Here is a 1,153,433-nt window from a genome sequence, read left to right as displayed (position 1 = left end):
TGTTTTTCTGAAACTCCCTTGCTTTTCCATGATCCAGTGAATGTTGGCAATTTGATCTCTGGTTCCTCTGCCTTTTCTAAACTCACCTTGTACATCTGGAAGTTGTTGGTTCACATACTGCTGAAACCAGTTGAGCATAACCTTGCTAGCATGTGAAATGAGTGCAGTTGTACAGTAGTTTGAACATTCTCTGGTATTGCCTTTCTTTGGGATTGGAATGAAAGCAATTTTAATACATATATATTTATTTTGATTCTTGATATATTTGAATTTATTTCTACATCCTTTATGTTTACCTTACTTTTTCTGAGCTGTTTTTTTCGCCCTTTTTTGGGGGGATTTTTTTTTAAATTTTGTTCAGAGTTTTAGAATTCCATTTTTCTCTCTATTTGGAATTGGTACACTCTATATTTGTTCTTTTTAGATGTTTTTTTGTACCTCTAATTTAACAAAATGTAAACAGTATATTAACCCTTCTTCTAAACAAAACAATGATCTTAGAGTCATTTTAACTCCACTGATTACCCTTCCTCCCAATACCAACATGCTGTTATTATTTATTCAAGATACTAGTTCTGTCCACTTTTTAAACCTCACAGATCACACATTTTTTAGACAGCATTTAGCCTGGTGTGCTGTAGTTCATGGGGTTGCAAAGAGTTGGACACAGCTGAGCAACGGAACCGAACTAGATTGACAAGTTTGTTTACCTTTGATTCACTCTCAGTTCTGTCTTGCATCTCAGACTATTCTAGGATAATTCCCTTGTTTAGAGTTCTCACTTCATGCCAGGCTTTGTTCTAATTGCTATTTTCTACTAACTCATTCAATTCTCATAGCAAGTCCATGAGGTATATATTGTTACTGTCAACATTTTACAAAGGAGAAAACTGAAGCACGGAGATGTTAACTCACTTGCCTAATGTCCCACAACTAGCAAACGGCTGAACAGGGATTCACACCAGTCAGTGTCCAGAGTAAATATTCTTTAACCTGTTTAAAACACTGTTTCCCTTGTATCATTTAGGAGTTCCTTTAATGCAGGTCTCTGAGGTAAACTCTCATTTCTCATTTATCTTAAATATTTCTTTTTTACTCTTGTTCTTGAACAAGAGCTTGGGTGAATACACAATTCTAGCTGACTTATTTTCTTTCAGCACTTGAGAGCTATTATTCCATTAATTTTTGGCTTCCATTGATGCTGAGAAATCCATTGTCATTTTAATTGTTCTTCTGCTAGTGGTCTGTCCTTTGGCTGCTTTTAAAGTCTTAAGAGTTCTTCGTTCGTTTACTCTATGTCATTATGCATGTCTTTTTATTTATCCTGCTTTGGTTATGTTGTGATTCTTAAAACAGCAAGTACCTGTTTTCATCCTTTCTTCAAAAGATAAATATGTGTATATTTATCAAATATCATATATTTTATATTACATTATATTTTATACAAATATTTAATTAATTTAATAAATATTATTTACTATTAAAATTTTAATCTCATTAGGACAGTAGTAACCAGTGAAGATAGAGGGCAGGGGTTGACTGACAGGAGGCCTGAGGGAACTTTCTGGGGTGATGAATATGTTTGTTTTTTGATATGATTTTGCGTTATAGCTCTGTGTGTGTGTGTTAGTCACTGAGTTGTGTCTGACTCTGTGACCCCATGGACTTGTAGCCCTCCAGGCAAGAGTACTGGAGTGGGTTGCCATTTCCTCCTCCAAGTTATATCCGTATATGCACTTATAAAAACTCACTGAGTGATGCATTTAAGATGTGCGCATTTTACTATATGTAAAATTTACCTGGGGGGGAAGAAGAACTAGAGAACAATATTGAACACTAGTTAATGGAAACACTGAAATTTTTAGGGGTGAGGTCTGCAACTTACTCTAAAATGCACCAGAAAAAAAAACAAAAACGCATTGATGGATGGGGAAAAGAATGAATGTGTGCATGCGTGCTCAGTCATGTCTGACTTTTGCAACCGCATGGACTGTAGCCCACCAGGCTCCTCTGTCCTTGGAATTTTCCAGGCAAGAATACTGGAGAGGGTTGCCATTTCCTATTCTAGGGGATCTTCCTGACCCAGGGATCAAATTGGTGTCTCTTGCATTGGCAGGCAGATTCTTTAAATGATATAGCAAATGTAACAAAATATTAATTAGAATTTAGGTGGTATATATGCGTGTTCACTCCACAATTCTTTTAACTTTTCTGTGTATTTGAGAAGTTTTGTAAAATGTTAGGGGAGAGTACTGCCTCTTCTTTATTCTACTCTATTCTTCTGAGACTACTGTTAGTTATACAACTGACCCTCTCATCCTAGCCTCCATCTCTTAATTATCTCTTTCATATTTTTAGTTATTTTACTATTTTATATTTTAGTTAAGTTTCATATTTTATTTATTTTTAGTTCAGCAAGAATCCCTTAGAAGAAATGGAGTAGCCATCATAGTCAACAAGAGTCCAAAATGCAGTACTTGGATGCAATCTCAAAAATGACAGAATGATCTCTGTTCATTTCCAAGGCAAACCATTCAGTATTACAGTAATCCGAGTCTATGCCCTGACCAATAATGCTGAAGAAGCTGAAGTTAAACGGTTCTATCAAGACCTACAAGACCTTCTAGAACTAACACCCCTAAAATTTGTCCTTTTCATTATAGGCAACTGGAATGCTAAATTAGGAAGTCAAGAAATACCTGAAGTAACAGGCAAATTTGGCCTTGGAGTACAGAATGAAGCAGAGCAAAGGCTAGTAGAGTTCTGCCAAGAGAATGCACTGGTCATAGCAAATACCCTCTTCCAACAACACAAGAGAAGATTCTATACACGGTCATCACCAGATGGTCAACACCGAAATCAGATTATATCCTTAAAAAAGATAGTTGGCGGACAATTGATTTACAATGTTGTGTTGGTTTCAGCAGTACAGCAACGTGAAGATCCCTCACTTTTTTAAACATTTGGAAGATAGCTATTCTATACTTTATCAGTTCTATTACTATGGCCTTTGGAGTTATATGTCTATTGAATATTATTTCTGCATATACTCACTTGTAAAAGGTTGGCTTCTTGGTGCTTGTAGTTCTTTGATTGTAAGCTCTTCTGTTTTTTTTTTTTTTTTTTGGCCATGCCACTTGGCTTTAGGATCTTAGTTCCTCAACCAGATAGAACCTGGGGACTCGTCAGTGAAAGAGTGGAATCTTAAACCACTGGACTGCCAGAAAATTCCCTTCACCTCATTTCTTGACCTTAATTTTGGGAGTCCTCTTAACCTAAACTGGGGATGTTTACTTTCAGAAAGTTTTGCTTCTTTTTCTGCTCATAGCCAGGGAGCAATACAGACTTGAAATGAATTCAGCTCCCTTAGAGAATCTTGTTTCAGTAGGGATTCTCATGCTTGGCTTTCCACCTGGCAGCTGGGCCAGGGCAGTGCTGAAATCAGCATAGGTCCTCATATCTGCTTGCTGATTAGCCTGGGCTAAGCATGCGTGGTTGTAGAAGATTCCTTAGGACTTTCTTAACCTATTGAGAATAATACAGCATGTCTTAGGCAGATTATACCCATTCCACAGGAGGAGGACCCCTCTAAGAACCTTACCAGCCATGCTTCTAGAAGAAAATATTTGACTTTCTTTATTAGTAAAGGATGTATTCAACTCCTAACTTATCAAAGATTTTTAAATTAAAAATGGGTGTTAAATTTTAATATCAAATGCCTTTTCAGCATCTGTAGAACTGTTTTATCTCCTAGATTCATTGCCTGTTCTAAAACTGGAATTATGCTCTTTAAATATTTTTCCTTTGCCAGTTGGTACAGTGTTAAGCTATGTCAGTAGAGAGTGCTGGAAAGAATTTTCCTTCTTAATTCTTGCTTGCTTTGTTGCTTGGCACTTGGACCACACATAGCTTCTCTTGCACCCCTCATCTTGCAGTGCCTGCAGCTTTTCCTTTGTCTGGTTCCTGCAGTCTCGGTGGCTTCCTAGTGCCTGACTCCTGCACTACAAGTGTGTCCCCCAGCACCAGGCTCCTGCAGTATGGGCAGTGTCTCCAGCACTCAGTGGCTTTCCTAGATCCCCCACCTTCAGACTATTTTGGAGCAGAGTGGCTCCCACAAGACTCCTACCCATGAACAACTTTCTCTGGTACCCCAGAGGGTACATTTTCAGTAAATTCCAGAAGGTGGGTTTCCATTATGCTTCACTGGTACAGAAGCAAAGCAAATTGCTTGTCAGTCGGCAAGCCAGGGCCTTGTCCTCTGTGGGCTTCCCTGGTGGCTCAGTGGTAAAGAGTCTGCTTCTAATGCAGGAGATACGGGTTTGATCCCTGGGTCAGGAAGATCCCCTGGAGAAGGAAATGGCAGCCCACTCCAGGATCTTTACCTGAAAAATCCCATGGACAGAGGAGACTGGCGGGCTACAGTCCATGCAGTAGCAAAAGAGTTGGAGACAACTTAGCAACTAAACAACGCAACAACTTGTCCTCTTGCAAGGTCTGGATCTCAGCCTGGAGTTAGGGCATGGCCCAGGTGCCCTATGGGGAATCTATCTTAGCCCTAGGGGTAGTAATTAATTCTTTTATCTGATATTCCTATATAATATTTAGAGTTCTCTTTACTTTCTACTAGCGAACCCGTTGTTATCCCAGTCTCATCATAGTTATAATTCTCTACATTAAACTTTGCATGGTCAAATTACTGTGGTTTCTGTTTCCTGATTGGACCTTGACTGATTCTTTTAGTCATTTCTAAATTTACTGAAAATTAAAAAAAATATCTCCCAGTTTATGGTGTATCTTGGTGGAATGTTCCGTATGCATTTTGAAATAAATATGTCCTCTGCCAGTGTTTGAAGTAGAATTCTATAAATATTAATTAGGTCAAATTGGTTGATAAAATGGTTTGAGTCTTCCATATCATTGCTGATTTTTTAAATCAACTTTATCTATCAAAAACTGTGAGGTGAATGTTGAAATCTGTTATAATTGTGGATTTGTCTATTTCTCTTTTCTGTTGTCAGTTTCTAATTCATGTAATTTGAAGCTTTGTTACTTTACCTTCTTGATGAATTGACCCTTCTATTGTTATGAAACATCCCTCTTTATCCCTGGTCTTGAGGATAGGCCAAATTCTTTTTCCTAAAGTCTACTTTGTCTGACAATAATATAGGTATTCCAGCTTTTTTCTGTTTGCACATCTTTTATCATTTTACTTTGAACTTACCTGTATCTTTATGGTGATGATACCTTTTTTGTAAGAAGTACATATTTTGTTAAAAATACATAATTTGGACCTTGCTTTTTTATTTGGAGAGGTTTGTGTTTTTAATTGCATGGTTTAGACCACTTACAATGAATTTAATTATTGATATAGTTGATATTTGTTTTCTATTTGTCCAATCTACATTTTAATTTTTTTCTCTTTTCTTGGCTTCCTTTTTGAGTAATATGTGAAATATTCCATTTAATTACTCTATTGACTGTCTTAGCTATGTGTCTTTCATCATTTCTGTTGTTGTTCTAAGGTTTTACAGTATGCATCTTTAACTCATCATAGTCTACTTTTATTAATCATACTATAATACATAGTATAATATAAACGTATGTATGATTCTGTTTTTCCTTCTCATTCTTCGTGCTGTTATGGGAATATATTTTCTTTCTATATGTTATAATCCCCACAGTATACTGCTATTATTTTTGCTTTAACAGTCAACTCTGAAAGAAATTTTAAAATGAGAAAGGAGTCTTTTAAAATTTATCCAGATATTTACCATTTCTGGTGCTTTTCATCCCTTTGTGTAGTTCTGCATTTCCACCTGATATCATTTGCCTTCGATCTCAAGAACTTCCTTTAATATTTTACATAGCATAGGTCTGTTGTGACACATTCTCTTGGCTTTTATTTGAAAATGTCCTTATTTTGCCTTAAATTTTGAAAGAAAAGTTTGCTCCATAAAAAAATTCTAGATTGACGTTTTTTTCTTTCAGCACTTTAGAGATACTGTCTATTTTTCTGTTTCCGACATATAGTAAGTGACAATTCTTTGTTCTTATGTATTTATTTTTTTCTGGAATCTTTTAAGAGTTTCTCTTCTTACTGGTTTTCAGCAATTTGATGATGTCTTTTTGCTTATCCTGCTTGGGGTTCATGGAGCTTCTTAGATCTATGATAGTACAGTTTTCATCAAATTTGGAAATATTTGTGGCATTATTTTTTCAAATACTACCCTCTCTCAGGGGTACTCCAGTTACCTGTGTATTGAAGTGAAAGTCACTCAGTCGTGTCCAACTCTTTGCAACCCCATAGACTATACAGTGCCTGGAATTCTTCAGGCCAGAATACTGGAGTGGGGAGCCTTTCCCTTCTGCAGGGGATTTTCCCAAGCCAGGTATCGAACCCAGGTCTCCCACATTGCAGGCAGATTCTTTACTGGCTGAGCCACAAGGGAAGTCTAAGAATACTGGAGTGGGTAGCCTATCCCTTCTCCAGCGGATCTTTCCAACCCAGGAATCGAACTGGGGTGTCCTGCATTACAGGCGGATTCTTTACCAATTGAGTTATCAGGGAAGCCCTGTATATTAGAGCACGTCATATGGTTCCCCATGAAACTGAAACTCTTGCCTTTTTAACTATGTGTTATAGTTGTTTTTTTTTAATTGTGCTATAGTTTGAATAGCTTCTGTTGCTGGCTTCAAGCTCACCAATCTTCTATAGTATCTAATTTGCTGTTGGTTCTACAGTGATTTAAAAAATTTTTTATATATTGTATTTTTTATCTCTATAGGTTGGATTTCATTCTTCTACATATCTTCCATTTTTATCATAATGTTCATATTTAATTGTAAGCTCTTGATTATATTCATATAGCTTTTTAAATGTCTTATTGTTGATTCTGTGATCTCTGTCATCTCTGGTTCTGTCAACTGATTTTTCTCTTGGTTATGGGTCACATGTTGCTGAAGCTTCCCATATCTAGTAATTTTTTTGTATACTGGTCATTGTAAACATTATATTGCTGATTGTCTTGTGTGTGTGTGTAAGTGTTGAGTCTTGTTTTGGCAGGAAGTTAAGTTACTTGTGATCAGCTTGATCCTTTGAAGGCTTGTTTTTAAATGTTACTAGGTTAAATCTCATGATGTACTCTGCATATAAGTTAAATAAGCAGGGTGACAATATACAACCTTGACGTACTCCTTTTCCTATTTGGAACCAGTCTGTTGTTCCATGTCCAGTTCTAACTGTTGCTTCCTGACCTGCATACAGATTTCTCAAGAGGCAGGTCAGGTGATCTGGGATTCCCATCTCTTTCAGAATTTTCCACAGTTTCTTGTGATCCACACAGTCAAAGGCTTTGGCATAGTCAATGAAGCAGAAATAGATGTTTTTCTGGAACTCTCTTGCTTTCTCCATGATCCAGCGGATGTTGGCAATTTGATCTCTGGTGCCTCTGCCTTTTCTAAAACCTGCTTGAACATCTGGAAGTTCATGATTCACATATTGCTGAAGCCTAGCTTGGAGAATTTTGAGCATGACTTTACTAGCGTGTGAGATGAGTGCAATTGTGCGGTAGTTTGAGCATTCTTTGGCATTCCCTTTCTTTGGGATTGGAATGAAGACTGACCTTTTCCAGTCCTGTGGCCATTGCTGAGTTTTCCAAATTTGCTGGCATGTTGAGTGCAGCACTTTCACAGCATCATCTTTCAGGATTTGAAATAGCTCAATTGGAATTCCATCACCTCCACTAGCTTTGTTCGTAGCGATGCTTTCTAAGGCCCACTTGACTTCACATTCCAAGATGTCTGGTTCCAGGTGAGTGATCACGCCATCGTGATTATCTTCGTCGTGAAGATCTTTTTTGTACAGTTCTTCTGTGTATTCTTGCCACCTCTTCTTACTATCTTCTGCTTCTGTTAGGTCCATACCATTTCTGTCCTTTATCGAGCCCATCTTTGCATGAAATGTTCCCTTGATATCTTTAATTTTCTTGAAAAGATCTCTTGTTTTTCCTATTCTGTTGTTTTCCTCTATTTCTTTGCATTGATCGCTGAGGAAGGCTTTCTTATCTCTCCTTGCTATTCTTTGGAACTCTGCATTCAGATGCTTATATCTTTCCTTTCCTCCTTTGCTTTTCGCTTCTCTTCTTTTCACAGCTATTTGTAAGGCCTCCTCAGACAGCCATTTTGCTTTTTTGCATTTCTTTTCCATGGGGATGGTCTTGGTCCCTGTCTCCTGTACAATGTCATGAACCTCCGTCCAGAGTTCATCAGGCACTCTTATCTATCAGATCTAGACCCTTAAATCTATTTCTTACTTCCACTGTATAAAGGATTTGATTTAGGTCATACCTGAATGGTCTAGTGGTTTTCCCTACTTTCTTCAGTTTAAATCTGAATTTGGCAATAAGGAGTTCATGATCTGAGCCACAGTCAGCTCCTGGTCTTGTTTTTGCTAACTGTATACAGCTTCTCCATCTTTGGCTGCAAAGAATATAATCAATCTGATTTCGGTGTTGACCATCTGGTGATGTCCATGTGTAGAGTCTTCTCTTGTGTTGTTGGAAGGGGGTGTTTGCTATGACCAGTGCGTTCTCTTGGCAAAACTCTATTAGCCTTTGCCCTGCTTCATTCCGTGCTCCAAGGCCAAATTTGCCTGTTACTCCAGGTGTTTCTTGACTTCCTACTGTTGCATTCCAGTCCCCTATGATGAAAAGGACATCTTTTTTGGGTGTTAGTTCTAAAAGGTCTTGTAGGTTTTCATAGAACTGTTCAACTTCGGCTTCTTCAGCATTACTGGTTGGGGCATAGACTTGGATTACTGTAATATTGAATGGTTTGCCTTGGAAACGAACAGAAATCATTCTGTCGTTTTTAAGATTGCATCTAAGTACTGCATTTCGGACTCTTTTGTTGACCATGAAGGCTACTCCATTTCTTCTAAGGGATTCCTGCCCACAGTAGTAGATATAATGTCATCTGAGTTAAATTCACCCATTCCAGTCCATTTTAATTCACTGATTCCTAGAATGTCGACGTTCACTCTTGCCATCTCCTGTTTGACCACTTCCAATTTGCCTTGATTCATGGACCTAACATTCCAGGTTCCTATGCAATATTACTCTTTACAGCACTGGACCTTGCTTCTATCACCAGTCACATCCACAACTGGGTATTTGTTTCACTTTGGCTCCATCCCTTCATTCTTCCTGGAGTTAATTCTCCATCAAGATTGCCGGGAGAAGTATCAATAACCTCAGATATGCAGATGACACCACCCTTATGGCAGAAAGTGAAGAGGAACTCAAAGGCCTCTTGATGAAAGTGAAAGAGGAGAGTGAAAAGGTTGGCTTGAAGCTCAACATTCAGAAAACGAAGATCATGGCATCTGGTCCCATCACTTCATGGGAAATAGATGGGGAAACAGTGGAAACAGTGTCAGACTTTATTTTTTTGGGCTCCAAAATCACTGCGGATGCTGATTGCAGCCATGAAATTAAAAGACGCTTACTCCTTGGAAGGAAAGTTATGACCAACCTAGATAGCATATTAAAAAGCAGAGACATAACTTTGCCAACCAAGGTCTGTCTAGTCAAGGCTATGGTTTTTCCCGTGGTCATGTATGGATGTGAGAGTTGGACTGTGAAGAAAGCTGAGCGCCGAAGAATTGATGCTTTTGAACTGTGGTGCTGGAGAAGACTCTTGAGAGTCCCTTGGACTGCAAGGAGATCCAACCAGTCCATTCTAAAGGAGATCAATCCTGGGTGTTCATTGGAAGGACTTATGCTAAAGCAGAAACTCCAATGCTTTGGCCACCTCATGCGACGAGTTGACTCACTGGAAAAGACTCTGATGCTGGGAAGGATTGGGGGCGGGAGGAGAAGGGGACGACAGAGAATGAGATGGCTGGATGGCATCACCGGCTCGATGGACATGAGTTTGAGTGAACTCCGGAAGTTGGTGATGGACAGGGAGGCCTGGCGTGCTGTGATTCATGGGGTCACAGAGAGTCGGACACAACTGAGCGACTGAACTGAACTGAATGTCACCCTACTACTAACGTATAAGCCTTCAGGTGTCTCTACTTAATTCCTCAGTGTTCAGTGAGGTATTTACTCCAGCTGGTAACTCTGAAGTCATTCAGTCCATTATTAGCTCTGGGAATTTTTCCATTTATAGCTCCCTGGTAATTGTTCTGTTCTTGGTAGTTGATCTTTGGTTGGCCTTGCAGATTGTTACTCTACACATGCTCAAATTTAGCATGTGTAGTCACAAGCAGTCAGCCAGAGACTCAAGATTTACGTAAATCTTCTTGGAGTAAAGAAGATTCCTTTTTCTCCAGTATTCTTTTAAGCAAATTCCACAAATTGCATCTTTTTTCTAACCACGATATCCTTAGCCACATGTATACGGCCTGCATGTTATGTGGTAGGTGCTCAACAAAATATTTTTATGAATACATGGGCTTGCATTCTTTCCTATTTAGAGTTTCCTTTATCAGAGTATATCTCCTTTTTTATTTATTTTTGACTGTGCTGGGTCTTCATTGTGGTGCACAGGCTCCTCTAGTTGTGGCATGTGGGCTTAGTTGACCTGCAGCATGTGAGATCTTAGTTTCCCAACCAGAGACTGAAACCGAGTCTCCTGCACTGGAAGGTCAATTCTTAACCACCGGACTACCAGGGAAGTCCCTCCTTTTTCACTTCTAACATCATCTCTCCTGTGTTAAATTCTTTGCTGCTTTTATTTTGCCATATTTATTTTGTTGAACGCATCAAACAACCAGCTCTTTCCTTTTATGATCTGTATTTCTGGATTCTAATTCACTGTGGTCTACTATTATTATTTTGCCTGCTGTGCCTTAAAACTTTGTGTTTTTTCTAAGATAAGAGGCAGTGTAATGTAGTGGTCAAAGAACTGGGTTTGGTTATTGACTTTATCACTTATTAGCTGAGTGAACTTCAGGAAAACAGTTAACTCTCCGAGCCTCAGATTCTTTATTGATAAAAAAGGAAGAATGTTACTTGCTTCATACGGGTTAATTTTTATAGAATACAACAGTCTGACACATTAAGTACTACATTAAGTACGTTAAGTACTAGCATTAAAACTAGGTAAACCATAGTTTTACCATGATTTTACTAATATTTACTAATATGATTTACTAATATTTTTCTATATTGGTTAGTATTAAAACATTGATCTGTGATTTTCCTTTATGTACTACTTCAGCTGAATCCTTATGTTGTTTTATTGTTCTCATTGTCATTACTTTCTAAATAGTTTGTAAATCAGAGATTGTGATTTTTCTCCTTGAACCAGAATTAGAGATTTTCCTCTTAGCTTCCAAGTACAGTAGATAAATTTTCTTTTTTCCTTCTACTTAAAGAAGAAAAAGAATAGCTTGTTTTTATTACTTTGGTATCAGACAGTATAACTTAAAATGGAGATTTTTCTTTGTAGTTATTTAGAAATAAATGTGTATAAATGTGGACATTAAAAAAGTACTTCAAGGTAGAAAGTTTAATTTTAAATCTCCTAGTTATTTAGATCACCTTCAGAATTATCAGCTGCCTTTGTTATATCAAATACAGGGAATGCTATATAATCAAACATTCTAAAGGTGAGGTGGGAGAAAGGGAATGAAATAAAGGAAACAGCAAATACCACCATGACTGGGGCATTTTGCATATATCAAATATTTGTAAGTCTTGCTTACTCATAATTTGAGTTTATTATCAAGAATGGCACTACCACAGGCACACTCACCTTTAACTTATTGTCCACTACAAGAAAGCCTTCCATCCTAGCTCCTTGTCTGCCTCCACACTTGAACACATCTAGAATTTCTAAAGCCTTCTCTCCTGCCCCAACCACAAGCACAGTGGAGATATATAGAATGGTTAAATCTCATAAATCCTCAATGATCCTACTTATGAAGATGTAACTTGGAAGAATTCTGAAACTTAGTAAATTTACCTATAAAATGTTGATGGTAATTTGCTACTTAGATGGTAAAACTAAAGTCCTTGTTATTTGTAATGCAGTATCTCTCATTAAATATTTGGGGTTACTATTAACCAGTGATTTGGTAATCTGGTGGAGGCCAACAAAACCAAAGCTATACTTCTCTGGGGAACTGGAATTCTGTCTTTAAGGGAGAGATGATTCCTACTGTCAAATGGGACGGACAGGAAACCAGAATTAGCAGAACAGCCCTCATATAGGCCAGTGAGTCTCAATGAAAGTGGGAAAGGGACATAATACCCCTCAGGGGCATTTGGCAATGTCTAGAGTTGATTTGGGTTGTTACAAGTAGGGGTGGGGTTCTACTGGCAGGTAGTGGGTAGAAAACAAGTATGCTACTAAACATCTTATAATGCACAGGACAGCAGCCCACAGCAAGGAATAGTCTGGCTTTCTGACAAATACTGCATGACATCACTTATATGTGGAATCTAACATAATACAACTGACTGTATATCCAAAACAGAAACAGACTCACAGATACAGAAAACAAACCTGTGGTTACCAAAAGATAGAGGGAAGAGAGGAGGGACAAGTTAGGGACAAACTACTATGTTTATAAAATAAACAGTAACAGTAAGGATATACTGTATAGCACAGTGAATTATAGCTATAACCTATAATTACAGCTATAATGTATAATCTATACTTATAACCTATAATGGAGTTTAATCTGCAAAAATATTGCATCACTATGCTATATACTTGAAACTAACATTATAAGTCAACCATAGTTCAAAAATTTACAAAAAAAGAATTATCTGGCACAAAATGTCAGTAGTGCCAATAAAGGCAAGCAGGTAAACTCTCTTTTGTCCTCTGTACTCAGGTCTGAACTTAAGAGTGAAGTTTTCTAGGAGCTACTCCTTGGTTAAGCAGCTCAGTCGTGTCTGACTCTTTGTGACCCCGTGGACTGTAGCCTACCATGGTCCTCCATCCGTGGGATTCTCCAGGCAAGACTACTGGAGTGGGTTGCCATTTCCTTCTCCAGAGGATCTTCCCGACCCAGGGATAAAACCCAGGTCTCGCGCATTGCAGGCAGAGGCTGAGCCACCAGGGAGGCCTACTCCTTGTTTAAGACAGTTAAAAAATGGCCTCTGCTACAGGGTGGTGGCATCTCTTAATAAATAAAAGTTGACCATAAATAGTTGTATTTTGTACATAAGAGTACCCTTATTTTGTTAATATCCAGTTTCTATCTCCTATTAGAAAAATACTTTTAAATAAGCCACCTTACCCTAAACTATGTATAATATTCCAGTTGTACCACTAAAGGATCCAATTCAGTCTCTTCTCAGCTGTGTAGTAAAATATGAAGGAAAGGAAGGGTTACATGCTTATACTTTGACGCCAAGTGGTAGTGGTGGCAAGCAGTGAAAAACTCCAAGCACAAATGAATTCTCAGAAAACAGGGCTACATAATCCATCCACTCTTCCCAACAGCAGCATCTTCTTCAAGAGTCAAACCTGGAGGTTCTGGGATTATTCAATAAAAAAAGAGTGACATACACTTTACTCACATAAGGAATCTCTCAAACTGCAGACTGAAAATACAAAACTCTTTGTAACAATGTCAACAATGTCAGTGATTTTTCCATCTAAGTGGTGCTACTGTGTATAACTGGTAAAGGGTGCAAACTGACAGTGCTTACACAGGAAATTTCTCACTGAACTCATTTATTGATCATTTGCTGAGTAACAATGAGCAAATGTTACTAACAAGAGCTGACAATCTAGTTGAAAGGCACAGCGCATAACCATGAAGCAAACCGCCAAGACAGTATTGCTGAGACCAAAGAGCAATACCCCAAAAGTGTACTAGATTTAGAATAAATCAAGAACATTCTGAGCTGAAATAATCAGGAGTAGCTTCTCAGAGATGAGACTTTTGAACTAGGATATGAAATGTGAACGGGATCTACAACAAACAGACAAGAAAAAGACTAAACCAAAAAAAATCAGAATAGAAAAAATACCGAGCAAGGGTCTTGTGGTGCAGAGACACTGATGCTTTTTCACCATCCTTTAAAATTCCTGATTATCCATTTTGAATTCTTCAACCGTTATTAAATCTTCAGGTGCTATCCTTTAAATGGGATAAGTAGAGTAGATTAGAGGAATATTTCCAAGGCTCTCTAATAGTCTGTGGAAATAAAGCCACAGGTAAACAATTAGGATTTTCCAGGCCGTGTTCTGGTTTCTGTAACAGGAAACTGAGTAAATTTAATTTACTCACCTGGTACACACGTTCAACCAGGTGTGTAACCTTCCCTCTGGCTAACATGGTATGTCCGTAAGTATATAAAGTTTTTCTACCGCAACAGAAATTATTATCTATTAAAGGCTTTTACAAATCGCTGCAGCTCGGCACGCTCAGCTTTTACTACTAATTTGCTTTGACCACACTTTCATTTTATGGATCGCCTTTCCTAGGGCTTTTGGTTCTCTGTTGTTCCCCTCATTCTATGTAAGGCATGCCATGTCCTCCTCGCCAGTCCTTGAATTTCCAAACTATGCGCTCAAACAGAAAACAAAACACCCCCAAAAATCCAGTCTTGTTATCAGAAAACAAAACTACTCACAAAAAGCAGTATTTGTGCACATTTTGGAACTTTCCTATGACTTAGTGTGTGGTAGATTTCCTCGGAAACCAGAGAATCCTCTTTAAGGCTGGGTGTCTATTAATATTTTCCTGAGATATACGGCTGAAGACAATTGTGTGTGCTCCGTAATATTCAACGGCTACGTCATCGTCACCCAGGCACGAAGACATAACTTGGGAACAGTGGGTTATACTCTCACGAGAGAGGCCATCTAGTACCAGGTCCTGGGTTCAGTGCCACCAAGCGGCGCTCCTGTGGTCTTCTCCTGGGCGGCGGGCCTTGCGCACCTGAGTTCCACGGATATCTGAACATTGCTTCGGCGCCTAATGAAACTCTCCGTACGAAGGCGGCGGGTGGCCTCGAACTCCCGCCTGCTCCCTGACAGCCCTGCTCCCGCCAAGACTCAAGTTCCGCGCGCCGGAGCGCGCCTCTAAGGGTTTCCCGCGCCTCGCGCCCCTCAGCCCCGGTCGCTGTCTCATCTCCCGCGACCCCGAGAGGCCTGAGGGAGCGGGGAACGCGGCCGACTCCGCGGCCCCCAGCTGCAAGCCGAGGGGACCCGCCTCCACTTCCAAGTGCAGGGAGCCCAAACGGGAAGCCGAGGACAGCGCCGAACCTTCCGGAGACCTCACACGTCCCCGTCGCGCCCACGCCAGCGTCGGAGCGGTTCTTCCGCGCTCTCGCGAGAGCGTGCCTGGCGGTACCTCCTTCCTTTCAGCTTTCTCTCCCCGCCCGCCGAGCGCTCGCGCGGCTTCCTCCCGGGGGCGGGAGCCTTGGACGTGGCGGGGCCGGGCCAGCCAGGGGGCCGGGCCAGCCAGGGTGCCGGGCTCGGGGCGGTGTGCTCGGCTTCTCAGCAGCCGGCCTTCCGCGCCCCCGACAGGCCCCCGACAGGCCCAGTGCCTTCGCAAGCAGACGGGCCCCGGCCTGTCTGACGCTGCGGTGGAGCCGCAGGCCGGGCGGAGGGGTCAGCGGGCCTGGGCTGGTGGGCAGCACACCTGCGCGGGCGGAGGCCGGCGGGAAGGTGCGCACGCGCGCTGCCCGCGGGAGGGCGGTGGCTCCGGGGACGCTGAGCCGCGGAACCCGCGGGCTGGGCGCGCTGGGTGGCGGAGGCGTAATCTCGCAGCCTCTCAGTGTCTCCTTCCCTCCGCCTCAGTTTGGGGCGGGTCAGGAGAATGGCTTCGGACATAGAGTCGTCGCTGGAGGCGAGCTTCTCATCCAGCGGTGCAGTGTCAGGGGGCTCAGGGTTTCTGCCGCCGGCTCGCTCCCGCATCTTCAAGATAATCGTGATTGGCGACTCCAATGTGGGCAAGACGTGCCTGACCTACCGCTTCTGCGCCGGCCGCTTCCCCGACCGCACCGAGGCTACGATCGGGGTGGATTTCCGAGAACGAGCGGTGGAGATTGATGGGGAGCGTATCAAGGTGAGCGGATGGGAGACTGTCGGGAGGAGGGTTATCCTGGGATGACACGTCTGCCAACCCCTTCGTGGGTTAATTGCTGGGGCCCGATGCAGGGCGTGCGCTTCATCTTCTCTCACGCTGATGTGAAGATGGGAGTTGGGGACTGGAAGGATTTGTATATAGCAAACTTCTAAGGCAGTGTTTCTCAAACTTTATTGTGCATGAGATTTACCTGGGTTGGTTGGTTGGTTTGTTTGTTGCCCAAATAAAGATTCTGATTTGGCCAGGTCTCCGGTGATGCACTTGCACCTAGTCAGTGGAGCACACATTGGGTAGCCAGCGTGTAGGACTGACTTATGGGCCGGTTCTCACGTGTTGGGAGTTAGTGAAGTAAGGCCAGAGGAAAAATAGTGAAATTTCTCAGGCATGGGAATTTCATTTAGTAAATATTGTTTGTTACACATTCATTTGAGCACTGCCCTAGGTGTTGTGGAAGTAAAACCCCTGTTGCCTTTGAGGAAGTACCTAGGTATTCTCTTGCATGCAGTTTTGTTCCAGTAGTTTCCGGATGACATTGAGTTGTTTAGAAAATTCTGTTTTCCTGCAGAAACATTCTGTTCTCATTGGTTCCTCATTGGGTTGCCAGACCATATTCTTGGTGCCACGCTCTTTCAAGTCTTATTGGTGGCTCCTGAGATTAGATAACACAGTACCAGTGGAGAAGGTAGTAAACTCAAGGCCCAGCCTGGGATTCTCAGGGATTGGAATGGAAGCATTGGAGAATAAGGCATCAGTGACAGGGCTGAGGCCTTCTGGTAGTGTAAAGCTTCGACACACTTCGCTCTGACTGATGCTCAGCCACCTGCTGATACAATCCCTTAAAACAGGTGAACTCGAGGAACTGCTCTGCCTTCCTTTTACTGTGTGTATTTATTTCTTTTTTGCTTTAAATTAGGATGTCCATCTTTACCTCAGTCCACTGTGGGGGAAAAAAAAATAGGCTCACTTCATTATCACACCCACATTCTTCAGACATGAACAATTTAGTTTTTAGTTCCCCAATCTAGGGGCTTCCCCCGTGGTGCTAGTGGTAAAGAACCCACCTGCCAATGCAGGAGACATAATGAGAGTTGGGATCAATCCCTGGGTCAGGAAGATCCCCTCGAGAAGGACATGGCAACCCACTCCAGTATTCATGCCTAGAGAATCCCATGGACAGAGGAGCCTGGTGGGCTTCAGTCCATGGGGTCACAAAGAGTCCGACACGACTGAAGCGGTATAGCATAGCATAGCATAATCTCTGGCCCATCTCCCCACCCCCAAAGGGGTTTTACTGCCAATGATAGTAAAGGAAAAATAAGGTTGAAAAGGCATCAGTCTTCCGTAGTTCCTTTTGCCTTTTAATCTTAGCTTTAATTTTTCGTTGTCCCATTCAAGCTGGGAATGGTGGTCTTTTGGATGCACTGTATTAGGGAGTTAAGAAAGATTTGCATACATTGCAAAGAAAAAGGTAGAATAAGAGGCTGAATATTTTCCATTAGAATTAAGTTAGGCCCAGGAACCTCTGGGGGAGGAAAATAATAGGACTTCTGAGGTTAGAGAGGGAGTTTGTTTGGCAGGAGTTCTGAGAGAAAGTGCCTGGGTTTTGAAGCCTAGCTGGCCTGGCTCAAATCTGAACCTGTGAAAGGCCTATGTGTCCTTCATAGGGAGATCAGTATTACCCAGTTTTCAGTGTAAAGTCTCACATCCCAGGAACCCTCTCAGTCTTAGGCGAATTGGCATGGTTGGCTAGTCTAGTGGTTAGGCAGTTTCCTTAATCTTTCAGAGTCTATTTTTCTCATCTGAAAAATTGGGATAATAGTACCCCATCAGGCTCACATGAGGGTTGGATGAGAACAGATAGAAGGCACTTGGCTCAGAGTCAGTGATCTTGAGAAGATTCTTCTCCCCTGGGGGTTTAATGTCATGATTTCTCTTTGACACCATCAATTCTGTGACTGCACAACCAGAGTGAAACAGAGATAGAGTAGGGCATAGGCAGACAGCTGAAGGGACAGTATTCCCCCCAAATGGAAGCAGGATAGTAACAAAGCAGAGGAACCAGAGGCAGGCGAGGAGTTGGGGTTCAGTGACCCTTTACCTGCCTTCAGGTTGCCATTTATACTTTGGATCACAGATGAATCAGGTGCAAATTTAAGAGATTCTTACAGCATATTAAACATATGAACTATGTCCAGTGTGTAACACTGAAGGCTTACCTTCCGAGATTGGTGCTGGCGGTGATAAGTGACGCAGAACCTCAGATGGGATGAATCTGGGAGCACAGAGTTGATCCTTCTGGTTGAGAGGATCAAGGAGAAAACATTTTTCTCTGTGACCATCCTTCCTGAGCCTTAGCCTGACCTCATGCGTTGATAGCGCCCCTGAGTTGGTATCCTAGTTGGTAGAGACGCTGGATTTCTTTTTCTTCTCTCTAAGGCCTTATCCATTGACTTGTACTTCCAACTGTAAGACTTGAGGTTTTTATTGTGGTCAAAAAGATTACAGAGATTTCTGTAATAGAAAAAGATATGAGTATTTTGGTGGGGGAAAAGTTTAAGGTTTTTTTTGGTGCTTTAAAAAAAATGAGGTGATATAGAAGAGCTTTATTCCATATGTTGCTGGTGCTTTTTTGTTAACCTATATTATGCGACGAGTTGACTCACTGGAAAAGAGTCTGATGCTGGGAGGGATTGGGGGTGGGAGGAGATGGGGACGACAGAGAAGAGATGGCTGGATGGCATCACCGACTCGATGGACATGAGTTTGAGTGAACTCCGGGAGTTGGAGATGGACAGGGAGGCCTGGCGTGCTGTGATTCATGGGGTCGCAAAGAGTCGGACACGACTGAGTGACTGAACTGAACTGAACTGAACTGAACTGATTATGTCTTAAGTGCTGCTGAGATGTTCATATTATCTCTTTGGAGCATTGTAAGCCTAACCTGAAATGACATTTCTTCTAATTTTTCATCTTGAAGTGAAAGTTGGAAAGCTCTATGTTACTTTACTATTTATTAGTAAGTAGACATTATTTTTACTTGTTTGGTAAAAATGAGAGGTTGTGTTAAATGTTTTGTGGACTGTAAATTTTTCAGAAAGCGTATCTTATATCAGTGCTGTTTCAGAATCACTTAAAATGTTTTATAAAATGTGATAAAGTCTATGTTTGCTAATCTGTTCCTAAGTACTATATATGTATAATGGAAAGTGTAAAATCTTGTTTGGAGAATTTTGAAAGTTGGATAAAATTATATAGTTAATTCCTTAAATAAAAATACATTTGGTATTTAAATCAAGGTATTTAATCCTTATGCTCCTTCTGTCTCTGTGTATCCTCATCATGGCAGCTATTTTCCTTTCATATCAGCACGTGACAATGTCAGACATCGACAGGATCTTTAAAACCTAGTGTTGGATTTGATATCTGTCTCTCACTAGGGATCCTCAGTTCCTATTTGAATATTGGGATAGCTTACTTGTCGTTTGTAGTGAATGAGATTTTACATGTTAAATGCAAGATGTTAATATTAACTAAAGAAAAATAATCAGGGCCTCTCCCTCCATAGGTAAATCAAACATTTAATGAGTAAACATTTTAATGGAAAGAAGACATTTTGTTAGGCAAAAATAATTATGATACAGTGCAAAAATCAGCAAACCATGCTTGAGGGCTAAATATGGCCTGCTGCCTGGTTTTTTAATTTATTTTTCTGTTTTTTTTTTTAAGTGCAATGTGGTTGATATACAATATTATGTTAGTTTCAGGTGTCCTACGTTGTCGTTTGCTATTTGCATGCATTATGAAGTGATTGCCACTGTAAGTCCAGAAACCGTCTGCCCTGCTGCCTGTTTCTGTGTGGCCTGCAAGCTGAGTTTTACATTTTCAGATGACTGGGGGAAAAAGAACCAAAAGAATAGGATTTCATGACAAGTGAAAGTTACATGAAATTTAAATTTCAGTGTCCGTAAATAATAACAGTCAGAACTGTACATGGAACAACAGACTGGTTCCAAATAGGAAAAGGAGTACGTCAAGGCTGTATATTGTCACCTTGCTTATTTAACTTATATGCAGAGTACATCATGAGGAACGCTGGGCAGGAAGAAGCACAAGCTGGAATCAAGATTGCTGGGAGAAATATCAATAACCTCACATGTGCAGATGACACCACCCTTAGGGCAGAAAGTGAAGAGGAACTCAAAAGCCTCTTGATGAAAGTGAAAGAGGAGAGTGAAAAGGTTGGCTTGAAGCTCAACATTCAGAAAACAAAGATCATGGCATCTTGTCCCATCACTTCATGGGAAATAGATGGAAAAACAGTGGAAACAGTGTCAGACTTTATTTTTTTGGGCTCCAAAATCACTGCGGATGCTGATTGCAGCCATGAAATTAAAAGATGCCTTCTCCTTGGAAGGAAATTTATGACCAACATTGATAGTATATTAAAAAGCAGAGACATTACTTTGCCAACCAAGGTCCGTCTAGTCAAGGCTATGGTTTTTCCCGTGGTCATGTATGGATGTGAGAGTTGGACTGTGAAGAAAGCTGATCGCCGAAGAATTGATGCTTTTGAACTCTGGTGTTGGAGAAGACTCTTGAGAGTCCCTTGGACTGCAAGGAGATCCAACCAGTCCATTCTAAAGGAGATCAATCCTGGGTGTTCATTGGAAGGACTGATGCTAAAGCTGAAACTCCAGTACTTTGGCCACCTCATGTGACGAGTTGACTCACTGGAAAAGACTCTGATGCTGGGAAAGGTTGGGGGCGGGAGGAGAAGGGGACGACAGAGAATGAGATGGCTGGATGGCATCACCGACTCTGTGGACATGAGTTTGAGTGTACTCCGGGAGTTGGTGATGGACAGGGAGGCCTGGCGTGCTGTGATTCATGGGGTCGCGGAGTCGGACACGACTGAGCGACTGAACTGAACTGAAATAATAAAGTTGTATTGAAACACAACCAGGCTCATTTGTTTATATATTGTGCTTTCTTTTCCTCCACGGTAACTGAGTTGAGTGGTTGTGACAGAGACTGTTAGGACTGTGAAGCCTAAGATACTTAGTATCTGATCCTTTACAGGAAAAATTTGTTGACTCTGATACACTGCATAGATGATTTGCTGTCCTACATAGGGATAAAGTTTATATACCTAAAAAGATGATTGAGGGCAGGAGGAGAAGGGGGAAACAGAGGATGAGATGATTGGATGGCATCACTGACTCACTGGACATGAGCAAACTCTGGGAGCTAGCGAAGGACAGGGAAGCCCGGCTGCTGCAGTCCATGGGGTCCCAAAGAGTTGGACACGACTGAGCAACTGAACAACCACCACAAGAGAAAGATGACTAGCAAAAGCAGGCAGTAGGTGGCTGCCAGGTTATTTTTGGATGTTAGTGGAGGGCACATTCTCACTGGAGGGGTATTTTGATGGGTAACCTTAGCGGGATGCTCCAGCAGGATTAAAGGTTCCCGTGGAAAAGTGGCAAGTGAGAAGAATTGCTTCAGTGTTGGTAGCAACACTTCTGAAGAGTTTCTAAATAGCTAGAATCTAGATTTCATTTTGTATGAGTGCTAAAAAGTCCAAGTGTTTTAGGAAGATAAATGTGGCAGCAATTGAGGATGAATCCTGAGTGCACCTGGATCTGCCCCTTGATGAACTGGTTTTCTGTCTGCATTCTCTCCTTTGTAGACTTTTGACGTCTATGAAGATAACTTCCAAAGCTTTGTTTGGCCCAGCCCTCACTCCTCATCTGTCACTGTGTGTTCCCTATTGTTTTGTAGACATGGCTATTTGGATAAGCCCTCCCTCACCTCAAAATTCCTCTCAAATCTGCCTCTTCTGTTTCTCCTCTACGTGACCTACACGGTCCTGATGGTGTCCTCCTCATCCCGGAGGCCTCGCCATTCTGCTTTGCTCCCTAAATCCAGTTCGTTTTCTACATGGATGATTTCTCTCATCCATTCTTCTTTCAAAATCTTAGCTCATCTTTTTCACTGCCTATACAATGGAATACTCCTCAGCCATAAAAAGGAACAAAAAAAATTTGTGCCATTTGCTGAGATGTGGATGGACCTGAAGACTGTCATACAGTATCAAGTAAGTCAGAAAGAGAAAAACAAATCACATACATGAACACATATATGTGGAATCTAGAAAAATGGTACAGATGAACCTATTTGCAAAGCAGATGGGGACTTGGTTCATCTTTTTTATGCTCTGCTCTATTGTAGCAGTTCAACTCATCTCCCAACCCCAGCCCTCTATAATTTGTTTTATACAATTAATTTTGTACAAATTTGGCATTTGTTGCCAAAATGCCAGATTAATGTTGCTCTTTAGGGAGAGTAATTTCCTATGCCTCAGATGCCCAGAGTAGTTCTCCATTGTATTGTAATAAGTTCCAACTTTTAAAATTAACATAAGACCTTCCTTCTCTTGGGAACTTTGCTGGTGGCTCAGATGGTAAAGTGTCTGCCTCCAATGAGGGACACCCGGGTTCGATCCCTGGGTTGAAAAGATCCCCTGGAGAAGGAAATGGCAACCCTCTCCAGTATTCTTGCCTGGAAAATCCCATGGACCGAGGAGCCTGGTAGGCTACAGTCCATGGGGTCGCAAAGAGTCTGACACGACTAAGCGACTTCACTTTCACTTTCCTTGTCTTGCTCCAGACTGCTTTTCTAACTTAACTTCCCCCTCCCCCCATTAATTCCCTTTGAGTGCCCTATAGTCCAGCCAATTATTTGTTTATCCCTATGTTTTCCTGTTTTCATTTCCCACTCTTTGCCTGGAATAACGTCCCTTTCCATATTTCACCACATGTAATTCTTCCTGATTCACCTCAGTGTGTCTCTGTCAGGAATCTCCCTACCTCTCATTCTCCTTTCTATTTCTTGTTTCTCTCAACTTCCTTTAGCACCTTACCTGAGTCTTTAAATCTTTGCTGTTTGTACTGTATGTGTGTCTACCTCCTTTATTAGGTCTTATTCAGGACAGAGTCCATGTCTGATAATTCCATAGACATCTTCCAGTGTCCAGCTCAGTTTCTAAACTATATAGGACTCAGATAAGTGTTTGCATATATTGGAAACAGGAGATCAGTTGGTAGCCTGCTCTGGAAATCCAGAATTGGGGTGATGAGGGAAGCTAATGGAAAGAAACAGATGACACAAGATATTTTGATGATAAAGCCAAAAGGCTTCAGTTACTGGCTTTTTGTGAAGAGGAGGAGGAGGACTCAGATGGCTGAGGTTGTCGGTCTGATTGATTGAAGGTAGGTAGTATCTTTAGTAGAGATAAGGAATATAGACTTCCCTGGTGGCTCAGACGGTAAAGCGTCTGCCTACAATGCAGGAGACCCGGGTTCAATCCCTGGGTCAGGAAGATCTCTTCCTGGAGAAGGACATGGCAACCCACTCCAGTTTTCTTGCCTGGAAAACCCCATGGATGGAGGAGCCTGATAGGCTACAGTCCACGGGGGGTCACAAAGAGTCGGACGTGACTGAGCGACTTCACTTTCATGGAAGATTGATTTTTGAGAGGCTCTGTAAAACAATTTTGTGTTAATCATTTCTTTGTTGAGATGGTGTTATAGTCATATGGAAATGTTGGACTGGCAGCTAGAAGTGTGGAATTGGAGGAAATAATCATGACTATGAAGATGAAGTTGGGAAGCATAGGTAGATGAAGACAAAATGCCCAGTATAGTTAGCATGCTTAGAGAGTGGACTGGAACTTGGCTTCACAGCGTAATGAAGAGGATATGCCGTGAATGCTGAACCCAGATAGAAACCAGATTATTTGCCCTTCTCCATTATTTTGTCTTAATCTTTATTAAAAGTAATCCAATGTTTATAAGTCAAAGAATATTTTATAAGACATCTTACACCTTGCCTAACTAGAATTAAATTGAGAATTCATCTTAGAAGTGGTAATGGTGCAATATTGTAAAGTAATTAGCCTCCAATTAAAATAAAAGTTAAAAAGAAGAAGTGGTGGTGGCGGTTAGCAAGATACCAAATTGGTCTTCTTGATTTGGTTTGCACTGGAATTCAGTGAATGGGAGTATTGACAGTTGGGGTGTCCTGAAAAGGAATCTTAATCTGTGACTCCTTAGCTCAGAAAACTGTGATATTTGAGTCTGCAGTGGTTTGGTCTTGAGTCCTGTATGTCTCCATTTTCACAGACCCAAGCCATTCCACTATCTGAGGATCCCTGGAACCAGGCCAGAGTTCCCGTTGTTCTTCCAGCCTGATCAGAAGCCTGTGATTCTTATAGCTCTTCTTTGAAAAGTAGCAACGTTGGTGTTTGTACACAGATGTGAGATATGATGGAATTATTAATTTTCCAGGGATCTTTCATCAGTAGTTAAGATCTTTTGTTTTAGAGTCTGTGTCAGATTTCTGTACTCAAATTAGCTTAAGCAAAATAAGATTTTTTTTTTTCACATAGCTGAAAACTCAGAAGAAACTACTTCTTTTTCTGTCAGTTCTAACACAAGTACTAAAATGAAGACTCGGTGATTCTGCTTGGAGACTGTGACATATGCCCATCCCCAAACTGTGGTGGTGCCATGGGTGTGGGGATGGGTCATGTGCCTGGCTGGGTGGTCACGTGAATTCAAGGCAGGGGAGGGGTGGTTCCCCAAGGAGAATGAGGTGCTATTAACAGTACCCGGTGAAGAGTCAGCCCACTGGAAAAGACCCTGATGGTGGGAAGGATTGAGGGCAGGAGGAGAAAAGGGAGAAGGAGGAGGAGATGGACGGCATCACCAACTCAACAGACATGAGTTTGAGCAATCTCTGGGAGATGGTGAAGAACAGGGAAGCCTGGCGTGGTGCAGTCCACGGGTCGCAGAGAGTTGGACTTAAAAGACTGAAAAGTGAACAACAATAAACAGAATTGGGGTTGTATGCCAGACTGGGACGGAGAAGGCAATGGCAAGCCACTCCAGTACTCTTGCCTGGAAAATCCCATGGATGGAGGAGCCTGGTAGGCTGCAGTCCGTGGGGTCGCTAAGGGTCGGACACGACTGAGCGACTTCACTTTCACTTTTCACTTTCACACATTGGAGAAGGAAATGGCAACCCACTCCAGTGTTCTTGCCTGGAGAATCCCAGGGATGGGGGAGCCCGGTGGGCTTCCGTCTATGGGGTCACACAGAGTCGGATACGACTGAAGTGACTTAGCAGCAGCAGCAGCAGCAGCCAGACTGGGAAAACCAACACTCATCCGTAATAGAGTCACTTAGCCCAGGTTTAAATCCTGGCTGTAGGGCCATAGTAGTATAGCTCTTTCAACCATCTTGGAGCCTGTGGAGGCCTGCTGGGAACAGGACTTCTAGCACAACTCTTAATAATATGTCTGGAAAACTGTGGTCCAAGGCCAGTTTTGCCGGCTGTAAGCGGGGTCTCTGGACCCAGAGGGAGCATACAGCCCTCTGTAAAACTGAAGATGTTTGTGCTCAAGATGAAACTGAATTCTGTCTAGGCAAGAGATGTACTTGTGTGTACAAAGCAAAAACACAGTAACTTCTGGTGGAAAACCTAACAAAAGCAGAATTATGTGGGGAAAGGCAACTGGCACTTATGGAAACAGTGGCATGGTTTGTATCAAATTCTGAAGCAACCTTTCTGTTAAGGTCATTGGATGCAGAATTCCTGTGATGCTGTACCCCGAAAGGATTTAAATTTATCAAACAGAAAGTAAATAAAAGTTTGGATTTGTTTAAAAAAAAAAAAACAACTTTGTAGCATAACTGAATCACTGTGGTGTATACCTGAAACTCACACAGTTTTGTAAACCAATTAAATTTTAAACTGTACTTCAGTTAAAAAAAAAAGGTTTCATAGTCTCTTTGTGTCCTCAGGTGAGTTACATAACCTTCAGTTCAGTTCAGTCATGTCCGATTCTTTGCAACCCCATGAATCACAGCACTCCAGGCCTCCCTGTCCATCACCAATTCCCGGAGCTCACTCAAACTCACGTCCATCGAGTTGGTGATGCCATCCATCCATCTCATTCTTTGTCGTAAACTTCAAATTGCTCATCTGCAAGATTGGGTAATTGTTACATTAGGGCCATGTATATTAAATTAGATAGTGCTTGTAAATGAGTTAGCATAGTGCCTGGAACATACTTGGGCTGTGCAAAACCCCAAATAAATATGAGTAGTTTAAGTTCAGTTCAGCTGCTCAGTCGTGTCTGACTCTTTGCAACCTCATGTACTCCAGCATGCCAGGCTTTCCTGTCCCTTACCAACTGACGGAGCTTGCTCAGACTCATGTCTATCAAGTCAGTGATGCCATCCAACCATCTCATCCTCTGTCGTCCCCTTCTCCTGCCTTCAATCTTTCCCAGCCTCAAGGTCTTTTCCAGTAGCCAGCTCTTCACTTCAGGTGGCCAAAGTATTGGAGTTTCAGTTTCATCATCAGTCCTTCCAATGAATATTCAGGATTGATTTCCTTTCGAATGGACTGGTTGGATCTCCTTGCAGTCCAAGGGACCCTCAAGAGTCTTCTCCAACACCACAGTTCAAAAGCATTAATTCTTTGAGTGAACACTAATACCTTCGGGCGAGATGGTAATAATGGAAAATTCACAAATAAGCAGAGAAAGCATAGGGAGGGAAGATAGCTAAGATTGCTGTTTCCAAATTATGTGTATTCTTTACTCTTAAGACCACAGCTAATGAAAACAAAAGATGAGCTCATTATGTTATGTAAATTAGCCCTGATTTTAAGGTTAAAAACAGGCTTTTGAAAAGATGAATGACTGGATCAAGGTCCCACAAATTGGTGGTTGGACTGGAATTTATAGCCTAGTTCTTGCTTCCTTTCTTTCCTTGCTGACTTCCTATCTCTTGCATTATGCTATAATTAAATTCTTCCTCTAAAGTATTTCTAGTCACACAAAATGTGTCAGTTCTCCTTGTTAGGGAAGCTAACATTTATTGTTACAGTTTGCCATGTGTGTCTATACGTCAGATGTGCATATTCCTACTCTGTACAGTATGCTGAAAGGAAACAGTTCTGTTCCAGTGTTACTAACACTAGTTACGGTGTTGACTTACATCACAAGCTATTAATAGAAGCTTTTATGTAATCATCAGATGATCTCTTAAACAGGCTGCTTAGAAGCAAAAGTAATAAAAATGTGTTCTTTGAAAGAACAGCGCCATGCTTAGTCACTCAGTAGTGTCCTACTCTTTGCCACCCCATGGACTGTATAGCCTGCCAGGCTCCTCTGTCCATGGGGATTCTCCAGGCAAGAATACTGGAAGGGGTTGCCATGCCCTCCTCCGGAGGAATCTTCCTGCATTTCAGGCAGATTCTTTATCGTCTGAGCCACCAGGGAAATCCAAGAATACTGGACTGGGTAGCCTATCCCTTCTCCAGGGGATCTTCCTGACCCAGGAATGAAACCGGGGTCTCTTGCATTGCAGGCGGATTCTTTACCAGCCGAAAGTGAAAAATGAAAGTCACTCAGTCATGTCCGACTTTGCGACCCCATGGACTATACAGTGCATGGAATTCTCAAGGCTAGAATACTGTAGTGGGTAACCTTTCCCTTTTCCAGGGGATCTTCCCAACCCAAGTATTGAACCCAGGTCTCCCGCATTGTGGGCAGATTCTTTACCCGTTGAGCCCCAAGGGAAGCCCAAGAATACTGGAGTGGATAGCCTATCTCTTCTCCAGCGGATCTTCCCAAGCCAGGAACCAAACTGGGGTCTCCTGCATTGCAGGCAGATTCTTTACCAGCTGAGCTGCAATAAAAATGTGGTCTTTGAAAGAACAGGGGAAGAGGAAATTTGATAGCTGATCAAAGAAAGAAAGATCATTTGGGCTAATACCCTATCTTCTTTAGTCAAGCAAAAATGTATTAAATCAGTTTGCCAGATCATTTCTCACTTTTGTAATAAAACTACTAAAAAGAGCTTTCCTGAATAGTAAGAAACTTCTCTTAAGATTTAGCAAACAGGTTGCCATTTGGTTGGAACTTGATACTTTTATTTAAGTAGGGATTCATGAAATATTTTTAAAGTATATTTTATGTTGTCTTTATAGTGTCTCAGATGGGAGAATATCTTGTAAAAGCACCTTTGAGCCATTCTCTTTGCTAAAATATTAAGTATTAAATTGGGAAAAATTGCTCTGAAAACACTTCCTGACTTAACATCTGCCAGACAAAAGCATGCCACTTCCTTGGTTTCCCAAGTGTCATTTTCTCTTGTCTAAGCCTTGTGAGCCACTGCACTCGGAGCAGAACCTCAGACTCTCCTAGGCTGTCATGAGGTGTGCTCCCCGCGGGAGCTGTCTCTGCCTCTCTTTCAGTGGCGGTTCTCTCCAGCCTTTGGGCTGACGGTTTCTATCAGTTGTCCTGTCCTCTCTTTGCCCTCACCTCAGTGCAGGCCTGGGAGGCAGCAGGCAGCCTAACAGTGTGTGCTAGGCCTTCACTTGTTCCAGTAATTCAGTGAGTGAAACATTGAAGCTTCCTTTTAAATTCAGTTGACCCTTTGTATCTATGGGAGAATATTTGGGGGAAAAAAATTCCCCAAAGCAAAACTTGAATTTGCCCACTGCTGGCAACTGTTTACATAGCATTTACATTGCATTAGATATTATAAGTAATTCAGAGATGACTTGAAATATACAGACGTAAGTTAAATGCAAACACTATGCCATTTTATATAAAGGACCTGAGCATCCGTGGATTTTGGTGTTAGATTTTGGTGGGGGTTCCTGGAACCAATCCCCCATGGATACTGAGAAACAGCAGTATTTCTTTGTAAGTGACTCACTAACATAGTATATACTTTTAAGGCTCTCTGGTAAAGTGTGAGGAGTTATTATCCCATACTTCTTATTTCTTGGAAGTCTTGATATGACCAGAATGTTTTGAGTAAGATTGATGGGAGGAGGCTTATTGTTGAGTCAGTCCTAGCTTAAACAAGCACTTTTCTTAAGGATAAATAGCCTCACCATCACCACTTTCATTTATTGAGGACTTTCACAGTTCTTTGCTGCTGCTGCTAAGTCACTTCAGTCGCGTCTGACTCTGTGCGATCTGTGCGACCCCATAGATGGCAGCCCACCAGGCTCCGCCGTCCCTGGGATTCTCCAGGCAAGGACACTGGAGTGGGTTGCCATTTCCTTCTCCAGTGCATGAAAGTGAAAAGTGAAAGTGCAGTCACTCAGTCGCGTCCGACTCTTCGCGACCCCATGGACTGCAGCCTACCAGGCTCCTCCGCCCATGGGATTTTCCAGGCAAGAGTACTAGAGTGGGGTGCCATCGCCTTCTCCGTCACAGTTCTTTGAGACAGGTCTAAATTCTGCATGATTTTTTTTTTTAACTTTAGTTTGTTAAAACAAATGTACGTTTGTTACGGAAAACAGAAAAGTAGAAATAAAGGGGGAAATTCGCCTTAAATGCAACCATTTAAACAATTACTTTTAATTGGAGGATAATTGTTTTACAGTATTGTGTTGTTTTCTGCTTTATATCAGTGTGAATCAGCCATAGGTAGTACACATGTGCCCTCACTCTTGACGCTCCCTCCCACCTCCCACCCCTTCCCGCCCACTAGGTTGTCACAGTGTACTAGGCTGAGCTCCCTGCGCTACAAGCAGTTTCCCAGTAGCTCTCTGTCCCACACTTGGCAATGTGTATATTTCAATACATTTCAGTCCTGCTCTCTCAGTTCGTCCCACCCTCTCCTTCCCCTGCTGCGTCCATGAGTCTGTTCTCTACGTAAGACAACCGTTGTTCATGTTTTGGTCTGTTACATTCTTGTGTCCTTTTACTTTTTTTAACTTAAATATGTCCTCTTGCTTAAAACATTATAAATCATTATTCTTCATCGATGAAATGAATTTTGAATACCTGAGCTGGGAAAACGTTATTAAAAGAGGAAGAAGTCAGTTCCAGTTCTTTGGATGGCGTTTATATAGATCATCCAAATTATTCCCCAAATATCTTTCTGAATGTTAAAGATACAGTTTGAAGTGGGATTTTTTTTTTCATTCTAAAAAACTGAGGTGTTTAAGATTTGTGCTTTGAAAATAAACCATTCAGTGGTTTTTAGTGTGTTCACAAGCCTGTGTCACATCATCACTTATGAATTCCAGAGCATCTCACCAGTCCGGAAGGAAACCGCTCACCCAGTATCAGTGACTCCTCATTCTTCCCGTTCCCTCAGACCCTGGCAACCACGAGTCTGTCTACTGTCTCTGGAGACTTGCCTCACGGTGGGCCTTTCATGCACGTGGAATGTTACGAAGTGTGGTCGTTTGTGTCTGGCTTCTTCATCCATGCTGTAGCATGTGTCAGTATTTCATTCCTTTTTATGGCTGAATAATGTTCCGTTATATAGATATGTATTTTATTTATCCATTCATAAGTTGGTGAGTATTTGGATTGTTTCTACCTTTTGAAAGTTCAACATGTTAGTCGCTCAGTTGTGTCCGACTCTTAGCAACCCCATGGACTGTACCTGCCAGGTTTCTCTGTCCATGGAATTCTCCAGGCAAGAATACTGGAGCAGGTTGCCATTCCCTTCTCCAGGGGATCTTTCCAACCCTGGGATTGAGCCAGGGTCTCCTGCATTGCAGGCGGATTCTTTACCAGTATACTGTAAGCAAAACTTTTATATGCAGTAGGAAACCAAAAAATTCATGTGACTTGTTTTATTGTGATAGTTGCTTTATTGCAGTGGTCTGGAACTGAATCCGCAGTATTTCCAGGATATGCCTTATATTATATTTCTACCTTGAACAAAGTTAGACTTAGGAAGAAAGGGAGACTCTTTCAAAAATGGATACACTTGGACTAAGAAGAGCTACCATAAAAAAAAAAAAAGATGAAAAATCAGAACTAAAAAATTAAGATAGCCTGAGAGTGGTGATCAATATTTCTATCTCTAACCACATTTTTAAAGTGTATTCATTAATTCATTACATCTTAATTGAGCACTTACTGCCATGTTTCAGCACTTCCTCTTTTATATACTACTTATTTTGGGGCCATCTGTAGCATCCCCTCAGTTTTCCTCTCCTTTGGTATTGCTGTCAGTTCACTCACTCAGTCATGTCCGACTCTTTGCCGTTCCATAGACTGCAGAATGCTGGCCTTCCCTGTCCATCACCAACTCCTGGAGCTTTCTCAAACTCATGTCCATGGAGTCGGTGATGCCATCCAACCATCTCATTCTCTGTCGTCCCCTTCTCTTCCTGCCTTCAGTTTTTCCCAACATCAGGGTCTTTTCCAATGAGTCAGTTCTTCGCATCAGGTAGCGAAAGTATTGGAGTTTCGGCTTCAACATCAGTCCTTCCAATGAATATTCAGGACTGATTTCCTTTAGGATTGACTGGTTTGATCTCCTTGCCATCCAAGGGACTCTCAAGAGTCTTCTCCAGCACCATAGTTCAAAAGCATCAATTCTTTGGCACTCAGATTTCTTTATGGTCCAACTCTCACATCCATACATGACTACTGGAAAAACCATAGCTTTGACTAGACGGACCTTTGTTGGCAAAGTAATGTCTCTGCTTTTTAATCTGCTGTCTAGGTTGGTCATAACTTTTCTTCTAAGGAGCAAGCGTCTTTTAATTTCATGACTGCAGTCACCATCTGCAGTGATTTTGGAGCCCGAGAAAATAAAGTCTGCCCCTGTTTCCATTGTTTTCCCAACTATTTGCCATGAAGTGATGGGACCAGATGCCATGATCTTAATTTTTTGAACGTTGAGTTTTAAGCCAGCTTTTTCACTCTCCTCTTTCACTTTCATCAAGAGGCTCTTTAGTTCCTCTTTGCTTTCTGCCCTGAGGGTGGTGTTATCTGCATATCTGAGGTTATTGATATTCTCTAGAGAAGTCATCTATTTAGGCTTCCATACTCTGAGTATCTATAAATAATACAAGTCTTTCAGTTAAAAATTATCTAAGGGACTTCTCTGATGGCACAGTGGATAAGAATCCTCCAGCCAGTGCTGGAGACACAGGTTCAATCCCTGGTCCTGGAAGATCCTACATGGGGTAGAGCAGCGGAGCCCATGTGCCACAATTACTGAAGCCCGCTTACCTAGAGCCCATGCTCCGCAACAGGAAGCCCCCATTTGCTGAAACGAGAGAAAGCCCATGTGTACTGATAACCCAGCACAACCAAAACTTAAAAAAAAGCTGTTAGAGCCTCTCTGTCCCTAGTCTTTTCCACTGTGATTAGTACTCTCATCATTTAATTTTTCTTAGGAACTAAGCAGAGGCACAATAAATTCCATGTTTTAAGAGAATCATAACACATGACTTGTTGTATTTAGCTTTAGATATCATTCCCCCCCTGCCACCCCATATTTCCATTAGGAAGTATTGGAATAGTTTTATTGGTAGAGGTGTTTAGGTAGATGGTAGAGATGTTTAGAATAGATAAGTGACTTCCTAGTCATTTAAATTTTTTAAAGGGGCCTGGATTTTGTCAGATGTATATATGTTGATATGGGGGCTAGACCTCATGACTTTTCACATCTATCCTAATTCTGCTATTTTAAATTACATGAGTGAAAGGCAGGGAAGGGCATATTGTAACCAAATTTGTGGAAATTAGACACTTAAGATGTTTTTAAAATCTGATACCTGTTTCTTTTAGCATTTTAAAATCAATTTTTGAGGTATAATTTTTCCAAACAAACTTGACTTACTGAATTAAAGTGCTAAATTGAAGTACTTGTTCTGACACTTGTGTTAATCATGAAGTAACTGGACTAGTATCATGACATTTAAATCACATAAATAACACCAAAAAGGCATTTTAGAAGGGAGCAAAGTAGCATAAGTGAAGAAGTACAAAGGACTGTGCAAAGGTAGTGAAATTTTTCTATATGTATAACTGGATGAAATTTTCAGTTTTTCTCTTTTTTTCCCACTTTCAGATCCAGTTATGGGACACAGCAGGACAAGAACGATTCAGAAAAAGCATGGTCCAGCACTACTACAGAAACGTGCATGCTGTTGTCTTCGTGTATGATATGACCAACATGGCGAGTTTTCATAGCCTGCCGTCTTGGATAGAAGAATGCAAACAGCATTTGCTAGCCACCGATATACCACGGATTCTTGTTGGCAATAAATGTGACTTGAGAAGTGCCATTCAGGTACCCACAGACTTGGCACAAAAATTTGCTGACACACACAGTATGCCTTTGTTTGAAACCTCTGCTAAAAACCCCAATGATAATGACCATGTAGAAGCTATATTTATGACCTTGGCTCATAAGCTTAAGAGCCACAAACCCTTAATGCTTAGTCAACCCCCTGATAACGGAATTACCCTGAAGCCTGAACCAAAGCCTGCAATGACATGCTGGTGCTAAATCACAGTCTTTATTACAGTGTCTAATATTGACTAAAGAAATACTTCTGAAGTATGACAGCGATGAGTCATAGAATTTAATCTTGGATACAGTGGATCATCCTGACACATTACTGTTTATCATTGTCATGCTTATTTTTGTATTTTGTGTCTACTTAGTCAAGTTTGTCACTGTGACACCACAAGGAAAATGTTTTCAGGTGAGGTTGAAATGAAGCAATATTAGGATGAATCAGAACATCTTCACACTGAGAGCTCAAGGAGGAAGCTTCATATGAGAGCATAATGGGATTTTAAGAGTCAGTGATTGTTTAATCCTGCGTTTCTGAAATTGAAAAAATATATTAAGCGTTTAGGACACTTACTGGTATGTCCTTTGAATAGGAAGTATTCTCAATAGGATAAAAACTGGTATTTGCCTCTCCATAGAGTTCTTTCTTTGTATTGTTAGTATATTAATTGCATTATTATTGGTACATTTTAAGAGCCAAGACTTCAGATCTGGTGGAGGAAGACCTAGAATGTTTTCTGGTTCTCAGCCCAGAAAGAATGGCTTTCCCAACAGTTCTAGATGTTTGATCTTTGTAATCAGTGTCATTCAGGTCTATAAAAATATCATTGTTATTTTTTAAAAGAGTAATTCTATAAAATATGCAGAAGTAAATCAGATTTTAATGCAAATGAAATGTCATCATAAGGTGCTTTATACTTTGATATATTTAAATAGTAAAAAACTAGCTGAAAGATTTGAGAAATTATAGTTTAGGGGAAATAAGTAAACATGGTTCCTGGCTGCCACAGGAGACCTTCCAATTCCTGGCTTTTAGTCATTTCAAGCTGTGTGTCTTATATAGGATCTCATGCTATCCCCATCCCCAATCAACTTAATGCCTAAACGCATTCATCATCTCTTCCATTTGGATTGTAACTCTGAGGGCATACCTATAATTGCTGTGAGTCTACATTTATTTCTGTAATAGAATTGTGTCACAGTGTACTGCTGTTTAAATCTTTAAATGTTATGGTCACAACAAACTACTACTCCTCAGTATGAAAAATAAATTAGGTATTAAAAAATACCTAGTCAATCCCTCAGTGATGGAAAGAATATTTCAGAAAGTATTTTACCCTAAATACTTTTGTTTTGAATGTAAGACTTTGCACATAAGAAATAATAAGCTTGCATATGAAGCAATTACGTGAATGGAATGTAAGCCATGAACTCTTAACTGAAGTGTGCACATTCACTAATTCTGAAAGATTGCTGAATTTACCATTTTAGAGGAAATTAAGCCGAAAGGTGATTATACTTAAAATATTTTCAGAATGTGGGAAACCAATGAAATATGTGATCTAATCTAGTTTAGAATTTTTTACTTAATCATCATGTGGTCCTGGCTGAGTAATTTAGTTCTAAAAACAAGATAATTCTATTAAGTAAACTAACTGAAAATAATAATTAGAGGAAATAATTATTTTATTTTAAACACTAGACCTTAAGGAAAAAGAAATTGTCTTTGTTTTTAATGAGATTAATCGATTTTTCTTACCATGCTAGAATTAAAAGTGGTTTGATTTTATCTAAATTGATATTAATTTGTAACTATTTTTATAGCAAAACAGTGACAGCTGTTACAATTGTTGTGGGTGTTAACAGTTTTTTAAAGAAGGGAATCTGTTTATTGCTTATCAAAACATTTTCTAAAGTGGGGAAGAAAGTTAACAGACTTTCCAAGCACATTTATGTTTTTTCAGTGCTGTTATTAATAATTTTTTAAAAAGTAATTTAACTTTATTTCTTTTTGTAAGGAGTTAGTAGTAAGTATCCTTTAAAGTTCTCTGAAAGGACTTATTTTTTCCACTTTAATATTTATTAATTTAAAAATATTTGTATCCCGTTTGTGGTGATTTGTTGTTTTAATTTTTTCGATACATGTTTTCATTTTTAAAAAGAACATACTTATCAGTTGAATGGGGATGAAGCTTTTAGATATTTTCCAAAATATTTATAAAACACTTCACCAACTATTGACAAATCACTTCCAAAATGGTGGCTATTATTAATTTTCAAAGCACAAGTCACAAATTTTATAACTCCCATGTGAGTTTATTTTAACTGTGTCCTTTGGTTGAAAACTTCAGATATGTTTTGGAAAAGTCATAGTTTGGAAGAACACCAAAGGAAGCTAATCCAGGCTGTAATAAAGTTAGTTCTTAATGCCAGTGCTTTATTGACAGTATGTTGCTAATACATTTCTTCATGAAATCTAAACCAAGAGTTAAATAATTTTATTGTGGAGTAGCGTCACTGTAATTTTGCCCTCATGAAGTTCAATAAACCAGCTTTGACATACGGAGATTGTAGCTTACTTTCTTTCTTTGGTTGAGTAGAAAATAAAACCAAAAAAAAGTTTCTTTTTTTTCCCTTGGCTTCTAGGTAATGTGTAATACATTAAACAAACAAAAACACTCATTTGAAAATTTATTTGGAAATACATTCGAGGTTAAAGAAGTTTTCAGGTAAAAACCCTAAGTTTTAAAATGAGCTGATAGGGTAGCTTTTTCATCTGTGAGGCTGAGTAGTCCACCTTGTTTAAGAATAAACACTTCAGTGCAGTTGGCGGATACCACAAGAGTGATTGACATTTCTAGATTTAGAGGTCAGAGGATTCAGAAGAATGAGTAACTATAAAATGTGTGAGGAAGATGTGGCAAAGGTAAAATTACAGTCTCTGTACTCAGATAACTGATTTAGGAGAATGTGGACTGGGGCTCGGGGCCTCTGAAGTTCGTACCACACTCCCTGGTCAGTTTATCTCGTATGTGTTCCTCTTCTGTTCAAACGCAAAATTACATTATTCATGAAAGACTGCTTTTTAAATTGAATAATAAGACAATAGGTTGGTCTTTGGGGGGCAAACTCACTGGAGCCTGTGTATGTGCATGTTCAGTCACTCAGTCATGTCAACCTCTTCGCGACCCCCTGGACTGGAGCCTGCTGGCACCTCTGTCCATGGAGTTTTCCAGGCAAGAATACTGGAGTGGGTTGCCATTTCCTCTTCCAGGGGATCAGTCTTCCTGACCCAGGGATCAAATCCAAGTCTCCTGCCTCTCCTGCATTTCCAAGCTGATTCTTTACCACTGTGCCACCTGGGAAGCCTGTATGGCAAACACTAATTCACTGCATTTGCTGAAATAACCTGATTTATCAAATATTTGTCAAGTGCCTGCTATGCACTTTCCAGCTGTGTTAGGCGGTGAGCTGCATAGATGAACAAGATTGTCCTTGAAGAACTTAGAAAATAATGCATTAACCAGAAGGAGTTCTACAGTGTCATGTGGTTCTGTTCTGTTCTGTTCTGTTCAGTCACTCAGTCGTGTCCGACTCTTTGCGACCCCATGGACTGTAGCCTACCAGGCTTCTCCGTCCATGGGATTCTCCAGGCAAGAATACTGGAGTGGGCTACCATTTCCTTCTCCAGGGGATCTTCCCGACCCAGGGATCGAACCCGGGTCTCCCGCATTGGAGGCAGACGCTTTAACCTCTGAGCCACCAGGGAAGCCCCAGTGTCATGTGGTAGATGTAATTAAAGAGGCAGATACAAAGGACGATGAGCACAGAAATGGCATGACCTTGGCTCTGAGGCAGAGGAGTGAGTGTGTGGCGAAATGAAGGGGTGGTCAGAACACTGGGAAATGAAACCAGCAAGGCAGGGTGTGGTTGAACCTCCAAGGGGCCATATGTAGTGGAATGAGGACTGACTTGGGTGCAGGTGAAAGTGAAAGTCGCACAGTCGTGTCTGACTCTTTGTGACCCCAGGAACTATACAGTCCATGGAATTCTCCAGGCCAGAATACTGGAGTGGGTAGCCTTACTCTTCCAGAGGATCTTCCCAACCCAGGGATCGAACCCAGGTCTCCCACGTTGCTGGCGGAATCCTTACTAGCTGAGCCACAGAAGAACTGTACAAAAAAGATCTTCATGACCAAGATAATCACGATGGTGTGATCACTCACCTAGACCAGGCATCCTGGAATGTGAAGTCAAGTGGGCCTTAGAAAACATCACTACAAACAAAGCTAGTGGAGGTGATGGAATTCCAGTTGAGCTATTTCAAATCCTGAAAGATGATGCTGTGAAAGCGCTGCACTCAATATGCCAGCAAATTTGGAAAACTCAGCAGTGGCCACAGGACTGGAAAAGGTCAGTCTTCATTCCAATCCCAAAGAAAGGCAATGCCAAAGAATGCTCCAACTATCACACAATTGCACTCATCTCACACGCTAGTAAAGTCATGCTCAAAATTCTCCAAGCCAGGCTTCAGCAATACGTGAACCATGAACTCCCAGATGTTCAAGCAGGTTTTAGAAAAGGCAGAGGAACCAGAGATCAAATTGCCAACATCTGCTGGATCATGGAAAAAGCAAGAGAGTTACAGAAAAACATCTATTTCTGCTTTATTAACTATGCCAAAGCCTTTGACTGTGTGGATCACAATAAATTGTGGAACATTCTGAAAGAGATGGGAATCCCAGACCACCTGACCTGCCTCTTGAGAAACCTGAATACAGGTCAGGAAGCAACAGTTAGAACTGGACATGGAACAACAGACTGGTTTCAAATAGGAAAAGGAGTACATCAAGGCTGTATGTTGTTTCCCTGCTTATTTAACTTATATGCAGAGTACATCATGAGTAATACTGGGCTGGAAGAAGCACAAGCTGGAATCAAGATTGCCAGGAGAAATATCAATAACCTCAGATATGCAGATGATACCACCCTTATGGCAGAAAGTGAAGAGGAACTAAAAAGCCTCTTGATGAAAGTGAAAGAGGAGAGTGAAAAAGTTGGCTTGAAGCTCAACATTCAGAAAACTAAGATCATGGCATCTGGTCCCATCACTTCATGGGAAATAGATGGGGAAACAGTGTCAGACTTTATTTTTTGGGGCTCCAAAATCACTGCAGATGGTGACTGCAGCCATGAAATTAAAAGACACTTACTCCTTGGAAGGAAAGTTATGACCAACCTCAGTAGCATATTAAAAAGCAGAGACATTACTTTGCCAACAAATGTCCGTCTAGTCAAGGCTATGGTTTATCCAGTGGTCATGTATGGATGTGAGAGTTGGACTGTGAAGGAAGCTGATGGCTGAAGAATTGATGCTTTTGAACTGTGGTGCTGGAGAAGACTCTTGAGAGCCCCTTGGACTGCAAGGAGATCCAACCAGTCCATCCTAAAGGAGATCAGTCCTGGGTGTTCATTGGAAGGACTGATGCTAAAGCTGAAACTCCAATACTTTGGTCACCTCATGCGACGAGTTGACTCACTGGAAAAGAGTCTGATGCTGGGAGGGATTGGGGGTGGGAGGAGACGGGGACGACAGAGAATGAGATGACTGGATGGCATCACCGACTCAATGGACATGAGTTTGAGTGAACTCCGGGAGTTGGTGATGGACAGGGAGGCCTGGCGTGCTGTGATTCATGGGGTCACAAAGAGTCGGACACGACTGAGTGACTGAACTGAACTGAACTGGGTGCAGGTATCAGAAGCTCAGTTCACATCAGCCTACAAGGGGGCATTTATTGCCAGAGTCTGACTTGTCTGACTTTGGGTCAGGCTGTATCCTTGTCCTAGAGTCTAAAGAAGAGCTAGGATGGAGCGGTTTCCTACCTGTGGGCTCAACTTGCTTCATACCTTCATTATCTCTCTCCTTTGTTGCTGGATTTCTCCACCTCTGGTTCACTTGGCAGAAAACATGGCCACTGACCGCTTCTGAGCATTTGCATGCTGCAGAAATCCAAAGAGAAACTGACTGTCAGTCCCAAGTCAAAATATCTAGGATGACTTGGCTAGATTCAGGTGCCCAGCGTAAGACCAATAGCTAAGAAAAGGTCAATTAGCAAATTTCCATGTTTGGGGAAGAAGGAATTTCGGGGAACGGAGGGAAAAAGCCACACAAAATCATTTGAGCTTTACTGTTTAGACAATGAGTTGTTCAACTGCTAAGTCGGGTCTGACTCCTTGTGACTCCATGGATTGTAGCACGCCAGGCTTCCCTGTCCTTCACTATATCCCAGAGTTTGCTCAAACTCACATCCATTGAGTTGGCGATGCTATGGGTAGGAAAAGCATTTAAACATGAAATGCTTAAGAAAGCATGAAAGCATTTTAGCAAGGAAGTAAGTAAAATAGATTTATGCCTAAAATTCCATTGGCAAGGGGAAGGTTGAGAATGGAGACATGGGGGCCAGTTTACTGTAATAGCCTAGAAGAAAGAACTTGCAACTGGGATGTTGACAGAACAATATGCCGTACAGCACTTATCTTCCTCTGGCTGGGTTATTTCACTTAGCACAAGGCCCTCCAGATTTATCCATGTTGTCTCAAATGTCCGGATTTCCATCTAAGACAATAATATTCCTGCATGGGGGTATATGTATCATATTTTCTTTATTCATTTGTCAGTGGGCACTTAGATTGTTTCCATACCTTGACTCTTGTGAACTAGGGATCCAGTGAGTATGGTAGTGTAGATCGTTTTGAGATAGTGATTTTTTTGCTTTGTATATGCAGAAGTGGGATCATTGGGTCATATGGTAGGTCCATGTTTAATTTCTTGACGCATCTCCGTACTGTTGTCCATAGTAGCTGCACCAGTTTGCCTTCCCAGCAGCAGTACACAAAGGTTCTCTTTTCTCCACATCCTTCTTTTTGACGAGTCATCCTAAGAGATGTGAGGTGATCTCTCATGGTGGTTTTGATTTGCATTTCCCTGGTGATTAGTGATATTGAGCACCTTCTCAGGTACCTGTCAGCCTCTGGTATTTCTTCTTTGGAAGCATGTTCAGGCTCTTCTCCTACTTTTACACTATTTACTTACTTTTGCTATTGAGTTGCATGAGATTCTTGTGTATTTTGGATATTAACTCCTTATGGGATATGTGATGTGTAAAGTTTCTGCCATTACACAGGTTGTCTTTTAATTTGTTGATGGTTTCCTTTGTTGTTCAGAAGCTGTTCAGTTTCACGGAGTCCCACTTGCTTATTTTTGCTTTTGTTGTCATGTAGTCATTTTCTTAAAGAAAAGGTCGACCAAAGTAAAATCCACCAAAAAGTAATCAGGTTTCCCCAAACACGGATATTCATCTGAAGTGATGTATTCACTCTGTGGGATACTTGAGAACACACAAGTGGTTCATTAGCATTCCTAGCAAATGTGTCTGCCAGCCTCCGTGCCATCACGTGTGCTCTAGGTTTGGCTTATTGACCGAGGACCTCCAGCTTCTCAGGCCCGCAATTCACAAAATTCTTAAGCAAATATAAGATTAGTAAATGTTATCTGCTTTGTGGAGTCTCTTCAGTTCAGTTCAGTTCAGTCGCTCAGTCGTGTCCGACTCTTTGCGACCCCATGAACCACAGCACGCCAGGCCTCCCTGTCCATCACCAACTCCCGGAGTTCACTCAAACTCATGTCCATCGAGTCGGTGATGCCATCCAGTCATCTCATTCTCTGTCGTCCCCGTCTCCTCCCACCCCCAATCCCTCCCAGCATCAGACTCTTTTCCAGTGAGTCAACTCATCGCATGAGGTGGCCAAAGTATTGGAGTTTCAGCTTTAGCATCAGTCCTTCCAATGAACACCCAGGATTGATCTCCTTTAGAATGGACTGGTTGGATCTCCTTGCAGTCCAAGGGACTCTCAAGAGTCTTCTCCAGCACCACAGTTCAAAAGCATGGAGTCTCTTAGTTCATTGTATATCCACAGACGCTGTATAGCACACATTTAAACGTTCTGAAAACTCTGGGAACTTAATCACAGAAGGTCACGTGTGTCATAAACTGGACAAGGAGGCACTCCCTAAGCCTTTGTCCTTCCTCTTCTCTTCTAGCTGAACACCCTTTCCCTTTATGAGCTCATCTTCAGAAGGCTTTTGATTCCCCAACCCACTTCCAGGGCCTTGACTTGGCCCCTGAATTCCTGTGGGCCATCTTCCTCTTAGGGTACCAGTGACACACACAACTAGTTAACGTCAAAATCCAAACTTATAATCCTTCACCCTAAACTTTTTTTCCCTCCCATTTTTCCTCAAAACCCCTAGATTGTTTGAGGCTTCCTTTCCTTCACCTCCCATATCTGGTCTCCCACCAGGATGCATTGCTCTCACTGCTTCTGATCCTTGCATTTGTGCTCTTCTTTCTGAGAGGCCCTGGACACTGCATATAGACTCTGAGGTCTAGCTACAGGGGGACTGAATCTAACGCTAAAATCTCTCAGGGCTTCAATATCCTCTCATTTTTTTTCAAGTCTTTATTGAATTTGTTTTTTTTTTTTTATTAAAATGATAAATTTTAATACTATTAAACATACACAATATATATTTACTGAAAATAGGAAATACAGCTTTAATGAATGGGAGTATCTCCTTAAGTAGTTCATATATTCGTGGATAAACATTATTTGTTGCTGAAAAAGACAGAATTTGTCAACAGTTCTATCCTAATTTTTTTGTTTTTTATAGATGGACGCTCTCAGGAGTGTTACTCACAGGAGAAGATAGATGGGAAAGGACAATTTTGTTTTAACAATGTCATTTAAATCTCCAAACTCTTTCTGAGTTATGTGGCAAACTCCATAGAGTGCTATATTATTAAGGATTGCTTTTACAGTCTATCATTAAATAATCATTTTAACAATCTATCACTGAAACTTATTTTTAATAATCTATCAATTGACAGCATGATTAGATCCTCCTTCCATTTATTGAAAACAGTGAATTAGAAACCACCTGCCCTGCAGAATGATGTGATACCTAGGCCTTCACTTTCTAGCATCACATCAGTAGTTTGAATTGTCTCTTTATTTGGCTCTCAAGAGATTTTTGTACCCTGGAGTAAAGCACCATAGTAAGATTCTATCTAGTGGAAGAAGAGCAAGCAAAAAGGTAGGTCAGAAAGGAAAACTCACAGGAGAGTTCTCAGGCAAATCTTTTTCAACCTAGAGAACTCATAAAAGTTCCGGAACCAGAAACTGATTCCCTTAAAACCATCTGTGCCTGTGTATCCCTTGGGAAATCTTACACCTCCCCCCCACCCCAAGGGTATACATGCTGCAGTTTGTAGACTGCTTATCTAGACAAATATACCTAATTTTCATCAAGTAAAAATACTTTCAGTACTGAATCTCGTGAGGTTTTCTAGAGAAAACAGTAAGATAAAAGGCAGTTGTAGGGTAGGTTATATAGACTAAATGGATGGATGGATGGACGGACGGATGGATTAGGGGTTGCAGTGTTAAATTATAAGTAATCACTTATTTGGAAAATAGTTCATCTGAATGCTGAAGGGGCATCAGCCTTTACCCGTGACGAGTTTGTGGTCATTCAATTCAAAATTCTGTACATGCCCAGGTCTGTCAAATTAGGTCCTCCAAGTCGGGAAGATCTCCTGGAGAAGGAAATGGCAACCCACTCCAGTATTCTTGCCTGGAGAATCCCATGGATGGAGGAACCTGGTAGGCTACAGTCCATGGGGTCGCAAAGAGTCGGACACGACTGAGCAACTTCACTCACTCACTCAGGAAATAATGCCAAAAAGACCCGTGAAAGTTTATATATCATATAAGCGAAAGTCATATAAACACTGACAAAAATACAGTAATTTTATAGTTTTCATGTGGAATGAAAAACTGTAGTAACCAGTATAGAAAATACCGTATATCTTGTTTTAAATTGCTAGGTTTCTGGAAATTAAAAGATTTAATTGTATCACACAGGTTTACTGCAGTGAGACTCTAATGTCTCTCCATGATACACTGTGATACACAAAAGCTTTTCATCTGCCAGGAACTTCCCTTTGTGTGGAAGGAGGGGGCACATGAGTCCTGACTAGAGGCCTACTGCGATCACTTTCTAGGGCATTAATCTCCCCAAGGTATACAAAGCCTATTATCAAACAGTTATCTAATAATCTTACATGGTTAGGTTGTACAGTCAGACACTAGCAGGACTTTGCAGTATTTCACGTGAATACGTTTGCTATGTTCTGTATGCCATGAGGGCAAGGGATATTTTATCCCTCTGTATCCCAGCAGAGGACTGGAAAGTATTTTGAACACTTTTTTTCTTCCATATTACTTTCTGAGCCTTCTATTGAATTGGCCATCTTAACTTACTACATACAATGAATATAACATAGATATATTTCTATTTTTAATTTTTATCAATAATGCATCAATAGTATTTTTTTCCTTGAATTTGTTACAGTATTGCTTCCATTTTATATTTTGGTGTTTTGACTGGGAGGCATGTGGGATCTTAGTTCCCTGATCCTGCTTTGGAAGGTGAAGTCTCAACCACTGGACTGCCAGGGACCTCTCATTTTTAAAGGGGACTGACAATAATTCATAGGGTTATTGTGAGAGTTAAATGAGTTAATGAGCGTCTTCTCCAGTGTTGCTAACAAATATTTCCACAAGTTAATAAAACCACACTCGTGTGTTACCTCTCTCACTGTTGTGGTGAGTTAGGAGTTGGGGAGCTGTCCAGCAAGGCAGTTCTAGCTTGGGTCTCTCATGAGCCCGTAGTCAGCTAACGGCTGGGGCTGGAACAGCTGGCACTCCCCAGGCATCTCCTTCTGTCTGGTATCCCCTCATGGTGGCCTCAAGGTAGCCAGACTTCTGCTAGGATGGCTGGAGGTACCCTGAGCAACAGCCCCAGATACACCTGCAGATGCCCAGGGGCTTTTCTCACTTAGCTCAGAAGTCCTGCTCTATTGTCTTGATCGAGGAAAACCTGCTGGGGAAAGAAGCCTAAAGAAAGAGAAAGAATGAAGATGGATTAGAATAAGAGTTGACTCATTGGAAGGGACCCTGATGCCAGGAAAGACTGAGGGCAAGAGGATGAGATGGTTGCATGGCATCACTGACTCAGTGAACATGAGTTTGAGCAAACTCCGGGAGACAGTGAAGGACAGGGAAGCCTGGCGTGCTGCAGTCCATGGGGTCACAAAGAGTTGGACATGATTTAGCAACTGAATAACAACAAAGAGAATAAAAGGGAGGCTGGGAAGGGAATAATAGGAACCTAAAGAACAAATATAGAGGATAAAACGATGAATCAAAGAGGCATTGGTGGAATGTTGTAAAACAAAAACCCCACAAAAAAACCTGCCAGGATTGAAAGTGGAGAGACATAAGCTCCAACTCTGCATGGAGGCCTGTCAGAACACTTGTGGACCTTTCTTAAAACCATCACGGAGAATGACCATGAGAATGTTTTGTACCATTCAGATGACTCACTGCTTATCTCATGGCAGTCTTATCAAAAGACTGGAACTGAGGCGTGCTGCACGTTTTTCTTTCACAAAAAGATATTATTGGAATTACTGGCCATTTCTATAATGATGAGTGTCTGGACAGTATTTCATACTAAAGAATATGCTACCAGTTATTTTTAGAAAAGCACCATTTCTTCCTGGTGGGTGTCCGAAAATGTTTTTATCGGACGCTGTTTCATTTCTAAAGTCTGTGTCACCTATAAAAATTCTATCTGAGCATTCTGAAAGTTAGAATTTTCCATTCTGTTTAAAGTTCTTCCAAACTAAGACTTACACTAGACTTTGGATCTGTTTGTTAAAATGAAACAATTAGTTTGCAAGAATGAATTGGGGAGATGGATATCTAGCAAATGGTTTCCTGTAAAAACCTTTGCATATCTGGTAGGTGGAATTGAGAACTCAGCATCGAGGTTTAATTAGGCCTGTGAATGATGTTCTTCTATTTGGACCTAAGGATGTTCTTGGGTTTTTAATTTTTTTCTTAATTTTGGTAGTCATTAAATGCGAGTATCAATGTAAACTGGGTTTATAAATAGATTTTTGCCATGCTTTATGTTGAAGTATTAAAGATTTTCAAAATAATGAAGCATATTTAATCCTACAACTTTCACTGAAAATTATTTTCAGTTAAATAGGGCTGTGTGAGAGATAGAATAAAAAGGCTCTTTAAGACTATGTGAAAAATACAATAATTATTTAAAACTATACTTCGCCTCATCTCTTAAATTCTATTCTGTGTATGTTTCTTAATCTACTTAAGGTTATCAGTACAGACTGTAGTTATAGTTTTTTTTATCAAACAGTTGCAAATTCCTTTGATTTTTATTTTTAACATTTTAATTAATTTATTATTTTTTGACCATGTGGTGTGAAGGATCTTTTTGTTCCCTGACCAGGAATTAAACCTGTGCCCACAGCAGTGGGAGCATGGAGTTGTAACCGCTGGACTGCCAGGGAAGTCCCTTGATCGTGGCTATAGTTTTAGATGAACCAATGGATATTCACTGGAAGTGTTACCAAACCAATCTTGGGTCTCGCCCAAGTGCGCGGCTGCTGCTGCTGCTAAGTCGCTTAAGTCGTGTCTGACTCTGTGCGATCCCACAGACGGCAGCCCACCAGACTCCGCCATCCCTGGGATTCTCCAGGCAAGAACACTGGAGTGGGTTGCCATTTCCTTCTCCAAAGCATGAAAGTGAAAAGTGAAAGTGAAGTCGCTCAGTCGTGTCCGACTCTTAGCGACCCCATGGACTGCAGCCTACCAGGCTCCTCCTTCCATTGGATTTTCCAGCAAAGAGTACTGGAGTGGGGTGCCACGGCCTTCTCCCGCCCAAGTGTGCAGTAAAGCCAATTTACCAATAGGAGGCTGTGGTGAAGAGAAGTGCCGTGTTTAGTGCAGGGCGCCAAGCGTGTAGTTCAGGGTAGCTAGTCTTTGAAAGACTCAAACTCCCCAAAGGCTTTCAAGATTTTTAAAGACAGAGCGAGAGGGGGATTGTGGGGTTTTGATTAACTTATGGACATCCTTCTGATTGGTTGGTGGTGAGAGAGACAACGTCATCAACCTTCCAGTTCCAACCGGTCTGGGATCTGTGTTCTTTCTCTGGGGTCTGTTGACTTCTTCCCCCTGGTGGCGGTTGCAGTATCTGCAAAACACCTCAAAGGACATGACTCAGAATATTGTTTATAACCCTTAAAAAAAAAAACAAAACCCTTGAGGAGGAACTAAAAGTCCTTGGCTTGGCTTAATGGCTACATTTTTTTTTTTTTTTTGCCTTGCTTGACTGTTTTCCTTTTTTTCCCCTGCGTTTTCTCACTTCTCTGATGGAGTTTTTCCTTTGACTGAAGTTTTTTTATACAGATAGAAGGTCAGAGGAGGAAATGGGGGGAAATCTGTTTTGGGAAGGCCTCAGAGGGTGCTGCTTAGTTACAGAAGTGCTGGTCACACGCTTTTTCAGATAAGAGTGTCTGGTCTGAAGAGCTTGAAAACCCCTGAGGTGCACACTTCCATCAGCGTCTGTGAAACACCCTGAGCTGTCGGCGTGTATGTCCTCCTGCACTTTGTGGATTTGGGCTGTGTTTCTTAATGAAAGAAGGCTGAATCCCAAGGTATTGATGCTTTTGAATTGTGGTGTGGAGAAAACTCTTGAAAGTCCCTTGGACAGCCAGGAGATCAAACCAGTCAATCCTAAAGGAAATCAATGCTGAATATTCATTGGATGTACTGATGCTGAAGCTCCGATCCTTTTTGGCCACCTGATGCAAAGAACTAATCATTGGGAAAAAAAACCCTAATGCTGGGAAAGATCGGAAAAGGCAATGTCACCCCACTCCAGTACCCCTGCCTGGAAAATCACATGGACGGAGGAGCCTGGTAGGCTGCAGTCCATGGGGTCGCTAAGAGTCGGACACGACTGAACAACTTCACTTTCACTTTTCACTTTCATGCATTGGAGAAGGAAATGGCAACCCACTCCAGTGTTCTTGCCTGGAGAATCCCAGGGACGGGGGAGCCTGGTGGGCTGCCGTCTATGGGGTCTCATGGAGTTGGACACAACTGAAGTGACTTAGCAGCAGCAGCAGCGTCTGAGAAAGATTGAGGGCAGGGAGAGAAGGGGGCAACAGAGGATGAGATGCTTGGATGGCATCACGACTCAATGGACATGAATTTGAGCAAACTCTGGAAGATAGTGGAAGACAGAGAAGCCTGGTGTGCTGCAGTTCATGGAGTCACAAAGAGCTGGACATGACTTAATGACTGAACAACAGCAACTCTTTACGACATGGGAAGAGGCAGGAGCCACTGCTTGGGGATTTGTGCTAGGCATACCCCCCTTAATTCATCACTCTCTAGGATATCACAGGGGGAATGAGAAGGAACCACTTGCCTTAATTCTGCTGATGGAAGCCTTGATTATCTATAATAATCTCCACATTTTCACAGTCAGCATCTAGTCTTTGAATATCATTTGTTTCCTCCACAGTCCCAAAGTGTTCGCCATTTGAAAATCACTCGTATTTAAGCAATTCTTGATTCGTTAATGATTGGACTCTAAGGGCTTTCAAAAGGGAAAATATTCCTGATATGATGGTTGAGTCATGCTTGGTGAAATGAGCAGTTCAAACCCAGCATGATGCTAGAGCAACACTGCATTCAGATTTTGGCAAGAACACGTGTCTTCTGGGAATTTTGTTACATGAAAGTAAAAATGAAGTCACTCTGCTTTTAACTCCTTTGTTAAGCTTAAAAAAACAAAACAAGATTAAAGCAGTCTTTCTTAATGTTAGTAAACTTAAAGCACTGAGGTCCTCATGTTTTTCTCTTGTATCAGGTTCTGCCAGCTGAACCTGGGCAAGACCCTACAAGCCGTGTTACATGTCCCTCAGCCTCAGTTTCCCCATCTGTAAAATGGGGCCAATAACAGTCTGTAATAATACCTGCTCCCTTTTATGCCTTAACATAGTTATCATTAACTTGATTTATGCTAATGAAATCCTCTTAGAAGCATAAGACTTCTTTCTTCTGCTGTTGACAAAGTTGTTTCTAATACAAACTTCTCTGCCTTGTATTGTATTTTGTCTGGTGGGAGCCATTGTCCCCACATTTTCTACAGCTAGGGTTTCTTTTAGCCTTATGAATTGAATTTAGATCAGGTACTCTTGATTTGCGCAGTGGAAATGAAATGAAACAAACAAAAAACCATCACACTCTTCCAAACTGGTTGTGCCAAGTCTGGAGTTCCTGACCAGCACAGAGCCTTGCTCAGATTGTATCTGGTTACTGTTTTTTGTTTTTTTAGTGTATATGGCATTTATTTTTTAATTTAAAAAGTATTTATTTTTGATTGGAGGATAATTGCTTTACAATATTGTGTTAGTTTCTGCCGTACATCATCATGAGTCAGCCACAGGTAATACATATGTCCCTCCCTTTTGAACCTCCCTCCCACTCCCCACCCATCCCGTCCCTCGGGTTGTCACAGAGCACCAGGTTTGAGCTCCCTGTGTCATGCAGCAAACCGCCACTGAAACATACATTACCATGTGAAACTAGATAGCCAATGGGAATTTGCTCTATCTGGCTACCATCTTAAAGGCTGTTTTCCTTGGGGGTGGCCCATTAACACTGGGCTGCGTCGGCAGGAATCTCTCACCCTTGCTGCCCTTGGAAACTCAGGACTTCTTACTTCAGCCCAAGTTTTGGAACTTGGGCGATGGCAGCTGACTCAGGAAGAGGGACTTCCCAGGCTTACATGGATCTCTGTTTTGGAGGCCCTTTGCTGAGTCACCCATTCCTAACTCCTGCCTCCACAGGCTCTTTACTCTTTAGGCGGCCACTAAATGAAGCCCAGGACAAAGAGCTTTCTGAAGACCGATGACAAGTTTTGAGACCTAGAAAAAAAAAGGGATTGACCCCAAAATATGAAAATAAAACACAACTAAGAATCACTTAATTAAATGTCTACAAACTAATCATTAGGCTATTATTAGCAAAATGTTAATATTGAAAAATCGTAATAATTTTTTAAAAAAGGAGGTTAGATTATTCCCCTTCAAAAGGACCATGTACCATGCTTGCTGAGAAATTGATTACAAATGAAATGGCCGACTTGTAGCTAAATTGTTAAAACTTTTTATTTCAGAAAAACAGTACTGTAGGTGCATTGTAATATATTTGATATGATGTAGAGGGCTTGGGAATTTGAATGAAGACTGTATATATATACTAGATGGCATTACAGAATGATTGTTAATTTTCTTAGTTGTGATAATGATATTGAGATTAAGTGGAAGAATCTGAGGAGCTACTTATGGAAGTATATTTAGGGGTAAGGTATCTTGATATTAGCAACTTGCCATCAAAGTGTACTGAGAAATAATAACTATATGATGGAAAGAAGGAAGCACTAATTCCGTTTCTTTTGCTTATGCATAGCCTTGACTATGGATATAAATTTCCGTATCTTTTTTTTTTAATTTCCGTATCTTTGCAGTCAGTATCTTTTATTTGAATGTCATTTGTTTCCTACACAGTCATCCTTTTCTCCTAAGTGTTTGTCATTTGAAAACTACTCAGCATGTCAGCCACCTGCTTTCAAAAGTTTCTGCAAAATGATAATAGCAAATGTATGTGTGTTTATATACACACATATGTACAGGATAAATGCGGTGAAATGTTAGCGTTTTGAAGACTAGTAAAGCAGGTTAGAGGAAAAAGAATGATGGAAGCCAAGGGACATTGTTTGGATAGCACAATCAGGAAGCCTTTTGGAGGAGTAACATCTGAACTGGATGAGTCAGATATGAATGAACAAGATATATGAATATTTGAAGGTAGTATTTGTTAGGGATATGCAAAGGCCCTGAGGCAAGACTTCAAAACACCTGATACTGTCCAACAAATTTTTTGCTGTTGTTAATCTAATGACAGTAAAACAGACTTTAATTATTTTAAATGTGTATTTCCCTGTTTACCAAGAAAATTTTAGTATATTTATTTTTTATGTGTGCTTCATTTTTGGTGAAATTCTTATCTTTTGTTTATTCTTCTATTGTCTTTTTCTTATTGATCTGTAGTCCTTATATTCTGGATAATGATGCCTTTGCCCATTATATGTGTGGCAATTATCTTCTTCCTATTTATGGATCATCTTTTCTGTCTTTTTAGGGTGTCTTTCAAGGAATAGGTTCTATTAATTTTAATTCCATTGAGTTTATCAGTCTTTTTAGTTATGGTGTGCATTTTTGTGTCTTAATTAAGACCATTTTTCTTAACCTGAAGTGAAAAAAAAAGTCCCACTAAGCTACTCTAAATGTTTTATGATCGTTTTTCACACTGATGTCCTTAATCCGCCTAAAATTGATTTTTATACAGTATAAGGTGAGAACCCAATTTTGTATTTTTTTTCATATTGAATATCTAATTTTTCTGGCACCATGTATTAAGTAGCCACTCTCTCCCTAATGATCTGTAGTGATCACTCTTTGTCAATAAGGCCTCCATATATTCTTGGATCTGTTTCTGGGCTAATTTTATTCCATTCATCTATTTGGCTGTTACTGGACCAATACTACCTCTCTTAATTTCTAGAGCTTTATATCTTGATATTTGGTGAGGCAAGTCCCTTGCCTATATGCGGAGTCCTGGTTATTTTTCTACCTTTGTTCTTCTACCTAAAATTTCCATTCAACTTGCCAGGTTCTATGAAAAGCTCTGTTGGGATTTTGATTGGAATGCTCTGAACTTAAGGGAATTGAGATCTTAACAATGTTGAGTCTTCAGTATGGTACGTCTTTCTAATTATTTAGGTTTTTTTATTTTTTAAAAATTTATTCATTTATTTGGCTGCGTTGGATTTGTAGTTGCTGCGTGGGGGCCCTTTCTTGCAGCTGGCAGGCTTCTATCCAAGTTGTGGCGTGTGGGCTTAGTGTTGTGGCACACCGGCATAGCTGCTCCAAGGCATGTGGGATCTTAGTTCCCTGACCAGCGATTGAACTTGTGCCCCTGGCATTAGAAGGCAGATTCTTAACCACTGAACCACGAGGGAAGTCCCCAGATTTTTCTTTAGTCTTTCAATAATTTATAATTTTTTTCTTAAAGGACTTGACAGTTCTAAAAACTTCATTTTTTGGTTGTTTTTTAAAGGTTATCTTTGCACAGATTCTAATTGTCTTTTGCTATTGTATGAAAATGCAACTGATATCTGTGTAAATGGCAACCCACTCCAGTGTTCTTGCCTGGAGAATCCCAGGGACCGGGGAGCCTGGAGGGCTTCCGTCTATGGGGTCACACAGACTCGGACACGACTGAAGTGACTTAGCAGCAGCAGCAGCAGCAGCAGGAACCGGGTAAAATACTAATTCTAATTATTTACTTGTAGATTCTTTTTGGTGTTTTACATAAGTAATAACTTGCAAATAAGAACAACCTTTATCATTATTTCCAATTCTTATACATGTTTTACCTTTATCTTTTTTTTTTTTTGCACTGACCAAGATGTCCAATACAATATTAAATAGGGAGGTGACAGCTGACATGTCTTATTCCTGATCTTAAAGAAAATGCTTCAGGCATTTCACAGAATATGAGGTCTGCTGTACGTTTTTCACGGAAACCTTTTCTAATGTGTTTTTTCCAACACCACCAAGCAATTCTCCAATTCTCAGCAGACACTGACAAGTTGTCCTACAAATTTAACTAAATTCTGACACTCTCAACCTGGAGATAGGTCTCACAGGTTAGGAGCTCAGTCTCTCAACACAGCCTCCACTTCACATGCCAATCAGAAGCAAGTCCAGGTTGTTACCTGTGCTTCTGGCCAACATGTGATAAACTGGATGTTCCTGTGACCCCTCTTCGGCTTCAATGAATTTGCTAGAGACACTCATAGAACTCAAGAGAACCATTTTACTTTCTAGATTACTTTCTAGTTTATGACAGGATCTTACAGGAATGAAGAGATACATGGGTGAGGTGCAGAGTATTCTTGAATACAGGAGCTTCTGTCCTGTGGAGTTTGAGATGGGCCACCCTCCGGTCACATGAATCCATTCTGTTTCACCAACCCTGAGGCTTTCTGAACCCCATAGTTTAGGAAATTTTATGAAGGCCTAATTACATAAGCACGATTGATTAAATCACGGACCATGGGTGATTGATAGTGAATCAATCAGCTCCTGTCTCCTCCCTGGAGGTCAGGGGATGGGCCCAAAAGTTCCAACCCTCTAATCACATGGTTGTTTCTACTGGGAACCAACCTCCATCCTTAGATGACCTCCAGGTTTCCAGAAGTCACCTTGCATTGACATAAACGTACATGTGGTTAAAAGAGACTTGTTATTAATAACAAGACACAAATTTTACGTTTGCTGTTTAGGAACATAGGGCAAAAGATCAAATATTGTAATCAAAAATGCCTCTCTGTTTTTGTCACTTAGGAAATCCCAAGAGTTTGGGGATCTGTGAGCCAGGAACTGGGAATGAAGACCGGATATATATTTCTTGTTATGAATCAAACATCACACGTTTTCCCCCTTCTTTTCCTCATTAAATTCCCTCCAAGCTCACCTGTTTGTTTTCAGTTTATAACTTGATTACTCTGGTCCATTCTGGGCCAGGTGCTTTAAGTATTATTTCCTTCAATCTTGACAATAACCCTTATGCTGCTGCTGCTGCTGAGTCACTTCAGTCGTGTCCGACTCTGTGTGACCCCATAGACAGAAGCCCACCAGGGTCCCCCGTCCCTGGGATTCTCCAGGCAAGAACACTGGAGTGGGTTGCCATTTCCTTCTCCAATGTGTGAAAGTGAAAAGTGAAAGTGAAGTCGCTCAGTCGTGTCTGACCCTTAGCGACCCCATGGACTGCAGCCTACCAGGCTCCTCCATCCATGGGATTTTCTAGGCAAGAGTACTGGAGTGGCTTGCCATTGCCTTCTCCGATAACCCTTATGAGGTAGGTATTATTGCTTCTCTTAGAGAAGTAACTTTCCTAAAACTATATGCTACAAGGGCATTGATTGAAGCTTGTTTAACTTTGCAGGCTCTTTTCATCCCAGAAATCTTTGCTACCTTATTCTTGGGTTGAGATTTATTCAGTACAGGGAATCCTAAGGAGATGAGTCAGAGCAGTTGGTTTGAACAAGGAGGCCTATTAGGAGGGGAAGTAAAGAGGAATGGAAATTTAAACAGACAGTGAAAGCCACCTCACAGGCATGTGATGCTGAGTTTGCCAGAAGCAGGCATTTCATCTTGACTGGCTGAGTCACCTGCACTTCCAAATGTCTCCTCCCAAGAACCCCCACGGTGCTCAGAGCTGTGGCAATCCACACAGCTATTGGGCAACACTGTAAACCATCCATACTTCAAGTTTTTACAAAAGTGAAAAAGCAAAATCAAACAGCAATCAAAAAACCCAAACAGCTATTGGGCAATGAGGGTAACACAGTATTTTTTACTACATTCCATTCTTGGCCAATCACAGTTGTTCCCTTACAGTTTTTTGGAATTTTTTGCTACCAAAGTGGCTTCCCTGATTATCCGTTCCTGGAGTTCATCCAGTGGTTATACATGTTCTGTGTTAGGCACTTGTTATTCCCACTATGAGTTGTTAGTCCCATGTCTCAATGAACATGAATTTGAGCAAACACTGGAAGACAGCGAAAGGGAAGCCTGGTGTGCTGCAGGCATGGGGTCACAAAGAGTCAGACACGACTTAGTGTCTAAACAACAAATGAATAGAAGATGGAGATGTATAGGCAAAACCCACTCATTTATTCAGCAAGTACTGAATGAGCATCTGCTATATTTCATGTACCAGGCAAGGAGCTAAAGACACAGCCATAAATGAGACAAAAGGCTGTACCTCAGAAATGCCTTTATTCTAGTGATAGAAGACAGACAACTAACATAAGCAAAGAAACAACATAACTGGGTTGGGACACTACATAACAGTGAAACAAACTGGGTCGGGAGATAGAAAGGGTGAGTCAGGAGATAGGGTGAATGCAGGAGGGTCAGGACGGCATCTCAGAGGCAGACTCGTGAGTGAAGGGCTGACAGGTGACACCAGCCGTGCAAAGACCTGGAGGAGAGCACTGGGCAGAGGAATCAGCAGGGGTCAAGGCCTAGAGCCAGGACTAGACTTGGCAAGTCTGAGGAACAGAAGGTCAGACTGGAGGATGGGGGCCGGGGGAATGGACTGACTGATACTGGGGTGCAGAGGGAGACTGGCCTGTGTGCATAGTTTGAATGTTATTCTAAATGCAATGGAAAGGGATTCAATAAGGCAATGGAATGACCCACATCACTACTTGAAAAGCTCGTCTCTGGTTTCTGGGTATAAAGTGGAGAATGTTGGGATTCCCTGGTGGCTCAGAGGGTTAAGAGTCTGCCTGCAATGTTGGAGGCTTGAGTTCAATCCCTGGGTCAGGAAGATCCCCTGGAGAAGAAAATGGGTACCCACTCCAGTATTCTTGCCTGGAAAATCCCATGGACGGAGGAGCCTGGCAGGCTACAGCCCATAGGGTTGCAAAGAGTCAGACACGAGTGAGCGACTTCACTTTCATTTTCAAGAGATGAAGCCAGCATGTCTACTGGAGTCTCTTTCTTTCACACAGTTTCCCAGAGGCTTGACTCACTGACTCGCCACTCCCTGCCGACATCTCTTGGGCCAGAAATGGGTCTTCTGGCCAGCCCTAGCTGCAAGGGATTTTTTTTTTAATTCATTTTAATTGAAATGTAATTGATTTACAGTGTTGTGTTGGTTTCTGGTGTGCAGCAAAGTGAATGTTAAACATATCTACTGTATTTTAAGTATTGTTTAGTCACTAAGTCATATCCAGCTCTTTGCGACCCCATGGACTACAGCCCGCCAGGCTCCTCTGTCCATGGGATTTCCCAGGCAAGAATACTGGAGTGGGTTGCCATTCCCTTCTCCAGGGAATCTTCCTGACCCTGGGATCCAACCTGCATCTCCTGCTTTGGCAGGTGGATTCTTTGCCACTGAGCCACCTGGGAAGCGCATATACATATCTTATCTTATCTATCTATGTATTTTGTATTCTTTTCCATCATGATTTATTACAGAATACTGAATACAGCTGTCTGTGCTATATAGTAGGACCTTGTTGCTTTTCCATTTTATATATAATAATTTGCATCTGCTAATTCCAAACTCCCAATCCATTCCTCCTTGTTAGCAACCGTAAGTCTGTTCTCTATGTCTTTGAGGGATCATTTCCTTTTTTCTTTTGGAGTTGCCGTAATAGAGCATTTTAATTTTTTAATCTTTGTTTTATTGACATATAGTTGATGTACAATATTATATGTTTCAAGTGTACCACATAATAATGTTTAAAGATTATGATAGCTTCCGGTGAATGGTGTCGGATTTGTGATCTCCAAAGACGAAGATTTAGCTTCGGGACCAGGGACCAGTCTTGATCGATCAAGAGCTTTTGTGTAGCAGAGTTTTATCAAAGTCTGAAAAGAGACAGAAAAAGCTTCTAACACAGACTTCAGGAGGACGGAGAGTTCCCCCTTTCTAGTCTTAGCAAGGGAGCATATACGTTTTCAATTGGTTATTACAGTAAATCAAAAGAAATGTCTCAAAGTTGTAAAGGTCTTACCACACCCACTCCCACAATTTATATTTTAAGATAATGGGATTAAAAATAACAATTGAAAAATCTTACCAGACCCATTCACATAATATACATTTTAAGATGACAGGATTAGTCAGAAGGTTTTCAAGAAGGAGAAACATGTCCTCAAGCAGGATACATTGTTATTATATAATCATTGGTACAGAGTTTCAGTTTAGTTCAGTCGCTCAGTCATGTCAGACTGTTTGCGACCCCTTGAAACACAGCACACCAGGCCTCCCTGTCCATCACCAACTCCCGGAGTTCACTCAAACTCATGTCCACAGAGTCGGTGATGCCATCCAGCCATCTCCTTCTCTGTCGTCCCCTTCTCCTCCTGCCCCCAATCCCTCCCAGCATCAGAGTCTTTTCCAGTGAGTCAAGTCGTCGCATGAGGTGGCCAAAGTATTGGAGTTTCAGTTTTAGCATCAGTCCTTCCAATGAACACCCAGAACTGATCTCCTTTAGAATGGACTGGTTGGATCTCCTTGCAGTCCAAGGGACTCTCAAGAGTCTTCTCCAGCACCACAGTTCAAAAGCATCAGTTCTTTGGCGCTCAGCTTTCTTCACAGTCCAACTCTCACATCCATACATGACCACTGGAAAAACCATAGCCTTGACTAGATGGACCTTTGTTGGCAGAGTAATGTCTCTGCTTTTTAATATGCTGTCTAGGTTGGTCATAACTTTCCTTCCAAGGAGTAAGCTTCTTTTAATTTCATGGCTGCAATCACCATCTGCAATGATTTTGGAGGCCCAAAAAATAAAGTCTGACACTGTTTCCACTGTTTCCCCATCTATTTCCCATGAAGTGATGGGACCAGATGCCAAAATCTTAGTTTTCTGAATGTTGAGCTTTAAACCAACTTTTTCACTCTCCTCTTTCACTTTCATCTAGAGACTTTTTAGTTCCTCTTCACTTTCTGCCATAAGGGTGGTGTCATCTGCATATCTGAGGTTATTGATATTTCTCCCGGCAAGGAAAAACCTATCCTTGAGCAAGATGAGTTGTTTCGTTATGCAATCATCAGCCCTGGGCTTTAAAAAAAAAAAAAAAGTTTGTCCTTTTCTCCTCCTTAAGAACTCCAGAACCCTTTCTCCCCCTTGGGGACCCCAGACTTATCAATCTACCTAAGAATTGACTCAGTTACACACATATGAAGGTTGTATTCCACCAAAATATTGGCTGTATTGTCTGTGCTGCATAGTATGCCCTTATTGCTTCTTTATTTTATGCACAGTCGTTTGTGCCTCTTAGGCCTCCTAGCCCTATATTACCCCTCCCTCCTTCCCTTTCCTCACTGGTAACCACGTTTGTTCTCTATATCTGTAAGTCTGAGTCTGTATTGTTACGTTTATTTGAGTGTTTTAGTTTTTCCGTTCATCCGTTCCATTCCGTTCAGTCGCTCAGTCGTGTCTGACTCTTTGCGACCCCGTGGACTGTAGCCTACCAGGCTTCTCCGTCCATGGGATTCTCCAGGCAAGAATACTGGAGTGGGTTACCATTTCCTTCTCCAGGGGATCTTCCCGACCCAGGGATCGAACCCGGGTCTCCCGCATTGGAGGCAGACGCTTTAACCTCTGAGCCACCAGGGAAGCCCTAAAAGTTTTACTTTTTAGGTTTCAAATATAAGTGATACTATACAGTATTTGTTTTTCTCTGACTTATTCCACTTAGCATAATACCCTCCAAGTTCATCCATGTTGTTGCAAATGGCAAACTTTCATTCCCTTTTTATGACTGAGTTGTATCCCACTGTTTGCACATATACTATAAGTTCTTTATCCATTCATTGGCTTATAGACATTTAGTTTGCTTCCACATCCTGGCAATTGTAAGCAGTGCTACTGTAAACATTAAGGTGCAAAGGAACTCTTAAAATATGAATATTTTAGGCACAGGAAGGCAAGGAGGGAAATGGCTTGTAAATTACTTTCTAGTAGCCATTGTAGTCTGTCACTAGGGTCATCTGTATTATTCCTAAAAAGAGCCTGTGAAATTGGTGGGGCAAATTTTTTTTAATAATGTGGTAGACATCCTTTCTTTATTTGTCACAACACTCAGGATCTTAGTTCCCCAGCCAGGGATAGAATTTGTGTCCTCTGAATCAGGAGTGTAGAGTCTTAGCCCCTGGACCACCAGAGAAGTCCCTAGGTAGGCCAATTTTTATTGGACTCATTTATAAAAGGAAGACAGCATTAAAAAGCACAAAGTTCAAATGGCTTGGATCTCGATTTTTTTACCTCTTTTGAATGTGTTCTTTTCACTACTTTTCATTATTCTGGCCCCATAAATGACTGAACCTAGTCACCACATGTCCTTTTGCATCTCTGCGTCCATTGTCCCCGAGCAATTATCACAGCTGAATGGACACTGGAGGGGCTTCCCTGGTGGCTTAGAGGTTAAAGCGTCTGCCTCCAATGCGGGAGACCCGGGTTCGTTCCCTGGGTCGGGAAGATCCCCTGGAGAAGGAAACGGTAACCCACTCCAGTATTCTTGCCTGGGAATCCCATGGACAGAGATGCCTGGTAGGCTACAGTCCACGGGGTCGCAAAGAGTCGGACACGACTGAGTGACGGAACGGAATGGACACTGGAGGGGGACCAGTTCAGCAAGACAAATTTTGAAATGGAAAGACGCCTTCTAAAAAAGAAGAAAGAAAAATAAAATAATAAATAAAGCCTTCTGTTATATTAGGAAACATTGTCCCACCAAACAGAACGATCAGGTGCAAAGAGCACACACCCCGGGAGCTGTGGGGGGACGGTCCACTGGAGTCTGGGAAGGACACTGGGAATTCTGTGTTTGCATGAATACAGATGATACAGCATAGACACAGAAGTTCAGCATTGCTGATATTTATGTATTTTTATCAGGGATTGAACCTGGCCCCTGCATTGGGAGCATGGAATCTTAACCACTGGACCACCAGGGAAGTCCCAGCATTGCTAACATTTAATACATGAATTGACAGGTATCAGACAGGCACATGCCCTCCACGTGTGGGATTCAAATCATATCCTTACTCTGCAGTCTATACCATGGTGAAGTTAACAGCAGTACTCTCACTGTTTATTTATTCACTGTCAATGGATTGTGGCAATGGGGGTTGCCAAGTGCCGATTATGTGGATTTACTAGTAATGTTATCTTAAATGGTAAACTCTTTATAATTTTTTGTAATGAGATGGAGAGTTTCAGTGAAATTATACTTAGAAGAACAATGCTTAACAATCATTACATATATATACATGGATGTATAGTCACATATAGCCAGATAATCATTATGGATTATATGCAGTAAGAGTTCAACATAGGTATGTCATATACATTGGAGAAGGCAATGGCACCCCACTCCAGTATTCTTGCCTGGAAAATCCCATGGGTGGAGGAGCCTGGTAGGCTGCAGTCCATGGGGTCGCTACGAGTCGGACACAACTGAGCAACTTCACTTTCACTTTTTACTTTCATGCATTGGAGAAGGAAATGGCAACCCACTCCAGTGTTCTTGCCTGGAGAATCCCAGGGATGGCGGAGCCTGGTGGGCTGCATCTATGGGGTCGCACAGAATCGGACACAACTGAAGCAACTTAGCAGCATGTCATATACATAGGTATGTATGTAATTACATACCACAGTGTTTTCTACTATGAAAATTAAGATAGCTAACAGAAAGGACCTAGTACAATGCCTGCTGCATGTACTTTCGTAAACATTCAATTAATCAAGAAAAACAATCACAAACTGGCTAGAGTGTTATTCACCTGGCTGGCCTCTTAGTGGTTACATCAGGAGATATTCCTTGGGAAGTTTTCCTTGGCTTAATGCTTTTCCTGGGTTCAGACCCTGGATATTTTGTCAGCACATTATTAATAGCTTCACCTTTCAGGACAGATTCGTTAATCAAACTTACAAGACCAGAATCAAACCCAGAATCTGAGTTTGCTTACATGCTCAGTCGCTAAGTCGTGTCCAACTCTTTGCAACCCAGGGACTGTAGCCCGCCAGGCTCCTCTGTCCATGGGATTCTCGAGGCAAGAATACTGGAGTGGGTTGCCATGCCCTCCTCCAGGGGATCTTCCTGACCCAAGGATTGAACCTTGTGTTTCTTGCATCTCTTGAATCCGAGTTTAGTGACGGATAATATGACTGTCATATGGATTGTGAAGTGATGCTAGCGTGATCAGAATATTTTCTCCCTGAAGGTGGACTGACAATCAGAGATGGCTTGGTGAAGAACAAGGGGAGCTTTCACTTATACACATGTCCTGTTTAATGCCCTCTGATAGATCCATTTCACAATAGGGATCAATTTGCCAATTCACTCAGGAAATTCAAGGCAGGAAATTCCTTGAACAGAATCAGGGCCGGTAATGTATTTGCCTCTGTGACACTTGATTTTGACATTGTAGGGGAGCAGGATACGCCACCCGCAAACGTGTCTCTTTGGTATATTCATTATATTAAGTTGGTTATTTTCTAGGAAACATCAGACATAGGAAAAACTCTGAAAACCAAGTAGAAGTTACCCTTTGGTAAGAAACACTCTGATTTACAAGAGAAAACTCCATGTGTAAGGGCGTCTTCCTGGTTGTACCAGGGAGAGAATGACCAGATCTCTAGACACTTTCATGAATGGAGAAGAAGACTTAAATCTGCGTCAGAGCCTTACACTCGCTTACCGTGCTTTTCCAGTTAACTCTCCGCAACTGACTCTTTCCACCCTCTCGTCTTTAGCAAGGATGATATTTAAGGTGAGGGTTTCAGCCATTTCTTTGGGTAAGTCACTCAGTCCCCCCAGGTCTCTCCCATGTACATGCCTGCTCAGTCGCTCACTTGTGTCTGACTCTTTGTGAGCCCCTGAACTGCAGCCCACCAGGCACCTCTGTCCATGGAATTTCCCAGGCAAGAATACTGGAGAGGGTTGCCATTTCCTCCTCCAGGTGATCTTCCAGACCTGTGTCTCTTCAGTCTCCTGCATTGGCAGGTGGATTCTTTACTACTGAGACACCTGGGAAGTCCCCATGTATACACGCTATTAAACTTGTTTGATTGATTTTTCTCCTGTTACTGAATCATGTCAATTTTTATTATTTAGACCAGCCAGAAGAACCTAGAAGGACAGAGGAAGATTTCTTCCTCCTTGACAATATGTTTATGATTGATAACATTCTCTTTTTCATTTCCTTTTCTTTTCTGTAACTCTTTATTATGGAGATTCTGAAACATACACGATGTAAGTTAATGAGCCCTATGTACCCATCACCTAGCTACAATCTCTATTTACACATGCTCAGTCATTCTGGTTTTATTTACATCCTCACCCACGTCTCCTAACCTTCTGTATTGGAATTTGAAGAAAATTCTAAACATCCTGATTGGTTTTAAAGATATGTTATTGAATCAAGTCCTGCTGGTTTGAGCACCATTTTTATTTTATTTTTTTCTTTTTCTGGTGACTTTAGCTATCTCTGCTCTGATCTTAAAATGCCTCCCAGAGAGTGAGTATTTCGTTCTCAAGGGAAGCCTATGGTTCTGAAAACAATTATCATTACTTTTATCTTGCTTTAATTACCCAGGGATATCACTCTGAGCATCTTCTTTTAGGATCTGAAAGAGCTCAACAGGAATTCCATCACCTCCACTAGCTTTGTTTGCAGTGATGCTTCCTAAGGCCCATTTGACGTTTCACTCCAGGATGTCTGTCTCTAGGTGAGTGTTCACACCATCGTGATTATCTGGGTCATGAAGATCTTTTTTGTACAGTTCTTCTATGTGTTCTTACCACCTCTTCTTAATATCTTCTGCTTCTGTTAGGTCCATACCATTTCTGTCCTTTATTGTGCCCTTCTTTGCCTGAAATATTCCCTTGGTATCTCTAATTTTCTTGAAGAAATTTAGAAAATAAAATTCCCATTCTATTGTTTTCCTCTATTTCTTTGCATTGATCACTTAGGAAGGCTTTCTTATCTCTCCTTGCTATTCTTTGGAACTCTGCATTCAAGTGGTTATATATTTCCTTTTCTCCTCTGCCATTAGCTTCTCTTCTTTTCTCAGCTATTTGTAAGGTCTCCTCAGACAACCATTTTGCCTTTTTGCATTTGTTTTTCTTGGGGATGGTCTTGATCACTGCCTCCTGTACAATGTCACAAACCTCCTTTCATAGTTCTTCTGGCATTCTGTTTATCAGATCTAATCCCTTGAATCTGTTTGTCATTTCCACTGTATAATCATAAGGGATTTGATTTATGTATACCTGAACAGCTTAATGGTTTTCCCTACTTTCTTCATCTTAAGTCTGAATTTTGCAATAAGGAGTTCATGATCTGAGCCACAGTCAGCTCCTGGTCTTGTTTTTGCTGACTGTATAGAGCTTCTCCATCTTTGGCTGCAAAGAATATAATCAATCTGATTTCATCATTGACCATCTGGTGATGCCCATGTGTAGAGTTGTCTCTTGTGTTGTTGGAAGAGGGCATTGGTGTTTGCTATGACTCTTGATGAAAGTGAAAGAGGAGAGTGAAAAGGTTGGCTTGAAGCTCAACATTCAGAAAACAAAGATCATGGCATCTGGTCCAGATGGAAAAACAGTGGAAATAGTGTCAGACTTTATTTTTTTGGGCTCCAAAATCACTGCAGACGCTGATTGCAGCCAGGAAATTAAAAGACATTCCTTGGAAGGAAAGTTATGACCAACCTTGATAGTATATTAAAAAGCAGAGACATTACTTTGCCAACAAAGGTCCATCTAGTCAAGGCTATGGTTTTTCCTGTGGTCATGTATGGATGTGAGAGTTGGACTGTGAAGAAAGCTGATCGCCAAAGAACTGATGCTTTTGAACTGTGGTGTTGGAGAAGACTCTTGAGAGTCCCTTGGACTGCAAGGAGATCCAACCAGTCCATTCTAAAGGAGATCAATCCTGGGTGTTCATTGGAAGGACTGATGCTAAAGCTGAAACTCCACTGGAAAAGACTCTGATGCTGGGAAAGGTTGGGGTGGGAGGAGAAGGGGACGACAAAGAATGAGATGGCTGGATGGCATCACCGACTCTGTGGACATGAGTTTGAGTGAACTCCGGGAGTTGGTGATGGACAGGGAGGCCTGGCGTGCTGTGATTCATGGGGTCGTGGAGAGTCGGACACGACTGAGCGACTGAACTGAACTGAGCTGAACTGATGACTCGTGCGTTCTCTTGGCAAAACTCTGTTAAATTTTTCCCTGCTTCATTTTGTACTCCAAGGCCAAACTTGCCTGTTACTCCAGCTGGCTCTTGACTTCCTACTTTTGCATTCCAGTCCCCTATGATGAAAAGGACATCTTTTATGTGTGTTAGTTCTAGAAGGTCTTGTAGGTCACCATAGAACTGTTCAACTTCAGCTTCTTTGGCATTAGTGGTTGGGGCATAGACTAGGATTACTCTGACATTGAGTGGTTTCCCTTGGAAATGAACAGAGATCATTCTGTCGTTTTTGAGATTGCACCCAAGTACTGCATTTCAGACTTTTGTTGACTCTGAGGGCTACTCCATTTCTTCTAAGGGATTCTTGCCCACTGTAGTAGATGTAATGGTCATCTGAGTTAAATTTGCCCATTTCAGTCCATTTTAGTTCACTGATTCCTAAAATGTCTATGTTCACTCTTGCCATCTCCTGTTTGACCACTTCCAATTTACCCTGATTCATGGACCTAACATTCCAGGATCCTATGCAAATCCTAAAAGATGATGCTGTTAAAGTCCTGCTCTCAATATGCCAGCAAATTTGGAAAACTCAGCAGTGGCCACAGGACTGGAAAAAGTAAATTTTCATTCCAATCCCAAAGAAAGGCCATGCCAAAGAATGTTCAAACTACCTCACAATTGCACTCATCTCACATGCTAGCAAAGTAATGCTCAAAATTCTCCAAGCTGGGCTTCAATAGTATGTGAACCGTGAACTTCCAGATGTTCAAGCTGGATTTAGAAAAGGCAGAGGTACCAGAGATCAAATTGCCAACATCTGTTGGATCATGGAAAAAGCAAGACAGTTTCAGAAAAACATCTACTTCTGCTTTATTGACTACACCGAAGTCTTTGACTTTGATCACAACAAGCTGTGGAAAATTCTTAAAGAGAAGGAAAAACCAGACCACCTTACCTGCCATTTGAGAAATCTGTATGCAGGTCAAGAAGCAACAGTTAGAACCAGACATGGAACAATGGACTGGTTCCAAACTGGGAAAGGAGTATGACAAGGCTGTATATTGTCATCCTGCTTATTTAACTTATATGCACAGTACATCATGAGAAACATTGGGCTGGATTAAGCACAAGCTGGAATCAAGATTGCCGGGAGAAATATCAATAACCTCAGATATGCAGATGACAACACCCTTTCCTTATGGCAGAATGCAAAGAAGCACTAAAGAGTTCCTGATTGAAGAACTTAGAGTTCTTGATTAAAGTGAAAGAGGTGAGTGAAAAAGGTGGCTTAAAATTCAACATTCAAAAAACTAAGATCATGGCATCTGGTCCCATCACTTTGTGGCAAATAGATGGGAAACAGTGGAAACAATGACAGATTTTATTTTCTTGGATTTCAAGACCACTGCAGATGGTGACTGCAGCCATGAAATTAAATGATGCTTGCTCCTTGGAAGAAAAGCTATGACCAATCTAGACAGTGTATTAAAAAGCAGAGACATTACTTTGCCGACAAAGGTCAAAGCTATGGTTTTTCCAGTAGTCACGTATGGATGTGAGAACTGGACCATAAAGAAAGCTCATCACCGAAGAATTGATGCTTTTGAACTGTGGTGTTAGAGAAGACTCTTGAGAGTTCCTTCAGCTGCAAGATCAAACCAGTCAATCCCAAAGGAGATCAGTCCTGGGTGTTCATTGGAAGGACTGATGCTGAGGCTGAAACTCCAATACTTTGGCCACCTCATGTGAAGAGTTGACTCACTGGAAAAGACTCTGATGCTGGGAGGGATTGGGGGCAGAAGGAGAAGGGGATGACAGAGAATGAGATGGCTGGATGGCATCACCGACTCAATGGACATGAGTTTGAGTAAACTCCGGGAGTTAGTGATAGACAGGGAGGCCTGGCGTGCTGTGATTCATGGGGTCGCAAAGAGTCGGACACGACTGAGCAACTGAACTGAACTGAACTGAACATTCTATTATATACATGTACCACATCTTCTGATCCATTCCTCTGTCGATGGACATCTTGGCTATTGTAAATAGTGTTGCTATGAACATTGGGGTGCATGTATCTTTTCGAATTAGAGTCTTCTCTGGATACATTCCCAGGAGTGGGATTTCTGGATCTGATGCTACTAGAGTGTTATATTTTGAATGGTTCTCCTATATAGCAGCATTTTGAGAAATTTCTCTAGTATCTCAGTTCTACTGGGATAAATTTTCCTTTGAGTGACCAGTGTCAGTAGTATGGGGTGAACACTCATGCTCCCCACAGTGTTCATCCCAGTCCTGACTCTGTTTTTTATTTCAAGCTGCTTAAGGTTTCCTTGTTTTGGAGAAACTATATTCCTCTGCGGATTCCCCAGTGGCTCAGTGGTAAAGAATCCGCCTGCAATGCAGGAGACTTGGGTTTGATCCCTGAGTTGGAAAGATCCCCTGGAAGAGGAAATGGCAACTCACTTCAGTCATCTTACCTGGGAAATCACATGGAAAGAGAAGCCTGGTGGGCTACAGTCCATGGGGTCTCAAAGAGTGTAGTTTGTGCATGCAGATGGTGGGAGATAACTTCCCCTGCTGATCCATGACCCTCTCATGACACCATGGGGTGACTCATTAAAAAAAATAAAGAGATATGTCAAGGAAGTACAAGATAAGATTGATCTAGGACTAATGAACTCACAACCCATATTTTGTAGAAAACGGTGCTTTTAAAGAGCTATATGACCTTAAAATTCTTTTAGATTTTGTTTTAGTTTGAAAGGAAAACAAGCTTTGTTCAACATAGTTTATTGCAAGTTCCAAAAGTGCTATTCTGTGCTTAGTCACTCAGTCATGTCCAACTCTTTGTGACCCCAAGGACAGTAGCACGCCAGGCTCCTCTGTCCATGCGGATTTTCCAGGCAAAAATACTGGAGTGGGTTGCCATGATCAAACCCAAGACTCCAGCATTGCAGGCAGATTCTTTACCATCTGAGCTACCAGGGAAGCCCTTTTGTAATTTGGGTGTATTTAAAAAATAACAAAAGCCCTGGAAATTGTGTCTTCATTTGTCTGTTCAAAGTTCAACCTGATGATGGGAATAAATATCAGTTCAATTTTCATGTTTGTTTTCAAAATGTATTAAATCATCTTCTTGCTTAAGTTCTTTCTGTTCTACAGCCTCATGTCAGAAACAGTATGAGAATAAATGCTTACCACAAGAGGGAGCTGGATCATGAAGAAACTAACGGGTTGTTTTGGAAATAGAAATAAAAACTGGGAGAGTGCTGGTGTTTCATGGCAAGACGGTCAGTATGAGCAGTGGTGACAGAAGCGATTTTCACAAACGATTATTTCATTCTTATAGTTGTTCAGACCAAGAGCAGAGTTGTCCTTGATTCCTTACTTCCCAATGAGTTAAGCTGTCTTTCTCTTCTGATGCGTTGACATCTGAGGCCTTGCTGAGCTGGGCCACCGATTCCTTTAGCAAACAATTTGTCCTTTTATATGCAAACCAACCCATCCAGAGCCCATCCTGCAACCGGCTTCTTTTTTAATCCATAAAGATGCTCATTGCAGTGTTATTTATGATTCCATCGTGCTAAGCAGCTTGAATATTCAAAGGGGATAGGTTAAAGAAATCATGGTACTGCCATATAATATAGTATAGTGTAGCTTTTAAAAATTATGCCTGCGTGCTAAGCCACTTCAGTCGTATCTGACTCTGTGTGACCCCATGGACTGTAGCCTGCCAGGCTCTTCTATCCGTGGGATTCTCCAGGCAAGAATACTGGAGTGGGTTGCCATGCCCTCCTCCAGGAGTTCTTCCCCACCCAGGGATCAAACCTGGGTCTCTTACGTTTCCTGCACTGGGAGGTGGGTGCTTTACCACTAGCCCATCTGGGAAGCCTAGAACCCAAATTTTCAATGGAAATATATTTATGATATATGTTATTTTAAAAATTTATTTAGTTTTTATTGGAATATAGTTGCTTTACAAACCAGCTTTCTTTTTGGCTTTTACACTCCAGGCCTCCATCACCCCAGGGCCAGGTACTGGGTAACTAAAAGCACCCCCTACACTCCAGAGCCTGTTGAAATTATTCAAACTTGTTTAGTTGCTAAGTTGTGTCTGATTCTTTGTGACCCCACGAACTGTAGCCCACCAGGCTCCTCTGTCCGTGAGATTCTTCAGGCAAGAATACTGGAGTGGGTTGCCCTTTCCTTCTCCAGGGGATCTTCCTGACCCAAGGCTGAAACCCAGGTGTCCTTCATTGCAGGCAGATTCTTTATCATCTGAGCCACCAAGGAAGCCCATTTATGGAATACTCTGTGACAGACACTATTCTAAGAGGTAAATCTCACAACAACCATATAAGATAGGAAGCAGCCTTTTTTCACCTTTCTTACTGTGCTTCTCAGACTTTAAATATGCTGTTCCCTGCCTAAAATACTCTCTCTTCCCTTGCTCTTTGTCCCCTCTCCTCATAATTCACACCTATATGTAGCACCTCCTCCATGAAGCAGTCCTTGATTTTCCTAAACCTGGGTTACTTATCCCACCCCATATGTCTCTCGCATTGGCAGGCAGATTCTTTACCGCTAAGCCACTCCCCAAGAGCCTATTGAAATTATTCAAAATAGTTAATTCTAAACCTTCCGTGCCTGTTCCTTCCCCCAGAAACCACAGTCCAGCGTCTTGTCCCCGTTTTCCCTGGTCCCCTCTGCCTCCTGATCCACCCTGGGTCCCCCCCGCCTACACACACACACACCATGGCTTGGTACCCCCTCCACTTGGGAACTGTGAGTAATGAAATGCCTGGTTGACAGCACTGATCTGTTGGCCTCATCACCTGAGTGATAATAAAAGCAACACGTTAAAATCTCTAACCCCACATCTCAGCAAGTCCTATTGTCACTGCCTTTACGGCATATCCCCAATTCAACCACTTCTCATCGCCAGCGCCCCTTCTGGGTCTTGTTCTTCCAGCTTCCGCTGGGTCCCCCTCCCCCTCTCGCGTCTATTCTCCCCCCCTGTGCAGTCAAGGTGAACCTGTTACACAGGTAAGACCAGCCTTATCACTCTTCTCTTCAGGGCCCTCCAGTTGAAGGGCTAACAGCAATAACAGTTTCAACGGCATTTTTGGAACTGTCAGCTACAAATGGGCACTTGCCAATATCGTTGCCAGAGACTGAACAACAAGGGCACTTCCACCTGCCTCTGCAGAGATTGAACCCTGTGCTGCTGTGCCTGCTGACCTTTGACACCACTGAGGGGGATTCAGGGTGGAGAGTGAGGCACTCTGTGCTCCAGGGAAACTGATGGAACAGGTCTTTAGATAGTCAGATATTTTCGGGAACTGATTTCATGATCCCAATCCTTTCATCTCCTCATATCTAGAAAATCACTAAATCCCTTCTTGGTGACATCAGCTCCTTGTGACTAGCAGGAAACCTTTTGTAAAGTGAGCACCTGATTGCTTTGAACTCCCCTTTCTCAAAAACCTTATATATTGACCTTCCCCCACTGCCTCTTTGGAGCAGTCTCAGAGTTATCTGAGGTGCTATCTCCGGGGCTGCAGTCCTCATCTTGCCTGGAAGAAAACTTAACTCGCAACTCTCAAGCTGTGAATCTTTTAATTGATAGAACCATCAGAAAACTAAGATTGTACAAAGCTGTTTTTTTTTGTTGTTGTTGTTTGTTTGTTTTCAAACACACAGAAGTAGTTTATGTCATTGATTGACTTTTCATCCATTCTGAGTTAAAAACCAAGTCCTTAAAATGGCTTTGGGAGCCCCTATGGAACTGGAAGACACAGTGGCTGGAGTGGAAGCAAGAGGGTCAGGGAAAGAAGAGGGCTTGCAAAATTCAATCTTTACAACCCCTGAGCAACCTTGTGCCACAGGTGTTATCCACTTTTGCTAGACAGCAATCTAAAGTCCACTGTCCTGTGGGCAGAGCTGATACAAACCAGTCTGACTCCAGAGCCAGGTCACCCCACCTCATAACTCTCCCCGGTGCCACCACGGAGAGGCAGGAATAGTGAAATATCCCTAAAGGAGCTTCAGGTAGCGAAGGCAAGGAATGAGAAGTAGGTTGGGGTGGAGAAGCTACGACTGGAATTCAGGCAGAGGATGTGGAAGCTCTGCATCAGGGCAGAAGGTGATGTGCGCAAAACTATGGGAAGTTGGTCTGGGTATTGATGCCGAAAGCTCAGCTTCTCTGCACACCAGTGCTGAATCAAATCTCAGAGACAAGAGTTTTAGGTGAAGCAAAAAAACGATAGTTTTACTGCTTTGCCAGGTGAAGGGGGACACAATGGGTTTCTGTCTTTGAAAATCACATGTCCCAATCCAGGAGGATATGTTGAGGAGTTTTACAGCAATAGTTCAAGGGTAGGGTTGCTGACAAGATTAGGCTGTGTGCAGGGTCTCAGGTGGTTGGTCTCCTAGTCTTGATGAGCTTCTCAGACTCCTTTAATCTCTCAAGTGGCTGCCTCTCCCTTGATTAGTAATGGTTCAAATCTGCCCTTTGGAACACAGGGAAGGTCATCGAGGCTGGAGTACTGCCTACAAAAAAAGGCCTCCGTGCCTGGGAGCCCCATAGGGCCCCAACTTGGTTTCACTATTGCATGCATTGGACCAAGTAGGGCCTGGGGCCTGGGAGATCAGTTCACCGGGAGGCTAAGTAATATAGAAGCTGGCTTTACCCTGTGGAGAGCATGAAGAAGTGAAGGGCAGGAGGAGAGAGGAGCTCCTGTAAGTATGGTCTGGAAAGCAGCCTGGAGCCCAGCTGCCTGGCTTCATGCTTTGCCTCTGCTGCTTCCTTGTTAGTTCTGTAACTGACATCTCTTAACATAGAGATGTTAAGGTAACATCTCTATGCCTTGGTCTTTCCTTCTCTAAAATGGGGTGGTAGCAGTACCTATACACATGGCTGTTTGAGAAATAAATGAATAACCTAAACATTTAAAACTGCCTTGTCAACTTGACCTACATGTATCTTTGTAGACCTTCTCCCACACGAGTCCCTGGAAAATTCTGAGTTGATTTGATTAATTACAAAATCCATTTTAGGATTTCCCTACTGGTCCAGTGGCTAAGAAAACATGCTCCTAAAGCAGGCAGCACGGGTTTGATTTCTGGTCAGAGAACTAGTTCCCACATTCAGGTAAAGAGCCCACGTGCTGCAGCTAAGACCAGGTGCAGCCAAATAATAAAAAAAAGAAAGCAAAGAAAACCCATTTATTTATTTGAAGAGACTAACCTCCTTTCTTCTCGGAAGAAAATAAGACAAAATCTATATTGGAAAAGAGACAGACACTGTGGGTGGTCAGCCCAACCCTTATTTCTCTTTCCTTCCTTGCTGGGAGAATCTCCGCTTTGTTCAGGCTCTGCTATCCTTCCCCTCACAGCTGTATGCTTCCCTCAGCTACTAATGGTGCTCCCATGGTCCATACAAGGTTTCCTCCATGGTAGAGACCATACAAGAGACTTACCTTTTCACCTACTGGATACTGCCAAAGCTGGCTGTGATGTCTGAAACTGTGACAGTCATGTTGTGACTGTGGGGTGAACTGGCCGCTAAGGGCAAACCTGACCTGCTAAGAATTGCAAAGCAGAAAGATAGAAAGAAAGTTGGTTAGAATTAACCAACTCCAGGGGCACTCAACAATTGTTATGTGAAAGAGTAAATCTTAATTGCTTCAGCTATATTGAGGCAGGCTTTTATGTTTCTTGAAGCTAGAAACATTCTGATACTTGCAAAAGTAGAAATTTGGTAGCAATGTAGATGGAGCCATTCATCCTTTTCTATGTATATTGTAAGAAGTGAAGCTCTAAATTCAAAATCATGGCTTTTGGTTTTCACAGAGAAACAAAACCTTAAGAAAAACACACCAATACGTTGCAGGGGAGTTTGCATCATCTTTTTATATGAAAGGCAACTGTTGTTTTCTAAAATACTTGGGGCAAAACTTTCTAGTTGAACAATCCCAAACCCCAATCTTCTGAATGACTGTTATCTAATTCTAATTCTAGAGATGACCCCTGAAATAATTTCAAATTTAGTATGAATTATCAGCCTAAGTGATCTGGAACATTAAAGCCCAAAGGCAGATATTTTGTAAGCAGTGTATGTGGGGCAATTACTGAGCATAAAACAATTTGGTCTCGATCTTCCTCACAATCCCTTATTCTACAACCCTTTAGCCCATATCCATCTTGCTGCTGCTGCTGCGTCACTTCAGTCGTGTCCGACTCTGTGTGACCCCATAGACAGAAGCCCACCAGCGTCCCCCATCCCCGGGATTCTCCAGGCAAGAACACTGGAGTGGGTTGCCATTTCCTCCTCCAATGTGTGAAAGTGAAAGGTGAAAGTGAAGTCACTCAGTCGTGTCCGACCCTTAGCGACCCCACGGACTGCAGCCCACCAGGCTCCTCCATCCATGGGATTTTCCAGGCAAGAGTACTGGAGTGGGGTGCCATTGCCTTCTCTGCACATCCATCTTAACCCACAGAAAATTGCCTGATCCTTCACTTTTGAGAGTTTAGCTTCTTAGATTTATTCCAGTTTTATTCATTTTAATCTCACACTCCTCTCCCTCACAAGCAGGAAGAATACTGTGCGTTGGTGAGTGAAACTCTGCCTTAAGGATCCAGGGTATGGACGTGTCTTCATCCAAGTGGTAAAGCTGGTCCAGGGCTGGTTTGGACTGAGTCATCTCACTTGCTTCAATGGAAGGAAGTGTGATAAGAGCTGGGAACGGGCAGCCGAAGAGGCTAAGAGAAAGCAGGCGTGCTCATGGATTGCTCTAGTTTGCCACCCTACTGACTCACATAGCTTGGCCCAACTCGCTGGAATTCACTGCTTTGGGACCCTGGGCAGATGGTGCAGTCAATAGTGAAGTACTATTTTTATCCCCTTTGTCACTCGCTTTGTGCTTTGGGAATGCTGTAGGGGAGAATTTGGGGAAGTTGATTGTGATTGTGCAGAAATAAGGGGTTCCAACTGGGTGAAATAAGTCAGAGAAGGAGAACTATTGTATGACATCCCTCATAGGTAGAATCTGAAAAGAAATGATACAAATGAACTTATTTACAAACAGGAACAGATTCACAGATGTAGAAAACGGTTTATGGTTGTTTGGGGGGTGGGCGGGGAGAATAGTTAAGGAGTTTGAGATGGACATGTATACACTGCTGTATTTAAAATGGATAACCAGCAAGGACCTATGGTATAGCACAGGGAACTCTGCTCAATGTTACGTGGCAGCCTGGATGGGAGGGGAGTTTCGATACATGTATATGTATGGCTGAATCCCTTTGCTGGTCACATGATATTATCACAACAGCATTGTTAATCGGCTAGTTCAGTTCAGTCGCTCAGTCGTGTCCGACTCTCCACGACCCCATGAATCACAGCACGTCAGGCCTCCCTGTCTATCACCAATTCCCGGAGTACACTCAAACTCATGTCCACAGAGTATACTCCAATTTAAAATGAAACTTTTTTTTTTAAAGCAATAAGGGGCTCCTGGCTTCACTGCAGCCTATCAGGCTCCTCCATCCATGGGATTTTCCAGGCAAGAGTACTGGAGTGGGGTGCCTTCTCCGTCCTTGGCTTAAAGCTATCCTAAGATCACCAATATCTATCATGACATCTAACAACGTTCCTGTATCTTAACCATGAGCTTCCCATTCTTCTTACCTTTTCCCTGATTTTCTCTTTTCTGTTCAATACATTTATGGAGTCGATCAGATATATTTGGCCGATGTTGCTAATTTTTCTGGATTCATCAGTGTATGTGGTATTATGTCAAATACACAGCATGCTTCTAATCTTTCCATAGCCCTCTCTCAGTTCTTACTATAATGCTTTGAAAATGGTAAAAGGTGAATACCATTTTGAAACTAGTTCAAATGTAAAGTTTGCAAAGTAATTTAAATATACAGATAGATATGGCATGAGAAATGTTACTGCTCTTCTGTCTCAGGCAACCAAAGGAAGACAGTGACAGGTGATTGTGTATTTTGTTTAATACTTGCATTGTTTCTATAGCGCAATTATAGCAATCTTTAAATTGACTTCTCATTACAAATATTGTCAAGTTTTGTTTCAGAAACATTTTTCCTACTCTCTTGCACATGCACCCAGACACACTACAAAAAACTCATTCATAACACAGTAAGGGCAAACATTATTCATGTAAACATCTTTCATTAATTTCCCATAATTTAAAAAAACCATAGAATTATAGATATTGAATAAGGCTCATAGATTTAGTTCAAATTCCACAAAAGACCAATCAAAGATGCTCATTAACTGTGATGAGGTTAACTTTTGGTTGCAATAAATGCTGAAAGCATTCCCTTGGCTTCCAATCCTTAAACATACCTCACAACCTAATTGATTTGTTTCAGGATAAAAAGAGAACACAGAAAACGCAGGAGAAAAAACTTTTGAAGTAGGGAGCTCAGAACCACGAACCCAGCTCTCTTCTATGATAAGCAGACACTACGTAGTCCCTGCAGTTTCCCAATGCATGAATCGAGATGAATGACAGTCATCCACAATGTAACCAAGTTGTACATTAAGATACATCAGTACGTGTGTACATATTGCTAGTATACACAGTGAAAATTTGTCATCATATTTATCATTTCATTTCATCCAGGACCAAAGTGGAAAAAAACAAAACCCACTCAAGTTGACTATCATTGCAAAGGAGTGTTCTAGTAAGAGTCAGGGCAGTTGGGAGGTATGTCCTAGGGAGCTGACTGGTCTCAATGTTAAAACGGCTTCTAACAACGGTGTGTCAAGTCACAGACAGAGGAAGCAATGATCTGCGTTATCCAAGGATGTCTCTCTCTGGTGGAAAGTTCGGTGCTTGGGTGCATAGTCGCCCAGAGCTGAGACAGGAAGTGGACTGTGCTGAGAAATGGGCCCTGCCTTGCCAGCAGAACCCTCCTCCATCCTCTCTCGAGGTGAAGGCCCGGAGGCAGGGACTGCTGGCAAAACCAAAGAAGCCCCACCCAGGGAATCTGAACCCCAACTCCACTCAGGGCAGCCTCCCTGACGTGTGTGACTAGGCAGTAAGGGTGGCGGTGGATGGCGGCCAGAAAACCTGTCCCAAGGTTCCCACGGCCACGTCTGGCTTCTGATTCTGCTGCCCTGCAAAGAAATTGTGCTCCAGATAACTGCACCAGTGTCTCTAATGCCTCTGAGTCACTCCCTGGCCCCTGAAGGCCTGGAGTGATGTCACTGAAGGGTGGACACAACTCCACGAGCACCTAACTTCCACCAGGAAGCGGCTGAGGCACTGGGGAAGCCTACGGGCTCTCTCCACGTCGGGGGCAACAACGTGGGGAAGTTGCCACACGTCAGAGTTATTGGTAGGCTTTTGATTCTTTAAAAATAAAAATTGATCTGCATTATATCTCAATAAACTCAGAGAATTCTCACCAAAAATTTTTGCAATTTGTTTAAATAGCACTGGAATAATTCAACTTCATTTAAATATATTCATTCTACCATGAAAATAGTTCATACAAACATCTATTTACATACAAACACATTAAAATTTGTGAAAAGGGTTTCCATCCCTGTGGTTGTATGGCTTGAAATAGTTATCATTGCTTTGAATATGTCTGCACACATTTGGCAAAATAAAACCGTAACAATTTAGTATTTTTAAAATAAAAACAGACACCGAAGTTCCAAATTCCTGAAAGAACAGAAAAAAAAAAAACTATCAAGGTACCTCAAGTAGATGTAAAAATTTCATATGTTTTGTGAACCTTTGATCTGCGGCAAATAAACATTACCCCTATCAGTCTTGCAACATAGTTTTGCTTATTTTTCTAAAACAGAAGATGTCTGGATTCTAAATCACTACTCTTAAGACAGAAACTTGAGGCAACTGTTTTAAAACAAAGCACAACAGAAAAACAATCCCTTCCTGGAAGATCTTAAATGCAGTTTGCAATGAGTGATTTAAAATTTCATAGATTAAAGGAAAGTTACTAAAGTGCCACATACGACTCACGGAGAAGACAACCCTTGAACTCACTGTTCACAGTTACTGCGATTTTATGGTTACAACTAAATATCGTCAATGGTTACACTTGGCCTTCACGCTGGCCTTTTTCAGGTGGTTGGTGATGAGGAAATTGTTTTTCAAGTGTGAAGAACCCCCAGAGGGCAGATAAGTTTAAAGACAGCCTCAGACAGGTTTCAAGGGGTCTTCAACAACAAATTCTCTTCTCAGTTTCTCAGGCAGACCAGGGATGAAGCAGGTTAAAATAAGAATAGGTACTGCAAATCTCAAGTCTTCCATGCCAGTAGCTTTTTAATCTCATCATTCCTTTTTCAGAAATTCAGTCCTTACGTTTGCTTTTTTCTGAGTCCATTCAAATGCCCATTTGGGGACATACTCCTACAGATTAGTTCCTATTCCTAACTCTAACATAAGATAATATTTTGTCATAGAAAAGCTGCTAAGGAAAGATCTAGTCATGCAGGAGTTGGACTGAGACGGCTCTGAGTGAATCTCCTGGGTACCATGGCATCACACACCCATCTCAGCGCTGGCCGTTTTGGGGGAGCCAGAAAGTTACTCCTCTATCCCCACTTCATGGGTTCTTCCACATTTCTGTGCTGTTGCTCATGAAACTACCTGCTTCCTGACACAGCTCCTTCCACAGCGGATATCAAGATTCAGTAGAAAAATGCTTCCCTCAGCTTTGGCTCAAACAGGGAAAAACAGCCTTATTCCCTCAGCAGGTCATTCCTCAGGGGACCCCAAACCCCTTGACGGTTTTGTCTACCTACAGAACACAGTGAACCCTAAAGCGCCCTCTGACCCCACCCTGTGACGAAGGCTTACATTTAGGAGTGTGTCGGGGGGAGGGCAGGGGACAGCAGGAGCGGTAGATTCAGACATGGATGCAGAGTGAGGGAGAGAGGTACCCCTGGAGGGAAAGACAGACAGACAGGGCCCCAGGGGCGCACACAGAGGCAGGAGAGGCAGGGCAGAGGGAGCGGGCGGGAGGGATCGGCCGGTGGGAGGGAGGGATCAGCTGGTGGGTTGTTATGTAGGCACAACGGGGCATTCTCACAGATGACCGAGAGAGAAGAAAGGGGAGAGCAGGAGAAAGAAGAGCCCGGAGATGCAGCGAGGACCAGCTTAGGGGTACTGCCTCCTCTGACATGTCTGAATGTCACAGACACACTGCCGGGCTCTGAACTCAAACTGTTGTCATTCACGATCTCATCTGAAAAATGGATTTGTGCTGGTTAACCACTACTATTTAATTCACTTCGATCACTTTTATCAAAAGAAAAGAGAAATTCCATTTGAAGGGGGCAGCCCATTGGTATAGAAATGACAGCCCACGGCAGGCTGAGGTCCTTGCTGTGGGGACCTGTGCCAGTCCTCCCCGTGACCTCACTCCCAGCCCCACTGACCAGGGTTAGATCAAGCCATCTTTCTAGGGAGACAGTCACTCACTTTGGGACATGTTTGAATGAAAGCACCTGTCGGAATACAAGTCCCAAGACTCCATCCGTCTATCACAGTTTGCTGAACGGTCTCTTTCTGTAGAATAGAAGCGATCCTATCCTGGTGCCTTTTAATCTGAAAACGTTTCAGTTCCCTTCATGGAAGATCTTTCTGGCAGCCCTCAGAACTTCTCACAAGTGAACCAGCAGCATATCTCCCTGAACTCAAGGCCACTTAGCTGCTCTGCCGGGGGGACACAGGGGCTCTGGGAAAGCCTGGCCAAGGGAAAGGCTGAATCCTGTGCTTGGAGCAAACTGCCAGAACTGAAAGCTGTGAGCAGCCCTGGATCAACACTTCTGTGAAGTTCTTCCCAGAGCATGTAACTGACACAAAAGAGCAAACTTCCTCCTGCCTGTTTCTTTTCTCCTCTCTGAGCCTTCCCTAGTTACAAGAACTACAGAGTGGAAGGCTTCAGCTTTCAAGACCAGACTGACTTGGTGACAGGTGCTCCGCTGACAGCTGCGACTTGGAACAAATGTTAATCTCTAGACCGCCCTAGACAGCAAGGCATCTAGGGAAGGCATTGCTGTGGCATGTGGCGAGGGTGCTTGCCATAACCCCCAAACTCTCAGAATTCATTCAGAGCAATCCCAGTCAAATTACGTACCTAATTAGCTAAACTAAAAAACAGGGGGTTTTCTCCTTATTTCTGCAGTTGTGATTACACATGGCTAGCAAAATGACTGAAATGCTGTTGATACTGTTGCCTTTAAACTATACAGGTGTTAATCTTAATTCACAAGGCTTCGAAGCAGGTAAATGCTTTGAAATTACAATGCTGAAGAGTTTTAGCGGTTAAGATTTGATTTGTACCTAGTGATCAGTACGTCTCTCTTAATAGTAGCGATTTAAAAAGAAACAAAACAAAGGATTCTTCGAATTCTGGATTAGAATTCAAGTTTGCTATTTGACTTCTGAATTCAATGCACTGTGCCACAAGCCAGACTGCTTTATGTTATGTACATTTAATGTGTATCTAAGGAGAAAAAAAATGACTAGCACTATTGAACATACTGCAAAATTGCCAGAGTTACTGCTTAGAAATACTAATTTCCCTCTCTTCTTTCTTAAAGAATATGTTACAACTCTTCCATAACTTAATGCAAACAAAGTAAATTCATTTCTTCTCACATCTTAAAGCAAAGATATCTTTGTTTACATGCGAGAATAATAATTCTATAATAATAGCCTGGCCCTAGGAGCCCGGTCTTTATATTAGGACATAATAATGAAACAATGACAGATCCAGAGAAAGCCAGAGAGACCTACACACTAGCGCTGACACGAAATCTGTTCGGAAGTTTTCTCTTGTGAAAGATGCCTAAGAGAGAGAAGAGGTCTAAGCGGTGAACTGACTCAAAAAGTGGGGTTCTGTTTGCTAGGGGGAAGAAACAAAGCCATTCTACTGCAAGAGACAGATCAAAGGTTAAAAGGCAAATTATACTACATTTAGAGAATAAACATGTAGTAACTCTCCCCTTAGAACGGCGCATATGCAAGTGTGACTGCACAATTTGCATTGGCCATAGAAATAAACCTCATGGAAAAACCACTGACTAAAAATGACTGAAACCGCCCCCCCTCATTTTCCCTTTTTTCAGTCTAATCATTTGGCATCTCTGAAGTGGTACAGATTTAGACTTGAACCACCCAAGAACATCATGCTGTCTTCTGTCAAGTGCTCGACAGTACCTCTCAGGAGGGCGTTGTTGCAAGGCTAGCTAATTTTAAATCTGGTATGAGTAATACAGTCAGACCTAGTTAGTATTCGAGAAAGTCGTAGCGAACGCAGAGTGAGAGGGTGTGATGTCACAGCATGAGCAGTCCCTGGTTGTCCTGTTGTCGGATAAACGTAGTGCATAGATCCAAGTTTCTATTCCAGGTCCCCTGAAGCCTGGAGCCAGGCCTTTCATTTCTGCTGGGTGGCCTGGAAGGCCTTCAGCTCCACCTGGTACCACTCAGGGGCTTCTGGCCCGCTCTTCCCTGGGGGGCTGTGGTCGTAGCCGTAGGCAACGGTGAGTTCCTCGTCAGCCTCCACGGCTCGGAGGGTACGGATGCATTTGATGGGCCCGAACCGGGGGTGGACAAACCTAGACATCAAGATGCACACAGTCATTCCTGGGTGGACCGGAAGGTCAGACAGAAAGGCTAGAAGGGCTGAGACAGGAATCACCCACATGCTGCGGCCTGGACACCAGGGGCAGGTCCTCAGGGTGAGGGTCACAGAGGAGCCAGCATCAGTGTTCCCTGGGAGCCTGGTGCTCACGGTGACACTTAGGCTACCCCACCCAGACCTGGCAGTGGAATCTGCATTTGAACACCCCCTCCCCCTCCCCCAGGGGACTCTTCTGTGTGCCTGCTCAGTCGCTCAGTCATGTCTGACTCTCTGTGGCCCCATGGACTGTAGCCCACCAGTCTCCTCTGTCCTTGGGATTCTCTAGACAAGAATACTGGAGTGGGTTGACATTTCTTCCTCCAGGGGATCTTCCTGATCCAGGGATCGAACCCTCATCTCCTGCCTCCTGCACTGCAGGCAGATTCTTTACCACTGCACTAAGGCTTAAAAAGCATGGCCTTGGGACTTCCCTGGTGGTCCAGTTGTTAAGACTCTCTGCTTCCAATGCAAGAGGCTGGGTTGCATCCCTGGTTCCAACTAAGATCCCACCTGCCATTTGAGATGGCCAAAATAAGTAAGTAAATAAAAAGTATGACCCTGTTTTCCTTTTTGAGCATATCTGGCACTCTGTATTTATAAATCAACAGCCAAGATCTACCCCAAAAATCTGTCTTTAATGAGAAATCGGATTCAGTGTAGTCTGTCAGCATTTCAGCTCATCCAGCCTGTAGCATCAGGTTACCTGGCTGTGTCTCAGGGCAAGGGCACTTCTGGAGTTCTAAGAGAGAGCCCTGTGGATTTTCAAAAGCAAAAAATGCTGTATTCCATCCTGTACTTCTTGAGGAAGTATTATTTTCTAGTTTTGAGAGTAAATGAAGATTTCTTTCCAAGAGGGAAGCCCAGACGCTCTGCCATCCTGCTTCTTTCAGATTTCCTGCTGACCCACGCTGTGAAGGGACAGGTTGGGCTCATGCTAGGATTATGCTCATCTGCCGAAGGCTCCCAGCCCGGCTCACCTGCACAGCTCCCTGCAGGAGAGCAGGGGCTCAATAAGTATTAATAGATTTGTCTCCTCTAACAAGGGATTCCCAAGTGGTGCTAGTGGTTAAGAACCTGCCTGCCAATGTAGGAGATGTAAGAGACTTGGGTTTGATTCCTGGGTTGGGAAGATCCCCTGGAGGAGGGCATGGTAATCCACTCCAGTATTGTTGCCTGGAGGATCCCCTGGACAGAGGAGCCTAGAGGGCTGCAGATACGTGGAAGGCAAGGCCAGAAAAAATCTTATATTTTTGTATGCATATGGTTGAATCTGTCTGGTTCATTTACAGCTACATTTTGAACAAAGGGCACTGAAACATCACAGAAGGTCCTAGATCCCAAGTAGATGGCACATGGCGCATGATGGCAAGCACTTGGTGGGAGAGGTGTGTCTGCGGTGTATGGACATACTTTGTGTGGGATGAAGAGGAACACCCGCACCCTCACTTCAAGGGTCCTCAATGTCTGCCTGTCCTGGGTGTCCTCCTCCCTGGCAAGCACACTTGATCTGGGGTTGAAGACTCTGGGGTGAGTCCTGGTTCCACACATTGTTCCTGCCTCCTTCTGGAAACTCACCTCTGCACCTCTGAATCTCACTTTCCTCCTCTGCAATCATAAGACTAGTGATTCTTATCCTCCAAGAGTTCCTGCGGTGACAACGTGCTGTGCTGTGCTCACTCACTTCAGTCATATCTGTCTCTTTGCGACCCTATGCAGCCCGCCAGGCTCCTCTGTCTGTGGGATTCTCCAGGCAAGAATACTGGAGTGGGTTGCTATTTCCTTCTCCAGGGGATCTTCCTGACCCAGGGATTGAACCTGCATCTCTTATGTCTCTTGCGCTGGCAGGCAGGCAGGTTCTTTACCACTAGCCTGTGCCTGGCACAACTGAAGACTCTCATCAGTGGCTAAGCATGGAAGCAGGCCTGTGGGTGTGTGAGGCTGTGCACACACACAGAGTCCTCAAATGTGCTCTGCCACAAAAGATATTCCTGGACCAGGGGTTTGGGAATTACTTAGTAAAATCGCAACTCTTGGTCTCTAAAATATTTCATTAAAAAAATAATACTCCTTACAGTAGAATATTACTCAGCCATAAAAAAGGAAGAAACATTGCCATTTGCAGCCATGTGGACAGACCTAGAGATTATTATACTAAGAGAAGTAACTCAGACAAAGACAAATATCATATGATGTCGCTTACACACAGAATTGAAAAAAATGATACAAATGAACTTAATTCACAAAACACAGACTCACAGACGTAAAAAAACAAACTTATGGCTACCAAAGGGGAAAGGTGGGGAGGGAGGTGGGATAAATTAGGAGTACGGGATTAATATTAATAGACACACACTGCTATGTAGAAAATAAGCAATAAGAACCTACTGTACACTACAGGGAACTATATTCAATATCTTATAATAACCTACAAAGGAAAAGCATCTGAAAAAGAATACATATATATATATAGCTGAATCATTCTGTCGTACACCTGAAACCAACACAATATTGTAAATCAGATACTTCAAAAAAAAAAAATTACTCCTGAAATGGAGCTCTAGTTAACCTGGTGGTACACCAAAAAAAAAAAAATCCCACAAGAAGCCTAAGATTTCTCTTACTATCTTCTTGCATTTTTCATTTTCCTACTCATCTTCATTATTTTCAGAGTAGAAAATGGACAGACTGAAAAGAAAGAACTCAGTCTCAGGTGCTGATTCTTCAAGGCAGCCCTAAAGCGCAGAGGTTTAGAGCACTTCACTTTGACAAGAGCCCTGTGTTTCTTGTCCATGATCTGGGATACTGGTAATAATCACCAGTAATACTGGTGGCCCCACGAAGGTACTGGGAAGACTGAATGACATCGTGCACAGAAGTCTGTGCCACCGTACTGGCCTGGAGAAAGTGCTCAGGAAACACTGGGCAAGATCTGCCCTCAGGCCAAACCTCTGACCATGCAGTTCGGCTCCTTGTTGATGAGTAACCTATATCTACAGCAAGGGCAGCAGTTCCCGTCTGTCCACTGGCACACTGTACTGGACTACAGTTCAAACGGCTTACAGAAGTTGTTGTTCTGTGTTAAAGTGTGCGTAGCAGTACCAATGATTTTAGAAACAAATGAATCACATGGACTGGTGGTATCTGAATGTTCTCTCTGATTATTATTCAGGTAGTCTCTCCTGGGGCTTCTCAGGTGGTGCTCATGGTAAAGAACCCACCTGCTAAGGCAGGAGCCATAAGAGATGCCGGTTTGATCCCTGGGTCAGATCCCCTGCAGGAGGGCATGGCATTACACTCCAGTGTTCTTGCCTGGAGAATCTCATGGACAGAGGAGCCTGGCAGGCTACAGTCCATAGGGTCGCAGAGATGGATACGCCTAAAGTGACTTGGCACAGTCTCTCTGTGACCCCAAATAATTAATCATTCACATTGGGCTTGAAAAAAAAATTTTCTGAGGAGGGACTTGATTTTGCACAAATGGTTCCTTCTCTTTTCTCCTGTGCTCTCTTACTTTTGATGAGAAAAATCATATCCTTGCCATGAAATCACAAAACTCATTCGTTTTAAGGGGCAGCCTGAGTAGCATTTATAATCCTTCGTTACCATGGGTTTAAATGGTTGTTGTTCAGCTGTGTGCAGCCTGGAACGATGCTTTGGCCTAATTTACATTGGCCACGAAAGCCTTGGAGTTAATAACAGTGTCAGTTTCATTTCACATGACACATGTCCTTTGCCATTTCTACTCGCCCTTTAAACAGAAGTTGTAGCTTCAGTACTTGGTACTGGCTGCCAAGGAGAGCAAGCGACTGCCAGAACAATTTTAAAGCCATCTCAGGGATGCAAGAAGGGACACTCGAATCCTGGCACTTCTACAGATTAAACGCACAAGATCTGATCCTGCTTATGTTAACAAGCAAGAGGACCAAGCAACAGCAAACTACAGCTGAGCAGGAAAGATTGCACACGGCTCCTGGCTGCTAGGAGGAACCGTCATCCTCAGGCTGAGCTAAGGACAGCAGTGACACGGAATCTCAGCTATCCCTTTAAGGAATAGTCAGAGATGTTTGACTTTGGGAAGACAGTTTGGGAGTGCATGAAAATACTATGAGGTGTGTAGGACTACCATGTGGAAGACAGATCGAGGTTGTACACAAGAAGAAAAGGGATAGTTAGGGCCAAGGGCTGGAGGATACAGGGGAACCCACTGGGGCTCAAGAGAAAGAACTTCCTAGTCACAGAGCCCAACAGCTAACTCCATAGTATTTGTTTGTCCAGGCAGCTGCCTTTGTGGATAATGGTAAGGTTCTCATCCATGGAGGTTTCCAAGAGGTTCAGTGTGCCATTGGAAGGGGAGGCACAAACTGAAAGGGATTATTTGATTTTTTAAAACTAATGACTGTGGTGAGATGTAATTCGTGCTTCAGAAAATGCACCCATTTAATGTATACGATTCAGTGGTTTTCAGTTGTGCAACCACAGCCTCTAACTTTGGAAGCCTCGAAAGGAACTTCCCACAACCTAAATGTCTATCAACAGAGGGATGAATAAAGAAGGCAAGGCACATATATACAATGGACTGTTAAAAAAGAATGAATAAAGTCATTTGTAGCAACATGGTTGGCCTAGAGACTGTCATGCTGAGTGAAGAAAGTCAGAGAAAGAGTAGGATATGATATCACTTACACGTGAACTCTAAACAAGTGATACAAACGAAAACTTATTTACAAAACAGAAATGGACTCACAGACTTAGAGAATGAACTTATGGTTACCGGAGGGGAAAGGTGAGGGGAAGGGATAGTTAGGGAGGTAGAGATTGCCGTGAACACACTGCTATGTTTTCAATGGATAACCAGCAAGGACCTGCTGTATAGCACATGGAACTCTGCTCAAGGTTACGTGGCAGCCTGGATGGGAGGGGACTTTGGGGGAGAATGGATACATGTCTATGTATGGCCGAGTCCCTTTGCTGCCCAATCGAAACTACCACAACCTGTTAACCAGCTATACTCCAACATAAAATTATAAAAAGGAACTTCCACGCTCATTAGCCATCAACTTTCGCTCCCCCAACCCCGGGCCCTAGCTCTAGGCAAGTACTGATGGGCATTCTGTGTCTGGGGCTATAGAGGACTGTTCACACGGATGGAGTCACACACCACACGGTCTTTCGTGACTGGCTCCTTGTGTGTTTTCAATGACACTATCCTTAATTTTCCCGAATGAGAGAGCTGAAGAACAAAGAAAAAAGCCACAATAGAACAGCAACCATGAAGTATAGTATTTCCACAGCATGTCTACTCTTTGAAGCACTTTTCTATTTCTGAGTTTCAAGTAATAAGCATGAGTAGTCCCCTGGCAGAGGACCCTCTGATATTCTAAGGGAGCCACCTTCCTTGGGGCAGGATAACACCTCTGAGGTGCCCTCCTCATTCTCGGGGCCCCGTGGCACTGGCAGCTTGGTGTCCTACTCACATGTCATAGATACAGTTTGGAGTGAAGGAGTGATTTGCCTTGTGTCCCAAGGAGGCACAGTACTTGGACACGTGGTTGTAGGGCTCAGGCACATCAATGACCGTTTCCTCGTCAAGGGAGAGGGTGTTCCCATTGAGAGCCCAGTCCCTGCTGTCAACCTGCAGAAAACAAGAAAGTGAAAGTTGGAAACGAGCTTCCTCCCAGGAACTCAAAGGACACTGAAGATATTAACTCATTTATCCCTAACCTCATGGTTTGAGTGCCACATATATGGCAAAAACCTAAGGTAGCGGTCCCCAACCTTTCTGGCAACGGGGACCGGTTTTGTGGAAGACGGTCCTTCCATGGATCAGAGTGGGGGGATGGTTTCAGGATGGTTCAAGTGTATTGCATTTATTGTGCACTTTAATTCTGTCATTATTGCATCAGCTCCACCTCAGATCATCAGGCAATAGATCCTGGAAGTTGGGGACCCCTGGTTTAAGGCATCCCTTGCACTTTGATGGTGCACACTCCACATACTGATGGTGGGAAGGGCGTACATGAGCAGTGCAGGGCAGCTCAACTTACTATTTATTTTTAAAGTAATTAAATTAATTAATTGATTGATTGATTTTGGGCTGTGCTGGGTCTTCATTGCTGCGTGGGCTTTTCTCTAGCCGCAGTGAGCAGGGGGCTACTCTCCAGCTGTGGTGTGCAGGCTTCTCATTGTGGTGGCTTCTCTGAGCACAGGCTCTAAGGCAAGTGGACTTCAGTAGTTAGGCCCGTGGGCTCAGTGGTTGCGGCTCCTGCACTCTAGAGCACAGGCTCAGTAGTTGCGGCACCCAGGCTTAGTTATTCTGTGGCATGTGGGATCTTCCCAGATCAGGGATAGAACCTATGTCTCCTGCATTGGCAGGTGGGTTCTTTACCCCTGAGCCACCAGAAAGTGAAAAGTGAAAGTGTTAGTTGCTCAGTCATGTCTGACTCTTTGCGACCCCATGGACTATAGCCTACCAGGCTCCTCTGTCCATGTGAATTTCCCAGGCAAGAATGCTGGAATGGGTTGCCAATCCCTTCTCTAGGGGATCTTCCCCACCCAGGGATCAAACCTGGATCTCCTGCATTGCAGGCAGATTCTTTACTGTCTGAGCCACAGGGAAGCCCATGAGCCACCAGAGAAGTCTTCAACTTACTATTAATTAACTTTCCCCTATCTTATATAAAAAAAAGAATTTGGAAGGTGTTTAAGTCATGAGGGCAGGTAGAGCCCTTATGAATAAGACCAGAGTTCTTATAAGAGACCCCTGAGAGCTCCCTCATCCCTCCTGCCATGTGTAATTACAGCAAAAAAAGGGACATCAATGAAGCAGGAAGCAGGCTCTCACCAGACACTGAATCTGTTGGCACCTTGATCTTTGACTTCCTGACTTCTAGAACTGCGAGAAAGAAGTTTCTGTTGTTCATAAGCTACCTAATCTACAATGTCTTTGCTATAGTCTGAGGGTGGCTGTAGAATGATATCTGAGCAAATTTATAAAAAAGCCTCGCCTTTTGTTCCATTATATTCTTAGTGAACATTAAAGTAAAAGGACTAATGAAATTAAGGGTGAAACGAAGCCCTTTAACCTATCAAACTGAGTTCCCACTTCTACCCCACTCACCTCTTGGTGTGTAATTCGGACTCCATTGTAAAAAGACATGACAGTATTGGGTCCCGCAGCTACCTTAGAAAACAGTCCTTCTCCAGCACTGGAAATGAGAGATTCAGCAACATAAACCCTAAAAAGAAAAAAAAGGCAAATGCTTTGTTTTAGTTTGATATATCATCCCTTACTAACCACCCAAATACCGTCATAGCTACAGAATCCAAAATGTCAGTTCACAGTAATCCAATGAAGAAGAAAGAAAAAGTGAAATACAGATTTTGGCACTGAAAACTAGAGAACAGTGTATACTTATGACTCTCATTGCTCTCTAATAAAAGGATTATTGGTATATATTCACAAAGTAACTCAGTGTTTAATATAAGGTTTGTAAAAATTTTGTATGTTTTAATTAATGACAATTTCCACTGTCTTCTTGGACTAGGCAAACATTTCCCAAAGCTAATTAAAGCTACACCCAAGGTTCCCAACCCTGAGATGAATCTTCTACATAAAAGAGTGACAATTAATAAAAGATACTCTATAAGTACTTCCCAATAAAGGAGTTTATAACAGATTAGCTAACTCTGGCCCAAGGATCAAATCTGGCTGTTGTCTGTTTTTGTAAATAAAGTTTTATTGGGACACACCCACACCTATTTGTTCAGTATTATCTATGACTGCTTTGGGGTTACAAAGGCTGACTTGAGTAGCTGCTGTAGAAACTCACAAAGCCTAAAATATTGACCATGTGGTCCTTCACAGAACAAGTTTGCCAAGTGCTGGTTTTAAGATAGAACTCATGATTACAAAACAAGATTTATTAAGAGAGTGAATGTGTGCATGTTAAGTCACTCAGTTGTGTCTGACTCTTCATGACCCCAAGGACTGTAGCCTGCCAGGCTCCTCTGTCCACAGGATTTCCCAGGCAAGAACAGTGGACTGGGTTGCCATTTCCTTCTCGAGGGGATCTTCCCGATCCAAGAAAGATTGAACTCACATCTCCTATGTCTCCTGCACTGGCAGGCAGATTCTTTACCCCTGCACCACCTGAGAAGCCCCTTATTAGGAGAGTACGTGCCCCAGTCACATAATTTCAGTTATTTAAGCCCCTGTGGTGGATAAAGAGCCTAGGGGAAATGGTCATTTGGGCTTTCTGTTATGTAGATCTTCTGCTTATTTGATGGGCTGGAAGTCTGATTTACTGCTTCCACCTCCTGATTCTCACTCTGGGACACAGTTATTCTGATTCTTGGTCATGTGACTGCCCTTCAGCTTGCATGGAGGATAACGTCCCTGCCCAAATGACTTGGTGCTGGCTGTGTGATCTGCTTTGCCACTAGACAGAAGCGACTGCAAAGCTAGGTCTCGGGTGTTAAGAGGCATGGCAAGTTTCTGCCAGCTTCCTTGAGCTTCCATTCAATTCCACAAGGAGAAGATGCCCCAGGGGGCTGTTGTTTGCTTAGCCTGAGTCTTGGAATGAAGGCATGTGAGACAGACCGGAACCCAACTTGAAACCTGGAGCACAGCCTAGTCCAGCTGAGCCGAGTGGAACCCAGTCAAAAATGGCTGAGCCTCAGCCAATCTACAGAAGTATGAGTGCAAAAGAAAATACCTGCTTTCATAAATCGCTGGTAGTCCGAGGCTACTGTTATGTGGCATTATCACAATGACAGTAACAAAAAAATACAGATACATACGGTTAGGGGACTGTTGTGTTTGGGGGCTAACAAAGACCAAATCTTTCTCTCTGCAAACGGGCCCGAGCCTCATCTCAAGAAAGGGGCCATTCATTCACTGTGACATTGTAGTGTAAGCCCTGTCAGTTAAACCAGGGAAGAGGCCTTTTCTCAAATGCGGACAGAAGAGAAACTAAATGCAAGCCATGATTACAGAACGAGGCCAAGAGAAAGTCAACTGCAGATGGCACTCTTACCCACAAACAGGCCAGTCATTGGGGCATACGAACCCCAGTCAAGAGACCAGAGAAAGCCATTCCAGGAATCCAGAACTGAGTTTAGCTAGCATGTCAAATGGAATGGGGCTTGACACTCTGGAATGGAGCTTTTGGAGCTGTAATTTGTAAGCTGGAATGTTCTTATGCTCCTTACATTTTGTTTACTCCTGTCTTCCCTTAGTGAATAAAGAAATTATCTTGTGCTCCAGACCCTCTCAGCTGGGCTAAGTAAAGCAGCAGACATCTGGTCCTGCCTCGACTAGAGCTTTCAAGAGTGTGAAATGCTTGTGAGGGGCTAGTAGAGGCTGCCACGCCAAGAGCCCCAAGAAAGCGGACACCTGGGCAGGGTGTAACAGGCTGCCTGACTCAACTGCTGTCCCTTTGAAGAAGCCTCATTCTGGGACCGACACACAGGCTGTTCTGTGCTTTATGGGCAGAGAAACTCTCTTACAGGGACAGATGCTGTATGACCATAAAAACGCTCTTTCTCAGAATATACATTTTTTTTTTCTGCTAGGGAACTCAGCCTGAGTAGAGGGCCACCAAGGAGCAATAATTCCCACCACAAGAGTTATTTAATCTCACATAAATGATGTCATTAAAACCACAAGGAAACAATTACCTCTCTGATTCGTATGGGTCTGGAAGAAGAGCATTGGTAGAAATGCAAGACGAAGTTGACTTATCAAAGTGGTATACCGAACCTGAAAAGAAAACAAAATTTCAGTATAGGCCCGGAGTTAGGGAAGTGCATCAAAAACATTTCTCTCATCAATGGGACCAGCATAAGTTAAATAATGCAAAATGTTACTCAAGTTAGACCAACTGGGATGAAATTCTTCAGTACAAATGGAGAGCTTGTTTTTAATAATAGTTTTTCATGATAGGAAAGTGTACTTATCCTGAGTAAATGTGTAAACACAATAAAATTCTTTTTTTTTTTTTTACTTTTTATTTATTTAGTTTTTACAATAAAATTCTTAGCTTCATTCTCCATCATATTCATTATGCATCTCTTGGTAACTATAATAACATTCATTATTTTTAAGAGAATTTATTATTGTGAATACATAAATCCCAACCGATTTGTCACCTAGTAAAAGATACACATATGGGTTTTCCATTTGTCACCTAGTAAAAGATACACATATGGGTTTTCTTTCTTTTGCTGAATATCCAAGTGGAAAAAACACAGAGAGATACTTAAGAAAAAGTTAATCTAAAGTAATAATTTTTTATTACTCCTGAAATGCTTTCAATATGCTCAGGAATATAATAATGAAGATGGATACCATGTTACAAAGCATAATTCACTTTCACTCATTCTTTAAATATCTGGAATTACATGAGTGACCTACATCTAAGCATCATCCAACCCATTGGTAGAACTCATGTTATACTTCTAAGATCATTCCTGATTTGAGAATCGTAAGTATAACAAATATTGTTATAACATCAAATATTCTTATACTAGGGGATTAAAATCTGATGGTTCATTTGTTGAACTTTGCGATGCTAAATTGAGTTGCTAAAATATATTTTTAGGTTATTATTGAGTACAGCAATTGGATGCTTAGTAGATGACATAGGTACCAGGTGATAATGCTAATTCTAATTAAAATACGTGATAGGATGAAACAGTTGCTCTCTGGCTAGATAACATGCTTCTTACAAGCAGGTTAACACCGGTAATTACAGACTGCTGTGCAAAATATAAATGGAGTTTTCCGATTTGTTCTGGAGTTTTGTTATCAGGTCTTCACAGCCATCAGGAGTATCTCCTAAAATTCTATTTTTGCTTTTGAATTTTCTCTATTCACATGATTTAAAAGCTGCTTGTGTAATTAAAATTTTTAATTGAGAAAAGGCTTTGTCATGAAAACTTGAGATGTCTCTCTGGTTGGATAAGATTGGATAATAGTTTTAAATTTTCCTTGTGGTTTTTTTCACACTAGACACAGTCTGTAGAATCCAACCACCCACCCTTGGCAATTGTCTCCTTCACTAAAAATAAACATTCAGCCTCACTAGAATTAAGGAGAACAGACTGCTTTTGATAAAGCATTAACAAAGTCATCTTATTTCTATTAAAGTGGTTCAGAAACCAACTAGTAATTTATTCCAGAAACGAAGGCACACAGCCACTCTAGAATTAACATTAGTTCTCTGCAAAGAATTAGCCTCCAAGAACCCTCCCAGAACACGAGGAAGATATACAGTGTTCCAAAGGCTAATAAGTAAAGAAACAAGTTTACTCCTGAAAAGTCAATTATTTTAGGCACTAAGGCAGCATAAATTATCCATTAGCAGTTCCTAAGTAGTTACCAATGGTTACCAGGTCCTCTTTCTTTCTTTAATACAATCAAAACCCAAATTAATGTCTCACACTAAAAGTCTGAGATCAGTCCATGTCACAATCCAGATCAGTCTCTGTCACAGACCATTTGAGTATTTTCAAGAGAGAGAATTTAATACAGGGAATTGGTTACACAGAAGATGGAACAGCTGAGAAGCCAAAGAAAGCAATGAAGAGCCCAGAAACTGTCAAGAGCAGAAAGCCATAACCCTGAGTCACAGGAGCAGTGTTAGTCACTCAGTCGTGTCCGATACTTTTTGACCCCATGGACTGTAGCCTGGCAGGCTCCTCTGTCCATGGGATTCTCCAGGCAAGAATACTAGAGTGGGTTGCCATGCCCTTCTTCAGGGGATCTTCCCCACCCAGGGATCGAACCCAGGTCTCCTGCATTGACAGGCAGATTCTTTACCATCTGAGCCACAGAGTCATCCCTGGACCTCTGGAACTGGGGGAGCCCAGGGAAGCTGGACCTGTGGGGAACTGTCCTGCTATGAGATGGAATCAGGAGACAGGCCCCTGCTGGGGACTCTACGGCACACACAGAGGGCTTCTCCCTGCTCCTGTCCCTGGTCTGTGGCCAAACCGAGACAGAAGCTGGAGGCACAGAACCTGGGAAATGCACCAGGCAAGGGGCAGACACCCTCGCCTGCAGTAAAGCAGGGCAGGGAAGGCTGAGAAACGGTACACAACTCATTAAAGGAAGTTCAAATAAGAAAAAAAAAACAAAACCCCCAAACCCCACATTTCCAAACCAAACATTTCTGTGGAATACACATCCTATCGTGCAGAAATTCTCCTAAGAACTCCCATCTCCTTTCCTTAGACTAAAACCTTCCTCACAAATGTGCTAAGTGCCAACTACACATAAAACACCATGTTGGGGCTGTGCAGATACAAGCAGGAGTCATGTCATATCTCTTCCTGCTTTCAAGGAGTCAGTGTGTCTTCTCCAGCGCTGCCTGTCCCTCCCTCTGCTCCCTTAGACAGGCCTGTGCTCCAGGCCAACTGAAGGCACCCTCTCCTCCCTCGGTTCCCCTGTCGCTGGTACTATGACCTGGGACTGCAATCCATCCATTCACTTGACAAACCTTACTTCTAAGAGGGCAGCCAAGCCATAAGGACGGAACAGGCAAGGATTTCCCTTGCAGTCCAGTGGTTGGGACGCTGCACTTTCACTGCTGAGGGCCCAGGTTCAACCCCTGGTTGGGGAACTAAGATCCTGCAAGCTGCATGGCATGGCCAAAAAGAAACCCATGAAAAATGAATAAGGACCTATCGCAGGGAACTCCACTCAATACTCTAATGGCCTACATGGCAAAACAATCTAAAAAAAAGAGTGGATGTATGTGTGGGCATAACTGATTCACTTTGTGGCACACCTGAAAGTAACACAACATTGTAAATCAACTGTACTCTGATAAACATTTAAAGAATTAAATTTAAAAAAAATGCAACTTCTGATTTAATAGTCGGGGAGGGGGCCTGACAACCTGCATTTCTAAGAAACATTCAAGTGATGCTGATAATTGCACTAAAAAGAGACAGAATAGGCATTAGCCAGGGAATGGAATTACTATGTAAAGAGGCGAAGAAGAAATGAGAGAAGAAATTCCAGGCAGAGGCACAAGAAAACTCAGCAAGAAGTGTGGGGAGAGAGAAGCAGTTTGCTGATCCCAGAGCACAGAGAGACAGGAGAAGGCGGTGAGGAGGGTTTTAGGTGAGACACTCGCATTGTTTCCTCCTCCCCCAACCACTGGGCCAGAAGCCACATGACCCCGAAAGCCCTCATGTCAGCCGGTCAGTGGTTCAGTACTTGTAAGTGGAAGAGGAAGGAGACAGAAACAAAAGGGGCCGAACACAGAGCAAAGACTGGGCCTGGATCCTCCCAGCCACCCAGAGCAACTATGCCTTCTGACCCCTTTGAGACCCAAATTGTTCAACCCAGCCTTAAAAGAACTGAGGCCTGCTGGAATCTTGCCAATAAATCCACCCCTCCTTTTCTGGGCTTAAGTGAGTTTGAAGAGGGTGCTTGCGATTTGCATCCAGGAGTTCTAAGAAAAACCATAATTCCCCTGAGACTGATCACTCTCACTTTCCAAAATGTATTTCATACTTACACCAAGAAGAGTGTGATAACCACAATAACTTCCCTGATGGGGCTTTATGGTAGGTGCCAATATCTGTATTTTATAAGGAAGAAACAGATTCTAAAAGGATAAATAACCTGTCCCAAGTCACAAGACAGTAAATGTTGGAGCCAAGACTCCAGCGAGGTGACTCTCAAGTTCAAGACCCTTATCACTAAAAGTGTTGCCATTTCTGAAGTTTTAAAATCTGCATCACCAACTGGGATCTTTCCCTGGCCAGAGTCTCCTCACTTCTAAACATTGTAACACTGTCTCCTATTGAAATGGACATGAAGAGTGCAGATATTAGAGTTTAAAGTTCAAAGATTTCCTTTACACTTAAAAAAAACCCACAGCACTTCATTGTGGACTGAGTTTAAATTTACAGAAAAGTTGCAAACATAGTACAGAGAGCTCCTGATGCCCCTCACTGTTTCTCCTAATGTTAATTTCTTATGTTACATGGTACATTTGTCCAAGTTAAGAAACCAACATAGCGTTACTATTGAGTGAACTCCAGACTTTATTCAGATTTCACCAGTTTTTCCACGAATGTCTTTTTTCTGTTCCAGGATCCAATCCAGATTCCCACACTGCATTGAAAATGCCTCAGTTTTTAACTTAAAAAAACAAAAACGGAGACATTTATAACAACCCAAGTTGGAGCTAAATGTAAAGTGCTAGGTTTCCTATTTTTGGACAACCACCCTTTGGAGAATCTCCTTCCAATCCAAAGAGCTAAATATTATCTAGGCCTAGCAATGCCTCGATGCACTATCTTTTCTACTTTATTCTTCTTATACCTTAACTTAGATTGGAAATACATATATGTTGGGAAGATCCCCTGGAGAAGGAAACAGCAACCCACTTCAGTATTCTTGCCTGGAAAATCCCATGGACAGAGGAGTCTGGTGGGCTACAGTCCATGGGGTTGCAAAGGATCAGACACGACTGAGCACTGACTTTCACTTTCATATATTGTTTTCTCAGGAATCAGACCAATTTAGCTTTTTTAATATTGTGCCACTCAGAATACAAAACCTTGATTTTTTTTTTCTTTGTATATTTTCCAGATTTTCTACAGTAAATAATTTTGTAATAAGAAAAAAAGTTTGGTGCCATCCTGTACTTCTAAAAGGAAACAGGACTTTTTCTAGCATGGAGACCAACAGGCTCATCTGTGCATAGAGTATATCTTCCAAGAAGATGCTAGACTCTCCCCTCCCCCCGCTCTCATCGCTCAGCATGTGAGATCTTAGCCAATCAGGGGTTGAACCCAAGCTCACTGCAGTGGAAGCACAACGTCTTAACCACAGATCACCAGGAAAGTCTCAATGTTAGACTTTGACGAGAGCCCAGGTGCCAACGTGCATTTATCTTCCTCAGTCGGAACTCAGGTTGATTCAGCGTTACAATTTGGAGATCTACCTAATTTGATTCTTTATCAATTAAATCATTAAACTGTAGGGTTTTTTTCCCCCTGAGATATAATATTTAAAACTGATTAAATTACTGCTGTCATTTCTTCACTCCTTCTGTGCATTAGAATTATACAGCTATGCCCTTGGCAGGTGACTTTTCAGTATCTGCTACTAAAGTGCCTGGTGTATAGTTCCCTGTTTCACTGATGTCTGGCCTGGCCGTGTGACTTGCTTTGACCAATGACAAGTGGGTGAAAGGGACTTTGTGTCAGTTACACACTGAGGCTTCAAGAGGCATCGCAGGTGTCTGCTCATGCTCTGGCTTCCTGTGGTCACCTGAGAAAACCGACCGACAGGGCCCAGAATTAAGACACAGCACAGGCTCTGAGCTGACTAGGGCTTCCCTAGCGTTAGAGAGTGGTGGTTCAGTGTTAAAGAATCTCCCTGCCAATCAGTAGGAGATGCTGGTTTGATCCCTGGGTTGGGAAGATCCCCTGGAGAAGGGAATGGCTACTGACTCCTGTATTCTTGCCTGGGAAATCACATGGACAGAGGGGCCTGGTGGATTGCAGTCCATGGGGTCTCAAAGAGTCGGACATGACTTAGTGACTAAACCACCGTCGCCACCACCAAGCTGACTAGAAGCCTCGAGCCCCACCTGGCCTGGCCACACCCCACCTGGACCAGCTGAATACAGCTGCTTATCAGACCTGTGTTTGATGTTGTAAACCATTGAGGTGCTGAGGCATCTCATAAGCAGCCAAGCTGATACACCAGACCAGACAAGGACATTAACTTCTCCCCAGTAAGCCCTAACAACCTGCTTTGGAATTAAAGCAACCCATCCGAAGCAGATTCAACTTACTTCCAGGCATCAGTTCAAAGTGAGGCCTTCCTTCTTCAGTGGACAGAAGGGTAGCCAGCTTCCCTTCTATCATTTCTCCATCGATGAATTTTCCATACAGGGCCGTCCTCTCATCCGGGTACACGTAGGCTATCTTCTCTCCCGTCAACTCCCCATCTTCATTTACTTCTCCAACAAGGCTGCCTCCATCCTGATGGGAGAAACCCAAAACCAGAAAATATTATATTATAGTATTTATCTATATGACACAACCAGTATTCTTGGGCTTCCCTGGTGGCTTGGCTGGTAAAGAATCTGCCTGCAATGCAGGAGACCTGAGTTCAATCCCTGGGTTGGGAAGATCCCCTGGAAAGGGGCTACCCACTTCAGTATTCTGGCCTGGAGAATTCCATGGACGGTATAGTCCATGCGGTCCCAAAGAGTCAGACACAACTGAGCGACTTTCACTCACTCAATTACATGACACAAGTTCAAGATATTTCTCTTGTGTATGCCCTCTGTTAGTAGCACTAATATGGATCATAACAGTTTAAGAACTCAGCTTTTCACATGAGCATGAAAAGCATGAGGCAGATCATCCCTCCCCACCCAGTCCCCTATAGGCTATATGCACAGGGAGCGTATAAACCTGATTTACAGAGTCAGAGGTGGAGCTGTACTTTATAATCCTGGACAAGTTACTGATTCTCTCTGACTTGGTTTCTTATCTAAGAAACAAACATGCTGTATTTGTGTGTGCGTGGGTACTCAGTCCCTTCAGCCATGTCTGACTCTTTGTGACCTCACGGACTGTAGCCCAGCAGGTTCCTCTGTCCATGGGATTCTCCAGGCAAGAATACTGGAGTGGGTTGCTATGTCCTCCTCCAGATCTTTCCCACCCAGGGACGGAACCTATGTCTCCTGCGTTGCAGGTGGATTCTTTACTCACAGAGCCACCCATTTGGAATATATCATAAACATTGAAAGGAAATGTAACAAGGGTTACTCTGGGCCAATATCAAATGTGATGAGGATCTGTAGCAAACAGTCTTATTCCACTACGCTTAGAAATTCGCTTTTCAAATCTTGAATTCTGAATTTCTGGTCTATTAAGAAAATCTTTAGTTCAAAGATACGTAAGAATTAGTTCAGTGTACACGAGTAGAGAGCTGTCTGCGTTTTCTAAGGAATAAACAAAAGGACTTTGAGATGCTGTATTTCCGAGAGTCCTATACCATGGTTTTTTATTTTTTTGAGCTAGAATGCAAAGTGAAAAAAGAACAACTAGACTCTCCTCCTTTGCCCATCACTTCTCTCTTCCCACTCGTCTTTATTTACTGCTCCCTTCCGCCTCCTTCCAGGAGAGGAGCCAGCTGTGCTTCCTGTTTTACTGTCACTCGCTTCATTCCCGAGGGTCCTTAAATGCTTTAGGGCAGAGGCTATCGGAGAATTCTGTATCCTGGTACCAGTGCTAGGGACACAGGTGGTGATATAAATACTTTGTAAATTGAATTGGGGCACTAAAAATAAACTAATAGTTAATTATTATTAAACATTATTAAATTAAATAAATTAAATATTATTATATATTATTAAATAAAAGGAGTTAATTTAAAAAAATTGAACGTAGGGTATAAGATACATTTCCTTTTTCTTCCTTCCCATCTAGGAGGTCCTCATGGTATAAATAGAAATCCAAGACCTTTGTGGGTTTGACTTAAGACTAGTAAGGCCATGACATCTTCTAAAAGCTTGATTATTTCCCCAGCTGAAAGGTTCTAGAAGCAGCTACTTAGAGTCAGTGATGTGGGATGACTTCTGAGTGATTTCAAATGCTGTTTACTGAGAGAGAGCAGGAAGAAAAAAACACCAGGTATAGGATCGCCACAGTTCACTGTAGTCTAATTGTTCTTTGGAGAAAAAAAAGTTGTAAATTTAAAAATGAATCACAGCACTTCCATAGAAAGAAAAATACTTGGAAGCATTTTTCCCAGATAGAAAGGACATTAGGGATGTATTATTGCTCTTCCTCCTCCCTGAGTTAATTCTTAATAACCGAGCCTGAACACAGATGTATTTTCTGCAAGATCTGCCTTCAGACTTTCAGTGATGATGACAGCTGAGTGGTGTTAGAGCACTTGTGCTCCTCACACACCGTAACTAATTAAACCATCAAGATTACTATTTATTCAGCATTCTTTCTAGGGTCTCAGATTTTCTTCCCCCTTACGTGCTTTAAACTTCGTTTTGGGGGCAAGTGATTTTATTTTTCTAGAACAATAAAGCAGAGATTCTTCTTTTATTTTAGAAAGGAGTTGGTGGTTTTAGTTGCTAAGTCGTGTCCAACTTTACGACCCCATGGACTGTAGCCCTCCAGGCTCCTCTGTCCATGGGATTCTCCAGGCAAGAATACTGGAGTGGAATCCCATTTCCTTCTCCAGGGGATCTTCCCAACCCATGGATTGAACTCGGGTCTCCTGAATTGCTGCAGGCAGATTCTTTACCAGCTCAGCTACCTGGGAAAGGAGTTATGAGTTTTTAATGAAAACTCTCCATCACTGTTCCAAGGTAAACTTTTGAAAGAAACAAACTACCCTTAGAATGAGCTTACAAATCCTGCATGGAGGATCATTATTTTTTGCCTTGCTTTGTTTCTATTTTGACCTCATGTCACAGACACTTCCTTGTTGGCTGTACTGGGGGAGCAGCGGGAAAGCTGCTCCCTTTTCTCCTCCGCTCAGTGGCTCCCCCTATGGGAGGAGGAATCCTTCACTTGATTGGTGAGAAGGTAGGATCTGACCCATCTCTACCAGATGGGGGTTAACAGGATAAAGACTGCTGCTCTCACATGTTCTGCATTTTCACACACCTGTTCTGAGAAATGGCAGTGTCCATGGGCTGCACTTGCTCCCCTCTCATCCTCTCTTCTCCTTGGGGAAGCTCCCCCAGGCAGCCCTATTCCCCAAGGGAAACCTGCAGCTTTCTAGCTGCTCTGTGGGCACCTGGCCCATCTGTTTAGTTCAGAGGGGCAGAAGTAGAAACCCACAACACATCTGTATTCTAACTCTGCCATCATGAAGTCCTGATCCCTGACACCCATGTCCATTTCTTAATTGCTCAGTTGAGTCTGACTTTTTGTGACCTTATGGACTGCAGCCCTTCAGGCTCCTCTGTCCATGGAATTCTCCAGGTAAGAATACTGGAGTGGGTTGCCATTCCCTTCTCCAGGGGATCTTCCCAACCCAGGGATCGAATGTGGGTCACCTGCATTGCAGGCGAATTCTTTACTACAGGCTCCTCTGTCCATGGAATTCTCCAGGTAGGAATTCTGGAGTGGGTTGCCATACCCAGGGACCGAATCTGGATCTCCTGCATTGCAGGCAGACTCTTTACTGTCTGAGCCATCAGGGAAGCACACTTCTTAACTGATTCTCAACCCGGAGATCAGAGCAGTGGGATGTGATCACCAGCCTCACACCTGGCCCCAATGCCAACAGATACTATACACAAAATGTCATCAACCAAGTTAATTTTGACAGCTTGTAACTCCCCAGTGCTTCTTCCTTCCTAAGGTGGAGTCCTCTCTTGGTGTTTAAAAGGACACTAATTCAAGCTGAAGGTGAAAATGCTGCTGCGCATTTTAGGTTTCAAACTGCAACTACATTGAGTGAATCAGGTCCCTTCACCTTAGTGCATCTTTGATCTCCTCTAGGTACTATTGCCTAGAAAATCCCATGGATGGAGGAGCCTGGTAGGCTGCAGTCCGTGGGGTCGCTAAGGGTCGGACACGACTGAGTGACTTCACTTTCACTTTTCACTTTCACACATTGGAGAAGGAAATGGCAACCCACTCCAGTGTTCTTGCCTGGAGAGTCCCAGGGATGGGGGAGCCTGGTGGGCTTCCGTCTATGGGGTCACACAGAGTCGGACACGACTGAAGTGACTTAGCAGCAGCAGCAGCAGGGACTTAAATTGATCATAGCTACAAGTAAAATTACAAGTAGTGGGAGAATCTTGTAATCCATTGCATTTCCCTCATTTCAACCCCCAGGAGGAATGCCACTTGCCCTGACTTCAAGGTTCACTGTGCTATGGGTGCTCCCTAGCACGGGGCAGTAGGAAGCTTATCCTGCCTAGTGACGAAGCAACAGGTTTCAGGCTTCCTAATCTGGTAAGTACCTCCACCTCTTCTCCCTCTGTAACAGAAACTTCTGAGCTATTGCAGATGCTACCAAGAAAATGTGTAAATGCTTTAATAATTATTTTTTAAAATGTTTCACAATTTTTTTCTCTGGCTAGAGTATAACTTATTTTTCAGCAACAATAATGTATAAGTAGATTTTGCTGGTATTACTTTTCTTGTTATATATATAATAGAGACTTTGTTTTTATTGATACTTTCAAATCATAAAAGGATAGGATTAAGAGTAAGAAAAAACATATTTTGACTTAAGCTCTGGACAAAATAAAATATTAGATAAAATATTTTTGCAGGTCTATTTTCTGAAACATTTTCTGGAAACTCACTAAGAACAGATGGGGTATTTGAAATGCAAACAAAAATTACAGCATTAATTCCCAGCCATGGGTTTTTGCTGCATCTTTCTGCTCTAGTCAACTTCAGAAAGATCATAAAATGTTATTAAATATTCAAAGGCTAGTTAATTTTAATCACCTTGATTTAAGCAATATAAACCAAAAAATGGGGAGGGGGATTGGAAAGTCAAGTAACAATAGTGTAATAAGTCCAAAATGATGTGAAATTGCTGGAATCATTCTTACATATGAAAGAGAATAAAATTAATTTCAACAATGAAATATTTCAACATTCTTTCTATATCCCAAATAAATATTTTTTAAAATCAATGTATTTTTGTTTTTATTGGTAGTACAATCAAGCTAGTTTGTCTCAGTTTGGTTTTCTTTTAATGTTTTAAAAGATATTTACTGTAGGATCAAGCCCAGGCCCGCTGCATGGGGAGCATGGAGTCTTGGCCACTTGACCACCAGGGAAGTCGCCTCCATTTTGTTTTAATTGTGACTAATCATTTCTTTCCAAAGCCACCCTGAAGAGGAATTTACAGCAGATCGGAAGACAATTTAAGTCAACTGCTTCACAGTGAGAGGACAACCCCCCTAAGTTGTTGGCTTCAGCTACTGGCTCTCAAGTTTTCACAGTCTCACGTTTTACAACATAGAGAGTACATTTTATTCTTCATTGGGAAGACTCAAAGCCTTGTCTTAAAACATGCTATTTTTCAGCAAAATGAGCAGTGACAAGACTTACTGGGTAGTATATCCAGCACACTCCATGCCGAATGTTATCTTTGTATTGTCCCTTGAAGATCAGTCTCCCATCTGTGTCGTACTCCTGGGCCGGTCCATTCAGCTCTCCGTCTACATATGTGCCCTGGAGAACTCCTCCATCCTCGTAAGTGTAAACTCCCTGGCCCTGCAGGGCATCGTCCACATAATATCCCTCCAGGGTGCTGTGAGAGAAGGGAGAAGAAAAGAGGAGAGTGAGACTGCGACTCAGCTCTCCTAAAAGAAAGGATCGCATCATGCCCACCTCTGTTCCAATGCCCACCTGTATCCAGTACATCCTCCTGAGTTCTCTGAGACTGCTAGGGGAAAATGCTCCTGAGATATATATGGGTAGGATTAGAAACAGGAAGATTTGATTTCTAATCTCCTAGCTTCTATTAAATCCAGTTTCTCTACTGAAAGAAATACAAGAGAAAGAAACCACAAGTGGAACCAGAATAAGCCTCATCTAAGTTTTGTTTCCTGGAGCTTCCCTGGGGGCTCAGATGGTAAAGAATCCACCTGCAATGCTGGACACCTGGGTTGGATCCCTGGGTTGGGAAGATCTGCTGGAGGAATGCATGGCAACCCACTCCAGTATTCTCACCTGGAGAATCCCCTTGGACAGAGGAGCCTGGTGGGCTACAGTCCATGGGGTCACAAAGAATTGGATATGACTGAGTGACTAAGCATACATTTCCAAGGCTAGATGCTGACCAATACCAGGCAACAGAAATACTGGTGTTACCCTTTCCACACATAAACCACTCCTGCTTAATTTCCCTCAAGAGTGGTCCAGAATTCACTGGGAATTCTCAAGGGTCTTTAGATGGCTTGTATAAAGTGGTCTCAGTAATACAAATGTGGTTTAGAATGTGTAGATGTCTACTTATCTGTCTTACACTATTAATGCATTATTTATTGGTGACAACCACAATTAGTATCCAATCAAAAGTATTCCCTTCCATCTCTTTGGAAGATATATGGGGAGGTACTTGTGTGTGTGTGTGTGTGTGTCTATGTGTGATGTGTGTGTGTAATCATGGGCAATGGGGGTAAAGTATGGAAGATGGCAGGCTAAACCTAACATCAATTGTTGTTGCTTAGTCACTTTGGTCATGTCCAACTCTTTTGTGACCCCATAGGCTATAGCTTGCCAGGCTCCTCTGTCCATGGGATTCTCGAGGCAAGAATACTGGAGTGGGTTGCCATTTCGTTCTCCAGGGGATCTTCCTGATCCAGAGATCAAATCCAGTTATTTGAGTCTCCTGCATTGTTGGTGAATTCATTAGTAGCCTGATAGAAAGTTTGAGATCCTTAGTCCCAAAACTGAAGAAAGCTCACAAGGGTGTTTATGGTGATTTTATAAGAACCTTTTTCTCTCTCCTCATAAAACACTTTTTGGATTTCATAACATATTTTGAGTGTCAGCCTTGGAAAGGCCATTATGCAACAAAGCTAACTTTATCCAAAAATTCCTTCATGAACTGAAATAAAGGGAAAGACCAGCTCAAATTATTACTATTTGTTTTACAATTAAAACATAAGATGCTTAGCAACAAACAGTTTGATTATTTTAACATGCACAGATAACACTCATTCATTAATTCAACTAACAGATATTTATAGGATGCCTTCAAGAGTGAGCACAGTTGTATGAGGATCTAGGAAGCATTATGAATAAGACAACCACAAAACCAGGAGACAGGTACTGGGGACAGGTGGGAGCCATGGGGATGTGGCTGCACCTGACTCTGCCTGCAAGAGTCTTATCTTGCTGTTAATGAATGACAGAATGATCTGTAATTATTAAAAGAAAAGCACAGTTGAAATAACGATACCCTCTGATTACAATGTAATTAGACTATTTGTAGTCTCCCAAAGAGAGAAATCATTCTCTTTCATTTTTGTCTGTACGATCAATGATAAATAGTAAACTCATGTAGAGATGAAGGTATACTTCAGCATAGCCCTTGCATCAATAATCAAAATTCTAAATTAGTGAGGTTGGAATTAATGAGATTACACTGTCATTAGATTTCCACCATGAAAAAAAAAAAGAAAAGAACAAACTTGGTGAAGGATAACCAATCAACCCATATAATGACGCAACAGACAGGACAAAAAACTATTTAATTATCCATTTTGACTTGAGGAATTACCAGATAAAATACAGGATGCTCAGTGGAGTTTCAGATAAATAACAAATAACTTTTTTGGTATAATTATGTCCCCAAAATGGAACAGGACATAGTTATACTAAAACATTTTTTGTTGCTTATCTGTGTGTGTGTGTGTGTGTGTGTGTGTGTGTGCTCAGTCATGTCTGACTCTTTGCGACCCCATGGACTGTAGCCTGCCAGACTCCTCTGTCCATAATTTTCCAGGCAAGAATTTTGGGATGGGTCGCCATTTCCTATTCCAGGGGATCGTCCCAACCCAGGGATTGAACCCAGATCTCGTGTCTTGCAGGCAGATTCTTTACCAGTGAGCCACTTGGAATACCATTTTAACTGGGTGGCCTGGATTTTTATTTGCTAAACCTGGCAACCCTATTGACTGAATTCTCAGTGGCATTCAAAATGTTACTGTGTGTGTTTGGGCAGAATTATCCCCTGCAGACTAGTCTGCCAATATTTCTTAGGTTTATGATGAAATCTACAAGGCATAGGTCTCAAGAATCAGTTAAACGATCATGTGGATTTGCACATATTTCCCCCTGGTCATGTCCAGTAGCTTGTCTCCCCCTCCCTTACAGCAGAGCCCATCCTTATTAGTATCATAATCCTAAGAACAAACTGCTATTTCCTGTAGCTCAATAAACCTCAGATAGTCTTAAGACTTTGGAGAGTAAAACTTACTGCATTGTTTTCCAGCCCCTGCCTGAGGAAACAGCTTAGCTTCCTTGGTAAATTTTTTTGATAACTTGGATGGAATCTGATAACAAAAAAGGGACATGTTATCATATGAACTGTGATCTCCAAGGCAATAAAAAATAATAAGGTGCTGAAATCCTCTGTCACTGAGGAAATAAAATAAAAAAACTTCTTAGTCTGGTGTTAAAGGCACCAGTTCTTTCTCTAACTTTTTCCTTCCGAAGAGGTTGGCAAACCATGGCTGGCTGCCTGTTTTTGTAAATACAGTTTTACTGGAACACGGCCACGAACATTCCTTTCCGTATCCTCTGTGGCTGCTTTCATATCACAACAGCGGAGTTAGTTTGAATAGTTGCAACAGAGGCCACATGTGGGCCCCAAAGCCTAAAATATTTACTATCTCCCCCTGGGTAGAAAAGGTTTGCCCGACTTCTGCTCTAGAAGTCCCTGCTTACATTATTCACTAGCCTCAAGCACACCTCTGTAGCTTAGCTTCTATACTCTGTTTTCCCTGGTTCTTCCCTTAAAACATATGTAACTAAACTTTTTAAATTCCTGAGGATGCCTTCAGGAAAAAAAAAAAGTTATGGGTCGCATTTGCCTTTTTATCATTCAAAACAGAAATAACTTTGGGAAAAGAATGAATATACTCTAACCTCTGGTCTTTTTCTATTTAAAAAAAGAATCAACTATGAGAAAATGGCATTACGTTGCACTCGATTGTTAGTATCTGGTCATATTTGAGAAGTCGCTATGGAGGGAAAACGTTCCAGTCTTTCTTGCTGAAATGGCACGGGGAGTTATGCTATAGGGTGCTCAACACTGGCCTCCCTGGAGCCTGCCCTTCCCCCATATGGAGCCCTGCTTCCAAAGGAGGCTACCTTGACCTCTGCAACCACAGTCACCGGAGCCTAGTTATGGACTAGTACAGGATGTGCCACGTCGTTATCCATGATCAGCTTATGGGTCCTATTTCTCTAAATAGGCTGTAAGCCCTTTACAGGAACAAATCAGGCATTATGTATTTCTCCCCTCACACATAAACACAGCATATCTTCAAGCAGTATTTCCTAAATGAAAGAGTGGAACTGGGATAATCTTGCTCTAGAAAATTGAAAAGGAACATAACCATGTTAAGAGTATTTCTCAAGTGCAGGGAGAATTTTTTATATGAAGTGTATGTGCATTTAAAAAAGAAATCAACTATGAGAAAATGCATCATTATCTTGTAGCCACTCAATTGCCAGTGAGGAAAGTTTCTTAAACTCTGTGCTTTATCTCTCCATTTGTAAACTGCAGCTACTAATGAGGCTATTCAGGATGACAAGGTTTAATACATAGCAAGCGCTCAGAAGATGTTAAGACATCACGGCTGCTTGAATAACAACTATTATTACTCAGTATGCATTTTCATGTATATGACGGTGAGCTTTTTACTGAGAAACTTAGCTGAAAACAGCAGCACTGGGGGACTGGCATGAGACACTGGAGCAGACAGTCAAAGAAATTAACAACGCTGCTCTAGATTTACTTTTAAAAAAACCAGCTAGAAAGATTCCTCTTTGAGGGAAGGATGGAATAAATGCTTCTTTAAATGAAAAAAGTAAAACATATTCATTGTAAAATGAACAAACAAACATAAAGCAAATCAAACACTACAAAGATGTGGAAGGCAGAAACTCCCTGTACTCTTACTCAGTTCGACATATATCATTTAAGACTGTTTTCCATTAATACATTATGCATTTTCCAACCTTGCGTGGTTGCTGTTTTAACAAAAATGGGATCATACCATACCCAATGTTCTTGACTTGTGTTTTCTTAAAATTTCTTTCAACACTTGGCAGATATTTTAGTATGTTAAGAAGTTACAAAAAATGGTTTGATTTTTCCAGTACCAGCGCTTGAATCAAATAACTTGAAAACATGGAGAAAATTTAAAAATCGATTTTAATTAGATTTCTTTCTTCCCATATACACACAGGCCATTTTTATCTGTTTTATCAAAGCTCTTGTACTTAACTTTCCAGTATTAAGTTAAATGAGAAAACCTACCTTACAAAGAAATGAAAAAAATTTTTAGTTGTTTGCCTAGGCAGATACATCTGCAATCTATTCAACTATTTTCATTGAAGAATTCTCTTTAATATCTAAAATACACAAAAGTGTTCTTAGGAGACTAAACAGCTTTGGCTTTTCCTTCATATTTTGGGCTCTAGAAGGTTTGGGGAGAAAGCTCCTGAGGCATAAACTCTGTTCCCTCCAGCACTGTGTTCCTTTCCTTCTGTCTAATACAGAACCTAGAGGGAAATTTTATTTAAAAAATTATTTATTTATTTATTGGCCATGCTGGGTCTTAGTTGCAGCACATGGGCTCTTCAGTTGCAGAATGTGGGGTCTAGTTTCCTGACACGGGACCAAATCTAGGACCCCTGCATTGGGCAACCAGAGAAGACACAAGAAAGATATTTTCAATGAAGGGTAATTCTACTTTAAATTCCTATCTCTAACCAAATTAAACTGTGACTCAGTATTAAAACATTGTTATATGACTATATATATTTTCAGTTCAGTTCAGTTCAGTCGCTCAGTCGTGTCCGACTCTCCGCGACCCCATGAATCACAGCACGCCAGGCCTCTCTGTCCATCACCAACTCCCGGAGTTCACTCAAACTCATGTCCACAGAGTCGGTGATGCCATCCAGCCATCTCATTCTCTGTCGTCCCCTTCTCCTCCTGCCCCCAATCCTTCCCAGCATCAGAGTCTTTTTTAAAATGCTCTTTTTAAAAAAACTGAGATATCATCAGCATACAACATTATATTACATATTATCTCTTAAAATATTGAGAACTAAGTAAAGAAGAGTAGCAATAAAAAACCCAAGTCATCTGCTAGGGCTCTATCCAACCAGAAATGCCAACTTCCTCCAGGATGTAACAAGCAAACTGAATGGAGCTCTGTCATGCTTCCATGTAATCCTGTGTTCTATCTTCAAGATTTCTTACCTTTTAATAGAAGATCTATGAGTCTGTAGCTTCTGATTGTTATAAAGTTTCAAGATAACAGTAGGGTATGTGAAGAGCAATCAGTGAAATTGAGTTTCGCACTGTAAAAATAAGCCCTGGGAAAACCCTGCTGGCCACTGTTAACTGATAATCGTAACATCAGTAATAAAACATAACAGTAAAAAATCATAAAAATAATAATCCATCCTTGCTCTTGAGGGCATTGTGTTAAGTAAGTCAGACAAAGACAAATACTCTATGTCCCCACTCACATGTGGAACCTAAAAAAAGCTTAACTTGGGACTTCCCTGGCAATCCAGGGGTTAGGACCCCTCACTTCCAATGCAGGGGGCGAGGGTTCAATCCCTGGTTGGGGAACTAGGATCCCACATGCCTTTTGCCATGGCCAAAAAATTTGAAATAAAAAATAAATAAAAACAGAAAAGTCTAACTCCTCAAAATAGACTAGTAAAGAGTAGTGGACACCAGGGGCTGGAGGGTGCGGAAATGCAGATATGTTGGTCAAAGGGTACAAACTTCCAGTCATAAGATGAGTAAGTTCTGAGGATATACAGCATAGTGACTATAATTAACAATACTTTTATATTCAAAAGTTGCTAAGAGAATAGACCCTTTTTTTTGCCCATGCCACATAGCTGTGGGATCTCAGTTCCCCGACCAGGGATTGAACCTGGGCCTTGACAGTGAAAGTCCGGAATCTTAACCACTAGACCACCAGAGAACTCCCAAGAGAGTTAGATCTTAAGTCTTATCACCACACACACGTACACAAAAGGCAATGCTGTGGGGAAATGGAGGTGTTATCTGATTGTGTGCAAAAAATGCAGACATAGAGTAATAGGAAAAAAGTAGGGAGCTTCTGGGTTGGTGAACTTGTGAAGACGCTGGGAGAGTGATGCCCTTGGAGGAGGTCTGGGAGCCCCATGCCCCTTCCTCTTACTTTGCTCAATGCATCTCTTCCATCTGGCTGTTCCTGAGTTTGGTTGCTAAGTCGTGTCTGACTCTTTGCGACCCCATGGATTGTTGCCCGCCAGGCTCCTCCGTCCATGGAATTTTACAGGCAAGAATATTGGAGTGGGTTGCCATTTCCTGCTCCAGGGGATCTTCCCAACCCCGGGACTGAACCCAGGTCTCCTGCATTGCAGGTGGATTCTTTACCGACTGAGCCACCAGGGAAATCCGTTATAAACGGTTATATTCTAAACTGAGTTATATCTTTTTTTAACAGACTGGTGATCTAGTTTTTAAAAAATTACTAGTAGAGCTCCTACTAGGTACCCTCCACTCTAAGGTCTTTACAGGTTTTTTCACTCAGTCTTCACAACTAGGAGAAGTTGATAATAATTATCCCCATTTTTCAAATGAGGAAACAAGTTTAGGGAGGCCAACTCGCTAGGGCAGGGTTCTTCTGACGTGATTCCTCAGGAAAATCTTCCGTCAATGTGCCAAGCTTCCAAGTTGTTTAAACTCCTACAAGAAAGTAACTGAATTCACCCCAGGACTCCTTTGAATTTCCACAATTAAAGCTATTGAGTAACCTCAAGTAAAATGAAGGCATGAAACAAAGACAGTCAGGATCAGAGCTATTTTTTTTTTCCCCTTGGCATGTGGGGTCTTAGTTCCATGACCAGGGATTGAACCTGGGCTCCCTGCAGTGGAAGCGCGAAGCCTTAACCACTGGACTGCCGGGAAGTTTGGAGCTATATCCTTGCTCCCTGTGAGAGGAAGGGAGCAGATGCAGGGAGAAGAGGGGTGGCTTTGGAACTGAACTCACCTTGGCTTGACTCTCAGCTCCAACGCCTACCGATGAGGTCAGCTGGGGCAAGTCACTTCACCGCCCTGTGCCTTAGTTTCTTCCCAAGTAAAAAAGGACTATAAAACCTACTTCACAGATTGTTGTGAAGGCTGTGTGCCCAGTGCTGAACAAATGGTAGGAATTCAAAGTTCTCCATCTCATTCCCTCTCCCTTTCTTCTCATACATCACAAAACTCTTTGCCTCAGTCAGAACTGTTCCTTCGAATACAGATGAATGTATTTGTTGAGCCTGGTTCCAACAAAAGCAACATAGAAGGAAGGGACTTTTGCCTTGTGTGGGAGGTTGGGATACATGACTTCAGAACTCTGTTCCAACTCCAATTTCTGTGAAATGCAACCAAGTGCTTTCTAAAAACCAAACAAAAGAACTCCTCTGTGGACCTGTCGGACCTGGAAAATATCACCCTTTTCAGTGGCTCATCAGATGGGCAGCTTCTCTTAAGTTATCTGGTCAGTGATTAACTACAAGGAGCCCTCTTAGCCAGATTCATTAGGAACAAATCAACATCAGAAAATGACTTGGGCAGAGGAGGATGAAGTCATGGAGTAACAAATAATACTTTGAAATCTAATTGGTAGGTCAGGAGGAAGCATCAATAATGTTAAAAAAAAAAAGTGAATTCACTTATCTCTATTTCATAATCAGGCTAAAAACCAGATGATGCCCTAATATCACACAGCCCAAAGCCACTCTACACTGAAATATCTTTTTCTTGTTACCGTTCTAAGATTTCAAGAAGTCCTGCAAAATTGTCTTTACATCCACAAATCTTGGTTGAGATGAGAACAGTTGGGACATTAAGATGTCACAGAACCTGGGATTATTACTGTATAAAAATCAGAGATGGTATATTGAAGCATTTTGCATACTAAACATTTTGTAATCCCCTACAGTACTCCAGCAAATTACTGGTAGTGCCAGAGAGACTCCAGAACCACACCAACAGAGCCTCAAAATTCCTTTCTCCTCACCACATAAATACCTTTATACCAGGACCAGAGCAGATGTTAGGAAGTCTTGATTACCTAATCTTAGGACAATCCTCTTCTTTCCATTAGAAAGGGGGAAGAATGGGGAACTGCTTGGTAGTCCAGCAGTTTGGACTTGGCGCTTTCACGGCAGGGCTTGAGTTTAATCCCTGGTCAGGGAAGTAAGATCCTGCAAGTAGCATAATGTGGCCGAAAAAAAAAAAAAGGCTGGGGCGGGGCTGCGGGTGGGAGGGGTGGACTGGAAAACAACAGCTGCTTGAAAAGACAATTTAAAAAATCAGGTCAATTTTCTCATTCATTCCTCATTCGTGGGATAAACTATCTGGTTGGTCAGACTTTAGGTTTCTGACATAATAAGCCAGATTTAACTTAAGAAAAGACAGGTCAACTGTTTGTTAAGATCTCAAAACTGGCAATGATTCTGAAGCCTCTGAAGCTGAGACAGCAGTAAAAACGTACATGTTGGCTATTTATACTGATTTAAAAACAGATAGCTAGTTCCTGATGGCTCAGAAAGTAGAGAATCTGCCTGCAATGTGGTAGACCTGGGTTTGATCCCTGGGTTGGGAAGATTCCCTGGAGAAGGGAATGGCAACCCACTCCAGTATTCTTGCCTGGGAATTCTGGCAGAGGAGTCTGGCAGGCTATAGTCCATAGGGTCAACATGACTGAAGCAACTGAGCATATTCACTTTTTACATTTCTGTACTTCTTGAAGTTCTTTTTTTCTACCAAGTATTTGCTACCTATGTAATTTAAAATCAAAATAAAATAAATATTCTGCTTCTATTTTTCCAGGCCATCTTTCCTGGCAATCTGCATATTTAAAATTCTTATTCAGATTTATCATATTCTGTGTAAAGGGAAAAAACTGATTCCAGACCTTTCTTGATATAAGTTTCTATCTGTTTGAAACCTTCTCATAAATCACACACAGATTGTGGTGACGGTTTCATGGATGCAGACCGCGCCAGATTCAAGTTGTGTACGTTAAACATGTACAGATTTTTGTATATGAATCATGCCTCAAGTTAAAAAAAAATCAAACACCCAGGTTCAGGTTTTATATAAGATTAAAAATGCATCAAGCCAAGTCTTCTGTCACTACCCTGGAATTTTCCAAACACAGGCTCCTGTAACTGCAAACAAAGCCTTTGATGGGAACATAAGCTAGTACTACAGGTTTGCACAACTTTAAAACACTTTTATCAGAAGCCTTTTGTTTCCTCAATGGTTATTTCAAAACCTTAATTTCACCCTTTTTGGAGGAATTTTTCCAGACTAAAGCCTCCTGACTGCTAGTAAAAAACCTTGAACGCCCACTTTATTTTACTCAATACATCAGACCCAAAAATACTGGAAGCAGTAATAGGGAGAAAAATTAATAATGCAATGTAAACTAAGGGACTGCTTCATGTAGAAACTGACTTCTCTATGACCACTTCCGGCACCTCCCTGTTAGATCTAATAGATTACATAGCATTTTATTTCAGTCATAAGACTCACTAATTTTTCCACAAATTCTTTTTTTTTTAAATTTTCCTTTTAACTGGAGAATAATTACTCTGTTAGTACAATACTGGGATGGTATCCACCGTACATTAACATGAATCAGTCACAGGCATACATTCACCCCTCCAGCCTGTCTGCTAAAGCACCGTCCCACCTCTCTCCCCACCTCTCTCCCCATCGCCCACTCCGAGTCATCACATTGCACCAGCTTTCAGTTCCCTGGATCATACAGCAAATTCCCACCGACTATCCACTTCACATATGGTAATGCATGTTGCAGGACTATTCTCTCAAGTCACCCCACCCTTTCCCTCCCCCACCATGACCATAAATCTATTCTTTCACAAATCCTTCTAATAGATGTCTCACAACATGATCGTTATTGGGCTTAAGAAAGAAGGTGATTATGACCTTTTGAGAACCTGTCATCACACTACTTCCCCCCATGTCACAAAGGCAGTGAGACTGATCTCCTCCCCTCAAGGGATCACCTGCCACGTGCAGAAGGCTAACAAGGGTGAGCTTTTCAGGTCCTTGCCAATACCATCATTCTTTGAGTCTCCCATTGGACCCAAGTCTCTTCAGGTGTTTGAGTGGGAGGTATAAAAACCAGTGAATTTGTGCCCCCAAAAGAAAAAAAGAAAAAAGTGAATTTCTTTCTATTCCTTAGATAGTTACTGACTTAATGCTTCAGCCTCACCTGGCGCTCCAGTTTGCCCTGGTCTTGACCCGCAGGCAGATCACTGCATTAGTAAGGAAGGCACGCTGGAGGGACTGGATGAAGCGGCTCAGAGCTGCACGTGACTAGCTTGACAGAAGGAGGGATGTGTTTGGAAGTCTCAAGGTCCCACTCAGCACCCCAGGCCTCATTCCTGGCACACTGGTTGGGAAACTTAGCCTAACTCTTGAGTACAGAGCAAGCCCAAGTGCTCAGTCACTCTGTCATGTCAGACTCTTTGTGACCCCATGGACTATAGCCCATCAAGCTCTTCTGTCCATGGGATTCTCCAGGCAAAAATACTGAAGCAGGTTGCCATTGCCAAGAAGATCCAGGGGATCTTCTTGACCCAGGGATCAAATCCAAGTTTCCTGTGTTGGCAGGTGGATTGTTTACCACTAGGCCACCTGGGAAGCCCAAAGCAAGCCCAAAACCAACACTAAATTCAACCAAACCTGCTGGACTGTTTTCCCAGAGTCAAACAATTAATTAGGCATGACCTTCAAAGTAAGAGATTTAAAGCACTCTTTAAATACTTGTGTGTGTGTATCTATGTGTGTGAGAATTCTACCCTCTTTTTCATCTCCTAGCCTCATTCAGCAAGAACTTTTTTTTAGTACCGAATTAAGAGAAAATGCTATTAAGCACATAAGATGAAACGGACACAGATTTTGCCCTCAAGGAAACCTCACTTCTGTAGGGGAAATAAGACTTATTTTTGGCTGCACCTTGTTGCTTGTGGGATCTCAGTTCTCTAAGCAGGGATTGAACCTGCACCCTGTGCATTGGAAGTGAGGAGTCTTAACCACTGGACTGCCAGGGAAGTCATTGGAAATAAGACATTGATATAAATGTATATTTGTTGAATGAATAAAAGAATAACTGCATGAGGTAAATAGTGACACTTTCCTAAAAAAGAGTTATAAATAAACTGTGGAAATGAGGCAGGAAAAATCTCCCTCTGGATGGCTTAACGGGGTTGTGAGAGAGGAAAGCACTGATATCAAATCCAGTAAGAGGCCACTGCAGGCCTTGGGTACCCACAGGGCAGAAAAAAGGAAGCAGAATACTGATTAACATCAATAGTTTGGAAGCCAGTTTCTGCTAAAATGAAGTTGAGTGTGGGGTTGGGGACAATGGGAAAGAGAAGGTTGGAATTAAAAGTTTACAAAAGTTCTCTAAGGCTTTTATTGCTTTCCTGCCGCTAAGTCACTTCAGTCGTGTCCGACTCTGTGTGACCCCAGAGACGGCAGCCCACCAGGCTCCCCCGTCCCTGGGATTCTCCAGGCAAGAACACTGGAGTGGGTTGCCATTTCCTTCTCCAATGCATTAAAGTGAAAAGTGAAGGTGAAGTCGCTCAGTCATGTCCAACTCTTCGCGACCCCATGGACTGAAGCCTACCAGGCTCCTCCGTCCATGGGATTTTCCAGGCAACAGTACCGGAGTAGGGTGCTATCGCCTTCTCCTTATTGTTTTCCTCACCCCTCCTTATTTCAGATAATTGAGAGCCTGAAGACGTATTAATATATTTTTTTAAAAGCAACTCAGTCCATCTACAGGAAAGGGATGAGATGCTGGGTCACAAGCCAGTGTCTATGATCACCCTTCAGCTATCAGCTTAGACAGTTTCTCTCCTGAAGGAATTTCAAGGTTTGTGGCAGCTTCAGCTTATTACCGATGGCAAGAATTTAGCAAGTGGTGCTATGTCTGATACTGAGCAGGACCCTGTGGGGCTCCTGGGCAGAAGGCCTTTCTGTGCTCCCATTTCTTTGATTACAGGCAACAACCTTCATTCAGCCTCCATGACCTCCCCTGAGTTTCAAGGGGCAGATTCAAGCAGTTGTTAATTAGGGAAGGGAGGAGTGCAAGACCAGGGAGAAACAGTCCAGAGCAGCCTTGGGGCAAGGTCCTATTTTCCCATCAACAGATACAGGTGACAGACAATATCTTCGAGCCATTCTGCAAGACTGAAACCCCCTCCAGGTGGGAGAAGTTAGTGATTAATGACGGTATGCTGCCCACAAGCATGTAGACCCCAGACCAGTTGGACCTGAAGGTTGACCATATGGACTCCTACTTATCTCACTGCCAACCCATCAGAAGAATATCCATGAGTTGGTCACACCCTCTTTGAACAATTACTATAAAACTTGTCACTGTCTTTCCCAAGCTGGGACACTTGGTTTTGAGGGCATTAGCCCGCTGTGTTCCTGTCTGCCTGGCAAAGCAATAAAGCTACTTTTTCCTAATTCACCCAAAATCCTGTCTCCAAGATTTGATTCAGCACCGGTGTACGGAGAAGCTGAGCTTTCAGCATCTTGTCCCACAGAATTCTATAATCTGCTTTAGCTAAATCCATTTCTGGGGTCTTCCCTAGAAGTCCAGTGGTTAGGACTCTGTGCTTCCACTCAGGGGGACATGGGTTGGATCCCTGTTCAGGGAACTAGATGCTACATGCACTCAAAAAAAATCCATTTCTGTATTACTCAGTCAAGTGGTATGAAAAGAGCCGGTTCTTCCGCGCCTCTGAATTCCTCTAATTGCTGGAGAAATTCACTCAGACACTCTTCATTTCTGAAGATGACATGGCTTAAAAGTCACTACTGACAAGCTGGGCCTGTGTAACCCATCTCTTTTGAAAGAGAACAGTCCTAGCTATTCCCACCTATCTTGAGAGGGTGAAGAACTTATGCCTCATGGTGTTCTCATACAGGAGGTGAACGCAAAGTAAAAGAATCCTGCTGTGAAAAATATTTTAACTAGAGGGAGAACTTAGGAAACATTATTACAATGTCAGCATTAAGGTATCACATGCAATGTCTAGTCACCCCAAAGACAAGTGTTCACAGCACTGGGCCTGGAGCTGTGCCCCTTCTATGTTCACCGGTCTTACTGCGTGAACCGTGATGATGGGTCTTTGAAGACCTCTGCTAAATATTCTCTTGACTAATCTCAGGAGGAGAGAGAATACGCTGAGAAAATGATGAAGCTGTAGGAACAATGGCGTGGCTGAAGCTTCTTTCAGGAAATCAAGAAACTGGACCATGATGTCTAAGAATGGGCTGAATGCAACGGAGTAAGTGTGCATTACACTCGAAAAAGAGCGTGGATCAGTCACTACTGGGATTGCACACACTGGTCCCTGACAAAGAACGATCCCCACTTGTGTAACTTTATGGAGACGCCTTACCTGAACAAGCAGGTGAAATCCATCAAAGACCCACCACCTTGTGCAAGATGAGGGCCCCTGAATCTGGCACGGCAGAGGGTGTCTTTGACAAGTACACCCTCGGAGGTGATGATGGCAGAGCTGAGTCTCAGGCCATAGCCATGGTTGGGGGGTAACCAAGCAGGACCCTACGGGATCTTCCTGGGATGGACCCCTCCTTCATATCCTCTACTGTAGCTTCCCTCTGAAGTACTAGATAACAGTACTGATCACATTCCCCAAGTTGACTTACAGATGCTAAATCCCTCACCAAATGGAAGAAATTGACCACTTGATGACCATGAGCGAGTAGCCCCCAGACTTACTGGCGCCTGTGGGCTGGTAAAGCTAACCCCCGTGACACCAGCCCGTTACCTCACCGTCAATCAGAGAATTGTACCCAAGCTCATTCTATAGCCTGGAATGCCCCGCCCTTACCTTGTCTTTAAAACTGCTTTCCTGAAACCTGTACAGGAGTGTAACAGGCAGCCCTGGACTCCTTGCTTGGTGCCTTGCACTAAACACTTTCCTTCACCACCACCTGGTGTCAGCAGACTGGCTTTACTGTGTGCAGGCCACTTGAGTTCTGTAACAGGGGGTGAATTTCCTGGGCCCCAAAGTAGTACATTCATGTTGGGCTTACCCTGACCTTTTCTATAAATTGTACTGTTCTGTTCTGTTCTGTCGCTCAGTCGTGTCCGAATCTTTGCGACCCCGTGGACTGTAGCCTACCAGGCTTCTCCATCCATGGGATTCTCCAGGCAAGAATACTGGAGTGGGTTACCATTTCCTTCTCCAGGGGATCTTCCTGACCCAGGGATCGAACCCGGGTCTCCCGCATTGGAGGCAGACATGTTAACCTCTGAGCCATCAGGGAAGCCCATAAATTGTACTAAAATACTGAAATTCTCATTCATCTCATTCTTCCAAATAACTTGGTACCTACCTCCTACCCCCCTGGGGCTTCCCTCATAGCTCAGTTGGTAAATCATCTGCCCGAAGTGCAGGAGACCCAGGTTTGTTTCCTGGGTCGGGAAGATCCCCTGGAGAAGGAAATGGTAACCCACTCCAGTATTCTTAAGCCTGGGGAAACCCATGGACAGAGGAGCCTGACAGGCTATAGTCCATGGGATCGCAAGAGTCAGACACGACTTAGCCACTAAACCACCAACCACCACCATCCTACCTCCAAAACGAAACAAAACAAAACCGTGAGTGCTACCTGCCATCAAAGAAGAAGAACTTGCCCCGTCCATTCTTTTCTCCGTGAATGAAGTTGCCCTCGAATCTGTCCGTGGAGGAGTAGGTGACTGTGCAGAAGCCGTGTGGTAATCCATCGTCGTCCAGGTGCCCTGGGGAAAGGGAAGCACAAGGCAAACCTTAAAATCTTCCCTGCTGCCCCACCATCAGGTCTGTGCTTAGATGCTGCCAGCAAGTGCCTTCCTGGGGTCCCTTCCCTGCTCAGGGAAGGGCGAATGCCAAGCTTTCTCTGCCTGCTTCAGCACCATCAATTCCACTCAGATACTCTTTCAAAAGGACGGGTCCACGATAGAGCACCTTAGACACATGTAAGAATAGGAACCCAAACCACACTCATATTTTACTAGGGACTGAAAGTTATTCTCAATAATAACATCTGCAGAGTGAGTTTCAATTGACTCAGTACCAAACCACACGGTACTCCTCAGGTTTGGAATTAATGCCCCTGAACGGTCAAGCTTAACTGAAATGTGGCACACGGTCTTGGCAATATGTGATGTGGTTCTAGAACCAAGCACAATACAATTTTATCCATCATTATATGGCTATGGTTTTTCCAGTGGTCATGCATGGATGTGAGAATTGGACTATAAAGAAAGCTGATCGCCGAAGAATTGATGCTTTTGAACTGTGGTGTTGGAGAAGACTCTTGAGAGTCCCTTGGACTGCAAGGACATCCAACCAGTCCATCATAAAGGAGATCAGTCCTGGGTGTTCATTAGAAGGACTGATGTTGAAGCTGAAACTCTAATACTTTAGCCACCTGATGTGAAGAGCTGACTCATTTGAAAAGACCTGATGCTGGGAAAGATTAAGGGCAGGAGAAGAAGGGGACGACAGAGGATGAGATGGTTGGATGGCATCACCGACTCAATAGACCAGGGTTTGGGTGGACTCCAGGAGTTGGTGATGGACAGGGAGGCCTGGCGTGCTGTGGTTCATGGGGTCGCAAAGAGTCGGACATGACTGAGCGACTGAACTGAACTGATATGGTCTGATGTGGAGCTCTGCTGGCCAGGAACCCTCTGAAAACCCCCCTGCTTTTTGTTACCTTCTGACAACAAGAGCTCGACCCACCTCTACAACTGCCCTAACATCCGCACCTCATTGTACAAACATACGAACTCAGAGTGCTTTTAAGCTTGAATTTAAGTTTAACATTGAACTTACTGCTTTATTTTATAAAAATCTTTCAGCTTTCAATGTTCAGTAATAACCTTGTCATATACCTTCTGCCCATTGGGTTCTGAGGGTTTGTGCTTTAGTGTAGCCAGAAGTATCCACATGACCATTTAAGCAGTGATTTTGAACATCAGTAGTCATGATTACACTGTGATCTTTAAATTACTGGTTCTTCTCACGTCACCAATTGGTATATTTTAATATTTATGTTTCCAGTCAACATTTAGGTTTCTTATTATTATCCACATATTTCACAAAACCCAGCAGTCACCTCCTTGGTGTCTCCCCAGTCATTTTGCTGAGCTAATTTTTAGAGGTGGGTTGAAAATGAAGGTAGTAGTTAATCTGCTGACTTTTTCCTGGGTTAATGACCTGAGTCATGGATGAAAAGGTATAAAATAATTAAATACTGTGCAATGCAGGGACATTAAACACTTAAATATGGCTTCCAGATGGCTCACAGACATTAAAAAAAAAAGGAACACAGACCATAACACCACAATGAATGCTTTACTCTCCTAAAATAATTTCTTCTTAAGTGATAAAAGAGTATCATCCCTTAGAAGGGATAGTAAGCAATCACTCTTATGAAGAACAAAAAACCTGTTTATTTGTATTATTGATTACATAAACATAAAATGCAAACGTACAAAGACTGTTTTATTGCTATATCTCATTCTGTATAGAATGAATTACCTTGAATATATCACAAGAAAACATGGCTACTTAAATAAATCACAATCAACAAGGATCCTTTTCTCTTAACACAATTTTGTTTTCACCAAGGGCCAGAAAGTTAATGGTTAGGAGGGAACTAGGCCACATTTGCTTCCTTGCTCAAAAACCAAAAACTCTATGTGACATGATTCACTTGAATTATATAAAATAATTTGGACAATTATTTTCTAAATATCTACTGATGACATTTTTCTCATTGAAATAAATTAAATCTTTTTCTTTTTTCATAAAAAACCCACTCAGCATATAGTTAAAAGCTTTTTTTAATCAAATGTTGCTCAGATCAAATTAAATTTAGCTGTTAGCATTCCTACGAATGTAGCACCCCACTTTTGATTTAGGTATAACTATTAGAATAACCATTTTAGCCTTATATTAAGGTACCTACTAATCTGTTGAAAATGCTTTCTCCATAGAAAACAGTTCACATATTTCAGACTTTATAAAACTAATGTTTGATGAAATTAGTGATTCTGCCTCATTTTTTTTGTTTTAAAATATATTTTAAAAATTTATTTGGCCATGCTGGGTCTTAGTTGTAGAATATGGGGTCTAGTAATAGTTCCCTGACCAAGGATCAAACCTGGGCCCCCTGTATTGGGAGCACAGAGTCACTGGACCACTGGGGAAGTCCCTATTCCACTTTGGATCAAGAGAAGTATTATGATAAATGTGAACACTAAGGGGGAAAAAACCAGTGTAAATTCATTTCCACCTTTCCTCAGTTTGCAGTGGTCCTGTCCTGTTTCTGAACAAAACACTGCAGGTGCACCCTCAGCAGCAACACTGAGATATTAGAGAAGATTGGAAGCATCACAGAACACAATAAAAACACTTGAGGGACAGCACTGAATCCTACTGAGATGAAAGTGGTGACATCAACCCCGCTCCATGGAGGATGCTTGCTTCTTTACAGGCCAGTGAAGAGAAGCCCCAACACCTTCCTAGTCTCCAGGGAGAAAGGAACAGAAGAGCTGCTGAATGACGGCCGTGTTTCTGGTTACACCACGTGTTTAGGCAGAAGGCTGGGACGGGTGACGCTTTACTGCCTTTCCAAAGGTGTTCATGTTGTGTGCTGGGAGAAATCTCTGAAATTGCCTTCTATCAGATCACAGCAGGGTCCTCTGGTTGGCTTGTCTGTTCTCATTCTTCCAAAAGCAGGACGATGTGATCAATGACCAGGATCAATGAGAAGGAGAGAAAATCCTGAATATTTAATAGCCTGGGGTGGTGTTTCTGGCAGCAGAACTTTATGTTTAAAACAACACCCACAGCCAAAACAATAACAACTAAGAGACTTTCCAAGAAGAGAAATGTCAGGAAGAGGAGAGACGGGGTTGCTGTGGCCGCATATCTCCTACCAGCTTAGTGCTACAGGGGAGCTGCTGGTACAACTCTTGTTCCAAAGCCATTTGGACAATAAGATCATGTAATATTTATCTTGCCAGTAAGTCAATTTAATGGAGAGGGGGACTGAAATACAGAGAAGAAAAAAAAACATCTGTATACCTACTATGCATCAGGCATGGAGTTATGTAATTTCCTATTATCTAAATTAAACCTCACAACCATCCCTCAAATTCCAGCCTTACAGATGAGAAAGTCATCCCTATTGCCCAAGAAGCACATTAACAGCTACCCTGAATGAGCTAATGGATGCCAAGAACTCCTTCCCCCAATCTCTCAATCCTGGGATAAGAGCAAGCTGGCAGGGTATCCCTTCCTGCCGATGGCAGAAGAAGTGACCTCTACAGAGAGGTGATCTCAGGTCCCAGGCAGAGAAACGGAAGAAGCCTTCATAGTTAAGAGTTCTCACAGCACCAGCATATCCTGACGGCATATGCCTGTCTCTTCCACGTGTTACCCAATGCAAAGAGCAACACTAGTCCTGCCTGCTTGGATGGAGGTCAGTCTGTGCAATGTGCCAAGTCAGCCAACAGCCTTCCAGGCCAGTTCCCACTCAACAGAGGTTGAGCACCAGACCCAAACAAGGAAGACCCACTCGAATGATGGTCGTGTGTTGGGAGAGCTGGCCCAGCTCTTGTGTCGTGTATCTGTCTGCAGCACGGTGTTCAAATATTGACAGAAGTTAGAGAAAGGGGGAAAAAAGGAACCGTCTCACAAATCTACTTTTTCACTTTGTTCTCAAGATCATTATCTACTGAACAGATAGAAAGTTCAATTTTTTTCCCCTCGGGTTCCCTCAGAGTTCTTTTTCCTTAACCTGAGGAGAGGGAGGGCTGTATTCTGTGCAGTGATGGTTCCTCTCAGCAGAGGAAATTCCCTCTGGATCAGACACTCTGCTGCTTACAGCCTCAGGCTTACTCACAGGAGATCTGAGTGTGTGTGTGTGTGTGTGTGTATGAGTGTGTGTTCCTCTCAGAACCAGAGACCCTTACATGCATTGTTGGTTTTGTAGAACAGAATTATTTTTAAAAAGGTAATAATCATAAAAAAGGCAATCTTATTCTGTTTAGTGCAAGAATGTGCCTTCATGATGAAGCACTTATGCTTGTGGTTAAAAACACAATTTGATTTTTGAAAGTCATCCTTTGCAAGAGCTCAGTTATTAGTTGTGAGGGTCATAGTTTTAATGTGAGGCCCACACACAAAGGGTGTTGCCAGAACACCTCGCTTGTATTTTTCCTAAGTTCAGAGCATCAGTAGTCTTATTAGAGACAGGTAGGAAAAGTGATTAGAAGGACAGTTAAAAATACTCTTAATACTGAAGTGACTTAGCAGCAGCAGCGTGGAAGCATGGGGCTTCCATGGTGGCTCAGACGGTAAAGAATCCACCAGCAATGTGGGAGACCTGGGTTCCATCCCTGGATCAGGAAGATCCCCAGAAAGAGGGCATGGCAACCCACTGCAATATTCTTGCCTGGAGAATTCCGTGGACAGAGGAGCCTGGAAGGCTACAAGTCCATGGGGTCGAAAACAATCGGACACGACTGAGTGACTAAGCACACACACACAGCGTGGAAGCACATACATTAACATATGTTAAGACAGACAGCAAGTGGAAATTCGCTGTATGACTCAGGGAACTCAAACCTGGGCTCTGTCATGACCTAGAGGGGTGCGAAAGGGTGGGAGGTGGGCGGGAGGTTTAAGACGGAGGGCATATGTGTACACCGATGGCTAATTCCTTTTGATGTATGGCGGAAATCAAACCAATATTGTAAGGCAATCATCAGTCAATTAAAAATAAATAAATATATTTTAAGGGGGAAAAATCCTCTTACTGTTTGAGGGGACTGGGGCAGTGAAACACGGAGATCCTTGTTTCCATTCTGGCTTCTTCGTTCTAGTGATGCTGCCCTTTCCCCTTTCTTTTCTCCTCCAGGCCTGTCTGATTTTTCCTGCCCTCATAACTGCTACTTCAAAGAGCCTTCTAGATGATCGTGTCACCTGCTCCCCACTGCCTGTTCATCCTCCCAGAGCAGAGCCCCCATCCTTCCATTCTGAGCTCTAAAGAGCCTCCAGGATGGTTCACGGTCTGGGCCTGTGACAAGACTCCGTTCCCTGTGTCACCCTCCACTTTTCTCCTCCTCGACCCTCCGTTATAGTAGAAGCCAGCGGTTCGTCTCTGAATGTGCCTGCAATAATTCCACTCTCCCCCTCTCTCTTTTCTTTTCTTCTTTATGCTTTGGTGAACCTGGGTTAATATTTGATTAGCTGAAATTCCTTGATGACACTAGTGAATCATACATAAGAGTGTCCCCTTCTTTGCAGGATGATATTAGTCTTATTGAATTTTGCCAACCTAATTAGAGAAAACCTTTATCTCAGCATTTGCATTTGTATTTATTTAGTGAAGTTGTTTCTTTTCAAATGCTTGTTGGTCATTTGTTTTCTTTTTCCCTGTGAATTGTTGCTTCATTCCACACCTCTCTTTACTCACAAAGTGCCTCTCTCAACTGGACTCAATTCCACGCCAACTCTTCGGGGAATTCCTTCCCCAACTACTTTCACAAGCTGTATGCAATTTCTACTTCCTCTCAACCACCATCACTCATCTGATTAGATATGGTATATTTATTTCAAATTATATTAGGGACTACCTTGTATTCATCTTTGTGTCTACTGTTAGGCAAAGAAATAGATGTAATAAAAAATTCTATTCCCAAAGCTAAACATCACCCTTCGCTGAAGCAATGAGCCTCAAAGAAAAAAAGCCATAGCAAGGGGACTTCCTTGGCCATCCAGTGGTTGAGACTCTGCGCTTCCAATGCCAAGGGCATGGATTTGATCCCTTGTAGGAACTAAGATCCTGCATGCTGTGCAGTGCAGCCAAGAAAACCTTTAAAATAATAATAATAATATAAAAGAATAAAAACCACAGCGGGAGCTCAGGTGATGTTTGCAGGCCTGCTGAGGCCCAGAGCTGCCTTCCCAAGGAAGCACAGCCAACATCATAAACAGAAACTCCCTCCCCTCCAGCCATCTGCCCTCAGGGATTCCTCCACCAGAGCTTAGAACTCCAACCAAGTTACAGTTCCACCCTAACAGAGAGGTAACCAAAAGATACATGATGTGACAATCAACACTCAAGCTTAAGTCCTGAAGAGACCAGTTTCTTACCCAGAGTAAATTTCTAAGGAGGAAGAAAAAGGATGTTAGTAGCAGAGGCCATAAGTTAAATTCTCTTTCCCCAAATATATTTTTTTCTGAAAGTCACTGATCTCTTTCAGAACCAGCCTCTAAAGAGTGACACTTATCAAGAATGACACTGACACAACATTTAACTGTTGCTTTCAAACTCAGCTACCAGCGGTTTCCTATATGTGACTGACTCATTAAGAAATAAAAAATAAGAAGGGTGTAGGGAGACGATCTGGAGAAACGAATGGCAATCCACTCCAGTATTCTTGCCTGGAGAATTCCATGGACAGAGGAGCCTGGCAGGCTACAGCCCGTGGGGTTGCCAAGAGTCAGACATGACTGAGCAATTAACACACACACACAGGGAGACAAAGTAGTATGGTGGAGCAGGGTTCTGGGATCCAAGCCTGTCCTCCATGGCTGAGGTTCCTTGGATCAGTTCTTAACTTCTCTAAGCCTCAGTTTCCTCCTCTGTAAAATTAGGATAATATGAGTACCCACATGATGAGACTGAATGCCTAATGTGTATTGTGAAACACTTAGCACAGAGCCTGCACATAGTAAGAACTAAATAATTACAGCAATAATGATAGCTAAGACAATGAAACTACAGAGAATACACACTCTGTATACGGACAGAGGTAGGGTAGCTGGTACTTCAACACCCAGATTCTCAGACTAGCCTTTTACCAGTCCCCTGTGCAGGTATTAGATGTTGACACTATTACAGACAGCACTTTAAAAGGCCAGGAATGGCTGGAAAAAAGCCTACTTTTACACATTCATGATCTAGACACTGTGTGAGCCTGAGCCTTGTGTGCCTCTAAGGACTTAAAGACTCTGTGTTACTTTGTTTACTGTTGGTATTACTGAGTAACCATGTGTCCTGGATTGCTCCAGACATTCAAGGTTTAAGCCAGTGGTGCCGGCTTAAGTATTAAATAGTGACCCGTCTCAAGTATATTCTGACTTTGGATAATAATGTACATGAACATACCCTCACACTCTATATAACAGAAAGTTCCTTGCTTATATAAAGAAGTTTCTCTGCTTCCACCCACTGAGCAATCTCAAAAGCTGCTTGTTCACATTCTGCAAGGAGCCTGGGACTGTGGACAACTGAGCCTTAGGTTTCCAAACAGCTTCAAAGGGTCAGGTAGTTGAACCTTGGGAGCACTGCCTGTGATCAAGGGTTTGCATTATTTTTACGAGTCAAAGTGAACTTCAAAGAATGAGAGCAAGTCCTAACAATTTGAGAGTAGCATTTTTCAATTATCTTTCATAACACAAAGGCACACGTAGTCAATAATTTAAGTTTAAAGAAGATTACCAATCAAAGTCTTTGGTCCCCAGGAAGTCCCAGCATTGGCTTTACTTATTAGAGGGAAATAGTTCAGGGCATTGTGAATTTAAAACAAAACCAACACTCCTTGAATCATAATAAAGAAATAAGTTTCAACAGTTAGATGAAGACAGATTTTAGAGAATTCAAAAATATTATGCAACTTATCTCTCCCTAAGACCTTGAGAGCACTGCAAACGGAGTCAATTATGTTGATATAAAGATTGATTTTTTTTCCTCCCAAAGTAGCAGTAACTGCATTCTCATGCATCTGTAAGCCTAGACACTTTGTCTTTCTTTACCATTTCTAAGAACTTGTTTATACAAATTAGATAGAAAGCAGATTCAACCAAAAGCTAAAAAATGTTTACTTAGCTGTTTGGTTAAAATATTCTGGAATAATACCACGCAACACTGCAAAACATCACGACGTACAGTCTCGGGTAGAATCATAGAAATAAATAATGCTAACGTGTATTTTCCAGTATTCATTGTTACAAAATCATAACGTCTCACGATACAAACAACTAGATTGTATAACGTCCCCACCTCGTTTTTTTAGAACTAGCCAAAAAAAAAAAAAAAAAAAAGAGGTGGAGAAACTCAGCAAAACAAAGTGGCGAGAAAAGTCGGGGGAGGGGCGCTGGAAGCGAAGGGGCGGAGAAACGCGACACAGAGGCGGTGATATCACCCACAGCCAACTGCATGGAATTCAGAAAGTTAAGTGTCACCCAGCAATTCGGGTCCGGGCGTGCGGGGCGCCTGCACAGCGTGGCGGCGGCGGCGCCCGCCGGGGAGGCAGGAAGGGGGAGGGGCGGTGTGGCCGAGTGCGCCCCGGGGCAGCGGAGGCCGGGTCGGCGTGCGTTCAAGCCCCGGGTCGGGAGCCTTGTCCCCGGCCCTGCAATGATTTCATCTTTTCGGAGGAGCGACCGCCCGAGCCACGGCTGCCACGTGCCTGGTCCAGCCCTGTGCGCTGCGCCGGGGGACGGACCCGGACGCGACCGCGGTCACCGCGGGTCTCAGCGGCAAGCCGAACGAAAGGGCAGGCGCCGGGAGAGGGGCTCGGGATTGCTCTGCTGAGATTGCCAGCGGCGGCGAGGGGGGTGCGGGGGGGTCTGCCCTCCTGCGCACCTCCATCTCCCTTTCCCGAAAGGGGGAAGGCCGGAGTGCGGGGCACGGTTTGCAACTCCGAGGGCGGATGCAGGCGGTGGCCGGGCACGATGGAGCAGCCGTGCCCCTCTCCTGACCCCTTCCGGGGACCCCGGCCCCGCGGAGCCCCGTTCCCGGCCTGCGCCCAGCCGCTCAGCGCGCGCTCCCGGTGGCGTGGCCGTGGCCGTCCGGCCCCTGCGCGAACTCGGCCACCCGCGTAGGGGACAGTGGCGGCCGCTGGGGGCCCGCAGCCGCGCCGGTCGCAGCCCGCCACTCCTTCCGCGTCCCGTGCCCCCTCCGGCGCCTCCTCCCGGGGCCCCGCAGAGATGCTTGTACCTTCCACCGCCTCCTCCACCATCTCATCGTCGCTATCCATGGCGGCTGGGGACCCTACCCAGCTCGGGGCCGCGCGGCTGCCTCTCGTCCCTCCGGGTGCTCCCGGCGGCTGAGCGAGCGCTGGGGCTGAACCCTGCGAGTTTGGAGGAGGAGGAAGAGGAGGAGCAGTCGGGGCTGGCTCGCACTGCCTCCCCCTACAGCCCTTTCAATCCCTTGGCCTTAAGCTGCTCCGTCGGCAGCCGGCCCTCCTCCCTTCGCCCCCTTGCCCCCTTGCCTCCCGGGCTCCGGGATGCCGCCGTGGCCGCCGCCGCCGCCGCCGCTGCAACTTTCTCCTGTAATACCCCCTCTTTGTTATCGAGCAGCTGATCCGCTGACATCACCCAGCGCCGGTGCGCTCCCTCCCTCGCTGATTGACAGTTCCCTGTCCCTTCCCAGAAGTAAGGCTCCTTAAAACGAAAGGCGCTCCCGGTCCGCGCTGGCCCTGCACCCCACCCCGCCATTCCCCCGGCCCATCGCGGGTTTAGCTTTTGCTTCTGCGAGGCTGGGCGCGCTCCTCGCGGCACTTGGGACCTCCGGGTAGCCCCCCTTGGGGGCGGGGAAGGCTCAGAGCGCTCGACCTCCAACTGTGCCCGGGACCGCTTGGAAGTCCGCGTTCAGGGCCCGCCAGCCGCAGCACCCCTCCCCGCCCCGCCGCGGCTCCTCGGGACAGCCTCCGAAGAGCCGGGCAAGCTAAGGCAGCGTTCCTGATCCTCCTCCAGCGCCTCAACTTCCTCTCGCCCTCGCCCCTGCTTCATCCCGTTTGCCACCCGGAGCTGCACGAGTGCGGCACGCACGGGAGCGCAGGTGTCCCCGCGTCGCCGCATCACATCCGCGAGCAGGTTTCCCAGGCGCCGGGGGTGACCTCCAGCCCGGATGCCGCCGGACTGCGGCTCCCACCCTAGCGCGCCGCCTCCCCACCCTCCTCGGGACCATCAGGCGTCTCGTCTCGAGTGATTCAGAGCTCCAGCAAATCCAAATGGCAGCGGGCTCTTTATCAGGCAGGAAATAAGCCGCGCGGAAGGCCCGGCAGGTCCGTCCTCGCGGTGGTGGGAACGGAAAAGGAGCCACCGAGTGGAGCTCCGAGGAAGGACCCTCCGTCTGGCGCGCCTCCTCCAGTCGCCTCCCGCCCAGGACGTGCGATGTCCCCAGCCGTCTCCTGGTTTCTCCAAGCGCCAGCCCTTCACAGATTCCTGCTCTGGAAGTGGAGAACATCACGGGGCCCCCGCTCCCCGGCCCCGCCACTTAAGTGTCATTACGGCGTTGCCTCTTACAGGTGGCGGTAAAGGGCGGCTGTAAATAGCTGGTTAAATGGATGCAAATGTACACAATGTACCGTGGAATTACCGGGTGCCGCTTTGGGCGTCTGCCAGGAACAGCTACTGCACGGAGCGGGTGAGGGTTGGGAGAGGGGAGGAGGGAGCGGAGAAAGTTGTTCTCTTTTGTTTTCTGAGCCACGAATGGGACTTTGCGGATTTCGGAGTACTTCCAGTACCCGGGAGACCACGCCTTGCTTTGGGGCTATGTGCGTAAATGCCAGGTTTTTTTTTTTTTAATCGAGTACCGTGTTTCTTCTTAAACTTAGTTTTTATTCTGTGAAAAAGAGCACAATGTTAGGAACATTTGTCTCAGCACTGCCAGAAATTTCAGTCCGTTTTGACTGAGAAAGAGAGGGAAGGGCCCTGAGCCAGGGGTTAAGAAGGGTGTGTCCCGGTGATGCTCATCTGCAGAAGGGCCTGGGCAGGCCACCTTTTCACAGCTTGGATTCCTCCCCTAGGAGATAAGAGGCTTAGGCTACACTGGTGTCAGGTCTGCTTTCTCAGGCTAGACTGCTCAGAGGTCTTCCCGCTTAGTCTATACTTTTCTAAAGTCTTACGGCTTAAATATAACCTCCTTAAAGTACTCCAGGGCAGACACCTGGGCTCCAAAGCTACAAAAAGAACGAGTTCCTGCAGTGGAAGATGAAAGAGCCACTTTGGATTACACCATTTTCAGACATAAACTGCAGAAATAGGATTTTATTTCTGATATTAAAAAAATAAAACCATCAGGTACTGAGCTTGGTCAAGCACTAGTTTTGAGTTGTTTGATTTTTCTTATTTCCCCTTTTAAAACATATCATCTCCTCTCTTACATGTTAAACAGTGATGCACAAAAACACACACTCATCTTCTTCAGTTTCCAGTTTATTTTCCAGGGCAAAAAAAAAAAAGATGCTGAAAGCTAAAGGAAACATAAATAACTTATTTCTTTACTCAAAGGGGGTTGAAACAGGGGCATAGTAGGTTAAAAGAAATCTTCCCTCAAAACACACACGGGGAGTCCGAGACCCAAGTTTGAGGTGGGTGGAGGTGTTTGGGGGGGTAGGGAAAGGAATCATGTCACAAGTATCCACAACTTTAGGCTTATAAGGAGGATGTCTAACTGCCCCTTGGTGCTGGGAGGTTTCCCCAGCCCCCATCACTTCAGCAGACCTCCTCTGGATGTAAGGGGGGTGGGGGTGGAGGGTCTTCCTGCTAGAACCTTCCTCAGGTTTGCACAGGAGGCAGGCAGCACCCAGGGCACAGGCCCAGGCCCTCCCTGCCCCACTACTGCCTGCTGGCTCTGGGCCCAAAGTTTAGGCAAAATGTTTTGATGACTCCCTTAAGAGCCATTTGCATTTTTAACACCTCATTCTGTGTGCTTTCAATCCCCTTTCTAGACTGACTGATTCTTCTTTCTAGCTTCAGAACCCAGCACAGTGCCCAGTACAGAAGGAAGGTTAAGCCTTGTCCGTGATGGTTGTGCAGAGAGGAATAGTCTTTTATGTAAACAGTACTAAGCCTTTCTCACACCCCGGATCCTCTTCCTGTGTTTGGCAAAATGCTGTGTTTTTAGTTCGAGTTTGAAGAGCATTTTTGAGTTGCTCTACTTCCCATGTCTACTGGCCCCAGATCTGCTTCCATCGCATTCTTTCCCACAGTTTTCTTCATTGAGAGCTCATTTCATAAACCCTCTTTCCACTTGGCTTCCCGCCAGCCTCCTCTGCCACACTCTGTCCCCACCAATGTGGTCATGGGCTAGAAAATCAATCATTGAGCTCTTAATCACAGTGCTGGGCGGCAGCGGCAGCAGCCAGGCTCAGTGCCTAACTCAGCAGATCCCAATGCGCCAGAACAAGCCTGACCAGGGAGGAATGGGATGGCTCGGAACAACCATCGACCAGGCCTGGGGGTAGGGGTGGGGACTTGCCCTCATGCTCACACCAAGGAGTGACTTTTCTGCGCTACTCTGCCTTGTTCCTAGGCATCCAAGGATAAATCCCTCTCTTCCCACTCAGCCTGAGAAACAGAAGTCCCTCTTCCACTGCAGCAAACAGTCAAAATACTGAGTTATTTTATTCATTTTGCCACCCATGCCTTTCTCCAGAGAAGGCTGGTGCTTTCTTACAAGACTGATTTAACTTTTGCAATAAATATATTTTCACAGGCATCATGTATTTTGTGCATCTTCCTACACTGAGGGGGAAATTTTCTGTCAATTTACCACTGTGTGTGCTGGCTAATAGTGAAAAGCCTAGTGGATGTGGGACTCGAGTGGAGTTTGTTAGCCTGGCTGTCTCTGAGCCCTCATCTAGTCCTGCTGATCCGGGCTGGAGGAGCGCAGGCGGTCTTCAGGGTCTCCAAGCTCCTAGGAGGCGGAGCCTCCCCAGGTGTCCTGGTGGATCTATGACTGGTATGCATGCTCTGCTTTGATCTTTTGCTTGCACTGCTGGCAGGGAGACAAGAGCAGAACGAGTGAAGAAACTCTTAGGTAATCATCAAGTCTTGTTTTGGCACTGCTCACCCCTTAATAAGATTTTTTTTCCCCCACCAAATCTGCCCCATTTGTTTTGGTTCCTCCAAGGGCTAGCCATGCAGCTGCTCAGTTAAACTCTCTGGACCTTGGTTTTCCCATCTGTAAACGAGGAGGTTGGTCATCCACCAAAATACTCAAACCTTCTCTGTCCACCTTTCCTGGGGAAAATTTAAATAGAGCATGAAGAGCTCCAGGGACACACACAGAAAAAGAAAAGGGAAGAAGCGAGGGGGGTAAACTTGGCAAATGGAATATTCAAGGCCCCCGGTCATCTGTACTGAATGGTACAGAGATCTGGGGGTGATGGACTTGATCTGACTCTGAAAAGAGAAGCAGGGGCCTTTGCAGAGAGCTAAGGTTCTTGGCTTCTGAATCACTGAGTTGCTAATCAAGTGGCTAACTGTGTTAGTGACAACTGCAGAAGCTGGAGGGACGGGCAGAGAGCAGCGCTGGGGGAAGGGTGTGGGGGAGGAGATGTGGATGAAAGGGAAGCATTTACAGCGTGTGGAGCTCAGTGAAGAGCAACTGGGAACATCCAGGGCACCAAAATAAAGGTCCGGGAGCAAAGGAAGAGATGGAGAAAATTCATTCTGCTGGAAATAGACATGACTGCAGTCGTGAGGAGGACTCATGGATTCAGGGTGACCTGATTTGATCGCTGCCACAGGAAGTGCAGGGGAGAGAGGGCAGGATAACCTGACCTGAGGAAGTGAATTAAATAGTGGAGAAGACATCATTGTTGCCATGGCATTTAAATATCTCGCACCACATTAAGCTTCTTTTTCTCTCTTTGGCTTGATTCTTGTTCTTGCAACATGTTAATGTCATTGCAGCATATACGGTAAACTAAATTTAGACCTTTTGGAGCATGGAGGAAGGGAAGATGAAGCCCAGGTCTCCCTGTCTGGGTCCACTCTGAGCACATGTTTTTCCTCTGCCGTGTGCCTGGTTCTTCTGGTCTTTGCATTATGGGTTATGAAAACGCTTGTCAATCTTGGGTTCTGTGAAGCTGTCGAATGACACAATTAAAAAAAAAATGGAAACAATTTCAAAGAGGTGACTGCTTTAGAAAATACTTTAGAAAAATCAGTCAGGAATTTGAAAAATAACGACCATCAAAACCAAATGTGTTTTCTTAAGTATCATGTTATTGTGTTGCTTTTTAAAAAATATTTTAGTGAGCTGCAGTTAAGGTTATTGGGTCCTGTAATCAGTCATGTGCAAATGCTAACATTGCAGGGGATGGGTACCTTGTGTATCTTTTGACATTACTGTTAACAGAGTGAATGGAAGGGCATTTCCAGTTGTCCTATTTACCACAAATGTCATAACATTCATCAAGGCCCAGATTCTGAAATTCCTCAAATAAACTCACATTAAACAGACCTCCAGAGACTGATGTACATACCTGAATTATGACCAAAAGACCAGAATACTCATACTGCCATGGCAAGCACAGTCTCTATAAATAAAGGTACTTGAGAAGACAAATTCTATCCAGATGTTTGCTTAAACTGGATTTAGAATAAATGAAATTAGTTGTATGGTCCACAGAGAAATACCCCTGACACAAGTCCCTGAAAGAATGAGGCAGCCCACCCACCCCACCCATATTTGCTTAGATGGGCCTGCCAGCTTCTGAGAGTTTGGCTTTCCTTTCCATATGCACGAGTCTCTTCAAACCAGTTTCTCCCACACAACATCCTATACGACCAACTAGGCGGAGTAACACTTTTAAAGTCATAATCACATTCCATGTCTACCTTCCTGATATTATGGTCAAGTCACTTCGATGGGAATTTGGGTCACAAATTCTTCAGTCACAAATTCAGTCAGTGTCTTAGTTTACTCTGGCTGAACTCTAGTCAAATCTACCATATATGTAGATTTTGCTAGTCTGACTTCCTGAGGGTGACCTGGTTTACAAGTTCTTGGAAAAGCAGCTCATTTTTGCTTCATGGGGTACTGACAGTGACCTAACCTTCTTTTGGTTATCATGGACTTTCAATGTCCAGAGGTCCTGGGATGTGATAGAGTTGTCCATCTTTTCCTGGGCACCCAACTAAAGGCTATTTTTCCTCTTCTGTGTGGGAGTAGAGAGACTAGCCTTTTTCCATGATGACTTAGGCTGCGGTATTCCACCTTGAGGGTGCAGGTCCTATTTACTCTAGCATAGCTGGAGAGCAAACAGGACTCTGATTTTTTGAGCTCAATATTCAGAAATGAAAATATTCACATGGTCTCACTAACTCAAGTTACAAACAAGGGCAGATTGACAAAGTGTTTCTGAAATCTGGCATTGAAATGACACCCTTGACCCATAAGTATCCCCACCCAGAGGAGCTGGATGCTAAGCCATCCCTTGTTGAGATGGACTTTACTGCTACCTGCCTTGCAGTCCTTTTGAATGTAGAGTGTCTCTTCAGGTCACTTAAGGTCCTGTTGACCCTCCTCGCTGAGCCCATAAATCAAGTCCCAGGAAAAGATGCTGTGGCCAACTTTTGAAATATCTTTCGGTCCAACTTAAAGAGCCCAGCTCAAATACTCTTGTACTCAAGATAGAGGAACACAAAGAAGAAGCCCAGTGGTAGGCCCTGTACTGTCCCCTTGGAGAGCAATGCTAGCTGAGCATCTGTGTTGTGGGGGCAGGTCTTCCGTAAGCCCTGAGCATCTTTTCCCAACCTGGCATCGGGGTGTGCCTCACGCCTGGGCTGGGCATCAGTTCACTATGGAGGTGGGCTCTCTAGTTATTGCTCAGCTAGGAAGACAGGGCATGTCCTCCACATTGCCTGTGCTCCCCATCTCTGGACTGGCTTCTCCTGGGATTCTCTACCCATGCAGGAGTGACAAAAGATTGTGATATAAAGCAGGCTAGTTTCTTTGTAAGTTGTATATAAGAGAGATGGAGAAGTCAGTTTTCTTTTACCTCCCACCAGTGCTATATAATTTGGGTATTTTGTAATTAACTTTCCTATTTCAAAAGAATTCTTCTGAAAATACTTATTAAAAAATTTGGGGTTATAAAATAGATGTATCTCATTTATAGATTCATTTTTCTAAGGGCCTATTTCTCTTGTTACCATGTTGTTGTTCTTGCTTAATCAATAAGTTGTGACTGACTTGTTGCGACCCCATGGACTGTAGCCCACCAGGCTCCTCAGTCCATGGGATTTCCCAGGCAAGAATACTGGAGTAGGTTGCCATTTCCTTCTCCAGGGGATCTTCCCAACCCAGGGACTGAACCCACATCTCCTGCATCTTCAGCTTGGCAGGTTGATTCTCTACCATTGAGTCACCTGGGAAGCCCTTTTGTTACCATACTCTTCTAGTATATGGAGAATTTTATGTTGAATAGAATGCAATTTGTTATCTATGATCTCATTATTATCTCAAAGAAAGAAAGAAAGTGAAAGTCACTCAGTAATGTCTGACTCTTTGCGACCCCATGGACTATACAGTCCATGGAATTCTCCAGGCCAGAATACTGGTGTGGGTAGCCATTCCATTCTCCAAGGGATCTTCCCAACCCAGGGATCGAACCCAGGTCTCCTGCATAGTAGGTGGATTCTTTACCAACTGAGCCATCAGGGAAGCCCAGTGTTTCAAAATAATCCTCAAGACCATGATGATTTAAAGACTTGCCCAGGATCCCACAACAAAAACATGGCATAATGGCGCCCAAATCAAGGTCCATTAGGCCTTCAATCATATCACACATCTCATGCAGAGTGATGAGATCCTTCAGAGGATAAGCAGAGGAGGGCAGAAGACAAGTGAGAAGAGAACAGTCCTTAGAGACAGTCTACTATGTCCCAGGACCTTGATCCATGTGACTTCATTTAATCCTGAAATGACCTTATGGAATATTATCTCCATACATAGATGAGGAAACCCAAAACTCTAAACAACTTGTCTACAGTCATATCTGTAGTGGTTTTGGGACTGGAGTCCAAGATATCCAAACCATGAAGAGCCACATACAGAGGAAAGGGAAGTGACAGGATAGTGGCAGAGAAATAATTCTAGAAGCTGATTGAGTATGTCTTGCAAGATGGATTTACAGGAATAAAACCACAGGAGCATGTACATGGTTGACCTTGGATAGCAGAGGAAAGCTTTGACTTTCTCTCTGGAGGTATGCTCACCCTTCCCAGTTTTATTGAGCCATAATGATGTACATCACTGTATAAGTTTAAGGTGTACAGCATAGTGGTTTGACTTAGATATATTATAGAAATGCTTACCACAATATGGCTAGTTAGCGTCTGTCATCTCATATAGATAGAATTAAAAAAAACAAAAAAATTTTTTCTTGTGACGATGACTCTTAGGTTTGACTCTCTTAACAATGTTCCTGTATGTCATACAGCAGTGTTAACTGCAGTCATCATGTCCATGGCATCTTTAGTCCTTGCTTACCTTATAACTGGGGGTTTGTACCTTTCCACCACTTTTGGAGGTGTGCTTTTATGGAGGTGACCTTCATTTATTTGAGATGGCCTACTACTTGGGCCCACTTTCCTCGGTTTGTTTTTCTGGTGATGGTGGCTGAGATGGAGGGCAGAAATTATGTCTGCTGCTGCTGCACAAGGCTACACAGTGCCTTGTACAGTTTGGACACGTAGGTGTTGAGGAGATGTGTGCTTGCTTCCAGGAGGTGCTCTCTACCATTGAGGGACTGATTCTAACAAGCCCACCAGGAGCCTGTTGCTGGGAATGGCCATCTTGGGAGCACCTTATGTCTGACAGATGACTGTTGAGCTAGGGATGTGGCAGAAGACTGAAAAATGTTTTCTGGAGAACTTCATCAAGTTAAAAACAATCTAGTCTGTTTTTTTGGCTGTGTCTTGTGGGATCTTAGTTCCCCGACCAGGGATCAAACCTGGGGCCCCAGCAATGAGAGCGCCAAGTCCTAACCACTGGACAGCCAGGGAATTCCCAAAGATAAACCAATCTTAATCTATAATTTTAGATCACCATTTATTACTTTTAGAAGAAAAACACTGATTGTAGAGATATTAGAAAAGTAGAATATCAAAAAGAAGAAAGTAAAACTCACTTGAAATCCTAACAACCAAAAAAAAAACAATAAGTAACTCATAAAAAAACAAGGTGGTATATGCTGACTCAAACAGTAAAGAATCTCCTTGCAATGTGGGAGACCTGGGTTCCGTCCCTGAGTTGGGAAGATCCTCTGGAGGAGGAAATGGCAACCTACTCCTGTATTCTTGCCTGGAGAATCTCATGAACAGAGGCGCCTGGAGGGCTACAGTCCAGGAGGTTGCAAAGAGTCAGACACGACTGAGTGACTAAACACATATTCTCTTTCAGACACTTTCTAAAAATATAGAAGCACAGTTGGCTTCCCCAATGGCTCAGCAGTAAAGAATCCATCTGTAATGCAGGAGATGCAGGAGACTTAAGTTCGAGACTTGGGAGGATCTTCTTGTATTCTTGCCCAGAGAATCCTGTGGACTAAGCCTGGTAAGCTACGGTCCATGGGGTTGCAAAGAGTCGTACACAATTGAGCTACTGAGCTACATAGTTGATTTACAATGTTATTTTAGTTTCAGGTGCAAAGTGACTCAGTTACACATATATATACATATGTACATTTACATATATACTTTTTCAAATTCTTTTCTATTACAGGTTATTATAAGATATTGAATATGCTCCCTGTGCTAAACATACGTCTTTGTTATCTGTTTTGTATATAGTGGAGAAGGAAATGGCAACCCACTCCAGTGTTCTTGCCTGGAGAATCCCAGGGACAGGGGAGCCTGGTGGGCTTCCATCTATGGGGTCACACAGAGTCGGACACGACTGAAGTGACTTAGCAGTAGTAGCAGTAGCAGTAGCGTGAACATGTTAATCCCAAACTCTTAATTTATCCTTCCCCCAATTAACACTATTCTTAATTAATATTTCATAATAGTTGACTATCCAATAGGATACTTGATTCTTTTTATTATAATATTTTTTCATACTGTCATTCAAAATGAATTTGTGGATAGTAATCTTAAAACTAGTAACAAAAATATTTAAAAAAAGCTCTGTAATCTAGGAATTACGTCCTGTATAGAAGTAAGCAGTCTTATGCTTTTGAGAGCAGTAGACAATGTATTTGGGGCTTCCCTGGTGGCTCAGTGGTAAAGAATCTGCTTGCCAAGCAGAAGACATGAGTGTGATCCCTGGGTGGGGGAGATCAGCTGGAGGAAGGCATGGCAACTCACTCTAGTATTCTTGCCTGGGAAAATACCACAGACAGAGGAGCCTGGTAGGCTACAATCCATGGGACTGCAAAGAGCTGGAGGAGAAGGCAATGGCAACCCACTCCAGTACTCTTGCCTGGAAAATCCCATGGATGGAGGAGCCTGGTAGGCTGCAGTCCATGGGGTCGCTAAGAGTCGGACATGACTGAGCGACTTCACTTTCACTTTTCACTTTGATGTATTGGAGAAGGAAATGGCAACCCACTCCAGTGTTCTTGCCCGGAGAATCCCAGGGACGGGGGAGCCTGGTGGGCTGCCGTCTCTGGGGTCGCACTGAGTCGGACACGACTGAAGCGACTTAGCAGCAGCAGCAGCAACAGCAGAGAGCTGGACATGATTTCAGCTTAAACCACTGCCACCACCACCAGACAATATGTTTGCACAGCACAGCGACTGGGAAGACATAAGCTAAAATGTTAACGGCAGTCACCTCAGGGCTGTGTGTCTCAAGTGTTTTCATTTTTTTCTTTTTGCTCACTTAAAATAGTTTCCTTATAGTGACTATTATTAACTTATATAATTATAAAAGGAGGTTATTAAAAAAAAAACCAAACTACTAGCTAGAGGCAAGTTTCTTTACTTTTTTAGGCTTTATGTGTCATATGGAAATTCTAATAATTTCCATTCCACAGAGTGGATTCATCAAAGTAATGCAGGTAAAGCACTTTTAAAGAATCCCAGGCACATGGTGAGTACACTGTACCTGTTGGTCATGACCGTCCCAGCTGTCATTGTACGAGTTAAAGCTTCAGCTTCTTCTACTCTTCTCCTAGAGTAGGAGGGTGACCCTTCAAGTCAGTTCACATACACCATCGCCCTGCTTACAGCCTCCCAGTGGTGCCTGTGCCCTTGAGATCAGATCTAAACAGCTTACCCTGGTTGCCAGACCCTGCAGGATGTGGTTTCTGATCAGATCTGCAAGCAACTCCCACTTCCTTCTTCCTTCCCTGACCCTCTTGTTCCTGGGAAAAAAATCAAGTTCCCTCCTACCTCAGGGCCTTTGCAATCACTGTTCCCTTTACTTGGAATTCTCTTCCCTATAGCCTCTCACAGCTGGTTTTCATTTTGCTTGTTTTTTTAAAATTGGAGTAAAATTGCTTTACAATATTGTGCTAATTTCTGCTATACCACGAAGGGAATCAGCTACATGTATACATATACCCCCTCTCTTTTGGATCTCCCTCCCAACCCCGCTTCCCATTGCACCCCTCTGGGTCATCACAGAGCACCAAGCTGAGCTCCCTGTGATATACAGCAGGTTCCCACTAGCTATCTATTTTACAGTTGGTAGAGTATATAGGTCAATTCTAATTCATAGCTGGGGTTTGGTGTTAGTATAATAGTCCCTCTTCCGGGAAGCCTTCCTGGCCACTCAACCAAAAGGAGCTGCCTGGGCACACCTCTCCTGTTTAATGCTTCCTCTGTTTCCTTTTCATTTTAGCATTTGCAACATGTTCTTGCTTATTTGTATTACTCTGTTACACTATTACTCCCAGAGTGTCGTCTCCCCATAGACGTTCTTCTTTTCCTCAGAATTTCCTCTAGAACACCTACCACAGTGTCCAGCTGGTTGTAAACACTCAATATATAGTTGCTGGATGATTTAATTAACTAAGTAAATTATCCTTGTTAAGTGAAAATTATCTTTGAGCAGTTCAATCACTTCCCACCGCCTTCTCTTCAGACGGCTGGTGTTTTCCTAAAGAGGAAGAAGGCAGTGGCAGACATATCATTTTATTTCTTTTTATTTAATTTTTTTTGGCCAAGTCACATGGCATGGAGACTGAACCTGTGCCCCCTGCATTGAAAGCACCGAGTCTCAACCACTGGATCACCAAGGAAGGCCCCACTTTATTTCTAACCCCTTCTCCCAATTAGAAAACGGATGATACAAACATCAAAACTGTTTATTTCTTAGGGTCTCCCACATGTGGCTAGATTCATGCTTTCCAACCTAGAGTGAGACTTAAAAAAAAAAAAAAGAGCTGTCCAGATTTGAAAAGAGAACCCTTAGAGGCTTTCACTCTGATGCATGAGACTGGACAGGCAGTCCCCACTCTACAAAAGAGGTCGTGTTCCCAACATTTCTCTGTGTATGTTGTTTGTTTCCAACACAGAATGCATTTTTCACTGAAAACAATGTTCCCAGACTAGCCCACAAAAGCCTATTTAACCTACCATGCTCAGTAGGGGAAGAAAAAAATACGTTTAAAATCTAGGAAACAAAGCAAGGAAAATGAATAAGAAATACAGTTTAGATGTTTCTCTTGAATACTAGTGCTTGCAGAGAAGCTGCGTCCAACAAAGGAGAATGGGGCTGTAGGTGAAGGTTGTGGAGGATTCGGATGCCTCAGCCCTGGGTCTGATTGTCCCAGGATGTTGGCAAAACCATGTCTCCTAGGAGCGGACAGGTCCGAGCCTGTCTGAGGGAACATTCCTGCAGGCTTGCGTGCCAACAGAGGGCTGGTGAGGCTGACACCTACTCTCTCTTCCACATGCTGAATTCTAGAGGCTAGCGTCAACGTGTGAGAGTTCTCCCATAAGACCACTTTCCCATAAGGCTGTCATTCTAGTGGTCCATGAGCTTTCTCAGAAAATTTCTGCCTGAGCTATCTGAGTATAAACATGACAAAACAACTTAAAAAAGAGTAAGTTCAGTGTTGGTTTCATTACCGAAGATCACCATTTCATCACTGAAAGTACCACGAGGTATTTTCAAGGATGTTTTTCCCTGTATCTGATCTTTGTGCTGCCACTTTAAGGTCAAAGCTTTTATTGCCTGAAAATTAAGCCCCAGAAAGCAGGGGGGCTCCTTTGATGGCAGTTCTTATGAAATGTTGTGTATTATTTTGCATAAGGAAGTGTTCCATTTGGGGAAGACCTATTAAGCTGAAACAACTTCAATCAACTCTAATTCTGGAAGTTTGTAGACAGAGCATCTCAGAGATCAAAGCTTCACTCTCTGAAGTAGCTCAGTTTCATCAACTACAAAATAAAAACAGTCACACTTCTTACATCACTGTTTTTTGTCACTTTTCTTATAAATATGTAGATTTAATCATTGATTAATTTATACTAATAGAAGCAGGGTCTTTACCCCTGTTTACTTGATTTAAATCTCGGGTGATTTAATTTAAAGCCATTTTCAGTTCAGTTCAGTCACTCAGTCGTGACCAGCTCTTTGCGACCCCATAGACCGCAGCACACCAGGCCTCCCTGTCCATCACCAACTCCTGGAGTTTACCCAAACTCATGTCCATTGAGTCGGTGATGCCATCCAACCATCTCATCCTCTGTTGTCCCCTTCTCCTGCCTTCAATCTTTCCCAGCATCAGGGTCTTTTCAAATGAGTCAGCTCTTTGCATCAGGTGGCCAAAGTATTGGAGTTTCAGCGTCAACATCAGTCCTTCCAATGAACACTCAGAACTTTTACTTAATGTGCTTTGGTATTTACCTAATTGTAGGTATCCGACCTGGCGTTTTACTTTAAACAAAACAATGACACTAGCATTGGTAGTTGAGGAATTGCTTAGGCTTTCTTTTCTAGGTTTAGTCCTTCCACAGAGGCTACTGAAGGGTCAGCAGCAGTATAATGTGGAAGGCTTTGAGGTCAGATAGTCTGAGATCGAGTTCAAGTCCCATTCTTTTATAGAGCCATCTGATCTTCAACAAAATTATTAATCTTACTAGGTCACACCTGTCCTTTATTTTTTTAAAATGGAGATGAGAATAAAATAAAAGTAGGGATGAATCTGGGCTTCCCAGGTGGTGCTAGTGGTAAAGAAGCTGCCTGCCAATGCAAGTTAGACATAAGAGACTTGCGTTTGATCTCTGGGTCAGGAAAATTCCCTGGAGAAGGGAATGGCAACCCACTCCAGTATTTTTGCCTGGAGAATCCCATGGATAGAGGAGCCTAGTGGGCTACAGTCCATGGGATCACAAAGAGTTGGACACCACTGAGGTGACTTAGCACGCAGGCAGGGGTGGATCTACATTGGTTATTGAGAGGATTAAATGGTATCATGCATGTAAAACCCAGCAATAGATGGTGGCCATTATTGTTATATTATTATTATTATTTTAAAATCTAGGCTGGTAACTGTATTCATCTTCAAGGGTTACTGTAACAAAGTACCATACACGGAGTGGCTTAAAATAACAGAAATAGATTGTCTCACAATTCTCGAGACTTAGAAGTTTGAAATCAGGTTGTTAGCAGGGGCCTGCTCCCTCTGAAATGAGTAGGAGAATCCTTTGTCTCTTCCTGGCTTCTAGCGCTTTGGCTTGTAGGTATATCACTCCAGGCATGAGACATTTTCTCCATGTGTGCTTTACATGGTCTTCCCAGAATGCATGTCTCTCTCTGTGTGTAAATTTCTCCCTTTTGTAAGGACCCTGTCACACTGGATTAGGGTCCACATTCATGACCTCATTTTAATTTGACTTCTGCAAAGATCTTGTTTCTAAATGATGTTACATTCTGAGGTCCTGGAATTCAGACTTCAGCATATCTTTTTTTTTGGTGGAGGTGGGGAGAGGTGGAAACATAATTCAACTCATAACAGTAATGTGAGTTAAAAAAAAAATTCTCCAGAGTAAGAAGTAATGTCTCACAGATGTATAGAACAGTCTTTTGGACTCTGTGGGAGAGGGTGAGGGTGGGATGATTTGGGAGAATGGCATTGAAATATGTATATTATCATATGTGAAATGAATCACCAGTCCAGGTTCGATGCATGATACAGGATGCTCAGGGCTGGTGCACTGGGATGACCCAGAGGGATGGAGGTGGGAGAGGGGGTTCAGGATGGGGAACACATGTACATCGGGCAGGTTCATGTCAATGTATGGCAAAACCAATACAATATTGTAAAGTAATTAGCCACCAATTAAAATTAAAAAAAAAAAAGTAGTGTCTTACATGTCTAAAATCTTTCCTCACAAGATTTTATTATCACTGAGATTTTGCTCATCAGGGAGGTTTAGATATAAAGACATTAACTCTTAAGTTGGTTCTGTTGGTCAATCAATTTGAAAGTAAGGAATTTGCTTTGTTTAACGAGGGAGGTATTCTTTCTAGCAGAATTCTGTTCAGTACACGTTACCAGTATCCTATTCACTGCCTTCCATCCAGACAGGCAAGAACCAAAGCCCATTCTCTCTTGGGTGGTCGCCAAGCCCCTCCCTAGGTCTTGGTTTCAAATGGTCATCCAAATCCATCCTCACAGACTCTGGTCTGCAATAGAGACCGGTGTCCCTGTTTCATGTGACATTTGGAATGTACTTGGCAGTACCAGGTCTGTGGGCGTGTTATCAGGTTTCCCTTAGTGAAGTAAGGGAAACTATCATACGTTCTTAGAGTTGGAAGATCTCTTAGAGATCATCTCGTTTAGTTGTTCCCAAATCTGGCTGTGTGAGAGTTGGACTATAAAGAAAGCTGAGTGCAGAATTGATGCTTTTGAACTGTGGTATTGGATAATTCTCTTGAGAGTCCCCTGGACTGCAAGGAGGTCCAACCAGTCCATCCTAAAGGAGATCAGTCCCGTGTGTTCATTGGAAGGACTGATGTTGAAGTTGAAACTCCAATATTTTGGCCACCTGATGTGAAGAGCTGACTCATTTGAAAAGACCCTGATGCTGGGAAAGATTGAAGGCAGGAGGAGAAGGTGACGACAGAGGATGAGATGGTTAAATGGTATCACCCACTCAATGGACATGAATTTGGGTAAACTCCTGGAGTTGGAAATGGACAGGGAGGCCTGGCGTGCTGTGGCTCATGGGATCGCAAAGAGTCAGACACGACTGAGCGACTGAACTGAACACTCAGGGAAATTTTAAAATATGACAGTTCCGAGGCCTCATCTGAGAGATATTCCATCAGAGTGGTAGGGGAGAGAAGAACCTTAAAGAAGCTCTCCAATGAGGCCCAAAGAAGCTGCATGACTCCTCATTCTTGATCGGCATTAAGTAGTTGACTGACTCCTAGTTCCATGCTCCAACTTTCTTCTCCTATGATGCCAGGACCTTTTTTTTTTCTTCTTCCCCAGCTGTGTATGTGAGATCTTAGTTCCCCAACCAAGTATTGAACCCACAGTCCCTGCACTGGAAGCCCAGAGTCTCAGCCACTGGACTGCCAGGGAAGTTCCAGAGCCAGGGCTTTAATTCTGGTGATGTTTGCTAGGTGAACACAAAGATTCTCTAACTGCTGCTTGCTCCAGAAAGCATATCCAGGGCACAGCAGGTCTTGGAGCATTTGTGATTTTTTTCAACATGTAAAATAGCTTTGCAACAGGTTGTGCAGGCTGGTAGGTCTCCTTCTGAAGGTCCTGTCTTTTATGTTATTTGTTCCAATATAATTTTTTACACCACTTAGCCATATTTTCCCGTTTTAAGATATGAATGTGTGTGTTTTTCTAAAGGAGAACTTAAAGGATAGTTATAAAGAGTTGTCAATACCTTTTCATCAGAACCCGCCAATGAACGGTAGAGAGCTTGAAGGGAGTGGGGGCAGGGTGGAGAGAAAAACTGCAGAAAGTCCGCTTCCCCCAGGGGTGAGAGTTTGGGATGCAGATGAGGAGGACAAGAGGAGCATGACCCAGCTCTGCATGTTGGGACACTGTCTGGCTCTCAGTGCAGCTTGGTATGAGTCAGCCGTCTCACAGTCAAGCTGAATGTGGACGAACATAGAAATCAGGAAGCCCAGCTTTTAAGTCAAGCAGACCTGGGTTCAGATTCAAGCTCTCTCACCCCTGAGCCATTTACTGATGTCTCTGAGCCTTAGTTTTCACATCTGTAACACCAAGGTAGTAGCACCTCACAGGGTGGGGGTGAGATCTGGGATGTCTGATTCCTGGTGGAGAGTGTTCAAACGTCGGTGCTATGATTATTGAAGAGCTACACTTGGGTGACTTGCGGGGACCTTTTTATGTTCCTTGCTTGAGGCCTTCTGCATATATCTTTCCAAGGGAAAACATACCACTTTAGCCAAGTGCGTAGGGCATGCTTGAATGTGGACCCACCTTGCAATCAGAGGAAGGATGTGCCGTCTCTGGCCGTCTGGTCACTTTCTGGTCTACTATTGCTGGATCTGAACTAGCAATCTTTCACTTTGCAAAAATGAGTCCATGCAGAAGAAGCAAGTTCTCTCTGGGAGTGGAGACCACAGGAAAGACCTTGTGTAGAAAAATGTAGTTGGTTCTGGAGAGGACGTGGACTCAGGCAAGAGAGGGTAAACCCCAGACACTGGGGTGTTGGGCAGGCGTGAGGCTGAGGAGACAACATCTACAAAGAAAGTAAGAGAACAAGAGGGAGCAGAGAGAGGGGAGATGACAAAGATGGGACAGGCTTCTGAATCTTCGGATTCCACCCAGGCCTACCCCGCTGGGCGGGCTTCAGTTTAAGCTTTGAATTCCTCCCCTGACTGTGACTGGTCCACCTGCGCAGGATGCTTGTCCCCATGCCCCAACTTTTTCATCTCTGAGATGGACAAAACCCAAGGCCTCCCTCATACATTGATTAGAGTGTAAGGAGAGATCAGAACAGCTGAAAAACTCTTGATTATATTCCTTAAGGAATACATTGTAAGAGACACTTGAGGGAACCCCTCCTACACTGTTGGTGGGAATGTAAATTGGTGCAGCCACTATGGAAAACGGTGTGGAATTTCCTTAAAAAACTAAAACTAAAATTGACATATGATCCAACAAGCCCACTCTTGGGTATATATCCAGAGAAAACTCTCATGTGAAAGATATGTGCACGCTCAACTTCATAGCAGCACTATTTACAATAGCCAAGACACGGAAGGAACCCAAGTATTCATCAACAGATGAATGGATAAAGATGTTTTACACACACACACACACACACACACACACAAAATGGAGTACTACTCGGCCATGAAAAAGAATGAAATAATACCATCTGAAGCAACATGGATGAACCCAGAGATTATTATACTAAGTGAAATCAGACAAAGACGAATACCATATGATATTACTTGTATGTGGAATCTAAAATAAAACACAAATGAATTTATCTATAAAACAGAAGCCAATTCAGAGACACAGAGAACAAACTTATGGTTACCAAAGAGGGAAGGAGATGAGGGAGGGATAAATTAGGAGTTTGGCATTAGCAGATGCAAACTCTATAGAGTTTGCAAACTATATAGATGCAAATATATAGAGTAAACAACGAGGACCTACTGTATAATAGGGGATTATAGTCAATGTATTATAATACACCATAATGAAAAGAATATGAGAAAGAACTTATATATAGTATATATATCTGAATTACTTGTTGTACATCTGAAACTAGCACAACACTGTAAATCAACTGTATTTCAATTTAAACAAAAAAGAGAGATTCTTTAGGGCACCTTCCTTCTCCCCTGGGACTTTGGAAAGGGCAGTCTCTAACCCTTGAAGGGATTCAGGCAAATTTGTATGAGCCAAAAGGCATCAACTCTGTTTTCCAGACTGCAGGGGGAGAGGTTGTCCAGGTAGTGATAGGGGCTATAATCTTTACCTTCTGATTTAGGAACTCCCACCTCATTTCCCATAGGTCCCCTTCATTTGTGAGGCATGTACCCCTACTTGGGGCTCAAAATATTTGATCAGGGTAGCCATGGAGTAAGAGAAAATTATGAAAAAGCACCCTCCACAAATATCATCTGATAGCACTTATATGTGGAATTTAAAAGAATGATACAAATGAACTTACAAAACAGAAATAAACTCACAGACACAGAAAATAAACTGATGGTTACCAAAGGGGAAAGAGTCAGGGAGGGATAAATTATGATTTGGGGATTAACATATATACACATTACTATATGTAAAACAGAATACAAGGACCTACTGAATAGCACAGGGAACCATATTCAGTATCTTGTAATAAACCATAGTGGAAAAGAATCTGAAAAAAGAATATATTCATGTATATATACATATCTATCTGTCTAACTACCTGAAAAACATAACACTGTAAATCAACTATACTTCAGTTAAAGAAAAAGGCACTCTGGCAGCCAGTGCTCAGTGGTCTGTGGGTCAGCACAGCACAGTAAGATATTCACATCCTTGCTAAAGACTTCTCACCCCTGAAGTCTGCCTTTTACTTGTATGGAAGAAAAGATCTGCAGATATTTTACTGAACAAACCACCTCCTTACTTCTACCCCTTGAGAGAAATCCCTGATTCATTTGTATCCCCTCACCAGTGCCAAGGGCCAGGAACTGGGCCCCCGCACCAAGATCGGCATACAGCAGGCTTCAGTATGGAGGCAGTGGAAGACATCTGTACGGATCGTTTCCCAGCCATTGTCACCTTGGTCAAAGTCATCACCAGAGCCTCCAGAGGTTGTCTCAAGTCAAGTTGCACGGAGCCAGGTCATTTCAAAGCACATGCATGAGAATGACAGCTTCAAAACCCACCAGGAAGAGCATGAGCCCTGTGAAATTGATGACGGACAACCCGTGGGTTTCCCGTATCCTGGGAAAGAAACAACCATCATCACCATGGAGCCTGTCACTCTAAGGCTCAACTGAAGTCTCAGACCAGCGCACACTGCAGGTGTGGGTGAGGTCGAGGAACTCATGGGGTTGTAAGTCATTTAAATTGTGGGGCTTGACACCCCCAACTGAGTCTTGGGCAAATATAATCCCGTCTCCATGGAATTCTAGGTGGAAGTGCAAATGGGTCCAGAGCCCTATCTTGTGGCCGTGAGGCAGGAAGTCACTCTCCTCCATGTAGCCCGCAAAGCCACGGATTGGCAAGTCGTTCACACAAACTCCAAGTAGTAAAGTTCCTCAATGGCCTGGCGCAGCTGTTCCATCTACAAAGAGCAAGTTGGGGCCTTCCCTGGTGGGCCAGTGGTTAAGACTCTGAGCTTCCACTGCAGGGGGCACAGACTTGATCCCTGGTTGGAGAATGAAGATCCCACATGCCACATGGCATAGTCAAAAATAAAATAATAATAAAAAATCAAACAAAATATCAAAAAGACAAAAACACGCAAGCAAACAAAGCACCCTCTACCTCTCCCTACCCTCTTCAGCAGAGGGACAAGCCAAGGTTCTGCATTGGCTCAGTCTGCCTGGTTGGGGGTGTCGGTGCTGAGTTAGAAGCTCAGGTTATTCCTGTGCATGAGCTAGGGACGCTTTAAAGTCCTAGTTCTTCCCCATCCCTCCCTGAGTTTGGGAGGAGGTGGGTGAGACGGGACTGTGGTACCTAAGGATCAGCTCTGCCTATGGTTCTTTTCTCTTAAAGACTCTTTTCTAGATGTTGGAAGGAATCTCCCCATCAGTCCGTGATGGGGTATGGAGGGGTTGTTATCTCTCATATTTCACAGACAGGAATAGTAAAGAATAAAACGCGCAGGTCATGTTCCCAAGGTCATGTGGTGAGTTAGTAACCGAGATAGGGAAAGGATTCGGGTTTCTGGCTCTTCCAGTTTTGTTGCCTCAGCATTAGACCTTGCTGTCTCTTTATATTTCACATGTAGTTAGGCTCAGGGTCTGTAGCTGTGGATTCTCTGTCATTTTAGTTGCTAAGTCGTGTCTGACTCTTTTGCGACCCAATGGACTGTAGCCCGCCAGTCTGCTCTGTCCATGGGATTCTCCAGGTGGGAACACTGCAGTGGGTAGTCATTCTCTTCTCCAGGGGATCTTCCCAGCCCAGAGATTGAACCTGGGTCTCCTGAAATGCCAGGCAAATTATTTCCCACTGAGCCACGAGGGACGCTATCAGTTCCGCCTTAACTTTGTTCATTAAAAAAGAAAAAGTGGTGCAATCCTTGCTTTCCAGGCCTCAAAACTGCATCGTGACTTTGTTGGGCAAGACCTAAAAGACAGTCGAGTGACCCCAGCGTGGCAGAGTATCCTTGTGCTTTTGGCTATTGGCATTCTGCAGCAGCTTTCTGAAGGAGACGGAGAGCTCCAGCAAGGATGGGCCGGAACTCCAGCTGCTGGTGAGCAAGTGTTCCCTATTTATAGCGACAGAGGGGCTGCGAAGGAATGGAAGTATTTTTTCCTTCAGAGTCGTTTGTGATGCATCCAACAGGAAGTGGGCTCTAATAGATGCTAAATTGGATGACATAAATGAGGTCTCCTACAGCGCTTCTCCAGCCTGACGATGCATCAGAATCACCCAGAGGGCTTGTTGGAACCTGGGTTTGTTGGGCACCACCCCCAGAGTCTGTGACTCAGTGGCTTCTGGGGTGGGGCTCCAGAAAGTACATTTCTAACAAATTCTCTGCACGGTGCTGATGCTGGGGGTTGGTGCAGCAAGTGGGGGCTCCTCTTCCTTGCGGTGCACGGGCTTCTCGTCACAGTGGCTTCTTTTGCTGCGGAGCACAGGCTCCAAGCCCACAGGCTCAGTAGTTGCAGCACCCAGGCTTTAGTTGCTCCACAGCATGTGGAAGCTTCCTGGACCAGGGATTGAACCCGTGTCCCCTGCACTGGCAGGTGGATTCTTAACCACTCTACCACCAGGGAAGTACCATATTTATTCTTAAGCTTAAAAGGTTTTAAGATTATGACTTTTCCTCTGAATAAATTTTTGACTACATCTCATAGATGTTAATAAGCAGTGTTCTCTTGATCATTATTTGCTAAATTATCTAACTTCTCTTTCTTACTTACAAAGTTCCAAGGGTTTGAACAAAATGAAGCAATCATCTTTGGCTCTGCTACTCTCAGTTTACTCTGGAAGCTGCTGTCTTTTCCTAAACCTTTGTAGATTAAAGCCATAAAGCCCTTTTTAATGGCATCTCTGTGACTTGTGTGATAAACAAGGTTACATTGTACTTTATTGCAATTTAAGAGGAAATGGGATTTGGAAGATGAAAATCCAAGCCTGACTCTGCCACTTCATACTGGTAACCCAATAAATGCCCATTTTGAATCTCACTTTTGTCCACCAGTGTTGGATTCAATTACATTATCTCTCCTGTCCTTTTCAATTTATGACTCTAAGAGATTTGGAATTAGTTTCAATTAAACTGGTTGGATGATTTCTAGGCTGACTTGTTAGCAGACACAGCACAGCCAAGTGGAAAGATCTCTGGCCTTGGAAACTGGAAAAGCTGAGTTCAACCCTTGCCACGGGCAGCAAAATGCTTGTTTCCTCACACGTTTTCTTGTGTGACACCCTCAGAGGAAAGAAAATCACATGGCCCTCACAGCTTATTTCTTCCCCTTTCGTGGCAAGAAGCCAGTCTGGTCAGAGTTAGCTAAGGGAGGAAGAGTCTGATCCTGGAGGATGAGCCCAGGAGCCTCCTCATGCTTGCAAGGCTGGCTGGTGACTCAGGAAACTCCATGACTACAAAATTGCCTAGATGTTCCCGTGCGTCTTTCTCGACTGTGTACAGAGCACTGAAGACACCGTCCTCCTCTCCTGGGATCTTTCTATGATGTTCTTATCTCTCATGCTGAGTCCTGCACACCTTTCTAGGTTATAATGGGACCTCAGAATCTCGTGACCACACGCTACTTCTATGCTTGTAAGTTTCCCCCTGATAAACCCTATTTTTAATTTGCATCATGTGTGTTATTAATGTGTGCTCCTGTCTTTTTTGTACAACCCACACTATTTGATAAGCATCATAATAAGTGCTTTACACACAGCATTTTATTTAATTCCCATGAGGAGTTTGTGAGGCATATTATCCCCATTTTACAAATGGGGGAAACCCAGTGCCCAGAAAAGTTCAGCAATTTTCTGGAAGAGGCAGAGCTAGAGTTTGAATCCAAATAGTTTGTTTTTCAGGCCTGGCTTTTAACTCTAAAAGGATGCCATTCACATCCTAGACATCACAGACAATTTTCCTGCAGCTGGTGAGAAAGGATTTTATTTTTAAGAAATCAGTATGTTAAGACAATTTATTTTTATTTAAAAATGTTTATTTTGCTGTGGCACATGGGATCTTTAGTTGTGGCATGTGAATTCTTAGTCCCAGTGTATTCCCTGACCAGGGATCAAACCTGGGCCCCCTGCACTGGAACCATGGAGTCTTAGCCACTGGACCACCAGGGAACTTCCCAGACAATTTTTAAAAATAGATAAAGATAAAGTGTAAATGATGCCTTTTCTAATTTGTAGAAAAGCACCATGTGGATAAGCAGCAGCTCTGATGTAACATGACTATGTCTTAGGAGGGAATTAATACATGAGAATGAATTTTTTTTTTTTTAAGGAAAGGTTCAATTCAAGATGCGTTCAGCATTCCTGAGAATGCAAAGCCCCGTCTCAGAGAGAGGAGAGAGGGAGGGCAAGGCCAGATGTGGTGTTTCAGGAGGCCCAATACATTGACCTCTGTGGTCCTGAGGCCAGAACATTCAGGGTCACTGGTCCTGCTTTCCTTTTGCTGCTCTGTTGATGATTTTGAAGATCTTATAGTAAAATTACTCAACACTCTAGTGGCTGTGACAGTTCTAAGGCACTGCTGCTTAAAAAACATAATTTGTCGTCCTACTGGTGACATGAAAGACTAGGTGACTAGGAACATTCCTTTTATAAAGGCAGATGGGGGGAAACCTTCATTTTTAGGAAATTAACTTTATTATGTTTAATGAGCTAGAAATGACCCTTTGAATCCACAGCACTGCAGACCCCCGTGGTTCTGTAGAGATCTCCCCCCTTCCTAACAGCATTTTGTTATAGAATATCCTTTAATTCTCTTCCATAAGGCTCAAATGTCCTACTTCCACGTGCTATTTTCAGTTTTTGTGAGCAAAATCCTCTTCTGAGACTTGCCAGCGCTCATGTTAACTCATTCCCTTTTCTTCTTCGTGGTTCAGCGAATGACAACGTCTCTGGGGTCTGAGCGGGGCCCAGTCTTCCAGATTCTCCCTTGACTCATCTGTCATTTGGTTTAAGCAGAGCCAGCAGTCTTCAAATGCCCCTGAGGGACTTCTGATAGCAAATATGTGTCTATCCTCTCAATACCCAGATATACATGTGTACGCTTCCTTGCTGGGTGATGTGCTGAAACAGTGAGGGGAATGGTCTCTCATTGGGCGTGTGAAGTAAAGCACAACTTTGCTGCTGCACCTGAATGCAGGTACACGGACAGTCACACAGAAACACTGCACTTAGCCATACAGTCAGAGGCACACTACCCAGAGAGAGCAGAGGGATGCATGGAGGACTTCCTGTAAGAGGCATATGTTGGGAAGGAAGAAAGTTTCCTCTACTCTGCTAGGTTCTTCTGGCCGGTCTAATAATTAAATTGGCGCGAGACAGATGAGGTGGCTCTAGTGGTAAAGAACCCACCTGCCAATGCAGGAGACATAAGAGATTTGGGTTTGATCCCTGGGTCAGGAAGATCACCTGGAGGAGGGCGTGGCAACCCACTCCAGGATTCTTGCCTGGAAAATCCCACGGACAGAGGAGCCTGGTGGGCTACAGTCCACAGGGTCACAAAGAGTTGGAGATGACTGAAGTGACTTTGCACACTTGCATGAGACAGATGAATAGAAGAAAATCAAACAAAAGTTTGTTAACATGCATACACAGGGAGAGACCCAGAAGTGAGGAACTCTCCAAAATGGCCAAAGCCCTCACGTTAAAGACCATCCTCAAAGGCAAAAGAGGATGTTGGGAGACGTGGTTTGGGATCTTAAGGGGGAGGAAACAATTGACATGGAGATAGAAAAGCAAATGTTTGGTGAACAAATGTTTGCTAGGCCATGCAGAGACAGTGTGACGGAGAGGAATTTAAACAAACTTTGCTGGTTTCTTCTTGTCTACACGCCTAGTCCATATTATAGTTACCTATGGGCTTCCCTGGTGGCTCAGAGGTTAAAGCGTCTGCGTCCAATGTGGGAAACCCGAGTTCGATTCCTGGGTCAGGAAGATCCCCTGGAGAAGGAAACGGTAACCCACTCCAGTATTCTTGCCTGGAGAATCCCACGGACGGAGAAGCCTGGTAGGCTATAGTCCACGGGGTCGCAAAGAGTCGGACACGACTGAGCGACGGAACGGAACGGAACGGAACGGATGGTGAAATACCCTTCCTGGAACTGTCTTCTGTCTATAATCTTTAGGCAGATGGACGGAAGGTCTAAGGTTCTTCATGAGTCTTTGTTTTCAGTTTGAAATAATCCACATACCAAAGAGACATTTTGCGGGTGGTGAATTTGCTCACCTACACAAGCAAGTACCTTCATAGACTCTTGATTTTAAAGGATGCCAGGAGCTAGGCGGAAGGTCACATTGGCGTAAGCTCGAGAAGACAGCTGCCTTGATGAGACTAGGTTCACAGACGGCTCCAAGCAGAAGAACAGGGCCCTGGAATTTCATATCAATCTGGTTCCTAGCTTGAAATCTAGGAAAAGGAGTAATTCTAACAATGAGATTTGCTATGATTCCTAAGCACCACCAAGAAAGGAGGAGTGTGATGTACACAGGAGTGCTCCTGGTAGGAAAATGGTTTTATGTAAGTTATATGGGTGACTTGTGTGAATATCCCTTAAATCTATGTGGTTTCCCTTTTCCTGATTCTAGGGTCTTCTATATTATCCTTCTGATAATTCATTTGGCTCCCCAAGAGGTCTCTAACTACAGCTCAACACAGCAGAATTGTAGTAAAACCAAAGATAGTTCCCTTTGGAGTTTTTTGGGTGCTTCCTAGGGAAATACTAAATCAGATATGTCTCCCACTACAAAAATAATAAGTATATTCTGGTGCATAAATTAGTCTCTTGAGAATTGGGTTAATACAAATTCATTCAGTAGAAATCGAGCAAAGAAAATGGAGTTTGCTGCTGCTGCTAAGTCACTTCAGTCGTGTCCAACTCTGTGTGACCCCATAGACGGCCTCCTACCAGGATCCCCCGTCCCTGGGATTCTCCAGGCAAGAACCAGCCAAAATAGCACTTCCTATAAGGATTTACACTAGCCCTTAAGAAGTAATCTCATAGATTTCGTTCATTCATGCACTTGTTCATTCAACAAGTATTTATTTAGCACTTGATCTGTGCCAGGCCACCTTCTAGGTGATAGAGATCCGTCAGAGAACAGAATATGCAAAACCCTTATGGAGCTTATATTCTGGTGGCATTCACCCTTGGATTCTCCTTTTATGGAGCTTCACACAGTGTGTTGTTATTCATTTCTGTGATCATTTGATTTGGTTTTTTCCTCTTCTATAAGGTCCGTGAGGACTGGGTCGATTTGGCTAAGCACTGCACATCTAGGATTCACACAGTGCTGACTCATAAAAGGCCCTTGATACATATTTGTTGAATGAATAGATTAGTAAATTCTCAAAGCTTCATAGCTGGTCTCTGGGCCTCAAGCAATTGCTCCTGAACCCTCAGAACCATCAACAGGTTTGCATGTTTGGAAATTACTAATGGGCATTGCTTTCTTGATAGGAAGTTGCAGAGCCAGGATTCAAACTCAGTCTCTCTAACTCAAAAGCCAGTGTTTTATTCACTGTGCCAGTAATCTCAAACTGGGAAACCCATCCTGAAGGTATTCAGAGACATTTCAAAGGAAATGTAGGCTCAGGGACTTTTAACGGTATGACTGATTTTATTTTTCAAGATTAGCTTAAACAATATTTCCCATCTGTATTTTCTGGAATCTTGCCACACCCTCACCAGAAAGAGGAGTCTGTGTATCTTCCCTTTGAACCTGGATGGGCTTTTATGAATATCTCAACTCACAGAGTGGGCAGAAGTGATGCTACATGACTTCTGAGGTGAGGTCCACCTGGTGCATTCTCTCAGGACACTTGATTTGGGACCCAGCCGCCATGCTGTGAGGAAGCCCAGACCTCATGGAGCAGCTCACATGAAGAGGAGCTGTGAGGGGGCGCCCAAGACCATCCCCAGGATTGATGATTCACTATGAGGTCTCACAGGACTCAGCATATGGTTGTACCCCCAGCTAAGATTTATTATTATATGCGAGGGTACAGTGCAAAATCACAAAGGGAAAAGGTACGTGGGGCAAAGTCAGGAGAGACAGGCACAAGCCTCTGGAGTCCTCGCCATAGGGAGTCACACAGGATGCGCTGAATTCCTCCTGCAACATGTGTGGCCACACGTGTGAAATGACATCTGCTAAGAAGGGCTTATGGCCTTCTCTGGTGGCTCAGACAGTAAAGGAGCTGCCTGTGATGCTGCAAACCTGGATTCAATCCCTGGGTCAGGATGATCCTCTGGAAAAGGGAATGGCTACCCACTCCAATTTTCTTGCCTGGAGAATCCCATGGACAGAGGGGCCTGGTGGGTCCATGAGGTTACAAAGAGTTGGACATGACTGAGCAGCTAACATTTATTGTCATTGTCAAGAAGGGCTAAGAGACAAACTGCCCATGGCTTTTATGGTGGGCTGGGCTTGTAGGCACTCTCTGCCTAGTATGTCCCAAGATTCTAGACCCTCAGAAGGAAACTGGTATTTAGCATAAAGTACACCAGAGATCAAATTGCCAACATCTGCTGGATCATGGAGAAAGCAAGAGAGTTCCAGAAAAACATCTATTTCTGCTTCATTGACTATGCCAAAGCCTTTGACTGTGTCGATCACAATAAACTGTGGAGCATTCTGAAAGAGATGGGAATACCAGACCACCTGACCTGCCTCTTGAGAAACCTGTATGAAGGTCAGGAAGCAACAGTCAGAACTGTACATGGAACAACAGACTGGTTCCAAATAGGAAAAGGTGTACGTCAAGGTTGTATATTGTCACTTTGCTTATGTAACTTATATGCAGAGTACATCATGAGGAACGCTGGGCTGGAAGAAGCACAAGCTGGAATCAAGATTGCCGGGAGAAATATCAATAACCTCAGATATGCAGATGACACTACCCTTATGGCAGAAAGTGAAGAGGAACTCAAAAGCCTCTTGATGAAAGTGAAAGAGGAGAGTGAAAAAGTTGGCTTGAAGCTCAACATTCAGAAAACAAAGATCATGGCATCTGGTCCCATCACTTCATGGGAAGTAGATGGAAAAACAGTGGAAACAGTGTCAGACTTTATTTTTTGGGCTCCAAAATCACTGCAGATGCTGATTGCAGCCATGAAATTAAAAGACGCTTGCTCCTTGGAAGGAAAGTTATGACCAACCTTGATAGTATATTAAAAAGCAGAGACATTACTTTGCCAACAAAGGTCCGTCTAGTCAAGGCAATGGTTTTTCCTGTGGTCATGTATGGATGTGAGAGTTGGACTGTGAAGAAAGCTGATCGCTGAAGAATTGATGCTTTTGAACTGTGATGTTGGAGAAGACTCTTGAGAGTCCCTTATACTGCAAGGAGATCCAACCAGTCCATTCTAGAGGAGATCAATCCTGGGTGTTCATTGGAAGGACTGATGCTAAAGCTGAAACTGCAATACTTTGGCCACCTCATGCGACAAGTTGACTAACTGGAAAAGACTCTGATGCTGGGAAAGGTTGGAGGCGAGAGGAGAAGGGGACGACAGAGAATGAGATGGCTGGATGGCATCACCGACTCTGTGGACATGAGTTTGAGTGTACTCCGGGAGTTGGTGATGGACAGGGAGGCCTGGTGTGCTGTGATTCATGGGGTCGCGGAGAGTCGGACACGACTGAGCGACTGAACTGAACTGAACTGAACTGAACATTGCTTGTATAAATAATTTAAGCTCAGAGAGTCACTCTCATCAGTTAGGGAGGTGAGACTCCCTCCCACATCTAAATCTCCGAATACCAGTCAAGGACCAGCCTGCACAGGTCCTGAAGCCCCCGGCTTCCACCCTCTGAGCTCCCAGGTGACAGCTGTGAACGACTTGACATCCATGTGAGAGGTCATCTAGGAAACACATCTCCCAGCCCTTAGCTAAGTCCTGTGAAGAACAGGCAAGCTTTCCCCTTGAGTCCCACTCAAGGTACAGATTCGTGAGCAAATTAAAGGACTGTTCTCAGTTTAAGCTACCAAGTTTTGGGTATTAGTTATGCAGCGATACGTAGGGAATCGTTTGCCAATTTGAATGTTCCATAGGTCCTCTGAAAATTGATCATCCTAGTTCCTTCGCTGTTCTATCTGAAACTGTTACAACATTGTTTATTGGCTATATCCCAATACAAAATTAAAAGTTCAAAAAAATAAAAATAAAAAGAATCATCTTGAGAATCCAACATCATGACAGACCCTCTCACAATGGCCTGTCTTCACTGCACAAATTAAGGTGTGTCGTCACCCTCCTGACTTTAGCAGGAAGTTGCTTTGTCCTAGATTAGGATTCAGAAAACTTTACCTGAAAAGGGTCAGATGGTAGATATTTCAGAAAATGTGGGGCACATACCATCTCTGAATGTTCTTCTTTGTGTGTGTGTTACAATCTTTTAAAAATGTAAAAACCATGCTTAGCTTGAGGGCTGTACAGAAACAGGATGGCAGAATTTGGCCAGCATCAGCTGGCCATAGTTTGCCAACCCCTGTCCTAGATAATTAAAAAAGCAAACTCGGCAAAGAAGATAAAACCTCCCGTGCAGCAAAGAAAGGGATAATTTGAAATAATGGTATCAGTACTGAAAAAAGAGAATGGCTCAAATATTTGGTAATAAACCCTTTTGCAAAGCAGGTGGTTTTCTAATTCTTTGCTTTTCACTGTATAAAGGAGACATAATCACATTTTTAGCTGGTAGATCATAAAAAAATAATTCTAGGTGTTAGATCCCTGTGAGATTGTTGGTCCATAACTTGGAAGGCTTTCAGAGAATTAAATAAAATTGCAGTTACATAATTTACTCCATTTTCAACATCTACAATATTCTTTGGTGCTGTGTCTATAAAAAATAAAAATAGGAATAGAATTTATATAGAAGCCTGTATCATTCTAGACTTAAGTAATATTAATTAAAATTACAATAACTAACTTAAAAAATAGTCCCATCTTATTGTGGTACATTTCCAATAAAATTCCATTTTTCATCTTTAGTGAATATATATGTTGTTTTGTTCAATTATATATTATTACTAACTATAACATTGTTAGTATAACAACAAAAAACTATAATACTTAATCCAAAATAAAAATCTTAAATACTCAGAGCCTAATAATTCTAGGAAATTTAAATACATTTCAATTTCAACTTCTAACATACATTTATGACAGATATGTGAGAAAGTGATCAATAAAATACTTTTAAGAATAAAACATATTACATTAGCATAAAATTCAATGGAGGAAATAGGATGGAAATAAAATCTCAAAGGGAAGAAAGAGCAATATAAAATTTCCAGTTGTCAAGGGGAGCTTATTCTTATATTTTTAAAAATTGGATGATTGTGGCTCTCAAATTGCTGCCACGTTTAGATTCCACTGAATATATTTAAGGGAGTGATGTGACGATTTTACTTAAAATGTTAATATTTATAGTATAATAGCAGTTCTCAGAGTGTGGTTCCAGAGCCCTCACCACTGGGATCACCTGGAAACTTTACAGAAATGCAAATTCCCAGACCCCACCTGAGACCCACTGAATCAGAACCTCTTGAACACAGGCCCTGGTATTCTGTGTTTTCACCTGCCCTCCAGGTGATTCTGACGCCTGCTCAAGTGTGAGGCCCACCGTACCATCTGTTACTGCTTTTGCAGGTACTTGAAGTTATAATAGAAACTTTTAAAATGTCAATTTAAAATGTGTGAAGGGACACATGGTCTTATAAAAAATTATTTGAGGCAAACACAAGCAACAGTGTTTGAGGACCACTGCACCAGACCCTGGAGAAGGCAATGGCACCCCACTCTAGTACTCTTGCCTGGAAAATCCCATGGGCAGAAGAGCCTGGTAGGCTGCAGTCCATGGGGTCGGGAAGAGTCGGATACGACTCAGCGACTTCACTTTCAGTTTTCACTTTCATGCATTGGAGAAGGAAATGGCAACCCACTCCAGTGTTCTTGCCTGGAGAATCCCAGGGACAGGGGAACCTGGTGGGCTGCCATCTATGGGGTCGCACCGAGTTGGACATGACTGAAGCGACTTAGCAGCAGCAGCAGCAGCACCAGACCCTGTGGGCTTCCCTGGTGGCTCAGGTGGTAAAGAATCTGCCTGCAGTGCAGGAGACTAGGGTTGGACCCCTAGGTGGGGAAGGTCCCCTGGAGGAGGAAATGACAATCCAGTGCTGTATTCTTGTCTGGGAAATCCCATAGACAGAGGAGCCTGGTGAGCTACAGTCCATGGGGTCACAAAGAGTCAGACACAACTGAGTGACTGACACACACACACACACCAGACCTGGTACCTCTTGTATGTTTAAGCTAAAGAGAGGTTTCTTCTGAAGAGGAATTACTTGGTCAGGCCATGTGTTGAGGATGGTTTCACATAGAAACGGGAAAGGATTTGGACAGGCATGAGAGAGGAGAACATGGCAAAGTGAATTTATTTAAATTTATTTATTTCAAGTAAATCTGGAAAGAAAAGACTGCAGTGATGCCAGGACTTCATTTTGAGCGGATAAAGATGCGGTCAGAGATGTGCTTTTATGGAAAGAGTCTGGCAGAGATCAGGTGGGAGAGGCTGGCAGTAATGAAACCAGATGCCAGGGTCTCACCCCAGGAAGTCGCCACCCTCTCTAAGCTGGAGTGGTCCTTGGCCACCTTCACTGAGAAGTACAGGGGATGCCCACTGGTGTATCAGAAGTATATCTGGACTTTCTCCCTGGTTCCTGGCACAGAACGCCTCCATCCCTTGGGATTTCTTGAGTGACAGAGTGTCTTTTGTTCTTCATAAGAAGCCCCCTTTGAGCCCATCTGAGTTCATGCTAATGAGGTGACTTAATGTGGGGCTCTTAGGTTCCCTCAGATGGGACTGGTCACCTGAAAGACCAAGGGATTAGGACACTGGAACTTTCAGCTTCATATACCAACCACTGGCAAGGGATGGAACACTGCAGATGAGCTGTATCAAACCTCGCAAACAATTTGATGAGCTTCGGATTGGTGAATGCATCCAGGTGCCAGGAAGGTGGTACTCCCGAGGCCCCGGGGAAGGAAGCTCCTGTAGTCAGAACCCTTCCAGACTCACCCTATGTACCTCTTCAACTGACTGTATCTTTTATAAATATCCCTTACAATAACTGACAAACATATGTGTTTTCTGAATTCTGTGAGCTGTTCTAGCAAACTGCTGAACCTAGGGAGTGGGCTGTGGGAACTTCCTATTTACAGCCAGTTGGTCAGAAGCACAGGTGACAACCTGGACTTGTGACTGGTGTCTGAAATGGGGACCGTGGGACTTCAGCCCTGAGCCAGTGAAATCTGACTGTCAGAACTGAGTTAAATTTGTAGGATACCTGCCTAGTCAGTATCTGCTGAGCATCAGAGAACTGCTTGGTGGTGTTGGAAAACATTCCAGACCACCCAACCCAGGACATTGTCCACCCAGTCCAGGGAGGCTAGCAAACCCTAGGGATAGAAAGAGTCATGTTCGGAGGCAGCTATGTCCATCTGTTGCTTCGGGCTTCTTTGAAGTCTTGGCCGTTCCCTAAGTCTGGAGCCCACCTTCTGAGATCAATGAGAAGCCTGCAGAATGCCAGGAGTTGTTCAGGCAGAAGGAATTCACCAACTCCTGGAGCACTTATTGTTATCTTTGTTTCCATTTAACCAAGGGCTCTCCAGGGAGAAAAGGCATTGCATCATCAAAGCACGCTCTCATTGGCTGTCCATTCCCCAAGGGGCGGGTTCTCTTTCCAGTCGCTCAGTTCTCCTAAGTATTACATGCAGCGCAGAGTCATGTCCTGTCACTTCAGTTTCCAGATTCAATGCCTCTGATGTCATTAGGTTATGGCAAGAGAGTGAGAGAACACAATGATGGTAAATTTTAGTTGACAGTGTGATGCACCTTAGAGGAAGCTGCTCTGAGCCTCCAGTTTTCCCCTTTAAGGTCGCTTTCCACTTTGCATCGCTACATTAATTCATAATGCAATATGCATGAGGGACAGGGATAAGGAAATTGTGACACTAGCTCTTCTATTTAGTGTCTTACAAAATGGGATGCAAATGAATTGGTTCTCTGGGAGCATTTCATCACAAAGCTTCCATCTACAGTTCCTACAAGGATTGCTGTCCACGTGCAGATGAGTTTCAGCTGCCATCTCAGTTTTCATTATCTGTCTCGTATTTTTGCAGGTTAATAATTGAACTGATTTTTTAAAAAGCCTTATATAATTATGTTGAAGAAAAGGGAGAAAGTGTCACAATTTCTTTTCTCCAGACTTGAATTTGATGTTCCTTTTTGATGCGAGGAGTTAAAATGAATGTCTCAGTTTTGGGAGCAGTTAGAAAGCAACATAATTCTAAAATGAAATATCACTTAATCTATCAAACAGTCCCAATCAGTCGATGAAAATTGTCAAGAATAAAATTTCAAAGGGATTGGATTTAAAAATAACCACTGGGCATGTACTGTAATAAAACTTTTATTTTTTATTTTTTTAATTTTCAAAATTTTTTAGAAAACTGAAATTTACAAAGTGTTTATATTACTCACTTTTAATAGCTGTTTTAGTTTTCATTTCTGTGCTTGTCTTTAGTGAAATTGCTTGGAGGTGAACAGAGCCCGAGTGATGGCCTGGGAGACAAAAGTCATTTGTTTCTGAAATAACAGCAAGGCATCCTTTGGTGATTTAGACTGTTTCTCGGAAACTTACAGCTGCCTCTAACTAGGCTTGCCCCATCCGAGGCATATTCAGTCCCTCTGGGCTGATGGGGCTGGGGGAGCTGGAGGTTCTCCTGGTCTTTCAGATGTGCAGGTGAAGAGGCCCTGGAATGGGCCATAATTTGTAACTTTTCAAGTGAAACCGAGGCCTGAGGACTCCTGGACAGAGCCCTTGCATGTATGTGTAGCTCTTCCAGAGTCACACACCCCACGACTTCAAGGTTTCAGAGTATCTGACGGGGGAGATGATGTTTTTTCTCCCTTTCTCACTTACCCTGGTTTTTCTGGAACATGAATCAAATTCACTGCAGTGATGTCCAAAGGAAACCTTCAATAAAATTGTGTTTTGTTAAGGGTTTTTCTGATTCAGAGAGGGTTTGGGATGGTTTATATCTGAGTATTAAGAATTAAAGCAGTCATCCTTTTCTTGTGTGCATGCTCAGTCGTGTCTGACTCTGTGACTCCATGAACTGTAGCCTAACAGGTTCCTCTGTCCAAGGGATTCCCCAGGCAAGAACGCTGGTGTGGGTCCACCGTGTCCTCCTCCAAGGGATCTTCCCGACCCAAGGATCAAACCCAGGTATCTTATGTCTCCTGCATTGGCAGGTGGGTTCTCTACCACTTGAACCATCAGAGAAGCCCCAGTTAATGCAATATTGTAGTTCAAAGCTCAGGCTTAAGAGATATGCTGGGCTGGGCCCTTGGATTCAACATTCATTCACTGTGTGGCTTTGTAAATGGAAACTTTCTGAGCCTCAGTTTACTTTTCTGTAAAACTGGGTTACAAAATCTACATCATAAACTTGATGTGTGGATTAAATAAGATTAACTGCATGTATACATATATAATACTTTATAATATACAAATTTATGTATACAGTGCTTAGCACAATGCTCAGCACATGTAAGCACGCAAAGTAATTTGATTTCTTCTTATGAGCTTTACTTTTATAAATCTGATCCTTTGTTCAAAAGTTCCAGATCACTGAATTCTTTTCTCTCTGTAAGATAAACTGACAGTGTGACTCTGGTGAAGTAGGGTAGAGAAAGAAGTACTTCTGGTCTCCTTGTAATGTCTCTCTCTTTCCTTGGTTCTGGGAGGCTCCAGGGTGGGTCAGTTTCCCTGGTATCTCCAGCACCACCCTGAGCAAGCTGAGACTTTTCTGTCGGGTATAAGGATACAGAGGTCTGCAGAGGAGCCATGGGCTGGATCACTCTTCCAAAGGGCTCTAACTGTTCCTGATAATTTCTGTCTTTTGCTGGAATTGGAAACAGTCTACTGTGTTTTAGAGGACAGAACATTTCCAATCCTTAAAAAAATCTTTCTAAAGAAGTGTCTTGGCACAGAGCAGAGACTCAGATGATCCTGGTGACGATGGTCTTTCCTGCCATCAGTCTGCTCACAACCACGGACTCCCCAGGGTTGAGGAGCCTCCCGGGAACACAGGTTCCTACAGACCTTGAGGACGACTCACTGTCAAGGGCTGAGGGAGGACTATTTCCTGAACTGCCTCCCACCCAGGCAGCGTGACTTCATCCCCCAGGGAGAGAAAAGGGCTTCGTGCCTGAAAGGGCTTGTGACTAAGTCTTGTGACATTCTGAGGTTCAAGGACCTGTGTGTTGTCAACCCTCTAACCGAGTGTAGCCAGGAATGTTCTGACTTCATGAGAGAGAGGAGTCTTGTTGCCTGCAGAGTTTCAGAGCCGTACCAGCCCCGAGGGCACCCAGTGAGGCAACCTCCAGCTTGGAGGGGCTCTTCTGGGGTCAGGGTGGAGGACCCCTCTCAGCCAAGCTTGCAACTATAGGGATGCTATAAATACACACCCTGGGGATTCCCAAATACACTCAAGAGAGGGGAATTTGGATGTCAAGCTGGTGGAGGCTGTAGGTCACGGAGACCTGGATATTAATATTGATGAAATCCCATTTGTGGTCACAGGCCAGTGAGGTCTCAGATATTTTGGCTACAGAGACACTGAAGCAATTTCTACAAGATGTATTTTTTAGGATTTAGCCCTTGCTTCTCTAATTTAACCATTTATTACCATATTCATGAAAAACCCAAAAATGGCTCAAGATTGAAGCTGTGTCTTTGGGATGCCCATTTGGTGGAAAATCCAATCCATCACCTCACGCTGCTTTTCCCTGCGAATGACAAACAACTTGCTTAACTGCATTGATTGATTTGACCAGATGTTTAGCATCATGTAGCAGGTTTCAGTCAAGATGGTGTAATTTTTTCACTTGTCTGATTGCTGTCTTGGTGCCTGAGGTGACTACACAATTTTCTAGACATAGTTTAGAACCTTTTAAAATAGTTTCTGTCCGTGATTTCCCTCACGGTTCTATTAAGGATAACCTCAGGAGCTGAAAGCGAGGGAAATGGTGTGATCCTAGGCAGCAGTCCCTCTTGATGGTTTCTCCCACCTCGTGTGGGGTTAAGAGAGATGCCTTTCTTTCCCTTCAGAGTCAAATGCACTAGACACTGACCCATTGAGAAGGTTTTGCTGATCAAAATAATAACTCAATACCTTAAAAACATACTTCACTATAAGTCACTTCAGGGTATTCATGATTTCAATCAAGATGTCCCTGGCTTTTCAACATCATAAAAGAAGAGTTACATGAAAATTGCGCCATCTTGTTACAGGAAACAGCAGAGGAAACGTCAACTATTTTTTTTTTTTTTTAGTGTTAACGAGTATTTATTGACTACTGAGTAAAATAACACAATCTATATGAATTCTAAGAAAATATTTAACTTTATATATGTCAAAAGTGGCTTAAAAATAACTTTAAAAGAAACAGTTGCTTTTAAAAGGTCTCGGTTAATATACAATTCCAAGGGCTGAAATTCACTTTCACAAATATTTATAAACATCAACTTTTACCTGAAACCCTAGCCTGAGAATTTGCAACGAGGACACAGCAGAAGATTGAGCTGATCACTCCTTCCCCCTTCAAGCAATTCTTCCATTCAGCGTCTAGGACTTGACACTCTCCTGTTTCTCCCCCTTCCCACCCGGCTGCTCCTCTCAGCTCTTAGCTGGGTCCAGCGAAGCCTGACTTGGCTTCCCTCTTCTGTCTCCTTCCCTCCCCTGCTTATATCACAGGTCTGGACCTTGCCATGAGGCCATATCCTGATACCTCCGAACTTATTTCTCAAGCCCTGTACTGTCCCCTGAGCTCCAGTCTTGTTCTCCCAGATGCCAGCTCGACATCTCTGCTGCTGCTGCTGCTAAGTCACTTCAGTCGTGTCCGACTCTGTGTGACCCCATAGACGGAAGCCCACCAGGCTCCCCCGTCCCTGGGATTCTCCAGGCAAGAACACTGGAGTGGGTTGCCATTTCCTTCTCCAATGTGTGAAAGTGAAAAGTAAAAGTGAAGTCGCTCAGTCGTGTCTGACCCTTATCGACCCCAAGGACTGCAGCCTACCAGGCTCCTCCATCCATGGGATTTTCTAGGCAAGAGTACTAGAGTGACTTGCCATTGCCTTCTCCGTTGACATCTCTACTAAATGTCAAATAAGCCTCTCAAACCTAATGTGTCCAAGGTCCTAGACTCCTCTCCCAACTCTGTTCAACCCACGTCTTCACCATCTCAATGAATGGCGATTACATCCTCCCAGTTGCTTGCGTTAAAAGAACTTGGAGTCACTGCAGTGAATTGAAATGATGTCTCCCCAAAAGATATGGCCATGTCCTAACCCCTGTTATGTGTATGTGACCTTAATTGGGGGAAAGTTGTTGGCAGTTATAATTAAGCCTCTCTAGGTGAGATCATGCTGAATTATCTGGGCAGGTCCTAAATCCAAGGACAAGTGTCCTTATGAGAGATAAGAGATGACACAGACACAGAGGAGAAGGCCACGTGAGGATGGAACCAGAGACTGGAGTCATGTAGCCTCAACCTAAGGAATGCCCAGATCCCCCAGAAACTGGAAAAGGCAAGAAAGAGAATATCCCCTACAGCTTCTGGGGACAGGCACCCTTGAGAACTCCTTTATTTCAGCCTTCTGTCCTCCACAATTGTGACAGAATAATTTTCTGTCACTTTAAGTGGCCGAGTTTGTGGCTCTGTGTTTCAGCAGCCACAGAAAACTAGTAGAGTGTTTAACCGTTCCCATCTTTCTTTTTCTTGAGCCAACCTCCCAGCAAATCCTGTTGGCCCTTTCTCCAAAATAGACCCGGAATCTGACCACTTCTTACCAGCTCCATTGCTGTCTACCTAGTTTGAGCGCTTACATCTCTTACCTGGAATATTGCAATCCCGTCTTCCTGGTTCTGCCCCTGCCCCCACCCCCCTACCCTCCCGCTGCCCCAGATCTTTTTAACATGAAGTCAGATCATGTTACTTCTCTAGCTTCCACCTCAGAGTAAGAGCCAGATTCTTACTAACAAGGGGCTACCATGGCTTTCATAACCTGGGCTGGCTTCTTCGATGTCTCTAACTCATCTTAGACTGCGTCTCCCTTGCTCACTCTGCTCCAGCCACTATAGCCCCTTTGCTTTTCCTTGTATGTGCCAATCATGTGTCTGCCTCAGGGCCTTTGCACCGACTTTTCCTTCTGCCTGCAACACTCTTCTCCCAGATATCACCATGGCTAAATCCCTTATCTTATTCAAGTCTTATATATTTCCTCAGTGAAGTCTTCTCTGACAATTCTATTTAAAATTACAACCCTAATATATGCTCCATCAACCCTCTCCATACTCGAGGATGCGTGGACCCCACCAGGCTCCTCTCTCCATGGGATTCTCCAGGCAATAATACTGGAGTGTGTTGCCATATGCTCCTCCAGGGGATCTTCCTGACCCAGGGATTAAACCCATGTCTCCTGCATGGCAGGCAAATTCTTTACCACTGAGCCACCAGGGAAGCCCCTTCATACTCATATTTGGTATAAATACTGTGTATCTTACTTGTTTTTTCTATTTATTGTTTTTCTCCATCTACTCGAAGGTGAGATCCCTATGGATATATTTATATATTCTTTACATATTAAAAAATATATTTAACCCATTTTTCTCTAAAAAAAAAAAGCTATAAAATCTCACCAACTGAAGAATCATCTTCCAAACAGTTGCATCTTCCAGAAAGCATTTGCATCATATTGCTTATTTCTGGCTCTTTGTAAGAAGTACCTTGGACAAGTAGCATCTCATGGGTTTATACAGATATACAGTGCTTTGAAAAAATGGGAAAGTGAAACTAGGAATATTCAAAACAAAGTCAGAGGGTGGTTGTTTACATTACCGAAGGACTCTTAATTTAGAAAGGAAACCAGTGTTGAGTGTCTATAAATAGCAGCTCCGTCTGCAAGTAAGTGCTTGTTTATTTGACTAAATGCTTGAGGTCAGGAACACTTCAAACTCATATGTTAGCAGGTCAGCAAGATCCTTTGAAAATCATCGGAAATGATGGTAAATTATCCCCAAAATGATGGTGTAATTGGTGAGAAAAAAAGTGTATTTACTCCATCCACCCAAATCATCTTCAAATGACACTTTGGAAAACACATTCTTGACATGAAGCGAAGCACAGTCATACTCGCATTTGCCATGTGGAACTGTCTGGCATTGAAACTCACACAGAATTCAAATTGGAAGACTGTGTAGCTGTCAGCAGTTTTACAAGATTGGGGGATAAAAAGTAAGTCTGTTTACAGAGAGGCAGCCAGACCCATAACTTCTCATTACAAGCAGCACACACACGATTGTTTTATGTGTGTGGTTTGTTAGAAAAAAAAAAGCAACTTGATTTTCCAACTCAACAAAGGTTTAAGGGCCTTGGAAAGCACGTAAGTCACAGTCATCATAAGCAGCCACATACAGTAGAGTGTTAGTTTTCCAAATGATAATTGAATTCAACCATTAAAAACCATGGCTATTTCACGAGAAAGTGTTGTAGTAAATGCATTCTGAAAATTTCATGTTTCATGCTGCTGCTACTGCTGCTGCTGCTGCTAAGTCGCTTCAGTCATGTCCGACTCTGTGCGACCCCATAGATGGAAGCCCACCAGGCTCCCCAGTCCCTGGGATTCTCCAGGCAAGAATCTTAATATTCAAAACTGAACACTCAAAGCGACCTCTGCAAAGGCTTTGAAAGTTATGCGGTTTATGTAACTTTTGTTAATTTCATGGTTAAATACAACCTTTCCAGTTGATTTCTTTTAACAGTAAGGAAAAAATTCAATTTCTTCGTGAGAAAATCCCACCCAACAGCAGGAACTAGATGTGTGTCAGTCTTGACAGACTAGCAACAAGAGACAGTTTACTTCTGTCACCAGAGGGCACCAAAGCTCAAGCTGCCAGGAAAACTGCAACCTACAAGGACACAGCTGTCTGACTGGCAAACCCCTGAAATGTACTGGACAAGACCTTACCTAGTTATTTCAAAGGACTGCCAATGTCTCGGATAAGGAACAACTTCCCTAGCTTGTTGTCATAGCGCGGTCTATTATTCATAAACTCTCCCAGCCAAGAAATTCTCAACATCAGCTCATTTCCTCATCCATCTCGTATATATTTACTGAGTCCATACTATGTACCACACCCTGGGGAGCAGTTGTGGACACGAAAGCCCATTTCTGCCTTCTCAAACCTGGCGGGCTACAGTCCATAGGGTCGCAAAGGCTAGAAGGAAAGACTGACTCTAAACCAACTCTTACAGTTCAGTGTGGTGTGCGTGATGCAGAGGGCAGAGAGGGGCCGCGCGGGCAGCGAGATGGCCTCCTCACTTATCTTCGAGGTCGCGAAAGTGTGGTCATTTCCTGTGGCTTCTGTGACAAATGATCACGCATGGAGTGGCTGAAAACAACAGTCATTCTCTTGCAGTTCGGGAAGCCAGACGCAGAAACTCCGTGCTGGGAGGGCCATACCCCCTCCCAGAGCTTCCAGGGTCTGTCCATCCCTGTTCTAGGGGCTCCAGACATCGCAGGTTTGTGGCTGAATTTCCCCAATCTCTGTCTCCAGGGTTACGTTCCTTTCTCCTCTGTGTGTCTACACTATAAGGAAGCATGTGATTGCACTTGGGCTTCCTAGGTGGCGCTAGAGGTAAAGAACCCGACTGCCAATGAAGGAGACATGAGAGACATAGGTTCCATCCCTGGGTTGGAAGGATCCCCTGGAGGAGGACGTGGCAACCCATTCCAGTATTCTTCCCTGGAGAATCCCCATGGACAGAGGAGCCTGGTAGGCTACAGTCCGTGGGGTCCTAAAGAATTGGACATGACTGAAATGACTTAGCATGCACACATGTGTTTGCATTTAGGCCTGTTACGGATCGAACTGTGTGTGCCCCTCAAATCCATATTCTGAAGCCCTACTCCCAACATGACTATATTTGGAGACAGAACCTATTTGGAAATAAGGATAAATGAGGTCATAAAGGTGAACCCGCTTCAATAGGACTGACTGGCTGCCTTAAAAGAAGGTGAGACTTTTCTAGTGGACCAGTGGTTAAGACCCTGAACTTCTACTGCAGGGGGCTCGGGTTTGATCCTTGGTTGGGGAATGAAGATTCCTTATGCTGTGCAGCGTGCAATTAAAAAATTAAACAACAACAACAACAAACAAAAAGATGAGAAGGAGACATTGGAACCCTTGCTCCAAGGAAAGACCATGTGATGAAGATAAGAATTCAGCCATCCGCAGGCCAGGTAGAGAGGTCTTACCAGAAACCAGCCCTGCCAGCATTTTGTTCTTGGACTTCTAGCCCCCAGGACTATGAGAAAATAAATTCCTGTTGTTTATGCTACCCAGTCTGGGGAATTTTATATGGCAGCCCAGTGCTCCCCCACCCCCATGCCCTGAACAATCCAGGAAATCCGGAGATGCCTGGCTTAATCACATCTTTTGCCATGTAGGGTAGTAGTTACAGGTTCCAGGAATTAGGATGGGGATAGCCTGTTTTGGATAGAGGCACTACTCAGCCCATCATGGAAGGCCTCCTTCCCTCCTGAGAAAGTGACATTTACTCTGAGACCAGAAGACTAGTTGAGGGGAGGAGAGGTGTGTTGCAGGGCCGTCTCTGGGTGAGCTGCGGGGAGCAAGGGGGGGAGGCAGAGAAGTGAGAGCCTTGGGAGGCCTGTCAGAGGGTCTGCGTTTTATCTCAGGGCTCATGAAAAACCTTAGAGGGATAATGAGGAAGGGCAGCAGGTACAGGACACAATCTGATGAACATCTTCGATCGGTCAAAGCTGTTTGCAAGGATGAAGACAGGAGCCAGGGGGACCAGCCAAGAGGGTTTAGCTACACACCCTAAGCAGGGGCTGGTGCCTGGATAAGAAATGGCAGTGAGGAGGGAAAGACGGAGCTAGATGGATAGATTTTTAGGTTGGACAATTGGAAGTCTTGACTATTAACTTGATGTGAGGAGTTGAGAGAGAGAATCTTCAAGAATAAAGTCTGAGTTCCTGGCAGAAGCATCAGGGTAAGAGTGGGAGCATTCCTGCGAGCAGGGGAACCTACCAGAGTCATGAGATAGGAGGAAGAAAGGAGAGTCATGAGTCAAGTTTGGGACATAATGAACTAGAGGGGTTCGTAAGAGATAGATTCAACAGGAGGTGTCCAGGGGTTGCTCAGCCACCTGGAGCTAAGATGCAAGATCTAGACAAGATGAAAAAGGCTTGAGCATCATTAGACTTTAGATAGTAAATGACATCTTGGGAGTAAGCAAGCTCGTCCAGGGGGAATTTTAAGAGTAGAAAGAGAAAAGGGCCTTGAACAGAGACTTAAGGGCAAATACAGAACAAGACATGTCCTTTGTGGATGGTCTTGAAAGGAGACTGGAAAGGAGGGGAGAGAGAGGGAAGAAAGGAGACCAGCCTGTGGTCTGAGGGGCAGATGGTGCCTGGAGGTCAAGAAAAGAAGAACCAAAGCTTAAGGGCAAAAAGCTTTCTCTGGGTCAGAAGGGGTGAAAACTATTTTGGTGCAATGGGAGCCAGAGGTCAGCTGGAGTGGGATAAGTGAAGGGTGTGAATGCACAAAGCAGAGAGGTCGTTCACGGAGAGGAAGGAGACAGGCTGGAAATGCTGACTGAGGGCGAGCTTCAATTTTACATATTTGTTTTCATATTTATTTATCTATTTGACCATGCTGATCTTAGGAGTGGTATGTGGGACCTTTGATCTTCATTGTGGCATGCGGGATCATTAGTTGTGGCATGCGGGGTCTAGTTCCCTGACCAAGGATTGAACCCAGGCCCTCTGCGGTGGGAGCATGGAGTCTTAGCCACTGGACCACCAGGGAAGTCCCTGATTTTGTTTTTTAAGACATGAGAAAATGAGGATATTTAAATGCGGAGGGAAGAGGCCGCAGAAGAGACTGGGAAAGAGACTGAAGATGAAAAGAAGGTGGTTGAGGAAGGGTTCAGGGTCCAGGAGGACAGCAGGCCCGAGGGTGACCTGTCCACTGTAACCAGCGGGAGGGGACAGTGGAAGAAGGCGGGGGTGGTGTTTCGGTGGCACATGTTGCAGGTGCTCTTTTCTGGAAGCATCTACTTTCTTCTGGAGGAAGCAGGGTTTGATGATCTGCTGAGGGTGTCGCGGAAGAGACGGGGTTGCAGGTTTGCAGCAGAGTCACCCTGGAGGTCAGGAGAGCTGACTCAGGAAACAAGGGGGCTGAGAGCTCAAAGAGATGTTACCTGGACCGTAATTGAATGAGCTAGTTGGAAGGTAAGTATTTGAAGAAGCTAGTATGAAATTACTGTGTTAGATAAGATTTCGGAGGAGGAGTGGATCTGGTCAAGGGTGGGACCGTGAAGTGATGAACTCTGTTCGTTGTGGTGGATCTTGAGGTCACCTAAGATGTTGACAGGTCTCAGAGTGGAGAGAAGAGCTAAAACAAGAGCCAGAATCTTCGCTGGAAGAGAGGAACCCCTGTGGAGCAGGGCTTTGAAGGTGAGGAGTCCTGGAGCCAGGACTTTAAAAAACAGTGGTCCTCTGGCTGATGCAGATCTACAGACCAGTCTAAGGGTGGCTTGGTTTCTTTTTTGTTTTCAAACCGTTGTTCTTCAGTCGCTAAGTCCTGCCTGACTCTTTGTGACCCCCATGGACTGCAGCAGGGGATCACAAAGTGTTTCAAACTGTGGTGGAAGTCAGTTAGAATGTCCTAGCACAAAAAATTGCCAGATCAACCAAATGGTCCAGTCAATTGTGCAATGAATGAATGCAGCAGGAGAAAAAAAATCTGCAAAGCAGTTAATAGTGGTCTTAATAAAGACATTTCCTTAATACGTGTCAATGACTTCAAAGCCAAACAGTTTTTTTCCATTATAAACTGGTGTGCATTATCCGTTCCTGGATTCCTTTTGCTAAGTGTGTTTAATCCAGAGTTGGCTAAATCTGTACTTTAAATGCCACAGTTAAGCCTCATAATTCATTTCTGTCTTAGTGGCAATGGGACGGAGCTGACCACTATACTCATCATAATAGCTTTTAATATCCTTATTGAAGACAGCTATTAATTTCACACACTCTTGCCTTCCTCTTTTCCAAGCTAAATCCTGTGCCTGGTGTCTCTTTCACAGTGCATATTTCTTTACCCCTTAATAATTTTATATTTAAGTCTAAAAATCCTCCTTTAAAAATGCAACAGATCTAATAGAACCATGTACTTTTATTAAGTGTATCCAAAGACAGGTCAGTACATGGATACTAGAGATATGATGTCTAAAAAATTTCTATTGTTAACAAGGAATTATTCTTTTTTGCCTGTATAATTTTTGCCATCCTATGGGTCAGCCAGGGTCTCTCCTTCTCTGATCTTCAGCAGAACAAAACCTATCCTGGAGGAGTTTCTTTTCACAAACGTCTCTACTGTTAGGACATCCCATGTGGCTCAGTGGGTAAAGAATCTGCCTGCAATGAGGGAGACACAGGCAGACGTGAGTTTGATCCTCTGGTCAGGAAGAACCCCTCCAGTAGACTTGCCTGGAGAATCCCTTGGACAGAGAATCTGGCAGACTCCTCTGTCCGGGAGTCGGACTGAATCGGACATGACTGAAGTGACTTAGCATACATGCCTGCCACTGCTAGGAAGTTATTGTCACAACTACTGTATGCCACTAAGTGAGAATTTACAATGAGCCAAGCTCTGGGCTAAACATCTTATATACTCCCGTTTCTTTCTTTGTTTGGATGCTCGATTTGTGAGATTTCAGTTCCCCGAAGAGGGATTGAACCCTGGCCACAGCAGTGAAAACCCAGAATCCTAACCACGGGGAACTCCCAATACACCACATTTAAACATCACAAAGCCCCTGAGAGGCTAATATTTGTATTATCTCCCTTTTATGGATAGGGGAACAAGCTTAGAGTTCAGGTATATGCCTGAGGGGGCACAAACCAATAAAAAGCAAAACCTGAATTCAAAGCTCAGTTTAAATCTAAAATCCATGTGATTAATGAACTTTTGCTGCTGTGATGAGGATGCAGGATGAACGTGCGAGCCTGTGGGTGTGTGTGTGTATGAGAGAGAGAGTGAGCAGGAGAGAGAGGTTGGTGGTGGCAAAGATGTTGGGGGCAAAGATGTTGGTGGCAGGGACTGGCATATATGGAGAGAATAGAATGTGGCAAAAAATATATATATATAAAGAGAAACATCAGAACTAAGAAAAAAATGTAATGTGTTTTTTAATGTCAAAACTCCAAAATGAGGTGTGGGAAAGCTTTGTTCCTTTAAGAATATGCTTTTTCACTCTTACTCTATGGAAATCTGTAATAGGAACAGCCTAGAGTAAATTTTCTTCATCTGTTTTTTTTGCCACACTTCTGGCTCGCGGGATCTTAATTCCCCAGTCATTGATTGAACCCAGGCCCTCGGCAGTGCTGAGCCCTAACCATTGGACTTCTCTGGTAGCTCAGCTGGTAAAGAATCTGCTTGCAATGCAGGAGACCCTGGTTCGATTCCTGGGTCAGGAAGATCCCCTGGAGAAGGGATAGGCTACCCATTCCAGTATTGTTGACCTTTCCTGGTGGCTCAGATGGTAAAGAATCTGCCTGCAGGAGACCTGGGTTCAATCCCTGGGTGGGGAAGATCCCCTGGAGGAGGGCATGGCAACCCACTTTGGTTTTCTTACCTGGAGAATCCCATGGACAGAGGAGGCTGGTAGGCTACAGACCATAGGGTCACGTAGAGTTGGACATGATTGAAGCGACATAGCTTGCACATGCATGCAACCACTGGACCACCAGGGAATTCCCTAGAATACATTTCTTAACACTCTTCTAGTTTTCTTTTTTTTTTTTAATTTTTGTTTTTATTGGAGGCTAATTATTTTACAATATTATATTGGTTGGTTTTGTCATACATTGACATGAATCCGCCCCAGGTGTACATGAGTTCTCCCTCCTGAACCCCCCTCCCACCTCCCTCCTCCCCTTATCCTCCCTCTGGGTCATCCCCGCATACCAGCCCCGAGCATCCTGTATCATGCATCGACCCTGAACTGGCGATTCGTTTCACATATGATAATATACATGTTTCAATGCCATTCTCCCAAACCATCCCACCCTCACCCTCTCCCACAGAGTCCCAAAGACCGTTCTGTACATTTGTGTCTCTCTTCTTCTTGGGTGGGAGGACTGTAATCTGTAGCTCTGCCTTCTTTCAGTCTGGGAGCAGACAAGTGGTTCCAGTTTAGATGTTCTGATTCCAGTCAGATGCTCGTCTCACTTTGGGATTTGACTCAGTTGGGCCATCTCATCCCTGGGTTAGGTCCTCATCAGAATTCTCCACCACAGTGTTGCTATTTAGTCTTGGAGTTTAAATCTGCACTCTCGGGACTTCCTTGGTGGTCCAGTGGCTACGGCTCCATGCTCCCAATGCAGGGGGCCCAGGGTTTGATCCCTGGTCAGGGAAATAGATTCAACATGCTGCAACTAAGACCCTGCCCAGTCAGATAAATAAATAAAAGTAAATATTATTTTTTAAAAAGTTGCTTGCAATGCAAGCAACAGAACTCTTGGTTCTGTTTCCTTGACCTATATGTTTTTCCTTAATGCCAGTATCACAGTCTTGATTGTTGTTGCTTTGGAATCAGTTTTAAAATTGAGAACTCTGACTCCTCCTACTTGGTTCTTATTTTCCAAGATTTCTTTTGCTGTGATGGGTCCTTTACCTTTCCATATGAATTTTAGGACCAATTTATTCATTCATTTCTGTACAAGAAGGCAGCAAAAATTTTGATAAAAAATTGTTTGGAGTCTGTAGATCAGTTTGGGGATTGTTGCCAGCTTAACATTATCTTTCAATCCATGAATTCAGGAAGTTTTTCCACTTACTTAGGTCCTTCAATATCTCCTGCAATGATTTTTTGTAGGCTGCAGTGTCCATGTCTTGAAACGGAGCAGGACCCTATGGTCCTTGCCTGTATCCCATGTCCTCTGCCTGCCTATTGTCTGTGGAAATCTTTAATCAAAGAGTAAATTTAATCAGAGAAGCGAGAACACGCAAGAACAAAGGAGAACAGTCAAAGGAGGACCAATAATAATAAGGTACTCACTTAGCATGGTCAGGGAGCTTTATTCCTTTCTCAAGGGCTATAGATAATATTCGGAGTCATATCCTGTGAGTTGCTTTGCAGATACCAAAAGCCCCACCCACCAGGCGGAGAAGTTAGCTACATGATGAGCAGACTGTAGCCACGGCATAAGCTGCCACAGTTCTGAGAACTAGACTCAAAGGAATGGAAACAAACGGACACTGGAACTGCAGATTAACTGCACCTGTTCATTGGAAGGACTGATGCTAAAGCTGAAACTCCAATACTTTGGCCACCTCATGCAACGAGTTGACTCACTGGAAAAGACTCTGATGCTGGGAAAGGTTGGGGGCGGGAGGAGAAGGGGACGACAGAGAATGAGATGGCTGGATGGCATCACCGACTCTGTGGGCATGAGTTTGAGTGAACTCAGGGAGTTGGTGATGGACAGGGAGGCCTGGTGTGCTGTGATTCATGGGGTTGCGGAGAGTTGGACACGACTGAGCGACTGAACTGAACTGAACTGAACTGAAAACAGCCAAGATGCTGGTCAGACCTCCAGTGACCAATCTGAAGATGACTGTCAGAGCTGACGGTGCTGTTTCTTCATGGAGCCCCCTCCTTCTTCCTAAAAATGCTCTGGTTGCCAACGGGTCGGGGGAGTCGGCCTTTGGATGGATGTCCACACTCCCCAACCAGGTGCCGGCATCTGAAATAAAGCAAACTTTCCTTTCCACCAACCTAGCCTGTTTACTGGCTTTTGGGTGGCGAGCAGTCAGACCCCCAACTTTTCAGTTACAGTCTTACATTTCTTTTATAAAATGTATTCCTCAATATTTATTCTTTTTAATGCTATTGTAAATGAAATTGCTCTCTTAATTTCACTTCCGGATTGTTCATTGTGCGTATGTAGAAATACAGCTGATTTTTGTATATTGATATTGTATCCTGCCATCTTACTGAATTTGTTTATTAACTCTATTATTTTTTTTTGATGGATTGATCAGGATTTACTATATAAAGATTTTGTCATATATAAGTAGAGATAGTTTTACTTCTTCTTTTCCAACGTTTATCCCATTTTCCTAAAGGAAATCAGTCCTGAATATTCATTGGAAGGACTGATGCTGAAGCTGAAACTCCAAAACTTAGGCCACCTGATGCAAAGAACTGACTCACTGGAGAAGCCGCTAATGCTGGGAAAGATTGAAGGGAGGAGGAGAAGGGGACGACAGAGGATGAGACGGTCGGATGGCATCACCGACTCGATGGCCGTAAGTTTGAGCAAGCTCTGGGAGATGGTGATGGGCAGGTAAGCCTGGAGTGCTGCAGCCCGTGGGGTCGCAAAGAGTCAGACATGACTGAACTGCAATGAACTGATCCCATTTTCTGGCTACTTGCCCTGGCTAGAACCTACAGCACAGATGTTGAATAGAGGTGATGAGAACAGACGTCCTTGTCTTGTTCCTGATCTCAGAGGGAAAGCATTCAGATTTTCTCCACTAAGTGTAATGCTGCTGCTGCTGCTGCTGCTGCTGCTAAGTCACTTCAGTCGTGTCCGACTCTGTGGGTTTTCCATGAAAATGAAAAGTGGAAATGTTAGTCAGTTATGTCCTACTCTTTGTGACCCCATGGACTGCAGCCCACCAGGCTTCTCTGTTCATGGACTTCTCCAGGCAAGAATACTGGAATGGGTTGCCATTTCCTTCTCCAGGGAATCTTTCCGACCCAGGCATCGAACCTGAGTCTCCTGTATTGCAGGTGGATTCTTTACCATCTGAACTACCTGGGAAGCCCTCTGCTGCTGCTGCTGCTAAGTCACATCAGTCGTGTCTGACTCTGTGTGACCCCATAGACGGCAGCCCACCAGGCTCCTCTGTCCATGGGATTCTCCAGGCAAGAATGCTGGAGTGGGTTGCCGTTTCCTTCTCCAATGCGTGAAAGTGAAATGTGAAAGTGAAGTCTCTCAGTAGTGTGTGACTCTTCACGACCCCATGGACTGCAGCCTACCAGGCTCCTCCATCCATGGGAGTTTCCAGGCAAGAGTACTGGAGTGGGTGCAATTGCCTTCTCCGGGGAAGCCCTCTAGAAACCAGAAAAGACAAGGAAACAGATTATCCCCTAGGGCCTCCAGAAGGAATGGAGTCCTGCTGATACCGTGATTTTTAGGATTTTTGACTTCAAGAACTGTAAGAAAATAGATTTGTATGATTTAAGTCACTCATTTATGGTCATTTGTTACAGCAGCGACATACAGAAATTGAAACATCAGTTTCTATCCCAACTCCTGGACTTTGCTGTTGTAGTAAAAGCAGTCGTAGATAATATATATATGAGCAGATGTGTCTGTGTTCCAATAAAACTTTATTTACAAAAATAGACAGGCTGGATTTGGTCCATTGACAACAGCTTTCTGACCTCTGGAATAGCCTTGTATACATACCTCTATTTTGAACTGTGGTGTTGGAGAAGACTCTTGAGAGTCCCTTATACTGCAAGGAGATCCAACCAGTCCATTCTAAAGGAGATCAATCCTGGGTGTTCATTGGAGGGACTGATGCTAAAGCTGAAACTGCAATACTTTGGCCACCTCATGCGACGAGTTGACTCACTGGAAAAGACTCTGATGCTGGGAAAGGTTGGGGGCGGGAGGAGAGGGGGACAACGGAGAATGAGATGGCTGGATGGCATCACCAACTCTGTGGACATGAGTTTGAGTGAACTCCGGGAGTTGGTGATGGACAGGGAGGCCTGGCGTGCTTGATTCATGGGGTCGCGGAGAATCGGACACGACTGAGCGACTGAACTGAACTGAACTGATTCTATATAATCTCCAGTTTTGAGACGTAAGTTTGTCTCCATTTTTAAATTACAATAAGTAATGTTCCAGTGAACATTCTTGTGGGCAGTTCATCGGGCATATCTCAGACGACATGTCCAGAACAAATCCTAGAAATGTGATTCTTGGGTAAAAAAGCGTGTGTATTTTTCCCTAGGCTGACCTTTTGCAAAGCCACAATAATTCACATTCCCAGGGGAGCACAGCACAGTCTTCCACATGCTCAGAATACCTAATTCTTCATAAATACATACACAGGGACTGGGGTAAAACACCAGGATGACAGCTCACATTCATATTTTACACACAGATTTTAAAATACTGGAACAGGTTATTTTTTGGGTAATCCTGAGTTTTGACTGTTTAATGTGAAGTTTTAAATATGGGCAGTAGAAAAGAAAGTATAAAGTCTAATACTTAGCATGCTAATAAATGATTATAATCTTTACATTTTATTGGGCTATGCAACTCAGTAGGTTGCTAGTTTGTAACAATACTTGGATTTTGGCCTCTGTGTGTTAGCCCACTGAGAATGGAAAATGGCTGGCTAGATACATGTGACTTTCTCATCAATTGTCTAAACAGCGACTTTCAAGGACAGTATTTCTGGAATGTGCTCTTGATCAATTTATTTTTAGTATAAGAAAATTTTTCCTTGTATTCACAATCTTATTTCTCTTGGTCTCTAGGAATTTTGAACCCCTGGTTTGGGGTGGTAGCATATAGGGAAAATGATTAGTTGATTCATTCCTTGATGTTTGGAGGGAAGAAAAATCAATACCTCTTATTTTCCAGCAAAATTCACTGTGTTTCTAAGGCTGTTCTTTGACTCTTGGCTTTCGCAAGGATCTTCCAATCCAGGGTTATATTCAGATTGGCCAAGAGTGTTTTTATGATTCTTAGGGAAACTACACAGGTACAGTGTCAGTGTCCTGTATCTGAATGATATACATGGACTTACCTGGTGGTCCGGTGGCAAAGACTCTGAGCTCCCAATGCAGGGGGCCTGTGTTCGATCCCTGTTCAAGAAACTAGATCCTACGTGCTGCAACTAAGAGTTCACATGTAGAAATTAAAAATCCCATATGCCATAACTAAGACCTGGCACAGACAAATAAATCAATTTTTAAAAAATGAAATACTGTGTGTGAAGATGCCAGGTCCACACTAATATAACTAACATTTGTTGAGGATTTAATATGTTCTGGATGGGGAAAATTTCCCTAATTAGCTCTGACACCATCTTTGAAAGCTAGGCATGACTATTATTGCTGAGGAAACAAAGGGGAATAAATAACTTGCCCTACACTAGCAGCTAATAAAGAGTTGCTGGGAGTCAAACACAGACAATTTGATTCCAAAGCCCATACTTTGCTTTATGGGTTACAATAGGTAATCAATGGATGAATTCTTCCTTTAATTTATTTATCCAGTCAGAGTCAGTCAGTAGGTGATTTATTGATCTTCGTTGTAGTTTAGCTGATAAGTCGTGTCCGACTCTTGAGACTCCACGGACTGTGGCCTGCCAGGCTCTTCTGTCCATGGGATTTCCAGGCAAGAATACTGGAGTGGGCTGCAATTTCCTTCTCCAGGGGATCTTCCCAACCCAGGGATTGAACCAGGATCTCCTGCATTTCAGGTAGATTCTTTTCCAACTGAGCTATGAGGGAAGCCCTTTTATTGGGCTTAGTATATATCAATAAACAAAACAGGAAAACTTTCTGTCCTATATTAGAGGTTTTCCTTCCAGTGAGGGCCATGACAGTAAGCAACCAACAATTAATATACCAAACATAGTAAACAAGTCAGTTGTAAAGTGTGTTGGAAGGTATTAAATACAATGAAAGAAAGAAATAGAGCAAAGGTAGTGGGGGTGGGGAGTGGGTGTATGTGGACGGGCTTCATTGAGAGGGAGGTGTTGAGCACGGATTCAAGGAGAAGAGGGAGTTCTTAGGATTCCTATCCAATCATCTTCTACATTTGTAAATCCTTCTCAGTGAAATTTAAACCAGAATAATATCTGCACCTCCTATCTAGATGGCAACATTGTATTAGCTGTACCATCTGTAGACTCCTTGGAATTCTCATCAAGCAGGGGACTCAAACTTAGATTATCAAGTTACTGAAAAGTGTAGCATATATATATATATATATATATTATATATATATATAGCTTGGGCTTCCTTGGTGGCTCAGTGGTAAAGAATCTGCCTGCCGAGCAGAATACCTGGCTTTGATCCCTGGGTTGGGAAGACCCCCTGGAGGATGGCATGGCAACCCACTCTGGTATTCTTGCCTGGAGAATCCCATGAACAGAGGAGCCTGACTGGCTACAGTCCATGGGGTCACAAAGAGCTGGACACAACTTAGTGTCTAAACAACAACAGCCTCGATTATTTAGACATTAGATGAAAACAGAGATCCCCCTGTGCCAGTATATCTGATTCATGCACATATATTGACTCTACTACAAGGACATCTATAAAATTCAGGGGCAAGATAAATATCACAGGGAATGGACAGAGAACCAGAAGAGAAGCTCCTGAAAAGTAACACCGAACACCTGTTTCCTCTCTGGCTTTGGTGGTCAGGCAAACATTTTCCAGGGAAAGCATCGTAAGACCTGAGAAGTACTGGGGGTTTGTTTTTGATTTCATTTTAGGTGCCGGCCTGGTGTCTTGACATGAAATATTTATTGAATTGCATTTGAGAAATATTTTTGTGGGTCACATTACAAAAAGAAAAAGGAATTGAATTGGCATTGATATACACGTGTCTGGGTTGAGGATGAAGTTTGTTTCAATCTTTATGAGACTGTAAGTTCCATGAGGTGGAAGTATGTGCCTGTCGTGGTGATGCTCAATAGTTGTCTGTTGAATTAAAGGATGAGAAAAAGAAAGAAGGATATAAAGGAAGAAAAAAGTTATAAATAAAGGAAGGGAGAAACTGAGGGAAGAAAAGAAAGTGGACTGTCTTTATTCAGGAGCCTTAGATATAAGGTGAGCAGCAGTCGAATAGAGGATAATAATGTAAGATTAGGCTTCCCAGGTGGGTGAGAGGTAAAGAATCTGCCTGCAACGCAGGAGACACAGGAGACTCAGGTTCCATCCTTGGGTCGGGAAGATCCCATAGAGGAGTGCATGGCAACCCACTCTAGTATTCTTGTCTGAAGAATTCCATGGACAGAGGAGCCCGGTGGGCTACAGTCCATGGGGCCGCAAAGAGCCAGACAGGTTTGAGCAACTGAGCACACCTGTACGCACACAGTCTCCAGGGACAAATCGTTTAACTTTTGTGTTCTATGTGTGTGCACTAATGGTTTTTTGACTATTGACAATTGTGAAAGAGGTATTTGTGCTTGCAAAGAGTGACATTAATTCACTCCTCATTTTTGGGGAGGTGCACAGGAAGGCAGTGGCAAAAAGTTTCATATTTTTTTTTCTGGACGTCCATGTTAATATTTGACTCTATGAGGATTGGGGCTGAGAAAAAAGCCTTATATTAGTGATTTCCAAATTGCAGAAATCAACCTAGTTTTTTGTGACCAGCAATTAAAAAAAAGTGCTACAGAACAGGGAAGACTCAAACACATCAGAGTGCCCTGTGTGCTAGGAGGGTGAGTGTTGCATCATATGAGTGTTCACTGGATCAAGAGGTAAAATGCATTTCTAATTATGAAACCGTCTTGTTTTGCCCACACCAAGCAGCATGTGGGATCTTAATTCCTTAACCAGGGTTTGAACCCCTGCTCTCTGCACTGGAGTTGTAACCTTTGGACAGAAGTCCCTGAAAAGTTTAAGTTCAAACTTCGAGTGAATGAAGCGATTGGATTGGTATGTGCACGATCCCCATGTCACGAATAAGCCACTGAAATCCCTCTGAAGCTCAAATCCTTCTGAGTCTAGCAGAGAAACATTCAGTGAACTTCTTTCTTGGTTCAAATCCAGCCTCTACCACTTCCTAACAGCTTGACTCTGGGCCTTTCTTTCCTTAATTATAAGACGGAATAATAGTAGTATCCACTTTAGAAAGTTGTTCTGAGTATTAAAAATGAATTACTACATGTAAAGTGCTTAGAAGAGTGCCAGGTACATAGTAAGGACTGTATGAGTATCCATCATTATTATTGTTATCATTGTTGCTATTGTTACATGAAGAGCCCCGTGGGGGAAAATACATAGACATTGTCATATTTAACCTAAAACCAAGAGTTTCAGCACATGCAATACTTTACACCTTATTTGAAGTTGAGTCTGCCTGTCTGACTTTTAGGCAGGAACACTCAACAGCTTAAAAACCAACCATCTCCCTACATAGGATCGTACATAGTAACTGGGGTCACTCTTTATTTGGGCATGCAGTGTTTTTTGTTTGTTTCTGTTTTTTTTTTTAACTTCAAAATTTGAACTCCCCAAGTAGCTTCTTGTGTCAGAAACCAAATTTGCTTTAATATATTACATATATACATACACACTTGTGAAATACATGTACTTTGAGGGGATCTGTTTATTTTCCATTGGGAGTCACTCTTTACTATCAGAAATCTCACCTGCTGCTTTATATTATTTGGTCAGATTCCTGACATGTTTTGTTTCCTCTGTTTAGTAAAGGTGTTCTTCCTAGAATGCATTAAACCTGCCTTTTGATTTAATATACTGAGAAAGAAATTGAAAGGTTAAGATTAATTTTAGGAATGCTTTGGGTTGTGTATTAAATAGCCATTAATTCTGGAACACAAGGATGCTGCTGCTGCTGCTGCTAAGTCGCTTCAGTCATGTCCAACTCTGTGTGACGCCATAGATGCCAGCCCAACAGGCTCCTGTGTCCCTGGGATTCTCCAGTCAAGAACACTGGAGTGGGTTGCCATTTCCTTCTCCAATGCATGAAAGGGAAAAGTGAAAGTGAAGCCTACCAGGCTCCTCCGTCCATGGGATTTTCCAGGCAAGAGTACTGGAGTGGGGTGCCATTGCCTTCTCTGGGAACACAAGGATAGGATTGTAATAAAAGGAGATGGAATAGTAAAAAAAAAAATTTACCTCAGTCCTTATCACTTCCTACTGGCTAAAGTCATCTGACACTTTATATTAACTTGTCTGATCCCTCGATGCATTTGCCTTTTAAATCCCTTCTCAAGATTGAAGTGCCTAAAACTTTCTTACTCTGCACTTAGCTGCTTTTCAGCTTCAGATCTTTAAACTGAATTAACACGTTATTACTTAATGGGGCTGTCCCCTGTCTTCCACGTCTCCTGGCATTTCACCTGACAGGCACAGGGTAGCAGTCGCTCTGCTGTAAGCATCTTACCAAGCTACCTTGCGGGAGTCACTCTGAAATGGAAAGAAAACTTCTGTGAAGCACATATTTTGCCAGGCACAAAGCCACGCACATCCATCTAGGGACCTCACGAGACTCCCGGACTGAATTTCAGAACTCCTATGATGGCAGGTAGGGGAGGTATGGGAATATTCTGTGTTTATATTGCAGCCTAGAGTACAATAAAATATACGTAAGTTGATGTATTATGGGCTTTAGATCATTTTTAATAAGATCTTGCATTTGTATGGCACCATTCTCTAAAAAGCTAGCAATCTTGCACATACTGGATATAATTCATCTCCACACTGATTCCTTTAGAGAAGATAGGTGGGTGGCAGAGACTGGGGGAAAATGCAGCTACCAAATGGCTGCTCACATTAAAAATATCTAAAGTTGGGGTTTCCCTGTGGTCCAGTAGTTAAGACTCCGTGCTTCCAATGCATGGGGTCTGGGTTCGATCCCTGGTCGGGGAACTAAGATCCTACGTGCTGTGCGGCCAAAAATCAAAAGACAAATATCTAAGGTTGTATAGCTGAAAAAGCCATACGTTTCAACTATTCTGTGAGAAGAGCACAGAGGTCTGAATTTTCTGGTTAATATGATAGATGTAGGTAGCTCACGGCTGTACCGTCTGGTCATCTCTATTGAAAACATTTGCCATTTCACATAGGCCTCCTGAGGTCTATAGTTCCCTTATTGGCCATTAGAGTCACTGAGAAGAAAAAAAAAAATTCTTCAGAAAACATAGCATGAATAATGGCAGCAAGAGAAGTTCTTGGTTATAGCCCACTCACATATTTTTGAAATGTAGGTCAGATCTAGAGGAAGTGAAAGAAACTTCCTGTTGGATTTTCATTTATAGCATGTGTCTGAAAATCTCTAAATGTAATCTCTTGGTGTAAAATAAACTGCAGAAATCTGGGATGTGTCAGTCTGCTTTATGTTTATTGAAGCCATTCTATTTGAAGCTGAAATGTTGTAAAATTATATAGTGGAGTGAACAGCTACAATTAGTTTAACAGACATGACCATATTTTTCAATTGAAAAGCTGTCAAGACATCAACAATAAGATACAAAAAAAGATCCAAGAATCCTATAAAATCCCGTCTCCTAGGAAAGATTACATTTCCCTTTGGTTGCTACACATCCTTTTGAATATTTTACTACCTTCTACTCTTTTGTTTTTTTAGATTTTAATTTTTTAAAAATTGAAGTATGGTTGATTTACAACATGCTGCTAGTTTCAGATGAATAGCAAAGATGATTCAGTTATACATATATAAATATATATATATGTTCTTTTTTAGGTTCCTTTCTATTATAGGTTATACAAGGTATTTAATATAGTTCCCTGTGCTATACTGTAGGTCCTTCTTGTTCTACCATCTCTTTTTGTGGTTTAAAAAAGCACTTCCTAAAGATAAAAAGATAAGTATTCCGCCCCCCCCCCCCGCAAATAACGTTTAAAAAAATTCCAACTGGCTAGAACAACTTAGATATCTTCATGATCCCAACCACACTCTTAAAAAATGTTTGGGCAAAACTAAAAATCTCTTTACCATAGCGTGGTAGATGCCCCATTTAATTTATCTGTAGTCTACTTCGATTTTGAATTTTCTTTCTGAATCAAGATGAGGTTCTATTAGTTGTAAAAGTAATGCTACTTGATGACACTTGGTGTCACCCGCAGCAAACATTGTTGACGGCCTACGCAACCCACCACAGAAGCTCTGATTCTGTGGCTGTATCAGCCCTAATATGTTCTAGGAAGGTCACCCTGCTTCCTACCTGGGGAGATAAATCACCATCTTTGAGCTAGTCATGATCATCCCATTTTCCTTGACAGTGAGAGCAGAGAGATGGTTTCATGATATCATGAAACCATCAAACTCTGAAACAACCTACATTGAGGTTTTAAAATTGTGAGTTTTTTTTTAATGTGTAAGCCAAATTCAGTCAGGACTGGCTCCTCAGACACCGTATTGCAACAAAGAAAATATTTCTATGCCTTCAATCTTTCTCAGCATCAGGGTCTTTTCCAATGAGTCAGCTCTTGGAATTAGGTAGCCAAAGTATTAGAGCTTCAGCTTCCACATCAGTCCTTCCAATGAATATTAAGGGTTGATTTTCTTTAGGATTGACTGGTTTGCTCTCCTTGATGTCCAAGGGATTCTCAAGAGTCTTCTCCAGGACCACAGTTTGAAGGCGTCAATTCTTCGGTGTTCAGCCTTTTTTACTGTCCAGCTCTCACATCAGTACATGACTACTGGAAATATAATAACTTTGACTATAAGACTTTGGAGGCAGTTTCTCTGCTTTTTTTAATATGCTGTCTAGGTTTGTCATTGCTTTTCTTCCAAGGAGCAAGCGTCTTTTAATTTCATGCCTGCAGTCACCGTCCACAGTGATTTTGGAGCCTGAGAAAACGGGCTAATTATGAAGGTTAAATGAAACAATGTGTTTGAAAGGCCATCGGATGGAGTGCCCTCGAGAGCACGGGTTGTGTGTTGTGCTCATCTTTGTAATTTCTGTCACACACTGGCCAGCATATAGCAGCAAATCCTTACATATCGCCTACTCTGTCTGTTTGTCACATCCTAAATATTTTTCATGTATTTTAAAGCTCATTTAATTGTATTCACTTATTTAATTGTCACAACAACACTATTGTATTTTTCTACTTTACAGATGAAGAAAGAAGTTCAGAGAGATTAAAAAGTATGTCCAAGTTCATCCCAATAGGAAGTAGTAGAGACAGGATTTGAATCTATGCAGTCTTCAGAGTCTAGCGTCTCAACTACACAATATTCTACATAATGCGGGCTTAGTATTTATTTGATGGGTCAATGCTACCTAATACAAGTTCAGTGAATGTTTATTGTTCAAGTGGGATGTAGCAGTTGAATAATAATTACTTTTACTTAAGAAGAAATGTTACACTTTGATATTTTTTCTGTTGGAGAAAAAATAGTTCTTCCAAGTTTAATGAGGTTCTGTGACCATAGGTTATTTCAGGGGACATTTTTTCCATGTTAATAAGTGTGGCCCCCAAAACAGCTACCAATAGGAGCAGGCTTGAATACAAGGATTATTCAGCACCCTTTAAACCAGCCCTCTAAATCACCTGCTCCAATTTATTAAACCAGTCCCATTATATATCTTGGCCTCCATTGAATCAGTCATCTGTCTTAAATCTCCTGACACCCATTATACCAATCAAATCCCTTAGGTTTCCTGACACCACCCCCAAAATCAATCTGCCTTCTTAACTCTCTAGATATCCATTAATTAAGTCATTCTGCCTTTTTAATTCTCCTGAACCCCAATTAAATCAATCACCCTTCTTAATCTTCAGACAGCCCTTAAAACAATAAGCCCTCTTAAATCAGGTGATTGCCTTTGAGTCTATCAGTCCCCTTAAATCACTGGGCTGCCAATGATTCAGTCAGGCCCCTCTATCTTGTGACTCTGTTGATCTGATCAGCTCCCTAAATCACCTGGCTCCTATTGATTAAATCAACCCTCCTAAATCTCCTGATGTCCATTAAACCAACGCCTTAGGTTTCCTAATCCTGATTAAATTAATCAACCCCCTTAGGTTTCCTGATCCCCATTAAATCAATCTGCCTTCTTAAGTCTTCTGATACCCATTAAAAAGGATGATACATTTAATTAGGGTGAGCTGTCCCCCATGGGACATGGCTTGGCAACCCCTCTGCGGTCCAGCCAGGGAGTGGTGCTGTATTTCACTGGATGGTCTCTGAAATGCAGACTACCCTTAGTTTTGTCTATCATCTCTTCTCCCAAATGGTTTGTTAGAAAACATACTAGAACATCCTGGTCACACACACATGATTATTTATAGCTAAAGGCTGGTTAGCTAGGTTGATTCTTGGTACCTAAAGGCAGGAGGAGAAGGGGACAAGAGGATGAGATGGCTGGATGACATCACCGACTCCATGAGTTTGAGCAAGCTCTGGGAGTTGGTGATGGACAGGGAAGCCTGGCGAGCTTCTGTCCATGGGGTCCCAAAGAGTTGGACACAGCCGAGTGACTGAACTGAACTGAAAGTCTGGTTGGTTGAGTGTCCATTTCTGTGCTGTGTCCCCGTTCCCTGAGGCACTCCCATGCCTCGGTCCCATCCTCAGCCCCAGTGGTGCTCGGCTCACCATTCTTCTACCTGACTGCTCCCCGTTAAAACCTGTGGTCAACAAACTGTCCTGAAGGAAGGAAAGAATTCTAACCATGAAATCAAATGCATAATGACAAAACTCATGAATTGCACACCAAGTTATGTAACTGGCTTCTCAGGTGGCTCAGTGGTAAAGTAAAGTACAGGAGATGCTGGAGCTGTGGGTTTGATCCCTGGTTCTGGAGGATCCCCTCCCTGGAGTAGGAAATGGCAACCCACTCCAGTATTCTAGCCTGGAAAATCCCATGGACAGAAGAGCCTAGGAGGCTACAGTCCACGGGCTTGCAAAGAGTTGGATATGACTGAGAATGCACACACATCACGTAATTGACTCATAGTTTGATCAGTGTGTTCTTCCTTTGAGGACAGTGGACAGAAGCATGCTTCTCAACTCTAAGAGGTCACGCTGACAGGCCAACATGAAAGAGTTCATTTGGAAGGGAAGCCTTCCTTCCCAAAGGAAGGGAAGATATAACGCCTGGAGAGGAAAGAAGGAAGGCCAAATACTTCAGAGGTGATAGGGTCACTGAGGTGACTAAGTATTGGAAATACAAGTAGGTGACCTCATGCTAAGATGTCACCACCTCTTCAACTTCCTTCCCTCTTCCTTCCCCCTCCCCCAGAATCTTAAAATCAAAACAAGTTCTTTTGGTCATATCTTTCTTCTGGTCAAATCTTATTATCTAGACAAATTATTAAATATTTTGATTTTTCTGTGTCCTCTCATAAATCTTCCCAGGGAAGGAAGCCACAATTTCCATTATGTGCCTAAAGTCTGGTATAGAAAGTAGAAAACCACAGAACTAGTCTTTGTGAAAGTATTGCTTCCAAATACTCTCTATTCCAGACTTCATGTACCTTATAAATATAAACAGAACAAGAAATTTCACAATTTCATAGAAAAAAGGACCTAATAAACTTTAAACAGCACTGTCTAGTAAAAATATAATATGAGCCACATATGTAATTTAAAAATTTCTGGTAACCACATTAAGTAAGTAGAAAGTAACAAGTGGAATTAATTTTAAGAATATATTTATTTAACCCAACATATTAAAAATACAGTCATTTCAACAGGTAATCAACATAAATTTTTTGATGAGATATTTTATATATTTCTTTACATTAAGTCTTTGAATCCAGTTTTACGTTTATCACATGTCAATTTTCCAGTACTCACTAGTAATATGTGGCTATTGGCCACCATGCTGGACTGTGCAGCTCTATACTATTCACATCTTTTTATATATTCTTCTAATTTTTCTGAACAGTTATATATGTTTTTTTCATGTATCTAACCAGTTACTCAAACTCTTGCATTCTTTTTCCCTGAATTACTGTGTATAAATGCATGTCACATATGCACCATGCATATTTAAATATATAATATATATTTATCCATATGACTGGTGTGATCCATATAAATGGCCTACCATTTTCAAAATCAATCTAATAATCTTCTGTTGTATTATGATACTGACTTTTGGGCATTCATCTATTGGACATCTGAGTAATTTACCATTTTTCTCTGTTGTAAGTATTACTGTTATGAATGACTTTTTTTTAGAGTGGAATTTTTTCCCCTTTCTTTCTCTCTCCTTTCCCCCTTATTCTACTGTCTTTTTCAGGATTAAAGAAAGTGAGATTGAGAGACCGTTCTTCCTCAGCTGGTCCAGGATCAACCACTTTTCCACTCTAGAAGCACTACCTAGGGGCATCTATGTCTTCAGCGATAAAGTTGGTTACCAACTTTATCGGGCCCAATTAATTCATGAATGTGTAAAGAAGAAACCAAGATGGTAGGGTCAGAGGCTTGAAGGGTATAAAACAAATAGCTTCTTTCATAAAGGCTCTTGCAGGAGAAAACCAAAACCCCCTTCATTCTGAAGTGTCAGGAGAGGATGTAGTAGCAAAACAGAAAACACAGGCGTGAATATGGATGCAGTTTTCCACCCAGCCCCGCTGACTTGAAGACAATGAAAAGGCTATTATGGCTCCTATTACAAAGGTGATGGGCTGGATGTAATTAAGGATTAAAACTGAAATTCCCAGTACATATCCAGTGTCGCCGGAACTTGACAAGCTGCCACCACTCCAAGATCCCTGGGAGGAGCAATGCAGCTGACTTAATAGAGGAGAGGGCATCAGGGGGCTCTGCCCATAGCAAGCCACTTATGGCAGTGCTAACGAACAGGGAGGACAGCCAAGAGGGGAACCGGAGCAGTGGTGTCACTTTCCCTTTGCTGTGTGCACATCAGCTGGCTTCTCCTTAGGGGCAGTGACTTGTCAGAAAGGAGACAAGTTGCTAGGTAACCAGGGAGTATGAGGGAAGCCCCTCCCCCATCCCCAGGGAAGCAGAGAGACAAGGGGGCTCCAAGAAGGATATGTCAGTTAAAAAGCAAACAAAACAACTATAGCCTCAAACATGGAAAGATTAACTGCGATCCTACGAAGTAGCAGGATACTTTTTTTTTCCATAAGGGGAAGGCTGATCAGAAGAGAATCACTGTGACCTCGGCGTCCAGGGAGAGGGAAGAAAAGGGAGGGGAAAGGCCAGAGAGTGAAGGGAGAGCAAGCTGTGTGTTTGGTTTTGGTTTTGGGTTTCTTTCAGCTGTGCCGCACAGCACGTGGGATTTAGTTCCCTGACCAGGGATCAAACCCATGTCCTCTGCATTAGAAGTGTGGAGTTGTATCCACTGGACCACCAGGGAAGTCTCATGGGGGAGCAAAAGAGCCAGGGAGAAGACTGTGGGAAAGAAAGCATCTCCATCAGCTGTGGAAATGACCCTATCACAAGACAATGTACTGGGGCCACCATGAACTCCAGGGCCTTCAGAAGGTTAAGACACTCTATGCAAAAAACAAAACAAAACAGGTTAAAAAGTATGGTTTTTGGACCAGCCAAATCTAGAAAGTAGTTGGAACATGTCAAGCCCATATTCAGGCCCACTGCTTCAGTAACTGTGTTCTAACAAACCCTTCAGGTGATTCAGAAGCACACCAGTTTGAGAGTCACTGCTGCAATGGAACAAGAAGACTTTGGAGAGGTGAGCAGGGGCCTGTCAAAGATTGCACTGTGCGAAGTCAAACAGGCAAGGAAAATTTCATTCAAGGCTATTGCAATAATGGAGAGAGGCCAGTGCTCAGACTTAACTCAACTCCCCTGGATCAGAGGGCAGAAGGATTTTATTTTATTTTTTTGTTTTTCATTTTAAATTCTTATTTGGCTGCTCCAGATCTTAGTTGTGGCTTGTGAGATCTAGTTCCCTACCAGGGATGGAACCCCAGGCCTCCTGCACTGGGAACAGAGTCCCAGTCACTGGACCACCAGGGAGGTCCCCAGAAGGGTTTTTAAATTTTGGGGCGAGCCAGCAGAAAACTATTGGACAGAGTTAGGGTGCTGTCAAATGCCATCTGTGTTTGTTCATAAACGTCTGCTGTCTTTATGGCAGAAGGTCGCTTTACAATTGGAAGCAAGGTGTTCTCTACTGTTAGGCCAGAGGCTGAGATAGAGAAGTTGTCTCTTCTGATGATTACCTTTCAAAAGCTCCCCAGGTCCTAGAGAAGGACATTCTTAGAGCCATATTGAAGATGACAGGGATGAAAGGCAGTTCTCCAGAAGGAGACCTCTTCAGGGTGACGGAGGGAGAGGGGGAGGGACAAAAGCAGCCGGTGCAGAGTGTCTTCTCTTGTTGCTGCTGCTGGTTTCATTTCGTTCATGGGAAACCAGGCAAGGGCACACAGGAAGGGAGGGCAGCTTGGACTTGATTTGCCAGATTCTCTCAAAAGGTTTTCTGAAGAACTGATAATATTCGCTTGGAGCCAATTGTCTGTGGTTAAGATAACAAGCCCACGGCTGTCCTTCCCAACTTAAGCTAAGTCTTTACTGCTGCACCAATGACTGTAACTCCCCATGAACCTACCTCTGAGGGACGCAGGCAAGATGAATTGCCTTCCATGATGATTTACTGGAAGACTCCGCACCTCTAACCGTGGGATTGCTGGGGGGTATGACCACTCTTGTCTTTGAGCATTAGAAGTCCTGCCAGAAGGGCTGGCTTGCTTCCCACCCCATTGTCTGCGGTGGCTATGCTTCTTCCATATCGCTGGTGACTGAGCACGCAGCACTGATCAGGGTTGAACTGCTCCAAAGGGCAAAAAGGCTGTCACTGGTGACCTTTTAGATAAACTGACCCACGCCTCCCTCCTTTTTTTTTTTTCTTTTGCTCAAAAAGGTAAGGAGGTAGATGTTCCTGGAAGCCAAACCAAGGCCAGGTATGAAAGTTTGACTAGTGTGTTGTGGGGTGCTGTGCAGCTCCCCACAGTACCAGGCTCAGCAGACCTGTCTCCTGCACAGAACAGAGGGTGAGGCCACAGGGCCAAGGCCTCTGGGGCTTAATATTGGCTCAGCTCAAAGACATATGCACCCCCATGTTCACAGCAGCACTATTTACAGCAGCCAAGACATGAAAGCAATCTAAGTGTCCATCCACAGAGGAATGGAGATATATATATAGAGAGAGAGTCCACATATATACAGTGGCGGACTATTAGTCATAAAAAAGAATGAAATAGTGCCCTTTGTAGCAACATGGATTGACCTAGAGATTATCACACTAAGTAAGTCTGAAAGAGAAAGATGAATACCATATGATATCACTTCTTGGTGCAATCTAAAGTATGACACAAATGGAGTTTTTGACAAACCGGAAACATACTTACAGTTAGAGAGAAGAGGCTGTGGTTGCCAAGGGGGAGGGGGGTGGGGGAAGGACAGACTGGGAGTTTAAGATCAACAGATGCAAACTTATATGTACAGCGGGTAAGTGACAAGGTCCTACTGCACAGCACAGGGAACTGTATTCAATATTTTGTGACAAATATAATGGAAAAGAAAAAAATAGGTTCAGCTGCATACCAATGTCTGCCACAGTCCATCCATAAATAAGATGCTCCTGGGACAACCAAATGGTGATATTTAAGAAATAAAAATGCTGGGAATTCCCTGGTAGTCCAGTGAGTAGGACTTTGGACTTTCATTGCTGAAGGCTGGGGTTTAATCCCTAGTCAGGGAACCGAGATCCTCCAAGCCACATAGCATGGCCAAAAAATTTTATATCTGTAAATGAAATAAATAAATAAATAACGTCTGAAAGTGTTCATCATTATCACTTTGCCCTGTAATCACTGGCTTATTTGTGTCACTAGACTGTGGGCTTCTCAAGCCAGGGCTAACCAACCCTCAGTGAATGCCTGTGTTGATATGTGAGTAAAAGGATAAATGGGAGGCCCCAGGACTCCCTTTGTCCACTCTGTGGTTGCCAATTTCCTTCTTTTTTTTTCTTCTATGTTTCTGTTTTTTTGTTTGTTTGTTTTTAAAATTATTTTTTTATTGAGGTATAGTTGATTACAGTCATATAACACAGTGATGCACAATTTTAAAAGTTTTATTCATAGTTACTATAAAATATTGGCTATATTTCCTGTGTTGTACAATGCATCCTTGTAGCTTGCTTACTTTATACATGGTAGTTTATGCCTCTTAATCCCTATCCCTATGGTGTCCTTCCCCTCCCTGTCCTCACTGATAACCATTAGTTTGTTCTTTATGTCTGCGGGTCTGTGGGTTGCTTGCTATATTCACTAGTTTTATTTTTTAGATTCCATATATAAATGATATATGGTATTTGTCTTTCTCTGTCTGACTTACTTCACTTAGTATGGTAATCTCTAGGCTCATCCATATTGCTGTGAATGGCATTAATTCATCCTTTTAATGGCTGAGTAGTATTCCATTATAAATCTACACCAAATTTTCATCCATTCATCTGTTGATGGACACTTAGGTTGCTTCCATGTCCTGGCTATTGTAAATAGTGCTGCCAGTCTCTTGCCATCTTTTATTTCACCCATAAAAATGTTTTAGAGAGACAAAAAAAAAAGCTGTATTTTCCTCACCATTCTTAAGAGTTTGAAAATTGCTGCCAGAAGAACTGTAAGTAGATTGGCAATCTTGGTAATACTGTGTATTAAATTAATTTTAAAAAAATAAGTTAACCAGAGAAGAATATCATCTAGCACATACTAACACTTTTTGACTGAACTGCTAACGACCCAGTGAATACAGGGGAAATGCCTGTGTGTGGAAATGATTTACAAAAATAGCAAACCAACATTTGAGAGTGTGGATTAGTCTAAGATAAAAGATTAATGCAACCACACCATAAATAATTCACCAAGGAAGTTATTTAGTGAATGTTTACTGCGTACATAACAGGTACCTCGCCAGACACAGAAATGCTAAGACCACATTTACCTCCTGCAGGTTTCTGAAAGCAAGGTGCCCTGATGGTCAAGAAAGAACCTCAGGGAGCCTGAAATTGTGCACATGAAAATAACATTTCTGGGACTTCCCTGGCTGCCCAGTGGTTAAGACTCCAAGCTCCCAGTGCAGGGAGCAGGGGTTAGATCCATGGTTGGGAAGCTAAGATATTTCATGCCATGGGGTGCAACCAAAATTAAAATTAAAAATTAACAAACCAAAACATTTCCAAGGCAGATGATTTTAAAAGACACTATTCTAAATAAATTTAAAACAACAACATTAAATAGTTCCTGGGAATTCCTTGGCTGCCCAATGGTTAAGACTTGGAGCTTTCATTGTGGTGGGCTCAGATTTGCTTCCCTTGTGGCTCAGCTGGAAAAGAAACCACCTGCAATGTGGAAGACCTGGGTTTGATCCCTGGGTTGGGAAGATCCCCTGGAGAAGGGAAAAGCTACCCACTCCAGTATTCTGGCCTGGAGAATTCCATGGACTATATAGTCCATGGGGTCACAAAGAGTTGGACACGACTGAGCGAATTTCACTTTCACTTCACTTTCAAGGGAACTAGGATCCCAGAAGGGAAGGTATGGCCAAAAAAAACCCCACAGCAGACAAACCAACCAAAACAACAAAAAACATTAAATGGTTTCCATTTCAAACCTGTGGTATTGAAGAACAAAGTAATTTTCCTTATGAAAAATTCTCAACAGTGCAAAGCTAAAGGACGATCCGGAGAAACTGGTTTGAGCCAGAAGAGGAAAAGGTTGGAAACGCACCAAGCCATATCCCTTCCAAGTGTCTTTATTTCATCTAATTTGAAGGAGCAAGCCGGCGTGCCCTTGTAAGCATTTGCATGCAAAGTAGGCTGGAAACCGGCCTTGTTTAAACAAGAGGTCCTAGCAAGGGCGCCCTCGGTCGCCCACCCTCGGCAGCAGGAACCTGCCAGCGATGAAAGAGGCGGCCACGTGAGAGTTGAAGCTGAAAAGAAGCCTTTGAGCCGCTCAACTGTTTAATAAATGCGGTTTTCCCGCTAAGGTTAGAAATGAAGCAAGTGGGGAATGCATTCGTGAGCGATCCACCACTTTGGGTCCATTCTGTGCTTGCAGCGAGAGAGGCGAGGTGTCCTCGCCGCGTGCGGCTTTTCAAGCTTCTGGCGGAACCCTCCCTTATCCCCAGCGATCCCTCCATCACAGCGGGGCCTTTGGCTGCAGCGGGGCTCTCAATGGGTTGATAACCACAGGAAAGACGCTAAAGCTGCTTTTGATCCTGGCATAAATTAGAAGGAAAAAAAAAAAATTCCACGCCTCCCACCGCAGAACTTTAGTTATCTAAACTGGGATATTTATAAACTCAACAAACCTTTGAGAGGACTGTAAAGTGACCCAAGATGAAGGCAGAGGGCTCCCAACTCAAACAATTGCTTTTGTTGGAGGCAGAGGATTTTCCTCAGTCTGACAGCTGGCTCCAGAAATCCAGAGAATGGAGAAGGGTGAATGGGCCTTGGGGAGGATGTGGGGGAGGTGGGTGGGCTGGCCAGGTGAGAGTCAATGCCTCCTTGTGTGACAAATCCACATTTGTCACCTGCCTCCCCCCTCCCTCTCCATTTATGCCACTAGAACCAGATCTTTGCAACATCGTGAAGAGAAATCTAGACATGAAGAAACATCCTAGACAAACCTCCCTGTTTTATTACTATTTATTTATTACTATTAATTTTTTCTTATGTTAGTCTGCTTGGGCTGCCAGAACCATGTGACCACAGGCTGGGTGACTTAAACAACAGAGATTCATTTTCTCATGGGTCTGGAGGTTTGAGTTCAGGATCAAGACGCTGGCAGAGCGTGTTTCTGGTGGAGCCTTTCTTCCTGGCTTGCAGAGTCACCTTCTCTTGTGTCCTCACATGGCCTTTTCTCTGTGCCTGTCAGCGCCTCCATTCTCTTTCTCTTCTCATGAGGAGGTGAGTCCTATTGGATTAGGGGCCCACCCTGATGACCTCCTTTAACTTAACTGACTACTTAGAGGCCCTAGCTCCAGATTTAGTCTCAGTGAGGGGCCAATGCTTCAACATATGGATTAAGGGACATAGAACTCAGTTCACAGCACATCTCCTACCTCTTCTTTTCAGTTTTAGCAGGCCTGTCCTTTTTGCTTCTGTCCCCAGAACGCTTATCAAAATATTCACTCCGGAAAGGGCATAGCTGGCACCACCCTAGGAACATTGGGGTTGGGGGTGGGATGGAGAGTTGGATGGTTGGGAGGTGCCTTTTGTCAGAGTTGCCTCAAGATACCAAGAGTGTCAAATAACTAGACTGCAGAGTTTGGACTGTGACATGGAGTGCTGGAACTAAGTGCTTACTACACTGCCTTTCTCCTTTTCATATTTAGCTTCCAGAAAAAGAGTCACAGTTGTTTTATCCATTATTCCACTTTATTTCCCACCTAGCTTGTCTTCCACCACAATTCTGAAATGCTTTTTATTGAGATGGCAAAAAAGTGCTTCCCTGGTGGCTCAGATGGTAAAGAGTCTGCCTGCAATGTAAGAGAGCCAGGTTCGATCCCTGGGTCGGAAAGATCCCCTGGAGAAGGAAATGGCACCCCAGTTCAGTATTCTTGTCTGGAGAATTCCATGGACAGAGGAGCCTGGCAGGATATAGTCCATGGGGTCCCAAAAAATCAGACACAACTGAGTGACTAACACTTTCAATTTTCAAAAAGTGCCCACTAGCCATCTCCTTGCATTACACTGTAAAGGAAAAAACTTGCCCCTGTGGTTCTCTAATTTCACATTTCTGACACAAGATGTGGGTTTATTCCCACACTGGCCAATTCAGCAACGCTAGCTGGGTGTCCTGCAGTTCAGTTTGGTTCTGACACTCCCTACTCAGAGCTAGCAGCAGAGTCCTTGGTCCCTCAAGGCTCTCCCCACCCCTAGATGCCAATTGCAAGTTCAGTTATGCTTTTAACCTACCAGCTGTAAGTCAGAGATTCCCATGACCTCCTGCTCCAGTTTCATTAACTTGCTAGCACAGCTGACAGAACTCAGGAAAACAGTTGCCTTACTAAGTTACTGATTTATTATGAGAAGGTATGTCAGAAGCAGCCAGATGGAAAAGGTGCATAGGGCAAAGCATATAGGAAGGGGTATGGAGCCATTCTCTCTGCACTGCCATATGTTCACCAACCCAGAAGCTCCCTGACCCCCATCCTTTGAATTTTTAAACATTTTCTTTATTTGTCTTTGGCTGCACTGGGTCTTCATTGCTGCACACAGGCTTTCTCTAGTTGCCAAGATTGGGGGCTACTCTTCCTCATGGTGCTCGGACTTCTCCTTGTTGTGGCTTCTCTTATGGCAGAGCACGGGCTCAAGAGACTGCCCGGGCTTCGGTAGTTGTGGTACATGGGCTTAGTTGCCCCAAGGCATATGGTATCTTCATTGAATTAGTGTCCTCTGCATTGCAAGGCAGATCCTTAACCACTGGACCACCAGAGAAGCCCCCATCCTTTGAGCTGTTAGGTATGCTTTATGACATAGGCATGGCTGATTAAATCATTGGCCACTGGCAACTGACTCTCATCTCCCCAGAGGTCGCAGAACTGGGGAGGGCTGAAAGTTTCAACTCTCTAATCCTGTGGTGGGTTCTCCTGGCAACCAGCTCCCATCCTGCAGTTCAGTTCAATTCAGTTGCTCAGTTGTATCCAACTCTTTGCAACCCCATGGACTGCAGCTCGCCAGGCTTCCCTGTCCATTATCAACTCCCAGAGCTTGCTCAATCTCATGTCCATTGAGTCAGTGATACCATCCAACCATCTCATCCTATGTCTTCTCCTTCTCCTCCCACCTTCAATCTTTCCCAGCATCAGGGTCTTTTCCAGTGAGTCGGTTCTTTGCCTCAGGTGGCCAAAGTATTGGAGTTTCAGCTTCAGCATCAGTCCTTCCAATAAATATTCAGGACTGATTTCCTTTAGGATTGACTGGTAGGCTCTCCTTGCAGTCTAAGGGACTCTCAAGTATTCTCCAACCCCACAGTTCAAAAGCATCAATTCTTTGGTGCTCAGTTTTCTTTATAGTCCAACTCTCACATCCATACATGACTACTGGAAAAACCATAGCTTTGTCTAGATAGACCTTTGTTGGCAAAGTAATGTCTCTACTTTTTAATATGCTGTCTAGGTTGGTCATAGCTTTTCTTCCAAGGAGCAAGTGTCTTTTAATTTCAGGGCTGCAGTCACCATCTGCAGTAATTTTGGAGCCTCCCCAAAATAAAGTCTTTCACTCTTTCCACTGTTTCCCCATCTATTTGCCATGAAATGATGGGACTGGATTCCATGATCTTAGTTTTCTGAATGTTGAGTTTTAAGCCAGCTTTTTCACTCTGCTCTTTCACTTTCATCAAGAGGCTCTTTAGTTCTTTGCTTTCTGCCATAAATGTGGTGTCATCTGTGGATCTGAGATTATTGATATTTCTCCTTGCAATCTTGATTCCAGCTTGTGCTTCATCCAACCTTGTGTTTGGCATGATGTACTCTGCAATATAAGTTAAATAAACAGGGTGACAATACACAGCCTTGATGTACTCTTTTCTCATCCTTAGAGGCTTTCCAAAAGTCACCTTATTAACATAAACTCCACTGCATTGGAAAAGGATTTGATATGAATAATGAGACTTTCTTTCACTTTTATGGCTCTGGAGCTATTACAGGACCCAAGGCCAAAAGGCAAATTTTATAACAAAAGATGCTCCTATTCTCTTATCACTTTGGAAATTCCAAGGGTTTTAGGAGCTCTCTACTGAAGACCAAATGTATATAAACTGTCGCTTCAGTCATGTCTGACTCTTTGCGACCTTATGGACTATAGCCTGCCAGGCTCCTCTGTCCATGGGATTCTCCAGGAAAGAATGCTGGAGTGGGTTGCCACTCTCTCCTCCAGGGGATCTTCTAGGCCCAGGGATTGAACCGGTGTCTCTTGAGTATCCTGCACTGGCAGGCTTGTTCTTTACCATTACCACCACCTGGGAAACCAGACCAAATGTATATTTGTTATTATAAGTCATGATGTTATATGCACCTATGTACAATTCATTCATTAAGCGTGCATTCAACTGAACACTGCATTTGGTCCTAACCCAAGTTTGTCCTGAGTTTGCATATGTGGGGCCTTGTGGACAAATGGAGTTTTGGTTCTTGATCATCTTCTTATTAGACTAGGTTGTGAGGTGGTACATAATATTCCTCTCCTCTTATATTTGAGTTAGCAAAGTGCTTTTCAGATTTTAAACACTGTGGTGTGCATGATGTCATTTTAACTTGAGTAATGGAAAAGTGAAAAAGTTGCTTTATAAGAATAATGCCGTGCCTGTTGCAATTCTGTATTTTGGGGAAGGAGCAGAATTCCTCTTAGAGGTTGATGGCTTTTTTCTTTAGGGAAATACCTTGACAGGCCTTATGGAAATAAAAGGTGGGACGCTCACGGTTGCAAGGGTTGTGAAAGAACTGCATCATTGCATGTATGCTCCCTGTATATGAATTTAAGAGCATTATCATGGAGGTTTGCAATATAAGGAGGTTGGGGGACCAGACCTAAAGAGGATGCAAAGTAGAGAAGGGTCTCTTTAGAGAGAGGTGACGTGAACAAAACTGCCAGAGTTAGCACCCAGTGGGAAGACTGGTCCTTGAGAAATTCCAATTGAGGACTTGAAGGTATTGACCAAGAATTAGTCAATCTAAAACTGGAAAATTTTACTTGAGCCAAATTCAAGGATTGTAACCTGGGAACAGCATCCCAGAAAGCCCTGAGAACTGTTCCACATCAAAATCAAGACACAGTTATCTAAGTTTTTTTTTTTTTTTTGAAGACAGAGGGCTGTATATAGATATATTATTGACAGTTGACATAATGCAGATTTAAGTGCCACCATGGCACATCGTGTGACCTTTACAAGATCAAGAAGGTTGTTCGCTTGTGACACTGTTCATCTTAGAGGATCTTAGATCTTAGTTCCCAGATCAGGGATCGAACTCAGGCCTCAACTGTGAAAGTGCAGAGTCCTCCCACTGGACCACCAGGGAATTCCAGGAATGTTATCTTTTAAGGAGTTGTTTTGTTGACGCTGGGGTTTCTCTGGTGGCTCAGTGGTAAAGAATCCACCTGCCAATGCAGGAGACACGGGTACAATCCCTGGGTCAGGAAGACCCCCTGGAGAAGGAAGTGGCAAACCACTCCAGTATTCTTGCCTGGGAAATCCCATGGACAGAGGAGCCTGGTGGACTACAGCCCATGGGGTCGCTAAAGAGTCGGACACCACTTAGCAACTAGACAACAACTTGATGCTAGGAGAATGCTGCTGTTTATGGGTGAGCAGCTATTCTTGCTGATGGGGGAGGTTTGGCTGATGCATAATGCGGGTACACAATGCAGAGTGCATGACGAGGGGAGGCCAAAGGTCAGGGAAGAATTTTTATGTGTAAATTTTTCTTGCCTTGACATAAATAAGAATTTTATTTCATAAAGACTTCATAGGTGATGTTCAGTTTTCTTTTTAGCCTTATGCTGTGCTGTGGTCTCCTCTTTTATCTATGAATAGTTGGTAAATGTCTATTGCATGTAACAGCTTTGTGCTGGTGGGACTTGAGGAATGAAAGTGGCCACACGTGGAGGGTCACGGTGAGGGAGAAGGCAGAGGAGGGAGAAGAAGAGAGAATGAGCGAATCTGCGCTCCAAGGTTCAAGCAAGAGAGGAGAGACCCAGATCCTTTAGAAATCCTAGGGTGATTCTTAATATCCACATGGATCATCCACTCAACACTGTGGCCTCTCGTCCCTTTGTCTCCTCATCTCCATTGATCTTGTCCTCCAACCTCTCAGTCACTCACGCTCATGGTCTTATCAGTGGCTGCATCTCTACCAAAAGTTTGGTTTCAAGCATCCTAATCCCTGATCATCCTTACATACCCTTTCTGCTCCTCCCTATGGCACCTCTGCTCTGAAAATGATCAGTCACACTTGGATTTTTAACTCACTGACTTTCCCATCTTCGCATTTCTGTCTACCCTTTTATCACCTCCAGTTCAGTTCAGTTCAGTTCAGTTGCTCAGTCGTGTCCGACTCTCTGCGACCCCATGAATCACAGCATGTCAGGCCTCCCTGTCCATCACCAACTCCCAGAGTTCACTCAAACCCACCTCCATCGAGTCGGTGATGCCATCCAGTCATCTCATTCTCTGTCATCCCTGTCTCCTCCCGCCCCCAATCCCTCCCAGCATCAGACTCTTTTCCAGTGAGTCAACTCGTCGCATGAGGTGGCCCAAGTATTGAAGTTTCAGCTTTAGCATCAGTCCTTCCAATGAACACCCAGGACTGATCTCCTTTAGAATGGACCGGTTGGATCTCCTTGCAGTACAAGGGACTCTCAAGAGTCTTCTCCAGCGCCACAGTTCAAAAGCATCAATTCTTCGGCGATCAGCTTTCTTCACAGTCCAACTCTCACATCCATACATGACCACAGGAAAAACCATAGCCTTGACTAGATGGACCTTCGTTGGCAAAGTAATGTCTATGCTTTTTAATATGCTATCTAGGTTGTTCATAACTTTCCTTCCAAGGAGTGAGCGTCTTTTAATTTCATGGCTGCAATCAGCATCTGCAGTGATTTTGGAGCCTCCCAAAATAAAGTCTGACACTGTTTCCACTATTTTTCCATCTATTTGCCATGAAGTGATGGGACCAGATGCCATGGTCTTTGTTTTCTTAACCCAGCTTAGAGTCTTTGTGTCATCCTGAAGATCACCATCAGCTCCTCCTTCCATCTCTTTTTCCTGCAAGGTTCCAGCCCTACTTAAATCCAATTCTCTACCTACTCCTGAAAAGCGGAAGGCTACTTGGAACAGTCACATGCTGTTTGGATTGGTCTTGTTTTTAAAAATTTTATTTTATTTTTTGTTATTTTGGCCACGCTGTGCCACTTGCCACATGTGACACTTAGTTTCCTGACCAGGGATTGAACCCATGCCCTTGGTAGTGAAAGTGTGGAGTCCGAACATCTGGACTGCCAGGGAATTCCCTGGTCTCACTTTAAATTTATGAACTCAAACTTCAAGTGGGCTGCTATCATTCTGGGTCCAAATTTAAAACAGTGGGAATCTGATACAGGGAATTGGTTCTGTAAGTGATGGTTGATCTAAGAAATCAAGGTCACCAGAGAGCTTAGCAGTAGCATGGAGCTCTACCAGCCTGAGGCTGGAGACAAAGATGCAGACTGTGGCCTGGGCCCAGGAGCAAAGTCACTGGGTGAGAGGTGAAACCGCCGTGAGCATGGCCAGAGAGGGCCGAGATGAGGTGACACCACCCGAGTGGGCCAGTCCTCTGCGGTGCGGGGCGGAGCAGGGAGAGGGCAAGGAAGAGATTAAGGAAAAACAGGCTGGTAAAGTTCTTCCCTCTGTTACTCAGAATCCAAGAAGCAGAAACACACACACACACACACACTCACACGCACATATATACATATATATACACACATATATAGTTCTTAGTTCGGACTACTATTAACATAACAGAATATCTTATGAGTACATCATAAGCGAAAGAAATTTGTTTCTCATAGTTCTTCATCTGGGAAATCCAAGATCAATGGGCTGGCAGATTTGGTGTTCAGTGAGGGCTCACTTCTTGGTTCATAGATGGCCCTTTGTTTAAATGTCCTCACATGGAGGAAGAGGGAGGAAGCCCTCTGGGGCCTCTTTTAAAAGGGCACTGATGCTATTCAAGTGGGCTCCAGCCTCATGACTTAATCACCCCCTACTCCCCACAAAGCCCTACCTCTTAATACCATCACACTAGGGCTTAGGATCTCAGAACATAAACTGGGTTGCAGGATGGGACACAAATATTCAGTCTTTGGCAGCAAACAAACATTTTATGGGATTTTTATGGAGTTTGACTCTGTGCAGCTGTGGGAGCTGGTTATGCCATCTGTAGGTGGCTGTTGCTTTGGTCTCCATGGCCTGTGGTCAGTAGGGCAGGCAGTTAGCGGGGACAGGTGGATGTGAAGCAGAGTAGCAGGTACATATTAGAACCTCCAAGGATGGGCTGCAGCTGAGATGAAGGACTAAAACTCACGTTAGTCTCTTGTCACTTTCCACCTCCCACACTGGTGATGGGCATGGTCTACGGTAGAATCTGGAGCCCTTGGTCATTGAGTGAAACAGACACCTGGGCCGGAGTCCAAGGCATGGAGGGAGCAGGTTCAAGGGAGCAGGCCTGTGGCTGCCTCCCGCCAGTGCCCAAAGCCAGCACATGAGGGCCCATGGGCCTGGGCGACCACAGCACCTTGTGTTCGGTGCTGACCTTCCAGTATAAAAAGAAGACCACTGCTTCACTTCTGTCTTCCAAGTCCTACACAAAACGACTCTTGTGGCTTCCATGAGCACAGAACTTCTTAGGAAGGGGATGTATTTCTAGTTAAACTAAGTTGACACCATACAAATCCAGCAGAGCCCACAGTGAGATGGAACCTGTATCCTTTTACTGATACTTAGATTTTGTTTGAGGAAACTCCAGGAGACAATGAAGGACAGGGAAGCCTGGCATGGTGCAGTCCATGGGGGTGCAAAGAGTCAGATGTGACTTATTGGCTGAACAACAACAAGATTTACCTCCAAATTAAGAAAATAGTAAAATAATGCTTTCACTTATCACAATGGAACTGTCCTTCATACAACTGAAAACAAACTCTTCCTCCAAAAGAGGATCGAAGTCCTTTCCCCCTCTTTGGGTGATGATTATTTATCTTCTTAGGGCCCCACTGTCTCTGTGAGATAAAGTTAAATACTCTGAGTACCCATATATTAGATGGTAGGTGAATGGAAGAGGGGAAAAGAGAAAAAAGTTAATATAGAAACAAATTCATACCGAAATAAGAAAGAAAGACTCATAATGATTACGGTTTTTGTTTTTCCAGGTGATCACATGGTCCTAGCTGGTATTTGTGACTGTTTCCTTCCACTGGGGTGGCTCAGATGGTAAAGAATCCGCTTGCAGTGCAGGAGACTCAGGTTCAACCCCTTGGTCAGGAAGATCCCCTGGAGAAGGGACTGACAACCCACTCCAGTATTCTTGCCTGGAGAATTCCTTGGACAGAGGAGTTTCACGGGCCACAGTCCATGGGGTAGTGAAGAGTCGGACGTGACTGAGCGACTAACACTTTCACACTTTCTTCCACTACTTACCTCGTATTTCCTCTGCCCTTAGCAAATTTGACTGGGCATGATAGTAGATGACCTGAACCTTCATTCCTGAAAGATCTGAGTGATCATCAGTCCTGATACTATAGCTTTCCACGGACTCCAATCCAGGGGTGAGGGGACTAAGAGATGCCCTGGGTGACCCCCTCCGTTCCAGATATACTCCTCCAGATCCCAAGTTTCCCTTGATGATCTATGACTTCAGCTAGTACATCACTCCCTTCTTTGTCTGTTGACTTTCCTGGCCGGAGGATCCCAAAGTGACCAGACGGCAGTCTAAACTTCCAGTTTCATGGAACCATTGCTGTATACAGTGATGGAACTAAAATGTCTAGCTTAACAGAGCCTCACATTGCAGGGATAGGAAGTGAAACTTCCCCAGAGAATGTCATCACTCTCCAAGTCATCAGCCAGTTTCCTGGCTGTTGGTTAGTAGTTAAGTCGTGTACGACTCTGTGCAACCCCATGGACTGTAACCCACCAGGCTCCTCTGTCCATGGGATACTCTAGGCCAGAATACTAGAGTAGGTTGGCACTTCCTCCTCCAGGGGTAATCTTCCCAAGCTCAGGGATCGAACTTGAGTCTCCTGCATTGCTAGGCAGTTTCTTTACCGCTGAGCCACCTGGGAAGCCCAGTCTCCTGGTAGCAGGTTGATTATAAGATAGCTTCCCTAATGGAAGGGGGAAGAGTTGGTTCTCACTAAAATAGACATTTTTCTGGATACAGATTTGCCTTCTCTGCCCAAGATACATCTGCACAAACCACAGCCTGGACTATGAGGCTGGGCTCACAACTACCACATACACTCACTGACGGCTCCAGCATCCTATAACTCCCGCTGGACTGTGAGGTAACACGGCAATACAGAAATCTGATATCTTGAAGAAGTCAAGGTGCCCTTGAGAAGACTGCATCCGGGCAGGGTTGAGAAGGACTTAGGTTTTCAAACCAGTGCTCGGTTTCTCTTAAGGGAACAGTGGAGCAGCCTGAAAAAAAAGCAGGTGCTGGAGATCCCTAGGTATCGAATGACCACTCAATCGTTTCCCCAGCAGAGGGCAACCCAGTCCCCAGACGCCAGCCAAATTGTCAAACAGGAGCTGCCTTCTCTACTCTCCAACTAGGCACTTCTCTTGTCTCTTCTCTACAAATTTCCCTCCAGAAAGGGACGACTTCTTTGGGATTTCTTACTTCTCTATGAATTTCTTCTAAATGAGTCTCCATGAAGCCCGGCCTGGGTGCATTCCCAGACTGAACAGACCCTCTGGCCTAAGCTTGCAACCTGGGACAGCCCGGCCAACCCTCCAGCCACTCAGGGTGAGTCAGGCACATCCAGGCTGCCACCCAAGAGCTGGCTTCCAGGGAGACAGGCCCTAGAGAACGAGGGAGCTCTGTGGCCTCCCGGAGAGTGCTGCAAACAGGGCCTGCGAAGGAGAGAGATGAGGGGAAGCTGGTTTTCACAGGGAATAAACAGTTGCTGATGTTCTAGTCAGTTCATCAGTTAGAGACCCCAAACTAGATCCATCACAGCTACCAGGTGAGCCCCAGAATGGACTGCTTTTTTGTTTTTACAATTACTTGGATTCTTTCAGCAATGTTTATCCTTAACATCACACAATTGAACTTCATGAGCATGTTGTGACCATGACTTTTCCTGTGACCTCTTGGGGCTAAAATTAGGCACAAAATTTTGCCCTCTACCCCTATCCATTAGTGATTGGATCCTGTTATGGACTGACTTGCGTCCCCACCCCTTGAATTAATATATTGAAGCCCTAATCCCCAGAACCTCAGAAGGTGACTGTATTTGGAGATAGGACCTTTAAAGAGGCAATGAAAATAAAATGAGGTTGACTGTGGAAAACACTATGGAGGTGCCTCAGAAAACAAACAAAAATATATCCATATGATCCAGCAGTCCCATTCTTGAGTGGGAATTAGATGAAAACTCTAATTTGAAAAGATATATGCACCTCAATGTTCAGAGCAGCACTATTTACAATAGCCAAGATATTGTAAAGAGGAATGGAAGCAGCCCCCACCCCAATCCCCAATAGAATACTATTCAGCCATAAAAAAGAATGAAATAATTTCATTTGCAGCAACATGAATGGACCCGGAGATGATCATACTAAGTGAAGTAAGTCAGACGAAGACAGATATTACATGACGTCACTCACATGAAAAACCCAAAAAACAGTACAAACGAATCAATATACAAAACAGATATAGACTCACAGACAGAAAACAAAACTTGTGGTTACAAAGTGGGGGGGGCATAAATTAGGAGTGTGAGGCTGACTGATGCAACTATTATACATCAAATAGATAAAGAACGGGATTTACTGTATAGCACAGGGATTATATTCAGTATCTTGTAATAATCTGTAATGGAAAGGAACCGGAAAAAAATGTAACCAAATCACTTTATTGAATCACTTGCCACAAAAACAATATTGTACCAGTCCATTCTAAAGGAGATCAATCCTGGGTGTCCATTGGAAGGACTGATGCTAAAGCTGAAACTCCAATACTTTGGCCACCTCATGCGATGAGTTGACTCAATGGAAAAGAGTCTGATGCTGGGCGGGATTGGGGGTGAGAGGAGACGGGGACGACAGAGAATGAGATGGCTGGATGGCATCACCACCTCGATGGACATGAGTTTGAGTGAACTCCGGGAGTTGGTGATGGACAGGGAGGCCTGGCGTGCTGTGATTCATGGGGTTGCGGAGGGTCGGACACGACTGAGCGACTGAACTGAACTGAACTGAGACTTCAATTAAAATAAGAATAGTAACACACCCACAAATAAAATAAAAATAAAAGGAGGCTGCGTGGCCCTAGTCCAGTCTGACTGGTGTCCTTACACTATGAGAGGGTAGGACACGCAGAGAGACCAGGCATGTGCACACAGGGGAATGGTCACGTGAGGACACAGTGAGCCTGGAGAGAAGCCTCAGAAGTAAACAAACTGTCTTCACCTTGATCTTGGACTGCCAGCCCTCAGAACTCTGAAGCTTTGTCACGGCAGCCAGCAGACTAAGACAGACCCCTTAGACGGGGGCATGTGTGGGTCCCGGCAATGCTGTGATGTGCCAGCGCGTTGGGCCAGTGGGTGGGAAGGGTCTGTATGGGAAATGACCCACCGGTCGCTATGGGGACTGACTGCAGATCTGGACTCTCGGCACCACGGCGCCTGCCTGCTGCCCTCTCTCTTCAGGACACACTATTCCCTGATGTGGGTGGGAGTCCTGCCCTGGTGTCAGGGGTGGAGAGAAAATAGAATCAGAAATGTGGGTTAGCAAGAGGATGGGGAAGGAAGAAAAAAAAGCAAATTCATTTATAGTCTGTAAAGAGCCAAGCAAGGATCCCAGTGGGAAACAGGGCCAGGCAGAAGGCTCCGCGTTCCTAAATAGAACTCTGTTTTGACACTCTCCCTGCAGCTGCTCTCCCCCACGCTTGTCTGTCTCGCCAAGGGAACCGATAGAAGCAGCAGGACTTGAGCCGCTCACGGCGCCACCTAGTGGCGCTCAGGGAGCGGTACAGCGGTTCTTGCGCACAAAGACTCTTCGCCCCCAAACTTGGAGAAACGCCTTCGGTTGTTCAGGAGAAATAAATAGAAGGGTGGATACAGACACTCTGGGGAAGAAAGCAGTAGTGCAAAGAGCACTGGACTGGAGTTAAAAGTGGACTCTAGCTTTGCATCTTATTCTCTGCATCATCTTGGGCAAATTAATGAACCTCTTTGTGCCTGTTTCATGTAACAAATATGAATGACTGATACCAACAGGATCTTGTAAAGGATTCATTGCAATAAAGACCCTCAAAACAGGAAAGCCTCACCAAATGCTTCATCCCTTCTTTTCTTCAGTCCTCCTTGTATCTTCCCTCCTCTGCATGATTTTGTGAATAATCAAATGTTTTTGTTGCTGTAGGCACTGCCTTTTACATTTTAACGGTGGGGTTGGGGGAGGGGGGTCTGGAAGGACCTGAAACTATGAGTTGGGAGAGCAGGAGGGAGTGGGTCCAGGGAGTCCCAGGTGCTATTGGGAGACCCCCAGGTTCTGCCCTTGCAGGAATCAGACCTAGTGTCCTTAGACCTAATCTTGACTTTTCATTTCAGAGGAGGACCCTGCCTACCAGTGATCAGGGACAGAAGGTGGCGGGCTCCCATCACCTGAGGCCTAGAAATATTATAAGTCTGTGAACTAAAGCACCATTGACAAGAAATCAGTCAAACGCACCAAAGATCTAAACACATGATGCAAAATAGACTAGCATTATGCATATATGGAGCATTTACAATTTAGGTGAAGAGTGATAGGGAGGAGAAAGAGGAGCGTTGCATGCTGAAAAAGGATTCCAACATATTTGAAGGTAACTAAAATATTTTCCCCACACATTTTTTTCTTTTTTTTTTTCTTTTATTGGAGGCTAATTACTTTACATTATTGTATTGGTTTTGCCATACATTGACATGAATCTGCCTTGGGTTCCCCACACATTTTAAAAAATAAGTAAATCTGATGGTATCTCTGCTGCTGGCACTGGGCTAGCAGGCATGTGTTTATAGATGGGGGCTCCTGCAGATGCCGTGTTCTCTCCTGGGGGCTCCTTCTGCTTTCTCTAATACATTAGCCTTGGGACCCTTGGACAAAGGCCCCAAACAAAGACCTGGAAAATATTTATTGCACAAGAAAGAAGATTCAGGAACAGGCTTTCAAGCCCTCTGGGGGCCCTGGATCTATGACCTTGATTGTCTTTCGTGTCCTGGGCTCATGTGTGTGTGTGTGTGTTAATCACTCAGTCATATCCCATTCTTTGTGGCCCCATGGACAGTAGCCCACCAAGCTCCTCTGTCCATAGGATTCTCCAGGCAAGAATACAGGAGTGGATAGCCCTTTCTTTCTCCAGGCGATCTTCCTGACCCAGGGATTGAACTCGGGTTTCCTGCATTGCAGGCAGAGTCGTTACCCTCTGGGCCACCAGGGAAGACTGCTTTGGGCTCCTACTTCATGCCGTATCTGATGAGCACGCAGGCACTTGGAACAGAGCCCTCTGCTTTTATCCAGCTCCTCTCTCAGTAACTTGCACTAATGATTTAAATTGAAAGCGTTCCTCTACCTGGTTGCTTTGGTCTAAACAGAAATGTGAGAACCCTTGCCTCCTGCCTGCCCCACTTCACCTCTGTACCAGACACAGTAGTGCGCCCTGCCCAGTGCCCGTGACCTCGTGTCTCTCCTGAAGGCTCAGCCCTGTGACCTACTAGACGCTGCTGTGACTGACTGCCTCCCCGTAGGGGACCTGTGATCTGCCATCTGGGGCCCCTCAGTCATACTCCTGGTGTCCCTGGCTCCTGCCTGAAGTGCCACCTTGCAGGGTATGGGCTGCTATCAGAGTGCCAAATGATGCAACCTGGAAGGCTGAGTCATTAACTTGTGACAAGTGCATCCAGTGGCTTTGGGTATGACAAATTACCTTGAAGTTCGGGAGCTTAAAACAATCCTTCACTTAGGCTCGTGGATTATGTGGGTCAGTAGGGCAGAGAAGGACTGGCTTTTCTCTGCTCTTCTGTCTGAGGCCAGAGCTGGGCGACTGCGAGTGACTCTATGCTTGTGCGCCAGAAGCATCTGAAAGGACCTTCACTCCGAGGGTGGGCAGTTCGCACTGGCTGTTGGTTGGGTCTGTGATTGGAGCTGGTGAGCGGAGCCCTTCTCGCTTCCCCCAGGCTCTCTGTGTGGCTTGGACTTCATCCTAGCACAGTGGACTTATAGTCGGTCCTAACGCCGAGGGCTCCAAGCACACACAGCTGCTCCAGTGAGCAAGGCAGAAGTTGTGTCTTTTTATGACCTAGCTTAGGAAGTCCTGTAGCATCACTTCTGCTGTGTTCTCTTGGCTGTGAGTGAGTTATTAAGGCCCAGATTCGTGATAGAGGATGTAGTCTCCACCCTTGAGGGGAGAAATTTGCAGATATGTTTCAATGGGAGAATTTGCTGGTAGGTTTCAAAACGGCTGCAGGAGAAACTGCCAACTGAGAGAAGGGAGATAGAAGACACACCCTCTTCTGTCCCTCCGGTGGACTGTTTCACGGTGGAGTTACTCCGGCAGCCCGTCCAGTGTTATCCTGGGTGGCTGGCTGGGTGCCGGTCCAGTGACTGGCTGGGTCTCACCACGCGTATCTGAAGCAGGCGTTCAGGTGGAAACACTGCTTCCCATCATTCTGCCTTACTTCCCTCTCCTTCACTCTTGCTGCCCTGGTACTGTGTGGTCCAAATGAAGCATCGTCATTTAAGACTTGCCTCGGGCTCTGTTGATTTAGAGAGCGTGGGCTAAGATACTCGTCGCAGCCGATCTGTCACCCAGTCCCACTGATGTGTTCTTGTAAGCATCTTTCTCAACTGTTCACTTTTCTCCATATACACCGACATTCCCCAAGGCTGGGCCACACGTCTTGCCCAGATCATGATAGATCTTCCCAACAGATCCCTTTAGATCTCCATTAGTGGTTCTCCCTCACCAGTCCACACTGAAGTCAGAGTGATCTTTTTGAAAGAAATCTCATCACAAAACCTCCCAGCCTGAAACCCTTGGGTGGCTCCTGATCCTCATTATAAAACAGGGCTTTTCCACCTCAGCATTGTTGACATCTTGATGGGGGAATCTTCATTTTGAGGCCACCCTCACAATACTGCAACACAGTATATTTAGCAGCATCCCTGGTCTCTACTCGGGGCTTCCCAGGTGGCACTGGTGGTAAAGAACCTGCCTGCCAATGCAGGCGATGTAAGAGATGAGGGTTTGATCCCTGGGTCAGGAAGATCCAGGAGAAGGTCATGGCAACCCGCTCCAATATTCTTGCATGGAGAATCCATGGACGGAGGAGCCTGGCAGGCTGCAGTTGCAGAGTCAGATACGACTGAAGCGACTTAGCATGCATGCACTGATCTCTACTCATCAAATGCCAGCAGCAGCCTATTCCCCAGTGATGACAAGTAAAAATGTCTCTGGACATTGCCAAATGTCCCTGGAGGGCAGGGAGGCAAAATCTTCCTGGCCAAGAGCCTCTGGTCTCAAATAAGCATTTGACATGGCCCTGCCTGGACCGGCCTGGCTCACCAGATGCACCGCTCCCCCAGGTCTTTACTGTAACAGCCACGCCGGACTTTTCTCAGCATCCTTTGACCGCGCCATGGCCTCTCTGTCTTTAGCCCTTTTTACTGCTGTCCCTCAGCCTGGAACATTCCTTTTTATCCTGCCTGTCCATTCTCGTCATACACACCTGCACACCGCTCACCTAGTTCACATTTTATTATCAGTCCTCAGCTAAAATATCACTTTTGTGAAGGCTCCTTTGGCCTCCCAGACTAGGTGAGTCGCCTGATACCTGCTCACATGGCATCAGCGACTTCTCACCGTATTCATCACAGTGATGGTGAATTAATTAGCCTTGGGAAGCCCTGTTCATGCTTGTCTGAAGCCTCTGTGGGCCACTAGAGTGGGATGCTGTTATCCTGCTCAGCCCTGCATCCCAGCACTCAGAACAGAGCTTGGCAAGTGCGAGGTGCTCAGTGCATTTGGGAATGAATGAACGGACAAATACTATTTACCTGTATTTTTTGGAAGGACTGATGCTGAAGCAGAACCTCCAATACTTTGGCCACCTGATGTGACAAGCCGACTCATTGGAAAAGACCCTGATGCTGGGAAAAATTGAGGGCAAGAGGAGAAGCGGGCAACAGAGGACAAGAAGGTTGGATGGCATCACTGAGTCATTGGACATGAATTTGAGCAAACTCTGGGAGACAGCGAAGGACAGGGAAGCCTGGTGTGCTGCAGTCCATGGGGTTGCAAATAGTCAGACACGACTAAGTGACTGAACAACAGCAATAACCCATCTTCCTGAGAATCTTCAGATTTCTTCCTTTTCTTGCTTCACATTTTTCTCTGTCACTCTGAAGTGGGACCCTCAGTGCATGTGTGGGCAAAGGCCTCATTCTCTGATTTTTAAAAAAAAATGTTGATTTATTTGGCTGCACCAGATTTTAGTTGCAGCATGTGGGATCTAGTCCCCTGACCAGGGATCGAACCCAGGCCCCCTGCATTGGGACCTTAGGGTTCTAGCCACTGGACTACCAGGGAAGTTGCCCCACTCTCTGATGTTTTACCAACCAAACTGTATGCCTGATCCTGAGAATCTTTCCAGACTCTGCCCAGCTCTTCGACCTTCTCCTTTACTTATGTATTTTGTGAAGTACTTATGTATTTTGTGAAGTACTTTTAAATTTTACTAAACTACTCTAGAAGCCAGAGGTACAATGAAGGATCCAATTGAAGTTCCAGATATGGAATTTGAGCCCTCAACATATTTACCATTAGTTGGAATCTCCTCTCTTGGCTGCTGTGTCCCCTAAATGGGACTTCTTGTGTCTTTTCTCACCTCTCACTCATGACTGCCTCCTGCAGGGCTGCCCAATTTGAATGTCATGTCTTTTTGAACCTCTTTTCAATGGAATGTAAGCCTTTAGGGCAGAGTCTGTGTTCGGCCTGTGTCTAGATTTGAGTGGGTCAGGATGAAGGGTTAAATCCTGGTCATTTTACGTCTAAGCATTGAGGTGTTTTGCTATCATAAGGTTCTTGCTGGAAATAGTCAATATGTTGATTTCCGAACACCTGACATTTTTTAGGACATAGTTTAGGAATGATTCTGGCAGTTTCGGTTAACTGACTTGTTCCTGTTCCGCTGATGTGCATGCTCATAGTGTCTGGAAGGCTGGAGGAGAAAGCTGTAACTGAGCCTGGAGACTGGCCGGTCCCTGAAGCTCCAGCGTCCTTCCCGAGTTGTTGCAGCCCTGATTTCTGGTAACCCTGGGATTTACTCCCTCTAGTGGCTTGATGAAATATAACATCTCTTGATGGACAAAGTTTAAGCGACAGCTCCCTGGTCTGAATGCTTGCCTGTTCAGAATCTTCAGATCACAAATTGGGGGTGAAAAGAGGTAATAAGCTGGTACTGGCTCATGGAGCTGGAGGGTACATGGACATGAGGGCAGATGAAGCTCTTTTGTCTGGAATTCTGGTCCCAGAAAAACCGAGACTGAAATCCAAAGGCTGTTTGCTGATGTTCCAGAAACAAACGTGAGAACCAAACATTGTCTAAGGGGAAGCAGGAGAGAGAAATGAGAAGAAAGAAAGGAAAAGAAAAGGAAAGAGAAAACCTGGCATCAGTCTTTGAAATTCCTTATCCTCTTGCTAAGGTAGCGGAACAAAACAGTCATAGAGTTTCCCGCCTAGCTTCGTGTCATGGAGAGTTTTCCTGTTTGGGGACAATCCTGAAGTGGCTGTCCACTAGCATGTGGAAGCTTGTGGCAGCTGACTATCATGAGCAATGTCTCTCTCTCCCCCATCATACTGGTGTTATGCTGTTAACCCCCGTGTTTCTTTCCAGTTTAAAAGCAGCAACTCCTTGCTTGCTGACTGCATGGGAATGGGTGGTGAATACAGGCAAAACACAAGGCCTGGATCATCTACAGATTGGAAACATACTCTGGGTCCAATCCACCGCCCCTAAGCAATGATAGACACAAGCTTTAGAGAGATTAACCCAGGGACTGGCTTGCAAATTAGGCGTGGCCAGTTACCCAGAAGGGTTTGGTTGGGACCTGTGGCAACGGCAAAATGATCTGAGGACCCTTGAGTTTCAGCTCCCGGCTGCGGGAGGGGGCAGAGTAATGATTTAGTGGGATGGAAAAACAGCTCCTGGCCGTGTTCAAGGAGTTACAGCAGATGGAGGTGGAGTTGAGGCTTCCTCTCCCATCTCTACATCTGGCTGCTTTGCAAATAAACCCTCTTTGCTGCCAGCCTCGGTGTGTTGGCCTTTTGGCTTGTCATGAATCTGGTAAAATGAACCTGGTTCCGTAACAATTTTGGAGGGCCAACTAGGAGGGACCAGGTTCAGGCAAAAAGGGAGCAGTGGAGAAACAAGGGGCTGCTTTTCAGTGGCTGGCTTTACAGCAGAGGAGCCAGGGCAGACTGAGGACCCTGTAGGGGCTCAGCCAAAGTGCTTAACATGTATAGATATGCAGATGACACCACCCTTATGGCAGAAAGTGAAGAGGAACTCAAAAGCCTCTTGATGAAAGTGAAAGAGGAGAGTGAAAAGGTTGGCTTAAAGCTCAACATTCAGAAAACTAAGATCATGGCATCTGGCCCCATCACTTCATGGGAAATAGATGGAAAAACAGTGGAAACAGTGTCACACTTTATTTTTTTGGGCTCCCAAATCACTGCGGATGGTGATCACAGCCATGAAATTAAAAGAAGCTTACACCTTGGAAAAAGTTATGACCAACCTGCATAGCGTGTTAAAAAGCAGAGACATTACTTTGCCAACAAAGGTCCGTCTAGTCAAGGCTATGGTTTTTCCAGTGGCCATGTATGGATGTGAGAGTTGGACTGTGAAGAAAGCTGATCGCCGAAGAATTGATGCTTTTGAACTGTGGTTCTGGAGAAGACTCTTGAGAGTCACTTGGACTGCAAGGAGATCCAACCAGCCCATTCTAAAGGAGATCAGTCCTGGGTGTTCACTAGAAGGACTGATGCTAAAGCTGAAACTCCGATACTTTGGCCACCTCACGAGAAGAGTTGACTGACTGGAAAAGACTCTGATGCTGGGAGGGATTGGGGGCAGGAGAAGGGGACGACAGAGAATGAGATGGCTGGATGGCATCACTGACTTGATGGACATGAGTATGAGTGAACTCCGGGAGTTGGTGATGGACAGGGAGGCCTGGTGTGCTGTGATTCATGGGTTCACAAAGAGTCGGACATGACTGAGCAACTGAACTGAACTGATATGTGCTTATACATATATATATATATATATGTATATTAAATTTATAGTTGATTTACAATGTTGTGTTAGTTTCCAGTGTATAGCAAAGTGATTCATATCTGTATATTTTTCAGATTCTTTTCCATTGTAGATTTTTCTAAGGTGTTGAATAGAGTTCTCTGTGCTACACAGTAGATCCTTGTTTATTTTATATATAGTAGTGTATCTGTTGGAGAAGGCAATGGCAACCCACTCCAGTACTCTTGCCTGGAAAATCCCATGGGCGGAGGAGCCTAATAGGCTGCAGTCCATGGGGTCGCGAAGAGTCGGACACGACTGAGCGACTTCACTTTCACTTTTCACTTTCCTGCATTGGAGAAGGAAATGGCAACCCACTCCAGCGTTCTTGCCTGGAGAATCCCAGGGACGGGGGAGCCTGGTGGGCTTCCATCTATGGGGTCGCACAGAGTCGGACACGACTGAAGTGACTTAGCAGTAGCAGCAGCAGTTTGTCTGTTAATCCGAACTCTTTATTTTGCTGTGTCTCTTCTTCTGCAGGACCTGACTGAGTCTACGATCTGATAGGTAGGTGTTTTGTGAGTCAGGTTGGCCCAGGCTGGGCTGTGGGGCAAGGGCTGTGGTTTGGTGTGTCAGCCCTATTGTGGATTCAGTGCCACATTTCGAAGCCTGAGCTGCTTTTACTAGTTTGCTCTTCATCTGCAACCTTTCTCATCAAGAGGGTGAAGAGTTGCCCTTTCCTTTGGCCTTAACAAGCCCCAGAGAGACGGAAAGGGAAGCGTGGTTTCCCCTTGGCCCCGTGTAGCCCGGGCACCCGCACCCTCAGTGCTCCGTCTCTGTCCTGGTGGCCTTGGATGCCGAGTGAAGCAGCCGGACGGCACACGAGCGACAGACGGACCTTTACACCTTAGGGACAAGCTGAAGAGAAATGCCCAATGTTTTTAGTTCAGAAGAGGTGAGCCTTCCTCTCTTAGTAATTTCTTGGAGGCGTAGCTGGCCACGCTGGTGTCACAGTGTCTGAGAGATTTCTCAGTTATATCTGTGTCTATTTCAAAAGCGCCCTTGGTGGTTCTGAGGTGAGAACTGCCAAGTCTCAGTGAACGTCAACACCAATTAGCCGGCAAATACTGGTGGCCCCGTGATGGCTCAGTGATAATGCGGGAGACATGGGTTCGATCCCTGGGTCTGGAAGATCCCCTGGAGGCGGAAATGGCAACCCACTCAAGCATTCTTGTCTGCAGAATCCCACGGACAGAAGAGCCCGGTGGGCTGCAGCCCATGGGGGTGAAAAAGAGTTGGACACGGGTTAGTGACTAAACAACAAAATCGATGGACCTGGTGAGGAGTTAGCTGAGACACAGGCTCCGGCCAGACGGCTCTCTGCTGGGAATACCCCTCTCCCCCGCCTCAGCCTTGATTTTTCTCCTGGGTCTGTCTTTCCTCCTGCCTCCACCCAGGCACCCCAGAAGTTCCTCCGGTGGAAATCTCCCTCTGTTTCTCCTGGGCTGCACCCTGAGGACCCCAGGTCCTGTCCCAGGACCCTCACCTCTTCCCTCTTGCCAATCCAGATCCTTCCAGTTCTTCTTCCTTCCTGGGCTCCAAGGACTCTCACTTTGGCTTCCCCAGCTTGTTCACTCCCCCGACCCACTCCAAGAGGCGGTGTGATCATTCCTCTTTAGAAGGCAGTGAGATGGGTGATTAGACCAGTTCTCAAAGTGCTCTGGGCCTCAGTGTCCTTATCTGTGAACTGAGAATAATTCACAATGTCATAGCAGTATTGTGTAAAGCATGTGAGGCCGTGCATGCTTAACCAACATGAAATCCATGCTCGATAATGGATCCTGGAAGAGGCCTAGACATCTGCACGTTCATATCACCTCGGGTGATGGTAGTGGGTGGTGAGGACCGCAGTGTTTAAGACCATGGTTCTCCATCTTGGCTGTGCGCTGGAAGCAGCTTTTGAAAAGTTCAGGCACAGGACTTCCCTGGTGGTCCAGTGGCTAAGACTCCAGGCTTTCAATGCAGGGGGATCTGGGTTCGATCCCTGGTCAGGGAGCTAGATCCCACATGCTGCAACTAAGAGTTCGCATGCCCAACTGAAAGATCCTGCATGCTGCAATGAAGGTTGAAGATCCCGAGTGCCAAAACTAAGACCCGGTGCAGACGAACAAATAAATTATATAGTAATATATATATGTATATAAAGTTCAGGTGCCCAGGACAAAACAGAGACCAATTAAATCAGAATCGCTGTGTGAGGGGAGAGCTAAGGGCCAGTATTTTTAATGACCCCCAGGTGATGCCAGTGTGCAGCCAAAGTGAAGTGCAAAGTCTTTGGGGGCAACAGGACTGGGTTGTACTGAGCCCGAGTGAGTCACTCACCCCGAGCCTCAGTTTCTCCATCTGAAAAATAGCAACAAGACGTGTGCTTCATGGCTGATTAAGTAGAGTGAGTTAAGAGTAATTAAGACACAGTTCTACACGGGGCCTGGCACCTGCTCAAAACCTCCTTTCTGTTGAGTGGAATTGGGATCTGGGACGGAGGACATCAGAGCCCCCATCACACTGAGGCCCACACCAGCCGTCTGGGCCCAGGGCCCCCCTCCCTCTTGCTGCTCTGGTCCCAGCAAGTTGATGAACCCAGCTCTGAGCCCACAGGGGGCCTGACTTCTCTCCATGGGGTGGGACAGGGAGTTTATGGCAACAGCCCTTTTTTAAAGTACTTCATTTCAAATACTAGTTTTTTTTTAAATTAATACTTACTAAACAAAAGAGGCAAATGAAAAATGTTTGCTCCTTCTGTGGTTCTTGTTCAATTACCAGTATGCAGCGTGGGTTAAAATGTGGGGTTATAGGTTAACATTTTCACTTTTGGATTAAAATTTTCTTTAACTTGAGGCCACATGAGAACAACGCCAGTTGCTGTTTTTGTGAGCATGTGTGTCCTGTGGTCCAAACATTCAGTTTACAAATCCCCTCTGGGGACACGAGGGTAGAATGTGCATGTGTGTGAATGTGCGTGGGTACATATGAGTGTGTGATTATGTGTGTGTGTTAGTGTGTATTTATGAGTATGTGGGTGTGTAGGAGCATGAGTGTGTGTGTGTGTGTGTGAGGAGGGCTGCCTGTGCTGTGGCTTGCCTGTGGGAATTTCCGATTCCCCTCCGCAGTCTCTCGATTCTGCGTTACTTCATCCTTCCCCGAGCTTTATGCAAGCTTAAGACAGCTCAGGTTCAGCCCTCCTGTTACTGTCAAAAGCTGTTTTTGAAGCAATTCAAGTGCTGTTTCCATTCTTCTGGGAAATTGTAACAGTATTCTGTGATCATCACTGCTTTGTACCCAAGCCTTCCCGACAAATAGATCTTGTCTCTTGTGAGTCTACCAGGCCTGAGGGTGTGGAAGGGGGTGCCAGAGAGACCTCATGGGTACCCTACCACATGCCAGGTTCTAAGCTATTTGCTTCCTGCACATTATTTCGTTAAGTGGTCTGAGGGACCTGTGTGGTTGGGCCTGTTGTTTCCCTTTGAGAAAACAGGTTGGGGAACTGTTAGCAACTCACCAACATCATACAGGAACGTGAGCCTGGATCACTAGCTCAAAGTTTGTGTTTTTTCACTGTACTACCCTGGGGACTGGTCTTCAGTTTCCTCTCCTTTCTGCTCCCCTTTTGTCTCTGTCTTTGAGCCCGGATGGGACATCCAGGTGCTGGATAACTGGCAGTTTCTGCCCCAGGCTTGATGTAAGTGACTGTAACCCTCTGCCCGTGCCCTGCCCATCCCAGGGCAAAGGTTCCTCTACGGGGAAATGCCGCGGCCCTCTGTAGTTTGGTTTCCACACCCAGGGCCACAGAGCAGAGTCTCCAGCTTCTGAAGGTGGAGAAAATGTTTTGCAGGACAGCCTGCAGTTCCCTAGATGTTTGCACAGTGCAGGTTAGGGCATAGCTTCTCAATTGTGGTTTACCTGAGATTTGAAGAATTGCTGAGTTGTTACGGATGTTTTCAATCGGTCAGGACTTTCAGCAAGAGAATGTAATAAACACCAAGCACATGGAAATCCTTACCGGGGCTGGTTTTCCGTCAGGAGTACACGGTCCTTGATAATTGTGATCATTCTGTTTCTGGGCATCCGTGGGATGCTGGTCCATTTTCTATCTCTGCCGCGGGCTTGTTGGTAGCAGAGAAGGCCGGCTCTAATGCTGGCAGGAACCCACCATGTGCTGTTTTTAAGTACTTTATAAATGCTACCTTTAATAAATCAATCCTTAAAGCAGCCCTATCTCATTTAAATTTCCCTTCAGACCTTATTAGCCCATCTTATCAAAGTGAGTTTCAACTCCTGACCTAGGGTGTGTCATCCCTAAGTGTCTGGGCTGGGAGCCCAGGTGTCGGCTTCTGTGGGGCTGAGACACACCAGCTTTCCCACGGGCTCTGGGCTCCCTCTAAGTGAGCTGAAGTGTGGGGCAAGGAAAGGACCTCATCTTTGTTTTGCGGGAAGCTGAATCTTTTCTTTTTTTACTTTTAATTGCTTCACAATGCTGTGTTGGTTTCTGGCACACAACGTCAATCAGTCATTTGTATGCATATGTCCCCACCCTCTTACTCCTCGCTCCCACCCCCCACCCCACCCTACCCCTGGGTTGAGCTCCCTGGGTTATACAGCAACTTCCCGTGAGCTGTCTAATTTATACATGTTAATGTATATGCTTTGGCTTCTCTGGTAGCTCTAGATGGTAAAGAATCTGCCTGCAATTCAGGAGACCCAGGTTCAATCCCTGGGCCAGGAAGATCCCCTGGAGGAGGAAATGGCAACCCACTCCAGTTTCCTTGCCTGGAGAATCCCATGGACAAGAGGAGTCCGGTGGCTACAGTCCATGGGGTCGCAAAGAGGAGGACATGACTGAGCGACTCACATGAGCATTATTAATGTGTGTTTCGGTGCTTCCCTCTCAATGGGTCCCACCCTCTTCTTCCCCTGCTGTGTCCAGCAGTCTGTTTCTCTATGTCTGAGCCTCTTTTCCTACCTTGCAAGTAGGTGTATCAGTACCATCTTTCAAGATTCCGTATATATGCATTAATATCCGATATTTATTTTTCTCTTTCTGACTTACTTCACTCTGTGTAATAGGCTCTAGGTTCATCCACCTCACTACAACTAACTCAAATGTGTTCCTTTTTATGGCCGACGAATAGGGAAGCTGAATCTTTAAAGGGCAAAACAAGGGACTTCCCTGGAGGTCCAGTGGCTGAGACTCTAGACTCCCAATGCAAGGGGCTTGGGTTTGATCCTTGGTCAACAAACTAGATTGCACATACTGCAACTAAAAGTCCGTGTGTGGCAACTTAAGGTCCTGCATGCCACAGCTAAGACCCAGTGCAGCCAAATAAACAATAAATTAATGTTTAAAACATATTTATAAGAAAAGAATAAAATAATTGTGTTGACAGAGAGGAGGAGCTGTGATGAATAGGTTCTGCAGAAAAAGCCACCAGTTGTGGTGGTGTGGGATGTTGCTCTGGCAACGGAGAGGCCCTGGATTGGCGTGGAGACCATGTGTACTGTGTTTACTATATAAAAACATTGACCTACTTTTTCCCTCAAGGGCCCTTTTCCTTCTCAGAATGTATATCCTAGTGGTACAAGCTTCCAGTTATAACATAAATAAGTCCTGGGGGATGTACTGGACAGAATGATGACTAAAGGTAACAATTCTGTACCGTGTATTTGAAAGTTGCTAAGAAAGTAGACTATAAAAGTTCTCAGCACAAGAAAAAACTGTAATTATGTGAGGTTGAAGCAGGAGGGAAGTGGGCAGGGAATAATCTTTAGAAAAGCCACATAGCCATTGGATATGCAGTAACTGATTAGAACCAACGAGGCCCAGCATGGCAGAAGATTTGACTTCCAGAACAGTAAGTCCCTTACATGTGAATGAGGTCCATTCTAAGAGTGCATTCATAGGTCCGACTTGTTTCTAAGTCCAACAAAGTTGGTCTAGGTACCTAACAGAATCAGTTATACGATACTGCACTGTAATAGGTTTATAATCCTTTTCATGCAAATAATACATTAAAAACACAAAAAAATAAAGAAAATATTTTTAATCTTACAGTACAAACTCAAAAAGTACAGTAGTACAGAACAACAGCTGGCATACAGGGGCTGGCATCGAGTGAGCAGGCAAGCAGAGTTACTACAGGAGGAGGGTGAGGAGGTGGGAGATGGTAGAGCTGAAGGGTCATCAGAAATGGGAGGCGGAGGGCAGGCGGCAGTTTCACTCACACCTGATGTTGATGGCACAGGCCCTGGATCCTTGCTGGGTTCAACTGTACCTACCCTCTTGGGAAAATGATCCAGCAATGTCTGGGTAGTAGCTCTTTTCTCTCATCATGGATGACACAGTAGCAGCAGATTGCATGCTGAACAGCTGCTGAAACCTTCATGGACTGCTCTACCTTCAGGTCTTGTGCTTCAGAAACTAACAATACCTCCTCAAATAAAAAAATTCTCCTTGCCCTTCCCTGCATCATAAATCTCTTCGGTTCTTCTGTTCCTTCTTCTTCCCCTTGTCTCTCTTCTCTCGGCCTCCAGTTTCATTGGGTCTTTATTGGTAAGCTCCGTGTTCTCATGTTTGAAAGTTCACAACTTGAAGGTTTGTGTGTAGGGGATTGATTATAGACCTTTAGCTTCAATTTTATGCTTATCATAGTACATTAGCATAAGCTAAATGACACACCTACCAGTGCCATGACAGTTCTGAGGCCAACCATAAAAGGCTAAAAATGGGTTCTGACCCAGTTCCTTCAAAATAGTTGGAATAATCCTCTCACTCATTAGCCTATGAAATTACCCAGGCCATGAAAACTAATCACTGCATATTTCAGGGCCTCTCGTCTTCTGAGATGGCCCACACGTTCACTATGGAGTGTGTTTCTCCTAAGACTGTTCTCATCTTCTGAAATGGACTGCATGCTGACCATGAGATGTCTAAATAAATCCACTTCTTACTACCTATCATTTTATCTCTCACTGAATTCTTTCTGCAATAAGACACAAAGAACCTGAGCTTCATTAAGTCCTGAGACCAGGTGTGTGAGGCCAATGAAAAGACAGAGGATTCAAGTCCCAATCTGAGTTGTGCGGCTTCAACATAATGGATGCTAACCTATGAAACTCCAATACTTTGGCCACCTGATATGAAGAATGGACTCATTTGAAAATACCCTGATGCTGGGAAAGATTGAAGGCAGGAGGAGAAGGGGACGACAGAGGATGAGATGGTTGGATGGCATCACTGACTCTATGGACATGAGCTTGAGCAAGTTCCAGGAGTAGGTGATGGACAGGGAAGCCTGGCGAGCTGCAGTCCATGGGGTCGCAGAGTTGAACATGACTGAGCAACTGAACTGAACCTAAAACTTATTATGGAGATAATTTTGCAATATACATATGTATCAAATCATTATGTCATACATCAGAAACTAATAATGCTATATGTCAATTATAACTCAATTAAAATTTTTTAAGGTCAGCATGATCACAGGAGAGTTAAGGTGACAGCGGGAGGCAGCCTGGTTCGCCACCTTTGGAAACTGCTGCTAAGTCACTTCAGTCGTGTCCGACTCTGTGCGACCCCATGGACGGCAGCCCACTAGGCTCTGCCATCCCTGGGATTCTCCAGGCAAGAACACTGGAGTGGGTTGCCATTTCCTTCTCCAACGTGTGAAAGTGAAAAGTGAAAGTGAAGTTGCTCAGTCTTGTCTGACTAGTAGCGACCCCATGGACTGTAGCCCACCAGGCTCCTCTGTCCATGGGATTTTCTAGGCAAGAGTACCGGAGTGGCTTGCCATTGCCTTCTCCTTGGAAACTGCACGTGAGTTCAAATCCTGAATCTGTCGTTTACTAAGGAATACAGTTACAATCAGTTTAAATTACTGTGTAAATCTCAGTGGGATTAAATAAAACCTTCCACCTCCTCTCTTTTTCCACAGGAGGTGTGAAAGATTTTAGGAAGGCCTTGGAGCCAGGGAGGGGACTAAGGGGCCCAGAGGTTGAAAGAGAGAGACTGGGAATTGTTTTTGAATTGGCTGAGAAGGTGGTTTGACTGCAGGGTACTGCTGCTGCTGCTTGAGGGCTAAAGGCAGAGGTCGGAGCTCAGGGGACAGGAAGCAAGTTAGGAAGCAGCGCCCAATCCAGGTGAAGATCTTTGATCTTTGATTGACAGCCTGGACCCGCCTGCCTTCCTGATTCCTCTTCCAGAGCAAAGGTCACGCAGCCAGTTTGAACCTCTTTTTTTTTTTTTTCCTTTTCCTTTCTCAGCTCAGTTGACCCTATAAGGCAGTGCAGCGTTGCCAAATCAAAAGTCGCTCTTCCCCTAACAGGAACTCTTCTGCAAATAGTTCTGTGAACCAGAACATTCCTCGGGAAAGATGGCAGGGAATTCGATATTGCTGGCTGCACTCTCTGTCCTCTCAGCCTGTCAGCAAAGTAAGCGTTCTGGGGTGGGGTGGTGTGAGTGTGTGTGTGTTTTACAGGGAACAGGGAGGGTTTGGGGTTTGTAAGTTTCCTAGTGTGTGTGTGTGTGTGTGTGTGTGTTACAGGGAGGGGGGATGGTTTGGGGTTTGTAAGCTTCCTAGTGTGTGTGTGTGTGTTAGAGGGAGTGGCGAGGATTTGGGGTTTGTACTCACTTGCTGGTGGCCTGTGGGCTCTGCAGAGCACTCAGGGTCATCAGGAGACAGGCAGAGATTTAGAACATTCTGGGGGTTAGTTCTCCCCAAGTTCTCCCTATGGGGCCGTGGTGGGCCCTCCAAGCCCAGAGAGTCTTCATCATCTGTGGTTACAACCCACAGCCCTCTTTGACTGAACCTGGGCCAAGTGGACTCTAAATATTAATTAGGAGTGTTCCAAAGGGAACATTGTACCTTGCTTACAAATCATAGCTGTGATTTCTTGAACTCCGTGTTTCCTAAATAAGCTGCCTAGGGCAGGTATGATTATCAGGTACCAAAAAAAAAAAAAAGCTCCTGCAAAAATATGAGCTTCAGATTAAGCAATTCATTCTGAATTTTAAAGCGCCTTCCCATTAGGATTATTCAGTATCCTGATCGCCTGGTTGAATAGAGGCTTTTTCTCCTCTGGGGTCACTTTGCTCAATTCCTATTATTTTAGGCGCATGATTCCTTAGCATGCAAATTGGGGGAAAGTGTCTGAACCTTGGCCGAGCAAGACTTCTTTATCAAGTGCACGTTTGTTAATTTTCCCCAGTGTGCTTGTACCAGGAAATGGGGCAGAGCTGTCGACTGCTTGGCCCTGGGCACCGGAGGCACACTGGTTTAGGACACAGTCCAGCCTGCACGCACACTCAATGGGAAAACTTGCTAGCGAGTCAGTTTTTACTACACTTGATCTTAGCCAAAAGGCCGAGAAGCGATTGCAAGTCAGTTTTTGTGAATTTATGAAAACATCATACCTTAAGATACACAGTTTGTGGTTTGATTAACCTCTTTTCTACAGTAAAGTAGAATGGTCATTGCCAATTAAGCATCACTTAACATCTGAAGATCCTTGTTTTGACCCTCTGGTTCACATAGACCCACACATAGGCACTATCCACCCCGCGTGTGCCCTGGTCCCGGCCCTGAAGAGGGCACAGGGGCAGGTCCACGGGTGTCCCCAGGCTGACTCAGCCCCTGCCTTCCCCACAGAGGGGCTCTGTTTGCTGTTGGGTGCCAGGGACAGTGTGAATCGCAGTGTGAAGTTCAGGCAGCTGGGCTGGGAAGAAGAGACTGGCACGACGGTGGTTGGTGGTGGACCGGGAATGTTTAATGACGGTGGACAAGTGGTGAGGGGTGGGAGAGAGAAAAAGGAGGAAGGGAGAGAGGGAGCTGGCATGAAGAACCAGAACGCGTTGCTTAGCTGAAGTCTGGTGTTCATGGAGATGGGACACCACTGTGCTGCAGTAGAAGCAGTGCAAGGCTTGAAAACAGACAGACTCACATCCTCTGGTCCAGCCACTTACAAGCTGGATGCCCTTGGCCAGGAAATTCTGTCCTTCAGTGTCTTCAGCAAAGAGGGTTAGACAGGACTGGTAGGGAGTGCCCACCAGCGTGCTTGGCCCAGAGTTGGCACTCAGCGTGGTCGTTTCCCTTGGCTGCTTCTCCACAGAGAGGAGTTTCTGCTGGATTGAGAGGCAGCCGTGTGGTGAAGGAGTCCGGCTGTGCCTGGCAGCGCAGGATGAGACGTCTTGATTCACTTTCCCCAGCACACATGTGTCCCCCTGGAGAGAGCGAGGGAAGGGAAAAGACAGTCAAAGCCAAAGGAGCTCATTTTCAAGTAGTTTTCAATCAGCTCATGGGAAGGGGAAGAAATGGAAGCGCTCCAGAAAAAGGGGTGAAATAGCCTTTTCACCCTTGTCATGTTGCTCAGTGACAGCCCTGGTCTCTCTGGAGGCCCTGACATGAGACCCCCGGGACTGGAGCTGGTGCAACGGGGGTCCTCCTTCCTGAGGGTGGGCGGGGTTTTTTGACCCCGTGGACTGTAAACCTCCAGGCTCCTCTGTCCATGGGATTCTCCAGGCAAGAATACTGGAGTGGGTTGCTATGCCCTCCTCCAGGGGATCTTACCAACCGAGGGATCGACTTCTGGTCTCCCATATTGCAGGCAGATTCTTTACCTTTTGAACCATAGGGAAACGATTGCTGATGTATAAATCTAGGAGCACACTTCATTCTTTGTTTCCATTTTACACGTGGAAACAAACAGCCTTGATTCCTGTTTTCTCTGAGTCTGTGGACTGCATTAAAAGCGCCAGTAATGTGATCCAGGATGGCCAAGTCTCAATTTTCTCCTCCACAGATAGATTTATAGCTGATGCCATGAGCCATTGGTCTCTCCAGATTTATGATGCCTTCACAAGGCTTAGCCCAGAGTCGGAAACCATCAATGCCCATCCCAATCTTATTTTACCTCTGCTCTCCTAGACTTCAGTGATATGACTACAGTTTGAATGAGAAAGATGCCAGTCCTAAGTGTCGACACACGTAGATGTTCAGCTATGGCTTTTAAATCCTGATCAACCCTTTATTTGCAGGGTTGTCGCTAAGGATCGGACACGACTGAGCGACTTCACTTTCACTTTTCACTTTCACACATTGGAGAAGGAAATGGCAACCCACTCCAGTGTTCTTGCCTGGAGAATCCCAGGGACAGGGGGTCACACAGAGTCGGACACGACTGAAGTGACTTAGCAGATGGGTATTGAGGTCCTGAAGTAAGCAGGCCAGTGTAGTGTTGGAGAGAACTGGTGACAAACTGAAACTGAAGGAAATAATCTGAAGAGAAAAAAAGAGACCCCAGAAGTCAGGTCAGGGGTGAAAAGAGATAACAAGGAGTGAGAACTGTCAACAAGGAGGAAGTGTAGGTCTAAAGCAAAGAGGGTCACAGAGGATCGTCAGAGGCAGGTGACTCCAGGCATCAGGTCTTGATAATCTAATGCATTTTCCATGCAGCGAATGAAGGATGAGAAAGTCATAATTATTTCATGATAGGGAAACGCAGTCATATAGGGAACCATCATCCCCAAGTTTTCTTGTGACCCCCCCACCCTGCCCTCCTCATCTCCAGGCAATTACTGATCTGCTTTATGTCACTGCAAATTCATTTCCATTTCTGAGAATTTTATACAAATAAGCTTATATAGTAGTACCTTTTTTTGAGGGGGAGGGGCCTTGCCTCTTTCATTCAGCATAATTTTTTTGGTATAAAACATTTAAATTATTGGTCATTTGGGGGAATTTGATGATCACCAGTGTATTACACTTGCACTGTCAAACTTGTAGCTTCATCACCATTAACTGGTTTGTTTTCATGACCTTGCTGAGGAATCCGCTGTTACTGCAGAGGTTCAAGAGAAAGGCCCTTTGAGATGTGTGTGCAGCTTCCTTTTGTATATCCGCAAAAGCTTTATTCACTCTGCTAACTTTTTCATCATTCACAGTGTTCATCTCCTTAAGATCAGTGGTAACTAGTTTTGCTTTCTCTTTAACCTGAAAGCTTTTTGGTTGACTCTGTGGAACACATGCCTGGACTCCTGCACTCTTGGTTTGTCCTTGGCCACTCAGATTCTCGTGCAGCTGCTCAAGTTCCAGGTGATGCCATCTGCACGCGCCTCATTCCGTGTAACTGTTCTGAGAGTCACCCGTTTTGTTTCGTTTATTACTAGTTCATTACTTTTTATTGTTGAGTAATATCTTGTTGTATGGATACATCACAAATTGTTTATCCACTCACTTGTTGATAGACATTTATGTTAGTCAGGGTTCTCCAGAGAAACAGAACCAATAGGGTACACATACACACTCTCACACATGTGTTTTAAAAGATTGGCTCTTACAACCGCTGGAGCTGGAAAGTCTGAAATTTGCAGGGTCTCTAGCAAGACTGGAAATTGCAACAAGAGTTGATGTTGCTGGGACTTCCCTGGTGGTCCAGTAGTTAAGAATCCGCGCTCCAGTGCAGGGGACATGGGTTTGATCCCTGGTCGGGGAACTAAGATCCCACATGCCACATGGTGTGGCAGAAAAAAAAAAAGAACTGATGTTTCAGTCTTGGTCCAAAGGAAGGCAAAATTCTCTTCCTCTTTGGGAGACCTCAAGCTTTTTTCTTAGGGCCTTCAACTGGATGGGTAAGGCCCATGCACAATAGGCAGGATATTTGCTTTATTCAAAGTCTACTGCTGTAAATGTTCATCACCTCTGAAAAATTATCTTCACAGCAGTATCTGGACTGGTGTTGACCAAACAGCTGGGCACCATGGTTAGTCTTATTGACTTATAAATTTAACCGTCAGCAAGTTGTTCCTGATTTTTAGCTATTACAAATAAAGCTGTTGTGAACATTTATGTACAGGTGTTTCTATGGACATATGATTTAATTTCTCTTGGGAAAATGTCGAGTTGTGGACTGACTGAATCATATGGTCAATATATGTCTAACTAAAAAATTCCAGACGGTTTTCCAAGGCAGTTGTACCATTTTACATTCCCGCCAGTGATGTATGAGAATTTCAGCTGCTTTTGCATCCTCATCTGTCTGTCTTTTTCAGTTGCTATGATCCGACTTTTTAAATTTTAGACATTTTAATAGATATGTAGTGCATGTTGTTAATGAATAATGATATGCCACATTTTTAACATTCGTTCCTTTTTTCTTGCAGGTTATTTTGCTATGCAGGTAGGAAAGGCGAGATCGAAATACAAAGTTACGCCCCCATCAGTCTCTGGGTCACCAGATTTTGAAAGAATTTTTCGTGCGCAGTGAGTAGTGCTTTTCCCTTCCGGAATACGGACCTGCCACATACACACAATTCCTAGTTAGGGGAAAGATGCACAGAGAAGATATGCCATTATAACAAGCTGCCCTTTACGGCCAAGACCCTTCTCAGGATCCTCGAGGCTTGAAATAGTCAGTGCATGGAGTTTCTACCCACTCACAGTACAAATTCAGAGGATCCATTCATAGAAAAGGCTGGAATCTTGGAGGAGGGACTGCTATATGTCTCTAAACATGGCAGTTTGGTCCACAAGCCTGGAGGGGTCCCCTTGAGAGTTCAGTTTTCTCATGTTGGATTAGTTATGCTGTTCATTTTCTATCTAAAACCTTTATTTCTTCTTATCCACTTTGAAGCAGAGGCAAGTCAGTATTATCCTCTGCCAATGGATCATTTCCTACACCCAGAAACCTGTAATAATAAGGAAGCTATTTCATTGTATTCATAGTTTTATTTTTTTAAATCATCTGTGCTCCTTGTATTTTCAGATCCACACATGTTCCACCATGACTCTGCCTGATGCAAGATGCTAGGTCTCCCTTTATATTTAATTCCCCCAACCAATTGCTTTTAAAACCATTGCACACATCACCATTTATGCATTGCTTGGCTCTTTTGTTAATACTTTGGGAATTTTCATCTTTGTTCATAAGTGAGGTTGGACTATAATTTTTCTTTTTCTTTTTTGTATGGTCCTTGCTCATTTTGCTATCAAGATTATACTAGTCTCACAGAATGAATGAGAGAATTATTTTCTCAAAGAATTTGAATAAGATTGGAACAGTGTATTCCTTCAAAGTTGTTAGGATTTGCCTATAAAATGATCTGCTGCTGCTGCTAAGTCACTTCAGTTGTGTCCGACTCTGTGTGACCCTATAGACGGAAGCCCACCAGGCTCCCCCATCCCTGGGATTCTCCAGGCAAGAACACTGGAGTGGGTTGCCATTTCCTTCTCCAATGTGTGAAAGTGAAAAGTGAAAGTGAAGTCGCTCAGTTATGTCCAACCCCTAGTGACCCCACGGACTGCAGCCTACCAGGCTCCTCCATCCACGGGATTTTCTAGGCAAGAGTACTGGAGTGGCTTGCCATTGCCTTCTCCACCTGATATTTTTTTGTGTGAAAAAAAAACTAAGAGATTTGATTTGTATAATGATTATGGAATTATTCAGGCTTTTTGTTGTGTCTTGAATCAGTTTGGGTCAGACTTGGCCCTTGAGATGACAACATTGGTCTCTTGTCCATCAAATCGCTCCACCAAGGATGGTACACATTATTTCCTAGGCTTAAAAGTATGATGAATACCACTGGTGGTATAAGAGGTGCACAGACATGCTTACATTTTTTTTAATGTGGTAAGAATGTGTAACATGAGCTCTATCCTGTTAGCAAAATGTTGAGTATATAGTATATTACCGTTGACTAGAGGTACAATGGTGTACAACTCTAGATTTCTAGAGTTATTAATCTGACATGGCTGAAATTTTATACCCAAAGTACGATTTTAAATAACATTGAACCACATGATAAGGAAGTCATTTCCATTACCTTTGAATCTTTATATCAAGTGGAGAGTGTTGATTTGGTGCTGATATGTCCCACATCCCCAAAGTAATATTTATTTTTTTTAGCAAGGTAATACACGTTTGTAGTCTGAAGATAAAGTGAAGTTACAAACCTTATAACAACTAATAATTCTCCTTACCCCCATTCCATGCTCAGAGACAGCCATTAGCGTTCCTTTTTTTTTTTTACTACTTTTGGTATTTATTTCCGTATTTCTGAATACTATGTGCTCACTGCTATTTACTGACTCAGAGATTTTAGACATTATCAATTGACTTCCTTTTATGGAAGAAAAAATTTCATGCTCCTCTGATCCTTCTTTTCCTCACTTCATGCTTCCTGTGAAGTTATATCACTTCATCAAGTTAAATCAATAGTCAATATTTATGTTATTGTGATTAAGTAAATAATGTTCAAAGCTGAATCAAGTAGTTTACTATGATTACCTTTCCTTCTTGTGTAGTTTGTTTGTTTATGTGGGGTTTATATTTGCCTCTTTATTTGCTTGCTTAGTTTCATCTTCAAATCTTTAGCAGAGCTGAAAATCCTCTAATACATTTAAATACATTAAATAAGCTAGTAATACCTTGGAGTGTTTTTTTTTTCTTGAGTCATTTGAGCCATTTTTCTGCTCCAGTCTGGAGGTTACACTTTAGGTCTGTTACGTAGCTGTCGTCCCAGGATTTCCTCTCATTGTTCTAGGAATTTCCCTTGTATTCTACTGATTTGGGGGCTTCCCAGGTGGAGATAGTGGTAAAGAACCCGCCTGCCAACGCAAGAGATGTAAGAGACACTGGTTCAGTCCCTGGGTTGGGAAGATGCTCTGGAGGAGGACATGGCAACCCACTCTCGTATTCTTGCCTGGAGAATCCCACGGACACAGGAGCCTGGCAGGTTACAGTCCTTAGAGTCGCAGAGTCAGACACGACTAAAGTGACTTAGCACGCACACTACTGATTTGGATCCCCTGTTTCCTGGATTTCCTATTAGGCTATTTATTTTTTATTTCTCATGTTGGTGGATTATACCCTTTAGGCGCTTTCTGAGAGAAGGAGAATGGTAGGTCTTGACATTTTTGGATATGCCTTTATTCTGCCTCATAGTTGATTGATGACTTTGTTAGGCATATATGTCTATGTTAAAAATCCTTACCTTAAAAAAACAAATACCCTCAGAATTGCAAAAACCTTGTTTCATTGTTATCTGACTTCCACTGCTGTTTTTGAGGTGTTCTGTGCTGTTCTGATCCTTCGTTTGGAAACTGTAGGAGCTTGAGGGTCTTGGCCTGTTCCGTGTCCTGAGAGGTTACGGTGCTGAGCTGACTCAGCCAGAGGTATTTTTCTTCACAGTTAGTCGCTCAGTCATGTCCAGCTCTTTGTGATCCCATGGACTGTAGCCCACCAGGCTCCTCTGTCATGGAATTCCCCAGGCAAGAATACTGGAGTGGGTAGCCATTCCCTTCTCCAGAGGATCTTCCCGAACCAGGGATCGAACCCCAGTCTCCTGCATTGCAGGCAGATTCTTTACCATCTGAGCCACTAGGGAAGCCCTTATGCTGAACCCTAGAGGAGACTTTCTGTAGTCTGAAAACTCATGTCCTTTTGTTCTTGAATATTCTTTAATATTATTTACCCCTAAATTTTGTTGTATTCTTTTCTCCATTCTTTCATTCTTAGAATATATATAAGTTGTAAGTTGACCTCCTAGACTGTTCCTATAGTTTTCTTTTATCTTGAGTTTGTCATCTTCTTATGTTTTTATTCTTTCTGGGAATTTCTTGAACTTCCAACTCTTAATTGATTTTTTTTAAAAAATTCAGATATGAATTTAATTCTTAAGAATTAATTTTATCCTTTGATATTTAGGTCTTATTGTTATTGCAGTTTTATCAATCCTTTCTCGTTTCATAGATGCGGTTTATTCTCTTATATCTGAGGATTTTAATGATATTGTTTAAAAACTGTTTCCTTTATCATTACTGTTTCTTCCAAGTCCCTTCTTATTTGTCTATTTTGGCTGTTGTCTTTAATTTTTATTTGTTATTCACTCATTAAGTATCTTTTGAGCACCTCTGTGTATTAGGTACTGTTTTAGTAGCTTGGGATATGATACTCAAAGACCCTTGCCCTTTTGAAGTTTACCTTATAGCCAAGGAAGACAGAAAATAAACAATAAAGAGATAGTAACTTAAGAATATGTTGTGCAAGAGAGTGGTAAGTGTTAGGAAATACAAGAAAAAGCATTGCATGGACACATGGGTGTGGATTGCTGGGGTGGGTTGCGATTTGAATAGGGTGGACAGTGTAGACCAGACTGGTAAGGTGGCACTTGAGCAAAGACTTAAGCACGTGAAGGAGTTAGCCATGTTAACTTGTAGGGAAGATGCTTTTGAGACAAAAGAAATAGCCAGTGCAAAGCCTCCAAGTGGGAATGTGTCTGATGGGTTAGCAAGGACGTTAGTGTGGCTGAGAGAGGGAGGCAGCAGACAGTGGTCAGAAGGAAAGTCAGAGAGGTGACGGATGGCCAGACCAGGCATCCACTGAAGGCCAGTGCTAGGACTTTGGCTTTTTGAAGTGAAATGGAAAGTCACTGCAGGGTTTTAAGCAGAAGACTAACTTATATTTTAAAAGGATCGCTTTGTTTTGCCAAGACTATCTCGGGCATTGGTAGAAGCAGAAAATTCAGTTAGGAAGTTACTGCGAAGATTCAGGCAAAGGGTGACAGTGACTTGAATCAGGAAGACAGAGTTGAGATGATGAGATATGAGAGATTCTGGGTATATTTTGAGGGTAGAGCCAATAGTATTTCCTGAAATAACAAATGTGGAGTGTGAGAACAGTCAAGAGCAGCTTTCAGAGTTTTGGCCTGAGCATCCTAAAGGATGAACTTGCGATGAACTAAGAGAGGGCTGCAGGAGGAGCTGTTTTAGGGGGAACACCATGATGAGACTTAACGCGGCAGCCACAGAGAGGCATTAGACATAACGCTCTACTAAGCTGTTTGGGTCATTTGTTATTGCATCATACACTGGCTAACACATTGTTGCTTACACATCCAAGCAGACATAGAGTACATAGTTGGACATACCAGTCTGCATTGTAGCAGAGAGCTGGAAACATAAATTCAGGAGTCATTGGCACAGGAAGATGATTTCAAGTCAGGACACTGGATGACATCTTTAAGGGAGTGGGTGTAGGTAACGAAGAGGAGAGGACCAAGGACTGAACCTGGTGTCCTCTGGCCTGATGAGGCCAAGAAAACAAGGGTCCGGGCAAGTGATCTAAGCAAAAGAGATCCTAGAGGGCTTACTCAAATGTCAGGTCATTCTTGATTGGCTGTCTGTGCAATTCAGTTCACTTGGGAGTGAACTGGAGGCTCTGAGTGCATGGGCAGGGCTTATGAGTGTGCAGCTTCACTAAAGGGTGATGGATCGTGAGGCAGCTTTCTTCTGGGCGGGGGAACCCCAGATTTCAGTATCTGTAGGTCATCTTTATGGAACCATTTGTTTTCTCTTAGGGAAAAAAACACTTAACCTTCCTGTGGGGTAGGAGGGTCTAAGGGGTGACAGGGGAGGGTGGGTATAATCGGCCTGCCTGCTAGCAGTCTGGCTAGTGAAGGAAGGACACTTCTTCCATGGTACAGTATATGAATTTTCACCGTAATCAACACAGAGCTTTATCACCACCTTCTGTTGTTTCCTGGAACACCTGGAGATTCCCTGGTTCAGTCTCTCCAGGCAATAATCTTCCCGTTTCCTGTGAAAGATTGAGGGCAAGTGGAGAAGGGGATGACAGAGGATGAGGTGGTTGGATGGTATCACCGACGCAATGGACGTGAGTTTGAGCAAGCTCCGGGAGATGGTGGAGGACAGGGAAGCCTGGTGTGCTGCAGTCCATGTGGTCGCAGAGAGTCAGATACAACTTAGTGACTGAACAACAACTCCTGTGATAGAACAGTGGGGGTGGATCTCAGGTGGAGGGGAACCAAAGTCCACCTTATACAGTCTCTCAGCCAGTTCTTCTGTTTCAGCCTTTGACCTCCAAGGAACGTGGGCCCCACTTACTGAGCCTCTGGGGTTCTGGGACCAGGACTGTCTCAGTCTTTATTTTTTCTTTCTCCTGCAGGCTCTTAGTTCAGCTTTCGACACTCGGCCCACTCAGCTGCTCTTCCCTTCATGCTGCTTTTCCTTCAGAAATTTGCTACCATTTCTCTTCTACTGCTGTGTCTGCTCCCATGCTCCCTATTCTTGAATATTTTATATCTGTTTTTTTATTCCTTAACTCGCATGTTCGTGAGTTTTCAGGAGGGAGAAGAAATAAACATGGGTTCGGTCCGCCATTTTAGCAGGAAGTCCTCATGACATGTCCCTGACCCCTTCTGAACAGCCATTTCCCCGACTCGGCAGAAAAAGTGTCTCATGCTCTGTCAGTCAGTTCAGTCACTCAGTCGTATCCAACTCTTTGTGACACCATGGACTGCAGCACGCCAGGCTGCCCTGTCCATCACCAACTCCCAGAGCCTACTCAAACTCATGTCAATCACGTTGGTGATGCCATCCAATCATCTCGTCCTCTGTCATCCCCTTCTCCTCCCACCTTCAATCTTTCCCAGCATCAGGGTCTTTTCCAGTGAGTTGGTTTTTTGCATCAGGTGGTCAAATTATTGGAGTTTCATCTTCAGCATCAGTCTTTCCAATGAAAACCCAGGACTGATCTCCTTTAGGATGGACTGGTTGGATCTCCTTGCAGTCTAAGGGACTCTTGAGAGTCTTCTCCAACACCACAGTTCAAAAGTGTCAATTCTTTGGCACTCAGCTTTCTTTATATAGTCCAACTCTCACATCCATACATGACTACTGGAAAAACCATAGCTTCTTAATATGCTGTCTGGGTTGGTCATAGCTTTTCTTCCAAGGAGCAAGTGTCTTTTAATTTCATGGCTGCAGTCACCATCTGCAGTGATTTTGGAGCCCCCCTAATAAAATCTCTTTCTTTCCATTGTTTCCCCATCTATTTGCCATGAAGTGATGGGACCGAATACTATAATCTCAGTTTTCTGAATGTTGAGTTTTAAGCCAACTTTTTCACTCTCCTTTTTTACTTTCATCAAGAAGCTCTTTAGTTCTTTACTTTCTGCCATAAGAGTGGTATCATTTGCATATCTGAGGTTATTTGTATTTCCCCTGGCAACCTTGATTCCAGCCTGTGCTTCATCCAGCCCAACATTTCTCACGACGTACTCTGCATATAAGTTAAATACACAGGGTGACAATATACAGCCTTGATTGTAAAGCAGTTTTCCTTCAATTAAAAATAAATAAATTTTAAAAAGTTGATTCATAGAAAAATAACAAGAGCATGGTAGTAATGATTTGGTCACTAAGTCGTGTCCAATTCTTGCAACCCCATGGACTGTAGCCCACCAGGCTCTTCTGTCCATGGCATTTCCCAGGCAAGAATACTGGAGTGGGTTGCCATTTCCTTCTCCAGGGGATCGTCCCAACCCAGGGATCAAACCCAGGTCTCCTGCATTGCAGGCAGTCTCTTGCATTACAGGTGGATTCTTTACCAACTGAGCCACCAGGGAAGCTGGTTAAGAGTATATGGATGGGCTAAATTTTTGACAGTAATATATTAATGTTTGAATTTTGGGAGATATGGCTTATAAAATGATCACGGGAGGAAATTCTGCATCTCCCGCTTTGTCTTTCATGATCTGAGAGCTTCCTGTTGGTGTTGGATTTTCAGCAGGTCAAATTCTTGGGCCACTTGTTCTACACTTGTTCACATAGTTTTCACAAATTTGATTTTCTTTCAAGTTTTTTCCTCCTTCCTTTTCTTTGTCTGTACCACTCTTGTCCTAGAAATAAAAGCTGGACACCATTTCCAAATATTTCCCTTAAGTTGCTGTTTATAAGTATCCAAATTCAGTTTCCTTGTCAGAAGTGTTTTGTTTGATTAATCATTGCAGAACAGAGAGGAGTTAAAAAATATTCATGGCAAATCAAAGGGGAAAAAGTGGAAGCAGTGATAGATTTTATTTTGTTGGGCTCCCAATCACTGCAGCCATGAAATTAAAAGATGCTTGCTTCTTGGAAGGAAAGCTATGACAGACCTAAATGGCATATTTAAAAGTAGAGACATTACTTTGCTGACAAAGGTCCGTCTAGTCAAAGCTGTGGTTTTTCCAGTAGTCATGTATGGATGTGAGAGTTGGACCATAAAGAGGGCTGAGTGCCAAAGAACTGATGCTTTTGAACTGTGGTGCTGGAGAAGACTCTTGAGAGTCTCTTGGACTGCAAGGAGATCAAATCAGTCAACCATAAAGGAGATCAACCCTGATTATTCATTGCAAGGACTGAGGCTTAAGCTCCAATACTTTGCCTGCCTGATGCTGGGAAAGATTGTAGGTAAAAGGAGAAGGGGGTGGCAGAGGATGCCATGGGTAAGTAGTATCACTGACTCAATGAATATGAATTTGGGCAAACTCTGGGAGGTATTGAAGGACAGGGAAGCTGGCATGCTGCAGTCCTTGGGGTCACAAAGCACTGGACATGACTTAGTGACTGAACAACAACAAAAAATAATAGACAATATTAGAGTGGGGGTGGGAGATTTGGAGCCATGAGATACCATTATGGTCACAGTAATGTGCTGTGGTCCATGGGTTCACAAAGAGTGGGACATGACTGGGCGACTGAACAGCAACAGATAGCTGTCCTGGGCTCTCTTGGAAGGGTGAATGAGAATGGTCTTACTCCCTTTCCTGGATTTCTTCTTGGATATTCCAGAGTACTAGCCCAGTTCTCGCCTTAGGTTCCAAGGTTTAGAATGAACTTGGCCAGATAAGAGTAGTCTTGTTGCTAGTGAAGCCATTTCAGCTTTTATCTGAGGTGGTTAGGGCAGAAGCCCCTTGGGTAACCAGTTCATTCCCAAACCTACTTGACTACCTGTTCTCTTTCTCAGGGGAGTCTCCCTTGAGCTCTGCAAATCCCCACGAGGGAGTGCACGTTCTTTTCTGGTGCTCCTGTACCAAAGCACTGAGTCCCTTCAGTCTCCCTTGAAGGTCTCATGGCCACGTCAGTCACAGAAATGCTGCCTTTCTCTCGCTCTTCCTCTTGCTGCTTTACCCTAAGTGTAGCCAAGAAGAATTATGACTAACTAATATAACCCACTCCAGTATTCTTGCTGGAGAATCCCATGGACAGAGAAGCCTCGTAGGCTACAGTCCACAGGGTCGCGTAGAGTTGGACATGACTGAGCAACGGAACGGAATAACTAAGTTAGTTAGACTAATAACTAATTAATTGGACTAATAACTAATTAAGTCTTTCTTTGAGTGGAACTTGACAACATCTCATAGCGACTACTTCACGGTTCCTCTGACCAGCCCTGAAGTGCCTGTTTCCTGTCTGAGGGTCACACAGATTGGATATTTGTCAAGTAGAGATGATTATTATGGAGCCAGTTTACCCAAGTCACTAGATCAGTTACTAACCCCTTCTCTAGAGACCCCCTTCCTTTCCTCTCCCCTTCCTCCAGTGAGGGCATTTGGGGTGACTCTAGAGTTTTGCAGCCTTTGGCCAGAATACATTCTTTGAAATTGTGAAAATAGCAACTATAATTTCACCAAGGGCCATTTCTTCATGTTATTGCTAAGCTTAGAAAAGTCTTTCTAGTCTAATTTGAGCACCTTGATCCCTTTAGATTAAAGGCTTTTCTAAATCTAAAAAGTAGATCCAAATAATAAATTAATCTTGTAATTTAAATATATTTCCTCTGATTCTATCCTCACTGGAAGAGAAGAACAGCTGCTGATGACCTCATTCTTTTTCATACACTCAAGGATCATTATTAAATGTCTTTCATCTTTTTTATTTTGAAGCTAGGTAGCACAAATTCAGCTTTTTTTCCAATCATTAAAAGATTTGGTTGTTCTCTTTAGACTGAAAAGATTTTCATATTGTTTCTAAACCTGGAGCCTAGGAATGTATGTAGTATTCCAGCAATGATTCCATCAGTTCTGCATAAGGCAGAAGAATTACCTCTTATTTCCATCTTTTTATACTACTATTTGTCTAAATGCTGAATTATTCAGTTCCTATTCCCAGATTAACTGGCCATAAGACAAGAGTAAACCCAATCATCACGAAGCTGAGAATTCTTTAGAAATATTATTCTTTTCATATTCTGTTGCAGTTCTCTCTCTGTTTTTTTGCCATTTTCTTAACTTCTTATAGTCACTTTGAATTCTAATCCTGAAGTTTAGAAATTAAAAAATTATTGACCATAATGTTTGTCTAAAAACCTTGGGAAAAAGGAAAATCACAAAATAGTAATTTTTCAAATGTTCTGTAACAACAAGATTTTAGTAATGACTCAGCTCTTTTGTAGGAATGGCAAAAATGATACATAATAGACAATAAACACACTTCCATCCTTCTTAGAAGTGTACTGATCTTAGACATTAGCTGAAAGCATTAGCTGTATTTTTCCACTGAGTTATAAAGGGCTTGAGATCTCTGAGATGAGAGAATGACTACGTGAGGAGCTTTTCAAACTCCATTCTCCTCTAAGGCCTACCTGTATTTGTCACCTGGGGCCATGGTAAAACAAAATGCCACAGTCTGGGTGGCTTCAGTGACAGGTGTTTATTTTTTACAGTTATGGAGGCTGCAAGTCTAAGATTGAGGTTCTGGCTGCTTCTGTTTCTGGTGAGCGCTTTCTTCTCTTGGCTTGATGTGTCCTCACTTGGCCTTTCTTTATTAGAGAGGGAGAGAGTCTGCCAGTGTCAGAGAGCTCTCTCGTGTTTCTTCTTATAAGGACAGCAATCCTGTTGAATCAGGACGCTACCTTTGGACCTCATTTAACTTTAATTACTTTCTTAGTTCAAATACAGCGCCCTAGGGGTTTAGGGCTTCAGCATGTAAACTTTGGAAAGACACAGACATTTAGTCTATGCTACCAACAGACAAACAGCTTCTGTCCCACAAGCTGGGTGATTCTCAGGCAGTCAGGGGAAGAGAAAGTGGAAGTTGCTCAGTCGTGTCTGACTCTTTGACCCCATGGATTATACAGTCCATGGAATTCTCCAGGTCAGAATAATGTGGGTAGCCTTTCCCTTCTCTAGGTGATCTTCCCAATCCAGGGATCAAACCCATGTCTCCCACATTGCAGGAGGATTCTTTACCAGCTGAGCCACAAGGGAAGCCCCAAGGAATGAGAGGCAGCTAGAATTTGGATGAAATGCAAGCCTCACTTCCTCATCTCCCCATGCTGTTCCTTAGCAGCAGCACCACTGAAGTGCTGGTAGGATTCATGCCCTCCTGATGTCAGCAACAGTCTCCTTCTGGTGTTCTCATATCAATGGTTACTTGACAAGGGACAATTTAGATAGTTATGGATCTAGATAAAAAGATATCTCTGACAACCTCTCATTCCCAAGCCTTTTCTGAGCATATTGACCTGTTGCTCTGACCACCCCCACCCTCCCCAGCCAGTGTAATAAACCCAAACACTTCTCAGGGTCAAAAGCCAGCAGATGGAGGCTGGATCATCTATTAATAGTGCAAATAGCTTATGGCAGTGTGCAACCCACTGAAGTTTCAGAACAAGTCATCAAAATAAAAGAAGGATAAAGAGGAGCAGCAAAAATCTTGAACAAGGGGAGCCTTCTTTAAGTTGCCTTATCTGCCTTTTATTTTTTAAAATAAAATACTATAAGCATAAGGGCTTCCCTTGTGACTCAAATGGTAAAGAATCTGCCCAGAATGTGGGAGACCTGGGTTTGCTCCCTGGGTTGGGAAGATACTCTGGAGAAGGGCATGGCAACCCACTCCAGTATGCTTGTCTGGACAATCCCATGGATAGAGGAGCCTGGTGGGCTACAGTCCACAATGCTGCAAAGAGTCGGACACGACTGAGTGACAATACATACGCATTGTAAGCAAGGAATTAGAAATGTTTTCTTGACTGTTCAAGTTTTCCTCTTTGCAAATGGTTCAGATTTTTCTAGGAACAAGTTTGTCATAAGCAAAGATTCACATTGAGTGTTCATGAGAAATCTCTCAAACAGCAGAAGTATTTAGAAGTGTTTTAGGCCAGAGATTTCCCAAGTGATGTATATACACTGAGGAGGCGCACTAAGGAATCTGCTGTGGGAGTGAGGAAAATATTGGAGCTTCTATTTATATTTGCTCTTAAAATACCATCTTTTAATTTCTGTGTGTTTTATAATGTGTGTGATACTCTTTTCCAGTCAAATGTATTAGCTGTGCTGATGGATCAATCCCATTTTCCCAGTGGTTTAATGTAATGGAACTTCATGTCTTGCTCACTGTCAAGGCCTCCATGGTTATTCCTGGTTGGGTGGTCTTCCACATGGTCATTTAGGGGCCAAGACTTCTTCCATCTAAGGGTTTTGTCTCTGTCCAGGTACTCAAGAGTTTTCTCCTTTCAACCAGTGTCAGGGGCAAGGGGGCTTGGCACACTATCTACTTAGCCATCTGGCTCAGGAGTGATATATTTTATTTTAGTTTCTTTCCATTGGCAAGAAGTAGCCCCATCAAAATCCCAGGAAGCTGGGAAGTGTATCCTTGACCAGGCAGCTACCACACAGCACCAATGTCACACCATCCTTGTTGTCAGCCAGTGCTCTCTGCTCTTGCAGAACGTGTGGATATTTTTATTTGACCAGGGTTGTGCAATTTGAAAAAGTCAGAGACTGGGGTTTTAGGCACTGTGCCAGAACCCAATATGTGGTGAGCTTTGTAGTACCTACACTTGATGATGGACACAGGGCCCAAACAGTCCTTACTTCAGATCTACGTTCATTGTTCCCAGCCCTTGGGTCCAGGCAGTCATCTGCAGTGGTCACGTGTCCTGAGGTCCCAGGTCCAGAACCCCTTGGAGTTGGGGATGGACCAGTGGCTTTGACCATTCAATCTCCACAGACTCCACTGGCCCATCCTCTAGGGTGACCAACTCTTTCCAGTTTGCCTGGGACTTCCCCAGTTTCAGCACTCTGGTTTCTGTATCCCAGGAAATCCCTCAGTTCCAGGCAAACCAGGACAATTTAGCTGGGGTTGTCCTGGTTTTTAAATCAAAGACCTATGTTCTGAAAACTTCAGCGTGGGGCACACTGGGATGGCTGGTCACCCTTCCAGCAAAGACTCTTTCTGTTATTACCCCAGGCGGAATCTGAGGCTCAGGGTGACATCTGTCTGGAACAAAAGAGAACCTCATCCCTCATCTTTTTGTGAGATGCTTAAATATCAAAGCACACAGGATTAAAGTACAAAAAGGACTCTCACCAGGGAATATAGTGGACAGGCTTGTTTGCTGCTAGAGTGGTCACGCAGGAAGGAGAGCAGTCCAGCAGTGGTCAGAATCACTCTGTTTCCGTGCAAAGGGAAACTGACACAGCTGCTACCAGCCGATTTCTGCCCCTTTTCTGTCCGTAAGGAGTTTTTCCTGAGAATCTTCTGTAATAATAGATCTGGCTTCATGTCCAAAACGAGACCATCAATTATTTTCATTTTGGTTTTCCTGTCAATGTGACTGTAATTAGTCACCAATAGGATTGTGAAGAACACATTTTCAGAGTTTGGTCCCCTGGAGTTAAACAGCATCTGTGGATGGCTCACTGTGAATGAGCTGTCCCGGGACATATCCAGGCATGGACCACTTAACCTAGCTGTGGGGTCTGCGGGGGCCCGCAAATGCTGGTAGTTGAGGATGAAGTCATATGGTGAAGGGGATGCGAAAAGTCAGACTGAGCAGCTAGAATGGGATTCCAGTTATTTCAAGGCCAAACGATACCTGGTGTCTTCAGCAGGCAGCAACTGTTAGAAATAGTGGGGTCCCAGGCTGCCTATCACAGGTGGCGCTAGTGGTCAAGAATCTGCCTGCCAACGCAGGAGACACAGGGGAGTCGAGTTGGATCCGTTCGTCAGGAAAATCCCCTGGAGAAGGAAATGGCAACCCACTCCAGTATTCTTGCCTGGGAAATTCCATGGACAGAGGAGTCTGGAGGGCTACAGTCCATGGGGTCGCAAACAGTCGGATATGACTGAACCCAGACAGCACAGGTTGGCTGTCAGAAAGTTCTTTTCAATCTCTGAAAGATGATAGTGGAAGTGGACAAAGCTTCGGGGCTTAGGGCAGGTCAGGAAAGGAGGGACCAGGAGAAAAGTACAATGAGCACACCCAGGACCTGGGGTCAGGGTGAGCCCAGCGGTGATTCACTGCCGGAGTCTCACTCCTTAGGAGAGGAGGGTGCAGAGAGAAGGTGCCCCAACACTCCAGGGAGCACTGACGCAGTGACTCACATCCCTGCCTGAGTCTCCGTGACTCCAGTCGCCCCTGCTCCTCTGGGCCTCAGCACCCCTTTCCCCATCTTCTCGGTTACTCCCTGGAGTTCCAGGGCCGTGGGCAGGGACCGCCTGCTGGCTGGTGTTTGACGGGAGGGGCCGTGCCACTGCTCTGTCCCAGTCCCCCCGTCCTGTGAGGGTGGGACCCCTCCCAGGTTCTAGAGCCTTCCGTGACTGCTCTTGGGTGCTCTGTGTCCTGGGGCAGGGGGAGGTGAGGGTGGTGGCTCTCCCCAGCTCTTTGCCACTTCCGTTATCTGAGGCACAGCACTGCTGGCGTCTGGAGTCTCAGCAGTCCTTTCATGAAGACCGTCCTTCAGCTTTCAACCTGGTCTCCATTCGGGGTGAAACTGGTTCCCTGGCTTAGGTGAGTGTGCGGGAGACCCTTGAACGTATGTTCATTCTCTTTCCTCACCCCTTCTTGCTCAGAGGCCCTCTTCCTCTTGAAGATGAGACACGAAAGTGCTGGTACATCTCAGCACGTGTGGAAGGATGCCCACAGGGGCCACAGACCCAAGAGGTTGTGTCTCTACAGAGTAGCCTGGGATTGGCTGGGATGCTTTTACATAACACCATCTATCTACCCCACATGCCCAGCCAGGACCACTAGTGCAGTGGGGAAAAAAAACCTTCTAAATAGTTAAGATTTTTATGAAGAATAAATTGGACTGCTTTCAAGGGTGATTTTAAAAAAAAATCTCATTGTGGCTAATTTTGAGTCATCTTGTGGAAAAACTTAACCATTAAATTTGGAATATTTTAAGGTGTTTTACTCCCTTGGAGGAGGGCATGGTAACCCACTCCAATATTCTTACCTGGAGAATCCTATGGACAGAGAAGACTGGCAGGCTACAGTCCATGGGGCCACAGAGAGTTGGACATGACTGAGAGACTAAGCACAGCACAGCAAGGTGTTTTACAAGACTAGGTAGAAGGACTATAAAAGGACTGTAACCTGCCAGGCTCCTCTGTCCATAGGATTTTCCAGGCAGGAATACTGGAGTGGGTTGCCATTTCCTTCTCCAGGGGATCTTCCGAACACAGGGATTGAACCTGGATCTTCTGCATTGCAGGTAGATTTTTTAAGGCTGAGCTACCAGGGAAGGCTCTAGATAAAAGGACCATTGTGTTTTGTTTCCAAAAAGGATCACAGAAACATCCAATGAGTGTGGAAAATAGAGCATTCTTCTGCTATTATTCTCTTCGGCTTCACGGAAGACAGGTCCATGGATTTAGCTGAGGAAAAGGAAGTAATTTTTAACATAGCTGTAATTATTCTGACCATTCACATTTATAAAGGGTCTTTCTTGTTTAACCTACTGCAGCGACTTATATTAGAGAAAAAGCAACCATCACAAGCAAAATAGTGCCAGGGAGGGGAAAGGGCAGAAAGGCAGATCTCCATTTTTCCCCGAGTGTGAGAAAGTTGTGGCAATGATTTGTGAGGGTGTCAGTGTCAGACTCGGGATGAGACATTCCTTATGTCATTCTACTGGTCTTTTGAGACTTTAAAGACAGCAGTAGAAAATGAAGAGGAAAGCTTTTGACGTTTGTATTCCGCATTTCTGATGTGCCAGGGGTCTGTTGATTGCTCCCCTGGCTTTGAGAGAGTTGAGTGGGTGACAGTGTGGGGTTAGAAAGGTCCACTCGCGCTTCTGACTCTGCACCGGCCGTGGGCTTTATATGAGCACGAGTTATGCAGTTAATTGTGCAGCTTTCTTACCCAGCTTTAAGAGATGGTTGAATGATTATCATGAGTTTTTTCTCATGTAGTTGAGTCAAAAACTAATAAGGTTGAGTTGACCCATCTGCAATTTCCTATAGATTTTATGGAGAATGAGGAAAGAATTATACTTTATAATTATGCTTTGTTCTTTTTTTGTTAGAGGTATTCTTTCCAGATTTATTGAGGTATAACTGACAAATTAAAATTGTATGATATTTAAAGTATACAACATGATGATTTGACACACATATAATTTGTGAAAGAATTTCCCCCATTGAGTTAATTAACACATTCGTTGCTGCTGCTGCTGCTGCTGCTAAGTCACTTCAGTCGTGTCCGACTCTGTGTGACCCCATAGACGGAAGCCCACCAGGCTCCCCCGTCCCTGGGATTCTCCAGGCAAGAACACTGGAGTGGGTTGCCATTTCCTTCTCCAATGTGTGAAAGTGAAAAGTGAAAGTGAAGTCGCTCAGTCGTGTCCGACCCTTAGCGACCCCATGGACTGCAGCCTACCAGGCTCCTCCATCCATGGGATTTTCTAGGCAAGAGTACTGGAGTGGCTTGCCATTGCCTTCTCCGACACATTCGTTACCCTTTACATATTTACTCTTTTTGTGAAAACACTTAAGTTTTACTTTCTTTTGTTGTTTTTCAGTCACTCAGCCGTGTCTGACTCTTTGTGACCCAATGGACTGCAGCACACCAGGCTTCCCTGTCCTTCGCCATCTCCTGGAGCTTGCTCAGACTCATGTCCATTGAGTCAGTGATGCCATCCAACCATCTCCTTCTCTGTTGTCCCCGTCTCCTGCCTTCAATCTTTCCCAGAATCAGGGTCTTTTCTAATTAGTTGGCTCTTTGCATTAGGTGGCCAAAGTTTTACTTTCTTAGTAGACTTCAATTATACAATAAAGTGTTATCAGCTACAGTCGCCATGTTATATATTAGATCCTCAGACCTTATTAATTTTAATAACTGAAAGTTTGTACCCTTTTATTAGACTCTCCCTATTTTGCCCACCCTCAGGCCTTGGCACTCACCATTCTATTTTCTGTTTCCCTGGTGGGAAATCACTGGGGACTTCCCTGGTGGCTTAGATGGTAAAGCGTCTGCCTGCAATGGGGAGACCCAGGTTCAATCCCTGGGTCAAGAAGATCTCCTGGAGAAGGAAATGGCAACTCGCTCCCGTATTCTTGCCTGGAAAATCCCATGGACGGTGGAACCTGGTGGGCTACAGTCCATGGGGTTGCAAAGAGTCAGACACGACTGAGCAACTTCACTTTCACTTTCACAAGTGATATCATGTAGTATATGTTTTTTTCTGAAGACCTCCCTTTAACATTTCTTACATGTCTAGTGGTGATGAACTCCTTCAGATTTTGTTTCTAAAATTCTTTATCTCTCCCTCAATTTTGAAGAACAACTTTGCAGGGTAGAGTTTTCTTAGTTGGCAGTTTTTTCCTTCAACAGTTTGAATATATCTTCCCACCCGCTTCTGGCCCACCGAATTTAAAACTGTTTCATTGCTTGTGATGGTCCTGTAGGACCTGTGAATGCAAGCCTCATTGGCTATCAGAGCTGGGTAGTTTCGGGGCCTGTCCCTTAGGGAAAAACTGCAAAAGCTAGGGTGCCAGATGTGTGTGCAAACTCCTTCTGGACAGATGCTGGCAGTCTTGTTTTATCAATGGAGTGAATTGAAGGCAGTAGGTAAGGGAAGTGCCCATCAGCTCCCAGGGCTCCAGGGAGGATCTCATCTAGCCCCTGGATATGTGCTAAACTAGAAGCAGGGTCTCCAGGCATCAGCTTGTAAGTGTGGAGGCAGACCCTCTCTAGAGGAAGATTGGAGACGTGACTTTTTGCCTGCTTCCTCTGCAATGAGCCCCAGATGGTTCGCTGTACTGAGTGTTCATGGACTCTGTTAAGAAATGCTATAGTCCTGTGGGTCTCATGGATACAAGCCCTGTGGGGTTGCATTTTGGGGAAACCAGCACTCAGGTGGAAGTCTTTAAACTTGGAGTGTGAGATGTGCAGCCTAACCCCTTTGCTCCTCAGGGAGAAGCTTGGGGTTGAGGGTTTCCTCCTGAATGTATGATGCTGTGATAGGGGTGAGGAGAGTGTGTCTCAGCTTCTCTTGTTTGTTTCAGTGTAGCTTTTTTTGGCCATACACTCAGCTTGCAGGATCTCAGTTCCCTGATGAGGGACTGAACCTGGGCCACAGCAGTGAAAGCCTGGAATCCTAACCACCAGGCCACCAGGGAACTCCCAGTATGGCTGTTTTCTTATTTGCCTGATGTGTAGGAGTCATTCGGCTTGTTTCAGGATTTCTTTCAGAGGGAGCTGCTCTGTGTGTATCTGCACATTCATTGCACCTGTGGGAGGGAAGGTTAAGAGCCTCCCATGTAAGCATCTTGGTCACAAAAGAAAACAAACCAAAACACTTTTCCCCCCACATTGAGGAAAGAAGAGGTAAAAGAGAGAGAGAGAAAAGAATCATTCAAGGTGACCTGGGTTAGAAGATACAACCTTGAAGAACCAGAATCAACTGTTTCTTGGTCATTTGCCTTGTAACCTTACATACTCAAGCTTTAAGGCTCAAGAATCCTACGTACATCCTTAAAGGAAGGATGTAGGATCATTTCTAATCCTGTAGACTATGACTCTTCCACCAGGATCGACTCAAGACCTTATTACACGTTACATTAAAGTTTTCTTTTACCTCGTTGTGATATTGTCAGCAGACAGCTCAGCCAACCTAACCAAGATCACTTGGGGGCATAGCACAGGAAGGAAGATGAATATAATTCATCTTTTTTCCTTTTGCTAGGTGCAGACGAATTAATTATAGTTCCCAGATAATGATTCCCTTTTGCTTAAAATAGTATCAAAATTTCCACCCAAGTCTTCTATGAATAGAAGCAATTTGACTTGACATTAGGACAGAGCTTTGGGATCTGGAGATGACACAGACTTCCTCTGATTCTCTGGGAGGCATCGTCAGCTTGGGTTCTCGGTCTTTAGTTTTTTCCACCATAAAATGGGAATGAAATATGCTTCATTCATTTCAGGAGGTTTTAGGGGATTTCTTTGAAAACCGTTTAATATGATGAGCAACTCAAATGGAAGACACTGGATGCAAGAGAATTCTGGGCAAGAAATACATTTAATATGAATGAGCTATTTACTGGATTATTTAGATAAGATACAGAATGAACTTTAGGCTCATAATTGGAACCATCTCTAGGTCTGTCTTTTGGAAAACAGCTATAATTCGTTTCTACTACTGGCAACTTACATGTAGAAGAGTGACTCTTGGTTGTGCTCTGAGGTTTGAAAAATGTTTGAGTCTCACATTGAAAGACTAGCGGTGCAGATGGTAAAGAATCTGCTGGTAACGTGGGAGAGCTGGGTTCAATTCCTGGGTCAGGAAGATCTCCTGGAGAAGGAAATGGCTACCCACTCCAGTATTCTTGTCTGGAGAATTCCACAGACAGAGGAGCCTGGCAGGCTACAGTCCATGGATTCCAAAGAATCAGATACGATTAAGTGACTCACTCATTCACTTGAAAGACTGATTTTACCTATAAGGACACTTATACTCTTTAGGTTAATTCTTGCATTATTTTTGTAAGAAGAGGCTGGACATTTACCTCTAGGTGAAAACTCACTGCTTTGGTGTATAGTTTTCTCATAGAATAACCTACATCTTTATTTTTTCCTGCAGGCAAAACTGTGTGGAGTTTTACCCAATATTCATAATCACATTGTGGACGGCCGGATGGTATTTCAACCAAGGTAAGTTTAAAAGACAACTCTGTTCTCATGACAACCGTGGTCCTTACAGCCATTAAATAGCAGATACTCACCTACACATCTATGGATCCTGGAAATTGTTTTAAGCAAAAGAAGCACTATCTGTTTGCATCAAAGAGCAGTGTGCTACAGATAGGCTAACTTTGGCTTCATTTCAATTTAATTCAGTGATTTTTTTTTTTATAAAAACTTGGAACAAACCAGATGTGGGGGACTCCAGAATGAAGATGACATGTGATTTTGTCTTCAAGTCTAGTACTGTATAAATTCTAATTTATCTGCAGAAACAGAACACATTATTTACAGTTCACCCTAGTTATTATAGCTAATATTTATTGAGTACTTACTTCATGCCAGGTTCTTTTTTTTAAAAAAAATTGGCTGCTCTGAGTCTCAGTTGCGGTGTGTGGAGGCTTCTCTTGTTGAGGAGCACAGGCTCTGGAGTAGTTGCAGGCTTTTGTAGTTGGAGCATGCAGGCTCAGAAAACTTGATATAATGTGGAATCTTAGTTCTCCAGGGATCAAACCCATGTCTCCTGCACTGGAAGGCACGTTCTTAACCACTGAATCACCGAGGAAGTCCCTGCCAAGCTTTGTTTTTAAGTGCCACACATATATTATCTCTTATGTAGCATTTACAGGACTGAAAACCCCTTATGAGGTAGGTTCCATAGTTTCTGCTTTATAGGTGAGGAAACGGAAGTACAGAGTGGTTGAGTCTTTTGTCCAACTTAGCTTTCACCAGTTTAGGAGGAAATTAGCTTTCAAGTTCAGAGCAGGGTTTATAGGTATTTGACCAACAACCCATGTGCTTTTTCTTAGGAGTTTCCAAGAATGTGGTCTACTGGATGTAGAAACTTCGCAAATATCTGTTTTCTATTTGAATGGGGATCCTTGGGGAGCTGAGGGCTTTACTGAAACTCTGCCTAACCCTTTCACAGGTCAGATTAACACCACCAACCTTTTTGGAGAAATTCAATCTCTTTTTTCTCTGATAACTCTCATGGCCTTATTTGCATTTGACATTTGATTGCTGAGATTTAAATAAATCAAAATTTAACTGCTTTTCAAAGGCAACCCTGTCGCCTTCCCTCATAATTTTTTTACTGTCAAGTGAGAAATTTCAGATAAAATATCCTTCAGAGAAAGACTTAACTCTATTCCAATTCACCTTTTTTTTTTTTTTTTTAATCCCTTAAGGGCAAGAAGGGTAGTTTCTTGTCAGGTGAGACCACATTCATAACTAATAAGAAAAGAGCCTTTGGTGATGGCACTGGGCCAGTGCCATTTGACCCTTTGGATTTCACTCTGATGGGCTGAACAAGGCTGCCTGCCTAATTCAGGGAAGGGTTTTTTGGGTATCTCATTGTAATTTTCATTCTTTCTCATCCAGAGTAGGTGGCCTATTAACTGCCTTGACCAGTTCTCATTGACTTTGTGGGAGTAGTTGCTTAGAAAGGGAGTTTCAAGAACCATGGTGTGCTCAGGATCTCTCCCCTTCCTCAGAGGCCAGATGGCCCTGCCAGCCCTTCTCCTCCAGCTCTTTGCTGGACCCACTCCGTCTCATCCTTCAGGGCCCAGCACAAACATCACCCCTCAGAGGGGCCTTACCTGACCCCTTCCTAAAGGTGGGGCCCCCCAGCTCCCCCTGGCCCACCCCGCTTTGTTTCCTTCACATCATATTCAAGTCTGTACTTTTCTTCTCACTTTCCCCTTTGTCTTTGCTGACAAACCCATAAGGGCAGGGAGCTTGTGTCTTTTTTACTGCTAACCTCAAACCTTAGAATAAGGATACTTGGTACAGTATGTCAATCAGTCAGTTCAGTTGCTCAGTAGTGTCCGACTCTTTGTGACCCCATGAATCACAGCACTCCAGGCCTCCCTATCCATCACCAACTCCCAGAGTTCACTCAAACTCACCTCCATTGAGCCGGTGATGCCATCCAGCCATCTCATTCTGTGTCGTCCCCTTCTCCTCCTGCCCCCAAACCCTCCAGAAACCAAAAAAAAAAAAAAAGTTTGCGACCTGATAAAATTATGAATTTAATTTTATCCATCATATCAGAGTCCCACAAACAGACTTCTAGTGTTTTCAAGAGGGCTCTGGCAATTTGCATCTGTGACTTGCTGAGGAAAAGAGAGGGTCCCTAGTACAAGAAAGATACTGAGATTTCTTTTCATTGGACAAGATGGCAGACCATCACCCTGCATTCCACATTTCTTTTAGGTAAAATCTGTATTTAGTTAAACGCACAAATTTCAAATGTACCATTTAATGAGTTTTGACAAATGTATAAACCTGGGTCACTCAGATCCCTATCAAGATGTGGAACATGACTACCACTCAGAAAGTTTCCTCAGGTTCTTCCCAGTCCCTTTCAGAGGCAAACAGTGCTCTGATGTTTTTCATTGTAGTTTAGTTTTGCCTATTTTAGAACTTTCCATAATTGGAATCATATAGTATGTACTCTTATATAATGCTTCATTCACTCAGCAAAATGTTTTTGAGATTCACCATGCTGTTGCAAGTTGTCTATTTCTTTTCATCGACAGTGGGGTTCCATATTGTATGGTTATCACAGTTCGGTTATCCATTCTCCTGTGGATGGATTCCCAGCTGTTTCCAGTGTTTGGCTGTTATGAATAAAGCTGCAGTGAATATTCTGAACAGGTCTTTTTATGGGTATGTGCTTTCATTTCTCTTGGGGAAATACACAGGAAAGGAAGGTCTTGCTGGGTCAAAAAGTAATGTTTGGTTTTTTAAGAAACTACCAGATCTTTTCCCAAAGCGGCCGTACTGTTTTGCATTCCCACCAATAATGTATGAGGATTCCAACATCCGCAACATTTTGTGCTGTCAGTCTTCTAAAAACTTTGCCATCCTGGTAGGTGTGTAGTGGTATCATCTCATTATGGCTTTATTTTTATTTTTAAATGAGAGGGAACATTTTTTTAAGTTTTTTTCTTTTTTTTAATTTGGCTGCACTGGGTCTTGGTTGCAGCATGCAGGATCTAGTTCTTGAGCAGGGATCAAACACTGGCCCCTTGTATTGGGAGCACAGAGTCTTAACCGGTTACTAGACTACCAGAGAAGTCCCCTCATTGTGGTTTTAAATTGCAGTTTTGCTGATATCAAATGTTGAATAATGTTGAAAAATTTTTCACGTGCTTGTTGGTACACTTACTTATGTTGCTATGTGAATTTTCTATTCAAGTATTTTACCCGTCAAACAATTGTTTTTCTTTCATTATTGCATTGTCTGAATTCTCTACATAGTCTACACACAAGCCTTTGGTCAGATACACGTTTTGTGAGTGTTGCCTCGGTTTTCACACCACATTTTGAGAGTCTGCCATCATGTTCTGTGTCTTCTCTATTTTTTATTTTTTTCTCTCTAGTTTTTGCTACTTGTCTGGGTCTGGTGTACATCTATTCCCGTCACCAGTATTTCTGGGGATATGCAGAAGCTGCTAAAAAAAGGTAAGGAACACCCAAGAATTGTGTATTTAGACAGAAGGGTCTATATTAGCTTCCTTTTCCTGTAGTATAGCACTGATGGCTGTGATGACAAAGATGATGCTTGCTGCCTGCCCATGGCCAAGCCTCGCCAGGCCTCCACACCTGGGTGTGAGGGAGAAAACTATGCTCTAAGTGTGCACTGTCTGACCACTGCACTGTAAATCCTTGCAAACATTTTGCACTATCTCCCAAAAGTTGCCAAGGAAATAATCCTGCCCAGCCTTGATAATCCTTTGAATGTTCAAAGGAGCTAGGCATCTTCTCTAATTTATTTGATGAATCAAAATATTCAAATGGCAACAGCATAGAAGTTCTGGGAAATGTTCATAGGAGAGATCTGCTCCAGGCTCCCCAGCTTCCTCTCTGTAACCCTGTTTATTCATCACCTTTGTCTCTCTCATATCGGCCCACAGGATCACTGGTTTCCGGCTGAGTCTGGGGGTTTTGGCCTTGTTGACTCTCCTAGGTGCTGTGGGGATTATGAACAGCTTCCTGGATGAATACCTGGATATCGATATTGCCAAGAAACTGAGGCACTTCTAACATTTCACCTTCCTTTGTGCAAATGCTTATAAGAGATATTTTCACTCTCAAGGTTAGATGGTGCCACTTATTCCATTAAAAGAAATAAAATTCTCTCTCTTTTTTGAAATGGCTTTACAGAAACATACCTTTTAGATTTCCTAAATTTGCTCTGAGGGGAAGTATCCTAACATCAGTGGATGTGTGCTGAGCCCTGGTTTTAGAAGCACAAGCTGAAGTCATGGATGCTCATATGGGTAGAAAGCAACCTGACCTGTCTGTGTCTGGGACTTTCCATGGATCACCACCATCACTCGCCTCTTAAGACTGCTTCTCTCATGATGGGGAGTTCCAGACAGGTGCTGAAAAGGCTCTGAGCCCACTTCATTGGTTGCAGGATTGCCATAGATGGTGGAGGAAGTCAGCAAACACATAAAGTGGCCAGAGAAGAGAGTCATCAACTAATAGCACAAAACACAGCTGGCTGTGAAAATGGACTTTATAAAGTAAAAAGAAAAAAAAAATCTGTCATTTTCAAGAAACCATCCAGAGATGAGTGCCTGGGGAATAACTTGCCCCTGGGTAGGGGAAAGAAAGGTCATGGTCATGGCTGGAGAACCTAGGCTGGGTTCCACTGCACGTCCCCTGTCCTGCGGGGCTGGGGGCCGGCTGCGGTTGGACCCTGATGTGCAGTCACGTTCTGGCACAAGACTGATGACCTTCACTTTCTTCATCTGGAAAATAGGCATGAGTCTTCAGGAACCTTAGGGAAATGGAATTATGAGCATATGTAACACTTTTTTAGTATCAGAAGAACTCTCTGTAGATTTTCTAAAGAAAGTGACAGCCTGAATCATCAAGCAGTTTTAATTGGGACTTTTTTGGTGTGTGGGTACAAAGGCAGTTACAGAGACTCTGAGTAATAGAGAAAAATAAAGGCGTTAAAACACTAGCGTTTCCAGAATAGAAGGGGAGAAGACCCGACCACCTCTTGCATCCCAGAGAGCAGTGTGAGTAGCCCAGAGCACACTGAGAACCATCAGCCTGGGATCACTAGCTCTCTGACTCTGGCTCAGGCAGCTCGCAGTGGAGGTCATGCAGCCAAGAAGTGAAGACACCAGAGCCCGTCAACGCGAGTCCTGCTCCACCGCTCGCTGGCTATCCTACTGCAGCCCTGGTAGCTCTCTGCCTCAGTTTTTCCCTTGGGTAAAATGGGCCTGATCTCTTACAATGCCATGATTCTATGGTCTTTTTACTTTTCAGTATTCTGATCATGTATAGTGACTCATATTGTGACATTTTAATTGTTTTGTGCATTGAAGACAATAAAGGAACAGAGAGTGCAAATTTTGATCTGAAAGCAGTTTCTGCAGACTCATATCCTTTGGAAGTGAGAAAAAACCCACAACTTTTCCACATCTTACTCTCCAGGGTTTTTAAACACTTTGAATTTTGCATTTAAGTTGGAACTGTTTCAATATGTAAACTGAAAACACACACACACACAGACACACAGTTTGGTTAAACCACACATGTAGAAAATGAAATGGGCCCACCAGCATATCAAAACTTTGTATCTTTACAGTATCTGAACTATAGAACTTATTCCCCCTGTTCTAATTCTGTTGTCACCAAGGCAACCTCTTGATGATTTTAATTCATATAAATTTGGCTACAGGGAGTAAATGTACTGGCCAGAGAGATGTGAGTTTCTGATATGTTTGACATACGTATTTTTTTGTGTATTAGTAAGTTGACTGATTTTATTTCCCTTTGTTTTGGCCGTGTGGTGCATGTGCGATCTTAGTTTCCCCAACCAGGGATCGAACCTGTGCCCTCTGCATTGGAAGTGCAGAATCTTAACCACTGGACCGACAGGGAAGTCCCTGTTTTGTTTTCTGATTTTATTTTTAGAAATCAGATTCCTTGCGTCAAAAAGTCAATGTTATAAACAAAGGGAGAAGAAATTGTCTCTATTAAAAGAGGCTTCAAAGGCATAAAACCCAAATGGTGATGTGGGGTCCTTGATCAAAGCCTAGTTAGAAAAAAAAGAAAGCTATGGGAGACATTTGGCACAATTTGAATAAGAAATAAGAATTCAGTATTAGGGAATTGTGTGTTCAGTGCAATGATGTTGTTGTGGCTAGGGAAGAAAATGCCCTAATTCTTTGGCGTTGTATGCTGGAAGGTTGTGGGGTGAAGTGACCAGTTGTGTATAGCTTACTTTGAAATAGTTCCACAAAATATCTATGTGAAGCATATATGGTGAGGTGTTAATAAGTATCAAGTTGAGCTGGTAAGTGTATAGCTCTTCATTGCATTATTCTGTTTTTCTGACTGATGGAAAAGGTTCATAACAGAAAAGTTAAAAAATCTGAAGCAAAGTTAAAGGCTAAAGTCAGGTTCTTGGTAGCTCTGTAGATTTTTTTTTTTTATGTTGAGTGCTATATGCTTGACTTGGGATCAGTGTTAGGAATAGAGCCATAGTGTAAGTTGTAGCTCGGCAGCTGTCCTGGACATGGCCCAAGTGTTTGAGTGCTGTGGGCTAAGTCACTTCACTCGTGTCCGATTCTGTGGGACCCTGTGGACTGTAGCCTGCCAGGCTCCTCTGTCCATGGGATTTTTCAGGGAATAATACCAGAGTGGGTTGCCATGCTCTCCTCCAGGGGATCTTCCTAACCCAGGGATCAAACCTGTGTTTCTTATGTCTCCTGCATTGGCAGGCGGGTTCTGGACCACAAGCACCACCCGGGAAGCCCCAAGTGTGTGAATGATGCCCTAATTACCTCTGCTTGTGATGAAATGAGACGCGTTTGTGGTGACTTGTCCAGAGGACAGCAGAGTAAAATCTAATGTCCTCCCAACTTAAAAAGAAGTTCCGAACAAGTAGCCCTGCTCTCTCCCAAGGTATTTTTCCTCCCCTTCTTTTCTTTGTAGGATTGGTGGAAGATGAGGTGTGGCTAAAATGTCATTATAAGGAAAAACATTAAATCTTTGCTTTCTTTAACCCCATTTCTCTAGGTATTAATAGAACCTTCCTTGAAAAGATGGATTAAAGGTAGAAATTGCTCCTTTAATGCTTCTGAATGTTCCTTAACTTTCAGCAATAAAATACCTCCTCATGGGGGCAGATGCCCAGTGACTTCTTGGAAAAATATTTATTCTCTCCCTCCTTATTCACCTCTTACACGTTTGCTGTACTGAGATTTTATAAAGGTCAACATGAGTACAGATAAGGAATCATTTTAAAGGAGAAAGGTATTCCATCCATCCAGGGCAGTAAGTAAAAACATGTGGTTTTAACTAATCCAGACAAGGAGAAGTACTCAACCCTTCTCAGGCTTCATGATTTATTCTGTTGTCAGCCTTCCCATCCCTACCCCCAAATCAGTTGATTTTTGACTGCATGTCACTAAGCCTGTATCACTGGGATGAGGCCCAGTGTCGCACTGTTTTTTTCTCCATGCTCTTATTTGTCAGCTGGTCTGGAACCACAGCCCACCACAGCTGGGGTTCAGTCCCTACCCATGGAAGGGACTCTTCTTCCATAGTCAAGTTCATTCTTTCTCTTGACTTGTATGTATTAAAACTCACCTTTGGTTCGGATCTATTTTTGATGATGACCTTATTCTGTTCTTGTGACCTCTTCTGCTTCATCCAGACAGTTTTAACATGGGCTCCTTTACCATGCCTTTTAAAGTCTGATGGAAAGCCTTAGGTAAGGTCTTCTAGAAGTGGAGTGGATTCATGTGTGAGTGATTTGTTAACGAAGGGCTCCCAGGAGGGGGAAGCTGGGGAACAGGGCAGAAAAAGGCAGGAAGCCCAGTAAGGGAATACCTTCCTGCAAAGTCCCAACCTCTGCCAACTCCTGCAGGGGAGCTCGGGATAGAAATGCTGTCTCAGGGTTTGTCCAGGCAAGTTAACTGGGTTTTCACGCTCCTGCACCAGCAGGCCATTGGCTCAGTGAGTCTGGAGGGATGTAAACGTCTTAAGCACGTTCAACTATGTGGGTGCTGTTGGCTGAGCCGGGCTCTGGCAGGAGACTGCCCTCCAAAGAGACGCAGCTGGGAGGTAAGGCACCCGTGGTGTGTTTGTGTGCGCGCGTGCGTGTAACTACAGTGTCCATTAAAGTGGGGCAAGACCTACTGTTACTCCCCCACCTAATATATTCCTTGAGTTTTCTTCCTTCTCAAATGAAACGTGTACTATCAGTTTTCCAAGTTCCCTGACTGAACCAGGTAGAAGCTGAACTGTCATGGTTCTGAATCCCAGACGGATCCAGTATGCTCCTTTCATAGATGACTCTCTACTTTTGCCACATTCCCCCAGAGAGCAAATTTGGAACATTTTAACAGTATGGTGGAATTAAAAAAGGCTGGGAATGACTGATTGATTTCCACTGTTACTTAAATGTTTAAATAATGATATCAAAATTTTGAGACAAGAACTGCAGTTAATCAATTAAAACCCGGGCATAAAACGTTTATCTGCTTAATTAAGGCTGAAGTGCCTGTGACAGTCCTAAAAGAGACTTTTTTTTTAAAAGTGATGTTTCTTTTTGTTTTCCTTTGGCCACGCTGTGAGGCTTGTGGGATCTTAGTTCTGTCCGAACCCTGTGCCTTTTGGCAGTCAAAGTGTGGAGTCCTAACCCCTGGACTGCCAGGGAATTCCCTAAAATAAACTAAACTTTGGATTGGTTCAGATAACGATCTTTTATTATTTTTTTTCTTTAAAAGTGGTATGCCAACATCACTTCATTTCTACATTTCCGAGTTCTGTACATTTCTCAAAAGGAAAGAAGCAATGCTCAATGTACAAAGTAAAACCAGAAAACTAGAAAAATCTGAATCAAATGGAGGAAGTTGCCATAGATCATACAGTACAAATTAGTAATTCGATATCGTCTGAAGTGCAATACCACTGCTGGGATGATGAGTTAAGGAATGAAATAAAAATACTCTATTTTAAACAAACAGTATATATATATTTATATGTATATTTTTTTACAGATAGTAGACCCAGTGATATCTGTAGTATTGTAAAAACTTATTTACAAATAACTTTTTTTTTTTAGACATTACATATACATCAGCACCGTAGTAAAAACAAAAACCAAAACGAAGCCACCGTATTAAAATCTACCTCTCTAGACTGTTGGTCCCAGTATTGAGCATTTGGAGGAAGCGTTTAAGAGGACAGAGGCCCCTCTCCCCCTCCGTCAGCCATCTCCAGTCCCTCATCATTGCTTATCTATTTATTTCCTGGACCTTTCAGAAAAAGGTGACTATATATTTCTGTGTCTTCTCGTTTCTTCAGTTTCTCTTGTTTGTTTTTGGTTTTCATCTGCTTCCATTCAAGAGCTCCCCTGGCGGTGGCCCTCCCCACGCAGGGAGTTCATGGGCAGCCTGCTGCTACGCTACCTCTTCCCCCAGGGACCACAGCCCCGCCTGGGTCCTCGCCCGCGTGAACCTTGCCAAGGAGAGCTACGACCTTGGTACTTGGCGAGCAGGCCTCGGGCAGTGTTTGCCTGCCTGCTGCCTCTCTACGTCCTCTGTCCCAGCTCTTCATTTTTACCCGCTTCAGTCTCAGGACCTGCCCCCAGTGTGACTCCCCAGGCTGGGCCGGGGCTCTGGTGTGGCAAGTGACATATGAGTGCACAGAAGCAAGCCTGCCTTTTGGACATGGAGGGAAGGGATGGCAGGAGAAAAGCTTATGCCATGCTCACTCACTTAGGACAAGAGCTATGTCCCGTGGCCTCCGAAACAGGCCAGTGGGAGGGGAGGGGAGGGGAGGGCAGATGAGACCCGCCCTCCAGCAGCAGAGGTTGTGGATCCCTTCCAACAGACTTCACTTAGGACAGTTCTGCGTGAATTACACAAAGAACAGCTGTACAGAACTTCAAGAGGGGATCATTTTGCCCAAGGAAAGGAACCATACCTTCCCTCTTTTCATTACCAAAATGGGTGAAGTGGAGCAATGGGTTTTTCAGTTCCTCAGCTTTCAAGGCTTGAGAGTTGTCTTTCTGGTGAGCAGGGATGAAGGGTCAGGCTGCTTTAAGAGCATCACCCCTGGGATTTTCCCAAAGGGAACCAGAGCCAGTGATGTCCAGGCTGGTCCTCCCTAGTGTCCCAGAAACATCAGATGCAGCTCATAGGAAACCCACCACCGAGCAGCAGGGCAACCCGCTCGGTTCCAGCAGAGAAAGAAAAACTCCAGTGTGGCCTTTGCATTTCAGGCATTGTCTAAGTTCTTCTTGCTCTTATTTTCCCTCCGCCCAGGCTCCCTAAAGACAAGCTTCTTGGATAGTCTGCAAGGACCAGCACAGGCAGGCTGGGTCGGAGGTGCGGAGGAACGAGGGCAGGCACCAGTTAGGGGGAAGGCGGCCGCACTGACAGACACACAGCGTCCACCCCGGGCCTCCCCATCCTCGGCCTCCAGGAGCAGATGGGACCGGCTGAGATGTATCGGGTCATACCAGGCCCCCAGGAAGCGCCAGGCCAACTCCCCGGAGTAATAGCCACCACGGTCATCAGCAGAGGGCTGCCGGCCCAGGACTGCCAAGACCCTTCTCCAAGCTCTGAAATTCCTGCAGGTCATCATGAGCAGGATACAGGCCTGTAGGGTCTCCTGTCTTCCTGTGACATCTCAGTTCTTTGCACTTTCCCTCCAAACCCAGTACCATGTCTTGAAGGCTGACATCTCTCTGCAGAGTTCAGCGCGTATCTGACCTGTGCTCTTGGCCTGTGCCACCACCCAGTGGCCTTCGTGGGACTCTTGGCCCCAGGCTCTCTCGCCTCTGGGTCTCCAAAGCTGTAGACCCGGGCCAGGGCCAGGAGGCACTGATGGCCACGTCAAGTTGGGCAGCAGTCTGTCTTGGCCGGAGTGGCTCTTGCTGGGCCGGGTGATCACAGGGAGGGCCAAGCTGAGGGCCCTCAATCATCTTCCCTGCCCACCTCTGGTGTGTCCCCTTCTCTTGCAGCAGGATCCGCAAGGCGTCTGTCTCCATTGCTGTGTGAAAATCAGGTGAAACGGGGCCCGGCGGGGCTGTGGGTTGGCGCCTGGATCTTCCACAGTCAGCTGGCTGCAGCTTTGCTCAGATCACGTGGGTCAAAAGAACAACACAAAAAACAGGGATGCATTGACATCCTGTTTCTTTTCACGATTGGAGCTTTAAACCACTCCTGACTAGGGGTTTCCAAACAATTCATCGAGCTCCTGCATCCACTCGTCGCCCGGTCCACTTTTGATGATGGAGTCCACAAGGTCGGCACCGTCCGAGAGGCCGGGGAAGGACGCCCCAGCCGTGTCGCCACTGTAATTGTACGACATGTCCTGAGGGGGATTCCGCTCATAGGCTTGGCTCTGGCTGCTGGAGGCAAAGCTGGCACTGGGCATCGGCTGCTGTGCTGGGGGCTGGCTGAAGGCTGGCATGCCGGGAACGCCCTGGCTCAGGCCCGACATGACCATGGGCCTGGCCTGGCTGCTGCCTTGCTGCCCTGGGAGCGGTGGCATCATCTGCCGACCCATGGCGGCTGGGTTGAGCGTTCTCACCCCGCCAGTGTTCGCATCCACCACCTGGCTCAGTCCCTGGGGGAAGTGCTGCTTGGTCAGCCTTGGTTGACCGGCTTGCAGTGGGTAGCTGGCACCATTGTTGAATGATGCTAACTCTCCACTAGTCCTCCCAGGCATCCCCTGTAAGCCCCTCTGTTGCCAGTTCTGGCTTCCCTGCTGGACCGTTGCCATGATGCTTTGCAGCCTCGGTGGGCCCTGGGGCCTGGGCAAGGCCTGGCCTACTGGCCCCTTCATCGGCTGGCGCTGCTGGGTCATGGGTGAGTTCACCAGCATGCTCTGGCCAAACCCACTCACCATCCCAACCCCTTGCCCCGAGGTGGGCTGCCTTGGCCCCTGGGCTTGGTTGTGTGTGATACTCAGACCGCTTTGGTTTGGGTGCTGCAACACTTGGGTCATTCCTGTGCTCATGGTGTACATTCCTGGTTGGCTGGTAGGGGTGTTGCTGTAAGGGGCCAGTCCCATCTCTGACTGGGCGGCCGCTGTGGCCATTGTCCCTGGGTTCTGGGAGGGTCCCATTCCCATCATGCCTGCGTTCTGTGCCATCAGCCGTGAAGTTCGCATGCTCTGGAGGGCGGCCTGGCTCCTCACAGCTGCTATATCCTGGGGAGACCCTGCAGAGAAAAAAGGACACACCCCTTCACTCATCTCCACAAGCAGAGCACAGTAACACAAAGCTGGACTTTTCTTTGGGAATGACAAAAATGCTTTGATTAATAGATGAAAGGATCTACTCTGATAATAAATCCTTTAAAGAAAGAGAGATGACTATTTTTCTGACTATAACATACACTGATTATGAAAAATTTGGAAAATAGGGAAAGCACAAAAATGAAAATCACCCAAATTCCCACCATCCAGAGATGACTACTGCTAACCTACCTTAATATATAAAAATACACACGAAAATTGGGATCACACAGTAGTTGACTTTTCTATTTGATATACCCTAATATTATTTTTGCTCCTATTATGGAAGCAATTGTTTCTTTCCCTCATAGCTCAGTCGGTAGAGAACCTGCCTGCAGTGTAGGAGACCTGGGTTCCATTCCTGGGTTGGGAAGATCCCCTGGAGAAGGAAATGGCAACCCACTTCGGTATTCTTGCCTGGAGAATCCCATGGACAGAGGAGCCTGGCGGGCTACAGTCCATGAGGTTGAAAGAGTTGGACACGACTTAGCGACTAAACCACCACTTCTTTATAGGATCCTCAACCAATAAGATAGCATCTTTTTGGAGGTGAGAGGAAATTCACCTCCCGCGCTAAATTAAGAAGAAATGGTGGCTCACTTTGCACATCCTATTTGTGACATGGAATATGGCTCAGTAGAGACTACTATCAATAAAGACCATTAGACTAATTTCCCTGAAGATTTGAGCAGGACTTGAGAGGTTAACGGCCCCTGCTTCTGCTAAGAAGCTATTTTGACAGATGGGACATTGTTTGGATCCCCTCTGTAGATTTCAACATGCTCCAGATTCTCTGAATCATAACGTGTCAGTGAGAGCTGGCCAGCTTCCTGAATTACAGAAAGAAGTCATCCTCCTACTTGCTACCTGGCAATGAACTTGATGCACTGATGCAGAGGTCACACCCTCAAATCAGCAATGACCCCTAAGGCGGTTTCAATGATGCTGCTTGAAAGCTGACCAGAGTACCAACGCCCGGTCATTCAACTCTATTTGACGTTCGATTGAGTCCTTCTTTACGTGTTTCCAGGAAATTTCTAAACCAGCCAAGAGAATAAAAATGTCACCCCTAGAATCCCAGTCAACGTTCAAGGGCTAGGAGGTGCACAAAAATGGATTTTTCTGTCTCTCTGCTAACGATAAAGTCTATGAAAAAAAGAAAAACAGTTTTTTCCTCAGTTCAGTTCAGTTCAGTTCAGTCGCTCAGTCGTGTCCGACTATCCGCGACCCCATGAATCACAGCACGCCAGGCCTCCCTGTCCATCACCAACTCCCGGAGTACACTCAAACTCATGTCCACAGAGTCGGTGATGCCATCCAGCCATCTCATTCTCCGTCGTCCCCTTCTCCTCCCGCCCCCAACCTTTCCCAGCATCAGAGTCTTTTCCAGTGAGTCAACTCGTCGCATGAGGTGGCCAAAGTATTGGAGTTTCAGCTTTAGCATCAGTCCCTCCAATGAACATCCAGGATTGATCTCCTTTAGAATGGACTGGTTGGATCTCCTTGCAGTATAAGGGACTCTCAAGAGTCTTCTCCAACACCACAGTTCAAAAGCATCGATTCTTCGGCGATCAGCCTTCTTCACAGTCCAACTCTCACATCCATACATGACCACGGGAAAAACCATTGCCTTGACTAGACGGACCTTGGTTTAGACATTTAAAAAAGGTGCAGCATGGGAGCCAATCAATATTATAAGCAAATCTGATCATTCCTGGGAGTGGCATGAGAAATCAGATGAGAACAGTGTGTAACCTTGTTAATCCTGGCAACTTGGCAGATAAGAGAAGTGTGTTTTTGTCTTTCTGATGGGGTTATTGATTTCTGGGCAGCAAACAGGTCTCTATATTTTCTTTCAAGAAAGAAAATTATGGGAATTTTGGTTATGACTTAAGTTTTTGTGGCTTGAGGTCAGTATCAGGCTGCATTGAAAAATGAAACGGTTACGGTGAGGAAACCAGAAAGATCCAGGGGAGATCCCTAGAAGCATTTCAATCTTTTGTTTTGAGCTTGATGATAGCTAAGTGGATTTAGATATAATAAAGATATTAAAAAGTTCCTAATTAAACACTGGATGGTAGTATATATTGAAGTTTGCGATCTTATGACGTTTTGTGACCTTAATGACTAAATTTGTATTGACTGCACAGCCACCCTGATAAACTGCAGTGAAATGGGTGATTGGATTGCTTATAAAAAATTTAAGGGAAAAATATTGCTGACTCAGATTGATTGAACAGACCCAAATTACATAAACAGGATGCTGGAAACAAATGAAAGGACTTTCATATTCTGGATATTTATGTTGTATCTTTAGAATTAATATGTTGAAGGATTAGGTTTTGTCTTGAATAATTTTGTGAATAAGATTACTGCATGTGTTAAACAACAGACTGTCTTCAAATTTTTGTCTAAAATAGGTGTTACTGTGAGACATTATAGTCAAATTAATTTTCTTGTCTATTGGTTAATATCACAATGTCAAAGAAAAATTTCCATATTCAACAAGAGATAGTAACATGCAATTTTTTCCCTAAAAGGATCTATGTTCTATTTTCACTCATAGGACGTCTATAGTTATGAAAAATAAGCACTTACCCATAGGCATGTAACACTGCCCAGAGGCACAGAACTCAATAAGTGAAAGATCATCTTTAAAACCTTTGAAAAGTACAGTGGTGGGCAGACCTGTAGGTCTCAGACAAGTTAATCCGAACAGAACCTCTGTCCAACAACAAAATTTCTTATCTATCAATTTGCTATTTTCTCAGGTACATAACATTATGATATCTAGGATGTTAGTCAAATATGTGAAAATACTGAAGAGTAAAAAAAAAATCGTATCAATCAGCTCTGCTGCTGCTGCTGCTGCTATGTCGCTTCAGTCGTGTCCGACTCTGTGTGACCCCATAGACGGAAGCCCACCAGGCTCCCCCGTCCCTGGGATTCTCCAGGCAAGAACACCGGAGCGGGCTGCCATTTTCTTCTCCAATGTGTGAAAGTGAAAAGTGAAAGTGAAGTCACTCAGTCGTGTCCAACCCTTAGCGACCCCACTGGACTGCAGCCTACCAGGCTCCTCCATCCACGGGATTTTCTAGGCAAGAGTACTGGAGTGGCTTGCCTCAGGAACCCTCAAATATAACTGGCTGTTCAGCTTAAGTGTATGAAATTTTTAGGTTGACTGCCTGTAAATTTGGGGCTTTAGAAAAGTTCAGAGTAGAACTTTTAAATTGGAGCCACACCATCTAGAATAATTCATAGAGGAGTTATTAAATGTTGGTGGGTCTTTTTATTCTAAAAAATAATGAGTTATGAATGTAGAAAACTCAAAGGACACGGTGCCGGGTTTATCAGATTTAACAGTTTAAATTAGTTCATAATATAAAGCATCAGTTCCCAAAGTGTGGCCCCTGGGTCAGCAGCAGCAGCAGCATCTCTGGGGAACTTGCTACAGATGCAAATACAGATCCGGCTCCAGATTTCCTGAATCAGAGACTCCAGGAGTGAGAGTGGGCCATCTATGTTTTGAACCAGTTCCACTGGTGACCCGATGCAGGCTCAAGCCTGAGAACTACAGGCATAAAAGGAGGGCTTGGTGTCTGCAACAAAACCCACGCCTGTAACAGTAACTATTTCCCACTCTTCCGCACCCAGGGCCAAGTGAGAAACAGAATTCTTCAAAGAATACTGGCACAAATTTACTGCACAGCACTTCCACGGCCAGCCCAATTCCCTTTGTCCTTCCCTTTGTGGGGCCCAGAAGGATCTGAAGTGATATAACTGTCCCACAGATTTAAGGGTGGTAGCTGCTCAAGCCCCAGGGGGTCCACAGGCTATCCTTGGGAAGATCTGGCCATGGACACCAGCGACTTTCAGACTCTGAACCACAACTCACAGTACACACACATGTGCGCTCAGGACAGAAACAAAAGCTGCCCTCATTATGATACACTCCCATCATTTTTTTTCCTCTTATTTCATTTTAAAAATGCTGGTTGTGGCTCACTAAATGATCTTCAATGGGCTTTCCTGTTGGCTCAGACGGTTAAGAATCCACCTGCAGTGCGGGAGACCTGGATTTGATCCCTGGGTTGGGAAGATCCCCAGGAGGAGTGCATGACAACCAACTCCAGTATTCTTGCCTGAAGGATCCCCATGGACAGAGGAGCCTGGCGGGCTACAGTCCATGGGGTCACAAAAAGTTGGACACAAACTACTTGGGTGTTGCAACCTGAAGAATGAAAAATGCTACCCCAGATCATGAATTTTTCACCCACAGTCTATGGAAGAGGGTGACTCTTGGGAAATGATCCATAAAGTTTGCGTTTATTTACTATATATGCATACTTCTGTGCAAGGGACTTGGCTTCTGGCAGATGGTCAAAGTGAGAGGTAACAACTGAGAAGTGAGGATGCATTGATCTAGGTCCTCCAAGAGGAGAGGGGACAGGAATTAGGGTTTCTGCTGCTTCATGACTCCTGTGGTCCCCTGAAAACTCCTGTGGATGAGACTGTGGAGGGTCCTCAGACTCATCCTCCACCATCATATAAGACCCATAGGGCCTCCCTCTATTGGAGATTGAAGGGATTGATATCTGAGGGGATCAATCTGTGGTGCTAAAGAAGATGCTTAAGAATTCCTTGGACTGCAAGGAGATCAAATTAGTCCATCCTAAAGGAAATCAACCCTGAATATTCATTGGAAGGACTGATGCTGAAGCTCAAGCTCCAATACTTTGGCCACCTGTTGTGAAGAGCTGACAACTCATTAGAAAAGATCCTGATGCTGGGAAAGATTGAAGGAAGGAGAAGGAGGTAACAGAGGATGAGAAGATTACATAGCATCACTGACTATGGATATGAGTTTGATCAAACTCCAGTAGATAGTGAAGGTCAGGGAAGCCTGGCATGCTGCAGTCCACGGGGTCACAAAGAGTCAGACACGACTGAGCCACTGAACAACAACAGTCTACAGAGGAATGGCAACCCTGGACAGTGCAGCCATTCCTCCTGGGGCCATGATTCAGGATTTGTGCAAAGGGCAACAGGATCGAGACAGTCCAATCAAACTCAAGTCCCTATTTGTCATCTGCGTTCAGCAGGGATCAGTGGTTGCTCAAAGCTAGATTCTTCCACTGCAGTTGCTGGAAGTTAGGGCTTTGGTCAGCAGACCTGCTAGGATTAGTAAGAAAAATGTGACACAGGATCTTTCCCACTGCGGACACTGAGATGTGGTCTAGATACCAACAAGGCTGACACTGGGTCAACAGGCACCTGTATGTCTTTGGAAAGTGGAAGTGTGTGTCTCTCAGTCGTGGCCAACACTTTGCGACCCTATGGTCTGTAGCCCACCAGGCTCCTCTGTCCATGGGATTCTCCAGGCAAGAATACTGGAGTGGGCTGCCATTTCCTACTCCAGGGGATCTTCCCAACCCAGGAATTGAACCTGGGTCTCTTACATTACAGGCAGATTCTTTACCATCTGAGCCAACAGGGAAGCCCTGGTTGTTAAAATATTGAAATACTTCTGTACTTTTGGTAAAGAATAGCTGCTCTGGTCATATCCCCAAAGTCACCATGACCCCACCCTGCACCCATCAGCACCTCTCTGGGGCCCAGTGGCTGAAAGGTTAATGCCTGGTATTCTGACTGGTTGGTACCATCAGGTCTTAAATATTTTTACTATTACTTGGACACCAAACATAGCACCCATGGCGCTGTCACCGGGTGACATTCACTTTAACTTCCCCCCGGAAGGAAAACAATGGCAGAGGTGTGCACCGGCCTCACCTTGAAACGGGGCGACCTGCTGCACTGGGTACGGATTCCGCTGCTGCTGCTGCAGGTGCTGCCGGGGTAAGTGTGGCTGCTGCAGCTGCTGAAACGACAGAGGACCAGGAGGTGAGGCGGGAGAGAGCGTGCGGTACAATATCCTGGCCGCCCTGAGGAAGGCGGGCTTTACAAACTAAACTTTGCACTGAAGGATAGCACACATATGGGAAAGCACCCAGGCATGCAGCACCCATATACAGTGTGAGTGACATTCCCAAATGGACACACCTTTGGGAACCAGCCTCTGGATCAAGACACAGAATGTTGCCAGGAGCCACTCCTGTCCCTTCCCCATCACTACCCTTCCCCTGACCCCTGGGGAGCACCCCCACCCCAACTACATATTAGTTAGGTCAGCTTCTGCGCTTCACAGAAGTGGGCTTTAGACATCGTTATTTGAGGCTGGCTTCTGGGTCTATCTTCTTGCACTTGTTGCATTTTCGAGCTTCTTCCGGGTTGATGCCTGCAGTGTGGACTGTTCATCCTCACTGTTGAATAGTATTCCCCGCAAAGAACATACCTCCAGGTCTTTATCTGTGCTGCAAGGGATGGCTATTTAGGGTGTTTCTGATTTTTTGGCCGTCAGAGCCACCTCTGCCACCAACATGCTTGGTGAACCTCTGTGGCATGTCTGCCATGTGGTCTTGCTGGCTTAAAAGGGATGTGTAGTCACCGAGGCAGTTTTTTTAAAAAAATAATTTTACTTATTTTTGGTTGTTGCTTGGTTGTTGTTGCTGCATTGGCTTTTCTCTGGTTTCGGTGAGCAGGTTCCTCGTGGCAGCGGTTTCTCTTGTTGCAGAGCACAGGCTCTTGGGCAAGAGGGCTTCAGTAGGGGCAGCACATGGGCATGGTAGTTGAGGTTCCTGGGCTCTAGGGCACAGGTTCAATAGTTGTAATGCACGGGCTTAGTTGCTCCATGGCACGTGGGTCTTCCCAGACCAGGGATCAAACCCATGTCTCCTGCATTGGCAGGCAGATTCGTTACCACTGAGCCTCCAGGGGAGCCCAGGGAGGCAGTTCTGACTTTGCTTTTTCGGTATCAGCTGCATGCCTTTCTCAGTATCGTGGGGACTGAGCTCAAACAGACAAGCAACTAATTTTTAATGACCTAAAATAGATGCTTCGGGTATAGGAAGATGGGATTCTCAGGGACTATTTAAAAAAAGCCTCATTTTAGTCCCAGGTGTCACACTGCCTGTAAAATACATCTCCGCAAGTCAAAAATACCGCATCTATTGCCTTGCAGGAACCGCCTGGGATTCCAGGTACACCAGGAACCAGAAGGCCTGTGTTTTAGTTTTTCTTCTTCCAGTCTCAGGGCTTCTGCACTGCCCGTGCTGTTACCAATATACTGGGGAGGCTACTATGTATCATTATCATGCTGAATGTGAAAAGGGAGAGAAAATAAGAAAGAGGTGGAAAGAGCAAAGAAAGGGGTTTTCGTTCTGGGTCTAATGTCAAGTAGCTGGGTGACCTTCGGGGTGTCATTTAACCTCCTCTGCAGCTGTGGAATATTCATTAAGCACCTTTCATCTGCAAGGGCTAGAAAAACAAACAGCCAGGGCTCTGCTCTTTAGAGTGTTCATTATAAAAATAACACACGTTGACCACTTCTTAACACATGTGTTTATTTCTATTTTTTTCTCTTGTTTTTGTTCCTGGGCAGTTCTATAATTTTCTTTTTCTTTCTTTTTGTTGACAAGGCTAGCCAGCACTCTGGCAACTGAAGAAAAGAACGGCTTCTGTTCACCCTGTCCCGTAGTGCCTACCATGGTGTTTTGCTGTTGAAATGAATTAACTGTGTAGACACAGTATAGACAAGAAACCATGCTAATCTTTTAGGCAGCAATCTAAGAACATTATTGAAAGTAAGTTGAGCATTTAAAAGCTTCTCCGAAGCCAAACTTCCCATATTATATAAGAATTTTAGTGTCCCATCTACAAATGGGTATAAGCCCTGAAGTTGGGTCGTGGGTTGTGGGTCAGGAATCAGGGGGCTCAAGAAGCCAGTCCAGTCTCTGGCTCTGGCTAGCTCTTCGATCTCTAAAAAAAAATCATGTATGTTCCCCTGCCTCAGTTTTCCTCATGTGTAAAATAAAGAGACTTCATGATTAACATTTCTTTCAGATCTAAACTTCCAGGTTCCACTGAACCTTAGTGAACGGATGGCAGCTGACACGCTGTGCGCTCTGAGAAAAATGCATTAAAGGTTAATTCACATGTGGTTTCTACTTGCTCTGTTCTGATTTCTAAGTCCACTGAGAACCATTTGAATGTTCCCAAAGATATGCAAGATCCCCAACCTTTCTGTTTTCCCTTCCATGTCCTTTCGGGGAAACCCATGTGTTCCCAGTACACTGTTGGCAAAATTGAAAATGTTAGGATACTTTCTCTGCTGCTGTAGGGACCAATAAAATCAGCTTGGCGTTGATATGGCCACATTCATCCTCAAGAGCGCAGACTCCAGGTAGGTCCATCAATAAGCACTGTCCCCAGGTGCAGGTGGCATGCTCCATCCTTCTGCCTCAGTTCTGGGCCAGTCCCACAGGATGGCTGGCACCTGTGGCTGCAGCTCTTACATCGCGCTCTGCAACACCAGGATCACGTGAAAAAGCCCCACCTTGTGCTGTTTCCGAAGGATTTTATACACGTACCTCATGAGAACATTGGAAAGAAGGCTGGGAAACAGGAAAATCTATTTGGCAGATGACAGAAGTGAAGTGTTTTTTTTTTTCCCCAGATCATAGCAAAAGATGTGACCCAGAGTAAATTGTTCTTTCCTTGGTCCCTCTTCAACTATTGGTACACACAGTCATTAAGGAATTACGCTTTTTTTTCCCTTGCAGTTTCTCATTTCCCAGCTTTTCTGAGGAGCCCCGTGTCTGTCTTCCGTGTCCTGGGTTCTGAAGGGTCCCACACTCTCTCAGCCCGTGGTCTGTGGCACCATCCTTGGTTGCTCTTCTTCCTTCTGCCTCCTTCCTCACTCCTGGCCTTGGCTGGTCTCACTGAGTGGGGACACCCCTGGCCTGGCACAGCCAAGTCTGGCCTGGTGACCCCGACTCCCCTTTGTGCCATGGTCTACAGCACACCCCTCAAAGATAGCCACTTAAAGGATCAGGCACATCTGAAATTTCCTAGGCTTGGCTGAGGGGAGGATCTGCAAAGCCCAGCTTCCCCTCGTTCCCCTCGGTAGCCCCATTTATCACTGTCTGAGAGACACGATTGTGGTTCCTTGTCACACACCTTCCGCAGGGTGAGAGGGACAGAGGTTTGTTTGTACAAGAGCTGCCAGGTGGCTGGCTGACCTCGGTAAAAAGGGAGATAATTACACAGCTGTTCAAGAACAAAAGCGAAAAAGGGAAGCTAAGCGAACTGTGCTCAACAGTACAATTTTTCTGTTTGGGGGAATGACTGGTGTTATTTTGAACGCTGCTCTTGGTCACTAAGGACCTCAACGTGCCTCTGGTCCTACACAGCATCTTGTATAGACATGATGTGGTGGAGGATGCTTGATAAATACCCAAAATTCTGATCCTATTAGGAACATTCTAGAAGGGTAACTGTGGACCTTGAGCCTTAGACGATAACCTCACGGCTCCTATAACAGAAGGGCAAGATGCATGGGTCAGACTCCCCACTGGAGCCATCTAGGGATGGCCTAGATGGAAGACCTCAGGCCTCTCTCAGGATAACACGAAATAAGGCAAGGACCTCTTGAAAAACAAAACACACTGAAACTCAGAGGAGCAGCCCACAGCAAGGCTTCCTTTCAAAGCTGGAGGAATTATGTGTCAACGGTGGTCAAACACGCCTCAGGTAAAGCTTTCTCTGTGTTAGGCCTTTAACTCAAAGATTTCCTGAGCTGTTTTCAAAGCTGCTGGGAATTTTTCTCAAGTTTGCACCCTTTCCGTGACCCGGAGTTCAGGTTTCCAAGTAGTTCTGTGGGCCCTATTATTCTGCAATTGTTCCCGTTCCATTGTTCATGACCAATGCTGTGAGAATTCTTCTCAATCCCCCCTTCTGACTCTTTCCTCCAAGAAACAAAGTTCTCTGAATTATTTTCTTTTTTCTTCCCGCTGGGAATATCTGAATTTATGAAGAATGTAAGCCAGCTCCCTTCTACCCCCGCCACCCCCATGCTGATTCTACAGACCCCGGTACCAGAAGCCAGAAGCAAAAAGCCAGACTTGAAGACAGGTCTCTGGCAAGGGGGTCTTCAAATGCATGGCTGTAGCCTGTCTTTTCAGAACAAACCAATTCATTCTAAGAAAAAAACCTAACTAATGGAAACATCTAAATTCTGCAGGCTCTTCTGTAGTCTCGGGGAATGCTGGCCAGTGACTTTCTTGCTGGAGGATGAGACTTGAGACTCATTCACAGACACCAGGCCCTGAAGAAATGTTTGCGAACCGCACGAAGCCCACCATGGGCGTGAGTTACCTGCTCTGTGAGAAGCTGCTGCTGCTGCTGCTGTTGTTGCTGCTGCTGCTGCCTCTGCTCCCGCAGGAACTGTTGTTTCTGCTGCTCCATCAACTGGGCCCGCTGGTCAATGAGCATCTGCTTCATGAGGACTGTCTGGGGCTGGCTGCCCAGGAAACCTGGCCCCGCGGACCCCGCTCCGGAGACCATGCCCCCTGAGCCTGGGGGCACAGAGGACTGCATGGGGCCCGTGGTCCGGGGAAGCCCCACTGGGTGCTGCTCCTGGAAGAGAAGGGAAGAGAAGAGAGAAAAGATGTGAATGTGATGACTTCACATCTGAACGAATGCACAGGGGGATGGGGCATGGGGTATTCCCTCCCTATGGTATCCCTAGTGGCACACATTACATTTCCATAAAGAGAACATAGCGGTCCTCCAATCTCTTAACACAGTGGGGCTGGAGAGGCTACAGGGGGCCAGTAATGGCTCTGTGGAATCTGAGGCCAGGTCCAGTCTGTTTCTGATGTTGTTGCTGCTTAGTCACTAAGTCGTGTCAACTGTTTGCGACCCCAGGGACTGTAGCCACCCAGGCTCTTCAGTCCATGGGATTTTTCCAGGCAATACTGGAGTGGGTTGCCATTTCCTACTTCAGGGGATCTTCCCATCTGGGGAATGGAACCCATGTTTCTTAAATCTCCTGCATTGCAGGCGGATTCTTTACCACTGAGCCACCTGGGAAGCCCCTGTTTCTTAGGGTTGGCTAAAGAATAAGAATTGCAATTTCAGCTAACCATCGGTGTCCCTCCAAAGGAAACGGAATAAGCCTTTAGGTGGGGCTCATTTTCAGTCTGATATGAGGCGGCCTGACCACCTCTTCATCCTTACTGTCTGCCTGGCCAAAATGGGTTACTTCGTTAGTAGGAGAGACATTTATAGAATGCTGCTGGAATTGATTAATCAGCAGAACTGCTATTTGATGAAATTCTAATTAATTGTGACATTTGAAAGCTCTGACATATGCAAAAAAAAAAAAAATCCTGCTAGTGAGAATTGTTGATGGGGAGAATTAGGAATGTGTTACACTGACCAAAGATATGGAATCTCCTAACATCTTTAAAAACAGAATTGAGTCTCAGGTGTCTGAGATAATTTAAATGCTGGGGGTTGAACTGGGTCTCGAGATTCAATAATTATGTCAGTCAGTCACAGGATGTCAACTTTTAAGGACCAGTCCTTAAGGAACAGGAGATAGGGAACCCTTCATACACAGCCCAGGTGATTCCTCCGAGCTGTGCTCAGAGGGGAAGTAACAATCCAACGGTGCAGACCACTGGGAAAAACCAGCTGATGGGAATAGTAGGTGCGTGGCCATAAGATGCAGTTTCTCGATGCTTCCTTTCCTGTTCATTCTATCAAGCACACCTCGTAATGGCAAAGTATTATCTGATCATTCCGCAGAAAGAGTCCCCTTAATTCATTCAAATTTCAAGTAATTAATCTGAACAAAGAGAAGCTGCTGTCTGAGAAGTATACAAATTAAATGGATACCCGTATAAGGACATACACAGTCATTTTGTGAGGGACAGTTATGAGACTTACATCATGAGAGACAAATGTGAATAAATCTACATCAAACATTTTTTAGGCAGTTAGACTGGATTTTTAAGAAAGACTTCCTCACTGTAAAATCTACTCAGTTTTTCACACTGGCTATTAGTCCCAGTTAACTTGGTGAAGGAAATTGAGGTTATAAAGATGTATACACAAAAGTGACTAACTTAAATGGATGTTTAGTGGTTATCAAATGTCATATATTACTTATATTTGCCATGGTATTTCCATCATTATTAATGCATTCCTTCATTAAAGCATTCAACAAGCCTGCTTTGTGAAAAGCATGAATTTTATCTGCCTCTTATGAGCCATCCTAAATGAAAAACCGCAAACTGGATTTTACTATTTGTCCTCTTTCCACTTTTCTTGCTCTTCAGCGTCAGTACAGTCAACCCTGAGGGGAGCTTCCTCTCAAAATACAGAATTGTGCTGGATCTCCTTCCCTCCCTCCAGTACCCAAACAAAACAAGACAAGCAACGAAAAACCAAACAAAACCCACCACTCCTCTCATCCAGGTAACAACAGCTCAAGAAGGTTGGGTTAGCACTGCTAAACTAACAACAGAGTTGCCATATGAGCAAGCAATCCCACTTCTGGACACATACCCAGATAAAACTGTGATTTGAAAAGATACATGCAACCCTGTGATCATAGCAGCACTATTCACAATAGCCCGAACATAGAAACAACCTAAATCAATGAATAACCTAAATCAGATGAACGGATAAAGATGTGGTACATATACAGTAGAATACCACTCGGCGACAAAAAGGATTGAAATATTGCCCCTGCAGCAACATGGATGGACCTAGAGATTATCATACTAAGGAAGTCAGGCAGAGAAAGACAAATACCTTATGATATCACTTATATGTAGAATCTAAAATGTGACATAAATAAATATATTTATGAAACAAAAACAGATTTACAGATACAGAGAACGGACTTGTGGTTGCCAAGGGGAGGGTGGTTGAGGAGGGAGGGACTGGGAGTTTGGGATTAGCAGATGCAAACTATTATATACAGGACGGATAAACATATATATGGATAAAGTCATACTGTACAGCACAGGGAACTGTATATAATACCCTGTGACAGACCATAATGGGAAAGAATAAGAAAGGAATGCGTGTATGTATATATATACGTGAGTCACTTTGCTGTACAGCAGAAATGAAACACAACAATGTAAATCAACTATACTTCTATAAAATTAAAAAAAAAATTTTTTTTTAAAGTTCTGGTTAGTGTGGTGGCCCAGGCCACACAGTTAGTAAATGGAAGAATCAGCACTCACAGAACTGAAACATTGATTCTGAGACTAAATTCAGTATTCTTTCCATAAGCACAGGTTTTTCCTGGACGATGGGTCCATGGTGCCAAGAGTGCACCTAAGAATTGCTTGTAAACTAAACATACAGTATCTGTCCCACAAATACACTGTTCTAGCTTTCAAATGTAAGTGTGATGTTGCTGAAGTTAAAACTTACTGTCCTTATGTATTTTCTCTGTACATAGACAATGAAAAGGTAGAGAGTTATGAAATATTTATGTTAATAAAAATACCGCATATTCAACAATGCCTGGAACTTTACGTGACCAAAAAGTTTACTTTAAGACTAATCCCTGCAGAGGTCAAGATATTTTATTCTTTTCTTTTCCCCCTAAACTTGCCGCCTGTTTTTCAAACCCTTTCTTCCAGTGGGATAAAGCTGTTTCTTGCCACCTTTGGAGACAAATGGCCAACTGACTTTACACTTAAACAAAGGAATTCACACAACAGACAGTTAACCAATCAGTGAAAACACAGATATACAGCTTTTTTTTTTCTGAGTATTTAAGCATTTTGAAATCTCCAGTTTTGATAAGGAGACAGCGAGAAAAGAAAATGATACCTAAGGGGAGATCAAGTTTTCTTCAGCTTGATTTTATGAGAGGTCTGGTGTGGGCTGGCCCATTGATCTTTGTGCATTTTGAGATATTCTTGTCCTATGAGGTCAGCCCGCAAGTACCTGGTGAGCTTGCCCAGAAGGGGTAAGTAGAGATGAGTTGCTTCCCCGGCCTTCTCTCCACCCAGAAAGAAAGGAAGAGGCAAATGAGGTGAGGATGTAGATTCATCTCAGCACTTCTAGTTCCTGTCTTCCTGGACCAAAAATAAATACAGGTATCACCCACCTTTCAAAAGTTCACTTTATGCCACTTAGCTTTTACAGAAGGCTTACACTAGTACCTGGTCTTGCTAACCAGGAGACATCTGAAGAGGATTTTAGAGTTTACAGAAAAAGGTGAAAATCTAAAATATCAGTGTTCCTTTTGCGGAGAGTGATTATAGAGACAGCAGGCACCCCCAACTGAGAGTGGCGCCACCAAGCTCCTCTCCCAGGAACTACACTCAGCATCTCAGCATCGAGTCGCCACAGCTTTGAACACTCGGAGCACCTGTGTTTTATCTCTATTTATTCTGTACACTCTTGGCAAGATGTGTCCTAAGGTGTTTGCTTACTCACTGCAGGCCATTTCGGCTTAGGAAAGATTTCACAGCAATGCTCTACTTTCAGATGGGGCTGGGGGTGGTGCTGTACTTCAAAAGCACAGTGGGAAAAACCCTTTCCAAAGGGAAAGTTTGGTTATTACCTCCCAGGATTATATATTTCCTCAAATGATTCTCTCTCAAAGATTTTGCCTTCAGGTTTCTCACTGAAGACCTGAAGACCGATTTCCCTGCAGCGACTCAGATGGAACCCCGAGAGGCAGGAGGGCTATGTGCATTTTTAAAGGGCTCCCTTCCGTAGGAAACATCTGTGAGCCTAGGTTGACACACCTCTCCCAACCAGTTCTGCTGCATTCAACAGTGGGTGAGTGACACTAGGGCCCCAGCCTTAGGTGTGTATGCCAAGTGTGAGGCTGCGCCAAGTGATTCACCTTACAAATTGAGCTGGCTGAGGCCATTAGCTGTTCCACATGACATGGTGGCTTTTAACCTCCAGCCGAAGAGTTCTTAATGAGCAATAGTCTGTCGAATTTCAGGATTTCAAGCCACAGCTCTTGTTTCTAAGAAGGACACACACTGCGTGTGCAATTAGAGAAAACCAGGCTGAGCTTTCGTCACCAGAAATGTAATGCCTTGAAGCCAAATGATGCAGTATTTTTAGTTTTAATTACTAGCTTGTTCTCCACTCCATCCCCTGCCCAACGACCTCCCTTGCCTTCCACCCAGAATCTTAATTCCATCTCTTCCTCTCAGAAATCCAATTGACTACATAGATCTTCATTACTTCCCAAAGCTCTCACTCTTCAGTAAAATACAGGGGGGGGGCATCAAAACCAATGAATCTATTTTACGTCTCTTTTCCTCCAGGGAAAAAAAAATCTTAGCAATTTTCTATGGGCTGGAGAGAGAGGAGGTATAAAAAACACCCTACCTCCCCCCCTCCAAGAGGCCGTTTTCTACTTCAAAAAACAGCTGTGGTAAAAATATCTCTTAAGAGCAGCCAGCTGTTTATTTATAAATCTGTGCACAGGGAAGTTTTATGTCTCTCATGTGTTTTCAAGAAATGCACAGTGTTCGGGTGAGAAGGGCTGGGGTTGCCGGCGGTGAACCAAAGCCTGCCGGCTCCTTGGAGGGGAGGCTGCGGGTGGTGATGAAGAGTGGGGTGGGCTCAGTGGAGAAGTGGCTGGAGGATGCTCAGGGCTTCAGCCTTTTTTCAGGTGTTCCGGTGGCGGGGTGGGGAACAAGGAACAGCTGCTGTTCTGCCTCTGCCCCAGCAGATGGTGGTGTCAGCCCGGTCCTCGCCGCCAGCCCGCCCGCGCGGCGTGTCCCCCGCCCCCAGCCTGCAGATGGCTTAATCAGGACTCGCCTTTCTCCCCCACCGGTCCCCCCGCCCGGCGCGTCTGGGCTAACGCTGCGAGCGCGGAGCCAGGCAGTCAAGTGTTACTGCGTACAGCAGGTAGCCTGGCAACTGAGAGCATAATACCGAGCAGATGGTGTTCGCACGGCGTGATGGACATCACACACGACAGCCCGAGACAATCCAGGAATTCCCTGGTGACTCGAGGCCCTCTTTACACAAAACGAGTTCTCTCTCCATTGCCGTGTATCTCTGGGGTTATCTCCCCCCTCTATCCGACTGACACTGAACTGGTTTCTTATTACCGACTTTGCTTCCAGCCCGAGGGGAGGGAGATTTCAAGTGGGGGGTGGGGGAGGCTATGCAAGGAAACGGAAGGGCCGGGAGCTGGGAGAGGCGATGGGGGCGGTGGCGACCCGAGATGGGTGGGACAGTGGCGTACCCCAGACCCAGGGGCGGACCATCGGAGAGGGACAGGGGTCCCCCGGAACCCAGTCTGCAAGAAGCCGGCGCGGGGAGGGCGGCGCTGGGGGCGGGCGAGCCTGGGCTTAGTGGCTTCGCCATCGAAGGGCTTACGAAGAGCCTAAATGAAATTTAGGATTTTACTTAAGAAGCCCCCTGGGGCGTAATTTAGCCTCTCGACTCGAGCCTCTGTGCTTACAAGCCCTTAGGGGACTGAGAAGTCGGGAGTGGAACCCGTGCGCCCCTGAAGGGCCGAAGATGCCTCTCCGCGCAGGCGTTCTTAACAAAGAAACCGGCCGGGAGGTCCGGGCGCGGGCAGGGGCGGCGCGGGGGGCCGAGGGCACCCGAGAGCCGCCCAGGGGCCCCCAGGTCCTCGGCCTGAGAGCCGCTACGCCTGGGAGCCGGTGAGATCGCTGCGCGCTCCGGGGCGCATTTCGCCACCCTCTCCTCGCCGAGCGTCATAGGGAAGGAAGTGGGTGCCGGAGGAAATGGGGGGAGACAGGAGGATTGTTCACGGTAGGGAAAAGTAAAATTAATATAGAAACAAAAAGCATGTCTTAGAAAACAAATCTGTGCTTTTCACACACACACTTAAGCGGGTCAAGTAATGAAATAAATATATATATATACAACCCAAATGGAATTTTGTCTAGATTTTATATGTCACGCCGCTTCTATGTCCAACCTATCACCACTCTTGGGGTGCTTTCTCCTGCAAAGGTTCTGGTCAAGGTTTAAGTTTCAGAAAGAGGGAGTCTTTTCAAAGGGGGAAGCTGACGTTTCGCGCAGAACAGCACACTTGCTGGGAAGAAGTTCAGCAGTTTCGTGTCAGAATCCGACACCCACTGCGGAGCTGGGTGGACTCCCCAGGGCTCCCAGTGGTGAACTGGCATTCTCAGGCTCAGGAGGCCACCTGACTGCATGGTCTCTACCCCCACCTCCTCAAATGGAGATCATATCCAGCAGGACTCCTCCCTCGACAAAGGAAACTCTGGGGATGAATGCTATAGAGAGAAAATGGCTAAGAAGGTGCTAAAACCTCCTCCACTTTCAGTGTGGGGTGGGCTGTTAGGGAACCATGATGGGCTAAACCAGGGGTTCTCAAAGTGTGGTTTTAGGACCAGCATCATTAGCATAACCTGGGAGCTTGTTAGAAGGCAAATTTTCAGACTCTACTCCAGGTCTCCAGAACCAGAGTCTCTGGGTGCAATTTAACATGCCCCAGGATAACCACAGGGCTTCCCTGGTGGCCCAGATGTTAAAGAATCCACCTGCAATGCAGGAGACCTGAGTTTGATCCCTGGGTCAGGAAGATCCCCTAGAGAAGGGAATGACTACCCACTCCTACATTCTTGCCTGGAGAATCCCATGGACAGAGGAGCCTGGCCAGCTACAGTCCATGTGGTCGCAAAGAGTCAGACACAACTGAGCAACTGACCACACATACTGATCACCACGATGCCCCATATTTTGAGACTCATTGGGGCGAATAATCCTGGTGTATGAGCACTGACTGCAACCTGGGGTATCAGCACTGTCTGTGCCCTGATTAGATGACAAACCCTGCACTTTCCAAAGCAAGTCAGAGTGCTGAGCTACTTAGGCTTCTATTGCAAATTCTTCTGCAGTTGGAACAGATCTCTCTAATTTTCAGCAGGCTGTGCAGGCAGTATAAGCTTAAGAATTCTGGAAAAAGCCTATGCTGTGATTCTTCCAGAAAGGTCAGTGTTCCTGCAGCTCTGCTGTGAGGGCTGAGAAGCAGCCAAGATCCAGGAATGGGTGAGGCCAGCTCAACTCCTTTGCTCAGGGAGAAAGCATCAAATGCCACCAAGCTTCCTGTCTCCTGGTCTGATATACAGTAGGAAAGCTAAGATTTAAGGGAAGTTCCCTCTTCAGACATGAAAAAGGCCCAAAGCACCAAGAGAAGACAACTAACATGTATGGGGTACCTTACTGTACGAGTGTTTTCATCTGTGTAATCAAACTCATTTTGTTGATTAAAACAAAAAATCTGAGTCTCTGAGAGGTTAAGTAACTTGCCTGATGTCCCACAGTCTTTGGGATTCTGACTTTTCCACTGACCAGAATGTGCATCTGGTCTAAATTGAGCAGACCACCCAAGAGGGCTCTAGTAAAGAGAAATGGGAAGGAAGGGGGTGGGGGAGAGGAATGGGAATAGAAGAAAAAGGTAGACACTCTATTGGGATCAAAGGATGAAGCTGAAAGAGCACAAAAATATACATCATGTTTTATATGTTGCCTGATACCCAAAATTAGGATGCCTTTGTGGTATCAACTTTGACATTTAAAGAAAGGGCATAAGATTAGCCCATTCAACCAGAAATGGAAGGAAGAAACAAAATAAAATAAAACCTTAGAATTCTCTTTGAAGTTGATCAAGTGTCAGGGCAGAAACTTGGTTTTAGGATGGTGGCTTCTTTAAAAGACTTTCTTTGTCCTTGTCCAGAATAATTTTTCACTGTGGGTTTGGAGAGTTGCTTGTAATAAATTCATAGCAGGGCCCCAATAGACCCACCCCATATAAACGCCTCTGTTTCAGCAGATTACTGAGGAAGTTTGGATAAAAAAGTTTGTTTTATGATGTGGCTGTGTCACTAAGATGATTGAGTTTTGAGGTAGTTTACCAATTTAGCAAGCTTATCATGCACAGGACAGTAACTTGGGGGTGCAATGCTAAGTCTGTTTAAATGGGTGCAGGAAAGTTCTTTGTTCTGCTTTTAAGAAGGAGCAGTTGAGGGACCCAATAGGCTTGGGTAGAAACTTGAGGGTCCAGTGACTGGCATGTCCTGACCACACAACACATAGCTTGTTATTACTATTATTGCTATGACTTCTTGATCATGCAGCTTTAGAAAGTCAGGGTGAAGGAAGTGCTGTGTCTCTGGTTCTAGCTTAATCCCTAGGATAATGAGGTCTAAGACTTTAAACTTGATTTTCTTTCTAGGTTCTCAGTGAGCAGGATGGTATTCCTACTCAGACTTTTGACTCTTTAACAAATACATGTTTTGCCAATTTTCACCCTCCCCACAATCATTGGGAAAATTTAAAAATAACGTCTGAATGGGGACTTCCCTGGTGGTCCAGTGGCTAAAACTCCATGCTCTCAATGCAGGGGGCCTGGGTTCCATTCCTGGACAGGGAACTAGATCCCATGTGCCACAACTAACAGTTCACATGCTGTAGCTAACATCCTGCCTGTTGCAACAAAGAGCCGGTGCAGTCAGATAAATATTAAAAAATGTATTGTCTAAAAGTATTTTTAAAAGGCAACTTTCATTTTTAACACTCACAGGCAACCATATTTTGCTGTGTTTCTCTGTTTCCTCTAAGCTTCCAGCCCAGTACAATAATATATTTTCCATGCTCATGATCATGGTATATATACATGATTCTACCACTTTTTCTTACTAAGTAACTGGTGGAGAGGTAGGAAGTTCCAACTTTCCACAAGTTTTGTTGTTGTTGTTAAGTTGTGTCTGACTGTTTGTGACCCCATGAACTATAGCCCGCAGGGCTCTTCTGTCCACAGAATTTCCCCAGGCAAGAATATTGGAGTGGGTTGCCATTTCCTTCTGCAGGGGATCTTCTCGACCCAGAGATGGAACCCACATATCCTGCGTCTCCTGTACCGGTAGGCCAATTCTGTACTGCTGAACCACTAGGGAAGCCCTTTTAAATGCTTATAAGTGGTAATTTTCTGGTAGGATATTACCTTATGGCAACACTCCTGCAAGGTCTACAGATTTCATTATGGGTCTCCTAGGACGGGGGCTTCCCCCGTGGCTTAGCGGTAAAGAATATGCTTGCAATGCAGGAGACCAGGATTCAATCTCTGGGTCAGGAAGATCCCCTGAAGGAGGGCACAGCAACCCACTCCAGTATACTTGCCTGGAGAATCCCATGGACTGAGGAGCCTGGTGCGCTAAAGTCCATAGGGTCGCAAAGAGTTGGACATGACTGAAATGTCTGAGCACGCACGCACGCACGCGCACACGTTCCCAGCATCAGCACAGAGCTAGAGCCACAGCTGCAACAGAATAAGTATTTGCTGAACTGAACTGACCGTCTGTGATGAGTTGTGTGTGATCAAGATCATGTATGACTAGAGAGGAGGGAAAACGATAACCCTGTCACACTGCTTCTCCAGGCTCCCGGACCTTCCACTGAAGATGAAAGAAAGGGTTAAAGTTGGCAGTCCAGAGCAAGATGGGAGAGTGACATCAGCCATAAGAAGGTCAGACTTTCAAGGACTTACTTGGAGGTAAAAACAACAAAAATACCATTTGTCCTCATCGGTACTTTGAACATAGTTACCACAGATTCCTCCCGTGGAAACACAACTTTGAAAGTTATGCTTTTCCTCTGCCTTTGATGTAAATTATAGAGTCCTTTTGATCCCTGTGTTGTAATTAATTCCACCACCAAAGCAACTCTAAATTGGTTAAATGTTCATTAGTGTGCAACAATAGGAGCTTGATTAAATAAATTATGGTACATCCATACCATGAATACTAGGCAGCCAATAAAAATCATGTCTTCTCAGGCTATCTAATCACATAATACAAACTCTTGCAATATATACTGAAGAGAGGAAGAAAAAGCAGTTACTAAAACTAGCTGCAGAACGATCATGTTATATGGGGATTATAAATGATTTTTGTTTTTAAACTCTTTCAAATTTTCTATTATGAACATATTGCTTCAAATAAATATTATAAAGTCTCATGCTGTAAAGAAATGAAGTATTTAAATTGACCTAAAAGAGCAAAGAAAAAAAGGGTCTCTTGGCTTCTTTTTAAGCAGTCCACAATTCTGATGGGGAGGGAGGAGCCCTTAGTTTCTGAGCCACTCATCACATCTTTGAAGAGGAGGTGGCATAAGCCACAATTCTGGGCCTTTCACCAGGGAACACCCAATTGCCTGGGAGGGGACTGAAGACTTCCTGGAGGAAGCGATGTCCTAGCAGGCCTCAGCTAGCCAACAGGGGAATGGGTTCCAGAGTGGAGGGACAGAGTGATCAAAGACTTGGGTATATCAGATTCATAAATTCCATTTCAAAGGACTCATTTCCTGGAAATATTCATGCTGCTACTGCTAAGTCGCTTCAGTCGTGTCCAACTCTGTGCGATGCCATAGACGCCAGCCCAACAGGCTCCTGTGTCCCTGGGATTCTCCAGGCAAGAATACTGGAGTGGGTTGCCATTTCCTTCTCCAATGCATGGAAGTGAAAAGTGAAAGTGAAGCCGCTCAGTCGGTCGCTCTTAGTGACCCCATGGACTGCAGCCCATCAGGCTCCTCCGTCCATGGGATTCTCCAGGCAAGAGTACTGCAGTGGGGTGCCATTGCCTTCTCCAGAAATATTCATAGCTTTGTGCAAAGATTTATCTTAAATAGCACAAATGGTTTTGAGTAGCAAAAAAGAAAAAGGAACAACATAAATGGCCAATATTTAGAGGATTCATTAAACTATAATATACCCTGCCTGCCTCCCCGAAAATAACTAAACCTTATTAAAACTATTTAGGCTATGTTATACAGGGTGAATGGAGAAGGCAATGGCAAGCCACTCCAGTACTCTTGCCTAGAAAATCCCATGGACGGAGGAGCCTGGTAGGCTGCAGTCCATGGGGTCGCTACAAGTCAGACATGACTGAGCGACTTCACTTTCACCTTTCACTTTCACACATTGGAGAAGGAAATGGCAACCCACTCCAGTGTTCTTGCCTGTAGAATCCCAGGGACGGGGAGCCTGTGGGCTGCCGTCTATAGGGTCGCACAGAGTCGGACACGACTGAAGTGACTTAGCAGCATACAGGGTGAAGGGGCTTCTTCGGTGGCTCAATGGTAAAAAATTTGTCTGCAGTGCAGGAGAGGCAGGAGACACAGGTTTGATCCCTGGGTCAGGAGGATCCTCTGGAGGAGGGCACAGCAACCCACTCCAGTATTCTTGCCTGGAGAATCCCATGGACAGAGGAGCCTGGAGGGCTATAGTTCACAGTGTTGCAAAGAGTTGGACACGACTGAAGCGGCTGAGCACTCAAGCACGCACCCACCCACATACAGAGTGAAGTAAGTCTGGAAGAAACAAATATTGTATATTAACACATATATATATGGAATCTAGAAAGATATACTGATGAACCTATTTGCAGGGCAGGAATAGAGACAGATTTATGGACACAACAGAGGAAAGAGAGGGTGGGACGAGTTGAGAGAGTAACATTGAAATATATACATTAGCATGTGTAAAACAGCGAATGGGAAGTTGCTGAATAGTGCAGCCAGGTGTTCTGTGATGACCCAGAGCGGTGGGCCCAGATGGGAGGTGGGAGGGAGGCTTTAGAGGGAGGGACACGTATAGCTGATTCATGTTGGTGTATGGCAGAAACCAATGCAACACTGTAAAGGAGTTATCCTCCAATTAAAAAAAGGAAAGATTATTTAGTCTAAACAGACCAGGAGTGTAGTGAGCTTAAGAGGGGCTGTAGTGTCTGTTTCCACCAGAGCCCGCCTCACACTCTAGGGTGTGCAACAGACACTGTTAACGGGCAGGTCTCCTGTCTAGACCTGGATGTGGCATGAACGTGAACAGACTGGCTTTGGCTACAGGTTCAGCAAGTAGGCCAGGTTTTCGTTGCTTCAACAAAGAGCCTTCAAGTCCCAGAGAAGGCTCCAAGGGGACTGCCATCTTGCAAGAATTCTCTGATGCACCTGGATAAACTGTCCTTTGGGGCACCACCCTGCTTTCAGGAGCTTTTTTTCATTCTAGGCTCAAAACCACATAGCATGGCCAGAACCAGCCCAGCCTTTAGAATGTAGGAACTCTGAGAGATGAGTGAATGTCACTGTTGACCTCTACAGGCTATCTCCTCCTTGGGGCTGTCAGAAAAGCCAGTGCAGGGGCTTGAGACCTGCTCCACAGCAGGGGACACCGCCTGTATCCAAAGGGCTGCATGGACTGCAAGTGGTTTGTCAGTGGCTCCAGGAAGGAGGTTTTTTACCTGTTTGTCTGCTGCCTTTGTTTCCTTAATTTAAAAATCGAGAGGGGAGAAAAAGAAGTCTCTGTTGTCTTCAGGTGAGCTCCTGGGAAAATTTTCCTCCCAAGCTACTGTTCCCCCACCCTGTACCTTTCTCCTTCATTGCCCCCACCCTCTGCTGATGAAGTCATCAGAGCTCAGATTGCATAACTGCTGCGGAGACCTATCTTGTGTTATACTGGGAGTCAGGCCAGTGTTTCCATTTATAGACAACAGCATCACCACGCTGCCAAATGGCGCTCTCTGCGGCAGCCACTACAAGATGGGAAGAAGGGAAGGAAGGCTTGGAGCTGGAGGGCTCACCATGCAGAGGAGGCTTGGTCACGTCCTCTGTCCTCCCTGCAGCCATGGGAGGGGCGCGCAGGGCTGCTAGATGAGAATGCCTGGGAAGAGCCACTTCTATGAAACCGTCCCCTGGTCTCCCCCCTCCCCAGGAGGGGAGGGAAGGTCTGTGTCAGCCCACTCTGCTGGGTTTCTCAAGGTCCAACCTGTCTCTGGGCAAGCCAGGTGTGATCACAGAGAGGCTCTGGGGAGGATGGCCCTTGCCACACTTCTGAGAGCAGAGGCAGGCCAGCTGCCGCAGTGCGGTTATGGGAGGCCAGGCCACAGGCCAGCCGCCGCGGTGGGGTTATGGGAGCCATGGGAAAGGAGAAGAAAGAGGAGGCACATTAGAAATCTGGGGTTGGTACTTGACACACTTAGAGATTCGGGCTGAGAACCAGGCTCTGAGAGGAGGCAAGTCTAGGAGGGGGCTCACGCAGGGTCAGGGAGGGCAATGGGCAGGTGGGCATGGGGGCCATCGGGCCCTGGGTCTTACATCCACCATGATTCTCGAGTTTAGAGCCTTAGATATAGTTTTTTTCTTTTCTGGCTACTCTGTGAGGCATGTGGAATGTTAGTTCCCTTACCAGGGATTGAACCTGTGCCCCCTGTAGTGGAAGTGGGGAGTCTAAACCATTGAACCATCAGGGAAGTGCCCAAAAGCCTTAGACATAGTCTTCATACAAGGTTTTACAGGGAGGCACTGAGAAACCCTGATATGATTGAAAGATGCCTTGTATTTTACAGCTGAAGTTGTATCCTGTAACCAGATCACACTCCACTAAGTCCATTATGAATTAATAGTCTTCATCAGTCATGTGTTTATCTTGTGAATGGTATAATTACACTGTCCAGTATTTAAAAACATTAGTTTTTTTAAAAAGAAAAAACCTTATTGGTGTTTCTTCAGTTTGTAAATATACCTGATGACTCCAAAAATTAAAAGTGGTCCAGGTCTTTTGTTAACTTTGAGAAGAGTTGGGGACAAACTGGGATAAGAATAGTCTTAGAAGAAATATGGGCCTCAAAGAGAGTTTCGTCCATCACAGTGGACACAGCCCCTGACTCCACACACACACACACACAGTAACCTACACACACACACACACACACACACACACAGAGTAACCTGGATAAAGGAATCTGGAAGCAATTAGAACTCATCCTTTCCACAGTTCTTAAACTTTTACCCATTTCACCAAAACTTCTCCAGGTAGCATGATTCAACAGTGCTTGGCAAAGCAAGTACTGATAAATTTCTGCAATCATTATCATCAATATTAATAACAGTGAGGCGCCTATATATTTAGCTCATATTTTGTTCTTTCTTAATGGTCAGATCAGTTCCCCAGTCTTACAGAGGGAAGAAATCCATGTTCACAAATGGCTACCTTTTGCTCAGGATAAAAATTAAGCTGACTACTAAATATGGAACCAGAAACTAGCATGAGGTTGAAGTTTATATGAAACTTTAGTTGGTGATGGACAGGGAGGCCTGGCGTGCTGTGATTCATGGGGTCGCGGAGAGTCGGACACAACTGAGCGATTGAACTGAACTGAACTGAAATCCATTTGAATTGGCAACAGCTACAGAAGCCTTCTAAGATGGGGGTCATGGGTCGCATATCCCCTGGAAAAGCCTAAGTACTTTTGCTTCAACATCTGGAATGTATCACCAGTTTCCTACTTTCTTGAGTGTGTGTCTGTTAAGTTGCTTCAGTTGTATCCAACTCTTTGTGATCCTGTGGACTGTAGCCCACCAGGCTCATCTCATGGCATGGTTCAGGCAAGAATACTGGAGTGGGTTGCCATGCCCTCCTCCAGGGGATCTTTCTGACTCAGGGATCAAACCCACGTTTCTTATGTCTCCTGCATTGGCAAGCAGGTTCTTTACCACTAGGGCCACCTGGGAAGCCCTTACTCTTTCCTACCAGAAGCTAAAGTCTGGTCTGAGCCCCTTACCTTAATATCATCCCATATGCCCATCCTCTTCCCACTTTCCCCCAAAGTGTCTTGTGCTAATTCTTCCTCTAGCTTAGCTGACTTAATATCCCCCTCAACCACCCTTCCCAGATCCGGGTCAGTTCCTTTAAAACATACGTGTGATTCTTGCACACACGTCACCTAAACCTGAATGGCTCTTTTAAGAGCTTTCACAACAGCGTTTTCTCTCCAAGTTGTCTGCTTGTAGGAGGTTAAAATCAGAGCAGGAGGATTGGGATGATGGATGCTCAAGTAGGACAGGGTGATCTAACCTGCTGCTCAGGGTATTTATCAACCTGGAAACTAAGAAGCCTATTTCTGGACTTACCTTACCTTTTGATCATTTCTCTAATATAAAAGCTTAGTTTCTTTTACATTGTTCCAACTAATTATTTTACTTCTTCCTCTTTATCCCCCCTCTATCTTCATAAAGAATTTGTCAGACTTCCCTGGTGGTCTCAGTGGTTGAGAATCTGCCTGCCAATAGAGGGAACATGTATTCAATCCCTGGTTGGGCAACTAAACCTGAGTGTTCCATCTACCGAGGCCTGCGTGCCCTAAAGCCAGTGCTCTGCAACAAGAGAAGCTACTGCATTGGGGAGAAGCCTGTGTACCACCCCTAGAGAGTAGCCCCTGCTTGCCACAACCAGAGAAAGCCCACGTACAGTAATGGAGACCCAGAACAGCCAAAAATAAATACACAAAATAAAATAAAACCCCACATCTTGGTTCTATATTAAAAAAAGAATAACAGTATTTCTTAATCAGAAATGATGAAATCCTTCCCAAGTCAACCAAATGTTTTCTGGAAGCTGAGATGAAGTATAAATGGTTGGAAACCTTTATATATAGTGGGGAGGTAGGGGTGGCAAACCTCTGAATTCAACTTTCAGTCTGTCTGATGTCCCCATTATGTGACACACAGGAAAAGCCAGTGAGAGGGAGATTCCCTTCTTTATTTATCTTAGGTTCTTAGGGCTTAATTTTTTTTTTTTAACTGAAGATTACTTTTTATGTAAGGCCCAGGGAACACTACCTCTTAATTCATATTTAGAAGCTTGTGAAAAAGGCTGAGAAGGCCAATCTTTCAATACTTTTTGGATGCAGTTGCAGAAAATTTCCAAGCAAAGATGAAGCCCCTGAGTCCCCATCAGTCAGTCAACATAAGCCCTCAAGAGTAGAAGTCCATGTACCCAGTCATCCCTGGGTATTCAGGGGGTACCAGGAGCCTCTGCGGATACCCAAATCCATGGATGCTCAAGTCCTTACATAAAATGGCACAGTAGCAGCATATAACCTGTATTTTATATCCTCCCCTATACTTTAAATCATCTCTAGATGACTTACAATACCGAACGCAATGTAAATACTATGTTAATAGTTGCAAACACAACGTAAGCATTATGTCAATAATTTCCAGGCACAGTAAATTCAGGTTTTGCTTTTTGGAATTTCCTGGATTTTTTTCTCCGAAGATTTCTGATCTGTGGTTGGCTGAGTCTCTGGATTCGGAACCCGTGGGTTCAGAGGCCTGACTATAAGGAATGCTGAGAGATAACTCACACCATGGGGGTGGGGGATGCCGTCCCCCTGCCTCTGGACCCAGACATCACCGTGGAAGCATCTGGGGCAGTTGCCGGGTCCCCCTCCCTCTCAGCACATCCCAGAGGCTTGCTGGGGACAGAGGCCGAATATACCTTACAGTTAGACATACACACACCCTGGGTAAGGAAGCAAGAGAGCCCTGGAACACTCTGATTCACTTTCTGCTAACGGATTCGGATAAGGAAGGGCGATGAGGTCAGTAAGACATATGGCCAAGGCTGCTAACCTAATGGAAGTTCAAGGATCTGGTTCAAGAACGTGGAGCGTTACGCCTGTCACTAGACAACACTGAACAACACTGAAGGGCATTTTCAGTTCAATTCCCAGTCTCAGATTTCATTATTCCTAGAGGATTCAGGTAAAACCAACAAAACAAAAGAGCAAACAACTGACTTCTTAATCAAATATCCCCAATACATGGGTATAGGTTGTGTTTACAACTGTGCTTTGATGGTATTACAGTAAGACACTACTGTTCCATGACCAAAATGGAAACCCACTCAGAAAGCAAGCATATACCACAAACCTTCCACCCGCAGTCCAAGTGCTAGAACATCATGTGCGGAATGTATAGTTTGCCATTAATGTTTCCTTTCAATTCAGATATGACATCCCACTTTTAAAATAGCTTTGAATGATCCAGGAGTCCCCATGGGCCCCAGAAAATGGCAGGTGTTGTGGGTGGAATCAAGGGAAAGGCAGCCATGGCCTCGCTCCTGGAGGGATACTAAAGTCCCAGTGGATGGGCAAAGCTCCCCTTCGCTGAAAACCTCCAGCATGATCCCAGCCTGTCAAGGGTGAAACTGTGGCAGGTGCCCTGGTTCCGCAGGATTTCCAAAAAGCCCATCTGGTCACACCTGGAATGGTCAGTTACAAGGTAGAAAGCAGGAGGGACAGGGGGCAGGGGATGCCTGGGTTTCTAGGGATCGTCTGACTCAGGACAAGTCACTGAACATCTCTGAGCTTCATGTTCTCCTTTATAAAATGAGGCACCTGCGCAGGTGATCTCCCAGGACCTACCTGCCCTAAAATTCTCAGAGAAGAACTTCATGGACTTGCCTGGGAGCTTCGATGTTAGTGTAGACTTGGATTTGAGGGGGCAGAGAAGGAGAAGAAAGGAGCAGTCATGCACGAGGAGGGAGGTGTGTGTTGGGGCATAAGGGAGAAAAGCCATGTGGGGCAGAGTGGGTCTGACCACTGATGGGTCTGAGAGTGGCACAGACAGGTGCCTCAGCCAACAGCCAGGGAGACACAGGAGGCGCTTAGAGGGACTAAAACGATAGAAGGATTACTCTAATATGATTACGCTGGTGTCAGGCAGGGTGGAGATTAGAATGGGGATGGATCAGAAGGAGAAAAGTGGGGAGGTAGGTGGGGGGAAACCATCCAGGACCTGAATGGGAGGTGGCGGCCAAGACTCTACTTCTGATAGTGGGAATGAGAGCAGAGAGTCAAAGGACTTCCCTGGTGGTCCAGCGGTTAAGGATCTGCCTTGCGATGCAGGGGATGCAGGTTTGATCCCTGAGCGGGGAACGAAGATCCCAAATGTCACAGCGCAACTAAGCCCGGGGCTAGCTACTAAGCCTGCACGCAGCAAGGGAGATCCCGTGACCTGCAACAAAGACCTCACACAGCCAAGTGAACACAGAAATACTTTTAAAAAGAGTAAAGAGTCAAATTTAACAGCAAGGTTCATGTTGGCAAGAATAAGAATGCACGCGTTCTTTGCCGTGTGCAGAAGTGTGGGTTACTTCCTGGTCCACTGGTTCCCAGCCCCTCCCGTTCACTCCCAGACCTCTCTCTCCCTCTGCCTTCACATGGCTCTGGAAGTCTGGCAGAGACACTGATCCCTGCTTAAAATTCGAGTGTAAATCATTCCAGTTTCCCTTGTCCTCCCTACTTTTTAAAAACTGAATTTATTTACATCTGAATTTAGTAGAGGGTATTTTAAACATACCACCTGTTTAAGCGGGAGGAGGATGGTAGGTGTATACCTTGACTATTTTTGAAGTTCTGACAATATATCCTGGGGACGAAGATGCCAAACAATAACAGGAAAAACACCCAAAACTACTCTGAGAAGAAGAAACCTTTTTTTTTTTTTTTAAAAAAAGAAACCTTTTCATTTTTGTATTTCCTTCCCTGGTTCCCCCAACTTTATACTTCCTGCTAAGTGTTCCATTTAACTTTTTTCAAGCAGATCTGACAAAGAATAAGGAAAGTTAGCGTGCTAGGTCACTTCAGTCGTGTCTGACTCTTGGCAACCCTACGGACTGGGAAGCCTGCAGGGCTCCTCTGTCCATGGGATTCTCCAGGCAAGAATACTGGAGTGGGTTGCCATGCTCTCCTCTAGAGGATCTTCCCAAACCAGGGATGGAACCTGTGTCTCTATGTCTCCTGCTTTGGCAGGCAGGTTCTTTATCTGGGAAGCCCAAGGAAAGTAAGATGGTAACAAAATGAAAGGATTTTAATGACAAGTAGAATTCATAACAAACATGATTAAGTATTTCCACCAAGGCTTTTAGGGGGCTTATGCTCTCTAATGGACTTTTTAAAAAGTCAGAAAAATCATTCTTAGTTTTCATGCCAAACCTTGTCTACAACAGAAGTGGTGCCACATAGTTTGACAAGATAGTTAATATTACACTTATTCCACCAATCTTTTAAATCTCAACTAGAGATGGCAGTTAAAAAATTTTTTTTTAAACTTTTGTATAAAAAATTAATTTTTATTGGAGTATAGTGGCTTTACAATGTTGTTAGTTTCTCCTGCACAGCAAAGTGAATCAGCTGTACATATATCTCCTCTTTTTTGGATATCCTTCCCATTTAGGTCACCAGAGAGCACTGAGTGGGCTTCCCTGGTAGCTCAGCTGGTGAAGAATCTGCCTGTAATGCAGGAGACCCCAGTTTGATTCCTGGGTTGGGAAGTTCCCCCAAAGAAGGGATAGGCTACCCATTCCAGTATTCTTGGGCTTCTTTGATGGCTCAGAAGGTAAAGAATCCGCCTACAGCATGAGAGACGTGGGTCTGATCCCTGGGTTGGGAAGATCCCCTGGACAAGGGCATGGCAATCATTCCAGTGTTCTTGCCTGGAGAATCCCAGGGACAGAGGAGCCTGGTGGGTTATAGTCCACGGGGTTGCAAAGAGTTGGACACGACTGAGCGACTAGGCACAGCACAGCACAGAGCATTGAGTGGAGTTTTCTGTGCTATACAGTAGAATTTCTAACAAAATAGTCTCTAAAAAACAAGTCAGGCCTTTGCAAATTCATGAGTGAAGAATATGGTGGTGGTCCCAGGTAAAAAATGTGCTTTATTTACCAGCAACTTGGAAACTAGGTGACTCCTGTGAACGAATGAAAAAATCTCCTCTTTGGAAAAAAATCTTCCCATCCCGTACGGAGACAACGCTGAGGCCCTCTGTCTGGTCTACAGCACTCGGAAATCTCCATGGGGCTTTGGAAAACGACGGCGTCTACCTATTTGTTCTGTCTTCTCATCTGGGGGGGGCCCATCTCCCCATCTGTCTCCTTTGCTCGCTCGCCCACTGGGCCCCTCGTTGTCATGGCCCTTCCCACGGGGTCTGAAGGAACAAGATTCCTCTGACGTCTGACACTGGACCTCCACAAGCAGCCAATTTGTTTTCCTTTTGAGAGCCCCTGCCCCTCCTCGCTCCCTTTCGAACGCAGGAGATTCTTCCTGTGCACCCACCAAGAGTAATGCGTCAGACTACGATTAGGTTTTCTTTCATTTAAACAAATAGCAGAGAGACAGATTGCTTCCTTCATTAGACCAAGTAAAGGTAATCCAAGGCCCAGGGAAAGCAGAGTGGGAGAGGGGGCGGCTGGGGGGCTGCTGTCCTGGCCTAGTCCAGCTCTTGTTGGGGGTTCATCTGAAGGAATTCTGGGTGACTCACTCCCGATTTTACTAAGGGGCCAGAGGTCGGCCACAGCAGTCTCTCACAGTATCTGCATCCTGACAGCCGAGTCTCTGCAGCACGCAGCCCTTTTGGCCTGTGTTCTGGGGGGAAAGGAAGGGGGTGAAAAGACAGGGAGGCCCTGCCCTCCAGATGGGCAGGGAAGCCATCGCTTAAATATCATGTCTGTAGAATGGGCTGCTTTTGATGGACATTAGGGGACTTCCCCGGTGGTCCAGTGGCTAAGACTCCATGCTCCCAATGCAGGGGCCAGGGTTTCATCACTGGTTGGGCAACTAGATCCCACAACTAAGACCCAGTGTGGACAAATAAATTAATTAATTAAAAAATAATTAAGGAAGTTGGTAGATGGGGAGAAAAATCCATCGAAACCCTTAAAAAAATTCCACTGAAACCCTTAAAAAAATTCATTGAAACCCTTAAAACTTCCTACCAAATCCATACTATCTGCACTGCTAAGAAACAAAATATAAAACCTGGGGACTTTGTGTATTGAGGGGAGGGGTACAGAGCATGGGAAACTTTTGAAACTGAGGGAACAGGATGCAGTCCGAGAAGAATCAGGGTGAGACCCTGGCTAGCAGACACCTCCATCCTTGTTCCCAAAAGCAGGATGAGGTTTGTCTTGGAGGAATTCTTATCCAAAGATGTGCTTTCTCTTGCCTATACCTTTTGGGGGTAAAGCGCTATTGCGGTGACATTGCTAATTTTTCTTTTACTCCCAATGGAAGTATCTTTGGAGAGCTGAGCAATTTCAAGTGAGTGCTTCTGAGGTTTTGGATGGTGGAAGGGCAGGAGGAAAAGCAGGAAGGTCTTAGTCTGACCAGACACTCTGCGGGCAGCCATCTGCCAGGCCTGTATGCCCACCCTCGCTTTGTATGCCGGCCTCAGACGACAGCCTGTCTTGGGGGCCTCCCTTTGTGTGAGCGACATTCTGAAGATCGTGTGTCACTGGTCAACAGAGTGGCCATGATTTGTGACCGCTGAAGCCCTTGAAGCCCCAGAGGGCACCTCCTCCTTCCCATCTAGGCCCTCTAGACTGTGATCAAATACAACCCAACAGTTCTAAACAGAGCTCAAAGGGAATAAATAATCTCTTTTTCAGGAAACATTAGGAATTTCTTCATATTGGGGAAAAACAAAGAATGCCTCATAAATGTAGAGTTATTGTATTTATAAAGATATGCCATGCCTTGATTATATAAAATAAAAGCAAAGTTTATGGTTGACCTGACCCTTTTGCTTTTCTGGTATCTTTGCCTTCACGCCAATTTTTAAGATATGAAACATATATTCATGCTAAAATATTTAAAATGTTTCCACTAAGAAAAATGGCTACTCAGGCACCATGGAGACAAGGTATATAACTTTGGTGACTTTCACATAGATACTTGCATATATTCCATTCCTAATCTGTTTTTCTCATAGATCTGAGTGAAAATTTGATTTTTGTTTAGTTTTTTTTTTTGAGGCAGAAGCCCAGCTGCAGGAGCAACTCATAAACCTCACCACAGACATGGTCCTCATGGCAACAGGAGCTGTTTTCTTTGGCTTCTGAGCTCTGGTAACTGTCAAGGGGCGGGGGGACCAATCAGAGAAATCTGGAAAGACACAAGTCTGTCAGAACACGTGAAAGGACTTGACACAGAGGCCACGTTCATGTTGCACAATTTGCATGAACACTTCTGGACAAATTCTGTTTTCACATGCAATTCACAGGCCCGCAGCGGCAGTGCTAATTGGTGAGGTTGCCACTCAAGTGTGGTACTGAACAGGGGCTCTCGCTACATGGATGAATAATACAGAGTTTTGAGCAACGTGGTAATTATTTTACAGTTATTTTGCATCACCAGCATTCCATTATCTCTTTGTCCCATCACCCCCACCATAGTGGTGGAATCGAATCAGAAAATCCACATCCATCCCCCACCCCCACCCCCACCAAAAGTGAGATTCATGTTATTTGAAATACGTTTAAGAATAGGAAAAGACATGGCAAGGAACAGCCATCATTTCATTAATATGGATGGATTATTCATGTCACTAGAGTGACAGTGAATCTGATTTTGCCCTGAAGTGCCAATAGGATGCCAAATGCAGCCGTGAAAAAACACAAGAAACTCTGGATGGTAGCATGCTTTGGAATTCATCTGCAAGAATCCCAGTTCTCCTAGTTAAGGCACCTCAGGGCCCACGTGGTATGTGTTATTGCTAAGTGGGAACGAATGAAGAGAGAGTTAAGATTCCCTGGGTGCCCCCCATATCAGAAAGAGAAGGGAAAGTGACAGTTCTCTAGCCCCTTCCTAGGTGGCATTAGAAGCTTGAGAAACTTAACCTGAGCCGGGCGCTCTCCTGCGGGCTACTCTTCATCTCCAATAAAATCGATGGATTTGGAGGGAAGGAGAGGCCGTCCGGGTGGAGGTTCTGCTTCTGCAGACTGTCCAGCATTTGCTGCATCTGCACTAAATACAAGTCAGGCTGCCTCTAGAAATAGCCCTTGGTGCGGTTGTGGGTTTTTGCCCCCTTTGTTCCTTGGAGATACTAAGCCTTAAATCCTCTTTGACTGTGAGTTACCAGTGGGGCTGTGTCTAAACCAGATCACGGCAAGGGGTGAAATCTGACACCCTGCGTTCCCTCCTCCGTCGTTCACTTTGTCTGACCTCAGTGCAGACCTCCACGGGTGAGGCCGAGAAAAACAGACATTTAAAGGAGTTAGGTTCTCTTTAGGCTCCATTCACTTCTTTTTCTGCTTCACCTAAAAATGGTCTGAAACTACTGTATTTTGAATTTCAAAAGTCAGAGATACATTTTCATCCCAGCATTTCTCATAGAAAAATCTCACCATTACCCCAGTCATTTTTTGTTGTTGTTTGTTGTTGTTGTTTTTGTTGTTGGAAGTGAGAGGAGAAGAAGCATTTTTGTTTTGTTTTCACCTTTCTGACTTCAGCCTTCAACTTTCACTTGAAAGTGATTATCCTTTTATGAGCAGTAGGGGCGGAAGTGTCTTCTGGTTGGGACAGCCAGCAAATTGTCTTCTGTCATCCAGTCACTCCTTTTGCCATATTAAAGACTTTTAGACCTGAAAATCAGCCTGAGTCTTCAGGCTTTCACCCTGGATCTGGTAAGCAGTGTAGGCACAGGACAAGTCTTAAGTGGGGTGGGGTGACCTCAGCAGGGGCAACACAGAGACTGGGGCTTCCCTGGTGGCTCAGATGGTAAAGAAACTGCTCGAAATGCAGGAGACCCAGGTTTGATCCCTGGGTTGGGAAGACTCCCTGGAGAAGAGAATGGCAACCCACTCCAGTATCCTTGGCCTGGAGAATCCCATGGACAGAGGAGCCTTGTGGGCTACAGTTCATGGGGTGGCAAAGAGTTAGATACAACTGAAAGCACAGCACCCATGCAGGACTGAGTAGGCCCAGAGTGGTGGCTACTCCTCTGCCCACAAGTGGCGTCCACCCTGGACCTAGCTGTGCTCTCTCTGTGCTCATGGCCCCACCTCTGAAAACGGGATGAGTGATGACCCCCCAACCCCATCCTCTTCTGGGGAACAATGAGGTGATGGCTGGGGACAGTGACCATGGGGTACTGGAGCTTCGGAAGCCAGTGTTTCCCTCTCATGGCTTCATTCAGAGCAAGACCTAGCACCAACACCTCCTCTGTTTTTCTAAATGATAGTTAAGAAAAAATCTTTACCACACAGCACTGCAAATATTTCTTCTAAGATAGCATGTGTACAGATAAGATGTAGCAGGACCACTCAAATAAACCCAGGGCCAGCACTGAAATAACTTTAGTTTGATTCTAGAAGAAAAAAGGCTAGGAGCAGGCAATAATTTTAAAGGAAAAAAATGAGCCCCTACATTTATAACCATAGTTCTTCCGGCTGCTAATGCTTATGGTCATCAGCGGCTTCCTTGTGGTGACACTGGGAAGAGCTAAGAGGAAGAAAGAAAATGGGGCAGAAAAGGTTTTGCAGGCTGGGGTGATTTTTTTTGGACCTATCTGCCAGGTCAAGATAATAGGATACAATACAAACCTGAGGAATTTATTCTTCCTGTCTTCAAAAAGACTTACTGCAGTCTGGAATCTTATTCGGGAAAGGGCTCAACTAATACAAAACAGATTTATAGAAGGAGTGGGTGCCACACGACTCAATTTCTATTTTCCTTCCTTCCTTCCCTCTTTTCTTCATCTTTTATTTCCTTCTTTATTAATCATCTTCCTCTCCTTCTTTTATTAATTGTGGTAAAATGTGTACAACATTTATCATTTAAAAATGTGGGCTTGCCTGGTGGCTCAGACAGTAAAGAATTCACCTGCAATGCAGGTGACCCAGGTTTGATCCCTGGGTTGGGAAGATCCCCTGGAGAAGGGAATGGCAACCCATTTCAGTAATCTTGCCTGGAGAATCCCATGGACAGAGAAACCTGGAGGGCTACAGTCCGTGGGGTTGCAAAGAGTTGGACTCAACAGAGTGACTAATGGTTTCACTTTCACTTTAAAAAATGTACAACTTGGGCTTCCCTGGTGGTCCAGTAGTGAAGATTCTGCCCTTCCAATGGGGGTGGGGTGGGGGTGGAGGTGAGTTTGATCCCTGGTCAGGGAACTAAGATTCCAGATACCTCGTGGCCAAAAAAAAAAAAAAAAAAAGGACAATGCAGTGGCCTTAAGTACAGTCACAACGCTGTGTACTCATCACACTATTTCCAGAATTTGTTCATCATCCCAGGGAGAATTGCTGTACCCATTAAACAGCCTTCTTTTCTTTGTTCTTCTCTGTTTATTCTGTCTTTTTTGCTACGAGCATTTTAACTGCTGTTATGGGTATGGATACAAATTTGGAAAGGAATGTGACAAAGGCAAAACGGGAAAAGTCATGAACAACAAGTTGAAGATGAGTTTTCGAAGCCGGTAAGAGAACTTTTATAAACAGGCCTTTATAACCCAGGGTCTAAAACTTATTGTGAAAATAAATTACGATTTTATAAAATGACTAAAGGGAAAAATCTGTATTAGGGCAGTTGCAGGCCCTTTAGGCTACTGACCTACACAGTTCCCTGAGCCCAGGTCAGAATGAGTAGGTCTGCATGGCTCCTTGAGCCAAACAGATATGAAATCATCAAATCCTAGGCCTGGTCACGTCTGTATCTCTGCTGGTCCATCTCTCCCTCATTTCACCTGTCCACCTTTAGTGAGCTGTGATGCACAAAGGAAGGCCCGTGCTAGGCCCCTTGGCTCTGAAGACGCACAGGTAACGGCCTGCCCCCAGGTAACTCCTACATCAGGAGGGAGATAAACACGGAAACAAAGAATTGTGTAATGAGTAAAACACAGATAAGGGAGTGAATAATCCAGTCCTTGGACTGGGGTGGGGGCAGGAGGTGGGAATGAAAACCCCTTCCACTCTTGGGAGACTTAATCTACTTCCTGTGTGATTGTACATTAATATTTTATAATGTCATAAAGTTATGGATTTATATACTATGTATAATATGGAACTATAATGTTAGTTGAAAAACAGACTATAAAATAGCATATGCCCAATCACTGCTACTGTGTTAAAACTCTGTGTATATGTGAAAAATAAAAATATGTTGTGTTAGATTGATGAATTTGGTGTTTTTTAAATTTAGAGATGTAGACATATGCTTATAATATTATAGTATATATATTATTAATAATATATATTATTATAGTATATATATGAGTATATACTATTATATAGTATTAATAATGGGTTTCCCTGGTGGCTCAGGGGTAAAGAATCTGCCTGCAATGCAGGAGACCCGAGTTCAGTCCCTGGGTTGGGAAGATTCCCTGGAGAAGGGAATGGCAACCCACTCCAGTATTCTGGCCTGCAGAATCCCATGGACAGAGGGGCCTGGTGGGCTATGGTCCATCGGATCACAAAAGAGTTGGAAGTGATTTAGCAACTAAACAACAACAACAAATTATAAATAATATAGCAATATTATTAATAATATTCCATTATTTTAATATAACATGTTATTAATAATATATTATATAATAATATGCTATGTTATATTAATATATGATATTATAATATTAATTTTGTTAAAATTGCTTTTCTTTTTATTATAAATTTGCTTATCATTGAAAAATTAGAAAACAGAAAAATATAAAACAAGAAAGCAAAAGCACTGGAAATCATTATCAAAAAATGGTAATCACTTGGTAAATTTCCTTCCAAATTCAGTCAAATAAAACAAGGATCATATTATTCCATTGTGTTATCATTTATTTAACCAACTGTCTGTCGTTGGTCGTGTGAACCATTTTCAGTTTTTCAGCATTTCAATTCATGTTGAAATTAACACTTTTGTCCATAAACATTTATGCATATTCCTGATTATTTTCTAAGGCTGACTTCCTAGAAGTACAAGTTCTGTGACAAGGAGCATGAACATTTTTAAGGCTCCTGTCTTGGCACATATTCCCAAATAGCCTTCCAGAAAGATTTAACATATCTGTACTCACGTCAGGAACACGCAAGGGTCTCTCTAAATCACGTTATGCTCAGTTTTTAAAAACGACCAACCGCCCCAGTGCAAATATGATTCTGCATGTTTCCTTCCTAAGGAATACAATGGAAGACACTCCAGATAAGACGAATTTATAGCAGGCAGTCATCTCAGCTTTTCCCTCAGTTCCTCTGCCTCTACCCAAGCCTGGGGAGTAGGCCTGGTGAGGCTGTGCTTTCCCTCACCAGCATGCTGGCAGCTGATGTCTCCTGCCCGGCCTTTTCAGGGTGGTAAATACCTGGGTGCCACAAACACTATTCCCTCGGGCCCGTCACCTGAGATTCCTCAGCTCTCTGATCAGAGGCAAGGTCCCCAGGTATTAGAGTGAAAAGACATCTTTATTCCTGGAGTTGGCGTGGCCAGCTGGCCAGTACCAATTCTTATGAATGACAGCTGGTTCGCTGTTCCATATTTCAACAGCCCCGAGCCAGCATAACACCTGTAGGCTCTGGGAATGAAAAGTGCCTGGAATGACACTGGAAAGAGGAAGCTTTTGTTATCTGGCTTGGACCTCACACCACTGCAGCATCTTGGATCCAAGATAACTAAGCCAGTAATGAGGACAACCAATCAAGTCAGAGTCTACTGCTCTGTTACAACTGCAGTTGACTTGATTCCGGGTTTCAAATGACTTTTTTGGTTCCCCATATGAGGTTTACAACAATCGTGAAAAAAAGAAAGAGAGTAAGCTTTTGCATGTTATTATTAGATAAACATCAATGCACATAGCAAAGAACTCTGGGTACTTCTGCTGATGAAACTATTAATACTAGAAGATAGGAAGTTCTACCAAAATTTCTGTTTGTCTTAAGTTTAGGCAGTGCATCAGGATATGACGATAATTAAAGTAGGAAAAAAAAACCCTAAAAATTCCTAACTCTGTAATTTATCAGTCAAAATGTCTAATGGGCACTGTGGGGTCCAAAAGTGCTTAAGAACAGTTTTTGAAAATTTGAAATTAAATTTCTGCTCTTTAGAACTCATGCTTGGAAAACTTCAGTGGTCTGAGAATAAAACTAAGTGTGAGAGAGGGAAATGGAAAGTTGACTAAAAGTTATTTGAGGGACTTCCCTGGACATCCAGTGGTTAAGAATCTGTACTTCCACTGCAGGGAGCATGGATTTGATCCCTGGTTGGGGAACTAAGACCCTGCATGTCACTCAAGGTGTGGCCAAAAAATAAAATCCCCACCAAAAAAAAAGTATTCGTTCATCTACATAATTCATTAGAAAAGCTGCACGTAATAGAAGCGAAGAAAAGCAGCGTTTTGCAGATAGTTGAAGCAAGGTTCTCTGCAGAAGAATGTTCTTTGAATTTCTAATCCCAATGTATCAGCTATTTTAGTATGTTTTAAAAGTAATATTCCTCCATCATGAAAAAGTTGATGATTTTGAAAACTATGTGTGCTGATAAAGGATTATTCACCTTAAAGTCTACCATGATGTTGAATGAAATGGTTCTCTAATTTTGAGAAGTTTTTTTTTTTAATATCCCTCAATACAAACTTCCCTGGTGGTTCAGATGGTAAAATGTCTGCCTACAATTCGGGAGACCCAGCTTCAATCCCTGGGTCGGGAAGATCTCCTGGAGAAGGAAATGGCAACCTACTCCAGTATTCTTGCCTGGAAAATCCCATGGACGGAGGAGCCTGGTGGGCTATGGTCCATGGGGTTGCAAAGAGTTGGACATGACTGAGTGACTTCACTTTCACTTTCAATACAAATTTAAAGACCCTCCTGCCAATGAAGGAGACATAAGAGATGCGGGTTCGATCCCTGGGTTGGGAAGATCCCTTGGAGAAGGAAATGGCAACCCACTCTAGTATTCTTGCCTGGAGAATCCCATGGACAGAGGAGCCTGATGGGCTATGGTCTATGGGGTCACAAAGAGTTGGACACGACTGAAGCATCTTAGTATAATACAAACTAAAGCCAGCAGTATGTGAGTTTATGTAACAGAGTTACATTTGGCTGAAGAGAGCAAAATGGCCTTAAAATATCATCCCTCAACATTCTCGTAGAAGAGCCCAAAACTATACCTGGGAGAAAAGCACTACAAGCTACAAGACCTTAAATGAACCCAGAGGCATCAGGTAACTTTGAACTCATAAGGAAGCTGCCTCTGAGAAGGTGGTGTGCAAGTTCAGGCTGCTGGTAATAAAATATTCTTGGAAATGGCTTGGATGCATCTTTGCAGTTAGGCTGTGCTCAGCTGGTTTAGGTTCCACCAGCATGGTCGAGCTCTTTGCTCATGTACATGCCCCCCCTACCTGCCCCCACCCCACCTACAATTTTCCTCTGGACTCAGTCTCTGACAGCTTGGCATCCGTGAAACAGTTGTGACTAGGAACATCAGCACACAGTATTCTTGAGAATCAAAGTAATTTTGAGAACCAGGTAATTTAGAACTAAATTGTTCTCTAAGGAAACATCTGGTGTTTTTTTTTTTGCAAAGCCCAAACCCCTTGCCCTTTTCCCTAAGATTTTTTTTTCCTCAGGGGTAGGCTCTCCAGCTTCGCAGGACATAATATGAATGTGTGACTAACTCTCCTGCCTGTACAGCTCTCCCATCGACAGCTTAGAAGCAAATTCTCACAGCAAACAGATACAATGGGACCAGAATGAAATCTACCTGATGTTCCCCGGCCCCCTCCACTCCAACCTTAGACTCTAAATGTGGTGCTGCCATCTTGCTAGCCTGATGTTTGGGCCAGGGAGTTGTTCTAGGCTCTTCCTTACCCCTCTCATTCTCTGGGTCTACTCCATTCTAGAATCTAGCAGCTTCTATCTCCTATTATTTCATTGGTCCAGGTTGTCAGCACTTCCCTTGGGTCACTCTGCTAGTCCTCACTGGTTTCCATTTTCCTTTCCTGTTGCTCTCCAACATCCTCCAGCCACCTAGCCATGAGGCTGAGGTCTCTGATGTTTGTACTCTTCATCCCAGCCAGGCTCTTAACCATACACAGGGTAGAAATCATATTCCTTAGTCAGCATGCTTCATGTCCAAGCTCTCCAGCCCCATTGGAATTCCACCGCCGTGCTAACTCTGGCCCTACCAAATTACTTCCATTTCGCTCAATGTGTCTTGTGCTCCCTATCTATTTTCTCTCCCTCCAACCTCCCTACTTTCATTCTTCACCTGGCAAACTCCATCTACTTATCCTTGAACGCTGAACTCCTATATCACACACAGGAAGCATTCCTTTGTCATCAGCTTGGCTGGTTGCTGGAAAAGCACCCTTTGCTTTTTCTCCACTGGCCTCCTCATTGTCTGGATCACAGCCATGTGCTTACCTGTCCCTCTTGCCTGTTGGCCTGTGAGTCCCTCACCAGCCAGCCTTCTATCTTTGTACTCATCTGCTTCTTGCAGTACCCATCACATAGTAGGGACTCAGTGAATGAATGAATGACAGAAAATAGGTCTGTGATCAGCTGCTTCATATAACCTTCTAAATTCCCTCATGACTCCTCCTCAGGTCAACTCATCTTGAGTTTTTCATCTTGGGAGAGAGCCATCTGCTTTTCCTGAGCTCCGATCTAAACTACAGTTCTTGGTGTGTATGGAAGAGGCACTGTGTTTTCCTACTTGGCAGATATGGTCTGCACACACATTACTATATAAAAGAAAAGAACTGAGGAGGCACTGTAGGACCTGAATACATCTTCTAATTTTTTTTTTTTGGACAATAATTTAAGATGTGGCTACTACAACTGACGGTTATCCATCTGCGTGTTCAGAAGTGGCCAGAAAGACTGATGTTTGCCCAACTGTTCATTTGATACCAGACACATAATTTGACCTGTGTCTGAAACCTCTATTTGCATGACTTGCTGTTGCCTTTTGGGGTGAAGTTCTTGACATAATGGTTATTGTAGTTTTCCTTTATCCTCTTCTGCCATGCAGGGTTGGGTTGGGGTGTTTTTGAACATTTGTTCTGGTCCTTTCTTGTTTTCCCCCTTTATTTCCATCAGCATCTTTCCCAGAACAGGCTTTTCCACATTCTTACCTAGGCCATCTGAGGACTAGCTTGTCTCTTCCCCAAACTCCTCCATACGACTCATATTTCCTCGAGGCTTTCCCTAGACTGTACTGAATTTTCATGAAGATCACCAGCCACTGACAAATATACCAAGTGATATCCCTGTTTCCAAAATATCAATCACACATTCAAAGAATCACTGAGCTGGAAGGGACCTCTGGGCAACACTGCACCTGAACTTCTCATGATGAGAAACTACAAGACATTTTGTTAGATGTTTGTCCATCCATCCATCTGTGAAAAATCACAGTGATTGATTGCGAGATTGGTTCTAAACTGAACCTAACGTATTTGGAGACAGATGTCCAACATGTAACATTCACCCAGAGGGAACCTTCTCGCCTGTACGATTCCTCTTCTAATCTCTGATGTTCACACTGACGGTTGAGGGGGAGAGAGAAACGTGTCCAGATGAAACTCTCAAGCTGTGTCGTAGGGAGCACTATTTATGACAGAATGAGAAAATCCACAGCCGGAGAGCAGTCAAGTAATTCCTCCGGGAAACAACATCAAGAGGTTTGGGCACTTCCATGTGCTGCCTTGAACATCAGTAGCAACAGAATACACTTGGCTGCACAGGGAGATGCCCTGGGGCACACACGATGGGGAGACCCCTGCCTCCCACCACTCCATAATCCGTCTCATTCCATCTGGGGGTCCAGCCTTCCTCCTCACCTTGAACCATGTCTCCCTCACTCATTTTCTGGCAGCTCTTAGGCTATAGCTCCTGCTCTAGATATGGGAAATCAGGCCTAGGTCTTGTCACAAATTATGTTAGCACATAGGCAAAAGGCCTTCTAGATTATAGAAAGAAGGAGTAGATGTCAGAGTTTATCTCTAAGATTGCTGGACCACAGTATTTTGAGTTTTCTTTACTTATATTTATACTCCCCATATTTTCACAAGAGGTATGCATTGTTTTATATTTGGGGAAAAGGAAAGTGATGAAAGATAAGACGCTTTTCTGCCCTGTGGTGGTAGAAACACTGCTAATGTTGAAATGAATGGAATAATGTAAGATGAGAGTGGATAATGAAGCCGAGAGTCAAGGCAACAGCTCCCTTTCTCAAGGGAAGTAAAGGTGAACATGATATTGATTTCTGGCAAAATTTTTAGACAACAGATCAAACACAGAATTTGTGAAAATATATACAACAAAGGAGTCAGCTTCTGCATTATTCCTTAGCATGTTAGTTGTTAGTTTGCTACAGTGAAGACATGCTTCATACATAGCACGTCTCAAACCAATGTAATCTCTAACAGTCTCTCTCATGATGACTTTTGGACACATGGAGGAAAGGGGAAGATAATTCACAGGTAGGTTGCTTGAAAGCTGATGGAAATCCTGGGCCCTACTGGTCCCCAGATGATATCAACCCAGAAAGGGTTCTCTGACAGGGAGCCGTGGGCACTGTCGTTGATCTGGAATACTGTAGCAGAGATGATGACACAAATCTGAAAAGATGATCTCGAAACTCTGTGTGTGTAGTTTCTGAGATGCTGGAACCTTGAGTAGCAACTCAGATCCAACTTAACAGAGCTAAATCTGGCATTTAGAGGGAAAACAACCAGATGCACAAGTTTACGACAGGAGGCAAGGCAGTGGGTTAGAGTGTGGGCTTTGGAGTCAGACAGTCTGCTGAGTTCAAATCCCAACACTTTGGGTAAATTACTGAACCTCACTCAGCCTCAGGGCAGATGGGAGAATGCTGGGAGGTAGTAATCGTACAACAGTCCGAATGGTGCCTGGCTCATGGGCACAGGACATGCTCAATAACGGCAGCTGCTATTAACATAATTATTTAACATGGTCTGAGGAGTGTGTCCCATGCAGAACACAAAGGTGTTTCACTGCCTACAAGAGCGGTAAGAACTGACAAAGTGACGAGGTTGTAAAACAAAGGCATTTGAAATTGCATCCCTATAGCCCACACGGACCAGAAGCCCTCTGGAATACATTGTTCAGCTCAGGACACCATGTCTGAAGAGGGACATCAGGAGGCTGGAAGGTGTCCTGTTTTGTGACACAGTAGTGAAATATAGCTGAAGGCACTAGGATTATTTCATAAGGAAAAACCAAATCTAACGTGTCACGCTAATGCTCCTCTGATACCTGAAGTGTTCTTCCACAGAAGAGAGAATCAAGTTACTCTGCTGTTCCAGAGGACAAGGCTCTGAAAGTCTTCAGCAGAATTTGCTTAACGAAAGGGAGAGCTTTTCGACAGATGTGACAGGGGAACGGATTGCTTGATGAAGCAGCAAGTTCTCGGTCACTGCGACTGTTCAGAGAGGGTCCGGGTGGGCATCCCTTAAGGGAGATGGGGAGGGTTTCATCACTGCTCCCCTTCCTTCCCTGCCGACTCCTGCAGTAACCAACTTGACCGCTCCCCTCACCAGGCTTCCTTCTGTCCCATCAATCACTACCATTTAAATGAAGAGTCTAGGGCTTCCCAGGCAGCTGAGTGGGAAAGAATCCACCTGCAACACAGGAGATGTGGGTTTGATCCCTGGGTCAGGAAGAGCCCCTGGAAAAGTGAACGGCAGCCCACTCCAGTATTTTGCCTGGGAAATCTCATGGACAGAGGAACCTGGTGGGCTACAGTCCATGGGGTCCCAAAGATTCAGGCACGACTTAGTGACTAAACAACAATAATAACAAGAAAATGAAGAGCCTCCTGACCTCCATCCATTCCCACTAGGGCAGAGAAGGGATGTTCTTATGGACAGGTGCATATGCATCCCACAAGTGTTCGTCGGTAGCCATCTACAGGTCAGGACCTGTGCCACTTGACAGAGGCAACAAAGATGGAGCCAGTGTGTGCCCAGGGAGCACCCAGGCTCGTGAGAAAACAGACCCCTAAACAGATATTGGGGGAGTGGTGAGGCCAAAGGCAGGGATAGTGATCAGCACATTATGAGGGGTCCAGGAGGCACAAAGGGAGTTCCACTAACCCAGCTGGACTGGGGAAGGAGGGTCAAGGAGGATCTTTCAGGGGAGTAGACTCTGGAAGCTGTGCAGAGACTGGCCAAGGAAAGAAGCAGAGGCAGCGGGAACATAAGGAGCAAAGACATTGAGATAAGGGACTTTTCAGGTGGTCCAGTGGCTTAGAGTCTGCACTCCCAATACAGGGAACCTAGGATCAATTCCTGGCCAGGGAACTAGATCCCACATGCCGCAACTAAGAGTTTACATGCCACAGCTAAGACCTGGCATGGCCAAATAAATAAATATTTAAAAAAGAGAGAGAGAGAGATGGCGGTAAGATGCAACATTTCATGTATCGCTGGGCTGGGAAGTGCAGAGCATGGTTCAGGAGGAAACCAGGCTGGCGAGCTGAGCCCGACAGCCCCCTCGTGGGTTTCCAAGGGTTCACAGGTCAGATGCACACACTTGCAACATGCAGGACTCTTCTTCAAGCTGCAGGGTCCCAATTGGTCCCTGCCTTCTAGAAATTATAGTACAATTGTTTGTTTCATTACCATATGTCTGCTCTGCTCCCTGATGGCAGAAACCTTCTTTATCTCCTTCACTGTTATATTCCCAGTGTTTAGCCCAGTACCCCACACACAGTAGGTGCCCAATAAATACTGTACGTTTTCACTGAAATATCGGGGAAAGAAAGGATGCAACCTCAGAAGACCGTTCAGTTTCTCTATGTTACTATATATATCTTGCTTTGAGCAGCACCTGGCCCTCAGTTCAGTTCAGTTCAGTCGCTCAGTCGTGTCCGACTCTCTGCGACCCCATGAATCACAGCATGCCAGGCCTCCCTGTTCACCACCAACTCCCAGAGTTCACTCAAACTCATGTCCATCGAGTCGGTGATGCCATCCAGCCATCTCATCCTCTGTCATCCCTGTCTCCTCCCACCCCCAATCCTTCCTAGCATCAGACTCTTTTCCAGTGAGTCAACTCGTCGCATGAGGTAACCAAAGTATTGGACCTTCAGCTTTAGCATCTGTCCTTTCAATGAACACCCAGGATTGATCTCCTTTAGAATGGACTGGTTGGATCTCCTTGCAGTTCAAGGGACTCTGGTTCCAAATAGGAAAAGGAGTACGTCAAGGTTGTATATTGTCACCCTGCTTATTTAACTTATATGCACCTGGCCCTAGCAAGCACTAATAAAGGAGAATTATTATTATTATTAATTAGTGTTTCTTGTTCTCCTATCTGGTTGGTTTTGCAAGCCCACTGCTTAATACCTTTGCTTTTGTGGCCACCCTTGCTTAATACATTTTGATGAGTAATGGTATTTGTCAAACAATAACAGCCTGAAAAGAAATCTTCAAAGCACAGAGAGTTATGGAAGTATTCAGCCTCATAACCAGAAGATGACATTTGAAGGAGGCAGCTGAGACACTGTTTCCTCTGTGGGAACCTCAAGTCTGTCTCTGCATCTCTTTAAGAGAAGGTACATGGGTCAGAGACGGCTCCATTGTCAGACTAATGGCCAAAATGTGCCCCCAGTGACCACTGGATAAGAGGCAGATGGAACACTGCGGGAACAGACAGGCACCTGGAGACCCCATTTAACTCCAGCAACCTTTTGAAGGGAGTCTGGTCTGGTGGGGTGAGGACAGGTATAATCCCACAGCCTCCGTAAGGAGGGCAGGAGTTGAGGGTGTGTGTGCTTGGTGGTCCAAGGCCCAAATCCAGTCTTCCTCACATTCCTCGGGCTTCTCAGGGTGTAATGTCTTCCCGGCCTGGGGTTGGCTGATCTTGGTTACAGGGAAGCTGAACAGGGCTGTTTGATGTACGAGACTGCTTCTGAAGACTCAGAAGAAACATCACTTTCCCTGAGAATCCAGTCTTAGCCAGGAACAACACTTTAACTTTTTAGGGTCTGATAAAAACGTCAGTGCTGAAGAAGGAAACAGCAATTCACTCCAGTATTCCTGCCTGGGAAATCCCATAGACAGAGGAGCCTGGCAGGCTACAGTCCACAGAGTCGCAAAGAGTCGGACACGACTAGACCCAGACACAAAAGGTCAGCGCATCCCTTGTGGACAAGAAGTTAACTCCAGAGAGGGGATTTTTCCTACCACAGGCTTATGAGACCCAGGAGGAATTCAACATCCCTTCTCAAGTCTCAAAGGATAGATACATTCCTCAAAGCAAATCCTGGCATCTCTTTCTTCCCCCTGATGACTTAGGCCCCAGGCAAGGTTGTAGAAGAGTCTGGATTCTGTGAGAACCTATATGATGCTGCTGAGTTGGCTGCTGCAGGGCCATCTGTTTAACCAAGAACTGGGCTAAGAGGTGCACAGAAGTGAAACACACCTGGTGTAGGTCCCTGTTTGTGGACTTCTGGTTGGATCTTGAATCACGGGGGGAAAATGGGGACTTCCTTGGTGGTCCAGTGGCTAAGATTCCGTGCTTCCAATGCAGGGGGCACCAGTTTGATCCTGGCTCAGAGAACTAGATTCCACATGTCACAACTAAGAGTTCACATGCCACAGTGAAGATGGAAGAACCAGAGTGCAACTAAGCCCTGGCACAGCCAAATAAATAAATATTTAAAAAAGTCCCTGCCCTTAAAAAAAAAAAAGTCCTTGCCCTCTAAAAAAAAGAGAGAAAATGAATCTTTGATGTTTGAAGTTCAGGGGTAGGTGAAATGACTTCACTTGCCCAAATCAACGAAATTACTTAACTGATCTGACTGAAAGAACCTGTTCAGCACTGGATTAAGAAAAATCCTGTTGACCCAGCCCCTGTTTATTTGGCTGAGAGCTGGACGGAGAGGTATATTTAGGCTCAGTGTGTTCACAGGATCGCATCTCGCAGCTCAACAAGAAAGTCCGAAGTCACCGCTAAAGATATCTCTGCATGTTCAGAAATTGACGAGCAGTGGTAACAGAGGGGCTACGGTGGTCAGGGGGCTGGAAGAGCCTCCTTTTAAATGAGACAGGCTGAGGAATTAAACACTCTAATATACCAAGTTCATGGCAGGCAGAGAGCACCTAACAGGCAAACAATAGCCAAAGTGCCAGTGCTTCTGTTGCTAAAATAATACTGAACGGATACAATCCTTTTCTAAGCCCACAGAGAAACGGGTGAAGACAGACACAAAGAACAGTCTTATGGACACTGGGGGTGGGGAGAGGAAGGAGAGGGTGGAAGGTATGGAGAGAGTAACATGGAAACATACATCATTCCATGTAAAACAGATTGCCAATGGGAATTTGCTGGATGGCTCAGGGAACTCAAACTGGGGCTCTGTGACAACCTAGAGGGGTGGAGTGGGGAGAGAGAAGGGAGGGAGGTTCAGGAGGGAGGGGACACAGGCATGCCTATGGCTGAGTCATGTTGATATTCGACAGAAACCAACACAATATTGTGAAGCAATAAGAAATAAAAAAGAAATGGGTGAGGCGGAGAGGGTAGGCTCTGTGATTTCCCCCAAAGAGGACGAGAAACCATGCCAAGGTGAAGGAGGTAATTTCCTACCTTTGCCACTTTTCAAGAATAAATGGCTTCCCTGAGTAATCGAGATGATATTTTTTAGTAACAGAAGACAGACATGGTAGCACCAAAAAGACTCTACATACCTGGATCTGTAGTCCTGCTGACAAGCCAGCTGGCTGACAAGCAAACCTTTTCCATCTTGCTCAGAAACTGTTCATTTTTAAACATCATTTTGCTGCCCTCCCTTAATCAGCAACCCCTCGCCTTTGCTCACTAATGCCTGACTGGAAAGGTCCCTACTTACTTGTGTCACATGCCTGGCAAAGCCACTTGCTTGAGCACAGACAAGGGTGAGTGTGTGTGATGGGATGTGGGCAGACAGAGCCGGCTACCTGTCCTTCCAGAACAGCCAGTGGATCCAAGCTCAAGTTCACTTTCATTCTTTGAAGACCTTCATTCCTAGGACACGGCCTCCGTCTTCCCAGACCTCAATTTCTTTTCTTTTGCTTTATTAAAACTGATTTTTTCGAGTACGGTTGTTTTACAGGGCTTCCCTGGTGGCTCAGAGGTTAAAGCCTCTGCCTCCAATGCGGGAGACCCGGGTTCAATCCCTGGGTTGGGAAGATCCCTGGAGAAGGAAATGGCAACCCACTCCAGTACTCTTGCCTGGAGAATCCCGTGGACAGAGGAGCCTGGTAGGCTACAGTCCACGCGGTCGCAAAGAGTCGGACAGGACTGAGTGACTTCACTTCACTTCACAGTTGTTTTACAGTGTCAGCTTCTGCTGTACAGCAAAGTGAGTCAGCTATATGTGTACATGTCTTCCCTCTATTTTTGGATTTCCTTCCCTAAAGCACTGAGTAGGGCTCCCTGTGCTATACAGTAGGTTCTGGAGTCTCAGCTTCGCTTTCCTTGAATGTGGAGCTAATAAAGCGTATCCTGAAGACCTTCTGAGGGTGTCATGGAGAAAGCACAAGCTAAAGCGGGCAAGAGCGTTTTGTGACTCTGGACAGCTGGAGCCCGTGGAGGCTGTTGTGGTCGCTGTTGTGACTGGGTCTTCTACGGGAAGGGTGGGAAAGGAACGGCATCTCAGCGGATTAGAAAGCGCTGGGCACATACACCATCGCCTGGGTTCTCTTGTGGGATCGGTAGTATCTCAGGCATCTAAAAGCCATGTTCACATCCCAGCTCAGAGCAGCAGAGGGTACAGGCCTGCGCTCTCTCAGCTTGGTTCCTTGTCATAACGGCAGTCCCTACTGCTGCAGTAGCTGCTCCTCTTAGGCGCAGCTGGCAAAGCAGGGCTGGGCCTCAAGTCGTTGGGAAGCAGGGACCGAGGCCGAGGTGGGCCTGGCCTTGATGTGAATGGAGTCAGGGTATCCCCAGGGCCTCCCTTGGGACTGGTCCCCAGGCTGGTGAGCTCCAGCTGGGAGGTGTAGAGACGCCCATCTTCTCTTAGGCAGCCCCTCTAACAGCTGCTGTTTGGCCATCACTTAACCGAGGTGATTAGAAACATGCACTTGTGTTGTCTAAATCCAGAAGGGAATATTAAAAAATGGAATTATTTGTGCTAGGATGGTGGGCTTATGAATGCTTCCCTTGCCTCTTTTCCACACTGCTTTTTTTTTTTTGATTGCACCACGCAGCACATGGGGTCTTAGATCCTCAACCAGTTATCAAACCCACGCCCTCTGCAGTGGAAGCTGGGAGTCTTAACCACTGAACCACTGGGGAAGTTCCTTTTCTACAGTGTCTTAATGTTGTTAAAAAGTCTTTAAAATAAAGAGGGAAAGGAACTGTGATTGGAGTTGTAACAGTTTATAAAATGGCAGCTGGTCGCCCTGATTTTGCCTTTACGGGCCCTGAAAGTGCAAAGTTGAAGAAATGCCACAGAGGCGAAAGTATTTCAACATAATAATTTTATTTTCAACCTCCAAAATATTTTCACAGTGGCCTCCTTCATTTCATGGTATTTTTTGGAGTTTGAGTAAATGGCGAAGGGAGTGAGAGGTTTAAAAACTGGAAATCCTATCACAGCTTTCTAATAAGGAAAATGCTTCAACATCTACAATCTTTTCAATTAATGAAGGATGACGTATTCATTGAGCATCTCCTCTGGGCTGAACACTGGGCCAAGCGTTGTGTGTCTCCTCTTCGTTCATCTTTCCCCTGTTCTACCATGAAGGGACCATTACTGGTTGTTTTGCAAGGCACTCAGTGGTCATCTTGCTTCGTGTGTGAGTTTTTTTTAACTAGTAGGTGCCAAGATAATGGCAATGAGGGAGCGTCTAATAACTTGGGGTTCATTTAATCAACAGCCATAAACCATGATAAGTTCTTAGCTGTTTTTTCAGGGGACAATAGAAAGAGCAACTTCTCAGCCTCTCTGATTTTTCTCCGGATGACTTCAAGCTCACCGTTTCCTCAACCTTGAGTTGGGAAATCATTCACTCGGTTTGACAAGGAGGTGCATGGAGATAAGACGAGGTGAAGGTTCTGGCTTCAGAGCCCCCAGCAGATGAGGAGCAGAGTGGAGCAAAGAACGAAGGTTTGCTGTTAGAGACAACCAAGGCTGTCTCCCTGAACCCTGGCTCTGTAACCAGTGGAGCTGGCGAGCTTCACAAGATTTTACATGTGACGTTGAGCTAGTTACTTACTCTCCATACTGCAGTACAGCAAGCCCCCTACATAGGAAACCTCAAGCTATGAACTCTCTAAGCTGTGAATGTGCATTCAGGCATGAGTGAACTTGCAGCTTGCCCTCCATCTCCTGTTGCGGACAGTCCTTCAGCTCCACCATTTCCCACCTCCTCCAGTCTGGCCTGTTCACTTGATGCCAGCCCCTGAATGCCAGCTGTTGTACTTTACTATTGTACTTTTCAAGACACTGTACTGTAGGTTTAAAGATGTTTATCATTTGTGGTTGCCATGTATTATTTGTGTGCAAAATATTATAAACCTCTTACATACAGTACTGTATAGCCTATGGTGAAGTAGGGAGGAACGTGCCTCGTTACCTCCAGTGTTTCTTGTATATAAGTCCCCATCATATGAACAAGTTATGTTCTGAGACTGTGTTTATAAGTCCAGTTTGTTCGTAAGTTCAACAAAGTTAGCCTAGGTATCTAACTAACACAACTGGTATATAGTACTGTAATAGGTACAAGAGGATGCAAAACTTAATAGTATAAGCCCCAGGAAAATTCACATGTAGATACGATGCTTATCAACCAGTGCGAAGATCTGAATGATGAGAAGGCCTTCCATGTCAAGGCTCCTTTTTTCAGAATCAGAGACATCCTGAGAAATATTTTCATTCTCTCTGAATATGAATAAAGTAAATAACAGCACTGGGAAAAAAACCTTTGGACCCTTCTGGCTTAAATGGGCTTAGAGTGGAAGCTCTTAGAGTCTAGCAGTTATCCCCAAGGGTGAGGGAGGGAAAGAGAGCCCTCATTTTAGTTAGTACAGAACTTCCTAAGGACAATCTGCTTGTGTCCCTGGTAACAAGCCTCTCCCAGGCTCCTAAGGGAGCTGGAAGAGAGGGTGGAGGAGGAGAGGTTGGTCATGGGTGGGTTGAAGCAGGACTGGATAGGGTCCTGATGTCAGAGGGCCAGGCAGGCACTCAGTTGGAAAATCACTCTTTGTTCCTAAAAATAAAATGTCTGAGCCTACCTTTTTGGATTCTTTCCTGAGAAGAAGACAGCCAACTGCTCGCCCCTTTTTGGGCTTAGCTCAATAGCCCTCAGCCCAAAGGTGAACTCCAAAGACCCTTAAGATATTCTGGCTCCTCCTTTATTGTTTATCCACAATAAAGTAAATGATGTCAGTTTCTCTTGAAAGGACATGGCTGCAGTGTATATTTGTAAAGCAAAATAGGCTCAGCCAAAAAAAAAAAAAAAAAGCTCAGCAGAAAGGGTGAGTGGGCAGGACTTGGAAGAGAAAACTGGGTTGGAAAGGCTCCCCAGAGGGGGTGAAAGGGACTAATGACTGGATGAGCAGTGTGCTTTAGAAAATTCTCTATAGGGACTTTCCTGATGGTGCAGTGGTTAAGACTCTGTACTGTCACTGCAGGGGTCTTCAATCCCTGGTTGGGGAACTGAGATCCTGCAGGAGACATAGGAAAGATAGACCTTCGATCCCTGGTTGGGGAACTGAGATCCTGCAGGAGACATAGGAAAGATAGATTATCCCCCAATAGCACCAAGATCCCAAATACCACATGCCATGGTCAGAAAAAGAGAGAGATGTTGGGGAAATAGATTACACCAAATAGAAAATTCTCAAGGAGTTCTGGTGGCAAGGATGCCCCATAGAAAGGCCTCCAATGAAGAATCCATACCACACCTTCCTTCTAGAGAGTTCTCCATTCATGAAGTCTTCACCCAAAGTTAGAGCTTTGGTGAATAAAGGACAGTGATGTATGATGTTGCATATCTAGCAAATAGAAGGACCACAACCCCTCTCCTCTGAAGAGGCTCTATTTGAGGAAGGTTTGGGGCATCCATTGTCTAGACCAACTACACAAGGTGATGGGTCCAAGGATTGAAGCTGTTTCTCTGAACTCTTCCAAGATTGAGTCTCATGTGATGGGCTGATAGTCCTGTGTACAAAGAGCTTTCCCAGCCCGAAGGGATGGATCCCCCTGGTGGCCCAGTGGTTAAGACCCTGCACTTTCACAGTAGGGGGCACAGGTTTGATTCCTAGTTGTGTCCCACATACAGCGAGATATGGCGGAAAACAAACAGAAAAACAAACCAAAACCCAAAGGGACCCTTTTTGCAGTGTCTGCCCTAACCATCCCATCGTCAGCTGCTTTAAGACTAAATGCATAAATAGAATGTCAGATAGTGAAGAAGACCTTCCCATCCCTGGAAGAGGAAAAAGATCTGTGAGCATGGGCACTCATGCTCCAAAACATTTTGCCCTTCAGGAAACACTGGGAAGAAGGGTCACTCAAACCTAAATCATTACTTCCTATATAAGTGGCTGGGGCTATAGGGTGTAAAATAATGAGCAAACACTCTAGTTAATTTATATACTATGCCTCCAGAGTGCATCTGTTGGAAATAATTTTCTGGCTGAGGAAACAGAAGATGTAAAAGATTTCTCAGGGACTCCTTAGTTTATCAGAGTCTAAATTTCCTAACCTAGGTTAGAGTTTCTTCATTAGGTGATCCAGGGAGACCACTTGTACTTGTATCAGCTGTAGGTGCTTCAGAGGTTCCAGGGGCCCATCCCAGACTTGGATCTCAGAAATGGGGCCTGAGAATCTTCATTTTGAACAAGTTCACCTGGTGATTCTTTGGCGCATTGAAGTTTAGGAGTCATTGCTATGTCTTTAACCTCCTCCTACTCTAGTTATCATAACATTATTGCTGCTGCTAAGTTGCTTCAGTCGTGTCCGACTCTGTGCGACCCCATAGACGGCAGCCCACCAGGCTCCCCCGTCCCTGGGATTCTTCAAGCAAGAACACTGGAGTGGGTTGCCATTTCCTTTTCCAATGCATGAAAGTGAAAAGTGAAAGTGAAGTCGCTCAGTCGTGTCCAACTCTTCGTGACCCCATGGACTGCAGCCTACCAGGCTCCTCCGTCCATGGGATTTTCCAGGCAAGAGTACTGGAGTGGGTTGCCATCGCCTTCTCCAATAACATTATTGGCCCTCCATTAACTTTCACATGTATTATGGCAAGACTTAAAGAATGAGCTGTCCGAAAATGGAATGATTAGTGAATTTTCCATCACTGGAGGTATTCAAATGGAGATTGGAAAACCACTTAGCAAGGATACTATAGAAAGGATTCAAGTGTCAGTAGAGGGTCCCAACCCTCTACTAAGGTAGGACATTTCTCCAGTTCTATTATCCTATGATATTACAACAAAATCAGCTTTGATATATCAAATACTACATTTTCAAAAATCTGAGCATACACTCAGAAATTTTATTGTTATTAAAAGCTTGTAAAAGCAGCAAGAAAACCAGTCAATAAATCTGAAGTCCAGAAGCTGAGGACAGAACCAACAATGAACTTGGGGATTCTTAGCTTTAATACCAGCTCAGAAACTTATTGGCTGGCACTACGTTCATGGTGACAAGCAGATAAAGGGCAAAGAGTATGTCGTCTTCACAATGTCTCCACACCTCAAGCATCCTGCTATCAGATGGCACAGAAATGACTGTTGAGACTTTTTGCCCTTCAGTTTGGTGTTCATCAGATCATAGACCTTAAAATCCCTTCCAGGGCTTTAGGTTCTTTGACCCCGAAGGAGGCTATCACTGAAGGACCAAGGAATCACAATCCTTAAAAGGATAAATGCCTGCCGGTGACAGTTGGTGTGGCTGTTTTCTACCACCCTAGAGTTTAGTCTTCACTGGTCAAGAATGTGTGTGCTTGTGCATGGATCATTGCTACTGAAGAAAAAGAATTCCAGCAGAGATGGGAGTGAGGGTAGAATTGCAGTTAGCATATTATCAAAAGGCTCACTGCTAATAGGAACAGAAGATGGGTTTGTGCCAAACAACATAAAATGGGGATTCTGCAGTTCCTCAATTATTAAATATCATCAATTCAGAATAAGTGCACAGTGCGTCTGGGGAGCCTGAATTATCTGGTAAAACCATTTACAAGTATCGTATTGATAAAATGATTGCCAAATCACCTACCCTTCGGTCCGTGTTGTATGGATTGCAAACTCCTTGACAGATCTGGACCTCAGACTTGAAAGGAGCACTTTGAGATGATGGTTGAGAAGAGAAATGTTCAATTTGATGAGAAATGACAATGAGAGGACCACTGTTAAGTCACATATGTGGATTCTATCCAATGGTGTGCTTCACTGCTGAAACAGTTTTCAAGTTTTGGAATCTAAAACTACACCTGGCCATTCTAGCACCGTGGCTGGTACATAATAAGAGTTCAATTCACAGTTGTCAAAAGGATGAAAGAACAAGTGAGTGAACAAATAAGTAAAAGAATGAATGGAGAGATAAGACTGGATTCCAAAAGTAATTCGGGCTCAATCCTACAGTCCACTTCTGCGAATGGCAGAATGGTCGAAGACCCTGGCAGTTTAGAGTCACAGATAACCACGAATTTGTGAGGTATGAATAGGATTTCAATTCTGCTTTGCTCCATGAATGATCAAGACAGAGAGACTCCTAAGAAGTGAAAAAAGGTGAGGGAGGGGAGGACGGCAGGAGGAAAATCATGCCTAAGAGCTAATTGAAGATTTATACTCATAATTTTTAAATCTCAGACATAAATTATCTAAACCATGATAACTGAATTTAGTGTAAATGGTGGCTGTAGGATGGCTTGAACTGTTACATGATATTTTATTGAATCTTCACACTGCAAAATTGGTGGAAATTAAGCTGTTTGTAAATGACTTTGGAGGAAAGAGAAATAAATGTGCATGTAGATGTTAATCAGGTCGAGGACCTGTCTTTTGGTGCAATTTGATAGCTCCACCTGGGATATGAGCCACAATCTCTTTGGGGGAAAACTTAATTTTAGAATACTGGCAATCTCCAAATCCATAGTGGTGAATTACACGGGTCTGAAAATAAAATGAAAAGTCACCATGACTGGAATGAAAGGATAATGCAGGGGGACTCGGGCTTCTCCTTGCTGTATGGTAGCTGACTCTCTGGGCTTTATACTGGTCCCTCCTCAGCCCTGAGAACTCTTAATCCTATTTTCATTGCCCTAGGTAAACTGGGAAATATTTTCTCCTCCTAGACTGCAGTTACTCACACAATAAACAGGTAATAAACATTTTACTGCCCTAAGCAGCCCTCTGCTAGGCAGGCAGCGGGAAGAGAAAAGCCTGTGCAGAGAGTAAGCCCCCTCAGGATAAACTGCAGGGGACAACGGATGTGAGTAACCTTTTTAATGGCCTGCACCCTCTCTGGGCTCTGCCAGCGTGCATTAACTGGCCCTCGTGGTCTGGTTTTCTCTCTGCTTGATGCTAGTAGGGAAGATTTGATTTCACCAAAAGGTAATTTACTTGCCATTTCGAAGCTCTGTCTAGCTAAATTAAGGGTGAGGAATGAACTGGAGTTAGCAATCTCCCAGGTAAAACCGTGGGCTGTGAGTCTGGAAAACCAAAGAAGGGACAGTCTGCAGCCAGCCAAAGTGCTTCTGGGGATACAATGATTCCTGTTTGATTTCCAGTTTGCATGCTATTTTCCCACACATCCTGGTTTCACTGTGACAGTTTCCATCCTCCCCTGATATCAAATAAAACAGTTGTCATCATCTGTTGACTTTGTGAAAGGTACGGTGAACATTCTGTTTTCCACTGCACTCTGGGTTCCCTCAAAAGTCTGTTACCTTCAGCTTAGTAGAAAACATTGTTTTATGGTTCCAACTGCTTAGGAAATATTTTGGTTTTCTTTCATGCTAAAGATACAACTTGCAGCTGTTGGAAGCCCTTCTCTCATCTCAGGGAAAGAAGGACAGAGCCAAAGAGAATACGAGAAGCTCTGTTCCTACCTCTGCCAGCTAACTTATTTATGGGAGATGAAAATCTTATATAAATATTTCCCACCAAATAGCATGCCAAATATGAAAGTATTAACCCCGGGCAGAATGATAAATGTATCTGCATAAACAATTTTCCAATTCATCTAGATTGAAAAAATGATTATTTTATAAATCAACAGTTCTTTGATATCAATTGCAGTTAATTTATGGTATTTTGCTCTAGTTTTATTTTGGAATATTAATTCGTGCTGTATTTTGTGGCAGAAGTGTTGCCATTTGTCTTGCAAGAACTGAAACATTCTGACATGTCTAAAGAGATCTACCTGAGGTCTGATCACATCCAAGGCCATATCTGATCACATATCAAGGCCACTGTCTTGATATAGGTCCCTAAAACCCCACACGCTCTTCTGTTTTCTGGTTTTCTTTTGAACCTTTCTTGAAAGGGCCGAGGAAGTGACTCTGCAGATAACACATCAGAAAGCAGTTTGAAGATGCACACTGATAAATGAAAGAAAAATAATGAAGGTACTGGCCGCTATTGGAAAAACACATGAGGTGGAGCCAGGCTACAAGCCTTTTGGCAGAGATTCTCAAGTAGAGTCTTTCCCTGAACTGTGTTTGGATGACTCCTGCAAAAGCAGCATAGAAATATGCCCGAATCAGCTATCTGCAAAGTGGAGCCCTTAAACCCCCAATACAAACTGGATAACAAAGCACAGGTAAAGACTGATGCGAAGGGGCAGAGATCACAGGTGGACCAAGGAACCAAGTCAAGGGGTTTGGGGAAAACAGGGGTGGGGTGGCTAAAAAAGTGCCTTACAAAGGGCAGGAAACAATCCTTGTGCTTGACCAGTATTAGACTGATATTCTGTGTCCTCTGCTTTGGCTGTGGTATTTACAAAATGACTATGGAGAAAAGTGGCGATGACCCAGAGCCCAGCAATGGCCATGATTAAAAGACGAAAAAGGCTCTCCAAGTGAGATGAAAGGAACTGGAGCACAAAAGGTTAAGGGGTGGCAGCGACTGTATTCAAATACAGGAAGGGTTTTGGGGGGGCACCGACCAGCTCCTTCACGTGCAGGGAGACTGGTGAGAAGAAACAAGAGGCTTAAATAGAAAACTGGAGCAAGTGCAGATGGCTGGAAGGAAGAACTCAGGGGAAGGAAGGATAATAAAAACTATATTCAGGTCAATGAGAATCTTGGACTTAATATGTTTAGAACAGAATTTCTGGCTCCTTTTTCCCCTTGAACCTGACATTCATGAGTCTTCTCTATTTCAGTAAACAATGGCAACATCCACTCTATTGGCCAAGGAAAAAGTCCCAGGAATCATTCACATGTCCTTCCTTTCCCTACCCACCCCAATCCTGTCCTTCAGCAGATCTTGACAGCTCCACCTTCAGAGCAAAGTCTGGACTGGATTACTTTTTAATCTACACTACTACCTTCCCCATCCAAGCCCATAGCTTCACTTGCTTGGATCCGAGCCAGGAGGATACAATCCATTCTCCAGAGGGTTGCTTTTTAGAGCGTAAATCAGAACATGTTGCTCCCCTGGTCAACTTCCAAAGGCTTTCCATCACACTTAGAATACAATTCACGCTCTTTACCACAAGTCTTCAGGGGCTGGCATCATCTGGCTCCTGCCTACTGCTGGGTCCCCCTCACCTCCTCCCTCACTCCCTCTGCTCGCTTTAGCCACACTGACTTCCTGGATGTGCCTGAACAAGTCAGCCTTGGACCTTCTGCCTCCTTGGCCTGGTGCGCTCTCGTCTGACCTCTTCATCCGGCTGGCTCCTTCTCCTCAACTGGGGTCTCAGCTCAAGGGTCATCTCTGCAGGCCTCCTCCAGCCACAGGAGGGGACCGTACATGAACAGTCTGAGTGTGGTGACTTTATCTTTTTCCCAATGGTGTCCTCAAACCTCAAACAGGTACCTGACATACTACAGGTAATGTAATAAATGCTGGTTGAATAAAGAATAGGTTGACTGTAAAAGGAGGTCGTTATATCCCAAGAGAGCTGGAGATGAGCAAGAGAAACTGCTGTGAATGGACTAGGTGATCCTTTGCTCAGAGATTCAAAGGGCTACGTACTTCTGATGTGGGGCGGGGGTCAAGCTTACTCCATTGAAGTTCTAGAGGATAGTGAAACCCACCGGCGCATCATCCTTGCTAGAGTCAGGGAACTTTGGGAGTGTTTCCCTGAGCAAAGGAAAAAGCACCGAGGGCTGTCCGTGGGTTGAGAGGACAGTCAGTGGACGGAGAGAAGGAAGGAGATGTAAGATCCGCTGCGCCACTCAGAAACCATGGGGCTGGATCATCTCTTAGGATGAACTGAGGTGTCTATTTTAACGAGACATGAGAGGCGGGGGGCTCTCCTACTCTTCCTGAAAGCTGCTCCATAGCTCTGCGTCCAGAGCATTTATAAGGCCCTCGTGCTTTTACGGTCCCCTAGGAAATGTTGACGAGTTGACTCACTGGAAAAGACTCTGATGCTGGGAAAGGTTGGGGGCGGGAGGAGAAGGGGACGACAGAGAATGAGATGGCTGGATGGCATCACCGACTCTGTGGACATGAGTCTGAGTGAACTCCGGGAGTTGGTGATGGACAGGGAGGCCTGACGTGCTGTGATTCATGGGGTCGCGGAGAGTCGGACACGACTGAGCAACTGAACTGAACTGAACTGAGGAAATGTTGAGTCATCCTAAACCTGGGTCACAGTGCCTACTTTAAAAACATTTTTTATTGGAGTATAGCTGATTTACAGTGTTGCGCTGGTTTCAGGTGTACAGGAAAGTGAGTACATATGCGTATACATATATACACACATGTATCCATGTATATAGATATCCATATATAACTGAGACATGGATATGCATATATCAGTTATATATATACATGTATCCACTCTTTTTTAGATTCTTTTCCATATACGTCATTACAGAGTATTGAGTAGAGTTCCCTGTGCTATATGGTAGATCCTTCTTATCTGTTTTATATATAGTAGCGTGTATATGTCAATCCCAATCCCCCAGTTTATCTTTTCACATAGTCTATTTCTTAAACACTTCTAACAGAGGATAGTTGATTTAAAATGCTGTGTCAGTTTCAGGTACGCAGCAAAGATCATCAGTTATACACATACTTAAATCCACTTTTTTTTAGATTCTTTGCCCATATAGGGTATTACAAAGTACTGAGTAGGGTTTTCTGTGCTATGTGGCAGGTTCTTATCACTTACCTATTATATATATAGAGGTGTGTATATGTGAATTCCAGTTTCTCAACTGATCCTTCTACAACACCTACTTTGATTCAGAATTGGACTAAGGAGGGAAGAGAAGGGCCATTGGAAGACAAGCTGCAAGATTCCTATAGGCCTTGCATGCAATGACTTTCCATCACCCCAACCAGTTAGCCAAGTCTTTGAGATCAGGGTCACTAGCTTCTATTTTATTTTTGCCCTTAATTTCCCCAAAGAGCCAAGGGCAGGCTTTGACAGGATGGGGGGGTGGTGGTGGTGAGGGAGTGGAGGCTGTATAAATGTTAATGATTGATTGACTCATAGACCTCACAGAATGCAGACTCTAGCGGGTTTCTTGTAGGCTTTGCTGCCCTTCAGTTCAAAATCTCAAAAGTGTTATCATCAGGTGGCTGATAATAATTGAAGATAATTGAAATAAATCTAGAAACTTAATTTAAAAAATACTTTATGCAAAAGAGACATAGGCATTTAGAACAGTCTTTGGGACTCTGTGGGAGAGGGTGAAGGTGGAATGATTGGAGAGAATGGAATTGTAGCATGTATATTATCATAAGTGACCAGTCCAGGTTCGACGCATAAATTTTCCTCTGTTCATTTCTTTGCATTTGTGCTTTTTTAATAAAATTCTTTTTTAGATAAAAAAAAAAAAGAAATCCGGAAGACGTCTAGACGGATGCCAACAGTCTCCAGGGAAGATGTCCAAGAGGTGGTAGCATTGGGAGTAGACCTTGATAGATTTGGGGACCAATGCCAAGGCAACAGAGACAGAAAATGGCAAGGTCTTGTTAAAAGCTCCTGCTTTAAAATCAAAATTCAGTGTGCTTAAATTGTTCGCTTTAAAATGGCTAATTTTGTGTTATGTGACTTTCACTTCAATTAAAATAAACTGCATGAGACGGTTCAAAAAAAAAAAAAAAAGAACTGGACATGGAACAACAGACTGGAAGAAAAAAGAGAAAAAAAAAAATACTTTATGATTCCCCCCTGCCCCCGCCAGAAAAAAATCCAAGTGGTCACAATTTGAATTTTGTTTTTTAAGGTTTATAGCCCCAACTGGTTATATTAAACATTGTTTCTAAAATGTTTAAGAAAGGCCAGGAAATCGCCTTAAACTTAGAAATACAAGTTAATATCTGCTGTCTATTTCAAGAAGTATTTCTTGGGCTCTGTTTGTATCCCAGGATTTGCCATTATACACATAAGCCCAGGATATGATGACAGACTGGAACATGAGCTGGATTCTTTATAAATCAATAACTAGAGGAGGGACCAGGGACTGTCCGCTTTGGTAATTTCATTTTCAGCCACAGCTGGCCAGATTGCTTATTGGAAAATAAAAGTCATGGCAAATTGAGCTTGACAATAACCAGGCCTGACTACACAGGCCCCTTCTCCACTCTCTGCAATTAGAATGAGTGGAGGAGGGGAGGCCGACAAGGAAAGAAACTCCCCCTCCTCTGTCACAGATCAGTCTTAGTTTATTTTGGAGGGCACGAACCATATGTCGCCCGTGTAGAGTGTGTTCTCTGTCACCTGGACTCTGCTGCTCTTGTGCCTCCAGAAGCAGGTGCTGCTGCTTCTGACTTCCTGGCTCCTTAAGATCAGGAGCCTGGCTGTCCAGCGCAGTACTACTATTCACATATAAATTAAATTAAATAAAAAAAAATTCAGTTCTCAGTGGCACTGGCCACTTTTCAAGTGTTCATAGCCACATGTGGCTAGTGGTGACTGCAAGGGACGGTGCAGATAAATGACATCTTTGACAATCCCAGAAAGATGGATGGGATGGCCCTCATCCTGAAAACTCACTTGGTGCCAGGAGGCCCTTCCTTGGGGCCTCCTGTGAACAGAGGTTCACAGCTTCTGAGATCTTCACACCTTTGTGGGGATGAAGGGAATTGGGTCTCTTAGTATTTGAGAATTTTATGGGTGCTGAGCATCCATGTAAAATGTGGGTACCACAAATCTGTGACACAGTTCAAGGAATCTCAAATCTGAGAGAACCTCAGATTTCTCAGTGGAAGCCTACCCTGGGCTTTTATCCTACCAAACTGCAAAAGGCACGTGCAACACTTCCTCTGTACATGCTGCCTCCACATTGCACCTTCCCTGTGTTGCCTGACAGAGTTGCAGCTCTTCCTTTATGGGAATCTGCATGTGTCTCCCATTTCTGATGACGAAGAATTACAGACACTCTGAAAATTTATCTTTGCTTCTAGGGCAGTCACTGAAATCATAATTTCAATGCTCAACAATCGCTACGACTGGTTCAACTAACTTCTTACCCACAATGCCGTAGTCTCTGGACGCTGCCTGCATTACATACATATTATCAATTCTAAGTTCTTCTTCTTTATTTTCCCCCCTATTTTTTGGCCAAGTCGCTTGGCATGTGGGATCTCAGTTTCCCGACCAAGGATTGAACTTGTACTCCCTGCAGTTGAAGTGTGGCACCTTAACCACTGAACTGCCAGGGAAGTCTCATGAATCCTAAGTTCTTAATTCATTTACTGCCCTCAACATAAGTTGTACATCGTTAGGGAAAAATAAAATTTCAGGAGGAAACCTAGAAACACACCAAAACGTGAAGCAGGACAACCTACCTTTTCCAATGTGGATCAGAACTTCTGCTGTACAACTCAGTTGCTGAACTTTTGGGGTGTGAACAATAAACGGGAAAGCCCTTTATACTTACAAGTGGAAACAAAACTGGAGAGTGCTATGGTTTGAAAGGTTGGGGTGTGGTGATTAAATTTGGTAAATTTCAGGATCCTGACATTTGATAAACTTCAAAGTCCCAGTTCTACTATTAGATTGAATTTATGGCAAGAGCTTGACTCTAATGATTTTAAAGCACTCATCCATATAAGCTGTACTGCACATCCATTATGGCTATTTTCTCTGCACTAACCTCATTTGTTTTCCTGCATTAAGCAGGATTAGCTATTATTATTCTAATGTCATAGGTGGGAAAAACAGAGGTAAAGACTACCTATAAACAAGATGAAAAGACAACTTGCAGAATGGGAGAAAATATTTACAAATGAAACAACAGACAAATAATTAAAACAAACAAACAGCTCATGGAGCTCAATATATATTTAAAAAAAACAACAGTAAGCAATCCAATCAAAAAATGGGCAGAAGACCTAAATAGATATCTCTCCAATGAAGACATACAGATGGCCAAGAGGCACATTTTGAAAAGATGCTCAACATCACTAATTATTAGAGAAATGCAAATCAAAGCTATAATAAGATATCACCTCATACTGGCAGAATGGTCATCATCAAAAAATCTACAAATAATAAGTGCTGGAGAGAGTGTGGAGAAAAGGGAGCTCTCTTACACTCTTGGTGGGAATGTAAATTGACACATCTACCATTGAGAACAGTACGGAGGTTCCTTAAAAAACTAAACAGAACTGCCACATGACCCAGCAATCCCACTACTGGGCATATACTTGAGAAACCCATAACTCAAAATTACACATGTTCCCCAATGATCACTGCAGCATTATTTACAATAGCTAGGACATGGAAGCAACCTAGATGTCCATTGACAGATGAATGGATAAAAAGGATATAGTACATATATACAATGGGATATTACTTAGTCATAAAAAGGAACTAAACTGAGTCAGTTGTAATGATGTGGTGAGCCTAGAGCCTTTCACACAGCGTGAAGTAAGTCAGAAAGAGAAAACAAACATCGTATGTTAATGCATATATATAGAATCTAGAAAAATGGTACTGATAAACTTATTTTCAGGGCAGGAAAATAGGCGGAGATATAAGAACAGACTTGTGGACACAGAAAGCGGAGGGATAGGGAGGGATGGATTGAGAGTAGCCTTGACATATATGAAACTACCATGTGTAAAATAAATAGCTAGTGGGAAGCTGCTGTATAGCACAGGGAGCTTAGCTTGGTGCTCTGTAATGACCTAGAGGGGTGGGATGGAGAGGGTGGGAGGCAGGCTCAAGAGGGAGGGGATTCAAGCACACACATGGCCGATTCACGTTGTTGTATAGCACAAACTAACACAACCTTGTAAAGCAATTATATTTCAATTAAAAAAAAGACTAACACCTCCCACAGGCAGTGAAGTGTGATTTTACCTCCAGGACACTGAACACAGCCAAGCTTATTTCACATCTAGACCATGGGGGCACTGGTTTTGTCACTCAATACTCCATGCGTGGTGATGCTACTTCTTTTCTACAAAACTTGAGAAAATATCTGGTATCCTAAAGTCAAGCCAATTGAACAGCGTCAAATGGTAAGGATGTCAAAATCCCTTTGCAACATATCCCCCATGTGCAAGCACCCCGTTTATGTCATTTGATTAGATCATACATTTGATTGTCTGTTTGGTCCAACAGAATTTGAAACTGATGGGATGAAGAGGGATACTGGGTACCAGGGAGAACTGCATGAGCATCAAGATAATATGTGGGGTGTGGAAGGCAGAGGAAAGGATGACGTTCCAAATTAAGGCTAAATCTATATGCCCAACTCATAAACCATATTCAGTCAAATCGGCTTTAAAAAATCAGCCAAAATGTTTTTAAAGAATTTAGATGACTTGTGGGCCCACCAAGGATAGTGAAACTTAAAGAGGACTGTAACTCATGTGTTCATTTGGACACAGAGACAAATGTTGGCTCACACACCTCTGTAGAAAGGACTTGGACACAGCCCTCCCCATGTTACCATCTCAGGAAGTACACGCGTTCAGTGCAGGAGAGCCTCCTTTGCATCTCTTTCTGTTGGTCTATACAGAATAGAAAAGCCCAGCCCTGGAGCATCCGTGGGCTGAAATGGTCAGGGCCCTGGGGTATGTGTGCTTGGAACCCACAGTATCTGGGGGTGAGGCTTCACTTTAAACAGTCTCTGCTGTCAACCCGGAACATGTATGTGGCTCAATTTTGAATCACTCCTCCCCTAAAAGTAGCCTTCCCCTCCATCTTTCAGATGAGGATTTGCATCATCTCAAGGAGGGCTTTCCAGTTTTATTTGCTGCTCTTTCCTAGGCTCCAAATTTAGCTGTAGGATGCCTATTTTCAGTGTCTGGGAACCCCCAGAAGGGAGCAATGCATAAAAACCTTCAGCTAATACGAATCTTTTCCCAGGGCTTGGCATTTAGCTGCAGTTCCATCACGCATTTAGAATTGAAAAATAAAAGGCACATGGCAGCCTCCCACAGTCCAGGGGCCTTAAAGACAATGTGGTCCTTGTAAGCCCTTCTGAGCTCCATCTAGCTGTGGTACAGGACGATGGATACGGACACGTGTAGCCTGTTGTCCCTATACAAACGCTGCCTTGAGGATGCAGTCTTTACCGGGCAGATGGCTAATTTCTCCGCTCTAACCTCATTTCTCCAGTGTTCCTGTGTTTGTGTGATGTCCTGCCCCTGGAGTCAGATCCTAATGGCTGTCAAATGTTCAGAGAGGAAAGTGGCATCCATGCATCATTCCTGTGAAGGCTGCTACTGGCTGGGAGCTGCGGGGGCGGCTGCAGCGGCTGAGACCCAGGCTGCGTGCGTGGTGGGGAGTATCTGCCAGGGCCCGGCTGCTCAGAGCCGGCTTTTCTGCTTCTAAGTGTCAAATGGAACACTGCCCTTTGTTAGCATCTGCAGCCCCTGGGCCCCGGTGTGCTCAAAGCCCCGTGTCTTTCTGTTGGGATCAATAGCCACCTCCTTAACTGCTCCTTGCTTGCTCATAGTCACTTGGCATCCTTTTGACCATGTAAATTTGGGTGGGGCCGGGAGAGGGCTCATCACAGGCTGGGGCTGGCGGTGTGAAAGCGTGGCCCCTTGGAAGCCTGGCTGCCGCCAGCAGACAGGTAAACCTCCGAGCCGGGACCCTGGCCGTCAGCGATTGGACGTCTCATTGGATGCACATTCGTCTTCAAATTATGTCGTGTGACAGCCCAGGCTGCTGAACACCATTTTAACATGCAGATTGACTCCTCTGAGGCTCTTCATTATGCATTTAGCGGTCTGTTTTCAGACTAACCAGCATGTCAGAGAGGCACGCCGTCCTTTTTCCACCTGGGTGGAGGAACTAGCTCGCTGACTGTGAGGGAGCTGCCGATATTAAAATGCATATGTTTACTTTCCTGAGCATCCGCTCACAACCACTTTCCCTGATGCAAGAGTGAGCAGCAAGAGCCAAGACCTTGGTCCTGCCATTCCCCTGAAACGGTCACGCACAACAAGAAGCCTTTGTTGCAGAAAGAAGCCAGCCAGGCCAGGCCGGTCTGATGCCAGCCTGGCTACCCACTAGCCCTCCTGGGTGCCTCCACATAAGCCCTTCTCTTATCAACACACAGATCCCCCTCTTTCTCTGTCACACACGCAGTCTGAAATATTTTAAGCAGCACACCTTCCATTTCCTGTTTCTAAAACTGTCTTGCATCTCTAACAGCATTCCAGATGACCCTGGTGGGTATCAGGACAAGTTGCCCCAGAGTGTGAGAGCACTGGGTCTGGTTAGGTGGCTCTGGGGTTACCCAGGAGGCTCGGGGGTCCCCCTTGTCATCCCTCCCCTCTCCTCTTCCTAGTGCGATTTACTTCCACTTGTTAAGACTATTTCTCTGTGGCCCTAGGCTGCTAAGGCATGAACGCTGCTGTTTCCCTGCGTGCATGTATGCATTTGTATATATGCATGTGTGTTTATGTCCTTTTTCAAGGATCTCTCTCCCTTCCTTAAAAGGAATCATGTTTGCATTGCTTCTTAAAATCCCACCTGTTCCTATTCACTCCCTCAGTGTGGTATTTTCTCCATTTTTCTAGGGCCTTCTACATTCACCCCAGGTATGCCTTGGCCAAGGTAGCAGCACCCTTCTTTCGTCTCCAGTCAGTAGGGGCTGCCAAAATCAGGGCTTGAGGGGCTCTCCTGCTTCATCTCTTTGTTGCCACCAGACAGAGAGATCCTGGACAGGGTAGAAGGCTAGACTGCACACAAAAGCTTACGTGTCCAAGATTGACAGCTGCCTTCCTACCCCACAGTCACCCTGCCACACGCCTTCCCGGGGGGCCCACTGTCCAAACACCAACCTGCCCCTCAGCTTCTGAGTCTTGCCAGGCATTGCTGGATCCTGAGCTCAAGAGCGTGTTTGAAGGTTTGCTATTTACATGTTTAAAGTATTAACCAGAAGAGTTCATTTTAGCAGGGCTCCGGCCAGAAAGTAAAACTGACAGCAGAACTGTATCCCTAATTCCCCTGGAAAGGCTGTGAGCGGGAATAAAATGGTTACTGATGCCTGCGCTGGATCAGAAAGCTCCTGAAGAGTGCATTGGGCAGTAAACGCGACTTTTCATTTTTGTATGGACTATGGTGATTCCCCACTGACAAGAACAGGTTGCACATGGTTGCTGGGCTGTTGCTCAGCTGGTCTCACTCTGTAGAGCATTGTTTGGAAAGAGATCACCCAGCAAGAACAATATGGCTACCCAGTGCCTGAGGCGGTGTGTGGAGAGCTCTGCTGCCTCATTCACAGGCTGCCTCACTCTTTTTTTTTTTTTTTCCTGGGATAAAACAAATGGATTTCCGTATTTTAAAACACTACTGAGGGTTTTGGTCCTGGAATTACTCTGGGTTTTAAGAAAGCTCCTTGAGGGACTTCCTGGTGGTCCAGGGATTAAGACTTTGTCTTCCAGTGCAGGAGGTGTGGGTTCAGTCCCTGGTGGGGAACTAAGATCCCACATGCCTTAGTGACCAAAAGGAAAAACAGAAGCAAAATTGTAACAAACTCAAACATTTGTTACAAAAGAAAAGAAAGCAAGCTCCTTGACTGACAAATGAGCAGGAACCAACTTGTGGTTTGCAAGCTTCTCAGACCTGAGAAAAGGAGGGCAGTGGGTTTCAGTTCCCATAGTTACTTGCCATATGGGCCAGGGAATGTCACCAAATCTTGAATTTTAAGTTGGTGGTGGTAAAATGGGCTGCACTATGTCCCCCACCACAGCCAGACCATAGAAGTCCTAACCCCTAGGACCTCAGAATGCGACAGTATTTGACACAGGATTTTTTAAAGAGGTAATTAAGGTTACAGGAGACCATAGGGTGGGTCCTAATCCAATATGACTGGTGTCCTTGTAAGCAAACGAGTTAGGACACACACACACACACACACACACACACGGAAGACCTTGTGAAGATAGTGGAAGAAGACGACCATCTGCAATCAAGGAGAATGCCTCTTAGAAGAAATGAACTCTGCCAACACCTTGAGCTTGGACTCCCAGCCTCCAGAACCATGAGGAAACAAATCCTGTTGTTTGAGTCACTCAGTCTGTGGTCCATTATCACAGCATCCCATGCAAATTAACACTTGGGGCCATGAGTACTAACGTACTCATGAAACACTGGAAGGGGGAAAGGAGTTTCACAGTATTTTGGGGATCTCAAGCATCATTTTAGCTGATCTGTTTTAAGAAGACCCTAAGTCTCGAACCAGATGCTAATTTCACAGAGATCAGGTGGAAATTGGGCTGTTTTCCATCAGCAGGATACCTGCAAAAGAGTGGTTGCATTTCAGCTTCCTGTTCTTAAGGCAGAACTGACATCTTGAACTGAGAAAATGCTGTGAAGGACCTCACCGGCCCTTCAAATAAATCTCGAGATTTTTGTGTGAACCAATCAATCAGTTCTCCAACATGTCAGCTGGTAACAGACATATCTGTCAATACGACAGTCCTGCAGTCCCCGGGCACGTTGTGTTCCCGGCAGGAAGCACAGCTCAGCAGTTACTTATATTTGGAAAATGGATAACCCAGGATTATGTGTTTCAGGAGGTGAGGTTAAAGTGGGGTCAAGGGCCAGGTTAATGCTAGCACAGTTTCCACTGAAGAAAGAGAACACCATATATTGATTTCAGGGAAATGATATGTGCTCCCAGCCTTGCTTTCCAGGCCTGCTTCTCATCTGTCCAGAGCCGTCCTTCAGCAGAGTCTGAACACCCTCTGCCTTCTGGAAGCGTCCCTGCCAATTGTTGCTGCGGGAAGTGCTGAATCATGAGAGCACAGTCAGAGGAAAAATATGTCTTCTATGTCTAAGAGGAACAGGGACATGATTTAATTGGGTTTGACTGCCAAGTCTCTTAGCTGAGTTTTGTCTCTCAGGCTGAGCCCTCCCCATTCTGCGGCCCCGCTCTGGCCGGTACCCTGCAGGGGATTTCCTTACACTTCACTTGCTCATTCTCAGTCGAACAGACACAAATGTTACTGTAATTCTCTGCCCCTTAATCAAATACAAGTCCCCTCCTGGAGCAGGAAGATCTACAGCTTAAAGGAGCACTGGTTAAAGAACATCGGATATCTTTGTTTAATATTCTTTTTCGTTGAATTCACTCAGTTGCCTTTTCATAAGGTTAGACACCAGAACCAAGGAAGAAGCATCATTTCTAAACTGTTCTTCCTCTTCTCTGTATCACACCTCTTCTTTCTTCCAAAACGCCATTTTCCAAGTCAGTAAGATTATACAAACCCCAAGTCACACTACTTTTCTAAACTATTTTCAAGTCCCTTTCCTGGGAGTTAATATCTCCTCTGATAACCAAAACTGGACACAGAATAGCACTAATGTTTTCTATGTTATTTTAAATTCTCTATATTATTTATTTTTTCTTTTACCCCCACCTCCACCCCCGAAGCATCCTATTGGCTTTTTAAATTGCTGTTGTATACCAGACAGATATTTCCCCCAAGTTATCAGTCATGACTCTTCAATTATTTCACTATGAGTTCAGAACCTATCAGAGATTATGAGAAGCTTAGATTATTTTTCCCAAAGTGCATTATTTTACACTTAACCAAATTAAATTTCATCTGCTTTCACGCTACCCAATCCCCTAGTTTGCTTAGCTTTGCCTGAAGTGTCTCATAGCAATCCTTAATTTTTTAACTGTGCCAATTCAAAGCTTTCTACTTAACTCTCTGCTTTAGAGCTTTTGCCCTCCATTCCCTTCACACTTTGGGAAATCAGTGAATTTTAAAAGGCGTGGAATGAAGTAGTATTTGGGAAGATGCTATGCTAAGGGATCCAGAAAAGACCCCAACAAATGAATGAAAACACATCTGAAGGTGAGGCTCCAGAGCCAAATTCAACTTCAAGAAGCACCTTCATTCCTGTGCTGAGAAGAAATGATCCTAAAAGTTTTCCCCCTTGCCGGGACGTTACATTAAAAACTCAGACGGGAATCCAAGCAGGAGGCTGATGCTCCTGTTGCTGCTGCTGCTGCTGCTAAGTCACTTCAGTCGTGTCCGACTCTGTGCGACCCCATAGATGGCAGCCGACCAGGCTCCGCCGTCCCTGGGATTCTCCAGGCAAGAACACTGGAGTGGGTTGCCATTTCCTTCTCCAATGTGTGAAAGTGAAAAGTGAAAGTGAAGTCGCTCAGTCGTGTCCGACTAGTAGCGACCCCATGGACTGCAGCCCACCAGGCTCCTCTCTCCATGCGATTTTCTAGGCAAGAACACTGGAGTGGCTCGCCATTGCCTTCTCCGGTTTCCGTTGTGGGGCAGCAGGGGGCCTGCCAGACTCCTGTCTTCCTGTCCCTCTTCTTCATGGTGCTATTTCTTTCAACCGAATAGAAACCAGGACCAGTGAGCTCACCAGGGGCTCGTCCATGGTTCTTTCTTTTCTTAGATATTAAGAGAAAGATGAACACGTTGCATCTTGGCACCCACTTTTTGCTCCAAGTTTTCTCCAATTATTTTCCCCTACCCAGGCGGAAGAGGAACTGACAAAAGCAAATTCTCCACCTCTAAAATTACTGTTCAGAATGCTGCTCATATGGTAAAAACCAGAGTGTCCATCCATGGACGAACGAATAAAGATGTGGTATATGGAATATTGTTCAGTCATGAGAAAGAAGGAAATCCGGCTATTTGCAGCAATGCAGATGAGCCTGGAGGGCATTATGCTAAGTGAAATAAGTCAGAGAAAGACAAATACTGCATGATCTCACTCATATGTGAAATCTAAAACAGCTCAACTTGAACAAACAGAGTAGAAGGGTGGGCAGTGAGGGAATAAGGAATTACTGACCAAAGGGTACAAACTTCCAGTTATTTAACTTATTAAAATTAATAAGTTCTGTGGATCTAATGGACAGCTTGGTGATTATAGGCAACAATGTTATATACTTGAAAGTTGCTAAGAGAGTAATCTGCAATGTCCTTGCGGCAAAAGAGAAATGGTAATTACCTGAGGTGATAGAGGTGTTAGCTAACGCTATGATGATGACTGTTGGGCAGTATATAAATTGATTAAACCAATGTGTTATACACCTTCATCTTACACATGTTATCTGTCAACTGTATCTCAATCAAGCTGAAAAAAGAAGAAAGTAGCTGAGACTATTAGTTGCCTATCAAGCTTCCATTTCTCCCATTTTTAACTGGGTCCACTGCTATCCAGCTGAAAGGCTATAACCCCCAAAATTTCTTACTGATAAAGGTGGTCAAGAAACTAAGTGATGTAAGTGATGCAAGTAAGTAGGATATAGGTGGGAGTTTGGGTATATCTACTTGGAGATTTCCTTCAAAGAAGGCATGCTTTCTCCTGTTCCTGGAAGTTCTGCCTGGAACTCTCATGAGATGACTGGGGCTCCAGAAGCAATTATGGACCATGAGGGCCACCACTCAGGAAAGGCAGAGTAGAGAGTTGGAAGAAGCCTGAGTTTTTGAGGACTTTGTGGAGCTGCCATGACAACCCTGATCTGCATACTCCTGTACTTCCTGTGTAAGAAAGAAAAATAAACTATGCTCTTTTTAAAGTCACTATCTTGGGAGTAGGAAGGTGACGGTGGGAGTGGGGAACCTCTGCTTTTACAACTGCATCTAATTTTTACCAATTCAGAAAGAGCTGGTTTAGGTTTATTTCATTTATCCAAGACCTTTTAACACTAGAGAGTGGCCTTAGAGATCATCAAGTACAATCCCTTTAAACACAGTCCAATTTATTTCATCTGTTGAGTCCACTTAATGTGAAAGTACACTAAACGCCACAGTGGAGGTAAAATGCAGTGAAATATGGCTTTTCCCTTAAGGGAGAGTTGAACACAACTGAAAATAATATAAGGCAGAACATGTCAAACCTCGTAGGGGAGGAACGCAGAGTGTGCCACCAAAACACTGGGAGGGGTACAAGTGATGGGGGGCAGTGTGAGGGGCCCTGAACCAGGGATGGCTTCACAAAAGATGTCTGAACTGTGCCTTGAAGAGGGGTAGGATGCCATAGCAAGGGCAAAGAGAGAGAGAGAGACCCAGTCTAGACAGAGGGAGCCTTGTGAGCAAAGAAAGGTGAAGAGCAGGTGAATCCAGTCTGGGTGAGGATCGGTATTCCAGAGTGAGCAGATGCAGTGGGGTGTAAAGTTGTAGCCAGGGTAAGGCCTGGATGGGAGCTTAGAATCTGAGTTTTGAATGTCACATAAGAAGTTTGTTTCCAATATTTATTTAAAAAATATTTTATTTGTTTATTTGGCTGAACGAGGTCTTAGTTGAGGCATTCAGGATCTTTGATGCCATGTTTGGGATCTTTTTTAGTTGCAGTATGCGGGATCTAATTCCCTGATCAGGGATCGAACCCAGCGCCCTGCCATGGGAGTGTGAAGTCTTAATCACTGAACCACCAGGGAAGTCCTAAGAAGTTTTTATTTTAATCTGTAAGTACTGGGAAGCCATCGAAGTTTTCTCAGCAGAGAAGTGATATATAATCAGTTTTTTAGGGTAGTCTTGGAAACAGGAAAGTATTGGCAATCAGAGACGAGGTTACTCCAGAGATATTTCACAACCTCAGTGAGGGCAATGTTATTCAAAAAGGAAGAGGGTGATGCAAAGGGCATGGCAGGATCTGGACCTGGGGGTTGAGGCTGACTGAATGTGGGTGACTGAAAGGCTTTGATGCTATTAACGAGACTGGAATACTGTGAGATTGAGGTGCCGGAATGTTATCCTCAGAAGTCCAGCCGACTATGGGAATGAGGTTAGGTGCATGGGACATTCAGACCTTGTTTGGAAGCTCAAGTAATTATTCACTCTCTCAGCTAACAGTCCCTGAGGATGCTGGAGGCAGGCAGGGAGCAGTGAGGGATAAAGGGGCCACCCACCTCATCTGAACAATCTAGTGACCAATAAAGGAGAGAACGTCCACATCTGGAATGAAGCGGAGAGCTCGGGGGACAGAAGAAACCTAGAAGGCATGGTTCCCAAGTGACGACTGAACACACTTGTCAGCAGGTGATGGAGCAGGTGAATGGTGGGAAGAAAAGCAAATAGCAGGCAGGCCTTTGGCAAACTCACCATTTCATATATGGTTTAAGGACGAGGTACAGCAAGAAGAGATCAGCGAGGAAGGCCAAGAACAAGCGGCTTGAGCAGCAGGAAGAGAATGAGGAACGCGGCGGAAGATGACTTCCCAATGGAAACTGTTAGAGACGGTCCAGACCATAGACTCAGGAGTTTCACCGTTTTGTGCTTGGGTGACCTCAGGAAATTCAGGTGAACTCTGCAGATCTCAGTTTTTGTTTTTCTTTAATCTTTAAAAATTATTTTATTGGTTATCTATGGCTGTGCTGGGTCTTCGTTGTTATGTGAGGGCTTTCTCCAGTTGCGGCGAGCAGTGGACTAGTCTTGGTTGCAGAGCATGGGCTTCTCGTTGGTGTGGCTTCTCTGTGGAGCTCAGGCTCTAGGGGCACAGGCTTCAGTAGCTGGCCTTTTGGGCTCAGTAGTTGTGGCTTGCTAGCTCAGTGGTTGTGAAGCATGGGCTTCACTGTCCCTCTGCATGTGGTATCCTCCTGGATCAGGGATCAAACCCGTGTTCCCTGCACTGGCAGGTGGACCCTTAACCACTGGACCATCAGAGAAGCCCAAACGTACATTTTTCAAAGGGGGTAGTCAATAATATTTAATATTCTCCTGTATTGTCCTAATTCCATGGATGTAACATCGTCTCATATTAAGGCTCCTTTACTAGCAAAAAAAATAACAGTATTTGATTCAATTTCACTCGAGTTTCATAGAAGAAAATAACTTTGATTTCACAGAAAACAAAATTGAAATGGAAAGAACTGCTAAAACTCCAATAACGTTTTCTTCTCTCAAGAAATACTAGTTCCTAAACAATGTCTTGAAGACTGAGAAGAAAGGGTGGGATGAATTGGGACTGACATATATACACTACTATGCATAAAACAGGTAACCAGTGAGAACCTGCTGTGCAGCACAGGGAACTCTGCTCAGTGCTCTGTGGGGACCTAAATGGGGAGGAGGTCTAAGAAAGAGGATATATGTATACATATGACCGATTCACTTTGCTGGACAGCAAGAAACTAACATAACATTATAAACCCACTATACTCCAATAAAAATTAAAGGAAAAAAAAGATCGAGAAGAGATTTTGGAAGTCACTAAGTCAGACTTTATTTTTTTGGGCTCCAAAATCACTGCAGATGCTGATTGCAGCCATGAAATTAAAAGACGCTTACACCTTGGAAGGAAAGTTATGACCAACCTTGATAGTATATTAAAAAGCAGAGACATTACTTTGCCAACAAAGGTCTGTCTAGTCAAGGCTATGGTTTTTCCCGTGGTCATGTATGGATGTGAGAGTTGGACTGTGAAGAAAGCTGATCGCTGAAGAATTGATGCTTTTGAACTGTGGTGCTGGAGAAGACTCTTGAGAGTCCCTTGGACTGCAAGGAGATCCAACCAGTCCATTCTAAAGGAGATCAGTCCTGGGTGTTCATTGGAAGGACTGATGCTAAAGCTGAAACTGCAATACTTTGGCCACCTCATGCGACGAGTTGACTCACTGGGAAAGACTCTGATGCTGGGAAAGGTTGGGGGTGGGAGGAGAAGGGGACGACAGAGAATGAGATGGCTAGATGGCATCACCGACTCTGTGGATATGAGTTTGAGTGAACTCCGGGAGTTGGTGATGGACAGGGAGGCCTGGCGTGCTGTGATTCATGGGGTCGCGGAGAGTCGGACACGACTGAGCGACTGAACTGAACTGAACTGAAGCGTATTTAGTCGTTTCAATTTCATTGTGTACAAAACTGCAACTCTAAAAATACTCACTTTTCAGGGTGCGGTGAGAATTGTAAAAAGCTTAGTAGAAGAATTATGGTAACAAGGAATGCAAATATGGTAACAAGGAAAACAAACTAATCAAATAATGATAACTTCAAAAATATATTATTCTCCACTTCTTTTTAAAATTACCACAATAATCATTTTTTTCTTGATGTGTAGATAAAACCACTTTTTTAAATTGTGAAAAATATACATAACAAAATTCATGATTTGAACCACTTTTAAGTGTACAGATCAGTAAAATGATATGCATCCATCACCAGTGTACATTTCTAGAACCTTTTCATCATCCCAGACAGAAACTTGGGTACCCATTAAACTACTGCTTATTCTCTCCAGTCACTGGGAACCACTATTTGACTTTTGGGCTCATAAATTTGCCTATTCTGGGTACCTCATATGAATGGAATTGTACAGTATTTGTTCCTTTGTATCTGACTTATTTCATGTAGTACTGTGTTTTCAAAGTTTTCACCCATGTGGTAGCATGTATAAGAATGGGAATCATTCCTTCTTAAGGCTGAATAATAACTCCATCATATACCATTTGAATTATCCACTCATCTGCTGATGGACATGTGGGTTGTTACCATCTTTTGGCTGTTTTATGTGTAATGCTGTACCTGAGTAATCTTACATTAAAATCTCAACCAACCAGCTTTTGACTAAGTCCCCACAGCAACAGGATGAAACCTGAAAATTTTAAAGTGTCCCCTCTTTTTTGTTCTGGAAGTTTACGAGAGGAGATTATGTCATTTTAAATGACCATATTGAAAAATATTAAACAGAATTTCTGAATAGAAAACTAAGCTGATTTCATGATATTAAGTCAAGCTTAAAGACAATCCTGCTAGAAATTTCACTTAAGTTTCTTTTAACTCTTAACATGTACTGAATTTCAAAAGCTTTATAATGGAACCTTATTGTTACAAAAATCTTTAAAGCTTATAAAGCATATTCTTCTCCATTATCCTTGAAGATAAAGGTATCTTTTATCCAAACAGACTATGTCATTGACTTACGAAGTTATAGATGAATTTTCTCTGAAGTTTCATAATAAAAGTATTCCCTTCAGTGCATTTACTTATGTTTTAACACTCTTAATTTCAAGACGAGAGCCACGGCAGCTTGCTCATAATACTGGGAAACGCACCTCCTGAAGGTGAACCATGGAGCTGTTTGGCCACAAGGCACATTATTCCAAACTAATATTATTCCCAAACTTTGAGTACATTTTCCGTTGTTTCTAGGGCACTGTGTTCTGGCCACACGTTCTATATTGCTTCCTCACCAACCTAAGCTGCTGTTAACAGCCAGCTTACTGGACTGTTATAGAAGGTGTTCCTTCCTAAAGCAGCCACTGATGACAGATGGACACAGTGATTCCAGAGGCTCTCTCTGCTGGGAAGTGCCAAATACACTGGCATCTCTGAACTGAGAGTTTTCCAGTATTGGGGCCAGTGCATGCTGTAGGCTAGAGAAGCCTTAATACAAACAGTGTCACTTTAAACAAATGAATTCAGTTCAGTCATTTATTCAGCACTTGCTAAGTTTCAGGCATGGTGACAAAGGCAACTCTGCTCCTGGAGCTAAGTTTACCAAAGTACATCCTATTGGAAAAACGCTAGCCCTCTCTGCTCCCAGTTCTGTGGCAGAAATGTGGCTTGAGGGGGCACCTCTGGATTCTGTGCTGGAGGAACACATCTCTATTCAACACTAATGGCTGGCACTGCCAACAGCCTTTGCTCCTCTGAGGAGCCGGCCAAGATTATTCCTGTCTTCACACTGCTTAATAGACTGGGGGTCAGGTGCCAAGAGGTTGCCTGCCCTGAAGGCTTCTTTCCTGCAGGAAGCTAAGAATTGGTGGCAGTGATGTCTGGAAACTCCCAAATAGCTGAGGTTTTTGAGGGAAACAATCATTGCCTCACCAATATAGTTATCTCTCTTAAAAAGTGACTGAGACTGAAGGTATTTGGCTTCTTCCCCAGGGCTCAGAAAAGGCAACTCCAAAAAGTTAGGCGAGAAGGCACAGGGGAAGTGATGGAAGGCTGGCATCACACCTGTCACGTATGTCAAGAATCCATCCTGAAATTCAGGAAAGCCGGGGAAACTGTCTAACTTGAAACTTCATTAATGGTAGTAATAATAAAAAAAAAAGAGTAGCCCCAAACAACCCTAACGTTGTGCTGAATTTCATAGACATTTTATTGAAGAGGAAAACAAGCAGGTAAATGGGTATGCCCCTTAAAATGTGGACTTCTGGCTCTCTTTTTTTAAAAACAAAAAAACAAGGATGTCAACTGCATTTGAATTCAGTGAAATGGGTCACGCTTTGTGTGTCATGCATCTTACACATGAAATGTCTTTGAATGCATTTTAGAAGGTGTTAAGGGTGAAATTCGGAGAAGGCAATGGCAAGCCACTCCAGTACTCTTGCCTAGAAAATCCCATGGACGGAGGAGCCTGGTGGCCTGCAGTCCATGTGGTCGCTACGAGTCGGACATGACTGAGCGACTTCACTTTCACTTTTCACTTTCACACATTGGAGAAGGAAATGGCAACCCACTCCAGTGTTCTTGCCTGGAGAATCCCAGGGACGGGGGAGCCTGGTGGGCTGCCGTTTATGGGGTCACACAGAGTCGGACACGACTGAAGTGACTTAGCAGCAGCAGCAGCAGCAGCAAGGGTGAAATTAGAAAGGCTTAAAAATCGGAGGCAATTTCCTGTTAAATTGTCCAAGCTATTTTGTTCAAGGAGCTTCTGGGGAATGTTTAAGTCACTGCAGTCCTTGTGTTCTTTTCTATAAGAAAGTGAAAAAAGTTGAAGAGAAATTCAGAGTTTCCAGGAAGGAACGGACTCTGTTCTTTTCTCCATAACACCGACTTTTAGTCATTAGGCTGACAAATCTCCCTACTACAGAGATGCACTGTCTTGAAAGCTGCAGGTCGGGAAAGAGCTTCTGTCTTTTTTTGAAGGAAGTTTCAAGCTGATTCCACTTATGACATGTGGTGGTATTTCTGTTGGGATATAAACACTTTTGGAGGTTGCTGAGTTACTTTAGGAGAAGGTGGTCCACTGCATTCCCATGCTCGTACGTGTGCAGAAGTGGACGCACAGATTCATTTTCCCCTTCTGCCTTTCACAGGAGGACACACCCCCTCCATGAACTTACCTGCCTGCTCCTATCAGTATGACTATTTCTTGGGCACAGGTGTATACAACGCTGGCATCTGGTAGGGTAAGTTTTAGGTACCACATGGAAAATTTTTCTCTGAGGTTGGAAACTAGTTTCTGTTGGGTAGGCAGTTTGAGGTAAGAGTTCATCAGACATTGAAATGTAGGGGCTTTATTTTTTTTTAAATTCTAGAACACATTTTCTATCATTTTTTTAATCAACAAAGGATAAGATCCATCTCTGACATTCAATCAGATTCATTACACATTATAATCCTTGACTTACAGACAGGACGGACTATTATGAGGCTTTAGGAAGTGCTGATATCTGCTAGGGTTTTAGAGAGAGGAAAAACTTTGAAAAAAGAAGATATTTTACGCTTCATGTGTCTGACAAGGGTGTGTGGGGCCAATTTACAGCAGGGGCTTAATATATTTTTGATGAAAATTGCTGCAATGTGGCACACAGATTAAAGAAAAAACAGCTATTTTGTAATGACAGCAGTAGATTCTGAAATGAAGCCCAGCTGGTACAAAGATCCTACATGGATTTTTAAGAGACACCACCTTCCTCCCAGGATTTCCCAGTGGCTCAGTGGTAAAGAATCTGCCTGCAATGTAGGAAACGTGGGTTTGAACCCTGGGTTGGGAAGATCTCCTGGAGAAGAAATGGCAACACACTCCAGTATGCTTGCCTGGAGAATCCCATGGACAGAAGAGCCTGGGGGTAGGGGGTGCTACAGTCCTTGAGGTGGCAAAGAGTCAGACATGATTTAGGGACTAAACAACAACAACAAAACCTTTCTTCCCAGGCTTATCAGAGGCAGTTAAAAGTCCTCCAGGCTAGAGGACTCTATCAGAGCTCTGCGGGTGTGAACTCTGTGGCTCAGAGCTCAGCCTCTAGAGGAATTAGTCCATTATGCTGGGAAATCTAGTAATATGACTGTGTTAAAAAACAGACCATCATGGATTTACAAGTCATGGTTTAGCTCACCCTTCCAAAAACTATAGGAAATACTTAATAAAGAGACTTAAGGCAGAGGCTAGTTCTATAATTCTCTTTAGCAATTATAAAAAGGTTACAATGGATATGCTTTAAAGTGATACAAATCAAAAGAGGGGGATAAATTAGGAGCCTGGGATTAACAGACACTCACTACTATATATAAAACAGATAAGCAACAAGGACCTACTATATAACACAGGGAATTATATTCAATATCTTATAATAACCTATAATGAAAAATAATCTAAAAATGCAATCACTTATCTATATACCTGAAACTAACACACTACTGTATATACCTCAATAAAAAAGAGATTAAAACATTAAAAAGAATCCAAAGAGGAAGGGTATTAACCAAAGTCAAGCTTAATGCCTGGGGCAGAGCAAGAATGAAGGACTGAAGGTATAAATTTAAATGAATGGCTGAATGAATGGTGGTTAGCACAGAGACTCAGGAGTTAGGTTTCCCAGATCTTACTTTACACCTGAGCACTGGACTTGGATTGAAAAAACCCTTAGGTGGATTATTTAATTTCCCTTACACTCAATTTCCTCATCCGTAATGAGAGGCTGACAATTCACAAGGTTGTTGCGATGCCTCAGAGGCGTGTCCAAGGGCCTGGCCCAGTGCAGGTACTCTAGGCGAGACTGCTTACTGAATTGCAGCTTTCAATCTGTTCTTGCAAGTCAAGAAAATAATATCTATATCTTGTGAATCTTTACCTTTTTATAGTTTACTTCAACTAAGTTAACATTAGAGTCATAAAAACCACAATAGATACATGGGCGCACGCACACACACACGCTGATGTTTATAATTAGAGACCAGTGAAGGGGTGGTCCTGATCCTCCAACAGACTATCCCTAATCCTAGGCACAGTGAAATTTTACATGCAGCTCAGTACCCAAAGGTGTTAGACATTCCAGGGATGGGCCAAAAAGTTAGATATTTGTTAACCACCTTCAAAAACTGCTTCTACTATAACTGTATTGCAGTGGTTAGTACTGAAACACATGGGCCCAGCCAGACAAATTCTTGGACAAAGCTTTAGAATTTTCCTTAGTTCTGTTATGTGGAAAGTGTTTATCTGCATCTGTGCACTGATGCTAAGTTGCTTCAGTTGTGTCAGACTCTTTGTGACCCCATGGACAGCAGCCCACCAGGCTCCTCTGTCCATGGGATTCTCCAGGCAAGAGTACTGGAGTGGGTTGCCATTCCCTTCTCCAAGGCATCTTCCCAGGCCAGGGAAGTTTCCTGCCTTGGCAGGTGAGTTCTTTACCACCAAGAACCTCCATATCTACCTTAAAATGGGGATAGCAACGCTACTTTGTTCACAAAGTAGTTTAAACCACAGTGACTTTTTTAAAAGGGTCGGTTAAAAAGTGCTTTTTAAAACCTCCCAGAAATACTAAACACAGGGTATGAAAGATAAATAAAAAGCAAAAATCTCCTGGCCTTTTGTAGCACACATCTTCTTTATCATAAAGTGTAAGGGAGAGACAAAATCAGCCCCAAACCCATAGCTGTGACTTCCTTGGCTTTTTATGGTCAAGCCCACTACCCACTGGTCATGATGAACTTTGCTGATGTTATTCATCCCGGGTATTGCCCGAGTACCAGGAGCACATTGCTCATTGCCTATGAGGTAAGACAGATGAGGGCCGGTCCCAACAAAATACTGCCTCCTCCAAGCATAGAAAGCAGAAGCTCCCAGAGACGGGCATTCTGTCAATTTCCAAATTTAGTCTAGGTCTCACCTCCAAAATTAAAGAAAGTAAACTACTTTGGGTAATGCACTTTAAAATAGGGAAAGCTACTCATTTTAACTAGGATGTAGAACCATTCACTTTTTTAAAAATTTATTTTAATTGGAGGCTAATTACTTTACATTATTGTATTGGCTTTGCCATACACTGTTCTCTAGTTGGCAGGCCCACTTGTGACTTTCATCTATTACATTTTGTAATTTTTAATACCTAATATGTTTATCTCTTTATCAAAACAGGGCATATTAAAAGCAGCTGAATCTCTTGGCCTGTGTGTTAGTCGCTCAGGTGTGTTTGACTATGTGATCCCATGGACTGTAGCCTGCCAGGCTCCTCTGTCCATGAAATTCTCCAGGCAATAATAGTGGAGGGGTTGCCATTCCCTTCTCTAGGGGATCTTCCCGACCCAGGGATCAAACCCCATTCTCTTGAATTGCAGGCAGATTCTTTACCGTCTGAACCACCAGGGAAGCCTATAAGTATTGATAATTAGCTTAGGCAGTTAAAGTAGCCTAAACTGTGGGTGCTGAAGAATTGATGCTTTTGAACTGTGGCGTTGGAGAAGACTCTTGAGAGTCCCTTGGACTGCAAGGAGATCCAACCAGTCCATTCTAAAGGAGATCAGCCCTGGGTGTTCATTGGAAGGACTGATGCTAAAGCTGAAACTCCAATACTTTGGCCACCTCATGCGAAGAGTTGACTCACTGGAAAAGACTCTGATGCTGGGAAGGATTGAGGGCAGGAGGAGAAGGGGAAGACAGAGAATGAGATGGTTGGATGGCATCACTGACTCGATGGACATGAGTTTGAGTGAACTCCGGGAGTTGGTGATGGACAGGGAGGCCTGGCGTGCTGTGATTCATGGGGTCACAAAGAGTCGGACACGACTGTGCAACTGAACTGAACTGAACTGAAACTATGGATAAGGTTTTGAGTTTGTTTTCAGAGATTTCTTCTCTTTACTATGGCTAATAAGACCATTCCAACTCCAGCCAGCCTTCTATAATCCCTGCTCCCTTAGGTTTAAAGATCAGGCGAGAACATTCAAAAGCACGACCTTTACTGTCTGTAGGTGAGTAGGGCCATTTTTGTGTGTGAAGTAACAATTAAATGTCCAACTTCTTCTAAAGTGAATCACCTTCATGAGTTATAACCATTTCTCTGTGTTTGGGATCAACAATTCTTCAAGTGAGTCTTGCAAGGGAACCCCTACCCCAGCTGCTAATACATCAACCTAACGTTATAAATTGTCTAATGATAAAGGTGGCTATTCTACTTTCAAGGTGAAAGCAACTGAACTTGGAGAGTAACTAGACAAATGTTCACAGATAAATGTGTGTGTTTGTGTGTTAAGGAAACAGATGGTTAATATAAACCCTGGACAGTGGGAGGGAAACTTGAAAATCCAAGAAAGGCACAGAACTAAACTCTTTTTGTCCTCATATGACAGTGTACTATCAGGTTCATGTAAAGAAATGAAATGAAGCTTGTAAACTAGAAGCAGGATGAGACTGGGGTGGGGGAAGGGAAGGACGACAGGAAGGGGGTTGGGTCTCCTCTTTTCTCCAGGTTGAAGTCACTCATGTCTTTCTTCTGTTCTCGAAAAACTGGACTTCTGAATCAGGTCGTCCCCTGCTACATCAAGGAAGGACTGAGCACGGCTACAGCTGATTTCAACTGTGGTACTTTACAATTATTTTTCCAGAGGGGGGGCTCCTGGTAAGTCCCATGACTCATATATAAACAAAAGCAAATGCACTTTAATATTTACCATCTCAAGTTGCAGGAGAAGTAAGGGAAATAGGAGAAAAGGGGGAATATGAGACCAGATATTTATACTGTCAAGGAAAAAGTGTAAATCTTTGTATAAAACCTAACTGCACTGTAAAAGGTTGTATTACTGCTTCCACCATACTAAAGAAACTATATCATTACAGTATGAAATCGATGCCAAACATTATTTTCATTTTGAAAAAGAGTAGCCAGGCTATTTCTTTCAGACTTTAACAGCTTGTACTTTTTAAAATGTTATTTGCACCACCCTTGGGCTTCCCTGGTATCACAGACAATAAAGAATCCACCTGCCAGGCAGGAGACCTGGGTTTGATCCCTGGGTGGGGAAGATCCCCTGGAGAAGGAAAGGGCAACCCACTCCAGTATTCTTGCCTGGAGAATTCCATGGATGGAGGAGCCTGGTGGGCAGCAGTCCCTGGGGTCGCAAAGAGTTGGACACAACTGAGCGGCCAACACTAACTGCACCACCCACATATTCTTCAGTGTTTCCCGTGCAAGTTGATGAGTGCAAGGATTTAGGAGTCATTGGAAACGGAGGAAGGTCTTTCCTCACAGCTCAGCTGGTAAAGAATCCACCTGCAATGCAGGAGACCCTGGTTCAATTCCTGGGTCGGGAAGATCTGCTGGAGAAGGGATAGGCTACCCACTCCAGTATTCTTGGGCTTCCCTCATGGCTCAGCTGGTAAAGAATCCACCTGCAATGAAGGAGACCTGGGTTTGAACCCTGGGTTGGGAAGATCCCCTGGAGAAGGGAAATGGAGAAAGTCCCCTTCCATGCCTTGATTTGCTTAATGATCACCTGTGCCATCTTCCTTGGAAAGGCAGAGTCCCAGAGCTCCCAGAAGGAGTCGCACAGAAGCCTGTGTGTGTGATCCTGACAAAAGCAGATTTATAAAGGTGGGAACACGTAGGTATTTCGTATTTGATTTGACGATGTGAGAATAAATAAAGATGAAAAGGAATGGGAAATACATAGCTCACTGAAAATTATAAAGCTTCTGTTTGAAACTTTTATGGGTCAGAGAGGGATTTAAAAAAGAAAGTGCCACACCTCTTTAGCGGGACCTTAGGAACCAAGCAGGCTTCCTTCTCTGATGACTCTGCACACGTAAGACAAAACGGAAAGAACCCCACAGGCCTCTAATTTGTTTTCATTTGAAAACTCAAAGTCAGCTTTACTTTTTGAAAGGGATGGGAGATAATGACTCAAAATATGGCAGACTAGTTTTACACACAGCCATTTGCCCAAAATGAATAATAATTTTGGATGATGAATTGTAAACAGCAGTGATTTCATTTATTTTGCAACCAGTAATGCTGTTGAACTGTGGTGTTGGAGAAGACTCTTGAGAGTCCCTTATACTGCAAGGAGATCCAACCAGTCCATTCTAGAGGAGATCAATCCTGGATGTTCATTGGAGGGACTGATGCTAAAGCTGAAACTGCAATACTTTGGCCACCTCATGCGACGAGTTGACTCACTGGAAAAGACTCTGATGCTGGGAAAGGTTGGGGGCGGGAGGAGAAGGGGACGACGGAGAATGAGATGGCTGGATGGCATCACCGACTCTGTGGACATGAGTTTGAGTGAACTTCGGGAGTTGGTGATGGACAGGGAGGCCTGGCGTGCTGTGATTCATGGGGTCGCGGAGAGTCGGACACGACTGAGCGACTGAACTGAACTGAACTGAACTGAATGCTGTTGAGGAGAGACAGGGCTGGCAAATTGTGTGAATTATCTGCAGTGTTTCTGGCCCTTATTTGGAAAGTTAGAGGAAATCCTGGCTGTGAGAAAAATAAAATGACCTTTCGATGCTTGTAAAGAGCTGCATCCAGGTGGGAAGGTATTTTTTTAGGGATCTGGTTTGGTGCTTATGGGGCTTCAGATGTGCCTAGGCCTGACCAACAGATCAAGTGGAATCTGCTTAGTTCTTAGAAATAAGCAGGCTTCTAAGGAAGCTAGGAGCCCACTATGCCATAGGCCAGTTTCCATGGCAAAGACCACCTTTAGCACAAGGTTCTGTCCATCACCAGACCTCTCCCTGGGAGGGCACTGAGCACTCTCCCTGGGAGGGCACTGAGCACTCTCCCTGGGAGGGCACTGAGCACTCTCCCGAGGAGAGATGCCAGGTAAAATACTGTTGTTGTTTTTCAGTTGCTCAGTCATGTTCAGCTGTTTGTACCCCCATGGACTGTAGCCCCCCAGGCTCCTTTGGCCATGGGATTTCCCAGGCAAGAATACTGGAGTGGGTTGTCATTTCCTTCTCCAGGAGATCTTCCCGACCCAGGGATTGAACCCACATCTCCTGCTTGGCAGGTGGATTCACTACCGCTGAGCCATCTGTGATGCCCCAACAGTAAGGTGTTATTACCTAAATGACAAAAATGTCTTATGCCTCATTGTACTCTATAGCAAGTACAGTTAAATGAATTTATATTACAGATTTTACAACTACGCTGTGACTTTTCCAAGATGCTTCACACTATGAACTGGTGAACACTCCATGGAGTTTTGGGACCAATTTAAAATGCAGTGCTACCAGGCAGTTTCCCCCAAAAAAGTTTCAAAAACTTTTTTTTTAAAGCTGTAATTTACCACCATCTTTTATATATTATACAGCTTACCATCTTTTTTTTTTTTTGGAAAAAATAAAGATTTCATAAAGCAGAACAAAATAAAAACGGGACCCCTATTATGAAGTTCTAAGAGTTATATGCTCTTTTTCCTAGGCATATCATCATAAACAGAACTTTTGTCAGCAGGTGTTTGGGAGACGTGTTAAGTTAATGACCGTGTTTTGCTATCAAAGCAGTGGAGAGGGCTAATTAGCACTGAGAGGTGGCTCTGGTGGAGTCTGAGAGGTTTGGTGCATACAAGGTGGCAGTTGAATGTTACCAAAGCAGACATGTGCCTCCACTGTACCCCCACCCTTACTACAGATCCCCCAGAGCCATGATGAAAATAATAACAAACACTCCAAAGTCCTTTACAGGTTATCAAGTACCTGGGTACTGATGTGTACACACACAGCATCCCGTTATATTCTCTCTGAACTCAGTGAGCAGGTCTTATTCTTCACAATTTCACAGAAGAGCAAACAGGCCAGCACAGAACACCTTACTGAACATCCAAGGTCCATCAACTACTTCTGTCTCCTTGGTGCACAATTTGATGTGCATTATAGAAAACATGAAAACCTAGGATTCAGATTCTGGCTTCCTTTTCTATTTGAAAGTTAAATTTTTAAAAAGAGGACACACTATAAGTGAGCAGCTTGAAGAATTCTCAAGGTGAAAGCATAAATGGATACATGAAGCCTCCCATAAGCCTCCTCTGGTGTGTCCAGATCCAAATCTCCATGTGAGGCCTGGACTCCAGCTTCCACACTGGTTCCATTGCACCCAGGTCACATGACGTGTGTACAAGCGGTGTGGGGGATCTGATAGACTCTCCATATGGTGTGAGGAAAGGTGTTACAGAGAAAGCTGGGGGTCAGGAGGCCTGACTTCCTACCTTGGCCCTGGCCCAGAAGAGCTGTGTGCCCATGGGTATGTCGTCTCAACTGTGTGGGTCTTTGCTTTTTCACCTGACAAGTGAGAGGCTTAGAGTAGAACGAGAGGCTCAGGATCATTGTCAATGGTTTGTGGAGTCTTGGAGAGCTGGCAAGCACATGAGATCCAGCTATAGACTCTTTCAGAAAAACGCACACACACACACATATCTCATTAACAATTGCAGGGAATTCATGGATCCTAGGAAGAGTAGCTGGCCTTTCGCTAGCTGATTTTTAGGGTCTGTGCGCTAGAATTCTGTAACACATCCTCTTTCTACAAGCAGTAATTTAATATATGCATATAGTCTCATCTGTGTGTGAGAACTGAGGTAGTACTATACTAAAAAGTTTACTTTCATCCTGGAAAAATGCATCCTCTTGGAAATCAAAAGTTTTACTGAGGGAATGCCTGAGATTTGACTTAGGAAGAAGTGTTATTTTAGAAGCAGGGAATAATGAGTCTAGAACATTGCCATTTAGTAACAACAAATAGCGGACTTCCCAAGTGGCACAAATGGTAGAGAACCTGCTTGCCAATGCAAGAGACATGAGACCGAGATGCGGGTTCAATCCCTGGCTTGGGAAGATCCCCTGGAGGAGGGCATGGCAAGCCATTCCAGTATTCTTGCCTGGAGAATCCCATAGACAGAGGAGCCTGGAGGGCTACAGTCCAGGGGGTCGAAGAGAGTTGGATACGACTGAAGGAATTTAGCAGCTGGTGGTTCAGATGGTAAAGAATCCAACTGCAATGCAGGGGACCCAGGTTCAATCCCTGGTTTGGGAAGATCCCCTGGAGAAGGGAATGGCTACCCACTTCAGTATTCTTGCCTGGAAAATTCCCTGACAGAGGAGCCTGGTGGGCTACAGTCCATGGTGTTACAAAGAGTTGGACATGACTGAGCAACTAACACACACAATGACAAATAGCAATGTGTTTAAAAATGAATTTATTATAGGTGTGAAGTTCATTTATTTCTCACTCACCCATTGACTAAGAGTGGTGTGCTATTAGGGACAGTCACTGACAATAATATAAGAATAGTAGTCCGATGCTTCTTATCTGAGAAATAATACTTTAAAATGGGTTAATTTAATCCAATTAGTTTTCAGATGAAAATTATTTAATTACTAATGACTTCTAGCTTGTCAAGTTCTGTTGGGTGTTCTCATAGTGTAACCCCAATTTAGCTAATCAGGACCCTCCTTTTAAAAATGTCACTTTGCAGTGATTTCAGAAACAGAAATAATTAAACACTTGAGTTACCTAGGAATAACCTGAATAAGAAATGAATAAAAACTCTATGAAGAAAATTAGAGACTCGTTAAGACTTGAATGAATGGAGATAAATTTCATATTCCTGAATGGAAAGACTGTATATTGTGAAGATGTCAATTCTTCCCAAATTATTCTACAGAATGAATGTAATTCAAATCAACATTCCAGAGGAATTAATTTATGAATCTAATGAAATTTTTTTATAGTTATTCTGGAAAAACAAACTAGGAGAGAGCGAGCTAAGGCAGCTAAAGATAAGCAATGTGAGATATTAAAACCTAGTATAAAGCCAGAGTAATTGAGAATTGTGCTATTGAGGTAGGAATGATGGATCAATGGAAGAGAAATGATAGTCCAAAAGCAGATTGTAAGAACTTACAAGTTGAAATATGGGGAAAGAAAGTTTATTAAATAAATAGGTAAGAATTAACAGAAAAAATTGAAGCTAGGTCTGGACCTCACAATTACACCAAAATACATTTTCTGGGAAGTATATAATTAACTGTAAAAGCCGAACTCCAAAAAATGTCTTAAGTCAATATTTAATGATTTTGGCATTAAGTCTAGGTATAAAAATAACTAGAAGTTACAAAAGAAGAGGTTAATAGTTTTCTTTACATAAAAATTTTTAAAACTGCACATAAAAAACCTTAAAAATTAAGAGACAAATTAAAAACTGGGCTAAAATATTTGCAAAAAAATGCAAACTGCAGTATGTAAGTTTTTAAAAAGAAATATCTCATTCTAACAATGAGGAACAGACATGATTAGAAGAGAGTTTATAAATGAAAACTACAATTCAGTCAATAATTCTTAATAGAGGTGCTTAATCTCTGATGCTGGGAAAGACTGACAGCAAGAGGAGAAGGCAGCGGCAGAGGATAAGATGGTTAGATAGCATCACTGAATTGATGGACAAGAGTTTAAGCAAACTCCTGGAGACAGACACAGGGACGCCTAGAGTGCTGCAGTTCATGGGGTGGCAAAGAGTCAGACATGACTTAGTGACTGAACGACAACAAGAATGATCATACAAATGAAACTGAAATATATATTCACTATTATATTGCCGAAATATTTTTTAAATTCATAATTTGTAAAACAGGAAAGAGTTTGAAGAGACAGCTCACTCAAATGGCAGGTATAAATTGATACTATCTTTCTGAAAACCGATTATGCAGCACATGACAAGATCCTAAAAAGTTGTCAATAACTTCCAACCCAACAAATCTTCTAGGAATCTATACTATAAATAGAATCACAAATCCACTGAAGGTTTACAAGAAGGTTTGTAAATAAGAAAAGGTAAACAAACAAAATGTTCAACAATTGGAGAGAGAATAAATTTTAAATAATTTATGGTATAGTCATTCCAGGGGAAATTATGCAGGCATTAAAAATCACGTTTTATAAATAATATTTAATATCAAAGAATAAATTCCCAATAAAATAAGTGAAAAAAGTAAGATATAAAACCAAATGCTGCCTGACATAAGGCTGAATATATCAAAGCCTTATATTCATCTTCAGTTCAGTTCAGTTCAGTCGCTCAGTCGTGTCCGACTCTCCACGACCCCATGAATCACAGCACGCCAGGCCTCCCTGTCCATCACCAACTCCCGGAGTTCACTCAAACTCATGTCCACAGAGTCGGTGATGCCATCCAGCCATCTCATTCTCTGTCGTCCCCATATCCTACCGCCCCCAATCCCTGCCAGCATCAGAGTCTTTTCCAGTGAGTCAACTCTTTGCATGAGGTGGCCAAAGTATTGCAGTTTCAGCTTTAGCATCAGTCCAATGAACACCCAGGATCGATCTCCCTTAGAATGGACTGGTTGGATCTCCTTGCAGTCCAAGGCACTCTCAAGAGTCTTCTCCAATACCACAGTTCAAAAGCATCAATTCTCCAGTGATCAGCTTTCTTCATAGTCCAACTCTCATATCCATACACGACCACGGGAAAAACCATAGCCTTGACTAGACGGATCTTTGTTGGCAAAGTAATGTCTCTGCTTTTTAATATACTATCAAGGTTGGTCATAACTTTCCTTCCAAGGAGTAAGCGTCTCTCAATTTCATGGCTGTAATCAGCATCTGCAGTGATTTTGGAGCCCCAAAAAATAAAGTCTGACACTGTTTCCACTGTTTTTCCATCTATTTCCCATGAAGTGATGGGACCAGATGCCATGATCTTTGTTTTCTGAATGTTGAGCTTCAAGCCAACTTTTTCACTCTCCTCTTTCACTTTCATCAAGAGGCTTTTGAGTTCCTCTTCACTTTCTGCCATAAGGGTAGTGTCATCTGCATATCTGAGATTATTGATATTTCTCCCAGCAATCTTGATTCCAGCTTGTGCTTCTTCCAGCCCAGCGTTCCTCATGATGTACTCTGCATATAAGTTAAATAAGCAAGGTGACAATATACAGCCTTGACGTACTCCTTTTCCTATTTGGAACCAGTCTGTTGTTCCATGTACAGTTCTGACTGTTGCTTCCTTACCTGCATACAGGTTTCTCAAGAGGCAGGTCAGGTGGTCTGGTATTCCCATCTCTTTCAGAATGTTCCACAGTTTATTGTGATCCACACAGTCAAAGGCTTTGGCATAGTCAATGAAGCAGAAATTGATGTTTTTCTGGAACTCTCTTGCTTTCTCCATGATCCAGCGGATGTTGGCAATTTGATCTCTGGTGCCTCTGCCTTTTCTAAGACCTGCTTGAACATCTGGGAGTTCACGGTTCACATATTGCTGAAGCCTGGCTTGGAGAATTTTGAGCATGACTTTACTAGCGTGTGAGATGAGTGCAATTGTGAGGTAGTTTGAGCATTCTTTGGCATTGCCTTTCTTTGGGATTGGAATGAAGACTGACCTTTTCCAGTCCTGTGGCCACTGCTGAGTTTTCCAAATTTGCTGGCATATTGAGTGCAGCACTTTCACAGCATCATCTTTCAATGCATAGAAATGACTAGCATGAATTGCTTCAAATGATGCTGGAGAGACCATCTTGGCTGGTACAATTATGGATGATTTGTAAAACATACCATGTATATATTTTAAAAATTCTACAATAAACATCTTTTTTAGTATTAAAATATGACGTAAAAATAATTTGCTAAAATTTGCCACAATAATTTAGAGAGACAATATATGCTTAATGGCAACTAAAATGTTTTTCATCAGCTGCCTTCCAAACCTGTTTCTGCTATTTTATTTTCTCCATGACTCTAAATAAGTTCCTTATCTCTCTTTAAGCTTTGGTTTCTTCGGCTTACAAATAGCTACCAACAAGATCTGCCATAGGGAAAGCTGCCTTGCAAACTATAAACCATTGCACACAAAGAAGCTATTATTACTGGTTGTGTGTGTGTGACTGAATTTAGAACTCCAACCTAAATGGACCTTGCAGATTAAAGCAAAAATGTGCTAGTCTATATCTGAGAAGCCTCGGTCATGAAAAATCTCAAAGTGAAATGTACATACTTGTTGCCTCATAAACAGGAGTCACCTTTTGTTCCGTGTACAAGCACGTGCTGATTTGTATCTACTGGCTTTGCAGCCAGGAAAGAAATGATTGATCATTTCAAGGGTTATGGGTGGAGAAGATAAGAGAAAGATCCAACAGAGGAAGGGCTGAGCTCAGACTCCACAGGCTGCATCACTCTGAAACGCCCCTCGCCTTCACGACTGCAGTGACTTGGGGTGGAGCACGCCTAGCGCTCAGTGTGGAGTCCAGCAGGTGGAATGCAGTCCCTGGCCCACATTCAGTTCTCCTTTCAGAGGGAGAAAATTAGTGTCCAATAAACTGAGAAACAAATAGAGAAGGTTGACTTGATGATTAGCCTGACGAAGGTGAAATGGACTCTGGGCATAAAGGATGCATTCTGAGTTTGATACTTTTTCTAACCAAATTAAACACAGATTCCAACGTTCATGGTGAGGTTAGACTGCTCTGATTTATAACTTGGGCTGGGGGAAGTCAGGATTGAAGGGTGGCGGGGGGCAAGGTACCCTTCTCCACTCACGTTCAGCAATTCCTTTCCCTCACTCTCTCCTCTGTCCATAGGTGTACGGCTGAGGATCGCTACAATGTACAGTACGTGGAAAGGGACAAGGCGTCCATCTGTCACAGAGGCTCTGCAGTTTTCCTGGCTTTTCAGCTTTTCAAGCTGTTCCTAACAGGACACTGAACTCCACTCAGCCATCACTCATTCATCCATCTATCCATTCATTTACTTATTCATTCCATCCATTCACTCTTCAAACAGCTGTGTGTGCCTGCAGCCCCTCCTGCAATCTCTGGTGGCCTCAAAAGTTTCAATGAACGTACATCAGGGTACAAGGGAAGGGTGTATATCACCGGCCTGTGGCCAACCGCTGCAGGCACCACACCACTTCTGAGCCCTGTTATTTGATTATCACCATCTTTATTGGCCACAGAGGGGAAGGGATATTATAGCTTTGTGGCTTTTGAGAGTAAGGTCCTTAGTGAACTGCCAAGCCTCAGCAGCAGCTCCCAGATCACACTGTGGGGGATTTTTATGACCACATCTCAGTTCTCACCAGAAAAGGCAGAAAGGAGGAAGCAGATGACACATCACAGAATACACAGCAACAGAGAAGCCCAACAAAGCCAAATCCTAACCACCCTCCTCTTACCTTTGTGTCCTGTCCCTCCCCCTTTCCCTGTCAACCCTCCTGAAACCCCCTCCTAAACCATACTCCAGAAGAATTTAAATTGGCTCAAGCTCAAAGAGAAGGAAACATAAAACTGACTATTCATTATATTCTGTGCCATGCTTTTTTAAAAAATATGGATCGCTGAGCCCACCCTGGTGTGAGCAACTCCTGGACAGAGGGGCCATCCACCTGGGTGCAAGTGCTTGTGTGGTGGATGAGCCAGAGGCAATGGCACAGTGTGTGTGTGTGCACATCTGTGTGTGCATGCATGTGTGCATGTCTGTGCGTGTGTGTGTGTGAGAGAGAGACAGAGGGAGAGAAATAGAATGTCAGTGTGTGATTTCCCCCCTCTTTCTAACTGCGGAGCCTGAGAGGCACTCCCCTCTCAGAGCAATTACTACAAATGATTTATGTGACCAGTCAAGAGGGCCTGCCAGGGTTCTTATTTCATCTCCAGAAAAAGGAACTCTGCTGGAATGTTATCAGGGAGCTTGGGATTAAACTGACAGCTGCCTTTTGTTTTCCCCGTGAAAGAGCTTCTCCTTTGCACTGTGGCGTTTGGTTTCTACACAGACAGCCAGAGCTCAATGGAGGAGAAGACCAGCTAGGAAAGGGCCTCCAGGGAAGGGAAACGTTTTTCAACAGGAGAGGCTTCTTTGCCCTCCCTTCTGTATTTATCTTGAGAAGATGTGTTTGTCGCTGCTGATTTTAGGAGGCAGTCTGGCTTGTGTGGCTTGGAATATTCTTTTTTTTTTCGCTGTATAGAAATATCCACAGCACCAAGCCGTTCTGTTTCCGGTGCTCATTTAGCTGCAGCGAGGAAAATAAAGGTCCCTTCCAACTGAGCTTATTAAACGTCACCCCGGTCGCTGTCCTCTGCTGGGGCAGAGCATGGTGACAGGGCCTGGGGTGTGACAGGGGCTAGACCTGAGGTGTAAAGCAAGACAGAACGCAAAGCACTCAGCGTACAAGCGGGCAGGAAAATTCTCTGAACGTAAAAAGTCAGAAGCCGTGTATGTTCTCCCGCTCTGGCTCCCGAACTAGCAGACCACTGCAGTTTTCATAAATCCTCAGTTGTGGCTTGGCTGGCCACAGCCCTCCCCTCACATTAACTTCCCCACCTCCTAGACCCAACCTGGTTTATAAGGGCTTCCCACCGCTTTGCTGGGTGAAGGGAGCAAAGGTGCACTCAGTCATGGGGACGGATAAAGAAATACACACAGAATGATGGTCCAATGACTGCATAATAAAGCTTTGTAGATAAATAATAGTAAATACAAATTAAGGAACCTCACGAGAGACCAGCGGAAGAGTATGGTAAAAAGATGGTGATGGGCGGGGGGACGAGCTATAAAAGGAAGGGACATAAAGGAAGATTAAGGATTATAATAAAAGACATGGACTGTAAAATCATCTTTCTAGTCTTGTGTTCTCTGTATCTTCTATGCAGCCAATCTGTGCTAAAAATATACTTCTTTTGACTTGTGACCCCCAAATCTCATTCTTACTAAATGCTCTGCCAACAGGTACTATGTAAGGATCAAATAAAACAATTTTTATCAAGTAGCATACATCTGTACAGGTCTCGGCAGCATATGCTAACAGTATGGTGTGTTCAGAGATCAGACTGATATTAGGGATCACAGAGAAGGAACTAACATTTATGAAGGGCAGATTATGTGTCTGGCATGGGGCTCTGTGTGTTCTAAACATTTTCTCCTTTATTTATCCCTGGAACTCTGTGAGGTAGGTATTTTCATTCTCACTTCACAAATAAAGCTGTTGATGCCAAGGGAGGTGAAATAACTTGCTCAAGAAGGTACACCTAGTGTGGCAGACACTGTTGGCTGCTCTGCTAATATTCTTTGTACCTTCTTCATTAAAATCCTGACTGTGTTTGGGGGGGGCTTCCCAGCTTCCCTTGCAGCTGGGCGTGGTCATGTAATGAACTGCTGGCCAATGAGATGCACACAAAGCATGCTGGGAAATTGTGTTTGACCCCGCCCCTCTCCTTGTCCCTTTCTTTTTTTTCCTTAGCCCTAGAGTGCAGGTGTCCGGCTGGTGGTGAAGAAACCATCCTGTGATGTGAAATACCAAGTAGGAGGAGGAAAGCCACAGACCTGGGTAGAAAGAGCAACATGTGTGCTTAGTCCTCTTGTGTCCAACTCTCTTCTACCCTTTGGACTATAACCCACCAGGTTCTTCTGTCCATGGGATTTTTTTCAGGCCAGAATACTGTAGCAGGTTGCCATTTCCTCCTCCAGAGGATCTTCCCAACCCAGGGATGGAACTTGCGTCTCCTTCTTTGCAGGTGGATTCTTTACCCACTGAGCCATCAGGGAAGCTCAAAAAGAGGGAAGGAGGTGGGAAATATCTGACATCCTGAATCAGGATTGCATTTCATCTCACCTAGCTTATTACATAAGGAAAATGAAACATCTTCTTGATGTTTCTTGAATACAGACAAATGTGATCCACACCAACACCCTACTAAGGGGCAGAGCTAGAGCTGGAACCCAAATAGAGCCTCCCTTGAGAGTCCCTTGGACTGCAAGGAGATCCAACCAGTCCATTCCAAAGGAGATCAATCCTGGGTGTTCCTTTGAAGGACTGATGCTAAAGCTGAAACTGCAATACTTTGGCCACCTCATGCGAAGAGTTGACTCACTGGAAAAGACTCTGATGCTGGGAAGGATGGGGGGCAGGAGTAGAAGGGGCTGACAGAGAATGAGATGGCTGGATGGCATCACCGACTTGATGGACATGAGTTTGAGTGAACTCCGGGAATTGGTGATGGACAGGGAGGCCTGGCGTGCTGTGATTCATGGGGTCGCAAAGAGTCGGACACGACTGGGCAACTGAACTGAACTGAAGGACACTCGTTGTACAAGGACACTAGTATTATGATACACTATAATGCTATGATACACTGTTTCCAGAATGCTTACTCCCAGGTGGCGCTAGTGGTAAACAGTCTGCCGGCCAGTGCAGGAGATATAAGAGACACGGGTTCAATCCCTGGATTGGGAAGATCCATTGGGGGAGGGCATGGCAACCCACTCCAGTATTCTGGTCTGGAGAATCCCATGGACAGAGGAGCCTGGCAGGCTACAGCCCATGGGGTAGCAAAGAGTCAGACATGACTGAAGCAGCTTAGCACATTCACACAGTTTAGAAAAGCCTGGACAAGGGGATGGCTGAATTTCGTCGGTTCGTAAGGGGACTTATAGCTTAGGGACTTCTGGTTCTTTAGGCCACTCTGTTCTGGAGTCTGCTCTAATCTTCCATGGGAAATCGCACTTCTACTACCCCAGAAAGTTCTAGATCTCAATGCGTTTCTTAGGAGTATTCCGATGCACACTCACATCACTACTGTAGCCTGAAGTGGAACTAGTCCAGGATATGGGACTTGCCAAGTAACTCACACAGTTTTATTTTGAAGCACAGAGAAACAGTGTATCCCTCAGAAACAAAGGTTCACTCATGAATTGCCCTTAAGCATGGCACACTGAATACATGTTTATCTCCACTCCTTTTCTACCTTGCCTCCTTACACTCCACAAAAATGACAAAAGAGATTGTTTTAAAAGAACAAGACTCTACACAGAGCAGATAGGAAAGGAGTCAAAAGCAGATATGAGATGCCGACATGATTTTGGATACTGGAAAGCAGATGAATGAGTGGTAACCAATTTAGCAGAGCAGAAAAAGCTGAAATCTAGACTTTCACTGGGGGGAAAGCTAAAGAGAAGAAAACCAGTACATGTTCAGTTCAGTTCAGTTCAGTCGCTCAGTTGTGTCCGACTCTCTGCGACCCCATGAATCACAACACGCCAGGCCTCCCTGTCCATCACCAACTCCCGGAGTTCACTCCAACTCATGTCCATTGAGTCGGTGATACCATCCAGCCATCTCATTCTCTGTCGTCCCCTTCTCCTCCCGCCCCCAACCTTTCCCAGCATCAGAGTCTTTTCCAGTGAGTCAATTCATTGCATGAGGTGGAACCTTCAAAAGCTCAGGAATGGGAGGAACCAGATCCTTCTAATATTGGGGTGTACATGGGGCTAAACACAGGAGGGATGGTCCAAAACCTGGATAAAGAAGCATTAGGTTCTGAGACCCTTTTCCCACTGCACACGGCCTTGCAACTTCTTCATCTCCGGCCTGAACGGGCTGGTGGTTTCCTCTCGGAAGAAGCAGAAGCAGATGCATCTAGCATGTGGATACAAAGTTGAAGCTGAAAGTGGGGTTGCTGTACTGGAAACAAGGGGAATGAGTGGAAATCTCCAAGTCACCGGTGGGACAACCTTACCCGAAGCCAAACCTTTCCTCCACTTGCCTTCAAGAACCCTGGCAGCATCATTCAAAAGTCTATAAATAACAAATGCTGGAGAGGGTGGGGGAGAAAAGGGAACCTTCCTACACTGTTGGTGGGAATGTAAAGTGGTACAGCCACAATAGAGAACAGTATGGAGGTCCCGCAGAAAACTAAAAATAGAATAACCACAATCCCACTCCTGGGTGTATACCCAGAGGAAGCTATCATTCACAAAGATACATGCATCCTTACATTTGTAGCAGCACTATTCACAATAGGCAAAGCATGGAAACCACTTACATGTGCACCAACAGATGCATGGGTAAAACAGACATATAAAATGGAATGCTCGTGCTCATGCTCAACTGCGTCCGACTCTTTGTGACGTCATGGACAGCAGCCCGCCAGGATCCTCTGTCCGTGAGATTTTCCCAGGCAAGAATTCTGGAGTCCGGTGCCATTTCCTTCTCCAAAATGAGATACTATTCAGTCATAAAAAAGAACAAAATATAGCCCTTTGCAGCAACATGGATGCAACTAGAAATTATCATACTAAGTAAGTTGGAAAGTCAAATACCATATGATATCACTTCCATGTGGAATATAAAGTATGACACAAATGAACCTATCTGCATGGCTCACAAAGAACAGACTGGCAGTTGCCAAGGGGGAGGAGGCGGAGGCATGAACTGTGAGTTTGGGGTTGGTAGATACAAACTATCACATTTAGAATGGATAAACAGCAAGGTCCTAATGTCTAGCACAGGGAACTACATCCAATATCTTCTGATAAACCACAGTGGAAATGAAGACAAAAAAGATTGCATATATGTATATAACTGAGTCACTTTGCTGCACAGCAGAGATTGGCACAACACTTTAAATCAACTACATGTCAATTTAAAAAATAAACATGATTAAAGAAAAGAACTGTGGCAGCCAGTCTTAACATCTTCTAGACAGAAGGTCAGCAGACTCCTCTAGGGAAATTAACCAGGCCAAGAGAAATGACTAATAGATCCTGGATGCCCCATGGCTGGGTTCCAGGCCCATCACCACCACTTGAAAGTTTTCACATATGAACATTGGACTCCCAATTAGACTGCTAACACTTTCTTCCTAACAATGAATATACAGACAAGAATACCCACACATTTGAGGAAAGCCCCTAACACAAAATCCGGAGTCCAAATAAACAACTGAAAAAGAGAAAACAGAGGCAAAAAGGAGAACACTTAAAAACTGCTTCTATATTCTTGGGAAACAAATGCACCGAAGCTATGAATTAAGAACAGAATAGTGTAAGAATAAACATTTAGAAAATTAAAACAGAATTTTACAAGTTAAAAATATAGTAGCAGAGATAATATCAAAGTAAAGAGTGGAGAGGTAAAGTTAAGGACTCTTTTGAAAAGTAAAACAAAAGTCAAAGAGATGGAAAACAGGAGAAAAAAGATAAGAAAATAGGGGATCCATCTAGAGGGTACGACATCTAAATAATAAGTCCAGAAGGAAAGACGAAAACAGAGCGAAGGAAATTATCACTGAAATCATACAAGAAAATTTCCCAGACCTGAAGGACACGAGTTCCATATTAAAGGAGCCTAGAAAATTCCCTGAACAATGAATACAAAGATAGCCATAGTAGGGCACATCACTATGAAATTTAAGGAAGTCAAGAATTTAAAAAAATGCAACAACTGTCCTAAGATTGGGAAATTAGAATGGTTATGGACATTTTGACAGTGATCTTCGAAGCTAGAAAAAAAAATGCATTCAGTGCTTCAGAATTCTTTCTGAGAGTTATTTATAGTCTAGGACCTTATATCCAATTAGATATGAGAGAAGAATAAAGCTGTTTTCATACATACAAGACCTCAAAAATATATCTCTCATGTAAATTCATGAATTCTTAGGGAGTAATTACAGGATTGTTGTTTTTCAGTCACTAAGTGGTGTCTGACTTATTGCAGTCTCACGAACTGCAGCACACCAGGCCTCCCTGTCCCTCACTATCTCCCGGAGTTTGCCCAAGTTCATGTCCATGTCGAGCTGACTTACTGGAAAAGACCCTGATGCTGGAAAGACTGAAGGCAAAAGGAGAAGAGGGTGGCTGAGAATGAGATGGTTGGATGGCATCCCCAGCTCAGTGGACGATCAGGGGCCACACTCCAGTAAAACGAGACAAATCAAGCGAGAGAAGGCTCGGGATCCTTGAAGCAAGGATCCAACATGGGAGTGAGGTGAAACGCAGGTGAAGGCAAGAGAAGCCAGCTCTGCAGCAGTCTCAGCACCAGCTCGGGGTGGGGGCAGAAGGGTGCAGAACCCCAGGAGGAGTGACTCCACGAAGGGGACCGACTCCCTGGTGTCTGTAAATGTATCAAAAGGAGATCGACACTGCTGACGAAGATTCTGTGAATGACTTAATGGACAGGAGCATAAAACACTGAACAAGCAAATAAAGCAACAGAGCCAGGAACTGCAGGAAGCGCAAGAGTGCATGAGATAAAAATGTGATCAGAGCCCACCATTTGGCCCCACTGTGAACATTTATTGAGCCATAATACACACGCACACACACAATACTGATTTTACCAAAAGTTGTGACAGAAGGCTAACTGGGAAGAGGGAGAAAAACCCAGCATGTTTAAGAAGTGGAAGGAGAAAGTGAGCTAAATCCACATTTTCCACTGGAGTGTGTCAACGGGGAAGTATCTAAAACATGATAGTCAAGAGACAACTGTAGAGGGCCTCCCCTGGTGGTCCAGGGGTTGACTCCACCTTCCAATGCAGGGGATGCTGGTTTGATCCCTGGTCAGGAACTAAGATCCCACGTGCCTTGGGGCAACTAAGCTCATGCCCCAAACTAAGAAACAAAGACTGAGACAGCAAAAAAAATTAAAAAAAAAAAAGAGAGAGGGATAACTGTAGAAATGTGTTATTTAAAAGCAGAGATTCAAACCGGCAGATATAGCCAGAATATGTTAAAACTTTGGGGAACAGCCATAAGGAAGGGAAGAAGGATAGGGCATGGGGGGCTATTTGCCATCATATCAGTGGTATAGAGCTACGTGGCCCCTCAAATGATGAACCCAGATACTGTGATAAAGGTACTATTGAAAAACAAAGAACTGACTAGTTATTACTGAGCACTTACACAGATTGAAGATGACTCCTGCTGCTGCTGCTAAGTCGCTTCAGTCGTGTCCGACTCTGTGCGACCCCATAGACGGCAGCCCACCAGGCTCCTCCGTCCCCAGGATTCTCCGGGCAAGAACACTGGAGTGGGTTGCCATTTCCTTCTCCATGAAGATGACTGAGTGTATCTAATTTTCTCAGCCTTTGGAAGCCATCCTGAGGGTGTTTCCTGCCCCAGGGGAACGTCTCAATGCAGTGTAGGAATGCACTGCTTCCTACAAACTGGCACCTCAGCTTCTCTGGGTCCTAATCTGTGGCTAATGTGTAGATACGACCTCGTTGCAATGAACTGTTCTTCAGATAACTTTTGTTATAGATCTGAAAGCTGAAAGGTATGTGGGGTAGCTCCCTCAGTGAAAGTGAAAGTTGCTCAGTTGCATTTGACTCTTTGTGACCCCATGGACTATATAGTCCATGGAATGCTCTAGGCCAGAATACTAGAGAGGGTAGCCTTTCCCTTCTCCAGGGGATCTTCCCAACCCAGGGATCGAACCCAGGTCTCCCACATTGCAGGCGGATTCTTTACCAACTGAGCTATCAGAAAGCAGTCCCCTTAGATTTGGCAGATTTGTATACCGTGGTTGCTGAAGTGAAAGTGAAGTTGCTCAGTCGTGTCCGACTCTTGGCGACCCCATGGGCTGTAGCCCACCAGGCTCCTCCATCCATGGGATTCTCCAGGCAAGAATACTGGAGTGGGTTGCCATTTCCTTCTCCAGGGGATCTTCCCAACCCAGGGATCGAACCCAGGTCTCCTGCATTGCAGACAGATGCTTTAACCTCTAAGCCACCAGCGAGAACCCTTTTAAGGACTCAAGCATTTCTCTTAAAACAGGTAAATACAGCCTGTAGAATAACAATAGGCAACATTTTTTGAGACTTTTTGGGCTTCCCTGGTGGCTCAGTTGGTAAAGAACATGCCTGAAATTTGAGAGACCTGGGTTCAATCCCTGGGTCGGGAAGATCGCCTGGAGAAGAAAATGGCTACCCACTCCAGTATTCTGGCTTGAGAATCAGACATGACTGGGCACCTTTCATTTCACGTTGAGACTTTATAATGTGCTAGACTCTCTTTTAGGGCTCCCCAGGTGACAGTAGTGGTAAAGAACCTGCCTGCCAATGCAGGAGACATAAGAGACATGGGTTCCATCCCTGGGTTGGGAAGATCCCTTGGTGGAGGGCATGGCAACCCATTCTGGTATTCTTGTCTGGAGAATCCCATGGACAGAGGAGCCTGGCAGGCTACATACGGTCCATGGGGTCATAAAGAGCTGGACATGACTGAAGCGACTTGGAATGCATGCATGCAAACTCTGTTTTAAATATAGGCTTACTTAATTCTCAAGACTCTTCTGTGAGATGTGTACACGATGTACATTTGAGAGGTAAAAAAATCTCCATTTTTTATTAATAGAAAGGAAAATTAAGATACAAAGAAATTAAATAACTAGCACAAGACTACAGGTAGTGGCAGAGTGGAATTCTAATGGAGATTCCAAAAACCCAGGCTCTTCATTTGTATCAAGTCTATAAATGATAACATTGAATGATAATGATAAGTGCATGATAAAATAAATGACAAAATGATGATTAGAGGCCTGGATAGGAAAAGAGATTTTGCATTAAGAGTAAATTCTTTACAGGTAATCTTTTTCACAGGTCATATTCTCTTTATATGTATGGATTTCAGCTCAGGTTTCCAGAATTCAACTGGGAAAAAAGTTTCACTTCAAAACTGAACTTCTCTCTTAAGATTAGTTTCAGAAATCAGATCTGGGCTCTCTCCCTTGTCTACAATTCATCTTAGACCTCCAGAGATAAACAGTAGCTGGAGCAGCAAGACAGCAACAATAAGTAGGAGATAATAAATACTTATAACGTTTGAACCCTTGTGTCACCAGAAGAAAAAAAAAATCACATGGTAGAAATATCACATCTGTGCATATATTCGCCTCAGCCCTAATATAATTCTTCTAAGACTGCCAAGCTCTAAGACCTAGAAATGGCGAGTCAATCCGGAGGGGAGAAAGGGTGGGGGAAGCAAAGATAAAAATAGAGATGTTGATTGCATTGTTACTAATTCCATTTAGCTCAGCAGCCCAGCCTGGTGAGTCAACGGCAGCGACAAGAAGACATAGGAAAGAAAGAAGCACGATGCTCTGTGGGGCCGAGCGGACGGGATGCAGGCGGATGCAGGCGGCCACATCAGTTAACTTCACGCCAGGAGGAGACCAACAGCATTGAAGCTGTGGTGTGACTTCAAAAACAAACAAATGGGAAGTGCCGAGGGATAAAATGGGCTCAAATAGATGATCGGCAGTACCGCTGACCCTCTGGTAAAACGCTGCCTTTTGTAAGAAGCCCCTGATTGTGGGGGATGGGGCCTGCAGACTGGGAGCCTCAGAGGCCAACTGACAGTGTTCAAACAGAGTATTGTTTTCTCTGGGGTATAAGGCTTACTGTGATTCCAGACATGTCGCCATGGCAGCGGTAGGGAAGGGAGAGAGGGATGGAGGAACAGATGGGGGTCACCAAGGTCCTAATTCTCATGCAAGGGCCCCATGCTCTCCCCTTTCCCCTTGAGGGGTCCAGTGGGGAGCTGCGTCTTCTCACACTGCTCTATGAAGGCCAGGCCAGTTCCATTTAAGAGCTCTTTTTAAGTGCCTACTACCTGTAGGTCTTTCACTTCTGATTAACATTAACTTCCATGAAAAACATCTTACCTCTGCTTGGTTATGGAAAACTGAACCAAGAATAAGACCTAGTATCCACACTCTCAAAGTTTCTCTTTTCCTATTCCCAAACCTATAATGGACAGATAGGTTAAAGATACCTAGTCATATCCACGGAACATAATGAATGAATATAAATGAATTTCACTGTGGTCCCCAAATGCTAATTTTATATGTCAGTCCAAAAGAGTGAGGCAGTCCTTCAGCATCTTTAGAATTATGTGATGGCTTTCCTCTAGTTTCTTGCCTGTATATAACACTGCTAGATTCAGCTTCCCCAGACATACCTACCTATATGATGTAACCCTGCCTACCTTCAATGGTGGCACAAAATTATTGGCTCAGAATTCAAGATCTGTCATAGATGGTCCCCATCCTACCTACTAATCTTTCTCTTCCTCTATCTCAAAGGTTTCCATGCTCCTGAAAGGACATAAGAGGTAGAACGAATAAATAAGTGGATGAATACATATGGGCTGGTATTTCAGTTAGCCTTGGCAATCTGGGTCTTTTAGGACTAGTCTAATTTCCAATATTCTGTCCCAAGGTCACACTGATTGATATTTTTGGTCCAGAAAACATTGTTGCACATATCTTAATATTCATATACTATTTTGTGTTTGCCTGATTTCAGCAAATATGTATTAAGTGACTACTGTATTAGGTCATCTGGCTTGGCATCCATCAGAGGCATTTATAGATGAGTAACAATCTGATGGAGAAGAAAATCATAAATCATTGGCTAAAATGTAAGGCAGAATGAAATAAACATGAGATGAAGGCACCTATAAAAGTGCACAGGTATAGAAAGGAAGGTCAGATCATTTCAGACTGAGGTAGTATCTGATTGGACCTGGAAAGTAGAGAATGATCCTGGTGAGCATTTTGGGCCATTTGGGGCCAAGGGAACATCACTGGCTGAGGGTCCGACTCCTTGAAGTGCGTGGCTCACTCATGGGAAAGAGAAAAGAACACTGCGCTCGCAGAGATGAGAGATGTGGTGAGAGGAGAGAAAGCTGGAAAGATATTTGAGGTCAGATTATATATGACATAGTGAAAGTTGCTCAGTCATGTCCGACTCTTTGTGACCCCATGGACTACACAGTCCATGGAATTCTCCAGGCCAGAGTACTGGAGTGGGTAGCCTTTCCCTTCTCCAGGGGATCTTCCCAACCTAGGGATCAAACCCAGGTCTCCCACACTGCAGGCAGATTCTTTATCAACTGAGCTATCAGGGAAGTACAGATTATATATAATCTTTGTTTAAAATTTTTATTGAAATATAGTTGATTTACAGTGTTGGGTTAATTTCTGCTGTACAGCAAAGTGATTCATATATATATATGTATGTATATATATACACGCACACACACATACACACACATACTATGCTTAGTCCCTTAGTCATGTCCGACTCTTTGCAACCCCATGGACTGTAGCCCACCAGGCTCCTCTGTCCATGGGGATTCTCCAGGCAAGACGACTAGAGTGGGTTGCCATGCCTTCCTCCAGAGGATCTTCCTAACCCAGGGGTCGAACCCAGGTCTCCCACATTGCAGGCAGATTCTTTACCATCTGAGCCACCAGGGAAGCCCAAGAATACTAGAGTGGGTAGCTGATCCCTTCTCCAGGGGAACTTCCCAACCCATGAATCGAACTGGGGTCTCCTGAATTGCAAGTGGATTCTTTACCAGCTGAACTACCAGGGAAGCCCATATATATGTGTGTGTGTATATATATATATATATACACATATACGTATATACTTTTTCATATTCTTTTCCATTATGGCTCATCACAGGATATTGAATATAGTCCCCTGTCACATTATATATAATCTTGCAATCGTGAATGCAAGGCTAAGGAGCTAGTATTTTGTTCCATGGGCAATATGGTCCCAACTGCCTCCTCTATGCTGCCTTCATATGATACATTTTTTCTCTGGTTTGACTTAGGGTAAACAGGTGTGTTGTCTACAGTCCTTTGGATAGATTTGCAAGGCTAATCCTCCATTTGCCTTTTGGAGTATTTAGGGTATTATTTTCCCAATTGGGCTACATTGCCAATAGGTTAGGGATCACAGGTAGTAATCATAACTTTATTTTCTCAACACCTAAGGGTTCTCAGAGATATGATTAACTATAAAAGCCAGCTGAGCCCAAATATCTAGATATAATTGGGTGGTTTTTTTTACAAATTCTTGACTCAGATTTCTCTCCATGCTAACCCTACCAAGATGCAAAGACTTTCTTCATTAGTTCTGAATGGTTGGTTTACATTTGGTCAAAACTGGGAGATACACAGAGTCCTCCCCTATAGCTGTTGTCTCACGCATTGAAGAACCTGTTCATTTTCTTCCGCTCTGACACGTCTAGTGAGACAGGATTTTGATAACTTGGCTCTCTCATTTGGTCAGTGGTGCTGTGCTCAGCACTCCAATACTCAGACTTTCACTCTCTCTTTCACCTCTAGGAAAATGCAGAAATCGCCCTCTTTCTACCCGTATGACTGCCACACGAGAAGGCGGCGGGGGCGACTCGTGCCTCCACGTGTTCGCTGTAGATCTCCACCTGCCATCTTTCAGATCAGGAAACAGTTTGTCAGCCACCTCACCGACCTATGTGAAGAAGATGGCAATGAAACAACTGTTACACACGTAGCACAGAGACCTCCGCTTCTTTGAAAGAGGCTGCTTTTGAAGGAATGCAGAATTGCAGAAACATTAGCTTTGATCAACTTCAGGTTAAATACGTTTTAAAGAAAAGAAAAAGTTGAAGAGAAACATAAAGTAGTTTTAAGACTGATGTTGAGTGATCCAATCACTCATGTCACTGGGAACTTAGGAGAGAAAGTATTTCTTCCAGAGTTACACTTTTCTCTATGTTATTTCTTCCAACCTTTCCTCCAGATTGCATTTTTGGGAAAAAAAATCCTAATACTTAGCTTCCATTTCACCAAGCCAAAAACCCAATCTCAAGTTGTTTACATTCTCACTCTTCTTAAAATACGGGGCTCACAGGTAATTTTATATTATTCTTGTTGCTGTTTAGTCCTCAGTCATGTCAGACTCTTTGGGACCCCATGGACTGCAGCACCCCAGGCTTCCCTGTCCTTCACCATCTCCCTCCTGGAGCTTGCTCAAATTCATGTCCATTGAGTCAGTGATGCCATCCAACCATCTCATCCTCTGTCGTCCCCTTCTCCTCCTGCTCTCAATCTTTCCCAGCATCAGGGTCTTTTCTAATGAGTTTGCTCTTCGCATCAGGTCCCAAAGTATTGGAGTTTCAGCTTCAGTATCAGTCCTTCCAAATGAATATTCAGAACTGATTTCCTTTAGTATGGACTGGTTGGATCTCCTTGTAGTCCAAGGGACTCTCAAAGACTCTTCTCCAACACCACAGCTCAAAAGCATCAATTCTTTGGCATTCAACCTTCTTTATGGTCCAAATCTCACATCCATACATGACTACTAGAAAAACCATAGCTTTGACCAGATGGATCTAGGTCACCAAAGGAATGTCTCTGCTTTTTAATATGCTGTCTAGGTTGATCATAGCTTTTCTTCCAAGGAGCAAGTGTCTTTTAATTTCATGGCTGCAATCTGCAGTGATTTTGGAGCCCAATTAAATAAAGTCTCTCACTGTTTTCATTGTTTCCCCATATATTGGCCATGAAGTGATGGGACCGGATGCTATGATCTTAGTTTTTTGAATGTTGAGTGTTAAGCCAGCTTTTAAGCCAGTTTTATATTCTGCCTTATTTCATTTATTATATTATGGCCACTTCTTCATGTTATTAAACATTCTTCTAAAACAACAGCTTTGAAATACTCTTTCAGTTGAATGTATCATAATTTTTTTAACGAGTCCTCTATTTTTGGTCATACCATGCTTTTTCTCCAATTTTCATCACTATAAATAATGCTGCAGTGAACATCCTTATATACAGAAAAAGAATTGCGGGTTCAGGGGACAGGAGTACAACTCACTCCAGTATTGTTGCCTGGAGAATTCCATGGATGGAGGAGACTGGTGGGCCACAGTCCATGGGGTCGCAAAGAGTCAGACATGACTAAGCGCCTAACACTTCACTTCACGACAAACTGCTAATGGGTTTCCCAGGTGGCACTAGTGGTAAGGAATCCACTTGCCAATGCAGAAGACCCAAGAGACTCGGGTTCCATCTGTGAGCTGGGGCGATCTCCTGGAGTAGAAATGGCACCCCATTCCAGTATTCTTGCCTGCAAAATTCCATGAGCAGAGGAGCCTGGTGGGCTAAGTCCATGGGGTTGAAAAGTCAGACATGACTGAGAGACTGAGCACGTACGCACTACACACTGTGAGAGTGTTCTGTGCCCGTTTCCCACGTGTCAAACATTTGGTGACACTACTTGAAGAGTCCTATGAGAAAACCCATTGTCAAACTGACTGGAGGCAGCAACCTCTGTTATCTGAATAAATCTACTGTTATCATTATAGGAATGCATTTTTTTGTTTGCTTGCCTACAGCTGATCACTGAGTTTCAGATGCATTAATTAGATGAGCTGTCTGTTGCAAAGGTTCTCAGACACATGTATTAGGCAATAAGATAATCTAAGTAAGCAGGGCCCAGCTGCAGGACATGTCTTTCTACCGCACACAGATCAGGAGAACAGAAGGGTCAGAGAACTTGGCCTTGGCTGTTAGAACCCTTTCTAAGTTAGAACCCACCTTTCTGAGTTCAAAGCCTGACTCTGTACCTGGCAGCTGGATACCTGAGTCAGGCTCATTTTCCTCATCTCTGTAAGGTGGATAACAGTGCCTAAATTCAAAAGCTTCATGAGGATTAAGTGAGATAAAATACTTATCCCAGTACCAGCTGAATTGCAAGCATCCAGGAAATACTTATTTTTCAAAATTATTAATTCTGTGTTCACAACTACCTATGGAACGTCAGTATTTGGAAATAGATAGAACCAGAAATAAACTATCTATTTGGGACCCAAAGTTCAACACAGCTTTCTTTCTTTTTGAAAAATTGTATTTGTTTATTTTTTGGCTGTGTTGGGTCTTTACTTCTGCACAGGCTTTTCACTAGCTGTGGCAAGCGGGGGCTACTCTGTAGTTGTGGCGCTGCAGCTTCTCATTGCAGGGGCTTCTCTTGTGGAGCAGAGCCTCTGGGGCACACAGGCTTCAGAAGTTGCAGTTCCTGGGTTCTAGGGTACAGGTTCAGTAGTTGTGGTGTATGGGCTTAGTTGCTCTGCAGCACGTGGGATCTTTCTAGTTCAGGGATCAAACCGTGTCTCCTTCACTGGCAGGTGGATTCTTTACCACTGAGCCACCAGGGAAGGCCCCCACAGCTCTCTTTGTCCTTTGTAAGGCAGTTGAAAGTCAGACCATCATCATCAGCATCATCATTAAGGAGCCAAGGGAGTGGGGGCCCTACAGACAGCTGAAAGGGCTGCAGCTGGGCCGTGTCTTCCACTAGTTGCCCATTACTGAGTTTCTAGTGTCAGTTCTGGTCCTCAGGCCTCCTGCCAGCCCCACTCTGCCTCTCTGGGCAACAGGTTTGCTGCAGGAGGAATCAGGCCTCATGCTTTTCAGTCTCAGGAGTCCCATTATGGGGCCTAGACATATGGGCAGGGCATTTCTGCCAGGGTGAGTGTTTTCCCACACTTAAGCACAGCATCTGCTCCATCAGAAGTGGGGTTTCCTGTGAAACCATTCCTTCCTTGTGCTGCCCCCAAACAGAAAAAAAAAACCAGCCGCGGACAGACATCAGGATGACGGCCAGTGCTGGGGAATGTGGACGCACTTCAGTGATCTGCTCCACTTCTCAGCTAAAGTCAGCCTTCCGTGCCAAAGAGAAGGTCTGAACCATTTTGCCTATCTTCTAACTGTACATCGCAAGCCCTAATCAGGCAGGAAGCCAGGAGTCCTAATTTCAGTCCCAGAGAAGGAGTGGTAAAGAATAAATCACAACTCTATCTGTTTCGCTTTTCAACTATCGATGCCATCACGTCATCTTTACAGTGATGCGGGAAGCACAGCACCGATTCTGAAGAACAGAAGAAATGATCATCTATTACCTCTCCCTGAAACCAGGCAGGGTGAGGGTTGTGGGCCTGTTTGCCTTGCTCCTTCCTATTTAGTTGCAGGTAGACAACACATGCTGAAACTGAAACTCCAATACTCTGGCCACCTGATGTGAAGAACTGACTCAGTGGAAGAGACCCTGATGCTGGGAAAGATTGAAGGCGGGAGGAGAAGGGGATGATAGGGGGTAAGATGGTTGGATGGCATCACCGACTCGATGGACATGAGTTTGAGCAAGCTTCGCGAGTTGGTGATGGACAGGGAAGCCTGGAATGCTACAGTCCACGGGGTCACAGAGTTGCACACGAATGAGCAGAACATCAATAAGTAACTCCTCATCAGCCAGGTCAGCCACATTTTAGCATTTTTAACTGTACACTTGTGATTCTATGAACACGCCCATTGTCAGGAAAAGATAAGTTTCATGCTGCAGGTTATGTGATGCAACACTGATGAAAAGTAACCCCAAGCTCTATCTGGGAATCCCGAGCTGAGCCAGGACCGCTGCAGCCAGCCTTCCACCTCAGCGGGAAAGTCTGGACCATTTCACCTGTCTTCTAACCCCAAGCTCTTTCACTGATGCTGGTGCACAGAGTTCCACTGTCAATGGCAGCCCCAGCTCATGCAACTAAAGCACCCAACTACGGCTGCTGTTGCCTATGTCACGTGGGTCGGAAGACTCATGCGTGTGAGTGTTGGCCTCCCCTGTCCCTGGTGTTTGGTGTGGGCCTGCTCTGGTAGGCTGCCGTCATACACGGGTGGGATTTATGGCTTCACCAGCTGATAAACCCATTGCCCAGGCAGAACCTTCACTCTACCTGTGGCTGAATTAATTACACAAAGAGACCATTAAATTGAGGTGTTCTGCTGCCTTAGTAGCCTTTGCAAAGCAAACTGAAACCTAAGCTTGTGATGCCTCAAGATTAAGAAGTCAAAACCTAAGCACAACCAATCACAGTCAACTAGGATTTCCCAAATAAAGGCTCTAGCCACTCAAACAATTTCCTTGTTTTGCCTCTGCTTTTTCTGTATAAAGGCCTTCCCTGGTGGTTTAGATGGTAAAGAATCCTTCTGCAGTGCAGGAGACCTGGGTTCTACCCCTGGGTTGGGAAGATCCCTTGGAGATGGGAATGGCTATCTACTCCAGTATTCTTGCCTGGAATTCCATGGACAGAGGAGCCTGGTGGGCTATAGTCCATAGGGTCACAAAGAGCCGGACATGACTGAGTTACTAACACACACACAGAACCGAATTAGAATTCAGATTCTAGTTAAACATTTACTAACTCCACAGTCCAAGAACTGTTTGCTTATTTGAAACATTTACCCCTACCCCCTACCCCTCAGGCTCAAAACTACTTCTGGTATCCACAGAGCAGTGAGCTCTGACACCACCAAACAATCTCTGTCACTTGGCAAAACTGAGGAGGAAGTAAAATATTTACTGAGGCAGAAACTTGGGGGGTGGCGGTGTGGTCAGCAGTCTGGGTTGTCTTCACTTATCTAATGATGCCTGTTGACTTCCCACTCCCCAACTTGGTATTTATTTTAGAAGCAAAACAAGCCAGTGTAGGATTTTGGTTTGTGATTCAAGAATATTCTAGATTTCTGTTAAACCTGCAAATTGCTTACTTTGCTACTAACTCAAATGAGAAAAGATCCTTGCTAAATGGCTTTCCATCCTCGGAAGGTCTCACGCCTTTGTTTTCAGTAAATGTTTGAGCATGATCTTGAAAGTATGCAACAGAACAGAGAATAAAAAATAAAAATCATACAGAAGCTGGGTATCTTTCAAGTTTTCCCAGTTGCTGAGAGGTATAATTAGGGTAAATAAATAATTTTTTTGCTCAAACCAGGATTGAGTGGCATGACCTGGATTTCTTGGGCAGATTCTACTTATGATTATTTTAGGTGTAATTGGCTTCTGTCACTTTAGAAGATGGGAAAGGGTCAGGAAAGATGAGTGCATCTGAAATGTCAAAAGCATTGTGGTTTGTATCCCAGTCCATTTGAATTCAAGGGTCACAGATGTTGATAAAAATATTCATATTGCCAATTCACACTAATTTCACTAGTTTGTAAGTATCAGGCAAGATTGTTCAATAAATGACCTAGCAAATTAATCTCTTTCCCCCCATTAGTTTCTGACTCTTGAGCATGACGATATCAGACACTCTGCTAAAGCACAGGCTGTGTAACAGCGTTCTGATTTCCTCCTCCCAGGCCTGTCTGTCTTCTTACCACCCCTCCAGCATGAAGCCCCCTCCTCTGCTCCACCCAGGCCCCTAGTTCTCAGTTCTTCCAGCACAATCAGAATAAGTGAAAGAGGACCCTGATTTTCCAGAGGGACCAGGCAGTCTGAAAACGTACGTCTTCAACATCATTAGCAGTTCATCTTCTAAAACCTCGGGGCAGCCCCTAGGCAGCCCCTCTACAATCCCCCTCCTCCAGCTCTCTGCCACCCCTTGCTTTTGGTGTCGGCTTATCAAATTAATGAAGCCTATCTAGATGGGAGGAAGTTGGGGTAGAAGACAGTGGCTTCAGAGCAATTCGATGCAAGCCCCTCCCTCCCTTAAAAAAAAAATGGGGGAAAAAATCAGAACATCTTTCTCTTAGAAGGGGAAGAGAAAGGGGGAATGGTGTTGGGGGTGGGGCAGGGGGTTGGCCATGACTGTCTCCGAGTTTCCTGAAGCAGGAGATGTCTATTTATTTTCCACGACTGAACATTTGCATGTTAAAAAGGCGCAGTTCCTTTGTGGATTTATCTGGGATGCATTTCCTATTTGACAGAGCAGACTGTAGGGTGAGGATACCCTGTGAAGGATAAAGTGACTTCCCTGGCCCTTTCTTCTCACCTTTTTATAAGACACTCCCCTCTGTCACAGAAGATGGGGGAGGCCAGGGCGAGACTTCTGCGACCCTAGGCAGCGGCTGGCAGAGGGCAGAGAGCTCAGGCTGCTTGCTGGCAGCGTAGGGTGCGGGCTCAGGGGCTGGGCCGTCCGCGCCTCCGCTCTGCTCAGGCCTGGGGAGGCATTTTTCAGCACGAGGCACCAAACACATCAACATCCCTCATCACGTCACTGACCTAAATATAGACAATGACTTCAAGGGGGAAAAAAAGTTGCACATTCTTTTATACCTGCAAACACTGCAGAGCTCTTCAAATAAGCACTGGCAAGGAAGAACAATAGATAACCAGTCAGATGTGAAGAGAGAAGGGTGTTCTAGAATGATTGCTGTGATAAGGTCATTACAGTTGCTCAGCTTAACATCAATCCTCATTTGTAACCTGGGGTCACAGTATCACTCTGGGACTGGTTTTGTGTCCCTGGTAGCTTCCCGCCCACCCCGACCCCCAGCAGCCCTGCCACGGGAAGGGGGCATGTGCCATAGGTCTGCCTAGCTAAGCAAGGCTGTTCTTTTCATGTGTAGGGCAGGGTTCTGATTCAAAGAACAGGGCCGTTGGACTGAGAAGCGTTTCCACGCCATCTGAGAAGAGCATGTGGTGTCAGTTTCTTTGTTGTTCCTTAAGCACCTTTCCCAGGAAGCCACTTTAAGACCCTCCGATCCCAGCTCTCCACTTGAGTATCCCAAGTCAGTGCCCTCTCTCTTTCAAAGTCTTTACTGAATCTGTTACAACATTGCTTCCATTTTATGTTTTGTTTCTTCGGCTGCTAAGCATGTGGGATCTTAATTCCACGACTAGGGATTGAACCTGCACCCTCTGCTTTGGAAGGTAGATTTTTAACCACTGGACCACCAAGGAAGTTCCAATGCCCTCTTTCACATAATTTTTTTTTTTCCAGTTTATTTATTTATTCTTGGCTGCACCTCCCAGCGAGTGGAACTTACCCCACCTGGGATGGAACCTGTGCCCTCTCTGCATTGGAAACGCAGAATTCCAACCACTGGACAACTAAGGAAGTCCTTCCATATCATTTTCGGTATGATTTGTGGGCTAGCTCACTTATTTACATCACAAGGGATGTCAGGAAAGGTTACCTTTCCCCTCACAGTAGGAACTTCCATTGGGCAGAGTCTTTGAATGCTGTTTTCATAGGAGTGCTTATCTTTTTATTAACTTGGGGATTATTCGACTGCTGGGTGAACAGAAGGGCCATATTAGAAGCTTTTATGAACATGAATCCCATAACTAGGGACCTTGGGAAAGGTATCTGAACAAAACATTAAGTATGAATAGAGCAGTGTCCTCAGCAATTAGGACACAGTTGTGGGCAATCGATCGCTAAGGAGAAATCACGTGTTTCTCACATATTTCCACTGCTCTTCCTGTTCCCTCAGACAACTATCTGCATAAGAACAGCCTGCGTGGAGGCTCCCCAAGTATAATATAATTGCCTGCTGTTAGGGAACCAGCAAGCTACTTCAGGCTTAAGCTGTCCACAACTTCTGTATTTGGGCTGAAACACAAGCTCCTGCCCTTGTGTGCTAGCAAAGCCTCCATATGTGCAGCCATCAGATGGTTTTTTCAGTGAATGCATCCATGTCTTTGTAGGAATATATTACACCATCACAAAAAGACTCCTGTTCCTTGGAAAAATAATAATGGGAAATAAGAAAACACATCTCCTATGAGATAATAAAAGGATGGTAAAGATGCCATCTATAAAATAAAAAGGAAATAGAAACAGTGGAAGAATCCCAACAAGAGTTGAGGACTAAAAAGAAAGCAAAACAGAAGCTCTAATGAAAAACAACAATGTGAAGAAAAGGTTTTGGCAACAGCAGACCTGTATTTGCCCAAGATTAGTACAATTGTGGGCTTCTCTGGTGGCTCAGCGGTAAAGAACCTGCCTGCAGTGCAGGAGTCTTAAGAGACGCAGGTTTGATCCCTGGGTCAGGAAGATTCCTTGGAGGAGGACATGGCAACCCACTCTAGTATCTGTGCAAAGAAAATCCCATGGACAGAGGAGCCTGGTGGGCTACAGTGCATGGGGTCCCAAAGCGCTAGACACGACTGAAGCGACTGAGCACGCATGCACAGTACAATTTCTGTGCCTGACTGCCTGGTATCAACATCTCCATGGTTTCCCTAACATGCTGAATCTGCTGATGCTTGCAGCTCTTCTGAAAACTGAGGCTGAATGACAGCATGGAAAATAGGGAGTTTCATGTTCTCAGAAGGAAAGACACCCAGAGGGTGATGGAAAAAAATGGCTCTGGGTCAAAAACCAGTTTAAGGTTACCACAATCAGAACAGAAATGGAGCTGCTCTATGATTTGTAAAAGATTCCCAGCAATGCCCTTCAGGAACAAAGGCTGACCGATGATGGTTTCTAAAAAGGCACTTGGAGTGGAGTTCAGGTGAAGGGACTGAGAGATGCTGACACAGTAACTTCGAAGTCTTCAGAAAATCTGCTTCTGCTGGGTTTTGGCTTCCCTACACAGACCCTTGGAGATACTCTCTCTGGGATAGGTGCATGCAATTAAAAATGACCAAGGACTAGAGGGAAAAAAAATAGACAATAATTTGGTCAAGAAGAAATATGCCCAGAGTCATTTTTTTCCAATCCAGTATCTTTCTTAATTAAGCATTTTCCAACCTCTGCTGAGAATACTAATAGTCATCTCATACTATACTACTCATTACTAATAAAACATATTTATGAAATGGAAATATAATGTGCCTATTTCCAAAATGTGGTTATAAATGACTTACTCTAAGCCACATTTAAAATGGTTTGAGAAATGAGTGTTTAATAAAGAATTGATGAGGATGATGACTGCTGATAATAATTCTATTTGGTGAGATTATGTGGTTTGCTATGGCAATTTGAGCTGAGGTGATTGCCTCAAAAATTACTGCAAGTAACTAATATAGGGAAATTTAATTGATGATAAATATAGTGGTGGTATGTCAACTCCTGAAAAAGTGAGCATGTAATTGAAGAATCCAGCATCATCTTGTCTGCTGATTACACTGTCATTAAAAGTGCTGTCAGAATGTTATTTGTCTGACATACCTGCACATAGTAGGGATAGAAAAGGTGAGAGTGAGTATGCACCTATAATTATTCCTCAATGTGGGATCCTATATGCAATTATAGTTAATCATAAACCCATTAACATTAAAAAAAACAATTATAGTATGGTTCAGGATAGAGCCATAATGGTGTTTGCAATCATCAGTTAAGTGGATGTTCAGCATGGTGAGAAAGTCTTCACACTGGGGGCAGAGGATCTAGCCTGAGCTTTTTAAAAGGAGGGAAGAAAACAAACCACTGAAGCTCACTTCATTAATGATATTATTCCACTAATAGGTCAGAGTGTCTTGATTTGAATAAAGCATTGGATGTAACTTCTTTCACTGTCCTTCTGAACAAAGACAGCTAAGTACACCAGCAGACCTGCAGAGTATCATATTCACATATAATCTTACGAAACACCAAACACTGCCCAAGACGGTGGAAAGCCACAGAGAAAAACAGAATCCTGTCCATCAAGGGGTAGAAAGTCTAGAGGGGTGAAAAAGTGAACAGGCAGTTAAATGAAAGATAATCAGTGATACATGTTGCAGTGATTATGTGAAGCGGGTGCTTCAAGACGATGAAAGCGGAAAGTGGGCCAGAGAAGGCTTTGCAGAAGAGGCAATTCTCTTTTTTTTAAAGTTTAATTGCCGATAAACTGCAGTCTTTATAATGTTGAAACAAAACAAAACAGAAATAGACATGGGATGCTGGCTTCAAGGTTAGGTTTGGTGTGCCTCCCCTTCATGATTCTGACTGAGCTTAAGGGGTGATTCTTTTTTCTTTTCACCAGAAATACTTTTATTTTTGTTTTTATTCTTAAGTCTGTTCATTTGTACACACATTTTTTCTTTTCTTTTATCCCCAGTTTCATTGAGATATAACTGGTACACCCCACTGTATGAGATTATTACAATATATAGCATCATGATTTAACTTTCATATATTGTGGAAACTACTATTATAAAAAATTTAGTTAATATCTGTCATCTCATACGGACACAAAAAAGAAAAAAGTTCTTTTCCTTGTAATGAGAACTCATGGGATCCATGCTCTTACCTTTCACATTATCATACAGCTATGCTGATTATCGTCTTCATAATAATGCCATTTGCACTGACATGGATGGACCTAAAGGTTGTGATACGGAGTGAAGTCACTCAGGCCGAGAAAGACAAATATCACAGGATATCACTTATATGCAGACCTTTAAAAAAACTGTACAGACGAACCTATTTACAAAACAGAAACAGAGTTGCAGATATAGAAAACAAACATGGTTACCGAGGGGGAAAGGAGGGAGGAGGGATAAACTGAGAGGCTGGGATTGACATATACACACTACTATGTATATAAAACAGATAACTAATAAGAACCTACTGTATAGCACAGGAAGCGCTACTCAACACTCTGTAATGATCTATATGGGAATAGAATCTGAAAGAGAGTAGAAATGTGTATAACTGATTCACTTTGCTCTACAGCAGGAATTAACACAACATTATAAATCCACTCCCATAAAATCAATTTAAGAAATGAAAAGTAAATTAAAAAGTCCTTCGTAAATAAGAAGTATCGCCATCATGTTCTCCATCACATTCCCAGTACTTACGTATCTATAATTGGAAGTTTGCCTTTGACCACCTTCATGCAATCCCCTCCCCACCCCAACCCTGAGATCTCATAGCCACCTCTGGTAACCACAAGTCTGGTCTAAGAGGTGATTCTTGAGTGACATTTCAAAATGATGAGTAGAATTTTGTGAGTCAGAGAAAATGCGGCCAAAACCCTCCAGGCAGAGAACTAGCCTGAGTGAAGACAGGAAGAACATGTGTGTTTGAGGAACTGCGGCAGTGGGTCCCAGGGAATGTATGATGATGGAGTGGGGAGGATATGAGGCTGCCATGGTTGACACAGGGCAGCTGATGGAGCTGGATGATGCGAGGGGTCTGGATTCTTCTGTGTGGTGATGGACAACCCCTGAAGGAATGTTACTCTCTGTTTACATTAGTGATTTGTGTACTGGCCTAGTAGTAAGCAGGGAGAATGATAACGACAAGGTAAAAAGAATACATCTTCAGTTCAGTTCAGTCGCTCAGTCGTGTCCGACTCTCCGCGACCCCATGAATCACAGCACGCCAGGCCTCCCTGTCCATCACCAACTCCTGGAGTTCACCCAAACTCATGTCCACAGAGTCGGTGATGCCATCCAGCCATCTCATTCTCGGTCGTCCCCTTCTCCTCCCACCCCTAACCCTTCCCAGCATCAGAGTCTTTTCCAGTGAGTCAACTCGTCGCATGAGGTGGCCAAAGTATTGCAGTTTCAGCTTTAGCATCAGTCCTTCCAATGAACACCCAGGACTGATCTCCTTTAGAATGGACTGGTCTTACCAGGCCACAAAAGGTTTAAGTATTAATACTTGAAAACACAGATTCACAAACACTAGTGTATCTTGTCCTGCACTAGGAAAATCTTGTCTAAATGTGGTTTAAGTGAAAAGATTTAAAAGTTAGAATTGATGCAATCACCTTTAGGCTGCAAACAAGATGTGATGATTTTTATTGATCTCTGTGTTGGTCAAATGACATCTGGGTTTTGCACACAGATCTGGGAATTTCATTTTTAAAAAGATAGCAAGTCAGAAAGAGGACAGTCTTGGTGACAAAGGGTCAGATCATCATGCTATATAAGGAAGAGTGAAAGGGACTGGGAATGTCCAAGTTGGGAAAGAGACTATAGAAAAATATGAACACTTTTTGTTAGCTTTTTAAAATTAGCTGTATATGAAAAGAAGCGTCGGTTTAATGGCAATTATATGGAGATAGATTTCAGCTGAATGCAAGGAAGGACTTCCAAATCAATCCATATCCAAAAAATGAAAATGATGACAAGCTGGGACTTGACAGTTATCCTGCAAAGAAGGGTTTCAGAGGAGATTCCTGCTCTTGGCCAGAGTCTGAGTTGGATCAACTTGACAGTCCTTTCTTTCCACAGATTCTATAAAACTTGGCAATATATCCTGGCTCGATGATACCTGTAATTTCAAAACAACCAAAGATCCTACACAGTTTACATCTCTGAAAATTTAGTTCATGTTAAAATAATTACCAACTGTTTCTGTGCCGGGAGAATAAAACAATAAGACATGATCCTATCACCGCTCCTGTCCTGGGGCACACAGCATGATTCTATGTACAAACAATGACCTTTTATGAAACCGGGGCCTGATCCCAGCTTGCCATTAGTCTGGAAGTAGAAATCATTTAGAAATAGTCTTATTAACAATGGCGCTTATAATGCACTTTGAGGATATGAAGGGTTCCTTTGAGTTATAAAGTGAAAGTTAGCTGTTTAGTCGTGTCCGACTCTTTGCGGGCCCATGCAGTAAAGCCCATCAGGCTCCTCTGTCCATGGGATTTTCCCAGGCAAGAAGACTGGAGTGTGTAGCCATTTCCTTCTCCAGGGGATCTTGCCCACCCAGGGACTGAACTCGGATCTCCTGCACTGCAGGCAGATTTTTACCATTGAGTTACAAAACTAGAACAATAAAAGTGATAGTGAAAGAGCGTATCAGGAATCCACATTCTGGATGCTATGCTATTAATATAAGGAGATTATCAAACAATCGAGAAGCTTTCATTTCCAAATTTGTCCCAATGACACAATCGTGATCATCAAAATCCCTCAGAGGATGGGAAGGTTTCAACTTTCATAAGCAAGGGACCATCAATGAGGTCATGGTGAGGAGGTTTCCAATTACTTGTTGCTAAACCAGTAGAAGTATCAATTTCATACACCAGAGATCCATTTCCACCTATTATTTATTATAAACTCCTCAGGGTTAAAATTAACTTTAGATTGTCATTTTCAATTTTTTAATGATTTTTTTAAAAGCCCAAATGAAGGTCTTTGATTCTGTTGGGGAAAAAATAATCAACATTTAAAATCTTAAAATGAAAAATCTGAGTTAACCAAACATTTTAAGATTAAGAACACCAAGTTCCAAACCTAAACCTAAGGTCCTGACTAGAGCCTTTAGAATTATTCACTCCCATTTTTCACTGTGATCAATTTTCCCATATGATAAATATACCATTCCCTGCTTATTAATTACATAGCATGTTATAGATGGGCTTCCCCGGTGGCTCAGATGGTAAAGAATCCTCCTGCAATGCAGGAGACCTTGGTTCGATCCCTGGGTTGGGAAGATCCCCTGGAGAAGAGACTGGCAACCCACTCTAGTATTCTTGCCTGGAGAATCCCATGTCCAGAGGAGCCTGGCGGGCTACAGTCCATGGGTTGCAAAGAGTCAGACACGACTGAGTGACTAAACACATGCTACAGATATGTTATATAGTAACTTCTATCACCGACCAAGAGGCTGTGGCCTTCCTGATCCCAGGGACCAAGGTGACAGTCAGAAGAGTACTTTTCACCTGACAAAGGTACCAAATACATGTACACACTGGAGAATAGCCTCAGACTCAAGTCTAGGATCACCTTCTCCCATGGATGGCCAAAGCCAAGATTCTGAGCATGTGTGTGGCCAGGAGGCAAAAAAAATCAATCAAACCGACTATGACATCCTGAGGAACAAAGGCCAGCACCATCCCAGGGAGTTGATGTCCCCACAGATTTTAATCAGAATTGTTTTTCTCCAAACGTGCAGGAAGTTGGAGGGAGCAGTTGGGTGTAGTTACTCTCTGTACCTTTAACCCCCTGGAAAGAGAAGAGACACTAAATACAGCAGGAATTATGCCTGGCACATTTTTATGACACTTATAGACTCAAAAGGAAGGATGTGCAAAAGTCATTACTAAAAAATATTTTTTTAAAAAAAAAAAAAAAAGAGAAGATCTTCAGATTAAAGTGAAACCCACAGAAAAGCAGAGGCCCATGTGATCAAAGTCTGTGTAAACGAACGATCTTCGAGGTTACGAGGCAGTAAGCTTAAGTGTCTGATATTTGGATGTATCATCCTTGTGTGACCAGCATGGGTTCTTCTTAAATTTTAAATAATAACCTCAGAAGAGAGGAGACGCATCTCCTTTATTTCTAGTTAAGAAAAAACAAAAGGCCAGAGAGTATAACAGTCATTTATGATTTTGCTGGTGTATTATCATCCAGTAATAAGTGCAACTTGAAACTGCCAATTATCTCATAAGAGGGGTATCACCTTTTCCCTCCTCAATGACTCCATCAATAAATGTAGGTTCAGCGCACTCACTCTTCTTCATGTCACCAGCAGCTTTTCAGCCACAGAGAGGGAAAAACAACAACAACAATACTAAAGACACCAACAGTCAAGTCAGCCCAGCCTCTGGCTCAGGAAGCCAGAGAGAGGCTGGAGGAAGGCAGAGAAGGCCGGGGGAGGGGAGACGCGAGGAATCGCCTGGAGCAGTCGGTAGGTCACACACACGCGGCGCTCGGCAGCAAACTCAGTTTACAAAGAGACATCTGTTCCATTACTCCAATGCATTGTGGCTAATTACATCCTGGCCCGTCTGTGAAATGACAGCCACTTATTCTCCAGTGAACCGTAAAATCTGTACATGTTCGATTTGGGGAGTGGAGAGCAGGGCGTGGAGGCTGAAGTGGGAGGCAAGGGGAGCAGGCAAGGGGAAAGAGAAAAGATGGGAGAAAACCCAAGAAATAAGGTTCTCTGGCAAGTCGATCATGGTGGAAAGACGAGGAGGAGAAATAGTGTTCTGATGCCACAAGTTTGAGGGAAGAATCTGTTTACGCAGCTGTTGCTTTTCCTTCCTGTTCAAGGAGCACAGTGCCCGGGGCTGGTGGGGACAGTCCTCCGTCACCATCACCCTGGGATGCAGCATGGGGACAAACCGACTTGCCCATTTGCTTGAGTCCCCAGGCGCTTGTAAAGAGACGCAGCTGGTTGGAAGCAGGGTCAAGCTGCTGATGGGTGGGGGCTGGGAGTTCTCCTGGAAGCTTTTAAGAGAAGTGAAAAGCTGTATCCTTGCTCACTCAGGGACCCCGCCTGAGAGTGGAGCCTCTTTGACAGACTGTGTGTGGGGCGGGTTTCCTGAAGAGTGGGAAGAAAGCTACAGTGAGGACTTTTAAGAGGAAAAATATCAGTGAAAGAAGCTGGGGGAAAAAATAAAAGGTGGTCCCTCATGCTTTCGGTTGACATGAAAACTATCCTAGCAAAGATCCAAAATCACTTGGGTAACTTGGTGACAGGTACAAGGGAAACAGAAATGGAAAATATAGCACACTACCATTTTGGAATTAGACTTCAACCCACTGTGGGTTTTCACAGGAAACTTACCTTCATTCCCACACAAGAGTTTTCTTTACTTTTACACACTTCTAGGGGAATCTGTATTTAGGGCTATCTAGTATGGTTAAACATTGCTCTTCCTTCCCTTTGGAACACTACCATCTTCTGTAGATCACCATCACCAGCTTGAAAGAGCTGGAGATTCTCTGGAGGGAGGGCTACCCCACAGCCTCTGCTTGCTGCGACCACTAGAAGTAGCAGCCTTGAAAATCCCAACTGCCACCCCTCGACAAGGCCTGGGGTTTCCTGCGTGCCATCGGTAATTAAAACAGTGCTTTTCAAGCTTGGACGTGCACAGCAGTCCCTGAAACTGTGGTAAACTGCAGAGTTCATTCAGCAGGTCCTGAACTCCTGCATGTCTATCAAGGTCCAAAGTGAAGTGGATGTTGCTAGCTTTCTGGAGAGCAGCAGAGCTCTAAAATTACCGCCCCCCACCCCCACCTCTGTGCAGTACTAGTCGGGCTAGTGTCAGGGAAAGGTGGCATAGAGGAGAATTTCTTGAACATGAAGCACTAATTTTGAGTCAAAGTAGTCTCAACTCTGGATTGACTACAGAGATCGTGAAAGGGTGACCACCCCTTCCTGGGGCTAAGGGGAGGGGAGTTAAGCCTAGGGAGAGAGTAGGTGCTAAACATGAAACACGCCCTGATTTTATGCTAACCCCAAGAAGGGAATAATGTTCAGTTCTCGAGGGAAAAGTCATCTTAAAGGAGTCCTGGCCTTTTACTCACTTTCCATCAATACGTTTCCCGTATGAAGAGGCAATGAAGACGAAGAAGCAATCAGCTCTAGCGAAAAATCCCAGTTGTAGGGACTGGGGATAAGACAAGGGTATCTCCCCTCCGCTACGTGTTCTCACATAGTGATTTGGATCGAACAAAGTTAAACTAAAGTAAATGTTTCCATAAAGAGCAGATGCTAAGGGAGAAGGGTCACTGCTTTGTCCCAAGTCACAGATGGCCTGTGTGTCCAGTGCACACAGTACCCTTGGCTGTGGGCATGGGTGTAGGTCTGTCCTGTGTTGACAGTGAATGAGTTCTGGCTCACGCCCCAGGACACCTGATATTATGCTGTAAATTCAAAGTGTTCGGTGATCGTTGCTGACCACTTAAGATGTGTGAGTTGAACTTTCATTTATCATTTGAGGTGTCCTAACACTGCATCACCGACTCTGTGGACATGAGTTTGAGTGAACTCCGGGAGTTGGTGATGGACAGGGAGGCCTGGCGTGCTGTGATTCATGGGGTCGCGGAGAGTCGGACACGACTGAGCGACTGAACTGAACTGAACTGAACTGAACACTGATTTCATTTTAGTTCTTGCCATATTTCTCGCAGGCTCTGAGCCCATAGGTTTCCATGAACCAGAAAGCCTATGGTTTACAAGTCCATCCAGCAGAGGGTATTAACATATGGATACCCAGAACAATATTATTTAATAAGTGTTCACAGACTGGAAAACAGTTTAAAGGCTGGACTGAGGCTAGAAGTGATCTAACTCAACCTCCCCGTTTTAGCAGTGGGAACTCCCTCCATTTTCACTCAATGACCTGTAGTCACCAAGGGAAAACGAGTGACTGAGCCATGTCAGCTCCTGGACTTGAATCCAACCCTCCGAATTCTCAGTGGAAGCTTTGTCTATCACATCTTGAAGCCTTTCACCCAAATTTTAAGATATCGTTTCCAAAGAAGTCCTTCATTTCCTTCATATAATAACAGAAGAGTCCCATGTTATTTCCACGAAGAGGGATGGAACTTATTGTGATTCAAAAGAAGCAAATCTAAATGCGAAATTAGAAGTGAAATTCCACTTACGTAATAAAAGAGAATAACTTTATAATTCAAGGAACCGATACTCAGGAGTATGTTTTTATGCTCATCCTTAAAGGTAAGGGAGCCCCGAGTAAGGGCATCTGGGGGCTGCACCAGAGGGTGCAGATGAACCTTATCAGGGAAGACAGTGAAGGTGGTGACTCATGTGGGCTCCCTAGCCCCAAAATGCCGGTAAGAAGGTGCAAGACTCACCCTTCTGGCTCTGTACTTCCATGGTCATTTCTATACAGAGATTGCATTATAAAATGTACCAAAATAGTAAACAGATAAAATACAAATAGGAGGAGGAAAGTGTTATAGAGACCAGACAAATATCTACATTTTAGCCACTCAATCAATCTGTCTGCTTTACATACCTACCGTCTGCCAACTCATCAGTACAAAAGAATCTAGAAAGGGCAGTTGAGAAAAATCAAGCAATACAATAAAAATCACAGACCTCTACAGCAGAAGATTCCATAAGCAGGAGTTCGGTGGGTGATAGGAAGTACCCTCGGAGGGTTGTTATGAGAACTACTTCCAACGCAAAACAACAAGGATGATCAACTTCATTCAGTTATCAACTTCTGCTGTCTTACTGCCAGGTTTAGAGGTGGTCAGATTAGAAGTTAGAAATGGAATACCGCAGTTCCTCAGGGGGTTAGCAAAATGACGGAGCACTCCTTTGCTAGCATGGCAAAAGGCTCTTCTCAGCTGCAGAGACTAAGGAATGCCAAAGAACACTCGCGACTGTATTCTTGGCTGAATACATCATTACTCCCACTTATAAAACAATACTGTTTTTATTATGATTCAACTATTTTTCCAAGAAGGTATGGCATGCTTACAGACCACCTTTAATTTGCTAGTTACCAACCCCAATACCATCTCTTTTCCCAGTAAGAGAAGGTACTTTTCCCACCATTTTTTTTTATAATACATTATTTTATAGAATAGTTACATACATTATGCTATTGCTGATATTAAGTGACTTGAGTCATGTCTGACTCTTTGCAACTCTACGTACCGTAGCCCGCCAGGGTCCTCTGTCCATGGGATTCTCCAGGCAAGAATACTGGAGTGGGTTTCCATGCCCTCCTCCAGGGGATCTTCCCAACCCAGGGAGTGAACCTGTGTTTTTGAAGTCTCCTGCACTGGCAGGTAGGTTCTTTACCACTAGTGCCACCTGGGAACCCCCAATATGTATTACATTAATTATATATATACTACAACAATTATTTCATTTCATTGTAAGGATAGTAAAAACGATTCTGACTGAATAAATAAAAATCATGCTGTACCGTGCCCATGAGATGAAAAGGATGGAGGATAAGCTGGTGGAGAGATCTGCCATGCTAGATTATGCTCCCAGTAAGGGAATGTCTGGATCAGCAGAGACTAGTCTGGAATGCATTTTCCTAGGCTGTAATTACTGGGATCACACAAGGTGTTGGGTGGAGGCTGCCCTATGAATGCCATTCTACCCAGCTCCCTGTTAATAAAGGATATCTTCTTTGGTTCCAAGGCTACTCTCAACAGTAATATTAGCGTGTATGTGACTCTTCTATTAATTTTCAACCAGGCACTAGATTTTAAACTTTCTTTTTGGGAATTATTCCTGAAAAAAAAAAACAACCCTGCATTTCAGCAGTATTTCCTTACCTTACAGATATTTACCTACCCTATAGATACTTCCTCCAGTCTAGTAGTATCATTTGAAGTCTAATTTGGGGGAGGATAGAGTATCATTCAGATATTGTCTAATTTCATCTTTTTCTTCACCCCTGAGCACTCCTGCTTTGTCCACTGAACTAGATTGGGGAAGTCAAGGTGTCATTCTTAGAAAAAGGAATTGGAAGCTTAGTAAAATGCATTTCTGAGAAAAGGAAACTCTGGAAGTATTGCTGTTGAGGTACCTGAATCAAAATTGTTTATTCTTGGTTCTTAACTCATTTGCTTTTTCCATTCTTGCTCTTGTAAAATGGGTGAATTGTGGAAATTTACTGTAGGAAAATGGTATTACGTTATGCTTAGGATAAGACAAGGTTTTGCACATTCCAGGCTTTTTCACCCTGGAACAGAAAACCCATTATTATTATTATCCACTAACTGCCACTTTTAAAGCATCTCTGTAGAATCAAGACATGGTACGCATTTCTCTTCCTTGGCTGTAATGGTGAGGTTAATGATGGTACGGGGGCCTGTCTGGCACTCGGCACAGTGTCAGTGACGAAGCTCTCAACAGATTTCTGAGGTCTTCGTTCCTGACCCGCGGCTGACGTCACATGAAAACACTCGCCTGAAAACATTCAGGTGGGATAAGTGCAAGCCTGAGCCACTTTCTCAATACATTGGAAAAACGTTTGCAGGGCGCGGACTTCTGGAAGCCAGGTGGCTTGCACATCTGCAAGTCTGGTTTGAGACACCATTTGCCATCATGAACCTGCTGGCACTGCTCCTCATCAGAGCAACCTGCAATCCCCCCACACACCCCTCCCCACTCCTCCTGGGGACCTAGGCATCTGATGCTCAGTCAGCAACCAAAGTTCATCGCTGTCCACTGTCTCAGAAATCAGACCCTCTAAGAACAAAGGGTCAAGGGCTTTAGCACTCCCGGGACGCTGGCTTTACTAGGATGGAGACCACGAATCAATTGCTTGTGACACATTACCCACAATTTTTCAAATATAAACCAGGATGAACTAGCTCATCTTCTGCTACCTGGTATCCCATCCTGGCCAACAGCTCTCATTCTTTTTTTAAAAAGGAGGGTACTTCTGTTGACATGACTTTTACACCTCCCACACGACGAACGGCGTTTGGGAGCAGAGATGCAGCGCGTGTGCACACCCAGCGTGTGTTTTCTCATTCCCACCCTACATTGTTTGTTGAAATAAATATGGAAATAAGGCTGAGCAAGACAGCCAAGCCAGCCAAACTGAAATAAATTCATCACTCATGGGCTCTCAAGGGAAGGAAACCGTGCATTTTTTTCTAAATGATTATTTCTGAAGCACTGAAGGAATGGCTATATCGCTAATGAGGCCTGTACACCATGACTGCTGATTATAAATGACCCGCAAAGAGACGGGAGATGGTGGAGAGGAAGGGGAGGAGCCGGGGGGAGCTGCGGGCGGGGGCTGCTGCCCTTGGGGGCAGGAGGTGGACATGGTACCCGAAATCAACTCCCCCTGCTTTTCTGACCCAACACTAAGTCCCCCAGCAGAGCACAGGACTTACTCTGAGTCAATACAGGTGAACAGGAAGGTATCAAAAGCTTCTCCCCCCTCCCCACCAAAGATGGAAAGGCATCTTGTGCAAAAGTTCTCATGCCACCATGAACACCTCCCTCCTCCTGTGCATGGAAGCCCTTGGCAGCATCCCAGGACCTAAGATGCAAATGGCAATGACGTGTAAACCATGTTAAGCCATTAAATGGCACCAAGACCCCTGGGATCCTGCCTTAGTGACTGTGTACTAGGCACGTGGGAAAAGAAGGTGCAGATATAAATACAGTTCACGGGACGGGATCACTCCCCAGGGCAGCTGGTGAATTCTGAACGGATTGACAATGGACTTGGAGACTGGATATCAGGATGCTTAAACACAGAAAGCCACGACACATCCTGATAGCACCCCTCTGAACCTCAGGACTCAGGGGCATTATGACATGATATGACGGACTTTAGGAAAACGCCCAAATATCTCCTGGCAAGACCTAAGAATCATTCAGACAGAAGAATCCACTGTGCAGGGTTAGCAGCAGCAGCTAGAAGAAAAGGTCTGGCAAGGAATATTCTTGACAAATGTGGTGAGCCAGCCTCTGAGGGCCAGGGCAGAATGGTACAGGCAGTTGCTTTTTTAAATGGGTATATTATTTAACCCCAGGAAATGCATTAATTATCTTTACATCCTTCCGGAAAGGTAGAGGTAGAAATGCACTTCTGCTGCCTGTCAAACAAAGAAGCTCTGACAGGGCATTAGATCTGTCTGCTCCGTGCAGTAACGCCAGAGGTCCCTGAACTCACAGAGGGCATTTGCTCTGGTCTGCCGGCCCTTTGCAGGCAGCACGGTCTCACACAACACTCTGCTGGCGCTGCGAGGCGGCGTCTCGTCGGTCACACGCATCCTCCTGCGCGTGACCTGGATGAGAGTTATGTGGGGCGAGAGCGAAGGCCTGCTCTTCAGCTCTTGATACAACCGGCACTCTAGCTATTCTAGGTCATGAGCAACTTGTCTGCTCACAGGGACTGCAAAATAAACCAAGGATTCTGGAATACACCCTCCATTTCCTGTATGTCCAAAGGAATAACAAGACGAGGCGCAAAAAAATTGGTGGCTTCAGGCATTATAAAGGCAGTCTGGCCCCCAAATTTGTCCAGGGGAGGTTCATAGGACTGAGAGGAAAAAGGAGGGGACGAAGGATGAAGGATAAAGTTCCGCTCCATTTACCACTGCTTTTCAGCCTTGTTTGTTGTGGCAAGAAAGACACGTGTATCTTACTCCCTCTCTGCAGTTCTCCTGGGCAACAAAAAGCTGCGCGGTTAGCAAAGAGAAAAGCAACACATGGCAGGTCCCAGCATCCCTTTCCTTCATCACTGGGGGGTGGATGCCAGTCCCAGACCTTTCTTTCTCTCTCCTCTTCTCCATGGCTGCTCGGAGAATAAACAGGGGTTCTCGAACTGTCAGAACAAAGAATGAAAAGCCACCCATTCCAAGACATAGTCTCCCGGCTTTGCTGCTCCCTACGGAGAAGCAAAGAGAGTCCTCACTGCACGCTGCCTCCCTATGGGCGCTGACGCTCGCTAATGAATCTGACCCCCGGCTGCAGCTCTAAAAGGGTGCGGCAGTGTGTCAATGTAAACAGCTAAACCTAGTGTCATGTCAAGTGGTAACAAGGCCACTGCGGGTTTTTACAAGTGCTGTGCACTTAGCAGATAAAAATGAGCACGCTATCGCCGGCCTCCACAAGTCACACTTATCAACGGTGAGAAGAAACAATGCTTTGTTTGATAGCGGTTGCTTGGTGCCAGGAATAGGAAGTCAAATTTCTTGCGGGGACCCATTAGCATGATGAAAGGGCGAGTAACAGCTGCATTCACGACTCTTTTTGCATGTGTCCATGGTAAGCAGTCCGGGGATCCTGATGTTCCCTTCAATAAAAGGAACTAATTACCCTCCACAATGCCACCTGGGCTTGAGACAACCAATGTCAGGAAAGGGCTCTGACGAACACATTTATTTGTCCAGGACTAAGTCCAGGGCCAGCAACCTCCATTCTTCCTGGTATCACAGTGGAGCCAGAGGCACACAAGATCAATAAAAGGTCTTGGGTTCACTGCAGGCTGGGGGCAGTACCTGCAGACAAGGAGTCCCCAGGGAGGCTGGGGGAATCCCAGCCTCAGCGGCCAGGACGCACGCACGCTCAGCAGGTGTAGCCGTGCCCATGTGCTGGGTCCAGACTTGGGGAGAAGTTCTCCTTTAAGAAAGCAGAGAGGTTTGAAAGATATCAAATAAGGAAGGGGAGCTGAAAAGAAGAGAGGGCTCGTCTTCCCAATGCTCAGGTAGTTGCTGTACAATAGAAGAACTGTAAACAGATAAACATACGTTGACATGATCATCCCTCGTTTCATAAACTAAAGGACAGATGAGGTCAGTGACTGTGTCATGCATCCGAAAAAAGGAAGAGAGCTGGCATTTAAGCACACACTATGTGTCACTTATTTTCAGATATATTTTCTAGTTGAGTCACTTCCACCATCCTAGGCTGCGGGACTTCGAGACACACTCACACAGGGACACGCAGATACACGTATGCAGACACACACACACCCCTGAGGAAACGGAGGCTGAAGGAGATGAATCAACTTGCTCAAAATCACTCGCCTAGTCTTGAGAGTTCCTTGGACTACAAGGAGATCAAACCAGTCCATCCTAAAGGAAATCAACCCTGATATTCATTGGAAGGACTGATGCTGAAGTTGAAGCTCCAATACTTTGGCCATCTGATATCAAGAGCCAACTCATTGGAAAAGAACCTGATGCTAGGAAAGGTTGAAGGCAGGAGGAGAAGGGGATGACAGAGGATGAGATGGTTGGATGGCATCACCAATTCAATGGACATGAGTTTGAGCAAACTCCGGGAGATGGTGAAGGACAGGGAAGCCTGGTGTGCTGCAGTCCATCGGGTCACCAACAATCAGACATGATTGAGCGATTGAACAACCAAAAGGACTGATTCACAATTTGATCCATCCAACTTTGGAGTGAGACGAGTCTCATCTCACTCCAAGCTCCTCAAGGTCATTTTGGGCACCGAACCCGTGTGCAGGAGGCCAGGTGATCTGATTTGGGGAGTTATTCAAATACTTTTGAAAGCCACAGAGGCCTTTAGGAAGCTTCCTGTGTGTCTGTGGCCCTGTTCTACCAACAAAGCTTTAAGACAGTAACGAGAAAAACAAGCATGGCTCCTTTTGTTAGCTGAAGATGCTTTTTTCAACTCCTCCCTCTAAAGAAAAGGGAAGAGTAAAATTATAACTTATGACATCTGATCTTCCCTGAAACTCTGTGTGTATCCATTTGATAATGAGGCTCTGGGAATTACGTAGTTCCCCCAACCAAACTGCTCAGTCTACTGTAGAACTTAGCATTCAACAGAAGGAACAGGCCTGTCTTTTGCCCAAAGGTGAGTATGTTACTAAGACACATTACCTTTCCGGATCACATGGGTCACATTTAAAACCACACCAGACAATAACTTGATACATTGCAATTTTAGATTTACTACCCAGTTCCTGGAGAAGGAAATGGCAACCCACTCCAGTATTCTTGCCTGGAGAATCCCATGGACAGAGAAGCCTGGTAGGCTACAGTCCACAGGATCACAAAGAGTCAGACATGACTGAGCGACTGAACGGAACGGAACGGAACCCAGTTCCCAGTACAGGGAAGTAGAATGTTTCAAACATTAAGAACTAAAATGCCAACTTACTGTCAAGTCTTAATTACCCATGTTTAAAGACAATGCAAAAATAAAAACCTGTTAGTTAACATTCATGATAATTTAATCCAGCCCATAATTTTTACCTTCTCAGCTCATCAAGTCTTTTGTTGGAAAGAAATTTATGGACTCCCTATTCATAGATATGAGGAGGGCATGGCATCCCGTTGCCATATTCTTGCCTGGAGAATCCCCATGGAGAGGAGCCTCACAGGCTACAGTTCATGCGGTCACAAAGAGTTGGAAATGATTGAGTGACCAAGTACACATTCATAGATATAAGTAATTATATATAGGCTTCCCAGGTGGCACTAGTGGTAAAGAACCTGCCTGCCAATGCAGGAGACATAAGAGAGGCGGGTTCGATTCCTAGGTCAGGAAGAAGGAAGGCATGGCAACCCATTCCAGTATTCTTGTCTGGAGAATCCCATGGACAGAGGAGGCTGGCAGGCTATAGTCCATAGGGTTGCAAAGAGTTGGACATGCCTGAAGTGACTTAGCATTATATACAGCTTGGGTTTTTCTAGAAGTTACTTCTGAAGTACCTTGATTTATTTGTATTTTCTAATGAAATGGCTACTATCCCCCGTTTAAGAGATAGAACTATCCTGCTTGGTCCGGTCCTGTCCTAGTCCTGATATCAACTGTTCATGGTGGGAATTTCCCCCATTTCTGGAGACCTCACTCAAAGGCTTGATGATGCCTACCTACAGTGGGCAGCATCATGGCAAGGGGGAAAACCCCACCCATCCAAGGAAAAGCTGTGCCCACAGGGCCCCTGGGAGGAGCCATTTTCGTCTTCTAGTGCACGACTCTGACATTTTAAAATTATAATGGCTCCATATCCCAAATGAGTCCTAAGAACATTCTGAATCAGCTAATTAATAAATCAATTGCTCTTCAGAATGGCATTTATCAAATTTGCAACTAATATGTGAGGTGGGGTAAGAGTGGGAGTCTGCAGCTGCTGTACTGCTGGCTCTAGGAGGAACCACTTACGTAGGACCCAGCTTGTTCCAAAACCTTCCGCTGCTCCGTGCCTGTAAGCTAACAACCATCTTCAAGCATCCGTGCGTACCATTTGAGTCCACTGGGGCACAATCTCATCAACTGAGACACCAACTTACAGAATAATGAGTGGTTTCTTGAAAGAATGAAGAACAGGGCCATCCTTACTCATCAGACACTTAGTGTCCCGTATGGTGAGAGTAATTGAAGCATCCTTCCAGTCACACTGTTGAACTAAGATTAAAATCAATTACTGGCTACTGTTTCGATGTTAGTGGCATTCCGGTGTCTTTATCTTGCCCATCAGGTGCAGATACGATGTGGGGCACACAAGATCAGGCTGGGCACACTCCTTGGCAAAGAGAGTAGATCATTCGTAAACTCTTCAATCTCTCAAGACTAGCCACTTTTTCTAGCAGGTTTCAGAATCACTGCCAACACATTTGAAATTGGTCGTGACAATTAGGCTATCAGAGCAGCTTGTTGTTGTTTAGTTGCTAAGTCGTGTCCAACTCTTTGCAACCCCACAGACTGTGGCCCACCAGGTGTGGGCTGCCATTTCCTTCTTCAGGGGATCTTCCTGACCCAGGGATCAAACCTGCATCTCTTGCATTGGCAGGCAGATTCTTCATCGCTGAGCCACACCCCAGAGCCCAGAGCCTTTGTACTGCTCTTAAGTGTCTCCCTGGTGCCTTGTGAAACCGCCATTTCTCCATTATAGACCGCACCCCCCCCACCCATCATCCAGCCACTGCCTTGCTTTACATGTTGTTGAAGGGCTGGCATTGGCAATGTGCCTGTGAAAGAGGAACTATGAGAAAACAGCCCAAGCGTGCAGGACACCAGTAGTGGAATGACACAGAGTCAGGCTAGAAAACAAGGCGGCAGAGACTGGGGACTTGGTGAGCAGAGAGGCGGGGAACCACTGTTCAGAGGCCAAAGCCTGTCAGTGGTTTAGTCAGAATTTGGCTCACACTATTTACCCTCCTTTCCTTTTTTTATAGAGTCAGTGTGGTTTTTGCAAGCTTTTTCTCCTGGAGGGGTCTCTTTTTCTTTTTAAGAAGAGATAATGGATGTTGACTTTTCAGTCAAATAGTCACTAATGCCTAATGGCTCTCAGAATTGAGTCCTGAGGTCAGATATCAAGAAGAGAGAATGTCGGGAGGAATCAGAAGTGGCGCAATGTCCAACGGAGAGGACACACCAAAGAAGAAGATGGAAGGAATATCTTTTTTGACCCACCTCCTAGAATAATGAAAATAAAAACAAAAATAATCAAATGGAACCTAGTTAAACTTAAAAGCTTCTGCACAGCAAAGGAAACCATCAACAAAATGAAAAGACAAGCCACAGAATGGGAGACAATATTTTCAAATGAAGCGACAGACAAAGGATTAATCTTCAAAATATAAAAACAGCTTGTGTAGCTTTATGTCAAAAAAACAAACAACCCAATGAAGAAAGTGGGCAGAAAATCTAAGTAGACATTTTTCCAAAGAGGGCATATAGATGACCAAAAAGCACAGGAAAAGATGCTCAGCACTGATTACCAGAGAAATGCAAATCAAAACTAAAATGAGGTATCATGTCACACGGATCAGAATGGCCATCACTAAAAAATCTACAGACAATAAACGCTGGAGAGGGTGTGGAAAGAAGGGAGCTTTTCTATACTGCTAGTAGAATGCAAATTGGTATAACCACTAAAGAGAACAGTATGGAGGTTCCTTTAAAAACTTAAAATAGAACTATAGTATGGCCCAGCAATCTCACTCCTGGGCCTATATCTGGAGAAAACCGTAATCCAAAAGGATACATGCACCCCAGTGTTCACTGTAGCACCATTTACAAAAGCCAAGACATGGAAGCAACCTAAATGCCCACTGACAAAGGAATGGGTAAAGAAGATATGGTGTATATGTATAATGGAACACTACCCAGCCATAAAGAAGAATGAAATACTGCCATTCATAGCAACACGGATGGACCTAGGGATGATCACACTAAGGGAAGTGAATCAGACAAAGACAAATATCATATGATATCACTTACATGTGGAATATAATTTTTAAAAGATACAAACTTATTTACAAAACAGAAACAGACTTACAGATACTGAAAACAAACTTACGGTTACTAAAAGAGAAACATGGCAGTGGGGAAGAGGGATATATCAGAAGCTTGGGATGAACTTACACACACCACAATATAGAAGACAAATAACCAACAAGGACCTGCTGTATAGCACAGGGAATTCCACTCAACATTCTGTGATGACCTATATGAGAAAAGAATTTTAAAAAGTGAATATATTTATATGTGTAATTGAATCACTTTGCTGTACACCTGAAACTAACACAACACTGTAAATCAACTATATCCCAATAAAATTAAAAGTTAAAAAGGAGAAGATGGAAAGAGAGAAGCAGGGAGGGTGACGGGAAGCTAGTAGAAACTGGACATATGTCTGCATGAGACAGAGAATGTGGAGAGGGTGTGCCAACACAGAACTGGGAAAAGACATAAATTAAGAGCGAGTGTCTTTTTTCTTGACGTATACTTGATTTACAACACTGTGTTCGTTTCACACGTATAGCAGAGTGATTCAGATATATCAGGTTTTTTCCCTCCTAGGTTATTATAAAATATTGAGTACAGTTCCCTGTGCTAGACAGTAGGTCCGCACTGCTATTTTATATGTAGTGGAAAAGGCAATGGCACCCCACTCCAGTACTCTTGCCTGAAAAATCCCGTGGACGGAGGAGCCTGGTGGGCTGCAGTCCATGGGGTCGCTAACAGTTGGACACAACTAAGCGACTTCTCTTTCACTTTCATGTATTGAAGAAGGAAATGGCAACCCACTCCAGTATTCTTGCCTGGAGAATCCCAGGGATGGCGGAGCCTAGTGGGCTGCCGTCTACGGGGTCGCACAGAGTCGGAGACGACTGAAATGACTTAGCAGCAGCAGCAGCAGCAGCGTGTCTATGTTAGTCTCAAACTCCTAGTTTTATCCTTCTCCCCAAGGTTGAATGTCTTTATCCAAGATCAAGGTGTCTGAATGAGATCAAATTGGCAGAAATACAGAGGTGGAACTAAAGTTAGAGAAACTAAGTAAGAGCAAATAAATCACATTTTTGTTGCATGGCAAGCCCATTTCTGAACACAGAGGTGTCAGAGAATTTCAGTTCATGTCCATACCCTCTTCATGGCTATGCCCAGATCTCACGCAGGAAGTGATACTAGGAATTAGACTGGCTTGAGACCAAAATAAAGCAGGAAGCTACTTTGAATGCAGTTTTACTTCACTCAGTGTGTTTGGATTTGAAACAGATGCTGATCTGAATGAAGGCCTTTGTGATTTCTTATCTCCTCCTTTGTAGGCCCATTTATAAATCTATAGCAAGTGGTATATAATAGTTTCATTGGCACCACCATCTCCTATGCCCACCATTATAATTATAAAATACAAACTGGATAAATACATAGGTAGGTCATTTTCAAAGTGATTTTTATTTGCTCAACAGATTGAATCTGGGCAGTAGTAAAATTACAGTTGGTTAAGTAAATCTTGAGTCAGAGTAAGGTGTATCAGGGTAATGTTGATCTTTAATCCTTAGGTCCTAGAATATATTTTTAGGAGTAGGAGGAAATCCTAACATCCATTTAAACAGAGAATTCAGAGTGTGAAATGACCCAAGCAGACTTTCTTAAAGTTATTGGTGACAGCTTGACAGGGACAAAAACATTAGGTGCTAGAATGCTTTCTCCCCAGCTTTGTGGCTCAATTTTTATGCAGTCTTCCCCAGATAATTTTGTGCCTTAATTTCCCTTCTTGCAAACTGCCAGGAGCCTTGTCGACTAAGCTACAGATTATAACAAGCTAGCACTGCACCTTATTTTTATTTGACTAGTCAGATTCCCTCACCAAACTAAGCATTTCTGTCTATGAGGGGAAGAGTTTAAGAAGTAAATGATCTTTGAATAATAGTTTAAGTATTATTTTATATTCCAAGATGTATTTTAAAAGTTACTAGTTGATGACTGTTGGTGGCAGACAGAGCCTTTCTCTATAGAGTCACAGTCCTTAAAGCAGCTTCATTTTAAAATATTTTTGCATCTCCCTCGTACTTAAAAATACCTTTCGTGTAGCTTTCTCAGGATAGCCTATAATTTAGAAAATCAAGGTGATTCATTTTGATATTTTGCTGAAAAATTGTGTGGTTTCCCTGAGAAGCTACCGATCCATGTCACAGCTCTGGAAAGGCAGTGGGCAAGAGGACCCAAAACAACTTCATGAGACTGGATGGATCTGCTTTTTCTCACATCATTCAATGAGATTTTCACAGTTCACTCTCAGGATTTTCTGAATCTAGGCAGGCCAGCTAAAGGGTAATGGAACTTTCCTCTTCCTTTTATCAGTTTTTCTCCATTATTCAGGTTGTGTAAAATTACAACATTTAAAAAAAATACACATATACTGTCCTTTCCTGCTGAGTTAGTACAGATCACAGTTGGTCGAGGTGAGTGTGTTAAATTGGGGGCTGAGGACAGCGTGGAAAGAACAAGATCACTCACTGATTCAATCTATGGAGCAAATCACTAAAACCTTTTTAAGCGGTTGCTGCCAGCGTGCATGAGTTTGTGCTCAGTCGTGTCCAACTCTGTGACCCCATAAACTGTAGCCCGCCAGGCTCCTCTGTCCATGGGATTCTGGAGTTGGTTGCCATTTCCTTCTCCAGGGTATTTTCCCAACCCAGGGATCAAACCCATGCCTCCTGCACTGGTAAGTGGATTTTTTACCACTGAGCCACCTGGAAGCCCAGTTGCCGCCAGAGTCATAAGGAATTACAGAATGCTTGTTCTAAACGTGTTTCCATGCATCCCTGATCCTGTCATTCTCTCTCAAGGACTTCTGACAGCTCAGGTTATCAGGAAGTGATAGGGAAGCTGGAACATCTTTTCTGTGCCTCTCTACAAAGCCTCCTAAATCTGATTTACAGAGTTGAGAATGATTAAGAAACAAACAAAAAAAGTGCTGTAGCTAGTGCTAGCAAGTGGAGGATACTGGCAAACGGTTCAAATTAAGCACAAAGCATAGAAGCTTCAAAAATACTTTCCAACCATGCCTCGCTGCTGGTCACCAAGCTCCCAATAATGACAGAGAACAGACTTCACCTGCTAACTGTGACAACAGAATACTCTGCTGCTTCTATTGTTGTGAAAGGCTTGCTTGAAAAGGAAAGTTAATCTGGAGGAATGAATGGGCGGGGTGTCAAACATAGGTCACCAAACCCAGGGCCCCCGTAAGCAGCAAACTCTGCCTTCATGGGACCCAGGAAGAAACAGAATTGGGAATATTTGTTTGTTTATTTGGTAGTATGTTTGATTTGGGCAGGAGACTGTTTTAGGAATCTCCAATTTCATCTGTTTGATCTAGTTTGCTCCTAAGCATGTGTGCTTAGTGAATTATACATTGTTAGCGACCCTGGGGTGTGCAATCCCATCTCTTTTAATACACTTTTCCATTCTGACAAGAAGCTTCAGTGGCTTGGAATAATCCCCTTCAGTTGACAAAAGCAGCCCCCAATTTCTAAGTTTTTAAACCATTAGTGGCTGATCAGTTGCAACAAATATGCCGCCACTGCCGCCGCCGCTGCACCTAATGATTGAATTTTAAATATTCATGATGGATGGATGTCTGTGTGTGTGCACAGAAATGACACATCGACGGCTGCTTCTCACCAGGGCACCGTTAAAGCTGAGCAGAAGCTGCACATGTCAGATGCTTTCTGGTTAAATATTCCGGTCATTAAAAAAATTATTCTATAGATCCAGCAGCATTAATGTAGGAGATACACATGTCTGAAAATATACACTGTGGAAACAGGTAGAATGCTTCCCTCAAAAACAACCCTTTAATTATTAAAAAAATAAATCCCCACTAAACACACCAGCAATTTTGATAGTGGTGATTTGGGGTTGTTTTGATTTTTTCAGTGATTTTAATTTTCTTATTTTTGCTTGTCTGTATTTTTCAAAAGCATTTTCTATAATAAATGCAAATTATTTTTGCAATAAGATAAAAGATAATTTAAAAACCCCATGCTAAGACAAATGACAATGTTACAACAAAATTTTGACCGATTAAAAAAGTTCCTCATGGAGAAATATGCACTTACAGGTTATAAAAATAAAGACAGAAGAAGAGATGAGAATAAGTTTTGTCTAAGTTTTAGCTATGAACTGAGTGGGAAATAGGACCCAATTTTCCTCTATGAATAGGGAAAATACAAGTCAATTTTCAGAGGAAATTCAATAGAAGCGATATAGTGATCTGAAAAGGGATACATTTTTTTGAGATGAAATTACACCAAATGTATTCTTTGACCATTTTTGTGGCTGAGACTAAGAACAACTAAGGATAATTAGCTGAACTGTAAAATGCCTGTGTTTTCAATCTGCTAGGATGAATCCCTGTTTTCTTCTTAATATCTGTGATCCCTTCTTACTGTTCTTTTCTGGAAATCTTCTTCATACACATAAACACCATTAAATCTCACTGTTCCTTGCACTGTTACATTTCTCAAATGGACACCTATTTAATAGCATATATGACTATCTGGATCACAGGAAAAGGGAGAAATAATGAACAAACACAAGTATCAGAGAGAAAAAGCCAGGCACACTTGACGGCTCTGTGTGGGCGAGCAAACACGCAGGCTTGGCATTCTGTAATAGGATTCCATTAGTTCTCCAGACCAGTGACTAAGTGGTTAAAAGGAAAACTGTATCATCCGCTTGGCTCTGATTGGTCCCTAGAAACTTCCTGTAGAAAAGAATTAGAGCAAATGCCTTGAAAGGAGGGTCTAGATTCTGTGTCTACAAGAAACACAGGGGGGAAAAATAAGACGAGGTCTGACCTTGTGGCTGATACGCAGGTTAAACTGTACAACTGTGTCTGGCTCCCCGTTAGGAGGTTACACCACGAGTCTAAGCAGAAGAAGGAGAACCAGCAGGGATGAAAAACCGTGCAGGCAAAAGCAGCCTCGTTGGAAAGAACAGCGTAAAATCTGGAGTCTGAAAATCACTTGTGTCCTGAAAATACTGAGCTTGGTGGCAATAAAATCATCACGTACAAAACAGTTACCAATCCAGATGAGACCCTCTGTCAGTTAACCATTCAGCTTTTAATCAAAATATCCCTTTACAGTTCATTTGTGGCACAGTTTATTTCTTTGAAATTTTACATAAAATTCTGAAAAGTTATTTTTCTATAATTGTTTGCATTTTAAATAGTATTTGTTATTTAGAGAAATTATAGAGAGAACCATCTTAAAGGAAAACATGGTTCGGATACTTACGAGAAACAAAATGTCACATAGACATTTTCACTATATTAAAAAACCTCGTGTTCTATGACTTCTATGAGGTTTACAGATGAACAGAACTCCTAGTTTTCTGGACCTTACCTTTTCAGTTTGCTTAAAATCCAATTTATTTAGATTCAGTGGTTTGTTTGTTTGGTTTTGTTTTTCTTCTAGACCCTGTAGGATATGTAGCTAGTTGATCTTTAGCTTGTATCAGAACAAAAGAAACAAGAAAAGAGCAAGTAGTATTTTATGAAATTTAAGCTTCTAGGTGATTCTGCATAAAAGAAATTAAACATTTAAACAACGGCAAGACAAAATCCTGAAAGATCAAGTCATTATTACTGCCTTAGCCCTCTCTGCTCATTCAATTAACCTCACTAGGCAAAATTATGATGATGATATTTCCTGATCTGCTCAGAACGTCTCTGGCTTACAGCATTGTCCTGGTGACCTGTTTGGCTAGTGTCCCTTTTCACTTTCACAAGTGTCCTGGTTTGGATGATAAACTCGATGGAATCGTCCAAGGTTTTCTACGAGTCCACAGGCTAAGTTAGGTTGTGTTGTCAACATCTAGCACTGGTGTAAACCTCAATGTCAGACATTTTCTTTGCTTCCAAAAGGATGTTTGAGAATAAAGCTTTTGCTGTATACAGACACTTCAGTTTAGAGAGACAGGACTATTTGCAAGATGAATGGAAGTAAAGAGAACATTTCACCAAATATGTTTAGAATATGGTCGGCCCTAGACGATGACTCATATTTTAAGAGTCTCTTTCCAGAAAAGTGGGAAATTATAGTAGTTTTAGATGAAATTTCTTTGTTTTTTTTAAACATTCACTCTTTGGGTGTCTTACATTCCAGAACTTTCTCTAATTCCATTTCAGATACTGTCCTATAGGTGACTTTTTTTATGACTCCCCTCTGGGGTTCTGACAGCTAACCAGAAGCAGAAAGTCAACCTCTTCTCAGACACAGAGCATCACAGTTATGGCAACCCAGCTTTCTGGGGTGCTGTTTATCCATGGCCTAGGTCTGCTATTGGCTGGCACGTACGGTATCACAGACTTAATATGCCACTTGGATGCCTTCATTCTTCTCCAGGGTCTTCTGAGACTCCTCAAAGGAAGGACAGCTTCCTTTCACACTGAAAATCCGATTTATATTGCCAGTGCCCAAGGCAGTAAATGCTTGGGGAGAAATATGGAAGAAAAAGAGCAAGAAAGGGCAACCAAATTGTTTTTAGAATATATAATGTTTCAGGCTTTTTCTCTTCTCAAACGCTGACAGCCAACATATAAATAGTTCATTATTCCCTTTTTCCATACAGAGGAACCATGTTGATTCTGGGCAATATGAAGCTGATAGAAATAATAAATGAACTAAGCTGAGTGGGCAGATTGGCCTAGGCCCTTATGCAGAAAGTGGATTTGGGGTACATGACTTCAGGACTCCTCTTGAGATTGCAAAAAAAACAGGAAAGTATGGTCAGGTTTGCAGATTGTAATCATGTTGGCTTGTACACAGATGTTCTCATACTAAAACAATGGCTACTTGTGAACGGCTGATCATGCTAGGAGGGTGAAGTGTTGTTTCTGTATGAAACTGACCTTTCGACTCCTTGAGCGGAATAGCTAGGGGTCACTAATGGGGAAGTAGAGAAGCGAAAGATGCCTTTCTAATTCTGTACCTGGTCTCTAACAAAGAAAAGGGTTCTTAAGAGCCTGATGACCTCGGAACTTGAGTTTTGAGTTGAGGCTAGCAACATAACAATCTCCACCCTGGTACTACCAGCTACGTCACAGGCTATACTAACCACTCTAAGAGATTCATAGATTCACCACCTATGGGAATCAGGTTCAAAGGAGGTACAAATTTTGGAATTATTAGTTTTAAAATTTTTATTTTATTAATTTGTCTGTGCTGGGTCACAGTTGTGGCATGTGGGATCTTTAGAGGGGCATGCGAACTCTTAGTTGCAGCATCTGGGATCTAGCACCATGACCAGGGATCAAATCTGAGCCCCCTGCATTGGAAGCAAGGAGCTTTAGCCACTGGACCTCCAGGGAAGTCCCCAGATTTTGGAATTATTGAAAACACATTTTGGGACACTTGTTCTATACTGCTAAAGATCATTTAATCAAGTGTATCATCCCTATGTTATTGAACAAAGCCTGATGGAAACTTTGCAAAGCATAATAGTTTTAGGGAGAAGCTTCATATTTTTTGAATTTCTCTGTAAATCAACTTATGTCCATGTCACAGTCACAGAGTAAACCGTAAAAGATCTAGAAATCACCCCAGGTCTAAAGATGTGTAAAACCATCAATAGCTTAATTTTGTGCCTAGTATTCACAAAGATTCAGAGAGGCTGTATATCTTTAGTTAGGGCTTCCTCGGAGAAGGGAATGGCTACCCACTTCAGTATTCTTGCCTGGAGAATTCCATGGACAGAGGAGCCTGGTGGGCTATAGTCCATGAAGTCACAAGAATCAGACACAACGGAGTGACTAACACACACACACACACACACACACACACACACACACATCTTTAGTTGTATGGCACTTTTCCCAGTTCTGGACTGGTAGTGATCCATTTCTAGAACTTTACCTTTCTCAAAGTGCATGAGAAGCATTCTGGCTCACTGTCTCTGCCTTTCTTATAAACTCAGCATCCAGTCCCATCACTTCATAGCAAATAGATGGGGAAATAATAGAAACACAGAGATATTTTTATCTTTTTGGGCTCCAAAATCACTGCAGATGGTGATTGCAGCCATGAAATTAAAAGATGCTTGCTCCTTGGAAGAAAAGTTATGACCAACATATACAGCACATTAAAAAGCAGAGACATTACTTTGCCGACAAAGTCAAAGCTATGGTTTTTCCAGAAGTCATGTCTGGATATGAGAGGTGGACTGTGAAGAAAGCTGAGCGCCGAAGAATTGATGCTTTTGAACTGTGGTGTTGGAGAGGACTCTTGAGAGTCCTTTGGACTGCAAAGAGATCCAACCAGTCCATCCTAAAGGAAATCAGTCCTAATATTGGAAGGACTGATGCTAAAGCTAAAACTCCAATACTTTGGCCACCTGATGCAAAGAATGGACTCATTGGAAAAGACCCTGATGCTGGGAAAGATTGAAAGCAGGAGAAGAAGGGGACGACAGAGGATGAGATGGTTGGATGGCATCACCGACTTGATGGACATGAGTTTGAGCAAGCTCGGGGAGCTGGTGATGACAGGGAGGCCTGGTATGCTGCAGTTCATGGGGTTGAAAAGAGCTGGACATGACTGAGCGACTGAACTGAACTGACTGTGAAATAGAAAGAGCACATGATGCTTGCTTCCTGGCTCTGCCCTTTTAGAGTTGATGGTCTTGAACATTCTACGGGCCTCAGTTTCCTTACTTGTGAAATACTTGCCCTTGCAGGTGAGGAGTGAGAGACATACACATGGACATTTTGCAGGTAACAATAACCTGTAAATGGGAATGCACAGCACATTTGCTATCACTGTCCTCTTGCATTTACAGATGAAGAATCGATGACCGAAAGACTCGGACAACGAACTGACTAGAAGCATGTGGTGAGTCCCCTACGAGCCCTGCACTCAGCCAGCAGCCACACACCCAGGAAACTGTACACCCTCTCATTTCTGCTTCCACCCATGCACACAGACGAAAGACTGCCAATCCACTGAAGTGAAGTGCAAGTCGCTCAGTCGTGTCCAGCTCTGCAACCTTGAGGCCAGAATACTGGAGTGGGTAGCCTTTCCCTTCTCAGGGGATCTTCCCAACCCAGGGATCAAACCCAGGTCTCCCGTATTACAGGTGGATTCTTTACCAGCTAAGCCACAAGGGAAACCCAAGTGTACTGGAGTGGGTAGCCTATCCCTTCTCCAGCAGATCTTCCCAACCCAGGAATCAAACCCGGGTCTCCTGCATTGCAGGTGGATTCTTTATCAACTGAGCTGTCAGGGAAGCCCGCTAATCCACTAATCAGTTTCAAATGGTACCATCAACATAGTTGCTTCTTACTTTATAATAACAGTGTGTTCCCCACCTTTGAAAATGATAAAGAACAAGCCCCCTAACCTTGCTGAGGATGCCCATATGCTCTAGATCCAGAATATATTGTCTTTGTCTTATCAAATACGCAGAGTGAAAGAGGAGCAAGCTGGGGGCCTGCAGGTGTGTTCGCTGAGTTGTGACGAGGGAGTGAGGCTGCAAGGGTGCTTTGAGGATTATGGATATGGCCTGGGAGTCTCCAGGGGGCAGAGTTTTAAAAGCTGGGTGACAGGAACACAAAAGGCTCTTCAGGAGGTAAATGATGTCTGATCACTTCTGTGCCAAGGAGAGCAGCAGCGAAGCTGGTAATAACCCCTCCCTGTTTATTCCCTCACCAATAAAGTCTTTAGACACTGCAGTCAGAAAATCGGAGGATGTTAAAGGGGGAAGAGACCTCAGTATCCCCAAGCTGAAGGGAGCAGGATGCAGTTCAAATACCATCTCTGCCTGTTAGCAGCTGAGACTTTGAGTAAGTTTCTTATCTCTTCTGAAAACAGAGTAGCACACACAACCATTTTTCATCTGAAAACAGAGAAAAATAGCCTCATAGGTTCTTTGAGAATTAAATCTGACGTCTATGAAGCATTCACGTCAGTACCTGGTACATAGTAAGTTCTAGAAATGTCAGCTGTTTTTGCTATGAATTTAGCTTAAGTTCCTTGTGAGAAAGCTGAGGGCCAGAGGGTATTGATGGCTTGCCCAAATCCACAAGGTTCAGATTCATGGCAAAATATGGACTACACACCAAATCTTTATGCCAACGTTCCAGTACATTCTCTTCCACATTCCATGTTGATGCCCATTCCGCCCCAGGGTTGGTCATCTGCTGATGGGCTCTGAGGTCCCTTCTGAGTCTACAGCATCAGTGACGTTAAATGACGGGGTGGCACACACAACCATTTCTCAACATTCTGTGTGAATTGTAAGGAATATGTTCACGAAGGACCCCAGGCTGCAGATGAACCACTCGGGGCTGATGTGGGTTTGGTGGCGACAGCAGAGAGCAAAGCCACGGTCTCCAGTGCAGGGTGCCTGTGTCCTGAGGGTGACTAGCTCTCACAGCTGAGTGCAGTGTAATGACTAAGGCTGGCCCTTTCCTGCAGGGAATGGTGTCAGGCACTCAGGTCGTCTAGAGCTGTCTCCAGCAGCATGACAGCCGGAAGGCCACTTTTGCTGGAGCCGATGACCTCCTCTGTGATGGCCCCAGCCTGGTTGTAGAATCTGAGCCTTAGACTCCCCTCTTAAGGCTCACTCCGATCCTTCTTAATCCCCCATTCAGCTTCCCTCTCCTTTCTTTTCTCAATTTAATTTTATCATTGGACTATAATTGCTTTACAATGTTGCATTAGTTTCCGCTGTACAATGAAGTGAATCAGCTGTGTGTATACCTATAGCCCTTCTCTCTTGAGCGTCCCCCCAATTCTCCTCTAGGTCATCACAGAGCACCGAGCTGCGTTCTCTGTGCTATACGGCAACTCCCCACTAGCTACCCATCTTATACGTGGCAGCGCACATAACTCAGTGTTGCTTTCCCAATTCCTCCTGCCCTCCCCTTTTCTCTCTGCATCTACGCATCTCTTGTCTATGTCAGTGTCTCTATTCCTGTCCTGTAAACAGGCCATCAATACCATTTCTCAAGATTTCCATATTTATTGTGTAATTACACGATATGTGTTTTTCTCTTTCTGACTTACTTTGCTCTGTATGACAGGCTCTAGGTCCATCCACACCTCTACAAATGACTCAGTTCCATCCCTCTGTTTTCTAAATCATCTACATGCTCTCATCCTGGAGGAAGGGAAATCAAGCTTGTTCAATCATCAACCTCTGTCTACTTTCAACTCGGAGTCAAGAGACTTGGTCCTGGGGTTGCTCTGTGTCTTAAAATCTCTTATCCCTAGAGCCGGATCTGTTTGGATCTCTGAGCTTTCCAGAAGACTCTCCAGAGGATGAATGGGGTGTCGTAGGAGCAGGTGTCAGATGGTAAGCAATCCTGTTCTCGCCTTATTTGAATGTGAACTCCATCCTCTGCTACATGCGAGTGAATCATAAATCTCTGGGTCTGACACCTTTGGAGGTCTGAGGGAATGAAGCTGCTGCCAGATAAAAAGCGTTTCATGCAAAGAGATGAACCAATGTCAGAATAAAAAGTTTATCAAGGTGTATGTTAGAGAAAAAAAAAACTGTCCAAATAAACGGCTTTGGGGATGTGCGCAGTTAAAGCAATTTTAAAAAGCACCAAGCCTTCTCTCTTGCTCCCTGTTTTTCAACACATGTGCTAGATTTATCACCCTAGTGGCATATCTATATGCATTGCATAGTGTTCTTTGCTTCCTATTTCCAAAGGATTTCCGTTCTTCAGATTTAAAATCACTAGGGAATTTAGAAGGAGTGAAAAATATTCCCAAAAGGTGATTTGATAAACCTAAACAGAAACCCTTACATTGTACGGCTCCCTTTACTTCATGAAATGCTTTTCTGTACATTATCTCATCTTTCTCCTGGGCATTGAAGGTTTGATACCATGCAGAGAGCCGGAGACTAGTCCAGGTCTGTATGGGGCTGTTTTACAAACCCCTTCTTTCTAAGTTTTAATTTTCATGTAACAACCAAGCGTTTCATGAGTCTATAGGAGAACAAAATAGACACATTATGAGGAAACTACTACAGGTTTCCTCATCAAAATTCTTCAGGAAAACTGTCCTGTCCCAAATGTTGGCTCTGGAAAACGCCCACTCACCTTGGGAACCATGAAGGTCTCACTTCTTTCAGGGCGCCCACTGACCCCTGTTCTTTCCCTGGATGTGCACTCTCTCTTCAGCTCCGCAGGCACCCACCTTTGCTGGTATCCCGGCCCAATCACATTACACTCCCCTTCTATGGACCACAGGCTCCTCGACGGCAATGCCAATGTCTTGGTTTTTTTAGGTTTTTTTGGACATGGATCATTTTTAAAGCCTTTATTGAGTTTGCTACAATATTATTTTGGTTTCATGTTTTGGCTTTTTGACCACGAGGCACGTGGGATCTTAGCTCCCCGACCAGGGACTGAACCCACACCCCCTGCAGGGGAAGGCGAAGTCTTAACCACTGGACCACCAGTCCCCAAGGTCTTGTTTTTTATCTTTCCTGTTCTGACAGGGCGAGGCACTGGGAGGGATTCAGTACATATGAAATGAAGGGTCAGAAAAGTCCATGGCCAACAGGTACCTTACAGAAAGTGTGAGCATGAACTGGGTACATGCTGCTGGAGTCAAAGAATCCAGTAAGCTGAATACAGCTTTTATCACTTACGAAGTCAAATTCAAATACAGCACAGGAGAAGGCTCACGAAAAAGATTCCCCTGTTAGAGAAAGGACAGTTACAAGGACTTACAGCGTAGGGAACCTGGAAGGACATGGCAGTGACTGATGCTAACGCTCCTCTTCTAGCTTCCAGAAGTTGTCAGGATAGACAGACACAGGGGAAAGAGAATGAGCCAGCGGTCTCAGAGTCAAAGGCTAAGTCAGGGTCAGTCGCTCAGTCGTGTCCGACTCTTTGCGACCCCATGGATGGTAGCCCGCCAGGCTCCTCTGTCCATGGGGATTCTCCAGGCAGGAATAGTGGAGTGGATTGCCATTCCCTTCTCCCAGTATAGAGGAGCCTTTAAATTTAAATTACCGTAGCCTGGGGTTAACTACAGGTATCAGAAAGCAAATGTATGGCTTCCTCCTGATGCCTTACACCCAGGCAGTTAAGGCTGGAGTGAAGCCTCTTGTCTAAATTCCATGAAGTGCTGGAGTCTGAACTAAGGTGACACAGAAGCTGGGAGGAGTTTGTGCTTCTTAGAAAGATGGCCATCTTTCACCTCTCAACTTTGCGATTCCCAGAAGAGTACAGGGGAGCTCTGCTGGCCCAACCCTCTCACCAAAAGAAAGTAAATAAACTATTATAATCTTTGCTATCATTGAACAGCATTACTTGTAACTCTCAGGAGACAGCAACAAATAAATTGTATCTACATGCTATTTTGTAACATTAACAGATTTTCAAGACAATAAAATATATATACACCAAGGGGAGGCAAAACTGTGTATGAGTATCCTTCAGTTCAGTTCAGTTCAGTCGCTCAGTCGTGTCCGACTCTCCGCGACCCCACGAATCACAGCACGCCAGGCCTCCCTGTCCATCACCAACTCCCGGAGTACACTCAAACTCATGTCCACAGAGTCGGTGATGCCATCCAACCATCTCATTCTCCGTCGTCCCCTTCTCCTCCCGCCCCCAACCTTTCCCAGCATCAGAGTCTTTTCCAGTGAGTCAACTCGCCGCATGAGGTGGCCAAAGTATTGCAGTTTCAGCTTCAGCATCAGTCCCTCTAATGAACATCCAGGATTGATCTCCTTTAGAATGGACTGGTTGGATCTCCTTGCAGTATAAGGGACTCTCAAGAGTACGTGCTTGCTAATTCAGCCTCAGTTTTATCAGACTCTTTGCAGTGCTATGAACTATATCGTCCACCAGGCTCCTCTGTCCATGGAATCCTCCAGGCAAGAATACTGGAGTGGGTTGCCATTCCTTCCTCCTGGGAATCTTCTCAACCCAGGGATTGAACCCGGGTCTCCTACATTGCAGGCATATTCTTTACCCTGAGTCACCAGGGAATTCCATATGAGTATCCACGAGGTTTTAAATTTTAAGTTTTAGTAGTGGAAAAATAAAGGAATATCCAAATAAGAAAAAGTCACGAAAACACAACATAAAAGAAGATAATTAATTAGCATAGGCGTAAGGAAGTTTTGTAATTTTAAACAACAAAGAGAACCCAAAGCAAACAGGAAACACAAATATCAGTGACATTAAACACCAAAAAGCAAGAGGAATAGGAGTCAGCTTAACCTCTGAAAGGGGTTTACTGCTGGCTGAGGCAGGAAGAGGTTTAAAGGAGATTAAGAAAGATAAACAATAAGCAGTCTGTTGAGCTACTCTTTATTTGGCTGCATGCATCCAGCCAAGTAGAAGGTCTGTGTTTGAGCTAGTGGGCTCACATACAGCCAAGGAAGCCAGGAGGACAGAGGATCGGGGAGTGCTTGCTCTAGAACGTGATGAAAGTTCCAGACCCCATCGCTCCCACCTCACTCCTACCCAGTGAACAGACTCCAATCTGATACTTCCTGCATCTTCTTCTTTAGTGCATTAAACAGCAACAACAACATATCAATAATTTTTTCTGGCCTATTATCTTAATTAAAATATCCCTGTCTATTCTTAAAATGACCGAACTTCAGAATTTGGACATTAAAGGTCACTGAGTCCACTCATCAAGTGGCCATCTGGTCTATCATCATGTCTAGTGACAAGGACCTCATTTCTTCCTGAAGCAGTTGTTACCATCGAGCAGTTCTGATTATCAGAAAATTCTTCCTTAGATGGAGCTAAAATTTGTCTTTCTGAAATATCCACCTTTGGTCCCTGGGGAGAGAAGAAATCTAAGCCATCTACAATATGAGAACCTTTCAAAGATTAGAAAATGCTGTTATGTGCTAGTCCAGTCTTTTCTACTATAGAGTAAATATACTTTGTTCTTTTAACCTTTCATCATACGATTTTAAGCTTTCTCACTATTTTGCTACTTTTCTCTGAACTCAGTCCAGTTTTTTTTCTATCTCTCAACATAATCACTGGACATATGTCACATCCTGTGGTTTGGCAAGCACCAGTCACAGTGAACCGTCCCCATGTTTTTTGCAATTGTTGTTGTTCATTGTTCAGTGGCTTAGTCGTGTCTGACTCTCTGCGACCCCATGGACTGCAGCACGCCAGGCTTCCCTGTCTTTCACCGTCTCCCAGCGTTTGCTCAGACTCATGTCCATTGAGTCGATGATGCCATCCAACCATCTCATCCTCTGTCGCCCCCTTCTCCTTCTGCCTTCAATCTTTCCTAGCATCAGGGTCTTTTCCAAAGAGTCGGCTCTTCGCATCAGGTGGCCCAAGTATTGAAGTATTTTGGGATTACCACACGGTTTGATCAGGTAGCTGCAGACCTAAAGGAGTACTGGTCACATGTACTGAGGGGACATCTATGATGGGGTGGGCATAGGAGCACTTTACATACATTGAGTTAAGTTCTGAGAACTAGCCTGTGTGTCAGGGCTGCCAGACTCCCTGTTTCCAACCTAAAGGCCCAAAGACACAGAGAGGTTAATTAACTTGTTTAAAGTCACAGAGTAACTGGCAAGCCGTCCACTGAGTCCTGATACACTATATTTTTTGATTGACGCTGACCAACATTCCAAACTGTGCCGCTCTTTTTAGACCTCCATTCCTTCCTTCGATGTACTGTATTTGTCATTCCTCCCAGCCTCATGCAATGTCCAACTCAATACAGGTGCCCTTTATAACTTTATCCAAGTCGTTCATAAAATTTTGACTGGGACAGAACAATGGCTTGGTTGCCTAATGACTCTTGGCTCCTTTTTTTTTTTTTTTTTTGGCAATGACAGTGGAAATTACTCCATTTGACCAAATTATGAGACTTTATTTTATTTTATTTATTTTATTTTTTTTAAAATATTTTATTTTATTTTTTGTCTATATAATAACATTTATTTCTTTTTTTTTTTTTTGAACAGAGGAAAATTTATGCGTCGAACCTGGACTGGTCACTTATGATAATATACATGCTACAATTCCATTCTCCCCAATCATTCCACCTTCACCCTCTCCCACAGAGTCCCAAAGACTGTTCTAAATGCCTATGTCTCTTTTGCAGTCTCTTATACAGGGTTCAGGTTACCATTTTTCTAAATTCCATATATATGCATTAATATACAGTATTGATGTTCTTCTTTCTGGCTTACTTCACTCTGTATAATTGGCTCCAATTTCATCCACCTCATTAAAACTGATTCAAATGCATTCTTTTTGATGGCTGAGAAATACTCCATTGTGTAAATGAGTTCATTGTAAGTTCCCTGAATGCTTGTCACATATTTCTTTGCATCCCACACAGCTAGTTAATACTCAGTAAAAATCATTGAAAGAAGTATAGTGTTCTGAAATATGAAGCCCGAGGGAGGGCTCAAGGGGGGTGGCTCACATATTGCCTGCAGTTCCCGAGTTAACAGGCCAACAGTTTCTCCACTACTGGCTGTCCTGTCATCCTCCCAGCCTTACCCTGTGGGCTCTCTTGTGCTTTCTACAAGCCATAAGAGCAGTGAAGAGAGCTGGGATATAATGCCTTCCAGAAAGGAGATCTAACAGGACAGTGAGAATTTTAGAAGATGGACCATGTTTACGACTGAATTTATTAAAACTGGCTCAGAAGTCAGGTCATCTGTAATAAAGTCATGATGAGAAGTTATCTGTCCACCATGACGAGACAGGAATCTAGAAGCTAGAGCAGAGATAGTGAGAAGTTGGAGGCACAGCCCTCACCTCTGAGGATGCCATCATGCATTATTCCTACGCCAGTTCTCAGAACACAATCACCCCACAATACCACAGGGCAGCGCTGGGCTGAGAACCACCATCCATCTCAGCGCGCTAATGCGGAAGGTCAAAGCCTGTCCCCAGATCTGCACTCACAGGAGGAACAGCTCTGATTTCATCTTGAAAAGTCTTGTCTTTTGACACCAAAGTCTCTCTTCTAGTTTACATAAAATACCTTGAAGTACACTGAATTAAAGAATCCTGAATATAATGTTAACTTCAAAAATGATAACAAGCAATGGGTACTTCATAAGGGTCAGGAACAATGTTAACTGAATAACACACATTGTCTCCTTTAATGGTCACAACAATTTTATGAAAAATATACTAAGATTATTCCCAATTTACAGATTAGTAAACTGAGGCAGGGAGTGGTTAATTACCTTACTTGTAATTAGCAGAACGCCGAAGCTTGACTCCAGCACTGTCGAACACTTACCCTCTTAAACACAGTATGTCCAGGTCTTCCAAGAAGTTAGACACCAAGATGGTATTAAAGGTGTTAAGAATTTTTTTTTAAGTGAAAACACTTGCATGGGAGAGAATGGGGAGAGAGGGGTCAGATGGCAATGCCAGGTGCCCCCAGGTGAAGATTAGAGAGGGATGGTCAGTGGGAGGATCTTAATCTCTCCATCTGGGGAGCCCCCGAGTCCTGTCAGCCGTCAGAGGAGCCCTGTGATGGGGGGAGCTGGGGGGCCGGGGAAGGTCAGTCCATGTTTGGGTGTGAGCGGACTCTATAGTAAAGCAATGGTGGAGCCCACACAGCAGGGCCTTGAACTCTAGTTCAAAGTCAGCCAGACACAGGCTCTCATGCTGCCTCCAGGAGGCCTCAGGAGAGAGGCCCTCAGTCTGCTCTTAAGTGTAAATGGAAGTCACATCAGAAGGATTGTCGTTTGTCAGTGAAGACGTCTCAACACCCACAGTCTGAGTGGCTGGAATCACTAACTCTCAGGCCACGGAGGCAGAGGGACATGACCCATGGGAGTCTTAGCAGGACCCTGGGTCCTGGGAAAGGGGGATGGACTTATTTCCTCCCAGCATCTGGAACAGACTCCCTTCAGGCTAATCTCTCTGCTTCCAAAATATGTTCATCTGCAGATGATTTCCCGGATTCTCTGTAAAGCATTTGGGAGAGGGGGTTTCTCATGGCCATATTCTAGAAAGTTCCCAGAGAGGATTTGCTATGCGTGGATATCATGGAAATAAGTGGGAGAGTCCCAGGGATGGCTCCTGGCTGAGCAGCTAACACACAGCCCTTTAATCTTCTCTTTCTCATATTTTTCTCTTGTTCCATCAGGCCAACCATTGCTCTCCCACAAGATAAAGTGTAAAGATCCACTGTCTTTATTTTGTTGGAATCCAAGGAGAGTCGGGCTCACTTGCTCACTCTGGCCACTGTCCTGCACCCGTCCTGTCAGGACTGGGTCAGGTACCATTTCCTTCTGCATCTCCTGAGCTCTGGCTCCAGCCCAGCCATGTGCACGGGTCACACATACCCACTGACGCTTTGTTGTCTACCTGCATGTATATATCTGCCTGTACATGCAGAAATGTACATAATATACACAGACGCATATAAAACTGCCGGAACGAAAGCTGAAGCCCTCCCTTTTCCCTGGCAGACCGGAGTCCATCATGCAAGTCATCTCTCGTTTTCCAGCCCTTGATCTCCTGACCTCTCTGTGGTGTTGCTGGCCACCCTCGGACCTCAGGATGTCACTCCTAGCTGTCCTCATACCCCCTGGAATCCCAGCTTCTTCATTCTCTTTTCCTCCTTACTTGCCTAATCCTTAAATACTGTTGCTCCCAAAGGCTTAACCTGGGCTGGATCTCCTCTCCACATGTACTTTCTCGCCATAGGATTTTATCCACTCTCCCCACCAGAAACTCTAGGCAGCCTTGGCTCCTCCTTATAGTTTTTCCTCTTGTCCCCTGCGACATTGTCCTACCATCAAAACTCCAACCGACCTATCATAAAATTGCCTCCCCATCATAATATCACTGGGTTGAGCTTACTAATACGTATGAATGTCTGTCCAATGCCACCCACACAATCTGTCAGTTGTTTTATGTACATTATTTCACAAGTCTTACAACAATCAAGCAAAAAAGATCCTATAAATCCCTATTCAGATAGGGAAATTGAACTCACAGAGATTTAGCTCATAACCTCAGATATGCAGATGACACCACCCTTACGGCAGAAAGTGAAGAGGAACTCAAAAGCCTCTTGAGGAAAGTGAAAGAGGAGAGTGAAAAGGTTGGCTTGAAGCTCAACATTCAGAAAACAAAGATCATGGCATCTGGTCCCATCACTTCATGGGAAATAGATGGAAAAACAGTGGGAACAGTGTCAGACTTTATTTTTTGGGGCTTCAAAATCACTGTGGATGCTGATTGCAGCCATGAAATTAAAAGACGCTTACTCCTTGGAAGGAAAGTTATGACCAACCTAGATAGCATATTAAAAAGCATAGACATTACTTTGCCAACCAAGGTCCGTCTAGTCAAGGCTATGGTTTTTCCAGTGGTCATGTATGGATGTGAGAGTTGGACTGTAAAGAAAGCTGATCGCTGAAGAATTGATGCTGTTTTGAACTGTGGTGTTGGAGAAGACTCTTGAGAGTCCCTTGGATTGCAAGGAGATCCAATCAGTCCATTCTAAAGGAGATCAGTCCTAGGTGTTCATTGGAAGAACTGATGCTAAAGCTGAAACTCCAATACTTTGGCCATCTCATGCGACGAGTTGACTCACTTGAAAAGACTCTGATGCTGGGAAGGATTGGGGGCGGGAGGAGAAGGTGACGACAGAGAATGAGATGGCCGGATGGCATCACCGACTCAATGGACATGAGTTTGAGTGAACTCCGGGAGTTGGTGATGGACAGGGAGGCCTGGCGTGCTGTGATTCATGGGGTCGCAAAGAGTCAGACATGACTGAGTGACTGAACTGAACTAGAATTTAAATTTGGTCAAGAAGGGTCTTTACTTTGAATCAAGATCTCAAGCTCCAAAGAGCAGGCAGCTCACCATTAGCACCCCCCCGACCCCCACCCCCAACACAGTTGCTTCTGCCCAGTGAGGGCTTCCAGATTCTCCCTGCTTGGGGCACCATGGGTGTGGACAGAATTACTTTTTCCAGAAGTGAGTATGACCATGTCTCTTCTTTTCTAGAAGCCTCTGTTGATTATACTCCACAATTAAGTCCTTACTAGCTGGTTTGGCTAGTGGTTATCAGGCTTGTTTGAACACTGGAATCACCTGGGGGGTTTTGAAAACCACAGATGCCTGCTTCCCACCCCCAGAGGATGTGAATTCATTGGTCTGGAAAGTGGCCGGGTTTTGATGTTTGTTTCATAAAATCCTAGGTCATTCTAATGGACAAGCAAGTTCGGAAACCATTGAGTTAGGAACCAATGGCCGTTCCGTTTTGATTCTTTCCTAACCCTTCAGCAACTACGGATCTCCCCAGCTTCAAACCCTGCTGTGGATTTAACCATCCAGCTCTCTGTCCTGGGTCCTTTCTTTGACCAACTTCTACATCCTTGATATTCAGCTCAAACGTGCCTCTGAACTTCTCTGTCCAGACCACCATTCTGCCCTTCGTTCTCATCCACGCAACTCCCCTGTAACCTAGCTGTTTCCCCAGCAGTTTCCCCAGACGTGTGCAGGTAAGGGCGGATACTCCTTCTCACCTCTTTGTATCTCCTTCCAGAACACAGCGCCCCGGAGGTGCTCTGTGCATGAATGGATGGATGAGCGAGTCTGTAAACACCTATACAGGAAGTGGAAGGGTCATTTGTAGAGATGTGGACAGACCTAGAGGCTGTTATACAGAGTAAGTCAGGAGGAGAAAAACAAACGGCGTATATTAATGCATATCTGTGGAATCTAGAAAAATGGTACAGATGAACCTATTTGCAAAGTAGAGACAGAGACAGTCACAGAAAACAAACGTCAGAACACCAAGCGGGGATGGGAGGGTGGGATGAATCGGGAGATTGGGATCGACATATATACACTATTGATACTATATGTAAAATAAATAACTGATGAGAGCCTACTGTAGCACTCAGGGAACCCCACTCAGGAGTCTGTGGTCACCTACGTGGGAAGAAAACCCAAGGAGGAGGGGATATATGTATAAGTACCCAGGTGGCACTAGTGGTGAAGAACCCACCTGCCAATGCAGGAGACGTAAGAGAAGCAGGTTCAATCCCAGGGTCAGGAAGATCCCCTGGAGAACAATGTGGCAACCCACTCCAGTACTCTCGTCTGGAGTATCCCATGGACAGCGGAGTCTGACAGGCTACAGTCCACAGGATCACAAAGAGCTGGACATGACTGAGGCGACTTAGCATGCATGCACATAGCTGATTCACTTTCCTGTACAGTGGAAGCTAATACGACATTGTAAGGCAACTATACTCCAGTAAAATGAATTAAAAAAAAAGAAATCATACGTCTGGACTGTCATACTCTGGAGACCAAAATCTAGGTGGCAACGTGGAAAGAAAAAGCTTGGGGTTTGGAGCAGTATAGACATGAATTTGAAACTGGCTCTAGATACGAGCTATGTGATTTTTCTTCGGCTGTTGAAATACATGGAATTTCAGTTTCCTTTATAGAAAAATGAAAATAATAATAGTTATACCATCATTGACTATGCCAAAGCCTTTGACTGTGTGGATCACAATAAACTGTGGAAAATTCTGAAAGAGATGGGAATACCAGACCACCTGACCTGCCTCTTGAGAAACCTGTATATAGGTCAGGAAGCAACAGTCAGAACTGTACATGGAACAACAGACTGGTTCCAAATAGGAAAAGGAGTCTACGGCCCTACCATCCTGAACACGCCCGATCTCATCTGACCTCCAAATAGGAAAAGGAGTACGTCAAGGCTGTATATTGTCACCTTGCTTATTTAACTTATATGCAGAGTACATCATGAGGAACGCTGGGCTGGAAGAAGCACAAGGTGGAATCAAGATTGCTGGGAGAAATATCAATAACCTCAGATATGCAGATGACACTACCCTTATGGCAGAAAGTGAAGAGAAACTAAAAAGCCATTTGATGAAAGTGAAAGAGGAGAGTGAAAAGTTTGGCTTGAAGCTCAACATTCAGAAAACAAAGATCATGGCATCTGGTCCCATCACTTCATGGGAAATAGATGGAAAAACAGTGGAAACAGTGTCAGACTTTATTTTTTTGGGCTCCAAAATCACTGCAGATGCTGATTGCAGCCATGAAATTAAAAGACGCTTACTCCTTGGAAGGAAAGTTATGACCAACCTAGATAGTATATTAAAAAGCAGAGACATTACTTTGCCAACCAAGGTCCATCTAGTCAAGGCTATGGTTTTTCCTGTGGTCATGTATGGATGTGAGACTTGGACTGTGAAGAAAGCTGGTCGCCGAAGAATTGATGCTGCCGAAGAATTGATGCTGTTTTGAACTGTGGTGTTGGAGAAGACTCTTGAGAGTCCCTTGGACTGCAAGGAGATTCTAAAGGAGATCGATCCTGGGTGTTCACTGGAAGGACTGATGCTAAAGCTGAAACTCCAATACTTTGGCCACCTCATGCGACGAGTTGACTCACTGGAAAAGACTCTGATGCTGGGAGGGATTGGGGGTGGGAAGAGAAGGGGACGACAGAGAATGAGATGGCTGGATGGCATCACCGACTCCTTGGACATGAGTTTGAGTGAACTCCGGGAGTTGGTGATGGACAGGGAGGCCTGGCGTGCTGTGATTCATGGGGTCGCAAAGAGTCGGACATGACTGAGCGACTGAACTGAACTGATACCTTCATTATTGGGAAGGGGAAGGTAGAAACTGCTATTTGTGAAATGCTCAGCATAATGTCTCACCCTCAAGTATTAAAAAATGTTAGTTTTATTATTACCTCTCTAACCTTGGTTTATTCATTTGTGTGTTGTGAGATTTTTGGAATATTACATACTTTTTCTGTGTCTTTTTTTTATCTATGAAGTGTGCATAGCAGTCTTTCTCTCTCAAAAGGACTTTGAAAGTCTTCACTGAAAGAGTTTCAATTGTTCTACAAGTGCACCACGTTTGTATTTACTTCCTAATTTCTGTGCTTTCTTCTACCTTCTGTGATAATACCAGATAAAGCATTTTTCTTGTACCACAAACTCTTGACATGCAAGGGGGATATATCCAGAAACATCCCTACACCCAAATTTGCAAATACTACCAGAACAGATATGTTTCCCCAGAAAATACAACCAACTATGACTGAATATTTCATAAGGGTCACACCTTCAGATCCATAATGATTTGACCAAAACAGGACCAAAGAACTTTTTACAGCTTTTAAAATAATATCTGCCACAAAAATAATTTCCTAACATAGGTGTCAATGACGTCACTATTATAGTAACATCAGACATGAACTCAACCAGATCTGTAAAAGCTAAACTACAGTAGCGATGGATCATAACACTCTCATCTCATGAGCACTACTCTGAGGTAGATTACAAACAGGAACACAGAGGTGGAAAGAAGATTCAGACCTGGGCCATTCTGGGCCCATTTGCTTGTTCCTCACAGTGGTTTCAAATTCATACTCCAGGGACTTCCCTGGTGGTCCAGAATGAAGGTAGGTCCTTCATTCTGCACCCCCAATGAAGGGGCCTGGGTTCGATCCTTGGTCAGGGAACTAGATCCTGTATGCTGCAATAAGAGCTGGCACAGACAAATAAATTTTCAAAAGACGGTCTAAAAAATTCATACGGTATAATTATTACTTATTAATACTGACACTATAGTTCTTTGGCTTTATTGTGATGAGTAAAAATCCTGAATAATGTTCCTAATACTGGAAGTCAACCATTTTCATTCACTTTTGCCGTTGTCATCAACATGTTTCCAGGCCAAGGGACAATCCTAGGTGGGGTTGAAAGATTCAGTTCAGTTCAGTTCAGTTCAGTCGTTCAGTCGTGTCCGACTCTTTGCAACCCCATGAATCGCAGCACGCCAGGCCTCCCTGTCCATCACCAACTCCTGGAGTTCACTCAAACTCATGTCCATCGAGTCAGTTACTCAAGGTCCCTCCAATTCCCTGCTTACTAACTTGATCAGGAATAGAGCTAAGTATGGATAAAAATACTTTAGTATTTTGGACAATAGTAATACAAAGTTGCATCTCACAACTTTTTTTTTTTGCTGTAACAATAACTTATTATTCATATTCTTCCCTCTTAAATCACTCAAATATTTTATTCAGAAACAGGAAAAGGATTTGTGAAATGGAGACAAATGATAAATATCATTAGCATTTTCTTCAATTCTACAAACTATATTTCTGTGAAATTCAAAATATCTTTTCATCTTTAATTCTGCAAATAGTGCAATTTCAAATACAGCAACTGTCCTCTCTTGGTCTAGCTAAATCTTCAATATTTATACTGAATCATCTACGTAAGTTATTTCTCAATATTCAATATTTTAAAAAGTAATTTTTTTTTATTCTTGGGGAATCAGAATTAACCTTTAATTTTGTTCTCTTCTGAGGAGCACAATGGAATGCTTTATTCTGCAAGGATTCAGAAGCCAGTATACAGCAGGCAGTTGCCACAAGGTACAGAATTGAGATGCAGCCAGGTGACCTTGAGGAGAAATCATTTCCAGTCCTTGCTTTTAGCTCCAAAACCATCATTCTTTTGCCTTTCATATCTCTTGTCACTGAATTATAGAGCCCTTTGGCTTCTGGAAAACCAGTTTTTTCCTCAGTTCTCTAACTAAACACAATAATAAATTGAGTCCCTATCTTTGGTAGAGGTCTGGCCTTTTCCCATCTTTTCATCAACCCCTCTTGCATCTGTTTGACTTCTCCCAACACCCGCTTCCGCCAAGTGAACTGAGCAACCTTAATGACAGTGACTTAAACTCGCTCCTCCCTGAGTCCTCCTCCTCTTCACTTATTCCCTTAGACACAGGCACTGAGGGGCTCCTGCCACGATTCCCAACTTTACAGGGCCCGCTGGGGTCTTCCTTTGGTCACCCTTCCCTACCAGGGCAGGTATTTGGCAGGGCCAAGGGGAGAATAGCCCATGTCTTCCCTTCCAGACTGTGTTCTGGATACCTGGAACCCTCACATTCCCTCCCCAGAGAGTCTCAGTATGCTTTCCCAGGTCTTTGCTCTGGAAGGTGGACACACGCCTGTGCGCACCTTCAGGCCCAAAGAGTGGACAAGCATGCATGGAGGTGTGGGTTGGAAAGTCCCCCAAGTGTGGGAGGCCCCTCTGATATAGCACAGAGCCAAGGATGGGGAGAGAAGAGGGTAGTCCAGGGAACCCACGCTGCAGAACCGACTGCGTTCAAACCTGGCTGTCCCAGTCGCTAGGAAGTTACAGTTGTCAACGCCAGAGGATGGAACGTATTTTACTTAACAGCTAGTCAGAACAAATAAGTATGAAGCATACATTGGAAAATACCCCAGTGCTGGGAAAGACTGAGGGCAGAAGGAGAAGGGGTTGATAGAGGATGGGATGGTTGGATAGCATCACCAACTCAATCAATGGACATGAGTTTGAGCAAACTCTGGGAGCTAGTGAAGGACAGGGAGCCTGGCATGCTGCAGTCCATGGGGTCTCGCAAAGAGTCAGACACGACTCAGCAATTGAACAACAACAAGCAACAATAATATGTTCTGTAGGTCTACCTCTATTCTCTTGTCCTGGGCCCATAAACGTTAGGGGCAGGCCTCTTTCTCCTCACCCAGCAGTCCTCCTGCAGATCTCCTGCCAACACCCGTGCCATCTCTGCTATGATGATTACACAGAGTCTGGAACTTTCATGTTTTTATTTCCCATCCTGCCAACCAGGCCTCCTTCTTCACACTATGAAAGTGAAAGTGAAGTCGCTCAGTCGTATCGCACTCTTTGCGACCCCAAGGACCGTAGCCTACCAGGTTCCTCTGTCCATGGAGTTTTCCAGGCAAGAGTACTGGCGTGGGTTGCCATTTCTTTCTGCAGGGGATATTCCTGACCCAGGGATCGAACCTGGGTCTCCTGCATTGCAGGCAGACACTTTACCGTCTGAGCCACCAGGGAAGCCCCTTCACACTATTCCTCCCCCTATTCAGATTCAGTTCCTGACAGAAGGCCCTGGAGTTAATTCGTAAACAGGGAAGAGAAGCTGTGGGACATCCCCCTGGGAGGTTTTTGTGAAGCCTGGGTCCTCCTGGGTCAGCCCCTTTCCAACCTGGAACCCGCGTGCGGTGATAATCACAGATAGACAGGTGAGCCCTTTTTTCTTTACGGATTTTCCTCCCTCCTCACCGTGTTATTTCATTCCCCTCATTTCTAAAACGTGTTTCAGACACAGAGGGAGTGGCTGCGATGGAAGTCGGCCAAGCAAGGATAGAGGGTGGGGGAGCAGTGGGCAACTCCAGTTTGACGCTAATGATTTGTGTACAATTCAAGGTCAGAGAATGATATGTGAGGCTTGTGCGCCCACCCACACAAGCACACACAATTTAGTGCTTGATTATATCAGCATATAACACTAATACATCTCATGCTGCCTTGTTCACTTGCCTCTCCAATTAGAAGAGAACTCGGAGGGCAGGGACCACATGTTAAGCTGCCTTTGTTCCCCAGAACACCCACCACCTTATTAGGCACATAATAGGCATTTGATAAATATGTTTTGTTAAAAGAGGCTTGTCTCAATTAATGAAATAAATGTGTTCTTCAAGTGTTCTGAATCGAGTGAGTTTTTGGTAAAGAGAATTCCATTTTAATGCTACTACATTTGCAATGGGAATACTATGATAAGTCCGTTTACAAAGCGGATCATCATTCCATTTGGGTTGTCATATATTTGTAAATTCTTGAGCCTAAACCAGGGAATCTTATATTGGGGGTGGGGGAGGTGAGTGCCTATGAATTCCCTGTAATTGTATCCACATTTGTTTTGGGAATGTGTATTTTTCTGGTGATACTGTTGGAGCTTTCACTGTATTCTCAGAGGGATGTGCTACTTAAAAAGAAAAAAAAAAAACATTAAAATCTGAACTTGGAAGGTATTAAGGAAGTTAGTCTAAGCCTCTGGGAAAATAATTCAGCAGCTTTGGTATGCAGAAAATACTAACTAGAGCTAACATCTGTTGAGCCTCTGTTCCATACCAAACATTTGATATTCACCATAGTTCATCTTCCTTGCAAGGTAGGCATTATCATCTCATTTTATAGATGAAGAAACTGAAGAGACCTGCCCAGGCACATAGTTATTAAGTATCCAAAGTGAGATCTGAAACAGGATCTGTTGGATTCCAAAATAGGAAAATTTTCATGAACTGTTTCTGTCTCGCTTAGATGCCTTACCTAAAATATCAACAATGATAATAATAAACATTAACTTTGGGTAGATTACTATTGTCCCCACTTCACAGATGGGAAAGCTGAAGTTACAAAATACAATGACAACAGACATGCAGACACAGAGGGGAAGGGAGGGTGGATGACTTGGGAGAGTAGCGCTATGGTATACGCGCTACCATGAGTGACACAGCCGGCTACTGCGACACTGCCATACTGCACAGGGAGCTCAGCGTGATGGCCTCGAGGGCTGGGATGGGGTCAGAGGGAGGGAGGCCCCAAAGTGGAGACGTGAAAGTGAAGTCGCTCAGTCGTGTCCGACTCTGCGACCTCATGGACTGTAGCCCACCAGGCTCCTCCGTCCATGGGATTTTCCAGGTAAGAGTACTGGAGTGGGGTGCCATTTCCTTCTCCAGGGGATCTTCCTGACCCAGGGATCTCCCGCATTGCAGGCCGATGCTTTACCATCTGCGCCACCAGGGAAGTCTAAAGTGAAGGAATATATGTAGAAAAACAACTGATTCACTTCACTGTACAGTCGAAACTAATGTAAAGTAATTATACTACCATAAAAAATTCAAATTCAAATCAAAAAATACATATGAAATTCAAATACAGATGATAACTTGCTGGTAAGGAAAGGAGCTAGTGTTCACACAAGGTCCATCCACGTCCTGGGCCCACTGCTCCTCGTTGCTTTTCATAGCCCCTTGTTGGAACAGTCTGGCTTCCTCCTGACTCCTACACAAAAATCATGTATGAGAGTGCCCATGACTATCTCACGAAAAAATGGTGCCCAGTGTCAGTATACCATAATACGTTTTAACTGGAATTCTGGATGCTATTTCTGATACATGACTGTTTAGGAAAATGGTGACTGGGCCCTCAGATGTAACAGTCCCTCCTCAAATCTCAAGGAATACTATTATACATTTAGCAGGAACTCAGAGACAGCACTGTTGATACTGGGCATATATGGAAGGTTGGCCAAAGGACCATCCGCGATTCATTTGATATTATGGATTCATTCCATTTAGCTACTCAGCTTGATACAGTGAAAGCAGATTAATATATGAAAGCACTGTTAGCTCTTTGAAAGAAAATAATATTGAAATTCAGGTTTAATATGTAACCTGGAAGGCAGTTTTGCACAGTAATTAAGCAAAGCCTGGGCCCTGAATTCAAAGAGATCTGAGTTCAAATCTCCACCCTCCCACTGACCAGCTATGTGCCCTTAGAAAAAAAATCACTTGACCTTTCCAAGCCTCAGTCTTCTCACATATAAAGGGAAATAATTACACAGTATGACAAGCTTTGTGAAGATTAAATGAAGACGTGTAGATAGGCTAACTAAAAGCTAACTAGATTTTTTTTTTCTATCTAGCTGGAGACGTTAATTGATTTACATTTGTGGAAATTGCTAACATATTAGGGTTTATTTATACCATCCTTGGAGAAGGAAATGTCAACCCACTCCAGTGTTCTTGCCTGGAGAATCCCAGGGACGGCAGAGCCTGGTGGGCTTCCGTCTGTGGGGTCGCACAGAGTCGGACACAACTGAAGCGACTTAGCAGCAGCAGCAGATAGGCTACGTAGAATAATGTTTGAAATACTGTATTCACTTTTAAAAGAGGTAGTATTTTGTTTTTTTGACTTCATGTCTAAAGAAATAGGATAAGGAATTTGTAAAATTTCTCTCTCAAAACCAAAACAGGATAAAGGATACAAATAAATTCTTCTCTTTGAGCGATAGCACTGGTATTAAAAAGAAACTCAATCCTGATCAAAAAAAAATTTCACAGGAAAAGATTCTAAAATAAGTCTTTTCCTGTGCATAGGTTTAACCAAATTTCCTTCCTAATTATATTTATTACTGTTGACATTTTATTACTTAAAATAATCTTGCGTGATCCAGAGAGACCCAGAGATGGGTGGGGCACACTAAAATGTGCTATGGTCTCTCAGTACAAGTCAACGTTAGAACTAATTACAGTGTATCTGTGGGTTGGTTCCACATCTGCGGATTCAACCAACTGAGGATCAAAAATATTTGAAAAAAAAAATTCCATAAAGTTCCCCAAAGCAAAAGCATTTGCTTTGCAGCAACTGTTTACATGGCATGTACATTGCAGAGGTATTGTAAGGAGTTCCCTGGTGGTGGCTCAGACAGGAAAGAATCTGCCTACAGTGCAGGAGACTCAAGTTTGATCCCTGGGTCAGGAAGATCCCCTGGAGAAGGAAATGGCTACCCACTCCAGTATTCTTGCCTGGAAAATTCCATGGACAGAGGAGCCTGGCAAACTACAGCCCATGGGGTTGCAAAGAGTCAGACATGACTTAACAACTTAACAACAGGTATCATAAGTAACCTAGAGTTGATTTAAAATATCAAGGAGGATGTACACAGGTTACAGACAAATACTATGCTGTTTTATATAAGGAACTTGAGCATCCTCAGATTTTGGCATCCATAGGGAACACTGGAAACATTCCCCATTGATTTCAAGGGATGACTCTATTTCTATCCCATGCTGGTGTGGGAAACAAGGCAAAAGGAATAGAGATTGAAGAGCCTTATTGGGTCTTCCTAATTCTTGTTTATATAGTAATTCAGTATATGTAAGACAAAAGTCTTTAAAAAACCTAATTTTCAGTCAGAAAAGAAGTGGTGATTGCTGGCAGCAGAGTGGAACTATATGAGTGTACACAACAGTGGGAACTCTTCTCGTCTGTCCCAACTGACAAGCAAGCCAATTAGATCCACCGAGTTGGTGATCTATGTCTTCAAGGACCCAAAGAAGGCAGCTTTTTACAAGCGATGCAATTTTTGTTTTTCATATGTAGTGTCCTTCGGTGAAAGTGGCAAGGAGGTTGAGGTATCTGTAGACTGCTGGAAATCAGAATTCTTTATCCAGAGATAAAGACGAAGAGACCCAGGAAGCTGGGTGAGAATAATATAAAAAAGGTCTGCCTGCACTGTTGCCAGTGTGCTTAAATGATGCTACAAAGTAGGAATTCTCAAGTATTTTCAGATTCTTGCTCCATGACCCAAAGGCCGGCAGACCAGAAAGACAGCAGTTCCACAACCAACCGAACCAAAACCAAAACCAACCAAAACCACCACCAACCAAAACCACCTCCCACTCTCAGCTCCAACAAAAGGCACACGACACTCATAAAGAAGAAACATCTCTCTGGAAAACGGGGTGGGGGAGGGGTGAAGGGAAAGAGACAGGAAAGTTTCACTCTGTTTTACCAGCTAGAACATTCCAGGGGAATAAAAGCGGTTCTGAAGCCACTGCTTTGGCAACGGCAGGACAAAATGAGACCAGACTGTCAGACACGCTCTTCAGCTGGCTTTTCTGTCCCCATTTCACTCTGAATGCTAACGTGCAGGCAAGACTGCATAACACGGAAGAGCTCAGGTTTGGGTTCATACAGACTTTATTTCAGTTCCTAGTTCCAATGCCTACTGCGTGAGCTTGAGTAGGCTACTTAACTTTACATGTCTGGGTTTCCAGATCATTGGAAGATGACACGAAACGATTCACGTGAAGTGCTTAGCACCGCACAGATCTCGGCACACAAGGCATTCCATGGATGGTAGATGTATCAACCCTTAGATCAGAGCTTCTCAGCCGCAGCATTATCGACATCTTGAACGGGAGAATTCTTCATTGTGGGAGGCTGTTCTGCGCATTACAGGATATTTAACAGCATCCCTGGTCTCCACCTACTAGATGCCAGGAGTAGCCCTCCCCTCCTCTAGTTGTCACAACCAAAAACGTCTCCTGATATTGCCAACTGTCCACTGGGGGACACGGAAACAAAATTATTCCTAGTTGAGAACCACCGCTTTGGATCAATTCAGGTTCTAGAAGATGAGGATAACTCAATTCTTCTTCTAAACATGTATATATTTAAGCCCCAGCTTTAAAAAATTCATACTCTTATTTTGAAATCCTAGTCATGAATCACTCAACGATTCGGGGTCTTACTTTTCTCATCCTAAGACCATCATTTCAGGATTCCCTTTCATTCTGACCTTGAAAATTGTATTCCTGTCTTTTTCATTTCACCAAGGACTTAAAAATGAGGAAACTTATGTGAGGAAACTTATATAAGTGTTACATCTTCAACTGGAAAAACCAGGAAATACAGATAAGCGAAAAAGAAAGAAGGGAGAAGAAAACAAATACCGTTTATAATTCCAGCAGTTAGAACTAACTAGGGTTAACATTAGGATGAATGGGTTCTTAGATATTTTTCAATTAAATATATATATGTGTATATACACAAACACACATATATATTCATACAACACACACACACACACACACACACACACACACACGTATTTCTTATATGCTTGTCATACTTTCCATTCTCTATTTCTAGCTATCTCCAGACCGAGCACTAAACTTCCCTCAAGTAGTGGTTTGTCACTTCCTACTTTCAAGCAGCACCTGGGTGTAAAGAAATCTAAAACTCTCAGCTTTAGTTCTGTACTCTTCCACTGAAAGACATCTTGAACCGAATGTCCAACTGACACCTATACTAAATAGTGTCAAACTATCCCCTTTGGACAACTCTCTCTGTGGGTAACGGATGGCTGTCCTCTATTTTTTAAGTTAGAGACTTGGAAGTGAAATTTGATTTCCGAGTTCCTTATTTGTCCCAAGTCATGCCCGTGGTCACTCCCACTCATCTCATACCTTTTCTGTGCCTCTGTTTCTTGGGGCTTATCAGTCAGGTCCTAATTATTTTGTTCCAGGTATGCGGTTTCATAGCATCACTCCTGCCAATCACTTGGATCAAGATAGCACTCTCCTCTTTTCAGAAACCTACAATGACTACCCACTGCTTCTTGTATCACAGGTTAGATCTTAATAATGGACTCCAAGGGGCTTCATCATTGCCTCGGTCCTTCCCAAGGCCTCATCCTTTCCTGCTCCTCAGCTTACACATTTTATTCCTTATCAAGTCTTCACAGCCCACAGTTCCCTGACTCCCTTTCCTGAGCAACAGTCCATTAAAAGTAAAGTGTATCAAAGCACAGGGCTGATGTCTTCCAAAACAGAAGAAAAACTATGAGGTTAATAAGTCATCCTATGCTTCTATTTCAGTTACCAGTTGTAGGTAATCATTTATTACATTAATAGGTGTATCTTTTTTACAGGTTTTTCATATATGTTTTCTTTCTTTTAGTTTCAAAAACATGTTTCACCAGTTTGGGTGGAATGTATTTATAATCCTAGGAAGTCAACCCCATTAAATGATATTCTTGTAGCAGTACTTCTCATCGAGGCACATGCATTTGCTTAATCCAAAAGACAGCTAGTTTTCTCTATTTAGAGGTATGCAAAAGAACAACCTTTGAATTTCATCACTGCAACCTGGACAACATGTCACTCTGTTAAATATAAATAGGAATATGTATGCTGTTATTACTGAAAAGTTTTTCTAAAAAATCTAGCTTTTACTAGAGGATAAACTTCTTAAGGGCAGGGACCATGACTTTTACATCCTTGGTGATGCTTACAGTAATGGAACTATAGCTTCATTCTTGTGCAATTGGTCCTCAGTAAATGTTGCCAGGTGATTCATATTTGCAGGGGAGATGGAAAGAAAAGCCTGAAGGACTTGAAGGATTTGCGTGCATCCATCTTGCTGTGAATAATCAAGTGTGGAGGGAGATGACTAAGTGGACAGCATGGGGCACGGAGGGTTTTCACCCCCTGAAATATGCAATAATAGGAAGTTACAGTGTGACTGACAGCAGCACCCAGATCGTGGTAGGGAAGGCGAAGGAACCAGAGGATGTGCTGGAGGAAGTCTAAGATGCCCTGGAATTGCAGCGTCAGTAGGCAATGCCTTCCAGGTGCAAATACTTCAAGGAGGAAACCCAGCACAGGGGACTAGGGGAAGGACAGAAGCCACGGGATAAAAACAATAAACGCTCTCAAGTGAAAAAATGAGGGAAAGAATTTTTAAAGCAGAAGTGACCAAATCACTTAACTAACAAGGTTGGGTTTAGTGTCAATGAGATAATAGCTCAGATGCTAGGTCTTTAAATAAAAGCAGAGGCTTCTTCGCATTAGACTACAGAATTCTACATTAATTCTCTGCCACTAGGCATATTCGACATTAGATCTGGGACTGCAAAGTGAAAAAGAAACAAATTCCTGGTGCGTTGGAGTCTATGATTTCCTGCCTCCTGACTCCCCTCCCCTCCTGACTCTGGCACACCATGCCAACCCACATATCCCCTAGATGAGTCTGCTCATCTTTGCCAGCTCTGTTTTCCCCAACCTAAGCATCTCTGTGCCAACACCACTGAAGCACTTCATGAAATGTCAAAAGCCTTTCATGGTAATTATGGTGCCCACAAATATGTCCAAAATTTGTGACGCTCCATTCACAGGGTAGAATTCCCTTCCCCTAGAGTGTGACTGGACTTAATGATTTGCCTCAAAGGCACAGAATAATGAAGAGGTGTAGGCGCATGACTTCCATACTGTGTCATAAAAGGTATTGTGACTTCCTCCTTGCTTTTAAATCACTCACTCTGGGGAAGCCAGCTGCCCAGCTGTGAGAACACTCAAGCAGCCCTTTGGAGAAAGCTATGTGGTGAGGGGCTGAAGCCTCTAGTCAGCTGCCATGTGAGGGAGTCCCAGGGAGCAGATTCTCTGGCCCTGGTCCAGCCTTCAGATGACTGCAGTCCAGGGCCCCAACATGGCTGCACCCTTACGAGAGATCCTGCTTCAGACCCACCCAGCTAAGCTGCTAAATTTTGGGTGTAATATGCTACACACTGATAGATAAACTCATATTGTAAAATTTCCAATAGTGCTTTTATTTATTTTGGAGTGAAGTTTTAAAAGTTTTACTAAAATGCCTGTTTTAATAACTCCCCAGAGAGAGGGAGGGAGAGAGAAGGTTTAAAGTGATCATGGTTTTCATTATTTTGGGAATACTTGTTTACTTGCTCCTAAGACACGAGAAGGTTAGCTGTTCTGTGTTTCATTTGAATTAAATCTCAGCTCCTTTTAAAGCTTCTGAATTTTACAAAGACAAATGATTTTTCTCATATCCTAAGATTTCAGAAATAATCAGGCCTCAAATAGTCTAAGAGATCTTTTTAAGTTAAGGGATGGGGAAATAGATTTTCTCTTGAGGTGTTTTTGTTCATTTTACAGGAATGAACAAAAAGTGTACATATTCATGTGTTAAAATATGACAAGTAATTCTAGTTTTAAACAGAGGTAATTGCAGGAGGAACAATCTTGTCATGGCCAGGATGAAGGAAAATTCTTTTTATCAGCACTTAAAACTTGCTAACAGTGGGCTTTTAAAAGAGAATATTAATAGACTTTTGCCATTTTGTTTGCAGTCTCTGTCCACATAATATTCATATATATGATAATGTTTCTCCCAGACTCTTTCCATCTTTGTATGCCCAGAACCTAAGTATTTCAGGTATATAATAAATGTCTATTGAATGAATGAATGAATGAAGTTAGCTTAGAAGAAAACTGGAACAGTTATACTCTCCTAGAGGATTAAAAAGGTGTGAATAGCTTATGATATGATTAACATTTTAAATTAAAAAAATGCAGATAGTACATACTGTGGATCTGATACTATTCTAATGCTTCACATAAATTAAGACATGGAATCATCATAACAATCCTATTATTAAACAGTCCCCATTTGCTAGATGAAAAAACTAGAGCTCAGAGAGAGCTTATGCAACCTGTCCAAGGAGCTCAGAGAGAGCTTATGTAACTGCCCAAGATCCACAGATAAGGAAATGGTGAAGGCGGGATCTGAGTATCTGTCTTAGCTCCAGAGTCTGCTCTTGACTTCACACTAGTTCACACCAGCCAGTTCTCAAGTCCAGAGGAGGTGGAGGTGGTGGGCGAGGCAACTGTGTCTGCTCCGTGGCGTTTGGGGGAGTTGTGTTTATTCACGAGTTTCTCTCCCTAGACCGCTGATTTAACACTCTGCCAACTGCCCAATTATTCTCGTTCACGTGGCGCTAAGTGGGTTCTTCTCCAGCTGCACACCTTTTTTTCTCAACATAATTAATGAAGCTCATCAAAACCCTAGAAAACAAGCCCAGAGCACCAGCCACTCTCATTGACATGTTAATAAGGGGTCAGGGGCTCCTGACCCACTGCAGGATGTTTATATGGCCCCAAGGCTGCTGCTCACAAACGTTATACATTGATGGTTTGGATGAATAAGGGGAAGTCCCGTGTTACACACACACACACACACACACACACACACACACACACACACATAAGGGGAAGTCCCCATGTTACACACACACACACACACACACACACACACCCGTGTTACACACACACACACACACACGGCTACGGAAGTATCTAAGGGTTGTGGGCCGCACAGAGCAGGTGAATTCTAATGACGAGGACACAGAGCCTGCTGCATGTGGCTCACTGGATGGCTGGAGCGCAACACGGGGCACTAGTCTATTCTGTCCAGTTTAGGGTCACAGAGCTGTTAAGAGGTGACAGAAAGAATCGGCGTCTCTGAAACGGCCAAAACATATTCCTCCTGCTTCACCACTTTAATACTGCCAATCATCTTTCTGATCACTGAGCAGACTTCTGCTGTTGTTATTTTAGACCTGATCGTCCCATACTGTGGCCACTAGGCACGTGTGGCTATAAAGACGTGGCCTGCGCAAATTGAGCTGTGCTGTATATATAACAGACACACCTGATTTCAAAGACTTGGTCTAAACAAAAATGTCTAATTCTCACTAATAATTTTTATATTGATTACACATCAATATAACCTCATATTTTCATATATTGAAAAAATAAGAATGTTTTAAATAACATATACTATTAAATAAAATTATATTAAAATTATGTGATAAATAATATATATGATATATATATTTTTTAACTTTATATTTTATGTTGGAGTATAGCCAATGAGTGTTGTGATCATTTCACAGATGCACTATATTTTTATTTATATTACATCATAATATAATATAAAACATTAAAATATAAATATATTAAAATTAAAACAGTTTATTAAACTATTTTATTAAAAATAAAAAATATATATTTAACTTAATTTTATTCGTTTCTTTGGGCCTTTCATGACGTGATGAATTGGAATTTTAAAATTCCATGGCTTCTATATGTGATTTGGACGCTATTTCAATGGGTGGTGCTACTCTAGAGTTTGGTACGTCCAAACCTGTCACGTCTCTAAGAGGCTGATTTTCTCTGGCCTTTTCTGCCACAGCAATCTTAGAAGTGATATTGAAACTAGCTATGAGAATCCAACTATTGAAGCAAACTACGAGTATCTTAAAGGTGATATTGAAACTAGCATCTGCCATGAAGGCTACTCTACAGTCAGACATGACCCACCCTGCATCCCAGGGCCTTTGGTCACCCTTCAGCCTGATAGTGTCACACTCCAGGCCCCACCAGGCCACAGCACAGTCTGGCACTGGGCGACACACAGAATTCTTGATTCTTATTGCACGGGCCCAAGAAGCTGACTCTCTGCGCTGTGCTTCACGGCTTTTCGGGAATGAGCAGGTGTATCAGAGCCCTCATCTGTGGTTATAGAATTCACTAATAGTGCAACAGCGTCCAGTGGAGTGTGCAAGGGGGCTGCCATCACACCTGGTGTGCCTGGGAGGCCGCAGCTTCAGTCCATCTGCTCAGAGGGACTGACCACTTCCTGACTACTTACCAGGCACCCCAGAGATGACCTTTCCTTTGAAACACTGTCTAACTTCAGTTTGGCACTGCAAGCATTTGTGGCCTAACAAGCTCGTTAATGTCCTTTGTATGAACTGGCTGGAGCTCAATGCAGAAAAGAAGCCCAGATAAACTTTCAAATGTCTCAGATGCAAAAGCAATTAGGGAATGCAGGTATGTTGGTAAAACCTCTTCTAGAAAATCATAATATTAATAAATGAGAGTTATCAGTTTGGATACTACATGAGGTCGATACTTTAGTAAATGAAAATGTATACATACGCTGCATAATCTCATGAATCATATTAACTAATCATGACAATGTATTAGCAACGTAATTAACTCATGAAAGGTATTTTGATTCTTTATGCACTGGGTCAGATGCAAACCATTTGGTGTGATAAAAAAGATTAATTCCATAGAAACTTGCTCAGGAACCAAGATATTATAGAATATCTTTGTACAGGAAAAAAGTTTTTTTTTTCCCAAATAAAAGTCCGAAGTTGTTATAACTAGTTAATGAATGATGATATATTATGTTTGAAAGCTTGGAACTCTGTTCCTCTGGTATTCCTGCATAATGACTACCTTTATAGAGTACTTTCTTCACGTCACAGATGTGACCAAGTAAATCCTTATGATAAAAATATTAAGCAAAAGGAACATATGATAGTCTATTACTATTCTAAATAATGAAAGCCATTTTCACAATAATATGAATTTATTGACAATTAAATGCTTGTTAAAACAAAAAGCCCAACTCTAAAACATAGGAGGAGCTATTTGTGGCTCAGTTTAACACAAACTTTTTAAAAGGTGCCATGAGCTATGGCAAGCCACTCCAGTACTACTGCCTAGAAAATCCCATGGATGGAGGAGCCTGGTAGGCTGCAGTCCGTGGGGTCGCTAAGGGTCGGACACGACTGAGCGACTTCACTTTCACTTTTCACTTTCACACATTGGAGAAGGAAATGGCAACCCACTCCAGTGTTCTTGCCTGGAGAATCCCAGGGACGGGGGAAGCCTGGTGGGCTTCCGTCTATGGGGTCGCACAGAGTCGGACACGACTGAAGTGACTTAGCAGCTTAGCAGCATGAGCTTGCTCGGGCTTCCCTGGTGGCTCAGAGGTTAAAGCGTCTGCCTCCAATGCAGGAGACCTGGGTTCAAACCCTGGGTCGGGAAGATCCCCTGGAGAAGGAAACGGTAACCCACTCCAGTATTCTTGCCTGGAGAATCCCATGGACGGAGAAGCCTGGTAGGCTACAGTCCACGGGGTCACATAGAGTCGGACACGACTGAGCGACGGGACGGACGGACGGATGAGCTTGCTTCACACCTTTTGCTGAGCGTGGAACCTATACCTTAGCACACAAGAAATACAAGCTAGCAGAATAAGATAAATAATAACAACTGTTTGAGTTGCTCTGTATACAAATAAGTTTTGATATTTAGATGTATATATGACAGGCCCATCATCTTTCAGAAACTATTATACCATCTAATATTTAACTTTATGGTCACAAATATTTGATTCATTTCCCTTTCCTCTTATCATATATTCACTCACCAAGTTCTATTCTCCCTTTCCTCTAAATGCACTGTTTTTCCTTAAAATTTAAATGCCACATACAGATGGAGATTCTTACTGTCTCCTACCTCAAAGAGTATAGAAAGTACGCTAGCTGTTATCCCATGCATTTCACCTCACTATTCTCCAACAGCTTGGCCATCATCTGTATCATCACTTAAGGAAAAATTCCCTTGCCTGCACCAGAATGTCTTTCTACTCCTTGCAGTCCTGACCCTTGCCCTCTCTCTGCCTGTAAGCCTTAATGAAGAACTTAGTAAGATGGCACTTAACCAATGAATACACATGCAAAATAGAAACAAACTCAGGGGTTTCACTGGTGGCTCACTGATAAAGAACCTGACTGCCAATGCAGGAGATGTGTGTTCAGTCCCTGGGTCAGGATGAACCCCTGGAGGAGGAAACTGCAACCCACTCCAGTTTTCTTGCCTGGAGAATCCCAAGAACAGGGGAGTCTGGCAGACTCAAAGAGTCGGACACAATTTAGCAACTACACAGATTGACTTGCATCATAAGCCTTCTCATCTCCCCAACTAGACTACATACTGCCAGACACTGTAGGTGACTTTATTTTGATATCTCTTCTTTGTCTAAACTTGGAATTCTAAGACTTTCAGGAGTGAATACATTTGGGGAGAGTATGCCTGGTCAGGTTTCACAATTTTATATACTTGTGATAGATCTTTAGGCTAGTAGGTTCCTGTCAGGGTAAAAATAAAGCCAGATCTACTCTCTTACATGTGAATGCAGTGAACATCACTGGGCTGGGGCTTAGGATTCAGTGAATGACCTTCCAAGGAAGGAAATCTATGACTCTAGTGCTATGCTGTGAATTCAGTCATGTCCGACTCTTTGCAACACTATGGACTACAGCTTACCAGGCTCCTCTGTCCATGGGATTCTCCAGTCAAGAATACTGGAGTGGGTTGTCATTTCCTTCTCCAGAGGCTCTTCCCAACCCAGGGATCGAATCTGTGTCTCTTAACGTCTCCTGCATTAGCAGGCAGGTTCTTTACCACTAGCGCCACCTGGGAAGCTGTGACTCTGGAAGTAGAATGAAATTGAGCAGCTGGCTAAGGCAGTAACACCTCTCTCAGAGCCCTGGAACATCTGGGAAAGGTGCTTGGATGCTGTTCTTGACATAACAGGGTCAAAACACAAAACCCCAAATTGCAGTCCTACTGATATGTCTGCCAGCAGTCTTGCCCTCAGGAGGATGTCCCCAAAGAGGTCCTCAGTAAGCCTTGTGCTTCCGCTAATCTGTGCACTTTCCATGCCATGGTAGTCTCTTTTCCCACAGATCTTGAAAAAAGCAACTTGACACACACAAGGTAGGGCCCTCAGTATGCCTATTAGAGTTCTGGATAACCAACCCTATCTCTGGGAGACAAGGGGAAATTCCACTCTTCACCATGGTTGGGGGGTGGCATGGAGAATGAACTGTTTTGTCTTATTAAGAGAATCAATAGGAGCAGTTCCATAATTTAAAAAACATAGTCAGGATCCACAAGATTTCATCTCTTAAAAAAACTCACTTATCCTATAACTAACGAGAACCTGTTGCATAGCACAAGGCACTCCGTATAGTGCTCTGTGGTGACCTAAATGGGAAAGAAATCCAAAAAGGAGGGGATATAAGTATACGAATGGCTGACTCACTTTGCTATCCTGCAGAAAATAACATAACATTGTAAAGCGACTGTACTCCAAAAAAAAGAAATGTTTTAAAAACTTGCTATATCCTAAAAAAGAAATCTGGTAAGCAGAGTAGCCTAATTTTTCCATCCGACTTTAAATGACACAAGTCTGAGACCTTGCAGAACTTATAGTTTCACAGACAATAATTTAAGCATATGCAAATATCGAGCAATGAAATAAACACAGGTTGCTTTAATTGCAGTTCAGAGTTATCTTATGCACCATTTCTCCATTAGAAAATGGTGGTGGATTGCTTATTAAAATGCACCTTTCCAAGCCTCATCCCAGACCTACTGATTCCGAGTCCTTAGCAGTAGAATCGGATTCCCTGTATCTTGAACAATTTCCCTAGGTGATCCTCAGGACCCCTCCATGCCACCCCAAGTTTCATAACGACTATTTGACGGGGTGTAAGCTCTCTCAGTAAACAAGAATATTCTCATTCCACAAAACCTTTACAAAGTATTCTCATAGGGGGCTAATTAAAACCTCTTTCTTCCACAATACTATTATAAAATGAATTCCTTTCCTAAAACTTCTTTTTCTGCTGTTTACTCTTAGCCTCATATTTCTAAGACTCTGACAGAATATCAATCAGGATTTTCAAAATATGCCAGCATGTGGATGGAAATGACCTATTATACCCATCAATTGGAACGTTTCATTTATTGTATGGAGTTTGGTAGTGCTTCTGCCCGTAGGTTTCCCCTCCGCTGGGAGGCCCTGGATTCAGTCTGTGATGAGGGTTCTGTCAATATTTTACCTTGCATCTGACTTGCCAGATTCTATTGGCTTAGTCAGGGTCATGGAACTTAAATTGTTTTTCTAGTCCTTGAAGTCAGTCGATATTTTCAAGATTCTAAAAGCTACCCAATGGTTATAATCACCAGCTTTTATTCTAAAATAGCATGATGATCATGTGACTCTTCCCTGTCCTCCTGAACGTACGTATTTGACATGTAAATTTCATGTCAAGAGAATACTTTAGCATTCCTGAAACCAGCACTGTTAGAGTCCAATATGTTAGAAGTAATAATGCGAAATATTTTGTAACACATACATTTCAATATTGGACAATATTCAATATTTAGAAAGTTACCGAGAAAGCCTCTGGTAGATGGAACATCCTCAATCATCTTGGATTTCTCCAACTCCCTGGTATAGTGACAATAAAGGAATAAAAATGACATAAGCATCTGAAAACAAAAGAGGATGGGAGATGGAAATAGCCATCAAGGGTGTCAACAAAATTTTGGAAGCTGAAAATCAGATGGCTGAGCGGTGACAAATGAGTTCTTTAGAGAAAGTTAATCCTAACTCTTCTTAGTAGAGGAAGCCAAATATCAACGAGATGGGTCAGGGTAAGGGATGTTGTAAAGTCTCAGGTGGCAGAAGCACTTCTGAGTGCAGAGCGCACACAAAAGGAAAATGGGCTACATTTCTGTTTTGTGAAGCAGTGGACCAGCTATACAACTCCAGAAGAAGGAGTCTGGAGAGGTGAAGCCACAAGACTCTGGAATCCTACGTTCCAGTTCTGGCTGAGAGCGAACTGAGAAGCCGTACAAAACTGGGAGATAAAGCGAAAGCCTATAAAAAAGTTAGTGAAATACACTTTGCCATCACCACCACCTGCCGATTCCCTTCCTCTGCTTAGTTCCAGAAAGCCAGCCTCGAGATTCACAACTCTCTGTGATGCGGTTGAGAGAGTCTTTTCTGACTGGTCTGTGGTAAAAACCTGCAGACGCTGACCCAGTGAGGTGGCTGGGTTTCCAGCTCAGTCCCTCTAGAGTGAAGGCCCATATTTGACAAGGCCTGTCTCAGTGCACAGAGCAATGAATTAGCTTTACTTGCCTCACTCTTTAAATAAACAAAGAGAAAAGCTTCTAACATGAAAGAAAGAAAAATAAAATGAGCATACGGAAAAAGGGTGCTTAGGAGAAACAAAGGCAAAGCAGGGAGTACAAGGAAAATTAATTTTAAAATGAGAATTAATATCCTTAGGTTGAAAGGGATAAATCAGAGAACAAAGAAGAGCTTATGAAAATTTAAAATGGATTCTTTACCAGCTGAGCCACAAGGGAAGCCCAAGAATACTGGAATGGGTAGCCTATCCCTTCTCCAGGGGATCTTCCCGACTAGGAATTGAACTGGTATCTCCTGCATTGCAGGCGGATTCTTTACCAACTGAGCTATCAGGGAAGCACAAAATGTGATAAATAAAATAAAATGGTGAATTTTAGAGTTGGAATGTAAAGCTAAGAAAATCTCATAGAACACGTAATGTGAAAGGTCAAAGATGGAAAACTGAAAACATACGAAAATTAGAGAACAATCAGAAGCTCTGCTATATGATGAATAAAAGTTCCAGAAAGTTAAAAAGAGAGAGAAAAGAGAAGGAAGAAACGATCAAAGAAACCATACAAGAACATATCTTAAAGATACATTTCCAAAAAAAGAAAAAGGTCATGGTACCAGACACAGTGGATGAAAAATAGCTACACTAAGGCATATTGTCATGAAATTTCAGGAATAAAGTAAGATTTGAAAAGTTCTCAGAGTGAAAAAACAGATTATACACATAGAGTGGGAAATCCAAATGTCACTGGACTTCTCACCAGTATGAAAGCCGCAGGATGATGGAAAAATGCCTTTTTGGTTCTGATGGAATGTGTTTTCTCACTATAATTCTACATCTGGCAAACTATGAATCAAATGTGAGGATAAAGACATTCTCAGAAATCATTGTCATAAAAACAATCTCCCTGAATTGGGAGGTGGGATTTGATGTATATACATTACTATGCGTAAAACAGATAACTAACAAGAACCTACTCTATAGCACTCAACTCAGTGCTGTGTGGTGACCTAAATGGGAAGGAAATCTTAAAAAGAGGGGATTGATGTATACGTATAACTGAGTCACTTTGCTGTACAGCGGAAACTAACCCAACACTGTAAAGCAATTGTACTCCAATAAAAATAAAAATGAATAAAAAATTATCATCAGAGCTACACTGAACAATGAAATAAATCACTGCTTCTCACCTGTAATGAGCTTTAAGAGAACAAGAAGACTAAAAATGAATAAAGAATTTTTGGAAATAAATGCCAATGTCCCATGCACCCTTTCTTAAGCACTGAGAATGTGCTCTACCAATTAGCAGGGCTAAGCCAAGAAAGAAGAGGAGGGATCGAGAAAACAGTGCAGCACAGGGGGGATAGTTCAAGAATGATGGTGAAGGGTGAAGGCCAGCGGCACGACTGCAGTTAAGCAGCCGGCCAAGAAACATGCAGGACAGAAAAACGGGAATGAAAGTCTAGAAGTCTTCAGGAGAGACACTGGAGAAAGAAAGAAACAGCGAGAGGGAGAGAGGAGAAAGAGGTTGAGAGAGAGTGGGAAGTAGGAGGTGGGAGGAGAAGGCGGGAAGGAGAGAAAGAGGAAGAGAGAGAAAAAAGGAAAGAAAATAATAATAAAGAGCATTTGAAGCGCTTGATCCTGTTAAAAGTTTTACAGGGTCAGAAAGGTTGAGGACACATTGAAAGTAGGAGCAGAGACAAAAAAAGAAAAAAGAAAGTGTTAGTCGCTCAGTTGTGTCTGACTCTTTGTGACCCCATGGGCTATACCCCACCAGGCTCTGCCGTCCCTGGAATTCTCCAGACAAGAATATTGGAGTGAGCTGCCGTTCCCTTCTCCAGCTAATGTTCCAGACCCAGGGATCAAACCCCTGTCTCCTGCATTGCAGGCAGATTCTTTGTCACTTGAGTCACCAGAGAAGCCCCGGGGGCAGAGGTTCAGTTCAGTTCAGTTCAGTCGCTCAGTCGTGTCCGACTCTCCGCGACCCCATGAATCACAGCACGCCAGGCCTCCCTGTCCATCACCAACTCCCGGAGTACACTCAAACTCATGTCCACAGAGTCGGTGATGCCATCCAGCCATCTCATTCTCCGTCGTCCCCTTCTCCTCCCGCCCCCAACCTTTCCCAGCATCAGAGTCTTTTCCAGTGAGTCAACTCGTCGCATGAGGTGGCCAAAGTATTGCAGTCAGAGGTAACACCAATTAAAAACAGAGACAGTGATAAATTCCAGGGAAAACAAAAAGTTACACAAGAAAGGAAATAGAACCATAGGACACTGCATAGCTAAACTCTGAGGCACTATGTAAAAATCAGTCAGGTAAATATAGAATATTTTCAAAGGCATAATTTGTGATCTGTCTAGTTCTACTGAGAGTATGGGAAGAGAAAAAGAGAGACGGTGGAGGTGGGGGTTGTTTGTGAGGAGGTCGTGCGACTGAATTAAATCCTTGTATTGAGTCGAATAACTGAAATGCTAAGGAACAGCAGTTTATGGAGAAAAATAAGAGAAAATAACTGAATGAGCTGAACCAACCACCTTTGGGAAGCAGATATTAGATGGAGGGGTAATACAAGGGACTGCTCTTTCTTATCCTAAGCCTCAGAGTATGCTTGACTTTCTGAACTAGGTCATGTATCATTTGGAAAAAATCAACAATATATATATTTACAGAAACTAAACAAAGAGGCACCAAGTTTTTGAAGTTAAGAAAAAAATGTATCTTCAAAGAAACTTCCATGATGTCTGTGAATATCAGAGCTCTGTTGGAGAAGAGCACAAGTTGGAGAAGAGCTGAAGGATTACACTAGCGGAAACTTTACTAATACTCTCACCGTCACTGTGTTAGCTGATGGATTAAGATCATAAGGAGTGAAAGGGGATGTGAGGAGAGGGAGGAAAAGGGAGTGAAGGGTGGGGAGAAGGGTTCTGAACTACCTCTATAAGCAGGGATTCACAACTCACATATATACGTGAATAGAAAGTAATGATGTCACCTCAGTTCTACTGGCAAATTGGATAAGGATTCTTTGAATAAGTAAAGTGTAAACTTTTAAAATACAGAATATTTTCTTCCCTTAAAAAGCTGTTCTTCCTAATGATAGAATACATACATACATGTATGATGGAACATTTTAAACAATTGAGTAAAGTATAAAGAGGAAAACAGTAAGTGCTCATAATTTTACCAATCAGAAATACCATTCTTAATGTTTTAGTTATTCAGTATTTTTCTATACATATTAAAAAACACAATTTGGATTGTGACATACAAGCTGTAATCTGATTTGCTTATTTCACTTGTACTATGAGCATTCCCATGTGATTAACCATTCATTAATAGCATGATTTTCAGGCATATTATTTATTTTTCCAAAATGTTTATTATGGTCCTAATTTTCACAGTTCCAAGTAACACCAACAGCATAACCTTTGTATACAAATCATTGCTCAATTTTTGAATTGCAAGGAACAATATGAAAATTCTGAGAACGGTGCTATCAGGTAAAACATATTCAAAATTTTGGAATAAATTATTTTTTGTTTTTCTCAATCTTTGGTTTTCTCCTTCTCGAAACCTTCAAGAACAAAGTGGATTTCTATTTGTTCCTGAGAGAAATAGCATTTGCTGCTAATGTCCAAATAAGTAAACATCTGTACAAGAAAATTATCTTGTTATTGGCTTTGGTGCTGAAGTTATTCATTTAAAACTAAGTGTTCATCGTGGTCCTTGTGGCCAACAAAGAATAAAGTGAATTTTCACTAGCAACAGCAGAAAACAAATTTGAACTACGCCTATGTATAACTACACTTTATATCTTGCCTGTAATTCATGCTCATATTTGTGCCGTGTACTCGCATAGGGTGTAATTAACTACTCTGAGAGCTGTGTCAATACTTCTCCACAATCAGATAAAAGCATGAAATAAGTGGTATGTTTGCAGAAAGATATTCCCCTGTTTATATATGTATGCTGAAGCTTGTTTCAGTGGTGAGTTAATATTTCATTAAAAAGCATGATTTTGCTTGATGGTTCTTTATGAGGTTAAGAAATGATTATTTTAATGAGTAAGATTCTGTCCATCCTAAAAGTACCTCATGAGATGGACGGAAGAGAGGAAACCCCACAGATTTAATCCAGAAAACCATCACTTTTGTTTCTTCATCACTTGACAGAATCCTGTCTAAACATGACCTCTGTGGTCCAAGGCTTCAGTTACAGCTAGGCAAGCATAAGGACCTGAAATAGCACCTTTAAGATTCATGTTCCAGTAAAGACAGGAGCTTCATCCCAAGCTAGCAAATTTCAAAAGACGTACAGTGAGGGTGGGGAGGGAGGTTGGCTCATATTGTACCCACACGTGTGCAAAGTTGGAATTAATCACCTTTGGTCTGGCTTGGAGGAAGGAGAAAAAAAAGCAGTGGAGGGAGAAGCACAATTTGTATTAAAAGTAGCAGTGGATGACCATGCTGACAGCCTGCCATCTCATAAACCTCTGAACTACAGCAAACACCTCTGTGTATCACCTATATTTCTGCACGCTTCAGAACTTAACACTGAAATGTATCAAATGTTGCATTTTCCAATAGTACAGTTTTAATGAAACCAGGATAAAACAAAAAAGTTCCCATTTCAATGATGTTTTTCTACCAGCCACTGATGGCAGTTTATGTCAACTAAGCTATATGTTTATTTCTCCAGACAGAATTTCTTTAGCGCTGGTTGGCATGTGCAGACAAGAAACCTCTGTGGGGCTTTGGGTTGGAAGTGCTGTGAAGGACAAGCATCAAGCCACAGAGCTCAGGCCTGTCTCTGCAGGCCAGCACCACCCTCAGCCCTGCAGTCTCCATCAAGCTTGGGGAGGTGGGGTGGGGGTGGGGTGGGACATACCAGGAGAGGCAGACACAAACAGCGCCCAGTGATGCAAGATCTGCCCACCTGAATTCCTGGTGTTTCTAAAGCATCCCACTGTGGCTGTGTATCCAAGCTCTAGTTAAGACCTGTTTGCACACGAGGGCCCCTAAAGCAAAGACTTTTCTGTGAAATCTCCAACTGCCATCAAGTGTGGGCATCCAGAGAGGATCAGGGCACAGAATTGTGCCTCCACAATTCACATCAACTGGCAATGAAATGATGGCTTTTGAAGTCACCTGCACAGGGGTAAGGTCAGTAGGACGGTGCTTTTTCCCACTTCCTCTCCCCTTTGAGGCAGAAAAAGTGTTAAATTAAAGGAGTGTTGGCTGCTGGCCACACTGATCAGGGTGAGGAGAGAGTTGATGCTTGTCAATGAGTATTCATTCACTACCCAGTGGTTGCCACTCACCCTTACCATGGATCCCTACACTTGATAACCATGGTACCATGAAGAAAGACAGCAGGAAAGAGGAGACTTGGACACAGCACTAAGAGACAGTCAGCATCAAATTCTCTTGAATCATAGCTGATGAATCGGACATGGTTTTTGTACACTCTCAAGTCACAAGGTGGAAACAGCTGCTCAATGCATTTGTATAGCAACAAGTATTGACACACTGCACAGTCCTACAAGAATCTATCCTCCACTTCACTTTGAAAACACAGAAAATGCTCCCATCTTTGAATATCCAGAATCCAAATTTCCATAATTCATAATACAGGGAAGACAAGCTGAGCTTGTTCGGGACCTCATAAGATGGCTGTAGAGATCCCAAAAGGCTCCGACCTTCCCGCCTCCCCAGTCCTGGACCACACATGACCTGGGAGAGAAGCTGCAGGAGAAGCAGCATGCTGTGTCACGTGACCTCTATAGCCTCCCATCCAGCGAGCATTTTACACCATTTTTGGTTTCTTATCTGCCGTCCAGAATAAAAGAAGTTTGATCCCCAGGCATTCAAACACAAGTATACTCTGCCACCTTGTCTCATGTCTTAGAAAGAAGAGAAAAAAAAACCCCAACAAACCTCGTAACAACAGGAGGATGTGTAGGAAGGATGTCTGAAGGTAATTAACCCCCTTATGGCAGAAGCAAGGAGAGCATCGCATGTCGATGGTCTGAAACGCACCCAGAGAGCATCTGCAAGAGCCTTACTCTCACGCTTACCTGACCGTGGGGTGGCAGCGCTGGGTAAGCCATGGGCTGACTCATCACTCCCTTCTGCTTGATGAGGAGCACGCGTTTCTGGTCCTCACTCAGGTGTGCCCTGGGGGCCTGGAGCTGAGGTGGGGGCTGCTGCGGGGGCTGCGGCTGCGGGGGCTGCTGCTGGATGTAGGGCGTGAGGGAGGTTTTGTTGGGATTGGCCATCGGGGGCGTCATCCTCTGACTCAAGTCGGCATTAAAGTGGGTCAGCGGCTTAGTGTTGCCATAAGTCAGAATATTGTGCTGTTTGTTTAAGGAGTTTGTACCCATGTTATTTGGCTGCTGACTGATCATATTCAGGTGATTCTGAGGGAGGTAGTTATTCATTGTCGTCTTCTGCAGGTTGTTGGCCATGGGAGGCACTATAGGATTTTGGTTGTTAAAGGCTTGGGGGTACATCATGGGGCTATTTGGTTTTTCCGCCGTGAAAGCTGCTCCGTAGGGACTGGATGGAGGCCCTAAGGGAGACCAACTGGAAGTCTGATTTGAGTGCTGCTGCTGCTGCTGCTTCTGCTGCAGGAGTTTGGCCCTTTGCTGCTGCTGCGCGGCCATCTGCTTGAGCTGCTCGGCGGGGGACAGGTCAGAGCTGGGCACGGCCCCGGGGCCAGCAGCCCCCGGCCCGGCCGCCGGGTTAAGGAGATAGCCATTCCCGGGCCGGGCCGGAGCTTGGCCCGGCGTGTGAGCTGGGTTCGGAGTTTGAGGGGACTGGACCGCACAGTTCGCTGGGGAGCTGGCGGGGTTGGGGGCCACAGGAGTGGTGGCCACGGAAGGTAAGTTGGCGGCCGTGGAGACGGTGGAGAAGGGAGGCCCCGAAGAAGAAGGCCTGGCCTGGGGGGAACCCAGAGAGACGTGCGCGAAAGGAGAGTGGGACGGGTCGCTCTTCACGCTGGCGCTCTCCTGGGATAGCGGGGTCTCTGTGGCCGGCTGCGAGAATTCCGGCTCCTTCTTCTCTTCAAAGTCTTCATTGAACAGATCCTGGATGTCGTCTTCAGGAACCGTGTTGGCCAGTTCATCTATTAACTCCTGCCACTCCTGATCGTTCAGGTTAATGTCCGAGAACAACTTGTTCTGATTGGAAAGAGAGGTTTCTGATGTGTCTATGCAAGTAGGGTCGTCAAGAGGTTCTTGTTTGAGATCTTTGCTCTGCAAGATGGTGAAGCTGTCCTCCAGGTCACTGCAACCATTCACAGGAAGTTTAAGTTCTGGGAGTCTCCCATTCTTACTCAGGTCTTCCAGAAGCCCAGGAGTGTGAGTCCCGCTATTCTGCAAGGGCAAAGAAGACTTCAGGTCAAGTTGGTGAAGCGGAGAAGCTGAAGGCAGTGGCATGTTGTTGGGTAAATTGTTGATGGCTTCCATCCCCGTGGGAATGTCCTTTCGTATTCGCTTGCTAGTTGGAGAAAAGCTCCCATCGCAAGCCCCATTCTGCTGGTCTCCATTAAGTGGTGATCGGGCTCCTTCCAACTTCCTTTTCACAGTCTCTTGGAGCTGGAAAAGAAACAGGGAAGTGAATAACAAGTCACAGCTGACTCTTCAAGCATGGCGGTATGCATCACTATGAACTAATTGTTAAATTATTTAGAACATATCAGAAAGATGTTATATATCTAATTTCAAAACTGCCCAGCCTTTGATTCAAATTCTTTGCAAAGAGCTTTTATCCAAAAGCAGAGTTCACAGGACTAAGAGATAGTAAGCAAACCAAAGATTGAAGGGCGGAACAAAAGAAAATAAACAGTTAAGGCAATCAACGCTTGTTTTACTGGGAAGAATCATCTAGGAATATTTTTCAAATGAATACTACATGTAAGACTGGGGCCAAAATGTGCCATACTCAAGAAAGGTGTTGACACCTATCTTAAATTCTTGTCACAGCTTAATTGAGACCCATCAAGGAATTAAATCAACAATACTACAAAGCACACTGAAAATCCTTGAAGAATATGGCATTTAACACATTTACTGAATAGCACAGAAATGAAGATTAATGGTTAACATAACCCTAAACTTCTTTTTGATTCTTATTGTACTTGACCTCCCAGCATCCCAGGACATAGAAGCCTGCTCTGTTCTAAAGGCACGCATGCATGGGTTCCCTGATATCACACTTTCCTGGATTTCCTTCTCTCTTTCCATCTGCTCGTTCTCTTTGTATGCTTTCATTCTCCTAAAGGATGGCATTCTTCATTGTTTGGTTTCAAACTTCCTTTTGCCTCCAGGGCACTGTACCTGTTGTTTTCTTCTCTTGGGAAACACTCCTCCCCCTTTCTCTCCCCTTCCCTGGTAATAGCTACTCATCTTCCTGGTTGTATCTTAGATTCGACTTCTTCCGGGAATCTCTCACATCCCCTCCCCACCCCAACTACAACAGGTACCTCTTTTCACCCGCCTGTACTGGGCTGGAAATTCTGGAATAAGTTTTTCCAAGCAACCTCTCCTTCCCTATCATAGGTTTTACTGTACACTGGGACAATTGCTTAAGTGTCTGTTTGGCAAGCTCCAAGAAGGTCAGGGCTACGGCTGACTTGCTTACTATGCATTGGTAGGGCTGCAGATAGTGTTCAGTTCAGGTTCATAGCAGGGTTAACAGGTAACAGCAAAGATGAATGATTCTATTGTCTAATTCACAGGTGCTGAAGGAGGTGAGTTTGGATCAGAGCAGGAGGCAACCCCACTGACATGAAGGAATGCTTGACTTTGAACTTCTACATTCCTGCTAATGGGATATCTAACCCTGGAGAGTGCTGTGTCTGTTTACCTGGACTTATCTGCAAAGTCCAGTTAAGAAAAGTCTTGCTAACTGTGGATTTAGTAAGTATAAACCTAATTCACCTGTCTGTCCCTTTCCTTTTTGCTAGAAAGGGCCAGTTCATAGGGCTCTAGTGAAGGAGGCTGACACAGAGGAGGTCATGGGGAAACACCTGCTGGATGATGCCAAAAAGAAGACTAGGCTGAGTTAGAAGGAGGCTCTAGTAACTTTGCAGAGTTGAAGGCACAAGGCAGAGAGACCTGGGGAGGGAGTGGGAAGCAGAGCAGCCCTGACCCGGGCCCTCTCCAATTCTTGGCAGAGCATCCCAGGATCGAGGAAAGAGAGGGACAGTCTTCCTACACACACAGGGAGGCACACTTGTAATAGAACCAACCTGGAGATGACATGAGGGGTTCTAAGAAGTGCCACCTTATTGCTATCATCTGATAAGTAGAGAATTTCATTTTAAAAGTAAACAGAAGAGGTCCTTAAGTAAAAATCCAGTCTAACCTTTGCTCCTACACTTTCCTTTTTGAATCACAACACCAAACATTCTGTAGCTGCTTGGTCGACACTCCTGAATTGCTTGAAATCAGGCCATAACTAAGACACACTGGAATTTGACTTCAAAGAAGATACTGGCTTCATCTATCGTACAAGGCAGAAACTTCGAGAAAATGAAGCTGTTTATTGAACAAACCGGGAAACTATGTTCTGATCTTAGGTATGGCAGACACTTGAATGTAGCTCCAACACATAGCGGCAAGGTCAGAAACGACAGGTGCAGAATCTAAAGGAAGTAGAACTTGGGGCCCTCAGCACCTCTTGAAGGGATGTTAACCTTAAAAACGTAAGCACTTGTCTTAAAGATGAGGGCTTTTGAGTGGTAAAGGATCTGTCTGCCCGTGTAGAGCAGGTTCAATCCCTGGGTTGGGAAGATAACTTGGAGAAAGAAATGGTAACCCACTCCAGTATACTTGCTTGGAAAATCCCATGAACAGAGGAGCCAGTGAGATAACAGTTCATGGGGTCACAAAGACTTGGACACAACTTAGTGACTGAACAACAGCAGCAACTTAAAAATGAACCTGACTTTAATTTTAAAGGTACAGATCCAGGATTCTGTTCTAGGCCATGGAATGGACAGGGCGGGATGGAGAAATGAAGACGAATGCTTTATTCCTCTGGGAAAAGTGGCGACTGAGACCATGGAGACAAACGAGTCTGGCTGGGAATCCCAAGGCTCGCCTCTTACAGCAGAGCAGGCCTGGCAGGGGGCGGTGCGGCGGTGGGGGAGGCAGAACATGGCAAAAACATAGAAACAGCCTTGTTGGCCTTGGAATCAGAATGTCTGGCTTCAACCCCAAGAACCCCCTCTAGGAGTTAATATGTATAAATGTTATCTGGTGCTCAATAAATATTAGGTATGATTGCCCTCTGAGTATCCCTGATGGCTCAGATGGTAAAGAATCTGCCTGCAATGCGGGAAACTGGGTTCTATCCCTGGGTTGGGAAGATCCCCTGGAAGAGGGCATGTGAGCTAGTGGACCCCCAGTGGCTCACAGTACATACTCAGTAAATACATGTCAAATGAATGAACCCTGGGAAACTTTTTTAAACTCGTTGGAGAAGACTCTTGAGAGTCCCTTGGACTGCAAGGAGATCCAAACAGTCCTTTCGAAAGGAGATCAGTCCTGGGTGTTCACTGAAGGACTGATGCTAAAGCTGAAACTCCAAGACTACCCACTCCAGTAGTCTTGCCTGGAAAATCCCTGTGGACAGAGGAACCTGGCAAGCTACAGTCCATGGGGTCACAAATATTAGGACACAACTGAGCGACTAAGCACACACAGGATGCCCTCCATTAGAAAATGAGTTAGAGGGACTTCCTGGTGGTTCAGGGGTTAAGAATCCACTCCCCAATGCAGGGGCGCAGGTATGATCCCTGGCCTGGGAAGATCCCACATGCCGAGAGGCAACTAAGTCCATGCACCACAGCCACTGAGCCCATGCTCTGGAGCCTGCAGGTCACGATGAGAGAAGCCACTGCAATAAGCCTGTGCGCAGCAATGAAGACCCAGTGCAGCCAGAAAGAAATAATTTTATTTTTAAACAGAGAGTTACATGAAGGTAGGGATTTTTCCGCTTTTTTCCACTACTGGACCCCCAGTGGCTCACAGTACATACTCAATAAATACATGTCAAATGAATGAACCCTGGAAAACTTTTTTAAACTCGTTGGAGAAGACTCTTGAGAGTCCCGTGGACTGCAAGGAGATCCAAACAGCCCATTCGAAAGGAGATCACCTGGGTGTTCATTGCAAGGACTGATGCTAAAGCAGAAACTCCAATACTTTGGCCACCTCATGCGAAGAGTTGACTCACTGGAAAAGACTCTGATGCTGGGAGGGACTGGGGGCAGGAGAAGGGGACGACAGAGGATGAGATGGCTGGACCGACTCTGTGGACATGAGTTTGAGTGAACTCCGGGAGTTGGTGATGGACAGGGAGGCCTGGCGTGCTGTGATTCATGGGGTCGCCACTAAGCCGTAGCTATTATTATCTTAAAAATGTGATAAAAAATTGTTTTTAATGCAGTGATACCCACTGAAACAATTGCAACTTAGATTAGTTTCTGAATCTCTAAATACATATAGGTACAATGATATATTTTTGTTCTCTAGCTTGCAATAGCCTAATGTTTTCCAAGCAGCTTGTATAACTTTTTAAATATAAACAACAAAAATCAAATTTGCAATTCAAGCCTGAGTCCAAGTGCTAATGCATTCGTGTCCTAGATTGTAGAATAGCACTGCATGGTTGGGGCTTGACTCAAATACATTTCCAGGATGTGACCCGAATGAAGATGCTGAGGATTTCCTTTTCCTTGAGGGCCTAGAGTTCCCCACCGCTGGCCCCTTTAAGCCAAATCTTGACATATATTTCCTGTACCAGAACTGGGAGTGGAAGAAAGATACTGTCGAAGAAACACGTTACAGTTTTTCTTTTGTTGTTGTTGAGTCACTCAGTTGTGTCTAACTCTTTGTGACCCCGTGAACTGCAGACGCCAGGCTTCCCTGTCCTTTACGGTCTCCTGGAGCTTGCTCAAACGCATGTCATTGACTTGGTGATGCTATCCAGCCATCGGTCCTCTGCTGCCCCCTTCTCCTCTCATCTTCAGTCTTTCCCAGCATCAGGGTTTTAGCTGTGTCCAGAAAGTTGTGTCCAGCAGAGCCGTCTCAGCATCCCTCCTGTGCCCCATCTTTGCTAGACAGCAGGGTGGTCTGAGAGTCTGACTCCCTCCTTATGTTCCTTTTGGGGGATGGAAGGAGAGTGGGCAGAAGGAGACAGGACCTGCAGGCTGAGGAACTCACAAGTAGCAAACCTCATGCTCACAACTGCCTACACATGGAAATGTCCTGGGGATTCCCCACGCCCCAGGGACTCAGGTCAGGGTCTCCTCCCTAGTAGCCTTAATCTCAGGAAATCCCTGGGGAAACCATGGGAACAGTAAGAGCCTTTATTTTCTTGGGTTCCAAAATCACTGCAGATGGTGACTCCAGCCATGAAATTAAGACACTTGTTCCTTGGAAGAAAAGCTATGATCAACCTAGACAGCATATTAAAAAGCAGAGACATTACTTTGCCAACAAAGGTCCGTCTAGTCAAAGCTGTGGTTCTTCCAATAGTCATGTATGGATGTGAGAGTTGGACCATAAGAAATCTGAGCACTGAAGATTGATGCTTTTGAATTGTGGTGTTGGAGAAGACTCTTGAGAGTCCTTTGGACAGCAAGGAGATCAAACCAGTTCATCTTAGAGGAAATTAACCCTGAATATTCATTGAAAGGACTGATGCCTAAGCTGAAGTTCCAATACTTTGGCCACCCAATGTGAAGAACCGACTTATTGGAAAAGACCCTGATGCTGGGAAAGACTGAAGGTAGGAGGAGAAGGGGACGACAGAGGATGAGATGGTTGGATGGCATCACTGACTCAGTGAAACATGAGTTTGAGCCAAGTTCCGGGAGTTGGTGATGGACAGGGAAGCCTGGGGTGCTTTAGTCCATGGGGTAGCAAAGAGTTGGACATGACTGAGCAACTTAAGTAAATTGAACAGGAAGTCCCTGGTCCTCTGCTTCCCAAGATGGAAGCCTCTTAGTATGATTTGTGCCCTCCTGGAAGAATCAAAGGAACTCTTCACCGAGCGTCGGCTTCCTTGTTCCGCTATTCTTGCTTTATTACATGTACACGTTTTCTCCCATTTAGGGACACTGCGGGCCTGGAGCTGAAGTCATCCATACAGTGGGGGTCTCTCTTGTGTGTCAGTTACTCTGAAGGAAACAAACCCTCCTCCACAGTGGTTCCAGCACAGGTCTCTCACCTACAGTGTGACTTGATGGCTGTGTTTTTGTGAAACTCTGTGTGTGTGTGTGTGTGTGTGTGTGTGTGTGTGTGTGAGATAGAGTTGAAACAGGGAGAGACAGGATGGTTTGGGATCAGTGATAGGACCTCCAAACCAGTAGTAATAAGAACAGCGAAGCCTTTGGGGTTAAAAAGCGCTTTTATGCAGGATCATATATTATCCACATAGCAAACCTCTGGGGAAGGTCATGCATGTGCTGGTCTGATGCCTTTACAGGAGGTGAAATGGAGAGGGCAGATGAGACCCAGAACAAGGAGGAACATGGCTGAGATGACTGGACCTCTGCTGACATTTCCAGCAGACTCTAAAGGGTCCATGACAAAGATATTCTTTCTTCCTGTAGACTTTTAGCAGTGCCAGTATGCTTAAACAAAGCAAAACAAAACAAAACTCAACTCTTATTGACTGTCTCTGACTTTGCCTGAAATTGGGGAGGATCTGGGAGCTTGGAATAAAAATGATGATCCTGCTATTAAGATGATGAAGATTTTAAGATGGAAGATATTGGGGGTAACCATCAGATTCCTGTGTCCTTCTCCTACAGGGTCTAAAAGGTGGGAAGGAGTCACTTGAACCACCTTACAGAGGAGGAGATTTAGGCATAGTGAAATTAGCACTGTGTCCCAGATTACAGTGCCTGGGGTGGGGGGTAAGGTGGGGCATTCAACCTGGATTCAAATTCAGACTCGGTGACTGCATAAGCACTTCCCCTCAGGCAGGTGGTGAAGCACAGCCATGCCTTCATCAGTGACCCTGGGAGCCAATGCTAATCATGATAAAGTGTTTTCAGACATTTTCAGGACTCATCCTTATTCCACCGTCTCCTCACCACCTAAAGCCAACTGCACCTCAAGGACATCTGTTTTTATCCCTAGCGCCTTTTATCTTAATAAAAGATTTTTATCTCAGCTTCCGCCCCCAACGCCACTCGCTCAGTTCAGATCATCAACACTGCGCTCAGGACTTCGGCAGCAGCTCCTGACTAGCCTCGCTGCTCCAGTCTTGCCTCTTCTCCAACCGATTCTCTCTGTTGTCTCTTTGTTGGGGCTGTGATTTTTTCTTATAAAATGTGAGCCCATTCTTCACTTGCAGCTCCTCTGGAGCTGTCCGCTGTCATCAGCATCATCTAAGCCTCACACAACGGCCCTCCGCAACTTGATCTTTACCATTGCTCGCCTCTCCAGTCTCAGCTGTCACCTTGAACCTTCTTCCCCTCCACGGCCCTCCAACTCCAAGCAAATCTAAAGCTTCAGCTCTACTTAATTTTGCCATTCTCAGGATGCATGGTATTTGCTCTCTGTCTCTCTGAGTTGTTGCATACGTTATACTCTCACCCAGCTTCTTCACCTGACCAATTCTATTTGTCCATCACCATACAGTTTAGACATTATGTTCTATACAGTCTCTCATGACAGCTCCCCTGCACACCTCCTGATCTTGGAGACCCTTGATATACTTCCACAGCATCTAATATACATCATACCGTAACAGCTTGCCTTTTCCTTCATAAGATTGTAGTAATGAATGAAAACTAGAAAGATTTCTCAACTAACCACACTCAGTTTGTGTAACTGATCCCTAAAGCAGGCACTTGAAAATGTTGGCCTGTATGGTGTTTTAATGACAGGCAAGTAAATGTATGATTTCTCTTGGTTATTTTAAAAGTCTGGAAATGGCCCACAGACTGTCCCTTCCTTAAGGTGTTAGAGAACTCTATGGGCCCAGGAAACCCGTCTTGAGAACAACTTGAGAGCCTATGAAGAGCATCGTGGTGAGGAAAAGTGAGTTTGAAACCCAGAGACTTTACATAACATATCCAGGTTCACAGGTTTTGACATGTCTGTGAACTCAAAATGCTGCATATTTTCATAGTTGAAAATTTTAAATTTCCTTACACAGGTTTCGAGTGGTTTTCACCCACCAACGTGCTCTTTCCAACCAAAAGTGTGGGTGAACTTCCTTCACCAAATAGTAGAGATACAAGTATACAAGAATTAAAGGTGAATTGCAGGTGCTATAAGTAATTTAGAGGCTCCAAGAGAATATTCTGGTTATTCTATTCTGCTCTGGTCAAACCAGAAGATGATTCATGGCATCAGTTTTCATATGGTTATTTTCTTCTCATTCTCTCAGTAGATAATAAGCATACAAAAACATGGATAAATTTGACTTGCTTATTTAACATATTTGATGAATGACCCAGAATATTTATGCGTTAGATATATTAATTAGTAGAATACAAAGAGAGTGGAAAATATTTCCAGAACTGTCTTCTAGATTTAAGTGTCCTTAGAAAGGATCTTTTGAGGTTTATTTAGAGGTTCAGTTTTCTAGATCAGTGATTATCTGACTTTACAGTGACTTGGAAAGCTATTAAAAATGCAGGTTTCTTGGTCCCACTTCCTCAGTGTGATTTTATCACCCAAGGTGGGGCCCAGATTGGGACACAGACTGGTGGCACAGGCATCGAGAGAAACCTCCGATTTCTCTGAGTTCATCCGGCATTCCCAGTTTTTAGAATTTCCTATCTAGACAAACAATTCTGTCAGAGTCCTGAAATTCTGAAGTTGTCTGTTTGATTAAAAATATATATGCACACAAACCTAATGAATGTCAATATCAAATGTTCCTGGAAATTCCCTGGTATCCTGTGGTTAGGACTCAGTGCTTTCACTGCTGTGGGCCTGGGTTTGGTCCCTGGTCAGGGAACTAAGATCCCACAAGACACAGAGTGGCCAAAAAAAACCCCCCAAAACAATAAACAATAAAACCCCAGTAAAATATCATATGTTCCCAAGTTGACTGGTGACGCTCTGGGACAGCTCATAAAGAAGATCAAGAAACAAAGCTCTAGATGGAGATATTTCCAAGCGCAGGGGAGCTTGAATCCTGTAGGAGCTTGCTGAATTTCTACAAGACTTTACATGAAAATGTTTATTTTTTATATCTGAGTTTTCTCTGAGTAGGATAATATCCTAGATCATTCTCTCCATCCATATTATACATACTTACCTTCATTTTCATTCCTCTCGAACTGAGGGTGTGTTGTACGCCTGTCTGCCAGGTGCAAATGGCTGGGTTCATCCCCAGAACAAAGACCACGTCAGAAAGCGAATGCACGTCAGATGTATGTTGAGAAAAGTCGAATAAGTTTGTTTTAAGGGAATCTACGTGAACAGTCTACATGTCCAGAGAGCATCACCAACTCAATGGACATGAACTTGAGCAAACTCCAGGAGACAGTGTAGTACAGGGAAGCAGAGCGTGCTGCAGCCCATGTGGCTGCAAAGGGTCAGACATGACTTAACGACTGAACACCACCACCACGAAGGGTAGAGACCCACATAAAAAAGATAAATCTTACCACAACTTCTGAAATCTGCTCTGTCAGCCTGTATACTCCTAGCATTATTTTAGAGAGAAAACAACTTTATTGCCTAATAAAATTCACATGAGTTTAAATACATACACACACACACAATTTTCCTGAGAGCCAAGAGTTTAAAACCTCTACCTGTGACCATTTCAGGATACAGCTTCTTTGGACCTAATCAAGAGGAAATTTGGGTCTTTGTCAGTTAAAAACCTGACATCCCCTCTGGTCCCAGTCCAGCTGTTGGGAGTCAGTGCTTTCAATGTCGTAGCCCAGGGTTCAATCCCTGGTCTAGGAACTAAGATCCCACAAGGGCAGCACAGCCAAAAAACAAAACAAAACAAAATCTGTGTTCTGAAGTGCTCCAGGAAGAAATGGATCATCTTAAAAGTGGCCTCGCCCTCCTGGAAAGAATCTGAAACCTCAACTACATAGGCCCAAGGAAATGCTGGGAATGCTGAGCCCCCAGCCCAAAGGAAAAGGACCATGCAGAACATTCTGAGAGACTTTGCGTTCAGCTTTAGAAATGACAATGATCTTTTTCCTTTTTGCTATTATGTATTGTATTGCTCAGTCACTCAGTCATGTCTGACTCTTTGTAGCCCCATGGACTGTAGCCCGCCAGGCTCCTCTGTCCATGGAATTCTCCAGGCAGGAATACTGGGTGGGCAGCCATTTCCTTCTCCAGGGGATCTTAGTGACCCAGGGACCGAATCCGCATCTCCTGCATCAGCAGGTGGATTCTTTATCACTAGTGCCATCAGGCAAGCAAACTCTATTCCCGAGTCATCTTAGATAGGGTTCGGAATGTGGATGCCAGCCCAATTCCAGCTGCAAGCTGCTACATTAAGACATTCTTTAAAAGCATGTTAAATCTTTTGTGTGTGGCTGAACTTTTAGGTACCCTTTTATCCTTTCTGCTGCTGCTGCTGCTGCGTTATGCCTAAATTGCACCACCGGAATCCAAAACAACACATTGAGAATGGATCATAAAACATCAGGAGCAGTGGCAGTGAAGGCCCTTAACACTGAGAAATGCCAAGTCCCAAGATGTCCTCAAATCTCCATAGTTCCAAATACATGAATGTCGGTAGAGGCTCTTGGCTTTCTCTTGATTAAACAAATAACATATATTTTCATTGCAAGTCAGGTGAATTCTGTGTACTGTCTATATCTGAAGTAATGGAGTTTTTCACAAGCTCCATATATGTAGTTCAAATTGGTATTTCAGTGAATTTATTAACTATTTGTTGAAACTGAGACAATCTCTGCAAATGCCAACTTTCAAATCTCCTCACATAGTTTTCAGTAGGAAGGCCTACCTAGTAAGTTTTTCTTAGAAAATCTGGTTCACTGAAGATATTATTGTCATTTCATCTTCTAATTGGTTGAGACCTTGCAATGCACCAGGCATCATGGTACATGCTTTATGTATATCGCTGGTGATGGTGGTTTAGTCGCTAAGTTGTGTCTGACTCTTTGTGATCCCATGGACTGTATAGCCCACCAGGCTCCTCTGTCCATGGAATTCTCCAGGCAAGAATACTGGAGTGGGTTGCCATTTCCTTCTCCAGGGGATCTTCCCCAGCCAGGGACTGAACCTGGGTCTCCTGCATTGCAGACAGATTCTTTATCAATGGAGCCATCAGGGACGCCTGATTGTTAATCCTCGCAATACCCCTATGATGGATGAGGAGTGGACTCAGAGACTGTGGTCATTTGTCCCAGGACACACAGCAAAGCCTTACTTAGTTCCATCTGCCTCTCAAATCTGCATTTTCACCTACTGCACTGTTCTGCATCTGATGACTCCTGTCCTGATCAAACACGAGCAAACCTGGCTCAGAAATTCTGGGAAAATGTTTTCGACACTGGTGTCGTGACGGGCTAAGGAGGATGTGTTCACGTGTTTTGAGTCAGAGCTGCCTGATTCACAGAAAAGCATTGTGCTCCTCTACAAGGAAAGATGTTACTCTGCAAATTTCGCATGTGTTTGAGAAGTGATGATAGCTGTAGCTGTGAAAACTTCAGGAGGGAGCAGATGTGTGCATCCCTTGGCAGCTTCCTTTGCTCAGTAGCTTTCAGTAGGAAAAGCTCCGCTGAGATCTGCAGTTGCCATCAGAATTCTACAGTCTGAACGCTGCACTGCTCTGTCTTTTCAGATACATAAACACACACACATACCTATTACACTACATCTAAGGACAAGAAACAATTTCCTTAGGAATCTCTCCTCCTAGAACGTCTTGCATACATTAGCTACTCAAACACGCCTGTGCGCATGACCTTGTATTACAATCTGAAATTCCTAATGGGATTTTATTTAGAGCCGTAAAGAAATGACAGCAAAGGAGGTTGGGGAAGAAGAAGGGAAAACCGTAGGGAGGAAGACGGCAAATGGAAAGATCAGATCTTATCTGCGTCCTTCACAGCTGGAGACTTACACCGACAACACAGACCAAAGAACAGGCATGTTGGAACGAAGCAGGAGGTTTCCATCTGTTTATTTTCTGGGAGGAGGGAGGCAGCAGCAGAACTACTTCAGGGAGGCTGAATACTTTTCTCTCCCTTGGGTAGGAATCGAGAATATTTTTATTTCACTGTTTACTCAACATGTCCCTTCTTTTTAATGAGAAATTCTCCTTTTTGTTTATAGCCCCTTCCAGGAGTGCCTCCATCGCGCTGACGTCCTGTCCCACAGCTCACGGGAGGCAAACAGCCCCCAGCGCCTGGTCCTGACACCGCTTTTGACTAAAAATCCGAGCACGTGTTTATCTCCCTTTGGAAAACGAAAGTATTGAAATAAGATCTCTGAGTCTATTAAAAGGCTCTTGTTTCCCTCAACGAGGTCAGACATTGCTCTTCCTTGTGAGTTGGAGTTTACAGACAGCAAAGGAAGAGAATTCTTCATCTCTCTCTCTCACACACACACACAACCCATCTCAGTGAGCAGACAGGACGTTATTCTTATTCCTGGATGGCCTCTGACTCCCACACCTCCCTTTCTTTGCAGGTTTTTGCCCCAAAGCTGAAAGCTAAGGGACTCAGCTTCAGTTGTCAGCAAAGAGATCACCATTATTTATGTCTTCAGAGTAACTTTGTCCACAAATAGGAGACAAGGCAGAGAGAAGGAAAAGGTTTTTCTCTCCAGGATGAATCTCCCGGGGGTGGCAAGGTCCATGTGTAGACAGGCGCTTTCTCACTTTCAGGCAAACATGGGTATGATTTAACCGGCTCTGAGGATGTTCCAGTGGGCAGAGGCAGGCAGGGCACCACGCACTCAGCACATAAACAGCAGAGCTCCGGAGGCTGTCATCTGTGGGGAGAAGCTGCTCGGCTTCATCCCACCAGCTGAAATTCATTTTTCAAAAGAAATTAGACCAAGGTACTGTTGTTATAGCAACAGTCAGAGTCACTTACACAGCCTCTTTCCCACAACCTCACTCTGACTTCCTGGACAGCGATTTTAGTTATGCACAGGGAGTGACCACGGCTGAGCCAGGGTGGACCCTTTCTTTGCCCTTTAAGGAGTGGAAGCCTAAATCCTCTATTCCAATCTAAAGCTAAAAGACCAGACCCTCGTGTTTCACAGAGCTCTCCCAGTCCTGAGAGTCAACAAACAGGGAAGATCAGAGAAAAGCCTTTGCATCTGATGTTTTCATCTCTTGGGTAGGAACTGGACACGCGACCACTGAATTTTCTGGGGTTCCCCAAGGACTAGCTGTTTCACAATGAGAATTTCCAGTGAGTCTGGTAATGTTGGCCATCACCACCACATTCTGAACTGCTTTATTATTTTCATCCTCTGGGATTTTATTCTTGGGGGTGTGGAACTCCCAAAATGATAGCTCAGTCCTAGCCCTGGAAACAAACATCAGCTCCAAAATGCCACTTTCTTAATGCAAATGCACATCTCTTACCAAACCTTTATAGCAAATAACCTACTCAGGAAGACGGCAACATAAGAGTGGTAAAAATCTATGAAGCTGGTGCTCATGATGAACGTGAACTGGGTCCCTCCCCAAATTCATATGTTGAAGTTCTAACCCACAACGGCTTAGGATGTGAGGGTATCTGGAGAGGGGATCTTTAATGAGGTCCTGTGGGCATGCCCTCACCCAACCTGACTGGTGTCCGACAAGAAGAAAAAATTAGGACACAGGTGACTCACAGAAGGAAGAGCATGTAAGGACACAGGGAGAAGGTGGCCAGGGACAAGCCAAGGAGAGGGACCTCAGAAAAAAGCAACCCTGCTGACACCTTGATTTTAGACTTCCAGTACCTGTAAGGAATGCATTCCCGAAGTTGAAGTCACCCAGTGTGTATGCTTTGTTATGGCAGCCCAAGAAGACTAACGCAACTGACAATCTGATTTAGACGTATCTCTGTTCCCTCAGTTAGGCATGCAATAACTATTTTAGAGGAAAATCCTGCAAGATGTGTTCACACATTGATTCAATGAATGGAAACCCTAGAGTGTGCTGAGTTCTAGAGCCGGCACTAGGGGCTCCACAGTGAATAAGATTCAGTCTCTGATCTCCGGAGTCTTCAGAGTGGAGGGGAAAGCAGCAGATGAACAAGGACAAGATAATTTGACGTAGATGCCTGTGCCGTGGAAGCACAAAGTGCCACGTGCTCGGCTGCTCAGTGGTGTCCGACTCTTTGTGACCCCCTGGACTATAGCCCGCCAGTCCCAGCTGAGGTAAAGCTTCCCTGGGGGACTGCCATGTAGGCAGAGATGTGAAGGAATCACAGCAAGGAGAAGACAGCAGAGGAGAAGCAAGCATGGCTTCTAAGGGAAACTCAAGTGGGGGCGCCTGGCTTGAGCCAGAATGTGAGGAGGAGCATGGAGAAACGAGGCTGGAGCACGGAGAGCTGCACAGATTGTGGAGGGCTTGTCTGCCATGTGAAGAAGTTTGGACTTTATCCAGAGGCTTGGAGGTGCACTGGAGAAGAAGGGGGTCCCTTGGAATGCTAACTTCTGATTCTACAGTGATAGACACTGGTTGCAAACGTCAGATATTTGAAGCGATCGGTATTGTGAAGTGAAGATGCTAAGGCTACCATAACAAAACACCACGGACTGGGAGGCTTAAACAGCAGAAATGTATTGTCTCACAGTTCTGCAAGTCCAAGACGAAGGAACTGGCAGGCTGGGTTGCTCCCAAGACCTCTCTCCTTGGCTTGCAGGTGGCTACCTTCTATGTCCTCACATGGCCTTTCCTCCTGTTTGTGTGCATCCCTGGTGTCTTTCTGTGTGTCCAAATTTTCTCTTCTTAGAAGGACACCTTCATTTGATTGGATGAAGGCCTATCCTAACAGCCTCATCTGAACTTTATCACCTCTTATAAGGCCCTATCTCCAAATACAGTCCCATCCCAAGGCTTCAACATATGAAGTGTGAGAGAAGACACCATTGCAGCCCATAACAGGATCCAATATTATTCCCTGCATGTCTAATTATGCCAATGGCTAAAGTTACCCTTAACTTACACACCGATATAGCACACACTTGGTCTTGAAGCAAGAACCTCAACAATTTTATTTGGTACAGAGCTGAACATTCTGTTTTTTCAAAAAGTGTTTGTCTCCCAATTTTAATCTCGAATTCAAGAGACACTTCATATTGGCCCCTGAACCAAGGAGCATAGTCAGAGATGACCGTGCTGTGCTTAGTTGTTCAGTCATCTCCAACTCTTTGCAACCCCATGGACTGCAGCCCACCAGGCTCCTCTGTCCATGGGATTCTCCAGGCAAGAATATTGGAGTGGGTTGCCATGCCCTCCTCCAGGGGATCTTCCCAACCCAGGGATTCAACCCAGATCTCCTGCACTGCAGGCAGATTCTTTACCATCTGAGTCACCAGGGAAACCCAAGAACACTGGAGTGGGTAGCCTATTCCTTCTCCTGGGGATCTTCTCAATCCAGGAATCGAACCAGGGTCTCCTGCATTGAAGGCTGATTTTTTACCAGCTGAGCTACCAGGGAAGTCCTCAGAGATGACTGACTCCAAGCAAAGCCTCGGAAGTAGCCTGTCATGATTTAGAAGCCTCTGAATGATGACCAGCTGTTCCCTGAAGCTTAGTAAATGTTACGTTACATTGATAATTTATCTGACTTCATAGAGACACCCGGAGGGAAAATCGAGGCACCAAGAGACAAGGACCACAACCTACTCTGAGAAAGCACAAGGAATAATAATCAGAATTCCTGCTCCAGCCCCATGCCATAAATTACTTTGCCTGTAACAAATTCGGAGTTTGTCAACTTTCTGTTCAAACTGTGGTGCGTTGTAAATGTACTGTAACAGTGCACAGTCAGAAGTATGTATTTCAATGGTTTTATCTTTCTTACCTAGCCATCCAGATATTATTGATGCAGTTTTCATTATTGATGCAGTTTCCATGATAATGCCACAGTGAAGTTTGCATAATATTTTCTGTTACCATGTACTTTTGCATGGTTATGGCTCTCTAAAACTCCCCTGGGACAGAATTTTTTTCACCTCAGTTTCAGTTCCGAAGTAAATTTTTTTGGTAACAACAGATGATGACTTTTGGGCTATTTTGAAGTTATGTGGATGTAAAAGAAAGCAGGATTTTTTTTTCACTGCAATGAATATTTTGTTACCTTTTGTCTAATCAAACACCACAAATCAAAAAGAGCTGAACATAAAAGTATCAAGCAAGGCAGAGTGATAGATTTGACTGACAACTGCCCACATTGCCAAATTTCACCAAATGAGATTTGCATTCACATGCTTATCAGTGTTTTAGAAATACCCTGAGTGCACACAACTGAAAATGTCAGGAAGTTGAAAAGCCAAACTATGCACTGGCGCTTTCCAGATTTCCCTTAAGCACAGCAAATAAACAAACTTAATTATGTGATCAGGCCACAGTGACTTAACCACTCCAGACCTCGTTTCCTCAATTATAAAAGGAGAGGACTGGAATACCTGATCGCCAAGGCTTGTCCCAGCTCTGTTTGGACTCTGGATTCAAATCAATGACTCACTTTCAAAATCACCCTGGAAGGCACTGTTAACTTAGAAGGGCAGCTGTATTTGGCAGGCAGTTACTGACTAACTGAGAGCTTCATTTTAAGGCAGAGAGCAGGAAGGCACTACACCCTTCTGCAAAGGTTTCCCAGCTTCAGTAAATCGGAAAGAAAAATTAAACTAAATCCTAATCACCAAGATCTTTAAAAAAAAACAAAACAGAAACCCAAGGGTGTAAATCACATGGTTCATTTAAAAGAATTTCTCACTTTCTGATGGTCTGCTTGGTGTCAGGTGCTGAGCTCAGTGTAGAAGACAGGAAAGATGCAGAAATTCAGAGCTTGCTGCACATTTTCCTTTTGCCCTTAGTAGCTAATGGATACTTTGGGACACTGTTCCTGTTATGCTTAGCATCTGTCTGATGTAGACAACAGTGATGTTTCCATTCTGGTGACCATATCTTGGCTAACTGCACTAATTTATAGAGTGGTGCATAGCTGTCTGTTCACCTCCACCATGAGTGGTTTTGACTAAATGAGCTTGAATTACATGAAGACTCTAAATGTGCCTGCTAGTTAACTGGATACTCCACCAGGCTACAGGTAGGAGCTGTCCAGCTTTGCTATGTGTGGATCATTGCGTGTGTCACCTAGAAGATGCAGATGGGGGAGTCTAATAATCACAAGGTTAGAGTCACAGGCACTGGGTTCTAGAATTATTTCTCTCATGACCAAACTGTGTGTTCTATGGAGGTCAGGTATCTATTCTCATCCTCCCTTTTCTCCTGTACAATAATCTCCAAAATCCCTTGCAGATCTAACAGCCTAGAATTTTAAAATCTCTAGGTCAGCTTGGATATGGTTGAATGATGAACCAACTGGCATTTTAGGTTTCCTCTTTTCTAAAATATGCAACTAATTCGTAAATTTGAAAGAATGAAAGTTTGCATCAATCACTGTTTCTACGCTGTGTAGTAAAACTTGATTAATTTAATTCCTGCTAATTTTGCCTTTAGCTGTAACTTGGCTAAGGGCCAACCTGATGTTTATCGTGATGTAAAAAAAAAAAAAAAGCTCACTATGTAAAAGAATAGGTATAATAATGATTATAAGGGGAAATGCTTAACTTACTTAAGACAGAAATGGGTTTCATGGACTTGATACAGGTACTGTGATTCCTTCCCATATATTAATTAAGGTAGTTCCTGAAGATGTTTATTTATTAACCATTTGATGATCTAATTTGGATTGCAGTTGTTACTTTCAAATATCTCACAGGTAGTATATATTTACTGCTATACTTCAGATTTTTCTCAATTTGGGCAGCAGTTTACTCAAATTAGTTTAAATTAGGGAGAGTCTATTGTGCCCATCAACGTCTCATCTAAATGGCAGAAATGATGACTATAAAATTCGTCTTAGTTTTGTTGGAACTCTGCAGCTTACCATTTAGTCTGAGCCTCGTAAAGAATGAACATGGAATGATTAATGGCCATTACTGATTTCTTACAGCTGTAACTTATCAGAATATGTATACTCTAATACTGTACCCATGGTAATTATCTCATTACTATGAAGTGTCACAGATATGCATTATGTGAAGTACATGTTGAATCAAACTTAGCAATTTCTTTTTATGTTCAAAACCCTGAGGCTTAGTGTTCTCTAATAGTTGGAGCTTTGCATGGAAGTTGGGGCTTTGCAAAAAGAGTTGGGGGCTTTGCGGGGGAATAGGGGGCTTAGCATGGGAGTCATGTACATGAACTGCAGTTCCTCGGCAGAGGCATCAACAGCTTTGTGCCTCTGGACTCTCTTTGAAACTTCTCTGCACCTTAATTTCTAATTTGAAAATGGGCATATTCGTGCACGACCCCTGCTATACCTCATAGAAAGGATTAAGCAGATTAGGTCTATAAAACAGTTGGTCACCAGGAGGAAAGGCATTAAGGAAATTACTCAGCACACAACAGTGGTGACTTCTCCAACTGCATGAATATTTAATGAACAGGTACACATAATACTTGACATTTCTATGGAGCTTTTCATGAAAGCATTCTTACATCACTTAAAGAAATGCATGGCAACAATTATCAGAGACCGTAGAAGATTAGCTCATGGGCCAGAGAGGATAGAGATACAGAAGCTTTGTTTCTAATATTAGGGTGTTCCAGAGGAATTAAACATCCAGATCCAGCTAGCCCACAAACCTGAAGATAGGGTCTTAGAAATAAGGCGATGTTTATTTGCGAGTCAGCCACCCATACATCTGAGATGGCCTATACAGTGTGAGAGCAAAAATTCCCAAAGGAGGTGAACACATGGTTGGAGACGGGTCCTCTTAATTAGATGAGAGAAGCCAGCAAAGAAACAAACAATATCAGTGAGAGACTAAAATAAAACATCATCACGAAAGTAGGACAAAGCAAAGAAGAACAGTTTGTGGTCAGATTTGTCATGCCACTTGCAGCTCTGAAATGAGAACTAAGAGTCCGCTAAATTAGTATCGGAGTAATTCAGCGGGAATCTAAGAGAGGGTTCCTCTAGGACAACCAACAGCATGAATATCACCAAGAAACTCGGACATGCAAGCTCCGGTCAGGTCTCCAGACTTCTGAATCAGAAACTCGAAAGGTGGGGCCCAGAATCTGTGTTATAACCAGTCTGTCCCGCTCCCCGAAACAAGTGATTCTCCTGATTTGAGACTCCGTATTCAAGAACAGTGCTGTCCGGGACTTCCCTGGTGGTCCAGTGGTTAAGACTTAGCCTTCCACTACGGGGGTGCAGGTTCGATCCCTGGTTGGGGAACTAAGATCCCACATGCGTTGTGACCAAAAAATGAAAACATAAAACAGAACCAATATTGTAACAAATGCAATAAAGACTTTTTAAAAAATGGTCCACATCAAGAACAGTGCTGTCTGTTCAACAGAACTTACTAAGGTGATGAAGATGTTCTGTATCTACATTTTCCAATACATTAGCCTCGGGCTGTATGTGGCTATTCAGTACTAGAAATGTGGCTAGTTCTACTAAGGAACTGATTTTTACATTTCATTCATTTTAGTTAAATTTAAAATCGCTGCATGCAACTAGCAGCAACTCTGTTGGATAGCAAAGTTCTAGAATTCTGCTGTGAGTGAATACCAGGTTTTGGGTCAGTAAGAGAAGGAAATGGTGAAGAATGGAGATGCTGGCATGGACTCTTCTATAGATAAAATATCATTTGGAAAAGCAGGAGAGGAAAGGCATCATGGCTTCTATGCCAGGAGGTGAAGTCAAGGTTTCTTAGGAAAAGGAAGGCCTGAATAGTTTCAGAGGTGAAGGAAATCAGAGAGCAGGAGAGGTGGCATTAAGATAGGAGGGACAACCTGTGGCTGATTCATGTCAATGTATGGCAAAAACCACCACAATGTTGCAAATTAATTAGTCTCCAATTAAAAGAAATACATTAATTTTTTAAAACAGATAGGAGGGACACATGGAAAATTGTGTAGGAAATGTCTAATTGGGTAAAATATCCATAATAAAAAGTTTACCATTTTAACCATTTTTAAATGTACAGTTCAGCGGTATTAAGTACATTCATATTGTTGTACAATCATCTTCACCATCCATCTCTAGAACTCTTTTCACCCTGAAAAACTGAAACTCTACACCGATTAAACTATAGCCTCTTATTACCCGCCTCCTCAGGCCTTGGCAAGCACCACTCTTCTTTCTGGCTCTACTAATTTATTCTAAATACATAAGCAGAATCATAGAGTATCTGGTTTTTTGTGTGTGACTGGACTATTTCATTTAGTATAAAACTTTCAAAGTTCATCCACACTATAGCATGTGTCAGAATTTCCTTCCTTTGTAAGGCTGAAATATATATATATATCTCACTCATCTGTCCAAGGGCGTTTGGGTTGCTTCCATCTTTTGGCTACTGTGGATAGTACTGTTATGAAGATAGGTTTATAAATGTATCAAGACCTTGCTTTCAGTTCCTTTGGGTAAATACCCAGAAATGGAATTGTTGGATCATATGGTAGTCCTATTTTTAATTTTTTGAGGAACTACCACACTGTTTCATATAGAGCTATACATTCCCACTGAGATATCTGCTTTTGAACCAGTGAAGAATGGCACATCAGAGCCACTGAAAGATGGCTCTAAAGGCAAATATGGGGAAGAGGTGTGTTGAGATAGAAGAGTGTATATGTGTGTGTGTGTGTGTGTGTGTGTGTGTATGGGGTGGGGGCAGGTGGACAAGGCTGCTTGAAGACAAGCCTATATATACTTCCCTGGTGACTCAGTGGTAAAGAGTCCACCTGCAATGCAGGAGCTGCAGGAGACATGGGTTTGATCCCTGGGTTGGGAAGATCTCCTGGAGGAGGGCATGGCAACCCACTCTAGTATTCCTGCTTGGAGATCCCATGGACAGAGGAGCCTGGTGGGCCACAGTCCATAGGGTTGCAAAGAATCAGACACAACTGAAGAGACTCAGCACACATGCGCATATACACACACACATATGCATACATACACATGCAATGGCATACTACTCAGTCACAAAACAGAACAAAATAACATCATTTGCAGCAACATAGGTGGACCTCGAGATTATCATACTAAATGAAGTAAGCTAGACATAAAAAGAAATATCATACAATATTATTTATATATGGAATCCAAAAAATGATACAAACTAACTTACTTAAAAAACAGCAATAGACTCATAGACATAGAAAATAAAGTGATGGTTATCAAAGGTGAAGGGAGGAAGTAGGGATAAATTAGGATAATTTGGGAGATACACATTATTATATATAAAACAGGTAAGCAACAAAGATGTACTATATAGTAAAGGGAAATATATTCAATATCTTGTAATAACCTATAATGGAAAGGAATCTAAAATGAATATATATATATATAACTCAATAACTTTGCTGTACACCTGAAACTCTGTAAACCAACTATACTAAAATATTTAAATAAATAAGAGAAAAACAGGGGAACGTTCCCAGATGTCTGGGGCAGAAGTACAGCCAGGACTGTTACAGGACATAATTGTGCTTCCCCATAAAAGACGTGCTGAAGTCCTACCCACAGGACCTTAGAATGTGACTCTATTTGGAAAGTGAGTTATAGATATAATTCATTAAAATGAAGTCATGCTGGAATAGACTGGGCTCCTAATCCAACATGCGTGGTGTCATTCTTATAAGAAGACGAAGGTGTGACGGCAGGGAGATGCACAGAGAGAGTGCCAGGTGATGACAGAGGCAGAGAATGGAGCTATGCAGCTGCAAGTCAGGGAGTGCCAAAGAATGCAAGCAAACCATCAGAGGCAAGGAAAGATTCCACGCAGTCTCAGAGGGAGCAGGGCTCTGCCGACACCTTGATTTTGGACTTCCAGCCTCTGGGGCTGTGAGACAATCAATCTCTGGTGTTTTAAGCCACCTGGTCTGTGGTGCTTCATTATGATGGCCCTAGGAACTAATACAGCTGCAGAGTATGAATCTGCAATAGGCCAAGGCCATCCCATGCCAAGGCCAAAATAAGTATTTCCAAATTACTGTGCATCCAACCTACCAGCAATATGCTTCTGGATACACTGTGATAAGACAGGTTATCAGTCAATGTAACCTATATTTTGAATCATCGTACTTGCTAAAAGATTTTCTTCCTGTCTTTCACAAGAACAAATGGCACATGCACATAAATTGCATGCTTCTAAGAACCAAGGGAGGAAAGAAATCTCAGAGCAGAAGCATGTGGACCAGTGTACAAACAATACCTTGGGACTGTCATTACCTGGACATTGCATTTAATTCACTTATATCTGACTCCTGAATTTTTTTCTGGGTTATTAGTCTGAGTATGGCGCTTGCTTCACCTGTAAAAATCCACTTTCTGAAATTAAGTTTGTCTGCTTTTGCTGACTTTGGACTTTAAGTGTTCATGATTTTGGGGAATGATTTCAGTGATTTTGGGGAACTAGTAATACAGTTATATTCCTACTTTTACACTTGAGTTTATGGAAAAAGTCAGCATTAAGGTGATGAAAGTCTGGAGATTAAGTCATTTAAGAAAAACCTGCCTGTTATATACAGATGGATAAATTCAGACTTTATTTTCTTGGGCTCCAAAATTACTGCAGATGGTGTCTGCAGCCATGAAGTTAAACGACGCTTGATCCTTGGAAGAAAAGCTATGACCAACCTAGACAGCAGATTAAAAAGCAGAGACATTAGTTTGCCACCAAAGTTCCATCTAGTCAAAGCTATGATTTTTCCAGTAATCATGTATGGCTGTGAGAGTTGGACCATAGAGAAAGCTGAACACCAAAGGACTAATGCTTTTGAACTGTGGTGTTGGAGAAGACACTTGAGAATCCCCTGGACTGCAAGGAGATCAAACCAGTCCATCCTAAAGGAAATCAGTCTTGAATATTCATTAGAAGGACTGATGCTGAAGCTGAAGCTCCAATACTTTGGCCACCTGAGGGGAAGAACTGACTCATCGGAAAATACCCTGATGCTGGGAAAGATTGAAGGCAGGAGAAGGGGATGACAGAGGATGAGATGGTTGAATGGCATCACTGACTCGATGGACATGAGTTTGAGCAAGCTCCGGGCATTGGTGACAGGGAAGGCTGGTGTGCTGCAGTCCATGGGGTTGCAGAGTCAGACACGGCTGAGCGACTGAACTGACATCCAGGTGGTGAGTGGTAAAGAATCTGCCTGCTAATGAAGGAGACACAAGAGACACTCCATCCCTGGGTGGGGAAGATCCCCTGGAGTAGGAAATGGCAACCCACTCCAGTTTTCTTGCCTGGAAAATTCCATGGACAGAGGAGCCTGGTGGGCTACAGTCCATGGGATCACAGAGTCAGACACGACTGAGTACACACATATCCAGACAAAACTATAATTCAAACAGATACACACACTCCTATGTTCACAATAGCCCTATTCACAATAGCCAAGACATGGAAACAACCTAAATATCCATGGACAGATGAATGGATAAAGAAGATGTGGTATATATATACACAATGGAATACTACTTGGCCATAAAAAAGAATGAAGTAATGCCATTTGCATCAACATGGTTGCAACTAGAGATTATCACACTTAGGGAAGTAAGTCAGGAAGAGAAAGACAAATACTATATGATATCACTTATATGTGGAATCTAAAATAGGACACAAATGAATGTATCTACAAAACAGAAACAGACTCATGGACACAAGAGAGCAGACTTTTGGTTGCCAAGGGAAAGGGATGGTGTGGGAGGTTGGGATTAGCAGATACAGTTCAGTTCAGCTGCTCAGTTGTGTCCAACTCTTTGCAACCCCGTGGACTGCAGCATGCAAGGCTTCCCTGTCCATCACCAGTCCCGGAGCTTGCTCCAACTCACGTCCATTGAGTCAATGATGCCATCCAACCATCTCATCCTCTGTCGTCCCCTTCTCCTCCTGCCTTCAGTCTTTCCCAGCATCAGGATCTTTTTCAATGAGTCAATTCTTTACCTCAGGTGGCCAAAATATTGGAGTTTCAGCTTCAGCATCAGTTCTTCCAATGAAGATTCAGGACTGATCTCCTTTAGGACTGACTGGTTTGATTTCCTTGCTGTCCAAGGGACTCTCAAGAGTCTTCTCCAACACCACAGTTCAAAAGCATCAATCCTTTGGTGCTCAGCTTTCTTTATGGTCTAACTCTCACATCCATACATGACTACTGGAAAAACCATAGCTTTGACTAGCTGGACCTTTGTCAGCAAAGTAATGTCTCTGCTTTTTAATCTGCTGTCTAGGTTGGTCATAGCTTTTTTTCCAAGGAGCAAGTGTTTTTAAATTTCATGGCTGCAGACAACATCTGCAGTGATTTCGGAGCCCAAGAAAATACATTCTGTCACTGTTTCCATTGTTTCCCCATCTATTTGCCATGATGCGACAGGACCGGATGCCATCATCTTAGTTTTTTGAATGTTGAGTTTTAAGCCAGCTTTTTCACTCTCCTCTGTCACTTTCATCAAGAGGCTCTTTAGTTCCTCTTCACTTTCTGCCATAAGGGTGGTGTCATCTGGGTATCTTGATAGTTCTCCCAGCAATCTTGATTCCGGTGTGTGCTGGAATTGACCATCAGATACACATACAAACTATTTTATATATAGAAGAGGTAAACAACACGCTCCTACTATATAGCACAGGGAACTATATTCAGTATCTCATGATAAACCATAGTGAAAAAAAAAAGGGAATGTATATGTATAACTGAATATGAATAAGTGTATAGCAGAAATTAACACAACATCGTAAATCAACTATACTTCAATTTAAGAAAAAGTTGCTTGGTTATGAATCCTGGGTGAGTCTCTGCCAGAGGCGGATGTACGGTGGTTGTGAGAGTTGAGGGGTGTGAGGGTCATCACTGCCATTTTCTGAAGCACAAGAGTCGAGATCCCTCAAATGTCCTAAGAGAAGAGTTGTGCTGCTGCACCCTGGAAGGGGAGCTCAGCGATGGCTGATGTGGAAGCAATGTGGATTATTTGGTTGAGCTGGATAATCTCAAGTGTTTGCCAAGTCAAGACATAAGTCATAAAAATAAAGTCCTTCCCCTGCTGCCTGCTTGTCTTTTTCCCTTGAAAACATACCTCTCGCTTTTGTTAAAATTCACTTATATCCCAGTAAAAAAGGAAGAAAAGAGCTGCAATCTGTAGTTACAAAAAAAAAAAAAAAATCCAGACAGAATTCAGTATTTAAATTTCTTGACAAGCAACATATCCAGTTAACAAACTCTTTCCCTTCTCTCTCCCTCCCTTCTATGGCCCCTTGCATTAAAAAGAAAAAAAAAAAAAAGCAATTATATGCTTTGGCTTTTCATGAAAAGCCCACAGTAAAAGTATCACTGTTCCAAAATTCCAAAGCAATTTCACAATCCTAATGAAATGAGGGAGGAAATGGTTCTTGTTGAAGTCTTGAAAACAATCACCCCACGTTGCTATATGAAATATCTTTATAAATTGTAAAGGCATTTGCAAAAATTAGTTTGTTCCTTCAACACACACTCACTGAGCATCATTTATGCACTGGGCCCTACATGAGAAGCTGGGGATACAGAGATGAATTGGACATGATTGGTCTGGAAGAGCTCACAACATAGGGAGACAGTCATTATTCATGACAATGTGGCCAGGCTTCCCATGCCCTGTTCCTACCTCCAGCTCCAGCGTCAGGAACCTTGATTTTAATTCACAAAGAACCATATTGTGGGGAGAGAAGAAAAAAAAGAAAATGACCACAGTAAATCCTGTGAAGGTGGCAGGTCTCTCTAGAAATATAGCTACTCTGTGAGCTTAGACCTCCTTTGAACAAAGAGGAGGGAGAGGAAAGAACACAGTCAAAGACCTAAGCACGACAGACCCAACCACGACAAACACCTGGAACTAAATGAGAGAAATTCAAAACTAATGGGGAAAGAAAATCATACACAGTGTAAAAATGAGCTAAAAGGGAAAACAAAACAACCTGGCATAGACTCAAAAGCATCTTTCTCTCCTTGTCCTTTGCAGAATTGCCCCCAGAATTACATCTGAAGAAAGACATTATCTTCAGCTCCACCGGAAGCGTGAGGTTTCACAGACAAATTCACCCAAGTCTGGAATTGATAACCCAGCTTCTACATATTTTGGTCTTAACTCAGAGGAGCCCACATGAACATCCAAACTCAGATTTTTCTCATGTGGTTTTACGCCTGCTTAGATTCAGAGGCTGCAGAGAAAAGTATATACACAATAAATCTAAAATCATTCAATTACCTTAAGTCAATTGGGAGGCTTATATTTACTGAGAAATAGGCATTTGACTCCCATATTACATAGACAAGCAAATGACTCCCATGTAGCAAAATCATTCTGGATAGTTTATTACTCTGTGCTTAGTTGTTCAAGGAACAAGGAGAAAGGCTTGAGAGCTTGATCAGGAAAATACTACATTTGTCAATTGGCAGCAAGAGCATGCCAACACAGCCTCTTGAATTGACTGCTGTATGTACATCAGCTCTCAGCAAAGGGAAGAATTCAGCCCCCTCTCTGGAAACAGACTCATGCTGCAAAATTATTTTAAGTTAATTTCCTTCAGTTAATTAAACCGGTTTCCTGGTTAGCAAAGGGAGATGACCAGTCTAGTCTATATCTAATGACTCACAGAATGATGAGGTTAGTTAGCTCCATCTCTATATTTAAACTTGACTTTTAGACTGAGTCTCCTAGCACTCATACAAGCAGTATTAGCCCTACCCAGTATTTTTTTCTGCTTTTGTGACTGTGGAACCAAGGATTCCCTCAGAAATGTCCATGTGAAATACCTCTGAGGTCTGCTAACTGCTAAATTCACATACTGTTTCATCTCTCTGACGTGTTTGTGTGTCTGCACCCAAAGTACCATGACACATACCCTTGTGAGTTTGGGGACTAAGTAGTATTGGGGAATCCTCTGAATCCCCCTGTCACATGTTACCCCTCATGCAGGATAAGCTTATGGTGGATACACTCTGACTTCCTCTTTATCTTAAGCAAAATTTTGGTGGTGATGAGGGATGTGGACGGGGACAGGACTTCCTCTGGAAAGGCCCAGGGATCCAGGTCCAAACCAGGATAAACCTGAGGGTATCGCTGAGCCAACTGCTACCCAGACAGCCCCAACAACCGAAACTCTCCTCGAAGTAGCCAGCCAATAGCCACCGTTCACCATGTGCACCCTCCTACATCAGGCAAATCCAAAATCTCCTCATTCCCACACCAACCCTGCAAGATAATACATATCATTTCTACAAATGAGGAAACTAGGGCTCAGGGAGACTAAATAGATTGGCAGGGTCACGCAGCTCACGGGAGGGAGTCGAGGTTTGAATTCTAAAGTCTGTGCTTTTCCATTCCACGCTTCTCCACTTGTGAATGGAATGTGTTTCTCATTTCCAAATTATTCTGCAATAAGCGTGGCTCTGAAAGAGACAGGAAGAGAGGGGAGGCATCTGCGGAACTACTCTCTCTCTGCAGCGGTTGCCTGGCACGTAAGGACATACTATCTGAAACGGGATTTCCAAAAAGGGCTGTTTCAGATGTTCTCAGAACAGCTCTTCAGCTGTCTGAGCTGCACAGGTATAAATACATACCAGACACTAACCCAGTGCTGTTTGATCCTAGAAAAGAATAGTGTCAGCAACGGCTGGCATACCACTCACATGGGTCATAGGAATGGCCAATAGTATTGACGACCACTCTCCAGGAACATCACTGCAAAGGCACCAACACAAGAACACGTTTCCCAGGAAACCAAACCTGCTCATCAACCACGGTTCACCACTGCAGCAGTAAAAACTCACACTACACTGGCACTGCCTTCACATGGCTCTTTGTAATTTTCTTTATTTTCCTTTATGACTGTCCCTCACTTCAGTTTCACTCTCCTCATAAGACAGGGTTAATATACTCTAGTTCAGAAGATGACTATATACGCCAAATGAGGCAATGTATTCAACAAGGCCACTTGAAGACTTCTCGTAACTTTCCTCTTCCATTAACAACTTCATAGTAACCTGGTGGGGATTTCCAAGCGGGTGTCCCTTAACCCTGTTCAATGCTGTTATCAAATATAAGGATAACGCAAATATAGTTTTAGGTGACAGAAGCAAGTTTCCATGATATGAATACTGCCAATTTTTTAAACTTGAGGTTTACATCTATGAACAGTGTGAAAAGGCAAAAAGATAGGACACTAAAAGATGAACTCCCCAGGTCGGTAGGTTCCAATATACTACTAGAGATTAGGGGAGAAATTACTCCAGAAAGATTGAAGAGACAGAGCCAAAGCAAAAACAACACCCAGTTGTGGATGTGACTGGTGATGGAAGTAAAGTCCGATGCTATAAAGAACAATATTGCATAGGAACCTGGAATGTTAGGTCCATGAATCAAGGCAAATTGGAAGTGGTCAAGCAGGAGATGGCAAGACTTAACATTGACATTTTAGGAATCAGCTAACTAAAATGGACTGGAATGGGTGAATTTAACTCAGATGACCATTATATCTACTACTGTGGGCAGGAATCCCTTCAAAGAAATGGAGTAGCCATCATAGTCAACAAAAGAGTCCAAAATGCAGTACTTTGATGCAATCTCAAAAACGACAGAATGATTTCTGTTCGTTTCCAAGGCAAACCACTCCATATTACAGTAATCCAAGTCTATGCCCCGACCAGTAATGCTGAAGAAGCTGAAATTGAACGGGTCTATGAAGACCTACAAGACCTTCTAGAACTAACACCCAAAAAAGATGTCTTTATTATAGGGGACTGGAATGCAAAAGTAGGAAGTCAAGAGATACCTGGAGTAACAGGCAAATTTGGCCTTGGAGTACAGAATGAAGCAGGGTAAAGGCTAATAGAGTTGTCCCAAGAGAACACACTGGTCCTAGCAAACACCCTCTTCCAACAACACAAGAGAAGACGCTATACATGGACATCATGAGATGGTCAATACCGAAATCAGATTGATTATATTCTTTGCAGCCAAAGATATAGATAGCTCTATATAGTCAGCAAAAACAAGACCAGGAGCTGACTGTGGCTCAAATCATGAACTCCTTATTGCCGAATTCAGACTTAAATTGAAGAAAGTACTGAAAACCACTAGATCATTCAGGTATGACCTAAATCAAATCCCTTACTTATACAGTGGAAATGATCAATAGATTCAAGGGATTAGATCTGATAGAGTGCCTGAAGAACTATGGATAGATGTTCATGACACTGTACAGGAGGCGGGGATCAAGACCATCCCCAAAAAAGAAATGCAAAAAGGCAAAATGGTTGTCTGAGGAGGTCTTACAAATAGTTATGATAAGAAGAGAAGCGAAAGGCAAAGGAGAAAAGGAAAGATATATCCATTTGAATGCAGAGTTCCAAAGAAGAGTGAGGAGAAATAAGAAAGCCTTCCTCAGTGATCAATGCAAGGAAATAGAGGAAAACAACAGAATGGGAAAGACTAGAGATCTCTTCAAGAAAATGAGAGACACCAAGGGAACATTTCATGCAAAGATGGGCTCGATAAAGGACAGAAATGGTATGCACCTAACAGAAGCAGAAGATATTAAAAAGAAGTGGAAAGAATACACAGAGGAACTATACAAAAAAGACCTTCATGACCCAGAAAATCACGATGGTGTGATCACTCACTTAGAGCCAGACATCCTGGAATGCAAAGCCAAGTGGGCCTCAGGAAACATCACTATGAACAAAGAGGTGAAGGTGGTGGAATTCCAGTTGAGCTATTTCAAACCCTAAAAGATGATGCTGTGAAAGTGCTGCACAGAATATGCCAGCAAATTTGGAAAACTCAGCAGTGGCCACAGGACTGGAAAAGGTCAATTTTCATTCCAATCCCAAAGAAAGGCAATGCCAAAGAATGCTCAAACTACTGCACAATTGCACTCATCTCACATGCTAACAAAGTAATGCTGAAAATCCTCCAAGCCAGGCTTTAACAGTATGTGAACCATGAAGCTGGATTTAGAAAAGGCAGAGGAACCAGAGATCAAATTACCAACATCCGTTGGATCATTGAAAAAGTAAGAGAGTTCCAGAAAAACATCTACTTCTGCTTTATTGAATACACCAAAGCCTTTGACTGTTTGGATCACAACAAACCGTGGAAAATTCTGAAAGAGATGCGAATACCAGACCAGCTGACCTGCCTCCTGAGAAATCTGTACGCAGGTCAGGAAGTAACAGTTAGAACTGGACATGGAACACCAGATTGGTTCCAGATCAGGAAAGTAGTATGTCAAGGCTACTAATTGTCACTCTGCTTATTTAACTTATATGCAGAATATATCATGAGAAATGCTGGACTGGATGAAGCACAAGCTGGAATCAAGATTGCCGGGAGAAATATCAATAACCTCAGATATGCAGATGACACCACCCTTATGGCAGTAAGTGAAGAAGCTCTAAAGAGCCTCTTGATGAAAGTGAAAGAGGACAGTGAAAAAGTTGACTTAAAACTCAACAAATTCAGAAAACTAAGATCATGACATCTGGTTCCATCACTTCATGGCAAATAAATGGGGAAACAGTGGAAACAGTGTCAGACTTTATTTTTTTGGGCTCCAAAATCACTGCAGATGGTGACTGCAGTCTTGAAATTAAGACATTTGCTCCTTGGGAGAAAAGTTATGACCAACCTAGACAGCATATTAAAAGCAAAGACATTAATTTGTCAAAAAAGGTCTGTCTAGTCAGAGCTATGGTTTTTCCAGTAGTCATGTATGGATGTGAGAGTTGGACCATAAAGAAAGCTGAGTGCCGAAGAATTGATGCTTTTGAACTGTGTTGTTGGAGAAGACGCTTGAGAGTCCCTTGGACAGCAAGGAGATCTAACCAGTCAGTCCTAAAGGAAATCAGTTCCTTTAGGAACTTGGAAGTCCAGTTCATTGGAAGGACTGATGCTGAATCTGAAGCTCCAAAACTTTGGCCACCTGAGGGGAAGAACTGACTCATTGGAAAAGACCCTGATGCTGGGAAAGACTGAAGGCAGGAGGAGAAGGGGACGACAGAAGATGAGATGGTTGGATGGCATCACCGACTCAATGGACATGAGTCTAAGTAAACTCTGGGAGTTAGTGATGGACAGGGAGGCCTGGCACGTTGCACTCCATGGGGTTGCAAAGAGTCGGACCTTACTGAGAGACTGAACTGAACTGAACTTAAAAAGAAGTGGAATTTAGGATTTCTGAGGACCCAAAAAAATTATATGCGGAATCCTGCGGTTATATGCCTTTATTTCAGGAGAGAGGATTTTAAACTTTCATCACATTCTCAGTGTGGTTTAAGTTCCTCCAAAAGTGTGCAGTAACAGCTAAGGTCAAGGAGAGCCTGCCTTGTAAGCAACTTCGATTTCTTCAAAGTTCAAAACCATGTGCTTTTGCATTTCCAGGTTGCATTAATGAATGCATGTTCTCCAGATCCAGGGAGGCTGTGCTTATTCTACCCTCATGGCAGCTGAAAGGTTGGGCTTGGTTCCAGAGTCCTCATTCTCAATGGGCAGCAAGAAGACATGACCAGGGCAGAGAAGTTTCCAGAAACCATATCATGTGTTAAACAGATGAAGGAACCAAGTATTTTTTGCCAGAGAAGGAGAAGAACTGGGGAGTAGGAATGCCAGAGATCCTCTTTAAATGGGTACCCACTGCTATGTAGGAAATGGATTAGTTTAATCTATGTAACTCCAGAATATGGCACTAAGGTCAAGCATTGGAAATTACTGGGAGAAAGAAATCAGCCTCTCTGTAACTTTTAAAAATGATTAGAGAGATTGAAAATAGAAAGGGCTTCCTCGTGAGGCTAAGATCCTCTTGTCCCTTCAGTTCATACCACGTTGCATGTTCATCTGCCAGGGATTTGTAAAAGGGATTCTTTATTGGGTAGAAGGTAGGAGAAAATGACCTCTACGAGTCCTTCTAATTCCATGATCTATTAAGATTTTATATCTTATTAAAATTTATAGTCAAAGATGCATACACATGTTCCCTTCCTTCATATAATAGATCTTTATGGTGAATCATTTTATAAGGAGGATAATCAGTCTTTTTCAAAACTTTTAATTTCTATGTACTTTGCTGCTTTAAAATGGGGTAAACCTGTGACCAGAATGCTTTGTCTGTGTTTTCAGCAAAACCTCGCCCATCTACTTCCTTGTCTGAGTCTGCCCTACCCTCACCAGCCTTCTCCCTGGGACTCTTGGGCTCTCTGCCTAACTGTAACCTTGCTTCCCACCTATGGTCTTTCCAGTGTATTCACCACGAGCAACTAGAGGAATAGTTCAAAACTACTCATCAGGGGATGTCTTGCTGTCTTAGTTCAGTTCAGTTCAGTTCCATCTCTCAGTCGTGTCCGACTCTTTACGACCCCATGAACCGCAGCACGCTAGGCCTTCCTGTCCCTCACCAACTCCCGAGTTTACCCACATTCACGTCCATTGAGTCAGTGATGCCATCCAACCATCTCATCCTCTGTCGTCCTCTTTGCCTCCACCTTCAATCGTTCCCAGGATTAGGGTCTTTTCAAATGAGTCAGCTCTTCACATCAGGTGGCCAAAGTATTGCAGTTTCAGTTTCAACATCAGTCCTTCCAGTGAACACTCAGGACTGATCTTCTTTAGGATGGACTGGTTGGATCTCCTTGCTGTCCAAGGGACTCAAGAGTCTTCACAGTTCAGAAGCATCAATTCTTATGTGCTCAGCTTTCTTTATAGTCTAACTCTCACATCCATACATGACTACTGGAAAAAACAAAGCATTGACTAGATGGATTTTTGTTGACAAAGTAATGTCTCTGCTTTTTAATATGCTGTCTAGGTTGGTCTTGCTGTCTAAAGCCCTTCTATAGATTCCCATTCTCTTAAAGTCACACTCAGAGTCACGACCTGGAAGGTGTTAGATGACCTGATGCCTCCAAGCTCAGCCTAACAAGCCCAGCCTCGCTTCTCTGCCTGAGCTCTGGCCACATGGGCTTCTCCTCCTCTGCATCTATACCTGCTTCCTCTCCACCTTGAAACTGCTCCTCTCAGATCTTGGTCCTCCTTCAGATCCCAGTGCAAGTATCAACTCAGAAAGGCTGTCCCTGGCCACCGTGCCTCAGTTAGCCTCACCCCACCTACACTTGAGCACACCACTGTTTTATTTCCTTAATACCTCTTATCACAACTTATCACCATCCTTACTTTTGGCTTGGTATTCTTCCCCCATCTCAGTGTAGCTCACTGAGCGTAAGGCCCTAGTCCATGTTGTTGACCGATGTGTTTGTGCCCAGTGTCGAGCACAGGGACTGCGCCATGGTTGAGGTCAGTAAGTACTTTCAGGACGAAAGAATGAGTGCACGGGTGAGTGACTGTATGAACAAGTCTGTTCAGTACAGATGGTCGGCTCTGAGGCTGTGTGTGACCTTGTTGTATTAGACTAAAACAAATATGCTTCCTTGTTGTTCATCCTCTTACCTAGGACAGGGTTGTGTACACAGCAGGTCCTCAAAGAATTTTCCATGCCCCCCCCCCAAGAAGCTCACAAATACAAAGTCAAAGATTAGAAAAAATAATCTGTTTTTACTGAAGACAGACATTATCCATGCCATGGAGTGTCCGCTGAAGGGTATAATCCTAGAGAGAAACAACCCAAGTCTCTAAACCTAGGATAGCATGTTTTTTCTTCCTCCTTGGGCTCTCAGGAAAAACGGTTCTGGCTGAGAGGAGCAAGAAATGCTGGAATGGGTTACTGAGGAGGTGGTAGAATCTCCTTTTCTGGAGATCTTTAAAAATAGAACAGCCATCTGGGATGATTTAGATATGGTCTCTATTGAAGAAGGGGGATGGAAAGGAAAGATCTCTCTAAGTCCCATCTCATCCTTGATTTTCTGATATTTCACTTTAAGCTTTTATTCCTGGCAAAAGCCTGAAAGGAGCTAGGAATTCACTTTTTCTTGTTAACAGAAAGTGAAATCCCATTTTCCTTTGAGCTGTAATTCTGCTGTATCATTCTCCTTTTCTCCTCAAATGGGCAATTTGGATGTCATAATTTTTTGGTTAGGTAGAAAGTTTAGATGGCACTTAACTTCCATTCTCTTTCTTCCTGAAAGGGAAGCAAAGGAATCTGAGATAGAGGAGTTTAGATGTTGAGAAATGACAGCGTGAAGAGCACAAATCCGTGTGGGTCTTGCTACCACCACTGAAAACAACAGAGGGGGAGAAGTAGCCCAGATAAAAACAGGCAAGACCTTGTGAAGTGCTACACATCGCATGACAGGGACCCGCCATGCTTACACACAGAAGTTAAGTCTAGGAGTCTCACCTGCTGTTCATAACAATTCAGTTTTTGTCCTGTTTTTTCTTTTTTAATGGAATCAAGTTTGGGGAAATCAACATGTAAACAGCATAAGGCATATTTTTTTCTTACATTTGGCTACGAAATTTATAGCAGTTGAACTGTTTCTGAGCTCTATTCTTATGACTCTTGCTTGGTTTGTCAAAGCTGTGTAGTCGAAAGAATAATAGATTTTAATACACAAGAGTCTGAATTTGACTATTTTTACTACAGAGGCCACACCATAAAAAGCCTTGCTTAATGTTCCTCAGCAACATTTGTAGTCATAACTGTATTTCTAACCTAAATAAACCTGGTTGTGATGATCAAATACATTTATTTTTAAATGTTCATTACGGGCACCATAGTACATAACAAACTAATGGCCAACAGGACTATGGTTTGGTTTTTTCTTTCTTCCAAAAGGAATACGAACAGCTTTCGATGATGAAATTAACTCTTCCACCTTTAAGTTAGTAGATAATCCATACTTTTATGGGATATTGTGTTAAGCCAGAATGAAGTGTGACCATAAAGTTCTTCCCAAACCATACTTGAAAGCCAGCCCTGTCACTTCACAGGACATCCATCAAGGTCCTGTGCTCCTTCACCTGCTCACTGTTTCCAGAATGTCCATGTGAGTGACATCCCTGTGGACTTCTGGGTGTACCTGTGCCCACTTATACTAAAAATAGAAACTGAATGGCAGATGTTTGCAGAAAGAAATTTCTAAGTTAGAAATAAGAGCAAAGCAAAACAAAAAGGCAGAAATGGGATATTCTCAAAGGATGGGAACATGAATTACTTTGAGCAGCCCTAGTGATACCAAACCCGCAGATGGTTGTATTTCGGCCCATTCTGTTGTGTAAGTCTTTGCACAGGGGCGGTCACCACATTTCACTTCTGGACAGAGGATACATATGGGTTCAGGGTTGAGAGAAACACCTGATCCTTTAACAGAGTCGGATTAAGTGTCAGCGGGAAACTTGTAGTTTCTGCAGAACGTGGCTCCAACTTGTCCTCCCATGAGGCAGCTGTCTGGCTGCTGGCGCCCTTGTGGTTCCTGCAGAGGGGCAGGGCCCAGTTTGGGCCAGGGTTCCAGAGCCTAGCATACTGGGATTTAATCCCTGGGGTGAAGCCTGGATGGGTTTGGGTCCAGCTAGGTCAGATCTGAACAAAGAAAGCCTCCCCCCTCCAATCTTCTTTCTATCTGCTTTGTCACCTTCTCTTTGCTCCACGCATACCAAAAGGAGCAGATGGCTGTGGCTGAGAATGATGGTGGTACTTTAGAGGCTAGGTCTTGTGACCCCATGGACTAAAGCCCGCCAGAATCCTCTGTCCATGGGATTTCCCAGACAAGAATACTGGAGTGGGTTGTCATTTCTTCCTTCAGCAGCTGAGAATGCAGCCTCCCAAATCATGCGGGCTGAATCCCCCTGCCCCATTTCCTTCTGTGTATGCCTCCTCTGTCTCTCTCTCCTCTCTGCCTTATGCAGTCCGAGTTGATCCCAGGGAGCCCTGGGCGAACTCGGGGGGCAAAGCCACCTTCTCTGGGAGGGTCTCAATTTGGAGCTCGTCTGTCTACCATTCCTCACACCTAGGCTCTGGGACAGCACCTACTGAAGAGCCAGGTCTCCTTTCCAGACTTCCTGTCTACGCCCTTCCCTTTCCATCACTCGCCCCGCAGCGCTTTGGAAGGCGGGTCACTTTGTTATTTACAAACTATCCCGTTCTCCCTCTCACTTCACTCTACTGCATCATCGTTCTCCATCGCTCCTTTGGGGTTTGCTCACAGCCTTCTCTCACAAATTCAACACCACCACTCCCTCAGTGCAAATCAAGCGTGGAGAGCTTGCTGGGGCTTGCAAAAAAGGCGGGGCGGGGGGCGGTTAGCTGCTTTCCCAGAGCCCTTCCTCTGGCACCGCACATGTTAACGCCTATCTGCGGGGAGATTGCAATTCTAACATAATGAGATATTAATGAGTTTTGCACATGTCCCCAGCCACAACATTTCTCTCCCCCTCCCCCACCCCGCACCCCCTCATCCGCGCAGAATCTGCTGTTTTTCTGACATTGCGATTTGTCCCCCTTCCCCTCTCCCACTCTGACGCCCCCCGCCACCCCGCGCGCCTCAAGCTGCCAGCGCTACAGCGCACCAAAGGGGTTGGCACCGCCTTGTTTCCTGGCCTAATGGATGCTTGTTTAAACACTGGGGCTGTTTGCATTGCTGCGGCTCACTGCATGTTAAACACAGTCCTCTGAAACCCTATGCCAATCCAATAAAGGTATCAGCAGTTCAGTGCGGGGAGGCAATTAGGAGATGTTCCCAAGTGTGCCTTCGAAGCTCTAGGAAGGAAAATTTGATCGAACAACTAAAAGGAAAATCTGATTCGGCTCAGCATCACGTGGAGGACACAAGGCTTAACGGCAGCCAGGTCTGCGGAGGGCAGAGGGAAATCAATGAGCGGCCGGAGGGAGCACGCGCGCCACGTTAAGGCGCCCTGAGCCAGCCTGTTAGGAACCCCGGCTCCTGCCTCTGCAGAGACAGCCGCCTGTCCTGCCACTTTGGCTCGCTTTATCTTCCTTCCTTTCTTTTTTTATTCCAAGGGGTATACTTATTTATTTTTTAATGACAGACTGCCATCCTTCTTAACATCCTGCACCTTTCACCTTTAATTCCTTAAGCACTCATATTTTTTTAAAAAAAGGCTTTTCTTGTGCTAGATCATTATCGTATCAAAGGCGATAGAGAGAGAGCACACGCAAAAATCTTAGAGGGATAAATATACCAGCAGAGAGAAGGCAGGGCTTCAGAGAGGTCGGTGGGTCCCTAACCTCTAGCTAATGATATCAGTCGATAAGGCAATGGATTGGTTTTCTGCCTTGGCTAAGTCGGAGAGAGTAAGGGAAGGGAACACAAGATGTAAAGCAAAAGTTTTGGAAAGCCCTCTATTAAGTTCTGGGCTTCGGTGTCTTTTTACTTTTCTCTGCTTTTAAAATCTGCCCCGTAATGGCCCTTGTTTCCGGGAGAAGGCAGCAGCGGATGTGCCCGGCAATGCTAAGAAACGCTACACACAGAGCTCACTGGGGTGCCGTCCGTTTGCCACGAGTTTTGCCAAACCCCTGTCTATTCCCCGAGGTTCCTGGCACAAGGGATACAGCCAAGATGGAGCTGAGCTGCTGTCAGCCTCAGGCAGCGGCAGTCCAATCCAGTGCGCAGAAGGATAACGCTGTCCTTTCAAGGCTGATGGGGCCAGGGTGCTAAAGGGAGTCTGTGGGCTAAGTGAGTTCTAATCACCATAGGGTTCCAGACAGGTAATTATGGATAACACACAGAAAAGACCAGCACACACTTAGTTCCTGGAACAACAGAGGCCCCGGCCTTGCACCCCTGACTTGCCTTTTGGTTACCCACACCTCATGCGAAGAACTGACTCACTGGAAAAGACTCTGATGCTGGGAAGGATTGGGGGCAGGAGGAGAAGGGGTTGACAAAGAATGAGATGGCTGGATGGCATCACCGACTTGATGGACATGAATTTGAGTGAACTCCGGGAGTTGGTGATGGACAGGGAGGCCTGGTGTGCTGCGATTCATGGGGTCGCAAAGAGTCGGACATGACTGAGCGACTGAACTGAACTGCACTTGCTATAGAAAAACTCCAGCTGCCACACCGTGGGCTCCAGGTGGCGGGGAACCAGGTAGTGAAGGTCCAGCAGGCGAGCAGCGTGGCTGCCCGGCCCGACTGCAGGGCAGGACGCAGGCCTGTATTCCTCTCTGTCATTGACCCGGAACAGTCATGGCAACTCAGGAGGACAGTAGCCTTCAATGTCCATAACTGTTGACACCAGGTCAAGTACTACTGATTTTACATAAGCCACAGCTGGTGTATTTGGTTCTTGCCTTCTCCTTGGCTTTCTGACTTAACATTCACGGAATTGCCACCTTATCTCAGGCCTGGAAATACGGGTGAGAGCACTATGGTAAAACCCTTCCAAAAATTACAGAAAATGCCTTTCTTATCCTGAACTTCAGAGAATGAAGTGTTCCACTTAAGATACACACACACACACACACACACAGAGGCTACATCTTTTAAATTTTTTAAGATTTGAAAACTTTGTGATGAAAAACTTTCTAGAAATATTTAGGTGCTTCCCTAGTTTATTAAAAGGTGGATATTAATAACTTTTTATGGAAAACTGTAATATGTTCTTTTCTAACTCTCTATTTTATATCGGTGTATAGTTGATTATATCGGACACGACTGAGCAACTTTACTTTCACTTTTCACTTTCACACACTGGAGAAGGAAATGGCATCCCACTCCAGTGTTGCCTGGAGAATCCCAGGGACGGGGGAGCCTGGTGGGCTTCCATCTATGGGGTCACACAGAGTCGGACACGACTGAAGTGACTTAGCAGTAGCAGCATAGTTGATTAACAATGTTGTTAGTTTTAAATGTACAGCAAAGTGATTCAGTTATACGTACACACATTCTTTTTCATCTTTTCCATTATGGTTTATCACAGGATACTGAATATAGTTACTTCCCTGTGCTATAAGATAGGTCCTTGTTGGTTATCCATTTTATGCAATACTGTGAACTTCCAGATGTTCAAGCTGCTTTCAGAAAAGGCAGAGGAACCAGAGATCAAATTGCCAACATCTGTTGGATCATCGAAAAAGCAAGAGAGATCCAGAAAAACATTTATTTCCGGCTTTATTGACTATGCCAAAGCCTTTGACTGTGTGGATCACAATAAGCTGTGGAAAATTCTGAAAGAAAAGGGAATACCAGACTACCTGACCTGCCTCTTGAGAAATCTATATGCAGGTCAGGAAGCAACAGTTAGAACTGGACATGGAACAACAGAATGGTTCCAAATAGAAAAAGGAGTACGTCAAGGCTATATATTGTCACCCTGCTTATTTAACTTATATGCAGAGTACATCATGAGAAACACTGGGCTGGATGAAGCACAAGCTGGGATCAAGACTACTGGGAGAAATATCAGTAACCTCAGATATGCAGATAGACACCACCCTTAAGGCAGAAAGTGAAGAAGAACTAAAGCATCTCTTGATGAAAGTGAAAGAGGAGAGTGAAAAAGTTGGCTTAAAGCTCAACATTCAGAAAACTAAGATCATGACATCCAGTCCCATCACTTCATGGCAAATAGATGGGGAAACAGTGGCTGACTTTATTTTTTTGGGCTCCAAAATCATTGCAAATGCTGAATGCAGCCATGAAATTAACAGATGCTTACTCCTTGGAAGGAAAGTTATAACCAACCTAGTCAGCATACTAAAAAGCAGAGACATTACTTTGCCAACAAAGGTCCGTCTAGTTAAGGCTATGGTTTTTCCAGTGGTCATATATGGATGTGAGAGTTGGACTGTGAAGAAAGCTGATCGCCGAAGAATTGATGTTTTTGAACTGTGGTGCTGGAGAAGACTCTTGAGAGTCCCTTGCATTGCAAGGAGATCCAACCAGTCCATCCTAAAGAAGATCAGTCCTGGGTGTTCACTGGAAGGACTGATTTTGAAGCTGAAACTGCAATACTTTGGCCACCTGATGTGAAGAGCTGACTCATTTGAAAAGACCCTGATGCTGGGAACGATTGAAGGTGGAAGAGAAGGGGACAAGGATGAGATGGCTGGATGGCATCATCGACTCGATGGACATGAGTTTGAGTGAACTCCGGGAGTTGGTGATGGATAGGGAGGCCTGGAGTGCTGTGGTCCATGGGATTGCAAAGAATTGGACATGACTGAGTGAATGAACTAAACCGTGTGCGTGTCAATCATGAACTCCCTAACTATCTCTCTACCCGTCCCTCCTCCCCTAGCCATGCGTTTGTTCTCTAGTTCTGTGATTTTGTTTCTTCTTAGTAAATAAATTCATAGAGTAGATAATTTTTTTGATAACTCATAGTGTCCTATATTACCAACCTTGTTATTGGTTACCAGTTGGCTGCTTAATTTCTTTGGTTAGGGGGAAAAAAGTAGTTAGTTGATTATCACTGTTTATTAGGAAAGAAGAGAACCTTGGTAAAGATAATAGGCCAATACATTTAGGAGACTCATTTACGATCTGTCTTGAGATACCACCTTGCTGTATTTCCAGAGTCTAAGCTCTGTAGGAATGCTAGACTTGTTTCTCAACAAGACCTGAACTATCCCCACTCAGCAGAAACAGTACGTTTTCATTTCTTTTTTCTTCTTAGTGTTTGAATATCATCATGAAATTTTAAAAAAGTGATACTGATCCCAAACAGTTTCAACTTGCTCTTTTATTCTCTCCCCAGACACAGAAGCTCACAAAATCTCTGGGCTCCCATAGTGTCACTCTCATCCAGAGACAGCAGCTGAAGTGTACTAAAATCACAGAAAGTCTGCTGCAAAGATGGAGACGTATGGAAAAGAGAACATGCTGTCGGTAGCAAGTCTGAGATGATCAAAGTAGAGAAAACAATTACACTGGACATAAGGATTTTCCTCTTCTTTTGATTGCTTCTTTGTGTGTACACTGAGGCTGTTTTAACTTAAATATATAAAGAATAATCTCTGAAATCTCTACCTTTCCTACTATTTACTTAACAATGTTTCCTCTTTTTCTCCCTGATTTGTAACACATGACATTTTCTCTCCATGCAAACATCTTGAATTTTGTTATCCCAACCCAAGACATGGCATTCCTTCTCACCACCATGAAATAAAGCTCATATCCTCTTGCAAAACTGTTAGATGATTATGAAAACCATTGAAGTCAGTTATCCCAAAGTGTATTTTCATCATCTGGCAGGCTTTAATCCCAAAAACTATTTTTCTCAAAGAGATGTAGCTTTCACCCTTTGATATCATACTTGAATACAGATGTAAAAATCTCTTACACTCAGGAAAGGAGCATCTTATTTATCTCATTTCAGTATCCATTTATATCATCACTTTCTGATTACCAAAAATTGCTGGAATGCTTGGTTCGGGATAAAACCCAAGATTCTTAAACCCGAGTTATTGATGATGGAAAAACTCAGATTAACAACTGGAAGAACCCTGGTTGCATGACTATTCATTACCCTTTATCCTTCAGTGTTTAATAACACAATCAGCAAAACACAATTTTAGTTTCTGTCAGAATCAAACCTTTAGACCAAAAAGTGACTTTAAGATTACAGTAAGAGCATAAATAAAATTTGGGCGCCTAAGCAAATATTTGGGCTTTCCAGGTGGTGCCAGTGGTAAAGAATCTGCTTGCCAATACAAGAGACATAGAGACAGGGGTTGATACCTCAGTGGGGAAAATACCCTGGAGAAGGGCATGCAACCCACTCTAATATTCTAGCCTGGAAAATCCCATGAACAGAGGAGGCTGGTGGGCTACAGTCCATGGGATCACAAAGAACTAGACATGACTGAAGTGGCTTAGCACACATGCACACTAGCAGATAGTTAGAGGTCCCTTTTTTATTAGCCTCCATGGAAATGACCTTAATCTGCACTGTGCAAAAAGGTGAGAGAGAGAATTTTTGTGAGTCCCTGCACTGGAGCAGTTGCTTCTGCTGTTAAGATAAAGTGGCCAAGATACAAGGCACAGTCCCAAAACCAGGAGTGTAAAAATAAGTATGAACAAAGTGTAAGAACTGGAGCCAGTGCGGTCACCTTCATCCTTACCATGCAGAAGAGAGACCATTGAAGACACCCTTGGAAACAGTACTTGTCTGGTGAAGAACAAGTTGACAAGGTTTTATTATATTCTCTCTATTTCTTCCCTATGTTTGAACATATCCAAAATAAAACCTTTTGAAAAAAAGTATGTCGACTGGTTCACTGGAAAAGAAGAGCGCACAGAGGGCAGAGGAAGTGAGTACTGGATCAGTGCAGTCATCTTCGGATGGAGACCTTGCGCTCTCTGCCGAGCCATAATGCAAGAAGAAACAGGAGGATGCAGAAAGCACAGGAGCTCAGAGGGCAGTCTCTGTTCTTGCTCAGAGAACTCCCCAGGGTGACGGGAAGGTCCAGGCAGTGGAGAAAAGGCATGTTTACATCATGCTGTCAAAGAGAGTTCAGACAGAGCCCCAGTCAACTCAAAGCCCCAAGCATCCACATACAGAGATGGCATATGTTCTATAGTGTCTGACCGGAAGGAAATAGCTTTTTGCACAGGCTGTTAGACCTACATAAAAAAAAAAAAAAAAAAAGTGGAAACGAGATGTAAGACAAGGAAAAGAATGACAATTAGAAAGGCTACAAAGGATGTTTGACTGCTTAACTTTGATTAAAGGCCATTTGGATCATCTTTGATTAAAAAGTGTTTACAATATTAATTACTAATAGCCTCCTTTTAAAAAGTTTCTTTAATTTTAAACTATTTTTGACCTCCAGAAAAGTGGCAAAAATAGTAGAAAGCCCTTCTTATCCTTTATATTGCTTTCCTTATTGTTCATGTCTTACTTAACCATAGCATAATTATCAGGAACAGGAAATTAATATGCATGCTATATTATTAAACTATAGACCTTATTTGAATTGCACCATTTTTTACACTAATATCCTTTTCCTATTGCAGGATACTATCCAGAATGATACCACAATGCAATGAGTTGTTATCTTTCCTAGTGTCCTTCTTCCCATGTCTTTCTTGGCCTTGACACTTTTGAAGAGTACTGAACAGTCATTTTGTTGAAGGTCCCTCATTTTGGGCTTGCCTAACACTTTTGCCTAACACTTGACGGGAATGAACTTATGCCTTTTTAGCAAGAATACTACAAAAATGACGTTGTGTTATTCTTGGCATATCATATCAAGGGGTTCACGATGTCAGTATGGCTTATCACTGGTGCTGTTTCCCATGATCACTTGGTTAGAATGGTGTCTTATTTTTCAAGTGTAAAGTTTCACTGTCTTTCCCTTCATAGTGAAAAAGTGTCTTGAAGGAGATATGCTGACACTATGCATGCATGCTAAGTCGCTTCAGTCATGTCTGACTCTGTGCAACCCCATAGACGGCAGCCCACCAGGCTCCCCCGTCCCTGGGATACTCCAGGCAAGAACACTGGAGTGGGTTGCCATTTCCTTCTCCAATGCATGAAAGTAAAAAGTGAAAGTGAAGCTGCTCAGTCGTGTCTGACTCTTAGCGACCCCATGGACTGCAGCCTACCAGGCTCCTCCACCCATGGGATTTTCCAGGCAAGAGTACTAGAGTGGGGGTGCCATTGCCTTCTCCTGCTGACACTATACAAATCCCATTTTTCCTTATATGTTACCCACTAATTTTAGCATACATCTGTGGATCTTGCCTTAAACATTCATTACTGTGGTGTTTGCCTAATGGTGATTCTGTTTTCCAGTTTCCTTCCACATTTATTATCTGGAATCTACTTAAAGAAGAGTTGTCACTTCTCCATGTTTTTTATAGTCAGTATGTAATCCTTGATATTTATTTTGTTCTACAAGTTAAAATTCAGTACTATCTTTATCTTTCTGCCCAACTTGTACCAGCTTTGGTCACTAGGAACACATTTACATCGACTCCTGTGTTTTTTCGACAAGCTCTTGTCTTTTGGAAAGAGTATTTCCTTATTTTTTGGCACTAGAAGATATTCCAGGCTTGTTTTGTGTTTTCCCTGCCTGAGCCCTGAAACACAGCTGCTTCTCCAACGAGGCTTGGTTCCCTTTATTGGAGAATAGAGTTTAGAAACAAGATATGGATGCTGAGTAAGCGTCTTGCTTCTAGCCTTCTCAGCAGATGGAGCTAGGTATTAGTAATGTATGCATGCATACTAGCCCATTTACATACAGATATGTATATTTTTGTATCTCTCTGTGTGTATGGATAGTAGTTTATACTACTACTCTGATCCTAATCCAATAGGGTTCTTTTTAGCCTTCCTGTCTCTTTATTGAGGGGCTTCCCTGGTGGCTCAGTCAGTAAAGAATCTGCCTGCAATGAGGGAGACAAGGGTTTGATCCCTGGGTCAGGAAGATCCACTGGAGGAGGAAATGGCAACCCTCTCTAGTATTCTTGTCTGGAGAATTCCAGGGACAGAGGAGCCTGGTGGGCTACATACAGTCCATGAGGTTGCAAACAGTCAGACCCAATGGAGTGAATAACACTTTAACTTTTCTCTTTATTGATACCTTCTTCTCTATCATTGTGATGCCCATAATAGCTTTCTTTTAACTTAAAACAGTTAAATTTAATCAACTTCAAAGCCATTCATAGACTGGAAATGGAATTATCAATTTAGCAAATATGAATTGGCAAGTACTATGTTTGCTTAAGACCCCGAATAAAGAACTCTGGGTGGAATGGAGATAATCATAGACCCTACCTTCAGGTAGTTTATGGGCTACCAGGAAATATATAAAAATAATACAGAAAGTAAGGAGTGTCCGGAGAAACAAATAAATGGTGATGGGCGTGCAGAGGAAGGAGAAATGCATTCCTATTGGAGAAGTAGGGAAGGCTCCTGAAGAAGCTATGGATCTTAAGAGCAGGCAGGATGTGATCTGTGATGATTAGGGGAAAGCACTCCAGAGATGGCTGGATGGCATCACTGATTCAATGGACATGAATTTGGGCAAACTCTGGGAGATGGTGAGGGACAGAGAAGCCTGGCCTGCTGCAGTTCATGGGGTCTGGAAGAGTCGGATACGACTCAGTGACTGAATGACAACAGTGGCTTCAGGAAAAGCAAACAGCTTGAACAAAAGCACTGGAAGAAGGTTATGGAGGCAAGGCATGGAAAAAGAGTACTTGTGTCTGGCTGGAGCCTAGGACTATGAAGGCAGCATGGTGGCTGGAGCTGGATCGCAGAGCACCATGGACAGGTGGCTATGGTGGAATCTGCGCTCTGTTCATGGGTCATGGAGGGCTCCTGAGGTTTTGTGAGCAAGACAGGACCAGACAGGATATAGTGGGACTCACAATGGAGGGGGAGTCTGTGAACCAGGGAAGATTTATGCAGGAGAGACATCAGTCTAGAAGCTACTGACACAGGTTAGGGAAGCAGAGATGGTCTGAACTACGGCAAGAACAGCAGGTATTGAGAGGAGGCATTACACATGAGGAGCAAAGGTGAGCACAGTCAATAACAACTGACAATAGCTTAGATGAGGAAAGTCAGGAAAGAGTCAAAGGTAACTCTTTGGATTTTAAGGAGATATATTAAAAAGCTATTAGTTGGAAACTAGGATATAAGCAACATAGGGGAAAACTGTCCAATAGCCGCCAAAATGCAGAGTTGAGATAGATCACTTCCCATGTGATCAAGCTGGTGCTTGGTTATGAGTGGACAGGAAAGGAGAGAAAATCACACATTATATCAAGCAGTGATGTTACTTTCTAGCAGCAAAGCTAAATGTCATATAGTAAAAAAGAAAAAAAAATTTCTTTTCATTGAAAAGAAAAATGAAATTTCAAGATGATAATGTCTGCTCTAATTTTTTCCTACCAAACTCCAGTCCTGGAGGTTTGTGTAGGTCAATGGAAGGCATTCTTCCTGCCATCTAAACATCTTCACAATGTCAGCAACCCTCCTGTATGGTCTCCTTTAGTAATCTCTGTTTTTGGAATCACTTTCTGAAGAGTGAAAAGAACTTTAAAAAGTACTTCAGAAATAATATCCTGATTTGCTTTGTTCATTGAACAGTCCTCTTTTGACTGCCTTCCTTTGACCAAACTTTAGAAAAATATGATGTAAATAAAAGGTATTCTCTTCTTGTTTCTCATATCAGGGCATTAATTTTCTATTATGCTTGCATTTTCTTGTTTGATCTTCTTTAACAAATTGTTACAATTTTATTATTTTGGAGCAGTTTAAGGTTCAGAACAAAATTGAAGGGGAAGGTACAGAGATTTCCCACAAACCCTCTGTCCTTATGATCAGATTTTTATTGCTTAATTTATACAGTCATCCTTGATATTCACAGAGGATTGGTTCAGAACACCTGTAGATACAAAAATGCTCAAGTCCCTTAAATAAAATGGTGTAGTACTTGCATAAAACCTATGCACATCTTCCTGTATGTGTTGTCATCTCCAGATTACTTATAATACTTGATAAGTGCTATGTAAATACAGTTGACCCTTGAACAATGGATTTGAACTGCTGAACTACAGGGGTTTACTTCTATGTGGCTTTTTTTCAGTAAGTGTCACAGGACCACAGGATCTGTTGTTGACAAATCTACAGATGCTGAACCACAGAAAATGGAGAAATGTCATTGTAGGGGAAGAATAAATTATAAAATGTTTAAAGGAGTTTCATTGATCTCAGGATTATGCAACACCTCAAGCTAACTAAGGGTAACAAAGTGTTGCTTAGTTAACAGTGACTTGGTGTCAGTTAAGGCCTTTAATTAGTAGTTAAGGCTTATTTGTAATTAGCATATTGATTATTTACACATAAACCAGTGCTTCTAAAGTGCTTGAGGGGATCAACAGAACAGCTTGTGAAGAGTTTCAAATCCTTCCTCCCCCCATACATCATTTATTTCAGTACTAATAGACACTATTTTCCAAGCAGGTCTCTGCTAGGCCAAGGAAATATTGGCTAAACCACAAATTCCAAATAAGTACTGTCAACTAATAATCTTTATTTCTAGAAAAATGTTATCTGAAGTCCTTTTAAAGTAGGTTTGCATAAGTGACAAACCATTGGAAAAGAAACAGTGATACTCACAGACCTAACCTAGGCTCACACACTTCCACCAGCAGTGTCGCTATCCTATGTCTCCATTTTAAGGGAACTGACCAAACTCTACAAGGTTTGTTCACGAGGCCATCTGCCTTCGGTCACAGCTGATGGAGCCAGGGAGGAGCCCCTGACCCAGGGAAAAATCTGCAGTCTCTGTATGACACGGGCCGGTTTGAAAGATGAACTTCCTCCATCAGCTTCTGACTCTGGGAAACGTGTTGGGGAGCACAAGAGAAAGAAATGCAGCTATCAGTGGCCCCAGAACTAAAAGGACGGCAGTTTAGAGAGGAGGCCAGGAGCAGGGGTGAGCCAGGTGCAAAGGTTGAGTTGTTTGAGGGAGGGAGAGAGGGAAAAGGGAGAAAGGAAGGGAAGGAAGAAAATGAAAGCCATACATACACAGACAAGACAGATGACAGATGGACCACGTGACCCTTGAGAGGGCACGGTTTGCGCCCAGAGATTTCCTCACTGACTTTCCCACTCAGGCCCGGCCCATGAGCATCCTTAGAGTGAACCTCTTTATCTTCGGAAATAAATTGAAGGTGTTGCTGTTCCTTATTCTGTAGCTTGCTGCCAGAGATGAACTAAAATGCCCCCAAACATCTTCGTAATAGGAGCAAAGTCAGGGGCCTGGGGGGCGGGGGTGGTGTCTGTGGCTATGTGACAAAACAGACAGACATCTAAAATAGAATACATTTTACACTGGAAGAGCCTTCCTTCCTATAGATGAGAATTTTTTAAAATCTTATTTTATCTTGGAGCATATTTGATTAACAGTGTTGGTCACTTTCAGGCGTACAGCAAAGTGATTCAGCTATAATGTACATGTACCTATCCTTTTTCAAATTCTCTTCCCAGATAAGTTATTACCTGTCTTTGCAGGCACACAATCACAAAAAGGTCTTTTGCGAGGATGGTTAAGGAATGGGTCCTGCTTGTAAAAGCCATCAGTGGCCGCTGCTCTGTCAGGCCTGATACCAGGGCGGGTCATGGGGTCTGTCACGCTGCTTTGATGTTCCCAGGCAGGACAGTTTCTGTCTGCTAAATATTCATTTAATCCAATTTGGCCAATCAAACATCAGGTCTAATAAATGATTACAGTAACAGGCAGCTCTTAACCCACAATCCCTTCTGTCTCCTGTTCAGCCTGGGGTTTTGTTTGAAAACCTGGATCAAGCAAAGCAGCAAGGGGGAACCCAGAGAGAGGAGGTAAGAGAGAGACTGTTGTGAACATGTTAGTGTGTTTTGGAGTGCAAGTGTGTGTGTGTGAGTGTTTGTAGAGCGGGGAGGGAGAAGGAAGGGAAGAAATGGAGGAAAAAACAAGCAAAAAAAAAAAAAAAAGAAATGGAAGGCTATGTGAAAAGGCACATGGAAATCCTCCTCTCTCCACTGGAAATACAGACTTAAATGTGAACCTGCCTTCCATGCAGCCGTGATGTCACTCTCCCTTCATCAGAAGGCAGATGCCCTTGCCTTCACACTTGCCCATCATTCTCTTGGAAAGGGGTGGGGGAGTTGGCAGGGACTCTTCAGCGCTCCTATTTCTACTCAAAGACAAATACGAACCACGTGGTGCTACGCACGCCTCACTTAAGAGCATGCGGAGAGAACAACCTCATCTTCCAAAGGGCCTGGGGCAAACACCCAACTCAACTCGACGTGTTCTCTCTGTGTCCGGGAAAACCGGTGGGCTGCTGCTCTTGTTTCTCTAAGCATCCTTGGCTTAACAACACTTTGGAACATGGAGACAAGATTCTTTATCTACAGAGAGAAAACAGACACTGAAGCCTATAGCAATTTTCTGCTTGTTGAATCTTGTGCCTGGTTTGTTTCAACAAAACCCAGTTTCCTTAGCATCGCCTGGCTTATTCTATAAAACAGGCACTTCCATGTGGGTATAACCGGGTTTAGCCAAAGCTCTCCGCTTTGCCAGATATTGTCCTGGGCAACGTACTGCTGCCAATATCCACTCAATTAGCAGGTATTCATCATCCATTTTACCATTCTCCCTACTGCTCATCACCCTCCACCCCTACCTCAGCAAGACATGGGCCCAGCAGTCTTCAGCCTTCCTGGCAGATGCAGTTACATGGCAACCATGAAGACATTCCTTTTTTTTTTTTTTCCCAGACAGATATTCTATGAATCCTTGCAAGTTTATTAGTTCTGACTCATAACAATCCATCAGCCATAAGTGCAATAAATGATGCTTGTAAATTAATACCCACATTTCTGCAGAGGAGGTTTTACATATTAAATTATCTTTAAAGTCATAAATAAATAATCTACATGAAATAGATTTAAGCAATAAACATATACTCCACAAACAATACTCAGGAAGCTTTCTGTTCGTGAAGCACAGGCGATTTCGGCAGTATCTTGTTAATAGACCCCTCCACCCCACCCCAACATTCCCTGTCCTTCCTTTCTGGTAAGATCATAAATCGATTACATGCAATATTGGGGTCGTTCCTTTCTTAGCAAAAATTGTGTGCTTCCTTTTCTAACCCTCATTCAATGCTTCAGCTGCCTTGTTGTTTTAAAAGGGTAATTTAGAGATCTTCCAAGATATATTTGCTTCCACTGCCTCCTTTTATCTGGTCCCCCAGCCCCTCCAACAATGCCATTTGAATAGCCTTTCTAAATATGATTTTCTTTATTTTCATATAACAGTTTTATTACACATGGATGTTGTTGTTCAGTCGCTAAGTCATGTCTGACTCTTTGCGACCCCACTAACAGCAGTGTGCCAAGCTTCCCTGTCCTTCACTGTCTCCCAGAGTCGGCTCAAACACATACAGATACATACAAAACACAATGTTCAGTTTTTTTCCATCCTTTACAAGCAGTGTGTTGCAGGTAAGCAATAGCACATCAAATTTTACCCTTACTAAGTAATGAAGATATGGCATTTGTGGTAATGAAGTATTGAGTTATGGAACACAGTTTCATTCAATGAATTGTCTTATAAACATTTAGGTTCTTTTATTGAACCTTACGTTTTGGATATGATCTGATAAGACTATACCAGAAGGATTCTCAGGACCTTATTCCCTATTGAAAAGTCTCCTTCAAGAAACTGTTTTAGGATTTAGATTAGGCTTTACCACTAACCTAAAGAAGAATCCTGACCTGTTCTTCTACCCAAAGAACAGACATACCCTGAACTTGAAAGTATCTTGTCTCTTTATTTATCTATGAAGTTCTGCTTATTTTTATAGTTTATCAAAGGAGTATCATACTTTAAGTGGTCTTTAGGGAGTTTTATTTCCCACTCTATACTGTATGCCTAAGATTGAATAACTTAAAAAGCGACCCCTCTAAAGGAAGTTCTGTTGAAATCATGGTTTCACTTGAGTTTTTCAAGAACCCAAAACATTAGAAACTCATCTTGTTCATAAAAGCAAAGAGGCTGGTCAGGAGCCAGCAGTCTGTTCTAATATTTGATGAAAATAAGTTGGGGCTTACACGAAAGTGGGGCTTCTCAAGTGGCGCTAGTGATAAAGATCCATCTGCCAAAGCAGGAGATGTAGGGATTGAGTCTAGACTAGACTTCGGGGATCAATCATGGGTTCGATCCCTGGGTGGGAAGATTGCCTGGAGCAGGACATGGCAACCCACTCCAGTATTCTTGCCTGGAGAATCCCATGGACAGAGGCGCCTGTTGGACTACATAGTCCATGGGGTTGCAAAGATTTGGACGTGACTGAAGCGACTTAGCAAGCACACACACACAAGGGAAGGTCAAGTTTCTACCAGCTGTCAAACAACTGTATCATAGTGTCTTCCAAAAATGAGTCAGAAAGCATTTGTTTATTTTGATTTTTGTTTTTAAACAAGGGGAATGAGAAGGAAAGAGAGGCTAAAATGCTATCCGCCAACTTTTATTTCTAATTAGCTATAATTTCTAAAAGAAACACTCAGTAAAATGTCTTGTAGAGATACTTTTCTTTAAGTACTGAATTAAAATCTGCATAATTTCATCAAGTATCGCCCTTCCTGGAAATGTAATGATTATTGCACTCTTGTTTCTTAGAACTAAATATTTTACTCTTAACCTCAGTCATAGATTTAACCTGCTATCACAAACCCTGACAGCATTCATGTCAGTGACAACTTACAGCGAATTAAGGGTTAATGGCAAAAGTCTAGTCTAGACCATGCTATGTCAAGGGACACTTTTATTACTTAACCTCAAAGGCAACAATAACAGAACTCAACTTTATGTCGGCCACTCCTATAGCTTCGTTGGCCTTTTTTTTTCTTTGCTTTTCTGCACACAGATGTGCTTTTGGCTGATGAATTTAGGAGAACTGCCTCCATCAATTATATTACACCTTTCCTGCCTTCATGCAATTTTGCCAGACTTCAAAATTTCAGGAGCCAGACAGATTAAGACACACAGACTTCAACTTGATATCCCTGCTGGATTCTGAGGCTAGACAGACAAATGCTGATTTTGTGGTTGTCTGCTAGGTAAAAGCACCTCTTTGATGCCACACACACAGCACTCCCCATTTTTCCTGTCTCCTGTGCCAGTGTGGACACTCTTACATCCCTACAGAGTCTGATCCCAAGGGCTTTGTGTGGTTTCCAAGGCCAAGAGATTCTTTTTCCAACTTTATTGAGGTATAATTGACAAGTAAACATTGAATATATTTACAGTGTACAATGTAATATCTTGACACATGTATACACTGTGAAATGCTTATCACAATAAAGCTAAGTTAGACTCAAAAGGAATGTATATATACCTGTATGTGTGTACTCTAAGTCACTTCAGTCGTGTCTGACTCTGTGTGACCCCATGGACTGTAGCCCGCCAGGCTCCTCTGTCCATGGGATTCTCCAGGCAAGAATACTGGAGTGGGTTGCCACACCCTTCTCCAGGGGATATTCCCAACCCGGGGATCGAACCTGTGCCTCTTATGTCTCCGCATCTCTTTATGTCTCCTGCACTGGCAGGCAGGTTCTTTGCCACTAGCATCTGGGACGCCTCTCTCTCTCTTTCTCACATATATATATGTGTGTGTGTGTGTGAACTGAATCACTTTGCTGTACAGCAGAAATTAACACAACATTGTAGATCAATTATACTTTAATAAATTTTTTCAAAAAAGATAAAACTCTAAATTAAAACAAAAATATTTCATTCAACAAAGGCTATTTTTTCCTGGATAAACGTGGCTTAAAGATACATATATATATATATATATATGTTTTTTTTTTTTTCCTGAGTTCCTTCACATGGGAGCCATGACTTATGTCTCCTCACATGTATAACACAATGCTGGGCATGTGTCACCTTTCACTTTAAGAGCACAGTAGAGCTCAGGCTTCATTTCGGCTGTGTCCCAGTGCACAGAGATACAATACCAGGGAACTGTTGCTCATTAAGATTTACTTACATAGCTTAGGAGTTGGCTCAATTCTCAGACTTTGTTATTAATGATATTGTCCTATAATCTACGTTAAATATAGATCATGGGTAAATATAGATCATGGGCGATGCTGATGAATGAGTTGAATGTCACACTTGCGTTAGTTCAATTACAATCATATATTAAAATGTTCTCTACCCCTACCATATAGATTTGGTGTAGGGTTCCATTATGATGACATAATATTCCTTTCATTTTCATAAAGACATGCTGGCTTTTTTATTTTGCTTTCTATTTCTAGACTGAGCTGTACATTATTGGCAACACATGCTGCCCACATTACAGAATTTGGTAATAACTTATACTATCTTTGAAAATTCTTTTCAGGGTGTAAGATTTTCTAGTCTAAGTTGTTATATGCGCCGAATCTTTGGTTTTCCTACATATTGTAGATTCTGCAAAATAATCCATGGAGTCATGAATTTATCACTGTAAGTCTGAAACAAAGCCATCAATATACAGAGGTGGGCTGATGAATTAGGTATAAAACTTTCAACTTGTATTCTGTTTGTTAAGAAGTATTCTCCTCAAGTATCAGGCTGCAGCCTCCTTCCAGTGCATGAAACTGCTGCTGCTGCTAAGTCACTTCAGTCGTGTCCGACTCTGTGCGACCTCATAGACGGCAGCCCACCAGGCTCCCCCGTCCGTGGGATTCTCCAGGCAAGAACACTGGAGTGGGCTGCCATTTCCTTCTCTAATGCATGAAAGTGAAAAGTGAAAGTGAAGTCACTCAGTCGTGTCTGACTCTTCGCGACCCCATGGACTGCAGCCTACCAGGCTCCTCTGTCCATGGGATTTTCTAGGCAAGAGTACTGGAGTGGGGTGCCATCGCCTTAGAGTAATCCTAATTTGCCATTGTTTCTGGTGGTGGTATTGGAGTCTTTTTTTTTGTTTGTTTTTTGAGGGTTGGGAAAGAATTCTGGAGGCAGAAAGAATGGTAGTGATGACCAGACATTAACAAGGCATGTGCATTTCCGTGTGATGTGTGTGTGCATGAGTGTCAGCACGTTGTGTCCATGTGTGCATGTATAGAGATACACGCTAAACCTCACTAGTGGCAGGACATAGACACACGGTCTGCCCCGGGCCCTTTGAGCTAATATGCCTTCATGTTTCAGTGTGAAACACAACTGAGTGTTTACTCAGGCCTCTCCTACTTCCCACTGGAAACTTTTAATACCAAACAAAGAGGCTTAACAGCAAGGAGGACACAACCCAGAGGATTTCATTACCTCCTCTAATAGCCAAGCTAAGAGGTTCAGGAGTCCATGCCTGCTTAACCGTGGGCTGCTGAACACAGACAAAGGGTTGCAGTTGGCTCTCTGCTGTCCTCTGCCCTGCTACGAACATGTTGGAACTGCTGTGTGATTCCTGAGGTCAGTTCTCTGAGATCAATCTGGACACGACACCAACCACAAGAATGGAGTCAAATATCTCATCTGAGAGACACCACTTTACAATCACGACACGAGGCCCCTGGGTCCCTTTGTCTTACATTGTATCTTACTTAAATCACGCAGAAAGATGATTTCAATCAAACTTTAAGGAGGTACGGTTTCATGACTCTCTTTTTTTTCTTACCAAGGTATGCCCCCTGTTGTACATATTGCTACTGTTAATGAGAAAACACTCATATTTCTGGTTCTCCCATGTAAAAACAGTATAAATTATATATATAAACTATATAGAAACACATGTTGGAGCAGTTACATTAGAAAACTGAATTGCAATTTGCTTAGTTTATTTCTCAAAGATAAATAAAGCAAGTTTCTGTGAACTTACAGTGAGACAAAGCGTTTTCAATTTGACAGGTTAATTTGGGCAACATTCTTTTGCTCTGCTGTATTAGAATAACAACCGTCATAGCTCAGAAAACTGATATTAAGTTTGTGCCAATGTAAAATGTTTATATAAATGTGTTTGTCTTCTAATCTTCTTCTTCAATAAAACATAATTTTTTAACAAAAATGTAAAATCAGAATTTATTTTACTGATACCTGCGAAATGGGGCACTGGTAAAAAATAAAAAAGAGTGTTTCACTTAAATAAAAGAATTCTTCCAAAATAGAACACTTAAAATAGAGGATTGTTTTGAATAGCATTGTGCCCCTCCAATCACATAACATCAAAAGAAGGGAAAGCTTCTTCTATTAGAGAAAAAAATGTTTATAATCTTTACAGCCTATGGAGGTAAAACAAGATATTGGAGAAGCCAGATATGATTGACAGGAAAAGAATAAAGAGGACCCACAATTGAAGGGACCTGGAGAGGACTCTAGAGAGGTCAGAAACTGCCAGGGGCTGGAAAAGTAAAGTGTCCCTGCTTTGAAAATAGAGGAAAGAAGTAGAGAAGAAACAAACTGAACCTTAGAGAAGAAGAAAAGGAAGTCAGTGGAACTAGAGCCCTGGGGTGGCAGGTGGGGGTGGAGGATGGGCACAGGAGGATGTCTGGGGTTTATTTAAGGAGATAAGCCCACACAGCAAACCTGGAATTCCAGGAAATGACCAGCTCTGGGTCCAAGTAAGTATGCAGCGTATGAGCTCTGTCGCTCAGTCATGTCTGACTCTTTGTGACCCCATGGACTGTAGCCCACCAGGCTCCTCTGTCCATGGAGGTTTCCAGGCAAGAATACCAGAAGGGGTTGCCATTTCCTACTCCAGGGGATCTTCCCAATCCAGCAATCTAACCCGAGTCTCTTGCATCTCCTGCATTGGCAGGTGGATTCTTTACCACCGGTACTACCTGGGAAGCCCATGCAGCATATTATTTGGGCTAAAACGCGAACAGAAAGAACCAGAACTAAACATGGATGTGGATCAAGTTGTATTTAATACCTACACTGAACGTATGTAACTTACTTGTTCAGAAAGTGTTCAGTGGAGGTGTTCTTGCAATAGCAGGTTTTATATGCTAAATAGCTCCTTTCTGTTGATTATCTACAATCTGTTGATTATTCACTACAAAAATTTGAAACATAACAGGGTACTAAAGGTTAGGTTGCAACCTAAAAGCAAAAGTTTAAAAGACGGAAGATTACATTGAATGTATAAATTACTTTGGGTAGTATACTCATTTTTACAATATTTATTCTTCCAATCCACAAACACGGTATTTTATAGTTTTCAATGTACAAGTCTTTTGTTTCCTTAGGTAGATATATTCCTAAGTATTTAATTCTTTTTGTTGCAACAGTGAATGGAATAGTTTCCTTAATTTCTCTTTCTATTTTCTCATTATTAGTGTATAGGAATGCAAGGGATTTCTGTGTGTTGATTTTATATCCTGCAACTTTACTGTATTCATTGATTAGCTATAGTAGTTTTCTGGTAGAGTCTTTAGGGTTTTCTGTGTAGAGGATCATGTCATCAGCGAATAGTGAAAAGTTTTACTTGTTCTTTTCCAATTTGTATTCCTTTTATGTCTCTTTCTGCTCTGATTGCTGTAGCCAAAACTTCCAGAACTATGTTGAATAGCAGTGGTGAGAGTGGGCACCCTTGTCTTGTTCCTGACTTTAGGGGAAATGCTTTCAGTTTTTCACCATTGAGGATAATGTTTGCTGTGGGTTTGTCATATATAGCTTTTATTATGTTGAGATATGTCCCTTCTATTCCCACTTTCTGGAGGGTTTTTATTATAAATGGATGTTGAATTTTGTCGAAGGCTTTCTCTGAATATTGTAAAAATGAGTATACTACCCAAAGTAATTTATACATTCAATGCAATCCCTATCAAGCTACCAACGATATTATTCACAGAACTAGAACAAATAATCTCACAATCTGTATGGAAATACAAAAAACCTCGAATAGCCAAAGCAATCTTGAGGAAGAAGAATGGAACTGGGGGAAGTCCTGCTGAACTTCAGGCTCTACTACAAAGCCACAGTCATCAAGACAGTATGGTACTGGCATAAAGACAGAAATATAGATCAATGGAACAAAATAGAAAGCCCGGAGATAAACCCACGCATAAGGTAACCTATGGATACCTTATCTTTGACAAAGGAGGCAAGAATATAACATGGAGAAAAGACAGTCTCTTCAACAAGTGGTGCTGGGAAAACTGGTCAGCCACTTGTAAAAGAATGAAACTAGAACACTTCCTAACACCATACACCAAAATAAACTCAAAATGGATTAGAGAGCTAAATGTAAGACCAGATTCTATAAAACTCCTAGAGGAGAACGTAGGCAAAACACTCTCCGACATAAATCACAGCAGGATCCTCCATGACCCACCTCCCATAATATTGGAAATAAAAGCAAAAATAAACAAACGGGACCTAATTAAAATCAAAAGCTTCTGCACAGCAAAGGAAACTATAAGCAAGGTGAAAAGACAGCCTTCAGAATGGGAGAAATTAATAGCAAATGAAACAACTGACAAAGAATTAATCTCCAAAATATACAAGCAGCTCCTGTAGCTCAATTCCAGAAAAATAAACGACCCAATCAAAAAATGGGCCAAAGAACTAAACAGACATTTCTCCAAAGAAGACATAAAGATGGCTAACAAACACATGAAAAAATGCTCAACATCCCTCATAATCAGAGAAATGCAAATCAAAACCACAATGAGATACCATTTCACACCAGTCAGAATGGCTGCTATCCAAAAGTCTGCTGCTGCTGCTGCTGCTAAGTCACTTCAGTCGTGTCCGACTCTGTGTGACCCCATAGACGGCAGCCCATCAGGCTCCCCCATCCCTGGGATTCTCCAGGCAAGAACACTGGAGTGGGTTGCCATTTCCTTCTCCAATGTGTGAAAGTGAAAAGGGAAAGTGAAGTCGCTCAGTCATGTCTGACTTGTAGCGACCACATGGACTGCAGCCTACCAAGCTCCTCCATCCATGGGATTTTCTAGGCAAGAGTACTGGAGTGGCTTGCTGTTGCCTTCTCCGTCCAAAAGTCTACATGAAATAAATGCTGGAGAGGGTGTGGAGAGAAGGGAACCCTCTTACACTGTTGGTGGGAATGCAAACTAGTACAGCCACTATGGAGAACAGTGTGGAGATTCCTCAAAAAACTGGAAACAGAACTGCCATATGATCCAGCAATCGCACTCCTGGGCATACACACCGAGGAAACCAGAATTGAAAGAGACACATGTACTCCAATGTTCATTGCAGCACTGTTTATAATAGCCAGGACATGGAAGCAACCCAGATGTCCATCTGCAGATGAAAGGATAAGAAAGCTTTGGTACATATACACAATGGAGTATTTTTCAGCCATCAAGAAGAATGCATTTGAATCAGTTCTAATGAGGTGGATGAAATTGGAGCCTATTATACAGAGTGAAGTCAGCCTGAAAGAAAAACATCAATACAGTATACTAATGCATATATATGGAATTTAGAAAGATGGTAACCTTAACCCTGTATACGAGACAGCAAAAGAGACATAGGGGTATAGAACAGTCTTTGGGACTCTGAGGCAGAGGGTGAAGGTGGGATGATTTGGGAGAATGGCATTGTAGCATGTATATTATCATATGTGAAATGAATCACCAGTCCAGGTTCGACGCATGAGACAGGATACTTGGGGCTGGTGCACGGGGATGACCTGGAGGGAGGATATGGGGAAGAGGGAGGTGGGAGGGGGTTTCAAGAGGGGAAACACATGTACAACCGGGGCGGATTCGTGTCAATGTATGGCAAAACCAACCAATATATTAATGTAAATTAATTTGCCTCCAATAAAAAAAAAATTAGAACAATACAGATTAAAAAAATAAATAAATAAAAGACGGAAGATTCCCTCTCCTCAAGCCCTAGGCAAGGATAAAGGCGATTTCCAGGAAGTTCTGATTTGAGGTCAGCTCTGGGCAGTTCCATTCACTCTCCCAGGCTTCCCTTTTTCCTCCTTATTTTCTTGGGCAATTAAGGGGAGCTTTGCTTCTCTTCTAGTTAAATTTTAGTTTCTCAATTAAGACTGAATTATTCCAAGGCAAGTAACTCTTCCTGTAGGGCACAGCATGGCGACAAAAGTTAATAATATTTAACTGCATGTCTGAAAGTTGCTATAAGAGTGAATCTTAAAAAACTCTCATCCCCAGAAAAAGAAATTCTGTAAGGCATGGTGATGGATGTTAACTAGACTTAACATGGAGATCATTTCACAACATAGACAAATACCGAATATTATGGTGCACATCTGAAATTAATATAATGTATATCAAATATACCTCAATGAAAGCATCTTTAATATTGCATATCAAATCCTGAATTTATCAAAATAATTTTTTAAAGTTAAAAAAATCATTTAATGTTAAATTTGAATTTAAAATATCCATCTAAATCCATGACAGCTTTTCTTAAAAACACACACACACATTTCCCAGCTCTGTCAACTGAAAGGCCTAACAACAAGACAATCCTGTGACAATGAGCATCCTTATGGCCCAGTTTGTGGTGTCCAAAAACTACTTTCTACTAAAATAAAGAAAGGCTCCTGGGAAGAATGGCTGATTCCAGATTTTTTTTTTAAAAGACTAAACTATTCCAAAACAAAGAACTCTTTATATTCCTGCAAATTATATAAATTATTTTACTTACTTCTAATTAATTCAGAGGTTTAAACAACTTCCAGCAATACACTGATGTGACTTTTGTCTAAAACCTTGTAAAGAAACATTTTTAAAAAGATGTATCCTTAAGCCCCAAAGTTTCATACCCCTTATTATGGATTGATGATTGCTGGGTGTTAATTCGTTTTTTTATAGTCAAACATTTATCCTTAATATGAAAACTAAACATACACAAGACAGCATTTTCTACAACCCTCTTTTAGACACAATTTAAAGTCAAAGTTTTAACTGCATCGAGATATTTAAAGGTTAACAAATCATCATGTTAACTTTAGCTTCACCAACTTGGTTTCATTGAGTTTAGACAGCCTTATACTAGATAGATATTTCATAAATGTTTGTCCCAGGCAGATTTTTCTCCTACATTTAACAAAACTAAATCAAAGTTTTATTTCAATCGTTAAAATGTTTTAATTTCTCTAGGCCATCAGCACAGGTTCCTCTACCTACCCAGGTACCGCATACCAAAAGTGTTTAATCAGGCAGTGGTTTTTAATAAGCTATTGTATGAAACAAACAGAAAAGGGGGAAGGTGTTGCCTGGGAACTAACAGCCGTAATAAGGAGCCAGCGGATTGCTCCCTGATAAGTGTATGCACCACACATCTCCTCTGTCCTGATTAACTACATTCTATTTTAGCACCAGACATCTTCTAATGAGAAAATGCTAAGTCTCCCCAAATGATATGATGGTAGAAATAGAATGGAAAATACCAATAAAAATCTTGTGAACACTACACCCCTCAAAATGTGGGCTAGCTTCATCTTGATGTCTTTTGAATTCATCATTCAATACACACAATAGTGAAACTTACGGTGTGCTAAGTGAGGCAAAATATTACATTCAGAAGCTAAAGATAGTATATGCATCGGATTCATACTAAAGTCTTTACAGGCAAAGTGGAATTTATTATCTTTCCAGGTAAACCATCAAGGCTGATTCTTTCAGATTCAGGGAATGTGCATTGGAGCAAATTTTCATGGTTGATATGAAGGACTGGTGGCCAGAATCAAGTACTTTTCAGTCTGGGTAATGAGACTGATAATGTGAATAATAATCTCAATGCAGTAAAAAAATAATTTGATGCTAAACACACAGGTAGACAAACATGGGAAAGTAATTCCTAAATAGTCAAAAGATAACTAAACCAAACACATAACTGCTAATGCGGGGGGATAATATGATAAATAATTACGGATTTTTTAAAAAAATGTAAGTTTTCATACTGGAAAAAAATTTATTTCCAGTAAAAATAAATAATAAAAATAAATAAAATATAAATAAATAAATATTTATAAATAAATATAAATAAATAATAAATACTTAAGTAAAAATCAAACTGAAAGCCTTCCAAATAGCCTAAGTTGACACTCTTAGTTTTATTCAAGTAAACAAATATTATTAAGTAGTATAGTAAGAGCTACAGCAGAGGAAAAACCATGCTTCCTGCCTTCAGGGAGCTTATCAATTCACTGAGGGTCAAGAAATAGCATATTTCTTAAACTACCACACATTGACTCCTGCTGATGCTTCAAAAGGAAAACAAAATTAACACCTGAACTTTTCCAGACATATATGCGTGCACGCACACACACACACACACAGGTGCTTTACAAAGGCAAAGTTTGCAACATGCTATAATTAAGCTCACATCCTGACAATAAAAGACACAGAGTTTTATTCTAAATTTAGAGGAAGAACTCGCCACATGGCACAACCTCTCTGATGGTTGCTGTAAAACTTGTCATGGATATGTCAGCATCTCTGTTGCAGAAAAGAATCATTCTTTCTGAAAATATACATACAGTAGGTGTAAAAGCCGTACCACATTCATTTTTTATTTGCACTGGAGATTTTGTTAACACCTCTGGTAAATTTCTTTCCTTCTTTGCCCCTCTTCTAGCTCTAAACCGCTCTTTAAAGGGCGTTTTCCTTCTCGCGCTCAGAAGGCGGTGAAGAGCTGTTTGCTAAATGGACATGAGCGCTGGCCAGACTCAAGCCCTAGGTCTCTGTGTTTCATGAACACTGTATCCAGGCCTCCTCCAGAAATGAAACTTGTTCTTAGTGGAGAACCTGCACACACAGAGTGGCTGTCAAGCACCCAGACTAAGCCCTGCTCAGTGAAACACACCGACAACACTGGCATGAAAATGCCCCCTTCCGAACATGCCAGGCTGGACTCAGTACTGTCTCATAAAAAGAGTTCCAGACACAAGAGCAGTTCAAAGCACACTTTGTAAAACACCTCCAAGCCCCTAGCAGGGAGTAGGGCTGATTTTAGAGGGTCGTGGTTAAGTGTTTGGGCTTTCCTATTCTTGCCACTTGGAATCCAGCGAACTCTGATGAGCCTGGAGCAAGGTCACCCCCTAAGCCACGTGTGTGCATGTGTGCAAAGTTGCTTCAGTCATGTCCGACTCTTTGGAACCTTATGGACAGTAGCCCACCAGGCTTGTCTGTCTATGGGATTCTCCAGGCAAGAATACTGGAGTGAGTTCCTTCTCCAGGGGATCTTCCCAAACCAGGAATCAAACCTGCCTCTCCTGCATCTCCTGCATTGGCAGGCAGATTCTTTACCACTGTACCACCTGGGAAGTCCTCAGTTTTTTCAAATGGAAAACAGTGATAATCATAGTAACTTCATTATATTATTGTGAAGATGATGTATGCTGATACATGTAAAACCTTCACTACAGTGCTTGACACACAGAGGATCTTAACAAAAGGTAACTAGTATTATTTTTCATTAGAATTTGTAGAACAATGAAAACTACCACTCTACACCAAAAGTCAAACATGGAAGTATATAAATCAAAAACCTATGTAGAAAACTCTACAATTTACAGAGAGAGATTAGATGTATAGGAAGGAAACAGACTCTGAAACAACCCTACTCTGCACTACACTTCATCTCACTAAGAACAACTGAAAGGCCTTTGGTGGCAAACACTTCAACTTTCAAATATCTTCTTAGAAAAGGACTAAAAACTATATTTAATTGCCTCTTAGGCAATTAGACCATGGTTATTGCCACATCTGCTATTTGCTCATCAGGAAACTGCTTCCAACACATTTAACATTCATAGGTGTATTAGCTCATGATTAATACCCTGGAAGTTCTCCATGACAATATTAACTATAGCACAGAATTGGATACAAGGAGTCTTCATCTTGGTGTCAATTCAGCTAAGGGGATTACGAACGGAATTCCTTAAAGGACAACACTGGAAAGTAGTCTCAAACACGGACAGAATCAGAGCAAAGTTTTCATTTAAAATCTATTTCTAAAATCTTTTCTTCAACCACCTCCACCCTCTACTCATACTTCCTCTCTTCATATTCCCAGGGGATAATCACTATAACAGCAAACATTTACGTGGCACCACCTATGTGCAGACGCTTACATATGTTAAGACGTTTAATTGTCCTAAAACCCTATGGAGACTTCCCTGGTGGCTCAGAAGGTAAAGCGTCTGCCTACAATGCGGGAGACCCGGGTTCAATCCCTGGGTCGGGAAGATCTCCTGGAGAAGGAAATGGCACCCCACTCCAGCAGTCTTGCCTGGAGAATACCATGGACAGAGGAGCCTGGTGGGCTACAGTCCACGGGGTTGCAAAGAGTCCGCCACGACTGAACGACTTCACTTCAAAACCCTATGAGGGAGAAACTAGTGGTACTGTCCCCCTTGTACCTATGAGGAAACTGAGGCTCAGGTGGGTTAGACAACATGGTGGAGCTGGGAGCTGAACCTGGGCAGTTTCATCCCACCGCTCAACTCTCCCCCCTGGCGATGGAGCCTCTGCGCCTCATCAACACACTTCTCAAAATACAGAAGTGGTGTAGAAATTAATTAGTCTAAGGTTCTTATTATAGGGGCTTCCCAGGTGGTACCAGTGGTAAAGAACCTGCCTGCCAATGCAGGAGACGTAAGAGACACGAGTTAGATCCCTGAATCGGGAAGATCCTCTGAAGGAAGGCACAGCAACCCACTCCAGTATTCTTACCTGGAGAATCCCATGGACAGAGGAGCTGGGCAGGCTACAGTCTATGGGGTCGCACAGAGTCAGACACGACTAAAGGGACTGAAGAGGCTCTTATCATAAGACAGAGCAGGATTAGGAACTGAACACTGCTCTTTTCAGAGATCTGCACTAGCCCGTGTGCTATTCCTCTGACATCAAGGTAAAAAGACCTATTTCCAATGAATGCCCATTAGATCAGAGATTACACCAAGCACAATCTGTCACAAGAAAACCAGAAAGCATATCACTGAGACAGCCTGGCTCATACCATGTTTTACTCTAAAGAAATTTCTATCATTTGATGTATGGGCATCTGAATAAAATGTTCCACTTCCACTGTAGAAATTCCCCATGTGATGTTGAATTTTATGTGTCAACTTGACTAGGCCACGGTGCCCAGTTCTTTAGTTAAACTCCAGTCTATATGTGGCTGTGAAGGTTATTTCTTTATATGTGATTAACATTTAAATCAGTAGACTTTGAGTAAAGCAGATTACCCTTCTTAATGTGAGTGGGTCTCATCCAAACACCGGAAGGCCTTGAAAGCAAAGACTGAGGTTTCTGAATAAGCAATTCTGCCTTAAGACGGCAACACAGAAACTCTGCTTGGGTTTCCAGCCTGCAGATTAAGGACTCAAATCTGTAGCATCAACTCTTACCTGAATCTCCAGGCTGCCAGCCTGCTCTACAGATTGTGGACTTGCCAGTCCCCACAATCACATGAGCCAATTTCTTAAAAATAAATCTCTCTCTTGACATATATACACACACACTCATACATGTATATTATATATATCACATATATCCTGTATATCTCCACATATATCCTATATGTATATCATATGTGTATACACACACATATATAGGGATGCATATTTTACATATATGTGTATATAAAATACACATCCCCATATATGTGTATACACACACACATATTGTACACATACAGGATGTATAAGAGATATACAGGATATATATGATATATATAATATGTATATATATGTCTGCCTCATATATAAAAGAAATATATATATATCCTATTAACATATATATATACACATGTACACATATACACTCACTTCTACTGGCATACATATCCTGTTGGATATACAGATACATATATCTATATAACCTCATATACATACCATGGACTTTCCTGGTGGCTCAGTAGTAGAGAATCCACCTGCCAATGAAGGAGACACAGGAGATGCCCACTTCAATCCCTGGGTGGGGAAGATCCCCTGGAGGAGGAAATAGCCCACTCCAGTATCGGTGCCTCGGAAATCCCATGGACAGAGGAGCCTGGTGGGCTACAGTGCATGGGGGCGGCAAAGGAGTCAGAGACGACGTAGCCCCCGAAACAAACAACATACACAGCATAGACAAATATATATATGTCCTCCTGGTCCTTTTTCTCTGGAGCATTGACTCGTCCACCCCAGAACCCAGCCGCGATCACTTCTACATAGAAGGCTCTCAACATAGAGTTATGAGCTGTTCTAGGTAAAGCCTCCTTCCTGGTTCCTCATTCTAGTTCTAAGAAGGAAAGATGCAGCTGGCTGTTTTAAGCCCAAGCACACAGACTGACACACTTTCTGGAGCTGGGTGACACACTCTTCCTGGTTTGACCACGAAAGATTCTAATCCACAAGCCTCTGAGAATGGCTGTGGTTTGACAGGCTACAGGGACACACACCCTGGTCTGTGGAAGTCCCCACACAGGGCCCCAGAGACCTGCTGCCTTCCGGGCTCAGAGTCCAGCCAAGTCCTGCCCTGCGGGAAGGCCACCGCCCACCATCGCGGCGTGGGGTGCCCATCTGGGCCAGCCCCAGAGACCTGAGGAGGCTGCTTGGTTTACAATGGTGTTTTGTAACCATTTCCTCCCAAGATCAGGGCAAACTCCCTCATGATACTCATGGCTCCCAATTTCCATCGGCACCGTGGGGTCGGTTGTTAGCCTCTCCTATTCCTGGCAACCCTCCCATTCCAGCCGTCTGAATTCCTCTCCTATGGCAGCTCCCAAAGAAAGGACCCAAAGAAAACCAATATCTATTTCCTTAAGAAGAGACCTCCAAAGGCCGATGTCCTTCTTTCCCCCGCTTCTGTCTTCCTCTCCCATCCCACCCAAACCACAGAGGCCTGGACTCGGTCAAGGGCCAGAGCTGGGAGCTGGGCCCACCGAGAACATGCAGAGTTGCCCAGAGCTGTTTTCCCTGGGGCTTCTTCGGGAGCAGGCACGCTGCCTTCAGTGTTTACAGTCAGCAATTTCAAATGTGCTGACATGGAGAAAAGTGACCACAGAGTCCGCACAAACCAGCAAAGAAGAGAAGCCCCAGGCGGAAGGGCTCAGCGGGACGGGAGGGGTCGCTCCTCCCCAGGGGGGCCGAGGTCCGCCCGCGAGGCCCCCGGCCCATAGATGCTGGATGCATGGTGGCGGGAGAAGGCGCTCACCTCATTCTGCTTTCTCCTTCCATCACAGCTTCACCCCAAGGTTTCTATTCTGGGGGCTGACGCAGGCAGAGCCCTGCAGGAGGGCACCATCTCATCCCACGGACAGGACGGGGGACCGGGGTCAGGCTGTGAGGTTCCCAGCAGCTTCAGGACTTCTCCCTTGCCAGCAACCTAACTTACAAAAGTTCTTTATATTGCTGATGTGTTTTTGTTCATTTTTTCCCCTTGAGCAGCAAAGAAAGTTTTGTAAGCAAAAAGGGTGTCGGAATATTGCTGTGTAACAAGTCTAGCGTGAGAGGAGGGGATGGGGAGGGACTGCTAATTAAAGCTTGGAAAGGACAATTAGAATATTGCTAGAATGTTTTATAGCCACATTGGGAATTCCGGAATCCCTCTATTCTTGGCTCTGTCTGGGTTAGATAAGATGAAACCCATTTAGTTTGAGGAGGTCTAATAAAGTGTTCAGGTAGGCAATGGATTTCCCTGTTCACAGACAGATGCCATAGGGCATTTCTGGAACCCGGGCTCACCTACTAGCAGGGGCAAAAGTTGAACTTGACCTTTGACCTCCTGAATAAAGCATAGGTTCCCAAACTCTCACAGGTCACATCTGCAGTATTAAAATCTCTTACCAACCTCCCTACTGGACTCCCACATGCCAAGGGTCAAAAATCCCACTCACTGTAATTGCAAGAAAACCATGTACATTTGGGGGTGGAAGCAAAGTCAGAAAGAAAGCATGGCCAGCTGTCCACCAAAGATGTGTGCACCCCTTCGCCGGTCTGAACCGGATACTGAGGATTGTGGTTGCCCAGTAAAGAATTACATTTCCCAGCTCTCCCTGCAGCTAAATGGGGATATTTGACTTAGTTCTTGCCAAAAGATGGTGGGCAGAAATGATGTCGCCATTCTTGTGGATAACCCATAAAAACCTCCAGCAAGATTCTCCATCTTCTAGGGCTCTCTCTTTTCCCCACCAGCTGGAAGCAGTAGGTTCTAAATACCATGCACAGACTTCAAGATGGAAGGAGCTGGTGGCTTGTCCACTGAATTCCCACAATGGACTATTATTGCACAAGAGAGAAATGAACTTTTTGTTACTGGTAAGCCACTGGGGATTTTAGTGTTCTCAATCACAAAAGCAATGACACAACATCAGGGTGATAGCAGAAGAAGAGTATCAATTTAGACACAATGACACAGATGCTAAACATGGATACCATTTGGGTTAAAAAATAAATATTTGCTCACATACACTTCTATATGCTTGGGTTGTCACTAGAAGGAAACATAAGAAAATGGTAACGATGGTTGCTTTTAGGAAAAGGAACTGGGAAATGGGAAAGGGGGCGTGGAAAAGAGATTTATCGTCTACCATATACTGTTTTTAACCTTTTGAATTCTGTACTTTGTGCATTTATTACCCAGTCAAATGTTACATTTAAAAAACACAAATTCTGAAAGCATCCTATTTTCCAACCACCCAGGGAATGCTTACAGATACGGCTATTCGTCCCTAGGGCCTTTTCTGAAAAGCAGTGGTACAAAGTGCTGACATTTAAAAATACAAAAAATTGTACTTTCTTGAAAACTCCAGGGATGAGCAGAAGTAGCTGCTATTCCCACAGTGTACCTGAATTTTGGGGATTAACTTTCTCATCCTCTCAGAGATTTTCCTTTCCTTGTAGTGGTGAAAGGAGGCCGAAATGAGAGAGGAGTTGTCTGTTCTGCTGGATCGGGTTACTGCTAACTGTGCATCACACAAGTCATTCGTAGTGCTTGGTAAAAAGAAGGATTCCTGATCTCTTTCCTGAAAATTCTGAGTCAGTGGTTCTAAGGAGCAACCTGGGATCCATGTTATTAACAAGTGTCAGTGGACTCCGATGCCTGGGCACACCTGGGAGACCCCACTCTCATCTGTCCAGACGTCCTACTTGCTATCTTGGTTAACTTGCTTCACTTTCACATTTTATCTCCCTGGAATACAAAGGATAAAATTTATGATCTATGGAATAAATGTCTGCTGAGACGAAGGTGATGCCCATGAAAACAGCTAAACTCCTTACATCATGAGGTTTATATATAAGCCCCAATGATGATGATAATTAGTTACTGTTAGCATATGCACTCTGGATTGCTATTTTATGTTTTAAAATTCACTTTATATATATAAAAAAAACCTACTTCATTTTAAAAGGGGAGGGTGGGGGTGAAAAACAAGTTCTATATTTCCGTGGAAAGCTTTTCTAAGAATTTCTGCTGTGTTGATGGATGTTTAGCAGGGAGCTCACACTGAGCTGACCCTCCACCCATGACAAGTACGGCTGCTTCCAGAATGCAGAGAGCAGGGCAGGAACCACAGGGAAGCTCCACAGGTGAGTCCACTAGCTAGAGGTGAGGGCAACCTAAACACAAGGATATTCAGGCAGCAACTGGTTCTGTGGCAGATTACCACATGGAATGGGGATGGATGCAAGAGATTCACTTTGCATGAGAACTATCTTATGCAGTCCAGCTGGCTCTGCACTATTTGATTTTCTCTTCAGCTCACAGGTCCCATCCTTCTCTCTGAATATTCTAAAATCATTCACACCAAAATGCCAACTACAGCCAAGCCCTCTATGTAACTCAAGAGTCAAACTGCTTCTTGTCCTTGATTGCAATTTTCCTCTATATCCATTATCCAAACACAGAGAGCATTTCCCTCTATATCCATAATCAAAGACAGGGCAAACCATGGAGAGGCTTATTTCCTGGGAAATAATCCGAGTAGTTAAGAAAACTTGTTTGAATGACATCATAAGTTTTCTAAAATATCTTAGAAGTAAATCTTGATATTTTCTAAGGAATAATTTGAAGAATTGTTTTGATCTGAAAGTTTCTCTATAAAATAGAGGGGAGTGGAGGGAGACCAATACATTTAGATAACAAGTTTTCTGCTTACTTTCTGGAGAACATTCTAATTTTTAAAATATCAGGTCCCAAACGGGAAAGCATATTCACCAAAAAGAGATGAAAATGTAAATGTATGGATGTTAATTAACTAGATGGGTGGAATCCTTTCACTATGTATGTGCTGTGCTTAGCTCAGTTGTGTCCGACTCTTTGCGACCCCATGGACCCCACCAGGTTCCTCTGTCCATGGGGATTCTCCAGGCAAGAATACTGATGTCGGTTGCCATGCCCTCCTCCAGGGGATCTTCTCAACCCAGGGATCGAACCCAGGTATCCTGCATTGCAGGTGGATTCTTAACCATCTGAGCCATCAAGGAAACCCAAGAATACTGGAGTTAGTAGACTATCCCTTCTCCAGGGGATCTTCCCGACCCAGGAATCGAACTGGGGTTTCCCACATTGCAGGCAGATTCTTTACCAACTGAGCTACCAGGGAAGCACTTCACAATGTGTGTGTGTATATATATATATATCATATACCATGATATACAGTTTAAATACCTTATAATATTATTTGTCAATTGTACCTCAATAAAGCTAAAATTTAAAACAAAGAGGAACATTAGCATAAACTGTTGTGACTACAGATTATTTCATTTTTCTTTTTGGCAACTGCCTCATACATCAGATGCTGTTTAAATTTGCTTTATCTCTTTCCATCCTTCTCAAAGAAATGAAATGCACAGGTTACAGTATTAACTTGCCAGGCTCCTCTGGAGAATTCCGTTAATTCTCCAGACAAGAATACTGGAGTGGGTTGCCATTTCCTTCTCTAGGGGATCTTCCTGACCCAGGGATCAAACTGGGGTCTCCTGCATTGCAGGCATATTCTTTACCATCTGAGCTACCAGGGAAGATCATTTATTAGAAAGCATCATTAATTCAAAATGGGGCCCCTGCACTGCACAGTGTCTTTAAATGGACCACCTAAGAGCCTGGAGTGGAGATTTCTGGGGCTCCGCTGCCTTTCTGAGTGTATGGGAGGATTTCCCGGGCTCCCATGTAGTTAATTTGAGACCATGCAGCTAATCCGACCCATAAGCTACAGGCAGAGAAAAGCTGCTATGAATTCTGCACATTTTCTTCCCCTGCTGCAGCAAACCTTGAGCTCACATGTGGAGATGGCAGTGTTGGAAGCTGGTGGAGTCTCTGTCAGCCTGGATCCCTGAGTGACGAGGGGGAGCAGAGCCTCCACATGCACACCTGCTCCCACAAACCTCGAGCTGGAAGTGTGGCAGGAGCAACATTTGTTGTGTTAGGCCAATGGGGCCAAGGGGTGAGAGGGGGCAGTTACAACCGGATACTGCAAGCTAATCTTGCTTTTTCTGATTCATCAAAGCTACTGGCTTAAAATCTCTGGGTTCTAATGAGGACACTTGACTTCATATTGATGTCATTAGTAGACAATCACCTAATCTTTTGGAGCTTCTGGCTTTTTGTTTGTTTGCTTTGGTTTGTTTTTTAACTGTAAAATGGGGATAACATATTCTGGCATGTTTACCAGTCAGGGATATTTGAGGATCAGATGAGTTTTTCTGAAAGTGTTCTGAAATCTGTCAATCACAAGCGAGATGTAAAGTGCCAGCCTTGCTGCTGTGGGTCTGTCTGGACAGCTTAAGAGGCTAAATCTGGCTGTTTATGTAGGGGGTCAGCTATTTGAATTCACAGCTTCGTCATCCTTAAAGAGCCAAGCAATACATTCCACCGATAGATCTAGATCATGAAAAGTCAGATTCTGATACCACTTGGAGAATAATTCGTTATCTTAAAAATGTCAGGGCTAGCTGAATGGTTTCAGAAGCCTCACTTCCAGCAAGCAAACTCAACTAGTTGCCTCTGGCATCAATAGAAAGGAAAAATAGAGGCCCCAAGTGAAAGGCTTGGCACAAAGCCCTTGATTCCTCGCACAGCCTGTCAGAGGGGAGGAGCGCGGGAGAACACAGCGGAGGAACACAGAGCTTGGGCATTCCACACTCCACCCCTGCACAAAGAGAGCGCCATGCACACTCAGGAGGGGCAGCACAAATCTGTTCCTGTGTTCCTCTCACAAAGAAGACAGATTTCTCCCCAGAGGAGAGGGGAAACGGAGGAGATGGCCACTGCACAGAGAAGATCTAGAAGTAGGGCCCGCGTCTGTGCACCCCGCCGTCCCTGACAAAGGGCTGAGGCACCCCTGCTTTTAACGCAGGAGAAGGGCTTCCTGACCCTGACAGTGGATGACACCGATCCAAAGACGGATTCGCAGAGGGCTGTTTTCACCCAGCTGCTCGGACTGTCAGATAGTAACAGCTGCCTTTTTGTGAGCACTCACTAAATGCCAAGCGCTGACATTTGAGATACCCAGAAACTCAGGCACAGCAAGGCTAAGTCACTTGTCTGAGGTCAGAGAACAGGGATACAGCAGAACTGGGGAGTTCAACCCCGGCAGTCTACCTCCAGATGTTGTAGTCTTAACCACTGCATTGATCAGGGTGGGAGGACAAAAAGGAAGGAAAACAGGGGCAATCCTGTCGCCTCCTACATGCCTCGCAATGGGCTCCAGACACTTCAACTCACTTCATTGTCCCATTTCTTCATTTTTTATATATTGCAGAAAGGGTTCAAAGTTAGGTGTCCTGAATTTTTAAAAATACACATTTATTTTTAATTGAAGGATAATCGCTTTACAATATTATGCTGCTTGGGCTTTCCTGGTGACTCAGATGGTAAAGAATCTGCTTGCAATGGCAGAGACCTAGGTTCTATCCCTGGGTCAGGAAGATCCCTGGAGAAGGGCATGGCAACCCACTCCAACCTACTCTTGCCTGGAGAATCCCATGGATAGAAGAGCCTGGAGGGCTACAGTCCATCGGGTCGCAAAGAGTGGGACACGACTGAGTGACTAACACTTTCACTTTTCATTGTGCTGGTTTCTGCCGTACAGTGTCTTATCTTTTCTAACAATTAGTATTCTTACCTCATTTTCAAGTGAAGAAAGAGAGGCTCAGAGAGGTCAATTAACTCACCTTAAGTCACAGAGCCAAAAAGTGAAGTTGGGCACCAAGTCCAACCTGACTCTGTTGGATTAAAGTAGGAAGGTTTGTGGCTGAAAAATATGCCAGAGTTTAGGGGAGACACCAAATAGAATAATAAGGCAGACAAAAGAAAGACTATGGAAGGGAGAGAGAAGCTGGCATGTCTGGGTCCTGAGAAGTAGAACAGATCTAAATATAGGATAACACCTACTGACAGGGTTCCCTTTATCACAGAGGCTTTTTGTCCTCAGAGTAAGAAAGATGGTCAGTTGGCCGGACCAAAGAAAGACAGTCCCGCACATCAAGCAAACCTTTTCTTAGATTCAGCAAATGGAGAGTTACTATGAAAATAGCCAATATCTTTTTTTGGCTGTCTTTACATCGTCTCATACTAAATTGTTATGATCATATACTTCCACATTCCCTAAACTTACGAATCACTGAGTAATTGTTAGTTGTTTCGTTGTTGTTATTTTGCATCATTTGCTAACCCACAGAGAAAATGTTCTTCCAACCTCAAGCTAGAGAGGCGCAATGTAATTATGACACAGGAGCAAAAGAAGCTCATTAACATACCCATGACTGACACGGAAGATCATTAATTAGGCATTCTGAGCATAAGTATATATGTATAAATTAGCATCTATTCACCATTTAAACTGTAAGAGATTTTTTCATATCTGAATATTAACTATGTTGGAAAAGCACTAAGTTTTCCTGAGCGAATTCCACAAACAATACCCAACCCTGATCACAAACATAAAATGAAGAGAAAAGCTTCTGTGAGAAGAACTGGACACAGTGGAAGGAGTCAAATGATGCTACAACCCTTCATCCATCAGTGTCTTCATTTGTGTCTTTCCCCTCGTGTGCATTTCTGGCGACTCCACCTGTTGGGAGCTGTGTGCGTGGACCCTTCTCTGTCAACAAAGCTTAGATGAGTCACTGCCACCGCTATTCTAGAGGTGCTTTACCTGTGTCTGTATTCTGTTATTGTTCACCCCTTCATCCTTTCACGACAGGTTTATTGGGTGTGATTTCTGTACTGAAGACAATGTGGAGAATATGTACATGCACATGGCAGCATTTCTACTGTCAGGGACTTTACAGTCTAGCATGAAAGATGAGACATGAAATATACACACAGGGACTTCCCTGGTGGTCGAGTGGTTGGGAGTCTGTCTTCCAGCGCAGGGGACGTGGGTCCGATCCCTGGTCAAGGAACGAGGATCCCACAGTGCCACAGGGAAACTAAGACTGTGCACTCTAGAGCCTGCACACCACAAGTAGAGAAGTCCAAGCAGCACAACTGAGACCTGACCCAGCCGAATAAATAAATATTAAAAAAATTAAGTGTATACATAAAAGTAACATGTTAAGGTAGACAACTACACTGCCAGAGAGCATCAATCTGACAGGAAAGAAGAGCAGACCTCTCCAGGCAGGGGGAGGATTGATGAATGCTTCATGGAGGAAGTGGCATGTAAGCAGGGCAAACGGAAGGTGCAGAAGCGGATCTGACAAAGTTTGCGCCATGTCAAGAGCGTCACTTGATGGCGAAACTAGAGGTGAGTCAACGTCTGTCATCACACTCAGCTCTTGCATTCTGCTAGTTCTGTGGCTGACAGGGCCACTCCTCCATTTTTCCAATGTGACTAAAGCGCCTATTCCTGTGGGGCCCTGGAAAACCCCCAGCATCAGGAGCACGATCACAGTACCACTCTGTTGTCCTTCACACAGATGACAGTGATACTAATTACTTCATAGCGCTGTGCTTGCATTGTTTTTCTTGCAGTAGTGTTGGATTCATGCCAGCATATCCATTGTCCTCTATTGATTTCTCTTGGGACCAGTGGCATACTTTTGTAAGATGGCTCTCCTGCACGAGAGCTGGAATTCACAGTTCTTAGACCATCTTCTCCCCCAGGATGGAGCTAACAAATCTCTGTGAGGACTGAAAGGAAGACCTTGGCCTTCTGGGCACCAGACTATTACCATCTGAGTACAGCAACCACACGTATATTCACTGTGGTGGTCTTTTTAAGCAAAACAAGAGAATTTTAACAAAATCACCTATATGAAGAAAGGCTGTCAATTGGGTAATTTGTGAATAAGGTGAAATCTCAGAGTCCCCAGTTTTTGACATCTACCTTAGAAACCAGGTAGCCCATAGATGGTTGCCCAGAGCATGGGCCTTTCATAGCTTTCTTGAGGCTGTATCCTTGGGGATTCAGTTTGTGGGGCTGCCTTCAGGCTGAAATCCTTACTCTGAGGCCTCCATAGCAAAATAGATTCAAGATATCTCCTTGGGTGGGAGTTTCAAGATGGAGGGGACATATGTATACCTATGGCTGATTCATGTCAATGTGTGGCAGAAACCAACATTGTAACATTGTAAAACAACATTGTAAAACAACCATCCTCCAATTAAATTATGGATCATTTAAAAAAAAAAAAACCATGAGAAAAAGACATCTCCTTCATATTGAATACCATTCCACGGCAGAAAGGAAGGCAACCCTCAAGATCAGAGCTCAGGTGTGCTCATAGAATTAGAAAACTAAGTGGCCAGCAGTAGTTTTCATGACTGTCTGAGTCTCTTGGGCCTCAGCCATTGGCAGGTATTGATGTTTCTGAGGCAATCGGGGTCCTGAAGGAAATGAACAAGTAACTTATATTGGACTAATCTGGAAAAACATTGACTGTTATTGGAGAAAAACTAGGATAATGACTGCTGATTTTTTCCATGCTCCTTGGTAAATAGAAATCTATCTTCTATTTGTAGGACAGATTTATGCAGAGGAAGTATAAATATTCCATCTTTGTAATGGAAGAATTTTTAAGGTCATTAGTACCCATGATTAAAATGCTAAGAAAATTCCTGACTCATATCATTACAGTGGATAATAATTAGTTAATTGAAGCATCATTCACTAAGATTGTGTTATAAATCTCAGCCTACTCCTGGCAGGTATGTGCTCAGTAACGTCTGACTCTTTGTGGCCCCATGGACTATAGCCCAACAGGCTCCTTTGTGCATGGAATTTCCCAGGCAAGAATACTGGAGTGGGTTGCCATTTCCTACTCCAGGGGATCTTCCTGACCCAGGGACTGAACCCACATCTCTTATGTCTCCTGCATTGGCAGGTGAGTTCTTTACCACTAGTACCACCTGGGAAGACCCTGGCAGGTAATGGAGACATACAAAACGGACAGAGAGCATCATTTAGTTGGAGATAACTGTAGAGATCCAAGTTATGCTTGTTCTGGAAATTCAGAGGAAAGGAGAGCTCCCAGTGGTCCAAGGTCACTCCAAGAGGCCCACATAGGGGAAGGAAGATAAGGAGTTGAGTTCCACAGAAAATGAGAGCTACGTGATCTTCATGGGCAAAGTCACAGCTCAGACCTAGAAGTACATGTGCAAAGAATCTGGGTCAGATAATCTCAGTAAAATTTTCTCAAATTTCCTCCTGCCAAAGAAGGAATACAATCATGTTGTTCTGTAGGCATCTGCTGAAATGCGTCTATTTTAAGAGATGACCAGCGGTAGCCAATGGGTGTATTAACCCCTCTTCCCCCACAACCTTCTAGAACTGGACAAAGCTCTTCCCAAGGTGGTCTTCTGACAAAGACTGAATCCTGGCTTTTGATGCTGAAATTCCTCTGCTATATCAAGGGTAATTTGTTAAACCTCACTGAAAGAGATGCTCTGAGCCCAACCTACGGAGACATGTTCCAATTTAGGCTGTGGAATGAAAATTACAGGGCAGTCACAGAGGCAAGTTTAAAATTAGGACAGACTTCACTTTGGGCCTCTTTGGCCTCAAAGAGTTAGTAGATGAGGCAAAGGAAAATGGAAAAAAAAAAGTAACAGTAGGAACTTGAAAAGCCAAACCCTCAGACTTTTGCCCCTTCCTATGGCCCTCCCTCCCAACACGCCAGGCTCTTCACACACATGAGCATGAGCCACAAGAAGCTTTCTTAGTCCCTTAGCGCCTCACACAGGAGCCACAGCCTCTCAGGCCTGTGAGGAAATGCCAGAGGCAAAGAGATCAGAAGATCCTAGCGGAGAAAGAAGAAAGAGGAGAAGAAACGGGGGAGATTCTCCCCAGCCCAAATCTTTTTATTCAAGTCCTGTGGCTCAGTCTACTAGTTACCCAGGAGTCAGCCAGCAGACAGGTTTGTTGTAGGCATGGAACCTTCTTAGAGGGCGGTTGTCACTAACCCCAGCCCAGAACTGAGGTTGCAGGGTGACAGACAGAGAGTGTCACCCCTCCACTGACCCATCCCCTGACAACCACCCTCCTGAAAAAGAATGTCTCTGGGAAAGTGACTGGGTTTGCTTGTTGCCTCTGCAGTTTCATCTCTGTTTCTAGAAGTTAAGAAAACACTACCTAGGGACTTCCCTGGTGGTCCAGTGGCTAAGACTCTGCACTTTGTGTGTGTGTGTGTGTGCGCACGCGCGTGCGTGTGTCTTGAGGCGGGGGTGGCGTGGGGTCTGGGTTCCATCCCTGGTTGGAGAGCTAGATCCCGCAGGCCACACCTAAAGATCCCACACGTGGCAATGAAGAGTGAAGCTTCTCCGTGCTGTGCTGAAGACCCAGCACAGCCAAATAAATAAATGGATTTAAAACAAAAGAAAACACCACCCCACCTTTACCTTTTTCTAAGACCATGGTGCTGGAGAAGACTCTTGAGAGTCCCTTGGACTGCAAGGAGATTCAACCAGTCCATTCTAGAGGAGATCAATCCTGGGTGTTCATTGGAAGGACTGATGCTAAAGCTGAAACTCCAATACTTTGGCCACCTCATGCGATGAGTTGACTCACTGGAAAAGACTCTGATGCTGGGAGGGATTGGGGGTGGGAGGAGAAGGGGCCAACAGAGAATGAGATGGCTGGATGGCATCACTGACTCGACGGACGTGAGTTTGAGTGAACTCCGGGAGTTGGTGATGGACAGGGAGGCCTGGCGTGCTGTGATTCATGGGGTCGCGGAGAGTTGGACACGGCTGAGCGACTGAACTGAACTGAACCAAAGACCATTTTTGGCTGGGTGCTTTTTGGTAAAGAGTTTGAATTCCTCCGAGGAATTCAATTACTAAATAGGAGAGGAATTATTCTTACTATTGCATTAAAGGGGTTCTTTTCACTTGATTATCTTATTTTCAGAAAGCTCAAGGGTGCACATATTTAGCCACTAACAGACAACCCTCCATTAGATTATCCTGAAGCAGGTATTAAGTATCTGAACAGGGTAGGGAGGAACCCATCAGATGTGATTGACTCTGCTAGTTCTCCAGATGGACCCAGCCTGGGACACCCATTTTCAAAATCATGTGTTAGATTCACTTCCTGGTCTGGCTTCCTGGAAGTAGACTATCTTCAGTTCAGTTCAGTTCAGTTCAGTTCAGTCGCTCAGTCGTGTCTGACTCTCCGTGACCTCACAGCACGCCAGGCCTCCCTGTCCATCACCAACTCCCGGAGTTCACTCAAACTCATGTCCACAGAGTCGGTGATGCCATCCAGCCATCTCATTCTCTGTCGTCCCCTTCTCCTCCTGCCCCCAACCTTTCCTAGCATCAGAGTCTTTTCCAGTGAGTCAACTCGTCGCATGAGGTGGCCAAAGTATTGCAGTTTCAGCTTTAGCATCAGTCCTTCCAGGAGTCTTAATTTTTGGTTCTACATTTCTAAGAACCAGAAAGTAGAAGTCAATAAAATGTGGAAGAATGGTTACTTTCATGTATGACTCTTACTGATGGTCTGAAGTGTAGTAACCAAGTCTGTTAAAAAGAGTTGCCCACTTTTGCTATGTCTTGTTAGAAAAAAAGTTCTCAATAAATGGGAAGTTTCATGAGTCTCCAAAGTGAAAGTGTTAGTCCCTCAGTCATGTCTGACTCTTTGCGACCTCACGGACTGTAGCTCCTCTGTCCATGGGGTTTCCCAGGCCAAAATACCGAATTGGGTAGCCATTCCCTTCTCCAAGAGATCTTCCCAATCCAGAGATGGAACCTGGCTCTCCTGCATTGCAGGCAGATTCTTTACCGACTGAGCCACCAGGGAAGCCCTAATGAAGTATAAATACACTCCTGATTGAATTCATCCTGCAAACTAAGAAGTCAGACGTGGTGGAGAGTTATTGCTCATCTCAGGCAGCCCTGTGACACCTACAACTTTCTTAATCCAGAGAGTGTTAATAACAGATCATCAGAACATAGGGCCTTTTCCAGCAGCTGTTGCCTTTTAGGCTACAAAGCTCACTTTGTCAGAGCAATTTCTGCTTGAGTTAGAGCACAACTAGTTATACAACTTGATCTCATTGAAATATTTGGTGCCTGCTGATATGTTCAAACAAATTCACCAGATCTTGATTATGTTCTGGCAATTAAAGCTATTAAGTCAGTAGATAGACAGCAGGTTATTTCATTGCTGGTTGAAAAAGCCAGCTTTCTTTTCTCCCCTTTTTATGTGACAGCACTGTAATTAGCCTTAGTCAAATACTATTTGTGTTAGGTGCTGTAACTTTTCTTCCTTAGCCAGGAAACTCTGCCAATCAGGGAGAAGCAGAAATAAAACTCTGGTCAAAGACCCAGAGAGATGGATGGGCATGAGGTAACTGGAAACTCTGCGCTATCTTTGTAACTTTTCTGTAAATCTGAAACGGTTCCAAAATAAAGACTTTAATTTTAAAAATCAAGAAAGAGGCAAGAAGAAGGAATGAGAAATAGAAGTGCTACTTAATGTAAGACTGCCACCTTAGAAGGTAAAATCAAGCTTTAGAAATTGTCAAATAGTCCAAAAAATATGGTTCCCTCTGGAAATTCCAGGTTATTCTCTCTCCATGCTGGGGTACTGCTGTGCTCTTTTCTTTTTACCTCTGTGAGTAAGTTTGTGATGGGAGTCTAGAACCAGGTGAAGCGAGAGTCAATGACATGAGTAAAATTGATCCTTCCACCATTTATCCAAACTTCTAATTTGTTTCTCTGTGTGTCTTAAATCCACCATGATTTTCAAAAAGTCTTCAAAGAGCTCTTCAGATAGTGAACAGGGGAGGCAGTGTTTCCTAAACTTTAATGTTCACACAAATCGCCTGGGGATCTTGTGAATCATATTCTGACTTGGTAGGTCTAGAGTGGTCCCCAAGATTCTGTATTTGTAGCAAGCTACTGGTTGGTGCCAAAACTGCTGGTCTAGAGATCATACTCTGTGTAGCAAGGGTATAAGGACTAGTGATTGGGAGAGTGATTGCACTTGGCCGAAAGCAGAACCACAATATCTTTACATGACTGACAACGAGAAGTCTGCAGGAAGCAACTGCCAACAAAACAGATACACATTTTCTATTTTCTTTGGTCAATAATCCCTTGTGTAAAAAATCTGAAATACATTAGTAGAATGGCATTATACCAGGAGTTAGATTGTCCATTAGCTCAAAGAATCCCAATATTAGAAGTAACTATTCTCCTTCAAAGTGCCTCAGCCATGATAGAGAGGCAGCAGGGAAAATGGGTCAGTGGTGGTTGGGGTGCATGTGTGTGTGTGTGTTCCATGACCTAATTTTTATTATTTTGACTCTATGTCTCCTCATACTTCAAATTCTATATTTATAAAATATTAGCTATTAGAACTAGTAATATTTTGAGGTTAAGGAAAAAAAATGTCATGCAACTGTTAGAGCCTCCCCAGAGGCACCATCTAGCACAGAGCTAGATCTTAGCTCCTGTTATAGAATGGAGGTCTCCCTGCCCTGTGGCTGATAGTCACTTGATGAAGATATAGTTCATGTGACTCCATCCCAAATGGTAAAACCCGCATTTGGGGAGATATGGCAAGACCTAGAGACTGCAATACAGAGCGGAGTAAATCAGAAAGAGAAATACAGAAAACATCATATATTAATGAATATATGTAACATCTAGAAAATGGCAGAGATGAGCCTATTTGCAAAGTAGAAATAGAGACACAGATGCAGACAACAAATGTACGAATACCAAGGCAGGGGTGAGGGAGAGACGGACTGGGAGCCTGGGATTGACGTCTATATGAACCATGTGGGGCTCCCAGGTGGTGCGGTTGTAAAGAATCCACCTGCCAATGCAGGAGACACAGGTTCAATCCTGGGTCGGGAAGATCCCCTGAAGATCCACTGGAATAGCAACCCACTCCAGTCTTCTTGCCTCGGAAATCCCATGGACAGAGGAGTCTGGCAGGCTACAGTCCATGGGGTCACAGAGAGTCAGACACAACTGAGCGACTGAACACACACACACACACATATATAAAATAGATAACTAAAGAGAATCCACTGTATAACACAGGGACTTCTCAATGTTCTGTGATGGCCGAAATAGGAAGGACATCCAGGAAGGAGGGGATATATATACACACATAGAGCGGATTCACTTTGCTGTACAGAGGAAACTAATGTAACATTGTAAAGCAACTATACTCTTTTTTTTTTTAAAACTAAGACCAGGCCATCAGCTACTTTGAATAGCAAAAAACATATTTCTTACAACTCGTGGAAAGTATTGTGGTAACTGCCACAAATGCCACATTTCTGGTTCTATTCCACTAGGTTGGTTACCCCTTTAAGACATCTTTTGAATTTCAAATTATGAATCTATGATTCTACTAATTTTGGATTTCTTCCATATCTTGACTAATGCAACTCATTTAGGCTTTATATCCAGTGATATGCTGGTAAATATTTAATAACCAGCTCTCCAGGGGGAAAAAAAAAGCCCTGGTATGTAGCTTTTGCCAGTGTTTATGGTGTAAATACAACCACTATGGCCGATTTCAAGTAGCAACCTGACTTTACTGAATAAAAATACTAGAAAGAAATGTGCATAATCACAAACCTCTATGAGTCAGCTTTGGTACACAATAACAAGTGACCCTGAAGACAGAAAACACTGTTGTTTTCATAATTGTAAAAATCTAGGAGGGCTAAAAGTATTCTATCATTCCAAAATAGCTTGTTTCTTAAAATGTTTTTACAGTTTTACAGAAGAAGGCCATAAGCCCTGTGTCTTTATACACCAAAAATAACTCCCTGCTAGTTTATTTTTTTTTTAATGACAGTCTCACAATCTGTATAATCACCACAAAATCTTATAAAGCAAGCCATTTGGATTTTAATGACACAAACATGCTGAAAGTTTAGAATTCTTCTATGTGACCTTGAGAGTTGAACTCTCCCGTTTTTGGCTCATTCCAAGCTCTTCCTCTCACGGACTATAAGACACACAACTCGGTCAGCCTCTGTGGCCTGTGCATTTGCAGAAAAGGCTGAAATCACCACCCTCATGGTTTTTATTGTTCCCTACCACTAACTACTTCTGATGGGCTTCCCATCAGTAGCTAGTGGCAAAGAACCCGTCTGCCAATGAAGGAGAGATAAGAGATGCAGGTTTGATCCCTGGGTCAGGAAGACCCACTGGAGAAGGAAATGGCAACCCACTCCAGTATTCTTTCCTGGAGAATCCCATGGACAGAGGAGCCTGGTGGGCTACAGTCCTTGGGGTTGCAGAGTTGGACACAACTGACGTGACTTAGTTTAGCACCACTACTTCTGAGACTGACAACAACTTCATGTCTTTATTTCCTCCCCATATCCAAAATTATTTTCTTCAAATTTAAAGACTATTTTAGGGACTTCCCTGGTGGTTCAGTGGTTAAGACTTTGCCTTCCAAAAGGGGCAAAGTTCAATTCCTGGGGGTGCAGGTTCAATCCCTGGGGGTGCAGGTTCAATCCCTGGTCGGGGAGCTAAGATCTCACATGTCTTACAGCCAAAAACTCAAAACATAAGACAGAAGCATTAGTATATCAAATCAATAAAGAGTTTAAAAAAACCTGTTTTATATTAAAAAGGACACTAGAATCAGAAAACTGCATTTTTTCACAAAAAGTTGTAACATGGATGTGTTTTTTGCACATTTAATGTACACAACTCTTTCTAATATATCATTCCTTCCTTCTGCATTTAGTCCACCTGAGATTCTTTATATAACTGATTCATATTGTTACCCACGTTCATCTGCTTATTGCCAATGAACTTCTTACAAGAAAACAAAAGCGAAAAAGGCTACAGCTCACAGGATCAGGGGAGGCAGGAATTGGTGAAAAATATCTAACCAAGTAATGTAATTAACTTGAAGAAAAACATTTGCATCAGGACTACACTCATGTCTTTTTCCATCAGCAAAAGCCAAAACCAAGCAAACAAAAAGCCACCACCACTCGCCTACCACCTTGAGCGCAAATGATTTTGGCAGAGCAGCCGACATGAAAAAATGCTGCTTGAAACAAATCAGGGGAAAGACACTGCTTCCAATCGAGTGTTCCTGCTTGCCTCCATCCTGCTCACTTTGTGTCTTTTGAATTGTGTACCCTAGGCACCTATTAAGTCTTCAAAAATATAGGTTGCCAAGCCTTCCTAGGTTTTGAACTTTTAAAATTCTCTTTTTACTGAGAACCCCGTTTAGGAGGAACGCATTAGGTTATAACACATGCAGAACGCGCAGTATACCCCCTGCCATTCGCCAGATGTTAGCAACTAGAAACATGCAAGGATTTTTCATGTTAGAAAAATGGTGGAAGTCAGCTTATCAAAGGTAAAACAGCAGAATCTGTCCATGCCTTTCCTAAAATGCATTTAAATGCACCGGGCTCATCTCTAGTTTGACAGGATTATTAATGGGATGGGCTTACCACTCCTGTGGATGAATCTGTTAGCCAGAGGAAAGCCTTTTACTATCTTGGATGTTTCTTACCAGTGTCTGATGACTGCCACTAAGCTTCGCATTAACTAGAGATTTCTGGCCGATGATCACTGTGTAACAGGGTCAGACGGGCAAACTTATTACCACTAAATTAGACCTAGTTTTTGTTTTTTTTTTAACAGAAATTTTTACATCAATCAGAAGACTGGCTAACAGGCTTCCACAATGACAAAAATATTCATCATGAAAGAAAAAGTATTCCCTACATCTGGTGTTCTTGAATGATTATGACAGAGACTTCTCAACTCGCCACTCATCAAGTACAGTAGCCATGCTTCATGAAGACACGAAACAAGAGATGTGAAGAATACAAGTTCTATGGGAGGACTATATGCGCAGTGAACATGGACACAGAAATAGATGGGACATAGATCTATCTGGTAACCGAATGACTGTCCGTGCCATTTTAAACAATTTGGAATAAATTCACTTCTGTTTCATTTAAGAGCAAAATCCTTAGATTCTCTGTTGGAGAAAAAAAAACCCAAATAGACAAAAATATAGCAGCAATGGCAAAGAACTCCATTAGGGAAGCTTCACTGATATTTGGGGATTCTTCGCTGCTGAGTAAGAGGAGAAGGAGGGGAGATGGAAGGGAGACCCTTAGAGACATTCAGTGAAGGGGTCACCCCTGTTCAATGTCCAGTTCTTTCCCTGAGGTCACCTATCTGCCTCTGCATTTGTGCCCTTCCTGTTGGTAACATCTGGGAAACACTAGAAGGAAAACGAACTGAGACGTAAGCTGGCATTAGAATACAGGACAGTGTTAGCGCTCCTGCACAGCCCGGAGCCCATGCCTCTTTAACCGTAACGTGAAAAAATATCCAGTAGGTTTTGTTTATAAGGGACACACACACACACACACTTCTTTATCCCCAGCAGTTTCTCAAATGAAACCTGATGTCCTGAGGCTGCATGTGGAAGGCGATGAGAGAGAGCTTCTCTCTGCCAGGTCCGAAAGGTTCTGGAGGGCACTGAAAAGTGAAAGCTTTTAGCAAAACACAAATGCAAGCAAATCGCAAAATCACAGTGTGTGCAGGACTGGATTCCGGTTGGCAAAGGCGTGGCGATGATGCTTTCAAACACCTGGGCAAAGGGGAATGGAGCCTCCCTGCGTCGTGGCCGGCCTTGAACTGCATTCAGAGTTCATTGCTCTATTTGTTTCCTTGCTATGCTCTCATCTAAATTCAACTCCTCTTTCCCAACAGACACCCCAGCAGACACACCGCTCCCCCAGCTCCCTCTGATTTTAGGTTCACATTAGTGTGTCTATGTTTCCTTAAGAATATACAGAGGGTGGGCAGAGGTTCAAGCTGAGTTTATATGCATTTTAAGTCAGGCGATACAAACTTAATCTGACTTCCATAACCTGGCTACTTTTTCTCAGCGCCTCAGTTTCTCCTCCAGTCAAGAAGGCTGCTGATCCCTCTTGACAAGTTCATTCCAACTAGCATAAACTGAATTCTTGAGCAGCAGGCAAAACCATTCTTACAGCAACCATAGCTTGATACTTACATAGAGCTTATCAGACACTCTTATTAGACATTCTTCTAAGTGCTATATCTACATTGACTTGCTTAATCCTCAGAAATTCCCTATGAAGTGGGTTTTATTACCCCCCATTTCACAGATGGAGATACTAAGACTCAAAAAGACCTGCTGAGGTTGGCCTAGGAACTTCTTTCAGCAATGAGGACTTTTTAAATGCCTTCATTTTCAAATATTTAGTGGCTGTGGGGATTACAGAAAGCAAAGCCCTCCTGCTGAAGAGTGGAGAATGAGGAAGCTGCCCATGTTTTCATCTACTAGCATTTTCCTATTCTGGGAAAGCAAGACAACCGGTGTGTGGCCAAGACTTGTCCAGAAGTGTTCAGACATGTGACTCTAAACCAGACCAGACGGCCAACTTGGGCAAGAGAAACAGGTAAAGGATGTTGGGTGGCTCGAGCCCAGGTGAGCAGGGAGGTGAAGGGAGAAGGGCCAGCCGGTCAGTACAAGGGAATCCTCAGGTGAAAGCTCCGTGAACCCACAGCATGGATCATGATAACATGCTAATGACTGGAATCCTTCCCTGACCTGCAGAGCAAGGAGCCTGCAGAGTGTAAGGGGGGATGGCTGCAACCCCCTTCCTGCTTCCAGACCCCCCCAGTACGATGATGATAATGGACTGACTTGACTTATAACACAGTTCAGATAGACAGATGAGAGGTGGATGCAGTCACTTCTCACTTCACCTCTGCTTCCTTTTGCTGCCACACATTCTTGCATCAGAAAATTATACTTGGAAAATGAACCACACACACACACACACAGTATCTCCTTTCAGCACATTCTTTAGTCAAGGACCTTTATAAGGATGAAGAATTTCCACATTTCATAATTTATAACAAACTTTTCACTTGGGTATTAAAATGTAGACATCTGAAAAGCTCCCTGACACCACTTCTCCCTACAATGGTAACATATTTATGTAAAAGAATTCACAATACAGATTTTATGTTAATATTCCTTAATCTTTACTTCTTGCATTTCAACTTAACTGCCCTCACAGGAAACAGCTTCCAGGCTCCCCTTCAAATATTCATAGGGTGTACTGTAGACAGGGAAATTACACTCAACAGAAACACATCCATCCTGACTACCCTTCAACCTGACTGCCCCCGGAAATGTCGGGAGCCATGACAACACGGGCAATTGTGCACCACGGAGTCACAAACAAGTTTCTGCAAGATGAAGCCACTGATGGATTGGATATATGCTAGGTAAACGTCTTGGAGTTCCTAAAATCTTGATATAGATCAGAAGAACCAGGTTTTTAGAATGGATCTTCTGCTAACATCTGACTGTGGGCAATAATCAACAGTGATGGGTGAAGGTTTCTTTATTAACTCTGGGCTCCAAGGTAAATGGATAATGAGGGATGCAGTCCCAGCCTAAGTCTTTCAGGGATTTAGAATTTAGGGAAAGAGCTAGAACAATAAACATTAAGCATAATCAAAGCAGAATGAAACCATAGTCACAGGAGTGGTCTGCAAATGGGCATTGGAGATGCACACAATCAATAATTGAATTGGGAGAATCAGAGCAGGCTTGAGGGACCAGGTAGCATTTGAGCTGAGCTTTGAAGGCATTCATTGATTTTGACAGGTGGAAAGAAACTGGGCAAGAAGGAACAAGAGCAAAAGCTGGAAGCAGGAAATGCTGGCCACATGAAGCTAAGGCTGGAGAGAGGGCAGGGTACTGAACCCTAGTTTGTGGAGGAATGCAGTAGGAGGAAAGGAGACAGTGGCTCTGAGATATGGGAGGGACTCTGGACTCACTCTGTAGGCAATAAGGTTCCCCTCAGAGTTCGAAGAGCAAAATGGAGCAATGGTTTTAAGAATGGATGAGAGAATCAAGAGATTAGGAAGCAGAGGGAGGTTAGGAAGATGCCTAAGGAGTTTAGATGACAGATGACGAGCAAAGTCATTTAACTGCTCAGGGTCTTAGTATAATTTTTTTCTCTGAATGCAGGGAAAAGGTCTATCATGGTATAGGTGATGCTAAGTATCCTGAGACAGTCTCTTTTTCCGTTTTACTTTAAGTCAGGCTTATTGAGTGTAATTCACACAGAGTAAGTCCTGAATATTCATTGGAAGGACTGATGCTGAAGCTGAAACTCCAACACATTGACCACATGATGCGAAGAACTGACTCATTGGAAAAGACCCTGATGCTGGGAAAGATTGAAGGTGGGAGGAAAAGGGGACAACAGAGAATGAGATGGCTGGATGGCATCACTGACGCAATGGACGTGAGTTTGGGTAAGCTCTGGGAGTTGGTGATGGACAGGGAGGCCTAGCGTGCTGCGGTTTACCGGGTTGCAAAGAGTCGGACACGACTGAGCAACTGAACTGAACAGATACTCTCCACGGAACAGGATAAAAACTGAGACGGTTTTACGGGCTGGTTCTCCTGGGTTCTAATTGTGCCTGGTACCTGTCTTCATTACAGCAACTTGAATGGAATTCTTGTGGTTCACTTTCATGGCTGTCTGCTCACCATCACAACTGCCTTATGAGCAGAATCTGTGCCTTTTCACTCAATTTCTAGAGGCCTAGACTTAGCAGCAGCAGAAGGGGACCATGTGCGTTGTAGGCAGTCAAACATCTAAATTACTCTGCAATTTCCAGTTTCCAGATAAAGACATGGAATGTCCCATGATCACTGAGAAAATAAGAATCTCTATCTTGGGTTTATACTAGTCATTAGAGACTGTCACACTGATGCTAAGGCAGCCTTAGACTCTGTATCTATGTGTTAAGGACCTTGGGGTTAGTTTGCATCTCTTCATATCTGTTTTCCTCTCTAGCCCTCAGAAGGGCTGCCACCAGCCTCCACTCCCTTTGAATGAACCCTCCCAGTTATGAACACTCCCCACCACACCCTCTGGGTGGATTAAATGGCACTGTAGATCCGACTCGCCACCAGCCTACTGGGTCTCTGTTGATCAACTGCCAATCCAATGACTGTATTGATACACTAATCTACCAAAAGTACCCAAAGGACTCTCTTCATCCCTAGGGTAACAGATTCTATTTCAAATGTCAACTTACCCCCTATTCTTGGACACACGAGATACAACCATGTTTAATGATGCTGGTGGGTTGCCCTGGTGGCTCAGTAGTAAAGAACCTGCCTGCCAATGTAGGAAGACTCAGATTCAACCCCTGGGTCCAGAAAATCCCCTAGGGAAGGAAACAACAACTCACTTCAGTCTTTTTCCCTGGGAAATCCCATGGACAGAGGAGCCTGGTGGGCTATAGGCCACGGGGCCACAAAAGAGTCAGACGTGAGGTAGTGACTAAACAGCAACGACAATGATGCTGGTATCTAAATTACACAACAGAGCCTGCAGAAGAAACCCTCGATCTTCACGAATCCCCAAATTCAGAAATACAATAATATCATTTGCTTTGTGCTTCACGGTAATATAAACATGGCCAAAAACGTAAGGGATCTCTTCAATCCCTATTGAATTGTTTCTCTTTTAAGGAGTTATTTTTTTGCATTAGCCCAGTTGTTTCTGAGACTATTAAAATTTTTTTACTTCCATATGATAACTTCATTAATGGCCATCCACGCTTCCATTTTACTGGTTAAGAAAAATTGCTTTCTTAGCCTTCTCCATTTCCATATCCATTACTACATTTAACTTTCTTTGGGGAGTCATTTCTCATAAAGACACCATGTTTCTATCACTCTATGAAAATTACCTCCTTCAGACTCAGAAGACATCCTTACAACGGTCAGTTTTGTGCAACAGGGGTGATTTGCAGTGGGCTCACTCACTAGGGAACCCACTTACTCTTGTACCCATCCAGCTCAGAGAGTTGAGACTCAAACCTGTGCCTTGCAGAATTACAAATTTCTTCCTCTCTCAGATCTTTTGGGTTCTTTAAAATATACAAAATGTTCAGTCTGTAAATACCAGGGGTCTATTAAGGAACCAAACAAGCATTATCCTTTATAGTAGCAGCCACACTGGGAGACAACACCAGCGTTTATGACAAAATAGATGCAATCCATTGCTCAAAATGTCTTTGGAGTTCATCTCTGAAGTGACTGTCAGAACCAGTTTACAAGCCTCATCAGAAAGCAGATGCCACGATTCTATAGTCACATCTTGTTTCTGACTCAAAGTCAAATCACTCCATGTGATCTCCTAACTCTCAGCCACTGGATTTAGTGCCTTACACTTTTCAGTTCCTACAAAAGTCTAATCTACTAAAGTAAAGCCACCAAAAAAAATAAGAGTCACAAATGTACTAAAATGAGAGAACTTTGGGGAGAGATGGAAATGTTCTGTATCATCATTATGGAGGTAGTTACACAAATATATGCATTATCTAAACTCATAGAAATGTACCCTAAAAAAGTCATGAATTTTATTTTATGTAAATGATATCTCAATTTCAAAAATGGAAACAAATATGAACTCTGAAGAAAATTTCCTAAGAGGAATTGTCTGTATCCTGAGGCTAAAGATAAATGTATGAAGCTTTTGACAATTCTAAAGGAACAATGTTCAATTAGAGTATTTAAAGAACTATAGATACAGATACATAAACATACAGGGCAAGACCACAAAGAATATTTTCCCTAGAATATGCACAAAATGCCAGGAATTTCATTTTGTCTCTCAAATGAATATATTGAGTTGGCTAAAATGTTTGGATTTTCCATAAGATGTTATGGAAACCCCAAACAAACTTTTAGGCCAACCCAATATATCTGGATTCTCCTCCAGTGAGACTGTAAGACAATTTCCATACTTCTGTCATTTGTTTTGATCATACCATTTATATTTTATCTTGGATTTTTGACCACTGATATTAATTATTAGATGACAAGTTAAGAGTCTAGCCATAAATGAAGCTACTTGGCTCAATCAAGAATTTCCTCCTTCTTAGCATGACTGTCCACCCCACTCCAGTACTCTTGCCTGGAAAATCCCATGGATGGAGGAGCCTGGTAGGCTGCAGTCCATGGGGTCGCAAAGAATCGGACACGAATGAACGACTTCACTTTCACTTTTCACTTTCCTGCATTGGAGAAGGAAATGGCAACCTACTCCACTATTCTTGCCTGGAGAATCCCAGGGATGGGGGAGCCTGGTGGGCTGCCGTCTATGGGGTCGCACAGAGCTGGACACGACTGAAGCGACTTAGCAGCAGCAGCAGCATTACTGTCATCATGATACGGTCAGCTCAGTTAACTGACCAAGTCATAACGTCGAACCATGGATCACTAATACTAGAATACCAGGCTTTAAAAGAGTTCTCCAAAACCAGAAGGATTTCTCCGCACGTTATTTCAAACCTCAGGAGCTTTGCTTTGGCCACTGGGCATGAACAGCAACTGAATTCACTTTCCATACTTCTGTCATTTGTTTTGGTCATATGCAGGTCAAACTCAAAACACTGCTAAACATATTGGCAAAGACTGCAACACTGGGAAATCATTATTGATTTGTTTGGGCGGGTGTGTAAGGTTAAGTGTAACCAGTCTATGTTTGGGACAACAGACTCCTGGAAACCACTTCATTTGGTTGTGCACTTATTATTGAAACAGGGTCCTAGCATTGCACTCACATGGAGGTATATTTTCAAGGAAACTCTGTGCTTCACAAGGACATCTCTGGGTGACAGGATGAACAAGGTCTCCTGAAATTGCCTAATAGATCAACATCTATACACACTGAAAGTTCATGTCTGCTATCAAAACCAATAATTATCCAAAGAAATAGCTCAGTGGATGGGACTCAGTCATGATTGGTCTTTCCCTTTTGGATAAAGAGTGATTTTTTAAAAATTCATTTTTAATCCCAATTGCTTTGATAAATCTTATTCAAATATTGAAAATAGCTGAACAAAGTAGGGATGATACCATTTCATCAGAACAAATACCTACAAGAAAGGCAACATTTTTCATTCTTTCATCTAACTACATTCACAAGCAAATCCCTAAAATCCACAGATGAAAATACACAAGCATTTTACATGGCTTTCTGCATCAGAATGTCTGTGAGTTCAAGATGTGGTTGATGAATTAGTGGGCTATATTGGTCCTTTAAAAACAAACAAAAAATCAATTTACTTTTATATTGACTTTAACTTAATAAGCATCTGTTATATAAGTACTATATTAGCTACTATTATAGAGCTTCCCTGGTGGCTCAGATGGTAAAGTGTCTGCCTGCAATGTGGGAGATACGGGTTCAATCCCTGGGTTGGGAAGATCTCCTAGAGGAGGAAACGGCAACCCACTCCAGTACTCTTGCCGGGAGAATCCCACGGACGGAGGAGCCTGGTAGGCTACAGTCCATAGGGTCGCAAAGAGTTGGACACGACTGAGCGATTTCACTTTCACTTTCACAGGGGACTTTGGAGAAGTGCATAGCATGGTGTCATTCACTAATGAGCGTATAATGCCATTCCAAAAGGCTGCTTCCTACACATTAACCACCAGTTAAGTGAATCTGAGAAATGTCCTAAACTTTGCTGAGCCTCAGTTTCCTCATTTGCAAGATGAAGGAGTCAGAACAGAGGATTCCGAAGGCCCTTCCTGGTCTTAAGTTCCTTAGACCTTTTGGTATAATACCTATCTACCTGCTTTGAAAATAGGGCAAGATAGTAAACGATCAAGTCCAGATGCACACAAATGATCAAGTACCACAGGAAGAAAGAGCAAAGAGAGATCAATTTTGGGGTGCAAATGTTTTTTGGGAAAGCAGAAACTTCAGCTTGGACTTGAAGGATGAGTAGACTTTTGAAGAAGGTGGGAATCATTCTTTTTACTGAGAGTGCAGAGGGCTTTTTCAGGATGAGTGGGACAATTTGTGAATAGGGGCCAAGAGATTGAGGAGTTTGTGGATAATGGGATTATATGCCTTCAAGTGCTAAATTTAAGCAGGGCAAGTACTGACTTGATGACATGATGCTATTAACCTATAAGTCAGAGCACACTGTCTCCTGATCCAGGTGGCACTAGTAGTAAAGAAACTGCCTGCAAAGGCAGGAGACACAAGAGACAGAGTTTGATCCCTGGGTCTGGAGGATCCCCTGGAGGAAGAAATAGCAACTCACTCCAGTATTCTTTGCAGAAGGAAATGGCAGCCCACTCCAGTATTCTTGCCTGGAGAATTCCAAGGACAGAGTTCACGGGATCACAAGAATGAGACACTACTTGGCACTATCTTTCTTACCAGTATTCTTGCCTGGGAAATCCCATGGACAGAGGAGCCTGGTGGGCTACAGTCCATGGGGTTGCAAAGAGTCAGAGACAACTGAGCGACTGACACATACACACACACACACAGAACACACTATACTTCTCAGATTATCCAGCAACCCATCTCGCTAGATAAAGGCTGAAGTCCCTGCAGTGATCCACAAGGCGTTGCATCATCTGTTTTTCCCCAATGCTGTGAACTCTCTCACCATACCTCCTACTTCTCCTCTACACCAGCCTTCTCAGACCTTTCCTCAAACACCTAACATGTTTTGAGCTCTTACACATGCCTTCCTTCTGCCTGGAAAGCCCTATCCCTGGGTATCTACATGTTGGGCTACCTGTTCACGTATTTGCCTAAAAGTCATTTTTCTCAGTGAAGCCTTTCCTATCACATCTTTCATTGAATTCGTGACAATATTGTTTCTGTTTTATGTTTTGGTTTTCTCACCACGAGGCATGTGGGATCTCGAGCTCCCCAACCAGGGATTGGACTGCCACCCCCTTCATTGGAAGGCAAAGTCTTAACCACTGGACTACCAGAGAAGTCCCTTGCATTTTAAACCAAGCCCACTCTTTCCATATACACAAACATACACATAGTCACTCTCACACATGCACACAGACACACACTCCCTGTTACCCTTCCCACTTTGTTTTTCCATAGCATCTATCATATTCTATCACATGCTATCATTTATTCATTTCATAAATGTCTGTCTCCATATGCAACCCTCCCTGCTTGCCCTGAGTGGAAGTAAACTCCATGAGGGCAGGGATTTTTGTCTGCTTTACTCACGGCTGCATTTCCAGAGTCTAGAACAATGTCTGGCCCCAAATGGGACCTGCATGGATAAATGCACAAAAACAAGCAAAACGTGTGAGGCCAATGAATCTCACAGGTTGAACTGCAAGGTGGGGGAGGTAGGTTTTATGAGGTTATTATCATGGTGGGAGGGTGAAGTTATGAAAGCAGGAACTACAGAAGAGCCACGGGGGGCTTCCCTGGTGGTGCAGCCTGGTAAGAATTCATCTGCCAGTGCAAGGGCCACTAGTTCGATCCCTGGTCCAGGAAGACTCCACATGCTATGGATAAACTCAGTCTGAGAGCCACAACTACTGAGCCCATATGCCGCAGCTACCGACGCCGGGATGCCTGGAGCCTGTGCTCTGCAAGAAGAGATGCCACCGCAATGAGAAGCCCGTGCCCCGCAACTAGAGAGTAGCCCGAGCAAAGCAACGAAGACTCAGTGCAGCCAAAACTAACGAAATAAAACAATTACTTCCTTTAAAAAAAAAGAAGGGCCATGGGAAGAGTGAAAGGGCTGACTTTGAGGGATCGGATCATAACCAAAAGGGACTGTTCATGAATTCAACATCCAGGAGTGGATTAAAGGAAAGATATTCACCATGGGAGTTTGGAGAATGTCCAAGGGCAAAAGAGGAACTGGAAACGCACTGAAAATAAAATGGGGCATAGTTGTACAAACAACTATCAGCTGGATTTAACTCCAGTCGTTTCTCAAAATAATTGATGGCAATTTTCTTCCTGCTTACATTCTCTCTGAATTCTGAGAATGACTGAAAGGAAAGTAAAAGAGAAGGAAGGGAAAATATATACAGCATGCCACGTTTTCCTTTTAAGGCAACTTCAGCCTGAATGACAAGGCAAACCTCACCCCACATTCCACAATTTCTTCCCTATCAGCTTTCAGGAATACAAAATATAAAGCAGGAAAGACAGAGCTGGTTCTTCCGGGGTTTTCCTCCTCTCTTTATTGTGTTTTCTCCTCCCATAAAATCATAATCGATGTGGATGATAATAAATCTTTCAAACATCGGCTCTGGTGTAATTAAACATACTGGAACTGGAAAAAGCAAGAGGGTTTGTGACATAGCCATTACCAGCCTGTGCAGGTGGGAGGATCTGACTGGACTCACAGCAAGAAAACACCATCTATGTGAAGTTGATGTCTTATTCATACCTTCTGTAAGAAATTATTAAACCATGGTATATTAACATTCAGTCATCTAATATTATTTGGAATCATATGTGATATCTTTAGAAGAGAAAAAATTGGGGTGGCTCTCTTAAAATGATTTCTCAAGTGCAGTTGAGAAGGTATATACAGACGGTATCTATGTAGGAAAGGAGCTATACACCAAAGCCCTACACTTCTGCTAACTCAGACTTTACTATTACCTCTTTAGAAATTCAGTATTTTTTCCCAGACGTATTTGCATAATTAAGTTTGTGTCTATATTTATCTTCCTGCCTTTTAAACACACACCACAAATCAGTCCTCAGTCAGTGGTTCTCATCTGGGGGTGATTTTGGCCACAGTTGGCAATGTTTAAAGACATGTTAGTTGTTGCAGCTGTGGGATGCTGGGGGGAGCTACTTGCATCCAGAAGACAAGAGTCCAAAGAAGCTACAAATACACAGGAGATCCCCCACAGCAAAGAGTTATCTGACCCCCAAATGTCAACAGTGTTGAAGGTGAAAAACCCTGTCCTAAATCTAGGGGCTTCCCTCATGGTTCATGGTAAAGAATCTGCCTGCCAGTGCAGGAAATGCAAGAGATACATCTCTTTGATCCCTGGATTGGGAATACCCCTTGGAGAAGGAAGTGGCAACCCACCCCAGTATTCTTGCCTGGAGAATCCCATAGACAGAGGACCCTGGGGGGCTACAGTCCTTGGGGGTCTCAAAGAGTTGGACACAACTTAGCAACTAAACAACAAGAACAACAACAAATCATCTCTGAGAGAGATTGGGCTCCAAAATCACTGCGGATGCTGATTGCAGCCATGAAATTAAAAGACGCTTGCTCCTTGGAAGGAAAGTTATGACCAACCTTGATAGTATTTTAAAAAGCAGAGACATTACTTTGCCAACCAAGGTCCGTCTAGTCAAGGCAATGTTTTTTCCCGTGGTCATGTATGGATGTGAGAGTTGGACTGTGAAGAAAGCTGATTGCCGAAGAATCGATGCTTTTGAACTGTGGTGTTGGAGAAGACTCTTGAGAGTCCCTTATACTGCAAGGAGATCCAACCAGTCCATTCTAGAGGAGATCAATCCTGGATGTTCATTGGAGGGACTGATGCTAAAGCTGAAGCTGCAATACTTTGGCCACCTCATGCGACGAGTTGACTCACTGGAAAAGACTCTGATGCTGGGAAAGGTTGGGGGCGGGAGGAGAAGGGGACAACGGAGAATGAGATGGCTGGATGGCATCACCGACTCTGTGGACGTGAGTTTGAGTGTACTCCAGGAGTTGGTGATGGACAGGGAGGCCTGGCGTGCTGTGATTCATGGGGTCGCGGAGAGTCGGACACGACTGAGCGACTGAACTGAACTGAACTGAATAGCTTTTTTAGTCTAAGTGTATCTTTCACATAAGATTAAGCAGAAAAGCCAAAACCCTCAACTTGCATTGTTTAAAAATGCAGTCCAGCTCTGCTTTGGAACATTCGGTTCCTATTGGTAATGCTAATTAGGAACATTTAGATTAAATCTCCAGATAAGCATTAAAAGGATATTCTGTGCTTCCTTCTGTTCTTACACAGAAATTCAGAGAAACGTATCATCACACAATCGGGAAACAGATAAAGTGAAGAGCCCTTAAGAGTTTATCAAGCGAACTCTCTCATCTTACCCATGGGGGTGGGAGATGGTGATGGGGGTGATGCCCAGTGAAGCTCGGGGCACGTGCTTCCCCGCTCATGGTTTACTGTCGGGACTGGAATTCATCTCATTCCCCAGGTCTGTGCTCCTCCTACTTACCTGAGAAGCAGATGGGAACAGTGGAACCCCAGGAGGTTACAAGAAAATCCTAGGGCCAAAGTCCACCTCTGACACCAACTTCAAAGGCAATGAGCTCCTGCGTGCAGGCTAAGTTGCTTCAGTCCTGTCTAACTCTTTGCGACCCTATAGACTACAGCCCGCCAGGCTCCTCTGTCCATGGGATTCTCCAGGCAAGAATACCGGAGTGGGTTGCCATGTCCTCCAGGGGGTCATACCAACTCAGGAATCGAACCCACATCTCTTATGGTTCCTGCATTGGCAGGCGGGTTCTTTACCACTAGTACCACCTGGGAAGCCCAAGCCTCAAGGCATGCCAGGCTCTCCACCCCCAGGAGCAGCGAGACATCCAAGCAGAGGAGGATGAGCGCCATTCTGACTGCGGACCTCTCCCCAGGCCCAGCCAGCATCAGCTAGGATGTCTCGAGGGCGCTTGTTAACCTGGGCACAGAACAAACCCAACAGATGTCAAGGGCAGCCTCTCAAGCACCACTCGTCTCTGAAGGGAAAGTTCTACCAAAACATGAAGGTCTGGGAACACTTTCAAACCCAGCAGCCTAGGATGGTGGCCTCTCTGCTCTTATTCTTCCTGGATCAGGGGCAACTGGCCCTCGCCACCCCCTCCAGATGCTTGCCATGACTTCCGGGACCAGCCACATCCTAAGACAGGAGAGACCCCACAAGCACCCTGAGCGCCTGCAACACTCTCCCCCTCCCAGGTCTCCCAGCTCGGCCCTGGGTGGCTGTCTAAGAGCCAGGGTCCTCCCTGCCTCTCCACGCCCCCTGTCCTTGGTGGCTCCGGTGCCTCCACAGACGACCTCCTCCCAAGCCCTGGCGGGCCCCCCTGCCCCTCTGCAGCCACCACCACCTGGCCTTCACCCACAGAGCTATAGAATAGGAAGCAGACCGGTGACTTCTCCATCTCCAGATGACACTGAAACAAAGACACATTCCTCTTTCACTTTCCAAGGGCTTCATGACTAGTTACTTTTAGACAAACTGACAGGAACAAAAGCCACGACCCTTCCTGTGTGGTATCAGTCAAACATCAGTCAAACAGCGGCCCCTGTTTATCAGGCATCTTGTATGTGTCTGGCCCCATGCTAGAGTCACTCCTATAGCAGCCCCAAACCTTTCAACAACCCTGGAACATGGGTGTTTTTACTCTCATTTCAAAGGTGAAAGAACTAAGGATTAGAATGATGGTAAGATCACAGAGCCAGTAAACAAAATCTTAAAACATTTTAGCCTAAGTTGGCTTTCGCTTCAATGTGCTATAAGTGAATGGAGCCTTGTCTGGCTCATAGCTCCCTCCTTTGAGTGTTCTCCTTGTGTTCACTTCCTAGGTGGCGCTAGTGGTAAAGAACCCATCTGCCAATGCAAGAGACATGAAAGTTGCAAGTTCCATCCTTGATTGGGAAGATCCCCTGGAGGAGGGCACAGCAACCCACTCCAGTAGTCTTGCCTGGAGAATCCCAAGGACAGAGGAGCCTGGCGGGCTACAGTCCATAGGGTCGCAAAGAGTGGGACATGACTGGGCCTTGAGCTTGGTTTCCCTGGACCATCCTGCTTCCTGCTTGGTGGGCCTGGCACAGAGTTTCTGGCAGATGGTTGCCCACCCATTCAGTTTCCCTCACGACCCAGCTTTGGGCTGAGGGCTGTAGTTCCTGCCAGTCTCTTTATGCTAGCACATAAAGAAGCACTCATCTTGAAGGGCTTCTTTGCCTTTCGACACATCTGCGCATAGCTGATAAAGAGTAGGCCTGCCCTTAGCATTAGATGTGCCCCTCCATTCTACTCCCTTTGAGACTCTCTCTCCCCTGCCCACATACACATCTCCCTTGGCTGTTACCACTGTCTTATTTTGACTTGATTTTGTCCCAGTCTCTGAGGGCTGATGAGGGACTCTGGACCAGTCAGCATCCCTTGCCCTCCATTCCTTGTTCAGATTCAGGCTGCTTCTCAGACAGGAAAACATATCGAAAGTCAAACACCTTGCATTTATACTCCACTCACCCTCTAGATCCCGGAAACTTAGAAAGATGTATAGAGGTGCTTTTAGTCTAGTTAAAGAAGTGAATCAGTAGTTCTCGTCAAGAGTGCCCCTACTCCAGGGGGATTCATTATCCTTTCAACAAATAGTCACTGAGTGTCTACTACGTAGCCAGCACTGGTCCTGGGGTTTCGGGGGGCAGGAGTCAACTATGCAAGAGACAGCAGAGGTTCCTGTTCTCAAGGACCTCGTATTCTATTGCAGGAAGACTGGTGATAAGTGAATAAACACATGAGAAAAATAGCCGTTGGTGGTAAGCCCCATGCAAGGAAGTAAAATAGGGTAATGCAATGGTGTGGTCAGAGTAGGCTCCTCTGTGGGTGACCTTGAGCTGAGATCTGAATGAACATGAAAATAATCCAGGCAAAGGGCTTTGGTTGGGAGCAGAAAGAATGCCAGTGTCATCTTAAAAGCAACCTTTTATTTCAGAATAGTGTGTTATTAATAGCTTGCTGGGGCTGCTCTTAGACAAAATACCACAGCCTGGTGGCTTAAGCAACAGAAATGTACCTCTTCTCAATTCTAGAGGCTGAAGGTTCAAGATTAAGGTGCCAGCAGTTGGGTTCTTCCAAAGCTCTCTCCTGTGGCAAGCAGGAGGCCACTGTCTTACAGTGATCTTTTCATACGGCCATCCTTTTGAGCATGTGTACTGTGGTGGGTCTTCCTTTTCTTAGAACAGTGGTCCCCAGACTTTTTTGCAACAGGAACTGGTTTTGTGGAAGATACATTTTCCATGGACCAGGTCAGGGGTATGGCTTGGGGATGATTTGTGAAATTAAAAGACACTCCTTGGAAGAAAAGCTATGACAAACCTAGACAAAGTATTAAAAAACAGAGACATCATTTTGCCAACAAAGGTCCATCAAAGCTATGGTTTTTCTAGTAGTCATGTACGGATATGAGAGATGGACCATAAGGAAGGCTAAGTGCCGAAGAACTGTGGTGCTGTAGAAGACTCTTGAGAGTCCCTTGGAGAGCAAGGAGATCAAACCAGTCCATCCTAAAGGAAATCAACCCTGAATATTCATTGGAAAGACTGATGCTGAAGGTGAAGCTCCAATACTTTGGTCACCTGATGTGAAGAACTGACTCATTGGAAAAGATCTTGATGCTGAGAAAGATTGAAGGCAGGAGGAGAAGGGGGCGACAGAAGATGAGTTGGTGGGATGGCATCACAGACTCAATGGACATGAGTTTGAGCAAACTCCTGTAGATAGTGAGGGACAGGGGAGTCTGGTGTGCTGTAGTCCCCAAGGTCACAAAGAGCTGGACACAACTTCTTGACTGAACAATAACAACAGCAAATTATATTTGTTATGCCACTGCTGATCTGAGTGGAGGTGGAGCTCAGGTGGTAATACTAGTGATGAAGAACCACTACAAATACAGAAGCAGCTTTGCTTGCTCGCCTCCATTCACCTCCTCCTGTGCAGCCCAGTTCCTAACAGGGCATGGCCCACTGCCAGTCTACGCCCCAGGGGTTGGGGATTCCTATCTTAGAAGGACACCAGTCATACTGGATTTAAGGGCCCACTCTAACGGCCTAATTTTCATTCAATCCCTTCTTTAAAGACCTTTGGTCTCCAAATACGGTTCTATTCTGATGTGCTCAGGGTTTGGGGAGGGACACAATTCAGCTCATAAGAAAGAGTTTTAAATTTATAGGAAAGTTGCAAAGATAGTACAGAGAATTCCTATATGCCTTGTCCTCTATTATTAACATATTAGTATGGTACCTTGTCACAACTAATGAAGTCACACTAATTCATTAGCATTAACTAAAACTTCATACTTTATTCAGATTTCCTTAATTTTCATCTAATATCACCTTTTGATTCCAGGATGCCATCCAGGACACCACCTTCCATTCGTCCGTGATGTCTCCTCAGGCTCCTCTTGGCTATGATTGCTTCTCAGACTTCTTTCGTTTTTTATGACTGGCTTGGAGAGGACTGATCCTCTATTTGGGGTTCGTGTGATGCTTTGCTCATGGCTACACTAGCATTATGGGTCTTCAGGAGGCAGTCCACAGAGGTGAGGTGCCATTTTCATCAACCTGATTCATCTCTGCTGAGGTGAACAGACATCGTCTGGCTGAGGCAGTGTTTGCCAGAGTTCCTCACTGTAAAGTCACTCTTTCTTTCCTCTTTCTCCTCAGGCAGAGGTCACTATGTGACTCGGTGAACACAGTGGGAGGTTATGTTCCACTTCCTTGTCAGTGGAGTATTTCCATAAATGATTTGGAATTCCTCTGTGCAGGAGATCTGTCTTTCTCCCCATTTATTTATTTATTCAATCATTTATTTATATCAGTATGAACTCGTGAATGTTTATTTTTATACTTTGGGTTATAATCCAATGCTATTGTATTTATTTTGTTACTCAGATTGTTCCAGTGTTGGCCATTTGGAGCTCTTTTGGTTGGCTCCTGTGTCCCTCTGGCATACTCCCAGTATTGTGGTCATTTTTTATTTTTTTAAACACTTTCTTACTTCTTGACATTACAAAAATTTTCAGGCTCATCTTCTATACTTTCTGCTCCAGCCCTAGAATCAGCCATTCCTTCAAGAAGCCCTGGTTCCTCTGACTGGAGACTGGTATTAGAAACCAAGATCTGAGCACTGGATGTGCTCACTGTTAACTAGGGTGTCATTTCTAGGCCCTCTCAACTGATAGAACAAAGGACTCTAAGTTAGTATAGTAAGGTGTATATATATATATATATATATATATTATTTTTTTTAAGTCGCTCAGTCATGTCTGACTCTTTGCGACCCCATAGACTGTCCATGCAATTCTCCAGGCAAGAATACTGGAGTGGGTAGCCTTTCCCTTCTCCAGGGGATCTTCCCAACCCAGGGATCAAACTCAGGTCTCCAGCATTGCAGGCGTTTTGTTTGCCAGCTGAGCCACAAGGGAAGCCTAAGGTATATATACACACATCTATAAATGTTTCTATTTGTATGCAAATGTGTCTATGGTAAGCCCAACAAGAATTCATATAAATGTCCACCTCTATTATCATATGGATCATTCTAGCCTTCTCTTACTTCACTATAACCCTCCACTTCAACAGTGAGAACTCTGCCTCCCACAATCCACCATTCACTTACTTAATTGTTCAACGATAGTTGTTTCAGATCGTTAATCTAGGGGAAAACTATCAGAGTACACTGCTTACATGCACCTCCTTTAGCCCTGAGTGTTGCATTCTTCACTCCTTTATAAACCTAGCACCTTATCCTCCACCCCCTTCAGTGAAGTTATTTCATATATTTGAAACAGATTCTTTTGCCACAATCTGCATTCTATCCTTGGATCCTGTGACTCCCTAAATACATATATGTGTGTATAATCTGTATACATTAAGCTTCACTCTTTGTGCTGAAAAGTTCAATAGGTCGTCACAAATTCAGTGTCAAGTATCCATCATTCCAGCGTCAGAGAAAGAATAGCTCACCACCCTAAAAAATCCCCTATGTCACACCTATTCAATCTCTCTTTCCCTCAAATACTTGGCAACCACTATTCTGTTTATAGTTTCGCTTTTTACAGGCTGTCATAGAATCATCCAGTATGAAACCTTTTCAAACCAGTTCGAACACCAATGCTTTTATAGAGAGGGGCTGGTTAACAGTGTTCACCACTGCAGGGCGGTAAATAAGTACAGAAGAGTGATGGGTATTAGCAGAGCACAGGTTTGATCTAGAAGTTTCCAGTAATAGAGCTGAAGTTACTGATCACTATTTTGGTTCTCAATGTCAGGTGACTCAACAGTGAGAAGGAGGACTGTATCACTAGACTCCAGGAAAGGGAAATCTTGTCATGGAACAGAGCGCTGGAAAAAGAAGGATTAAGTCTCAAAGATCCTCAAATCATCAACAACTTCATATGTTGGATAACAAGGAGAAGGATGAGCCCATACTTGGCAATGATTCAAGTCTTGCAGCACACAATAAATTGTCAGTGCTTTTAGATGTGTTTCATCTATTTATTTGAGCTAAAATGAATTGTGATCAACAGTGAAACATGCCTGTCTAACTTGGGAATCACTTAAACCAGCTGTCCATCTGTCCATGTCCTTCAGCTAAGAAGCCCCAAATGAGGAATGAACATGTACAAGGACTAGGATTCCACGCTCTCTAGAAATGACCACGTGTTGGGAGGTAGGTCCTAAAAAGCCTCATTCGGGAGCACAGCACACGTACACATATTTGCCCTAGCTTGTGGGGAATTAGCACGACTTCCCCAGGAAGTGTTGAAACCAACAAACAAACAATACCCAAAAAGGCAACTTATCTACGTGGAGATCCTTACAACAATTTCTGTGAATCTCAGGATACAAGCTCTTGCAGGGTTGCCATAGAAATAGACCAGATCTGTCTGCCGTCTCTAAGGTGACACTTCACACTCTTTCCAGCCTCGCCTCTGTTGGCTTCCCAAGTTCACTCTTGGACCTAGTAGCACCTATCCTGTCGTTTCTCCCAGCTGGACTGAAAGCAGTGCCAGGATGAGCCAGAAGAGCAGACCAACGTGCGCTTTCTACCCTCCCTGGCTCTCATTTATTTGCCTAGAGACTGCTGAGTATAAACTGTGCTTTCTCTGATTTTGGTCACAGGCAGCATTATCACTTGTCATCAGAGTACTGTCACACGTGACAGTCATTTCTTTATTCTTCTCCTCCCAGCTGAACTCCTACCCCTCCTATCATTGTTCCCTTGGCTTGAGTATCAAAGTTCCTTAGTATATATCACGAACAGGCATATTTGCCAAGATCCAAGGATAAAGCCTCTTGGAAAGAAGCCGAGAAAATGGTGCAGCCACTGAATTCCTACCTCTTTTTATAACTACTTTTCGTCATTATCACTGGATTAAACACACGCGCACGCACACACGCACAAAACTGATTAGTTCTGGTTGTTAATCATTATTCTCCACTTCTTGTTTCTAAAAAATCTGCATTACAAACAACCCTCTGGGATCTTTCTCCAATCAACCTATCTCCAGTTTTACAATTAATATTCCTAATACAACCACTATGTCATTCGACTCTTTTTTTTTTAAAGCAACAAAGGCCAAGGCCTTAAAACCAAGGCCAATGAATCACAAAGCTCCATGAAAAGGAGGCCAAAGAGGTTAACCAGAGAGTGAACTTGACACTGCCAAGCGAGAACCACCCCCTGTATTTCCCTGTTCACGAAAGCTAGTGGTTTTGGTTAACACAGGAAACGCAGTGAATACACAGTAAATTGTACACACAAAGCAGTCATCGGCAATTTGCCTGGTGGGGTCGAATAGCATGAGGCTGGTAGGTCTCAGGAGATGAGGAACAAACAGCCATGATGGATTAAGTGATTGCTATTGGCTGTGTGCTTGCCCAGCATATTTCACCATGGACAGTAATCAATTACTAGGGACCAGTAATGACACCAATCAAACGCACTTAGCACTTCTGCACTATCAACCTGAGAGCTGCCGACCTGCCAGTTTGAAAAGGCTGAGAAGTGATATGTGAGGTAGACACTGTGGAGTCTTCGGGCGGCGGGGGGGAAGGGGGATAGGCTTCTTTCCCTTCATGTTAAAAGATAAATGGATAAATTAGCCACTTGTCTGCTCTACATTAAGGTTTCTTTTAAAACAAGCACTAGTCTCCCTTTCTCTCTCTCTCCCAAGGGGATGGCCGTTTATAAACATGTGGGCATAATTTGAGGTATCCTGGTCAGCAGTTTCATATGAGCCAACGACCTCGAAGAAAATGACTGAACGGGAGCTGTGGTCAAGCAGGAAAAACAGTCAGCCTGTTGCCTCTGGATCCCCTCAGTCACCACAGAGCTCTGTTGCTATGATGTCACTTTCCTGTTTGTTCTGTGATGGAAATGCCACGCATCACCTCTCTATGCCCAGAAGGCTCTTTCTGTTCTTTATGTTGTCCACAAGAAGCAGAAAAAGAAATCAGCCTCTCTGCATTCCTAGCATGTCAGAATTATGAGTCAGTTCCTCTCCTCTCGGGCTTGGGACTCATTTTGCCTCCCTTCACAGTCATCTTCATTTGCAACATGGAAGTTCTCAGGAAGAAACACAGAGTTATAAGTTTATGGAGTCTTCTCCAACCCTCACACGGCTTCTGGTGCCTGCTCTTCTGTGGGCTCTTTGCTCAGTGTCAGTCTTCTGCGAAATGGTGGGCTGTCCCACAATTACTACATTGATAGACCTTTTGGCTTGACAAAAGACCTTTGGCAGCTAATTAAAAGGCCAGTGTGGAGTGTGGGGAGCAGGGAGCCTCCAAAGAGTTGTCCCACACTTAATTCTTGAGGTTTATTTTTGCTGTGTTTTAACAGTTTTTTCCAGACAAGTATAAATTCCCTTTTCATGAGCTGGAGAGAATAGCAAAGTCTGAGTCCATTAAAGACTTCCATTAAACTGCTGTTTACAAATCACTTCAGTTCTTTAGCTGTCCTGGCTTAAACTTCCACAAAACAAGGACAGGAAGGGGCAAGAAAGAGCATTTTGGGATAGTGGAAATAGTATATATTGTGGGTAGTGTCAGTGGCTTCATGAGTGTATGCATTTGTCAAAGCTCCAACTGGACACTTAAAATTGTTAGATTGCTTTTATGTAATTTTTATCTCAAGAAAATTGAGTTAAGAACTCTTGACTGGCAAGCAATTCCCAACTAAGGAGCCAGATTCTTGGATGGGGAAGTGAGATAAACATGTCCTTGTCTTACCCTCTATTAAACCGAGGGTGATCATTTTCAAATCCTGTGCGTTCCTTGGAGAATCACCCAGCTCTGCTCTCAGAGCAGTGGTGCTCACTGAACCTGCTCCTTCACTGACTGCCTCTTGGATGCAGCTGCTGGGTACAGATTTACTAAGCTGCAAGTCGCCTCCATCGGCAGAACTGCCTCCTCCCTGGGATTTATGAACTCTGTCCATCCAAGAGCACAGACCAGAGGAGGGCTCTGGAGGGGAAAGAAACAAGAATCTTGGCCAAGGACACAAATCTCCCAGGACCACCAAAGGTGCTGCCCTCCAACAAAAGAACGTTGGGAATGGATTCATTAAAGTGCTATTACCAGGATTGTTCCTAATAGTATACACCACCTTCCTATACCACAAGGGCGCTGTGAGAATTAATGAAATAATGAGCCCTCTAGAGTACTTTCCCAGAGAGAATGCGAGGCGAATGAGAACCATCCGCTTCCCTTGAGCCGGCATTTAAGGACAAAATACTTCAATGGTTTTAACTGCAATGACTTTAACTGCCGTTTCCCTGTTCTCCATCCCGATTATGGTAATTCTATTATGCAAACCTACACAAAGATTCTGTTGAACTTGTCACTGAACGTATATAACTTTTCAGCTGAACTTTCTACAGTTTGGGATGATATTATAGGTCCATGAGTCACGGAGCCCACAGGACTCACTAAGAAACTGAGAGACTCTACCTACTTCCTACCCCACCAGTCTCACTAAGTGATTTGTGCCAAGCTTCCTCCTGCTATTATACAAAGGACACATAATCTGACTGGCTCTCCATCCAGATGCTGTGGGCATGCTCAGGTACTCATTTCCTCTGAAAATTAATAGTCCAAGGCCATTAGGGAGCTAAATCACCGCAGACAACACAAGAACATGTTAATGCTATAACTCTGAGTCTGGTATTTTAACAATTTTTTTCTCACTCCTGCAGTCAGCTTCACTGCTTCTTGCCTACACACACACACACACACACACAAAGTATTTACTTCAAGGATAATTTAACCGCCCAAAGCAATCTATAAATTCAAAACAAACTCTATCAAAATTCCAATGGCATCTCTTAGGGATATAGAATCCTAAAATTCCTATGGAACCACAACAGACCCTGAATAGCCATATCAATCTTGAGAAAGAAGAACAAATCTGGAGGCATCTTACTTCCTCATTTCAAAATACCTTACAAAGCTACAATAATAAAAACAGTATGGTACTGGCATAAAGACAGACATACAGACCAATGGAATAAAGAGCCTAGAAATAAATTCATACATATACAGTCAACAACTAGTATTCAGGAAGGGTGCCAAGAATACCCAATGGGGGAAGAGACAGTCTATTCCAACAAATGGCATTGAGAAAATTGGATATCCATGTGAAAAGAATGAAATTGGACCTTTCTCTTATATGCAAAAAACCAACTCAAAATGGATTAAAGACTTAAATACTTGAAACTATAAACCTTCTAGAAGAAAACATAGGGGAAATTCTTCATGACATTAGTCTTGGTAATGATTTCATGGATCTGACACTAAAAGAACAGGTAACAAAATCAAACATAGACAAGTGGGACGACATGAAATTAAAAAGCTTCTGCACAGCAAAAAAAGAGTGAAAAGGCAACCTGCAGGATATGAGAATATATCTGCAAACCACATATCAGATAAGGGGTTAATTTCTAAAATATATAGGGAACTCCTACACTCGACAGACTTCCCTGGTGGCTCAGACAGTAAAGTGTCTGCCTGCAATGTGGAAGACCTCGGTTTGATCCCTGGGTCAGGAAGATCCCCTGGAGAAGGAAATGGCAACCCACTCCAGTACTCTTGCCTGGAAAATTCCATGGATGGAGGAGCCTGGTAGGCTATATATAGTCCATGGGATCGCAAAGAGTCAGACATGACTGAGCAACTTCACTTATCCCTACAACTCGACAGGAAAAAAACTAATAACTCAATTTAAAAATGGGCTAAACACACGAATAGACATTTCTCCTTAGAAAACCTCCAAATAGCCAACAGACACCTAAAAAAGACACTCAACATACTCATCTGAACAACACAAATTCAAACCACAGTGAGATATCACCTGACACCTGTGAGGATGCCTCTTATCAAAACACAAAAGACAAGAGTTGACAATGATATGGGGAAATTGGAACTTTTTCACACTGTTGGTGGGATTAAAAATTGTGCAGGTGCTATGGAAAACAGTATGAAAGTCCCCCAAAATATAAAAATACGCACTTTCATATGATCAGCAATCCCACCTCTGGACATTTATCCAAAAGAACTGAAATTAGGATCTTGGAGATGTATTAGCATTTTCTTGTTCACTGCAGTATATTCACAACAGCCAAGATGTGGAAACAACCTAAAGGTTCATCAGTGGATAAATATATAAAGGAAATGTGGTGTATAATACAATGGAATATTATTCGGCCTCTAAAAAGGAGGAAATTCTGCAATATGTGACATTATAAATAAGCCTTGAGAACCTTAAGCCAAGTGGAATAAGCCAGGCATAAAAGGAAAAATATTTCATAATTTCACTTATATGAGGTATCTAAAATAGATTTTTAGAATAATGAATGGAATGGTGGTTGTTAGGAACTAGGAGTGGGGAGGCATGTGGGGAGTTGCTAGTCAAAGAGGGTAAAGTTTCAGTTAAACAAGATGAATAAATTCTACAGATCTGCTATACAACAATGTGTTTATGGTTAACAATACTGCATGATACACTAACAATTTTGTTAAGAGGTGGATGTCATATTAAGGATTCTATTCACAATAAAATAAAAAATGTTTTAAAGTTTTGATGGTGGTTACTTTTGGAGGGGGATGTAGTAAGTACTAGAAAAGGGCATAAGTATAACTTCTTGGTTTCTAGTAATACTCTGTTTCTGAATCCTGGTATGGGTGACAATGCTGTGTTCATTATGTGAAAATTCATTAAGTTATAAATTAAGACTATGCACTTTTCTGAATGTATACCTCAATGAAATATTAAACAAGAATAATTTAAATATTTTAAATGTTAATATTTTAGAGAAAATTGGCAGGTAAAATAAAAGAAAATCATGACTGTCAGAAAATAAACAGGATAGAATTAGAAGATATTAATTATTTTTCTCTAACATGAAGTAATTAAATATTTTTTTCCATTTTGTTTCATACTTTTCATAGTCTGAAGTTCTGTTAACTACAACTTCTATAGTTATATGAGTAACTAACCCCACAACCCAGAAATCTTAGTATTTACTTACCTGGACAGACCTAAAAATCACATATAATAAGTAATAAAATCTGGTAATTTTTAATGAGTATGACTCATGTGCTAAAAGATATATGTATAGTAAGAATGACATTCACTAGCTTTAGATGGTAACATTAATATCAATTACTGTATTGACAACATAAATCTTGTCCTTGAAAATAGTATTACTGGAAATTTGGAACGTAAGAATTTATTTCTGGATGCTCAGTTCTGTTCCATATACCTATTATTACACCAATAACACATCTTGAATATTCTGACTTTATAGTACATTTTGAAATACTGTATGGAGTAGAGTAAGTCCTCCAGCTTTGTTCATCTTTTTCAAAACAGTTTTAGCTATCATAGGTCCATTACATTTCCCTATAAATTTGAGAGTCAGCTTGTCAATTTCTACAAAAAAATCTAGCTGGGATTTTCATATAGGGATTGCACTGAATTTATGGATCAATTTGGGAGAACTGCCATCTTGACAATATTTAGTCTCCTAGTGTATGAACTGGAATGCTCTCCATTTATGAAGGTCTTTAATTTCTTTCAGTCATATTTTATAGTTTTCAGTGCACACGTCTTAAACTTCTATTAGCTGTATTTCTAAGACTTTCATTTTTTATACTATTGGGAATAGTATCAATTTAATTTTAAAACTATTTGCTGCTTATAAGAGAAACTGAAAGTTTTTTTTATATATTAATGCTGTACTCTGCAACCTCGTTGAACTCTTTTATAAATTCTAATAAATTTTTGTGGATTCCATGGATTTTTGTATATTTTCTACTTACAGGATCAAGTAATCTGCAAATAAACTCTCCAGTTTTGATGCTTTTATTTTTGCCTTGCTGCATCGCCTAGAACTCACTGAATAACTGTTGAATAGAATATTCAATCATATTGATATTCAACATTCAATACCGAATACAAGTGGCAAGAGCAAACATCTTTGCCTTGTTCTCTATCTTAGTGGGAAAGCATCTCGTCTTTCACTCTTCTGTATGCTGTTATTCGCTGCAGGTTTTTTGCAGGTGCTTTTTATCAGGTGAGGAAGTTCTCTTTCATTCCTAGTGTGTTGACAGTCCTTACCATGGCTGGGTCCTGGGTTTTCTTTTTCTCAAATGCGTTTTCTACATGCTGTTGCTGTTGTCCTGTCGCTCAGTCGTGTCTGACTCTGTGACCCCATGGACTGCAGCACACCAGGCTTCCTTGTCCTTCACCATCTCCTGGAATTTGCTCAAACTCATGTTCACTGAGTCAGTGATGCCATCCAACCATCCCATCCTCTGCTGCCCGCTTCTCCTCTTGCCCTCAATCTTTCCCAGCATCAGGGTCTTTTCCAATGAGTTTGCTTTTTGCATCAAGTGGCCAAAGTTTTTTGTCTACATTTACTGAGATGAAAATGCTTTTATTTTTCATTCTATTAATGTAGTATATTATGTCAATTAATTTCCATTTTACTATAATTGGGACACTTTTTATGAACTGCTTTTACTCTTGAGTATAGGTCACACGTTCTTCTTTCTTTGCATATCCCACAATATTTTGTTGAAAATGAACATTAGAGATGGATTTATTGTAGCAATTCTGGATTGTTATATTTTCCCCCGAACATTTTTTGTTTGTTTCTGTTTATTTCTTGTTTAATAATTTGCCTGGATTAATTCTGTGAAATCTATCACCTCTGTAGGGTGAGGTCAATGATGTCTCCTTTCTGTTTTGTTTTCTTTTTTAATTCTTGCTTTTATTTCTAATCTTGACTTCCTAGTTGTCACCCCTCTGTCTGCACAGCTTAATGACTGGCCAACGATTTGACTGATACTGTGATCAAACAGCCCAAGCCAGTAAGACTTCCAGTCTCTGCTGATGGGTCTGTCTGGGGCTAGAGGTAGACTGCCCTCAAAGTCCAGGCGTCTTCAAGAGGATCTCAGCTTTGGCTCTCCACCTAACCCTCATTTCCTCTATGCATGTGCTCAGCCTCAGGATTGGCCAGGAGTGCAGAGTTAGCTTGGCTCTTGATTGTCTGCTGCATATGTGGGCAGCCTCATCTAGAAATATGCCTATCCCACCCATGACTGCAACCTCAGGAAAACAGAGTCATTGGCCCTCCCTAGTCGCCAGCCACCAAAATCATTATGCCCACAACTGGTCATGAGTGTTGCCCACCATTCCAAATCGAGTGAGTTCTCTTTGACCACAGCAGCATCCTGCCTGTCCTTACGGATGATGGTCTTCCCACCCCCAGAACCTCCACGACAACTGGGGCAAGGAATGGGTGCAGAGCCCCAGGCAAGCATTCCACAAACGCCCATTATTCTTAATAGAAGTTCATCAGTTGTTCTAGTATAAACATTTCTCAGATTGTTTTATGCATTTATTCAATTTCTAGTGCACTGGAAATGAAATGATTGTTTTTATTCATTCTGTTCAATTTTATGTTTGCTTTTTTAAAGACAGGGTTTGCTGACCTCCTTACTTGGCTATAGCCAGAAGTCCTGCCCCAGGATTTATTTTTGAATGCTGTGGATACTACGCAAAACTTGGTACTCCAAATTATTTATAACCCATCCATTGTGATTTTTACAATGTCAAATGTTACATAGTTCTTCATAGGTCTGATAAAACATTTATCTTTTCAAGTGAATATGGTCTAACTGGAAATTGTGGAATAAAAACACCCACCCTTGATAAATTAAAGATTTAAGTCAAACCATTTCAGGTTCCAATTCTGGATATATAGTAGAAATTCAGTAAATGACCCTTTGGTTCATAGATGTGCATTACCACGTATGTTTTGAAATGTGCTTTTCCCCCCTATTTTTACAATATTTCTGCCTACAGTGTTTCATCAAGCATTTCTAACAAATGCCATATGAAGGATATAATTAAGGATTACTTTAAAAATACCTTTCCTAAAAACATCCAAGAATAGCTACATTTTACTTTTTCACATGATCTTCCTGTTGAAAGTCATAGTGGGTTTTTCCACTTAATCTCAAGGAAGCATCTAATTGAGATGTGGTTAAAACAGCAATATCATTTGATTAATATATTGAAACTGTCGGGGTCATCTTCATTTACCTCAATAAAGACTGTTCATTACTTTCAGCGGTGCTTTACTATTCTATGTCTGAAATTATGAGACAGAGCCAGAAAAGCAGGAGGAGATTCAGAACCTCTAGTTCCTATCTCTGAAATAAAACAACAACATAGCACTTCCTATAGCGTGTGTCAACCTGGGAACACAGAGTGCTTTGCCAACATGAACTAAAACTGACCACAGCTAGTGAAGTTCAAATCAATACCAGCCCCTTAAAAGAACATAAATGTATTTGCCTAAGATCATGTAACAAATTGGTGCAACAGCCAGAAAAGTAAACCAGAACACTTGTCCTTTAATCACCACAACCCGGTCTCCCTCTATTTACATCAAAACCAACTAAAGGGCCAGCTACCCAAATCTTTATCCCAGCACCCCTTCTGCTTGAGAGTTTTCCTAAAAATGAAGGATGTGGCCATCAGTCCCTTCAAATGAACTGCAAGTATGATCTCAAAGGCATGCCCAAAGGCATGTTAGTTGCTCAGTCATGTCTGACTCTTTGCAACCCCATGGACTATAGTCCACCAGGCTCCTCTGTCCTTGGAATTTTCCAGGCAAGTACACTGGAGTGGGTAGCCATTCCCTTCTCCAGGAGATCTTCCTGACCCAGGATTCAAACCCAGGTCTCCCACATTGCAGGCAGATTCTTTATCATCTGAGCCACCAGGGAAGTATGATCACAAGACCGGATCTCAAATAAACTAACAAAGCATAGATTGATTTTGCTGTTTCAGTCCAGAATGGAATAGATGTCTGCAACATTTGCAACATCCTTCTCCAATTTTCCCCATGAGCAGTTGCAGTTTTAGCCACCATCAGTTCTTACCATGTTAAAACACATTTTCAGAGCTTCTTCTCTATAATGAAACTACTTCGAAGGTTCCAAATTGCTTTCTCATGGGGGATTTACCCTATATATCCTGATAACTGTTCTAATACTCATTTAAGAAAGGTAGGGAGCAGGTATTATAATACCAGTGAAAGGAAAGCCAAGTGCTTAAAGAATGTCCCCAAGAGGTCTCAGAGTTCATAAACAGCAAAGTGACAAGCCAAAGTCACTGAAGCTGGTACAGAGTTGTGTCTAAAAAAGTAAGCTGACCCCTATCCTGAGTCCTCATAGGAAATGAGTCAAAATTACAGGCAAATACAAGAGCTAGATGAATACTCTCACCTGTTTGCACACCCATTCATATGAACACCTTGATTCATGCATCAAAGGTATTATTTTGTGTATTAATTAACCCAACAATGTTTCCCAGTTTATCCAGATGATTGTACAAAAAACAGAATGAGCCTTTCCCCATATCTTCAAACTTATTTGGAAAATGAAATCTATATTTGCCTCATTATTTATTCACAGCCTTGGCTTAACAGGTACTATCCATCTACACTGGGAGACATTTTCCTTTTCAAAGTACCCCCAACAAAACCAGATTCACACCTGGACTACCATGCCTTTTTCACAGCAACATAGAAAGATGAAAACCATTCATATGAATACTATTGCTTTTGCTCTACTTGAAATCTGTTCTGTTGAATTTCTGATTACATTTAGAATAAATATAAAAATCTGAAAAGATATTCAAGTTGAGGTCTGAAGTGGGAAAACTTATACAGAAGTAGAAGCAGAAAACACAAATCGTGATTTTTAATGTCACGATGGGAAAGAGTAAGATTAGTCAACTTTCTATCAAATTCATTTTCATGATACATTCATAAATATTCAGAAGACAATAATGACTTCAAACTCCATCAGACTAGAGGTTCTAAGTACTAGACTTAAAATCAGAATACCCAGGACTTACTGTTACTATCACTAATTATTTAGAGACTTCCCAGGTGGCTCAGTGGTAAAAAATCCGCCTGCCTAATAGGAGATGCAAATTCAATTTCTGAGTCAGGAAGATCCCTGGAGAAGGAAATGGCAACCTGCTCCAGTATTCTTGCCTGGGAAATCCCAGGGTAAGAGGAGCCTGGCGGACTACAGTCCAGAGGGTTGAGAAGAGTCGGACACGACTTAGCAACGAAACAAGAACAAGCCACAGACCCCAAACACTGTGTCATTACATGGCTTGCCTGTAAGGAGCTTACATTCCGGAATAGAATCAGAACGATCACACAACACAGGAAAAAAAAGATTACATGAACACAGTTACCCCCATTCCTTGATTTGTTTACTAGATATACCCAAACCATCTTGTCAGAAAAGAAACTTTTATGTATGAGAATTCTTTTCCACAGCATCCCTTGTCCTTCTCCTTCACCAGCAGCACTGGTCTCTCAAGTGAGAGCTGGCAGAGCCAGGTGGAGATGTGCCCACGGAGGCAGCAGAGGAACAGTGTGGGGACAAGGCACTCAGCTCCAACCTGGGACTAAAGATCTGGGCTCCAGAAGCCTGCACTTTTAATGACACAGTCTGACTGGGTTGATGCTTCAGTTGACCAATTCTTTCTCAAAATCCCTCTCTGAAATTGTGTGTGTGTATTGGGTTGGCCAAACAGTTCATTTGGGTTTTTCTGTAATATGTTAGGGAAGAGGCCAAACTAATTTTTGGCCAACCCAGTATAAGAGGATTTAGAATTCTAGAGCTGGAGGGACCTTTGCAGGGGAGTCCACAGGGAGTTAACACACTTTCCTGAACTGCTGCCAGCCAGGACTTGATCTCTAGACTCTGAGCCTGTCCTGTGTTGACCCTGCTGTGCTAGGCTGGGGCCCACTTGGAAATGATGCTAGCATTGCTTCTTGGGGCAGGCCTGGGTTACCTAAGAGAAAATTTCAGGAGGCGCTCTTGGACAGAACTCCAAATATACTGAGGGGGAAACACCGAGTGTAAGAAAAATACAGGACACACATTGGATATAAAAAGAAAAGATACCAACTGGTGTCGAGCGGTAGAGAATAGGTCAGGGGGCAGTGCAGAGGCAGAAACAAGAGCTCTGAGATGGCTGGAGTCAAGGGCCTGATGCCTGCGAGGACAATATGGTTAATTTCAGACAGCTCAGGAAGGTAGTGAGAAACACAGGGTCCGATCTCACTGGCTTTGGCATAGAGGGTTACCACCAGGAAATGCTCTTTCTGTGTTGGGGATAATAGCATTTTGCCAGAGACATCCTTCAAAGAGAACCAAAATATGAGCCTGGGCCCCTGAAAGTCTTCAAAGCTCACCAGAGTCAAGCCCTGGTGTGGTCACATACGGACTCTGTGTCCTAGGAACCGGCCTGCAGCATTCCCTAAGCTCAGTTTCTGTGGCTCTAGCCATCAGGGACTGACTTTGAATTAAGTCTGTCCCAGGTATAAGATTTCTGTACGTGGAGTGCTTGAAGTTCCCACAAGGAAAGTTTTTTTTGTCAATTACAAATGGCTTTAAGAGCTTTGTCAACTCCGTCTTTCTCCCAACCCTGTTCTCCTCGGCACAAGAAAGAGCATCATTAGCTACAGGTAACAGGCAGAAGGGAAGGCAGAGACTGTAAATGAGCTCTTTAGAGTCAAGCCCCACCAAGCCATTATTAATGCCTTACACTGGCCAGAAAGGGGAGGCACGTGTTTACTTCAGAAGCCATTCTGAACCTGTACCTGGCCATTGAAATTCACAAGGCATTTGTTGTCACATTTCGTTCCTTATTAACAATGGCCCAGAAGCCAGGGCATACTGACAGGTCTCTCCGTACCCCCAGAATACTGGGTGAGGGTGTATTAGCAGAAATACCCTTTACTTATTATTGCTAGGCTACTTAAGGACAAGCCCCGCCCTCCCATTCAGCTCCCTCCCTCCTCCTCCCGCCCCCTGTATTTTTCAGTAGAAACTATTACATCAAGAACATGTAACTCCCAACTCCACACAGGCACACTGTCCACTTTAAAGGCGTCATATCTTGTGTCTTCACTTCTTGGAAGCTCATTAGAAGCTGGATCTTTAGAGCATCTCCTTCACTAAAATCTTCTCCAATCACTTGAAGCATACATAAAACCAGTAAAGAGAGGGCAGGGCGGGCGGGAGGGTGGGGAGCGGTGGGAAAAGAAAGAAAGAAAATGGGATGAACCGAGGCGGAGGGAGGCTGGCTACGGAGAAGAGTGTGTGACACCGCAGACAAAGAACAGCAGGCGCCGGAAGCGAGAAGATGACGGCTCAGAGCAAACGCAGGGCTGGGGCTGCCAGGGAAGGGGCTCCCCAGATCCGAGATCCAAGTTAGCTTGGTGCCAGCTGACCAGCTCCTAGCAGCTGCTCCACTGCAGAGAGCCTCATACAGTCATTTCCTGGCTGAAAGGATTTCTACTGTTTTAATTACGTCTGCCTTTTTTTTTTTAAGATAAGAAATAACACCTCTTCATCCCCACATTCCCCAGACACAGCTGTATTTTCAACCATCCAAAAAACAAACAACAATTTGGGTTTCTGGAAGGGTTGAGAATTGCTCGTGAAATAAATAATTAAGGGTGGGGGAAGAAGTTCAACAAAGTAGTTCAAATCTGTGCTGGTTTGAAAAACACAGGTAGAAAAATTGAGGTCCTAAGTGGAATGGGGTTTGGGAGACCAGGGCTGTTAATGCCAGGAAATGAACCTTAGCCTGATGCTATCAGCGCCCTTTGTCCTGTTCAGCTGTAGTGTGATAAAACAATGCAGAGGAGTCGAGTTTTTCAAATTTCAACTCTCCTCTTTCCCCAGAAAGATCTGGAACAGGTTAATTCACTCGAGAGCCCTAGTCATCCTCGACAGAAAAAGAATTGGGGATTTCACAAGTAATATGTGTAAAATCTTCCTTAACCTAGAAAACATTAGGGAAAAAAAATCAATGCAGAACTGCGATCTAAAACTAAAACCTGGAGAAGAGGAAATCCAACAACTGCAGCTCCTATAGTCTAGGATGCTGAAAAGATGATCACTGCATGACTCGATATTTTAAAAAACCACTGTCTGTTTACAAACAAAGCACTTACTAAATAATACCCCAGGTAGTACATGATGACAGGAATAGGGTTTGCTCTTTTAAGTAACAACAGATTGGGAAAAAAATATTTCAATACCATCAAACAACAAATTAAAAGGAAACATCTCTTCTAACTGGAAGAATGCAGATCTAGCTGGGAAAATTGACTTCCACCCACCCTCCACTCTCCTGAAAGGAGATTAGAAGGAGAAAACAGAAAAACATCTTGGAGATGAATTTTGGTAATGAGCGCTATAAACATTCATAGGAAGACAGGTTCGTATTTCACAGATCTTGGGAAAAAAAATGTTTTAATATGCATATGTGAGTCAAACACTTCAGTAAAATGCACTTAATGTTGAATTGTTTTTATGCACTGCCAGAGGGAGTTCGTCTTGTCACTCACCTGATGAAGCCTGATCTCTCTAAAATCTTCTCACCCTACGGTGTTAAAGATGTTACTGCTGTGACATAATTCAACCTCAAGATATCTTGTGGGAAACACGGGTCAGTCTTAAAGCACCAGGTGGGCGAACAGTCATTATTTAATCGCCTGACCTTGAATTTCATGGGTTGTATACTCATCTGTTGCTTAGAGGCTGCCACTTGAGATCATATGCGAGGTACAGGTTTTCCAAATTTAAGTGGGCTTTATAAAATAAGCTGACTCTTCTTTGTCAGAACAAATGAGGCATCAAAAAAAAAACACCACAAATATTCTCCTCTCCTGTCCTTAATTCTAATAAGGGAGAGAGGGAGAAATAGGGAGAAAGAGAATGGAAGGAGAGAGACCTGTAGCCCTCCTCTCCTGGTTTTAGAGTGAACAAGTTAGGAAACACTTCAAAACCCCTGATCAAAATAGAGAAAAAGGTGGCTGGCATGTTTTCTCATTCAGCCGAAGTCATTCTGTTGACCTCTCAAGAGCGAACAATTTCTGGGCCAACTTTGCATCCAACCACAGTCGGCGATGGATTGAAATTGATATTCTATATTCTCCTATCAAATTAAAACAATAAAACAGGTAGTTATACTAATAGCGAATATTGAACATAAACTTAGTTACACATGAGAAATGAAAAGCTTCACAATGGTGGTGGCCTAATGAGATAGAGGGGGGTAATACTTTTCAAAAGGAATCTCTAAATTCCACGTATTCTATAACATAGGATATTGCCCTGTATACTGCTGGGGCCAAATGTTAACACAAAGAAAATACAAAGGAATCTTTCAGCTACGTTTCGTTTAAAGAGCCTAGCTCAGAAGCTTCCACTGAAGAGAAAACTAATCTCTACTAGAAAAGGAAGACTTTAAAAAGATTAGAAAAAAAAGATATGCAATGAAGGGTGAAAAGACTTCACAGAAGCTACAAAATCTGCCATCAACTTGAGGAAAATTATCTACACTCACTTAAAGGGCCGAAGAAAATCTCCAAAGAAAACTGGGTGGTTCTTCTTAGAAATCATAATCAGCTTCCACTTCCTCGGATGCGTCCTAATGCCATTTCCTAGTAGCTAAAATAATAATAAAGATACAGAAAAGGAAGCAAAAGGAGGAGAGGAAATGTTTATGAATTCTATTACATTTGGGGGCAGGGCAAGGAAGGCTGGGTGATCTAGAAAGAAAGAAGAAAAATAAATAACAATTGAAAAGGTGTTCCTGTATCAATTACTATTGCCTTCTCAACCATTTTCAATCCATTTAAAATCTTTGGAACAAAAGATTATGTATAGGTTGTATTCCAAAGTCACTGGCCCAGAAAAGCTTTGGAAGACGAGGCTGATCACTCTCTTCCATCAATAGCTAACTGAGAAAGCTGGGGGGAAATACTAGTCTTGCCAGACTCCAATTCTTGACCCTCTGCCTTTCCCATCCCACCCTAGAGAAGCCACTGGCTTCCATCCACCAACCAACACTGCTTCTCTGCTCTTTGACTAACATCTCCGAAAAGCCTGCCTCTTCAGGGACATGGCCCTTTGGACCACATTAATTCAAAAACTCACAGTCATTCATTTGGCCCTACTGTCAAAGAGAATTTTTCATCAGTAAGAAATGGCATTGTTGGGTGTTGTTAAGTCAATTTGGACTGCTGAGAAAAGAGATTCCAATGTCTAGGATTAATATTTGTGATATTTACTCTAGAGTTAGAATATTTTTTTAAATGTTTTCACATGGTGTTTACAGGTTCCTGACCTTTTAAAATCATATCACATGGTGAGGACCAAACATTTTCTGACCAAATATTTTCTCAAATAAAGGAGGTTTATTAGAAATAGTTTACCACCTATTATTCCCTTATGGCCATGGAGCCTAAAGGAGCTCCAAAAAGAAACTTTGGGCAGACAAGAGATGAAAAGGCAAATGACAAACCTTATTCTTTTTCTCTCACAAGTTAAAAGCCTGCCTTTATATTGATTTTCAGATACTGAATATACATAATTCATCTTCCAGATAATCTCAATGTGTCTTACTCTAATAAGCAAATAAAATTTATGAGAATGGAAAAAAGAGATGGATCCATATTGGTAAACAACCTTTACACACACACACGCACACGCACACACACACATTCATTAACCTGATTCACAACTGATCTGGCTACAGAACAGATTTTCCTGTCAGCCTCAAACTATGCCCCCTGTTCACAGGGATATAGACCCACTGTATGTTTGCCCTGCCACAAGCTCGTTACCAGTGGATTTGACAGAAAGGGGACACTGAAACTGCTCATAAATTATAACTTGTATATTTGGCTTAAACTGGAGTTCTCTGAATATCTAAAACATTCAGTTTTCCTTAAAATTGTAATGCCTTGCAAACCTTGACTTGATGGTAGTTACTCCTGTGAACTTGAGTTCTAACTATAACATCATGATTGATATCCAAAACACAGTCTGTGTAATACAGACTGTGGGCATCAGTCTGCCTACATCTGTAGGCATCTATCTGCTCAAGTCCAACAACAGCTAATACTGGGCTAGGACATGAACCCATGCCTGTTGTTAACATGTGATGAGTCCCTAGAATTTTGGTTTTCCAACTGGGAATTGCCAGGAAGACACAGAGTGGGGTCAAAGTCAGAAATCAACAAGCCCATAGTTTCCAGACTTCATCCTGCCATTTGAGCTGTCTCACTCTTTTAGAGTAAGACTTCCCGCACCCGTCTCATCTAAAATTTTGCCAATCCTGACCCACTTCCCTAGTTTGTGCCATAGTTCAGCTTAGATAATATGTGTGCGCGCGTGTGTGTTAGTCGCTCAGTGGTGTCTAATTCTTTGAGATCCCATAAACTGTAACCCACCAGACTCCTCTTTCCACAGAATTCTCCAGGCAAGAATACTGAAGTGGGTTGGCATTCCCTTCTCCAGGGCATCGTCCCCCCCAGGGACTGACCTGGTTCTCCTGCACTGCAGGAGAATTCTTTACCGTCTGAGCCACCAGTGAAGCCAAAATAGAATGTGTTCCCCCAGCCAATTCCTAGGTCTCTTATTCTGGTTAGCAAGAAATCTTTCCCTATAAGGTGTTCTGTCCTCAATCAACTATGCTGATCAATGTTTAACAGTCTTTACATGAGTGAATTCTCTTACTCAACAGTAACGTATAATGTGTGCTCTGTGTGTGTGTGTGCGTGCTCAATCGCTCAGTTACTCAGTCGTGTATGACTCTTTGGGACCCCATGGACTGTAGCCCACCAGGCTCTTTGCATGGGATTTCCCAGGCAAGATTACTACAGTAGATTGCCATTTCTTCCTCCAACATGTATAATAATAATAACATATCTGAAATATCACTTCACTAAGAAGGAAAGTTATGACCAACCTAGATAGTGTATTAAAGAGCAGAGACATTACTTTGCCAACAAAGGTCCGTCTAGTCAAGGCTATGGTTTTTCCAGTGGTCATGTATGGATGTGAGAGTTGGACTGTGAAGAAAGCTGAGCGCCGAAGAATTGATGCTTTTGAACTATGGTGCTGGAGAAGACTCTTGAGAGTCCCTTGGACTGCAAGGAGATCCAACCAGTCCATTCTAAAGGAGATCAGTCCTGGGTGTTCATTGGAAGGACTGACGCTAAAGCTGAAACTCCAATACTTTGGCCACCTCATGCGACGAGTTGACTCACTGGAAAAGACTCTGATGCTGGGAGGGATTGGGGGCGGGAGGAGAAGGGGATGACAGAGAATGAGATGGCTGGATGGCATCACCGACTTGATGGACGTGAGTTTGAGTGAACTCCGGGAGTTGGTGATGGACAGGGAGGCCTGGTGTGCTGTGATTCATGGGGTCACAAAGAGTCGGACACGACTGAGCGACTGAAGAAGTTCTTAAATCAAAGAAACTAATCTCAGTAATCCAGGCACAAGAGTTGGTTGTTTATTTCACTCAACAAAAATGTCCTGAATAACAAAGGAAGGTCTAAAATCAAGGAATTTTATCACTTGAAGCTAAACTCATTTGAGACAGAATGTACATGTCCGACTCTTTGCGACCCCATGGACTATACATTTCATGGAATTCTCCAGGCCAGAATACCGGAGTGGGTAGCCTTTCCCTTCTCCAGGGGATCTTCCTAACCAAGGGATTGAACCCAGGTCTCCAGCACTGCAGGCGGATTCTTTACCAGCTGAGCCACAAGGGAAGCCCTATTAGCATAATACTATTATTTAAACATCCTAAGGCTGGGCTTACCATTTGTTGAGCGGATGACTGGATACTATAGAAAATGAATGAACTTCTGGCTATTCAGAGAAATTGCTTTCAACTAAGATGGTGTGGAAATATACGCACTGCTTTCACTGGCTTTCTCCACATTCTAAAAATGTTGTTTCCCAGTGAAAAAGGTAGCTTTACCCTCCCATGCATGAAAATGGCACGGAATATACTAACTAAAGTGAAGGAGCATCAGAAAAACTTCATCCTTTATTCCCCACCATGCTCCACTTAAAAAAAAAAAAGCATTCATGTTAGCTACAAATACTAGGGCCCTGTTTAGAAGTTAGTTCTAGACCTTTCTTAAAAAGGCTCATTTTACTTGATTCCAAACTGCATATATGGCATTCAGCAGCAGGAACAAATTTAAATCAGATGTTTTGACTGGGGTGATTGGAAATTTGTACCACTGATAAGTACACCTATATATATACACACACACACATCTATGTTTGTGCCATATGGCAGAAGTGTTTTCTAAATGTTAGCATTCATTCAAACTGAATATGTAAATATATACTTATTTGCTAGTAAAGTCGTATTTGCTCTTTAATTCACTCTCTTTGTGGGGGGAAGATAAGTCTGCACCATTTAAAAATTAGAATTAGGAATTTTTCATTCAAAGAAATGCTATTTGTTTTCAAGCCCAAACTAACTAGAACTAAATCAATAAAACATAACTATTGCCAAGGGTAGTAAATCCTTAAGGCACCTCCTTGAATGTATTTTGTTGAATATACTCACATATCCACAGCCGTTTCATAAGATCTACTCATGTTAGAAAAAATCCTTTAGGATCAATCAAAAGAAAGTAAGTGTCAAACTATTTTGAACAGGGCCTATGTGCGTGGTAAGTCGCTTCAGTTCTCTCTGACTGTTTGCGACTCTATGGACCAAAGCCTACTAGGCTCCTCTGTCCATGGGATTCTCAGGCAAGAATACTGGAGTGGCCTGCCATTTCCTTCTCCAGAGGATCTTCCCATCCCAGGGATCGAACCCTCATATCTTGCGTCTCCTCATTGGCAGGCAGGTTCTTTACCACTACAACCACACAATAAAAAACATGAAGTTATTTCTAATTTGAAAGAAGGGAAACTAATCAAGTCATGATCCAATTAAACAATAACAATATATGAGGCATATGCTAAGTCACTTTAGTCGTGTCCGACTCTGTGCGACCCCATAGATGGAAGCCCACCAGGCTTCCCCGTCCCTGGGATTCTCCAGGCAAGAACACTGGAGTGGGTTGCCATTTCCTTCTTCCTATATAAGGCATATAGGCCCTAAATATTATACTTTGATGATTTTGAAAAGTAGAGAAAGGCCATTCATTTATACTCTGAAGAGGGGTGTTTTGTTTTTTTTTTCCTTTTTGGGTCATGTACACTAAGGGTCCTAACGATTTTTCGTAGTGCTTAATGTTTGGCTACATACTTCTAACTTCTCTGTCCATCTGTAGCATGGCAAGCTTCTATATGTGGAGAAGAGATGTTTTTATTAGCTCTTACTCACTTTCCCAAAGTGCTGTAAACAATTTATTCTCTTATTCAACCCATCTTAAACATTCTAACTCTGAAAAATAAGGGGAAAGGGAGGAAAACCTTTTTCATGCAGAATCACAAGGAAAATTTCTACTTGTTTGAATTATAAAAATTTCTGAATTAGTAAGTCTAAATTAATTTTTTCATATATTAGAGAAGTAATATAAACCTCAAAAAAGGTCTATAGAGGTTTTCACTTACTTATTACGTAATACCTCTTCCATCAGACACATTTTCTTGTGAGAAAGGAACCTTAAAATGGAAAGTTTTGAGAAATAGAATTTTTGCAAGTTTGGCAATCAAAAAACTTTTTCTTTGGAGCTAATTCAATGAGGAAAAGGAGATAAAAGGGGTGCTGTTTAGATTCAAAGACAAGTTTTGCTTCTGAAATCTAAGCTTCAGTTCCCCTGATGGATGACAATCTATTACTTGTATTTGCCAGAGGACATAAATTGTGAGTGTTATAGGCTGTGGTGACAGACATACCTGGAAGGTCAACGTGACTTAAGGTCTCCATTGTCCCCGCTCACTCCCTCCTCCTAGCCTCCTCTATATCATCAGCCATCCAGCGCATCCGCTCTTTCTGCATGCTGCCCCAGCTCTCAGCTTCCTTCCAGATGCTGTCCTGCCATCCAAAGGCAGCATTTATGACCTTAGACCTACATTTCTAAAGTTACCACCAAGGCAGCTTTCCACCTTCATTCACGGACACCCTTCACCACCAAAAAAAATGTTCCTGTATTGCATGTGGGCACTTGTTTAACAGTCTTCCAAGAGACCTCTTGGATTAACAAATAAAATCCCTACCTTTTAAACCAGTGAGTCGTTTCCTCAGGATCTGGCTCTAGCCTACCTTTCCAGCTCTGGGTTCTATTTCCGTCCTTCATCCTCATTATCCAATGATGTGGACACCTAATGAGATCCCATAGGGGGCACTGAAACATTACTAATAAATCAGAAATACAAAGCCAGTTAACTCAGGTTGCTACCCTCAAATTCCTTACACACTAGTGAAATGTAAACCAGACGGACCAACATCAAAGGAAACAATGTCCTGTGCAAAGAAACCACATGACTGTATCCTCCAAGATGACCTTTGTCTATGGTGAGGACAGCCAACTGTATCCAGTTGTGGGTGGATCCAGTCTTAAAGAAGACTGTAAAATGCAAACAATGCTTGTCCAAGTAACTTACAACATCATGTTGCATTCAGAGCATGTAATAGACATCTTCTTTGGAACATAAAGAAATAGGGAGAAGGGTATACATGTGTGCTAGGCCACTTCAGTTGTGTCTGACTTTTTGTGACCCTATGGACTGTAGCCCACCAGGCTCCTCTATCTATGGGGTTCTCCAGGCAAGAATACTGGAGTGGCTTGCCATGCCTTCCTCCAGGGGATCTTCCCCAGTCCTGCGTTGCAGGTGGATTCTTTACTGCTGAGCCACAGGAGAAGCCCTGGAGAAAGGTATACTAATCTTATTAACAGAAAATCATTTCCCCCTTACTATCCTACTAGGAAATTTTCAACAAATATTCAGAAGCCAGATGCTTAGCTTGCCAGGGACACCCGCATAGTTCAGTCTACCTTCACCGTTTTCATCTGGGCTACCTCCAACAGCACAGACACACCTTACCATTCTTCCTCTTTCCTGGGCTCATATCATCTCTTTATCTGGAGTACCTCCCTTACATTTTTTCTTAGTTCAGTTCAGTTCAGTCACTCAGTCGTGTCCAACTCTTTGCGACCCCATGAATCACAGCAAGCCAGGCCTCCCTGTCCATCGCTAACTCCCGGAGTTCACCCAAACTCATGTCCATCTAGTCGGTGATGCCATCCAGCCATCTCATTCTCTGTCGTCCCCTTCTCCTCCTGCCCCCAATCCTTCCCAGCATCAGAGTCTTTTCCAGTGAGTCAACTCTTCGCATGAGGTGTCCAAAGTATTGGAGTTTCAGCTTTAGCATCAGTCCTTCCAATGAACACCCAGGACTGATCTTTAGAATGGACTGGTGGGATCTCTTTGCAGTCCAAGGGATTCTCAAGAGTCTTCTCCAACACCACAGTTCAAAAGCATCAATTCTTTGGCGATCAGCTTTCTTCACAGTCCAACTCTCACATCCATACATGACCATGGGAAAAACCATAGCCTTGACTAGACAGACCTTGGTTGGCAAAGTAATGTCTCTGCTTTTTAATATGCTGTCTAGGTTGGTCATAACTTTCCTTCCAAGGAGTAAGCGTCTTTTAATTTCATGGCTGCAATCAGCATCTGCAGTGATTTTAGAGCCCCCAAAAATAAAGTCTGACACTGTTTCCACTGTTACCCCATCTATTTCCCATGAAGTGATGGGACCAGATGCCATGATCTTCGTTTTCTGAATGTTGAGCTTCAAGCCAACTTTTTCACTCTCCTCTTTCACTTTCATCAAGAGGCTTTTGAGTTCCTCTTTACTTTCTGCCATAAGGGTGGTGTCATCTGCATATCTGAGGTTATTGATATTTCTCCTGGCAATCTTGATTCCAGCTTCTGCTTCTTCCAGCCCAGCGTTCCTCATGATGTACTCTGCATATAAGTTAAATAAGCAGGGTGACAATATATAACCTTGACGTACTCCTTTTCCTATTTGGAACCAGTCTGTTGTTCCATGTACAGTTCTGACTGTTGCTTCCTGACCTGCATACAGGTTTCTCAAGAGGCAGGTCAGATGGTCTGGTATTCCCATCTCTTTCAGAATGTTTCACAGTTTATTGTGATCCACACAGTCAAAAGCTTTGGCATAGTCAATGAAGCGGAAATAGATGTTTTTCTGGAACTCTCTTGCTTTCCCCATGATCCAGTGGATGTTGGCAATTTGATCTCTGGTGCCTCTGCCTTTTCTAAAACCTGCTTGAACATCTGGAAGTTCACAGTTCACATATTGCTGAAGCCTGGCTTGGAGAATTTTGAGCATGACTTTACTAGCATGTGAGGTAAGTGCAATTGTGCGGTAGTTTGAACATTCTTTGGCATTGCCTTTCTTTGGGATTGGAATGAAGACTGACCTTTTCCAGTCCTGTGGCCACTGCTGAGTTTTCCAAATTTGCTGGCATATTGAGTGCAACACTTTCACAGCATCATCTTTCAAGACTTGAAATAGCTCAACTGGAATTCCATCACCTCCACTAGCTTTGTTCGTAGTGATGCTTTCTAAGGCCCACTTGACTTCACATTCCAAGATGTCTGGCTCTAGGTCAGTGATCACGCCATCGTGACTATCTTGGTCGTGAAGATCTTTTTTATACAGTTCTTCTGTGTATTCTTGCCACCCCTTCTTAATATCTTCTGCTTCTGTTAGGTCCATACCATTTCTGTCCTTTATCGAGCCCATCTTTGCATGAAATGTTCCCTTGGTATCTCTAATTTTCTTGAAGAGATCTCTTGTCTTTCCTATTCTGTTTTCCTCTATTTCTTTGCATTGATTGCTGAGGAAGGCTTTCTTATCTCTCCTTGCTATTCTTTGGAACTCCGCATTTTTTCTCAGCCACCTGAAATTCCAACTGTCCTTTAAGATTCTACTTTTCCTGTGGCATCTTCCTTAATCTCACTGACAATGACAGTGAAATTCGCTCAGTCATTCCCAACTCTTTGAGACCCCATGGACTGTAGCCCACCAGGCTCCTCTGTCCATGGAATTCTCCAGGCCAGAATACAGGAGTGGGTAGCTGTTCGCTTTTCCAGGGGATCTTCCTAACCCAGGGATTGAACCCAGGTCTCCTGTACTGCAGGCGGATTCTTTACCATCTGAGCCACCAAGGAAGCCTGAGAAAACTGTATTGGGTAACCTATCCCTTCTCCAGGGGATCTTTCCAACCCAGGAATCGAACTAGGGTCTCCTACATTTCAGGCATATTCTTTACTAACTGAGGTACCAGGGAAGCCCCTTTAATCTAGCCATAAGGAATCCTTCTGTTGTCTGAAACTATATTATCTCTGACACAATGCTGTATTGTCCTCTGTGCCAATTTTCTTGAGAAAAATTTTATACCAACTTCATGCTAAGTCCTGTTCCAAGAGTCTTATATGCATTTTTTCTATTTATTTTTCAAAATAGCCTTGAATGGTATCTTTATTCTATTTTACACATGAGTAAACTGAGGTTTGTTGAAATTAGATAACTTTCTCACAGTCATATACCCAGGAATGGGCATGGTTTAAACTTAAGATTACCTAATTTTGGAGGCTGAGCTCTTACCACAGAACTTCAGTCTGACCTCCCCAGTTTAAGTTACTCGAGGGCAAGCATCATATTTTTGGAAAGCTGATCGCCGAATAATTGATGCTTTTGAACTGCGGTGCTGGAGAAGACTCTTGAGAGTCCCTTGGACTGCAAGGAGATCCAACAAGTCCATTCTAAAGGAGATCAATCCTGGGTGTTCATTGGAGGGACTGATGCTAAAGCTGAAACTCCAATACTTTGGCCACCTCATGCGATGAGTTGACTCACTGGAAAAGACTCTGATGCTGGGAAGGATTGGGGGTGGGAGGAGACGGGGACGACAGAGAATGAGATGGCTGGATGGCATCACTGACTCGATGGACATGAGTTTGAGTGAACTCCGGGAGTTGGTGATGGACAGGGAGGCCTGGCTTGCTGTGATTCATGGGGTCGCAAAGAGTCGGACACGACTGAGCGACTGAACTGAACTGATGTACCTCTCCACAGTCCCCCAAAGAGATCCCCTTCTTGACCACCAGGCGTAGTCAATAAATGTATGTCAGCAATGGTGTTGGGGCTCCTTGCCTCTTCTGAGAGGAATGATGTGTATATGCCACTACATCTTCAGCTTTCCAGCATGTGAGGAGGCTTCCTTTGGTTGTATAGGCAAAGCCGATCTCTACAGGAGCAGCACTGCAGAAGGTGCACAACTTGGAACCGCCTTTCCATCATCTTCTGCTAAATCAGTCTTTTAGTCACAGGTTTTTAATCTTTCCTGGTTAACCTCCTTCTCAGTTCTTTTAAAGAACTCACCATTCAACACTGTTCCGACTTCCCAGCAGTAGAACAGTGCAGGGATGCCATATCCTCATCTGTTAAGCAGCTTGACGTAAGTATCCAACCAACCAGAGCAGAGTCATCAAAATGACCAGACTTTGGATGGATGTCCAAAAGTCTAATGCAGATATAACTTAATTTGAAATGAGATGACTCATCAAAGCAGGAGGGAGTACTAAGATTTAGTTTTATGTTTATCATTTTCACCCAAATTGGGAACAGCCTAAATGTCCCACATAGAGGAACAGCTTAAATAAACAATTGTGTATCACAGCCATCAGAAATTATTCAGTCATTCAACAAACACAAATGAGTGCCTCACTGGATGAGACAGACAGGAAAGAAATGACAATATCCCTCGTGGTGCTTAGAGTCTAGACGATATAGAAGAATATGTAAGGGAAAAAAATTTTATGTTGCTGAGTGACTCAGTAGGTTGCAATAGAATATAATTTATACGAGTCAAACATTTTGTTATTACAGTTTTTCATAATTTGAAGATATACTTGTTCTATGTTTATAGCCTTCCTTGAAGAAATAGACCTTTTCATGAGTAGGTCTGGTGATATTTAATGTTATAGGATAAAGTAAAACTGCATATTCTCAACAAAATTTTGAGTGAAAACAAGGCAACTACAAATCAAATAAAGATTAATTTGACTCTCAACTGAAATTAATTTTAGGATACTTTAAAAAATATTTTATATGGTCATTATAAATATATATTAAAGTGTAAATTAAAAGGCTTCTATGGAGAATGAGATGGCTGGATGGCATCACCGACTCTGTAGACATGAGAGTTTGAGTGAACTCCGGGAGTTGGTGATGGACAGGGAGGCCTGGCGTGCTGTGATTCATGGGGTCGCAGAGAGTCGGACACGACAGCGACTGAACTGAACTGAACTGAACTGATTAGTCAATTATGTTGGAAATGTATTGTCTATTGATGTGCTAAATAAAACAGAAAGAGAAAGGAATCAAAGTCAAATACAAAGAGCAAAAAGGAATGAAATTTTAAATAGCTTATGAAATGGCAATTAAAAAAATCTGCCTCTCTGGGTTGTCTGGTTTTGCATAAGTCTTAAAGGTATATAAAACTAGCAAGAAGATAAACTCTATAAGAGTATCTTAAGCTAAACAATAATAATCTACATAAGATTTTTAATATTCAAACCTCTTTACTATTTTAAATTCTTAATTTTTAGGAACAGAGGGAAACTTCTTCAAGTTGATAAAGAGCATCTATAAAATAGTATATCCTAAAGGCTGAAAGACTGAATACTTTCTCCCTAAAATCAAGAACAAATCAAGAATGTCTGCTCTCACCACTGTTATTCAATAAAGTACAATATTAGAAGTGTTGGCCTGGGCTATAAGGCAGGAAGAGGAAACAGCAGGTGTAGAGATGAGAAAGGATCTGTTTCTACTTGCAGAGGACACGACTGTCTATGCAGAAAACAGTAAGGAAGCTACAAAAAGTTCCTCCAACTTTAAGTAAGACCAGCAAGGTAGCAAGATACCAGAGTAACATTCAAAATACAGTTACATTTTTATACACCAGCAAAAATGTGGGCACCATAATTAAAACTACAATGCCATTTACAATCACTGAAAATAAAAAAGACGTAAATCTAACAAAACATGTAAGGACTTTTATGCTGAAAACTAAAAATACTGATAAATGAAATCAATGAATTTCTAAATAAAATGGAGACTTGCTGAATTCATGGACTGAAATATTCAACATAGTTTTCAATAAAAATGTCAATTTCCTCAAATTGATATAAAAGTTTAATACAATTTCTATCAAAATCTCAGCAAGTTCTTTTTTTAAAGATAAGAACATCCCAAACTTTGTATAAAAATATAAAGAAACCAAAACAGCCAAAATTATTTTTTAAAAGAAGAATTTCATTTGGTGAAATTTTAACTGTTAATGTTTTTGGCATTGTGCTTTGTACCATTTATTAAATAAAAATTATAAATAAATAAATAAATAAAATATTAGAGGGTTGCTGTCATAGGAAAAAAAAAAAAGAAGAATGACATGAAAGGAATCAATTACTTAATGCCAAGACTTAACAGTAATCAAGATCACAGTAGCAGTAGAGAAATAAACAGTATTTCAATAGAACAGAGCAGAGGACCCCAAAATACATATACACAACATAAATATGTTCAAATGATTTTTCACAAAGGTTCAAAACAATTTCATGTAGGAAGGATAACTTTTTCAACAAATGGGCTGGAGCAACTGAACTTGCATAGGTAAGGGATAAAAAAGAACTTTGACCCAAACCTCACACCTTATATAAAAATTAACTCAAAATGAGTCACAGACTTAAACATAAAATGTCAAAGTAAATCTTAGAAAAAAGATTTTTCTTTCTTTCAGGAAAGATAAAAATCTTTGAGACCTAGAGCTAGGCAAAACATTTGTAAACTTCATACCAGAAGCAGAATGAGTAAAAGAAAAATTAATAAGCTGGACTTCACCAAACTAAAAGCTTCTGTTTTGTGAAAGACTCTTAAAAGAGAGGAAAAAAAGAAAAATTATAGGTTGGGAGAAAATAACTGCAAACCACCTATTTGACAAAAGAATTCTATCTAAATTATATAAAGAATTCTCAAAACATGTGTTCCATTGTGTCTGACTCTTTGCGAGCCCATGGACTGTAACCTCCAGGCTCCTGTGTCCATGGGACTTTCCAGGCAAGAATACTGGAACAGGCTGCCATTTCCTACTCCAGGGTATGTTCGCGACCCAGGGATTGAACAAGCATCTCCTGTGTCTCCTGCACTGGCATGCAGATTCTTTACTACTAAGCCACCTGGAAAGCCCCTCTCAAAACACAGCAGTTAGGAATTCTCAAAACACAGCTAACAAAGATACAGAGACTATGGATCATTCACACATTGCCAGTGGAAAGGTAAAGTAATATAGCTGCCATGGAAAATAGTTTGGCAGTTTCTTTAAAAATAAAAAAAAAACAAAAACTAAACATGCAACTACCATACCATCAAGCAATTGTAATCTGGGCATTTATCCCAGAGAAATGAAAATTATGACCACAGAAAAACCTGTGCATGGTTGTTCACAGTAGCTTTATTCACAGTGTGGAAATAACTTAAATTTCCTTCAAAAAGTAAGTGGTTAAAATTATGTGGTCTATCCATAGCAGGGAATACTACTTATCAATAAAAAGGAATGAACTATTGATGGATACACACAACTGTGACAAATCCTCAGAGATTTAAGCTGAGTGAAAATAGCCAGTCCCCAAAGGCTACAAGGTTACAGAGTATATGAGTCCAATTATATAACACTCTTGAAATGACAATATTATAGAAATGGAGAACAGATTAATGCTTGCCAATATTAAAAAAGGTGTGGCTATAAAAAGATATGAGGGGTTCTGATGGTGATGGAAATGTTCCCTCTCTTGGCTGTGTCGATGTCAATATCTCGGTTGCGATATTATAATACAGGGCTAACAATACATGGGATCCCTCTATATCATGTCGTACAGCTACATGTGAATCTACAATCATCTTAAAACTTTAATTTGAAAAATCAAATCAGAAATGAAGATCAGAGTTAGAGTCAGCTAACTTCCTACCAAATCTAAGAAGATGTCTACAGACAAGTGCTGGTATAGATATCTCATGTTCAAGTAACCTAAAATTTTAACTAATCCTGATTCTAATTTAAAACCTCTAGCTTTCCCTTTCTCCCATGCAGTCAATTCTGGTGATATATGTACTGAATACAAACCAAAAAAAATGTATAAGACACCGTAAAAAATCAGAAGTCTTCATACAACAGTACTAATGTGGAAAGTGAGTGGATTCCACATATCTCCTTATGAAATATGATACATAAGTCAAACAGAAGTATACGCCAATACTTTTATAGCAGTGATAAATTTCTAAATAAGGAAAACTATCTTGTTTCTCTTTTTTTGTTTTGTCTTATTTTTAACTAATTTTTATTGGCGTATAGAAGTTTTACATTGCTGCGTTAGTTTCTGCTGTACTGCACAGTGAATCAGTTATACGGATACATACATGCCTTCTTTTTAGACTTCCTTCCCATCCAGGTCGCCCACAGAGCACTGAAGAGAGTTTTCTGTGCTGTCCAGCAGGTTCTCACTACTCATCTATTTCATTCATAGCAGCATATTGGAGAAGGCACTGGCACCCCACTCCAGTACTCTTGCCTGGAGAATCCCATGGACGGAGGAGTCTGGTAGGCTGCAGTCCACGGGGTCGCTAAGAGTTGGACACAACTGAGCGACTTCATTTTCATGTTTCACTTTCATGCATTGGAGAAGGAAATGGCAACCCACTCCAGTGTTCTTGCCTGGAGAATCCCAGGGACGGCGGAGCCTGGTGGGCTGCCGTCTATGGGGTCACACAGAGTCGGACACAACTGAAGCGACTTAGCAGCAGCAGCAGCAGCAGCAGCATATATATGTCAGTCCCAACCTTCTAATTCATCCCACCCACCCTGTCCCACTGATAACCATAAATCTGTTTTCTATATCTGTGACTCTATTTCTGCTTTGAAAATAAGTTCATCTTTATCATTTTTCTAGATGCCACATATTATACGATATTTATCTTTCTCCTTCTAACTTATTTCACTACCTATGACAATCTCTAGGTCTCTGGGTCCAGCTGTGTCCCTGCAAATGGCATCATTTCATTCCTTTCTATGTCTAATTTCACTAAATTATACTAATTTCACATTTATTTGGCCCTAAGTGACTAATTTCAAATATTATATTAATCAAAATAGTTGTGTCCAATTTCATGCAATTCATTTTCTGTGGTTAATTTTTTTGTGAAATGAGATATCCCACAGTCTCTCGTGGCCACACTTAGTCTTCCCCACTCGTTCGTTAACGTGTCCACAAGCACTTTTGATAGTCTGTTATCAAGTGCTGCTTGGTGCTGAAGGAGGCAGGAAGACGGGTTAGAAATGGTCTCTGATACTCATGTTTCTGTAAATATTTATTTATTTGCCTGCAGTGGGTCTTAGCTGCAGCACACAGGATCTTCGTTGCATCACGAGGGATCTTTCATTGCAGCACACAGACTCTCTAGTTGTGGCACGCAAGTTCCATGGTTGCGGCACACAGGCTTAGTTGCTCGGTGACATGTAGGATCTTAGTTCCCCAACGAGGGATCCAACCCATATCCTCAGCATTACAAGGCAGATTCTTAACCACTGGACCACCAGGGAAGTCCTACTCATGTCCTAATAACTTTTAAAAAATGGGTTGAAAACACTGAATCATTCCTCAGTGCCGTTTCACAATTTTTTTTTTTCATATTGTAAAGTGTGTTTTAGCTTGCTACCAGTTAACGCAGTTAATCCTTTAATGTTGGGCATCTATATGTTTTCTCAACTTTTCATGATTGTAATAAACAGAGTAGTCATAATTGACAATAAATAAAAAAGTTTGACCAAAAACTAAAAGATAAAAAATTACTTAAAGAAACATGAAATCTTAACCTCTCAACTTAAATTGTTAATATGAAAAGTTAGTCCTTGGAGGATGATTTTTTCTCTTCTAAATTGTTATTTAAACCTCAGCTTCTTAATCAGCTTGAGTTCCAAGTGGTTTCTGTTGACTCATTTTAAGTCACCCTTGAGCTCTACCCTGCAGTCATATTTTCAATTCCCCGAATTGCCTGTGTTCTCTTTCAGGGATCTGGTGCATTTTCTTAGTCTTGAAAACTTCCCCACTCAACATTTTGACTGTGAGGGTGTGCTAAGTCACTTCAGTCATGTCAAACTCTTCACGACCCTATGGACCCCTGTCCATGGGATTCTCCAGGCAAAAATACCAGAGTGGATTACCATGCCTTCCTCCAAGGGATCTTCCAAACCCAGCGATGGAATCTGAATTTCTTACATTTTCTGCATTGACAGGTGGGTTCTTTGCCACTAGCGCCACCTGGGAAGCCCTTTGACTAACTATCTCCTACTAATTCAGTGGGTTTCTAAGACACTTCTTTTGTGAAATCTTCCCAGATCCCTTAGAAGTCTAGGTGAAGCATACCTCATGTGTCTTGTAACTGTTTCACCATACTGTACTTAGCCCTACTTGTCTGTCTGCCCAAAGGAGCTAAAGCTCTTTGAGGCAGGGATGATATTTTGTTCACTGTTTCATTGCCAGAACTAAGAAAAATGGCCTGATCCATAGCAGATGCTCAGGGAATATCCAAGAGTGGTGAAAGAATGAGAATGAGTGAAGGAACAAAAAGATTCTTAAAGCTCTCGCATAGGAAGATGGGCAACTCCTTGGTCACCCAGATGATCGGTTCCCACTTATGAAGACGATCAACAGGATGAGCAAGCTCCCTGGAGATGCCCTGAATCCATCTTAGAGCTTCATCATTCTACCGCACACAAACTGGACCCTTCATCATCTTTTCAGAAAACCCCACCTAATCTAACAGGTGTTTCCCATGAGTTACTCTTGGAAGTACCAAAGTCCTTTACGGCAAACAGTTCAAGGTCCTCGAAAAGATATATCACACAGCTTCAGCGTGCAATGGGCAGCTAGGAGTGTCCCCAGTGAAGGTGGCATAAAAGGCTGCCTGCAATATAATACTGAGGTAGGTTAATCTGACTGCTTCATTTTCTTGGAGAAATACTAAAGGTCTGTGTACTTTAAAGAGAGGATTTCCTGGTACTAGAGTCTGCCGCTAAGTTCCCATCTTTCTCAGTACTGAGACTGCAAATCCTTAAACAGCAGCTTTGAGAAGGCTCGGCAGTGCTCCCAGGGACAAAGGTGTTAAGACATAGGATGTATGCCAGCCCCTTGTTTTTTTCACGTCTCATTTCAGAAAGTTCTTCCCCCTGCAAAAAAAGCAGTGCCATTTTTTTTTTCTTCCTGATCTTTGTTAACTGTGCTGCTGTACTGCATTGGGAAGTATTCACAGTGGTCATTACCTGCCCTGTTTATTCAGTGTTAAGTATTAACAAGGCCTGTGCTGTCTCAGCTGCTGCCATATTTCTCCAGGAAAGACGTGCCTATGTAAATGCCCTCGTGCAAATAGGAGCCTTATCTTTTGCTAAGTGGGGGCGGGCAGAAGACTCGGAGACAACTGAAAGGATGGAAGAAAACAGGAGCTGTTATAAACGTCATTTCCAGATACACATAAAATAACTGCACAATGAAATTTTGTTCATGGCTGTTTTTTTTTTTTTTTTGTCTGTATGTTTGGCCACTTAATGTTTTTGCTCAGGTGGCGCTAGTGGTAAAGAAATTACCTGCTAATGCAGAAGACATAAGAGATGCGAGTTTGATGCCTGGGTGGGGAAGATCCCCTGGCGGAGGAAATGGCAACGACTCCAGTACACTTGTCTGGAGTATCCCATGGACAGAAGAGCCCGGTGGGCTACAGTCCATGGAGTTGCAAAGAGTCGGACAGGACTGAAGCCACCTAGCTCGCACACAAGGGTTATAAAGCACCTATTTCTGGGTTTGTTTATAATGGCTTCAGTTTTCTGTTGAGTAAATGGTGTGTAAATATTTCACAGAATAAAGACAAAAGAAATAAGCCTTGGCACTGGACTCTTTGCACTTAGGTTTGTGTGTTTGGTTTCCGGTGTGGGGCAGCTATGCTGAAGTGGGTAGGAGCCTGTTTCTGAGGGGATGAAGAAAGCTGACCATATTTACTTGAGCACAAAGAAGGGTGAAGGGTTTGATGAAAACACCTACCAGATACTGCTTGTTGGACAGTGAAACTGCAAAACTTGCAAAGTGGAGGGCCAAACACCATTCAGAAGAGATCAAATACAAATAAAAAACTGACTTGGGGGGAGAAATGTTTCACTAGAGTCAGCTTTTCTGTAAAAACGAGCTCACTCTCATTAATTTCCCTAAGTTGAGGCTTGGGTCAGATGACAAGGCAAAATTCCATCCTTGGAGCAATTGCAGGGAACACACTGCCAGTGAAACAAACTGAAGCCAGATACACGAGGTTTCCTGGACAAGATTTGATGCACAGAAAGCAGATGTGTGGGTCACCTTTTCATTTTTCTTCAGTACCCAAGCAGTTACATAGAGGTCAAAACAAACAAGGTGTGGAGAACAAAAGACTGTTTCTTTTCTGTGTGAGGAGCCTTAAGAAATGAAACAGTGATACTATTTCAAAGGGGATTAACAAATGTGAGAGTTGTTTAGAGCAAGGGCTTTAGAGCTACACTTGCAAGCTTTGAATTCCAATTTCACCATTTTGTAGCTATGCGATCTTGGACAAATGACTTAAATGTTTTTAATTTTCTATTTTTCAAAAGTGACCATGGATTACTGATATAAAAGAGATGAACTAGGGCTGAAAACAAAACAAAACAAAACCGTGATTTTGCCAGAAGTACCTTACAACATAACTTTTACATAAGAATAGGTCTTGCATGTCCTGGGCATGTCAGGTACACCATTCTAAACTTTATATAGCTTTGCAAGGTTAACACTATTATTTTCAGTTTATAAAATAAGAAAACTCAAATTTAAAGTAGCTAAGGACATGAGTTTGAGTGAACTCCGGGAGTTGGTGATGGACAGGGAGGCCTGGGTGCTGTGATTCATGGGGTCACAAAGAGTTGGACACAACTGAGCGGCTGAAATGAACTGAACTGAACTGAAGGAATTAGACTTGGTCTCAAAACTGAAAAATAGCAAAGTCATTTACCTAAATCATTTTAAAAAATGACCCATGAATTTCCCTTCCCTCTCTAAGTCCTTTTTTCCTAATACTACTGCAGGTCACAACTACATCGAGAGTCTTTCTTCTTTCCCTTTGTTGGCCAGTTTAACTCTCCTAATATTACATGCTTACTTTCTGGAACCACCGATCCCAGGACTTTTACCTAACTTAGTTTGGCTGCAGCCCTGTCCTCAATTCCACTGCTCCTATTGGATCCATCTCCACCATCTGCATCACCATCACAATGAGAGCAGACACTTATTTAGCACTTTTCTAAGTACTGGACACCTTGTGCGATAGTTACCATCATTATCCCCATTTTAGAGGTGTGGAAACTGGGTCACTGAAAAGGTAAGTAGCCTACCTACCAGGAGCCCAGAGTAGGGGGCAGAGATGGAGTACCAATCTCAGCAGTCTGGCTCCAAAGTTCTTCATCTAATCCTACATTACCGTGCTTTCATAGACCTGGAGTAACCCAAAGTATATCCCTGATTCCATCAAGCAAGTCTGAGCAGGAGAGAGGGGTACCTGTTTAAAACCTGGGTAAATACATTTTATGATGTTTGAAATAAAATTGCTTCCTTTTTGCTACAAAAGTGCATTTTTAAAAAATCACTATGGATGGGCTTCCCTGGTGGTCCAGTGGTTAAGAATCTGCCTTCTAATGCAGGGGACGTGGATTTAATCTCTGGTCTGGGAAGATTTCACATGCTGCAGGGCAACTAAGTCTACGAGCGGCCACTACTACTGAAGCCTAGCACCCTAGAGCCCGTGCTCTGCAACAGGAGAAGCCACCACAATGAGAAGCCTGCACACAACGAGAGAGTGGCCCCCACTCGCCACAACTAGAAAAAGCCCACATCCAATAATGAAGACTCAGTGCAACCAAAAATAAATAAATAATTTTTAAAAATCACTATGGATAAAATTATTTTGTAGTGGGCTAGCCTAGGAACATTGTTTTTATGGGAACAAAAGTACTGAGATTTCAAAAAAAAAAACTATTGGATCAGCCTATTCATAACTGTAGATTTCCTGAATTTCCATTTAGGATAAAATTCCTAGGAAAAGAGGAAAAAGAGGGGAAAGGGGAGGAGAAAGGAGACACTTCAAGTCCCTTGTAGCCACAATTCAGAATGCAATCTGGATAATACATCCCAGCTTTCTAACTGCACTAAAAATAAACATAAATGGTTCGTTAAAGATAATCTGGCAGCCAAAAGTGAATATTAATAACACAGAAGATCAATAAGATGCCGAGCAAAAGACAATGGATTAACTTGGTTCTAGAAATAGCAAAATTCATGTAGGCCAGGAAGGAAGCCGTGAGACAAGAGGCGCAGTCAGAAGAGAAATTCATCTCTTCCTTGTATGATTCAAGGAATTGAGAATAGACAATAAGACATGCTCATCTCTTTTTGGCTCTACCTACTAAATAAGCACTTTAATCAATTTCTACCTTTCCCTCCCTGTCTTCATCTGCCACTGCTGGCTCAATAGGAGAATGTATGACCCTAGTTCAAACACAGGTCAGGATGACTAGTATAAATATTCCAAGCTTATGTTATCATGTTCTCCCTCTGTTCTTGTGTGGTGTATTCAATTTAAGTAAAGGACTGGACAAGGGAGTTTTTAGCCAAAGCATATTGAATAAAAAAGGAGTTCCATGTTCAAATAAATCTGAGAAATGTTGCATGATAACCCCCTTTAAAGATACTGAGGGGGACTTCCCAGATGGTCCAGTGGTTAAGACTCTGAGCTCCCAATGCAGAGGGCCTGGGTGCTATCCCTGGTGGGGAACTAGTTTTAGCATCTAAGAGAGAAGATCCTGTTTGCCGCAACTAAGACTCAGTGCAGACAAATAAAGAAATACATTTTAAAAAGATATTGAGGGCTCAGAGTCTTTCAGCAAAGACACCTGCTTCACAGAGGTAACCCGGTGTCTCCCAAGCCTTGTGCTATGTCATCCTTTTCTCTTACTCCCTATTAATATATTGGTGCAGAATGAAAGTGAGAACTCTAGACCAGGAGGAAGGCAAACTGAGTTCCCATCTTTGCTTCCCATGAGACCCGAGTCACTTAACTTCCCAAGGACTTCAGACTGTCCAGTCACACCGTTCTGAGAGTATCTTCAACGCAGCTTTCTAAGTGGCCTTGCCCAGCAGCATGGCGGCTGGGCTCTGGGGAGGCCACTGTGGACCAGCCAGCTCCTCCAGCTGGGCCCACACCTCCAGGGCCCTCACGTCACCCAGGAGCAGCCTAGACAATGGGCTCTTTTACACCCTTCACATTTGGCCCTTTATGCTCAGGCTAACATCGCAAAAGCTGCTTTGGGGGGATAAGTGGGGAGTTGGGGGTGAAATTTGTAGAGAATTGTTAAAACAAGCTTACAGTTGTTCTTTGAAACATTTGCTGGCATTCAGAAGTGGCTGTTAAAATAGTTTCTTGTGCTTTTTCATTTAAATATGCAAGTTTAATAAACATTATTCATCCAAAAGAGAGAAATGGGGCAAACTCTTACAACGGATTCTTCAGGCCTATGTTCTTAGGCGCTATTCTCAGCTGATTTCACTTGAAATGCTGTTAACCTGACATTTCAACTTCTCTGGGGGAAAAAATGATCAGGATCCACAGAATGGTTCCTAATACTGAAAATATAACTTTTATACGGTTTCACAAATTGTTTGCCTTTTCTTTTTATTTACATGTCTCTCCCCTTTAAAACAGACTAAAGAAAACTAAGGGTTAACTGTCTGCAAGTTGAGGTTAACTGACTTTCTTGTTTTATGACAAGGCTGCTGCTGCTGCTGCTGCTGCGTCACTTCAGTCGTGTCTGACTCTGTGTGACCTCATAGACAGAAGCCCACCAGGCTACCCCCTCCCTGGGATTCTCCAGGCAAGAACACTGGAGTGGGTTGCCATTTCCTTCTCCAATGTGTGAAAGTGAAAAGTGAAAGTGAAGTCACTCAGTCGTGTCCGACCCTTAGCAACCCCACGGACTGCAGTTTACCAGGCTCCTCCATCCATGGGATTTTCTAGGCAAGAGTACTAGAGTGGCTTGCCATTGCCTTCTCCGTATGACAAGGCTATACTAATGCTATTGGGGAAGGAAATGGCAACCCACTCCAGTGTTCTTGCCTGGAGAATCCCAGGGACGGGGGAGCCTGGTGGGCTGCATTCTATGGGGTTGCACAGAGTCAGACACGACTGAAGCGACTTAGCAGCAGCAGCATCATACTAATGCTATAACAGGAATAACTAACACTTCTGTAAGTGGCCAGCATGTGACAGTCTTCATTCTAAGCAATGTGTGCATGTGTGCATTAATTTTAGCAACAATCCTATAAGGTAGGTACTATTGTTATCCCAATTTTACAGAAGTGGAGACTGAGGTGCCAAGAGGATAAGTGACTTTCCAAGCTCATGTACTGCTAGGAAGTGGCAGAGTTGAGATTTGAATCCAGTAATCTGTGGGGTTTTTCCATTGGAGTATAATTGCTTTGCAATGTCATGTTAGTTTCTGCTGTACCACAAAGTGAATCAGCTATATGTATACGTATATCCCCTCCCTCTCGGCAAATCTGTGTTCTTAATCACTACGCTATAGGACCTCTTGCTTAAATGCGTAAAACAATAGAACCACTGCCATAAAAATATTTGTAAATCACTGGGGGACATAATCTGGGGTTAGCATGGGAACCCACTCCAGTATTCTTGCCTGGAGAATCCCATGGACAGAGGAGCCTGGTGGGCTACAGTCCATAGGGTCACAAAGAGTCAGACACGACTGAGCGACTAACACAACACAACAACGTGAACTCCACGATGATAACTAAAGACCTCCCAGTTCTACTGAAGTCAGATCAAGGGGAAAGGCCTGACCTATATTAGGAAGGATACTGGTTAGAAATAAAAAAACATGCTCTGTCTTCGCAGTGATATGAGACTGGCTTACCTAAGGTGGCTGGGAAATCTCCCTCTCAAGTGCTTAACAATAAAGTGAGAGAAGCATCTGAAATATTCCAGCAGAATTCTCACAGAAACTGAAATGGGCCCAGTTAACTATCCTCAACCTTGTAATCCCAAGTCCTTCCTGAGAGTACTCCATCATGATTTTTCCAAGTCACTAAAGAATGTTCTTTAACATGTTAATGGGATGGAGATGTGGTGATGGAGGAGAGGAAGCAGGGACTGAGATTTAAAAGCTTTAGGAGGCAGAACAACCAGTGTAATGTGTGGATTTTGTCTTCCATCTTGATTGACACAAACCAACTAGGAAAAAGTTCTTTGAGATAATCAAGACAATCTCATTATGCACTGGGTATCGAATGATACCAGGGAGTTACTGTTCATTTTGTTAGGTCTGATGATACATTATGATTATCTGAGAAATCGCCATAATGTGTAAAGGTGCATCCTGAAGTAAATAAGGGTGAAATAACAAAACACAATGTCTGAGACTTTACTCTGACATAAAAAAGAGAGGGCTGAATGAAGTGACTGCAGCAAATCTTGACAACTGTTGAATTTGAGTGACGATATGCAAAGGGTCATCATACTGTTCCTCTGCTTTTGCATGTTCGACAGTTTTCAGGGTAAAATATGTCAAAAAAGAAAATGGAAGGATTTTTCCCTTCTGATAAAAAATATTTTGAAAACAAATATGCTGAAAACAAATTACTTTAGCACTGGCCAGATGCACACCTAGGTCTCATAAGACTAAAGCCACAAATGAGAATGAAAGGGAAGAACATGGGGTGACTATGGAATAAAAAGACACAGGAAGAAAGAAGGCAACTCCGTTGTTTCAGGGAGATTTTAGAGGACTAGCCTGCCAGTTCTCGTTTTACTGGTTCTTCTTAAGACTTTCTCTTGAAATGGGCTTCTCACCCAGTACTATCAACTCAGTTCAGTTCAGTTCAGTTGCTCAGTGGTGTCCAGTTCCTTGCGACCCCATGAATCACAGCACGCCAGGCCTCCCTGTCCATCACCAACTCCCGGAGTTCACTCAAACTCATGTCCATCATGTCGGTGATGCCATCCAGCCATCTCATCCTCTGTTGTCCCCTTCTCCTCCCACCTTCAATCTTTCCCAGCATCTGGGTCTTTTCAAATGAGTTGGTTCTTCACATCAGGTGGCCAAACTATTGGAGCTTCAGCTTCAACATCAGTCCTTCCAATGAATATTCAGGACTGATTTCCTTTAGGATGGACTGGTTGGATCTCCTTGCAGTCCAAGGGACTCTCAGGAGTCTTCTCCAACACCACAGTTCAAAAGCATCCATTCTTCGGTGCTCAGCCTTCTTTATGGTCCAACTCTCACATCCATACATGACTACTGGAAAAACCATAGCTCTGACTAGATGGACATTTGTTGGTAAAGTAATATCTGCTTTTTAACATGCTACTTAGAAAAATATTGAATAAAATGAGCCTGGTTTCCCTGTTCACCTTGAGTGTCTGGTGTTTATAATCTCATCCACTGACTGGCTCTCAGTTCTTAAGAGTAACTGGCTTAATCATTGAAAGGGTGTGTGTTTGTGTGTGAAGGTAGGTGTGTGTGTGTGTGTGTGTGTGCGTGTGATGAGCCCATCCTTTATCATGGAGGTGATAATACACATCCTTGTCTTCATCCACTGGGTTCCACCTTTATTATGAGATGAAGAGCCATGTTTCCATTTGGCATTCCAGGTGTACTTACTGAACATCCATCTTTGGGAGAGCTAATACCCCCTCAATAATTAGGAAATAGGCCTTTTTTCCCCAAAGAAAAACCACACAGCTAAAATCACTGTACTGTCCTTAAGTACCTTTACTGGAGGCTCATCAAAATATATTAAAATACAAATAAAAACCTTCAGAGACAGGAATAAACACTCTGAACAAATTAGTTGGTCAGATTCAACAAATACTACATTTTCTAGCATCCTCTTCCCCCTCGACAAAGACAAGCACTGATATATTTTGTTTCTAAGTGTACACCAGCTTGTTGCTTTTAATTAAATTCAAGGTAAATTTTGCATCCTACTTTCTCACTTAACATTAAAAGATGAACATTTTTCTGTTCTAATTCTTCAAAAATACCCATGACTGGCTGGAGAATATCCCAACCAGTGAGGACGGGAAACTTAAAATTTTTCCAAACTATGTGACATCACGGTGTTTCCACTGGTTCAATTTATAAATAATACTCTAATGAACATCTTTATGCGCAATACTTTCTTACATAATTATGTGTATTTCTATAGAATTGATCCTCAGAGCATAATAAAAAATGAAATTAAGAATAATATCTAGTAATTTCCCTTAACACAAGAAAAAAAAAGAATAATTTTTAAAAGATCCCACTGAGAGGTGAGTTTGTACTAGATGTGCCCGAACGTCCTGCCTCCATAACTGGTGGCTTGCACTGTGTGCTTAAAGAAATCTGTCACTCTGTCCCAGAGGCTCTTTGTTGCTCGGTGTGTTAACCTTGGCCAGACACTGGTCACTTCCCTAAATGCCTCTTGCCCCCTTGTTTTCCTTACAACATAACGACATGAGTCTGCAGTCCTGGCTTCTCTGTCGAGTGTTTCATCATCCTTCTTCGCTCCCACAGCCATTTGCTGCACCTCCAATGTCGCACTTCCTTCATTCTCCCTCTATTGTCAGTTTGCACTGTCTGTCTGCTGAGTCTCTGGAGTCTTCCTGTTGCTTAGTCCCTAAGTCACGTCTGACTCTTCTCTGACCCAGTGGGCTGCAGCCCGCCAGGCTCCTCTGTCCATGGAATTCTGGAGTGGGTAGTCAAGTCCCTTCTCCGGGGATCTTCCAGACCCAGGGTTCGAACCTAGGTCTCCTGCATTGTGGGCAGATTCTTTACTGCCTGAGCCACCAGGGAAGCTGGGTCATTAGCTGATTTCAATCGGATTATTAGCATCATTCTCTTCCTGAGCAGGTTGGTTCCCTTTGTATTACCCGCAGCCCCACCCAGTGCTTAAAATGCCTCCCTATTTAGTTTCTTCTATACATTTAATGAATGTGCTGTTTACATCCTTTCTCGGATAATTAATGAAGATGCTCAGTAAGACCTTGCTGAACAGATTCCCCCCTCCCCTAGACTCAATGCATTGCCGTTTATCATTATGCTTGCAGTCCTTCAGGCAATTTTCAATCAATTTGACACATTCGAGTCAATTTGAACTCATTTTCCGAACTAGATTTTATGGGACCTGGTATCAATTCTTCCATTCACATCTGGATATATTTAGAAATAATAATATATCCAGTGCATTCTTTTTCTCCACTTGTCCTCAGATTTTCCCCCCAAAATCAATTAAGTTGGTCTAACATAAAAAGCTTGATAAATCTATGCTGTTTGTGGCTCATGGCTCTAATATCCCCTAGATGTTCATAGATTTATTCATTCAAATACTCTATTTGTTAGCAAAGTGGTTTTCCTAATTCATTTACTTATTCCACAACTGTCTATGGAACACACTGATCGTTGAGCAACACAGGTTTGGACTGTACGGGTCCACTTACATAAGGTGGTACTTTTTTCAATAAATACTATAGAACTACAGGATATATGGTTGTGGAACTGCAGGTACGAGGGCCAACTAAGGGACTCGAGTATCCTCAGATTCTGGTCTCCCTGGTGGGTTCTGGAACTAACGCCTCATGGATACTGAGGGATCACTGTGCTTACCGTCGGTAGGCACTGTGCCTGGAACAGGTTTAAAACTAATTCTATTTAGAAATAAATTATTAAGGGTCTCTTGTTCTTTGAAACATGTAGGACAACACTCTCTTAAACTGTTATAGATGGGGCAGAAAGAAGATAGAAATCTGAGTTTGAAGTCTTATTGGAAGGTGTGATAAATAGGTTCCTGGGGTTAAGAATTTTGAAAAAAAAAAAAAGCTTAAATAAGATATTAGAATGAATATGTGCTTTATCTATGCTATCTCTGCCAACAACTGGATATACATTCTTGGGCACTGAATAATCATGCAGTGTCAGCTCCTTTTTTTTTTTTTCTCTCTCTCCCTCATTATTCTTCATGATTTCCAAAGGAGAGCATCCATATTTTGATGAATTCATTACTACTTCCATTAACACAGGTTAACACATCCTCCAAGACCTTGCCTATTTATTTGTTTTCTTCTTTTTTTAATGAAACAGGTCTTCATTACTGTTTAATTATCATTATTTATCTTCTTAAAGGCCACTTTTAAAAAGCAGTTGAGAAGCTCGGCCATTTTGCCATCAATAGCTCAGTCATTTGAGCATAATCATTAAGCCTATCTCCCTATTCATTTAAAACGAGGCCTCCTTTATCTCTGGCGTGCCTTCCTTTCTCTTCTTTATTATGTTTGTATGATCACCCTTTGCACCACTGATCACCATAAATATTTCTTGGTTGTAACTCGGGAACCTCTCTGATGATTCATGCTCTCCTGTGAGAGTCCTACAGATGAACTTTATCAACTCACAGGTTTCTCTTTTTTTCCCCCGTTTTTGCACACACTTGTCATTGTCATTTGGATATTGCTTCTGGTTTTCCCAATGACCTCTGGCCTTTGTGGTGAAACCACTGGCCCCAGTTGAAGCCCTGGCCCCAATTTTACAAGGTGACAAGTGCTGTAGAACCACAGGGAGGAGCTCAGGGGTCAGAGACTGCTTAGAAACACAAGCTCCTGCCCCGAGGGGCCAGATTCCATCTTCTAGGTAAAACCAAACTGTCCCAGCACAGTGGAGCTGATTCAACTGGGGAAAAGGGACACAATCCCTATTTGTGAGTCTCCCCCTCAAAACAGCAGACTAAGCCACTTCCAGCCACAGTCCCTTCTCTTCAAAACTGGCACTGCCACCAGGACAATTTAATTATCTCCCTTATTTATCAATTATGTCTCAAAGACCACAAACCAAGACAAACACTAAATTATTCTTTCCTTCCTGTGTAATATCCATGCTTATATTTGACTTTAGATATACTCCCTTTTTTTATTTCTTATTTGGGTGCTATCTCAATTTGTGGCTGTTCATTGCTAGGCTAGATTAATTACCATCTCGTTTTCACCTTGTATTATAGCACAAAATATGTTTCTTAAAAAATAAGGAAATTTTAAGAAAAAGATTCATTTTAAAGAGTCTAACAAGAAAGAAATCACAAACTAAAGAAAAAAGAAGGCTTATAACTATATTAGTAAGTATAATTCTATTTGCAAACATTTCCCTTCAATTATATGATTTTTAAAAGACCGAAATAAGACACCCATAATTATTACATAAATGCCATTTTTTTATATCAACTTAGCAAAGGTGTGCATTTTTGTTTCAAAACCAAAAAAAGTCAAGGTGTCAATTTATGATGTTCTTTAAAATTCATACCAAATTAACCAATCTAAATTTTTGAGTCCCAAACCTGTATTTTTGACTACAGTTATTGTGGATAATTTAAAGAGGACTCTTTGCTCGGTTTGGCAAAAGAAGGTGATAGAAGCAAAATAAGTTGACTTTTTTCCCTCCTCTGTCTGAGCAAGAGCTACTCACATATTCACACTTTTTTTTAATTTGGGCATGGATATAGCATTTCTCGGAGAAGACAATGGCAAGCCACTCCAGTACTCTTGCCTGGAAAATCACATGGACAGCGGAGCCTGGTGGGCTGCAGTCCATGGGGTCGCTACTAGTCGGACACGACTGAGCGACTTCACTTTCACTTTTCACTTTCACACATTGGAGAAGAAAATGGCAACCCACTCCAGTGTTCTTGCCTGGAGAATCCCACGGATGGCGGAGCCTGGTCGGCTGCCGTCTATGGGGTCGCACAGAGTCGGACACGAGTGAAGCGACTTAGCAGCAGCAGCAGCATAGCATTTCTATGAGTAAGAAGAAAAAAAGAAACGCTCAAACTCCGGGAGGCAGTGAAGGACAGGGAAGCCTGGCGTGCTGCAGTCCACAGGCTCACAAAGCGCTGGACATGACTGAGCGATAACAGGAAGAAATGAATAAAGTGAAGCGTGGACCTTTTTTCCCCACCACATCTTTCTCTTTGCCCGTCCTGGCTTCTCTGTGTCCATATGGCTCCCGACTTACTTCCCCCATGATTCTTTTCTTCTCATCAGTTAGGGCACTGAACCTGTTCATGGGTCACTCTACCCATTCCCTCCCAATTTGAGGATAATTGCACTCTGCATCTTCAAATGCCACGCCAATCACACATCAGTAACTTCATGGCAACTTCTTTGGAGACAGCAGGTCAAATTTTCATATTACAACCACTTACTGATAAACTACCATGCATACGACATGAGACAATGAAGAGCAGCTATGGCAGGGGACCCATCATAATTTGTCCACATCACATGCGAAGGGAAAGAGCGTTTCCCAGCGGGCTGGAGGGGCGGGGTGAAGATCTGATATAGAAAGACAAAATCAGCTTTTACTGGATGCTGTGGCTCAGAGGTTAAAGCGTCTGCCTCCAATGCGGGAGACCCGGGTTCGATCCCTGGGTCGGGAAGATCCCCTGGAGAAGGAAACGGTAACCCACTCCAGTATTCTTGCCTGGAAAATCCCATGGACGGAGAAGCCTGATAGGTTACAGTCCATGGGGTCGCAAAGAGTCGGACACGACTGAGCGACGGAACGGAACGGGAGGGGTAAAGGATCTACCTGTCAAGACTTGTGTTCCATCCCCGGGTAGGGAAGATCCCCTGGAAAAGGAAATCGCTAACCCACTCCAGTATTCTCACCTGGGAAAATCCCATGGACAGAGGAGCCTGGCGGGCTGCAGATCCTGGGGTTGCAAAGAGTCAGACATGACTTAGCGACTAAACAACAATAACAACAACAACAAAAGCAAGGGCCAGGCTTGAAACAGTTCATTCCAAGGCATGTCACCCTTATCCCTTCCACGTCCATCATTTTCCTGTCTCCTAATGGCTTTTTCCTTTCCCATCCATTTTCGCTTCTGTATTTCCTTAAAGCCACAGGTTCCTTTACATTATCGCAGCTTCTTTTCCTCCTAATCTCAGGCATTTAATCCCCACCCCCATCCTTTTCTGGCTCTCCATCCTAGACTTCCAGCTTGATGAGATACAAATGCGGGCTTCCAATGCTGACAGCTAAGAGCTTAGGGAGGAGAGAGTGCTGAGGTTACCCCCTGCCACCGGGCCAGCCTCATAACAGAGAAGACAGTTTAAACCCCAGGGATGGTAAAAATCATCATCATTATTACCTCTCCAGGCGCTGCAGCATTAGACAGAGATTAAGGCTGCCACCTTTGATAAAGAGAAACTCAGAAATTACATAGGTTAGTAACACAGCATCAGCATATAATACCATCTGAGTTATAATGCCATATTGAGTTATAATACCATAACTCAAGCTCTGGTTATCTCACGATAACAACGACAGCAGAGATGAAAACCCAACCAGAAACAGTGGCAGAATCTAGCGATACTGAGCTTCTGCACTAAATCACCCTCTCCTTCAACATTGCCACTAGTTGGGATTATTCTTGCTAATCTGTTACATTAGAAAATTTTTAAATTGAGCATTAAATAAAAGCATAGAGAACAAATGTATGCATACCAAGGGGGAAAGGGGGTGGGTGGGATGGGGAGAAGAAAGAAAAAGAAAAAAAAATTGGGCATTTAAAAGACATTGGAGCACAAATAGATTAACCAAAGAGAACAGTTGTCCATTATCCTTCCAACATTTACTCATTCTATGATTTAAATATTTATTCCTCATATAAGGCCAATGAGTGTCTGAGAGAAACGTCAGAACACTGGACCTTTAACTCTCCTCTGACAGGCAAAGCTGAGATTGTGTGTATATAATATTATTATAGAAAGAATAAATATTTAAAAGTGAACTAAGTTATTTTTTTCTTATAGACTACCACAGAGAACAAAGTTTCACACTAGTTCAAATTCTGAGAAAGTCTATAGCTGTATGTGAGGGGACTAAAAATTTATTAGGGGATAGACAACAAACCTGACAAGTCTGACACAATACTTTTGCTGAAATTTTGTGATATTAAATTTTGATTCAAATAAGTAATCCATTGGCAAAGCCTTCGCAATATTGGTTATACAAAGATTTTCAGTGAATGACAGTGTCGAAGTGGAATTTAACTTAAATTTTATAATAATCCTGTAGTAGTGGCATGGAAACTTTTCTTCATAAATTTTCATCTTTCATAGGGTTAGTCAGCATGATATTTTGGAAATGACAAGTTTCCTCAAAACCGCCTTCCACCATCTTTACTTGCACATCTGAAAGACACATCTGAAAAGTTTCTTCTTTCACAAAGATTTGCCTTCTCTCCCAATCAGGTGATCTCTCCACACTCTGAACTGAGCTCAAATTCTCTTCGGGGTCTATTTCCAGCTCCACTTTATCCCCGCTCCCTTGCCTTTCTGGAAGCAACTGTATCAGCAACTAGAACTAACTTTGCAACCTCTGTTCTGGCTGACTGGCCAGGAGCCTTCTGCAGTGGCAAGTACTAAATAAATAAAAACTGTCCAGTGGAAATGTGGAAATTGGGATCCTAACTCTAGCTCTGTTTCAGATTTGCCTTAGCCTTTAACTAGATCTCACTTCCCCCACCCTACAAACAATACAGTCATAACTCCAAGAGTTTTCTATCAGTGGAGATGGTTCTAGGTATTTCATTCAACACACTCACTTTCAAAGATAAGACAAACGAAGCTTGAAGAAGTTAAGTGTCCCTTTTATCAGAGATGGTGGTAAATTCAGACAAAACTGCAAGGAGCTGCTCTAGATTATTTTTGCAGCAGAAGACCTGGTCTTGGAATTGCTTAGGCTTCTTCCCAGGTAGCTCTAGTGGTAAAGAACCCACCTGCCAATGCAGGGGACATAAGAGATGCAGGTTTGATCCCAGGGTCAGGAAGATCCCCTGGAGGAAGGCATGGCAACCCATGCCAGTATTCTTGCCTAGAGAATCCCATGGGCAGAGAAGCTTGGCGGGCTACAGTCCATAGAGTTGCAAACAACCAGACACTACTGAAGCAACTTAGCACACAGGCCCACTAGCATTGAATGCAGAGTGAGTTTAATCTGAATGGAAATCTCAGACATGAAATCACTCTGTTCTCAGGGAGACTGAAATTGTCAACTAGTTACAGTTAAAGCAGAGATTTAAAATCATCTTCAAGACTTCCTTGGTGGTCTAGTGGTTAAGAATTTACCTTCCAATGCAGCGGACATGAGTTCGACCCCCAGTTGGGGAGCTAAGATCCCACATGTCACACAGCAATTAACCCTGCGCAATGCAACCAGAGAGCCCATGAGTTCTAGAAACCCGTGCTCCACAAGAAGAGAAAACTGTGCATTACAACTAAAGAAAGCCCACATGCTGTAATGATGATCCAGTGAAGCCAAAATCTAAAAAAGTAAAATCATCTCATTTCTCCATTCAGTTCCTTACCAAGCCTCAGCAAGCTCAAAGTCCTTTGACTATAAAAGCTGTTAGTCATCTGAGAATAATGTCTATTGCACATTACACAAAAATAAGAGTACTAGACTCACACACATGGTAAATGGGTATAATCTTACTGAAGCACATTTAGCCAAATGTTATAAAAGACTTTGAACATGTGAATTCTCTTGAACCTGTCAAATTTGCCTCTAAAAATTTATTTTAAGGAAAATTCACTAGAGATCTAGAAATATGATCAATTTTTATGCTTCTTTCTTTATACTTGGGGAGACATTCCAAGATTTCTTACAATGAATTTATGTCATTTCTGTCATTGGAGAAAAAAAAACTCTCATAAAGAATGAAGTGATGGAACTGGTTGCTGACCCTCCAAAGTCACTTTTAGCTCTCTCAGGCTGTGCTTGATGTTTTCTTCCCGGTCAAAATGTTATAGAAAGCGAAAACCTGTGTTTTCTGGAAGAGGTCACCAACTTGTAACTGTGAACAGGTGTTTGGAACACTAGTTGGTGTTTGAAATTTTGAAAAGCTACAGAAGAACAAGGATCCAGCTAAAACTCTTCTTCTCACATGGATTTCAATAGACCACAATCTTCTCACACAATCAATAGACCTAAAAATACTCATTGAACACAACCTATGACCAGCATGGCACTGCGCGCGCTGTAGAAACACACCTCATGAGCATTTCCTTGCTCTTCGTGACTCCATCTCTGCCTTGAAGCAATGACATGTTGTTAGCTGCTCAGTCATGTCCAATTCTTTGCAACCCCATAAACTGTAAGCGCCACCCCCCACCCCCAGGCTCCTCTGTCCGTGGAATCCTCCAGACAAGAATACGAGAGTGGGTTGCCATGCCCTTCTCCAGGGGATCTTCCTGAACCAGGGATTGAACCTGGGTCTCCTGCATAGCAGGCAGATTCTTTGCTGTCTGAGGCACCAGGGAATCCCCAAGCAATGACATAAATCCATGAAAAAGATGACCGTGAATGAGAGGCACAATAAATTTCCAAATACAAAATCGAGGGATTTAGAAAAGGGAGACGCTCAGGCAGAACTATCATTTGGATTTTTCCATAAGATGTTACAGAAAACCCGAACAAACTTTTGGTCAAACCGATACATGATGCAGACAGGCTTGGCAGAGCAGGAAGGACTCAAGCCTCGAAAAAGAGATGGAGGCAATGTCTGGGAAAGGGCCGACCTAGGAGGTTCAGTGAAATAAATAAAGGTGTTCAGGAAAGAGACATATGGGCACCAAAGGGGAGAGGGAGGGAAGGAGAAACAAGTTAGGAATATGAAATTAACAGATGCAAACTACTATACATAAAATAGATAGGCAACAAGGATTTACCCTCTAGCACAGGGACCTATATTCAATATCTTCTAATACCTATAATGGAATATAGTCTGCAAATACATATATAACTGAGTCACTTTGCTGTACACCTGAAACTAATGTGTTATTGTAAATCAATTATACTTAAAACTTCAAAAAGGCGCATAGCGCCTCAAGTTCATGAGACATTTCAGAAGTTTCACCTACAGGATGAAGTTAAAACCCAGTGGCACAGAGAGCCCGTCCCGATCTCACCCAAACCTCTAGCTTCAGTGCTCCCCGCTGTCCTGCATTTCCTTCCAGTGTTGGTTCCTTGCCTTGCCATATGCTGTTCCCTCTGCCTTCCTTATTTCTTTACCTGTAAATTCCTACGTATTCTAAAGTCCAGTCCAAATGTCAGCTGCCCCATGAAGCCTTCCACTAGTTGTTCACACTGTTCGTGACACCATCATGCTTTTATTATTGCTTCTTTCTATAAAAAACCATAATGACTCTGTTTAGGATTCTGCCACCCACTTTTGACAATGAACTCCACAGGCACAAGGGACGATGTAGTACTTTATTTCCCAGACTTTGTATTATTAGTCTTGAGGAGACTGTCAAAAGCATTTTTTGCCAAAAGAGTAAGTGAAAGAATGAGCAAATATAAGTAACCGTGAAAAGTGGAGGACAGGGCGAAAAAGGTTTCACTGGTTTTGAGGGGCAGACTATGAGTCAGAGGGAAAGGCTGACTGGGTCCAGCCTACAGGGGACCTTGAGTCTCTAACGGCATTTGACCATCAGTGAGCAAACACTCACCGGGGCTCGATTTTGTGCGAGATACTACATGAGACATACCGCGCAGTGGTGAAGAGCACTGAGAACCCGCATTTAAAGCAGCTCTGATGCCTCCTGGCTCTGTGATCCGGGAAAAGTCACCTAATCTCTCCAGGTGTCAACTCGCAGGTATGTGAAATGGGTAGGATGAGAGTGCCCCATCTCACACGGGGTCGTGAGGAGGAGTCAGTCATTTATGGGTGAGAAGGGCACATTGGGCAGAGACAGAAGACTTCAAAAACTTCCTTCACTTATTTTTAAACCTTCATGAGATGGATTAAATGATTTACCTGCTTTTGAAAACACAGCTGCCTGAATATAAATTGTTTTTTTGATCACTAATCATCTTACAATGGGTCTCTCCGAGTCATCCTTATAGACAGCTCTTCTTACAGTGTGTGTGTGTGTGTGTGTGCGCGCGCGCGCGCTCAGGCAGGATTGTAGCCCACCTGGCTCCTCTGTCCATGGAATTCTCCAGGTGAATTCTTTACCACTGCAACACCTGGAAAACCCTTCTTCTCACAGTGCAGACAAACAACAACAGCTTTGTATAGCACCCAAATGCTCATGAGAGGCTTCTATACCTTTCACAAGAATCCTGTGAGGTAAGCCAGCCAAGTGTCATGAAAGAGGTCAGGCTAGGACCCAGAGTTTCCATGTACTTGCCAGGGCTCCTACTGCTTACCCAGTAGCCTCATGGAAGAGACGGGACTGAATACAACCTGGTCTCAAGCTGCAAACTAGAAGTTCACTCCTTATAAAAGAACATCTGATGTGTGATAATACGGTTCTGATTTGACTTTGACAGAAACTTTTGATGAAAAAAGTCAACCTTTACAAATTTGTTGAGGTTTTATTGTCCAATGTTCAAACATCTATGAATTCAATTACTCAGTAACTGAACAAAGTTCTGTTTTGCTTTGGATTTAAAGGTCTGTATAGTTAAAGCTATGGTTTTTCCAGAGAGTTGGACCATAAAGAAAGCTGAGCCCCAAAGAATTGATGCTTTTGAATTGTGGTACTGGAGAAGACTCTTGAAAGGTCCTTGGACAGCAAGGAGATCAAACCAGTCAATCCTAAAGGAAATCAATCCTGAATAACCCTGATTTTAATAATAAAATCAACTGTGAATCAACCCTGAATTGGAAGGACTGATGCTGAAGCTGAAGCTCTAATACTTTGGCCACCTGATGTGAAGAGCCCATTCATTGGAAGAGACCCTGATGCTAGGAAAGATTGAAGGCAGGAGAAGGGGACAACAGAGGATGAGACAGTTGGATGGCATCACCAACTCAAAGGACATGAGTTTGAGCAGGCTCTAGGAGATAGGGAAGGACAAGAAAGCCTGGAGTGCTACCATCCATGAGGTTTCAAAGAGTGAGATACAACTTAGCAACTGAACAACAACATTAAAAAAGGCATCGCTATTAATATTGTTTGATTGTAGGTGACACCCTCCTTGTCTGATTCCAATAAATTTCACTGAACGATATACAACCAAATCAAAGCAAGAAATGGTGGGGGTTCTTTATGGGTAGAAGGCAGGGAAGTGTTCACAAACCCCACTGGAAGGCAATTTATCAGACATAAGTCAAAACGTGTTTAGCTGTTCAACAATACGAGTCTAGGAAGATCTAAGGTTAAAGCCTCAGAGATGAAAGGTCCATGCTCCAAATGACTGAGATCAATACAGTCATCTTCTGAGCTGAAGCTTGAACTCAAGACCAGGTTTTCTTTCCTGTTTTATACAATAGCACCACTAATGAAATCATGACTTAATAAAATACAGTTTTTAAGAGATAAACTGTGTCTCTACCTCTAGGAAATATATGAAGTCTTTCCCTTAAAATGCTAATAGAACAATAAAGTGAAAGAGTTAGTCACTCAGTCGTGTGCAACTCTTTGCAATCCCATAGACTGCAGCCCACCTGGCTCCTCTGGCCATGGAATTCTCCAGGCAAGAATAATGGAGTGAGTTGCCATTCCCTTCTCCAGCAGACCCAGGGATTGAACCCAGGTCTCCTGCATTGTAGACAGATTCTTTACCATCTGAGCCACAAGGGAAGCCCAATAGAACAATAAAGTTTAACATCAAATTGTTCCATTTAAGGTTGAGGGATAAAACTTTATTTCTTTTCAGAACTTGCTGTTTACTTTCTTTCCCCCATTCTCACCACCGTTATTTTTATTTTATTTTTAATTTTTTAAATTGAAGTGTAGTTGATCTACAATGTTGTGTTTGTCTCAGGTGTATAGCAGAGTGATTCAGATATATGTTTCTGAAGATATATACATTTAAAATATATGTCTGCTATACATGTGCTCTTTTTCAGATTCGTTTTCATTATAGGTTGTCACGGGATCTTGAGTACAATCCCCTGTGCTGTACGGCAGGTCCATGTTATGTATCTGTCGATCTCAAACTCCTAATTTATCTCCTCATTCCCCTTTGGTAACCGTAAGTTTGTTTTCTACACATTGCTGTTCATTTTTTTGTTAGAGGTTTTCCCTGCTGTCTTTCTCATTGTGGAGCTCACAGATCTAACAGCAGAGCTGGGAATGGAGGAAGATGAACTCAAACCAGAAACAAAGCATACCTCCAACAGAAAATGGCTTGTAAAGGAAAGTACAGATCAGGACATATTTCTTTTCTAAATAGCTTGTTATACCACAGACTTATGCTGTTCATAGTGTTTCTGCTTACATACCCTGCCGGTCAAGGTTTTCATTAAATACCAAGTGTGTGTGATTTTCTAATGCCATAGCACATGCTAACATGAGGCAAGAGGAGAAGGGACCAGTTGCCCTGGTTGCAGGCTGCAGTACAGGCGGATACAGCAGTCAGGGAGCGGGCTGCAGAGACCCCAGTCACCCATGCAGGAATGTGCGTATTTACCGACTGCAATCTGCATTGTCAGGGAATACTACTCGGAGAATGAAAGAGCTACCACAATTCCAAACCTACCCCTCTTGAAATGGCTATGCTGCTGCCATGCCACACAACGACCCTTTCAAGGGTCTCAGCTTTGGTCTCAGCCCCTTCCACTGCTCAGTGCAGACTGCATGGCACACCCCTGATCCCAGGAAAGCCACAGTAACAGGATCTCCTTGGGCAGAAGGAACAGAGATGCTGAGAAGGAACTGGTCCCATTTTCTTTCTCAAACATACTTTCAGCCTTCCTTTTCCCACTCCAAGGGAAATATCCTTTCTTCCTCTCCCTATTTAATAGTCACGCAAGGACAATTTACTTAAAAGTTGTTAGGTTACAAAAATAATCATGCTCTTCTGTTTCATTTCTTTTCCCGGCAGTTGGTCCTCTAGGGTCAAACCCTTGGTGTGTATCTTAAAGCATCTAAGAATGGGGAGGGGGATGTTGGGGGGGGCTAGTCTAAGGCTACAAAGCTTCAATATGCAAGATGAGTTAATCCTGAAAATGCGCTGCACAAGGGGCCTAGAATGAACAATGCTGAATTGCATACCTATCTGCAAGAGGGTAGATCTTATGTTGTGGTCGTACCATGGAGGGAAAAAAGCTAATCTTTTAAAAAATAAAGGGGGCAGGAGGAAAATTTTGGAGGGGATGGGTAAGTTGAAGGTCTTGTTTGTGGTGATGATCTCATAGGCGTATTTGTACCTCCAAACTCACCAAGTTGCGTACATTAAATGCAGGAATGTTTTAGGCTGCCAGTCAGACCTCAATAAAGTGGCTTTAAAGGGAAAAAAACTAGCAAAGAAGAGCCCTGGAAGGCAACAAGGCTCAGTCGTGTCTGGCTCTTTGCAGCCCCATGGACAGTAGCCTGCCAGGCTCCTCTGTCCATGGAATTCTCTAGGCAAGAATACTGGTGTGGGTTGCCATTCCATTCTCCTGGGGATCTTCCTGACCTAAGGATTGAACCCAGGTCTGTTGCACTGTGGGGAGATTCTTTATCGTCTGAGCCATCAGGGAAGCCTGTACAACACGTTATACACTGCAATTATAGCCCTTCTCCTGGGCTCCTCCATCTTCCTTCCCAACATGGACTGACACTGGCTTCAACCACAAAGCTTTGTATCATACCAATATTGGCACAAGTTGGTCCCAAGCAGAAGCTGACATCATAGTGGCCCTACCTGGGGGGAGACCGAAGTAGAAGACATTGTATCATTTCACTGGTATCCCTTACTCTGCTGCTGATTGGGTAACACAATTCAGTACATTACCTGGAAAGTGAGGCGCTTAGAACCCCAATTCTTATTTCCCTGGAACATCTTAAAAATCAAGGCTGTTTACCATGAAGTACTAGAAATGCTTTCTGACCCTCTGCTTAAAAAAAAAAAAAAAAGAACTAAGAGGTAAGGAAGAAGTTTCCTGACTTAGTTTGCACGTGAATCCTTACCACATGAGGATCACTCCATTCTGAAACCAGAGTTGGCGCTTCAACCAGAGATTTCGATAAATCAGCTAAAAAGAAATGGCCTCCATTGAAATGACTAAGCAAGTGACCTGAATTTTCTCTCAACAGCCTGAGCAACAGAAAAAGAAAACGAATCTGAAAAGGAAATCTGAGTAATGCTGGGTGTCTATAAGACTGTGTCTTGAGTAAGTGCGCCTGTCCTTGTGGCATGACTCTTGAGAGGCCTGCAGCTTCAGTTCTGAACGGCCGCTCTGTTTCCCTCTGCACAAAGCAAAGCAGCAATAGCTTCGTGCTAACCAGACAGCCCAGCTCTCCAGGTTTGAAACGCACCCTTCTTCAGTAAGACAAGGCCCAGTGAGCTTAGGGGTGACCCAAGGCACATGGATTTCAGGGCATGTCAAACTACTTTTCAGAAAACCATTTCATTTAACAAACTCTAGGCAGGCACCCTGACTTGACATCACCTGTAAGGGCCTTTTGTCTCAGGGCGGCGCTGCTCTGCCGGATGGGGCTCTCTTTGAGGGGATAATTGGTTTGGCTGTCCATTCCACCCATCAGGTGATAGAAAACTATCAATCAGGCTAAATGCAATGTGAGAGAAGTCTCTTTAGCCAATTAGTCAGTAATGAGAACATTAGCCGCGGTATCTTCTGCAAAGGGCACCTTAGCCATTCCACTGGAGTCTGAGAAGATGACAGTCTCTGTGTGATTAATAAAGATCACAGGATGCTTCAGAAATTCTACGCGGTGAAGAAGAAAATCAGAGGGCAATGCGCTCGGAGGCGCTAGATGCCTTCTGTGCCGCCAGCGCTCTACGCGAAAACACGAGAAACACAGAACCAAAAGACTTCAGAGCTGGAGGCGACCTTGGACATAATTTGATCCTACTCCCTGGTTTTACAGATAAGGCAAGGAACAAAATGACTCATCCAAGGTCACACAGCTGACTGGCAGAGGTGTACCCCTCAGTGCCCTAAATAAAAAATTTAAGGATGTTGAAAACAAGTAAATCAAAGACAACACAACCTACACAAGGCTTCCGATTTTTTATATATTTTTTTGTAATTTTAGCCGACCCTCCCCCAGGTCATACAAAGGTGAGGTGAAGGTGGGTCCTCCTTGCTGTCCCCCCATTCCATCTGGGTGACCCAGGTAGAGTGCTCCTAAGGTAAAGACACACTCACTCCACCACCAACAAACATCCTCCCCAGAAATGCAAGATGCCCTACCCATGACAACCCTGATACTTTGATATCCATCTGTTGTCTCTGCTGGCGGCAAGGACCTTGCATTTTACTTCCTGGACTTCCTAGGGCTAAGCACAATGACTTCACGTGGTATCTTGAGGAAGCAACCTCTGTATTTAGAGCAATGACTTCTAAGCCATACTGTCTGAGTCCATTAATACCAGTTCAGCCACCGGCTAGATGTGTGGCCTTGGGCAACCACGGCACACCTTATACCTCAGTTTCCCCATCTATAAAACGGCGGATAATAATACTACCTACCCTTCAGGATTGTTATCAGGAGTAAAGGAATCAGTCTACACAAAACACAAAGAACTGACACGTACAAGCTCCTCTGTTATTCAGGAAGGTGCTCCTGGAATGACGGCTGCAGTAACCTCCGTTTGTACAGGAACAACGCTGTGGTAAATTAGACCAAGGTAAATGCCATAACCTTCTTTAGGGTGATGGCTGAGGGCATGATGGGAAGAAGAGTTACATTCCAAAGGCAGAGCCAAGGTGGGGCTGGTGCAGTTGAGACAGCTACCTGTCAAAGCATCACTGAAGCTTTGGATGATGATGCCACATCATCTGACCTGCCTGGGGGAATCTGTGTATCCACTCACTCCTGCAGCCCACTAGCCAAGGGGCCCTGTTTCAGGTGATCTTTCATGATGAGCTTGAGTCTTGAGCACTCAAGAGGTCTGAGAGTCCCAACACACCTTGGTCAGAAACATTCCCCTTCGTGGAGTCTCCAGGGCCTGACCTTGGAGGTGACATCACCTCTTCCATGAGGCTTCCTTCACCAGGCCCCCTGCCCTGCACTCATCACACTGCACTGTCACTGCGGGCTGACTGCCATGACTCCCCCACTCTTTCCATTTCTGACTTTCCTACTCCCCAAGAGTGCTTCCTGAACTCACGGTCAGGCAAGAACTTGACAAAAGGGCCCCTTCACTGGATTGGCCCAGTGTCACCAACACCCAGCAACAAGAGCTACTCTGGAGTGCTAACGCACTGGCAGAAAATGCATCTGAGACTTTTCTCTTTTATCTTTTCACAGCAAGGCAACTCTACTTTCACATCTACCAACACTGTCCCCCCCCCCCCAAAGAAAAAGAAGACACACAGGAGAGCAAAGGTAAACTCTTCTGCCACTGCTGGGGTACGGAGAGAAACCACAAACATACCCAGATGCTCACAAAAGCCAAACAAGAGAACTAGGGAGAGGGAGCACACTGAGACACAGAGGGAGACACGAGACCACCATGCACGTGCGAACTGAATGCCTAGGACAGGAAAGGGAAAGGGAGGGACGCCCTGACTGCTGACTCTCTCCCTTTATAGAGTATGGATGTTGTTGCTTAGTCACTAAGTTGTGTCCTTTTTCTTTTGCAACCCCATGGTCTGTAGCCCTCCAGGCTCCTCTGTCCATGGGAATTTCCCAGGTAAGAATACTGGAGTGGGTTACCATTTCCTCCTCCAGGGGATCTTCCTGACCCAGGGATCGAACCGTCATCTCCTGAAATGCAGGTGGGTTCTTTACCACTGAGCCACCAGGGGAGCCTATAGAGTATGAATATGGAGTCTCACATGAGAAAAACCAAGGAAGAGGGAGGGGGAGGGAGTGGGGAGGGAGAGCTGGCTGCCTTCTCATTCTCATTTCTAGTCCATCGTCGTGTTGAGGACGTCTGCAATCATCAGAATGAATGAGCTGACATTTGGATAGGAGTCAAAGAAATGTATCTGGAACTTGGGAGACATTTCAAAACTCCCAAGAGCAAGGTATGCCTCGCGTGGTTCTCAACCACTGCATGGAAGTCACAGAAGGAATTCAACTCTAGGCAGAAAAGATGGCACTTCATCGCAGGTGGCCCTTCCACATGAATGGGCACAATTCATGAGCCCCATTCTCTCCCAGACAAGGTGAATATGGTTGATATCTACTAATGTGTCCACCCTCCTTCCTCTAACCCCTGGGTACCATATGACATCTAATATGATGTTCAACAGGAATTAGAAACTCCAATGCCCACCCCCTCAAAAAAAAAAACAAAAAAACAAACCAACCATAGACAGGGCAAAGTGCTTAACAAAAGGACAACATAATTTGGTGAAAAATGCAAATGTTAAACTACACACAGAGTAATTGCCATATTTATGTCTTTCATGCTGACCTCATCTTGCCAGAGTATAGGAATCAGTGTCAGGAATGAACCTTTCACTGATTCAAATAGGATTCAAATATATATATTATACATAATAACAGTCTTCTTCCACTATTACATAAACATAAAATATTACCCTCCTTCCATTCTGGAAACATTATGACAATCTGAGCTAATACATTTAATTCAACCCAAGTCCCTGAGAGAACAGAACTACAATTACTATTTAGCAAGTGTTGGATCTGTTCTGCTTGCCTCCGAATGCACTCCATAAAACTTTCATGGAATCACTGTTGTATGACACACTGTGAATATTTTTTAAACTTTTATACTCCTGATGTTTAAAATAAGACTTTATTTTCTTTAGGTAGGAGTTATTTAATGTCCAATAATATGCAAGCATTTCTATATAGATGCATATTGAATTATTTCAGTTTTAGAGAGGCAAATTACACTGTTTGGGGAGAAAGTCTTGAAGCACCAACTATGAATGAACATGGTTATACACCTGCTACTTGGAACAGTAGCTCCAAGAGTGGGGCAGAGGTAGGAATGATGATAAAAAAGAAGCAGGAAGAAGGAGAACAGAAGAAACAGAAGAGAAGAAGAGGGAGCAAGGTAGGTACATAACTATTCAAAATTGGAGAAATGGAATTAACTCCATCACTCTTCCCTCAAACAATCAAAGGTGTGATCTCACCTCTAGCACTGTTTAAAATGGGAGAACAGTTTTTAAAATGATTCAGACAATGAGATAAGCAAAGAAAAACCAAACTAGGATTTAAAGGGAATGTTACAATTCCATCATCCTGGGAGCATATTTCAGGAGAGACCTCAACTAGAGGATATCTCAGTGAGCAGAGGTGGGTAGACATCTCTCATTCATGAGATAAATGAACATGACAGCTAACCTTGAGCAAGGTCTTACTAAGTGAAAGGTACTGATCAGAGGTCATATTAACTCACTGAATCCTCAGAAAGCTCCCGGGAAGTGGAGCTTCCCATTATTATATTAACACAACAGTTAAAACTGGACATGGAACAACGGACTGGTTCCAAATAGGAAAAGGAGTATGTCAAGGTTGTATATTGTCACCCTGCTTATTTAACTTCTATGCAGAGTACATCATGAGGAACGCTGGGCTGGAAGAAGCACAAGCTGGAATCAAGATTGCCAGGAGAAATATCAATAACCTCAGATACGCAGATGACACCACCCTTATGGCAGAAAGTGAAGAGGAACTCAAAAGCCTCTTGATGAAAGTGAAAGAGGAGATTGAAAAAGTTGGCTTGAAGCTCAACATTCAGAAAACAAAGATCATGGCATCTGGTCCCATCACTTCATGGGAAATAGATGGGGAAACAGTGGAAACGGTGTCAAACTTTATTTTTTGGGGCTTCAAAATCACTGCAGATGCTGATTGCAGCCATGAAATTAAAAGATGCTTACACCTTGGAAGGAAAGTTATGACCAACCTAGATCACATATTAAAAAGCAGAGACATTACTTTGTCAACCAAGGTCCGTCTAGTCAAGGCTATGGTTTTTCCAGTGGTCATGTATGGATGTGAGAGTTGGACTGTGAAGAAAGTTGATCGCCAAAGAATTGATGCTTTTGAACTGTGGTGTTGGAGAAGATCTTGAGAGTCCCTTGAACTGCAAGGAGATCCAACCAGTCCATTCTAAAGGAGATCGGTCCTGGATGTTCATTGGAAGGACTGATGCTAAAGCTGAAACTCCAATACTTTGGCCACCTCATGCGAAGAGTTGACTCACTGGAGAAGACTCTGATGCTGGGAGGGATTGGGGGCAGGAGGAGAACGGGACGACAGAGAATGAGATGGCTGGATGGCATCACCGACTCGATGGACATGAGTTTGAGTGAACTCCGGGAGTTGGTAATGGACAGGGAGGCCTGGAGTACTATGATTCGTGGGGTCGCAAAGAGTCGGACACGACTGAGCGACTGAACTGACCTGAACTGAATGATAACTATCATTATTCACATTTTACTAGTAACAAGTAAGGAGCACACCCAAATCACACAGCCAGGAAATGGCAGAGCTGGGATTCAAACCTAGTGGTCCCACTGCAGATCCAGCACTATTAACCATTTTGTGAGGGAGGGAGGGAATGAGTGAGGGAATGAATGCAAAAGTCAGGCTGATGGTCCCTAACTTGTGGCTTTAATGGCTGCTGGCAGGGCCTGTCGGTACAACAAAGAGTTGCCTTCTAAACATGGGTCACCGAAACCGTGCCTCACACACACCCCCACCGCATCCCCATCCCGACCTGGGCCTCCTTTTTCAAAGGGGCAAAGTCGGAAGGAGTGTTGACGTCTCCCTTGTCTGACCCTGTACATGAGGAACATGCGGCAAGGCAGAGCCTCATGCAAGAGTGACTGGGGGGCTTCCTGTGGGCTCCACGGCACTTTCTGCTGGAGAACAGGGCTGGGTCCTTGTGCTCTGGCAGCATCCCAAGCGGGCACACAACTTTACACAAAGTCTGAAGTTTCAGTTAGTGGCAGGGCCTCCACTTCCTGTTCCAAGCTGTTGAGTAACAATTGTGTACCTCACGGCCCTGAGGTGTCTCCTCTTGCATGGTGAAGACCTTGAGAGGCTCATAAACCGGTCTCCCCCAACATGGGAACGAAGAGATAAAAGTTTCAAATTCTGGACTGTCCCAAGCTGCACCGGAACACCAAGCAGATGACGATTTGAACACGACACGCGTGTTTTAACGCATTTTTCCCTTTCCCTCTGCTTTTCACCCCTCTTCTCTTTATTTCTCAAGTCTCCATTTGTGGAGGCCAATAGGAGACATTTCTAGACTCATTTACCTTTAGCTCTGTTCAACTTTCAGATCCCATGCAGCATTCTTTTCCTTACTCAGCTTCAACTTCGTTTCCTTTGAGAAATGTGCTGCTTCAAAAGTCCTGATGTGGGGACTTCCCTGGTGGCTCAGTGGTAAAGAATCCTCCAGCCAATGCAAAAGACATGGGTTCAATCCCTGTTCCAGGAAGATCTCACCTGCTGCGGAGCAACTAAGCCCACGGGCCACAACTATTGAGCCCACGGGCCACAATGCTATGGAAGCCCTCACACCCTAGAACCTGTGTTTCGCTACAAGAGAAGCCACGGCAATAAGCCAGAGCACCAGAACTAGAGAGTAGCCCCCACTTGCCACAACTAGAGAAAAAGCCTGCACAACAGTGAAGACCCAGCACAGCCAAAAATAAATAAATAAATAAATAATTTTTTGAAAAAGATAAATAAAAGAAAGGTTTAAAAAAAAGAAAAAAGTCCTGATTTTTAGCTTATAAGAATGTGAGGAAGAGGCCCCCAGAAGGCAAGACTGTAACATTTTCCAAACAGTCATCTGGGGGATTTGTGACCTTACAAAAATTTCTGGTGGTTTCTGACATCCAACTTCCTTCCTTCTGCGAACTCTCTCCCTGTCCCCACATTCTGTCACATGTTTGGGGGCAAGTATTTGGATGAGTGAAGAATTAAAAACAGAAAAGTGAAAACATCCAACGGTCACAGCAATTTTTTTTTTCTCTTAAAATTGCGCCAGTGTGGCTGGAAGAGCTTCACAGGTATGCATCGTACATTTTAATCACATCAACTGTGCCCACCTAGATTTAGCTCTTGGGAAAATTCTAACAAAGACAAGACTCTCAATCAGTTTAAAATAGTCTATTGTGACAGGAAAGTACCTTGAAAATTGGTGAAGACTCATACATAGAACCAAGTTCCCCTGTAGGGAAAATCAGAGAATATAAATTCATTAGGGTAGTTAATTCCACCATGTAAGCAGTTCCTGACCTCACTGTTAATACTTGGAAAAATAAGCAGCCTTTTCTAATGAACAGACTGTAGACCCTGAAGTGAATATGGCTGAGTTCTAATTGTGCTCCCTTATAAACAGGGAATGTCTTAAGAATAAGTAAGACAAAGGGGTGAAAAATACTTTTAGTTCTTCTAGGCAAGGCACTACCTAATCCCAAATCCCAAGATAGTTCCATAAGGATTAAAAAAAAAAAAAGACTGGTGTGTTCTCTGACGTTTCAATGAGGGCTATGGGGCCCAAAATGTTTTAAAAGCAGAAAACCGTTAACACTGGAGATATTGTCAAAATACATTTCCTTCTGGTTAAGAAAAGGAGGGAGGGAGGGCTGAAAGGGTGGAATGGGAAGTTGTCATCAAAGCATTGTTAATATGAACTGAATTATATTACAATGGCAATACTTCAACATGGGGAGTGACAATTGTTCCGTTATTATTGAGGATTGACAATATGACAGTCCTTCATTGAGAGCGGATGACAGCTGTAGCATTAGAGCACAGTGAACAACGCAAGATGAATGAGTGTTACAAGTGTTCTTCCAGGATGGGTGCCTGTTTCGCAGGAGTTTGTATCAACCCCAAATAAATACATGCCAGTTTTTCACTATCTCAGCAAATTTAGCATCCCTTGACAAAACCATGTGCTACCAGTGGCCTCAAAGTGCCAGTGGCACGTCCCTGCTTAGTGGATTTGCAGCAGCTGTGAAATGTCAAGTCAAAATGCCACGAAAGATCTATACGGCGCCTCGGCAGAAGAAAGGGCAAGGCACGGTAACATGCCTATGCCCGGACAAGTGTGAGCTGACGTCAAGCTGTCTCCTGATCCACAGTTTCTGAACCTCCGTCTTGGCACTGGCCTCCTTCCACTGAGGGCCTCTCATTCTGCTGAAAGAACTAACACCATGTATGTTACTTGACATTAACACACGTCAGAGGGCAGAGTTATTTACATTATCTCCTTATATGCTGGAAAAGTCATTCTTGCTTACTTAAAACAAGAAGGCAAGGGAAGAGGCACATAAACCAGTCAGTATTATTGCAAAAAGATGAGCCCTGGTCACATTCACAGAGCAGTGTTTTTCTTTCCAGGGATAATGCTTTTTTAAAAAGCAGAATCTGCCCGTTGTTCTGTTCGAATGCCTGCTTTTCTAAAACTCAGCAATCAGTATATTGTGAACATCTTCCCAATCTCATTAAATATTCCTCTAAAACATAATTTGAATGGCGACACATAGTCCATTTTCTACATATACCATGATTTCACAGAGCTAATCCGCTACTGCTGGATATTTAGGCTGCTTCCAACTTTTTACTATGAAACACAACACAGCTATTATGTAAAATGTGTATACTAATTTCCTGGAATAAATTTACAAAAACATGTACTGATTCTCTATGATCCTGACTGTGACAACACTCAACGTGAACCTGGGGGCAGTCCTTGGGTAGGTGTCTAGAGCATAATTTACCCATCATAAGAGCCTCTCTGAAGCACTGAGGAGAGTAGCTGAAGAGGTATAAACAATGGACAAGTTCTTCATTTTATATGTCGAGACAACAGAACCACTTATCCCTTAATAGCTGTGCCCAAGCCTTCTAGAGTTAAGCAAAGCAATCTGTCTTGGCAGGTGGGGGAAAGAAGACTGTACGTGAAGGGAGAGGAATTACGTGAATATTCTATAGGCTTCCAAGCTCAACATTAAACAGAAAGGTCCTTTAAAAGCCTTTGTTGTGTTCAGTCTCTAAGCCGTGTCCAACTCTTTTGCAACTCCATGGACTATAGCCTGCCAGGCTCCTCTGCCATGGGATTTCCCAGGCAAGAATACTGGAGTGGGTAGCCATTTCCTTCTCCAGGGGATCTTTCCCATCCAGGACTCGAACCCAAGTCTCCTGCACTGGTAGGCAGATTCTTTTCCACTGAGCCACAAAAATCTTTGAATGACTAATACAATGTGGGAGTTATTTTATGCTATTTTCCAAGTATTTCTAACTTGCTATTTTTCAGGCACACAGCAGAACTGCACTTCCTGGCCCTCCTCTGTTTAGATGGGATCATGTGAGTAGTTCTGACCAATAAACTGAGAGCAGAGTGCCAGGTACCATTTCTGGGCGGGAACACTAAATTGCTGATGTTAAACCCTCTGGAAAACTCTCTTTCCTTTGGCACAACCACAGGTGTGAGATAGCAAGTGGTTTCATCAAGTATGAGTCCCTGAATGACAACGATAAGCAGAGTCTCTCTCTCCCCCCCACGCCCCTCCCCCAACAACAAACATGGGCAAGTATTAAAGTTTTGTTGCTTCAAAGCCTAAGATTTGGGGGCCATTTGTTACTATATCACCACCCACCCTTTCTTGATGAATAAATACAATAACTGCTTTACCTAATTTCACTGTCTCATGATCTGATTTAAAATAATCACATGAAATTCCATTCTTTTCTACACATATAATTTGAAAACCTGGACAGTCACAGACCTAATCTTTAAGGTTTCCTGGGCTTTATGATGTGATCATTCAAGGATGGTATTTCTAGTGCCTTTTGGGTGCCAGGCACTTACGTTACATGCTTTGGGAAAGATGAAGACACAGCTGCAGGCCTGAGAAGCTTAAAATAAAGAGGGAAGGATACAGTTTCAGAATTTCTATAAAGGAGGAATTTAGGGTTAGCAATCGGGATGCAAAGGGCACTTGGGAGACTAGCTTGAAGCTGTGTTTGCATAGCCAACACAGTCGGTGTGTAATTATATATTTATTTGAAGTGGCTTTGCAGGGAGGCTGAGGAGCAATATTGTAAAGTATCTATGCCCTTCTCTGAGCTGACCTTGGCACCATCCAGGATACAGCAAGGACAACTCAAAGCAGATTGTGGAGAGCTTCTAAAGAAAAAGGCTGTGATGTTCAGAGAACTGGAAGATGCAGTCTGAGTGGGAGACACAGAGAAAACGTTCACTGAGGACACCGTATTTGAGATGAGCTTTGGAGCCCAGATTTCCACAGGGAGAGACTGGAGGCAGAGAAGCCAGGCAGAAGGAAAGCCTAGCATAAGCAGAGGCACCGGGGAGAGAAAACAGAGGACATATCTAGAAAGTTATCCAGGTCAGACAGAAGTCATAACTAAGGTCTAGAAAGTTCGTTAGATAAGTGTAGATTTGGGGAGTGACCACTGAGTGGCTGACATGGGTTTGTGCTCCACTGGCTCAGTCAGGGAATTCCGGGCAGGAGGTGGGCGGGACCCAGGGATGTGAAGAGAAGGATCAGAGAGGAGGGAAGCAGGAAGCGCTGGTCCCTGGCAGGTTGACAAGGCTGAAGCATGCCGCCTGTGTCTGAACAATGAAGGTGGTAAAGCCAAGGGGGCTGCAACCCAGCGCGGGAGGCACCAAGATGGACCTGGCGGACGCTGTGTTTCCAGCTCGAAACTCTCAGCACAGGACTGAACATAAAACAGGCAAGCAGTAACTGAACAGCAGCTAACAGTACTAACTCACTGACCAAATGAGGGGCAAGGCAGGTCTCCAGGACAGGCTGGCCTGTTCCCCCACACCCTTTTAACACCTCTGCCCACTTCTGAAGTGTTATTTTGTCATTGTGTCTCCCTTCCAAAATTGGGCACAGTCAAAGATGAAGGTTTCACTCAGATCTGAACACTGGGCTACCTGTAAATAGTTCTAATTTAACCTGGTGTGTGTGTTAGTTACTCAGTTGTGTCCAACTCTTGGCGACCCCATGGGCTGTAGCCCGCCATGGAACTCTCCAGGTAAGAATACTGGAGTGGGTTGCCATTTCTTTCTCCAGGGGATCTTCCCGACACAGGGATCAAACCCAGGTCTTCTGTATTGCAGGCAGATGCTTTACCTTCTGTGCTACTAGGGAAGCCTGGAGGAGACTGAAAGTAAGTGAAATGATGTCTGCAGATTATCTAGGAATTGTAGGTTTAAATAGGATATGCGGGAATGGAGACTGTTTTTTACCTCATGATAAGAAAAAGGTAAACTCTTAAAAAGAAAAAAACATTGCAGTTACTTGGCACTGGTGAAGGTTTTTCACTGATAATTCCCTTTCGGTTAATCTGATCTCCCATGCTGCCCTTTAGGAAACCATTTTAGCATTGTTTCAAAGAAAAAAAAAAGAAACAAAGACAAAAATTAGTAGAAAGGCTGGAAAAAGCAGGTGGAGTGGGAGGATAATGATCACTTTTCTGTATGATACTGAATAAGGAGACCGGATTTCTGGCCCAGAAAGTATTGCAAGTATGAAAGGACCATTTCTTGAGGGATATGGGCAGTTTTAACCACGAGTATCCTTTTGATATCCCCCCAAAACACAAGCAGATCCGAGAATAGCTTACAGGAAACCACAACACTCTTGACTGAGAAATAAACACAGGTTATTTTTTCCAAAGGCACATGAGCGCCCAAATAATAAGCCACCTCCAGAAGGTCGGGAGACATTAAAACCTATTAGACAAAAGAACCAAAGGCAGTCCCCCCTGTATCTGGACTTCACATGGTTGCAAAAGCAACGGATGCCTTTGCCATTCTTATCACCAAAGAGAGCAAAAATTTCCATGGAGAACTTCACTGGAATCTGTTTTGTTCTGAGGTCAGATCTACAAAGCCATAATTATCCAGGTAACTTGGGTCTGATGCTGCCCAAAATATCTAGGTAATTACAGGAGAAAGGTCATTTCCTCTCTCTACTGGCAACTATACCTCTGGGTGTCTCCACTGGCAGTTATCCAGTTAAGAGCAGCTTTCATTTCACTTTGTGCTTGCACAGACCTTGCCAAAGACGATGACATTCTTAACGGGGGTGGGGTGGGGGGATTTTCTTTTTAATTGCCTTTATAAATATTCCTCCTCTCTTGCTTGTTCCCTAGGACGATCTGATAAAACATCCTCCGCTCACTTGTCCAGTGAGGGAAAGGCTTTCTGGCCTGGGAGAATCCTGGGAGACAGAAAGGAAATGGAGAGGTGAAGAGGAAGAATGCAGAGGGTGCCAAGATCTGCAAAAGTGTCGGGATTAAACGGTTCACAGTGACGGGGAGCGGGGCAGAGAGGAGGAAGCAGGGCAGATACTCAGTTCGACGGACGTCTTATTCAGAGTTCGAGCTTTGACAACACAGGCAGTTTGGGGGCAGAAACTGCCCGTCTGCGATTGCTCAAGAGAAGCGCCCGTTCCTTTTCTTCACAAAGAAAAAATGGCATTTATCTCAAGTACAGCGAGGCACAGGAGGCTTCACCTCCCCCATCCTTTCTTCCCTCTGCTCCTGCCGGCTCGGCTCCCTCTCCGCCTCCCCTTCCTGTCGGAAAAGAAAAGGTGGGAGGGGAGTGGGAGGGGGAGGAGGGCCCGCCGGCCACCGACAGCACGGTGGGAGTCTCTTTTCTTCGGCTTTTACCAGCCTATGGGGGTCAGGATGCTATTGGTTCAGCTTTACGTGTGATCTGGTGCCTCTCACTTAGCAACAGCGAGCAGGGGAGGCAGGAAGCAACGCCACCTGGCTCCTGCGAGCGTGCGGATGGTTTAAAACGAGCCACTAGCTCAGAGGGAGACAGAAAGGGGGAGGCGGGTGGAGAGAAAGAGAGCAGTCTGAGCTTAACATATTGCACCATTAGGAGCAAGGCTTAATCGGGGTGTTAACTGCAAGCAACCGGCAGGCATTGGGGGTGGGGGGAGAGCGCAGACTGGACAGGAGTTATTTTTAATGAGTATCTGCATATAAATCATATACAGAAAGCCTTCATGTATTTTTTTTAAAGGACAAACGACACTGTGCTGCCTGGGTGGTGGGTGGGGTTCTCTAGGCAAAAAAAAAAAAAAAAAAGGAGATAAGAGGAATCTAAAACTGTCCAGTGGGTTTCCACGGTTTTATTTTGTTTTCACACCAGGGTGCTACTAGAAAAGGAAAAGGAAAATTGGGTGTACTTGAAAAAGCAATTGGCTATGTAATCCCAGGAATTTTTTTTTTTTTAATTAGTCAACAGTAGCTCTTTCTAAATCCTAAATTCCATTTTAGCATTTGAGAATTAACTTTCTGGAGTGGTAAGTGGCAAAAGAGAAGTACACCTCTGCTAGAGAGAGTTGTTTTTTTTTTTTTTTGCTTTGCTTCCTTTTTAGTAAAAGGGAAATTTCTGAGAAGGATGCCGATAGAAGTTCTGAAAGCTCTCACTGCCTGGATATAACAGGGCCCAGGGCCAATAACAGCAAGGAAATGTATTCCACTGTCCCTTCTTTCATTTCTCTTAATAGAATTTCCCCTTCCCCTCCATCCTAGGTCCCCCACCAGACTTTAGAAGGATTATCTCACGTCCTTATCCGTGTAAACTCAACCCACCCCATCACATCAAACAGCCTCAAAACTGCAGATGGGAGTCTTTCTTTCCTTCTTAGAGAAAAATGGTGCCTTTCAGCATGGACTGGAGCCTTTCACTGGTGTCAACCCAGGCCCCTAGAGACAAGGACAAGCAGCCCAGAGGACACAGATGGACCTCTATCCACCCAAATAAACCAGACCCAATTAACCCCTTCAGCTCTGAGCAGCAAAAGGCACTGACTAGAGTGACACCTACTGCTCGGGGCGCAGCTGTACAATCTCCTGTCACCTACCAGCTTCTCAAAATCTGCTCCACTGGCATGGGCTCTTCTGAACACATTTCTCTCTCCTAATAGCTGAATGAGGACATTTTCAGCTTCTCATTCTTGGGCTGACCTCAGCATCTGTAACTCAGGACTCCTCAGCCCTGGGTTACAAAAGCTCCCATGTATAAACTGACTCCATTTAGCAGTGATTCTACGCATGAGGGAGAGAAACCAAAGTTTGATTAAGAGCCCGCAACTCGTTCAGAATCACTGCTAAGGTGAAATTGCTTTTATTAACAATCCTCTTTGACACTTGATTAAATTGTCCTGGGGAAAATGAAACTTTTATCCAGTATCCATGGAATTTTACTCTACAGGGGAAAAACCTGACAGTGAAGGACTAGTGTGCTGTGTGTGCTGTGCTTGGTCGTTAAGTTGTGTCTGACTCTTTGTGACCCCATGGACGGCAGCCCACCAGGCTTCTCTATCCATGGGATTGCCCAGGCTAGAACACTGTAGTGGCTTGACACTCCTTCTCCAAGGGATCTTCCCGACCCAGGGATCGAACCCACATCTCCTGTGTCTCCTACATTGCAGGCAGGTTCTTTACCACTGAGCCACCTGCTATAGAATAGCATTTTATAGTCCACATTTCTTTTACTCTGTGTGTTCAGTCAGATCCCAGAAATTCCCTTTCATTGGGAAAAAAAGTCCATACAATTAATGAAAGTTAAAGTTATACTTTTTTGAAAGCATAGCAAAAATGCTATGTTAATGATGAAAATATCTATGTTATTATTCTTTTCTACAGTAAGGCCAAGAAACAATGTCACGAACAAAATCCATGATTTCTCTCCAAATAGGCACTAAGTTAAAAACCATATTAAAGGTGCCAGGATGATTATAACAGCAATGGGTCAGGCGGTATAGCTTAATTCATGTTAGGCAAAAAATATCTAGTGAGTCTTCACCAAGTCTTCACACATTGAACAGAACATTAGGAATGCTGAAAATTCAAACACTGCTCATCTTTACGGATGTTCAAGAGTGTTTTGCAAATATTCTGCTTTTTATTCCCAAACTACCCACTTGGAATGTTAAATTGTGATATTCTTATTCCAGAACTGGGAAACAGTGGAGTCTCCCAGCTTACGCCAGGTCACAGAGCAAGCCAATGGACGTGATGAAATGAGAACCAGGCTTTCTAATTTCAAGTCCAGGGCATCGCCATTGGGTCGCAAGCAGTTCTCTGGGTAACAGTGAGGTCTCCCTCATGTATTTATGGATGCCTCATCCTTGTGTGTTAATTTCTGCTACTGTCTCAGAGTTGAAATGTCATTCTACTGACATTCCTCGTATTTTGTGATCCCTTTATCTGGTGTTTTTCACCAAATGGGTTAAGGGAAAAAATTAGTATTGGGAGGCATGAGTAAAACCCATCAAAAAAAAAAAACAGAAATGGTTCAAACTTACATCAAATGAAAGGCTAAACATACCTACCTCTAACTACCTGTCTAGCATTTTGACACTGAAGTGGGTATTAGCTGAGGATAGTCTGAAAAGCAGTTGTAGGGCCTCACCGTTAAGATACAATGCGCAGGGTGGAGCGGCTATGGGGCATCTGGCACTACTCTTAATTATAGCACAACAGGGAAACGTTCCCTCTTTCTCCCAGAAGTTCACACTGACAGAACACACCTGTGCACTAAAGCTCTGCCTGCAACTCTGCCACGAATACCCTACCTTGTGTGCACAAATCTGGTCGGTGGGGTGAGGGTGCTAGAAGTGAAATCTACAAGCAGCCCTTAAAAATCTCACACAGTTTTGTTTTTTTTTTTTTATAATGAGGGGCTCCTTCCCTCAAAATATTCTTAAACATACAACTATTTCCCCATCACAGAGAAGAAACTGATGATCAATTTGTCCCGATTCTTTTCCAGTCGATGTTTTAACATGAACCCAAATATCCAGGATCAACTTAATGGACATCATCTGTGAGTTGTATGCAGCTAGCTATAAAGAAGCAGTTAGAACACTCCTCACTCAAAATGTGAAAGTTGTATCTTACCACGTCAATTGTGCAAGATGCAAATGCCCAGTGAGGGTAACACATTCTTCAGCAGCAACATGAATGGTCGGCACCAACCACCAGTGCTCCTGGTTTTTAGAGTTGGATGGAGTGCCCCAAAGTCAGCAAGTCTGACACTCAGCTTTGCAAAAAGTCCTCTTCAACATCCTTCACAGTTTCCACGGCACCAGCCTGGAGGTGGGGGCACCTCTGACTGCTCCCCACCTTGCTTCCTTCAGTTGACCTGCCCCCCTGGACGGTTCTGGGTCCATCTGGCTTCCATCCCCGACTGAATTCAGGTAGTCCAGGCTGGGAGCACATCACTTTCCCCCTGTATCACTAAAGGGACCACACTCCCGGGTCCTTGGGTTCCCCTCCTGGCCATGTAGCTTCAAGACCTTCTGCCCTTGACCCTCACCACCAACAGTGTTTCTTATTTATTTACTTGTTTCATATCTAAGATTTGCCATAAATGGCTCCTGCGAGCCTACTTTTATAAACAAAACAGAACACCATAAACTACATTTATAAAATTTTTTGAAAGTATAGACCAGGACCAGCAAAAGGGCATTTAGTAAACAGTCTAGGTTTGGGGAGCCAAAAAGAAAGAGCAAGGCTCTTCTGTAGAAACTTACACAATGAGAGAGAAAAATTTCCACAAACTTCTTATTGATAAAATTCAGCACTTTATTTGTGGACACTAACATTTGAATTTCAGACAGTTTTCACCTCTCATAAAATACCGTTCTTCTGAATTCTTTTCAACCTCTTAAAATATGTAAAAATAATTCTTAGCCTATATGCCACACAAAAACAGATAGTGGGGCCATTTTAGCTCATGGGCCATGGTTTGCAAGTCCTGGAATATACACCAAGCAGTGAAAACTGTGGTTAGATTGAGGGAAAGGGCAGGAGAGTAGAAAGATAAGTCCTCCCCCACCACCACCACCATGTTTTAATTAAGACATTTCTGTATTATTTACCTTTTCATTATAGGCATGTTATTGCTTTTATGATTTGAAAAAGTCATGGAAGATGTGATGTGATTAATTAGAAGTCTAGACTCCTTTAGAGCTTTCAAGAGCTTTTTAGAGCTTTCAAGTTCCTCCATGACCTTCTTATTTAACTTAATTTCCATTATTATCCTCTGTATCTCTTTTTTTGTCTAAACTTCTATGTCTCTCTCTTATTTTCATGCCTTTGCTGCCTGGGAACCTCATATTTGTATTTCAAGGCTTACTTGCTAGTCTTAACTTCTTTCCTTAAGACGTCCATACCCAGGACAGTAAAGGGAAAACTTCAGTTCTCTGATGATCACTTGTCAGTTACTTTAGTATGTGTTTGTCTTGGGTTCCCCACGGGCAGGGACCACCTGGGAACCTTAAGTGTCCTTGCAGCACCAACCAGTAAGGAATATCTACTTAGGTGTTCAATAAATACTTGACAGCTTTTTAGTCAACCCAAGCTAAAATACAACAGTATAATATCAAATGAATATTTTAGGATCAGTGGATAGTAGTTAGAAAGATAGAAATGTTGGCTTGATGTGTGAAAACATTATTTTCTAACTTTTAAACCTGTCCAACAATGAAATACACTGCCTCTTAAAATAACACATTTCCTGACACTAAAAAGTATTCAAAACACAAGTGGATGACCATCTGTCAGGGATTCTGTGGAAGGAATTCCTGTATTATTTAGGTCAGACCACATGGGCTCTAAAGTCCCTTCTCACTCAAGAATTTGTTATTGACACTCTGTCCTTACCCCTCAAATACCTCATTTATTCATTAAAACTGAGTGATTTAAAGTAAGAGGGGTGGCACGTTCACAACTCAGATCATCAAAAATGCTGTAATTCTGTGGGTACATTAGGATGATATTAATTGGCTTGTTCTAGGCAGGCTTAGTATATTTTTGATAAACCATCAATACTACTGTGAGAGATCCCAGAGTCGTGAGAATTTTTGTCTCTTATTTAGATAGCCCCCTGGAGTTATTGTTTTGTTTACCCATGTTTGTTTATTCTCTTTTTTAAGGTTGTTGTGTTTCGGTCACTGATCAGCGTCTGACTGACAACCTGTAAATCAGAACAACACCTATATTTTGCTTATCCTGCATCCCAACTTTCTAGATCCTCTGGAATTCTGGGAAAATCTCAGATTCAAAAGGAACTTATGACAGACATACCCCACCACCTCTTTGAAGGAAAAAAAAAATTATAACCTCTGAGCCCTCCATGACATGTAAACAAAGTTCCCAAATTACATGTCATGGGCTCTTTCATCAAGCTGCTGCTGAACACCCACCCTGGGCCAGGCAGGGCACTAAGTACCAGGGACAAACCCTAGCCCACGGACTTTTACTGTTACCCAGAAGGCCCAGTTAGCTGTAAAATAGAAAGAAATACATTGACTGGCTTCCAGTGTCTGTCAGAGACCAACCCTTTTATTGAAAAGCCTAGAAACTGAGAGCTGGTGACAGGGAAGAGAGCAGAGGAGACAGAAAGGCACAGGGCAGGAAGAAAAGGAGAATCAGAATCAGTTGCAGCAACAGGTCCATGTGGCATCAGAAGTGAGGAGATGATGGAACTTCCCTGGCGGTCCAGCGGCTAAGACTCCAAGCTTCCATTGCAGGGGATGCAGGTTCCAGCCCTGGCGGGGGAACTAAAATCCCATATACTTCTCATCACGAACCCCTGCCAGAGAAAGTAAGGAGACTCTGACAGAAAAGAAAGGGGACCCAAGAGGCTATTTGAAGGGTAATACAGAAACTTCTGGAAATCACTGGGCATCTACTCCAGGTGTCCACAGCTTCCAATGCTACATGATGCCTTTATTTCAGCAGACAAATTGTGCTCACAATCAGAGATCACGTCTCTAAACTTGCGTTTCCCAAGAACTCTCTATAAGAGTGTCCTGACCCAAGTCCTAGAAAGCCTGGCACACACAGTACACCTTCAGCTAATGTTGGTTTTCTTTTCAAAGTCTTCCTGGGTCATTAAGAAAAGATTCAATCATGTTATGGCCATAAAAACAAATCAGGGAGTAATATTGGTGGTGGTAGTGGTGGTGGTTTAGTGGCTAATTCGTGTCTGACTCTTTGCAACCCCATGGACTGTAGCTCATCAGACTCCTCTGTCCATGGGATTTCTCTGGCAAGAATCCTAGAGTGGGTTTCCACTTCAGAGTACTAGTAAGAGCTTCTGATTATTGTCAGCTGACTATGTGCAGACACTAAGCTAAGCACTTTGAATGGATTATCCTAGGGCTTCCCTGGTGGTTCATTGGCTAAGACTCTGCACTCCCAATGCAGGAGGCCTGGGCTGGATCCCTGGTCAGGGAGTTAGATCCCACATGCCCCAACTAAAGATGCCGCATGCCACAACTAAGACCTGACTCAGCCAAATAAATAAATAAACATAAATATTTATAAAATGAAAGGTTTTTTAAAAAATAAATGGATTATCCCAATACCCCTATTGCAGAAGGCCTGTTTTTTGGATGTAGAAACTAGGGATTAGAGAAATTAGAAACTTACCCCAGGATCCTAAGGCTAGTAAGTAACAGAGCCAGGATTTAAACCCAAGAGATCTTGCTCGAAATTCAGGGCTTTTCAACACAGAGTTAGAATGTGGTAAAATATCTAGAATATCTCCTTGACTTGCCTTTTCAATGTCAGCAGCCTTCTCACCTTCAGGCCATGCAGAAGCTATTTAATATTCGAACATCAGAGAATGAGATGGTAAAACTTTACATGTCAATAAAAGTCTAATTGAAAAGTTCTTCTCTTGAAAAAAGAAACCACAATGAATAAAAACCATGTCCTAGAAAACCAAAACAAAAATGTGCCCCCAAAAGACTGATGCAGATTCCAGGGACAATTTGCCAGAGCTTTTTTTTCTGAAATTATAGGAAGAGGAAAAATCAGTGAATTTATTGGCATGAAGACAAGAAGTCTAAGGAACATCCTCTTGGTCAGCAAAAGAATATTCTAAGGTAATGGTTAAGATAACACTTTGTGTGTGTGTGTTTGTGGGTGTGGACTCAGTCACTTAGTTTTATCCGACTCTTTGCAACTCCATGGACTGTAGCCTGCCAGGCTTCTCTTCCCATGGGATTTTATCTGGCTTTTAAAAAATATGGTATCCCACATAGTTGAATTATCAGAGTGAAGCTGAGTCATTGAAGTAAAAGCTATTTTGATGGAGATCTTTCTAAAGCATGACATACTTACATTTACATATTCCTAAACAGAAAATACCATTTCCTGATGTTTCTTTTATAGGATACTCATGAATATTATTAGTAATAGCAGGTTGCTATTCAACTACCTTTGCTGCTGCTGCTGCTGAGTCACTTCAGTCGTCTCCGACTCTGTGTGACCCCTTAGACGGAAGCCCACCAGGCTCCCCCGTCCCTGGGATTCTCCAGGCAAGAACACTGGAGTGTGGGGAGTATTAAACTCACTAGAGCTCTCTGCCCCTGCATCAGGTGACCCCACATTAAATGACCTCGCATGAGATGACTCCAAACTGCCACACCTCCAGGTCCCCAAGTCTGCCTTTATATTGCTTTTTTCCCTCCTCTCTGCACTTCCTGCTTTCACTTTGTTTCCAGTTTGCTTTCTTATTTTCCACTTGGTTGGTTTGCTGAGGATCTCAGGGTGGCTTCATACCATCTCCAGGGTTAATTGTAAAGGGTTTCCCATTACTACCGCTCCCTGAGTTTTTTATTTGCAATGTTTATTTTGTTTTTTTTTAAACTCACTTCCCAGTTCCAGATGGTTGAGGTTGATGGAAGCCTAACCTCCAATTAAAGGTAAAGTTACTCTAAGTTTTTTTTTTTTTTTTTAATGTCTTTCTTAAAAACCAGAATGTGGATTTCTGGAGAAGCTTTATTTTATTCATCTGAGAAATCAGAACCATACCTTTTAAAATTAAATATCAGCATACAATGGAAAAGAAAGGGGAAAAAGTATGATTCTTTTAAAAAGTAAAATAGACTTTTGTTTTCCCTAAAACACTTCATATGTTGGAAGTGATATCCTTCAACTTTAGGGTATTTTTTAAATTACAGATTTAAGTTACTTTGGTACGAAAAATAACCTAATATTTGATGTAATTCTTTTGTTATTCCTGCTTGATTTTGGTCAATGAATGGGTAGATAGATATTAGACATGAAATGGATTATATATAATATATATAAACACATAAAAACACATACATATGGCATTGTTGATAATATATATATTCAAGGAATTTGTATTCTGCCTGACACTTTTATGTTATTTCATGTTTCCCTGTTTCAACATAGTACCCAATCTACCATGTCATAGCTTTCTGGAATTCTATTATTTTAGTTTTTGCATTTCCCTATTATTGAGCATTTTGTTTGCTTTACAATTTTGTTGTGGTTTAAAAAAAAAAAAGACAGTGGATATTTTCATAAAAATGACTTGTTCTTCTAAATTAATCCTTTGTGTTTAAACATGGATCTTCGTGTTATTGACTCAAAAAAAAAATCCAAGTACAGTTAGGAAAGAAAACCGAAGAAAAAGAAAATGAGAACAGGTTTGAGAGAAATGAAAGAAGAGTCTGGGGATGTGTTTTGTCTGGAGAAGGCTGCCTGTGGTATGTAAAACGCTGGTTTATATCACCTATTCTACTTCAAATGCTGAACGACACTATGATCCAGGTGAAGATTACTTTCCTCACTGTGATTTGACTTATTGCCTAGAAATTCTAACTGGAGAGCAGAATCAGGATTCAGTGCTTTCTAGAACAACTGCCATTATTTCTGTGTGTGCGTGCTAAGTTGCTTCAGTCCTGTCCGACTCTTTGTGACCCTATGGCCTATATTCCACCAGGCTGCTCTGTCCATGGAACTCTCCAGGCAAGAATACTGGAGTGGGCTGCCATTCTCTTCTCCAGGGCATCTTCCTGATCAGCAATTGAACCTGCGTCACCTGCATTGGTAGGCGGGTTCTTTATCACTAGTGCCATCTGGGAAGCTCACATTTTCATTGTTTAAATTTGTCTAGAAGGAGTTGGACAAGGACAGGGATACCTGGGAGTGCTGCAGTCCATGGGGTCGCAAAGAGTTGGACATGACTGAGCAACTGAACAACAAAAAAGGAGTTGGAGACTACAAAGAAATAGTTATCGTTATTTTATAAAAAAGCTTTAAGGGTGATTTTAAACTTGCAAGTAAAGAAAAACCACCTTCTGAATCGCTATAGTACCCCTTGCACAGTCACAGGAACATAGTAGGTAGCTGATAAGCACAATCATGGGAGTAGTCACAAACGCAGTAAACACTTTCTGAAGGAATGGTGGGGGGCAGAGTTGTATTCCTTTCCCCGAAGGAAATCACTTTGCCCTACTCCATAGCATGCTTATGGATGGAAAAGTCTTTAAAATCTGATAATGCATAGTTCCGAAACCATGCATAGTTTCTGAGCATTTGCCAACGGGGATGCAGGTCAAAGGAGAAAAGAAATGCCCTGACATTCTCAGGATCTGATTATTAAGGAAATAATATAAATCCTTATTATAAAATAAAAGCATGAAAAACTGGATGAATAATAAATACAGGGAATACCACATCTGAATCAGAAGACCGTCTGATACAGGTTCAATTTTTAAAATTTGTATTAGTATATTCCTCACGAAAGGAGTCAACCTTTATAAAGAAGGGTAGGGTAAAAGTGGACCTTGGTGATCTTATATGTGTCTGTAAGAATTAAAGATCCACTAAAGAGAAAAGAAAAAAATAAAGGATTTGTTTTGCAAAAATTGTCATGGTTTCTATGGCACTGCAATGGTAAAATCAAATACACACCTTTTCAAACTGAAAGGTAAGAAGCATTTAAAACAGATAAAAGTGTTTTTCTCCAACAACATATTTACTATATTTAGAACTCAAATTTTTGATACATGATGTGATCTATGAAGCAATATCAATTTTTATTTATATTAATAATAAGTCTGGAAGAGTCTAGCTTGGATTTGCAAGAGCTTCAAAGAAAAGGGACAGAAAAGCCATTAGAAGTCACAGACATCATTAGCACAAGACTAAAATCAAAGTAAAATCTGTGAACCAAAATGGGCTAACTTAACACTCAGACCCTGCCCCTGATACAGCTCAGTAACACAGATCCTAGAAAACATTATGAAGATTTCTTTGGGCAGATATTGGATCAGAGCTGACATGGCCAGTCACAATAAATGCAAAGAAAGCCATTTCAAAGCCAGATACTAAATTAAAAGGAAAATGAAAGTCTTCCTTATTTTATGGATTTCTGCTACAGAGAGTGTCCGATCCTATGTTAATGTTATGAAACAATTCTGAATAGCCACTGCCTAACTATCATTGTTACAAATGATATTCTGACATTCTTAAATATATAGAATCTATTTAAATACAGATACTGAATATTTTGAGCAATTCATAATGGAAGCAAAAAGTCTGACCTATTCCTAATTACAGTATTAATGCAACGATCTGTGTGATCACATGTAAATAGAAATCTAACTACACATGGCACTGGATTTCAGCCAGAAGGTTCAGGTTCTAGCTGAAATTCAATGATATCAGCAGCGAATAATCTTCTCAGCTAAATAAGTAAGGAGAATAAGCAACTATGGTCCCAGAAATTTTTGTCTTTATTCCAAGTTGTCATCAAGGAAGATGACAACTCAGATTTTGTATCCTCAATAATGACAATATGGCATGCACATCTGAAGGGGATACCTACGTGGCACTCACGTGCAGAGAGAATTTTCCAAAGCTCTACTCATCTCCCCGCCTTTTTTCCCCTACTCCTTCAACCATCAGCACCAAACTCTAGAGCTATATTTCATTTCTCAGTGAACACCCTGGGAACAGTCATCACTTTTCCCCAGAACAGGACCCAAAAGAAAACACCGTCCCTAAGTAAGTTAAACAGCTCAGTGCACCAAGGAGATTTATCATAGAGAGAGATCTGCCTAATGAGAGCAATTCCCTGACCACAACATGGAAGACTGCATTCTCTCTCTAGTTAAAAAACACACTGCTCCGACATAGGAAGAAGGCAGCACTCAGACACCTCTAAGATCAGCAAGAAACAAACTGCTGCTCTCAGAAGGGCTGGTATGAGAGAATTCCAAACAATGTCTGTAATCGAAACGTGATCAACGTGCCCCCACCACGTAAGAGTTCCAAAATGTCAGTTCAAGGAAAGTAACAAGACTCTGTTTATACCCAGTCACTGAAATGCAACCATGGCCAGTAATAACTTTTGCCAACAAAGACTTCTTTTCCTCCGATTTAATGAAAAACTAAAAAATCTGAAGTGCAGAATGCACATGGGACTCAAGAGGAAGGCGGTCGCCTCTTTCATGGCCACCTTAGTCCCTGACTTGCTCCTTGGACTTTATTTGGTGTTGGCAGGAAGTGCCACTAACTGGCAAAAGGAACTGAAAAGAGCATGACAATATGGTGCCTGTATATTGCAATTGCCACAGAGCCCAGTGTTTTGACATTGTTACTGAAACAAGCTCAACTATTTATGAGCGCTAAGTTGAATCAAACAGTTGGTGTGGCAGAAAAAAACATCTGTGAAGTCTTTTTGTCTAGAAAGTCACTAAGAAAAGGAGGAGGAAGCAGAGCAATCACACAAACACAAATACCTCCCCAAAATCATAAATAGCACTGTCAAGTGGGAACAGATACCTTCCCCCACTCCCACTGTAACCACACCCAGTAGGCGTGGCTATCCCAGAATCTCGGGCAATGCATCACCGTGGACAGCCAGCTCTTCCGGAGAGTTGAATGTCCCCTCTTTACAAACAAAAAGTTTTTTTAAAAAATTCATTATTTCGAATATAATATCTTTCTAACTTAGACACTCCCGGGGAAGGGCCAAGCAATCTGTGTTTTAATAGGGTGAGTTTGACACACACTAGGGTTTAAGGACCACTGCCATCCACTACCTAGTTCTGAAATTTTTGCGCTCTTAAGAGTTTTCTGCCTGCTTTCAATGGGCTTTCCTTTTACGGAAAGTTACTGAGTTTCCTCTGCCCAACATGGATCTGCCTCTATTGGTTCTTTTCCCTTCCAGTTTGTATCTAATCTGCCACAGGCTTAGAAATCAGTTGTCACAGTTCTTAAAAATCATGTGTAAAATAGAAATACATAGGATCAAATAAGACAAGAAGTGCATAAAAACTGGGAAAGCACCCCTGTGAAGGGAATGCATAGTTCTAGGACATAAATTTCTGAGTAGACATTGGTCATTTAGAGGCTTTTCTGTTTACTTCCTCAATTGTACAATATTTACTTGTTTTTATTCCTGATCAGTAGGAGAGGTTGCTAAATAACTGAGTTCCAGAAAATGAAATGTTTCTGTGGTTTACTAGTGAGTCACTGGAACATTCATCTTAGTATTTTTACCATAACTGTAATAACTGTCATTCATTAAACATTTGCTATGTGCCAGGCACTGTGCTATATGCATTTTATAGCACACGACTTGAAGTAGGTATCATTATCTCATTCTAGATGAGAAAACAAGAAGCACAGAGCTATTCAGAAACCTGCCTAAGATCGCAGGACTATTAAGAAACATAACCGGAATTCAGGTTAGCTGGATTCAAAATCCACCTATTTTCTTTTTCTTCTTCTTCTCCTTCTTTTTTTTTATTAAAAAAAAAAAAAATCAATGGGAAGCAGCCAGGTGTGAACTCAAAGCTTAGAAAAAGGAGGTGGAGTGGGGATGGGGACGAAACTCAAAAGCAGGACAGGACTGTGATGAATGGTTCATACTCATTAAAGGAATAGAAATGTCCTTCCTAGGAAGGAATCAAGGGAGGCAAAAATTCAAGTCATGCCACCTATCTGGAAAGTCAAAACCTGTCACTGTCCACAGTAAGAAAGGCTCCTGATCTGTTTTCCACAAGGATCCAGATTCCCTTTTATACTCTACTTTGGGGTCCTTGCAGTTATTATTTAAGCTTGTTTAAAGCATACACAATCTCTATATTCATAAACATCATGAGGTCAGAATCTTCTGGTCCAGGGCTGAGATAGTGTAATAATAACTGACCATCCAGAATGATATAAATCAAAACATCCTGTTGACTTCTTTACTTACTCATTTTCCTTAAAAAGTAAAAGGAAAGGGAAAGTAAAAGGAAAATTCTCTTTCTCTTAACCTACGATTCTGCTAAACATGTAGTAGCACCATGTTCTTTTCAGTGCTCTCTAAAATACTTAAGGTGCAAACAGATGCTCTGAGTGGATACGGGTGGAATAAGACACACTGGGCATGTTGAAAGGAGAGCTCATGTAAGAATATGTGTCATGACCACTCAGAATGACCATTATTTAGGGACAGCCCTGGTGGTGCAGCGGCTAAGAATCCACCTGCCAATGCAGGGGACAGAGGTTCAGTCCCTCGTCTGGGAAGATTCCACAAACCAAGGAGCAGCTAAGCCCGCAAGCCACAGCTACTGAAGCCTGAGCACCCTAGAGCTTGCGCTCTACAACGAGAGAAGCCACCACAAACGAGAAGCCAGAGCAATGCAGCAACTAGAGAAAGCCTGTGCAAAGCAACGAAGGCCAGATGCAGCCAAAAAATTAAAAAAAAAAAATTTGTTTCTAAAGAAAGACAATTACCTAAAAATTCACAACAATAAATGCTGGAGAGGGTGTGGAGAAAAGGGAAGCCTCCGACACGGTCAATGGGAATGTAAATTGGTACAGTCACTATGGAGAACAGTATGGAGGTTCCTGACAAAACTAAAAACAGAGAGACCGTATGATCCAACAACCTCTCTCCTGGGCATATATCTGGGCAAAACTATAATTCAAAAGATACATGCACCCCAGTGTTCACAGCAGCACCATTCACAATAGCCAAGACAGGGGAGCAACCAAAGTGTCCATCAACAGATGAATGGATAAAGAGGACGCGAGCTGTATATATATACACACACACAATAGAGTATTAGTCAGCCATAAAAAGAATGAAATAATGACACCTGCAGCAACGTGGATGGACCTAGAGACTATCATGCTATGGGAAGTAAGTCAGAGAAAGACAAATATATGATATCACCTACATGTGGAATCTAAAACGTGGCACAAATGAACTTATTTACAAAACAGAAGCCGACTCACAGACATAGGAAACCAATTTATGGTTACCAAAGGGGAAAGGTGGGGGTGGGGGATAAATTAGGAGTTTGGGATTCGCAGATACAAACTACTATTATCAACTAGATAGATAACCAGGTCCATTCCACCTGCATAGAGGTTGTCTTTATCTTTCATTGACACGTAAAGATTGACAGGTTGGAACTCCCATCTGTGAAGGCATCACCACCATTAAATGCCAAGACCTCATAAGGAAACAGAAGTAAGACTTGCTTTACAAGAGAGGGGTTTACCAGCAAAATCCAAAAGCCATTATGTGACTTTACATATACAGAAGTGAAAATACAAATTGACATTAAATTCTCAGTTGTGTTTGGAACTATGATTTGCTTTGACTTTCCTTTGTAAAATTTCACTATTTTAGAATCCCATGTCTCTTTTTAATTTTTTTTCTGATTCACATTGCTAATGTATATTTTACTGAAGCAGAAGGAAAATAATGTAACTGTTCGTATCAGTTGGCCCTACTGACTGTACTGTTTCTCATATAAAATGCAGCTGACTTCTTCTGCCTTTGGAAATCAGAAGCTGCCTTTCACCCACAGAGCTGTAACTTTTCAAAATCAATGTCTCTTGGCTTTCCCATCTTCAAGACCTTCTGGATTAAATTCAGTCCAGACAGTCTCTGCTGACCTTCACAAATCATCAGCCTTGCACAGCTTAACAGTGTTTGGTGTTGAGAATTTGGGCCTTGACTCATCCATTTTAAGATTTTTGAAAGCTTGGCAGAGCCCTGCCTGAAAGGTCTCTCCTAGACTACACAGCCATTGTAGATTTCACTCCCTCTTTAAAAAGTAATCTAACCTGTGAAAATCCAAAACGATCGATCAACTGGATCCCTGTGAGATTATTCTCATCATAAAGAGCATTCTCCTGTGCCCAGTTCCCTCACCACCACATTCCTGGCACCTCCACCAGTCAGAATCTCCAGGTGGAAGCATGCCAAAGCTGAGATCCTGGCATGAAGAAGCAGCTCTATCAGTGAATGGCATCCTAACTTCACAGGATTTAATCAAGATCTTCCTCACTGTAAGAGTGTAAAAGTCAGCCCTCTTAGCGCACACTGTTAGCAATGATTGATTTACCCACATTTTTCCAGGACATGCCCATGTGTCTCAGGCACCAGGCTGTTCAAAAGGGATCGGCAAAGATACATATAACAGACATACGAAGCATCCCCGATTAGACCTTTGGTCTTCAAGACTGGAGTGTTAGAATCAGAACCCAGACAAGGCATGGATTTTAAAAAAGTATTTCTTTATTTGGCTGCAGCATGTGGGATCTAGTTTCCTCACCAAGGTTAAGCCCCAGCCCCCTTCACTGGAAGCATGAAATCTTAGCCACTGGATCACCAGGGAAATTCAAAGGCATGCATTTGAGCAGCAAACACACCTGAGCTTGAATCACAACTCTAACAGTGGAAGCGGGGCTACTATCCTTTGAGGTTGCTGTGAGGAGTAAATGGATTAGGAAGTAGGTAACATTAAAGACAGGCCACCTCCTAATACGCACTGGTTCCCCAAATAATGGCTGCATCTTTGCTTGCTATCCAGGACAGAGGTTTTACAAAGTATCATCCTGACACCTGCAGAGTTCTCTCTCAAATACACACTTCTCAGACCACACAGATCGGTGGTTTGCCCAATTTGACATGTGCATGGATAGGTGTGTCCTGGGAATTAATCTAAGAGTTAGGAGTTATACATTAGGGCAGGGTACAAGCATATCCATAAAAATAGGAGAAAGGGGAAAAAATCATATTGCTGAAAATGACCAATGTGAAGTTTGGTGATTCAAAGCTGGATAATTCCAAAATAAGAAATGGTGGTAAGTGAATCCCACCATGGAAGACGGAAGATCCCCTGGAAGAGGGCACAGCAACCCACTCCAGTATTCCTGCCTGGGGAATTCCATGTTCAGGGGAGCCTGGTGGACTACAGTCCATGGGGTAGCAAAGAGTCGGACACGACTCAAGTGACTTAGCACGCTAAGTGCTAAGCACAAATCCCATTTGCATTTCCCCCAAGGTCACCAGAGGTAGGGACTATGGATGACACTAGAGGCTTATATAGGAGCTACTATAGAAAGCTACAGCCTGACCTGGTCTGGAATGGCTGAGCACTTGGCTGGCAGGGTCAGAACTGCCCCAGATTCTCCAATCCTCCCAGCTGCCGCTTCCTTTCTGGATGATCCCATCCAATTTAAGTCTTGATTAGTATCACTTTGAACTTAATGTCTTTAGATCAGTATTGAGAGATGAACCACAAATCTTTTTTATCAATCCATTATTCAGACACGAAAGGGAATTTTATACCAGACAGGTTACTTTTAATCTCAGAGACATCCAATCTTTTATGTAATTGGGTTAGGACCAGCATCCCTTCCATAAGCCACCACCACAACAGTATTCACCTATGACTCCCTGAGTGATGCGTTTGGCATGCTTCTCCAGTCTCAAGGCTTTCTGGAATATTTTCACTAGTTTGGAAGCTGGGAGAGGGACTCGGGACAGTAATGAAGGAAATCACAGACTATTACAATCTCAGTGGATCACGGGAAGTGTGTGCATGGGAAAGACAGAGAGGACAGAATAAAAAAAAGGAGAAGAAAAAAGGAAGAAAGGGAACAGAGAAGAAGAGACTCAAGTCTCTCAGAAAGGGTTCAGTTCCTTCTACTGCTCAGGTAGACCACTTGAGCCCAGTCATTGAAATGGCCAAAAGTTTGCAAATCTGTCACACAGATCCTTAGAGATGTGCCAGGGACAGCCACAAAGTTGGGGGAGGGAGACAGCATGAGTGGTATTTACCATAAAACTTGCTAATGGTTTCTGCCCAGCTGACTCAGTGGCAAAGAATCCACCTGCCAATGCAGGAGACACAGGAGACAGGCGTTCAATCAGGAAGATCCTCTGCAGAAGGAAATGGCAACTCACTTCAGTATTCTTGCCTGCAGAATCCCATGGACAGAGGAGCCTGGCAGGCTAGACTCCATGGGGTCACAGAGTTGGAGATGACTAAGTGACTGAGCACACAGCATGCACACACTACCCATATTAACTATTTAATTACAAAGTCCGAGAATATAAAAGTCATTTAAGGAGACAGGGTGCAGTTGAAAGTATTAAATTCCTAAAACAACACGGTTTTCTGTCTTGTCTCTACTATTCTACTCAGCTGCCAAGACCAGGTGCTATTCTATTTGTGATAATAAATGTAATACAATACTGAAGTTTTCATTGTACTGAGTTTTCAAACATTTAAAATGGACACTTCGGGTAATATACACATGTCAATCTTACCCTGATTTTATCCACTTTTGGTGAACAGAAAAGGAAGAATAAATCGAAGAATACAGATCATACAATAACAGTATGATATTAATACTGTAATAATAATTACAGTAAATATTTGTAACTTTAAATGACTACAGAAATCACTTACATGGAAAACATCATTTGGAACTGACATCATCTCTAAATTAAGTGACCACTGTTAACACTGTAATATATTCAGGTCATAAGCTATGATCCCTTCCAATAAAATTAGTGGAAAAAAAATCATTAAATCATACAATATTTCATATCAAAACTTGAAAAATTTAAAGTTCTGTGTGTGGAGTTGATTCCTGTTAGGTATATCAGCCATTCCTGAAACTCACTGGCTTAGAACAACCATCTTGTTTAAGTGAGTCAGGAATTCAGGAAGAGTTCATCACATCATCAGAAGGCTCCACCGGACTGGCTACCCAACGTGGGTCATCGTGTGGCAGACAGTACCTGTTGGCTGGGAGTTCTACCAGAGCTGTCAAGCAGAGCATCTACCACCACTGACTTCTCCAGCATGGCAGTGTCATGGTGGTTGGACTTCTTAGGTTGCACTGGCCTCCAGAGCAAGGGTTCCAGGAAGACTGGGTCAAAGTTACCAGGGCCTTTTCTGACCTGGACTTGGACACCTTGGAAGTCACGAAGCATCACTTCCATGTATTGGTCCAAGAAGTCACCAGCCAGCCCAGTTGCAGAGAGATAAACCCCATCTCTTAATGGAAAGAGTGTCAAAAAGCTTGGGAACCATGTTCTACAACGGTTACCATGGTTCTATCAGTCTTCGCATTCTCCACCATGCTTTGCAGATAGTTTAATGTGTGCGCATGAACCTGAACACACACAGGCTTTGTATATAACACGTGTTCAACAAATGTTTGAAAGGTATATCATGACTAGTTTTCTTAGAGGGAAGAGTAGGGCATGGTCATGAACCTGAAGTCAACTCACAAAGGAGTGTTCAAAAACCTGGCATGTCTCTGGCTGTTTAACCAAGGCCCTGTTTAACTGGGCCCGTTCTTAAATTTGTAAGGGAATGCAAACAAGCATCTTCAGCAAAGAGAACTCAACCAAGAGCTCACTCCATCAGCTCTCAAGTAAGAAAAGTGTGGAGCAGAATACTGACCCTAACACTTACAAACCAGACTTTAAAACGCATGACTTCACCCCCTCTAAAATCTGTCTCTGATTTTTAAACCAATAAGAAAAAATACCACCTCTCTTATAGTGCTGGTGTGAGAATTAAATGTGTAAATCTCTACAGAAGTCTAAGACCAGGACCAGACACATAGTTGGCACTCAATAAATATGTGTGGTTTTTTTCAATCATTATTTGCTGTTCAAAAATTCTTAGACCAGTCCATAGTACATGGCAAGCACTCTATAGATGTTAACTTTTAATATAATGATAACCCCTCTAACCCTCATCTTGTCCAGTTTCTATCCCCTGTCTACCTTCCCCCATACACCCAAACATTTGGGAGAAGTCAACAAAATTCACAATTTGATGGATTAGACTTTCAGAACTTTCTATCCTCCTCCCTTATGTTCTGAAAAATGTCAAAAAGAACAATGAAATGCCCACAGATGGTAACTTTAAGAAAGATCAGGCTGATAATCTTGGATTCGATCAAAGAAAACAAGGTTCCCCTTGAATATTACAACTTCAAAATGTTATCATCCTGTAGAAGGCAAAGCATGGAGTCTTTTTCTCTTGACAAGGTTCCACTGTAGTGTGGTTGTCTCCTTCTTAGTAGAGGAGAGAGAATCACGCTCAGTTGTGTCCAACGCTTTGCAACCCCATGGACTGTAGCCCACCAGGCTCCTCTGTCCATGGAATTCTCCAGGCAAGAATACTGGAGTGGGTTGCCACTTCCTTCTCCAGGGTTATGTCATTCTATGGGGTTTTTTGTTTCGTAAATAAGCTCATTTGATCTTGTTTTTTTTAGATTCATGTGTAAGAGATATGATATGACGTTTGTCTTTGCTTGACTTACTTCACTTAGTATGATAATGTCTAAGTCCATCCATGTTGCTACAAATGGTGTTATTTAGTTCTTTTTGTGGCCTAGTAATACTCCATTGTGTATACGCACCACACCCTCTCTATCCATTCAACTGCTGATGGGAGTTTAAGTTGCTCCCATGTCTTGGCTATTCTGATAGTGCTGCTAGTTGTTTGTTTTTTCTTTAATACCAAACTGAAGACAAGCCAGGCACTTAAGTTCTGTGACATCTGTCCAGTTCACTGCTGCATTTCTGAAACTCACTTCAATATTTGGCACTAAGTAAAGGTGAAGAAAGCTGATTGCCGAAGAATTGATGCTTTTGAACTGTGGTGTTGGAGAAGACTCTTGAGAGTCCCTTGGACTGCAAGGAGATCCAACCAGTCTACCCTAAAGGAGATCAGTCCTGGGTGTTCATTGGAAGGACTGATGCTAAAGCTGAAACTCCAATACTTTGGCCACCTCATGCGACGAGTTGACTCACTGGAAAAGACTCTGATGATGGGAGGGATTGGGGGCAGGAGGAGACGGGGACGACAGAGGATGAGATGGCTGGATGGCATCACCGACTTGATGGACATGAGTTTGAGTGAATTCTGGGAGTTGGTGATGGACAGGGAGGCCTGGCGTGCTGTGATTCACGGGGTCACAAAGTTGGACATGACTGAGCAACTGAACTGAACTGAACTGAAAGGCTTCAGAAGTATTTGCTGAATGAGTTACACACATTTATGTTAATAAAACAAATGCCTGTGAAAGGAGCCCTCTAAATGTTTCAACCTAAGTAAGTACTTCAACTTTGAGCCTACAGAGCATCTTATTTTAATCTGTTATAATCTTGTTTTTCCATTATGAAAACATTTCTCCCTTTTGAAAGGGAGCTTACTTTTTCAGTTCACTGATGAAGATAATCAGAATAAAGTAGAACACAGTGTGGACAGGAGAAAAAGGCAAGCCTCAAAAGTAAAGAGAACACTCCCAAAACAAGCAAACAAGCTGCACAGCAGCTCTTCAGTAGACACCCAAGAATCTAAAGGAAATTGATCTTTGCCTAGCAAAGCCAAGGGCTTCCCTGGTGGCTCAGTTGTTAAAAGAATCTGCCTGTAATATAGGAGACCTGGGTTCAATCCCTGGGGTAGGAAAGATCCCCTGGAGAAGGGAATGGTAACCCACTCCAGTATTCTTGCCTGGAGAAGTCTATGGACAGAGGAGCCTGGTGGGCTACTGTCCATGGGGTGGCGAAGAGTCAGATATGACTGAGCAAGTAACACTAGCAAAGCCTAAAAGTAGAATCTTGAAAAACAAATCCTTGACATAAAAATGGTACTTGTGCAATGATGAACAATCCCTAAAGCCTCAACACAGAGAGGGGCAAAGGCCTTCCACTGAGCCCCTTGGGGGCACCTCCCAAAGGCAACTTCAGGCTTTGGCTCATTATCATCTGCATTTCAACTTGACTGAGCCTTGTTGGTCCACACAGATGATTTTTCCCCCTGCATCTGGTCAACATAGTCACCACTTAAAACTCACTGGGAAGTAAAAAAGCCCCTTCCCTCTCCCTGGGGGAAAGTCCTCCATGCTAATAACCTCACAGCAGGGTCTGGCAGCCCTGCCTCCTGGCCAACCTGGAGAGAACTGCCAAACTTCCCACAACAGACTACAGTGTGCCACCGAAATCGGAGGGTGGCATCCTTCTGCCCCCCAGCTCCAGCTTCCGGGATGGCCTGCCTAAGTCTCCTTTCCTGCAGCCTCCTTTGTCTCTCAGTTCCTGAGGATTCGCACCAGGCTTTGTCATTGTTGGGAAGGACAAATACAACCGACAGTTTCTCAACAGCTGTCTGCAAGAGATGCCGCAGAAGACACACGTGTGCACGGCCACATGCACACACTCCCTCCCTCCCTCCCTCCGAAACACCATCCACACAGGCTGCAGGCTGCACTGAATCCGCTCCACTCAGCTTACCCTGCCACCCTTTCCCTGGACGTACATTCCTGAGCCTCCAGGAAACCAGGTGGGAACCAACACTTGTTGGGCTTTCTAATTTTACAGCTTTTACACGGAGGTGAGACCCTCCCCACCCCAACATTCCCATCGCCCCTGTGAACTTTAAATGTTAACAACAGAGTGATATAAATGCCCACTTTTTGAACACTGAGAAATTCAAAGTGGCAGAGAATAAATATCAACACACGCACTGACTCAGGACTTCATAAAAAAAAAATTGCTTCATTTCTTAGGCCCACAGCTTCAAAGTAATCATTAAAAAAAAAAAAAAAAACATGAAAATGGATTAGCAGACATTCTCTTTCAGATCCAGTGACAGAAATTTTTACATTTATAGTTTTATAAGGACAGGGATTAAAAAAAAAACAAACAAGACCAGCATCTGCCTTATGGTCTCAGTGACCAGCTGGACAGATGGTCAAGAATATCATTAGCTAAGAAAGCTCTCATTCATTATCTAAAAGCCCCTTGGGCAGGCTGGTGTGGGGGCAAGAATGTCCCAGGATGTGATATCTGAAGAATGTGTGTGTCTGAGATATGAGGCCAGCGCTGGAGACGCGGGGGAGGAAGGGGAGGAGCACACAGCCCGCTGTGATCCAAACAGCAACCACGAACACCTCGGTGGCAGTTGGTTACCCAGACACTTCCGGCTTCCATTCCACCCGCTCCCCCGACAGTATCAATAGTGAAGAAGACCATTTAGAGGTCCCGTAGCTGCCAACAATCCCTCCTTCTCTAGACATAAGTACTACCTCTCCATCAGAAAAACACAGAGGGACCCAGAGGAAGACACGCTGGCTGAAACTGTCACTTGTTTGGCATCTCTTCTGGGTTCATCCGGAAGATGTCAGAAGAAAAGAGGGGTCTGATGTGTTCAATCTCAACCACAGGGATTCCAGGGTAAAATATCTCTAAACTTAAGTCACCACTGCACCTGGGTAACAGAAAGTGTGTGTGTGTGTGTGTGTGTGTGTGTGTTTCACTGGGGCAGGGGGAGGCAGAAGATGACAACAGGAGACCAGGGATCAACAGATCTGCGACTGTCTGGCTTTCTGGACCGATTTTTTTTTTCTGTACCGATTTTTATCTACCATTTCAGCTTTATCTTTTATGAACTTCCGTCAGAGGGACTCTGGTACTGACAGGATGGAGGAGTTCCTTGGCCCTTTGGCTCTGTCTTCCCCCCAGGCATTGACACCTACTGGGGATGAGGTGCTCTGCCAGGAATACACCAGGAACACAAGACAAGGGGGATCCCCAGCCTGCCATTTTGGGGTGGCAGATTTGGGGCGCCATTTGGGGGGGGGCAGAGTGGACCTCAATCAACATGCATAGCTTCTGAAGCTGAAAAAACTCATCTTCAAAATGAAGAGGCCACCACAATGACCTCTAAGGTGGAGAAAACTAGTAGCAGTGACAGTAACTGTAATTGTTTCCCATGTTGAGTGCTTGCTGTAGACCCGGCATCTGCTCAGTGCTTGAGATCCGTCACCACATTTAACGCTCATAACATCTCTCTGAGGTTGCCATCACTGCCGATGTACAGATGAGAAAACTGAGGCTTGAAGAGGTTAAATGACTTGCTCAGGGTCACATGACTAGCAGGCGACAGTGGCAGGAACCAAATTCAGGTAGGTTTTGCCTTCTAGTGTCAGGGCTCCTAACCACTTCACTATAAGGTCTTTCCTATACTCTCAGCCAAGACATGGCTGAGATTTTCCAAAATGAAACTTACTGAAGAATTGAGAAAAAAAAAAAACTATAAAGCCAAAGGAAAAAATGTTAAAATGACAAGTTTCTTTCTTGTGCTCTTAAACATCAAAATCTAAATGTCTGTCAATGAGTAAGTTTGCCAGCCAATTTTCCTCCCAGGGTGTTAGGAGGGACATATAATACATGTGCATAAGCTTTACATATTTTCAACACAATAGCAAAGCTATTTATTATTTATTCTCTCAAGGAATACTCTCGCTTTATCCCCCAACCCAAGGTCTCTGAGGATCAAATGAGATATTATGACTGAGGATTCCACTTTAGATTTTTTTGGCGCAAATCTAAAGAAAAAGGATATTTAACCTTTAAACTTCGTATCTTCAAAATGAAAATACAGGTCAATTGCTTTCACAAACCAAACAACAGAAATAAGACAAACTCATCTCCTTGGCCGGTGGAGATCTTAGGATGAAGGGTACACATGAAAATGAGATGCAAGAGATTTTTGTGATCAGATACAGCAAAGCCTCCGGTCACACTGTCCTGGCTTCACAGTTCTCTTCTCTGCGTCTTCAAGGCCTCAGGCTTTGGGCTCCGGGCAGTCTTCCTTCACCCGTGCCCTACTTCTCTTGCTGTCCTTCGGCTCCTCTGACTCTGTTGAGGCTTTCTAACCTTCCCCAAAGCTCTTTTTCTTTGCCGTTTATTCTGAACTAGCATTTCCTCACCCGTGGCCTCTGCACTGGGGTCGTCTTGCCCCCAAAGCCTGGCTTTATCTTTTCTGTCCCCCTTCCAACCTCCGCTGCAGAGCTTGTTCTTCCTGAAGCTGGGCTGTCATCATAAGAGCTATTTCCCTGACTGGGCCACGGCTCCCCCTGTCATGAACACAGACACCATGTGCTCATCCTCAACAACCTGGGCAAGTTCTTTCACTGGAAACACCCCAAAGAGTCTTCTGTTTGTCTCTCCCCGTCTAGAGTGGACACCTCATCAATACATTTTATAACACAAATGGTCCTACTTCATAGGAACCTTCCCGGTCAGCACTTCCATGAAAGGCCTTACAGACTCTGTTCCCTCCACACCCAACAAGTTTCGGAGGCCTCACGTCAAAGGCAGCCCTGAAGTGTCCCTCCATCGGGGAGGTCACATTTTTAACCCACCGTATCTTCCGATAGGCTTCTGGGTTGTGGAGTCAGATGGACTTGAATTCAAATTCCAAACCTAACACAAAGCTCTGTGACATCAGGCAGGTCATTAAAATGCTCCAAACCTCAGTGCACTAGTCCTCAAAGTGGGGCTGATGATAATAGCTATCGTATGGTTACCATGGTATTTTCAAGGGATGATGCATGTCAGATCTTTGCACAGAGGACTAGTAGTATTTATCACAGTAGCTACTATCTCCTGAGCAAAGCAGAGTTAAAAACAAGCCCGATCTTCGGTCCCTGTATACTTCTGCAATTGAATCCATCGCAACCAATAGTCCTTACTAGAATTCAGGGCTGTCCCGCCTTCCATTCTTTCCAAGAGGCTTGAAAACAACAGGGATAAAGAAGTGAAGCAAAAGACAAGAAGGAACCAGAGGCACCACTCCAGCACCAAGGAATAGAAATAAGATGTTGAGGTTTTAAAAAATATATATCACCCACTCCCACACCAATCATTTGCAGCTTGATCAGACTGTCAAGCATTAGCCTTAGGACCCCTGTTTAGTTTAGAAATGGCAGAAGAACTCTAGAAAAAAGGAGAACTCTTTTAATCATTACCATTTTTATTACACTGCTATCCCTCCCACACAGTGAAAACAAGATCTCAGGGCTGGTAATGGGACACCAGCTCTGCCGAAGGGATGGGGTGGCCACTTGAAACTTACTGTTAGAAGAAGCCCAGTCCTGATGCCTGCCCAGATTCGATGAGCCATTTGTGTCTTTAGAAGAAAGTTTTAAAGGGGGAAAATGAAAGATTCAAGGAAAGGAGAGAGTCGAGCAAGAAGAGATGAGCAGGGCATAAAAGTAGAAAGGCAGCCAGAGTCGAATATGTTCAGCTCTGACTCCAGCATCTGCTGCCTGATGTCAGGCGCAGCTTCGTGCTCAGCTCAAGGGTAGAGAATTTCCTAACTCAGGACAATTCACCAGGGCTGGTCCTGCTGGAGGCTGTCACTATCACTGGAAGAAAGACAGACAGGAGAAAGTCTGGGCACGAAGGCACACGAAACACCCAGAGACTCTGCTCATTCGGACGTGGAGACTCTGACTTCTGAATCCCATTCTGGGGTCATGAAGAAAACCAGGAAAATAGGGACTAGTTCAGTGCCTTCTCTCTTCTGGGGTTTGCCACTGGCAAGGAAACCCCTACGTCACTCTCCAAAAAGGAAGCCAATCTCAGCAAAATGGACTTTTTTTTGGCCACATCGTGTGGCTTGTGGGATCTTAGTTCCCCGAGCAGGGATTGAACTCAGGTCCTTGGCAGTGAGAGCCCCAAGCCCTAACTACTGGACCTCCAGGGAACTCCCAGGATAGGCTTTTAAAATGGAAGAAACTGGGGGAAATGGAATCCATGAATGAAGGCAGTTCATGTAAGAAGCAAATGATAGATCTACATATCTGTATTTGTACTCCTTTCATTGGGAAACTAAAGAATAAACAACTCCTATCTCTAAAAGAAAGTTTCCTCTGAATCCTAAAAAAATGTTTAGTCGAGGTTAAGCCATACATAAAAGTAGCTGAAACTTCCCAGATGTCCCCTCACCAAATCCAGACTCCACATTACCAATCCCTTGACCCTCTTACTGTCCTGTTTATAGGCATTCAAAGCTAAAAGACAGGAAGTCATCAGAATATTAATTTTTTAATTGTTATGGAAAAGTCTTAGACTGACCCTTAAAACGTCCAGCATTCCAGAAGGTGTAATTCACTCTGAAATCCATGTTTACAAAATACAAGACAGTTGTTTGGATTCATTTCAGAAGTATTCAAGAAAAAAAGATACACGCTACTCCCTTGCACAAAGAAAACCAGAGTGTGTGGTAGTTAATTTGGGGGAAAAAGAAGCGCAAGTAATCACGTAACATTTTTGAAGTAAAGGTTAATCTGCAGGAAGCAGGAAGTTAAGATCTGTGTAATTAACCCCAAGGCACACATGTAAAGAATGAAAGGTAAAAGACTGACGAAAAAGCTAGAATGAGCGAGCACAGAAGTACAAGCAGAAATGACACACGGCTGAAATATTTCTTCTTCAGCTCTTTTTCTCCTTTAACTATCACAGACAGACATTTGCTAGAACATCACCGACCTACCCTTTGCTTCTTACATGAACACTCTGGTCATGGGTCAACGTAACCCAAGACAGTGTTATCCAAAGGACAGTCTCTGGACCTAGGGCTAGCCCCCAAACTGATAATGTTCAACGTTCCCAGGATAAGTTCCAGCTTTGCGAGTGCACAGTTAGCAATTTGTAACTGAAGGAACATCCAAACAGGTGATCATTTTTCTAGGGATTCATTTTTACTGTGTTTTGTCAGTGTATTGGTCCACCATGGATTGGAAATGGAAGGAGAAGAAGAAATCGATCTTTCACCAGAGGCAGTTTGCCGAACCTGCTAAAAACCTAAAACTGCAAATGGCAAGCTCTCAACAGTGAGTTAAGAAAATACATGAACATTTTCCATTGTTCAGTGTCTACCTGTGATTTATGTTTCCCTGATGCAGAAGGCTTCTGCCTCATGCAGAAGTGAGATGTGATGGCTACTTTAGCTGAAGACACTGATTCCTCTCAAACCCAGCCCTGGTTTCGGACTGTTGATCTATTCCACATAAGGCAAAACCCCATATAATCTTTCTGTTTGTTTGTATGCAAAAAGGACTTCTGAACTGAACAGTCTACTCCAGAGGAAAAGGAATTAAGAGTTTTAATGATTAAGCAGAGCCAAATATTTATACATCATTAAACACAAAATACATGAACAGATAGGTGGGTTCATTTCTCCCCCATGTCTTACTGTAAAGGAATGTGTTACAGTATCTGGACTGCTTTACATTCCCGACCTCTTCTTTATTTTTTGTTTTACCCTCTGTGGTTATAGCAATATCATTTTTATCTTCTAAAAATATTTGAGGTTTCTTCTGCTTAGATATTTTTTCCCCTAGAATCCTGTTTATGAGGAGGCGTGGGCATAAAAGATGTCCCTGTCATAACATTAAACACATCAAAGAAACCATAATATACATACACATTTGTACATGAGCGTGAGTGTAAAACCAGATCTACAACCCACTCCTGAAGTCCCAGCAGCAAAATCCTTCCTGAGTCACTGTCTCATCACTGAGAAGAAAAACAGTATGTCCAGGGACCTTTATTTATCAACACTAAGTGATTACCGAAAATAAAACTTTTTAGCTATTGCCTCCGTGATATTTAGCAAGTCAGGTTCAAGTTCAATACGTAAACACAAAACGGCACTAAATACACAGGCACTGGTTGACTGAACAAGAGAGGGACCCCGTTACAGGGTGAGTGGAAGGAGAAATACATGGGGAGGTGAAAGCAAGTCAACAGGGACTCAATCTGAGAAGTCCTGTTAGTAAACACTGAAGTCTCACTGGCATGATCTTACTCACAGCTTTAATATTCAGCCATTCCTGCACACAGGGGTCATCTACCAGGAAGGTAAGAAACAGACTTCACGCCCGACACCACTAAGGATGGGAACAGTGCAGACCTTCCCCCAGAACTTCATAAACAGGCCCTTTTCCCATCACAGGCCTTCGCGGAATGGAGCTGGAGTTGTTCATCCTGCTTTCTTTTTCTATTAGGCTTACTTTCCTGAAGTTAAACTCAGTCAGCTTTACTGCCCAGAAACCTGTCTTCAGAATAGGACTTTCTGCTTTGAAGACTCCTTTTAAGAAATGTCAAGGGGCAGTAAACATAAAACAGGATCCATAGCCCCACCAATGACAACAAAAACAGGGCCCAAGCTAATCAGCCTCGTCCATAAAACACGGGCTCGCTCTCTTTCTCTCTCACACAGTAGCGGCCCAATAAGATCTGTGGAGTGAATGCAAGCAACAGAGGGGGAAGCAGCTGAAGAGAAAGAATTCCTGCTGTGTCCTCCCCTTGTGCCTCCTTCCCAGTCAAAGGGGTTCAAGAAAAGAATGTTTTATGGCACGCTGCTGTTCACCACTAGTAGAGCAAGTTTATTCTGCCCAGGGGCCCAAGTGGGACGAGTTTGGTCATCTCCATGTCTTCTCAAAGCAAAATTCTTCCCTTGCTTCCCTTTCATTTTGCAGGCCTGGTCTAATTTAAAACAAACCACACAGGGCAAAGCAGTGATGCTCACGCTAAGAAGGAAGGGAGGCCTGCAGGACAGAATCGCCCCAACAGAATATGAAGAAGGGTTTCCTTCCATTCGCATCCCACCGTCCTTCCCCCTTACCTGTAGGCCTAACATGGGACTCTGCCTACAGTCGGGACGGTTACCAAGGCCACTAGCCCACATCAATGCAAGGCCTTCAGAGTCCCCTGCATGCGGCATGCAGCCTCACAGGCCAAGTTCATCTCGGTGATGGATGTCTGGACATGCAAGTTCAAATGCGAAGCACCCACCGGGCTTTCCCTAGATCAGAACTAAACCACTTAGGGATTTTACAAAAGAAACTGAATTGAGGACTTGTTAAAACTACTACAAATATCCCCTAAAGTTAGAGAACAGAGTGAGACTCTTGAGCCCCACTGGGACTCACTTCGTACCAATAGCCCTACAATCCAACAGAATCAGACCCACTACATTCCATTTCAATATACCTTCCTCCTTCCTGCCCTGGGCCAGATTTAGGGACATCAACGTAGGTGGCTCAGTGGTAAAGAATCTGCCTGCTGATGCAGGAGATACAGATTTGATCCCTGGGTCAAGAAGATCCCCTGGAGGAGGAAATGGCAACCTACTTCAGTATCCCTGCCTGGAAAATTGCCAGAGGAGTCCATGGAGTAGCAAAACGTTGGACACAACTGAGCAATTGAGCTTGTACATGCACATGCGTTGCATATGGAATCCTAACAGAAAAACAAGAAGAAATACAGATGAATATGATCCTTGTCTGCACACACAGGTCATCTGGGCTCCTCAGACCCAACACGTAAGACTTTCCTGAATCAAGTTCTTTTCCTCAAATGCAGATCAGCCTGGAAAAGTTACGCCATCCACCTCTGGAATCTCCAGTTATTCTTTAGTTTTACCTCTCAGTTCTACCAGAAGGTTTTGCAAAGTTTTCTCTGTTTTAACTAAGCCAGATGATGTTTTGTTAATGGCAGGGTTTAGGGATTTGGCTTTGTTTTAAAATCAACTTGCCATTCCCTGCCTGTCCCAGGCTGTTAACTGGGCATTTGGTGCCTTCCACGCCTCCTCCAGGCCGAAGTTCTCTCCCACACACTGGCTCCTACGGACTTCAAAGGAGCCCAGTGGCAAAAGAAACACTATGTTTTTCAAAAAACCAACCTGCTGATAGTGGAACTCAGCCCCAGGAACACCAGGTGCAACCATTAACTTTGCTGCCAGCAGAGAACGGCTAAACTCATCTCCCCAGTTCTGGAGATATATCACCAACCCTCAGCACTCAGTAAGACAGAATGAATGACTTCCATTATCCTGTAATATTTGCTTGAGAAAAATTTTTCCAAGCTCTTGCTGAAAATATAAATTGCTGGACAAGCTAAGGGTTAATGACCACTCAGATATTTACCCGTTAGTTGTAGACACAAGTTTAAAGTCCTGTTAGTCTTGTTACAACCGTTTCAATGTTTTACTTGTTTACAAAACTTTTCTCAGCTATTTTTGATAATTTGCTGTCAAATGAGCAATACAATATGTCAATATGCGTATGTACACCAGAAAAGTGTGTAACGCTGGCACACTCTGGTTCTAAAGATCGGACTCCTCAAAGAAAACTAAAATGTCATTGATTTTGTTATACATTTTTACTAGTAGATCAGCCATTTTGAAGTTTATTTCTTCCTAAATCCTCCAGATTCCTGTTCCTGAGTGTTTATGTATCAGATTTCCCCCATCACCTCCCTTCCCATCAGTTTGTCCCTAATATTCTGCTTTTCACTTCAAGTTACTATGAAGCATGACCTCAAGCCAGCATTTATTTCCTGACCTCCAAAATGCAAAAGACTCACAAACAAGAAAAAAAGAGGAAGTTTTTAGCGACTATTTTTGGACCCCATAAACAAGGCTTAGTTTTCCAGAGAGAGAGAATCCTTTAACCTACTTTGAGGCCTTGAACACATTAGGTTCAAGGTTTTACCATAAGATGGGGAAAAGACAAAGGTCATTAGTTTAAAATGCTATGATTTTTTTTCCCCCTACATTAATAACTACCTTGTCCAATAGTAACCTCAGAAAATATTATTTTTAAAAGGACAGTTCACACAGTGTGGTGTGTGACTGCTACTGTTTTGGGGGCTGCAGTTGCTAAGTGACCATTCGGAACTGCTTCCCTTCAAAATCCCCTCTAAAGTTTTCTGCAGCTAAGGAGCTGCTCCCAGGACCACAGTGAAGCTGTCAGCAGGCTGTGAACAAGTTCACAAAGTCAAGGATTTTCCATTCCAGCCACAGTGTAGAGAAGCCAAAAGATCTAACTAGTGTGGTCTAACCTGTTCCTGCCTTTGCTTATTTCTTCCCAAGCTCTCAACAAACAGGTAATGGGGAGTTAAACATTTGAGACCAGTTACTCCGCTTGGTTTGCAGTCTCAGGGCTGGCCCTGGCAGAGCAGCCAGTAACTTCAAAGGACACCCCTAGTCTGGATCAGTTTCACAAGGGACAGAGCCCATGCCCGGGAGGAGGCGGGCTCATAAAACTCAGAACCATGTTCATTCCTTGCCCCTAGCTACCTGGGGTACACAGCACCCAGGCAACAGTTACCACTCCCTGCTCGTGAGCCAAAAGGGTTCCCTGCTTGGCCCTATTAGACTCTCTGGAAAAGGTAAAAACAAATAGGGTGCCTGCCATGATCCCCCGCCACCACTTCTTACCGTCCCCCGCTCTCTGTGCCTGGACACAAGCTATTGATACTTAGAGAAGTCATGTTTTCAGAGCTGTTTTGCCAAAGCTGGCGACACATTATATTAAGTGAGCAATTCTGAAAATACTCCTGATTTCTTGTCTTTTCACGCAAAAGCATGCTTAGCCAACAGGTACTTTGCAGTTTTAATTTACAATACAGTTGCAAAACTAAAAATGAGGCTCCCAGGTTGTTTAGAAACAGGCAAAATCCTAGTGGTTGGGTAGAGCTGTTGCCTTCATTAACAGTTACATTTCCCCAGAAACTCTAGCTCCAGGTGTACCGAAAGCCATCATTGTAGGTTATTTTACATTTGTGGCCATTTGTCTGACAGACAAATGTCAGACAAGAAAGGCCTCTAACATTCTTGTCAAAATTTATGCTTTCTCCTTTAACTACTACCGGTCTAAATTTACTTTACTAAAGGAAATTCTGGCCCTAATGAAACTCATATAAACTTTCCATTTCACCAGGATGCTCTTTGGGGATTCAGCATAAGTCTTTTCTGAATCTAAGTTAAGGCTATTAAAGGCCCTCCATGCATGTTCATTTTCCAAAGTAAGAGCATCTTTCTGCACATACATAAAACATTAAGAGCTTCAGGGAGGTGTCCAAAGTCACTCTAAGCTGAGACGAGCTGATCTTCTCAGAGATTCTAATGTCCCCCACGTGGACTCTGCCTCACCATTATGGCCCTAAGACCTTGCCCCCTCTGATTTTTCCTTCTTTAATTCCTCTTTGGTAAACACACATTGTTGGACTCAAACTCTTGCCAGTTCAGCTCTGGTATCCATTTCTTTTATCTCACAGTAGAGTTAAACAATATTCTATTTGTCAAAAATACTTCAAGTGCTTTTACCTGTTTTATTTCAATGGTCGTCTACATCAATGTGAGACAGAGAAGAAGAAATTTAAAAAATAAAAAACTGTGTGACTGGCTCCAGATCGTACAAGTTAGATGGAATCAGAACTAAAGCACCAGCTTTCAGATTCTTGCCGACAGGGTTAATTTGTCATAGGCCTCTGTCTTGTGAATATATAGTAAATATAAATGGAATTTGAAACACTTAAAGAGGGGAAGGAGGAGGGAGAGAGAGAAAAGGGGGGAGATGAAGTAATGAACAGTAAACTACTTCACTAGAAATCTTCTTCCTGTTTTTGACTATGCCCCATTTAATTCAGGGGGAAAAAAAAATGAAAACACAAAATGGACACTTCCACCAATCCCTTTCCTGTATTACAAATTTCCATTTTCTGTGTGACTCTGGATTCTTTTACCAATCACATTCTCTGCTTGTCAGCAGAGGGTCCATCTATCATGTACATCTTGCCACTGAATATTATTTTAGACACTTGGGTCTGTCACAGCAACCCATTCTAAGCCAAATAAAATATCCTGTTAAGCAGTCTTTGCCTCGACATCCTGTTATTTGGAGATCTGTACTGTTCTTAGTCCCTCACTGTTGTAAATAATGCTGCCACAAGAAACTCCATTCTTTACAAGTATTGGGGGTTTCCTATAAGGCTAGGAAAAGTCATGTTTCAGCTCTTTTTGCTTCAAACCAGATTCTTTGCAGAGATGGTATCCATTTACAGAAACATCAACAAAATGTAAGTGAAGATGGTTTCCCACATTTGGATCAACACTAGGTTTTAAATTTTTACTTTAGTCTTCTAGGTATTCAGCTGCACTGCTGCTGCTATGTTCCTTTAACTCCTGACTAAGGTGTGCCCTTTTCAGAGTGATAAATTATGGTCTCTTTCCACCCTATGTAAACCATCTCCATCACTACTCAGGCTGCTTCTTTTTAAGCAATGAATCAAGCCATAGGTGGGGAAAGGGGTCAAAAGTCATTGTCCAGTCATAACTAACCATCCCATCAACTGCTGAGGACAAAAAACACAGTTCTTAAGGCATTAAGGAAAATGGGAAATATTTAGCCTTCTAGAAATGAGTAACAATCAGTCAAAAATATTTATTAACAGTTCCCACATATGCAAAAACAGTTCCCACAAAATTCTGCTCCCACATAATTCATCTAGTCAAAGGGAGAAAGTCTTTCCCCCGCTTCTTACTATTCTCCACCATCCACTTACCACCTGATCCCTTTTCCCAGACATACCCCAACATGTCCATCATGCTAGGACAATGCCTCCAGTCACCCAGGGCACGATCTCGTAATCTTCTTTGACTACTCTTTCTTTCAATCAGTTCTTCTTCCCTCAAAACACCTTTTTCTTTCCATTCTCAGTGCCCCTTTGGTTGGTTTTCCTCACTTTTCCCCAGACCAATGCATTTCCCAGCAAACTTGCTCTCCAGCTCCCAGGCTCTGCTTCTCCATCCATCCCATGTGCTGCTACCAGAGAAACCTCCTATAGCACAGAACTGACTTGTCCATCCCTGATTTCTGGGGGACTTCAGCAATCACTAGAATATATCCCAGCTGGTTCCCAGGCAAGAAACCACATTTCCAACAGCACTCTGTTTGTACCTCTGTTTGGAATTTGTTAAATTTCTTGAGAAAACAGTGTGTGTCATCATCTTTATATCTTCGTGTCTGTGTATGCTCAGTCATGTCCAACTATTTGCAACGCCATGCACTGTAGCTTACCAGGCTCCTCTGTCCATGGAATTTTCCAGGCAAGAATACTGGAGTGGGTTGGCATTTCCTACTCCAGGGGATCTTCCTGACCCAGGGATCGAACCCATGTCTCCTGCGTTTCCTGCACTGGCAGGCAGATTCTTTACCACTAGCCCACCTGGGAAGTCCCTCATATCTTCATAGTGCTTCACAAGATTTTCAATTCAGTTCAGTTCAGTAGCTCGGTCATGTCCAACTCTGCGACCCCATGGGCCGCAGCATGCCAGGCTTCCCTGTCCATCACCAACTCCCAGAGCTTACTCAAACTCATGTGCATCCAGTCGGTGATGCCATCTGACCATCTCATCCTTTGTCACCCCCTTCTCCTCCCACCTTCAATCTTTCGCAGCATCACGGTCTTTTCAAATGACTCAGCTCTTCACATCAGGTGGCCAAAGTATTGGAGCTTCAGCTTCAACATCAGTCCTTCCAATGAATAGTCAGGACTGATTTCCTTTAGGATGGACAGGTTTGATCTCCTTGCAGTCCAAGAGACTCTCAAGAGTCTTCTCCAACACCACAGTTCAAAAGAATCAATTCTTTGGTGCTCAGCTTTCTTTATGGTCCAACTCTCACATCTATATATGACTACTGGGAAAACCACAGCTTTAACTAGATGGACCTTTGTCAGCAAAGTAACGTCTCTGCGTTTTAATATGCTATCTAGCTAGGTCTGTCCATCTTAGAGGAAATCAGTCCTGACTATTCATTGGAAGGACTGACGGCTGAAGCTCAAACTCCAATACTTTGGCCACTTGATGCGAAGAACTGACTCATTGGAAAAGACCCTGATGCTGGGAAAGATTGAAGGTGGGAGGAGAAGGGGACTACAGAGGATGAGATGGCTGGATGGCATCACCAACTCAATGGACATGAGTTTGAGTAAGCTCCGGGAGTTGGTGATGGACAGGGAAGCCTGGTGTGCTGCGGTTCATGGGGTTGCAAAGAGTCAGACATGACTGAGCAACTGAACTACACTGGGGTTTGGATAGCTTTTCTTCCAAGGAGCAAGTGTATTTTAATTTCATGGCTGCAGTCACCATCTGCAGTGATTTTGGAGCCCAAAAAAATAAAGTCTGTCACTGTTTCCATTGTTTCCCCATCCATTTGCGATGAAATGAGGGGACCAGATGCCATGATCTTAGTTTTCTGAATGTTGAGTTTTAAGCCAACATTTTCACTCTCCTCTTTCACTTTCATCAAAAAGCTCTTTAGTTCTTCTTCGCTTTCTGCCACGTACTCAAAAGAACTAATTTGAATTACAGTTTCTCCTGTAACCCAGTTCTTAGTACCAAGTCAAATGTAAACTTCTTAAAAACAGTGTCTTTATATCCCCCATGGTTCAGTGCTTCTACATAGTAAAATTTACAAAAATAATGGTTTAACAAATGAATTAAGGAATTAGTAGCTCTTAATTCCAACCTGGATCCACTAGCTGTGTGCTCTAGAAAAAGCCACCTAGAAACACATTGGTATTTAAGAGGTCCACTGAAAGGAAGATAGTAATATTCAGGATACTCCTATAAATTAGGCATCAAAAAGAACACACTGTAAACATAAAAAAAAATAATAATGGGCCTTCAGGCTAAGTTCCATTACCAGATCATAACATACAGATGTGTTATAGAAAGAAACGTGTTACCAAGACTAACATGTATACTTTCCAAAGAAATGAAACCACTTAGAAATGCACTCCTTCCAAAACTACTAGTTTCATAAGGCTCAGTTTCTTGATCACATTCTGACCAAAAATAAGAAGAATGGAATTCCCCCTTGACATCAGCTACTTTTCTTAATCCCAGCATGATTTAACAGATGCTACCTGGACTAATAGTAGAGAATTCCAATTTGTGCTCTTTCTTTAATTAGCTTCATGACCTTGGGCAAGTCACTTCACCCCAGGGGTCTCTGTTTTTTCACCTGGGAAATAAGACTGTCTGGCTCTGGTCATTAGGATTGCATCCAGCTCTAGAGTTCAATTCAATGATCTGTGAGTTAAAAATAAGCTTTTCACTGATACACACAGCAGCATGAATGAATCTCAAATGCATTGTGCCAAAGGGTTACATATTCTAGGATTACCTTCACATGACATTCTGGAAAAGGCAAAACTAGGAGTCACGAGATCAGTGGTTCCCAGAGATTAAAGGTAAGGGGGAGGGTTTGACTACAAAAGGGTAGTATGAAGAAATTTTCTTTGGAGGTATAATGATAGAATTGTTCTGTGTCTTAATTGTCATGGTTATAGGACTCTCTGTGCATTTGCCAAAATTCACAGAGCAGTACATCAAAAAGAAGATTTTGCTGTACATGAATCACATGATTTAAGACATTAAAAAAACGCTTTTCAGGCTTCCCTGGTGGATCAGTGGTTAAAGAATCCATCTACTGATGTAGGAGACACAGGTTCAGTCCCTGGGTTGGGAGGATCCCACATGCTAGGGAGCAACAAAGCCTGTGTGCCCCAATTACAGAGCCTGTGCTCTCGAGCCCAGGAACCGCAGCTACTGAGGCCACATGCCACAACTACTAAAACCCACCCACCCTAGAGCCCATGCTCAGCAATAAGAAGCCCACACATTGCAACTAGAGAGTAGCCCCTGCTCTTCTCAACCAGAGAAAGCCCACACAGCAACAAAGACCCAGCACAGCCAAAAATATACAAATCAATAAAATTAAAAATGCCTCTAATCCAATGTAATTTTTGACATCGTGAACAGTTTCCCCTAAGACGTTAATATGGACTTTCAGTATCTGCTAATAACATTTTGTCCCATGACTGATGAGCTAAGTTTGTATCCAAATAACCCACTGCTTGTTTTTGTGGAGTTACTGTTGCTTTTAACATTTAGACAGTCTACGGAATCCTTTCTCATGGAAGAAAAGATTTTTCTTTCATTTTCCAGTGAGCTTTTGACAATGAAAAAGTCAAATGAACCCAAGCAGGAATGGTTCTTGGGCTGCCCAGGCCCCATAATGGCGTTCAGAGAATGTCAGAATGTTGTTATTACTCTTGTGATTCATACCAAAGGTATGAGGGACAGCACATGCCTAATAACAACAACACAGCAGCGACAACAGCAGCTGACATTCAATGAGCACTTACTATGCTCCAGGCCCTGCTTGCAGTGCTCATGCCCAGCCTTATTAAGTGCAGTAGGAACTCATCTGCGTCTCCGAATAACCCTGAAATAGGTCCAGTAAAACCAAGACAGTCAACAGTTTCTCAAGGTCAAATGGCTAGGCAGGTGGCAGAGTCAGAGGTCCAACCTAGACAGCCTAATTCTTACCACCACACTAAGATCCTGGGTAGAAGAGTTTATTTAAAGGAGCAATTTACTCATCTCCCTGCACAGTCTATCAGTTCAGTTCAGTCGCTCAGTTGTGTCTGACTCTTTGTGACCCCATGGACTGCAGCACACCAGGCCTCCCTGTCCATCACCAATTCCCGGAGCTTACTCAAACTCATGTCCACTGAGTCAGTGATGCCATCCAACCATCTCATCCCCTGTCGTCCCCTTCTCCTCCTGCCCTCAATCTTTCCCAGCATCAGGGTCTTTGCAAATGAGTCAGTCTTCACATCAGGTGGCCAAACTATTGGAGCTTCAGTTTCACCTTCAGTCCTTCCAGTGAACATTCAGAACTGAAATCCTTTAGGATGGACTGGTTGGATCTCCCTGTGGTCCAAGGGACTCTCAAGAGTCTTCTCCAACACCACAGTTCAAAAGCATCAATTCTTTGGCACTCAGCGTTCTTTACAGTCCAACTCTCACATCCATCCATTCATGACTACTGGAAAAATCATAGACTTGACTAGACAGACCTTTGTTGACAAAGTAATGTCTCTCTGCTTTTTAATATGCTGACTAGGTTGGAGAAGGAAATGGCAATCCACTCCAGTCCTCTTGCCTGGGAAATTCTGTGGACAGAGGAGCCTGGTAGGCTACTGTCCACAGGGTCGCAAAGAGTCGGACACGACTGAGTGATTTTACTTACTTACTTACTTAGGTTGGTCATAACTTTCCTTCCAAGGAGTAAGCATCTTTTAATTTCATGGCTGCAGTCTCCATCTGCAGTGATTTTGGAGCCCCCCAAAATAAACTCTGCCACTGTTGCCACTGTTTCTCCATCCATTTGCCATGAAGTGATGAAAATGGATGCCAAGATCTTAGTTTTCTGAATGTTGAGCTTTAAGTCAACTTTTTCACTCTCCTCTTTCACTTTCATCAAGAGGCTCTTTAGTTCTCTTCACTTTCTGCTGTAAGTGTTGTGTCATCTGCATATCCGAAGTTATTGGTATTTCTCCCGGCAATCATGATTCCAGCTTGTGCTTCATCCAGCCCAGTGTTTCTCATGATGTACTTTGCATATAAGTTAAATAAGCAGGGTGACAATATACAGCCTTGACGCACTCCTTTTCCTATTTGGAACCAGTCTGCTTCTACTATACGATTCCACCAATTCTTAACCAGGCTTTCTTCAGAAATTGAACAGAAGGCGTTTTCTAATTAGACAAGTCAATATGTTCACCTCCACTGGGGGAGTTCACAAAGAAGTGGGCAGAGCAAAAACCCAGCTGCCTCTTTCTAGTCCACCCTCAGGGCCTGCAACAAATTTGGCCTCTGCCAAGAGGCAAGTTTTCTTGAGGCCTTCCAAGACTAGGCAGAAGAAGGTTGTGCTTCCCCCTGTCAATAGACAGGATCTACTTTTTCCTTTCATCATTTTGCTGGTTTTTGTAGATTGGGCCTCCATGTAGAAATAATCCCAAAAGCAGACAAGTGGCTATTCCTGAAGCAGTTCTCTGTGCAAGGCAAAAGCAGCCTTCACTCAGAGGGGAGGGCTGGGAAAATTTAGCCAAGGCTGAAGGAAACCAACCAACCCCAAATAAGTCCATTAGACAGTACTTGCAAGGTATTTAGACCATGAGAATGGAGTAGAAACGCAGATTATACTGAGAAAGGACTCTTAACTAGTTCCTGGGTTTGTTTAGTCTGCTTACTTACAGTCCAAGCTAATCATCTTAACGGTTGTTTATGACCAGAAGAGGGTTAAAATGGTCTTTCAAAGAAAGCAGGGCAGGCCGCGCCCAGTCTCCACTAGATAGAAACTTCCCCTTTCCCCATCCCCTCCCAACTCCTGCAGGACCCCAAACTTCTTATTAAGGATCTCCATTCAGAGCAAGTAGAATAACAGACCATAGTTTTATTCACAACTTATCCTCTTCAAACAAGACTATAAGGTCCAAAGAGGCTGGGGCCTCTTTGTCTTTCATTGCTATATCTAGCCAATTGATCACTTTTGCAATAAAACTTAAAAAAAAAAAATCAGAGGGGAAATAGGACTTCTCCGAGGGAGAGAGGGCAATTTGGACAGATTTTAAGGCCCTATTTTCCCACTCCAGTACTCTTGGCTGGAGAATCCCATAGACCGAGGAGCCTGGTGGGCGGAGACTAAACCCGCCCCTCCCGCAAGTAATCTTCAAACTAAACCAACTATCGGTTTACTGGAATCAACTACACACACTTCCAAAATTCTCATCTGCTGGGGGTGGGGGGGGACAGGTTTGGGAGGGGCAGTCAACACAGCCATCCTTCCCCAGGCCACCTACTCCCCCTCCTCCAAAGAGAATCAGAGGAGAACCCGGGCGAGGCCACGGTAACCGGGAGGCCCTCCTCCAATTAATGTTATTGCTCCTTTAAAACCGAGAACAAACGGGCCGGCCGGCAGCTCCGTGATCCCGGAGGCTGCAGTGCGGTAATTGTCACTTAGCTACTTAACTCCCCGCTGCACTGCTCACTAGCTTGTCCTGGTTTATCTCTCAGCCAATTACTGCTGTCATTTGCGTTTCAGTGTGTCTGGGGCCCGGCCCAGGCGCAGGAACAGGAAACCCCAGCACTGGACGCGGGCTTCCCTGTGGGAGCTGCAGAGGTGTTCAGCAAAGACGCCCATAAATCCGCTCCAGGGGGACCCCAGTCTCCTCCGCCACACTCTGGTTTTGTTCTAAGCCTGGTCTACACCGAGGCCACCAGCATGAGGGATCCGCAAGAATCCAAAGTCAATAACAGCGATGGTGATATTAAACATCACTAGAGCAATAGCTGTGTGACAGCAGAGAAGCAGGGGAGTACGATTGCAATAGAATATTGTAGAATCAAGGCCTGCACAGTCGCCAAACGTGAAGACAGCAAGATCTTAATTCCGTTCTCACTGCTGTTTTTTTACACTCAGATTTCCACCCAAGGAGATTATCCGTCTATAACTCGGCCCTAAAGTGTAGGGAACGTGAATTCTCTGAGACAACAGTGAGTTAAAACACCTAAAAATTCTCTTTGTAGCCTACCGTCCTATTATAGGTTTGTGATAGATTTGTCCTTTGTCACAAAATTTGATTAAAAAAAAAACAAACAAGATTTCTCAAAGGCACAACCAGATGTGAATTTTATAATTAAATCAGCGAAAAAGAAAAAAGGCTTTGCCAGATGATGTGTCCAGATTTTCAATTTCTGAAAAAAAAAGTCCTTTCTGGTTGCTCAGTGGTTCCTAAACACAGAAGTGAAGACTTATCTTTTCAAATATTTATTTACTCAGTCTTCCTGGATCAAATCTACACCACTGTTCACTGCACTAAAGCTTTTATCCCGGAAGGTTTAAACCTCCCGCTTGCAGAGGAAGCATCTCAGCTGAAATGTATTAACCTAGCTTGAGACACCCTTTGGAATGCACTTGATCCACTTTTACGATATAAAAGCACGTTTTAAATCCTGACTCCGGGAAGCAAAGGGGACAGGATGAGAGGTTGAGAAACAGCCCAAGTCTTTTACCAGTGGCTGCTGCCCACACACAGGTTGGTGGCAACTAGGAAGGCAGCCAACGTGTGCCAAGGTGGAGGGCAGAGCACCGGCGAGCTGGGTGGTAAGCCATCTCTGGGTTGCCAGCATCTTCCTTTTACCAGCTGAGTAGCAGTTGAGCTTGTCGTGCTCACCCTGCAGTTAGCAGCAAGCAGCCTCTGACATTCCATCTTCTGAAGCCCCAGCAACCACGGGAGGGGAGGAGGGCCGGCAGCTGAGGCTGGAAGAGACCTGCTCGAGCTGGATCCAGGGGGCCCAGTCTCTGGGTCTAAAATAAGACTCTTAACTTCTCCGCCAATGAGCTTCGCGGAGCCTGATGACGTCAGAGGCGCCGGCAGTTCTATTTGCAGGCAAGGTCCGTGTATACCAGGATTTCATCCAGGTAAGGAGGAATTTGGGAGGAGGAAGCGGGGCGGGCGCGGGAGGATGAACCTGTCCTCCTGCTGTGTGTATAGAGAGGGGCTGAAAGGGCTGGTGAGCTGCCAAAGTAATTGTATGTCTCATCTTGGGCTGTGCAAAGAAGAGATGGCCTAGCTCGAGCTAATTGCCATTCTCAGGCTACGTGCTCCACTGGAATACCAGAGAAGGGAATCTGCTCAGTGCATAACAAAGAAAAATAACAAGTCACAGAAAGTTAACCAGGGGAACTCCCTGACCGCCCCCACCAACAATGCTGACCATGGCCAGTCACACTGGGGGAGATTTGGATGGCCCTCACTAACCTTCTCTCCGCTCTTCTAATTAGGAAAACCTTAAACAAGGAGCCAATTTGCACCTTTCTTGCTCCTTTTCAGTCATCACCCTGACCCATCTCAGACGAGCGAGAAAGCACTTCAAAAGATAAAGAGCGTGGTTCCTAAGAGAGCTGCTGGCCAGAGTGTGAACTTCCTAATGAAGGATCTGTACAAAAGTAACTGGAGAAGGCAATGGCAAGCCACTCCAGTACTCTTGCCTAGAAAATCCCATGGATGGAGGAGCCTGGTAGGCTGCAGTCCGTGGGGTCGCTAAGGGTCAGACACGACTGAGCGACTTCACTTTCACTTTTCACTTTCCACTTTCACACATTGGAGAAGGAAATGGCAACCCACTCCAGTGTTCTTGCCTGGAGAATCCCAGGGATGGGGGAGCCTGGTGGGCTTCCGTCTATGGGGTCACACAGAGTCGGACACGACTGACGTGACTTAGCAGCAGCAGCAGCAACTTTCCCTTACAGCTGTGTTTCAAGCTGAACAAACTACTCAGATCTATTCCCCCTCTCTCCCTCCCTCTTTCCCCTGTCTGTTTCTCTCAGCTGATCCATAGCTTCTCTTTGGGTTATGAAGTATGCAATAAACTGCTCTGTTCTTTCTTTTTTGGTCTCAAAGCCAGAAGTCACTTTATAGAGAAACAAGTTCCTCTTCTCCGGCCCTACCCTGGTGAGTGGCAGCCCTGGAGAGGTATGGAAGCCTCCCACTTACCGCCCAGAACAAAACCCAGACCAAGCAGCCAGCGGACCTGAGCCCGGTCTGGAGAGTAACTTCCTGGCCAGAGCCTGATCTGCTCACCCAGTGTCCCCAGAGCCGCCCCTGGGCTTGAGGAGGTGGGGCTAAGCCAGGAACCCCGCCTTTTTCAAAGGGTCACAGAGTCCCCTGCAGTTGGGATGCAACATACATACCCTTCTTTTGTCAGATTTTGAATGAGAAGAACCTTTGCCCCTACCTTATCTGTTCCCAGCAATGGCAGCTGCTGTCTCCAGCTTTCACAGAGCAAATCCGTGGGACCCCACCCCACCCCCACCCCCAGATTCTCTGGGATCATAGTGAGAGCTCAGCCTGGGCCGTCAGTGCTTCCCCGGCCATCTTCGCAAAGCTGAATCCATTCTCTTCTTCTCCACTGTGACCCTTCCATTTGTACCGCTGCCTGCCCTCAGGACTAGGGCTTGTGCTTTACTGCACCCTCTCCTCACCGCTGACATCCATCAGCATGCTTTTTGAATTTTACTTCACAGACATTTTTCAAATCCAACTCCCAGTATCCAGAAATGAGGCCATGGCTCTTGTTCAGGCACAAATCCATCCTGCTCATAACCCCCACCTCCCCAGGAAGGACCTATCCATAACACCATTGTCCGGTGCTCTGAAGCTCTGTCCACCAAGGCCCCCAGAATGAAATACAGAACCTGGCTTCCACTCGGCTGTCACTGCAGTCACCCTGCAACATGACCTGCCCCTGCAGGGCGCTTCCTGCCTCCCCTCTTGCACAGGCTCCCTTAAGAACGGCCCCTTCTCACTTCACCCAGCTGATAACTATGACTTTGCCCAGGCTTCATCTTTCTTGGCTTCTCCACCTCCTGAGTAGGTTACAGATAGCTCCTCTGGGCCCCCATCACGTTCACACACATCTGTGTCACTGCATCCAGTTCACACAGTAGACACCTGCTGCACATAGCAGGTCCTCAGCAATTGGTATCCCACACTGGTGTTTTCAGATGGCTGGGGAAGGCCGTCCATTACCCCAGGGCAATCAATACCTTGGTCCAAATTAGATCCATTTCCGTGTTATCTATTTAAAGAAGACAGACGCCGAGACACCAAGGATGGTGTCTATGTAACATGTTTAGTCTGGCAACTTATCTACTGTGGGGACTTAATAACGTGATGGACCTGAAGGTGATGACGACAACAGTGACGTCAGCCATGGCAGGAAACTGGAGATGATTAGACAGCCTTTTATTCTCGGAGGCCAGGTCATTGCTTAAAACAGTACACGATGAGTCACAAGATGACAGCTCACTTGTCTTGAAACCTTAACTAACCAGAATACAGGCTGGAACCGCAGTGAGACACACTCTGGAGAAGGCAAAGTATCAGAGAGTTTGCCCAGCAGAACTTAATGAAAGAACTTTCTAGAAGGTGTCTGGTCTGCACTCATGGCCTATTTGTTCCCCTTATAACTTCCCCCTCCAATAATCTGTGGGATCTCATTCCCCAGGCATGGCAAGTTAGATGCAAAATATGAGGGGGGTGGTGGAAAGGGGCTCCCAGGGGCTGACACAGTGGCAGAAGTACAACCAGGTACAAAAGCGAAGACAGACTTTAAAAGGAGACAGAGAGGGACATCCTTGGCAGTCCTGAGGTTGGGACCATGCCTTCCAATGTGGGGGATGTGGGTTCAATCCCTGGTGCGGGAGCCAGGATCCCACGTGTCTCATAGCCAAAAATTCAAAACATAAAACAGAAGGAATATGGTAACAAATTCAATAAAGACTTAACAATAAGAACTGTATTGAATTATTATTATTTTTTTAATTTTAGAGAAAGAACAGTACACAACAGTCTGGGGACATTTCATGTTTAGGGACAATGAGTCCCACTGGTATGAACAGACTCTGATGATACCATCTCACAACACAAAGACAATATTTACCCTCATGATGATGACCGATACAACAAAAGAGACTCCAATTCTGTCCAGTTTTCTCAACTTTCAGAGAGAAGGAAATGTAAAATATTTTAAGAATGATTTCTGTCAGTGTTTGGTGGGGCTTTTTTTGTTATTTTGTTTGCTCGTTTCAAGGTTCAGCACTTACTGGGGTCGATTGTTTTTATCTGTAAGGTTAACACTGAGATACCCAACAAGTGAACCATTACTTACCTTCACCTGGTTGGAACTGTTAAGCAGCCACGTCACAGGCCTTGCCCACCCAGAGTATACGACCTAAAACAACTTAGCACCCTAGAGAATTCATCTGCACAGGCAACTTTATTTTAAAACACAATGAAACGGGAAACTATCTGCCAAAAAAACTACCAAATATAGCAGGTCCCACACCTCCCCTTCCATGCAAAACACTCATGGACTAAGATTTAAATTCAGGTCAAGAGCACAACGATGGAATTATTTCAATGGAGGTCTCATTTCCGAAACAATTTTCTTTCGGTCATGATAATGCTCCTTCCTCTGTCACTCTCCTCTCTGGTGGTCACGGCATGTCCCCTGCAGATAAATCTCTCTCCCCTGCTCTCCTCTCTGCCACAGCCTTTCCCCACCTTTTCTCAGACCTTCAAATGTACAGGAGCAGCTCAGATGAGGGAAAAGGTGAAGACGAGGTTCCGTTTGCTTCAGGCCAGTCACGTGGTCATCGTTTCTTCCTTTGGTTCAGCTGGTTCGACCCAGGCAAATCCACGAAAGGGGAGGGCTTGGGGATACCTGGTTATTTTCCCACAAAAGACAGGAGTTTGAAATGGGATTAAAAGAAAAGGCTGTTGGATTATAAAATATGAAAGGAGAGGCTCTTTCAGAAACAGGAGATTGCAAGAAGGAATGTGTTGAGGGGAAAGAAAGGGGTGGAGGGTGACCAGAAGAAGTAATGGGTTAATCCCAAGAACAATATCAGAGAGTTAAGTAAGGAGGATAATGGGACAGAAGGTGACGTTTGGCCACTCATCTGACCGTTCCTGAAAAACCAGAAATTTCACAGCTGCATCTCCCAGCTCACTGTTTCTTCCCTTCCGGGTAACAGGAGGGAGGTGCTCACTGTTAACAAGGTGGAAGAAATGACTACAATAGTCCCAGGATTGGGTTTCTACCAAATGTTGACAAGTTGGCATAGGAAAGAAGGCATTAGCCAGCTATCTCCGATTGGTTTGGCATTTTCTCAAATCCCCTATGTTAAGAAACTTATCTTAAAAATAACATTTTGAAAGCTAAAACCTTTGAGTCTTCCATATTTTTCTCCACAACAGTATATGACAAAGTAGTAGACTAGAGAGACAAAAACACTAGTCGAGCGTTTGGTCCACATTCACGCAGCAATGACTGCGTGCTTGATCCAGTGAGGTAGAGTTCTCAGATTTCCAACCTGGGCTAACTTCTACTTTGCTGCATGAAGTGTGTTGACTGACACCCAAACAATATTCTGATAAAGAATATAATACAGGGACTTCCCTGGTGGCCCAATGGTTAAGAACCTGCCTGCCAATCAGGGGATTAGGGTTCGATCCCTGGTCAGGGAATTAAGATCCCACTTGCCTCAGGGCAACTAAGCCTGTGCATCACAACTAGAGAAAAAAAAAAAGCCCTGCTCACTGCAATAAATACACAGTGCTGCCCCCCCCCAAACAATAGTAAGAATAGAGTGTACACAAAAGGGCAGAGGTTGAAAGGCTATACAAATCCAGGCTTGAATTCCAGCTCTCTTGCACGCAAGGTGCTTGTCCTTGGCCACGGTAACTTAACTCCTCCAGGCATCGGTCTCTTCATCTGTTTAAAGGAGGAGCAGATTTCCTTGTTTGGGGGAGATTAAATGAAACATGGGATGTCAAGCACCTCGCAGAACATGCCGCCTGGCATTTAAGAAGTCATTCAGTGAATGTTCATCACTGCATGCAGGCTCTGATCCAGCCATGCAGTCTCAGCAACAAAAAAGAGAAGTGAGATCCCTCTTCTCCCCTCACCTTCTGCATATTGTCACCAGGACGGAACAGGACCCTGAAAACCTGTGAACATGAAACCAAGTGGATGCCGTACCAATATTCCAGATGTCGTGACTTTTGACGTCTCATTTTGATCTGTGCCAAGAATTGCATTTTTAGGTAAGATTCCATTTGCAGCCCTGAGTCCTAAGCACTCAGACACAAAGGCTCTGTGGTTACTGGTCCATGTGAGGCCATTTACCGGGGGATCCAACCACAAAGGGCTGGGGCAACCTATCCCTGGCCTTCAGGGTTTAGGCAGAAATAGAACTTTAGAGACATAGATTGTTGTCCCCCTTGCTCTTAAAATGAGCAAGGTGACTTATGGGGGGATCGGGGGCAGGTTTATCCAGAGGAAGTTCTCAAATGAACTGCTACATTGTTTCTCACCCTCTGACTCAATTTTACTTTTCCTTCCCAGCTCTGTCTGTGGCAACAGTACATTCTTTGTGTACAAGATTCTAATATACAATAAAATCTGTTAATAAGCCCAGAATCATTTAGGCACATACCAAAAAAAGAAGAGTATCAGGTAAACTGCCATGAATTGTGCACTTTATTTTCTTATTGATAACATTCAAATTGATAAAACCGATAAAGACACTAGCTGAAAATTTTCAACATTTAAACCTATATTCAAGGACATATGTGCCTGATATAGACACAGGCACATACAGATCTACAACTCAGGGGAAGACATATTTATAAAAGCCTTTAAGGAAATCGCTGTGCTCTATTTTTGTTACTGGCACAGCCAATCACCTAGTAAGAAAGTTTCAGTTATTTTCAACGGGTGAGACAATGAGGTTTTGTGGGAAGTCAGAGATAATTGGCTTTGAAACTCAACCCTCCTCATTTCTAGCTATTTCATGTCAAAGAGGTTCCAAAATGTTTCTAAGTTTCAGTGCCCTATCTGAAAAATCGACTTTTTAGAGAAATAAATTAGGTAAGGGATATAAGCCAGTAGTCATGTATGGATGTGAGAGTTGGACCATAAAGAAGGTTGAGTGCCAAAGAATCGAGGCTTTCCAACTGTGGTGTTGGAGAAGACGCTTGAGAGTCCCTTGGACTTCAAGGAGATCAAACCAGTCAATCCTAAAGGAAATCAACCCTGAATATTCATTGGAAGGACTGATGCTAAAGATGAAGCTCCAGTACTTTGGCCACGTGATGTGAAGAGCTGACTCACTAGAAAAGACCCCAATGCTGGGAAAGATTGAAGGCAGGAGGAGAAGGAGGCAAAAGAGGATGAGATGGTTGGACGGCATCATTGACTCAATGGACATGAGTTTGAGCAAACTCTGGAAGATGGTGAAGGCCAGGGAAGCCTGGCGTGCTGCAGTCCATGGTCAGAAGCCTGGTATGTTGCAGTCCATGGGGTCGCAAAGAGTTCAACACGACTTAGCAATTGAACAACAACAAGGGATATGATTAAAAAAGAAAAAGTTCTACTACTCTGCTCCCCAACACATCACTCTCAAAAACTGTCTCTTCCATTCCATTGCCCAGTGACTACTCTCCTGGATTACCCGCCCTCTGACTGGCTTCGTGGCCTCCTGTCTGCAATTCCTCCAGTCCATCCTGAAACTGCTGTTAGAAATAGCATTTAGAATCAGAAATCAGATCATGGCACGCCTCTGCCATAAATCCCTGCATGACCATCACCTGCAGGACAACTCTGCGATCAGAGCCGAGTCCCCATGCCTCCCGCCACATCTGCTCAGCCTCACCCTCCATGCCATCCCACCTCTGCTCGTTCCAGGGTCCCACCAGCTGCTCTATGGGCTGTGCTCCCTGCCCCTCCTCCAAGATGCAGTCTCCACTCCACCCCTCCCATCTGTAGAGACCACCGCCCTCCACAAGGCTCTGCTCAAATGCCACTTCCCCTCTGAAACCCTCCCTGATATCCTAGGTGACTCGATGCTCCCCTCACACTGAGGATATAGCTTTCTTAATTTTTATTAAGTTTTGTGTTCTAAATTTAACCGCATCCATGAGTCCTTCTTCACTAGATTGTTAGTTCTTCTGTGCTAGAGACCATATTTGATACATTTTAAAAAAGAATCCTCAAGTTTTATCATTCCTCACAGGAAGAAGACAGAACCAAAAAATAAAAACGGGGCAAGACATTCCCAAGGTGCTTCAAATTCTGGCAAAAAAAAAAAAACAACACCCTGAAATACATTGGAAATGAAATCTTAGGTGTATTCAGGAAAAAAGAAAAAAATTTTTTAAAACCCCAGAAAACCACAAAGGTATATGCCATCTTTGGACCTCCCTGGTGGTCCAATGGCTGACTCTGAGCTCCCAGTGCAGGGAACCTGGGTTTGATCCCAAGTCAGGGAACAAGATCCCACATGATGCAAATAAAGAGGTTTTGCATGCCACAGCTAAGACCTGGTGCAGCCAAATTATTTAAATATTCAAAGGAAAAAAAGACAGTCACAAGTTCTTTGAGTCTTCTTCCACCAACAGGTGAGTCTGTTTCCCTGCCATTGAGTATGAACTGCATTTAACCCAGTTTGAGCAATATAATGACATTATGACATTTCCAAGTCTAGCATTTCCTGTGACTAATAGCTTTGGCCTTGGTCTCTGGGAACCCTGAGCATAATTTTGAGAAATCTGATTACCCTAAAGGAGAAACTTCATGGAGAGGCCCCGAGTCTACATGGAGAGGTGAGGGATCCAGGGGAGATCAGCCTTCTGGGAACCCTTGCTCTGGTGCCAGGCGGTGAGTGAAGTCGTTTTGGACCCTCCAGACCTGACCAACCATGAACTGAATACCACTGAGTGACCTGTGATACACTTCAGGGAACAGAAGGGTTACCTGGCTGATGCCTGCTAGAATTCATGATCAATAAAATCACAGATACCATTAAAATGATCGTTGTTTAAAGCCACCAAGTGTTGATGTGGTTTTCTATTAGCAAGATGTAGCTAGAACACCATCTTCATCAATTTTGTCTCCAGAATCCCAGGAATACGTTTCCTCCAGAGGGAATACTTACATATTAATAAATAGAATAGTTGGGGGAAACTGAATTTATCTTTAAGAAATGTGCATTACACGTTACATTTGTCTATTATAAGCCCAGCTATCCTCCAAAATTCATTGCAACACTATTTACAATAGCCAAGATATGGAAACAACATAAACATCCAACAAGAGGGCGCAGACGCGAGAGACGCCCGGCTCCCGGCGGCGCAGACGCGAGAGACGCCCGGCTCCCGGCGGCGCAGACGCGAGAGACGCCCGGCTCCCGGCGGCGCAGACGCGAGAGACGCCCGGCTCCCGGCGGCGCAGACGCGAGAGACGCCCGGCTCCCGGCGGCGCAGACGCGAGAGACGCCCGGCTCCCGGCGGCGCAGACGCGAGAGACGCCCGGCTCCCGGCGGCGCAGACGCGAGAGACGCCCGGCTCCCGGCGGCGCAGACGCGAGAGACGCCCGGCTCCCGGCGGCGCAGACGCGAGAGACGCCCGGCTCCCGGCGGCGCAGACGCGAGAGACGCCCGGCTCCCAGCGCAACCGACCACGTGCAGAATCGTGGCTGAGAGGAGCTGCCCCGCACCCAGAGTTAGGGCGGTGGCCGAGAGGAGCTGTACCACGTCCAGGAGGCGGTGGCTGCTTGGGCACCGGAGGGCCGGGAGGAGCTGATCCACATTCAAAGCAGGAGGGGCGGCCTTGAGGAGATACCCCTCGTCCAAGGTAAGCTGCAGCGGCTGTGCCTTGCTGGAGCAGCTGGGAAGAGATACTCCACGACCAAGTGGAATATAAGAATCCAGTGTTCTGGGGAGGAAGGAACAAGACGGCGAGACCACTTTCTTCCCCACAAATTCATCAGAAGAACATTTGAACGTGGAGTAAAGTCCACAAAACAACTTCTGAATACTGGCAGAGGACATCAGGCTCCCAGAAAAGTAGCCCATTGTCTTCTAAAGGAAAGAGAAGAAATCCAGCTCCACCCACCAGAACACTGACACATGCTTCCCTAACCAGGGAACCCGGACAAGTCACCTGTCCAACCCCACACACAGCGAAGAAACTACATAATAAAGAGAACTCCACAAACTGCAAGAAGAGGGAAAGGACACCCCAAGCAAAGCAATATAAGCAAGATGAAGAGGCAGAGAAATACCCAGCAAGTAAAGGAACAAGATAATTGCCCACCAACACAAACAAAAGAAGATGATATAGGGAATCTACCTGATAAAGAATTTCGAATTTTGATGGTGAAAATGATTCAAAATCTTGAAAGTAAAATGGAGTTACAGATAAATAACCTGGAGAAAAGGATTGAGAAGATGGAAGAAAGATTTAATAAGGACTTAGAGGAAATAAAAAAGAGTCAATATACAATGAATAATGCAATAGATGAGATCAGAAACACTCTGGAGGGAACAAACAGTAGAATAACAGAAGCAGAAGACAGGATAAGCGAACTAGAAGATAGAATTGTAGAAATAAATGAAACAGAGAGGAAAAAAGAAAAACGAATTAAAAGAAATGAGGACAATATTAGAGACCTCTGTTAAACGCTCCAACATTCGAATCATAGGAGTCCCAGAAGAAGAAGACAAAAAGAAAGACCATGAGAGAATACTTGAGGAGATAATAGTTGAAAACTTCCCTAAAATAGGGAAAGAAATAATCACCCAAGTCCAAGAAATCCAGAGAGTCCCCAACAGGATAAACCCAAGGCGAAATACTCCAAGACACATATTAATCAAATTAACAAAGATCAAACACAAAGAACAAATATTAAAAGCAGCAAGGGAAAAGCAGCAAATAACACTCAAGGGGATTCCCATAAGGATAACAGCTGATCTTTCAACAGAGACTCTTCAGGCCAGAAGGGAGTGGCAAGATATACTTAAAGTGATGAAAGAAAATAACCTACAGCCCAGATTACTATACCCAGCAAGGATCTCATTCAAATATGAAGGAGAAATCAAAAGCTTTACAGACAAGCAAAAGCTGAGGGAATTCAGCATCACCAAACCAGCTCTCCAACAAATGCTAAAGGATCTTCTATAGACAGGAATCACAGAAAGAGTGTATAAACTTGAACCCAAAGCAATAAAGAAAATGGCTACGGGATCCTACTTTTCAATAATTACCTTAAATGTAAATGGGTTGAATGCCCCAACCAAAAGACAAAGGCTGGCTGAATGGATACAAAAACAAAACCCCCATATATGTTGTCTACAAGAGACCCACCTCAAAACGAGGGACGCATACAGACTGAAAGTGAAGGGCTGGAAAAAGATAGTCCATGCAAATAGAGACTAAAAGAAAGCAGGAGTAGCAATACTCATATCAGATAAAATAGACTTTAAAACAAAGGCTGTGAAACGAGACAAAGAAGGAAACTACATAATGATCAAAGGATCAATCCAAGAAGAAGATATAACAATTATAAATATTTATGCACCTAACATAGGAGCACCGCAATATGTAAGACAATTACTAACAAGTATGAAAGGGGAAATTAACAATAACACAATAATAGTGGGAGATTTTAACACCCCACTTACATCTATGGATAGATCAACTAAACAGAAAATTAACAAGGAAACACAATCTTTAAATGATATAATAGAAGAGTTAGACCTAATAGATATCTATAGGACATTTCACCCCAAAACAATGAATTTCACCTTTTTCTCAAGCGCACACGGAACCTTTTCCAGGATAGATCACATCCTGGGACATAAATCTAGCCTTGGTAAATTCAAAAAAATTGAAATCATTCCAAGCATCTTTTCTGACCACAATGCAGTAAGATTAGATCTCAATTACAGGAGAATAACTGTTAAAAGTGCCAACATATGGAGACTGAACAACACGCTGCTGAATAATGAACTAATCATAGAAGAAATCAAAAGAGACATCAAAATATGCATAGAAATGAATGAAAATGAAAACACAACAACCCAAAACCTCTGGGACACTGTAAAAGCAGTGCTAAGGGGGAAGTTCATAACAATACAGGCATACCTCAAGAAACAAGAAAAAAGTCAACTAAATAACCTAACTCTACATCTAAAGCAACTAGAAAAGGAAGAAATGAAGAACCCCAGGGTCAGTAGAAGGAAAGAAATCATAAAAATTAGGGCAGAGATAAATGCAAAAGAAACAAAAGAGACCATAGCAAAAATCAACAAAGCCAAAAGCTGGTTCTTTGAGAAGGTGAATAAAATTGACAAACCACTAGCCAGACTCATCAAGAAACAAAGGGAGAAGAACCAAATCAATAAAATTAGAAATGAAAATGGAGAGATCACAACTGACAACACAGAAATACAAAGGATTATTAGAGAATACTATCAGCAATTATATGGCAATAAAATGAATAACCTGGAAGAAATGGACAAATTCCTAGAAAAGTACAACTTTCCAAAACTGAACCAGGAAGAAATAGAAAATCTGAACAAACCCATCACAAGCACGGAAATTGAAACTGTAATCAAAAATCTCCCAGCAAACAAAAGCCCAGGTCCAGACGGCTTCACAGCTGAATTCTACCAAAAATTTAGAGAAGAGCTAACACCTATTCTACTCAAACTCTTCCAGAAAATAGCTGAGGAAGGGAAACTTCCAAACTCATTCTATGAGGCCACCATCACCCTAATCCCAAAACCTGGTAAAGACCCCACAAAAAAAGAAAACTATAGGCCAATATCACTGATGAACATAGATGCAAAAATCCTTAACAAAATTCTAGCAATCAGAATCCAACAACACATTAAGAAGATCATACATCATGACCAAGTGGGCTTTATCCCAGGAATGCAAGGATTCTTCAATATACGCAAATCAATCAACGTAATACACCACATTAACAAACTGAAAAATAAAAATCATATGATTATCTCAATAGATGCAGAGAAAGCCTTCGACAAAATTCAACATCCATTTTTGATAAAAACTCTCCAGAAAGTGGGAATTGAAGGGACATACCTCAACATAATAAAAGCTATATATGACAAACCCACAGCAAACATTATCCTCAATGGTGAAAAACTGAAAGCATTTCCCCTAAAGTCAGGAACAAGACAAGGGTGCCCACTCTCATCACTACTATTCAACATAGTTCTGGAAGTTTTGGCCACAGCAATCAGAGCAGAAAAAGACATAAAAGGAATACAAATTGGAAAAGAAGAAGTAAAGCTTTCACTGTTCGCTGATGACATGATCCTCTACACAGAAAACCCTAAAGACTCTACCAGAAAACTACTAGAGCTAATCAATGATTACAGCAAAGTTGCAGGATATAAAATCAACACACAGAAATCCCTTGCATTCCTATACACTAATAATGAGAAAATAGAAAGAGAAATTAAGGAAACTATTCCATTCACTGTTGCAATGAAAACAATTAAATACTTAGGAATATATCTACCTAAGGAAACAAAAGACTTGTACATAGAAAACTATAAAACACTAGTGAAAGTAATCAAAGAGGACATGAATAGATGGAGAAATATACCGTGTTCGTGGATTGGAAGAATAAATATTGTAAAAATGAGTATACTACCCAAAGTAATTTATACATTCAATGCAATCCCTATCAAGCTACCAACAATATTTTTCACAGAACTAGAACAAATAATCTCACAATTTGTATGGAAATACAAAAAACCTCGAATAGCCAACGCAATCTTGAGGAAGAAGAATGGAACTGGGGGAATTAACCTGCCGGACTTCAGGCTCTATTACAAAGCCACAGTCATCAAGACAGTATGGTACTGGCATAAAGACAGAAATATAGATCAATGGAACAAAATAGAAAGCCCAGAGATAAACCCACGCTCCTATGGACACCTTATCTTCGACAAAGGAGGCAAGAATATAAAATGGAGAAAAGGCAGTCTCTTTAACAAGTGGTGCTGGGAAAACTGGTCAGCCACTTGTAAAAGAATGAAACTAGAACACTTCCTAACACCATACACCAAAATAAACTCAAAATGGATTAAAGATCTAAATGTAAGACCAGGAACTATAAAACTCCTAGAGGAGAACGTAGGCAAAACGCTCTCCAACATAAATCACAGCAGGATCCCCCAAGACCCACCTCCCAGAATATTGGAAATAAAAGCAAAAATAAACAAATGGGACCTAATTAAAATCAAAAGCTTCTGCACAGCAAAGGAAACTCTAAGCAAGGTGAGAAGACAACCTTCAGAATGGGAGACAATAATAGCAAATGAAGCAACTGATAAAGGATTAATCTCCAAATTATACAAGCAGCTCCTGCAGCTTAATTCCAGAAAACTAAGTGACCCAATCAAAAAATGGGCCAAAGAACTAAACAGACATTTCTCCAAAGAAGACATAAAGATGGCTAATAAACACATGAAAAAATGCTCAACATCCCTCATCATCAGAGAAATGCAAATCAAAACCACAATGAGATACCATTTCACACCAGTCAGAATGGCTGCTATCCAAAAGTCTACATGCAATAAGTGCTGGAGAGGGTGTGGAGAGAAGGGAACCCTCTTACACTGTTGGTGGGAATGCAAACTAGTACAGCCACTATGGAGAACAGTGTGGAGATTCCTCAGAAAACTGGAAATAGAACTGCCATATGATCCAGCGATCGCACTCCTGGGCATACACACCGAGGAAACCAGAATTGAAAGAGACACATGTACTCCAATGTTCATTGCAGCACTGTTTATAATAGCCAGGACATGGAAGCAACCTAGATGTCCATCTGCAGATGAATGGATAAGAAAGCTTTGGTACATATACACAATGGAGTATTTCTCAGCCATCAAAAAGAATGCATTTGAATCAGTTTTAATGAGGTGGATGAAATTGGAGCCAATTATACAGAGTGAAGTAAGCCAGAAAGAAGAACATCAATACCGTATATTAACGCATATATATGGAATTTAGAAAAATGGTAACCTGAACCCTGTATAAGAGACTGCAAAAGAGACATAGGCATTTAGAACAGTCTTTGGGACTCTGTGGGAGAGGGTGAAGGTGGAATGATTGGAAAGAATGGAATTGTAGCATGTATATTATCATAAGTGACCAGTCCAGGTTCGACGCATAAATTTTCCTCTGTTGAAAAAAAAAAAAAAAAAAACATCCAACAAGAGAGGAATGATAAATAAGATGGATATACAATGGAATATTACTCAGCCACAAAAGGGACAAAATTGGGTCCTTTGTAGAGATGAGGATGGGCCCAGAGTCTGTCATATGGATTGAAAAAGTCAGAAAGAGGAAAACAAATACTGTATATTAACGCACGTATGTGGAATCTAGAAAAATGGTACAAAGAAAGCTATTTGCAGGCAGGAATAGACAAGCAGACGCAGAGAACAGACGTGGACACAGGTGAGAAGGGGAGGGCGGGACAAAGTGCGAGAGCAGCGCCGACATCTACACACGACCCCGTGGAGACAGACAGCTGGGGGAAGCTGCTGCGTGGCACAGGGAGCCCAGCCTGGCTCTGAGACGACCCAGAGGGGAGGGACGGGGCCGCTGAGTGAAGTCTAAGCGAAAAGGGATATATGCATCCATAAAGCTGATTCACTTCTTTGTGCAGCAGAAACTAACGCAACACTGTAAAGCAATTATACACCAATAAAAACAAACAAAATCAGCCCAACAGTCTTGGAGCTTGTTAGAGCTTTCCTCTCTTCAATTAGATAATCAGGAACTCGAGGGCAGCACCCATGTCTTACATGACATCTTGATTCCACAGGATGAGGTGCACAGTGTACACAGTTGCTTCAGAGGTGTCCAGCTCTTTGTGACCCTATGGATGGCAGCCCACCAGGCTCCTCTATCTATAGGATTCTCCAGGCTAGAATACTGGAGTGGGTTGCCATGCCCTCCTCCAGGGGATCTTCCCAACCCAGGGATCAAACCTGCATCTCTTACGTCTCCTGAATTGGCAAGCAGGTTCTTTACCACGAGCGCCATACTCAGCAGGTGTTCAATACTATCTGAATCTGATTTATTGACTGCCAGCTTGGTAAAGAGCATTGTATTAGAAGCCCTGGAGGTACAGCACCTAATCTCTGTACGTTGCTGTGAAAAGGGAAAAGACAGATGTGTTCACCCATATTTGAAAAGGTGCGGTTAATAGAGAACTTTAGGAACAACTCAGTGGAACATGGTATAGGGAGCTAGGAGACACCCCCATCCACTTCTAACCAGCCCAACCTCTTATGCTCGTGAGGAAGAAATCTCTGTGCCTTCATCTGTCTAATTATTTGATGGGCAGAACCATATCTGATATCTCTTAGATCACCGTAAGTTAGAAATGACCAGGTTCCCATGGTCAGAGGAACCTGGCAGGCTACAGTCCATGGGGTCACAAAGAGCTGGATACGACTGAGTGACTAACATTTCCACCACTACTACTAAGGACTGAAAACACCTTCAGTTCCTTGACCAAACAATGATGAGTAAACTCAACCTACTATCATCACTCTGCACATATACGTGATTCTAGTACATCAAACAGCCTGAATTAGTAGATGCAATTCCATGTGCTGGGTCAGCAGAGCATTTCTTTCACATTTACTAGATTTCCCCTTTATTGTCTTTAAAGTATAGGAAATAAAGCAACATTCAAATGTACAGGGAGGATTCAACTAACTTTTGAAGGAGATACAACATGTGTCGGAAGCAAAAAGAATCATTCATGCCCTAAGTCTGGGTCTTCTATAAGACATCAGCCAGGCAAAATGTGGCAGAAAACTTCAAACTTATATGAGTAATGATGTGTGTTGTTTGCTGCAATGCTAAGTATTCGGGAAAAAGCCTGGACCATGAGAAAAGGAACACCAGCCTGTTCTTGTGGGCCTCATTCCCTCCATATATGAGATAGTATCCACGAGGCACTATATGGATTGCATGATATCATTTATTCTCATACCCAAAGCCTACAATGTAAGAATGATTTCCAGCTCCATCTCTAATGTAGATGGGGAAATGAAAGCCTAGAGATTTTGTAACTCTAAATTCATAGATTAGTTTCTATTGCTGCCATAACTAAATACCACAGACTGAGTGGCTTAAATGACAAAAATTAATTTTTTCCTAGCTCTGGAGGCTGAGGGTCCAAGATCAAGGTGCTGGCAGGTCTGGTGTCTCCAGAGGCCTCTCTCCTAGGCTTGCAGGCAGCTGCCCTCTCACTGTGTCCGCACGTGGCCCTTTCCCTGTATACAGTCACTCCTGGTGTCTCATTGACTCCTTACAAGGACACCACTCATACTGAATTAGGGGCCCCATCCTTTAACCTCATTTAACTTAAATTATCTCCCTAAAGGAACTATCTCCAAATACAATCACACTGGAGGTTGGGGCTTCAACCTAGGAATTTGGGGGACATGGAGAGTCTATAGCATCTCCCCACATCACAGAGCCAGTAGTGGTGGAGCTGGGGTGTGCCTCTTGGCTCCCTCCCCACGATCCCCTCAACGGCTGTCTTTGTCACTTTGCCATCCACCACCGCCTCTTTCTGTGTACACAGAAAATGGCCCATGACACAAAAGTCAAGGGAATGAAGGCTATGGGGAGGCGATAAAGGAGAGAAAGGAAGCTGAAATGCAGAAAATGCAGAGAAAGTGACTCTTTGCAAAACAGGAAATACAGCTTACACCCAAACTTATTCTTCCATGGCCAAGAGTCTCCTCCCGCCCCCATGACCCTGGTTTTGCTTTAACAATAGGAAATTCTCTCATCCTCTCAGATGGTAAAGAAGGTGACTAGTGTTTGTTCTCCTACTAAAAGCCTCTAGACTGACATGACCCAATAACATGCTCTTTCCAAAATTACAAGATCATATATGGTTTAACTTTTTTCATCATATTTTTGTAACAACAACAAAAAAAACCAACCAACCAACCAACCAAAACCCTCTTCCAGTGCTAAAGAGTTCAGAAATGTAATTAATAAAGATTTTCTGATTAGCTAGAACATGTTAAATCCAAAAAAGCTAAACATGCTTTTCTCCTTCTGTCAGATAATGCAAGGAAGCATCTTATACAAAAAAAGCACATGCTTTCAACTATATTGGATTTTCCTTTAAAAAGAACAATAATTTAAAGTGGCTGCTAGCAGAGAATTAGGTGCATTTAAATGGGTATTTGTGTTCTGAAAATCTTAATTGAAACTCTTTCATTGTTGTTGTTTATGTATGTGTTTGTTTTGGTTCTGAGGGAAAGCTGAGGTTCTTTTGTGCATTAGGAAGCCTTTCATCTGAAATTCCAGTTTCATACCAAATTAAACCAGCCTATTGGAGATACAGCTTTATACAAAGCATTAAGACATGCTGAAAATATTGTTTTAAAAAGATATGAAGAGTCAAAATGGTTTTCCTGTGTGAATCATTCTATAATAAACATGAGACACAGCAAGGCTGATGTAATTTGAAATGAAACGACATCCGTGTTGCCCATTCCCTGTCCTCATAAGACCACTTTCCTGGGCTTTGCAAGACAGCCTAGCCTTACCAGCTCGCCCAAGAATGGTTCAGTTCAGTTTAGTCACTCAGTCGTGTCCGACTCCCCCGACTCCATGAATCACAGCATGCCAGGCCTCCCTGTCCATCACCAACTCCCGGAGTTCACTCAAACTCATGTCCATAGGGTCAGTGATGCCATTCAGCCAACTCATTCTCGGTCGTCCCCTTCTCCTCCCACCCCCAACCTTTCCCAGCATCAGAGTCTTTTCCAGTGAGTCAACTCGTCGCATGAGGTGGCCAAAGTATTGCAGTTTCAGCTTTAGCATCAGTCTTTCCAATGAACACCCAGGATTGATCTCCTTTAGAATGGACTGGTTGGATCTCCTTGCAGTCCAAGGGACTCTCAAGAGTCTTCTCCAGCACCACAGTTCAAAAGCATCAATTCTTTGGCGATCAGCTTTCTTCACAGTTCAACTCTCACATCCATACATGACCACAGGAAAAACCATAGCCTGACTAGACAGACCTTGGTTGGCAAAGTAATGTCTCTGCTTTTTAATATACTATCTAGGTTGGTCATAACTTTCCTTAAGGTACAAATTCCACCTCATTCTCAGTCTCGTTGGCCACTAACTAGCACATCAATATCAAATCCGCATTGTCAGCTTCACCATGGCAGAGATCAAATTTTGGTTTAGAGAGCAACCTATCCCCTTGGTCCAGGAAATGACTCTAACAATGATATTTCTTCACTATTTCCCCCCCAGGAAAGACACAGTATATACAGTTGCACACATCATGTAAGTAACCTCTGTTCTCAAATACAGTTGCTCATTTGGTGCTAGAAACCAACAATGAATAGGTACTCAGTCACTCTGTCATGTCCAACTCTGTGAGCCCAAGGACTATAGCCTGCCAGGCTCCCCTGTTCATGTGACTTTCCAGGCAAGAATATTGGAGTGAGTTGCCATTTTCTTCTCCAGGTGATCCTCCCAACCCAGTAATCAAACGTGTACCGCCTGCTTTGGCAGGCAGATTCTTTACTACTGAACCAGCTGGGATGCCCCCAAACCAATAAAACCACATCTTAAATAAAATAATTAAGGCATCTCTATAAAAGGGGGGGCGGAAATTAGAGTTTGGAATTAGCAGAGGCAAACTAGTATATATAGGATGGATAAACAAGGTCCTACTGTATAGTACTGGGATCTACATTAATACCCTGCGATAAATCATAATGGAAAAAATATGAAAATATATACATATAAATGAATCATTTTGTTGCATACCTGAAACTAACACAACATTGTAAATCAACTACACGTCAATAAAAATTTTTAAAAAGAATTAAGGCATCATGATAAAATGTTTTTTACTAGCCAAAAGGATTTCAAATTATACATATATATATTTAATATTTTAACAGTATAATAGCAACACTGTCATCTGAGATATGAATTCAATGCCTCCTCAGCTTTTTCTCTAAACTTTCTGAATGGGTATGGAGGGTCCAGAGTGCTTATGTAAGGAGTAAAAGACAATCCTAGTATTTCTACCTGGATCCTCTGCTTAGTAAGATCCTCATGTTGAAGCTCCCTGACCACAGAAAACCTTCTACTCTCTCCAAAGCCATCACCACAAGCATGGAACTTCTGTATGCCTTGTGTCCTATCACACACACACACAAAGATGTTATGAGGGAATTCCCTGGCGGTCCAGTGGCTAAGAATTCTGCTTTCACTGCTGGGGTTCTTGGTTCAGACCATGGTTGGGGAACTAAGATCCTGCAAGCCATACAGCCAAAAAAGAGATGTGTAAAATAAAGTCCTTTTTGGGGGGTACTTCGCATTTTCAGGTAAAGCATTTTATTCATAACTAGAGAAAAAGCACTTTAAAATGGTGATCAAAATAATCATGACACTATGTTTAATGAGGGTGGACCCAGAGGTTTCATGTGGAACTAGATTATCCTGCTCTTAGCCTGACACTCTGTTTTCAAGTTCTCATCACGTCTACATCTCCTGTTCTACTTATTCAGAGCTAACCTAAGTGCAGTTACTTAGTGTCAAGGATCCCTACAGAACCTCTTACTGCTTTGTGGAATGAAAAACAGGAATGAAACATGCAAAGACCCAAGAGGTCAGCCCAGCCTCTGTCTCACAGAACAAGATTATTCTCTATAGTGCCTCTTCAAGTTTGATCACATCCATTTTTCTTCTTTACAACGCATAGTGTTGATAAAGTATAACAAACAGTTACCTGTTTAAATAGCTTAAGTGACAAATTAATAAGTGAGCATATAACTCTAAGAAGTTGTTTGTGAGGAACATGGAGGGGAAAAAAAAAAGGATACCCTCTTCCACAGTCTGGTCAATATATCCATGAACACCACTAGTGATGAAATCCTGAGATCCCGGTGTGCAAACACCCAGAGGAATAACTAGGGAAACAGTTCTGTCCTTGAAGAAATTATAACTGAATATGACTCCAAATTCAATAAAGATCTGAAATGAGCTAGCATGGTTTTTCCACCTCAATGCTCCTAATCCCATTTTTAAAACTCTTTCTGTTCTGTTCTGTTCAGTCACTCAGTCGTGTCCGACTCTTTGCGACCCCGTGGACTGTAGCCTACCAGGCTTCTCCATCCATGGGATTCTCCAGGCAAGAATACTGGAGTGGGTTACCATTTCCTTCTCCAGGGGATCTTCCCGACCCAGGGATCGAACCCGGGTCTCCCGCATTGGAGGCAGACGTGTTAACCTCTGAGCCACCAGGGAAGCCCAAGACTCTTTACTAAACTCTGCAGTACGCTATACGACTAGGTACAGTCATTCTAAAGTGAACGAATCATTTGGCATCAATAGTTCAGGATATTTCTTTGTAAAAACTGACTTTTCTTGGAAAAAAAAAAAAAAAGAACCACTCTAGAGACATGTAAAAAGATTGAGGGAGAGGAGGCTTAAATTAATTTACCATTTCCTGTTGTTTATAAAAATCCCCTTCTTTGATTAGACACTCCCTGCTCGGAGCCAAGGGTGGACTGACTAATCCATCTATCCAGCCCTGGGTTTCACAGAAATACTCTTCCTTCCAATTGCTCCCGACTATCAAAAACCTCGAAAGAATACTGGAGTGGGTTGCCATTTCCTTCTCCAAGGGACCTTTCTGACCCAGGGATCGAACCTGAGATGCCTACATTGACAGAGGGATACTTTACCACTAAGCCACCTGGGAAGCCCATCAAACGCCTCAGCTCTGGTCAATGGATTTATAGCTCTACGAGTAAATATCCTTACATAATACACTATTAAATTGCTATAGTTTTTGGCACATCAATCCAACAGAAGTAAACATTTGTGTGTGTGCATCCACAGACAAGTGAGCTGTAAAAGTCAAGACTCTTCCTCATGTGACTAAGACCTTAGACTCTGGTTTCTTTGAACAAATCAAACTGATAGTTCCAATTACCTCCAAAATACCAGAATTTGAAATCTTATATTAACAAACTAGTGTGACATGGATACAGATACACACCAGCACGCAAATTTCATCACTTTTTATGGCTTAAATACTCACCTTTTTCCTTAATCACTGGTATAATTGTCTGGATGACCTGTAAGTTACTGACAATCACAAGCTGAGAAAAAGTCATTCTTTTTCTTCTTTGATCTAAAATAGACACACCCTTGTGAATTTTCCTGGTGGTCCAGTGGTTAGGACTCTATGCTTTCCCTACCGAGGGCGTGGGTTCAATCCCTGGCCCGGGAACGAAGATCCCACAAGCTACACATATACAAATTTAAAACTTTTTTTAAAAAGTGAAAAAATTAAAAACAAAAAATAGACAAAGCTTAACAAAATCCTGAGATTAATTCCAGAATGAAATCTTATTAACCAAGAAGTTAGGTTTAAAAGGAGCAGAAACTTTATGAAAACAAAAAACAGAGAACTTATGAACATTACTGAATGGAGGACTAAAATCTCCATTATGAATATAAACTATGTGATGAAAATATATTGGTCAAAAGTTAGCCCAGAGACTAAATCTGAATTTGGTTTTCAATCAGCTGCTTGGGACTTAAAGCTGAAGAACTATCTCCACTCAGTCCTTTGAATGGACAAAGTCTCCTCATCGTAACTATTTACATCATTTGTCTGTCTACCTCTTCTGCCTACTAGCTCCTTCTACTTAGGTTTCTTTAGAGAAAGAGAACCCTCACCCAGAATGATGGAAGAAAAAGTGGGGTTGGCAAAAAAAAATACTCTCAAAAAAGAGAAAGCACAGAAGGAAAAAATAGAAATTAAACAAGCTGGTCTTGTACATCTCTTGAAACCACATGATAGAAATAAATACATGGAGTCCACAGTCAGACTCTTCAGAGTGTTGCTTTTATGAAATCAAGAAAACAAAAAGCAGAGACTTGATTTTGCCAAGGCTCTTATCTACAAAATGATGATATATCTACTTTTCCAAGAACACTGTGAGAATTCAATAATTTAATTACTTTGCACATAGTAGACCCTCAACAAATGTTAGAGCTACTTCCTTCTGAAGATCAACACAAGCAAAATAACTATGATTTGGTACGTGTCCAGTATAGGAGTGTGGATTAAACTGAATCCCGTTACTCTGACTGGTCAATTATATGCCAATGGCATACAAAGGTAATTTCATCTACTATTGTTAACTTAGATTTCAATACCGAAGAATATACCAAAGAAGATATTCCAAATAAAAAGTCAGAAGCTGGGGCCACACTGCCTAACTCAGGGGCCCACCAGGAACGACCTACTGCCCCATCTGTTATGCCTGACTCACCAAGAAACTGTGCTGACCAGGAATGCTTCTTTTTAAACTTACACACAACCTCTTTTCCCTCAAATATAACATGGAAATGGAAACATAGGTGATTTTCTTCTTCATCTTTACCAAGATAAGTATGATTAAATGAGAACTATAAAGCTAGTTTCAACTTCTTAAGTCAAGGCACCACACTTACACACACACACACACACTATTCATTGCTGCTTGGCTCTTGAGGGTTTCAGTTCAAGACACTTATAAATATTTAAGGAAAGACAGAAAATACTAAGAAAAGAGGAGACAAGGAGAGAAGAAGAAAAAAAGAAAGAGGAAAAATAGATGTGGTAACAGCGCTTGCCAAAGAGGACTCTCCCCACATTTAAATGTATCCTTCTAGGTTCAAACAGATTTAGTCCAATATGCATAACCGTGTCTAACTCTACAGACTTCTAAAGCGCTGTATTAGAATTCTGCAATACTGACTTATTTATCACATGTTACTAACAAAAATTCAGTGAGGCTCTCTGGAAAAAGAAATACTCAAGCTCTGGCAATGTGCGCAACTGGCTCCCGAGCCCCCAGCAAAGCTTCTAGACCACACAGTGTCTCCTTGCCTCTTCGGAAGCCACTACATTATCGCATTAGCTCAAGAGGGAAGCAGAAAGGCATTGTGCTAATTATGTGTACGCAGACAGCAGTGCAACATCCAGGAAGCAATTTTTTTTCTTTTAATAGTCCGATTTCCTTTTATTAATAAAAAGTAAAAACTCCGATTTCTTCAGAACCACCCAGAGCTTTTAATGGAAATCTTTTCTCAACTAGGCTCGCTTGTCTCCAGCTGATCCTATAAACACTGCTGGCAATTTTTTTTCCCCAATGCCTCTAACATATTTTCACTTAGCACCAGTTTGATGTATAAGATCTGACAGCCCGGCAGTTATAGGCCACCTGCATCACTGTCGCCATGACAACAGTGCAAGACAATCCATGATCCCAGGCCCTGGTCACACGTTTCAATACAGCTTATCTGTCCAAAGCCACTGAGTCTAATGGAAGAGAGTAATTACTATCTTCCACTCATTGTCAAAATTCCCACCATATAATGCTCTTCAAAATTATTTTATTCCTTTCACATGGCTGCTTAGCAAAAACTAAAAGAAAACCTTAAGTGGGAAAGTGGGGTGGGTGGGAGAAAGAGACGGCTGTGACGGGTACAAACGGAGCTCACTGTGTGAACTGTCCCTTTACCGCAAAAGAATGCACCAGGCAGCAAGAGGTATACAGAAGCAGGTGAGTTCACAGATACCAGCTTAAGATTTCTAAAAAAACAGAGTAAGGAAGTTGGTAAAAATCCCCAATTTTGGCCTATTCTAAAGGCATTTGATTGCTACCACTGCAGCCCTTAGACAGGTATGAAGATCCCCATACAGTTCGTGGGAGTCAGGGTGACACTGAACAGCTCCCAAGGGTGGAAATGAGGAAGAAGCAGAGGCCTTCAGTCTGGATGCTTCGGTGCTCTTCAACCCCTCTCCTTCACACCCCAGGAATAAAAGCGAATGAGTGACTGTCCGATTTTTGGATTCAGTGCTGTACATCCTCGGTGGTGGGTACAACACCATCTTGGAGCAAAGTCTCACTCTTACAGTATTAAAAAGTGAACTTTGACCAGCAAACCCTTTTGTGGAAAAATCTTGTGGAGGAAAGCACTTATGGGAAAGTCATTAAATTGAAAGACAAAGTCAAAAGTCACGTGACTTGAAAAGCAAACTATTGACAACAGAAAATGGACAAAAGGGTACAGAGAAACCTAACCTTTCGGGTGCAAGGCACTTAACTCTTGGTAAGACCGCCCCACCTTCTTTAACTTCGGTCGTTTTCATGGAAATAAAATCATGCCCATCAACTACTCATTAACTCCCCCAAAAATGGGGAGTGGTGCCCCACCACCATATATGAAGTGATGCCTAGCTTCATGGTCAACAAAAAATACTCTCATTAAGAGATAATAAGCATTTTCAAATGATGGAACAAATACCAATCCACAAAAGAATGAAAGTAATGTGATGTTTATGTATAAAAGAGTTAATTCTGAGGTTAGTAAGTATATGTACACCTGTCAGAATGAACCTGAAATGTTTTATTTAGGCTAAATCCTAAAAACCACAGCCATGAAACATTTAGCCAGCTGTAAAAACATTATAGTTATGAACCAACATAAACTACACTGTGTATTAAACATGGCATTATATACATTTTACAACAAACATGGAAAGCCTGACTAGTCAAAGGCTTCTGTAATTACAGCCACTGTAATTATTTGGTGGTTGGTAGACAGGCCTTCTAAGTTTCCCTTGAAAACTAATTCCCAAAGAATTTTGGCCACAGCACTATTCATTATCAGTCCTCATAGAAGACCAATAAAAGATGGTCTGAGAGGAAACTGAGGCTAAGCCTTCTAATAGAAAAATTCAATAGTTTGTATAATTTTCCATAGGACATCATAGATATAGATGCCAGCAAACATTGGGGTTTTGGGTAAATCAGGGGATGACTGAGAATGAGATGGCTGGATGGCATCACCGACTCTGTGGACATGAGTTTGAGTGAACTCCGGGAGTTGGTGATGGACAGGGAGGCCTGGCGTGCTGTGATTCATGGGGTCGCGGAGAGTCGGACACGACTGAGCGACTGAACTGAACTGAACTGAACTAGTCAAAACAACCATCCCACCACCAGAACACTCCAATCAATTCAGACAACTTAAAACACTTGGATGGAACTTTTTGGGGGGCAGGCAGAGAGACCAAGCCATTTTATTATTGAGGAGCTTCGGGGGACAATCTTAGGGCTGGGAGGACCACGAGACCCAATGTCCTTTTCCCAGCTGAGATCTCCCCAGCTTCACCACCGCTGAAAGGATGAAACACTTTTACATAATTGTTTGTGGATTTCACTTAGTCATCCTAGCTTTGTCCCCTCCTCCTTATGGTGGAATTTGAAAAACATCATTTAGATAACAAGAACCAGATAAATATAAAGGTCTGGACAGACTAGAGCCTGTAAACTCAAGTTGCCATCAGCAGAAAATTTCCTATCTGTCATCACCAACCCCACCACCCTTCACTCCCTCAACTCCCCGGCTGTGGGAGGAGATCCAACTTGTAAGAGGCTTCTCTGAAGTCTTTTGTAACCGTCACTTAAAGGATCCTCTCTCCTACACTACCTCATCTGAAGAAGGAACTCTGAAAACTGGTTTGGAAACCTGCTCTTGAGGAAGTCAGAAACTCTCATCACCAACCCAAAGACTGGAAGTGTCTTCCCCTTTCCAACCTGTCCATTCCTGTGGTTGCTGCCCTTGCCTAGCCCTCCTCAGCAGTTCTCTGTCTTCTTGATCATGATGTTTCTGAAGGTTACAGGCCCATTCATTCCTTTACAGAATGATCCTTAGTGTGGGTATGTCTAATGTTTCCTCATGATTAGATTCGGGTAATTCTTTCTTTAGAATAACACTGTGTGTCCTCCATGCCTCATACTAGGAAGCACATGATGTTGGTTTGTCTCTCTACTGGCAAATTTAACTTAGATCATCCGGTTAGAGGGATATTCCCCAGGTTTCTCAAATATAAAGTTACTATATTTGCCTTTGTAATTAACAAGCAATGTGTGGGGAGATACTCTGAGACTATCCAAATTTACAGTTCCCCATCAAACTTTCACCAGTTACTGCTTTTACAATACACTGGTGATTTTGCGACTCCATCCGTCCTTTTGTATTTAGTGGTTAGCCTTCTAATTTCGAGTTTTGCTTTCCCTTCCCCGACTCATCTATTTATTGACTCAATTCCTGTATCAGTATGGACTTATGGATTCTCATTTTACTCAATTAGTTATAACCCACGGCCATACTTATTTTGATGTTCAGCTCCTCCCAATTTGACCAGTGGGAGCCCATCAAGCAGATCCTTTGACTCTTGATTATCTGACCATTGTCCCCTTCTTTCTGACTCAAGGACTTTTTTCATGTTCTTCACTGCCAGGGACATCAGAACTGGCTTTGCATCTGGCTACACACAGCTGGGCTACGAGAGTCATGGGGCAGCTGTAGGGCAGAGAGGAGAAAAGTGACACCACAGATCACAGTTCCAAAGCAATAGTACAGGACGGTAAAGACACGGCACGGCATGCCAGCCAGTCTGCCCTGGGCAGGGCCAAATTCCGTGAAGATTCTCCGACGGACCAGGAGCACTTACCCAGGAAACCTGCAAGGAGACCCTTCCCTTGTCCTGTTCACTTCAGCACCAAATTACTTATCACATTTCACTTGCTCAGAAAATAGCTTCTGGCTCCATTTTCCATACAATAGCTTAGTAATCTCTGACCGATTTGTAAGGGGAAAGATCCTATGATCTGTTCTCTTCAGAAAGGAAAAAATAAAGCAGAGACCCTTTTACCAGATGCTCAGGAGCAAGAGCAATTTCAGGTTTGTGTGGCCTAAAGCCTGTAACATTTAACTCTTTAATAGAAAAATTACTAACATCAAATAAAGCATGCCTATATGGAAATTTCTCAGGCCCCCTCCCAGAACTCTGCAAAGGGCTATGCAAGGGAGGGGACCTGATACATAAGTTTCATTTGCTTCATTGTAAAAATTCACCGCTGCTCAAAAGTGATTTTGGCTTCTTGCTTCAGACCCTAAGGTCTAGCAGTAGGAGAATAATTGTGCAGCGTGGCCAGTCAGACAGCCCTCCAATGATCTGAGAGAGTCGGAGCCTCCGGGTTCCACTCCAGGAGATAGAACCAAGGACTTATCTATGAGATGGGCTTCAAACCCACCAGTATTATCCAGTGTTAAACAGGAAAGTAAGCAGAAGTCCCGTGAAAGCCCGAGAGCCATCTCTTTGGCAGAAGGGTGAAGGGTCTTGTTGGCAGTTTGTTAGCCAGCTTCATCCGTCCACAGATGCCAGTCTGTCTCCCCCACGTAAAGTGACAAACACAGCGAGGCACCTAGAACCCCTCAATCAAGCTCAGGTGACAAGTCCTACCTAAAGGCATAGGTATAGCTTGAAATTGGACCTGGAAATTCAGGCTAACAGACCTAAGAGAGGCGAAGGGATGCAGCTCTTCGGGCCGTGGGGAGAGCTCACCGTGTGGGTCAGGTTTTCCTGCTCTGGTGCCTGCCTCCTCCTTCACTGTGCTCACCCCACTTTATCTGGCACCGCGTGTTCCCTGAGCCCATTACCATCGGGCGAATTCATTCTCGCAGCCCCCTGCTATTGATTGTGCTGCTTTCTGTGCTTGCAGAAGCTTTCCCGTCTTCTCTGCCTGGAAGAGCCCTGCTCATTCCCCTTAAGGCCCAGATCAGAGGCCAGCTCCTCCAACTGTCTCCCCTGATATGCTTCTTACCTGGTCTCCTTGACCTACAAAAGGTAGAATTAAATCATTCCCACCTTTGTGTTCCTATAATAGTTTTTTTATAAGTCTATTAGAGCCCTGATCACATTATACTTGGGGAATGACATGTAAAATTCTTACCAGCTACATTAGTACAAGGCCCATATCTGTGTTGTTCTTTGAATTTCCAACAATCTCTACTGTACCTAATACAGTGGGGTTTTTAAAAATGTTTGCTGAATTAAAGACTGTCGCCAAAACTGCAAGTGTTCTTTTCTTTTTAAAGGCTGATCTTAATTGAAATAAAACTACAATATTATTGGGTTTTTAAATCATGTAAGCTGTATATAGTTGTATATAATTGCAACATAATCAAAGCACTGATATTTTTAGACATCTCTTTTCCTTGAAAACCTCCTTAGTTACCTTTGAGAAAATATCAGTGTATTTCCACTGTATAAGTTCTGTGCATGTATGTGTTTTTTTCCCTTTTAAAAACTTTTATCATCAAAAATTTCAAACATACAAAGGCACTCAGAATGTCATGAATTCCCAGTGCCCAGCTTCAACCCTTGGCCTGTCCTGTTTCAACTATTCCTCATACCCAATACTCTGGTCTGAATGCTTGTGTTCTTCCCTCTCAAAATTTATATTTTAAAATCCTAACCCCCAGAAGTGATGGTATTAATTAGCAGTAGGACCTCTGGGAGATGCTTATGTCATGTGGGTAAAGCCCTCAGGAATGGGGTCAGTGCCTTATCAAAGAGGATACAGAGAAATCCCTAGCCCTTTTGGCCAGAAGTCAGCAACCAAGGAGAAGACCCTCACCAAGACCATGCTGGCACCCTGATTTTAAACTTCCAGGTTCCAAAACTTTGAGCAATAAGTTTCTGCTGCTTATAAGCCACCTGGTCTGTGGCAGTTTGCTGGAGCAGCGCAAACAGACTATCACACCTACTTTTTCTTCCTATCTTAAAGCAAATCCAAATCATCATATATTGGTAAATATTTCAGAATGCACTTTAAAATGTTATTGTCTCTTTTTACAAAAGCATAGCCATAATACCTTTATCATATCTAAAAAGTACTTAAGAATGATCCCTTAATTTTATCAAACTACTTCCAGTAAAGAATCTGCCTGCCAATAGAAGAAGCAGGTTCAATCCTTAGGTTGGGAAGATCCCCTGGAGAAGGAAATGGCAACCCACTCCAGTATTCTTGCCTGGGGAATCCCATAGACAGAGAAGCCTGGCAGGCTACAGTCCATGGGGTCACAAAGAGTCAGACACAACTTAGTGACTAAATGACAACAACAATTTCATCAAATATTCAGTTAGTGTTAAAATTTCCAACTGTCTCAATCTTTTCTACTAGATTTTTAACCGAGAAAATATACTGCTACTTCACACATAAACAAATTGTACTACTGAAATAAAAAAGTCCCAGACTTGTGCCCTACAGAGCCACAACACGCCACAAGACTCATGAAGCCTCACTTCATTGTAATGTATTAATTATGCTGTGAAATTTTGTTAAACATTTGTCCTATAGACATACGGAAAATAATTTCAGTTCATTACCTTCTTACTCAAAGAATTTATTCCACAAAGATTTCCACTTGAGTTAGCACTACTTTTGAGTTATTCATGGACCATAACAACACATTTTATTTTTTAAATCTTAAAGCATAAGTTTTTCCTCTTCCTGAAACTCAAGTATTCACTCTTAATTAACACACGTGCTTTCACACTAAACTTTCACTTTTAAAATAAAACTATGGTTAAAAAAAAAATGCCCTCAAGAACAATTCAAAGGTAAAGAATGCAAACCTATAAACTATCTCTTATAAGTTTCACTTGGGCATGCGTATTAATACAAAATGCTTACATCCACAATAACAAGAAGTCAGTGAGCTCAGAAGACCAAGATCAGGATAAATCTGGGAAGTAATCAGTCTCTTCAGGCAGAAGCTAAGACTACAGGGATGTTCAGAAGCAAGCGGAAGATTTAAGAACAGTTTCCTAAATTCATTTCTTGCTGACCCTGGACACATAGTTTATATTTCTTGATTTGGGATCGGCAACTGATGCACGAAAAGCACAAAGTAAGTGCACTTAATTTATGCAACTGAAATGAAAAACTGAATACAAATAACCAAACATTTATATGCAAAAAATCTTGCCATTAAATGAATACTAAGGCAGAGACTTTGAGATATTAAGATTCTTTTCTATAATGCAAACATCATCCTTTTTAAATTTAGGTTTTAATACAGAAGGTTTCCCACCAAAACCACAAAGTCACTAGAAATGCAGTTAAACACAGAAAATACTTAGTACTTCACACTAACTGATGATAAGCTGATATGGACTAGCAAAAAGTTAGGAATTATTCTGAAATAGATACAATTTTATAGGCTACAAATATTTGCTAAACACATGTCCTTTTAGATCCTCATTGTGGTGATTTTATTTGTAATTTACTGTTTTCCCTGTTTAAAAAAATTAATGATTCTAAATAAAAGCAGTTTATTTAACGGGTTAAATATTGTCCCCTATTTCTGCGTTATTTACTCAGTTAATTTGTTTACTGATACTCATTTATATATGGTAAAAAGTCATATTACCATTAATACAAATTCTGAACATCTAGGTTCAAGTTAATCAAGTCATACTGTATTCTTATATTCTGAATTTTTCCTTTTTTTCATGTGTATCGAACCTGATCCTGTATCCAGCGTCCCCAGAGAGTGGGCCCTTTTGTACTTTATGATTCAGGGAGCTCCTTACCCATCCCTGGCCCTTAAGTGTTGCTCATGAGTCTCCTGGGGAAGACATTTACACACAGAACATTGCATCGATGTGTTCAGAGCTATTGCCAGCCATCAGAAATCAAGAGGGTATCTATTCTACTTCAGGACAAGAACATGGAGGCTGACAAAGAAACTCAAAAGAAAACACAAGTCACGTGGCGCCAACTGCCTTTTGGATGTCTGGAAGGATTCAATTCCTTCAGAAAGTCACTTAGAAACTGCCATTCTCACTCCAGGGGCCAACCCCCTGCTTCCAAAGTCACATTCCCTCCACCCTTCGGGGCAATGGCCATTTCCAGACCCAACCAAAAGAGCTGGTTAATACCCCACGGGGCAGGAAGGGAATCACGCTTTACTCGACTGAAAGTGCAGCAGGTTTCCAGGAAGCTCAACACAGCCAACCAAATTGAATCAGTAACACTTATCTTGTAAAGCAGTGTCATGGGATTGTTATTGATGACAAAGGATTAGCACTTTGGATTTACATCTCCCCTGGTAGATGAGACTTTAAAAAGCAGGGGCATTTCAGCCACACACACAGAGCCCAGCTCTGAAGACCACCTCTTCAGTATCAGCACTCAGACTGCTTTCCTTAACAACCCAGGCACCTCAGTGATGGAACCTCTACCTGCAGAGCAAGCCTATTGCCTGTCTGGACCATCTTGCCTCTTCCTCAGCAGAATAAAAAAGTTCTACTTCTTGTTCTCAAAATACAGGTTTATTTGTCTCCTCTTTTTAAAAAAATTATAGTTGATTTATAAAGCTGGTATACAGCAATGTGATACAGTTATATAAATGATTCAATGTGATTCAGACCTGGGTTCGATCCCTAGGTTGGGAAGATCCCCTGGAGAAAGGAATGGCAGCCCACTCCAGTATTCTTGCCTGGAGAATCCCATGGACAGAGGAGCCTGGCGGGCTACAGTCCATGGGGTTGCAAAGAGTCGGACATGACTGAGCGACTAACACTTACGTATAAATACATTCTTTTTCATATTCTTTTCCGTTATGATTTATTACAAGATACTGAATATAGTTCCCTGTGATAAACAATAGGACTTTTCGTTGTCTCTTCTTTTATCTTTAGTGTGATTTGTAGTGATTTTCAGGGTTTTAATACAAATAAAATCGTAATTATAGGAAAGGCCATTATCATATCTTTTTCACTATAATCTCAAAGTGAACATTTGGGGCTCCTAATGAGATTGATTCAAATACTTTGCTCATATTTTCTTAACCACATATTCACTATCAAGTAAGACTTTTAAAAAGTGTTTCCAATAAAGGGGACTTCCCTATAGTTCAGATGGTACGGACTCTGCCTGCAATGCAATAAAGAGAATTTCTATATTTATTTTTAACTTAGGGCTAGTGGCCACTTAAAAATAAAATCTCTAAAAATAAAGTTAAATTTGAATGCAATGTTATGTTTTTAAGCATATCCTAAACATAAAACTTACAAGGTATGATTTATAGAATACTCATTTCTTTAAAAAAATATTCAAATGATCCATCAGTGACAAAGCAAGGTACTGCAAATCAGAAATCCTTTGTAAGATATACAGTTGTTTTTCTTTTTAACCATGAAATACATTAAGAAAATTAGTAGAGAATAGAGAAATTAGTCTAATCAGATGCCACCCTCCCAGGTTTCATTAAAATACAAATTAAAAGTTTCTAAATAATGGTTATTTTTTCATAAAGTTACAAAAGCCTGAGATTATCCAAGGAGAAAAACATGTTCTCTAAGTATATCAGACAATGGGAGATGTCCACAGCTCAGATTAAAGAGGCTAATTTTGTCTAGTAACTCTGGGCATTTTGTGTGTTCATGTTTTTAAGGCGTCTCTGAGATAAACACACCCAGTAATATATGCAAATATACAAAAGAAGCCAAACCCTAAAAGAGCACACTAAATTCAATTTTTTAAAATAACCTAAAATAAGATCATGGCATCTGGTCCCATCACTTTATGGGAAATAGATGGGGAAACAGTGGAAACAGTGTCAGACTTTACTTTTTGGGCTCCAAAATCACTGACTGCAGCCATGAAATTAAAAGACGCTTACTCCTTGGAAGGAAAGTTATGACCAACCTAGATAGCATATTAAAAAGCAGAGACATTACTTTGCCAACCAAGGTCCATCTAGTCAAGGCTATGGTTTTTCCCGTGGTCATGTATGGATGTGAGAGTTGGACTGTGAAGAAAGCTGATTGCCGAAGAATTGATGCTTTTGAACTGTGGTGTTGGAGAAGACTCTTGAGAGTCCCTTGGACTGCAAGGAGATCCAACCAGTCCATTCTGGAGGAGATCAATCCTGGGTGTTCATTGGAAGGACTGATGCTAAAGCTGAAACTCCAATACTTTGGCCACCTCATGCGACGAGTTGACTCACTGGAAAAGACTCTGACGCTGGGAGGGGTTGGGGGCAGGAGGAGAAGGGGACGACAGAGAATGAGATGGCTGGATGGCATCACCGACTCTGTGGACATGAGTTTGAGTGAACTCCGGGAGTTGGTGATGGACAGGGAGGACTGGCGTGCTGTGATTCATGGGGTCGCAAAGAGTCGGACACAACTGAGCGACTGAACTGAACTGAACTGAAAATAAGAATCACGATATCCACAGAAAGCGTTTCTTCAGAGTCTACAGCTAGACATTTGCCACAAAACATTTTCTCTCTGATACCACCTACAAATTAAAGAAGGGTTTTTCCTGTAGGGAATATATGTATATATATAGTTATTAACCAAAGACTAATATATATATATATATGTTCAGTTTTTTAAAAAATAATAGTCATGAGCACAGACTCTGGGAGCCACCTGCCTGAGTTCACATCACAGCTCTACCCTTAGCTATATGACCTTGGTTAAGACACTTTGTCACTTACAGCTTCTTCATCTGTAAACACCCCTACTTCATTGGTTGCTCTGAAGATTAAATGAGCTAATAAGTGTAAAATGCTTAGTGTCTGGTAAATAGTTAAGTGCCATACAAGTATTATTAGTTAATAATGATTATATGTATGTGTGTGTGTGCATAAAATATATTTGTATAAGGAAGCTGAAACTTCACTACTTTGGCTACCTTATGTGAAGAGCCAACTCACTGGAAAAGACCCTGATGCTGGAAAAGATTGAGGGCAGGTGGAGAAGTGGGAGACAGGGGATAAGACAGTTGGATGGCATCACTGACTCAAAGGACATGCGTTTCAGCAAGCTCCAGAAGTTGGTGGAGGATATGGAAGCCTGGTGTGCTGCAGTCCATGGGGTTGCAGAGTCAGATCCACCGAGCGACTGAACAACAGCAGAGGATCTGGCAGTGAAACCACAGCCTTAACACTGACTGTCTTTGAGGGGCTTCTACACTCAAGGGCGGGGGGGAAAATGAGTTCCTAACAAGATAGAAGTATGTAACACTGAAAATATTTTGCACAGCCCTGATCTGTTCCTCTGGTCAATACTTATATCCCAGCCCATTGGAATTGAACAAGCTATCAGGGGAAGACAGCAGAACACTCTCCTGTTGCAAAAATAACACACACAAGAGCCACTTCCAACCGACCGATCCAGGTGGACTAGATTCTCTCCCTCCTGTCCAGGCCTCTGATGGCACAGGGGAAGGGCACGGGGCCTGCGTTTGAAACACAGTCATCCAAACCAACCGAATTATTGTTTGACAAGAGATTGGGAAATGAATGCAGGCCTGTTGCTACAGGCATAGGAGCTAACCGCAGCTCTTATAGGACAGCATGTACTACAGAATTCAAGCCAGCAGTTCGGGGTAGTGTAAGGGGGCTTTCAAAATCCACCCTGAGAAGGTCAACCTCAAGGTCCTCGGCTCCAGTCTCAAGGGATAGGAAAACCTACTCCATCCTAGAGACCATTTGAAAAGATGTTACTGTAAAATGAACAATATTTAACAGATATGCTTGAGATGGAATTGTAAACATTTATCTACTCATTTCAGATGACATGCAAAGAACCTAGATTGCCCATTAAAGTCTTATATTACAGTCTACAAAAATCAATTTAACTAATTCGATGGATACGTTTTTCACACCTTCCTCACACCCCACAATCCACACTTGGGTATGAACTGGTGGTTCATTCAGGGCATGGCCATTACAGACTTCCTCAACAGTTTTCCCTAAAGGGACTTCGGGAGTATTTACACATTTCAAGACAGGCACCCTTCTGTGATCAAACATCTCTTAATCTCACCATTTAGTCCACTACTAGTAGTTATTCCAGAGAAGCAAATTAATAATTATTGTAGGCTTGAAAAAAAAACCTTCCAGTCACAATCAAGTTTGCCTTCTAAGGTTAAAAGCTAACCAAAGTGTGACGCCTACCATGTGAATCTAAGTGCCTCTCCTAACGAGTAAGGAGCAGCAGGAAATTACAGGTTACCACCGATACCTTATACAAAAAGCTGCACATCCAAGCTAGATGGTGTCTTACAAAACTAGTTATTAACCAAAGACTAACTAACAAAACCTTTGGCTCAAATGATATTCTTGTTTCTCTATTTCCTTATTGATAACATGGAACTTTGTGACTCTGTCTAATGTAGATTAATATTTTAAAGGTATCTAATCCTTAGGCTTCATGCTTCCACATTAATCTTTTGCATTTTGTTGCATATAATCCTTTTCCCACAGTTCTAATTTTAGATATAGTTAGTCCACTCGAATTAATCTTTTCCCATAGAAAGACTGGTCATAGCTAAGATCTAATAGTTTCTCCTTAATCTTTTTTTTCCCCCACTCATGGAGAAACATATGGATTATGTTATTAACTGTTCCTTTGACTCTCACTTTTTATTTTGAAATTACCCACTGACATGGAGGGAAAGGTGTCTTTCGCCTCTTGTTCCCAGAGGAAAAGAATCAGTAATATTCAGTTTGCACCTCAACAGTATCCTTAGGAATGGGTCCCATTATGATGATCTTTAACTATTACTTTAAAAAAAAAAAAAAAGAGGGAAGTTTTAGAGAAAATGTACTTCCTGTATCAAAGCAAATCTTTGGGGCTAAAAACTCCGAATCCAGACTAAGGAACAGACTTAACATTAAGCTTTTAAAGTAGTCTGCATTTTTCTAAGTTTACAGAAGAGCTATTTTATGGAAAATCCCACCATTGGATATGCTGTGGAGAGAAACATCAAAAGGCAAAATTATTTTCACTCGGACACATAAACTGTGATGAGCTCAGATTCAATTTCTTGGCTTCTTAAAGCTTTTGTTTGTTTTATTTTTGCACAGTGGTCTCTGAAGCCAAGAAAGTTGTCTGTTTATAGTTGTGCCAAAGAGGCTCAAATATTAATGTCTCATTGGGATTTACCAGGGCCCAGGTACAATTTAAAATGTTAAAGAATCCTTATGCTCACAGAAATAATCTGACCTTTGTGCCTTAGAAACCTGTGTTGGCCACTTTACAACACAACATGTTTTTCCCTTGATTCTAATGGTAAATAAGTTCCAACGCTCTCCTGAAATCAATCAGAAATATTCTTCAGCTGGCAATCATGACTAGTTTGCCACTTTGAAAGGGAATAGGAGGTGACAGGCCATGTAGTCTCTGGAGGTGAAGGGAAAGCCTCTATTTTTATGTATTAGCCCCTGATTTACTTGTGTTGATAGAGACTCAATATGGCAAAGCCAAAAATAGAGTTTTCCAGACAGATGAATTGACTTTGTTCCTTCAAGGTAGCATCTAGTCATTTTACTAAACCAAAACAAAATTTAGAAAATATACCAGAAGTATTTGTACTTAAAAGGTACCGAGGCAAAAGGTTTATCTCAAGATAAACACTTCAGTGACAGGAATAATCAACCTTGAATCCACTTAGGAAAACCATTTTGTAAAACTGAAAGTATCATTTCTTAAAACACAGCAACATTTAGCTAACTATCAAGTAAATATCTACAAAGTACTTCAAGTGCTTAAGAGTTTTGATCGTACTGATAAGGTATGAACTTTTCTGAAATACTTCTCTTACGATCTCATCCTTGCATATACTTTCATATTTTCTCACATATCACTTTTGCTTGATCTTCTGTTTCCTGTTTCCTAAATCTGATGGTTTCAGAGGAATCCCCTGTTTGGCCCTGGGGGAAAAAAAAAGACACAGCACAGTCGTCCTCATCAAAAGAATCAAGTTTGACGTCTGTTATTACTCCTCACAACTTAGATCTGAGTGAGATGAAGCAGCAAATGAGTAAAAAACATTTAAATTCGATTTCGTGGTGCAACATTGTTAAAGGATGGCTGATTTCTTTCTGCGCAGTGAGGTTCTGCAAAGACCCTCTGAATAATGAAACGAAGGTGAGGAGGTAAGAGAGAACTCACTTACAAATTTTAAAAGGGGGAAAGGGACAGCGGGGAAATCTCTGTAAGGTCTTTGGGCTACACCAAGGTAAAGTCTTTTTTTAACCAGCCTCAAGACAAATAAACACTCGTGTGTCACTTTTCACTGCAAACCCCAAAGTGAATAAGGTTAGAGATGCAAATCCCTAAGGTTTACTCCAGTTTTTAGGAAAAATCCCATCAGATCCCCGCCCCAAATTTCCAAGTGGCATTTTCTCTCTTCTAACCCGAGCAGGCAAAATGCTTTTCCTTCCAACAAGCCTCCTTCTACCCCTTTCTCTGAGGTTTCAGACCATCACTTTTTCTGCTTTTTCTCTCCAGAGTTTCTATGAGACTTCCTGTGCATCTAATCTTCATCCACCACCTTGCACCCTGCCAGGTACATGTCAGCATCTTGACCAGAAGGCTAAAAATGATGACTCATATGAAACAAGGCCCAAGATCCAACCTTCCTGATCAGCCCTGAAATGCCAAGTCCGAGCCCATGCTGATTTCTTTTTGCAGCTTCTAGCAGGTGCCTAGGACCGTGCTCTGTCCCCAGTGTAATGAAGTCTCCTTCAACTCTCTTACGAAGTCTGGAGGGAAAGTCTCTAGGAGAGAAAAACACTCAGGCACTTCCAAGTCACTCTTAATTTGGAGAGAAATAAGAACCTTCAGGAAGTGCTCTCTTAAGAGCCTTGGGAACCCTGCACAAGTTATCCCTGAAAAGCACAATAAAATCTAGATGAAACAGCAGAAGCTGACAGCCGTGGCCCAGGTTCAATCTCTGGTCAGGAAACTGAGATCCGGCAAGCTTCAAGGCATGTCCAAAAAAAAAAAAGCAGAATAACCAGGGAAGGTGGATTTAGTTTTTAGACTTTCAAGGCTACCAGGCCTACTTTCAGCTCTCATCAGTCTTGAGTTGGACCTTTCTTCACAGTCCTCTAGCTTGTAAACTCCTAAGAGTACAAGAATTACACCATGTCCTTACTACAGACAAGCCCATGATCCAAGCAACAGAGCCCCAAGCACCTTAAATTCTATGATAAGAATCAGGAACAGAGTAACTTTTGTCCAGCATCCGAAAATCCCACAAAAGAGGCTGATACCCAGTCTACAAATGCCCTATATCCAATACAAACAGTCAAGTCTATAACGCAGAAGAGGCAAATTCTTCCAAAAGAAATGACTCATAGAAATTAATTGTTCTCTAATGTTCTCTAATTAAAGAAGCTGGACAACGACTTTGGTTTTTTAATTAAGCCTAACTTTTGCTTAATTTTTCAATATCCTGAGGTTTTGACGTTCAATTCGTATAGATTCTATTAAAAGACACTCCAACTCATATCAGAACAGAAATTAATATTAATGTATATAAACTGATACATACTCAATAAAAGGAACGTTCTTCTACAAAATAAAAGCCATTAAATGTGTATCTTTAGAAACAATAAAGAATTCACCACAAAAAAATGTATTGGTAATCACATGGCTTTACTTCCTATTTGCCCTTTACAAGAATCCAATTTATATTATACACATATGCTTATTCATACACAAGGCAAACCCACTGATCATATCACTCTTATGTAGAGGAAAATGTATAGGTTTTAAAGAGGCAACACCATCATTCAATCTCATTGACTCTTTAAAAAAAAAAATTACTATTATTATTAGACCATACTATGAATTGTAAGGAGAAGGAAATGGCAAGCCACTCCAGTATTCTTGCCTGGGAAATCCCATGGACAGAGGAGCCTAGTGGGCAACAGTCCGTGGGGTCACAAAGAGTTGGACATAATGACTGAGCACGCTGAGCGCATACACTGTAAAAACAATGATAACTCCTGCAAACCTACAAGCACTAGAGAAACCCCAATCTGCAATATTGCTACCAGCCACGTAAAGGGACCCCTCTCTTGAATGGAGGCCTCCTGGCCACCTTCCTACTTTCCCACGCATGCTGCTTTTTCCTGTCCAGCCAGCCTCTCCTCTTCCACCATCTCACTCACTGCCTCCAGGCACACCATCCCACTATAACAACTTCGACGAAAAGCCAGGAACTTCCAGTTGCCAAATCTCAGGGTGCTGTTCAGCCCTTACCTTGCTCCATGCGATACTCCTTAGTTGATACCCCCCTCCTCACCAATTGCACTATTCCCTTTTCATCTCCTTTTGAGGATGTCCCCCTTTAAGTGAAAGCGGCTCTGTCATGTCTGACTCTTCGCAACTCCATGGACTATACAGTCCATGGAATTCTCTAGGCCGGAATACTGGAGTGTGCAGCTGTTCTCTTCTCCAGGGGATCTTCCCAACCCAGGGATCGAACCCAGGTCTCTCACACTGCAGGTGGACTCTTTACCAGCTAAGCCACCAGGAAAGCCCAGGAATACTGGAGTGGGTAGCCTGTCCCTCCTCCAGGGGATTTTCCTGACCCAGGAATCGAACCGGGGTCTTCTGCATGGCAGGCTGAGCCACCAGGGAAGCCCAAATGAGGGGACGCTGTGGCTGCATGGCCTTCTAAAAATACACTGAATGTTGTTTTCCCAGGTTCCTGACCTCATTCTCTTTTTTTATGCTGTATACCCTCACCCAAATCTCATCGACTCTTATGTTTTAACCATCTTCAATATCTCCACCTACATTCAGACCTCTGGGCTCGACTCTAGGGCCTATATATCCAAATGACTGCTGGACATCCTTGCAGGATGGACCACAGCCTCTTTAAACTTTGCAAATACAAAGATGAACCGATCATCTTCCCTCCAAAACCTAGGGCATCTCCTATATTGGGTAATGATACCATCAGTCACAGCTTCCCAGGTGGCTCAGTGATAAAGAATCTGCCTGCCAATGCAGGAGACACGGGTTCAATTCCTGGACTGGGAAGATCCCCTGGAGGAGGAAATGGCAACCCACTCTAGTATTCTTGCCTGGGAAATCTCTCGGACAAAGGAGCCTGGCAGGCTACAGTCCATGGGGTCATAAAGAGTCGAATATCACTTAGTGATTGAACAACAACAACCAGCCAAGCCAGAAATCTAGACATTATCTCTGATTGTTCTCAATAATCCCTGGCTCTCAATGAATTCTTGCCTGGAGAATCCCCATGGACAGAGGAACCTGGTGGGCTACAGTCCTTGGGGTCACACAGAGTCAGACACGGTTGAGTGACTAAGCACGGCACAGCACTCAATGAATTACTTCCACAATATTTTTCAAAACTAGTTTCATGTCTCCATCTCTACCTGCCACTCTCCTACTTCAAGCTCTTCAACATCTCCTGCCAGAATATTCAGTAATCTCCTAACTGACTTCCCTGCCTCCAGCCCTTGTCTCAAACCCATCCTTCACACAGTGGACACAATGCTTTATCTAAAGTTGGCTGGCCATATCACTCCCTTGTTTACAACCTTTCTCTTCACCTGTGTCACTGGATTTAAGCTCTTCACCTGTATCACTGGATTTAAGCTCTTGAGCATGGCATATTATATTTGCATTATATAATGCCCTCTGCTTCCTAATACCTGCCTAACTTACCAGCCTCTCTCCCACCATTTTCTACCCTGAAACTTCCATCTCAACAACACTAAATAACTTGTGATTTTATGCCAATGCCCTGTTTTTCACACCTCCATCCTTCATCCGCACCAGTATTCTTCAAGCTCCTCCAGGGCAGGGGCGGTAGCCCAACTGGGCTGTTGTTTCATTGCTTAACCCACCATTTGGCTCATTAAAGGTGCCATATGAATGGTCAGGAATAAATAACAGAAGGCATAGGAGAGTAGGTCCAAAATGAATGACACCGATAGAAAGTGCTGAAGGAATTCAAACTCATGTTGAAAGTCATTGCAATGGGGTCTACATGGACTTAATACTTGCCACACGAGAAGTGCAAGAGAGCTTGTAGGAGCTCAGCTCCTCCTCAACACCCACCTCACACCTGGAGTCATGCTCTAATATTTTTCAGAGAAAACATGCTGGCTACCCACGGAGCCTACCATCATGCAGCACAAGAGTGGGCACCTTGGTGATGTGCCGATAACAACCACTGACATTTATGGAACGTTTACGGTGCTATCTCTAACTTCTCTGAAAATCCTACATGAATTATACCTCTCAGTCTTCACATCAGCACTGTGAGGATGGAACTACTGTCATCCCTGCTTTACAGGTAGGGAAACTGAGGCCCACATACTAAGGAACTTCACTCAAGGCACAGAGGTCGACTATTAAGGCACTCAGTGTTAGCTGCTCAGTCGTGTCCAACTCTTGTGACCCATGGACTGTAGCCCACGAGGCTCCTCTGTTCATGGAATTCTCCAGGCAAGAATACTAGAGTAGGTAGCCATTCCCTTCTCCAGGGGATCTTCCTGACCCAGGTCTCCCACACCGCAGACAGATTTCCCTACCATCTGAGCCACCAGGGAAACTATTAAGGCACTCAAGGCACTTATTCATTGACTGTTCATTAACTATCAATATTGACTATTCTACTGTTGAGTGGAATGCAAGCCAAGCCTCCATATACATTTCACTTAGTTTCCAAAACTATGTGTGTACCAAGAATTGACCCTGAATGAAAGGATGAAAGCACCTACTGCGTCATCTACCCTCTGAGCCACTGCTCTCACCAAATAAAGTCACTTTGCTAATTGACAGCATCATGCCTTCACCCAGAGCCTCACAGACAGTGTCACCAGCACATCAAGACCTCAGTGACAAGACAGCTTCCTCTCCTCCCGAGTGAGGCCCCTTCCCCTGCTCCCTGGCTCTCTTTTGCCCCCTCATCTGTCCATATTCTTCTCTGCTTTGCTCCCAACTTCTCCTCCCACCTTTGATTACTCAGGGTGCTTTAGAACATACAGGAGGCAAGATCTCTTCTTCATGAAGTCAGAATGCTCATCACAGAGGTACAGATGCCAAAAATATCCACAAAGAAGGATTTAGATCAATTGATGGATGAGAAAACTAGTGGTTTATAAAAAGAGAAGGATGGAACAGGAAGTATGAAACCCAGAGAGGAAACCTTGTGCCAAGGGACAGCCATACTTGGCTAGGAGATTAATTAAGTCCACGGGTGTGGCCGGAGCACCTACTCTGTCCAAAGCACTATTCTGGGCCCAGAAGACAAGGTATACAAGAGACAAAAGTCCCCGCCTTTACGAGCCTCAAGCTCTGACCACTAGCCGTTTCTGTCAGGTAACCTGGTCTATGGAGCAGACACTGCCACCTAACCTTGAGGCGCCTGGAAAACACTCTCTCTGTATGCTGTCAAAAAAAGGCACTTTTTAGGGCTTCCCTGATGGCTCAGTGGTAAAGAATCTGCCTGCCAATGCAGGAGACATGGGTTTGATCCCAGATCCAGGAAGATCCCACACGCTGAGGAGCAACTAAGTCTGTGCACCCCATAACCACTGAGCCTGAGCGCTAGAGCCCAGGAGCCGCAACTGCTGAGCCCACGTGGAGCAATGAGAGAAAAGCCCACATAGTGGCGAAGACTCAGCGCAGCCAAACAATTAAAACAAAAAACATTTAAAGAGGCACATTTTATACCTAATAGTCTGAGCAACAATATTTCAGCAATAATAATTATAAACAGGTGCATACACACACAGGCTCTCATCAGAGATAGCTCTAAAGGCAGCTATGCTAGTCCTCTAAATTTGTGCTAAAGCCCAAATGAGATTTTTGACTTTGGCAATCTGGGAGAGAAGCAAGTTAATAAAAGTACACTACACTGTGAGAAGAGCCATGATTATCAGGCTAAACACGGGGTCCAAGCAACCCAGAGTAGAACCCTAGTAACCAGAGCCCAGGTCAGGGCAGAATGGAGAAAGCCAATCAGGGAAAAAATGGTGAAGAATAGCATCTGGGTGTGGACCTTCAAGATTTCCCTTCAACCATGGCCCACAGCACAAGCAACTATTAAGAGCGTTCCATAGTCCTAAACCCATCATTCTCCTCCTAGGACAACACGGAGACGTCATTAGACACATTCATTAGTCACATATACTCTGGAGCAACATGGTCTGGATCTGAATCCCTGTCCTACCACTCATCAACCTTGGCAAGTAGTCAAAACTTTGGGACTCAGTCACTTCATCTCTTAAATGGAAACAATAATTACAACAACCTCATAGGATGGTTGTGAACGTGAAAAGAGATGATAATATGTAAAGCACTGAAAAGTGTCTGGCACTCAGGAAATGTGAGCTGTTGCTATTATTACTTTTTCCATCAATAGGATCACAGAGACCCCCTTCCAAGCCATGGCAAATTCTGGAAGCCACATAGTTTATGACATAAATGAGTAGCTTAGAAGCATGAGCTGTCCCATTCTGAAGTAAAACAAAAATTCAACCAAATTTCTAAACACTCACAAACACACAATTCTTGTGCATGCCTTCTTTCTCTAAGATATATATATTTTTAAATCAGATTAAGTCAAAACTGATTTTGACTGCAGTACATGTTTTCAAAAGGTAAAGACAAAACTAAGGGTAGATTTTTTTCCTTCTTTAATAACTGCCCCTGAAATGGTATAGATAAGCTTATCTGCAAAGCAGAAATAGAGTCACAGGTGTAATGAACAAACTTACAGTTACCAAGGACAGAAGAGGAGATTGGGATGAATTGGGAGATTGGGACTGACAAATATACACTATTAATACTATGCATAAAATAGACAGCTAATGAGAACCTCTGGTACAGCACAGGGAACTCTCCTCAAAGCTCTGTGGTGACCTAAATGAAAAGGAAATCCAAAAAAGAGAAGATACATGTATATACATGTATGGCTGATTCACTTTTCTGAATAGCAAAAAGTAACACAACATTATAAAGCAACTACACTCCAATAAAAATTAATTTAAAAGAATAATAATTGCCCCGGCTCTCTGAAGGACAGACAGAAAGTTGAAACAAAAAAGAAAATGGAAACAAGAGAAGTTTCCAAGCTGATGGCCAATCAGCGTTGCTACTAAAAGAGCCAAAGTGTAGGTGGTCATGTACAATCAAAACACTCTATTATTTGTGACTATTCTAATATCTGCGGTGGTGGAAAGGGTCTCGATAATAAGTCTAAGCAGGTATTAGCTAAAGCAGAGACACAAGAGAGAGAGGAGAAAAAGTTAACTTGGAAAAAAAAGCCTGTCTGCAAACCTAAAACCAAGTAGGTAAGGTTTTTGGTTTGTTTTACAGATTTTTTGTTTTGCTTGTTTTGTTCTTATTTTTAGTTTAGCTTTTTTTTTTTTTTCTTTTTGCTACATTGCATATCATGTGGGATATTAGTTTCCCAGCCAGGGAATGAACCTGTACCCCCTGCGTTGGAAGTGCGGAGTCTTAACCACTGAACCACCAGGGAAGTCCATTTGTTTTCTTTCTTAACTGTGGCATGGGACAAGAAGTTTATCAGTGTATCATAGCAAATGAATCACCTGTGTAAATCTCAATAAAATAAAATCTAAAATAAACATTAGACTCAACCAAGTTCATCTCTTGCCCTTTAATCTGATTGGAGTGACTTTTATCATTCACCTTGGAATGATAAAAGAATACAAGTTGTTAGCAAAACAATCTGAACGTGACTTAATTCTGGGGCCTTCTCCTGTTTTTTCATATGCTTATCAAAACTATTCAGACAGAAACCAGAGAGAAAATGTGCTTGCCCGAAAGGGAGGATGCAGAGGACAGAAAAATGGCTTTCTACCCAAGAATCTGCCTGATAGTGTACTCCACCTGGAAAGTTTTTGCTATTTTTCTTGCTCTATTGAGACCATCCAAGCAGTCTAATTTATGAAATTCTTTACTTATAAAATATGCTGGTAAACCTACTACAAAGTAAACTTCTTTAGAACTGAAGAAACAATATCTCTGTTTACAGATTGTGTCCTCGTTATTTGCACAGCTTGTCTCATAAATCGGCCCACTGCTCATCCTCATAATTTTATCAGCCCAAATTCATGTTTCTAAAGGAAATTCAGCTAAAATATTGTAATACAGTATTACACTGTTCAAGATCATCTACCAGTAAGAAATTGAGCGTCTAAAAGAATCACTCTGAAGGTCAACTATACAAAAACCTATAAACTGAAATTTTATACACTGATTTTCAAAAACTTACAAAGATCCTGGGGATATTATTTGAGTTTATTAAAAGAAGGTTAAAATCAGTGGTAACGAATCCACCTGCCAGTGCAGGAGACACAAGAGACACCAGTTCAATCCCTGGGTCAGGAAGATTCCCTAGCGAAGGAAATGACAACCCACTCCAGTACTCTTGCCTGAAGAATCCCATGGACAGGGAAGCCTGGCGGGCTACAGTCCTTGGGGCTGCAAAGAGTTGAACATGACTGAGCATGCATACAATGATTTGTAAATTTACAAATCATTAAGAAATGGTACAAAAAAGGCACCTTGGTTTCACTATTAGATGGCAGACGGCTGATTGAAAGAGAAGAGAAAAATGGTTTCAACCAACTAGAAAAACAAAGTTGAGTTTTCTAGCCACATTTGAAGACACCAACCCTGAAGTTTAGGACCCATGCCATAAATAATAAGGATGGGATGAATGAAATACCTCAGCCAACATTATAGTTCAGGTCCATTCAAGAGATATCTTTGGAGTTCCTTCTATCCATCAGGCCCAATCACTCTTTTAAAGAAGCTCACCACACCGTGTTGGCCATTCACCCATAAGCTCTACAAGACAAGGATCACTGATGCATATGGCGCTAGGAGAATATGATGAGAAAGGGAGGGGCCGAGGGTTCTAATGGAGAGCACCAGCGGAATTAGAAAACATTCCTTCACCTTCTGCTGACTTACTAAATTTCACACACCCTATTTCCAAGCAGGGCACATGTACATGTGCATTAAATTTATAAACTATGATCTGCTAAACAAAACCCTCTGGTCATTCTGGTGAAGGCTGAGCTCTCTTTCATTTCTGTTTGGTGGGGGCCTCTCAATAACCAGAAAGAAGGATACAGATATTCCTAGGATTTAAGTCAGTATCAGCATGGCTACACAAAGTGGAATAAACGCTCGCATCGTAGAAATATTTCCTTCCTACTGGGAAGCGTCCTTACAAATCCACTAAATGAAACCATGAGCTTTGTGGTCCTAAGATATTCAGTGATTTACTCAAGGTCATACAGTTTGTTGGGGTGAAAGCTTGAACTAGACCAGATTTCCTGGCTCTCAACGTAATGTTCTTTGATTTAGACCAACTGCACCCCAATCATGGGGATGAGACAGAGGGTGGTGGGAGCACTTGTTATATTTGATAGTCAGAAATTCTGTCTGTATTATACACAGAATAGAGATTATACAGCCACCCAGAGGAGCGTACTGGCTTGGTGCTGACTTAGCCGACAGAATGTGTGTGCTTAGTCACTCAGTTGAGTCTGACTCTTTGCCCGACTTGTAGCCCGCCAGGCTCCTCTGTCCAAGGGGATTCTCCAGCAAGAATACTGGAGTGGGTTGCCATGACCTCCTCCATGGGGTCTCCCCGACCCAGGGATCAAATCCAGGTCTCCCACAATGCAGGTGGATTCTTTAGGTCTGAGCCACCAGGGAAGCCCTAGGCCAGGAGAAAAATGGGAAAAACCCCTAAAAGCAGCAAACATCAGCTGCTGAGATCAAAGGCTGGAGCATTCCCTTGTTCTCAGCACCCAGCACCCACAGAGCACAGGGCAGAGCCCTCATCAGGAGAAGGAGGGGACACGCTGGGTAAGGGGCTAGAGGGAGGAGACCCTTTCAGGAGGTGACCTCACTTCTACCCCCCAAACCACAAGCTGCTCTGCTTGAGAAGGACTCAGAGGCAGAAGGCGCCTGGGAATTTGTGCAGATTGAAAACGATGCATCACTAGGGAACAAGCCAGGAAGGACAGTCAGAACAGGGCTTTCACTAGACGTTCCATGAGTCTCCGAACACCTGCACAGACTTTCTGTCTATTTCACGAAGCTGCTCGAGGGCATGACGGGTCCGCATCCACACATCTCTAGTGGTCCTTGCCCTCTCTGCCTCATTTCCGCCTCCTCCTTCTCTCCAGCTCTCTTCCCATGGCCCACTCTCCTCCACGTCCACCGATGGTGACAACAGGCCAGAGCATCTGCAGTCACCCACTGCCCCCGGGCCAGAGGCTGGAAAGTAGCAAAGGGGAAGTTCTTTGGCTCTCTGCCTCCAGTCTCCTCTTAGGACAGGAACAGTTGGGTGTTCCCCACCCTCCTAAAATCAGGAATACTCTCTCTGATTTCTAGGACATTATAGATGTCACCAAGTCCATATGCTTCTCTTCATAAGAAAGGACTGGAACTTCCCTGGCTGAAAAGTGGTTAGGATGCTCAGCTTCCACTGCAGGGTACACAGGTTTGATCCCTGGTCGGGGAAGTAAGATACCGTAAGCTGTGCAGTGTGGCCAAACAAACAAACCAACTTAAAAAAAAAAAAAAAAAGACCATCCTTCTAAAGGCACAGTGGTCATGAGACTGATGAGATGGTTTAACAGTTGGGCAAGCAGGTTTTATCTCCGGTAAGCGGGGGCCACGGGGGTCCTGTACCAGTGTAACCATCAGCTCTGTTCTTGTCTACACCCTGCAGCATGTACCTGACCTCTCAGCGTCATGCCTGCATCACAAATAACAAGCTTAGGAGAGAGAAAAAGAGGAGAGCCACATACTCCATGAATGCCTCTGTTCCCTAGTCCTCTCCCAGAAGAACAGAGTTCTTTCACTGAGCAAGAGACTCAGTAAAAAAGAAAAAAAGGAAAACTGGAGAAAGAGATGGTCTTATTAATGTATTGACACTCCCCACAAAGTCTGGCCTATCTCAATGAGCCACTTTCCGTTTGCATCCACCTGCTCCCCTCCTAGGACTAAAAAAAAACAGGAAAAACAAAGATGACTTCCAGATAACTATGCTCCTCACAGCTGTGCAGTCAGGAGGAGGAAAAACACCTTTTCTAACTTCCTCTGGCACTCACTGAAAACTCTGGACTTCGGGGAGGCTATTAGAAAAAGGTTAAATATGAGACTCGATAATGACATACCAAGGGACTCGTGTCAGGGCTGTTTGAACACTACTCAGAAGCAATTGCTGTCGAGAGCTGGCGACCACTTTGAAGAGCTCTGGCGAGGTCTGCGCGTAGATGCCTCCATGGTGCCCTGGGAGGAGCAGGCTGAAGCCTCCTTATTCTGCACAAACACCCTTGAAAATATTCATGCTCCATTTTTTAATTCCAAGATTACTAGATACTCACATCCAGTAATTCTTTCCTCTACATAGCATATTTTCCTATAGTGTTCTTTGTTTAATTTTCCTTTTACAAAGACGCAGCTTTATGTACACAACAGTACCCTCTCCTTTCCCTTACTGCTATAGGGTTCTGGGTCTACATCTTTAGACTCCATGTTTCATTTACTCGAAACAAAATTGTCAATTGTTTAATATCACCAGCCAAGTTTTTACTTCAAAAGTTCTATTGGTATGACTTAAAAATGAGTATGTAACCCTTCTCTGCCCCTACAGCTAGATCATTCCCCCTTATAAAATGTGTGGTTATACCCAGAGCGCCTTGTACCATCCACGACAGGGTTATGAACAACCAGTCCCTGACACCATGTGACTGGCTCACCATCCCCTGGTGCTTCATAACGATAGCTAGAAAGTATATAATTACACAGTCCCCAGAAGATACTTATAATTGAATCACAGGGCATTTTGTGAATGTTTGGGACGGCGATTAGAGGACCACAAAGTGATAGCACTTCTAACTCTCACCAGCAAGAATGCAAATGAAGCACCCTAAAATTCAATTATAAGAGTCCTTTAGGTATTAAATAATTACAATACAAATCACATTAGGGGGGCAAGTGTTTTTTTTTAATTGAACTATCCCCATAACCCCTGCAGATTTCTATTTCTTAATAGTTTGGAAAAACAACACAGCTGGAATTTCAGATTCACGGTTCTTCATCCAACTTCAAGAGCTGTACCAAATGCAGAACGTCAATAGGCCATTTCTACGTTTGCTTTGCCTCCTACTCACTGAGTGACCTGGTAAGTGAGCTGAGTCTCACTGTAGATCTGCTTATCCCATAAATGTGCTGCATAACAGAATGTCTAGTATTATCGTGCAAATATAAAATGGCCAAAGAGAATCCACAAGTTTAACTCAGTGGAACCAACGATCCTTTGTCTATCTAAATATTCACCTACTCTTAACACCCCAAAATGTCGTATTTCTTACCCTCACCTTCTTCCTTCTGTCTCCCGCTTTCCTTTCCAGCTCTCTTTCTTTCTCCCCTATTAGTCCCTTCCAAATTCTCCACCAGTGCTTCCTGGGGGAGGCTGTGATAGTTGTAGTAAAACCTCCCCAGTGGCTGTGGGTGGCTCCATGGTGCTCAGGACAAGGAAGTGTGGGTCTTTTTTAGTCACTTTCTTGCTTCCATCTTTTAAAAGGAGAGAAGGTAAAGACTGGTCCCCTAACTCAGGAAACTTAGGAAAGTAAAAGCTGAACTATCTCTCCCAGAACAGGACTTGTGAAAATATACCATTGAGGCAAGGTTGAAAGCATGTTTCCACCATCAAGGAGCTTCTACAACCAACCCGGCTACTAAATAGCAAACAGGAACCCCTCATTCTTCAGGATGCTCTAACTCTCATCTAGGGCACAGACATGGACTCTCCCCGCCCCCCAGGGCTACAGCAAGGGCCTCATTACTCACACCAGATTTATAGAAGAGATCTATTTTCCTCCAAATAGAAACATTTTCTTCAAGGCCGGTGATCACAAATGTGAAACTAAAGGCCTGAAAAAGTATCAGTTCCCACAGAGCGTTCCAATGTAATCTCTGATTAGTCATTAGTAGAACATCACAGAAATAAATAAATATACATACACATACATATGTATATTTTTTTTCTGAGTAGATTTGGCCTTGGGATGACATTTGTTCTGGAGAAAAAGAAATTCACTTATTCCAGCACCAAAATGAAACCTTTATGGGTGTTCTGCAAAAAAAAAAAAAGACGAAGTTCCCTAGACTTCAAGAATGGGCTTCCCAAGCGCCACTAGTGGTAAAGAACCCACTTGCCAATGCAGGAGACAGGAGACCTGGTTTGATCCCTGGGTCAGGAAGATCCCCTGGAGGAGGGCATGGCAACCCACTCCAGTATTCTTGCCTGGAGAATCCCAAGGTCAGAGGGGCCTGGAGAGCCACAGTCCATAAGGTCACGAAGAGACACGACTGAATTGACTTAGCACACGCACGAAGAGATCAAGAATATGGTGACATTTGGTGTTCCTCAATCAAGATATCAACGCCACTCATCTTCTCCCTTCAGCTCCTGAAATAAAAATATTCTCCCGCACGCAGCACAAAAGCACAGGCTACTGCTCTTCCTCATGGAGTGTGATTCTCTTTGAAACTCGCCTTCTGCTACGTTTGCAGGAACCACTCTCCCAGGACCACGTGGCCTTTCTGGGTCTTTTCTTGCACTCTGGAGTCAAGAAGAAAGGAACCAGAATGAGTGACCCTGACTCCATAGAGGATGAAGTCGTAAAGGATTCAGGATGCTGGTACAACTCTGGCCGGTGTGGGGCATGGTCACAGGGCAGCCAAGGAGAGCCCTCTGAGCAAAGTGGAGTTAATTAGTCTTTTTATGCACACACACATGCCAGCTTCACACATCTAAAAAATACACCCATGCTAAGCAAAGGGCCTATTTTAGCAGTGTCTTGTAAAAACTAGATAGACGGGTATACACACTCCCTTGGAGCAGCAACCCTGGCCCTAAGGTACTAGCTGGCTTTAGCTATGCTAGTCTTAAGAAACAAGAGGGAATATGCAAAGAGCATCTGAAAAGCACTAAACACAAAACAAAGCAATGGTCACTCTCACCAGAAGTGAGCCCCGGTGAATTAATGCATCTCTAATAACTCACTGGCATTTCTGCAGAAAATTTCCCTTTGGTAATGGAGCCACTGGGCTGCGATGGAAAAAAAAAGATCCTAGTTTCTCCTTGCGGAACAAATGATCTGATTAGTGACCAAAGGAAGGAGGCGTGAACGCTGCCCAAGTCTGAGTCAGCCACAGTACAGCCTGGCTGGCCTGGAGCCAAGAGCCCTCCTGCCAAGGAGACTAGAAGTTTCTGAAGAGCCACCATAGGCCCGATGCTTCGAGTCACTCGGACAAAAGCTGGTCACCGAGTCCAACAACTGGGTTGCCAGGCACCATATGCTTGGCAATATTGTCCTCCTGCAGCACGGGGGCCTGAGCGCCGGGCTCCTGTGTGCTGCACAGCTGTCAGCCCAGGCGCTGTTTTATCATTATTTTCACTGTTTTATTACTTTTCTGGGAATTCAAATCAGTGTAACCGCGCTTGATGCGCCGGGTGAAAAATGGTGCCGCCCTCCCCCTTCCTCCTTCAACCTAATGAATTGCCTTTTTTCATATCAAAGAGTAATGAGCACCAAACCACATAATATTTATTCATGGAACAAAAGACAGAGGGATGGCGGGGGCGGGGGGAAGCAAAAGCAGTTCCTGGGTGCGGAGAGGAGAAAGGCTGGACGTTTTAAAGGCGCTCTTCCTTCTGATCTCCAGTGACACGGGGTTCTGTGTGCAGGAAAAGCCAAACCTTTCCAAGCTCCCACCTTCAAGCTAGTCCTAAGTCAATGCTCGGAGACCCTGTGGCTAAGAGCTAACAGTGACTCAAAGTAACTCATCCCTAGAGTTGACAGTGACCTTGCTCAACATTTTCTTTCTCAGTGAAGCTCCTCCGCACATCCTTCTCTCCTCTCTCCTGAGCACTAACCGGGTATATCTCAGCACATTCTCCATAGATCCCTCTTCTTCCATATCACCATGACCTCCACTGGGGATGAGGGCCTGATCCGGCCCAGAGAGGAAGAGCTAGGAACAGTGGTGACACGGGAGCCTTATTTGCTCATTTCTTTTATTAGATGATGTGAATTTTACCCACCTCCCTTCCCTTTTTGCCCAAGTTTACACTGTGTTCCACGTTTTCTTTTCAATCCAAAAAACATAAAATAAGTACAATAGTAGGAATAATTTAAGCCAACCCAACCCTTCCCTATAGACACTGAGACAGGTCTCCTATGCAAAGCATCCCCAAATTGGGAGGGACTACCAAGTCAAGTTAATATGCCAAATGAACCATGTTTCTTGAAGGCCACATCCCCCAATGGGCAAGTCACCAAAGGGAAAGGAACACTTTCCTTTAATGCAAGAGGGCTCTTAAACAAAGGTTTCTCAAAAGGCTCATGCTCAGAGAGAGGGATTAAGAGGCACTGAGAACATTAGGAATTTTTAACACCAGTGGCTGAGTTGCTGTTTCTTCCTCCCATTTCATTGCTCAGTATCTTGAATTTCTCCATCTAAAAATCCTACATTGTTATACACACTATTAAATATGAAACAGCAACAAGGACCTACCAGACAGCACAGGGAACTACATTCAGTATCTTTTGTAATAACCTATAATGGAAAAGTATCTAAAAACGAATATATACATATATCTGAATCACTTTAGATCTAACTCTAACACAACATGGAAATTTAACTACGTTTCAATTTAAAATGGTTTAAAAAATCTATGTTGGGAATAAAAAATATTTTTTAAACTATGAAAAAATATTTAAATTCTTAAAAAAAAAATCACACCATAATCCACTTCTTCCTATGACCCGGGCCACCCAGACAGCTGATGAATTTATCTGGATAATTTCACTCAAACCCAGTCATGGAATCCTTTGCTAAAGCAACCCTCTTGCTTCCTCCTCTTACATTATCAGCTCAGTAAGGCTGTCATAGCTAATTATCTCTCTTCTCTAATTTATTGCTCTTCAGTGTATCATAAACACATAGATTACAAAAAGTTGAAGAAAACAAGTGAAGTGTGCATTACACTGTGAAGGAAAAGACAGACAAATAATTATTCAGAGTATCCACTCTCTGTTAATAGAGTAATGAAAATGGCATTAGGAAGAATGGATGAGAATACCAAAGCCAGCCAATCCCCCTTCCCTCTTCCATATATGGTTGTCCCCACCCCCAAGAGCCAACACCAGAAACTCCTACACCATCACTTTAGGGTAAAGAGGGAAGCAAAATTCTTAGGTTGGCAGTCCTTTGACATTCCAGACCACAGATAAACACGGAGCCTACCAAACCAGTAACACAGACAGCCGGCACCTCAGCAGAGGGAACAAAGACACACAGTCTGCCCTGCACACACTGTCATTAAGCTCCCTTCCCTAAAACTACTGTTACATATTTCCAAGTGTTCCAATTCCAATCTCAGACCACAAACTTCAAGTTAAAAGAAAATGCCCCTGAATGATTCATATCAGTTCTTTCAATCTAAGAACAGAATCAAACGTTGAAAAAAAAATAAAAGCAAGTCTATTTGAATCTCAATAGCCAGGAGAGGAGCTATCCCAGACCTACAAAGTACCAGTGTATCTATTACTTTGCCACCAGCCAAGTTACCGTGACATTGACCAAGTTCATCAGGGTCTCCAGACCTAGTCCATACCTGCCAAAAAATTTTCTTTTCCCAGTATAGTTATTCAAAGTCGTGACAAATAGCTTTTCCCAATAGCTTTTCCTTTTCTTCAACAGGTTCTAAGAAGTAAGCTGCGTGAAATCCAAAATCTAAAGGCATCGTTTCCGTGCTTCAGTGACGAAAAACGAATGTGTCTTCAAAAAATCCCATAGCAGCTGCAAACCATTTAGGAATTCCCAGTTACACAGAAAAAGACGTTTTCAACCTTTAAGCTGTAACAACTTCTAAACTGAGAAAGTTGCTTCTTTATATAAACCACCTCTGTTTACCCAACTTCAGAGGCTCTCCCGGGAAAGGGCTACTGCAGGACGTGAATAGTAAGGGCATGTTACAGCTGAGAGGTGCTGATCTGCAGACCCCACTGAAAGGAAATACCTGAAGTGATTAAAGATAAACACCACCTGCAGATTCTGTAAAGCGGGCCACTGCTACAGCCACACGTGTTCTCATAGTGGCCAGGAGAAAGGGTGGACTGAAATCCCACAGGGGATCAGAACTGGGGACGAAAGGTGCCAAAACAGAATATGGCAGCAGGTACCTGGTGGCTCCAGGTGTTTCTTGACTTCCTACTTTTGCATTCCAGTCCCCTATAATGAAAAGGACATCTTTTTTGGGTGTTAGTTCTAAAAGGTCTTGTAGGTCTTCATAGAACCGTTCAACTTTGGCTTCTTCAGCGTTACTGGTTGGGGCATAGGCCTGGATTACTGTAATATTGAATGGCTTGCCTTGGAAACGAACAGAAATCATTCTGTCGTTTTTAAGATTGCATCCAAGTACTGCATTTCAGATTATTTTGTTGACCATGATGGCTACTCCATTTCTTCTAAGGGATTCCTGCCCACAGTAGTAGATATAATGGTCATCTGAGTTAAATTCACCCATTCCAGTCCATTTTAATTCACTGATTCCTAGAATGTCAACGTTCACTCTTGCCATCTCCTGTTTGACCACTTCCAATTTGCCTTGATTCATGGACCTAACATTCCAGGTTCCTGTGCAATATTGCTCTTTACAGCACCAGACCTTGCTTCTATCATCGGTCACAGCCACAACTTGGTATTGGTTTTGCTTTTGCTCCATCCCTTTATTCCTTCTAGAGTTATTTCTCCACTGATCTCCAGTAGCATACTGGGCACCTACCGACCTGGGGAATTCCTCATTCAGTATCCTATCATTTTGCCCTTTGATACTGTTCATGGGGTTCTCAAGGCAAGTATACTGAAGTGGTTTGCCATTCCCTTCTCCAGACATCTTGGAATGTGAAGTCAAGTGGGCCTTAGAAAGCATCACTATGAACAAAGCTAGTGGTGGTGATGGAATTCCAGTTGAGTTATTTCAAATCTTGAAAGATGATGCTGTGAAAGTGCTGCACTCAATATGCCAGCAAATTTGGAAAACTCAGCCGTGGCCACAGGACTGGAAAAGGTCAGTCTTCATTCCAATCCCAAAGAAAGGCAATGCCAAAGAATGCTTAAACTACCGCACAACTGCACTCATCTCACACGCTAGTAAAGTCATGCTCAAAATTGTCCAAGCCAGGCTTCAGCAATATGTGAACCGTGAACTCCCAGATGTTCAAGCAAGTTTTAGAAAAGGCAGAGGCACCAGAGATCAAATTGCCAACATCCGCTGGATAATGGAGAAAGCAAGATTTCCAGAAAAACATTTATTTCTGCTTCATTGACTATGCCAAAGCCTTTGACTGTGTGGATCACAATAAACTGTGGAAAATTCTGAAAGAGATGGGAATCCCAGACCACCTGACCTGCCTCTTGAGAAACCTGTATGCAGGTAAGGAAGCAACAGTCAGAACTGTACATGGAACAACAGACTGGTTCCAAATAGGAAAAGGAGTGCGCCTAGGCTGTATATTGTCACCTTGCTTATTTAACTTATATGCAGAGTACATCATGAAGAACGCTGGGCTGGAAGAAGCACAAGCTGGAATCAAGATTGCTGGGAGAAATATCAATAATCTCAGATATGCAGACGACACTACCCTTATGGCAGAAAGTGAAGAGGAACTCAAAAGCCTCTTGATGAAAGTGAAAGAGAAGAGTGAAAAGGTTGGCTTGAAGCTCAACATTCAAAAAACAAAGATCATGGCATCTGGTCCCATCACTTCATGGGAAATAGATGGGAAAACAGTGGAAACAGTGTCAGACTTTATTTTTTTGGGCTCCAAAATCACTGCAGATGCTGACTGCAGCCATGAAATTAAAAGACGCTTACTCCTTGGAAGGAAAGTTATGACCAACCTTGATAATATATTAAAAAGCAGAGACATTACTTTGCCAACCAAGGTCCGTCTAGTCAAGGCTATGGTTTTTCCAGTGGTCATGTATGGATGTGAGAGTTGGACTGTGAAGAAAGCTGATCGCCGAAGAATTGATGCTTTTGAACTGTGGTGTTGGAGAAGACTCTTGAGAGTCCCTTGTACCGCAGGGAGATCCAACCAGTCCATTCTAAGGGAGATCGATCCTGGGTGTTCATTGGAAGGACTGATGCTAAAGCTGAAACCGCAATACTTTGGCCACCTCATGCGATGAGTTGACTCACTGGAAAAGACTCTGATGCTGGGAAAGGTTTGGGGCGGGAGGAGAAGGGGACAATCGAAAATGAGATGGCTGGATGGCATCACCGACTCTGTGGACATGAATTGAGTGAACTCCGGGAGTTGGTGATGGACAGGGAGGCCTGGCGTGCTGTGATTCATGGGGTCACGGAAGTCGGACACGACTGAGCAACTGAACTGAACTGAACCTGGTGGCTCAGACAGTAAAGAATCTGCCTGTAATTCGGGAGACCCGGGTTTGATCCCTGGGTCGGGAAGATCCCCTGGAGAAAGATATAGCAGCCCACTCCAATATTCTTGCCTGGAAAATCCCATGGACAGAGGAGCCTGGCAGGCTATAGTCCACAGGGTCACAAAGAGTTGGACACGACTTAACGACTAAACAGCATAGGGGATGTATATTTTACTCGCTACGGGAACACTGGCATTATTATCACGTAGCCATTCTGAAGCCAAAACTCAAGGTCAAAGCATTAAAACACTTGTATTTCTTTTATGTACTATCCAGAAAATTTTGTCAAGCTCGGACATATGTCTGATTTCTTTGCATAAATGTTAATCTTAACCTCCAGATAGTCCTCTGCAGGAATTATATCCAAAGTAATTTAACTTTCTTTAAAAAAAAAAAGGTCTGAAACATACTTTTGATAAGATATGTTTTTTTAAAAAAACTCCATAATGAGGTAAGAGTTGATTCTGAGCATTTATTACCTATCACAAATCACCTCTGGACTCTTTCAAAAGGAAATAAGAAAATGCTTTTTAAAGGAAATAGAAATTAAAAGTTTATTGCAGCATTGCTATAATATCCCCAGCCTTTAGAAAGTAGTTTTTACCTTACAGCTATAGTCAGATACCTATGAAATAACTAATATTCAAGAGAACCATTTATACTGTCTACAATCAGTGTAAAGGTTTAATGTTATACCCAGGGCAAAATACAAGGCATTATACATACATGGAAGTCATCCTTCAAAGAAGAAGGATGTCTTCAAAGAAGACATCTAGGTGCTAGAAATGAAAGAAACAGATCCAGGAAAAATCAGAAACAAACACAGAGAAAGTCAGATGACACTCCTCAGAGGGACAGCAGACTAGCAAAAACGAAACTTGACTGTTTAAACTTGACGGTCAGCAGAAGAGTGTCAGAGGTTGAAGTTGGATTGCGTGATCCGACCAGCAACTTGAAGGATGTCTTCGTGGCTCGTCCTGGCTGGCTTAGTTTCAGGATCAAGAGCAAGGTCCTTATTTCATGTGCCTAACCAGCTCTTGCTATGTAAGCTACTGGGGCAGAAGATATCGAGCTGTCTTTAGACTGAAGGCCCCCGCTAAAGTCTGCACTGTGCACACAGCTGCATTAGCTTAGCTGGCCAAAGGGGTTTTTCTCACCAAGATGCTCTGTGGTGCAGCTAAATGGTACCACACAGAAAATGGCTGTCACTAGTCAGTATCTCGGAGAAGGCAATGGCACCCCACTCCAGTACTCTTGCCTGGAAACTCCCATGGATGGAGAAGCCTGGTGGGCTGCAATCCATGGGGTCGCTAAGAGTTGGACACGACTGAGCGACTTCACTTTCACTTTTCACTTTCATGCATTGGAGAAGGAAATGGCAACCCACTCCAGTGTTCTTGCCTGGAGAATCCCAGGGATGGGGGAGCCTGGTGGGCTGCCGTCTATGGGGTCGCACAGAGTCTGAAGCAACTTAGCAGCAGCAACAGCAGTCAGTATCTACATCATCAACTGAAGCAGAACGTCTGGTTTATTGGAATCATTTGCGAGAGCATGACCTCTAAAGTGGAGGCCAATCACCTACAGCTCCACCTTTGGTTTACTTCTGTGGTTCAAATCACCGCCACTGACATTCTGTACAAGTTTCAGGTCCTACCGTCGCTATGACAAAGGTAAAACATGAGTTGGTGGCAAAGGAGATGAGGAGACAGGGTCACCAAGGCCAGAGGTATGTGGGGCCAGGAGACAGCAAAGAGGGGAACTTCTGAGAAAACAGCAGGGCCCAGGGAATTCCCTGGTGGTCCAGTCACTGAGATTTGGCCTTGCGATGCGGGTGCTACCAGGGATTCAGTCCCTGGTTGGGGAGCTGAGGTCCCTCATGCCTGAAGGCCAAAAATCCAAAACATAAAACAGAAGCAATATGGTAAGCAATTCAACGAGTGAGTGAGTGCTCAATTGTGTCCTACTCTTTACAACCCCATGGACTGGAGCCCACCAGGCTTCCCTGTCCATGGGATTCTCCAGGCAAGAACCCTGGAGTTGGCTGTCATTTCCTACTACAAGGGGATCTCCCCAACCCAGGAATCCAACCTGCATCTCCTACACTGACAGACGGATGTTTACCACTAGCACCACCGAAACTTTTTGAATGATCCGCATCGAAAAAATAAAAATCTTATAAAAATGAAACAGCAGAGCCAGCCAAGGACCAACACGTCCAGGGATCTTCATGCTGGGCTCCTGTTCAAACAGATCTGAAAACCTAAAGGAAGGTGAGGACTGCTTCTGAGGACAGCATGGTTCTTTAGAAAAGGCAGCCGCTCACACCACGTTTTCAAGACAGAACCCTTCAGTGTGGCGAAGGCAGAACAACACTGTAGCCAAGAGTATAGATTCTGGAGCCAAACTTCTCTGACTCTTGTAAAAACACAGACTATAGTTCTGAGAATCTTACTGGAGGGCAGCTGCCATGCCAAAGGTAAATCAAAATGACAAAGAAGGGCAGTCTTGAGACCACTTCACCTGTATGCTGAAAAGTGATAGGATTTCTCCTGTCTAAACAAACACTGTAAAGCAACTGTCGAGGCAAGCCCATTTTGATGCATTTTCTTCAGTTGGCCAGGTCAGCAGGTTGTTATTACCATGTTACACAGATGACTGCATTAGTCTGGGTAATTGAACCTGGAGGAAGTGGCAACTCACAGACCTGTGATTTTTACGACCACTCAAACCTGCACGCACGGCCACCCCAGGAACCGTGTCACCAACAGAAAGATATTTTACACATAAAGCCATGCAGGCCTGGGGAACACCAAACTCAAGAAAGGTAGAGAACTATAAAAGCTGTTCAAGACAGTGAATTCCCCATGTTCACAGTCTGAACCAGCGCTGGTTAACTAGACTCCTACTCACTTCGTCACTGGGACCAGATGAAAAGAAAGAAAGTCATTTCTGTAAGATGTATGGCCAGATATACAGCCTTTAAAAATTAACAGTGTTGACGCAGACTGCAATGACACACACCAAGCGCTGGAGTTGATACTTTTTTTTTTTTAAAGCCATATTTTTCAGGAGACATAATTATCACTTGCCCTAAAATGGACTGTAATAAATAAGATCCAGGATCTATGTTAAATATTAGATTAAGAGATTTGACTTCTTCAAAGAAACAGACTTCGTTTATACATATTACATATATGGAAGAAAGTCCAAATTTGTGCTACAGAAATCTCACATATGTGCAAGGATAAATGGATAAGGATGTCCATTGCAATTAAGTAAGGCTTAATTGGCAGAAAATGAGAAACTATCGGTCTCTCAAAGTATGGGATCACTCAATCAATTTTGCGATATTTCATTCTGTCCCAGGTGCCACAATGCTAAAGAATCCACCTGCCAATACAGGAGATTCTGGAGATGCAAATTCAATCCCTGGGTCAGGAAGATCTCTTGGAGGAGGATGGTAACCCATTCCAGTATTCTTGCCTGGAGAATCCCATGGACAGAGGAGCCTGGGGGGCTATAGTCCATGGGGTCACAAAGTCAGACACAGCTGAGCAACTGAACACACACACACACACAGTTAGGTCTTTTTTTTTTTTCCGGCTGCACGAAGTGGCTTGTGGGATCTTAGTTCCCTGACCTGGGATCAAACCCAGACTGTTGGCAGTGAAAGTATAGAGTTTTAACCACTGAACCACCAGGGAATTCCCAGGTAGTTCTTTTTCTATCATGAGGAGATGAAGAGGAAGAAAGAGACAAAGGCCCTATCCTCTAATAACTGGTATTTTATTTTCATATTGTTTAATAAAAGCTTTATCATTAAAAAAAGAAGGATGTTGTCATCACCAACATTTCAGCTAATTGAACAACTTCTGCTGGAACATTCTGGCTCATCAACACAGCCCATTTCATCTGTGAACAGTTTCTATTTTCACATAATTGTTTTTTTTAATATATTAAACCAAACTTTGCTCCAAATAATCGCCAACCACTGATCCTAACTTTATCCCCTGGAGGCCACAAAGAGTGCATCTAATCCTTTCTTCACATGACAGCCCTTCAAATATTTTAAGAAAGCAATCATATCATCCCCCAAATCAGACTAAACACCTCCAGGTCTTCCAACTGCTCTTCATGTGACATTGTTTCAAGTCCCTGTGCCTTCCTGCTTGTTCCATTCCAAATGCTCTATTTCTTCTAAAAGCTTGACGTCAAGCCATGATTATGGTGCCAATGTGTGTGTGTGCTTAGTCATTCAGTCGTGTCTGACTCTTTGCAACCCCATGGATTGTAGCCCGTCAGGGGCACCTACTCCAAAAAAGAAAGAAAACTGATCTTTCTTTTAAAGCCTTGTTTTTAACAACCACCCTTTAATCTTATTCTCCACCACACCAACTAATCTTCTCCCCTCCACAAAGTGATTTTATTTGAAAAACAGTGAAATAAATGTTGCTACAGAAGGCAATGCCAAAAACTGTAGAAAGCTTGCAAGAAGATACAAAGCATTTAGCCTCTTTCAGTTCAGTTCAGTTCAGTCGCTCAGTCGTGTCCGACTCTCCACGACCCCATGAACCACAGCACGCCAGGCCTCCCTGTCCATCACCAACTCCTGGAGTTCACTCAAACTCATGTCTACGGAGTCGGTGATGCCATCCAGCCATCTCATTCTCTGTCGTCCCCTTCTCCTCCCGCCCCCAACCTTTCCCAGCATCAGAGTCTTTTCCAGTGAGTCAACTCGTCACATGAGGTGGCCAAAGTATTGCAGTTTCAGCTTTAGCATCAGTCCCTCCAATGAACATCCAGGATTGATCTCCTTTAGAATGGACTGGTTGGATCTCCTTGCAGTATAAGGGACTCTCAAGAGTCTTCTCCAACACCACAGTTCAAAAGCATTGATTCTTCGGCGATCAGCTTTCTTCACAGTCCAACTCTCACATCCATACATGACCACGGGAAAAACCATTGCCTTGACTAGACGGACCTTTGTTGGCAAAGTAATGTCTCTGCTTTTTAATATACTATCAAGGTTGGTCATAACTTTCCTTCCAAGGAGCATCTTTAGGATTTCCTTAAATGTGAGCTTATGGCGTGCGTGTTCTCAATTGCTCAGTCATGTCTGACTCTGCAACCCCACATTCTGTAGCCCACCAGGCTCCTCTGTCCAGGCAAGAACACTGGAGTGGGTTGCCATTTCCTTCTCCAGGGGACCGACCCAGGGATCGAACCCAGGTCTCCTGCATTGCAAGTGGATTCTTTACCGTCCTGAGTCACCAAGGAAGCCCAAGATTATTGGAGTGGGTTGCCATTTCCTCCTCCAGGGGACCTTCCCAACCCAGGGATGGAACCCACGTCTCCTGTGTCTCCTTCACTGGCAGGCAGATTCTTTACTGCTGAGCCACTTGGGAATCCCTGTTAGCTTGTTAATGATTTCCTTTAACATGTTCTCATCAAACCACAAAGACCGTTTTACCCAGCTCATCTGAAACATGAATGATGCTCTGCTGTGAGTCCGATGACAGTAAGGACCTGGGTTCATTACTGAATCCCCCGCACCCAGAAATAGTATCCAATATGTATCAGTTGTTCAGGACCTTGCCATGAGACCCCGGCTTCCACATGAGTGAAATAAGCCTTGGATCACTCTAAGTCTCACTTCAGTTCAGTTCAGTTCAGTTCAGTCGCTCAGTCGTGTCCGACTCTCCGCGACCCCATGAATCACAGCACGCCAGGCCTCCCTGTCCATCACCAACTCCCGGAGTTTACTCAAACTCATGTCCACAGAGTCGGTGATGCCATCCAGCCATCTCATTCTCTGTCGTCCCCTTCTCCTCCCGCCCCCAACCTTTCCCAGCATCAGAGTCTTTTCCAGTGAGTCAACTCGTCGCATGAGGTGGCCAAAGTATTGCAGTTTCAGCTTTAGCATCAGTCCCTCCAATGAACACCCAGGATTGATCTCCTTTAGAATGGACTGGTTGGATCTCCCTTAGGCAGGAGGCAAAAAGTGATAGGAAAGTAATTCATAAAAACAAGCCCAGCATTTGCGTAGCACCGTAAAATTTTTGGAAGTCTTACATATAGTAATTTATTTGAGCCAAACAACCACTCCGAGAGGGAGATGGGAAAATGCTCAGAGATGCTGGGCAACTCATCCAGATAGGAGTCGTCCAGGCACAGGCCAAGGCTTTTTAGTGTTTGTCCTACTTAAGAAATCTTGGCTGTAAAGTAGCCAGTGCAGGAAGCCAGCATGACCAGGTCAAGGTTACCTTCTTCCCAGGGACTGGCTGTCTACCTCATGGCAACACCACTCCCCTCTCCACCCTGTAAGTGGTGTTTTTGAGAAGCTGTAAAGAAAGCCACACTGTATTTTCAACATTCTAGGGGAGCTCCTTGTTTAAGGCATGGTTTCTCAGTAGCAGCAACACTGATCCTTTGGACAGGGTGATTCTTTGTTGTGGTTGTATTTAGGAGGTTTAACAGCATCTCTGGCTTCTACCCACCAGACAGCAGCAGCACCCCCCCTCCTCATTGTGACAACTGAAAACGTCTCCCAACACTGCGAAATGTTCAGGTTGGGGGCAAAATCTCCACTAATGGAGACTCTCTGATTTCAAGGAATCCTGTGGTAAATCCACAGAGGTAGTCATTTAAAGAAGCAGGGACATATTTCAGGAAAAAAATTTTTTTTCAGATACAAATGATTTTAACATTAGATCAGAAAAATATATGTCTGTAGGTTCAGAATAGACAACTATCATATGTTACTACCACAAACTCCCAAGGCACCAGGATACTCTTTACCCCAAATGAGCAAAACCTCTTTCCACCAATTCCAGGAGATGCCTCCAAAATCCTCACCCACCTCTTGCCTCTCTCTCTCTTACCACTAGAGTTTCTTAGAGCCTTTTACTGGGAACCAGTCCCTTTAGATTCACTCTCAATCATCGAGTTACTTTCAGCATCTAACAAACAATCAAAGAAAGAAAAATAACCCACCACTGTGTGAAGGAAGGGCACTAGCAGAGCTTGTCTTTAGAGCTGTGCAATCCTTCTGAGTCACAGTTACAACCCAGGTTGAATCTGCACAAATAGACTCAGCATTTCCGCCTTTTCTTTTGAAGGGAAAGAAGCCCCTGTCCTGACATGTGTTTTCTGGAGGTGGAGAGAGATACTGTGAGAGAGATATGGCAATGGTTCTAACGTCTTCACAAGCACAAGTGACTGTGTTAAGGATCGGAGAGTCCGTAATATGAAACATTACAAAACGAGATTCTACCCAATAGAATGGGGACTTAAGGAGTTCAGACATTCTGGAGGCTGTTAGTTTAAATATTTCATTCAAGCTTTTTATGGTTGTTAAGCCATTGCTCAAGGAAGATGAGTGTTAGTTATTCTTTAAAAGATTCTACTTCGGCATCTGATGCAGAGAGCCGACTCATTGAAAAAGACCCTGATGCTGGAAAAGATTGAAGGCAAAAGGAGAAAGCAGCAGCAGAGGATAAAATGGTTAGATAGCATCGCTGACTCAATGGACATGAACAACATCTGGGAGATAGTAGAGGGAAGAAGGAAATGGCAACCCACTCCAGTGTTCTTGCCTGGAGAATCCTGTGGACAGAGGAGCCTGCTGGGCTGCTGTCCATGGGGTCACACAGAGTCGAACACAGCTGAAGCGACTTAGCATGCATGCATATGCATTGGAGAAGGAAATGGCAACCCTCTCTAGTATTCTTGCCTCGAGAATCCCAGAGACAGAAGAGCCTGGTGGGCTGCCGTCTATGGGGTCACAGAGAGTCAGACATGACTGAAGCAACTTAGCAGCAGCAGCAGCAGTTAGGAAAGGACAGATGAGCCTCGTGTGCTGCAGTCTATGGGGTGGCAGAAAGTCAGACACTACTTTGTGCCTAAACAACTTCAGCATAAAAGTCATTCTAACCAATGGAAGCTCCAATATAATTAAAGAGAGGAGTCTAAATTATTCTTAAGAAATCACTTTCCTTATGTCAGAGGAAGTACTGCAGGTCTTTTGAGATTTTTATTAAATTCCCCCAAGAATAGTAGGCACAGCTTGCCCTTAAAAAAAAAAAACCTGAACCATAGTAGTAATGGCTAAAGGAACACTGTGCTTCTTTCCCAAATGGAGTTGCTTATCCATAGCTAAAAAGTCCCTCAACTGTTTTAACAGATGGAATAGCCAGATATACTTAAAAAAAAATTAAAAAGTGTGCATCTTCTCTGATCCATGGAATGGAACACTATGATCTTTAAGTAGTCATTATATGACAGGCCCTCAACTCCATCTTCTGAGTAATTTTATCCAGTATTATTCCTTTAGTTCTTTAAGCTTTGCTAAACAACAACAACAAAAAAGTGTTTTGTTTTTCTAAGTTTAGGAAAATTAATTAGTCAATTTTTCAAAAGTTCCATTTCCATCTCACAAACACGAATCAATGAATTTTTGGAATGTGTCTGTCTGAAAAGCATGCTGTATTTTTTAATGAAACTTTAATTTGGGGGATCCAATAACTCCAGCATGGTCATCTGTAAATCAACTTTTTTTGTGGTGTCAAATTAGTTTGAAACAACAGGCAAATAAGCATATTATTTTACTTCAAATGTCATGCAAAAGGGGAATAAACAGCCTGAAACTGTTGTGAAGTCACTGGCATCAAGGCTAATGCTGACTAAATAACAAAGCCCTGTTGTTCCCTTAAACCTAGCTTAAATAATACTGAAAATCTACCAAAAAAATACTGCATTGTCAAAGTCTTGGATGCAAGAGTGTGATTTAGCATTTTCACTTCTATGAAGCACTATGTACGGTATACCAGTATCGTAAAATGAATGAATGACATTTAAAAATTCAGTCTATTCTCTATGATTTGCTCTAATGAAGAATAAATGGTATACTAAATTAAACCCATAATTAATCCAAAATAAGTGGTATCTTATCCAGTTCATTACTTATAAGAGGAGGAAGCACCAAAATCCTCTTCTTCTTGCTTCTTCCCATTCTTTGGTAAAAGTGCGAAAGATCAGTGAAAAGACCAAAAGGTTGGCAGCAGGCGGAGAAAAGAAAAACAAAGCAAACAGCTGGATCTGAAAACTCAGTAATCAGCCTCTGAAAATAAAGCTATTTGGGAGAATTAAAAGGCAAATATTATGAAAATCTTTGGACTGAGTTTTAAATACGTTCCTTTTTATAAGATTTTGATGTCTTATTGATGTCACAGTTCTCTACGATGGGTAATGTGGAAAGAGATGACAGAATTTAGCCATCTTAAGCTCAGGAATGTAGCACAGAAGTGTTAATTAATACACATGGAGCAATGATCACAAGTAAAACTCCATGACGTTAAATAAAACACAAGTACGAGAGACGTCTTCACAAATTACTGTGTAGTGTACAGAATGGTTTATTATACTAGATTCCGTCTCTGGTAGCAGCACCAATGACAGGGAAAGACTCCTGCATTCATATCTCAACCAAATGGGGAAGCCCAATCAGGAAACCTCTCTCACAACAGTTGGCTATCAGTCTCAGAGAGAGATAGGAAACAACTCTGTACAACTCCAGTTTACTGTTTAAAATTCTCGTCCTGCTTTCGGAAATATCAGTACACCACATCCATGGACTATTTATTTTCTTCGAATAAGGTGGCAGAAAACCTCCAAAGATTCTAACGTGGCAGGATAGAAAGCATCAAACATGCTATCCCCCTGAAAATTCAGCTTTCCCTGATAAGAAACTCAGCCTGAAGAGCATTTTAGATTATGATCAATGAATAACTATGTTTTTACTTTTCTGATCATTGGCTACTAAATAAAATGGACCACAACTAAAGAACATAAATAACACAATTAAGCATGTATTGGTGTTTCTTCGTCTTCTTCTTTTTTAATGCTTCTTGAGAATTAAAAGACAAACACTTGTGAAGAGAAATGAAATTTCAAAAAGTTTTTCACAAACTTAAGGCACACCCTGTGTGGGCTATGCAAAGTTTTTCAAAAGACACTGTCAAATCCTATCACCCAGGTATCACCCAGGAGAGCAGTAGAACAGGATAAGCCAGAGAAAAGGTTCCTAAGAAAGATGCAGAAATGGTTTAACATAACTGGCTTGCAAAAAAACTTGACTACAAAGCCAACAATTTACCTTCAACAGGATAAGCAAAGGCAAACCAGCTTCATTTATAAGGAGGTTTAGCCCTGGATTAGTATATTGATATTTCCTGTATCTCTTCCAGGAGGTGATGAGAAAGAACACTTGGGATCAGTTCAGTTGCTCAGTCGTGTTGGACTCTTTGCAACCCCATGGACTGCAGCACAACAGGCCTCACTGTCCATCACCAACTCCCAGAGCTTGCTCAAACTCGTCCATCAATGCCATCCAACCATCTCATCCTCTGTTGTCCCCTTCTCCCCCTGCCTTCAATCTTTCCCAGCATCAGGGTCTTTTCCAAAGAAAAGACTGGAAATCCAAACACTTTGGATAGATTAGTTTTCTCTAAAACTCAGCGTTTAATCTGCTTATTATCAAATAAACAATGTGATAAACTCATTGAGCAGGAATCACATAGATTTATGCAGGCTCTGTGTATAAATTAAGCACACTGTGAAAGTTATGATAGTGCTGGTAAGTAGAAATGTCAAGAAAACAGAATTTATCCAGGTCTAGTAAACTACCTCCATTTGAGATTCTGAAGGCTGCATTCTCACGCAGCATTTGGTATACCTGAATGAGAACAAACTGGTCATTTGGAATTTATCTTAAAATTTTATCCAGGGGTTCAATTCCAAGTATAGAAAATGAACAATGTCTCATTCTGCAAACAAACAAACAAAACTACTTCAGGGAAAAGCCATCTTTTCAACTGCATTGTCCTTATTAGCAACTCTTCAGGGTGGGGGCGTGGGGGCGAGACCGTTCTGAATAAATAGAGTGTGTGTAGAGAAAGTCATTTAACTACATGTCTAGAAACTATCTTTCACCTGAGGGAATGCAGCTTCAAACCCAGGCCTGGGCCATCTACTCTCTAACAGGCTATTACGTGTGTGCTCAGGCATGTCCTGCTGTTTGCAACCCGATGGACTATAGCCCGCCAGGCTCCTCTATCCACGGGATTTCCCAAGCAAGAATACTGGAATGGGTTGCCATTTCCTTCTCCAGGGGTCTTCCCAACCCAGGGATCAAACCCAGGTTTCCTGCCTCTTTTACAGGTGGATTCTTTACCACTATGCCACCTGGGAAGCCCAATGGGGCTATTACGGACCCATACAAAAAACCTAAGCCCTTCCTTCCCAGGAGCCTGGAGCCAAGGAAGATCTCTATGCCTCCTCACCCACCCTGCTTCTGGATTGCTTGCTTGTTTTTCATGTCTATGCTTGTAAATGTGAAAGATAAGAAAACAAATCAAAAGAGGTAAGCCTTGATTATACTGCCTTCTGAACCCAAATCAAGCAGAAAGAGAACTAATCGATATTTAGTACTTTAGACATATTAGCCCTAAGAAGGTAAACAATAGCAATAAAACAGAAAAAAATCCTATTCATCTTTATTTTTATTATCACCATTATTATTATCTGACTCTGGTTGATTGCTGCTTTTCTTTAAGGTCTTCCAAAGAGAAAGCTCAATCTGAGAATTAAATATAATTGCTCTGTGCCCCCTCCCCCAGAGCCCAACTAAAATCCAGCTGCTAATTCAAGATCAACGTTTTCTTTGCAACCTGTTCTCAAGATTTTTACCTCATAAACAGGCCAAGTTGAAATACTCTTTCATTTCAGGGATCTATGTAAAATTTTGAACTAATTATCTTTAAAGCAAAAATAACTTGTAGAGGAGGATGTTAACTTTTTCCCCTTTATGTGGTACATAGAATTTACATGCAACTCGGCTTAAGATTGGAGGCTGTTGATTTTCACTACACACAAACTTGCGCCACGTATCAATGGGAGATGCACGTATGAAATACACTTGAAGCTAAAATATACTCCTGTACATGTCTCATCAATAAGCTAAATTATTGTCATAAAATTGACAGAAACATGTTATTTTCAGGCAATCATTTTTCAAGTTTAGCAGTTAACTTGCTGAACTGGGATTCGCCATGAAATTTACAGCTTACGACTCGTCTATTCAAGTAAGCTCTATCTTTTCATTTTCGAAAGTAAGCTCTGGCTTGGGCTTGCTATGTCCTTCCAGATAACATCAGGACCCTGTACTGTCTCCCCACCCGCGGGTGTATCATAACCCAGGCGCGCGCACCAGGAGTCGCCCCTCTCTACCCCTCCCAGGGCCCATATGGCCCCCACGAGGGAACACAACCCAAACGCTAAAACTTTCTGGCTGCAAACTCTACTGCTCTCGCCTGCGATCAAAAGCGACCGGGCACCGGCTTTTGTTCCCGCGTTGCCCAGCTGGCGCGATAGTCCTCCAATCCCGAAAGGTCGGCAGAGAGGCGGTGGGACTAAGATTTTGGAGCCTCCCCAAAGAAGCCCATTCCTACGCAATCCGAGCGCGTGGGGTTTACAGAAAAACAGGAAAAGAGGGCGTGTAGCAGGCAAGGATGACATTCTAGTGCTTTTCAAATGCTACTTGAGTCTTAGGTACAAAAGTGAGTCCCCTCGTCCGTGGAAGGGCGCTAAAGGGGGCGGGGAGTGGGAGACGGCGCAGAACGGGAGAGAAACGGGTCCCACCAGGGCACGCGAGATGCAGGCGAGATGCAGGTCGGCCCCGCCTCCGGGTACAATCAGAAAAGCTAGGGTGTCAGTGGTTTTCGGCTTCCTGTTTGTAAAGCGAGAACCTCCCTCCCTGACTCTGTGACCGGCTTTCTTCCTCCCCACCGTGCCCGCCTCTCCGCCGGGTCCCCAGGGGAGGGGCAGGGGCGCCAGGCGCAGCGCCCCTCCCAGCCGGGCGGCCTCCGAGCCGAGCCCGGCCGCCCAGCGGACAAAGCGCCTCCCGCTCCCTCCCCCGCGGCCGCGATCCAGAAGGGAGGGGGAAGGCGGGCTCGAGGAAGGTGGGAGGAGGAAGAGAAGGCGGGCGGCAAGGAAAAGGAGGAGGGAAGGTGCTGCCGGCGGGACTGGGCAGGATCGCGCCCAGGAGGGAGGGCAGGGAGGAGGGGCTGGGCGGCCCCGGAGAACCGGGAGGAGGGAAGGATCCTTGAAGCCCAAGATAAACAAATTGTTCCTCTTCACGTGCGGGGCGGGGGGAGGTGGGGGGTGAGCGCAGTGGCCTCTCCTCTTCCCCTCCCCACTGCCGGCTCTTTGTCACCGAACGCCCGAGCCCGCGCCAGCACCCGCACCGCCCCGGGCGCCTACGACCCCCAGACCCGGGACGTGCGCTATTGCTACGCCGCACACCCACAGGGCCTCCTGTGGCGGCGCGGTCCGCGGGGGGAAACGGGCGAAGGCGCGCGGCCCCGCTGCGCTCCTGGCTTCCCACCGCCCGCCCCACCCCGCACACGCGCGCAACCCAAACCGGGGCGGCGCGGCGGGGGAGGGGGCTGCAGACACCTTTCCCAAACTTCCGGCTCCCTCCCCCGCCCCCCGCCCCGAAAGGAAAGCCCAAGAACCGGAGAGTGGAGAAAGGAGAAAGGATTCCACCCTCAGGGTTAGGGGGTGGGAACTGCCCCTTCCTCCCGAGAAGTTAAGCCATTGGCTGCTCCTCCTACCTCGAACCCACCCACCCAGCCATTTAAGCCTCTTTCACCTCCCCGCTCCCTTCCACTCCTCCAGGTTTATCAGACAGGCCCGGAAAGTTGGTGGGGAACGGGGCGGGAGACAGAAGCGGAGAAAGCTCCGTGCACGCAAGTTTAAGAGGTGGAGGGGAGAGAATCCCCAGCGAAGTTGCGTGGCGGGGACTCTCGGCGCAAGCCCAGGGTTATCTCTCTCCCCTCCCGCCCCGGCAAGCCGCTCGACCCTCGGGGCCGCTCCACCTGCCGGGCCAGCTGGGGGTCTCGAACCGCGAGGGAGCGCACCCGCGCCCCGCATCCGCGCGCACGCGCGCGCCGCCCCCCTCGCTTCTTTCTCACCCACTTCAAAGTTCATTCACAAAACTCTTAGACTTTCTCAGCCCAAAGCGGCTGAGCCGGGGAGAGAAGGCGAGAGCATCTCCGTCCCTCCTCCTCCCCCAAGGGGTTCGAGAGCCTGGTGCCCGCCCAGAATCTGCGACAGCATCAATTCCTCCCTACACCCGGCGGATGTGCAGAGCGGGGTGGGCGAAGGGGGACGGGTCTGGGGAGCCCAGGCGGCGAGGTGAGGGATGGGGTAGGGAGCGGTGAGGAGGAGGAGCGAGGTCTCAACTCGGTACACGCTTTCAAATCGGTATCTAAGAAAGGGAGAGGGGGGTAAAACTTTTCCAGTGCCTTACTCCGACGCTCCTCCAGGCTCCCTCCGCCCCTTGCAGTCGTGACTGGCTTCCCCGCCTCTCGCCCCCTCTTCCCCAAATCTGACAACCCTGACAGATTAACAGGTAGCGGCGACGGCAGCTTTTACCTCAAAAAAGTTGACGTTAACCCTTCGGCTTCAGCCCACCTCGCCCGCCGTGCAAATCAGATCCCCGCGCCCCCTTGTTAAGAAGCTCCAGGCGCCCCCCGCTCATGCGCGCGCCCCGTGCCCGCTGCCAGCGCGCCCTCACCATGATCAGCGTGTGGTTCCTCTGCTCCGCCGAGGCAGCCTCCGCATCTTGCTGGGGTTTGCTCTGGTGCTGTTGCTTGCCGGTGCCGGCGCCCGATTTCTTGGCCCTCTGCTCCAAGGTCCGCTGGTAGAGGTTCACGGTGTCCCGGCGCTCCAGCTCCAGCTGCTCCACCTGAGCCTGCTGGTACCTGTTCTCGCAGTTGACGTGGTGCCGCCGGCAGCCCTCGATGCGCTGGCGGAGCCGCTCCACCACCGTGCTGTGCTTGGGAACGGCCGCCGATCCGCCGCCCGGGCCCCCGGAGCCGCCAGTGCCGCAGCCGGCAGCGGGGTGATTGCTACACGGAGCAGCGGGAGTACTATTGGGAGTATTATTCACACCGATCCCGGCCCCGCCGAGGCTGCTGTTCAGGCTACTGTTGATGCAAATACTACTGCCATTCGCGGCAGCAGCGGGGGCTGCGAAATCCCCCATCCTGCTCCCCGGGCACACTATTTTGGAAGAACTTTTTTTATCCACCCCCTATCAGCCTCCTCCTTGGGTCCAAGGATTAAAATAGTTTAAGTGGAACGCGGGGGAGACGCAAGCACATGGATGGAAACAGCGATCCCGACCGGGCGAAAAAAAAAAGGAGGGGGGAGAGATTTTGGGGTGGTTTTTTGTTTCCTTTTTTTAAACTGTAAAGCTCGAGGGGAAAAAAGGGGGGTGTTATCAGAATACCATCAGACACCTATCAACAAAAAGAATCACAACAAACTGAGCCAGCAGCAAATCGGGTTGCAACTCAAGGGAAGATCCGCTCTTCGCCTGCCTTCTTTTCATAATCCATTATTTTCTAATAAATTCCAAGAGATTTCCGGTGGTTGGCAAGCATTTTCTCCCTACGTACCGAAAAACACAACCCATGTACACACACAAGCATATGCCTCCAGTGCGGACACGCGCGACACACACTCACTCCACACCGCATCGGAAAACGGCAAGCTTGCTTATTGCATTTTCCTTCCACAAAAAAGTTTTGGTGTTTATGCCGCCCCGTGTTCTCAAAGTACTTTGGCTGCTCAGTTGCATTTCACAGGAACCTAGATATCGAATCCTCGGGCTGGGGGAAGTAAACACATGGACAGTCCGAGGCGACTGCAAAAGTAGATCGGTGAAGTCCTTTGCAAAACGCCGCGCGGAGAGCAGCCCCTAACGCTCGGCTGGGCTGCCGCTGCCGCCGCTGCTCCTGCCACCATCACAATGATCAACTGCTCGCCGCCGCCGCCGCCGCCGCCGCCGCCTCCTCCTCCTCCTCTCGCTCCTCCACCTCCTCCTCCTCCTCCATGCCAGCGGAGTGATATCAGGACGCGCGAGCTCAGTAAACACGGCAGCGGCGGCGGCTGGAGGCCGTGAGACGAGCCCGGGGACACGGCGCAAAACCCGGCCCGGACTCTCACGCGGCAGGAGCGGGCGCGGCGCGCCGCGGCGCCGGCACCCAGCCCCCGCCTCCCTCTGCTCTTCCTCCGCGCCCTCGCACGCCCCCGGCCTCACTGGCACCCGGACTGGGAAGTCGACGCTGGCAGAAAAGAGAAAAAGATTCTGGGGGATCTCGGGAATTAATCAACTTTTGACCTGTGTGTGTGTGTGTGTGTTTCTGAGTGTGCGCGCGTGCGCGCGCCTGGGTGTCTGTGTGCGTGTGTGCACGCGCGGATTGCCGCGTGGACGCGCCTGGCTGGATTTCCTTATTCCAAGCGAGGTATCAAGCGATCCCAAGTTGTTGATATACATTTATGCATATATTGCAGAACTGTGCATGACCAGGCAGAAACATTAAAGCTTCGCAGCAGTTGTCTGTCATCCCTATCCATGTGGAAAGAAAAAGGCAAATGAGTGGCTTGTTTTTAAAACCCAGGTAATAAGTCCTTGGTAGTAGTAACCCTACGTATGGACACTTTTTCAAACTCCAGGCCAATCTTAACACACAAAAGCGGAATTCTGAACAAAAAGAAATAGGCAACAAAAACACTTGGAATGTTATTTGATTCGCTGTACATGATTGTTGTTATTAGGGCAATTACTGTTTTACTTACCAGTTGGAAAAGAATTAAAATAAAGCAAGCAGGTACTTAGAGGTGAGACTAACTACGTTTTAACAGACTGTTTTGAACACTGGGTGCTAATGACAGCAGTAATTAAGGATCCTTCCTAAATCAAGTGGAAAGAGTGCAGATTTCATGGACTAAAACTATAGGAAAAACACAGCATTTCACAGTTTGTCATAACCGAAACAACAAGCAAAAATAACAAGCACACTTTATTGCTAGATATATTTCTTTCTGTTTGAATGAACTTACAATAAAGTACAACTAAAATGGAAGAGCACCCACAGAAAGTAACCTGGATTTAACCCATTGCATATATACATAATTTTGAAAAAATTAAGATTGAGTTTCTGTGATCATCAGTAGGACAAAATCTTGATTGTGAGCTGTTTGTAATAAGGCATTTTGTATTATCTCAATAAATCTTACAGAATTAGTTTTTTGGGTAAAAATACACCCCAGTTTTCTAAAATAGCCAGGAATAAAAGAACTTTGGATCTCATGCATTAGTCATGAGATCTGATTTAAACCATCTTCATTTCTTGGCATTGCAGATTAGCATAGGATGCTATTTCTAACCTCATAATGTCAGCAATAAGAACTAATATTTTTCATCAATTAATCAGATCTATATGGTGAACTTTATCTTTACCATCCTTTGGATTATATGGTAAAATGGGCAGCAAAATACTGATTAGCATGTTGTGAGGTTACCTCTAAGTTGTGAAACCAATGTAAAAGAGTATCTTTCACTGTAGTTGCCATACTTTTTCAGAGGGCTAGTTATTTAACATATAATCTTCTGTATCATAACTAACTGCCCCTCCTTCACATCTGTTAGGAAATTAAACTTAAGTTCTGTAGCAAAAAAGTCAGTCCTAATTCTAAAAACAGAGAAAATTGTAAGAAATTATAAGAAAATGACATCACGAAGTGGCCTTTGTCTGTTTTACATGAGCAGTAAATAATCTCTCTATTCAGGAAACATACGGCTTCATGGCGGAGAGGAAGCTATGACTCCGCATTCATTCACTCTGCTCTCTGACGGGTGTCTCATTCTTACCCCTCCTCCTACCCCACCCATACAAGACTACAATTTGATTAACAGAGGCAGCGAGTTTGAGAGTCTTGAACATTGAGGCTTCTGTCTGGAGACTTGGATTCTAATTCTAGCTTTTTTCCTATGCCTCGGAAATTAACTTTTCACTGAGAGTTTGTCATTCTGAAAAAAAATTCCAACAGCAGCAAGATGCATTCCCGTCAAGTTGTTCACCTGTGATGAGAGGAACCCGAAGACACACAAGCATTTGCATCCTTCCCTTTGGGGCATCAGCTGGCGGAGGAGCAGCTCACTTTGTGGCTTTACCCCAGAGCTCCCCAAAGGGAGTTACTCTTGCACAACCTTGGTATAGTCTGTTGCCTGAGTCTAGTGCATGAGTGGACTGCAACACAAAAAAATGGCTGGCTGGCTGTTTGTGAGTATATGTACACACTTTCACACATACACATATTGCACCCATCTTTTTCTCATCACGATGGTGGGAGGGGCTGCCAGAAGCTCTAAGACCAATGTGTGGGGAAAGAAGGACTGTGAAACTGTGTGATGGCCAATGTGGGGAGAATCTTTCAGGAAACTGACCTGTGCAGTAAGTCCTCTACTGTGACACACTTGAGGTCAGAAAGCCCATCCTAACTGCAGGACGATTAGAAGAAAGAAGCAGGAAATGAACAAGATGTGAGTCTTCAGCAACCTAGGCATACCCTGAATTAGAGGTGTCCCTCTGCTCCAGTGACTTTAGAAGAAACAAAGCCTTCTTTACCGGCCACCTCTAGGTTTGCACGATATCTTCCTTCCAGATTGCCAGCTTTTCTGGTCACCATCCTGAAGATCTGCTCAGAAGTCATAGAGAAGTCCAAGTTCTGGGGGAGTGATTTTAGTCCCTTACTAAAGGACTACCATCGGAGAAAGCTATGGCATCCCACTCCAGTACTCTTGCCTGGAAAATCCCATGGACGGAGGAGCCTGGTAGGCTGCAGTCCATGGGGTTACGAAGAGTCAGACATGACTGAGCAACTTCACTTTCACTTTTCACTTTCATGCATTGGAGAAGGAAATGGCAACCCACTCTAGTGTTCTTGCCTGGAGAATCCCAGGGACGGGGGAGCCTGGTGGGCTACTGTCTATGGGGTTGCACAGAGTCAGACACAACTGAAGCGACTTAGCAGCAGCAAAGGACTACCGTGCACTCTGATGGTGTGACCATCTTTATCTATTATGTGAGCCTGCTACAAAGCCAAACTTCTGGATGGGAGCTATGGCCACATCATCAGTGCTGTTGCTCTAGAATGGAAAAGAAATCTAAGATGTCATAGCAGTGATGAGAAAGAAATTACATGGTGTATCCCAAGACGTTGATGCTATCTCCCGGGATGCCAAAGAGAAGAAGGGCTCGATGAAGAAGGATCTGTGCCAGGCTGTCCTGAGGCTATGGCTATAAGCCAAAGCTGGCTCTAAGGTGTTGAACCAGATTCCCTTTTCTTTAGGTCATCTCTGCATCATGCTCCCACGTCCATCTGATAGGGTTCAGTGTCTCAGACTCAAGAAAGAGGACTTTGGGTAGAAACTCCAGTGTATGTGCCACTTCTGCATCACTATTAATGTAGATCAATAGGTCATAATTGATCATAGATCAATAGCTTCATAATTGTCCCCTAGAGAATACATGGTGACCAGGATAAAGCAGGGATCCTCCGCTGCCCACCTACAGGGAAGTCAACCTTTTTATGTGCCCACAGAGTGGGCCCAGGCAGTCCCAAATTACTAACCACACGGGGTTGCCCTCAACCATCTCACGAGAACTATCACTTCAGTAATTCCACAAATATAGTTATGCCCTGCCGTGTGTCAGTCACTGGGGTAGTAGGCCCTGGGAATACAGCATGGACAGTGTATATAACACAGTCCCTAAGGTCCTGGAGGTCAGGGTACTAAGGAAAGTAAATCAGACAGAAAGAAAGAAAAGAAAGTGAAGTCGCTCAGTTGTGTCCGACTCTTTGTGACCCCATGGACTGTAGCCTACCAGGCTTCTCAGTCCATGGGATTTTCCAGGCAAGAGTATTGGAGTGGGTTGCCATTTCCTTCTCCAGGTGATCTTTCCAACCCAGGGATCGAACCCGGGTCTTCCACATTAAATATCATATGATACCACATATATGAGAAGTTTGAAAAATAGTACACGAATGAACTTATTTACAAAACAGAAATAGACTCATGGACAGAAAACAAACTTATGGTAGAAAACAAGCATGGTTACCAAAGAGGCAGGAGGGGAAAGAGAAAAACTGGGAGTATGAGATTAACAGATACACACTACCATATATAAAACAAATAAACAACAGGAACCTACTGTATAGCACAAGACCTATATTCAATACCTTGTAATAAACAATGATGAAAAGAATAAAAAAAAAATACAGACACACATATAACCGAACCACTTTGCTATACACTTGAAACTTACACAATATTGTAAATCAACTATTCCTCAGTAAAGAGAAATAAAAGAACACAGTCCAACTTCAGCGATGGACAACTAGGGACTTCCCAGGTGAGTAGTTCAATGGCTAACACTCCGAGTTCTCATGGCAGAGGGCTGGGGTTCAATCCCTGGTCAGGGAACTAGTTCTCACTTGCGACAACTACGAGTATTCCTGCTGAAGATCCCATGTGAGTGCTCAGTCCCTTCAGTCGTGTCCTACTGTCTGCAGTCCCATGGACTGCAGCCTCCAGCCTCCTCCCTCCGTGGCATTCTCCAGGCAAGAATACTGGAGTGGGTTGCCATTCCCTTCTCCAGGGTATCTTCCCAACCCAGGGGTCGAACTCACATCTCTTATGTCTCCTGCATTGGCAGGCAGGTTCTTTACCACTAGTGCCACCAGGGAAGCCCCCAAGATGCCACGTGCCACAATAAAAATGGAATGTCCCACATATCAGAACTAAGACCCAGTACAGCCAGATAATAAATAAAAAAGTCAAAATAATTTTTTAAAATGATGGTCACCCTGACTGAGGACAGTAGATGCAGGGATGGGACTGACATGAAGTGAGTGTGAGAATACAGAAAAGAGGCCTCGATGCATGCTTGGGAGTCTAAGCAGGCTTCTCCAGAGCTCACGCTCATAACTGGGCAGAAGTGAGCCACGCTAAGGCTGGCAGGCAGGGGCGGGGCGCGAGGCGTGGTTCGGGGGTACAAAGTGGGGAGCCGGGAAAAAGTGGAGCCAGACTCTGAGGCCCATTGTTCTAGCAAATCCACAATCGTTCCCTCTCACAGGAGCATGGCCATGAGAGGGCATGATGAGAAAAGAGGCGGAGGTTGAAAGAAAAGCAAGGCCATCCAGCAGTCTAGACTATATCCTTGGGATCAGGCTGCCATTAGGAGGATTCAAACTGATTTATACATTTTACTTTGGTGATGCAATGGATGTGTTATTACACTGTTTTCTAGAGCGTGTTCTGAAGAACCCGGTCCTATGTTTCCCCAGAAAGTCTCCTGAGTGAAGTAAGCTTAGGAGATGATCTGTACTGCGTCTCTGTCTAGAAAATTCATCACCATGGTGAAGGCCACAAGAAATCTTGCCACAAAGCATGTTTAACTTTGTTTAACCTAGCATTGCCAAGATCCAAGAAACACATTCTAGAAAGCTCTGTGTAGGAGAGAGTACAAATCGAAGGCGGTTGTAAATCTATTTAAGTTCACAATTGCCTGGGCAGGTCGTTTGTGACAAAGACCCTCCTCTTAGTATCTGCTTTGTCAGAATCACCAGAACCCAGGGATCAAAATCCTTGCAGGTGCTTTAGTCGCTCAGTCGTGTCTGACTCTTTGTGACCCCATGGGCTGTAGCCCATCAGGCTCCTCTATCCATGGGATTTCTCAGGCAAGAATACTGTAGTGGGTTGCCATTTCCTTCTCCAGGGAATCTTCCTGACCCAGGGATTGAATTGGAGTCTCCTGCATTGCTGGTGGGTTCCTTACTGACTGAGCCACCAGGGAAAACCCTCAAAATCCTTCCCTAACCTTAACTGCATATGTTGAATTCTGACCTTGAAGCGGTAGGAAGCAGCAATACAAAGGTTAAAATCCCAGAATGGTGAATTTGACTTGCTTTTTTCAGCATTTGTACTTGGAGTATGTCATGTTAATGTCCATCTCTGTATAATGAAACTTCCTTACTAGGGGAAAGGTCAGTCATATTTAACTGAATATCTTAATTATGCAATACCTTTAAAGATTTAGAGTTTCATAACTTCTTAAGCAGGGCTTCCCAAGTGGCGCTAGTAGTAGGGAACCAGCCTGCCAATGCAGGAGACATAAAAGACACATGTTTGATCCCTGGATTGGTAAGATCCCTTGGAGGAGGGCATGGCGACCCACTCCAGTATTCTTGCCTGGAGAAACCCATGGACAGAAGAGCCTGATGGGCTACAGTCCATGGGGTCCCAAAGAGTTGGCACGACTGAAGTGACTTAGCACTCAAGCACATAACTGCTGAAGCATGTGCTCTGTCTAGTCTAATAGTTCCTGGACTCTTGGAGCATTTAGATGAGCTCCTTCTACCTAGTAAACCAACTACATGTCGGTGACTTCCCCATGAACAAGAGGTGTTTCAAAGGTTTGTTTCCACAAGTATTTAAATATTCCTAGCAAGAGCCTGGGAGAAGGAAAGGGCAACCCACTCCAGTATTCTTGCCTAGAGAATCCCATGGACAGAGGAGCCTGGTGGGCTGCCGTCTATTGGGTCGCACAGAGTTGGACACGACTGAAGCAACTTAGCAGAAGCAGCAAGAGCCTATTTACATGACTTCCACTTTTTATAAGAAGGAGTTAACTTAGCTCTCAATCATGTCATAAATTTTGAGAGGAATATGAATTAATGGGGTTTATTTTCTTATTCATGTATTTTAATAGGTATACAATAGTTTTATGGTTATTAAGAAAAATGTTATCTGAAGTCCAAGGCAGACAGATTTTTTTTTTAGCCCTTCGTTCTGTTTCACATATATCTCCATTCCCAGTGCTAAGTAATTTGAAATAATAAGGCATCTGCCTTGAACAAGGTTGGGCTTCCATGTAAGATGTCGAAGATCTCTGAAATTTGGGGAAGATATTTGTAAAATGTCTTATTCCTTGAGGCCTATCAGCAGCCAAACTGTTAACTTCAGAAATAATTATTTAACAAAGAGTTGAAGAACTGAAAAGTTGTGCTTTCTTTGCTGTAAACATTTACTGGTAATCAGCAATCGCCTAGGATATAATTTTCATGGTCATCATTCAGGATAAACTTCCTCTATTCTAGATTCTATGATTAGCCTCCACTTCACTGGTGAAGAAACAGAGGCACAGAAAGTTTAAGTAACTTTCCCAAACCAGAGATGAACAGGGGTTTGAGGTGATCTATAAATTGGCTTGGAGAAGTGCATGGGATGAAGGAGAGGCAGATGGAGTAGGGCCAGCCTTTTCCAGATTTTCTCAGAGCATCAGCTGTCTGTCAGCAAGGGGAAGGGCTCACATTTATTGTACACCCAGGGCCATGGTCAGATATCAGGCAGGGGTTTTCCCTGTGTTAACCAACTTAATAATGTCAACACCACCAGGAGGTATACAAACCAGAGTTGGCCGAAATGTGCCTTTAACATGAATTACATGAATTCAACTATATGCTCTCAGTTTTATGTGTGTGTGTGTGCGTGTGTGTGTGTGTATTCCATCTACTTCATCTGTGCTCAAAACTAAACCAGCGAGGGAGCTAAGGGGACTCTTGAAGTTGCTCAGAGTCAGTAGAAAGTGAAAGTAAGTCAAAGTGGCTCAGTCTTGTCTGACTCTTTGCGACCCCATGGACAGTACAGTCCATGGAATTCTCCAGGCCAGTATACTGGAGTGGGTAGCCTTTCCCTTCTCTAGGGGATCTTCCCAGCCCAGGGATTGAACCCAGGTTTCCTAAACCGCAGGCGGATTCTTTACCAGCTGAGCCACAAAGGAAGCAGAGGAAGGTACCAAATCGTGTATATTTATTTCACTTCATGGATGATATAAAGGTTTTAAGGTGATTACAACTGTTAATACTACATGCCTGAGAGAGCTATAACTCCACCATATCATTACTCCCATTTTTCAGATGAGAAAATGAAGATTTAAGAGTTTCCATAACTTGCATCCAAATCAACTCCAAAACCTCTGCCTTATGCACCTGTCTGGATTCCCCTCTGTGTTTGGTTGTTGTTCTGTTGTTGTTGTTGAGGCCTTGGAGCCACTCTGCTGCTGCTATTGTCACCCATTCAGCAAATATTTATTGACTATTGACAAGTCCTGAGTTAGCTGCAAGAGATGCATGCTTGAACAGAAAGAGTTTCTTCCCCAAAGGAGCTTAATAATCTAGCGGGGAGAAGGAAAGATAAATAGTAACAGTGGTCTGCTGCTGCTGCTGCTAAGTCACTTCAGTCGTGTCCGACTCTGTGCGACCCCATAGACGGCAGCCCACCAGGCTCCCCCGTCCCTGGGATTCTCCAGGCAAGAACACTAGAGTGGGTTGCCATTTCCTTCTCCAATGCATGAAAGTGAAAAGTGAAAGTGAAGTCGCTCAGTCGTGTACGACTCTTTGCGACCCCATGGACTGCAGACCACCAGGCTCCTCCGTCCATGGGATTTTAGAAGCAAATTGCAGTCAGCTCTTGAATGACCAGAGTTTGAGGCCTCAGAGGAATGGGTTTGTTACAATTAAAACCAGTGAGAAAGGGATTGGAAATAACAATTAACATAAGCTTAGTTAGAATGACACCCAATATTAAGGGAAGGTTTACCATTCTATACGTGTCATTCAAAAGGTAAAAAAATAATAAGATAACAACCGCTTCAGTAAACAAAGCATCGCTTTCATTGTCTGATGAAAAATCGCCCAAAGGTATCTGTTTAATGGTTGATACTGTCTGTTCTTAGCCGAGCCCTCCCTTTTTAACACTGGAACAAAGCCGAAGCAACATCAGTTTGTCTCTGAGCAAACTGCATTCTTCACTGTTACTCTGGTAGACAGTCTAAGTCAGCGGTTTTCAAGCCACACAGAGCCCTAAAAATTCCCTGGGAGGGGCCTCAGGGGCTGTGCCTGGTGGGGAAAGGGATTGGCTGGGTCTTGGCTGCTCTTCAACTCAACTCGTACTGGAGTAAGATTGCCTTTGAAGAAAGGGTTCCACAGCTAAAAAGTATTCAAAAATAGTTCCACGTTTCGTCTTGTTTTTCCTGGCAGACTCTCTGTCTCTCCCCCACACAATCTTCTCCCTCCACCACACATGTATCATTTCATTCTCCTTGATGTCTCTAAGTTCTGTTCACACTGGCTCAGCACGGGTTAACTTTGGCTCCTGCATTTAACTTTGGCCCCCGAATTTAGTGATTCACTTGTTAGTATCAGCTTCCTCAAATTTCTCTTCTTTGAGCTGGGCAGGTATAAGGATGACCCAACTAAGCATGTGGTGAAAAGAAGAAAACCACACTGTCTAGAAATCCATGGGGGAGGACTGTGTGTGTTTAGAAACCATGCTAGCATCATCTGCCTGGTGTAGTGGTGGGGTGGGGTTTGCAAGACCCTAGAATCAGGGAAAGGTGGAAATTCTGCCTGCTCACAGGGGAATGTCTTGGTACCACAGGGGTTTTGTCTTGCTGGGTGGGATACACAGGTTTGGGACTATAGACCAGGAACGTCTATAGCTCCATTAGCGATGGAGCCCCTTCTCCTACCCTCAATTTCTCCTTTGATTAAATGCCAAACAGAGCGATTTCAAGGTCTCCAAACAATAAACGTATCCAGGCATCCACACTCCTTGGTCCAGTCAAGCCTCTATGTTGGTTTTGGGGGCAGCCAGAAAATCATCAGATGTGAAATGCGACCATTTTAGTATCAGTATATTAGTCAACACCCATAAGATTTAAAATAAAGGCCTCAAGGCTTCCCTGGTGGCTCATTGGTAAAGAAACTGCCTGCCAAAGCAGGAGACCCGGGTTTGATCCCTGACCTGGGAAGATCCCACCTGCCTCAGAGCAATGAAGATTGTGTGCCACAACTATTGAGTCTGTGATCTAGAGCCCATCTGCCACAACTACTGACCCCACGTGTTGCAAATACTGAAGCCCTCGTGCCCTAGAGCCTGTGCTCCGCAACAAGAGAAACTGCCAGGCTTGAGAAGCCCTCGAACTGCAACAAAGAATAGCTTTTGCTCTCTGTAGCTAGAGAAAAGCCCATGCAGCAACAAAGACCCAGCACAGCCAAAAATAAATAAAATAAATGAAACAAAGGTCTCAGTTTTGGCGGTCACACTTTTCACTTCTTCTGCATCCTCTTCTGTCAATTCTCTGTTAAAGAAAATCTTCAGCATGGAAGAAGGAAGAAGTCTGTAATACCTCAGGGGCCATAAACAATAGACCAAGCATAGGGATGAAGTGATGGCTGTCTAGGACAGAGGAAGTTTACTGATCCAGTCCTGCTCACCTTCTGTGGATGAGATGCTGCAAAAAGACAAGAAGAAGGGACTTCCCTGGTGGTCCCATGGTTAAGAATCCACCTTGCAATGCAGGGGACACCGGTTCAATCCCTGGTCCAGGAACTAAGATCCCCTATGTCATGAGGCAACCAAACCCCCATGCCATAACTACTGAGCCTGTGTGCTCTAGAGCCCATGGTCCGCAATAAGAGAAACCACTTCTATGAGAAGCCCGAACACCACAGCCAGAGAGTAGCCCCCTCACAGCAACAAAGACCCCGTGTGCCACAACGAAGTCCCAACGCAGCCAAAAAATATAAATAATAAAATAAATCTTTAAAAATTAATACTTAAAAAAAAAAGACACGAAGGAAGAGGCTGATTGGCACGGGGCAGGGGGGTCGCCCAACCTTAAAGCAGAAGCGACATGGCATCTGTTGGTTAAAATGAAGTTCCAGTCATGGACATTATACAGATTTGTAGTCATTGAAAAGTGTTTTTTTTGGCACAAGCATCGGTGTTTTTTTTTAAAGCTACATTAATCCCCCTTAAGTATTGTTGCTTTTGGCTTCTCAATTACCATGGCCATGTTATACGATAACAGAACACCTGTACAGCCTTTCGGAACTCTCCTGCGCACATTCTCAGCCCGTGCAGTTTGCAGCAAGGCAGGCACACCGAACGTGCCCTGGTTCCCGGGGCATGGCACCCACCCAGATCACCTTCCTCTTGACTACGGTAACTGATACTAAGACCAGACATGTGACCCGGACGGGTCCAAATAAAGCTCTCTCTGGGAATTTTGCTGGAAATACCAGAAAAGGAACATCTTCCCCTCCAGGAATCATGGAAGTTAACGACCATAAGAGCCCGAAGCTGCCTGGGGCCAGCTTTGATTTAACAACGAGAAAGCCTGTTTGAAAATAAAGCCAACTCAGAGGAAAACAGCCAAGAAATGGAGACAGTTCTTGTGACACCATTTCTGCTCTGGATCCAGGTGGGCCTAAAGCCAAGATGCCCTAGAAGTTTCACTTATATAAGCCAATGATTCTCCCTTTTCTTACATTTCCCTCTCTCATCCTGCCTCTCCCTCCCTCTCTTCCTTCCTTCCATTCTTTCAATCGTGTGTGTGTGTGTACACTGTGCTTAGCTGCTTAGCCACTCAGTCATGTCCAACTCTTTGTGACCCCATGGACTGTAGCCCACCAGGCTCCCCTGTCCATGGGATTCTCCAGGCAAGAATACTGGGGTGGGTTGCCTTGTCCTCCTCCAGGGGATCTTCCCAACCCAGGGATAGAACCCAGGTCTCCCACATTGCAGGTGGATTCTTTACAGTCTGAGCCATCAGGGAAGCCCATGCGTGTGTGGTTAAATAAATTATATTATTTCCAAACAATGAATTATATGCAATTTAAAGGATTTGTGTATAGCTACACATGAATTATTGCATTACTTATCATAGCAAAAGAAGTGAAAACAACTCAAAACCACTATTAGGGGATGGGAAAAGTATATTATACCCACAAACGCAAGTAAGTAATTGTTAAAAATGAGTCATATTCAGCTATATTGATTGATGTTAACAGATCTTTATGACATATTATTGATCTTAAAAAGCAGTTTATTAACAAGTTATAAAAATGCTCTTGTTGTTGTTCAGTTGCTCAGTCATGTCCCACTCTGTGTGACCCCATGGACTGCAGCACGCCAGACTTCCCTGTCCTTCACTATCTCACAGAGCTTGCTCAAACTCATGTCCATTGAGTTGGTAATGCCATCCAACCATCTCATCCTCTGTTGCCCCCTTCTCCTCTTGCCCTCAATCATTCCCAGCATCAGGATCTTTTCTAATGAGTTGGCTGTTTGCATCAGGTGGCCAAAGTATTGGAGCTTCAGCATCGGTCCTTGCAATGAATATTTAAGGTTGATTTCCTTTAGGATTGACTGCTTTGATCTCCTTGCTGTCCAGGGGACTCTCAAGAATCATGTCCAGCACCACGGTTCATAGGCATAAATTCTTCAGCACTTAGCCTTCTTTATGGTCCAACTCTCACATCCATACATGACTATTGGAAAAACCATAGCTTTGATGATATGGACATTTGTAGGCAAAGTAATGTCTCTGCTTTTTAATACGCTGTCTAGTTTGGTCATAGTTTTTCTTCCAAGGAGCAAGTATCTTTAAATTTCATGGCTGCAGTCACCTTCCACAGTGAAAGTAAGAGCATTTTATAAAAATGCTCTTATTTTATAAAAGTATGTAATTTTGTGTATATAAATCTAGCAAACTCTAGAAAGCTCTTCATTATTATTTGGGAATGTTTGGTGATTTCTTTTCTTTATTGTTTTAATTGTGTGTGTTTATATAATAAGGAGAGAACATGAAAACTTTCTATTTTCTAGAAAGAAAAAGAATTAGAGAAAGGAACAGAAGGAGGATCTGAAGAGAAGGAAGGATGGGGGTGTCTGTAGCCTGAGGTTTGCCTAAGTGATTTAGGAAAATATTCAAAGCAGAGGTGATACCAACTCATGAATCTTCAAAAAGTATTTTCCAGATGGAGAGATGAGGAGAAGACATCCAAAAAGAAGAAACAGCAAAGGTGAAGGAGTTCAGAGAAGTAAGAAGCCATGTATGTTAAGAAATAAATTTTCTGATTCATCTAAATCAGTATTAGTAAACTAGCATTTAACCCTAATAACTAGGGCAGGATCAATTAAAGTCAATGTTAATACGAGGAAATTCATGTTGGGATTGCATACGAAAGATCAAGGGATGAGAAAAATACTGTATCTCAAAAACACTGGTCTCTGCACCCAGCAGCTTAAGCACATCTCTCCTTTGAGATCTAATAATATCTCCAGCAGGGACTTCTCACGTGGCTCTGTTGTAAAGAATCCACCTGCCAAGCAGGGGACACGGGTTCAATCTCTGGGTCAGCAAGATCCCCTGGAGTGGGGAATGGCAACCCACTCCAGTATTCTTGCCTGGAAAATCCAATGGAGAGAGGAGGCTGGCGGGCTACAGTCCACAGGGTCTCAAAGAGTCAGACATGACTTAGCGACTAAGCCATCAACACCATAGATGTGTTTATGTATGTATATATATACATACACGTGTGTGTGTGTGTACATACATACATGCTATTGGTTCTGTTTCTCTGGAGAATCCTAGCTAATATTTCTTCCTTTCCAGTGTCCCAGTAACAGAAAAAAAGGCAAAATCAATGTACCAAAGCCCTGGTGTAAAAACCTTGGGGTCATCCTTGCCTATCCTCTTTCTGTCACACTTAAGATTCAGCGCAAAGCCAATCATGTCATCTCTACATTTCAAGTATATCCAGACCAGATTGAGACTTATTTTGCCTCTTGCTACCATCATGGGCTAAGCCTCTGTCTCCCCTCACTTGAACAAATGCAGTGGTGTCTTAACTAGTCTCCCTGCTTCCACCCCTGCTCCTTTATAGTCAACTATCTACACAGCAACCAGACTATTCTCAAACGTGTCAGTCAAATATTCTTATTCGGGGTGAAATCCAGTGTCTTCACCATGGCTTGCCAGTCCCTGCAGGGCCTGGCTGCTCCTTCTTTCTCACTGGCTCTGTCTCCCAGCACTCCTTTTCCACTCTGCTTTCTGGCCTCCTTGCCTTTCTTCTTCCTCATTTTAATAGGCCAGAAATTCCCTCTCTGAAATGTCCTATTCTCAAGTATCCATACCTGCCTGTCTGCTAAGTCACTTCTGTTGTGTCCGACTCTTTGCAACCCTGTGGGCAGAAACCAGCCAGGCTCCTCTGTCCATGGGAATCTTCTACGAAAGAATACTGGAATGGGTTGCCATCTCCTCCTCCAGGGGATCTTCCTGACCCAGGGATTGAACCTGTGTGTCTCATGTCTCCTGCATTGTTTACCACAGGCAGCCCCCTGGAAAGCCCCAGTTATCCATAGGGTCTTCCTAAATTCCCTCAGGCACATCTCTCAGAGACTTCCCCTGCCACCCTGTACGAAACAATTCTCCCCCAGCATCTAATCCTTTTTTGAGCCATATTTCACCACCAGGCATACAGTGTATCTTATTTACTTTATCTTCCAAGTCCCCCTCTGGCACATGAGACCATGAAAGTAGATAGTTTCCTTGTTTCTCTGAGTTCTGCACGTGGAGCAGAGGTTGGCACCTGGGGGATGCTCAATACCTGTTTGTTGATGAATGAATGAGGTTTCTTTCTGTACACTGAAGTAAACAAGATGCTTCTGATATAATAATAGCTAACATTTATAGAGCACACGGGCTTCTCTGGTGGCTCAGATGGTAGAGAATCTACTTGCAATGTAGGAGACCTGGGTTTGATCCCTCGTCAGGAAGATCCCTGGAGAAGGGAATGGCAACTCACTCCAGCATTCTTGCCTAGAGAATCCCATGGACAGAGGAGCCTGGTGGGCTACAGCCCATGGGGTCGCAAACAGTCAGACATGACTGAGCACACACAGCACACGCCCAGCGTACATACTGTATGGCACTAGGCCATGTTACTGATGTGGGAATGCCATAAATGAACTCATTTCATTGCCACAACTCTAGCATTTTCTGAATGAGTAAACCGAGGCCAGGTAATTCTGCCAATATCACACAGCTGATAAAGGATGGAGCCTGACTTCCAATCCAGGCCAATTCCAATTCCACAATGTGTGTGTGTGTGCTTAGTCCCTCAGTTGGGAGTGGGTTGCCATTTCCTTCTCCAAGGTATCTTCCTAACCCAAGAATCGAACCTGTGTCTCCTGCATCAGCAGGTGGGTTTTTACCACTGAGTCACCAGGGAAGCCCATTACAACATGTAACCTTTCCTCTGTCCATGGCGATTCTCCAGGCAAGAATACTGGAGTGGGTTGCCATGCTCTCCTCCAGGGGATCTTCCCAACCCAGGGATCGATCCCAGGATTCCTTAACGTCTGAGCCACCAGGGAAGCCCAAGAATACTGGAGTGGATAGCCTACCCCTTATCCAGGGTAACTTCCCGACCCAGGAATCGAACAGGGGTCTCTTACATTGCAGGCAGATTCTTTACCAACTGAGCTACCTGGGAAGTCCTGTTTCACAATATCTTTCTTGTAAATTCATTAAGAGGTACTGAAAAACAGCAAGGTTTGAAGAAAGGCTTATTCCCTAAATTTATTTTCCAGGCATAAAAGTATTTCCTTCTACATAGTATCTGTACCAGCTTACAGCTAAACAGCTCAGCAGAGAGTAAGCAGACAGTGGAAAGCTCCCGGGACTCCCTTGCAGTTTACATTGTGACATCGTTGAAGCAATTTGGCAGACATTAACAGAGTAACAGGAAAGACTTGTTTGAAACCCTTTCTTGGGTCACGCACACCTTGTAACTTTACAAACTATTTGAAGATGCTGGCAGTTCTTCTCACCCTGTGAAATGATTCCTTTGTGGATCCAATCAATATTTACTAAGTACTATTTGGTGTCAGGTACAGTTCTACGCACGGGGTGGAGGTGGTATAGAAATACTTTCTTCCATAAACTCTCATTTCCACGTGTAACAAAACGGAGCTTAGAGTGATTTGGACCTAAACTCTGCAGTCAGAGAGCCTTGGGTACAAATTCTAGCTTCGCTGGTACTGGCTGCATGACCTCAGGCAAGTCAAATAACTTGTCTAAATCTCTGTTTCTTTCTTTGCAAAATGGAGGCTCTATCGATTCTAAGATCTACCACACCAGCTTACTTGGCAGATTAAATAAAATGGCCTGATACACGCCAAGCATTCAGAACTATACTACCTGTAAAGATGATTTCTGTGATTTTGAGTATGGTTCTGTACAAATGATGAACTTAGAGTTTTGGTGGTGTCTCTGCATTCAAGGGACAAGAGTTTGTCTGACTTTTAGTGGCTTGAAAGAATGGAGGTTTGGTGCTTGAAAGCGACTCAGTGGTAAAGAATCCAATGCAGGAGACACAGATTCAATCCCTGATCCAGGAAGATCCCACATGCCGCAAAGCCACTAACCCCGTGTGCCACAATAATTGGTCCTGTGCCCTACAGCCCTGGGAGCACAGCTGCTGAGCCCACAGGCCACAACAACCGAAGCCCAAGGGCCCTAGAGCCCATGCTCTCCAACAGGAGAAACCACAACAGTGCGAAGCCCACGCGCCACAGCCAGAGAGTAGCCCCCACGCAACTAGAGAAAAGTCCAAGTGCAGCAACGAAGACCCAGCACAGCCAAAAATAAAATAAATAAAATTATATATTAAAAAAAAAAAAGAATGCAGGCTTTCTCCAGATTTTCAACCAGAGCGCTAAACTTTGTGCTTAAGTCATGGGGTCTTACACCCACAATTAGACAGCCTAATAGATCTATTAAAAGAACTCTGATTCACTAATTTGTTCATTCTTTTCTCCTTCTGGGTTTATCTGGGAACACTGCCCATTTGCAGAGAGCTCCTTTGGCCATCTTCCTTTGCGTTTCAAAGCCCTCGAAAAAAGTTCTTAAGTACCTTGTAGTGAGTCCAGGAGACTGTTGATTTTGTTTGTAACATGTCAGAAGTAACAATTTGTATACTACTAATAGACTCACTAGGAGGTATAAGGGATATCTCAGGTGGTTTCTGAATGGACCAGAAATTTATATTTATTTATAGACCCTTCTGTTTTCCTGGGCATTAGACCAGGAGTTAGGCCCATAAATGCTAATTCTAGACCTGATACTAGTGAATTGCTTGATCCTGACTTTTCTGGTGCTTTGTTACCTTATGTATCTGTATCAGAAGGTTAATGTCTACCACATCTTCCAAGTCTAAAATTCCACAATCATCCTTAGACTCATCAGCCAGAAATCTATTCCACTTGATACTTGGAACTGAATATGAGAATAGAAGGACTTATAAAGGAACAGAGAAACTCCTGTTCTCTGCACGAGCTCTTGCATTTCATGTTGTAAACCCTGCTACAGCCATACAGTAGGATAGTGATAAAAGGTAAAGCAATAATATATAATTTTTTTAAACATAAAGATATATAACGGTTACATTCACTTCCTTGAAAAAAAATCAAACATTTAAAACTTATTTGAGGGACTTCCCTGATGGTCCAGTGTTTAAGAATCCACCTTTCAATGCAGGGGAAGCAGATTTGATACTTGCTTGGGGAACTAAGATTCCACATGCCAGGGAGCAACTAAACCCTCTCACTGCAACTACTGAACCTGCAAGCTCTGGAGCCTTCGCACCACAACAGAAAAGATCCCACATGCCGCAACTAAGACCTGACACAGCCAAAAATAAATTGAAAAACTTATTTGAAAATGCAAATGTAGACATAGCTAATACCATGCACAAAAAGTTGAAAACTGAAAATTTCTTCGTCCATCGTGCACTGATCCTAGCCAACTCCATGAAATGTTTTTGTTGTTGTTTCGTTGTTAAGTCCCGTCCAACTCTTTGAGACCCCCTGTAGCCTGCCAGGCTCCTGTGTCCATGGGGTTTCCCAGGCAAGAATACTGGAGTGGGTTGCCATTTCCTTCTCCAGGGGATCTTCCTGACCCAGGGATTGAACCTGAGCCTCCTGCATAAGTAGGCAGATTCTTTACCACTGAGTCACCTGGGAAACCCTATGGCATATTTAGTTAGAGTCAATGTTAGATTTGAGGTTCAGTCCAGACCAGCTCTTCAGAGGAGGCTGCTCTTCACATTAGGAGTTATCATCCACAACATAACTTTCTGAGGAATTTAGAGTACTTTGAGATAAAAATACACTTTCAGGCTGAACTCCTGAAGAAACAGAATTAATAAAATGTCCTAGCCTAAAACCATTTTACCTTTGGGAAAGAGTAAAGGTCATCCAGGACAACTGGGTGTATTTTGCAGATTGAAAGGGACCATTGAGTAAATGCTTCAGTGGTGCTAACATCCTCTTGGCAAGGAAAATGTTCCTTAACATTCCTCTGATTCTAGTTGGACGTCTTTGCATAAAGGAATGAGTCTTGGGAGACTTTAGGAGGGGAGGTCACAGACAGGTTTTCAGAATAGTGGCTAAGCTAGTAATGTTCTGAATCCATGGGGCTACTAATTACTGCCCTCTATACTAAAGCTGAAACCGCAATACTTTGGCCACCTCATGCGAAGAGTTGACTCACTGGAAAAGACTCTGATGCTGGGAGGGATTGGGGGCAGGAGGAGAAGGGGACAGAGAATGAGATGGCTGGATGGCATCACTAACTCGATAGACATGAGTTTGTGCAAACTCCGGGAGTTGGTGATGGACAGGGAGGCCTGGCGTGCTGTGATTCATGGGGTCGCAGAGTCGGACATGACTGAGGGACTGAACTGAACTGATGAGCCAGGCAAATTAGCCTGGGCCCATTGCACTGCCTGAGAAGAAATAAGGAAGCAGTTAAAAGCAGGGGAGGGGTGGGGGGGCCAGGATACTGTATTTTTACATGCTTGTTACCCTTCAGTTTGGTTTTCCTGGCAATGTGTGTGCAGTGTGAGTAGTTTTGATGCATCTAGACACATTTTTGGTTTCCTGAACTCAGATGGCACTAGTGGTAAAGAGCCCGCCTGCCAATCAATGCAGGAGATGTAAGAGACAGAGGTTCAATCCCTGGGTCAGGAAGATCCCCTGGAGGAGGGCAAGGCAACCCACTCCAGTACTCTTGCCTGGAGAATCCCATGACAGAGGAGTCTGGCAGGCTACAGTCCATAGGGTCGCAAAGAGGCAGATACAACTGAAGCAACTTAGCATGCAAACACAAGTAGAAAATAAGACATTTTAAGAATCCTTGTCATTGCAGTGGAGTAACTGTTACATAAAATCGGCATTTGATTAATGAAAAATTTATCTAAATAATATAGAATGAATTTAAAGCATTCACCCTGCTGAAAATTTAGCTGGTCAAGGTCGTGAATTTTCCTTATTTCATTGCATGACTGTGGATATTTCTACAGTTGAGTAGTTATTTATAGAAACTACAACCGCCAACAAAAATGAACATCCTCAAGAACAAGCAGATATGAAAAAGAACTGATTAGGAATTTTGGAGAAAGGCACTCTTTGAAATTAAAAATCTCAATAGACGGAATAAAGTCTAGATTGAAATCAGCCAAAGAGCGAGTTGGAAAACAATGCTGAGGAATTCACACAGAACACAGCACCTGAAGACAAAAGCTGCTAAAGAGAAGTTAAGAGTTGTGAAGATGCTCCAAAGCAAATATTCAGGAGCTCCAGGGGAAAACAGACGAAAGAGAAAGACGGAGGAACAACATTTGAAACGATGGGGCGAAGAAATGTCCAGGATTGAATACAAGTCCTCCAACTAAAAGTTCACAACATAAACAAAAATATATCCATATTGTAGGCAAACGGTAAAAACATCAAGGGCAAATAGAATTCCCCTGGTGGCTCAGACATTAAAGAATCTGCCTGCAAATGCCGGAGACGGGGGTTCGATCCCTGGGTGGGGCAGATCCCCTGGAGAAGGAAATGGCAACCCACTCCTGTATTCTTGCCTGGAGAACTCCATGAACAGAGGAGCCTGGTGGGCTACAGTCCACGGGGCTGCAAACAGTCAGACACAACTGAGCAACTAATACTTTCACTGACAGAAGAGTAACAGTTGGGCTGCAGCTCACTTCTCATCAGCACTGATAGATGAAATAATTATCCCGACTGCCGAAGGAAAATAATTTCCCATCTAGCTAGATTCTCCTGCCAAAACTAAACTAGCATTCAAAAGAGAGACAAAATAAAGACATTTCACCCATGGGAAGTTTACTCCTCATAGATCTGTTAAAGGATTGATTTGAATATAAAGAAAAGAGCCTCATAGTAATGATAACAATAGCTAACGCTTCACATACATCAGTTACTTTTAATCTTCACAATAATACTATGAGGTAGATACATTTTTTCTGTGTGTGCTCAGTTGTGTCTGACTCTTTGCAACCCTATGGACTGTAGCCCACCAGGCTCCTCTGTCCATGGGGTTCTCCAGGCCGGAACACTGAAGTGGGTTGCCATGCCCTCCTCCAGGTTGTCATGCCTTCCTGACCCAGGTATGGAACCCACAGCTTATGGCCAGGGGATTCTTTACCACTATGCCAACTGGGAAGCCATATCTTAAACCTAATTTTAAAAGGAAGAAACTGAGAAACAGAAATGGTAAGACGTCCCAGCTGGTAAGAATGAGGATTTGAACTAGGTGGTCTGGGAAGACATTGGATGCAAGAAATAGTAATAAGCAAAGAAAGTGACAAAATAAGTGGATATATTTTAATTAAGCACTGACAGTATTGATTTTTTACTTCAAAAAGGAGGAAAACTAACTCTATGTAATAATACTATCAAGTTCCATAAGTGGCTAAATCATGTTAAGACCCTCAGTGTGTTTAGAAGAATGGTGGTAAAGAATAACTTAAAACTTTCAATGAAAATTTATAGTCACATAGTTAAAAATATAGGGGTAACCCCAGCAAGGGTAGAAATGTAATTTATAGTTTCAAAATTAGCAGAAGAATATTTAATGGAATAAAGGCATTTATCAATTCAGCAGAAAACAAGAAGAAAAATTATAAAAAGGGAAAGGAAGGTAAAAAGAAAATAGACTGTAGTGAAGATATATTCAATTATATCACTAATCACAATAAATAATGGTGAAATGAAATTTAATTATTAAAAGAATTTACTGATCTACTGTATTTTTAATTAGCTAAGAAATTTTATTATCCAAGTTTTATATCTGCCTCCTACAGATTAGTATCATTTTAATAGATGATATATTGAGAACATTCAAGAGAAGTATCTTGCATTTCTTATTTAACAACTCATATTTAAAAACTGAGACATGTATTTATGTAACTATGATGATAAGGGAAATTATAACCCAAACAGATGGATATTTATAAAAACTGGTACTTCAGGAAAGGCCTTGAACTAAGTCCTTACCAACACCTTCTTTAACTGGAGAACAGTTGTTTCAGAACTACATTTTTTCCTAACTGTAATTCAGAGTAAGTAAAAATGAAAACATTTAGCAATCTTTAATCTTTCACCTCCTAACACTTTAGAAGGATAGCTATCAGAATGATTTTCCAATCAATATTACAGGAAATCTTCTAATTGATAAAAGGCTAAATATCTACATACTTCTTAAAAGTTGAATGATTTTTAATGTATCCAGATGGTCTCTAGCATTTAACATATTGAACCAGAAGGAATAATTTTTATTGTCCGTGTACTGTATGTGTATGGCATTAAACTGTAATTCTCCTTGATCAATACTGTAGATTTCATGTCATGATTAATTCCAAGTAAACTAATTTCTGCATCTTCCATGGAAACTACTTGTCAATTGTCACAACATTCTCAAAAAGTTTTCAGGTTGCCAGCATCTTTCCGTTTTGATTGCAAAGTGCAAAAGATTCCTGAACTAATAAAGTGCATATAGAGAGCCTCCTATATGCCTCCGTCACAATCAAGACAGAAAACTGTACCATCACCACAAGGCTCATTCTGCTGCCCCTTTAAAATACAGCAACCTCTTCTCCCTCTCCCACCTTAACCCCTGGCAATCACTCGTATTTTCTCTATAAGTTTTTTATTTCAAGAGGGTTGAATACAGACAGTCGTTCAGTATGTAACCTTTTATTTCCCCATATATCATTATTCCCTCGAGTTTCATCCAAGTTGTTTCATTTATCAATATTTCATTCTTTGCATTGCTGAGTACTTTCTTTGGCATGGATATACCACAGTTTGCTTATCCATTCACCCATCAAAGGAAAATTGGATAATTTCCAGGTTTTGGCTATTATGAATAAAGGTGCTTTGAACATTCATGTACAAGTTTCTGCATGAACATAAGTTTTCATTTCTCTGTGATTAATGCTCAGGAGTACAATTGCTGAGTCATATGGTAAATACACATTTACTTTTAAAAGCAACTGCCAAACTATTTTCCAGAGTGGCTGTACCATTTAACATTCCTACCAGCATTGTATGAGTGAACCAGTTTTTCTGCATTCTTGCCACCATTTGGTGTAGTCACTGTTTTTAATTTTAGCTATACTGATAGGTGTAAATGATAGCTCAATCGTGGTTTTAATTTCCATTTCCTAGATGGCTAATGAAGTTGAATATCATTTAATGGACTTATTTGCCATTTATACATTCTCTTTGAGCATGGGTTCATGTCTTTGGCCCATTTTTCTAATTTGATTGCTTATTTACTAATTATAGTTTGAAAATTCATTGTATTTTCTAGAAACAAAACCATTTGGCCAGTATGCATTTTGCAAATATTTTTCTTCCAAGTTGTACTTTTTCTTTTCATCCTTTTAAGAGAGTCTTCCCCAGAAATAAAGTTTTTACTTTTGATGAAGTCCAATTTATTAGCCTTTCCTTTAAAGGTTTTGGAATTTTGGTATCAAATTTAAGAATTCTGCCTAACCCTAGGTCCCAGAGATTTTCTCTTATGTTTTTCCCTGAATTTTTATAGGTTTGCATTTTACATTTAAGTCTATGATTCACTTTGAGTCCATTTAGTTAATTTAAAAAAATATTTTTTTTTGGCTGCCCTGGGTCTTGGTTGCTTTCTAGGGCTTTCTCTAGTAGCTGCAAGCAGAGCTACACTTTGTTGCCACACGGAGGCTTCTCACTGTTGCAAGCTTCAGTGGTTGTGGCTCACAGGCTTACTAGTTGCCTTGCACGGGCTTAGTTGCTCCCAGGCATGTGGATCGAACCCCTGTCCACTGCATTGGCAGGCGGATTCCTATCCACCGTGCCACCAGGGAAGTCCCCATGTAGTTAATTTTTGTATACAGTGTTAGGTTGGGATGGAGTTTGCTTTCTGGCTTGTTTTTTTTGCCTATGGATGTCCAGTTGGTTTAGCCCATTTGTTGGAAAGGCTGTCCTTCCTTCACCGAACTGTTTTTGCACCTCTGTCAAAAACAAGTTGAGCATATTCGTGTGGGTCCCTCTCTGGGTTCTCTATCTGTTCCACTGATCTATCAGGGCTGCTGCTGCTGCTGCTGCTAAGTCACTTCAGTCGTGTCCGACTCTGTGCGACCCCATAGACGGCAGCCCACCAGGCTCCCCCGTCCCTAGGATTCTCCAGGCAAGAACACTAGTCTCAATTACTGTAGCTACATGTCTTGAGATCGGGTACACTGATTCCACCTATTTTATTCTTTTTCAACACTGCTTTAGCTATTCTAGTTTCTTTGCTATTTCACATAAATTTTAGAATAATCTTAACTATGGCTACAAAAAATCTTATGGATATTTTCATAGGAATTACACTAAACTTATCAATTAGGCAAATTACATCTTTATTGAGTCTTCCAATCCATGAACACAGTATGTCTCTTCACTTACTCAGATCACCTTAGATTTCTTTCATCAGCATCTTATAATTTTCATCATACAGATTCTATACATTTTTGTTAGATTTATACTTAAATGCTTAATATTCTTTGGAGCAACTGTAAATGGTATTGCATTTTTTAAAATGTTGTTGTCCACCTGTTTGTTGTTAGTATGTAGAAATGCAATTGATTTTAGCTTTTGATCTTATGTCTACGAACCTGCTGAACTCACTTATGATTTCTAGGACAAGTTTTGTTGGTGGTATTATTAGAGTCCTCCAAATTTTCTAGTTAAACAATCATGTTACTTGAAAATAAAGACAGTTTTATCTTTTTCATTCATCATTTTGCATTTTCAAAAGTTATTTGTTTCTTTCAAGATATATAGCTTTAAAAGATTCTTAAAATTTCAAAACAAAGAATGGAATAAGATACACAAGGCAAATACCCCCCCCACACACACACTCACACACGCGCGCCCACACACACTCACACACGCGTGTGCACACACATACCAGATTGTAAAGACTTAGTAATATCAGAAAGATTAGAATATAAGCCTCAGTAAATATAAAAATGAGATACTGCATAATATATCAACCTACCAAGAATACATAATTCTCTATGCAACTAACAACATGGTCTTGATATTAGTTAAAGCAAAAAACTGACAATTATAAAGACAATTTTGCAAAATATGGTGAGTAATTTGACACACATTAAAAACTAATTGATCAATCAGAAAAAAACTATAAGAAAATAAAAATATAAAAAATCAAGTTTGAGTTAGTATTTGTGCATACACATACATTTTATATCCAACTAACATAATATATTCTTTAATTTCAACTACTAGTGGAAATTGTGAAAAATGAACCATCCAAATGAGGTTACAAATATCAAGATAAAGTTGCCATATAGACCAAATATCTTATGGTCCATTTAAATTAGAAACCAACAATAAAAAGGAAAACAAAAAGACAAATATATGTGGAATGTTAAAGATAAACTTAAGTGATCTAATGAGTAAGTAGGAAATCACAACCAAAATAATAAAATATTTAGAAATAAACGCTATGAAATTACTACCTGTCAAAACTGAGATAGGCTAAAATGGTATTTTAAAGATAAATTGTAGCCTTAAATTTGTTTATTGAAAAGACATGAAAACTGAAAATAAGAGCTAGAAGAACAGAGTAATCCTGGATAAAGTAAAAGGTAGAAAATAATAGTAATGATGTAGAAATTAATAAAACAGAAATGAAGAAGGCAAGCAAATCCAAAATCTGCTTTTAAAAACTATTTTAAACCTAATTCTTTGATTAGATGAATCATCCATATGGATCAAAATTTTAAATCTATGAGTAGTATGCAATTTGGAGAAGGCAATGGCACCCCACTCCAGTACTCTTGCCTGGAAAATCCCATGGATGGAGGAGCCTGGTAGGCTGCAGTCCATGGGGTCGCTAAGAGTCGGACACGACTGAGCGACTTCACTTTCACTTTTCACTTTTATGCATTGGAGAAGGAAATGGCAACCCACTCCAGTGTTCTTGCCTAGAGAATCCCAGGGAAGGGGGAGCTTGGTTGGCTGCCGTCTATGGGGTCACACAGAGTCGGACACGACTGAAGTGACACAGCAGCAGCAGCAGTATGCAATTAAAAGCTTTCTTTACTTTTTTTTTAACCTAGCCATCAAATTTTCTTCCCACAGACAACCAGTATTATTTTCTTTCTCATCTTTCCAGTGATAACTTTTATACCTGAAGCCAGTGTAATAGATAGTAGCCGTTTCCTTTTTTTTTAGCAAATGGTAAACTGGATAAACAGATCTTTAACAAGACTGACATAAGAGACAGGGAGAGAGAAGACACAATCATTAATGGGAACGAAGAAAAGGACAAAACTATGGATATGGTAAAGCTTTAAGCATCCTAGTTAAATATTATGCCACTCATGTTTCATACGTATGCCAATAAACTAGAAACCTCAAAGGAGGTATATCATTTATCAGAAAAATATAAGCTATCTGGGTTAATCAGTGTTCAGTCATGAAAAGAGAGCCTCTCCAGGTAGTCCAATAACAGGGATTTAATGCAAGAGATTCACTTCAAAGGGAAAAACTTCAATGAGAAGAAGCAGGTGGTAAGCCAACCCTGAAACTAGCATCATTGGGAAGCTGTTACCAGCGCTAGCACTTGGAGGGATCACGGTGGGGAGCTAGTGTTACTGAGGGGTAAGACCCAGAATCACCACTGGTACCTGGATTTGTGACAAGGGGCTGAAAGGGAGTTGGAGCAAAGTTTTTAGTGGGAGCTACCAGATGCTAAAGCTGAAACTCCAGTACTTTGGCCACATTATGCGAAGAGTTGACTCACTGGAAAAGACCCTGATGCTGGGAGGGATTGGGGGCAGGAGGAGAAGGGGACGACAGAGAATGAGATGGCTGGATGGCATCACCGACGCAATGGACATGAGTTTGAGTAAACTCCGGGAGTTGGTGATGGACAGGGAGGCCTGGCGTGCTGTGATTCATGGGGTCCCAAAGAGTCGGACAGGACTGAGCGACTGGACTGAACTGAACTGAGAATCCCATGGACGGAGGAGCCTGGTGGGCTGCAGTCCATGGGGTTGTTGAGGGTCGGACACGACAGTGACTTCACTTTCATTTTTCACTTTCTTGCATTGGAGAAGGAAATGGCAACCCACTCCAGTGTTCGTGCCTGGAGGATCCCAGGGACGGGGGAGCCTGGTGGGCTGCAGTCTGTGGGGTCGCACAGAGTCGGACACGACTGATGGGACTTAGCAGCAGCAGCAGCGGAACCCCAGAAGAGACAGTCACTGCTGCAGTCAGAGAGAGGATGGTGGAAATGGCTTGGCTTCACCCCAACTCCTGCACCCATGGCCCTCTGCTGGTTCTCACCATTGACCAACTGGCTAATTGACTAGGGAATCTCAGAAATGCCCTTTGGAGCAGGAAGGCAGAGAAATCATCTGAGAGCAAATAGAAAAGAAATGTCATTCTTAAAATAGACTCAAGAAGAAAAGAAAAAGAACCAACAACGATCAACCTGCAAACATGCACAAATAAAATATTCTTAGTACCCTCCCTAACCTGCTAATCGCCAAAAACCTTGGACCCAGGCAGTTTGATTGGAATTAAAGCAGATAATCCTAATATTACATAAATATCTTAGAAAGGTAGAAAAGCTACACAACTTATTTTTTGAGGCTAGTATAAGTTTGAAATCAAAACTAGAAAGAGATAGCATAGGAAAAGGTATAAAACAATTGTATCTCGTTTATGAACATAGGAATATCCTACATAAAAAAGAACAAAAATTGAATATATATTATAATATATATAATACACCATATACATATATATATGTGTACATATAATATATATCAGTTCAGTTCAGTTGCTCAGTCGTGTCCCCTTTTTGCGACCCCATGGACTGCAGCACACCAGGCTTTCCTGTCCATCACCAACTCCCGGAGCTTACTCAAACTCATGTCCATCCTGTCAGTGATGCCATCCAACCATCTCATCCTCTGTTGTCCCCTTCTCCTCCTGCCTTCAATCTTTCCCAGCATCAGGGTCTTTTTCAGTGATTTGGTTCTTCCCATTAGGTGTCCAAGTATTGGAGTTTCAGCTTCAAATCAGTCCTTCCAATAAACATTCAGGACTGATTTCCTTTAAAATGTACTGGTTGGATCTCCTTGCAGTCCAAGGGACTCTCAAGAGTCTTCTCCAACACCACAGTTCAAAAGCATCTATTCTTCACTGCTCAGCTTTCTTTATAGTCCAACTCTCACATCCATACATGACCACTAGAAAAACCATAGATTTGACTAGACGGACCTTTGTTGACAAAGTAATGTCTCTGCTTTTTAATATGCTGTCTAGGTTGGTCATAACTTTTCTTCCAAGGAGCAAGCATGTTTTAATTTCATGGCTGCAGTCACCATCTGCAGTGATTTTGGAGCCCAGAAAAATAAAGTCTGTCACTGTTTCCGTTGTTTTCCCATCTATTTGCCACGAAGTGATGGGACCAGATGCCATGATCTTAGTTTTCTGAATGTTGAGTTTTAAGCCAACTTTTTCACTCTCCTCTTTCACTTTCATCAAGAGGCTCTTTAGTTCTTCACTTTCTTCCATAAGGGTGGTGTCATTTGTGTATCTAGGTTATTGATATTTCTCCCAGCAATCTTGATTCCAGCTTGTGCTTCCTCCAGCCCAGCGTTCTTCATGATGTACTCTGCATATAAGTTAAATAAGCAGGGTGACAATATACAGACTTGATGTACTCCTTTCCTGATTTGGAACCAGTCTGTTGTTCCATGTCCAGTACTAACTATTGCTTCCTGACCTGTATACAGGTTTCTCAAGAGGCAGATCAGGTGGTCTGGTATTCCCATCTCTTTAAGAATTTTCCACAGTTTGTTGTGATCCACACAGCCAAAGGCTTTGGCATACTCAATAAAGCAAAAGTAGATGTTTTTCTGGAACTCTCTTGCTTTTTTGATGATTCAACGGATGTTGGCAATTTGATATCTGGTTCCTCTGCCTTTTCTAAATCCAGCTTGAACATCTGGAAGTTCATGGTTCACATACTGTTGAAGCCTGGCTTGGGGAATTTTCAGCATTACTTTACTAGTGTGAGAGATTAGTTCAATTGTGCAGTAGCTTGAACATTCTTTGACATTGCCTTTCTTTAGGATTGGAAGTGAAAAGTGACCTTTTCCAGTCCTGTGACCGCTGCTGAGTTTTCCAGATTTTCTGGCATATTGAGTGCAGCAGTTTCACAGCATCAACTTTTAGGGTTTGAAATGGCTCAACTGGAATTCCATCACCTCCACTAGCTTTGTTCGTTGTGATGCTTCCTAAGGCCCTCTTGACTGCATTCCAGGATGTCTGGCTCTAGGTGAGTGATCACACCATCGTGATTATCTGGGTCATGAGGATCTTTTTTGTATAGTTCTTCTATGTATTCTTGCCACCTCTTCTTAATATCTTCTGTTTCTGTTAGGTCCATACATTTTCTGTCCTTTATTGAGCCCATCTTTGCATGAAATTTCCCTTGGTAGCTCTAATTTTCTTGAAGAGATCTCCAGTCTTTCCCATTCTGTTGCTTTCCTCTATTTCAAATTGGTATATCTTTCCTTTTCTCCTTTGCCTTTCTCTTCTCTTCTTTTCATAGCTATTTGTAAGGCCTCCTCAGACAACCATTTTGCCTTTTTGCATTTCTTTTTCTTGGGAGTGGTCTTGATCCCTGCCTCCTGTACAATGTCACGAACCTCCGTCCATAGTTCTTCAGGCACTCTGTCTATAAGATCTAATCCCTTGAATCTATTTGTCACTTCTACTGTATAATTGTAAGGGATTTGATTTAGGTCATACCTGAATGGTCTAGTGGTTTTCAGTACTTTCTTCAATTTAAGTCTGAATTTGTCAATAAGGAGTTCATGATCTCAGCCACAGTTAGCTCCCAGTCTTGTTTTGCTGACTGTATAGAGCTTTTCCATCTTTGGCTGCAAAGAATATAATCAATCTGATTTCGGTATTGACCATTTCGTGATGTCCATGTGTAGAGTCTTCTCCTGTGTTGTTGGAAGAGCGTGTTTGCTATGACCAGTGTGTTCTCTTGGCAAAACTCTGTTAGCCTTTGACCTGCTTCATTTTGTACTCCAAGGCCAAATTTGCTTGTTACTCCAGGTAGCTCTTGACTTCCTACTTTTGCATTCCAGTCCCCTATAATGACTTCCCTGGTGGCTCAGACGGTAAAGCGTCTGCCTACAATGAGGGATACCCAGGTTCATTCCCTAGGTTGGGAAGATAGCCTGGAGACGGAAATGGCAACCCACTCCAGTATTCTTGCCTGGAAAATTCTATGGATGGAGAAACCTAGTAGGCTGTAGTTCATGGGGTCACAAAGAGTCGAACATCACTGAGGGACTTCACTTTCACTTTCTTTCTTTCTCCTATAACAAAGAGTACATCTTTTTGGGGTGTTCTAGAATTCATAATACACCATAATTAAATGGAATTTCCCCATCATGCAAAGATATTTCAACATCATAAAATATTGGTATATGAATTTAATCAGCATGGTCAGTGAAAGAGAAAAGTCATTCTCAACAGATGCAAAAAAACTGTTAAGATAAAATTAAATAGTTAAGATTTTTTAAAAATCTTAGTAAATTTTGAATAGAACAGAATTCCCTTAATCTTATTTCTAGATTCACTGTTTGCACTCTATCACCTAATATTTTCTCCTGAGCCCAACTAAATCAGGCTATAACCATCACCATTTCACTACAAAGTTCAATGGAAAATTATTATTTTGTTCTTTCAGTAGCTTTTAAAAAATTAATTTAGTTTTTATTGAAGGATAATTGCTTCACAGAATTTTGCTGTTTTCTGTCCAACCTCACCATGAATCAGCCATAAGTATACATATATACCAGAGAAGGCAATGGCAAGCTACTCCAATACTCTTGCCTCGAGAATCCCATGGACGGAGGAGCCTGGTAGGCTGCAGTCCATGGGGTTGCTAAGAGTCGGACACGACTGAGTGACTTCACTTTCACTTTTTACTTTCATGCATTGGAGAAGGAAATGGCAACCCACTCCAGTGTTCTTGCTTGGAGAATCCCAGGGACGGGGGAGCCTGGTGGGCTGCCGTCTATGGGGTCGCAGAGTCGGACTCAACTAAAGTGACTTAGCAGCATCAGCAGCATACACATATATAACCCTTCCCTTTTGAAATTCCCTCCCATCTCCCTCCCCATCCCACCCCTCTAGGTTGATACAGAGCCCCTGTTTGAGTTTCCTGAGATATACAGCAAGGAGCTTTTGACACCCAAAATCTTTCCCTCCTTGCAATACTCTCCTTCCTTGGCTACTAAGACCCTATGCTCTCCTGATTTCCCTCCTGGATCAATGGTCATCCATTCTCACTCTTATTCACTGGTGCCCCTGTAGCTTTCTAGTATATAAACACTAAAGTTCTCTGAAGTTCAGCCCTTTACCGTCTTTGTTTTTCCCTGTTCTCTATTAAAAAAATATTTATTTATTTGGCTGCATCAGGTTTAGTTGCAGTAAGGGGATTTTTGGTTGGGGCACGTGAATTCTTAGGTGTGGCATGTGGGATCTAGTTTCCTGACCAGGGATTGAACGCAGACCCCCTCCACTGGGAGTGCAGTATTTTAGCACTGGACCATCAGGGAAGTCCCTACCCTCCTCTGTTTATATTTGCCATCCTAATGATCTTATTCATTCCTGTGACTTTAAATACCACGTGCCCACTGATAACACCCACAGGCATATCCAGTTCCAACCCTCCAGTTGACATTCATTGGATATAACACAAATGTCTCAAACCTAACTTGTCCAAAGCAGAACTTTTTGCTTCCCTTTTTCTTTTGCCAGCACACAAACTTTTCCACTCCAGGACCTTCTTAAGTCTCTAAAGGCAACTTCATTTACTGTTGCTCAGTATACATCGGGTCATCTTGACTGCTCTCCTTTCATCTACTATATATCGAAGCCACCATCATACCTTGTTGGTTTCATCTTCAAATACATCCTTAATGTGAGCCGATCTTACTTCCTTCACAGCTACCAACCCAGTACAAGCCAGCATAACCTGTTACACAGTTCACTGCAGTTACCTCCCAACTGGGCTCTCAGCTCCCACTCTTGTTCCCTACAGGCGATTCTCCCAACAGCAACTAGAGAGAACTTCTTTTTTTTTTTTAAGTTTTTATCTTATATTGGACTATAACTGATTAACAATGTTGTGATAGCTTTGGGTGGGCAACAGAGGGACTCAGACACACATATACATGTACCCATTCTCCCCCAAACTCCCTTCCCATCCGGGCTGCCACATAACATTGAGCAGAGCTCCCTGTGCCATACAGTAGATTAGAGAGAATTTCTTAAACTGTAATCCATTCAGACTGTGTCCCTGCTCATGACTCCTCAAAGTCTTCTGTTGGTGCTCAGAGTAAATTCCAAGCTTCTCGCCATCACCTACGTGGCCTGACGGTGCGACCTCAGTGGCTCAGCTCCCGCTCCTGTTCCCCGTTTGCTTCCTTCTGGTTGCACTGCTCTTCATCTGCTTCTTAGACTTACTAGCTGTGTGTGTGCTGTGCTTAGTCACTCGGTCGTGTCCAGCTCCTTGTGACTCCATGGACTGTAGCCCACCAGGCTCCTCTGTCCATGGGATTCTCCAGGCAAGAGTACTGGAGTGGGTTGTCATGCCCCACTCCAGTGGATCTTCCCAACCCAGGGATCAACCCCAGGTCTCTCAAACTGTGGGCGGATTCTTTACCATCTGAGTCACCAGGGAAGCCCAAGAATACTGGAATGGATAGCCTATCCCTTCTCCAGGGGATCTTCCCCACCCAGGAATAGAACCAGGGTCCAGATTCTTTACCCATGAGCTACCAGAGAAGCCCAAGACATCCTAGGCTGACACCAAACTCAGGCACAACTTTCATAGCCCCCTTGCATGGACTGATTTTCTTCCAGATCGTCATATGTCTTCCGATGCTGTACCAGATCCCCTTTAGAGGTCTCATTGCCTCCCCTAGAATCTCAGTGGACAGCATGAGTGGGTGGCTTTTTCCACCTTCACTGAAGAAAGCCACCTTGTTCACGGTTATACTACTTCCTGGGGTAGCTGCATCTAATATCTGATCCCTCCAAGAGTGTAAAGGTGAAGTTTCCTTGTCCCATTGATTCTACCCCTGAGGTAGAATGGGGTCATGATAACCTAGAGCTCCCTATCGAAATGAGCAAGGCCGTTACTGGACCTGCACCGCAGCTCCACTGCTCCCTCTGCCCACACTTCTCGCCTCCTTTCCCCCTTCCTAATGCACACCTGCCTGCTGAATGCCACCTCAGAGCCCGCAGCACATGACCCACCTCAATTATTCAGTTCTCTGCTACATGTTAATCTCTCAGAGAGGCCTTTTGTGAATACCCTATCTACAATAAGCATTCCCCTGTCACTCTTTATTTTTCTTTGTGTGTGTCTTAGTTGCTGAGTCGTGTGCAACTCTTAGCAACCCTGTGGGTAGCCTACCAGGCCCCTGTGTCCATGAGATTCTCCAAGCAGGAACTGGAGTGGATCGCCATTTCCTTCTCCAGGGGATCTTCCCGACCCAGGGATCAAACTTCATCTCCTGAGTCTCCTGCATTGCAGGTAGGTTCTTTAGCACTAGCACCACCTGGGAATTCTTTTTTTGTTCTTTATATCATGTATCAATTTCTGAATATGTGAGTGTGTTTTCCTTTCTATCTTGTAAGTTCCATGAAGAACTTTTTCATTTTCACTACTCTGTCCCCTTAGAAAAGGTCCCGATACAGAGTAAGCTCTGAGTAAAAATGTACTAAGGGCTCAATAAACTTGAAGATGGACATCAACTATAAAAAAACAATAGACATCATTCTCTCTGTGCAATTTTAGAACTTTAAGGAGAAGAACAAGGATATCTGATACTATCCCACTGTTCAACAATGTGATAAGACGAAAATAATGATTAGAGGAATAAGAACTGGAAAGGAAGAGACAAGATTATCTTTATATGTAAGCTATCTGTTTGTTTCCCCCCAAAAAATGTGTTCAGATAATTGGTTAGTAAAATTAAGAAAATTTGGTTTATGCCAAACAAGATGAAAGTTTGGGCTTCCCTGGTGGCTCATATGGTAAAGAGTCTGCCTGCAGTGCAGGAGACCCAGATTTGATCCCTGGGTCAGGAAGATCCCCTGGAGAAGGGAATAACAACCCACTCCAGTATTCTTGTCTGGAAAATTCCATGGACAGAGGAGCCTGGCGGGCTACAGTCCATGGGATCTCATAAAGTCAGACACTACTGAGCGACCAATACACACACACACACACACACATACATACTCTATAGCTCTATAATATTTCTATACATCAGTAATAATTAATCTGAAAACATACTAAATGAAAGACCATTTATAAGTGTAATAAACCTATTAACTATTTAAGAATAAGTCTAACAAAAATTCATAAGAGTTTTTGAAAGTTTTCAAAAACATATTGATGAAGAAGACTTGAAAAAATGAAGAGTAATGCTATGATCATTGATAAAAATATTTTATAGATTAAGAAGCCCATTGACTCCAAATTAATCTGAAAAGTAAATACAACTCCATTGTGTGAAAACCACAATGGAATTTTTCACAGAGCTTGACAAGTTAATCCTAAAATTCATTTTTCTGTAAAGGGCAAAAAGTAGCCAAAAATTTCTGAAACAGAAAAAACTGATATAGTCCTGACTCAGTATCACAGGGGAATATTTAAAGCAGTGTGACTTCAGGGAAAGGAGAAACAAACCAATGAGGCAAACATAAAAACTCAGAAACTGGACTATAAACTTAGTGTAAGACAGAGGTCACATCACAAATCAATATCAATATTGATAAGTCATGCTAAAAAATTTATAAGGAAAAGAAATGAGTCCTACCTCACATCACATCAAAAAAATTCAGATGGATTACAGAATCAAATGTGAAAAACAAAACTTTCAAAAGAAAATACAATTTTAATCATAACAAATCAGTGTAGGGAAGAATTTATTAGGTAAGATATGAGATCCAAAACCACAAAGAAATGTTGACAAATGTGATGACATCATAATCTTAGAATTCAACATTAAGAGCAAGAACAACCATATGACAAAATAAAACCAAACCTCCAAAGATGTAAAATGACAAGCTACAGACTAGAAGACATTCACTATGTGTTGAACTAACAGTGGGTTAGTAAAACAGACAATTAATAGACAAATGAACAAAAAATATGAACAAGCAATTTACAGAAGAAAAATGAATTGTCAAAAAGCATATGTTAAGATGGTCAACCTTACTAACAATCAGGGAAGTAAAAATAAAAATGAGATACCATTTTATATCTTTTGGGTTGTAAATAATAAAAAGCCTGACTTTAATAAACAGGGACTTCGATGTGCTACCATTGGGGATAAAATTAGTAGCACAACTTGGAAGGACAATTGAAATAGCAAAATTAAGATGCTTATAGTTTTTACCACCCAGTGATTTCATTTCTAGGAAATAGTCTCTACTCAATATAAACTCTTACACAAGGAACGATATTCACAGCTGTGTAATTTGTAGCAGCAAAATATTGGAAATGACCTAAATGCACTTCAATATACAGGAATGATTGTATATTGTCAAATACAGTCATAGAGCAAAATACTGTGCAGCTGTGAAAATGAATGACCTAAAGCTACATGTTTGCATGTGGATAAAGCTTAAAAAAATATAATGCTGGAAAAAGTAAGTCGGAGAATGTATAGAGTACAATGTGTTTTGTGTGTTTTAATCAATAAGTCATGAGATTCTTTTGTGACCACATGGACTGCAGCCCGCCAGACTCCTCTGTCCATGGGATTTCCCAGGCAAGAATACTGGAGTATTTTTCCATTCCCTTCTCCAGGGGATCGTCTCAACATAGGGATTGAACCTGGGTCACCTGCATTGGCAGGTAGATTCTTTACCACTGAGCCACCAGGGAAGCCCTATAGAGTATGATAATATTTATTTAAAGTTTAAGAACAAAAATACAATGCTATCTGCTGTTTATGGATATATTATAGATATAATCCACATAAAACCATTCATGGAAATGCTATGTAGCAACTTCCCTTTAGGGAAGGAATGGAGCAGATATGACTGGAAAGGGCTACACAGGAGGCTTAAATAATATGATTTTTTTCTTTAAAAAATTTTTTATTTAACTATGACAAATTGCTGGTTTTTGTTAAAACTCTGTGCTAGACATAGAAGTGTTTATTATACTATTATTTACAATGCATATATGTTTGAAGCATTTTATTTAAAACATTTAAAATTTAAGATATTTTATTTTAAAATCAAGAAAAAGGAAAATTATCAAAATGTCCAGTTTCTTCAAAATCACCTAAATACCCATGAATAGGGAACTAGTTAATGTTAGTACTTTAGTTAGTACAAATGTTAGTATATAATGAATTACCATGCAAACACTTAAAATGCAATATGGGACAATATCTAAATATTTTGTTGGATGAAAAAAGTTACAAAATATTATATACAGTATAATTTTATATGTATATAATGTCCACATTTATATCAGAATTGTTAAATAAAAATTTCTAAATGATTTTTCTCTGGTTATATTTAGATAGTAGATATTCTTTGCTATTTTCTCTATTTCTTAATGAATCATGTGTACTTTCATAAACATAATAAAACTATTGATACAGTTCTTTAGAAGTCACCTACCATAGAAATATAAATTAAAATGGAAAAGAATGGCAGGGCAGTGGCAGGACCTAGTTGGGAAAAGATTTGGGAGCCAGCAGACTTAGCTTCTAGGTCCACCTCTGCCCACAGAAGTTCCTCTTCCTCTCTGGTGTCAGGGGCTCTATCAATAAACTAAGGAGGCCAAAATGAAAGGGAAACGACAGTTTTCAGTAATTTAAATTTTCACTTTTTTTAATTAATTTACATTGAGTACTGGCCACAATCAAATTTTACCCTTAATCATAGACGTTAGTTGCGTGAATCAGTATCACATTGTCTAAAAAGTAATTTGACAGTATGGAACAAGAGCACACTTACAATAGGCAATTATCCCAAGGAAAGAATCAAACATGCACACAAAAATGTACAGGCAAGGATGTTTTTGCTACAACACTATTCAGAGCATTAGAGAATTGGAAACAACCTAGATGTCCCACAACAGGGGACAGCTCAATAGATGAAAGTACATACAAGAAAATATTATGTTGCTAGTAAAAAGTATATCTTTGAGGAGTACCTAGTAAGATGAAATATGCTCACAAATAAAAGATACACTTCAAATTTTTGTCATATACATATTTTTTAACAACCAGGAAACAGCACACCAAAATTTAACAATGATCATCTCTAAGAAGTTAAATGACCAGTGATTTTTACTTTTTAATTGATTTCTGTATTTTCTAAATCATATAGTAGATGGAAATTTTCTGATCTGAAAAATCTCCTTTTTAATAAAGAAAATAGCCCTCATCTCTCCCCGCTTTATTGTCTCAGTACAGCATCTCCCTCTCCAGTCCAATTGGTAGTAGACTACAAAGCACACAGACCTCCTGGGTTATAATCCACTGCACAGAATTACAAACCACTGTGATAAACTGCCCACCTCGTCCAGACTCTGTTTTCAAAAATGAAAACGCCTGTGGAGGTCAACAAACGAGAAAAGTTAGTGAAAGATCAACATTTTATTTCCCAATCTTGCCCAAGTATATAAATATTCCTTATTATCCTTTGCTCCTGGGTTAATAGCCATTCCATCGCCCTGAACTTGTTTGTGACATGAACAGATAGCATTTGTTGCCCCAGGGGAAGGGTTAAACTATGAGAAAAGGATTAAATGAGGAAGAAAAACTACCTGTATGTCATAAAACACGCATGCTATTTCTAATTTATTCCTGTTCAGTTGGAGCAACATACCTAATGTGTTACTAACATTTCTGGCAATACAGTGTCATTGTTCCCTTTAGTAATGTGGAAGTGTCTGTAACTCTGATTTGGACTTGGTGAGTGACTGTCTCATTCAATGAGGGAAAAAAAGATAAGCTGTACTTGATTTGTAGTTATTAATTTCTATGAATTTGCTATATGACATTTATGAAAGCTTAGGCACATAATTTTTTTCTTTTTTAATTTACAGCTGGGGAACTGTTTAAATATAATTTTAAATGATGCATAAAATGCTTCCTGACATATTTGTTTTCTAAATTTCTAACTTGCATATTTGGCATTTCTATATGATGAACAAATGCTGTCTCAAATTGTGAAGAAAGAAAAATATTACCTGTTTAAAATTCCTTTATTAAATCTGAGCTCTTGTATTTTGAGTTTTCTGGAGGTTGATAAGATGAGTTGCAATTGCGATCTGTTTCGTGCTTAACTCAATTTGATAGGTGAGGCTTTGCAGGTGTAGCAATCATCAATTTGGTGCAAAACCTCAGAACAAAATCTAAAAATAGATGTCACTTTGATAGTCTTTTGAGGGGCTAGAAGAAGTTAAGTAATAGACAAAGTACATTCCTTAAAGAAAATTGTTATTTCTCTGATGATTTCCTAAGCATAATATAGCTTTTCCAACAAATTAGGAATTTTTCTTCATATTTAATTTCTTTAAAATGATTCTTGTTTTCCTAGTATGTGTTTCGATCATATTAATTTTTCTAAGTTTTCTAAAAACCTATATAGGTATTGTTCATATAGGGTTCACATTTCTGAAATTTCAATTTTTGAATCTTCAAATAAAAGGAAAGCTTACATAGTATTTTTTTTCCCTTCAGAGTAAGAATCAAATATTTATTTGGCCTTATTTTTTAATCAGAACATACTTGAAAAAAATCACTGACTCCTTTATGAGAAATTAGTTAATACAAAAATGGAAGGGCTCAAAGTACTGCCATTCTACTGACTTCTGTCATTAAAACAGATGTTCTCCATAACCTTGACCAAACCACTCCATCCTCTAATCAGAAAGGAGCAGACTTGTTTGTGGATTTATGATAGATGTCTGTGTCAGACCTGGGAAGACTGTCTAGGACTGTGGGCTCTTGACAGACTTGTTTTCATGCTGAAATCTGTCTTGTAATTCTTAACTTTAATTTGTTTTATATATTTTCACCCAAACATGGTTTGCTTTATTAAAAAAAAAAAAAGATCTTCTTATTCATCAGATAGTTCAGATGTATTCATTACAATTATGAGTAGCTATGGCTTTAAGTATATGAATGACTTGCTGATGTCAGCAGCTAAAAACTAATGCTGCTGATATCAGCTGACAGGACACTAATTACTAGTTATGTGGCTGTTGCCTGCTCAAGGAGCTATTCAGTGAGTTATGATTTAGAAAAGCTGGAGAGCACAGGGCTGATTTGTGAAGAGATATCTAATAGGAAAATACCACTGAAGTTCTCAGATGGATCCTCACGACAGAGATCCGTCTAATTAGGAAGTGTCTATTTTAATATGAAACCACAGAAAAAGCCCAGCTGGAAAAGAAGAATTTATAGGAAGACACAGAACTGTCACTGGTTCGGCTGACAGCATGTGCAACCTAAGCATGTTTCTCAGCGTTTAATCAATAGTGGCCCTAGGACAATTACTCCCTCACAGACCATCCATCTCGACATCCCGAGAGGGAGGGTCTTTACAGGTGATCAGGATGGACAGCCCCTGTTCAACCCTGCTTGTCTTACCTGCAGAACTGAGGACTGTCCAGAATCTAGACTCTCACAGACGATCCTGAGAAAGTAGCAGAACTGGCAATGTTCTGTCCTTCGGTGACTGAGCGTGTCGCTCTTAGCCCTGAGATCCAGGTGTCTGGGTGAGAGTGGGGACTTCCAGTTGCATGGAAGGATTAGGTTGGTCAGTTCTGCTATGAGACCCTAATGGTTTTGAGGACAAGAGCTTGTTACTAAATTTATATTCTGTGTGTGCTCAGGAAAGATTGACGGACTGACTCTACAGAGATCTTTGAGCAAAAAGAAAAAACAACAACAACTGTGGTTTTCCTCTGAGGCTAAAACAAACAACAAGAACAAAATCTGGTCACTTATTTGCCAAATATGAGTAGACACCAAATCTCTCTGTGTGGAGTTACTCAGGCTTTGCCCACCCAAAGCCCAGGAACACGTTTGCAGGAATGCGGCCAGACACAGAGATGTGAAGAGACGGAGTCTTTACACCGCAGCCAGTTTCGTCTTCTGTCCGTTCCGTGGTTGTGTCATCAGTTGTCTGCAGAGTATTGCAAAGCAGCCCGCCGAGCAGGCTGTTCGTGAGTCACGCCTGCTCCCTGACTTAACTCTGGCACAGACAGCCTCAGCCTCCATGGAGGGAGATAGAGCAGAGGAGGAAGAGGTGTTTTGAAAACACTTGCTTATGTTGCTACATGTTTTATCGCTGCTTATCTATCCACGGAATAGGTAATAGAATGACAAATCATCAGAGGTTATTCCAGAAAGATCAACAGATTGATTCCATGTATTCTTGAGTCTTTAATCTGGAATATGAAACACTGACTGGACCCACAGGGTAGGGTGGAACCAGCATGGCCATGGGGCCAAAGAGAGCAGTGAGTGTTCAGCATCCAGCTTATCTGCTGAGCAGCTACGTGACCATAAGCAAGTGGTACATCCTCCTGCGCTTCAGATTCTCCTCTGTAAGATAACTCCTTATAGCCTATGGCTGCGGAAAGGATGAAATAAGATCATGCCTACAACAATCTTAACATGATGCAGGAAACTGGAGGCGTTCTGTCATCGTTCCTTGCCTTCACCCTTTGTCTTACTTGAGGTTCCTGCCACAGCAGGGGCTTCCCTGGTGGCTCAGACTGTAAAGAATCCACCTGCAATGCGGGAGACCTGGGTTTGATCCCTGGGTCAGGAAGATCCCCCTGACAAAAGGAATGGCAACCCACTCCAGTATTCTTCGCTGGAGAATGTCATGGACAGAGAAGCCTGGTGGGCTATAGTCCATGGGGTTGCAAGAATCAGACATGACTGAGTGACTCTCACACACACACACGCACACACACCTCAGCAGACCCTGAGAGAAAGTTTCCAGGGCATGGATGCTCCCAGAGGAGTGGAGAAGTGAGACAGGGATTGGGAAGCAGTCAGTAGGATATGTTATTTAAGATGCACACCTGTGTGGATGACTGGAACTTAATCCCACAGGTAAACAGCATAACACAGAACTTCAGCATTATCCCACCTGAGGGAGGAGAGAGCTGGGGTATTTATACACCTAGTCTTAAGACTCATTGGTTGAAGACTACTGGGAGAGGAGTAGATTATGTGCCAGGCAATTTCAGTTTGCTCTGTGCCTTCTGTTGTTCTGGGGGGAAGTCCTCAGCACAGACATGCAATTCTGGCAGCTGGGAGTCAGTTGAAGCAATCTGACATTTCTTGAGGATGCAGGAGGGGCAATGACAGAGCCAGTAGGGGAATACCTAGACATCTAAATCACGGCAGTTTCCACCGTGAAGCTACCAATCAAATAAGGAAGATAGGCAGGCTGAAACTTCAAAGGAAAAGGTTTGTGATGCCATGATGTCTGAAGATTCCAGGCGAGATCGGCACCTGGATCTCCCCAGGGCAGCACTCTGTGCATCTGGGTTCTGGCTCCTAGCCCGGCACCTGATCTGTCAGCATCCATGGAGTGGATTCAGAGGAGCTGCCAGACCCACATTAAGAAAGACCCGCAGTGCATGCTCCGTCACTTCAGTCATGTCCAACTCTGCGATTCCATGGACTGTAACCCTCCAGGCTCCTCTGTCCATGGGATTTTCCAGGCAAGAATGCTGGAGTAGGTTGCCATGTCTTCCTCCAGGGAATCTGCGTGACTCAGGGATTGAACCTGTGTCTCCTGCATTTCCTGCATTGCAGGTGGATTTTTTACCCACTAAGCCACCTGGGGAGCCACAGAGACTGAGCAAAAAACTCAAATTCCATGTGTTGATTTGCATTTTCTCTCTGTAAGCTGAGCTCCAGGAAAGCTTACATGATAATCTTAAAGTGGATTTTAAAATGGAGATTTAGAGATATGGATGCTGTTAGAAATGGCTCCTTAACAGGCATAGTTTGAGGACCTCTTACCCACTGAAGGAATGATCTTGCCAGTATGGTTAGAGGGGAACAGTTTGTGATGGATGTTAGCTCTATTTGTGACTTCTAAAAATATACCGTGGTTGAGTGAAGACCCCCAGAGTCAGGGCCTGGTTCTAATCATCCTACCATTGTATTAGTGTGAACTTGGCAGCTACTGATCTCTCTGTGCCCCAGGTTTCTCATCCAAACAGTACCTGTGTTATACAGTTGTGAGGTTTAAATGTAGCACATCTACTATAATGCACAGAAAGAACCCCGACTAGTTTTGGGTATGACAGGAAGTGTTAGCTATCATGATAGCCATTGTTCAGACTGCCATCCCCATTTAAACTGACACAGTCTTCCTTTACGTATGGTAGTAGCTTTCAAGTTTGACTCTGTTCTTGAAACCAGTTTATCTCATGAAGGTGTCCTTGCTTATTGTCCTAAATGGTCTGCCATTTGTGTGCGGGGGAGAGGGACATCCTTATTTTCATTCTGTTGTCCTCACTCTCTGTATAAATACAGGGACAACTCAGTGGCAGAACAACTTGGGCAGAGCTCAGGAGACTTTCAGAAAGTGCTCGGAGGTTCAGAGGCCAGAGGCCTGACTGAGGGATGGAACTGGAGCGGTCGCATAGGACGGGTAACTGAGCAAGCAGTGAGTCTAGAGTTTTAGGTTGCTGCTGCTAAGTCACTTCAGTCGTGTCCGACTCTGTGTGACCCCATAGACGGAAGCCCACCAGGCTCCCCTGTCACTGGGATTCTCCAGGCAAGAACACTGGAGTGGGTTGCCATTTCCTTCTCCAATGTGTGAAAGTGAAAAGTGAAAGTGAAGTCGCTCAGTTGTGTCCGACCCTTAGTGACCCCACGGGCTACAGCCAACCAGGATCCTCCGTCCATGGGATTTTCTAGGCAAGAGTACTGGAGTGGCTTGCCATTGCCTTCTCCGAGAGTTTTAGGTTAGGATGGTGTTTTCAAATGTTGCACAATCAAGAACATCTTTAAGTATTTGGCCCTGGAATGCACTCTGGGGTTCTGCCAAGAGTATCTCTCTTACAACTTGGGGGCAAAGCTACAAATCAAAGCTGCTGTCAGATTTCTCACTGATAAGTGAAGTTATGTTCTTTGATGGAACCAAAGATTCCAAACCATCCAGGAGGACAACAGGACTCCTCAAACAGGGAATGAAAGGTCTCAATAAAGAATGCACACAGGTAAAGTAAGCCAGACAGAGACAAATAGCATGTTAAATTGCTTATTTGTGGAATCTAAAAAAATGATGCGGGTGAACCATGAACTCCCAGATGTTCAAGCAGGTTTTAGAAAAGGCAGAGGAACCAGAGATCAAATTGCCAACATCCGCTGGATCATGGAGAAAGCAAGAGAGTTCCAGAAAAACATCGATTTCTGCTTCATTGACTATGCCAAAGCCTTTGACTGTGTGGATCACAATAAACTGTGGAAAATTCTGAAAGAGATGGGAATACCAGATCACCTGACCTGCCTCTTGAGAAACCTGTATGCAGGTCAGGAAGCAACAGTCAGAACTGTACATGGAACAACAGACTGGTTCCAAATAGGAAAAGGGGAACGTAAAGGCTGTATATTGTCACCCTGCTTATTTAACTTATATGCAGAGTACATCATGAGGAACGCTGGGCTGGAAAAAGCACAAGCTGGAATCAAGATTGCTGGGAGAAATATCAATAACCTCAGATATGCAGATGACACCACCCTTATGGCAGAAAGTGAAGAGGAACTCAAAAGCCTCTTGATGAAAGTGAAAGAGGAGAGTGAAAAGTTTGGCTTGAAGCTCAACATTCAGAAAACAAAGATCATGGCATCTGGTCCCATCACTTCATGGGAAATAGATGGAAAAACAGTGGAAACAGTGTCAGACTTTAATTTTGGGGGCTCCAAAATCACTGCAGATGCTGATTGCAGCCATGAAATTAAAAGACGCTTACTCTTTGAAAGGAAAGTTATGACCAACCTTGATAGTATATTAAAAAGCAGAGACATTACTTTGCCAACCAAGGTCCGTCTAGTCAAGGCTATGGTTTTCCCGTGGTCATGTATGGATGTGAGAGCTGGACTGTGAAGAAGGCTGATCGCTGAAGAATTGATGCTTTTGAACTGTGGTGTTGGAGAAGACTCTTGAGAGTTCCTTGGACTGCAAGGAGATCCAACCAGTCCATTCTAAAGGAGATCGATCCTGGGTGTTCATTGGAAGGACTGATGCTAAAGCTGAAACTGCAATACTTTGGCCACCTCATGCAACGAGTTGACTCACTGGAAAAGACTCTGATGCTGGGAAAGGTTGGGGGCGGGAGGAGAAGGGGACGACAGAGAATGAGATGGCTGGATGGCATCACCGACTCGATGGACATGAATTGAGTGAACTCCGGGAGTTGGTGATGGACAGGGAGGCCTGGCGTGCTGTGATTCATGGGGTCGCGCAGAGTCGGACACGATTGAGCGACTGAACTGAACTGAACTGATTTACAAAACAGAAATACATTCATAGACATAGAAAACAAACTCATGGTTACCAAAGAGGATAGCAAAGGAGGTGGGGAGAGATAAATTAAGAGTTTGGGATTAACATATACATGCTGCTGCTAAGTCACTTCAGTCGTGTCTGACTCTGTGCGACCCCATAGACGGAAGCCCACCAGGCTCCCCCGTCCCTGGGATTCTCCAGGCAAGAACACTGGAGTGGGTTGCCATTTCCTTCTCCAATGTGTGAAAGTGAAAAGTGAAAGTGAAATAGCTCAGTCGTGTCCGACCCTTAGCGACCCCACGGACTGCAGCCCACCAGGCTCCTCTGTCCTTGGGATTTTCCAGGCAAGAGTACTGGAGTGGCTTGCCCTTGCCTTCTCCGAACATATACATGCTACTTTATATAAAATAGGTAAACAACAAAGATCTACTGTATCACACAGGGAACTCTGCCCAATATTCTATAATAATCTATATGAAAAAAGTGTCTTAAAAAAGAAGGAATATATGTGTATGTATAACTGAATCACTTGGCTGCACACCTGAAACTAACACAACATTGTAAATCAACTATATTACAATAAAATTAAAATATTAAAAAGAGCCTACGATGGAAAATAATCTGGAATATATATATATATATATATGTGCATGCATAACTGAATCACTCTGCTATATACTTGAAACTAACCCAACATAATAAATTCAGTTCAGTTCAGTTAATTGTAAATTAACTATACTTAAACTTTATAAAAGAATGCCCACACTGAAATACTGTTAGAAAACCAATCATCTCCGAGTGTGTTTGGGAAAGATGCTGAACTTACAGACCTTGCACAGTCCAGGAGAATAAAAGGACTCCTCGCAAAGTGAATTGAAAGCATCGCTTCAGAGTGTGGACATTGAAAGAACCATTAGGAAGTAGAGAAACGGTAAGTAGAGAAGATGTTGGACTCTTGACGGAGAAGTTCAGGTCCTATTTCAAATGAATCACTAACTGGCCATGAGACTTTGGGAGGGTCATTCAGCTTCTCTGGACTAATGAAGTTTTTGGTTAGTTGTTCTGTAAGACACATTCCAAATCTAACACTATTCTGCCATTCAGATATTGAGATGGAAGAGAGGACGCACAGTTTCAGTTGGAAAACAAAAATTACAGGGTTCCTTCAGACTTTCCCCCCCATCAACCCACAGTCCCTGGCAAGAAACCCAAGTGTATGAAAATGAAACCAATTAACATTCCTTACTACTGCTCTGTCATCAATCATCATTAACTCAGAGAAGGCAGATGGGTGAGTAGCTATAAGACACACTTTTGTCCATTGGTTTGTTCATACCCCACACATTGAATTTCATCAAACCTGAACTCCATCCATTCTTTAGGAGCATAGGGTGCTGTGGACCCTGCAGGCACACACAGAGAGAAAAGGCGCTGACAGAGCCAGCAGATGAGGTCCATGCACTGCCTGATGGAGCTGAGCCATGTGGAGTCCTTGGTGATTTCAGCAGTTTTGGTGGAGTGGTGGTGAAGTCTTGATTGGTGTGGGTTTCAGGGAGAATGGGAGAAGAGAGATTGCAAATGGTAGGAAATGACCGTTCTTATGTTCTGCTGTCAAGAGAAAGAGATAAATGGATTCAGTGGAGTCAAGAGAGACTTTTTTCTAATGGGAAAATAACAACATGCTTGACAATCATGAGATTTATCCAATAGAAAAGGAACACTTGATGATACTGGAGGAGAAAGGGGATACTTGCTGCAGCAATATCCTTGAGTAGGTCAGAGAGGATGGGACCCAAAGGTAAAGTAAATGGGCACAGGGAGGTAGTGGTTGGTTGTGGCTATTGGGAGCATCACAGTGAAAACAGGAAGCAACACCATCAGCTGAGAACAAAATGGTGAAAAAGATGCTGGAGGTTTGAAGAGACAGCAGGCATGATCTGGCTGCCTGGGAACATGACAAAGTGATGGAATCAGGGTGAATTCCAGGCAACATCCAGGACCACCTGAGGATAGCGACCGTAAATCTAAAGTGCAATCACTCAGCAAGTTTGGGTGTTTGTCTGGCCATGCTGGGAGGGTATGATGTGTGCTGGTCCTGGAGGCAGAGTTGAAATTTAATGAGAGTCTTGGTTTGGTGAAGCCAGTACAAGGGAGAGAGGGGCAAGAGAATGAGCCTGTATGCAAAGGGATGATTAGCTGTGGAATTGAAATTGGGCAGGGAGGAGACAGTGTCGGGGGTGAAACGAGGAGAAGGTGACAGGAGCAGTGGATTAAAGTCCTGGTACGGAAGAATTGTCCAGGTTGAGATACAAATTTGAAAGATAATAGACAGTGGTAAGAGAGTAGGATGTCTGAAATTAAGATTTTAGAAGTGTTGAATTTATTAAGAATGAAAAGCTCAAAGATATGGTTATCAAGTGAGCAGCAGAGAGGATGAGGCCATTGGAAAAAAAGGAGATGAAAGACTGAAAGGCCAGGGCATTGGAAAGGATATCTGGCTATTGAAATGACACGAATAATAATCATACTGATTTTGAAAACAGCAATATTGTATTGGTTGCTAAAAATTTCAAGGAGTGAGGGGTAATGGCTGAGGGATCAGTCGCTCAGTCATGTCCAACTCTTTGGGACCCTGTGGACTGCAGCAGGAGGGATCAGAGGGGAGCTGAAATTGACGATGGAGTCATCTGATGCACGAGACTCAAAGCTGAGTATTTTTAGGAAGGAGGGAAGGAAGGCAGCCTCAACACAGTAAAACATGGAAAATACCTGCTCCACCCTGGCTCTACTGTGTGAGAGAGGGAGCCGGATGTCAGCCAGGGGAAGGTCAAGAGACATTCTTCTTTGAAGAGGCTGAGAATATAGGGCAGGTGTCAGCAAGCTACAGCCATGGGTCCCCTGTCTTAGTAACAGTCCTGCAGAGAGGTGTGGGGGGCAGCAAGTGAGCGAGGAGGACCCTCCCTTGACTCGTGCTGCTGCTCACGTGCAGTGTGAGGCTAACTCTGGCTATCCACTCTTTCTCGTCGTCTGAACTGACAAGTCTCCAGGCCAGCAGAGGGGCCTGATGACCCTGGGTGGAACACATCAATACCCGACGTAGCCCTAGCCTTGTATTCATTCTCTTCTTCGATTGGGCCTTGCTTATCAGCTCCTTCAACACAAAATGCATTCATTTCAATTTAATATCGATGTTTCCCTAAACCAGAGGACTTTCAGCCTGACCTTCAGAAAGATTAGCTTGATTCTGCTTTACGACAAATGGAACTAAGCACCATTGGTGCGCAGTAACATTAAAGAATTAAGTGAGATATTTGAAGCAGATGACTTAGAGTACACTTGGCTTGCTTTTTCATATTCCTGCCATACACACCAAAACTAGTGATCCAGCTTGGACACTGCACAAGTGGTGAGACCAGAGAAGAAGTTGTGACACACAGATTCGTTTCTTGGTTTGTCTTTTTTTTTTTTTTTAGTTTTATTTATATATTTTTGGCTATGCTGGGCCTTCGTTGCTGCATGCAGGCTTTTCTGAAGCTGCAGTGCAAGGACTTCTCATGTTGCGGAGCACGGGCTCTAGGGTGCTTGGCCTTCAGTAGTTGAAGCACATGGGCTCAGCAGTTGCGTCTCCCAAGCTCTAGGGCACAGGCTCAATAGCTGTGGCACATGGGCTTAGTTGCTCCTTGGCATTTGAGATCTTCCCAGGCCAGGGATTGAACCTGTGTCTCCTGCATTGGCAGGCGGATTCTTCACCACCGAGCCACCAGGGAAACCCCACTTTCTTGTTTTATTGACAAAGAAATAAAAGTTCTAACAGTTGCAAATTGGAATTGAAGTCACATGTCTACAAACTTTTCCCAGTCTGAGTCACATCTTGCTCGAAGGACCTTGCCCGGATGGCAGGGGCTAGCTCATCGGTCTGCTTCTCTGTGAATTCCTTCCAATGCAGTCAACACTTTCCAGCTGCCCCCACATCACACCCAGAAGCAGCACAGGACAGAGGGGATCTGTTGGTATGCGTTTCCTAACATCACCTGTTTATTTAGACAATTTCGTTTAAGCAGTCTAGAAGGTTTAGTGAAAGTCACTCAGTCGTGTCCGACTCTTTGTGACCACATGGACTGTATAGTCCATGAAATTCTCCAGGTCAAAATACTGGAGTGGGTAACCTTTCCCTTCACCAGGGGATCTTCCCAACCTAGGGACTGAACCCAGGTCTCCTGCATTGCAGGCAGATTCTTTATCAACTGAGTTATCAGGGAGCTGGATAATAAATAATTAGTTTTTTTTTCCATTTGTTTATATGTCCATTCATTCATGAAACATTTATTAAGCAACTACTTTTTATTTTTCAGAATATTGCTCAGCAAAGAAGAAACCAAGCCAAGTTAAGTCATGATCCCTGTCCTCTTTTTCAAAAAAGGATTAGGGCAAGGTGAGAATGGAGTCGGGAAGTCAGGAGGCTTACTGATGGTTTCTGACAAAATTTTGGAAAGATGATTGAGCATATGTTTTGGGAGCACTTATACCAAAGGGCAGTGACAACTGGGAGTCAGTATGCGTCCACTAGGCATGTGGCATACCTAACATAATTTTCTGTTTTGAGAAGATTATGAGACTAATGGATCCAGGAAATAATATAAACCAGGTGGCTTAAGTAGCGTCTCAGAGTCTTTGACTTGCTCCGTGTGGACTTACAAGACGATGAATATTAAAACAGTGGGTGGGTTTAATTCATTCTTTCATTTATTCACTCAGCAAATGTTTATGGTGCCAAATAAACAATTGGTAAGGTACTTGTTAGGTGAGAAGATATACAGATGATTCTTGCTTTTATGGAACTTATCATCTATGACAGAAACAGACAATTACCAGGCGGAATACACACACTGAAACAGGTAATCCATAGGGGGAGTCTCCAAGAATATTGACTATGGATTAGTATAAGCCCCAAAGGAATCTTCCAGTGGTTTGGGCGTCAGACTTTCCTCTGGACTTTCCCAAAGTTTTATGGGTAAATTGGATGATAATGCAATATACTATACATAATATATAGTACAGATAATATATGTGTAATATTTGGGAGGAGAATTAATGTAGGCTCATATGTTAAAGAACACACAAAATGGTTCTCAAATAGATTAAAAGTGCTATAGAATACAAAATTACACAAAAGTCTGGTAGAAAACAGACTAAAATGCATGTAGATCTGTAGAGAAACGGTAATATTCTCAGCTCTAAAGAAACATAAACAATATCAACAGAAAAGACTGACAAATGACAGGTTTGAATAAGCAGACTTTTAAGACATCCATACAAGGAGAATAACATTACTAATATTAAAAGGAAAAAATCAGGCTGTCAAAAAGATTTGCATCAAGTATGACAGAATAATATCTGTAATACTAAAAAACCTGGATTTAAATTTATAAGAAAAAAAGATGAATAAAAACAATAATTCACCAAAGAAGAAATACATAATATATTCAAAAGACACATTCACAGGATGAAAGTTCATACTTGGCAGAGCAGTTTGGTCTCAGAGAGTTTCTTGGTTATCTCTATCCAATCAAAGGTCTGTCTTTATAAAAATTCTTTTTTATTTTTAATTTTTAGCAGCACTGCTTGGCACGTGGGATCAAACCCATGCACCCTGCACTGGAAGCATGAAGTCTTAACCACTGGACCACCAGGGAAGTCTCTGAAGGTCTGTCTTAATAATGAGCCGAGAATCCGCATCAACAGAAGAAGTGATCAGGTGAAGTCAGGTGATGTCACTCTCTGACATCCTTTGTGCTCCAGTGGTTTCCTTTGTGTATTTCTCCAGGCATGCTTGTTACTTTCTGTTCTAAATACTACATGCTCATGTGCTAGATCCCCTCCTCTAGAGTGAAGGAAACATAGCAAGTATCTTTGTATTCCCAGCACCATGATAGTGACAAATACTTGGTAATTACAAAGTAAGTTAGCATCCACATTCCTGATAGAGAGACAGTGTGTTGTGGAAAGACATGGGGTAACTGAACATAGCAAATTACGGGGTGGGTAACAATATGAACAGGCCCCCACACATCCATGCTGTGAGTCTAACAGTGACCCTTGGATCTCCTGTTTTCAGGAAAACACTGCCCCTCCCCAGATGTATCCTCATTGTTAGAAGGAGTTAAGAGATGGCACAAGAACATTGCCCGCTCCTGGCAAGACCTTCACCCTTCTTTCTAACCCCTTCCAAACACTGGTAGCCTCAGTATTTGCCTTGAGACAGTCTGGAACAACCCCATCACGGCCTTTGTTCCTGTCTGCTCCAGGCATCACAGGATGCTCAGAACACACTTCACCCCAGCACTCTTATTCACATGTGCAGTAATGCTGGCACTTTGTCTCCAACTCCTGCCTCCATAAACAGGCTCTTTGACGCTATGGCCTCTGATTGGATTCAATCAATGGACACCGGGGCAGGATACCAGGGGCAGGAGGAGAGTGAGTCTAGGTGTGTATTGCCCTGATGTCCTCATCTTTGAGTTACCATGGATTGCCGCATCCTTCTTCCTAAGGTCCTAGATTCTACCAGGCAGCCCTCTCTATCAAGCTACTGTCTCTGAGTTTCTGCACCCGCTCTCTTCTTGTTCTTTTAGGTGGACTTTGCTCCTGTTTGTTGCAAGCCCCTGGGCACTCCATCAGCCTTTGCTGGCTTCCTCAACTCCTGCTCATATTTGCAAATAATCCCTTTATTAAACTCTTTTCAGTTGCCCAGTTTGAGTGTGCCATCTGTTTCCTGCTGGGATTTTGACGAATACACTGCTGAATAATTAGTAGTTGGATGTATGAATGGCTTTGACTCTCTGTAAGAAAACTGAGCTCACCAGGAAGCATTCTTTGCAGCAAAGGTAAGTGTCTGGGCAGATGGTGGGAATTGTCTGCATTTCGGCAGCCTGACCTTGGAGGCACAGAAGGGAGGAGTGGCTGTTAGTCAACAAGGCAGAGGACAGAGGAGGGGCAGCCGGTGGAGGGGGAGGAAGGCACAGAGACCCCGGGCCCGAGATGTGCAGTCAGACTGGAAGTAGCCATCGGCCACAGCAAAGGAGATGCTTTTGGTGGGACTCTCCAGGAGTGCCAGGGAAGGCGCATGTACATCAGGCTGTGGTTTCACAACCCCAGACGTGGGGACTGGGCCAGAAAAGTAATGACTCCCCCCTCACTTCTTTCTACTGCCCTACCCACGGCTTCCTTGTGGGTTCAATGAGCATGGGTGGCAGTTATCAAAGACAGGAAAATGAGAAAAACCTGGGTCAAAGTACCGCTGCAGAGTCAGCAGTTATTATTACTGGAGAACCTAATATACCCATGGACTTCAGTAACATTATAAGTCAATGCAACTCTTTCAGAAAGCTCTATGGCAATACGTATTCATTTCAGTACAGTTTAGTTGCTCAGTCGTGTCTGACTTTGCGACCCCATGAATCACAGTATGCCAGGCCTCCCTGTCCATCACCAACTCCTGGAGTTCACTCAAACTCATGTCCATTGAGTCGGTGATGCCATCCAGCCATCTCATTCTCTGTCGTCCCCTTCTCCTCCCGCCCCCAACCTTTCCCAGCATCAGAGTCTTTTCCAGTGAGTCAACTCGTCACATGAGGTGGCCAAAGTATTGGAGTTTCAACTTTAGCATCAGTCCTTCCAGTGAACACCCAGGATTGATCTCCTTTAGAATGGACTGGTTGGATCTCCTTGCAGTCCAAGGGACTCTCAAAAGTCTTCTCCAGCACCGCAGTTCAAAAAAATCAATTCTTAGGTGATCAACTTTCTTCACAGTCCAACTCTCACATCCATACATACCATGGGAAAAACCATAGCCTAGACAGACCTTGGTTGGCAAAGTAATGTCTCTGCTTTTTAATATGCTATCTAGGTTGGTCATAACTTTCCTTCCAAGGAGTAAGCGTCTTTTAATTTCATGGCTGCAATCAGCATCCACAGTGATTTTGGAGCCCAAAAAAACAAAGTCTGACACTGTTTCCACTGTTTCCCCATCTATTTCCCATGAAGTGATGGGACCAGATGCCATGATCTTCGTTTTCTGAATGTTGAGCTTCAAGCCAAACTTTTCACTCTCCTCTTTCACTTTCATCAAGAGGCTTTTGAGTTCCTCTTCACTTTCTGCCATAAGGGTGGTATCATCTGCATATCTGAGGTTATTGATATTTCTCCCAGCAATCTTGATTCCAGCTTGTGCTTCTTCCAGCCCAGCATTCCTCATGATGTACTCTGCGTATAAGTTAAATAAGCAGGGTGACAATATACAACCTTGATGTACTCCTTTTCCTATTTGGAACCAGTCTGTTGTTCCATGTCCAGTTCTAACTATAGCTTCCTGACCTGCATACAGGCTTCTCAAGAGGCAGGTCAGGTGATCTGGTATTCCCATCTCTTTCAGAATTTTCCACAGCTTATTGTGATCCACATAGTCAAAGGCTTTGGCATAGTCGATGAAGCAGAAATAGATGTTTTTCTGGAACTCTCTTGCTTTCTCCATGATCCAGTGGATGTTGGCAATTTGATCTCTGGTGCCTCTGGCATTTTAAATAAAATGTTGTATCTTGTGACTCTGTAATTCCATTCCTAAATGTGCACCCTTCAGAATATTCACAAAGACAAATTGGCAACAGAGCCTTATCCCTAGTGTTGAACAATGTGTAATATACAATATTCAGTAAAAAGAATAAAACGTAAAAGTATATGAGACAAGAATATACAGTGGAGAGAGCAGTCCTCAGCAAATGGTGCTGGGAAAGTTGGAGTGCCACATATGAATCAACGAAATTAGAACACACCCTCACACCATACACATAAATAAACTCAAAATAGCTTAAAGACAAATATAAGGCATGACACTATACAGGCCTTCCCTGGCGGTCCAGTGATTAAGGCTCTGTGCTACTATGGTTGGGGAACCAAGATCCTACATGCTGCCGGCCTGGCCAAAAAAAAAAAAGACATGCCACCATAAAACTCCTAGAAGAGAACATAAGCAAAACATTCTCTGACATAAATCATAGCAATGTTTTCTCAGGTCAGTCTCCCAAGGCAATAGATATAAAAGCAAAAATAAACACATGGGATCTAATCAAACTTACAAGCTTTTGTACAACAAAGGAAACCATAAACAAAACAAAAAGACAACTTACAAGCTGAAAGAAAATATTTGCAAATGATGTAACTGGCAAGGGCTTCATTTTGAAAATATACAAACAGCTCATACAACTCAACAACAAAAAGCAAACAACCCAATAGAAAATAGGCAGAAGAACTAATAGACATTTACACTAATTATTAGAGAAATGCAAATCAAAACTATAATAAGATTGCACCTCACACCAGTCAGAATGGCTATCATTAAAAAGTCTACAAATAACAAATATTAGAGAGGATGTGGAGAAAAGGGATCCCTCCTACATTGTTGGTGGGAATGTAAGTTGGTACAGCCACTATGGAAAACAGTATAGAGGTTCCTCAAAAAACTAAAAACAGAGTTGCCATATGATCCAACAATCTCACTTCTGGGCATATATCTGGACATAGCTATAATTTTGAAAGATACCCGCACCCCTATGTTTATAGCAGTAATATTCACAATAGCAAAGATACGGAAACAGCCTAAACGTCTGTGGACAGATGAAGAGATGAAGAAGGTGTGGTGCAGATATATAAGGGAATACTACTCAACCATAAAAAAGAATGAAAGAACGCCATTTGCAGCAACTTGGATGGACCTAGAGATTATCATACTAAATGAAGTAAGTCAGAGAAAGACAAATATCATATGATATCACTTATAAAGAAAGAAAGTGAAGTCACTCAGTCATGTCCAACTCTTTGTGACCCCATGGACTGTAGACTATCAGACTCCTCTGTCCATGGAAATTTCCAGGCAAAGATACTGGAGGGGGTTGCCATTTCCTTCTCCAGGGGATCTTCCTGACCCAGGGATCGAACCCGGGTCTCCCACACTGCAGGCAGCCTCTTTACCATCTGAGCCACCAGGGAAGTCTATATCACTTATATGTGGAATCTAAAATATGACACAAATGAATTTATCTACAAAACAGACTCATAGACATAGAAAACAGACTTGTGGTTGCCAGGAGGAGGTGGATGCGGGAGGGACGGATAGATTGAGAGTTTGGGATTAGCAGATGGAAACTATTAGACACAGGATGGATAAATGATTAGGTCCATTGTATAGCACAGGGAACTCTATGCAGCATCCTGTGATAAACCATAATGGAAAAGAATATGAAAAAATATATATACATATAAAACTGAATCACTTTGCTGTACAGCAGAAATAAGCATAACATTGTAAATCAGTTATTCTTCAATTTTAAAAAGGTTAGTAAAAAATAAAAGTAAAAAAATGTATATGCATATGGATAGAGATATAAAAATTGGTATGCATACCGGCAAAATTTGAAGAAAATAAGGCAGCAATGAAAACAGTATCAATAGAATGAAATCTTAAATTATTTTTTCTAAGATTCTTCAGTGTTGCTATAACATTTTTACAGAAAAGAAAAGAAAGGTGCTCAGTTGTGTCTGACTCTTTGAGACCCCCATGGACTGTAGCCCTCCAGGTTCCTCTGTCCATGGAATTCTCCAAGCAAGCCAAAACTTGGAAACAAACCACTTGTCCATCAGCAGATGAATGGATACATAAAAAGTGCTCTATTGGACTTCCCTGGTGGTCCAGTGGTTGAGACTCTGTCTGCTAATGCAGGGGACACGGGTTCAATCCCAGCTCCAGGAAGATTCCACAAGCCGCAGGATAATTAAGCCCACGCGCTACAACTACTGAGCCCATGCTCTGGAGCCTGTGCTCTGAAATAAGAGAAGCCACCACAATGAGAAGCCCATGTACTGCAACTAGATTAGCTCCTGCTCGCTGCAACTAGAGAAAGCCCATGCACAGCAAGAAAGATCCAGTGCAGCCAAAAAAGTAATGAATGAATTTTTAAAAAGTGCTATACACATACGATGGAATACAATTCAGCAGTAAAAAGAACAACATACTGATACATCCAATACCACCAATGGGTCTCAAAATAATTATACTGAATGAAAGAAGTCAGACCAAAAAATACAAGCATTTCATTCCATCTGTGTAAAATTCTATATGAGGCAAACTGACCTGTGGTGACAGAAAGCAAATCAGTGGTTTCCAAGGGATGGGGATACACACCAAGGGGCATGAACAAACTTTAAGGAATGATGAACATGTTCATTATTTTGATTGTGAGCATTTTATAGATTTCTACACATGCAAAGGCTAATCAAACTATACAATTAAAAATGTGTAATGCATTCTACACTAATTGTACCTCAATAGAACCATTTTAAGAAGGAAAGAAATGGAGCATGCAAAGCAAGATATTTGATAGTGTCATGGTACCCCTCACCTAGAATCCTCACCCACTTCTGCTTGAGATGCACCTGTGCTTTACTGTAGACAACAGGAAGGCAGACTCGTATGTAGATGACTGTAAATCAGCTAGACTGGGGACTTCCCTGGTGGTCCAGTGGTTAAGACTCCACTTTCCAAAGCAGGGAGTGCAGATTCAATCCCTCCTGGAGGAACGAAGATCCCACATGCCCCAGGGTGTGGCCGAAAGTTTAAAAAATAAATAAGTTTCAAAAAGAAAATCAGCTGGACTCATTCAAGAGTGATTCCTGCACAAATGTCAACTAAATGTTTGTTGAATGAATGGATGGATGGATAAATGAAAGTGTTCCTTCGCTGAAGCCTAGAGGTTTCAAATTTGTGCCTTCAGAAAACAATTGGTCACACAAAACTTCACAAAAATGAAACTTTATACAGATTCTTAAAACTGCAAATTTTAAATTATCATAGGCCAAGGTCTTACTGCAGTCTATTCTGGGGCCCATAATTTAAGAGGCTGATGTCTTACAAGAGATAAGAAACGGGTAAAAAGTCTAATGTTTAGCTGGCAGAAGTTTTAAGTGACCTGAAAATTAAACACATTTTGTAAAAATAAAACCCCTCAGTTTTAGTCGATGGCTGGAAGATGGGTTTTATTATTGTTATTTTTTGGTCACACCACATAGCTTGGGGGACCTTAGTTCCCTGACCAGGGATTGAACCTGGGTCCCTGGCAGTGGAAGCACACAGTCCTAACCACTGAACGGCCAGGAAATTCCCTGGGAGGTGGACTTTAATCTAAAGTGAACTCTGAAGCTGGGTGAATGCACCTCCTATCCTGCATTCCCACACTTCTGTAACACTGTGGACTTGGGCCGCTTTAACACTCCTACACTCTATTGTGATTATTACTTTTAAAAAAATGTTTCCCTGGCTAAACTGTGCACTTTTTGGTTTTACATAGCAAGACAAAATATGATAAAGATGTTCAGCTCAGTTTAGTTCAGTTGCTCAGATGTGTCCGACCCTTTGCGACCCCATGAATCACAGCATGCCAGGCCTCCCTGTCCATCACCAACTCCCGGAGTTCACTCAAACTCATGTCCACAGAGTCGGTGATGCCATAATCATCTCATCCTCTGTCATCCCTTCTCCTCCTGCCCTCAATCTTTCCCAACTCAGGGTCTTTTCCAATGAGTCAGTTCTTCATATCAGGTGACCAAAGTATTGGAGTTTCAGCTTCAGCATCAGTCCTTCCAATGAATATTCAGGACTGATTTCCTTTAGGATGGACTCGTTGGATCTCCTTGCACGCCAAGGGACTCTCAAGAGTCTTCTCCAACACCACAGTTCAAAAGTATCAATTCTTCAGCACTTGGCTTTCTTTATGGTCCAACTCTCACATCCATACATGACTACTGGAAAAACCATAGCTTTAACTAGACAGACCTTTGTCGGCAAACTAATGTCTCTGCTTTTCAATATGCTGTTTAGGTTGGTCATAACTTTTCCTCCAAGGAGGAATTTCATGGCTGCAGTCACCATCTGCAGTGATTTTGGAGCCCAAAAAAATAAAGTCTGTCACTGTTTCCACTGTTTCCCCATCTATTTGCCAGGAAGTGATGAGACCAGATGCCACGATCTTAGTGTTCTGAATATTGAGCTTTAAGTCAACTTTTTCACTCTCCTCTTTCACTTTCATCAAGAGGCTCTTCGTTCTTCTTTGCTTTCTGCCTTGGAGGTGGTATCATCTGCATATCTGAGGTTACTGATATCTCTCCTGGCAATCTTGATTCCAGCTTGTGTTTCATCCAGCCCAGCGTTTCTCATGATGTACTCTGCATATAAGTTAAATAAGCAGGGTGACAATATACAACCTTGATGTACTCCTTTCCCTATTTGAAACCAGTCTGTTTTTCCATGTCCAGTTCTAACTGTTACTTCCTGACCTGCATATAGATTTCTCAAGAGACAGGTCAGGTGGTCTGGTATTCCCATCTCTTTACGAATTTTCCAGTTTGTTGTGATCCACACAGTCAAAGATTTTGGCATAGTCAATAAAGCAGAAGTAGATGTTTTTCTGGAACTCTTGCTTTTTCGATGATCCAACGGATACTGGCAATTTGATCTCTGGTTCCTCTGCCTTTTCTAAATCCAGCTTGAACATCTGGAAGTTCACGGTTCACATATTGCTGAAGCCTGGCTTGGACAATTTTGAGCATTAATTTACTAGGGTGTGAGATGAGTGCAATTGTGCAGTAGTTTGAACATTCTTTGGCATTGCTTTTCTTAGGGATTAGAAAAGAAAAGTGACCTTTTCCAGTCCTGTGGCCACTACTGAGTTTTCCAGGTTTGCTGGCATATTGAGTGCAGTACTTTCACAGCATCATCTTTTAGGATTTGAAATAGCTCAGCTGGAATTCCATCACCTCCACTGGCTTTTTTCATAGTGATGCTTTCTAAGGCCCACTTGACTTCAGATTCCAGAATGTCTGGCTCTAGGTGAGTGATCACACCATCATGATTATCTGGGTCATGAAAATCTTTTTTGTATAGTTCTTCTGTGTATTCTTGCCACCTCTTCTTAATATCTTCTGCTTCTGTTAGGTCCATACCATTTCTGTCCTTTATTGTGTCCATATTTGCATGAAATGTTCCCTTGGTATCTCTAATTTTCTTGAAGAAATCTCTAGTCTTTCCCATTCTATTGTTTTCCTTTATTTCTTTGCATTGATCACTGAGGAAGGCTTTTTTTATCTCTCCTCGCTATTCTTTGGAACTCTACATTCAAATCGGTATATCTTTCCTTTTCTCCTCTGCCTTTCTCTTCTCTTCTTTCAACAGCTATTTGTAAGGCCTCCTCAGACAACCATTTTGCCGTTTTGCATTTCTTTTTCTTGGGGATGGTCTTGATCCCTGCCTTCTGTACAATGTCATGAACCTCCGTCCATAGTTCTTCAGGCACTCTATCAGATCTAATCCCTTGAATATATTTGTCACTTCCACTGTATAATCATAAGGGATTTGATTTAGATCATACCTGAATGGTCTAGTGGTTTTCCCTACTTTCTTCAATTTAAGTCTGACTTTAGCAATAAGGAGTTCATGATCTGAGCCACAGTCAGCTCCCGGTCTTGTTTTTGCTGACTGTATCAGTCAGTTCAGTTCAGTTCAGTCGCTCAGTCATGTCCGACTCTTTGCGACCCCATGAATCACAGCACGCCAGGCCTCCCTGTCCGTCACCAACTCCCAGAGTTCACTCAATTCATGTCCATCGAGTCGGTGATGCCATCCAGCCATCTCATTCTCTGTCGTCCCCTTCTCCTCCTGCCCCCAACCTTTCCCAGCATCAGAGTCTTTTCCAGTGAGTCAACTCGTCTCATGAGGTGGCCAAAGTATTGGAGTTTCAGCTTTAGCAGCAGTCCTTCCAATGAACGTCCAAGACTCTCTATCTTTGGTTGTAAAGAATATAATCAATCTGATTTCGATATTGACCATGTCGTGATGTCCATGTGTAGAGTCTTCTCTTGTGTTGTTGGAAGAGGGTGTTTGCTATGACCAGTGCGTTCTCTTGGCAAAACTCTATTAGCCTTTGCCCTGCTTCATTCCGTGCTCCAAGGCTAAATTTGCCTGTTACTCCAGGTATTTCTTGACTTTCTACTTTTGCATTCCAGTCCCCTATAATGAAAAGGACATCTTTTTTGGGTGTTAGTTCTAGAATGTCTTGTAGATCTTCATAGAACCATTCAACTTTAGCTTCTTTAGCATAACTGGTAAGGGCATAGTCTTGGATTACGTGGCATTGAATGATTTGTCTTGGAAACGAAATTATTCTTTCATTTTTGAGATTGCATCCAAGTACTGCATTTTGGACTCTTGTTGACTATGATGGCTACTCCATTTCTTCTAAGGGATTCTTGCCCACAGCAGTAGGTATAATGGTCATCTGAGTTATTCACCCATTCCAGTCCATTTTAGTTCACTGATTCCTAAAATGTCTATGTTCACTCTTGCCATCTTCTGTCACTTGCCTGGAGAATCCCATGGACAGGGAAGCCTGGCGAGTGACAGTTTATGAGATCACAAAGAGTCAGATATGATTAAGTGACTAAGGCACACATGCACACTACTAGTTACAACTATTCATAGTCCAAGAAATGTTCCAAGAAATGTGCAATAAGCCTCTTACCCCTCTCCCTCAGAGGGCAGACAGATTGAAAATCACAGTCACAGAAAACTAACCAAACTGATCACATGGATCACAGCCTTGTCTATCTCAATGAAACTATGAGCCATGCTGTGTAGGGCCACCCAAGAAGGACTGGTCACAGTGGAGAGTTCTGACAAAACATGGTTCACTGGAGAAGGGAATGGTAAACCACTTCAGTATTCTTGCCTTGAGAACCCCATGAACAGTATGAAAAGGCAAAAAGATAGGACACTGAAAGATGAACTCCCCAGGTCGGTAGGTGCCCAATATGCTACTGGAGCTCAGTGGAGAAGTTACAAGAACACCCCAAATTCTTTCACAATAACCTGACCTTAGGTTCAGAGAAAGCTTCCCTGGTAGCTCAGAGGTTAAAGCGTCTGCCTCCAATGTGGGAGACCCAGGTTCGTTCCCTGGGTTGGGAAGATCCCTGGAGAAGGAAATGGCAATCCACTCCAGTACTCTTGTCTGGAGAATCCCATGGACAGAGGAGCCTGGTAGGCTACAGTCCACGGGGTCGCAAAGAGTCGGACACGACTGAGCGACTTCACTTCACTTCACTTCTTCATAATCTGGAAAGCGTTAACCGAATCAATTGCATTAAGCTCTGATGGAAGAAAGAATGTGCTAATGGACCTAAGAGTATGATCTGTATGGAAATTACAAAAGGATATATTAGGAGAAATGAGAAAGGGTTTGATCTGTTGGGAGATGCATGCTGATAAAACAACCCTGGGGTTAAATCTTAACTCCCTGGATAGATTTCACCATATAGCAAGAGTATCACTCGAAGGCATGAGGAGAAGGGGATGACAGAGGATGAGATGGTTGGCTGGCATCACCAATTCAGTGGACATGAGTTTGAGCAAATTCTGGGAGGTGGTGAAGGACAGGGAAGCTTGGCATGCTGCAGTCCATGGGGTCGCAGAGTCAGACAAGACTGAGTGACTGAACAGCAACAACAAAAAGTGCTACTCCAACTAACCACCACGTTGACCTTTACATGGATTATTCTCGTGTAGACATCAACCTCTCGAGTTTGGTTTGTGTGAGCATCTTTAGTGGTCTGATCTCATCCAGGCAGACAGAAGACAGTTTTTGGATCTAAAAGCTGAGGTCCAGACCCTAGAACCCCAGAACTTTACCATCCCCTGCAAATGAGCTTTTGTACTCTAGCTCTGATGTGAATGAAGGGAAAGCAGTTTTCTGTTTTGGAGGATTAAAACTTCAACATGAATGAATAAGTGGACGGATGAATGAATACGTTAGTTATAGGAGGAGCTGCCATCCAGAACTATAAACTCTGCATCACTGTGTTATTTTCATACATGAGATTGCTCCTCCCTTGTATCTAGTTGACCGTCTGATCCAGATGATCAACAGACCCCAGGAGCTGATTGGTGTCAACCTCTTCATCTTCTTCTTGCCGCCTTCCCTCACCCACGACACTCCAGCCTTCCTGGTCTTCCCCATGTCAGAAACCAAAGCCCCTGGCTCTCTGCCTGGTTCTCGTCTTCTTCTTTACATCCCAACTCAGCAGTCACTCGCTTAGAACCTGAGACCAGTCTCTGCAGAGCCTCTTCCACTTGCTCTTCGTAGAGTCATCACCTTCCCACCCCCATCACCACCATGTTATTTTCCACCACAGCATTCAACATTCGATACATTTTATGGACTATTTTAGTTCTTATCTGCTGAGAAGCAGATGCCTAGACGGGATTAAACGTGCAAGAGATTTACTGGGAGAATTGGCTGGGATGGATAAAGGGAGGAGGGAGCAAGAGGAAGTGAGGAGAGCCACCAGCTGCAGGTCTGACAGCCCTGAAAGGGAGCGTGAAGGAAGGAGAGTTGGAGAGGAAGAGTCGTGAAGTGCAGCACAGTTCAGGGAAAGTTTCAGCCAGGCCTATGGGAAACCTTCCAACCAAAGTCCCCTACTGGAGGAATCCTAGCTGTTGAAGGAACAAGGTTTCATTAGCACCCCTACCGTGCTCATTTATAGGTTGGGAGCCCACAGGTTTGACCTTGGTGCAAACCCAATGGGAGGTCTAGAAGGGCAGAACTGGGAGCACCTGTCACGTACACTTCCCACAGTTAATCACCTGGGAAGTGCATTTTCATGGTTATTAGATGTAACGAACTGAATATTTGTATCCCTCCCAAGGGTTAGTTGCTCAGTCATGTCCAATTCTTTTGCAACCCCAGGGGCTGTAGCCTGCCAGGCTCCTCTGTCCATGGGATTCTGCAGGCAAGATCTGACCCAGGGATTGAACCTGGGTCTCCTGCATTACAGGCAGATTCTTTACCACTGAGCCACCAGGGAAGCCCAAACTCATATGTTAAAATCCTCATCCCCATTATGATGAAATTCAGAGGTAGGACCCTTGGGGGATATTAGGTTTAGACGATGTCTTGAGAGTAGAGCTCCATGATGGAGTAACTCATGTAAGAAAAGGAAGAGACCAGAGCACTCACTGTCTCCCTCCCTTCTTCCCTCTATCTCTCCTTCTCTCCATCATGTAAGGATACAGCAAGAAGTCTACCCTCTGGTTGCCAAGAAGTGGGCTCTCACAAGACCCTGAACCTCCTGCTACCTTGATCTTGGACTTCCCAGCCTCCAGAACTGTGAGCAATAAATGTTTGTTGTTGAAGCCACCCAGGCTCTTCGAGGATAAACGGGTCCCCATGTGGCTGACATGCCACCAAGCGGACAGATGTTCTCCTCCAGGAATAGTTCCATATCGGGGCTCAGCCCTGGCCTCTATCGCTGACAGGTTGGACATTCCCAGGCAACAATAACTAGCTTGACCTTTTAAATAGTGAGTCCTCTGGACCCTCCAACCCAACATAGTCTTCTGATGAATTTTCTGACCTCACACAATATATCCATCCATTCTGTCATGCCCACTTCCTTCAGTCTTCTTATTCCTTCCTCGACCATCAGCCAGGGTATCTCGGGCACTGCACTTTGCTCTGCATTGTCCAGCGATTTCTCCAGGCTTCTAAGAACCACCATGCTTCCCAGGGCCCTTGCTAGGGTTTTAAACCAGTGTCCTGAGAAAATGCCTCTAAAACAATACAATCTTGTTTATCATTCCTTACATTTGACCCTATTGATCAAGCACCCTCAAAATTTCAGTTCCAGGGGTACTTCCCTTGCTTCTGCTACATTCAGGCTAATTCTTGTAACACCTTTAGTGAATAATCTCTTTCTTCCCTTGTCAGGCACAGCACATTCCTAGCCAGGTCTGCTAGGAATGTAACCCTAGTTATGAGTCCATCAGCTGGAAAGGAGGCAGGGCAGCTCCTGAGAGTGGGGCTCTAGAGATTCTGTTTATTCCAGGTGAGAAAGAGGATAGAAAAAGATGTATTTCTTTAATTATTCATTTTTTCCCCAGCAAGAATCCATGCCAAGTACTCTTCAAGTACTGAGGACACAATGGTGAACAAGATCAGCAGATTCTTTGCCTTCACAGAGTTACCTTTCTTGTGGCTCTATTTGGATACAGCATAGCTCATCGCTGCTATTTCTCCATGGTTCGGGAAGGGCTGAGCTCATTAGCACTCAGCTGGGTACACAGATCTTTCCCCCAACTGCTGATGCTATCTTTAGAAAAGCAGTGAGTGTGGAGTGAGGATGTGATGAGGAGACCCTGTAACATACAAAAGGCTCAATCATAGGGAGACTAGCAAGAGAAAGAAAGAGAACGACCTTTATACTGGGATCAGGCCCACTGTGGTGGAAATGGCAAGCTGATCACTGAAACTCACACTTCCTCCAAGCAGAGAAACAGCTGCTCAACCGGAGACTCTAGTTCCCTTTGCATCTAAGCATGGCCACTGGAATGGTTGCCACGGGAATAGGAAGACCAGTGATGGATGTTACTTCTAGGCCAGGACTTTTTAAAAAATCATAGACTCAACTTTTATATTTTAACATTCTACATGCTCTTATTTGATAATAATACCCAGCTATATGACACCGAGTTCATTTTACTATTGTTTATATGGAGAATCCCAAGGATGGGGGAGCCTGGTGGGCTTCCGTCTATGGGGTCACACAGAGTCGGACACGACTGAAGTGACTTAGCAGCAGCAGCATATGATGATGTAACAAAAACTTCAAATAATTTTCTACTTTTACTATATGAAATTTTACTATGAAATATAGCATATGTGTATATTTAAAAATCACTACTAATAACTTTCAAAAAGAGTATGTATATACTCATCCCTTAATCAACAAAGATACATGGGATTCCAATGACAACAAACAAGCCGTGTTTTCCACTGATCACAAATTCACCACAAAATTTACAAATCACACAAAGGCAGCAATCTGCTGTGAAAAGAGAGACAGCAGGAACATCAGAAAGGGACATGAGCTAATGCAACATTCTGAACTAATAAATTAGCTACATTTAAAATTATGAAAGAGATAAGATATGGAATAAAAAATCACAGGGGAAAAAAATCTCTGGGGGAAAAATTCCACAAAGAATTTGTGGAAGGGTACACACAGAGAGGAGGGGACAAGTTTAGTCAAGAAATGAATTAACTCTAAAAGATTTATAAATAATGTTATGTACAGATAGAAAAGTGAACAAGATCTAAGAAGACAGGAAGAATCAACAAGGAGAGGGTGAAGGGATGAGGAAGATGGGAAGAGAAAACTTAGCACCTAAGATTCCTAGCAGCGAAGGCAAAGCGAGGAGCCCACTGTGCTTATGGCCCCAGAGTCAACAAATATAACCTACAAAGGTGGAATATTTCTAGCCCTGAGATCTAAGAAAAGTATATTCTGAAAGCATCTTTACATAAAATGAACTGAGTATCATTGTGAGCTCTATCCTAAACAATAGATTTACCCAAAATACAGAGATTTCACACATGGCTTTTGATTGGTCAGCCCTTAATAAAAGGAGAGGACACAATTTAAATCATAAAAGAAATTCTCCAGGAAGAGAATGATGATCGTTTGGAATCTGCTGCTGCTGCTGCTAAGTCACTTCAGTCGTGTCCGACTCTGTGTGACCCCATAGACGGAAGCCCACCAGGCTCCCCCGACCCAGGGATTCTCCAGGCAAGAACACTGGAGTGGGTTGCCATTTCCTTCTCCAATGTGTGAAAGTGAAAGTGAAGTCGCTCAGTTGTGTCCGACCCTTAGCGACCCCACGGACTGCAGCCTACCAGGCTCCTCCATCCATGGGAGTTTCTAGGCAAGAGTACTGGAGTGGCTTGCCATTGCCTTCTCCGCGTTTGGAATCTAGGGTGACAAAACTTACTAGAAGAAAAAAAAGGAAAACCTAAGCACAATGACATTAAGTACATACAGGTTTATCATGTTCTGGTAATTCTCAACATACGTGAAACTTTTTCATCATTATTATATTTGTTCTGTTGACCTGTGATCAACAATCTTTAATGTTACTACTATGACTCACTGAAGGCTTCGATGATGGTTAGCATCTTTTAACAGTAAAGTATTTTTAATTAAGGTATTTTTCGCTGTTTGTTTTAGTCACTAAGTTATGTCCAACTTTTTTGCGACCCAATGGACTGTAGCCCACCTGACTCCTCTGTCCATGGGATGTCCCAAACAAGAACACTGGAGTAGGTTGCCATTTCCTTCTCCAGTGCATGAAAGTGGAAAGTGAAAATTGAAAGTGAAGTCGTTCAGTCGTGTCCGACTCTTAGCGACCCCATGGACTGCAGCCTACCAGCCTCCTCCGTCCATGGGATTTTCCAGGCAAGAGTACTGGAGTATAGTATAAATGTAATTTTTATACGCAATGGGAAACCAGAATACTTGTGTCACTCAATTTATTGCGATATTCATTGTATTGTGGTGGTCTGGCACTGAGCCTGTAATATCTCTGAGCTATGCCTGAATTATAAAAATGTCATGAAATTTTGGAACAATAGAGAAAATATCACTCTAATCCTGGGTTCTCAACATTGGCACTATTGACATTTTGTACTGGACAGTGATTTGTTATGGAGAGCTGCACTAAGCACTGTAGGAGGATTAGCAGTATCTCTGACCTCTGCCCAGTAAGTGCAGAAGCATCCCCAACCCCAAACCCCACACACTCCCTCTGGCCAGTTGCAGCAACCAAAAATATCTCTAAGTATTGCCAAAGGGGACTTCCCAGGTGGCTCACTGGTCAAGGCCGCACCTTCCAATGTAGGAGCTGCAGGAGATGCAGGTTTGATCTGTGGGTTGGGAAGATATCCTGGAGGAGGAAATAGCAACCCATTCCAATATTCTTGCCTGGAGAATTCCATGAACAGCAGAGCCTGGCAGGCTGTAGTTCATGGGGTTGCAAAAGTCAGACACAACTTAGTGACTGAACAACGACATCAACAAAATATTGCCAAAAGCCCCCAAGGAGCAAGGAGCAACCCTAGCTGGGCCCACTGTTCTAAGCACACCAAGTAAACAGCATTTCTATCATATTTGCAACTTTTTCATAGGTCCTATCAAATTGCCAACATCTGTTGGATTATCGAAAAAGCAAGAGAGTTCCAGAAAAATATCTACTTATGTTTATTGACTACGCCAAAGCCTTTGACTATGTGGATCACAACAAACTATGGAAAATTCTTCAAGAGGTGGGATTACCAGACCACCTTACCTGCTTCCTGAGAAATCTGTATGCAGGTTAAGAAGCAACAGTTAGAATTAGACATGGAACAACAGAATTTTCCAAATTGGGAAAGGAGTCTGTCAAGGCTGTATATTGTCACCCTGCTTATTTAACTTATATGTAGAGTACATAATGCTGGATGAAGCACAACCTGGAATCAAGATTGCCAGGGGAGATATCAATAACCTCAGATATGCAGATGACACCACCCTCATGGCAGAAAGTTAAGAAGAACTGAAGAACCTCTTGACAAAAGTGAAAGAGGAGAGTGAAAAGTTGGCTTAAAACTCAACATTCAGAAAACTAAGATAATGGCATCTGGTCCCATCACTTCATGGCAAATAGATGGGGCAACAACCGAAACAGTGACTTTATTTTGGGGGGCTCCAAAATCACTGCAGATGGTGACTGCAGCCATGAAATTCAAAGACACTTGCTCCTTGGAAGAAAAGCTATTACCAACCTAGACAGCATATTAAAAAGCAGAGACATTACTTTGCTGACAAAGATCCATCTAGTCAAAGCTATGGTTTTTCCAGTGGTCATGTATGGATGTGAGAGTTGGACTATAAAGAAAGCTGAGTGCTGAAGAAGTGATGCTTTTGAACTGTGTTGTTGGAGAAGACTCTTGAGAGTCCCTTGGACTGCAAGGAAATCCAACCAGTCCATCCTAAAGGGAATCAGTCCTGAATATTCATTGGAAGGACTGATGCTGAAGCTGAAATTCCAATACTTTGGCCACCTGATGCGAAGAACTGACTCACTGGAAAAAAACCCTGATGCTGGGAAAGACTGAGAGCAGGAAGATAAGTAGAAGGGGATGGCGGAGGATGAGATTGTTGGATGGCATCACTGGCTCAATGGACATGAGTTTGAGCGGGCTCCGAGAGTTGATGATGGACAGGGAAGCCTGGAGTGCTGCAGTCTATGGGGTCACAAAGAGTTGGAGATGACTGAGCAACTGAACAGCAACAATATATATGTATACATATGTGGAATGTTTCATCCAAGGAATGTTACAGATTACTAGAGAAGATTCCTGGCATTTAAGAAGGATACCCCAGACCTTTGTGTATCCCCAAATTGGCAAATACCACTTTAGCACGTAACTTCTCCCATAACTGAGCTTGAGAATGGAGAGAGAAGAGTGAAGCTGCTCCCAGACTCAGATCACGAGCAGTTGATCATGTTCATTCAGTAGCTAAAGTATCTGGGTGTCCACTGTCCAACCTTGCAGCTCACTTTAATCAAATTTGTCTCGGCTCAACTACAAATCAGTTCAGGTCAAGGTTCTCCTGGGTTTCTCTGGAGTGATTCAAACAGTGAATCTAAACTCACTATGTGGACTCCAGGGCCTGGGTGCAGATGCGTGACAGTCCTTGGAGTAGAATGGAGGTCCAGGAGCTATTGCAGTGTTAAAGCCTAGTTAGGCATTCATTTATGCAAGATAAGACCATATGTGCCTTTGTGCTTGGTCGTGTCCTACTCTTTTTGTAGCCCACCAGGCTCCTCTTTCCATGAGATTTCCCAGATGAGAATACTGGAGTGGGTTTCTCCAGGGGATCTTCCCAACCCATGGATTGAACCCAAATCTCCTGTGGCTCCTACATTAGCAGGCAGATTCTTTACCACTGAGCCAACTGGGAAGCCCCAGAAAAGACCATGAGACCTCAGTATTTTTAAAGTGGTTTAAAACCAACACAACGTTATTAATCAACTATACCCCAATATAAAATAAAAACTTTTTAAAGTGGTTTGTTTTGTATATAAACACATTTCAAAACAGAGCTAATGGGGTAGAATGCTGTGATTAAAAAAAAAATACAGTTGCAAATTTAGAGGTTGGTGTGCAAGTTACACACCAATACCTGATGTTTCACATCATCTCCAAGGCTCAGAAAGCTTGTCCTGTGGTGACCCAGCCCTGGACTACAGAACCAGCCTGGAGAACTCACCCTCTGCACAGAAACTATGGCAAATAGTTTCTGCTCAAGGCTGAGCTCAGTGGTCCACTTAGATTCGGGCCCTCAGAGACACTCTGAAGATGATCCCAGGCAGTGCCACAGCTGGAAGAACTCTTGAGTGTAGACAGAGCATGTGAGACGGAGAAGAAAACTGGATCAGGAGTAACCAGATCTTTGCTCCTGATCACTTCGTCTCCCTGAACAGTCATTCAACTCCAGACAAGTGCAAGGGTGCCGGTGGAGCCACTACCACCTGTGAGGGATACCGGGTTATGAGAAATTAATGAAAATAAGCTTTGAAAGCTTTAGAATGCAAAGTATTTGTGGCAAATTTCTCTCATCACTAAATCACTGCAATGTACCCTCAAGTTATACACAGTGTAGAGAGTAGGTATTGAATGTAGCTTTTCTTGAGGTCAATACTTGATCAGTATAGGTTGTGATGTTGCTTTTCTCTAAAATCTTGCAAGTCCAGAAGAAAGGGTAAATTTAAGACTTGGGATTGAATCAGAATGGGTTTGTCTTTGACTCACACCCAGAGGTTAAAATGAGATAAACTATTAGGAAAAATTGTTCACAGACTTTTCCAATCATTCAAGCCTTTAGGATCACCTTGTTCCCACTTTGGCAGGAACAAAGGCAGGCCCAAAGGCTTGAATGGTCCAGTTTGGCAATTTAGAGGAGAGAGGAAAACACTGGATTTTGTACTTCTCTGCCACCTAAAGGGACACCTCACCAACTCACCTAATCTCTCTAGACCTCAATTCTCTTACTTGTCAAACTGGAAATTTGGGGCATGCCTACCTCCTACCATTGTGGTAAGGATTGAATGCAATGATATGCTTGTATGGCATAAAGTACAGAGCCTTTTGAAACTATCAGGTAGCATCCAGGAAATATATTGCTCATTATTGGCTTCACTGCTACTTAATGAAGATGGGTGAGGAAGGCCAGAGAAAACTAATGAATAAAAAAATGTCTGAGAATTGCCTATAGATTTGCAAAATGCATACTGCTTTGCCTCTCATCATGAAGTTTAACTCCAAATTGAAGTTCTATTTTATTTCCAGGAAAAGGAAATGTTTATACATCAACATGAATGACTCTCAACATATCTTGTGCAAGAAAGAAAGTCTCAGAAAAATACATAGAATATAATTGCATTTATATAAAATTCAGGGAAATACACACACCAATATGGTGTTTTGTGATATGCACTTATGTGGTAAAATTATAAACAAATATGAAGGAGAGGGAATATGTTGGAGAGGGTAAAAAGTGTGTCTTAAAATTTACAGAGATATAGGACTTCCCTAGTGGTCGAGTGGATAGGACCCAGTTTCCTGGTTGGGGAACTAAGATCCCACAAGCTGCGTGGTATGGCCAAAAAAAAAAAGCCACGTTATAGAGAGGCATTCCTTAATCTGGGTGGTGGATGGATACAAGTATGATCATTTTATTATTTTCACTTAAACTACAGTTTAATAATCATAGTTTGAGAATAGCTTAATAAGAATATAGTCATCAAAACTGTATGTGTCAGTACCTATCTGTATACATACACAGACACCATATAGTATATATATACATATTTTATAGACATACATATACTCAGTATGTATTATATACATAATAAAATATTATTTAAGATTCGAAGCATCTGCCTGCAATGCAGGAGACCCTGGTTCAATCCCTGGGCTGGGAAGATCCCTGGAGAAGGAAATGGCAGCCCATTCCAGTATTCTTGCCTGGAAAATCCCTGGACAGAGAAGCCTGGTAGGCTACCATCCATGGGGTTGCAAAGAGTTGGACACAACTGAGTGACTTGACTGACTTACTAATGCCTCTAGAATCATGTTCTAATAAAATCTCATTGACTATTTTTTTTTCTTAGTTTGTTGTTCATGGGTCAGTGTGGACCATTAGTAAGCCTTCTCTTATACCAGTTTGCCCCTCCCTGTCCATGTTTCATCCATTATGGACATCATAGTTTCTCGTGGTTGCCCTGCACTTCTTGCCTGCCTCAGAAACTTCGCACCTGCTGTTCCTGTGCCAAAGGGACTCCATCCCCAGTCTTTCATCCTTTAGGTCTCCAGTGAAGCATCATTTCTTTCAGAAAGTCTTTCTGTCTCCTCTGAAGAGGTTAGGTTCTTCTGTGACATGCTTTCTACAGTATCCTGTATATGTCCTTCCCAATATTCATCACACTTGTAAATATTTAATTTCTATCTCCGCAGTAATTCCTAGAAAAGCAACACCATATGTTTGGCTTACTACTGAATCACTAGTGCCTAGCTTGGGCATCCAGTGAGCATGCCACAGTATGTGTTGAATGAATGGTGAACGAATGGGGACTTCCCTGACGGTCCAGTGGTTAAGAATTCACCTGTCAATGCAGGGGACGCAAGTTTGATCCCTGGTCCAGGAAGATTCCACATGTCTTTGGGCAACTAAGCCCATGTGCCACAATTACTGAGCCTATGCTTTAGGGCTGGTGGTCTTCAGCAAGAGAAATCTCTGCAGTGAGAAGCCCGCACATCATAATGAACAGTAGCCTTGGCTCACTGCAACTAGAAAGGCCTGAGTACAGTAAAGAAGATCCAGTGCAGCCAAAAATAAATAAATAAATAAAATATTTTAAAATAGTGAATGACAAATGGAGAGTCTGACGGACGGACGGATGGATTAATGGATGAATGGACAGATGAAGGAATAAATGGCAAAGCCAGTGGATTCCCTGGCAGATATGAATGTGAGATTATAAAATAAATGTTATCAGCTACATTTGGGGCATTGCTTCATCTACTCTTTTCTAAGAGCTTGATGAACAATTAGCACCAGCTCTAAACAGCTGAAAGAGTTGTCACGGAGATTTACCTTTACTCTATTTAATCTAGCCCAGCAATTCCTTCTCACTGACTGTAAGGAGAGGGGAATCGGCATGCTGATGTTACTTTAAATGTCTCGACGAGGTCTTTCTTTCACTGCTCCGTAAGAAAAAAGAGCAGGTTCCTCTCCAAGAGAGGCACGGGATAATGCATCATCTGAGTTATCACTGTTCAATCAAAGAGTGCACGAAGGCGCCACATAATTCATCTAGACAGCAATCACCATGGAGTTATGCAGGTCCCCCGTGTAGGTGATGAAACAGCCAAATTCCCTGACGGTGCTGAATTAGTCCTTGTGTCACTAATAGTGATGGCAAAAGAGGTGTCAAGGCCACAGCCAGGCAGAATGGGGGCTCTCCAAAGTGCACGAGAAGAACTTTGATATGTTTTATTGCTTCCTTTTCATCTCGATCATTGAGGTTTTAAAATGAAATTACAGGGATGCTAAGCCTGGCCGGTGGGCAGGCTGATTCATTTCTACTTGGCAGTGGTGTGAATATGCCAGCTTCTGTCCAGGCCAGGCCTCCCTGCCCTTCACCTCCCCTGTGGCTCAAGCTGGCACATCAAACCCTGAAGAAGGGTCCATGGCACATGGGATTTTCTCTTTCATCTGTACACAAACATTTCAGCAAATATACATCTCTTTCTTTTCTTGTGGTTAAAATATTGACCTGATGTAATAAAATTCTGATTTTTAAAAGCCTTGTAGTATGAGAGACAAGCTAACATATGAATTTGAAATCTGGTGATTAGGAAGTGTTTTGAATGGGCTTGAAAACTGCAGGTAAAACATTAAGTTATACTAATATTCTTGTTTAGTGAAACTTTTTAATTTTTAAAAGCCCTTCATAATATTACGAATAAGTAAATTCTTGGGCCCGATTTCAATTTGAGTCAAATTCCAACTAATAATGTGACACCCATAAACCTTCTCCTTAACAGCCCATAACATTAAACTGAAAACAGAATTCTTAAAGCACCCTCTTATGCTGCCTATCCATGGAATAAACATTACAGACCTTCACCAGATGTCTTTAATAGACATTGCTATTGAAAAGAATGTTACATAAAATAAATTCAGACTGTTAGTCTAGCACAATTGCTAAGGGAATATTGCTGCCTGTTTAGGTAATCACATCTATACTTAATTTAGGGGGGCAAATCTATGACCATGATGATCTTTTGGTGGTGGCCATGTACTCATTTATCCATCCAGCTCATTATCCCAGATTAGGACTTGTCAGTGCCTTCTTCATATCATAAGCCCTTATTTTCAGAACATTAAAAGTTGGTCAGAAAAAAAGAGCTGCAGCTAACAAGCATCCGCCTAACAGCAAATCCCTTATAAAAAATCTTAGGGAAAAAAAAATTCAGCTCTTTTTCAGTTATGAGTGCCAGAAAAAAAATAAGTTTTGTGGTTTCAGGCACTTTTAAGTTTTATAATTTGAAAATAAGTTAGACTTTAAGCAGGAGAAAGAAAGCTCCAAGTCCATAATATGGATTAATGCCTGTGGTATGTTCTGAAGACAACACAAAACTAGCAAAAACAACTGAACTATTTGTTGGGAAATATGTTGTGCCTGAATATTTCAAAAAACACCACTGCTCATGCCAACATTGAATTTTGCTGTCTGCCTTTGGGGCTGCAATATAAAAAAATATTATCCACTATTGTCAATTAGGTAATAGCTGGCATAACAGCTGACATCTTGCATTCGAGGATATTGAACAAAGTAAGGGAAGAAAGGCCCGCTTTTCTGGTCAATGGGGTGTCCTTGTGATGACAAGTTCTGATGGCAAGAAATCAGGGGCTAATGGCCATTAAGACAGCCCTGATACTGTCATTTCCTGCTAACAGAGAAAGAATGCGAAGGAGGGTCTTAACCAAGATGACTCAGCAAATCAAAGCTGAAGTTCATGTCTTTCCCAGATGCGGCTATATTTGCACTGTGTTAGACGGTGGCTTCATCCTCTCTGTTTAGACCTGCGTTTGGGCAGGTCTGGGAGAACAGGATGGATCAGCATTTATTACTGGGGCAGTCCTCCCAGGTATCTGAGCCTGCACCAAAGAGCAGGGGCCAGTGTGGGTTTTGGATCAGACAAATCTCGATTTGAGCCTTGTTCTGTAACTTACTGGTTAAGTGACTGGAGAATTCTCTGAGACTTTGTCTATTCTCTGTAAAATGAGGCTAAAAGAAACATGGACCTTTTGGGTAGTTTAGGGCTCGTACAAGGAAGAGAGTTTGGCAAGTTGTAATAAAAAATGTTAGGGCTTCCCTGGTGGCTCATGCAGTGCCGGAGACATGGGTTTGATCCCTGGGAGGGCAAGATGTGCTGGAGAAGGAAATGGCAACCCACTCCAGTATTCTTGCCTGGGAAATGCCATGGACAGAGGAGCCTGGCAGGATACAGTCCATGCGGTCACAAAGAGTCAGACACGACTTAGCAACTAAACAACAACAATAAATGTTAGCTATAGTATTCTTCTCAAATTCCAAACCTTGCTTCCCAATTACCAGTAAGTTAAATTTCATAGGTGTATCTAATAGGATAGATCTTGTTTCTATCTTGTCTACTTGACATATGTAGGAAATAGCAGGCTATGATCATTTCCTTTTATACATATTTTTGAAATCTGACCATACAGTTAAAGAAGCAGTAAAGAGGGCTGATGCAGGATTCAGAAAACCTGGTTTGTGACCCAGCTCCACCATTCACCACTTAGGCAAATTACTAAGCCTCTCTGAGCTTCACTTGTTTTGTTTTTTGTTTTTCCAACCTGTAAAACTGAAAGATAAATCTTACCTACCTCATGCAGTTCCTGTGAGGGCTGAATAGGAAGATAGATGTGAAAGCGTTTTGAAAACTATAAAGCACTTATTTGAAATACATTAGGATTTTTTTTTTACTGTTATTTTTAAGCCCCAAGTCACGACGATAAATTTCTTTCTCCATAATTTTTTTTCCTTGAAAGTATATTCTGATTGGGAACAATTGTTATTTATGACTCACTTATTAATAGGCATAAAAATAGTTTTGATGACAGCCTTTTGCTAACAATAAACCAAAAATGGATTCACGGTTTCATAGTGCTATTCAGCTTTTCTCCTTTTTTGAAGAGTGAAGCCTTCATAATTTGTTGCAGCAAACAGAAGGGCTATATTGCTTAATAACTGTTCTTCTAAAGTTCACCAAAATGTACTTGATGTTCTGACATTTATTGCTTACACACAATGTGAGTTTTCTACCTGGTCTTATTAAGCACACACACACACGCAAAACTTTCCTGGACCAAAGTAGTCCTAGTATGGTGAGAATAACTAGAGAAATTCAATTTGTCTAAAAACTTCAGGGTTTCAGAGCTAATCTCAAGCAACAGCGTTAGTGAGGAATTTTGACCAAGAGAGGAATCTTACCTTAGGAAAAAGACCGACATTTTGTATAAACACACTGGCTCCATCCTCTGGCAAGGCCATTTACGCTTAGTCATCAGGAAAGTTTCAGCTGAACTTTGATCAACATGACTCAGTAATTGCTAAGACATTGACTACCTACAGCCTAGAGAGAAAAGGGAAACCCTGACCTACTTGTAACCTGGATACCTGAAAGAATAACTCAAGTTAACAAAACCCTTTATTTGACAGTCACACCTGGTCAAGTCCGCCTGATACCACGTCTGCTCTGCCCAAGGAAGTAGGAACTGTGAAGCAGGAGTTCCTGAGCATTGTTCAACGCCACCCAGACTTCCATGTCTTTGGTCCATTTACTGTCTGCTCGTGTTTAAGGAAGGAAAGACCACACACTAAAGTGATGACCTCTGGGTTAGGCAGTCTTTGTCCCTCTGCTCCCCACCCATCCTTGCATGTGCTTAGTCACTCAGTCGTGTCCAACTCTTTGCGATCCCATGAACTGTAGCCCACCAGGCTTCTCTGTCCATGGGGATTCTCCAGGCAAGAATACTGGAGTGGGTTGCCATGCCCTCCCCCAGGGCATCTTCCCAGCCAGCGATCAAACCCAGTTCTCCCACACTGCAAGCAGATTCTTTACCGTTTGAGCCATCAGGGAAGCCCATGAATACTGGAGTGAGTAGCCTATCCCTTCTCCAGGGGATCTTCCCGACCCAGGAATCGAACTGGGGTCTCTTCCATTGCAGACGGATTCTTTACCAGGTGAGCCACCAGGGAAGCCCCACCCTTGCACAACTGGCTTTATGAGGCTGGATATGGAGCCTACAAATCCTGTTTCTTCTTTGCCTACAGCTCTCCATTAGGCTCTGAGAACTGTGGGTATGAGAGGAAGCCTGCAAAACTGGAGGAGGAGAAGGGACTAACTCCTTCCCACCTTCTCCCTACTGGCTTTGTGTCTGTTTGCCATGCCCTGGAGCAGTTCCTCAGCCACCCTTCTCCACTTCGCAGAGGCAGTTCTTTCCCTTGGCAGTCAGTACAACCAGGGTTTAGGTGGTCTGACCCTGCAGAACTAGACACGTGTGCATCACCAGTCACCAGCACCAGCCAAGCACACGTCATCCTCAGGGGTCTGAGTTTTAGCTCTATATGGCATCTCCAAGCTTCTCAGTTCAGTTCAGTTCAGTTCAGTCGCTCAGTCGTGTCCGACTCTCCGCGACCCCATGAATCACAGCACGCCAGGCCTCCCTGTCCATCACCAGCTCCTGGAGTTCACTCAAACTCATGTCCATCGAGTCAGGGATGCTATCCAGCCATCTCATTCTCTGTCGTCCCCTTCTCCTCCTGCCCCCAATCCCTCCCAGCATCAGAGTCTTTTCAGTGAATCAACTCTTCGCATCAGGTGGCCAAAGTATTGGAGTTTCAGCTTTAGCGTCAGTCCTTCCAAAGAACACCCAGGACTGATCTCCTTTAGAATGGATGGGTTGGATCTCCTTGCAGTCCAAGGGACTCTCAAGAGTCCAACACCACAGTTATCTTGCATCTAGTTATAAATTCCTTACATTAAATTCTCTTTGTTAAAATAAGTAGGGGAGTTTCTGTCTCCTGACTGATACACAGCTGACAACTTGGACACATGTGTTAACACTCCCACAATATCTTCTGTTCTATAGTAGCTTGTAGTCAGCATCTATCGCATTTGTCTGCCCAGAAACCATCTTTTGATCTTGGCAAGCCTCTCCAAACTCATTCTCTGTCCCTGTAGTTTAGGTAGGACAATCTCTACCCCTTGCTCCAGGAGAAGGCTGGTGACCCAAGTCTAACCAATGCAATTTTTGTGTGCCCCAGCCAGAGTGATGGGTCCAGCAGGTGGCCACCCCAGGTGGCACTAGTGGTAAAGAACCTGCCTGCTAATGCAGGAGACAAAAGAGACATGGCTTCAATCCCTGGGTCAGGAAAATCCCCTGGAGTAGGAAAGCGTGTGGCAGCCCACTCCAGTATCCTTGCCTGGAGAACCCCACGGACAGAGGAGCCTGATGGGCTAGAGTCCATAGTGTCACAAAGAGCCAGATGCTACTGAAATGACTTAGTATGAACATATGTGCTCCAGGTGGACACGGGATCAATGTCACCTTTTCAAATTCCCAAGTTACATAAGCCAAGAAGTTCCCGTTCCTTAAAACAGCTATCTTGAGCTGTGTGTTTGCCACTAACAAGCTCTTAAACAAAAGAAATGAATCTTTAACAGTAGTGTGTGTGTGCTAAGCCACTTCAGTGGTGTCCGACCCTTTGCAACCCCCTGGTCTGTAGCCCTCCAGGCTCCTCTGTCCATAGGGTTTTTCAGCAAGAATACTGGAGTGGGTTGCCATTTCCTCCTCCAAAGGATCTTCCCAACCCAGGGATCGAACCTGCGTCTCTTACCTCTCCTGCTTTGGTAGGTGGGTTCTTTACCACTAGTGCCACCTGGGAAGTCACTTAAGTAGAAATTTGGTGGGTGTGGGTGGGTAAGTGGCAGATAGTTCTCCATAGTCTTCAAATCATAGTCCACAATGGAATTGGTTGTGACAGGTATATGTACACTCACATGGTCCTCCTCCAACAGGGAGACTCAGTGGTACTCTTGTTGCCCACTTCCCCACAGGGCTGACTCCATGTGACCAGGGGTGGTCAGTAGAGAAGAGGCTTAGGGCAGTGGCTTAGGGGCTTAGGGCTGGGGCATCCACAATGTGAGATGAATAACTTTTTAGATGCACATTCTAATTGATGACTTAATTACCTTACCCGGTGATGGGGACAGGACAGAAATACTTCCTCATATAATCGTCTAAATATGACTTATCTGATACTGTTGTCTAAGCTAAGATCCAACTAGGAGGAGAATTGGCACATATCGAATATCGTTTTAGATAGAGATTGGGCTAAGCATTTTCATTTCACAACCAACCCAGGAAATATATATCATCATCCAGTTTTTAAAGCTGAGAAAAGTCAGACTTAGAAAGGTTAAGCAGCTCGTTCAAGGTCACAAACTAATAGATTCAAATCCAGTTCCCTTTGACATTGAAATCCATTCTCTCTCACCACCTAAGATGATGGCTTCCCTGAGGAAGTCAGCGGATAGTTCAAAGAGAAAAGATGATCACTAAAAACATCTTGTCTCTTACTTTTCTCCTTGGTTTCCACCTCTAAAGCCCCAAAACAGAAACGTGGCTGGAAATCTGTCCTAAAGGCAGGAATTTATCCTGTGTATGGGGTGGGGGAAGCAAATCCAGAAGCAATAGAACTTGGAATGTTAGAAAAAGGAAAGTCTTTTTTTCTTAAATACATACAAATAGAAATTTTTAATGGGTGTTCTTTTATGTGTCTACCTAGGACACTTATTTTTTTTTTCTGAAGTATAATTGATTTACAACGTTATGTTAGTTCTTACTGTACAACTAAGTGAATCAGCTATCTGTATACATATATCTCCTCCCTCTTGAGCCTCCCTCCCTCCCCCCTCCCATCCCACCCCTTTAAGTCATCACAGAGCACCGAGCTGAGCTCCCTGTGCTATACAGCAGCTTCTCACTAGCTATCTATTTTACACATGGTAGTGTGTATGTGTGTGTGTGCGCGCGCGCGCTTGCTTAATTGTGTCAGACTCTTTGCAACCCGTCTGGCTCCACGAAATTTTCCAGGCAAGAATACTGGAGTGGGTTGCCACTTCCTCCTCCAGGGGAACTTTCCGACCATGGGATCTAACCCGAGTCTGCTGCACCTCCAGCACTGGCAGCTGGATTCTTCACTCTAGAGCCAGTGGGGAGCCCTTCGTAGTGTATGTGTGTCACTTCTGCTCTCCCAGTTTGTCCAACCCTCTCCTTCCTCCCCTGTGTCCACAGGTCTGCTCTCTACATCTGGGTCTCTATTCCTGCCCTGAAAATAAAAAACTTTCAGGCTGTTTCTAGTCTAGCCCCAAATAAACAGAGGTTTATATGTGTAGAGTGATTTACTATCATTCATTAGTGTATTTTATATTTCGCTAAACTTAGGCAAATCATATAAACACTTTAAATATAAGCCCAACATGTCAGATGTCAGGACTCAAAATATGTGTTTAATTAAAAAAATTCATCTCTTAAAACCAAAGCCCTAAATACATATTAAATGGTACCATAATCTGAAGGTAAAGGAGACAGGCCACCTAACAGATATTGTGACCTACATTCAGTACAATCTCCATTAAGGAGGCAAATGCATTCCAGTGGCACACTTTAGTGTCAGAAACTTCATTATCCAATGAGACAATAACACAGAGATCATAAGGACCCATACAAGGAGGACGAAGAAGTGGTGACAGTGTAAAACTATTCAATATGAACCAGAAGAATACAAACAGGTGGCCTGAAAACAAGGCTCTGGCAGCTCTAAAACAGAGGATATAAAAAGGGAGAAGGACCTTCAGGGCTAATCTCTGCTGCTCCAGAGAAGTGGGGGAGAGGTCTGGAGGAAAAACCTGGGGTGGGGGAGGTGGGGAGGAGGCCTGGGTTATAGCAGAAAGCATTCCACTGACTTGGTCACTCCAGCAGTCCCAGATCAGGCCTGGAGGGGCTGGAACTGAGCCTGACCAGACAAGTCTCTGAAAGGACACAGCTATCTACAACAGAGAGACAGCATCTCTGATGCCCCAGGGGTCCCCAAATCCACCAAGGGTAAGCTCATCCTCTGGGTTACATGACTGCATTGTGTCCATGTCATCCCATTCACCTGCAAGTCCTCCCACAAAGGGGCATGTCTGCCATTTTTCCATTAGAATGAAAAGACCAAGTACATTTACCTGGTGCAGGTTCCATATTAAAACTCTGTTAAAGTGTTGACCAGGACTTCCCAGGTGGTGTAGGGGTAAAGAATCTGCCCGCCAATTCAGGATACGTGGGTTCGACCCCTGGGTCGGGAAGATACCAGGAGGAGGAAATGGCAACCCACTCCAGGAGTGTTGCCTGAGTAGGAGCAGCCTGGCGGGCTGCTGTCCATGGGGCGGCAGAGTCTATTATTACGGAGCGACTGAGCGCACACGCACCCAAGTGTTCTCATCGATAAATCAGATAATCAATCCATGACAATGACCCTGATCAGAGCCTTCTCTTTCCTGACAAAAGCAAGGAAGTGGGGAAGTGGGTTAACACAGAGCAGCAGAAGGGACAGAGAAGCCAGCCACTGTGAGACTCAGAGGCTGGGGAACCCCTGCATTTTTGCTGACTTTGTATTTATACCACAAACCATGCAGGACAAACACGCTCTATTCACCGAGGTATTTTTGTCCTGTGCAGCTGTGTGGCTTAGCAGGAGCTTTGCTGCCGAGCCATATGACTCATGCCAACACTGGAGCATATGATTTATGGAGACTTAAAGAAAAAGAAAACAGCCAGCTTCATTATGAAGGAGCTTCATTTTCAGGGGATTTGTTCATCCAAGATCAAGGTTTCTTGCTCTCTGAGTGACACAGTGGGGCTGCCTCCACTAGCAAGGAGCTCAAGGACAGCTTCCGGCTCTCCCCTCCCGCCACCCCTTCCCCATCCCCAGCTTAAATGAGGATGTCTGCAGTATAAGAAGGGCTTCCCTGGTGGCTCAGATGGTAAAGAATCTGACTGCAATGCAGGAGACCTGGGTTTGATCCCTGGGTCAGGAAGACCTCCTGCAGAAAGTAATGGCTACTCACTCCAGTATTCTTGCCTGGAGAATCCCATGGATAGACGAGTCTGGCAGGCTCCATGAGGTTGCAAAGCATCGGACAGGATTGAGCAATTAACACTTTCACTTTGCACTTTTCTAGGTAAGAAGAGGTCAGAGTTGTAGCCCCCAAAACAAGGGTCTTCAGCTGCCACAGGAGGTTCAGTGACTCTGAAAGGGGCCAAAGCATCCTATCAGAGGTGTTGCTTAGACCTGGAATTGCTTCTCTCCAGACAATGTCTGCAGCTCAGGACGTGGGAGAAGGTTGAAGAGGGACCAAGTTTTATTTGTACCCAGGCTAGCAGCTTCTGTCGGACTGTCTCCCTGCATCCCTGTTCAGGAGAGATAAACTTAACAGACCCCCTTTCCCCAGTCCCATCCATACTCCCCCAACATGGTGGATCAGAAAAAGAAGGGCTGGGTTCTCTTGAGTGTGTTAGTCACTCAGTCATGCCCAACTCTTTGGAATCCTGTGGACTTTAGCGATAGGCACTGCAGAGAGTCTATGGGATTCTCCAGGCAAGAATACTGGAGTAGGTAGCCATTCCCTTCTCCAGAGGATCTTTCTGACCCAGGGATCAAGCCCAGGTCTCCTGCATTGCAGGCAGATTCTTCACTGTCTGAGCCACCAGGGAAGCCACAGGATCTCTTACTTTAAGACATTTCTAACCACTACCCTCTGGAACTTTCCAACTGGAAAGCTGACGAGCCTTGGCTCTTTTCACTCTTCCTCCATGATTCAGCTTTCACTCTCGATCAAGGCCGTGTCCACATCTACTCCTTGAAAAATGGGAAACATCGGGCCTTTGGTAGCCCAGGTTTGTGACTGTAACAGCTCACAGCTGCTTCGTGACAAAGCAGCTTGGACTCAGAAAGCGACTTTGGTAATATCCTGTTAATCTGCTTCCAGGAATGTGCTGTCACCCACCCATACCCTCACCACAATGGAGCAGAAGAAAAGTTCATAAGAATTTGTGAATAATAACATGGTCATGGAGCCTGCACTGTGAACACCTCCATCTTAAATTAAATTGAGAGGGGCTCAGGATAAAGCCTGTATTCATGCTGTCTGACTTGTTCATCAGATGTAAAGTGTATCCTTCCTATGAAAGATGAGAAGAAAAAGGATTGGGAAATTTTGCAAAAAAGAACTGAAATGACGGATGTTTAGCTATTGAAAGGATTTACTAGTTGCCACCAAGGTTCTATTCTAAGGCAGCAAATAAAACAAAAGTTCGGGGGGAATTTTTAATTTTCCAGAAAGCACTCAGTTACATATTCTATCCTTTGTTACCTTTGGCTGTCTTTATTTTGGGGATAGTGCTTCAAGCTGAGCTTTTGGTTTATTTGTTTACTTTTTGTGTGGTCCAGTCCCTGCCCCCATCAACACATACACAAAGGGCCTGAACAATCCTTACAGGTAGTTGCTATAATCTCTCCCCTTAGAAGCTTTGAAGGTGCTTCCAGCTGCATCAAAGTGCTTCACTGCTCCCTGCATCTCCCGCCCAACTTCAAAGCCCCACCGCCAGGAACTTGTTCTGTGGTCTACCTTGTAGTTCTAAAGAAGCTATTATTCTCTATTTATTGTGCAAATTTTTATGGAGATGCCCTGGTATCTTTCTTGACTCACAGCTTAGCCTGTAGTAGCTTCTTAGATTGAAGGCAGGAGAAGGGGGTGGCAGAGGATGAGCTGGTTGGACGGCATCACTGACTGAACGGACATGAGTTTGAGCGAACTCCAGGAGATGGTAAAGGACAGGGAAGCCTGGCGGGCGTGCTGCAGTCCATGGGGTCACAAAGAGTTGGACATCACTCAGCGACTAAACAAAAACTTTCTTCTTCTACCTAGAATTAGGAATGCCTAGGAAAATTATCTACCCCACTCCAGTACTCTTGCCTGGAAAATCCCATGGACGGAGGAGCCTGGTGAGCTGCAGTCCATGGGGTCGCTAAGTCGGACACGACCAAGTGACTTCACTTTCAGTTTTCAGTTTCATGCACTGGAGAAGGAAATGGCAACCCACTCCAGTGTTCATGCCTGGAGAATCCCATGGACGGGGGAGCCTGGTGGGCTGCCGTCTATGGGGTTGCACAGAGTCAGACTCAGCTAAAGTGACTTAGCAGCAGCAGCAGGAAAATTATCTACAGGAATAGGTAAGGGTCAGGACTGCCTGAGATTAATCCTGCTGACCTGAGGTCCTTTCTAGTGTCTACTATGCCACATCCTGTTCAACTATTTGAAAAGGCTCTATCAATCAGTACAGTAGCTGGGGAACTTTCTCTTAGGAGCCTAAAGGGAGTTCATTAGTTTTGAGTTAAGTTGTCGTTAAAGAAAAAAAAAAGTTTCACTTTGTAAAAATTATTGGTAGAGGACTCTGAAAGGCACAGGAATGCTTAAGATACAAGAGGAAATAGATGCTCTAGGAAAGGTTGTTTGATAGACCTTTCTGCAATGATGGCAGCTTTCCAGGTGGCGCTAGTGGTAAAGGACCTGCCTGCTAATACAGGAGATGCAGGAGACCTGGGTTTGATCCCTGGGTCAGGAAGATCCTCTAGAGGAGAGCATGGCAACCCACTCCAGTATTCTTGCCTGGAGAATCCCCACAGACAGAGGAGTCTGGCAAACTGCTGTCCATGGGGTTGCACAGAATCAGACACAACCAAAACGACTTGGCACGCGTGCATGTTCTGTAACTCAGTGTTGTCCAATATAGTAGCCTCCAGCCCACGTGGCTGCAGAGCATTTAAAATATTCCTAGAATGACTGAAGAACTAAATTTTCAATTTTCTTTCATTTTAATTAATTTAAATTGCCATCAGTGGCTAATGGCTACTGAACTGACCGGCTTGGCTCTAGGAATCAACAGTGTGTGTGTGTGTGTGTGTGTTTACAAAATATCGAACCTCGTGTGAAAGAAAGAGAAGGAAAAGGAAGAAAAAAATACAGCCTGCTTGGATTCTACTAGAAAAATTCTTCCCACCGTCGCTATACTATCCCCACCCAGGCAATAAGGAGATCCTGGCAATCAGGCCCAAAGAGAACAGTGTCATCATGAGGTGCCATTAATCACTTGGGAGCAAGGCTGCCATGCCCACACACAGGCTGGCACTGCTCTGCATTCATGCCTCCTGATTGATAGCACTTCCAGCCATCGTGAGCAAGGCAATGGACAAGGGGGAAAGGTATCTGAATGGCCTTGTCATTGACCAGCCCAAGCCAATCATGGGTTATTGTGTGGAGCTGTGGCTTTTACACATCAAGGGTGTCCAAGATCAGGTAGGACATCCCCCACCCCTTTAAAAGTGACATAAGTCAGGAGCTGTGAGTGGAGAGGGGTGATCCAGAGGCCACAGGAATCTCAAGCATGTCTGCTGGTCTGCTGTGGGCCTTGAAGTTGTTCCCTGAGCTGGCAAAAACAGAGGAGGCTGAGTAGTTTGTTGGGGACTCCAAACCGTGCAGATGATGCGGGCAGCCTCCTGACGGACTCGAGGAAGGAAACACGGACATGGATGGGAGTGAATGTGTGTGTGGGGGGCAGATCCCTGCTGGCGGGAGACTGCGGGCTCCAGATGAAGCACCAGGAGGACAGACCCCCCCCAACTGTTTCCTACCCTCTCCCCTGTGTTCATTTTCCCAGCTACGTTTTAATTAGGAAACGCTGGAGAAACCTGGGAAAGTATAAAGAACCAGACATTAATACGTTTCTCCTTTCTCTCCATCCGGGGTGGGGGAGAAAACCCCAACTTGTTAATTAATCCACATTTCACTTCTGTGAAGTTCATTTTTTCCGTCCCTCCCAATGTCCGCATCTGAACAGCAGTGCTATGAAATCTTTAGCTGCGGCTGCGGCTGCCGTACTTTCGAGTCAGGAGAGAAGTGCCTTTTTCATCAAGAATTCTTTTGTTTTTCTCTGTGGCCAGCTGCTACAAAGATGCAGTCCATTTAGATTAAACAGGCTGAGGAGTGCTATTCGATATGTCAGCCAGGCACACTTCTTGAAATCCGGTGTTCAGCAGGTACAGCTTTGAAAAATAAAAAAAAGGGTCAGGAAGCTGCTCCCAGAGGGGCGCAGACTTGGGTTGTGAGTCTGGGAATGAGAGCCGGGGTCCTGGGAGTGCAGACCCGGGTTTCTCCGGATTCAGCCCGGGGAGCGGCGGGAACAGCTCGCGCCCTTTCTCTCTGCCCGTCTTCACCCTCGTCCTGCTCCTCCTCCCCTTCCCCTGCTGCCGCGAGTTTCTATCTCCATTGTTCCCCAAAGCCCGGCAGCCAGTGTGCAGCCGGGCCCAGCACTGGATCCGCAGCCAGCAACTTCCTCTGAAGCTGCGATGCATAATTACAACCAGCTGCTCCTGCTCGGGGCGGCTGGCCGGCCGGTTCTGCAAACAAGCGTCCTGATACCCGGAGCTCCCCGGAGGCCACAGCCGGCTCCTGGCAGCAGCAAATCCTCCGAAGGCAGTGCCCACGCCCTCGGACAGCCCGCGTCCCTCTGCTGGCTTCCGCAGGCCAGCTGCCTCCTCTCTTCTCCATTGAGTCAGAGAGGGTCGTTTCCACTGCTCAGAGGAAGGTCTCTGCTCGGTCACCTGCTGCTCACCCTACCGGGCTGGTGTCACCTCGAAGCAGGATGGTGTGGGACTGGCTGTCCAGGGCTTAAGACTCCTCCGTGCTTCCACTGCAGGCTGCGAGGGTTTGATCCCTGGTGCAGAAACTAAGATTCCACAGGCCACGTGTGGCCAAAAAATTTTTAATTTTTTAAATTTTAATAAAGCAGGTGGCGTGTCCTAGGTCTGACTCAGGGAGCAGGAGCACCAGGGATCCCGGCTTTCGATCAGCATCTCAGCTAAGGTGAACATGGAGAGGTGGACCTAGGAAATTTGTCCTGCTCTCAGCTAGCAGGAGGCAAAGAGACAATTGAGGTTGCTTTAAAAGGACACCAGTGAAAATCCAAACAAGCCTGACTTAGTCTCTGGAATTAAGGAGAGCAGTAAGTGAGCATGTGAGAGCTGAGGAATCGCCCCGGGCCCACCTCAGAGCTGTGGGTTCATTCGGGGACCTCAGTGATTTTTCAGGCTTGACTACAAGTATGACTCTGATCCAAAATTAGGCTTTGGATGTGTAACGCCAGGCTCCCTGCCCCACCCACCGCCTCTCTCTGCCCTCTGCCGTTTCTTCAGAGCCTGGCTCCCGGCCAGAGCTGGCCCTTCTGGCTCCTGGGGGAAGGGCCGGCCTGGGTGTTCTGTCTAGTTCTGTTTCCAGCAGGGTTTTAGGATGGGTGAAGGTGCGTGGGCTATTCAGGAAGTACAGGGGAAATTGATATGCTTGGGAAGGGCATCCAAACCTCAAATCACTCGCTTCATCCAGCCAAAGGTGGAGGAGACCGTGCAGGTAGGAGCATGGCCATGCCACCCTGGGCTGCCCATGAGGCTTCTGCCCACCTGTGCCTGCCAGCCTGGGTCTTCAGCAGTGAGAGCCGAGCCAGGCTGGGCCTGCTGCTCTGTCATGTCCGACGGCAGCCATGGAGGTGGGGAGCAGCTGGGAGTCTGCTGTTGAACAGGAGCTGCTCGTTTTACAGGGTGATTCCTCAGGGTTGCTGGCCCTGGCAGGAGTGGTGCAGACAGCAGCATCTTCAAGACTTGTCGTCCTCTCTGACCTTCGGCAGCCAGACCACAGGCAGCAGCGGGGCTGTCGTGTTGGGGTTCGCCTTCGCAGCCTTCTTTGTCTCATTGTTTTAAAACCTTAGTAGAACTTTGTTTGCAGAGTGGTACCAGGCAGGGAGTACGTCCTTGGAAGGAATTTTTAAAGCAGCCTGGATTGGCAAAGGGCATACGAAGAACCAGTCACACTTGAACGTGTGTCCACAGTGGGGTTAAGTGCCTCGCCAACTGTGACTTTTCCATGTGTCCTCAACAGTCTCTGCTAACCTTTGCAATTTAATTCCCCACAGGAAGAAAACAATACCACTTAAAGCGTTCTTTCGATGTTCAACCCACACTTTCCCTTCGGATTCTTGAGCCTGGATACACTTTAGAAGTACATACAAAGCAAACTCCAGTCTTCGAGAGCATCACAACGCGGCTCTTTCAGCCCGGATATGACTGGTGCAGCTTGACCGGCTCCTCTACCGGGAGCAGCTGGGAAGTCCCAGGGACTGAGTAATGTGATTTGGGGCAGGTTTTTCTTCCGTGCCTTGCGATGAGCAACAAGCTCAACAAGCGGTCATGTCTGAGTTCTCACTTCATTGCAAACCTTGCTGGAGGACTTCAGCGCTTTAAAGGGCTCTGTTCCCAGAGAAGAAGCAGGAGAAGGCATCTAGAGCCCTGTTCTATCAGCAAGTGGAGAACAAAAGATGTACAAGAACAGGAAGAGAAATTAGTCCTCAGAATGATCAAGGTGAGGTTGAGAGGGACAAGTGGCAGATTTTGAAGACAGGAGACTTATTTTTCTTACTCGGCCCCTAATTATCCATGTGGACTTGACAATCTATTTACTTCTCCTGGCTTAAGTTTTCTCATCTGTAAAATAGGGGTGGTGATACCATCTCACTGCTAGTCTATCGTGTGTGTGTGTGGTGAGAACAAGCACACTAAGAATGTTAAAATTAGTAGAAGTGCATTTTGTAGTAATGTGTGTGTGTACTAAGTCGCTTGAGTCGTGTTGGACTCTTTGCAACCCCATAGGCTGTAGCCTGCCAGGTTCCTCTGTCCATGGGATTCTCTGGGCAAAAATACTGGAGTGTGTTGCCATGCCCTCCAGGGGATCTTCACCCAGGAATCGAACCTGTCTCTTATGTCTCCTGCACTGGTAGGCAGGTTCCTTACGACTAGCACCGCCAGTGAACTAGTATAAGTATTAGCAGCCAGGGACCTTCCTGATAGTCCAGTGGTTAAGACTCCACTCTCCCAATGCAGGGGGCCTGAGTTTGATCCCTGGTCAGGCAACTAAATCCAGCATCCCACAACTATCACCCATCACAGTCAAATATATATAAATAAATAAAATTTAAAATTAACAGATCATCTGAACACTGGGAAAAATACTGATAGTATCTGACAGGTATACTGGAATGTATGTAAAAAAGAAAATAAACTCATAAGTTCACAGAAAATTAAAAACGTTAGATCTTAGCTGCCATAGGTGTATCTTGCATATGCTTAGGCTTATTTGTTTATTATTTAAATGAATATTTAGGTCTTGCCATTGCAGTGGGTTTCATGGGACAACATCCACTGATAAATAAAGACATGCAAGTACTTTTTCAGGTATAAAAATCTCTTTCAATTAGAAAAGTATATGGGGTCTGTAACTTTTTGCCCATCGGATGGAGTTTTATTTGACCACGTAAAGAGAAGCAGTCTCTCAGGCCCCTTCGAGCATCTCCCGGTACTTGACAAAGATGTTCCTGAGACTCTGAGAGCCAGGTATCATGTGTCACTCTTTCCACCGACAGACGGAGAAACTGAAGCATGAAGAGGCAAAGTGAGGCCACTGAGGGAGCAGGTGACGGACTGGCTTCTGGTCTCTCTCTCTAAGCCCTGCCCCACTTTGTCTCACAAATAGCCATTGATATCTTCATCTCCAGGCCAGACACCGCCAACCAGGACCCACAGTGCGCAGACAGGACCTCCAGCATCCTGAGCAAAGCCAAGATCTGAGCAGAAATGGAAAAGACAAGTGGAGGCAGACAGACCACTCAGAGTGATGCCCCGGGAACAAGGAAGTGATGGGTGGAAAGCTCCACATGATTGGTCCCTTTGTACTAACAAAGATCATATAAACCTAATGACAAGACCTCCTAAACGTTTATTTAACCACCTATTTTTGACACTAAGAGATTTTTCTTCCTTGGTGTCAGAACTGTGCAGAGAAATAGACTGATGACAAAATAATTAAAATTTCATGTGAATGTTCATATGTTGTGATAATGCATGTCATTACGTGTAAGTCAACCAAATGTTTGACTGAATATTTCTACTTCCGCTTTAAGGTTGTGGCCCATTTTCCATTTACAGACTGTACTCAAATACATACCATATCTCTTTTGGTTTTCCGCCTGGCTCCACCACTCACTAGCTTTGTGACCTTAGGCAAAAGCTCTGAGCCTCAAATTGCTCCTTTGTAAATGGGTAATCAGGCCTATCTGTGATTTTATTTTTTTGCTAATACTAATTGATTTCATGTTAGTAAAGGTATTGAACACAAGCCCTGGTACAGAAAAAGTCCTTAGTAAATGATATTTCCTTCCTCCCTGTCTTCTAATCTCTCCCTTAAGGTGCTTTAATTGTTGGAAGTATTTTCATGTCTATTGCACACGTACCATTCAGTAAGGCAGCTCAGAGGTATATAATTATCCTTGCCAAATATATGAGAAAACTCTGTCTCAGAGAAGTTAAGTAATGTGCTCAGAGTCACACAGCAAATTGGCACAAAACTGGAAGCCTGCCACTAGTCCTGTGATTCCCCAGACCTGAGATCTTTCCAGAAGCTTCCATCCATGGCGACCATTGCCTCTACCCAACAGAAGCCCTTCATTTGTCATCTACCCCAAATCAATTTCTATTCTCAGGGGGTGGTTCCTTGGTCCCCCTTCCTGGGTCTCCCCTGCACTGTAGCCCCAGCTTCAATCCCATCCTGTCCCTCAGGAATTTCCCTCTGCCTCCACCTGGGGTTGGATATTCAGGGACTCACCCATGCCGCATATAAGTCAGAATGAATTGGGAGGGAATGTTCTTTTAAATGAAAGAAGTTGCATTAGATACTACCACACACATTATGTTGTTAAATATCTACAGCATGATAAAATCATTCCAAATGTCACCAATCCCTGGGGGACTTATTAATAATTAAGCATTTTTAGTTCACTTAGGAATGCAGATTCCATTTAACAGGAAAATACACACTAAATCTGTCCATTATACTGCAGCTTTCAACAGAATGTGTTCGAGATCTCAGCTGGGTTTCCCCAGGACAGATGACAAAGTTAATGCAGGTACCAGTCTTCCCTAAAGCAGCACCCTGAATTTGTGTTTATTAGGAGTGTTTATTAGAGTGACTAATAATGGAAGGGAGATGACTTGACAAGGGTTGGGGAGAGCTGAGAGGAGCCTAGAGGAAACTGGATGATCCTGCAGAATGCAGGGTAGGACAGAGACCCAGGGTGTGAGATAGAAAGAATTATTTGTCCCCGCACTGATTTTTAAGGTTTTTAAAGGCTGAAATAGGGAAAGAAGGCCTTGTTCTATATGTTTCATTTAATGAGAAGGCCGCTTACATTTTTATTTGGCTAACTCCAAAAAGGTATATGGCCCTGGACACACACACACACACACTTTTCTTTTAAAAGCAGTTTTCTTTATTTGCTTTGTTTTGTTCAAACTGATACCTGATGCTCTTTTCTTCATCTCCATTTCCTGGGCAAAGTCAGAATACTGAATATTTTGAAAGAAAGAAAGGGATGCCAGCAGACAGATTGCAAATCTTCTCCGTGTCTTTCAGACGTGCACTGTTTTCTTCTAGGCCCACCGAAGAAGACTCCTTTAGAAGACGATCAAGGAGGCAAAGGGAGAGAGAGGTGAGCCCTGGGGAAATCCATGATCTTTTGGTCCTGTTATTTAACCTCTCTCTCTCAAGGCCCCCTCTCCTACCAATAAAAGTTTTCATGATCTCAAAATCCCTTCTAGCCATGAGGTACCAGAAATCTAGGCTTGAAGCAGGGAGGTTTCTTCTCAATGGTGGCCAAAGAATTTTGCAAGCTTTTAGCAGAAAATGACCGTGGATAAATTCTTCCACTTCCCTGTTTCCTGAACTGAAACTCTATGCAAATCAGGCCACTTCTTCCCTCCCTCACTTAAAGCACCTGCCAACCTCATAAAAGAGCCATAAATGTGGTCACAAGGGTCCCAACAAAGGAAAAGGATCCTCTCCTAACAAGGGAGGTCATTGGGACAGGCTATCACCAGGAAGCAGAAACTGCAGGGAAGACTGTTCTGGTGTCCCCTGTAATCAGCCTGGATGCAGAGGAGTCTGCAAAGCTGCCAAGCAGCAGGACTTATGTGGAAAGCGGACTTGGTTGGCTTATAGTCTCTTCGCTTTCATCCTGATGTTATTAGAGGTCAAGGTCCAGCTAGTACTGCCCCCAGGGGACTTCTGGTCTGAGAAAGTTGTTTGTGTGTGTGGAGGACTCACTCTGAGTGGCTCTAAAACCAGTACTTCCTGTTGTTAGACACAGGGTCCAGGCAAGTGGACCGGTGGGGCAGAGATTCCCACCCTCCTCTCAGGAAAGAATCGACATGGCTAGAGAGGAATGTGAGAAGAAACGGGGGGAGGGGAGAGCAATGAAAGCTATTTATCTCGCAGCAGCCTTGGGAGAGGAGCAGAGGAGGAGGGGCCGAGTTTCAAAACAACTTGCGGACTTAAGAGACTATAGGAATGGTGGAGGCAAGATGATTTAAAGTCAGATAGATTAATAATAAACGTGAGTATCCTGAATGGTTTTCTTTAGCCACTGGTTTTCCTATTCTGAACTTCAGTGTTTTTTCTTGCTAATAACTAGCTGGTCCCAGATGACCACTGTGTGCATTCTATATTTCTCCATTTTTAGAAGCAGGGGGTGAGATTTCTCACTTTTTCTTCACACACACACACACACACACACACACCCCATCATCCTGCTCTGAAATGAGTTCTCTCTTTTTTGGCCACATTGTTTTGGTCACACCTCGAGGCATGTTGAACTTCCCCAACCAGGGATCAAACCCATGCCCTACTGTATTGGAAGTACATAATCTTAACCACTGGATGACCAGAGAAGTCCAACCAACATGAGCCTGATACTCTGAGGAATTACTGTGCTCTGTCTCTTTTAAAAAAAATCCAGAAAACTCTTTGGGAACTGTCAAGGCTAATCAGTCAGAATTATGCTTATAACCAAGTGGGATCCTGTCACCTATGGTTCACAAGTAGTTGCTTCAGATAGACACTGAGAAATCATATCCAGTAGGGTATGGCCTTGATCTTCAGCAGATTAAAAATTATATTTCTCTATGTGTATGTGTGTGTGTTGGGGGAGGGGGTTTTCTTCTTTAGCTGTTGTTATTTCTTATACTTTGGGCTCTTGGTAAAGAAAAGCATCTTGGAGATTTCTAGGGTTCTAACCGTGATCGTAGATTTTCCATCTTTGTAGGAGTAGAGTCCAACCAATTCACTGCACAGATGATTAAACTGTGGACCAGAGAAGTAAACCAGAATAAGTGTGGTCACCCAGCTGGTTAACCACAGAGCCAGAGAAGGAACTTGGGCTTCCAGGCTCCTGTTCTGTGCTCTTTCTACTCAGGTGGATTCTGGGAGATCTATTTTGCAGAACTTCCTTTCCACTTTGTACTCAGCCGGAGACAAGAAATCATATTATGGGTGTATGTACCCAAAGTCCTTATCAGTCAAACATTCCCCAGCACTTCACTCTCACCCCCACTGTTGGAAGGCCATGTATCTGCATAAGGATATAGCAGGAACACATACAGGCACACAACAACTGTTCTTTTTTACAACCTTTTTCTTTGCTCCAAGGCTAATTTCTCTTTGTCCTCAATTTCCTTTTAACCCCTGTCTATTCGCTTATATTAGTTCGTATGCTAACACTTAAATACACCACCTTTAAATCTGGGAGACACTAAACAAGTAATCTAAGTTTATGTGCTATTTCTTACTTTTGCCCCATGGTGAGCATGTGATGGGTGGGAGCTTTGAAGTCATGCCAGTATCAACTCTCCTTCTGAATATGAGCTTAAGTGACTTGCCCAAGAATAGCAGGCAGAGTTGGAATGGGACGGTCCCCACAGACCCACTGACTGTTCTTTTTTCTATGATGCCACACCACCAACCTGCCGACATTAGGTTTTATATCCTCTTTTCATTCTTGTCCAACCCTGGGAGAGATAGATACGAATGGAAACAAGATGGACATGACATGAGCCCAGACAGGATATGGGAGGACAAAATGAGCACTGAACAACCCAGCCTGTGCTGCTCAATACACCAGTCACCAGCCTTGTGTGGAATGTTAATGCAAATTAATTACAATTAAATAAAATTAGAAGTTTAGTTCTTTAGGTCTTCACCTTGCAAATGCTCAATAGCCACAAGTGGCTTGTGGCTGCAACATTGGGCATACTGGGATATGGAGCATTGCTCTCGTCATGGAAACCTCTATGGCACAGCTCTGCTCGGTCAGATGCAGGCCATCAGGGTTTAATAGGAGCAACTATCATTTACTGAGCCCCAACAGCAAACAGGGGCTTCCCTGGTGGTTCAGATGGTAAAGAATCCACCTGCAATGCAGGAGACCTGGGCTCGATCCCTGGGTTGGGAAGATCCCCTGGAGAAAGGAATGGCAAACCACTCCAGTATTCTTGCCTGGAGAATCCCTTGGATAGAGCAGCCTGGCAGGCTATAGCCCATAGGGTTGCAAAAAGTCAGACATGACTGAGCGACTAAGCACACATGCAGCACACACAGCAGCATACAGACCTTATTGTTGGTGTTTTATGACTATTTTCATTCATCTTCATATAACCTATGAATTAGTATTATTTGCATTTGACAGAGAAAGGAACTGATATTAAATTTTTTAATAATTTGACCTTTAGGTTTACTTGTAAATGGCAGAAACATGAACACAGACTTGTTAATAACAGACTATAATGTGAGCTCTAGTTTCCTGGGAGGAGCCATAAAGACTGATAATAAAACTAACATTTACTAAGCACAGATTATATGCCAGGTACTGTTCTAACAGTTAACACATACAATTCCATTGAATCCTCTATAAGGTAGGTATGCTCATTATTCCTATAAAGAAATGAATTTAAAGAGGTTAAGAAACTGTCCTAATGGCAAGCAGCTAGTAAATGATGAACAGGGAATTTAAACTCAAGTATTCTGAGTCGAAAAGCTGGGTGCCAAATCACTACACCATACTGAAAAGCAAGTGGCTGCTGCTTCTGTGTTATATAGAAGGCAAGGATCAACCTGCAGCTTACAAGTCCAGTCCTGGTTCACAGGGCTGGTGACTCTTTCCAGATGGGCTAGCTGATGAAGCCAGCTGTCAACTGCCTCTGCTCTGAAGGCTTGGCTCCCCTTCTTACTGCTGGCCGGCAAGCTTCTATGCCAAGCTGCCACGGCTAGAAGTCATCACGAAAGTCATGCTCAAGCAAGTCTTGAAAACAGTCCTTTGTCCTACTCCTTGGAGGTGTCCCACCTCAGCTCAGTATGGGGCAATTTCAAGAACATCCTGTTGGCATTCCTGTTTGACATTTGATTGGCCCAACTGACATCCTTTCAGTCCTGGCATACTGGCTGAACTCCAGGCATGGTGGTGAATCTATCTTACCCTTTAAATTAAAGTTCTACCAGACGATCTAGACGATCCTCAGGGTTCAGGACATCAACCCTGAATATTCATTGGAAGGACTAATGCTGAAGCTGAAGCTCCAATACTTTGACCATCTGATGTGAAGCGCCAACTCACTGGAAAAGACCCTGATGCTGGGAAAGACTGAAGGCAAGAGGAGAAGGGGACAACAGAGAATGAGATGCTTGGATGCATCACTGACTCCATGGACATGAGTTTGACTAAACTCTGGGAGACGGTGAAGGACAGGGAAGACTGGCATGCTGCAGTCCACGGGGTCGCAGAGTCAGACACAACTTAGCAGCTGAACAACAGACAGTCCTCATGAGCTGACTCAAGAAGTTGGCTGGTCTGTAGATTTTTATTTACTCTGGTCTAGAACCAGAAGTATGTACTTGTACATATGAGCACAAGTACAAGTATATACTCCATCTACCAGCCTCATCAAGATATCCTGACTGATTTTTGCTTAAATTTCCTATTGCCTTGATACTTTCAGAGCATTACCACTGAGAAGAAAAATTCAATGGAGGGTGTTTCTATTGTATTTCAGAGGTGAACTTCCTTTGGCTACTAACGGGATTCTCATTGCATGGGTTAGCATTCGATCATGGTCAACTTTTTTGACTTCTCACACTCTTAACAGTATTATAACTTGCAAGATGGCCCAAAATCTTTTGGAGGCTGTTTCAAGTAGGGTGACTTCAATCACTCAGTCACTCAGCTGTGTCCAACTCTTTGAGACCCCATGCACTGTAGCCCGCCAGGCTCCTCTGTCCATGGAATTTCCCAGGCAAGAATATTGCAGTGGGTTGCTATTTCCCACTCCAGTGGATTTTCCCTACCCAGTGATGGAACCCGTATCTCTTGTGTCTCCTGCATTGGTAGGCAGATTCTTTACCAATAGAGCCACCTGGGAAGCCCTAGTGTGGCTGAGCAGTCACCAGATGCTGTGCTATGCTTAGTCGCTCAGCCGTATCTGACTCTTTGAGACCCCATGGACTGTAGCCTGCCAGACTCCCCTGTCCAAGGGGATTCTCCAGGTAAAAATACTGGAGTGGGTTGCCATGCCCTCCTCCAGGTGATCTTCCCAACCCAGCGATCAAACCCAGGTCTCCCGAATTGCAGGTGGATTCTTTACCATCTGTGCCACCAGGAAAACCCAAGAATACTGGAGTGGGTAGCTGATCCCTTCTCCAGGGGAACTTCCTGACCCAGAAATCGAACCGGGGTCTCTTGCATTGCAGGCAGATTCTTTACCAACTGAGCTATCAGGGAAGCCCAGTCACCAGATAACAGCTCATAAATGGCTTTAACAGAGAATGGCCTGTGGGTTGTGAAGTTGGAAGTGCCTCCCTGAGACCTTGAAATGTAGGTTTCTTAATGTACTTTGGAACAAATAAATTCTCAAGCCAGTCTCACACTGGCAGTGGTGTTAAGTGGCTGTGGGGAATACCAGTATATAAATGGTGGGATCTTCAGGGAATCCCACTGAGATTTTTTAGTCAAGTCAGTAACAGATCTTGTGTAAGTCAACTCTTATTATCAAAGACTTTTGTAAAATTGGTGGATACGCTGCACTTCCTCTACGTGATATGCCACAAATACCACAGGAAAGTCACTCCCACCTCACGCTGAAGCCCAAACACACGGTTGTCTTTCAAGAGTACAGCTGACCTTATTGTGCAACCACTGGTTTGCAAGGATATTGACATGAATTGTGCTGCAATGGAAAACTGTTGGAAGTTTGTGAGAGCTGTCTTAACATTCTCATAGATTTTTCTTCTTAAAAAGGGTAATGAACCTAGAGTCCTGCTGTGTGTTATTGGCACTCAACATAACAAAGATAGGTAAATGCAGCTATCTAAGTAACTTCTTCTATTTCTCTTTTTTTCCCCTAACCTAGGATTAGCCTCCAACACAATACCCTTTGTGCTCTCAGGTTCCTGAGCTATCTCTTTGGCTGCACTGGGCCTTAATTTATTGCATGCAGGATCTAGTTCCCTGACCAGGGATTGAACCCTGGCCCCCTGGCACTGGAAACATGGAGTCAACCCTTGGACCACCAAGGAAGTCCCACTTCTTCTGTTTCAACCTAAAATTTTCCTTAGGTGCAGACCCATGATCATAATTCATGACTCCAGCTTCCTGGAGCTGGAATCCAGGGAACAAATTCATATTTTTAACCTAATCTGGCATGGATGCTTCAAGAGGTAGAACATTCCTTCTCGTGGGGACACTCAGGCACAGGACAACTGGCTGTTGAGAGAATTGTGAAGGGGGTTTAAGAACTGGTCTGGTGGCCACACTAAATTACCCAGTCAAACCCAGACAGGTTAAGACTTAGCGTGTTCTCTAATCTGCAAAGTTCTGTATTCACAATGTTTTACTCTTTGAACACATCACACTTTCTTCTTCTTAGGGTCATTGCCCACCTGCTATTTTTTCCCTGGAATGTCAACACATGGCTGTTGACACGAAGTTGACCTTTTTTTTTTTTTTTTTTTTAATTGTTAACATGTTGATTTAAATACTTTCTTCTTAGGCCATTTCTAATACCTCTATCTAGGGAGGTAGACTATGTTATTTTTATTTCTGAATCCATTTAATTTTCTACCCAAATGTATGCAGCATGTGGGCCTATCTACATTTCTTTGTGGGTTGGTTGTCTGTAGACTGTAAGGGGGAATACATTTCTGGTTTATTCATTAATGTTACATCTGTACACAGCACATAACAGGCATTTATATAACTGTTGAGTGAATGAATGAATAGTAAAAGCAGATTAAAGTCATTTACAGAATCTAAGCTGCAGAACTTTTGAGCTGGAAGATATGTTCAGAGACTATCTATGCCATTGTTTACCAGTGAAGTATAAATATCCTCAGTTTCTTGTTTTCTGCAAGTTTGATGCTATGAAAATTCCCAAGCACTCTATAGCTGTCTTTGATTTGATTGCACGCTGGAACTGGTGTCCTGTACCATCAGAAATCCAGCAAAAGAAAAAACTAAGTTTTCTGTTTTGCTTGTTTGTTAAACAATATCCTGGGCTTGGAGATATTAGTTTCTTTACAGATGGTTTGGAATCACCTGATCATCCTTCAGCGTCTTTCATGTCTCCAGCTAGTCTGAATGCAGTGGGTGTATCCTTGAGGTCTTTCCCTAGCCCCGTGGGTGGACAGTGACCCTGCTGCTCTGACCCGTCGTGTCCATGGCAAACTCTCCAGGTGGGGACTGGTCACACTAAGTTTAATAGAACCAAAGCCACCAATGACCAGATGCATTAGGAACAGAGAGGCAGGGAAGCAGGGTCCTGAAAATAGAAATCACATCAAAAAATAGATGACGAGTTGATAATGCCTTGAGGCCTTTGTTCAGGAACACTCTGGTACTATAAAGGGAAAGACGACAGTGCCATATTCTTCTGTGAAGTGTGCGTCGATTTTTCTTCAAGAGTTCTTTCCAAAGAAGGCCTTGTGGATTGTGGCTAACTCCGTTTTCCCTTTTTATCTAGATTTGTGTTTCAACGCAAAATGTTATTCTTTTGCCAAGGACTGCTGTATCATCACATTAACAATAAGATAAACAAACTGGACAAAAATTCACTGAGAAGAATAAGCGGTGGTAATTGCAGATTCTTGTCCTAGGTATTCCTTTTTGTTCTCAATTAAAAAGCATCCCAGCAGTTGTGTATGCTGTATCATTTGTTCACCTTAAATAAATACTTTTGAATCTAAAAATATAGCAGAAATAAAACTTTCTGAAAAAAATAAAAAAGCTGAAACTCAGAATCACATCAAAAATGAGAAATGGATTTTTAGGGGATCGGGATGGTTTTTAAGCCACTGAGGTTTCCTGACAAGCCAGCTCCGTTACACTTCTAGATCCACGAGGGTCTCAGCCCCAGACATATAGCTGAATGGTGCAGACGCCCAGGAGAATAGTTGAGATCTGCTTAGACTTCACAGAACTATGAGTTGACTACACTCGTCGGCAGATATTTCAGGAAAACCGGATTTGAATTAGCATTCGGTCAGCTCACAACTATGATCAACGAGGGCATTTTAATTCACTCTGCTTGAATTCAACACACGATTCTCAACTGTGACTAGCAGCGCACACATCTGAGACCCCTACTAGAGGTGGTGCACAAGTGTGAATTTGCCACTTTTAGGGGCATGGGCTCAGCCGCACACTTCTCTCTCCAGATCACTGATGGAAATGGCCAGGGAAACTCCAGGAAGAAGCAAAGTGGGCGACCGCTTGAGCGTCCACACCTGATCCGTGCAGCAGCTGGCCTCTGAGCCTTTCAGGACAGGATAACCTGTCTCCTCCCACCTGACCTCTGGGCTTTTAAGCAGCTGGCTCTAACATGGAGAGAGAAAGCTCTCACATGGCCTCCTTTGCTGTGCTCACACTTCCCTCACGACGTGCTGAAACCAGCGCATCAGGACAGTCACACTCATAATAAGACCAGAAAGCAGTGACAGTGCTGGTGATTTTATACCTGGGCCAAGTGCCAGAACTGGCTCTGGGGAGGAGGTGCGCGGACGGGAGGAATGCCCTGCTCGCAACCCTTTGCAAAAACAAAGGTTAGGGCTGCTATTAACTGAGTGCTGCTGGCAGACTCTGGCCTAAGGTTTTTTTTTTTTCCCCAGAACCTTTGGATATGGGGCCTCAACTAAGATCAACAAGGGGGCTTTTAGACCCCAGACATGTATACGGACCCAGTAGAGCCGACCAGGTGAAGGGGCAAGACCCCTATTCCCAGCCCCGCTTTGGCCCGTGGAGGCCCCATCTTTTCAGTGTTGCTAAGTCAGTCATCTGTGCAGCCTCTGGACACCTAAAACCCGTCTCGGTTTTTTAAAAATCTGACAGTATTTCTGTGTCTACAGTTCATGGGGTCACAAAAAGTCAGACAAGACAGAAAAGACAGCACGCACGCATTTCTGAGTCAGGAATTCACAGATGGCTTAAGGGTGTGTTTTGGGTTCAGGGTCTCTCGTGAGGTTAAGACATCAGCCTGGGCTGCAGTCACCAAAAGTTCTGACTGGGGTAAGAGGACCCATTTCATCCAAGATGTTCACTCACATCACTTTCCCTGGGAAGCCAGTGCTGGCTGACAGTGGAAGGCCTGGGTTCCTTGATATGTGGACCATACCCACACGCATTGTTGCTTGAGTGTTCTCATGACACTGGTGGCCAGCTTTCCCCACGGGGAGTGAGACAGGAGACAGCAAAATGGAAGTCACAATGTCTCTTATGTACTGGCCTTGGAAGTCACACACACTTGGTTACACAAGTCACCCTGCTTAACAGGGAGGGGACTACACCAGGACATGGATATTGGGAGGCAGAGGCCATCTTGGAGGCTGGCTACCTTTGCTGCCTAGTGGCTCTACTGCTGCCCACGGGAAATGATCTTCTCTCAAGAGCTATACAAATACCAGGGCTGGGACTTCCCTCACGGTCCAGTGGCTAAGATTCTGTGCTCCCAATGCAGGGGGAACTAGATCCCACATGTTGCAACTAAGATTTGGCACAGCAAAAACAAACCCCAAATAACAAAACAAATACCTGAGCTCTTCCCAAGAGCTATACAAATCTGATGCTCAGGGAAATCTCCAAGCATCTTTCTAGAGAAGAGTCAACAGTTCCTGACCTCCTGTCTGCCTCAAGTATGGGGTGGTTCAGTGCCCCACCCCAGCCACCACATCTCTGCTGTGTAGCAACAAGCACACTTGTGACGAATGCTGACAGTAAGCTGCTGCTGCTGCTGCTGTGTCACTTCAGTCGTGTCCGACTCTGTGTGACCCCATAGACAGAAGCCCACCAGGGTCCCCCGTCCCTGGGATTCTCCAGGCAAGAACACTGGAGTGGGTTGCCATTTAAGCTAGTCAATGACTATCCAGGCACACACCATGCTTAGATGCAGCGTGAAAGCAAGGCCCACCCCCAGAGAAACTTCTAGATGGAGTATTGCTCTAAAATGAACCTTTGGTGGCCCCAAAGACTGCAGAAGCCTATCTAAGTGTCTGAGTTATACCTGTGAGGCTCTGGGGAGAATGTGCCCTCACTGGATTTCTGCTCTCTTCCTGGAGGGCAAATAAAGCTTGCTGACTCAGAAGGGAGTAGAGACGCTCAATGGTAGTAGTTCTGGGGTTCAACTTTGGTGGCTGTCCGCAGAAACTCCAGTGATCTGCAAGATAATCTAACCTCATTCCAACTGTAAACTTAAAAATCGACTGAACAGATACTACCTGCCTGGCTGTTTAGAAGCATCATCTCCTTTAATCTTTAGAGAAACCCTTAGGTAGGTGTCATGACCACCGTTTCATAAAGCTGCAAACTGAAGCTCAGGGAGGTTAAATGACACACGCAATGTCCCAGCTAGGAGACGTGGGCTCAGAATTTTCCAATCTGAGTGTGTCTGACCCCAGAGCCCATGTTATACACTCTCTGAGACCTTTCCAACTGAGAAGAGAGAAGGTATATCCAGGAAAGAGGAAGGAGAGGACAGGGGCCCCACACTGCCACAGCCCAGCATCAGGGGCAGGAAGACGGATGGAGGCAGAGGGCTGAAGAGAGACAAACTCATGGCATCTGCTGTTGGGAGTGACCAAGTCTAAGGATGTTCTTGGGCTCATCTCTTGGCCCCCTTCTCCTCAGTCTAGGAGACAGAGATGCTAGATGGGTCTCAGGGGGCAACAAACTGTGCATCTTCCTCCGCCTCCAAGGAGAGTCAGGTTGTTAATAATAAGTTACTCTAGGCTGCCCTCCTGCTAAGTTAAGCATCACTTTTTAAAAATCCTCACATCATTATTGTAAGGTAAGTGTTACTGCCGCTTTTAATAGTAGGGGAGAAGGCAGATTGGGGAGTTTAGGGACATCCCCAAGATCAAAAGACCCCAGGTGTCAAGGCTCACATTTCAACCCAGGCGTCTGACTTTAGGGCCATCAAGCATCGTACGTAACACCATGTCCTACTAGACAGAGGTTGGGGGTCGTGGACGACCGCGTGGCCCTTTCAGCGCGGGCCGACAGTGCCAGCCCGCGACCCGGGAGGGGCAGGGTCGCCAGTCCTCCTGAGGGACGCATGCGGATGGCGCCAGCCGGGCTCGGGCAGCCACGTGGGAGCATGCTACTCCGGGGCCCAGCGGACCCTGCTGCTTGGGGGCCCGGCCCGCAGCGGGTCCTGGCCTTGGCCTTGCCCGACTCGGAAGGAGGCCCCATGCCCGGCTTGCTCTGGATAGGTGAGCTAGAGAGGGAGGTATCCAGACAGGCGTGCGCCAAGGACGGGGGCGTGGGGCTCTGAACCCAGATCCCCACCCCCCGAGCCCTCAGCCCCGGCGATCCCCACCCCGCAGCACCCGCCTCCCACCGCCAGTGGCCGGTCTGCCCGTCTGGCCGGAGCCCCGGCCGGGTGCGGCGGGGCGGTGGTGGGTGATGCGGGGAAGGGAGGGAGCGCCCTGCTCCTCGGCCGCCCACCCCGGAGGCTTTGTGTATTCGGAACCGGATCCCCCACCTCCCTCCCCCACCCCCCATTCCCGCTTTCTTTTCCCTTAACCCAAGTCCCAGCAGAGTATTCAGCAATTAGCACGTGAGGAGGGGGTGGGAGGCGGCGGCGGGCTGGCGTGGGGGCGGTGAGATCCCCCCGCACCCCGCCGCCCCCGCCGGGATGGGTCCCGAGCTCCCGCCTGCGCTGCCTTCGTGCGCCACCTACCGGCTGCTCGCCGCAGCTTCGAGCCCGCCAGCGCGGTTCCTAGGCAGATCTTGATCTCGGTGGACAATAGACAATGGGATTTTTTTTTTTTAAACAATGATTTATTTTGGGGGGTGGGGATAAGAGGAAAGGAGGGAGGGAGGAGGCAGCAGTGTGTTTGTCATCGCTTTAGGGAAAAAATGTCTGTTCTATCATTGTTTCTGCATATCCATTATATTAAGGACAAAAGAATCCCCTTCTGGAACAACAAAGCCAAGGGAAATGTTTTCTGTGGCTGACATTTAATTGTGTGCGCAAGGTGCTACATTGTCACGGGGAGAGGCTGTAAGGAAGCTAGGGCAGAGCTTCAGTTCAGAAGCCTGATTTTCTGCGTTAAGATGTGGGCTTTCTTACAAGAGCTGCGTTTTATATGGCCTCATGTCTCCACTGGTGTTATGCAGGACACACAATTCTGTGTTTCTATATAGTTGCCTAACCCATCACAAGGGTTCCTTGTGGATTGTTTTCGCACTAGCTTCAAGGGCCTATTCTTTTACAGCCAACAGGGATAATCATGCTTCATTTCACAACCTCCCTACACTCACCTTACCAAAAGGACACTAATTTTAAGGAGCTGTTAGGAGCCTTGGAGAACACTTAGACCAACCCCTTCAGTTGTACACAGGAAGTGGGCAGAATGCCTTGTCCAAAGTCATGAAAATGATTAGAGATGCAGTCAGGACCAGAAAGCTTGTATCCTGAGCCCTGGTTTCTAGTATGATCTGCTGTTTAATGTCCTGAAGCCCAACACCCCCTGACTCTCTCACCCTGTCCTTTCTGGCCGGACAAACCCGCAGGCAGTGAGTTGTCTGCACAAAGATGGGTGGTAACTCAGGCCAGAGCGGGCTGGGCTGAAGTGTAAACTTCCTTGAATGGCAGCAGCTCTTTTATTCCCTTTTCACCCCTTTCCCTCTGTAGAAGGAAAGCAGGGTTGAAGGGTGCCATGTGGACATTATTTTCATTCCTTAATTTTGTTATTTTTGCTGTGATAAGTTAATATGTAAAACCTATACAATTATCCACAAGTCACTAGAAGATGCTTTTTCGGAGAGGCAAGGCTTAAGCAGCCCTCCATTCACCCCAAGTGCTAACCCAGATGCTGGGAACACAGAAGGTGTGTCTTCCATCTTCAGAAATTGTTCTCAATGGTCTCTTGACAAAGATGGTTTACCCTTGGGAACTTGACTAAGATTTCCTTCTTAGGTTCATGAAAAATCCCTGGGGAGATGCAGAGAGCTGATCATATCGTAACAGAGACGTTTTTCTTCTGCCATCTTGCAAAATACGCTACAATAGACAGCACTCCCCTTTCAACTCTTCACTGCGTGACACGCTAACTGAGACAGGATTGTTGAGTCTCAGGTGAGAAGCTCAGTAAACATCTTTGCACATCCAAAATAAGTCAACCCATCATAGAAGTCTGCTTATTTGAAAGGTTGTTCGATCTGTTTAAAGCAAATAGACTAATCTCACAATCTGTAAACAAATAGGCAACAAGCCGAAGAGGTTTCAAAACAAAAGCCCAGAGCATTCTCTAACTCTCTTTTAACTGTGTTCTAAAAGCATAGAGAAGACAAAATCACACTGGGATTGTAAGCAGTTCTTAAACCTCTCTGCTGAGTTGTGGCACTTGAAGCACTTTGGTTTATACTGAGGCTGGGTGACATGTTAACAGGGAGTTTAGATTCTCTACATGTCTTAGTTATCATCTGTTTTTTTTTTTTTGGTACCCAGTAGGATGTTCTTGCCTGGAGAGTCCCAGGGACAGCGGAGCCTGGTGGGCTGCCGTCTATGGGGTCGCACAGAGTCGGACACGACTGAAGCGATTTAGCAGCAGCAGCAGCAGCAGCAGTGATTCATCCTGTCTCTACAGAAAGACCCCTAGTTCAATGATATTTTGTTATGACAACCACCCACCTACAAACACCTTGCCTCAAGGATGTTGTGAGAATCAAATGTGATCAAATGAGATGATGTATGTAAAAATGCTTTTAAAAGCCTAAAGCACTCATCCAATGTGAGGATTTATTCCCATGTGTTTGAAGTTTCGAAAGGATCAAAATCATTCATGGGAGTTGTATCATAGCTCCTCTGTAAAGTTGTGACTGGCCCATTTTTCAGATGGGAGCTTAAGGTTACACATCAGGGGCAAGGTTTAATGTAAATTTTAGAATATGCAAATCTGACCTTAAAGAATTCCCTCACATCATGTTGGTATCTGGTAAATGCTAGAATGCTAGTGACTCACTGCTTCCCTAATATCCTTATTTGGTTGCATACAAATAAAAATGATTATTTTCAGATTTAGGTTTTCTCAAATCACGGTGTAAGCAGTTATTTTTGCTTTCGCTTTAGTCACCGTTCTCTGTAGTAGAGAGTGTATTTAGAGTTGTAAAATCTGTTTTATTTTTTTTCATTTGCAGCTTAAATTTAGATATGGAACACAGCAACTAAAGTACTCTCTTGGTCAGATATAGGAGTTGTCATCATTCAATCCCGTATCTCTGGCACGTGGCCCTCATTTGTACACACGGAAGGACTCCACATCACTAACTTCACGAGTACATGCTTCACAAGACTACCTACACAGCATGCCTATTCACATCGCGTCTCTCTCTGGGACGTCTCAAGTGATTGGCAGATACTCTTTTTAAAGAATATTTATTTATTTTTGGCTGTGGCAGGTCTCAGTTGTGGCATGCGGGCTTCTCCCTAGTTCTGGCGTGGGCTCAGGAGTTGCTGAGCCTGGGCTGAGTTACCCTGCAGCATGTGGGATCTTAGTCCCCCAACCAGGGAGCAAACGTGCATCCCCTGCATTGGAAGGCAGATTCTTAACCACTGGACCACAAGAAGTCCTGACCGGCAGCTGTTCTGTAACTGTCCCCCTCACTATCTGTACTAGCATGATATGGATCCACTGAGATGAGACCCAGTTTGTGGAAAGTGAAACCTCACCCCCATTGGTTGGCTTCTGTATGACACGCCCATGAGGTGCAGAGGTCTGCACTGCTCAGGAAGAAACGAGTGATGTTACCAAAGAATGAACAAAATCTCGGAACCCCAATTTCCCCAATAGCTGTTGTTCTGTCTTCCTAAGACCAAAACCGCTCTCAAGTTTCTCCAGAGGTCAATGCCTGAAGTTACTTCCTGTCCAGGAGGTTGGCTGCTAGCTCTGCGGAGTTTTGAACCCATTACCTGCTTTAACCCCAGGTCTTTATACAGCCTGCATCCTGAACCCGACTCAGCAAACCCAGCTGTGATTTGACTTCCTGTGACTGGACCTTCAGATGTGAATGCTGACGAAGGCCCTTCCAGTCTAGACTGGTCAGCTGCAAGAACATTTCCCAAGTGGTTTCAGTTAAACCACAGTCCGCCGTCTAGTCCCTTTCTCTTTTAGAAAACTCCTCATGGTTCCCTGGGGCCGAGTTGGTGGCTCTAACATCTTGGAAGCTTCTGTTTATGGAGCTTTGTGGTTATAAGGCGGGTAGATGGGTGTCAGCTGGTTCTCTCTGTGTCTCCTTGACTGTCTTGTCCGTTCAGGTTCCAGATTTTTCGGTGGATCAGAATCTGACACCAAATCCTGATGAAACGTGGGACAGTGTAATGGCCACCAAAGCTTTGAAGAGCAGGTGGCTGGACCAGGAGATAGAGAGGATGCAGGCAGGTGTGGCGCCTTAGGTGTGCTCGCAATGCCTAAAGCCACCTACTCTATAGCTGCCTCAGACTGCGGCTTGGTCAGTGTGGCGTCTCTAGCCAGCCCCCCATCTCTGCCATCTGTACTGCGGACTTCTGTCCCCATAAATTCCTGCAGTGTAGGGAATGCCCAGTGGAAATGCAAAAATAATCATGTCATCCTTCACACGTTTATGGTATTTTGGCAATGTTTCTAATAGCCACCAAGGGACAAGAGTTTATCTTTCTATCTTATATCTCATAAATCTTTTCCTTTTTTTTTCATCACCAGCATAAATTGTGCTTAGTCCAATAACAAGGTTAAAATTATAGTGCTCTTCATCATTACGGAGATGCTCTTGTCTCTGATTGGGACGATGCCTACATCGGAAGCTTAGCAAATTTATTTTTTTTCCCCCTTTGCCTGCATCAGGGGGTCGTCTGGAAGATAAGCAGAGGCATTGTTCAAGGCCTCTGAGTGTAAACATTTACAGGAGGGTGTTGTAGCCGGGACGGTCAGTTGATCTGTGCCTCTGCGCCTCCTCTGAGTTTGTTTTTCAGACAGATAAAGGGAGAGCTGTCTGAGGTCTCCTGCAGTGCTGAGGAGCCCAGACTATGTAAATACAGACAAGTTATTTAATTTGTCTGTGCCTCAGTCTCCTCATTTGGGTGTAATGACAGGGCCCCATCAGTTCATTGGGAGGGTTTAGAGCCGCAGAAAGTGTAAGCACTTAGAACAGCACCTCCCACATAATGTTGTTCAGTCACTCAGTCAAGTCCATCTCTTTTGTGACCCTATGGACTTTGGTCAGCTGGCTCCTCTGTCCATGGGATTTCCCAGGCAAGAATACAGGAGTGGGTTGCCATTTCCTTCTCCAGGGGATCTTCCCAACCCAGGGATGGAGCCCGAGTCTCCTGTTTGGCAGGGGGATTTTTTGCCACTGAGCCACCTGGGAAGCCCTCCTAGTACATAATAAGCACTCAGTATCTGCCTGAATTATCATCCTTCCTATTTCCACCCTCTTTCCAGCTGAGAGCCTTCTGCCCTGGCAGGTCCCTGGAGCTGCCGGAAGAATCATGGAGCCCTGGCTGTGGTACTGGGACTCCCCATATTAGCCTCTGCTCTGTGGGCTGCGCACATGCCCAGGCAGACGTGGTGACAAGCTGAGTGGGGTCCTGGGGTAGCACCGCCTCTCCTTCCTCCTGCTGCTGCTCCTCTCGCGGGTGTCACGTGGCTCTCGGCTGCCAGACTCCTGCCGTCGGGGGGCTCTCACCCAGGCAGCCTGCAGGAGATGCCTTTTCTCTGCCCTCTGGGGTAATTTCCTCATCTGGGCCTTCCATGGCTTCTCTCCTTTTGCCCGCACAGCTCTAGAAGGCCCCAGATGTGGAAATTACCCCCGTTTTCTGGCTGTGATGTTTATTACGTCCTCTCTAGTTTTTGCTCAAATCTGAGTCTTATCTCCTCACTTTTTCCAGAAGTGCACCCTCGCTGACCGCTTTCTGTGGCCTCCTGTGCCCCTCCTTCTGTTTCCAGACACCGCCACCTGCATCACCATCAAACCTCTAGGTTTTGACTGAGGGTTAGGTTAGGACATTGTCTGCCTCTTGTTGGATAAGACAATCCGTATGATCAGATTGTCCTTCCCGGAGGTATTGGCCTTTCTCTCTGGAATAGCAGGCCAGTGCCATGTACGCCTCTCTGCCATTTACTCTCTTTATTTCAAGTTCCTTATTTACCGACTGGGTCAGACACTCATTCATTGTAGAAGTGGAAGGTCCCCTTTTGATGGTTTGTGAGTCGGAGCACGGCTCTCCCTCAGGGGATTCAGGGTCTGCTTTCTCTTCTCTTTCTGAGCAGTTAAGTAAGCCCCAAGAATAGCTCGCACTTTCCTCTCTCAGGAAGCAAACACAGTGTGCAAACTAGAGTTCAAGTTCAGTGTTTTTGAAATGATGGCACATCATATGGACTGATCATTTCCTCCTAATCATAATCCTTGTATCTACCTGTCTATCTAACATCATCTATGGTTTTTTTGTTAGTTACTTCCTTATATCTGACACAGCGTACTTTCACTGAACAGCAGATATGCTCAGATATGACTGATCACTGATACAATGGCCTGTTTTTTGTCAGACTCTCCATTTGCTCTCAGCAAGTAGAATTGGTAGCAGCTCATATTAGAATGCAATAGTGAAATGCCTGGAAAGGCACACAGACAGGATTATTACTAAAGCTGATGAAACTCAATGAAAAATGCTTCGGCAAAGCATTTTCATCTGTGGAAACATCTTCAGCTGTGAAAGACTGACCAGTAACCAATACTTATCCGGTGGGAGTTCCCTGGTGGTCCAGTTAGCTAAGACTCCATGCTCCCGATCCTGGAGGCCTGGGTTCCATCCTTGGTCACAACTAAGACCTGGCACAGCCAAATAATAAATATTAAAAAAAAAAACCAACTTATCCAGTGACAAAGGCTGCTCAGTTTGTGTCCCCTCTCCTGTTTGCAGCCCCATCTCCCATTGATCACTGAGTTCCGTTATCCTTTCTTACTTCACAGTCTCTCTTGAAATCATTTTTTTTTTTTCATTCCTCCCATACTCTCATCTTGGCTAAAGTCATCTGACCATGTGTCTGGCCCATTGCAATAGCGTTCTAACTGGTCTATTCTACTTCACATCTTTTCTCTTTAAACATCATCTTCAAGCTGCCATCTGATGAATCTTGTTAAAATACTACTTTCTCCAAACTGCATGACCACTTCCCTCCTCCAATTTACCTACAGGAAAATGTCCAAAATTCTGATGAAATGGTTTCAGAAACCCTCCCCACCCCCCCACACAAAGCCACGCTCCAAATTACTCATCTGTTTCCTATCTTTATTAAACGTCCAGCCATATCAAATAATTTTACCCCTTCTTATCCAATATATGCTCGTATCATTCCAGTTCCTCTATACACCCTTCCCTTTTCCTCCCTGCCTTTCCAAATCTTCTCCCATTTGTAAAGATAGGGCTCAAAAGCAGTCCCAGGTTGAAATGATTGCTCTCCTCAGAACCCTCTGGGGTGTTATCGTTTATATGATTAATTTCCCATACTCAACAAACACTGTCTCATGACCTTTCTTCGTGTGCTTTGAGTCGCTCCCTAACATTCAAACGCTTACCTCTTCTCTTGTGTCCTGCATCGTGAGTTCCTTACAGATCGTTGATTCATATCCTAAGTTTCTTCTGAAGTATCTTGCCCAGACCTTGCAGTAAGCAGTCATTGAAGAACACTGGATTGAATTAGCAGACGGAAAAGTAACTGAAAAAGAAAACAAACCAGTTGAGCCATTTTCAGCCCCAACACAGAATGACAGGTCCAGAGTTTTGTTCCTGTGTATGTTAAATTCAGGGCCGGGGGAGGGGCGGCGGATGATAGAGAATGTGTTTTTCATAGTGTTACATATCTAGGAAGGATCTTATGTGGCCATCTTTTCCAATTTCCTAGCTCTAGGGTGTCTAAAACAAAATGAGATCAGTCACATGCTTAAAGAACTCAGAAACAGAATTCCCTGGATCTTTTGGGTAATCGAGTTTGAGTTGCATCAACTTTTCCCGTGACACCCGTGACTGTTCTGTCACTGGTCAGTCTATGCCAATGGACTGAAATTTTAACTTACCTTGACAACTCCTCCAGTGTGTGGTTTTTGTTTTCTACTTTTTGGCTGTGGCCTGCAGCTTGTGGGATCCTACTTTGCCAACAAGGCATCAAAGCTGCACCCCCGGCATCGGAAGCTGGGAGTCTTAACCACTGACTTAGCCACCAGGAAGTCTAGTCTATGCATGTTTCAAATATAAGTTCCCAGGTTCACCCCAAGGGATAACATTCAGTCATTCTGGGCTGTGGGCACATGAATTGAACTATACATATAATGTATATATGTGCAGATGCGTACATTTATCACAGGTAACGCTGACATAAGTGGTCTGGATAACTCACTGTGAGAGTAAAAACTACTCTGATTTAGTATTTTTAAAAATTCTAATTCAGGCATATAGATTCTAGGACCATTTTGTGAATATTAAAAAACAGCTGATTAATAAATTTTCTTAGTAATCATGTGTCCTTACATGAGCATTTTTCAGTTCAGTTCAGTTCAGTCGCTCAGTCATGTCCAACTCTTTGCGACCCCATGGACTGCAGCACTCCAGGCCTCCCTGTCCATCACCAACTCCTGGAGTCCACCCAAACTCATGTCCATCCAGTCGGTGATGATGCCATCCAACCTTCTCGTCCTGTCGTCCCCTTCTCCTCCTGCCTTCTATCTTTCCCAGCATCAGGGTCTTTTCCAGTGAGTCAGTTCTTTACATCAGGTGACCAAAGTATTGGAGTTTCAGCTTCAGCATCAGTCCTTCCAATAAATTCAGGACTGATCTCCTTTAGGATGGACAGATTGGATCTCCTTGCAGTCTAAGGGACTCTCAAGAGTCTTCTCCAACACCATAGTTTAAAATCATCAATTCTTCGGTGCTCAACTTTCTTTATAGTCCAACTCTCACATCCATACATGACCACTGGAAAAACCATAGCTTTGACTGGATGGACCTTTGTTGGCAAAGTAATGTCTCTGCTTTTTAATATGCTGTCTAGGTTGGTCATAACTTCTCTTCCAAGACACAAGTGTCTTTGAATTTCATGGCTGCCGTCACCATCTGCAGTGATTTTGGAGCCCCCCAAAATAAAGTCTGTCACTGTTTCCACATCTATTTCCCATGGAGTGATGGGATGGGATTCCGTGATCTTAGTTTTCTGAATGTTGAGTTTTAAGTCAACTTTTTCACTCTCTTCTTTCACTTTTATCAAGAGGCTTTTTAGTTCTTCTTCGCTTTCTGCCATAAAGGTGATGTCATCTGCATATCTGAGGTTACTGATAGTTCTCCTGGCAATCCTGATTCCAGCTTGTGCTTCCTCCAGTCCAGCATTTCTCATAATGTACTCTGTATATAAGTTAAATAAGCCGGGTGACGATATACAGCCTTGATGTACTCCTTTCCTGATTTGGAACCAGTCTGTTTTTCCATGTCCAGTTCTGTTTTAACCCATCCTTATTAACCCATCTTTATTTTTAACCCATCTTTATTAAGCTCTAAGGAACATTTGGTCTTCCACACATATTTATTGAGCACCAATGTGCCAGGCATCAGCATTATGAAGATGAATGAATTAAATATTAAGGTAGATAGATCCTCATTCTTAGGAACCTCATAGCAGAGCAGGAAAATGAAAAATTATGATGATGATGATGTTGACATATCACCTTTCACCCAAAGTCTGTAGACATTACATAAGTTTGTGGCAGTTCAGGGGGCGACAGGGACTTGGGATCTACAGCTCATGACCCTAGGTAGAAAGTGGGTATATTATGTCCCCTTGCTTTGGCTCCTAACTTTGTGCCTCTAGAGATAATGAAAAGAAAATGCATCACCCCACTGCTCCAACAGCTTTGCAGAAGAGAGGAGCACAGCGACTCAGTCACTCAATCATGCCTTATCAAACATTTGGAATGACTAGGCTCAGTAAGCAGAGTAGGAAATGGCAACCTACTCCAGTATTCTTGCCTGAAAAATTCCATGGACAGAGCAGCCTGGTGGGCTACAGTACATGGGGTCGCAAAGAGTCAGACACAACTGAGTGACTGAGCATACAAATACACAGGACTCTGTAAGGCATTTGGAGAGACCAACGTCCCCCCTCCTCCCTGCCGCAGACCTTCCATAACGGCGCTACGGTCCTTGCCCATTCATCTGGGTCCCTTTGATTTCACTGAAACCTTTGCTAAAGGCTGAGTACCCTCTTCATGCATGAAATAAATATTTAATAGTTAGTGAGGACTCCAATGTGCAAGGCACTTGCTAAATGATGTGATGAATATAAAGATGAATCAGGTCCAGGTTCTACTCTTAAGGAACTTACATCTAGTACAGAGATACATCATGTGCATAAACACCTTGTCACAAAGTCAAATATAAGCAAATATACTATAGGGTGACTTCCAGCCGGGTTTGGGGTCCAGACGGCTGGAAGTACAGGAGGGATGAGGAGTGAGAGGGTTGTGCTTTTGGGAGGCACATTCAGGTTTGGCAACCGTTCAGGTTCAGCTGTGTCAAGGTGCAGATGTTGAGGGACATTCTGGTAAAGACGGCCAGTGAGCAGTTAGAAAATGTGTGACCAGAGCTTGTAGAGAGGTAAAGGGAAGAGACATCAATGGCATATGAAGCTACAAGACTAGGTTCTATTGCCAAAAGATCTAGCTGGCAGGGAAAGGGAAGCTGACACCCAAGGCAGATGACTCGAACATACGAGAGTTTCTTCTTTGGCAGCACTGTCGTCACTGGGAGAGGGAACTTGTAAAGTCCGAAAGGTGAGTTAAAATATTTTATTTACTAATACAACTAATAAAATACATTTTATTTATTCCCTTTGCTTTTCTTAGGAGATGAGCTTAAACGTTTTCCATGGAGCCTGACCAATGTCTCAGCTAGACCTGTCGAGAGAGGGGGGTTTCAGAATCAGATGACTTCCTCTGTGCTTGCTTTATTCAGGAGGAAGAGGAAGAAGGAGAGACAGAGGAAAAGAAAGAAGAGAGAACAGAATCTCTTTTTTGTGGCACCTATATTTGTCAACACTGAGGAGAATACATATTCTGATTGTGACTTGATTGGGATGATATGGTTTTTTAAGAAGGCTGGGCTTATTGCTGGGGTCTCAAATGGTTTAATGTTGAAGATTCCCCTCTCTTTGGCCTCTTGGGTTAAATCCATAATCTCCAAAATTGCCCTACAGTCCTCATGTGCTTTGCTTTCTCTCTCTTCTTATCTTCCTCTAGGTAATATTTTATTTATTTACTTGGCTGTGCCGGATTTTAGCTGCAGCATGTAAACTCTTAGTTGTGGCATATGGGATCCAGTTCCCTGACCAGGGATCGAACCCAGGCACCCTGCATTGGGAGTGCTGAGTCTCAGCCACTGGGCAACCAGGAAGGTCCCTCTTCCTGTCTTATTATATCTTCCTCTCTCCTTGTTCTGATAGAGAATGCTGGGTTCAATGATTTGGGCTGTTTGCATAGAAGCAGACAATGGCAGGAAGAAGAAATAGCCATAAGAGAATAAAATCAAAATGTTGATTTGAAAATCCCCTTAGAGTAACTATTAGAGGCATGTGCAAGTTAAAATCACAGGCATCATCCTGTTCCAGTGTGTGTGTATCTCTTGAAAATATCACATACAGCTGGATGCTGTCCTTGGGGAGGTCCTTGTGGAGATTCTTGCCAGAGTGACTACAGTTGACCCTTGAACATGGGGGTCAGGGGTGCTGATCCCTGCACCGTCGAAAATCCATGTGTAACTTTTGACTCCCCTAAAATGTAACTAATAATAGCCTACAGTTGACTGGTAGCCTTACTGATAACATAAATAGTTGAGTGACACATGTTTTGTGTGTATTATGTACTGTATTCTTACAGTAAAATAAGCTAGAAAAAAGAAAATGTGATTAAGAAAATCATAAGAAAATACATTTATAGTATATATTCTATATATCTGTATCTATCTAATCCACATATACGTGGACCCACACAGTTCAAACTTGTGCTGTTCAAAGGTCAAGTGAAATAGATTTTCAAAGACCTAGTGACATGTTTACTTGTGCATGCATGCTCAGTCACTTCAGTTATGTCCAACTTTTTGCGACCCCATGGACTATAGCCTGCCAGGCTTTCCGTCCATGGGTTTCTCCAGGCAAGACTACTGGAGTGGGTTGCCATGCCCTCCTCCAGGGCATCTTCCTGACCCAGGGTTGGAACCCTTATCTCTTATGTCTCCTGTATTGGCAGGCAGGTTCTTTACCACTACTGCCACCTAGGAAGCCTACTAGGTTTACTTACTCGACACCAAGTTCCCCGGAGAAAGATGAGACCTGGTCTTCCACAACTTAATTTTGGACCATCAGTGTTTCAGAGCCTACAAGCCACCTGCACAGGAGGCCAGTGAGAACGCGCTAATGCAGAACTATGGAGGGGACAGGCCCCCGGCCTCCTAGAGGTGCTCTCAGAAGCTCTTGCTGAGCTGCCCTGGGTGAGAGGTGAGCTAATTGCTCTGAAACACCCCATTTGGGAGGCTGCCTTTGTTTGAGTGTCTTTGGGAGTGAGAGCAGGTTATCACTGCTATACCCAGTGGTCTGACAGAGCAAACAGAAGAGCTCCGTGAGGTAAGAAGAGGTAAGGAGAAAATTAGCGAGGCTCAAAGGGGATCATCGAGAAAGCAGAGGGAAGGCAGGAAATTATGCCTCTTTCACTTGGGTTGGTTTATTAGATTGTCAGAATAGATGAAATATGTCATGACCCAGGGCTGAAAAGCAAGATCAGATGGGGTCCAGGGGGTGAGCTAGGGACTGAGGCACTTCCAAGGGCCAGCTGAGATGCTGCTACTGGAGGCTCAGGCTTAGAAAGAGAAATAGGAAAGAGTAAATAAACAGTTCCCTCTGATGGTCTGGAGGTCTTCCTCATGTTATCAGAGCCTAGACCTCTCAGTAGGGAAGAGGCTGGGGGAAAAAAAGTCTCATAACTGGAGATGCAAATCAAGAAAGGGAGTGGTGGGACTTCCCTGGTAGTGATTAAGACTCCAAGCTGCAGGGGCACAGTTTCATCCCCAATCAGGGAACTAAGAGTTTAATGTCTGACTTCTGCCCTGACCGCCTACTTGTTCTGTGAGCTAGGGAAGATACTTAGCCTTTTGTGCCTCTGTTTCTTCATGTGTGATAGGAAATAATAATAGTACTATTAATTTCATACATACAAAACTCTTAGAACTGTTGCTAGTACTTAGAAAACAGTCAGAAGGGCTAGCTGATTAATACTTTAGAACATAATATATATATATTTTTTGATGCCTTTTCAAATTCTTTGTAGTTTGCAATGGTATTTAATAGCATTTTACTCATAGGAGAACCTCTTACATAATTGGAGTCAATCCTTTCAAACCCTGATAGCTTTAGTAACTAAGCTTATGTACCATAGTATTTTAAATCTTTCGCTGTCATCTCTTCACAGCATGTCCACCTGGAGTAGATTCCACCCCAAGAAACCAGTTCCTCATCTGTTAAAATTTTATCATGCGATTGCAGTGATCCAGGCATCTGCCGGCTCCATTTCTAATTCTAGTTCTCTTGCTATTTCCACTACATCTGCAGTTATTTCCTCTGCTGACATCTTGAACCTTTCAAAGTCATCCGTGAGGGTTGGAATCAACTTCTTCTAAACTCCTGTTACTACTGATATTTTGACCTCTTCTCATGAATCACGAAAGTTCTTAATGGTATCTAGAATGGTGAATTCTTGTCATTAGTTTTTCAATTTACTATGTCCAGATCCATCAGAGGAATCACAATCTATGATAGCTATAGACTTATAAAAATGTGTTTCTTAAATAATAAGACTTGGAAGTAGAAACGACTCCTTGATCCATGGGCTGCAGAATGGATGCTGTGTTAGCAGGCATGAAAACAACATTAATCCTGTTGTCTATCTTCAAGAGTGCTCTGGGGTGACCGGATGCACCATCAGTGAGCAGTAATATTTTGAAAGGGCAGTAGGTCTCAACAGTAGGCTTAAAATATTCAGTAAACCATGCTGTCAACAGATGTGCTGTCATCAGGCTTTACTGTTCCATTTATAGAGCACGAGCATATTTCTGAAGAGTCCTAGGATTTTCAAAATGGTAAATGAGTATTGGTTTCAACTTAAAATCATCCGCTGCATTCGCCCCTAACAAGAGAGTCAGTCTGTGCTTTGAAACTCTGAAGCCAGGCACTGACTTCTCCTCTCTAGCTATGAAAGCCCTAGATGGCATCTTCTTCTAATAAATGACTGTTTGTCAACATTGAAAATCTGTTGTTTATGTAGCCACCTTCTTTAATTGTCTCAGTAAGATCTTCTGGGTAACCTGCTACAGGCTCCACATCAGCTCTTGCTGCTTCACTTGCTGCTTCTTTGATGTTTTGGAGATAGCGTCTTTCCTTACTCCTCATAAATCAACCTCTGCTGCTACTGCTGCTGCTAAGTCACTTCAGTCGTGTCCGACTCTGTGTGACCCCTCAGACGGCAGTCCACCAGGCGCCCTGTCCCTGGGATTCTCCAGGCAAGAACACTGGAGTGGGTTGCCATTTCCTTCTCCAATGTGTGAAAGTGAAAGTGAAGTTGCTCAGTCATGTCTGACTTGTAGCGACTCCATGGACTGCAGCCCATCAGGCTCCTCTGTCCATGGGATTTTCTAGGCAAGAGTACTGGAATGGCTTGCCATTGCCTTCTCCGAAATCAACCTCTGCTGGCCTCAAACTCGTCTTCTGCAGTTTCCTCACCACACTGACATTGAAGAGAGTTAAGACCTTGCTCTGGATTAGGCTTTAGCTTAAGGGGACGTTGTGTTTGGTTTGATCTTCCATCCAGACCTCTAAACTGTCTCCATTTTAGCAATAAGTTTGTTTCACCTTCTTATCACTTGTGTGTTCAGTGGAGATGCACTTTTAATTTCCTTAAAGGACTTATACTTTGCATTCAAAATCTGGCTTCTTATTTGGAGCAAGAGGCCTAGCTTTCAGTCTATCTCAGCTTTACACACAACATGCCTTCCTCACCAAGTTTAATCATTTCTAGCTTTTGGTTTAAAGTGAGAGATGTGTGATACTTCCTTTCACTTGAACACTTGGAGGACATTGTAGGGTTATGAATTGGCCTAATTTCAATACTATTGTGTCTCAGGGAATAGGGCTGCCCAAAGAGAAGGAGACGGGGGAATAGCCAGTTAATGGAATAGTCAACAGTCAGAAGACACACATTTATTGATTTAGCTTCCTGTCTTTAAGTCGGCGCAATTCATGGAGCCCCCGAAACAACCACAACAGTAACACCAAGGATCACTTGTCACAAATCGCCATAACAAAGATAATAATGGTGAAAAAGTTTGAAATACAGTGAGAATGGCCAAAATGCGGCATAGGGGCAGGAAGTGAGCAAGTATTGGCAAAATGGCCCTGATAGACTTTCTCGGCCCAGGGTTGCCACACCTTCAATCTGTAAAACAAAATGCATTATTTGCAAAGCGCAATAAAACAAAGTATCCTGTAACAGTCAGTGAAAGGGAAAGCTGCTCATACTGAGCAACTTTTATAGTCCATGTGACTATAGAATACTTTTGGTCACTTTTATTGTCCATGTGACCCCATGGACTATACAGTCCATGGAATTCTCCAGGACAGAATCCCAGAGTGGGTAGCCTTTCCCTTCTCCAAGGGATCTTCCCAACCCAAGGAATCGAACCCAGGTCTTCCACATTGCAGGCGGATTCTCTACCAGCTGAGTTACAAAGGGAAACCCTTGTAGCAGTCAAGAGTCAGTCAACATTTCAGCAAATCACTTCACAGATGTCAAAACCACCAGCCGCATAGGCTGCGGTGTTGTGACTATTATGCTCCTGAGGCCTCTCCACTCAGGACTAGACTGTGACTTATGGGTTCACAGTGCACAGTGCTTGAGCATTTACATATAGCAATGCCCACTATTTTATTATCAATAATATGTTTTTCTTTTATATCAGTTAAGGTGTGATGTTGATTTCTTTTTCAAGTGTCTGAACATGTTTATCAATTTTGTTCAGGAGATGAAAGGGGCATTGCAAAACACTTGTCATAACAGAGATGTTAGTGTTAGCTCTCATAGGTCTGAAAACCACAGGTTTTTAGAATCAAACTCAGCACAGTTGTGGTTCCCAGACTTTGCCCGTGAGACAAAGGGGTCAGGATGCCGAGAGCCGGCATTTCACTTGGTCTAAATTAGCCTCTGCCCTCTCTTTGGTGTTTAAATGCTCTGCTGGTCAGAGCATTTTGGTGTGTAGCCTGCACCTGTCCTCAAGGGTCTTGATATCTACTTCATGATTAAGACAGCATGATTTGACAGGTTTCTGTAGCATACTTAACTTCTAAAGGAAAGACCATCTGTTCTTATCCACATGTCAATGCCTCTCTCTCTTTCTGTAAAAGCTAGATCACTCCAGGAAAACCTCTTTCTGGGCTTTCTGTCCTCCTTCTCTGTGAAAAGACCAAGGCAAGCAGGCAGGAAAGATTGGAGGACCCCCTTTCATTGTGGTGCCTGCTGCCACGTTGAGGGCTATCTCCCCAACCAGAACCATTATCCAGAGGTTCTACCTGTGGGGTAGACAGGACAGAATTAATCTGAGGCCCCACCTCCAGCCTGATCGCTATTAAGTCCTTTCATAAGGGGATCTGTTTACCCCCCTGACATGGGTAAAGAGAAAAAAGGAACAGCTGCAGAAAAACGCTGTGGTTAAGAAGGTCCTATATACCTAGAAGATGGTTTTGTCATAGGACAGTAGTGGGGAGGTTAGCAAGTAGAGTCAATTTTCTGGGAGTAGGTCCTGATTTCAGTTTCTTTCTATTAATTAGTTTATTAGAATAAGTTAACAGTGAAGATGTTAAGAGTCTGTTCTGGCAATATCAAGAAACAAGAAAGAGCTATTAAATCTTAATCTGTGATTAAGCTGTATGCAGAGATGTACTATTTCGCACAGATTGTCTTCCTGTCTCTAGGAAGGATAAGAAAATGAAAAGGAAGGGAGAGAGGGAGAGACGGAGGGAGAAAATCTTTGAGAAAAATAATTAATATTGAGGAGATCTATAAAGGATCAGCTGGGGCTCTGTATATTTTCAAAGTTAGTCACCGTGATATTTCCTATCCCACAAGCTCGTCTGCAAAGGAGTGGGGTCCCGTTCCCTTCCCCTTGAATTACACCCACTGTGAGAACAAAATATCAATAGCACCTTCTGCTGGAGAAGAGAAAATGTGAATGTATTTCTAGAGTGTTAGTTGCTCAGTCGTGTCCAACTCTGTGACCCAATGGACCATAGCCTGCCAGGCTCTTCTGTCCATGGGATTCTCCAGGCAAGAACACTGGAGTAGGTAGCCGTTCCCTTCTCCAGAGGATCTTCCCCATCCAGGGATCAAACCTGAGTCTTCTGCACTGCAGGCAGATTCTTTACCATCTGAGCCACCAAAGAGGATTATTTGGTACCGAACCCAGGCTGTACCCACTGGAACTGGGTCTTGCAAAAATGGGTCAGTGGTAAAGACAAACTGGTAGTGCTGGCGAGTCAGTGAGGGTCAGTGGGCTAGAAAGCATCGGAGAAGAGGCAGGAAGAAGAGGCCCCACTGGGAGGCAGGAGGGGCAGGTTGACCAGAGCTGGAGCTGGAAAGGCGACCAGGTTGGAACCTTAAACAGAAAGGCTGTTATTGACCAGATTATATTGGTGTACCCACTCCAGTGTTCTTGCCTGGAGAATCCCAGCGATGGAGGAGCTTGGTGAGCTACCATCTATGGGGTCGCACAGAGTCGGACACGACTGAAGCCACTTAGTAGCAGCAGCAGCAGTCAGAATAAATGTCATTGACTGAGACCTCGGGCAGCTGACAGTGACCTTGGGCTGGAGGGTAAAGAGCAGCTCTGCTGAGTCACTGCAGTGCGCTCCCTGGCTCCTTCCCTGGATCTGTGCCTTGCCCTTTCTTTTGATGTTGTTGTATGGCCGCTAAGTCATGTCCAACTCTGTGAACCCCTGGACTGTAGCCCATCAGGCTCCTCTGTCCACGGGATTTTCCAGGCAAGAATACTGGAGTGGGTTGCCGTTTCCTTCTCCAGGGGATCTTCCCCTCCCAGGGATCAAACCTGTGTCTCCAGCATTGCAGGCAGCTTCTTCATTGCTGAGCCACCAGGGAAGCCCGCCCTTTCTCTACGTTGCTCTGAATCAGAGTCTGCCCTTTCCTGGTTGTCTTTCCAAGGCTGGAGGATAGGAGGCATTGATAGGTAGGTGGAGGGCGAGATAGGGAGGGAGAAGCTGCTACTTCTTTCTCCTCAGCAGCTCTGAAACCTTCCTGGCTGCAGGGGTTGCCCCGTGAGTCAGTCCACTGTGGTTCCAGCCTGCATCTGGTGACAAGGCGCCCCCATCCAGCTCCGGGACTCACTCCCCCCTGTCCTCTGCCCCGCGGCAGTGTCAGCTTTCCACACTGCAGTCTCTGGATGCCTCAGTGACCCCCGCCCCTGGCTGGACTCGGGCTATTCTACCCCCTGTGTAATCCATCCCTGTAGCCAAGACCTCTGTTTCAAATTAGCTGGTGGTTTCCTGTTTCCTGGTTAGATCCTGATGGATACCCTGCACTGGTCTCAGGAGTGGATGAGTTCTGATGCAGGGGGAAAGCTTCTAAGGACCAGCACGGAGACACCTTGCTGGAAGAGATTTATTGGAAAGCACAAGGTCTTCGGAACAAGAGGGTGTGTGCTGGCCTGTCTATTCCCATCTTCTCCAGAACCACAACAGCTGTTGCCTTAAGGAAGGCACTTTAAAGAGAAACAAGGAGAGGAGGGGACTTTCCCACTGGCTCAGCCGGTAAAGAATCGGCCTGCAATGCAGGAGACTTGGGCTCAATCCCTGGGTTGGGAAGATCCCCTGGAGAAGGGCATAAGCAACCCACTCCAGTATTCTTGCCTGCAGAATCCCCATGGTCAGAGGAGCCTGGCGGGCTACAGTCCATGGGGTTGCAAAGAGTCGGACATGACTGAAGTGATTGGGCACACACAGCACAAAGAGAGGAGGATGCGAGTTAAAGAATTCACTAAAACAATGCCACCCAGGGCCCCAGAGACAGGACACAGCTTATGTCAAGTCAGTTTAGAAATAACCAAAAGTGCTCTTGTGGGGGTTGATGAGTCACTGAATCTTCACAGCATTCTTGGTCCCATGTAATATTTGTAGCCTGTGCCTGGTTTCAAATAGAACAGAGAATAATGTTGAGTGTCTCTAATTTAATATTCTGGTAATATTTCTACCGCATCAAATTCCCACTGGGACACATGTATACACATGACTCATTATCCTTTTTCCCTTTACCCCAGCCAAGCCACTTGAGCCTCTACTAAGAAATGTTGATAAAAGTGAGGAAAACAAAACAAAGCGTACATTATAATGTCATTTAAAAAAAAAATAAAGGTTTCCAGGAGATCCTTTGTTGCGTTGGAAGAGCACAAGCTGCATGCTTAAACAACTTTTCGCTTTCCCTTTTGGATAATCACAGAGAGTGATGCAACCTAAATAATCCTGGGCCTGCCACTGAGGTTATCACTGAGCTCCTGCTGATGTGTGGTATCAGTCAGAGAGCCCAGGATTTCAGAGGGGGGCATGGCCCTGGAGACACGAGACGGGGCATCGCTCAGGTCTCCTGTGCATCCATTCAGAGAAAACGTGAGCATCCCGTTTGAATGGGCTGAACCAGGACCTCATCAGCTCCCTGGGGATGGCAGGGGTTGTATACCTGTCTCACGGGCACCACCGTGGGAGCGGGAAATACCATCTGGGATTGTGTCCTTGGGGGATGCGATTTTTCATGCTGGGTAATGAACCTGCAACAGGGAAGGGCATTGCCCTCTGAGTTTTACTGCACCAGGTGATCCTGACAGGTATATGGACACTCATTCCCACTCCTAGTCATCAGATGAAGACAGCGGTGAGGAAGCTGCTTGGCTTGCAGTGACGTACTTGGGGAGAGCACTCCACAGCAGACGTTCAGAACAGAGGCTAACAGAGTAAAATTAGAAAGTCAGTGGGTTGTTTGCTTATTTGTTCCATTCCCTCACTAGAAACAAGGCTGCAACCAAACACGTGGCAGTTTAAAAACACAGCCAACAGACCCTGAATTGAGCTGTCTTTGAAGTGCAAATTACACCCTGAACTGTGAAGGTCTGATATGATAAAAAGAATGTAAATCTTATAACTTTTACAGTGATCATATTTGGATATATTGGGCTAATTAAAATCCACTACTAAAATTAAAAACAAAATATAGCCAGCAAGATTTCTGACACATCTTCCATTAAGACATGGGACCCTTATCTCTTACCCCTGAGATGGGGAGAGGCGCTTGTGAGTGCTTTGACCAACAGAGTACAGCAGAAGTGGCAAAATTGGACTTCTGGGGCTGGGTCATAAAAGACCGTGTAGCTTTCACCCTGTGAACTGGAACACACTTTCTTAGAGCCTTAAGCTGCCATGGAAACAGGGGTCTGTTTACCCCGAAGCAGCCACTTAGAGGCATTCTCGTGGGCAGTTTCAGTGGCACCTAGCCTTCAAGCTAGGTACCAGACAAGTGAAGGAACTGGCCTAACAGCCAGGTAAATATCTTTGGGTGGCTTCCATCAACACCCCATGAAGCAGATCAACCAGCCAAGAAAATCAAGTGTTCATCGGTCAGTCGTGTCCGAATTTTTGTGACCCCATGGACTGTAGCCTTTGTCCATGGGATTCTCCAAGCAAGAATACTGGAATGGGTAGCCATTCCCTTTTCCAGGGGATCTTCCCCACCCAGGGTTCAAACCTGAGTCTCCTGCATTGTGGGCAGATTGTTTACCATCTGAGCCAGCAGGGATTGTTATTTTAATCCACTGTATTTGGGGGTAATTTTTCATGCAGCAATAGCTAACTAGAAGATATTCCTAACTAAACAAATCTTTAAATCTACTCCCAAGTGTATCTTAGTAAGTAGAGTTTACCACGTACTAATTGTTTCAATGTTAAACAGCCATCAGAACCTTTTATGGAGTGCCTCCTGCAAATCCCAGTGCTGTGTGGAATATGAGGCATACGGTTCAGACTCTGAGCTATAGGATCTGATAAAATAATAATTATGGGATATCATTTATTAAATGATGGCTCTGAATTAGGCTAATGACTCTCCAAGTTGGTGCTGAAACAGCAGTGTCAGCTTCACCTTGCAATGTGTTAGAAATGCAAGTTTTCATGCTACTTATGAAGTCAGAAACTTGGGGGGCAGGCCCAGTAACAGGTATATTAATAAGACCAGCAGGTAATTCTAACGCACGCTATAGTCTGAGGACTGCAAGCACTGTTCTTACTTTATCTTCCCAAACCCTCACTGTAACCCTGGGCATCTTGACTGACATTCTGGCTGAGATAACTCTCGTGGTGACTGTTCTGTGCACTGCAGGATGTTTGGCTACATCTCTGGTCTCTACTCGCTGGAGGCCAGCAGCACCACTTTCCCCAGCTCTGACAACTAAGAATGTCACCAGACATTGCCACATGTCTCCTGGGAGTTAAAAGTCATCTCCTGTTGCGAACCACTACCTTAGCCCTATGAGGTAATGTTTCAAAATATACCCAGGATTAGTTCTAGTCAGGTATGGAAAGACATGCAGATGTGGAAATGACTGTCTAAGAGGAAGAAGATTTTACTCACAGTTCCCTAGAAACAGTAGTTGGCATGCCAAGGGGAGGCCATTTGGGGAATCAAAAGGGTCGGGCAGGAGACAGAGGGAACGGGGGAAATCATGGGCAAGCACATTTATTACGGCTTCTGTGGTGAAACAGGGAAAGCAGGCATAGAACTGGATGGTTTGAATAATTTTAGTGGGTTCTGGGGCCTAGGGCCAATGTCTAGCTGCCCTGGGGCAGTTAGGGCAGGGTACTCGTGGTCCAAATAAGTGTGAGCGTCCATAGGAGAGGTGGTCGGCGGTACGGAATCTGGGTTGGCTGGTTTGTATAGGAAAGGTGTGTCTGCCAGCCAGTCCCTTGCCAATTTTAGGAATTGGCTAGCCCTGGGAAGGACAGTTTCTCCAGAGTCAAAGGCCCCAGATGTCAAAGCATCAAAATAAAATAAAAACATGCTTAATGCAAATAGACACAATTACCTACTTACAGATGCCAAAGCTGAAGTCCAAAGAGCTGAAGTTCAAACCTGCCATAGATCATGTCTCACCAAGGGGAGAACCCAGATTGAAACCTAGGTCTACAGGACCCCTCCAGCCATGCCCTGACCCCCAAGCTACACTGCTGTTCATCTAGCTAATTGAGTATGGGGGTATCTACAACTATACAAAAAGATAACTGACAGAGGAGGAGGAGGATTTCTGTATAAAATAATTACACTAAGCCATGAGAAGAAGAGATCGATCGTAATGGTCAAACAAGAATCTGTGGGGGGGAAAAATGTCATTCGCTGATACAAGGTCATCAGGCTTGCTGGGTGGGTCTTTGAAGTTGGAGAGAATGCAGCTGGGCAAAATGCAGGAGGGTGACTATTCTGAAAAGACAGGAAATGATGTGATCGCAAGGCTTAAAGGCAGTAATGTGCCAGGTCTGATGAAAACCCCAAGTGTTAATAGGCTGCCTTGGTTACTTGAAAGTCAATTAGAAGGAAAGGGAAAGGGAGCTGCAGCTGGGTGCCACCCACTTTAATAAGCTAAATCCATCAGAAGCAGTGCCTGCATGTACAAAACATTCAGCGTGATGGGCTGGACAGCAACGAAATATCTCCCACCTAGGAACAGCGCCATCATTTAAACGCCTGGGCAAGATGAAAGGCAGCGTCAGAATCAAGCTGGAAATTTCCACTTCAGCATCTTGCGAGATAATCAGCTAGGCTGGAAATCTGTGACCAATGGGGAGAACACAGAAAAAGAAAGTTCGGACTGAACAGAGCGTCAAAGGTTCTGGCAGGTGGAATTGACAGCCATTCGTTCCTGTGGATGTTTCTGGGTGCTTCTGTTGGGCCAGGCACTGTGCGAGGTGATGGGGAATTAGAAATCATTAGCTGTGTTCATGAAAGTGGATCTCTGCCATTGAGGGGCCTGGTAAAGCAGTGAGCTCCCAGTCTAAGAGAGAGTAGAGGAGGTTTCGGTCCAGCCCAGACTTGGAAAGATGTGACGAATGGGCACCTGTCTGCGTGCTGAAATTTCAAGAGGCACCGCAGAGATGCTGGCAGCACAAGTCTTCCACTATCTCTGGGGGCAGTCTCCCCTGGCATCATCACAGATGGTCCAGATCACTGAGGGCTGGCGGGGCTGACAATGCACACAATCTCTGGGTCCCACCCGCAAAGATGCTGACTCCGTGGGTGATAAGGAGACACTACCTTCAGTTCAGTTCAGTTCAGTCGCTCAGTCGTGTCCGACTCTTTGCGACCCCATGAATCACAGCCTTAAACCCTTGATAACTCTGTCAATCCCTTTCTTAACAGTTAACATTTCAGCAGCTGGAATTTGGTAAGAATGTAACTAGCAAGTAAGCCGGAAAAGGGTAGAGATGTTTGTCTGTTTTGTTCACTGCTATATCCACACTGTCTGGCCCGTATTCTATACTTACTAGGTCTTTCTTGAATGAAGGAATTGGACACATAGGCATGGCAGAGGTAGGGGAAAGGAAGAAGTCATATCAAGAAAAAACAAGAAGTGGGACTTCCCTGGCTGTCCAATGGTTAAGACTCCGCACTTCCACTGCAGGGAGTGCTGGTTCGATGCCTGGTCAAGGAACTAAGATCCCACATGTCTCGAACTGTGGCCAAAAAGTGAAAAAAAGAAAAAACTGCAAGAAGAAAGGGGAACTCTGAATAAGGGAGGTGGAAGGATGTTAAGTGTGAACTTGGCTTTCACCAAAGTTCTGCTGGCATGGGTGAGAAAACCACAGGTCTTCACTCTGCTGAACTAGAATTCCAGTTAAATTCCAAGTTGAGCCATAGTTCTAAGAAACACTGGGCTTAGGGAACAATGACCATTCAGTACTTTTCCAACCTGATAAAGGCTCATCTATCTTTCTATTTCTAATCCTCAGCCCAGGCCTTGTTCAAAATCCACAAATGCCAACGTCTCCAAGCTACAGGAATTCTCTCTCAAGGCCCCACCTGCTCATACAGTTCAACGTGAATTCAGGTCCTGCACTGGCCCGGAAATGCACTCCCTCTCCCCACCTCCCTCCAGGGGGAGGAAGGGCATGCCTGCCTGAAAGAGCAGCATGACAGGAGCAGATCTTAGGATGGAGAGAAAAACCAGGATGTCTCACCAAGTTAGGCAAACACCCCATCAAGCACCTGGACTGAAGGACTGTGTTGCAAGAGTTTCATAAAATCTTTTCAATGGGAAATGCTATTATACTCAATGTCTATCAGGCGTGATGTTTTCAACCCAGCTTTTTCCCCACCTTAAATCCTTATGTCCTTGAAAGAATCCTCAGTTCTGGTTTTGAATCTAATTCACTCTTCTTCTTACTTACACATCTTCTTGGGAAAGATACTTTTTTCTTATCCATTTTCCCTCTTTTATTACACTTCTCACTCATCATTTCTGCCTATTGGGCCTAGTTCTCCTTTTGATTCGGGCCAGCCATGGGTGGGCCTCCAAAGTTGGCAGGAAGGGTAGCTGGTGTTTTAATAGAAACAAGCAGATCACAAAATGTCTGTCAAATGAATATGTCTGCCTCAAGCTTCCCACTCTGATGCGGCTCAGTGCTAAGCTCTGATCTGCTCTAGTTAAAAAAAAAAAAATTCCCCCAATTTCACTGTCAAGATTTTGAGAAGCATTCTCATGGTTTTAAAGAGATTATTGCATAATTTGTTCATGTTTAAAGAATTATATTGTTAAATAAATTTAGCTCTTCAGATTCTAAATGACAAAAACAAGTGAAGTTACATCATTTGAATTATGAAGTGATAATGTCTTCCAATTCTGCCCCAATCAAAAGTGTAACAGTTTAAAGCTTATAATAATCATGTTCAAACATATTCAGATTATAATTACTTTTCTTCTGATAATGATAGCCCGTCTGATTGGATGATTACCTATTTGACTTTGATAAGTCTCAGAGGTCAAAAAAGGGATAATTGCAGACATCTGTTTTCTATGGAAAATATAATCTCAGAAAATAGTGTTTAAAGTGACATCTGCAAATATGTGTTTTAGAAAGGAACTCGCTGCACATTTAAAATCATTGGGAAAAGAAGCAATTCCTAAGCTACTCTGTATCACTCTGTCTTTGTAAACAGAAGAACAAGTTTAACTTACTAGTATTCATGTATGCATAAGTAATTAAAAGCTGCGTGATTATATTTTGTACAGGTAGAATTAGAAATGGAAATAGACTGTGAGAAAGGAATTTGAAGGAGTCTATGTTAGAAAATGATACAGAGGCTCTTTTCGTTTACTTTGGCTTAATTCAGTCTAGACAGACATAGGTGTAACCATTTTCCCGGTTGGTTTGTAGTTTGAAGTTGGAGCTGGAAGATTCTTTGCTCTTGATTTCTCCCTGTAGGTGACCATCTCTGCTTGTGAGATTATGTTAGTGGGGGAAGAGCTCATGCCTGGAGGCCATGATTCTTGCTGTATAGGAGGACCAACTCCTCTCCCTGGAGGTGCATCAACATCCCAGCCCTCTTAAGAAGATGCCAAGAACCACTCCCTCCCTCCAGCCAGCAGCTGCCTTCTACAGTAAAAATGGAGAACTCTTAAAAATATTCCTTGCCATGCACAGTATAACTCCCTTGTTTTTTTTTAATTGAATTGTTGTTTTATATTGGAGGATAGCTGATTTACAATGTTGTGTTTGCTTTAGGTGTACTGCAACTTGATTCATTCACACATTCATGGATCTATTCTCTTTCAGATTCTGCTCCCACATATGTTATTACAGACTGTTGTGAACAGTTCCCTGTGCTATTCCGTAGGTCCTTGGTGATTATCTTATATACACACATATTAGTGTGTATATGTTTATCTCAACCTCCTAACTTATCCCTCCCTTCATTTCCCCTTTGGTAACTATAAGTTTGTTTTCTAAGTCTGTGACTCTGTCTCTGTTGTAAATTAGTTTGCTTGGACCAAGTTTATTTGTGTCAAGTTTTAGATTCCACCTATAAGCGATATCATATGATATTTGTCTTTCTCTGTCTGACTCACTTAACTGGTATAATCATCTCGAGCTCCATCTATGTTGCTGCAAATGACATCATTTCACTCTTTTTTTGGAGAGTAGTATTTCATTGTATATATGGATCACAGCTTCTTTATCCATTCATCTGTTTATTGACATTTTGGTTGCATCCATGTCTTAGTTATTGTAAATAGCACTGCAATGAATGTTGCGGTGCACGTGTTTTTCGAATTATGGTTTTCTGTGAATATACGCCCAGGAGTGGGATTGCTGGATTATAAGGCAATGTGTAGTCTTTTAAGGAATGTATGCAGGTCAGGAAGCAAGTTAGAACTGGACATCGAAAAACAGACCAGCTCCAAATCGGGAAAAGAGTATGTCAAGGCTGTATATTGTCACTTTGTTTATTTAACTTATATGCAGAGTACATCATGAGAAATGCTGGGCTGGATGAAGTACAAGCTGGAATCAAGATTGCAGGAGAAATATCAATAACCTCAGACACGCAGATGACACCACACTTGTGGCAGAAAACGAACTAAAGAGCCTCTTGATGAAAGTAAGAGAAGAGTGAAAAAGTTGGCTTAAAACTCAACATTCAGAAAACTAAGATCATGGCATCCTGCCCCATCAGTTCAGTTCCATTCAGTTCAGTCGCTCAGTCGTGTCCCACTCTGCGAGCCCATGAACCACAGCATGTCAGGCCTCCCTGTCCATCACCAACTCCTGGAACCCACCCAAACCCATGTTCATTGAGTCAGTGATGCCATCCAACCATCTCATCCTCTGCTGTCCCCTTCTTCTCCTGCCCTCAGTCTTTCCCAGCATCACGGTCTTTTCAAATGAGTTAGCTCTTCACATCAGGTGGCCAAAGTATTGGAATTACAGCGTCAACATCAGTCCTTCCAATGAACACCCAGGACTGATCTCCTTTAGGATGGCCCATCACTTCATGGCAAATAGATGGGGAAACAGTGGAAACAGAAACAGACTTTATTTTATTGGGCTCCAAAATCCCTGCAGATGGTGACTGCAGCCATGAAAGTAAAAGACCCTTGCTCCTTGGAAGAAAATTTATAACCAACCTAGACAGCATATTAAAAAACAGAGACATTACCTTGCCAACAAAGGTCCATCTAGTCAAAGCTATGGTTTTTCCAGTAGTCATGTATGGATGTGAGAGTTGGACTATAAAGAAAGCTGAGCACCAAAGAATTGATGCTTTTGAACTGTAGTGTTGGAGAAGACTCTTGAGAGTCCCTTGGACTGCAATCCAATTTAGTCCCTTGGACTAGATCCAACCAGTCCATCCCAAAGGAAATCAGTCCCGAATATTCATTGGAAGGACTGATGCTGAAACTGAAACTCCAATACTTTGGCCACCTGATGTGAAGAGCTGACTCATTGGAAAAGACCCTGATGCTGGGAAAGATTGAAGGCAGGAGGAGAAGGGGATGACAGAGGATGAAATGGTTGGATGGCATCACCGACTCAATGGACATGGGTTTGGGTGGACTCCGGGAGTTGGTGATGGACAGGGAGGCCTGGCGGGCTGACGTTCATGGGGTCGCAAAGAGTCGGACACGACTGAGCGACTGAACTGAACTGATGTGTAGTTTTTGAAGGAACCTCCATACTGTTCTCCATAGTGGCTGTTATAAAAAACTTCCTTGGTTTTAATTCATTAACTCAGAGTCTTTTTTAATTTATGCAAGACCTGGGTTATTACTTTTGCCAGATTAAGCTTCTAAACATGTAACTTTCACCAAGCACTTTTCCTCTCCAGCATCTACAGAAGGTATCCCAAACTTCTCAGAAATTCATGGTCTTTCATCATCTGACCCTAATCTATTTTTTTTAAGACTTTTATAGTGTTATCAGATTGATTATATTCTTTGCAGCCAAAGATGGAGAAGCTCTATACAGTTAGCAAAAACAAGACCAGGAGCTGACTGTGGCTCAGATCATGAACTCCTTATTGCCAAATTCAGACTGAAATTGAAGAAAGTAAGGAAAACCACTAGACCATTCAGATATGACCTAAATCAAATCCCTTATGATTATACAGTGGAAGTAAGAAATAGATTTAAGGGACTAGATCTGATAGATAGAGTGCCTGATGAGCTCTGGATGGAGGTTCGTGACATTGTACAGGAGACAGGGACCAAGACCATCCCCATGGAAAAGAAATGCAAAAAAGCAAAACGGCTGTCTGAGGAGGCCTTACAAATAGCTGTGAAAAGAAGAGAAGCGAAAAGCAAAGGAGAAAAGGAAAGATATAAGCATCTGAATGCAGAGTTCCAAAGAATAGCAAGGAGAGATAAGAAAACCTTCCTCCGTGATCAATGCAAAGAAATATAGGAAAACAACAGAATAGGAAAAACAAGAGATCTCTTCAAGAAAATTAGAGATTCCAAGGGATATTTCATGCAAAGATGGGCTCGATAAAGGACAGAAATGGTATGGACCTAACAGAAGCAGAAGATATTAAGAAGAGGTGGCAAGAATACACAGAAGAACTGTACAAAAAAGATCTTCACGACCAAGATAGTCACGATAACGTGATCACTGACCTAGAGCCAAACATCTTGGAATGTGAAGTCAAGTGGGCCTTAGAAAGCATCACTAGGAACAAAGCTAGTGGTGGTGATGGAATTCCAGTTGAGCTATTTCAAATCTTGAAAGATGATGCTGTGAAAGTGCTGCACTCAATATGCCAGCAAATTTGGAAAACTCAGCAGTGGCCACAGGACTGGAAAAGGTCAGTCTTCATTCCAATCCCAAGAAAGGCAATGCCAAAGAATGCTCAAACTACCGCACAATTGCACTCATCTCACACGCTAGTAAAGTCATGCTCAAAATTCTCCAAGCCAGGCTTCAGCAATATGTAAACCGTGAACTCCCAGATGTTCAAGCAGGTTTTAGAAAAGGCAGAGGCACCAGAGATCAAATTGCCAACATCCGCTGGATCATGGAGAAAGCAAGAGAGTTCCAGAAAAACATCTATTTCTGCTTCATTGACTATGCCAAAGCCTTTGACTGTGTGGATCACAATAAACTGTAGAACATTCTGAAAGAGATGGGAATCCCAGACCACCTGACCTGCCTCTTGAGAAACCTGTATGCAGGTCAGGAAGCAACAGTCAGAACTGTACATGGAACAACAGACTGGTTCCAAATAGGAAAAGAAGTGCGTCAAGGCTGTATATTGTCACCTTGCTTATTTAACTTACATGCAGAGTACATCATGAGGAACGCTGGGCTGGAAGAAGCACAAGCTGGAATCAAGATTGCTGGGAGAAATATCAATAATCTCAGATATGCAGATGACACTACCCTTATGGCAGAAAGTGAAGAGGAACTCAAAAGCCTCTTGATGAAAGTAAAAGAGGAGAGTGAAAAAGTTGGCTTGAAGCTCAACATTCAGAAAACAAAGATCATGGCATCTGGTCCCATCACTTCATGGGAAATAGATGGGGAAACAGTGGAAACAGTGTCAGACTTTATTTTTTTGGGCTCCAAAATCACTGCAGATGCTGATTGCAGCCATGAAATTAAAAGACGCTTACTCCTTGGAAGGAAAGTTATGATCAACCTTGATAATATATTGAAAAGCAGAGACATTACTTTGCCAACCAAGGTCCGTCTAGTCAAGGCTATGGTTTTTCCCGTGGTCATGTATGGATGTGAGAGTTGGACTGTGAAGAAAGCTGATCGCCGAAGAATTGATGCTTTTGAACTGTGGTGTTGGAGAAGACTCTTGAGAGTCCCTTGTACCACAGGGAGATCCAACCAGTCCATTCTAGGGGAGATCGATCCTGGGTGTTCATTGGAAGGACTGATGCTAAAGCTGAAACTGCAATACTTTGGCCACCTCATGCGGCGAGTTGACTCACTGGAAAAGACTCTGATGCTGGGAAGGGTTGGGGGCGGGAGAAGAAGGGGACAACAGAGAATGAGATGGCTGGATGGCATCACCGACTCTGTGGACATGAGTTTGAGTGAACTCCAGGAGTTGGTGATGGACAGGCCTGGCGTGCTGTGATTCATGGGGTCGCGGAGAGTCGGACACGACTGAGCGACTGAACTGAACTGAACTGATAGTGTTTTAAAGGTTCCTTCCCATTTATAGTTATTACGAAACGGTGGCTATATCCCCGGTGTTGTACAATCAGGCTCTAAGCCTCACTCACACCTAGAGTTTGCAGCCCCCACTCTCCTGTCCCTGCATTGACCCTGCCACTGCTAAGTACTAGTTTGTTCTCTGTACCTGTGAGTCTGCTTCTTAAATGTGATCTTCAATAGTTTCTTGTATTTTTTAGATTCCATATGTAAGCAATGTCACTATCTTTTTCCAACTGACTTATTTCACTTAGCACAACGCTCTTCAAGTCCATCCATGTTGCTGTAAATGCCAAAACTTCCTCCTTTTTTATAGCAGAGTAGGATTCCACTGCATATATCTGTATGTATGTGTCTATCTGTCTACCACGTCCGTTCCATACATCTGTTGATGGACACGTACATTGTTTCCCTGTCTTCTAACCTATTTTTCTTAATCCTTGTCTTCCGCATCAGGGGTCCCCAACCCCCAGGCCACAGACTGGAATTGGTCCGTGGCCTGTCTGGAACCAGGCTGCACAGTAGGAAGTGAGTGGTGGGCAAGTGAGTGAAGCATCATCTGTGTTTACAGCCACTACTCGGTGTTCGCATTACCACGGAGCTCCACCTCCTGTCAGATCAGCAGCAGCAGCAGCAGCATTAGATTCTCACAGGAGCACAAACCCTAAATGTAATGCACTTGAGTCATCCCCAAACCACGCCCCACCCCGGTCCACAGAAAAATTGTCCTCAACAAAACTGGTCCCCGGTGCCAAAAACATTGGGGCTCCCCAACAAACTCACGTCCTTTGTTAAATCTGTTTACCACCAAGGGATATCAGTCTTTCTTTCCTCTAGTCTAAATCTTTAGGGATACCCTTACACTTACCTAGGATCTTCTCTACGTTGCCTCTGCCTGGTAATCTTTTCTTGCTGGTTGTTGCTTAGTTTTAGCAACTCAGGTGCAAAAAACTGGACAAGTCACGATCTTCCTTCATAACACACTAGTATGATTGGTCCATTCGAGAGACTCTTTTATATTTATTCACACTTACATGAATATGAGGAATTGTACATATTACAATGTATAATTACAATACGCAGAGGTACATATTAAAATTTGACCCAAGTCTACCTTAAATCCTGTCTTTTCAATAAGCTCTTTTTCTGTACACATAGGCGTGATGACCTCACTAAGAGGGCTCTTTCTCTCCTTCGAATTATTACAGTATTTATTAGCTTGAGTCCAGACTGCTGCTTGCATGAAACATAACTCATGCTGTTCAGTGCCACGGTTGTACATGCCCACAGCCGCGGCCATAGTTAGCTGGGTCCTGCTATGGAGTGCAAGCCTGGGCCCTTGTTCCAGCTCTACAACAGCCCTTACCAAACTGTGTTGTATCTTACCGTGTTTTGTGTTCCTCAAGAAACAGTAAGTTCCTCGTGGCCAGACTCAGTTTCTCATTCATCTTTGTATTCCAAGGGCCAACCACAGTGCCTGACAAATAATGTTTGGCAAACAATCACTGAGTTGTTTTTAGCTTCCCAGGTGGCGCTAGTGGTAAAGAACCTGCTTGCCAATGCAGACAGATTGTAAGAGACGCTGGTTTGATCCCTGGGTCAGGAAGATCCCCTGGGGGAGGGCACGGCAACCCACCCTAGTATACTTGCCTCAAGAACCCATGGAGAGAGGAGCCTGGCAGGCTGCAGTCCATAGGGTTGCACAGAGTTGGACACAACAGAAGCGACTTAGCACACATTGAGTGTTTTAGGGAAATTAGATTATAAACTCCTGGGAAGCAGTGAAAGAGCTACAGAATTTCAGGCAAGAGATGTACCCATGACTTATTTTCTCACAGTGCTTAGCAAAGTGCTGAGCAGTACTCAATAAATATGGACTGAATGACTGATGCTTAAACTTTTTCAGAAGATGAATAAGCTGTATATATTAGGGAGGGTGACCAACTTATATCAGTTTTCTCCTAACCATCCCAGTTTTAAAACAAAAAATTCTGTGTCCAGGAGAACTCACTGGACTGCATGCGTGCTAAGTCACTTCAGTCGTGTTTGACTCTTTATGTATGACCCTATGGACTGTAACCTGTCAGGCTCCTCTGTCCCTGGGACTCTTCAGGAAAGAATACTGGAGTGGGATGCCATGCCTTCTTCCAGGGTATATTCCTGACCCAGGGATCCAACCCTTGTCTTGTAAGATCTCCTGCATTGGCAGGTGGATTCTTTACCATTAGCACCCCATGGAAAGCTGTGGAGTTACCCTGGGTCCCAGGTAAACCAAGATGACTGGTCTGCATATAGTTCTCATGTACATACCAGCAACATAAACGCTATTATTTTTCTCCCTCCTAGTTAAAGATTTTTAAGGACCACCCTTGTGATCTTCATTTGAGTTTCTGTATTTCAGAAAGTGACTTCTAAAAAGGTTTCTTGGAAAACCTTATTTCAAGGGAAAAAACCTAAAATCCAGGCTCTTCAGAATTAAATTTTAAAAATGTATTGTTATTATCCAGCTCAACACAGATTCCAGCAGTAATTGATGTTCCTTCACCTTCCGGTGGAGGCCACACCCCTCAAGGATGCAAGCCCCTCCCACTGAGGGGAGGTGCCTACTCTGAGTTGCCAAGTTCCTTCTGTTTAAGACCAGCCTCCTTGAATCCCTTTGGAAATCTTTTATTAAATCCAAGAATTTTCATATTCTCCACACTCTTCCATTTTTATTCCATTCCACATCCATTGTTATTGAGGGAATATTTACTCGCTATTGAAGGAAATCTTACAGGAGGTACAGTCAGTAATTTCATCAAGAAATAACTTATTTTGCACTTTTGGCAGAAAAGGGAGGGAAATAGTTTCACTCAAGGAGCCTACGAGCTTTTGAAGAATATTTACAAAGAGATATTTTTAGACAAACAAAGAGATTATTATTTTCACATTTTAGTAGAAAGGCAGCATAAAACAAATGGGATGAAACAACAGAAAACAGTAGAGACATATCCAGAGAATGTGATGGTCATTGATTTCTCTATTAGTCACTTAACAAATGTGGATGTGCACTTGTTTCTAGTGAAAGGCTCAAATTATTATCCTGGATGCAACTCACATGATGAGAGATTTGTTGGCCCCCTAAGAAGAGGAAGACAGTGAAACCAATACAAAAATTAAACCCCAAATCTTTATTTTGTCAAAGGTGACAAAACTTCTAGCAAAAGCAAATTTTTACTATAGTGGATTCTGGAACTTTGGTACACTTGCAATTCACACCACTTATATAATTTTGTGGTTTCAATTTTGCCTCTTTTGAGATCTCTATGTGAATTACACCTGATTGACCAGGCTGTGATTCCCTTTTATGCCAGGGGATTAACATTAACATTGTGCCAGCTAAATTAACATTCAGCTAATAATCATCTCCACTCCCTGACATAACTCTGATCCTAATGGTACTCATTTCTTATCTAGGCAACTGCAGTATTCTCCCTGCATTCATTCTGCACTCTGCCCCATCTATTCATCACTATAGAGGCAGTGTTTAGTTTGCATATATGAGCATGTCATCTTCCCCTCTCTCCTCACCCTCTGCTTAAGTCCTTCCTTGGGTATGAAGTACTATGAGGTTGAAGACCAAGGTCCTTAACACGGTACTCAAGACTCTTTATGATCCGGCTCCACTCTCTTTCTGTCTCATCAGGTACCACTGTCTCCCCGTCTCTCAGACCTTCATTCAGTTCCTCACACCTGCCAAGCTTCCTCTCACCGCAGGGCCTTTGCACGTGCTGTTGCTTCTATCTGTAACATTCCATCTCTCTCATTTTCCACTTGGTTAAATCCTTCTATTCTTCAGAGTGCAGCTCAAGCACTTTCCTTAAGAAAGCCTTCCCAGGGACACTTCTTTAGGTCACATTTCTTTTTGATATGTTCCCTTAAGTCCATGTTCCTTCCCTTTAAGCTATCTAGTGTGAGTACATAATTACACACTCATTTTTGTGATAAAGTAACCCCTATCATCAACTATGAGTGCCTGCTCAGTCATGTCCAACTCTGCAGCCCCATGGACTATACAGCCTGCCAGGGTCCTCTGTCCATGGGATTTTCCAGGCAAGAATTCTGGAGTTGGTTGCCATTTCCTACTCCAGGCGATCTTCCCTACCCAGGGATTGAACCCATGTCTCTTGTGTCTCCTGCATTAGCAGGTGGATTCTTTACTACTAGCACCACCTGGGAAGCCCATCACCAACTTATGGGCATGAAAGCAAGAACCTTATTTTTGCTTGATTTTCCATCCTCAGTGCTCTACAAAGTGGCACATGGCAGCCACTGGTCAACTGCTTAGACTTTCTTGGAAGAATTTGCTTTAAGGGCTCTCCTTGTATATGAGATACACTAAGTAAAGCAAGTATTAGAAACATCTGAGGAAAATTCTAGCTCTGATTTTATTCTTCTGGCTTGCAAAAAGATATAATTGATTTGCCTTGGTTTCATGTCTCTAACACCGGAACAAAAATTCCTGCTGCCCCTGGGCTCATCATATCAAATGCACCATTCTCCAAAGAGTCAGCATCTCTGCAGATTGTATTAATTCAAACTTTAGATGCTAGTTTAGCTGCTGTAACAAAAAGTCCTAAAACTACAGTGCTTAAATGAGATGGAATTCTATTTCTTTCCCATAGAAAAACCCAGGTAAGCATTCTAGGGCTGGTGCATTTGCACAATGGTGTCAGCCACGAGGCTTCTTTTATTTCTGGCAGCACCGTGCATGGCTTGAGGCTTCCCAGGTGGTTCAGTGGGTAAAGAATCTGCCTGTGATGCCAGAGATACAGGAGATGTGGGTTTGATTCCTGGGCTGGGAAGAGCTCCTGGAGAAGAAAATGGCAACCCTTTCCAGTATTATTTTCTGAGAAATCCCATGGTTGGAGGAGCCTGGTGGGCTGTAGTCCATGAGGTCGCAAACAGTCAGGCATGACTTAGCAACTGAGCGTGCACATACACACGCATGGCTCGTGGGATCTTAATTCTCTGACCAGGGGCTGAACCCAGGCCACAGCGGTGACAATGCTGAGCCCCAAACTCTGGACCACCAGGGAATTCCTCTCCACCCTCGTCCAGTTTTCTTAACATCTTCTTGCTCTGTCATCTCACTCTGTATAGCTTTCATCTTCACATAGAGGATGGATGCTCCAGCTTTTCCCATTACAGCCACATTCTAGCTATTGGAAAGAGAGAAAATGGAAGGGGAGGTTTTGTTTCTTCCTTGTAGGGACATGAACTGAAGGTTGTACATACCACTTCCAATTTTACTCCCTTGACAACAGCTGAATGATATGGCCACACCAAATGCAAGGTACACTGTATTGTGAAATTTTGCTGTTGTGCATTTTCCGTTAGACTTTGGGTTTTTTGAGGCCATGAATATTATCTTGTCCTTCTTTGTGTCCCTCCTTAATGCCTAAATGAGAGCCTGCCATGTAACAGTCCCTCAGTAATTGCTTATTTAATTAGTGAAATAAGTCAAACTTGATGTGGGTTCAGAATAGCTAAATGTTGGTGGGCAGATGTTTGTCAAATGCCAGCACTTTTATAAACTCCTAGAAGTTTAATCAATCTTTCTGGTTTGCGCTATACAGCAACTTTTATAATTCATCATGGAAATTAAAACAGAAACAGACTCACAGACATAAAAAAAAAAATTATCATTACCAAAGGGGAAATGGAAGGGGAGAGAAGGATGAATTAAGAGTTTGGGATTAACAGATACACACTACTATATATAAAATAGGTAAACAAAAAGGTCCTACTGAATAGCACAGGGAATTATATTCAATACCTTATAACCTACAATGGAAAAGAATCTGAAAAATTATATATGTATAATTAATTTACTGTAGCACCTAGCACAGCAATGTGAATCAACTATATTTCAATTTTAAAAAAAGAATGTGACATACATGTTTTGGAAGACAAGTGGTCTTCCAAAGGCTGAACAGTAGATTTAAGCAGACTTATTCTACAGCTTTGTACCTAAACAGACCATCTTGTCCCCTCCCTACCAGGTAAGCAGCTTCCCTGAAGGAGGCAAGCAGAAAAGGCTTCTAGTGGACAACTCATTCCCAGGAAAGACAGAGGAGGAAGAGGCCAGGGGAACAATCTCTTCTTCCAAACAAGCAGCAGGTGTTAGTAGCTCAGTTGTGTCTGACTCTTTACAACCCCGTAGACTGTAGCCCACCAGACTCCTCTGTCCGTGGGAGTCTCCAGACAAGAAAACTGGAGTGGGATGCCATTCCCTTCTCCAGGGGATCTTCCTGACCCAGGGATCAAACCTGGGTCTCCGGCATTGCTGGCAGATTCTTCACTGTCTGCGCCACCAGGGAAGCCCTCTTCCAAAACTCCCCAGCATATTAAATCACTCTTTCTTCCCTGGAGTAACGAGTGGAGGATGGCATGGGTTTCATGCTAAGGAGTTTGTTTCCATGGGTGCTGGGAAGAAGGATTCTCCCCTAACAACAAAGTCTGAAAAAATATTTCTGGTCATAAGTCCCTCTGTCTTCACTGGTTGAATGAACAGCTGAGACTATGTAGGCTCCAAAGCCTTTCCCAGCCCCCAGATGTGTGAAACAATTCCAACTATAATATCCATGGCTTAAACTTTGGGTGAATTGGGTTATGTGGGAAGCTTCCAAGGGCAGTGTTATATTTCCTGTTTTTTGCCCCAATCTTTGTCACTTGGGTCTCAGAATTGACTCCACCTTGCAGGTCCCTTATCCAGTTCATTCAGGGCTGGGGAGCAGGTGGCCTCCCTGTATCTCCAGAATAGGACCATTTTAGACACAGAGGGGCTTCCTAAGTAGCACAGTGGTAGAGAATCCATCTGCCTCTGCAGGAGATGAGGGTTTGATTCCTGGATCAGCACGATCCACTCCACTGGCACCCCACTCCAGTATTCTTGCTTGGGAAATCCCATGAACCGAGGAGCCTGGCAGGGCTACAGTCCATGGGATCAAAAAAGAGACACGACTTAGCGACTAAATAACAACAAAGGCACAAGGAATGTGGGGAGCTTCCTTTGAACACTCTCCCTGCCCCCCTAATCAGCTTACACAGGAAAAGCAGAAGATATGGCAACTGGGAGAGTTGGAAATGAAGCCCCTTGAGTCACTGGAGAGTCTGGGAAATTGGGGGTCTGGGCATCTCGGTCTCTGACTTTGGTTATCCCAGTTTAATAGCTGAACAATGCATTTTCCTGTTTCAGGCACTCTCTAGAATGTATCCCTTGCAAATGGTAAGGAAATTGAGTGTCCTATATGCATATAAATAGCATCCTTAATCATCATCAACCAATGCTACACTTTCCTTGTAAAGCTTCAAGAAAGCGACCCGGGCGTTCCCATGGCCTTTGGAGGGATTTTCCTTGATTCCGTAAAGCCTTGAGCAACACTGAAGCGCTGTAATAACACCAAGCTACTTTCGCATTTATTCTAGTCTTAAATTTGAACATTATAATATTAGTTGTTTAAATTTTCATAGATTCCAAGGTCAGAAGAGTTCTGGGGAAGTCATTTAGATTCATCCTCCTGTGGGTCTCTAGGCAGGGCTGCAACTTGGCTAACAAAGACAAATGGTTTTCCATCTGATTTGGAAAGGTCTCCAGGGGAAGGTTCTGTAACCGACCACAGTAATCACAAGTTACTACGTGAATGTGCCCCCACTTTGAGAAAGCCTAGCTCCAGTGAGTCTAAGGTGGCAGGATAATTTATTAAGATGCTAATCTGTGCTTTGTTCTCTGTAATTCATCTCCCCTACCTCTGCTCTCCTCCTCCCCCATTCCTTACCCAAGAAGGCGGTCCGGCCTTCTTCCCTTCTCCGGGAGGTGATGGAACTTACCTGTGCCACGTTCTTATTGCTGTAGTAATAAGCAGAGGCACAGAGACACGGACGCACGTGCCCACATGCTAACTTTAGAGTCAGAATCCAGTCTCACGGAGGAGTGGTAGGAGGCAGGCTCCTTAGAGGGTGCGGCACTGCCCTGGGAGATAAGAGCAGGAGCTATGTGTTCTTAGAGAATGGTTTTTATCTCTTTGACCTCTGTTTGATCATCTGTAAAAGGAAAGGTTGATTCAGTGACATTTAGGTACCACCCCGCTTTTGATTCTGCGGGATTATCAGTCTCTTTAGCTCTGACTGCCCAGGACAGCTGCAGAGCATTTGTTTAAAGGCTTTTGGGGTAGGGTGGCCAGCTTGAGCAAAGGAAAAGCAATATGTAATACTAGGAAAAAATTTCAAGTAAAAAATTATTTGTTGTTTATCTGAAGTTCATATTTAACTGAGCATCCCAATTTTATCGGATAATCTTATTTGGGGGCACCTGTGTTTTGGGAGACAAGAGGCTGAGGGTGGAAGAAACCGGCTTCTGTTCAGGCTCCTTGAGACTGCCCTCCCCACCCTCACCCCCAACTCCCCCACCCACCCATCCTTCCCCACCCCATCCCCTGTGTTCAGGAAGCAGACTGGTCTATTTCTTTTTCCGGTGAGTATGTCTATTTTATTTTTAAGTTTAGAGAATGGGCATCTTGGAATGAAAACTATGCCAGCACACTTTTCTTAACATCTTCAAAATAAATATTTAACAGGAATAACAAAAATGGAGTCCACCCACTTTACTCAAGGCCAAAAATTCTAAGCTTTATAGAAATTAGAGGCCAGATCAATGAATCCTACGGCAAGGAGACTCTGAAACAGAGCAGGACGCTATGGCCCTTTCCCCTCGATGTCCTCTGCCTGCCTTTTGTCTGTGCGAAAAACCAAAGGATAAGTTTAATCAGAGAAGTGAGAAAATGCAGAAATGAAGGAAAACAGTCAAAGGAGACCAAATAATAATAATGCGGTCACTAAAAAAGTCAAGGACCTCTGGTTTCTTCTCAAGGGCCATAGATAATATTCTGAGTCATATCCTGTGAGCTGCCTTATAGATTCTAAAACCCCCACCAGGTAGAAGTTAACTACATGATGACCAGACTGGAGGCATGACATAAGCTGTACAGTTCTGAGAACTGGCCTCAAGAAATGGAAACAAGCTGACCCTGGAACTGAAGATTACTGCACACAGGACAATGCTGGTCAGACCACTGATGACCAATTTCAAGACGACTGTCAGAACTGACTGTGCTGTGTCTTCATGGAGCCCCTTCCCCCAGCCTACAAAAGCTCTTGCTCACTGACTGTCAGGGTGGGGGTGGTGGGGAGTCAGCCTCCGGGCAGGCGTCCTCTTCCCCTCCCCCCAACTGGTAGCCAGCATCAAGATAAAGCAAGCTTTGTTTTCTACCAACTTCGCCTCCTTAATGGGTTTTGAGCAAAGAGCAGCCAGATCCCACTTTCGGTTACAAAATCAGCTGTTAATCTGATCGAAACAATACAAGTTCTTCTGTATCTGCTCTCCCAGGAAGGATATGACAGGTGTTCCTAGCAGGAGTTATATTTTCCCCTGTCCTCAAAGTTTCTATGACACAGGAAAGCAAATGAAGTCAAGGTTCACATCACCTTTTCTATAACATTATAGGCTTTTTAAACAAATGTCCCTTGGAACTTGATATTCCTTATTTTGGAACTGCATTCAATATCACTCTGTGATTCAAGGAGATCATCAGCAAATCAAGCCAACCTGATGACATGAGTTGGGCTCCCTGTGGTTTCTTGACACAAAACAGGTCAGGATCTAAAACTGAAAGTTGAAAGAAAGATTATTTATATTTTGTCCAATTAGTGCATACATGACCTTCATTTAAAGGAAATGCCATGGCCTTGAATGAAAGGACTCTCATTGATTTGTCACATTTTCAATCCGAGTAAGGTACCAACGCATGTTGGATACAGTAACTCACAGGCTCAAGGCTGAACACTGTTAAAATTTGCAACAAATTTAGGGTCAAATATGTCTTCACCCATAACGAGGAGGTCACTCTGTCAGTGAGTAGGTCCAGGTCCCAAATTGGAAGTCCATTGTTCAATTTTAATACTTTAGCGGAATCTAGAGCTTTGTGAATAAGAATGACTGACTCAGTGCTGTCAGTGCATCCTTTTGAGTTGAGATTAACCTAAGGATGATGTACAGGAAATAGGGACCTTTAAGGATGTGGGTGTGAGGGACAGAATCTGAAAGGCTGAGTGAAAGCAGTTCATTTATCAACATTCAATTTTCCTCAATGTTAAACTAATCACTCTCTTTTCATGCTTTACCATCTAGAAATAGGTTTGCCTTGAGTCACAGTAAGTGCCAAAACCCCCTCCACTGCTCTGAATTTGTTGTGCCAAGAGGTTTTTCCTGCCTTGCACTCACAGGAAGGGTAAATGGAAGGCATGTTGGGGCCATGAGAGAATGCCAGTGCAACTCAGCTGAGAAATACAGGGAGGGGTGTGGTCTGGACCCTGATTCATTTCAGATGCATTTCAAACAACTTAACTGTGCTCAAGCATTTTCTGAGGGGCAGGACCATCCTGCAGAACAGATAAAATGCTCCAAGTAGGCAGACAACTGTTTCAAAGAAAAAAGTTGAGGTGCTTAGCCTTGGCAGTGTTCTGATGCTAAGCAGGGGTGGAAAGTCCAGGGCGAGGCTGAGCCTGGGAAGCAGGGGTTGGGCTGAAGGTGGGGAGAACTTGCATCAGATTTGATGTTGCTTAATCAAGGTTAAAGCTTTAGCTTGTTACCAGGGTAAGGACGAGCCAGTGAATCCGACAGCAAAATTGCTTTTTATCTCTCAAATAAAAGGGACTCGGGAAAGGGAGGAAGGAGGGAGGCATGAGCTTGGACTCTCTGTAGGTTATTTCTGAATAATGGAAATATTTTAAATTCCTGTTGCAATTAATCAAATCTATGTTCTTTCAGAGTTGAAAACTAAATGGATGCATCATTAATGGCTTACTGTAAAAGTACAATCATGCAAATTTCACCTGGTCTCCTATTCATTCCGACTGAAAACTCTAATGATAACTGTGAACATCCTGAACTTTTCCCAGGGGCCAGATACCATGCTCAAAGCTTTGAACATTATATTCTCCTTACACCACAGATGAGGAAACTGAGGCCTAGAGGACTGAAGCAAGTCAACACATCTCAGAGTTTAAGTATAAAATAAGCTACAGGGATATATTGTACAACATGAGGAATATAGCCAATATTTTGTAATAACTATAAATGGAGTATAACCTTTAAAATTTGTGAATTGCTATACTGTATACCTGTACCTTACATAATACTCTAAATCAACTATGGGAGCTAGTGGTAAAAATTCTGCCTGTCAATGCAGGAGATATACACTTGATCTTAGCCAAAAGGCTGAGAAGCAATAATGCAGGAGATATAGAGACAAGAGTTCCATCCCTGGGTCAGGAAGATCCCCTGGAGGAGGGCATGGTGACCCACTACAGTATTCTTGCCTGGAGAATCCCATGGACAGAGGAGCCTGGAGGGCTACAGTCCATAGTGTCGAATGAGTTGGACAAGACTGAAGCAACTCAGCACGCATGACACACATCAACTATATACTTCAATAAAAAATCAATTTAAAATTAAAAATAAATAAGTAAATACATAATTTAAAAAAGAAAGTAGGCCATAGGAATTTAGCAATAAGTGGACCTCAACAAGAGTTGTTTTAATTGTGGGAGCTGAAATAATATTGAATTGATTTGCAGTTTTTTTCACTGTCCAGATCTCCTTTCCATTGCTTTTATTTATTTTTTAACATTTTGTTTTATATTGGAGCACAGCTGATTAACAGTGTTGTGATAGTTTCAGGTGAAGAAGCAAAGGGACTCAGCCACACATATGCATGTATCCATTCTCCCCTAAACTCCCCTCCCATCTGCCACATAACATTGAGCAGAGTTCCAACCACATCTCCGAGTTTATATGCGGTGTACACAGGATTTGAATCTCTGAGGTCTAACTCTAAAGCACTGTTCATAGCCATCACATTATATTTCTTCTGCCAACATGCAACAGATGCATCCTTGCAATCAGGAACAGGTTTTTCTTAAGGAGCCAGAGGTGAGAAGAACCAATTTAGATGATGGGAGGAAAACTGTGGCAGAGCACACCCCTGTCGCAAAGGTCTTTGAAGGCCCCACGTGGCTGAACCGAATAAACAGAGAGAGTGGGCTTATTTGCTGCGGGGCCTGGTTTACTGGCCTCCCAGTCATGCTCCTCCACGCAGGCAGGCTCCTAAGCCCACAGACTCAATTTCCTTTTCAGTACAGTGGGCTGAAAATGCTGACCTTACTGAGTTGTCATGAAGATCAGAGATGGCATAAGACTGTACCTAGCACAGAGTAGGTACTTGATAAATGGTAGTTATTACAGGTAGCTTTTAGTGGGTGGATGGGAGAAGGCTAAACTGAGAGAGAGAGACAGAGACATTTTAAAGGCTGGAAAAAGAAAAAGAGGGAGGGTGGGAACCGTGGTATCCGGCTGGTGAGCCCCACTCCTTCCCGTCGCTAACTCTGCCCTTTTAACAAGCCACACGCAGCTTGCAATGGATGAGACCTGGTGTCTGCAAAGACAAAGCCCAGCCAAGAGGCTGTGCGACACGGAATTACAGCCCGCATCTCCCTCTAAGGAGCCGAGCCTGCTTGTTAAGAACGCAGTTCTTTCGGGGGCCCAGCTGGGGTGGGGTGTGCAGTTGTGTGCTGCGCCCCTCACGTGCTCGTGGGTGGTTGGAGCACAGGAGCCTGACTGCCAGTATCACGGCTGATTAGTTCCTGTGCGGCACTGGGCTGGGCGCGGTGATGTATGTGGGAGGCAGTTGTCAAGGACGACCACCCGAGTCATACAGCCCTCATGCGACCTGGGAGATGGACTCTGGCCAGCCAGGGAAGCTCTTGAGAGCTTGATGAGTGGAGGTGCTCTGGGGGTGAGAGCAGCTGGTCCCCCAAAGGGCTTGCTGCTCAGTTGGGAGAACACACAGGTACACACATACACACAGGCACTCTGCACGCACCCCACGTGTGTGCATGCCACAGGCAGACCACATATAAACACACATCATGCGTGTACACATCACATGCATGCACACATATCACACGCACCACACCCATGCACACATACGCACACCACACACACCTAATGCATGCACGCTCTACAAATATCACAAACATGTGCATGCATGGCACACATACCCACCACAGGCAGGCCACAGATACATATACACACGCATCACACAAATTTATATGTGCCCTGTGGACCACACATCACACACATGTTTATATTCCACATGCTCCAGACTCATGCACACAACACACTACACACAGCACACTCATGCCTGGCCTATGCAACACACACAAATATCCACACATGTCACACACACATACACACATCAGCCCCACACTATCCTCACGCATGTATACTGTCCTAATGCCACACACACACAAATGGCCCCAGATCACACCCCCAGCAGACACACCTGTGCTCCTTCCCACAATTGCATACACACTACATACATGGAAGCATACACACCACATCAACACTTATCACACAGACACACAAGCATATATACTTCATGGGGCTGCCCAGGCGGCTCAGTGGTAAAGAGTCCACCTGCCAAGCAGTAGATGTGGGTTCGATCCCTGGGTCAGGAAGATTCGCTGGAGGAGGAAATGGCAACCCACTCCAGTATTTTTTTATCTGGAAAAAAATTTTCTTACCTGGAAAATTCCATGGACAGAGGAGCCTGGAGGGCTACAATCCACGGGGTTACAAAGAGCTGGACACAACTGAGCAGCTGAACAACAACAATATATTTCATATCACACAAATACACACATCACACTCACAGTACAGACCTGTGTACACAAAACATACACCATACAAAATGCACAGATGTACTCAACACCACTCACATGAAAACATACACCCACACACTATGCATACGCCATGCATACATCTTACAAACGTACCTCACACATGTACAGAAATCCTCCCACACTCCGCATACATATTCACACACATATTCACATAAAGCACATATATATCATCCAATTCACCCACACACACATACCACATGTGCACACATATGTAACACATCTACCCACACACAGCACACACATGCATTCACACATCCAAACACCTCCACTCCACATACATACATGCACAGCCCCATGACACACACATGCCACACAGAATATACATGCCACATCCCTGACCACACACAGCACATGCACAACACACATGCTGAGACTCCATGTGTGTTCATACACATAACACACACATGCGCTGCCACACAAAACATGCACAACCTCACACACATCCCGTCACCACGCACAGCAAGCACACACAGAATGTGCCTTGCTAGTGCCCCACTAGGGACGAGCACACTGAATTTGCAGAGCTCAGAGCTGCGGGGACAGGAAATGGGAGTGATGTGATGGGGTCACCACTGCTCCTGTCCCTTAATTCCCAGACCCATACATTTTTCCATTTAGGGGACGCAGCATCATAAAGGGACTTCTGACTTAATGCACATACCATCCTAAAGAATGCCATCTGATCTGCAGATTATTTCAGCTGTGCTTTTAGGAGGTGGTTCCAGAATTCTGAGACTGGCAGACTTCGGATGGTGTATTATGTGTCACGACAAGCGATCTCATGAGGTTACTCCCACTGTGAAGTGGGTCCCTGTTGGATGCTACGTTAGGGATTCTGAGATAGTGGGTCACACGTTCTATAAACCCTTGGAGAGTGGTGCTGGCTGAGGCCCCATGGATGTAAAATATCAATTCATATTGAGATAGGAGACATGACTACTGGGCAGATCTACAGACCACATGGAGGACACACAGTCAGCCAGGGCTTAGCCAGCCCCAGCTCTAAAAGGGGCTGTGATGGGGATTTGCTGTGTGTCTCAGGGAACTCAAACCAGGGCTCAGTAACAACCTAGAGGGGTGGGATGGGGAGGGAGGCGGGAGGGATGTTCAGCTGGGAGGGAACACGGGTGGACCTACAGCTGATTCATGTTGATGTTTGGTAGAAAACAACATAATACTGTAAAGCAATTATCCTTCAATTAAAAGTAAATAAATTTTTAAAAATTAACAGAAAGAGGTATATTAAAAAAAATTTTTTTAAAGGGGCTGTGACCACACTTCAGGTCTCCCGGTATTAATGAATATCAACAGATCTGTGTCTGACAGCCTTAAAATATCTGGGTATTTTCCTTTCCCGGTGTATGGGGGCTCTTTGGGAAAGAACTCGGGGAATCACTGTGGTGAGTACGTGCCCCAGTGTCGCAGTGTCATTCTGCCTAGGAATCTGACTGCCTCCAGTCAATGGGACCCAGATTTGAAAACCTTCTCAGGTCCAGAAAATAAAGCAAATGGTGATGACTGTTTCCTGGAGTGACCACTCTCTGCTCCTGCTCCCCCGTTTGTGCCTTCTCCTGTCTGTAGGTATTAATCAGCACTCTCACTGGCTGACCATCTCTTTTGCCCCGCAGTCTTAAGTTCAACCATCTTGACCAAGCATGTTCAAAATCTAATTCAGGGCTAATCTAATCTAACCATGGCTCCTGCTGGTTCATGATAGCTAATATTCACAGTCCCTTTACGATGTAAGCTTCTTCTTTGCTCATCAAACCCAATACATCTCTGGATTATGCTAAAATCTCAAGGAATAAAAAAGGAGCAAGAGTATGAAGAAAGAGTCTTTAGACTGCAATGCAGTTCTGACATTTATAAAAGAAGAGAGGGAAGGAAAGACTGAGCAGGAAGACCACATGGACCACAGTGCAGGTCTAGGTAACTCTTGGCCTCGTGGAGGGGAAGGCCCTGAGCCAAAGTTGCTCATTAGAGAATTCCACATTAGGAATAATGGACTAGTCTAGAAACCCCTCCATTCTCTGTCATTGACTGGGAGCAGCCCAGAAATCCATAGTGAATCCGAAGATACACGAGCTAGAGGCTGTCAGTCAGCTCTACTCCCTATAGCAGGATCTCTTAAAAGGAGATCTGAGTGATGCACATCCATGGCCACCATAATGGGAGAACAGCCCTGCTCACAGGATTGATGGAGCCAGCCTCTGGGTGCTCCTCTGAAAGGAAGTTTTCCAGGTGGTAGAAAAATTCAGGTGAGAAGAGGGCAGCAAAGGGTGATATAGTTAGATAGCATCATCAACTCAATGGACATGAATCTGAGCTAACTCTGGGAGACAGTGGAAGACAGAGAAGTCTGGTGTGCTGCAGTCCATGGGGTCACAAAGAGTCGTACACAACTTAGTGGATGAACAACAACAACCCCAGAAACTAACTCTTAACTTAGATTTCTCTATTCAGTCTTAACTGTCTGCCACCTTGGTTAAGTTGGGAAGAAGCTACAGAAGACCCTTAAAGATCCAAAGAACCTAAAACTAGAGACACCTGGGAAAGTGAAGTTGCTCAGTCATGTCCGACTCTTTGCAACCCTGTGGACTGTAGCCTACCAGGCTCCTCTGTCCGTGGGATTCTCCAGGCAAGAGTACTGGAGTGGGGTGCCATTTCCTTCTGCAGCTAGAGCCTAAAACCCACACTGGCAGGTGTGATAACCACCACAGCTTCCAAAGCACCAAGTAATGCTGAGGCGGGCTGTGTCAGATACACATGTGTCAGGCCAGGTCATCCCACTTGGAACGCCCATCTCTTTCCAACTTCCAAGTGACTCCATTTATGAATAGGAAAATAAGGCAATGTCAATATCAAGGAAAGGTACTAGGGAGGGGCATTGACCCATCAAAAAATTCTCAGTTTTCCTCCCATGGAAGCACTTGATGCCAACATGAAGACCAACTGATCCCTGATTTAAGATATTATTGATTCAGTGTGTGTTTAAAAGTTTCCTGCCCCTGTCAATGCAATTCTCTGCTTAATATCTAATTACCCAGTCCATTGCCAGGAAGGAACTTGGACCCTGGAGAGTTCATCTGGGTGTGTGTTAATTTGCTGACCGACTGACTGAACTCTCTTATTCAAAAACTTGGAAGAAATGACTCCAAATTCTAACAGCAGGAAATCTTAGTGGCTAAGGTCTGTTTCTTGGGCTAGTAGAGACTTTATCAAGAGTCATTCTCATTTCTAGAACCATATCTGATCACTAAGTTCATGGAATTTCAAGGTTAGAAAGGACCATACAAGGAGCATGCAAACCATTCCATGGAACTCCTCATGACCTGAAATGTTGGCAAGACTGTCAAGCCTGGTGATGTCATCCATGTCAACTCTGCTGTCACATTTGCCTTCCTTTATGCTGCTCTGGACACAGTTAAAAGTAGCTCCTGGCACATGTTCTGGTTCTTACAACTGTTTGCTGTCCAAGGTTTTCTGTGTCCAAAGGTCTGGGCCCTGTGACTTGAGGGCTTACATACTGTGCAAAAGCGTAGTGATCCTAATAAATCTGAAGTCACATCCCATACGCACTTCCCCCAGCCACCCCACATACACCCACCTCACCATGCAATCAGCTGGCATATGGCTTAGGAAAAACACCAGTAAAAACAAGGCACAGTTAGGAGGCATAGCTGCTCTCAAGAAACCATGCAATTAATTTCAAAGTAAAAAAAATAATTGGATTATCCGTGCCATGGCTTTCTTCATTAGTGCAGATAATTGGGAGATTTTAGTAGTCTATTTCCTTCCTTCTTGAAGAAAGTGCTTATAATGTAATGATGGGGATCCCTGCCCTTGACATTTACCCTGGGTGGGAGTTTGTAGGAACTTGAGTCTGGTACCTTTAACTGGCAGGTAAGGAGGAAAGTACTAGAAAAAGGTAACCTTGGGGACTTCCTTGGTGGTACAGTGGATGGGAATCTGCCTGCCAATGCAGGGGACACGGGTTCAATCCCTAATCCAGGAAGGTTTACATGCCACAGGGCAACAAAGCCCATGCACCACAACTACTGAAGCCTGTGCACCCTAGAGCCCTCATGCCACGATTGCTGAGCCCATGTGCTGTGACTAGTGAAGCCCGTGTGCCTAGAGCCCATGCTCTGCAACGAGACGCCACCTCAATGAGAAGCCAGCATACCACAACTAGAGAGTGGCCCCTGCTCACTGCAACTAGAGAAAGACTCACACACAGCAAGGAAGACCCAGCATAGCCAAAAAGAATGAATAGATAGTACATTACTAAAAAGAAGAGCACAATTAAAAAAACAATAAGCTTGGTGGCCTGGACCGTGAAAATTAAAAAAATCACTGAAGCTCTAACTACCGTCGCTAACCACCACCCCACGCGAACATGACATCTGTCGCTCACAATCACGCTGGGGTTGAAGTCACACAGACGCTCGCTCTCCAGGAGTCAGTGGTCAGAGTTGGGCTGGCCAAGCATGCTCTGGCAATGGAGTTAACAGAATCAGGCCAAGCAGGAAGGGACTCAAGGGCAAGGGCTGAGAGGCAGCAAAAACAGAAGGAAGGGGAGCTGATATCTAAAATGGAAAAAGTCACTCTTCTGTCCTCCAAGTTGTCCTGCCTGCTGGTTGGGCTTGGCTCAAACTGGGGTCACAAGTCCACCCACAGGGAAATCACCTGAGGAGCTTACAAAGATGCAGGTTCCTGGGTCCCTGCCACAGACCTGTTTAATCAGCATCTTTGGGATCCAGGCCCAAGAACATGTGCATGTATTTTCATAAGTTCTCTGGGTGATTCTTATACAATGAAAATTCCAGACTCACTGCTCTGGGCACACTGTGCAGACTCCAACAGGGGACTTCCACCTGCCTAGGCATGAATCTGTATCTGATTGTGGCAGGCTCATCATGGTGGGGGTGGGCATGTCTTCACAACCCCCACTGGCCCCGATATTCACCAGGATCAAATCCAAAATGGGATTTAATAAGCTTGTTCTTCTTGAGAAATGCCGGTTTGAAATCCTAAGCCAGCAACTGGCAATCTCTTAAGGCAGAAAGGCTGAAAACTAAGCAACAATTTATTTCCTTGGAACTGGTAAGGGTTTAGCGGCTGTCTTCTCTCACTGGATGTGCTGAATTAGAACCATGTAAAACAAATACAGCTCCCCTGGGGCCCTGTGCATGATTTATTTCCGGATTTAATGAATGACCACGTGCCTGGGTGAGTGGAAAATAACCCGCAGACCCACTCATCCCTGAAGTGCAGTGGAAAAGCCTCTCTTGCAGAGAGGCCACTCAAGGATGCTGACCCATTTCCACATCCTAATCTCCCGGTAAAGCAGGTGACGCAGCAGTGGACCAGGTACCAAGGCTGCCGCCTTTGCCTCTGAGAACACAGTTTCTCAACATCCTATGAGATGTCTATTGATCAGAGAGCCTAGCTGATGTCAACACTGATTGTCTGAAGGGAGGCTATTCAATATCACAAGGTCACAATGAGGAAAAACCCTCATAATTCACTATCCTGGTCCACCAAACACCCTGCATTGTTTTCTTCTTTTTTAATAGTATCTTTCCATGGTTGCCCAGCGACTCTCTCCCTGCCACTGGACTTACCGTGGGATTTAGATCTTACATTTGCTGTTATTTACCTGTTTCTTCCCTGGCTTAACTTTTCAGATTCATGTCACAGCCATCACCTGTTTTATATGCTCTGGCCCTGCTGCAGCCTCATCGCACAAAAGGCTGGTTTAACTCTTCAACAGAAAGCTGTTATATTACTAACCCTGGGACTTTCATGAATCATATTTTCTGCCTGTTCCGAGCACCATCTCTATACTGAAATAATGTTTATCGGTGCTTAATTGATTGAATAGGCACCTGTCTCGCAGGTGTCCTGTCGGGCTGAATGAATTCATTAGTTTGTAAGGTTTTGTGAGACTCGCAGAGGGAAGAATAGGGTCTGGTAACTAGACAAGGATGTGGCTGCTGTAGCCTACCCAGAACTTAGCAATGAATCACACAAAGCACCCCACCCCCTCCTCCCCCTACAAACCCCATCCCCCACCTTGAGAAGGGCAGCCACCTTGAAGAGAAGCAGGGCAGTTTTCAATTTAGAATTATCTCCAACCACATCGTTGCTCCTACCCCAAATTACGGCGCAGGCAAAATTCACATCCAGAGGTACTACGCTCACGTTTCCTTGCACATATTCGCCCCCGATTCATTCAGTCAGTCTCTCCTGCCCCCTCTCCACGCTCCTCCTTTCTCTCCATCCCTCCCCCTCTGGCTCCCTCCTTCTCTAGAGATCATTCCTTGCTTGCACCCTGATGTCAAAAACACATCAGATAAACGAATTCACATTAAGGAGTAAGTGATTAACAAGGTTAACATCCCCAATAGTATGCGTATTTTAAGAGGAAAACCTTAAATCCAAGGGCAGAATAAATGGCAATGGTGGAAATTCACCAAGGCCAGGGAAAGTGGGGTTTTCACTGTTCTGAAGTCACATTATCTAGTTAACATCCCTCAGCCTTTTCATGAAGGTTAATAGAAACTCCCGTTTCTTGGATCACACCTAACAGGAATCAGTTTCATTCCACAGGAGTCTCAGAGATGCAGTTCTTTTGCTTTCCTTTTTTCCTCCTAAGCCTTCGTTCCTTCGGGGGATGCAGAAATTGAATTTCAATTAATTTGGCTTCTCCCCTCCCCATGCTCCCTGGGTTGCATCTAAATTTTGGAGGCTTCCATTGTGCCAGGTATGGGGAGGGGACATCTGGTCCTCGGATCACTCCCCATCCATGCCAGCCTCCCTCGAGGTGTCCACCTCGCCACCTGGTCTGCAGTTATTGGAGCAGCAGGGGGCTGCTGAGTCATCCTCGTTCCTGACCACAGGACTCTTCACGCCCAGCTCTCTCTCAGCTCCTTCCAGGACCGCCTGGGCATGTAGGTGTTTGTTTCTGTCACCCTAGTCTGGGTCTCAGAAATCTTTGAGAGGCTGTCCAAAACCTTGCCAAATTTCTTTGCCACTCACGTGAATCTATGTAGGGGCATGAGAATAGCATTATCTTGTGGGATCACGTTGATTCGTGGGCTTTTGGGGGCTTTGGGGGAACCTGGTGGAGCAGAAAATGGCAACCTACTCCAGGATTGTTGCTGGAGAATCCCCATGGACAGAGGAGCCTGGCGGGCTACAGTCTATAGGGTAGCAGAGAATCAGACATGACTGAGCATGTGTTTGCATGCCCCTGGAAACCTGAATGCAGATCCCTTCCTTCTCTAGGTAGAACCAGCCAAGCTGTGTTAGGAGGGCATCTGTCTCTCCTCCTCACTCCTGCACCAGGCTCAACCCCCGGAAGAAGGCACAGGGATGTTTCTCAGGGACCCACCAGCCTCTAAGCCCTAGGCACTTTCTTCTGACTCCCTTCCTCCCCATGGCTAATTAGTTTCTCCTTTTTTCTCTAATTTCTGCTGTGTCATTCTTTTCTTGAGGTCAAAAGTACAAAATGACCGAATAGAGGAATAATCCAAAGGATGCAAGTAAAAGATGGCCAAAGAAGAATTTTATTACAAAATATCCAGGAAACTATAAAATGCTGTGCTAGGCATTGGAAGGGAGTATCAGTTCAGTTCAGTTCAGTTCAGTCCCTCCGTCGTGTCCGACTCTCCGCGACCCCATGAATCACAGCACGCCAGGCCTCCCTGTCCATCACCAACTCCCAGAGTTCACTCAAACTCATGTCCATCGAGTCGGTGATGCCATCCAGCCATCTCATTCTCTGTCGTCCCCTTCTCCTCCCGCCCCCAACCTTTCCCAGCATCAGAGTCTTTTCTAGTGAGTCAACTTGTCGCATGAGGTGGCCAAAGTATTGCAGTTTCAGCTTTAGCATCAGTCCTTCCAATGAACACCCAGGATTGATCTCCTTTAGAATGGACTGGTTGGATCTCCTTGCAGTCCAAGGGACTCTCAAGAGTCTTCTCCAACACCACAGTTCAAAAGCATCAATTCTTCAGCGATCAGCTTTCTTCACAGTCCAACTCTCACATCCATACATGACCACAGGAAAAACCATAGCCTTGATTAGATGGAAGCGGGTATAAAGCATTGCAAATCATATATGGGTCTTATCTGTAAGAAACCTACACCTATAAAGGTAATGCTAAACACAAATTCAGGAGTCAAATGACATGATAAGGAAAAAAGAAGTCAGTTCATAATTGCCTCCCCTGGAGGAGGGCATGGCAACCCACTCCAGTATTCTTGCCTGGAGAATCCCATGGACAGAGGAGTCTGGTGGATTACAGTCCATGGGGTCACAAAAGGTCGGATATGACTGAGTGACTTTCATTTCACTTTTCCTTTTTTTCATTTTTCCCTTTCAAGGAATTAGGACTCTTCAACAGGCAGTGGCAATTTCTTAAAGTTAGAAGCCAAACAGAATACTGGTCAAACTCTGTATCAACAAATATGACTATAGCTCAAATCTGTGATTAAACTAGAAATAACAAAGCTTTACCCTGGAATTTACTTACTTTGAGCAGTACCGGATACAAATGAATTCTAAGACTAAAGGATTTGAACACCCCCTTTAGAATTGTAATGTCATTTGCCTCTTTAAAGATCTATGTATTTGGAGCCTTTATTACTAATATTAAAAATTTAGCAGTGGCCACACAGTTTGGGGACTATGGTGAAAGGAGATGGTCGTATTAGTCAAGAGTAGGTACGTCTAGCTCCTGTAACAACTACCCCAAAATCTCCATGCCTGAGCACAAAAAGGTTAATTTTCACCCACTTCACGGTCCACTATTTGCCAGACTCATCTGGGCATCCAGCCTCTGCCTTTACTGCATGGTCCCCAAGTTCACCCTGAGTGTCGACATTGATCCCACAAATGGGGTAGACACAGCACGCAGGGTCATGCTAGATGTCTGAAGGCCTGCTTCAGAGGTAATGACGTCACTTCTGCTCATCTTTCACTGGCCACAACTGTCACGTGGCTCCATCTAGTCAAAGGGAGCTGGGGAACATCATCTAGCTGTGGGCCCAGGAGAAAAAGACAACAGGTCTGGTGAGCACATTGCAGCTTCTCTGCCATATTTGTGAGCAAAGTTATCTGATGGCATGAGGCTCCCAGTGTCCACAGCCTCATTAGCAAAGAATCAGAATTGTTTCATTCATGAAGTGCAGACAGTCCAGATCTCTTCAGACTGTATTAAAATAGAGGACAGAAGAGTTAACATAGTCCTTGGACAAAACTGGAAGTAAATCTCTCTTCCACATCGGTGTTAAAAAAAAAAGAGAACTAGAGTTCAGAGAGGCATGATGCTTCCGTGTGACCTCGCTTCCTTCCTCCCACTCCCCCTTCAGTCTGCCCTCCATGGGAGGATGGACAGGCAAAGCTAGAGTCTGCATCTTCACACACGCCTGCACCGTGCAGGTTTCTTTAGAAAGCAGAGGCGCTCGCAGTCAGAGCCCAGCACCTCCTCCAGGTGCTCCGCAGCGCGCGACCCCAGATCAGAAAGCTCAGCATATGAATCAGCAGCACTAGTGAATGTTGGTCTCATCGCTTGATGTTGGCAGAAGCTCAGAAGAGCACTGAAGAGAAAGCTGGGTAGCTATACCAGACGAGAGGGGTGGGGAAGGACCTCAGACCTACTGAGCATGTGGATGGAAGCCAGTCTGCACCACGACGGTGCTCCTGGGAGGTACTTTGGTCTTTCTTGTGCTGTTCAAGTCAAACTCAGAGCCCGTAAAGCACTCACTTCGTTGATTGAAAGGGAATCGTTCTGAGGCGGAAAATGTCAACAGTGCTAGTGGGAATTCTGCTTTTGCTCTTTAGCATCTAAGTGGCTTTAAGGAAATGGATTAACTTGGTGTTTTCAGATGTAGCAGTCTTCACTTCCTGTCCTCCAACACTACAGGCAAGGCAGCCTTCTTCTAGAACGAGCCACCACCTCAGGACAGAGGGCTGGCACCTCCTTAATGGCAGTGACATTTTTATCAATGGATCAAGCTTCAGGAGCTGGCCGGTTGAGGCAGCCATCTTCTTACATTATACATGGCTCAAAACACCAGGGCCTGAGGAAGGGATGTTTGCCACAATGAGCTAAGCTTACAAAAAAGCAGCGGGGAAATTTAGGTCACAGTCCAGGGACAGGGAGAAAGACAGTCATCACTCTAGAGTGGGAATTGCAGGTGGAAAATGATGGGGAACAAATCTGGGCTCTTCTCCCAGCTTCACAATGGGGGCATATTCGAAGTTGTAGGTGAGAAGCATGAATATATCTGATGGGGAGTTTATAACAGAAAGAACTCTGTTTTTCTTTCTTTGGTACTTCTAGTAAGTTCTTAAACAGTAGGTTTTGCAAACTCCTTTCTAGGCCCTTTTAGCTTAAAAAAAAAATTATCTTCAATCCATTTCTGTAGAACTGGTGGGGGTGTGTGTGAAATATACAAAATTTGAAAGTGTCTGCTCTCTGATATTTCTATACTCATGGGCTTCTCATAGTCAGTTTAACCAGTTCTTTGTTGCTACATACAATCTCATAACCCTTTTCAGTTAATGAGGACCGTTTTAAGTCCTTATTGAATTTGTTACAACATTGCTTCTGTCCTATGTTTTGTTTTGTTTTGATGTGTAGGATCTTAACTCCCTGACCAGGGATCGAACCCACCACCCACTGCACTGGAAGGCAAAGTCTTAATCACTGGCCCACATGCCCCTTTTATTTACCACCAAGAGGCAAGCTCTTCATCACAGCTTTCCTCAGAGACGGCAGTTGCATTGGATGTGGGCTCCACAGAGATTTATGCTAAGTGTATCCCAGAACTCTGTCACCAACATCATCTCCTACTGGAATGAGGCCAGGGTCATGAGAGATTTTTTTTCTGGTAGGATTGATCCTTGCTCAATTCTACCTAGCTCAGAAAATAAAATGAGAGCCTGGGTCTCAGCTGTGAAGTTACAAACAGCTACAATTGCCCATGGCAAAGCACACATTTTCCCATAACCACCAACCTGTCATGGAACTACATCATCAGTCTTTACCTGCAAATTTACGTTTCTGAAAGGAAGCCTAACTGTCAAAAGCACATGCAACAACGCTTTTGATTTCTCTAGTCGTGGTTTTTTGGAGAAGGAAATGGCAACCCACTCCAGTGTTCTTGCCTGGAGAATCCCAGGGACGGCGGAGCCTGGTCAGCTGCTGTCTATGGGGTCACACAGAGTCGGACACGACTGAAGCGACTTAGCAGCAGCAGTAGCAGCAGTCACGGTTTGGATCGTAGCTGGGTTTTTGTTTTCCAGGTCACAAAACTAGAGACAAGGTGCTGTATCCACAGAAGGTCAAGGGGTCTTTGCCATTTTATTTGTTCCATGTTTTCCGTCATGTTCTCATCAGTCATTACTGTTAGAGACCTCCTATGGAGCAGACGGTAAGTTACACAGGAGAAAGTGAAGTGAAAGTCACTCAGTCGTGTCCAACTCTTTGCGACTCCATGGACTATACGGTTCATGGAATTCTCCAGGCCAGAATACTGGAGTGGATAGCCGTTCCCTTCTCCAGGGGATCTCCCCCACCCAGGGATTGAACCCAGGTCTCCTGTACTGTAGCCAGATTCTTTACCAGTTGAGCCACCAGAGAAGCCCAAGTATACTGGAGTAGGTAGCCTATCCTTTCTCCCGGGGATCTTCCCAACCAAGGAATCGAACTGGGGTCTCCTGCATTGTAGTGGATTTTTTTTTTACTAGCTGAACTACCAGGGAATCCCTACACAGGAGAGGAGAACCTAATTGGCAAAAGGTGTTAAAGAGATATGGTGCTTTGAGATTCTTGCCTTTAAAGAATTAGAGGATTTGAAGGAATAATCAGGAATCATGGATTTGATTTTTGGCATGGGCACTGACCTGAACTGAACTGATGGGCACTGAACCAATCAACGTAAGACTGTGTAGGGTTAGTTGCCTGTCTAAAGGTTTTCATTTCATTCCATTTTTCACATTCATATGAAAAATCCCTAGATAAAATGCACTAAAAATAAGCCAGATAGTATTTCTAGTCCTAAAGTCATCCTAAATGGTATCTCTAGAATGGATATGATCCTCAATGGTAATCAGGTGATTTGCTGAGATTAGACGGGAAAATAAATCAGCTAAGTAATGCTTATGTCATTCACAAGAGGCCAAAGTGAATATCAAGAGACATTATCAGGGTAGGTGTTCCTATCCATCTATAGTGCTGGAAGCCAGTAATGAAAGTAGATGCAGTTACCCAGCTGAATATTTAAATGTGTCCTTATCTGACTCTGCAATCACACAGCCAAATATATTCAAGGGCGGTTTCCTTTATGAGGAAAAAAAAAAGTAAATGAAATGCTCAAAGATGACATTAGCTCAGTTTTATGTTTGAAAACTTAATTGCACCCAAGTGAGAAAATACAAAATTAAAGTTCTCACTGCAACCATTGAGTCTCACAGTGCCTGGTAACAAGGAGAGGTTTCACCCCACGTGTTGGAACTCATTGTGACGTGGGTACTAAAATCAGGATTGGGAAACTGCCTGAAAATCCAGTACTGCCTTGTCCTAGAGCTGGAAGGAAAGTGTTCTTTAAAGATTATGCCAAGAGCCTCTTTCTTGAGAGTTGCATTCAAGAGTGCATCTTGGGTTGCGCCAGTTGAAGGAGGGGAGAGAAAGAAATGACCACTTACTGAGTGTCCTACTCCTGGCAGGGCGTTTGTATGAATCTTATCTAAAAATAATATTGCCTTTCTTTGTCCCCTGCACCTTGTCTACCAGACGACCCCATCGACTCAGAAAGATGAAACAAAGCCTGTGTGAGTGTGTAGAAGTGAAGCTTCAGGTCCCACGGTCCTGCCACCAACCTTGCTTGCTTATTGGAGCCCATGAAGTACTAGAAAGGCAATGGCGTGGTCCAGTGCCATGATTGGGGTCCTGATCTGGTTCTTTCCTTTGCAGCCTTTCAGAATCTTGAGGATGTCTGGGATAACTTCTCCACACTCAAGCCAGCTCAGAAGAACCCAGGTTCCTCGCCCCTTTCTCCAGGATTATCTCCTGAGCTCCTCGATTCAGCTGCAGGTGGGGACCCACATCTTGGACTTGTGTCTTTGTGAAACACCTACAAGCAGCTGGGGAGAGGGAAGTGGAACTCAGTCAAATTGAAAGTGTTCTGGGCTTTTCACCTAGAATTCCTCTTAATCCCTTCTGACCCTCCTCGAGGGCACATTTTAGGGGTAGAGATGATAAAGAAAACAAGCCTTGCCTACGCCACCTCCGCTAGGCAGATGCTTGTAGATCATTCACTCATTTCTTCAGCAAATGCTAACTGAAGGTCTGCTATTGTGTTGGGATAGTCTCTTTGGGACATCCAAAGATGATCATATGGTTCATGCCCTAAACTCATTGTGTAGTTTGAAAGGTGACTCGTGGACCAATAGCCATAACATCAGCATGAACGTGATAAGCAGTGTGGGTGAAACCCCGGTACCACGAGAGTTCAGACTCAAGCAAGGACTTCAGGGAGGGAAAGATATGTGAGCTGGGCCTTGAAGGGGAAGAGTGTGATGCTTTGGCATGGCAAACCACAAGATGTCAGTGCCCTGATAGGATGAGAGTAGGTAAACAGGGATTTATTTTGACCGGAGGTGATGGACAATGAGGTAGCTGGTAGGAGATGGGGAAAGAGAGAGCTATTGAGATGGACTCTGGACATGCTGAGTTTGAAATCCCTTTGGGGGACTTCCCTGGCAGTACGGTGGTTAAGACTCTGTGCTTCCACTTCAGGGGGCAGGGGTTCGATCCCTGGTTTGGGAACTAAGATCCCACGTGCCTCATGGTCAAGAAAAGAAAGAAATTCCACTTGGACATCCCAGCGGAGCTTTCCAGCAGACAGAAAGAGCAGAGTTTTGAGAAAGTTCAGACTTGGGATCACATGTACACACAGAGGCCTGTTGAGACAGTGGATGTTGCCTAGAAACTGGAGCTAAGCAATACAGCGAAGCAATTAACACTCCAAGCAACAGACACTAATATCTTCATTACTTGCAGGCAGGTCCTCTACCAACACAGAGGGAGAAACTCAGCTTTTTCCCTCTGCAGAGCTTTTGGAAAAAAAGCTTAGAAGCATGGGGAGGCTCTTTGCTAGATCAGTGCCATAAGGCTGGTCTTGGTAACTGGGTACTGTTGGGGGCATTTTGGTGCAGTGATCCCTGTGACTAAAACCTGATTTGTCTCTTTAAATGAAAAAACTGTGCGCTTTCCTCCTCGTCTAGAGCTGTTCTGAGGTTGACGTCATGAGTACCACTTTTCCCCTCTCGGTATCTGGTTCACCCATCATTCTCAGAATGATGTAGACATGCGTTCGAGCCCTTCTGTGATTTGTCCAGTGCTGTACTATTATAAGCTTTATTGATCACACGATCCATTAGGGCACCATTCACCATAAATAATTTATATCTGCAGGCATGAGCTCGTCTCTGTCACAGATGCCATCAGCAAGAATCCCCTTCAGGAGGTTTGTGCTGGGGGGCGGGGAGGGGAACAACTGCGCTGCAAATGTAGTGTGAACACACAAGGCTCAGGGAGGAATAAAAATAATGGCTGAGTAAACCTCATGCCCAGAGACCACATTCTACCGAGGGTGGTCTGTCAAAGAGAGAACAGATCTGAGGTTTTTCAGACCACAGAAAGCATGCTGTCCTGACAAATAGATATAAGCCTATCTTCCTAGCTGAGGGAATCTGTTTAGGCAGCATATCAATATTTGTTGAACACACTAGAGCAATGCTAGATGTTATAATTGTCGGGGCTGGAGGGAGGGGTGGGAGCATGGAGGAAAAGAAATAGTAGACATGCTTGCATTGCTGTACAGACCTTAGAATTCTGTTGGTCAAATAGGAAAGTACATATGACTAAAACTCTAAGATCTCTGGCAAAAACAAACGAAAGAGCACAAGAGCACTGGGGCTCATATTGTATCTACAGCTTGTTGAAGGCCATACGACCATACCAGAGTGCTTAGATTCTAGGCTTTAAGCGGGGTTGCAAAGGAGGAGGAGTTATAGATGGATAGGTGAGTAGGAGTGATGCTGTTGTAGGGGAGGAGGATGGGTGTGCAAAAGTCTGCAGTTGGGAGCTCACAAATCACGGGAGCCAGCAAACAGATGTCAGCAGGGGCACAGATCCCACGGTGTAAAGCCAGAGAGTGACAAGTCACGATGCTGGAAGGGGGCTGCTGGGTTATGGCCTTCCCACACAACACTGGAGTTGGAGGGGCCTGTTGTAGGGTAGACAAGACCTGGGAGGGAAACCTTCATCATTTTTCCCTTTGGGTCCTTATTTCTTGAGCTTCCCAAGCCTTCCCTGCTACTGTAGGCCTTGCTGAGAAAAAATTATCATTAAGCTTACTTATAAGATGTCTATGTATAACCCTCTGAATAAGCCAGGGTTGAGATAAGAAACCAGAGCCTGGGTCCCTTAGTTCAAAAAAGGGAATTAAGAGGGGATCTAGCTACAGATAGATGGAAGAGCTGAACAGCCAATAGCGGACGCTGAGGCAGAGATTAGTAACAGCTAGGGCTGGAGGTACCAAGGGTGAAGAGCCTGGACTGTCCAGAAGATACCAGGGCCATGGCTGAGTGGCCTGGTGGGAGCTGGGGCCACAAGGAAACACGGACACCATGGGAGAGGCTGCCCAAGACAGACAGAGAGGGCTGGAAATAGCCCACACCTTCTCCCCTTCCTGCTAGGCCCTCCCTTTGGCCTAATTTGTAGGCATCAGCTGGGAAGGGATGGGAAATGACTGGCATCCCCTTGTTCAGTATCTGCAGATGACTCCTGAAGAAAAGCAATGCCTGTCTCTTGCAAATGGTAGAATCAGGCATGAAGTGAGGCAGTATTCGGGGGCAAGATGTTCTTAGTGATTCTGCAATTAACACGATTCAGTCCACTGCCTGTCCTAAGTCAGAGCAGCTGAAATCAGAAACGTTGGGAAGGAATCTCAGAACTAAGAGAGATTCCTGAGATTCCTTCCACCACGACTGCCCTAAGGTTTGCTCTGGGGTGTCTGACCCAGGAATGAAAGGGCTGCAGGCTCAGTGAAAGCAGAGTGAGAACTGATGAAAGCCTGTGGTTTCTGTCTTCTCAGACTCAATCTCAGAGGCAGAGTCTGTGGTCCAGAAGTGTCTGCAGTCTCCCTTTCCTCAAAAAGGTCCTCTGCTATAATACCATTTCTGAGCCTCTCTTGTTCCTCAGAGACTTCACACATCACAGAGGAGCACTCCTGACTTGTATGAGTGTCGTAGGCCTGATTTGAATGACAGATTAAACCAGACACAAGTTCTGCCAAGCATTCCAAGGCCCTGTGGACACTCCTGGACACTGGGTCTCCCAAAGAAATCCTGTCCCCAAGGAGATGCTAGTTAGTAACTTCTAGGGGTTGTATCGGAGAAGGCAATGGCAAGCCGCTCCAGTACTATTGCCTAGAAAATCCCATGGATGGAGGAGCCTGGTTGGCTGTAGTCTGTGGGGTCGCTAAGGGTCGGACACGACTGAGCAACTTCACTTTCACTTTTCACTTTCACACATTGGAGAAGGAAATGGCAACCCACTCCAGTGTTCTTGCCTGGAGAATCCCAGAGATGGTGGAGCCTGGTGGGCTTCCGTCTATGGGGTCACACAGAGTCGGACACGACTGAAGTGACTTAGCAGCAGCAGCAGCAGGGGTTGTATGCCTTTACATGAAATAGTTCAAAATTATTTCAAGTGATGGTCATCACTAGGGATGCCAATAAGAGAACAGAGAAGCCCTGCTGTGTTTTATCCCGAGAAGTTAATGTAGATGTACATCACATTGATTTAATATATTGAATAGTTCGCTTACTGTGGACTGATCAATCACAGGGCAGATGGCCCTATAGAGACACAGTCTCTGCCCTTATGTCAGTTTAGTCAGGGCCAGGGAGAGGGTGTCAGGTACTTGCTGGTGGCAGGAGCTGCTACAAGGCCAGGACTGTAGACAGAGCATTGATTTTCCAGAGAAGGATATGATCACTGCACTGTTCATCTGTTTGGTGCTAATGCTGCAATTCGCTGGTTCTTAAACAGAGCTTGACAAAATAGGCTTGTTGTGAAGCCAGGCTGCTAATTGTGCTGGTAATTAAAAATTGGCAGTGCTGAGTTTGGCCCACTCCCCCTACCTCGAAACCTTCCAAATCAGCGTTTGCCTTTCACCACAAGAAAAAAACACCTGCTCTGTTTCCCCTACTCATTTCCTGGGACTTTCAAATGCCTCTTAGCTGCTGCTTTCACAGAGCCTGGAAAGATTTCTGGTATTTCATTCAGAAAGCTCATGTGTGCACTGCAGTCAGCAGGGCTATATATAGGCAAGGCCGAGCAGAGGGCAACCTCAGAGAACGCTCAGAGGTGCCAAGGGCAGGACCGCGCCTGCGGCCTCATCTCACCCTCCTGCCAGACTGCTTTGATGAGGCCACATTCCGTTCAGATTTTTCTGGCTCTGGGAACTTGAGTGTCGATTCCTGGAGGTTGGGGGCCACGTGGCAGTCTGCAGCTCCCGGACTTGTTAGCACAGGCACACGCACTCGGAGTGATGCGTCATCTGCCTATATTTATCCAGTTGCTGTTTCAGTGGCTCTGAGAAGTGTCTGGAAAACAACAAAGCTGCCTCCTCCTGCTATGCAAGCTGTCTGAACTCCAGAGACAGACTCTAATGGCTTGTGTGTGTGTGTGTGTGTCTGCGTGCACACGTCTGCATGCACAGACAAGGGCCCTGGTTCCCGGATCTCCTGGGTCATTGAGAGACACCCTCTTCCTCCCCTAGCCAGCCTGGTGTTTATGATTCAGAAGGCTGCTGCTCTCTTGCTCTAGCCAGGGCCCCCATCCGAGCTCACTCCCAAGTAGGTCCAGCCGTGAAGGGCACCATTTTCATAGTGGGGAAGGGGAGCTGGCAGGCCTGGGGCAGGACCAGTTGGCAGCAATAGCTGCAGTAAGGACAGAAAACCTGGGAAGGTATCGGTGAATGTTAGCGCTGAAAGGAATCCTGGACGTCATCTTCCCAAGACTGTCGTTTTGCAGGTGAGGAAGCTGAAGCTAAGTAGGTCAAAATTAATCCAGCACCGGCACGGATCTCGAAGGCCTGTATTACTGAATCCCACAGCAGTGACTTTCTACCACCCTGGGCCCAGCAGTTGGGACCTCACTTCCCCAGCAAACATTCTTCAGAATGTCAGGCTCCAAGACAATGTGCTAAAGAGCATTCACAGGTGTTAGTCGGGGAAGCCCGCTGATCGGTGACCAGAAGTGTGTTGGTGATAAGTGCGAGGAGAGGTGATTGTATTAATATCTCAGAACTCTGGCTTCTGCTGAGGGCCACCGTCTAGTGCACCCTGTCACCACTCTGAGCCACTGTCACACCCCGCTGGCCACCTCCCAGACATACACTTTTACATTCACTACTTTATACTGTGTGGACAAGTTCAGTGCCAGTACCCACGGGGAGACTCACTCTGCTCTTAGTCACTAACTCGTGTCCGACTCTATGTGACCATATGGAGTGTAGCCCACCAGGCTCCTCCGTCCATGGGATTCTCCAGGCAAGAATACTGGAGTGGGTTGCCATTCCCTTCTCCAGGGGATCTTCCCAACCCAGGGATCGAACCCAGGTCTCCTGTATCACAGGCAGATTCTTTACCATCTGAGCCATCAGGAAGATCCAAACAGATAGATGCAAATAGATCTGGGCTTCTTTGTCATTTCTTAAAGCCCATCCCCTCATGATAATCTATCCAAGAGAAATACAAATCCCATACCTAAATCTTGAGGAGTGACGATCTTCACTCAAGCTTTCCTTGATAGAGATAGAAGTGGCTCAGAAATGCCCATGACAAACTTGCCACAAATCCCCTTCTCATGTCTTTCTCCCCCTAATCCCACTGTTCACCGTAGTTACTCAAATTTCTCTCTTCCTAAATCCCCAGCCCAGGCTGCCTCTCCTGTCACTTTCATTTTCCCTCTCTCTTGCTATCCTTCTTGGATCCTGAATGATTTATGGTTTTAACTTTTGCTTCCTTTGGTGGCTCTAAGACTTTTCATGTGTAGATCAAACTGCTTCACTTCCTCCCAATTCTCTTTTCTACCCATTTTCTTGAACAACACAGCAGAGATACAGGAACTGAGCGACAGAGACAACAATTTGTCTTTAAACTGTGGGGAGAGGAATGGTTGTAAATTCTTTTACATGGCTTTTTTTTCCTTTTTGCCACATGAAAATTCAAGTCAAACTGACCTTCAGCTAACTGTCCTTGGTTGGGTTGCTCCATTACTGAATTCCTAAAGTGCTGGAAGTAATACAGTATTAATTCAAGGCTCCCTAAATCTGATGCTTCGTTACTTCAAATAGTCTGCTGCTGCCTCTCAGTCGCAAATAGCCAACTTCTCCCCTTGACAGCCATGTTCTTAGGATGGTGGGTATGTTCCCAGCTATCTAACTACTGCCAGCTGGACTCATGTCTCCTTTCCCATAGGTTTTGGTCAAATCTTATATAAACTGAAAAGAACAACAGACCTTTCAGTTACCGTCACTCTGTGTGCAACAGATCTGTGTCCCTGTTTTACACTGAGTAAGAACTCATTGCAGAAGCAGCAACCAGCATGCTCAGAGCAATTGACACAAGCCCTGGCACTTGAGGGCTTCTTTCCTCTCCCTCATTGAGTTCTGGTCTTGGACTCTATCGTAGGAGCTTTCTCCCTTTTGAACCATTGGGAAGTAGCTTCACCCCTTCCTCACTCTTTGCTCTTCCCTGGGGGCCAAGTCATACCTTACCTGCTTGGTGACTTTGGAAAGACTGAGCATGAGAAACTCAGCCCGTTCTTCCTCTTTCTTCTTAAATCTCCCAGTCTGAGGATGGGTGTGTTTTGCTCACCTCCTGCCTCATGGATGTCAGTCATGAGGGGTGCAGGGCCATCCACTGCTATGGCCAGGTCTGACAACATGGCTCCCACTTTGATTTAATGGAGGGACACAGGAGAAGCAGCAGATGCAGCTATCTTGTTCTGTGTGTATGTTCTGCAGAGCCAACCCTTCTTTGAGTGAGATTTACCAAGTTTTAGACTTGGAGAAAGGCATTAAGGATTCTGACTATGGCCACAATGAAGCCTTAGTCTTCAATCCAGCCTTATCATTAATAAAACATATTTTTAAAATCATCTGTCTTATTTCTGCAATTGTTTTTCAGTATCACGTCGGAAACCATATCTGAATTCAGTTCAATTAAACTACCACTTCTGTAAATACTCTGAGGGAGGGAGCACAATAATTCATATCTTACAGTGCATGTGTGGGTGAGTGCTCAGTTGTTCAGTTGTGTCCGACTCTTTACAACCCCATGGACTGTAGCCCACCAGGATCTTCTGTCCATGGGATTCTCCAGGTAAGAACACTGGAGCTGGTTGCCATTTCCTCCACCAGGGACCTTCCTGACCCAGGGACTGAACCCAGGTCTCATGGCAGCTGGATTCTTTACCACTGAGCCACCTGGGAAGCCCACTCTTAAAATGAATGAATCTACATCATACAATTAACACTTCGCAACTGTCCACCAGGAGTGAGTCTAAAGGGAAGAGAAATGACAGGTTCATCTTAGATTCAGTTCCTAGAACAATATCCAGGGTGAGGGTAGAGACCTCAAGCCCACCATCCAACGTCCAGTGGATTTTCATCTCGATGTCTGGTATACTGTGAAACTGCCCTCCTCCTCCTGGATGCTTTGGGAGCAGCACAGTAACGTGGTTAAGGGGGACCCCAGGACCAGTACTTGAGTTCATCCCTTCTCCACCCCAACGATAAAACCTTGGGCTGGTCACTTAAACTCTTTTTCCTTTAGATTATTTATTTGGGAAATTGGGACAATATCTCTTAGGATCGTTGTGAAGAACAAAATGAGAGAATTATATAAAGATTTTAGAACAATACCTGGCAGATAGTAAGCCTTCAATAAATGTTAGCGATTATTAGTCGCAGCAATAAAATATTTTTCTGTCACCAAAAACATCCCAGCAGGATGCATCTTTAGGATATGTCAATGGGAAAATGTGCTTTGCTTTTAAAATAATTTTGTTTTGCAAATATTTCAGGAGGAACACTGAAAGTGAGAAACAGCTATATAGCTTTCTAACAAATACAAATGGGATACTTGTTAAAAAGTAGAAATCCCATTTTTACTGCTTTCTCCACCCACACCATCTCAAGGAACATTTCTTAACTGCTTTTCCCCTGAAGACATATGTCAGACCTAAGATCCAGTGACAACTGCCTCCTGAAAATCTTGACGTGGAGCCCTACGTGGGGCATTTCCAATTTTGAAATGAGCTATGTGGTTCAAAAGTGCCACGCTTTCCAACAAGTAGATGATTGATAAGACTTTCTCGTTCACTGATCAAGCTTGGTGAAGAAGGAAAAACAGGAACTAAAAATTCCCTTTGTGTTTGAACTAGGGACACTGAAAGTAAAAAGAAGGCCCAAATTTACATATGTGATTACATAATTATATTTTTAGTTTGCAGTTTGTGTGCTAAAGTCACTTCAGTCGTGTCCCACTCTTTGTGACCCTGTGGACCATAATCCACCAGGCTCCTGTGTCCATGGGATTCTCCAGGCAAGAATATTGGAGTGGGTTACCATGCCCTCCTCCAGGGGGTCTTCCCAACCCAGGGAATTCAACCCATGTCTCCTACATCTCCTGCATTGGCAGGCAGGTTCTTTACCACCAATGCCACCTGGGAAGCCCCAATTTGTAGTTTAGAGTAAAATTATCTTTTTGATCTAGGGATTTCTATGGTCTCATCTCGTAGACATTGAGTTGTTACTGCAACAGAGCAGAATGCCTCTTTGCCAATTTTTTAAGCATCAGATTTATTTATTTTTATTTAAAAAAAAATATTTGGCCACAGGGCATGGTGTGTGGGATCTTAGTTCCCCAACCAGGGATGGAACCTATGCCCCCTACTATGAAAGCACAGAGTGTTAACCACTGGACCATTAGGGAAGTCCCATCGCTTTGTCAATTTTTAACACAAATTTAAAGTGCTATTCACTTTATCAGCTAGGAATTTTGCAACCTATAGAACTACCAAGAAAGAAATGCATTTGAAGTTCATGTCCCTCTTCGCCTGAGTTTTCTAGAAAATTGAGATGACATTTTACAATTTAACTAAATAAAGATGACATAATAAATGATGGTTGATTAAGTTCTATTCCTGTCCTCGAGTTGGAATGTCCAGGTGAGAAGCTCTTCAGATTACCTCTCACTGAGTCAATGCTCCATCTTTTCATGGCAGTGATCCTCAGGTCATCTGATGCACTGTTGTAAGTTGTACTTTTACTTGGACAAATAAACTCAACAGTCATTCACCTGAAGTTTATTCTACAAACAAAAAATATCACACTGGAAAAGTGGACTTTAAACAGATCATGCGAGCTAGTGTGGTGACTAATAAGAGCGAAATACTTCTCTCTCTTATTGTAAGTCTTCCAGCTGCATCCAAGAGACAAGAGTCTCAGATCCAAGAGCCTCAGCTAGGATCCTGGGGGAAAGTGAAAGTTGTTCAGTTGTGTTCGATTATTTGCGACCCAATGGGCTATCGAGTCCAAGGAATTCTCCAGGCCAGAACAGTGGAGTGGATAGCCTTTCCCTTCTCCGCGGGATCTTCCCAACCCAGGGATCAAACCCAGGAATCCCACAATGCAGGTGGATTCTTTACCAGCTGAGCCACCAGGAAAGCCCATCCTGGAGGAGGTGGCCATTTAATTCAAGACTCTCTTGCTAATTTATAAAGTCAAGAGAGGGTATAGGCAGGAAGCCATTATCTCCTGAAAAAATGGGGTCCTGTTCTGTATGTCCTTCTGGGATTTCAGTGCTTCCTATGAATGACAACTCAGCACCATACCAGGACTCTTACACACCAGAGGATAACAAAATATTCCAGGCCAGTTCTTTCTCTTGCATATGAATCTCAAGGAGACAAGGAAGCAAGAACCACAGGTGCAGAAGTTGGCAGAGAAGCTGCCTAGGAGTTTGGTGGACACACCAGTCTGAGGAGCAATGAGAAGTTGGTCCCCGTGGACAAAGAGATGACCAGAGCCAGAGAAGCCACTGAGACCTGAGATTGTGTATAGCCATGAACACCCCTTCAATTCTCCAGGAGTCATGGCTGTGAGGTTGGTTGCTGTTGGTTCCCTGCCTTTTTTTTTTACTTTTCTATCTATTCTTACAATAACCTCCTACCACCAAATGTGTCTGAGTCCCTTGAACCCAAAAGAATCACATGCTGGGTTATACTTTCTATCAAGAACCTGAGGGCTAGGTGCCAAGTCAGCATCCCCACTGACTCCTATTCCATAATATGTTGGGACTTCTACATAAAGAACCTGGTTATCTGACCCCAACAAATCCCCTGAACAGAGTATAGTATTCTCTCTTCACAGTCAGTGAAATAATAAAAATGCAAAATGTCTATTCCTCCTCTGGATGTCAACAGACATTCCTTTTCCAGGGGGATGTGACCTTTGAGTAATGATATAAAGTAGTAGACTGGAGCTTAAATATTTTAAAAGGGCAGAATGTGGCTAACGGTCCCTAACATTTATTGTGTAGCTCTCCAGGCTCAGTACTGCATGCCTTGACCTCACCCTCATGACAGCCCTGCCAGACAGGTGTTAGCTTGTCCACTGTTTATATTTTAGTGACCAACCTGAGGCTACACAACTAGCAAGTGGTAGAACTGGGATTCAAACTCTCTGTTTAAAAACTGGAGTACAGTTGATTTACAATGCTCTCTTGGTTTCAGGTGTTCAGCAGTGATTCAGATATATATATATATATATATATATATATATATATATATCAGTTCAGTCGCTCAGTCGTGTCCGACTCTTTGTGACCCCATGGACTGCAGCACGCCAGGTCTCCCTGTCCATCACCAACTCCCGGAGTTGACTCAAACTCATGTCCATTGAGTCAGTGATGCCATCCAGCCTTCTCATTCTCTGTCGTCCCCTTCTCCTCCTGCCTTCAATCTTTCCCAGCATCAGGGTCTTTTCAAATGAGTCAGTTCTTCACATCAGGCGGTCAAAGTATTGGAGTTTCAGCTTCAACATCAGTCCTTGCGATGAATATTCAGGACTGATTTCCTTTAGGATACATATATATGAATCTCTTTTCTTATAGGTTATTACAGGATATTGAGCAAAGTAGCTCTCCCCTGTAGCTCAAACAGTAAAGAATCTGCCTGCAGTGTAGGAGACCTGGGTTCGATCCCTGGGTGGGGAAGATCCCCTGGAGAAGGGAATGGCAGTCCACTCCAGTATTCTTGCCTGGAGAATTCCATGGACAGAGGAGTCTGGAGGGCTACCGTGCCTGGGGTCGCAAAGAGTCGGACACGACTGAGAGACTAACACTGCTACTACTATTGAGCACAGTTCCCTGTGCTCCACAGCAGGCCCTTGTTCTTTACCTATTTTATACATAGTAGTGTGTTATGTGTTAACCTCAAACTCTTAATCTACCCCTCCCCACCTTTCCCCTCAAACTCAATTTTAACTTCGGAGCCTGAGCTCCTAACCAGTGTCTTGTCATAGGAGAAGACTCTCAAAAACCCATTCCATCCAGTCTCTGGATGGGCATTTTCTGTTCCCGGGAAGTGTTCCATTAAGCAGGTCCAGTAAAGCCCACACCTCACCTCTCTGGGCAGCAACTAGGCTCCCCGAGACGTCGTCCGTGACGCCCACACTGGTGGAAGCAAAGGAACACTGTCTAGTGGAATCTTCCTCTCTCATCAGGCTTTTGAAACCTCTGACCTAGACTTTTAAAAGCCTCTACGTTACCTGGTTCTTGCCTTCCCCCCACCAACTGTCGGAGGAGAGCAGGGCTACAATACGAGTTTATTAGATCAAAGAGATAAACTCAACTGGTACAGCAGCTGAAAGAGATCAGGCTGCTGTGGTCTTTTGTGATGGTGTAAATTTCCAAACGGTAGAAAGCAAGTCCCACAGCCAGGTCCCTAAATGTGTTTTTCCACAACAGCATTGGACAGAAGCTCTGGAAAATACAATACAATGTTCCCACTGGCAGGAACACTAGCGGAACATGCACATGTGACCTCTGCTGTGGTCCCATCCAGAAGCCCTCACTGATGCCCAGCGCCAGGGGACACTGCCAACAGAACCAAATGGGAGAAGCGTGGTAATTCCCTCACCTGTGCACTTCAGGGACATTTTTGTTCAGAGGCTTCTGTGTATTTTACAGAATACTTCTTACAACCTTGGTGGGAGACTGGGTCAGAAGGAGGACAGTTTCCCAAGTCAATAACCACTTCCCAAGAAGGAAACCCAGGGAATTTTTTTCTCTTCTAGCCACAGATTCACACGTTTTCTTCAGTTGTTTGTAGTGCAAATAAGGGTCATCATTTCAACTTATGTATACGGCACTATATGTTTTCACAGACATGTGTTTGCTTTACTTAACACCTTTATAAGAACGCACCTTCTGCTTGCAAGAGTTAAACTGTATCTTTGTTCCAGGGTCCTAAGTGGAGGACAGCACAGACTCAGACAGAAGAGGGATTCTCGGGGAAGGGATAGGCAAGGAATGGGTTTCAGAAGCACCTGGAGATTCTTTCAAAGCGCCTTTCTCCTGCTGTCTCCATCACCCCACCCAACCCACCCCAGGAGGCATCCTTACAGTCGCGGGCACGTTGAACCCCTCAGATGTGTCTAAGTGAAAAGAAATCTCAGGTCACCAGAATCCAAAACATTTTCAACAGAATGATAACTAGGCTGCTGAGAATGGAATCTTTTAAGTGACAGGTATGACTCTCAGTCCACAAATTAAGGGGTGCAAGCAATATTAAATCTATAGTTCCAGAAATAAGCCAAATTTGGGACTTCCCTGATGGTCTAGTGACTAAGACTCCGAGTTCCCAATGCCAGGGACCTGGGTTCAACCCCTGGTCAGGGAAACAGATCCCACATGCCTCAACTAAGAGTTCCAATGCTGCAACTAAAGATTCCAAGTGCCACAACTAAGGCCTATTTTAAATAAATAGTTAAAAATCAGCTAAATTTAAAGTTGAGCCCAGAGGTCTGTAGGCTCATGAGAAAGTATAATCTCCATCACTCCAATGACCTACCTTCCCTCCCTCCCCTCCCTCAAGGCCACATCAGGTGTCCAGCACACTCTGCAGTGTGAAGGTATCTGAGGAGGTGGAGTACTCTAGTATTTTCCATCTGTCTCACAGGTTCCCATGGAGACGTTGCTGTCTTTGGTCCCAAGGGCTTTTTAGGACTGGTGGCACTTTGACACTTTTGTTCACCTAAACCAAATAGTCTCCCAGATATTTCTCCAGCAATGATTAGTTTATTTGGGATCAACAGAGAATTGCGATTTGGGGTCCTCAGTCAAAATGGAGAGGACCCTTTTATGCAGAGGAAAAGGAAGTGGGGAGGGCGACAGTAAGCAGAGTCCTTGGCTTTTCACTGGCTGAGTCCTTGCCTGTTGGACTCTGATATTGTCCCCCTTCTGGTCTCCTGACTATTTTAATTGAGTTATCTGCTTATTAATTTTTTATACTTTCCTAAGTATTTTTTTTTTTAATATATACCTAAGATAGGAGACTCTCTTAGTGGCTTGGGGGGTCCTATCTGCCTGGCTAGCTCATGCAGTGCCTCCTCTGAGCTCCTGCAGCCTCCTCCTGCTCTGTTCCAAGGCCTCCCTTGATCTCCAGCCCTGTCATTCTTCTAGTCTGAAAAAGTCTCCTTTCCCTGTGCTATCTGTCCTCTTTACCTCTTCTCACAAACCCCTATTTGCTCTTTCTCAGCAAACTTGCTAAGTGATCCTACAGGCTCAGGCTTTAGAACAAAACACAGAAATTCTTGGAAGTTACTTCTTTCTATCCTAACATATACCTCCCTTGAGGCATACAATCAACTCCAAGTTTGAGTGAGAGAAACAGAAAAGAAAAATCTATAGAACTTAGTGACACCAAATCTGATTTCATCATATTTTGTATACACTCTTCATTGGTGACTCCCAGTTCTAGCTTTCTAATATATATCTTGAGAGATATTTGGGGGGCTGTTGAAAAAATCCTCCTAAACTTTCAAAAATCACATTAATGCTGGTGAAATTTAAATTTAAAAATATAAATAAAGGTTCTGGTTAAAGTTTAGAGATTTAAGAGCTGGAAAAAGCATTTTTGCCATCCTTGCAATAAGAAAAAAGCTGGATAAACGTAAAACTAGCAACTTTCCTTGAACCTATCAGAAAACCGATATTACAGGCAAACAACTAACTTAAAACCAAGAGAAAGACAAAGGACTGCAGGGAAAAGCAGGATTCAAGTGTTTGCTCACCTGAGACAGATGCTGCCAAATGTCTAAAAGCTGGTAAGAAGATTAAACTAGAAATGTTTAAAGAATTGCTAAAGGCCAAGTGTGGGCCAGCAGGAGGCTGTGAAGTCCCAGGGAGCTACAGACGTAGGAGGGTTCACAACCTCTTTAGGTTTTTCTTCCAAGAACAGCATGTACTCCCAGAGAAGATGGGGAGAACCCTAAGAAAATGTCCTCTGAGGCACTGGTACCCAACCTTTTTGGCACTAGGGACCGCTTTTGTAGAAATTTTCCCATGGGCGGGGGGGGGGGGGGCTTGTGATGATTCAAGTGCATTACATTTATTGTGCACTTTATTTATATTATTATTACATCAGCTCCACCTCAGATCACCAGGCCTCAGATCCCAGAGGTTGGGGACCCCGGCTATAAGGTGCTAGCTGGGTGTGGAGAAGAGCAGCCGCTGCCCAAACGCTATTCTGATACATTGCCTTCATCTCCCTTGTGAATTACAGCAGACTTCTTGCATGTGTGTGCATGCTAAGTCACTTCAGTTATGTCCGACTTTCTGCAACCTTATGGACTGTAGCCCACCAGGCTCCTCTGTCCATGGGATTCTGCAGGCCAGAAAACTGGAGTGGGTTGCCATTTCCTCCTCCAAGGGATCTTCCTGACCCAGGGATCAAACCCTGGTTTCTTATGTCTCCTGCATTGGCAGGCAGGTTCTCTACCACTAGCGCCACCTGTGAGAAACTCTAGAACAGACTGGTATCTTCAATATACTGAAGGAGGGGAAAATGTCGATCCAGAGTTCCACATATGGAAAAAACGTCCTTCTAAAGTATAGAAACAATAAAGACTTTCTCAGACAAACAAAAATGCAGGGACCTGTCTACCAGCTGTAGACCTAGCTTAACAAGAAAAGTTAAAGGAAGTTTTTCAAGGTACATACGTGTCAGAGCATTGGACTTGCACTAAGAAACAAAGAATGTCAGAAATGGAACAAATAAAATGTTCATAAAATCATTTTTGTCTTATTTTAATTGGTCTAAAAATAACTGACCTTTTAGAGCAACAGAATTAACAATATATTATGTGCTTATAGCATATATAAAAGTCAGATATATGAGAACAATGACACATCAGAGGGAGCGGGAAATTAGGAGTATATTGTTAGAAGCTTCTGGAACTGAAGGTAGATTCAGATTTTTTAAATGTATATTATACACCTTAAGGCAACCAATAAAAATATTTGTAAAATGTTGAAAAGGCAGGAAAGGCAGAGAAGGAGGTTAAAAGAAATAAATAGATAAAAGAAAGTAGCTAGTAACATGATAGATGTTAATCCAACTATACCAAAAACCACTCTCAATGTGAATAATGTAAACGTACCAGTTAAATGTGTATTTACACATTTGATAGGAATGATCAGATACAGTTAAAAAAATGAAAAGACAAGGCAGTATGGGAAAAATTTTTTTACAAATCACTTGTCTCACAAAAACTTGTATCCAGAATTGGTTAAAACTCAACAATAAGAAAAGAAACGATCCAATTTTTAAAATGGGCAAAAGACCTGAACAGGTATTTCACCAAAGAAAATATCAATGACAAATAAGCACATGAAAGATGTTCAACAACATTTGTTACCAGAAAAATGCAAATGAAAACCATAATGTGATAGTACTAAATACTTGTTGTTAGTTACTAAGCCATGTCTGACTCTTTTCCAACCCCCACGGACTGTAACCCACCAGGCTCCTCTGTCCATGGGATTACTGGAGAGGGTTGCCATTTCCTTCTCCAAGAGACCTTCCCAACCCAGGGATCGAACCAGGGTCTCCTGCATTGGCTTCCCTCATAGCTCAATCAGTAAAGAGTCTGCCTGCAATGCAGGAGACTGGGGTTCAATTCCTGGGTCGGGAAGATCCCCTGGAGAAGGAAATGGCAACCCACTCCAGTACTCTTGCTTGGAAAATCCCATGGACAGAGGAGCCTGACAGGCTACAGTCTGTGGGGTTGAAAGAGTTGGACAGGACTGAGCAACTAAGCACACACGCACTCCTGCATTGGCAGGTGAATTCTTTACCACTGAGCCACCAAAGAAGCCACATACTTACTAGAATTGCTAAGATTAAAAAACAAAAATCTTGACAGCACCAAATTCTGGCAAAGATTTGGAGCAACAGGAATTTTCACTAATCATGACTGAGCATACAAAATAGTACAACTGTGTTGGAAGACAGTTTGGTCATTTATTAAAAAGTTAAATATATGCTCACAATACAATCTAGAAATCTCAACTCCAGATGAGTTTAAAAATTTATGTTCACACAAAAAGTTATACAAGAATGTTTATAATAATGTTGTTCAAAGTCACTCAAACTGAAACAACCAAGATGTCCTTCAACCAGGTAATGGACAAACACATAGTCCACACAATGGATTATTACTCAGGAATAAAAATGAATGCACTTTTGATTCACACACATTGACGATGAATTTTAAATGCATCCTTTAAGTGAAAAAAGTCAGACTCAAAAGGCTACATATTGGATGATTACATCTTTATGAAAATTATTGAAAAGGCACATCTATAAGGGATAGAAAATAGGTCAGTGGTTGCCAGGGGATGAGGGGAAAGGGAGAGGTATTCTACAAAGGGGCTGTACCTGGTATTTCTCAGGGTGAGAGGATGCTCTACATGGTCCTGGGGTGGAGGAAAAATGACTCTATGCATTTGTCGAACTCCACAGAGCTGTGCACTACAAAGTATGAACTTAACTATGTGCACATAGGAAAAAAAAATCAACCAGGATGTCAAGGAGATCCCTATTGGGAGAAGGAATGCAGAAAAATACTATTGGCTGAGTGGCAACTTTTAAGTATGTTGAAAACAGAAAAAACAAAGAGCGGTAAATACAGTGTCATGACCTCAAAATCTTTGGTGCACAACCTCTTCACTTTCGCCCCCTGTGAGCGATGGATGAATGCTGTGTTCATGGACGCTCCTAGGAGCAAGGCCTGTGTTTGTCTCCCTCTAGAGGCAGGCGGCTTACAGTGCAGTGTCCCGCAAACTTGAGTAATCTACACTCACTCCTTTTACTTTTTGGTTCTTTACATTGCTTTATTATTCGTGGGGCAAAGATAAGGCAGGAAGAAATGTGTCATAAAGGTATAAACTGGGAGACTTGAGAAGACAGCACGCTGGACCATCTTTATGGATCCTCCCTTTCTGTCAACGAGAACACGCAGGCAGGAGGCAGGGCAAAGCCAGACCCCTGCGCCAAGACCTGGGATGACAGGCCTCTCAGAGCTTGGAGAAGGTGACGGTCTTCAGATCCTTCTCTATTGCGGCCTGGACAGACTTCCTGACGTCCTTTGTTTGTAGCATGCTCATGTTCCAGGATTTCGTGTAGTTGAGGCTCTCCGTCACCAAACGGTCGCGGGAGTAGATCAGGTTGACTTTTGTGCCCTGCACCGCCACGGGACTCTTGCTGGAAATCTCAGCTGCCAAGGTGAAAGCCGCATCAAGCATGCTCTCCTTGTCTGGGAAGAGCTGGCTAATCAGTCCACTCTCCAGGGCCTTGTTAGCCGTCATCTTGCGGGCAGTGTAGGCCAGCTCGTTGACCAGGCTCTGGTTCCTGATGACTTTGGGCAGTCGCTGCAAGGTTCCCACATCTGCCTCCAAACCTATGTCCACCTCCTTCACTTGGAAGAAATAATCCTGGGTACCATATCGGATGTCACAGGCAGTGATGAGATCCACTCCTCCGCCAATGCAGCCTCCATGGATAGCGGCGATCACCGGCTTAGGGCACTTCTCGATGACGCTGAAGGTCTCTTGGTATCTGGTGAGAAGGTTATGGAGGGGCCAGCTGATGTGGGCCGTGTCATCACACACGGGCTGAAGGAGCTCTGAAACCATGTCCATGAGGTCGATACCTGAAGTGAACATCTTTCTGCACCAGAGATCACCACCACATGACAGAATCTTCTGCAATCTTGTTGAAGCATACCACCATCTCTCTCCAGAAGGCCTTGTTCCTGGTGTTTCTCTTCTCAGGCTGGTTTAGTTGCACATGCAGAATGTGTTTCTGGACTGCTGTCACCCGAAGGGACTCATAGCTGTGGCCTGGGGCTTCCTCTGGGGATGCTTTGGAGGCCTCCTCTTGTGCAAAGGCATTCACTGGGGGAAGACTGAGACCCAGGATCGTGGAGGCTGTCAATCGCCAGGTAAGCAAGTCGCCAAATTGCCGAAAAGCCGCAAACACTGACACCGTTGCCCCACTCACTCCTTTTAAAACTTCTTCAGTTCAGTTCAGTCGCTCAGTCATATCCGACTCTTTGCAACCCCATCAATCGCAGCACGCCAGGCCTCCCTGTCCATCACCAACTCCCGGAGTTCACTCAAACCCACCTCCATCTAGTCGGTGATGCCATCCAGCCATCTCATTCTCTGTCATCCCCTTCTCCTCCTGCCCCCAATCCCTCCCAGCATCAGAGTCTTTTCCAGTGAGTCAACTCTTCGCATGAGGTGGCCAAAGTATTGCAGTTTCAGCTTTAGCATCAGTCCTTCCAATGAACACCCAGGACTGATCTCCCTCAGAATGGACTGGTTGGATCTCCTTGCAGTCCAAGGGACTCTCAAGAGTCTTCTCCAGCACCACAGTTCAAAAGCATCAATTCTTCGGCGATCAACTTTCTTCACAGTCCAACTCTCACATCCATACATGACCACTGGAAAAACCATAGTCTTGACTAGACGAACCTTTATTGGCAAAGTAATGTCTCTGCTTTTTAATATGCTATCTAGGTTGGTCATAACTTTCCTTCCAAGGAGTAAGCGTCTTTTAATTTCCTGGCTGCAATTAGCATCTGCAGTGATTTTGGAGCCCAAAAAAATAAAGTCTGACACTACTCATAATGTTGATGTTTTGTTTTAAGAATATCGTCTTGTTTTAAGAATATGTATAAACATACAAATATACCTATTTCTGCTTACAATTCTATATACAGTATGAACTAACAAAATTATAAATCAGATCAAAGAAAACTGTAACCCCAATAAAGCTCAATCTAATAACCTTAGATTCCAGCCCATGAGGAACGCTGGGCTGGAAGAAGCACAAGCTGGAATCAAGATTGCTGGGAGAAATATCAATAATCTCAGATATGCTGATGACACTACCCTTACGGCAGAAAGTGAAGAGGAACTCAAAAGCCTCTTGATGAAAGTGAAAGAGGAGAGTGAAAAGGTTGGTTTGAAGCTCAACATTCAGAAAACAAAGATCATGGCATCTGGTCCCATCACTTCATGGGAAATAGATGGGAAAACAGTGGAAGCAGTGTCAGACTTTATTTTTGGGGGCTCCAAAATCACTGCAGATGCTGATTGCAGCCATGAAATTAAAAGACGCTTACTCCTTGGAAGGAAAGTTATGACCAACCTTGATAATATATTAAAAAGCAGAGACATTACTTTGCCAACAAAGGTCCGTCTAGTCAAGGCTATGGTTTTTCCCATAGTCATGTATGGATGTGAGAGTTGGACTGTGAAGAAAGCTGATCGCCGAAGAACTGATGCTTTTGAACTGTGGTGTTGGAGAAGACTCTTGAGAGTCCCTTGTACCGCAAGGAGATCCAACCAGTCCATTCTAAGGGAGATCGATCCTGGGTGTTCATTGGAAGGACTGATGCTAAAGATGAAACTGCAATACTTTGGCCACCTCATGCGACGAGTTGACTCACTGGAAAAGTCTCTGATGCTGGAAAAGGTTGGGGGCAGGAGGAGAAGGGGATGACCAAGAATGAGATGGCTGGATGGCATCACCAACTCTGTGGACATGAATTTGAGTGAACTCCGGGAGTTGGTGATGGGCAGGGAGGCCTGGCGTGCTGTGATTCATGGGGTCGCGGAGAGTCGGACACGACTGAGCGACTGAACTGAACTGAATAACCTTAAATTGGTGAATTAAATCCCTGCTCACAATGTTGTTGGGTCTTCTAAGGTAAGTATTTCCAACTACTGTCAGGACTACTCAACGTTGCTGCCATTACTCTCTTTACAAACGATGATCACAAACCTCCTTTTCTACAGCCCACCTGACATCATGTAAGATGGCTTGAAGAGGGTGAACCTGAAATCACTTCCCACACGAATACTATCACAGTGACTACTAGACTCTGTTAGGATTATTCTGTTTCCATCTGCACCTAACCTGTGATCAATGACATGGAATTCGGGTTAAACTTGGTCCTTGACCTCTGAGGAGCCTAGGTGTGAAGACATCACGAGGATTCCCACGGGCATGGTTTGTCTGTGTTTGAGGAGAAAAGACGCTGCTGGCGATTATGGCTCTGCTCTTTTTGTCCTGAGTCTCTGCCTGCTTCAGAAGATCCTAACAAGAGGAAGGTGCAAACGCCACCCTCAGGGGGGATTTCAACATCTTGCACCACCACATTGATCTGTTTTGAATGACTTGGAACTCCCTAAGGTTATAGTAATGCTTTCAAAGTCGAAAAGTAAATCATTTATAAGTGGGCAGCACTCATAACTCATCAACTTAATTTGAATAGAAAAAAACTTTAAAATTGTTTGACACCTGATTCCGTTGATGAACCTGTGATTTGGAGAAATTCGTGCCATAACAATGAATAGTCATGTGTTAATTCTGGAGCATTTTTTGCTATATGTCATACGAGAATAAAGCACGCCTTTGAATTTTTGCAACGGGGCAGCCAGCATTTAACTGAGTTTGCCGGATAGCAAGTTAGGGGCTGGACCAGGGCTGCACCAGAGAAAGACGCTGACGGGTTTTGTTTAGTAGTACTGAATGCAGCTCCACGTTGTGTAGCTGCAGTGACAAAAGTGTCCGTGATCTCCCTGCTCCCCTCCCGCCCTGCACGTGCTCCCAGCACCATGCCTGAGAAACAGCTGCAGGACAGTGGACACGTGCGTGGGGGATGGAGCCAGAGTCTGGCAACCACACACACCCGCCATATTTGGGGAGGCAGGGCAAATCACCAGCCCCTCTGTGCTTCATTTACTCCTCAGGAAAGTAATGGTCATGTATCGTTGTTGTCCATTCACTAAGTCGCGTCCAACTCTTTGCGACCCCGTGGACTGCAGCACGCCAGGCTTCCCTGTCCTTCAACATCTGAGAGGATGCTATCTAACCATCTCATCCTCTGTCGCCCGCTTCTCCTGCCCTCAATCTTTCTCAGCATCAGACTCTTGTCCGAAGAGTCAGCTCTTCGGATCAGGTTGCCAAAGTATTGGAGCTTCAGCTTCAGCATCAGTCCTTTCAATGAATATTCAGGGTTGATTTCCTTTAGGATTGACTGTTTTGGTGGCAATAGGGATGTGGTTGAAATGGGGAGACGCACATTGAGAAAAGCTTGATACTGGGACATAATCTATAAATGTTAGCTGTTATTATTGTCACACTTAACGTGTTGGGTTGGAATCACCCATTTCCCCTTTTTGCTTTAAACTCAACTGGTCTATGAGTTCTGGAAGGGTAGGGACCATAACTTCCTGCCTCTGTTCCCACGGTCCCAAGCACACAACACTCAATGGAGATGTTCTGAACTGAAGAGAGGGAATAGAATTGGAAAATTGTTTGAGAGAGCAAAGGGATTGCAACCAAGTAAGGGACAGAAATGAGTCATTTTCAGTCTGGAGTGGAGGATAGTAATGGCTGTGTGCCACCCTAGAGTCAATCTCTGTACCAACATAATTTCATCTCAATGCATTTAATGGAATTTTTCTCACAATGTCTTCTGGTAGACTACTGGACAGGATTCTGTAACTAAAGGTTGTTTTCTCTGCTGCAAAATAGACCTGAATGCTAACCAATTTTCAAAAAGTCTCATTCTAAGGTACTGGAAATGGTTGTGATTTGGGTGTTGGATATACTTTATCAATACATACCTATAATCTTAAAATTTGCACAATTTACTACATGTGTTATATCTCCAAACAAAATCTTAAAAGGCCCTTCGCCTATCCGTAGCAATTCTGTCTGACACATGTTTAAAAGATCACTATTGCTACCCTGACTGTCCTTTCCTTGGTACCTCCCTAAGGCATTCTGTGTACACAGGGTATATAAGATTACATGAAATTTGCTGCTTACCATGAACAGGAAAAGCCTCAAGGCTTCAAAACATGAAAGCTCTTTGCTAAAGAGCATCTGAAATTAACGTTCACATAATCTATCCACCAGAGGGCGCCAACACAGCCCGAATAGTAAGAACACACTGACCTAGTAAGGAAACCTATCAACCTTTCTAGACAAGAAGTACAGTTTCCACACACAAGCAGTATCAATTTCTAGGTTCCTAGGAAGGCAGATGAAATTTTATTAAAGTAAGATTTAATTAATGGGTTTATTTTTTCTGCTCAACAGTAGACACGCTGTAATAATAAGAGGCATCTTGGTGTCATAAACACTAATAAATGCCTAATAAGGGGATGGACACAGAAATAAGGATAGTTTGCCTTTGTATTACCTCTAATGCTTTACAGGTTAGGCAGAGAAGTGAGTTCTGGCATTTGTTCTCCTTAATGTGTGAATATAATTTATAAATATGGGTTGTGGTGCCCATTAGACATGAAAAAATAGTTTCCACTGGATCTGTGGATGACCACGGCTAGCAAACATGCAAATTAGGAAAAGGCACATCTGTGAAGTCTGGGGCGAAGCTTGGTGAGCAGGAATAAGGGATGGATTTCAAGTCCCACTTTCCCCTACCAGGCAGCTCTGCACAGGAATAACTGCAAGGGCATGCTTGAGCATAGATTTTAATCCTCTTTCTGCCCAATTATTAGATAAGAACAATAATTTTTATCTCCTATAAAATGAAGTTCCAAGACAAGTTGCCCACCTGCCCACTTCCGATCAGAATGCTAACCTAAAGTACTTCCTTAAAGAAACATTCTGGATCCCCCACTAAGCTTTGGAAATGAAACTTTCCCATCCTGTTCTCTGCTTTCAATCTACCTTGCTGGAAAGGTTTTGCTGTTATTTGCCAAGTTGCCATTTTCTTTATAATTTCCATTTCCTGATCATGCCCTAGCCCCTCATTTTTGTAACTGAATTTTTCTCATGGATAGAAATTTATTGTAGGAGGAAACTGAATGTGGGCATGTGTTTCAACATCTTGCAGTTGACCCCGGGGATCACTCCATCCTCTGGAAAGTTTCTTCATTTGGCATCTAGGACACAGCTCTTTGGATTCTCCTTCTCCTATATGGCTGCTCCTTCTCAGTCTCCTGAACTGATTCCTCCTCATATTCCTATTTTCTGAGTGTTGACATCCATGAACCATCCTCTCTCCTTCTCTGTCTACACCCTCGCCTTGGGGATCTCACCTGGCCTGTTGATTTACACACCATCTATCCCCAACAACTCCCAAGTTTATATCTCCTTCGGTCTCTGCCCTGAACTCCAGACTCATATTCAACTGCCTTCTCAACATCTCCATTTGGATGTTTAAAGGCAGCTCAACTTGACATGCCCAAAGCAAACTCTTTCTCTGCCCGCCATGCATACCTCCCACAGCCTTTCACTTGGGCAAATGAATGGTACTCCCCTTTTTCAGTTGCTCATATGGAAAACACTGGCATCATCTTTGGCTCATCTCCTCCTCTCACTCTCCACCTCAGCAACATCAGTTGGCTCCAGATTTGAATATGTCCAGATATGGGCTACTTCACACCACCAGCTGCCACTCAGGTGGAAGTCAACATCACCTCTTGGCCCGGGTTTTTTCCTTAGTATTTATTTATTTGGCTGCATCGGGTCTGAGCTGTGGCACACGGGATCTTCACTGTGGCTCATGGTTTCTCTCTAGGTGTGGTGCAGGTTCAGGTGTCCCACAGCATGTGGGATCTAGTTTCCTGAGTGGGGACCAAACCCATGTCTCCCACATTGGAAGGTGGACTCTTAACTCCTGGACCCCAGGGAAGTCCCTTGGCCTGGATTATTGCAACAGTCTTCTAATTCATTTCCCTGACTCTGCCCTTCCTCCCCTCCCCACTCTCCAACCAGAGTCAAATTTCTTCACTACAGTTGGGAGATCCTAAGTGAAGTTAAGTGAGATCATGTCTCTCTTCTGCATAATGTGTCCCACCTCCCATAGTGAAACCAAGGAGCCTGAAAGGGCCTTTTAAGACTCTACATGGGGGAAGGAACAAGATGGCGGAGGAATAGGATGGCGAGACCACTCTCTCCCCTACAATTTCATCAAAAGAACATTTGAACGCGGAGTAAAGTCCACAAAACAACTTCTAAATGCTGGCAGAGGACATCAGGCACCCAGAAAAGCAGCCCATTGTCTTCGAAAGAAGGTAGGAAAAAACATAAGATAAAAAGAGAGACAAAAGAAGTAAGGACGGAGCTCTGTCCCAGGAAGGGAAGCTTTAAAAAGAGAGAAGTTTCCAAACACCAGGAAACACTCTCACTGGCGAATCTGTGGCGAGCCTTGGAACCTCAGAGGGCCACATAACCCTCTTTTTTTTTTTTAAGATTTTTTTAAAACCCACAGATTACCCGCCAAACGGTAACTCCCAGCGGAGAAGCAGTGCAGACACTGAGCCAGCTGAACTGCTTAGAGAGAGGACTGGGCTTGAATGCCGCAAGAACAATCTGAGAGAACTGGGGATAGCAAAGCAGACTGGGATAGCTTCCCCGTGAAAAGGCAGAAAGCTCTAACCTAAGACTCTGCCAGCCCCGCTCACAGAACAAAGGACTGAGCAGAGTGAGCTGGCTGCAGTCGGCCCATCCCCCATCCCCCGCCGAGACAGGCAGGGAGGGCAGCCAGAGCTGGAGTGGGCAACCACGGCCCCAGAAAGGCATCTGATACAAACTGCAGGCAGGCTTGTTGCTAACCAAGACTTCTTGGGCTCGGGCCGGTCGATATCCCCCTGAGATGGTGCGCCGGTTGTACACCCAGAAAACCGAGTGGCAGGGACTGGGGAGGCGATCAGTCGCAGGGACCGCGCTCACGAAACACCTGGTCCCCTGAGCTGCTTGGACCGGGGAAGGCACAAAACGCAGGCCCAACCAAGTCTGCGCCTTTGTGGAGTACCCAAGAACCTGAACTTGAGCCGCTCAGACCTGGGAAGTGCATACAACCCGGCGCCGGCCTCGGACAGTTCCCGGCAGAGCAACCTAGAGCCTGTGCAGTATGGACTGGGACAGCATATGTGCTGCGAGCGGGGGCAAACCCAGTGTGGCCGAGACGCTGCGAGCACCCCCCACAGACGCCAGAGATATTCGTCTGCAGCGTTCCTCCCTTCCCAGAACAGGACTGAACAACTGAGCCTTAAAAAGTGTCACCTGCCCCCTAGTATCAGGGCGGAAATTAGACACTGAAGAGACCAGCAAACAGAAGCTAAAACAGAGGGAACCACCTTGGAAATGACAGATAGAGTAGTCTAGAGGTTACTCCAAGAATAAGACCAAAAACCAGAGGCAAGAGGCTTAAGCCCAAATCCTGAGAACACCAGAGAACTCCTGACTCCAGGGAACATTAATCGATAGGAGCTCATCAAACGTCTCCATACCTACACTAAAACCAAGCACCACCCAAGGGTCAAGAAATTCCAGAGCAAGACATACCACGCAAATTCTCCAGTAACACAGGAAACTAGCCCTGAGCTTCAATATACAGGCTGCCCAAAGTCACTCCAAACCCACTGACATCTCATAACTCATTACTGGACACTTCATTGCACTCCAGAGAGGAGAAATCCAGCTCCACCCACCAGAACACCGACACAAGCTTCCCTAACCAGGGAACCTTGACAAGTCACCTGTCCAACCCCACACACAGCAAGGAAACTACATAATAAAGAGAACTCCACAAACGGCCAGAAGAGGGAAAGGCCACCCCAAGCAAAGCAATATAAGCAAGATGAAGAGGCAGAGAAATACCCAGCAAGTAAAGGAACAAGATAAATGCCCACCAACACAAACAAAAGAGGAAGATATAGGGAATCTACCTGATAAAGAATTTCGAATTTTGGTGGTGAAAATGATTCAAAATCTTGAAGCAAAATGGAGTTACAGATAAATAACCTGGAGAAAAGGATTGAGAAGATGGAAGAAAGGTTTAATAAGGAATTAGAGGAAATAAAAAAGAGTCAATATACAATGAATAATGCAATAGATGAGATCAGAAACACTCTGGAGGGAACAAACAGTAGAATAACAGAGGCAGAAGACAGGATAAGCAAGCTAGAAGATAGAATTGTAGAAATAAATGAAACAGAGAGGAAAAAAGAAAAACGAATTAAAAGAAATGAGAACAATATTAGAGACCTCTGGGACAATGTTAAACGCTCCAACATTCGAATCATAGGCATCCCAGAAGAAGAAGACAAAAAGAAAGAATACTTGAGGAGATAATAGTTGAAAACTTCCCTAAAATAGGGAAAGAAATAATCACCCAAGTCCAAGAAACCCAGAGAGTCCCCAACAGGATAAACCCAAGGCGAAATACTCCAAGACACATATTAATCAAATTAACAAAGATCAAACACAAAGAACAAATATTAAAAGCAGCAAGGGAAAAGCAGCAAATAACACACAAGGGGATTCCCATAAGGATAACAGCTGATCTTTCAACAGAAACTCTTCAGGCCAGGAGGGAATGGCAAGACATACTTAAAGTGATGAAAGAAAATAACCTACAGTGCAGACTACTGCACCCAGCAAGGATCTCATTCAAATATGAAGGAGAAATCAAAAGCTTTACAGATAAGCAAAAGCTGAGAGAATTCAGCATCACCAAACCAGCTCTCCAACAAATGCTAAAGGATCTTTTCTAGACAGGAAATACAGAAAGGGTGTATAAACTCGAACCCACAGCAATAAAGAAAATGGCTACGGGATCGTACTTATCAATAATTACCTTAAACATAAATGGGTTGAATGCCCCAACCAAAAGACAAAGGCTGGCTGAATGGATACAAAAACAAGACCCCCATATATGTTGTCTGCAAGAGACCCACCTCAAAACGAGGGACACACACAGACTGAAAGTGAAGGACTGGAAAAAGATATTCCACGCAAATAGAGACCAAAAGAAAGCAGGAGTAGCAATACTCATATCAGATAAAATAGACTTTAAAACAAAGGCTGTGAAAAGAGACAAAGAAGGAAACTACCTAATGATCAAAGGGTCAATCCAAGAAGAAGATATAACAATTATAAATATTTATGCACCCAACATAGGAGCACCTCAATATGTAAGACAATTACTAACAAGTATGAAAGGGGAAATTAACAATAACACAATAATAGTGAGAGATTTTAATACCCCACTTACATCTATGGATAGATCAACTAAACAGAAAATTAACAAGGAAACACAAACTTTAAATGATACAACAGACCAGTTAGACCTAATAGATATCTATAGGACATTTCACCCCAAAACAATGAATTTCACCTTTTTCTCAAGCGCACACGGAACCTTTTCCAGGATAGATCACATCCTGGGCCATAAATCTAGCCTTGGTAAATTCAAAAGAATTGAAATCATTCCAAGCATCTTTTCTGACCACAATGCAGTAAGATTAGATCTCAATTACAGGAGAAAAACTATTAAAAATGCCAACATATGGAGGCTGAACAACACGCTGCTGAATAATGAACAAATCATGGAAGAAATCAAAAGAGAAATCAAAATATGCATAGAAATGAATGAAAATGAAAACACAATAACCCAAAACCTCTGGGACACTGTAAAAGCAGTGCTAAGGGGGAAGTTCATAGCAATACAGGCACACCTCAAGAAACAGGAAAAAAGTCAACTAAATAACCTAACTCTACATCTAAAGCAACTAGAAAAGGAAGAAATGAAGAATCCCAGGGTCAGTAGAAGGAAAGAAATCGTAAAAATTAGGGCAGAGATAAATGCAAAAGAAACAAAAGAGACCATAGCAAAAATCAACAAAGCCAAAAGCTGGTTCTTTGAGAAGGTAAATAAAATTGACAAACCACTAGCCAGAATCATCAAGAAACAAAGGGAGAAGAACCAAATCAATAAAATTAGAAATGAAAATAGAGAGATCACAACCGACAACACAGAAATACAAAGGATTATTAGAGAATACTATCAGCAATTATATGGCAATAAAATGAATAACCTGGAAGAAATGGACAAATTCCTAGAAAAGTACAACTTTCCAAAACTGAACCAGGAAGAAATAGAAAATCTGAACAGACCCATCACAAGCATGGAAATAGAGGCTGTAATCAGGAATCTTCCAGCAAACAAAAGCCCAGGTCCAGAAGGCTTCACAGCTGAATTCTACCAAAAATTTAGAGAAGAGCTAACACCTATTCTACTCAAACTCTTCCAGAAAATTGCTGAGGAAGGGTAACTTCCAAACTCATTCTATGAGGCCACCATCACCCTAATCCCAAAACCTGATAAAGATCCCACAAAAAAAGAAAACTACAGGCCAATATCACTGATGAACATAGATGCAAAAATCCTTAACAAAATTCTAGCAATCAGAATCCAACAACACATTAAGAAGATCATACATCATGACCAAGTGGGCTTTATCCCAGGAATGCAAGGATTCTTCAATATCCGCAAATCAATCAACGTAATACACCACATTAACAAACTGAAACATAAAAATCATATGTTTATCTCAATAGATGCAGAGAAAGCCTTTGACAAAATTCAACATCCACTTATGATAAAAACCCTCCAGAAAGTGGGAATAGAAGGGACATACCTCAACATAATAAAAGCTATATATGACAAACCCACAGCAAACATTATCCTCAATGGTGAAAAACTGAAAGCATTTCCCCTAAAGTCAGGAACAAGACAAGGGTGCCCACTCTCACCACTACTACTCAACATAGTTCTGGAAGTTTTGGCTACAGCAATCAGAGCAGAAAAAGACATAAAAGGAATACAAATTGGAAAAGAAGAAGTAAAACTTTCACTGTTCGCTGATGACATGATCCTCTACACAGAAAACCCTAGAGACTCTACCAGAAAACTACTAGAGCTAATCAATGAATACAGTAAAGTTGCAGGATATAAAATCAACACACAGAAATCCCTTGCATTCCTATACACTAATAATGAGAAAATAGAAAGAGAAATTAAGGAAACTATTCCATTCACTGTTGCAACGAAAAGAATTAAATACTTAGGAATATATCTACCTAAGGAAACAAAAGACTTGTATGTAGAAAACTATAAAACACTACTGAAAATAATCAAAGAGGACACTAATAGATGGAGAAATATACCATGTTCATGGATTGGAAGAATAAATATTGTAAAAATGAGTATACTACCCAAAGTAATTTATACATTCAATGCAATCCCTATCAAGCTACCAATGATATTATTCACAGAACTAGAACAAATAATCTCACAATTTGTATGGAAATACAAAAAACCTCGAATAGCCAAAGCAATCTTGAGGAAGAAAAATGGAACTGGGGGAATTAACCTGCCGGACTTCAGGCTCTACTACAAAGTCACAGTCATCAAGACAGTATGGTACTGGCATAAAGACAGAAATATAGATCAATGGAACAAAATAGAAAGCTCAGAGATAAATCCACGCACCTATGGACACCTTATCTTTGACAAAGGAGGCACGAATATAAAATGAAGAAAAGACAGTCTCTTTAACAAGTGGTGCTGGGAAAACTGGTCAGCCACTTGTAAAAGAATGAAACTAGAACACTTCCTAACACCATACACAAAAATAAACTCAAAATGGATTAGACCAGAAACTATAAAACTCCTAGAGGAGAATGTAGGCAAAACACTCTCCGACATAAATCACAGCAGGATCCTCCAAGACCCACCTCCCAGAATATTGGAAATAAAAGCAAAAATAAACAAATGGGACCTAATTAAAATCAAAAGCTTCTGCACAGCAAAGGAAACTATAAGCAAGGTGAAAAGACAGCCTTCAGAATGGCAGAAAATAATAGCAAATGAAGCAACTGATAAAGGATTAATCTCCAAAATATACAAGCAGCTCCTGCAGCTCAATTCCAGAAAAATAAATGACCCAATCAAAACATGGGCCAAAGAACTAAACAGACATTTCTCCAAAGAAGACATAAAGATGGCTAACAAACACATGAAAAAATGCTCAACATCCCTCATAATCAGAGAGATGCAAATCAAAACCACAATGAGGTACCATTTCACACCAGTCAGAATGGCTGCTATCCAAAAGTCTACATGCAATAAATGCTGGAGAGGGTGTGGAGAGAAGGGAACCCTCTTACACTGTTGGTGGGAATGCAAACTAGTACAGCCACTATGGAGAATAGTGTGGAGATTCCTCAAAAAACTGGAAATAGAACTACCATATGATCCAGCAATCGCACTCCTGGGCATACACACCGAGGAAACCAGAATTGAAAGAGACTCATGTACTCCAGTGTTCATTGCAGCACTGTTTATAATAGCCAGGACATGGAAGCAACCTAGATGTTCATCTGCAGACGAATGGATACGAAAGCTTTGGTACATATACACAATGGAGTATTATTCAGCCATTAAAAAGAATGCATTTGAATCAGTTCTAATGAGGTGGATGAAACTGGAGCCTATTATACAGAGTGAAGTAAGCCAGAAAGAAAAACACCAATACAGTATCAGTTCAGTTCAGTTCAGTTCAGTCGCTCAGTCGTGTCCGACTCTCCGCGACCCCATGAATCACAGCACGCCAGGCCTCCCTGTCCATCACCAACTCCTGGAGTACACTCAAACTCATGTCCACAGAGTCGGTGATGCCATCCAGCTATCTCATTCTCCGTCGTCCCCTTCTCCTCCCGCCCCCAACCTTTCCCAGCATCAGAGTCTTTTCCAGTGAGTCAACTCGTCTCATGAGGTGGCCAAAGTATTGCAGTTTCAGCTTTAGCATCAGTCCCTCCAATGAACATCCAGGACTGATCTCCTTTAGAATGGACTGGTTGGATCTCCTTGCAGTATAAGGGACTCTCAAGAGTCTTCTCCAACACCACAGTTCAAAAGCATCGATTCTTCGGCGATCAGACTTCTTCACAGTCCAACTCTCACATCCATACATGACCACGGGAAAAACCATTGCCTTGACTAGACGGACCTTGGTTGGCAAAGTAATGTCTCTGCTTTTTAATATACTATCAAGGTTGGTCATAACTTTCCTTCCAAGGAGCAAGCGTCTTTTAATTTCATGGCTGCAATCAGCATCTGCAGTGATTTTGGAGCCCAAAAAAACAAAGTCTGACACTGTTTCCACTGTTTTTCCATCTATTTCCCATGAAGTGATGGGACCAGATGCCATGATCTTTGTTTTCTGAATGTTGAGCTTCAAACCAACCTTTTCACTCTCCTCTTTCACTTTCATCAAGAGGCTTTTGAGTTCCTCTTCACTTTCTGCCATAAGGGTAGTGTCATCTGCATATCTGAGGTTATTGATATTTCTCCCAGCAATCTTGATTCCAGCTTGTGCTTCTTCCAGCCCAGCGTTCCTCATGATGTACTCTGCATATAAGTTAAATAAGCAAGGTGACAATATACAACCTTGACGTACACCTTTTCCTATTTGGAACCAGTCTGTTGTTCCACGTCCAGTTCTAACTGTTGCTTCCTGACCTGCATACAGGTTTCTCAAGAGGCAGGTCAGGTGGTCTGGGATTCCCATCTCTTTCAGAATGTTCCACAGTTTATTGTGATCCACACAGTCAAAGGCTTTGGCATAGTCAATGAAGCAGAAATAGATGTTTTTCTGAAACTCTCTTGCTTTCTCCATGATCCAGCGGATGTTGGCAATTTGATCTCTGGTGCCTCTGCCTTTTCTAAAACCTGCTTGAACATCTGGGAGTTCACGGTTTACATACTGCTGAAGCCTGGCTTGGAGAATTTTGAGCATGACTTTGCTAGCGTGTGAGATGAGGGCAATTGTCCGGTAGTTTGAGCATTCTTTGGCATTGCCTTTCTTTGGGGTTGGAATGAAGACTGACCTCTTCCAGTCCTGTGGCCACTGCTGAGTTTTCCAAATCTGCTGGCATATTGGCAATACAGTATACTAACGCATATATACGGAATTTAGAAAGATGCAAATGATAACCCTGTATATGAGACAGCAAAAGAGACACAGATGTATAGAACAGTCTTTGGGACTCTGTGGGAGAGGGTGAGGGTGGGATGATTTGGGAGAATGGCATTGAAACATGTATGTTGTCATATGTGAAACGAATCACCAGTTCAGGGTCGATGCATGTTACAGGATGCTCGGGGCTGGTGTGCGGGGATGACCCAGAGGGAGGATAAAGGGAGGAGGGAGGTGGGAGGGGGATTCAGGAGGGAGAACTCATGTACACCCGGGGCGAATTCATGTCAATGTATGGCAAAACCAACCAATATTGCAAAATAATTTGCCTCCAATAAAAAATAAATAAATTTTAAAAATTAAAAAAAAAAAAGACTCTACATGGGCAGCTGTGTTTTGGAGGAGGAAATGCCAACCCATTCCAGTATTCTTGCTGGAGAATCCCATGGACAGAAGAGCCTAGAGGGCTACAGTCCATAGGGTCGGGCATGACTGAAGAGGCTGAGTACACACGTGCATAGTGTGTGTGTGTGTGTGTGTGTGTGTGTGTGTGTGTGTGTGTGTTTGATCACTGTCTTCCCCACCAAGGAAGTAACCTCTCTGACAGAGAGCATTTTGTTCCATTCATTGTTACAGCTCCAGTACCTAGAAAAATTCCTAGCACATAGCAGATGTTCAATACATATTTGTTGAATGAATGTTGAATGAATCTAGCCAGTTTACACACTGACTAAAAGTTACCTGCGATATATAAAATAAAATGTATTAAAGTTTACCTTAAAATTTTCCAGAATTGGGTATCTTAAAAGGCATAGAAAGAAATAAGGTGTTTACTCTTGAAGTACATTGATGCCATATAATATTTGATGAACCGAAACACTGAGCTCATGAACTGAACTGGACTGAAATCCACCATCTTTGTGTTCAGTGAGTAGACTGCCTCATGGTAATTGGGCCGAACAGAGCTACTGACATTACGTAACCCCTTGTTGGCCTTGTGTTGAGTTACAAAACGTTAAATTTATTATATGTTTGTTCATTTTTACCAATTAGTATTAAATTATATCACTAAATACATGTTATATAACTAAATGAATATATTATGAATATAATGGGTCACTATTGCAAATGCTGAAGAACCAAGCTGATGCACTATGAGAAAATATCCATCAGAGAAGTCAGGAATTGTGTTCTATTTCTCATCCTACTGGGGCTGAGATGGTAAAGAATCTGCCTGCAATGCAGGAGATTCGGGTTCAACCCCTGGGTTGGGAAGATCCGCTGGAGAAGGGCATGGCAACCCACTCCAGTGTTCTTCCCTGGAGAATTCTGTGGACAGAGGAGCCTGGCAGGCTGCAGTCCATATGGTCACAAAGAGTCAGACACGACTGAGCGACTAACACTTTCACCATCATCCTATTGTCAAATCTAATTGTGTATGTTAAAGATTTCTTGATAAGAGCTGTTAGTATATTAAAATATATTTACCAAAATTCAATACATGATTCAAATGACATGTAATTTTAAAATACTTGTGAAAACCACACGATAAATTCATTTAAAACAGGGTATAATTGAGGGAAAAATTTTACCTAAAACACTATACTAATAGCTAACTTAATTCAATAGTAGACTAGTTGCTGCTGTTGAGTCGCTCGGTCATTTCTGACTCTTTTCGACCTTATGGACTGCAGGCTCCTCTGTCCTCCACTGTCTCCCAGAGTTTGTTCAAATTCATATCCATTGAGTCAGTGATGCTATCTGACCGTCTCATCCTCTGCCACCCCCTTCTCCTTCTGCCTTCAATCTTTCCCAGCATCAGAGTCTTTTCCAATGAGTCAGCTCTTCATATCAGGTGGCCAAAGTATTAGAGCTTCAGCAACAGTCCTTCCAAACAATATTCAGGGTTATTTCCTCTAGGTTTGATAGGTTTGAACTCCCTGAAATCCAAGGACTCTCAAGAGTCTTCTCCACCACCACAATCCGAAAGCATCAATTCTCCAGCGCTCAGCCTTTTTTACGGTCCAACTCTCACGTCCGTACATCACTACAGGAAAAATCATAACTTTGACTACACGGACCTTTGTCAGCAAAGTGATGTCTCTGCTTTTTAATATGCTGTCTAAGTTTGTCATAGTTTTCCTTCCAAGAAGCAAGCATGTTTTAATTTCATGGCTGCAGTCACCATCCACAGTAATTTTGGAGCCCAAGAAAATAAAATCTGTCACTACTTCTACTTTCCCCCCTCTTCTATTTGCCATGAAGTGATGGAACCAGATGCCATGATCTTACTTTTTTGAGTGTTGAGTTTCAAGCCAGCTTTTTCACTCGCTTCTTTCACCTTCATCAAGAGGCTCTTTAGTTCCTGTTCACTTTCTGCCATAAGGGTAGGATCATCTGCATATCTGAAGTTACTGATATTTCTCCCGACAATCTTGATTATAGCTTGTAATTCATCCAGTACAGTATTTCACATGATATACTCTGCATATAAGTTAAATAAGCAGGGTGACAACATACAGCCTTGATGTACTTCTTTCTCAATTTGGAACCAGTCAGTTGTTCCATGTCCAGTTCCAACTGCTGTTTCCTGACCCACATACAGGTTTTTCAGGAGACAGGTAAGGTGGTCTGGTATTTCCATCTCTTAAAGAATTTTCCAAAGTTTGTTGTGGTCCACACAGTCAAAAGCTTTAGCGTAGACAATGAATCTGAAGTAGATGTTTTTCCTGGACTCCCTTGGTTTCTCCATGACCCAACAAATGCTGGCAATTTGATCTCTGGGTTCATCTGCCTCTTTGAAACCCAGGGTGTACATCTGGAAGTTCTTGGTTCATGTACTACTTCAAGCCTAGCTTGAAGGATTTTGAGCATATCCTTGTTAGCATGTGAAATGAGAACAATTGTATGGTAATTTGAACATTCTTTGGCATTGCCTTTCTTTGGGATTGGAATGAAAATCGACCTTTTCCAGTCCTGTGGCCACTGATGTGTTTTCCAAATTTGCTGACATATTGAATGGAGCGCCGTAACAGCATCATTTTTTTTTTTTTTTTTTTAGGATTTAAATAGCTCAGCTGGAATGTCATCACCTCTACTAGCTTTGTTTGTAGTAATGCTTCCTAAGGCCCACTTGACTTCACATTCCAGGATTTCTCGTTCTGGGTGAGTAACCACATCATCATGGTTATCCAGGTCATTAAGACTTTTCTTGTTTAGTTCGGTGTATTGTTACCAGCTCTTCTTAATCTCTTCTGTTTCTGGTAGCTCCTTACCATTTCTGTCTCTTATTGTGCTCATCCTTGCATAAAATGTTCTCTTGAGATCTCCAATATTCTGGAAGAGATCTCTAGTCTTTCCCATTCTATTATTTCCCTCCATTTCTTCGCATTGTTCGCGTAAGAAGGTTTTCTTCTCTCCGTGCTCTTCTCTGGAACGTTGCATTCAGTTGGGCATATCTTTCCCTTTCTCCCTTGCCTTTTGCTCCTCTTCTTTCCTCAGCTATTTGTAAAGCTTCCTCAAACCACTTGGTCTTCTTGCCTAGAGAAGAGTATAAATCTAAAATTTCCTATTTCTTTTCTTACATATTTTAGTATTTGATCTTTATCTTTAAAATCAATGCATAGAAATACAAATCTGATATTAATCAGATTGTGTATTTTAATACCTGTGATCATAGAGGTCATGCACCAGGGTGGTTGGAATGTGGGTTTTAGGCCTTTACTGCCTTGGTATGAATTTGCTCTGCCACCTCCTGGTTGTGAGTCTTAGGCAAACTATCTCATCCAAGTGTGTCCATTTCCTGATAGGGTTGTTGTAAGCAATAATGAGGCTGGTTACAGGTAAACACTTGGAATAGTGATAAGCATAGACTAATCACTCAACATATAATAGCTATTATTATTAGCTACATACCCTGAAAATAAAGTTCTGCCATCTCATCAGCCCCCTTTGTAGCTAATGGGTTGAATTAATCCAATTTACACTAATTTGTCGAAAATATCCAAATAGTCTTGTGAAATTACTCCTAAAGAAAGAAAACCTTTTATACAGCAGAGGAATGCTTAGCACCTCCTTCAGAGATGACAGTTTCTCTCCAGGAATCTCCTGATTACATATATTCCAGATGTCATAATTGGTACTCAGAGCCCTTAGAGATGTGTCCTGAGTCATTGTTTAGAAAAAGCTCTGAGGAGGCCCACAATAAAGACTAGCTTCCAATGTGCTTCATTGTTGATGTTGAATCTTGAGATCATAACAAAGAGTGTGGAAATCCTGGTTAGTTTACTAATTCTTTGAAGTTTAGATTTTCTTCAGCTCTGTTACCCCAACACCCATTAACATGCAGACATGCACACACTTACACGTACACACATGAGTATATCCCACACACCCCAGTTTAAAATGAGTGAAAATTATTTGTTATATAACTATTTTGACCTTAATGTTTATGCTTTTGAATCCTGTTTTAGGGAAGATTGTATTTTAATGAAGTTCTGCATCCTTACCTTAACCTCCTTCCTAGCCTTATTAATTGTATGAGACATGGTAGAGAGGATACAAGGTCCATCCTAGCTTTATTAGTTCTATGATATGTGGTAGACTAGCCTTATGTTGAATTTGAAATTGTAGAGTATGTTATGATTTAAGGAAATAATTCAATTCATTCATTCTTATTATGGAGAGAAAGTGTTAGTCGCTCAGTCGTGTCTGACTCTTTGCGACCCCATGAATCACAGCATGCCAGGCCTCCCTGTCCATCACCAACTCCCGGAGTCCACCCAAACCTATGTCCATCGAGTCGGTGATGCCATCAAACATCTCATCCTCTGTCGTCCCCTTCTCCTCCTGCCCTCAATCTTTCCCAGCATCAGGGTCTTTTCAAATGAGTCAGCTCTTCGCATCAGGTGGCCAACTTAGAACATTCAAGGAAGTCCAGTAATGGAGAGACAAGCAAATCATAGATCTTTTTTTTTTTCCTGATTGGATTTTCTTAATCTTTTTTAAAAATTTGGTGAAATTGATATGACAAGCGATGAAGCATAATAAAGAATACAAATCGGGGACATTTAGTGCATTCCCAGTGTGATCAGCCACCACCTCTCTCTAGTTTCAAACTTTTTCATCACCCAGAAGAATATCCCACACACATTGGGTAATCACTCCACATTCCCTCCTTCCTTTATGCCCTGTTTTACACCTCTGTAAACTTGCGGATGTGACAGTTGGACTGTGAAGAAAGCTGATCGCCCAAGAATTGATGCTTTTGAACTGTGGTATTGGAGAAGACTCTTGAGAGTCCCTTGGACTGCAAGGAGATCCAACCAGTCCATTCTAAAGGAGATCAGTCCTGGGTGTTCATTGGAAGGACTGATGCTAAAGCTGAAACTCCAATACTTTGGCCACCTCATGCGACGAGTTGACTCATTGGAAAAGACTCTGATGCTGGGAGGGATTGGGGGCAGGAGAAGGGGACGACAGAGAATGAGATGGTTGGATGGCATCACTGACTCGATGGACATGAGTTTGAGTGAACTCCAGGAGTTGGTGATGGACAGGGAGGCCTAGTGTGCTGTGATTCATGGGGTCACAAAGAGTCGGACACGACTGAGCGACTGAACTGAACTGAAACTTGCCAATTGTGGTTATACCATATAAAAGGGAGCATATAATATGTGACTTTTTCCGTTTAGTTTCTTTTATTTAACACAGTATTTTCAAGGTCCATCTAAGTTGTATCATGTGTCAGAACTTTGTTTCTGTTCATTATTGAACAAAATCCCATTGTATTCATATATCACAATCTATTTTTCCATTCATCCATTGACGGGCATTTGGGATGCTGCTATGAATATTTATAATACAAGTTTCTGTGTGGATATATGCTTTAATTTCTCATAGGTAAATACCTAGGATTGGAATTGCTGGGTCATATGGTAACTCTATGTTCAGCTTTTGGAGGAACTGCCAAAATGTTTACCATGGTGACTGCATCATTGTACATTTCCACCAGCAATGTACAAAGATACTTATCCCTTCATATCCTTGCCAATACTTACTTTCCATTTTTGTTGTTGTTTTTATTAAAGCTATACTAGGGGGAATGAAGTGATATCTCACTGTGGTTTTGATTTGCATTTTCTAATGAACAGTGATACTGAATATCTTCTCATGTGCTTATTGACCATCTGTATATGTTTTTGGAGAAATGTCTGTTCATGCTCTTTGCCCATTTTAAAAACTGGGTTGTTTGTCTCTTTGCTTGAGTTGTTAACAGTTCTATATATACTCTGGACAATAAATCCTTATCAGATATGCAATTTGAAAATATTTTCTTCCATCTGATAGGTTGCTTTTTCAGTTTTGACAATGCTTTTAATTAGACAGATATTTTAACTTTTTATGAGATCCAACTTATTTCTTGTTGCTCATACTTTTTGTGTCAAATCTAAGAATACATTGCCAAATTCATACAATCTTCAAATTCATATGGAACTGCAGGGACCCAAAGAGTCAAAACATTATTTAAAGAAGATAAAGGTATAGTGCTCATGCTTCCTGATTCCAAGACTTATCACAAAGCTACAGTAATCAAAACAGTGTGGTACTGGCCTAAGTACCAATGGAAGTTAAACCCAAACATTATGGCCAATTGATTTTTGACAAGGATACCAAGACCATTTCAATAAAGAAAAGAATATTCTCTTCAACAAAGAGTGTTGGGACAACTGGATATCCAAGTGCAAAAGAAAGAAGCTGCATCCCCACCTCACTCTACGTACCAAAATTAACTCAAAGTGGATCAACAACCTAAACTTAAGAACTAAAACAATCAAATTAGTAGAAGAAAACATAGGAGTACATATTTGCCTCAGACAATTTAAATCCACAGATAATTCTCCACTCTAGTTAAAGGTGAATATCTTTCCCATCATAACTTTGCCCAAAGACTGTGGGAATGGTAGCAAAGCTGACTGACTTGAGTTTTTAGCTCTGTCACTCCTCTGTCCACTAAGATAGACACTTCATGAGAAATGTCACTGAAAGTAATCAGAAAGAAGGCAAAAACAAGCAAACAAAAACAACAATCACAACAAAAACAAGTGCCTAGGCTAATCCTAACAAAAAGTACAATTGGCTACGAGTTATAAAAACAAAACCCAAATACACAAGTTAAACCAGACACACCCTTTGGTTTCTAAACTCTTTGCTAGGAATAAGGATAATAGTGATTAAGAGCACAGACCTCGGATCCAGAGGGCCTGGATTACAATCCTAGCCTTACTTAGTTGTTTACTATTTCACTTTATCTCTCCATGCCTCGGCTCGCTCACCTTTAAAATAAGCACGAATACTATTAGTGCCTACTTCACGGGATTGTTGCCTAGCAAATAGCAACTACTTCAGTGTGTGCTACTATTTCTAGGACTGACAGAGGATAGATCAGGCAAAAGAGGTATTTCTATGTTTCCATGATTATGTACACAGTTGCTTGAAAAAGCAGCTTATATTGTGGCCATTAGCATATGCCTTGTAGACCTTCAACTTTGGTGTAACTGAGGAAGGGCTCCAGCTGCTGGGCTCTGAAATCCAACACCATATTTGCATAAGGTCTCACTTACCATCAGCTACTCCTGCTGCTGCTGCTGCTAAGTCACTTCAGTCGTGTCTGACTCTGTGTGACCCCATAGACGGCAGCCCATCAGGCTCCCCCGTCCCTGGGATTCTCCAGGCAAGAACACTGGAGTGGGTTGCCATTTCCTTCTCCAATGTGTGAAAGTGAAAAGGGAAAGTGAAGTCGCTCAGTCATGTCTGACTTGTAGCGACCCCATGGACTGCAGCCTACCAGGCTCCTCCGTCCATGGGATTTTCTAGGCAAGAGTACTGGAGTGGGTTGCCATTGAGGGAGGTCAATCCTGGGAGGCAAAGGACTCCTCTTATGGTCAACTTTTAGCTCAAGTACTCTTTGACAACCTTGTTGAAATTTCCTTGGTCTGAAGGACAAGCTAGACTTCCTATTCTGCTTTGTCTTCACTCTGGGTCATTTCTCCATCATGGTCTGATGGCTCTCGCAGCCTTTCCTATTTCCTTCCCTGTATTCTTTTGCCCTTTAAATCTCACCTCAGTGTCAGATTCTTAGAAGACTTGGACTAACACAGTCTGGTATTCAAGCTCTCTTAGCTCTGAACTTAACCTATATGTTGCCTTATTTCCTACCTCTTGTGGTTGTTCAGTCACTTAAGTCGTGTCTGACTCTTTACAACCCCATGGGCTGCGGCACACCAGGCTCCTCTGTCCCCCACTATCTCTCAGAATTTGCTCAAATTCATGTTCATTGAGTCGGTGATGCTTTCTAACTATCTCATCCTCTGTCTCCCCCTTCTCCTTTCGCCTTCAATCTTTCTCAGCATCAGGGTCTTTTCCAATGAGTCAGCTCTTCACATCAGGTGGCCAAAGTACTGGAGCCTAGCAACTGTCCTTGTAATGAATATTAAGGGTTGATTTCCTTTAGGATGGACTGGTTTGATCTCCTACCTCTTAGCTGCTTGTATCTTCCACTTTTGGTTTCCAAATGTGCCTTGTGCTTCTGCATTTCTGAGCCTTTGCCCATGCCCCTTCACCAAGAAAGCACTCACCATCTGGCCATTTTTGCTTTTTGGATGACACTTGTCACCAGTCATGCATCTCAAATGTCATCTTCTCTAAACCTTTTAAGATCTTTACCTTCTCTAAACCTCAAGGACTCTTGCTTTTGAGCTTTTTATTAAGCTTATTAACAGCAATAATTATTTCTTACTTTGAGCCCTCCAAAGTCCCCCAGGTGTATCAAATAGGCAGTCACAAATATGTGCAGGATAGAATTGGAAACTTAGGGGGAATTCTATTCTAGTGAATTTAACTTTTAACAGTCAGGATTTCCAACAGCTTACATCCATTTTGCTTGATAAAGCAACAATGAACTCAGATGAATTAAAAAAAATCCTATGTATCAAAGCACTTAGGGCAAAATGTGGCCTGCAGTAACTCAGTTTTAATATCTGCTTGAAATTCATCATCAGTGTGGCTGATTTCCATCCCTGAAAGAGTGATGATGTAAAATTCTAAAATCATTTTGGGTTTGTCTATGTATATGAATGGGGACTAAGAGACAAAGAAAAGTAGCTATAAAAAAAGACTTCCTCCTCTAGCAAAGGGCCCTAGGCTTCCGGGCTGGGATGGCCAACATCTCTCTACTTCGGCCCCTCCAGAAATAGAGAAAGGAGATGCTGACATTTTAACGAGCTTTCATGGAGTGACGAACATATACAGTAATATGAAAGGTCATCGATGAGCTTAATATGTATAGAATCTTAGTCCCTTGCATATCGTTTAGGGTCATTATTATAGCTGACACGTATCAAGTGCTTTTTATTTATGTTTAATCTTTACAGAAGATACCCTGATAAAGGACAGGAAATTGAAGCTCTGTAACCAAGTCATGCTAGTTGGTCACTGACCCAAATCCCTAAGAAGTTTATGTAGACGTCCAAAAGATGTATTGCTCACGTAAAATACATTTCCCCTTCCCCAACCTCACCGCAGGGCGTCTGGGGCAATGATCTCAGGCAATTCAGTCTAAGGAGGCCAGAGTACAGCAGGAGTGCCAGTTCAACAGCTTCAAGTACAGGGTTGTAACTCTTTAACCTGCAGACCTAACCTCTCACCATTTCCGGTTAGGTCTGCAACACTCAGTAAGAACTCCTCAGGTGGAAAACAGGAAGAGGGTGGCTCTTACAAGTATCAGATAGCACCTGCGTGGACGCTCATGTATTAATGATTTAACCAGGGCGATCACATGAGGGAACAGCCGTTTTCTCCTGCCCTCATACTTGTCACTAACAGGCCTGAAAGTGAACAAGATGGATGGGTCCAGCAAAGAGGAAGAGGAGGATCGTGCCTTCACCAACATTTCTCTTGCAGATGACACAGGTAAGGAAGAAACGGATGACTTCTGAAACATAAAATTCAGCAAATGCTCAGCAGCTTTGTAAAACAATAACTGTTATTGTTTTTATTATGATGGTAAAACACAGTCATTGTAGAAAATTTGAAAAAATATAGCTACAAAAATAAAACAAAAAAATGTTTAAGAGCTATTTTTCTTTTTCCTTTAAAATTCAGTGATTATTTTAAAAGCTCCTGTGGTTGAATTACATGTACTTTAAAAATCAATCAACAAATAAAAATATAAAATGTTTATTTCCTGGAGGCTCAAGAAACATGATCTTAAAGTTGTTACTAAAGCAACCTATGATATTATTACCCCAATTTGTTCAATTACAGTCCATTTCTTCTCTGTTCTGTGAAATTTCATCATTTCTGGTAAATGAATTAGGATACTCTGCAATTTGCTTTAAAATTTGTCACAGAACATGTCTGGTTTTTAAGCAAGGATAAAGTTCGCTGAATTCCACATGAAAGAAGGAAAAAGAAGGGAGTAGTGTTTCTAACGGGCTTCCCTGGTGGCTCAGAGGTTAAAGCTTCTGCCTCCAATGTGGGAGACCAGGGTTCGATCCCTGGGTCGGGAAGATCCCCTGGAGAAGGAAATGGTAACCCACTCCAGTGTTCTTGCCTGGAGAATCCCATGGATGGAGAAGCCTGGTAGGCTACAGCCCATGGGGTCGCAAAGAGTCGGACACGACTGAGCGACTGAACGGAATGGAACGGAGTGTTTCTAACATGCTGATGGAAGGGATAACTACAGTTCATTCAACGCTGGGGAGAAAACACTGACTGACTTGGGAGTGCGTGCTCAGTCGCTCAGTCCTGTCCGACTTTTTGTGACCCCATGAACTGTAACAGGCCAGGCTCCTCTGTCCATGGAATTTTACAGGCAAGAAATACTGGAGTGGGTTGCCATTTCCTCCTCCAGGGGTCTTCCACACCCAGGGTTGAACCCGCATCTCCTGCGCCTTGCACAGTATTAACTGGGAAGACTTCACGCCTATAAGCACCCACGCATTGTGTGTGTGCATGGGTGTTAGTGGCACTGTTTTGTATCCAAGTTTCCTCAGCAAAATCACAGTTATTAATAGAAGCCAGCAAGACTCAGCGAAGCAATGGGGGTTACTGATTTTGATTAACCGAGAGCAGAGCATGAATATTTAACATCAATTGCTCTTTCATACAGCCACGCTTCTCCACTTTCTCCCTAAATGCTCAGATTCAAAAAGCCTCTTTCTAAAGTGCGGCCAGACAATTAGCACGAACTGCCAGCCAGCTTCCCCTCCTGGCACCGCATAAACATGCTGAGGGCTTTGAAAAATCAAAGAGGAGCATTTTCAGCCTTTACCACGGGAGGAAAGGTACAACAAGGTCCGGGGTTTGTCGAAGTAGAGGGATACCGCTGGCCTTCACATGCTCCCATCAGGGTGTTTTAGAAAAATGACAGGGCTGGAGAAGGCAGCGAAGGGAACAAAGACCAGGGAAACTTGCTGCTTAGCTTCTAGAAGGCATGATGGGCGCTTGGCATGTGCTTGGGGAGTCCCATATGCCATGGGTGGGTGCAGCTCCTACAGACTGCTGGCTTGCTCCGAATTCACCCCCCATCCTGCGAAAGGATTCTTTCTCACCTGTAACGTGGGCTAGGCCTGAAAGCGATGGTCAGCAAGGCAGAGAAGGAGTCTTTGTGAAACTGAGGTCTTTCATCCAGCCCAGGGCACGGCCTCAACTCTGCCATCTGTGTCTCGGCTTCTGCCACCCTCACACTTCCCGGGGTTTTGAACTCAGGTGTCCAATCCACAGCTGCCAATGGAGAGGGTCTCCATCGAAGTTGCTTGCTAACTGAGTCTGAAGCCAGGGGTGTAGACTCAGAATAAACTGATAAACTGGGACGGAGTAAGCAGGATACCCCTGTTAGTGTGAGAGGTGGCAGCAGAGGGAGGGCTTTGAGGGCTCCTGGATCCGACTCAAAGCCTCCTCATTCCTGGTTGGAGGCGTCACAGACTCTCAGGGCATCAGGGGCCTTCAGAGGTGGTCCAGCGTGGGAACCAGTGGTGGGCTGAGGCACCAGCTCTAATTCTGCTGTTTCAGCATTCCAACATGGAAAATGGAAGTTGCTCCTGTACTTGTAGCAGGAAAGAACGGAAATCCCATGTTCTCTGGCTCTTGGAGATAAGTGTATCAATTTGATGTGGGGATACTGGTTCGCTGTTGTTAATAAGAGGTTCTTGGTCTTTGATAAATAAAAACAGGAAGACAAATTATTATGAAACAAATGCAGCTTGTTCACAATTTCATATAAGACTGAACTGCATTTCTTTCAGTAACATCTCTTCCCATGCTGGGTTTCCTGCTGTTGGTGTGATAAAAAGCAAGTTCTGTGTAAAAATCGATGTAGAACAGGTAATAAGGGTGTCGGTGTGAGCAGGCTGGAGAAGTTGTAAAGTGCCCAGAAGGCCCACACATCCCGTTAGGTAAGTGTGTTACTGAAGAATGAAATTTTAAAGAAATTGAAATGTCTTTCAGCTTAGATGCAGTATTTTTTTTTTACTAAGTTTTAAGGACACAAACATTAAGGTGTTTAGTTGTGAATACTCAATTTGTGGAACTGTTTGGTATCTCTCTTGGCCTTGGAGCACTGAAAAAATTACTTAAAATGAAGGGCACTGTGAACCAAGGTAGTTTGGGAATCTCTGGTCTAAGTGGTACTATTTAAGTCTTTCCCCAAGATCCCGCTCTTGGCCTGCTTTTCTTCTCTCTCTTGTTCCGTTCTTACTGTCCATGCTATATACCAGTGACCCTAAAACAGAGCTTGTAAAATAAACTCCTTTAAGGCCAAGCAGTGTATCTGTAGGAAAGAGGCAATGGCCTATCATTGTTTATTTCATTCAGTTTCCTAAACAAGCTATTGAAATTTCTATACTTATTACAGTTTATTAGGTTTTTCCACTATGTATCTTTTGGTTTTTAAACTTTTTACTTTTAACATGGTAAGGAGATTTAACATGAGATCTACTTCCTTTAGTTCAGTTCAGTTCAGTCGCTCAGTTGTGTCCGACTCTTTGCGACCCCACACTTTTAAAATACTCTTTTAAGAGATGATTTATTTATTTTTGGCTGCGCTGGGTCTCCTTTGCTGTGCGTGGGCTTTCTCTAGTTGCAGTGAGCAAGTGCTGCTCTCCAGTTGTAGGTGTCTCATGGTGGCTTCTCTAGTTGCAGAGCAGAGGCCCTACGTGCCCAGGCTTCAGTATTTGCAGCTCTTGGGCTTAGCTGCCGTGCAGCACGTGGGATCATTCCCAAATTAGGGATTGAACCTGTGTCCCCTACATTGGCAGGTGGATTCGTAACCACTGGACCACAAGAGAAGTCCTTCCTAACACATTTTTAAGTTAACAACACAGTTCCATTAACCATAGACACAATGCTATTCATGAAATCTCTAGAATAGTCTTACATTCCTGAAATGTTATACCTGCTGACTAGCAATTGCCTCTTTCCCCTTGCCCCAGTCCCTGCAGGCATCATTCTATTTTGTGCTTCTGAGTCTATTTTAGATACCTCATATGTGTGGACTCATACAGCGTTTGTCCTTCTGTGACTGGCTTACTTTACCTAGTATAATGTCCACAGGGTTGATCCAATTGTGACATATTGCAGGACTTCTTTCTTTTTTAAGGCTGAATAATATTCCATTGTATACATATATCGCATTTTTGTTTATCCAGTCATCTGTTGATTAATGTTTGGGTTGTTTCCACATCTAAGCTATTGCGACTAGCACAGCAGTGAATATGAGAGTGCTAATATCTCTTCAAGATCCTGATTTCAATTATTTTGAGTAAACATCCAGAAGTGGGATTATTGATCATATGGTAGTTCCGTTTTTAAGTTTCTGAGGAATCTCAATACAGTTTTCCATAGTGGCTGCATATGGAAATGTCATTTTACATTCCCTTCAGTAGTGTAAAGTGTTTTACTTTCTCCATATTCTTACCAACACTTGTAGTCTTTGGGGGTTTTTATTTTGATTGCCATCATAACAGGTGTTAGGTAAGATCTCATTACGATTTTGATTTGCATTTCACTGATTAGTCATATTCAGCATCTTTTCACTTACCTATTGGCCATGTTTATATCTTCTCTAAGGAAATGTCTATAGAAGTCTTTTGCCCATTTTTAACTGGGTTATCAATGTTTTTGTAATTGAGGCGTTTCTTACATATTTTGGAGAAGGAAATGGCAACCCACTCCAGTATTCTTGCCTGGAAAATCCCATGGATGGAGGAACCTGGTAGGCTACAGTCCATGGGGTCACAGAGAATCGGACATGACTGAGTGACTTCACTTTCACTTACATATTTTAGTATAAATTAACCTTTTAAATGACCATTTACACCACTTGCAAATATTTCATCCCATTCTGCAGGTTTCTTTTATATTCCAGTGATTTTTCCTTTATTGTGAAGGAGTGTTTTCATCGATATAGTCTTCCTTGTCTATTTTTGCATTGTCATATATGCTTTTGGTGTCATATCTGTGAAATTATTGCCAAGACCAGTGTCACAAAGCTTTTCCTCTACAGTTTCTTCTAGGAGTTTTATAGCTTCTGGTCTTACATTTAAGTCTTTAATCCACTTTGAGTTGATTTTTGTGTATGGCATAAGATAAAGGTCTTCATTTTTCTGTGTGTGTACAGTTTTCCTAACACTAGTTATTAAACAGACTGTTCTTTCCCATTGCATGTTCTTGGCACCCTGTTGAAGATTAGTTGACCTACATGTATGGATGTATTTCTGGACTCTGTATTCTATAGGGTGGTATGTATATCTTTATATAAGTACCGTAAGTTTTTTTTTTTCACTCTTTTAATTTCTATGCCTTTGTAATATATATTTTATTACACTGAAATCAGGGGGTGTGATACTTCTAGCTTTGTTCTTTTTTTTCTCTCGAGATTTTTGGGGCTATTTTGGGTCTTTTGTGGTCTCATATTAATTTTAGAATTGTTTTTTCTACTTCTATAAAAAATGCCTTTGAGATTTTTATAAAAACTGCATTGAGTATGTAGACTGCTTTGGGTGGTATGGACATCTTAACAATATTAAAGACTTATACCCTGAAATTTACAAAACAGTGATGAAAGAAATTAAAGGAGATACAAACAAATGGGAAGTCATTACGCATCTTTTAAATACAGCAGACAGTAATATTAACATGGTTTATTTCACAGTGATATGTCAAGTTTTATTCTTTCAACAAGGATATGCATTGTTTGCACATCAAATATATGGGAATATTATTCATTTCTCAACACCTTTTTTCGTGAAACACAGTCCTCTTGGACTAGATTTCATTTTCTACTTTTAACTAGGATAAGGGAACAAGAAAAGTTTACTTTTCTCTTAACTCTACTGTAAGAAAGGCAACAGCGATAGTGATGATGAGATGGCAAACCGTGCTGAGCCATGAGCCAGGGGCCCAGCCAGGTGAGGACAGAGGCTCCTGCAGAGCATGTGCCCTCCTCAGAGAGCCCCGCTTCTTCCTGCTTCTAGTTGACTACTGTCACGAAAGAACAGAAATGCAAAAAAAGAAGACTTTTCAAGAGACACCCAAAATACAGATTCTTTTTTGGGGGGGATGTGCAACTTCCTGATTCTTCCATGTTTTCCACATAATCCTGATTTTAAAAACAATATCATGGAAGTCCAAACAAAACACATCTTCAGGACAGAAGTGACTGCAGAAGAATCTATTTTCAGACTTCTCAAATCTTCATGATTTATCTCTCTTTTGAGCTTCTGATTCATAATCCAACTGCTTGCTAGTTATGTCCCAGTTGTCAAATGATCTCATCTTACCCCATGGGCACCCCCTAATCTATTCCCACTTCTGATTCATAATTTTAATGAATGGTCCCGTCATCCACCTGGTTCCTTAAGCGAGAAATTCACATGCATTGTCCCATTCTTATTTCTCACAACCCAATCAAATTGCTTACTCCTGCTGACTTGACCTTCAAAATGTTTCTCAAATCAATCTGGCCTTCTCTACCCCTATCACCACTTCCCTGATTAGGCCCCCATTATCTCCCACATAAACCACAGCATCAACTGCCCAACTGTTCTTCCTATTTCAGTTCTTATCCCTTCAAATCTCTCCTCCACACTGACCGTATCACTCCCTCTCCCTGCAAAGAGCGATCGATGCCTCGCATCCCCTGCTGGATGAAGTTCAAAACACTTAATGTGGCATTTACAGTCTCCCTCTTCCTGGCTCTGCCTATCTCTTCAGTGTCGTTTCCTGCCACGTGGTTTCAGCTCAGTAGGAAACACTTAATGTCCTATGCACACGCTGTCTATTTCATGCCTCTGGACTTTGCTCGTACTGCTCTCTTTGCCTGGAATAATACCACTCACCCTTTCTTGCCTGGATAATTCCTGCTTATTCTTTAAGAACCCACCCAGGCATCACTTTCTCCAGGAAGCCTTCCTTGACCTTCCCATATTGATTTAGGTTTCCTTTCTCCTTCCCGAAAACTCCAAGCTTACATTTTTTCATAGCATATTATACGAGCTTGTATGTATACGAGCCCCTCTACCCTCTGCCAAGAGACTGTGAACTGCTAAAAGATGGAACCTGGGTTTTAAAATGTCTGTATTTCTGGCACCTAACCCAATGTCTGGTACCTAATAGATGCTCAAAACATTTTTGCCAAATAATTTTGATTGAGTTTCTGTGTACACTGGGATGAGGGCCCCTAGCCAAGAATCGAAACTAGGGTCAACTTTCTTAAATCATTTCTTTCCTATCTCCACTTCCACGCCACGCCAGTTTAGTTCTGCTTTCAGAAAACATTTTTTGACCACTACCATCACATACCAGGTAGTAGACAGGACCTGGCTGTTTGGAGAATCAGCTCAGAGTAGTGTGGCAGAAAGGGCTTGAACTTGGGAGTCAGAAATGCCTGGGTTTGAGTCCATTGAACTTTGAGCAAGTTATTTAACATCCCTGAGCCTCAGTTTCCTCAGCTGTGAAATGATCCTAAGAATATGTCTCAGAATTGTTTCGAAGATTAAATGAAATAATAAAGGAAGTTTCCTGAAACAGCCTGGCTTACAGTAAGTGTTCAGTATGTTTTAGTTCCTCCTTTGCCCACTTCAAGGAGATCACCCACAAGTTTCTTGAAAGGCTCCGAGATTTGTTCACATCGGTTGTCATGGTAACAGCAGCATCCTGTGGACACTGCTCTATAAGCCCGGACTGACTGTTGACGGCCTCCTGATAAAGAGGCTTGTGGTGGAAGGGGGAGGTGCGGATGAACAAACTCTTTTAACAAGAGCACGATTCTTTTCTGATACAAATAAGACAGCTCTTCTTTTTCATCTTCATCCTGGCCCTCACCATTTCCCTGCCAACGTTCTTCTCAACGCCATCCTCTTTTATGGCTCAGCCTCCTTCCTGACTCTGCCCGCTAAAACTCTCCTGGATGATATTCAAAGCTGCTTCTGCGTCTGCTTTTGGCATCAGCCAATTAGCCTTCATTGTAAAGTGGTAATAAGCTTCCCGGAGAAGTGGCACCATTGTTGTGTGCTTTTATTTGGCGCTGCTTTCCACCACCGCACAGAAAATGTAACAATACCTACCTCATGCCCTGCTGAAAGGAGGGTGGGTTTGAAAAGCTTTCTGAAGGCCATCTGCCATGCCCTCAGCCACGCAGCAGATCAGACATGAGGCCTTGCATTAGTTAGCACTCCAAGTAAAAGGTATCAAGGGCCTGTATTCCTTTTCATCTCACCCTCCATTATTATGCAGGCTAAAGAAGGAAACAGACTCGTGGCTACCCAGCTGGGAGACACACTGAGCCACAGCGGGAGTCTTGCCTGAGACAAGGGAGCAGGCCTTTTCCTGATGGTGAATGGAGCCAGTGTTTGCAGCCAGCAGTTTTCCAAGGTCCCCTACCCTGCTGGTAATGACTCGACTGGGTTACATTGGACCTCATGGGAGGATTTGGTGCTGGTGAGAGTCTCAGAGTGGAGGCATCCTTACGTAAGCACACAAGGATGAGGAGAGGGTTGGTCACATTTGCTGGTCAGGATATGCTCCCCACATCACCTCAGTTTACACCATCCACCAATCTGGCCATGAATATTAACTTAAAAGATTATTCGGACATCCTTAGAGATGTCAAGAGAGATCATCTCTAGTACAGTAGACATGTTTCTCGTGGATTTGAACGAGGGTGTTCATTGTACCAACGGTGGCAGAAAGTTTCAGCAAATCTTAATTGGCATTTGGGATCCGTATGAGTAGAGATAATGACATTGGCCGAGTGAAGTCTCATTTCCTGCAAGCTGAATATAATATAGATAGTGACATTAAAAATACCTCTCTGGCCCAGTAAAATGCCCTAGAGACTCAGCAGAAGAGATTTAATAAGAAAAAGGAGATTAATTTTGCTTCTCAGTAGTTTCTGAGAATGCTATGACTCTGGGATCACTAATGTATTGCTAGAAATTGTAAGTGCTCTTTCTGTGAAAACAATCTTCCATCAGAGGAAATCTACTTAACTGGAGTAATCTAGCATAATGCAAAACCTAGTTTTAATAAACAAGCTTAAGAAACGGAATATTAGGACAGTATCTAAATATTTTCAGTAATCTAGAGCATTCTTATCAAAACACAAGTAGTATTTTGACTCTTACTTTAAAAGACAAAACCACCCATCAACTGCCCTGCATCAGCAATGTGTTTTTTCTTAGATTAGATTGCGGTGATTTAGTCACTAAGTTGTGTCTGACTCTTGCGACCCCATGGACTCTAGCCCGCCAGGCTCTTCTGTCCATGGAATTCTCTAGGCAACAATACTGCAGTGGGTTGCCATTCCCTTCTCCAGGGATCTTCCCGACCCAGGGATCGAACTCAAATCTTCTGCGATGGCAGGTGGATTCTTTACTGCTGAGAAACCAGGGAAGCCCCTTTATTAGATTAACAACAACAAAAATGGGTGAAAGAATGTTAATTTTATAGGAAATCCTTCATAATTGTGCTAATTTCTATTTCCGAGAGAAAAATCCAGATGAGATTCAAAAGATCAAGGATGAATTTTATTTATCTGAACTCATGAGCTAAAAAGATGCTGCCCTTCCCTAGGTCCTTTTCCTGCTGAGAAGGGGGCCTAGGTGGCTATTTTCCTTATGTGGACATTCATATCACAAAGGTCCCAGTTAGACTGGATGAGCTTTGGACCACTTCCCCCTCACAGACCTCCAGCCTGCCTGATCTGTTCAGAATTTGAGGGTCAGAGCCTGGTTTCCTTAGAGGCCCTTGGAGTTCCTCTGAGAGACCCTCAGAAAAGAGAATCTGGAGTCCAGAGAGAAGGAGGCTAACCCTAAAAGAACAGGGCAGACTGGAGGGACCAGTGTTAGCTGTGTTTATTAACCCGTAGAATAGAATTTTGAATGATTCCAAAGCTCTCAGTGACCCTACAGGAAATAGTGTGTATTCCAGTCACAGAATCAGTTATTGGAAAAGCTGTTTCAGAAAGACATGTTGTGCTTTCATGGATAGGCTTCAGCCTTCTTTCTCATCCTTGGACTTGACACTGGAAACAGAAAGGACTCAGTGGCAGCCCACATGAATGGTCCAGGAGAACAGAGAGCCTCCCACGCTTCCTTTCTCTAAGAATGACCTGGGTCTTCTGTCCACCAGCCTCCCAGGGATGCTCGCAGCCAACAGTAGCTGCTTTTTAGCCCTTACTGGCTTGCTTCCCCATTTAATCATTTTTCCGCTGTTTTTTTCACACACGCATTTCATTGTCAGCTAATGATTAGCTGTGCACATGCATGGTTTTCTCCTTGCTGGTACCATGACACTCTAAAAACTGTTGGGAAAAGCTTGCATTTTAAGACACATTCGTCCTTTCTTATCCATTCCGAGAATCTTCACTCCCTTTTCCCAACAGACAAAAGACAACTCTTACTTGCCCATCTGTGTGAATATTGAGCCTTCATTTGCATTGCTGGTGGCAAAGTTAGTAGGTTTTTCCAAGGTTATGATAACTATTCAGAAAGATTTATTTTATAGAAGTATTTAGGAGATTTTTTTCAACAATGTTCCTTACCTTTTTTAATTTTAGTATTTTAAATGGCCTGAGCTTTGTGCCAGGACAGTGTTCCTCAATCTACAGTGGACTCCTGGCCCTTCTGCTTTAAAATACTGTAAGAACAGACTTTCTATGTTTATGTTAAATAAAACATAGTTGATGTATAATTTGAGCAACTGAACAGTTGGCAGTTATAATTCAGGCAGACTGAATTTCTCAGCCAGTGCCTTTCTGTGAAATAGTGATCATCAAATACACAATTACCTATATTTCAAGGAATTTCCCAAAGAATATATTTTGTAGTACTTTTTCTGCTAAGAAAGCAGTAACTCTTTTATTGGTTCATTTTGTTAAGTTGAGACATTATCCTTTTTCCATAGTATGTGATCATTTGACATAAAAGAAGTTAGGCAAATTCACAGCGAATGAGTTATCTTTAGAAAGCACACTGTGTGCAATACTTCTGTCATGCTCCAGTGATTACATTTTTAAGGACTTTTTAAAAACTCTTTTTTGATGGGTACCATGTAGAAAACTTAAAGCAGACATTGGAGAAAGATCATTAGTCAGTTGTCGCTTTAGTTTTCCCATAGGCTCTCAATTCTGGAGAAACTGAGAAAATCAGTTGGTTTCTTTAGAAATCCTAGTGAACTTTTGGATATGTGATGTCACCTAAAAAATAACCTATCATCCATCACAATTAAACTAAGAGAGTCACAAAATTAAGAATTCGGAGTAGGCCCACATTTTGTCATGTATCCTTCGATAAATGATAATAAAATTTATTGAGATCTTAATACATTCCAGGCACTGTGCTAAGAATTTCACATTCATTGTCTTATTTCATCCTCACAAATAGCATAACAGATATTATTATATTCAGTTCAGTTCAGTCGCTTAGTCGTGTCCGACTCCTTGCAACCCCATGAACCACAGCACGCCAGGCCTCCCTGTCCATCACCAACTCCCGGAGTTCACTCAAACTCATGTCCATCGAGTCGGTGATGCCATTATTATATTAATGGATATTATATTAATAGGTATTATTACATCTGTCTTTTAGATTGAAGACTCGGACTCAGAAAGGTTTAGGAATTTGTGTTGGGTTGGCTAAAAAGTTCGTTCGGGTTTTTCTGTACCATCTTATGGGGAAATTGAACCAACTGTTCTGGCCAACTTAATATGAAACAGAACTGGGCGAGCAGTCCAGGTCTGAGTGACTTCAAAGCCTTCATTAAATGACAACGCATCAGGACACAGATTACCAGATAGCATAACTGCATTATACTGACAAGGTGGAAACAGTAAGGTTTTCAGCTTCTGGACAATGAAATATGACCCCCTAGTCGGAGAAGGCAATGGCACCCCACTCCAGTATTGCCTGGAAAATCCCAGGGACGGAGGAGCCTGGTGGGCTGCAGTCCATGGGGTCGTGAAGAGTTGGACACAACTGAGTGACATCACTTTCATTTTTCACTTTCATACCTTGGAGAAGGAAATGGCAACCCACTCCAGTGTTCTTGCCTGGAGAATCCCAGGGACGGGGGAGCCTGATGGACTGCTGTCTATGGGGTCGCACAGGGTCGGACACGACTGAAGCGACTTAGCAGCAGCAGTAGCAGTTATGTTATAAAGTCAGTGTTTCAAAATGTAATCACAGAATCAGAGGGCAAGAAGCACCCCTGAGGCTTGCTAACAATACTCGAGTATGCTCAGACAAGAGATAGAGAGTATAAAATTGCACCCAAGTTATGATCATAACCATGTGAAAGTAATTTATGTATATGGACTAGCATGGAAGAGAAACTCAGGAAAATGTATTTAGTAGTGTGAAGAGACTAAGAGACTATGAGCATTACATTTTCATGTTCTATTTATGCAATATTTTTTTCTTTAATGATAAAATTAAAAGGTTTTTCTGATATATGGAAGTAAAATGCAAATCCTAACAGGAGAGCTGATTTTGAGAAGTATGGGAAAGCACCACTGCTAGGATTGTTGCTGTTCAGTTGCTCAGTTGTGTCCCACTCTTTGTGACCCCATGGGCTGCAGCACGCCAGGCTTCCCTTGTCCTTCACTATCTCCTGGAGTTTGCTCAGATTCTAGGATTAAGGGCACCTACCAAATCACTACTGCCTTCTGCCTTTTTAGTGATGCATGCAATCAGTTGCCTTCAGTTCAGTTCAGTCGCTCAGTCGTGTCTGACTCTTTGCGACCCCATGAATCACAGCATGCCAGGCCTCCCTGTCCATCACCAACTCCCAGAGTTCACTCAAACTCATGTCCATCGAGTCGGTGATGCCATCCAGCCAGCTCATTCTCTGTCATCCCCTTCTCCTCCTGCCCCCAATCCCTCCCAGCATCAGAGTCTTTTCCAGTGAGTCAACTCTTCTCATGAGGTGGCCAAGTAGTGGAGTTTCAGCTTTAGCATCAGTCCTTCCAATGAACACCCAGGATTGATCTCCTTTAGAATGGACTGGTTGGATCTCCTTGCAGTCCAAGGGACTCTCAAGAGTCTTCTCCAGCACCACAGTTCAAAAGCATCAATTCTTCGGCGATCAGCTTTGTTCACAGTCCAATCCTCACATCCATACATGACCACTGGAAAAACCATAGCCTTGACTAGATGGACCTTGGTTGGCAAAATAATGTTTCTGCTTTTTAATATGCTATCTAGGTTGGTCATAACAAGTGAAATAAAATGTAGCAATAAAATAAAATCAAGCAAGGCAGATTTGGCTACAGGACATGCTAGGCACAGAGGGTGGGGAGCTGGGGAGATAAGACATAAATTGTAAATGCTACTCTTCTGCACTTGTTGTTTAGTTGCTCAGTGATGTCTGACTCTTTGCAGCCCCACTGACTCCCGCCAGGCTCCTCTGTCCATGGGATTTCCCAGGTAAGAATACTGGAGTGGGTTGCCATTTCCTTCTTCAGGGGAATCTTCCTGACCCAGGGATTAAACCCACATCTCCTGCATTGGGAGATGTGGATTCTTTATCATTGAGCCACCAGGGAAGCCCACCCTTCAGCACAGTCATATCTTATTTAAGTTTTACTTTTATTATGAAATAATCTCAGGAACCAAAATTTGAAAGTCCATGAAGAAGGATCCTTTCTCCTGAACTATTTGAGAGTAAGCTGCCAATCTAATGCCCCATCCACCCCGGATACTAACGCATACATTAGTATGCATTTCCCACAAACAAGGACCCTCAAGGCCTCTCTCCGTCATAATTACAGTACAACCAACAAAGTCAGGGAAATGACATTTGTACATTACCATCACCTCATCTTCAAAGTGCATTTAAGTCTTGCCAGTTGTCTTGATTATATTTATGACAGTAAAAGCATCCAGTTTGAATCATACATTGCATTTAGCTGTCATGTTGCTTTAGCCTCCTTCAGTCTGGGACAACTCCTCAGTCTTTACTTGACTTTTGAAACCCTGATATGCTGAAAGATTACAGGCAGTTATTTGTAAAAGGGCCCCCCACTTTGGTACACTTGGCAATAGTGGAAGTGATACTGTGCTTTGCTCACTGCCCCCCATCAGATGGTGCATACTCTCCCTTTACGGGTGAGGTCCACTTTGATACCTTTCTTACAGTGCTTTCTTCCTCCTTCTTTCACTGATTAGCAAGTATTTAGAGGGGATATTTTGAAACCAACTAATATTGGTTCTATGTGTCTTACAACTAGATGATAAACTCTTTGAGAGACTTCTATATTCTAAGTGACAACACATTAGGAGTTCAAAGCATACTTTTTGATTGAGATTCACTTATTTGTTTTTATAGGGTACAGAACACATATGTCTTCTTTTGGGCTCATGGTTTTAAAATGTACATATCTTTAAAATGGGCAGTCTAATGGAGAAAGGAGAACTTCTTTCTATCAATTAGAATATGTTATTCATTTGGTCTGAGAGCTCTTTGATTTTTTTTTATAGCTGATGTTTAATAGAAGTTTAATTCATACCTGACAAGTGTTCATTATTTTGTATTTTTCATTCAGTATTTTTTATAGACTCAGAAACTTCCTAAATAAATTTTTTGTTTTGATAATTATTGCTGTACAACATATCCCAAAACTTAATGTTGTAAGGCAACAGTCACTTTGTTTTTCCACTATTTTGTGACTGAGAGATTCAGGGGGCAGGAGGTTAGATGGGCAGTCTGCCCTTGAAAACCCCTGAGGCTGCTGCAGGAGGATGTCAGCTGGGCTGCAGTCCTCTGAAGTCTGGAAAGAGCCTTAGACTCAGTAGACTTTTAGATCCACCCCTGAGGGGAGACTTCAGGCAAGTCATTTTATTTTTCTAGGTTTCATTTCCCATAGACAATGAAATAAAATGGGCAAATTCTTCTGAGAACTCTTCCAGCTCAAAAATTAAGTTTATTCAATGAAAAAATAATGTTTGGATATGAACAGCTACACATAAATCACTGTGCGTATCTAAGGTCATCCTACAAGTAGAAAATGCCACTAAATGAAAGAACAGGATTGAAATAAACATTTTTCGTCGTGAACTGGAAACTTACCTTGAATCAATTTTGCCACTAGAGGTCACCAGTGTACCATCTCAAAGAGAATAACGGCATCAAGTCACTAGCATTTCCCTCTCTATGGCCCCTAAATGATGTCTTTTAGTGTATTCTCATCTCCCGACAGCTGCCAGAGATATAAGTAATGATGAGGTGACCCCAGCTGTCACTATAGGTGATGGTTCATATGTGCCTAATGTTCTGTAAGTGTGAAGGCCACAACTCGGACCATAAAGAAAATGACGGGCTTTTTTCCCTTCCCACTGGGATGTGTTAAGAGGCAGTGAGGTAATCTGGTAGAAAGTCATGTGAGCTCTGAAGTGAAAAGACACTGTGGAAATACTGTGTCATCCTCTATCGCAGGAGACACATCTGCTTTTCATGAGACAGAAAAATGAAGGACCCAGAACAGAAGGTTCATTCATTTGCTCGTTCAACCAATATTTACAGACATGCATGAGGCACTGTGCTGGCACCTGGGTTATGTGAATTAAGAAAATCAGCTGGTTCTTCCTCAAGGAATTTAAGGAATCAGGTATAGGAGGCTTTCTGTTCAGATACTCTTAGTACCCACAGGCCACCAAGCACTTGAATGTCTGCAGGTGGTCACTTACAGCATGGCCAAGCCAGTGGCTTTTTAAAGTTGATGATATTTTGCTGAGGTGATGTCAAGAGTAGATTATGTACCTTTTACATAAAATCCAAAACTAAACCGCAGATACGTGCCAGAAATGTTAAGATGCTGAGCTGGGTTGTGGCCGGTGATGCTTGTTAGGAAACATATGAAAACTTATTTTGAAGTAAAACTCTTTAAGTGGGAGAAAAAGTGCCCTAAGCGAAATGAATGCCCTAAAACAGAAAGATCCATAGCACTTGCCTCTGAAGAAACTCCTGTGAGAAGAAAGAACGCCAGGATGCCTTTGAAGGGCGTATCAGTTTTCTCCCCAAATGAAAATTACATCCTATTTTCTCATAACCTTGCTTCATGGAATACATACAAAAAACCTACTTCAGATTCCAGAACTCACAATTCTACCAATCAAGGATGAGTAGCAAGGAATTCTTGGGTTCTGTCAAGTTATTCAGCTCTTTTGATAACTTGAAGAGTTGTTTCTTCTACAGCTTTAAGGCCACATCTGAGCAGGACAAGCAAAGCGTCTGGCCCTTAGCAGCAAGGCATTCTCTTGTTTTCTTCCCTCATTAGGGAAGAAGAAGAAAGGGGGCCTGGCCAAATCTCTGCTTCAAGTTGAGGAAGCCTTGATCTGCTTTTGCTGTGATAAGCGTTACTAATTACCCTGGCAATTAATAATTTTAACCATTTGTTTTCAAAACAAACTACAGACAAGCTTATTCTGTCTTCTGATTTGTTGCAAAGTTTGATGACATAGTGAAAAAGGGTAAGGGGAGCTACAAAATACAATGATGTATTTTAAAATGTGTTTACTGTGACTGTACCATTGACTTCTATTCATGTTTCTTCAATGCCAGATAGTATAGTTTGCTTCCTTTTTGACTGATAGGCATCCCACCATCACCTTATGAGACATTTGGTCCTATCTGTCCCATTTGTTTCCCTCGAGATAACTGTATAAAGAAGGAGGAAGGAAATTAGCAATCTGTCATGCACTAAAGAGGTTAGAGGTTTGAGGGCCTGCCATGGTGCCTGAGTGTCACTGCCCATTCCTGATGGGCTGCCAAGAGCACACAGCCCTGCCTGGCCATTACCCAAGCTGTTTCAGAAGGTGTGGTTGCAGAGAACAGCTCTAAGGGACAAGGTCATGCCGTCTACTCTTCATAGAGACTGAAGAGTGAGCTTGCTTCCACTTGCCTTAAAAGCAAGAGCTCCTGTGAGCCAAGCGTTCCTCCCACATCACAGCCTCTGTGTGTGCAGGTGCCAGTCTAGGGGGATGGTGCTGGGGGAGGGGATGGGAAATGGAAGCAAATCAGCATGAAGCTCAAGTGCTGTGAGCCATGAAGAACAGAGTCCTTGGCCTTGGACATAGACATCTCACATCTTCTCCCAGCATTCACGAAATCAAAGTGGGCTAACCTGTAAGCTTGTAAGTTGTGTAGAATCCCAGTTCCTGACACAATCTGACAGAGGAACTCTCCCAAGTGGATTATTTAATGTAAATGATTTTCAGGGAAACAGAAAACTATAAGGATTACGTTTGTGTATCTAGAGTAAGAAAACCCATCAGCAGCCCAGCATTTTAGAGCCTTGCTAGCAACTCACATGCTTTCTTTTATAAAATATTAATTTCCTTGCCACCCTGACTCCTCTGTCCTTCAAAGAATCACTTTGTCTTATCAAACCGAATCCCTTGTATGCTCCAAGAGCCTGATGATTAGTCTTGATTTTATAAAAATTAAGTGGAATACGTACTCAGTAATGAAATGATTGATAATGGTAGATTCAAGTGTAGAGAATCACAAAGCCCCAAATCATAAAAGCTAAAACGGAGTGGCTCAAAGATAACTAGCCCAGGAAAGCTTTCAGATCTTATGGCTGGCACGGAGCTAAGGAACGGACTGTCAGACATAACCAAAGCATCAAAGGCTGACTCTTAAACATGGGGAACCAACTGCTAAAAGTGTTACTTGATAAATTCCTCAATATTATCTTATACAATATTAGAGGAGCAAAATTAACTTTATCTCAGTCTCTCATCTGAGGAAGCAGAGGTGTATGGTAAAGTGACTCATCCCCCACAGTCTCATGGTCCATTTCCAATATTTGGATACTTTACAGCATGTGGGCTTCCCAGATGGCTCAGTGGTGAAGAATCCATCTGCTAATGCAGGAGACTTGGGTTCGATTCCTGGGCTGGGAATATCCCCTGAAGAAAAAAATGGCAACCGATTCCAGTATTCTTGCCTGAAAAATCCCATGGACGGAGGAGCCTGGCAGGCTACAGTCCATGGGGTCACAAAAGAGTCAGACACGACTGAGCAACTGAACAACAACTACAGCGTAAGGCCCTAATGAACACTAAACTTTTAAACTAGTGACTATTTGAAGAACTGAATGAACACATATAGGTTGAGTCAGATCTTGAATCTGGGTTTTCTCTTCTTCAAACCAGTGCTTGTTGCCCTGTTGATAGACCTGATTTTCCAAACCAGTCATTTGCATACTGATGTTGAAATTTTTGCCATGTTAATCTAACTATTCACATCAAACATCACTTTCAAACTTAGCTTTGTTCAAATCAATATCTGCACACTGAGGATTAACTGTTATTCATATTTTTCTATTGTTACAAAATACGTGCGTGTGTGTGTGTGTGTGTGTGTGTGTGTGTGTGTGTTCAGTTGCTCAATCATGTCTGACTCTGCAACCCCTTGGATTGTAGCCCACCAGGCTCCTCTGTCCATAGGATTTTTCAAGCGAGAATACTAACGTGGATTGCCATTTCCTGCTCAAGGAGATCTTCCCAACTCACAAAACCACGTCCTGCATTGACAGGCAGATTCTTAACCACTGCACCACCTGGAAAGCCCCAAGAAGTACAAAACTATTTTAAAAGCTCATTGTTTTCAACCAGAGCTATAAGCAACAATCTTTGGGAAACATTGATTAGACAGTCTAGAGAAAAATAAGCATCAAGACTGCATAGACTCATTCCTTACTATTTTCATTTTTGTTGATAAGTTCAAATCTTGATCCCATGGAGACCCTAAAATTCTGAACTTTCATTTGAGAAACACTAAAAACACACTGGTAATTTCTTACATTTTTCTCTATTGAACAAATGAATGAAATGATTCTCTTCAAATTAGCCAACTATTGGTTATTATTAGGAAATTATAATCTTCAGAAAAGTATACGAAAACAACTTAATTTAACAAATAGCACTATAGCATACTATTAAGTCTAGTCTTGAAATCAAGTTTCAACAAGCAGAATATATTCTTTACTCACCAAATTCAGGACAACACTCATTCTCCAATGAATTCAATAACCTTTCAAGGGAAAAAAAATAAGTTAAAAGGAAAATGTTAGTTCTTTTTTAGGATCAAACACATTTTGCAAATTAATGAGTGTAAAATATGAGGAACACACCTGGTTACACTTGAAAGTTATCAAAATGTTCCATTTAGCATATTTCACTTTAAAATATCCACAGTATGTTTAGAACCCTCTAATTACTAAAAACAAGTTCAAAGTTTTTATGAGCTTGATGAGAGTATGTCAGACTAGAACATCAAAATGAACTTGGAAGCTTCTTTATTTTATTCTTTACCATTTCTTCCTCACACAATACTTTGCCTTGTAATGATAAATGATAGTTTCCAATTTGGAGTTCCCCATTCTCTATGAAGAATATTTTAATTTATGCTTTTATTTATATAGTTTATAATATATGCACATTCCAGATCACATGAATGGTCACCTTATGATCAGTTATTTCTATGCAATTTCAGTGGTCCCTATTGAATGTTTTCCTTATTCAGAAGGGAATTTTGTGGCTATTTTAAAAAAAATTTTAACTGAAAAATGTAATGCAAATGAAACAGTGTAACAAAAGTTTACTTAATATAAAGTTTGCCAAGGTTTCTATACCCTTTTTATATTCACTTGGATATACTGTTCCTTTTTGTCACTTTTTGCCATTTCAAGATTTTTTTCTTCTTTCAAGGACACATCTTAATTATCAGCAACATTGTTTTATCCAGTCTGCAATCTTTTATGAATGACATGTTGCTTCTGACATTATGGTTACCTTTTTCTACTCTACCTTCTTCAGATAATTTGTCTAAAGATTTCCTCTAAGTTCAAATTCTCTAGCACGGAGAAGGCAATGGCAAGCCACTCCAGTACTTTTGCCTGGAAAATCCCATGGACGGAGGAGCCTGGTAGGCTGCAGTCCATGGGGTCGCTAGGAGTCAGACATGACTGAGCGACTTCACTTTCACTTTTCACTTTCATACATTGGAGAAGGAAATGGCAACCCACTGCAGTGTTCTTGCCTGGAGAATCCCAGGGACGGGGGAGCCTGGTGGGCTGCTGTCTATGGGGTCACACAGAGTCAGACACTACTGAAGTGACTTAGCAGCAGCAGCAGCAGCAAGATACATGTTTGATACTGAAATTTTAAAAAGGTGAATGTCTAGAATTACCATATCCTACTTATTAGTAATCAATTTCTTCATTTTAAAAATAGTTTTATCTTCCAAGGGTGTATCCAAAATAAACCATGGGCGCTTTTTTTGGTCTGTTTTTTAAAATGTAGGCTAAGTGTCTTCTTATATACAAGTCTTCTTTCCATTCTTTTTTCTTCCAGTGCGATTTATTTGTTAAACAAAAGGACTTTGTTTTTGGTTTTGTTTTTTTTCATGTTATTTGTTCTTGACTTGTTGCTGTTTTGTTCCATTATCAGATTTCGATGTTTATCCAGACAGTAGATTTAACATATTTCTCTGTTCTCTGTCAATCAGTCAGTCAGTTCAGTCGCTCAGTTGTGTCCAACTCTTTGTGACCCCATGAATCACAGCACGCCAGGCCTCCCTGTCCATCACCAACTCCCGGAGTTCACTCAAACTCACCTCCATCGAGTCGGTGATGCCATCCAGCCATCTCATTCTCTGCCGTCCCCTTCTCCTCCTGCCCCCAATCCCTCCCAGCATCAGAGTCTTTTCCAGTGAGTCAACTCTTCGCATGAGGTGGCCAAAGTATTGGAGCTTCAGCTTTAGCATCAGTCCTTCCAATGAACACCCAGGACTGATCTCCTTTAGAATGGACTGGTTGGATCTCCTTGCAGTCCAAGGGACTCTCAAGAGTCTTCTCCAACATGACAGTTTAAAAGCATCAGTTCTTCGGCGATCAGATTTCTTCCTGTTAAACTGCTAGTTTATGGGCTTGATCACGTCAGGCTGCATTAAAAAAAAAATTTTTTTTTGCGAGACTACTTCATTGGAGGTGCAGTCTTCTTGCACCACGGAAGTAAATGCTATCTGCCAGGCTCTCTGTGTATGGTTAATGACACTGGTGCCCAGTGTCAAGATCAGTGTTTCTCAACAGTCTTTTGCACTATGCCCCACCCGCAAAGCCTTTTAGACATTATTTTCTTAGTCATCCCCTCCCCCTGGGAAACTATCTTTTGCCAAACTTGGAAAGCCAGTATGTCTTCAAATATGTTTCAGTACCACATTCTTTTTCCTTTCCTTTTATGATTCTGATGACACAAATGCCAGGTCTTTTTTGTTATCCTTGTGTTCTGAGTTTGTTATTTTTTTCTTCAACCATTTTCCTCCCTGTTTGAAGGCTGGATAATTTCTACTGAGGTATCCTCCAGTTCATTCTTTCATCTCCATCCTGCCACTGGATCTTTGGAGACAGTTTTAAATTTCGATTATTTCATTTTCCAGTTATACAGTTTCCATTTGGGTCTTATTTATAGCTTTTATTATGTTGCTTAAACTTTTAATTATAACTTTTGTTTCAGGAATTTTCATAATAGCTTGTTCAAGTATTTTTAAATAGCTGCTTAAAGTCTTTTCAAGACAACTTCGACATTTGTGCCATCTCAGAGTCGCTGTGTTATTTTCACATAAAGTGAGATTTTTCATGGTTCTTCATAAGCTGAATAACTGCGGATTGGATCCTGGACATTTTGTCTATAACATTATGAGACCCTGGGTCTTGTTTAAGTACCAAGGAGAATGCTGATATTTTTGTTTTGGTAGGAATTTAAGTTGGTTAGGTTGAAGATGCAAGTTCCAAACCACCTTCTTTGGGCGGTAGTTCCAATGTCACTTCAATTTGGAAAGTCATGGCAATGCTTTATTTTTACTTAGTTCTAGCAATCTTAATAATTTAGAGTACATATTATTATACTCATTTTCCAGGTAAAAATATAGATTTTAACTCAGTCTATTACTAGCTGTGTGATACTAGACAAGACACTCTTTGAGCCTTGATTTCCTCATCTGTAAAATGGGGTTGATAATCCCTAGATCACTGAATTGAGGACTGAGTAATATATCGCATGTAGCATACCAAACATACTACAAACCTTAAAGAAACCTGGCTAGTATTCTCATTAAAGAAAGAAATCAGCTTTGGTGAGGAAAAGTAATATATAATCAAATATATACATTTTAAGTTACAGAAGATACCTTTTGGGAATTGTATACACTGTATAACCACCACCCCAATCAAGATATTATAGAACATTTCCATTATAGCAGAAAGCTCCCACCAGCCCCTTCTCAGTCAACCATCTACCCATTATCAACCAGAGGCAACCACTGATCTGACTTCTACACAGTAGATAAGTTTTGTCTCTTCTAGAACTTTATAGTAACAAAATCATGCAGTCTAGACATTTTCCATCAGGCTATTTTCACTCAGCATAATATAGTTCAGGTTCATCTATATTAACAGTTTGTTCCTTTTTATTGTTGACTAGTATTCCATTGGGCTACCCAAGTGGCTCAGTGGTAAAGAATCTGCCTGCAATACAGCTTCCCAGGTGGCTCAGATGGTAAAGAATCTTCTTGCAATGCAAGAGACCCAGGTTTGATCCCTGGATTGGGAAGATCCCCTGGAGAAGGGAATGGCAACCCATTCCTGTATTCTTGCCTAGGGAATTCCGTGGACAAAGAAGCCTGGTGGGCTACAGTCCATGGGGTTGCAAAGAGTCGGACGCAACTGAGCAACTAACACACACACGCAAGTATTCCATTATTTCATTGGGAGTTTTTCTATTATTGATTTAAAAGGTTCTTAGAAATTCCAAATTCAAGAACTTTATTAGATAATGTATTGTGATTATCTTTTCATTTTCTAAATGATACCTTTCAAAGAACATGGAGTTTTAATTCTTATAAAGTTCAATTAATCTTTTCTCTTTTATTACTGTTTTTGTGACCTTTCTAAAAAAATTTGCTAACATCTAGGAGACAAAGATTTTCTTCTCTTTTTCTAGAAGTTGTATAAGTATGTCTCTATGTTTCTGTCTATGACCCATTTTGAATTTACAGTTTTGTGTATGATGTAAGTAGGGGTTGAGATTCTTTGTCTTTCTATAGTGATATCTGATTTTTTTGGCACCATTTGTTAAAAAAGAATTATCCTTTCTCACGGAATTATCTTGGTATCATAGTGTAAATCAACTGATCATATATATAATATATGTAGGTTTATCCTTCAGTTCAGTTCAGTTGCTCAGTTGTGTCTGACTCTTTGCGACCCTATGAATCACAGCACGCCAGGCCTCCCTGTCCATCACCAACCTTAGATGCTATTGTTTCATTTATCTATGTGTCTATCTCTATACCAACACTCCATTTATTTTATTGCTTTAGCTTTATAATAAAGCTTGAAATAAGGTAGCATAAGTCCTCTAACTTTGTTCTTACAAAATTGTTTTGGCTATTGTAGATTCTTTATGTTTCCATATGAATTTTAGAATCAGCTTTAGAACATGATTACTGAGAGAAATGAAACTCATGGGGCCAATATCACAATTGCCCAGGCTCCCTGTCTAGGGACAACTGATGGATTTGATTTCCTAGTAATTTGTTGAGGACTTCATGTTTATGTTCAGTTTTATATTTTTTAATGTCTTCATCCACTTTTGGTATCAGAGTAATGATGTTCTCATAAAATGAGTTTGGAAGTGTTCTTTCCTATTTTATTTTCTGGAAGGGTTTATGGAGAATTGATAAAATTTCTAAAAATAACTAGAAGAATTTACCAGTGACATCATCTGAATATGTATTATCCTTTGTGGGAAGATTAACCTGGTAATGACATTTCAAAATACAGATAAATTTTAAAATATAGACAGAGAACTATTCATATCATCTGTTCTTGTTGGGTGAGCTTTTTATTTGTTTTTGTTTCAGGGATTTGTCCATTTTATCTAAATTATCAAACTTATTGGCATAGGTTGTTCTTAATAGTTTCTAATTAGCCTTTTAATGTCTATAGAATCTATAATGATGCCCCCTCTTTTATTCTTGATATCTGTAATTTATAGAATCTTCTCTTTTTTCCTAAATAACTCTGCCTAGAGCTTTTATAATTTTATTGTTCCTTTAAAAGAACCATCTTTAGATTTCATTTTTTCCTACTGTTTTAAAGTTTTTCAATATGATTAGTTTTTACTCTATATTATTTCTTTCCAACTGCTTGTTTTGAGTTTAATTTGTCCTTCTTTTCCTAATTTCTTCAAGTGAACACTTAGATTCTTATTTTGAGGCCTCCTTTGTTTTCTCATATAAGCATTCAATGGTAAGGAAATATCTCAAAGCACTGCTTTCATTGCATTTCATAAATTTACATGTTTACATTTTAATCACAAATATTTTCTAATTTCTCTTGTGACTTCTCTTGTGACTCACATTTTGTTTAGAAGCATGTAGTTTAATTTCCAATTACTTGGGTTTTTAAAAAATACCTTTGTGTTATTGATTTCTAGTTTAATTTCTTTGGGGACAAAGAAAATATTTTGTCATGACTTCAATTATTTAAACTTTGTTGCGGTTGTTTTATGGTCCATTTTGGTGAATATTCCATGTGCATTTAAAAAGAAGACATGTGATCTAGTTATTGGGTGGAATGTTCTAGAAATGTCAAATAGGTTACATATATTGATAGAATTTTCATTCAGGTCTTCTATATCAATAGATCCCACTCTGTTGAAACCCAGTCTGCACTCTGTTAAAACCACCTTTGTAAATTCCAAAAGTATTAATGCCAGTATCCCACCCTAAAGACTAAAATTTTAATAAGGGTGGGATGTATCATTTAATAACTCTTGTTCTTTGAAGTCATTAGATTTCCAGGTGAGTCTAATGTGAAGGTAAGCTTCAGACCAGGATCTGTATCCTAACAGATTTTCCGTACATTTGTTTTACAAATTATAGAGAGGGAAGCCATGAACTTTCCAACTACTGTTGTGGGCTAGTTTCTTATTTCAGTTCTATCCGTTTTTGCTCCAGTGCCATTTTGTAGCTGTTAGGATTTTGTATCTTTTTAATGAACTGATTCCTTTATCTTGTTTTAATATCAATCTCCCTGGTACTAGTGAAGGTAAACATTAAAAAAATCTTTCTGACCACTAAGTTTTCCTCTTTTGTGAATTGCCTGTTTATGTTATTTGAATATATTTTTTATCTTTGTTGGGGTTCTTTATATTTTCAGAACTTTATTCTTTCAGTCTGTGGCTTGCTTTTAACTTTATTTAAAATATCTTCTAGTCTGTGTATAAAACAATCAAAATGTAAACTCTTTTCCTAATGAATGGTACTGTTTTGTCTGGTTTAATAAATTCCTCCTTACAGTGATGTCATAAAGATACCTGTTTTTTCCTAAAAGTTCAGAATGCATATTTACTTCACACAGAATATTTATTTCATTTGTAATTTAATTTTATTGTGGTGTGAAATCAGGATCTAATCTCATATTTTTATATGAATAGCCAGTTTAACTAAAACCACCATAATCTGTCTTTTCTATAGCACATTAACAAAGTTATTGTGCCAACTTTACTACAAAGAAGAGGAAACAATAGTTTTTCCCACAACTTCACTAACATTTCTTCCTTACCAAACACCTTTATTGGATACCAACTTCCAGGTACAGGCACTTGCCTTTGTAACTTTCTTTACGTCTGTCCTTGTGTTAATACTGCATTTTAAAAAGTTGCTTTTAAAATAGAATTTCAATATGATCTAACAATTCCACTTGTGCTTATATACTCAAAAGAACTGAAAGCAGAGTATTAAAGAGATATTTGCATATATTGCATTCATAGCAGCATTCATAATAGCTAAAAGTTATAAACAACTCAAGTGTCCACTGAAGGATGAATGCATAAAATGTGGTATACACATCCAATGGACTGATATTCAACCTAAGAAATTCTAACACAAGTACAACATGGATGAACTTTGAGGATGTTATGCTAAGCAAAATAGGTTAGTCACAAAAGATGAATACTGTATGATTCCACTTAAATAAAGTGCCTAAAATAGTCAAATTGATAGAGACAGAAAGAGTGATGGTTGCTAGGGGCTAGCAGTAGAGGTGAAGTGGGGAGTTGTTGTTTAATGGGCACAGAGTCTCAGTTTTGAAAGATGAATAGAGTTCTGGGGATTGGTTGCACAACAACGAGAATATACTTAGCACTACTGAACTGTACACTTTAAAAGTTATTTACATGGTAAATCTTCTATGTATGTTTTACCCTACTTAAAACCAAAAGGAAACACCCCCCCAAACCTGTTCATCTGGGAGGGGGGGAATCTGCTTTTAATAGTTCTCCTTGTCTCCGGTGTTCTGCAGTTTCACCATGATGTGTCCAGGTATGGAATTCCTGCTCGAGAGTAAGTGCTTCTTGAATCTAACTCAACTACCCCAAAACCCTGAAAAATCCTTAGTTATTATTCTTTGAATGCTGCCCACACCCATCCTCTCTAGCCTCTCATTTTGACACTCTTAGACTTATGTTGAACTTTTCTTATTTCCCATTTACTTAGTTCCTGCATTGAAGTCTAGTAAATTTCCCTCATGGTGTCCATCTTAGTTCCAGTGGAAGGCAGAGTTCTCAAACACTGAATGGAAAATTTTTTTATATATTCCTTAAAGGAAGTAAGGCTCAAGGTCAGCAAACTGTGCTAGAAGTAAAAAGTCAAGAAACCAAGTAGATGTAAGGCTCACCCCTACAACTCAGGAGAAAGTCTCAATGCCCAAACAATAACAAATGTTAAAAACAAGCAGGATATGGTTTTTAGTCTGTGGGAACTCAAACAGAATTTGTATCTTACTGTTGTGTGAAAATTGTATAAATCTTCACTATGTTTAATCGGTTCATAGTGCTTTTCGGGCCTACTACATCCTTCTACTTTTAAGTCTATTCATTGTTAACTTTTGAGAGTTTGATATTGAAATTCCAACCAAAAATTTTAATTCATCTACTTAAAAAAATCATTGTAATATACAGTGGAACTATATGTAACTTGTTATTTATTTTCCCAGTGTCCTGTAAATGTGCTATCATACTTTCATTCATAACTTAAGAAAAAATTAAACAATAAACACATTTGAATTGGAAAACCAATAACAATGACAAAACAGGATGCTGCTTTGTGTCACGTGCTGGGTATGTGTGATTGGTATCAAGTCGGTAACATTACATCCCAAAGCCTCGCACACGGCATTTCACACTTTTGTCTATGACCTCGAGCAGGACATTAATTTACTCCTAAGCTTCTTTCTGTGGGTTTCTGGGAGGATCAAATATTATAAAGTGAGCAAAAGTGCTCTATACCAAAGTAGTATTAAGGTATTTTCTCAATTCTAAAATATTATTAAGTGGTCGGGCGCACTAATGGATTTTAAATAGGGGGAAGATACTAAGATGAACTATCCCTTAGCTTTACATAAAGAGCTTTCCGATTTGGAAAATTAAAAATATAGCAAAGTCTGCTTTTAGCATTTTAAACCACCGTACTTTCTCTGCTATTATGTCCACACGTGCCCTTGTCTTAAATTTGAAGGATTTCTCTCTCTGGCACAGAGTTCAGTTTTACCGACCTCCTTCCTGACAGCTGTCAGAATTTTCCACAGACTTCTTGACCCCGTTTTCAGGGACCTGCTGAGACTTGAGAAGCTGTCTCTACCGGACTGGCTTTCACACGCTTAGCTTAGCTAATGTACTGTCATTGGCTGTTGCTCTTCGGGACCTGCCTACAGCGATCTCAACTCTGATTGGATACCACTGTCCTTTTGTTATGGCAAAAGGTGGCTCCTGAGGCTTTGGGATAGGACGATTGGGGCTTCGGGAAGCTAATGCGCAGGCGTATTTTCTTGAGTGGTGATTGGCTGGCAACAGGCCAGGCAGGGGCGGGACTCCTGTCTCGGCGCACGCTCTGTGGGCAGAGAGGGCAGGCAGCCGGTGCCGGTTGGTCCCAGTGTCCAGGCCTGAGGCGTCCTACCGAACCCCCACCCTGCCGGCGCCTCAGAAGGCAAGTGAGGGTAGTCGTGGACCTCCGAGGGCCCGGCCTCGGGCGGCTGGCATTGCGGCCTCGATACTGCGAGAGCCTGGAGGGCGGTGAGGGCTGGACGCTGGCCGGCGCATCGGGGACCCGGGAAGAGCGCCTGGGCATTTGGTGGGCGGCTGAGGCCTGGCTCCCCGAAGTCCTGCGCAACCTCTCTTTCTCATCCTCTCAGTTTTGGGCCCAGAGGTTCCTTTGTGGAGGGTCGCCGGCGGTCCTTCGCGCGGACTTGCTGTCGCCTTGTCCCCGCCGCTCCGGAGTCTGAGGACTCTGTCCAGCCCTGAAACGGGACTGTGGGAGGGGGTGTTCGGGTGGGATGGGACCTGGCACGCCTGGACCTGCTGAGAACTCAGAGATGGGGGGAGAGGACGCCCAGGCGGGGAGGGAGGCAAGTGAGCGGTAAAACCAGGATCGGCGGCATCTTTTCAGGCTCTGAAAGTAGCTCTCGGGTTAGTTTCTCAATGAGCATCTCTCAAGGTCCTGATGGACACATCTAGGGGAATTAGGATTGGAGGAGAAACAGGAGACATCCCTGAAAGACAGGGTTTTGTTGTTTAATGTATCGATTCTGGTACTATGACGTAATAATGTTACGGACAGATGGCTATGTTTCCAACGCTGAATCTGTACCTGAGAATCCAAAGCTATGCTTTTATATTCTGTGCCTGTACTCATTCATTGATTAAAGCCAGTATAGCTAGCCACTCTGGGGATCTCGTTTATGAGCAAATCCTTGTTTGGGCAATCAATCCCTTAATTTTGCGGAATTTAAAATTGGATTTATTTATCCAGAACAAGTCAGAATTTGAAGGTACCTGAAAAAACTTTGTTGAACGTCGATGCAACTTGAAGGGTATGAAACTTACATTTAGGTTTTTAGATAGAAATAGCAAGAAAATTTGACATCAAGGGTTGTAAAATGTTTTGCAAATTTAGATTAAGGTTATATTAAAGTGCCTTCTGTTGTGTAATGCAGGGGTTTTATAGTTAGATCTGAGTTGAGATTCTTGATACAGACTTTGGCTGTGAAATCTAAGACAAAATATATAGCCTTTCTGAGATTGTGTCCACATTTTTAGATTGCCGTGTCCTGTTGATTTGATGAACTAATATGTGTAAAACATTTAGTATATTAAAGCACAGTGACATTTAGTAGTCTTACTAGTTCATTAATAAGTGGATCATAGATGATGAAAGTCAGTTTTAGATGTAGAAAAGTGAGTGGTTGCGGATATTAGAGAAAAGTCTCAAAAGTTCAGGTCTCAGATGTGAGCATACCAGTGGTGATGTGGGAAAAACTAGACTGGGACGTTGACTGTATGGTCTTGGCTCTGTGTAACGACTACGATGATCATGGGTAAGCCATTGTCATCTTGGCCCTGGCTTATTTGTGAAAATGAGATTTAGATTTTAGATTTTTTTTCTAAAATTCTTTTTGTGACTTGTATTAGACCTAAAAGGCAGAGACGATACAGTTCAGTTCAGTCGCTCAGTCACGTCCAACTCTTCATGACTCCATGGACTGCAGCACACCAGCTCCCAGAGCTTGCTCAAACTCATGTCCATCAAGTTGGTGATGCCATCCAACTATCTCATCCTTTGTTGCCCCCTTCTCCTCCTGCCTTCAGTCTTTCCCAACATCAGGGTCTTTTCAAATGAGTCAGTTCTTCACATCAAGTGGCCGTAGTACTGGAGTTTCAACTTCAGCATCAGTCCTTCCAATGAACATTTAGGACTGATTTCCTTTAGGATGGACTGGTTGGATCTCCTTGCAGTCCAAGGGACTCTCAAGAGTCTTCTCCAACATGACAGTTCAAACGCATCAATTCTTTGGTGCTCAGCTTTCTTTATAATCCAACTCTCACATCCATACATGACCACTGGAAAAACTATAGCCTTGACTAGATGGACCTTTGTTGGCAAAGTAATGTCTCTGCTTTTAATAGCTGTCTAGGTTGGTCATAACTTTTCTTCCAAGAAGCAAGCGTCTTTTAATTTCATGGCTGTAGTCACCATCTGCAATGATTTTTGGAGCCCTTTGAAGCCCCCCAAAATAAAGTCTGTCACTGTTTCCACTGTTTCCCATCTATTTGCCATGAAGTGATGGAACTGGATGCCATGATCTTAGTTTTCTGAATGTTGAGCTTTAAGCCAACTTTTTCAGTCTCCTCTTTCACTTTCATCAAGAGGCTCTTTAGTTCTTCGCTTTCTGTCATAAGAGTGGTGTCATCTGCATATCTGAGGTTATTGATATTTCTTCTGGCAATCTTGATTCCAGCTTGTACTTCATCCAGCCCAGCATTCCTCATGATGTACTGTGCATATAAGTTAAATAAGCAGGGTGACAATATACAGCCTTGACGTACTACTTTCCCTATTTGGAACCGGTCTGTTGTTCCATGTCCAGTTCTAGCTGTTGCTTCCTGACCTGCATATAGATTTCTCGAGAGGCAGGTCAGGTGGTCTGGTATTCCCAACTCTTTCAGAATTTCCCAGAGTCTGTTGTGGTCCACACAGTCAAAGGCTTTGGCATAGTCAATAAAGCAGATGTAGATGTTTTTCTGGAACTCTCTTGCTTTTTCGATGATCTAGCAGATATTGGCAATTTGATCTCTGATCCCTCTGCCTTTTCTGTATCCAGCTTGAACCATCTGGAAGTTCATGGTTCACGTACTGTTGAAGCCTGGCTTGGAGAATTTTGAGCATGGTTTTACTAGCATGTGAGATGAGTGCAATTGTGCAGTAGTTTAACTATTCTTTGGCATTGCCTTTTTTTGGAATTGGAATGAAAACTGACCTTTTCCAGTGCTGTGGCCACTGCTGAGTTTTCCAAATTTGCTGACATATTGAGTGCAGCACTTTCACAGCGTCATCTTTTAGGATTTGAAATAGCTCAACTGGAATTCCATCACCTCCACTAGCTTTTTTGGTAGTGATGCTTCCTGAGGCCCACTCGACTTCAAATTCCAGGGATGTCTGGCTCTAGGTGATTGATCATACTATCGTGATTATCTGGGTCGTGAAGATCTTTTTAGTACAGTTCTTCTGTGTATTCTTGCCACCTCTTCTTCATATCTTCTGCTTCTGTTAGGTCCATGCCATTTCTGTCCTTTATTGAGCCCATCTTTGCATGAAATTGTGCAGTAGTTTGAGCATTCTTTGGCATTCCCTTTCTTTGGGATTGGAATGAAGACTGACCTTTTCCAGTCCTGTGGCCACTGCTGAGTTTTCCAAATTTGCTGGCATATTGAGTGCAGCAATTTCACAGCATCATCTTTCAGGATTTGAAATAGCTCAATTGGAATTCCATCACCTCCACTAGCTTTGTTCGTAGTGATGCTCTCTAAGGCCCACTTGACTTCACACTCCAAGATGTCTGGCTCCAGGTGAGTGATCACGCCATCGTGATTATCTTCGTCGTGAAAATGTTTTTTGTACAGTTCTTCTGTGTATTCTTGCCACCTCTTCTTAATATCTTCTGCTTCTGTTAGGTCCATACCATTTCTGTCCTTTATCGAGCCCATCTTTGCATGAAATGTTCCCTTGATATTTCTAATTTTCTTGAAGAGATCTCTTGGGGTAGAATGCTCAAACTACCGCACAATTTCACTCATCTCACACGCTAGTAAAGTCATGCTCAAAATTCTCCAAGCCAGGCTTCAGCAGTATGTGAACCATGAACTTCCAGATGTTCAAGCAGGTTTTAGAAAAGGAAGAGGAACCAGAGATCAAATTGCCAACATCCGCTGGATCATGGAGAAAGCAAGAGAGTTCAGAAAAACATCTATTTCTGCTTCATTGACTATGCCAAAGCCTTTGACTGTGTGGATCACAATAAACTGTGGAACATTCTGAAAGAGATGGGAATCCCAGACCATCTGACCTGCCTCTTGAGAAACCTGTATGCATGTCAGGAAGCAACTGTTAGAACTGGATATGGAACAACGGACTGATTCCAAATAGGAAAAGGAGTACGTCAAGGTTGTATATTGTCACCCTGCTTATTTAATTTATATGCAGAGTACATCATGAGGAATGCTGGGCTGGAAGAAGCACAAGCTGGAATCAAGATTGCCGGGAGAAATATCAATAACCTCAGATATGCAGATGACACTACCCTTATGGCAGAAAGTGAAGAGGAACTCAAAAGCCTCTTGATGAAAGTGAAAGAGGAGAGTGAAAAGGTTGGCTTGAAGCTCAACATTCAGAAAACGAAGATCTTGGCATCTGGTCCCATCACTTCATGGGAAATAGATGGAGAAACAGTGGAAACACTGTCAGACTTTATTTTTTTGGGCTCCAAAATCACTGCAGATGCTGATTGCAGCCATGAAATTAAAAGACGCTTACTCCTTGGAAGGAAAGTAATGACCAACCTAGATAGCATATTAAAAAGCAGAGACATTACTTTGCCAACTAAGGTCCGTCTAGTCAAGGCTATAGTTTTTCCTGTGGTCATGTATGGATGTGAGAGTTGGACTGTGAAGAAAGCTGATCGCCAAAGAATTGATGCTTTTGAACTGTGGTGCTGGAGAAGACTCCTGAGAGTCCCTTGGACTGCAAGGAGATCCAACCAGTCCATTCTAAAGGAGATCAATCCTGGGTGTTCATTGGAAGGACTGATGCTAAAGCTGAAACTCCAATACTTTGGCCCCTCATGAGTCACTGGAAAAGACTGATGCTGGAAGGGATTGGAGGCAGGAGGAGAAGGGGATGACAGAATGAGATGGCTGGATGGCATCACCGACTCGATGGACATGAGTTTGAGTGAACACCGGGAGTTGGTGATGGACAGAGAGGCCTGGTGTGCTGTGATTCATGGGGTCGCAAAGAGTCGGACACGACTGAGCGACTGAACTGAACTGAACTGAACTTGCATGAAATGTTCCCTTAGTATCTCTAATTTTCTTGAAGAGCTCTTTAGACTTTCCCATTCTGTTGTTTTCCTCTATTTCTTTGCATTGATGGCTGAGGAAGACTTTCTTATCTCTCCTTGCTATTCTTTGGAACTCTGCATTCAAATGGGTATATCTTCCTTTTTCCTTTGCCTTTCACTTCTCTTCTATTCCCAGCTATTTGTAAAGCCTCCTCAGACAACCACTTTGCATTCCTTTTCCTTGGGGATGGTCTTGCTCCCTGCCTCCTGTACAATATCATGAACCTCCTTTCATAGTTCTTCAGGCACTCTATCAGATCTAATCCCTGGAATCTATTTGTGACTTCCATTGTATAATCGTAAGGGATTTGATTTAGGTCATACCTGAATGGTCCAGTGGTTTTCCGTACTTTCTTCAGTTTAAGTCTGAATTTGGCAATAAGGAGTTCATAATCTGAGCCACAGTCAGCTCCTGGTCTTGTTTTTGCTGACTGTTTAGAGCTTCTCCATCTTTGGCTGCAAAGAATATAATCAATCTGATATCGGTGTTGACCATCTGGTGATGTCCATGTGTAGAGTCTTCTCTTGTGTTGTTGGAAGAGGGTGTTGGCTATGACCAGTGCGTTCTCATGGCGAAACTCTGTTATCCTTTGCCTTGCTTCATTCTGTCCTCCAAGGCCAAATTTACCTGTTACTCCTGGTGTTTCTTGACTTCCTACTTTTGCATTCCAGTCCCATATAATGAAAAGGACAGTAGCTAACATTATTGAGTATTGTTGCAGTTACATATTACATGGGGCTCCCCAGGTGGCTCCATATATAATGTGACTGCAACAGTACTCAAATTAAATATATCAACTCATGAAATTCTCACAACAAAACTGTGAGGTACATACTGTTTTTAACCTCATTTTACAGATGAAGAACCTGAGACTGAGATGTTTACCTAAGGTTCCAGATCTTATAAATAGGAGAGGTGGGATTTGAATCCAGGTAATCTAAATCCAGTGGGGACTTATAGGGCAGAAGGAGAAGAGGGTATTAGAGGATGAGATGGCTGGATGGCATCACCAATGCAATGGACATGAACTTGGGCACACTTGGGGAGATGGTGAGGAACAGGGAGCCCTGGCGTGCTGCAGTCCATGGGGTTGCAAAGAGTCTAACACTACTGGGTGACTGAACAACAGTGTCTGTCTAAATCCATGTTCTTAATCACTGTGCTAAACTGCCTCTTTAGCTTACCAGGTGGCACTAGTGGTAAAGAACCCATGTGCCAGTGCAGAAGGCACAGGAGATGTGTGTTTGATCCATGGGAGGAGCCTGGTGGGCTATAGTCCATAGGTTTGCACAGAGTCAGACACTACTGAAGGGACTTAGCACTCACGCAAATTGCTTCTTATGAAGAGGATGTTATGGTCCTGTTGGCCGTGCCAGAAAAGAAGGTTAGAGGTGTATTTGGTAAGATGATAGCCTTTGGTCACAGCTGAGTGTGTGGGTATGGAAAATGGGTCTATACTAATATTTGCCACGTTTCTAGATCCTCCCTGGACTTAATTATCAAAATAATTCTAGATTCACTTCTACTGACCAAGGTTAGGTGAAGATAGGCACCAAAATTTACTGTGACTTTTGAAAAAGTTTTATGAGATCTGACCTCAGCTTAGGTCAGAATTGAGGAATCCCAGAAAACTGTATCCACTTTGGAGAGCTAAGGTATATTTTGGATGAACAGACCAGCCTTAGCACCCCATGTTTATTTCAGTGTTCCCACACTTGAGATACTTTGGTGTGGAGTCTCTCTCTTTTCATGTCAAATTTGGATTTATATGTATGAGCAGGAGTTGTAAATGAACTCTTTTAAGAGCACACTTAACGTAGAATTGGATTGATATGATAGTAACTATAGATTGAGAAAAAGATTTTATGGTTGAAAAAGTCAATCTTGTGTGGAGTGCATATTATGACATACTACTGTGCTAATTTAGACATTGCAAACTTTGAGGATTGGTCCTATTTTGAAGGAAATAAAATCCATGGCTGAAATACTTTGCTATGAAGAACTCATCAAATCTTTTGATCCCTTATATAAAATAAATCTGTTCATTTCCTCTAAATTTCCTGAAAGACTTGGAATATATACTAGTAGTGTTTTGAGACCCATCTATCTGATCACATCACAGTAAAAAAAATGGGCTGCTTGTCTTTTTTTTGTTGTCCTGTGGAGACAGCTGATAATGCTCTGGTCTACTTTATTAAAGGGAATGCCGTGTTGCACAGGGATGCTGTGTATAGTTGGGCAGGTTTTGCATCATTCAGCCCTCAGGGCAGTCTTACATGGACTTTGATATGGGCAGTGCTCTCTTGGGTTATGTGATACATCCTGTAGCACTGTCCTCGTGCCCTGATGTTGTTCTCTTCTTCCACCCCAATCTTGATGTGCTTTTCTGAGAATAATTTCCCTTTAATAAATCCCCTCCACCCCATTTTACTGCCTTATTAAAGTTTTTCAGACAAAGTCAAGCTGTTGATGAACCATGCGTAGATTTTTCGACTGTTTGGGTTATATGTGGCCAGAATTTCAGAAACGGGCTTCTTTTCCTTACCTACTACATTAATCAGTCTGGAACACTTTGCTTTTATGGAAGACTTTTTGGTTTTAGTATTAGATGAAAACAGAGGCAAAAGAAGTATAACCCATCCCTATACTAGATCTGACTTTAAAATCAAGTGCATTGATTTTGTGTTTATCTCTTGCTTTGACTTGTGTATCATCTCTTCTCAGCTATCATGAAAATCCTATTTCAGGTGTATTTTTTAAAAGACTGAATATTAGATATTTGGAGCATTTAATATACAGGTTTCTCCCTATTCTCTGAAAGGAGACCATTCCTACCTCTTATAAGCTGAAGTGGTATAAAATGATGAAGCAGTTATCTTAGGACACACCTTGCTAACAGATGCACAAAATAGAGATAAAGGACAGATGCTCACAGACACAGTTCAGAGCTATGGCAGCTTGATGCTGAGATGCTGAGTGTAGTTCTCGGGGCAGGAGCTTGGTGGTATCACTCACTGCTCACAGTGAGCGCTATCTCTAACACCCTGTTGCTAAACAAACATTGAAGGCTTTTTTTGCTTTTTGCCTTTTTTCATGAAAGTGAAAACCCTCACAGATTTTTTTTGTTTAGCAAAACCAGGTCCTAATGTATGTCTTTTATACAAGTGCACTGGCATTAAGTAAAGCTTAAAAAAAAAACCTGGGGATACCTGTATTATTTAACAGGGGAAATAGCCAAGTTGATGGCTCTTGTTGCTGAGTAGTCCCAAAGTCACTTACTTTTGCTTTTGACTGTTAACCTCTGTCATCCCTCCCAGACAAGTAGTTGAAGTGGTATGAAAGTGCTCTTCTCTTGGGCAAGGGCCAAATAAAGTTTTCACTGCTAACACCTTTCCTCTTCAATTATGAAGACACTTTGATTGAATGGAGAGGAGTAATTTGTATGTTTTTCAAATACTATAAAGGATTGAATAACTTACAGAATTTTTGAGAAAAATTTTTGTGATCAGTCTATTTGGATTTATCTATCAGTAGACGTGTGTGTGTGAGTATGCACACATTTTTATTCAGTTGACCCTTCAGCAACAAGGGGATCAGGGGTGCTGACCCTCCGCACAATTGAAAATCCACATACAACTTTATAGTCAACCCTTCGTATATCCAATTCCACATCTGCAGATTGAATCAACTGCAGGTCGAGTAGTTCTGTGATAGTGTTTATTGAAAAAACTCTGAGTGTCCGTGGACCTGCATGGTTCCCAACCTTGCTGAAAGGTCATCTGTGTGTGTGTGTGCATCTATACCCATCTACATGTCTTACCTAAAACTTTCTCTGAAGTACAAAGAACCAGAGAATTAAAACCATGTGTAAACGATGTGAGGGAGAACAGCTCTAGTGCTGGCTAAGCGGGAAGACTTGGGTAGTTTTAGCAAACATTATTTTTATTCCATTTGTATTTAGTTAATTCTTTAATAATGCTATGTGTAAAGGAGGTTTAATATCTTTTTTGGACTGAGTGATGTCTATGTTTCTTTTTCTTATTGCAGACCATTCATCAAGAATTTTGTATCCAAGGCGCAGAAGTTTGTTACCGAAGATGATGAATGCTGACATGGATGGTATGTTCTTCGTTTTCCTTTTTATATGTTTTGTGGCACACACATTGCTTTATTAAGCGATGGAAAGAGCAGAGAAGCAGTATTTAGAAGGAAGGCTTGGATCTTGGCCAGTTGTACTTATTTATAATCCTATCTAGTTCTAGAAAGAATTTAAGGCAGCTTCCATTCTTTAACTGTAAGATGTTGGTAAAACACTTTACCTTCAGTTTGGTGTTATCATCTGTGATGTGGGATCCATCTTTTATTTCACAGGGCTCTTGTATAAGTCAAGGAAGATAATAAATGTAAAACATTTTGCAGATCTTTTATGTGCGATACTTCACAAATGGTAGTTAATAATAGTAAATCTGAACCTTTTCATTACAGCAGTTGATGCTGAAAATCAGGTGGAACTGGAGGAAAAAACACGACTTATTAATCAAGTGTTGGAACTCCAACACACGCTTGAAGGTTAGCTTGCATTTTGTAGTTTTCTTGACTCACATCAAAGTATTGAAATTGTTAGCATTTATGTTGCTAAATTTTGTTACTGTGCCCAGTTTTAAAATGTATAAACTTCAAAGTTTACTTCAATGGTTTGTTTCTCCTGCCTGTAGCTTTGACTGGTGATTTTTAAAACACAGTTCTGTCCCAATGAGGAAGTCAAATAGTGTTCTTGTGCTTCCCTCTTTAAGGTCTAAATAATAGAAGCACCCCTTTTAAGTCCCTGCATGGTATTATTAAGTCCACTTTAATAAAGCTTAAATGAAAGTAAAAACAGTGTATTAGCCTCAGAGATTAACTTACCTGAGTCTTTTCATTTTCTAAATGTCTTCTATAAAGTCAATTACACCACCAAAATATCTTTGGTTTTGGACGAATTTATGAGGTGGTGGTTTTTCTAAATCAGGTTGAGCAGATCATGTCACTCCAGTTTGCTTCCCTTCTCACAGGTAATGAAAACCAAGTCCCTCTCTGGGAGTCTCTTACTGCCCTTTTACCTCTCAGAGTCCTGTCACACTCTTGACTCAATCATCCTACCTTAGACACTCCAACCTCCTTGCTTCTCCTCAGGGTCTTAGCAGTTGCTGTTTCCCTGTGTTTGACTCAACCCTTAGTCATTTTGCATATCTGTGTGACTTGTTCCCTTACTTCCTTTAGGTGTCTGGTGAAATTTCCTTAATCAGAATAGCTGTTCTTGGCTGCACTGTATAGGACTACTTCCCTTTGCTTCCTGTGATCCTTACCCTTCTTGTTTTTTCTCCTGAGCCCCCTAAATGCACATGTGCTCACATGCACACTACAGTGTCACCTCTAAGGGCAGGGACCTTTTTTGTTACTATTGCCACTAGGAAAGTACTTGTTACTAGAAGGCACTGAGTAACTTATTTGCTGAGTGACTGAATAGACGTAGTATCTCTTTTCATTGTCAAGGCCTGCTCTTTTGAATTTCTTGCTAATGCAAAAATACAAAATGATGAATTGCTTGGAAACTGACGGCCTATAGCCAGTATATAAATTTAGTTATGTTCACCTACTACATTTTCTTAAACACTTCTAGTAAAGAATTACGGTTTTATGATGCTACGATATGAACCTAACTTCACATTTTAAAAACAATATTTTTAAAAAATAGCTGTTTTAAGAATTAACTACTTTGTTATACTTTGCTGTTTGCAAAGTATAACATTTAACCTAATGTGAAATCTCTTTTTAGGAATTTTGGTTATTGATTCGTACTCAGCTTACTTTGTTTACATAACTTCTAAAGTAGTCTGAATTTAAAAACAGAAAACTCAAGGATTGTGGTATTTAAGAGTAAATCTTAATAAGCATTTTGTATTATGGAGTCATTGTCATCACTTTATTGATAATGCACTTTTTAATTTTTGATACAGATCTGTCTGCAAGAGTAGATGCAGTTAAGGAAGAAAATCTGAAGCTAAAATCAGAAAATCAAGTTCTCGGACAATATATAGAAAATCTCATGTCAGCTTCTAGTGTTTTTCAAACAACTGACACAAAAAGCAAAAGAAAATAAGGGATTGATATCTCTTATATCTTACGGAATTGCTGCTGATCTTTTTTTTCTTTAAAACTTGGATAGATTCCAAAAGTTACAGTACTTTTGTTTGTGGCTTCACTGAGTATTTATGAAGATAATGTCAGATCTAGGCAAAATTAAGAGCATAACAGAAGACTTCCATGAGTTTGTGTATTATGTTAGTCCTTGAAAATGTGCAAATGTAGAGAGTTTATAATTAGAAATGCATATATTTATGAAACTTGAAAATGAATGTTTTATCAAGTTTGTTTTGATTTATAGGGTTAGCATTGTCTTATATTATAGGCATAGAGATACAAGCAAATAACTACCGTGTTGTGAAAAAGTAACCAAAATCATGTACTGAATGCACAGCTTTATGTACCCTGTCTACCATCGTGTGCCTCTTTTCCATTTGCTTTCTTCCTTTTTTTCCTTCCCCTAAGGAAAAAATTGGTTTCATGTTTGTAAAAAGTAATTTCAGTAGCTAATCATCTAGGAGAGTAGCCTCTAACTGTTGAAACTTAACCAAAATAAGATACTTTCTCAGTTAGGGCTTATTTATTATGTTTAGTAGTAAGGATAGTAGGTTTCTCTTTCACTAATTGAAAATGGAGGCTATAAAAAAGAAGACTTTTCTTTGAATTATGGTACGGGGAAGATTTGTTATTAAAAACTTCCTTTGCACAAAATAACCCACTTGGTATCTGAAAAGATGAGTTCTGGTTGTGTGTGTGTTTGAAATAGAAAATTTTGAGGAAAAATAGAAATAGGGTGGGAAAAGTACCTGTAACCAACTCCAAATGTTTCTACTCCAGATTTATGTTCTCTCTGGCACAGATTGGATTTTGGAAGGAATATTTTTAAAAATGGATTAAGTTTGGCTAACCTTATGTAAACCACACCTGGAAGAGAATCGAGTTTGGTCTCAGGTTTATTTGTGGTACCCAGCAGATCAACTTTGCAAAGTCCATTAAGAGTGGATTAGTATCAGAGTCATGAATAAGATGGGAGAGTTTTACATGTAAACTAATTGATGCTTTCTCAGTATTTTATCTACTTCTCCCAGAATTTTCTGCAAACCCAACTACTGGTTTGCAGAATTTTAGTCATTTAACCGTTTTTTAAAATTTGTTTAGTAGGTTCCATTTGGTAAGGAAATCAGTAGTTGTTAATTAAAATGTTAAATAGGAAAAGAAATCCACTAATATAGTTTATAGTCATTAAATTTAGGCTAATTATGGAATAATCTTATGTTTGTACTGGTGTAAGATTTGATGACTTTAGCTGTATGAATATATAATAGTCATACTGCAGACATTTTGCATCTCTTTGTGACCTAATTTTCAAACGTTTAAAATTGTGTTGCAGTTAAACGCTCTGCTGTTTAATAAAAAGTTGTTTCAAAAACTGCATGTGTTTGATATAGTTGCCTAAGTAACTGGGATACATATAGCGGTTCAGTGTGGTATATTCAGGGTTGTTCAAAGCCACAGGATTACTTAAGTGTCAGTTACTGGATGTTTAAGGGAATACTATATTTAAAAATGATATTATACATTAATTTAAAAAATAAAAGCAAAGAATTCAAAGAGAAGGATCCAAGATTGCCAGGAGAAAGGTGGTTGTCATTTTTTAGGTTAGGTTAAGTTAAACTCTTTTTAACAAGAAACACAGTGATTAAATATATGGAAGTCTTCTCTTCTAGCTAATGGCTCTGAGGTGAGCATTATAAACTAGCAGGCTTTATGAGCTGGGGATTTCTCTACTATTTTCAGCCATAGATTCCAAGTCACATTCAGTTCAGTTCAGTTCAGTCGCTCAGTCGTGTCTGACTCTTTGCGACCCCATGAATCGCAGGACACCAGGCCTCCCTGTCCATCACCAACTCCCGGAGTTCATTCAAACCCACCTCCATCGAGTTGGTGATGCCATCCAGCCATCTCATTCTCTGTCGTCCCCTTCTCCTCCCGCCCCCAATCCCTCCCAGCATCAGACTCTTTTTCCAGTGAGTCAACTCTTCGCATGAGGTGGCCAAAGTATTGGAGCTTCAGCTTTAGCATCAGTCCTTCCAATGAACACCCAGGATTGATCTCCTTTAGAATGGACTGGTTGGATCTCCTTGCAGTCCAAGGGACTCTCAAGAGTCTTCTCCAACATGACAGTTTAAAAGCATCAGTTCTTCGGCGATCAGCTTTCTTCACAGTCCAACTCTCACATCCATACATGACCAAGGGAAAAACCATAGCGTTGACTAGACGGACCTTGGTTGGCAAAATAATGTCTCTGCTTTTTAATATGCTATCTAGGTTGGTCATAACTTTCCTTCCAAGGAGTAAGCGTCTTTTAATTTCCTGGCTGCAATCAGCATCCAGTGATTTTGGAACCCCCAAAAATAAAGTCTGACACTGTTTCCCCATCTATTTCCCATGAAGTGATGGGACCAGATGCCATGATCTTAGTTTTCTGAATGTTGAGCTTTAAGCCAACTTTTTCACTCTCTTCCACTTTCATCAAGAGGCTTTTGAGTTCCTCTTCACTTTCTGCCATAAGGGTGGTGTCATCTGCATATCTGAGGTTATTGATATTTCTCCCAGCAATCTTGATTCCAGCTTGTGCTTCTTCCAGCCCAGCGTTCCTCATGATGTACTCTGCATATAAGTCAAATAAGCAGGGTGACAATATACAGCCTTGATGTACTCCTTTTCCTATTTGGAACCAGTCTGTTGCTCCATGTCCAGTTCTAACTGTTGCTTCCTGACCTGCATACAGGTTTCTCAGGAGGCAGGTCAGGTGGTCTGGTATTCCCATCTCATAATTTTCCACAGTTTGTGGTGATCCACACAGTCACATTAGTTTTCTCTATTCAGATTTGCAGCAGAAAGTGCTGGTGAACACATGCAGGGTTTTATGGGCTGGGCCTTCCTGAAAATGGCTCATGTCTTCTCACATTCCCAAGGGTGTAGGGTGTGGGAATTTACTTAAACCTAGTTGCTGAGAAATGTAACCCCTGACTGGAAGCCATATTCCAGCTACAACTTTATTATGGAAGCAGACAGAGGATAAGGTGGTAGCAGCCTTAGCCACAGCCCTCTTCTCATGCTATGAAGTATCTGTGCCCAACCTTTTTCCCATACATAGAACAGACTCAGCCTCTCCTTGTCCAGTTCTGATGCAGTGCAAAATCCAGGATCTCTATCAAGGTCTGTCAGTTGTAGGTGTGACTTCTCATAGTCTGACCACCTTTAAACTGATGACAGATTATATAGCTCCCCTGCATAGGAACTTTCAAAGATGCGACTGTGCCTGTGCACGTCCGGTCACGTCAGTTCACATGTCTAGTGTATATTGTCACCTGCGTGTACCCTCTATAAGTGGTTGTGTTTTTGTGTGCTTTATAGAGTACGGTACTACAGCATCTTAATTTCAAGCCCAGGAAGCAAGTGTAAAAGCTGTGTTACATAGCAGATTGTGTTAATTGGGTACATAGGCTAACTGTTGAAGTTATGAACAAGTTGGACTTAGCAACTTGCTCTTGGAAGGGAACTCCTTCACATATAAGGGACTTACTCTATTTGCTCTGTCCATTTATAATGGTGTAGTCGGGATAGGATACCCAAATAACTCTCAATTTGGAAAATGGAACAAAGGGAAACACATCAAAGTCACTGTGGAATACTCCTGGGAGAGACACCCTGGGAGATTCTGTCTCATAGTGGACAAAGTTCCTTGATTAGAACTGAACTGAGTGTAATCTCTGGCAAGGAACTTCCTTTATTCCTTGCCCTCAATGACTCCCCCTAGCTGGAAAGTTATTCCTTATCCATCCCCACCCCTTCCCGGGACTCTGAAAGAGTGTTTGGGGGGTATTCCCAGCACAGGTTAATGTTATGAAAACAGTCCACTTCTCGCTGGTGTGAGTTTGGTGCCCATCATTTGAAGGCCAAGCTCACATTTCTTGGGTTGTACAGTTCCCTCAGAAATAGACTTCTTGTCTATATGCTTCAGTTCCATATGCTGGGAATCACAACCACGCTCTTTTCTAGACCAAATTCTCCGAAGTTTGCCTGCTTTCCTTCCTCCCAGGACTCTGCCTCTGAATGTACCCTGCTTCCTCTAACGGAGGCTACTGTGAAACCAACTGAAAACAGGACTGGGAATGCAGCATCCAGGCACCACTGCAGGGCCGGTTTCCTTTGTCTGCCTAACACTTGGCAGAGAAATCTTAACTGGGCTTCCCCTTCTACCTCACACACCTCAAAAATAAAACAGTGCTGAACTTCTGCCATTCAGGGTACAGAAGCAATTAGCTTTTCTAATGTTGTGAGGTGCCTAATACATGATTTTTCTCTGTTCCCTTCCATCTCTGCTTGGAAACTAAGTTCCTTCTTGTGATACCTTCTTACTATAAGCATCAGGGCACACCCAATTCATTTCATACTCTGGCTTTTCCAACTGCCATCCTACAGCTGTTAACCCAGAAGGAGACAAAATGTTACTTGAAATACATGCCCCACCTGCTTTCCATACAGATGGTAAACCCGTGCACAGAGGAGCCTAGTGGGCTACAATCTGTGGGGTTGCAAAGAGTTGGACATGACCGAGCATGCACACACACATACACACACTCTTAATTATGGCAATATCTTCAGGATGCCAGTTTCTATATTAGAAATACAGGTGGTAAACTGTGCATAGAGACTGTGCCCAGCTTCTGATAAAAGACTCTCCTTAACCAAAGTTTAGCCAGGTTCTTCTGAGCCGTTTCTCACTAGGCCTCGTATCTTAGATCCTGTCTTCAGCCTGACTAGCCCATTGTTAGTAAAAATCCTGCTGCGTCAGTTTGGAGAGAATTCCCCTACTCTCAGAATCTGATCACCCTGCCAGCCTTCAGCAAGAATCCTGTTAAATCAGTATGGCAAGCATCCCCCTACCTTGGTGTCTTCTCTTAGTAATTTTCCATCCACCAACGACCCACTTCCACTCTGCTTGATGACTATACGTTCTCAGCTGTCTTCACTGTAGTTGGAGTTGAGTCCATTCTCTTGCCCCTGTCACCACAGCCTTGGCCCCTGCTGCAATAGCCCTGTATAAAGTCTTTTGTACTGTTTTAACCAGTATCAGAATGCATTTTTAATTCTTCCTAGCTCTAAATGCTAGTGGAATGACGACTTTCAGGAACCCCTCTTCCTCAGGGTCTCCAGGAGAAATTCCCTCAATACTAATACTAGGTTCCATCCAAAATTTATTCACTATGAACTTACAGCAAGTTAGTACAGTTCATAACCCCTTATCTGTAACTCTTGGGACCAGATGTTTCAGAATTTGGAATTTTTCTTACATGATGAAGTATTATGTAACTCATATACCAATACAGCTTGGGGCAGTACTTGTAATCAAATACATTAACACTTTGTAGCAAAATGTATGAATACTAAGATAAATGAAGACTACAGGTAGTCTGTTAGGGAAGTCAGGTTTGGCTGCCAAATGAGTTTTGATGTCAAACATGAAAAAACTTCAGATTTTCACAGATTTTTGGAATTGTACGTGTAACAACAAAACAATTTGTGAAGTAACCAAAATAATCGAAGTTTGCAGTTTCAACCAGTTAATCAATCAGTCGTGTCCAACTCTTTGCGACTCCATGGACTGTTGCCCACCAGGCTCCTCTGTCCATGGGATTCTCCAGGCAAGAATACTGGAGTGGGTTGCCATACTCTTCTCCAAGGGATCTTCTGACCACAGATGGAACCCAGGTCTCCTGCACTGGAGGCAGATTCTTTACCATTTGAGCCACCAGGGAAGCCCTCCAACCAGTTTATGATGTCACATTTATATTCCTTTCATTAATCTTCCCTCTGATCTAGTCTTTTTCCAAATGAGAAATGGAAAGTGAATTATATATTCTAGGATGACTTTTATGATCCAAAACAAAGCAAAACTGATGTCAGTTCTTTAGAGTGCAGCCTTTCTTTACTTTCCCCGATAATTGTGTAGTTCCCAATCTTGAGTTAACACCCTCTAGTGGTTGATAAGACCACTCATAAATCATGAAAGAAAAGAGAATGAAAGGGTTAAGAATTGGAAGAATGATTTAATCGCCTCTTAGCTACTCTATCCAAAAGACAAGCTACAGACTATTTCACTTAAATCATAGAGATTAATGAAATTTGACGATATTTACTATAACTAGGACTTTACATTGGTCTTAGGACCTAATTTACCATATAATAGAAGGGGTATTAAGGAGCAATGACAGAAGCTAAAGTAATACATTGTAATCAACTGTATAATGTATTTGCCTTATTTTAAATTTTCTATATTATCTATAGATGGCTCACCAAATGTTTAGTCTAAGTAATTAAAACTTTAAATTACTCCAAAATTTTACAAAGGATGTAAAATTATATTCATTTAAGAAACATAAAATGTGTGATATGATACCATGTTAGGTGTTAAAAGATCATTTAAAAATTACCCTGTTGCCCATCTTTTTCTAAAATTATCATTGCTCTTCCTTCCATGCATTTTGGTCTCTGTACAAACTCCAAATGCATTAAAAAATAATTTTTTCTCCCATCAACCTACTTCATCTGACCTGTCAGATTAGAGATAATTTTATTTCCTGAACTCTTCACAGCTACCACACTATGGAAATGAGAGCTATAATTTGGGAAGATATTCTTAAAATTTATGTAGAAATGCTATTACTATGTTTAAATAAACTCTTTACATGAGACTTAAGGCATTATCTGACATTAGCCATCTGATATTTCATCTCTAAATCCTGCTGAAGTTAAAACCATAATCACAATTGACAAAAGAAAAGACTTCACAGATGCCTAGAGTATTTTTAAATTTATAGTGAGGTATTTAACTATTCTGAATAGTTTTCACTGAAAACTATGTTTTCTAAATTAGTATTCTAAATTTCTAAGGTTCATTAAATTCATTACTAGTAGTTAATATTGACATGTAAGGACTTTTCATCTTCTGTCTGTTGCAAATGTGGACTGGCGCTTCAAAAAAGCTCTTCTAGTAGTCTGTATCTTTCTAGAGGAATGACCAATGGAAGCAAGGCTACCTTAAAAAAAAAATCTCAAGAAAAAGAAAGCTACTTTAGTCTGATCAAGGTAAAAAGCCACCCCAAAATAAAGAAAAGAGCAAAATACATTAATTTTCCTCCTTTATTAGAGAAAAGGTTAAAACGTAAATCATTTAAAATAATGGAGTCAGAAAACAAACAAAAAAAAATGGAGTCAAGATTAGGGTGGCAGAAGGAAAAAATGATCTCATTATTAAAGAAAACTCTATGCTTTGTCTACTGAGTGAATGCGGCACATACGTTTTTAAGTTTTGGTTAAACCTATCAGCCAATGGCGCATTCACAGAGGGGGACATCCACAGGAAAGGGCAGTGAACTGGCAAAACCGGCTGCTCAAATTCTACCACTGCAAGCTCACGGAGTTTAACCAAAATGTTAAAGTCTAAATGAGTCTGCAGTCAAGAAATTTAAAAAAGCTTTAATAAGTCTTTAGGGGAAAAAAGATCATATACAAGACACTTGTCAAGCAAGAAGTCTGCCATAAAAATTTACCTCATGGAGTAGTAGTTTACTTTCAAAAACATTCTCATCTAGAATCATTCAATGTGTCTAGTTCATTTAAAGTACATAGCAAGAAAAGGAGTCTTTGCAAGATGTGTTAGGTTTAGTTAGTATTAAATAAATATAAAGTATGTTAGCTATGTATTAAGATTGTCCATCACCAATATATAGAAAGTTCAGAACACAGCAGTGAATAAAGCACTTATTTTCACTTTCAATTCACTCTCTGAATAGTAGCTACACTAGCTATTTGGCTTCCTTCCTTCAGTCAGAGGAGAAGCTAGAAACTCATTTTCCTTATACATGAGCCCTAAATGTATTAGTGGGGCTAGCCCAATGATGGGATGTGTATGTTCATGAAGGAATCCAAAACATCACCCAACTACTATAGAGTTCTCAAGATAGTATTAAAGTAGTTTCATGGCCTCAAAGATTTAGATCGCCTTCCAAAGGGTTTATCACCCAAACATGAAAAATTCTTAGATATGTTAAATGGAATAATACAGTTCTACTATAATGCACTTCTGTAACTTCTGGTACCGACAGTCATCCCTTGGTATCCATGGGAGGTTGGTTCCAGGACCCGTGGCAGATATCAAAATTCACAGATGCTCAAGTCCCACAATTGACCGTCTTTATCTGCAGATTCTGCATCGGAGGATTCAACCAACTACCTACCGTGGAGTACTGTAGAATTAACTGGGGGAAAAATATCACCTACAACTGGACCCATGCAGTTCAAACCTGTGTTGTTCAAGGGTCAACGGTATTTTAAAAAGAGAAGCAATAGTCTATCTACCATAGACGGAGCTTTAAAGCTAGATAAGACAATAGATTTGAATTTGTCGGAAAAAAGATAAAAACACAAAACATGATCGATATCTATCAGCCATTAGAATCTCTTAATGATCAGACCCCAGTAATAATTTACCTATTAAAGTAGGTATTGTTTAAAAAAAGAAAAAATACTTAAATTTTGTTTTTAAGAGCAACGTAGGCATAAGCAATCTTGTAAATACGGTAAGCCATTCTTGCATAAAACAACTATAACAGCTTGAAAAACAGCTGTACACCATTTCATTTTGGTAAACTTCTTATATCTGTATTCAAATGTAAATATGCTGCACTATTAACCAGTGATTCTATGAATGATAGACACATTTCTGTTTTGTTGACTGGTCTGTCAACAAAGCACCTCTTTAAAGTGAACAATGGACGTAACTATGATTTGACACAAACTAGGTAAAAGGTGGGTCACATACAACACTTTCAATTGTTGGTAGAACCAAACAGCCATACAGAAACTTTATTGCAATTAGCTCTGTACAACAGAACACTCTCTCACTTATACTATAGAACTACCAGGTATAGCCATTTAAGGGGAAATTCCAATAACTGACTTGTCCCATAGCAGTGAAGCTGCTGCATATTATTTTGTTCTGTAGAAACCAAAACTTTCTCCAAACTATGAAAACTGTGTAACCTCTAATGATATAAAATCTCTTAAAATCTGACATGTAACATGCCACTTTTATTCTAAATTCAAAGACCAGGTAATGTCAAAGGTTTTTCATTTCTGAAAAAGAAGATTAAAAGAAATGTATGAAAGAATAACATTGCTAGATAGTAGAAAAGGGATGTGCAGATTGACTCAAGTGCAGTTCCGGCACACCGACGAGAATGCCAACTTGCTCTCTCAGGAATGAAAAATACTTGAATGCAGGTTACTCCTTCCGTACTTTTCTTTTGCGTACTGACTTTATTGGTCCATCTCCAGATCCTGTGCTCTCATCTGCCTCTTTCATCTAGGAAAAACATTATGAAAATGTTTATTTTCAGACAGTAGGCAACTAGTAGACAGTAGTATATAAAATATTTTATTCTCTAAAATACGTTTCTAATCAAATTCTTTACACTTCTTTAATTAGTGATCGGTCAGAAACGTGTATATTAATTGATGTGTTTCAGTTAGTTCATCTTTTGCCATGATTACACTTTTAGAATAACTCTGCCTGTCAGATATGCATCTGACAAGGGATGACGCTAACAGCTCAATTCATGATTTTATCTCATGATTTCCAACTTATTCTAATGTCATGGTTAATTAAAGGTTGCATAATGTTTTCATGTGGATAGTAACCACTAACTATACATCACAATGTCTCTGTAATAATGAACTGCTGCACTGGTTTTACAGAGACTTTTCCAGAACTTCTGGCACACAGTACTTGAGAAAAATTAGGAGAGAGGAAAGGGAAACATCAAATTTATGGTTTGGGTTTTTTCTATTCTTTGACTCGTATCCTTACAGAGTAATCATCTATACATAAATTAAACTTGTGTAACAAGGAAATAAAGGAGGTATTATAAAAATAGTTAAAATTATTTCTCAGGGTTATACTATATAAAAATTGATTTATTTTAGCCACTGACAAATGCATAAAAGGGTAAAAGACTGGAACATGGAATTAATATACTTTTAAAGGTACACAAAATATTTTTTTACAAAGCAAAATAAAACTAGAATAAGTGTTCCATATATAATTACAAGAATTATTATTAAAAGTATAACAGAGGGAAACAAGGACTATTTAAAAACTATGTCCTGGAAGAAACTTTCTTTACCCAGATCCCTCTCAATCAAGATATTCATAATGACCCCCCCAAACCCATTTAAAAACTCACAAGACAGTTAAGACTAGTAACCAGGCATATGCACAGAATAAGCTTTAGAAAACACTTAAAACAATAAAAAAGGATGTTTATTTGGGTGATTTCTTCAAACAGACAAAACAGAATATTTATTTATTCATACACAACAGTCCAGGCATCGTGGACATTTACCCTGCCTAAACTCTTAAGCTACGAGAGTGATGGGGACAGTGACTCTGTCAGGTTAAGATTATGCAGCTCTCAAATGGCCAGAGAAGTAGAGAAAACAGGCTTTTGGGGGTATATAGTAGGTTAAAAGGTCAGTCCTTCATTGCAATCCCAAAGAAAGGCAATGCCAAAGAATGCTCAAACTACTGCACAATTGCACTCATCTCACACGCTAGTGAAGTCATTCTCAAAATTCTTCAAGCCAGGCTTCAGCAATATGTGAACCATGAACTTCCAGATGTTCAAGAAGGTTTTAGAAAAGGCAGAAGAACCAGAGATCAAATTGCCAACATCCGCTGGATCATGGAGAAAGCAAGAGAGTTCCAGAAAAACATCTATTTCTGCTTCATTGACTATGCCAAAGCCTTTGACTGTGTGGATCACAATAAACTGTGGAAAATTCTGAAAGAGATGGGAATACCAGACCACCTGACCTGCCTCTTGAGAAACCTATATGCACGTCAGGAAGCAACAGTTAGATCTGGACATGGAACAACAGACTGGTTCCAAATAGGAAAAGGAGTACGTCAAGGCTGTATATTGTCACCCTGCTTATTTAACTTATATGTAGAGTACATCATGAGGAACGCTGGGCTGGAAGAAGCACAAGCTGGAATCAAGATTGCTGGGGGAAACATCAATAACCTCAGATATGCAGATGACACCACCCTTACGGCAGAAAGTGAAGAGGCACTCAAAAGCCTCTTGATGAAAGTGAAAGAGGAGAGTGAAAAGGTTGGCTTGAAGCTCAACATTCAGAAAACAAAGATCATGGCATCTGGTCCCATCACTTCATGGGAAATAGATGGGGAAACAGTGGAAACGGTGTCAGACTTTATTTTTTGGGCTCCAAAATCACTGCAGATGCTGACTGCAGCCATGAAATTAAAAGATGCTTACTCCTTGGAAGGAAAGTTATGACCAACCTAGATAGTATATTAAAAAGCAGAGACATTACTTTGCCAACCAAGGTCTGTCTAGTCAAGGCTATGGTTTTTCCCGTGGTCATGTATGGATGTGAGAGTTGGACTGTGAAGAAAGCTGATCGCCGAAGAATTGATGCTTTTGAACTGTGGTGTTGGAGAAGACTCTTGAGAGTCCCTTGGACTGCAAGGAGATCCAACCAGTCCATTCTAAAGGAGATCAATCCTGGGTGTTCATTGGAAGGACTGATGCTAAAGCTGAAACTCCAATACTTTGGCCACCTCATGCAAAGAGTTGACTCACTGGAAAAGACTCTGATGCTGGGAAGGATTGGGGGCGGGAGGAGAAGGGGATGACAGAGAATGAGATGGCTGGATAGCATCACCAACTCGATGGACATGAGTTTGAGTGAACTCCGGGAGTTGGTGATGGACAGGGAGGCCTGGCGTGCTGTGATTCATGGGGTCGCAAAGAGTCGGTCACAACTGAGCGACTGAACTGAGTAGGTTAAAAAAAGAAAAAGAAAAAAGAAACCTCTGGTTCTGAATTATACCCTGAATGATTCTGATTTCATAACTGACTATAAAAAAGGGCACTGTGGAAAATTTTATTATACATCAGGATGGGGAAAAAAAGTGCAGACATATCAAGTTAATTCAAAAAAACAAGCTTAAAGATTTGAGAAAAACACCACTATTAGACACAGTACTCCACTAGCCAATGAATGAAATCCTTTAAAATTTTATAGTAAATATAAATGTGACAATGTTTTTACAATGGCTACAAAGAAGACTGTTTTATAATAAACATATTTACCTCTTAAATATTCAATTGTTCTGCTTGCTACAATTTTCAAAAGAACACTTTAATAAAAATTCTTTTTTTTTTTTTAACAGATGTAGCTCTCTATTTTGCAAACCAAAGGCTTATTTTATACTATTTCACTAGGCATTAGGAGGATATAAATTAGTTTTTTCGTGCTTTCCTTATGGATATATTTTATACTAATATGTATGCTCTTTAAGAAAGCTGGGAGAAAATATGGCAAAAAATTCTTCACAAACAAGATCACTACTTTTATTATTTTTATACACTAACAACCATTAGTTTGTTAAACTAGTTTATTTTCTGTTAAAGAGATGCTTACCTCATCCTCTGATCCAGACTTATTGGCTTTATTACCTTCTTCTTGTCCTTCTATAATTTCAATTTCTTCTTCACTCTTTTCCTCAGGTTCACCTTCCTCTTCTAGAATTTTTTATTAAACAGATTTTATTCAAGGCAAAAGACTCAATGAATTAGAATTTTTAACTATTAAGTAAAAGTGGAGGAGTGCCTTTAAATTCCAATATTTGAAAGCAATTTCTTCCATTATACATTTTTGAAAATTAAATACAACCCACTCCAGTGTTCTTGCCTGGAGAATCCCAGGGACGGGGGAGCCTGGTGGGCTTCTGTCTGTGGGGTCGCACAGAGTTGGACACGACTGGAGTGACTTAGCAGCGGCAGCGGCAGCAGCAGCATTCATTATTTTACAACTCATTGGAAAACACCCTGATGCTGGGAAAGATTGAGGGTGTGAGGAGAAGGGGACGACAGAGGATGAGATGGTTGGATGGCATCATCAACTCAATGGGCATGAGTTTGAGCAAGCCCTCGGAGTTGGTGATGGACAGGGAAGCCTGGCATGATGCAGTCCATGGGGTCACCAAGAGTCAGACATGACTGAGCAAGTGAACAACAACAATAAATAAATCATCATATCTGCGGAAAGGGGCAAGTTTAAAGAATTTTAAAGCATTCAGTCTGTATGTGAAATGAAAATCAAAGAATATATGTGTGCGTATGTATACACATAAATATGTAAATATACATGTGTGCTTTGAGAGAGCATGGTTTTTAAGTCAACTGTTTCTTCAACTATTAAGTTAAAAATAGTGCTCAAAATATAGTGCAGGTTATAAAGGGCTCATTCTGGAGCCTGGCTTGGGACACCTGGCAAACATCAATAGTTTTATTGCTACCTATATGTGTACAAAGGAGCCTGGTGGGCTGCCATCTATGCGGTCGCACAGAGTCGGACACGACTGAAGCGACTTAGCAGCAGCAGCAGATGTGTACAAGGAAGTCTCACTGGAGAGGTACCAAAAAGCCGCAGCTGTCTTCACTTCTAATATCTTCTGGAGTTTAGTTGAGGGTAGGAGGGGACATATGATTCAGCAATCCTTTGAAGAGATTAAACTACTGGTCTGATATGATAAACTATCTGATAAACAACAGCCCTTGGTGTGGATTCTGTTGCTGCAGTCACCTGTCTTAAATCAATTACTCTTCCACAGAAGCTGTGATCTGTGCCTCCCATCTCATCCTTGGAGGCAGAAAAACCCTTGCAAAAAGCTATGACATATGGGATTGATAGGTGCTAGGTTCTGAAGCAACTCAACAGTTCTGACAGTCCTTTCCTTCTAGAAGAAAGAACTCATACGCTGGATGTCTGGTCTGGCACAACCCAGGCAAGGATGGCACTCTTCACCATAGTCACGCACCCCTGGGGATTCAGATGGTATAAATCTGACAACAGACAAGGGCAACAGCAGGTGTTTACCACTTAATCTACTGTTTTCAATGAGCTCTGCCCAGGGTCCCCTCTATATATCACCATCACTGTCCTACCTTTTTCAACAATTTCACCATCACTTTGCTTTTTTTCCTCTTCCAAGTCAACTGGCTGCTCCAGGGCGGCTTTCTCTTCCTTCACTTCCTGCTCCAGTGCTCCCTTTGTTTGTGGTTTACATATGTCCAGTTTTTTGAAATCCACATCTTCGTATTTTTTCTGTGGTAGTTTAACACAAGCTATTTTTACTAAAAGCAAAGCACTATTTAAAAAAAAAAAATCTTTTTTTTTTTTTTTCGCAATGACAGATATCACACATGTGCTGAAAGAACTGAGGCTTTTGTTCTGTGCTGTTGAAGACTCTTGAGAGTCCCTTGGACTGCAAGGAGATCCAACCAGTCCATTCTAAAGGAGATCAGTCCTGCATATTCACTGGAAAGACTGATGTTGAAGCTGAAACTCCAATATTTTGGCCACCTGATGTGAAGAACTGACTCATCTGAAAAGACCCTGACGTTGGGAAAGATTGAGGGCAGGAGGAGAAGGGGACGACAGAGGATGAGATGGTTGGATGACATCACTGAATGGACATGAGTCTGAGCAAGCTCCGGGAGATGGTGATGGACAGGGAAGCCTGGCATCCTGCTGTCCATGGGCTTGCAAAGAGTCAGACACGACTGAGCAACTGAACTGAACTGATACATACACAGTCAACTTTCAGTAAAAACTTACAGGAAATTTAGTTTATTACTTTTAAGAACCACTGGCTCCATTTATAGAACTCCTAAACACTGAGAGCTATTTTTTTTAACGTTGAAGGAAATTCATTTTCTTTACCTTTACTTTTCTTGGCCAACAAAATGAAGTAATTAATGCTATTGGAAGCCCTGCTGTCACAAGGTAAATGAACCAAAGCCATGGGCGCTGTTCAGTAGCTGACATCAACTGTTTGAATATACTAGGCTAAAAAAGAAATAAGCATAAAAAGGCAATTCAGATTTTATAAACCTTCATTCATAAAACAAAAAAACTTATTTCACCTAGGTAGTTTTCTACTAAGGAGTCAAATTTATAAGACAAAAAGTATTTTCCATTTTATACTTTGTAAAGTTTAAACAATCTTTTTTTTTTTTTTTTTTAAATGTTTATCTGGCATGCCAGTTCTTAGTTGCGGCACATGGGACCTACTTCCCCAACCAGGGATCAAGCCCAGGCCCCCTGCACTGAGAGCGCTGAGTCCTAGCCACAGGTCACCAGGGAAGTACCTTAAATCATCTTTAATTATTCACACGCACTGCAGTTTGACACTTGATAGTAGAAGATACATTATACTATACAGGTGAATACTGCGAATTCCCCAGCAAGAATTAGGACAGTTTCCTTCTCTGTTAAGTTTCAGGACAGTACTACTCTTCATGGATGTATTATTTGGTTCATTTAGAAGTAAACTCTCTAACTTATTCTGTACTTTTAAAGAACTTACTAAAAAAAGAAGTCAACCTAAGAATAGCTATGTTTTTTTTTATTTCTTAACAAATTTCACATACAACCTTCAGGAAGGAAACTGTTTTCCTTATTAAAATAAAATCTAAAATGATCAAATGTTTTAGTTAAAAGAGTTTCAAAATGAGAATCCTTTTACCTTTACTTACTCTTTTGAGGTTTTTGCTAATATTCAAAGAAACCTAATTTAAGGTACATTTTTCTTTATGGTAATTGGTTTTAAAGATAGATTCTCCAAGATGCACTGTCTTGAAATATTTAGCTTAAGCTTTCCTAAGTAATGTTAAGATTTGGGGGAAAAAAAACTAGAACAATTAAATTTTAAAAATTTCCGTACTCCTCTAAGTGAAAAGTAGTTAAAATGAATAAAGATTTAGATCTCTGTCTGATAAGGTGACAAGATATTCAGTCTCATTCTAATAGCAGTAACAGTCTAATTTCTATAAACATCAAAAGGCATTCAATCCATTTATGCTATCATAATCTAATAAATGAAATGAAGACTTACATATATATAATTCACTATATAGTATAATAAAGTTGTATCATAATTTGGTAAAGCTCATTTTCTGTCTACATAGATTTAAATATGTTTCTTCAGCATTTAGTAATTATTTACTCTATTTACAATTTAGTAATTATTTACTCTATTTACTCTTCAAAAGGCCATCTGCATAACCTATAACCTGGACCATATCCTATTATTATCATATGCTAAATACTGTGTACCTTATTAGCATTTTCTATCAGTATCTTCACTCCCCAACCATCTGCAGCCCAGCGGTCTGCTACTTCCTTTTCTGAACAGATAATAAAATTATCAAAGTAGATATCAGAGGTCATGGACCAAAGCTCTAAACCAAGAGCACGGAAAGAAGTCAGAAGAAATGGGTGATTGTCTTCAAAATAATCTGGATTAGGAATTTTTCGAGGACTCCAGATACCCTGGAAAAAAAATAAATACATTTTCAAACAATAATTTCATTATAAGTGTTACTCAAGAAGCAGCTGCTGTTGAATGAAATTAGCAATACTAACTGGAAAAAAGAAAACTTTAACTGATAATTAATTCATTAGTAATTCATTAGAAATAAAATCTTATTTCCTCTTATCCTGTAAACGATGTTCCCTATGAATAATACTGACTTTAAACTCAGCAAGAAAAAAAAGAGGCAGAGTGAAAATCCCACGGAAACTTGAGTAATTAAATTTCACAACTGATACTATATTAGACGAGTTTCTTTTTTTTTTTTTACATTTAGTAAAGATACTCAAGTCACGATATCATTAAAATTGCTCAAATCAAAGAGATTACTGTATGGAAAAAATGGAACCATGTCTTTTAACATACACTTATAATGGGCATCAACAGTCACTCATGGTTGAATCTCAGAACAATTATTCAACACAGAAGTTCCATTAAGTCTTAAATGATTAAAGTCAACCAAATCAAATAAACTGGACAATATGATCACTCACTGACTCATTCTGCCATCAGCTACGTCTGTCCTGTGCCAGGCACTATGCCATATGCTCTGCTGTGATAATCAAGGTGGACATGGTCCCTGCATCATGGCGTTTAAAGTCAAATGAAGGAAAGATAGATCTCAAACGAGAAAGTTACCCAAACGGTTATTCTATGAAGCAAAACTATAGTGAGCAAAGAGTCTATAACTGTATATATAAAATAAATGTTAGAAAATGTCAATGAATAATTAGATAAAACTACAGTGTTAAATGGACAACATAAGGACTTCTACCCTAAAAGCTAAGTATACTCAAAAAATATCTGTTTCATATTAGGAAAAAAAATTCAATTTTAATAAAACCAGAGAGTAAGGAACACATTAAGCACAGACTTCAATTACTAAAATGTATAGTGTGAGTCCTCTTGATCAGAACTCAAATCTTATATTTAATCCTAAAATAAAATATTCCAAAGTGATCATCAATTGATTACTAAAGAAAGTACTGTGAAGTAATTTATCTTTAGTTATTAGTTTTATTACCCCAGAAAATTAAAGGATGCTTTACTTAAAAAAAAAACAATTATTTATTTATTGGCTGTGTTAGGTCTCTGTTGCTGCACTGACTTTTCCCTAGATGTGGCAAGTGGGGGCAACTCTCCAGTTCTGGAGTGCAGACTGGAGAGAACACTGCGGCAGCTTATCCTGTTGCAGAGCACGGGCTCTTGGGTACACAGGCTTTAGCAGTCGTGGTTCCCAGGCTCTAGAGCACAGGCTCGATAGTTGTGGCATACAGGCTTAGCTGCTCCCCGGCTTGTGAGATCTTCCCTAAGCAGGGATCAAACCCGTGTCTCCTGCACTGGCAGGCAGATTGTTTATCACTGAGCCACCAGGGAAGCAAGCCCCACTTTACTTTTTAAACATAAATTGGTTGGAGCCTATTTTCTTTGACTTCAGACAGCTAAGGCACATTATTACAAATCAAATTTCCTCAAGTTAACATAACATTATTAATAACTAGATGTATAACAGAAAGGGCACAGCATTTTAAAAAGCTTACCGTGGGATGGGAATAAGCGGCTCTTACCTGGTAGCTGGGGTTGTCTATCATTGGCGGTCTCCACACTCCTTTGTATTGCGGGTTGTCTATCATGGGAGGGCTCCACTCGCCACACCCAATCCGACAGGCTGGGTTAGGAATACGAGGCGCCTCCCACTCTCCATCCATGTCTGCATTCCTTAGGGTATCAGAACAAAGCACAGGGAGTGACCTCAAGACTCTTCTGCCAGTCCTATCAACCCGTCACAAAAGAGCATGTGAGAAACAGGAAGCTGACATCTGAAGGTGAAGAATGCTTACCAGTCAAGGGGTTTCTCAGCATTAGGATCAGGAATAAATTCTGGTTCATTATCAAGCCAGCCATCAGGTTTAACAGCACGTGAATCTTCTATTTGGGCAGGTTCACTTTCATCCCTGTAAATACAGTATTTTATGCTATTACTAATTATTCAAACAGTTAAAAATGCACGTTACAGAATTCAGAAGGTACCAATAGGCACTTCCTATCTCTGTGAAAAGAAGAGAAGAGAAAAGCAAAGGAGAAAAGGAGAGATATACTCATTTGAATGCAGAATTCCAAAGAATAGCAAGGAAAGATAAGAAAACCTTCCTCAGTGATCACTGCAAAGAAACAAGAGGAAAACAACAGAATGGGAAAGACTAGAGATCTCTTCAAGAAAATTAAAAGATACCAAGAGAACATTTCAGGCAGAGATGACCAGAATAAAGGACAGAAATGGTATGAACCTAACAGAAGCAGAAGATATTAAGAAGAGGTGGCAAGAATACACAGAAGAAACTATACAAAAAAGATCTTCATGACCCAGATAATCACGATGGTGTGATCACTCACCTAGAGCCAGACATCCTGAAATGTTAAGTCAAGTGGGCCTTAGGAAGCATCACTAGGAACAAAGCTAGTGGAGGTGATGGAATTCCAGTTGAGCTGTTTCAAATCCTATAAGATGATGCTGTGAAAGAGCTACACTCAATATGCCAGCCAATGTGGAAAACTCAGCAGTGGCCACAGGACTGGAAAAGGTAAGTTTTCATTCCAATCCCTAAGAAAGGCAATGCCAAAGAATGCTCAAACTACCGCACAATTGCACTCATCTCACACGCTAGTGAAGTAATGCTCAAAATTCTCCAAACCAGGCTTCAGCAATACGTGAACTGTGAACTTCCAGATGTTCAAGCTGGATTTAGAAAAGGCAGAGGAACCAGAGATCAAATTGCCAACATCCGCTGGATCATGGAAAAAGCAACAGCGTTCCAGAAAAACATCTATTTCTGCTTTATTGACTATGTCAAAGTCTTTGACTGTGTGGATCACAATAAATTGGAAAATTCTTCAAGAGATGGGAATACCAGATCACCTGACCTGCCTCTTGAGAAACCTGTATGCAGGTCAGGAAGCAACAGTTAGAACTGGACATGGAACAACAGACTGGTTCCAAATAGGAAAAGGAGTACATAAAGGCTGTATATTGTCACCCTGCTTAGTTAACTTATATGCAGAGTATGTTATGAGGAATGCAGGGCTGGAGGAAGCACCAGCTGGAATCAAGATTGCCTGGAGAAATATCAATAACCTCAGATATGCAGATGACACCACCCTTATGGCAGAAAGTGAGAAGAACTAAAGAGCCTCTTGATGAAAGTGAAAGAGGAAAGTGAAAAAGTTCGCTTAAAGCTCAACATTCAGAAAATTAAGATCATGGCATCCAGTCCCATCACTTCATGGCAAATAGATGGGGAAACAGTGGAAACAATGGCTGACTTAATTTTGGGGGGCTCCAAAATCACTGCAGATGGTTACTGCAGCCATGAAATTAAAAGACGCTTATTCCTTGGAAGGAAAGTTATGACCAACCCAGACAGCATATTAAAAAGCAGAGATACTACTTTGCCAACAAAGGTCCGTCTAGTCAAGGCTATGGTTTTTCCCATGGATGTGAGAGCTGGACTGTGAAGAAAGCTGACTGTTGAAGAATTGATGCTTTTGAACTGTGGTATTGGAGAAGACTCTTGGGAGTCCCCTGAACTGCAAGGAGATCCAACCAGTCCATTCTAAAGGAGATCAGTCCTGGGTGTTCACTGGAAGGACTGATGCTAAAGCTGAAACTCCAATACTTTGACCACCTCATGCACTCACTGGAAAAGACTCTGATGCTGGGAGGGATTGGGGGCAGGAGGAGAAGGGGATGACAGAGAATGAGATGGCTGGATGGCATCACCGACTTGATGGACATGAGTTTGGGTGAACTCCGGGAGTTGGTGATGGACAGGGAGGCCTGGCGTGCTGTGATTCATGGGGTCGCAAAGAGTCAGACACAGCTGAGCAACTGAACTGAACTGAACTGACTGAATGTAACTAGCACCTCCTGGGAAGACGAGTGCATCCCATATAGTTTTATAAGATGCTGAGGATACGGTTATTTAAAGCCAACTAATTATTAACTGCAATGACCACAACTATGTAAAACATGCACACACATGTATAAGAAAGATCAAACTGGAAACAGAAATTAAAGCACTGGTGCTTTAGACTCATGGTATTTCTTCTCCACAGTGCTGAAAGAATGCAAAATAAAATATACACATTGGATGTATTTATTATATATATATATATATATATGGGAAAAAGGAACAAAATTAATTAAAATGAAAATTAAGATAATTAAAAGGTAGGAAGTGCAAAATCCATTTCAGAGAAGTATTTCTCCTAAAAGCCAAAATAAGTATTTCTGATGTTTAAAAGAATATGTTTCATTGGTTGTAAGCTTCACTTATATGTTACATTTTATTACTTTATGCCAAACAATGCTTTGCTACTGAATTCTTTGCTTACCAGTCTTCTGGTTTGACAGCAGAAGCATCAGGGATTTTTGCTCTTTCATCCCAATCATCAGGTTTTTTATCATTGGGATCTTCAATTTCTTTGGGAGGATTTATAGGAGGAACCACATCCTCTAGCAGGCTTCCTTTGTTTACAACTATCTGATCAATTAATACTTCAAATGTGTCATCTGGATTTATCACTAAAGACCAATTTAAACATATTACACTTATCATATTGATAGACATGTTAAAGATAATCTTCTAAATAATAAAACGACCCTAAACTACATGCGTAAAATTTTCTCTCAACCAGAATAGAGGAATTACCAATGTATTAAATCAAAATATGCCAAAATCACTAGATATAATGTTTTCTAAAATCAAACATAAAATTTTAATAATAAAAATTTAATAAAACGCTCCATTACTTTTCAAATTAAAAATACCCAATTGCTCATTCAATTTAGGACTCACATAACCATTCAGCTTTAGTCTTTTATAGTTTCAGAATACAACCCAATTTTCACTATTTTAAAATAATTTTTTGAAACGACCTCAAACTTTAAAAGTGGCAAGTATATATAAAGAACTTCACTTTTTCTTGAATTACTTGAGTAAGTTATTGACCTCATCCGTATCATCCCTGGTTGTTTTAATGCACATTTCCTATAAACAAGGATATCCTTCTATATAACCCTAATCTAGACACCAAAATCAGGAATTTAACATTCACACATTCTTATGATCTCCTAGAAATCTATAAAACTCATCGGCATTTCAAATTCATTGATTACTACATTGTAGTGTAAAATATTTTAAGGATGATTGAAAACACTCAAGCTTATGCTTTGGTATAAAAAGTTACCATGTCAAAAGTTTCATAAGGACTCCTATGATTATAAAAACAAAAGTTCTCTCTCCCTTCTGTAAACACGGGGTGGGGAGTCACTGAGTACAATTTTTATCTTCGGAAAGAATGGTAGATAAAAAGTAATAGCTTAACATTTGCTTTTAGTAAAGTAAGTTAAGGAAGTGGTGGTGGTAGTGTTGGTTTAGTTGCTAAGTCGTGTCTGATTCTCTCCGGAGCGGGCAGCCGCTTCCTTCTCCAAGGGATCTTCCCCACCCAGGGATAGAACCTGGGCCTCCTGCATTGCAGGCTGATTCTTTACTAACTGAGCAACCTGGGAAGCCCAGTTAAGGAAGTAGAAGCTGTCAATAAATGTCAGGATGATCTTGACTTAACTAGCTATGTAGACTACCACTTTCTGAAAAAACATTACTGAAGTAATCTCCAGAGGTTTTCAGTCACAACAATGCCAAATTGATTTTATATCAAAATCAAATATTGCAATTTATATACAAATTCAAATAATGCAAATGAAGACTCAATGTTTCCTCCCTTCTTTTTTTTCTCCACCATTTTCTATCACAGCAGAGACTATAAAGCTATATTACTACATAAAGGGAAAAAGTCAAGACGGAAGCACGACTAACAAGATCTTAAATGCAAAAATGTACTAGACACTTTCTAATTCAAAAAAGGCATTTCTCAAGAAAAACCTCTGAAAGAGCATTTTCTGATTCAGTTTTGCAACTTAAGTATTTTAAAATTATTGTAAATCCAAAAGGCACATGACAATTACATCACTTTGACTTCTTTGTTAGAAATCTTTAGCCAAAAAGCTTTTTCCATTTAGAAAACGGTTTTAAATATTCTAAATGAATTCACCACAAAAGGCACTGGATTATAAACTCTTTTTAAGGGATTCTGTAAGGTTCTTAGAACTACTACAGAATAATGTTATGAAAATATAATACAGAAAGTTTTTTTAAAAGGAAAAAAGTCCTTTAAAAGTGGATAATCCTAGCACAACAAAGTTTTTGTGTATCATAGTAAGAAAAGCAAAAAGTAAGAATTTGCTTGAATTTTAATTACAGCTCTACCAATTACTTTTATTTCCTAGGGTAAGTTACTTAATCTAAATTAAGGCAAAATAAAAACTGCTCACCTCACATGATTGTTCTAAACAAAGTGCCTAGCACAGAGCATGGTGCCTATCAGGTGATTAATAAAAGTTAAGACTTTTCTAAGCTTTTACTTTTGTTTGCATAATTTGTCTAGTGGCCATCAGAATGTGCCTCCAACTTTTCTTTCTTTCCCCATTTTAATATTATAAGCTGAGCATTTTCATAGTTATCTTTCTGTATTGTACTGCACAGAAAGAAAACCACTGCTGCAGCATTTGAGCTGCCTCCAATTTACAGTATATTTTTACACACAGATCATCTTCTTCCTTCTGGATTATTTTCTTTGGATAAATTCCTGAAAGTGGAATTGTGTCCTCTATATATACTACCATATTGGTTTTGACTGGGTTTATACAAGGTCTACTTAAAATTCATTTTTTTCCTGTTCTAGTTAAAATTTCTCATTATTTCTATGTTTTGACAGTTTACCTTACGTTCCCCCAAATGTCCAGTACTATTTTCCAATTTCAGAGAAAGGTCTTTGATATTAACATTAAAGAGAAAATTGGTCTCTGCCTTGGCAAACAAAAAGGAATGTTTCTGTAACTGCAGTTTTGAGGAAGAAAGTTGATACATGTTAGTCTTGGATGGAGTTGTCCTGTTAGGTTCTGACATGCTTGGATTTTAAGTAATCATAGTACATAACCATATGTACCTGGAAAGAGGAGAAACAATCCTATATAATGTTCCTCCCAGTCAATGGATACTCAAACTCCTAGCTGCGAAAGTAAAGCTAAGTATGTTAACAGATGGTTGTTGAATGCTTTTCCTTTAACTACCACCAGGCAGGACCCAACAATGACAAGTGCCTATAGAATAAAGTCTAACGTTAAGGGTTTCTCCCTCTTTTTATTTTCCGGTTTTCTATTCTGTCAGCATCACTAATGTCAGGGCACCTAAAATATCCCTTTCCTCTCCTATGTTCCACATGGTATACCTAAACTTCAAGGTTAGGTCAAAGAAAATCACCTTCACCAGGTTCTCCCGAAGTTTCTTAACTGAAAGCAGTATTGCGTTTGAGCTCTTAACTGTATTTCATATGGAGCTTTCCTTTCTGCCTGTGCTGTAAGTGTGTGCGTCTGATTTTCCTAAAAAGATACATCCTTAACACAAGTACCTTGCCGGCTTCTCCCAAAGCATCTGCCACGAAAATACTGGTAAGTCAGCAAATACTTTTAAATTAATGAATGAATGAAAAGGATATACCAAGTGTATAAAGATGAGTCTTCCTGTCTGTAAAGAACCTTTTAAGGTCTACATCTGGAGGTTTGGCATGTTTTTCTTCAAAAACTCCAGTTTTGGGATGTTTATGTCTGAAGATAAAATGAAGTTTATAATCTTCTCCACATTTATCTGGTCCAAACATAATGGTATATGATGTTTTATCATAGAAATTTTCCTTCAAAGAGAGATGAGTATTAGGATTAGTTCAGAATTGAAATATTTAATGAATTTTTCTATTCTACCCCATTGGGTAGAGTTCACAAAAATGTATTAAATGCTAATTCGCCAAAGAGTTAGTTGACACATTGGCAATAAAGGATGTGGAAAAATGACAAGTTTTATTTCAAAACATTTTTTTTCTTAAAATGCACGCACTACTTCCATTTTGAAGATGTAGGAGAGAAGCTGGAACCACTTTAACAACATAATAGGCTTTAATCACTCTGTATAGATCTGAATTAGTATCTTATTAAGAAAGTTAGGCATAGAGAAAAACGTATTATGACTGAAGACTACAGTGCTTACTCAGGCACTCCTACTATTCAGTAAGACACCAGGAAGTGGCGCCCTTTAACTAAGCACAAGGTGAGGACAGACTGGCTTGCTCCCCATCTCACCACTAGCCATTTCTCTTCGGGATTCCCTCGTGTCTCAGACGGTGGTAAAGAGTCTGCCTGCAATGCGGGAGGCCTGAGCTCAGTCCTTGGGTGGGGAGGGTCCCCTGGAGAAGGAAATGGCAACCCGCTCCAGTATTCCTGCCTGGAAAATCCCATGGATTCATTTGGCATGGTCTACTGGTTAAGAGCATGGAATCTGGCATCAGATACTGAGGTTCAGATCCTACTGTTGCCTTTAAACCAGCTGTGTGTGGTCCTGAGCAAATCTTCCAACCACCCTGTAGTTCTATTCCATCACCTCTGATGGGGATAATAATAGTATGTACCTTATAAGGCTTCTCTAAGGATTAACTGAGTTAACCAGATAAAGTGTTTAGAAAAATACTTGGTATTTGACTTTATTATTGCCACTGTACCTTCAGGTGATTGTCACCTCACAATACCTAACAGGTGTACCATAAACTACAAATGGCTTCCCCTTGACCTTATCTAAGTAAATGAAATCTTTAATGTTTCATATCCAGGAGTTCTGACAAATATCTCATTAACATCTCATTTGTTTTATATTTGTTATATGCAGAAATTCTGACACAGCCTCCTGTGGGAGGATGCTGTAAGAAATGTCTACAAACTTCAAATGGTTCTAATATAACCTGCTTCATTATGAACCTAACATTTTTAAATTAGTAAATTTTTGCAGACTGCTAACTCCTGAGCTGACCTGCCTTTTTAATTTGATTCTTTGGCCATTCTGTTTTACTGCTTTGCTCCATTATCTTACTTCTCTTAACAAACCTGTGATTATTACTTTGTAAAGAAAATAACTGTAAGTTGATCTTTCGGTGACATTTATAAGCACCAGGTTATATTTTATTTTATAGACTTGGCAACCTTTTTCACGTTACTAAAGATTACAAAACTGATGCCATCAAGTAACACTGCTGTGTATGAAAGTTGAAGGCGCATGGAAAAGCTATATAAATTCATCTTAGATAAAAATTTTCAAAGTTATTTTTGACTTCAGATGAAAATAAAAATTTTAGTTGTGTCAATTACTCCTTAGAAATACTTATTAACTTTAATAAGGCTTTCTTAAACATTAAAATATCATACCAGATTCAAACCATCAGTGTCTGCTAGGAGTTTAATGTATGCACCTCCACAATCAATACCATCTTGAAAATTTACTTCATATCTAAATGAAGGGAAAAAGAATCATACTGCTGATAAATAAAAGTTACTAATTGCTCTTCAAAATCTAACGTATTACTCTCAATTCATTTAAACACAAACATTTACATTACCAGAAAGCTCACAAAAAGTACATCCACAGCCTGTGAGGAACAAGCAGAAAGGCCTTTTCCATGAACATCCTTAAAATATTAAAAATAGAATGACTATAAACAACTACAGAAAAGCCAACTAATTTGCTGAAATAAATTTTTTCATCAAAACTGTTTAACTAAGAATAAGATACTTTGATTAAAACCGTTAGCAGGAAACTGCAAGTTAAAATAAAGCACGACTGTACGTACTCTTTACAAAGTGAGAAAGACTATTGGCATTGCCACTACAGCACAGGTTTCCGGGAGACCCTCAGACCTGAGCTATTCAGTTCAGTAACTCATTTGCCTTTTAGTTCAGCTACACCTGAACCAGACTTAAAAAGCTGCACATTTAATTAAATAACCCCAGGAAAGAGATTTTGTAAACCTGGAATATTTCAGATCCCAGCAGCCAGGAGGTAGGGGAAATACCGCGTAACAGCTAAAAAAGTGAACCGACATGGCAGTCTTCTCATGGATTTACAACACTGTAATTCTCATCAAAAGCTCTGTTGTCTTGTTGAGGCAATACACAGTCTTACTGAATATTTAGAAGAGGTTTTTCAGTAAATTGGTGAATTACGTGTGACAAAAGTCAATGAGGAAATGGACATCAAAGTGAAAAACAGTGAAAACCAAAAATGTTACGACTGGTTTAATGAATTAAAGCAAAAGCAGATGAAAACCAGAGAAGTAACAGGATATAGTGATAATTTTAATAAAAAATTATAGTTTAAAATGTTTCCGAAGAGACTTCAGTGACAAAGTAAAAATAGCATACAAAACTTTGACAGTTTGAGCCCAATTAGTAATATGCATTTTATATAGAAAAGAATAGAGAAAATACAGTAAAATTTTAAGTGATAATCTCTGAGTTGCTGGACTTTATGGTGATTTCCCCTCCCTACTTTGTATTGTGCTTTATTTCTCCAGATTTCTACAACATTGATTACAAGCAAGCACTCTGGAGTCAGAAAGACCTGAGATTTGTTCTTGATTTTGGTAGGCCCTGGCTCAAGACACATTACTAAAGCTCTGGTCTCCATCCGCTCATCTATCATGAGGGAACGCTGCCCATACCTACACCTCTAAGGACTGTTATGTCGACTAGAAGTCGTCCTGCACAGTGATAGGTCAATAAAATGCTCAAAAATGTTGGCTTCTTTTATGATCAGAAGAAAAGTTTTGTTCTTTTTCACGTTTTAAATCAAGGAGTTTGTTTTCCTCAATGCCTTATCAATATTTTTATTTTAGCAGTAGCTGACAAACTTTTCCTTCATGAAACATGTCTTTGAAGAGTGTGAAGTAAAAGAAATGGTGCATAATGTGAACTAAAGGTAAATATTTGCGACTCTAAGTAAAATAAAATGATAAAGCTTTATTATAGGTGATCTGAGGGTTCTGTGAAAAGAACTAGAGATAACAATTGTATAAATTCTTTATAAATGTAACACAGTTACGCTATCTTATTATGCCTAGATTTGATCACTATGTCTATTTCATATGCTGCATACTTCCAGATTTTTCAAATCATTAACTTATGCCTAGTCTAAACAGTTCACAATGAATTCAAGGATCAGTGAAATGTAAGTCATAGAGCTGGATGGACTGTTTGCTGCTAATCTTAAATCACAGGAAAAATGAAGACAAATGCAGAGTATATGTTAACCCTCTTCTCTTTAGGATGCCATTTTCTAAACTGTCCTATGAAATAGTAATTATTGTTTAGGGTGGAAAAAACTTCTGTGGTCAAATATGTTTGGGAAACACAATGTTCAAATTAAAAACAGGCTTTTTAATGTAGAACTCTCAAAATCTTTAGTTGGCAAATATGCTTCCTTATCTTTAAGGAACAGATATTCTTAGTTTCTAAAACTTATATGACCACATAATGCATATTAATAAGTACATAATTTGGGAAAAGCAGTTTTAAAGTTATGTCTTCAATAGTTTATATTTATGAGTTATACTATATTTATAGTAATTATAGTTACAAATAGTATATAATAATTTTTATAATATTTATAATAGTTATAAATAGTATTTATAATAGTTAATAAAAATTTATTTTATCTATACTATTTCATTTTATCAAAATTAAGAAAACCAAATACTCACTATCCTTCTCTGAATTGTTTTCAAGCATATCAAAGACCACTATTCAATTCTTTTTGATTCTCCTTTTCTTTTTTCAATTCACAATTGCGTTAATAATTTTTTAGACTTACTATCTTTGCTTCCAATCTTGTAAGCTATCTTTCACTTACTTGCCTAGCAGTGATTTATACTTTCTGAAAATACCAAACTTGATTCATTTCACTCTGGAGAAATTAAATTTTGTATTATTTCCCTTTACCCTTTCATTTAAGCCACAAAAGATTAAAATAGAAAATTATATTCACCTAAATTCAACAGAATAAGATAACTTTCAAATTTTCAAGAATAAATAAATACAAAACTCTGAATAATGCCAAGCTCAAATATTAATCCCAGTAAATACTTGTGGCAATATTCTTCATCAGTTTAAATGGTTGTATACTTTTTTGACATTTCATATTTTAAATTTCTTGAAATAACAATGCAAATAAATCAAAGCATCACAGCCAAAAAATTAAACTAATTATACCAAATGTCATATTGTTTTACATTTTTAAAACATAAAATGGCATTTTAGTTATACCACACAGGCATATATTTAACATGCTAACAAAAAATTTAAAACAAGTTTATAGTTAGTAAGCTTATAGTTAGTAGTACTTCTTATGCTGTCATTAACTTTGGACAGCCCAATCTTCTAAGATAGAAAATAACATTTCTACATTTCCTTTTGTTTTTAATATGAATTTCATTTGTTTTGTAACTGTATTTGTACAGATCTATCTTGGATTTATACCAGTATAGGTGAAACAAGCTTGAGGAATTAATACTTGATTTTACACATGCAAGCAATACCACAAAACTAGTGTATGTCATATTTTGAGGGAGAGGAGAGGAAGACTCTGAGAACACAGACCTTTAAAAGGGCATTTCCTCTTTAAAACAAATTTGCTGCCTTTGAATCTTATCACTGGTTCAACAGCAATATTTATAGTTCTATTTAAAATATATTGAAGTTAATATATCTCAACAGCAAGTCAATTTGAAGTAAAGAGCTAAAACAAAAATGATGATTTTAATATGCACTATATAGTTTATGCTGGTGGAATATTGCATATTATATATAGCAAATGTTATATTAGTATAATTTTGCAACAAATCTCCGTTTTATTCAAAACTTCAGGGTGTTTGTGTGTATACACACATTGTGTATTTAAATAAATGAAATGGGAAAGGGAAATCTGAATTTTTATACCTATTTTATACCCATATTCAGAAGCCAAATTATACAAAACTAAAATAAATGTTAGAAAAAGTATTCAAAACATAGTAAAACTTACTGAACTACCAGAGGTTTATCAGCAAAGATGAAGGGTTTTGCTAACACAGCAGATATCGCATGATGCTTTGCTCTAGATTTCAGCACCAGTCCTCGATCACCAGGTATTCGATTTTCTTTCAATTCTTCTATTTCCCATCTTCCTAAAATACAAAACCAAGCAAGTTAAACTAAAACCAAAAACATTGACTTAAAAATTATTTATCAGAAATGGTAACCAATAAGATTCTTCCATGAAGCCTGATTTTGGAAAAATAAAATCACACTTTAAATCAGAAACTAGTACCTACACTTGTATGTGTGTCTGTTCTCTTTTTTCTCCTAAAATTGTGGGAACTATTGGGTTGGCCAAAAACATTCGGGTGTTTCTGTAACCTCTTATGGAAAAACCTGAATGAACTTCTTGATCAACTCACTAATAAACAACAGACACTACAGCATTTAATTAAAGGACCTCCAAAGCTGGCTTAGATTGGATTTCTCTGAAAGACTGTAATCATTGAAATCACAGAATTTGTTTGTCTCATAGGGTCTCATTGTATTTTTAGAATGAGTTATTTTTAAATGACACAGGAGACAAAATACCTTTTTAACACAAAATGAGTTTGCCTCAGTCTATGTATTTTGAAATTCATGGTGTCATCAATTACTTTGCTTACTTTGCAGAAGTTATTGTAGCGATTTAAATTTTATTTTGAAAATTGTATGCCCAAAGAATACAAATTACAGTTACCCCTTCTAAGCTAAGCCAATCAGTTCTCAGAACTTTTGGCCAAGAAAGTCCTATAAACTAGATTAGCACTAGGCTGGAGGAGAGCAAAGCTGAGTGAGGCCCTCTCTGGGCTGGAGTTGCCCCCATTCTAGATCAGGAAGCTCCTGCAATTAGATCATGGGATACATACAATACAAAGATGAATGGGTCATCTGTAGCCCCAAAGTTGTGGGCTGGACTTTCCTCCTTTTAAAACAGTAAATAACCAATTTATATTAGTTTGTATAAAATGTTCCAGTTTTGAAAATTAGATGTATTGCCTATTCCAAGAAAATTTAGTGAACATTAGCTATTTTCCAGAGTTTTGCCAACATGAAATATTAATGGGCACTTCTGAATTTACCAATGCACTTTATATACATTTTTTTCTTTCTATAAAACAACAGTACAAGAACCTGAACAGTCTCACTAATCAGACAGGAGTGTTTTGGGGTCTATCGTTGTGCACACTTTCTTGGGCTTTCAAAATTTCATTTTTTCAACTTTTCAGGTTTATTTTCCTTTTTGTTCCCCAATTTGGATATAGTAAACTTTTCTTCAAAAGATGAATTCATTTTCTTTTCTCACACTGATGAGCAACTGTATTATCATTACTAACCTTTGGCTTGACCAAATCACAAAGGCCTTCTTTTAAGAAGTAACAACTGTATCTTTAGGGATTTTAGGATATTGATAGTAAAGGAATTTTTAAAACTACGTTGCCTTTCTTTTGTAATTATGTGCATACATTTATCAGCCACGAAAAGGTACTCTCTAAAAGTACTACTTTAATTTTGGAAAACCTGTGACAAGGTGATTATTCCTTAAGAAGTTTTTCCTAACTTCAAATCGGTAGTAACTTTTCATTAACCAATCTTTACTCAAGGCAAGGCAATGTTAACTATGATTTAAGTAAAATCTTGAAAAGAATTCAAACAATTTTATAAGATAGCCTGAGAGTTAGTCACTTAAAGAACTGATGATTTTTTAAACAGCTATATTTTTATTAATAACTTGATGTGACAATTTAAATAAGCCTCCCTCAAATGCAAACCCTGTTCTTCAGCACATAATGTTTCTCACAGCTTGCTCCTGAAAATCTAACAATTGGTTTTACTCAAGGGGCACTTGACAGAAGCTGTGATTAATGATTGCTGCTGCTGCTAAGTCACTTCAATCGTGTCCAACTCTGTGCGACCCCATAGACGGCAGCCCAGCAGGCTCCCCTGTCCCTGGGATTCTCCAGGCAAGAGTACTGGAGTGGGTTGCCATTTCCTTCTCCAATGCATGAAAAGGAAAAGTGAAAGTGAAGTGGCTCGGTCGTGTCTGACTCTTCGCGACCCCATGGACTGCAGCCTACTAGGCTCTTCCGTCCATGGGATTTTTCCAGGCAAGAATACTGGAGTGGGGTGCCATTGTCTTCTCCAGTGATTAATGACTATAAATACTAAATATTCCTGCAAAGAAATTGATATTGGTCTCAACTAACCACTATATAAAAGACACTGCTAATATTTATATACAAAATGCCACTTTCAGGACCTGAATCTTTAATAAGAGATTCCGTATTTTTCAAAGGTGCTTTCAAGAAATTGAAAAGTCAACCAACCATACCAAATCTAATATGCTAAAAAATTATTTTGTGGATAATTATGTTTAATAAGATTATAAACCAAACTTAGGTGTTGTTAGTAAGCTCATTTTTTGCTTGCTTGCTTGAGTTCTAATTTTAAGTTGAGGGAAAAACTCATTTAAGCACTAAGAGTCATTCTGTCCAGACTTAAACTCACTTCTAAAATAGACCATAACCTAATTTTAGGAAAACTCCATCAGTGGATACTTCTAAAATAAAAACATACAGCATACATCTACCCAATGTTCTAAAAAACTGTAAAGTAAGCTAAACATAGATGTTTTAAGTCAAGCATTCCGTTTGATGGCATGTATTTCTGTGGGTATTATTTTAGGTGCAGTTCTAGCTCTGCAAACACTGCTTCTTTGAGGGCAGTCATTCTCTTCTCTAAATGAAGTCAGAGGACTAAACTCGGTGCTGTTTGTTCTGTGCATATGGCAGAGTTCCTTCTGGAGTTCAGAAGCATATGTACTAGGCTGGAGAACACAGCATGGGAGACATGCAGGCATGATCTGCCTCTCACACTGAAACAGACACTATGGAAAGGAAGGCAGACAGCTGGCCTCCTACACATGCTGCTATCTGTTCCGCAGTTAATTCTCATGTAACTCCTACTGGATCTGAATGTGAGGTCACATCCTTCTGGATATTAGGTGGTCTGAGAGAGAGGAAGTTCCCACTACCCATCACCCGGACAGAGGCTGATCCTGCTTTATGATTTAACAACTGAGGAGACTGGTTTTAGACTAACAGGAGGAAGACATTCTTTCATCATACTCCAGGAGAGTCCTGTTAAGGAACAAAAGATGGCCCTTGCTAATAGGACTTTTCTTTCTAAGGGTAAGCCTGAAGATAACCTATCAGAGATACGTTATGGGCCTGGAGATGGTGGCTCCAGGAGGAGCCACATTTCTTGTAGCTCTCGTAAACGTCCCTTGTCTTGCACCCTCTAGGAGGATCACGCCATAAGTTCTAACTTAACTGAAGTGGGCCTATGCTTGAGATGAAACAGTAGAGAACAGCAGTATCCTGGGGGATCCTGCAAAAGACTAATTTCAGGGGAGTGAAAATTCAACTGTCTAAGAGTTAGAGACCTGGATGGAGCTTAAGTATGGATTACTCGGATTTCCAGTCCGAGTCAAGAAGACAAAAGACTGAACATTTTATTGTGAAGCAGGATGGATCCTGAGGCCCCATATATATATTTAACAGAAATATAATCTCAAAAGTTCATGAACTCTGGGTCATCCTTGTTATGTTGAATATTTAAATAATACTGTACCATCATATATAGAAATCTCCGCATCTGTATTATCTTTCTTTGCTTTTGATAATACCCACCTATAAATAAAATTGAAAGAAATATATATCATTTAAAAGAAAACTAACAATTTATAGATACAATGTGTATCAGAAATACAACAAAAGATTATCCAATAGTCCCTTTTCACTCTAAGATAGATGAATACTTAGAGGTTAAATAAGGATGTCTATATACTATCTTGCAAAGAAAGTTAAAGTTACTTAGTTGTGTCCTACTCTTTGTGACCCTATGGACCATATAATCCATGGAATTCTCCAGGCCAGAATACTGGAGTGGGTAACCTTTCCCTTCTCCAGGAGATCTTCCCAACCCAGGGATTGAACCCAGGTCTCCCGCACTGTAGGCAGATTCTCTACCAGCTGAGCTGCAAGGGAAGCCCAAGAATACTGGAGTGGTTAGCCTATCCCTTCTCCAGCGGTTCTTCCCAGCCCAAGAATCAATCCAGGGGTCTCCTGCATTGCAGGCAGGTTCTTTACCAGCTGAGCTATCAGGGAAGCCCAACTATCTTGCAAAACTAGAGTGAAATTAAACTTGGAATCTGCAGTTTATTTGCTGTATGATCATAGGTGAGCTTCCCTGGTAGCTCAGTGGTAAAGAATCTGCCTGCAAGGCAGGAGACGCAGATTTGATCCCTGGGGCAGGAAAATCCCTTGAAGAAGGGAATGGCAACCCATTCCAGTATTCCTGCCTAGGAAATTCCACAGATGGAGGAGTCTGGTAGACTACAATCTATGGGGTCACAAAACAGTCGGACAGAACTTAGCGACTAAACAACAGCAATGATCATAGGTAAGGTACACTAAGCCTCAGTTTCTTCACTGGTAAAAGGCAGATAAAGACAGTTCTTACCTACATGGACTACAATAATCAACAGATAGTAATCTTTATTTTCTTTACCATTATTTAGGGTTAAACATTAGCTTGAATTTGTCATCTGAAATTAAACTATTAATATCTGTCCTAAGGAATTAAGAAATATTCTAAGTTTTTACTTTATATTCATACTTCATTTATATATATTCTTTGTATAAATAAATAACAATTCAAATTAAACATTTCTATCAATAATGAAAATGTGTTAAGGTGCTAATTTACCTTAACTAGAACATTAACCTTTTTTTTATAGTTCTGTGGTAGAGGCAATTTTCAGAGATTAACAACCAATAATTTCAAAAAAGCTAATCAAATCAAGGAAAAAATTCTCCTGAATGAATACTTACCCAGCCAGTCTTCCACTATCAAAAGTTTCTGTAAAATACACTTCTCCTACCGGTTTAGGTGTCTTATATTTAATCTAGAAAATAGATTTTAAAAATCTAAAGTTATTCACCTTCACAAATACTTTAATTAAATAATCTCATTAATTAAGAACCTAATATTTAATGCACATATATGTAATAGAGATAGTAGGTTACATGGTCTCCTCAAAACTTTATATCCTACTGTTAATAAAATACAAAACATGAGATACATGATGGGAAAAACACTATATGCAAACAGAATACCCTGACTCCCTCTAACACAGGAGGGATGGGAGGAAGTACTTAGCCAAGGTGTCATAATGCAGTGGACACGGCCTTGAAAGGATTCTAACAGATGACAGTATTTGGGGATAAAAAGTATTCCTGGGGTTCCCTGGTGGCTCAGTGGTAAAGAATCTACCTGCCGATGCAGAAGACACAGGTTCGAACCCTGATCTAGGAAGACCCTACACGCCACGTGTGAACCACAACTATTAAGCATGTGCTCCAGAGTCTTAGGGAGGAGGCAGTGGCATCCCACTCCAGTACTCTTGCCTGGAATATCCCATGGATGGAGGAGCCTGCAGGCAATGGGGTCACAAAGAGTCAGACAGGACTGACCGACTTCACTTTCACTTTTCACTTTCATGCATTGGAGGAGGACATGGCAACCTACTCCAGTGTTCTTGCCTGGAGAATCCCGGGGACAGGGGAGCCTGGTGGGCTGCCATCTATGGGGTCGCACAGAGTCGGACACGACTGAAGTGACTTAGCAGCAGCAGCAGCAGCTAGAGTCTTAGCCAAGTAGGAAATGGCAATGGAGTAGGAAATGGCAACCCACTCCAGTATACTAGCCTGGAAAATTCCGTGGACAGAGGAGACTGGTGGGCCATAGTCCATCAGGTCACAAAGAGTTGGCCACGACTGAGTGACTTCACTTTCACTTTGAGAGCCTTAAAGCCACAACTGCTGAGCCTACGTGCCTCAGTTACTAAAGCCCACATCCCCTAGAGCCATGCTCCACAACAAAAGAAGCCTCTATAATGAGAAAGCCACGCCCTGCAACTAGAGAGGAGTCTGCATAGCAATGAAGACCCAACTTTCACTGTCCTTACCCTTCCCTAATAGCATATTTTCTATTTAAGGGAGGAAAATCAGTAATTAAACAAAATTCCAGATACTTCTACAGGGTCAAGATTCTGCTACCCCAATTGCCCATCTCCTGTGAAGTTTACTGAATTACAACTTTACTGTTCTCTATATTTTTATGCACTGGCAAAAATGGGCCAATATACCTTATTCATACTTTACCATACCTAGAATTTTCATGCTATAAAATTAGAAGCATCAAAAATTGTTCTCTCCCATTTCTTACCATCTTTTCAAATTATCATCAAATAGTTAAGAGTTACGGGCTTTCCTGGTAGCTCAGGTGGTAAAGAATCTGCTTTGCAATGCAGGAGACCTTGCTTCAATTCCTGAGTTGGGAAGTTCCCCTAGAGAAGGGATAGGCTACCCACTCCAGGATTCTTGGGCTTCCCTGGTGGCTCAGATGGTACAGAATCCGTCTACGATGTGGGAGGCCTGGGTTCTATCCCTAGGTTGGGAAGATCCCCTAGAGGAGGGCATGGCAACCCACTCCAGTATTCTTGCCTGGAGAATTCCCGTGGACAGAGGAGCCTGGCTGACTACAGTCCATGGGGTCATACACACACACAAAAAGCCAGACATGACTGAGTGACTAAGCACAGCACACAGTTAAGAGTCACAGGTATCTGGCAATTTCTTTGAAGTATTAACCTACTAAAACCCTCATAGTAGCTGCATCTTAAGTCAGCCATAAGCACTTTGATTACCACTTACTTTCTATGGATCACAGAACCAGATTTTAAAGACATTTAAATTTTTAAACCTAAAAATTAAAATTTTTAAGTTTGAAGCTTGTGGAGCTTCAAACTTAACAGGAGAAAGAATATTCACCTTGAACAGCTAAACAACACATGCATTTGCAAACTAAAAAAGAACTCTAAAAAGAGATTTATAACAACTTGGCTGATTCATGTTGATGTATGGCAATAACCGTCACAATATTGTAAAGTAATTATTCTCCAATTAAAATAAATAAATACATTAAAAAAGTATGTATTATTCTTCTCAACCCTTTAAATATCAGCCAGCAGAACATAATTGGTATTTTCTTACCAAAAATATTTCTGAAAAAGTTTTGATTGTCCCAATATTAGATATGAAAATGCCTCAATGTGAAAGTTCTTATGGACTGTCAAGAGTACACAAAAATCTCTAAAAACTTTTCCAGACTCCTGTCAGTCACCACCTCAAAACACACATCTTCATGCTGAGACCAAAACAGTGGGAGCCTTACTAAATACCTATTTCATCATCATTTTCCTTTCTAATTCATCCTCCTATTCAGCATTTCTTTCCTCAGAGAAATGAAGAAACACCATTTTCTCCACTTTTAGAAGAACTGAAAATTACTACCTTTTCTTTTATCTGAACAGGGTTTAAGTATTTAGTCCTCTTTAGCTAGTAATGAACTCCTAGTTTGATCTTAGAAATCTTTCCTGTATTTATCTGGTAATAATACTATGCTAGGCACCATGCACAAATTTCTGTAGCACATGCTGCTGCTGCTGCTAAGTCGCTTCAGTCGTGTCCAACTCTGTGCGACCCCATAGAATGGGGACCCTAAAAAACACAGCAACAAATAGTGTGGAAAAGGCCAATGTGTTTTTTTCTATTTATTTAGAAACTACAGGCTATTCCAATTGAAAGTAATCGTAAGAAATTAGTTAGCCCTATGTATCATGTAAAGGAATAATGGACAGCTTGGTTCTCAATAACCTTACCTCTGAGGAGAGCTCATTTTCATCAGTCTCTTCTGAATTTTCATCAAAGTCCTCCATCTCAACACTATCATCCATAAATTCTGCATTAACTGAGATGAAAAGAAGACCCAAACATAGCCGAAAGCCTTGGAAACGCATATTGATTATCTGTGAAAGTGACAGTAATCAGTAACAATAAAACAAAGTCGCAAAAAATAAGTGTAAGTATCTTTACCAAGAAATAAGTTCTCCTTTAACACCTTTTTCTAGGATGGTTTTTAAAACAAATCATTACCAAACTTATTTAAATTATGCTTTCAACAAGTGATACTACAAACTTTAAAATCCCATAGGCATCTACAGCTGAAGGCTTGCCTTGAAAAGCAAAGAGCCAATGGCACAAACCTAAAGTTACAGAAGTGACCACCAAACTCATATATTTTTTAAAAGGATCGTGATTCCTAAATGTTCACTCAAGTTACTTTTTTATTATAATGTGGCTTAAGTGTACATAAACATACAATTGAAATTTTATAACTGTAAAGCCAAAATACATTTATATGTAAACACCAAAAAAAGAAAAGTAATTTTAACTGTCAACTGAAAGCGACAGCCTTTTACTGAAAACAAATTCCAGCTGAAAATTCAAATAAATACAGGACTTACTGCAATCAGGTTGACTGCTATGAATGAAGTTCTTTTGCATTTATCATCCCTGTAACACTATGATGATTCAATTACATACATAACCACTTCTCCATTCAAAAGCCTCAAAACCTCTGGTTCCTTATAAGATTAATTGAGATGAGTAGAAGACAAATATTGCTTGACTGCCTCTTGGCAGAAATATGTCATTTACATAATTAAACACTCCTCTTTCCCATTCAGTTCGGTTCAGTTCAGTCGCTCAGTCGTGTCTGACTCTTTGCGACTCCATGAACCACAGCACGCCAGGCCTCCCTGTCCATCACCAACTCCCGGAGTTCACTCAAATTCATGTCTATCAAGCCAGTGATGCCATCCACCCATCTCATTCTCTGTTGTCCCCTTCTCCTCCTGTCCCCAATCCCTCCCAGCATCAGGGTCTTTCCCAGTGAGTCAACTCGTCGCATGAGGTGGCTGAAGTATTGGAGTTTCAGCTTCAGCATCAGTCCTTCCAATGAACACCCAGGACTGATCTCCTTTAGAATGGACTGGTTGGATCCCCTTTAGCATGTTAAAAATTCAGGATTTATTTCTTGGCACCAGTGGACTTTTAAACAAGTAAATATGAATAATGAAATAGTGTGTATTGATTAGGAGATGGTCAGTCATTCAGATGATCCAGGGTATAGTTATCCTACCATCAACATGAAAGAGTTTTTATTTAAAAAGTATATCCTGAGAGAACTCTTAACTCCTGCAGAACATATTTATAGACCTACATGGGTCTGCCTAGGAAACACTGAATTTATGACACAGCACTCTACACCCACCAGAATGGCTATCATCAAAGAGAGACAATAATAACAAGTGTTGGGAGGATGTGGACAAACTGAAATCCTCATATGTTGCTGGCAGGAATACAAAATGAGCTTGGAAAACAGTAGGGCAATTCTTCAAAATGTTGAAAACAGAATTACCTTATGATTCAGCAATTCTACTCCTCTACCCACAAGAAATGAAAAGAGATGTCCAAACAAAACCTTGGAATATAAATGCTTAATGATAATGATAACCAAATAATGATGCTTGTTAATGATAGCCAAAAAAGTGTAAACAACCCAAAAGTTCATCAACTGATGAATGGATAAACAAAATGTGGAATATTCATACTGGAAGATTATCTAACAATAAAACAGAATGGAGTACTGAAGGGTTACAAGATAGATGAATCTCAAAAACATTATGCTCAGTGAAAGAAGTCAGTCATAAAAAACCATGTATTGCATGACCCCAGTTAAATAAGCAAACCCATAGAATCAGAAAATAGATTAGTAACTGCCTAAGGAAAGGAGTGGGAAGAAAGGGTTAATTGGTACAAGGTTTCTTTTGAGGGTAACGAAAGTGTTCTAAAATTGGAATATGGTAATGGAAGAATTGATGCTTTTGAACTGAGGTGTTGGAGAAGACTCTTGAGAGTCCCTTGGACTGCAAGGAGATCCAACCAGTCCAACCTAAAGGAGATCAGTCCTGGGTGTTCATTGGAAGGACTGCTGCTAAAGTTGAAACTCCAATACTTTGGCCACCTCATGCGAGGAGTTGACTCACTGGAAAAGACTCTGATGCTGGGAGGGATTGAGGGCAGGAGGAGAAGGGGATGACAGAGAATGAGATGGCTGGATGGCATCAGAGACTCGATGGACATGAGTTTGGGTGAACTCCGGGAGCTGGTGATGGACAGGGAGGCCTGGGGTGCAAATTCATGGGGTTGCAAAGAGTCGGACACGACTGAGCGACCGAACTGAACTGAATGGTTGTGTACTCCACTCCAGTACTCTTGCCTGGAAAATCCCATGAACGGAGAAGCCTGGTGGGCTGCAGTCCATGGGATCGCGAAGAGTCAGACACAATTGAGCAACTTCACTTTCATGCATTAGAGAAGGAAATGGCAACCCACTCCAGTGTTCTTGCCTGGAGAATCCCAGGGATAGGGGAGCCTGGTAGCCTGCCGTCTATGGGGTCGCACCAAGTCGGATACGACTGAAGCAACTTAGCAGTAGCAGCAGCAATGGTTGTGTAACTCTAAATATGTTAAAACTCACTGAACTGTACTCATTAAACAGGTCAACTTGTAGATATGCAAATAATACATCAATAAAGCTGTGTTTAAAAAAAAGAAACATCAGACTATAAAAAACATTCTTCCATCTGGTTAGCTCAAATAACTCTTTTTAATGAGAGCAAAACTCAACATGAATGTATGGGCCAGTTAGCTTTAATTTCTTCTAAAGGCCACTGACTACAACTTTAAAGTTTACTTTGAAAATGCATCTTTTTTAAAAAATATGAACATTCTATATGAAAAGATGTATTAATATCACCATTTTTATGGAAAAGAATACAAAAATGATGCATACTACTCAATTTAATTGAAAGAACTGTGACTCATGGGGTCGCAAACAGTCAGATACAACTGAGCGACTGAACTGAAGTGAACTGAACCTCTCTAGAGTCATAAAAAAAGGTTAACTGAGATAGAAAGCAAATGTCAAGGGATCAATTTGAACTCAATAATAGGAAGGTACACATTTTTAAAATTTTCACTTACTGGCACAGAAATGAGTACAGTTGAAAATTGTTTATCAATTGTTGCTGCTGCTGCGAAGTCGCTGCAGTCGTGGCCGACTCTGTGCGACCCCATAGACGGCAGCCCACCAGGCTCCCCTGTCCCTGAGATTCTCCAGGCAAGAACACTGGAGTGGGTTGCCATGTCCTTCTCCAATGCATGAAAGTGAAAAGTGAAAGTGAAGTCACTCAGTCGTGTCCGACTCTTAGGAACCCCATGGACTGCAGCCTACCAGGCTCCTCCGTCCATGGGACTTTCCAGGCAAGAGTACTAGAGTGGGGTGCCATTGACTTCTCTGTATCAATTGTTAATAACCCTAAAAGCTTCATTGCTGTAAAAATTAAAGAGCTTTCCATGGCTTATACAATGTAGTAAAAGGTTTTCTTCTTGACACTATCAATAACATTTGAGTAAACAGAAATGCATAAAATGAATAACAGCGGTAATAATGAATATTAATATCATTTTAGCCCCATATCGTCTCCTTCAAAATGAATGCACACTTTAGTTTAATAATTAATTTGCTGAAACCATTTAGATTATTACAGAGTACTGAGCAGAGTTCCCTGTGCTATACAGTGGATCCTTATTGGTTACCTATTTTAAATATAAATAGTGTCTACTATTTGTTTCCTATATCACAGTTCTTCCTAACTTTCCTTCAGAAACAGTTGCCAAAGCTTCAGGAAAAAAAAATTTAAAAACGCTTTATCTGAAAAGTTTGTTTCTTCTCTAAAGTTCTATGACTATAATCACTCATTTGCATAAAAGAACTAGCTAATTTAATCTTTGTAGCCCAGGACATCACTCTGAAAGGCATTATTACTCCCAATCTACAAACCAAAAACTGAAAGATTCAGAAACCTGGTCAAATTCTCATAATTGGAAATGTGAGACAAGGTGAGAATCCAAAACTTTACATTATACCATGCTACTTCTTATTTTAATCTTACCCCCACTTCATTATTATATGTTCCTTTTTCTAGCTTTGGGTTTTTCTAGTTCCTTAAGGTGCAAAGTTAGGCTGTTAATATAATATCTTTCTTTTTTAAGATCTTTCTTTTATGGCTGTAAGTGTTTACAGCCATAAATTTCCCTCTTAGCACTACTTTGGGTCTGCTTTCTTTCATTTGTTTTTTGTTTCATTTATCTCAAGATCTTTTCTAATTTCCTTGTGATTTCTTTTTTGACCCTTTGGTTGTTTAAAAGTGTATGGTTTAATTTTCACATATTTGTGGTTTTTTTTCCTGCTTTCCCTCTGTTACTGATTTTGAGTTTCATCACAATGCAACTGGAAAAGATACTCTGACTCTTTTCCAGTTTAAATAAACTCTTAAAAATTTGTTAAGATTTGTTTTGTGGCATAGTATATGGTCTATCCTAGAGAATATTCTGTGTGCACTTAAGACAAATATGTATTTTTATCAATACTCATCAGGGATATTGGTCTGTAGTTTTCTTAGTGTCTTGGTCTGCCTCTGGCATCAGGGAAAGGCTACCCTCATAGAGTGAGTTAGGAAGTATTTCCTCCTGTTCAATTTTCTGGAAGAGTTTGAGGAAGACTGGCATTAATTTTTCTTTCTGCTATTGTTAGGTGAAGTGTTTTGTGTATATGTATTAAAGTCCAACTGCTCTGCAGTGTTAGTCATCTTCTAATTTCTTACTGAGCCATACAGCTGTCCTAAGATATACAGGATTAGTAAAGCAAGACTTTGTTTATATGGTATAATACAGAACTTCAGGTATAATACAGAACTTCAAGTGCTGATGTTACCCCCTTCCCTCCTCATCAATGTATAAAATATAAAAGTCCAGGGTTCTAAGCTTCCTGTGTATTCCTCACTTCATACACGTTGTTGAAATCACAAAATATTTATGAAGAAAGCCAGCAATGGAGAAGCACATCCATTTGCATATATCTTTGAACTCATGTATGTTCTCTGCATTGCTCTAGGCTGGTTCAATAATAAAGTGAAGTATAAGTTAACTGGCCAAGTATGAGATACTTGGGAGAGATTTCTGGCTGATCACCACAGATGTTTTCCTTTTTTCCCAGGAGACATAACTATACTGTGTTTTTTCTAGAGTTAAGCATGACTCAGGTGAATGGAGTTAGATGAGACCCAGGAAAGCTAACAATGCAGTGCTAGCCTGAGTATAAAAGCCTGGGAGCCAGGACAGCCAATGCTATGAACTCCAGCAGTCTCAAGACCCAAGCAGAGCCAGTGTTTCAGTTCAAGTCCAAGGGCAGGGGAAAAAACTGAAGTCCCAGCTCAGCCTGCTAGGCAGGAGGAAGTCCCTCTTCCTCACTGGAGTATCAGCTTTATTGTCCTATTCTGGCCTTCAATTGATTGGTTAAGGCCACTCACCTAGGGGAAGAGCAATGTGCCTTCCTCAGCCTACCATTCAAATGTTAATCCCATCCAAAAACACCCTCACAAACACACCTAAAATAATATTTGATCAAATATCTGGGTATCCTGTGGTTCAGTCAAGTAGATGCACACAATTAACTATCACAGTCATCTACTCCTCAGGACACCAGCAACCAGAAATTACATTAGGCCCCTGGGATTCTTCAATCACTATTTGAGCATTACCTTAACCAACACATACTGTTACCTGGAACTGGGTACATTTTTCTAAATCAGAAGGACTTTAGAAACAATGAAAATATCTCAGGAAATACAGTAAAAAGTGGGGAAAGAACCATAATAGCAGAAATAATAGTTGAAAATACAACTTTCTAACGATTTAGGTGGGCTTCCCTTGTAGCTCACTCGGTGAAGAGTCTGCCTGCAGTACAGGAGACCAGGGTTCGATCCCTGGGTTAGGAAGATCCCTAGAGAAGGAAATGGCAACCCACTCCAGTATCCTTGCCAGGAAAATCTCATGGACAGAGGAGCCTGGTGGGCTACAGTCCATGGGGTCGCAAGAGTCGGGCACGACTGAGTGACTAATACACTTAATACACAATGATTTAGGCAAATAACTACAGTGTTTTAAGAATTCTGGATCTGATCCTATAAAATTCAGAGACTACTGAGGGCTGAAATCCAGGATATGTAAATATTGTTTGGTTTTAGTAGTTATAGAAAGAATAAACTAAATCTGCACTGGGCTCTTTCAAAACATAGATATACACTAAGGTTAAAGTGGACTAAAGAGCATCATTTTCAAAATAATGGTTATATAAACATTATAATGATACATTTATTTATTTATTGAGGATTTATAGTACTTCCACACAGTTCCAAACTGAGGAAATTTGCAGCAACAAAAAACATACAAAAATATAAGCTCACTGACAGCCAGAATTCTCATTTCTGTATTCACAGTGCTAGCCAAAGAGTGCCAGTGCATGGTAAACAGACATATTTATGTTCACAAGATGAATGAATGCAAAAATGACAGGAAACAATGTTACAGGGGAAGATAAACAGACGTTACTAAGCAACCAACTAGAACGACTTTATTGTTGCAGCAGCACTGCAACCATAAATTTGGCAAAAAGATTTCTAGGCAATTAGGGGAAGGCCAGAAATAAAATGAAGGGGTTTCACTGTCTATAAAAGTCTACAAGATCCTTGGAGGAAAAATTCTTTTTTAGAATTTAACTCCTAGAAAAATGCATGGGTTGAAACCTTATATATAGTAGATGTTTTAAACTATGCTTTTATGAGAGAGAAATGGTTATGTCAATGCTTCCAACACTGGCCCTCTAAAGTCTTTTAGAACACTGTTAAAACGTAACACAAAGAATTCCTACAGATAAAGGAGATAATAACTTAGAAACTTTGCAGTTTTATGCTCTAGTTTAATATGGGGGAATTAAACATATTATTCAATTCTATTCTACATCTATGAAGAAACATCTCATTGTGAGGTATTTCAGAATCTTGCTACATCCTGCATTTCAACAACTCCGTTCATAACTTACTAGAAAAGATAGTAAAAAAAAAAAAAAAGTTAGATGAAAAAAATCTGTTACCACGTCATAAAAATCAAACTGGACAAATTTTCACCAGAATTAAAGGGTATTTTTGGGATTATCTACGGTGCACATAGTTCACTTTGAAGCATCACAAATAAGGTGGAGAGATGGGTGCTGCTGCTGCTAAGCCACGTCAGTCGTGTCTGACTCTGTGCGACCCCATAGACGGCAGCCCGCCAGGTTCCTCTGTCCCTGGGATTCTCCAGGCAAGAACACTGCAGTGGATTGATAGTGGCATCTTATAGAGGCAGCCTTCTTTGAAAGAAGCTGCAAGACTCCATTTGAAATGCAGGAACTTTCTCAAAGAAACGAGCATGCTTCAGAAAAAGTCACACCTGGGATTTATAAATTTTGTAATAGCTAATGTTTCCAGAAATTCAGGAGAGGTTATTCAGTAGACTTAAAAAAAATCATCATTCATGAATTCATTTGACAGATACTATGGTTGTCAATTATGTGCCAGGCATGATGTTAGAATTTACAATTAGAACTTACTGAACTTACAGTAATTAGCAAAACATATGGTCCCTGACTGCAAAGAGCTTATAGTTTGGGATGGAAAGCAGGTGTTAAACAAATAACTCAGGTATAACACATAGTAAATTGTGACAAGTGACCGACTAGTAAGGAATTTGTAAGAGTTGGTAATTGGGGAACTAAATTTGCATGGTAGAGGAAGTGTCAGGGAAAGCCTCCTTGAGAAAGCTACATTCAAACTGAGGTACAAAGGGTAGAAAGGACGATTTCCCCAGGCCATGGGCAAAGGAAGCCGCTCTAGAGAAAGGAACTGAAAAGACAAGAGTGGAACAAGGAGAACAGGAAGTGCTGTTTGAGTACTTACTATTCAGGCATATTAATCCCAATCCTTACAGCTACTCTCAGGTGAAGGTATTGGTACCCCATCCTACATAAGGAAAGCAGGACTCAAGGAAGCAACTTACTCAAGAATACAGAATGCTACTAAATAGCAAAGGTAAGAGCCAAAGTTATAATAGGTATAGCTTCAAACTCTACATTCATTTCATTAAAGCTCTAAAGTTAGAAGGTTTAACTATTTAACTCATTAAATGGCCTATAAATTGAGGCTCAAGGCCTATAAATACAAGGTTAAGTATTTTTTAACTACATTCCATCCTTTAGACATCCATTCCAGTTTCTGTGGGCTTCATATTCTAAAAGCCATATTTTGATGTCTATCCAGACTATAATTTATACACACAAATCTAGTTAGTTGGTTAAATGGTCTTTAAAATCTTTCCAGCAAAGACTTTAAAGCAGGTTAAGGCTAGGACAGAAATGGTATGGACCTAACAGAAGCAGAAGATATTAAGAAGAGGTGGCAGGAATACACAGAAGAACTGTACAAAAAAGACCTTCACGACCAAGATAGTCACGATAATGTGATCACTGACCTAGAGCCAGACATCTTGGAATGTGAAGTCAAGTGGGCCTTAGAAAGCATCACTACGAACAAAGCTAGTGGAGGTGATGGAATTCCAGTTGAGCTATTTCAAATCTTGAAAGATGATGCTGTGAAAGTGCTGCACTCAATATGCCAGCAGATTTGGAAAACTCAGCAGTGGCCACAGGACTGGAAGAGGTCAGTCTTCATTCCAATCCCAAAGAAAGGCAATGCCAAAGAATGCTCAAACTACCGCACAATTGCACTCATCTCACACGCTAGTAAAGTCATGCTCAAAATTCTCCAAGCCAGGCTTCAGCAGTATGTGAACCGTGAACTCCCAGATGTTCAAGCAGGTTTTAGAAAAGGCAGAGGCACCAGAGATCAAATTGCCAACATCCGCTGGATCATGGAGAAAGCAAGAGAGTTTCAGAAAAACATCTATTTCTGCTTCATTGACTATGCCAAAGCCTTTGACTGTGTGGATCACAATAAACTGTGGAACATTCTGAAAGAGATGGGAATCCCAGACCACCTGACCTGCCTCTTGAGAAACCTGTATGCAGGTCAGGAAGCAACAGTTAGAACTGGACATGGAACAACAGACTGGTTCCAAATAGGAAAAGGTGTACGTCAAGGTTGTATATTGTCACCTTGCTTATTTAACTTATATGCAGAGTACATCATGAGGAACGCTGGGCTGGAAGAAGCACAAGCTGGAATCAAGATTGCTGGGAGAAATATCAATAACCTCAGATATGCAGATGACACTACCCTTATGGCAGAAAGTGAAGAGGAACTCAAAAGCCTCTTGATGAAAGTGAAAGAGGAGAGTGAAAAGGTTGGCTTGAAGCTCAACATTCAGAAAACAAAGATCATGGCATCTGGTCCCATCACTTCATGGGAAATAGATGGAAAAACAGTGGAAACAGTGTCAGACTTTGTTTTTTTGGGCTCCAAAATCACTGCAGATGCTGATTGCAGCCATGAAATTAAAAGACGCTTGCTCCTTGGAAGGAAAGTTATGACCAACCTTGATAGTATATTAAAAAGCAGAGACATTACTTTGCCAACCAAGGTCCGTCTAGTCAAGGCAATGGTTTTTCCCGTGGTCATGTATGGATGTGAGAGTTGGACTGTGAAGAAAGCTGATCGCCGAAGAATCGATGCTTTTGAACTGTGGTGTTGGAGAAGACTCTTGAGAGTCCCTTATACTGCAAGGAGATCCCACCAGTCCATTCTAAAGGAGATCAATCCTGGATGTTCATTGGAGGGACTGATGCTGAAGCTGAAACTCCAATACTTTGGCCACCTCATGCGACGAGTTGATTCACTGGAAAAGTCTCTGATGCTGGGAAGGGTTGGGGGCGGGAGGAGAAGGGGACGTCGGAGAATGAGATGGCTGGATGGCATCACCAACTCTGTGGACATGAGTTTGAGTGAACTCCGGGAGTTGGTGATGGACAGGGAGGCCTGGCGTGCCGTGATTCATGGGGTCGCGGAGAGTCGGACACGACTGAGCGACTGAACTGAACTGAACTGAACTGAAGGCTACAAAAAATATAAAAACTAACAACTTCATAGTATTACCTTCTACTTCTCTGACACTTTAAAATTTTACAGTGTTCACACAAATTTCAGGATATTTAAGAAGACAATTAGAAGCTCAATGATAAATAGTAAGGCTTACTATTGGAACTATACTTATCACATAATAGATAATGTAAATGTTTCTGAGTATCACCTTAATGAAAGCATCTAGAAAGAATGTCTTCATTAACTATTAGCATTTTTAACTTCCTGTGGTAGCCACAACAATGACACGGCCCCCCCCGCAAAGATGTCTACATCTTATTCCTTGGTTCCTGTGAGTGTTACCTCACACGGTAAAGGGGGCTTCTCAGATGGAACTAAGGTTGTTACTTCAGTTCAGTCGCTCAGTCGTGTCTGACTCTTTGCGACCTCATGAATCACAGCACGCCAGGCCTCCCTGTCCATCACCAACTCCCGGAGTTCACTCAAACTCATGTCCACAGAGTCGGTGATGCCATCCAGCCATCTCATTCTCTGTTGTCCCCGTCTCCTCCCGCCCCCAACCTTTCCTAGCATAGACTCTTTTCCAATGAGTCAACTCATCACACGAGGTGGCCAAAGTATTGGAGCTTCAGCTTTAGCATCAGTCCTTCCAATGAACACCCAGGACTAATCTCCTTTAGAATGGACTGGTTGGATCTCCTTGCAGTCCAAGGGACTCTCAAGAGTCTTCTCCAGCACCACAGTTCAAAAGCATCAATTCTTCGGCGATCAGCTTTCTTCACAGTCCAACTCTCACATCCATACATGACCACGGGAAAAACCATAGCCTTGACTAGATGGACCTTGGTTGGAAAAGTAATGTCTCTGCTTTTTAATATGCTATCTAGGTTGGTCATAACTTTCCTTCCAAGGAGTAAGCGTCTTTTAATTTCATGGCTGCAATCAGCATCCGCAGTGATTTTGGAGCCCCAAAAAATAAAGTCTGACACTGTTTCCACTGTTTCCCCATCTATTTCACGTGAAGTGATGGGACCAGATGCCATGATCTTTGTTTTCTGAATGTTGAGCTTCAAGCCAACCTTTTCACTCTCCTCTTTCACTTTCATCAAGAGTTGCCTAGCTGACCCTAAAAGAGATTATTCTGGATAATCATACAGGCCCTTAAAGTGGAAGAGGAAGTCAGTGAGAGAGGGCAGAGGAGATCTGAAGAGTGAGAGGGACTCCACAAGAGACCCTGAAGATAGTGGAAGTGGGATCATGAGCCAAGGACTGTGAGTGGGCTCCAGAAGCTGAAAATCACAACCTTCAGCTGATAGTCAACAAGGAAACAAGAACCTCAGTCCTACAACCAAAAGAAATTGAATTCTGTCATCAGTCTGAACGAGCAAGGAAGAAGAATCTCCCCAGAGCGTCTAATGACGAATGATGCCTTGTCATCATCTGATGTCTGCAGTGAGACCTGTGTCAGACTTCTGACCTATAGAACTGTGAGAAAATACATGTGTGGTATTAAGCTGCTAAGTTTGTGGTAACTTCTGATGAAAACATTGAAAAACTAATACTTCTGTTATTCCTCTACTTGATTCTAGCTTCTTTGAAACAGTTCCCATCAACCAAATCTTACTTGGTAAATGCAATAGCTTTTTTCAGCCCTATTGCCTACTGCTTTCTCTTGACCTTGCTGACTGCTTCTTCAAAGATCTCTCCTTCCTTGATTTCCACGATGCTATTCCTGAGTCTTGATTCTCTTCATCTTCTCAGCCACCTTTATGGGCTCTTTCTCTAATCTCCTGTAAATGATGCTGTTCCTTCAGGTTCTGTCCCCAGGCTTTCTCCTTACATTTCATATGCTCGTTACCTCTACCTATAAAGACTAACTGCTGCTAAGTCACTTCAGTCATGTCCGACTCTGTGACCCCATAGACGGCAGCCCACCAGGCTCCCCTGTCCCTGGGATTCTCCAGGCAAGAACACTTCTCCAATGCATCAAAATAAAAAGTGAAAGTGAAGTCACTCAGTCGTGTCCGACCCTCAGCAACCCCATGGACTGCAGCCTTCCAGGCTCCTCCATCCATGGGATTTTCCCAGCAAGAGTACTGGAGTGGGGTGCCATTGCCTTCTCCATAAAAACTAACTAAAGTCTCCTAAATGTTATCCACAGCACAGAAGCCACCACTCTTCAGTTTTTTCAAGGATATATCAAAGCCTCCATTAATTTGAGGCTCATCTCTCCACCTAAACCACTTCTCTAATCTCAATTCCCTTCTTCCATTAACTGCACCTCTGGTCAACCAAATCAGCCAACTTACTCTGTCACTATCTTAAGATTATTCTTGCTGATATTCTATATCACTGGTAGCTAAACCTATTTGGGTGTTTTTGAATGTATCTTTCTATATCTGTGCCACAGCCTTAATTTAGGAATCCAGGATTCCTGAAAAGCATCAGTAAAGTCCCACTTTGCTTCTTCACTTCCAGTCTTCCCAATCTATCTGCCACCTTCTCTCCAGCATGAGTTTTCTAAAGAACAAGTCTGACTGTACTACCTGTTCATAAAAACGTTCAACAATTGTCTACAGATCTCAGCTTAAATTCTGCCCTTTTAAGACTCATTTCTTACTCTTAACACTCACCTGTTAACACATTCATGCTGTCTATCTGCTATTATAACTGAGATGCTTCTGGATTCAGTTTTATTGGCTGGCTGAGGGCTCACCGGCACGACTAAGCCTCAAAAGTAGTGTTGGAAAAATCACTAAAGTTTTAGTTGCCATGGAACTTCAGTAGCTCAACTACAAAGTGATATGATAGAAAGTACGCTGAGTTTGGCACCATCATACCAAGTTTCATATTCTATTACTAAAAGAAAGTTAAATCGCTCAGTCATGCCCAATTCTTTGCGACCCCATGGACTGTAGCCCACCAGGCTCCTCCCTCCATGGAATTTCCCAGGCAAGAGTACTGGAGTGGATTGCCATTTCCTCCTCCAGGGCATCTTCTTGACCCAGGGATCGAACCTGGGTCTCCGGCATTACAGGCAGACACTTACCACCAGGGAAGCACCCCTATTACTAAAAAGGAAAAGGTTAAAACTGTTCTAAACCGTTTTTTCCCCCCATTTATCAAGTGAAAGGATTAAGCCGGATGATCTAAAGGCAATTCTAGCTTTCCAGTTAAGAGCACTAAAACTTATTAGGAACAAGCGGTAAGGTTAATTTATAGCACTTGACAACCCACTCCAGTATTCTCGCCTGGAGAATCCCAAGGACAGAGGAGCCTGGCGGGCTAGAGTCCATCGGGTCACAAAGAGTCCATCCAACACGACTGAAGTGACCAGCACAGCACTGTTCAGTTTCTGCAGACCCATTAACTTACACCATCCATACACAATAATCAACTTTATCAACTAGATGAGGGCTATCTTCGATGGCTTTATGGATAAATTCTAAATGTGACTGGAAGATCAAACCAATTGCAAGGCAAGCAAGCAATCGCTCAGTTGTGTCCGACTGTTTGCGATCCCATGGATTGTAGTCTACCAGGCTTCTCTGGCCATGGGATTTTCCACGCAAGAGTACTGGGCAAGAGTACTGGAGTGGATGGCCATTTCCTTCTCCTGGGGATCTTCCTGACCCAGGGATCGAACCCAAGTCTCCTGCATTGCAGGCTGATGCTTTACCCTCTGAGCCATCGGGGAATGTGAAGACAAAAACCGTAAACTGAAAAGAAGTCAAACAATTGCCAAAAGGAAGGTTACCTTCAGTAATTAAAAGACCTAGAGTGACGTAAAAAATTTAAAGCAAACAAAATCGCAAGGCTAGATCAAGGTTTTGATGTCTTTAAAGCATCAAAAAGTTTCCATACAAACTAACTTTCCTAATTCGAGAGTTCTTCCCATGGCCACTCTCGACTGGATCTGCTTTCTCCCTTCTGGGCGTCGCTGCCATTTGCTTACATATCCAAAGCAAACGCCTCGGATCCCCGTTGCTCCGGCAGGTGCTATAAATAAAATCAGCTAAAGTATCTGATCGTAAACAGGCCGTAGGCGATAATGAGTCTCGAGTCATTAGGGCTTCGTGGGATTCATCGCAACGCCCTCCCTCCCTCCCCAGCGGCGCGCGCCGGGCTGCAGGCGGCGCGTCGAGGGAGCGGCCCGGAGCCGCGGGCGCCGCCGCCGTGAGGTCCGGTCCCTTCGCCTCTACCGAGGCGGGGAGGGCGTGACCTGAGCCTAGTTGGGTTTGACTCGCCTTTCGGTGCGAAGCAGCGGGCGGAGCGAGCAGCGCCGAAATGACACCGGGCCCCTCTCCATCCCTCGGGAGCGCGCGCCGGGGCTCGAGCGTGGAACGGGGCCGAAATGGCAACCGCTGGAGTAACGGACCCGGCTCCCCGGGTCCTCGGAACCCTCGGGGGCAGGCCGGCTGACGGGCCACCCGGCCTTCCCCGCGCCAGCCCAGCGCCGCGGGTGCCCATGGACACAGGAGTTCCGGGGGTCCCAACCGACCCCGAGGGGGGCATCGCCCCACCGCCGCCCGCCGCCCGCCCGGGCCGGCCTCCCTACCCCCGAGGCCCGGAGAGCCCGCCCGAGAACCGCGCTGGCCGCGTCCCCATCCCCAGACTGGCGCCACCTCCTCCCGGGGCCCTCCCGGGCCCGCCCGGCGGACCCCCGAGAAGGGGCGCAGCGCGGGGCAGAGCTAGGACTCGGCTTCCCCACCCCCGGCTGGGAGCGCAGAAGGACGCGGAAAAGTGACCCGCCACTGCCCACGCACCTGTCCCGCGGGCCCGTCTTCGGGAGTGGCAGCCCAGATGTCCGAGCCGCTGCCACTCGGTCCCCGCGTCTCCCCCAGCTCAATCCAGCCGCCGGCCGCGCAGCAGCGACTGCTAACCGCGCGTGCGCGTGCGGCCGCGGGCGGGGCGGAGACGGCGGCCGGGGGCGCGAGCTGCGCGCACCTGCACCGAGGGGCTCAACCGCCGCGGGGGGACCTCCCGGATCGCGCGCCGCGCCGCCCCCGCCGGCCGGGTGTCGCGCGCATCCGGCTCCTCGGACGGCCTGGGAGGAATTCCTCGCCATCCATCCGAAGTCCCTTCCCTCCCGCAGAGCGCCTGCTCTCTGCAAACAGTGAGGTCCTACCTCCTAATGCACATAATTGGGCCCTGAATTTTGAGTAAATCACATTTTAACAGCGTCCAGTTAGTACCCCAGGCCTTCCCTAGGGTTCTAGACGTTCTGATGAGAGGTCATTGTGGTCAGCAGGGAGCTATTCTTTCCTGATATATTAAATATTAACATAATAAATAGTACTATATGGTTTCTTTTTGAAATGCTACTGGTAAGAATTGTTCATCTTTCGTTGTTTGCTCTAAACGATTTTATTATACATTGTTATCGAACGTCCCAACAACCCTGGTGAAAAAAAACGGAAGATAATTACTTGCCTTTGGCTTGAAGTATTAATAAATAGTGGAAATGGAGTTCAAATCTTTTCCAGAGCCTGTCATTTTAACTCACACTAAAAGTTAAAATATAGCATAAACGTAGTAGTGAATCACAACTTTCTTTGCCTCATAGATGTTGGATCATATAAGCACTTACTGCTTATACTTGATAGTAAATTTTGACTTTGATTTTGGTATTATCATGCTTTCAATTTTATTGGCATAATAAAATATTTAACTTGTGATACCTCTGTTAAAGAGTCTCAGATTAAGGGAATTGATGGAGCTCCATGCATAAAATGTGATTATTGGCTAGATATCAGGATCACTGAACATTTTTCACATCGCATCCGTGATAAGGCCACTATATCTAGACTTTTGACACTGTCATCTTCTGTGTCAAAGGTGGTATTTTTGGTATTTGGATGGTATTTATGGGTTTAAAAAGACAAATTTATTCCAGGTAATTTTAACAGTATTATGCTCTTCTTTTCTTAGGCTTTGCAAATTCTGTTATTCAACCTAATTCTGTGGCCAGTAACGAATTTGACTTGTTAGAAAAGAATTTCTGAAGGGTCCACTCAAAGTTTCCAATGAAGAAGCTGAAAGCTTAAACTTTAGGAACAAGGAATCTGAGCTAAATGAGCCCTTAATCTGACCCACTGATGTGAAGATTTATTAAAACTCCAAGATTCAGATATATGCTTAATACTTATTCTCAGTTTAGAATGTTGTTTGAGGGAGTACCTATTTATCTGTTTTGTTATTTTAGTAGGAATTCAGAATGAAAAGCTAAAATGTTTCCATGTTCCTCTTACTGAGAGGCTTATCAGACATTTATTGCACATTTACCTTGTCTGCTAAACTATGAAAATACTGATAATGCAAATATGACAACTATATGAGCTCTGCTTTCTAATAGCTAATAATATATTTAGAAAAACAGACATATAATCTGTTGACCGCCATTCTAGAAAGAGACTCAACTGAGATAAAAAGGCATTTTTCTGGAGTCTGTTAGGACTCCAGCCTGAAGACACAGACTCAAGAACTACCTGAATTGTGTTTTGCTAGACTACAAAATGAGGGAGGCTTATAAACGCAAAAACCAAAAGCTTAAAGTTACTTCAGTGGTTATCAAGAATTATAATTGGAGCTGGCAAGAAGTAAGGGTGCTTATTAAGTGAGCATTGATGGGGGTCCCAAATGGTTGCAGTTACAAGGGGAGAACTTCAGATCATAAGGTTGCAGCTGACAGGTGTTGTTTTGAATACAGCTGGTGGTGTTCTTGAGTCTGGCATAGCTCAAAGAAAGTTCAAGTCAGTGGTGCAGAGACTTCTCTGAGACCTGGTCTTCATTGGCCACCCAACTCCATTTTTGTATGCCTGATCCATGGTTACTCCATTATAATTTAATTATCAAATATCCAATAATGTATAAGTTACATAATAGAATGGACAAAATGCTGGGACAGAGTATGTTGCCATTCATTTTTCCTAAAGGAAAGTTGCATCAGAGAAGTACTATTGGACCCATCCTATGAAAGCCAAGCAAGTGGGCATTCTTGGTATCATGGCTGACACTTTCTGTCTCTACTTGTTTTCAATTTGGGTAAACTGTATTACTGTAAGAAATCACTCATTTTTATCTAAGCTTTCAGGAAGAAAATACCAGTAAAACAAAAACTTTCATCTCATGATTCATTCATCACCTATGAGTAGCTACTAATATCAACACAGCATCTGAAAATATATGCTAAGGTAAGTAAGGAAAAAAAAAATAGGATGATGGGCTCCATGGGAAAATGCCTGCACAGATTTAGCTCCCATTATTTGTTCATAATAGTTTCAACTGTTTCAATTCTAAAATGTTTCCATGTTCCTCTTACGGAGAGGCTTATCAGACATTTATTGCACATTTACCTTGTCTGCTAAACTATGAAAATACTGATAATGCAAAGACAACAACTATATGAGCTCTGCTTTCAAATCACTAATAATATATTTAGAAAAAGACATATAATCTGTTGATCACCATTCTAGAAAGAGACTCAACTGAGATCAGGTGGAAGATCCATACAGGAGACACAGCAAACTCCTAGATACTTTACACACTTATGTTAGAAGAGAGTGTCTCTTTCCCTTCCACCAGGAGTATACCACATTTACTATTACAACTACTATTAGTAGTACTACCATATAACCATTTACTTCCACAGTATTTAAGGCAGATGATGGTGGCTATTATCAATACTTGAGAGACGTTCTGGCAACAGACTTTCCCTTGCCATGCCTCCAATGTTTACAGAGCTATTCATTTAAAAGTAATTTTGAAAAAAAGGTCTTGTCTGAATGTGCCCTCTACAGACTTATCTGATATATTGAGTCAGGTGCTTACATACATAATTTCCCTTCATATATATGTTTGAAGAAAAGTGATTTTTAAAAAGCAAAATCAGTATGTCATAAAATGAATGCCCCAACCAAGCAGTGAGCACTATTTGCTCTGCTATACTTCAGATAGGTGTCTAAGGTTCTCCAGATCTCCCCTTCCCCACACACTTAGACCAAAGGCTGTGGGTGGTGAATGAGACCCTCCAAATATCTACCATTTGGGAGCAGTGGGGATGGGAGTGGAAGATGGGGCATCTCTCCCGGCTACATTAGAAACATTTTCGAGAACTGCTTTGTGCTGACCACTGAAACACTCTTGTCCTGGAATCATTCCCTTAAGGACAGCAGTCATTGGGCTGAATCTTTAAGGCTGTCTTTTAACTTCCTTCTCTTTATCATAACGTCCAGCATCTGCCATGCCCAGGGTATATTGGTCAGTGTGCAAATGCCTCTTTCTGAGTGTCACAGCGGAGTTCCCTTGGAATCATTCAGGCTTTTCAACAACAGCCAGTGGAATGTTGGACAGTCTCCTTTAATACTATTCCAGTTTATTGTATCAACCCTTCAGGTATTTTGTTCCAATCTTGGATGGTGAACTAAGAAGTCCTAGTGGGTATCTTTACAAGGAATCGTGCCTTCTTTTTGAGAAATGCTTTACCTGGAATAAATTGTAATTTTTCATATTAACCTGGAATATGATCTGGTAGATTTAATTTTAAAAACTCAAAACTGAAGTCAAATTTAAAAAATACATGTCTTTTATTCTTATTTTTTCTTCCCAACTTTATTGAAATAATAGTTGACATATAGCTCCTTTCTTTAAAGAAGAAAGTGAAATGGTGCATATGAATAGTTCATCATTCATATTCACTTTGGTATGTGACACGGTTCATACTGATGTAAATGTGCGAACTTTTGGCAGTCAAGGATAATACAGCAGTTTGAATTAAGATTTTCACATTTTATGAAGGATAAGAAAGAAGTAATATCTCACTATTTCTCAAAATAAAGTAAAACTCAATAGAATAACAAGAGGAAAATAGATTTTAATACATTCCTATAAGAAACTGATGAATTAATAAAGATTTAAAAGCATTTAACAAATAAATTTAAAAGCCTGATATAAGAGAAACCAGCACCCAATTGAATAGGAATATTTAAAGAAGACATTTATAAAGCACAAAACTAACATTTACAAAAACAAATGAAAAAAGGAAATCAACTAAACCTCAATAAAAATGCAAATGAATAATGCATATTTTAAAGGGAGTATGTAAAGACTGTACATTCTTCTCTAATTCATATGAAATATAAGAATTCGTAACTCTCAAATTTTATCACCCAAAGTTCTCTAACAACAAGGTAATTAAATTATAAATCAACAATAAAAGATGGCAAAACCAAGATATTAAAAAAACACTCCCAAATAACCCGAGTTAAGAATGCAATAATGAGAAAATATGAAATCTTTAGAACTGAATGACTGTCAGAATACATATACATCAAGATGTTTGTTAGTCAGCTCAAATGGCACTTGTAAGTTTTAGAGTTTTAAACGCATTTGTTGAAAAGACAAGAAGATACTGTGGCACCACCAGCCTCAGAGTTGCTCAGCCTGGTGCTTTCTATTTTAGGTGTCTTAACAAAACAGATAAAGCATGTACCGGTTCACACAGGACCTGTCCCGGATAAGAGCAAGTTTCTGAAATTTTAGCTACTTAGCTAAAATGTTTAGCTATTCAGATAACTACTTAACCATCTAATTCAACAAAATATATTTCTTTATTTTAAAAAACGTCCCTGTCTTTACTTATTTTTATAAAAATTTGTAATAATAAGGGTACAAGTATCATCAACAAATATGCAAATTTTTCTTGACATAGAGGCAGTTAAATATTTTCACATCTACTAGTTTGTTCCTTATTCCTTCCTCTTGTATATAATCATTCATTTTGAATGTTACAATTTCTGAAAGATGCCATTAGAAATCACGGTGGTCTAAGATTAAAGTATTACGGAGCTTCATTTTTTCATATTTCCTGTAATAAAAATATGAAATCTGTAATATCTAGAAGTAGCATGCTATTCATTCATAAGGATGTAATTATTTTCAAGACAGTTTCTTGACAGTACTCTTTCCTTATTCTGTCCTTTTGCTACCACCTCCATCTGCTCTATCTTTACATAAAAGAGACACATAAAACTTCACATAACAATTTTGAAGAAAATACAAACATGCTACATGCCATTATTCAACAGTTAATGTATTTTGATGGGAACTATTCTTCGATGCCTTCTTCCATCACCTCCAACCAGGATTAACACAAAATAAATGGGTCACACACACAAAAAGCCACTGTTTAACTGACATTCAAAGTTATTTGGGCATCGTGTATTTAATCTGGCAACCCTGCCTGCAACACATTGAAACACTCTGCCCTGAGCCCAGTGCACTGCAGTAAAAGGAAGATGACCTTTCGTGGAGGACAAAGCACTAGCAAATTATCAAACACACTGTTCTCTGGCTTATCAAATAACAGAGACTCTTGAAGTACTTTGAGTTTTCAGAAGTTATTAGTACTGAGACATTTTAGTTGAAATTATTTATGTTTATTATAGATGTAGAACATGAAATGATAAAGGACATTTAAATTGAAGATATAGGTAAAATTTTTAAATTTGTCAAATTCATCATGAAGGTGAATTTTTATCTTATTAGATTATTATTTTTGAACTATAAGCTAGATGAATAGAGATAACCTAAATTATTTTTCTGCTTAATAAACTATATATAATTTATCTTATAAAAAGAATTATATAAGAAGTACAATAAATAATTTAACTGGTTAAGAAAAAAATTTTATAATAAGATTTTTAAAGAATGTAAAAGGAGTAAATATTAAGGAAAACACAATGAAAGTGTTGCTACGGTGGTCTTGATTAAAGAAAAGATGGAGACTTTTATCTCTCTGGGGACATGTATGTAAATCTTACTTTACTTAACAAAATCAAAAGTTGAAAAAAACTGAAATATCCCAAGTCTCAGTTTAAGGTATGGAGAGCTAGACTCCACTGGAATGAGCATAAATGAACAGAAAAGGCATTCATACACTCTACAACATAGTTTGCAAACCAACAGATTCTTCCAAATGTACCAAAAACCTCCAGGAAGCCTCATCCTTTTCAGTTTTATAAAGGAATATGAAGATAAATGCAGGGTCAGACTGAGGGTGAGGGAAAGGAAATAAAATTTATCTATATTGCCACCAGGCAACCAAGAATCACCAAATACTTGAAAAAGTGTGCAATAAGACAGAAAAATATCAAAATAAACAGGCAGATAGTTTGATTTTATTATAGAAAAAACCCCAGCTCATTCAGAATGCAGAAGAGAACTTCAAAATTGTTTATTGAAAAGATCTAACTAATACTCAGAAATTTGAGAAAAACTGTATCCTCCAAACAAGATGCTAGGAAAAAACAGAAGAACATTTTTAAAAACTTCAATAGAAAAGTTAGTCAAGGAACCCACCAAGTACACAGGAAAACAAGTACAGGAAACAGTAGATAAAAGCTATGACATATAGAGGATTGGCTCACTAAGTTCAATGTCTGATTATGAAGACTTTCAGAAATGAAAATTAGGAAAAAAAATAAAAGAGAGGCAAAATAATCAAAGTAATAATATGCCTCAGACTAAATAAGTATCTGTGTCACCCTTCCTTAAATTCATATGTTTGAAGTGTAAATCCCCAGTGTATTTGAAAGTAGGCTCCTTGGGAGATAATTAGGTCATGAGGGTGGAATACTCATGAATGAGATTAGTGCCTTTTTAAGGGATAAGGAAACCAGAGCTTTCTCTGCTCTTGGCCATGTGATGATATAACCAGAGACAGCTATCTGCAAACCAGAAAGAGAACCCTGACCATAGCGTGCCACGTTGGCACCCTGATCCTGGACTTCCCAGCCTCCAAAACTGTCAGAAATAAATTGCTGCTGTTTAAGCCACTGAATCAGTGGTATTTTTGTTATAGCAGCCCAAACTAAGAGGTAAGAAAAAATGAATAAGAATTTGAGCTAAATATTAATCTATCTTGCAGGAAAAATAGTGTGGAGAAATAAAAATTAGCAGCACAGGCATATTATTAGCGGTAGAAAGATAACTACGAGAATTCAAAGTAGGAATGATTAAATGTTGCCTCTGGTGAGTCAGATAGAGCAGGGAAAGTGGGGAGGGGGGACTGATGCCTTTTATTATGTTCGTGTTATTAACTTTTAACTATATGTGTGTATATTGCTTGATAAATAGAAACAAAGCTATGAATCTTAAATATAATTGAATTTTATTTGAAATGCCCTGTTTGGAAAATGGAAGGGATAATCCATTCTGCAACCTTTCATCAGTTTGGAAACATCTAATTTTAGGTATTTAAACGTCCTAGGAAATGAACAGTCCATCATTTCCCTAAAGCTGATTGAAAGGATGCTGAAAGCACTTCAGATTCCTAAATTGGGAGGGAAAAAGGAGTGGTGGTGGTCTGCTTCTTGTTCTTGTATGGAAGAAGGGAAACATTCAGAAAGGAGCTGTGAGAGGAGAAAGACACTTGACTGATTTGATAATGGATAAAGGTGCCTGGGAAATTTAATACCTGAGCTATTGATACTTTATTTCCACAAAGCAGCTGGGAATCTTTCATATTTAGAGCTATAGTATGTTCGGGTATCTTTGAACATTACAATGTTGAAAACTCCACATGCTTTACCATATCTCATCTTTGCTTCAAGTTTTTGTTGATCTCAGTCCCACTTAAAAAATGACAAAAAAGCTTTCATCATGATGTAAGTCTAACTGAAAGTCACCAGTGCAGAGTTATGCTCATGGAAATGTACCCACATTAAAGTGGTGGTCTGTGGATAAATAAAGCATACTTTTGGTTGTATAATATATAAAGCAAGGAACAGAAAGCCACTTTGAGGAACTCTGGAAGTGCACGGGTCATGAGGAAGCCATGGAGGGTGATCAGGGCAGTAGGAGGCCATGTGGGGAGGAACCCTGGGGGCCAGAGGCCACCAGGGATCTCAGCTGCCTGGCAGCAAGTGTGGCCTCAATTCCTGCTCCTCCACAGGTGGCCGCCGCCTTCTCAGTTGTCTTCCTTGTCTATGAGAGTATCTCTCCTCTGAGAATCTAACGTGGAACTTTTTGGATGGAGACCTTCTGTGAGCTGCACTTCTCGGTTTCTCTCGAGAACAGAAGAGAATGAAGGAGGACGGCAACGGTGCAGGATTAACAACAGGTGTTAAGTACAGGAAGCAGTTGAAATAACGAATTACACTGGTACTAAGGTACTGATTTGAAGTGTAATTACTTTTCTCAGAGAGATAGGATAAAGGGAAGCTTGGTGTGCTGCAGTTCACGGCGTCGCAGAGTCTGACACAACTGAGCGATTGAACAACAAACAACAATACATAAAAAGAATGAACTGGAAGTCCTGGAAATTAAGATTTAGTGTTCTGAGGTTTAAAAACAAATGAAGAGACTGCGAAGGAAAAGGTGCAAGAATGAACTAGTAGTCTGCCTAATAAAATGGTGAATCAGACACAAGTACTTTCACTCTTTCTTGAACTCACACTTAAAATGACGTTGAGGGCCATTTAGAAAATGCATGATCTTACCAACAGAGTGAGAGAGAAGGCAAAGGCAACAAAATGAACGATGTCTGAGAAAGCTGAATCTCAAGTCTCCAGCAGGAAATGGACAAGCAATCTGCAGGGGAAAACCAGCCACGTACTGCTAGGCATGGAGGTGAAAGTGGGCAAAACCATGGGGATGACTTGCAAGTCTGCCTGAGAGGTGGTTAGAGCTCTAGAGACCGTCTCTGGCCACTTGATTTCAGATGACTCTCTTTTCTCCACTCTTGAAGGATAATGCTCTAAAAAGGAAAACAGGGTATCTAGACTCAAACCAGAGTAGGGGCAGTAATGAAAAACAGAATAAATAAATGAATTTTGACAAAGTGAATACTGAAAACTCTGTCTTTACCCACATGGCTCTCATATTCTCTAACAATTTCAGCAAGACTTAAAGATACTAACATAGGAAGACTTCCCAAAGGAAGGACCTAGCCACTCCTCCCACAGTGAAAGGGACAAATCCAGCCATGTGCTACATCCTCCAATCAGCGTTCTCTGCATTTGAACATATAACCTACCAGTAATATACATCACTGGATATATGAGAAAACCCTTTAACATGAAAACAGGGACTTACTTTAAAAAAAAACTGGAGGAAAGAGAAACTATACAGGAAGTACAAAAAGATTTTATATAAAAATTATACCAAAAAAAAGATTTTAAAATAAATATTTTACAATTCTCAGAGAGTTGATAGTCGCTCAATGATGTCCAACTCTTTGCGGCCCTTGGACCTCTCCAGGAAAGAATACTACAGTGGGTTGCCATTCCCTTCTCCACGGGATCTTTCTGACCCAGGGATCAAACCTGGGTCTCCTGCACTGCAGGAAGGTTCTTTACTGTCTGAACCACCAGGGAGGCCTCAAGCCTGCCAGGCTCCTCTGTCTGTGGAATTCTCCAGGCAAGAATACTGAAGAGGACTGCCATTCCCTTCTCCAGGTGGATCTTTCTGACACAGGGATTGAACCCCAGTCTCCTGCACTGAAGGCAGATTCTTTACCACCTGGGTCACCAAGGAAGCCCTCACAGAGGGTTAAGTGGAACTACTAAAATTTCAATCACAAAATAACAACCAAATGTTATAAAAAGAGGCAGTGACATTAGGAGAATAAAAGGGGTTCTTAGACATTAAAAGTATATTAGCAAAACAAACAAAAAAACCAACCAAATCAACCAGCCAATGAAAACTGTCCTCCCCTGCAAAAAAATAAAAGAAGCTCTAATACAAAGAAAGAAAGATAAAATTTAGAAGAATTCCCAGAAATTAATTCAAATAGAAAATAGGAAATGCGTTCCTTAAAAAGATCATGGAAAGGGGAAAATTCATAAACAGAGTAATCTGTGAATATTTTCCAAGAATCAAAACCTGAGTTTTCAGATTAAAAAGCCCCACCAGATTTAAATACAAGAACGTTTTTAAAAGTTTAGAGATGGGGAAATTGACCTTATATAAGTTAAGTCGCTTCAGTCGTGTCCGACTCTCTGTGACCCCATAGACGGCAGCCCACCAGACTTCCCCGTCCCTGGGATTCTCCAGGCAAGAACACTGGAGTGGGTTGCCATTTCCTTCTCCAATGCGTCAAAGTGAAAAGTGAAAGTGAGGTCTCTCAGTCGTGTCTGACTGAGTGAACCCATGGACTGCAGCCTACCAGGCTCCTCCATCCATGGGATTTTCTAGGCAAGAGTACTGGAGTGGCTTACCATTGCCTTCTCCGGACCTTATATAAAGAAACAGAAATTAAAATGGTTTTAACCACTTTTGAATAGCTATACCCTTGAACTTCTTCAAAAATGGGGGGAATCATTTCCAATTCAGAATTGTTTGCCCAGCTAATTTAACATTTAACAGACTGAAGTCATTTAAAGATGTTTTATTTCTCCAAGACTTTACATCTCACACAATCTTTTTCAAGATTACTGAAATCTTTTTCTGAAATTACTGGTGGGTATCTAAAGGAGATCAGTCCTGGGTGTTCATTGGAAGGACTGATGCTAAAGCTGAAACTCCAATACTTTGGCCACCTCATGTAAAGAGTTGACTCACTGGAGAAGACTCTGATGCTGGGAGGAATTGGGGGCAGGAGGAGAAGGGGACAACAGAGAATGAGATGGCTGGATGGCATCACTGACTCGATGGACATGAGTTTGAGTGAACTCCGGGAGTTGGTGATGGACAGAGAGGCCTGGCGTGCTGCGATTCATGGGCTCGCGGAGAGTCGGACACGACTGAGCGACTGAACTGACTGACTGATGCTTCACAAAAGGAAATATGTAAATGAAGAATGATGTGGATCAGAATCCAGAAAATAGGGGAATCAACTCAAGAGACAAAGAGGAGGATCCTGAGATAACTGCCAGAGCCAGTCAGAAGGCCCCAGGAGAGAAAATTTGTCAAGTGAAAGTGATACAAATGCAGAAAAGCATTTGGCAATATTCAACACTCATTCATGATTTTTTTAAATGTTCAAATATATCAAGAAAAGATTTAGATAATTCACAGAGAATCTGAGGTTTATAAGTACACTTCAAGTTTGCTTTATAAGAAATAGAGCAAACTTAAAACCCCAAAGAAAAAAAGTTGTGTATAAAGGATGAGTAGAAAGATTACACAATGTAGTTTTAATGTAAATAACACACATACCTTCATAATTATAAAATCATTGAATACTGAGCTAATGAATGATACAACTATATTGAGACAGTAAAGGTTTGAAAGGAGAGAATTCTATCAAAATTGAAATTATTCCTTGAGACCTACTGTACACATAGAGCACAGGGAACTCAATGCTGTGTGGCAGCCTGGACGGGAGAGGAGTTAGGGGGAGAATGAATACATGTATACTTATGGCTGAGTCCCTTCACTGTTCACCTAAAACTATCACATCATTGTGAACTCGCTATACCCCAATACAAAATAAAAAGTTTAAAAAAAATTGTTGCTTGAAATTTTCTTCACTGAAAGATGCTGTTAAGAAAATGAAAGAGCAAGGCAAAACTGAGACTTGTGGTCAGACTATAAAGAGAATTATTACAATTCAAAACTAAAAAGGCAAACAACCAAATTTTTTAAATGGGCAAATATTTGAATAGATTTTTCATAAAATACATATAATGAAATATACTTAGGATATATCCTAAGTATACATAATCATATGTATATAAATATATAAAATTACATAAAGCACAGGAAAAGATGCTCAACATCACTGGTCATTAAAGATATATAAATTAAAATCATAATGAGATAGCAAGGTTTGCTTGCTTTAGAATTTTATATAAATAGAATCCTACAATATGTAGTCTTTGGCACCTGGCTTTTTTCAGTTATCTTAGTATTTTAGTGACTTATCCATATTGGTGCATCTTTTGATAAGAATGTGGCTTCAAACTCAGATCTATTGTGTCCAAATTCATTGTACATCACAGTACATGATAAAAAAGGAAAAGGAAGCTCCTCTTTTACAGTACATGATATTATATTCCCTTTTACAATACATGATAAAAACGGGAAAGGAAATTGATCCTTCTGAAACAAAATATTAGTGAATGTTAGAAAGTTACACACATAAAATTTAAAAACATTCCAAACATAAAGATATAAAATAACACATTGATGACTATCTGACAATTTTCTATATATTTATATCAATTTTTATACTTACCACCTTATTATTGATGGCTTAACTTTCTGTAATATGATGTAATCTCTTACCCACTATGAAGAAAGTTGAGAAATAGTCTAATCCTTGTTATACCATTTTTTCCAAAGAATGATTCTGATCATTTTTAAAGAAGGTGTTAAAATTTGAAATTCCTAATAATAGATATCCTGTTGGAAATTTTTAAAATAATTTAATATAATCATATTTTACACATCATTAAATTGCTATTTCTTTCTGTTTTATGCGATATGAAGAATAAACAATTAAGATTATAACATCAAAATATGAGTAATTAGATGTACATTCTCCTTAATCTGTCACGAATTTACAAAGATATGTTAAAATATCTTATCTTGTAAAATCGATACATAAAGGAAAAAAAGAATCCCTTTATAATAGCATCAACAAGTAAAAAGGCATAGACTAATTTCTGTCTGCATCACCTGTGACTATGTTTTATGTGTTTTGATGATATTATTTTCTGGATAAAGATTCATAAAAGTTTTCACTATTCCAGACACTTGTTCACCAAACACTTTAAATCTTGAATTCCGCCTTATCTGATGGCTAACAGCTGATGAACACTGAGTTGACACTCTAAGGCGCTGTTTCAAAGCGGGCAGTACAGTACACACACAGAACAGAAAAGGCGGAAAGAGGACAGGAAAATAATGAATGGAATGATGAGAGGGTGCCAGTGTGCGTTTGCCTCATTTCAACTGAGGGGATTAAAGCAATCATTAGCTTTGTTGTGAGAAGAAGCTAAGAAGGATAGCAAATCAACAGCATTGCAGAGATGAAGGAAATCTTAAGGCTCGTTAATTTCAGCCTCATTTTCTAGACACAGAAAGCTCAGAAGAGTGGGAGGGCTTGCCCAGTCTCATGTAACAGGTCATCACAACTAAAAATTGATTGTTTTGACTCTGAAGTCTTTGCTCTTTCTACCCCACCAAGATGCTAAGTCAATTATAAATAACATTTTTTTCAAAAACGATGAAAAACTTAGAAATGATTAAAAATCAAATAATGCTAAAGTTTTGTTCATTTGGTAAACAGTGACCTGAAAAAGAATGTTGCTACATTTAAATTCAATAATAGAGGCATTTTATTTTTGAAATATTCTTTTATAATTCTGAATATTGAACTAAAATAGTGAATTTTACTATAATTTTCAAAGCATCTTTTTAGTTTCTTTACTTAAATTATACAGCTGAGTAGAGTAAGGCATAGAAGTTTACACAGGCTGGATTTTTCTAACCATATAGATAACCTGGATCTTGTAAAGTTGATTGCTCTTTGTAACAAATAGTTCTATCATGAGATGAATTGTGTTTAGACAATTTTGATAGTTTCTCATGTTCTCATCATTCCTCTTCTAAATAATATTTTATAAGTTCATGAAACCTTGTGTATTACACAGCTACATTTCAAAACACTTACTTTGAAATATTGTTCTCTTCCAGGGTATGATGACTGTATACCCACATGCTGGAAAAGAGAAGGTTTATATCGAATACGAATATGCTTATTTCGTTCTATACATTTTTCCTGTAAGAGAAACAACAATCTTGTGTAAAAACCCAAATACTCGTTTTTATTGCATTTACTGGTGACAGAACCTTTTATTAGTTTTTGCCTGGATTCTATATTACTATTTTAAAATTGAAACAAACATTTAAATTCTTAGCTTTTTCTTTGTAAGAATAATGGAACAAAGAAATCAAGATACAAAAACATGTATTTTCTTTCATGACCTCTATTATTTCACTAGAAAATCAGGCTTGCTTGCTCAGTCCTGTCCAACTCTTTGTGATCCCACAGACTATAGCCTGCCAGGCTCCTCTGTCCATGAAATTTTCCAGGCAAGAATAGTGGAGTGGATTGCCATTTCCTACTCCAAGGGATCTCCCCAACCCAGGGATGGAACCCAAGTCTCCTGTGTGTCGCCTACATTATAGGCGGATTCTTTACCACTGAGTCATCTGGAAAGCTCAGAAAATCAGGCTTTTATTGTGTGAACTATAATTTTTCTCTCCTCTCTCTTTATTCTAGTAACATAAACTTTCCAATATTTTCCCATCTATCCATTTCTCTTGGTCTACATTATTCTCTCCCCCATTCATTATTAACTTCAAAACTAAATTACTCTCTCTTTAATTACTCCTTAAAACATGTATGATTTTTAAAAAAAACAGTATTATACTTCATGGAAAAAGATTTGGATAATCTTCTTAAAAATGAAAATAAGAAAGATGGCCTGTGACATTATCACCCCTATTAAAAACAAGCATTTGAGAAGATGTGGTACATATATACAATGGAATATTACTCAGGCATAAAAATTGAAATAATGTCATTTGCAACAACATGAATGGACCTAGGGATGATCATACCAAGGAAGAAAGTCAGAGAAAGAAAAATGTCATATGCTATCACTTAAATGTGGAATCTAAAATATGACACAAATGAACTTATCTACAAAACAGAAACAAACTCAGTAACAGATTTGTGGTTGCCAAGAGGGAGAAGGGGTGGGGAAGGGATGGATTGGGAGTTTGGGGTTAGCAAATGCAAACTATTATATATTTAATGGATAAACAACAAGGTCCTACTGCATAGTACGGGGAACTATATTCAACATCCTTTAAGAAACCATAATGGAAAAAGAATATGGAAAAGAATGTATATATATATGTATATGTATAACTGAATCATTCTACTGTACAGTAGAAATTAATGCTGCTGCTGCTAAGTCACTTCAGTCGTGTCCGACTCTGTGTGACCCCACAGACGGAAGCCCACCAGGCTCCCCCATCCCTGGGATTCTCCAGGCAAGAACACTGGAGTGGGTTGCCATTTCCTTCTCCAATGTGTGAAAGTGAAAAGTGAAAGTGAAGTCACTCAGTCGTGTCCGACCCTTAGCCATCCCACGGACTGCAGCCTACCAGGCTCCTCCATCCATGGGATTTTCTAGGCAATAGTACTGGAGTGGCTTGCCATTGCCTTCTCCGAGTAGAAATTAATACAGCATTGTAAATCAACTATACATCAATAGTTTAAAAAATTATTATGATTACTATCATTATTTATGTAATGTATACATATAAAATTCATTATAATACATCTCAAGTTTATGTGTATAATAATGTTAAATAGCAGGCTTATTTAAATTAATTTCTACTGATGTGAACATGTAGGAAAATACTGTATTAAAATTGTTTTTAAAACTGTAAAGTCATTAAATAATGTACAGTTAATTTGAAACTAAAGTTCAGATAAAGTTAGTTGAGGACTTAAAATATGGGAAATATATTAATACCTTTAATCTATTAATAAAAGTTTCAGTAGGATGGTATTATCAAATTCTTGCTTGCCCAAAATACCACTCAAATAACTTGTTGATGAAGCAAAGCTGAGTTCATTGCTTACTGTGGTAAGGGAGAAAATACCTTGATAAGAGCCCGTTCAAGTCTTGTGCCTGTTTTTCAACTGGATTATTTTCCTGTTGTTGAGTTTTGAAAATTCTCTATATATTCTGAATACAAGTCTTTGTGAGATATGGAATTTACAAATATCTTTTCATATCCTGTGGTGCCTTCTCTTAACAGTAAATTTTGCAACACAAAAGGTTTCAATTTTAATGAAGTCCAATTTATCAACTTTTAAAAATGGATCAAGCATTCTGTGTCATGTCTAAGAATTCTTCACCTAATCCTGGGTCCCAAAGATTTTTTTCCCATGTTTTCTTCTAAAAATTTTGTAGTCTCATCTTTTATACTTAGGTGATATACTTTGAAATAATATTTGTAATAGGTATATGTTTATATTGATTCTTTTTTAAAATATATATAAATATCCAGTCAAAAAAATTGATGCACTAAAATTTGTAAACAAAATTTAGGTAATTACATCAGAGAGATAGCATTTTCCTAAAAATACAAAGTAAAGAAATACTCACAAGAGCTTCTCCTGGGGTACACATCTTTACCAGAAAAATGTCCCCCAAGAGCAAATCTACAGGTTTATCTTTGTAGAACATTAAAAAAAAACGTACAAAGTCAGTTAAATCTTCAGATTTAAATAGCTTTCCTATGGAGAAAAAATAAACAAAGCCCAATAACTCTTCAGTGTTTATACCACATATCAAAATATAACCCTTATATATAGTTATTCATTCCATTAACATGGGAAAGAGTACAAAAATATTAAAAATTAAATATATCTGTTCCTTGCAAAGCTTAAAGCATTAATGAAGTTTGAGGATGATGAAGCAAAATCATATATCTGCTTCAGTATTAAGAATTACCACTTTTGCTGAGACAAGTAAGAAGCAAGTTTAGAATCGTGAATACTCTCAGGAAATTAACTTTGATAACTAAGGAGGATCAACGGTTTAAACCACTTGCAAGACATATAAATAAATTGGAAAGTTTAGGACCTGTAACGTTTCACTTAGTTTTTCAGAAACTATGATTTGTAAGCTTATTTACATAGAACTTTATCAGCATACTACATTTTTTACTTTTAGTGCTTAATTTTGAATAAAATAGAGTATTATTTCAATAGTTGAACATTATTTTATAAGCATGTTATTTTCTTTTGTATTTATGATTCTTAAAAGATTTGTTGTATTTTAAAGTATGATTTCATTACATCTAATTATTTATTTCTAACATATTGCATATTTAACTTGAAAATAAAGCTGAAGGTATAAGATTCAAGCCAACCTTTTCACTCTCCTCTTTCACTTTCATCAAGAGGCTTTTGAGTGTCAGACTTTATTTTTTTGGGCTCCAAAATCACTGCAGATGCTGATTGCAGCCATGAAATTAAAAGACGCTTGCTCCTTGGAAGGAAAGTTATGACCAACCTTGATAGTATATTAAAAAGCAGAGACATTACTTTGCCAACCAAGGTCCGTCTAGTCAAGGCAATGGTTTTTCCCGTGGTCATGTATGGATGTGAGAGTTGGACTGTGAAGAAGGCTGATCGCTGAAGAATCAATGCTTTTGAACTGTGGTGTTGGAGAAGACTCTTGAGAGTCCCTTATACTGCAAGGAGATCCAACCAGTCCATTCTAAAGGAGATCAATCCTGGATGTTCATTGGAGGGACTGACGCTAAAGCTGAAACTGCAATACTTTGGCCACCTCATGCGACGAGTTGACTCACTGGAAAAGACTCTGATGCTGGGAAAGGTTGGGGGCGGGAGGAGAAGGGGACGACGGAGAATGAGATGGCTGGATGGCATCACCGACCCTGTGGACATGAGTTTGAGTGAACTCCGGGAGTTGGTGATGGACAGGGAGGCCTGGCGTGCTGTAATTCATGGGGTCGCGGAGAGTCGGACACGACTGAGCGACTGAACTGAACTGATAAGATTCAAGTAAATTTTCACCTTAAATGGTGTTAAACACATCTAGCCACCTAAAAATATGATAGTAGGATGTAGGCATTTCATTTTTCACTAAGACTTGGGTCACTTGATCAAGTATATGGTTGTATTTGAATTTTAGGCACCTAAGTATATAGTATATATATAGTATATAGTATATATATAGTATATAGTATATATATAGTATATAGTATATATATAGTATATAGTATATATATAGTATATAGTATATATATATATATATACTATAAGTATATAGTAATCAAAACAAATGATTTAAAGATAGAAATAGTTGATTTAATATGTTTTCTTTCTCTGCTGCCAGCATTCTGAAAATTCTATTTAGCAAGCTCATATTTTTAGAAAATACTGAAAAACAGAACTGTTATTATGATAACAAAGAAAATGAAGCCTTTATAGATTTAAGCTTAAATAAGAATCCAGTATCATATACATAGTGTTTCTTGCTCAATGTGCTCTTGTGAATACTCTCTATCCTTTTACTCCCTGACTTTTCTGAGAAAAGCAAAAAGAATTTAAAATTCTCAAAGTAATAAACCAACAAAATTATCTCTCCAAGCTTTCAGCGGGTATTACTGTCACCTACAATTTTTCTCTTTATTGTAATCAAAGCTGAGGAAAAAAAAAAACTTTTCAGAGTTTTAAAATTGGATTCCACACCACTTTACAGAAAGTTTGGGGGGTGGAAAGTGGTCAGTATATGAAGTGGTAGATATAGAAGAACAGATGGATTTTATTAGCAACCAGAGAAATGCTTTATTCTCCTCCCCATGGCAAACAAAAATTTTAATGGATAAAATCAAATGTCATCAAGTATATGGGGAAGCAGGAAGTCAGATGCACTGCCTATGAGAGTACACACTACACAGTCAACCTGCAAAGCAACCTGGCAGCACTTGTGAGACCTGGCTATGTTTACCCCAGTGATCCCATCCCAGGACACATATATATCAGTCCATTTCGTTGTGGCAGCAGACACCTGGAAGCAGTCAAGGTCCACCATTCTGGGAATGGACAAGTCAGATAGATCATTATGTAGCACTTATGCAACAGTAAGGAAAAGGAACATAAAGCAACCTATAGACAGCATTTTATAGCTCTATCTAGTTTTGTGGACAAAAACATAAGGAACAGAAATATGTTTATCAAATCACCATTTATGTAACTTTTAAACAAGTACAAACACAATGAACACCAAATCTTTTGCATGGTATCTGGTATTTATATGTATATTCTGAATGAAATATATTGAGTGCAAACCTATCATGAGAGTGGGTAGAAGCAGGGGGGTGGGCTTTAAACAGAAGGATAAAAAAGGGCTCCTGCTTGTAAACAAAGATGAAAAGCAATATGAAGCGAGTTAGGTAACTTGGCCTCCTGTTGCTGCTGCTGCTGCTAAGTCACTTCAGTCGTGTCCGACTCTGTGTGACCCCATAGACGGAAGCCCACCAGGCTCCCCCATCCCTGGGATTCTCCAGGCAAGAACACTGGAGTGGGTTGCCATTTCCTTCTCCAATGTGTGAAAGTGAAAGTGAAGTTGCTCAGTCGTGTCCGACCCTTAGCGACCCCATGGACTGCAGCCTACCAGGGTAGGCTCCATCCATGGGATTTTCTAGGCAAGAGTACTGGAGTGGCTTGCCATTGCCTTCTCCGTGGCCTCCTGCAGTGAGGGTTAAATAAAAGAAAACGGGATAGAAGGATGGAAGGAAAAAATGGAAGGAAGCAAAAGGAAAGTCTATAAAAGAATTATAAAAACAATACATCATGGGCACAATTTTAGGAACTTTTCTGTGCTGGGTATAATTCATAGGTTTTTACATTTTTTAAGCATGTTAGCTTCAGCATACTAGAAATTGAAAGGACTTCAGAGTACAATAGTCCTGTTAAAATTCCTTCCTCTATAACTTTAATTTTTTGTTTCAATATTTCTCTATGTAAAATAGAAGTACATCTTAGTCACTGTGCTAATATGTATCAGACTCAGAGCTAGCATTAATAAGTAGTAGCTGCCTTATGTTTCTATAATATGTGAATATATGTCAATTTGCTTATTTATACTGTTTATCTACAAAAAATTTGGTTTAAAATCACGTTTTCTGAAATTCAGATCCTTGATCTAATTTTTCAGATCCTTGATCTAATTTTTCTTCTAAATTATGCCATTCCTTTCCATTGAGTAACAAGCTCTTTGATAAGTTCTTAAAAACTTTTAAAGATTATTATGTACTAAATTGACCCCACAAAAATAGATCCACTGCTTACCTATAAATCCAAGAACTGAAAACTCAATATAAAGCCAATTATTTGAAGTGATGCTATGTACAAAATCTGTGATTTTTGTAAGGTACATCTTGTTAGCTAAGATATCATCTTCCAGCTTAAAAAAAACAAACAAACAAACAGGCGTTAGTACCTTTGAAGCTTCCCTGGAACAAACTAGCTTGAAAACTGAAAATACAATAGAATACACTGAAAAAAAAAAATTTTATGATATAGTAGATTGATTTTTAGTTCATGTTGAGGTTATTTCCTGTTAGTCAATTTTCATTTTCTAATTCTGAGACCAGAGATTATCAGTTTATTTCCTAAATGCTAGTAAGTAACATTCAATCTGGAGAAGGCAATGGCACCCCATTCCAGTACTCTTGCCTGGAAAATCCCATGGACGGAGGAGCCTGGTAGGCTGCAGTCCATGGGGTCGCCAAGAGTCGGACACGACTTCACTTTCACTTTCACTTTTCACTTTCATGCATTGGAGAAGGAAATGGCAACCCACTCCAGTGTTCTTGCCTGGGGAATCCCAGGGATGGCGGAACCTGGTGGACTGCCGTCTATGAGGTCGCACAGAGTTGGACATGACTGAAGCGACTTAGCAGCAGCAACAGCAGCAGCAACATTCAATCTAAATCCTCTTCAGAAGAGTCTATTCGTCTGGGTTCATTTTCACTCTCACAACTATTTAGTTTCTTGGTTAAGACTAACTGGCTTTATGCTTAGTTGATAAGTGCCATGTTCTAGTGCCAAATATTGTGTTTGGCAAAGAGGTGACAAAAGGGAGCTGGCACTCTCGGCCCCACCTAGCTGGTTAGAAGTATGGTGCCAATAAGCCTAGAAATAGATCTCCATGAGGGGGTGGGGTGGAAAGGAACTTAGAATTTCCTTTTTAAGTTTAATGTGTATTATGTGGAATCTATAGATGAAGAGGGGTTCCTAAATGATTTGGGAAGATGCGCAAGTCCTCCGGCACAACACCAGGGCACAAAATAGAATCGTGTTCTTCCAAAAGGGGATGAGTACACTGGCTGCATCTCATGTTTCTATTACATTGCCTCTAACTAGGAATCGAAAGGGATTTCGGTTTTTTACAGTAAAAAGAGAAGATCTGGCTTCAGGCCTTTTTCAGATTCCCTCTCCATTCTCCAGTGATATTCTGCAAACTTCTGTCACAACTGTGCACTCTCTCATGTGTGGTATATACTTACTGTTGGGAATTGTGGTATTATTATTTAACACCATGCAGGAATTTAGGAGGTACAAATTATATATAGTTGATTTATTTCACAAACACATAAGGCACTGCAGAGCTGTGTTACTCATAAAATGGGGCAACACAGAACAGAAACGATAAGTGTATATATATATAATGTCTAACATAAGCTCCCAAAATATGTGTGCTTGATCGAATATACTTGTGAGTAGAAAAAAATGTAAGTAATATAATTTATTTTTTTTGCTAATTTGAGATTTTTTTTTCCAGTTTGCTTCATGTAATTATAATTTCCTCTGTTAACAGTGACCCAGCAAGAAGACTGCAACAGAATCAACTTTAAGCTTCCTTTTGGCGTTTTAATATAATGGATATTTTCCACTTTTTAAGTACAGAGTCAAGTGGAGAGTCACATTGAGGAAGGAAGGAACTGGAGGAGAGGAGGATATAATACTTCCACTTTCAATTATGTATGTAAATAAGGTCTTACCTGTAAATAATACATAGCTTTGGGCTGGGCATACAGCATCAAAAAACAAAAATCTAATACTTGTTTGATTCTCCATCTAGAGATAAATAATAAAATTTGTTAACATTTTTCATTTTATTTAATTTTTATTTATAAGCATATCTTAGTAATTAAAAACAAACTTTTTTTACACTTTTCTCACAGAAAATACTATCTACATTAAGCGAAACTGAATATCTTGTACTAAAGTTATACTAAAAGGTTTCCCAACTTTATTCAATGGATACTGTCTGCCATTGCTAAACCAGAATAAGCATAATCTACTTATTTTATGTTTTGGTTAGGCAAATTACCATCTATATAATAAAGTTAATATTCTTCCTGATCTTAGGTCTTGTTTAAATAAAAGCATAAAGAACCATTATACTAATTTAATGCTAAACCACATACTAGGCTGGGCTTCCCTAGTTGCTCAGCGGTAAAGAACCTGCCTGCTAGTGCAGGAGATGCAGGTTCAATCCCTGGGCCGAGAAGATCCCCTTGGAGGAGGAAATGACAAAACACTCCAGTATTCTTGCCAGGAAAACCCCATGGACAGAGGACCTTGGTGGGCTATAGTCCATGGGGTTGCAAAGAGTTGGAAATGACTTAGCGACTAAACAACAACAGATACAAGGTCAGGTCCTGAAGCTCCAGAAAGCAATACACAGTGTGGTTCTTGCCCTTCTGGGTCTCATGATCTAGCATGAAAGACAGAAAAATCATAAACTGAGAGCCATTAGACAAGTACTACATAAAGGCATTGACAATGAAGACTTATAATAAGATGGGGAGGGTGGAGCAGAAGGAAGTAGAACATCTACTGTGGAGGAGCAGTACTGCAAAGTCATGGGTGTGTCAAGGAGCATGCCGCCTCTGAGAACACTGTGAGCAGATAGAAAGGAAGTTGAGGATCGTGAGATCAGCGGGGACCTGCTCAGGAAGGATCTTTCATGACATGCAGGAAACTTTAGATATCTCATATGAGAAAGGATTCCTCTGGCTAGAATATGGAGAGTGAATTGGAGGCAAGGCTAGGCTAGGATTAAGGGAAGCCAATAGATCTCCAATGGTCTGAACTAAGCCCAAGGCGGAGGACTGGGGATGAGAGGGATAATGTAAAGGGAGAATCTAAAAACGAAATGATGATGGAGTCATAAAGGGCAGAAGGGAAACAAGGATCCAGAATGTCTCCCAGCTTTGACTCTAAAAACTGAGTAAAATGTGGGTCATTAAAAGCAAAACAAAATCTTTAAAAGATATCTAGATTCAGACATATCATTTATTACTTAAAAAAAGAAGCCAGTGCCAATAAGCTTCCTGGATAAGAACTTTTTCTGAATCTTAATGTCTTTTGCTCTACTGAATTTTGAGGAACCAAATTATTATACTTCTTGTAATACATACCACATTTATAATCGAACAATAGCAATCCTTTGTATGTGTATAGAGCTTTTTATTTTTTTTAGAATTCTTTCATAAACACGACTGTATTTTATTTTCACAATGACTTTCCCATATATGTAATGTGGATTTTATTATACATACTAGAAAGTTGAGGAAGTTAAGGAAAAAAGGCTAAATTACCTGCCTTGGATGATCAGCAAATAGAAAAGCTGGGAGTATTAATAGAATCTAGGTGCCAGCCAACAGAAGCTGGCTCCAGCACACCACTGTGCATCAAATACTAACTGCTGTATGCCAAGTCTAACATTTTATCAGATGATGCCAGTTATTTAAGGATACTACTTTTCAATATATCATACCTCTCTAATTTTTTTGAGTTGTCAGTTGATCGGGCGGCATGTGATATGTTTGGATAAAAATAAGCAGGTATTGAAATGACTTCTAAGGATCCAGATGTCACCTGCCTTTTGAATCTATAAAGAGAAGTGGAGATGTATAATTGAATTTGATTTACCAAAATCACACAATTAAAAATAAGTTCCTTATGTATATCCATATAGTATTTTGATCTGAATTACTTCACAATGTATCTGATAATGACATCATAAAACTAATACTTTTTAAGCTAAAATATTTCTTTTCTAAGTCAGTGACACATGTAAAAAATTACAATATACAAATAAAATTAATTTCCTCTTATAAAAATTATAAGTACTTTGAATTTTTCAAGTTTTCAATCAGATATGCTCTCTAACAGATGCAAGTTAATTGACTAGTTAACACAATATAGTAACTGCAAAAGAGCAAGAACGTTAGGAGATTTAAATGCATAATTTTAGTTTAATAAGAGTCCTACCAAACAGCAATGTGGCTCCTGAAATCAGACTGTTATAGAAAGGATTAAGTGTGACTCTTGTCCACAATTCTTTGAAGAAGTACTTTTTAGACTCTTTTTTTTAAAAAGTTAACATTTATAGACCAACAAGGACATCATTAAAATGCATAAAATACTGCTCAAAAAAGCTGTACTATAAATCTTGTACCATCAAGGTAAATAATGAACGACCAAGTAGAGCATTTTAAATGCTTTTCCATAAGAGAAAAATAATGTGACTTTAAATGAGATTTAAATCTAGGCATGGCATTATTTATTAAAATGGAAGCAGGACAGAGTTTATATGCATGACTTGAATTCGGTGCAAAATAGGCAGTCCTCGCTTTGAATTTCAGTTACGACATTTTAATTAAATAATGTACGTTTTTCCCAACACTTTTCAAATATGAGTCTTCATGGAACATTAGCTGAATAATTGTATAAAGTACAAACTTCACCTCCCGACTCCTCAGTTCATAAATCACTACATCAATAACAGATGCACGTCATCTCGACACTTCTTTCCAAGTCTGCTGGTAGCTGGTCACCATGCATCTGTTTTTCAGGTCACTGATAGCCAGCAAAACATGCAATTGTGTTGCCTCCTTGTCTCCCAGTAATAAACAAACCCACGTGACACAGAACAAAATAACCAAAAGAGGGGACTGGCTAATAGTGCAGACGGTGATAACGCTGGAACTCTCTGGATGCAACTAAAAGACCACAGACCCTGGGAATGTTGACACCTTGGCTCTCCAGAGACCTGGGATGTGCAGCCACAACTGCTTAGTCAAGGTGAACTTGCCTGACATAAATGAGGAAAATGCCTGTAGTGGAAAGGATATCCAGTAGGATATGATTCTGGCAAAAAACTTCCCATTAAAGGAAAACTCAAAGATGTTTATGACACTGAAAATGTAAATCATAAAATGTAGGTGCCTGATCCAAACTCAGGAATATGACAATTTTTCAAGGCATAAAAAAATGTTCACTCTGAATTTTAAGTTATAGGACAGGAAAAAGGCAAACAACTACTCGTAATAAATTTTCTAAATGAAATACTTTATTCTCAATGATTTCCATATATTTATTTTTTAATTGAAGTGCAGTTGGTTTACAATATTAGTTTCAGGTGTACAACACAGTGATTCAACATTTTTAGAGATTATACTCCATTTAAAATTATTACAAAATAATGGTTCTATTTCCCTGTGCTGCACAGCATTTCCTTGTTGCTTATTTATTTTATACACAGCTGTTTGTGGCTCCATCTCGCTCCTCCCCTGGCCTTCCCCCACTGTATCTGTGCATCTGTTTTGTTATGTGCATGTTTATTTTTTAGATTCTACATGTAAGTGGTAACAGGATATTGTCTTTCTCTGACTTATTTCACTAAGCGTAATACTCTCTAATCCATCCATGTTGTTGCAAATGGCAGAATTTCATTCTTTTTTATGGCTGAGTAATATTCCATTTGTTGTGGTGTTGTGCTCAGCCTTGTCCGACTGTTTGTGACCCCACGGACTGTAGCTCAACCACCCTCCTCTGTCTACGGGATTTTCCAGGCAAGAATACTGGAGTGGGTTGCCATTTCCCACTCCAGAGAGATCTTCCTGACCCAGGGCTCAAACCTGCATCTCCTGCATTGGCAGGCGTATTCTTTATCCCTGAGCCACCTGGGAAGCCCAGTATTCCATTATATACACATATCTCACATCTTCTCCATCCATTCATCTCTTGATGGGCACTTAGGCTGCTTCCATATCTTGGCTTATACACACAAAGCTAGAACACTGGGATGCATGTTTCTCTGAGAATTAGTGTTTCCGTTTTCTTCAGATATATACCCAGCAATGGAATTGCTGGATCATATAGCAGTTCTACTTTTAGTTTTTGAGGGACTCTCCATAGTTAGTGGCTGCATGGATTTATATTCCCACCAACAGTGCACAGGCATTCCCTTTTCTCTACATCCTTCAACAATATTATTTGTAGACTTTTTGATGATAGTCATTTTGACAGTCATGAGGTGATATTTCATTGTGATTTTGATTTGCATTTCTCTGATATTAGTGATGTTTAGCATTTTTCATGTCTCTACGTTTTAAACTACAGTGTACTAGATGAATATTAGCTTTACTATATTTTTCATTTTTCTATACATTTATAGCTGTCAGAGAGTATTACACATTTTGACCAATGTTTAAAAGTCATGAAACAATTGCTTGCGATTATGTAGTCATATCCACAGGAAATGTCTGTAAACCTGTGTATTCTTTTTAGCTGATTCTGTCGAGCATCGCTTATAAGTATATCAAACGAGCATGGATTAACGTCATTTTAGGATAATGTGTCTTCTCTGAACAATGATTTATTATTCAGAATAAAGCAACTGAGAGGATAGCATGGGATATGAGGACATTTTAAGGATCTGAGTATAACACATTTTCCCCGGGAAATCTTCTTTGGGGAAAACTAGACATCTGTGGTGTTTTATTTAATCTTGCTCAACTCTGTCTCCTTTTACACACGTCAGCTCTTTCAAACCTTCCATACTGTTCTCAAGTTTATATGCTGCCAGTTAACTCCTCATTCTCAACGTACGATCTTTACCTCTCACACAGAGAAAAGAGAGACCTACCTTTAAGGAGGGGCCTGTTTCATTTCACCTTCCTTGTCCAAACTAGTTTTGTCTTACTCTTTCACCCATTCTTATCTTTTTTTTTTTTCTTAGTTCTGCCTATACCTCCATGTCTACCTTGCATCCAATTCCCTGCAGTCCTTGTTTTATCAGCTTCCTCCCTCTTCACCTGAGCACACAGAAAAACACTCAAGTTGCTCCCATCTCAAAATTCCCCAAACACGTCTCCCTCGAGCTAGTTTTAACTTTTCTCCCCAGCAGTTAAGCTCATTTAGAAGAGACTAATTTTTGAAAATTTTATTATGAAAATTACCCAAAATATGCAAATCCCAAATCACCTGATTTCAACAACCATTAATTTTTTACCTTGTTCATCTATGCAATCCACATCTTTGCTTAAGAATTTTAAAACAAATCATAGATACCATATTTTACCCTTAAATTCTTCAGTGTGAAATTGTAAAAGGACATTTATTTATGTAATGACATGACCATATCACACCTCACAAAACTAAGAGTAATCACTTAACATCACATAATACTCAGTGGATATTCACAGATCCTTGGTAGTTTCAGTACAGGGTCTAAAGGTGGGGGGTGAGGATGAGATGTTCAAGTGAGTATCCACTTAAGATCCTCTCACTGTAATTGCTAATCTGTTATTTCTTTTTTAAGCTTATTATCTAGACCAGTCACTTTAGTTTTTCTTTCTTTCTTTTCCCCCATGCAACTGTCATTTTGAAGGAAGTGGGTCAGCTGGTCCTAAAGAAGGTCCCACAACCCGGGGCTTTGCTCCAGATTACTTTCACCTTTCACTGTGTATACTCTGAACTGGAGCTTAGCTCTATAGGCTTGATTAAATTTGATGAGATAACATTTATATTTTAAGGCAGGACAAGAAAATTTTAGCGTAAAATTCTTTGTCCCAACCCTCTCCCACAGTGTACCACGTGCTTCTGTATTCCATACACATTAACCAGACCGCCTCAAAGATGGGAGTGCCAGCTAATCCATAAAGATCCACTTTTTCCCCTTTCTTCTGGCGTAAATTTCTTAGAAGATTAGTATCCTTTCTCAACTCTGTAAAGGTTTGTAGTGACATACTGCTCACTTTCATCACCGACTCGATGGACATGAGTTTGAGTGAACTCCGGGAGTTGGTGATGGACAGGGAGGCCTGGCGTGCTGTGATTCATGGGGTCGCAAAGAGTCGGACACAACTGAGCGACTGAACTGAACTGGACTGCTCACTTTGTATGTGCTTACCTGGACTATGTATCTTTGGGGAACTTTAGGCAGCCCATCACTCTGTCATTTTGATGTATGATCCTCTGTCTCAAAAACGTAACTATGCCTTTGACCTCTACCAGGGGGAAGAAACAGTCCTCAGAGCTTCTGAGAGTCAGTCTCCAGGGTTCTAATCCTAATTTGGCTCTATTAAAATTCTGTTTCCTTAACCTGTTAATTGAATTTTCATTGACAGATTCAAGGTCGTTTTGTTTTGTTATGAGGTTGGTGACCAAGAACACCCTACAGTTATTTCTTGGCGCATTTCCTTTGCATCATAACAGAAGGCAAAATTGTCTGACTCTGTACCTTGCAGTGACACTGCCACCGATTAGAGGGTCAGGAAGGGGAACTTGATCCCTTCCCGCAATTAATAATTATCCATCTGTTCTCAGCCCCCATTTCCCCACTTCCACTGTGCCAGATATCGTAGGGTGGGGGTCTGCAAGCCACCATTCCAAGACGCCTTGCCTGCTCCTTCCAGGTAGTCCTATGGGAGGCAGTAAGGAAAGAGACTGGAAGGCAGTAGGAGGATATTCTCCACATGACCGGTTTCTGGAGAGTCTCCAGCAGCGGCCTGGAGCTCAGTGACGTGGCAGCACTGGCAGGAGCCGCAGACCTGTGTCCCAGCATTGAGCACAGCACAGCAGCCCGTGCACACAACCGCAGACCTCGGGGTACAACCCCATCTTCCGGTACGTTTCTCCTGTCTCCTTTCTTCTTTTTCGTCTCTCAGCTCTTGTAAACTTTTTTGGCTAATTTTATAATTTTATTTTTTGTATTTATTTATTCAGCTGCACTGGGGCTTAGTCACATCACAGCATGTAGGATCTATTAACAGTTCCTTGAACAGGGATTGAACCTGGACCCCCTGCATTGGGAGCAAGGAGTCTTAGCCACTGGATCACCAGGGGAGTCCCTTGGCCAACCTTTTTGTATGAAATTGTCTCTATTTCCTCTCTCTGAACCACCAGGAGTTTCCCATTTGGCTGCTGACTGGGCTGCTGCCTGATACACCTTCCTTGAAAGCTTCCCCACCACCTGTCACTTCATCATATGCCTGAATTGGCTACGTTTCAAAATGGTGAGCTGCTAACTCTATTCATGCCACAGTCACTGACTGGAATTCTTTTAACTAGAATAAGCTGGCTTCATCCGCTAGAGCTATCTGGTGAGGGAAAAACAAAACAAAGCAAAGCACTGCTGGCTGAAACAAACATGTCTGTTAGCCAGATTCAGCATGAAGGCAATCCTAGCCTGTAGCACAAATAACCACATAGCCATAGCACCGATCATAAGGCTTTTCATGGTCTCATTATGACCTGCCTTATCTCCCGTCAATCTTTCCTCCTTCATTCCAAACATCTACTACATTCAGGAAATATCAGTACTTAGAGTCCCTCCCCCAAATGTATCACGCTCCCTCTTTGGCCCTTCTGCCTTCCCGAGCAATTCTATTTGCCAGGCATTCTCTTCTCCTTCTTTCTGCCCGAAACATGTCTAATTACACTTGGACTCAGTCCAATTATTAAGTTCTCCAGAAAGTCCTTCTTGGTATCTGAACTCAGAGTTAGATCCTTCCTACCCAGTGTGGTCTCACATTGCCCTTCCCATTCCACTAGCTTCCTTGCTGGGACTTGCTTTTTTTTTTTTTCTCACCAGTTGTATGGCCCACTTAAGCATCAGGATTTGGAAGGCTGGGTCCATTCCACAGCATCTTGCTTGATAAAAAATTTCATATTGATTCATCAGCATGTGCTTGCATCTCCTGGGCTGTATGCAGCAGGAGATTCTAAGCAGAAGCTGTGAAAGTAACCTCATACAGTAAGGAACACAAGAATGCTTTAAAAAATAATCCAGCAGGCTTCTCTTGGAGGCCATGGATTTCATGAAGAATAGATACTATAAAAATAATATGACAAATATGGACTTTAATAGGTAGATGATGTACAGAATTGGGGGGAAATTATAAGCTACATTTCATCACAGCATGGATAGAACAACATGATGTTTTTTCTGCACAGTTACACTCATTCAATAGAATAAGACTAATAAAATCATGTAATTGGAAAGAAAAATGAAAGAACAGTTATTTTCAAATTTATCACACATTACTTACTTTTTTGTAATCATGTCAACCACAGATTTTACATAATTTTCGTTACTCTAAAAATGAGAGAAATATTTTACTAAAATGAAGAAGCATGCCTCATAGTTCTACTAATACATGTAAATCTAGTTTATGTGTGGAATGTTAGTAGGTCTTAACATGTCTAGTGTTTTTACTTTCTATGAAAGAATTTAAAATATTCACGCATCTAAAAGAGCTGACTGGAATACTGAAAACGCTTTATTCTCCCTTTGTCATAATATGAAATACCACTACACATTATTTGCAATTAGAAATTAGTACACAAAAACTTATGTATCTAAAACAGTTTTGTCCTAAAAATGGAATGGCTTATTTCAAAGAACTGCCCTTTTTTGAAAGTGTCTTCGTTTTATGAGTATTGTACTACAAGAAGCTTACTTCAAAATTACACATTTTTCTATACAGTATTTGTTGGCTTGATTCCCAAATTTCTTCCATCAGCAAACTGTGTGTATCTACTCTGCTACGTTAGGTGACAGATTTATTTGTAAGTAGCTTTTGATGGCTTATACTTTCAGGGAATTTTTCTTAACATAACCTATGGCATTTATAAAATGTAGCCTCAGGGCCCACAAGCACTCCCAACACAAAATTGTGAGAATACTTGAATACTTATAGTTGTACTACTGTCAAATCTGAGTAGTCTGAAAGGCAACTTTGAATGTATATAGTTAGGCTGCTTGCTTAAAAATATCAGCCATGATACAGACCACTCTATTATAGTACTTCAGTTTCTTAAGATAGACAAAAATGTAATCACCAGCTATTTCTTACCCACTGAAACATATGTTAAACATACTACTAAAGTTATACCTCTTACGTATTCTATATTTCATTTTAAAATTTGTCCCCTGATATTTTATTATTGGTCTAAACATTTTAGGCAGATGTGCCAAAATAAAGAAATAAAGATTGTAATATGTAACACATGGGAATGTGATAAAACATTTTGAAGATTATGTAAATGCTTTCAATATTAAAAAATTAAACCTGGACAGAATGATTATTTAATCTTTTATTTCTATGTTCCTATTAATTCTTCTTCGGCTTGTTTTGAGTTTTTCTGCATTCTAAGACATGTTTTTCATAGAAAATTCAAACAACACAGAAAATAACTTAAAGGACAGCAGAGATCCCTTTAACTCCCAATATCCAGAGATAACCATCATCAGTATTTCGAAGATCGTCATTCAGACATTTGGTCATTGTCTTTTTTTTATGTTTCTATCATTTTAAGTATTCTATTTTTCCTCTTTCTTTCCTTGCTTCCTTTTTTCTATCACAGTTTCCATAGACAATATAATGTTAAACATGATACTTTACAACTTTTTTCAGTCAACAATATGATACGGACATCTTCTATATCACTGAATATGGATATTCATTCTTTCAATGGTTACAAATTATTGCAATGTAGACGAAAGTTCTTACCCTCTTACTGATACCTATTTTGGCTGTTATCTAATATGCTATTATAAAACAATAGTGCACTGAAAATCTTTGAAATTGTCACTTACTGAACACTTGCTATGTGACATACATCACTGTAAATACTCCCCACATATTAGCTAATTTAATGGCCAAAACATCCACCTACCATAGGCAATATTATCACTATTTCACAAATAAGGAAAATGAAGCATGGAGAAGTTAAATAACTTGCTCAAGTTCACAAGGCAGGAAGTGGAGGAGCTGGCATTTGAACCTTGGCAATCTAGATCCAGAGTCTGTTCTCAATCATATTGGCACATTTTGTACTATATTAGGTGCTACAAACATATAGTCACCGTCTACTATCACATTTTTATTATTTTAAAATTCTTGCTTGACTGTCTCTTTAGGATAACTCCCAAGACTTGAGATTTCTGATTCAAAGGATAGACATATTTAAAATCTGATATCTTCGGCCAAACTCCCCTCTGAAACACCTTTTATGGTGCTAATATTTATACCACACTACAGTTTTACATGGCATTAGATACAAGAGAGAAAACTTTGGGCCACTAGAGAGATGCAGATTTGAATCTGCTCTATTAAGTGCTGGGGAAACTATTTACTTTCTTTAAGATCCAGGTTTTTCATCTGGATATCTACTTTACAGGGAATGCAATGCAGGTTATAAATAATGTATATAAAAATTATCCACAATCTTTCAGACATAGAAAGGAGTCCCAAAATTAATAACAGTTACTGTGACTTAATACAAAATATCTCTTGATTCACATAGCAACCTTTTCTTGGGCTGGGCAGGTTTTATTACTATAGCACCCACTTAAATGTCCTTTTTTAAAATATAATTTCTGTACCATATAGTATACAGGGCTCCTGGTAACATATTTAACAATATAATCATATTTCTCCACATAGAACTGTTTCATTTCTCTTAAACTGATGGTGGTATCAAACAAGTACTAAATACATTGTTATTCAAAAAAGGCATCTAGGAGATGCTTTTTAAATTTTAAGATAAAATTCAAAGTGATGCAGTGATTACAAAGAGGAGATTACCACTGTGATTACCACAGTGTTTAGAGACTACAGATCAGGAGTGAGGGGACCTATTTATTTTTCATACATACATCTGCGATAGAGACGATCACCACAGAGTCCTTCTCTTCTGGAAGAGTCATCCTGGAGAGGACAGAGGTCAGTGTTTGCTTCAGGTAACTATAATTTCCTCTGTTGACAGTGGAAATACCCAGTGCAAAGGTAACTGCAGGCACAGGAATATGGCATCATTTCAAAGCACAGAGAAAAACATAATTTAGCACTAATATGCATGCTCATTACTATGTTCGGGTTAGTTGTGTGGTCATCAAAAAAGTATTTGAAACTCTACTGCAAAAGTAATCCAAACTGCAGTTAAGTTTTATCATATATTTTCTTTTTTTTTTTTTATTCCTAGCTTCTCTTTATTTTTTTTAATTTTTTCTAAAATTTTTATTTAATAAATGGTACAAAGCACAATGCCAAAAACATTGACAGTTAAAATTTCACCAAAAGAAAAAAATACACAGTTGTAAAAAGCTACATTAAGTTATTTTACAACTGCCTCAGGCTGCAAAAAGTAAAAAAAACCCAATGCCATACCTAAGTTATCCCTCTCTCAAAATAATGCCATTTATGTTATAAACCATGAGCACCCCATCAAAAGACGGGAACTGCTTTTGTTAATTCATATATATATATGACTGTATCACTTTGCTATACACCTGAAACAAACACAACACTGTAAATGAAATATAGTACAATACAAAATAAAAATAAGTAACAGACCTTTGGGGCTTTACACCGAGTTAGAGTTCCTATCAGAGGGATAACAGCACCACAGCCGCACTGGATCCTCATGAAGGAGGCACACAAATGACTGGATTACAAGAGTTACAGGAATGAGAGCTGCTCACTTCCCAGAAACTACAGCTCACAGAAAGCCAACAAAGGCACGAGATGCAGACCATTCACTTATGAATGTGTAAAACTCAAGAAAGTCCACATTATTCCTACAACATGTTGAAAGTGCTTCAGAATTCACACAATACTAATTTTCTTTTGGTTCTGGTTAACTTATATATACCAGTTTATAACAAATGGTAAAATCTGTAACTCTGTTCAAAGTTTTCAAAGATTATTTAAGAATGGTTTCTTGTATTTCTATCCCACCTTTATAGTTCTGGTTTCTCTTTTCTTAATTAGTAAATTCAGCGTGCAGGTTCTATCCCAGGCTAATTTATACACTTCTGGAAGGAACGGCCTCTTGAATCCACAGAGTGTTGAGGTGGGGATCCCCCAACCACATCAGATTCATTTCACATATGATAATATACATGTTTCAGTGCCATTCTCCCAAATCATTCCACCCTCGCCCTCTCCCACAGAGTCCCAAAGACTGTTCTATACATCTGTGTCTCTTTTGCTGTCTCATATACAGGGTTATCATTATCCTCTTGCTATATTCCATATATATGCGTTAGTATACTGTGTTGGTGTTTTTCTTTCTGGCTCACTTCACTCTGTATAATAGGCTCCAGTTTCATCCACCTTATTAGAACTGGTTCAAAAGTATCCTTTTTAATGGCTGAGTAATACTCCATTGTGTAAATGTACCACAGCTTTCTTATCCATTCGTCTGCAGATGGACATCTAGGTTGCTTCCATGTCCTTGCTATTATAAACAGTGCTGCGATGAACATTGGAGTACATGTGTCTCTTTCAATTCTGGTTTCCTCGGTGTGTATGCCCAGGAGTGCGATTGCTGGATCATATGGCAGTTCTATTTCCAGTTTTTTAAGGAATCTCCACACTGTTCTCCATAGTGATTGTACTAGTTTGCATTCCCACCAACAGTGTAAGAGGGTTCCCTTTTCTCCACACCCTCTCCAGCATTTATTGCATGTAGACTTTTGGATAGCAGCCATTCTGACTGGTGTGAAATGGTACCTCATTGTGGTTTTGATTTGCATTTCTCTGATTATGAGGGATGTTGAGCATCTTTTCATGTGTTTCTTAGCCATCTGTATGTCTTCTGTGGAGAAATGTCTCTTTAGTTCTTTGGCCCATTTTTTGATTGGGTCGTTTATTTTTCTGGAATTGAGCTGCAGGAGTTGCTTGTATATTTTTGAGATTAATCCTTTATCAGTTGCTTCATTTGCTATTATTTTCTTCCATTCTGAAGGCTGTCTTTTCACCTTGCTTACAGTTTCCTTTGCTGTGCAGAAGCTTTTAATTTTAATTCATTAGGTCGCAATTACTTTTGCTTTTATTTCCAATATTCTGGGAGGTGGGTCATGGAGGATCCTGCTGTGATTTATGTTGGAGAGTGTTTTGCCTATGTTCTCCTCTAGGAGTTTTATAGTTTCTGGTCTTACATTTAGATCTTTAATCCATTTTGAGTTTATTTTTGTGTATGGTGTTAGGGGGGCTTCCCTGGTAGCTCAGAGGTTAAAGCGTCTGCCTCCAATGTGGGAGACCCGGGTTCGATCCCTGGGTCGGGAAGATCCCCTGGAGAAGGAAACGGTAACCCACTCCAGTATTCTTGCCTGGAGAATCCCATGGACAGAGAAGCCTGGTAGGCTACCGTCCACGGGGTCGCATAGAGTCGGACACGACTGAGCGACTGAACGGAACGGAATGGATGGTGTTAGGGAGTGTTCTAGTTTCATTCTTTTACAAGTGGTTGACCAGTTTTCCCAGCACCACTTGTTAAAGAGATTGTCTTTTCTCCATTGAATATTCTTGCCTCCCTTGTCAAAGATAAGGTGTCGATAGGTGCATGGATTTATCTCTGGGCTTTCAATTTTGTTTCATTGATCTATATTTCTGTCTTTATGCCAGTACCATACTGTCTTGATGACTGTGGCTTTGTAGTAGAGCCTGAAGTCCGGCAGGTTGATTCCCCCAGTTCCATTCTTCTTTCTCAAGATTGCTTTGGCTATGCAAGGTTTTTTGTATTTCCATACAAACTGTGAAATTATTTGTTCTAGCTCTGTGAAAAACACTGTTGGTAGCTTGATAGGGATTGCACTGAACTTATAAATTACTTTGGGTAATATATTCATTTTCACAATATTTATTCTTCCAATCCATGAACACGGTATATTTCTCCATCTATTAGTGTCCTCTCTGATTTCCTTCACCAGTTTTATAGTTTTCTATATATAGGTCTTTTGTTTCTTTAGGTAGAGATATTCCTAAGTATTTTACTCTTTTTGTTGCAATGGTGAATGGAATTTTTTCCTTAATTTCTCTATTTTCTCATTATTAGTGTATAGGAATGCAAGGGATTTCTGTGTATTTATTTTATATCCTGCAACTTTACTATATTCATTGATTAGCTCTAGTAATTTTCTGGTAGAGTCTTTAGGGTTTTCTCTGTAGAGGATCATGTCATCTGCAAACAGTGAGAGTTTTACTTCTTCTTTTCCAATTTGGATTCCTTTTATGTCTTTTATAAATTATAAACAATTATAAATATATACGAACCCAACATAGGAGCACCACAATATGTAAGACAAATGCTAACAAGTATGAAAGGGGAAATCAACAATAACACAATAATAGTGGGAGACTTTAATACCTCACTCACACCTATGGATAGATCAACTAAACAGAAAAATAAACAAGGAAACACAAAAGTTAAATGATATAATAGACCAGTTAGACCTAATAGATATCTATAGGACATTTCACCCCAAAACAATGAATTTCACCTTCTCAAGTGCACACGGAACCTTTTCCAGGATAGATCACATCCTGGGCCATAAATCTAGCCTTGGTAAATTCAAAAAATTGAAATCATTCCAAGCATCTTTTCTGACCACAATGCAGTAAGACTAGATTTCAATTACAGGAGAAAAACTATTAAAAATTCCAACATATGGAGGCTGAACAACACGCTGCTGAATAATGAACAAATCATTGAAGAAATCAAAAAAGAAATCAAAATATGCATAGAAATGAATGAAAATGAAAATACAACAATCCAAAACCTGTGGGACACTGTAAAAGCAGTGCTAAGGGGAAGGTTCATAGCAATACAGGCATACCTCAAGAAACAAGAAAAAAGCCAACTAAATAACCTAACTCTACACCTAAAGCAACTAGAAAAGGAAGAAACGAAGAATCCTAGGGTTAGTAGAAGGAAAGAAATCTTAAAAATTAGGGCAGAAATAAATGCAAAAGAAACAAAAGAGACCGTAGCAAAAATCAACAAAGCCAAAAGCTGGTTCTTTGAGAGGGTAAATAAAATTGACAAACCACTAGTCAGACTCATCAAGAAACAAAGGGAGAAGAACCAAATCAATAAAATTAGAAATGAAAAGGGAGAGATCACAACAGACAACATAGAAATACAAAGGATCATAAGAGACTACTATCAGCAATTATATGGCAATAAAATGGACAACTTAGAAGAAATGGACAAATTCTTAGAAAAGTACAACTTTCCAAAACTGAACCAGGAAGAAATAGAAAATCTGAACAGACCCATCACAAGCATGGAAATTGAAACTGTAATCAGAAATCTTCCAACAAACAAAAGCCCAGGTCCAGATGGCTTCACAGCTGAATTCTACCAAAAATTTAGAGAAGAGCTAACACCTATCCTACTCAAACTCTTCCAGAAAATTGCAGAGGAAGGTAAACTTCCTAACTCATTCTATGAGGCCACCATCACCCTAATACCAAAACCTGACAAAGATGCCACAAAAACAGAGAACTTCAGGCCAATATCACTGATGAACAAAGATGCAAAAATCCTTAACAAAATTCTAGCAATCAGACCTCTAACAACACATTAAAAAGATCATACATCATGACCAAGTGGGCTTTATCCCAGGGATGCAAGGATTTTTCAATATCCGCAAATCAATCAATGTAATACACCACATTAATAAATTGAAAAATAAAGACCATATGATTATCTCAATAGATGCAGAGAAAGCCTTTGACAAAATTCAACATCCATTTATGATCAAAACCCTCCAGAAGGCGGGAATAGAAGGAACACTCCTTAACATAATAAAAGCTATATATGACAAACCCACAGCAAACATTATCCTCAGTGGTGAAAAATTGAAAGCGTTTCCCCTAAAGTCAGGAACAAGACAAGGGTGCCCACTCTCACCACTACTATTCACATAGTTTTGGAAGTTTTGGCCACAGCAATCAGAGCAGAAAAAGTCATATATTTTCTTTCTGAGGAAATTCCAATTTGCAGGGGATTGTTAGCAAACGCGTTAAATAGACTCTATGATGCTCTCATGTGAAGAGTTTCGATGTACTGAAAAATAAAACTAGCCATTCTCCATTTATTACAGCTTTCATCTAACTGGGTACAAAACATCATACACTGGCTGATTTTCTATTCTTCTTCCTAAGGATATGCTGGAACCTAAAATAGGAAAAAGACTTTGAAATATTTTCACCTGTGAAAAAACTGTATGAAGTAATTTCTAAATGACTGATGGAATCTATCAGGCATGGATCCACGCCTCTAAGTGACTTTTATTGCATATTAATGACTGCAGCACTAGGAGAACAGACTGCATGTCATTCCAATAGATGTTAAGATTGTATCAGCAAAGTCTACCCAAACTCAATCTTAGCTATACCAGTGCTCAGCTATTTGAGTTGGGTCAAGATATACAGTCAGTCAGTTCAGTCGCTCAGTCGTGTCTGACTCTCTGTGATCCGATGGACTGCAGCACGCCAGGCTTCCCTGTCCATCACCAATTCCCGGAGCCTATCCAAACTCATGTCCATCGCGTTGGTGATGCCATCCAATCATCTCATCCTCTGTTGTCCCCCTCTCCTCCCACCTTCAATCTTTCCCAGCATCAGGGTCTTTTCCAATGAGTCAGTTCTTTGCATTAGGTGACCAAAGTATTGGAGTTTCAGCTTTAGCATCAGTCCTTCCAATGAATATTCAGGACTGACTTCCTTTAGGATGGACTGGTTGAATTTCCTTGCAGTCCAAGGAACTCTCAAGAGTCTTCTCCAATACCACAGTTCAAAAGCATCAATTCTTTGGTGATCAGCTTTCTTTATAGTCCAACTCTCACATCTATACATGACTACTGGACAAACCATAACTTTGACTAGATGAACCTTTGTTGGCAAAGTAATGTCTCTGATTTTTAATATACTGTCTAGGTTGGTCATAGCTTTTCTTCCAAGGAGAAAGTGTCTTCTAATTTCATGGCTGTGGTGATCACCTGTAGTGATTTTGGAGTCCAAAAAAATAAAGTCAGCCACTGTTTCCCCATCTATTTGCCATGAAGTGATAGGACCGGATCCCATGATCTTAGTTTTCTGAATGCTGAGTTTTAAGCCAACTTTTTCACTTTCCTCTTTCACTTTCATCAAGAGGCTCTTTAGTTCATCTTCACTTTCTGCCATAAGGATGGTGTCATCTGCATATCTGAGGTTATTCATATTTCTCCCAGTGATCTTGATTCCAGCTTGTGGTTCATCCAGCCTGGGATTTCACATGATGTACTCTGAATATAAGTTAAATAAGCAGGGTGACAATATACAGCCTTGATATACTCCTTTCCCAATTTGGAACCAGTCTGTTGTTCCATGTCCACTTCTAACTGTTGCTTCTTGACCTGCATACAGATTTCTCAGGAGGCAGGTAAGGTGGTTTGGTATTCCCATCTCTTGAAGAATTTTCCACAGTTTATTGCGATCGACACAGTCAAAGGCTTTGGCATAGTCAATAAAGCCAAAGTAGATGTTTTTCTGTCTTGTTCTGCCTTAATTTCCACACCTTTATAATGGAGATAAGTACTTCAAGAATGGCTCAGTGAGGAACTCAGAAAAATCCTCTCCCTATAAAGCAATAATCAAACTGTAAAACAAAGTTGTCAAAACCATCAGACCCCTGGTATACAAAACACTGAGAGGTGTTTACTTAAGAAAAGTTATTGAACTTCAGTGACAGCAGTAAGAATCAGTATTTCCCTGATTACTATTGTGTTTGAACATATTTTCATATGTTTATTGACCTTTGGATATTCTTTTGTGAAATCCCTGTTCAAGATTTGTCCATTTCTCCATTACATTGTCTGTATTTTCCTTACTGATTGACTGATGCTCTTTATAGATTCTGAATATGAACCCTTTGTCAGTTATGTGTATTATAAATACCATCTTCCATCACGGGTTTCCTTTTCAATGTTTTACCTCTTAAAATGAAGAAAAGACGCTCTTAACTTTAGCACTGTGCAATTTATCAATCATTTCCTTTATGGCCAGTGCTTTTTGATTCCTGCTGAGAAACGTTTGCTTCTCTTCAAGTCTATAAACATGTTTTCCAGATCATCTTCTAGCTGATTTATTATCTGCCTGTTATATTTAGATCTACAGTTCACCTGGAATTGATTTCTTTTTATGAATGGTATGAAGCAGGAGTCAAGTTTCAAATTTTGGGATCTACTCTCGAAAGCAATTTCTTGAATGGCTTCCTGTGTCTTAGGATAAGGGATACATTTACAAAAGTCTGCAAGACCCTTAGTGATCCAGTCCTAACCTACCTCTTCTGTTTCAACTACCATCTCTCAAAACCAGTCTCCCTTGGTGTCTCTCGGCTTCCCGGACTGATCATTCAGTCCTCTTTCCTCTCCAGGCATCTGCACAGGCATTCCCTGGTGCCACTCTTTTTCAGGCACCTGTGTTGTTCTACTCACTCTTTCTAAATGGATTCCGACCTCATCTCTCACACAACTTGTCTTTTTTGTTGCTACTCATTTGTCTTCCTACCTAGACTGCAAGCTGAGTGAGGGTAGACTCTGCATCTCTTGTTCACCGTTATGATGAATCCAGCACTAACATAATGACTGCCACATAATAATGTCCAAAAATCTGGGGTGGATAAACACATGACCAAACTCCTCTACTGTTTGGCTCCGCCTCACGGTTTACTGCCGAAAGTCACCAGCCCCAACTGCGCACACAAATCACATCTTTTTCCAAGTCCTCTTGCTGTTAGACTTTTTACATTCTTTCTTCTCCTTTTCTGCTATCCACCATCTGCCTTTTCTCTACTTGCATGCATGCATGTGTGCTAAATTGCTTCAGTCATGTCCAACCCTTTGTGACCCTGTGGACTGTAGCCCACCAGGCTCCTCTGTCCATGGGATTCTCCAGGCAAGAATATTAGCGTGGGTTGCCATGCCCTCCTCCAGGGATTCTTCCCACCCCATGGATTGAACCATGCAGGAGAACCTGCACCTCCTGCATCGGCAGGCAGGTTCTTTATGACTAGCACCGCCTGGGAAGCCCTTTTCCTTACTCATCCCATTGCAATTCTTTTTACCCTTCATGTCTCACTTTAGACGTCACCTCCTCCAGAAAGCCTTCCCTAATTCCCCAAGTACAGATTGCTGCTGCTGCTAAGTCACTTCAGTCATGTCCGACTTTGTGTGACCCCATAGACAGAAGCCCACCAGGCTCCCCCGTCCCTGGGATTCTCCAGGCAAGAACACTGGAGTGGGTTGCCATTTCCTTCTCCAATGTGTGAAAATGAAAAGTGAAAGTGAAGTCGCTCAGTTGTGTCCGACTCTTAGCAACCCCATGGACTGCAGCCCACCAGGCTCCTCCGCCCATGGGATTTTCCAGGCAAGAGTACTGGAGTGGCTTGCCATTGTCTTCTCCAAAGTACAGACTCTGTTCTGTTCTGTTCAGTCGCTCAGTCGTGTCCGACTCTTTGCGACCCCATGGACTGTAGCCTACCAGGCTTCTCCATCCATGGGATTCTCCAGGTAGGAATACTGGAGTGGGTTACCATTTCCTTCTCCAAGGGACCTTCCCGACCCAGGGATCGAACCCGGGTCTCCCGCATTGGAGGCAGACGCGTTAACCTCTGAGCCACCAGGGAAGTACAGATTCAGTTCAGTTCAGTTCAGTCGCTCAGTCGTGTCCGACTCTCCGCGACCCCATGAATCACAGCACGCCAGGCCTCCCTGTCCATCACCAACTCCCGGAGTACACTCAAACTCATGTCCACAGAGTCGGTGATGCCATCCAGCCATCTCATTCTCCGTCGTCCCCTTCTCCTCCCGCCCCCAACCTTTCCCAGCATCAGAGTCTTTTCCAGTGAGTCAACTCGTCTCATGAGGTGGCCAAAGTATTGGAGTTTCAGCTTTAGCATCAGTCCCTCCAATCTTCCCTAATTCCCCAAGTAGATCTGGCTCTACCCTTGTATATCCTTGTCAGAGCACTGATTAATTTCTACTGTAATTGTTTCCTCATTTGTCTCTAAGAGGATAAGTTCCACGTCTGTTCACCACTATCACTATCTCACTAGAGCCTAGTAAGTGTTAGGTGCGGGGCAGAAGCTTGTTAAAGGAGGAAACGTGGAAGACTTCACAAAGAAGTTGTCAGTTAAGCTGAAAAGTCACATTGGATAAGAGATATGACAAGTTAGTTGTGGGTTGACAGGAGGTGATATGTTCCTTATAGGCAATTATCAACTGATCACTTGTAGGGAATGTCTGGGGTTTCTGAAAAAAAAAAAAGGAAGTGGCAGAAAATGAGATTTGAAAGATACAGACTTTAAAAGAGTTTGAAAGATATGGACTACTGTGCATATACCATATCAAGGAGTTAATGTCACTCTATATGCACTGAGCATCTACTGAAGGATTTTAAGGAAGAGTTGTGCATGATGAGTTATGCACTTAAGTATGTACCTCTGAGGAAAGTATTAGGAGTGAACTGACTTTGACAATACTAAAGCCAAGAGAAAAATGACAAGTCTATTTCAACAGACAAGGCAAGAAAAGAAGGTTGAATGAAAAACAGTTACAGAGGGGTTATAGAGAGTAGAAATTATCTGAGATATATCAGAATAGAGAAGATACAAGCCTGGTGACAGGTTCCCCAGGAGGCCATGCTACAGACTTCAGTACTCTTGCAAATGTTTTATGTCATCTTTAAGGTAACTAAAATCTCCCTTTAAATTACTTCTGGGGATGAAGGTTCATGTGCAAGTCTCTCCTTCCAAGAACCTAGGGAATCCATGAAAGGAGTCTCAAAATAAGGATCAGTATATTCAGCAATGGTTGGAAAGAAGGAAATAGTTGGGGGATTAGGCAATTACTCAGGATTTAATACAGCACTGATTACTGGTTTATTTCAACATCCCGAGCTCCCACACAAGGAATTCCATTGCTCTTCCCAGTTACCAACCTCTCTCTCTCCTTCCTTTCACTCTATATTGTGGGCTTTGGTTTATCTTTCCTGATGCTTATCCAAGGCTGGGCTTCCCCTTGGTATCCAGTATCTTAGAGTTACTGGGTACTGACTTTATCTTTTCTGTGTCTTTCAACTCCTCCTCTTTCTGTATGATGCAGTTTTGTCTGGTGTGCACTCTCCCATACATTCACGCGTGTGTATGTACATATTTATAGGCCACAATTAACATACTTCTAGGAAGGAATATGATGCAAGTAAAGACCTTTACAAGTGTGATCTCAGAGAGTTCCATCATCTCTCTAGGCCTCAGGTAAGAAATAAAGATAATCACAGGCCCTACTGCATTGGATTGTGAGAATGAAATGAGATAATGAAAGAAAACATCTAACTTGGTATATGGGACACAGAATTCAGTAGATGGAAAACAATGTCACCTGGCTTCTCCATCCCAACACAATAGGTTTCTTAGAGTCATGTGACATAGACCAACACTGTTTATTCCCAAGGAACTGCCAAGAGCAGAGCTCAGCTCACTTTTTCTGTTGAAGGGCCAGACAGTACAATTTTCAGCTCTTGGGCCATATCATCTCTGCTGAAGCTCCTTATCTCTGCTGCTGCAGCACAAAAGCGGCCACACACAACAAGTAAACAACAAGCATGACTATGGCCCAGTAAAGCTTCTTAAAGGCAAATCTGGCCTGCAGGCTCTGGTTTGCTGACCTCTGACCTGGAATGACTCACTCATTGGAATGAATGAGGTTGGTGGGAATGGCAGGTGTTCTGAAACTTAACCTAATATCCCTGCTTCCAATGCAAATACTTTTTCTCTTCTCCTATACCTGGTGAAATTGAACTCTTTCTTCAAGGCTTAACTCAAGCATTGTCTCTTCTGTGAGGCTTTTGTTGACTTCGCTCCCCAGAAAGAAGAGGACATAGGAAGACGACCAGATAAGGAACAGATTTATCAAAACCAAAGGAGAAGAGAGTCGCCCAGCGTGTAACAGATGCTTAATGATGTCTGGCTTATACTGACTTATTTCCAAAGCATCTTCATTAAACTTGGATTTAAATTCAAGTCTCCAAATATTTATTGAACGATTTTTTTCTGCAAGACAATACACTGATTTCCAGTACTACAAATGAATGCCAGATAGGCTGGGGGTCTGTCTGAATATCATATGAGTTGATTACATTTTAAAATTTAAAAGGATGTTTCCAATGATCAAAATGTCTGTATTTGATCTTCCAATGCTAAGTTTTCTTACCGCCTGTTTTCCCTCTGCCCATGATTACATCAGGATAAATTCGATCTACTTTCCTTAGATGAGGGAAAAAGAACTTTAAGACTTCAAATGCATCAAATACTCTTTCATTTGTGTCTGAGGCATTCACTTTCTTCTCAACTGAAAAAGAGAAAAGATAGGGTTTCTGAGTTCACAACTATAGGGATTCTTCTCTTTCCAGTACAATTTTTTAACATAGTAGTTAATAAGTTAATTCACAATTAATTTAGTATTCAATATATAGGATACATACTATTAACCGTGAATTAACAACATCGTAAGGCTATAAAATATAGCTCAAAGATTATTGATTCATGTTTATTTTAAAGTGAAAGTGTTAGTCACTCAGTCATGTCTGTCTCTTTGTGACCCCATGGGCTTTAGCCCGCCAGGCTCCTCTATCCATGGAATTCTCCAGGCAAGAATACTGGAGTGGGTAGCCATCCCCTTCTCAAGGAGATCTTCCCAACCCAGAGATCAAACCCAGGTCTCCTGCATTATAGGCTGATTCTTTACCATCTGAGCCACCAGGGAAGCCCATTTATTTTCAAGGTGTTTAATGTAAATCTAACACTATGAGTGACACAACCAGAGGCTAACAGAACAGACGGTTCCAAACGAAGGAAGTAGAACTGAAACATGCTCTAACTGGCCTGCTCTAACACTTTAACATCACATCATTAAAGCCTGTATTTTTATAACTTTATTTTCAAGCCTCTCTACATTTAATGACTCCACTCATTCAAATTTGCCCCCATCATTCTGAAAAAGAAGAACAAAGTTGAAGGACATACACTACCCAATTTAATTCATAATACATAATACAGTAATCAAAGCAGCGGAGTACTACAGAACAAAGAGATACACAGACCTATGGAACAACAGAGATACAAACATAGATCCACACAAATACGGACAACTGATTTTTGAAGAAGATGCAAAGGTAATTGCAGAAAGAAAAACCTTTTTGATACATGGTTCTAAAACACTTAGGCATTCACATGAAAAAGACTGAACCTTGCATTTCTCTAATAATTAGTGATGTTGAGCATCTTTTCATGTGCTTCTTGGACAGCTGTACATCTCCTTTGGAGAGATGTCTATTTGGTCTTCCACTCATGTGTAAAATAGATACCTAGGGGGAAGCTGTGGTGTAGCACAGAAGCTCAGCTCAGTGCTTTGTGATGACCTCAATGGGTGGGAGGAGGGGAGGGAGAGAGGTCCAAGGGGAAGGGGATACATGTATACATATAGCTGATACATTCCATTATACAACTGAAACTAACACAACTTTGTAAAATAATTATACTTAAATAATAAAAACTGTGGTGTTGGAGAAGACTCTTGAGAGTCCCTTGGACTGCAAGGAGATCCAACCAGTCCATCCTAAAGGAGATCAGTCCTGAATATTCATTGGAAGGACTGATGCTGAAGCTGAAACTCCAATACTTTGGCCACCTGATGCGAAGAGCTGACTCATTTGAAAAGACCCTGATGCTGGGAAAGATTGAAGGCAGGAGGAGAAGGGGACAACTGAGGATGAGATGGTTGGATGGTATCACCGACTCAACGGACGTGAGTTTGAATAAACTCCAGGAGTTGGTGATGGACAGGGAGGCCTGGCGTGCTGCAGTCCATGGAGTCACAAAGAGTCGGACACAACTGAGCAAATGAACTGAACTGAATAAAAACTGATATATATATATATATATACACACACACATAAAAACTGATAAACATACTTCATGCCATTTATAGAAATAAACTCAAAAGTTTATAGACCTAAATGTAACATCTAAAATTATAAATTAAAAAAAAAGAAAAGAAAATCTTTATGACCCTGAGCTAGATAAATAGTTCTTAGATACAACATCAAAGGCATAATACATACAAAGGAAAACTCGACTTCATCAAAATTTAAAATGTTTGCTTTCCGAAGGACACCACAAAGAAAATAAGACAAATCACAGCCTGAGAAAAAATACTTCCAAGTCACACATCCATGAGATATGTATCCAGGATATGTACATCTCTCAAAACTTAACAGTTTAGTTCAGTCGCTCAGTTGTGTCCTATTCTTTGTGACCCCATGGACTGCAGCACGCCAAGCTTCCCTGTCCATCACCAACTCCCGGAGCTTGCTCAAACTCATGTCCATCAAGTGGGTGATGCCATCCAACTATCTCATCCTCTGTCAACCCCTTCTTCTCCCAACTTCAATCTTTCCCAGCATCAGGGCTTTTCCAACAAGTCAGTTCTTCGCATCAGGTAGCCAAAGTTTTGGAGCTTCAGCTTCAACATCAGTCCTTCCAATGAATATTCAGGCCTGATTTCCTCTAGGATTGACTGTTTTGATCTTTTTGCTGTCCAAGGGACTCTCAAGAGTCTTCTCCAACACCACACAGTTCAAAAGCATCAACTTTCTTGATGCTTTCTTTATAGTCCAACTCTCACATCCATACATAACTACTGGAAAAACCACAGATTTGACTATATGGACCTTTATTGGCACTGAACTGATTGGCAAAGTAATGTCTCTGATTTTTAATATGCTTTTTAAGATTCTAAACTCAACAACAAGAAAAAAACACTCAATAAGAAATGTGTAAACTATCTGAACAAGCATCTCATCAAGGAAGATATATGGAGGGCCAAGGAGCACATAAAAACAGTTCAACATCATTAGTCACCAGAGAAATACACCTTAAAACTGTGAGAGGCCATGACACCAGAAAGGCTGTAAATAACTGGAGTGACTGTGACTCTCATACATTGCTCCAAAATGGTACAACCACTCTGAAAAACATCTTGGCAGTTTCTTATAATGTTAAACATCCACCTATCATATGCCCATCAATCCTAGATATTTATCCTAAAGAAAGGAAAATTCTCTTCATACAAAAAAATCTGTACACGAATGCTTATGGCAACAGGTAGCTGTAATCACCAAAAAACAAACAAAGAAGCCTGAAAAACAATCCAAATGTGTCTTAACTGGTGAAACAAACTCTCCACTGCACATCCATACAGTGGAATGCTATTAAGCAACAAAAAGGCAACAAACAATTGGTCGCATAACAACTTGGATGAATCTATGCTAAGTGAAAGAATCCATAAAGGTTATACACTGTGTGATTCCATTTGTATGGCACTCTGGAAAATGGAAAACTACGGAGAATTGATCAGTGGCTGCCAGGGGCTGAGTTCAGGGGAGGTACTGGATTATAGAAGGGGAAGCAGGAGGCAGAACTTTTCATCCTGAAGAAATGGGGAACCACTGTAAGTTGACGTGCAGGACAGTGTAGCCTTCACTTCGGCTAACGTGAGCATAAACAGGGGTGGACAGGACTGGAGAGAGAAAGGGGAAGCAAAGACGTATGTTAGCAGTCGTTCAGATGAAGCATGAAAGCAGCCTGATTAGGGCAGTAGAGGCGGTGACAGAAAAATGTGGATAGATTCGTGAGATATACAGGATTATGAATCAACAGGACTGCTTACTGACAGTCATGGGAGAAGTATGCTAGAGAAAAAGGAAGGATTCAGAGAAGATGTGCAGGTTTCTGGCTGCTTCCGTCAGATGGATCACGGACGGTGGTGTCGTTCACAGAGACAGAAAATAGAAGAGGACCGTTTTCGAGGTACAGGTGAGACAAAATTTATCACTGATGCCTCTTACCGTACTTTTGCATGTTTCATAGAAAAAGAATGAGTACTGATTTAGTTATATCTACTGGAAAGAAATGCTCTAAAATCAGAAAGCATAAAATCTAAATTTCCAAACACAAAAGATTACACACAACAAACCACCATACACAAAACAAAAACAATGCAAACCTGTGTTTTGTGCATCACGTTTTTTCTTTGTAAAGTCAAGCTTCATTTCCTTGAAGGCACTGAGCAACTCTTGGCGATTTCTTTCTGTTTTGTTTTTTAAGCGTAGTATACTTTCCTTAAACTCCAAAATATGGTTTCTACAATTAGTTAATTGATTATCTACAAAGAAAAAATGTAGATATTTATACATGTAGCAATATCACATAATTTTCTATAATATATGGGCTTCCTAGGAGGCGTTAGTGATAAAGAACCCACCTGCCAACGCAGGAGACATAAGAGACGCAGTTTCGATCCTAGGCAATATCATACAATTTTCTATAACAAAATGTAAAGTATATGCTTCAATACAGTTATATATAACACTACATGTATATGTATGTGTGTGTGTATAGTGCATGGAGAAAGAAATGGCAGCCCACCCCAGTGTTCTTGTCTGGAGAACTCATGGACAGAGAAGCCCAGTGGGCTTCATGGGATCACAAAAGAGCCAAACATGACTTAACAACTGAACAGGAACGACATGCATAGTGCTGTGCTGTGCTTAGTCGCTCAGTCGTGTCTGACTCTTGTGACCTGCCAGGCTCCTCTGTCCATGGGATTTTCCAGGCAAGAATACTGGAGTGGGTTGCCATGCCTTCCTCCAGGGGATCTTCCCAACCCAGGGATCAAACCCAGGTCTCCTGCAACGCAGGCGGATTCTTTACCAGCTGAGTAACCAGGGAAGCCCATATAGTGCTACAATATATAATATATATGTACATGTATACATAAAAAAAGAATGAAGTGTTTAAAATGGTAATATCTAAAGGTGAGATTATCAATAGTTTTTGCTTTATTATCTTGTGCTTTTCTGTATTTTCCAAATTTTCCATTTTATGCATGTACTAGATTTGAACTTAGAGGGAAAAGCAAGTGAAGGCAAAAAATTCACTTGTAGGAATTTTTCTGAAGAAAATGACCAGAAATATGTATACAGACTTGGCTCTAAGGCTGTTTAACACAGGCAGCATTATTTATCACTGTAAGAAAACTGAAAACAACCATAATGCTCAGGGATGGAAGTATCCTAAATAAATTATAGAATACTTTTTAAGAGTTCTGGTGGCTCTCGGCTGAATATCTGTGTGACACTGGGCAAGCTACTTAATTTCTGTTAGCCTTTGTTCCTTCAGGTGCAAAAGAATATATAAACATTCTTGCTGCAGAGCTGTTATGAAGTTGCAATGCTATTATACATGTAAACCATGTGGTAAAGCACACACACACAAAATGCTTTGACAAATGTCTGACAAATATTATTGATCAATTGACTACTCTTTCTTCATTTATCAATTAAATATTGTATAGCAATGAAAATCACCCTGTAGAAGAATAATTAAAGTTTTATAAAATTGTTTTTTAAGAATAAAATCTTATAATTTCCATTTAGCAAAGAAAGTACATTAATATAGTAAAAAAAGTATACAAGTTTATATTTTAATATATAATCTTTGGTTTGTTGAATCACTTAATAATTTATTCCCTATTTTCACAAAATTCTTTTGTTCCTAAAATCATTTTCTTTGTGTCTATAATCAGAAAAAAATTAAGAAATAAAAAATTAAACACCTTTTATTTGTCAAGTACTCTTTGTTCTCGGAAATACAAAATAGAGATGGTCAGTTTCTGCTTTCAGGAAGTTTATAGGCTGATTCAGTTCAGTTCAGTTGCTCAGTCGTGACCGACTCTTTGCGACCCCATGAATCACAGCACGCCAGGCTGATTGGTAGAACTAAATTAGTGACTGAAATCAATCACTACTGCTGCTACTTCTGATATTATAGATTCTCTTCTCCTTAGGTTTTAACTAATTAAGCACACACATTGATGACATCAATTCCAAACAGGGATGATGAGCTTTATTTGCAGCTCTGACAATGGGATACTGCACAATGTACTGGGATGTCCTGTTTCCCTACCCAAGTTACCCCTACTCTCACCTCATTACTGAGAGGAGCTGGACAGCAGTGAGGCCACATCCACAAAGGGGATGACTTGCCGCGTGTGCTTACTACTTACGAGGAAAGAGTAAAGAGGAAGCCTATTCCTTTCTTCAGACAGTTATTATAAGAGGACAAGCCAGAGAAGGCCCAAGTTGACTTTTTAAGGAAGCAATTCTGCCACCTTGTTAATCTGGCCCACTGACGCTAGGTCTGAACAATCTCACCTTTCAGAAGAACCCTCAGTCTTCTGAGAAATGTAATGAGCTGCTGGGCGAAGTTCCAAGGGTTCCCTTTCAAACGCCCTCTCGAGGAGGGTGAAATGAAAGATAGCCCCTTAAGGAAATATGGGCAGAGAACGAGTTCCACCCCCTGGCATGCAATGACAGCAGTACGCACAGAGGGCAGCGGTGAGAGGGTTGGGGGTGGGAGGGGAGAGCAGGCTGGGGAAGGGTTCTGAAGGATGAGATCGCTCACGGACTCTTGAAGGGGAAACAGGGAAAGGTACTCTGTTGGAAAGCAGTGTGAAAAGGCAACGAGGCATTCAAAAATACAGTCTCTACAAACCCAGAAGCTGTTCATTATTTCAGGACAACACAGGGAAAATTTATAGTGAAGGTAAAAAAGGATCTCATTATACTGGTCTTTTGATAAGCTATGATAAGGAGCCTGAACTTTTTCATATGAACCAGTGTTTCTCAAACCTTTCTTCTATAAAACCTCTAGAGGACTTCCCTGGTGGTCCAGTGGTTAAGACTCCAAGCTTCTAATATAAGGGACATGGGTTTGATCCCCAGTCAGAGAACTAAGATCCCACATGCCATGCAACATAACCAAATATATCCGTTCCGTTCCGTTCCGTCGCTCAGTCGTGTCCGACTCTTTGCGACCCCATGGACTGAGCCCACCAAGCTTCTCTGTCCATGGGATTCTCCAGGCAAGAATACTGGAGTGGGTTACCGTTTCCTTCTCCAACCAAATATATATATATATATATATATTTTAAAAAATAAATAAAACACCTCTAATGGCAATGAATTTGAAGAAAAGGGACACAGGTGGAGATATAACTTGAAATGCCCGCAGCCTTCATGGGATTTCTGTAATGTTTCTTTAATATGTGGGCAAATTTTGTAGCCCATTCCACAGCACATACTTGTTTTAATATGAAGATAATGGAATCACTCTTTTTTCTTTGGGTGACTTTATTTATCTCAGAACACCACTACAGATTATCGTGGGAACAGCTATCTCAATTGTGAAGCACTGCTGAAGACTATTAGGTAATCACTACCTAATAGTTCTAGAAAGATCATTCTGATGACACCATTGACGATTGTTTCAGGAAAGCAAAAATAAAGCCAGAGAAACTATCAGGTAGGAACCTATAGTGGTATTAGTTTCAAGTGAGAGACGATAAAGAATAAACCAGGGCACAAAGGATTAGGAAGTAGGAGATGGATATGAGAAACATCTGAGAACTTTTATTGCAAACACTTAACTGATAGATGGGCTTCCCTGATAGCTCAGTTGGTAAAGAATCCGACCTCAATGTGGAAGACTTGGGTTTGATCCCTGGATTGGGAAGATCTCCTGGAGAAGGGAAAGACTACCCACTCCAGTATTCTGGGCTGCAGAATTCCATGGACTGTACAGTCAGTCCATGGGGTCGCAAAGAGTTGACACGACTGAGCAACTTTCACTTTCACTTTCAACTGATAGAATAGAATCCCTCTTAGGATTCCAACATGACTCTAGATTTCTAACCTGCTATTCAATCTGCATTGGGAAACAGGAAAAGTATCGGGGCCAGAGGTAGTCATGATGCTTCTGAGGCATCCAAATGTGTGGCAAACACATGGCGCAGAGAAAATGAGGGCACCTAGTAGTCTCCAGTCTTGGCCACTTTGCTGAAATATGGAAACATCTTCTCAGAGAATCAATACACAGGGGAGCATGTTAGAAAAAGGCACAGAAAAGAAAAAAACCCATTGTAATTTCACTGCTTAAAGAGAACCACCATGCAGGTTTAGTTTACATAGTTCTAGACTTGTGCTTACTTTTCCCCCCTTTGCTTCAGTATAAAAATGTCAAAAACAATCACAGAGGGGAAAAATGCAATAAGTTAAAGTGGCTCATTTTACACTGAAAAAGGCTTATGCGTTCATCATAATCTATGACAAAAACAAATTCTTTATGTTATATAGTCAAATATCAAAATATATAAGGAAAACTATTAGAAACCCAAGAATATGGGGAAAATTATATTTTAATTAAGAAGGAAAGCATAAAAATTTTAATTAGCAAGGAAAGCATAAAAATTGTCAGTTGAGGTGGAATGAAAGAGAATTCACCCCTTGGAAGACAATAAATTCCAGATGAATTTTTTAAAATTAAGGTAAAATACAAAGGTATAAAAGTAATGGTGATATATCTGGACTGAAACATTTAATATTTTTTCACTTGTCTGCCTTTTATAAACAAGAATACACTTATATGTAGCCTGTGGCAAAGGTTCCGTCCGTTCAGTCGCTTAGTCGTGTCTGACTCTTTGCGACCCCGTGTACTGTAGCCTACCAGGCTTCTCCGTCCATGGGATTCTCCAGGCAAGAATACTGGAGTGAGTTACTATTTCCTTCTCCAGGGGATCTTCCCGACCCAGGGATCGAACCCGGGTCTCCCGCATTGGAGGCAGACTCTTTAACCTCTGAGCCACCAGGGAAGCCAAAGGTTGGGTAATGCCATTTCCCTATTCTAAACCCTTCAGAGATTTCTCATCACACTCAGACAAAGAGCCAAAACCTTCACCACGTCAGAGCCCCACATGTCAGACCTTGGCTCCCTCTCTGGCCTCATTCCCGTCCCTCCCACCTGATTCTAGGCAGCAGCTCCAGACATACTGGACTCCATGCTGTTCCTCATGCAAACCACTCTCCCCACCTTACACTTCGACTCCTGCAAATTTTCTCAGCTCATCTGCAGATACTGAGTGACCAGAGCTCCCTAATTTCATTCAGTTTTCTGCTAAAATTCTGCCTCCTCTGAGAAGCTTGCCCTAACATCCTTCATGAAATAGCACATCCCTTTCTCCCCTTGTCCTTTTTTCCCCTCAAATCACTTATCATTGACTGCTTACTACTGTTTACTATTCCTATTACTGTTATTATTCACTGTTTTTATGTCTCTCTCTAGAGCTCTATAGAACGAAAGCTTGAGAATAGCAAGAACTTTGGATTTTTTCAGTATTAAATTCTCTATGCCTGAAACAGTAACTGCCACATAGCACTTCCACAAATACATGCTGAATGAATGAATGAACAAATTAATGTATAAATGGACTGGCCAGCATAGAAACTAATTTGAGTGACTCTTAAAAGTGAATCATGCTTTGATCAAAAGAACTGCCACTATCCAGATAAATCTTGAATATTCATACAGTGTATACTATTTGAGGATACTTCAAACGTTTACAATGGATGTGGGTTTAACCAGGAGAATCCTGTCACTGGGATTCCCAGGGTAATATACTCTTTGTAAAATGGATACTGTGTTTGGAGTCATGGATGATGCAACATATCTATACTTCCACAATGTAAGACAGTCCTTGAGGGATTAATTTGGTAAACAAAAAGAGTTTTCTCAAGAGGAAAGAGTAGTTATAGAAACAACAGTACAGAAATATTAAAGGATACAATCTCTACTCTTGGATCTGTTCCTTGTATATTCTTACCTGACAATTCAATTCATCAATGTTCTATTTAAAATATTTATGTTACTTGAATATTCAGTTACATATTTAGAGGAAGAACCATTACAAAATTACTTTGCAAAAGTTTGAATAATTTGACGTTTTGAGTTAACTGAGGTGAAATTGTGAAAACAAACATCAGTTCCTGCGTACATTGGGCAAAAGTGACTTCACTCATAAGAAGGGTCCAGGTAAGATCCTTAGTACCACTGACTTTGCTTCTCACAGCAGAGGTACAGCAGAGGTCCAAGGCACTGCTCCCCAGGAACAGTAAAATGCAAGTCACATTTGTAATTTAAAACTTTCTAGTAGCCACATTGAAAAAAATGAAAAAGAAAAAAGTAAAAGTGTTATAAATAGCATAGAAAATGTAATCCAATATATCTAAAATATTTTTCAACATGTAATCAACACAAAAGTATTGACAATTAATGTAATAATTTGCATTCTTTTTGTGCTCAGTATTCTAAATCCTGTGCATATTTTATACTTTTACAATACACCTTAATTCAGATGCTAAATTTTGATAGTTACAGTAAAATGCAGTCTTAACAAAACAACATAATTTTGCTTAATTGAGAAAGAATTTGCACTGTTTCTGTTACTAAATTTAAATTGTTGTTGTTCAGTCGCTAAGTCAAGTCTGACTCTTCGCCACCCCATGAATTGCAGCATGCTAGGCTCCTCTGTCCTCCACTGTCTCTTGAAATTTTTGCTCAAACTCATGTCCCTTGAGTCAGTGATGCTATCTAACCATCTCATCTTCTGCCGCCCCCTTCTCCTTTCACCTTCAATCTTTCCCAGCATCAGAGGCTCTTCACATTTAGGTGGCCAAAGCGTTGGAGCTTCAGCTTCAGCATCAGTCCTTCCAATGGATATTCAGGGTTGATTTCCTTTAGGATTGACTGGTTTGATCTCCTTGCAGTCCAAGGGACTCTCAAGAGTATTCTTCAGCACAATTCAAAAGCATCAATTCTTTGGTGCTATACAGTCCATGGAATTCTCCAGGCCAGAATACTGGAGTAGGTAGCCTTTCCATTCTCCAGGAGATTTTCCAACCCAGGGATCAAACTGGGGTCTCCTGCATTGCAGGCGGATTCTTTATCAGCTGAGCCACCAGGGAGCCCTATCTTAATATAGGAAGTCTGATGTGATATAGCCATGATCTGACGTTTCCATCTTATTTCACTCACCAAACATTTCCAGTAATGAGAAGCAAGCTGATATAGTCATACTTTCTTCCATTTAATACTTACCATGTACCATTCACTGTGCTATGTGATAGGTGAGCAAACACAGACAAAGCCAGGTTCTTGCCCTAAATAACTGACAATCAGGGTGCTCTGGTTGGAGAAAAGAACATATATTTAAACAACTAATTATAAATTAATTGTTAAAATGGAATTATCATTAAGTGCTATACGCAAAGGAAGGCAAGAATGATTCTTTTTTTTTTTTTAATGACTAATTCTTAAGGATGACTGAAGAGTCGGGGAGGGAAGTGGGAAAAGTTTCAGAGAAGAGGGAATATTAGAAAATTTGAAGAATGTGTTTAATTTTGCATATAGCAAGGAGAGGGAAGGGTATTCTAGATTAAGAAAACAACAACATAAATACGTAAGTATAAAATTGCATGAATAGTGAGGGAAAAGCAAGTGATTTAGTCAGTAAGGAAAAGAAGGAGAAACAGTATTAAGTTCAAGTATTGGTCCATTTTAAACTTATTATTCACTTATTTGTATGCCCATTGTGGTTCCAAAGAAAGAATATTTAAGGTAGTTAAAATGGTAAATACATTTCAGATTACACCCCTCCATGTATGCTTTGCAATAATCAAATTATACTATGTACCATGCTCTTTAAACTCCCTATGAGTGGTTCCTCTATGCCCTAGTTTTATGGGGAAATATTTTAACAGTACAAAGAGTATTGATGACCTGAAACAAATAGATTGCTGGTTATTTCTCCTGGATAAAAAAAAAAAAAGAGTTTATTCTGTATCAGCAGAGAACTGCAATTCAGAGTCCACAACCATGGTGAGACGTATGCCAAGTCCCTCCACAGCAAAGGAAGAAGCACTGTTTAATAGAGGGGAAAAGGAAGTAGGGAGGGCTACAGTAAACAAAGAGTCCATGGCTTTTCACTGGCTGAGCCCTTGATGTTAAAGAAGAGGAGTTTTGGGGACTTCCCTCGTGGCTCAATGGTGAAGAATCCACCTACCAGTGCAGGAGACATGGGTTCAGTTCCTGATCCAGGAAGATCCCACAGGCTGCGGAGCTACCAGGGAAGCCCCTAAGCCATTGATAAGGCTGCACACCAATTTCAGCTGGTGCTAAGGGTATTATTTTAAATATTTAGCAATCTGTATGGTATGAGTGGGCTTCCTTGGTGGCTCAGACGGTAAAGAATCTGCCTGTGATGAAGGAAACCCTGATTCAACCCCTAGGTTGGGAAGATCCCCTGGAGAAGGGAATGGCTACCCACTCCAGTATTCTTGGCTGGAGAATTCCAATTACAGAGGAGCCTGGCAGGCTACAGTCTATTCATCACTAAAAAGAAAATTTGGCCATAAGACATTGATAAAACAGCACACCAATTTCAGCCCTGACTAGTAGTAAGAGTTGCACACAGGAAATGCATTATATTTCATAATGAAAGTAAATATATACTTCACATCCCCCCAAGGGAAATGTGTGTGTGAATCCATAGTTCCACATCCTCACCAAATGGGATTTCCTAATTTTAGAAGTCTGAATGGTATTAAATGATATCTTGTGTTTTTAATTTGCATTTCCTTGATTGCTCATGAAGTTTTTCAACGTTTGTTCAACACTTATGTTGCACTTGGTCTCAGAGTCTACTTTGCTGATATTTATTGCTACACTTTCTTTCAGTTTGGGCTGCTGATATATATTTTTCCATCCTTTTCTTCCAACATGTCTGTACTTTAAATTTTAAGTATGTCTTTTGTAAACATCATGAAGCAGGGTTTTGTGTTTATATCCAGTTAGGAAATATTTTAATTTCTCTTTTAAATAATTTACTATTAATACAATTAGTGATATCATTATGCATTATTTGACTATTATTTTAGTGGTTAGACTACAGATTTCAACATGAATCCTTGACTTACTACACTTTAATACAAATTCTTACATCCTCACTTCTCAATAGTACTACAAGTTGAATACCGTTTAACTCTATTTACCCCTCCCCTACTTTCTCTTGTAATTGTTGTCACGTATTCTGTTCTACATAGCTTAAATTTCACAAGCCATTTCAACTATTGTCTTGAACAGCCCATTCTTGGATCCTGGACTCTGCTGATTTAGGGTTACTCCCGGGAGCTATCTTCCTCAGCAGTCCTGCTCCATGCTATTTTGTAGGCATACTCCGACAAGGTTTTACATAAATGTGTGCACCCATATACTCTCCCCCTTGACTGGAGAGAAGGGTGCTTTCCTTCCAATAAGAACAGAGAGGCCCCCAAAAATCCACTCATAAAGTCTGGGTGCTCCAGAATGAGGCTTCTCTCCACTAACTTAAAACTGGGGAGCATTTCCATCCTGAGTTCCAGTATTTCAAACTCAAGGAAAAACTAGGAAACTGAGAGACCTAAGCCAAGAAAATATTTCAAGGAGAGTGTAACAGTGACAAAAAAAAAAAAAATGCAGACAGATAAAGCTCTCCAGCACAGTAATAAAAAGCCACTGCATCCACAATCCTCAAAGCCATCATTCACATGTTATTGGTGAAAGCAGCAGCCACTTGATCTCCAAGGCCTCAGTGTTCATATGTACTTCATCCCAGTGGACCACAGATGATAACTGAGAGAACTTTTGCTAGTGTCTATCAGCTGGACTTCCTGTATCCACCAGAAGGGTAGCTCCCTGGCAGTGTGGTAGACTATCATATCACTATGGTTAAGTCCAAGTGATCCCCTGGAGAAAGGAATGGCTACCCACTCCAGTATTCTTGGGGCTTCCCTGGTGGCTCAGAGGTAAAGAATCTGCCCGTAACATGGGAGACCTCGGTTCGATCCCCGGGTCGGGAAGATCCCCTGGAGAAGGGAATGTCAATCCACTCCAGTATTCTTGCAGAGAACTGCATGGACAGAGGAGCCTGGGAGGCTACAGTTCATGGGTCACAAAGAGTCAGAGAGGACTGAGCAACTAACACTTTCACTTTTTCTTTTGCTTTCTTAAGCCCAAGTAAGGCAAACAAGCAATTCCAGATTCTCTTTCATGAAAGTGTTTATTGGGTGATTCAGCCTCTTCAGGGGCCCCTGGCCATCTGCTAGCTGCCTCCCATGCCTGTCATCCCTGACAATACTGAACCTGCCGCTGCCTGAACACCTACACTGCAGTGAGGGCTAGTGGTTTGGAAGAGGAGCCACAAAGAGCAAAGTGACTTCTGCCTTTGTGCACTCTCTAATCTGGCACAGAAGCCTCCCACTGGCAAGATGGAATGAGAACACAGCTGGCCAGGGCATCTAACAGACTACTGGTTTTGATCATGACAGGAATTTAGAAGGGCTTATAAAGATTGTCAGCAGATAGGAGTTTTAGAAAGCTCAGGAACAAAGCAAACTTAACAGCATATTACAAGGGACATGTATAAATTGATGAAAACTGTGTTCTAGAATGAATAGACAGAAAAGCAGAAGGATATAGTATACCTGAAAAGCACTATGAGCCAATTCAGCATAATTAAGATTTATACAATTTTCACACAACAGCAGGATATAAATTCTATTCAAGTTCCCATAAACGAAACCAGGAGTCACTGGAACCATATTGACGGACATAAAACAAGGTGCAAAAATCTCATGGTCTAAAGGTATTGAAATCATAGAGAGTCTGTTCTCTTATCACTGTGGAATTATGTTAGAAATCAATAACAAAAGGTATTTGAAAATAACCACATATTTTCAAGTGCAATGAGACATTTACCAAGAGAGATCTTTGACTTAGCCATTGAAAGCCTCAATAAAAAACTGAAAAAACACAGAGGTTGACTGCAGTGAAGAAAGCATTTAAATGAGGAATTAATATCAAATGAGAAATTAATATCAAAGATATTTCAAAAACCATAAGCACTGAAAATCAAATGTCCACTTTTAAATGATGAGTGTATCTAAGAAGTAACAAGAAAAATTAGAAAATATTTGTAACAGAATAAAAATGAAAAGAGAATTTATCAGAATTTGTTGCATACAGCTGAAGCTGCTCAGTGCAACTAAATACAATGTGGAATCTTGAATAAGGTATGAATACAAATAATGGACACTAGCATAAAATTTTGTGAAATTTGAACAAAATCTGTACTTTAGTTAATAATACTGCAGCATGTGTTAATTTCTTGATTTTTTTTTTACAACATAGTATTTCTTTATAGTCTCAGAATTACAAAAGTTTTTCTACTACACTTGATCAAGGCTTGAGAAAGAACAACAACAAAAAGAGATGGAGAAATTGGAAAACAAACTAAATGAAATGGGAGCACTGAATAAGAAATAGAAAAAGTGAAACAAACGAGATAAAAGATCGCTATATAATCCAGTTGTTTTTAAACACGGCTGCTCATTAGAATCACATCTGGAGCTTTGGAGGAAAATAACAATACCTGGGCATTTGTATTTTTCAAAAAATTCCAAGATAATTCTAATGTGCATCTGGATTTTAAAAAGTGACTACAAGTTTTTCTATTAAATGGTTCAGTTCAGTTCAGTCGCTCAGTTGTGTCCAACTCTAGTTTTTAGTAATATAAAATTATTTTCTGTTGACCAATCATGATACGATGGTATTAAAACAAAAAAGTTACATAATAGTAAAAGATGTTTGTTTTCACAATCAATAGCCAGACAAAAAATAAAAGATAATTAAAATCGCAAGCCACAGTGAAAACATGATTAACCTAACCATATAAAATAATTACATACAATTTGGGGGGGGTCAAGCAGAGTGATGTGCTAAGTGGAAGTACATACATGTACATGTTTTCATCCATCCATCCAGTCTGTCTTTTGGTTGCTGCATATAATCCATTTACATTTCAGGTAATTATCCATATGCATGATCCCATTACCATTTTCTTAACTGTTTTGGATTTATTTTGTGTAGGCCTTGTCCTTCTCTTGTGTTTCCTGCCTAGAGAAGTTATTTAGCATTTGTTGTAAAGCTGGTTTGGTAGTGCTGAATTCTCTTAATTTTTGCTAGTCTGTAACTCTTTTGATTTCTCTGTCAGATCTGAACAAGAGTCTTGCTAAGTAGCGTATTCTTGGTTTTAGGTTCTTCTCTTTCTTCACTTTAAATATATCATGCCATTCCCTTCTGAATTCTAGAGTTTCTGTTCAGAAAACAGCTGATAACCTTATGGGAGATCTCTTGTATGCCATTTCCCTTGTTGCTTTTAATATTTTATATTTGTCTTTAATTTTTGTCAGTTTGATTATGCCTGGGACTCTGAATTTCTTGGACTTGGTTGACACTATTTCCTTTCCCTTGTTAAGGAAGTTTTCAACTATTAACTCTTCAAATATTTTCTCCAGTCCTTTCTCTCTCTCTTCTCCTTCTGGGATCCCTATATGCAAATATTGGTGCATATTTAATGTTGTCCTGGAGGTCTCTTACACTGTCTTTTATTTTTTCATTATTTTTTCTCTGTTTTGTGGCAGTGATTTCCATCATTCTGTCTTCCAGGTCACTTATCCACTCTTCTGCCTGTAACTAATAACCAATAGTTATTCTGCCATTGGTTCCTAAGAAAGACTTCCTCAGTGATCAATGCAAAGAAATAGAGAAAAACAACAGAATAGGAAAAACAAGAGACCTCTTCAAGAAAATTAGATTCCAAGGGAACATTTCATGCAAAGATGGGCTCGATAAAGGACAGAAATGGTATGGACCTAACAGAAGCAGAAGATATTAAGAAGAGGTGGCAGGAATACACAGAAGAACTGTACAAAAAAGATCTTCACGACCAAGATAGTCACGATAACGTGATCACTGACCTAGAGCCAGACATCTTGGAATGTGAAGTCAAGTGGGCCTTAGAAAGCATCACTACGAACAAAGCTAGTGGAGGTGATGGAATTCCAGTTGAGCTATTTCAAGTCTTGAAAGATGATGCTGTGAAAGTGCTGCACTCAATATGCCAGCAGATTTGGAAAACTCAGGACTGGAAGAGGTCAGTCTTCATTCCAATCCCAAAGAAAGGCAATGCCAAAGAATGCTCAAACTACCGCACAATTGCACTCATCTCACATGCTAGTAAAGTCATGCTCAAAATTCTCCAAGCCAGGCTTCAGCAGTATGTAAACCGTGAACTCCCAGATGTTCAAGCAGGTTTTAGAAAAGGCAGAGGCACCAGAGATCAAATTGCCAACATCCACTGGATCATGGAGAAAGCAAGAGAGTTTCAGAAAAACATCAATTTCTGCTTCATTGACTATGCCAAAGCCTTTGACTGTGTCGATCACAATAAACTGTGGAACATTCTGAAAGAGATGGGAATCCCAGACCACCTGACCTGCCTCTTGAGAAACCTGTATGCAGGTCAGGAAGCAACAGTTAGAACTGGACATGGAACAACAGACTGGTTCCAAGTAGGAAAAGGTGTACGTCAAGGTTGTATATTGTCACCTTGCTTATTTAACTTACATGCAGAGTACATCATGAGGAACGCTGGGCTAGAAGAAGCCACAAGCTGGAATCAAGATTGCTGGGAGAAATATCAATAACCTCAGATATGCAGATGACACTACCCTTATGGCAGAAAGTGAAGAGGAACTCAAAAGCCTCTTGATGAAAGTGAAAGAGGAGAGTGAAAAGGTTGGCTTGAAGCTCAACATTCAGAAAACAAAGATCATGGCATCTGGTCCCATCACTTCATGGGAAATAGATGGGAAAACAGTGGAAACAGTGTCAGACTTTATTTTTTTGGGCTCCAAAATCACTGCGGATGCTGATTGCAGCCATGAAATTAAAAGACGCTTGCTCCTTGGAAGGAAAGTTATGACCAACCTTGATAGTATATTAAAAAGCAGAGACATTACTTTGCCAACCAAGGTCCGTCTAGTCAAGGCAATGGTTTTTCCCGTGGTCATGTATGGATGTGAGAGTTGGACTGTGAAGAAGGCTGATCGCCAAAGAATCGATGCTTTTGAACTGTGGTGTTGGAGAAGACTCTTGAGAGTCCCTTATACTGCAAGGAGATCCAACCAGTCCATTCTAAAGGAGATCAATCCTGGATGTTCATTGGAGGGACTGATGCTAAAGCTGAAACTCCAATACTTTGGCCACCTCATGTGACGAGTTGACTCACTGGAAAAGACTCTGATGCTGGGAAAGGTTGGGGGCGGGAGGAGAAGGGGACGATGGAGAATGAGATGGCTGGATGGCATCACCGACTCTGGACATGAGTTTGAGTGTACTCCGGGAGTTGGTGATGGACAGGGAGGCCTGGCGTGCTGTGATTCATGGGGTCACGGAGAGTCGGACACGACTGAGCGACTGAACTGAATTGAACTGAACTGAAAGTATTGTTCATCTCTGTTGTTTGTTGCTTAGTTCTTCTAGGCCTGCGGTAACATTTTCTGCATCTTCTCCATTCTTTTTCTGAGACTATGGATCATCTTCACTATCATTATTCTGAACTCTTTTTCTGGAAGGTTCCCTATCTCCACTTTATTTAGTTGTTCTTCTGAGGTTTTATCTCGTCTCTTCATCTGGGTCATTACCCGCTGCCTTTTCATTTTGATTAACTTTCTGTGATGTGGTTTGCATTCTGGTGGCTACTGGATTGTAGTTTTTCTTGCTTCTCTGTCTGCTGTCTGGTGAATGAGGCTAACAGGCTTGTGTAAGTTTCCTGATGAGAAGCTTTCTGGGGAAACCCGGGTCTTGCTCTGGTGGGCAGGGCCACGCTCAGTAAAACTTTAATCTAATTGTCTGTTGACAGGTGGTGCTGTATTTCCTCCCTGTTAGCTGCGTGGCCTGAGGCGACTCGGCCCTGGTGTCCACAGGCTCTATGGTAGGGTTAATGGTGACCTCCAGGAGGGCTCACCCCAAGGGGCGCCTCCTAGGACTGCTGCTGCCAGTGCCCCATCCCCTAGGTGAGCCACTGCCACCCCAAGCTGCCACAGGACATCCTCCAACATGAGCAGGTGCCACCCAAGCCGCCACAGGACATCTTCCAACACGAGCAGGTGCCACCCCAAGCCACCACAGGACATCCTCCAACACGAGCAGGTGCCACCCCAAGCCGCCACAGGACATCCTCCAACACGAGCAGGTGCCACCCCAAGCCGCCACAGGACATCCTCCAACACGAGCAGGTGCCACCCCAAGCCGCCACAGGAGATCCTCCAACACGAGCAGGTGCCACCCCAAGCCGCCACAGGACATCCTCCAACACGAGCAGGTGCCACCCCAAGCCTCCACAGGAGATCCTCCAACACGAGCAGGTGCCACCCCAAGCCGCCACAGGAGATCCTCCAACACGAGCAGGTGCCACCCCAAGCCGCCACAGGACATCCTCCAACACGAGCAGGTAGGTCTAGTTCAGGCTCCAGTGCGGGCACTGCACCTTTCCCCAGGTACTGGTACGTGCAAGATTTCGCTTGTGCCCTCCAAGAATGAAGTCTCTGTTTCCCCAGTCCTGTGGAAGTCCTGTAATCAAATCCCACTGACCTTCAAAGTCAGATTCCCTGGGGAGTCCTGGTCCTTTTGCTGGATCCCCAGGCTGGGAAGCCTGATATGGGGCTCAGAGCCTTCACAACAGAGGAAGAACTTCTTTGGTATTATTGTTCTCCAGTTTGTGGGTTGTCCACTGGGTGGGTATGGGATTTTATTTCACCTCAAACCATGTGATTGCACACCTCATACTATATCATTGCAACTTCTCCTTTGTCTTTGGACGTGGGGTATCTTTTTTCTGGTGGTTTCCAGCGTCCTCCAGTCAATGGTTGTGAAATAGCCAGTTGCAATTTTGGTGCTTGTGCAGATGAGTGCATTCTTCTACTCTGCCATCTTGAACTAATCTCCCTGATAGTTCTATTTTTAATGTTTTCAGGATCCTCCATTACTGTTTTCCATAGAGGCTGCACCAATTTACATTAAAAATATACATGCAAATGTACATTAAAAATGAAGAAGGTTTCTCTGTTCACCACATCTTCACCAACACTTGTTAGATGGCTTCCTATCTCACTCAGAATAAAAGTCATAATTCTTACTATGATCTCCATGATCTCTTCCTTCTACAATTCTCTTCCTGCTTGCACTGACCTCCTGGCTGTTTCTCAAACATATCAAGGTGATCCCACCACATGGCCTGTGCACTTGCTTTTCTTGTTGCTGGAAAAACCTGCCCCCAGCTAACCACAGAAAATGTTTCCTGACTTTAGGAATCTGCTTGAATATGCCTTTCTCAGAGAACCCTTCTCTGACAACCCTATCTAAAATAGCATTTTCTCTCTTGCTCCTCCCAACACTTGACATCCTGTCCCTACCAACACCTGACATCGTACAACAATTATATCATTCATGTTTGTTGTTTGTTTCACCAACCAGAATGTAAGCCCTATGAAAACAAGGATTTTACTTGCATAAAGCAAGGGTTTAAAAATTTTATTTGTGTAGTTCTTACAACATGAACAGGTTGTATTGCTATTGAGTTACTTGGTCATGTCCAACTCTTTGTGACCCCATGGACTGCAGGACGCCAGGCTTTAATACTTTTAAAATTCATTCATTCACTCAACAAATATTTAGCATATCTGCTATGCTTATGCTAAGTCACTTCAGTCATGTCCAACTCTGTGCAACCCTATGGACTGTAGCTCGTTAGGTTCCTCGGTCCATGGGATTCTTCAGGCAAGAATATGGGCGTGGGTTGCCATTTTCTTCTCCAGGTAACCTTTCCAACCCAAGGATCGAACCCATGTCTCTTATGTCCCCTGCAGTGGTAGGTAGGTTCTTTACTACTATCGCCACCTGGAAAGCCCCTATATCTATTATGTGCAGACATTTTTCAAGATTTTGAGGACACAGCAGTGAAGCAGACAGGCAAAAATAGGGAAAAAATTCCTCTCCTTATGGAACTTACATATTTATTGAACAAACTAATGAATTATTAATACTAGGAGTTTTCAAAAAGAAACTAATTAATAAAAATTAATTTTAAAAGGGGAACAATAAAGCACTAGGTAGTCACTATTTTTCTAATAAGTATTCCCAAATTTTCATTGATAAGAATTATAACCATAAATCATGGTTTAAAGACAGTGGGACCATTTCTGGTGTTTTATAAAAATCAATATTTCAGAAACTAAGTGAAGCCTGTGTTTTCTTCTGTTGATGTAAGAACATCTTATTATAGTGCTAAAATTGATTTCCTAATTATTTCAGAGCTAGGTTCCCTAGAAACACAGACTCAGAAAATGAAAAAACCATTTCATCTGCTCTTAAGAGCAGTGCATTCTCAAAAACAATGTCTCATTTTCTGAACCTGAACATACAAATGATGGGAATATTTATTAATAGATGCTTTGAGGAACCAAACTTCATTTTCCTGGACAAAACTGGAAAAAACATCCAAATGATTGTATGTATGTCAAAGTCTACCATTTCATTATAAGAATACTAACTGTATTAAAATGCTTTTTGAGGTTACCAATTTAAATTATCTTCTAAAATTACTACAAAACAAAGTTTCTATTTTGCTTTCTAATTACCAATAACTATTTTTTTGTTACGAAAGTGTTCATTGTTAACTGTCCTAAATAAAAACACATTTGGTTCTTCACAGGAATGAAGAAGGAAAAAAATGTATAAAATGGCTGAAGATCAGTAGTATAAATCAAATTAATATACATTTCTGATCTTTCAAACAAATGGGGTAAAATGTTGACATTGCATGTACATGACAAAATTTACTGTTAGGAAACAAACAAAATTTTAACTTTAGTGAGATTACATCAACATTAATTAGAGGACTAAAGCCACTTCCAAACTTGAACCAGCACATGAGTCATCCATAAATGTGCTTAATAAGAATTACAATTTAACCAAAAACAATTTAACCTAAGAATAATCTTGGAAGGCGGAGTTAGTATATTTGCAGGATTCCTAAGTCTTAAATTCCAAATTCAACTATACATATATGCTCACTATGGACTACAGTTGAAAGAAAAAATACTGGAAACCTAGTTAACTTTGAATTTCAGACAAATAATATTTTCTGTATAAATATATCCCATGCAGTTTTTGTACTTCAAACTAATGCATTCATTGTTCATCTGAGATTCAAATTTAACAGGACAACCTCCACTTTTACTCGCTAAATCGGCAACCCCACAGATAACCATAAACTAAAAACCTTGGTGCGTTTCAAAGTGGTCACACACATGGTCCGTTTGAGAAAGATCAGGTGCTAAACCAGCACTCTAAATTCATAGTCTCTCTCTCCCCCTCGTCACCTCATCCCTAAACAAAACAAATCAAAAAACGCTAGGGAGCCCTGAAGTGTGGCTCAAAACTATGACGTTTTGATAGAACACGAAAGAGTTTCGAAAGAGGCTGATTGTGTAAAAGGAGTTCCCGAAGTCAGACATTCACATACACCCGGGGCGGATTCATGTGAATGTATGGCAAAACCAATACAATAACGTAATTAGCCTGCAATTAAAATAAATAAATTAAAAAAAAAAACGATGGGGAAAAGAACGACGAACTGTGGGGAATGCAGGGCACGGAAGGGGCCCTTGAACCTCTGAGCGGGAAAGAGCCCGCAGAGGTGAGGGGACCAGGGAACCCCGCTGACCGACCATCAGCGCGCGCCCGCAGGGGTCACGACCACCCGGTGAACCAGGGGCGCTCTTTACAGTTTAACCGCTGGCCGTCTAAGGGCGTGGTGGTGGTGGGGTGTGGGGGTCACATCTGCAAGTCCCTAATATGAGACCGAGACAGCCATCATGTTCCCACATCTTCCCACTTTTCTCCAACCCGGCCGCTCCAGGCATCTTGGAGACCTGAAGCCCCAGAATCGAGAAAAAAGGCGGGAGAAGCCAGGCGCCGCTTACTAGTTTGAGTCATCCTGGAGATGCAGAAGCAGGAGAAGCTGAAGAGCACGACAGCGATGAGCGTGATGAGCAGGTTCACGTGCCTGGCCCTCATGGCGCTGATTCGACGGCGGCAACCCGCAGCTTGGCCAGAATAGCAGAGCACACAGCAACCACCCCGCCACCCGCAAAGGATGCGCACGCACTGTGCCTGCGCCCCGGGGCGCGCGCCGCTGCGCCCCTCGCCGGCGCCGCAAGGAATCGAGCACCCCAACCCTCACCCACCCACCCGTACACGCACCCAGCTCCCTTCCCCCAGCAGCATTTTGCCTTCTATCCTGAACCGCTTGCCAGGGCTGCTGATTATTAAAATGAAATAAACTATGCCAAAGCTCCCACTCCAGGTGAGTGCTCAATAACTTTATTGTCCAGTAAGATGTCGCTTTAGCCAGACTCTGGGCTAAACAGTTGGCATACATGACCTCATTAAGTCCTCACAAAATCTCACTTTTTTTTTAAAAGTATAAAATGAAAATAACATCATCTTCCTAATATGCTGAGCAACTAGCTGCAAGTTGCACAGTTGGAAGCAGTTCCTTTTTTCTTATACAAAGTACAAACTTTGTACATGGACAAGAATTTCCTAAAGAAAATGTGTCTTTATTTGGAATTTGCTAGCCTTAAATGGACTTTCCTGGTGACTCAGGTGGTACAGAATCTGCCTGAAATGTGGTAGACAAGGGTTAGATCCTGGGTTAGGAAGATCACCTGCAGGAGGGCATGGCAACCCCCTCCAGTATTCTTGCCTGGAGAATCCCATGGACAGAGAACTGAGCAGCTAAGCACACACACAGCACAGCCTTAAACAGTAGATGTCAAGTGCCCAAGTGACTTGAGAGGCTTAGATTTTTGTGTAGGGCGTGACCAAGACTAGACATTCAGTTTAATCTCATCACCTTTATTTTTAAATATTTTGGTAGCCCGTCCCCCCAAGAAAGGAGCAGGGAGTCAAGTTTTGTGGCCAGGGGGAGTTGTAAATATAATGAGCAACAGCCAAAGAGAGATTTGCTGGACTCAGCAGAGTTCAAGGTATCAGTTTCTCAGATTTTTACCCAAAACTGGGAAACACTAGGAGAACATCAGTAGGGTTATACTCTCTGGGCAGATTAAATGTGGTTTATTTTTTGGGTTCTCTGCTCTGATCTCCGGAGAAGGCAATGGCCACCCACTCCAGTACTCTTGCCTGGAAAATCCCATGCTCAGAGGAGCCTGGTAGGCTTCAGTCCATGGGGTTGCAAAGAGTCGGACACAACTGAGTGACTTCACTTTCACTTTTCACTTTCACACATTGGGGAAGGAAATGGCAACCCACTCCAGTGTTCTTGCCCGGAGAATCCCAGGGACAGCGGAGCCTGGTGGGCTTCTGTCTATGGGGTTGCACAGAGTCGGACATGACTGAAGTGACTTAGCAGCAGCAGCAGAGGAATAAATACCTCTACTTTCTTGTCTTCCATCCCTTCAGTTTCTTGCCAGTGCTTCCTACTGGCTAAGCTCTGCTGCTGCTGCTGCTAAGTCACTTCAGTCGTGTCCGACTCTGTGTGACCCCATAGACGGAAGCCCACCAGGCTCCCCCGTCCCTGGGATTCTCCAGGCAAGAACACTGGAGTGGGTTGCCATTTAAGCTCTACTGGAAACCAAAAGAAAAGGAACTTCAGTTTAATGTTCAGTTCAGTTCAGTTCAGTTCAGTCGCTCAGTCGTGTCCGACTCTCCGCGACCTCATGAATCACAGCACGCCAGGCCTCCCTGTCCACCACCAACTCCCGGAGTTCACTCAAACTCATGTCCACAGAGTCGGTGATGCCATCCAGCCATCTCATTCTCTGTCGTCCCCTTCTCCTCCCGCCCCCAACCTTTCCCAGCATCAGAGTCTTTTCCAGTGAGTCAACTCGTCGCATGAGGTGGCCAAAGTATTGCAGCTTCAGCTTTAGCATCAGTCCTTCCAATGAACACCCAGGACTGATCTCCCTTAGAATGGACTGGTTGGATCTCCTGGCAGTCCAAGGGACTCTCAAGAGTCTTCTCCAACACCACAGTTCAAAAGCATCAATTCTTCGGCGATCAGCTTTCTTCACAGTCCAAATCTCACATCCATACATGACCACAGGAAAAACCATCGCCTTGACTAGACGGACCTTTGTTGGCAAAGTAATGTCTCTGCTTTTCAATATGCTATCTAGGCTGGTCATAATTTTCCTTCCAAGAAGCGAAAAGCAAAGGAGAAAAGGAAAGATATAAGCATCTGAATGCAGAGTTCCAAAGAATAGCAAGGAGAGATAAGAAAGCCTTCCTCAGTGATCAATGCAAAGAAATAGAGGAAAACAACAGAATAGGAAAAACAAGAGATCTCTTCAAGAAAATTAGAGATTCCAAGGGAACATTTCATGCAAAGATGGGCTCGATAAAGGACAGAAATGGTATGGACCTAACAAAAGCAGAAGATATCAAGAAGAGGTGGCAAGAATACACAGAAGAACTGTACAAAAAAGATCTTCACCAAGATAGTCACGATAACATGATCACTGACCTAGAATCAGCTTAATGTACTATATGCTATATTATATGACCCTTCCTCCCGGCATATGAAGCAGGCTGGGAAAAGATGTAGAGTAGATTGAAGTGGGAGAATCCAGCTATCCAGCACAAAGGAGTTTCCAAATCAGTATTTCCTTGTTCTCTTACCTGAGCTCCAGTGTCTCATTAACTGTCTTCTCAGAACTTCTTGGATGTCCCGAAAGATGATGTTCAAACTTCCTCCCCAAGCTAGCTATCTTCCCACAGTCATTTGACTTTTGTCAAGGTCACCATAGTTTTCCGGATCAATTTATTCTTTTTCATTATGCCCCATCATTTATAAATCTTTAAAGTCCTCCTTTGAAATGTCTCATCTTCCAGACCTGCATTCTGGTGCTCTTCCGATGATACTCAGGCTGGCCACACTGTCTGCAGTATTGACACTCTGCAGTCCACTTTTTACTCCAGTAGATTACCAGTTCTCTAGTGTCAAATGTCTTAATATTTAATTAGCTCCATTCTTCCTTAGCGATAAAGTTCAATCCATCAGGCTGCTCTCTGCTTTCTCAAGAGTATTTCCTGATATTCCCTTACATGCCTTAAGGACCTGCCAGAATCTATTCTATCCTGAACATGCCATGTTCACTCTTCTCTTTCTGTGCCTTTTCTCTTGATATTTACCCACAGTCCAGGGTACCCAGTCTCCTCCCTGACCGTTCCACTGTTTTCCACCTCTCAAGGTCTCGTTTCGTGAATCAGAATGTGACCACAGCAGACCACTTCTCTGAATGCTTTTAGTGCATCAGGTATCTGCCTTTCATTTTGCTATAGGGGGAGAGATCCCCAAGGTGAGCCTGAGTTACATCCATGGTTAAGGGAGAAATGCATTTAAAGCAGATTGAATAATTGATGATTTTCCTAAGAAATGTACTTCCAGACAGTCATGTCAGTGGTTAAGAAGGTTAATGGTATAGAGACTACTTGTGCATCGATGCCTGGGAAAAGAGGGCTTCCTGCTTCTTTACCATACCATGTAGATGAGCTCTGGGAGAAAAAGAGCTGGCTGTGGGCAGAAGCTGGAGGCCTGTTTCCAAGGAGACCATGGAACCCACAGGAGGAAAAACTGCTTCAGAGCCTAATTTCCCCAAATAAACAATAAATATACTGAAACAAGCCTGTACACATAAACCTCATGGGTAAGGGTACAATGAAAGCCCAAGAAAATTTCAGTAGGTGTAGTTATGTTGATAACTTACAAGGCCATCACTGTTATATATAAAGAAAAACCTCGCTGTAAACAGGCCTAATTGAACAAGTCCATTTGCCCAGAAAAAAAGTCCTAAGATTATTTTCCATACTGCTAAACTGAAGGAAAGCAATTTAATAGCCAAGAGGTTCTAATTGTTGAATCTTTCTAAAGTTGGCTCTTAACTGCTTCTGAATATCAATAGATTTTTGTTGGTATTGGAAGGAGCAAATCAGGAGATCCAATGGAAAAAGAGCTGGTGCTTTAATTTATCCAAACAGTTCATCTCTGTTGGAAAACCCAAGGAGGCCATGATGCTAGACTCAAAAGGATGATGGATTTATTCAAAACACCTAGGCTCTGTGTGACGCACTCAACGGCTGTAGAAACACTTTGTATTTGCAGCAAGACTCTTAGATCCAAATGGTGAGAAGGCAAGCTTACTGCTTATTTCTGTACATTTTACTATAAACTGTATGCTATTATAATTCAAATCTGTATATATATTCTGTCATAAATCCAAACACATTATCTTCATATTCACTATTTATTTACTTCATAGTGATGATTTAAACATATTAACAACCAATTAATTAAAGTACAACCAGCTCCAGGAACACATGAACTTCGAAATCTCCATGGATTAATACAATAGACATTTTGTTCTTGCTCAAGTAATGTCCAATTGACCAGCAATTTTCTACGTGATCGCTTGGGATTCCAGGCCCTTCCATGGTGTGGCTCCCTTCTCCTCTCAGGTTTTGGAATTCTTTCCATTTCACTGGGAGACTGGGGGCAAGTATGTGGAAAATAAACTGGGACCAGAATAAGCACTTTTATTTTCACTGATGTAAAGTTGTTGTACAGTATTATATAACTTACAGGTAGTAACCAATAGGGGCATCACCCAGATTCGCTTATTGGTTACTGCCTATAACTCTTTTTAACATGTCCAACATTGCCTGAGGCAAAGAACTAAATTCTCCCTTCACCATCTTGTATGCTCTCAATTCGGCCCATTGCTTGAATGTACCTTGACATCATCTGACTGTTTCTACTGTCTATAGAACAAAGAGTAGCTGCTTTTTATATTCAGGTTTGTATTATGCAGGGTCTCTATGGATAAAAAAGAAAGTTGTCTCATTATAGTGGAAAGAGTCATGAGGTTTAGACAGTTTAGCAACAGAAGGAAACTTCGAATTAGTCCAAAAACAGAGATGCTGCCTGCTATGTGTTATAACTCCACAGAGACACTTCTCAGGACATGAATTTCATTTTATTTGAGAATTTTGTTGTGCAGCTTCTTTCTGATATCACCCATATTATATCACAGGTAGTTCAGACCTTAATATAATTTGCCACTCTTAAGTTATGGGGACTGTTTATATGTGCTAAACTGCTTCAGTCATGTCCAACTCTTGATCCTATTGACTACAGCCCACCAGACTCCTCTGTCCATGGGATTCTCCAGGCAAGAGTACGGGAGTGGGTTGCCAGGCCCTTCTCCAGGGGATCTTCTCAACACAAGGATCAAACCCATGTCTCTTCCATCTCCTGCATTGGCAAGGAGGTTCTTTACCATTAGCGCCATGGGGACTGTTTATACCAGAGCACACACAGCATGCTGGCAAACTGGCTCTCTTAGTGCCATCATCAGGAACTTTTTGAGCCCCAAATCCCAGGTGGCAGTGTTATATTTAACTCAAAGTTTCCAATTTGAATATATTGTGGTATCAAAAACTTATGTATGAATTATGTAAAATTATGTATGAATGTGTTAGAACCGAGGGTTGCAGCAGCAGCCTTGGCCCAGTACCTATTATATATTTTTCATAGCTTGTCAAATATTCCTTTAAGGCATGGTGCCTCTTTTTTATTGATAGAGTCCTGGAGGGGGAGTAATGTACTGTTTGTTGATATAACACCCTTAGAGGCCCAAAGTTACCTTTAGAAATTTCACTGATTTAGCTAAGCTCTTAATCTAAACTGGATTGATTCGGCGAGTCATATGTACCAGTGATAGTGAAGTCGCTCAGTCGTGTCCGACTCTTTGTAACAGCTCTCATATCTCAGTGTCTCCTTCCAGGGTGGGGAATGATCATGATGTAATCAGTATAATGAATTAACTTCATTTGGATAGTGATCATCTCTAAATACAATCTCACCAAACTGCAGCAGTGAGTTGGAGTCCCCAAGGTCCAATGTCGTTGAGGAAGAACCATAAACATATTATACGTTCCTTTTCCTGTACAAGGAAACTGATCTTACTCTGAGAGTGAGATCAAGAAGATACCATAGCTGTGAAGGGAAGAGTCCTATACTGTTGATGGGACTGTCAGTTGGTACACCCACTATGCAAAATCTGGAGGTTCCTAAAAAGACTACCACTCCTGGGCATATATTTGGAAGCGTGGAAAACAAAAAGTTACACACACGCCAATGTTCATAGCAGCACTATAGCAGCCAACACATGGAAGCAGCCTAATGTCCATTGACGGATGAATGGGTAAAGAAGATGTGGTACATATACACAATGGAATATTCAGTTCAGTTCAGTCGCTCAGTCGTGTCCGACTCTTTGCGACCCCATGAATCACAGCACGCCAGGCCTCCCTGTCCATCACCAACTCCCAGAGTTCACTCAAACTCATGTCCATCGAGTCGGTGATGCCATCCAGCCATCTCACTCTCTGTCGTCCCCTTCTCCTCCTGCCCCCAATCCCTTCCAGCATCAGAGGCTTTTCCAGTGAGTCAACTCGTCACATGAGGGGGCCAAAGTATTGGAGTTTCAGCTTTAGCATCAGTCCTTCCAATGAACACCCAGGATCGATCTCCTTTATATTACTCAGCCATAAAAAATAACGAACTAATGTCATCTACAACAACATGGATGGACCTAGGGATTATCACACTACGTAAAGTAAGTCAGACACAGCCAAATATCATATGATGTCACTTATATGTGGAATCTTAAAAAAAAGTACAAATCAACTCACTTGCAAAACAAAAACAGACTCACAGATATAGAAAACAAATTTACGGTTACCAAAGGGAAAAGGAGAGTAGCAATAAATTAGGAGTATGTGATTAATAGATACCCACTACTAAATATAATAAACAACAAGGATTTACCGTCCAGCACATGAAACCATGTTCAGTATCTTGTAATAACCTATATGGAAAACAATCTGAAGCTATATACCTGAAACTAACACAATATTGTAAATCAACTGTAGTCAAATAAATGTTAAAAAAAAGAAGACAGCATAGATGTCACAAAAAATATTGCAAAATTTGCTGAACCTCTTATATAGTTTTTTAAAATACTTGGTACAACAGACACTAGTTTAAATCATGGTAACTACCTTGCTTATTTTGATTTTTTTTTTTTTTTGCTTATTTTGATTTTTTTAAGATTTTTTAATTGTGGGCCATTTTTAAAGTCTTTATTGAATTTGTTAAAATATTATTTCCGTTGTTTATGTTCTGGTTTTTTGACCCTGAAAGCTTATGGGATCTTAGCTCCTCAACCAGGAATCAAACCCACGCCCCCTGAATTGGAAAGTGAAGTCTTAACCACTGGATCATCAGGGAAGTCCCAGCTACTTTGTTTAAATCATGATCACTATTATTTTCATGGGTCTTTTCTTATGGACCACAGAGGATTAATAAAAAGCATTGGTGGAGATTAGCATTACTGCTTGCATTATTTTCTAATGAGAGATGAGATTTCCTATGTCTTTCCTGAACCTGACACTGCCTGGTATTAACTACAAACAGAGGTCTGAGCAGTCCTCAGGGCTTTCCTTTTGTATGTTTAATTGAAAACACATAAAGGGCAAACTTCTGTCTCTTAAAAGACATATAGCTTTAAGCTAGTAGTGACAAGGCACTTCATCACATCCACTCTAATTACAGATTTCAGGGAATGGCAAGCACTGGATAGTTTCTATTTTATTTCTCCAGCTTCAGCCTCATTGTGATTCTGGTGCTGCATACATTTGGGCTTCCCAGGTGGGGCTAGTGGTAAAGAACTTGACTGCCAATGCAGGAGACACAAGAGACGTGGGTTCAATCCCTGGGTCAGGAAGATCCCCTGGAGGAGGGCATGGGGACCCACTCCAGTATTCTTACTTGGAGAATCTCAAGGACAGAGGAGACTGGTGGACTACAGTGCATGGGGTTGCAAAGAGTCAGACACACCTGTTGTGACCGAGCATGCACACACACACCATAACATTTTCATTTGTCTCAAATTTCAATTGCGTACCTTAATATTGTCTTTCCATTCCCCTGATGATAATACAGTACATTTTGCACCACAGTTGATAATCCCCCAAAGATTTTCCACTATCCTCTGCCACTCGACATAAACTACATCATACAATCTTGGACCTGCTGCCAGGAGTCAATTGAAGACTTCCTGACCCTCAAGTTAGTTGTCCTTTTCTCCCACAATCCTAATAGATGAAATAAAATAATTTCTCTGTGCTAAACACACCTTATTTCCCTCTTATCTTCAGCATCCATAGCCCTAAACTCATCCAGGCTGGGATGACTGGAACAGACTTAGGTTAACTTAGGTGAGGTGGACACAGGAGCTAGTGTAGCTTTCCCTGTTCCCAATCATTGTTAATGTGCCACCAAACTCTCTGTAGGGTCCCTGGCAAAATTTTTGCTTCTTTACTCCCCCTCATTCTCACCCTCTGTTTGTTTGGTTTTTGTTTTGTTTTAGTTTTGGTGTTTTTTTTTTTTGATCATATAAATAAACAGTTCTACCCGATTCAGAGTTTCTTTGCTTTGTTCTGGTTACTCTCTTTACCCCCGTCCATTACCTTAATTCTGCATAGCTTAAATTTTCTTTTCATTGGTAGAGCCCATTACTAGAAGCTGTACACATTTACCTTGTCATTCTGTGTATTTCCTTGTTCTTCCATTAAAAGAATTATAATGGGGAATTCACACACAGGGGGTCCCCTAAGCACAGTGTCTAACAGTTTCAGGGAAGTGCAACACAAATCATCATAAAACCAATCAGGGTTGTCACGATCCATAACATTTTTTTTTAAGTTTTTTATTGGAGGATAACTGCTTTACAGTGCTGTGTTAGTTTCTGCTGTACAACATCGCATATGAGTCATAGCTATGTGTGTGTATATATATACGTATCCTTTCCCTTTTGAGTCTCCATCCCACCCCTCTAGGTCATCACAGAGCACCAGGCTGGACTCCCTGTGTTATACAGCACCTTCCCTCTAGCTGTCTATTTTATACATGGTAGTGTACGTATGCCAATGCTACTTTCTCAATTCGTCCCACCCTGTCCTTTCCCTGTTGTGTCCCAAGCCCATTTTTTGTGTCTGTGTCTCCATTCCTTCCTGTAAATAGGTTCATCAGTACTGTTTTTCTCGATTCCATATATATGCTTTAAAATACAAAAATTGTTTTTCTGACTTACTTCACCCTGAATAACAGGCTCCAGGTTCATCCACCTCATTACAATTATCTCAAATTCATTCCTTTTTATGGCTGGGTAACATTCCATTGTGTATATGTACCACAACTTCTTTATCCATTCATCTGTCGATTTTTAATGTTTCCGCAGAAGTAACCCATTTCACTATTAGTAGAAGGAGTATATAGTTTTCCTTCTCAGTATAAACTTGCTGCATTCCAGAGTTCACACACTTCAAAAGAGGACTTGATGTTTTATTTGTGTCCTCTATGGATTGGGGGCTTCCCTGGTGGCACTAGTGGTAAAGAACCCACCTGCCAATGCAGGAGACCTAAGAGACACGTGTTCAATCCCTGAGTCAGGAAGATTCCCTGGAGGAGGGCATGGCAACCCACGCTAGTGTTCTTTCCTGGAGAATCCCATGGACAGAGGAGCCTGGAGAGCTGCAGTCCATAGTGTTGCAAAGAGTGGGACACAACTGAAGGGACTTAACACACATGGATGCACGTGAATCAAAGTGTTGATTAACAACATCAAATTGTTGATTAACAGTCATACCAACAACTCTTCCCATCAAGCAGCTTATAAATCAACAGTGCTTTGGCTGTTTAGTCTGAGAATCCAAGAAAGCAGAGATTCCTCAGTACTACTCAGAAATACAACCAAACTCCATTACACTATAGCCTTTGTTTTCCATGAAGGCATATCTAGTAAGACGTGGTCGAAATTTAGAAGTAGGTCCTACCTTTTTGAAATCAGAATTCTAATCTTAGGATTTAACCATCATTTAGCCAGCCACATGGAAAAAGAAAGCCAAACAGAATAGGAGAGAGAGAAGGCCAGTCTTCCTTGAGGCACAGGATTGGTTTCATGTTTCTGCTGCTGCTGCTGCTAAGTCGCTTTGGTCATGTTCGACTCTGTGCGACCCCACAGACGGCAGCCCACCAGGCTCCTCCCTCCCTGGGATGCTCCAGGCAAGAACACTAGAGTGGGTTGCCATTTCCTTCTCCAGTGCATGAAAGTGAAAAGTGAAAGTGAAGTCGCTCAGTCGTGTCCGACTCAGCGACCCCATGGACTGCAGCCCACCAGCCTCCTCTGTCCATGGGATTTTCTAGGCAAGAGTACTGGAGCGGGGTGCCACTGCCTTCTTCAATGTATCTGCTGGTTACAAGCAAATGAATTTGTGGCAGACAAGGAAATCATATGCACAAGGTGTTATAATGGACAGTGATCCTACTTCCAATAAATCAGTTCAATCAGCTTCCTGACTTCTGACCAAACGGGTGAGCATTCTCCTCTCCCGGAGAAAAACCTGGATAGACATGGGCGAACAGGCAGCATGGAGACAATAAGAAGAGTTCCCCTCTGCCCCTCCCCCACTCAGCACAGCACCTTGAAAAGGCAAAAGAATTACATAATTGTACTACAGGATTATCTCACTCTCTGTTATATGAAGGTATTATGTAATAATAGATCCCTGAAATCGAGGTTTGTTTCTAGATCTTAATTTGCCAGATTGGCTGCGTAACTTTACCTTTTGAATATTTTTTATGTACAATAAAAAAATATTCATTGAGATGATCTATAAGTTCAAGATCTGAGTCTATGTTTTATTATTATAGTGTATGTCCAGATTTCATTACCAAGTCAGCTGCTGCTATGGCTCAGGGATGATGACTGACGCACCCTTCACATGTCTACTGTTTTACAATTAGCACCTTTTTATAAAATGTGGTTGAGCTGTGGAAGAGTGTGTACTGCTGCTTCAATCTGTGTTAACAATGAGATGGAGGGAGGGAATAGTATATATACCTGCTCTCTCTATATATATGTATATACACACACACATTTTCATAGAATACCCCTGAAGGTATAAAAAACTAATACTGGTTGCTTTTGAGCAAGGGGCTGAGAGGCCAGGAGTTGTGCATGGGTGGGTAAAAGTCATTTTTCAATATAAGTTGTCCTTTGCACTTATATTTTACTCTCCCCTTGGCCTTTCTTCTCCAACCATACTGTCCTTTTGCTATTCCTCCAACTTATGAAGTATGCTCCTGATTCAAGCCCTTCGCATTTGCTATTCTAGTGTCTAGAATACTCTTCCTCCAGATTCTCTCCCCTCTTCATTCAGATCACTAGTCAAGTGGCACCGTAACACGGAGGCTGCCCTGACTATACTGTATGTAAAAACACTCCTTCCTTTCCCTAACACCCTTTTACTTTAGTACCGCCTGACATACTAAATACTTGCATTTATTTGGTGTATGACTCCCTTTTGGAACCCTGCCTGGTGCATAACAGCCAAGCAACAGATTACTTGACTTAATGAATACATTGTCTGAGGTTGGATTTTTTTTAAAAATAGCCAGGTACATAAATTACTTTTTCAAGAAAAAACAAACACCAGTTAAGGGATAAATGTCCTATGAATTAACGATTAGATGTTTATCATGAAACGACGAGGTCTAAACATTTTTACTCAGCGTACAGGGCTCTCATCTTCCTGCGAGTGGCCAAGGGCAAGTCATTCAACATAAATTCCGCTTCCTCATCCATAAAGTGCTAATTACTTCACAGAGTTAGGACTAAATGTAGGTGAAAGTGCTTTTGTAACCCTGGCGCTATTAAAGTTACACAAAGCGCATCGCTTCTCCAGTGCTCGGAATCTAGGAGGAGTATACGGTTTGAACTTGCGGAACTGACCTGAAGTTGAAGGAGAGCGAAGTCTTCAGAGCCGCTCTGACAAAGACCTATCTTTCACGCGGGACACGCCTCGAGGTAGTCGTTGTCAGGGCAACTGTCGGGCGTCTCCAGCCTCCAAGCACGCGCGACGGGGCTCCTCAGCGCGTCATTCCTTAGGAGATCGCGATTGGTGGATTTCGGGCCAATCGGAGAAGCCGGTGGGGCGGGGCGGGGACGGGCCGTGTCCCGGGGAAGGCGTTCCCACCGCCTCGCTCCCCGACTTCCGGGTCGCGGTGCTTGCAGGGAGCGCGCGGCTAGTAGCGTCGTTTCCGTTGCCGGCAGTTTGCAGTTGGGGAAACCGAGGCAGCTCCAGCTCCGCCTAGTTCTTCCGCTCCTTTGAGGTGGCCGCTGTTTGTTTTCCTCTCGCCCGGCGCTGCTTAGGTGCGGCTTCGCTGGAGGCGCGCGAGCCCCGTGGCGCCCTGCGGAGAGTCCCCTGGGCGTCCGGGCCGGCGCGGCTTTGTGCGAGCCGGTCCCTCCCACTCGCGGGCCGGGCGCGAGCTGGCTTCGGCCAGACTCCGGGAGGGGGCTCGGCGGCGCAGCGGCCCGGGGGCTGGGGCGCTCCGGCGCCGCGACCCTGGCGTTCGCTCTGCTGGGCAGTTCGGCGTCTTTTGTTCTGATGAGCGCGGACCAGATGGGTTCTTTTTAAAGTCACAGTTCAGCCCGTGTCTTATTGCACAGATTCTGCGCTGAGTTGAGGGGATTTCGAATGTGACAATCCCTCTGGAGATGTTGTATCGGTGGGAATATTTAAGCCAGGAAGGAGAGGAGCTTTTCCTTGAGTTTTTAAGTAACTCCTCCTGACTTGCATTTCCCCGACCCCGCTTCGTTTAAGAACCGAAGGTTTTTTCCCTTAGGGCATAAAGATTAAGTTTTATCGAGGGTGTGTAGTTTATCACTCTTCTTAGTATTTCTGCCCTTCACCTGTTGAATGGAAAATCAGCAATTAGCCAGGGTGTGATCTATTCCGTGTTCAACTTCTGTACTTCAATTTGTAAGCTATACGTAGTGTTTTTGTTTGCTGGGATCACCTGACTGGGACCCATGTAACTGGGATTATCCACGGGGTTAAGAAGAGTTGTTCCTTATGCAAACAATTCTGATATATGCTGTACTTGATTTAATCGTTGCTTAGCTGGGGTTCTTTCGTTCTTGGGCTGTTGATCCCTGTTCTCAAAGAATAAGAAAGAGTGAACCGAGAGCTCGAATCTAAGTGAATAGTTTGATTTTTACAGTTAATTGTTTAAAAGAGGTAAATAGCCCGTTTGACCAGCATCATGTAATTAATATAAATGGCGTATATTACACCTGTCATTGTCTTAGATGCATAACACTACTACAAAACAGACATGATGGATTAACAGTATAATTCAGGATTCAATGAGTTGGATAAACTAATTTTTCCCCTTTTAAAAAATACAATTTAGGGTCATTAAACCTGTCATGTATTTCCTTCTGCAGGGAAAAAAAAATGTTTATTGCTTTGTGGGAGTTCTTCTATGGGCACTTTTTTCGATTTTGGATGAAATGGCTCTTACGACAGATGACTGGAAAATGTGAATTGCAGCGAATTTTTGATACCTATGTAGGTGCTCAACGGACACACAGGATAGGTAATGTTTTTCAAAAAAGAATGATTCAAAACGAATAAGATTCTGTTTTTCTCAGTACTGATAGTGACAGATGCTCTTGCGGATCATGATCAAGTCACTTAATCTGTTTCATGATCTTTGACTCCTTCTAACTCTAAAACTGATTTTATGGAAAAACAATTCATCAGTTGTATCTTAGATTATGGTTGCAACATACTTTCTAGAAAAAAAATCTACTACTATCACCCCTTTGAAATTTTCACTTAAGTAAAGGAGATCCATTTTTACATTCAGCATCCTTCAGTGTTAATCTCTCAGTGCAGTTCATGAAAGAATAATGACAGGTATCTGGTAATCCCTAAGAAAGATCATTAGACTGGAAATCTGCTCTGTCATATACTGTGTAGCCAATAGCCACATGTGGCTATTGAACACTTGAAATGTGATTGGTTTGAATTGAGAAGTGCAGAAGTATAAAATATATGCTAGATTTCAAAGACTATGTGAGAAAAGAATGTAAAGGTGTCTCACTAATTGTTTATATTCATTGTATGTTAAGTGATAATATTTTGGATCATTGGGTTAAAACATATTAATGTTACTTTTATCAGTTTCTGTTACTATCATATGGCTACTAGAAAATGTTAAGATGTAAATGTTAAATGTGAACATCCATGGTCCACATTTGGGCTTGCATTGTATTTCTGTTGAACAGTGCTGCTCTAGAACCTTTTAAAATTGATCAGCTTTCCCTGCTGAATTGGAACACAGATGAATGAGAAGTGTGATTGAGGTCATTTCTCTTTGACCAGAGTAAGGCAGACCAAGGATGGACTGCACTTCACGTTCTCTGTGTTAAATGGGAAAATCATGACTTAACCAAAACCTCTTTTGTGTCGAACAAGTGCGCTTCAACTAAGAAATCCACCCCTGTTAGATTTGAGGAGTGGGTGTCGGGAGGCAAGACAACAGGTGAAGAATGGCAGACGGTCAGGGAGGGAACCTCAGGGCATCTGGATGACCGAAGTTTAATTACTTCCTAAGATTTTTCACAACTTTCTGACTGAAATTCTTTCTTGATCTTAAGAGTTGCCCTTTTCACTGCTCTGAGGAGAGCAAAGTACATCTTGATAAGAAAAAAATGTAAAAATTATTGTATCACCTAGAGCTATTAAAATAATTATTTTCTCAGTATTTATAATATTTGCTTATAGAGTAATTCACAAACAGCATTTAAGTAATAATATTCTTTTTCTTCTTTTCAGAAAATTCTTTGACATACTCCAAGAATAAGGTAGGATCATATCAAGGTAATAATTCTAGAAAATTAACTTGGAGATACTTTTCCTTTAAAAGAATGTCTCGGTTTTAGAGTTAATTATTGTTAGTGTGCTACTAGAAAAGTCTTTGCTGTAAAGAGTATTGTGTGAAGTTTTCCCACTTAAGAAGTAGTGTTCTATTTTTTAAAACACTTTTTTCTCTTTGTGTGTGTGTGGGGGGGTGGTGCAGGGACTGTACAATACTTGTCACAAAGAAGTATTTGAATAATTTGTTCTGTTCTGAGGTTTTGCTTGTTTATTTTACCTCAAAGCTTGATAACTTGTGGGAAAGCAAAGTGTTCAGGGGGAAAGCCTTCTCATAGATTGCGTCCTTAGGATAGGTTTGGATAGTTATTTGGGTTTTCAATAGAAGACCTTTTGATCCAAAATAAGTCACTTTTTATTACTCATGCTATTGATTAGTCAGCTATTGCTGTATTGTTGTTGTTGTTTAGTCGCTAAGTTGTGTCCAACTCTTTGTGACCTCATGAACTGTAGCACACCAGGCTCTTCGGTCCTTCACTGTCTCCACAGTTTTCTCAAATTCATGTCCATCGAGTCAGTGATGCTATCCAGCCATCATCTTCTGCCACCCACTTCTCATTTTGTCTTCACTCTTTCCCAGCATCAGAGTCTTTTCCAGTGAGTTGGCTCTTCACATCAGGTGGCCAAATTATTCGAGCTTCAGCATCAGTCCTAACAATGAATGTTCAGGGTTGATTTCCTTTAGGATTGACTGCCTTGATCTCTTTGCATTCGAAGGGGCTCTTTTTAGAGTCTTCTATGTAACAGACTTATAAAATCTCAGTGACATATACCAAAGTTAGTTATTTCTTGCTCATATATCTGTGGGCCGACTGGACAGGCTCTTGCTCAAGCTGGTGCCAAGTTCAGGTCTGTTCCAGTTGTCTCATTCTAGGATCCAGACTGAAAAAAATCCAGGTTGATTCATAGTGAATCGTTGGAGCTCCAACCACACAAACATATTTTAAGTTTTCTTGTGTCATGTGTCATTAACATGCCTAGAATAAGTTACATGGCCAAGCCCAAGTCAAGGGATGGAGAAATACATTCTGCTCACCATGTGGGTAAGTAATTCAGTTACATGGAATGAAAAACAGGGGCCGATTATTCAGTCTAACACATGCTATACTTCCCTATAGTAGTTCACAGTTTTTTTCCTCTGTATATAGATTAGTTGGTATGGCAGAGGTAGAGTGTGGGTCATCTAGACTCTTGTTTGAATAACATAGTGGATCACAACAAACTGTGGGAAATTCTTAAAGAGATGGGAATACGAGACCACCTGACCTGCCTCCTGAGAATGTAGGTCAAGAAGCAACAGTTAGAACTGGACATGAAACAATAGACTGGTTTCAAATCGGGAAAGGAGTACGTCAAGGCTGTATATTGTCACCCTGCTTATTTAACTTATGTGCAGAGTATATCATGTGAAATGCTGGGCTGGAGGAAGCACAAGCTGGAATCAAGATTGCCTGGAGAAATACCCATAACCTCAGATATGCAGATGACATCACCGTTATGGCTGAAAGCAAAGAACAGTTAAATAGCCTCTTGATGAAAGTGAAAGAGGAGAGTGAAAAAGTTGGCTTAAAACTCAACATTCAGAAAACTAAGATCCTGGCATCTGGTCCCATCACTTCATGGCAAATAGGTGGGGGAACAGTGGAAACATTGAGAGACTATTTTTTTGGACTCCAAAATCACTGCAGATGGTGACCACAGCCATGAAATTAGAAGACACTTTCTTCTTGGAAGAAAAGCTGTGATGAACCTAGACAGCATATTAAAAAGCAGAGACATTACTTTGCCAACAAAGGTCCTTCTAGTCAAAGCTATGGTTTTTTCAGTAGTCATGCATGGATGTTAGAGTTGGACTATAAAGAAAGCTGAGCACCGAAGAATTGATGCTTTTGAACTCTGGTGTTGGAGAAGACTCTTGAGAGTCCCTTGGACTGCAAGGAGATCCAACCAGTCAATCCTAAAGGAAATCAGTCCTGAATATTCATTGGAAGGGCTGAAGCTGAAGCTCCAATAGTTTGGCTACCTGATGTGAAGAACTGACTCATTTGAAAAGATCCTGATGCTGGGAAGGATTGAAGGTGGGAGGAGAATGGGATGACAGAGGATGAGATGGTTGGATGCTGTCACCGACTCAATGGACATGAGTTTGAGTAAGCATCAGGAGTTGGTGATGGACAGGGAAGCCTGGCGTGTTGCAGTCCATGGGGTCACAGAGTCAGACATGACTAAGCGACTTCACTGTCACTCTACATCTGTTACTTTTTCAGATATTCATATATGTTTATATTTGGTTGTGATGTACAATGTGGATCTAGAGTTTAGGGTCAAAAAATGTTGACCTGCTACTAGGGTCTAATGATACTGAAATGAGTTCCTGATTCATTCCAGAAAGAAAATGGACACTGTTGAATGTTGCAAGCTTATCAGTTAAGTTCTGGAGAGTGACCTATAAAATAGGTGTTTTACTGATATAGTCTTTTATTTATAAATGATCGGTATAACTTATACATGAATGAATATTGTGGGGAGTAGTGCAGAGTCCTACCTTTTTGTTTAGAATCTTACAGAATCTTATTTTGTTCAGAATCTGTTTCTCCTTCTTTAATGAGACTGTAGGGATCTAGAGTGTTACCAAATTGCTGATTCTAAAAATTTTTTATACCTATCCACCCATATAGTTCTTTTAATAACTTGGAACACGATTTCATGAAGTAACAACATCATAAATTGTAGATGAACATCTGGAGAGATTCTGGAACTGGGAACTCTCTTTCACAGATCTGTCTGTGTAACTATTGTTACTAAAATTGATTTTAACATTTTCAGTCATGGAATTTGCTAGTGGGATTTCATGTGTTATAAAATTATGCCCGAATTAAGTGAGACTGTATATAAGATGTTACTTTTTAAGAACTCTAACGCCTTAGTCAAATCCTTGAGCAAAGATTTGAGTGATTGCTATATGTTCAACCCTCCATCAGGGTCTTTGGGATACGAAACAGGAAGTAAAGAACAAAATCTAATGTAATTATAAACAGGCATCTGGAGATGTAAGGGTTAAGGTGGGCTGAGGTGAAGTGTCTGGAAGCTTTAAGGTAGTTGTTACAAGTTTAAAGAAAATAAAATGTTCATTATCTTTTATCTCCTTTACTGGCTACTAAAGTTCCCTAGAGAACTAAACATTAAAATTGTATTCTTATGATTTTATTATTTGAAAATTGCTAATTGTGTTTTCAAGAGCATACTGAAAAGAAATGGTCAACAAGTGGGTGGTTAAATACTTACTGAATTAAATCACAGGAGCTTTGTTTTCTTCAAGTTTTAAATCTAGCATAAACTTTTCAATAAGCTAATGGGCGAAGTCTCATCAGTTTAGACATAGAATTTATGGTGTGTGTTGTATCTCATTTGTGTACTTCACTTATCCATACTTTGTAGAGTAAAACTGATTTCTGATTTTGTGATATTTCCATTAACTTGCTCTACTCTTTTATTTCTATGAAAAAAGTCTTAAGTTCAGATTCTGTCACTTCCTTTGACTTTGTGAAAGTTACTCGTTGTAAAAGGAAGGTATTAATATCCACATGGTTGTTTTAAGACTAGAGATGTTAATATGGAAGCAGTAATATATAAAAATAATAGTGTTTTCAAAGTCAATGAATGTGACTTGCCACATTAACAAAGTAAATCAGAAAAACATGGTCATTTCAGTAGATATTAAAAAAACTTTTGACAGAACTTAATACCCATTCATGGTCAGAAACACTCAGCTAACTAGGAATAAAAGGAAACTTCATCATCATATTAAAGGCTGGCATGATATACTACACTGAAATATTGAATGCTCTGCACATTCAGTTGGAAAAACACGAGGATGTTTACTCTCCTTTTATCCAGCATTGTGCTGGAAGACCTAAGCAGTGTAGTAAGGCAAAGAAAATAAATTAAGACATAATGAGTGAAAAGAAATGAACTGTCTTTATTAACAGATGGCATAGTTTTATGAGTATAGAAAATCCTAAGAAATCTAAAAATTACTAGCGTTATTAGTAAATGAATTTAGCAATGTCTTAGGACATAGTATGTTTCTGTAAAGATAAACTTCTGAAAAACAAAAAAGAGAATAATTCCACTTACAGTAGCATCCAGCAATATAAAATACTCAGGGATAAATTTAATGAAAGCTGTGTAAGACTTCCACATTACAACTCCTTTTCCTGAGAAAACTTAAAATGGAAAGATATACTGTATTCATTAATTAGAAGAGTCAATATTGTTATGATGCCAGTTCCCAAACTGACCTGTGGATTCAATGCAATTCCAGTCAAAATTCCAGCAAGTTATTTTTGAAGGGAGTGGCAAGCTCATTTAAAGTTGATACAGAGTTTGAAGGGACCTAGTATATAGTCTTCTCAAAGAACAAAGTTACAGGACATATACTATCTGACTTCCAAGACTTTCTAGGCAAAGAGATAAATATAACAGGTGAAAGAACAGACATAGACCATATGTAATTTTTAAAAAGAATACTAAAGCAATTCAGTGAGATCAGGAAAGTATTGGAAAACCAATAAAGTGCAGGAACAGCTGGAACCAAATTGGGAGGTTAGGGGGTGGGGAGGCGCCTATCACTCTCTCCTTGTGAAAATTAATTTGATATGGACTTTAGACCTATGTTTAAAACGTTAAGGCTTCTCAAAGAAACCATAGGAGAATATATATCTTCTAGCATGGGTTAAGCAGAAGTTTCTTTTAGAGAAGACATAGCATTACCATTTAAGAAAAAAAATCGAAAAATTAGACTTCATCAGAATAAAAACTACTTATCAAAAACGCCTTTAAGAAGTGATTTGGCAAGCCACAGAGAAAACATTTACAGCACATGTATCTGATTAAGGACTGATACCCAGTAAAGAACTCTTTAGAACTCAGTACTAAAAAGACAGCACAATTGCCCTTTTGAAAATACTCCTTTTTTGCCCCAGCTATAAGAGATTTTTCTCACACAGCTTTCTTTCACACAAATAGGTTTTACAGAAAGCTACACTTGTTGTTCAGAGTGAAGTGGACAGATGTGTAGAAGATATAATGAAGGAAAAGAATATTAACCCTGAGAAGGATGCCAGGTGTGTGTTTTTACAGTATTCTCATTTATCGTGTGCTTACATCCTGTGAGGTTAAAGATCACACAAAGTTGTGAAACATTAGAGGTGAAAGGTTTGTGAACATCATCCAGTTCAATCCTTATACTTCACTCGATGAGGAAGTGAGGTCCAGAGAGGTGAGTAGTAGATCTAAAACCTGTATCTCTGGGTCCCAGGACTTCCCTGGTGGCTCAGAAGGTAAAGTGTCTGCCTTCATTGTGGGAGACTCGGGTTCGATCCCTGGGTCGGGAAGATCCCCAGGAGAAGGAAATGGCAACCCACTCCAGTACTCTTGCCTGGAGAATCCCATGGACGGAGGAGTCTGGTAGGCTACAGTCTATGGGGTCGCAAAGAGTCGGACATGACTGAGCGACTTCACTCACTCACTCACTGGGTCCCAATCCAGTACTATTGCCAGTTTATCATCTGCCTTTTCTAAAATCGCTTACCATTACTTTCCCAAAGTTACATGTGACTTCAGCACCTGTGTCCTCCTTTGTCTTTCAAACTTCAGTTGCGCTATCCTCCTCCAGGAAGGTCCTCTATGACACAATTAGCCCATTGTCCCATAGTCACTGATTTCTCTTGCTCCTCCCCAAATGAATTCTGAGTTCCACAAGAGGAGGACTTGCCTTACTCCAGTTTTGTGTTCTCAGCACAAGTTTATTGAGATAGTAAATATTCAGCAATTTTTTCTTCATTTGGTATTTTCTATGTGGATATTGAAGAAGGAGTCATTTATTTAGGCTGAAACAGGGAAAGGTAAGCAGGAGAGAACTGTGATGATAATTCCACAAAGGGAATGATTGAGCTGTACCTCACTGAGTGGGTCGGGGAGGACATTTCATGCAGAGAAAGAGGCTACAAGGCACAGAGTCCTTGCGTATCTGGAAATGATAGGGAGTCCTTTGTAGTCAGAGCGTTGGATAGGCACAGAGCAGAGGTTGGAGAAGTGAGGGGGTGCGAGATCAGAGACACATTGCAAAGTCTCACATGTCACACTGAAAAACTTGGATTTGTCCTCTGGTTTTTTTTTTTTTAAGCAAACAAGCTGCATGATCAGATATGTATTTGAGGAAGATGGAGGGTAAATTTGAGGATATAGGAGGCTGGTAGAAGCGATAAAAACAAAACAAGAAACTGAGTCATTTGGACAAGAGATGACGAAGCCATGAATACACCAGGTTAAACAGATATATGATGGGGACTGTAAAGGACATTTCAGAGCCAGAAAGGATAAGGGCTCAGGGACCTTTTGATGTGTTTTTGATGGAGAGGAGTATCAGAACTCAGAGCATTCTAGCTTGGGAATAGATGGAGAGACTGAGTTGAGAAGGAGCATGCTTCTTCAGGAAAGATAAGCTGTTGTGTTTGGACGAACTTGTCATGGTGATGTATGTTATTTCATACTTGGAAAACCACGTCTGCTGTTAATATTGGGCAATTAAAATTGGGAAATGTGTGAGATTGCTCGGAGAAAATGTGAAAAGAAGTGAACAAATGAAGGATTTGCACACTTTCCAGTTTGCAAAGTTTGCTTTTCCTACCCATCTTGCTCTCTTTCTAGGCCTTGTTCTATCTTATCCTACATGATACTTTGTATAATGTTTTGTGTTTTCAGAGGCACTTGATGCTTATTGTATGCAACTGAAAAGTGGAAATTGCTTTCTAAATAGACATAAGAACCACAAGCTATGGAAGGTGTTACTTTATTGTGGTAGGAAGGTATGTTTATTAAAAATAATTTTTATCATTTTCAGTTTTAAAATCTGCATGAAGGCATGCTTACTACAGATATCCGGTTACAAACAGCTCTATTTGGATGTAGAAAGTGTGAGAAAAAAGCCATATGATTCTGATAACCTGCAACATGAAAAGCTGCTTATCAAGGTAAGTTTTTGGCATTCTGTATTTTGAATGACACTGGAAAATAAATCAGGCTTAAGATAGTAAGACCTGTGTGCAACGTCTAGAGGCTTACACAGCTATCTGATTTCTTTGCCTCTTAGAAAATGTAATGCTGGTGAAAGATTTTTCATTAACTATTTTTGTAATTTTCTATAAGAATAAGATATTCAAATTTTATTTTAATGTTTTTTTATTCTGAAATAAATCATAAACTTAAAAAGGGAGATCTTTTCAGCTGAGAAGTATGAGTCCACAAGCTTCAGACTTTTTCCCCCCTACGTTTTATAGAATTCCTCATATAAATTAGGCATTTTTTCATCTTCCTCCCAAACTGTGAACATGGAGGTCCCTTTTCAGATTATTATTTCAGATCTTTGGGGATTTATGAAACGTGCTGAGTATTGGCACAATAGATTTAAAAATTAAGGGAGTAAAGAAATTTACTTAGAACCTTCCTATTTCTTGAGTAGAAGTATATAAGGCCGGTGCAGTGCCAAAATGAGAGATTAGACCTGGAGCAAACTTTCCAAATCATCTACTTTAGTACCTTTGTTTGAGGGATGAGTTTAGTTCTGGGGCCTAGAAAAGATGAAGTCATTTGCTTTGGGACGATCTTAGAATGATGAGTTCTGAAACAGAAATGAGTCACCTGCCCATCCACTTCACCTATTCTAATTGTATTTTTTAATGTTTAAAGTTAGGGAAGACAGCACAGAGCACCTAGTGTTTAGTTTAGTTATAAACTGAAAGTGCTGTGGAAGGAAACATCATTCCAGTAAGAGAGTATCTAAGTAACAGTGAGAGACAAGTTTAAAAACAACAACACTTTTTCCTTGTTTTCAGAAAGCATATAAATATGCACTTCACCGAACTTTAAAAATAAAACTTGATTTTGGCAAAGAGAATAATAAAACTACTCAAAGGACGTTTGCTGCGGGTTGAGTTTTTATGTTTCAGGTGTTAGCATAGTTAGTGCCTGGCACTCACTGAGGCTGGACTGTTCTTTATAACCTTCTCATCATCATTATCGCCTTAACTTCAGACCCTCTCTACACCATATCTTCTCTTTAGAGGAGTAAGATCCAAGTCCTAGCATTTTAGTCAGGGGAATTTTCATCTTGGTGATTCATCATGAAACTTACTGGAAGGTGAAGAGCCAGTGGCTGGCAGTGAATCACCTAGCCTCACACAAACTCAGCAGGGTCATGGGCTGAGGAGATCGGTGTCTCTAAGTGCAGTCTAAAGGCCTCCTTGACTAAAGTTAACCAGTGTTTTAACGTTTAGAATCCAGAGTTCCAAGTTGGCCTATGAAATCACAGTCTCCAGAGGTGAAACCCAGAAATCTGATATTTACTCAGAGTAAATTTTGAGTGTTAGTAGTCTTACCTTTTCTCTCATCACATTGCTGTGGGCCTCATTCTTGGCATAATCAGATGCTTGCTGAGCTCATGGAGAGGCGCAGATGCATGTGTTAGTGATCAGAGGAGGGACCAGAGAAAACCCAGTCTGATGACTGTGTTAGCTTCAGGGCCAGAGTCCTGACCCTGTCCTACACTAAGGTCACACAGTCTCCACATTTCATTCTAGGTAACAGGATACTCCTTTCATTAGGATTGCTTTACTCAACAATGCCTGAAATGATAGTGAAATGGAAAAAAACATGCAAGTATTTCTGTTTTGCAAGTTTTCACAAACTTTCTTACCAACTTTTGTAAGTCTGTTTTGTTTGATGACTTGTGGTGTTGAGTTTGGAAAATGACTGATTTTTTTTTTTAAACTTTAGTTTGCATTGATTAGCTTGTTGCTATCCAATAGTTGATAGCTGTTCTTAAATCCTCAGTCTTGAGGAATATATTTACTTACAGACAAGTCATACTTTTTTCTTTTAAAACTATGAAAATTTGAAAAAATAATGATCATATAGGTTTTAATATTATCGGTATTGTTTCTCCATGATATCCTCCCTGTCTCAGACTTTTATTCCTTCTGACTAGGGACTAATCACCCGCCATTAGAATAAAGCCTACTTAAGAATATAGTGTTTGAGTCAGGGGGCAAGCGCCTAGCACTATGTTCTTCTCAAGGAAGCAGTTTACCAATGCTAGTGTATATGTATTAGTTAGTAAGTAAAGACATCTTATTGTTTTAGATTTCTGTGTATTTGTTACCTTTTCAAAATCTGTTGTTCTTTGTATCAATCTTTTGCATTGGAATAAGTGTGCTACATTTTTTAGGATAACTGAAATGTTCTCTATAGTCTTTGTTGAGCCTGTGATTTGTCTACAAAAGTAATTTAATTGAAAGCATTCAGCTTACCAGTATGTCAGCTGTGAAAAGGAAAATGTCTTGGTAATTAAGAGCATCACTATTGTTTGTAATATGGAAGCATGTTTATACAGCTTTGGAATCTTCTAATGCCCACGAAAAAGTTGAAGGCTAGAATCTCCAAGCAGTGGGCTGACATTGGTTTCCAGGGTGATGATCCCAAAACAGACTTCAGAGGCATGGGCATACTTGGATTAATCAATCTTGTGTAAGTGAAAATAAACTTTCTTTTCTTCTCTAAATGAAATTCTATGTAATCTTCAATCTTGTTTTAGTAAGAATTAATCTGGTTGTTTCATACTATCTCTGAATTTTAGTAGCTGCTGTGCTATTAGTATTTACTAATATGCTGGCAAAAATTTGAAGATGTTGGCCATATACTTTGTGTGTGTGTGTATGATTTCTTTACTTACCAACTTTTCCTCTTCCTACCTTTCTGATACCTTTTAAGGAATTGTATGTACTCTTTTCCTACTCTTTTTATCCTTTTGCCTCTTCTCTGTTGGCTCTCTAATTCCATTTTAGGAAATATAAGCACACAAGATGAAAATAATCTCTTCACACTTATTCTTCACCATCTGTGACAAGTGATCTAAATCCCTGACTTTTCAGAGCCTATATGAATTCTCTCTTGTTTTTCTTTTTTAATATTTATGCTTGGGCGTATATGTGAAATCTCAAAATATGTAACTAAAATCAGAATTGATAACCAACTCTATTTTAGAAATTAACCTGGAAGATTAATATGGACATGAATGTGCACATGGAGATATTCTAGTGTTTGGGCCTGTCCTTGAGAAGCGATTTATAGGCTATAAAATGCTTAGGGTGGGAACCCTAACCATAACAAAGTTCATATAATTGTTACTGTGAAAGAATTAATCCCCAAACTGAGCTAATTTATGTTAGTATTGAGAAAAAAAATCTAGATCAATTTGGATAAGGCTATTTGGGAGGAAAGTAGAAGATATAGTAGGGCTTTGATATTTACAGGTTTTTTTCCAGTAACAAAAGTATTTAATTTTCTGTATTACCTAAATTTATGAGTAGGAAAATTCCCTATATGTCTGCTTTTCAAAAATAAAGCACAATAGTCTGAAAAATAATGATAATAACAAAAAAATGATATTGCCAGTTTTCCAATTTGATAAACAGAAACTTGAATTTAAGTAGAATAAATGCAGTTTGTTTTCACTTGGGAAAATTCTAAAGAATTTTAAAATTTATTATTGTTCAGAACACGTAGATCTTTTGTTTTTAGCCTTTCAAGTCCATCTTTTTTTCTTGGTGCTTGTAAACTACACAGATAATTGGAGCTCAGTTAGATACACATTCTTCTGATGTTTCCTTTCTTAACTTTTGCTGAGTAACCTTGCTTTTGGCTAATTTCCTCAGAAATCAAGATTTTCAGCACTTGTCAGAAGATAATTTAGCTTAAAACTCAAATAATAGGATTTGATTCAGTTCTGTGGTAAGGGATTCTGATAGACCTTTAAATAATTTGCAGATATTTTTACTCTATTTAGAGCTAGTAACTACTAATTTGAAAAATGACTGAGATCCAGATATATTGTTTGATGGCCATTGATGTACTAGAAATGACTGAAAATATAAAATTAACTCTGACTTCTCTATAAGATTTGGTCTATAAGAACTCAAAAGAGGTTGCATTAGTACACACCAACAGGATATATGAGCCTTTATGTATTTCTCTTCTGTACCTGCTAATATTTCTGTTTTATGGCCAGTATTTTAATTATACCACTCATCAAGGAGGGTTTTCTTTTTGTTTGATTTTTAAGCAAAAGGAAGGCTATTGACTTTCTTCTGATTGCATTGACAATGGCATTAAACAGTGCAGACTTAAGTCACAACAGAAGGAATGAACTCAGGTGAAAGGAAGTGTCCCAAGAGGTAGATAGTGACTATTTTATAAGAAATGTGGAACAAACAGGCAGAACTCTAGATTTTCCTTAAGATAGATAAAAAAAAATCTCTTGTTGGATCATTTTTTTTTGTCAAAATACTTCAAAGGCTAGCAAAGGACCCATATCCTGTACTAGATAGGCCTGATGGCTCAGAATTAAGTTTTGATTGAGAAGCATCTCAGAGTCACTAAAGGATTTGAGATAGAGATTGGGGTACTTTTGGCAATAGGACTCATTTTGACAGTAGCTTTCAAAATTGCTTCTGGGTATCTTCAGTTTGAATGGCATGTTAATTTTATTATTTTTCTTAAACTTTTCCAGATATTTCAGTGAAAATTACACCAGTGAAGCTCATCAGATTCTTTCCCGTTCAAATCATCCAAAATTAGGGTAAGGTGGATATATTAAACAAATTGTAAACTCTTGAATTTAAGTTAATTAGAAGATCTGAATTTGAAAGTATTTCAGGGTATTTTTCTAGATTATTTTAGTTAATAAGAACTTTATAAATAATACTGCATGACATTGTTTTAATATATGTGATCATAAACTGATTTTTTATGTATTTCAGTTATTTTTATCACAAGATATAGTCTATAAAATGGAAATGAGGACCTTTTAAAAATTTTCTGAGGAAGATTTGAAAATGGAAATGAGAAATGGCTTTGAACTAGGAATAGGAAAATGAGAAATAGCTTTGAAACTTGTGAAATGTAAATTGATATTATTAGCTTTGTTGTTGTTCAGTTGCTAAGTTGTGTCTGATTCTTTGCAATTATTAGCTTTATCGTTATTTATTTTTATATTTGAATGATACCTATCTTTGAAAAAGCACTATATTGATAACAGTATTACATCATAAAAATAAATACCCTGATAATGGAGAAACTATCAGATTACCCAGTGTATTTTAGAAATCAATAAGGGTGTATGTAGTATTCTTTTGGATTTTTTAAAAAGGATTTTGGTTTTAGATATTCATGTGACCAGAGCTTTATTTTCATGTTTTAGATTAGATCCAGAGAATCAACAGGCTCTAAAGAACAAAAATTTTTAATCAATTCTGGTTTACTTTCTTAATATGTAGAAATTATTTTAAAATCAATACTGTGTTAGAAATTAATCAGACTAACATTTTACTAATTCCTTGCATAGTTTAAAATTTGCTTTATGAACTATTTGGCTAGCTGGGATAACTGGTAATGTTTCTGACATAGGTATTCTTATGCAATAGTTGGAATCAATCTTACAGAGATGGCTTATAGCTTACTGAAGAGTGAAGCTTTGAAATTTCACCTCTACAACTTTGTTCCTGGTATACCAACAATGGAACACTTTCACCAGTTTTATTGTGAGTATTGAAATGAGTTAAAAGTAGATATTTCTAAGAAAAATTTTAAATCCTTAGTAAAGTGTGTATCAGTTCAGTTCAGTCGCTCAGTTGTGTCTGACTCTTTGCGACCCCATGAATCGCAGCACACCAGGCCTCCCTGTCCATCACCAACTCCTGAAGTTCACTCAAACTCATGTCCATCGAGTCGGTGATGCCATCCAGCCATCTTATTCTCTGTTGTCCCCGTCTCCTCCCACCCCCAATCCCTCCTAGCATCAGACTCTTTTCCAGTGAGTCAACTCGTCGCATGAGGTGGCCAAAGTATTGGAGTTTCAGCTTCAGCATCAGTCCTTCCAATGAACACCCAGGATTGATCTCCTTTAGAATGGACTGGTTGGACCTTGCAGTCCAAGGGACTCTCAAGAGTCTTCTCCAGCACCACACACACACTTAATATATATATCTAATATATAATGTACTACCTTGATCAAATATATAATGTGTGTTTGTCATTTTACTATTTAGTATTTTTGAAGAACAAGATAATGGAATATGGGTTTCTAAGAGTATTTTGTACTTCAGTTTATATATTTGCTGATGTAAAAAGTCCAGTGAGGCAGTTTTTTTGACATGTATGCAAATTTAGTATTTATGCAGTTTTTCTGTAGACATTCATTTTCCAGTCAACTACAGATGAATTTTTCTTCTTATATAGTGGTTAATGAATGCTGTTAATCAAGGACAGATCGATCATTTGGTTACTCTTGTAAGAAAGTTTAAAGGAATGTTTCACACACACATACCCCTGATTTCAAGACCAGGTTTTTCTTGTATTAGGTTGCTATCTAGTAACTCTTCCTAAAGCAGTCATGTTTCAACTGTTCCTTTCACTTTTATTTTAATGATATTTGAATCTTGAAGGTTTAATGTGAATAAACACATCTTCTGAAGATATTGCCCAGAAGCAAAGAATTCAGATTTAGCCTGGCTTCATACTCTCCTTTTTCTTGATCTTTTTGTGTCTTTACATAGGATATAGGAAACTACTTAGATACTAAGGGTTTAGGTCATAACATCTTCATCCATTCTCAAAGGAGTCATCCAGGTCTCCATTTCCATAACCTCCCCTGCCTTTCAGTTCAGTTCAGTTCAGTTGCTCAGTCGTGTCCGACTCTGTGACCACATGAATCACAGCACACCAGGCCTCCCTGTCCATCACCAACTCCCGGAGTTCACTCAAACTCATGTCCATCGAGTCGGTGATGCCATCCAGCGATCTCATTCTCTGTCATCCCCTTCTCCTCCCGCCCCCAATCCCTCCCAGCATCAGAGTCTTTTCCAGTGAGTCAACTTGTCGCATGAGGTGGCCAAAATATTGGAGTTTCTAATCCCTAATTTCCAGGTTTGTCTCCTTCCTAAATTTCTCTTGAATTTGTCCACCTATTTCTGGCCCATCATAACTGTAATGTTACTTTGTTACTAGGTTACTGTCATGGCCTTTTCCCTCGTCTTTCAGTCATGACCCTCTTCTAGATGTCCACATTGAAAGCATAGTTATTTAAAATGAAAATCTAGTCGTTTTCTTTCATCTTGTTACTGAAAAATCTGTTTTTCTCTCCTCTAGTCTTGTTTGATTTCTTCTCCTAAATCTCTCATTGACTTTGTGCAAAGGGCTGAAATTCCTGGGACCTGGCCATCTGTCTCCAGATTATTTGTCTTCTCTATGAATATATGCTTGTATAATGCTGCTTGTTGAACACAAAAACAAATGGGAAAATAAACAACCAAAAAACTACCCCCCCGCCAGCATTTTACCATATTTAAATAAATGTGTTAGAATGACAAGTGGGAATGCAGTACAAAATGAACTCTGTCCAGTATTTTTCCCCCACAGAGGGGTAACTGGAGCATCTTTGGATAATGTTGCTTACACTGCTTTCAATACCAGCATTTTAATTGGCTCCTGACTAGGAAGATCATCAAAGTAATATGTGAGGTGGCAGAGTCGTTATAGGACCTTCTCAGTTGCTTTGTTTCTGTCAGTCAGATCCATAAGACCTTCATTCAGGAAGCAGTGAAGCTAATGTTTTTCAAATTTCTTGAAACGTTTAAAGCAAACACACACACATAAAGACACACATACTCAATCTTTTACACAAAAGTTTCCCCCTCAGAATTGACTTTAATGTCTTAGTTAAGGTTTTGCTCTTATTCAGTTGAGTTCAGTTTAGTCACTCAGTCATGAACCCATGGACTGCAGCATGCCACGCTTCCCTGTCCATCACCAACTCCCAGAGCTTACTCAGACTCAGTAGTGATGCGTCCTAAGGCCCACTTGACTTCACATTCCAGGTTGTCTGGCTCTAGGTAAGTGATCACATGGGTTATCTGGTCATGAAGATATTTTTTGTATAGTTTTGTGTATTCTTGCCACCTATTCTTAATATCTTCTGCTTCTGTTAGGTCCATACCATTTCTGTCCTTTATTGAGCCCATCTTTGCATGAAATGTTCCCTTGGTATCTCTAATTTTCTTAAGCAATCTCTAGTCTTTCCCATTTTAGTGGGAAAGATCTCTAGTCTTTCTATTTCTTTGCACTGATCAATGAGGGAGGCTTTCTTATCTCTCCTTGCTATTCTTTGGAACTCTGCATTCAAATGGTTATATCTTTCCTTTTCTCCTTTACCTGTCCCTTCTCTTCTTTTCACAACTATTTGTAAGGCCTCCTCAGACAACCATTTTGCTGTTTTGCATTTGTTTTTCTTGGGGATGGTCTTGATCCCTGCCTCCTGTACAATGTCACGAACCTCTGTTCATAGTTCTTCAGGCACTCTATCAGATCCAATCCCTTGAATCTATTTCTCACTTCCACTGTATAATCATAAGGGCTTTGATTTAGGTCATACCTGAATGGTCTAGTGGTTTTCCCTACTTTCTTCAATTTAAGTCTGAATTTGGCAATAAGGAGTTCATGATCTGAGCCACAGTCAGCTCCCGGTCTTGTTTTTGCTGACTGTATAGAACTTCCCCATCTTTGGCTGCAAAGAATATAATCAATCTGATTTAGGTGTTGACCATCTGGTGATGTCCATGTGTAGAGTCTTCTCTTGTGTTGTTGGAAGAGGGTGTTTGCTATGCCCAGTGCATTCTCTTGGCAAAACTCTATTAGCCTTTGCCCTGCTTCATTCTGTGTGCCAAGGCCAAATTTGCCTGTTACTCCAGGTATCTCTTGACTTCCTGCTTTTGCATTCCAGTCCCCTATAATACAAAAGAACATCTTTTTTGGGTGTTAGTTCTAGAAGGTCTTATAGGTCTTCATAGAACCATTCAGCTTCAGCTTCTTCGGCATTAGTGGTTGGTACATAGACTTTGACTAATGTGATATTGAATGGTTTGCCTTGGAAACAAACAGAGATCATTCTGTCATTTTTGAGATTGCATTTTGGACTCTTTTGTTGACTATGATGGCTACTCCACTTTCTCTAAGGGATTCTTGCCCACAGTAGTAGATATAATGATCATCTGAGTTAAATTCACCCATTCCAGTCCATTTTAGTTCGCTGATTCCTAAAATGTCTATATTCACTCTTGCCTTCACCTGTTTCCCATTTCCAATTTGTCTTGATTCATGGACGTAACATTCCTGCAACATGCAATATTGCTGTTTACAGCATCAGACTTTACTTCCACCACCAGTAACATCCACAATCTGTTTTTGCTTTGGCTCCATCTCTTCATTCTTTCTGGAGTTTTTTCTCCACTGATCTCCAGTAGCATTTTCGGCACCTACCAACCTGTGGAGTTCATCTTTCAGTGTCCTATATTTTTGCCTTTTCATACGGTTCATGGGGTTCTCATGGGGTTCAAAGGAACATTTCATGCAAAGATGGGCACAATAAAGAACAGAAATGGTATGGACCTAAGAGAAGCAGAAGATATTAAGAAGTGGCAAGAATACACAGAAGAACTGTACAAAAAAGATCTTCACAACCCAGATAATCACGATGGTGTGATCACTCACCTAGAGCCAGACATCCTGGAATGTGAAGTCAAGTGGGCCTTAGGAAGCATCACTAGGAACAAAGCTAGTGGAGGTGATGAAATTCCAGTTGAGCTATTTCAAATCCTAAAAGATGATGCTGTGAAAGTGCTGTACTCAATATGCCAGCCAATGTGGAAAACTCAGCAGTGCTCACAGGACTGGACAAGGTCAGTTTTCATTGCAATCCCAAAGAAAGGCAATACCAAAGAATACTCAAACTACCACACAATTGCACTCATTTCACTCGCTAGCAAAGTCATGCTCAAAATTCTCCAAGCCAGGCTTCAGCAATGCGTGAACCGTGAACTTTCAGATGTTCAAGCTGGTTTTAGAAAAGGCAGAGGAACCAGAGATCAAATTACCAACATCCGCTGGATCATGGAAAAAGCAAGAGAGTTCCAGAAAAACATCTATTTCTGCTTTATTGACTATGCCAAAGCCTTTGACTGTGTGGGTCAAAACAAACTGTGGAAAATTCTGAAAGAGATGGGAATCCCAGACCACCTGACCTGCCTCTTGAGAAACCTATATGCAGGTCAGGAAGCAATAGTTAGAACTGGACATGGAACAACAGACCGGTTCCAAATCAGGAAAGGAATACATCAAGGCTGTATATTGTCACCCTGCTTATTTAACTTCTATGCAGAGTACATCATGAGAAACGCCAAGCTGGATAAAGCACAAGCTGGAATCAAGATTGCCTGGAGAAATATCAATAACCTCAGATAGGCAAATGACACCACCCTTATGGCAGAAAGTGAAGAAGAACTAAAGAGCCTCTTGAAAGTGAAAGAGGAGAGTGAAAATGTTGGCTTAAAGCTCAGCATTCAGAAAACTGAGATCCTGGCATCCGGTTCCATCACTTCATGGCAAATGGATAGGGAAATAGTGGAAACAGTGACTGACTTTATTTTTTCAGGCTCCAAAATCACTGCATATGGTGACTGCAGCCATGAAATTAAAAGACACTTACTCCTTGGAAGAAAAGTTATGACCAACCTAGACAGCATATTAAAAAGCAGAGACATTACTTTGCCAACAAAGGTCCTTCTAGCCAAGGCTATTGTTTTTCCAGTAGTCATGTATGGATGTGAGAGTTGGACTATAAAGAAAGTTGAGTGTCAAAGAATTGATGCTTTTGAACTGTGGTGTTGGAGAAGACTCTTGAGAGTCCCTTGGACTGCAAGGAGATCCAACCAGTCCATCCTAAAGGAGATCAGTCCTGGGTGTTCATTGGAGGGATTGATGTTGAAGCTAAAGCTCCAATACTTTGTCTACCTGATACGAAGAGTTGACTCTTTTATTAGAAAAGACCCTGATGCTGGGAAATATTGAAGGCAGGAGGAGAAGGGGACAACAGAGGAAGAGATGGTTGGATGGCATCACCGACTCAATGGACATGAGTTTGGGTAGACTCCGGGAGTTGGTGATGGACAGGGAGGACTGGCGTGCTTCAGTCCACGGAGTCACAAAGAGTTGGAAACGAATGAGTGACTGAACTGAACTGATTGGGTTCTCAAGGCAAGAATACTGAAGTGGTTTTCCATTCCGTTCTCCAGTGAACCACATTTTGTCACACCTCTCCACCATGACCCATCTGTCTTGGGTGAACCTACAGGACATGGGTCATAGTTTCATTGAGCTAGACAAGGCTGTGGTCCATGTGATCAGTGTGGTTAGTTTTCTGTGATCGTGGTTTTCATTCTGTCTGCCGTCTGATGGATAAGGATAACAGGCTTATGGAAGCTTCCTGATGAGAGAAATTGACTGAGGAGAAAACTGGGTCTTGTTCTGGTTGGCGGGGCCATGCTCAGTAAATCTTTAATCCAATTTTCTGCTCTAATTAGAAGCAGCATATTCTAACTGGAAGATAATTTGAAACCTTATCTTTTGAACATACATACGTTTCTTTGTTGGGAGATTGAGCCCAATTCATTTGCACGAGTCAGTTACAAGGTCATAGTTTCTCTCTATGTAGAAAGATTGGCTTTCAAGTTGTTTATTGCCCTGTGATCTGTGTCTGTCTCCGTTCTCCTCCTTGTCCCTCCTGCCATTTTGTTGTGATCGTCTTCCGTGGACAAGACTGGAAGCAGCAAGTGGTGATTAGCTTCTTAGTTCTGCTGTCATTGTCTGTATGTCTAACATGTAAGCACATAGGCAGTGTCATCCTGGGAAGCCACCAACCATTGGTTTGGAGGTTCCAAAAACTTAACTCTTAAATTTGTATAATAAAAAGGTTATGACTGTTAATAGCTTTATTGAGGTGTAATTTATATACCATAAAATTCACCTGTTTTAAGTGTACAGTTCAGTGAGTTTTAGTAAATTTACTTAGTTGTATAGCTGTCACCATAATCCAGTTTTAGAACATTTGTATCACCCCAGTAACATCCTTCATACCAGTTAATTCCTGTTCCTGTGGTTCTCCTATTTTTAATCCCTGTGGGAAAACCTCAAGTGCCCCTGCAGCTTTGGTTAGGGACAGTAGAAGCATACAGGGAATTGTAGGTGTAGAAATTTTGTATGGTATTTCTGTCAAGTCTGGTGTTTTAAACTCCTGGAGTCAAAGGACAGTAGAGGGGCTTTATAGAAACAACTCTTTTCTATCACTTTCTGCCAGGCTTTAGGAGTCTTAGGCCATTTATGGGCCTGTCAGCATCCTAGAATTTTGGTATCATCTCTTGCAGTTTCCTCGTGTCTCATCAAGTCAACTTACAGGCTCGGTTTTTTTGAGTCAGTCTTTTTCTGACACCAGTTTACATTATAACCACCTCACTCTGAAACAAGAAACTACTAGTGTTCTACCCTTGAGCATTTGGTTCTGGACTATACAGTCGTTTGAATAGGTAATGAAAAGCAATTAAAGGTATGGTAAATAGCTAAAACCTGATATCCAGAAATACAAAAACAAGCTGTGTTCTATAAAACTTAGTTGGATGTCTGACTTTTAATGCTACCAAGAGCGTTAAATCTCCAAAATTTCTGATTACACATCCCTGTTATGATATTGGGGGTAGGTGCAGGAGACCACAGACTCAGTTCATATGTGGATGAGTAGACGTACTACTGTGCTAATGTACATACAGAAGAAACTTTGAATGAAAGACAGATGTAAAATATCAGTTAAAAATAATTATAAGATCACCATTCTCAGCTTGTCTCTTGGGAACAGGAAGCAGATGGTGTCTCTCTGTTCAAAGAGGTGTTATCCTTTGATTCTGCCACATACCCCAGTTGACAGAGATCTGGTATCAAGGGATTAATCTGAAATCTTTCTTCAGTTGACCTTCTTATGAAATGATATTTCACTGTTGAAGTGTCGCGGTTCTTGTCTGTTATTGTTTGCTTTATAACTAATGTTTTAAAATGGAATTTACAGTCATTTCAAACTATGCAATTTGTGATAGTGAAGCCACTCTTTTATGTAAAGTCACTGGCTGTGTTCCCCCATTTATCTGAAATAGGTCACTTCTTGAACAGCCTTTCAGAAGGCGGACTGAGATGCTGGTGGAAACCAAGGCTGATTTATAAAATAATAGAGACCACTTGCAAACTGTGGTTTGGGCGAGTCATTTAACTTCTCTGCACCTGTTTCCTCTACAGAAAAATGGGAATAGCACAGCACTGGACTGTAGGATTGCTATGAGAGTGAATGAGCACGTGGCCACGGCTATAGTAGCATTTGTTAAGTAATTAAATAAATGCATCTGGTTGAATCCAAATAGAGTTTAGGAGCAGTTTTAAATTCACATATTTTGCTGTTGTAAATATGTCTATTTACATGTTCTTCTTCATTAAATACTTTTAACATTTTGAGTGTTAAGTTGGCTATTGTAATGAGGATATTGAAAAACAAAAATATTAAGCCTGTTTAGTGCTCGTGTATTCTTTTCAAAAAGAGAAGGTGCTTGATAGTTCACTGAAAAAAGCAGAAGTAACTCATTTCTAAATCTAGTAGAAAACAGCTTTTTTGTACTTTTTCCATTGCCTGACATTTTCTTGTACTTTCATTTTTCTGTTTCAGGGGTCTCTGGAGATAACTTCTTCCCCTATTCTCAGGGTATCTTTTGGTTGTATCTAAATTTGAAGACTTGTTGATTTTTTTTGAGACAAAGAATAAATTAAGTATCTTTTTGAAGTTGATATTTACTTTGAACATACAAAAATATTTCTTATAAAGTTCCTCAGGTTTCTCTTAAAGATAGTTTGTGCTCATTGAATCCTAATAGGGAATTTAAAGAATGGATATACACTTTTAAAATGAGATGGTTGGGTGTGATTTCATTATTGAGCACTATGTTTATGTGTTTTTTTTTTTAACTGCAGGTTATCTTGTGTATGAATTTGACAAGTTTTGGTTCGAGGAAAAGCCAGAAAGCATTATGTATTTCAACGTGTACAGAGAGAAGTTTCATGAAAAGATTAAAGGACTCTTACTGGATTGTAATGTATCACTTACTTTAAAAATATGAGTCATCCATAGTATCTTCTATTTCTACCACATTTTGCACACACAACAGAATTTATATGTTGTAACAGAAATTATCTGATCAATTACACACCTTATATATAATTTCCTACAAAAATATTTCAGAAATTCTATTTAAGAAAGCTAGTGGACAATCAGTGTATGTTTACACTTGTTAATACACTGTCCTCCAAAGGTACCTTATCTTCCAAAGATCCCCTCTGTAGAGTCACATGAACTGCTACAGTTTGGAGCTTGGGACTTAACCCATTCAGTGTAAAAGTACAAATCAGGTATTTTTGTTAAATTGATTGATTAAAATGTGTAAAAGTCAGTTTTCATTTGTATGTGTTGTAACTATCAAGTTGGTATCTTTTCAAAGCTCTGTTAAGAGTTTTTGGATTTTAGTCTGCAAATGATTTTTTTTTCCCTTTGCCTTATTTTATTTGTAGGTTAATTAACAGAATAGTTCGTCATGGTTCTCTTTGTTTGCATCTCAATCACACGTCATAATGTTGCCTCATAGGAGCAACAGGAGCATATAGAGAGACACTCTTTGTCAGAGAAGACAGAATTATGGCCTTTTCGGTTTCTCTGATTATTTCATGTAATAGGTAATGAGAGAATGAAGTATTAGTGATTAGCTCTTTTGTTTTTAAATGACACACTTTGAAATATCACAGTGTAATTCTAAAGCTTTAAAGACATTTTCTCATCTTCAGTATTTGCTTTTTTATCAGCTACAGAGAAGAAATTTCAGCGCTTGGTGTGAGGGCTTTTATGAGGCCTCTCTTGTTGGTTTACGTTTATGAAAAGAGATGCTCTGCTAAGAAAATCTTGATTATACTCAAAGAACAGGTGCTATTTCAATAAATCTGTCTTCGAATTTTAACAAGAGAAAAAAAAAGCTTTTTAAAGATCTCAGTTAAGCAATGTTGGTTGATTTTACTTACTGTTAAGTCTTGCTTCTCTTTTCTCTGATGCCACCAAGTTTCTAAATAATGATGTGTGACCTTGTGGGTTTTCTGTAACAGTCTGTGGGATTCTTAAGTAGCCTGAGGATGATGGCTGTGCATTTTGTATAGCTTTATTCTCTGAAAATCTCAGGAGAGCAGCGACTGCTGTCAAGGATTATAAAGTGATGAGATTCTAACAGGAACAGTTTCGTCTTTGTGTGTTTGACATTTGTACTCATAGCAAAACTAAAAGAGTTTAAAGATAGGTCCATCTGATTACCAAATCCTCCTTAAATCCTACAGAAAGCAGCCTAATAAATACATAATTTAACCTAAAATGTGATGATAGTTAATACATCTTTAAAGTGGTACATATCAAGCATTTAAGGACTGGCTTTTATATGATATATCAAGACCTGAAACTTGCAAGTATTCGTTTATGTCTACTGACTTCTCTCTTTAAACTTGACAAAGAGAAGAGTGGTATAAAATAGTCAATTGGAAAATAACAGTGTTGTATAGCACATCCATTAAAAGTGCATGCCAAAAAAAAAAAAGTACATGCATTGAAATTCTTTTCTCAACAAGATGAAATGTTATAATTGGGCTCAATTTTACTATAATGGTGGTTTAGATTTTCCATATTATAGGAATTTTAAAACAGGTTTCTTGTGGGAGACTTCTCAATCCTAGGAATACCTTGACTTCATCTCTTTAAATGTTTTCTGTACTTTATCATCCAGCCAGAGTTCTATGAGATAAGAATCAGGTATTAGCCATTAAAGTTCATTTTATCAGGGTGTTTACCATTACATGGAAAGTGATTGTTAGTCTTTTAGTTTTCATTTAGAAAATACTTACCTTTATATTTAATCTTTTAACAGATGAGGTCTTTAACTGATATAAACCTTTGTCAGTATGCTTTTAAAGAATGATTCAAGTATAGAATGGGAAACTTTTCAAGTATTAAGTTTCTCCTAGGGGGAAGAAAAACCTTTTTAATAATTCTTTAATAATAATGTTTTTTAAATATCATTTGAAATTTTGTTCAATAATATATTATTTAAGTCCACCTTTGGTTGTATAATATATTGCTGTTTTTGTTTAAGATGATCCGTAACCATTTCAGACTATTCTGTAGTAAGTTGGTTGAAAGCCACCAATAGATTCTAAGATTTGATAGTTTGAAAGCCAAACTAAATGTCACCAGTTGTAAATTAGAATATAACATGAGCCTTCTGATTTTCATGTGATAGTGACATACATGAAAAGAGAAATATGATAATTGTGTCTGCCATCCTCCTTTTCCTTGCTTTCAACATATATATGTTAGAATTTTAGGTAGTCTAAAAATCCATATTTAGACTCTTACCTGTTTCTATAGTAATAAAATACCAAAGTAGTGATAGAATTCAAGTAGAAGGAAAATTGTTTGCTTTAGCATCAAAAAAGTTAATCAGTGTTGAAATGAATTTTTGTGTGTGCCAGACTGAAGAGTGAATCAGTGACAAAAGTAGTCTAAAAATATAATTACAAGTTGCAGTTTAAATACATTCTGAGAGACAATCTTTGAAGAATTGAGAGAAATCAGGGGATATCAGTGAACTTAGACCAACCCCTCTTTATATATATAAATATGGTGATACAGTTAGATACAAAGATCAGTGTCTTACTGGCACCATTTATAATTGAGAAAGCAGAATCCTTTTCTTAAAAATGCCTGTCCTGATTTTTTTTTCTAAAATGAGCTACTTGGATTTGTATGTATTTTTCTATGTGAAAATATATGTACTCTTCATTTTTATTCCAGTGTCCCTAGTTGTTTATGTGCTGTTTCTCCCCTTTGCATTCAGTGAAACAGAACTTGGTCAAAGATTTGCTGAAAGGAGAAACATTGGAAGAATGTGAAGGAGGAGTGTGCATTGCCAGAGCAGGGAAGATTACACGTTATCGTGGCTCAAAGAGAAGACATTTGGCTTGAAGGGCAATAATGTTTATTATCCTTTTGAATTAGTGATTGGGGACCAGCAGCTATTTTCTCAGGATAAATGGTCCACCCAGCTTCTGGGGAGGCTTAATTTCAATTTCATATTTATGAACCTCTCCGATGTTTTTAAATGAGGATTCCTGGAGTTGATAAAAATCTGAGAAAAATCATGAGTGAGCCTTTTTCCCCCTAGCTTCAGCTTTGGATAAGAAAAATGTTAAAATGTAGTGCAGGTAAGACCTAACTACTACCTTACTATTATAGGGCAAGGCTATGTTTCTGTTGAAGTATTCTAAAAATATTTATGCAGTAGCTTTCCCTAGGGGAAAGAGTGCTGGTTGGCAACATAAAGAAATAGATTTCTGTCTACTTTGGATAAAGCAATTAACTTCCTATGTAAAAGCAATAGTTGAAATGTAATGTCGTTTTGTTTGGAATGTTGTGAGCAAATAAAAACATGTTGAAATTGTCATAAGCCTTTCTGTTAATACTTCTGCTCCCTTCCCGTCTTCCTCATCCCTTATTTATGTCATTTATGTTCATGAAATAATACTTTTTTCATTTAATCCTTTAATCATGTTCCTGTAGGGTAAAATCAGAATATACAGAAAATTTTTTTATTTTTATGACTTTAACTCATACACTGATTATCTATTTAAAAGGTTATTGGATGAGAACAATTGGTTATGACGCCAGAAAAGAAACTACCAACACCAACCTCCTGTTCTTAGAAAGACTAGGAATAAATCATACTATCCTGCAATGTTTTTCTTAATTTCACAGTTGATCACGGATCCATTCGTATGTTAATGCATAGCTTCCATACTTTTTTTTTTAAAGCTGAAAAGCATTCCTCTGTGTGTGTATGTGTAGCTTATCTTGAACTAAATATGGAACTGGTTTGATACAGCAAATGCAGTGCTTATTAAAGTTGATACTAATTATAGCTTTAAATGTATATGTTAGGGGAAAAGTGCTTTAAAGACAAAGCAATCATCTCAAGGAGTTTGATGAAGAAGTACCAAATAAACCTGAAGAAAATAGAGAAGGAAATATCAAAGACAAGAGCTTAGATGCATAGAAAAGAAAACATGCATCTAATAAGATCAACAAAGTGTTTGAGAAGACTAACAATATCGATAAACTTTAGTGACACAAATTAATAAGAAAGCAAGTAATAAATACTGTCGAGTGAAATATGAAAAATCACTAGAGATCCAATAGATATTAAAAAGAATATATTGAATAATGTCAAAATTAGGAAAATTAGATGAAATAATTCTTAGAAAAATATATTTTATCAAAGCTATCCAAGTAGAAATAGAGAAGCAAAAAGTCCTGGAGCTATTAAATGGATTCAGCAATTACAAGCCTTTCTACTAAAAAACCTGCAGTTTCATATGGGTTTCACCAGTGAGTTAGCACATGTAAAAATAAAATAATGTTAGTTTTCAGAAACTTCCAAATAATGTGTACACTCTGCAATTCATAAGACTGTTATGATCTATTTTTTAAATTGGGGTATAGTTGCTTCACAATGTTTGTTAGCTTCTACTGTACAGTGAAGTGAATCAGCTATATGTATACGTATATACCTTCCCTCTTGGACTGTTGGTGGGAATATAAATTGGTACAGCCACTGTACAGAATGGTACAGAGGTTCCTTAAACAGATAAAGATAGTACTACCATATGACCCAGCAAACCTACCACTGGGCATATGATGATCTTTAACAGATACAGAAAAAGCATTCAATAAAAATTCAACATTCATTCGTGTTAAAAACTTGGCATATGAGAAATCGAAAGGGATTACCTTAATTTTACGAAATAGATCTTTATGGCTTCCCTGGTGGCTCAGCTGGTAAAACATCTGCCTGCATGGCGGGAGACCTGGGTTCGATCCCTGGGTCAGGAAGATCCCCTGGAGAAGGAAATGGCAACCCACTCCAGTACTCTTGCCTGGAAGATTCCATGGATGGAGGAATCTGGTGGGCTATAGTCCATGGGGCCGCAAAGAGTGAAATATTGGGATCAGAATTAAGAAAGGATGTCTTTTGTCATCTCTTGTATCAGTCAGTCATTGCCACAATACAATGTACAACAACCAACCACAAAAATATCTCAGTGACCTACAAAACAATTTTACTCCTCACACATGGGTAGGCTAGCCAGACAGTTTGGGTAGTCTCAGCTGGATTCAGCTAGCCTTAAATTGAGGCCATGATTTCAGTTCCAGTCATCTCTATGTGACTAGTTCATCTGAGGTCAGTGGGTTACCTGAGCCATGTTCTTCCTAGTGTGGCAGAAACACAAGAATAAACTCATTTGCTCAAACACATTCAAGCCCTTGCTCACATCATGTCTGTTAACATGATCTCTTGGTCGTGGCAAATCACATGGCTAAGCCCAGCATCAATAAAGTAGGGAGATGTACTCTAAGAAGGGATGAAGAGTGAATCATTCAAATTGTTACCGAAAATAAATTCAAAATTGTACTAGAGATCCCACAAACTGGAATAAAACAAGTGGATGGAAAGAAAAGTTATTGCTTATAAATGATAGGTGTGTATACAGAGAACCTCTAAAAGAACTGGTGATCGGGTATCCATGACAAGGATGAGGAATTTGATATCAATAGTGATCATGTTGAAGGTGAGAGATTCTGGCTAAGCCAATTCTGCAGGATTCTTGCTAAAACTGGGCTCTCGACACCCAAGGATAGAACCAAGTAGGAAAAGGCAGCTCGGAGGAGCCTGACTAAAATTTGGTCAAGGGTAGCAACTTGTCACTACTGCCCATTGCCTGACCAGGATCCCAAGAAACAAATTTTATATTTTCCTTCTTCTTGAAAGAAATATGCTACTCTGAGATGGTGGTTTGTCTTAGTTTGTATTCTCCCAGAGTCAGGCCTCAAGATAAGGATTTGGAATTCTTTGGGGAAGTGATCCAGGAGACACCAGTAAGGGGATGGGGGATGGAGAGTGGGACTTGAAGTCTTCCCATAAACGGTTTTAGAGGTAAACAAAATACCACTGAGTGTAACTGGATTCTGATCCCTCGGAGGCATTCCACCCAACCGTGAGGGCCCTGAGATATTGACACGCCAGCTCCCATCGGTTATTGGTCCGGGGCTGCTCATAGGGGTGTGTTATTTTTCCTGTCCTTCTAGTGTGCCATGCCCAGGTGGGCAGAGATGTCTCTGGTGACCAGAAGAAGGCCCTAAAAAGTACAGGTGCTGACATGACAAAAGGCAGTCAGGGCAGCATCACTAACGGTCAGAGCAGAGTGATCCATGCAGGATACGAGGACATCTGCAACAAGCTGCTTTACAGTTAACAACTAAGGGAGGTAAACGGGAGACAACCCTCAGAGTCAACAGAGGAGAAATGTAATAGTAAATGTAATGTGGAGCTCACAATGCCTGGCAGCCTGGGGACTACCTGGCTATTTTGTGGCCACTCCTTGTTTTTGTCTTAACAATTCTTTTAATCTCCTGTTTATTCTTTATTCCTTCTGTGCTCATCTGGTAGAGGAAAAGTTTACTACAGATGCAAACGACGATGTTGCCTTTGCTGGAAAGATGCAATGTAGATTAATTCTCATCTCAATCTGTTCCTCTATCTAACCAAAGGTACCTTCTAGCTCTAAAATTCTGTGATTCTAGGATAGATACTATGATTCTAATAATAGCAGTGCCCCAGTGAACACAGTGTCTTAGATTAAAGTTGTTATAGATGCCATAAAATGTGGACTCTAAAAAGCCTGTACTAATAATATTAAAAGTAAGTTTTCGCCCATTGATTCTAAAGACCTTCCCTTGTTATTTGAGAAGTTTTGTAACCCAGGTGAACCTCAACTCTTACATTAGATATAGATCCAAAACAGGCAAACTTTAAGAGATGTAAGCAATATTTTATTGAATATATTAACTGACAACAGGGTTAATAAATAAAAAGGAAACTTCGTTTTTAAGTATTGATAAAGTGTATTTCACTCAGTTTTCCTTTCCATCAATTAATAATTGAATTAATAATTATGTTAAAGATCTTCATATTCAATAATAAAATCCTTCCCCCCGTTAAATAGTCAATTAAATACAGTAGCTTATCTGGATATTACATTTGCCAGGGTATATATTGAATGTTTTGCTTTCCCTTCCTTAAAATACTGAGAATAAAAGTCATAGGAAATAGTAGTTTTCCCTCGGAAAAAAAATAGTCCAGAACTCTCTATCAGAATTTCCTTATCTGAGTGAAATAAAATGAATAGTTTCGCTTGCTTTTTTAAATTATGTGGTTAGCAAAGATCCCCACTGGTCTGTTCCATCTTCTTCCCAAGGAGGATTAGGTCGCACAGTCCATGGTCTGCCTCGACTTCATCAATTCTCGCTTCAGCTGTTCGAAGCACACAAACATGATGATGTTCCAGGATCCCAGTCGCAAGAAGGAAGGTACAAATCTAGAAAAGTGATGTCACCATTCTATTAGTTTGCCTAAAATTCTTATAGCTACTATAGTGTGTGCCTTCATCGACTCAATGGACATGAGTTTGAGCAAACTCAGGAGATGGTGAAGGACGGGGAAGCCTGGTGTGCTGTCGTCCATGCGTTCCAAAGAGCTGGACACGACTGAGTGACTGAACAACAATAAATTATGGTCTAGGCAGTGTGTGCTTCTCACTGTGCCACTAGTCTCCAGTGCAGATGCTCGAGAGCGCCTGCTCTTCATGTTTCCTTCCTCTGCCTCGGGTTTCATCCGGGCGCCCCTACCTGCTTCTGAACCACAAAGTCCAGAGGATCACATCTATACAACGGTCCCACCAAACCAAACCAAAGCTTGTCTCCTTCTCCATCATCTTTTTTGAGGGGACAGGAAATCTTGTTTTCCTTTGCTTTCTGAATGGAGTGTAGGAAACTTTAATAGTTTAAAAGAGGAAGTAAGTGGAGAAAGCAAAGTGATGAGTAATTAGACCATTTTCCAGGGCCAAGAAATTAGTGCTGTCTAGATCTTGGTAATTCTTGTCCTAAGAGGGATGGTCAGAGACTGAATTGCGTTTTGTTGCTCTTGCTATTTTGAAGAATTCTGCCACGCTGTACACACCAGATGATTTATTTTGAAAATCCTGTCTATGGCAATGAAATATTCCCAGAGAAAATGATGTTAAATCTGTTAAATCTGCCTTGGATAGGTATGTTAGAGATCTTGCCTATAAAGATCACCCCCCAATATTTTGGGGGATCTCTTAACATATATCTTCTGACTCCTGAATGTGTGTGTGTGTGTTTTATGGTAAAATATACATAACATCAATTTATAATTTTAGCCAGCCATTTATACACATACATATATATATATATATGTCTCTCTCATATATATATATATTCAATAGTATAATTCAGTAGCATTAAATATGTTCTCATTGTGAGCAATCATTACCACTCCCCATCTCCATCCCAAACTCTCTGTACCCATTAAAAAATAACTCCCCACTCCCCTCTCCCTCAGCCAATAGATTGAGACCAAGGGACAGGCTGTCGGTTTTGAATGAGCCACTGATCAAGCTTGAGAAGATCTTACTATCACAGCTTTAAATGTTCTGACAGTGGAATTGGTGTATTGTAGAGATTTATGGCAAAGAAAAATAGACACTAAGTACACTGCACATTCTACGGCTGCTCAGCTGTCAATTGTTCAGATGAGATGGTCCCCCCACAGCACACAGAATCCCTGAACACAACATTGTAGATGCAGAAGAACACATCCTACCCTTTGAAAAAAGCTGACGGTCCTTCCCTAGTGAGCATCATCATTGCGCAGTTGGGCACGCTTGTGTACTGTCCTGGTGAAGAGTTAACAAATCGGGTTTTCACCACATCCACTGGAGAGGACAGAACTGTTGTGCAGAATCCAGCAATAACAGCCGACACGAAGTGGCAGGGCACATTGTCTGAAACGGGTCAATGAGACAGGTCAACACTAGACTCTTGGGAGGGGCTTCTACTTTTTAGTTATCTATCAGATCCTCGAAAGCCTGTTGATAACAGGAGGTCAACGTGGTTGTCTTATAAATAAATAACATACAGTAAGGAATGTTACAATTTTAGGAAAAGTTGGCAAATAGTACATGGCATACTGGATTATAAGTGCTTTAGGAAAATAACCAGTTACTTACCTCTGTCCTTAGGGCATGACATAATACTCAACACATAGGCATCTATACTTTTTTTAAAAAAATTAAAGTCATTGTCCAAGGAGAATTTCAATGTTTCCAGAACCTATTAGAATAAAAATTTTAGGAACCTATCCAATGGTTCTACTTTTGGGATGAAACCACCAATTAGTTCCTTATTTAACTAGCTCATCTGGATATAGTGCAGGATTACTCACTTCCTGAATTGTGCTTTATAAAGAATAAGATAGATGCTAACAAAAGTCTCATATATTAGTATTAAATGAGAATGATGCTGGTATAAAAATACAGGTGCATCTTAGCTTTGTTGCAAAAGAAAAAAACTTGCAACAGAACTTCTAAAGCTTAGGGTTTTGGTTATATCTATTATTCAAAAGTATTACTTTTTTAAAAGATAAAATTATTACAATTAAGGGATTCAGTATAATAAAAGATGAAATTATAAATATGCAGACCCGCCATGTAAAAAAGAAAGTTACCTGCTAATAGTTTGTTTTTCACAAGGGCCTCCTTCATCAGGTCATACGTTACTAGCTCTGTACAGTTGATGATGACATTTCTTGTCAGATTGGGAGTAGTCCCTGGAGGGAAAGAAGGTGTTGAATAGCTCCGTCATATGATAAGGTGCTAATTGGATATGTGTGTTTTGACGATTATAGAATCCATGTTGAAGTGAGTCACCTTTCCAAAGCCCCGTCAAGCCTTCTGTTGTTGCTATAATTCTGTAAGCATTGTAAGTCCCAGTGTATCGAGGTTTGGGACCGTGGAGACGGCTCTGTGCTTGCAGTCTGACCTTGACCACCTCCGTGGGTTGCCCAATGAACACAGCCACGCCTCCAGTCGTTAGGCCCGCTGAGATCTTGCTTCCTAAACTAGCTGTTGTTATCCAGAGAGAAAAAAAAAAAGATGTGTCAAGCAAAAAAGAAAAAGTCAAGACCCAGAATGCATCTATATGTCTTTTTAATTTTTGGTTAATACTACTGTGTCATTGTCTCTTTAGTAATTCCCTAATGCTTGTGCGCGTGTTAATCATGGACTGTGCTGTGCTGTGCTCAGTCGCTGAGTCGTGTCCAACTCCTTGCCGCCCCATGGACTGTACTAAGAATGTATAAGTCATAGGAGGGCTAGAAGACTTCAAAGATGACTGAAAAAATTTTTTTAAATAAAGACTTTCAAGGAGAAAGAAAAACCCAATGCTTGTTTAAGCAATGGCTTAGTTCTTTCCTATATTTGGCTTAATTCTTTCTTTATATTTGCTCTATTTTTCGGTATTTCCCAACTGGGTGGAGGCACCAGTCACCAGTGAAGCTTAATCTTCTAACCATGAATGAGACTGTTAGTTATTGGACTTAGGGATCTTAGGAAAAGCCCTAAAGGACAAACTGCCCGAGTTTGGGACGTCAAGTGGTCTCAGGCTTCAACAGGCTTCTAAAGAGACAAAAATAAGAAGAAAGAAGTGATCATGTGATTTTTAGTTGCAAATTTTGAAAAATTAACATGGGTTACTCAAGACAGATATCATTTAATAAAATGACAAAGAGTCTTGGAGCCTCATTGTTGTTATTTAGTCACTCAGACATGTCCTACTCTTTTGTGACCCCATGAAGCCTCATACCTATTCCCATCATTAAAGTATAGATCAATCACATTTACTCATCAAGGACTTTCTCAGTCTCTAATTCTATTTCCTAAGCTGTACAAAATGGAAGTAATAATATCTACCTCACAGAGTCATTGTGTGAGTTAATAACAACATAGCACTTAACACAGTGTCTTACGTATGGGAAATTCAGCAATTCTTTTCATTACTGTATGGCTGTTTTCCTTTCTCAATACGCTCGGCCAGGAGCTGAGCACTGAATAATACCCATCTTCTAAGTGGCAGGATGATACTTAAATAATCCCCTTCACTTTTGGCCCCTATTTACAGTCTTACTTCGTTGCACTCATCCTGTGTTCCAATCCCCTTTTCATTTCCCAAGCTCCTTGGCAGCAGGGCCGTATTCTTTGTTTTCCCTTCTCACGGCCCATCTTCTCCCCAGTCCTCTGCAACCTAGCTGCCACCTCTCCCACTTTGCTCAAGATAGTTTTGCCGAGGAAGCCCATGAGTTCCTGCTGCTAGGTACGTTGATCCCTCCTTTCCTAACTAGATCTCTCTGCTCTGTTTGGCCCTAGTGACTGGGAAATCTATCCCAGGTGTTTCTCCTAAGTTCTTGTGCAGACCAGACATCACCTATCTTCGACACACCCTAAACTGAATTTCTTACCTCCCCACTTCAGATGGCTTCTATATTCCCTCCCTCAATGAATGGGATATTTAACCAGAAACTTGTAAGTCGTCTTAACATCCCTACCTTTTCTTTACGCCACACTTCCAACTCTCCACCAAGTTTAGTCAATTACATTTCCAAAATCTTTACTGCCATTGCTTTAGCTTACCCTGATCATTTCTTCCTTTCTAAATTACCCTTTTCTTCCCCTTTTTCTTTATAGCTTTTACAGTGCTGCCAAAGTGATCTTCTGAAAATATAAATTATTTATGTTATTCCCTTGTTTATTATTTTTCAATGACTTCCCATCATTTTAAGGATAAAACCTGAACTCCTTAGCATGGCCTGCAAGCTCTCCTGTGATCTGATCCATTTCTGCCTTTCTGGTGTCACGTCTTCCCACTCACCAGCATGTCTTCCCTCCCTGGCCCGTGTGTTCAAATATTGATGTTGGCTTGCCACTTTGTTACGAAGACCACTACCCTGTGTGTAACTGTTTCCTGGGCCACAGCTGAGCCTAAGACATGTCTCTCTGACTTCTCCCCTTCCCAGAAACACTGCCTGCTGACCTTCTTTTCCTGTGGTGAAAAACTCCTGGACAGTATCATAGAGGCCGATCCTAAGAGAGGCGAAGCTTATTTGTCTCTGGAGACCAGCAGGCAGCCCGCTGTAGAGTTTCACTGGCCCTTCTGTTTTTGCCAGAGTGATAATTGTTCCCAGGACACCTTTATACCTAATGGCACTGGAGGTCAGGCATTCGCCCTGGATCTGGAAGTGAGATGGAAGTGAAAATTGAGAAAGGGAGTCCTACCTAGTGAGGAAAAAAGAAAGATTTGCATCAAGCTGTCCTCAATGGAGAAAACTTGAGCCAAGATATTTTTTCCATTGTGTTCCTATTTTCAGTCCTTTTCGCCTTCTCAGCAACATTTCCCCTTATCTATCTATCTAAATCCCTGGGTCAGGAAGATCCCCTAGAAAAGGAATGGCAACCCACTCCTGTATTCTTGCCTGGAGAATCCCATGGGCAGAGGAACCTGTGGGGCTGCAGTCCATAGTGTTTCAAAGAGTCGGATAGGACTGAAGGGACTTAGCCCACATCTATCTATCTAGAGCTAAATACCTATATATCTATCTATCGAAAGGGGGAAGGGAAAGAATCTGGCTACTAGGCATACTTTGAACATCCTCCCCATCCTGCACCTCACTGTCCCACCCCCAGGAACTCTACAGAACCCCTAGGCAGTAGGATAGGAAGATGTGCCCCTCTAATCAAGTACAGAAGTTGGCAACAGTAACAGTCAACCCATCCTCCTTGACCTTCGCACTTCTTTAGTTAATTCCTGCAATGTTCCAGTTTCCCACCTAAAAGCATCCATCCAGTGACAGGCAAATTTTTTTTTAACGTGGCCACCTGCTCTACCTAACGTGAGAAAGAATGGTAAAACCGAAGCCAAAGTCAAAGGGGGCGCACACTGTAGAGGTTCCCTCTCTGCCCGAGGCACTTCCCCTTGCCCACCTACCTGTAGCCGGACTTTGGCGGTGTCCAGCGGGAAGGTGATTATGTCAGCCACGCAGGCCGCCACCCCAGCCGAGAAGATCTTGACCGCCATGGTAGGGGGCACGTCTGACGCTGTGTGTCCCACCATCCTGACTCGACGCCGACTCCGACTCCGGCGCAAGGGGAGCAGGGCTTCAGTCCCAAAGGTGGAAGTTCTGCCTGGCTTCTCACTCCTGCGCGGCCGGGTAGCAGACCCGTCCTCTCCGACTTCTGGTCAGAGGGGGCGGCAGGCAGGGGGCTGCAGCGGGCGAGGTGGCAGGTGGCGGGGTCGATGCAGTGGCGCCTGCCTGCCCTCCCTCGAGTCCGGGCCGGCCACACCGTGTCCTCTGCCTCCGCGGATGACTTATATCGCCGGCGATCGCGATCGGGGCTGAGCCGATCCAGGTCTCTGGGGAATGGCAGGGCGTGTCCTGGGGCTCCAGGTTCCTCCCACCTCCCCATCCTGGCTCGGCACCTGAGGAGCCGCCGTCTGTCTACGCTCTACCCTCGGTGATCAGGGAAGGGCGCACAGCAGCGCGCACCCCGAGTCTGGCAGGCTGGGCGTCTCTCCAGGCTTTTAGAGTCTTCAGCTGCGCGCCGTTGGAGGGTGGGGAGGGGGAGTCCCTGAAACAAGCGCGAGGTCAGTGATTCCGGCAGAAGCTCCTGCCCAGCTAGGAGAACTCCAAAGCAAGAGTGGGACTCCTCTTATCCCTCTGCCTCCCCAGGGGCCTGGCAGTCACCTTCTCTGCTTGGCTTCCCTTTGCTCTCTTTCTGATTTCTCATCCTCTCACCTTCCCAGCCACATGCCGCCGAATGCCATTCCAAAAACTTCCAAGGAGAATCTGAGAACATTCTGAGCTTTTAAAGTTTTTCATTTGAACACTCTTTGTAGGAGGGTCTCAAATGAACTGATAAACATTCTAAAAAGCAAACCCAGAGTAAATTGCAAGAGCGATAAAGTGCTTCTTTTAATTTCATTCTGGGTGCAGGGGCGGTGTGGTGAAAAGGACAAGGACAAGGGCAGGTCACCAGGCTCCAGGTGCAGCTCTCACCTCCGCAAGTCATCTACGACCCTTGACCCCTTTTCCTACTCCCATGTAAAGTGCGGATATCTGAGAGTCAGCAATATGAATGCGACAAAAGGAGGTCCCCACTTTACATGGGAATGAATGTAATGGGACTATGAAAAGGGGTCAAGGGTCAAGCTACAGGGATCCCCAAAGTTATGGTCTAGGGAAAATGACCTTATCAAAGGTCAAATTAGGAAAGAAACAGTGTCTTCAGTCATAGAACCATGGCCTTTGAGAATATAATTAATGAAGAGTTGGGTCTCTCAAGCAGTCATAGTGTAATGTTTAGAAAAAATGTCAAAAGAGAATAAAAACAAAGAAAAGTATTGGATTTGGCTCTGACATAACTGGTCACCTTAGGGAGTACAGCTGTGGTAGAGTTATTAGGTTGTGAGGATGATGGCTAAGCAGATTGGGAATGTTCGTTATAATGCATAGAAGGTGAACCGCTATCAACTGGATAATCCCCAACCTAACAACCCTATGCATTGTCTTTCACAGTGGTTCCATCTGACGTGGTTTCAAAGCATAATCGCAAATTCCTCTCATCGAAAGACAAAGGTGCATGTCTCCTCCCCTTGCATCTAGGAAGGCTGGTACATGCCTTACCAATAGAATATGACAGCACTGATGGTGTTTCTGAGGCTGGACTATAAAGTCCAAGGAAACATTAGGAACCCTGGGTCATCATGTAAGAAATCCAGCCTCCCTGAGGCTGTCATGCTGGAGAGGCCCTAGGTAGGCGATTCCAGCCTTCTGCATCATGGCAGGAGATAGGAGAGTGCAGCTGCCTTGGACTCTTCAGATAAACCCGCCTGCCAGCTGAAAACACCGGGTGATCTCCATCGATGGAGTAGGACAGAAGGGTCATCCAGCTGTTGTTCAGTCACTCAGTCGTGTCTGACTCTTTGCGACCCCATGGACAGCAGCACACCCAGCTTCCCTGTCCTACACTATCTCCAGAGTTTGCGCAAATTAATGTCCATTGAGTCGGTAATGTTATCTAACCATCTCATCCTCTGCGGGCCCCCTTCTCCTTTTGCCTTCAGTCTTTCCCAGCATCAGAAGCTCTTCACATCAGGTGGCCAAAGTGTTGGCGCTTGAACTTCAGCATCAGTCCTCCCAATGAAAATTCATGGTTTATTTCCTTTAGGATTGACTAGTTTGATCTCCTTGCAGTCCAAGGGACTCTCAAGAGTCTTCTTCAGCACCACAATTCAAAAGCATGAATTCTTCAGAGCTCACTCTTCTTTATGGTCTGGCTCTCACATCCACACATGACTGCTGGAAAAACCATAGCTTTGACAATATGGACCTTTGTCGGCAAAGTGATGCTTCTGCTTTCTGATACACTGTCGAGGTTCGTCATAGCTTTCCTTCCCTTGTGATTCGGCTGATAAAGAGTCCACCTGAAATGCGGGAGACCTGGCTTCGATCCCTGGGTTGGGAAGATCCCCTGGAGAAGGGAATGGCTACCCACTCCAGTATTCTGGCCTGGAGAATTCCATGGACTAAATAGTCCATGGGGTTGCAAAGAGTGACTCAACTGAGCGACTTTCACTTTCACTTTTCCTTCCAAGGAGGAGGCATCTTTTAATTTCATGGTTACAGTCACTGTCCACAGTGAATTTTTAGCCTAAGAAAATAAAATCTGTCACTGTTTCCACTTTTCCCCCTCTGTTTGCCATGAAGTGATGGTACCATACCATACCATATCAGTTGAGTTCTGCCCAAATTCCTGACCCATGAAATTGTGAGACATAACTCAGTGGTTGTGGTTTTAAGCTGAAACCACCTTTTCCTTGCTGAGAAGTTAGGCGCGGCATCCACTCTCTTTACACTTTCCTCCAACACTTGCCTTCATGATGAGTTGGATGCAGTGCATGGAGTAGAATTTTGGAATTACGATTATAAAGGGAAGTCACAGTACATTTCTGAAGGAGAAGCAGGGTACACTGAAAGTCGTTTTGTTTCCTTTAGGCTCATGTTTTTAAAAGGCAGAGTATGACAGGCTAGAGGAGAGGGTGAAATGAAAGCTATTAGAAAAGAAGGGCATGTGAGAAAGGGTCTCTTAGAAACGAGGAAAGGTTGTGGTCCCAACCAGCTAAGGACAGATAGAGGAGATTTGTGATCGGAGAATGGAGATTGCTCTGAGACTATGAGAAGAATGACAGCTCGAGCTCTGGAATGTTAACTTCTGCCTGGGTAGGCGTGGTCAGTTAAGAGACTTCTCCAGGAGGTAGATTTGATTTATTCAGTGACGAGTGAGCATCTGAGGTGTGCTGGCCAGAAAACCAGTACTAAGGGTCCAGAAGAAGCAGAAGTCACAGCCTCCATGGCCTTCCCTGGCAGTCCAGTGGTTAAGACTCTGCAGTTCCAATGCAGGGGGTGTGGGTTCGGTCACTGGTCAGGGAACTAAGCTCCTACATGCCACGTAGTATGGTTAAAAAGAAAAAAAAGTTAAAGGCTCCTGTGGGGCACCCATGAGAGGTCACAGGAGTTCCAGATTCGGAAATGGTTCTGGATTTCAAGGACCAGGCTCCTTCACCCCTTCGGGAGGCTCTGGGAAGTAGGGGAAAGTTTGCCTCAGGTTGGAGAGAACAGTAGGGGAGAGGGCGGTGTCCCCAAAGGCTCAGCCGTCTGCTCTTCTGGCACAAAGAAGTAGAGAGGCAAAGAACAGGTCAGTGTGAGCAAGGGCAGCAGAGCTTTCGTGACGTACGGGATGGTGGCAAGTTCCCACTGTGCTAAATTTCTATTTCCCTCTTAAAATTTAGAACAGCACTGACGGGGAAGGGGGCTGGCATGAATTGAGAGCTTGGGGTTGACGTATATACACCATTGATACTACAGAGAAAATAGGTAACCAGTGATAACCTGCTGTACAGCCCAGGGAACTCCACTCGGCACTCTGTGGTGGCCTGAATGGGAAGGAAATCCAAAAAGAGGGGCTATATATAAACATATAGCTAAATCACTTTGCCGTATAGCAGAAGCTAGCACATTGTAAAGCAATGATACTCCAACAAAAATTAATAAAAATAAAATAAAATTTAGAACAACAAACTGCGATCAACCAGGAACTTCTGAACAAAATGTCTTTTTGTACTGATATTAAATAAGGATAACAATGCTGTACATTTGAAAAATGTTCTGCACTTTCCCATAATTTTCTCACTAACCACCAGTAGAAAATATGTTGTAGTTATAGATAATAACTATAGAGATAAATGTGCAAATGACAGAAGAGACAATTTATAAAAGAAGAAATACAACCTTTAAAATAGAGTGATATATTTACCATCGCTAATAAAAAAAATGTACTTCACCTAATAAATTAATACAATGTCTCTACAAAAAGCATAATTATTTTAACATTTACAGGTACATTTTAAATTTACTATCATAAATATAAATTGTGAGTGGTGTAAATTATGAATATTTAAAATGTGCTAATTATCTTGTCAGCATTATATTAGTGATGGCAGTATAAATTTACATGATTCTTTTAGAAAACAGTTTGGTGGCACGTTCTGAGCCAAGAAATGACCATATCCTTTCCTCTAATGATTCCCCTCCTGGATAGCTACCTTAAAATCATTAGCCAAAATATGAAAAAGTCAATATGTAGGAAGATTATGACAGCTAAATATTTACAGCAGCAAATCAGAGGCAGTGCCAGCCTCAGTTGAGGTCTAGTTCTGCATGTCTGGGTGTGTCTGGGGGCTGAGCATGATACAGTCCACAGGTGTCTGCTCTCTGCACTGCTGGGTAAGGAGGGAAGGAGCCTGCCCTTAGGAACAGGGAAACAGTAGGGAGAGGACAGGATGGGGTTTTCTTGGTCCAGTCCAGCTCAAAGAGAAGGAGTCTATCAAGGTCCACATTAAGGAAAAAATATTCCATTTTCATCCCGATTAACATGGTATAGTGTAGTGATTGAGAGAACGACAAGCAGCTCATGTTCAATTCTAAGATGCTTTCAACTGGGTGAGTGTGGACAGATTACCTAACTTCTCTGAGCCTCGAATGCTTCACTTTTGTGATAGATATGAATCACTAGGTTATTCTTACTAATGGATCACTCCTTATGCTTAGCATTGAAAGAACATAATCCTTGTAACCCTACGAAAGATCATCCACTTCGTGCACTTAATGAAAAGTTACAGAAGCTTCTCTAAGCACTTGATAAAATTTAACGCATCTAGTCCTCATGGCTCTCTCAGAGGGAGCAGTGGTAAAGAATCTGCCTGCCAATGCAGGAGATGCAAGAGACACAGCTTCAATCCCTGAGCGGAGAAGATCCCCTGGAGGAGGAAATGGCAAACCACTTCAGTATTCTTGCCTGGGAAATCCCATGGACAGAGGAGCCTGGTGGGCTGCAGTCCACAGGGTCACAAAGAGTCAGACACGACTGAGCACAACACACGCTCCCCATTGCTGCCCACTGAGGTATGGACAGCCATATGTACTACCATTATCCACCTCACAGGAGGAGGAAACGCGGAGGTTCAGAGGAGTTAAGTAACTTCTAGGTCACATAACCACTTCATGGTACACTTGGGATCTGTCTGACCCCCAGACTCTCAATCTCTAAATGATGCCCAAAATGCTTTCCCAATGTATTTATTTATTGTTTTAAAATTTTTATTGAAATATAGCTGATGTAATATCAATAACCTCAGATATGCAGATGACACCACCCTTATGGCAGAAAGTGAAAAGGAACTAAAAAGCCTCTTGATGAAAGTGAAAGAGGAGAGTGAAAAAGTTGGCTTGAAGCTCAACATTCAGAAAACAAAGATCATGGCATCTGGTCCCATCACTTCATGGGAAATAGATGGGGAAACAGTGGAAACAGTGTCAGACTTTATTCTTTTGGACTCCAAAATCACTGCAGGTGGTGATTGCAGCCATGAAATTAAAAGACGCTTACTCCTTGAAAGGAAAGTTATGACCAAACTAGATAGCATACTAAAAAGCAGAGACATTACTTTGTCAACCAAGGTCCGTCTAGTCAAGGCTATGGTTTTTCCAGTGGTCATGTATGGATCTGAGAGTTGGACTGTGAAGAAAGCTGAGCACCAAAGAATTGATGCTTTTGAACTGTGGTGCTGGAGAAGACTCTTGAGAGTCCCTTGGACTGCAAGGAGATCCAACCAGTCCATTCTAAAGGAGATCGATCCTGGGTGTTCATTGGAAGGACTGATGCTAAAGCTGAAACTTCAATACTTTGGCCACCTCATGCGACGAGTTGACTCATTGGTAAAGACTCTGATGCTGGGAGGGAGTGGGGGCAGGAGGAGAAGGGGACGACAGAGAACGAGATGGCTGGATGGCATCACCGACTCGATGGACGTGAGTTTGAGTGAACTCTGGGAGTTGGTGATGGACAGGGAGGCCTGGCGTGCTGTGATTCATGGGGTCGCAAAGAGTCGGACACGACTGAGCGACTGAACTGAACTGAACTGAACTGAATGTTGTGTTAGTTTCAGGTGTGCAGTATATATATATTCTAAATATATATATATAATATCTGTTCTTTTTTAGTTTCTTTTGCATTATAGGTTATTATAAGATATTGAATATAGTTCCCTGTGCTGAACAGTAGGTCCTTGTTGGTTATCTACAGTATACATAGTAATGTGTATATTTTAATCCCAAATGTATTTGTGACACGATACTTTGCTAAGTTCTGAAGGTGTGTAATGGCTAGATATATCATATTTTTTCTATAAGTCACATCAAAAATTACCCCCAAATCACATGAAACAAGCATTCCTTTACTCAGTTCATATACATCATTGAAAGATTTACAAAGACAAAAATAAACAAAACTTTTGCTTTAAAAAGCACTTGATTTCATGTCATTTTCAGTTGAACCTGGTGGAAGAGTTGGGGAAGGTAATATATGAGATTTGGAAAAATTAGATTTATAGGGATTGAGGCCTAATAAAGGGAGCAGGGATTTCCCTGGTGGCTCAGATGATAAAGAATCTGCTTGCAATGTAGGAGACCCGAGTTCAATTCTTGGGTCTGGAAGACCCCACTAGAGAAGGAAATGGCTATCCATTCCAGTATTCTTGCTTAGGAAATCCTATGAACAGAGGAACCATGGAGTTGCAACGAGTGGGAGGGAGCAGAGAACAAAGAGGTGACTTAGAGAACAGGGCCTTCTTGTCCTCAGATACTCGAAGGCAGTGGACAGTTAGAGTTGTTCTGCATATGAAGGAAAAGAATTAATGCTGAGGAGTGGAAAGTACAGGTGGTCAGATTTGGGGTTCAATGTAAAAAATGTCCTACTTGGGGCGATCAGAGATGGACTGTGATATTATTTGGGGTAATAAGTTCTCTCTCACTGCAGGTATTAAATGTCAGGTATTTTTTTGGGCTCCAAAATCACTGCAGATGCTGATTGCAGCCATGAAATTAAAAGACGCTTGCTCCTTGGAAGGAAAGTTATGACCAACCTTGATAGTATATTAAAAAGCAGAGACATTACTTTGCCAACCAAGGTCCGTCTAGTCAAGGCAATGGTTTTTCCCGTGGTCATGTATGGATGTGAGAGTTGGACTGTGAAGAAAGCTGATCGCCGAAGAATCGATGCTTTTGAACTGTGGTGTTGGAGAAGACTCTTGAGAGTCCCTTATACTGCAAGGAGATCCAACCAGTCCATTCTAAAGGAGATCAATCCTGGATGTTCATTGGAGGGACTGATGCTAAAGCTGAACTGCAATACTTTGGCCACCTCACGCGACGAATTGACTCACTGGAAAAGACTCTGATGCTGGGAAAGGTTGGGGGCGGGAGGAGAAGGGGACGATGGAGAATGAGATGGCTGGATGGCATCGCCGACTCTGTGGACATGAGTTTGAGTGTACTCCGGGAGTTGGTGATGGACAGGGAGGCCTGGCGTGCTGTAATTCATGGGGTCGCGGAGAGTCGGACACGACTGAGCAACTGAACTGAACTGAACTGAATTTGGTATAAGATTAATTCAGAGCATCGCATTTATTCTCAGAAGGACCTGGATTTGGATCTACCATTTGCAATCTGTGTGACCTCAGGCATCTTTTTTCTTCATTTACTTATTATTATTTCTTTTCTGGGGGCTGCACTGGGTCTTCATTACAGCATACAGGCTTTCTCTAGTTGGGGTGCTCAGGCTTCTCATCACGGAGGCTTCTCTCTTTGCAGAGCACAGGCTCTGGGCATGTGGGCTCCACTGGTTGTGGTGCACAGGTTTAGTTGCTCCATGGCACGTGGGATATTCCCAGACCAGAGATCAAACCCATGGCCCCTGCGTTGGCAGGTGTATTCTCAACCACTGGACCACCAGGGAAGCCCCATATGAATCGTATTTAATCTCTTTATGCTTCTGTTTTCCTGTCTATAAAATGGGGACCATAGTCATAATTACAGTGATATTGTGAGGTCACAAGTAAATAACGCCACAAGTAATGATCTTAGCTCAGTAACTACAACGTGGCACCTCAAAAGGGTGTAAGGAGTGATCATAACAATTACATTTTTATGAATGCAGTTTGATGCCCGCTGTGCAGGTCGTCAGGAACCAAAGCATTGAACTGAAGGTTTTAGTGAAAGATGTGAAAGGTGGCTTCACACTGTGAGTTCCTGAGTCCATGACTCTGTGACCCACCCTGGGATGCAGTTATTACAGAGGAGAAGCAGGGCTGGATCCCAGATCTCTATACTGAGATCAGCCAAGAGTTGCATGAGGGTGAAATGGGGACATTCCGGCTGAGAAAAAACCTCGATGTTCCTGGTACATGGGGTGGAAGTGCTGGGTCAGTGCTCTGATGAGGACATGGTGGCCTGGTCAGAGGTCACAGCCCAGTTCCAGGATCATCTCCTTCCCTCATCCCTCCACTTCCTAATCTCCTGGACAAGTGGAAATTTCAGACTGGCGTGTCCTGCCTGGCAGAGACGACTTGGCCAAAGGTTAGGGATTGCAGCCTCATGTGACTGTGACACAGACACTGGGGACAGGAACAAAAATCAACTGAGGTTATGTTGAAAGCATTCTTTAAAAAAAAATTATTTGTTGTTGAAATCAAGAATTACAATGTTGTGTCAATTACTGCTATACAGCAAAGTAACTGAGTTATACATATACATATATATGTATATATACACACATACATACATTCTTTTTCATATTCTTTTCCATTATGGTTTATCACAGGAAATTGAATATAGCTCCTTGTACTATAAAGTAGGACTTTGTTTGTTAGTTGCTCAGTCATGTCTGACTCTTTGGATCCCATGGATGGTAGCCCACCAGGCTCCTATGTCTATGGAATTCTCCAGGCAAGAATACTGGAACGGATTGCTGTTTCCCCATCCAGAGATGGAACCCAGGTCTCTTGCATTGCAGGCGGATTCGTTATTGTCTCAGCCACCAGGGAAGCCCAGTCCATTCGATATATACCAGTTTGCATCTGCTAGCCTCTGTGTGGATCACAATAAACTGTGGAAAATTCTGAAAGAGATGGGAATACCAGACCACCTGACCTGCCTCTTGAGAAACCTGTATGCAGGTCAGGAAGCAACAGTTAGAACTGGACATGGAACAACAGACTGGTTCCAAATAGGAAAAGGAGTGCGTCAAGGCTGTATATTGTCACCTTGCTTATTTAACTTATATGCAGAGTACATCATGAGGAACGCTGGGCTGGAAGAAGCACAAGCTGGAATCAAGATTGCTGGGAGAAATATCAATAATCTCAGATATGCAGATGACACTACCCTTATGGCAGAAAGTGAAGAGGAACTCAAAAGCCTCTTGATGAAAGTGAAAGAGGAGAGTGAAAAAGTTGGCTTGAAGCTCAACATTCAGAAAACAAAGATCATGGCATCTGGTCCCATCACTTCATGGGAAATAGTTGGAAAAACAGTGGAAACAGTGTCAGACTTTATTTTTTTGGGCTCCAAAATCACTGCAGATGGTGATTGCAGCCATGAAATTAAAAGACGCTTATTCCTTAGAAGGAAAGTTATGACCAACCTTGATAGTATATTAAAAAGCAGAGACATTACTTTGCCAACAAAGGTCCGTCTAGTCAAGGCTATGGTTTTTCCAGTGGTCATGTATGGATGTGAGAGTTGGACTGTGAAGAAAGCTGATCGCCGAAGAATTGATGCTTTTGAACTGTGGTGCTGGAGAAAACTCTTGAGAGTCCCTTGTACTGCAAGGAGATCCAACCAGTCCATTCTAAGGGAGATCAATCCTGGGTGTTCATTGGAAGGACTGATGCTAAAGCTGAAGCTGCAATACTTTGGCCACCTCATGCGACGAGTTGACCCCCTGGAAAAGACTCTGATGCTGGGAAAGGTTGGGGGTGGGAGGAGAAGGGGACAACAGAGAATGAGATGGCTGGATGGCATCACTGACTCTGTGGACATGAGTTTGAGTGAACTCTGGGAGTTGGTGATGGACAGGGAGGCCTGGCGTGCTGTGATTCATGGGGTCGCGTAGAGTCGGATACGACTGAGCGACTGAACTGAATTGAACTGAATTGAGCCGAGCCTCAAGCTCCCACTCCTATCCGCTCCTGCCATCTCCCCCTTGGCAACCACGAGTCTGTTTTCTATGTCTGTGAGTCTGTTTCTGTTTTGTAGATATGTTCGTTTGTGTCATATTTTAGATTCCACATGTAAGTGATAGCATATGATATTTATCTTTTTCTGTCTGACTTACTTCACTTAGTAAGATGATCTCTAGTTTCATCCATGTTGGAAACATTCTTTACAACGTCTGAATCTGTTGCTTCAAACATGGTTTGCCTATTTCCAACGACGAGGAAATCAGAGACAGGCCACGAGGACCCTCAGCCTTGTGCTGCCTGAGAAAGAACCACTGTAGACCTGTGTGACGAGCCCCTAACCCCGAGTACTTGGGAGAGGAAACCCCGATGCTAGGGAAGCAATGGATTTTATTTCATCCACAGCACGATACAACAGGGTAAAATGAAACACTGCCTCTCTGTATTCTCACCGTGCTGTGTCAGTATGGAGCGTAAAATGCTGAGGGGGCAGGGAATGGGAACTCCCCAGGGAAATTTGTCATCTTGTGCCTCTGAAGCTGCCGTGTCTGAAGGGAGAGTTCAGGGTATACGCAGACTTCGTCATGTGCACGTACATTTGTGTGCTTAAAACTCCGTAAAAGAGCTCTCCTTTACATTTTATTTGTGTGGTTACGGTGATTATTTGGAGATACGTGTGACCGATTTTAAGATCCCGGAATCTCACAGACAACAGAATAAAGCTTCATTTGCACCATTTTCCAGGGGTCTCTAGAATGACCTTTTATTTTGAAACTTATTTTTAATTGAAAGATAATTGCTTTTACAGTATTGTGTTGATTTCTGCCAAACATCAACATGGATCAGCTATAGAAATACATATGTCCCCTCCTTCTTGAACCTGCTTTCCACATCCCACCCCATCCCACCTCTAGGTTGTTACAGAGTCCCGGTTTGAGTTTCCTGAGTCAGGCAGCAAATTCTTACTGGCTGTCTATTTACATGTGACCGTGTATATGTTTCCATGTTACTCTCTCTGTATGTCCCGCCCTGTCCTTCATCCCCACTCCACCCATGTCCATAAGTCTGTTCCCTGTGTCTGTGTGTCCATTGCTGTCCCGCAAATAGTTTCATCAGTACTGTCTTTCTAGATTCCATATATATGTATTAGTATAAAACATTTGTTTTTCTCTTTCTGATTTACTTCACTCTGTACTATAGGCTCTAGGTTAGCCACCTCGTTAGAAATGACTCAAACACATTCCTTTTTATGGCTGAGTAATATTCCATTGTATAAATGTACCACAGCTTCTTTATCCATTCATTTGTCAACAGACATCTAGACTGCTTCTAACTCTTCAATTCAGTTCGGTTCAGTCACTCAGTTGAGTTGTGTCCGACTCTCTGCCACCCCATGAATCACAGCACGCCAGGCCTCCCTGTCCATCACCAACTCCCGGAGTTCACTCAAACTCATGTCCACAGAGTCGGTGGTGCCATCCAGCCATCTCATTCTCTGTCGCCCCCGTCTCCTCCCACCCCCAGTCCCTCCTAGCATCAGACTCTTTTCCATTGAACTCTTAGCTATTGTAAATAATGCTTCAGTGAATATTGGGGTACATGTGTCTTTTTCAATTTTGATTTCCTTGGGGTAATGCTCAGTAGTGGGATTGCTGGGTCATATGGTGGTTTTATCCCTATTTTTTTTAAATAAGATTCTTTAGAATGACCTTTTGATGGCTTTCCAGAGGGGCTTTCTTTGCCCTGATAGATTTCATAATTAAATAGCTTGCATGGAGGTTTTCTTAGAAACTGTCCCTTAATGTTCTACTCCAGGTTTCTGGGCCATTGCCATTTTGAGATGTGCCCTGTTTGTTTAGCTTCTTTGCTGAACTCTCTGGTTCAATATTTCTTTTCTTTAAATTCAAGTATAATTGATTTTCATTGTTTCAGGTATACAGCAAAGTGATTCACCTATATATATATAAATAATTTTCAGATATCTTCCCATTATACATTATTATTAAAGGATTGAATACAGCTCTCTGCTGTATATTAGGTCCTTGTTTGTTAGCATCCCTCTCCCCATTTTTCCCATCGAGTAACCATAAGCTTGTTTTCTATGTCTCAGAGTCTATTTCCGTTTTGTAAATAATTTCATTTTTATCATTTAAAAGTTTTTAATATTTTAAAATTTATTTTTTTGGCTGTGCCACATGGCATGCAGGATCTTAGTTCCTGGACCAGGGATTGAACCCATGCCCCACCCTCCCCACCCCACACTGGAAGTACAGGTCTCAACCACTGGACCATCAGCAAAGTCCCTTTATCATTTTTTATTAATAGATTCAACGTGTAAGTGATATGATATTTGTCTTTCTCTGATTTACATCACCTACATGCTGCTTGGGAATCAGAAGAAACCTCAAAGGAAAAGGAGTAACCAGCACAGTATTTACTTCTCATTGCTCATATCCTCTCCAGGGTCTGGGCCCCTCAAGGCCTTGCTGCTGTGTCATTCCTGCACTCCAGTTTTTGTCTCTCCAGCCTGAGAGAGACTACTGAAAACTCTGCTCAGCACTTTTGCCTCTTTGCCACCACTGTTTTTTGCTTGGCTTCTAAGCCTCTTTACCCTGCTCTGGTAAATAATGACAAATTCTAAGGAGAAAAGCTCAACATCTCCATGCACATTGGGATCATCTCTATGCACATTCCTTCTTTCCAGGACCTTAGTCCCTGAAGTCCTAGCTGCCTTGATTGTTTCCTTATGCCTTCATGGTTTCTTTGTTTTCATTTTTGGTATTTTATCCAGCTTTTCTAGCTGTTCTTGAATAGAGTCAATCTGACACAGATAATCTATTGTACCCATATACTTAACAACATATCTTTTCAAAGATTAAGAAGGGTGAGCAGATGCTTGATCCTTATGATATTAGAAGTTATTGTTTAACTAGAAAAATTAAAATAGATTCATATCTTTAAACATAAATTAGTTCATCTGGATTGTAAAAATTGATTCGTACTAGAAATCTTTATGACTATCAAATGATCTGAAACAACTAAAGCATCTTCTGCATACATTTTCTGAATTTTTGGTTTTCGTATATGAGGCATTCTAAATCAAAGTCTCTGTGAAACTAATTAGGCTGTACCGTATGCTAGCCATAAGCTTAGATTTCAATATCATTGGTACAAATTGGGCCACTTTTACTGCCAGTTGAAAACCAAATGGCTTCTTATTGAAAATAGTGGGAAGCGGCAGGGAAGTTTAAATTTCCGTTTTTAAATCAACTCTGATGTTTCTTGAGGGAGAAGTGGCCTGTGGTCACAGGGAGGAGCGAGGGGTACACCCGCCCCCATCTGTCTAGCATGTGATAAGGAAAAATACTCAGGACACAAGCAGCCGGGGACCGAAGGCTGCCTGGGGAGATGCTCCCATTTGGGCTCTAGAGAAGAGCACTGTTAAATACTAGCAATTCTCAAATGGAAACCTTGATTCAGTATTCATGCCCTGACATATCGCAAAGTATCCAGTGGTAAAGAATCTGCCTGAAATGCAGGAGACCTGAGTTCAATCCCTGGGTGGGAAAGATCCCCTGGAGAAGGGAATGGCTACCCACTCCAGTATTCTCGCCTGGGAAATCCCATGGACAGAGGAGCCTGGCGGGCTACAGTCAATGGGACGTGAATTGGCGATTGAGAACACAACTTACCACCCCGCATTTCTCACGGGAGAGGCGTTGTGCATACGGTGTGACACCTCGGCTTATACATCATAGCTCTGTAAACAGCCTTCCCAACAGCAACTCACAGGCACCTTGGTGCTCGAGGGTGCCCACATCTCAGCAGGACGGGAAAAAGATTCGGCCGAGAATAATGGGGTCAGGTCTGGAGTGTGATGGTCCCCCTGGAGCAGTGGGTAGGGAGCTCTAGGACTCACATGGTGGACAAAGCTTGGGGCCCAAGACAGGACACTAAATGCTCGTGTCTGGGGACAGGACTGAACCCAAACGGCTCTGATTCGTGACATTTTTCAAGTGGTATTATATTAAATAATATGTATTTTTAAATACAGGCAGGGGGAAGGGACAGATGCCTGGGACCAAGTCTGCTCACAAGCTTAGCTTCATGGAGTGGTTTTACTGAATTTCTTAATTCACTCCTCTTAGGAACCAGCGGGGTCTCTAAACTCTCCAGGTTTGCTTTTTTTCCTACAGAGTTTCCAAGCAGCTGCAATCAGAAGGGGAGGAGAGAGGGAAGATAGAAAAGGGAGTCAGTAGGAAAGGGCAGATGTTAGTGTGTGGGGAAGATGCTACTTCCCATAAGAGGTGGTTCCATTGACCCACCCTCTGCTTTGTCGACTCCTTCTTCTCCCCCCTCCCGCGGCCCCCAAGCTCTCAGGTTAGAGACTTTAAACTGGGAGTGGAGGATCTCTTCCGGTTTCCAAACACTCTGACTGTAAGACGGGGGAGGAAGAGCAGTAGAGAACGTATGAGGGAAGGTAAGCGCGTGGTCGTCCCACCTGCTGGTCCTGGCTCAGCGCCACCCCTTCCCTGACCATCACAGCCAGAGGTGCCAATCAGAAATAAGACGTGGACATTTCCAAGGGGACTAGACTCACCGATTTTGAAACCTGGCCTAGCTATTCCACACAGTGAACTTATCCGTCTTTCTCTCCTGTTTCTCTCTGTCCCCCACGCCTGCCCGACCTTGCCAAACTGAGAAAGACCATTACCCAGCTTTGTCTGCAGGTGTCGCTGTCTGTGAGCTTTCTTGGTAGAAGGGCCACTTGGCATTGAGCCCTCTGTCAAGGTTAAGGTTTTATTATTTTAGAAATAGCACTGTTTAATTTTTGAATGGCTGTCTCATTGAACGTGGATCGTTTTGACCTTTGTTTCTTCAATCAGACCTTTCATGTCTTTAACGGAGCTTTTGAAAGTGTTTCATTTTCAGAGAAAATACAAAGTGCATTAGACGGAAGTGCCTTTGCAGGGGATAGGACCTTTTGGAGTTTCAACTTTAGCATCAGTCCTTCCAGTGAACACCCAGGATTGATCTCCTTTTGGACTGGTTGGATCTCCTTGCAGTCCAAGGGACTCTCAAGAGTCTTCTCCAACACCACAGTTCAAAAGCATCAATTCTTCGGCGATCAGCTTTCTTCACAGTCCAACTCTCACATCCATACATGACCATGGTGGGGTTGGGGGCAGGAGGAGACGGGGACGACAGAGAATGAGATGGCTGGATGGCATCACCGACTCGATGGACATGAGTTTGAGTGAACTCCAGGAGTTGGTGATGGACAGGGAGGCCTGGCGTGCTGTGATTCATGGGGTCGCAAAGAGTCGGACACGACTGAGCGACTGAACTGAACTGAACTGAAGACCTTTTGGAGGATGATGGGATCTGGCCTAGACTGTGCTTTGGGACGTGATTTTTGTACATGCTTTTCATGAGCTTCTGACTGTCAGGGGAGGCCACCAGAAGTCACCTGTGATTCAGGCCAGCCCGATGGGAGGTGGCAGAGGTGTGCTGGCCAAGGGCGCTGAGCCCCTGGGGACCGCCTGGCCCTGGCATGGCTGTATAAGGGAATGTTGCCAGTTTAAGGCCATGAACCTGAGAGGAAAATACATCCTAAACAGAAAGAAAATCCTCTGGAGATATTTCATGTTAGGTTATGTTTGCCTCATGGAGGACATCATATCTCCTGCATGTAATCTTTTCTTTCTTTGATCCTTTGGCTTCCTATGTCTGTAATAGAGTAAAGCACATTGTCTTGGCAGAGTGTGACCTGAGCAGATGCTTCTATCAAGCTCTTCTATCAGGCTTTGAGTTATTACACTTGAATTCGCAGCTCTGCCCTCTTTTTCTGCCCTAACTGTATTGAGCAGTTAAGCGAAATGTATCCTTTTAGTTTTTACTAGAGATGTAAAACTTTAACCGGAATATGTTGAATGTGGGCCTCAAAGTTAGTCACAGGGATTGGTCTTTAGCCCAACATTACCCTCTAGTGGGGAACAGTTCAGTTCAGTTCAGTTCAGTCGTTCAGTTGTGTCCGACTCTCTGTGACCCCATGAATCACAGCACGCCAGGCCTCCCTGTCCATCACCAACTCCCGGAGTTCACTCAAACTCATGTCCACAGAGTCGGTGATGCCATCCAGCCATCTCATTCTCTGTTGTCCCCTTCTCCTCCGGCCCCCAACCTTTCTCAGCATCAGAGTCTTTTCCAGTGAGTCAACTCGTCGCATGAGGTGGCCAAAGTATTTCAGTTTCAGCTTTAGCATCAGTCCTTCCAATGAACACCCAGTAGAAGAGTTATTAAGTATGTGGGATGCAACTAAGCAGAGATTTTGCATCAGGTTTGCTCTGTGGCAAATACAAGTGGCTATTAAGACTAAAGAAGAAGAAGAAAGAAATTAAAAAATACACCTCTTACTTCAAAAGTCATTGACCTTTAGAGAGGGTGAAGCAATTCATTATGCTTAATAACCCCCTCAGTCTTTCATTGTATTCTCTTATCGTTGCCATAGTGAGTGGCATTTACAACTAGACAAATAAAAAACAGAAGTCAGATATCAAATGGGTAACAGAATTGGTGCTTAAGAAAATGACACACTATTATAGAACGCATGACACCAAAGTGTAGAATAGAAATCCACAAGAAATTGAGAGAACCAGTAAATACTTCAAAAAATATTCAACTTCCCTACTATGACAGAAATTCAAATTGAGATGAAATACTGTCTTTTATCTATCAGATTAGTAAAAATTGGAAGATGGTTAACCTCAAATGTCGGTGAACGCGTGTGAGAAGAGAGCCCTGGTTGTTGATGGGAGTGTGAACAGGTGAATTATTTTGGAAGGAACTTGGCAGGGTTTGCTACAGTGTTAATGGGTATATGCTTCACTCCCATGTTTTTACTCCTTCAATTCTGTCCCAAATACATATTCCTACATATGATCCAAATCTCTTTGCAATGATATTTATTGACACAGTGTTTATAATAAAAAGAATCTATCATTGTGGAAAGCCATCAGCTGGGAGGGAGGAGGAGTGTGTGGTTAAATAAAATATAGAACACTCTCTTTCTATGGAAACTGTCCTGCCATTAAAAAATAAGTGAATTAAATTTAAACTGATATGGAACAATCTCTCTGACACTTAGGAGAAAAAATGAAATCAGGAAATACTTTTAGTTTGATCTACTTTTTAAAATGTGTGTATGTAATAAACAACCAACAAAGACCTATTGTATAGCCCAGGGAACTCTGCTTAGTATTCTGTCATAACCGAAATAGGAAAAGAACTTTAAAAAGAAAAAAGAAAGTGTGTGTATATACATAGATGTGTGTAAAACTTTGTAGGACAAATGAGCTTCAATCTCACAATAATATTACCATGAGGGAAATAGAAGTTTGTCAATAAAGGAAGGGGCTTCCCTGGTGGCTCAGTGGTAAAGACCCTGCCCACCAATGCAGGAGACCTGGGTTTGATCCCTGGGTCGAGAAGATCGCCTGGAGAAGGAAACGACAACCCACTCCAGTATTCTCGCCTGGAAAATCCCATGGACAGAGGAGCATGGGGGGGGGGGTTACAGTCCATGGGGTTGCAAGAGTCAATCACTGCTGCTGCTGCTGCTAAGTCACTTCAGTCGTGGCCGACCCTGTGTGACCCCATAGACGGAAGCCCACCAGGCTCCCCTGTCCCTTGGATTCTCCAGGCAAGAACACTGGAGTGGGTTGCCATTTCCTTCTCCAACACTACTTAGTGACTTAAAAAGCAACAGCAAATTAAGCACTAGGACTTTCCCAGTTTTTTTTAAAAATATTAAGTATTTCTTTGGCTGCATTGGGTCTTAGTTGTGGCATGAAGGATCTTTCCTTTGGCGTGCAGGCTTCTCTCCAGTTGGGGTGTGCAAGTTTAGTTGCCCTGAGGCACCATGGGACCTTAGTTTCCCGACCAATCAGGGGCCAAATCTATGTCCCCTGCACTAGAAGGTGGATTCTTAACCACTGACCACCAGGGACGTCCCTAAAAATCATTCTTCTTGCTCTGCCCATTTGGAAAGAAAATGGAATTCCAAAGGAGATTCTGAAACCTCCATGTCAACTTGTGTGTATTTTTAAAGCGACTCCATCTTCCACTTCATTTTCAAAGGCATCTCATGTGTTGCTTAAAGAAGTCAGTATACCTGACTGTTAACTTCACTTAAGCAGGTATCACAAATTCCCTCACTGCATCCTGCATCTTCTTTATGTCACCAGCTCTTGAAGAAATAGCCCAGGGCAACACCCCAAAATATATTATGCTTTTTTTCTCACAGATTCTCTCAAAGGTCTTTTCAGCTTAAATGAACATCTCTTTGATTGATTTCTCCAAGAAGGATCCAGTGAATTCAAATGTCTCTCCCTTATTTTCCCCTTGTTCTGACAAACAGGTCTTTCTCATAGTGAGAAGAGATATTGTTTTGTATTACGCTGGAAATAGCTGACGTTTCAATACAAATTATAGAGGAAGGATGTCCCAATTTGTGATGCTAAACGTCAAGGTTGTATATTGTCACCTTGCTTATTTAACTTATATGCAGAGTACATCATGAGGAACGCTGGGCTGGAAGAAGCACAAGCTGGAATCAAGATTGCTGGGAGAAATATCAATAACCTCAGATATGCAGATGACACCACCCTTATGGCAGAAAGTGAAGAGGAACTCAAAAGCCTCTTGATGAAAGTGAAAGAGGAGAGTGAAAAGGTTGGCTTGATGCTCAACATTCAGAAAACAAAGATCATGGCATCTGGTCCCATCACTTCATGGGAAATAGATGGAAAAACAGTGGAAACAGTGTCAGACTTTATTTTTTTGGGCTCCAAAATCACTGCAGATGATGATTGCAGCCATGAAATTAAAAGACGCTTGCTCCTTGGAAGGAAAGTTATGACCAACCTTGATAGTATTTTAAAAAGCAGAGACATTACTTTGCCAACCAAGGTCCGTCTAGTCAAGGCAATGGTTTTTTCTGTGGTCATGTATGGATGTGAGAGTTGGACTGTGAAGAAGGCTGATCGCCGAAGAATCGATGCTTTTGAACTGTGGTGTTGGAGAAGACTCTTGAGAGTCCCTTATACTGCAAGGAGATCCAACCAGTCCATTCTAAAGGAGATCAATCCTGGATGTTCATTGGAGGGACTGATGCTAAAGCTGAAGCTGCAATACTTTGGCCACCTCATGCGACGAGTTGACTCACTGGAAAAGACTCTGATGCTGGGAAAGGTTGGGGGCGGGAGGAGAAGGGGACGACAGAGAATGAGATGGCTGGATGGCATCACCGACTCTGTGGACATGAGTTTGAGTGAACTCCGGGAGTTGGTGATGGACAGGGAGGCCTGGCGTGCTGTGATTCATGGGGTCGCGGAGAGTCGGACACGACTGAGCGACTGAACTGAACTGAAACCCTCTTTTTGTCTTTTGATGAAATTTCATAACATATATTGCTTCATATCAAGATGTGCAAAACTTCAAATGTCTACACTATCCTCTATTTCTCATTCTTAGGTCTAAATTTGGGGCAAGAGTTGTCGGAGGGACTGAAATATTGCACATGGTTCATAGATGTTGACAGTATGACAAAGGAAGCTGTAAATCATATACAAAAACCAGCAAATGGGAAAAATAAATAAACTGTAATCCCTCATATATTTTAGGTTCCTTGACCCTTGGAATATCAAAAGGGCTGAGAAGTTAGTTTATGGAGAAACAAGCAGTAACTTAATTATAAACATTTTTATATGCTTTTTAAAAATCAGACATCCCTAGTGGCTGAGTAATAAAGAATCCGTTGGTCAGTGCAGGAGACATGAGTTTGATCCCTGGATTGGGAAGATCCCCTGGAGAAGGAAATGGCAATCCACTCCAGTATTCTTGCCTGGAGAATCCCATGGACAGAGGAACCTGGTGGGCTACAGCCCACGGGATTGCAAAGAGTCAGATGCAATATGAGCACATATTGCTCATAGGTGTAGGAAGTTGAAGAGATTTGAAGTAGAAGAAAACGTGATTACACTGAAGATTTAGAAAGACTGTGTAAGCATCAGCTTAGAAGAGTAACTGGAGGGTGTAAAGGGCAGATAGAGTGGCTACAATCCAGCAACCTGCACTGTAATCAAATCTTTCTCCCACTCAGACTAACCAATAGCCAAAGAGGTCTACTCTGAATGGCTGCCTTCCGACTGGTAAAAGAATATATGCAAGCATGCTCAGTTGTGTCCGACTCTTTGCAACCCCATGAACTGTAGCCCCGCCAGGCTCCTCTGTCCATGGGATTTTCCAGGCAAGAACACTGGAGTGGGTTGCCATTTCCTTCTCCAGGGGATCTTCCCAACCGAGGGATTGAATCCGTGATTCTTGTGCCTCCTGCACTGCAGGCGGATTCTTTACTGCTAAGTCACTGGAGAAATAGACCCCAATTAAGGAGAGTCACCTTGGAGCTGCCAGAGTCAGGGACTATAAATCCACAGATAATCTTCCATCTGGGCTTCCCAGGTGGTGCTAGTGGTAAAAATCCACCTGCCAATCAATGCAAGACACGCTTAGTCATGTCCAACTCTTTGCAACCCCATGGACTGTAGCCCACCAGGTTCCTCTGTCCATGGAATTCTCCAGCCAAGGATACTGGAGTGGGTAGCCATTCCCTTCTCCAGGGGATCTTACCAACCCACGGCTGGAACCTGGGTCTCCTGCACTGCAGTGAAGAGGATACATCAAATACTAATATAAGAGTCTAATAAAACCCTCTTGGACATTCAGACGAATACAAAGCTGAACTAAGACAGTATAACTGAGAATAGATAGAGGAACAGAGATTAAACGGTGCTCAGAAAGAAACAATGGATTGACTTCAGTAACTGGAGGTGGGTCATAGGCAGGCAGGAGGACTCAAAGACGACTCGTTTCTGGCTTCAGGTACTAGATGGATGTTGGTATTACCAATTAAACTAAAATAACAAAGGGGGACAGGTTATGAGGAGAAAGTAGTCTAGTTTTTGAAGTGTGACAGAATCTGATATATGGTAGATGGTATTCCGTCATAAAATAAGTGAATTCACTAAATAATAGATTATCGTCAACCTGGTCCTGGTATTCGTCTAGCCAATACTTTGCCCTTGAGGAATTCTAAGAACAGCTACAGGATTTTTGTTTACAGACCTTGGTCTCCCTGTGAAGGTGAGGAGGGGAAGTAGTTGTGAATCCAGGAAGCCTAAAAAGTCCACAGCTTGTCCCTCAGCCGTCTGCTCCCGGAGACACTGAGCAGACCCAGATGTCTCCGTCTGAGCCAGTCCTAAGCTCACAGGGAAAGCTTCCCAGGCCCCACCTCCTCTCCTCGCTTCGTGTCTCCTTATAAATTCCTTTGTCTGGCTGTGTAAGCTTTTTAAAAGAATTGGACTGTCAAGAATATGTTAAACAAAAGACATAGGGCCTGAAACATTAGGTAAAAGAGTCATTTTAAAGCAGGAAACAGTATGAAATGCTTTGTACTCACCACATCAACTACTATTCTTTTCAGGTTAAAGTTGATGCTGTAACAAAAGAGCTGTCCTATAGGATGGGTCGGTCATGAAGAACACGCAGAGGAGGGATAGAATAAGGCAGTGACCAGGACTCCCCACGAGTTTCACTGTTAGATCCTGAACTGAGTGAGCTCTGACTTGAAGTTCCCTTGCCAAAGCTTGTCAGAAACCAGGCCAAGCTGCTCCATGGCTGGGGACAGGGAAGTGAGAAGTCTAGCCACCCTCACTACTGACCAGGACTGGAATATACTGGGAGCTGCCCTCTGCGTGGCTGCCAAGGTTCCCGGTCTGCATCCTTTGGTGGGCATGAGGATGCTGTTGGCAGTGAACCTTCTCATTGTCCGTGGCTCTCATGGTGGCATGAGCTTACCCACCTCCTACCCAGACTTGAAGTAATGCAGGATGGGAGGATGTGGCTAGATCTGTGGTTTCTCTGGGGGTGCTCAGTTCCCCAGCATTCAGGCTTCAAACGGTCTCTCTCCCTTTCCCCCAGCAGTAATGTTCTCTTTTGAGTTTTCATATATGAAAGCTCTGGGCTTCCCAGGTGGCGCTAGTGGTAAAGAACCCACACAGCAACGCAAGAGAGGCAAGAGACATGAGGCTTGATTCCTGGGTTGGGAAGATCCCCCTGGAGGAGGAAATGGCAGCCCACTCCAGTATTCTTGCCTGGAGAATCCCATGGACAGAGAAGCCTGGTGGGCTACAGTCCATGGGGTCGCAAAGAGTTGGACACAACTGTAGTGACTTAGCACACACATGTGAATCTGAGAGCTTCACTAAAGCTGGCGCCCAGTGCTCTGGAGCTGGAAGCCCACTGGGATGCCAGATCAAGTCTATTACCATAGAGACACTGAGCCCAAAATTGGGGATGGTGTAGTAGTTATTAGCATCACAGGGGAAGTGATCATTCAAAGAAGATGGTCACTCATAATACACTGAAATCAAACAGAATAATCCATAGAAATACTAAAAAGACATGACACCACCATTAGAAACTTGAGAGGAAGTTTAATGCTGTTTGAAATGCCCTGTTTGCCTTCTGGAGGCCAGAGAAGGAAGACGCTAACAAGATGGACTCATAGGTTGAACTGGTAATAACCAACTCAAAGGCTCAAGGCTCCTCCACACGCAGCCTTTAGAAGCAAACAGACTAGAAACTGCCATTGTAAAATATACTGACACTGGGATAAAGCCATTGTGAGGAGCTTGAACAAATAAGGACAGTATTACAACAGAGCATCAAGAGAAACATGTTTTCAGGGTGATGCACTGTTCATTTATAATTCTGTTCTCAATGATAATGGAAAATTATGGCTCCTCTCATTTATCTCAGTTCAGTTCATTTGCTCTGTCGTGTCCGAATCTTTACAACCCCATGGACTGCAGCATGCCTGGCCTCCCTGTCCATCACCATCACCTGGAAATTACTCAAACTCATGTCCATTGAGTCGCTGATGCCATCCAACCATCTCATTCTCTGTCATCCCCTTCTCCTCCTGCCTTCAATCTTTCCCAGCATCAGGGTCTTTTAAATGAGTCAGTTCTTCACATCAGGTGGCCAAAGTATTGGAGTTTCAGCTTCAGCATCAGTCCTTCCTGTGAATATTCAGGAATGATTTCCTTTAGGATGGGACTAATTGGGATCTCCTTGCACTCCAAGGAACCCTCAAGAGTCTTCTCCAACACCACAGTTCAAAAGCATCAATTTTTCAACACTCAGCTTTTTTCACAGTCCAACTCTCACATCCATACATGACCACTGGAAAAAACCACAGCTTTGACTAGACGGGTCTTTGTTGGCAAAGTAATGTCTCTGCTTTTTAATATGCTGTCTAGGTTGGTCATAACTTTTCTTCCAAGGAGCAAACATCTTTTAATTTCATGGCTGCCATCACCATCTGCAGTGATTTTGGAACCAAAAAAATAACGTCTGTCACTATTTCCACTGTTTCCCCAGCTATTTGCCATGAAGTGATGGGGCCAAATGCCATAATCTTAGTTTTCTGAATGTTCACTCTCCTCTTTCACTTTCATCAAGAGGCTCTTTGGTTCTTCTTTGCTTTCTGTCATAAGGGTGGTGTCATCTGCATATTTGAAGTTATTATTTCTCCCAGCAATCTTGATTCCAGCTTGTGCTTCATCCAGCCCAGAGTTTCTCATGATGTATTCTGCATATAAGTTAAATAGGCAGGCTGACAATATACAGCCTTGACGTACTCCTTTCCCGATTTGGAACCAGTCTGTTGTTCCATGTCCAGTTCTAAGTGTTGCTTCCTGACCTGCATACAGATTTCTCAAGAGGCAGGTCAGGTAGTCTGGTATTCCCATCTCTTGAAGAATTTTCCAGAATTTGTGTGATCCACACAAAGGCTTTGGCATAGTCAATAAAATAGAAATAGATGTTCTTCTGGAATTCTCTTGCTTTTTCGATGATCCAGCAGATGTTGGCAATTTGATCTCTGGTTCCTCTGCCTTTTCTAAAACCAGCTTGAACATCTGGAAGTTCACAGTTCACGTACTGTTGGTCTAGCTTGGAGAATATTTTGAGCATTACTTTATTAGCGTGAGACGAGTATAACCGTGCGGTAGTTTGAGCATTGTTTGGCATTGCCTTTATTGTAAAGTAAAATAAATAAATAAATAATTAATTAAAAACAAATTGCCATTCAAACTAAAAAAAAAAAGTGACCTTTTCCAGTCCTGTGGCCACTGCTGAGTTTTCCAAATTTGCTGGCATATTGAGTGCAGCACTTTCACAGCATCAGCTTTTAGGATTTGAAATAGCTCAACTGGAATTCCATCACCTCCACTAGCTTTGTTCATAGTGATGCTTTCTAAGGCCCACTTGACTTTGCATTCCAGGATATCTGGCTCTAGGTTGGTGATCACACCATCGTGTTTATCTGGGTCATGAAGGTTTTTTTTGTATAGTTCTTCTGTGTATTCTTGCCACCTCTTCTTAATATTTTCTGCTTCTGTTAGGTTCATACCACTTCTGACCTTTATTGTGTCCAGGACTTCCCTGGTGGCTCAGATGGTGAAGTGTCTGCCTACAATGCGGGAGACCTGGGTTCAATCCCTGGGTTGGGAAGATCTCCTGGAGAAGGAAATGGCAACCCAATCCAGTATTCTTGCCAAAAAATCCCATGAATGGAGGAACCTGGTAGGCTATAGTCCATGGAGTCGCAAAGAGTCAGACACGACTGAGCAACTTCACTTGCATGAGATATTCCCTTGGTATCTCTAATATTTTTGAAGAGATCTCTAGTCTTTCCCATTCTATTGTTTTCCTCTACTTCTTTGCATCGATCATTGAGGAAGGCTTTATCTCTCCTTGCTGTTCTTTGGAACTCTGCATTCAGATGCTTATATCTTTTGTTTTCTCCTTTGCCTTTCTTTCACTTCTCTTCTATTCACAGCTATTTGTAAGGCCTCCTCAGACAACCATTTTGCCTTTTTGCTTTTCTTTTCCTTGGGGATGGTCTTGATCCTTGTCTCCTGTACAGTGTTACGAACCTCTGCCCAGAGTTCATCAGGCACTCTGTCTATCAGACCTAATCCCTTGAATCTATTTCTCACTTCCACTGTATAATCTTAAGGGATTTGATTTAGGTCATACCTTGAATGGTCTAGTGGTTTTCCCTACTTTCTTCAATTTAAGTCTGAATTTGGCAATAAGGAGTTCACGGTCTGTGCCAGAGTCAGCTGCTGGTCTTTTTTTCCCTGACTATATAGAACTTCTCCATCTTGGCTGCAAAGAATATAATCAATTTGATTTCGGTATTGACCATCTGGTGATGTCCATGTGTAGAGTCTTCTCTTGTGTTGTTGGAAGAGGGTGTTTGCTATGACCAGTGCATTCTCTTGGCAAAACTATTAAACTCACTTATCTAGGGTTACACATTTAAACACATGTTCATTTCCCTCTGATACCCATCTTTGATTTTTGGAGATAAGAGTATCAGACTTTACAAACTTATTTCCCGAGGTATCTTTAGGTGATAGAAACAATGATAGAATAATGTATAAGAACCTAAGAGTCAAATCAAATGACTACTCAAGGAAATACATACCAAATGGTGTTACAGAGGGATTTTCA

The 1,153,433-nt window shown here is 42.6% G+C and overlaps 9 protein-coding genes, 4 long non-coding RNA genes, 1 other non-coding gene and 3 pseudogenes across 33 annotated transcripts; 8 read left to right on the top strand and 9 right to left on the bottom strand.

The window, feature by feature from the left end:
* The first annotated feature begins 15,454 nt into the window (after window positions 1-15,454).
* On the top strand, window positions 15,455-35,779 carry RAB33B (RAB33B, member RAS oncogene family). Its single transcript, XM_055404832.2, has 3 exons — window positions 15,455-15,642; window positions 15,775-16,042; window positions 32,983-35,779. Exons 2-3 carry the CDS (start codon window positions 15,794-15,796, stop codon window positions 33,421-33,423), a joined length of 690 nt encoding a protein of 229 aa, XP_055260807.1. The 5' UTR covers window positions 15,455-15,642; window positions 15,775-15,793; the 3' UTR covers window positions 33,424-35,779.
* Window positions 25,353-25,749, top strand: LOC148774839 (large ribosomal subunit protein eL33 pseudogene; annotated as a pseudogene).
* Window positions 35,780-73,080: 37,301 nt separating the features above from the next.
* SETD7 (SET domain containing 7, histone lysine methyltransferase) lies at window positions 73,081-126,092 on the bottom strand. Of its 4 annotated transcripts, none has more exons than XM_055405793.2 (9): window positions 125,773-126,087; window positions 124,643-124,775; window positions 115,253-115,382; window positions 99,868-100,069; window positions 94,602-94,791; window positions 88,456-88,537; window positions 85,895-86,012; window positions 84,252-84,409; window positions 73,081-78,712 (listed from the first exon to the last, which is right to left on the bottom strand). In XM_055405793.2, the coding sequence occupies exons 2-9, from the start codon at window positions 124,680-124,682 to the stop codon at window positions 78,532-78,534; spliced, it is 1,101 nt and encodes a 366-aa protein (XP_055261768.1). In that variant the 5' UTR covers window positions 124,683-124,775; window positions 125,773-126,087; the 3' UTR covers window positions 73,081-78,531. The 4 variants fall into 4 exon arrangements, with proteins under 4 accessions (XP_055261768.1, XP_055261766.1, XP_055261767.1 ...); XM_055405791.2 differs by lacking the exon at window positions 125,773-126,087 and adding an exon at window positions 125,476-125,641; XM_055405792.2 differs by lacking the exon at window positions 125,773-126,087 and adding an exon at window positions 124,917-125,468.
* Window positions 126,093-156,214: 30,122 nt separating this feature from the next.
* On the bottom strand, window positions 156,215-163,616 carry LOC129542736 (uncharacterized). The gene is made up of 3 exons (XR_008683135.2): window positions 163,490-163,616; window positions 158,265-158,345; window positions 156,215-157,542 (listed from the first exon to the last, which is right to left on the bottom strand). It is a non-coding gene; the product is annotated as an uncharacterized LOC129542736 (long non-coding RNA).
* An 8,439-nt stretch (window positions 163,617-172,055) lies between these two features.
* On the top strand, window positions 172,056-174,286 carry LOC148774838 (uncharacterized). Its single transcript, XR_016035273.1, has 3 exons — window positions 172,056-172,616; window positions 173,009-173,191; window positions 173,679-174,286. It is a non-coding gene; the product is annotated as an uncharacterized LOC148774838 (long non-coding RNA).
* Window positions 174,287-219,979: 45,693 nt separating this feature from the next.
* MGST2 (microsomal glutathione S-transferase 2) lies at window positions 219,980-248,622 on the top strand. Its single transcript, XM_055405117.2, has 5 exons — window positions 219,980-220,162; window positions 224,889-224,988; window positions 244,377-244,447; window positions 247,864-247,945; window positions 248,398-248,622. The coding sequence occupies exons 1-5, from the start codon at window positions 220,105-220,107 to the stop codon at window positions 248,525-248,527; spliced, it is 441 nt and encodes a 146-aa protein (XP_055261092.1). The 5' UTR covers window positions 219,980-220,104; the 3' UTR covers window positions 248,528-248,622.
* Window positions 223,487-224,487, bottom strand: LOC148774837 (ribosomal biogenesis factor pseudogene; annotated as a pseudogene).
* A 1,691-nt stretch (window positions 248,623-250,313) lies between the features above and the next one.
* Window positions 250,314-250,388, bottom strand: TRNAG-UCC (transfer RNA glycine (anticodon UCC)). The gene has a single exon. It is a non-coding gene; the product is annotated as a tRNA-Gly (tRNA).
* A 2,981-nt stretch (window positions 250,389-253,369) lies between these two features.
* MAML3 (mastermind like transcriptional coactivator 3) lies at window positions 253,370-720,080 on the bottom strand. Of its 4 annotated transcripts, none has more exons than XM_055405115.2 (5): window positions 718,727-720,080; window positions 437,626-439,146; window positions 267,038-267,298; window positions 262,556-262,640; window positions 253,370-256,689 (listed from the first exon to the last, which is right to left on the bottom strand). In XM_055405115.2, the coding sequence occupies exons 1-5, from the start codon at window positions 719,195-719,197 to the stop codon at window positions 255,692-255,694; spliced, it is 3,336 nt and encodes a 1,111-aa protein (XP_055261090.2). In that variant the 5' UTR covers window positions 719,198-720,080; the 3' UTR covers window positions 253,370-255,691. The 4 variants fall into 4 exon arrangements, with proteins under 4 accessions (XP_055261090.2, XP_055261088.2, XP_088684145.1 ...); XM_055405113.2 differs by having other exon boundaries at window positions 262,556-262,643; window positions 718,727-720,079; XM_088828019.1 differs by lacking the exon at window positions 718,727-720,080 and adding an exon at window positions 537,529-538,316 and having other exon boundaries at window positions 262,556-262,643.
* LOC129542577 (uncharacterized) lies at window positions 647,680-655,649 on the top strand. The gene is made up of 3 exons (XR_008683086.2): window positions 647,680-647,815; window positions 652,889-653,006; window positions 655,527-655,649. It is a non-coding gene; the product is annotated as an uncharacterized LOC129542577 (long non-coding RNA).
* An 86,325-nt stretch (window positions 720,081-806,405) lies between the features above and the next one.
* LOC129542163 (uncharacterized) lies at window positions 806,406-808,045 on the top strand. The gene is made up of 3 exons (XR_008683010.2): window positions 806,406-806,544; window positions 807,602-807,651; window positions 807,734-808,045. It is a non-coding gene; the product is annotated as an uncharacterized LOC129542163 (long non-coding RNA).
* An 87,205-nt stretch (window positions 808,046-895,250) lies between these two features.
* On the bottom strand, window positions 895,251-918,917 carry LOC129542443 (delta(3,5)-Delta(2,4)-dienoyl-CoA isomerase, mitochondrial pseudogene; annotated as a pseudogene).
* A 1,229-nt stretch (window positions 918,918-920,146) lies between these two features.
* SCOC (short coiled-coil protein) lies at window positions 920,147-960,426 on the top strand. Of its 6 annotated transcripts, XM_088828018.1 has the most exons (5): window positions 920,178-920,275; window positions 922,612-922,761; window positions 956,929-957,000; window positions 957,367-957,450; window positions 958,878-960,425. In XM_088828018.1, the coding sequence occupies exons 3-5, from the start codon at window positions 956,979-956,981 to the stop codon at window positions 959,018-959,020; spliced, it is 249 nt and encodes an 82-aa protein (XP_088684144.1). In that variant the 5' UTR covers window positions 920,178-920,275; window positions 922,612-922,761; window positions 956,929-956,978; the 3' UTR covers window positions 959,021-960,425. The 6 variants fall into 6 exon arrangements, with proteins under 6 accessions (XP_088684142.1, XP_088684141.1, XP_088684144.1 ...); XM_088828016.1 differs by lacking the exon at window positions 922,612-922,761 and having other exon boundaries at window positions 920,147-920,275; window positions 957,370-957,450; window positions 958,878-960,426; XM_088828015.1 differs by lacking the exon at window positions 922,612-922,761 and having other exon boundaries at window positions 920,147-920,275; window positions 958,878-960,426.
* Window positions 960,427-967,564: 7,138 nt separating this feature from the next.
* Window positions 967,565-1,011,466, bottom strand: CLGN (calmegin). Of its 3 annotated transcripts, XR_016035314.1 has the most exons (16): window positions 1,011,315-1,011,466; window positions 996,370-996,516; window positions 993,479-993,552; window positions 992,217-992,275; window positions 988,552-988,693; window positions 984,903-984,984; window positions 983,155-983,347; window positions 979,931-980,120; window positions 977,380-977,493; window positions 977,107-977,257; window positions 975,283-975,498; window positions 973,888-974,013; window positions 973,110-973,269; window positions 971,854-971,996; window positions 971,584-971,684; window positions 967,565-968,437 (listed from the first exon to the last, which is right to left on the bottom strand). XR_016035314.1 is itself a non-coding variant. In XM_088828012.1 (15 exons), exons 2-15 carry the CDS (start codon window positions 996,505-996,507, stop codon window positions 968,357-968,359), a joined length of 1,827 nt encoding a protein of 608 aa, XP_088684138.1. In that variant the 5' UTR covers window positions 996,508-996,516; window positions 1,011,315-1,011,466; the 3' UTR covers window positions 967,568-968,356. The 3 variants fall into 3 exon arrangements, 2 of the variants coding, with proteins under 2 accessions (XP_088684138.1, XP_088684139.1); XM_088828012.1 differs by lacking the exon at window positions 971,854-971,996 and having other exon boundaries at window positions 967,568-968,437; XM_088828013.1 differs by lacking the exons at window positions 967,565-968,437; window positions 971,584-971,684 and having other exon boundaries at window positions 971,860-973,007.
* Window positions 1,011,467-1,025,024: 13,558 nt separating this feature from the next.
* On the bottom strand, window positions 1,025,025-1,078,216 carry MGAT4D (MGAT4 family member D). The gene is made up of 10 exons (XM_088828011.1): window positions 1,078,123-1,078,216; window positions 1,059,312-1,059,470; window positions 1,055,460-1,055,597; window positions 1,044,078-1,044,211; window positions 1,041,466-1,041,512; window positions 1,034,904-1,035,017; window positions 1,033,120-1,033,195; window positions 1,031,405-1,031,519; window positions 1,027,686-1,027,816; window positions 1,025,025-1,025,275 (listed from the first exon to the last, which is right to left on the bottom strand). Exons 1-10 carry the CDS (start codon window positions 1,078,214-1,078,216, stop codon window positions 1,025,123-1,025,125), a joined length of 1,161 nt encoding a protein of 386 aa, XP_088684137.1. The 3' UTR covers window positions 1,025,025-1,025,122.
* Window positions 1,078,217-1,090,320: 12,104 nt separating this feature from the next.
* ELMOD2 (ELMO domain containing 2) lies at window positions 1,090,321-1,117,625 on the top strand. Of its 2 annotated transcripts, none has more exons than XM_055404827.2 (9): window positions 1,090,321-1,090,457; window positions 1,091,575-1,091,726; window positions 1,092,971-1,092,999; window positions 1,098,098-1,098,195; window positions 1,099,974-1,100,103; window positions 1,102,521-1,102,654; window positions 1,104,696-1,104,764; window positions 1,105,592-1,105,725; window positions 1,114,076-1,117,625. In XM_055404827.2, exons 2-9 carry the CDS (start codon window positions 1,091,585-1,091,587, stop codon window positions 1,114,219-1,114,221), a joined length of 882 nt encoding a protein of 293 aa, XP_055260802.1. In that variant the 5' UTR covers window positions 1,090,321-1,090,457; window positions 1,091,575-1,091,584; the 3' UTR covers window positions 1,114,222-1,117,625. The 2 variants fall into 2 exon arrangements, with proteins under 2 accessions (XP_055260802.1, XP_055260803.1); XM_055404828.2 differs by having other exon boundaries at window positions 1,090,331-1,090,497.
* A 3,749-nt stretch (window positions 1,117,626-1,121,374) lies between these two features.
* Window positions 1,121,375-1,127,267, bottom strand: UCP1 (uncoupling protein 1). 6 transcript variants are annotated; one of them, XM_088827829.1, is made up of 8 exons: window positions 1,127,142-1,127,267; window positions 1,126,214-1,126,389; window positions 1,125,674-1,125,679; window positions 1,125,376-1,125,395; window positions 1,124,033-1,124,227; window positions 1,123,831-1,123,932; window positions 1,122,928-1,123,108; window positions 1,121,375-1,121,620 (listed from the first exon to the last, which is right to left on the bottom strand). In XM_088827829.1, the coding sequence occupies exons 1-8, from the start codon at window positions 1,127,265-1,127,267 to the stop codon at window positions 1,121,506-1,121,508; spliced, it is 921 nt and encodes a 306-aa protein (XP_088683955.1). In that variant the 3' UTR covers window positions 1,121,375-1,121,505. The 6 variants fall into 6 exon arrangements, with proteins under 6 accessions (XP_088683955.1, XP_088683952.1, XP_088683954.1 ...); XM_088827826.1 differs by lacking the exons at window positions 1,125,376-1,125,395; window positions 1,125,674-1,125,679 and adding an exon at window positions 1,124,751-1,124,760 and having other exon boundaries at window positions 1,124,033-1,124,223; window positions 1,126,191-1,126,354; window positions 1,127,095-1,127,267; XM_088827828.1 differs by lacking the exons at window positions 1,125,376-1,125,395; window positions 1,125,674-1,125,679 and adding an exon at window positions 1,124,751-1,124,760 and having other exon boundaries at window positions 1,124,033-1,124,223; window positions 1,126,191-1,126,389.
* Window positions 1,127,268-1,153,433: the final 26,166 nt, after the last annotated feature.

This window comes from Moschus berezovskii, chromosome 19, assembly GCF_049115385.1.
Source record: "Moschus berezovskii isolate FMDL1 chromosome 19, NW_MosBer_1.0, whole genome shotgun sequence".
In the NCBI taxonomy this organism is placed as follows: domain Eukaryota; kingdom Metazoa; phylum Chordata; class Mammalia; order Artiodactyla; family Moschidae; genus Moschus; species Moschus berezovskii.
This window is presented reverse-complemented; position numbering and strand designations above follow the sequence as displayed.

What these genes read in the sequence shown, in the direction of transcription:
- RAB33B (XM_055404832.2), top strand. Translation starts at nt 15,794, where the DNA reads ATGGCTTCGGACATAGAGTCGTCGCTGGAGGCGAGCTTCTCATCCAGC. An exon ending in TTGATGGGGAGCGTATCAAG is followed by an intron (nt 16,043 to 32,982) that starts GTGAGCGGATGG and finishes TCCCACTTTCAG; the next exon opens with ATCCAGTTATGGGACACAGC.
- SETD7 (XM_088828020.1), bottom strand. Translation starts at nt 125,893, where the DNA reads ATGTTCTCCACTTCCAGAGCAGGAATCTGTGAAGGGCTGGCGCTTGGA. An exon ending in TCCGAATTACACACCAAGAG is followed by an intron (nt 84,410 to 85,894) that starts GTGAGTGGGGTA and finishes TGTTTTCTGCAG; the next exon opens with GTTGACAGCAGGGACTGGGC. An exon ending in CCAAACTGTATCTATGACAT is followed by an intron (nt 78,713 to 84,251) that starts GTGAGTAGGACA and finishes CTTGATGTCTAG; the next exon opens with GTTTGTCCACCCCCGGTTCG.
- MGST2 (XM_055405117.2), top strand. Translation starts at nt 220,105, where the DNA reads ATGGCAGGGAATTCGATATTGCTGGCTGCACTCTCTGTCCTCTCAGCC. An exon ending in CCTCTCAGCCTGTCAGCAAA is followed by an intron (nt 220,163 to 224,888) that starts GTAAGCGTTCTG and finishes TTTTTCTTGCAG; the next exon opens with GTTATTTTGCTATGCAGGTA. An exon ending in CGGATGGTATTTCAACCAAG is followed by an intron (nt 244,448 to 247,863) that starts GTAAGTTTAAAA and finishes TTTTCTCTCTAG; the next exon opens with TTTTTGCTACTTGTCTGGGT.
- MAML3 (XM_055405113.2), bottom strand. Translation starts at nt 719,197, where the DNA reads ATGGGGGATTTCGCAGCCCCCGCTGCTGCCGCGAATGGCAGTAGTATT. An exon ending in GGAACCACACGCTGATCATG is followed by an intron (nt 439,147 to 718,726) that starts GTGAGGGCGCGC and finishes TTTCTTTTCCAG; the next exon opens with CTCCAAGAGACTGTGAAAAG. An exon ending in GCAGGTCGCCCCGTTTCAAG is followed by an intron (nt 256,690 to 262,555) that starts GTGAGGCCGGTG and finishes TTTTCTCTGCAG; the next exon opens with GGTCTCCCCAGGATATAGCA.
- SCOC (XM_088828015.1), top strand. Translation starts at nt 920,206, where the DNA reads ATGGATGGGTCCAGCAAAGAGGAAGAGGAGGATCGTGCCTTCACCAAC. An exon ending in TTCTCTTGCAGATGACACAG is followed by an intron (nt 920,276 to 956,928) that starts GTAAGGAAGAAA and finishes TTCTTATTGCAG; the next exon opens with ACCATTCATCAAGAATTTTG. An exon ending in GATGAATGCTGACATGGATG is followed by an intron (nt 957,001 to 957,366) that starts GTATGTTCTTCG and finishes TTTTCATTACAG; the next exon opens with CAGTTGATGCTGAAAATCAG.
- CLGN (XM_088828012.1), bottom strand. Translation starts at nt 996,507, where the DNA reads ATGCGTTTCCAAGGCTTTCGGCTATGTTTGGGTCTTCTTTTCATCTCA. An exon ending in GCTGAGAAACCCCTTGACTG is followed by an intron (nt 977,258 to 977,379) that starts GTAAGCATTCTT and finishes TGATACCCTAAG; the next exon opens with GAATGCAGACATGGATGGAG. An exon ending in GTTGGCCAAGAAAAGTAAAG is followed by an intron (nt 973,270 to 973,887) that starts GTAAAGAAAATG and finishes AAACTACCACAG; the next exon opens with AAAAAATACGAAGATGTGGA.
- MGAT4D (XM_088828011.1), bottom strand. Translation starts at nt 1,078,216, where the DNA reads ATGAGGGCCAGGCACGTGAACCTGCTCATCACGCTCATCGCTGTCGTG. An exon ending in AAGCTATGTATTATTTACAG is followed by an intron (nt 1,031,520 to 1,033,119) that starts GTAAGACCTTAT and finishes GTTTTTTTTAAG; the next exon opens with CTGGAAGATGATATCTTAGC. An exon ending in GTACCCCAGGAGAAGCTCTT is followed by an intron (nt 1,025,276 to 1,027,685) that starts GTGAGTATTTCT and finishes TTTCTCTTACAG; the next exon opens with GAAAAATGTATAGAACGAAA.
- ELMOD2 (XM_055404827.2), top strand. Translation starts at nt 1,091,585, where the DNA reads ATGTTTATTGCTTTGTGGGAGTTCTTCTATGGGCACTTTTTTCGATTT. An exon ending in TGACATACTCCAAGAATAAG is followed by an intron (nt 1,093,000 to 1,098,097) that starts GTAGGATCATAT and finishes TCACACAAATAG; the next exon opens with GTTTTACAGAAAGCTACACT. An exon ending in ATGAAAAGCTGCTTATCAAG is followed by an intron (nt 1,100,104 to 1,102,520) that starts GTAAGTTTTTGG and finishes ATGTTTATACAG; the next exon opens with CTTTGGAATCTTCTAATGCC.
- UCP1 (XM_088827826.1), bottom strand. Translation starts at nt 1,127,267, where the DNA reads ATGGTGGGACACACAGCGTCAGACGTGCCCCCTACCATGGCGGTCAAG. An exon ending in GCAGAGAGGGAACCTCTACA is followed by an intron (nt 1,126,355 to 1,127,094) that starts GTGTGCGCCCCC and finishes CAGTGCCATTAG; the next exon opens with GTATAAAGGTGTCCTGGGAA. An exon ending in CCGTCAGCTTTTTTCAAAGG is followed by an intron (nt 1,121,621 to 1,122,927) that starts GTAGGATGTGTT and finishes TCACTTTTCTAG; the next exon opens with ATTTGTACCTTCCTTCTTGC.